The sequence below is a fragment of the Capra hircus genome, chromosome 14, assembly GCF_001704415.2.
Source record: "Capra hircus breed San Clemente chromosome 14, ASM170441v1, whole genome shotgun sequence".
NCBI lineage: Eukaryota > Metazoa > Chordata > Mammalia > Artiodactyla > Bovidae > Capra > Capra hircus.
The window spans coordinates 93,356,234-94,509,666 of NC_030821.1; the positions used below are offsets into that span (position 1 = coordinate 93,356,234).

At 42.1% G+C, this 1,153,433-nt stretch overlaps 4 protein-coding genes, 1 non-coding gene and 1 pseudogene across 7 annotated transcripts; 3 read left to right on the plus strand and 3 right to left on the minus strand.

Annotated features, from left to right (window-relative positions):
- Positions 10,019-10,934, minus strand: LOC108637504 (annotated as a pseudogene). The gene has a single exon (XR_001919109.1). The product of XR_001919109.1 is annotated as a glycine cleavage system H protein, mitochondrial pseudogene (transcript).
- KCNQ5 (potassium voltage-gated channel subfamily Q member 5) lies at positions 317,480-944,750 on the plus strand. 2 transcript variants are annotated; one of them, XM_013968999.2, is made up of 14 exons: positions 317,480-318,544; positions 728,947-729,037; positions 774,993-775,119; positions 813,262-813,437; positions 813,995-814,120; positions 831,214-831,324; positions 837,327-837,422; positions 851,983-852,077; positions 856,493-856,519; positions 866,211-866,431; positions 915,907-916,015; positions 934,417-934,548; positions 938,362-938,488; positions 940,447-944,750. In XM_013968999.2, the coding sequence occupies exons 1-14, from the start codon at positions 318,150-318,152 to the stop codon at positions 941,353-941,355; spliced, it is 2,742 nt and encodes a 913-aa protein (XP_013824453.2). In that variant the 5' UTR covers positions 317,480-318,149; the 3' UTR covers positions 941,356-944,750. The 2 variants fall into 2 exon arrangements, with proteins under 2 accessions (XP_013824453.2, XP_017914334.1); XM_018058845.1 differs by lacking the exon at positions 856,493-856,519 and having other exon boundaries at positions 318,138-318,544.
- TRNAC-GCA lies at positions 647,481-647,552 on the minus strand. The gene has a single exon. It is a non-coding gene; the product is annotated as a tRNA-Cys (tRNA).
- KHDC3L (KH domain containing 3 like, subcortical maternal complex member) lies at positions 1,042,605-1,044,357 on the plus strand. Its single transcript, XM_018058116.1, has 4 exons — positions 1,042,605-1,042,773; positions 1,042,932-1,043,111; positions 1,043,378-1,043,430; positions 1,043,584-1,044,357. Exons 1-4 carry the CDS (start codon positions 1,042,605-1,042,607, stop codon positions 1,044,355-1,044,357), a joined length of 1,176 nt encoding a protein of 391 aa, XP_017913605.1.
- On the minus strand, positions 1,052,844-1,054,007 carry LOC102180236 (oocyte-expressed protein homolog). The gene is made up of 3 exons (XM_005688750.2): positions 1,053,766-1,054,007; positions 1,053,444-1,053,623; positions 1,052,844-1,053,108 (listed from the first exon to the last, which is right to left on the minus strand). The coding sequence occupies exons 1-3, from the start codon at positions 1,053,926-1,053,928 to the stop codon at positions 1,053,029-1,053,031; spliced, it is 423 nt and encodes a 140-aa protein (XP_005688807.2). The 5' UTR covers positions 1,053,929-1,054,007; the 3' UTR covers positions 1,052,844-1,053,028.
- On the plus strand, positions 1,075,165-1,089,231 carry DDX43 (DEAD-box helicase 43). Its single transcript, XM_018058117.1, has 16 exons — positions 1,075,165-1,075,414; positions 1,078,523-1,078,578; positions 1,078,853-1,078,979; positions 1,079,782-1,079,907; positions 1,081,358-1,081,439; positions 1,082,396-1,082,552; positions 1,082,775-1,082,893; positions 1,083,354-1,083,455; positions 1,083,839-1,083,980; positions 1,084,504-1,084,604; positions 1,085,730-1,085,817; positions 1,086,473-1,086,600; positions 1,086,807-1,086,916; positions 1,087,495-1,087,633; positions 1,088,459-1,088,546; positions 1,089,115-1,089,231. The coding sequence occupies exons 1-16, from the start codon at positions 1,075,165-1,075,167 to the stop codon at positions 1,089,229-1,089,231; spliced, it is 1,932 nt and encodes a 643-aa protein (XP_017913606.1).

The window sequence follows — 1,153,433 nt, forward strand, 5'->3', positions numbered from 1 at the left end:
GAGCATGATCAGCTTATGGACAATGTTCTGATTCACTGGTGGTGAGGGAAGAGGGAGTCAGGATTATCAACCTTGCGGTTCAACTGGTCTGATGTCTTTGTGCTTGTGGGAAGCATAAAGTTAACTTCTCCTACCTGGTGGGAGTTTCAGTATCTGCAAGACATCTCAAAGATACTGTTATGTGTATCACATGAGGCCAAATCAGCACCCTGCCCCAGAGCTGCTCTATTGTTTCCTGACTGCTCCTCCCTTGTCTCCACATCCCCTCCCTTCCCTGGTTAGTAATTGTTTGAACCCGACGTTTGGAGCTCTGGAAAAGTCATGGAGGCTGAATGAAGCCTATTTCCTACCATTAACCAGGGATGCAGAAAGGCTTTTGTGCCCAGGACCCCACAGAGTCATGTTCAGTTCCATATATTTCATCATTGTCACCCTCATGACACTTGCTGAGCCTTAATTTCATGTTGCATTGCTGTAAGACAGTTGCTGTGATCTAGTCTCCACCTTCTAGGAACCCTTAAAATTTTACAGAACACACTGGCTTTAACTTTGAAATCAAAGTAAACACAACTAAATCAAAATCAAATTGGAGACAATCAGTTGTTTAGAGTGGTTTAAACAGTTGACTGAATTTTACCCTACTGAGTCAGCCAGTTGTTTGGTCTACAAGACATGAAATTATCTGTGAGGCTGGGTCAAGAGGAGACAAAAACAACTGATCAGTTCATTTCACAACAAACTGTCAGAGCACAGCTGTCTAATGGCCCTACAGCATATCACTGGGGGTGGGAGGGGGCGCTTCTGCCACTCAAAGAGGATGCAGCTGAATATGGTTCAAGAATTCTTTGTCTGGACAGGCACAGAAGCAGAAATCAATCTTCAAGTCATATAGGATTGCATGGTGTTATGATTTCAGGGCCTGCGTGATGGAGCAGAATTAACTAGAAGATTTAGATTTTGCTAAATCTTCAGGATTTCTTGCTGGCTCTGACAAGTTAATTTCTGGAAATCTCAGCCTGAAATATGTGATCTGATTTTACTTAGCCAACAGTGTTAAGAATTTTGTTGGGTACTAGATATTAAGTATTTGGGATATAAAAGCAAAACAGATACTATCTTCAAGGAACCCCATGTCTACTGAGAGTAATCATTACCTAAAGAAATAATTGCAATGATACATGTTTGATTTGCATGCAAAGGGCTATGGGTTTCAGTTAATTTTCCCAATAGCCTGTGAGTTAAGTACTCTTATGACTCCTACTTCCCATAAAGGATCTGCCGCGTGGAGCAGCTAAGCTACAGGTCAAAGTTGCAGTGCAGGTTTAGTGATGGAGCTGGAATACCCACGAAGGTCTTGCCATCTTCAGAACCTGCGTGCTCAGCACTTGGCATCTTCCCTCAGGGCTCACAGCTGAGCTCAACCTTCACATACGACAAGTCCACAAAATGGGGAAGAACTCCAACCCAAATTCATCTCTCCACTCAAGGCAAGGGTAAAGGAATGAACAAAGTAGTCTTTGACTGAGCCCCAGACTGATCCTTTCAAGGCAACATTGTCTTGGGTACCCCTCCCCATCTGTCCCCAGACACGATGTAATAACTGTAGTTTTTACAGTTCTTCATCAGTCACACAATTTTGCATCTTAGGGTTGAATCCACCCATGCAGCTGTTGGGTCTTCCCAGAGTCATCTTATTTGCTTCCAAAGCATATTCAGTGATCGTCATTGAGATGTAGAGTGCCCTCTCCCCAGAAGCTCCCAGAGGTCATCCCTCCACTCTGCAGCCCCCACATTTGACTTGTACTGCCACCCCAATTCCCCTCCAATACTTCTCAATGGGGCACAAGATATGCCAAGTCTTCATATCTGAGTGCAAAGCAGATGTGAGCAAATCACAGGTGCCATGTGATGGCGTTTTTAGTAGTTGGTCCATGCAGGTTTACTGTAAGCTCCTATCTTGGGACAAAGTCTTAGAAGTCATGGTTTTGGCTATTTTGTTCTGTTTGAATCACCACAAAGAGATTCTCTGAGGTCACAGTATACAATTACAACTCAAATTTGTTCCTTTCACCCATCATCTTCCAAAATGCTAAATATTAGCATGCACACACACACGCACATACCACATGTGTGTGTGAGATGATTTCTTACATTGTGGATTAGTTCTTCATCATCAGGAGAACCTTTCACTACTACCTGCATCCATCAGTTTATCCCTCCCTAAAATGGTCTTTTCAGTCCTGCCTCCAATACCTCACCTACTGCTCATTCATCACCCCAATGGAAGGCTTCCAAATCAAAACACAACATACCCACATTCATTTGAATTTCATATATACAATGAGTAATTAAAAACAATCTTAAAATTAGTTTTATCAGCCATTCAAAGTCAACTTGGCATCCTGTATTTTTGCTGGGTAAATATGACCATTCTATCCCTGTGGTGGGTGGTTTGTGCCCATACCACTTTGCTGAAATGCAGACACATCCAACAGCATTTTCTCAGCATAGTTATTGACCCCTCCTCTGCATCTCCTATTGAGAACTTCCTTCTTGGAAGTTTTTCTCTCCTCTACTTATTGTTCTCATCCTTCACCTTGAAGACTGGATTATGTGTCCAATTCCTCACTCCTTCTGAAAGGATCACACACTCACACCTGTTGCCATGTTGTTTTGCAGCCCCTCACTATATAGCAGGATGAGAATCCACACCCCTTTGCCACTGACTTGGGACTGACCAGGTGACTAGCTTATTCTTTTTAATGCATTTTATTGAAGTATAGTTGATTTACGATGTTGTGTTAATTTCTGCTGTATAAAAAAGTGATTCAGTTTTACATATATAGACATAAAGATACAGATATAGTAGTACTGGTATTCATTGCTCAGTCTTATCTGACTCTTTGTGACCCCATGGACTGTAGCCCATGAGGCTCCTCTGTCCATGGGATTCTCGAGTCAAGAATACTAGAGTGGGTTGCCTTTTCCTTCCCCTAGGGATCTTCCTGAGCCAGGGATCAAACCCAGCTCTCCTGCATTGCAGGCAGATTCTTTACTGTCTCAGTTACAGGGAAGCCATAAATATTTAGATATAGATATATTCTTTTTCATATTCTTTTCCATTATGCTTTATCTCAGGATATTGAATATATTTCCCTGTGCTATATAGTGGGACTTCGCTGTTTATATGTCCTATATTTAATAGCTTATATCTGCTAATCCCAATTTCCCAATCAATGTACCGCCCCCTCACTTGGTAACTACAAGTTTTTTCTCTATGTCTGTGAGTCTGTTTCTGCTTTGTAGATAACGTTCCTCTGTGCCATATTTTAGATTCCACATATAAGCGATATCATATGGTATTTTTCTTTCTCTGACTTACTTCACTCAGTATGATAATTTCTAGGTCTACTCATGATGCTATAAATGGCATTATCTCATTTCTTTTTCATGGTCGAGTAGTACATATGTGTCTATATCTGTGTGTATATACACGTGTGTGTGTGTGTGTACACATCTTCTTTATCTATTCATCTATCGATGGACATTTAGGTTGCTTCCATACAGACGACTTGCTCCTGTGCTGGCTGATGAGTTAGTTAGTTAGTACCTAACAGGAAGAATTAGTGCCGTGACACAGCAAATGCAGTCCTCCATGGGAAGGTCCCCCTGCAGGCTGGCACTGTTCATTCAACCTGGTCCTTGAATGAAAGTTGTGTAGAGCAAACCTCAGACTGAAGCAAAGCTGCTCCAGATCTGTGCACAATAAAAAATGTTTTTGGTAGCCACAAAGACTTGGAAATTATTTGTTATACAGCCTCATTACAGGCTTGAGTAACATGTGAAACGAGACCTTCCAGATGTACAAGCTGGATTTAGAAAAGGCAGAGGAACCAGAGGTCAAATTGCCAACATCCACTGGATCATAGAAAAATATCTACTTCTGCTTCATTGACCAAGCTAAAACCTTTGACTGTGTAGATCACAACAAACTCTGGAAAATTTTGAAAGAGATGAATACTAGACCACCTTACCTACCTCCTAAGAAACTTGTATGCAGGGCAGGAAGCAACAGTTAGAAATCAACATGGAACAACATACTGGTTCAAAATTGGGAAAGGAGCACATTAAGGCTGTATATTGTCACCTTGCTTATTTAACTCTATGCAGAGTACACATGTGAAATATGGGCCTGGATTAAGCACAAGCTGGAATCAAGAGTGCTGGGAGAAATATCAATAACCTCAGATATGCAAATGACACCACCCTTATGGCAGAAAGTGATAGATAGATAGATAAAGAAGTCGCTCAGTTGTGTCCGACTCTTTGCGACCCCATGAACAGTAGCCAACCAGGCTCCTCCGTCCATGGGATTTTCCAGGCAAGAATACTGGAGTGGGCTGCCATTTCCTTCTCCAGGGGATCTTCCCAACCCAGGGATGGAATCCAGGTCTCCTGCATTGTAGGCAGACGCTTTAAGTGAAGAAGAACTAAAGAGCCTCTTGATGAAAGTGAAAGAGGAGAGTGAAAAAGTGGCTTAAAGCTCAACATTCAAAGAACTAAGATCATGGCATCTGGTCCCATCACTTCATGGCAAATAGATGGTGAAAAAGTGGAAACAGTGACAGATTTCATTTTCTTGGGCTCCAAAATCACTGTGGATGGTGACTACAGCCACAAAATTAAAAGACGCTTGCTCCTTGGAATAAAAGCTATGACAAACCTAGACAATGTATTAAAAAGCATAGATACCACTTTGCCAACAAAAGTCTGTCTAGTCAAAGCTATGGTTTTTCCATTAGTCATGTGGTGGTTCTGATGGTAAAAAGTCTGCCTGCAATGTGGGAGATCAGTGATCCCTGGGTCAGGAAGATCTGGAGAAGGAAATGGCAACCCACTCCAGTATTCTTGCCTGGAAAATCCCATAGACAGTGGTTGCAAAGAGATGGACACAACTCAGTGCCTTCACTATGTACAGATGTGAGAGTTGGACCATAAAAAAGGCTGAGTGCCTAAGAATTGATGCTTTTGGTGTGGTGTTGGAGAAGACTCTTGAGAGTCCCTTGGACAACAAAGAGATCAAACTAGTCAAACCTAAAGGAAATCAGTCCTGAATATTCATTGGAAGGACTGATGCTGAGGCTGAAGCTCCAAAACTTTGACCACCTAATGCAAAGAGTTGAGTCATTGGAAAAAACTCTGATGCTGGGGAAGATTGACTGCGAGAAAATGGGTGACAGAGGAAGAGATGGTTGGATGACATCACTGACTCAATGGACATGAGTCTGAGCAAACGCCAGGAGATAGTGAAGAATAGAGAAGCCTGGTGTGCTTCAGTCCATGGGGTTGCAGAGTCAGACACCACTTAGTCACTGAACAACAACAATTACAGGGAAATCTATTACACCATCCTTTCCTGGGTCCTTCTCATCAGCATCTACTATGTAAAGGGGGTGTGTTTCCTATGGAGACACAAAGTTGAATAACACAAAGAATCTGTAACAATCCTTAAGGTTGTTTATTTCACAATATTATGACCTTTTTTCTTTCTATCCCCCTTCCACTCTCTAATCTACTCCCAAGTTTCAACTAAAGCCTCTGTTTTCATCTTAGCATGGCCATTTCTACAGTTAACAGGTCTGAGTCTCAGACTCTTTGCAGGATAACTTTTTACTGTCTCAGCATCCCACGAAGAACATTTCTAAAGGAAAAATGTAATCACAGATTCCCAAAGTCACCCTATTTCTGTTAGGCATCACCTTTTCTGAATTTCTAATATTTGATTCATTCTTTTTTTTGTAGATGTGAAATAGATGCCTTAAAAAAATTGTTTTAATTGAAGGATAATTGCTTTACAGAATTTTGTTGCTTTCTGTCAAACCTCAACATGAATCAGCCATAAATATACATATATCCCCTCCCTTTTGAACCTCCCTCCCATCTCCTTCCCCATCCTACCCCTCTAGGTTGATACAGAGCCCCTGTTTGAGTTTCCTGAATGATACAGCAAATTCTCCTTGGCTATCTATTTTACATATGCTAATGTAAGTTTCCATGTTACTCTCTCCGTACATCTCACCCTCTCCTCCCCTCTCCCCATGTCCATAAGTCTATTCTCTATGTCTGTTTCTCCACTGTTGTCCTGTAAATAAACTCTGCAGGACCAGTTTTCTAGATTTTGTATATATACATTAGAATATGATATTTATCTTTCTCTTTCTGACTCACTTCACTCAGTATAATAGGTTCTAGGTTCATCCACCTCATTAGAACTGACTCAAAGGCATTCCTTCTTATGGCTGAATAACATTCCATTGTATATATGTACCACACTCCTTTACCCATTCATCTATCGATGCACATCTAGGTTGCTTCCATGTTCTAGCTATTGTAAATAGTGTTGCAGTCAACAATGGGATACATGTGTCTCTTTCAATTTTGGTTTCCTCAGTGTATATGCCTAGGACTGGGGTTGCTGGATCACATGGTGATTTTATTCCTAGTTTTTTAAGGAACCTAAATACCATCTTTCATAGTGGCTATATCAATTTACATTCCCCTGAACAGTATAAAAATGTTCCCTTTTCTCTACACCCTCTCCAGCATTTCTTGTTTGTAGACTTTTTGATGATGGCCATTCTAACTGGTGTGAGGTGATATCTCACTGTAGTTTTGATTTGCATTTCTCTAATAATGAGCAATGCTGAGCACCATTTCATGTATTTATTAGCCATCTGTATGTCTTCCTTGGAGAAATGTCTCTTTAGATATTTTTCCCACTTTTTGATTGGGTTGTTTGTTTTCCTGGTATTAAATTGTATGAGCTGCTTGTACATTTTGGAAATTAATCTTTTGTGAATTGTTTCATTTGTTATTAATTTCTCCCATTCTGAGGGTTGTCTTTTCACCTTGCTTATAGTTTCCTTTGCTGTGCAAAACCTTTTGAGTTTAATTAGGTTCCATTTGTTTATTTTTGTTTTAATTTCCATTACTCTAGGAGATGGGTCATAGAGGATCTTGCTTTGATTTATGTCATCGAGTGTTCTGCCTATGTTTTCCTTTAAGAATTGTATAGTTTCTGGTCTTACATTTAGGTCTTTAATCCATTTCGAGTTTATCTTTTTGTATGGCATTAGGATGTGTTCTAATTTCATTCTTTTACATGTAGCTGTTCAATGTTCCCAGCACCATTCATTGAAGAGGCTGTCTTTGCCCCATTGCATATTCTTGCCTCCTTTGTCAAAACTAAGGTACCCATAAGTGCATGGGTTTCTTTCTGGGCTTTCTGTCTTGTTCCATTGGTCTGTATTTCTGTTTTTGTGCCAGAACCATACTGTCTTGATGACTGTAGCTTTGTAGTATAACTTAAAGTCAGGACGGTTGATTCCTCCAGCTCCATTCTTCTTTCTCAAGACTGCTTTGGCTATTTGGGGTCTTTTGTGTATCCATGAAGGTGAAAGGGAAGTTGCTCAGTCGTATCTCACTCTTTGCAACCTCATGGACTGTAGCCTACCAGGCTTTTCTGTCCATGGGATGAATTGTGGTATATTTTATTCTAATTCTGTGAAAAATATCATTGGTAATTTGATAGGGATCACATGGAATCTGTAGCTTGTGTCTTGTAATGTAGTCATTTTCACAATATTGATTCTTCCTACCCAGGAACATGGAATATCTTTCCATCTGTTTATGTCATCTTTGATTTTCTTCATTGGTGTCTTATAATTCTCTGTGTATAGTACTTTTGTCTCCTTAGGTAAACGTATTCCTAGATATTAATTCTTTTTGTTGCAATGGTGAATCAGACTGATTCCTTAATTTCTCTTTCTGATTTTTCATTGTTAGTATATAGAAATGCAAGTGATTTCTGTGTATTGATCATGCAAATTTGCTAAATTAACTGATTAGCTCTAGCAATTTTTTGATACTATCTTTAGGGTTTTCTATGTACTGTATCATGTCATCTGCAAACAGTGAGAGGCTTACTTCTTCTTTTCCCCTCTGGATTCCATTTATTTATTTTTTCTTCTCTGATTGCTGTAACCAGGACTTCCAGAACTATGTTGAATAATAATGATGAAAGTGGACACCCTGGTTTTGTTCCTGATCTTAGGGGAAATGCTTTGAGGTTTTCACCACTGAGAATACTGTTTGCTGTAGGCTTATCATATATGGCCTTTACTATGTTGAGGTAGGTTACCTCTATGCCCAATTTTTGAAGAGTTTTGATCATAAATGTGTGCTGAAGTTTCTGAAAGGCTTTCCCTGTATCTGTTGAGATGATCACATGATTTTTATCATTCCATTTGTTAATATGGTATATCACATTGATTTATTTGCATACATTAAGAATTATTGCATCCCTGGAATAAACCCAACTTGATCATGGTGTGTGAGCTTTTTGATGTGTTGCTGAATTCTGATTGGTAAAATTTTGTTGAGGATTTTTGCATATATGTTCATCAGTGATATTTGCCTGCAGTTTTCTTTTTTGTGTGTTGTCTTTGTCAAGTTTTGATATCAAGGTGATAGTGACCTTATAGAATTTTGGAAGTGTTCTTTCCTCTGCAGTTTTTTGAAACAGTTTTAGAAAAATCTGCGTTATTTCTTCTCTAAATGTTTGATAGAATTCTCCTGTATAGCCACCTGGTCCTGGGCTTCTGTTTTTTGGGAGATGTTTAATCACGGCTTCAATTTCAGTACTTGTAATTGGGTTGTTCATAATTTCTATTTCTTCCTGATTCAGTCTTGGAAGATTGAACTTTTCTAACAATCTGTCCATTTTTTTCCAGGTTATCCATTTCATTGCCATATAGTTGTTCATAATAGTCTCATAATCCTTTGTATTTCTGCATTGTCTGTTGTAACCCCTCCTTTTTCATTTCTAATTTTGTTGATTTGATTCTTCTCTCTTTTTTTTTTCTGATGAATCTGGCTAAAGGCTTGTAAATTTTGTTTATCTTCTCAAAAAATGAACTTTTAATTGTATTAATCTTTACTATTGTTTCTTTAATTTCTTTTTCATTTATTTTTTCTCAGATCTTTATAACTTATTTCCTTTAAAAATTTTGGGTTTTTTAATTCTTATTTTTCCAGTTATTTTAGGTGTAAAGTTAGGTTGTTTCTTTGATGTTTTTTTCTCATTTCTTGAGGTAGGATTGTATGGTTATAAACTTCCCTCTTAGAATGGCTATTGCTGCATCAAATAAGTTTTGAGTTGTGTTTCTATTGTTATTTGTTTCTAGAATTTTTTTGATTTCCCTTTTGATGTCTTCAGTATCCTGTTTGTTATTTAAAAACATGTTGTTTAATCTCCATATGTTTGTATTTCTTACCATTTTTTTCTTGTAATTGACATCTACTCTAATAGTGTTTGGATAAGATGCTTTACACGATTCCAATTTTCTTAAATTTACTGAGGTTTGATTTGTGACACAAGATGTGGTCTATCCTGGAGAATGTTCCATGTGTGCTTGAGAAGAAAGTGTATTCTTCTGCATTTGAGTGGAATGTTCTGAAGATATCAATGAGATCCATCACATCTAATGTATCACTTAACTTGTGTTTCCTTTTAATTTTCTGTTTTGATGATCTGTCCATTGGTGTGAGTGGGGCGCTAAAGTCTCCTACTATTATTGTGTTACTGTCAATTTCTCCTTTTATGTCTGTTCAGTTCAGTCTCTAAGTTGGGTCTGACTCTTTAGAACCCATGGACTGCAGCATGCCAGGTCTGCTTGGCCATTTCCAACTCCTGGAGTTTACTCAAACTCATCTCCACAGAGTCACTGATGCCTTCCAACCATCTCATCCTCTGTTGTCCCCTTCTCCTCCTACTTTCAATCTTTCCCAGCATCATGGTCTTTTCCTTTTTTTTTTTTTTTAAGAAGTTGAATATTTTATTATTAAATTGTTTATTCTCGTGCAAGGCTGTTACTCACTGTATAAAAATAGCACCAGCAAACACAGTATATTGCAAAATTAAGATAGTAATATTCTTCATTGGATGCTATACAACTAACAAACTTTTCTTCACTGGCAGTTATTTCTAGTGGGAAGATAATTTTGACCCAAATCCAAGGATAGCTGTAAGCAAGTTACAGTGTCATATAAGGTTTAAGATAACCATGTTATCCTTGAATTACATAATTTTTGTAATTAGTTTTACCAGGGATAATTTCAGGAATTCTGAATATTATAACTGGAGCCTAGCCTAAAAATCACAGGATGCTGTGGAAAAGATGCACCGTGTTTATCTGAAGTCATTAGAAAGTTAAGGGGTATTTTCTTCAGGAAACATTGTTACAAGTAGTTTCTTTTGCTAAAAGTTGCTTTTTAAATATCTATCCACCATAGTTTAAGACAACTATGCTAGATTAAGTTGTTTCAAAGTAGTTTATTTAGGGGTTCCATTTTCACTCCTCAATAGATTTTATGTATTTCTCATATGCTTCTTCACTCATTAGTTCATCTAGTTCTGAAGGGTTACTGAATGTCATCTTGATCAGCCAACCATCTTCATAACACGACTTGTTGACAAGTCCTGGATTTTCTGCTAGAGCTTTATTAATTTCAGTTACTTCTCCTGATAGAGGAGAATAGAGTTCACTAGCAGCTTTCACACTTTCCAAAGCACCAAACTCCTCTTGTTTGTTCAACTTTGTCCCAACTTCAGGCAGACTACAGTAAACAACATCTCCCAAAGCTTCCTGTGCAAAATTGCTGATTCCCACTGTTCCAACACCATTTTCTGTTGTTACCCATTCGTGTTTTTCTGTTAATTTCCGCACCGACAGCAGAGCAGGGCCGGTGCGCAGCGCCCGGACCGTACCGGCTCGCAGTCCCCAGGGCCGCAGGGAGCAGGGCGCGCTGGGTGCCGAGATGGCGCGCAGGCTGCCGACCGCGGCCCACACGCTCCGCACCGCGCGCAGCGCCATGTTCCCACTGCATCATGGTCTTTTCAAAGAGTCAATTCTTCATATCAGGTGCCAAAGTATTGGAGCTTCAGCATCAGCATCAGTCCTTCCAATGAATATTCATCACTGATTTCCTTTATGATGGACTGGTTGGTCTCCTTGCAGTCCAAGGGACTCTCAAGAGTCTTCAACACCACAGTTCAATAGCATCAATTCTTCAGTGCTCAACTTTCTTTATAGTCCAACTCTCACATCCATACATGAGCACTGGAAAAACCATAGCCTTAACAAGACAGACCTTTGTTGGCAAAGTAATGTCTCTGCTTTTTAATAAGCTGTCTAGGTTGGTCATAACTTTTCTTCCAAGGAGTAAGCGTCTTTTAATTTCATGGCTGCAATCACCATCTGCAGTGATTTTGGAGCCCCCAAAAATAAAGCCTGCCACTGTTTCCCCATCTATTTGCCATGAAGTGGTGGGACTGGATGCCATGATCTTCCTTTTCTGAATGTTGAGCTTTAAGCCAACTTTTATACTCTCCTCTTTCACTTTCATCAAGAGGCTTTTTAGTTCATCTACACTTTCTTCCATAAGGGTCATGTCATCTGCATATCTAAGGTTACTGATATTTCTCTCAGCAATCTTGATTCCAGCTTGTGCTTCATCCAGCTCAGCGTTTCTCATGATGTACTCTGCATCTAAGTTAAATAAGCACGATGACAGTATACAGCCTTGATGTACTCCTTTTCCTATTTTGAACCAGTTTGTTGTTCCATGTCCAGTACTAACTGTTACTTCCTGAACTGCATACAAGTTTCTCGAGAGGCAAGTCAGGTGGTCTGGTATTCCCGTCCCTTTCAGAACTTTCCACAATTTATTGCGATCCACACAGGCAAAGGCTTTGACATAGTCAATAAAAAAAAACAACACATATTTTCTGGAACTCTCTTGCTTTTTCCATGATCCAGTAGATGTTGGCAATTTGATCTCTGGTTTTCCTCTGTCTTTTCTAAATTCAACTTGAACATCTGGAAGGTCAAGGTTCATGTATTATTGAAGCTTGGCTTGGAGAATTTTAAGTATTACTTTACTAGCATGTGAGATGAGTGCAATTGTGCGGTAGTTTGAGCATTCTTTGGCATTGCCTTCCTTAAGGATTGGAATGAAAACTGACCTTTTCCAGTCCTGTGGCCACTGCTGAGTTTTCCAAATTTGCTGGCATATTGAGTGTAGCACTTTCACAGCATTATCTTTTAGGATTTGAAATAACTCAACTGGAATTCCATCACCTCAACTATCTTTGTTCTTAGTGATGCTTCTTAAGGCCTACTTGACTTTGAGTTCCAGGCTGTCTGGCCCTAAGTGAGTGATCACACCACCGTGATTATCTGGGTCTTGAAGTCCTTTTTTGTACAATTCTTCTGTGTATTCTTGCCACTTATTCTTAATATCTTCTGCTTCTGTTAGGTCCATACCATTTCTATCCTTTATTGAGCCCATCTTTGCATGAAATGTTCCCATGGCATCTCTAATTTTCTTGAAGAGATCTCTGGTCTTTCCCATTCTTTTGTTTTCCTCTATTTCTTTGCTCTGATCACCGAGGAAGGCTTTCTAGCCTCTCCTTTCTATTCTTTGGAACTGTGCATTCAAATAGGTATATCTTTTCTCTTCTCCTTTGCTTTTGCTTCTCTTCTTTTCTAAGCTATTTATAAGGCCTCCTCAGAAGCCATTTTGCTTTTCTGCATTTCTTTTTCTTGGAGATGATCTTGCTCCCTTCTGTACAATGTCATGAACCTACATCCATAGCTCATCAGGCACCCTATCAGATCTAGTCCTTTAAATTTATTTCTCAATTCCACTGTATAATCATTCAGTTCAGTTATTCAGTCGTTCAGTCATGTCTGACTTTTTGCGACCCCATGAATCACAGCACGCTAGGCCTCCCTGTCTATCACCAACTCCCGGAGTTCACTCAGACTCATGTCCATCAAGTCAGTGATGCTATCCACCCATCTCATCCTCTGTCATCCCCTTCTCCTCCTGCCCCCAATCCCTCCCAGCATCAGACTCTTTCCCAATGAGTCAACTCTTCGCATGAGGTGGCCAAAGTACAGCTTTAGCATCATTCCTTCCAAAGAAATACCAGGGCTGATTTCCTTCAAAATGGACTGGTTGGATCTCTTTGCAGTCCAAGGGACTCTCAAAAGTCTTCTCCAACACCACAGTTCAAAAGCATCAATTCTTCGGCACTCAGCCTTCTTCACAGTCCAACTCTCACATCCATACATGACCACAGGAAACACCATAGCCTTGACTAGACAGACCTATGTCGGCAAAGTAATGCCTCTGCTTTTGAATATGCTATCTAGGTTGGTCATAACTTTTCTTCCAAGGAATAAGCGTCTTTTAATTTCATGGCTGCAATCACCATCTGCAGTGATTTTGGAGCCCAGAAAAATAAAGTCTGACACTGTTTCCACTGTTTCCCCATCTATTTCCCATGAAGTGATTGGGACCAGATGCCATGATCTTCGTTTCCTAAATGCTGAGCTTTAGGCTAACTTTTTCACTCTCCACTTTCATTTTCATTCAAGAGGTTTTTAGTTCCTCTTCACTTTCTGCGATAAGGGTGGTGTCATCTGCATATCTGAGGTTACTGATATTTCTCCCGGCAATCTTGATTCCAGCCTGTGTTTCTTCCAGTCCAGCATTTCTCATTATGTACTCTGCATATAAGTTAAATAAGCAAGGTGAAAATATACAACCTTGACATACTCCTTTTCCTATTTGGAACCAGTCTGTTGTTCCATGTCCAGTTCAAACTGTTGCTTCCTGACCTGCATACAGATTTCTCAAGAGGCAGGTCAGGTGGTCTGGTATTCCCATCTCTTTCAGAATTTTCCACAGTTTATAGTGATCCATACAGTCAAAGGCTTTGGCATAGTCAATAAAGTAGAAATAGATGTTTTTCTGGAACTCTCTTGCTTTTTCCATGATCCAGTGGATGTTGGCAATATGATCTCTGGTTCCTCTGCCTTTTCTAAAACCAGCTTGAACATCTGGAAGTTCATGGTTCATGTATTGCTGAAGCCTGGCTTGGAGAAATTTGAGCATTACTTTACTAGCATGTGAGATGAGTGCAATTGTGCGGTAGTTTGAGCATTCTTTGGCATTGCCTTTCTTTGGGATTGGAATGAAAACTGACCTTTTCCAGTCCTGTGGCCACTGCTGAGTTTTCCAGATTTGCTGGCATATTGAGTGCAGCACTTTCATAGCATCATCTTTCAGGATTTGAAATAGCTCAACTGGAATTCCATCACCTCCACTAGCTTTGTTCAGAGTGATGCTTTCTAAGGCCCACTTGACTTCACATTCCAGGATGTCTGGCTCTAGGTGAGTGATCACACCATTGTGATTATCTTGATTGTGAAGACCTTTTTCGTACAGTTCTTCCGTGTATTCTTGCCACCTCTTCTTAATATCTTCTGCTTCTGTTAGGTCCAGACCATTTCTGTCCTTTATCGAGCCCATCTTTGCATGAAATGTTCCCTTGGTATCTCTAATTTTCTTGAAGAGATCTCTAGTCTTTCCCATTCTGTTCTTTTCCTCTATTTCTTTGCATTGATCACTGAAGAAGGCTTTCTTATCTCTTCTTGCTATTCTTTGGAACTCTGCATTCAGATGCTTATATCTTTCCTTTTCTCCTTTGCTTTTCACTTCTCTTCTTTTCACAGCTATTTGTAAGGCCTCCTCAGACAGCCATTTTGCTGGTTTGCATTTCTTTTCCATGGGGATGGTCTTGATCCCTGTCTCCTCTGCAATGTCACGAACCTCATTCCATAGTTCATCAGGCACTCTATCTATCAGGTCTAGGCCCTTAAATCTATTTCTCACTTCCACTTTACAATCATAAGGGATTTGATTTAGGTCATACCTGAATGGTCTAGTGGTTTTCCCAATTGAAAGTATTCTTCAATTTAAGTTTGAATTTGGCAATAAGGAGTTCATGATCTGAGCCACAGTCAGCTCCTGGTCTTGTTTTTGTTGACTGTATAGAGCTTCTCCATCTTTGGCTGCAAAGAATATAATCAATCTGATTTTGGTGTTGACCATCTGGTGATGTCCATGTGTAGAGTCTTCTCTTGTGTTGTTGGAAGAGGGTGTTTGCTGTGACCAGTGCATTTTCTTGGCAAAACTCTATTAGTCTTTGTCCTGCTTCATTCTGCATTCAAGGCCAAATTTGCCTGTTACTCCAGGCGTTTCTTGACTTCCTACTTTTGCATTCCAGTCCCCTAGAATGAAAAGGACATCTTTTTGGGGTGTAGTTCTAAAAGGTCTTGTAGGTCTTCATAGAACCGTTCAACTTCAGCTTCTTCAGCGTTACTGGTTGGGACATAGACTTGGATTACCGTAACATTGAATGGTTTGCCTTGGAAATGAACAGAGATCATTCTGTTGTTTTTGAGATTGCATCCAAGTACTGCATTTCGGACTCTTTTGTTGACCATGATGGCTACTCCATTTCTTCTGAGGGATTCCTGCCCACAGTAGTAGATGTAACGGTCATCTGAGTTAAATTCACCCATTCCAGTCCATTTTAGTTCGCTGATTCCTAGAATGTCGACGTTCACTCTTGCCATCCCTTGTTTGACCACTTCCAATTTGCCTTGATTCATGGACCTGACATTCCAGGTTCCTATGCAATATTGCTCTTACAGCACTGGACCTTGCTTCTATATCCAGTCACATCCACAACTGGGTATTGTTTTTGCTTTGGCTCCATCCCTTCATTGTTTCTGGAGTTATTTCTCCACTGATCTCTAGTAGCATATTGGGCACCTACTGACCTGGGGAGTTCCTCTTTCAGTATCCTATCATTTTGCCTTTTCATGCTGTTCATGGGGTTCTCAAGGCAAGAATACTGAAGTGGTTTGCCATTCCCTTCTCCAGTGGACCACATTCTGTCAGACCTCTCCATCATGACCCACCCATCTTGGGTTGCCCCACAGGCATGGCTTAGTTTCATTGAGTTAGACAAGGCTGTGGTCCTAGTGTGATTGGATTGACACTTCTTCAGCATTACTGGTTGGGGCATAGACTTGGATTACTGTGATACTGAATGGTTTGCCTTGGAAACAGAGATAATTCTGTCATTTTTGAGATTGCATCCAAGAACTGCATTTCAGACTCTTTAGTTGACTATGATAGCTACTACATTTCTTCTAAGGGAGTCTTGCCCACAGTAGTAGATATAATGGTCATCTGAGTTAAATTCACCCATTGCAGTCCATTTTAGTTCACTGATTCTCAAAATTCAACATTTACTCTTGCTATCTCCTGTTTGATCTCTTCCAATTTACCTTGATTCATGGACCTAACATTCCAGGTTCCTATGCAATATTACTCTTTACAGCATTGTTGCTTCCATCACCAGTCACATCCACAACTGGGTGTTGTTTTTGCTTTGGTTGTTTATGTTTGTTGGTGTTTGTCTTATGTATTGAGGTGCTCCTATGTTGGTTGCACAAATATTTACAAACGTTATGTCTTCTTCTTGGATTGATCCCTTGATCATTATATAGTGTCCTTCCTCATCTCTTGTAATCTTCTTTATTTTAAGGTCTATTTTGTCTGATATGAGGATTGCTACTCCAGTTTTCTTTTGCTTCCCATTTGCATGGAATATATTTTTCCATCCTCTCCCTTTCAGTGTATATGTGCCTTGAGGTCTGAAGTGAGTTTCTTGTAGACAGCATATATATGGGTCTTGTTTTTGTATCCATTCAGCCAGTCTGTGACTTTTGGTTGGAGCATTTAGTCCATTAACATTTAATATAGCTATTGATATATATGTTGTTATTGCCATTTTTAAAGTTGTTTGGGATTGATTTTGTAGATCTTTTTTCTTCCCTTGTATTTCTTGACTATTTAAGCTCCTTTAACATTTGAGGTGGTGATGGACAGGGAAGCCTGACATGCAGTGATTCATGGGGTCACAAAGAGTCGGACACAACTGAACGACTGAACTGAACTGACTGAACATTTGTTGTAAGGCTGGTTTGGTGGTACTCAATTCTCTTAACTTTTGCTTGTCTGTAAATCTTGTTATTTCTCCATCAATTTTGAATGAGATCCTTGCCAGGTACAGTAATCTTGGTTGTGAATTTTTCCCTTTTAGAACTTTAAATGTATCCTCCCATTCCCTTCTGGCCTGCAGAGTTTCTGCTGAAAGATCAGCTGTTAAGCATATGGGGTTTCCCTTGTACATTACTTGTTGCTTCTTCCTTGCTGCTTTTAATATTCTTTCTTTGTGTCTTTGTTAGTTTGATTAGTATGTGTCTTGGTGTGTTTCTCCTTGGCTTTATCCTGTATGGGACTCTCTGTGCCTGTTGAACTTGGTTGGCTATTTCTTTTTTCCATTTTGGGGAAATTTTCAACTATAATCTCTTCAAAATGTTTTTTATACCCTTTCTTTTTCCCTTCTTCTTCTGGGACCCCTATAATTCGAATGTGGTGCATTTGATATTGTCCCAGAGGTCTCTGAGTCTATCCTCAGTTTCAGTTTTTGTACTTTATTCTGTTCTTAAGAAGTTGTTTCCACCATTTTATCTTCCAGCTCACTGATTCGTTCTTCTGCTTCAGATATTCTGCTATTGATTCCTTCTAGAGTGTTTTTAATTTCAGTAATTGTGTTGTTTGTCTCTATACGTTTATTCTTTAATTATTCCAAGTCTTTTTTTTTAATTGATTCTTGCATTTTCTCCATTTTGTTTTCAAGGGTTTTGATCATCTTTGCTATCATTATTCTGAATTCTTTTTCAGATAATTTGCCTATTTCCTCTTCATTTATTTGGATTTCTGTGTTTCTAGTTTGTTCCTTCATTTGTGTAGCATTCCTCTGTCTTTTCATTATTTTTTTTAAACTTATTTTGTTTGAGGTCTCCTTTTCCCAGGGTTCAAGGAAAGTTAAATTCTCTCCTTGAAGAAGATTGAATTCTTTCCTCCTTTTGGTTTCTGCCCTCCTAAGGTTGGCCCAGTGGTTTGTGTAATCTTTGTATAGGGTGGGATTTGTGCTGAGTTTTTGTTTGTTTGTTTGTTTGTTTTTCCTCTGATGGGCAAGGCTGAGTGAGGTGGTAATCCTGTCTGCTGATGATTAGGTTTGTATTTTTGTTTTGTTTGTTCTTTAGATGAGGCAGCCTGCACAGGGTGCTACTGGTGGTTGTTTGATGCCAGGTCTTGTATTCAAGTGGTTTCCTTTGTCTGAGTTCTCACTATTTTGATGCTCTCTAGGGTTAGTTCTCTGGTAGTTTACCATATTGGAGTCAGTGCTCCCACTCCCAAAGCTCAGGACTTGATCTATGGTTGGGAACAAAGAGCCCACAAGTGGTTTGTTATGGCATTAAGTGAGATTAAAGCAAGTATCCAAAAATGAGAAACGAAAGATGAACCCCAGAGAAACAGCAGTTGCAAAATTAAGCAAATAATAATTAAAATAATAGAATATACACATACATATACACCCATGATCAAGGTCAAAACAGTCAACAAAAATAAAGCACAGCAGACTGACTCAGCCAACAAAGGAAATCAAAGATTATATTTATCAGCTAAGAATGAAATGAACTAAAAAACAAACTGGAAAGCAGAACTAAAGCAATGTGCCAAGTGGGGAATAAAGCAATGAAGACAAAACTAACAAATATATTGAGATGAAAGGAAAGAAAGAAACAATAGATATGCAGTTTTAAATAGATGTAGATGAAGATTTATATACATTAAAGATTAACTGCAAGGGGAAAAGAACAGTAGGAAAGGCAAACGAAGGAATAAATGTAGAAAAATTATCATAGGTTTAAAAATTAAAATTATAAAAAGAAGAGAACAAAGATGGATGAAGATAGAGAAAAGGAATAAAAAAGAACTCCACAGAACTGCCAAACCCCAACGTAGAAGCAGAGGTTTATAACAACAGTAAAAAATGTGACTGAATATACACGCATACATATACACCCGTGAGCAAAATCAAAAGAGTCCAATAAAAATAAAGCACAATCAATTGACCCAGCAAACAAAGGAAACAAAAAATTATGCCTACCAGGACAAAACTAACTAAAGCACAAACTAGAAAACAAAACTAAAGCAAGGCGCCAATTGGGGAATAAAGCAACGAAAATAAAACTAACAAAAATGTTGACAGGAAAGGAGAGAAAGAAAAGGAAGAAAGAATAGATATGCAAAATTATATAGCAGTAGATAAAGAAGATTTATATACATTAAGGATTAACTGCAAGGGGGAAAGAACAATAGGAAAAGCAAACAAAGGAATAATGTAGAAAAAATAATAGGTTTAGATAATTAAAATTAAAAACAGAGAAAAGAAAAATAAAAAAAAGGAAAACCCCACAGAAATGCAAAAGCCCAATGTAGAGGCAGCGGTTTATAACAACAATAAAAAATGTGACTGAGAAAAAAAAGGCTCAAAAGCTTAATTGGATTTCTTAGTGCCAATACTACAATGGGGGTGGGGGTGGGAAGGAAAAAAAGAAAAAGAAAAAAAAAAAGAAACTACGGAACAAATCAAAACATAAGAATAATAAATGTTTTTCTTGAGTCACTTCTGTCAGAGTCCTTTCCCCTACTGGGAGTCACAGTCTACCTCATCTCCCTAGGATGCCCTCCAACAGTGTGCTGATCTCTGGACCTCCCATGGGGGCAGCTCAGAGTCTAATCTGGCCCTACTCCTGCGTGTTCTTGCTTCCAGTGTCCACAGGTATCAGAACTGGTGTGTTTTCTCTTGTGGGAGTTCTCTCTTGTAATAGCCTTTTATATATTCCATAGACACAGAGTCTGCGTAGTTGAGCTTGTGGATTTAATCTGTAACTTGTACAGCCGATGGGAAGGTTTTTGGTCTTCTTCCTTAGCCACGCTGCCTCTGGATTTCAATTGTGATTTTATTTCCACCTCTACTTGTGAGTTGTCCACTGGGGTTTGCTCCTCAGCTTGCCCTGGAGGACTTGGGTCTGCCCCAGTGAAGGCCAGGTGGGGAGGTGGTGCAGCTGCTTGGCTCACAGGGATTCTGGCAGCACTAGACACTCAGGGGAGTTGGTGGCTCTGGCAGCAGGAAATAAATGCTCTAGAAGGGCATGGTAACCAGTATTGGCCAATATGCTCCAGTATTCTTACCTGGAGAACCCCCGTCCCTGACAGAGAAGCCTGGCAGGCCACAGCCTACAGGGTTGCAGAGTCGGACACTACCAAAGTGACCCTGTGCACACGGACATAAGACTATTATTGCCTGTGGCAGCTCTGCCACAGTGAGGGTTGAACATGAAGTTGGTGCAGCTTCTTGGCTTGCAGAGACCCTGGTGGTGCCAAGTGTGCAGGGACACAGACTGCTTCCATGGCAGGACTTATGGCTCTGTCTGAGTCTTTTTTGGAGCCTCTTGTAGCCGGCAATCAGAAGGCCTCTTTGGCCAGTCTTTCTCCATAGCTCTGCCCAGTCTTTCTCCATAGCTCTGCCCATTCAGGCACTTAGAGGGCTCCCTTGCCTGGAGTCCTTCTCTGTTGTTCAGCATGTCAGGCACATAGAGGGGGCACCCTGGCTGGGGTCCTACTCTGTAGACTGGCAAGTCAGGCACTTAAAAGGGCACCCTGGAGGGGTCCTACTCTGTAGTTCAGTGTGTCAGGCATTTGATGGGCCTGCCTCTCTATTGTTCATCTGAGGATGCTGGCATGTGGGGAGAGAGAAGCTACGGTGATGGCCCCACCCCCTACACATGACAGCAGTATTGCCTTGCTTCCATGTCTGCCTGGCTTTCCTCCACAGGCATTTCCCACCACAGTCTCCTCCCTCACATGCCCTTGCTCGGTCTCTCCACAGTCCACAGCAGCCCTTGCCCTGGGATTGCTCCACAATCCCTAAACTCCAGCTCCTAGCTGCTGCACCTTCCAGGGGACCAGTGTCCCTGTCCAGGGTATATATGGCTGTGGCAAGGACTGTCTGATTCTCATTCCATTTAGGCTGCCGCTGATCAAGTTAAAATGTCTCAGCCTTAAACGTTTCTCCTCTGACTCAGACAATTGCCTTGATGTGGGGTTGGACCCCTGCTTCAGTTTCCCCACCCATCAAGGTCAAGGTCAAGTGAAAGTGAGGTCGCTCAGTCATGCCCAACTCTTTGCGACCCCATGGACTGTAGCCTACCAGGCTCTTCTCTCCATGGGATTCTCCAGGCAAGAGTACTGGAGTGGGTTGCCATTTCCTTCTCCAGGGGATCTTCCCAACTCAGGGACTGAACCCGAGTCTCCCGCATTGCAGCCAGATGCTTTAACCTCTGAGCCACCAGGGAAGCCCATCACGGTCAGGTCCATTATTAATAACACTCCTGTTCCCCGCCCCCCTCAAGTTCCTTCATCCTACCGAGTTTTCTATGGTTCTATATATTCTTTTCCACTGGTCAGGTACTCCTGTCTGCTCTCAACTGGTGTTCTGCATGCACTTCTGTGTCTGGAGGTGTATTCCTGATGCATCCATGGAGAGAGATGTACTCCACATCCACCTACTCCTCCACCATCTTGTTCTCTTTGATTCTTTCTTGATATTGATGATAAAGGCAGCAAGAAGTAACTGATGAATAAAGTCCACAAGGAGTTGGAGAAAGTTAAGAGTCTTATCCACTCAACATAAATTTACTTGGAATTTATTTTAAACTAGGTAGTTTTCAAGTAACCAACAACATGATGTTAAAGAAAGTGAAGCAGAGCCCTGCCCTAAAGGAACTTACAGTCTAGTGGGGAACTAAGGTCACAATCAAAGAATAGCTCACATATAAAATGGCTAAGTATAATTAATGTATAAAGGAAAATGATATAAAATATATAAAATTATATAAAAATATGAAGTGGGTATTTTGCCTGTTTTTGTTTGCTGGACTAGAAAAGTTTCTTGAAAAAGTAAAGCTTTAGTTGAGACCCTGCACAGAGAGAAAAGTGAGATATTGTCAGCAGAGGAAATGCTTGCAAAACTCATAGACAGATGAGAAACCTGGCACATTCTACAGATAGAGAGGAGTCCCCTGAGGATAAAATGCAGAGAAGAAAGAGGCTGCAGGTGGGCAGGGCAGGTCAGGCAGTGTCCCCATCCGCCCCTCTGAAAACCCAGAGGGATTTATAATTGTCCCCCACTTCTCCCACAGAGCTCCCTTAACTAGCTGTGTCTACCTGCCTGACCTCATACTTGGTGCTTGATGCATTTTGGTAAATGTATTAGTTGTGGGGAGGGTAACTATGCCAAAGAATGGACCCCAAATATGCAACAGAGATGTAGTCTCTCCTGGGCAACAATACTGGGAGAGTCAACAGGTCACAGTGTGTGGGGACCCAGGTTGATGGATACCTAGGAATCTTTCACGTGGGATACCGAAACCTCCCTTGAAATTGGCCCTATTGCACAATCTGAGTGGGGAAAGCAATGGGGGGCAGGTGTGGGTCTGAAGGGGCTAACGGCTTCCGCTTCCATTCTGTTTGCTAGGACTCTCACGCGGCCTCGCCCAGCGGCGGGAGAGGATGTGAGCGCCAGGAAACAGAAGGAGAGCGAGGGCTCTGATGAGCAACTCGACAGTTCTGTCCCAGGATGAGTGGCTACTTGGAGGTCATGGCAGACTCTGCACCCACACTAGAGTCTAGGTTTGAGTTCGTTCCTCCTGGTTTCAACGGGAAAAATGGCACAAGATGTTCTGAGGACACAGTTACCATCCTATGACACATGCTTCACTTGTTTGAGAAACACCCAGCTCAGGAATCCCTGGTCCCGAGATTCTCCTTCAGACACAACTTAGTGACTGATCAACAACAACAGGGGGCTCAGCGGTAAAGAACCCGCCTACCAACGTGGGAGACGTAAGAGACACAGGTTAGATCCTTGGGTTGGGAAGATCCCCTAGAGGAGGAAATGGTAACCCACTCCAGTATTCTTGCCTGGAGTATCTCATGGACAGAGGAGCCTGGTGGGCTACAGTCCATGGGGGTTGCAAAGAGTCGGACACAACAGCACACATACACAGAAGACTCTTTCCCTCAATAGGATCCAAGCAGCAGGATCCACAGCTAATCAGGTTTTCAGTATTTGCATCTGTTCTGGTAAGTTCTGTTCTTAAGGATAAGCCCTCCTGGGCAAAGGCAGTTTGCTTTGGGCCTACTAGGTCCCGTGCCAAGCAGCGTGTGAGGATGGTCTAACCAACTGCAGACTTAACATCTCCACTAGTACACTGGCAATGGAAGAATCCAGCTCATTACCTCTGCAAGGATAACCAAGATGAAGCGCCCGATGACACCAAGATCCCCACGTTCCTATTTAACGGATTTCCATAATTATTGCAACAGTATAATTTTAGATTATAAAGTGATTAAAATTCTATAGACCCACCACCACTACCTGTAGCAGTTGGCCTATTGGGGCCTGGGGATTTCTTGTTCTTCTGAAAGCAATGAAGCCTAAGGTCAAAGTCTCTTCCAATCTGTTCTGTAAATCTGTAAACCCCCTGATGATAGAAAGCACTGTGCATGTCCAGAGACAGAGGAGTTTTGAGAGCAGAAAGAGAAACTGAGGGGAAGCTCCCTAGGACAAGCGAGGAGACAAAGAGGAACTTGCTCCTAATGACGGGATTCCGGCCTCAGTCCAGCACAGGGCGGTGGCTCATCAGCCTTCAGACTCACACCAGAGTCAAAGGTCACTGGTCAGCTTCACTTTCTACTCTGATCTTAGAACTGAGTTGTTCAAAATCTTCTGACAGGTCACTGAGATTCCAAGGAAACGCACCTAAAGAGGTTTTTCCCCTTGGATTATATGATAATTTCCCTTTTCTTTCTTACTCTCTTCTCCAATTTAATCATCTCCCAAATTCTCTTCAAATTTAGAAGTCTGAGATGGAACATTAAATTATAGATTTCTAACAAACTCCCAGGCAAGTTTGGGAGTTTGTAACAAACTCTTAATCCCTGCTGAGTATTTTGAAAGGCTTGGGCAAAATAAAAATGCAGGGGCCCTTGTTTAGAGACATCATTAAGGATTTCATGACAGCAACACCAGAGCATTAAGTCAGTCCTTACAGCCCTGTGTGTGGCCCCACATGACTGCACAAGGCCATGCTCTCCCCGGAGGCCGGCCCAGCCCTTAGGTGATGCAGGGCTAGGCGGTGCTCACTCTGCACAGAACGCTGTGAGAAGAAAGGCCTGGGAGCAGACCCTTGCGTTAGGTCATCCTTCCTAGGGGTAAAACTGGTCACTATTTTTCAGGCATTTTGATCTCTGATTCATTTGATTGAAATTGGTAAATTGATATCCTTGAAGCAATGCTATAGGAATTCTTCCTCCCACTCTCTTTGGAATTTTCTTTTTCAGTTTTTATTTTATGGAAGTATTGTTGATTTATAATGTGTTAATTGGACTGCAAGGAGATCCAACCAGTCCATTCTGAAGGAGATCAGCCCTGGGATTTCTTTGGAAGGAATGATGCTAAAGCTGAAACTCCAGTACTCTGGCCACCTCATGCGAAGAGTTGACTCATTGGAAAAGACTCTGATGCTGGGAGGGATTGGAGGCAGGAGAAGGGGACGACAGAGGAGGTGGCTGGATGGCATCACTGACTCGATGGACGTGAGTCTGAGTGAACTCCGGGAGTTAGTGATGGACAGGGAGGCCTGGCGTGCTGCAATTCATGGGGTCACAAAGAGTCGGACACGACTGAGCGACTGAACTGAACTGAACTGACCTGAACTGAATTGCTGCTATACAGCATCATTCACTGAGGAAGACTTTCCTATCGCTCCTTGCTATTCTTTGGAACTCTGCATTCAGATGGGTATATCTTTCCTTTTCTCCTTTGCTTTTGCTTCTCTTCTTTTCTCAGCTATTTGTAAGGCCTCCTCAGACAACCATTTTGCATTTTTTTTCTTGGGGATGGTCTTGATCACCGCCTCCTGTACAGTGTTATGAATCTCTGTCTGTAGTTCTTCAGGCACACTGTCTATCAGATCTAATCCCTTGAATCTTTTGTCACTTCTACTGTATAGTTGTAAGGGATTTTATTTAGGTCATACTTGAATGACATAGTGGTTTTCCCTACTTTCTTCAATTTAAGTCTGAGTTTTTCAATAAATGGTTCATGATCTGAGCCATAGTCAGCTCCCGGTCTTGTTTTGCTGACTGTATAGAGCTTCTCCAACTTTGGCTGCAAAGAATATAATCAGTCTGATTTCGGTGTTGACCATCTCATGATGCTCATGTGTAGAGTCATCTCTTGTGTTTTTGTTTGTTTTTTTGTTTGTTTGTTTGTTTGTTTTTTCTTGTGTTTTTGGAAGAGGGTGTTTGCTATAACCAGTGCATTCCCTTGGCAAAACTGTTACACCAGAGTGATTCAGATATATATATATATATATATATATATATATCCTTTTTAAAATATTCTTTTCCATCATGGTCTATCACAGAATATTGAACATATTCCCCTGCGCTATATAGTAGGACCTTTTTGCCTATCCATTCTGTATATACTAGTTTCCATCTGTCAACCCTAGCTCCCCGATCCTCACTTCACCCCTCCTCTACCCCTTGGCAGCCAGCAGTCTGTTCTCTCTGTCCATGGGACACCTTCTCTAACAAGAGCTTTTTACATGATGCTCTAGAGAGTGAAGGAAGTCTCTGAGCTTGTCTGCGGGTGTCGGAAGAAAAGGCGGAAGGCTGCAGAACCTTCACCCTTGCTCCATCCAGAGCTCTGGGCTCTCATCTGCCTGACAGTACTCGTGTTCAGGAGGATGGAGCAGGGAAGGCGGAAACAGGTTGTGCCGGTGTCCAGCCTCGGTGGATCCAGGGTGATTCGAAGGTGGGGATGGAGTCAGCGTCTTTGGAAAAATACATATTTAATCACAGATATAGAGAGATTGGAAATGGATAGTGCAGTAGGAAGATTAGTGGAGAAAAAGAGGCTGAATAACTTGGATTACATGGAATAGCATCCATGCTCCAGATGGGAATTCAGCCAGAAAAACGGGAGCAAGAAAGAAGCGACATGGGGAAATCAGTCTTTCGGGAAACTGATCCGATTTCTTTATTTTTGGGTTTGCTTATATACCTTTTGTTACACTTAGGGATGAATACAGAGTCACGTGGGAGTCAGCAGTCCTGACCTTTATCAAAATCAGGTGCTTCACATAAATGTATAAAAAAGGTACATCATCTTCTGGCCATGAGTGAGACCTGCTGACATTTTATGATCCTTTCTTTCTGATAACCAAAAAAACTTATTTCTTCCAAGGGTGTTTTTTCTTAAACCAGGCACCACCCTCCAAATAAAGTTACATTCCTATAGGGTGAGGGTGTAGTGAGTTACAATCAAGAAAGGAATTTATTTAACCCAAGGTTAACATGATTAGTCTTAAAGGTTAATACTTGTTTCTCCTATATGCTTAAAGGTTAATACTTATTTCTCCTATATGTTAGTTATATTCATTATAAGGGTAGGGAACATGGAGATTTAGCAGCAAACATCAGCCCAACAAATGAAAATCCTTTCACCAATGCTCCCCTTAAGATCTATTTAGTCTTAAGATATGATAAAGTTACATTTTCACATAGCAAGGACACCGTGATTTATAACAAAGTACAGTGATCTATTACAAAAGAGAAAATCCATTAACTCAAAAAGTCTAGTATTGCTAACATCAAAACTACTGTATTTCCTTTTCTATATTCCAAATACATTGATTAATATATTCCCAGGTGCCTAAGGATATGGAGGTAATAATTGACTCAACAAGAAGAAAAAGCCCTATGCTAATTAAGACTCTCAAAATACTCCAAAACTCTCTGTGCTGTTTATGGTTGAGAGGTAGTAAACAATCATGTGGCAGGAGTATGGATAATCCTGTCACACAAGCTAGTCTGTCAGCAGAGAGGTTTGACCTGAGACACCCTTGTCCCACCCACAGCAGGGAATTAGCAGCAATTATTGACACAACAAATGAAAAAACCCTTCACCGATATAATTCCTAACCAACTATACTAATAATTTCTAACTCCCCAAAATAATTTGCCTTTAGTAAGTCTAAAACATCTCATGCCTCTCAGGTTGGGAGGCTGTAAACAATCACATGTGGCCGGACAAACCTATACAGGTGGGCTAGATAACCTTCAGAGGAGTCCGTAAGCTGAAACACTCTTGTCACGCCCAGGAATTTTTATTGCCTTGGAGCTGCACGTTTACTCCTTCTCCGAGAGAAACGGTTATGGGGGAGAGCCCGCCGTAAAGTCAGAGGTGTAGGTGAGAGCATAAAACAGACTCTGGCTTTGGGGTTAGATGCTCGGGAACAGGCGGTTTCCTGAGGCTTGATCACGCCTTTGTGTATGCCAAGCCTCCTTCCTCATGACCTTTGCCATGGGCGGAGTTCCTCACGCTGGCCCCCGGCAAGGTTGCTCAGGAAAGTTCCACCTGCCGGCCATTAAGTTAGGTAGAAACCAAGAGAAGCATTCTTCCCATGGACTGGCAGGCCACACACCAAGCATTACTGAGCCACTGAAATCCCGTTTCCTAGAAGTGCAGGCCATCCAAAGCCTAGTTAAAGGAGAGTTAAAGAAACAAGTACTCAAACCAAAATTCCACCCTTTAGGGTGAGGTGCTGTCTCTGTGCCAAATGTCATCTGACGCCCGGAGGAGAGGCGGTATCAGCGAGCCTCCCGCCCTCACCCTCTTCGCAGCCCAGGTGCCGGCCTGCTGGCTACCGTGGCAGCAGCGGCCCGGTGGGGATCAAGAAAAGGTTTGGAAATTCAAACTAGTACCTCCAGTGGTGTGTTTTCACCTCCGGGGAGGCTGCTCCGTAGTTGTGAATTCCCGGTGCCTTAATAACAGGCAGACAGACGTTCTTCTTAGCATTCAGTTTCAAACAGCACCCTGCCCTCCTCAAGCCAAAAGCTCCAGATGATAAACAGGAATTTCGGTCTCCAGTCCGGAGCTTCCATCCCTGTCTCTGTGGGTCCCAGCGAGAGCCAAGCCCGTGGGTGTTGTGGCGCATCCTGGCCACGAGATGGCAGTGGCGCTGCGCGCAGCTCGGGGAGGCCGCTGACGCAGGCGGGCCTTGTCTGAGCACCTGAGACGCCGTGCAGGTCTTAAGAGGAATATTTGGACCGAGATGAACTAGATTTTACGGTTAAGGACAAAACTTGCCAGGAAAGGGCCTTTTTGGAGGTATAAAAAAAATACCCGAGAGTAAAAATAACCGATGATGATAAACATGCCCGAAGCTTTTCCATCTTCATCTCCATCAAGAGAAAAAAAATCAAGATGCCGAACGCTTTAAATCAACACAATATTGTAAAGCAACTATATGTCAATATTTTTTAAAAAAATATTGAAATCAAAGAGTATGTTGCAACAGAACCAATTTTTGTCTTTTGTTTTTCTTTTTTGAAGAAGTAATCTGAGTCATGACTCACCTTCCCTCGAGGGCACAGCAAGTTTGTTTTCCATCTACAAACATGTCTAGTCAGAGAATCTATAATATCCCTGTATGGAACTGTAAGTTGCCCCGTCCCCAGGGCTGGGACCCCTAGCCTCACCGGTGGTCACCACGTGGACCTCCAAGCTGAGGCCCAGCGCCTGGGATACCAGGACAGGGCAGCGATGGCCCAGGGGGAGGTCCCCAAGGCTGGACCACTTTAACCGTGGGGCTGTGCATTGGATTCCTAGGACTGCCACAGAGCATTACTGCCATCTCGATGGCCTAAAGTAACAAAAATGTGGGGTTTTTGTACCTTTCTGGGGGCCAGAAATCAGATATCACAGTGTGGACCGGACCACTCACCCCGCAAAGGCTGTAGGGGAGACTCCGTCCTGCCTCTTCCAGCTCCTGGTGCCTCCTTGGCTCATGGCAGCATCTGCCCGTCCTCTACCTCCATCTCCACGTGCCTTTCTCCCGGGTCACTCTGATCTTCTCCCTTTCTGTCTCCTAGAAGAACAGTCACCATTAGATTTAGGGCCCACCCTAATCAGGATTGATCTCATCTTGAGATCCTGACCTATATTAAAGTTACAAAACCCTTCTTCCAAATCAGGTCATATTCTGAGGTTCTAGGTGGACCTTTATCTTGAGGGGTGGGGAGGGGCACCATTCAACTTTCCACAGGTTTCAGGCAGGTAAATTCCCTGACATCTATCAGAACTGTGGGATTTCAATCGATCTGGACCTCAACTCTGTGCCAAAGCAGAAAAGTTCACTTGACTCTGAATGTGGAACTTTGAAAAGTAAAGCAATTCCTCTCCTTAGAGGTGTCTCTGTGGCCACGCTATGATGCATGAACTAACTTCCTGTAGCCTAAGCCCGCTTAGATTTAGAGCTCTTCAATATTGTGTATGTGTAATGGCAGCCATAATAATGATTTTCTCATTTATATACAAATAAAATTGTATACAAATACTGTAATAATGACCAATATGCTGTAATAGTGACAGAAATACTCCATTTAGATTAGTCTTTTGCAGCCAAAAGTATGAAAAATTGGATCTGGAATTTCATTAGTTCTGAGTCCCTGGGCAGAAAAATTGGGCTGATTCTGCGTACCTTGCCATCTAAGAGGCACTATGTAAAGAGGCTTCGCTGACAACACTGCAGCATGAGAGACAAGCTTTGCTATCTTGTCCACTTGCACAGCGTGAATAGGCATATGTGTGGTCATGCGAACACAGACCCTGTGAGTCCAGCCTGGAGCCAGCAGCTGTGGCAACCCCAAGGAACTTGCCAGAAAAGCAGACCACTGGGCTCCACTCCAGACTGTGGACCTCAGAACCAACCAGCTGTCTAACAGGCTCCCTGGGTGATTCCTACAGACACCAGGGCTGGGGAAGCCCTGCCTTGCTGGTCCCTATTTGGTAAGTTTCATAGACTATGGTGATGGAACTTTTCCTCATCATTAGCGGCAGTTCCTTAGAGGTACCCCAGGTGTGGGCAGTGTTGGGGGCACCCTCATCACTGACAATCATTCACCAGCCAGAGCATGACAGCAGTGGCCTTGGACACCAGTGGATTCGGCTTTGATTACCATGGAAGAGCGATGGGGGTGCTGATGGGGAAGCAGAGGATATTGTGTGCTCTTTACCCCGGCATGTCAGTGTGGCATTTTCACAGGCAACTAAAAGTAACTGGGAGGCAGGGTCAAGGGAGTGGCTAAAATTAAAGGAGAGAAAGAAAGAAGGAAGGAAGGAAGGAAGGAAAGAAAATAAAGAAAAGATGAGGCAAAGGAGCCCACTGGAGAAGCCCTGGCAGAACAATGTGTATAATGATGCTGCTGCTCTCTGAAAGCATTCCTGCTCTAAGGTGTCCAGATGGAAGGGGCTCAACACACACAAAGTGATGGCAGCTGGGCTGGCGGATTTGCAGCCAAGCACGTCTCCAGGGTGGTCTCTCACTCTTCTAAAGCAGAGAGCATGGCCATACCCCCGCAGGGTTTCACTTGGTCCCACTGTGGCTTGGCCAGCTCTCACTGCAGACGGTGACTGCAGCCATGAAATCAGAAGACACTTGTTCCTTGGATGAAAAGTTATGACCAACCTAGACAGCATTTTAAAAAGCAGAGGCATTACTTTGCTGATAAAGGTCCGTCTAGTCAAGGCTATGGTTTTTCCAGTGGTCATGTATGGATGTGAGAGTTGGACTATAAAGAAAGCTGAGCACCGAAGAATTGATGCTTTTGAACTGTGGTGTTGGAGAAGACTCTTGAGAGTCCCTTGGCCTGCAAGGAGATCCAACCAGTCCATCCTAAATGAGATCAGTCCTGGGTATTCATTGGAAGGACTGATGTTGATGCTGAAACTCCAATAATTTGGCCACCTGATGTGAAGAGTTGACTCATTGGAAAAGACCCTGACGCTGGGAAAGATTGAAGGCAGGAGATGAAGGGGACGACAGAGAATGAGATGGTTGGATGAGAGTGATGGATGGCATAACTGATTCAATGGACATGAGTTTGAGCAAGCTCCGGGAGTTGGTGATGGACCGGGGGGCTTGGTATGCTGCAGTCTACGGGATCGCAGAGTCAGATGCGACTGAGTAACTGAGCTGAGCTGAACTGACTGGACTCTGGTTGCCAAGGAAACTGCTGTGGAAGAGATTGGGGCATCCCAGGTTCTTGATTGATGGGTTGAGCTGAGAACCGATTTCACGTAAAAGACGTGTATCTTGAGTGACCAGGACAAAAGCAAATGATGCCCAGTGAAAGAGTTCATACTCATTTTTTGCCCCAGAAGAGTTCATTAGGATGGGAACGCTGAGCTGGGAGGGAAGGTGCCTTCTCAGAAGTAATAAAAAAAATAAAGAAACCTTAAGTCTGGACTTACGTGCTCTAAGGAGATCCAGCGTATTAGCAGATGTGAGTCGTCACATTTCTCTGTGGGAACCTGGGAACACACAGACCGGAGCAGCCTCAGATCACAGTTTTGCCCTGTCTTGGCACGATGCTCGGAGAGGACCTCAGAGACGCTGTCTTGCCATCTTCTCTTGGAGAGGATCAGAATTTGGATATGCCGTTTATTTGTCTTGCTTATTGCACATCTGTGAGCTCTTCTTACTGCCCCCAGATAGAATTAGTTTTCCCTCTGTGCTCCCAAGAACACTGTTCCAGCCTTCATTATCACATTTGACTGTAAGTATTTTGGGTCGACTCCTCTGACCAGTCAAGTAATTTCCTGAAGATCACGGATGATGTTTATTTCTCTGTTCTGAGTGCCTAGCACAGCAAGTCCTCAATCATAATTTGAATGAATTACTCTCTCTGCCCCTGAGAGAAGGGGCAGCAGACACAGCCAAACAATGAGGTTTTCAGAAAATCTCAGTGAAACAGAAGCAAGACAAATGTCATACTGAAGACTCACTAATTGCCAGGACTTTATATGGTTATTGGAGTGAATGTTCATGTCCCCACCAACTCTATGAAGTAGGTAGGGCTGCCCACATGTTTACAAAAGGAGACAACCTCAGCAAGGTTAAATGAGTAGCTTAGACGTGCATCCTAACTAGAGACTTCCTGGGCGTGTTTGTACTCAGGTGCATCTGACACAAAACAGTGTTCTTAGCTGCTACGCCAGACTGTTCATGGCCTCAGGACAGGTCACGTGGGGCCTCTTGGGTTGCCTTCTTCAAAGGAAAAGATACCATCTTAGACTGCGGTGAAGCCGTCCTTGGTAAGAGGGCGTGAGCTCAGATTCAACTGGGAGCAGGTGACGTGTGTTCACTAACCCGGCACCGTTACAGACAAGGCACAATGCGGCCAAAGGCATGCTGCAGGAATCACTAGCTTTATAGATTTTACAAGAAACTTAAACCACTGCGCTTTAGATCTCTCATGCCCAAATTGGGACCAACACATTTGCAGCAATGTTGATGGACCTTCAAATGGATGGGCCTAGAGATTGCCATGCTAAGTAAAGTGAGCCAGACAAAGACAAATCCCACGTGATACCACTTACACGTGGAATCTAAACTATAACACAAACTCAGCTACAAAGCAGAAACAGACTCCCAGACACAGAGAACAGTCTTGTGGTTACCAAGAGGGAAGGGATTGGGGAAGAGATGATTTAGGAGTTTGGGATTAGCAGATGTGCCCTATGATGTATAGGACGGATAAACAACCAGGTCCTACTGTATAGCACAGGGAAGTATATTCAATATCCATTGATAAACCATAATGGAAAAGAATATGAAAAAAGAATGTATATATATATATATATACCTGAATCACTTCGCTGTACAGAAGAAATTGACACAATGTTGTAAATCAACTATACTTCAATAAAAATTAAAAAAAAAAAAAACTAAATGAAATGATTTGGGACAAACAATATTTCTTTCCTGAAAGAGTCACTGTGAGAATTCCATTAAGCAACACATGCAAATATACTGAGCTTGATTTCCAACATATAATGTGTTCAATGAGCTTTTATTATCAACACATCATAGTAATTCTTGATTTTTTTAATTATAAAAGTAGGTTTCCTTAAAGGCTTAAGGAGCTGCTCAAATTTGAATGTCACTGGAGTATCATCTCAAAATCAGCCCTCCGTTAAGAGATTAGAGAAGCCAGAAAGGTGCTCCCCAACCAGAGGAGCCAGAAAGGTGCTCCCCAAGAGAAGAGAAAGGACTCTGCCCGTTGAGCCAGCAGTCTCTCCACAGCCGCCAACAAATCACTGTGGGATTTGCCCGAGTTGTTGACATACTCTCCACATCTGTGAAAGGAGGCGGTACGCGCCAAGAATCATTTGAGGAAGTGCTCTGAAAACTAAGAATTACCACACAGGAGTTCTCATTCCCTGTTTACCAACTAAAATTCACAGAAACGTTTCTGTTTGGCTTTCCTGTCTCGCGTGGACAGGCGCATTCCACCTGTCGAGTCTCCTCACCTTTCCACGCACGGCCCTTCAACCCAGGCTTGTCAGGGCTGGGAGAGGAGGAAAACGTGTTTTCTTTCCACAAAACTCTTTAAATCACAGCTTTTTTTTTTTTTTTTTACCCTTCCCTTCTGGTTATGTTGCCCTCTGAGATTCCAAAGCTCCCCACAGACCCACCGGTCAGGGGCTTCCTGGTGTTTGGAAACTTCTCCTCACTCACGACTCCCTCCCTGGGACAGGTCTCTTTCCCTACCTCTTTTGTCTCTCATTTTATCGTTTATATTTTGTCCTACCTCCTTTCAAAGAGAACGTACCGCCTTTCTGGGTGCCTAGTGTCCTCCACCCGCGTTCAGAAGTTGTTTTGTGGAATTTGCTCAGCGTTCAAATGATCTTTTGATGAATTTGTGGGGGAGAAAGTGGTCTCCCCGTCCTATTCCTCCACCACCTTAGGACTGCCTGCTGCTGCGGCTGCTAAGTCGCTTCAGTCGTGCCCGACTCTGTGCGACCCCATAGATGGCAGCCCACCAGGCTCCCCCATCCCTGGGATTCTCCAGGCAAGAACACTGGAGTGGGTTGCCATTTCCTTCTCCAATGCATGAAAGTAAAAAGTGAAAGTGAAGTCGCTCAGTCGTGTCTGACCCTCAGTGACCCCATGGACTGCAGCCTTCCAGGCTCCTCCGTCCATTGGATTTTCCAGGCAAGAGTACTGGAGTGGGGTGCCATTGCCTTCTCCAAGGACTGCCTAAATAACAACTTTTTAAAAAAGGATGTGGTCTTTGCTTTGTATGTCTTAGTGGCTTTTCTATATCTGTAAATTCACCACCACATACTAATCCATATTCCCCCTAAGTAGAAGACTCTGTGCTGGGGAGAAGCCTTCTAGACTTGATGGTCCAGACACAGCCTCACCAGTCACTAGGCAACCATGAGCTGCCAATCAGCAGCTGGGCAGGTACCTGTGACCCCACCTTGTCCTCCTCCTCAGAGCCACAGTGGTCCTGGGGTTTAATGAGTGCACAGCACTGATGGACAAGCTCTACTCACTGCTATTCTGTGGCTGCCATAGACCATGTACACCATCACTATGCTCCTTAACTGGGTATATTGGTACCGTCCCCAGAAAGCTACTACCACCTTCAGGCCAGTGGTGGCCTCCAGGGGGCTCCTTGACCACGAGGTCCCAGAGCTGGCTGGCTTTCACCCTATAGAGTATACGATCAGGTTTGCTTTGTTCTAAATTTTGTGTTTCCCACCGCAAAAAGGTAACCTATTTACAGAACAGTGATTAAAGATACTATGACTTCTTTACAAACAGATGTAAGAACAGGAAATTTCCACTTTTAAAAAACTCTATAAATAGTTCCACTCTCCACTATTACTATTATCCTCTGAACTGCCTGTATCAAAGGCAGGTCCTTCTCTGCAGACTGCATTCAACTCTTCAAACAAATTTCCATCATTTCCTCATCACTCCTGGCCCAGGTGCTCCTTAAAAGTCTCTGAGTACAGGCCATAAGAGGACAGACTTTCAGCCTGAAATTAAAACCAGAACTAGAGACACCTCTCCATGATGCCCACACCCCCTCCCCAAGATCCCTTTCGTGTGCAGCTGGGCCACCACCATACCACAGCACATCCTGCTCTGGTGACCCCTGCAGGGCTCTGAACCTAGACCCCGTTCCTCAATGAGTAGGTGCTTGTCCACAGAGGAGAAGGCATGGGGCATCCATGCTGCTCAGCATCACACGATCAGAGGGTCATGAAGAAACCAGTGGAGACTTCCACTTCCCACATTGGCCTCTGCCTGTGCACATCCCCCTCTGAATGTTCAGAGGAGACCAAAGACAGCTGGTCTGTTCCTAAGAGGAGATTAGGAAGAGATGGAGGTGGAGATTGCCTGCGGTTCAGTTGACAGGACCTGGGTAAAGAGATAGGGCATTTCAGCCCAAACATTCATTCATCTCACTCAGTTAAAAGCAGCCCTGGTCTTTGCAATTTATCTAGATATTCTGACTGTTGCTGTTGCTGTTTGGTCGCTCAGTCGTGTCTGACTTTTTGTGACCCCATGGACTGCAGCACGCCAGGCTTCCCTATTCTTCACCATCTCCCTAAGTTGGCTCAAACCCCTGTCCATTGAGTCAGTGATGCCAGGCAACCATTCCATCCTCTATCGGCCCCTCCTCCTCCTGCCCGCAATCAGAGTACCTGAACGGTATTCTGACTATAGCCCAGCTTGAGATGCCTTTTGCTTCTCCATGGACAATTCCAGGAAACCCAAAGTTATAGGCAGCGTTGTGTGAATGTGCTCAGCACACCCAGCTGTCTAGCTTTGAACCAAACGGGCTCATCTTGGCTTAGTCAAAGGAGCCATACACAGAGAGAGAAATGCAGTTGAAAATTATATTTAGCATTACATATTCTTCAGGCAAAAGCAGCCTTAGAAAAAGCAGTGCCAGGAGTCCGGCTTAATCCCCCTCAATGTGATTGAATCTCAACTTGTTAAAACTGGAAGGAACTGCGCATCTTCTAGAGGAAGGAATGGGGCCTGAACAGGTGACCTGAGCAGGTGAAATGCTCTTGAGCTCCCTGTCCGCAGCAGAGCCAGGACTAGGACAGACCGATCTGAAGCTCAGGGCCACCCTCACCAGGATCTCGAGGTTCAGGCTCTTCACAGGCTTTACCTCCTTGGATCATATGTGTATGTATTGTATTGATGTCTTCATGATGGTCTCTTATGTGAAGATGGAAGCTTCCTGTACTGACTTTCGATTCCTCAATGAGGAAGTGCTTGTCCAGAGAAGAGGAGGCACGGAGCATCACAGGCTCAGCATCACAGGACCAGAAGTTTGTGAAGAAATCAGGCTTCCAAGTTTGGGGCCATTCAGAGAATGTGGAAATGCCAGGAGTCCCATCTCTGTTTACACAGAAGTGACTTGACTGCTTTTTTTTTTTTTTTTTCCTCCTGGTGACTTAGGCTCTGGATTTAGAGTGATCTGAGCTGGCTCTGTAAGAATTATTCAATGACAGGCAGACAAATAAAACAAGACAAAAAAGACAGCTCATGAGAAGGTTTGTTTTGGAGGAGCCTCTGTTGAGCATTCCTGGGTTTTGTTGACATTCACAGGGATTAAGACTGAAGGATGGAAACATGACTAACCGGAAGTCTGCTCACCTCCGAGCGCGCCTTTCCTGTGGTCCCTGAATCTTGGGGAGGGTTGGGAGGTGGGTGGGGTCCCCAGGGAGGCAGCCAGGCCAGCACACCTGCCCAGACCTACACCCAGGGTGGTGGGAGCATTGGAACTCTGCCCAGCCTGCTGCATACTTGGCCAAGTCACATCCTCCCTCAGAACCCCTCTCCCTGGCTGTGGGAGAGCTGAACCACAGCAGCAGTTTTAAAGCATTATAATTGCTATTGCTGTGGTTATTACTAATACTCTTTGCACCACCAGCAGCCTGTCTTCAGAGGGAAGCAGAAGCCTAATCCATAGATCTTCTTTCTGGAATGACTTTGATGGCTGTGATCCCTTACCACCCCCAAATCGGGTCTGCCCAGGTCCCTGGAGAAGTACCCATCCATTCTATGGGGCAGTCTGAGCAAAGGGCTGGTCTCTGAGGGGCTCTCATATTTCACCTTGTATTTCTGCTTCCTTATAAATCTGTTCTCTACGCAAGTACCTTCTGACACATCCCTGGAAAAGCGAGCACATCCAAGTGCACGGGGCAAAGTGAGCACTGCCATCCAGATGCCACGGGAATCCTCCCTGCTGCCAGCCCCTAATCCAACTGCACGGTTTGTTTTAAGGGTCATGGCTGAAAGGCAAAACTTGAGATTTCGTTGTTGTTATGTATAAAATGGCTTGGAGTTTCTAAACAGCTATTTGGTAAAAGGATATCTGTCTAACTGAATGCAAGACAGAACTTGACAGGACAGCCCCCTTTTTAAACTTTTTATTTTGTATTGGGGTATAGCTGATTAACAATGTGATAGTTTCAGGTGAACAGCAAAGGGACTCAGACATACATATGCATGTATCCATGCCACCCCAAACTCCCTAGTCACTCAGACTGCCACATAACATTGAGCAGAGTTCCATGTGTTACACATGTGCTGGTTATCCATTTATAATGTAATCGTGTGTACACGTTGATTCCAAACTCCCTAACTATCCCTCCCCCCATCTCTCTCCATAAGTTTGTTTCCATAAGTAACCATAAGTTTGTTTTCTAAGTCTGTGAGTCTGTTCCATGACAGTCCCTTCTTTGATATTGATAAGTGAAAGTGAAAGTCGCTCAGTTGTGCCGGATTCTTTGCGACCCCATGGACTATACAGTCCATGGAATTCTCCAGGCCAGAATTCTGGAGTGGGTAGCCTTTCCCTTTTCCAGGGGATCTTCCCAACCCAGGGATCAAACGCAGGTCTCCCTCATTGCAGGCGGCTTCTTTACCAGCTGAAGAATGATGTCAAATAGGTTCCCTCCTCAGTTCATCTCCGGTCATTTCCAGTGCCTGAGTCCCACTGGGTCCAATACCTTCCCTTTGGGTGAGAAAATGCATTAGTAGATGCTGGACCAGGGCATTTTCCCCTCCAGCATTTTACTTTTGTTTCGGCATCCGGTGTGAAAAAAGAATGAGGTCTTAGATGATGATTTAATATGACAAAGATTTTTCTCAGTAGTAATGGGAGGGGCAGTAATACTTGAGCTCCCCAAGTAACATGGATTTCTCCCCATCCCAAGAGACAGTGAAGGACAGGCAATCCTGGCATACTGAAGTCTACAGGGTCACAAACAGTCAGACATGACTGAGCGACTGAACAACAGCAACAGTCTTTAAAGTCACTTAAGTCCAATAATTTGTAGATGCAATTTGTAAGCCTTTTTCTCTAAATGCCATGTCTCTCTCTCAGCATCCTGCACTTCTGATGTTTATTACCCAAAATATGATTTTTACCAAATCCTAAGAGGTTTTACAAAATAACCACTTACATTTGTGTGTTGTTATTTTCCTGAAATGTCTTAGGTACCACTGCCTTAAAATAATCTCAAACACAAGCAGGGAGGATGCTAAGTGTGATTTCCCTGTTGTTTCAGAATTTTGGCCAAGCTCCCAGAGGAAGCTGATAAGGAAGGGTGTTAATTGCCTGCAAATTCTAAGAGAAGATGCCAGAGTTTTTAGGCAAAATTTGCAAAATGGAAATTCAAAACATCGCTTGGCCACCTTTAACTCTACACTCTACTTGTAGAGTAATACCAAAAAAGGGACTGTAAATTAGGAGTGAGCACTTTCTCTGGGGAGAGTAACTGGAGTGCCAAGTGTCTCCTTTGGGGGTAAGAAAAGAGGGCTGGGAGGGAGAGCTCCTTGTGCTGCTCCCAAGGGAAGCCCTTCTTGGGGGAAGTACCCATCCACCCCAGGCTGTTCATAAGAAGCAGAAATCTGCTGGCCTGCCTCTTGGTTCTTACAGAATCTGCCATGCTTAGCTGGAGTGCTGGGCCTTAAGGACCAGCATTCGACTCCTGGCAGCATTAGATCCTAGGGAGCATCTAGATTCTCTCCAGGACAGAACAGAGTCCCTGCTCCCATCCGAAGGCTCTCTCCAGCCCTGTGGACTCAATACAAAATAATTGACTTTTGAGTCACATTGATGAAAACCCTGCTCTTGTTGAGGCAAAAATTATTAGGCAGGTAGTGTAGGAAATCTGAGACTTCAGCCTGTTTCAATGAACATCCCACTCCATTAACCTAAAGCTTTGTCCTAAATTACTGACTCTTAGAGGAATGTGTCCTTCATCTGATAAATTATTAGCACTCAGATCCAAGAAAGGGTAGCAATTAACTTCTGTTCCATATGCCTGAGAGAAAAACAACTGATGATCATTGATCTTTAACCTATACATCTGGTCCATTGTAAAATGGCCAGTGGTCTTGAGTAAAGGTTGTGGGATGGTGACTTAATGTCTAAGAAAACAAGAATCCAAGAATCAAAAGCCATGAAGATGTCAAGTTAAACCTTTAAGCAAATTAGTTAGAAGTGCAAACTTTAAGTTGGTTGGTTAGAAATACCATATGTTAAAAATAAGAACCAATCAAAAGTGTACAAGTCGATACTAGGAAGGATATAAATTGCTATCAGTTCAGTAGCTCAGTCTTGTCCAACTCTGCGACCCCATGAACTGAAGCAAACCAGGCCTCCCTGTCCATCACCAACTCCTGGAGTCCACCCAAACCCACGTCCATTGAGTTGGTGATGCCATCCAACCATCTCATCCTTTGTCATCCCCTTCTCCTCCTGCCTTCAATCTTTCCCCCAATCAGGGTCTTTTCAAATGAGTCAGCTCTTCGCATCAGGGGGTATTCGAGTGTCAGCTTCAACATCAGTCCTTCCAATGAACACCCAGGACTGATCTCCTTTAGGATGGACTGGTTGGATCTCCTTGCAGGCCAAGGGACTCTCAAGAGTCTTCTCCAACACCACAGTTCAAAAGCATCAATTCTTTGGCACTCAGCTTTCTTTATACTCCAACTCTCACATCCATACATGGCTACTGGAAAAACCATAGCCTTGAGTAGACAGACGTTTGTTGGCAAAGTAATGTCTCTGCTTTTTATAATGCTGTCTAGGTTGGTCACAACTTTTCTTTCAAAGTGTCAGTTCAGTTCAGTTGCTCAGTCGTTTCCAAATCTTTGCAACCCCATGAATCGCAGCAATCCAGGCCTCCCTGTCTATCACCAACTCCCGGAGCTCACTCAGACTCGCATCCATCGAGTCAGTGATGCCATCCAGCCATCTCATCCTCTGTCGTCCCCTTCTCCTCCTGCCCCCAATCCCTCCCAGCATCAGGGTCTTTTCCAATGAGTCAACTCTTCTCATGAGGTGGCCAAAGTACTGGAGTTTCAGCTTTAGCATCATTCTTTCCAAAGAAATCCCAGGGCTGATCTCCTTCAGAATCAGAATGGACTGATTTCATGGCTACAATCACCATCTGCAGTGATTTTGGAGCCCCTCAAAAGAAAGTCTGCCACTGTTTCCAATGTTTCCCCATCTATTTGCCATGAAGTGATGGGGCCAGATTCCATGATCTTAGTTTTCTGAATGTAGAGCTTTAAGCCAACTTTTTTATTCTTTTCTTTCACTTTCATCAAGAGGTTCTTTAGTTCTTCACTTTCTGCCATAAGGGTGGTTTCATCTGCGTATCTGAGGTTATTGATATTTCTCCCGGCAATCATGATTCCAGCTTGTGCTTCTTCGAGCCCAGCAGGCTTCCCTCATAGCTCAGTCGGTAAAGAATCTATCTGCAATGCAAGAGACCTGGGTTCAGTTCCTGGGTCAGGAAGATCCCCTGCAGAAGGAAATGACAATTCACTCAAGTATCCCTGCGTGGAAAATCCCATGACAGAGGAGTCTGGTGGGCTACAGTCCACGGGGTCATAAGAGTCGGACAATACTTAGCAAATAAACCACCACCACCACTACTCTGCATAGAAGTTAAGTAAGCAGCATGACAATACACAGCCTTGATGTACTCCTTTTCCTATTTGAAAACAGTCTGTTGTTCCATGTCCAGTTCTAACTGTTGCTTCCTCACCTGCATATAGGTTTCTCAAGGGGTAGGTCAGGTGGTCTGGTATTCCCATCTGTTTCAGAATTTTCCACAGTTTATTGTGATCCACACAGTCTAAGGCTTTGGCATAGTCAATAAAGTAGAAATAGATGTTTTTCTGGAACTCTCTTGCTTTTTCCATGATCCAGTGGACGTTGGAAACTTGATCTCTAGTTCTCTGCCTCTTCTAAAAGCAGCTTGAACATTTGGAAGTTCACGGTTCACGTATTGCTGAAGCTTGGCTTGGAGAATTTTAAGCATTACTTTACTAGCGTGTGAGATGAGCGCAATTGTGCGGTAGTTTGAACATTCTTTGGCATTGCCTTTCTTTGGGATTGGAATGAAAACTGACCTTTTCCAGTCCTGTGGCCACTGCTGAGTTTTCCAAATTTGCTGGCATATTGAGTGCAGCACTTTGACAGCATCATCTTTCAGGATTTGAAATAGCTCAACTGGAATGCCATCACCTCCACCAGTTTTATTAGTAGTGATGCTTCCTAAGACCCACTTGACTTCACATTCCAGGATGTCTGGCTCTAGGTGAGTGATCACACCATCGTGATTATCTGGGTCGTGAAGATCTTTTTTGTACAGTTCTTCTGTGTATTCTTGCCACCTCTTCTTAATATCTTCTGCTTCTGTTAGGTCCATACCATTTCTGTCCTCTATTGAGCTCATCGTTGCATGAAATATTCCCCTGGTATCTCTAATTTTCTTGGAGAGATCTCTAGTCTTTCCCATTCTTTGTTTTCCTCTATTTCTTAGCATTGATCACCGAGGAAGGCTTTCTTATCTCTCCTTGCTATTATTTAGAACTCTTCATTCAAAAGAGTGTATCTTTCCTTTTCTCCTTTGCTTTTCACAGCTATTTGTAAGGCCTCCTCATACAGCCATTTTGCTTTTTTGCATTTCTTTTTCTTGGAGATGGTCTTGATCCCTGACTCCTGTATAATGTCACAAACCTCCATCCATAGTTCATCAGGCACTCTGTCTATCAGATCTAGTCCCTTAAATCTGTTTCTCACTTCCACTGTATAATCATAAGGGATTTGATTTAGGTCATACCTGAATTGTCTAATGATCTTCCCCACTTTCTTTAATTTAAGTTCGATTTGGCAATAAGGAGTTCATGATCTGAGCCACAGTCAGCTCCCAGTATTGTTTTTGCTGACTGTAAAGAGCTTTTCCATTTTTGGCTGCAAAGAATATAATCAATCTGATTTCAGTGTTGACCATCTGGTGATGTCCATGTGTAGTCTTCTCTTGTGTTGTTGGAAGAGGGTGTTTGCTATGACCAGTGCATTCTCTTGGCAAACTCTATTAGCCTTTTCCCTGCTTCATTCTGTACTCCAAGCCCAAATTTTCCCATTTCTCCAGGTGTTTCTTGACTTCCTACTTTTGCATTCCAGTCCCCTATAATGAAAAGGACATGATTTTGAGGTGTTAGTTCTAAAAGGTCTTGTAGGTCTTCATAGAGCCATTCAACTTCTTCAGCATTACTGGTTGTGGCATAGACTTGGATTACTGTGATAATGAATGGTTTGGCTTGGAAACCAACAGAGATCATTCTGTCGTTTTGGAGATTGCATCCAAGTACTGCATTTTGGACTCTTTTGTTGACTATGATGGCTACTCCATTTCTTCTAAGGGATTCCTGCCCAGAATAGTAGACATAATGGTCATTTGAGTTAAATTCACCATTCCAGTCCATTTTAGTTCGCTGATTCCTAGAATGTCGACGTTCACCCTTGGCATCTCCTGTTTGACCACTTCCAATTTGCCTTGATTCATGGACCTAACATTCCAGGTTCCTATGCAATATTGCTCTTTACAGCATCAGACCTTGTTAATATCACCAGTCACATCCACAACTGGGTGTTGTTTTTCGCTTTGTCTCTATCCCTTCATTGTTTCTGGAGTTATTTCTCCACTCATCTCTAGTAGCATATTGGGCACCTACCGACCTAGGGAGTTCCTCTTTCAGTATCCTATCTTTTTGCCTTTTCATACTGTTCATAGGGTTCTTAAGGCAAGAATACTGAAGTGGTTTGCCATTCCCTTCTCCAGTGGACCACATTCTGTCAGACCTCTCCACCACGACCCACCCATCTTGGGTGGCCCCACAGGGCATGGCTTAGTTTCACTGAGTTAGACAAGGCTGTGGTCAGTGTGATCAGATTGGCTAGTTGTCTGTGATTGTGCTTTCAGTTTGTCTGCCCTCTGATGCCCTCTCTTAGCTTCTACCATCTTACTTGGGTTTCTCTTACCTTGGGCCTGGGGTATCTCTTCACGGCTGTTCCAGCAAAGCACAGCCGCTGCTCTTTACATTGGATGTGGAGTATCTCCTCACAGCCGCTGCTCCTGGCCTTGGATGTGGGGTATCTCCTCACAGCCACTGCTCCTGACCTTGGACTTGAGGTATCTCCTCTTGGCTGCTACTGCACCGTGCAGCCATTGCTCCAGTCCCCCCTTTTGAGGAGCACTTCACCCACTCTCAGTGTCTATGCTGAGAGTTTTGTACTTTGCTTCTCTCTGAAATAAATCCTGTTGGTTTCTACCATGAGTGTTGCATGCAAAGTCCATTCTTTGGCTCTACAAACAAGAATTCGATTTTCCATTTTATTGTTAGCACAGATTCATGTGCCCTATGCACTGTGACATCAAATTGACCAAAATACAATGTGGAGCAGGTAAAGGTTTATTGCAAGGCAATGCAAGGAGATGGGTGGTTCACGACCCCCAGAAGCCCCAGCCTCCGTGAAGGGTTTTGGCAAAACAGTTTTAAAAGCCTGGTGAGGGAGGAGGTTGCAGAGTCCGTAATCAGCTCATGCACAATTCTCTGACTGGCTGATGGTGAGGAAATAGGGTGGTGTCACAGGGCTTCACATTATCTATCAGTTCTTAGGCTCCAGGAGGCCTGGGGCTATGTGCTCATGATTGTCAAGTAATTAACATCTTCCATTTGGTGGGAGGTTTTCACATTTATAAAACAACTCAAGAAAGGTGCATCAGATACTGTTATCTAGGCCCTTCAGAGAGGAGCAAAAGCAGGATATTAGGGAGGGGTCTCTCCTGGGAAGGCACCATAGGATCCAGCTCCCTTACACTCAGAGGGCTCCCTCCCGGGCCAAGGCATCCCTGGCAGAAGGAGACTTGGGACACAGAGTTAAAGGGACTGAAGATGGGGTGGGTGTTGCAACCAGAAACATGAGTCTAGGAATTAGGGCTGCAGGGGACCCTCACCCAGAGATGATTAGGGCACCCTCACCCTGTGGAGGGCACTGGGCTGGATCACCACCTTCTGAGTCCGCTCATCTTCTCGCCAGCTCTCAGCACAGCCCTAGAGCAGCCTGGAGACACAGAGAGGAGGATTAAGAAATGAGTAGAAATGCAAGAGAAACCGATCATGCCCCATTCCACACCTCAGATTCCTGAGTCAAGTGAACAGCTTAAAGTGGATGAGAAGCTGAAAATTTTTATATTATACTGAACCAGACTTTTAAAAAAGCTAATGGCATGCTCAACATTGCTAATTACTAGAGGAAAGCAAATTAAAATTAAAATATGGTACTGTCTCCCAACAGTAGGAATGGCCATCATCATAAAGGACACAAATAACAGATGTCAGCGAGGACGTGGAGGAAAGGGAACACTCATATACTGTTGGTGGGAATGTAAACTGGGGCAACCACTATGGAAAAGAATATGGAGGATTCTCAGAAAAATAGAATCACCACATGATCCAGCAGTCTTAGTCCCAGGCATATATCTGGAGAAAACCGTAATATGAAAAGTACACAAATGCCAATTCTCATTGCAGCACTATTTACAATAGCCAAGACATGGAAGCAACCTAAGTGTCTCTTGACTTAAAAAATAGCCACGATCTTGAAGTTGAGAGTTATATTTTATTTGGTGGGAATTTTTAGGACTTCAAGCCTGGGAGACAGCATCTCAAGTAACCTGGAAAGAACCGTTCTGAGGAGGCAAGGGGAGCAATCACATTATATAGAACTTTTTAACAAGGGGCAGGTAGTGTGAACATCAAAAGATTATTGTTAATTAGGGAAAACCAGATAGCTCAAGTTAAGGATTTTAGAGTTTCTCTATGTATGGGAAGATGCAAGAGTCTGGGCTGACTGAAATCATTCATTTCATATGCATCTCAGCTATCTGGGGCCAGCATCCTGCAATCTGATTTTTCACATCCTTAGTTCCCCACTCACTGTAGGGAGGGGTGGCGGCCTGAGAGCAGCCTGATTATAGGTATTGCTTTTTGGGGGCAATTTATATTTGAAGGACTGGATAACTAATTGCTGTAACATCCTTGTTTATTGATATGGCAGGAAATACTCCACTTCATAGGTCTATCAACAGACAAATTGATAAAAGAAATGTGGTAATACTTACAATGGAATGTTACTCAGCCACCAAAAGAATGAAATAATGCTGTTTGCAGCAAAGTGGATGGACAGAGAGATTGTGACACTAAATGAAGTCAGACAGACAAATATCATACAATATTGTTTACATGTGGAGTCTAAAAGAAAATGATACAGATGAAACTTATTTACAAAATAGAAACTGACTTACAGAAGTGGAAAATAAACTTACCGTTGCCAAAGGGGGAAGGGGTGGGACAAGGATAAATCAGGAGTTTGGGATCTAAATATGCACACTACTATATATGAAATAAACAACAAAAAACTACTGTATAGAACAGGGAACTACTCAATATCTTGTAATAAACTGTAAGAGGAAAAAAGAGTAGATACATACATATGTATAACTGGGTAACTTTCCTATAGACCTGAAACTAACACTACATTGTAAATCAACTATACTTCAATACAAATAATAAAAAGTAACATAAATTTATATCAAATTTCAAACATATTGAGATGAGAAAGTATAATGAACTTGCACCCAGCACACATGGCCATCCTCTATTTATGCCTGACCCACACTCTTCTGCATGTTATCTTGAAACCAAACTGCTTGACTATTTTCGTACCTACATGCAGTGATTCCATTCTGATGCTTGACCCCTGGCAGCTCCCAGGCTCATTCTTCCCTTAGGCCCCACATAGAAGCCCACCAGAAAGCCTGGGTGCACATTTGTGATGGGACAGACTCTGTAGATCTTCTGATCTGCAGGTATTAGTAAGCAGCCTTTGATTTAGTGTTTTGTGGCTGTCTGGTTAAGGGAGGGATCAATCCCTCACTCAATATTGGTTTGTGTGTCAATACTGATGGTGTCACACTCACATCCAGAGACTGCTGAGAGGTTTATTACTCGTGCTGAGTTTGGGGAGAGTGTGGCAACATTCACAGTTCTAGAAGTGTCCAGACAGGTGAGGAACACGTGTTTGGATGTTCACTGTAGCATGGGGGAGAGCCTGCATGAGTCTCCTGCAGCCCACAGAGCCTGCCATGCCTCCGCGCGGATGCCCAGGCTTCCCGTGCTTGTCTTGGTGGGTTTGGCCCTGAATGCGTGAACACAGAGATGAGAGTTGCCACAGAGAGATTTGTGCCAGGACACAGAGCCCAGGAGTGAGCCCAGGCCCCTCATCCAGCACCTCTCTCACTGGGAACACTGCACAGCACAAGTTACAGCCCTTCACACATGAGCGTCTAGGAACATTCTTATTTCCTCTTTTCGTTACTGGTTCCTTTTGAAGAATAGATGCCTAACTGGTCCACAGGAGAATTAATTCAGCAAATCACCCAGGAACACTATCACAGTATCAAAGATCTACCTCTGGCTTCTGTATCTGGATAGACTCACTGTTTGCAATCCCAGGACTATGGAATCAGAACACCACCTGAGAAACTACTCATAGCCCTGCTAGGTTTTGACTGGAATGCCACAAAATCTACCAGGGGAAATTGCTTCCATCTAGGTAGTTTGAGAGAGCTTCCTTGGTTACTCAGATGGTAAAGAATCTGCCTCCAATGCAGGAGACCTGGATTCTATCCCTGGGTTAGTAAGATCCCTTGGAGAAGGGAATGGGCAGCTGCTCCAGTGTTCTTGCCTGGAGAATTCCATGGCCAGAGCAGCCTGGCAGGCTACAGTCCATAGGGTCACAAAGAGCCAGACACGACTGATCGACTTTCACATACACACAGGAAACTTCAGGGCTTCCCAAGTGGCGCCAGAGGTAAAGAATGCACCTGCCAATGCGGGGGACATAAAAGATGCGGGTTTGATCCCTGGGTTGAAGAGATCCCCTGGAGGGGGGCATGGCAACCTACTCCAGCATTCTTGCCTGGAGAATCCCACAGACAGAAGAGCCTGTGGGCTATGGTCCATAGGGTCTCAAAGAGTCAGATACGACTGAACGGACTTCATACACACAGGTAGTTTCAGAAACAAGCACAATGCACCAAAAATATCATAGAGCATAAAGCACTATGCTGCAAATAGTGGACTTTATCACTTCTCAACAACAAAGTGTCCATTCTTATGAGGTGTAAACAGTGGTGTTGGAGCCAGTTTACAAGACCCATGGTGCATATCTGACCCAAATCTGTGTTCAGATATGTCGCATTGGGAGCTTGAAATGAACGATGGTGGAAGTATTTACACCACAGAAATTGGCAAATGCTATAAATCACGGCTTTTGATAGCAAAAGCTAACGTCAGTTAAGGTAGAATGAAGGTGGGGAAGTAAAGGAAACACAGGATTTTACCAAAATGGGGCAAAATGATATCATGGAAATGGAGTAGTACCTTGCCCCTCCATACCCTCTGCCTATCCTTTGTCTGTGGAAAAGCTTTAGGCAAAGAATAAGTTTAATCACAAAAGTGAGAACATACAGAAACAAAGGAAAACAGTCAAAGGAGACCAAATAGTAACAGCTTAGTCATTGAGCATGGTTCAGTTCAGTTCAGTCACTCAGTCGTGACCGACTTTTTGTGACCCCATGAATCACAGCACGCCAGGCCTCCCTGTCCATCACCAACTCCCGGAGTTCACTCAGACTCGGGTCCATCGAGTCAGTGATACCATCCAGCCATCTCATCCTTTGTCGTCCCCTTCTCCTCCTGCCCCCAATGCCTCCCAGCATCAGAGTCTTTTCCAATGAGTCAACTCTTCACATGAGGTGGCCAAAGTACTGGAGTTTCAGCTTTAGCATCATTCCTTCCAAAGAAATCCCAGGGCTGATCTCCTTCAGAATGGACTGGTTGGATCACCTTGCAGTCCAAGGGACTCTCAAGAGTCTTCTCCAACACCACAGTTCAAAAGCATCAATTCTTAGGAGTTCAGCCTTCTTCACAGTCCAACTCTCACATCCATACATGACCACAGGAAAAACCATAGCCTTGACTAGACGAACCTTAGTCAGCAAATTAATGACTCTGCTTTTGAATATACTACCTAGGTTGCTCATAATTTTTCTTCCAAGGAGTAAGCGTCTTTTAATTTCATGGCTGCAATCACCATCTGCAGTGATTTTGGAGCCCAGAAAAATAAAGTCTGACACTGTTTCCACTGTTTCCCCATCTATTTCCCATGAAGTGATGGGACTGGATGCCATGTTCTTCATTTTCTGAATGTTGAGCTTTAAGCCAACTTTTTCACTCTCCTCTTTCACTTTCAGCAAGAGGCTTTTGAGTTCCTCTTCACTTTCTGCCATAAGGGTGGTGTCATCTGCATATCTGAGGTTATTGATATTTCTCCTGGCAATCTTGATTCCAGCTTGTGTTTCTTCCAGTCCAGCGTTTCTCATGATGTACTCTGCATATAAGTTAAATAAGCAGGGTGACAATATACAGCCTTGATGTACTCCTTTTCCTATTTGGAACCAGTCTGTTGTTCCATGTCCAGTTCTAACTGTTGCTTCCTGGCCTGCATACAGATTTCTCAAGAGGCAGGTCAGGTGGTCTGGTATTCCCGTCTCTTTCAGAATTTTCCACAGAAGCAGAAGATATTAAGAAGAGATGGCAATAATGCACAGAGGAACTGTACAAAAAAGATCTTCATGACCAAGATAATCTTGACGGTGTGATCACTCATCTAGGGCCAGACATCCTGGAATGTGAAGTCAAGTGGGCCTTAGAAAGCATCACTACAAGCAAAGCTAGTGGAGGTGATGGAATTCCAGTTGAGCTATTTCAAATACTGAAAGATGATGCTGTGAAAGTGCTGCACTCAATATGTCAGCAAATTTGGAAAACTCAGCAGTGGCCATAGGACTGGAAAAGGTCAGTTTTCATTCCAATCCCAAAGAAAGGCAATGCCAAAGAATGCTCAAACTACCACACAATTGCACTCATCTCACATGCTAGTAATGTAATGCTCAAAATTCTCCAAGCCAAGCTTCAGCAATACGTGAACCGTGAACTTCCAGATGTTCAAGCTGGTTTTAGAAAAGGCAGAGGAACCAGAGATCAAATTGCCAACAACCGCTGGATCATGGAAAAAGCAAGAGAGTTCCAGAAAAACATCTATTTCTACTTTATTGACTATGCCAAAGACTTTGACTGAGTGGATCACAATAAACTGTGAGCATGGTTAAGGACCTTTATTCATTATAGGGGACTGGAATGCAAAAGCAGAAAGTTAAGAAGCACCTGAGTAACAGGCAAATTTGGCCTTGGAATGAAGAATGAAGCAGGACAAAGACTAGTAGAGTTTTGCCAAGAAAATGCACTGATCATAGCAAATACCCTCTTTCAACAACACAAGAGAAGACTCTACACATGGACATCACCAGATGGTCAACACCGAAATCAGATTGATTATATTCTTTGCAGCCAAAGATAAAGCTCTATGCAGTCAACAAAAACAAGACCAGGAGCTGACTGTGTCTCAGATCATGAACTCCTCATTAACAAATTCAGACTCAAATGAAGAAAGTAGGGAAAACTGCTAGACCATTCATGCATGACCTAAATCAAATCCCTTATGATTATACAGTGGAAGTGAGAAATAGATTTAAGGGCCTAGATCTGGTAGATAGAGTGCCTGATGAACTATGGAATGTGGTTCGTGACATTGTAGAGGAGACAGGGATCAAGACCATCCCCATGGAAAAGAAATGCAAAAAAGCAAAATGGCTATCTGGGGAGGCCTTACAAATAGCTGTGAAAAGAAGAGAAGTGAAAAGCAAAGGAGAAAAGGAAAGATATAAGCATCTGAATGCAGAGTTCCAGAGAATAGCAAGAAGAGATAAGAAAGCCTTCTTCAGCAATCAATGCAACGAAATAGAGGAAAAGAACAGAATGGGAAAGACTAGAGATCTCTTCAAGAAAATTAGAGATACCAAGGGAATGTTTCATGCAAAGATGGACTCAATAAAGGACAGAAATGGTCTGGACCTAACAGAAGCAGAAGATATTAAGAAGAGGTGGCAAGAATACACAAAAGAACTGTACGAAAAAGATCTTCACAACCCAGATAATCATGATAGTGTGATCACTAATCTAGAGGCAGACATCCTGGAATGTGAAGTCAAGTGGGCCTTAGAAAGCATCACTCTGAACAAAGCTAGTAGAGGTGATGGCATTCCAGTTGAGCTATTTCAAATCCTAAAAGATGATGCTGTCAAAGTGCTGCACTCAATATGCCAGCAAATTTGGAGAACTCAGCAGTGGCCACAGGACTGGAAAATGTCAGTTTTCATTCCAGTCCCAAAGAAAGGCAATGCCAAAGAATGCTCAAACTACCACACAATAGCACTCATTTTACACGCTAGTAAAGTAATGCTTAAAATTCTCCAAGCCAGGCTTCAGCAATACGCGAACTGTGAACTTCCAGATGTTCAAGCTGGTTTTAGAAAAGGCAGAGGAACCAGAGATCAAATTGTCAACATCTGCTGAATCATGGAAAGAGCAAGAGAGTTCCAGAAAAACATCTATTTCTGCTTTATTGACCATGCCAAAGCCTTTGACTCTGTGGATCACAATAAACTGTGGAAAATTCTGAAAGAGATGGGAATACCAGACCACCTGACCTGCCTCTTGAGAAATCTGTATGCAGGCCAGGAAGCAACAGTTAGAACTGGACATGGAACAACAGACTGGTTCCAAATAGGAAAAGGAGTACATCAAGGCTGTATATTGGCACCCTGCTTATTTAACTTAGATGCAGATTACATCATGAGAAACGCTGGACTGGAAGAAACACAAGCTGGAATCAAGATTGCCGGGAGAAATATCAATAACCTCAGATAGACAGATGACACCACCCTCATGGCAGAAAGTGAAGAGGAACTCAAAAGCCTCTTGCTGAAAGTGAAAGAGGAGAGTGAAAAAGTTGGCTTAAAGCTCAACATTCAGAAAATGAAGAACATGGCATCCAGTCCCATCACTTCATGGGAAATAGATGGGGAAACAGTGGAAACAGTGTCAGACTATAATTTTCTGGGCTCCAAAATCACTGCAGATGGTGACTGCAGCCATGAAATTAAAAGATGCTTACTCCTTGGAAGAAAAGTTATGAGCAACCTAGGTAGTATATTCAAAAGCAGAGACATTACTTTGCTGACTATGGTCCATCTAGTCAAGGCTATGGTTTTTCCTGTGGTCATGTACGGATGTGAGAGTTGGACTGTGAAGAAGGCTGAGCACCGAAGAGTTGATGCTTTTGCACTGTGGTGTTGGAAAAGACTCATGAGAGTCCCTTGGACTGCAAGGAGATCCAACCAGTCCTTTCTGAAGGAGATCAGCCCTGGCATTTCTTTGGAAGGAATGATGCTAAAGCTGAAACTCCAGTACTTTGGCCACCTCATGCGAAGAGTTGACTCATTGGAAAAGACTCTGATGCTGGGAGGGATTGGGGGCAGGAGGAGAAGGGGACGACCGAGGATGAGATGGCTGGATGGCATCACTGACTCGATGGACACGAGTCTGAGTGAACCCCGGGAGTTGGTGACGGACAGGGAGGCCTGGCGTGCTGTGATTCATGGGGTGGCAAAGAGTTGGAGAGGACTGAATGACTGAGCTGAACTGAGGACCTTTAACCTTGCTTCCCTGGTGGCTCAGAGGTTAAAGTGTTTGCCTGGAATGCAGGAGATTCGGGTTTGATCCCTGGGTTGAGAAGATCCCCTGTAGAAGGAAATGGCAACCCACTGCAGTACTCTTGCCTGGAGAGTCCCATGGAGGGAGGAGCCTTGTTGGCTATAGTCCACGGGGTCGCAAAGAGTCACACACGACTGAGCAACTTCACTTTCGAGAACGTTTAGTTCCTTCTCGTGGTCTTATAGATAATATTGTGAGCCATTTGCTTTGAGCTGTCTTGTAGATACTGAAAGGCTCACCAGGTGGAACTCCATGATGACCAGACTATAGCCACCGACATGAGCTGCCACAGTTCTGAGAGCTGGCTTCAAGGAAATGGGAACAAACCATTTGGAACTGAAGATTCACTGCACTTAAAACAATCAAGATGATGCTGATCAGAGCACTGATAACCCATTTCAGGATGACTGTCAGAGCTGACTGTGAGTCCTGAGCCATACAGCAAATTCCCACTGGCTATCTATTATACATATGGTGGGATGGGGACAGAAGTTCAAAAGGGAGGGGGTGTATATATACCTATGACTTATTCATGTTGAGGTTTGACAGAAAACAAGAAAATTCTATAAAGCAATTATCCTTCAATAAAATAAAATTTAAAAATGAACAAGAGCTGACTGTGCTGCTTCTTCGTGTAGCCCCTCCCTCAGCCCATAAAAGTTCATGGCACTGATTGTTAGTGGGTGGGGTTGGCCTTTGGACAGGAACCTGCCTTCACTGCCTCCTCTTTGATTGCTGGCCTCCAAAATAAAGCAAACTTTCCTTTCCTGCAACCTGGCCTCTTTATTGACTTTGGAGCTGCGGGCAGTGGGACCCCGTGTTTGGTTACATAACTTTTCAAGTGAAATGAAGTCGATTCTGTCTCTCTTTCCCTAGCTCTCACTCGACTTATTTCCTTGCTGTTCCATTTATGAGAACAAAGTTATGCATTGCAACACAGCTTCCTGAACTCAGGCTTGATGAGGCAGTGTGGCCTCTGCTTTAAGAGCTTGGGCTCTGATCAGAATTCTGGCTGGGTCTTTCTCTAACTGTCTCACAATGGGAAATCTCATTAAGTTTGAAAACCACAGGATCCTTGTCAAAAAATATGGATAAGAAGAGTTCTTATTTTCTGGAGTTATAATGAGGAATGGACCTTCCTGGTGGCTCAGATGGTAAAGAATCTGCCTGCAATGCAGGAGACATGGATTCGATCCCCGGGTCAGGAAGATTCCCTGGAGAAGAGAAAGGCAACCCACATTAGTATTCTTGCCTGGAGAATTCCATGGTTAGAGGAGCCTGGTGGGCTACAGTCCATGGGGTTACAAAGAGTCACACATGACTGAGTGGCTACATTTTATAATGAGAAATAAAGAAGATAATTTAGACTCTCTTCTTTATTTCTTAGATGTTTGTTAATTAAATGTTTGTGCTGTGCTTAGTTGCTCAGTCGTGTCCGACTCTTTGAGACCTCATGTACTGTAGCCTGCCAGGCTTCTCTGTCCATGGGAATTCTCCAGGCCAGAATTCTGGAATGAGTTGCCATGCCCTCTTCCAGGGGATCTTCCCAACCGAGGGATTGAACCCAGGTCTCCTTCATTGCAGGCAGATTCTTTACTGTCTGAGCTATCAGAGAAGGCCCTAAATATTGTATAATTTCTTATATATCATTTTATTAGTGCCTGGCATAAACCAAATGCTTCATAAATAATATAAAATTAATTTCAATAATCTTTTACTCTTTTTATTAATGCATCTATTTTCTTAATCTTTTTTCACACACACACCAGTCTTTCAAAATGCTATGGCAGGATCATTTTTGAAAATATGTTGACTGGTCACTCAGATGACACAGTAGATATTTATCAGCTCCCTGCTGCCCCAGACAAAAGTCCATTCACAGCTTAGACAAGCTGAAGGAAAGGAGAGGTTAGCTTAGGGATGGCAGGCAAGGGTTCGTGTATACAGAGAGGGTGATTTGCGATTCTGGGTGTGCTGAGCATATTTTCAGACAATAGCCATCAGCCATGTCTCTGGGCTTACTGCTTTTTACATCTGATAACATGGCTCTTTAGCATGTTCATTGTAACATCCATTTTTATACTTGGATTTTAATTTATCTGAACAAGCCAGTACCACCTTTAGCTCTTATGATATTCAGTTATCTTAGGGATTTAAAAAAATAGCTAAAGAATGCAGCCTATTGCATATAAAATAAAAATTTAAAAACCACTCTTCTATCTTTATTTTCTAATAGATATCAGGTTTCTTGAGCAATTTCAGGTCTACAGAAAAAGTGAGCAGAAAGTACAGTAGTTCTCACTTGCTCTCTCCCCGACCCCTTCCCCAGCCTCTGTTGGTAACATCTTGCATTACTCTGGTTTTAATACATTTGCTACAACTGATGAACCAGTATTGACAGATACATTATTATTAAATAAAGTCTGCATTTTACATTAGGGTTCACTTTTTATGTTGTACGTTCATTGGGTTCTGACAAAAGTATGATGACATGTACCTACCTTACAGTTTCCTGCAGAAGAGTTTCATTGCCCTAAAAATGCTATCCATTCCTCCCTCTCTCCTTCCATGTGAAGCCCTGGCAATCAGCAGTCTTTTCACTGTCTCCAGTTTTACCTATTGTAGAATGTCATAGACCTGGAATCATACATCATGTACCCTTTTTCAGATTGGCTTCTTTCACTTAGCAATATGCATTTAACATTTCTCTTTGTCTTGTGGTGGCACTATTTCTCATTTTGTAAAAATAATATTTTTGAATTTTATTCCATAGTTTGAATGTACCAATTTTGTCATTAATATACCAATTGAAGGGCATCTTGCTTACTTTCAAAATTTGGCATTCTCAACTTTTAGAACTGAAAAGCTTGGTTAAATATCCTAAATTTCATTTGTTTACCTTATGGAAGAGATTACTTATTATTTCTTAAATTAATGCACAGTAGTGTGTAAATGGCAACCCACTCCAGTATCCTTGCCTGGAAAATCTCATGGACAGAGGAGCCTGGTGGATTGCAGTCCATGGGGTCGCAAAGAGCTGGGCACGACTGAGTGACTAACACTAAGCATATAAATGAAGGGGTCAAATAAATTGAGATACATTTTTTCAGAAAATAATACAACCCAGCTGAAAATTGCATCATTTTAAATATAAATATAAATATCTATATATTTCTTTGAGTGTCTGTCTTATCTGCTATTGGGTAGATTTATGCCTTCCTGTAAAACTTATTGGAGAGATTAAGGGTAGCAATAACTGTTACAGGAAATAGATACCTAACAGCGACTTGCTTTGGCTAAAAAGAAGGAAAACTAGAAATAAGTTGCAAATTTCACGCACTAGCAGTTGTCAGAAGAAACTGCATTCACATAGCAGTGAGTCTTATAAATCATATTTAGGACAGAGAGCCCTTTCATAAGAAAAGTCACCAGGATGAAGGGGAGGTCTATCCAGAATTCTTCCCTGTTGGCTTCCCATCACCACCTCCACTTCCTGTTTCCTCTACATTCCCTGAAAATTGGTGCAAAGTCAAAGGTCAGCAAACGAATTGTACGAATAGGTCAACAGCCCCTTCTGCAGGGAGATTTCAGTTAGCTAGCCCTGGTCATCTCCTTCTGATGTCCTTCCCTTCTCTCTACCAGGCCTATGGGAATCTGTAGCTCAGGTAATGAGGATGTGCTGGACACAGGCTCAGGGGTTTCTAGGGGTGGACACTGCAGAAGTAGCATGCGGCCTCCCTCTAAAGCTTGCAGTCTGCCTAGGACACAGATTACACCTGGCAATATTGCACTGTTTGCTCCCAAACGACAGTTCACAGACTAGCGAGAGAATTCAGGTGAAGGGAAACCACTGAGACCCTTTGGCACATCTGAGATGGAATCAAATTGGACTGCCAGGAGTAGGTGGTCTCTGGGTGATCAGGGTCAAGGGAGACAGGGTGTGTGTCGGTGGGTCAGCGGAGGCCACCAAGGACAGGATGCTTGCTCTAGACCAGTCCTTAGGGCAGGTGCCTTCTGGAGCACAGCTCCCTGTCTTTACAGGGTTCTTTTGGCTCCTATCTCACTTCCTCAGCATCTGGCTGATCTCCTGTACTTTATATTGAAATCCCAACATATTAACATCCTTGGGACATCTATGCACCTAGTACAATCTGATTCTATCAGGTTTAAATACCTTCTACTTCTGCCAGGTGCAGCCTCCCACAGACAAAAGATGAATTGCTCCAGCAAACTCACTCTATCAAATGCACCCTTATTATTCTGTTTTGTCAGGTTGCAGAAAAGCAGAGCATCAGAAATCTCCTTCTCTATAATAGATTGGCAGCAAACATTATGATTTTAATGTGTTTATAACATTATTTTAATATATATTTTTATAAACTGTGACACTAGGAAAAATCATCTCAAAACAAGTTATCATTAGCCACTCCTGAAAGATCCATAAAGGTGATGGTGTGTTCTGCCAAAGCTAAATTCACTGTCGGTAGATCTTAAAATGCTAAAATATGGGAGGACATCCCTACCAGACTCTTAGAGCCACCTTTTGTTTTTAGCACCAAACACAGCACACGGCTTTCACAAGATAAGAGTGACTTGGGTTAACATTTGCAACATCACAGGGGATGTTAAAACACTGCTTATAGTGACCACAATAAAGCTGGAAATATTGGTTTCAGGCAAAACCAAAGGCGATTGGCTTGGAAAGCAGAGGCAAGAGCCGAAAAATAAATAAAATAAGCTTTCACGGTTTTTAACGCAGATTTAATAGAAAAAGTTTGGGAAGCTTTCTTCTACTTCATTATCACTGTTTGCTTAACAGATGGTATTTCAGTACAAGGAATCAGTAAAAACGCAAGGACATATTAAAGTGGCAACATTTAAAAAGTTTTCAGGCTGTCCAAAATGTGAGTACTTGCCAGATTCACATTTTAATTAACCTCTGTTCAACAGATTGGATTCCTCAGTTCTTAGTGACACACTCACCCCCTTTCCACTCAGACTGACTCACTGTACTCATGCATTCCACACCCGTGACCAATCTCTCGTGATTCTCATACAACAGGGGTCCTGAGTCCAAGTACTTGTTCTCCCTATTTTTAGCAGTCATTGGTGAACTGTTGTTCAGTCACCAAGTCATGTCTGACTTTTTGTAACCCCATGGACCACAGCACACCAGGCCTCACTATCTCCCACCATCTTGTGGAGTTTGCCCAAGATCACATTCATTGAACTGGTGACGCCAGCCCACCATCTCATTCTCTGTCCCCCTCTTCTCCTGACGTCTTCAATGTTTTCCAGCATCAGTGTCTTTTCCAATAAGTCACTGGTTTGCAAAGGGTGGCCAAAGTATTGGAGCTTCAGCATCAGAGCTTCCAGCAAATATTCAGGGTTGATTTCCTTTAAGATTGACTTGTTTGATCTCCTTGCTGTACACAGGACTCTTAAGAGTCTTCTCCAGCATCACAATTCAAAAACATCAGTTGTTTGGCGCTCTGCCTTCTTTATGGTCAAACTCTCACATTTGTGTATGACTAATGGGAAGACCATAGCCTCGACTAGACGGACTTTTGTTGGCAAAGTGATGTCTTTGCTTTTTAAAACACTGTCTAGGTTTGCTATAACTTTTGTGGGCCATTTGAAATTTTTCTCTAGTCACTTTGGCAACAGTTACAGAAGAGGTGGGGTTGTAGGCCCAGTGACAGTACAATCTTCTGCTATCCAGAAGATAAATCTGTGGCCCAAGCTCTCAAAGCACTTGTGTTCTCTTCTCCATTGAACAAGTCTCTCGCCTATCCCTAAACTCTCACCTCATCTCCTCACATTCCCCAGGATCATACCATGGGCTCTTGCCTTCCTGCAGTACCATGCTGACACAGGCAGAGGTTTCTCCACTTTAGAGAAGCACCATTTCCTGCTGCTGATGTGTCTAGGGGCGTAACTCCTTCCGTTCATTTTATTCCAAGGCGTGACATCATGACACAACCTTCGGTCAGGGTGCATCTCAGCCTGGACCCTGCCTGAGGTCTGAGGAGGCCCCCATGAGCCCCCATAATCCCCCAAGAAGCTCAGATGCCTTATTTCAGATGCCTCGTGATGGTGCCTCCAGAGGCATGTGGGTTTCTTGGCCAGACATGTCTTCCATCAAGGAGCTGCCAGTCTGATAGGATGACAGACATGTAGATCAGTCCTCACATCACAGTATTGGCAGCACTCGCAAGTGATTGAAAAGTATTACTCTTACGGGGTGGGGAGGCAGGGAATGCGTCCAGTGGTGTCAGAAGAATTAGCAAGGGGAGTCTCCACACTTGCCACTAGCAGGGAGAGGGGCATGGGCCAATCTGCAGCCTACAGAACACCGAGGACTCCTGGAGCACAGATGCTAGACCAAGAATTCCTGTTGCGTGTAGGGAGGTTTGGGAGATAACACAGGGGAGGAAGAAGAACATTGGCATTGAAGGTTTATGCCTAACTATGGAAGTTGAGTTTTATTCACAAGGAGACAGAGCATCTCCAAAATAATTTAAGTAGAGAAATAAGCCAAGCCTTGTGTTTCTGAAAGACAGCTCCAATGCTTAGGAAACTCCAGGCATAGGTTAAGAATGTTTTAGTTACAAGCTACATGAACAGATGGACCAAAATTAACCAAAAAAAGGTAATTTATTGAAGATGTTATTGCACTTCATTGAAGAAATGATTAAACAACTAAGGTATGGATAGAACCCAGGGAGCTGCAGGAGTGGAGGGTAGTCTACCCAAAGGCATGAATGAATGATTTTGGTCATTTTTTCTCTCTATTCAAGAAGAGAGAGTTCACATTTATAGAGGAAGACATCTGATTGGTCCAACTTTGATCAATCATTCACGTTCTGGAGATGGAGTTAGCCAGCAGAGTCCTATCTACTGCAGCTCGTGAGGACTTGGAATGAAATGAGTAGCCTCCAACCAAAGAAAAGCAGACAATCATTATCTTGCACAAGATGGGACAGGTGAAATTCAAAGAAAAAGCTATAGAACATATCTACATTTCTTTATTAGTTAGAGATGTCATAAACTTGATAAATAATTGCGGCTTCTCCTTGTGGCTCAGCTGGTAAGGAATATACCTACAATGCAGGAGACCTGGGTTCAATCCCTGGGTTGGGAAGATCCCCTGGAGAAGGGAAAGGCTACCCATTCCAGGATTCTGGCCTGGAGAATTCCATGGACTAGTCCATGGGGCCGCAAGGAGTTGGACACGGCTGAGCAACTTTCCCTTTCACTTCCCAGGTGGTCCTATGGTAAAGAGCCCACCTGCCAATTCATGAGATGAAAGAGATGGGGATGTGATCCCTGGGTGGGGAAGATCCCCTGGACTAGGAATGGCAACCCACACTAGTATTCTTGAGCAGAAAATTCTATGGACACAGGAGCCTGGTGGACTGCAGTCCATCGGGTCATAAAGAGTTGGACATGGCTGAGCCACTGAGCACATGTGGGAAGCAAGGTTAAGCAGAATGGGTATTCTACCTTGGGATATGGGATAATGGCATTACTAGCCATCAGTATGGAAAACAAAGAAGACATAGAAAATTCGAGGCAGGAAATGACTGGCTTCCTTCTGGACCTTTGGAATATGAGATGCCTGTATGACACATCTTGGGAAAGAGGCTCAGAGTGTGGAGATCTGATTTGGGAGCTTGAAAGTGGCACAGACCCGGATGTCATTAGTGTGAGGGTGTAGATGCTGACTCCAGGGTGACCAGGTAGAGTGAGAGAGGAGAGAAACCAGCAGCCAAAATCAGTGACTTGACGTCAGTCAGATAAGAGAAGCAGAAAGAAAGGCTGGTGCATTTGTTACTTGAAAAATGATTGGTGACTTTGTGAGCAGAGGGATGATGCGGTCTAGCAGAGGCATGGTGACCTGGGACTAAGTAGCAAACCAATGCGAGAAAGTAGAAATGTAGAGCCTTGAATGGCACCATTCTTTCAAAATTGTGTCCAAGAAGGACAGAGATAGAATGGATTATATTACATTAATTGGTTTTTGCAACTAGTGACAGAAGTCATACATACAAAGTTAGGAAAATGCAGTTCAGTTCAGTTCAGTCGCTAAGTCATATCCAACTCTTTGCGACTCCATGAATCACAGCACGCCAGGCCTCCCTGCCCATCACCTACTCCCGGAGTTCACTCAGACTCACGTCCATCGAGTCAGTGATGCCATCCAGCCATCTCATCCTCGGTCGTCCCCTTCTCCTCCTGCCCCCAATCCCTCCCAGCATCAGAATCTTTTCCAATGAGTCAACTCTTCGCATGAGGTGGCCAAAGTACCGGAGTTTCAGCTTTAGCATCATTCCTTCCAAAGAAATCCCAGGGCTGATCTCCTTCAGAATGGACTGGTTGGATCTCCTTGCAGTCCAAGGGACTCTCAAGAGTCTCCTCCAACACCACAGTTCAAAAGCATCAATTCTTCGGTGCTCAGCCTTCTTCATAGTCCAACTCTCACATCCATACATGACCACAGGAAAAACCATAGACTTGACTAGACGGACCTTTGTCGGCAAAGTAATGTCTCTGCTTTTGAATACGCTATCTAGGTTGGTCATAACTTTCCTTCCAAGGAGTAAGTGTCTTTTAATTTCATGGCTGCAATCACCATCTGCAGTGATTTCAGAGCCCAAAAAATTATAGTCTGACACTGTTTCCACTGTTTCCCCATCTATTTCCCATGAAGTGATGGGACTGGATGCCATGATCTTCGTTTTCTGAATGTTGAGCTTTAAGCCAACTGTTTCACTCTCCTCTTTCACTTTCATCAAGAGGCTTTTTACTTCCTCTTCACTTTCTGCCATAAGGGTGGTGTCATCTGCATATCTGAGGTTATTGATGTTTCTCCCAGCAATCTTGATTCCAGTTTATGTTTCTTCCAGTCCAGCGTTTCTCATGATGTACTCTGCATCTAAGTTAAATACACAGGGTGCCAATATACAGCCTTGACATACTCCTTTTCCTATTTGGAACCAGTCTGTTGTTCCATGTCTATTTCTAACTTGCTTCCTGACCTGCATACTGATTTCTCAAGAAGCAGGTCAGGTGGTCTGGTATTCCCATCTCTTTCAGAATTTTCCACAGTTTATTGTGATCCACACAGTCAAAGGCTTTGGCATAGTCAATAAAGTAGAAATAGATGTTTTTCTGGAATTCTCTTGCTTTTTCCATGATCCAGCAGATGTTGGCAATTTGATCTCTGGTTCCTCTGTCTTTTCCAAAACCAGCTTGAACATCTGGAAGTTCACAGTTCATGTATTGCTGATGCCTGGCTTGGAGAATTTAGAGCATTACCTTACTAGCATGTGAAATGAGTGCAATTGTGTGGTAGTTTGAGCATTCTTTGGCATTGCCTTTCTTTGGGAGTGGAATGAAGGACTGACCTTTTCCAGTCCTGTGGCCACTGCTGAGTTTTCCAAATTTGATGGCATTGGGTGCAGCACTTCCACAGCATCATCTTTCAGGATTTGAAATAGCTCAATTGGAATTCCATCACCTCCACTAGCTTTGTTCATAGTGATGCTCTCTAAGGCCCACTTGACTTCACATTCCAGGATGTTTGGCTCTAGATGAGTGATCACACCATCGTGATTTTCTTGGTCGTGAAGATCTTTTTTGTACAGTTCTTCTGTCTATTCTTGCCACATCTTCTGCTTCTGTTATGTCCATACCATTTCTGTCCTTTATTGAGCCCATCTTTGCATGAAATGTTCCCTTGATATCTCTAATTTTCTTGAAGTGATCTCTAGCCTTTCCCATCCTGTTGTTTTCCTCTATTTCGTTGCATTGATTGCTGAGGAAGGCTTTCTTATCTCTCTTTGCTATTCTTTGGTACTCTGAATTCAGATACTTATATCTTTCCTTTTCTCCTTTGCTTTTCACTTCTCTTCTTCTCACAGCTATTTGTAAGGCCTCCCCAGATAGCCATTTTGCTTTTTTGCATTTCTTTTCCATGAGGATGGTCTTGACCCCCGTCTCCTGTACAATGTCATGAACATCTGTCCATAGTTCATCAGACACTTTATCTATCAGATCTAGGCCCTTAAATCTATTTCTCACTTCCACTGTATAATCATAAGGAATCTGATTTAGGTCATACCTGAATGGTCTAGTGGTTTTCCCTACTTTCTTCAATTTGAGTCTGAATTTGGCAATACGGAGTTCCTAATCTGAGCCACAGTCAGCTCCTGGTCTTGTTTTTGTTGACTGTATAGAGCTTCTCCATCTTTGGCTGCAAAGAATATAATCAATCTGATTTCGGTGTTGACCATCTGGTGATGTCCATGTGTAGAGTCTTCTCTTGTGTTGTTGGAAGAGGGTGTTTCCTATGGCCCCAGTGCATTTTCTTGGCAAAACTCTAATAGTCTTTGCCCTGCTTCATTCCGCATTCCAAGGCCAAATGCCTGTTACTCCAGGTGTTTCTTGACTTCCTACTTTTACATTCCAGTCCCCTAGAATGAAAAGGACATCTTTTTTGAGTGTTAGTTCTAAAAGGTCTTATAGGTCTTCATAGAACCGTTCAACCTCAGCTTCTTCAGCATTACTGGTTGGGGCATAGACTTGGATTACTGTGATATTGAATGGTTTGCCTCGGAAATGAACAGAAATCATTCTGTCGTTTTTGAGACTGCATCCAAGTACTACATTTCAGACTCTTTTGTTGACCATGATGGCTACTCCATTTCTTCTGAGGGATTCCTGCCTGTAGTAGTAGATATAATGGTCATCTGAGTTAAATTCACCCATTCCAGTCAATTTTTGTTTGCTGCTTCCTAGAATGTCGATGTTCACTCTTGCCATCCCTTGTTTGACCACTTCCAATTTGCCTTGATTCATGGACCTGACATTCCAGGTTCCTATGCAACATTGCTCTTTATAGCATCGGACCTTTCTTCTATCACCAGTCACATCCACAGCTGGGTATTGTTTTTGCTTTGGCTCCATGCTTCAGCAATATGTGAACCGTGAACTTCCAGATGTTCAAGCTGGTTTTAGAAAAGGCAGAGGAACGAGAGATCAAATTGCCATCTCCTGGATCATGGAAAAAGCAAGTAGTTCCAGAAAAACATCTATTTCTGCTTTATTTACCCTGCCAAAGCCTTTGACTGTGTGGATCACAATAAACTGTGGAAAATTCTGAAAGAGATGGGAATACCAGACCACCTGACCTGCCTCTTGAGAAATCTGTATGCAGGCCAGGAAGCAACAGTTAGAACTGGACATGGAACAACAGACTGGTTCCAAACAGGAAAAGGAGTACGTCAAGGCTGTATATTGGCACCCTGCTTATTTAACTTAGATGCAGAGTACATCATGAGAAAAGCTGAACTGGAAGAAACACAAGCTGGAATCAAGATTGCTGGGAGAAATGTCAATAACCTCAGATAGACAGATAACACCACCCTTATGGCAGAAAGTGAAGAGGAACTCAAAAGCCTCTTGATGAAAGTAAAAGAGGAGAGTGGAAAGGTTGGCTTAAAGCTCAACATTCAGAAAACAAAGATCATGGCATCCGGTCCCATCACTTCATGGGAAATAGATGGGGAAACAGTGGAAACAGTGTCAGACTTTATTTTGGGGCACTCCAAAATCACTGCAGAGGTGACTGCAGCCATGAAATTAAAAGAAGCTTACTCCTTGGAAGAAAAGTTAGAGCAACCTAGATAGTATATTCAAAAGCAGAGACATTACTTTGCCGACTAAGGTCCGTCTAGTCAAGGCTATGGTTTTTCCTGTGGTCATGTATGGATGTGAGAGTTGGACTGTGAAGAAGGCTGAGCACCAAAGAATTGATGCTTTTAAACTGTGGTGTTGGAGAAGACTCTTGAGAGTCCCTTGGACTGCAAGGAGATCCAACCAGTCCATTCTGAAGGAGATCAGCCCTGGGATTTCTTTGGAAGGAATGATTCTAAAGCTGAAACTCCAGTACTTTGGCCACCTCATGTGAAGAGTTGACCCATTGGAAAATACTCTGGTGCTGGGAGGGATTGGGGGCAGGAGAAGAAGGGGACGACCAAGGATGAGATGGCTGGATGGCATCACTGACTCGATGGACGTGAGTCTGAGTGAACTCCGGGAGATGGTGATGGACAGGGAGGCCTGGCGTGCTGCGATTCATGGGGTTGCCAAGAGTTGGACATGACTGACCGACTGAACTGAATGGACTGAACTTCATTCTTTCTGGAGATCATTCTCCACTGATCGCCAGTAGCATATTGGGCACCTACTGACCTGGGGAGTTCCTCTTTCAGTATCCTGTCATTTTGCCTTTTCATACTGTTCATGGGGTTCTCAAGGCAAGAATACTGAAGTGGTTTGCCATTCCCTTCTCCAGTGGACCACATTCTGTCAGACCTCTCCACCATGACCCGCCTGTCTTGGGTTACCCCGCGGGCCTGGCTTAGTTTCATTGAGTTAGACAAGGCTGTGGTCCTAGTGTGATTAGATTGACTAGGTTTCTGTGAGTATGGTTTCAGTGTGTCTGCCCTCTGTTGCCCTCTTGCACACCTACCATCTTACTTGGGTTTCTCTTACCTTGTGCGTGGGGTATTTCTTCACGGCTACTCCAGCAAAGCGCAGCTACTTCTTCCTTACCTTGGAAGAAGGGTATCTCCTCACAGTCACCCTTCCTGACCTTTAAAGTGTTATAGCTCCTCTAGGCCCTCCTGCTAGGGAGGTGTTAATAGAAAAAATTACATATAGACTTCAGAGGACATGGACATGATCATTTCACTGGTGAGGAATATATCTTTATAAAAAAACTAAAAAAAATTTTTTTTTAAATTATGGCAAGTCTGGAGAAACCAGTAATCATTATGGGGACCTCAGCACACCAAGCTTCCTGTCTCTTGCTATCTTCCAGAATTTGTTCAAAATAATGTCCATTAAGTCAATGATGAGATCCAACCATCTCCTCCTTTTTCCCACTTCTTCTCCTGCCTTCAACCTTTCCCAGCATCAGGGTCTTTTCCAATGAGTCTGCCCTTCCTATGAGGTAGCCAAGTATTGGAGCTTCAGCATCAGTCCTTCCAAGGAATATTCAGGGTTTATTTCCTTTAGGATTAACTGGTTTGGGTTTCTTGCTGTCCAAGGGACTCTCAAGAGTCTTCTCCAGCACCAAGATTTTAAAACATTAATTCTTTGGCACTCAGCCTTCTTTATGGTGCCTCAGACAGTAAAAGCATCTGCCTACAATGTGGGAGACCTGAGCTCGATCCCCAGGTCAGGAAGATCCCCTGGAGAAGGAAATGGCAACCCTCTCAGTACTCTTACCTGGAAAACCCCATGGATGGAGAAACCTGGTAGGCTACAATCCATGGGGTAGCAAAGAGTTGGACACAACTGTGTGACTTTACTCACTTTTCTCACATCTGTAAATGACTACTGGAAAAACCATAGCTTTGACTATACAGACTTTTGTCAGCAAAGTGATGTCTCTGCTTTTTAACATGCTGGTTAGGTTTGTCATAGCTTTTCTTCCAAGGAGCAAGTGTCTTTTAATTTTGTGGCTGTAGTCACCATCCACAGTGGTTTTGGAGCCCAAGAAAATAAAATCTGCTTTTGTTTCCACTATTTCCCATTACTTCATGGCAAATAGATGAGGAAAAAATGGCATAGGTGGAGAAAATGTAGATAGATGATTAATTCAGAACTTTGGCTTCACATATGTAAGATAATAGAAAATATCTATTACCTGACTCAGGAAGCTCCCCTAGAGAAGGAAATGGTAACTCACTCCAGTAATCTTGTCTGGGAAATCCCATGGACAGAAGAGCCTGGCAGGCTATAGTCCATAGGGTTGCAAAGAGTCAGATATGACTGAAGTGACTTAGCAAGTATTATCTATCTATCCGTCTATCTATATATCTATCTATCCGTCTATAATATCTGCCCCTGGTTCCTGACACAGAAATCCTGAAGCCCTTGTAAACTCCTAGGTGATAAGAACACTAGGAGCATCTTTGGTTGTGTCATTTGGTCTCCCTGGTTCCCCATGCAGAGTTCCCATATCCCTTTTAATTTCTCAGGAGCTAGGTGTGTCTTTTGTTCTAATGAAATGAATCTGGGTGGGCTTCTAGGTGGCTCCTGGATGGTGTCTGGTCACCAGAAAGACCAAGCTGTGATTGAAGCTTTGAAGTTTCAGGCCCAACCCCCATTCTCCAGAGATGGCAGGAGGGGCTGGAAATGGAGTTAATAACTGATCAACCTCCATGATGAAGCCTCCACAAAATCCTAATAATATTGGGTTTGGGAAGCTTCTGATTTGGGGAATATGCCCATGTAGCAGGAGAATGATGTACCCCATTTCCCGGGGGACAGAAACTTCTGAGCTGAGGACCGTCCCAGACCTCACCCTTTGTATTGCATCATTGTGCTGCTCAACTTTATTGCATCCTTTGAAATGGTAAATGGCAGTGTTGGTCTGAAATCTGTGAGCTCTTCTGCAAATAATCTAACCCAAAGGGGGTGCAGGTTATATGAATATCCAGTTTGTAGGGAAGTTGTAGTGTTCAGTAACCTGGGGATCTGCTACTTGGGACTGGCATCTAGAGGGGACAGTGTTGAAGGACTGAGCCAGTAACCCATGGGACTTGACACTGCCTCCAAGTAGATGGCGTCAGGATTGAGTGAGATCACTGGACAGCCAGCAGCACCACCACATCACCTGGTGCACAGGAAATACCTCTACCCATGGACTCAGAGTGCTGAGAGAGCAAGAGAGAAACACAAGAGTAGTGGGCTTTCCTTCACAACATACCAGGCAGACAAAAGCACACGTGGGCAAGACCTTGAGTCCTTAGAAAGGACCAGTCGTAACGGTTTGGTCATCATGTATAAGCCACAAAGGGAAACCAATAGGGACCTGATCATTTGAAATCAGAAAGCAATCAGAGACCCAGAGGTTCCATCAAACAAAAAGCAGATTTGGTAAAAGTAAGAGTACAAGACGAGGAAAGTGTGGTTGCAGAGGGGAAGGTCACAGTTATTGCTTTCATTTAATAACTCAAAGAAAATTATGGATTCATAAGATAAAAGTAATTCGACTGAAAACTGATCATGAAACAGCTTCATGCATGGGCTGTGTTTGTTACCTTTGGAAATTGAATTCTTCCAGGTTCTGGCAGGTTTAGGAGAAGGTGACAACTGGGCCAAATGTGAAAATCCTTACAGTGCATGTAGTGACATGATTGCAGTGTCTGTCGGAGGTGGAACTGCAATAATAAGGCTTGGAAATAATTCCCTATTCCTTACACAGGTGTGAGAAAGCGAGGATCCCAGAGTGGCAACAGAGAATAGTGTGTCTTCAAGCTAGCTGCTTCTACTTCTATAGGGATGGGGCAAGAGGTTCGCTATCAAGTCAAATACCCTCTTAGTAAATACATGCTAGTTTTTATAACTCATATGTTTCATTTTTAAGGTACTTTCAACACTTGGAAAACAACTTAGTAAGTAAATAAAGCAAACCCTTAAATTTGACTATGAAGGTGATGGAAGGCTTACTATCTTGTGAGGAATCAGACCTACTTGATGCTAATTTAGGGAGTCACCCTCCCTGAGGACAGAAAAGGCATCAGTTCATGTATTTCTAACATTTTATGTGACCAACAGAAAATTTGCTATTCCTTAAAAATCCAGGAGTGTTGCAGCTAAGAATACTGGGCATTTCCAAATGACCTGGTGTAAGAGGCTGTTAAAGAATCAACGTACACGTGGCTAACAAGCACATGAAAAGATGCTCAGCATCACTCATTATCAGAGAAAAGCAAATCAAAACCACAATGAGGTACCATTTCACACCAGTCAGAATGGCTGCGATCCAAAAGTCTACAGGCAATAAATGCTGGAGAGGGTGTGGAGAAAAGGGGACCTTCTTACACTGTTGGTGGGAATGCAAACTAGTACAACCACTATGGAGAACAGTGTGGAGATTCCTTTAAAAACTGGAAATAGAACTGCCTTATGACCCAGCAATCCCACTGCTGGGCATACACACTGAGGAAACCAGAATCAAAAGAAACACGTGTACCCCAATGTTCATCGCAGCACTGTTTATAATAGCCAGGACATGGAAGCAGCCTAGATGTCCATCAGCAGACGAATGGATAAGAAAGCTGTGGTACATACACACAATGGAGTATTACCCATTGAAAAGAATACATTTGAATCAGTTCTAATGAGGTGGATGAAACTGGAGCCTATTATACAGAGTGAAGTAATCCAGAAAGAAAAACACCAATACAGTATACTAACACATATATATGGAATTTAGAAAGATGGTAACGATAACCCTCTATGCGAGACAGCAAAAGAGACACAGATGTATGAAACAGTCTTTCGGACTCTGTGGGAGAGGGCGAGGGTGGGATGATTTGGGAGAATGGCATTGAAATATGTATAATATCATATAGGAAATGAGTTGCCAGCCCAGGTTCAATGCATGATACTGGATGCTTGCGGCTGGTGCACTGGGACGACCCAGAGGGATGGTATGAGGAGGGAGGAGAGAGGGGGGTTCAGGATGGGGAACACGTGTATACCTGTGGTGGATTCATGCTGATGTATGGCAAAACCAACACAATATTGTAAAGTAATTAACCTCCAATTAAAATAAATACATGTATTTTAAAAAAAAATAAAGGAAAAGTCCAGGAAGGACCTCCAGAAACTGTTCATGAGAGCAGGTGATTTTACTTCTAGGAAGTCTCCATTTCACTTGTCAGCACTTCTGGCATGATTATGAGATGCGGTGGGGGCTTCAGGGAAGAATGTCATTCCAGGCTTACAGGGCCAGGCCTGAGTACCCACAGCTCAAAAAAGACCTTTTCTAGCTTCTGCTTCCAGTCAGAGAGCAATGAACTAATGACTGTTTTTATGGATGGTTATTAGGGCTCCCCAAGTGGTGATAGTAGTAAAGAACTCATCTGCCAGTGCAGGAGACTTAAGAAACTCGGGTTTGATCCCTGGGTTGAAACAGTCCCCTGGTGAAGGAAATGTCAACCCACTCCAGCATTCTTACCTGGAGAATCCTGTGGACAGAGGAGCCTGGTGTGTTACATGTCCATAGGGTTGCAAGGAGTTGGACATGACTGAAGTGACTTAGCACACACACATAACTCATAACAAAAATATTAACACATATTCAAAATATTAGCTAATCTCTTGATAAATTGTCAAAATATTCAGAAGTCATTCTTCAGGAAAAAAATTTAAAAATAGAAAATAACACCAAAATATGAGCAGAGGTTACCTCTGGGTTGTGAGATTAGAGGTGCTCTTCTCTGTAGCTCCTAAATTCTGTAGAGCTAATGAGTCAAGACCAATAGTTTCTCTTCTGATGCTAAATGTGGAGCATTCCTTGGAAGTCAGAAGGAAGCAATAAATGCCACTAAAATACATAATAAAAATTTTAAATGTACTTAGTTTTCTCTGAGTTGGTAGGTACAAAATTTGGGAAAATATCAAAAAGAGAAAACATTTCTAATATTGGGCTGGATGAAGCACAAGCTGGAATCAAGAATGTCGGAAGAAATATCAGTAACCTCAGATATGCAGATAACACCACCCTTATGGCAGAAAGTGGAGAAGAACTAAAGAGCCTCTTGATGAACATGAAAAAGGAGAGTGAAAAAGTTGGCTTAAAACTCAACATTCAGAAAACTAAGATCATGGAATTTGGTCCCATCACTTCATGGCAAATAGATGGGGAAACAGTTGAAACAGTGGCAGACTGTATTTTGGGGGGCTCCAAAGTCACTGCAGATGGTGACTGCAGCCATGAAATTAAAAGACGCCTGCTTCTTGGAAGAAAAACTATGACCAACCTAGACAGCATATTAAAAAGCAGAGACATTACTTTGCCAACAAAGGTCCATCTAGTCAAAGCTATGGTTTTTCCAGGAGTCATGTATGGATGTGAAAGTTGGACTATAAAGAAAACTGACAGCCAAAGAATTAATGCTTTTGAACTGTGGTGTTGGAGAAGACTCTTGAGAGTCCCTTGGACTGCCAGGAGATCCAACCAGTCCATTCTAAAGAAGATCAGTCCTGAGTGTTCATTGGAAGGAATGATGCTGAAGCTGAAGCTCCAATACTTTGGCCAGCTGATGTGAAGAACTGACTTATTGGAAAAGACTGTGATGCTGGGAAAGATTGAAGGCAGAAGGAGAAGGGGATGATGGAGGATGAGATGGTTGGATGGCATCACCTACTCAATGGACATGAGTTTGAGTAAACTCTGGGAGTTGGTGATAGACAAGGAGGCCTGGTGTGCTGCAGTCCATGGGTTCGCAAAGAGTCAGACACAACTGAGTAACTGAAATGAACTGAACTGAACTGAACTGAAATAAATTATGTTAAAGAGAGTTGATGGTCAGATCTTTAGCTGTCCTGTGACACATTACTCAAGGCCCAGCTGGTTCCTTCTTATTTCCAGGACCAACTCAAATGTCGTACTGAGTGGAGTAAGTCAGACAGAGAAAGAGAAATATTGCATGAGTGGCTCCCATCCTCTAGCCCCCTGGACCTCGGCAGCGCTGGGTGAGTCACTGAACTTAGCAGTTAAGAATTTTGTTATTTATTTATTTTGGCCAGCAGTGACTTCCATTTTTTTCTTTTCAAACTTTAGCTTTTCATTTTGTTTCTAGGTAGAGCTGATTAACGGTGTTGTGGTAATGTCAGGTGACCAGCAAAGGGAGTCAGCCGTACATGTACATGTAACCATTTTCCCCAAACCCGCCCCTGATCCAGGCTGGCACCTAACATTGAGTAGAGTTCCATGTGTTATACATTAGGTTCTTGTTGGTTATTCATTTTAAACACATCAGTGTGTACGTGACCTTCCCAGACTCTCTAACCTTCTGACCCCCTGAAATCATAAATTTGCTTTCCAAGTCTGAGTCTCTTTCTGCTTGTTAAGTTCATTTGTATCATCTCCTTTTAGATTCCACTTATAAAGGATGCCATACAATATTTCTCTTTCTCTGAAGGACTTACTTTACTCAGCACGACACTCTCTAGGTCGTCCCATATAGCGGCAAATAACATTACTTCATGCTTTTTGATGGCTGAGTAATATTCCATTGTATATACGTACAACAAAAGCACTAACAAATCCATGCTTTCCTTTACAAAATACACAGAGAGATGTGCTGGTGGTACCCCAAGAACCTTGGTTCTTCATGCAGATGACCAGTATTTTCAGAACTCTGGCCAGTTTAGGATTTTCTTTGGGTTTTGAAGATCCCATGGTCTGGGTCCACCAAAGGCCAACTGAACACCTACCCTTGAGGTGAGTGCTAACTCACTGAAGAGTAAGGAAAAACATCCTTTCTGAGAGACTCCTGAAGACGTGCCACTCTCTGCGTGGAGATAAATGCCGTTAGGTCATAAGAAAGGGAAAACTCCCTGACTTTGACAACACCAATCAGAATGTTTCAAAACTTACTCAGAGAGTAGGCTATCTATAGAATGGGGTCACTCTTCCCAGGGGATTTGCTGAAATGCTTTATCCTGCCCTGAGACACCAAAATACTAATCCTCTATAGAAATACTTTTAAAAATTTGACGTAAGAACTGATATTCCTTCTTCCTTCAAGGAGAACAGAGTGTCTTATTGTTGTTGGGGTGCATGTGTGTGTGTCCGTGTGTATTTTGTAAAGGAAAATAGTGGATCTGTTAAGCTTACATCTTTAAAATCATTTTTAAAGTGTCAAGCAAGCCCTCGTTGCTTGGCAGATGCTTGGCATCTGGTTTTGTTGACCCAGGTAAGGCATAGAAAGGAGAACTAAAAACACTCTGAAAGTCACAATGAGAGAAGAGCATCTGGTGGACAGTTGAAGAGATCAAAAGATAACAGAAGGTACTCGATCGAACAGGAATTGAGTTTGGAGACAGTTTTCAAAGGTAGAGAAGAGAAATTTCCCAACAGCTTGTTTGGTAATTGGAGAGAGAAGGGGAAAGAAGATCTGAGGTTTTTTCCTATGTGATATGAACACAAACCCCTTCCAACAGTGAGCTCAGCCTCTGCTATAGAGACACACATCACTCTTCAATTATTCTGGATCTCACACTTGCCTCTCTGTGACTGGCACAACGTGCTGAGCCTGGCGTCACGGCTGCCTGGCTTTGTGCAGGGGATACCAAACCCCCACTGAGAAAGGCCCCCCACTGAGCAACACTGAACGCGAGTGACATTGTCATCCCGCAGATAATGGCGGTCTTCACTCCTACCGAGGACCAGGAGTTTCACCACATGCGAATTTTCACAGCAGCTGCAAATGTGACCGAAGACACAGAGGTGGAGGCATCCTGACAGAAGGAGACAGGGTGGGCAGCGTCTGCCTAGGCTGGTTGGCAACTGAGTGTTCCTGAATGGAACAACTGCATCCAAAGCAAAGAAGGACAGGACACGGGGGTGGTGCAGGCGTTCTGGGAAGGGACCAGGCTCTGCATCGGCACAGTGAGTTCACTCTTTAGCGGCGCTTAATTGATCTGGACTCTCTCCTTCTGTCCAGCTGGCATCTTTCAACACTAACAGATAGCTAATTTCCACCTTTCATTCAGCTTTGTCCTTAGGAAGAAGAATTTGCCATTTTCCCCATCTTTACTGCTGAGCATTCAAGCCACAGGTGACACCGTCAGGCCTCCTTGCTCCTTGGCCTGAGGGAGGAGGCTCAGGATTTGGCTGTTACATTCTCTATCCCTAACCCCTAACTTACCTCTCTTCTCGCCCAGCTCCCCCACTACACAAAATAAATTTGTGACTGTTTCACCTGAGATAATTATTGATGTGTCAATAATTAGTGGGAACCTACAAAGCACAGCGAGCTCACCTCGGTGGTCTGCGATGACCTAGAGGGGCGGGAAGGAGGGAGATTCAAGGGGAAGGGGGTGTATGCATATGTGTGGCTGATTCACTTCACTGTGCCCAGAAACTAACACAATACTATATAGTTATTATTCTCCAACTTAAAAAATACTGATGTGCTGACCCCAAATAGTGAATTATTTCTCTACATCCAAATAACTTACATACAAATTATTTACTAAATTTCACCAACTGGGTTTTTCCAGAAGATGTACTGTTCTGATAGGAGTATCATATCAGGGAATAACTAAAGGTCAGTACCAGCAAGAGGGCAATTTGGGCACAAGACCCTTCCTCGAAGCAGTCAGCCCTGTCTGATAGAATGAAAAGAAAAGAAATACTTTTAAATGAGGGAGAAGATCAAATGAAAGTCATTCCAAAAGAGCCCCAAGATGGAAGGCTCATGCCCTGGGGGAAACATACAGAGTCTGGAAATCAAGAAAATGAAACCCCCACAAAGTAGGTCATCCCTCATAACCAGACTCCAAGACCACATTTCAATATGTGTTGACATCTCATACTTCTAATTCAGTTTACCTCTATTAACAAAAGTATGTCTGTTAAAAGTGAATCCAATTCTCACCTCAGCATGGATCATATTTGTGCTGTAGCTAAATGGCTTTGTCTGAAAAGTGATGTCGTGGAGCATATGCTACTCAATTATAACATCATCTTCTGATCTGATCAAAATTCTAGATAGAAATGCAAGTCTGAACTCACTTGGGAAACATTCATTTGCAAAATTGCTGTCCCTTACAAAAGCAGCTGGCATTGTCACAAAGGTTGGATGGAGTAGGTTGGAAAGTAGGAAACTAATTTTTTTTTCGCTTCCTTGAGGGCAAGGTTTTTCAAACTTGATCCTATTGATATTTAGGGCTAGATAATTCTTTTCTGAACAAGAGACTTTATTTTTTTAGGGCAGTTTTAGGTTCACAGCAAAATTGATCAGAAAGTACAAATAGTTCTTGATTACCCATAATTCTTTTTGGTAGGGAGCCAACGTATGTGTTATAAAATGTTTAGCAGCATCCCCGACCTCTGTCCTCCAGACACCATCAATATCTCCTGGCTGTGAAAAGTACAAATGTTACTTTGTGAGTGTATGTATGTTCTCAGTCGTGTTCAACTATTTGCAACGCTGTGGACTGTAGTCTGCCAGGCTCCTCTGTCCATGGGATTTTCCAATCAAGAATACTGGAGTGGGTTGCCATTTCCTTCTCCAGGGAATCCGAGATTGCCAATGTCATTGGACATTGTCAAAGGTCTCCTTGTGGACAAATTCATCCTTGGTTGAAAACTATTATTTCAGAATTTTACCTACTCCCTACAGAAAAAAACAAAAGCTAGATTCTGTCTTCATGTTTCTTAAAGAGGTGTCATTTGAGCCCTGCTCGACTAAAACAGAAGAATCTGGCTAAACATTTTATAAGTATTTAATCTCTTCAGACAAAGCCACTACAGATTCATTATAAATATTAGAGAAAGACAAGATGTTCGGATTGGGGAGAAGTGAGTGCGGGGAGGAGGCCGGAGATGTAAGATAAGAAAGGCTTTGCCCACAGTGATCATCTGAGGTGTCTGCAGTCTTGCGTGTTCACATGCCCAATACACTCAGAATTAAAGAATTGAACAGACTCAGGGTTTCAATTCACAGAAACAGTGCTCACAAGAGATTAGCAAATAGAGTAACCATGACTGTCTCTTAATTTGCAAAGAGAAACACTGTGAAAGGAAGAGAACTTCATGCTGGCTGCATCATTTCCTCCAATAGATGAGCTATGTGGAAACGGAATTCCTGAGGGTGCCGGTGAGCATGGCCTCAAAACGGGGGAGAGACACGTGATCTGACAGTTTAGAGCCCCGGTGTGGGGACCCTCCCCCTGCCCAGGCAATTCTGGGCAGAGTCATGTCTGCGTCAATGCTCCCAAGGCAGATAGGCCAAGGAAATAGCAGAGAACCATGTTAACATTCAGATCCATGGCTTTACTGCCGAGATTATGATTTAGTAGGATGGACATGGGGCCTGGTCACCAGCATTTTTAAACAAGCACCCAGGGGCTCGAAAAGCACTGAACTGTGGTCACCTTTGTAACTGCCCTTCTCTTTCTGTAAGATTCTGCTGAGTCATGCTCTGGTGAACACAGCCTTTCTCCCTGTTAACACCTCCAGTGAAAGTGAAAGTCGCTCATTCGTGTCCGACTCTTTGCGACCTCACTGAGTATATAGTCCATGGAATTCTCCAGGCCAGAATACTGGAGTGGGTAGCCTTTCCCTTCTCCAGGTGATCTTCCCAACCCAGGCATCGAACCCAGGTCTCCCACATTGCAGGTGGATTCTTTACCAGCTGAGCCATATGGGAAGCCCAAGAGTACTGGACTGGCTAGCCTTTCCCTTCTCCAGGGGATCTTCCTAACCCAGGGATCGAACCCAGGTCTCCTGCATTGTGGGCAGATTCTTTATCAGCTGAGCCACAAGGGAAGCCCAGGAACACTGGAGTGGGCAGCCTATCCCTTCTCCAGGGGATTTTCCCTTCCCAGGGATCGAACCCAGGTCTCCTGCATTGTGGGCAGATTCTTTACCAGCTGAGCCACCAGGGAAGCCCAGGAACACTGGAGTGGGCAGCCTATCCCTTCTCCAGGGGATCTTCCCTTCCCAGGAATTGAGCCAGAGTCTCTTGCATCACAGGCGGATTCTTCACCGACTGAGCTATGAGAGAAGCCCTTATGATGGCCAGCCTGGAGACCTCTTAGGAATTACTCTTTTAAGAACTTTTACATATAACATTCAGCAGTGTTAATTATATTCATCATGTTGTACATTATATCCATAGTACCTGTTTATCTCATAACTGCAAGTTTGTGCCTTTAGACCACCTCCATCCAGTCCCCTGTCTTCCCAAATCCTGCCTCTTATAACCACAAATCTGGTCCCTTTTTCTCTGAGTTTGTTTGTTTTTCAAGTATAATTGAACTACAACACTCTGTCAGTTCCTATTACAGAACATAGTGATTTGATATTTTTATACACTTTAGAACAATCACCACAATATTATGCTACAACCTGTTGTTGTACTAAAATATTACAGTTTTTGATTCCTCACATTGTACATTTCATATGTGTGACATTTATTTTGCAACTGGAAGCTTGTACATTTCAGTCTCCCTCACCTATTTCTTTCCTCCCCCACCTGCTTCCTTTCTGGCAACCGTTTTGTTCTCTGTATCTGTAAATGTTTCTGTTTTGTTATATTTGTCTATTTGTTTTGTTTTTGAGATTCCATGTGTAAGTGAAATAACACAGCATTTGTTTTTCTCTGTCTGACTGATTTCGATTAGTATTGTACAGTCTAGATTTTCCCATGTTTCCAAACATAGCAAGTTTTCATTCTATTTTATGGCTGAATAATACTTCATTTTGTATGTATGTATATAACTTCTTTATCCACACATATCTGTTAATGGAAACTTAGATTGCTTCTATATCTTGGCTATTTTTTAAAATGTTGCAATGAACATAGGGGTGCATATCTTTTCTAATTAGTGTTTTTACTATCTTTGGATAAATATTCAGGAGTGGAATCATTGGACCTTGAGGTAGTCACTTTTTTGAGGAACTGTTATACGGTTTTTCATAGTGGCTGCACCAATCTGTGTTCCCACCAACAATGCAGGAAGGTTCCGTTTTTTCCACATCCTCCTCAAAATTTCTTATTTTTTCTCTTTTTAATAATAGCCATTCTAACCATTGTGGGATGATATCTCATTATAGTTTTGACTTGCATTTATATAATAATTAGTGATATGCAGATGACACCACCCTTATGGTAGAAACTGAAGAAGTAATTAAAGAGCCTCTTGATGAAAGTGAAAGAGGAGAGTAGAAAAGTTGGCTTGAGACTCAGCATTCAGAAAACTAAGATCATGGCATCCTGTCCCATCACTTCCTGGGAAATAGATGGAAAAACAGTGGAAACAGTGACAGACTTTATTTTTGGGGCTCCCAAATCACTGCAGATGGTGATTGCAGCCATGAAATTAAAAGACGCTTACTCCTTGGAAGGAAAGTTATGACCAACCTAGATAGCATATTCAAAAGCAGAGACATTACTTTGCCAACAAAGGTCTGTCTAGTCAAGGCTATGGTTTTTCCAGTAGTCATATATGGATGTGAGAGTTGGATTGTGAAGAAAGCTGAGCACTGAAGAATTGATGCTTTTGAACTGTGGTGTTGAAGACTCTTGAGAGTCCCTTGGACTGCAAGGAGATCCAACTAGTCCATTCTAAAAGAGGTCAGTCCTGGGTGTTCTTTGGAAGGAATGATGCCAAAGCTGAAACTCCAACACTTTGGCCACCTCATGTGAAGAGTTGACTCATTGGAAAAGACTCTGATGCTGGGAGGGTTTGGGGGCAGGAAGAGAAGGGGGCAACAAAGGATGAGATGGCTGGATGGCATCACCGACTCAATGGATGTGAGTTTGAGTGAACTTCAGGAGTTGGTGATGGACAGGAAGTCCTGGCGTGCTGTGATTCATGGGGTCGCAAAAAGTCTGACACGACTGAGCAACTGAACTGAACTGAAAGTGTTCTTGGATTGGAAAAATCAATATTGTCAAAATGACTGTAGTACACAAGACAGTCACAGATTCCATGCAATCTTATCACAAAAGACAATTTTCACAAAACCAGAAAAAATAATTTTAAAATTTGTATGGAGGCACAAGAAACCATGAATACCTGAAACAATATTGAGAAAGAAGAGCAAAACTGGAGGAATCATATTTCCTCACTTCAATCTATAATTCAAAGCTATAGTCAACTAAACAGTATGGTACTGGTACAACAGTAGAAATATAGATCAAGGGAATAGGGTATAAAGCCCAGAAATAAATCCACATACTTTCGGTGAATTAATCTGTGACAAAGGAGGTAAGAATATACAAGAGACAAAAGTCTCTTCACTAAGTGGTGCTGGGAAAAGTGGACAGCTAGGATGAAAAGAATGAAATAAGACATTCACTAACACCATATACAAAAATAAATTCAAAAAGGATTAAAGACCTAAATATAATAATGAAAACCATAAAACTCCTATAGGAAAACATAGGTAGGACACTATTTGACATATATCATCAAAATATTTTTTTGGCTCTGTTTCCTAGAGCAAAAGAAACTTAAAAGCTTTTGCACAGCAAAGGAAACCATCAACAAAATGAAAAAGCAATATACTGACTAGGAGAAAATAATTTCAATGTTAAGGGGTTTTTCAGGTAGTGCTAGTGTTAAAGAACTTGCCCACCAAAGTAGGAAATGTAAGAGACATAGGTTCAGTCCGTGGGTTGGGAAGATCCCTTGGAGAAGGAAATGGCAACCCACTCCACTATTCTTGCCTGTAGAATCCCATGGACAGAGGAGTCTGGTGGGCTTCAGTCTATTGAGTTGCAAAGAGTTGGACATGACTGAAGCAACTTGGCACACACACACCATATAACTCAGCAATTACATTTTTGGATACAAATTTGGAAAAAAAATGAAAACTCTAATTTAAAAAGATACATGCACCCCAATGTTCATAGAAGCACTATTAACGATAGCCAAGACATGGGAGCAACTCAAATACTTATGGACAGATAAATGGATAAAGAAAAATATATATATATATATGTATATATAAGAAATAATGCCATTTGCAGCAACATAGATGGACCTGGAGGGTTTTATGCATAGTGAAATAAGTCAGACAGAGAAAGATAAATACTGTGTGTTATCACTTATACATAGAATTTTTTAAAAAATGAATGAGTATAACAAAACAGAAACAGACTCACAGACTTAGAGAACACATTCATGGTTATCAATGGGGAGAGTGGAGGGGCAGAAGGAAGGACAGGATAGGATACAGGATTAAGAGATACAAACTACTATGAATAAAATAAATAAGCTACAAGGGTATATTGTACAGCATAGGGAATGTAGCCAATATTTTATAATAAAATTTAAATGGATTATAATCTATAAAAATAATGAATCACTCTGTTGCACACCTGAAATTAATATTACTAATGTAGTACCAACAATACTTCAATAAGGGCTTCCCTGGTAGCTCAGCTGGTAGAGAATCCACCTGCAATGCAGGAGACCCTGGTTTGATTCTTGGGTTCTGAAGATTCCCTGGAGAAGAGATAGTCTACTCACACCAATATTCTTGAGCTTCACTGGTGGCTCAGATGGTAAAGAATCTGCCTGTAAAGTGGGAGACCTGGGTTCAATCCCAGGGTTGGAAAGATTCCTTGGAGAAGGAAATGGCTACCCACTCTAGTATTCTTGCTTGGAGAATCCCTATGGACAGAGGAGCCTGGCAGGCTACAGTCCATGGTGTCACAAAGAGTCAGACACAACTGAGTGACTAAGCACAGCAGAGCACACTTCAGTAAATTTCTTTTTTTAAAAAAATTCTGCAATTTTTTAAGATAAGCCTGTCTTAGGATGTCTAAATCTGTTTTTTGACCAATAAATGCAGAAGGGTCTGTTTCCATGTTTTTCTCATGCAGACATATGTTGCAAGAAACTGATCATTTGTTTAAAAAAATTCAGCTTTCTTATATATTCATCTCATTTAGCATTAGTGGTATCACTTTGTACCTTCATCTTGATGTTATGCAAAATATACTGGACATTACAATAAATGTGCTTGTCTAACCCGGAATCAATTTGTCATCTCATAGCCCTTTTCCCATCATGGCTTCACAATAAGAAGTCCTCAAAGCTTTTATTTGAACAATGGCCAAGCTAAATCGCTGATTTCCATCCTGAAATAATACACCAGACACCCTCCCTTCTTGGGCCTACATTTACAGAAGAATACAAATGTGTGAAGAACAATGGTTGTAACTCAGTTATGTCAAGGATCAGTTCTTTCGCATGTTTTAAAGTACTGAGAACATTTTTATTTAGCCTACTTTCCTGCCCAGATGAGTACTATCCTTGTACATGGTTCAGTAGGAAATATATTTATACTTAGTCCAAAGCTGCATCCAATGATCAGTAAGAACATCAATCCTATGACTTTATAGTATAGATAAATTACCTTGGTAAGACATAGTTCCTTGCCTGTCATTCTTTTTGCTCGTTTTCTGCTCTGAATTTCCTGGAGGCCCCGTGTGACCTGAGGGACTCAGAAGGGAGCTGTGGACCAGGCTGTGGTCAGGTCAGGTGAATCTGGGGAAAGGACCACTGAGGAGGTTTGACTACTTCTCTGCTGGTTCCTCGCCTGAGACTAAGATGTTAGTGTGTGACTTAGGGAAAGAGGCTCATCAAGGAAAGCTTTTTTTTTTTTTTTTTTTCCAATCAGCATCGTAAAAAGCTGTGCTCAGTTCATACTAATCCTTCCTGGACTTTCCAATTTCTCCACATTCACAAAAATAGGATGTCTTTTTCATAGAACTCAAATTTCATTAAAAATGTCAAGATATCAGAGGCTTCTGGGTTAGGCAATATCCAGAAAAGTCAGCCAATAGCTTATTCATTTTCATAATTTAACGAGTCATGACTGTTCAGTGTTCTTACCCTTGGTTACCTGACTTTTTTGTTTTTTAATAACAGGAAATGTTCATCAGCTAAGGAAGAGATTCTTATTTTCTCAGTGGCCTTTGTACACATCTGTAAAATGCTATCTCATTTCTATGGTTCTCATCTTATCCCAACTCTTGCTTCTCCTTCTGTTTCCCTGTCTATTATCTACCTGATCTTAGTTAAACCAATACTGCAGAGCTGTAGCCACACAAATCAAAATTTTTTGTTCTAGTGAGAACTTGAATTGGCGGCTGTCACTAGCTCTCAGTCTTATTCTAAGTGAAATTGACTCCAGATTTCTAAGTTACTCCTCCTACAAAGGGTAAGTTTAGATCTCTAGTCCTTTGTATGTTATTGCTCTGTACAAGAAACTTTTGAAAGAGTTGTGGAATTTTATAGTAAATCTCTTATTGCCCACTTAAATGTGATGGCTATATGCTTAGTAACTGATGTTTTCTCACATTAAAAAAATTAAAAAAGACACCCACCCATTGTGTAGCTTAGAGGATTTGAGTTTAGAGTTCAATCTCCTAGCATCATGCTAAATAGGAAATTCACAATCCTATTTCTCTTCTTACCTCTTCTATTAACTCATGCTGTTTGGTTTCATTTTTTAACTTCTCTGAGTCTCGGTTCCTTCCTCTGGAAAGTCAAGGGTATTTGACTACATAGTTCATAATATCCCTTCTAACAACAAAATTCTTGTTACCTTATTAATAAGTCAGCACATTTTCCTTGATACAAACATCTTTAGAATCCCCACTAAGAACTAATCAAGAGTATGTGCTAAGTCTTTGCTCTAAGCAGTAGTTTTTACATGGATAGAATAAATTATTTTTAGAGTCATTGAAGGCTTACAATTCTGCCATTCACGTGACAGAACCTTGCTGCCATTTTAATTCAGGCATTTTTTAATTAGAGATAATTTTATATGCTTTCTGTTGTCAGAAACTGAAAACTCCAGAACTCTAGCACATTTTCTGGCTGTAGGAAAACCTCAAGTCTGATTCATTGCCCAAAGGTTGCGATGTGCCCAGTGCTATGTCCTGAGAAAGCACCTATTTTCTTTCAAATGGATTTGTTCTTTGTTATCCTCAAATGCCTCACTTGGAGAGTTTTAATCTGAAGGTGTGAGCAGGATGCAAGACTTAATTCAATTCTCAGTATAATCTCCAATTCTGTGTTGATACATTTTCAGGTTCCTGTTTACGAATAAATCCACTCACCTCCCAGTCTCTTGGGAGATTGCAAAAACGGTCAAACTCTCCAGATACCGTAGCATTTTATGCAAGAATCACCTGCTCACCTGACCTCTAATGGAACTGCTTTGCATTAGCAGATTTTGTCCCCCAAGTCTAGGTAATTTCCAAGCTTCTCTACCGCTGGGGGAGGGGGCATTGCCAGTGCAGCAAAAGTGCCTCTGTTCTTAGGCTGGTTCCTTTCTATCTTAAACACCTTCCTTCTGGGCCCAGGATTTTGCTCTGTTTTTTTTTCTCAACAAGCCAGAGCAGCCATGTGTACAAAGTTAGTAATGCCATAGCTGGTGCAAGTGGTAACGAATCCTTCTGCCAATACAGAAGATGCAAGAGGTGCAGTTTCAATCCCTGGGTCAGGAAGATCCCCTGGAGTAGGAAGTGGCACCCCCCTCCAGTATTCTTGCCAGGAAAATTCCATGGAGAGAGAAGTCTGATGGGCTGCCGTCCATGGGGCCACAAAGAGTTAGACACAAGTGAGCACGCATGGAAAGATGCGCGTTGCATAACCTGTACACCTGTCGACAGCCAAGCTACAGAATTGTTGGGAAGGAAGTATTTCCTTCCAACTTTCTAGGTCTGGCTGGCCTGAGGATTAACTTATAAGTACATAGGAGAGACCCAGGAAAACTAAGTAACTGGCTGAAAAGGCTGAAATCCTCACCTTAAATGCGATCTTCAACTAACAACAAAAGAGGGTGTTGGGGTAGGAGTTTGGGACTTCAGCTGGCAGGAAGGCAGTTCACATGGAGATGACAGAGCAGGTGTTTTCTGCTCCCTGCAGAGACCCTGGGATACAGAGTGGACTCTAACCTGCTGGTTCCCCCATCACAGCATACCACAGCATCTCCATCCCAGGTGATGGGCCTATTCTTTGATCCAAGTTCTGTAAGTATTTAAGAGAGAGGTAAAAAGAAAGATTTACTGAGTCCTCTGTTTCTTAAAAATAATTAGCATAAATTAATCCTCATGCCAAAAAGATATATTTTGTGGTGCCAAATTTTGCTCCTTTACAGTCCTGCCTTTGAAACTTCTCCAAGAAGCCTCACAGTCCAGAAGCTGAGTTGGTAGATTGTTCCACCTCATTAAGCCAGCCCCATAGTCCTGATAATGAATCCATACAATTATATTCGTTTCAGGAGGCTATGAGTCAGGTGGCTTTCAAAGCTAGACCTATAAGGTGCAAGCAAGTAAGTTTTAAAAAGATGCATTTCTACGAAAACCAAAGAAAAACAACAGTTAGTGATTGGAGCAAATTATAATCCATTGTCAGAGTCCTGAAAACTCTCAATCAAGAACATTTCTAGATGTCAGGCTTGAAGCATCTTGAGATGAAGTGAGGCTAGAAAGTGACCATCTGACACAATTTCGTGGTCTGTAGTTTGAATGTCTCTCGTGATGTCATTGATGTTAGGATAAACTTTCTGAGCTGGGTACACAGCAAAAGGCACAAAGATTGTCAAAACATGGGCTATTGTGGTGCTCTCTCTTAAGTTTATATCATGTAGTCCAGCTTCAGTTTTCAGGGCTTCAGGATAAGGGGGTCTTCAATTTTCTATGATTCTAAATCAAAAGTTGGTGAAAAATTGGAAATGTTAGTTTGGAGAGCTATAGCTAAATATTTTAGGAAACTAGAAAAATTCAGGATTCAGACCAGTTTACAGATGGAAAAGCAAAATCTCACAGACAATTAACAGACCTAAACTCTATTATCTATGACTGTTTATTACAGTTTCTACTGAAAAGCATTTTTTTCTCTAAAATTACTCTTATTTTTACCAAAGATAGCCAAATTAAAGCTAATTTGTTTGAAAAAAAGTTTAGTTTCAATAAATCTGGCTTGATCATTTGCATAACTCCAGCAAGAATAGTAACTGCTCATATAGGTTTAAAAAAAAAATCTACATTACTGGAACTTTTTATAAGGAATTTTCAAACTGAACTTTTAGATGTCTCTTAAGGCCAGGACTTTATTTTTGGGGGCTCCAAAATCACTGCAGATGGTGACTGCAGCCATGAAATTAAAAGATGCTTACTCCTTGGAAGAAAAGTTATGATCAACCTAGATAGTATATTCCAAAGCAGAGACATTACTTCGCCGACTAAGGTCCGTCTAGTAAAGGCTATGGTTTTTCCTGTGGTCATGTATGGATGTGAGAGTTGGACTGTGAAGAAGGCTGAGTGTCGAAGAATTGATGCTTTTAAACTGTGGTGTTGGAGCAGACTCTAGAGAGTCCCTTGGACTGCAAGGAGATCCAACCAGTCCATTCTGAAGGAGATCAGCCCTGGGATTTCTTTGGAAGGAATGATGCTAAAGCTGAAACTCCAGTACTTTGGCCACCTCATGGGAAGAGTTGACTCATTGGAAAAGACTCTGATGCTGGGAGGGATTGGGGGCAAGAGGAGAAGGGGACGACCGAGGATGAGATGGCTGGATGGCATCACGGACTCGATGGACGTGAGTCTGAGTGAACTCCGGGAGATGGTGATGGACAGGGAGGCCTGGCGTGCTGCAATTCATGGGGTCGCAAAGAGTCGGACACGACTGAGCGACTGAACTGAACTGAACTGAACTGAAGGCCAGGAAATCAAGCCAAAGAATGCCATCAGAATTGCCTGCAATAACTATAGGTTTGAGTAAATTCCTCTCTTCTTGTGATCCCCAAATGTCCGGAGATTCCTTCTCCTATTAGAAAATGACCTTCCTTACTCACCTGGTAAGGGTACTGGGAATCCTCTAAGGAATACCACTGCATGTTTTTTCCAAGGGTCAATTTGGCTCCATAAAGTCATCCTTAGTTCCTTAAAGCTGACTGGTCATATCTGAGTCCATGCATTCTTCTCTCAAATGTGGCATTTCAGTCAAAGCTTTGGTAATGTGACCTATAGTGACAATTATGTTCTGTCATAGTGAACATATAAAATTAAGTATATTGGCAAGAACATAATAATACATGCTAAGAGTTTCCAAATTCTAGAGTGATCAAGTAGGGATAAAAAGATAAATGTTTCAGTTCTACATACAAAGGTATAATTTATCAAATTGTTATAGGTCATAGTTAGTAAGAGGAAAGATTTTGTGAGATGTACAGAGAGAGTAACATGGAAATTTATAATTGGAGAAGGAAATGGCAACCCACTCCAGTACTCTTGCCTGGAAAATCCCATGGACGGAGGAGCATGGTAGGCTACAGTCCATGGGGTTGCAAAGGAACATGGAAATTTATAATACCATATGTAAAATAGATAGCCAATGGAAATTTGCTGTACGACTCAGGGAACTCAAAGAGGAGCTCTGTGACAATCTAGAAGGGTGAGGTGGGGAGGGAAATGGGAGGGAGGGGACATGGATATACCTATGACTGATTCTTGTTGATGTATGATAGAAAATCAGAAAATTCTAGAAAGCAAATATCCTTCAATTAAGAAAGTAAAGCGGGAACCCCCCCCAAAAAATCCCAGTGATATTTCAGCAAAAAGTCATAAAAATTACATTCATGAATTCATTCAGTCTTATGTAAATAATTCTCACTGATCTTGATCTTTTGTCAATAGCTTACAAAGCCACTGGTTTTTTAATTAGAATTCTGTAATTTCTTACCCAGTTCAGTGGTATAATCTGAAAGTTATCAGAAACCTGTATTTATCAAAAAGTCCTTTTTCTGAATCTTCTTGAAGATAAAACATTTTTGCAAAAGCATCAGATTATAACAGTAGCCATCTATAAATGACTTAAAATGGCTGGTAAAAGATCTGATTCATTATAATACAATTGACACAGAAACTTAGTTATTTCTTTGACACACAGAATCACAAGAAAATAAGTAGAATCATGACTGATAACATTATGCCAAGACATATCTGAATCTGAGGAAATTTATATAATTTCCAGGACATTTGAATTAATAACATTTACCCATTCAACATAGGGAGGTTTATCATTATTTGACCATGCTTACCATATAATTTAAAATACCGCCTAAGCCTAATTAGATTAATACTTCTCTTTTATAAGGAAAGAAAACAAATCTTTTCAATTGTTCTAAGATCCCTCTGGAAAACCCAAACTTAATTTCAGGTCAATAAGATTTCATTTAAAATTTGATTTGGGGAAATTTTGTCAAAAATATCAAAATGGTCTTAAAACTCTTGGTTAAGAAGAACTCTTGGTTAAGAAATAACATAGTTCACTGCAAAACAGTTTATGCAAAATGACCGACTTCACAGGCATTACAGAAATTTAAATAGTTGTAAAAAGCCTTAACTCTTTAAATATCGAAAAGATTCAAGTAATCAAAGACCTGATAAAAACAACATACGAAATTATTCTGATAAAACTTCAGTTCAGTTCAGTTCAGTTCAGTAGCTCAGTTGTGTCCGGCTCTTTGTGATCCCATGGACTGCAGCACACCAGGCTTCCCTGTCCATCACCAACTCCTGGAGTTTACTCAAACTCATGTCCATTGAGTCAGTGATGCCATCCAAACATCCCATCCTCTGTTGTCCCCTTCTCCTCCCACTTTCAATCTTTTTGATAAAACATAACACACCCCTAACCCTGGTTATTTTAGTCAGACTACTGAAAGGTAAAGAAAAATGTTTTACAATTTTTTTTGTTAAGAGTAGACTTTTGTCCTTTTAACAGAAAGAAAACCAAATTCTAATTTTACATTGGGTTACTTTGATATTAGATTCCTTTTGGTCACAGCCAGGCTAAACAGGAATAATTCAGGTTATTAAATCAGGTTATTCAATAATTCAGGTTATAATGTCAGGTTAATAAAACAGGTTAAACAGAATAATTATTATTCTTTTCTTATTATATTTCTTTTCTTATGATTCATTTTCCACAAACCTCCTACAACACTGTATTTCCATTTTAGCTTATCCCTTGTTCTTCCCCCCACCCCCCATTCTTGAAATAGCTAACCTTATTTTAGGGAAGATCATTTTTATTTCCCGTGACAAATTACATTTCCATTTCTCATAACTTTTTTACTCAAAAGTACAACTTACTTCTCTTAAATACAGAGATGCTTTTCACATAATCTTTAGTAGCTTTAATACATGTATTAATTAGAAATCTTAACCTTTAGAAACCTTAACTAAGAAGTAAACAATTGTAAACTGCCTTTTACATTAGCATTTTATGACTTGGCAAGTTTATAAATGCATTATAATTCTACAGATACAGACTATTTCAAACTACAATCTTTCAATAAAACAAAACATGTATTTATTAAGCCCAAATTTACCTTTACTCTTTTGGTACTAAGAAGCCAAAAGTAGTTATACCTATGCTTACTGATTTAATGTTTCACCATTATGTTTTATTTGGAAATGAGCTAGACAGTCAATAAATTTAATTTTTTAGTTTATAATTTAACTCATCTTAGCAAAATTTTAAGATCTCTAACAAAAATGTCTTGAAAGCTATTTTTAAGTACATATAAACTATAATACATAAATTTTTTAAAGTTTATCTAAAACCCTTTTTAGGGGTCTAATTTATATCTACTTAACTTTATTTGCTTTCAACAATTGTTTATATAACCTATGAAAATTTCATGAGATATTAGATAAAGTCAATCATCACTTCCAGCTAATGTTTTTTCATCTGTTGGCAAATTTTATAATGGATAATATGAGCTCACTTGACTTTTTAGTGAAGTTAGATGACACCACTCTAATGGCAGAAAGCAAAGAGGAACCAAAGAGCCTCTTGATGAGGGTGAAGGAGGAGAGTGAAAGAGCTGGCTTAAGACTAAATATTAAAAAAAAAGAAAAGAAAAACCAAAAACTAAAATCATGGCGTCTGGCCCCATTACTGCCTGGCAAATAGAAGGGGAAAAGGTAAAAGCAGTGAAAGATTTCCTCTTTTGGGGCTCCAAAATCATTGCGGATGGTGACTGCAGCCATGAAATCAGAAGTTGATTGCTTCTTGGCAGGAAAGCAATGACAAACCTAGACAGTGTGTTGAAAAGCAGAGATAATATTCTGTTGACAAAGGTCCATATAGTCAAGGCTATGGTTTTCCAGTGGTCACATATGATTGTGAGAGCTGGGTCATAAAGAAGGCAGAACACCAAAGAACTGATACCTTTGAACCATGGTGCTAGAGAAGACTCCTGAAAGTCCCTGGGACAGCAAGGAGATCAAACCAGTCGATATTAAAGGAGATCAACACTGAATATTCACTGGAAGGACTGATGCTGAAGCTGAAGCTCCAGTATTTTGGTCATCTGATGCACACAGATGATAACTAATTGTTAAGTCCCTGATGCTGGGAAAGATTGAGGACAGAAAGAGAAAAGGGTGTCAGAGGATGAGATGGCTGGATGGCATCACTGAGTAAATGAACATGAACTTGGGCAAACTCCAGGAGATGGTGAGGGACAGGGAGGCCTGGCATGCTGCAGTCCATGGGGTCACAAAGTCACAGGGACAGAACTGGGCAACTGAACAACAACAACAAAACTGAGATAGAAGATAATATTACTCTTATTGTTGATGTCAACTTAAAAAATAGTCACAGTCTAAAAGTTGAGAGTTATGTCTTATTAGGTGGGAATTTTTAGAGCTTCATGCCCAAAAGGCAGCATCTCAAGTAACCCTGAGAGGACTGCTCCTCAGGGAGGAGTCAGGTTATATAGAAACTTGCCACAAAGGGCAGGTAGTCTGAACATCAGAAGTATATTTGTGAATTAAAGAAAACCATATATCTCAAGGAATTTAGTACTTTTTTATGTATGGAAAGACACAAGAGTCTGGGCTTACTGGAATCACTCCTTCCATACATACCCCAGCTACCCTGGGCCAGTATCCTGTGTTTTTCACATCTTTAGCTCCTCAGTGCTCACCTTAGGCTGAGGTGGCAGCCTGATGTCTGCTGGAGAGCAGGTATTATTCTCCTTCCTGATTGCCCTTAGGGTGGAGACATTCACATATGGAGGGCAGAATTCCCTGCTGACTGTAACATCCTTGTTACAGGAAATACTCCATTTCTCACTGATGATTAAAGACATGTGTGTTTTGTTTAAACTAGCAACCTTAAATTTGCTATTACTTGTTAAAGATTAAACTTAGATTGCATGAAATTGAAAACCATTTGGTTTCATTTCTATAACACAGCTGAGATTTAGAAATATTTACTTCATAAGCACTTACTTTTAAGCTAGTTGAGCTATTTTACAGTGATTTTGTCAATACCATCTGAGAGTGGAAAAAGACCCTATTTGTAACGTACATACATAGCCATACGGACAGATGCAATCAGAGATTTCATTTTAAGACCTTAGTCATGAATCAGATATAAATATAATACTTATGGTATATAACTCACTAGTCTATAAATGGACTTCCCATGTGGCACTAGTGGTAAGGAACCTGCCTGCCAATTCAGGAGACATAAAAGATGTGGATTTGGTCCCTGGGTCAGGAAGATCCCCTACAGGAGGGCACAGCAACCCGCTGCAGTATTCTTGCCTGGAGAATCCCATGGACAGAAGAGCCTGGAAGGACACAGTCCATAGGGCTGCAAGGAGTTAGACATGACTGAATCGTAGCTTATAAACAATGGCTGGAATAAGTTAAGCTTATCTGCTCAGATGACCAAGGTTCTTTACTTTTATGGAAAGAACTTTTAAGATTTGTATTTGTCCCTGAAAAACAATCTCAAGGAAGTTATAGGCTAGATTTTCGGCACAGGGAATTTCCCAGTAGTTTGTACTTTTTAAAAGGTGTCTTTCCCTCTATTTTTGTTTGTTTGTTTGTTTGTTTTCCTGGCGGCAGGTTCTCCCAGTCCTGTTTACTGGGCTTAGTCTCAGGTGACTGTGGACTGTATATATTTTCTGATTTTGTAGACATTTGCAAGACAAAGACAGTTGCTTTCAATTCCTCTAAAGAACTGGGCTGCTGTGTAAGAGATATCAAAAGTCTGTCCTGCCCATCCAACCAGGCTTTCTTTAATTTGCTTCTTCATATCAGGGAGAAGATTTCCAACTAAAAGGGAAATGGAAAGATTTCTATGTTCTAGAAATTCAGGGTTCGATTAGCACATCTAAAACAGTCTGCACCAGGCATTCAACAATGGCCCTTTGTTCCAGAGCACAGTTTGAGAGACCAGTTCCCCCAGTGGCTAAAAGCCTCTATCACCTCCCATATTAGGCTCTGACCACAAGTGTATTAAACAAACCTAGGTAGTGTATTAAAAAACAGAGACATTACTTTGCCAAAAAGAAGTCCATCTAGTCAAAGCTATGGTTTTTCCAGTAGTTGTGTAAGGATGTGAGAGTTGGACCATAAAGGTGAACACTGAAGACCTGATGCTTTTGATCTGTGGAGCTGGAGAAGACTCTTGGACTGCAAAGAGATCAATCCAGTCAATCCTAAAGGAAATCAATCCTGAATATTCATTGGAAGGACTGATGCTGACGTTTAAGCTCCCATACTTTGGCCTGATGCAAAGAACTGACTCATTTGAAAAGACCCTGATGCTGAGAAAGATTGAAGGCAGGAGGAGAAAGGGATGACAGAGGATGAGATGGTTGGATGGCATCACCGACTCAATGGACATGAGTTTGAACAAGCTCTGGGAGATGGGAAGCCTGGCCTACTGCAGTCCATGGGGTCTCTAAGACTTGGACACGACTGAGTGACTGAACAGTACCACCACCAGCCCCAGGCTCCACCTCACATCCAGGGGACTCAGGCAACCCTGCTGGCTCCCTTCAAGTTCAGCTAACTTCACAAGAGGTGCAGAGTCCTATGCCCTGTTTGACAACTGCAGGGAGGGGACACATTCCCAGTGAGACACGATGTCTGTCCTTACAATACAACCAGGCAAAACAAACACAACCACTTTACTAGTATGTCCAAATAATCCACCTTTCTCCAATCTTTCACCTCAATTTCACTGCCTCTTACACCTCTAACCAGGACCCCACTGGCAAGCCTCAGTCTTACATTCTGAGCTGGCGAAGCATTCCCAGCCAGACATTAATACTTAGTCCCTTAAATCACTGAGGCAACACTGGCCTAATATCTCCACATAACACCCGCACAGCACGAACATTCTAACCTCTATCATCCTATCAACCCAGCACTTTTCCTTTTCTCAATGTGATTGCAGCCCAAGTCAGGGCCCCACCAATGGGTTTTGTAACCACAGTTCATGGGGCTGCTGCCTGAAGCCATCCTAGAAATTCCTCCTCTTTACCCCTCAGCAATTTATCTTCTCCTAGTGCAAGAATCTACCTTCAATGCAGGAGATCTGGGTTCGATTCCTGGGTTGGGAAGATCCCCCGGAGAAGGAAAGGGCAACCCACTCCAATATTCTTGCCTGGAGAATCCCATGGACAGGGGAGTCTGGCGGGCTACAGTCCGTTGGGTTGCAAAAGCTGGACATGACTTAGCAACTAAAGAGAGACAGACAGTGCAAGAAGCCATGGGTCCCCATGAACCCATGGAGGTGGAGGGAAGGAGCCAAGGGACCCTAGCTCGTTTGTCAACCTTACCTTGATTCATTGACCTCTCTGCTGCTTTAAGCAATTTCTGATCATGTTTTTCAAAGTACTTTTTGCCTTAGGCTTTTAAAATTTCTTCAAACTGGGGTAAATAGAGGGGACATTTTGGGAACCCTTTTATATTGGGGTATGGCTAGGCCCCTTTTGCTCACTCAGTCTATACCATCAATGTCCATTACACTCAGCCCATTTCTTGTTAACCATCTAAACATTTCCACCTGCTGAGATGAGTCCTGGACTCTTCCCTTCCTGATTCCTCTTTGTCCCACCTCTTTCAATATTTGTTTTATTTATGGTATTTCTTAATAACTGTAAAAATTTCCATCTGTTGGAAAGAGTCCTTTGACTTTCCCCTCGGCTTCTTCCCATTCTCTTGTTAATTAACCTAATGATTTTATTAGCATCTGTAAGATCCAAACTTGATAATGTTTTCCAAACCATTTTTTAAGTTAAGCAAGTTCTCTGGGTTAGCTCTTATATTTCGTTGTATCCACCTTTTAATTTAGTCTTTACATAAGTACCAATAAAACAGCTATTTACCGTGAGAGCTGCCTAAAAAATTACCAATTTATTAATAGAAGGTTTTCCAATTCAAAGGACCCATTATGTGTCTATTGATGAGGAAGATCTTAAGAATCAAACCAAGGAGATTTTTATGATTTAAATAAAGACACGAGGTATTTCACAACAGAGCGCAAAGGATGCAGCCCTCAGGAAATCCAGAAAGGTTACTCCCCCAAACAGCCGAAGAAAGCAACAGTCTTGTTGCCCAGGTGTTAAGGATGGTATAGTGCTAGCATCACTTTGAGATGACAAAGGCCCTTTATGGACTGGGTCCCCTGAGAGTAAACTCCACTGAGAGTTGTTACCTGTGCTTCTGAACAACTGGCTACATTTGCTCAGAATCCTGGTCTATCTGACTGACCTTGAAACACATACTGAGACAGACACACACCTTCCTGGTGGCAGAGACCAGAGCTAATCTTCTCGTCGTCCTAGTATCAACCTCTTAGGGCAGAGAACAAGATAAATGGCACAACAGACAGAGACGAAGAAACACAGTGATCACCTATGGGAGTAAAAGGATCAATAGCTCTACCAAACTTACCGGCATTGCCAAGTTCCAGGAACCAACTCCAAAACTACTTTCTCTCGCTGATCTAAATTTAGAAAAGATAAGAAAAGGGAGGCTTTTGTCAGTTGTCCCAGGATCTCTGAGCTCCAGCAGCCTCAGGGCAAGTACCTTTCATCTAGTAAACTTGAATCCTTCCAGTTATACCAGCTTTTGGGAAGGAAAATTTTCCCCCTGCCTTTCTAGGTTCTTCTGTTTGGTCTAAGGGTTCACCTGACATGAGACAGATTAACAGGAGAAAATCAAACGAGAGCTCAATTACATGTACAAATGGGAGAGATCCAGGAAACCTCTCTAGTGGCTCTGATGGTAAAGAATCTGCCTGCGGTGCAGGAGACCTGGCTTCGATCCCTGTGTTGGAAAGATCCCCTGGAGAAGAGAATGGATACCCACACCAGTATCCTTGTCTGGAGAATTCCATGGACAGAGGAGCCTACAGTCCATGGGATCGCAGGACTGAGTGACTGACACGTTCACTTCACTTTCACACATGAGAGAGACACAGGGAAGTTAAATAATTGGATAAAAATGCAGAAACCCACTCCTGAAATTCTACCTTCAGCTAAAGACAAAGGAGGATGATGGAGGAGTGGTTTGGGTGCAGAGGGAGGAAGGCAATTCACATGGAGTTGGGAAAACAGGTGTTTGGTAAATGAGTGTTTGCTGGGCCAGCAGAGACAAGGGGACACTGAGTGGACTCTGGTCTTTCATTCTGCTGAGTTCTCCCCACCACATCTGGCCCTTATTCCTTGGAGACTTCTTTGTGACAGTTCTATTCTGGGAACAAACCCTTTTTAATAATTTATTTTTAACATTCTTTTAGGCATTTCAGGGGTAGGGAAAGCAAGCAAACAACAACAACAAAACAAAAACAAAGCCAGAAAAGCTTCCTGATTTTTAAAAATAATCAGCCTAAATTAGTCCTCGTACCAACGAGACACATTTTGGGGTGGAAGATTTTGCTTCCTGCAGGAGGCTTCTCATAATCTGCTTCAGGACAGTTCTTTTTGGTTCCCTCTCATAATGTTGATCAGTCCAGCATTAGTCAGATTCCAGTAAATGTTTACAAGACTGCTTCTAACTAAGGAAAATTTTGATTTCTTTCAAAAATCACACATCAGATACTATTCACTGAAAATAGTAACCACCTCTTTTACATCTGCTGCATTCCTTTATCTCACATGAACACAACTAAGGAGAACAATAGGAACATCAAATGGGAGACAGTCATTTTTGAGAATCTGTTAAGAACAAAGACATATGTCAGCACTAGTAAACTTCAGAATGTATTAAGGTACCAATTATTTTAAAACCAGTTGTCTAAAACAACTGGCTACTCATTATTATTAATACTGGCATTTAGTGTTATCTATTAAGTACTAAAAAATTAGATATGGGTCATTGCTTTTTTTTTTTTTTCTAACAGAACTTACACTTGTAGTTAAACCGTGGAAAAGTCTCCAAGAAAGATGTGCCAGTATCAGTCTGACTCTTGCTAAAAACGTAAATGATACCTAAAAAGAGATCAAATTGCCAACATCCATTGGATCCTCAAGAAAGCAAGAGGGTTCCAGAACTCTCAGAGAGTTCCAGTTCTACTTCTGCTTTATTTATTATGCCAAGGCCCTTGACTGCGTGAAAAACAAACTGTGGAAAATTCTTAAAGAGATGGGAATACCAGACCACCTTACCTGCCTCCTGAGAAATTTGTATGCAGGTCAAGAAGTAACGGTTAGACTGGACATGGAACAATGGAGTAGTTAAAATCAGGAAAGGAGTATGTCAAGGCTGTATTTTGTCACCCTGCTTGTTTAACTTATATACAGAATACATCATGTGAATGCTGGGCTGGATAAAGCACAAGCTGGAATCAAGATTTCCAGGAGAAATATCAATAACCTCAGATACGCAGATGACACCAGCATTATGGCAGAAAACGAAGAGGAACTAAAGAGCCCCTTGATGAAAGTGGAAGAGGAGAGTGAAAAAGTTGCCTTAAAACTCAACATTCAGAAAACTGAGATCGTGGAATCTAGTCCCAACACTTCACAGCAAATGGATGGGGAAACAATGGAAATAGTGAGAGACTTTATTTTTTGGATTCCAAAATCACTGCAGATGATGACTGTAGCCATGAAATTAAAAGATGCTTGCCCCTTGGAAGAAAAGCTATGACCAATCTAGAAAGCATATTAAAAAGCAGAGAAATTACTTTGCCAAAAAATGTCCATCTAGTTAAAGCTATGGTTTTTCAAGTAGTCATGTATGGATGTGAGTTCAGTTCAGTTCAGTTCAGTAGTTCAGTCCGTGTCCGACTCTTTGTGACCCCATGAATCTCAGCACTCCAGGCCTCCCTGTCCATCACCAACTCCCGGAGTTCATTCAAACTCATGTCCATCGAGTCGGTGATGCCATCCAGCCATCTCATCCTCTGTCATCCCTTTCTCCTCTTGACCCCAATTCTTCCCAGCATCAGAGTCTTTTCCAATGAGTCAACTCTTCGCATGAGGTGGCCAAAGTATTGGAGTTTCAGCTTTAGCAGCAGTCCTTCCAGTGAACACCCAGGACTGATCTCCTTTAGGATGGACTACTTGGATTTCTTTGCAGGCCAAGGGACTCCCAAGTGTCTTCTCCAACACCACGGTTCAAAAGCATCGTTTCTTTGGTGCTCAGATTTCTTCACAATCCAACTCTCACATCCATACATGACCACTGGAAAAACCATAGCCTTGACTAGATGGACCTTTGTTGGCAAAGTAATGTCTCTGCTTTTGAATATACTATCTAGGTTGGTCATAACTTTCCTTCCAAGGAGTAAGCATCTTTTAATTTCATGGCTGCAATCACCATCTGCAGTGATTTTGGAGCCCCCCCAAAATAAAGTCTGACACTGTTTTCACTGTTTCCCCATCTATTTCCCATGAAGTGATGGGACCAGATGCCAATATCTTAGTTTTCTGAATGTTGAGTTTTAAGCCAACTTTTTTTGCTCTCCTCTTTTGCTTTCATCAAAAGGCTTTTTAGTTCCTCTTCACTTTCTGCCGTAAGGGTGGTGTCATCTGCATATCTGAGGTTATTGATATTTCTCCCAGCAATCTTGATTCCAGCTTGTGTTTCTTCCAGCCCAGCGTTTTTCATGATGTACTCTGCATATAAGTTAAATAAGCAGGGCTTGATGTACTCCTTTTCCCATTTGGAATCAGTCTGTGAGTAGGGCTATAAAGAAAGCTGAGCACTAAAGAAATAATGTTTTTGCAGTATCCAATACAGTACTGTAAAGTAAAATAAAGTAAAATAAAAAAAAATGCTTTCCTCTAGGGAAAAAAAAAATAATAATTAATGCTTTTGAACTATGGTGTTGGAGAAGACTCTTGAAAGTCCCTTGGACTGCAAGGAGATCAAACCAGTCCATCCTAAGGGAAATCAGTCCTGAATACTCATTGGAAGTACTGAAACTGAAACTCCAGTATTTGGCCACCCAATGTGAACAACTGACTCCTTGGAAAAGACCCTGATGCTGGGGAAGTTTGAAGGCAGGAGGGGAAGAGGATGACAGAGGATGAGATGGTTGGATGGCATCTACAACTCAATGGACATGAGTTTGAGCAAGCTCTGGGAGTTGGTGATGGACTGGGAAGCCTGGTGTGCTGCAGTCCGTGGGATTGCAAAGATTCGGACACGAGTGAGTGACTGAACTAGGAACTAAGAAGTTCTCAAAATTTTATGTGCTTTACTTCCAAGTCTTTCTACAAGGGCTAAACTTATGGACTATAAAGGCATCCAAAGCTGGTGCTCTGAGAAAACCCAGAGGGATAGGGTGGGGAGGGAGGTAGGAAGGGGATTCAGGATTGGGGGGGCACGTGTAAAACTGTGGCCAATTCAGGTTGCTGTACAGCAAAAATCAGCACAATATTGTAAAGTAATTATCTTCTAATTCAAATAAATTCATTAAAATATTTAAAAAATTTCTCAATGAGATTTTGAAAGCACTTTTATGTTTGATTATACTAGCTGTGCTCTGGTTTTAGAGAGAAGGGGGAGACATTATTACAGAGATCATGCTGACACTAATTGGGGGTGGTCCTGGGTAAAATATACATGTATTTTACTCCTCTACTGCATTCAAACATAAAGATAATTGAACACTCTTGAAGACAATGATGTCCAGCACACGAGGGTCTCAAACCTCTACAAATAACTTAATAGTCTCAATGTAACCCTTCTTTTACAGTCAGGAATAAGGAAAGTGCACAATTTAGAAAGAATCTCAAAAATAAGAGAATAAAAATTTTCAGCCAACTCCTGAGTTGTGTAGTACTTCCCAACTTCTTGCCTTAGGAAATAAAAATCTCCATATGTTGTATGAATATAATGAGACCCAGAATCTCTTCTTGAAAGTAGTTAATGGAAAGTCTGAATTGAAAGAGGTGAATGATCTACTAGCTTATTTCTTCCAATGCATTGGAGAATCTCATAGAAATTTTCCCCATATGCAGAATTTTTTTAAGCTTTTCCATACATGGGGAACACCCAGCCTTCTCTATTTCTGCAGACACTCTCACCATTGCAAACTACATCTGCTTTCTGAGAAATTGCCCTCATCCACCTCATAAACCAGCAAACTGATGACACCAAGACCAGCTTTCAGCATTCTACTGCACCTGGTTTGGTATCCTCACTGCCCCTCTACCTTGCTTTATTTGTCTTCATAGCACTTTTCTCTGCCTGATAAGATTATATCTATTTGTTTCTTACCTGTCTTCCAAATGAGAATGCAAACTCCTAGAAAGCACAGATTTTCACTGCTTTGTCTGTTGCTGTCATCTGCTCATTGAGAACAGTGCAGGGTACACAGAAATCATTCAATAAATCCTTTGGAATAAATGCACTTTGCAAATTCCACTAGTGAATTATTCCGTATTCAGCTTTATTATATGTCTAGGAAGAATCAGAATGCTAGCTGAAGTGCTTCAGTTTTTATAATGTGCTGAGTTATTAAGTAAATGCGAATAAACACTCAAAAGTTATTTTTATTACATAAATTATCTTCTGTTCTCATAAGTATTTAACAGATCTTTGCTTTCGGTTGCCTTTTTTCCACTCTTTTTTTTTGCACTAGTTGAGAGACCTGAATCCTTAATACCAAAATGTAAGTTCGCCAATAGGAAATACTTTATTCCACTCAGGTGTTTAGCAGAGATAGATAATGCATCACCAAAAGAAGATATTCAGCAAAGCTAGGCTGTGAGTGTTCAAAGAAAAGTTTTCCACAGGATAATAAGCAACATTTTTGCAGAATGCAAAGTTCTATTAAAAATTATCAAGAACCTCTGACTTTCATTTTGAAGGGTGGAATTATTATTGGAAAACTGGATTTGCCTCTTGGTGGGTGTCGAGCCTGCAGTGGGAGAAGGATTTATTACTTGCATCAAAAAAGGAAAACACTGGATATCTTTCCCAAAGCAGTAACTCCCAGAACTGCAAAACTGAGGAAGTGCTAAGCTAAGCATACATGCATATTCATGGAAGTGGGGGTGGGGGTGTTGAGGAGGCAGAGAAGAGCTCAGCATAGGATTGGAGCAAAGGTTGATAGAGTCCAAGCTTGATTTGATTGAAATCAGAAAGCTCAACATCATCCTTCCATCCTCCACCTGGGTGGGAGTCAGTTCCTATAGAACTCAAAGAAAAGTTTTTATGTACTGTATTCCTTCTGGAGGAGCTAGTACCCTTCTTTGTGTGCTGTGCTTAGTTGCTCAGTCCTGTCTGATTCTTTGTGACTCCATGGACTGTACCCCACCAGGCTCCTCTGTCCTTGGGGATTTTCCAGGCAAGAATACTGGAGTGGGCTGCCATGCCCACCTACAGGGGATCTTCCCAAGCTAGAGATCGAACCCAGGTCTCCCACATGGTGGGCAGATTCTCTACCATCTGAGCACTAGGGAAGCCTGTACTCTGCTTTATGACTGCACTACTATTTGACTTTTTTTCTCTGTCCCTGTATTCCTTTGTTCCCCTAAGATCATTAATTACTGAGATCTGATGAAGGGTAAGCATTGCAGCTACTCTTAGATCCTAAGATGTCTGGGGCAAAAATGACTTTTCTATGAGCCATGCCATGTAGTGTCACCCAAGATCGATGGGTCATGGTGGAGAATTCTGACAAAATGCGATCCACTGGAGAAAGGAATGGCAAACCACTTGTCTTTGTATTCTTGTCTTGAGAACCCCATGAACAGTACGAAAACATAAAAAGATATGACACTGAAAGATGAACTCCCCAGGTTGGTAGGTATCCGCTGTGCTACTTGAGAAGAGTGGAGAAATAGCTCCAGAAAGAATGAAGAGCCTGAGCCAAAGCAAAAACAATGCCTAGTTGCGGATGTGGCTGGTGATGGAAGTAAAGGCTGATGTTGTAAAAAACAATATTGCATACGAACCTGGAATGTTAGGCCCATGAATCAAAGTAAACTGGAAGTGGTCAAACAGGAGATGGCAAGAGTAAACGTCGACACTTTAGGAATCAGTGAACTAAAATGGACTGGAATGGGCAAATTTAATTCAGATGACCATTATATCTACTACTGGGCAAGCATCCTTTAGAAGAAATGGAATAGCCCTCATAGTCAACAAAAGAGTCTGAAATGCAGTACTTGTGTGCAATCTCAAAAATGACAGAATGATCTGTCATTTTTCCTAGGCACAGTAATTCAACATCACAGTAATCCAAGTATATACCCAATCTCTAAAGCTGAAGATGCTGAAGTTGAATGATATTATGAAGACCTACAAGACCTTCTAGCAATAACACCAAAAAAGATATCCTTTTCATCATAAGAGACTGGAATGCAAAAGGAGGAAGTCAAGAGATAGCTGGAATAACAGGCAGATTTGGCCTTGTAGTACAGAATGAAGCAGGGCAAAGGCTGACAGAGTTTCGCCAAGAGAATGCACTGGTCATAGCAAGCACCCTCTTCCAACAACACGAGAGATGACTCTACACATGTGTTAGGGGAAGCACCCTGATTGAAACTGCCCACCCTGGCCAGGTACCATAGTAACCATTTGCATGAGTTGTTTTATGACAGGAGATCCTGATAAGGAATACGGAACTAATAAGCCACCACCAACCAGAAGAGTTCGGGAAAGGTCTAAAGGAGACACTGCGTGTCCGTCCACTTCCCAGAATCCCTCTCGCTAGCATCCATCTTGGCTGAGTGATGCGTGCACCACCAGGAAAGACTCTGAATTAGAATGATTGGTCAAAGACCACCCAGAAACTAATGCCATCACCATAAAACCCGACCTTGTGAACCATGCGGCAGAGCAGTTCTCCTGGGTTTCCTTACCCTACTGCTCTCCACCCAGGTGCCATTTCCCAATAAAATATCTTGCTTTGCCAGCACATGTGTCTCCTCAGACAATTCATTCCTGAGTCTTAGACAAGAGCCCAGTTTCGGGCCCTGGAAGGGGTCCACCTTCCTGCAACACATGGACATCACCAGATGGTCAGTACCAAAATCAGATTAATTATATTCTTTGCAGACAAAGATGGAGAAGCTCTATACAGTCAGCAAAAACAAGACCGGGAGCTGACTGTGGATCAGATCATGAACTCCTTATTGCCAAATTCAGAGTTAAATTGAAAAGAGTACAGAAAACCACTAGACCATTCACATATGACCTAAATCAAATCTGTTATGATTATACAGTGGAAGTGACAAATAGATTCAAGGAATTAGATCTGATAGAGTGCCTGAAGAACTATGGATGGAGATTCGTAACACAGTACAGGAGGCAGTGATCAAAACCACCCCCAAGAAGAAGAAACACAAAGAGGCAAGACAGCTGTCAGAGGAGGCTTTACAAATAGCTGAGAAAAGAAGGGAAGCAAAAACCAAAGGAAAAATAGAATAATATATTCATCTGAATGCAGCGTTCTGAACAATAGCAAGGAGAGATAAGAAAGCTTTCCTAAGTGATCCTGCAAAGAAATAGAGGAAAACAACAGAATGGGATGGAGTAGAGTTCTCTTCAAGATAACTAGAGATACCAAGGGAATATTTCATCCAGAGATGTGCACAATTAAGGACAGAAACGGTATGGACCTAACAGAAGCAGCAGATATTAAGGAGAAGTGGCAAGAATACAGAGAAAAACCATACCAAAAAAAAAAAGAAGAAGATCTTAATGACCCAGATAACCATGATGGTGTGATCGTTTACCTAGTCAGACATCCTGGAATGTGAAGTCAAGTGGGCCTTAGGAAGCATCACTATGAACAAAGCTAGTGGAGGTGATTGAATTCCAGTTGAGCTAATTCAAATCCTAAGAAAATGATGCTGTGAAAGTGCTGCACTCAATATGCCAGCAAATTTGGAAAAACTCATCAGTGGCCACAGGACTGGAAAAGGTCAGTTTTCATTCCAATCCCAGAGAAAGGCAATGCCAAAAAGTGCTCAAACGACCACACAGTTGCACTCATCTCACAGGCTAGCAAAGTAATGGTCAAATTTTTCCAAGCTAGGCTTCAATAGTACACAAACCGTGAACTTCTAGATGTTGAAGCTGGATTTAGAAAAGGCAGAAGAACCAGAGATCAAAATGACAGCGTCTGTTGTCAGGAGGCAGGAGGAGAAGGGGACGACAGAGGATGAGATGGTTGGATGGCATCACCAACTTGATGGACATGAGTTTGAGCAACTTTGGCAGTCGGTGATGGACAGGTGTTGCAGTCCATGGGGTCACAAAGTGTTAGAGACGATGGAGCAACTGAACTGAACTGATGTCAAGAAAACCATTCCTGGTTCTCTATCTCCTAGTACTCCCTAACTTATCTGCTTATAAAATAGACATTCTGTCCTTAGTAAATGTTTATCTGGAGTGAAGTTTAATATTGTTCAGCTTTAGTATGCATTTGTGGGGGAGCAAAAATTGCCACAGCAAAATGTGTCTGGCATTTAGCTTATTTTCAGCTTAAAACAATTAAGGGCCTGAAGAATCTGGAAGAACATTTGACCTTCCCCTTCACTGACTTAAAGAATGTAGACAGGGAAGCTGGTTCAGGAAAGGAGATGTCAACATAGACTACTACAGAAGGATCTGGGTGTTTAGACAGGGAGGAACTAGCAAAGTCTGTTAAAATTCCTCTTCTGTGCCCCCTTGTCTTGGCTGACCCAGCAAACAGCTGTTTACCAGACCTCTGCTTCCCCATCTCTATATGAACTGCCATCCTCCTTCTGAAGTCCCAAACCACCACCCCAACATCCTCTTTCGTCTTTAGTTAAGGTGGTATTTAAGGTCAAGGTTTCAGACATTTTGAGGAGTTACTCAGTTTTCCTGGGTCTCTCCATGTGAACATGCTATTAAAATCTTGTTTGATTTTCTCCTGTTAATCTGTCTCATGTCAATTTAACTTTTAGACTAGACAGAAAAACCTAGAGAGTACAGGAGAATTTATTCCTCCTTGGAATATTATATTTAAAGAACAATTTTATTTTGAAACAGAATAAATATATGCAACATAATTTATCAGATTATTAAAATATAAAGCAAAAATTTAAAACCTCTATAACTCTACTCAGGTAAAAAATACAGGAAATATTACTAGCATATCCCTGAAATTCCTCTCTGTCTCTTCCCTACTCTTCCCACACCCATGGGAACCAAATTTTGAACTTCATTAGAAACACTTCCTTGATTTTTCTTTAAAATTTTACTACCTAACTGTCAATTCCTAAGTAATATAGTTTAATTTTGCCTGTTTTTAACTTTCTCTGAATGAAATCATGTAATACGTGTCCTTTTATGTTCTTTGCTTAATATTATGCACTTAAGATTCAGTAATATTGTTGTGTGGATACATAGTTGACTGTCTAAGTTGTACAATGGAATATACAGAGCATTATGTTGTTGATTAATATTTGGGTTGTTTCCAGTTTGGATCTGCAACCATCAGTGCGGCTGTGGATATTCTTGAAGAACGACCACATTGTATACAAGCCTGCATTTCTGTAGGGTGTGTATCTGGGAGTAAAATTGCTAATCATGTGGTAATAATATATTAGTTTTAGTAGAAACTCTTGAGTATTTGTCCAAAAGGTTATCAAGCTATACTTCTCTCATTAGTAGAAAGTATTCCCATTTGCTCTATAGGAGTAAAGTCTTCTTAAATTCACTAATATAGTGTCGTGTAGTGGCATCACAGTGTGCTTTTGTCTGCATATCTCTGATGGCTAATGAGGTTTGAGCATCTTTTTATACATTTATTGCACATTTGAATTTCTTCTCTTCTGAAGCGAATTTTGTCCATTTTTCTTTCTTTCTTTTTGATTGTGGATCAATGTATTTTAGGTGTGTACCTGTAGACAGTTCTATATGTAGCATGTGTATTTTCTCTCCCTAGCTATCCTTACTATGGTATTTGGATGAATAGACATTTACAATTTTAATAATGTTGTGGGGGAGAAAAATAATATTCCCTCTATCTTCCTAAGGTTCTTGGCTGAGGCCCTCTGTAATAGAACTCAAGTTAACAGGAGAGAAACAAACAAGTTTAATAACAGGGACAGACTCTTCCTTTATTTGTGGTTTTGCTTCCTATTGTTTCAGTTACCTAAGGTCAGCTGTAATCTGAAAATATTGGACAGAACATTCCAGAAGCAAGTCATTCATAACTTTTTAATTGTGCACCACTCTGAGTAGTGTCAGGACTTCTCATGAGTCCTGCTCTGTCCTTTCCAGGACAGGAATCTCCCCTTGTCCCGAGCATCCCACCATTAGGGACACAGGAGCACTTGGTTATCACATCAGCTTTCGTAGTCTCAGAGGGCTTACTCTCACGGGATCCTTGTTTTATTTAATAATCACCCAGATGTGCATGGATATGGATGCTGGCAATTTGTTTATGCCAAAGAGAAGCCATAAAGTGCTTGCATTAAGTGAAAAATGTGAAAGTAAGAAAATTATAGGCTGAGGTTGCTAAGATCTAAGGTAAAAACCAAACTTCCGTCTGTGATATTGTGGTAAAGGAAAAAGAAATTAGCACAATTTCCCCTTCCTTTTACTTCCCTTTGCTAAATTTGCTCTTCTTTCAATAACTTCTTGAGATGGTTGCTTATTTGACCTATTTTCATAATTTCTTCTTTTCTAATAAATGCATTTAAAATAAAATATCCTCTCAGTAATAATTTACCAACATTTCACAAGTTATGAAATCTTACATTTTTACTACTCAATTTGAAATATTACTGACTCTTTTATGATTTCTTCTTTGAGACATATGTTATTTATGTGATAATTTCTTGAATTTCTAATCATATGGATATGTCCTAGTTTTATGGTTGTTATCCATGTCTGACTTATTTGTCTGTTATACTGCAGTCCTTTACATGTGTTGAGACACACTTTACAGCTACCATATGGTTAATTGTATAGTCAGTATATGGTTAATTTTTCTAAACATCAGTGTATGTCAAAAAAGACCATAAATTTTGCACTCAGTTGCATAAAGTTTCTTTTTAATTTTTTTTATTTTTTTTCTTTACAATATTGTATTGGTTTTGCCACACATCAACATGAATCCACCACGGGTGTACATATGTTCCCCATCCTGAACCCCCCTCCCACCTCCCTCCCCATACCACCCCTCTGGGTCATCCCAGTGCACCAGCCCCAAGCATCCTGTATCCTGCATCGAACCTGAACTGGCGATTCATTTCTTATATGATATTATACAAATCTACAAGCAATAAATGCTGGCGAGGGTGTGGATAAAAGGGAACCCTCTTACACTGTTGGTGGGAATGCAAACTAAACTAGTACAGCCACTATGGAGAACAGTGTGGAGATTCCTTAAAAAACTGGAAATAGAGTTGCATAAAGTTTTAAAAAGTGAAAGAACCAATCCTGGCACCATGCAATACTATCAAAGAGAAAAAAAATCCAGTTAACCAAGTAGAATTTGAAATCTCTCCTGTTCTTTCTTTACTTTATATGTTCCTAGAATTTTTAAAAGCAGCTGCTTGGGGATAGGAAAAAAACAGCCAGCTGAGTTTGCCTATGAGTTTTCCAACACTGCTCTGCTGAAATAAACACAGCAGTATAGTTATATCCAATTTTTGTTTTATTTTATATACGTACATATAAGCCAAGACAGATTTTTTAAAATAGAATTTAATGTCAGCAAATAAATAATGCATTCAGAAAAGAAGAGTTTGGTGTTAGCAAGGCACCGTCTAATCTATAATGAATAACTACATTCAATACTGTTCCTTAGAAAACAGTCTCAAAGGGTACTATTTGAGATCACTATTTTTTAATCTGGGAGTTCATGTTTAGCTTAACACTGTTGCAAACAGTCAGTTTTACTTTGTGCCCAACATATAAAAGAAACTTTTATACAAAAAGTCATTTCATGGTGAAAAACTGAAAGCATTCCCCCTAAGACCAGGAGCAAGACAAGGTTGTCCACTTTTGCCACTATTATTCAACATAGCTCTGGAAGTCCTAGCTATAGCAATCAGAGAAGAAAAAGAAATAAAAGGAATCCAGATCAGAAAAGAAGAAGTGAAGTTCTCACTGTTTGCAGATGACATGATACTGTACACAGAAAACCCTAAAGAGAGTATCAGAAAATGACTAGAGCTAATAAGTGCATTTAGGATTTACAGGATACAAAATTAATACACAGAAATCACTTGCATTTCTATATAGTAACAATGAAAAATCAGAAAGAGCAATTAAAGAATCAATCCCATTCACCATTGCAACAAAAAGAATTAAATATGTAGGAATAAACTTACCTAAGGAGATGAAAGAACTGTACACAGAAAATTATAAGACACTAATGAAAGAAGTCAAAGATCATATAAACAGATGGAGAGATATTCCATGTTCCTGGGTAGGAAGAATCAATATTGTGAAAATGATTATACTACCAAATGCTAGCCACAGATTCCATGTGATCTCTATCAAATTACCAACGGCATTTTTCACAGAACTAGAACAAAAAATTTCACAATTCATGTGGAAACACAAAAGATCCTGAATAGCCAAAGCAGTCTTGGAAAAGAAGAATGAAGCTGGAGGAATAAAGCTTCCTGACTTCAGATTATACTACAAAGCTACAGTCATCAAGACAGTACTGGCACAAAAACAGAAATATAGACCAATGGAACAAGAGAGAAAGCCCAGAAATAAACCCATGCACCTATGGGTACCTAATATTCAACAAAGGAGAGAAGACTATACAATGGGGCAAAGACAGCCTCTTCAATAAATTGTGCTGGGAAAACTGGACAGTTACATGTAAAATAATGAAATTAGAACACTTATTAACACTTCCTAACTCCAGTACTCTTGCCTGGAAAATCCCATGGACGGAGGAGCCTGGTAGGCTTAGTGGTCCATGGGATCGCTGAGTTAGACACGACTGAGCGACTTTACTTTCACTTTTCACTTTCATGCATTGGAGAAGGAAATGGCAACCCACTCCAGTGTTCTTGCCTGGAGAATCTCAGGGAGAGGGGAGCCTGGTGGGCTGCCATCTATGGGGTGACACAGAGTCAGACACGACTGAAGCGACTTAGCAGCAGCAGCAGCTAACACTATACACAAAGATAACCTTGAAATGGAATAAAGACCTAAATGTAAGACCAGAAACTATAAAACTCTTAGAGGAAAAAATAGGCAAAACACTCAATGACATAAATCAAAGTAAGATCCTCTATTGACCCATTTCCTAGAGTAATGGAAAGGGAACACTCTTGCACTGTTGATGGGAATGTAAATTGGTACAGCCACTATGAAAGATGGTATGGGGATTCCTTAAAAAACTAGGAATAAAACCACCATGTGACCCAGCAATCCCACTCCTAGGCATATACCCTGAGGAAGCCAAAATTGAAAAAGACACACATATCCCATTGTTCACTGCAGCACTATTTACAATAGCCAGAACATGGAAGTAACCTAGATGTCCATCAACAGGTGAATGGATAAAGCAGTAGTGGTACATATACACAATGGAATATTACTCACCCATGAAAGGGACACATTTGAGTCCATTCTAATGAGGTGGATGAACCTAGAACCTCAGAATGAAGTGAGTCAGAAAGAGAAAGAGTGATGGACAGGGAGGCCTGGCATGCTGCAATTCATGGGGTCACAAAGAGTCGGACACGACTGGGTGACTGAACTGAACTGAGCACATATATACGGAATCTAGAAACATGGTACTGAAGAATTTATTTACAGGGCAACAGTGGAGAAGCAGGCATGGAGAATAGTCTTATGGACATGGGCAGAGGGGAGAGGAGGGTGAGATGTATGGAGAGAGTAACATGGAAACTTACATTACCACATGTAAAATAGATAGCCAACGGGAATTTGCTGCATGGCTCAGGAAACTCAAACAGGGGTCTGTATCAACCGAGAGGGATGCGGTGGGCAGGGAGATGGGAAGGAGAATTAGAAGGGAGGGGACAGATGTATACCTATGGCTGACTCATGCTGAGGTTTGACAGAAAACAGCAAAATTCTGTAAAGCAATTATCCTTCAATTAAAAAATTAATTTAGAAAAAGATCATTTCATTATGCATTAATAACACATGTCCAACACTGTGGTGTCCAAATATTGGGCATGCCATATTAAAGCAAAGAAAATGAGACACCGAAGCCCCAAACACTGAATTCCCAGTAATTCCCCTAACCAGACATGCCTTAGACCAGTTCCTGTGACACTGAATAACGTCCAGACGGCACGGAGCATAGTGACAGGACACGTCTCGAGAATGCTGTTTTCAGTTGCCCAAATTCAGGTAGGAATCCCTGAATGCAGCCACTCCATTTTAATGATGTCTTCTATTACTTTGAATGATAGGGTTTGAACAATGTCCCCTGAGGGTGCCAGTAACCAGGAGGTAGGAACTAAGGAGCCAAGTAGAAATGACTCTTCTTATCCCCTCCCCTGGTTGGTTTTGTGAACCATGAACAAGAGACTTAACCTCTGTAGCCTCAGTTTTCTGTCTGTGAAAGAAAAATTATACACACATTGCAAGGTTGCTGCTGACAGTTATACGTGACTACACGATGAGCAAACGTGTGCACACAACTTTGAAGATATGATTGTTTCTGTGATTATTAGATTAGTATTAGCTGTTAGGGGTTGCAGAACCTGCCACATGGGGAAGGGACTTACTGCTATTAGGAGGCAAATGGATCCAGGCTTTTAAAGGCAGACCAGTCTCTCCTGATGGCTGTTTCCCAAAAGCAACAATTTCCACTTCAATCTTTGGAAATACAACAAGATGAAGTACTTTTCAGATGACAAGGTCCACTCCAAGACACAAGTGGCTTTTACATAGAAAATAACTGGATAATGAAAACAATATCCAGAGCCTTTTGGCAGACAGCATCCTTTTCCACTGTGATTCATTTTACTGTAGGTACAGACATCTCGGTGTCCTTGTGTGTCTGGTTCCTTTTAGATGTCCTTTCCAATAGAAAGGAAAATGATTGCTCAGGTTTTCTCAGACAGGAAAAGCAAAATGCAAGTAATTTATTTATGATTCTATTTTGTTCAGCTCTTGTATTTATGACCCTATTCTTATGTGTATTTTTTAAAACTTTTCTCCAGAAAAAATAAAAATATGTTTCTCTTTCCCAATAGGATTTGAGAAGGGAGTTCTTTCTGAATGCTACTAAGTAATTCATCATTTACTTAAGACAAGCCACCAAGTTTTCTCTGACATTCTACCATAGAAAAATAGATAGTAATAATTTGTTCCTCTTATAGGCAAAACGAGACAAAAAGACAAAGTTAATAGTAATAGTAGCTGATAATTATTGATCACTACTGCAACTTCTCTGGTGACCCACTGGATAAGATCCACACTTTCAAGGAGAGTGTGAGGCATGGGTGGAAACTCTGGTTGGAGAACCAAGAACCCCAATGCCGGGGATCATGGCCAAAAAAAGTATTGATCACTGTCTATGGGGGTTTCCCTGGAGGCTCCTATGGTAAAGAATCTGCCTGCAATGCAAGAGCCCCAGGTTTGATCCCTGGGTTGGGAAGATCCCCTGGAGATGGGAAAGGCTACCCACTCTGATACTTATGCCTGGAGAATCCCACAGACAGAGGAGCCTGGTGGGCTACAGTCCATGGAGTCTCAAAGAGTTGGACATGACTAAGCATTCATGCAACGCAACACAACCCATGAGTCAAGTACTATTACAAGCACCTTACTGTAATTATGTTTAATTCTCACTATAACCTCATACAGAATGGTCCCCACTGTCAGACGAGGAAAGGGAGGCACAGGGGTTAAACATCTTGCCTAAAGTCACAGGACTAGTAAGTCGAATCAATATATTCAAATCCAAGCAGACTGTCTCTAGAGCCCACAGAACCTTGTTGATATTCCAGCGAAAATGCAGGTATAAGAGCTTATCCCCAGTACCAGACATGTACTGGGTCAGCAGAGATGCAGAATTTCTAGTGCTGAAATTACTCTGCTAAGGTTTGTTAAGTACGGTATGTCCCTCCTGGCCTGGCTAAAGCTAGGTGTAGGGCTATTTTTCCCTTCTGACAAGAAAACCTGGTTCTTGGTAAACATCATGACATCCAGAGGGTAAACTTCCTACCGTTACAATAGCTGCCGTTATTCAAGCTCTAAGACTTCACCTCACATACTTTCTAGTACTGTTTCTGGCAGTTTCGGTTCAGCCTCCCCATACACATACCTGGAATCACACAAAGCCAGGTGCCCCTGGGCTTCTGTTACCTGACCAGGTTTGTCTTACCCGTAAATGCTGAGATGCTGAAGTTTGCAGCAGAGAGAGGGTTAATTCTCATGGCTGCTGAGGGAGGAGACAGGAGAAGATGTCTCAGGTCCACCTCCCTGAGGCCAGGGTCTTGAGGGATTTACAGGATAAGAATAAAGAAGCAGGGCCATCTGGGCGTGGGGAGCAAGGGGGGCGTGGGGAACGTGGTTCGGTAAAGGTGCGTAATCATTATCCGGTGCAAGTGTAACTAAGCTGCAGACCTCTGCACGTTCAGGAATGGAGGTGCTGAGCAGCATTCGAAGGGGGCTTTTTAGCCCACTGATGTCAGGATCACCACAGAGGACATTCTCGCAGGCCCAGCTGGAGGTCTGCAGTCCGTCCAGTCTTCTTTGGCTCAGCGTGAATTGCATGTGTCTGACTCCAACCTCCTAGAACACAACTCAGGCAAAGATCTTATTGTTTAGGCTCCGTGTCGCCTTGAGGACAGAAAAGCCATCTGCATTAGTGATTTCAGTAATTTTTTCACCGGGATTCATTCATCATACTCTTACAGACATGCCCCCTCCACATTCCCCCTCCCCTATAACACCTGCCTCTTGCTTCAGCTGAACACGGAGGACACACGTGCTTGACAGGTGGGAGAGGGTGAAATTGGCGCCAGCTCACTGTATATTCTGTCCCACCTCATGTTCTGCTGTTAGGGTGACCACTCCTGAGAATCAGGCATCTATTGACTTCCATTTTCCTACCAAGACAAGAATGCCTCCCTCCCTTCCCAGGCCTCCTCGAGCAGGTCATGCCCCAGTGGACATCCACCTCCAACATTGCATCTCTAGCGGGGCCAGGATACCAGCCAGCACAGGATGGTATGTTTTGCCTTTACTTGTGCGTTTATTTCAGTAAATACTTCATGTGCAGCTACTGCGCACCAGGTGTGGAGCAACCCCTTGTCAGGGACAATTTCTTCTTGGTCTCCTCTTACCCACACTTTAAACTCCACCCACTCCATTCTTCATGGTCCCCCCGGAAGGAGGCCAAACCTTCCTGGGTTTTCCAGGGCTCATGTGTTTTATGAATTAAACTGTCTCTTTAGCTAGGTGATAGCTAGGCTCTCAACAGCTTTAGACCTCTGCATCCTTCCAAAGGGCTTATCATCATGCTGGGAAGATGCTAAGTGAGCAAAAAGTAATTGTTCACAAAGGAACTTCAGTGAAGCACTCAGCCTAATTAGAATTCAATCCAGTGAAGGTCACCCACCAGCCGTTGCTTAGGGAGTGCTGGTGACATGTTCAGAAACTGATGAATTATTGTTCCATTTGTGCAGATATAAGTGAGGGACATGCAGTCACTTTTGCTCTTTAAAAATGCGTGGTGCTCACGTGTGTCTGAAGATAGAGGGTGGGATGAGGGGAGAGAAGGAAAGTCCACTCATATTATATGGCTTTGACTTAGTCACTAAGTTGTGTCTGACTCTTTTGTGACCCCATGGACTGTAACCCACCAGGCTCCTCCGTCCGTGGGATTTCTCAGGCAAGAATACTGTGGGAGGTTGCCATTTCCTTCCCCAGGGGATCTTTCTGACCCAGGGATTGAACCCAGGTCTACCTGCATTTCAGGTGGATTCTTTACCAACTGAGCCACCAGGAAAGCCCTCATCTTGCAAGTAGGTCCAAACCCCTTGGTTTTCCACCTTAGCCTCTTCCTACCAGTACAAAACTGTTTTGATTCATCCTTGTTTCCATGTCTCTGCATTTTCCAACCACAGTTTTCCATGTTCTTTATGTTAGAGCTAGGAATTAACCCAGTTGAATGCCAAACCACTCCAGTATTCTTGCCTGGGAAATCCCATGGACAGAGGAACCTGGTTGACTACAGTCCATAGGGTCACAAAGAGTTGGACATGACTGAGCAACTAACACTTTTTCTAACCCTTTTTCTAATCCCTGCCTTATACCTCAAGATTTACTTTCTACAATTCTTATTTTACCCTTGCCCAGTTCTAGTATCCTCTTATCCGTATTCATCAGAAGGCAGACAGAATGAAAACAACAATCACAGAAAACTCACCAAACTGATCACATGAATCAGTCTCATGTAATTCAATGAAACTATGAGCCATGCCTTGTAGGGCACCCAAGGTGGATAGGTTCTGATGGAGAGTGCTGACAAAATGTGGTCCACCGAAAAAGGGAATGGCAAACCACTTCGTTACTCTTGCCTTGAGAACCCCATGAACAGTATGAAGAGGCAAAAAGATGAACTGAACACTGGAAGATGAACTCCACAAGTAGGTAGGTGCCTAACGTGCTGCTAGTGAAGAGTGAAGAAATAGCTCCAGAAAGAATGAAGAGGCTGAGCCAAAGCAAAGACAAAGCCCAGCTGTGGATGTTACTAATGATGGAAGTAAGTCTAATATTATAAAGAACAATATTTCATAGGAACCTGGATATTAGGTCCATGGATTGAGGTAAATTGGAAGTGGTCAAACAGGAGATGGCAAGAGAGAACATCGACATTTTGGAATCAGTGAACTAAAATGGATAGGGATGGGTGAATTTAATTCAGATGACCATTACATCTACTACTGTGGGCAAGCATCCCTTATCAGAAATGGAGTAGCCTGCATAGTCAACAAAAGAGTCTGAAATGCAGTGCTTGGGTGTATTTTCAAAAATGACAGAATGATTTGTTTACTTCTAAGGCGAACCATTAATATCACAGTAATCCAAGTCTATGCCCCAACCACTCATGCTGAACAGGCTGAAGTAAGACAATTCTATGAATATGTACAAGGCCTTCTGGAGCTGACACCAAAAAAGATGTCCTTTTCATCATAAGGGACTGGAATGCAAAAGTAGGAAATCACGAGTATCTGGAGTAACAGGCAAATTTGGCCTTGGAGAACAAAATGAAGCAGGGCAAAGGCTAACAGAGTTTTGCCAAGAGAACACATTGGTCATGGCAAACACTCTCTTCCAACAACACAAGAGAAGACTCTACACATGGACATCACCAGATGGTCAACAACAAAATCGGATTGATTATATTCTTTGCAGCCGAAGATGAAAAAGCTCTATACAGTCAGCAAAAACAATATCAGGAACTGACTGCAAATCAGATCATGAGCTCCTTATTGCCAAACTGAGACTTAATTTGAAGAAAATATGGGGAAACCACTAGACTATTCAGGTATGACCTAAATCAAATTCCGTAATGTTATACAGTCGTAGTGAGAAATAGATTCAAGGGATTAGATCTAATAGACAGAATACCTGAAGAATGATGGATGGAGCTTCATAACATTGTACAGGAGGTGGTAATCATTATTGTCCCCAAGAAAAAAAAAAAAAAGAAAAAAGGAAAAATGATTCTCTCAGCAGACCTTACAAATAGCTGAGAAAAGAAGAGAAGCAGAAGGCAAAGGAGAAAAGAAAAGATGTACCTATCTGAATGCAGAGTTCCAAAGAATAGTAAGGAGAGATCTGCTTCCAAATTGGGAAAGGAATACATCAATACTGTATATTGCAACCTTGTTTGTTTACTTATATGCAGATTACATCATGTAAAATGCTGGGCTGGATGAAGCACAAGCTGGAATCAAAATTGCTGTGAAAAATATTAATAACCTCAGATATGCTGATGACACCACCCTTATGGTAGAAAGCAGAGAGGAACTTAAGAGCCTCTTGATTAAAGTAAAAGAGGAAAGTGAAAAAACTGGTTTAAAACTCAACATTCAAATAATGATGATCATAGCATTTAGTCCCAACACTTAATGGCAAATAAAGAGGGACAAAATGGAAACAGTGACTGACTTTTTCTAGCGCTCCAAAACTACTGCAGATGGTGAATGCAGTCATGAAATTAAAAGATGCTTGCTCCTTGGAAGAAAAGCTATGACAAACTTAGATAATGCATTAAAAATCAGAGACAATACTTTGCCAACAAAGGTGCATCTAGTCAAAGCTATGGTTTTTCCAGTAGTCATATATGGATGTGGAGTTGGACCATAAGAAAGCTGAGCACTGAAGAATTGATGCTTTTGAACTGCGTTGGAGAAGACTCTTGAGAGTCCCTTTGGACTCCAAGGAGATCCAACCAGTCAATTCTAAAGGAAATCAGTCCTGAATATTCATTGGAAGGACTGATTTTGATGCTAAAACTGCAATACTTTGGCCGCCTGATGCGAAGAACTGACTCATTGGAAAAGACCCTGATTCTGGAAAGGAAGAGGAGAAGGCAGGAGGAGAAGGAGATGACAGAGGATGAGAAGATTGGATGTCATCACCAACTTGATGGACATGATTTTGAATAATTTCCGGGAGTTTGTGATGGACAGGGAAGTCTGGCCTGCTGCAGTCCATGGGGTTGCAAAGATTCAGACACGAGTAACTGAACTGAAATGAACTGAACCCTAGCATTGTACAGGCAGTGTTTTCTTCGCTTATTTTTCAGTCTCTTTATCCATTTCCTGCATATGATCATCCTGTAAGGAGCCTGGCTTACTCATTTAGTCAAAAGCCCACTTTGTTCATTTTACTTTGTAATTCAGTCTTCAGTGTCTTTTGCAGCACAATGCTATGAATTTTCAATTTATTTTAAATCTATTTTTATAACTGCCACTTCTCCAATGTGGCAAGCTTTTTTCCCCCTTAACTTTAAAAAAACATTATTTCTGAAAGAAAGCTGTTCTGAAATCTGGCTTTTTCAGCAAACTGAACACCCACATGACGAAGACAAAATGACAGAAGTTAGAGATGGAAAAGATGAGTAAGGTCACCTTGCCTAATTTTTTAGCAAGTACAGAGATATTTACATAGTAACACTTGAATCTACATAACCCAGAGTTTTAAGTTTAGAAAATGTTGCTGACTGTTCCCCTCAACTCCCCACCATTATGCCTTCTCTTACCTACAGGTTTTGGTTCAGCCATATGAGTTTTGCTTTTAATTCACATTTTCTTTGAAATCAAAGTTTATCTTTGTGGTAGACTGTGAGTCTTATTGAGTACAAATTTGTTTTTCCTTTTAAATGATAACAATAACTTAATTTCCAACCGACATCCCATTTTTAGGAGTACCCTTCTCTTTATCTCTTAAAAAAAAAATGCCTCAAAACCTTAACCATTTAAAACTCCAGTATTATTTTCTTCTTATTTTTCATTGGCAAGGAAACTGAGCTCAGCTTGGCAGTTCTTGTCCAGGGACCTGTATGCAGCTACAGTCAGATGGTGGCAGCAGCTGGCTTCATCTTAAAGGCCTTCTCACACACCTGACTGTTGGCTGGAACCTTCGCCGAATTTCCATCCAGAACTTCTACCTACAAGTGGCTTCTCTGAGCGACCTGCACTTCTCTCACAGCAGGGCAGCTGATCTTCAGACAAACAACCCAGCAGAGGTTGGGAGGCTGGCCACCCTTTATAACTTGGACTTTAAAGTCACGTAGCATCATCTCACCAAATAATCACGGAGGAGAATCCAGGTATAAGGACACGTGAGGAGGAAGCAGGTTGGGAGATCAGCCTGCCTCTGGATGAGGACAGTGGGATGAGCACCATTTTCTTCCACAATCAGCTACTAATTAACACTAATTCTAAATACTATGTGAATCTGAAACCAAGCAGGACTCTGCGGGGCTCCTGGGCATGGAAGTCTTTCTTTGCCCGCTGTCTCTCATTTGTGGGAAACAGTCTCCATGACCTTCCCTGAAGTCCAAAGGGGAGATTGCTACAAAGCAGTTGCTACTCAGGGAAGGGAAGGGAAGGGATGCGGAGACAAGGGAAGAGCAGCCAAGAAATTATATACTGCAGCCTTGGAACAGGGTCGTAGTTCCACCTCAAGGGATACATGTAACACCATCTTTGAGTTCTTTACAGACCTTAATTCCCCCAACAAAATGGAAGATGTCAGCATTCTTCATTTCAGAGATCACAATTTGATAAGCTCAAGAGGCTCATCAGGAGGCCACCTGAGGTCACATTGTTGTTCAGTCACCAAGTCGTGTCTGACTCTTCACAACCCATGGACTGCAGCACGCCAGGCCTCCCTGTCCATCACTGCCTCCCACAGTTTGCCCAAGTTCATTGCATCGGTGATGCCATCCAACCATCTCATGCTGTCACCCTCTTCTCTTTCTGCCTTCAATCTTTCCCAGTATCAGGGTCTATTCCATTGAGTCAGCTGCTCTGTTCACATCAGGTGGCCAAAATTTTGGAGCTTCATCTTCAGCATTGGTCCTTCCAGTGAATATGCAGGATTGATTTTCTTTAAGATTGGTTTGATCTTCTTGCTGTCCACGGGACTCTCAATAGTCTTCTATAGCACCACATTTGGAAGGTATCAATTCTTCGGTGCTTTGCCTTCTTTATGGTCCAGCTCTCACAACCATAAGTGACTGCTAGAAAGACCACAGCTTTGCCTAGATGGGCCTTTTTCACAAAGTGATGTCTTTGGTTTTTAACACACTGTCTAAGTTTGTCGTAGCTTTCCTGCCAAGAAGCAGCCATCTTCTAATTTCATGGGTACAATCACCATCCACAGTGATTTTAGAGCCCAAGAAGAGAGAATCTGTCACTGCTTCCACCTTTTCCCCTTCTATTTACCATGATGTGATAGGACCAGATGCCATGATCTTAGGTTTTTTTTAAATATTTAGTTTTAAAAAAAACTAAGTAGGCCAGATTAAGAGTGCAGACCTTATAGACACCCTGATCCTCATCAGCAACTCCACCCTGGAACCATTGCTGTAAACTCCTTACCAAACCCTCCAGTCTTTCAAGGCACAGCCCATGGTGTCCCCCTTTGCCTGGCAAAGCAATAAAGTTATTTTTTTCTACTTCACCAAAACTCTGTCTCTGAGATTCGATTCAGTATCAGTGTACAGACACAGAGTTTTCAGCAGGGAATGAAAGATTTCAGCTTAGATACCAGTTTTAAGTTCTTTTCACACTACACCACACACAGTGCCCTGAATAGATCTTGAAATGAACAGAGTGATTCCCTTACTCTCTCTCAGAGCTTTCAGATCACTCCCTTTAAGTTAGTGAAATCAGTGAAAAAGATGAGGAGGAAGGGCTTGCTATTTCATAATCTGTAACCCCCCATCTCTGATCATTTCAATTCAGTTCAGTCCCTCAGTCGTGTCTGACTGTTTGTGACCCCATAGACTGCAGCATGCCATGCTTCCGTGCCCATCACAAACTCCCAGAGCTTACTCAAACTAATGTCCATTGAGTCGGTGATACTGTGCAACCATCTCATCCTCTGCTGTCCCCTTCTCCTCCTGTCTTCAATCTTTCCCAACATCAGGGTTTTCCAGTGAGTTAGTTCTTCTCATCAGGTAGCCAAAGTATTGGAGTTTCAGCATCAACATCAGTCCTTCCAATGAATATTCAGGACTAATTTCCTTTAGGATGGACTCGTTGGATCTCCTTATTGTCCAAGGGAATCTCAAGAGTCTTCAACACCACAGTTCAAAAGTGTCAACCCTCTGGTGCTCAGCTTTCTTTATAGTTTAATCCAGCTCTCACATCCATACATGACTGCTGGAAAAACCATAGCTTTGACTAGATGGGCCTTTGTTGGCAAAGTAATGTCTTGGCTGTTTAATATCCTGTCTAGGTTGGTCATAGCTTTTCTTCCAAGGAACAAATGTCTTTTAATTTCATGGCTGCAATCACCATCTGCAGTGATTTTGGAGCCGCCAAATATAAAGTCTGTCACTGTTTCCATTGTTACCCCATCTATTAGCCATGAAATGATCAGATGTCATGATCTTAGGTTTCTGATTGAGTTTTAAGGCAACTTTTTGCACTCCTCTTTCACTTTCATCAAGAGGTTCATTTCTTCTTTGAAACCAGTCTGTTCTTCCATGTCCATTTCTAACTGTTGCTTCTTGACCTGCATACAGATTTCTCAGGAGGCAGGTCAGGTGGTCTGCTATTCCCATCTCTTGAAGAATTTTCCACAGTTTGTTGTGATCCACACAGTCAAATGTTTTAGTGGAGTCAATAAAACATAAATAGATGTTTTTCTAGAACTCTTTTGCTTTTTTGATGATCCAATGGATGTTACCAATTTGATCTCTGGTTACTTTGCCTTTCCTAAATCCAGCTTGAACATTTGGAAGTTCATGGTGCAGATACTGTTGAAGCTTGGCTTGGAGAATTTTGATCATTACTTTGGTAGTGTGTGAGGTGAGTGCTATTGTGCAGTACTTTGAACATTCTTTGGCATTGCCTACCTTTGTGATTGGGATGAAAACTGATCTTTTCCAGTCCTGTGGCCACTGCTATGTTTTCCAAATTTGTTGGCATGTTGAGTGTTGCACTTTCACAGCATCGTCTTTTAGGATTTGAAATACCTCAACTGGAATTCCATCACCTCCATCAGCTTTGTTCATAGTGATGTTTCCTAAGGCCCACTTGACTTTGCATACCAGGATGTCTGGCTTTAGGTGAATGATCATACCACCGTGATTATCTGGGTGGTCATGAAGATCTTTTTTGTATAGCTCTTCTGTGTATTCTTGCCACCTATTCTTAAAATCTTCTGCTTCTGTTAGGCCCATACCATTTATGTCCTTTATTGTGCCCATCTTTTCATGAAATATTCCCTTGGTATCTCTAATTTTCTTAAAGAGATCACTAATCATTCCCATTCTATTGTTTTCCTCTATTTCTTTGCATTGATCCACTGAGGAAGGCTTTCTTATCTCTCCCTGCTCTTCTTTGGAACTCTGCATTCAAATGGGTATATCTTTCCTTTTCTCCTTTGCCTTTCACTTCTCTTCTTTTCTCAGCTATTTGTAAGTCCTCCTCAGACAACCATTTTGCCTTTTTGCTTTTCTTTTTCTTGGGCTTGGTCTTAATCACTGCCTCCTGTACAATGTCATGAACCTCCATCCACAGTTCTTTAGGCACTCTGTCTATCAGATCGAATCCCTTGAATCTATTTGTCACTTCCACTGTATAATCCTAAGGGATTTGATTTAGATCATATCTGAATGGGCTAGAGGTCTAGTAGTTTTCCCTACTTTTTTCAATTTAAGTCTGAATTTTGCAATAGTTAATGAGCTGGGCCACAGTCAGCTCCAGGTCTTATTTTTGCTGACTGTATAGAGTTTCTGCATCTTCGCCTGCAAATGATACTACGAATCAGATTTCGGTGTTGACCATCTGGTGATGTCCATGTGTAGAGTCTTCTCTTGTGTTGTTGGAAGAGGGTGTTTGCTATGAGCAGTATCTCTGATGAGCTAGCTCTCATCGCATCTTCAGTGAGTTCAGGCTATCTCTACTTGCTGTATGACCATAACAGCTCACTTCCCTGATTCAATTGACCCCAAGTTCTGTTTCAATTCTAATGTTCTGGAATTCTAACTTGTACTCGCAGGTCAAAATCTGTTTTAATCTGCAAATTAAATATCACTAGGAAGTGTTAGTCACTCACTGATATCTGACTTTTTGCAATCCCATGGACTGTAGCCCACCAGGCTCCTCTGTCCATGAAATTCTCCAGGCAAGAATACTGGAGAGGATTGCCATTTCCTTTTCTGAACATCATCAGTATCACCAGACGATTATCCTAACAAATGTTCATGTGTTTATTTTTCTATTTTGAACCCCATGGAAAATGATGAAATCAATTCCCATTGCATGCTCCCTCATTGAAAATAAGATAAGGATTATATTTCTACTTGGAGTAGTTTATTGAAATTACACACATTATTTTTCTTCTCCCTTTATCCAAGAGTAATTCATCAAGCCTCAGAAGGCTTCCCATGAAAATAATAAAATTGTGCAAACAACATGTCCTAATACAGTTTACTGAGAAAATCTTTTCCCATCAAAAGTGAATCTGTGGACATGATGAAATTGAGAAATCTGGAATCTGTCAGAAGCATGGAAGTCACTTGGGAAACTAGTTATTAGTGTGCTGAATTTTCACATCACAGTAATCACCCTGTGGGTTTACAGAGAAACATGAAAACCAAACTTCCAAAATGGTCACTGAAGTCATCTCAACTGATGTCTGGCAGAGATTGCAAAGCAATGGTGACCTTAAGGATGACTTTGAGGTCAGTCATCAGTAACCCTTTATCACTTGGTGAGTTGCTCTGAATAAAAAGCATTGTTAAATGCAGAGAAGACTTTATCTTTCCCCACCCACGACAATTTTCAGAGCTTAATTCACACATTCTTCCATCTCCTATGAACATTTCTTTATCCTCCCAGTCAAGTGATGTAGTCTCTCTTGCTATTAACAAGATGAAGTGTCATCACATTTTTTCCCCCCATTTTGCCTAAAAATCCACTTGGCCTTCTCTCAGTTTTTCCTCCACAAACCGTCCCCTGTAATAAATGTTTCTGTTTACCCCTACATCTAAATCCAAAATAACAGTCATAGGGTAAATCTTCTGTGGATGCTTCTGCTTGTATGCACGACTCTGCTTAGAAGCACATGGAGCACCACGTAACTAGACATTGGGGAAGCCTAGCTCATCCTCCCCTTCTCTGTTCCAGCCTCAGTCTTGACTGTGTTCTCTCAGCTCATGGGAGATCAGCTGTGGTTGGAGGAGCTAAGCAGCCCCGAGGAGTTCAGAGGACAAACTCTCTCACTGCCCACCCAGCCACTGGCCCCTAGGTCAACATGAGAAGAGACCAGCAGAAACCAATGATGAAATCTAAGATATCTTAGGAGGTTGCTAAGCTCCCAGCTACCAAGTAGAGCCCCCTGGCAGGGGAAATTCTAGGGGAGCAACCCACAAAAGTTTCTGGGTCCCAGCAAGTCCTCAGAATCAGTAGAATGATCCTCAGACCCCCGCCTGACAGAGGCACTAAAGTCAGGAGGTTTCGTCTGGATGGAAGTGAGACCACTTCTATGAGAAAAAGCCCCAGTGCACTGCAGGAGCATCACCATTAGATGAGGACAATGCAGGCTTCCAATCTCACTTCCCTGAACCACCGTGACTCAGCCCCTGAGGCAGAAAGTTAAAGGTTTTGCTGGCATCTCTCCCCATACCCCATGGGGTAGCATGCCCAGTAAAGGCACTTCTAAAGTAGGGGACTAAAGTGATCCCCACAGCCTGTTGTCACAATGAGCATCTGGAAAATGGTACAGCCAATACCTGATCAGTGAAACTTGTTTATGTAATGACTTGTCCAGAAACATCTCACAAAGAAAAGAGGAAGGAACGGCTGATCTAACCCAAGTAATGCACTAAATGGGGAGGCCCCTGCCCAGAGCTGCAGACCCTCAGGTCCCCCGCTGCAGCCCTATAGCTACTCTTCCCTCTTCTGGAAAAAGTTCTCATTAAGAAGCCCATTAGAGAATACAGAGTTTTCTCTCTTTTTCTCTGTCCCTCAAAGGAAAAAATGCTATTTTCAACATATAGAAAAAAAAAAAGGACTGAAAATTCAAGAAAATCAGTATTTTCATGCTTCTTTTCTGCCATCCCCCCAAACATGTCTTTTTAAAAATAGCAATGAGTCCATAAATGTAACTGGATTAAAAATGTAATGTGAGGAGAATACTTACAGTGTGAGAATATGCTGTCAAGAGGAAAAAGAATAGACATGATTTCCTTAGGAAACATGCTTGAAATAAAAACATGGAAATAAAATTAGAGGAAAGATATACATAGTCTATATTGATTCTAAGGTCAAAAGCATATTGGAATAGTCTTAAAGATCTGGCTGATAGAACTTTTTATTATCATTAGATGCTTAGTAGCCAGGAATAGAAATGAAAAGTTACTTAGGAGTCTTGGGAGTCTGCTGTGTTTCTTAATTGCATGTGTGTTTGAATAAATATATGTGTGTGTGTGTGTGTGTGTGTGTGTGCGTGTGTGTATATATATATATATATACACACGAACATCTGTGCAGTCATGTAAATATATAACACATATATAATTTCAAAATATTGAAATTGGAATCAATTTTTATTAAATCTTAAAAAAAAGGATACAAATGAACTTATTTACAAAACAGAAACAGACTCACAGACATATAAAACAAACATAGTTACCAAAGAGGAAGGGTGGGAGAGGGATAAATTAAGAGTTTGGGGTTAATATATAAACACTATTGTACATAAAATAGATAATCCAGAAGGAACTATTGCATAGTACAGGAAATTCCACTCAATATTTTGTAATAACCTATATGGAAAAAGAATCTAAAACAAGTATAGATACATGTATATGTAGAACTGAATCATTTTGCTGTATACCTGAAACTAAGACAACATTGTAAATCAACTGTACTCTGATATTAAATAAAAGTGCTTAAAAAATATTGAAATTTAATCAAAATTCTGATGTCTCTATGTGTGTGTTAGTTGCTCAATCATGTCCGACTCTTTGTAGTCCCATGGACTGTAGCCTGCCAAGCTCCTTTGTCCATGGAATTCTCCAGACAACAATTCTGGAATGGGTTCCTGTTTCCTACTCCAGGGGATTTTTCCAATCCAGCGATTGAACCTGGGTCTCCCGCATTGCAGGCAGTTTCTTTACCATCTGAGCCACCAGGGAACCCTAATATGACCTGAATTTTAAAGAACAATGTGATGCTGAGATTAGACTCAGGCATTAACCAGTTCCCCATAGGGCTCTGGGGTTGAGCAGCAGAAACCCTAAGTGACCCAGCCACTGTCACGTACATCAGCATCAGTGAGTACTTTTTTCCTCAGCACCACAGATCCAGACATACATGACCGAGCAGGTGAGAGGTAGCTATGCTTGTGACCACAGGCACACTCACTCAGTGTTCACAGGAACAGAGTCAGCGATGTTGGTGGGCTATTTGGGGCAGGGAAGATTATAAATCCACATGTCATAAGAAGTCCCCAAGCACTTCTCTTACTGGTACTAAGAACACATTGTGCAAACTCTAAGGTTAAGTAATTAACTAGGATATAGATTTCACTTTTGTTTTTAAGTTCTATTAGGCTAACTTTACAAAATCAATTTATTTAAACTATCAATCTTTGTAACAATACTTTCTTATTCAATCACACTGCTATGCTTAGTTGTCATTCAACCCTGTTTATACCTTGCAGTCTGGCACACCAATGTGCAAAACGATGAATTAGCTTACCTCAGATCACACAACCAATTCCTTGTAAAAGTCTTTGAAACTTACAAAAAAGTTATTTATTTTAGTTGGAGGATAATTTCTTTACAATACTGTGGTGGTTTTTGCCATACATTGACATGAATCAGCCATGGGTACATATGTGCCTCCCCAGCGTAAATCCCCCTCCCAACTCCCTCTCAATCCCATCCCTTTGGGTTGTTCCAGAGCACCGGCTTTGAGTGCCTTGCTTCATGCATTAAATTGCACTGGTCATTTATTTCACGCATGGTAATACACATGTTTCAATGCTATCCTCTCACATCATCCCACCCTCGCCTTCTCCCACGTGGCCCAAAAGCCTGTTCTTTATATCTGTGTCTCTTTTGCTGCCTTGCCTGTAGGATTGTTGTCACTGTATTTCTAAATTCCATCGATATGTGTTAATATGCTGTATTGGTGCTTCTCTTTCTGACTTACTTCGCTCTGCATAATAGGCTCCAGTTTTGTCCACCTCATTAGAATTGATTCAAACACTCTTTTTTATTTAGCTGAGTAATATTCCATCATGTATATGTACCACAACGTCCTTATCCATTCATCTGCTGAAGGACATCTGGGTTGCTTCCATGTCCTAGCTATTGTAAACAGTGCAATGAACTTTGAAGCACATGTGCTTCTTTCAGTTCTAGTTTTCTCAGTGTGTATGCCCAGCAGTGAGATTGCATGTTTCTGCTTGCTTTTAAACACGGGCCAGTGCATGTCTCAATACCTGTGTTAGGGCGGAAGCTGGAGAGCTTCAGACATGAGGTGATTACCCCCACAGTGACAGTTCTAGTCACCCAGAATTCAAATCAAAATTGACAAAAGGGACGTAGTGAAGATCAGAGGTGGGCGGGTACCCAGGATCATCAAGTTATGGAGACATTTGAGTGACTGGCTGAGATGTTCAAACTTTATTCTCATATACGTGAATGATCAGTTTTTGGAGTGAATGATTATTATGATCAGATTTGAATATTAAGGAAAATATAAGACCAGCAATCTTAAAAAATAATTGACAACCTTAAAGCAGAGAAAATCGGAGAGGAGAAAAATGTATTTTTCCAATGTTAAAAACAAAGGATGCATACCAAACTTATATAGCCTCTTGGGAGTCCCACATCACACCCAACAGTAATGAATACTGATAAGAAATGTATACCCACCCCTGCTTAGCTCAGGGTAAGATATCAATTTCTTTAATTCTTGGGAAGAATGTAAAGATGAATGTTGTCTTGAGTAAATGAAGTTAAATGAATTGCATTGGAAATAAACTGACTTGTTTTCTCCAAATGGTCTCCTTGTTTATATAATAACAACAACCATGAATTGTTCTTGTAGAATTCAGTGGAATTGTCTTTAGATACTATTACCTTGAACCATACTATCACAGTCTGGAAATATTTTCAAATTGTTATCTCTTGGAATCTAGAAATAGGCCTGTTGACCAAGAACTGTGAGGCCAGCTAAAAATATGGCAAAGGCAATGTGTATTATTATTTGCAGGAACATTTAAGTTAGTCATGCTGTAATCAAACTTTGTCTCATACAGAGACCCTCACTCTCCCTGATGGCTTCAGCTAAGTCAGAAGGAAGATGCTGTCAGTAAAAGGAAGAATTATTTCCCTTAAAATCAAAACCACTGGAGGAGGGGCTGAAGGAATGGAGACATAGCTGATGAACTGACAGGGCAAGTTTCACTTTTATCAGGATTGTGCTTAACTTAAGAAAGATTAATTCCAAAACTTCTTCATGAAAGTAATCTCTGGTTATAATCCAAAAATGTCATCTAATGATTAATTCAAGCAATGGACACTAGCCATTCACAGTGCTCAAGAGGTTGAGATGATTGAACGCAGTTTCTCAATAGTTTGCTAGCAGTCCTCAGGGTGATTCTTGGTACTCTCACAGCTTTTTCATAGGAAGTAAATACTATCTCCATAGAGCTACGGGCTTCCCAGGTGGCACTAGTGGTAAGGAACCTGCCTGCCAATGCAGGAAATATAAGAGATGTGCCCTCAATACCTAAGTTGGGAAGATTCCCTGGAGGAGGAAATGGCAACCCACTCCAGTATTTTTGCCAGGAGAATCCCGTGGACAGAGAAGCCTGATGGGCTACAGTCTGTAGGGTCACAAAGAGTCAGCATGACTGAAGTGACTTAGCACACACACACTCCATAGAGCTGCAATGTCATCTCACTAATACCTCTGTACAGCGCAAGCTTTCTCAAACTGAAACAAATGTATTAATAGCAAGAGTTCAGCAAACTTCAGCTCATGGACCAAAACTGGCCCACTGCCCATCTACATAAGGCCTACAAACTAAGAGCAGGTTTTATATTTTTTAAGTGGCTGGTGAAGAAATACAAAGAAGTATACCCTATGACACTTAAAAATAATAAGAAATTCAAATTTCTTATAAATAAATAAATAAAGTATTATTGGAACATAAATAAATAAATATTAAATATAGTATAAATAAAGTATTACTGGAACATAATCATGCCTGTACATTTATGTAGCTGTTTGTAAGCTATAATGGCCAAGTAAAGGAGTTGCAACAGAGACCCTATGACCCACAAAGGCAAAAATATTTACTATATATCCCTTTTTAGAAAGAGTTACCAGAGCTCCAGTTTAAAGCATTCTTGAAGCAAAACTTTATATAAGAAATTGAGAATAATTTTTTTAATAAAGTCAACTATTTTTTTTTTTTTAATCACAGCTGTTTGATAAGAGAGAAAAAGTTGTCTTTGACAAGGTTTGGTTTGTGGGACGGCAGTGAGTTCTCACTTGTAGCTGAAAGTTGTGATTTTGAAGCGTGTGGAAAACTCCAGGCGTGCCTGTAAAAGAATACATGAAGGCTCACAGTGTAGGCCTGAGTCCCCGCAAGGCTTGAGAGCACACAGCGGGTTACCGGACACTGGCCTGTTTGTGTTCCTTGCTGGCAGGCACGTGAAGCTGGGCTATTTATAGTGAGTCAGGCAGTGGCTCAACATATGTTAGCTGCACAACCACCTTAGGAAAGAACCGAACAGTTTTTAAGGGAAAAGAAGGGGGGAAGAGAAGTCTTTTTTTTTAATGATCCAGAATAGAAACATGTCAAAGAAAAAGGAGAACATGACACGCATTTGAAAACACACAAGGGCATGCCCAGCATCTAACTGGGTAATTAACCAGTCCTGAGGACCTGGCTGTCCCTTCCAGGGTCGCATGAGCACACCCAGGGGATGGCTATGGGTTCCATGCTCTGATCCGGCACCTAGATCCACTCTAGGCCACAGCTCCTGTTTCCAGGGCCTGTTCAGAGCATTTCTCCAGCAGAACTGGGCTCCCTTTGCACAAGGACCAATTAAACACTGGAGCTTAGCTGACAGCGCGCATCCCCTCAGGAAACAGGAGAGGAGGGGGAAACAACCCTTTGAGGTTTCCATCTTCTGTTTCCTACAGATCAAGAAGACAGAATCAGGCTGAATAGCTCTGGGCTTCTGTGGCAGGTTGTGGGATTTACTGGCCTCGTAGCTCAAATCCAGTGAGCAAATCTAGCTACTGCTGTGCGCAGCGTTCAATAGACATGGGATCTTCCGGGCTTCTAGAGCTGAGGACCTTCCACTATGAGCATGTTTTAATAGATGTCACTGGGGTGTATCTTCTCTTTTACATCACCAAGCAGCTCTATGCCTTAAGACTCAGGCTCCAGACATCTGAGCCACACACCTGAGCAGCTGCCCTCACAGAATCAGAACGCACAGCTTTTAGGGACAGTGGTGCTCTGGGGCACGTATCATCTTCCTGCTTCCTCAGCGTGGCCACTGCCTGTGGACCCACCTCAGTTTTGTGGCTGAATCTGGTTTAGATTCGATTGCCTAGATTTATCCCTTCAGTTCATTGACTTTGAGCAGCTGTTCTGAGGTCCTGCCTTTTGCTCTCATTCCTCTTTGCATGAAGCTCCTTGCTTTCCAGCCTCTGAAAAAGAAGTAGTTTCCTTTCACTGAAAGAAGTAAATTGTGCTTATCTAACCAGGTGGGTTGAATCTGATGGGTCTGACTCTACACTTGCCCTAGGTTGGCTCAACCATTATGCTGAGGTCTTGCGCTAGTTTTCGCCACCGTTTCCAGTAACTGAACAAGCAACAGACTGTAAGTCAGCGATTTGCTTTTAGCTGCCCGTTGCCTTTTCTTGGAGCATAATCCTTCACATCGTCATCTCTTGCTCACATGGTCAGTCAGGGCCTTCACTTAAAGCCAGAATGCCATTGTGTGAACCAGTAGTATTCTTAGCACTGTTGGAAAATTGACAATCAACACCTATAAGGCAATGAAGATAAAAAAGATAGCAATAATATATAGTGAAGCAACAGCTCTAGTTTGCAATCAAAGTATTGACATTACTGTGTCTGACATACACAAAAGTGATATGATAAGTCCTGCAAATACAAAGGAAATTTCTTTATCTACTAGGAGCTTTGTATGACGTGTACATGTATAAAGTGTTAGCGGTATATCAATTTTATTTTAGAAAAACTTAACAAAGAGAGTAGAGATACAAATATTACCCCTAATTCTATTGCGCTGTGAACTCTAAAACAACACTTCTCTAGAATCTACCATTTTAGCAAAAGTTGCAATACTATGCTGTTGGTTAAGAATTAAATTATGCTTTTGTGAAAAAAAAGAGAACGCAAAATATTCCAAAGGAGTCATTACCAAATGTCTTCAACCAATCAACGGAAACTGACAGACAGTGGGAGGGGGTGATGATTCCAACAACAGAGAAGCAGCGTGTGCATTTGTGCTAAGTCATGTCAGTCATGCCTGACTCTTTGTGACCCCATGAACCACAATCTACCAGGCTCCTCTGTCCATGGGCTGCTCCATGCAAAAATACTGGATGGGTTGCCATGTCCTCCTCCAGGGAATCTTCCTGACCCAGTAATTGAACCTGAATCTCCTCCATTGGCAGGTGAATTCTTGACCATTAGCACCCCCTGGGAAGCTCCCTAATGTGTACTAAACAGGTTTTTTAAATTATGACAGCTGATGTGTTACAGGCAAGAATCCATAGGATTTGGAATAAAAGAGCCTGTGTGATTCTGGACAAGTCATCTAAATTTTCCAAATCTTAGTTTACTAGGTTTCAAAAATAGGAACAGAAATACTGGCCTCCACAGAATTTTAAAATGAGAGAAACATGTGCAAGGTATTTACATAAAATCAATTCATAAACTGGGAGCAACTACATGAAAGAGATTTTAGCTTGACAGATTTTCTTCTGTCTGATGCCAGTTTTGCTGATCTTGGTAATACTATTTGCTTCTTGAGCACCTGCTGTACATTTGGCCCTCTGCTAAGGGCTCATAGCACACTTTCTTGGTGGGAATGCAAACTAGTACAGCCACTATGGAGAACAGTGTGGAGATTCCTTAAAAAATTGCAAATAGAACTGCCTTATGACCCAGCAATCCCGCTGCTGGGCATACACACCGAGGAAACCAGAATTGAAAGAGACACGTGTTCCCCAATGTTCATCGTAGCACTGTTTATAATAGCCAGGACATGGAAACAACCTAGATGTCCATCAGCAGATGAATGGATAAGAAAGCTGTGGTACATATACACAATGGAGTATTACTCAGCCATTAAAAAGAATACATTTGAATCAGTTCTAATGAGGTGGATGAAACTGGAGCCTATTATACAGAGTGAAGTAAGCCAGAAAGAAAAACAGCAATACAGTATACTAACACATATATATGGAATTTAGAAAGATGGTAATGATAACCCTCTATGCGAGACAGCAAAAGAGTCACAGATGTATAGAACGGACTTTTAGACTCTGTGGAAGAGGGAGAAGGTGGGATGATTTGGGAGAATGGCATTGAAGCATGTATACTATCAGGTAAGAAACGAATCACTATGTTCAATATAGGATACAGGATGCTTGGGGCTGGTGCACGGGGATGATCCAGAGAGATGATATGGAGTGGGAGGTGGGGTGGGGGTCAGGATTGGGAACTCATGTACACCCGTGGCAGATTCATGTCAATGTATGGCAAAACCAATACAGTATTGTAAAGCAAAATAAAGTAAAAATAAAAATTAAAAAAATAATAATAAAAATAAATAAATAAAAAGCATTTTTTGGCAACTTTGAAAAGTTAAGTGTTATTATTACTACTCTGAATACAGGACACATTTTCTAAGACCTTAGTTTCTATTTGTTGCACACACAGCTGCTTCACCTGCTGTATTTAAAGACTGAAATGCTGACCCACTTCTGACTCACCTTTCTTTTTCTTTTTCAATTGAAGTATAGTTGGATTATAATCTTGTGTTGATTCTTACTTGTCTCTTAAAAACCAGCTTCAGGATCACTGTACCACCCCCGGCCATAGGCTTATAACACATATTTTTGCTTCCTTAGTGGCAATTCCCTCCTCCTGTAAGAATTTAGAGAATATCACAGATAATTTAAGATACATAAGGACTTTTGGGGAGGGAGAGAGAAAGAGAAAATCTGATTTTACACATATGATGAAAAAGCAGTGATCTAGGGGAAAAGGATCAAAGACAAAATTATATTGTGGGTCTGGAGATGAAAGATGTTAACGATATTAGGGCAATGCAAATGTAATTTTGGCTTCAGATTGTGAATTTTAAATCATTATAACTAGGCTCAAACACATCCTTATTACTCAAAATAGGAACCATCACAATCAATACATTATTACCAATGAGAAATAAGTTTGGTATTCCTGTAGAGTAAAAATATGTGCCTTGGGATTCAGCAAACTCTTGGAAAGCATTTTTTGCATCCTGCTGGTTGTCGAAGCATCTTCCCTGCATAAAGTTGTTGAGGTGCTTGAACAAGTGGTAGTATGTTGGTGGTAGGTCAGGTGGATATGGTGGATGAGGCAAAATTGTGTAGACCAATTCATTCAACTTTTTTAAAATTTATTTTACAATACTGTATTGGTTTTGCCATACATTGACATGAATCTGCCACGGGTGTACATGAGTTCCCAATCCTGAACCCCCCTCCCACCTCTCTCCCCATATCATCTCTCTGGGTCATCCCGGTGCACCAGCCCCCAGCATCCTGTATCCTGTATCGAACCTAGACTGGCGATTCATTTCTTACATGATACTATACATGTTTCAACACCATTCTCCCAAATCATCCCACCCTCTCCCTCTCCCACAGAGTCCAAAAGTCTGTTCTATACATTATTCAACTTTTGAAGCATTGGTTGTGCGAGGTGCAGTCAGGCATTGCTGGGGAGAAGAACCACACACTTTCTGTTGCCCAATACCAGCTCAGGCATTGCAATTTTTGGTTCATCTCATTGATTTGCTGAGCATACTTCTTAGATGTAATGGTTTCGCTGCACATCACAATTCAATCAAGAAATGATTTGTTGTTGTTGCATAGAGTAAGAGAAGATGACACTTCAAAATGACTTTTTTAAATTTTTTGGTTAGCTCATGAGGCACCCACTTATTGAGCTTTGTTCACCTTTCCGATCTGCTTCACATGCCGAACAATCATTGAATGGTCAGCGTTGGGCTCCTGGCAGCTTCTCATCGAGTCGTAAGAGGATCACTTCGATGACTGCTCTCGGCTGGGCATTGTCAGCCTCCAGTGGTGAGCTACTGCACTCTCATCTCCAAGGCTCTCTTCCCATTTGCAAAGCTTCTTGAATCACTGTGTGCTGTACCTTCGGTAGCAGCTCCCGAGCCAAATTCGCTGTTGGTGTTGTAAGCTGTCTCTGCTGCTTTACGGCCCATTTTGAACCCAAATAAGAAAATCACTTGAATTTGCTTTTTGTCTAACATCATTTCCATGGTCTAAAATAAACTGCAAGGAATAAGTCATTAGCTAAAAACCATAAAGCAAGAAATGAACGTTAACATAGAGAATAGACTTACGGACACAGGGAGAGGGGAGGAGAGGGTGAGATACATGGAGAGAGTAACGTGGAAACTTACATTACCATATGTTAAATAGATAGCCAACAGAAATTTTCTGTATGGCTCAGGAAACTCAAACAGGGGCTCTGTATCCACCTAGAGGGGTGGGATGGGGAGGGAGATGGGAGGAAGTTTCAAAAAGGAGGGGATAGATGTATACCTACGACTGATTCATGCTGAGTTCTGACAGAAAACAACAAAATTCTGTAAAGCAATTATCCTTCAATAAAAAAGAGGGAGAGGGTGGGATGATTTGGGAGAGTGGCATTGAAACATGTGTAATATATAAGAAATGAATCGCCAGTCCAGGTTCAATGCAGGATACAGGATGCTTGGGGCTGGTGCACTGGGATGACCCAGAGGGATGATACAGGGAGGGAGGTGGAAGGGGGGTTCAGGATGGGGAACACGTGTACACTCATGGTGGATTCATGTTGATGTATGGCAAAACCAATTCAATATTTTAAAATAATTAGCCTCCAATTAAAATAAATAAATTTATTTTTTTAATAATTTAAACATTAATTTAAAAAATGATGTGTAACATAATCACATTCATTTAAGAATGTGTTCCAGTATCAAACGTCAAATTAAAACCACCATTACTTTTCAGTTCAGTAGCTCAGTCGTGTCCGACTGTTTGGGACCCCACGGACCCCAGCACGTCAGGCGTCCTTGTCCATTGCCAACTCCCAGAGTTCACTCAAACTCATGTCCATGGCGTCAGTTATGCCATCCAACCATCTCATCCTCTGTCGTCCCCTTCTCCTCCTGCCTTCAGTCTTTCCCAGCAGCATCAGGGTCTTTTTCAACAAAGCAAAAACCACCATTACTTTTACTCCAAGCATAATACTATTCATAAAGGAAAAAAACAAAAACTGTGCTTTTAAAACTGTACCTCTTTCCCTGTATTTTGTATTTGCTTTAGAATTGTGAGAGCAAGTCCTTCCCTTGATGCTTTGCAGACTTACATCTCTAATTTTCTGGGTGAAAGACACATTCTTCCGAATGATGATGGGGGTGCTACGTGGAAGGTACGAAAGACAACAGCGCATCTCCTTTTCCTCCTTCTGCTCTGGTTCAGAGGCTGGGCTGAAGGCAGAGCTCTGTGGCCCTGCTCCTCCACCTCCCACCCCACTGAGATGCAGCATTTTGGGGGGATGAGCCCATCTTTATGTACCCTTACCTCACACTGCAGGCTTGAGGGGAACCCAGTGAATCCTTCCTGTGCTCTGGATTAAAACATTTGTGTATGTGTGTTTCTTTTTACACAGAATAATTGTCAGCCTTCAAAGACCCTATAACATATGGGGAGGAAATAGTAAGAGTGTGAATGAGGAAATCAATCTCAACACGGAGACTCATTGTCACGCTGCTCAATTACCGAGAAATCTCCCCGGTGTGGTTTTGCTGAGGCCAAATATCCGCTACGGTCATGAACCATCTTTTAAGTAAGGGAGACCCACGATGACCTTCAAGGCCCTGGGCAGCTTTCGCCTTTGCCTCTGATGGGAGGCACAGCACAAAATATGCATATAATTTTTATCTGTGTTGGCATAGAGATACATATGTTGATGTTATGTATTGGGCATTTTATTTGACTTAATCTTTCTGATTTTAAAAGAAATAAAAACACTTTCACTGTCTCTTACAAGTATGGGAGCATTTGGAACTGTGTCTGCTTTGCATAATGGGTAAATATCTTACTTTTCAGATGATGAACTTCTATAACTATGTTCATAAGTGATAATTCTCAAATTAGGCTGCTTTTATCACATTTCGATACCAGGGTTACAATACCTTGATAAAAATAATAGAGAATTCTCCTTCTATTTCTATGTTTGGGAATAAACTCACTGTAGGAACCATCTTTTCTTCAAATTAAAACCTACCTATAAAATTGTTTGTGCCCAAATGTTTGAAGAGGAAGTTCTTAAACAACTGATTTTCATTCCTTTTTGGTTTATGGCCTGTTCTGTTTTCTTTTGTATAAACCAGTTTCCCTAGGAATGTCGTCTATTTTACCTTTTTTTTTTGCATTAATCAGTCATTTAAACATTTCATGTTCCCCAAACTCTTATGTGCTCTCGAGTTGTGGTTATCTAATACATTTTATTCTTACAGCTCATATGGTTTTCTTTCTCTTTTTCTTGATTTTCTGCGCTAAAGAGTCAGTTATTTTAATCACTGTTTAATTGAGACCTTTGAAGTTTATTGATCAGATCTTTTACTTTTTCTTAATTTTTGTGTCTGCTTTTGTCTTTATTATTCCTTTTCCCCACTTTCCTTTGCTTTTAAAAAAATAGTTTCCTGGATAGATGTTTAGTTCATTTACTTATTCTCATTTATTAATAATGAAATAATTGGTGGCCCTAGTGTAAAGAATCTGCCTGCCAGTTCAGGAAATGCAAGAGACACGGGTCTTATCCCTTAGATGGGAAGACTCCCAGGAGCAGGAAGCAGCAACCCACTCCAGGATTCTTGACTGGAAAATTCCATGGACAGAGGAGCCTAGCGGGCTACGGTCCATGGGGTCGACTGAGCATACACACACACAATTTAAATCATATATTTTCTTCTGATTATAGTTTTGGCTCCCTGCTATAAACTTTTTAAACAATATTTTCTTTGGTGATTTCTGAAAAATCTATCATTTTAATTTGCTCACAATCCAAGAAATGTTTAGCAGATTTCCTTTAAAAAAAAAGTCTGCTTCTGTGTCTCCTTTTGAGAGAATAGCACTGAAACATGTACATGACCATATGTAAATTAGATGACCAGTGCAAGTTCGAAGCATGAAGCAGGGCACTCAAAGCCAGTGCTCTGGGACAACCCAGAGGGATAGGGTGAGGAGGGAAGTGGAGGGGGGATTCAGGAAGCGGGGGACACATGTATACCTGCGGCTGATTCATGTTGATGTATGGCAAAAACCATCACAATATTTTAAAGTAAGTATCTTTCAATAAAAATAAATCAATTAATTATATATATATTTTTTTACTCTTCCTGCTTTGGTTTTTTTAATTTTTTTTTAATTTTTATTTTTACTTCATTTTGCTTTACAATACTGTATTGGTTTTGCCATATATTGATATGAATCAGCCACAGGTGTACATGAGTTCCCAATCCTGAACCCCCCTCCCACATCCCACCCCATGTCATCTCTCTGGATCCCCGTGCATCAGCCCCAAGCATCCTGTATCCTGTATTGAACATTGACTATTTAATTTTTAAAAGTTCTAGCTTATTGGTTTTCTTATCATTAAGTCTTTAAAAAAATAAATCTCTTTCCCAAAGAAGACATAAAGAAGGCCACCCAGCATATGAAAAGATGCTCAGCATCACTAATCAGGGAAATGCAAATCAAAACCACAATGAGAAATTACTTCTCATGGGTCAGAATGGCTATTATTAAAAGGAAAAGAAATAACAAGTATCTACAATTCTGTCAAGAAAAGGAAACACTTATGCACTTTGGTGGAAATGTAAACTGATCCAGCTGCTATAAAAAGCAGTATAGACATCCTTCAAAAAATTAAAAATAAAACTACCATAATTCAAAGAAAATGAAGACCCTAGTTCAAGAAGATACTTGTATCCCTATGTTCGTAGTAATGCTATTAACTGTAACCAAGATATAGGAACAACCTAAATGTCCCTCAACAGATAAATGGATAAATATGTGTTGCATATACAGAGTGAAATATTGCTCAGCCAGAAAAAAAGAATGAAATAATGCCACGAATAGCAACACGGATAGACCTTGAAGGTATTACGCTAAGCTAAATAAGCCAGACAGAGAAAGAGAAATACTGTATGATTTCACTAATATGTGGAATCTAAAACAAACAAACAAAATTAAGCTAAACTAATAAATGCACAGAACAAATTGTTGGCTGCATGGAGTGGGGTGAGGAGTGGGGGCTGGGAGTGGGTGAAATTGGTGAAGAAAATCAAAACGTACATATTTCCAGATATAAAATGAAGGCGTTATGGGATGTAACGTACAGTGTGGTATATAGTCAGTAATGTTATTGTACATATTTGAAAGCTTGTCAGTGTAAATATGCAAAGTTTTCACCACAAGAAAGTACAGTTTGTAACTTTGTATGACAGAGTATAACTAGGCTTGTTATCTTGTTAACTTCTATGTCAAATCACTATGCTGTACACTTTAAAATAATGTTGTATGTCAATTATACTTCGATAAAAGAATTAATATATTTCTATTTTCATTTAATCATATTAAAATTCCAGTTAATCATATTAAAACATTTAATCTTTATTGAAATAAGATTAAAATAATAATCTTAATATGATTAAATAAAAATTATGCATTTATTCAACATGCTAAGTTAGTACAAAATGTCCTACTGTAGGAATAAATATTTTCTGCTTTGGAATTTACTAAGATTTCCTTTTGGACTGAGAATTTTTAAATGATCTGTAGACACTGGAAAATAAGATGCATTCTCTAGACAGTAAAAGTTCAATATAAATCTTTTATTCTGCTTTATTATTTGTACTATTTAGATTTTGTGTATCCTAAATGCTTATATTTTTGCCACATTTAATTAGCCAAAGATCAAGGGAAATGTTAAAATTGTCTCCAGGTCTATGTTTTTACACATGATGTCTTTTGTTATTCAGTGTTTTTCTTTTTTCTTTATGTGTCTCGATGTGAAGTGTTCAGTCATTAACATTCACAAAAATTTTACATCTATGTAATGATTTGGAATCTTGGTCAACATAACAATTACTTTAGTCCCATAATTGCCATTTTTCATCCTGCATTAGTTATTTTTTGCCTTATATTAACTGTTGCTTTCTTTTTATTTACCTACCATCTGATATTTAATTTTTTTATATAGTTTTCAGTATATTTCGTAAGCTTTCCTAACAGTGGATATTGTTTCTGACTCAGTATAAGTGATTTCCTTTTGTTTTTTGTTTCTTTGAAATATGTGACCCATTCACATTTTTCTTAAAACAAATATTAAAGCTTCTATCATTTGTTTCTAAGCCATCTGGTTTGGTTCTTTAATTTTTTCTTTTTATTTCTAGAGAGTTCTTTGTGGTTGTTCTTTTAATATATGAATTATTCTTTTTTGTTCCTTTGTTCTGATCTTTCCTACAATTTTGAAAGCTGTATACTTTTGTTTTCATTTTGCTGACTTTTGAACTTGCTTCTTATAAAAGTAGCTTTAACTTCTTTTTTCTCTGATTACTAGATACAAAAATGAATTGCTATCTTTTGAATACTTGAACCAAGTATGTTTAAGACCATTTTTCTTTTCCCTACATTTTGTATTTTCAGTATTTTTTAGTGTAATTATTTCAAATATAGCCTATTACCATTTCATTACTTCTATCTTACATTAGTAAATTCTTTTTAACATTTACATTTAGTTTTTAGCAAATGTTCCCCTCTCTTTTCTATACTTTTACAGTTTTTTTTACAGAGTGAGAGGTTCACATTTATTTGTATGGTTTATGAATTTTCTGCTGTTGGACTTAGGTTTGGTGTGAGGTCCTGAGCAGTTGAAACACACCTTCAGGTTATTTTTAGGTTAAGAAAAGACCAGCAGTGCTCTCTGCTCTGCAGCATCTCTGAATATGTTCTTTGGATTCATGCAGGCATCAGTGACCCCCTGACTCTCTTAAGTTCCCGGGACACAATCTTTTCCATCAAAAGCCTGGAAGCTTTGTATCGTTGTCTTTGGCCGGTTACTATGATAGTAAATTCATCAGATGCCAACTTTAATTTTCTCTTATTTAATTACATCACCAATGTACTGCTAACCATCCATTTTATCTGGCTGTTTGCTTGAGGGTCAGGTTGAACTGGTAACATTTTGTAGCCCACCCCTAACCCCCTAACACACACACACACACACACACACACACACACACACACACACACATTCTAACTGGTAACCAATTTATTCATTATTTAATTGTTCAACATGGTTTTTAAGTTAATACAAAATGTCCTGCCATAGGAATAAGGGTACAAAACAGGATGCTGTCTTCCCATGATCAGGAACACTGCAGAGAATCCTGGGAGGCTCACCCTCCAGGCAGGACAGGAGATAGGTAGCACAGAGCAATGCTCGTGAGGACTCCTTATCTCTCCTGGGACTTCCTAATAGTCTGTGAAGAAGGGTTCTGCCCCATCTTTGCTTTCTAAGTCTGGTCTTTGTTGTTACTGAAAATCTCTCTGTCTAAAGTTTTAACATGGTCAGTTATATTTCTGCAGAATCTTTAATTCCCCACTGCCAATGATCATGTTTTCATTTTAAATTTTGATATCTTGTTTACCATGGATTTTCACGCTTTTTAACTTGCTAAAAAAAAATGCATGAACATATTGTTTATCTTAATTACTGAATTTTTTCATACCCCCTAATTTCTGCATCACTGATTCCATGGATTTGAACTTGGGCAAACTCCGAGAGGTGGTGAAAGACAGGGAAGGCTGGAGTGCCACCGTGCATGGGGTCACAAAGAGTCAGACATGACTTGGAGAATGAACAACAACAAATTTCTACATCCCCCTAATCCTGGCACACGTTACTCAGCCTTTCAAGGCTGGCCCACATTCACCTTTCCCGCACTCCTCTTTGTGATTCTTCCTTAATATCTACTGATGCTAAACAGTCATTCCTCGTATAAATTTATTTTTATCGAGGTATAATGAACATACCTGGAAATTAAAACTTTAAAACTATAAATCAGATTTTTAGTATGCTCACAAAATTGTGCAACCATCACTGCTGTATAATTCCAGGCCGTTTTAAGCACCCAGAGAGAAATCCCAAAGCCATTAGCACTCACTTTCCTTGGCAATCACTTTCTGTCTCTATGGATTTGCCTATTAAGCAGTTAAGATAAGTGTATCATTGCCTTCTCCTTTTACCTGGAATATTCTTCCCCTTCAGATTTGTTTCCCCTTCTCTGTGGCACAAAATCTTACTCATTTTTTAAGACTTGTATTAAATCTTATTGACATTTCATCTACCCTTGCACGCACAGCCCTGTTTGTGCATTGCTGCCACAACACCTCTAACACTGGGTTGCCACCATCTGTCTGTCCTTACTCACTGGTGAGTTCTTTGAAAGTAGATTTTTAAAGTACGAACAATTTGTTCAATTTCATGTTTTACATGACCAGCATCCACTCTCCTATTAAAATATGCTCCTTCTATTTTACTCCTTTGAAAAACTATTTCTCCCACTCAAATTACTTGCCTTCACAGAGCTGGCCTCTTACACAATTTCTGGCCACTTATATTGGATGTGTGAGAATCAAAATACTCTACACTCTCAGTTTCTGTTATGGGTTCAAACTTTGGTTCCATGACCCAATCAGGGCAAATCAGAACACTTTGCTAGAACTTTTACATATTGGTGACACAAGTCTTTTCTTTCTTCTTGTTTAGCTCAGTTCAGTCACTCAATCATGTCTGACTCCTTGTGACGCCATGGACTGCAGCACACCAGGCTTCCCTGTCCATCACCAACTCCCAGAGCTTGCTCAAACTCATGTCTGAGTCAGTGATGCCATCCAATCATCTCATCCTCTGTCTTCCCCTTCTCCTCCCTCCTTCAGTCTTTCCCAGCATCAGGGTCTTTTCCAATGAGTCTGTTCTTCCCATCAGGTAGACAAAGTATTGGAGCTTCAGCTTCAGCATCAGTCCTTCTGATGAATATTCAGGACTGATCTCCTTTAGGATGGACTGGTTGGATCTCCTAGCAGTCGAAGAGACTCTCAAGAGTCTTCTCCAGCACCACAGTTCAAAAGCATCAATTCTTCGACACTCAGCTTTCTTTATGGTCCAACTCACACATGACTACTGGAAAAACCATAGCTTTGACCACATGGAACTTTATTGGCAAAGTAATGTCTCTACTTTTCTTCAACACTCAGCTTTCTTTATGGTCCAAGTCATACATGATTACTGGAAAAACCATAGCTTGGACCACATGGAACTTTGTTGGCAAAGTAATGTCTCTGCTTTTTAATAGGCTGTCTAGATTGGTCATAGCTTTTCTTCCAAGGAGCAAGGGTCTTTTAACTTCATGGCTGTAGTCACCATCTACAGTGATTTTGGATACCAAAAAAATAAAGTCTGTCACTGTTTCCATTGTTTCCCCATCTATTTGCCATGAAGTGGCACTGGATGCCATGATCTTAGTTTTTTGAAAGTTGAGTTTTAAGCCAGAATTTTCATTCTCTTCTTTCACTTTCATCAAAAGTCTCTTTAGTTTCTCTGTTTTCCGCCATAAGGATGGTGTCATCTGCATATCTGAGGTTATTGATATTTCTCCCAGCAAGCTCAATTCCAGCTTGTGCTTCATCCAGTCTGGATTTCACATGATTTACTCCGCATATAAGTTAAAGAAGCAAGGAGACAATATTCAGTCTTGATGTACTACTGTCCCAATGCAGAACCAGTCTGTTGTTCAATATTTGTTTCTAACTGTGGTTTCTTGACCTGCATACAGATTTCTCAGGAGTCAGGTAAAGTGGTTGGGTATTCCCATCTCCTGAAGAATTTTCCACAGTTTGCTGTGACCCACACAGTTACAGGTTTTAGTGTAGTCAAAGAAGCTGAAGAAGATGTTTTTCTGGAATTCTCTCACTTTACCCTCACCAACAACACAAGAGAAGACTCTACACATGGACATCACCAGATGGTCAACACCGAAATCAGACTGATTATATTCTTTGCAGCCAAAGATGGAGAAGCACTATACAATCAACAAAAACAAGACCGGGAGCTGACTGTGGCTCAGATCATGAACTCCTTATTGCCAAATTCAGACTTAAATTGAAGAAAGTAGAGAAACCCTCTAGACCATTCAGGAATGACCTAAATCAAATCCCTTATGATTATACAGTAGAAGTGAGAAATAGATTTAAGGGTCTAGATCTGATAGATAGAGTGCCTGATGAACTATGGAATGAAGTTCGTGACATTGTACAGGAGACAGGGATCAAGGCTATACCCATGGAAAAGAAATGCAAAAAAGCAAAATGGCTGTCTGGGGAGGCCTTACAAATAGCTGTGAAAAGAAGAGAGGTGAAAAGCAAAGGAGAAAAGGAAAGATATAAGCATCTGAATGCAGAGTTCCAACGAATAGCAAGAAGAGATAAGAATGCCTTCTTCAGCGATCGATGCAAAGAAATAGAGGAAAACAACAGAATGGGAAAGACTAGAGATCTCTTCAAGAAAATTAGAGATACCAAGGGAACATTTCATGCAAAGATGGGCTTGATAAAGGACAGAAATGGTCTGGACCTAACAGAAGCAGAAGATATTAAGAAGAGGTGGCAAGAATACACAGAACTGTACAAAAAAGATCTTCATGACCAAGATAATCATGATGATGTGATCACTAATCTAGAGCCAGACATCATGGAATGTGAAGTCAAGTGGGCCTTAGAAAGCACCACTGTGAACAAAGCTAGTGGAGGTGATGGAATTCCAGTTAAGCTGTTTCAAATCCTGAAAGATGATGCTGTGAAAGTGCTGCACTCAATATGTCAGCAAATTTTGAAAACTCAGCAGTGGCCACAGGACTGGAAAAGGTCAGTTTTCATTCCAGTCCCAAAGAAAGGCAATGCCAAAGAATGCTCAAACTACCGCATGATTGCACTCATCTCACACGCTAGTAAAGTAATGCTCAAAATTCTCTAAGCCAGGCTTCAGCAATACATGAACCGTGAACTCCCTGATGTTCAAGCTGGTTTTAGAAAAGGCAAAGGAACCAGAGATCAAATTGCCAACAACCGCTGGATCATGGAAAAAGCAGGAGAGTTCCAGAAAAACATCTATTTCTGCTTTATTGACTATGCCAAAGCCTTTGACTGTGTGGATCACAATAAACAGTGGAAAATTCTGAAAGAGATGGGAACACCAGACCACCTAACCTGCCTCTTGAGAAATCTGTATACAGGTCAGGAAGCAACAGTTATAACTGGACATGGAACAACAGACTGGTTCCAAATAGGAAAAGGAGTACATCAAGATTGTATATTGCCACCCTGTTTATTTAACTTATATGCAGAGTACATCATGAGAAACGCTGGGTTGGGAGAAACGCTGGGTTGGAATAAACACAAGCTGGAATCAAGATTGCTGGGAGAAATATCAATAACCTGGGATATGCAGATGACACCATCCTTATGCCAGAAAGTGAAGAGGAGCTAAAAAGCCTCTTGATGAAAGTGAAAGAGGAGAGTGAAAAAGTTGGCTTAAAGCTCAACATTCAGAAAATGAAGATCATGGCATCTGGTCCCATCACTTCATGGGAAATAGATGGGGAAACAGTAGAAACAGTGTCAGACTTTATTTTTGGGGGGTTCCAAAATCACTGCAGATGGTGACTGCAGCCATGAAATTAAAAGACACTTACTCCTTGGAAGAAAAGTTATGACCAACCTAGATAGTATATTCAAAAGCAGAGACATTACTTTGCCGAATAAGGTCCGTCTAGTCAAGGCTATGGTTTTTCCAGTGGTCGTGTATGGATGTGACAGTTGGACTGTGAAGAAGGCTGAGCGCAGAAGAATTGATGCTTTTGAACTGTGGTGTTGGAGAAGACTCTTGAGAGTCCCTTGGACTGCAAGGAGATCCAACCAGTCCATTCTGAAGGAGATCAACCCTGGGATTTCTTTGGAAGGAATGATGCTAAAGCTGAAGCTCGAGTACTTTGGCCACCTCATGTGAAGAGTTGACTCATTGGAAAAGACTGATGCTGGGAGTGGTTGGGGGCAGGAGGAGAAGGGGACGACAGAGGATGAGATGGCTGGATGGCATCACGGGCTTGATGGACGTGAGTCTGAGTGAACTCTGGGAGATGGTGATGGACAGGGAGGCCTGGCGTGCTGCGATTCATGGGGTCGCAAAGAGTCGGACACAACTGAGCGACTGAAATGAACTGAACTTAGCCTTCTTTTCATCCATCCACTACTCAGTACTCAACTCATAACTTGAAAAGATAAGAAGTGTCTTGATGTGGAAAGCCCTCCTCTGGCATAACCTCTGCATGGCCTCAGGGACTGTCAGACGCCCCAAGGCTAGATGTTGAATTCCACATACAATCTTGACTCTTCATGTAATTTATTGGTGACTGATACACATTATTGTGCTTTTTGAAGTTTTCAGCTTGCACACTTGGAAAGTCAGGTCCTGGTCAGATGAAGTCTACAGTTTCTTCTTTGCCTGGGGTGCTGTGATTTCATGAAGTTTTTGCCATCAAAGATGGTTCTTCAAAACTAATTTGGTTGTGCGACAATCATAGGACTGAAGTATCCCCAGTAACTCAGATAAGGCCTGATATTCATGCATGGACGTAATTGCCAAGTCACTTCAGTTGTGTCTGACTCTGTGATCCTATGGACGGTAGCCCACCAGGCTCCTTTGTCCATGGGATTCTCCAGGCAAGAATATTGGAGTGGGTTGCTATGCCCTTCTCCAGGGGAGCTTCCCAGTCCAGGTATCAAACCCACATCTCTTACATCTCCTGCACTGCTAGGCGGGTTCTTTACCACTGCTGCCACCTGGGAAGCTCTCTGATATTCACATTTGATGTTAAATCATAGGGCATACACTCTGTCAACATGTTCTTCATAAGTACTGTAACTTTTGTATCTTAAATGTTGCAGCTAGAATACATTTACAGACTTAAGATATATGTGTAGGTTGTGATCTGTTATGATCTTAACACACTTGGTTGTGGTCTGACTTTCATTTTTTGGATGAAATTAAAAACACTGTTTGAGTGGACAAAAGTATTTTGTGCATGGTAGTAAAATAATACTGACTAAAAAATCTTTTCCTGTAAATGTCCATTTTGATATGAATAATTTGACCTCAAGAAAAATACTACTCAATAAATTGGCAGGAACATTTTTGGCAAATAAGAGGTTAAAATGGTGTGCAAGGCACACATCAGCCTAGATATTATAATGCTGGTGAATATTTCTGCTGTGCCTTGTAGATTTCAAGTTCCTCCCTCTACCATTAATGCTACAACTCTGCCTTGAGAGTTTCTCCTTCTTTAACTATGATAGAAGGGTGAGTTATGAAGAAATATATGAAAAGAAGCAAATGTTTGTCCATGTGTAGTGTCCCAGGCATCTCTCAGCAGTCACCTCATCTCATCTTCCCACAATCTTGCCATGCATATTATTAAAATTGAAAGAATCTGAAGCTCAGAAGAGATGACAGGCTGATCAATGGGAGATAATAACTTGAACTCCAGGTGTGTCTGCGTTTACTGTATGTAACATATAATAGGATTTTAGAAGGAAATTTGAAAAAGGTCCTTTCCTTGTAATGAGGAAAATGTGAACAGTTTGTCACATGCTTTATAGAACATGTACAAACCAATAACTGCTTCAAAACTGACTAGAAATCAATGTTTCTGCTTTTTGCTCATAGTAATAAACCACTGCCAAGCACTTACTGAGAGTCAAGTATTGTGTACAATAAATGCTCTATGTATATGACCTCATTCAATCCTTAAACAAACCCCACGTAATAAGAACTATAATTATCACCATCTCATAGGTTTATATTTTAAGACTCAAGCTGCACTGTCTCTGAGTGGTCTTCCCGACCCCAGGGCTCAAGCTTAATCACCAGACTACAGAGCCAGGCAGTAGGTTAAATGGGGGCCTATTTACGTCTCTCCCTCTGCTAACTCACTGAGTAATTTTTATAACAGTTTTATCTTCTGTTGGCCTCAGTTTTCTCTTCTGTAAGATTAGAAGATCCAATGAGAACATTGAAGAACTTCCTCTTTTGAACATAGAGCGTTTCCATGGCCTGGAACAGTTTTCAAACATACACGGTTCAGGTTATCCAGACTTCTTCCATCTGACCTTTAAAAAGTTGCTCAGCCTGTTGTTTCTGAACTTGAGCCTTAGGTCAAGTTTTGATTTGGGAAACATCACTGGTGCCACTCTGGTCTCACGGATAACGAATCACTATTGTCATCCTCACCATTGTCTCACTGGTAAAGAATCCATCTGCCAACACAGGAGACGCAGGTTCAATCCCTGTGTTGAGAAGATCTCATGGAGAAGGAAATGGCAACCCACTCCAATAGTCTTGCCTGGAAAGTCCTGTGGACAGAGCAGCCTAGCAGGGTACAGTCTGTGGGGCTGCACAGAGTCAGACAAGACTTAGAGGCTAAACAACAGCAACAGTTGGCGTCACTCTACCGATGAAGTACATGCTGGTAGAATTCTTCACTCCCCATGTGCAGGCTGTCCTCCTGAGCCCACTGAAGGATGAATATGAGGTTTCTGGGTCATATGGTAGTTCTATTTTTAGTCTTTAAGGGACCTCCATACTGTTGTCCATAGTGGCTGCATCAATTTACATTCCCATCAGCAGTGTAGAAGGGTTCCCTTTTCCCTACACCTTCTCCAGCATTTATTACTTATAGATTTTACCCTGAGAAAACCACGATTCAAAAATATACTTGTACCCCAATGTTGGCTGCAGTACTATTTACAGTAGATGGGACAGGAAAGCAACCTAAACGTCCATCAACAGATGAACAGGTAAAGGAGATATGGTATGTATACATGGCGGAATATTACTCAGCCATAAGAAGGAACAAAACTGTGTCATTTGTAGAGACATGGGTGGACTTAGAGTCTGTCATACGGTGTGAAGTCAGAAAGAGAAAATCAAATATCGTATATTAATGCATATATATTAGTGGTGCAGATGGACCTATTTGCAGGGCAGGAAGCGGGATCCAGATGTAGGGAAGAGACATGAGGCCCCAGGCCGGCAGGAGATGTAGGACAGGTTGGGAGAGCAGCAGCAACACATATACACTTCCACGTGTAAAATCGACAGAGAGAACCTGCTGTTTGGCACAGAGAGTTCAGCTCAGTGCTCAGTGCTGACCTAGATGGGTGGGATGGGGGTTAGAGTGGCAGGGAGGCTCAAGGCAAAGGATAGTTGTATACAGATAGCTGATTCATGTTGTCAGATAGCAGAAACTAGCACAACATTGTAAAGTAATTGTACCCGAATAAAAAAAAGACTTTTTAATATGAGAGAGTATGGGCTTCCCTGGTGGCTCAGTGGGTAAAGAATCCACCTGCAATGTAGGAGATGCAGGAGGTGCAGGTTCAATCCCTGGGTCCGGAAGATCCCCTGGAGAAGGGCATGGCAATTCACTCCAGTGTTCTTGCCTGGAGACTCCCACGGACAGAGGAGCCCGGTGGGCTATAGTCCATAGGGTTGCAAAGAGTCGGACACAATTGAAATGACTGAGCACGCACGCATGCTGATGAGAGAATATGAGGCTTTGTAGAAGAAGGAACTTTTCAAATGATTACATCCTAAATAGCAGAGTGAAAATAGTAAAACCTACAGCAAGCCCACTAGAATTCTTGGTTTTTCATAAAAGTTAGGATAGGGAATACTACAGAAAAGTCTCCACCCATTATACGTGGTGGCTCAGAGAATAAAGAGGCAATGCAGGGGACTGGGTTCGATCTCTGGGTTAGGAAGGTCCCCTGGAGAAGGGAATGGGTACCCACTCCAGTATTCTTGCTGGGGAATTCCACGGACAGAGGAGTCTGGCAGGCTACAGGTCATGGGGTCTCAAAGAGTCAGTCAGCACTGAGTGAGTAACACTTAGTATTGGAAAAGTCTCCACCCATTTTAATCATAGAAGTTTTTGGTTGCTAGCGATCTCAAACTGTCCTTTGGCACATTTCCTCTCGGAAGTTCTTTGCAAATTGTGAAGCATACACACAGACATATCACACATTTAAGTGCAGTGTATCCACATTATCCATCTTAAAACACGTTATGCTAGGAGCACTTTAGCATACGAGCCTCTCTCAGATCACATCTCCTACCCATCCTCCTGTGTGCACACATACTCAGTTGTTCTGCTGTGTCCAACCCTTTGCGACCTCCTGGACTGTGTGGCCTGCAAGGTTCCTCTGTCCGGGCAATGTCCCAGGCAAGATTACTGGAGTGGGTTGCCATTTCCTTCTCTAGGAGATCTTCCTGACCCAGGAGTTGAACCCAGTTCTCTTGGGTCTCCTGTACTGGCAGGCGGACGCTTTACCACTGCGCCGCCTGGGAAGCCTGAGCTAACCTCTAACCTGAGTTTTGTGCTAATCATTCCCTTGCTTTTCTTTACAATTTTGCCATTCTTGTATATACCACTGGGGAAACTTTTGATTTTGAAGTTTGTATGAATGGAATAATCATACTACACGCATTCTTCACGCCTTGCTGTTCTCATTTCCCATCGTTTTATTTTCTTTTTTAATTCATCTATGTAGGGGATGTAGCCATGGGGTTTTTCTTTGTCACTGATTAGTAGTACTCCATGTTAGTAAATATATCAACACTACAATATATTTATCTGTTCTACTATTAATAAGTCTACGTGTTATTTCTGTTTGTTTTGTTTTGCTATTAGGAACATACATTTATCTGTTTCCTGGTACACACATGAGACAGTTTCTCAGGCATTTATACACTGGAGAGGGATTGTTGGATTTTAAGATGGGCACATTTAAACTCTACTAAGCTGGTTTGGTGGAGAAGGCAATGGCACCCCACTCCAGTACTCTTGCCTGGAAAATCCCATGGATGGAGGAGCCTGGTAGGCTGTAGTCCATGGGGTCACTAAGAGTCGGATACGACTGAGTGACTTCACATTCACTTTTCACTTTCATGCATTGGAGAAGGAAATGGCAACCCACTCCAGTGTTCTTGCCTGGAGAATCCCAGGGACGGGGGAGCCTGGTGGGCTGCCGTCTATGCAGTCACACAGAGTCTGACACGACTGAAGCAACTTAGCAGCAGCAGCAGCAAGCTGGTTTGGTTCCATTGATAGTTTAACATTTTTAATCAATTTAATATAAATATTTGGAGAAGGAAATGGCAACACACTCCAATATTCTTGCCTGAAGATCCTCATGGACAGAGGACCCTGGAGGGTCCATGGGGTCACAAAGAGTCGGACACGTCTTATGACTGAACAATCAACAACAATATAAATATTTAACATTCTGGAGCGTGAAAGAAGTCATAATCTTACTGAGCTGTAAAATGTGGCTTCCTCTCTGTATTTGAAACACAACAAAAGAATACTGTCCCCAGATAGACTTAACTGGCTTTACTTTTTACTATAAAGCCAGTAGAAGAGAAGTTGGGCTACTGAAATTAAGAAAATTCCTCAGTGCATAAAAACTAGAAGAAAATCACCATAAGAATGGATAAATGAATATGAGAACATTCTGTTTCCAGAAAAATAACTTCGAAAGATGGGCATTCTTGCTTCTTCTTTGTTACTGATTTATCTTGTGTCAGCCCCTGAAAATGACCAGAGTCCTGCGAATTCTACATCAACAAACACAAACTTACAAACCAGGAATACCAAGTCAAGCATCTACTCTGAGCCTGCCTCCCCGTCCTTCTCGCCCACATCTCATCCGTCCCCCTCCCCACCTCCCACATTTCCGTCTATGTCATTGCAGTTTCCATGGATTCCAGGAATAGCTCTAGCCATGCTCCTGGTGAAACTCGGTGAGAGTCACAGTGAACAAGGGAAATAGCACCGAATTTTCTAAGTAACTGACATCTGAAGGAGCATGTTCTAAGAAACATAAAAGGCAATATAGAGTTCATGCTTGCTTTTTGAGTTTATCATTTTTTTCCATTATTGAATCTCTTGGAAGTCATCCCGACAGCCCTCAAAAAGAAATGCTCGAATGTCACTCTTCAGCAGCTGTTCCCAGACTCCACAGACACCATGAACCTCGGTGGGCACTGGGTTATTCCAAGTGACTCTCGTGCACAAACAACATTGTCGCAGGTGAAATATAAGGCATAGAGCAGTTCATGCACCTATGAACCATGGCTAATCAAAGTATGTGGGTAACCTTGGATAAACAAAGAACACGAGTACGTAACATCATACAGTAATCCTAGGTGGCTTCTATCCTCTTGATCAATGGACATGTTGATTTCAACTACTATGGAAATGAGAAGAAATGTTTCATATTAAAACTGTTTTTGAGATCTAAAATCTGGGACCTACGGCTGCATAATATACATCTGCTCCTCTAACGTTATGTGTATCTGTGCACATGCAGACACACATGTATATATTTCTAGATATACTTTATAAATACCCACACTGCCAGAAGGATGGGAGGACATTAAGAAAAATTTTCTCTGCAGAGATGTACCTTCCAGCTCTCTTTGAGACAGTATTTTAAATTATTAAACAGAATACTTCACAGTTGTATTTGAACATCTTGTTTGTCAACAGATACATTCAGTAACACCATTATTCAACAAGATTTCTCACACTGCAAATGGAACATAGGTCCATTTGGGTTACATTTTGTAAACAGTATTTGTAAATCACTAAATACTTAGTAGAAAGAGGATCAAACAGCTGAATTGATTAAATATGAATCAGAAAATAAGAGGAAGCAACAGTTCAATAATAACGAGTATCTTTTCTTATTTACTGTCCAGATTTCAAAAAACTGAAATTCTTTTTTTGTTTTTCATTTTGCTAATTCAGTTTTGTCTCTCAAAAACACACAATTTCTTTCAGACCAGAGTGTAATTATTAGCAGCCCTGAATATACATATGGGTGCATTTATTTCCTCTTGATCTGAGAAAAAAATTTTTCCTTGAGTGGAAGAGACTGATCTTTTCTAACTAGCATAAAAATGACACCCCTCCTTCCAACTCAATTTTATAATTAAACTCTCCAAAAAAAAAATGAAAATAATAAGAACAATTCTTCACATGGCTAAGATTCAGCATAAATGTTTCTCTCTCGCTAACACTCCTCAGAGAATTGGTATGGAAAATCACTAAACTGGCTTCTGACAGTGTTTTCATATTTAAAACAAATCATAAATGACAGTATTTTCATTACTGCTAATAATGAAAATATTGATGTCTAAATGTTTATACTCTGGATATATACGAGGTGAGAGCTTGACTAAGTAAAATGTGTTGATCACAGAAATAGATTTTTTTTTTTAACTTATAAAAACAACCAGCATCTGATGCCTTAAGTGGGGTTACATCTTCTCCCCTAGTGATGCTTGAGACAGAGTGAAAAAAGAAGTGAAGCAAATATATAAAGGAAAACAATAAACTTCAAAATTCTTAACTGGATGATCCATGAGGTGACTACTGTTTTGTCTTGTTCTTTTTTTCTTCTCCCCAACAGGTCATTCAATCAATAACATTCATGAGAGTGTTTGTGTAGGCAGTGTCTTGGCTCCAGGGAAAGATAAGATTAGAACTGACTCCTGGAGTCTGTTCTGGCAGACTCACTACGCTGAGCAGTGCTTTGGTGTGAGCTGATGCACCAGAGGTGACGTGCAGGACGGATTAACCTTTGTATCTGCTGTGATTTTTTGTTGTTTTTTAGTCACTCAGTCATGTCCAACTGTTTTGCGACCCCACAGACTGTAGCCTGCCAGGCTCCTCTGTCCGTGGAATTTCCCAGACAAGAATGCTGGAGTGGGTTTCCATTTCCTTCTCCAGGGGAACTGTTGTGTTTACAGATGTGAAAATATAGATACTGTAGAAAAGATGACTGTGAACATCACACGAGAACGTTCAAATCTCTTTCTCCTGTAACACAATTATTCTTTGCTCATGCCCTTCAGTAGAAACTTTTCTCTCCCCAAGTGGAAACAAAATGTTGCCACATCCAGACCTGGCTAAGGAGAGTGAGAGCTTGCTGCTGCCTGACTGAAGAGTGGGGCAGCTTTTGTGGAAGAGTCTGGGAGTCCCTGGCAAGCCCTACCTGCTCGTAAACATGGGGCATCTACAAAGTCTGGCTCCTTGTAAACGAATGGACCTGCATGTGAGTGGGAACCACTCCAGGGAAGTCCATCTACTCAGAAAGACACAATTTTGTTTAGAGAAGACAGCTCCAGACAGTAATTGTTTCTTATTTCTAGAAGACAATGGAAACCCATCTTTTCCTCCTGACGCTTGTACATTGCTTCCATGCTGCAACAGGATCCCCTTCGCTGCCAGATACCTACCATGCTGGCATCTTAGTCTCTCATGCACTAAATTCACTTTCTTCTCCAAAGCAAGAGAGTACATCTTTCTACATGTTCAAACTTTACCTAAAAATACATCATCAACCTACTCAACCTGGATTTGATTAGGCATAAAATAAACTGAGGATGGCAGTGCTTTGCCACTATTTTCTTAAAAGGCATAAGCAAGAAAGCCTGAGCCACTAGTAAACAATTCCTAAAGCTCCTTGGCATTTGAGGTGTTTCAGTTCTAAGTTCTTTAAAAGCAAGTATATTCACGACATTATAATTTAAGATTTATCTGAATACAATATTGAATTGTGCCATCTTCACAGCTAATATGCAGGAACAAGTCACTTGGTCTAGTCGAATGCCCTGAAGTAAAAAATTCTCTAATTAAAATTGAATAATGTTACACAGTGCATAACTCTCATGCAATGATAAAAACCTTTTTTTTCCCTTGGAAAAATAGTTCTTTCAAGAAGTTATTCCTAAAGTTACAGAAATCCTCCAAACCAAGGATGTGAAAGACCCAAGAAGTAAGTACCTTACAAATTTCAGAGGTCTCCTGAATCAATGAATATTTAATGCTTTCATGGTATAAATTCATCTCCTGGTAAAAATTCAGTAAAGCACCAGAATTAGCACTCCGAGTCACAAGTGCCCCCAAAAAAGAAAAAGCTAAATCTCACAAAGGATAAAAAAAAAAGGGAATCCAATGGTCCACATTATTGAAGACATGGGCAAAGATGGTCAGTTTTAGGAAAAGTCTTCACACAACTGAGACTCTTCCTCTGGTTTCTTCCTCCATGTGGAATTTTCCTCCATGTTGATTCCCCCTCCTTGTGGATTCTTCCTCTATGTGGATTTTTCCTTTCTGTGGCTTCTTCCTCACTGTGGATTCTCCTTCCCTGTAGATTCCTCTACCCTGTGGATTCTTCTCCCATAGAAGCAAGATGTTTGTAGCCGCTCTGGCATCACATCCTTCTAACCTCAAGTCTAATGGAAAGAAAATCTACTCTTCTCTCAATATTCCCAAGCAAAAGTTGCATTCTGTCTGATCACATGCCCATCCCTCAATCAGTTACGACAGCCCAATTCCCTATTAGACCTGAGCCTTTGCCACCCTAACGTTCCACTTTAGAGCTGAGGCTGGAGGTCCATCTGGCCTAGAACAATGAGGATGGAGGAGAACCTTAAACTTAAACTGGAGGCTTTTTCCACAAGGAAGATGGATATTGGAGATGAAAACCCCACTGCCCCAGAGCACTTTGCTATCAGCTCACCTCCTGTGCCAAGGATGTTTAAAAATTTATAAGTGGAGGTACAATCTAATGAGTTTAGTAACTTGCACTCTCTACCACATATTTAAATTTTTAATATAATTAGTAACTATATTGTATTTCGTATTAGCTATTTCTCAAGTGGGTTCTTTATTGTAACATGCACAAACACTTGCAATTTTCATCCAGAATGCACAATTCAAATTTTACTTTAGCCAATTCAAGGCAAAGGATACTATTAGGACAATTTATAGTTGCATAAATATAATCTAAATCATTAAGCTCTTCTCTCCCTGCCAGGAAAGCATTTTCTGATCCTGTATTTAATGTATTTTATTAAAGACTCCCCAAATATGAAAAACAAACATTGATTAAAAATATGGCCTGCAGATAATAGAGAATGCCGAAAAAGCGTATTACTCAGTACAAACACTCTAAGTATAAAGACATCATCATATTTAATGTGTTATTAAGTGATAATTTTTCATGAATGGAAGGACCACAGACATCATTCAATCCTGAAACTTCTCAATAAAGATGCTATCTCAGTAAGCTGCTGCTGCTGCTGCTAAGTCACTTCAGTCATATCTGACTCTGTGCGACCCCATAGACGGCAGCCCACCAGGCTCCCCCATCCCTGGGATTCTTCAGGCAAGAACACTGGAGTGGGTGACCATTCCCTTCTCCAGTACATGAAAATGAAAAGTGGAAGTGAAGTCGCTCAGTTGTGTCTGACTCTTAGCGACCCCATGGACCGCAGCCTACCAGGCTTCTCCGTCCATGGGATTTTTCCAGGCAAGAGTACTGGAGCGGGGTGCCATTGCCTTCTCCTCTCAGTAAGCTAGTTTCCATTATTTTTCCAGTTGGCAGGATAGCCAGGACAACATAATGCTAGCAAACCCTGGGGTTGGTTCCATAAAGGACTCAGTTCCTCCTGGCAGACACACACATGACCCCAACTCAGCTGATTCCTCCCCAGGCTCCATTCATCCAAGTGTCTTTGAGCCCCTCCATATTCCTAGTACTGCACGAGGTGCTGGAATACAAAGATGAATAAGATGAAGGTGGCCCCTGGACGTCTGGAGCTTCCAGCCCAGTGTGGATGACAGGCAGCACTCGTGTCCTTACACAAATACACTCGTCGGTCCAAAGTGTACTCTGTTTTATAAAGGAAAGTTTCAGGGCCCATTCAGCCCAATCTGCAGGCTTAGAGAAGTGGCTTTTGCACCGAGTGACGCAGGATGAAAGTCTGGTTACATCACATGCTGAAGGCCCCAAAGCTCGAGAACATAGCGCACAGGGGAAGAAGTTCTGTGCAGCCAGGTCATAAAGGAGTGTGCAGACCGCAAGGGTTTGAGTCTGCTGAAGTTTTAAGCGAAGGATGATATAATCAGATTTCCACTTGCAAAATCACTCTGGCTAATGTACAGGGAACACACGTGGAAGTCGGTGTAAAAATGATGTCAGAACAGCGAGGAAGGTACTAGATCAGTCCAGCTAGAAAGAGGTCAATGGGGTAGTGGCTTGTCCTAAGGGGCACTGTTGGAGAGGAAACACCGGACAGTTTTGAGAGAGATTTTGAAGACAAAATTGAAAAGACACATTGGTTCTCACAAGATTGAAGAGTATCTGAATGCTGGCAAGTGTTTTCTCAGTGTACTTTCTGAGAGGCTTGAAAATCAGTCCCAGTTTTCCTGACAAGACTGACTGAAGACTGCCACTCTACAACAGCTACATTCTTGCACTCCATACGACCTGTGGGTGCTTCAGTAGCAACCGTGGGCACAGGCTGCCGCTTTCCATCAATGCAAACACTTCTGGTTTGTTGCCTGGATTTCCAACCCTGTCAATTCAAATCTCTTTCCTCCTGATTAACACTTAGACAGCTTCAAAATGTGAAAGCATCCAATAACCCAGGGTGCCTGTGTGTCTATAACTCTTCTGAGTCCTGTCATGGTTTATAAATATCTGTTCTTTAAATCCATACACCAATATGACCTGGAGGACTTTCAGTTCAGTTCAGTTGCTCAGTCGTGTCTGACTCTTTGCAACCACATGGACTGAAGCATGCCAGGCCTCCCTGTCCATCACCAACTCCCAGAGTCTACCCAAACTCATGTCCATTGAGTTGATGATGCCATCCAACCATCTCATCCTCTGTCGTCCCCTTCTCCTGCCGGCTTCAATCTGTCCCAGCATCAGGGTCCTTTCAAATGAGTCAGCTCTTTGCATCATGTGGCCAAAGTATTGGAGTTTCAGCTTCAATATCAATCCTTCCAATGAACACCCAGGACTGATCTCCTTTAAGATGGACTGCTGGATTTCCTTGCAGTCCAAGGGACTCTTGAGAGTCTTCTCCAACACCACAGTTCAAATCCATCAATTCTTCGGCACTCAGCTTTCTTTATAGTCCAACTCTCACATCTATATATGACCACTGGAAAAACCATAGCCTTGACTAGATGGACCTTTGTTGGCAAAGTAATGCCTCTGCTTTTTAAAATGCTGTCTAGGTTGGTCATAACTTTCCTTCCAAGGAGTAAGCGTCTTTTAATTTCATGGCTGCAGTCACCATCTGCAGTGATTTTGGAGCCCCAAAAAATAGTCTGTCACTGATTCCACTGTTTCCCCATCTATTTGCCATGAAGTGATGGGACCAGATGCCATGATGATGTTTCTGAATGTTGAGCTTTACAGTTGAGCAAAGTAGCTGACCTCACATAATACACTATATGTGTATTGTTCCTTAGAAAAATGCTATGTCTCAAAATTAAAAATTCACATTTAGACCAAGATGATGCAGAACCCTGCCATTCTGCCTCTTCTTCCCTTTTCCTCCCAAGCTCCAGCAGTACCACTACTCTCCAGAATCTATCTGTAGGCCGTTTTCTCTTTTGCCAAATCAGAGTTTCCAAAACTGCTGGTGCTGGTCCTTAGCCTTCCACCTTCACATCTAGCTGCTCATATATTTATTCAGTTAATACATGCTTTTGGGATCCTCATCTATCCACCCCATATTAAATACTTCCACGAGGCAGTCCACCACCAACTCCAATCCACATATCAGAATTTAACCATCAGACTTCCCCAAATCTACCCCTTACCTGTGTTTACTGTCTCAGAGAAGGTTAACATAACCCACTCACTTTAGTTCCCCCAATGCCTACCCCCCATCCCTCCTGCCCTTCACAAGCCAGTCACAAAGTCCTATTCTTCTTAAACCTCTTTCAAATCCACCTGCTTTCCTTCCATCCTTCCCTTCTAGGGCCTCCATCCATACCCTTGTCATCTCTGGTATAATAAGCTTACCCTGAGGAAGCTCACACTTCCTTCCATCTACTTCAATCAATTTTTCCAGTCCAAGTTTTTCTATTATGAAGACTGATTGTGTCACTTCTGTGCCCCAAAATCTCAAAAGCAGGATTTCCTCATTGCCTTTAGGATAAAAATCCTAGCATCTCAGCATAGCAAACAGCTCCTTTAGGACTGTGCCCCCTGGCCCTTTAGCTGCATCCAAGCACAACCACCTGCTCCCCAAAGACCAGCTGTAACGGTTCCTTGTTCTGCAGTTTTGCAACAAGGTTATGTCCATGCACTTGCTTTCTCTGCCTCACTGTGCGACTGCCCCTCTTCCCCATAGTCCTGTTCTAATATTATTTCTCTGCACAATATCCTTAGGGTCAGACCCACGTGTACCCCGTCATTCTACTTTATCCACCAATTTTTAGGACTCAGATTACCATTCACTGTGATCCTGTGTGCTGTCTTTCCCTCCCAAGATCAGAGGAAAACAGATCTCTGACCCCCTAAGAACAACCACTGTATGGGACATGCAGCAAGTTAGCAACTAGCATTTGCAGAACCAGGACTGATAATTGTTACAATATTGAAAAATGAATAAATGCTTTCATGTGCCAAGTGTCTTACAAAGTTTGAGAGAAATGAGTGCGCCTGCACGCACGCTCGCGCGCACGCACACACACACACACACACACACACACCCATTAAGGAAGCAGAATTGGAGCCTGAGTGAAAGAATGAAGAGGTAAGTGTAAAAACCTCACCTTGGGATGCCCAGAACAAAATGACTTTCAAGACTTTTTTTTTTACACAACCAACAGCAAAAACTCACTTTATATCACAAATTCTCCATCATTCAATCATTTTTAATATGGGAATTACAATTTTACAAAATAAGTACTTCCCCTTACTATATATGCCCTGTTGGTATTTTTTCTACCCCTCTTTGATTTTGTAAGTGTTGGCTTTAAGCCCTTCAGTTTACTTTGTGACTTATTTTGGAAAATGCTGTTTTAAAATTTTTGCTATATTTAATTTACCCAGATTTGTATTCACACAGCGTCTGTAAATAATTAAGGCTGCATGTAAAAAGTAAATAAGTAATTTCTCTAACTTTTAGGTCTACTCAAAAATCGTGGATTTAAAAATTAATTGATCACCATTGCCAAAGCCATACTACTTTTAATGACAGCAAATAGCTTTTGATGAGAATATGGGGAAATATTTCACACACATTGAAATCACTGGAAGCAGGCTAAAATGTGAAGCAGGATTTGCAATCACTGGATATGCATTTTCTGTCTTCTAGGCCTAATGTAAATCATAGTTCCTGTCATGACAGAGCCCTCTGATAGCTCTCCTTTCCCACTAGGTATAATTTCTTGTTTGTTTCTTACCAAAATATTATAAAATATGAGTAAGGGATAGTGTTCTCGAAATGAAGCCAGTTGTAGGAATCAATTTCATGTTTATATGAAGAATCATTCCAGAATATTCTTCCCCTTTTTTCCCTATTTCTAGATGACTCTATTACTTGGAATAAATCATGTGCAGCTCTCATATCACCATAATATTTGGCAAGGAAATTTGCAATGTTTCTTCTTTAATCTTGAGAAGCATGTATCAGCCAATCATTATGTTGCCTCATGAAAAGCAATAGATATTACACTTCATATGTCAGCATTTCAGTGCCCAATAAAGGAGAGTGTTCATTGTTTTCTAAATGAAAAAGCAAACATTCAGGATGATTAAAAGGATTTTGCCAGAATTTCTCTATAGAAACATTCTTCTCTTAAAAGAAAAAAAGTGTCACAAGAACTATACCAGAAATGAGGATATTTATCATTATATATACGCCTTAATGACTAAAATTGTGAATATTTTAAGTTGAAAAATTTTAAAGCAACTTACATAAATAAAGGACTTACTTTTAAATAATTTGTATTTCAAAACAAGATTTAAGTTGTGTTGAGAAATTCGTTAAAATTAAATTTCTATCCTACCATTCTGCTAAGCATAGTAGCGCAGCTGACATGAATTCTAAGTACTCATCTCTTACGAGTGAGGTTTAGAACACTACTTTTCAAAATATAGTATGGGGTCCCCTTCGCATGTTTTGAGGCTCTCGGGATGATGTTATTACCAGCCACATCTAATCTCATCACTTCATGACAAATAGATGGGGGGGGAAATGGAAACAGTGACAGACTTTATATTTTATATGCTCCAAAATCACTGCAGATGGTGATTGTGGCCTTGCAATTAAAAGACACTTGTGCATTGAAAGAAAAGCTATGACAAACCTAGACAGAATATTAAAAAGCAGAGACGTCACTTTGGCAACAAAGGTCCGTATAGTCAAAGCTATGGTTTCTCCAGTAGTCATGTACAGATGTGAGAGTTGGACCATAAAGAAGCCTGAGCACCAAAGAATTGATGTTTACAAACTGTGGTGTTGGAGAAGAATCTTGAGAGTCCCTTGGACTGCAAGGAAATCAAACCAGTCAATTCTAAAGGAAATAAAGCCTGAGTATTCATTGAAAGGACAGATGCTGAAGCTGAAGCTCCAATACTTTGGCCACCTGATACAAAGAACTGACTCATTTGAAAAGACCCTAATACTGGGAAGATTGAGGACAAGATGAGAGGGGAGCAACAGAGGATGAGAGGTTGGATGGCATCACTGACTCAATATACATGAGTTTGAGCAAAGTCTGGGAGACGGTGAAGGACAGGGAAGCCTGGCCTGCTACAGTCCATGAAATGGCAAAGACTTGCACTGAACAACAATAACTACCTCTGAAGGCTTGAAAGGAGTATAAAGAGGAGGGTGTGTGATTCCATATTCATACAGGTATTGTTGTATTTCAGATGGATTAGAATTTTTTGCGCCTAAATATGCCAAAACTATTTCCAGGGGATTTTCTATATTGCAGAGAATATTGCGTAGGAGGCCATGCAGCCCAAGGTAGGCAGCCTCCACACGGCTGTGGTGGGACCTACGTAATTCACTGTCCAGTTAGACGTAGTGCCCGAGTGGGCAGGGGGATGACTGGAGTGAGGATGGCAGTGAGGACAGCTCTGCAAGTGGCGTCTGAGCCCGGGCAGGGAGAGGAAGCCACCGATGCGGGGAGATGGGGGAAGGGGGCAGCGGCGATGCTCATCGGTCATGCAGAGTCTTGTCCAAGAGGGAAATATGTCAAGGTGATGGGGGCCAGGTTTCTTAAGGTGAGAGAAGGGGGAACACACATGGAAAGAGAGAAAACTAGAATGAATCCTGTGGCACTGAAACTGGAGATATTGGTATGAAGTCATGTTTTTCAACATATTTGGATAACATAGAAATAGATGCAGAGTGCTCGCTTCGGCAGCACATATACTAAAATTGGAACAATACAGAGAAGATTAGCATGGCCCCTGCGCAAGGATGACACGCAAATTCGTGAAGCATTCCATATTTTTGAAACTAGATCAGTTTCTAACACCATACACAAAAATAAACTCAAAATGGATTAAAGATCTAAATGTAAGACCAGAAACTATAAAACTCCTAGAGGAGAATATAGGCAAAACACTTTCCGACATAAATCACAGCAGGATCCTCTATGAGCCACCTCCCAGAATACTGGAAATAAAAGCAAAAATAAACAAATGGGATCTAATTAAAATTAAAAGCTTCTGCACAACAAAGGAAAATATAAGCAAGGTGAAAAGATAGCCTTCTGAATGGGAGAAAATAATAGCAAATGAAGCAACTGACAAACAACTAATCTCAAAAATATACAAGCAACTTATGCAGCTCAATTCCAGAAAAATAAATGACCCAATCAAAAAATGGACCAAAGAACTAAATAGACGTTTCTCCAAAGAAGGCATACGGATGGCTAACAAACACATGAAAACATGCTCAACATCACTCATTATTAGAGAAATGCAAATCAAAACCACAATGAGATACCACTTCACACCAGTCAGAATGGCTGTGATCCAAAAATCTGCAAGCAATAAATGCTGGAGAGGGTGTGGAGAAAAGGGAACCCTCCTACACTGTTGGTGGGAATGCAAACTAGTACAGCCACTATGGAGAACAGTGTGGAGATTTCTTAAAAATTGCAAATAGAACTACCTTATGACCCAGCAATCCCACTGCTGGGCATACATACCGAGGAAACCAGAATTGAAAGAGACGCATGTACCCCAATGTTCATCGCAGCACTGTTTATAATAGCCAGGACATGGAAACAACCTAGATGTCTATCAGCAGATGAATGGATAAGAAAGCTGTGGTACATATACACAATGGAGTATTACTCAGCTGCTAAAAAGAATACATTTGAATCAGTTCTGATGAGATGGATGAAACCGGAGCCCATTATACAGAGTGAAGTAAGCCAGAAAGAAAAACACCAATACACTATACTAACACATATATATGGAATTTAGAAAGATGACAATGACGACCCTGTATGCAAGACAGCAAAAAAGACACAGATGTGTATAACAGACTTTTGGACTCAGAGGGAGAGGGAGAGGGTGGGATGATTTGGGAGAATGGCATTGTAACATGTATACTATCATGTAAGAATCGAATCGCCAGTCTATGTCCGAGGCAGGATACAGCATGCTTGGGGCTGGTGCACAGTGATGACCCAGAGGGATGTTATGGGGAGGGAGGTGGGTGGGAGGTTCTTGTTTGGGAAAGCATGTACACCCGTGGTGGATTCATGTCAATGTATGGCAAAACCAATACAGTATTGTAAAGCAAAATAAAGTAAAAAAAAAAATAGATGCAGATATAAGTGTGTGTATTAGAGTTCTCCAAGAAACAGAAGCAATAAGATGTCTGTGTATATGTTTGTGTGCGCACTTGCACGCACCTCTTTACATTTTATCATTTGAATTTGGCTCAAGTGATCACGGAGGCTTCAGGTCTGAGGACCAGCACTTGGCCAGCTGGACCCCAGATTGCTGCTAGTGTGGTTCCCATCTGGAGGCCGCAGGCTCAAGATACAGGAGATACAGGAAGAGTTGAGGTTTAGGTTTGAGTCCAGAGGTAGGAAACATGGATGTCCTGGTTCAAAGGCAGGAAGAGTTCCCCCTTGTTTGTGGGAAAGTCAGAGTTGTTCTGTTTGGATCTTCAGCTGATTGGATGAGGCCCCTACACTGGAGAGGGCAACCTCCTTTCCTCAGGCCACTATTTCAAAAGCCAGTCTCACCCAAAACACCCAACACCCTCACAGACACATCCAGAATTATGTGTGACCAAGTGACTGGGCACTCCATCACATTAACACATAGAATTAACATCACAGTGTGTGTGTGTTTGTGTGTCTGTGTTTAAAATACCTAGCACCCAGATCTTGTTTACTAAGTGCAATTCTCCCTTAAAAGGGCTTCTTGAAGCAATGACTGAATCCAAGGCTGGGCAGGGAAAGTATAAGGCAATCCCAGGCCATCTTGCTATGTCATAAACAAGTGCTCAAGAATAATGAAGACACATCCAAGGCCACAGAAGCGAGCCTGAAAAGGCTCCCACTGGCTGAAACCAGGAGGAAATAATTAAGAATAGCAACAGGTTATAACATCAAATAGAATAAGAATCCATGAGCTCATATTTCCATAAATTAATAATTAATTGAACATTTGATGAGGCCATCTCTCATACTTTCACAATCTCAAAGTACTCACACACTGAAGTGAAGTGCAGTCACTCAGTTGTGTCTGACTCTTTGTGACCCCATGGACTGTAGCCTACCAGACTCCTCTGTCCATGGGATTTTCCAGGCAAGGATACTAGAGTGGATCGCCATTTCCTTCTCCAGGGGATCTTCCCACTAAATATGTACAAAGTACAAAGAGAAAGAGGGTAACTTTCTCATAGGGAATGCTGGTGGACAGCACTTTAAACAAACGATTGACATTAATCACCAAAAGGGCAAATCAAATCAAGGATGCAATGAGACAAATGCAGTGTAGCTTCTGGAGTACTCCTGCAAGACATAAAATCTGTGTTCTGAATCTAACTATGAGCAGACACAAGACAAACCCAAACCGAGGGACAGTCTACAAAACAGCTGGCCTTTATCTTCTGAAGCACCAAGGTAATAAATTCAAGTAAGACTGAGGATCTGTCCCAGATTGAAGGAGAGCAAAAGGGATGTGGCTTTCCCTGGTGGCTCAGATGGTAAAGAATCAGCCTGCTGTGCAGGAGACTTGGGTTTGATCCCTGGGTCGGGAAGACCACCTGGAGAAAGGAATGGCTACCCACTTCAGTATTCTTGCCTGGGAAATCCCATGTACAGAGGAGCCTGGCGGTAACAGTCCATGGGGTCACAAAGATTCAGACACGACTGAGTGACTAAGACTTTACTTCCTTTTATTACTTAAATGGATGTGGCAGCTAGATACAATATGTGATTTTGAATTGGATCTTTTCTCTTAAAAGACATAGTTTGATAAAATGTAAACGAGGTCTGAGATTATGCAGGAGTGGTATATGTTTATGTTAATTCCTGATATGTATGGTTTGTAGTAACAGAAGGTAATGTCTTCATTTATAAGAAATACTCACTGAAGTACATAGGGTGATGAAACATTATGTCATCCACTTACCCTTTTTCTGTTCTTGCAGCTTTTCTCCATGTTTGAAATTGTTTCAAAGTAAAAAGATGAAAATATGTATTATGGAACATTTTATTGCATTGGCAATCTGAAATATCACTGGTTTCTTTGAGACTAGACCTCTTTGGCTATAATCCTTTAACTATTATGTCTGTTTACTTTGAAGTAAAAAGGCAGTAATTACTACACTTAAATATTATAAATTACTAGTTATGACTTTTTAAATCTTAAACAAATTCTTGGACTTGGATTTTCATTATGCAAACCCTGTGGAGCAAGTCATGGTATTTGACTACACATAGTTCTGGGAGGACAGTCTCATTTTTCCTCCGAAAGTGGGGTCCTGCTGCTTGCCATTCCAAAGCCAGTAAAGAGACCAGAATGGTGGAAAGGAAAGTTTGTTTTGTTTCAGATGCCAGCAGCTGGGCTGGGGGACTTGGGGGTCAGACACTTGTCCAAAGACTGCCTCCTGCCACAGATAATCAGTGGACAAGATGATGGGGGGAGGGGGGTACATACAGAAACAGCGCAGTGAGCCCTGGTTGTCAACTTGAAATTGGTGGTCAGTGGCCTGGTCAGTATCACCTCGATCATTTTAAGCACAATTAATCAGCAGTTCCCCGGTCAGTTTTTTCCCATTTCCTTGAGGGTAGTTCTCAGAACTGTGACAGCTTTTGTCATGGTTACAGTCTGATCACTATGTGGCTAACTTCCTCCACTTGGTGGGGGTTTCAGTATCTATGAGACAGCTCGAAGGACATGGCTCAGAATATTATCTATATGTCCTTGAGAAGGAGCAAAACTTCTTAACTATGCTTAGTGATTAAACTATTGTTATTTAGTTTTGTTGAACTGTTACCCTTTGTTTCTGCATGTTCTCAGTTCTGTGATTAAATTTATTCTTTGGTTAAAGTTTTCCCACCGACACAAGGCAGGTGGAGGACATGGGAGGCAAGGACCTCAGCGTCCTGCTCTGCATCCTGCTCGGACATCCTTCTTCTGTTTAGAAACTTACCCACGGCCACCTCAGTGAAATTACTTTAACAGTTTGTATCACCTATCCCTTTTTTATTAAACTCTGAAGACACTTTTCAGCCCTTGCTTGATGTCTCTGGAAAAAAATTTATATTCTTGACCTCCATTGCCTTGAAAGTCTCCGGTCACTGGACTCTGTGGGAAGGTCTTCTCAACTCCGGCCTCTCCAGGAGTTTCTTCTACTTGGCCTCCTGAGGCCCCTTCCCTCTGACAGTCCCTGAAACAGCCATGCTCCTTTGAGCTCTGTTCCCCTGGGTGGCCTCTTTCCTTAAGGCACAACTTTCCTGAGTCACCTCTGCAATCTTGGTCACTATCTGCTTGCTGACGGTCCCAGGCTTCTCCTGGAACCAGAGACCGCGGAGCACTATCTGAATGGCTCACTGCCTGTGGACACACCCGCATCCTATCCCACAAGCATCTCACAGTCCTTACATCCTTCATGCCATCTCCCATCCTCCCTTAAGTCCGTCCCATAAAGTTTTCTTCTCTGTTCATCTCCCTTTAGAAAATCACATCACCATCTAGTTAGGGCCCAAAATATTTTTTAACTTGCTTATTATTTATCAGATCCGTACACTTCTTTCTCTCCCCTCCCAGGGTCTCAGTTCAGACCACTGTTATCTCTCCTCCCAATTACAGCCTCCTGGACAGAAGGTTGATTTTGCCCATCTTCAAGATGTCTTCCCTGGTGGCTCCGATGGTAAAGAATCTGCCTACAATGCAGGAGACCTGGGTTTGATCCCTGGGTCGGGAAGATCACTGGAGAAGGGAAAGGCTACTCACTCCAGTATTCTTGCCTAGAGAACTCCGTGGATAGGAGGAGCCTGGTGGGCTTCAGTCCATGGGATCACAAAGAGGCATATGTGACTGAGCAACTGAACGCACCTCCCCCCCCCCCCCCCCCCCCACACACACACAATGTGCTTTCATGTTACGCTGGGTATTCGAGTTACAGTACCATCCAGCCAAGAAAATCCTCTGACCACAATCCTGTATTGTCAGCCCATCGCCTTTGGGCAAGAATGTGAACATCTTAGCAAGGGGTGAATGATCCTTCCTAATCCAGTCACCGCTCACCTCTGTCATCAACAATGTGCCCCTTTATGTCCCTTGACAAAGCTATACTTCACCCAACTCTGACTGGAACACACTTCATGCCCCTATTTCTTTTCTTCCTCACTGTCTGGTTCACTTTTGGGTGGCACGTGCCTTCCCAACAGCTCCTCAGACACTGGATCTTCCATCAACACCCCGTGGTTGCCCGGTCCTTGTATCAAAGCACTTATCATACTGTAGGATTCTCTCTGTCTCTAGTCTCACAACCACAGTCAAGCGCCAAACCCTACCCCTGCTTCACACAACTCACAGAGTGAAATCCAGTTTTTTCCTCTGGACTTCACATTACTTGATGGGTATGTAAATCTGCCGTCTCCTCCAGGCCACTCCCCACCACCCCTGATGTCGCCCACGGGCTGCTGGTCTATGGGCAACCCATGTTCATTCGAAGGTTTGCTTTCACCCCCTGGTCCTTATGTGGCTGCTCCTTCCTATCATTCTTACTGACCTTACATGTCAAATCAGCAGGGAGGCTCCCCAGACCACCCAGTCAACTGCAGCCCCTCTGTCATTCTCTGCCCTCTGAACCACTGCAGCTCTCCGCATTGCACCCGTCTCTGCTGAAAGTTTGTCTTCACCATTGGTTTATTTATTTCTTACCTGTGTGCCCCCACCCAGAAGTTAAATTCCATGAGCATACAGACCTTGTATGTTTTGTTTCTTTACATAACCATATGCTAAGAAAAATGTCTCAATAAACAAGTAGTTGAATGAATGACCCCCCTATAGGACTACAGGCTTCTTGACGACAGGCTCTTATTTTAGCAATTTCTGTTTACATGACACTATCCTTGGAATACCGAACGCAGGACTCTCACTAATTCATTCAACAGATAGCTGAGTTATTTCTGTATTCAAGCAGCATGCAACAGATGCAATTGAGAAAAGCACAGTCCAGCGAAAAAACTCATCATCCACCTGCAGAGACCCCAAGTATGCAAACGCAGCTCAATTTCCCAAGTTGTCTGTCCTTCCAGAATCACCTTTCACTTTGATCACATAATGTAAAATAATTTTAAAAACCCAAGCCATGTGAAATCTAGCAAGCTGGATGGTATCAATAAATCCATCCAGGGATGGGAGTGATTGGTTTCAGAAGCAGTTTGTGACCTGTTGTTCCAATCTCTGCTGCAAAATCCCCATCTTGGTGTTATCCTGCTTCCTAAGTCTGCTGCCAGCTGCCCCCACAAGCAAAAGTCCACCCTCGATTCCACCAAACACAAACCTGCTGTTTGTTACTGACCTGTAATGAAGATTTGGGGACTTAAGGGGAACTTATAATTCAGAACAGAAAACCATCTAGTTTTAAACAGCAGTCCTGAAATCTCAGGCTTTTTTCCAATGAGAAAGCTCACACTCATCTTTTTTTTTTTTCCCTTAGTCCCCAGCCCGCCACACTATTGCTAATCCTTATCTCCACCTGCAGAGATCTTTCTCCTAGAAAATCCCCATTAATTTATTATCCAGAACACTTATCTTTCCCAGCATCACACTTTCTCTCCGACATAAGTCACATATGACATTCACAGTGGGCCATGAATAGGTTTTCGTAAATGAAAGAGCCTTCCGCTCCCCTGAATGGGGGGCAGGGGGGTGACTCTGTTTGAACAGATCAGAGCTATCATCCCAAGCATTCTAGATAACAGACTTTTCTCAACGATGCCTAAAATTGCATTTAGTTTTAGGTCAAACGTTTTGCACGATTGACTCACTGACACCATTCAGGGTGAAGTCTTCAAGTCTTTGGGAAGAGCTGCCTTTCAAGCGAATCTCTGTCATTTTGTGCTTTTTGATTTGGAATTCTGACCAAAATACAGACTTTTTTCCCTGCTCTGTTTCATCTTATTACATTTGGCCCATCATTTCAGGCTGTTGAGATCTTTCGGGAGCTTGGTTCTGGCATGCAGTAAACTCACTCCCCTGCCAACTTCGCGTCAAATTCAACTTGTTCTCCAGCCTCTCAGAAGCCACCAAAACTGGCTGGCAGGCGTGTGCTGCTCTGTTAGAAGATTCCAAGAGCTTTAGAGGGTGAGGCTCACATGCTCAGGCTTGTGTCTCCCTTTTGTCTAGATAATCTCATCACCCCTTATCTTACTGTGTAGGTTGTCCTGGGGTGAGAACGAGGCCTGGGGCGGTTGTGGGGGGCAAGTGCCTTAAAACAGACTTTACTGCAGAGGGGCAAGCCTGGTCTTGGGTAACAGTGACGTAAGAGCAGGGTGGCCTGGCAGGGTTTTTGTAGTAAAGAATCCCTGAAATTGTGCAAATTGGATTTCCCATTTGTCATTTGAGCGAGACTCACAGAGTGTGGCCTGCAGTGCTTAGTTGCTCCGTCATGTCTGGCATTTTGAGACCTTGCGTGCTGTAACCTGCCAGGTTCCTCTGTCTGTAGGACTCTCCGGGCAAGAATACAGAGTGGGTTGCCACTTCCTTCTCCACTAGAGTATGGAGACACATTCAATTTTCAGATGATGTCTTTGCCAAAGTTTACTCTGTCAGCCCGAGCGTGAGCTGTCATATCGCCACTTTCTTTTCTCTGCTGGTTGAAGCCCCGCTGCTAAGCTCATTTCTCTAGGGATCTGAGACCATGATTACTGAGGGAGAGTTCCAACACCAGAACTAAGAGGCTTACTCTATCTTTTTAATTAGAACACAGACCAAAAAGGCCAGTTTATTTAATGCATTTTGCAATCTTCTATGCCAGCCTTTGTATTATTTTCTTTGTTCTGTTTTTCCCATTTCCCTGTAGCTGGGTCCATTAATACCACCACTTCTAAAAAAGCCAGGCTGAAAACCAACCTGGCTTAGTCTAGCTGTTGGGATCCTCTTGGCAACTCTGTATCCATGCAGGCAATTAACTTGTTTTGTCCAGACCTGCTCGCAGTGTTCTCTGAGGGTCTAGATTGTTATGCTGTGTCCAAATCCCTATTCCCTAGAACTGATACTTAAGTGATCCCATAGCTGCAAGCCACAATGCTCCCCACTCCTTCTTCCCTCCTCCCTTCTCCCTCTTCTCCTTCCTCTGCCCTCCCTCTTCCCCTTCCTCCCCCTCATTACCCCTATCCCTCACCCCCACCTATCTCTGTGATGCCAGCTTTGCTCAGCTTTGGAGTCTGTGTTCTCTACTACAGAATCGGGTCCCTTCACCCATGCTATTCTTTTTTTTTTTTTTTTAAGTTTTTAAATTTATTTTTGTTTTTTTAAAATTAAATTATTTTAATTGGAGGATAATTACTTTACAATACTGTGATGGTTTTTGCCATACATCAGCATTTTTATATAGCTGTTTGTCACATTTAATATACACATACAAATTCCCTTTTGCATTTTAAATAGTAGGTAAGTCATAGTTATTTGATGAATGAGTGAAGGAGCTACTAGTAGGCACTGGATGCTCAACACTCAGGAAACCATGATTAAAATGACTGGGCCGCTACTGGTCCTCACAGTGTGAGTACTCCACTCAGGAGCCTGCAGAGGACAGCTGTGCCCGCCAGGATCCGCAGTACAGCTGTGTCTCCCAGTTCCAAGCAACGCTTCAGTTAGCACTCGAGTCGGCAAGGCCATGGTTGGCAAGTTCAGTGCATCGTGAATGCAGAGGGCGTTCAGAGAAAAGCAACAAAAATGTACGGTGTGTAAAAAACAAACCTATAGTTACCAAAGGCTATAGCGGAAGGTGGGAAAGGGGGAGAAAAATTAGGAGTTGGGTTTAACATATACACACGACTGCATGGAATAGATAAATAACAAGTATCTGTTGTATAGTATAGGGAACTATACTCAGTATCTGATATTAATCTGTAAAGTAAAAGAATGTGAAGAAATATATATATACACATCTATGCATAATTGAATCACTTTGCTTTCACCTGAAAATAACACTATATTATAAATACATACCCTTCAATTAAAAACATAATTATTAATTAAAAAAACACAGTAAATATGCCAGAGGGGGGAAATGGATCACGTGTGTGTGTTCATGTCCGATGCACACGTGCATTCACTCACACACATACAAACACACACAAGCAGATATAAATTCTAAACCACAGCAGCGCCAGAAGACGCTGAGTCCTTTGCCACTCCCCCTGCTCCAGCATCGCCCTTTTCATTACGCAGAAACAAGCAGCTGAGAACGATTCTTCTGCGCACTTTACGAAAGGCAGGTTGTATCCATTCTTAATGTTCTAAAATTTGATTCAATAGTTTAAAATTTTTTAAACAATTAATGTGTCAGATGTGAGTTAAAGGCAATGGATTCGTTTTTGCATTTGCATAATCCCTGTTCTCACCAATCCTAGTTGCTCTTTCAATAACTTTGTTTTAAGACATTATTTGACATTATAATAGGCACAGGAAAACAGCAGTGAAAACATCCATAAGCCCTACCTTCATAAAGTTTATAAACTAGAGACAGACAGGATAAACTGCACTTGGGAGACATGTGATTAAAGATGTGTTATATCTCATGTCCAACACCCCCATTATAGTTTTATGAACTCATGATTAAGGGGGGAAAAAAAGAGGAGATGGGTCATAAAGAGATGAGACATTTTAGCAGATTTATGGAATTCATAAAAGAGGTTGAGAAGTGGCAACTGGGAATTAGGTCAGAGGAAATCTCTAGCCTGTAACACACGGAGAAGCTTACAGTCTAAACTCATCTGCAATGAGAAAGCAGGCAATGCTTGGACTGAAAAGCTCCGTTCAATTGAAGGCAAAGTTAGTGACGAAGCTAAAAAGAGGAGGGAGAATAGAAAGTGCATATGTGGACCAGGGACCGTCCTGCACTGTCATCCCCCCAGCCTCCATGTGAAGCCCACTCAGAAGCATGCTTCTATTTACCAGGCTAGAGGAATACTCTTTAAAGAAGCTGAACAATCCTAGAGAAAACAGCTTCTCTAAAATTTCTCCAGTGTAAGAAACCTAAAGTTGGGTTCCCAGCCCCTCCGCAGCCTCCCATTATTCTAAAGTGTGTGCCTGTCTGCTAGCCCTGTCCACACACAGAAAGTTACTAATCAGCTTTTTAACCAGCTTATTTATAAAAAAATAAATAAATAAACAACAAAGATACACCAGAAGCCTCAAGAGATAGAATAAACTGCACTTAGGAAGCATGATAGAATGATCAAAATAAACAAACTCAATAATCAAGTTTAAAAATGAAGCAACAAAAGGCCAATTATTCTCAGAGAAGTCTAAAGGAATTACATCCACAAAACAAGAATAGGAAGTTACTAAAGAAACAACCAGAGAATTAAAATGAGCTCTCACCTAAAATGATCACTGCTGCCCAAAATGTCAGAAGCGGATTGAAAGGTAAGGAATTCTCCCAGAACATACAATAGGAAACAAAACCAAACCAAGGGACTGACGATACAAGAGAAAACAAAAACCTAGAGAAACAATTCAGATGAAGATGAAGCTTCAAAGATAAAAGATTCAACGTCTCTAGGTGAAAGAGGCCACTGCACAGCCAGAACCATGAATTAAAATCCATCACTTCAGAATTCCTCAATTCTAACATTCAGGAGCAAACAAATTCAAGGTTTTAAAAACTGCCCAGAAAAGCCAGGGCATGTTGAAAGGAGAGAGAATCCTAAGCATGAGCTTTGTGTGTTTTGTTTAGTGACTACTGGAAGGCAGCAAAGCAGTATCCTGGGCTGGAATTCAACTCCCAGCAGTTCTGGGAGATGAACACCTTTTCAGCCTAGAGCTCTATAGATACAAATTGTACTAAATAGAATTTTTTTTAGGTCAGACGTGTGAGCAACAACAACAACGAAACATCACTTTCCCTAACTGGCAGGTGAGGGGAAGTCTCTAGATACCAGCTGTGCTCAGAGTCAGAGGACAAGTAGAGACAGAAGCAGAGGCTGGAGGGTGAGCATGTAGGTCCGTGAGAAGGTAGCTCTGAAATGTCCAGCACTGTGGAAGAGTTAAATCACCCTGGCCCATCCAGAGAACCCGGTCAGATCACATGAATAAATGTAAGGCAAACTGTGTCCTGGCATATTCTTGATATCTTAAGGAATAAAAGTAGATTACTAGATGTAACTTCCTAAAAGACTTATACAATATGTATACACCTAGGGGCTTCCCAGGCGGCGCAGTGGTAAAGAATCCACCTGCCAACGCAGAAGGCACAGGAGGCAGGGGTCCGATCCCTGGATGGGAAAATCCCCTCAAGGAGGAAATGACAACCCACTTCAGTATTCTTGCCTGGAGAATTCCGTGGACAGAGGAGCCAAGTGGGGTACAGTTCATAGAGTTGCAAAGAGTTGGAAATGACTGCAACGGCTCAGTCTTAACATCCATACATGACTACTGGAAAAACCACACCTTTGACTATACAGACCTTTGTTGGCAAAATAATGTCTCTGCTTTTTAATACGCTGTCTAGTTTTGTCAGAGCTTTTCTTCCAAGGACTGAGCCCACATACACCCACATACACTATATGTGTGTGCATATATACACAAGATTAATATATACATCATTTACATGCAAATTAAATTATTATATCAGACTATTAAAAATGGTTGTTGTTCAGTTGCTCAGTTGTGTCTGACTCTTTGTGACCCCATGGACTGCAGCACATGTGGCTTCCCTGTCCTTCACCATCTCCCAGAGTTTGTTCAGACTCATGTTCATTGAGTGGGTGATGCTATCCAACCATCTCATCCTTTGTTACCCCCTTCCCCTCCTGCCCTCAATCTTTCCCAGCACTAGGGTCTTTTCCAATGAGTTGGCTCTTCTCATCAGGTGGGCAAAGTATTGGAGGTTCAGCTTCAACATCAGCCCTTCCAAGGAATACTCTGTGTTGATTTCCTTCAGGATTGACTGGTTTGATATCCTTGCTGTCCAAGGGACTCTCAAGAGTCTTTTCTAACACCACAGTTCGAAAGCAACAGTTCTTCAGCACTCAGCCTTCTTCATGGTGCAACTCTCACATTCGTACATGACTACTGGAAAAACGTAGCTTTGACTATACAGACCTTTGTTGGCAAAATGATGTCTCTGCTTTTTAATACACCATCTAGGTTTGTCAGAGCTTTTCTTCTAAGGAGTAAGGGTCTTTTAATTCCATGGCTGGAGTGGGTAGCCAGTCCCTTCTACAGGGGATCTTCCCACCCCAGGGATCAAACGTGGGTCTCCTGCATTGCAGGCAGATTCTTTACCATCTAAGCCACCAGGGAAGCCCACATTATAGATTATTATTAGATTATTATACAAGAAGATTATTAGACATAACTTGTCAAAAACATATACCTTGTGTATATACCATATATATATGTGTATATATATACACAAGATTTATATATACATCATTTATATATATACTATATGTAATATATATATATAATATATATACCCCATATAGATATATATATACCCTATATATGTGTCATTTTTTTTTCCATGCTGAAGAAGATTCTGGAAGACTACGCACTAAAATTTAAATATTGGTGTTCTTCTCTGAAGGTAGAAGCGATTCTTTTAACATCTGAATTTTCCCCCTCTTTCCCTGAATAGTGAGCATATTCCATAGAGAATGAGGTGGTTGGGTGGCATCACTGACTCAGTGGGCAGGAGTTTGGAGCAAGCTCCAGGAGTTGGTGATGGACAGAGAAGCCTGGCGTGCTACAGTCCATGGGGTCACAAAGAGTCAGACATGACTGAGTGACTGAATGGAACTGACTGATTACTTTGTGATCAAAATATAAAGAAGCATTTGGTCTTATTTAAGTAGACTAAACACGCATCTGCTTTTTCATTTGTTATTCATTTACTCCTAAACCCTCTGTAATCTAGCTTCCATCCCCGATCCTTCATAGGCATGACTGTCCACCCAGGTGAAAAATGGCTTCTGAGTAGCAAAGGAGGTCCTGTCTTTGATCACAATCTGCCATGCATTTTGATATTATTAACTACTCTTCTTGCTATTAAATTCTGTCTCTTGTCTCCTCTCTGGGCCTTCCCTCTCTGTCCACTCCTTTGGTGTCCATTTCGCTAGCACCTCGCCTTTGACTTTGGCTGGACTCTTTTCCTGGACACCTTAGGTATCCCCCTGGTTAATCCCATAGAGATTAATTATAATCTCTATGTTGTTGACTCTGATGTCTACACTTCCAGTTCAAATTTCCTCTGTGGCATCAGAAGCCTAATGTTAAGCTGTCAACTACGTGCGTCCGCTTGGACATGCAGAACTGAATTTATTACTCTCTTCCTTGCCTCCACACAACCCCCACACCTTCTGTATTTTCTGTCTAGGTTTACATACTGAGATATGGCCAGTATCTTTCCCAGGCCAGAAATCTCCTCTTGGTTTCCACCTCTGACTCATCCTACGTGAGGTCCGTCTAGGACTCCTGATTTCCTGGGTTTGGCATCCTCTCACCATTTCTACCACCATTGCTTGTATATATCCTTTCGTCACTTACATCTCACCCACATGGTACAGGGACTCCTGTGTGAGTCTCAGCCTCCAGTCCTGTGTCTCCCCACAAACATGCACAATGCCACTAGAGGGATCTTCCTAAGATAAAAGCCTTCCCTTGCCTTCCCCTGACTGTAATCACTTAATGATTCCCAATTGTCCTCAGTAAAAATCTTACCACATCAGAGGCTTTGTGGTTTGATGCTTTCTCTCCAGTGGAGATTCAACTTTCCCCATTGTCTCCTAGATCCTGGGTTTATCTGTGAACACTTCTCCCCCAGAAAAGACTTTCTTTCTCATGTGTCTTCTCCACCTGCTTCTGTTATTCATCCTTCTAGAATCAGCTTGAGCACTTTTACAGGGAAGTTTTTCAGAGGCCACTCCAGTTGTAATTTTGTGTACTCTTAAATTTCTTGTATTAAATCGTGACGTCTTAATGGAAAGAACTGCTTTTCATTCCCACTAGATTGCAAGAAATTGTTGCTTTTAGGTCATAGATTCCCTAGGTCATATATGAACAATTTCATGTAATTTGACACATTCCAGCACTTAATGCGGAGAAGGCAATGGCACCCCACTCCAGTACTCTTGCTTGGGAAATCCCATGGGAGGAGGAGCCTGGCGGGCTGCAGTCCATGGGGTCGAGAAGAGTCGGACACGACTGAGCGACTTCACTTTCACTTTTCATTTTCATGCATTTGAGAAGGAAATGGCAACCCACTCCAGTGTTCTGGCCTGGAGAATCCCAGGGATGGGGGAGCCTGGTGGGCTGCCGTCTATGGGGTCGCACAGAGTCGGACACGACTGAAGTGACTTAGCAGCAGCAGCAGCACTTAATGTAGTATCTGGCACTTAATGAATGTTGGATAATTTTTTTTGAAAGAAAAAGTATGTTTTACCAACATTGTCTGTGGAGGAATTACTCTTGACCTCTGGGTTTGAGATTTATCTATGCAGTTTAGAAATTTAAAAAAGGGGGGCTCCTTTGTTATAGTATAAGATCAAATCCTTCATATTTTAAAGTCAGAAACTAAACTGTCATCATTTGTCAGCACCCTATGCTATTGTTTCTGAACCTCTATCAAAAATCTCTCTAACCCAATAAAAGAATCATTAATTGGAATATGGGACATACTAAAAACCAAACTAAAATGCACTTAAGGTCATCATATATAAATTTTAAAGTATTTTTTTAAACATGATCCACATGAAAAGACTGTTTTCATTTGGAAAAGAGAAATAAATTTTCTGTTGAATATTCTGACTTCTACCTCCTTGTGGTTAATTTTCAGTTAGCAGTGTGTGGTAAAATCAAACACTTTTTCAGACATTCTTGGCTTACATAATATTTAAAGGAAGGCTTCCTGCTGAATTGGAAAGGGCAAAAATATTGATTGAACACAGTGAAATCAGTTGGACCTTTTAGTGTTTTATCTGTCTGTTTCCTACTAACTTTTGAATGGGTTGACTGATTTGGATCAAATTTTCTGCACTTCAATTTTTTATTGTTAACTTACAATGTTGTGTTTGTTTCAAGTATACAGCAACGTGGCTGTGTTATTCTTATATGGGTGTATTATTTTTCAGATTCTTTTCCATTCTCGTATAGTTTATTACAAGATATTGAGCAGAGTTTCCTCTACTATAGAGTAGGTTCTTGTGGATTCTCTATTTTGTGTCTAGCAGTTTATATGTTAATCCCATCTGCCTAATTTCTCTCTCTCCCACCTTTTCTTTTGCTAACTGAGTTTGTTTTCTGTCTCTTTCTGTAAATAGTTCATTTGTATTATTTTTTCAGATTCCACATATAAGTGACATCATATGATATTTGGCTTTCTCTGACTTACTTCCCTAAGTAGGACAATCTGTAAATCTATCCATATTATATTAGATAGATATATAGATAGACATTTATAGCACATCATCTTAAACCAATAATCTGTTTCCACCTCTCGGCTATTTCAAATAGTGCTGCGATGAACATTGGGGTGAATGCATCGTTTTGAATTAGTGTTTTCTCCAGATATGTGCCCAGGAGTAGGACTGAAGGATTATATGGTAGCTCTATTTTTAGTGTTTTTAAAGACCCTCTATACTGTTCTCTGGAAGAAGCACAAGCTGGAATCAAGATTGTCAGGAGAAATACCAATAACCTCAGATATGCAGCCATGAAATTAAAAGACGCTTACTCCTTGGAAGGAAAATTATAACCAACCTAGATAGCATATTGAAAAGCAGAGATATTACTTTGCCAATAAAGGTCTGTCTAGTCAAGGCTATGGTTTTTCCAGTGGTCATGTATGGATATGAGAGTTGGACTGTGGAGAAAGCTGAGCACAGAAGAATTGATGCTTTCGAACTGTGGTGTTGGAGAAGACTCTTGAGAGTCCCTTGGACTGCAAGGAGATCCAACCAGTCCATCCTAAAGGAGATCAGTCCTGGGTGTTCTTTGGAAGGACTGATGCTGAAGCTGAAACTCCAATACTTTGGCCACCTCATGAGAAGAGTTGACTCACTGGAAAAGACCCTGAGGCTGGGAGGGATTGGGGGCAGGAGGAGAAGGGGATAACAGAGGATGAGATGGCTGGATGGCATCACCAACTCTATGGACATGAGTCTGAGTAAACTCCAGGAATTGGTGATGGACAGGGAGGCTTCACGTGCTGTGATTCACGGCGTGGCAAAGAGTCGAACACGACTGAGCGTCTGAACTGAACTGATACTGTTCTCCATAGTGACTGCAATAATTTACATTCCCACCAACAATGTAGGCTTCCCTTTCCTCCACATCCTCTCCAGAATCTATTATTTATAAACTTTGATGATGGCCACTCTGACTGAAGTAAGGTAGCACTTGCTACCTTGCATTTGTCTAAGTGATTGCAGTCTTGATTTTCATTTCTCTAATTGGCGATGCTGAGCATCTCTCACATGTCTGTTGGCCATCTCTATGTCTTCTTTGGGGAGGCGTTTATTCAGGTCTTCTGCCCATTTTTTTATTGGATTATTTTAGCAGTTTGTATGGGGATCTAAGTTGTTTCAAGATTTTTGGCTATTAGAAATGGAGCTACTGTAAACATTTGTTTAGAACTAAAGCATTTGTATGGACATAAATTCTCAGTACTTTGGGATAAATTCTTGAGTACAATTATTGCATCATAAAGTATGTGTATGTTTAGTTTTATAAAAAACTTGTCAATTTTTTTCAGTGTAACTGTACTATTTCTCATTTCCTCCAGCCCCATATGAGTGATTCAGTTTCTCTGCATCTTCACCCACACTTGGTCTTTTCAGAGTACTCTATTTTAGCCGTTCTGGTATTATATCTCATAACAGTTTTATACATTAGGTGTGTGCAGGGTCTGATGAAATACTAATTTCACTGTCAACATATTGGTAACTTGTGTCCTTTTTAAAAAATATGTCAGCCTTGTTAGAGGCTTGTTAATTGTATCAATCTTTTCAAAGAACTGGCTTTTGGTTTCATCAATTTTCTGATTTCTTTTTTTTTTCTTTGGCTTTTAATTTCTTGGAAAGTCTGCTGTTGTTTGCGTGCATGCATGCTAAGTCGCTTCAGTCCTGTCTGACTCTTTCGACCCTATAGACTGTAGCCCGCCAGGCTCTTCTGTCCATGGGATTCTCCAGGCAAAAGGACTGGAATGGGTTTCCATGCCTTCCTCCAGGGGACCCAGGGATTAAACCTGCATCTTTTACACTTACCTGCATTGGCAGGGGGGCTCCTTACCACTAGTGCCACATGGGAAGCCCCTGCTAGTATTTCCTTCCTTATTCTTACTTTACTTGTTTTTTGAATTTCTTACTATAAAAATCTTAGATTATTATTGGAGACTTTTCTAATTTTTGAATGTAAGCATTTAATGTTAGAAATTTCCCTCTCAGCACTGTTTTAGCTGTGTCCTGCAGATTTTGATATGCTGGGTTCTTTTCATTTTTATTCAGTTTGATGTATTCTTATTTCCTATGGGACTTCCTCTTTGACCCATCAATCATTTAGAAATATATTGCTTAGCCTCTAAGGGTTTGTGTATATTCCGATTAATACATTTGTTGTTGATTGGAATTTTATTCCATTGTGGCCAGAGTACACATGATGAATGCTTTTACTTATTTTAAAATTGATGAATTATATTTTATAACCCAGGGTATGATATAGCATGCAAAATCTGCGGCTTCTTGAAATAACGTGAATTCTGCTGTTAGTGTAGTGTCTTTGAAGGTCAATGGCATGCTGTTGGTTGATGGTGCTGTTGAGTTCTCCGTTGTTAGCAGTTTTTTCTCTAGTTGCTCTCTGTGCTGTCGTGTTCAGCTCTTTGCAATCTGATGGACTGTAGCCCACCAGGCTCCTATTAATTCTTAAAAAGTGGGTGTGGAGTCTCTAACAATAATTCTGGATTTTTTCTTTTATTTCTATCATTATTGTGCTTCACATATTTTAGAGGTCTGTTGTATGATGGATACACATTGACAATTGCCAAGAGTTTTTGCTAGACTGATGTCGTTATCATGTAACAATTTTCTCTATTTCTCATGATTTTCTAAAGTGTACTTTATCTGATATTAATATAGACATTTAAGCTTTGTTTTGATTGATGTTTGTGCATATCATTTTCAGTTCTTTTACTTTCAACCCACTCATACTATTATTGTTGAAATGAGTTTCTTATGCCTGTGTGTGCTAAGCTGCTTCAGTCACGTTCAACTCTTTGTGATCCCATGAACTATAGCCTGCCAGGCTCCTCTGTCCATGGGATTCCCCAGGCAAGAATATTGAAGTGGGTTGCTGTGTCCTCCTTCACGGGATCTACCTAACCCAGGGATCAAACCCACCTCTCTTATGTTTCCTGCATTGGCAGGCAGGTTCTTTACCACTAGCACCACTTGGCAAGCCTGAATTTCCTGTAGATTGCATATAATTGAGTTATACATTTTTAAACCACCCAACCAATAGGGTCTGTCTTATAATTGGTACATTTATATTATTTGCGTTTAATGTGATTCAGTTCAGTTCAGTTGCTCAGTCATGTCTGACTTTTTGCAACCCCGTGAATCATAGCATGCCTGGCCTCCCTGTCCATCACCAACTCCCAGAGTTTACTCAAACTCATGTCCATCGAGTCAGTGATGCCATCCAACCATCTCATCCTGTGTCGTCCCCTTCTCCTCCTGCCTTCAATCTTTCCCAGCATCAGGGCCTTTTCCAGTGAGACAGTTCTTTGCATTAGGTGGCCAAAGTATTGGAGTTTCAGCTTGAGCATCAGTCCTTCCAATAGAATATTCAGGACAGATTTCCTTTGGGATGGACTGGTTGGATTTCCTTGCAGTCCAAGTGACTCTCAGGGGTTTTCTCCAACACCGCTGTTCAAAAGCATCAATTCTTCAGCGCTCATCTTTCTTTATAGTCCAACTCTCACATCCATACACAACTACTGGAAAAACCATAGCCTTAATCTGACGGACATTTGTTGACAAAGTACTGTCTCTGCTTTTAAATATGCTGTCTAGGTTGGCCATAGTTTTTCTTCCAAGGAGCAAGTGTCTTTAAATTTCATGCCTGAAGTCACCATCTGCAGTGAGTGAGTTTATTTTTTGGAGCCCTCAAAAATAAAGCTAGTCACTGTTCCCACTGTTTCCCCATCTATTTGCCATGAAGTGATGCCATGATCTTAGTTTTCTGAATGTTGTTTTAAACTAACTTTTCCACCCTCCTCTTTCACTTTCATCAAGAGGCTCTTTAGTTCTTCTTCTGTTTCTGCCATAAGGACGGTGTCATCTGCATATCTGAGGTTATTGGTATTTCTCCTGACAATCTTGATTCCAGCTTGTGCTTCATCCAGCCAGCATTTCTCATGATGTACTCTGCATATAAGTTAAATAAGCAGGGTAGCAATATACAGCCTTGACGTACTCCTTTTCCTATTTGGAACCAGTCTGTTGTTCCATGTCAAGTTCTAACTGTTGCTTCCTGACCTGTGTACAGATTTCTCAAGAATCAGGTTAGGTAGTCTGATATTCTCATCTCTTTAAGAATTTTCCAGAGTTTGTGGTGATCCACAAAGTCAAAGGCTTTAGCATAGTCTATAAAACAGAAGTAGATGTTTTTCTGGAACTCTCTTGCTTTTTTGATGATCCAACAGATGTTGGCAATTTGGTCTCTGGTTCCACTGCCTTTTCTAAATCCAGCTTGAATATATGGAAGTTAACGGTTCACATACTGTTGAACCCTGGCTTAGAGAATTTTGAGATTATTTATATTTTAAAACAATTTTGGCATTTTGCTTTTTGTTTTCCATTTTTCTTTCTGTTTTTCATTTCTCTGTTTTATTTTTGCTGCCTTCCTGAGGGTTATATTGAACATTCTTCAGTCTATCATTTTTATTTATCTATAGTATTTTTAATGTATTTATTTGAATAGTTTTCATAGTGATTTATGTAGAAATAAATCATGTATAAATAACTTGTCACAGTCATTTTACCAGTTCTGGTAAAGTATAGAAAACTTACCTCCCTTTCTGTCACTTTATCTTCCTTCATTTATAATATATTTGTCTCAAATATTTTCTTATGCACATTGTATACATCAGTTCAGTTCAGTTGCTCAGTCGTGTCTGACTCTTTGCGACCCCATGAATTGCAGCACGCCAGGCCTCCCTGTCCATCACCAACTCCCGGAGTTTACTCAGACTCACATCCATCGAGTCGGTGATGTCATCCAGCCATCTCATCCTCTGTTGTCCCCTTCTCCTCCTGCCACCAATCCTTCCCAGCATCAGAGTCTTTTCCAGTGAGTCAACTCTTTGCATCAGGTGGCCAAAGTACTGGAGTTTCAGCTTTAGCATCATTCCTTCCAAAGAACACCCAAGACTGATCTCCTTTAGAATGGACTGGTTGGATCTCCTTGCAGTCCAAGGGACTCTCAAGAGTCTTTTCCAACACCACAGTTCGAAAGCATCAATTCTTTGACACTCAGCTTTCTTCACAGTCCAACTCTCACATCCATATATACAATGTTATAATTCTTGCTTCAATCATAAAATATAAGTTCAAAAATTCAAAATAAAAAGAAAAGTCTATTGCTTTTTTATTGTTTTCAGTTTTCTTTTTTCTTTTGTTTTAAGACTCCTTCTTTTATCATTTCCTTTCTGTTTAGAATATATCATTTAGCCATCCTTTTAGATTAGGTCTGATGGCAACAAATTCTCTTAGAATTTATGCATCTGAGAATGTTTTGATTTCTCCTTCATTCCTGAAGGTTATTTTTACTGGATATAAAATTCTGTGTTCACATTTATTTTTTTTAACAGTTGAAAAAAATTATCTCCCTTCCTTCTGGCCCCATGGTTTCCAGTGTGAAATTCACTATTATTCAAATTGTTTTTCATTTGTAGGGAAGTTTATTGTGTCTCTCTTGATGCTTTCGATATTTCTTTTTTGTTGTCTTTAGTTTTTAGAAGTTTGTTTATGATGTGTCCTGGCATTAATTTCATTGACCTTATCCTATTCAGCATTTTCTCAGCTTCTTGAACTTGTACATTTATGTCCTTGGTTCAACTTGAGGTAGCTTCATCTTTATTTATTTGAATACTTTAAAATCCCACTCTCTCTTTTCTCTCCTTCTGAGACTCTGATAGCACACATGTAAGATCAGTTGTTACAGCTCCCACACATGTCTGAGATTTGGTTCATATTTTCAGCTCATTTTCTCTCTTTTTTTACATGTTGAGAAATCTACGTTGTTTTATATTCAAGTCCTTTCCTCTGTCATCTTCTTTATGCTGTAAGCCCATCAACTTTTATGTATTTGGTTACTGTACCTTACAATTAAAAAGTTCTATTTGGCTCTTTTTTTATATCTTGTATTTAAATTATTATTATTTTTTTGTAAACCCTACTTGTTGATACTTTCTATTTTTTTCAATTATGTCAAGCTTGTCTAAACATTTTTAAATTGGCTTATTTAACACCCCTGTCATATAATATAAGTTGTTTCATCATTTTGTGTGTTTTCATCTGTTGATTTTCTTTTTTTGTTCAAAATAGGTATTTTCTATATCTAGGTATTAGAGATTGCTTTCTGTTGTATGTGAATATTTTTTCTTATTATGAGACTCTGTAGATTATTTAAAACATCTGTTTTAGGAGACCTCCTCTGACATTATGCCAGTGGGAAGAGAGAGGCATGATTTCATGATCCACCAACAAGGATTGTGTTTCTCACATTGCCACATTTGACTCTCCACAGAAGGAATCGTTGTTGCTGGTGGGTGGGTGTGGGACTGCAGGCTCATCACTAGCTTCTAGTGACACCACCCTGACCTGACAGGGAAGAATATCTCCCACTGACATGACCTCCACTGACACCATGAGGGTGAGGTGGCCTTGTTAACTTTGGGAAGGGATAAAAGTTCTGGCTTCCAGTGATTCCACCCCAAGGATAAAGAGAGCAAGGTGGTACAGATTCACCAGGTGGACATTTAGGCTCACCACTCTGCCTTTGCTACAAGGATGGGAATTCAGTCCCGGCTTTGTCCATGGTATTTGGTTGCAGTAGGAATGGAGGCTATTGTCTGAAAGTCTTATTTCTTTCTAGGCTTTTCCCCTTCTTCTCCTTCGGTTTGAGAGGATAAGCTTTCCTTCAGTCAGTCAGCTCAGTCACTCAGTGGTGTCTGACTCTTTGAGACCCCATGGACTGAAGCATGCCAGGCTTTCTTGCCCATCACCAACTATACATCGAGTCAGTGATGCCACCCAACCATGTCATCTTCTGTTGTCTGCCGGGGTCCAGCCCGGCAGGGTAATTCGAAGCGAGGACAGAATCAGCGTCCTAGGAATTAATGCTTAATTAAAGATATAGAAGGAGATTAGAAAGAAATAGTGTAGTAGGAAAATTAGTGGAGAGAAAGAGGCTGAATAACTTGGTTTACGTGGGATACCAATAAAGCTTCGAGACAAGAAGCTTGCACCACCTATGTAGGCCACTGACACCCACTTGAATATCGGAGGGTGCCCCGCCTTGGGCTCCCTCTCACGTGGAACTTAAAAGCCAGGGCAAAATTAGCAGGCTTGGTGAGCACCGTGCTCCAGATGGGAATTCAGCCAGGAAAATGGAGAACAAGAAAGAACGACACGGGGGAATCAGTCTTTCCAGGAACTGATCCGTTTTCTTTATTTTCAGATTTGCTTTTATACCTTTTGTTACATATAGAGACAAATGGAAATTTTAAAGTCACAAAGGGGTCAGCAGTCCTGACCTTTATCAAAATCAGGTGCTTCATACAAATGTATACAAAAAGGTCTTAGGGCTGTTTTACATCATCTTCTGGCCATGAGGCCTGCTGACATTTTATGGCCCTTTCTGATAACGGTCAGTCAGCCAGAACCTTATTTTCCAGGGGTGATTTCTTCTTAAACTAGGCGCCACCCTCCGAAGGTACCAGATAAAGTTGCATTCCTATAGGTGAGGGTGTAGTGGGTTACAATTAAGAAAGGAATTTACTTAGCCTAAGGTTTAACATGATTAATCTTAAAGGTTAATACTTATTTCTCCTATATGCTAGTTATATTCATTAATGTGTATAAGGGCAGGGGATTTAGTAGCAAACATTGGCCCAATAAATGAAAAACCCTTCACCAATATAATTCCTAATCAACCCACGATACTAATAATTTCTAACTTCCTAAAAGAATCTGCCTTAGTAAGTCTAAAACATCTCGTGCCTCTCATGGTTGGGAGGCTGTAAACAATCACATGTGGCTACATGTGGCTAGATAACCTACAGGCAAGCTAGATAACCTTCAGAGGAGTTCATAAGTTGAAACACTCTTGTCACTCCCAGGAATTTTTATTAACTGGAGCTGTAGGTTAACTCCTTCTCCAAGAGAAGTGATGGAGGAGAGCTCCCCATAAAGTCAGAGGTGTAAGTGAGAGCATAAAACAGTAAAGTAGGCAGACTCTGGTTTTGGGGGTAGACGCTCGGGAACAGGGGGTTTCCTGAGGCTTGATCCCGCCTTTGCGTATGCCGAAGCCTCCTTCTTCATGACCTTTGCCACGGGCGGAGTTCCTCACGCTGGCTCCTGGCAGTTGTCCCCTTCTCCTCTCGCCTTCAAGCATTCCCAGGATCAGGGCCTTTTCCAATGAGTTCGTTCTTCACATCAGGTAGCCAGAGTATTGGAGTTTCAGCTTCAGCATCAGTCCTTCCAGTGAATACTCTGTGTTGATTTCCTTTATGATTGGTTTGATCTCCTTGCAGTCCAAGGAACTCTCAAGAGTCTTCTCCAACACCACAGTTCAAAAACATCAATTCTTTGGTGCTCAGCTTTCCTCATAGTCCAATTCTCACATCCATACATGACTACTGGAAGAACTATAGCTTTGACTAGAAAGACCTTTGTCAACACTATACCTTAAAGCTTTCCTTAGGGTTTTTTCTTTTCTTCTCTTTTCTTTTGTTGTGTTTTTATCTGCACCCATTGGAGTTCCTGGCACACAGTTAGGGATGTGAGGCAAAAAGAAAACCCAGATTTTTCTCAATATGATTTTAAATTGTATTCCTCTAATTGCTAATTATAAGGTGCATCTTTTTATGTGCTAACTTGCTATCTGTATATCCTCTTTGGTGAAATGTCTGGTCATGCCATCTGCCCATTTTTTAAATGAATCATTTAGCTTTTTACTGTTAAATTTGGAATGTTCTTTGTATAATCTAGATACAAGTCCTTTTTCAGATATATGACTTGCAAATATTTTATCTCAGTCTGTAATTTGATTTTTTTATCCTCTTAACAGTCTGTTTCACAGACAAAAGATATCAGTTTTGATGAGGGTATTTGTTTTTATTTTTTATTTATTTATTTTTTTTAAATTTTTTATTTTTTTTAAAATTTAACATCTTTAATTCTTACATGCGTTCCCAAACATGAACCCCCCTCCCACCTGAGGGTATTTGTTTTTAATAGCTTTGAATGCCCAGGCCTTTTTCCTATTATCACTTTTCTAGAGTGCTGCAACAACTGGAGGGCTGTTAGCATCAGGATGGGATCAATCAGGAGTCTGCTCTACATGAGCCTTTCCCTGTGGTTCCTTTGAACAGCGTCTTGAAGTAGTTTCTCTTATAACAATTATATTATTTGCAATATCACATACATGAGACTATACTGGCAATATTCATTGAATAATCTACTATGGAAAATAGTCAGTAAATATTATTGATTGTCAAATAATCCTTATTTTCTCTACTGAAATAATAGGTACTATATACTGATAAATAATACAATCTTTTTTTGGATTGTCTATTCTCTCTTGATAAGTATAATTATAAATTTTCTAGTAACCACAGGTTAAAAGGTATTTTTTAAAGGTGAGGGTCATTTATAAGATACGTGTTACTCACCTATTTCAGGTTCCAAAGATAGAATATCAAGCTGGTTTTATTTGTCCTGGTTTGAATAAAATTTTCCATGCCGTTTAGAATTTTTCATGCTGTTTAGTAGGCAACGGCTCATTTGTGAGGTATCTGACTTTTGGTCAGCTACTAACTTTCCAATGCAGTCACTTGAGAGAAAAAATTACTTCTGGGAAGGCTATACATTGTAGGATGTGTGAATCAGAACCCATGTTTTGTTTAACACCTAATGATATAGTCTATTGGAAATGAAGTTAAGATCAGGTAAAGGGGAAATAAATCTTTGCTTTTCATGAGGCTCCAGGCAAGGTACTTCCCATCACCAACTGTTCCTCTGTCACTATTATTGAGCACTTTTCTGTTGCTGTTTCACTGGTGAATCCAACATCTCTCTGTATTCCAACATCAAACAACAACAAAATTGCCTTGATCTCATTATCATTCTTAAATGACTTTGATATTTAATTGTGACAGCAATATACCTGGAACCCCTTAGTCTTCAGACATTGTGGATGAAAAAAACCAGCAAAAATGGGGAGCCCTGCAGACAAGCAGCGGTAAAAAATCCGTAGAGACGTTGCTGTGTCTTGTGTTTCTTCATCAAACCCCATAAAATAGATAAAAGATGCAAAATTCTAAAAGAAATAAATTTGCCTCTGCAAGCCAAGATCAAACAGGCCTATTAGAACAATAACCATAAAGTTCTCTTCATTTTACTTCAGAAATAAAATTAAGATAAAGACCTAGAGGATGTTACCGAATTAAATGGGTTTGATTAATGGAACTGTTTTATGGGGTTACAAAATCTCTTTTATCCATTTTATGGGATTTGATGAAGAAACACAAGACACAGCAACATCTCTATGGATTTTTACTGCTATTTGTCTGCAGGGCTTCCCATTCTTGCTGTTTTTTTGTTTTTTTTTTTTTTTCACCCACAATGTCTGCAAACTAAAGGGTTCCAGGTATATTGCTGTCACAATTAAATATCAAAGTCATTTAAGAATGATAATGAGATCAAGGCAATTATAAAATAAGAAATATAACTTACAAATATAAGTGTTTGAAATTTCTTAGAAAATTTTGCTATGTATAATTAATTATCTTATTTAGAAGGAGAGAAATAGGTGAGAGGGATTAAGAAGTGCAAACTTCCAAATGCAAAATAAGTAAGTCCAAACATTCATAAAACTAAGATCATGGCATCTGGTCCCATCACTTCATGGGAAATAGATGGGGAAACAGTGGAAACAATGGCTGACTTTATTTTCGTGGGCTCCAAAATCACTGAAGATGGTGACTGTAGCCATGAAATTAAAAGATGCTTACTCCTTGGAAGAAAAGTTATGACCAACCTAGACAGCATATTAAAAAGCAGAGATATTACTTTACCAACAAAAGTCCATCTAGTCAAGGCTATGGTTTTTCCAGTGGTCAAGTATGGATGTGAGAGTTGGACTATAACAAAAGCTGAGCACAGAAGAATTGATGCTTTTGAATTGTGGTGTTGGAGAAGGCTCTTGAGAGTCCCTTGGACTGCAAGGAGATCCAACCAGTCCATCCTAAAGATCAGTCCTGTGTGTTCATTGGAACGACTGATATTGAGGCTGAAACTCCAATACTTTTGCCACCTGATGCAAAGAGCTGACTCATTGGAAAAGACCCTGATGCTGGGAAAGATTGAGGGCAGAGGGAGAAGGGGATGACAGAGGATGAGATGGTTGGATGGCATCACCAGCTCAATGGACATGGGTTTGGGTAGACTCCGGAAATTGGTGATGGACAGGGAGGCCTGGCGTGCTGTGGTTCATGGGATTGCAAAGAGTCAGACATGACTGAGCAACTGAACTGAACTGAACTGAAACAAATAAACTCATAGAAAAGGAGATTAGACTTGTGGTAGCCAGAGGCAGGACGTGGGGGAAGGGGAATTGGAGGAAGGTATCAAAAGGCACAAACTTCCAGTTATAAGATAGAAAAGTACTAGGGATGTAAGGTGCGTGCATGTACATGCTAACTCCTTTCAGTCTTGTCCAACTCTTTGTGACCCTAGGGACAGTGATCCGCCAGGCTTTTCTGTCCATGGGATTCTTCAGGCAAGAACAATGGAGGCATTGCTATACCACCTCCAGGGAATCTTCCCATCCCAGGGATCAAATTGGTGTCTCTCAGTTTTCCTGTAGGAAAGTAAGCAGGTTCTTTACCACTAGTGCCACCTGAGAATTCCCTGGGTATAATTAATACTGCCTGCATATGATATATGAAAGCTGTTAAGAAGTATATCTTAAGAGTTCTCAACACAAGAAAAAAGGTCTTTTTGTTTTTCCTTTTTCTTCAGTGCTATATCTGCATGACATGATGTTACTAAACTTACTCACTAAACTTATTTTGATAATCATGATGTATGTAACATTAAGCTGTACACCTTAAATTTATATAATGCTGGATGTCAAGTATATCTTAGTAAAACTGAAAGAAAAATTTTAGTTAGCTTATTTGAAAATAAGATCTTGTTTTAGAAACAATAGGATGATAAAAAGCATCTAGCAATATTACCCCATATTTGGCAGGATGAATACATCAATAAATTGTCCTTGTAAAGGTCAAATTAACATAAACAACACCTATTGGATAGAACATCTTAAAAGGTACAAAATTTAATAAAGAGATAAAGACTTCATTTTTAAAAAAGATTTCATAAAAGGGGGAATCAAAAATTAAGAAGGATACATGTTATTTTCTTAAAAATAATCCATGAATCTGAATTTACAAATAAGATGGCTATAATTAAGCCATAATTCATAAGAATTAACATATCAGGAATACCAATCCTCTTTAAATCAAATTATTATCATGGTAGGGGTAAATGAAAACTTATATCAATATTGCAAAAAGAGATTCTTCTTAAGATACTGATGACTATTATTGTCTTGAACCTTCCCGAAAATACTGCACTAATTTTTTTTCTTCAAATAAGGCAATAAAAATTTCTTCAAAATTGCTTTTAAAATTAAAATGCACTGCCAAGGCATAATATAAGACCTGGCTGGCTTTGGAGTCCAAGAGTCGTCACCATCATTGACTTTCTTCTTTGAGGCAAGGGCACAGTGCCAGAAATGGTTCATAAAGGAGAAATTTTTGAAGACAATGCAAAGATGTTGTGGCACATAAAGCAATGTGGAAATGTGATGGTTAATTTTATGTGTCAATTTGACTTGGCCACAGGGTGGCAGACAGCTGTTTAAATATGATTTCTGAGTATATCCATGAGGGTATTAGTGTTTGAATCTGTAAACTGTAAAGCAGATTGCCCCTCCAATGTTTGTGAGTATCCTCCAGCCTGTCAGGCACATGAACAGAACTGGGAAGGAAGGAAATTCTTCCTCTCTGCCTGACACTGGAGCTAGGACCACTGTCTTCTCCTGCACTTGGACAAGAATGTATACCAATGGCTCTCCTGGTTCTCAGGTCTCAGACTCAGAATGGAAATACCTACCACTGGATTCTTGGGTCTCTGCATTGCAGACAGAAGATTGTGAGACTTGTCAGTTTCCATAATAGCGCATGCCAGTTCATTATGATAAATTAACCCCTCTCTCACTCTCTCCACACACACACACACACAAACACACGTATATATCTGTGCATGTTGATTGGTTGGAGGTTCTCTGGAGCACCCTAAAAAATATACGGTTTATAAAAAATTAATAATATCTATATTTAATGGTAAGCATTAATACGGAACTTTTAGCTTCAAGGTCATTTCACAAGATCATTATATCTAAAGGATAATTTGATTCATAAAGCAAAATCTTCTTTCTGTGAAATAGTTTTTAATATAGCCTCAGATGTCAATATATCTACTGAGAATGATTTTTTAGGCAAATTGTACCTTTGGTAATTCAAATGTTTGTCTCTCTGGTTGTGGTTTGCAATTATGTCTGCCTAGCTGTCCCTAATGGTTTCTCCCCACTCCAAGTTACTAGTAAAAAGTTAGAAAAAGATAAAAATCTTCATGAATAATGAGATTAAAAGGACTTTCAGAAGGCATTTATGCCCCTTTTCTGAAAAACCAAAAAAAAAATTTCACTTCAAAGCAATATAAGTTGATCACCAGGCTGTTTTGCCCAGAACTGAGAAGTCTCCTGAAACAATGAACTTTCAGTTGCTGAGTTTAGGGCAATCAGGGCAAACCAGAATGACTGGTTATCCCAGAAGAAGAAAAGGAAAATGCTACGTTCACTGAAAGTAGGAAGCATCTGTTGCCCCTATTCCTTCTGTGTGATGGAAGAAGTAGGGGGATGGGAATGGATTCCCAATGAGGAGACTGCTCAGCCCAGAGGAGAAGCAAGAGTCCCAGCAGAACCGCAGGAAGTTGCAGGAATCAGGAACACCTGAGTCTCCAGAAAGCAGGGGCATGAAAGGGACTGAAAAAGCTAAACAGCTGCTGTGTGGAATCCTGTCTCCTGCCCTAGTCCTTATCTGATGCTTCTCCTGACACTTGAGCTCCTCTGAGCCTCACCCATCTCCTTGCTCCAGCTGCTGAGGGATCATCTGACCCACTTAGGTTAGTGCAGTCTTCCAGCACTCTACCTTATGGCAAAACTCACATCCCTCAGCCTATTGCCTTGGAGCCTCTCTGCTTGGTGCAGGGTTGCAGGATGCTACTTGGTACACACACACACACACACACACACACACACAACTCAAAAGTCAGGAAGGTTAACACAGGAGAGGGGAGATTGGGGCACTTCTCTAATCAACAGGAAACAGCAATGGGGATAGATCATCTGACCTATCTCTACCTTGCCTGGATAGATGACCCTGAATCACAGTTTATACAGACCCCGAACCACAGGCTGGTCCCAGGTGATGGGGCATCAGCATTCTGTGCCAGGTCATGGCAGTCTTGAAGGCCTTGTTGGGCCTTGTTGCTCTGCTTTGTGGGCACCCAAACTCTCAGGCCACCGCACAGGAGACTATGCTTCATTTTCTGAAGATGGTGAATCAAAAGGCTCTGGAAACTGGAACCTTGAAGAATTGGAGAAGTATCTGCTTTCCAACTCACTGAAAGGAATATCAATGGGAGTATCTCCAGTGTAAGTATGGGAGTTTCTACTGGAGGCGCCAGTGACAGAGACCACTCAGTGATACCGGGGCCTCTTCCCTATGAATGAGGAGGAGGGGGACATTCATTAACCCTTTCTAACTCAAATGACAAGGTCATCACCATAGTTTCTGGAAAGAGTTCTCTCAGGCCTCCCTGTGTTGAGATCATTTCTGCAGAAGTCTGGAGGGAAATCTGACAATGCCTTCATTTGAAAGAAGTGATTAAAGCTTGTCCATCTCACCAGTGGTCAGAGAAACTTGACCCCTGTTGCAGACACAGACAGAAACTGACCCTTAAAAGCCAAAATATGCTTCCCCTCTTTCTCCCTTCCTTCTGTTTCTCTCTCTCTCTCTCACACACACACACTCACACATCATAGAGCTTGCCTGTCCCTGGGGAGACATGTTCCCTCTCCCTGAAGCGAGAAGGGAAAACCTTCCATACCCAACAGACAATTTTTAAGTAGTCACTAGTCCCAAGAGACTTCCCAGCTCAAGGCTGACCAAGAGGACTCTGGCTTCAGCAATGAAAAACCCAACCCACGTTCAATCTTCAGCAAGTTGAAGATTTTTTATCTTTGCCTGAACTGCCTGCCACAGGCATTTTCCCCAGTGAATTTAACCAAAGGCTATATTTTGAGGCAAAACTCTGAATGTGAACAAGCTGTCCTGGCAATAGGCTTTTACCTTCTGCAGAATCAGTCAACAAAAGCATTTTGTGACTGTGCATGTGTGCGGGACACTGAAGGAGGTGCTGTACGATGAGAAGGAGGTGACGATGACTAACAGCAGCTAGAAAATATTTATGAAGAGGAATTTTGAGTCCTCACATGCTTTTCCCTACCCTTTCTTTAGACTCTTGAAAAAGTTATAAAGGCAATTATTAAGCGGAAGCTATTAGCAGCCAGGTTATTGAGAGGAGAACATGATGGAATATGGCTTCTCAGAGGAACTGGTTGCTAATAGTCTTTAAGTTCAGTACATTTCAGATGAGATTCCTAACACCAAAATTTCTCCTCCACTTTATGGATAAGAAATCTTATGACCACTTCACTCACCTCAGCAACCACACTACGCAAAAAAACAGATAAGCTTTGGACTCAGAATATATCCCCCATCTTGGAAGGGCATCTTAAAAAGCTTTAGTGCTTTTCAGCTCCTGGAATGATTTCCTATTATTTCATTCCTGTCTCACTCAGTATTTCTCACTTTTTCAGTTCTCTAAGTTCTTGAGAAGCATTTTTATTTTTCCTTCCTCCTTTGGTTTTTCTTCCCTCCTCAGAAAGAAATCTCACTCCCACACTGTTCCCTTCTTTTCTGCAGTAGTAGAGAATTCTAAAATTATTGTGTTGGGCCCTGTGGTGAGGTCTTTTCAACATCAAGTGAAATGCTGTTCACAGAACTTCAGCCATTGTCACAGAGGTATAGTTTATAGACTCTTTCCTCATTTGTAAAGTCAACGTTTTACCTTTCAGAGCTCTGTTCCAAGTGGAGTGTGGCTACAAAGAGGCAAATAATGTGCGGAAAATGAAGGAGAGCTCTGAGATCTGGCTTGGAAATGTTCAGGAGTGCTTCAAATGCTACAACATCTATATGTATTTTGAGAGATATAATTGTGCATTGCAAATGTCAAAGAAAGTTTATTTACACATAAAGATTGTGGTTTCTCACTAGATCAAAATTAGGAGAATGATCACAGGAACAAATTACATGAAAGGGACTCTTTCTCCTTAAACACGGTTTAGCAATTACCTTTTTTCAGACTCTCTGCTTGAAAAATCTCCCAGAAATTCAGGATGGGAGGGCATAAATGGCCCCCAGATATAACCACATCCCTGAAAATTGATCTTTCAGACTATTTCAAACCACCTCTAACAATGGAAAACACCATTGCCAAAGACTGCCTTATTCCTTGGATTTTTGGTTTTCCTGGAGTAACTCAGTGCCTTTAAGGATAAACACATCAAATAACCACTTCCCCCACCCAAGAAGCTGCCTCCTCCTCATCTATAACATTCCTAGTAGTGAGCCAATAGTTTTATCCCTAAAACTTGGATTCATGGGTTCCCATTTTACCTCCTTACATCACCCAAAAGAAATGGAGTCCATTTTCTGTGAGCAAATAGTGTACTCAAGGGCCCCTCATGATACGCCTCCTAGCAAAGCCTTCATCCCATTCTCCGATGACATGGGTGGGCTCTGATTCCTAGACCACTAAGCTATTCCAAACACCTCCCTCTGGAGCCCCAACAGGAAGCTCTTTAACTCTCCTTGAACAGATGATTCCTGTTGAGGTCTAATCAACACAAAATTCCAGCAAGACCACTTAGGCACTTTCTATAAACCCAGCCTAAACCTCAGGAGCTTTCTTAGTGAACACATCTGCTCTTATTCACTGAGCTCACAGTCAGCTAAGCCAAATGTCCCCTATCCTAGAAATGTGCAACTTGACTTCTGAACCCAAACACATAACTTTGCCTTTAGACCTCTTACATGTCTTTATTTTCTACTTACCCAAACATTCCAGTCTTTTAAAGTTCTTTTTGAAACCTACTTCTTTAGTCAATATATTAATTATTCTTTCTAATTTTTTAAGTTATGAATCTGATTAATATGCCACTGATGTGTTTTTGTAAATCGATTTATTTAAATTTTTGAACCAGGATGAGACAGAATCTTTCATCATGTCTCTACAGAAATAAACCTGGATTGAGATCAGTCCAATAAACTTTCCATTCTCTTTTGGGCATAGGCACTCTGGCCCCACGACTCAAGCCTGAGATTCTGAAATAGTCACCCCTCTCCCCCATTTCCTTAAAACCTGGGAAGAAATAGGAACTTTTACCAACACTATTGAGTTTTTATAGACACACCATCACTTTCTCAGGTCCTCAAAAGCCATACTGACCTACACAGTGGGGCAGTTATTCATTATGAGCTGCTGGATGAATACAAATGGAGATTCTTTTTATTCCAGCGTTCTTTGAATATCTTTTAAACATGTCTTTGCTGCTTCTCTCTACAAAAACAAAGCCAAATTCTCCATGTTTTTGACTCTAAACCAAGTTCTGTGTGGTCTAAGGAGACAAAGTTAGAATCAATGAGTCCAAGTTCTAGGGAGAAAGACACCAGATCACTACGGGGAACATAGATCAGTTTCCTGGGTGAGGGCAGTGACTATTTGACATGTTTACATTTAAAAGCACTGAGTTACTCCAGGGAAAGGAGATAAGATTAGGCCTCATTGCACTTCCTCTCTGCATTGTATCACTTCCAGCATCTATACCTTGCCCATGAAAATGAGAGAGTATGTTCATCCCAACTACCATCCTTCTACTGAATGTCCAACCTGAATCCTTCAACACCAGGAAACCCTTCACACTGCAGACCTTTCTTTACTCCACACACATTCAAACTGACAGGATATAGCCCATGTAAAATGTCCTCCTAAAAGCAGGGTCTATTACTAAATAAACATTATATGTGCATTTGAGTTAAGGTATGAATGTCAACAACAGTTAAAACATCAGTACATCAATTAATATTTGCATTTTAACAAAGGTTGTCAATGCCCTAAATCAAAAAAGCACATTTGTAAATATTGTGGGTTGTTCACATCCATGTCAAGGAAAACAACTGTATGCCTCCACTGATTTGCAAACCAGCCCCTAAATTATTACCATTCCCGTGAAGCTGGAAAAGCTGACCTGTGTACATACTCCTTCCAAGTACAATTGATTATCTTTATTTCTGTATTACATTTCCCTGGTGGTTCACCAGTAAAGAACCTGCCGACATGGAGAAGATCTAGGTTCAGTCTTTGGGTTGTGAAGAACCCCTGGAGAAGGAAATGGCAACCCACTTCAGTATTCATACCTGGGAGATGATGAGTTCATGGAGTCACAAGAGTCGGAGACAAAGAAGTGACTAAACGACCACAACCACAAGGACAAGCCCATTAACCTTCCCTAGTTAGAATTAAATATTAATAAATGATTCTATTTTAAAAGAAGGGGATGAACTGGGAGATTGTGACTTGACATCTACACATTACTATAGATGAAATAGATAGCTGAAAAGAACTTACTGTTTAGCACAGGGAACTTCCCAGTTGGCTCAGAGGTAATGAATCTGCCTGCCTAGCAGGAGATGTGGGTTCAATCTCTGGGTAAGGAAGATCCCCTGAAGAAGGAAATGGCAACCCACTCCAGTATTCTTGCCTAGGAAATCCCATAGACAGAGGAGCCTAGTGGGCTACAGTCCATGGGGTCACAAAGAGTCAGGTACCACTCAGCGATCAAACAGTAGCAGCAAGATAGCAATACTCTGTAATGACATTTACAGGAAAAGAGTCTAAACAAGAGTGGATATATGTGAACTGACTCATTTGCTGTACAACAGAAACTAACACAATGCTGTAAATCAGCTGTGCTGTGCTTAGTCACTCTGTGTGTCCAGCTCTCTGTGACCCTGGACCGTAGCCCGCCAGCTCCTCTGTCCATGGGATTCTGCAGGCAAGAATACTGGGGTGGGTTGCCATCCCCTCCTCTAGGATGGGATCCAAAGCTGCATCTTGCCTTGACATTCAAATGTAATCACGTTTTTAAAACTGTCACAACATCTGTTACCAAAATACAATTTACCAGATCTTGAGTGTTTTAGGATACTTTTCATCCAGTTCAATTGGAATTAAGCTAGTTCCTATGTACATAAACATCAATGTACATTTCTGGATTGCTTACAGGAAATTTCGGTCAAAACTTCGATTTCCCAACCTAGGAATCGAACCCAGGTCTCCCGCTTTGCAAGCAAATTCTTTACCAACTGAGCCACCAGAGAAGCCCAGGAATACTGGAGTGGGCAGTCTATCCCTTCTCAAGGGAATCAAACTGTGGTCTCTTGCATCGCAGGCAGATTCTTTATTAGCTGACATATGAAGGAAGCCCCGATTACACTCCAATATAAATTCGTTTAAAAAAATAAGTTAGAATATTTTGAGATTAAAAAAAAAAAATCTGACTAGTTACTAAAGAGCTTTTACTCCAAAGTTTTTTTTCCCCCTACATATTGAAAACATCTTCATTGAGAATAAAATCTCAGAAGATTTCAAAACCAACACCCAAAACTGATAATCCATAAAAAACAATAGTAACAATACCAGTATCACCAATACATTGCAATAACAGGACTAGAATGACAGCGTTTGTTATAAAAGATCTCAAACTCCACCACCAAAGCTGCATCTTGTCTTGACATTCAAATGTAATCACGTTTTTAAAACTGTCACAACAACATCTGTTACCAAAATACAATTTACCAGATCTTGAGTGTTTTAGGATACTTTTCACCCAGTTCAATTGGAATTAAGCTAGTTCCTATGTACATAAACACAAATGTACATTTTTGGATTGCTTACAGGAAATTTCGGTCAAAACTTCATTACTCTTTAAAAATTTTCTGGTGATCCCAGCAAGTTTAATAATAAAAGGGCTTGTTTTCAAAGGTTTGCTAAAGAAAAGTTATCATTAAACAAGGATAGGATCGCAGTGTCACAAGGATTTAGAAGGAATTTTGAAAGTCAGCTTAAACTATTAACCCCATAGGTTTAAACCAAAGCGAAACTCAGAGAGATGAAGACTGGTTCTTTTCTGTGGACACTAAGAGGAAAGGTTTCATAGCCATGAGCTTTCATGGTGTGACATCATCTCTGTTATTTAATAAAAGTCCTTGTCACTGACCTGAATCATAACAGCCCTTCCTTGCTGTCACCGCTGGTGGTGGCTATCCTGGTGTGCGGAACTGACCCGTCCTAATTCAGGGTCCACTGGCAGCTCCTCTTGGGAAGAGCATGAATTCATTAGGGATCTCAGGGAAAGACAGAGAAGGAATTTGTCTAGCTTTCATCTCCCAAATGTTTGTTTGCAGGGACCCTAGAAGTCTTGGATGAACTCCTAGGTTAGTCTGGGGTGACATGGCTGACCTCTGTTCCCACCGCCCTTCTGTGTCAACTGTGATCCCCGTTTCATGGGAGGGCTGCAGATCATAGCAAGGACTGTAGAATCAAACCATGTGCATTCAAATTATTAACTGTTTCCAATACCGGTTAATTTAGCAAGCCATACAAAATTTTTAAGTGTTTCCTTGTTTCCTCATTCAGAAACTAAGGGTGATAAGGTTGATGTAAGGAGTGAATCACAAGATGGATAAGCTCTGGATCACAGACTAGGGGTTTAAGAAACCCCTGGACTCTGTACCCCCATGCTTTCCCCCTTACCATGCAATTTCCATTACATGTAATCTTGAATGCATCAGGGAAGGACAGAAAATAAAATAAATCAAGCATCACTGAGAAACCCGTTATTAGTAGGTAAAAGTGAAAGTGAAAGTCACTCAGTCATGTCCGACTCTTTGTGACCCCCATAGACTATCCAGTCCAGGCCAGAATACAGGAGTGGTTAGCCTTTCCCTTCTCCAGGGGATCTTCCCAACCCAGGGACTGAACCCAGGTCTCCCTCATTACAGGCAGATTCTCTACCAGCTGAGCCACAGGGAAGCCCACTAGTAGGTAAAATGCACCACTTATCAAGAACCGGCTTGGTCTAGTTCAGAAATTCAATGGTAATGTGGCCAAAGCATCATCTCACACACAACATAGGAGGGGAGTCTAATCTCCAGTGATGTGACTTCTCATCTGTGTGTCAGATAGGGCTGGCCACACTGTCCCTGGGACATTGGTCTGGAGAAGATCTCTCAACTACTAAATATGAAACTGGGGTGCAAATTGAGTCTTTCATTTGCAAGCTTTGAGCTTTTAATTCAATACAACTGCCTATTATCCCCATTTCTTACCATGAATTATTTGCTTGAAGCCTTGCTTTACTTTGATTGTATGGTGGGCTGCCTTTGTTCAGGAAAGTGTGTTCATCATGTTTCTCAGAGTATCGCTCTGTAGAGCATCACTGGGGGAAAATCATTTATCCTTTCTAAATGCAGGAAAGGCTGCTGATGTTTATGCTGCCCATGAGTCTTCAGCAGGTCCTAACCTGACTATTAACATTGGCCTGTCAATCACAATGAGTTTGGCTGACAGTCTACCAGATATGCAGTCTCAGCATCATTTGAGTCAGCAGCCCATACCACTGTGGTCTTGCCCCCAGCTGTGAATTTCTTAAATAGCAATTATTTGGCTATAAGACTTTCAGTGTAGTTAGTTGAATCTAAACCATGCTGATCAACCTTTTTGCTTCTCTGTCTTTAGCAATCTGTGCTTATGGTATTATGTCACCCACAGGAATTTGTTTTATTAAAAAAGAGTTGCCTATATAAAGACTTTGTAAACCTAGTGAAGATGAATTTTGGTACAAAATCAGGTTATCTTAGAGACATATGTTAAGAACATTCACAAGTGCATTTATTAATATTTGATGCCTTTAAAAAACCAAAATGAGGGGGGAAGCATCTGTGGTGAGATGAACATATGTAGCAAGTTTGTTCCTTGCTTGTTTGAGACTGTTGATCTGTCAATATATGTATGAGGAAATTACTCTGTTTATAAGTGATAAATCTGAGGAATCTGCTAAAAGAAGTATTGTAAAGCAGAATAAGTTAGCTAGTACCCAAGAATAGAAACTATGAAATGTATGGAGAAAGGTATTCCCAACTCAGTGTATAGTTACCCTTGTTCAACCATAGAAGAAACCATGGATATAAATTGCTTTAGGCAACACTTAAGAATTTACAACAAGGGTATAAAGGAGAGATGATGTTTTCATTCCTTATGAAAAACGATTCCTGATAAAATTTGATGCTAACCTCTAAATATTCCATGCACTGTGATCAGTTCTGCAAAGAAACAGAAAATGCTGTAGCAGTGTTTTAAAGGCAAATGAGCAAGATATGGAAGCTAATGTTAAAAAAGCAACTTGAGGCTTTTGCAGGGAGGAAAAGTGATGTGTGTCTACTTAATAACACCTTTGCTTAACACAATACTGATATTGCAATTGACCTGAAGAGTGCACCTCTATTGAAAGGCTGAGTTTGGACTATAAGCTACCCAAGAGTTTGGTTTTCAAATGCAAATATAAATACACAGCAACAATCCTATATCCACCAAACATTATTTATTCAAGTTTCACTTTATACCTAGATATTTTTAGAAAAACTGTATCTTTTAGAAAAACAGTATGTGCATGCTAAGTTGCTTCAGTCATGTCTGACTTTGCAAACCTGTGGACTATAGTCTGTCAGGCACCTCTGTCCACGAGATTCATCAGGCAAGAATACTGGAGTGGGTTGTCATGAGCTTCTCCAGGCGATCTTCCCAACCCAGGGACTGAACCTGTGTCTCTTATGTCTCTGGCATTGTCAAGTGGGTTCTTTACCACTAATGCCACCTGGGAAGCCCCTTTGCCAACACAGTATAGAGTGATTATTTAGTTACTTTTAAGCTTTATGTATTCACCCAAAATGTGTCTCTTGTGTAAATGTATGTAATTTTCTAATGGACTGTATAGCTATTTTCCAACATACTACATATCAAACCAATTACTCGTGAAAACCCATGTTGCTCTTTTCCCTTCACAAGTGGGAGGCAGTTGGAAGTTTATCACCATGAGATGGAGTGGGAAATACATGCCCAGGTTGGCTAATGCTACTCTGACATCAAGGGATAGGAAAGTCTCCAGAAAACCCTCTGAAAGTGGAGGAAGCGCTCAGTGCACTTGTTTTGTTTGTGATGTGGGTCTTACAGAAGATCGTGTGTGTAAACCACATTTCTAAGATTACTTCCCCTGAGCAAGGGGTGGCAGCTGGGGCCTTTCAGCAGCACATGTCACCGTCATGTCGTCATCCCTCATCCAGAGGGTCCCACACGACTCATGGGGGTACCCTACCTTGCTGCTGACCCTGCCGACCTCCTTGGCCACAGTCACAAGTGCGGGAGGCTCCCCACCTCTGCTCCCAGCCATGGGCTTCTTCCCTCTGCATCAGGACTGTTCTGACTCCCACAGTAGTCAGGATGAGAGGCATTGGGAAGCGGACCTGTGGCCCTGGCCAGGGCTCTGCCACCCCCTGGCACTTCCCTATGCCCATGTGTCCCACAGCTGAGCCCTGGCTATGTGCAGCCAGCCTGTCTTCCCTGGGCAACTGATAGCTTGTTTGTGTCCCATGGTCTGGACCACTGCTCTGGGGCCCAGCATGTGCTTTGTCCTGGGGCTGCCTCTCTGTTCCTCCTGGCTGTGAAGTCCCACCTTATTCCTCTCCTCACAGTGCAGAGCTTGCACCTCCCCTCTATAACCAGGAGCTCTGATGGATCCTCCTTCAACGCCACTCTCCGAGTCTGAAGTTCTCCTTGTCCTCTGCCTGGAGAAGGTTTTCCATTGCTTTATACTTCTTCCTGCAGTAAGCAGCATCATAATCTTAATTATACTTTATGTTTTTCTAATGAATTTCTTCTTTCACTGGAAGCTTACATTAAGGGCATAAAAGTGAAGTTGCTTCAGCTCCCAGGTGTATAATCTTATCAGGTAAGTGGGGAGAAGTAAGACCTTGGGAAAAGGTGATACAGTGATGCTTTATCTTTTTAAAATGTATTTTATTGAGTATAGTTGATTTATACTGTTCTGTTAATTTCTACTGTGTGTCAAAGTGATTCAGTTATAGACACACACGTATAGACAATATATATGCTCTTTCACTAATTCTTTTCAAGTGGTACACTGGTAAAGAATCCATCTGCCAAGGTAGGAGATGCAAGAGACGCAGGTTCGATCCCTGGGTTAGGAAGGTCCCCTGGAGTGGGAAATGGCAACCCACTCTGATATTCTTGCCTGGGGAATTCTACACACAGTAGAGCCCGGAGGACTACAGTCTGTGGGTTGCAGAGTCAGACAGGGCTGAGCGCATGTACACTGCCAATGCCACTGATTGTTTTCTATTACAGTCTATCACAGGATAGTGAGTATAGTTCCCTGTGCCATACAATAGGACTTTGTTTTTATCCATTCTGTATATAATAGTTTGCATCTGCTAATCCAAACTCCCAATCCTTCCCTCCCCTCTCCCCTTCCCCCTGACAACCGCAAGTCTATTTGCTATGTCCATGAATCTATTTCTGTTTCGTAGATTAGTTCATTAGCATTCTATTTGAGATTCCACATATAAGTGATATCATGTGGTATTCATTTTTCTCTGCCTGACTTACTTCAGTTAGTATGGCCATTTCTATGTCCTTCCATGTTGCTGCAAATGGCATTATTTTATTCTTTTTTATGGCTGAGTACTATTCCATTGTATATATGTACCATCCTCTATCCACTCACCTGTCAATGGATATTTAGGTTATTGCCATGTCTTGGCTCTTGTAAATAATGCTGCTATTGGGGTGTATGTATCTTCTCAAATTAGAGTTTTCTCCAGATTTATGCCCAGGAATGGGATTGCTGGGTCATATGGTAGTTCTAGTTTTAGTTTTTTTAAGGAACCTCCCTACTGTTTTCCAAGGTGGCTGCATCAATTTACATCCCCATTAACAGCATAGGAGAGTTTCCTATACTCCACACCCTTACCAGCATTTATTATTTATAGATTTTTTTATGATGACCATTCTGGCCATTTTGAGGTGGTACCACATTGTAGTTTTGATTTGCATTCACTGACCCTTTCTTTATAGTTGACAATGAAGATTCAGGGCCAACTGTAGACAGCTGGATTAGAGCTGCTTGGGCCCCAGAACTCCTGTCTTTCTACTATCCCCATGTTTGTCTGTGGGACTTAAAATTCCTCCAGAAGCTGCATCATAGACACCCCCTCTGTATTTTAAGTGTGAAACAGCTACTTCTCTTGATCCTGCTGCAGCCTCCCACTGGTAACCTGTCAGTGACTCAGTGTTGCTTAATAAGCTGAATTTTAACACCATAGACAGAGAAGCCCCTGTCAGGGTTAGTGAGTCTTCATCATCCCTACTTTAGTCAACTGAACTGGCTTCACTTATCTGCACAGTCTGAGTCTGAGGCCTCTAGAAACTATTTCCCAGGAAAATCTCAATCTCCTTTTCACAGCAGAATCCCTGGTATGTTAGTGTAGTGCCTGGCTCATAAGAGGCATTCAGTGAGTACTAAATGAATAAATGAATGCATGCTAATATCTGGAAAATAACATGCATGTGTGGGTGAATAAAGATGTAAAATACAATAAAATATTAAATACGCTGCAATGATAAACTCTGCTGAGATCTGACTGCACAGAAATGTAAACACCAGACATCTCTGTTTATCATACCTCCCTTAACACTAATCCATTTGGTCCTTCCCATCCTGACTCATGTAAGGTGTTCTTGATGCTTATGGTACATGGCATGTATGCACTATGTATACCCATTAACTTAGCTAAATCCCTCACTAGTCTGTATCCTCCCAGAGGGCAGGGCGTCCTATGCATGTCCTATTCATTGCTGTATCTGTAGCCTCCAGAAAGGCTTCACTGCCTGACACCTCATGGGTTTTCAAGGAATATTTGTGGGCAGATTAGATGAGGGCTTGACTGACTCAGGTCTCCAGGGTTTTAGCCCCCATTTAATTTTCTTAACCTTTATAACATACTGAGATTAGTCAAAATTACTTCCAAACAAAAATATGTGAGGAGATAGGTCTATCTTTCCAGGAGTTTTAAACTCTTTAAATCACCCTTAAACAATGGGTGGTGGAGTTGAGTGCACGTTTGCATGTGGAAAGTGGTGAGGACTGGCTTGAGCACAGGAGCTGAGCTTGGCTACCAGAAGGTAGGTCATTTCTCAGGGGCAACAGCTCAGCTTCTGCCCTTTGAGATATTAGGTCCTGTCATGTCAGAGACCAGAGGACCCCCTCCTTTAAGGACAGCCTGAACTGTCTCTCGGGAAGTGTGTCCCAGGACCAGCCCTGGGTAGGACAGCTCTCCAGCTACTTTGCAGCAATCTAGCTGTGTATGTTCTGGCAGGAACAATTCTTACTGCCCAGTAAACTGACCAAAGAAGTACCTCAACAGGAATACTTTTTAAACTCTAACAGATTTTTTTCCTACTAGTTTATCAAATTTTTATTTTGCCTGTTTGGTTGGAATCCCAGATGTCCTTTTGAGTTTAAAGACCATCCTTGGGAAAAAAGCTGATATCTCCATATGCCTAACATTCCAAAAACCCTGCTGCTTGCAACTCGGCCAAACCATAGTCTGAAGTTTCTCCCAAGAGAACCACTAGGGCAGACACACAAAGAGCCCTGGGGAGCTGTTGAAATAGTGCAATCATCTCATGTTGAGGTCCACTGAGGTGGTAAATGAAAAGAGTTGGACAGGAAATTGCTAAGATGCCTAGTTAGACTATACTATAGAACAAGAATGAGGACAGATGGACAGGAAGATGGAAGAAAGGGGATTTGCAATTCTCTAAGTGAAGCAGGATATAAATAAACTGAAGCTGTGGAAGTGGAGAAACCGCTGGTTGAGAAACTCAGCTGTTTTCACTAAACACTAACACTAAACATAACTGTTTTCACTAAACACTAACATAACTCAGGTCTTTGTTATCTATCTCCAGTACCAGCTTGTGAACCTGGAGACCCACATAGCTCTGTCTTGGAGCAATGTTCTGATCAAAGAAAGATCAAAACAGCCAGTAAATATTTCTTTAATTTTTATCTTTTCTCAAAGTCTTTACTCAGATTTTTCTAAGATGATGAAAAGGATCCAGATATATAGACTTAAAGTAGCATACAAATCTTCCTCAACTTGTGGCGGGGTTATATCCTAACAAACACAATGTAAGTTGAAAATATCATAAGTTGAAATACATTTAATGCACCAAGCTTCCCAGGTAGTGCCAGTGGTAAAGACCCCCCCCCCCCCAATACAGGAGATGTAAGAGACACAGGTTCGATCCCTAGGTTGGGAAGATACCCTGAAGAAGGAAATGGCAACCCATTCCAATATTCTTGCCTTGGAAATCCCATGGACAGAGGAGCCTGGAGGGTTGCAGTCTATAGGGTCACAAAAAGTTGGATATGACTGAAGCGAGTTAGCCGCAGCAGCATCAAGTTGAAAATATCTCAAGTCAAAATGCATTTAACGTACCAAACCGGGAGAGGGTGGGATGATTTGGGAGAATGGCATTCTAACATGTATACTATCATGTAAGAATTGAATTGCAATCTATGTCTGACGCAGGATACAGCATGCTTGGGGCTGGTGCATGGGGATGACCCAGAGAGATGTTATGGGGAGGGAGGTGGGAGGGGGGTTCATGTTTGGGAACGCATGTAAGAATTGAAGATTTTAAAATTAAAAAAATAAAAAATAATAATGTACCAAACCTACTGGAGATCATAGTTTAGACTAGCCTACTGTACATGTGCTTAGAACACCTACATTAACCTACAGTTGTGCAAAATCAGCCAACATAAAGCCTGTTTTATAGTGAAGTGTTGAATATCTCATGTAATTTATCAAAGACTATACTGAAAGTGAAAAATAGAATGGTCGTCTGGGCACAGAAGGCTTGTTCGTGTGTCCGTTGTTGAGCCTCATGATCTTATGGCTGATGGGGAGCTGTGGACCCCTGCCCAGCATCACTAAAGAGGATGTACTACAACCACTGGCCCAGGAAAAAAATCGAAATTCAAAACTCAAAGCATGGTTTCTGCTGAATGTGTATCACTTTTGCACCACTGCGAAGTCTAGAAGTTATAAGTCAAATCATGGTTAAGTCAGAATTTGTCCATACAAATATATGCTCCCTGTCTTTCCCAAACACCCTCCTGGAGTGTCGCTCCAGTGTCTCTCTTTAAATCCCCCCAAATCCCTTTCCTGAACCCTTCTGTTCCCAGCCCTGGCTCCCCTCTTGATTTTTGTAAGCCTCTACTTTTCTTTATGTCTCTGAGTTGATTGCCTGCTCCCTGTCAGCCTTGTTTCTTATCACTTTGTTCCAAAAAGTGGCTTGAGCATCTTTAGATCATTTCTCAGAGATTGCAGGAAGGAGTCAGATGGGCAAAGTCAAAACTTCCCTTTGCAGGGAGACTGAAAAAGCCAGACTCAATTCAAAATTTTTGTCCTGTGAGGACAACCTATCTCCTTCTCTTCTGTTTCTTCAAGGTTATGTCATGAAGAGTAGGGGAATGTGGTCAGGGTCAGGCACAAGCAGATGATTCCTCAGATGGCAGCATAACCAAGTGAATGATGCTAACAGATGATGTAGGCATGGGCCCTGGTTCTCCAGTTCCCACCTGGGAGAGTAGATGAGAAAGACTCTGAGTTCTTGGCTCTCAGGCCTGGGGCCGTTGGGACCCACCACCCTTCCTTTGTCTTTGCCAGTGTCCGCTCACATACTTTCTTTGGCAACCATTGCATTTCTTTTACTGTGGCTGGATGGGTAGACTTTCCTGGTTTGGTTTCCATCATTATGTAAAGTACTCACAGATACTCTGAATCTAGTGTTAGCTTTTTTTTAATACTCTAATCTAGTCTTAGCCTGGGTTGTTGGTGAGATTGAGACTAATGCAGGAATATGGTTAATTTACAAAACCAACTAAACAAAGGACAAAATAAACTTTCTAGTATCAAAACTAATAGGACATGCCCTCAAACTAAATATATTTTTATTTTTAAAGTAATGCCTTGAAAAGTGAGAGAAGTCATATATGAAGTTTAAGTGAACAATATTCTTAAAGACTGAAGTGTTTAGTTTCACTTGTAAAATATAGGTAAAACTTATAGTCCACAATTTTGGTACATTTCTCCCTAATTTTGCCATGACTTGAATCTGCTTAGTGGTATCATCATCTGAACTTTGTGTATTGATTGTGTGTTCTGTGTACATGAAAATGTTAGTCACTTACTTGTGTCCAATTCTTTGCAACCCCATGGATTGTAGCCCACCAGACTCCTCTGTCCATGGGATTCTCCAGATAAGAATACTGGAGTGGCTTGCCATTCTCTTCTCCAGGGGATCTTCATGACCCAGGGATCAAACCCAGCTCTCCTGAACTGCAGACAGATTCTCTACCATCTGAGCCACCAGGGAAGCCCTGATGTTTTAATCAGCATAAAAGATTTGTGAATGTCTCCTCAAGAGTTTTGGTGATCACAGAACACTTTTGAATTGAACCTCTCTCCTCAGAGACCAACACATTTCAATAGCTACGACGAGGCTTGCCCTGCCCTCCAGCAAGGCAGATTTGAAATCTTTGGGCCCCTCTTAGTCATTTCCAATGCCAAATAAAATTCTTTGTAGGTACTCACAGAAGCACATTCTCTCTATTCCTTAAAAATTTCATTTAAGTTTTCCAAACATTGCAGAAAGTATTTTCATGAAAACCATGGATTTTCACTCTCATGTTTGTCAATAGGGCATCAATTGTTTTGATGAATTTTGCATTTTCTAAACCATTGTCTCTTCTATGATGAAAATATCTTCCCTCTGTGATGGTGTCTAAAACTTATGCTGTCTCCGACTTGTCAACTCCAGGCCTACACGTTGGGTTGGGTTTAATGTGATAATCTCTTTAGATTTTTCACCCTACCGTGTTCTCACAGTTCACTCTAATTAACCTCAAATCTCAATCCAAGCTTCTATAATGTCTTATTTGTAATAAACTTATCTTACTTCAAATGTGGGTTTTTTAAATTATAAATTTATTTATTTTAATTGGAGGTTAATTACTTTACAATATTGTATTGGTTTTGCCATATATCAACATGAATCCACCACGGGTATACACATGTTCCCCATCCTGAACCCCCCTCCCTCCTCCCTTCCCATACCAGTGCACCAGCCCCAAGCATCCAGTATCATGCATCAAACCTGGACTGGAGACTCATTTCATATATGATATTATACATGTTTCAATGCCATTCTCCCAAATCATCCCACCCTCACCCTCTCCCACAGAGTCCAAAAGACTGTTCTATACATTTGAGTCTCTTATGCTGTCTCGCATACAGGGTTGTCTTTACCATCTTTCTAAATTCCATATATATGTGTTAGTATACTGCATTGGTGTTTTTCTTTCTGGCTTACTTCACTCTGTATAATAGGCTCCAGTTTCATCCACCTCATTAGAACTGATTCAAATGTATTCTTTTTAATGGCTGAGTAACACTCCATTGTACATATGTACCACAGCTTTCTTATCCATTCATCTGCTGATGGACATCTAGGTTGTTTCCATGTCCTGGCTATTATAAACAGTGCTGCGATGAACACTGCGGAACACATGTCTCTTTCAATGGTGGTTTCCTCGGTGTGTATGCCCAGCAGTGGGATTGCTGGGTCATAAGGCAGTTCTATTTGCAATTTTTTGAGAATCTCCACACTGTTCTCCATAGTGGCTGTACTAGTTTGCATTCCCACCAACAGTGTAAGAGGGTTCCCTATTCTCCACACCCTCTCCAGCATTTATTGCTTGTAGACCTTTGGATTGCAGCCATTCTGACTGGCGTGAAATGGTACCTCACTGTGGTTTTGATTTGCATTCTCTGATCATGAGTGATGTTGAGCATCTTTTCATGTGTTTGTTAGCCATCTGTAAAGACCTATATATAGAAAACTAAATCAAAGAGGACACTAATAGATGGAGAAATATACCATGTTCATGGATTGGAAGAATCAATATAGTGAAAATGAGTATACTACCCAAAGCAATTTATAGATTCAGTGCAATCCCTATCAAGCTACCAATGATATTTTTCACAGAGCTAGAACAAATAATTTCACAATTTGTATGGAAATACAAAAAACCTTGAAGAGCCAAAGCAATATTGAGAAAGAAGGATGGAACTGGAGGAATCAACCTGCCTGACTTCAGGCTCTACTACAAAGCCACAGTCATCAAGACAGTATGGTACTCGCACAAAGACAGAAATATAGATCAATGGAACAAAATAGAAAGCCCAGAGATAAATCCATGCACCTATGGACACCTTATCTTCCACAAAGGAGGCAAGAGTATACAATGGAGAAAAGACAATCTCTTTAACAAGTGGTGCTGGGAAAACTGGTCAACCACTTGTAAAAAAGAATGAAACCAGAACACTTTCTAACATCATACACAAAAATAAACTCAAAATGGATTAAAGATCTAAATGTAAGACCAGAAACTGTAATACTCCTAGAGGAGAACATAGGCAAAACACTCTCTGACATACATCACAGCAGGATCCTCTATGACCCACATCCCAGAATATTGGAAATAAAAGCAAAAATTAACAAATGGGACCTAATTAAACTTAAAAGCTTCTGCACAACAAAGGAAACTATAAGCAAGGTAAAAAGACAGTCTTCAGAATGCGAGAAAATAATAGCAAATGAAGCAACCGACAAACAACTAATCTCAAAAATATACAAGTAACTTATGCAGCTCAATTCCAGAAAAATAAATGACCCAATCAAAAAATGGGCCAAAGAACTAAATAGATATTTCTCCAAAGAAGACATCGAATGTTAAACATCCATTATCTTCATGAAGAGAATTGCTATAAAATGATTTGTTTCTATAATTTTAGGGTAACACATACTCAATTGTGGAAAACAGGAAACCAAAAATCAACAACGACAAAAAATCTCATTAGAAAAAAAGTCATCCTTATAATACCTAAGAACTTGAATAATGCTCATTGAACACCAGGAGTGTTTTAGGCATTGAATGTTTACCATCTGACTTAGCCTTCACAAAAATTCTAGAAAATAGATGTAGGTATTTATATGGTCTTAAAAGAAAACCTGAAAAACAAAAAAACTTATGCTTTGCAGAGTCACACACTAAAAACAACAGAATTTATTGGAAAAACAGTATTAGTTTAGTCAAAATTTATGTACTATGGCACTATGTAACATAACACTGAAGAGCAACATTCACTGGTACTGTCAACAAGGACTCAACAGCCAGAAAGGCAGACATGAGCCTGGCAATTGCTTTGTGAATAGTTTTTGATTACTGATTCAATCTCTCTATTTTTTGTAGCTTTATTCAGTGTTTCTATGTCATTTGAGTCAGAGTTAATTTTGGTCTTTCTGAATTCGTCTATTTTGTCTAAGACATCAGATTTTCTGGCATATAAGTGTTCATGAAGTGGTATTCCCTGTGGTAGTCACAGAGCACCAGTTGGATGAGGTGGGAGGTGGGAGGGAGGTTCAAGAGAGAAGGGACATATGTATATCTGTGGCTGATTCATGTTGGTGTAAGTGGCTTAGATGTAAAGAATCTGCCTGCAATGCAGGAGACCGAGGTTTGATCCCTGGGTCAGGAAGATCCTCTGAATAATGAAATACTACAGTATTCTTGCTTGGAGAATTCCATGGACAGAGGAGCTTGGCAAGTTACAGTCCATAGAGTTGCAAAGAGTCAGACATGACTGAGCAACTATCACTTTCATTTTTTCATGGCAGAAATCAGTGCAATTTGTAAAACAATTACCCTCCAATTAAAAGTAAAAAAAAATTAAAAAATAGCATTCCCTTATCATCTGTTTTATTTCTATTAGTAGAAGATTGGTAGTAAGGTTTCCTATTTCATTCCTAGTTTTAGTAATTTGATCATGAGCTAAAGGTGTGTTAATTTTTCAATTATTTTTAAAATACAACTGTTGGTTCTATTCACTTTGGTCTTTTATATTTTCTATCTATTTTGTTTATTTTCACTCTAATCTTTATTATTTCCTTCTTTCCATTCATTTGGGTTTAGTTTGCTCTTCTTTTTCTAGTTTCTTTCAGGAGAAAATTGTTATTGATTTGAGTTCTTTCTTCCTTTTAATATGGAGACCTATGTTATAAGTTTACCTCTGCCCACTGCTTTCTCTGCATCTTGTACATTTTAGAACCAATCCAGAAAAAGCATTTCCATCCAGGCTGTCTTGATGCCCAATCAGAAGACTAGCACCTGCTGTTTATCTTTTCTTTTTAAGATTTGGAGATTAGCAACTTCACAGATAAGGGCAGTCCTGACCGTGAATCCAACTGCATTTGCAACAGAATGGTAGAGCCAGGCTATCCTGTCCAGACTTAAATCCTGGTGCTCACTTCTCATCCTTACCAACACATGTCCTTTATGACACTTTCTCCCCACCTACCCCCCAACCACAGAATAGGGCACTTCTGTCTGCATCAAAAACCTATTTGGGCAGATGCCCATTCTCTTCAATGACTTTCTTATCTCTCTGGGTGCTTATCTGCTGTCTCTTGGGCAGCAAAATCTTCTTCTTTTGTTCTCTGGACATTTTTAAGCCAAACTTCTTTTTGAAGTTATCACGCCATCCTTTGCATGTGTGTGTATGCTAAATTGCCTCAGTTGTGTCCGACTCTTTGTGATACTATGGATGGTAGCCCTCCAGGCTTCTCTGTGCATAGGATTCTCCAGGCAAGAATACTGGAGTGGGTTGCCATGCCCTCCTCTAGGGTATTTTCCCAACCCAGGGATTGAACCTTTGTCTCTTATGTCTCCTGCATTGGCAGGTGGGTTCTTTAACACTGAGCTAACTGGGAAGCTCAAATCCAGCTTTAGCTCTTTCATTTTTCTTCTACTCTAAGTTGTCATATAATACTTTGCTTTTTCTCAAATTATATTAGAGTCTACAGGTAGGTCTTTCTTACAACAATTCTATATTCACAGAAAAGCTGCATTTTCAATGCTCAATAGAAAGATATTCAAAGAAAAGTACAAGTTTTCATACCTGCCAGCACAGCTGCAGTGACAGTTCCAGTCCCTACTCTGAGTTATTTATCTGGAAATGGCAACAAACACTGCTGCGCACCTCAATCTACAGTCCATTTCAAGTAATTCAACTTTTTCTTGTAATGTCATGACTTTGTTTCTTGGAAGAACGTCCACCATCACTAGTGGCATTTCACATGGTTACCAGTGTTATTCAAGCTTCACGGCATTGCACTAAATATGGTGAAAATATTCGAGAGCCCCAAAATCATTTTTTACTGCAATACTCACTTTATTAGAAAGATGAACTGCTCTCGCTGAGATGTTGAGTGTAACATTATGTTTTAAGCAGAAACTCAAGACATCTAAGCTAAACGTATCAGCAATGGGCAGAGCCAACAAATTATGACAGTAATAGATTACATATCACAGTTAATTGTATGCAGTTTATGATGTAGTACTGCATCGCTCTATTTGTTACATTTCTCTAAACTGGATGATGTCATGGTGCCATGCTGAGTCTGCATTGTTATGCATCAGTTCAGTTCAGTTCAGTTCATTTCAGTCGCTCAGTCATGTCCGACTCTTTGCAACCCCATGAATCGCAGCACGCCAGGCCTCCCTGTCCATCACCAACTCCTAGAGTAAATTCAGACTCACATCCATCGAGTCCGTGATGCCATCCAGCCATCTCATCCTTGGTCGTCCCCTTCTCCTCCTGCCCCCAATCCCTCCCAGCATCAGTCTTTTCCAATGAGTCAACTCTTTGCATGAGGTGGCCAAAGTATTGGAGTTTCAGCTTTAGCATCATTCCTTCCAAAGAAATCCCAGGGTTGATCTCCTTCAGAATGGACTGGTTGGATCTCCTTGCAGTCCAAGGGACTCTCAGGAGTCTTCTCCAACACCACAGTTCAAAAGCATCAGTTCTTCAGCACTCAGCCTTCTTCACAGTCCAACTCTCACATCCATACATGACTATTGGAAAAACCATAGCCTTGACTACATGGACCTTAGTCGGCAAAGTAATGTCTCTGCTTTTGAATATACTATCTAGGTTTTCTTCCAAGGAGCAAGTGTCTTTTAATTTCATGGCTGCGATCACCATCTGCAGTGATTTTGGAGCCCCCCAAAAATAAAGTCTGACACTGTTTCCACTGTTTCCCCATCTATTTCCATGAAGTGATGGGACTGGATGCCATGATCTTTGTTTTCTGAAGGTTGAGCTTTAAGCCAACTCTTTCACTCTCCACTTTCACTTTCATCAAGAGGCTTTTTAGTTCCTCTTCACTTTCTGCCATAAGGGTGGTGTCATCTGCATATCTGAGGTTATTGATATTTCTCTTGGCAATCTTGATTCCAGCTTGTGTTTCTTCCAGTCCAGCATTTCTCATGATGTACTCTGCATATAAGTTAAATAAGCAGGGTGACAATATACAGCCTTGACATACTCCTTTTCCTATTTGAAATAAGTCTGTTGTTCCATGTCCAGTTCAAACTGTTGCTTCCTGACCTGCATACAGATTTCTCAAGAGGCAGGTTAGGTGATCCGGTATTCCCATCTCTTAGAGAATTTTCCACAGTTTATTGTTGTTATGCATACATGTTCATAAATTTAACTTTTGTATAGACTGCCTGTGTTTTACTGTAGTAAATAATAAACTAATATCTACGAACATTTTATAAAAATATGATATACATTTTCCTTATCTTTTTTGATATTCGTATGCAATACAGTTTGTCTACAAGTTTTTACATTGTTGGAAATGTCCAAAAATGTTTCCAATCTATTTATTGAAAAATATTGCTTATAAGGGGACCCATGTCATGTTTAGTTACTAACTTGAGTCTAACTCTTTGTGACCCCATGGACTGTAGCCCATCAGGCTCCTCTGTCCGTGGGATTTTCCAGGCAAGAATAATGGAACGGGTTGCCATTTCCTTCTCCAGGGGAAGTTTCTGACCGAGGGATCAAACCTGAGGCTCCTGTATATCTGCCTTAGCAGGCATATTCTGTGCACACATAGGTGTGCACACAGTGGTTAGCATACAAACATATTCCCTTGTGCTTCCAGCTAGACGAGCCTAGGGACAGCACCACTCTGATAACACTCATTCCTAGCACCCATATCCTGGTTTCCAGTACATTTTCAAGTAAAAGGATCCAGGATTCTATGGAGAAATTAATTGCTGATTCTAGGACTAAGGCAAGGAATACATAACATGATCCTGAAGTATCTTATAATGTCAGAATGTTAAGAAATTTAAAAAAAAAAATCCTCCATGGTGATGGTGTCATGAGTTATATAGTGTTACTCAAAAATTCATGTTCACATAGGACCTAAGAATGTAACCTAATTTGTAATCCAAAAATACTTGAGAAGGTCATCCATGAATAGTTTGGACCCTAAGTTCAACGACTGGTGTCCTTCTAAGAACACAAGGCTAAAGAGAAACAGAGAAAAAAATGTTATATAAAGACAGAAACAAAATTAGGAATGATGAATCTACAATCCAAGGAATGGGAAGGATTGCCAGTAACCATCAGCAGCTGGAAGAGACAGGAGGTTCTTCAGACTTCAGAGGGAGCATGGTCATACCAACACCTTAATTTCAAACCTGTTGCTTCCAGACTGTGAAAGAATACAGTCTGTTGCTTTGAGCTCCCAAGTTTTTAGCACTTTCTACAGTATCTCTAGGAAACTAACACAGAAGGGATGTCAAAGCAAGAATATTTAAGCAACAAAATAAATGGAATAGAATTGTATTAGAACACTAATGTAAAATATGTTAAGTCCATGCTAATATACATAAATTACTTAATAAATGATTATATGGGAAAAGAGACAAAAATTTCATGCAGAAAAATATAAAATATTTTACTTTACCTAGACCTGGAGCATGATTCTCAATCCAATGCTTAGATGTGGTCTGTGCATAATGATTTTATTTCAGAGTATGGTATAAAGGGAAGAGTATAACTTTATGGTGGAAAATCTAATAAACAGTGCTTCAGCCAAGTAATCAAGCTCAACATCAACAATCATAAGTCATGTTTATAGCATGCACCCTTGATATAATGTGAAGAAAATGATGCTTTACTTCTGTGGTCTTCCTTTCAAGAATACATAAATCCATTCTAATCATGAGGAAAACATCAGAAAAGTCTCAGTTGAGGGACAGTCTACAAAATACCTGATTGGTACTGCTTGAAACTTTGAAAGTCATCAAAAACAAGGAAAGTCTGAGAAACAGTCATGGTCAAAAGCAGCCTAAGGAGACATAATTTTTCTGCTTTATTCCCTCTCTTCTTGGTGACTCTACTTGTGCTTACATTAAAGCTACATGATCTTACGCATAGGTCATTTTTCCTCTGCAGTTCACTCTGTTTCTCACATAATAATTTTTTAATATTTATTATTTTGGCTGTGCTGGGTCTTTGTTGCTTTGCATGCTCTTTCTCTAGTTGAGGCAAGCAGGGGCTGCTCTTTGTTGTGGCACACGGGCTTCTCACTGCAGTGGCTTCTCTTGTTACAGGGCACAGGCTCAAGGCTCAAATAATTGCTTTTATTTTTTAATCAATTTATTTATTTTAATTGGAGGCTAATTACTTTACAATATTGTGGTGGTTTTTGCCATACATTTGCACAAATCAGCCACTGGCATACACGTGTCCTGCATCCTGAACCCCGCTCCGACCTCCCTCCCCAACCCATCCTTCTGGGTTGTCAAAGTGCACTAGCTTTGAGGGACCTGTTGCATGCATTGCACTTGGACTGGTCATCTATTTCACGTGTGGTAATATATATGTTTCAATGCTGTTTTCCCAAATCATCCCACCCTCCCCTTCTCCCACGGAGTCCAAAAATCTGTTCTATATATCTCTGTCTCTTTTGTTGCCTCGCATATAGGGTTATCGTTACCATCTCTCTAAATTCCATATATATGTGTTAATATACTGTATTGGAGTTTTTCTTTCTGGCTTACTTCACTCTGTATAACAGGCTCCAGTTTCATCCACCTCATGAGAAATGATTCAAATACATTTTATTTAATACCTGATTAATATTCCATTGTGTATATGTACCACAACTTTCTTATACATTCATCTGCTGATGGACAACTAAGTTGCTTCCATGTCTTAGCTATTGTAAAAAGTGCTGCAGTGAACATTGGGTTCATGTGTTTCTTTCAGTTCTTTTTTTCCTCAGTTTGTATTCCCAGCAGGGGGATTGCTGCATCATCTGACTGTTCTATTTCTAGTTGCTTTTTTTTTTAGGAATCTCCACACTGTTCTCCATAGCGGTTACACTAGTTTGACTTCCCACCAACAGTGTAGGAGGGTTCCCTTTTCTCCACACCCTCTTCAGCATTTATTGTTTGTAGACTTTTTGATAGCAGCCATTCGGACTGGCATGTGATGGTACTTCATTGTGGTTTTGATTTGCATTTCTCTGATAATGAATGATGTTGAGCATCTTTCCATGCGTTTGTTAGCCATCTGTATGTCTTCTGTGGAGAAATGTCTGTTTAGTTATTTGGTGCATTTTTTGAATTGGGTGGTTTATTTTTGTGGTATTGTGCTGCATGGGCTGCTTATATATTTTGAGATTAATTCTTTGTCAGTTGCTTAATTTCCTATTATTTTCTCCCATTCTGAAGGCTGTCTTTCCACCTTGCTTATAGTTTCCTTCATTGTGCAAAAGGTTTTAAGTTAATTAGGTCCCATTTGTTTATTTTTGCTTTTATTTCCTTTTCTCTGGGAGGTGGGTCATAGAGGGTCTTGCTGTGATATATGTCAGACAGTGTTTTGCCTATGTTTTCCTCTAGGCATTTTCTAGTTTCTGGTCTTACATTTAGATCTTTAATCCATTTTTAGTTTGTTTTTGTGAATGGTGTTAGAAAATGTTCTAGTTTCATTCTTTTACAGGTGGTTGACCAGTTTTCCCAGCACCACTTGTTAAAGAGATTGTCTTTTCTCCACTGTATATCTTTGCCTTTTCTTCAAAGATAGTGTGTCCATAGGTGCATGGATTTATCTCTGGGCTTTCTACTAGGTTCCATTGGTCTATATTCCTGTCTTTGTGCTAGTACCATACTGTCTTGGTGACTGTAGCTTTGTCATATAGTCTGAAGTCAGACAGGTTGATTCCTCCGGTTTCATTTTTCTTCCAAAGATTGCTTTGGCTATTCGAGGTCTTTTTGCATTTCCATACAGATTGTGAAATTATTTGTTCTAGTTCTGTAAAATATCATTGATAGCTTGATAGGGATTGCATTGAATCTATACATTGCTGTGGGTAGTATATTCATTTTCACTACACTGATTCTTCTGATCTAAGAACATGGTATAATTCTCTATCTATTGGCATCATCTTTGATTTATTTTATCAGTGTTTTATAGTTTTCTATATATTGATCTTCTGTTTCTTTAGGTAGATTTATTCCTAAGTATTTTATTATTTTTGTTGCAATGGTAAATGTGACTATTTCCTTAATTTCTCTTTCTGTTTTCTCATTGTTAGTGTATAGGAATGCAAGGGATTTTGTGTATTAATTTTATATCCTGAAACTTTACTAAACTCATTGATTAGCTCTAGTAAGTTTCTGGTGGTGTATTTAGGATTTTCTATGTAGAACATCATGTCATCTGCAAACAGTGAGAGTTTTACTTTTTCTTTTCCAATCTGGATTCCTTTTATTTCTTTTTCTTCTGTGATAGCTATAGTTAAAACTTCCAAAACTATGTTGAATAGTAGTGGTGAGAGTGGGCATCCTTGTCTTGTTCCTGACTTTAGGGGAAATGCTTTCAATTTTTTGCCATTGAGGATAATGTTTGCTGTGGGTTTATCATATATGGCTTTTATTGTGTTCAAGTGGGAGAAGGCGTGGGCAGCCCACTCCAGTATTCTTGCCTGGAAAATCCCACGGATGGAGGAGGCTGGTAGGCTGCAGTCCATGGGGTCACTAAGAGTCAGACACAACTGACAGACTTCACTTTCACGCATTGGAGAAGGAAATGGCAACCCACTCCAGTGTTCTTGACTGGAAAATTCCAGGGATGGGGGAGCCTGGTGGGCTGCCATCTATGGGGTTGCACAGAGTCGGACATGACTGAAGCAAGTTAGCAGCGGCAGCAGCAGCATGTTGAGGTATGTTCCTTCTATGCCTGCTTTCTGGAGAGTTTTTATCATAATTGGGTGTTGAATTTTGTCAAAGGCTTTCTCTGCATTTATTAATATAATCATATGGTTTTTATCTTTTAATTTGTTAATGTGGTGTATTACATTGTTTGATTTGCAGATATTGAAGAATCCTTGCATCCCTGGTATAAAGCCCACTTGGTCATGATGTGTGATCTTTTTAATATGTCGCTGGTTTCTGTTTGGTAGAATTTTGTTGAGAATTTTTGCATCAGTGATATTGGCCTGTAGTTTTCTTTTTTTCTGTGTAGTATTCTTTGTTTGGTCTTGGTATTAGGGTGATGGTGGACTCATAGAATGAGTTTGGCAGTTTATCTTCCTCTGCAATACTCTTGAAGAGTTTGAGTAGTATAGGTGCTAGCTCTTCTCTAAATTTCTGGTAGAATTCACCTGTAAAGCCATCTGGTCCTGGGCTTTTGTTTGTTGGAAGATTTTTTATTATAGTTTAGATTTCCATGTTTGGGATGCATCTGTTAAGATTTTCTATTTCTTCCTGGTTCTGTTTTGGAAGGTTATGCTTTCCTAAGAATTCATCCATTTCTTCCAAGTTGTCCATTTTATTGGCATATAGTTGCTGACAGTAGTCTCTTATGATCCTTTGTATTTCTGTGTTGTCTGTTGATTTCTGTTGTCTGTGATTTCTCCATTTTCATTTCTAATTTTGTTGATTTGATTCTTCTCCCTTTTTTCCCTGATGAGTCTTGCTAATGGTTTGTCTATTTTATTTATCTTCTCAAAGAACCAGCTTTTAGTTTTGTTCGTTTTTGCTATAGTTTCCTTTGTTTCTTTTTCATTTATTTCTGGCCTAATTTTTATAATTTCTTTCCTTCTACTAACCTTGGGGTTCTTCATTGCTTCTTTTTCTAGTTACTTTAGGTGTAAAGTTAGGTTATTTATTTGATTTTTCTCCTGTTTCTTGAGGTAAGCTTGTATTGCTATGAACCTTTCCCTTAGCACTGCTTTTACTGAATCCCAAAGGTTTTGTCATGCTTTCATCTTCATTTGTTTCTATGCATATTTTGATTTCCTTTTTGATTTCTTCTGTGACTTGTTGGTTATTCACCAGCATGTTGTTTAGTCTCCATATATTTATATTTTTGCTAGTTTTTTTCTCTAGTTGACATCTAATCTTACTGCATTGTGATCAGAAAAGATGCATGAAATGATTTCAATTTTTTTGAATTTACCCAGTCTAGATTTATGGCCCAGGATGTGATCTATCCTGGATAATATTCTGTGTGCACTTGAGAAAAAGGTGAAATTCATTGTTCGGGGGTGAAATGTCTTACACATATCAATTAGGGCTAACTGATCCATTATATCATTTAAAATTTGTGTTTCCTCACTAATTTTCTGTTTGGTTGATCTATCCATAGATGTGAGTGGGGTGTTAAAGTGTCTCACTATTATTGTGTTACTGTTAGTTTCCCCTTTCATACTTGTTAGCATTTGTCTTACGTATTGAGGTGCTCCTATGTTGGGTGTATATATATTTATAATTGCTATATCTTCTTGGATTGATCCTTTGATCATTATGTAGTGTCCTTCTTTGTCTGTTTTCAGGGCCTTTATTTCAAAGTCTATTTTATCTGGTATGAGTATTGCTATTCCTGCTTTCTTTTGATCTCCATTTGCATGAAATGTCTTTTTCCAGCCGTTCACTTTCAGTCTGTATGTGTCTCTTGGTTTGAGATGGGTCTCTTATAGACATCAATAATTGTTTTTTAATGTAGCATTTTGTAAAGAGCTTGTAAATGTGTTCTGCAGTAGTGTCAGCCCAAATCAAGATAATCCACCACTGCCAGAAACAGTATCTCTGTCTGTTCATTTCTGATGATTTTGTAAGGACTCTTCCTCTCATTTAAAAAAAAATTTTTATTGAAGTATAGTTGATTTATAATGTTGTGTTAGTTTCTGCAGTGCAGCAAAGTGAACCAGCTAAACCTATATATCCACTCTTTTTTATTTGTTCACTTATTTATTTGGCTGTGCCAAGTCTTAGTTGTGGTATGCTGGATCTTTATTGCATCATGTGGGATCTTTTGTTGCAGGGCACCTCCAGTTGTCGTACTTGGGCACAGGCTTGGGCACAGGTTAAGTAGTTGTGGCATACAGCCTTAGTTGCTCCACAGCATATGGAATCAGTCACCTGACCAGGAATTGAACTCACCTTCCGTGACTGGAAGGCTGATTCTGTACCACTGGAACACCAGGGAAGTCCCTATTCATTCTTTTTCAGATTCCTTTTCCATAAAGGTTATTACAGAGCAGTGAATAGAATTCTTTGTACTGTCTTATTTCCTTAAACATATTAAACAAACTCATTTTATATTTTACATCTAATCATTCTGATTCTTGATTTTACAGGGCAATTTTTCTTCCTTCTCCTAAGCTGGCTTTTGGTTTTTATCTGTTTTGTTTTGTTTTGTTTTGTTTTGTTTTTTCCTTAACATGGATTCAATATTGGTTGGTAGCTTTTTTATATGCTGAGATCTGAATTTAATATTTTTATTTCCTGGAAAGTTTTTATTTACTTTAACTTTCAAGTTCTTGATTTTTGTTAACTATGGAAAAGGATCCTCCAGTTCAGGATCACTTCAGACTAAATTCTTCTTTTGTTTTTGAAAGAACTAAACAGTGAACATTTTGTCTTCCACCACACTTGAGGCATTTTTCCCCCTTCTATCAACAGCCAAATCTGTGGGAGGAAAGCTCATTTATGTAATTCACCCTTTAAGCCTGGGTGTTGCCCTTTAGGGCCTCTCTGGCTTTATAATAGGATGTCTAATCCAAATGTCCCTTTTGTACAGTTCAGCCACCTTTCACCACTAGTACCATGTGTGGGGCTCATTTCTAGGTCACTAAAGATTGAAAGGGGCTTCCCTCAGAGTCAGTAAAGAATCTGCCTGCAATACAGGAGACCCGGGTCCGATTCCTGGGTCAGGCAGATCCTCTGGAGAAGGAAAAGGCAACTCACTCCAGTATTCTTGCCTGGAGAATCCCATGCACAGAGGAGCCTGGCAGGCTACAGTCCATGGGGTCTCAAAAGTTGGACACGAATTAGCAACTAAACCAACCAACCAAAATTGAAAGATGCTCAGAGCAGACACGGCTTCAGTGATTGCTTACTTCATTGGATTTCTGATTTGCCTTTTCCTTCCTACTTTTGACTTTTCCTTTACTCTCTGGCTCTTTCAGCTGAGCATTTAGAAAGATGGTTTTTTCTTTTTTTTTTTTTTTTGTCATATAATCCATTTTAATTTTATTTAATATTTGGGAGGTTTTTTCTTTTGTTTGTTTGTTTGTTTTTAAATCCAGCATTTAAGTGATAGCTGAAGGAATTTTTAGTATATCTAATACACAATGTTGTCAAAATGAGAACATTTTATTCTAATTTTAAATAAACATCAGTTGGAGTACTTCAATTGCATTTCATCTATTTACTTTTATATCTAAAATTTTAAAGTAGATTTTAAATATAAATTGATTTTTATATTGAAGAAGTTTTGCTTTTGAACTGTGGTGTTGGAGAAGACTCTGGAGAGTCTCTTGGACTGCAAATAAATCAAACCAGTCAATTCGAAAGGAAATCAGTCCTGAATATTCATTGGACGGTCTGATGCTGAAGCTGAAACTCCAATACTTTGGCCACCTAGTGCCAAAAGCCAACTCATTGGAAAAGAACCTGATGCTGAGAAAGATTGAAGGTAGGAAGAGAAGGGGATGCACAGAGGATGAGATGGTTGGATGGCATCACCGACCTGATGGACATGAGTTTGAGCAAGCTCTGGGAGTTGGTGATGGACAAGGAGGCCTGGCGTGCTTCAGTCCATAGGGTCGCAACGAGTTGGACACAACTGAGTGACTGAACGGACTGACTGACTGGCTTTTATATTTAATCCAAGTGTTGACAATATTGTGAAGGGACAATTTATTCTGCACATCAGGATGGTCTTTAGGGGACTTTTTTCAGTCTGGTGGCTTGTACACCACATATAGCAGAGATTTTCCACTTTTGATGATATATTTCTATGGTTTCCCAAGCTGATGAATGAATTTCATGTTTTTTTCTGAAGTGATAAAATATGTTTGTCACTTATAATCATGGTACTGACTATGCTAGTAAAAGTACCTCTCCACAAAAATGAATAAAGTTAAGGCTGTAAAAATATTTAAATCATGTCTCAAGAGCTCTTCTGTTATATGAATTTGTGAATTTAGAGAGCATTATGATCAGGAGAAGATGGTTCCCTTTCATCACTTAAATGAAACTTGAGTAGTCATGTAATCCATTCATTCTTGTCAATAAAAATGATAGTAAAATTATTTTTATAAGTTAGAATATATCCTAGTTAAAGGTTTCCAAAGAAAAACCACAATTTCTTTAAAAAAAATTTATAGTATTTATCATCTCTGACTCTAAAAAAAAAGCTTCTTTCTTCTATAATCATGGCCTCAATCCCACCTGTCCTACTCTAGTCTACCTCCTAGTTACTAAAGTTTTCTGTTGACATATGTGAAGAAAAGTGCCAAAGGGATTTGAAAATATTTGGAGGAAAGTGGGTGTTTCTCCAATGGCTCAGTGGGTAAAGAATTTGCCTGCAATGTAGTAGATACAGGAGACTCAGGAGACGTGGGCTTGCTCCCTGGGTCAGGAAAATCCCCTGGGGGAGGTTGCTACCCACTCCAGTGTTCTTGCCTGAGAAATCCCACAGACAGAGAAGCCTGGCAAGCTACAGTCCAAAGGATTGCAAAGAGTCAGACATAACTGATCAACTAAGCATGCATGGGGGAAAGTAGAATAATTGCTTTTCCTATCTTTGGCCATTAGAAAGTCAAAATCATTGTAAATTTACAAGATAAGGAGGCATAGATGCTTGCTACTCGCCACTCTCACAGAAGCTTCTTGCCGTGACATAACCACGACACCTGCCCTACCTGGCCTTCCACATTTTAAGATAGGTTACTAAAATATCTCTAAAACAGAATACAAGATAACCATAAAAAATCTAGCACTTTCTCTAGCTTTTACTTGCTATAGCATTCTCTTATTTCTGCAAGTTGTTACATTTAACACAGTACTCAGTTCCAGCTATTAAATGACTCTTCAGTTTACTCTCTACTAGACATCTCTTCTCACAAATTCAGCATTCTTATCCTTTAATAATACCAGTGGTTTTTCTCTGAAATCTCTTCAAGATTATGATCTTCATGCTCATCTCAAGATGAGTCATCATCATGGTCTCTTTGCGTCTCAAGAAATATACACCCTGCCACACATACATATATCTGTGTGGAAACATCCCAGTTGATATAGATTGATGTTATTGATGTTACTAGACCTTTTAATTCTAGGTTCACATACACATTTATAAGTGTTGAAAAACCAAAGATTTTCTGACATCCAAAGTCTTGATGTTTAAGATAACACTAGAGTAGAAATAGAATCAGAGTTTGGATCACAGAATTTTATAGTTGATAGTCATATATATATAAATTGTGCCATGAACTTTTAAAGAGTAGACACACACCACATAAAATTTTCCATTTTAAGAGTACAATTCAATGGTATTTAGTACATTCAAATGTTCAGTTGTATAGTTCCAGACATCTTTATCACTGCCAAAGGAGACCAGGTACCATCAGAAATCACTCATCCTCCCTTCCCCAGCCACTAGCTACCACTAGTCTGCTTTCTGTCTTTAACAATTTGCTTTTTCTGGGACTCTCATGTGAATAAAACTATATGTGCACAATAGATAGTGTGTTGTGTCTGGCTTATTTCATTAGGCGTCATACTTTCAAGCTTTATCCATGTTGCAGAATGTATTACTATTCCATTTCTTTTATGACTGAATAATACTCTTTTATATTGATAGAACACATTTTTTCATTAATTTATTAATCATTGATTTTTTTCCCCATTTTCGGCTATTGCAAATAGTGCTGTTTTGAACATCCTTACACAAATGTTTGATCACATGTTTACATGTTTACATTTTTTAAATTCTTTGGGAAATTGCTGGGTCATATGGCAATTCTAAATTTGCGCTATCCAGGAACTCTCAAATTGTACCATAGAAGGTGTATCATTTTACATTCCCACCAGCAATGAAAAAGGATTTCAAATTTTCCTCATATGCATCAATATTTACTTTCCATTTTTTAATCATGGCTAACTTAGTAGAGCTAAAATGCTATGTTTGGTGAATTGGATATGCATTTCCTTAATGACAATGAAAGGGGAGATGGCAAGAGTGAACATCAACAATTTAGGAAACAGTGAACTAAAATGGATGGGAATGGAAAATTTAATTCAGATGACCCTTGTATCTACTACTGTGGGCAAGAATCCCTTCGATGAAGTGGAGTAGCACTTGTAGTCAACAAAAGAGTCTGAAATGCAGTACTAGGGTGCAATCTCAAAAATGACAGAATGATCTCAGTTTGTTTCCAAGTCAAATTACTCAACATCAAAGTAGTCCAAGTCTATGCCCCAGTTACTAATGCTGAAAAAGCTGAATGATTTTATGAATACCTTCTAGAACAAACACCAAAGATGTTCTTTTCATCAGGGGACTTGAATACAAAAATAGGAAGTCAAGAGATACCTGGGGTAACAGGCAAGTTTGGCCTTGGAGTACAAAATTAAGCAAGGGAAAGGCTAACAGAGTTTTGCCAAGAGATTCAATGGTCATAGTAAACACCCTCTTTCAACAACACAAGAGCTGACTCTAGACCTGGATATCACTAGATGGTCAATACTAAAATCAGATCGATTGTATTCTTTATAGCAAAGGATGGGGAAGCTCTATACAGTCAGCTAAAACAAGCTTGAAACTGACTGTGGTTCAAGATCACCAGCTCCCTACTGCAAAATTCAGCCTTAAACTGAAGAAAGTAGGGAAAACCTTTAGGCCGTTTAGTAAGACCTAAATTAAATCCCTTATGATTATACAGTGGAAGTGACCAAAAAAGTCAAAGGATAATATCTGACAGATTGCCTGAAGAACTATGGACAGAGGTTCATCATATTATACAGGAGACAGTGATCAAAACCATCCCCAAGAAGAAGAAATGCAAAATGCTGAAGTGGTTGTATGAGGAGGCCTTACAAATAGCTGAGAAAAGAAGAGAAATGAAAGACAAGGGAGAAAGGGAAAGATACATCCATCTGAATGCAGAGTTCCAAAGGATAGCAAGGAGAGATAAGAAAGTCTTCTTAAGCAAACAATACAGAAAAATAGAGGAAAACAAGCTCAATGCATGAAACAGGTCACTCAAAGTCAGTGCACTGGGACAACTCAGAGGGATGGGATGGGGAGGGAGATAGGAAGGGGGTTTGAGATGGGGGACACATGTACACGTGTGGCTGATTCATGTCAATGTATGGCAAAAACCACTGCAATATTGTAAAGTAATTAGCCTCCAATTAAAATAAATTAATTAATTTTTAAAACGAAGTTAAATTGCTCAGGGTAAAATTGCCAAAAAAAGAAAGAAAGGTCTTAATGACCTAGATAACCATGATGATAGGGTCACTCACTTAGAGCCAGACATCTGGAGCGTGAAGTCAAGTGGGCCTTAGGAGGTATTACTATGAACAAAGCTAGTGGAAGTGATGGAATTCCAACTGAGCTATTTCAAGTCCTAAAAGATGATGCTGTGAAAGTGCTGCACTCAATATGCCAGCAAATTGGAAAACTGAACGGTGCTCACAAGACAGGAAAATGTCAGTTTTCATTCTAGTCTCAAGGAAAGGCAACATCAAAGATTGTTCAAACTATCACACAATTGCACTCCTTTCATATGCTAGCAAGGTAGTAATGCTCAAAATCCTTCAAGCTAGGCTTCAGCAGTACCTGAACTGAGAACTTCCAAATGTACAGACTGTATTTAGAAAAGGTAGAGGAAGCAGAGATCAAATTGCCAACATCTGTTGAATCATAAAAAAAAAGCCTGGAAATTCCAGAATAAAACACCTGCTTCTGCTTCATTGACTATGCTAAAGTCTTTAACTGTGTGAATCACAACAAACTGTAGAAAATTCTTAAAGAGATGGGAATACAAGACCACCTCCTGAGAAATCTGTATGCAGGTCAAGAAGCAACAGTTAGAACTGAACGTGAAATGATGGCCTGCTTCAAAATTGGGAAAGGAGTATGTCAAGGTTATATATTGTCACTCTGCTTATTTAATTTATATACAGAGTACATCATGAGGTATACCAAGCTGAATGAAGCACCAGCTGGAATCAAAATTGCCAGGAGAAAAATCAACAACTTCAGATAGGCAGATGACACCACCCTAATGGTAGCAAAGAAAGAGGAACTAAGGAGTATCTTGATGAAGATGAAAGAGGAAGGTGGAAAAAGCTGACAAAACTCAACAATCAAAAAACTAAGATCATGGCATCCAGTCCCATCTCTTCATGGCAAATAGATGGGGTAAAATGGAAAGTGACAGACTTTATTTTCTCAGGTCAAAACCACTGCAGACAGTGAGTGTGGCCATGAAATTAAAAGACACTTGCTCCTTGGAAGAAACCTTGACAGCATATTAGAAGGCAGGGACATCACTTTTCTGACAAAATTCTGTATAGTCAAGGCTATGATTTTTCCAGTATTCAACATATGGCTGTGAGAGTTGGACCATATAAAAAAGGCTGAGTTCCAAAGAACTGATACTTTCAAACTGGAGTGCTGCAGTGCTGGAGAAAACTCTTGAAAGTTCCTTGGACAGCAAGGAGATCAAACCAGTCAACCCCAAAAGAAACTATCCCTGAATATTCATTGGAAGGAATGATCAGAAATATGATTTGAAAATACTTTCTCGCCCACTGTGAGTTGTCTTTTCACTCTTACCAGTGTACTTTAATGCACAAAAGTTTTCTTTTTGATAAATTTCAATTTATCCATTTTGTCGTTGTTGCTGGTCCTGCTTTTGGTGTCACGTCTAGACATCCTTTGCCAAGTCCAATATCATGATTTACTCCTATTTTTTATCATTTTATAGTTTTATATTTTCCGTTATATAAACATTTGAGTTAATTTTTACATGATATGAGGTAGGAATCTGAGAGGGTAACAGGCAGGAAGGCCAGGGGTCTCCAAATGGAGGAAATAGCCTGCAAGTGTCAGACATTTTTATCTCTCTTAATCTGCAGGAGGAAAGAAACTAGTGATATTTTTTTCCTCCTCTATACAAACTTAAAAGGAGGTTTCTCTTAAAATACTGTGTTGCCATAATGACACCTGGTTTTACCTGAAGTTAACTATTCTCAAACCTAGAGATAAACAATGCCTTTTTCTTATGGAAATGTTTCTTAAGCTATGCTAATGTACTATGCATTTACCCCAAACTCTGTCTTCAAGTTGGTTGTGCCTCTTGGCTCAGAACCTCCTTGACAAACCAGTATGTTATACTCAGATATCATTCCCCTAATCTATGTAAATGAAACTATTTGTATGGTGATCTGCCCTTCTTCAAGATTCCAGTTAATCATTGTATGGCCCAAGATGAACCATTTGGTGCCAAGATTATCCCAAAATGCATCTTATGGGTGAGAGGCCTGCTGCCATTCTGAATTTTAAGACATTCCTTTCTTTCATTAACAGACTGCTAGTGACTATATAACCCAGCTGAAGACTAGCAGGGAGGTACTCTTTCTGCCCCCTTCTGATGCTTATGTCAGAAGCTTTCTCTATCTCCTTTATACTTTAATAAAACTTTATTACACAAAAGCTCTGATCGAGCTTCGTCTCTGGCCCTGGATTGAATTCTCTGCTGGGAGCCAAGAATCCCGGCATCTTGGAATAATTCAACAATAACCTTTCAGATCCAACTTCATTCTTTTCCATATGGATATACAGTTTTTGCAAATTCAAAACTTTTCTTTCCCGCATTAATAGATCTTGGCACAATTGGCCAAAGATGTATTTATTGATTTCTGAACTCTTTAGTCTGTTGATCCATGTCTGTCTTTCAGTTCAGTTCAGTTCAGTCACTCAGTCGTGTCCAACTCTGCAACCCCATGAATTGCCAGGCCTATCTGTCCATCACCAACTCCCAGAGTTCACCCAAACTCATGTCCATCGAGTCGGTGATGTCATCCAGCCATCTCATCCTCTGTTGTCCCCTTCTCCTCCTGCCCCCAATCCCTCCAAGAATCAGAGTCTTTTCCAATGAGTCAACTCTTCGCATGAGGTGGCCTAAGTATTAAAGTTTCAGCTTTAGCACCATTCCTTCCAAAGAACACCTAGGACTGATCTCCTTTAGAATGGACTGTTTGGATCTCCTTGCAGTCCAAGAGACTTTCAAAAGTCTTCTCCAACACCATAGTTCAAAGCATCAATTCTTCGGCACTCAGCTTTCTTCACAGTCCAACTCTCACATCCGTACATGACCACCAATGCAAAATTCTTTTGATTACTGAAGTTTATAATAAATATGAAAGTTGAGAACTATGATTTTTCCAAGTTTTTTTTTTTTTTTTTTTTAAGACTCATGTTCTCTGTGAAAAGAGATAGTTTTATTTCTTCCTTTCTGTGCTGGATGCCTTTTATTTCTTTTCTTGACTAATTGGGCAAAACTTATAGTAAACTGTTGAATATAAGTAGTAAAATCAGGCATTCTTATCTCATTCTTGATCCTATAGGAAATGTCAATCATTCACCTTTGTGTATGATGTCAGCTGCTTTTTCCAAAAATGCTCTTTATTATTTGGAGTGTCATTCTATTTTTAGTTTGTGGTATATTTTACACATGATTGGATTTTGTCAAATGCTCCTCTGCAACAATTGACATGAACTTGTTGTTTTTTTCTTCATTCTATGAACATTATGCAGCATATCTATTGGCTTTCACATGTTGAACCATCTTTGCATTCCTGGGGTAAATTTCACATGGTCATGGTATGTAATCCTTTCTATACACTGCTGAATTCAGGTTGCTAACATTTAGTAGTGAATTGTTCATCTATAATACTATATATACTATTTATCTATAGAGATATTGCTCTATAGCTTTCTTTTATTGTAAAGCTTTGGCTTTGTTTTCAAAGTAATGCTGTCCTAACAGAATGAGTTAAAAAGTGTTCTTTCCTCTTCTGTACTTTGGTATCATTTTCTTTGTTCTTTTTTCCCCTGATCTGCAGACCAATAAGTTCAATTGTTCTGTCTTCAAGTTCATGGCTTCTTTCTTCTGCCTACTCAAATCTGATGTTAATATTCTCCAGTTTATTTTTCATTTTATACTTTACATCCTGAATTTATATTTAGTTTCTTTTTATACTTTCTCTTTATTAATATTCTCTATTTGATGATACATCATTCTCTTGATTTGCTTTAGTGACTGAACTAAACTGAAGGGCTATAGACAATGTTCTGAACAATATCCTGTGGGTTGTCTCATAGATACTGAAACCCCCACCAGGTGAAGAAGTTAACTACAAGATGACCATACTGTTCAGTTCAGTTCAGTCACTCAGTCATGTCCGACTCTTTGTGACCCCATGAATCGCAGCACGTCAGGCCTCCCTGTCCATCACCAACTCCTGGAGTTCACTCACACTCATGTCCATCAAGTCCGTGATGCCATCCAGCCATCTCATCCTCTGTCGTCCCCTTCTCTTCCTGCCTCCAATCCCTCCCAGCATCAGAGTCTTTTCCAATGAGTCAACTCTTTGCATGAGGTGGCCAAAATACTGGAGTTTCAGCTTTAGCATCATTCCTTCCAAAGAAATCCCAGGGTTGATCTCCTTCAGAATGGACTGGTTGGATCTCCTTGCAGTCCAAGGGACTCTCAAGAGCCTTCTCCAACATCACAGTTCAAAAGCATCAATTCTTCGGTGTTCAGCCTTCTTCACAGTCCAACTCTCACATCCATACATGACCACAGGAAAAACCATAACCTTGACTAGACGGACCTTAGTTGGCAATGTCTCTGCTTTTGAATATACTATTTAGGTTGGTCATAACTTTTCTCCCAAGGAGTAAGTTTCTTTTAATTTCATGGCTGCAGTCACCATCTGCAGTGATTTTGGAGCCCAAAAAAATAAATTCTGACACTGTTTCCACTGTTTCTCCATCTATTTCCCACGAAGTGATGGGACTAGATGCCATGATAGTTTTCTGAATGTTGAGCTTTAAGCCAACTTGTTTGCTCTCCTCTTTCACTTTCATCAAGAGGCTTTTTAGTTCCTCTTCACTTTCTGCCATAAGAGTGGTGTCATCTGCATATCTGAGGTTATTGATATTTCTCCCGGCAATCTTGATTCCAGCTTGTGTTTCTTCCAGTCCAGCATTTCTCATGATGTACTCTGCATATAAGTTAAATAAGCAGGGTGACAATAGACAGTCTTGATGTAATCATTTTCCTATTTGGAACCAGTCTGTTGTTCCATGTCCAGTTCTAACTGTTGCTTCCTGGCCTGCATACAGATTTCTCAAGAGGCAGGTCAGGTGGTGTGGTATTCCCATCTCTTTTAGAATTTTCCACAGTTTCTTGTGATCCACACAGTCAAAGGCTTTGGCATAGTCAGTAAAGCAGAAATAGATGTTTTTCTGGAACTCTCTTGCTTTTTCATGATCCAGCAGATGTTGGAAATTTGATCTATCCATGACATAAGCTGCCACAGTTCTGAAAACTGGCCTCAAAGAAATGAAAACCATGGAACGGAAGAATAATTGCACTTAAAACAATCAAGATAACACTGATTTAATCACTGATGACCAATTTCAAGACAGCCAGTTTCAATGGCTGTCAGAGCTGACTGTGCTATTCCTATATGTAGTCCCCTCCCTCTGTCTATAAAAGCTCTTGCCCACTGACTGTCAGTGAGGGGGCAGTGGGGGAAGTCGACCTTTGCACAGAAGGCTGCCTTCCTCCCTGTTGCTGTCACCTAAAATAAAGCAAATTTTCCTTTCCACCAGCCTGGCCTCTATTGGCTTTAGAGCAGCAAGCAGCAGGACCCCACTTTCAGCAACAATGAGGTTGGCTGAAGCAAGCTGGACACCAATGCCCATAAAATCAGAAACAAGATACCTTCACCAAGCAGTGACTATCAGTGTTTACATAGGAATGTCACTTCTTAAAAACTAATTAATTTATTTTTAATTGGAGGATAATTGCTTAACAATATTGTGCTGGTTTCTCCCATATATCAACATGAATCAACCATAGGTACACTTATGTGCCATCTGTCTTGAACCTCCCTCCCACCTCTTACCCCATCCCAACCCCCTAGGTTGGGATATCACTTTTATAAACACACACACACACACACACACACACATATATATATATATATATACACACACACACATTTTTATCAAATATATATATATTCTTTTTCAAATATATATATATTCTTAATCAAATTATTTTCCCTTATATATTATTAAAGATATAGAGTATACCTCCCTGTGCTATGCAGTGGGTCCTTGTCTTTTCTTTTTTTTAATGTATCATACTCATGCTAAGTTGTTAAGTTCTGTCTGACTTTTACAACACCATGGACTATAGCCTGCCAGGCTCTTCTATCCATGGCATTTCCCAGGCAAGAGTACTGGAGTGGGTTACCAGTTCCTTCTCCAGGGGATCCTCCTGACCCAGGGATCAAACCCATGTCTTTTGCTTAACAGGCAGATTCTTTACCACTGAGCCACCTTAATTCCAAATCCCTAATTCATCCCTCCTTCTCCACTTTCCCTTCTGTAACCACATGTGTGTCTTCTATGGCTGTGAGTCTGTTCTTGTTTTATAAATAAATTCATTTTTATCATTTTGTATATTTCACATATAAGTGATATCATACATTTGTCTTTATTTTTCTGATGTATTTCACTTAGTATAATACTCTCCGGGTCCATCTACGTTGCTGCAAATGGCATTATTTCACTCTTTTTTATGGCTGAGTGGTATTCCATTGTATATATGTACCACATCTTCTTTTCCACTCTTCTGTCAATAGTCACTTAGGCTGCTTCTATGTCTTTGTTATTGTGAATAATCCTGTTGTGAACACTGGCATACATGTATCTTTTTGAATTTTCAAATTTCAGTTTTGAGAAAGAAAGAGAAACTGAGCTATCACAGACTCACAGTAGCTGAACTTAATTTTTGGCCCTAAAACATAGAGTTACAAGAAATCATATATGAATTATCAGCATTGTTCACTAAGTTCAGTGTAGTGAGGGGTTGTAGTTAGACACAGAACAAAGAGAACAGAGGGATTTAATGGCATTAACTCCAAATGAGTCACTCAAACCTCATAAGAAATGACCATGAGATGGTGTGAAAGGATAATCAACATCCCTGGACCTTCCCCCCGTTCTTGTTTTATAAATAAATTCATTTATTTTTAAATGAATGGGAAGAGGAATGAGTTGGATCTACTTTGAGCAAACTAGTATGTGTGCAGCTTTTATAAACAATGTTAGATTCCCTAAACAAAAACTATAACTAAACATCATGGTGAAAAAATAGAAGTCCTGTCATATAGTCATCTTTTCAGCTATGTTAGCACTAAGGATAAGAGATCAGAGACCACATGAACCGAGCAAACTGTAGTGATGTTCTGAATTATCATATTAGTTGTAGATAATAAAACCAAGATGCAGAGTAGTTTGTGAACCAAATGTACATTTGTGTGTATGCACACATATTGGAGAAGGCAATGGCAACCCACTCCAATACTCTTGCCTGGAAAATCCCATGGGCGGAGGATCCTGGTAGGCTGCAGTCCATGGGGTCACTAAGAGTCGGACACGACTGAGCGACTTCACTTTCACTTTTCACCTTCATGTATTGGAGAAAGAAATGGTAACCCACTCCAGTGTTCTTGCCTGGAGAATCCCAGGGACGGGGGAGCCTGGTGGGCTGCTCTCTATGGGGTCACACAGTCAGACACGACTGAAACGACTTAGCAGCTGCAGCAGCAGCACACATAACAGGCATATGTGTCTGCACAAACACACACACACACACACACACACACACACCCTTGCCCTGATGTGACCCTGCAGTGTAGCTTTGCTCATTTTGATAATCAAGCCCGATACAAAAGGTCTTAAGCAGCAGCACATATTTCCCATTCAACCCTGAAAACACAGCAGGTTGTACTTATTAGCACATGCAGAAAACAAAGTCAAATTTCTGTGAGAAAATACATTGAAAAACTCTCTGAAAAGACCCACACAAAACCGACAGTAGTACTTATCTCAAAGGAGGAGGGTGAAGAGAGAAAAGTTAGAGTGGTGGCAGAGACAATTTTAGAAATGTTTCAAGTTAAAAATTTATTTTTAAAAGGGGAGTATTAGAAGACATATAAGCTAACCTTAGCAGATTTACATACTCTTTTCACTTTCTTAGGTTTATATATACATTTTTAAATGGTTAAGATGGAAAACACACATCATCATCTCTACAATCCTAGTTGTATTATCCTAAATAACAATTTCTGAATAAGCATACTGGGTCATTTATTTCCCCTCCAGTTTTTAACATACCTCATGTGTATTTTTTATATCTAACTAATAGATTACTAATACCAAACCCCACAGAAAACAGATTTTTCTTTATATGGCACTCACTTTCAAACAAGATACCATGTAGTAGAAATTACTATCAATTAAAATTTTCTGTTAAACTTTTACAAATTAACAGAAAGCCAAAATAGTTATAAAGAGAAGAATAGAATATCAGGAATACAAATATTACATGAGCATATATTAGAAGTAGACAAATTTAATAAATTAAACCAGTGTTCCATCTAATTTAAACAGGTCTGTTCTAATTTGATGGGAACCAGTCTCATCTGTTGGAGAAGGAAATGGCAACCCACTCCACTATTCTTGTCTGGAGAATTCCATGGACAGAGGAGCCTGGAGGGCTATAGTCCATGGTGTTGTGAACAGTTAGACATGACTGAGCAACTAAACCACCACTACAACCAGTCTCATCTGTTGGGGCTTCCCTGGGGTTCAGACAGTAAGGGGTCTGCCTGCAGTGCAGGAGACCTGGGTTTGTTCTCTGGGTGGGGAAGATCCCCTAGAGAAGGGAATGACAACCGATCCTTGCCATTTTCTTTTCTGGAGAATTTCATGGACAGAGGAGCCAAGCAGGCTACAGTCCACGGGGTCTCAAAGAGTCAGACACTACTGAGCGACTAACTCTTGCACTTTTCTTTCTTTCAGACTCATCTATAGAGGCTACCTACTGATGCTGTCATAGTTCCTGAATTTGGGGCCAGTTTTCACATTTCATTTGATAATTTTGGTATTTTAGACATGCTCTAGATATCACAGTCTAATATAATGTGCACAGGATTGTAATAGAAGTCGTTTTAGACCTAGTAAGAAACTTCAAAACCTTCTAATGTAGATTCTTCAAATGAGAAATGGAGAAACAAAACCATGCAGTTATTGACTTAAAATCACTCAGCAAATTAGTAATGACTTAAATTGGGATGAACCCACTGATCATTGTATATAAATATGTTTTCTTACATGCAAATCAGCTAGAAAAGTAAAATTGGTGTCAGATAGAAAACCATCCCAGGAGTCCATTAAATGTCATTAAATGGTCTGAGGTACTCCTAAACAAAAGCTTGTTTCAAATATAGAATTTTTCAATATATTACTTTTCTGTTTAACTAATCTTGTTTTCTTTCAGTTAGCAAACTGCTTTCCCCAGCATTTCTGAATTACAGTTAAACCTCTAACACTGTTCCTTACAGATGGATCGTTATTAGAACTGGACTCTTGTGAATTCTCTCAATCTTTACTTTGCATACTTTCTATTTGTCGCTCTCCCCTTGTGACTAAATCAAACATAGGAAGTTGTACAGTATAATTTCACTTCAATCTGTATTGAAAAATTGCTCTTACTCCTAAAATGTGATGGACAATTAAATTTTTAAACTGCCAATAAACAGCATGAATTACAGGGTCAGAAAGCAGACCACTTGTGCCAAAAACCTGGGTTTAAAAATTGAAACCTCTCAATATTCATTCTAAACATGAATATAAACTGGAGAGCTGTGAAATGTGACCAGACAATATATCAGAAGGTGCTAATGAACTAGAAGCTTCACAAGGTGCCCTGTAGATGCTGCTTCAACGTCTATTCAGTTGTTCTTCTTTTCATCCTTATAAAGAGAAGGCTATCAGATTTAGTAAATAAAAGCACAAGATGTCCAGTTAAATTTGGATTTTAGAGACATAAGTAAAATTTCAGTATAAGTATGTCCTCATGCAATATTTAGAACATACATATGCCAAAAAATTATTTGTAGTTATTCTGAAATTCAAGTTTACCTTAGTGTCCTGTGTATTTTATCTGGCAACCCATTTGTATCCCAAATACCTTTGTGGTATCTCTGAAAATAATCTAGCCTTTCCTATGAGTTAATATGTGACCTGTGATTTTCACAAATTGAGGGAAAAGAGATTTTCAAATATCAGACTAAATATCTGATAAACTTTGCCTGGAAATGTAACCAGGGTCATTTTCCAGACCTGGTATGTGGGGTAGTCCACAAGTGCTCAAACATTTTTTTTAAATGGTAGGATAGAAAATATTTCAGGCTTTGCAGGGCATAGTCTCTAGAGTGTGAAAGCAGTCACAGATAATCCATAAACAAACAAATGTGACTGTGTGTCAATAAAACTTTATTTACAAAAACATATGCCAGGTCAGCTTTGGCTGTGGTTTTCCAACCCATGTCACATTTGAACTGGCACTTAGCCAATATTCCAGTGACATTCAATTTAAGCTATTGGGAGATCAGTTCTACAAATTGGATATAGGCAATGGCATTCCGCTCCAGTACTCTTGCCTGGAAAATCCCATGGATGGAGGAGCCCGGTGGGTTGCAGTCCATGGGGTTGCAAAGAGCCAGACACGACTGAGAGACTTCACTTTTACTTTTCACTTTCATGCATTGGAGAAGGAAATGGCAACCCACTCCAGTGTTCTTGCCTGGAGAATCCCAGGGACGGGGGAGCCTGGTTGGCTGCCATCTATGGGGTTGCACAGAGTCAGACATGACTGAAGCAACTTAGCAGCAGCAGCAGACATCCCCAAATTAGAAAATAGCATGATTGCGAAATGAATTGGAAATCAAATTTTGTACATAAACTCTGAAAATCTGTGCTATATTCTGTTGCTATTTGGGAGACAGAAGAATGACCTTATGACCAAACGGGTTTGAAATATTGATTGGCACTAGTTAAAGTTAGCACCTTGTACCATTACTCAGGTCATAAGAAAGGGAGACACTATCTCTTAGCTAAATTACTAAATTTTAAAAAAGAAATTAAAAAAAACTTAAATTAGAAATGGAAGCAAGGGCTGGCAATTTCAAAGAAAGGTAGTTAAACAAGAGAAATAGCACTGAAGTAGGTGAAGGGAAAAGCATATTGTGACCTAAGGGCAGCTGAAAGACAGACACATAACAGGATACGGCTGGTGGACAAGTCGGGAGAGACAGGTCTTTAGTAGTTTCCATGACTCGTTGCTCGACCACAGAAACCAGAGAGGGGCAGATGGATGCAAAAATGGACACAAGAAACTGAATATGGCTGGGAGGAGGGGACAGAAAGTCAAGGTCTAGAGACGGTGAAGGGGAATGACAACTCAGAGAGACACATTCCCTGGCAAGACATGTGGGAAACAGACACAGATTGGTTTTGTTTGTGATCTCTTGCCAGCAGCTGCTTGCTTACAATCTGAGAGTTAAGTCAAAGATGACAGTATACCTGCTGATGACAGGAAAGTCTTTTTTACAGCGTGTTTTGTTGCCCTGGGTTCAGCCTGATAGGAAGGACTTGGGCATATGTTTAGAATCAATCATGCATGTGACAGCCAACCTCGTATTTCAGATTATCTCTGGGAATGAATGTTTCATTTGCTAAATTTGAGGCACAAAAAGATGTAAAGAAAGTTGAGCAGAGAAGAATCGCTTTATTAAATGAGTGCCTCTTTTCCTTTTCATCACCATCAAAGCCAGAATCAACCTGCCACCACACTAACTGTGGAAATGACTGAAATGAACTGAAGAGGTTCTCGTCTTTGAACTGCTATTCCCATGGCAATAAGACTAGATTGTGTACAACAGATAGCACAGGACAGAATGAATAATGAATAAATGCAGCACATAGTCCCAAGGAACTCAGAGTCTAGTTGATGCTTGTGAGAATCCACCAACAAAGAGATAAGGGAGTCAGGATGTCAAAAATGACCAGCATTTTTACTTTGTTGGAACTGGTTAGTCCGTGAGATGAAACCGACCCCCAAGTTAGAGTAATAACTGAGAAGAAACATTGTATGATTGTTTCGTGCCACTACCTGGTTACTGTCACAAAACAGTAACTGAACTAATCTTAATAATAAGTCCCCTACCTATGAACCTTCAGATTGCAAACTTTCAAAGATGAGACCATGTTTCTTTTGTCCAATCACAATTCTCTTGTCCAGCTGCCCTTAGGTCACAATATGCTTTTCCCTTCACCTACTTCAGTGCTATTTCTCTTGTTTAACTACCTTTCTTTGAAATTGCCAGCCCTTGCTTCCATTTCTGGCATACATTGTCATGTGTGTGAATCCTCTACAAGTGGCTGTTGTTGTTGTTGTTTTTTAATTTACCATACAGTACTGTATAGCATACAGGAGTTGTTGTTTTTCAGTTGCTCAGTGTGTCTGACTCTTTGCTACCCCACGGACTGCAGCACGCCAGACGTCCCATCCTTTACTATCTAAAGGAGCTTGCTCTGTTTCATGTCCACTGAGTCGGTGATGCCATCCAACAATCTCATCCTCTGTTTCCCCTTCTCTTCCTGCCTTCAATCTTTCACAGAATCAGGATCTTTTCTAATGAGTCAGCTCTTCACATCAGGTGGCCGGTGTATTGGAGTTTCAGCATCATTCCTTCTAATGAATATTCAGGATTGATTTCTTTTAGATTTGACTGGTTTGATCTTCTTGCAGTCCCAAGGACTCTCAAGAGTTTTCTCCAACATCACAGTTCAAAAACATCAATTCTTCAGCACTTTCTTTATGGTTTAACTCAGACTACTGAAAAAAAAACCATAGCTTTAACTAGATGGACCTTTGTCAGCAATGTCTCTGCTTTTTATTATGCTGTCTAGGTTGGTCGTAACTTTTCTTCAAAGAAGTAAACATCTTCTAAGTTCGTGGCTGCAGTCACCATCTGCAGAGATTTTGGAGCCCAGGAAAATAAAGTCTGTCACTGTTTCCATTGTTTCTCTGTCTATTTGCCATGAAGTGATGGGACTAGATGTCATGATCTTCATTATTTGAATGTTGATATTTAAGCCAGATATTTCACTCTCCTCTTTCACCTTCATCAAGAGGATCTTTAGTTCCTCTTCACTTTCTTCCATAAGGGTGGTGTCATCTGTATATCTGAGGTTACTGATATTTCTCCCAGCAATCTTGATTCCAGTTTGTGTTTCATACAGCCTGGCATTGCCCATGATGTACTCTGCACATAAGTTAAATAAGCAGGGTGGCAATATAAAGCCTTGACATACTCCTTTCCCAATTTGGAACCAGTCTGCTGTTCCATATCTGCTTCTAACTGTTGCTTCTTGACCTACCTACAGGTTTCTCAGGAGGCAGCTGAGGTGGTCTAGTATTCCCATCTCTTTCAGAATTTTCCACAGTTTGTTGTGATCCACACAGTCAAAGGTTTTAGTGTAGTCAATGAAGCAGAAGTACATATTTTTCTGGAGCTCTCTTGCTTTTTCTATGATTCAACGAATGTTGGCAAGTTGATCTCTGGTTCATCTGCCTTTCCAAGTCTAGCTTGAACATCTGGGAGTTCTTGGTTGACATACTGTTGAAACTTAGCATGGAAAATTTTGAGCATTAGTTCACTAGCATGTGAGATGAGTGCAATTGTGCGGTAGTTTGAAGATTCTTTGGCACTGCCTTTCTTGGTGTTAGAATGAGAACTAACTTTTTCCAGTCCTGTAGCCAATGCTGAGTTTTCCAAATTTGCTGGCACATTGAGTGCAGCACTTTCACAGCATCACCTTTCAGGATTTGAAATAGCTCAGTTGGAATTCCATCACCTCCACTAACTTTGTTCATAATGATGTTTCCTAAGGCCCACTTGACTCCACACTCCAAAATATCTGGCTCTAGGAGAGTGGTCACACCATCATGGCTATCTGGGTCAGTAAGATTTTTTTGTATAGTTCTTCTATGTTCTTGCCACCTTTTCTTAATATCTCCTGCTTTGTTAGGTCCATACAGTTTCTGTCCTTTATTGTGCCCACTTTTGCATGAAATGTTCCCTGGTATCTCTAATTTTCTTGAAGAGATCTCTAGTCTTTCCTATTCTGTTGTTTCCCTCTATTTCTTTTCATTGCTCACTTCAGAAGGCTTTCTTATCTCTCCTTGCTATTCTTTGGAACTCTGCATTCACATGGGCATATCTTTCCTTTTCTCCTTTGCCTTTCACTTCTCTTCTCTTTATTTGTAAGGCCTCCTCAGACAACCATTTTCCATTTCTTTTTTGGAGGGATGGCTTTGATTACTGCCTCTTGTACAGTTTTATGAACCTCTGTTATGGACAGAGGTGCCTGTTCTTCAGGCACTCTGTCTATCAGATCTAATCCTTTGAATCTATTTGTCACTTCCACCATATAATCATGAGGGATTTGATTTAGGTCTTACCTGAATGGCTTAGTTGTTCCCCTACTTATTTACAGGATATCTAGAAGCAAGCATAAAACCACTGGTGATACTGGTACTGGTACTGATAAAAAGCTCCAGGAACTGGAGACCCAGCGACAGGATGCAGAGAGACAAGAACATGAAGCAACTGAAGAACTGAAGAGATTCAGAATCCAGGAAATGGCAAGATTTTCTTTATTTGAGGAAGCGCTGTCTGTTTTTGAGTTACAAGACCCAAATGGTACATGAAGGTTGCAGCAGCCTTTCAGAATGAAATCAGTGCTACCCTGCCATCCATGAAGAGGAAAAAAAAGAAAAACAGAGCTACTAAACAGGTATCAAAGGATCACAGTAAGGAGTCAGAATCCGTGGCATCAGCAACCATTTGAGTGAAATTGCAGCTTTTACTCTGTCTCCTATTGCTGATGATCCTTCAGCTCTACCATCTCCCACCTCCTCTCTCTCCTCTAGTCAGTAACTCTTCTTGCCTGTTCTCTCAGTACCAGCCCCTGTATGCCAGCTGTTGTGCTGTATTACTGTATTTTCAAGGTACTGTGAGATTAAAGATGTTTCCTTATTATTGTGTTTGTTTTTTATGTATTATCTGTGTTTAAAGTATTATAAACCTATTACAGTACAGTAGCATATAGCTGATTGTCTTAGTTGGGTACCTAGGCTAACTTTGCTGGACTTATGAACAAACTGGTCATAACGAATGTGCTCTCAGAACAGAACTTGTTGGTATGTAGGGGATTTACTGTAATTTATATACTCTGATCAAAGGAACTTGCAAAAAAATCTCCAGCTCCTGTGTCACAATAAGGTGCATAAGAAAGTCTTGATTTTGATAAAGTCGCTGCTGCTGCTGCTGCTGCTGCTGCTAAGTCACTTCAGTCATGTCCAACTCTGTGTGACCCCATAGATGACAGCCCACCAGGCTCCCCCGTCCCTGGGATTTTCCAGGCAAGAACGCTGGAGTGGGTTGCCATTTCCTTCTCCAATGCATGAAAGTGGAAAGTGAAAGTGAAGTCTCTCAGTCGTGTCCGACTCTCAGCGACACCATGGACTGCAACCTACCAGGCTCCTCCACCCATGGGATTTTCCAGGCAAGAGTACTGGAGTGGGTTGCCATTGCTTTCTCTAATAAAGTCATTAGATATCATAAAAGGCAAAATTTATCTTGCTTGAAGTATAGAGAGTGGAATTGACATTGCTCAGCCCAACTCTTTGTGACCCCATGGACTGTAGCCTCCGTCCATGGGATTTTCCAGGCAGGAGTACTGGAGTGGGCTGCCATTCCCTTCTCCAGGGGATCTTCCAGACCCAGGGATCAAACTGAGGTCTCCTGCATTGCAGACAGACACTTTACCATCTGAGCCACCAGGGAAGCCCTTGAAGCATAGAAGCTAATCTTTATTAAGCACTTAAGTGTCAGGCATGGTGGTAAGTGTTTTTATGTGTCTCACAGCACCCTGACAAGGAGGTATTTTTAATATTTCTATATACATATGGAAAACAATGAATGCGGAAAGGCCAAGGAATTTCTCAGGAATGCAGCTAAGAGGCTACAGTGTGAGTCTTGAACCCAGACTGCCCTGTTCCCTTGGATGCCAGGATCTTAGTCATATTGGGCCACTCACCCTGGTGGGCATGGCCAGGGTGGCCCTCATTCATTGCCGTCAGTTGCCCCTGACTCTGTGCTTGGCGTTCCCATTTGGGGTCAGAATCTTTGCTCATCTATTCATTCAGGGTGCTGTTTCCCAATAGAAAAGCACCCGTCTCTGCCATTGACCACACTGACTTCCAGAGTTAGCTCTGCCAATCTTAATTGTTGGACAGGAGTGCCTTTGCTACCATTCCATTTGTGTGCGGACAGCCCTCCAGGGGTCGGAACTTTGGCTGTGAGTATTCACTGAAGCTGTTCTCATTTCCTGATGGCATTAATACAGGGACTACTTAAGGCCATTCTATTCAAAGTTTAGCCCTCAAAATGTCAGAGTAGTGAGACCTGGGAGCTGGATGGAAAGCAGTTTCCTGCCCCTTCACCTGACTCACTCTATCAGTAGCTCTGGAATCTGCATTTTAGCAAGATCTCCAAGGGAGTCATAAGCACAGCTGAAACGGAGCAGGACCTGTTTCTGTGTGTAGTACCTCCCCAACTTCTCTCTATAAAAGCTCTTGCTCCACTGGTTAGCAGTGCAAGGGGGGTAGGGGGTGGGAGGATGTGGAGTCAGCCTTCGGAGAGATGACCACTGCCTTATCCCCTCTTCACCCAGTTGCCAGCATCTGAAATAAGCAAACTTTCCTTTCTGCCAACCTGGCCTGCTTATTGGCTTTTGAGTGGTGAACAGCTAGACCCCACACACTTTTTCAGTAATGGATTTTGGCCCCCAACGTGGGGCTGGCTACTGCTGGCTCCTCTGCTTTCATGGCACCTGACTCTCCTGGGGTTTCCAGGAGAGAACTATAACCAGGAAAATATATGAGCCTGCTGCTTGTGGCTAGCTAGCCCAAGTAGGGAATTGGAAGGATGTTCTCAGCAATCGCCAAAACCATTTGTTTTGAGGATCCTCCCTATTTCTCCCCTTCTCGGCACTGGCTGCTGACTTACACTTTTCCTTGGTGGATTGGAGACTTGCATTTGGGACAAGCTCACAAGCTCCAAGACTGGTTAAGTCCACCAGTGCACACACGGGCAACCCTCCCATCTGTGAGTGCTAGTGCTATTTGGGCATTCTTGCCAGTTGGTTCTTATGTTTATCTGCCATTGTGGACCATCTATGAGTACCAGGGCTATCTGGGCATTCTTGCCAGTTGGTTCTGATGTGTATCTGATGTTGAGAACAGTCTGGGGCACGAGGTACTGTTTGGGCACCTTTGGCAATTGGTCCTGATGTGTGTCTGATGCTAACGACCTTTTGTGAGCACTGCCTGCAATTTGGGCATTTTTACCAACTGGTTCTGACATCTGTCTGCTGTGAGGACTGTTTGTGAGCAATGAGTGACATCTGGGCATTTCTGTCAATTGGGTTCTGATCTCTGACTACCACTGAAGATTGTTTGTGTTGGGGAATGTTTGTTTGGGACTCTATACCAGTCACCCTTGGAGAGGGTCTGTGAAAGATTTGTCATTTTGTATGTAAGTGTGTATTCCACTTGTGTGATTGTTATTTCTGTTGCCTTATGTAAAATGTGAAATTCAGGTTTTATTCATTAAGAAAAAATTTAGCTATAAAATGACAAAAGAAAAAGAAAGATGAGCTATTTTTAGACAATGTGTGGTAACAGTATTCCTTAGACTCTGGAGAGAATTGCTTAACATAAAACTAAAAAACACAAAGACAGGTTCTTTTTGCATATGCAGTTAGGGAAAGCTAACTTAATAAAATGCATTTTTCAGATCCTGAGAAAACAAAAATATGCCTAGGAGAAAACTTGAAGATAACATTTATCATGTCCTTGAAATACCAACACAGTCCACTTTGCCTGGAATTCCAGCCTGGGGTTAATCATAGAACTTCAACCTAAGAAAACACTTTACAAAAGGAGGAAAGCCTTTTAAAATTGAGTGTAAACTTGACTATCCTGACTATTACCCATAAACTGATAAGCTTAATTGCAATCCTAATTCATGAAATGCAGTAAGATGAAAAAAATGAGGTCTCTGGATGTTTGTGTGTCTCAATATGTGTTTTTGTCCTTAGATAATATTGCTGAGGTTAATTTGTCAAGGAGATTCTTTTAATTGACCTTAAAACATATAAATGACATGATCCTCTACATAGAAAACCCTAAAGACTCCACCAGAAAATTACTAGAGCTAATTAATGAATATAGTAAAGATGCAGGAAATAAATTCAACACACAGAAATCCCTTGCATTCCTATACACGAATAATGAGAAAACAGAAAGAGAAATTAAGGAAACAATTCCATTCACCATTGCAACGAAAAGAATAAAATACTTAGGAATATATCTACCTAAAGAAGCTAAAGACCTATATATAGAAAACTATAACACTGGTGAAAAAAATCAAAGAGGACACTAATAGATGGAGAAATATACCATGTTCATGGATCGGAAGAATCAATATAGTGAAAATGAGTATACTACCCAAAGCAATCCCTATTAAGCTACCAATGATATTTTTCACGGAGCTAGAACAAATAATTTGACAATTTGTATGGAAATACAAAAGACCTCGAATAGCCAAAGCAATCTTGAGAAAGAAGAATGGAACTGGAGGAATCAACCTGCCTGACTTCAGGCTCTACTGCAAAGCCACAGTCAGCAAGACAGTATGGTATGGGCACAAAGATAGAAATATAAATCAATGGAACAAAATAGAAAGCCCAGAGATAAATCCACACACCTATGGACACCTTATCTTCGACAAAGGAGGCAAAAATATACAGTGGAGAAAAAACAATCTCTTTAACAAGTGGTGCTGGGAAAACTCGTCAACCACTTGTAAAAGAATGAAACTAGAACACTTTCTAACACCACACACAAAAATAAACTCAAAATGGATTAAAGATCTAAACATAAGATCAGACACAATAAAAGTCCTAGAGGAGAACATAGGCAAAACACTCTGACATAAATCACAGCTGGATCCTCTATGACCCACTCCCAGAATACTGGAAATAAAAGCAAAAATAAACAAATGGGACCTAATTAAAATTAAAAGCTTCTGCACAACAAAGGAAGCTATAAGCAAGGTGATAAGACAGCCTTGTGAATGGGAGAAAATAATAGCAAATGAAGCAACTGACAAACAACTAATATCGAAAATATACAAGCAACTCCTGCAGCTCAATCCCAGAAAAATAAACGACCCAATCAAAAAATGGGCCAAAGAACTAAATGGACATTTCTCCAAAGAAGACATACGAATGGCTAACAAACACATGAAAAGATGCTCAACATCACTCATTATTAGAGAAATGCAAATCAAAAACACAATGAGGTACCATTTCACTCTAGTCAGAATGTCTGCGATCCAAAAATCTGCAAGCAATAAATGCTGGAGAGGATGTGGAGAAAAGGGAAACCTCTTACACTGTTGGTGGGAATGCAAACTAGTGTAACCATTATGGAGAACAGTGTGGAGATTCCTTTAAAAACTGGAAGTAGAACTGCCTTATGACCCAGCAATCCCACTGCTGGGCATACACACCAAGGAAACCAGAATTGAAAGAAACACGTGTACCCCAATGTTCATTGCAGCACTGTTTATAATAGCCAGGACATGGAAGCAACCTAGATGTCCATCAGCAGATGAATGGATAAGAAAGCTGTGGTACATATACACAATGGAGTATTACTCAGCCATTAAAAAGAATACATTTGAATCAGTTCTAACGAGGTGGATAAAACTGGAGCCTATTATACAGAGTGAAGTAAGTCAGAAAGAAAAACACCAATACAGTATACTAATGCATTTATATGGAATTTAGAAAGATGGTAATGATAATCCTGTATGCGAGACAGCAAAAGAGACTCAGATGTATAGAACAGTCTTTTGGACTCTGTGGGAGAGGGAGAGGGTGGGATGATTTGGGAGGATGGCATTAAAACATGTATAATATCATATATGAAACAAGTCACCAGTCCAGGTTCTATGCATGATACTGGATGCTTGGGGCTGGTGCACTGAGATGACCCAGAGGGACGGTATGGGGAGGTAGGAGGGAGGGGGGCGGTTCAGGATGGGGAACACGTGTACACCTGTGGCGGATTCATGTTAATATATGGCAAAACCAATACAATATTGTAAAGTAATTAGCCTCCAGTTAAAATAAATAAATTTAAATTAATATATATATATATATATATATATATATATATAAGTGCTTGGAGAAGGAAATGGCAACCCACTCCAGTGTTCTTTCCTAGAGAATCCCAGGGACAGGGGAGCCTGGTGGGCTGCCGTCTCTGGGGTTGCACAGAGTTGGACACGACTGAAGCAACTTAGCAGCAGCAGCAGCATATAAGTGCTTGCAAATCAAACAAATCAAATTTTACCTACTTTTGTCTGCTTTTAAACCAAGAGGAAAATTAAAAGTGTTTGGATTTATTAAACATGCATGATATATCATTAGAGAAAATTATCCTGTGAAGAAATGTTTGTTTTTAGAAGTATGGAATATGTTCTTCAGCTTGCCAATCAGAAAATGCTGGTGTAACATTTCAATCACTCGTTTCTTGATTTTGTCAAGATCTTCAAGTTGTGGGTTAAAAATTGTGGTATATAAAACTGACAAGGAAAACATTTCTGTGTTTAAAACAAGTAGGATATGTGTTATTGGCTAAGAGAAAGTATAAAGAATGGGGATTTTTTTGCAAAAAAAAAAAAAAAGATGACTGTCCTACAGTTGTTTGGTTTTGGATGAGAAAATACAGGACAAATTTATTTGGATCCAGAAAATGATAAAAAAAAAAAAAGACTTATGAAAAAGGATCTTTGAGAAAAGAATTTTGTTTTTTGTTTTCTAGGGTTCTTTTTTCTTGTTTTTAGTTTTATTTATTGAAAATAATTTTTTACATTGTCAAGATTAATATTAGACTGAATTTAATTGTGTTCATGAATTTTGTTATTAACAAAAAACTGATACAAGACTGAATTTGTTTTTTGTTTTGTTTTCATTCTGTTAAGAAAACAAAGTTCTAGAATATTGATCTGATTTTGATAACAGAGATTTCTAAGGGAAAGTAATTGTTTGTTTCTAACCATACTTTTAACCCTAGAGTTCAAGAAGGAAAATTGTCCAGTAAAATTGCACAGAGTATAACTACCCATGATGTTGGCTTTCCTGGTGGCTCAGATGATAAAGAATCTGCCCACAATTCCAGAGACCTGAGTTTGATCCCCGGGTTAGGAAGATCCCCTGGAGAAGGAAATGGCAACCCACTCCAGTATTCTTGCCTGGAGAATCCCATGCACAAGGAAACCTGGAGCGCTACAGTCTGTAGGGTTACAAAGAGTCAGACAAGGCTGAGGAGCAAACACTCAGTTTTCAAAGTTGTCATGGAGTGTAACTATTCATGATGTGTAGCACTGCTGGTTTTAAGTTTACCGCTTAAAGCACATGTACAATGTTTGTGTGACAATTGGATGTGAACAATAAAATATATACCCTAAAATGTATAAAGCATTTCCCTATTAATACACCTCTGAGCCTGTTCATGATATCTGATTAGTTTCCCCCAACGTGGACAACTAGGCAAATATATCAACAAAAAGGAGGACTAATACAGAGAGAAATGGATGGACCCAGAACAGGCAAATGAAACACTCTGGCAATGCTGGAAAAATATATTGATTATCAATGCTTCCTATGAAAGGAATTTCAATTAAAAGGGGAAAATTATGGAAGAAATTTTCACATATTGAGGTATAGGAAAGTCATTCTGGCCTATACATGACTTTAGTTGAACTGTGTGTGTGTGTGTGTGTGTGTGTGTGTGTATGCTGTCACTTCAGTCCTGTGCCAACTCTTTGCCTGCCAGGCTTCTCTGTCCATGGGATTCTCCAGGCAAGAATACTAGAGTGGGTTGCCATGTCCTCCTCCAGGGGATCTTCCTGACCCAGGGATCAAACCCACATCTCTTGCAACTCCTGCATTTCAGGCAGACTCTTTACCGTTGAGCTACTGGGGGAAGCCCCATTTGAACTCTAGGCTAACCGAAACAGCCTGTTTGTAGCCTATTCAACATAGGCTCTCCATCCCCCTTCTGATGTCTATGTCAGAAGCTTTCTAAGTCCTTTTTCACTGTAATAAAACCTGCCAGACAAAAGTTCTGAGTGATCAAGTCTGGTCCCTGATCCCAAAGCTTAATCTTCTTCTTCAGAGATCACAAATCCAACATTGTTCACCATAAACTATCATCTTGGGGGCTCGTCTGGGGTCTTCAGGACAAGGTAAGAACACTCAGAGCTCTAGCCTCTGCTTTCTCAGTATACACGTTTTCTGCCTTATTTTACTAACTCTACATTGTCTCTACGTGTGAGAGTGATTGAAAACCTATGGGTGAAACCTGTGGATAGAACTTTCCTTTCTCGATTATATTTTCCTGGTCTCTTTGACCATTCTGCAACTGCCTGGGGAATTAGAACTATTAACCGAATCTGTTGGATCATAGACTTTTAAGGGACTTGTGGTCCATGCCATTAGTATGTACTTTTACATAAACCCCAAGCTTGGGCTTCCCTGGTGGCTCAAAGAATCAAGCAATTGCTTGCAATGCCAGAGACCTGGGTTCAATCCCTGAGTTGGGAAGATCCTCTGGAGGAAGAAACGGCAATCCACTCCATGATTCTTGCCTGGAGAATCCCATGGACAGAGGAGCCTGGTGGACTACAGTCCATGGGGTCACAGAGAGTTGGACATGACTGAGCAACTAACAAACATACACTGTACATTTGCTTTAATCATTAAGACAAAAAGTAGTACAAAGGTACATTTTGATTATTATCCTTATTGTAATATGTCTAGTAATTTTCAAATGTTTGCCCAGGTACTATGAAAGTTTATTTCCTTTCAGGTTCAGCAGCCTTTGAAACAGCAGGCCTGCCCCATGTCTTCTGCCTGCCTTTTGCCTATGGAAAACTTTAGTCAAAGAATAAGTTTAATCAGAGAACTGAGAAATGTGGAAACAAAGGGAAACTGTCAAAAGAGACTAAATAATAAAAATAATGTAGGAATTAAGCATAGTCAAGGACCTTTAGTTCTTTCTCAAGGGCTATAGATAATATTCTGAGCCATATCCTGTGAGCAGTATCTTGCAGATACTAAAGGGCCAGGCAGGAAAGTTAGCTACATGATAACCAGATTGCACCCAAGATTTAAGCTGCCACGATTCCAAGAACTGGCTGCAAAGAAATGGGGACAAATGGACCCTGGAACTGAAGGTTAACTGTACTTAAAACAACCAAGATGATGCTGGTCAGACTACTGATGACCAGTTTGAAAATGACTGTCAGAGATGACTGCGCTGTTTCTGCAGGCAGTAATCCCCCTCCACTTCTTTCTGTAAAACATCTTGCCCCACTGGTTGCCAACATGACTCCACTGGGAGTCAGCCTTTGGACAGCCATCTGCCACCCTCTCCCTCCACAGTTTTCAGCATCTGAAGTAAGCAAACTTTCCTTTCCACCAACCTGGCCTGTTTTTTGGCTTTTGAGGGGCGAGCAGCCAGACCACACACATACCTTTTGGTCACACACTCAAATTGGAGAAACATCAACTTTGGGGGCTTCCTCTGGCCATCATTTTTCCCTCCTATTCAGAAGACTCAAAATGGCTCTGTATCAGCGGATATTCCAGGGCCTTAGGCTCAGGGCGGTCACTCTACATCTCAGTGAACCAGAGACTCCTGGCTAGAGAGAGTAGAGGTCAGTGGCAGCCACACTTGAAAATAGCTCTCCTTCATAAAAGTGTAAATTTCATGTTTTTTTTCTGGGAGTCTTAGTTCTCAGATTCCCAATAAAATCAATGACACAGAAACTTCACCTGGGATCTGACCTGTCACCGATCCTGGTTACTTTTTAGCTCTGATGTGCTTCCTGAATACAAAGACTCAGAGCTTTGGAGATAAGTTTAATGCACATTTTTTTAAAGATTCCATATATAAGTGATACCATATCTTATGTGTTTTTCTCTTCTGACTTTACTCTGTATGACAATCTCTGGGTCCACCCAGGTTGTTGTAAATAACATTATTTTGCTCTTCTTCGTGGCTGAGTAGTATTCCATTGTATACATGTGCCTAGAGATACATATCTCTATCTATTCATCTGTCAATGGGCTTATCTACAAGACAGAAATAGAGTCACAAATGCAAAAAAAAAAACAAAACAAATTTACAGCTAGCAGAGAGTTAAAGGGATGAGGTATAAATTAGAAGATTGCTATATATAATAGATACCTTTATATAACTATATATATATGCTCTATATAAAATAGATAACTAAGAAGAACTTTGCTCAATATTCTGCAATGACCTATACGGGAATAGATTGTGCTATACACCTAAAATTAACACAGCATTGTTAATCAAACATACTTCAATAAAAATAATTTTAAAAAATAAAAAAGTGAAATAAAAGGACTCAAAGCTGAGTCCTTAGAAGCTGAGCCTGTAGAAGATCATGTAGGATTCAGTTCAGTGTAAGAGGATGGAATCTTGGCAGCAGCAATGAGAGCTCTGACAGAACCTTAGCTTCATTTCTTACTGCCTCAGCAATCAACTCTCCTGGGTGTTTATTTAATATCCAAGAGATTAATTTTGACTAGATGTCCTAGAGTCTTATCCTGTTAAGAAGAATTTATTGTCTACTTAAAGGGATGCCTTGAATGCATAGATTGTAGGAGGATAATGCAAGCAGAATTACCAATTAATTGTGTTACTAGATAGATGCAAGCTCTAATGAAACAATTAGGTGGCCTTATTCATGAGTAAGCCCGACCAAACAATCCATGATAAAAAGACAACCAAACTTGAGTTTCAATTGTCCAGAACAAGGGTTCTTCAATGCAGACTGCAAACAAATCAGTTTAAGTCTGTTTTTGAAAAATGGTTAGTGTAGATTTCCTTTAAAATTAATTTTCTTTTCTATTTTCATCTGGTACTAAAAGTTTACATCCACCATCTCCCCATCTCACTTCCCCGTGTCTATCTCTGTATCACCCCATCCTTGAAGTGTTTGCATCTCTCTCCTTGTGATCACATGACTTATTTTAGATCTGACCAGAGTTCCTTCAGAAGGTTTCAATCTGCATTTATAACAGCCAGAATGTAACTTCATTCTGCATCTTGGACAAAGCAGGAGTGAGAGATGTGTAGAAATAGACATGACATGATGTGAAGAAGAGTGGGTTAGGGAAAGACAGTGTTGAGAGGGGCAAAATTCAGTGGGAGGGAGGATAACCAATAAATACAGAGGAGCCAATAGATGATCAAGAAGAATAAAGACCCTGTAAAAAAGACCACAGGGCTTTACAAGATCCAGATGAGAGACCCTCAACTAACCATGGACTCTGTACCAGAAATCTAACACTTATTACTTACAGTCAGCTTAATCATGTTGTAAATAACAGTATAATTATTTTACTTGCAAAAACATTTGAATATTCCTTCAGGTAGAATGGTCAAAAAGTCATTGTTATGTCAAAACTTGAAATAAATACACTTTCATTTTTTTTAATATGCACAATGCTACTAACATCAGCAAAATTATTACATATACTGCATGTAACTTTCCAAGCAGCAAAAGTGAAGAAGTGCTTTGGCGAGTAGGAAGTATAGACTATGTAGTTTTCAAAAACATCTTCTTAACTGATGGTGGATCCGAGCAAAAGCAGATCAACCAGGGTGCAGTCGGCTCGGGTGTTTAAAAGAATTTGTTGTGGATATCTTCATTTTGGCCCTCATGGATGTCTAAGCATTTCTGATGTTTACCTCATTTTTGAAGATGAAAATATACAAGCAAACATAACTAAATCTATTTTTAGGGATACTTATAAATGTGGTAATAATATTCTTTAAAAGAAAGAGATGCTAAACATAAAACTCAGGATGAAAGTTGCCTGCCAGAAGAAAGGCAGTAGGAGGCACTATGGGAAATCACAATGACCTTAGGAATATTCTCATTCTTAAACTGAGTAATGAGTATTTACTGTATTTCTAGAATCATAGCTTACATGTTATGTGTCTTGATATGCATAAAATATCACATAATAAACATTTTAAAAATCATCCAAAAATTTTGTTACACTCCCAAATAAATCCATAGAATGTCAATTCAGAAACATCCCAGGTATGAAAATTCATGTCTGAACACTAATTACATGGGTGATGTAAAAAGGCTCATGCTTTAAAATGTTGTTGTATCTGAGTTGAAAGCAGAGAAGACATCAGTCTGCAGAGAAATCAAGCAAAGGACACTGGGCCCTTCTGTCTCTCGGTTGTTTACAAGTGTAAAAATGACAATTTTGGTTTTTACCAAAAATAATTCTAACAAATTTTTTCCCCAGAGAAACTATAAGCTTTTCAGATAGACCACATGGATTTCCTTAAATACTATTTCAACTATGTGTTTTGGTTGGAATAAGTGCCCACAAATGCCATGAGAGTTTTGAAGAACAAATTAAAAGGAAGAATCCATTAAAATTGTTTTTAAATCATTTTATTTTTAAAAACCAAGTTTATTACAATAATCAGAAAATAACAAAGGCTTGTAGAAGAGCAAGCACATTAGGTATATTTAGGAAGCAGAATAGATTAATGCAGATGCGGCTGCCCTAGGCAACTTTTACCTCTGTGAATGACCAAGACCTCTGAGGGCTGGCTCACTGGGGGATGTGGGTCTTTTCAGACTCCTGTGATGAAGCAAGAGTAAGTTTTATCAGTGTAGTAGGTTACATGAAAATGAAAAAAACAGCTAGGAAAATGCAGGATACAGCTAATATTCCAATGGTCTTGACAAGGTAGAACAGTGGACCAAATCCAACAAAATATGTTCAATAGGAGTATATGTAAAGTCCAACATATATGTTTTAAATATACAGTTAAAAAAAAAAAGTACATGTGAAAAGAAAAGATACCCGAAATGATATCTATTTCTGCAAGAATAGGATCAAAAATGAGGTAACTGTTTCCTACTGTGAATGGGTCATTGAGAAATCTTGCATTTGTTCCTGAGGGCAACATCTTAATGTTGAAGAAAACAATCAGGTTAAAGAATTGTCTTGAACCAATCTTATAAAAGGGACAGAGGACACCCAAACCAAAAAGGATACGATGCCGCAGTGAACGGAAACCAGAGGTCAACCATGTGTAGTTATTTCAGGGATTCACATGTGAAGAGTGAGCTAAATTTGCACATTTTTCTCTTTGATGGTGAGGGCATGGCCAAAGAAAGGGAGAGTTTAAGCTAATACGTATCTTCCCTAGAGATAAGTAAACTGAGGTAGAATGCTGTAAATGAAACAAATCTCTAACTCGGGATTATGTTAGGTTAATTTTAAGATTTCTTCCAAATCTGACGACTGTATGCGTGTGTGTTGGCATGCGTGGGATTTTAAACTAATGTATTTTTTCCAATTAATACAAGTTTCCAAAAATGTTGAGAAATATACATCAGGATGATAAAATTTTGACTAAACAACAGCATAAAATCAGAACTAAAACCAGAATCAAGATAGGTTAAATGAACTGACATTAAGAAAGAGATTAAACCAAAAAAACTTAAAAAATAAAATAAAACACGGTGACCAAGATACTCTCACTTTCCCCTTGGCTTGAAACATCAGAGCAGGTATCTGTCTTCCTGGGGCTTCCCTGGTGGCTCCATGGTAAAGGATCCATTTGCAACACAGGTGACGTGGGTTCAAACCCTGGGTCAGGAAGATCCCCTGAAAAAGGAAGTGGCAACCCACTCCAGGATTCTTGCCTGGAGAAATACCATGGATACAGGAGCTTGGCCAGCTACAGCCAGTGGGGTCACAAGAGATGGACATAGCTAAGCAACTAAAGCACTGCCCCCACTGTCTTCCTGACCCTAGAACCTGACCCCCTTTTCTGATAGCATTTATTTTAGAAAACATGTAAATTCCTTCTCTGCCTCTCAGAGATGTAAATCTCCTCTCAATCTCTCCCCCCACCCCTCATTTTACTACCTCAGAATGTCTTTCTCCAGGACCTGGGAGCCACCCTTTGAAACGTGTTCATCAGGATCAGTTCAGTTCTGTTCTATTCAGTCACTCAGTCATGTCTGACTCTTTGCAACCCCACGGACTGCAGCATGCCAGGATTTCCTGTCCATTCCCAACTTCTGGAGCTTGCTCAAACTCATGTCCATTGAGTCAGTGATGCCATCCAACCATCTCATCCTCTGCTGCCTGCTTCTCCTCCTTGCCTTCAATCTTTCCTAGCATCAGGGTCTTTTCCAATGAGTCAGTTCTCTGCTTCAGATGGCCAAAGTATTGAAGTTTCAGCTTCAGCATTAGTCCTTCCAATGAATATTCAGGGCTGATTTCCTTTAGAATTGACTGGTTGGATCTCCTTGCAGTCCAAGGAACTCTCAAGAGTCTTCTCCAACACTACAATTCAAAAGCATCGATTCTTTGGCCCTCAGCCTCCTTTATAGTCCAACTCTCACATCCATACATGACTACTGGAAAAAACATAGCTTTGACTAGATGGACCTTTGTTGGCAAAGTAAACTCTCTGCTCTTTAGTATGTTGTCTAGGTTGCTCATAGCTTTTCTTCCAAAAAGCAAGTGTCTTTTAATTTCATGGCTGTAGTCACCATCTGCAGTGATTTTGGAGCCCTCAAACACAAAGTCTGTCACTGTTTCCATTGTTTCCCCATCTATTTGCCTTCAAGTGATGGGACTGTATGCCATGATCTTAGTTTTCTGAATGTTGAGTTTTAAGGCAACTTTTTTCACTCTCCTCTTTCACTTTAATCAAGAGGCTCTTTATTTCTTCTTTGGAACCAGTCTGTTCTTCCATGTCCGGTTCTAACAGTTGCTTTTTGACCTGCTTAGAGGTTTCTCAAGAGGCAAGTAAGGTGGCCTGGTATTCCCATCTCTTGAAGAATTTTCCACAGTTTGTTGTGATCCACACAGTCAAGGGTTTAGGGTAGTCAATAAAGCAGAAGTAGATGTTTTCCTAGAATGCTTTTGCTTTTTTGATGATTCAACAGATTTTGGCAATTTGATCTGTGGTTCCTCTGCCTTTTCTAAATCCATCTTGAACATCTGGAAGTTCATGGTTCACATAGGTTGAAGCCTGGCTTGAAGAATTTTGAGCATTACTTTGCTAGCATGAGTGCAATTGTGTGGTAGTTTGAGCATTCTTTGGCATTGCCTTTCTTTGGGATTGGAATGAAAACTGACCTTTCCCAGTCCTGTGGCCACTGCTGAGTTTTCCAAATTTGGTGGCATAGTGCTGCTGTGCTCATCAGGATATGCCTTGACTAATCTCCCTGTGCGACTAAGGGAGCTTGACAAACTCAGAGGGTGTAGTCACAGAGACAAACATTTGAAAACTCAGGAATAACTCAACGTTACACACATCTTGTTGCTCAGCCCATCCTCTAACCTGCTCAGGTGCACATTTTCACCAGCTCACCTAGCACTTAGCAACACTCAGGCTTTGTGTTTCAGCAGAAATTAGCTCAGACTGAGGGCTCTCTCCTACACTGCAATAGACTTGAATAAAATCATCCTTGCCTTTTTTACTTTCTCCAGGACAAATTTTGCTTTGACAGTGGTGGTCAAGGTAAGACCTAAGAGTAGTGAACCAGAAAGGAAACCCAGAGCTGTGCAGTCACCATCATCTGGCAAACATTTCCAAATGCTTATCAATCCACTGCAATGACAGAGAACATAAAATATATGGTCTCCCAGAACATAGGGTGTGTCAACTACAAATTGACTCTTGCCAAGAGCATTTGCCAGTGACTGAACAACAACAAGAAGGGCATTTGCCATCTGCATCTGCAGAGATTGAACTGTGTGGTGCTGCAGCTGGTGACCTTCAGCACCCCCTGAGAGTAATTCAGCATGGAAAGTGAGGCACTCTGTGCTCCAGGGAAATTGGTAGAACAGGTCTTTAGATAGTTAGCTATTTTCAGGAACTGATTTCGTGTTCCCAATCCTTGCATCTCTTTATGTCTAGAAAAGCACTAAATCCCCTCAAGGTGACATTGGTGTCTCATGACTAGCAGAAAACCTCTTGTAAAGTAAGCACTTGATTGCACTGAACTGCCTTTTCACCAAGATCTTACATATTGATCTTTTCCCACTACCTCTTTGGAGCAGTTTCTCAGAGCTATCTGAGGTACTGTCTTCCAGGCTACAGTCCTCATTTTGCCCAAATAATGTTGTGTATCTTTTTAGTCAACAGGTGTGACCACAGGTGACTTTAATGCAGTCTGGAAAATGAAGAGTGGCTTAAAATCCTATCCAGTTCCCTGAAGGAATCATACCTTTCTATGATTGGCCTTGGAGAGAAAAGCCCAAGGTGCATATGTAAAATTACAGCAAGAACAACAATCAAGCAAAAAGCTTTTGACACACCTAGTGCTGGAAAGTGAAAGTGAAGTTGCTCATTCGTGTCCGACTCTTTGTGTCCCCATGGACTGTAGCCTAACAGGCTTCTCCATCCATGGGATTTTCCAGGCAAAAGTGCTGGAGTGGGTTGCCATTTCCTTCTCCAGGAGATCTTCCTGACCCAGGTATTTAACCCAGGTCTCCTGCATTGCAGGCAGACACTTTACCATCTGAGCCACCAGGGAAAGAGCAGGAGGCAATTATCAGGCATAAGCAAGAGTGGAATTGCTGAGTCAGTGATGTGGAAAGAACAGTAAAGCCTGCAACTCCGACTCCTCATGTCTCGATTATTATGTTTGATTATTATTATACCAAGTCTAAGCTTGCTCTGCTCACCACGTAACATGCCAAAGGAATCCAAGAGATGAAGTATCAAGGCAAGGAATATGACTTTCTTCAGAAAACAGGCAAACTGAGAAGATGGCAGACTCATGTCTCAAAGTAACCATCTTGGGGTCTGGATCCCAGGTTCCTTTATAGATTCAGAAAGAAGCAATGAGGAATTAAAGTCAAAAGGCAGAATAGAGAGGAAAAGACATGATAAGTCAAGTAAAAAGGCTCTTCAGTCTTGCAAAACATCTCCCCTGAGGGGCCAGCATTCAGAAGGATGAGTTAATCTCTTGATTTTGTTGTAACTATTTATATGTCAGTGGGGTAAGATTATCTCTCTAAGAGATAAACAAAGGCTGTTTAATAGTCAGGCAGAGGGGCAGGGTCCTCTGAGTCAGGCTATTATGTATGATTGTAATAACAAAGGCAACAAAAAGCAAGTCAAAGAAGCAGTTTCTAACACAGAGTCAGAACTGGCTTCTCCCTGCAACAGTTACAAAGAGATGTACTTCCTCTTTCTCTCTCTCTAGTAAAGAGAAGTGAAGTGAAAATCACTCAGTCACATTTGACTCTTTGTGACCCCATGGACTATACAGTCCAAGGTATTCTCCAGCCCAGAGACTGGAGTGAATAGCTATCACCTTTTCCAGGGGATCTTTGCAACCCAGGTATCAAATCCAGGTCTCCCACATTGCAGACAGATTCCTTACTAGCTGAGCCACCAGGAAAGCTCCTAGTAAAGAGAAGAGCCTATATTTAACCCATTGGTTGGCCACTCCATTGCTCATATAAGCACACATCTGCTCTGGTGCAGTGCCTACAGCAGGTCACAGAAGTGGTCCAGGCCCCCTTGGCCCAGCTGTCAGATGGACACCTGACATCCAGCTCCCTGGCTGGCTCCAAGCATGCCAGCAGGAACTTCAGAGTCAGGTAGAGGACACCAAGCCTCCCACCACAGCTGTTCTCGTGCTCAAAGAAGCGTGCTCAGCAGCCTGACTGCCCCACATGAGATATAAATATCAAATATCATAGAGGGAGAGAGAGCTGTCCCAGAGGGTGGAGGAACCAGGAGGTCAGTGTCTGTGTTAATGATACAAACAGTACCAACAGCAGCCAGTAACAGTGCCAGCCCCGGTGCTCTAGGTGCCTTAAGTCTCTGCATCCTTCTACAACCCAATGAAGAAGATGCTATTATTATTCCTACTTCTCTAAGGAAGCTGAAATTCCCATATTTAGTGAGAATGACATTTAAACTAATGCTGATTCTAAACCCATATTCTTGCTAATAAATCCAGCGGTCTTCAACTTTCGGTTAACCATCAAGTCAGCTGGGAAGCTATTTAAAATATCAATATCTGAGTCCCATTCCCCAGAGATTCAGATTAACTATTTTGGGGTGAGACCCAGGCATTAGTGTTAAAAAAATTAAGTAAGTCCTTCTGAAAACAAAGATCATGGCATCCGGTCCCATCACTTCATGGGAAATAGATGGGGAAAGAGTGGAAACAGTGTCAGACTTCATTTTGGGGGGCTCCAAAATCACTGCAGATGGTGACTGCAGCCATGAAATTAAAAGACGCTTACTCCTTGGAAGAAAAGTTATGACCAACCTAGACAGCATATTCAAAAGCTGAGACATTACTTTGCTGACTAAGGTCCGTCTAGTCAAGGCTCTGGTTTTTCCAGTGGTCATGTATGGTTGTGAGAGTTGGACTGTGAAGAAGGCTGAGCGCTGAAGAATTGATGCTTTTGAACTGTGGTGTTGGAGAAGACTCTTGAGAGTCCCTTGGACTGCAAGGAGATCCAACCAGTCCATTCTGAAGGAGATCAGCCCTGGGATTTCTTTGGAAGGAATGATGCTAAAGCTGAAACTCCAGTACTTTGGCCACCTCATGGGAAGAGTTGACTCATTGGAAAAGACTGTGATGCTGGGAGGGATTGGGGGCAGGAGGAGAAGGGGACGACTGAGGATGAGATGGCTGGATGGCATCACAGACTCGATGGACGTGAGTCTGAGTGAACTCCGGGAGTTGGTGATGGACAGGGAGGCCTGGTGTGCTGCGATTCATGGGGTCGCAAAGAGTCGGCTGCGACTGAGCGACTGAACTGAACTGAAGGTGACCATGTTGTGAGCTGTGTCACTGGGCTATTCTGTTTCTCCTCCTGCCATTTCTATGGTAGAAATAACAGCCAGAAATTGATGCCAGTAGAGACAAAGCTAGCTTTCACCAAGGCCTCCCATCTAATTCACTTCATTCTAACCTCCACACTTACCATCCACTCAAGCTGCACCTGCCAAGATCATCAGTTAACTTCTACTGACACATCCACACTCATTTAATGCTCATCTTCCTGCACCATTTGATTCTGTGATTAGCGTACCATGCTTGAAACTATACCCCCTCCCCTTTTTGTAAAACATGCCAACTGTCCTGTGCTCCCAGTGATTTTCTGCTGTGGCTCATACCTGTCATCTTGCTGTTTCCCAGGGTCCCTTCTTGACCTTCCACTTTTCTCACTCAGCACCTGTGCACCCTGTAGGGCTAGCTCATTCTGCCCAACATTATCAATTACCCTCCAAGGAAAACAAACTCTTCCTGCCTGTACCAGGTCCCTCTCCTGGAGCTCAGCTCCATGCACCAGCTGTATTCCAAATGTCTACCTGCTTCACTGTAGACCAGGATGCTGGACCATGGGAAAGGGGGTCGTTACAGCTCAGTAGCCTGGGATCTGTTGTACCATGAAGGCTCTACCATATGCCTTATGCAAGGTGGGGTGGACACTTACTCTTAGCTCCTAAGGAGGAGGTTAATCCCTCATGCCTTCTCTTTAGAGTCAGAGGACAATGTTCTGCAGATAGTGAAGGAAAACTTACCAAGAATATCATTTTATCAAACTGTTAAGGGAACAGAAACTAAGGGAAGTGTAACTGTTCGGTATTTGCCTATTTCCAGGTACTAGGACACAAGCTAAAGAGAAATTGTTCAGACTCAGGGTTGATTTGCTATTACTCAGACTTCTGTACCCTGACTCTTTGTACTGCTAGCTAGAACAAGTATCATCAGGTTCTCATCTTTTTTTTTTTTTCCACTTCAAATATTTAAGTGAAGAAATATAATTTATTTCCTAGTGACTGCCTCAATAAAGACAAAGTTTTAGTTTTATATCTCAGTGTTTGATAAAGTAATATTTACTCGTTTTACCCTGTAAGGTAATAATACTCTGAAAGAAATGACTTTATCACTGTTTATTTTAAAATTGTAGAGCATTATTCTGAATAGTCATGATACTAGCATTGATAGTGATACTGTTAAGTTATTTTCTCTAATGAAATGTTTTATAATTTATAATGCCTGTTATTATAGTGTCCATCTTAAATTTTTATTGCTAATACATAAGAACAGAAGAACATTATAGCATCCCATCCTTTATTTCATGAGTTATGAATGAGTAATAACTTAAAGGTACATACATTGAGCCTCTGGTTCAGTAATCAAAATCCAAATTTATATGAGTTACAAGCCTAGAGGTGCTTGTTCCATATTGTGGTAATTATCTGGATTGAAATTCCATTTCATTTATAATAAAGTGCAAGTGCTACAAAGACAAAAATGTAGTTAGGAAGTTTGCACATGTAGTCACTGCATTGCTGAATATATAAAATATATTAAAATAATCTCTACAGTATTAAATCTTTAAAAAATTCTGCCATAATTTCTTTTTGCTTACAAGTTAATATGCATGCTGTGAATATTGGATGCAAAAGTTTTCCATGGATTCTTCCTTTTTGCTTCTTAAGTTTAATGTTAAAAAAATCATTTTCTCTGTGCTCCATATAAGACTTGCTGAAACTTGTCCATGAACACGGAGATCTTCAGGATATTACTATTTTTCATTTCCTGCTTCAACTATATCTCTAAACCAAAAACTTTAGATAAGATGGTTTACAGTTTAATTTTCATAGGAAATGTGAATCAAGAATTGGAATCTATTGCCTTTTTAATACTAATCTAACAGCAAGAAAAAGTCAAGCAGTTTCCATGGAAACCAATCATCATTAGAACTGTTCCTTTTGATATTCAGTTGGGTATGAAACAGGTGAATTCACTTTCCTTCCAACACAGAACCATGACCCACTCTGTAAAATAAAAACCTCACGAGATATGTGCCTGAGTGCTGTGTTTCTGAGTAGTATTTTCGGAAGGAACAGGAATTACCTATTAAGGAGGAACATTGATCAATCTCAGAAGTCAGGCATTTGGCCGATGCCCACCTGGCCTTCTATGACCCACAGACATTTCCACTGACCACAAGGGAGTCAGACACTTTTCCCTGCAGCCTGTGGACCACAGACATGCAGATCAAGACAGAAACACCCTGGCTGCCAGCACAAGTTCTCTTCGTTATTTATCAGGAAGACTCTCGGCCAAAATCGATAGTTTCTGATCTCCATCCCCCATCCTCCATTTCCCCACCTGGACAGTTTGCAGTTATTAACAAAGCAGAAGTCTTAGCTTGATAGAGATTCCAAGAATTAAAAACAGAAGCAAATAACCAGTGGGATCTTCAGGGTAGAGACCCAGAGTATCAGTTTCCACCTGTGTAGGTTAGGATTTTGTAGTCACATGTCAAGAAAATAGGATGTCAGGAGACTATCCTATAGCTCAAACCAAAAGGAGTGAGTTGCTCCTAGATTATGAAACTGAATTTCAGGGATTGCTCATGTTAGGTAGTTAGAATAGGAAAAAGGAGTCCAGGATAGTGGTGGCTAAAAGACAAGGAAGGGAAAAGCCCGCAAAAATAAAACAAAGGAAGGTCCAAGGACCAGAGGGAGAACCTCAGGTAGAACAAACAGCTCTCCTGGCTAGCCCAATTTCCATAGGGCAGGCCCAGAGGGAGGAAAAAAAAAAACATAAATAGAGGAGCCAAAGGGCCGGGGCTTGCTCTCTCTCTCTCGCTCTCTCTCTCTCGCTCTCACTCCTCTTTGAGTCATTTGGGTTGGCATGCACTCATGCCTTTAGGATGTATTTTCCTTTTATTTTCTGAATAAAACTGAGCTGTAACACGGAGCTGTAACATGGTCTGTCCAAGAGCTGAGACATGGTCTGTCCAAGGGCTTTAACATTCATTGCTTCAAATTTTTGTTGTGATGAGACAGAATTGAGGAAATTACATACTCCCCTGAAACTAACATCTTAGTTTTCACTGAGGGAAAAGTACTTGGTGGTCTCCATCAATTTAAAAAATACCAGCAAAGTAAACACTCTGAAACTCCATCTCAGAAGAATCTTTCTGTGCTAAGCCCCACTCTGAGTGCTTCCTTCTGGAAGTTAGGAGTGAGGTAAGTCCAGGTGACTTGGTGTTCTTTCTAGAACGTCTGTTGTACAAGGAAGACTGTGCAATGAAGCTAAGGGCCTGGGATGAACTTTGGAATCAGATAGAGTGGATTTCTTTCATAGCATGTGACCTCAAGAAGTTTATTCCACCTTACTAATCTTAACTGTTTTCCAGCTATGAGATAGAAATAACTGTAAGAGATGTTTACAGAAATAATTGGGATGTCTCATGCAAAATAAATATCACTATGCCTTACACTTAATTAGTACTCAAATGGCAGCTAGAGTGCCAGCATTTTCAAGTTATTTGATGATTTTGGTACTTACTAGAACATAGTAACTGGCAGAGAAGAAATGAGACCTTCTACCTGAATGTTCTAGTTGTAGCTCCCTTTCTTCCAGCACTGAACATCTTTCTTAATTTTCCTAATGACCATATTAGAGGTCATTTCTAATAACCAACTGAACCATCTTGTAAGTCTATAGATTTGTGGTAGTGTGCTTTCTAAAAAATTTTCCCATTTCTTTCTGGTACATTTTCTGAGGAATGAATTCAATGGTCAAGAATCTCATCTGTGAAAGGTGTTCTAATTATTCCAGGACAACTGGCTTCCTCCCTTGTGTTCCCACCAAGAGCAGGGCATTCACTTCCCTGGTTGGTTGGTTGTCTGTGTGTCTGTCTCCCTGGATACACAGAAGCTCCTTGAGGGCAGAGACCATGACTGCGTGTCCTTATTGAACTCAGGAGTGTGAAAAACTTTTGGGAAAACAAATACTGAGAATTGTTCTGGCCAACAATGTCATTTGGCCTTGGAGAGTCACTGGGGATGGAAAAGCACAGTCAGACATGCTGTGAGATTTTCTCTAGTAAATGCCAGAGTGGAAAGTGACTGGGCATTTGGGAGCTCCCAAGAGCATCGCATCTGAAGCAGCAGCTTTGGAGTGAGTGCTCTTCCAGGACTCACATCTGCTCTTCATATCTTGTTGTTCAAAGACTATGCACAGCAGAATGTAAAATGTCAGTAAATGGCCTTTTCTATTGGAATATAATTGCTTTAAAATGTTACGTTACTGTCTGCTGTACAACACTGCGAATCAACCATAGGTAACAGTTTTTAATCCTTTCCAGTCTTCCTTTTGTCCCTTAAAAATTAAGAGAAAGTTATCCTTAGTCTTAAAGGATCATTAGCTACTCAAGACATCAACAATAATGAGAATATGATCTTTGTTCCATTTCTAAAATTCTCGAGACACAAAGAAAAGTTTTGTCAAAATTCAGCTTATATTTCTGAAATATAAGGATGAAAAACGAAAAATCATGATAATCATAGTCATGTGAGGTCAATGCCATTAATGATAGCAAATTGAGTATTAATTCACACTGGCTTTGTGTGCAAAAATGTAACAAACTTTAATTACCATTTATTAAACTTGTTTTAAAAAAATTATTAGTGATCTCCCCATTTAATATGCTAAATACATTGTTTACATAAATGGGATTTTGGCAGTAATGTTAAGAATATAAAATTGAATTAATCAAATCAAAAATTCCAAAAAAATATTTGAATATATATTACAAATATATATATATATATAATCTCTTCAGGTTAAGAGAGAAAAGATCTCTCTCCTCTCAAATGCATCATCTTACCATTACAAAAACAACATAATTATACTAATAGAGCCAGACATGGAACAACAGACTGATTCAAAATTAAGAAAGGAGTATGTCAAGGCTGTATACTGTCACTCTGCTTATTTAACTTATATGCAGAGTACATTATGGGAAATGCCAGGTTTGAGGAATCACAATCTGGAATCAAGATTGCTGGGAGAAATATCAATAATCTCAGATAACCAGATACCATCTAAACGGCAAAACATGAAAAGGAACTAAAGTGCCTCTTAACAAAGGCGGAATAGGAGAGTGAAAAATCTGACTTAAAACTCAGCTTTCAGAGAACTAAGATCATAGCATCTGGTCCCATCACTTCACAGCTAATGGATGGAAAAAAGTGGAAACAATGACAGATTTCATTTACTTGGGCTCCAAAATCACTGCAGATGGTGATTGCAGCCTTCAAATTAAAAGACGCTTGCTCCTTGGAAGAAAAGCTATGAAAAACTTAGTGTATTAAAAAGCAGGTTTCATTTTGCCAACCAAGGTCCCTTTAGTCAAAGGTATGGCTTTTCCAGTGGTCATGTAGGGATGTGAAAATTGGACCGTAAAGAAGGCTGAGCGCTGAGTAATTGATGCTTTTGAACTGTGACACTGGAGAAGACTCTTTTTTGTTGTTGTATGTATTTAATACTGATACAATTTATTTTAGATTTCCATTCTTGAGATAAAACTTTCTTGGTTATGTCATAATATTCTTTTTTTTTAATTTGTGTATTATTTTATTTTTTTAATTTATTTTTTTAATTGAAGGATAATTGCTTTATAGAATTTGGTTGTTTTCTGTCAAACCAAAACATGAATCAGCTATAGGTATACATATATCCCCTCTTTTGAACCTCCCTCCCATCTCCCTCCCCATCCCACCCATCATGGTTGATACAGAGCCCCTGTTTGAGTTTCCTGAGCCATACAGCAAATTCCTGTTGGCTATCTATTTCACATATGGTAATGTAAGTTTCCATGTTACTCTCTCCATACATCTCACCCTCTCCTCCCCTCTCCCCATGTCCCCTCTTCCTTGTTCTCTATGTCTGTTTCTCCATTGATGCCCTGCAAATAAATTCTTTGGTATCATCTTTCTAAATTCCATATATATGTATTAGTATATGATATTTATCGTTCTCCTTCTGTCTTACTCCACTCTGGATAATAGGCTCTAGGCTCATCCACCTCATTAGAACTGACTAAAATGCATTCCTCTTTATGGCTGAGAAATATTCCATAGTGTATGTGTACCACTACTTCTTTATCCATTCATCTGTTGATGGACATCTAGGTTGCTTCCATGTTCTAGTTATCATAAATAGTTCTGTAATGAACAATGGGAAACAGGTGTCTTTTTCAATTTTGGTTTCCTAAGAGTATGCCTCGGAGTGAGATTTCTGGGTTATATGCTGGCTTTTTTTCCTAGGTTTTTAAAGGACTCTCCATACCATCTTCCATAGTAGCTGTATCAATTTACATTCCCACCAATGGTGCAAGAGGGTTCCTTTTGGAGAAGACCTTTGAAAAATCTCTTGGCTCCAAGGAGATCAAACGAGTCAATCCTAAAGGAAATCAAATATAGATTGGAAGGACTGATGCTGAAATTGAAGTTCCAATACTTTGGCCACCTGATGCCAAGAGCCAAATCATTGGAAAATACCCGGATGCTGGGGAAGATTGAGGCCAGGAGGAGAAGGGGGTGACAGAGGATGAGATGACTGAATGGCATCATTGACTCAGTGGACATGAGTTTGAGCAAACTCAGGAAGATAGTGAAAGACAGGGAAGCCTGGCGTGCTGCAATTCATGGAGCCCATAAGAGCTGGACAGCATTTGGGAACTGAGCACCAGCAAAACGGTTGGAAAAGGAGGAGTTAGGGAGCCACTGCTTTCTTCATCTTATGCAGATACAGCTTGTATGCAAAAGTATATTTTAGAGTAAAGTAAAACCTGAATGTTTACCAAAATATAGTCCACTATTACATAACAGAGGTGGAGCAAAACGTGTCATTTTTTATTTTGAAGACTAGTGACTTTCAAGTAGATGATTTTTAAAATAAATTTTAGTGGGAATAAAATTTCTGAAAACCATCATAAATTGTATTGTATTTAGAAGGACCCAACAAGCTTCATGCTAAAAACAAATAAACCTATTGAAACATTTAAAGTGGAAATTGATACCCATTTCAGAGAAAATATACTTACCTGCAGTTCCTCAACCTGTGACTTATTTCAAATTTATTATGGGAAATTACATGTTTCCCATTCTAGTTTTTTTTTTTTTTCTTGAAAACAAAGCCTGACTTTGGAAAATTTACATAGCACAGTTAACTCTAAATATTTCCATGGTATCTAAAATTCAACTATGAAGACATAGTCCTAACTAGCTTTCAATACCTTCAATGATATTTTAAAAGCATAACGTTATAGTAAAAGTGCTATTTGGCAAGTTAAAAAATCTTTATGAGAACAAGAACAATGAATAGAAAACAATAACAAATATAGTAGACATTAATCCAAATGCATCAGTAGTCACTTTAAATGTCAATGATCTAAATATACAAGGCAGAAATTGTCAGTGAGTAAAAAATTAAAACTCAACTATATGTTGTATAGAAAAAATCAAACTTAAGTATAAATATGCATATAAATTAAAAGGAAAGAAATATAGAAAGATATACATGCAAAGAGCAATCAAAAGAAAATGAGAGTAATAACCATATTAACTTCAGACAGAGCCAACTTCAGGACAAGGAAAAAAATCAAGGATAAAGATGGCATTGCATCGTGTCAAAGAGTGCATACTTCAAGAAAACATAACAATCTTTTCTGTATATGCACTTAACAACAAAGCATCAAAATACAAGAAACAAAACTGCAAGGACTGGAGACTTTAACACTCCTTTTTCAGAAATTGCTTTCCAGGTGTCACTAGGTGCAAAGAACCTGCTTGACAATGTAGGAGACACAAGAGACATGGGTTTGATCCCTGGGTCGGGAGGATCCCCTGGAGAAGGAAATGGCAACTACTCTAGAACTCTTACCTAGAGAATTCCATGGACAGATGAGCCTAATGAGCTACAGTCCATGGGGGCACAAGAGTCAGACATGACTGAAGTGACTAGCATTTTTAGAAATTAATGGATATAGGAGGCATCAAATGAAAAATGACATAGTTTAACAGTACTATCAAACAACTGAATATTATAGACACCTATAGACAACTTTATCCAACAACAACAGAATATACATTCGTCTCAAACTTACTCAGAACACTCATCAAGATAGACTACATTCTGGGCCATAAATCACACCTTATCACATTTAAAAGAATGAAATCCTACATCTGCTTTCAGACCATAGTGAAATTAAACTAGAAATAAATAACAAAAGATAGTTGGAAAATTTCAAAATACTTAGACATAAGAAAACACACTTTTATTTAACACATGGTTCAAAGAATTAATAAGCAGAGAAATTTTAAAATATCTTGAACAAAATGAAAATAAAATAAAACCATCTTATCAAAATTTGTGAGATACCATGAAAGCACTATTTAGAGGGAAATTTGTAGCATTGAATACATGCCTTAGAAAAAAAAGAAAGACCTAAAATCAAATATTTTATGTTTCTAAGAACAAATTAAATCCAACTCAAGCAAAAAAGAAAAGAAAGAGAAAAATTAGAGCAGAAATAAATGAAGTTGAAAATAAGACATCAATGCATAAACAACGAAATAGCTATTTCTTTGGGAAAAAATCAACAAAATTAATAAGCCAGACTTCTTTTTAGAAGACACAAATCACTTATATTAGAAGTGAAAGAGCCACAGCACCACAGCTACTCTGAGCTTTAAAAAGATAGTAAAGACGGACTAAGACCAACTCTGTGCCCACACAATTTATAACCCAGATGAAATAGACCAGTTCCTTACATAACACAATATGTTAAAAACACGCAAGAAGAAATAGACAATCTGAATATAGCTATTAAAGAAATTGGATCAATTAATAAGCTTCTGAAACAGAAAGCATCAGGTCAAGAAGGATTGAATTCTACTGCTGAATTCTACCATACACTTCAGGAAGAAACGACACGAATTTTCTCAAGAAGATAAGCAGATGGAATATTTCTTAATTCATTTCATAAAACTAGCATTATCTTGATACCAAAACCAGACAAAAACGTTACAAGGGAAGAAAACTACAGATTAATCTACTTCATGAACATAGATATAAAAATATTTAACAAAATATTAGAAAATCAAATCCAGCATATATTAAAAAAAAAAATGTACACCACCACAAAGTGAGATTTACTCGAGTTATGCAAGTCTGGTTCAACATCAAAAAATCAATCAATGTAACAGATAACATCAACCCACTAAAGAAGAAAAATTACGTCATGTTAATCAATGCAGAAAAGATATTTGACAAAATCCAACTCCCACCTGTGACAAAAGTTCACAGCAAATTAGGAACAGGGGGGATCTTCCCCAAGTTGATAAAAAATATCTACAAAAAACCTTAATTAACATTATGAATGGTGGGAAACTCAAAACTTCTGCACTAAGGTTAGGAATATAGAAAAGATGTCCTCTCTCACCAGTGCTTCTCAACATCATATCGGAAGTCCTAGCTAATATAGTAGGACAAGAAAAGAGAAGATAACTCTACAGATGGGGAAGGAAGAAATAAAACTGGTTTGGTTTTCAGATGATATAACAACAATAAAAAAATCTTGAAACTAACAAGCAATTTTATCAAGATGACAAGATATGAAATTAATATACAAAAGTCTATCACTTTCCTATATATCAACAATGAACAAGTAAAATTTGAAATTAAAAGCACACTGCCATTTACACTAGAACTCAAAAAAATACCGAGGCATACTTCTAACAAAATATGTGCAAGGTTTACATGAGGCAAACTACAAGGCTTGGAAGAAAGATATTTAGGAAGAACTAAATAAATGGAGAGATTATTCCACATTCATAGATAGAAAAACATATTGTCAAAATGTCAGTTCTTACCACCTTGACCTGTAGATATGCAAGAATCCCAGTCAAAGTTCTGGCAAGTCATTTTGTGGCTGTTGGTAAACTCATTCTAAAGTTTATATGGGGAGGCAAAAGACAAACAATAACCAACTCAACACTGAAGGAGAAGAACAGAGTCAAAATCTGACACTACCCAACTTGAAGACTTACTTTTTATTTTTACCTTCTTCTGCACTCCAATCCCCTATGATGGAAAGGACATCTTTATTTTGTGTTAATTCTAGGAGGTCTTGTAGGCTTCCTTGGTGGCTCTGCGGTAAAGAATCTGTCTGCAATGCAAGAGATCCAGTTTCAATACCTGGGTCAGGAAGATCCTCTGGAGAAGGGCATGCCACTCACTCAGTATTCTTGCCTTGTAGGTCTTCACTGAACCAGTCAACTTCATTTTTTTAGCATCAGTGATTGTGGCATGACTTGAATTATTGTTGAATGGTTTGCATTGGAAATGAATCAAGATCATTCTTTCATTTTTGACATTTCTTTTAAGGAATTCTTGCCCACAGTAGTAGATATAATGGTCATCTTCACCCATTCCAGCCCATTTTAGTTCACTGACTTCTAAGATATCAATGTTCACCCTTGCCATCTCCTGTATGAACACATCCAATTCACTCTGATTTATGGACCTAACATTTCAGGTTCCTATGCAGTACTGTTCTTCACAGCCTTGAACTTTAATTTCACCACCAGAAACATCCACAACTCAGCATCCTTTCTGCTATGGCCCAGCCCCTTTATTCTGTCTGAAACTATTAATAATTACCCTCTGTTCTTCCCCAGTAATATATTGGACACCTTCTGACCTGGGGGGATCATCTTCCACTCTCGTATCATTTTGCCTTTTCATACAGTTCTTGGGGTTTTCCAGGCAAGAACACTGAAATGGTTTGCCATTCCCTCCTCTAGTGGAACACGTTTTGTCAGAACTCTTCACTATGATCCATCTGTCTTGGGTGGCCCCACATGGCATGGCTCATAGCTTCAGTGAGTTAAGCCAGCCCCTTATTCATGACAAGGCTGTGATCCATGAAAAGGGAAGACTTACTACAAAGCTGCAATGCTCATTAGCAAAAGAAGAGACAAACAGATCAATGGAACAGAATGTAAAGCTCAGAAGTAGACCACTATGAATATAGTCAACTGATCTTGGACAAAAGAACAAAGATGATATCTTCTACAACTATGTGCTGGGACAACTGAATATCCACTTTCAAGAAAAAATGAATTTATACACAGATCTACATCTTTCACAAAAGTTAACTCAAAATGGATAATAAATCTAAAGTTAAAATGTAGAAGTTTAAAACTCCCAGAATATGACATAAAAGAAAATTGAGGTGACCTTAAGTATGGCAATGAATTTTTAGATATAATACCAAAGACACAATCCATGAGAGAAGAAACTGGTAAGTTAAACTTCATTAATATTCAAACCAAATAAAAAATAAGAAATCCTTCAGTAAGAAACTGGATAAATAAACTATGATACATTTAGACAATGAAATACTACTTAGCACCAAAAAGAAATGCATTACCAAGCCAAGAAAAGACACAAGGGAAGCTTCAATGCACATATTAAGTGAAAGAAGCCAGTCTGAAAAGATTATATTCTATATGATTCTAACTTTAAAACATTATGGAAAAGATAAAACTATGGAGACAGCAAAAGGATTGAGATTGAGGTTGCCATGGGTAATGGGGAAGGGAAGATGAACAGGTAGAGAACAGAAGAATTTGAGGCAGTGAAACAATTCTATATTATGGTGGCTATATGTCATTACATACCACCAAGAGCGAACCTACTGTATACAATGAACTTTGGGTGATAACAAGGTACCAGTGTAGGTTCATCCATTGTGACAAGGGTACCACTATGGTTCAGGGTGTTGACAGTGGAGGCAAAGCGTATATGAGAACTCACTGTACTTTCTGCTCATTTTGCTTTACCTTAAACTGGGCTAAAACATGAAGTTTATTAATATAAAAATATTTAAGTAACAATACCAGTTATTCTCTGTATATTCATACTTAAAATTGAAAATGTTATCACCCAACTGTGGCAAAATTGAAAATAATGACTTTATTGTATGTATACAAACTACTACTTATCATAAAGGATGCAAAAATTTTTGTTCGTGTTTTCTCTCTCTAAGTAATGTGCAGACTTTGTTATTCATGGACCAGTGATAACTGTACAATTTCTCTCTAGAGGTGCATATCTCATCTTATTTGATCCCAAAACTATTTTTAAATTATGATGTATTGACAGAGCCCCAACGGGAACTCATTAATAATGTGACAATTTCATAATACCTTAAACATTGACAATGTCACCATCTTGTGTTAAAGGTACAAGACAGGAAGGTACAGAATGAGCAGAAGATCAAGGTGGACTTCTAGCACCCAGGAATTTGTGGACAGTGCCTCTGCTTTAGCACAACGGCCAAGCAGCACGTGTCAGGTGCTTTCATTTGTGACTTTCAAATTTTTGACTTCCAAATACTGTTGGGAATTTTTCTTAGAGTCTAGAATAATGATAAAAACAAATATACCATTATCTTGAGCTTTTTCTAACATTTAGAGCAAATGCCTCTCACACCAGTCCCAGGATAACTGCAACGCTGAAGGCTGGCACACCAGGACCCAGCCCATAGGAATGCCTGATCCCAATTCTGCCCACCAGTGGGCCAACCCAGACCTGGCATTCAACCATGTCAGGAACTAGCTCAACCCATCACCCACCCATGAGATCCATAACACCCAGGCCATAGCCATCCACTCCAGAAACTGGGTCTACCCACCAGCGAGTCAGCACTAGGCTTGGGGTCCCTGGGGCCACACGGGTGGCAGGTTCATGACCTGGCCCCAACCACTACTGACTGGCAACCTCTGCACAAGGCACAGCCTGATAGTGACCTGGACCAAGGGCCCAGACACTCCTCCCAGATCACCCACAGTCGTCAGCCCACCACACAGAAGGACCCATAGAGCCACACAGGGGGCTCCACTGGAGCATACAGCATTAGTGACCAGAGGGGAGCATACCAGTGGGACACAGCATGTCTCTGACAAAGGCCACCTAAGCAAGGAAAACAAACTGCCAGATACATAGAAAGAAAAACAGCAAATCAGACCAAATGAGACAACAGAGGAGCATGTTCAAAACTAAGGAATAAGATAAAACCCTAGAAGAGCTAAGTGAAGTGGAGTAAATAATCTACCCAAAAGAGAGTTAAGGGAAATGATCACAAAGATGTTCAAAGAACTTGAAAGAATGGAAGGACAGAGTGAGAAGTTATAACTCTTCAGCTAAGACTTAGGAAAAAAAAAAAAAAACAAGCAGAGGTGAAGACTACAATAACTGAAATAAAAAATACACTAGAAGGAAAAACAGTAGACTAAATGATACAGAGGAACTGAGCAGAGAGCTGGAAGGCAAAGTTAGTGGCAATCACTATTGCAGAACAGAAAAAATGAGTGAAAAGAAATGAGGACAGTTTAAGACACCTCCAGAACAACATCAAGTGTGTGAACATTTGTATTCTAAGGGTCCCGAAGGAGAAATGAGACAGAAAAGGGGCAGAGGATAAATTTAAAGACATAATAGCTGAAAACTTCCCTAACCTGGGAAACCAAATGGACATCCAGGTCCAGAAAGCGCAGTCCCAAACAGAATCAACCTACAGAGGAACACTCCAAGACACATTATAATTAAAATGGAAAAAATCAAAGATAAGAGATAATCTTAAAAGGAGCAAGGGGAAAGTAGCACATTACATACAAGGGAACTTCCTTATGGCTATCAGCTGGTTTTTCAGCAAAGACTCTGCAGGCCAGAAGGGAGTGGCAGGATATAATTAAAATGATGAAAGGAAAAACCTAGGACCAAGAATATTCCACCTAGCAAGGCCCTCATTTTGATTTGGTGTAGAAATCAAAAGCTTCAAAGACAAGCAAGAGATAAAAGAATTTAGCATCACCAAACCAGCTTCATAACAAATATTAAAGGACAGAGGAGCCTGGCAAGCTACACAGTCCATAGGGTCTCAAAGAGTTGGACTTCGCACGTATGCAGGCATGCATCTAAGTGAATAAGAAAAGGCCACAACTAGAAACATGAAAATTATCAAAGGGAAACTCCATTAGTAAAGGCAAATATACAATAAAAGTAGTAAATCAGCTTCCTACAAAGCTAGTGGGAAGGTTAAAAGACGAAAGTGGTAAAAATAATCAATATACGTAATAAGTTAAGGGGTACACCAAACAAAAAGATGTAAAATAGGAGGTATAAAACAGTAAATGTGGGGTGAGGGGAGTAAAAATGAAGGGCTAGTAAAATACTTTCCAACTTAGAGATCAATTTAAAATAACCTTAGATAGAGAAACTGAGAGATAGCTATGTACAGAGTGGAGAATATAGTCGATGACTAAGTATTTATCATTGTATGGTGACATATGGTAAATAGACTTCTCTTGGTGATCATTGTGAAATGAATAGGAATATCAAATCACTATGCTGTAGGTCAATTAGACTTCAAAAACAAAGAAACAAACTCATAGCAGAAGAGATCAGATTTGCGGTCACCAGACACAGGAAAGTGCGTGGCGGCGGGGAGATTGGATGGAGACATCAAAAAGTAAAAATTTCCAGTTATAAGATAAATAAGTAGTAGAAATGTGATGTACAACACGATAAATATAATTAACACTGCTGTATGTGATATATCAAAGTTAAGATGGTAAAGCCTAAGATTTCTCATCACAAGAAAAAAATCTTTTTTTCCTTTCTTTAATTTTTTATCTAATGAGGTGATGGATATTCACTAAACATACTGTGTTTATCATTTTAAGATGTATATGAGTAAAATCATTACGCTATACACCTTAAACTTGTACTGTGTGAATTGATAGTATGTCAATTGTATATCCGGAGAAGGCAATGGCACCCCACTCCAGTACTCTTGCCTGGAAAATCCCATGGACGGAGGAGCCTGGTAGACTGCAGTCCATGGGGTCGCTAAGAGTTAGACATGACTGAGCATCTTCACTTTCATTTTTCACTTTCATGTATTGGAGAAGGAAATGGCAACCCACTCCAGTGTTCTTGCCTGGAGAATCCCAGGGATGGGGGAGGCTCCTGGGGTGTCATCTATGTGATTGCACAGAGTTGGACATGACTGAACGACTTAGCAGCAGCAGCAGCAGCAATTATATATCAATAAAAGTGAAAGGGAAAAAAAAAAGAAAAGAAACTGAATACCTAGTGTATAAAAGGCCCTGTTTCCTGGAGTGTTCCAAAGGGAAAAAATACATTTAAAAGGAACGTTATTGTGAATATTTTTGCATAGGACATATGAACATCTTGAGAAATACTAGTACTCTATGGAAGAGGATTTGGAAAATTCTGCCCTAGACAATTAAAACTTTCCACGCAAATAAGAAATATTCTTTTGAAAAATCCTAAATGAAAAAAAAAAAAAAAAACCACCAGAATCTTCATTCATCCTGGCCAACACTGGCAAGACTATCTGCAGAGGAGATTGCTAAACTCATTGCTAGAAATAGGAAGTATTATCATTGCAAAAGCAGGTGGTATCCTGATAAACATATGCATGTTAGGGCTGGCAGAAAAAATTAAACCTGTTCTTATGTAAGCAGCATTAGGCAGGCAAGAGCTCCCTGCAGGAGGTCCCTTTGTCTTGTCACACTGACCTTAAATCTTATGCTCTCCTCATCTCAGGCCCAAGCCCACTTGTCAAATGTTTTGATCATACAATACCTTGCCGCACCTGTCAGTTCATCTTTATCAACTGATGACAAGATCTGTTCCCTAGCTTCCTGTTCAGCAATCTTGTGAGCAAACTGTGTGATTAAGACAGCATCTAAAGAAAGATTATGAGAAACAGGCAAGCCTGCAAACTAGCCTGCAGATAGTAGAGGGATGGCCATGACTCTGACCCCTGATCCCCTTGTTTAACTTAGATTATGTCCCTATTTCCCTTTAAAAACTTTCCTAGCTGAGCAGAATCTTCAGAGTTGGACTCCAGAAATGAGTCCACCTTCTCTCCAGATAGCCAGCATTCTGATTAAAAGCAACATTCCTGTCTACCAACTTATGCGTCTCTCTCAGATATCATTTTCGAGTGATGAGCAGCCAAACCTGAGTTCGGTAAGACTTAGAATTCAAGAAATGATGAGCATTGAATTACACTGGTGCCACAGGCTGATAAATAGCCCTCTCAGGGGACTCCAACCTGCTCAACCAACAGTTTCCCCCCTCCCTCTATACGATCATCCTGGAAGGGATAATTCCTCCATAAAGAAGTGAACCAACACTGAATCACTGCCCATCTCTCCTTTACAGAAGGTGCCATATTTAGTTTCATCATTTACATATTAGATGTAAAATTAATTAGATTGAAATTTTCAATCTCTTAGCAAAAAAACACAAAAAGATTTTATGACTATTAGAAGTTAAGGATGACACAGGCCAAGGGAATAACCAAGTACTGTGACCACAGACCATCCATGGAGATAGAATGTCCCTGTATGATGCAGATTCACCAAAATGTCCAGCTTCACTTTTCCATAGCCCTGAATAAACTTACTTTCTCTAAACAAAGTTTCAATTACTGAAAAAAAGGACTAAAAAGTGATTTATTCCCCATTGTATAATATGTGCATTTGAAAATTCATTGCACTTTATGATTTTCATATCCATATGTATATCGTATGGGCTATTGATGAAAAAATATTTATATAAAAGTTTATCTGTGGACAAAAAATGATGCGAGTGTACACTGTGAATAGAAAACAAATTAAACTATGATACAGGTTATCTTAAAAAGCAAAACACTAACCCAAGAATTTACTTGATATTTTTTTTCCCCCATTGAAGACATTAGACTACTTTAGTTTATATCTATGGATCAGTTGTGTATTCTAGGTCCAGTTCAGTCACTCAGTCGTGTCCAACTCTTTGCGACCCCATGAATTGCAGCACGCCAGGCCTCCCATCACCAGCCCCCGGAGTTCACGCAAACTCATGTCCATTCAGTCGGTGATGTCATCCAGCCATCTCATCTTCTGTTGTCCCCTTCTCCTCCTGCCCCCAGTCCCTCTCAGCATCAGAGTCTTTTCCAATGAGTCAACTCTTCGCATGAGGTGGCCAAAGTACTGGAGTTTCAGCTTTAGCATCATTCCTTCCAAAGAAATCCCAGGGCTGATCTCCTTCAGAATGGACTGGTTGGATCTCCTTGCAGTCCAAGGGACTCTCAAGAGTCTTCTCCAATACCACAGTTCAAAAGCATCAATTCTTTGGCGCTCAGCTTTCTTCACAGTCCAACTCTCACATCCATACATGACCACTGGAAAAACCATAGTCTTGACTAGATGGACCTTTGTTGGCAAAGTAATGTCTCTGCTTTTTAATATGCTATCTAGGTTGGTCATAACTTTTCTTCCAAGGAGTAAGCGTCTTAATTTCATGGCTGCGATCACCATCTGCAGTGATTTTGGAGCCCCCCAAAATAAAGTCTGACACTGTTTCCACTGTTTCCCCATCTATTTCCCATGAAGTGATGGGACCAGATGCCATGATCTTTGTTTTCTGAATGTTGAGCTTTAAGCCAACTTTTTCACTCTCCACTTTCACTTTCATCAAGAGGCATTTTAGTTCCTCTTCACTTTCTGCCATAAGGGTGGTGTCATCTGCATACCTGAGGTTATTGATATTTCTCCCGGCAATCTTGATTCCAGCTTGTGCTTCTTCCAGCCCAGCGTTTCTCATGATGTACTCTGCATAGAAGTTAAATAAGCAGGGTGACAATATACAGCCTTGACGTACTCCTTTTCCTATTTGGAACCAGTTTGTTATTCCATGTCCAGTTCTAACTGTTGCCTCCTGACCTGCATATACATTTCTCAAGAGGCAGGTCAGGTGGTTTGGCATGCCCATCTCTTTCAGTATTTTCCACAGTTTATTTTGATCCACCCAGTCAAAGGCTTTGGCATAGTTCAAAGGCTTTGGCATAGTCAAGAAAGCAGAAATCAATGTTTTTATGGAACTCTCTTGCTTTTTCCATGATCCAGCAGATGTTGGCAATTTGATCTCTGGTTCTTCTGCCTTTTCTAAAACCAGCTTGAACATGCCTTATGATTATACAGTGGAAGTGAGAAATAGATTTAAGGGACTAGATCTAATAGATAGAGTGCCTGATGAACTATGGATGGAAGTTCACAACATTGTACAGGAGATGGGGATCAAGACCATCTCCATGGAAAAGAAATGCAAAAAAGCAAAATGGGTGTCTGAGGAGGCCTTACAAATAGCTTTGAAAAGAAGAGAAGCAAAAAGCAAAGGAGGAAAGGAAAGATATAAGTATCTGAATGCAGAGTTCCAAAGAATAGCAAGGAGAGATAAGAATGCCTTCCTCAGCAATCAATGCAAAGAAATAAAGGAAAACAACCGGATGGGAAAGACTAGAAATCTCTTCAAGAAAATTAGAGATACCAAGGGAATATTTCATACAAAGATGGGCTCAATGAAGGACAGAAATGGTATGGACATAACAGAAGCAGAAGATATTAGAAGAGGTGGCAAGAATACATGGAAGAATTGTACAAAAAAGATCTTCATGACTAAGATAATCACAATGATGTGATCACTCATCTAGGGCCAGACATCCTGGACTGTGAAGTTAAGTTGGCCTTAGAAAGCATCACTACGAACAAAGCTAGTGAAGGTTATGGAATTCCAGTTGAACTATTTCAAATCCTAAAAGATAATGCTGTGAAAGTGCTGCACTCAATATGCCAGCAAAGTTGAAAAATTCAGCAGTGGCCATAGGATTGGAAAAGGTCAGTTTTCATTCCAGTCCCAAAGAAAGGCAATGCCACAGAATGCTCAAAGTACCACACAATTGCACTCATTTCACACACTAGAAAAGTAATGCTCAAAATTTTCCAGTTGTATATTAGTGGGCATCTAAAGTATGGAACAACAGACTGGTTCCAAATAGGAAAAGGAGTACGTCAAAGCTGTATATTGTCACCCTGCTTATTTAACTTATATGAAGAGTACAGCATGAGAAATGCTGGACTGAAAGAAGCACAAGTTGGAATTAAGATTGCTGGGAGAAATATCAATAACCTCAGATATGCAGATAACACCACCCTTATGGCAGAAAGTGAAGAGGAACTAAAATGCCTCTTGATGAAAGTGAAAGCGGAGAGTGAAAAAGTTGGCTTAAAGCTCAACATTCAGAAAACAAAGATCATGGCATCTGGTCCCATCACTTCATGGGAAATAGATGGGGAAACAGTGTCAGACTTTATTTTTCTGCAGATGGTGACTGCAGCCATGAAATTAAGACGCTTACTCCTTGGAAGAAAAGTTATGACCAACCTAGACAGCGTATTTAAAACTAGAGACATTACTTTGCCAACAAAGGTCCATCTAGTCAAGACTATGGTTTTTCCAGTGGTCATGTATCGATGTGAGAGTTGGACTGTGAAGAAAGGCGAGTGCCGAAGAATTGACGCTTCTGAACTGTGGTGTTGAAGAAGGCTCTTGAGAGTCCCTTGGACTGCAAGGACATCCAGCCAGTCCATTCTGAAGGAGATCAGCCCTGGGATTTCTTTGGAAGGAATGATGCTGAAGCTGACACTCCAGTACTTTGGCCACCTCATGCGAAGAGTTGACTCATTGGAAAAGACTCTGATGCTGGGAGGGATTGGGGGCAAGAGGGGAAGCGGATGACAGAAGATGAGATGGCTGGATGGCATCACTGACTCGATGGAAGTGAGTCTAAGTGAACTCCAGGAGTTGGTGATGGACAGGGAGGCCTGGCGTGCTGCCATTCATGGGGTCGCAAAGAGTCGGACATGACTGAGCAACTGAACTGAACTGAAACTCTTGAGAGTCCCTTGGACTGCAAGGAGGTCTAACCAGTCCATTCTAAAGGAGATCAGTCCTGGTTGTTCTTTGGAAGGACTGATGCTAGAGCTGAAACTCCAATACTTTGGCCACCTCATGCAAAGAGTTTACTCATTGGAAAAGACTCTGATGCTGAGAACGACTGGGGGCAGGAGGAGAAGGGGACGACAGAGGATGAGATGGCTGGATGGCATCACCGACTTGATGGACATGAGTTTGGGCAAACTCTCTGGGAGTTGGTAATGGACAGGGAGGTGTGGCGTGCTGCAATTCATGGGGTCACAAAGAGTTGGACAGGACTGAGCAACTCAACTGAACTGAACTGAACTGAACTGAAAGATTTCATGACTTAGTCCAATTCTTCAACAAGTATCATTTTCCTAAAGAAAAGCACCAGGTAGAGAATAAGAGCACTTTTGTGACAAGAAAATCCCACAGCTCTGCTTCAGTGGGAATCAGAGAAAGAAGGAAGAAAATGACAACGTGGGCAACAGATATCTGCTTCAATGTCTATTGTATGAATCATTCTTCTTCGTGGAACATAAATGTACATACATTGTCTTTCATGTTTACAAAGTTAAATGGATGTGTTTAATCTGACAATGAAAAAGTAATGGCTATGAAAGCTCACATTTCAGTAAGTACCACGATATTCTGGCTCATGGGGAAGCTCCATGTGGCAGCACTTCTATGTTTATTTTGAATCCCAAAAGTCCTGAGCTGAGAGGACAGTGTATGAAACTTGTAGTCCTAGTTTGTAACTTATCTTGAGAAGTCTGTGTTCAGTTAGTTAGTGTATCTCACTTTTCAGGCAATTTTCTGACCCTGAAGAGCAATTGAAGGAAGACCTCTTCCTGGCTGCTTTGCTAAGTGTTCTTAGTGCCATCTGCTGCATGCTTCCAGCTACTGTAGGGGAACCACTCAGGTTAATAGGAGCTAGTGGATGTAGAAAGTGAGGACACCATGTCTATCGATTTACAATCCACGTGTGGAAAAACACACCACAACAGCATTCTGACATGGAAAATTCTTTTGAAAAAGTCTTAGAATAGTTGAAAATAATGATTAGTTTCATGATTCTTACACTAAAAATAATTCCTGAATGTACTCTATTTCTTCTGTTTTAAAGTCCATGAGTAATAATTTCCTCTAATACATATCAGTAGTATCAACTTCAGCTCATCTGTAGTGAGGCTATTAATCACAGGGAGCTATACTTAATATCTTATTATAACCTATAATGGAAAAGAATTTCCAAAAGAATATATATCTGCATATACATGTGTATATAACTGAGTCCATTTACTGTATACCTGAAACAACACAATACTGTAAGTCAACTACATTTCAATAAAAATTTTAAAAAGCAAAGTGAACCCATTATTATCTTTCAGCTTGCTCCTAGAAAAGTTAAAAAAAAAAAAAGGATCATATCTGGAAGCAGCAAAAATAATTTAATGGCACTAATAAAGTTTACTGAGAAATATTCATATTTTTTAAATTAAATGGCTTATTTTTAAGCTAAGAAAAGACAGATAAGGAGATAAAAAAATAGTTGAGCCCATTATTCTAAAGGCTATAGTACTGCTAAAGCTACATGGGTGCATGCTAACTCATTTCAGTTGTGTCTGACTCTTTGTGACCCCATGGACTGTGACCCACCAGGCTCCTCTGTCCATGCGATTCTCCAGTGAGAATACTGGAGGGGGCTGCCTTTTCCTTCTCCAGAGGATCTTCCCAACCCAGGGGCTGAAGCGGTGTCTCTTATGTCTCCTGCGTTGGCAGGTAAGTCCTTTACCACTGGTGCCACCCGGGCAGCCCAGGTGATAGCATTAGTGATAGTTAATGCTACCTAAAGGAGGGAAGCATCTGCCTGTGACTAGATTAGCTCCTGTAACAGGGGAGTCGCAGCCAAGGGCATAGCCCTGCACCTTCTTAACCAATGTCCCATTTAAAAACATGGTCCGTAAAGTTTCTGAAGACTGACACATGCTGTATAACTAATTATAAACATTTGATACATTATTTTCTTACTTATATTGTCTTTTTCTGAAACAAAATTCATCTCTGTGAGACCTGGTGAGTTTTAGGGAGGCTGCCAGGTAAACCTGAGCTCTTGTGTCTACCCTGGCTCCAGTCCGTCCACCATTTCTGACTCCAGGGTCCTGCTGTCCTTCAGGTTCAGGGATGTGCACTGCTTGAAGTGAGCCCTTAATTTAGAGGCTTCTCTTCCAGCCTCACCTCATTTGGGGACTGTTCTCTGCTTCATTGCAAGGGTTAGAAAGTGGAACGTTTCAGCTAGATGTTCACACTTGCTGTAAAAAGCATGATGATACATGCTCTGTTGAGATAATTACATAGTTCAGTCCTCAGCAGTCAAGGTTATGTGGGTATAAAATGCCCAGAGATGACTGTCACAGTCTTTGTCTCTTAAACTAATTGCCCTCAACAGATACACTGGAACAGTTCCTTGAGCTTGTCTCTTTTTATTCCAGAGAATTATCCCTTTCTTTCACCCTGTCTAAAGACCATCCTCAGCTGGCAAATAACGAATCCAAGAATCCTATTCCCTGCAGTGTATTAAGATCATAGCCTCTGTGAAAGCACACAAGCCATTTCCTCAATGTTGGAAATGAAGCAGACAGTGTACTAATGCAAAAGGTGTTTAATTATGCATAAAACAAATCACAGTTGCAAAATAATAAAGAAATTAGAAGCATTAGAATAAAAGGCTGCAAGGACAAATATGACCAAAAACTCTGCAAGGCAATAACAAATAAATCACAAAAAATACTTAGGATTGTAGGGACTCTTGAAACACAGTGTCAGTTATTATTTCTAAAAACCAATAGACTAGGTTGATTGAAATCTTTCATAATCAACGTGTAAGTAAAATAATGCTTAGGTTTTCTTTTTCAGTCACTGAGAATTTTAAATTTTATTTTGTGCGTGATAGAGATGTAAGTCACAATGTTCAAAGGAAGCCTAAATGTACTTCTTCCTAGGAACCCTGGTCACATGCACCCCAAAATGATTAGAAAAAGAGCACTTCTTGGCCTAGAATACCTAGAATATCTGCTCTGAGATTTTGTACTTAATAGTTAATGAAACCATGAGGTAACTACCATATTCTGTGTGTCCTGAATCTCTCTTTATCATGATTTGTGCAGTACCCAAGCTTTTGTGCTTACCTGACACCTCTTTTTCTGGATGCAAGGAATCTGTGAAGCCCACTATCTCTACATTATGATGACTTGATGAGTTTCCTTTCATGGGAGGTTATGCGTTATAAGAACCCACCATGTGGGCAGGGTGATGCCTGCAAAATCCCCGCACATGCAGAGTAAGGCCCACCACAGCTGTGTGATGGGCCGATTAGCTCACCTGTTATGGCTGGAAAGGGTTTAGTGCACCTACGATTTTTTTTCTAGTCTTTTATTTGACATTATTAAACCCATAGTTGCTCAAGAGACAGCAGTAGTGAAACTAATGTTTGAACCCAAGTCCACTGGCACTCCAAAATATATTCCTTTCTTGTGTAACTATACCTACAAATACCAAGAGAGCTAAGCTACATAAAAGTCAGAGTTAGACCCAGGGTGTCTCATGGGTTTCTGCCAATGATTGTTCCTGATCAAGAATAAAGAGCTGATATTTGGGCTCAGTTTTCCTCCTTCAGATTGATTTAATTCTAGCCTGACATATGTAACATCTAATCTGAATCAGGATCTACGTTATCCTGAAGCATTTCATGTCACCGTTACCCCATCTAGGCCGCACTTCTACATGAAATTCAGCCTTTCTTCCCGTTTCTCCCCATTTGCCTTCCCATTCAGACCAACAACCCACATCCTCCTGCACACCAACTCCTTGCTCCTATTTCTTTTCTGCCTTTCAGAAGAGAGAAGACATTCCACAGAAGACTGAAAAGGGCTAGGAATAAATTAGTTAAACAAAGGAGGCGGATAAAGATACAAATTGCAGGAACAGGTTGGGATAATAAAACAGAAAAGAAATCAAGGATTTCCTGTGAAGGAGTAGAGCTGAGCATCTCTGGGTAATCATGGCTCAAAACGAACAAACAAAAAAAGACTCTTGAAATCCAAACTGCTTCCCAGAGACTATTTCCTAGTGTTTTATCAAGGAGAAATGTCCAATATCTATCAGTAGAAATGTGGAAAGACATTCCTAGGCCCTCTTGGATTCATGCTTTGTTCAAAGCCCAGGAATTAAACATCAGATCAACCCCATAAGAAGAGCTGACCCTCAGCTTCCCCCTGGGGTTTTCCAGGAAGAAGACGTAGGCCTTCAGAAAATGGGTGGGCAACTTCCTCCAGCTCCTCCATAAATCTGCTGTGGGATTTATGTTTATATTATTTACATTATTTATGTTTATTTATACACTCTTCCCACTGCTGCTGCTGCTGTTAAGTCGCTTCAGTCGTGTCCGACCCTGTGCGACCCCATAGACGGCAGACCACCAAGCACCCCGTCCTTGGGATTCTCAAAGCAAGAATACTGGAGTGGGTTGCCATTGCCTTCTCCAATGCATGAAAGTGATACGTGAAAGTGAAGTCGCTCAGTCGTGTCCGACTCTTAGAGACCCCATGGACTGCAGCCTACCAGGCTCCTCCGTCCATGGGATTGTCCAGGCAAGAATACTGGAGTGGGGTGCCATTGCCTTCTCTCTCTTCCAACTGAGAAACCTTCAAACAGTCCCATGCCTTGGATGAGATGTCTGTGTGGTTTCCCTTCTGTCTATTGTACTAGATCTTTATGATGGTATAACTGCTTTGCTTCCCCTTACCATTCATTTTTCTGATTGTAATATCCCCTGTCTGTTACAGAATAAATTGGATCAGATTCATTTTCATAATATAAGAAGCAGCATAGAAATACTCTGTTTTGTTACATAATAGCATTATAAATCCAGTAGAACCACTCAAGTTTAGAATTAGAAAGGGACTTGTAATCAACCTTTCAAAATTACTAATCGATCTGCCTAAAAATACAAGGAATGTTTCATGATGAATGAGGCTGTGAAAGTCAGCATTCCTTCTTCCACTGAGAAACAGAAAAGCAACAAAACTGTGACATCTACTTTTTAGTGAAACTAGGAGACAGATAATTCTGACTTCAATATACATGTAAAGCTACAAAAGTTTATCTTTATCAGTCGTGTATGAGAGTTCCAAAACCTCTGCATCCCCACCAACACTGGCATCTTGGTGTGGCCAGGCTTTATAACTTTAGCCCTCTGGATAGGTGTGTAGTTGTGTTTTGTTGTGATTTTAATTGGCATTTGTCTAATGACTGGTGGTGTTGAGCACATTTTCATGTACTTACTTGTCATCTGAATAATTTTTTGGAAAAAGTAAAACTGTATTTATTCATAGAAGACATGACATTCTACGTAGAAAATCCCAAAGAATCTATAAAAAGTGATTCAAAATAATAAGTAAGATCTTATTTAGCAAGATCTCAGGATACTAAGTCAGTGCATTTGGCTTCCCCAATGGCTCAGCAGGAAAAGAATCCACCTGCAATGCAAGAGACATAGGGGATGCAGGTTTGATCCCTGGAGAAGGAAATGGCAACCCACTCCAGTATTCTTGCCTGGAGAATTCCATGATCAGAGGAGCCGAGCGGGCTGCAGTCCATGGGGTCACAAAGCATTGAGCATGACTGAGCACACACACTCACACAGGTCAATATGCAAAATGCAAAAATTTAATAAATAATATCTTTACATTAGCATCAGCATATGAGATATTTAGGAATATATTTAACAGAAGATGTTTAAAACATTATTATTGAAAACATTTAAAAATCTAAAGGAGACATAAATAAGTGGAGAAATATATCAGGCTCATATATGGAAGAGTCAATATTATTAAGATGTCAATTCCACCCAAAGATATATATATATATATATATATATATATATATATATATATATAGGTCCTGCTGTGTGGCGTGTAAAACCTTAGTTCCCTGCCCAGGGATTGAACCCATGCCCCCAGCACTGGACATGTGGAGTCTTTAACTACTGAACTGCCAGGAAGTCCCTAAATTGATTTGTATTTAACTCAGTCCCAATCAAAATCCTTGAAGAAATTTTTAGTAGAAATTCATAGGTTGATTCTAAAATTCATGTGGAGATGCAAAGGACCTAGACAGCCAAAACAATTCTGAATAAAGCTTTTTTTACAGTACTGTAAATTTCAAGAGTTTTCATACGGCAACAATAATCAGACAGTGTCTAATACTGCCTTGCTAACTGTTGTACAGTAGATCTCAGGTACTTATTCAACCTTCATAACTGAAAGTTTGTATTTTTCACAAATACCTATTAGTGAAGTGTCTGTTAAAAGATTTTTCCCATTTTAAAACTGAGTTATTTTTCTCTTGTATTGTGTCTTGAGAATTCAAACCTTGCTAATCTGGTGGTGATCAGTGGGGGTATTGTTATCCCATTATGATTTTAACCTACACTTCCTTGGTTATAAACTAAGTCCAGCACTTTTACAAAGGTTTATTGGCCTTTAGGACTACTTGTTTGGGGAAATGTCTGTGTTTTGCTCTTTTTTTTTTTTTTTTTTTTTCCCATTTGATTTTCTCCCTTTTACTGATTTGTATGAGTTCATTGTATGTTATGGATATGAGTCCTCTATAGCTCAGCAAATATCTTCTCCCATTCTGGCTTGTCTTTTAATCATTTTTATAATACTTTTTGATGAGCAAATTTGTAATTCTAACATAGTCCTAATTTTTATATTTTCCTTTTTGTCTTATGCTCTTTGTGTTCTATTTAATATTTCCCTTCCCAGATGTCATGAATATATCATACAAATTTATTTCCAGCAGCTTTATCTCTGTGCTTCATCCACCTGCTAATGGTGTGAGAGAGGGACCCATGGGTGTATTTTCCCAGATTCATACTTATTACTACTTCCTGCACTGTTTATATAAAGGACAGACTTTCCCGTTGATCTGCACCTCTTTTTTTGTTGTTTTGTTTAAATATAAATTTATTTATTTTAATTGGAGGCTAATTACTTTAAAGAGACACATGATCTGCACCTCTTAATCCTGTTTCCAGGCTCTCTCTTCTATTCCCCTTGGGCTATCTTAATCATTCCACATTGTCTTAATGTTACTAAGTCTTGATATTCAGTTGAGATATCTGGTAACTTGTCAAGTTTCATGAACTAACACCACTTTGATTGTCTTTTACTCCCTTGTAGGTATCAAATGTTTCATCAAAGGTCATCTTTATTCCTGCAAAATACATCCTTTAGAATTTGTCTTTAATACAGTTTTGTGGGGTGTTGAGCACTTTCAAATTGTGTGTTTCTGAAGGTGTCTCCTTATCTTATTCTACCTCCATTTTAGAGGATAACTTTGCCAGCTATATATCTCAAAATGTTGACAACATTTTCCCACTGGCTTCTAGCATCCTTGGTTGCATGAAGGAGTGAGCTGGCAGTCAAGCTGCTGGGCTCTTTCTTGGAGGTCATCTACCTTCTTTATTTTTTCTCCTGTTGTGTTTAAGGTTTTCTCTTTGCCTTAGGAATTCTACATTGTCGTCACGTGTCAAGATGTCTGCTTCTTTTTTTATTCAAATTTCATTGTGATAACTGTAGATTCACATGCAGTTGTAAGAAATAATACAGAGAGATCTCCCTGTCCACATTCCCGAATTTTCCCCAGTGTTAAAGTTTTGTAGAAGTTCAACAACCAGCATTAACATTTGTACAATCCTCTGTTCTTATTCATGTCACTCCAGTTTTACCTGTACTTGTGTTTGGTTTTATATAGTGTCTCCCTGGTGGCTCAGACAGTAAAGAGTCTGCCTGAAATGCGGGAGACCTAGCTTCGATCCCTGGGTCAGGAAGATCCCCTGGAGAAGGGAAAGGCTACCCACTGCACTACTTTTGCCTGGAAAATCCCATGGATGGAGGAGCCTGGCGGGCTACAGTCCATGGGGTTGCAAAGAGTCGAACACGACTGAGCAACTTCACTTATCCCAGTAAAGATGTGGAAGAGCCCCAATACCAAAGGTATACTTCCTGTTGCCTTTTTAGAACCACACACACCTCTCTCCATGGCCTCCTTGGTCTAGAGGGACAAACCATATGGTGAATTCCTACCCCAGTTATTTCAGGTCTTCTCTGTCTATATTTTGTGTTTCTCAGTGTGTCTTATGCATTTTCCATCTTTTCTCGATGCTGCTTTCTGGAAAATTTATTCCAACTTGTCTTCTACCTCACTAATTTTTTCAGCTATTTGTATTCAATTAAAGCTTTACATTGAATTTTTAATTTTACTTACAGTTTTAGGATGAGAAGATTGATTTTTTTTTAATCAGTATCTTTCTTAAAATAAATTTTATTTCTTATGTCTTTTTTTATATTTTTAGTTTGTAACTATAGGTCATCTTATGATATATGCTTGTTAATTTAAATATTATATCTGAATTCATTATAATCTTTCTGTTGTGTATTTTGCTGGTTCTAATTAATGATATCTTCATTTTTGTGTGTCTGACCATCATATCTGAAAACAAAATAATTGCAGGAATAATTCAAGGCCTCAAAAGAAGGATTTCATTTGCTTTCACCAGTGGATTGGGGGCACTATGAGAGTATCATTTGAGGAAGGTGCAGGTAAGGACTTCTTTCCTTCTGCTTCACTCCTTCTTCAGAGGCTATAGCCCCTTTCAGACTCTGCATTTGGGTAGGAATTGACTTTTGAAGTCTATCCCTTTGCCTCAGGAGGCTGCCAAAACCAGAGCTCAGTTCCCAGCTGTTTCTTTCAATAGACAAATACCCTTAAAAGCAGCTTTTAGTTTTCAGCTTAACCTTCTTAATTTTCAGTTTCTCCTAATTTTGGCCAGGTAATTCTTCAGTATCTTGTTAGCTCTTTTAGCTTTTAGAAAAATTTTAAACGCTTCATCTAGCTTTTTTAGTTACCATTTCAGTATTCTGAGGACCACTAAACATCATTTTTAAAAATATTTTTGTAAATTTGAATCATGTTAATGTAGTCCATTTAGTCAAGGCTATGGTTTTTCCAGTGGTCATGTATGGATCCGAGAGTTGGACTGTGAAGAAAGCTGAGTGCCAAAGACTTGATGCCTTTGAACTGTGGTGTTGAAGAAGGCTCTTGAGAGTCCCTTAGACTGCAAGGAGATACAACCAGTCCATCCTGAAGGAGATCAGCCCTGGGATTTCTTTGGAGGGAATGATGCTAAAGCTGAAACTCCAGTACTTTGGCCACTTCATGCGAAGAGTTGACTCATTGGAAAAGACTCTGATGCTGGGAGGGATTGGGGGCAGGAGGAGAAGGGGATGACAGAGGATGAGATGGCTGGATGGCACCACCGACTCGATGGACATGAGTCTGAGTGAACTCCGGGAGATGGTGATGGACAGGGAGGCCTGATGTGCTGTGATTCATGGTGTCGCAAAGAGCTGGACACAACTGGGCGACTGAACCGAACTGAATGTAGGACGAGTTTAGAAATAAAACATACATGCACAAACATGTACAAGATGGGAGTATTCCAAAGATCCACTTGTGGGAGCAGGAAACTTTGGGAGAATTTTGTCACAGCTATCCATGCCATAATATTCTGTAAAATCAGCCACAAACCCATGGAGTCTGTGTTTTGTTATTTACTTTTGAGGTTAAAAAAAAAAAAAGAAAAAGAAAGATTTGCAGATTGCCAAAGCTTCTTGGCACAAGGACAGCTGAAACACAGAGTGGAGCATGGAGTTGAAGAAAAGAAGACTTATTTTCCATATTAATCACACAAGTTCATTTACTACTGAAAGTTTTCAGGCAGTTGAATTTAAAATAGTGTATCCGTTTTTGTTTTGTTTTTCCTTTAGTTTAAAAAGTGTGCCTTCCAGTTAGCTAAAAGGAAAGGGCAAAATTAGTACTGCTTCACTAGATTGGCTTCAGTTGCCTGGTGAGCTCCAGGAAAATCTCTATAAATATAAGAAGGTATATATAAGATTATAAACAAGAAGGTTCTCCCCTTGATCTACAATTAAGTGAAGGCATCTCTCTACCAGGCAGTGCAACTTCAAAAAGCAACAGCAACCCTGCAGATCCATTCTGCAGGGCAGCAATGGAGATGCCGACATAGAGAACAGATTTGTGGGCACAGGTGGGGAAGGAGAGGGGAAGGTGAATTGAGAGAGTATCATTGAAACATATGCATTACCATATATAAAACAGATAGCCAGTGGAAATTTGCTGTATGATGCAGGGAGCTCAAATCAGATGTTCTGTCCTGCAACCTAGAGGGATGGGATGGAGTGGGAGCTTTGAGGGATCGTTCAAGAGGATGGGGACATACATATACCTAAGGCTTATTCATGTTGATATATGGCAGAAACCAACAAAATATTGTAAAGCAATTAGCCTCCAATTAAAAATAATTAAATTTTGAGAATAAGATGGCGGAGGAGTAGGTGGACCTGGAGTACATCCCTCTCCACGGATACAACAGGAATACACCTCCAGACACAGACGTGCATGCAGAACACTAGCTGAGAGCGGACAGGAGTACCTGACCAGCGGAAAAGAATATATAGACCCATGCAAAACTCAGTAGGATGAAGGAACTAGGGGAAAAAATGGGAGTGTTAGTAGGACTGGACCTGCCCTCAGCAGGTGGTGTAATGGAAGCAGAGGTCTGATCCCCACAGCGGGGCAAGTGTCTGAGTCAGAGGAGAAACATTTAAAGCTAAAAGTGAAACAGCTGATCTGTAGCAGCCTAAATGGAATGAGAATCAGACAGTCCTTGCCACAGCCATACAGACCCTGGACAGGGACACAGGTCCCCTGGAAGGTGCATTGGCTAGGAGCTGGAGTTTAGGGATTGTGGAGCAATCCCTGGGCAAAGGCTGCTGCTGACCACGGAGAGACAGATCAAGGGCATGTGAGGGAGGAGATCATGGTGGGAAATGCCTGTGGAGGAAAGCCAGGCAGCCATGGAAGCAAGGCGATACTGCTGAGTTACGCGTAGGGAGTGGAGCCATCACCACAGCCTCTCTCTCCCCACCTGCCAGCATCGGTAGGTGAACAACAGAGAGGCTGGCCCATCAAACGACTGATGCACTGAACTACAGAGCAGGACACCACCCAGGGTGCCTCTTTAAGTGCCTGACGTGCCAACCTACAGAGTAGGACCCCAGCCAGGGGGGCTCCTTTATGTGCCTGACATGCTGAACAACAGAGAAGGACCCCAGGCAGAGCTATGGAGAAAGACTGGCCAAAGAGGCCTTCTGATCACCAGCTACAAGCGGCTCAAAGAAAGACTCAGATAGGGCCATAACTCCTGCTGTGGAGGCAGTCTGTGTCCCTGCACATTTGGTGCCACCAGCATCCCCACAAGCCAAGCAGCTATGCCACCTTCATGCTCAACTCTCACTGGGGCAGAGCTGCCGCAGACAAAAGAAAAATCTTGCGTCTATGCGTGCAGGGTTGGTTTGGTCTTGTCCAACTCTTTTCAGCTCTGTAGGCTGGCCTGCCAGGCTTCTCTGTTAGGGGGTTTCTCCAGGCAAGAATACTGGAGTGTATTGGCCAACACTGGTTGTCATACCCTTCTAGAGCACTATATTTCCTGCTGCCGTAGTCACCAACCCCCCTGAGTACCTGGTGCTTCCAGAACCCCTGTGACCCAAGCAGCTACACCACTTAGATACCTGGCCCTCACTGGGGCAAACCCAAGTCCTCCAGGGCAGCCTCAGGAGCAATCCCCAGTGGACGACCCACATGCAGAGGTGGAAACAAAACCACAGTTGAAACCCAGGGGCAGTGTGGCCAAGGAAGAAGACCCAAAACCTTCCCACCATCTGTACAAGCTGCAGATTAAATCCACAAGATTAACTAGGCAGACTCTGGCTCTATGGAATATATTAAAGGACATTGAGAGCTCCCACAAAAGATCGTGGACACTGAAGGCAAGAACACACAGGAGTAGAACCAAATTAGAATCTGAGCTGCCCCCATGGAAGGTCCAGAGATCAGCACAGTGCTGGAGGGCATCCTAAGGAGGTGAGGTGGACTGTGACTCCAGTGAGGCAAAGGACTCTGACAGCAGTGACTCAAGAAAAACTTTTATTATTCTTATTGTTTCACTTGTTCTGTAGATTCTTTTGGATTTTCTTATCTTTTCCTTTTTTCCTTTTCCCCCTCCCTGTTATAGTGGTTGATTTTAATGGCACTTTGAAATCTAATTAAGCTCTTGAGCTATGTTTTTTCCCTCAGTCACATTTTTTATTGTTGTTATAAACCTCTGCCTCTATGTTGGGCTTTTGCAGTTCTGTGGAGCTTTCCTTTTTTTTCCCCCCCTCTCTCACTTTATGTAATTTTTAAACTTATAATTATTTTTTCTATATTTATTCCTTTGTTTGCTTTTCCTACTATTCTTTTCCCCCTGCAGTTAATCTTTAATGTATATAAATCTTCTTTATCTACCTCTATGTAACTTTGCATATCTAATATTTCTTTCTTTTCTTTCTTTCCTTTCCTCACAATCTATTTGTTAGTTTTATTTTCATTGCTTTGTTCCCTAATTGACACCTCACTTTAGTTTTGTTTTCTACTTTATGCTTTAGTTAATTTTGTTCTTAACTGGTAGATATAATTTTGGGTTTCCTTTCTTCACCAGATCAATCTGTTGTACTTTACTTTTGCTAGACTATTTAGATTTTGCTTACGGGTGTATCTGTACATGTGTATATTCTGGCACATTTTTATTGTTGTTATAAACCTCTGCCTCTACATTGGGCTTTTTTTCTTTCTTCTTCTTTTTTTATTCTTTTCTCTTTTGATAATTTTAATTTTTTTAAGCCTATTATACGTTTCTACACTTATTCCTTTGTTTACCTTTCTGACTGTTCTTCTCCCCTTGTAGTTAATCTTTAGTGTATATAAATCTTCTTCATCTACCTCTATTTAACTTTGCATACCTATTCTTGTTTTCTTTTCTTTCTTTCCTTTCCTCTCAACATGTTTGTTAGTTTGTTTTCATTGCTTTATAACCCACTTCACATTCTGCTTTAGTTTTGTTCCCAGTTTGTGCTTTAGTTAGTTTTGTTTTAACTGGTAAATACAATTTTTGTTTCCTTTGTTTGCCAGTCAGTCTATTGTACTTTATTTATTTAGGACTGTTTTGACTTTGCTCATGTGTGTATATGTGTATATTCCATTATTTTAATTATTACTTTCATGATTTTGTAACTGCCATTTGTCCGGGGTTCATCTTTGGTTTCTTATTTTTGGATATCTGGTTTAATCTCACATAATGCCATAACAAACAACTTGTGGAATTTTTGCTCCCAACCAGAGATCAAGCTCTGAGCCTTTGGAGTGGGAACACTGACTCCAAGGCCCTAGAATAGCAGAGAACTAACCCTAGGGAGTAACAAATCGTGAGAACTCGCACAAAGGAAACCATTGGAATACAAGACCTGGCATCACCCAATCAGCAGTAGCACCTTGTGCTAGAGGCTGCATCTAAGCATCAAACAAAGTAAAAATACAAACCCAATCATCAGCAGACGCAATCACCACCTCACTCAGCCTTGCCCATCAGAGGAAAAACAAACAAACAAACAAAAACTCAGTACAAATATCATCCTATAAAAAGCTTACACAAACCACTGAACCAACCTTAGGAGGGAAGAAACCAAAAGGAGGAAAAAATTCAACCTTTTTCAAGGAAAGAATTTAACTTTCCTTGAAGTCTGAGAAAAGAAGACCTCAAAAACAATAAGTTAAAAAAAAATGAAAAGGCAAAGAAATACTACACAAATGAAGGAACAAACCCAGCAGGCTAAATAAATGAAGAGGAAATAGGGAAACTACCTGAGAAAGAATTCAGAATAATGATAGCAAAGATGATCAAAAGTCTTGAAAACAAAATGGAGAAAATACAAGAATCAATTAACAAAGACCTAGAAGAATTAAATAATAAACATACAGAGACAAACAACACAATTACTGAAATTCAAAATACTCTGGAAGGAACCAATAGCAGAACATCTAAAGGGGAAGAATGAATCAGTGAGCTGGAAGATAAAATGGTGGAAATAAATTCTGAAGAGCAGAATAAAGTAAAAAGAATGAAAAGAACTGAGGATAGTCTCAGGAACCTCTGGGACAATATCAAATTCACCAACATTCAAATTATAGGGGTCAGAGAATAAGAAGAGAAAATGAAAGGGTATGAGAAAATTTTTGAAGAGATTATAGTTGAAAATTTCCCAACATGGAAAAGGATACAGTCAATCAAGTCCAAGAGGACCAAAGAGCTGCATACAGGTTAAACCCAAGGAGAAATATGCCAAGGCACATACTAATCAAACTAAAAAACACTAAATACAAAGAAAGAATATTAAAAGCAGCAAAGGAAAGGCAATAAGTAACATACAAGGGAAATTCCATATGTTTAAGAGCTGATCTTTCAGCAGAAACTCTGCAGGTCAATAGGGAATGGCAAGATATATTTAAAGTACTGAAAGGGAACACTCTACAACCAAGATTACTGTACCTGGCAAGGATCTCATTAAAAATTGATGGAGAAATAAAAAGCTTTTCAGACAAAGAAAAGTTAGGAGACTTCAGTATTACCTAACAAGCTTTACAACGAATGTTAAAGGGACTTATATAGTCAAGAAATAAAAGAGAAGAAAAAAGACCTACAAAATAAACCCCAAACAATTAAGAAAAAGGCAATGGGAACATATATATCAATAATTATTTTAAATAAAAATGGATTAAATGCTCCAACTAAAAGACACAGACGGGCTGAATGAATACAAAAACAAGACCCATATATATGCTGTCTACAAGAAATCCACTTGAGTCCTCAAGTGGACACATATAGACTGAAAGTGAGAAGATAGAAAAATATATTCCATGCAAAAGGGGAGCAAAAGAAAGCTGGAGTAGCAATCCTCATATCAGACAAAATAGCCCTTAAAACAAAGATTACAAGAGATAAGGAAGAACACTACATAAGGAATCAATCCAAGAGGAAGACATAACAATTGTAAACATCTATGCACCCAACACAGAAGCACCTCAATACATAAGACAAACACTAGCAGACATAAAAGGAGAAACTGACAGCAACACAATAATAGTAGGAGGCTTTAACACCCCACTCACACAAAGGGACAGATCATCAAAACAGAAAATCAAAAGGAAAAACAAGTCTTAAATGATACATTAGATGAAAAGAATCTCATTGATATCTTCAGGACATTCCATCCACGTGCAGAATGCAACTTCTCAAGTGTACATGGAACATTCTCCAGGATAGACTACAACTTGGGTGATAAACCCCAGTAAATTTAAGAAAACTGAAATCATATCAAGCATCTACTCTGACCACAACATTATAAGACCAGATATCAGTTACACGAAAAAACTATAAGAAACACAAACACATGGAGATTAAACAATACCTTTCCAAATAACCAGCAGGATACTGAAGAAATCAAAAGGGGAAATAAAAAAATTTATAGAAACAAATGACAATAAAAACACAACTCAAAGCCTATGAGGTGCAGCAAAAGCGGTTCTAAGAGCGAAGCTTATGGCAATACATCCTACCTCAAGAAACAAGAAAAACACTGAATATCCAACTGTACTTTATACCTAAAACAACTGGAAAAAGAAGAAGAAGAAGAACAACAACAACAACAATAGTAGAAGGAGAGAAATCATAAAGATCTGAGCAGAAATAAATGAAAAAGCAATAAAAGAAGCAATAATAAAGATTAATAAAACTAAAAGCTGGTTCTTTGAGAAGATAAACAAAATTGACAAACCCTTGGCCAGACTCATTAAGGAAAAAAGGGACAAGAATCAAATTGATAAAATTAAAAATGAAAAAGGAGAGGCTGCAACAGACAATACAGAAATCCAAAGATTAGAAGAGACTATAATGAACAACTATAGAGCAATAAAAGAGATAACCTGGAAGAAATGGACAGATTCTTAGAAAAGTTCAATCTTCCAAGACTGAGCCAAGAAGAAATAGAAATTATGAACAACCCAATTATAAGCACTGAAATTGAAGCTGTGATTAAAAATCTCCCAAAAAAACAAAAGCCCAGGACCAGATGGCTTCACAGGAGAATTCTATCAAACATTTAGAGAAGAGCTAATGCCTATTCTTCTAAAACTCTTTCAAAAAAATTGAAGAGGAAGGAACACTTCCAAACTCATTCTATGAGGCCACCATTATCCTGATACCAAAACCAGACAAAGACAACACAAAAAAAGAAAACTATAGGCATAGATGAACACAGATGTAAAAATCCTTAACAAAATTTTAGCAAGAAGAATTCAGCAACACATCAAAAAGCTCATACACCATGATCAAGTTGGGTTTATTCCAGGGATGCAAGGATTTTTCAATATACATAAATCAATCAATGTGATACACCACTAACAAATTGAAAGAATAAAACAACACAATCATCTCAATAGATACAGAGAAAGCCTTTGAGAAAATTCAGCACCCATTTATGATTAAAACTCTTCAAAAAATGGGTATAGAAGTAACCTACCTCAACATAGCAAAGGCCATAAGCCTACAGCAAACATTATTCTCAATGGTGAAAAACTGAAAGCATTCCCCCTAAGATTAGGAGCAAGACAAGGGTGTCCACTTTCCGTACTATTATTCAATGTAGTTCTGGTAGCCCTAGCTATAGCAATCAGAGAAGAAAAAGAAATAAAAGGAATCCAGATCAGAAAAGAAGTAAGCCTCTCACTGTTTGCAGATGACATGATCCTGTACATAGAAAAGTGTGAAGATAGTATCAGAAAATTATTAAAGCCAATCAGTGAATTTAGTAAAGTTGCAGGATACAAAATCAATAAACAAAAATCACTTGCATTTCTATATATTAACAATGAAAAGTCAGAAAGAGAAATTAAGGAATCAATCCCATTCACCATTGCAACAAAAACAATTAAATATCTAGGAATAAACTTATCTAAGAAGACAAAAGAATTGTGTTCAGAAAATTATAAGACACTGATGAAAGAAATCAAAGAAAACATAAACAGTTGGAGAGATAATCCACATTCCTGAGTAGGTAGAATCAATATTGTGAAAATGACTATACTACCAAGTGCAATCTACAGATTCAATGTGATCCCTATCAAATTACAAAGACACTTTTCACAGAACTAGAACAACAAAAAATTCCCAATTCATATGGAAGTGAAAAAGACCCTGAATAGCCAAAGCAGTCTTGAGAAAGAAGAATGGAGCTGGAGGAATCAAGCTTCCTGACTTCAAATTATACTACAAAGGTACAGTCATCAAGACAGTATGGTACTGGCACAAAAGCAGAAATACAGACCAATGGAACAAGATAGAAAGCCCAGAAAGAAACCCATACACCTATGGGTATATTATTTTTTACAAAGAGGGCAAGAATATACAATGGGACAGAGACAGCCTCTTCAATAAATGATGCTTAGAAAACTGGACAGCTACATGTAAAATAATGAAATTAGAACACTTCCTAACACCATACACAAAGATAAACTCAAAATGGATTAAAGACCTAAATGTAAGACCACAAACTATAAAACTCTTAGAGGAAAACATAGGCAGAACACTCAATGACATAAATCAAAGCAAGATCCTCTATGACCCACCTCCTAGAGTAATAGAAATAAAAACAAAAGTAAACAAGTGGGACCTGATTAAACTTACAAGGTTTTGCACAGCAAAGGAAACTATAAGCAAGGTAAAAAGATAACCTTCAGAATGGGAAAAGATGATAGCAAATGAAACAACTGACAAAGGATTAATTTCCAAAATATGGAAGCAGCTCGTGCAACTCAAAACCAAATGACCCAATCAAAAATTGGGGAAAAGACCTAAACAGACATTTCTCCAAAGAAGACATACAGATGGCTAACAAACACATGAAAAGATACTCAACATCACTCATTATTAGAGAAATGCAAATCAAAACTACAATGAGATATTACCTCAAGCCAGTCAGAATGGCCATCATTAAAGAGTCTACAAACAATAAATGCTGGAGAGGGTGTGGAGAAAAGGGAACCCTCTTGCACTGTTGGTAGGAATATAAATTGATACAGCCACCATGGAAGATGGTATGGAAAGTCCTTTAAAAACTAGGAATAAAACCACCATATAACCCAGCAATCCCACTCCTTGGCAAATATCTTGAGGAAACCAAAATTGAAAGAGACACATGTATTCCATTGTTCACTGCAGCACTATTTACAATAGCTAGAACATGGAAGCAACCTAGATGTCCATCAACAGATGAATGGATAAAGAAGTAGTGGTACATATATACAATGGAATGTTACTCAGCCATAAAAAGGAACGCATTTGAGTCAGTTCTAATGAGGTGGATGAACATAGAATCTATTATACAGAGTGAAGTGAGTCAGAAAGAGAAAGATAAATATCATATTATAACGCATATATACAGAATGTAGAAAAACGTTACTGAAGAATTTATTTACAGGGCAGCAGTGGAGAAACAGACAGAATAGAATTACAGACATGGGGAGAGGGGATGAGCAGGTGAGATGTATGGAGAGAGTAACATGGAAACTTACATTAGCATATGTAAAATAGATAGTCAATGGGAATTTGCTGTATGGCTCAGGAAACTCAAACAGGGGCTTTGTATCAACCTAGAGGGGTGGGAGGGGGAGGGAGATGGGAGGGAGGTTCAAAGGGAGGGGATATATGTATACTTATGGCTGATCCATGTTAAGGTTTGACAGAAAACAAAATTCTGCAAATCAATTATCCTTCAATATAAAATTAATTAATAAAAAACTAAATTTTTATGAAGGCAATAGCTAAGTGCCATTTAAATGCATCTCCTCGGTCAGTCATTATACCTTAAGTGAAGAATTATAGATTGTAAGCTTCCTGAGGAGAGAAACAATTAAAATCACACTAATACAAGGACCCACATAAAAGTAAAATTAAAAACCCGGAACTTCCTATTTAATAAACTGTAAAAATAAAACAGCAGTAGTTAGTAGCTCATAATGTTCACTGAAAACAGCAAGATGTTTTTCACGTAAATAGAAGTATAGTTTAAAACACAGGATGATGTGGAATGTCTGAGATTCAATCCCCTTCCCTACCGTCTGGAAGTGTGTCCCAGTTAACCATAGTTATATATCCCCAGACAACAAATTCACTCAACGATTGTGCTGTACTTTGTCCTCCAGGGTTTTAACTCTCTATTCACCACATTCTTCAGGAGGTGGAGAATAGTAATGATTTTTGTGCTGTTATCCCCCTGTTGCTCATTTCTTCTCCTTGCCAAGATGGTTTTGCATTGAGAAAATATATTTAAGAAGCTGCCCCAGGGTGGACTTATTTGGAGTCAGATGAACTCTGCCAGACCAGGGATGTTCTCAGCTACACACAGATGTCTCATAAGCGATAAAGGATTAGAAGATCTCCAATTACCATAGGATGGATGTGAGTGGCATACAGCACCTATGAAGGTAGTTTTCTTCCATTATTTTCATTAAATATTGTGTGGATCCCAGGAAGAAGAATCAAATATATGTGAAATACAAAAGTAACAATGCATTATGTGGACAAACACCCTCTGTTCTACAACTCAGCATCGCACCTCTTTCTAGACCTGAGCTGGTCTCCCATGCCATCCTGAGTCTTGGCCTCCCCTCTAGCCCAGACAACCATCATATTTCCTGTATCTTTTCTTTGCTTTTTAAGGTTGTTGCTTAGCATATATATGCAAGCAGCATATTGTTTACTGTGTGTGTGTGTGTGTGTGTGTGTTAGTCGCTCAGTCATATTTGACTCTTTACAACCCCATGGACTGCAGCCTGCCAGGTTCCTTTGTCCATAGGTTCTCTAGGCAAGAATACTAGACTGGCTATCCATTCCTTTCTCCGGGGGATCTTCCCAACCCAGGGATCGAACCTGGGTCTCCTGCATCACACGCAGATTCTTTACCGTCTGAGCCACCAGGGAAGCGCCACTGTTTACTTCAGTCCTTTATACAGATGGAGTTATCAAGTGTCTTCTTGAATGTGGCCTTTTTGCTCCTGAGATTCTTCTATATTGAATCTGGTTATAATTCACTCATTTTCCTGTCATATACTGGTTTCTTTTACCAATATTCCGTAGTTTGTTGATTCACTCGACTATTGGGTTGTGTGCAGCTTTGCTCTGGTGACAAGCAGTTCTTCTAATAACATTCTCATTCACATTTCATGGGATCCTTGTGAGTGTGGTTTTTAGGAATAGAGACAAGGGTGGAAATCTATAGGTCCTAGAATTTGTGTGTCTTCAACTCAGTTGAACATATTTTCGATTCCAGTTCACACTTACTTCCACCAGGAGCACATCGTAGTTTGCTGGCTCCATACTCAAGGCCGAAGCATCTAGCAGGTATGAATGAACTTCTCATTACAGTCTTATATTTCCATTCACCTGAGTCTTAGTGAGATGGAACATCTTATATTTTCTGGATTCCTGTTTTTCTCAAGAGAAATGACTTTACTTTTTCTCATTTTGGGGCCCATTTTATTAGATTGTTTGTCTTCTTCCTGTTGATTTTGGTGATTTCTTTATACATCCTGAACTCTACTTTTTTTCCTGAATTTGGTTTGTCTTAACTTAGGAATATTTTGAGCAGAAATTCTTTCTTTTAAATGTATCCATTAATTCATGTAAGGACCTTGTTTTAGAAAGCCTTCTCTATGCTGTGGGCATAAAGATATTCTCCATCAGCACATCAATTGGTAATTACTTATGTGCTGGGTTTAGGCCCTAGCTCATCTTCCCCATAACTATCCCAATCCTTTCCCTTTAAGAGTCTGTTTGTCTCCATTAATATAAAATGCCAACTTATCATCATCAAGTTTCTGTGTGCTTCATTTCTGTTTCTGGCCCTCTTCTATTTTGTTCACTGGCTTGATTATTAGACTTTAGTAATTATTCTTTAGGGCTTTCCTGGTGGCTCAGAGGGTAAAGTGTCTGCCTGCATTGTGGCAGACCCAGGTTCAATTCCTGGGTCAGGAAGATCCCCTGGAGAAGGAAATGGCAACCCACTCCAGTATTCTTGCCTGGAGAATCCCATGGACAGAGGAGCCTGGCGGGCTACACAGTCCACAGGGTCGCAAAGAGTCTGACATGACTAGATATCAGCTCTTTTGGACTTCAAGCTCTTAAATTCTAGAATACATTGGTTTAATAAGTTTCATTACAATAACGTGTACATGAAAACAAGCCAAAATCCTCAGACATTTTATTATTGATACAATAACATTCATTTTACAGATTTACTCAAGGGAAAGCTGATTTTTTCAATATATATTCCACACTATATACACTGTGTTTCTCTTCATGTATTTAGGTCTTAGTTAATGCTGTTTTATTACATTTAAACATTTTCTCCATGAATGGCTTGCATACTTTTTGACAATTTATTCTTAGATACTTAATTTTTTAAATATGGTAAAGGTTATATTTGTTTGATTTCATTTTCTACCTTTTTGTTGCTAATGTATAGAGGTATGATTTAAGATCTTACTGCTTTGTGTGTTCAGCAATCTTGCTAAATTTACTCAATTATTCTTTAGAGGTTAGTTTTACCCATAATGTTCTTGTAATATCTATATTTTGAAATCAAGGTAAAAAGTGTCACATAAAATGAGCTAGGAATACATCCTCTGCTTCTATACTTTAGAATAGATTGTGTAAGGCTGGAATTAATTAATCTAGTGAATGTTTTATGGAAATTAGAATTAAAATATCTGAGCCTCTTTGGGAAGGTACACAGGAGGGGAGAATTTTAACTACTGATTCAGTTTCTTCCTAGTGAAAACTCTATTTTTTGTCCCATTTTTCTGAAAGTTAAATTTATATTTTTGAGAATTTGTTCATTTTATCTAACATTTTATATTCATTAGAATAATATTTGAATATTAACTAATTATTTTTAAACTACACAGAATATCTAGTTATACCCTCCTCCCTTTTCATCGATATTAATTTTTTCACTTTTTTTCCTTGTTCAGTCTTACCAGAGTTTGTCAGTTTTGCTATTTATTTCAAATAGTCAATTTTTGGCTTTGTTTATTCTCTCTATTGTATGTCTGTTTTCTTTCTATTCAGTTCAGTTCAGTTGCTCAGTCGTGTCCAACTCTGCAACCCGATGAACTGCAGCATGCCAGGCCTCCCTGTCCATCACCAACTCCTGGAGTTCACCCAGATCCATGTCCATCGAGTCGGTGATGCCATCCAACCATCTCATCCTCTGTCGTTCCCTTCTCCTGCTGCCCTCAATCTTTCCCAGTATCAGGGTCTTTTCAAAGAGTCAGTTTTTCGCATCAGGTGGCCAAAGTATTGGAGCTTCAGCATCAGTCCTTCCAATGAACACCCAGGACTGATCTCCTTTAGGATGGACTGGTTGGATCTCCTTGCAGTCATCTATTATTCCCTATTTTTGGAGGTGAATGCAGATTTTATCTAATTTCTTAAGGTCATTTAACTTGAGGCTTTTCTATTTTATAACATAATGATTTAAAACTCTGTAATCCTTCCTGGAACCACATCAGTTTCATCACATGAGTCTGATATACAGCATTTTCATTACCATGTTGTTAAGTATGGTAACTTTCATCATGGACTAGGTAACTTTCCTCATGATTTCTTACTTGACCTATGATAGAAATGTTAAATTTCTAAATGTATTAGTTTTGCCTTATCTTATTAATTATTTCTGACAATCCCACTGTGGTCAGAGCATGTGTCCTACATAACCCCAGTTATGAGAGGGTAACAGGCAGGAAGGCCAGGGGTCTCCAAATGGAGGAAATAGCATGCAAGAGTCAGACATTTTTATCTCTCTTAAGCAGCAGGAGGAAACAAACTAGCGATATTTTTTCCTTCTCTATACAAATTTAAAAGGAGGTTTCTCTTTAAAAAGGAGGTTTCTCTTAAAATCGGAGAAGGCAATGGCACCCCACTCCAGTACTCTTGCCTGGAAAATCCCATGAACGGAGAAGCCTGGTAGGCTGCAGTCCATGGGGTCGCTAAGAGTCTGACACGACTGAGCAGCTTCACTTTGACTTTTCACTTTCATGCATTGGAGAAGGAAATGGCAACCCACTCCAGTATTCTTGCCTGGAGAATCCCAGAGATGGGGGAGCCCGGTGGGCTGCCGTCTATAGGGTCGCACAGAGTCGAACACGACTGAAGTGACTTAGCAGTAGCAGTCTCTTAAAATACTGTGGTGCCATAATGACACCTGGTTTCACCTGAAGTTAACTATTCTCAAACCTAGAGATAACCAATGCATTTCTCTTATGGAAATGTTTGTCTTAAGCTATGCTAATGTGCTATGCATTTACCCCAAACTCTGTCTTCAAGTCAGGTTCTGCCTCATGGCTCAGAACCTCCTTGACAAACCAGTATGTTATACTCAGATATTGTTCCCCTAATCTATGTAAATGAAACTATTTGTATGGTGATCTGCCCTTCTTCAAGATTCAAGTTAATCATTTTGTGGCCCAGGATAAACCATTTGGTGCCAAGATTATCCCAAAATGCATCTTATGGGTGAGGGGCCTGCTGCCATTCTGAATTTTAAGACATTCCTTTTTTTTATTAACAGACTGCTAGTGACTATATAACATCCAACTGAAGACTAGCAGGAGGGTACTCTTTCTGCCCCCTTCTGATGCCTATGTCAGAAGCTTTCTCTATCTCCTTTATACTTTAATAAAACTTTATTACACAAAAGCTCTGAACGATCAAGCCTTGTCTCTGGCCCCAGATTGAATTCGTCTCTTCCGGAGGCCAAGAATCCCAGCGTCTTTGCGTGATTCAATAACAACCCTTCAGTTGTTTAATGTTTGGTGAATCTGGCTTTCCAGCACACTACGTGGTTAGTTTCATGATAGTTCTAAGTGCCCTTGAACAGCTGAATGTTTTGCAATTGATCTGTTAAGGTTGTTAGTTGAGGTAGTCAGATCTTCTATACTCACAATTTTGTGTCTTGTCTTGCCAGTTACCAGGCAAATTTCCCAGTTCTGATAATGTATTAATATGTTTTTTATCCTTTTCATTTCATGCATAAAGAGTGTATTATTAAACAGGCATTTACAAATTAAACTCTTAAATCTTGCTAGTAAATTGAAATATTTCTCGACTTTATAATTACCCTTTTACCTCTATTAGTTTTTTTTTTTTTTTGCCTTAATATCTGTTTGTCTGCCATTTACAGAGTTTCACTTTAAACTATTGATTGCTGAATGTGTCTTTTTTTTCTTTCTGAATGTGTCTTTGTTCTACCCTTCCATGTTCAAACTGTATCCTGAAGTTTTAGGTGAGTCTTTTATTGTTTAATTAAGATTAAAAATCTGGTCTTCTAAATGAATCTTTAATTATGTTTTATAGTACCTTCATATTCTTGCAAATAAAATTAGGGAAAAATAATAATACAAAATATGAGATCAATTTCCCCAGACATCACTAAAACACTCTGAAACTCATGTAACAAAGCACGAAAGATTTCTGCATTGTAAGTGACATTTTAAACCCAATTTATCTAACCAGTTTGTACTTAATGGATGTTATTGAATATACTGTGTGTTTATTCTGTGGAGTATTGAATGCAAATTATCTTGACTCTCTATGCTTAATAATGAATAAGTACTGTTGTAGAACTAAACAGAGAAATCACATATTAAACATGGTAGGCATACTATCTAAACTGGATCTAGGAGTTAGTGCCCCTAGGTAACCGACAGAAACAACCAGAAGCTAAACCCACAGGAAAATAATATTAGCAAGAGATTAGACCTTATTGGAAAAACAGAGAAGATACTTCTGCAAGAACAGGAAAACTTCTTTACTGAAATTACACAGAACTTAACATTTTTGTTGATACATATGTAGATATATGTTAGTTGGCTTTCATTTTGGATAACAATTTTTGATGAAACATATGCAAGTCATTATTACAAATACCTAACTTTTGAGAGCTCATACAGGAGGGATAACTGTATAATTTCTACTATCTTATTTTTGTACTTTCTCTGTATCCCATCTTATCTGTTTCTATTTTGCTTGTTTTACTTTTTCCAAAATATTGATTGGCTAGGTTTCCTTTCTCATTTTTCTCTCTATGGATTTGAAATTTAAGCCTTTTACATCTAGTCTTTCATTGGTTACCTTAGCATTTCCAACCTGCCTAGGTATCAAAATCCAAAATTACAATTTTCACTGTTTTTAAACAATGATCTTATTAAACCTTTCAATCTGATCAAGTCCTCCTGATTTATATGTAATTATTAAAAGTGTTGTTTTTGCATCTAAGGCTGTTTATATTTATTCACATATTTATGGCTTTCTTTGTCTTCCATTCTTCTGGGCACCTTCCATATAAAATTGGTCTCCTTTTGTCTGGAATCCATCTTTTGAGTTTCTTAAAATGTATATCTTTTGTGACAAACTCACACTTTTCTTCATCTGACAGTATGCTTTTTTCTTTTTCTTCGTTGTTTCTTCAAATTTATTTTTGCTCACTATATAATTCTAGATTGACATATACTTTCTCTCATCACACTAAATCATTCCACTGTTTTCTCAATTGTTAACCTGATTATTTTCAAATTTGCTACTACCTCATTCTTTCACTTCTATTTTTAGAACTCCGAATATGTGAATTATATTAGAATTTTTTCTCTCTTCTACCCATCTCTTTTCTATTATATTTTCTCACTGTCCTACTTTAAGAATAAATTTCTGAGACCCATCATCTGGTGCATCATCATCTGGATAATCTCATGAAATAGCTAATTATCCATTAAATCTAGCCACAGTTTTATTTCAACTTATGTTTTTAATTTCTGACAGTTATATGTATTCTTCTTCAAGCCTGATTTTAAAGTTTATAGTACTTTTCCTATACGTTAACACTCTCTTTTTAAAAGGAAGTATTTTAAGAATACTCAGCTCAGTCATTTATTTTACTGTCTGTCTGATAAATCCAATACCCGGAAGTTTTGCACCTTTGATTCAGCTGTTCACTCAGATGGTGGGCCTTCCCGTTGTCCTGTTTTCTTGACTGTTGGCAGTTTTGACAATAAGCCGCTTTTCTCTACGTGACATCTGCTTGTATTCCTTGAGGCTTTGATGTGGGTGGTATGTTTGCATTCGTTTCTTCCAGGCTCCAGAGGACACCTTTACACTGAAAGACTGCTGACAGCCTTTGTGAGCCACTTGGATGACAGGTCTGCTGTCTGCAAATGCTGTGCTCTGGTTTGTTAAGAACAAATGGAGAAGCTTCCTTTCACATGAACCTCATGCCAGTTTCAAAACAGGTAATTTTTATTCAGTGTTCTTCCAATTCATTCTGTAGTCAAGGACTTAATGCACTGAGGTCCTGTGCAGGGAGCAACATCTATGTGACCCTGACCTTGAGTAGTTTTGCCACCTGCCACTACCTGCCCCCAAGCTAACACCTGTGAAAACTGAATTTCAAGTTCACTTAAACTGGTCAAATATCTTCAAAGTGGTATGTCCACTCACCTGTCAGAATTCTTATTGTCACTAGTTTTTGGCCCCCAAGGGAGGCTGGATCAGGCTGGAAATTCTTTCATGATATCATCACAGAACAACAAAGCATGTTTCCTTATTACTCCAGCTAGTGTATATATGAGTGTGTATGTGTGTGTATAAAAATATCTGCTCTCCACTGTCCCCTAAAAAGTCACTAATTGTCTGACATATAATGCCTATGTCTGAGGATGAAAGTATGTGTGCTGTGTGCTAAGGTGCTTCAGTTGTGCTAGCCCGCCAGGCTCTTCTATCCGTGGGATTCTCCAGGCAAGAAAACTGGAGTGGGTTGCCATGCCCTCCTCCAGAGGATCTTCCCCACCCAGGGACTGAAACCACGTCTCTTACATCTGCTGCATTTACAAGCAGGTTCTTTGCCACTAGCACCACCTGTATATATGAGTGTGTAAAAACATCTGCTCTCCACTGTTCACTAAAAAGTCAATAATTATCTGACACATAATGCCTATGTCTGAGGATAAAAGTAAGGTATTTATATTTATTCAACAAACATTTGTGATCACCTAGCATCTTCAGTTTATGTTGTTTCCATTTTTGTTGCCTTTGAATTCATAAAAGCCCCTCAAGAAGATCTTCTCCATGGAACCTGGGACACTTGACAGTACCACATGGTGGTTTTTCCTTCCCTTGAAAAGGAGATGAAATAAAATCCAGTTTCTTGTGACCTTTCCCTAAAGACAGACAATATAAAATGTCATCAAATTCCCTGCTATGTCTTTCTGTTTGCTTTCTTCTATTTGCTTATCTTTGAAATTACGTTTGCTTGTGATTGATGTTTCTATAAAATACTAGAGACAAACAAGCATCTCAGTGTCCCAAGGGAGGTAAGAAACTTGTGTTTAGCTGTGACTATCAGCCCCCAATTTCTGCTTTGGGAATAGTAATAAAGGGATCTGAACACTCACCATTTTGGACTAATAGCTCATTCCGGATATGGAGACAGCAGCTGGGAGATTAGAATAAAATGTTTAAAAAAAAAAAAAAAGGAAAAACATAGAATAGGAGGGAGAAACTCGGCCTATTTAGATCCACGTACATGAACATTTATTGAATATTTACTTCAGTTTGGGAGCAACTAAAAACATTTGAATCTGTATGACTGAGCAATATTGGGCTTGCTGGTTAACCATGTTCCTTTTCAAGAAAAAAAGTTTTTAATAAATAGGTAAACATCAACATGGTGTAACTCTTAATATTTTTCCTAAAATACTTTCCATATTTCCCATAAACTAGAGGCATCTGTAAGCTATTGAACATTGACAGAGCACTGACAGGGTGCAGGGAACTTTGCAGAGATTATAAAACTTAGTTCATCTCCCAGTAATTCTTGTCTCCTATTTTGAAAGTGAGAAAAAGTGAGGGATAAAGAGACTAAATAATGTGCTGTTTACTTGTATGTTAAATAGAGAAAGTATAGTTTAAGCTAATCCAATAAATCCTCTGATTTTCCAGTATAACTCATAGAAGAAAAAAATCTAGCATAAATTACGTCATTTTTATTTATACCAAAACTGGAACCTCATTTAAGGAGCATTAAAGAACAGGAGTATTTTATAATTCAAATTTGAGAAACAGTTTTATTTTTCTTCAAGGAGTGACTCTCTTTTCCACAGCAAGGAAGCTTAAGAAACTTAGTGGATCAGTGATGGTAGAAATAAAATTAATATTTTAGAGGTCCTATGCACTTGTGTGTCCATAACCAACTTGTATATGCGTGTGCGTCTTCCCAAGTGGTGCAATGGGAAAGAGTTACACCTGCTAATGCGGGAGACAGAAGAGATCCAAGTTTGATCCCTGGATCAGAAAGATTCCCTGGAGTAGGAAATGACAACCTACTCCAATATTCTTGCTTGCAAAGTTCCATGGACAGAGGAGCCTGTGGGCTACAGCCCAAAGAATTGGATACAAATTGGGTCACAAAGAATTGGATACAACTGAGCAACTGAGCTTGCACACATCAAAATAAATACTAAGATTGGTGCAAAAGTAATTGCAGTTTTCATTGTTGAAATTTTCCATTTGATGTTGGAATACATTCTTAAATAAATGTGGTTATATTATACATCATTTTAACCTGCATTTCTCACTTTATGTTTTTTTCCTAATGATTCATTACTTGCTGTTTATTTTAAATTTATTTTAACATCATGGAAATGATGTTAGATAAAAAGCAAATTTAAGTAATTTTCTTATTCGAGTTCAAAATGGGTTGTAAAGGATCAGAGACAACTTGCGACATCAACAACACACTTGGCCCAGGAACCGCTAAAGAACATACAGTGCAGTGGTGGTTCAAGAAGTTTTGCAACAGAGACAGGAGACTTGAAGGTAAGGAGCATGGTGGCTGGCCATTGGAAGTTGACAACAACCAATTGAGAGCAGTCATTGAAGCTGATCCTCTTAAAACTACATGTGAAGTTCCCCAAGAACTCAGTGTTGACCATTCTACAGTCATTCAGCATCTGAAGCAAATCAGAATGGTGAAAAAACTTGGTAAGTGGGTACCTCTTGTGCTGACTGAAAATCAAAGAAAGTGTCATTTTGAAGTATTGTCTTCTTTTATTATATGCAATGACAATGAGCCATTTCTTGATTAGATTGTGACATGTTACCAAAAAAATGGATTTTATATGACAACCAGCAATGATTAGCTGAGTGTTTGGACTGAGAAGAAGCTCAAAGCACTTCCCAAAGCCACACTGGCACCAAAAAAAAGATCATGGTCACTGTTTGGTGGTCTGCTGCTAGTCTGATCCACTACAGCTTTCTGAATCCCAGAGAAACCATTACATACGAGCAGTATGCTCAGCACATCAGCAAGATGCATCAAAAGTTGCAAGGCCTGTGGCCAGCGTTGGTCAACAGAAAGGGCCCAATTCTTCTCCATGATGACACCTGAACACAGATTGCACAGCCAACATTTCAAACGTTGAGTGAATGGGGCTATGAAGTTTTGCTTTCTCCCATCACATTCACCTGACTTCTTAGCAACTGATTACCACTTCTTCAAGCATCTTGACAACTTTTTGCAGAGAAAATGCTTGTACAACCAGTAGAATGGAGAAAATGCTTTGCAAGAGTTTGTCAAATCCTTAAGCACAGATTTTTACACTACAGGAATAAAAACAACTTATCTCTCATTGGCAAAAATATGTTGATTGTAATGGTTCTTATTTTGACTAGTAAAGATATGTTTGACCCTAGTTATAATGATTTAAAATTTACAGTCCAAAACTGCAATTTTGTTTGCACCAACCTACAGACGGTGATTGCAGCCATGAAATTAAAAGACGCTTACTCCTTGGAAGGAAAGTTATGACCAACCTAGATCACACATTCAAAAGCAGAGACATTACTTTGCAAAGCTCCGTCTAGTCAAGGATATGGTTTTTCCAGTAGTCATGCATAGATGTGAGAGTTGGACTGTGAAGAAAGCTGAGCACCAAAGAATTGATGCTTTTGAACTGTGGTGTGGAGAAGACTCTTGAGAGTCCCTTGGACTGCAAGGAGATCCAACCAGTCCATCCTAAAGGAGATCAGTCCTGGGTGTTCTTTGGAAGGACTGATGCTAAAGTTGAAACTCCAGTACTTTGGCCACCTCATGCAAAGAGTTTACTCATTGGAAAAGACTCTGATGCTGGGAGGGATTGGGGGCAGGAGGAGAAGGGAACGACCGAGGATGAGATGGCTGGATGGCATCACCCACTCTATGGACGTGAGTTTGAGTGAACTCCAGGAGTTGGTGATGTACAGGCAGTGCTGACATGCTGTGGTTCATGGGGTAGCAAAGAGTCGGACATGATTGAGTGATGAACTGAATGGAACTGAATACTATCTATAGAACATATCTTCGATTCAGAAAAGAAAGTTAAAAAACAAGCTTTGCCATAAAAAAAATAGGTAAATGTATTCATGACTAACATGACAGCAAGAAAATGCCGTCGCTTCATTCGTTCCAGTATTTTCCCGTCTGACAGATTTCTTTCCAACCCAGGACCATTGTTACATGAGAAAATCATTAGCCACTATAGTATATCCATATATTGTTAAATGAAGTAAAGAAATATTGTCAGTTTAATGTAAGATGGCACCCCTCTCCAGTACTCCTGCCTGGAAAATCCCATGGACGGAGGAGCCTGGTAGGCTGCAGTCCATGGGATCGCAAAGAGTTGGACACGACTGAGCGACTTCCCTTTCACTTTTCACTTTCATGCACTGGAGAAGGAAATGGCAACCCACTTCAGTGTTCTTGCCTGGAGAATCCCAGGAATGGGGGAGCCTGGTGGGCCGCCGTCTATGGGGTCACACAGAGTCGGACATGACTGAAGTGACTTAGCAGCAGAAGCAGCAGCAATGTAGCTTTTATAATGCTATGATTACCACAAAAAAAGATGTGTTTTTATTAAAATTCTCAAAAAAGATGTAGCAATCCACAATGGAAATGCTTACATTAAAATGACGTTTGACTCAGACCAAATGTCCGTGTTTGAACCTCTCATAAAATATCTCTAGGAAAGTGGTGAAAGGTGAGATACAAACTGCAGTTATTTTACTTTGCTCATTGGCATTTTATTACCATCAAAGGACTCCTGTATAAATTTATGTGGAATTAGATAAAGCTTGAATAAATCTGTGGCATCATTTCAAGGATCTATATAGAAATGCAACCATGGAAGAATGCCTCACAGTGCCTTCAGAACCCTGAGCCAACTGGCAGTTCATTTGCTTCAAGACTCTTTCACTGCCTATTTCCTTTCCATGATAGAGGCAGAAAATGTGCTAATTGTTAGGTAAAAATAATACTGATATTGTTCTAAATTTCTAGAATATTACTGACAGACATGCCTACTTATTTACTTTCTCTGATGTTGTAGACATTGAACTATTTTATTTTGAATGGGATAATTGTTTCTTTATGAATATCTAGCTTCATTTCCTCAGGCACATACTACAAACTGAAATTCTAAATATAGAAATAGATGGTCTGTACACAAACATATATTACCTGATAACAGGAGAAAAATTCCTTTCCTCAATATGTTCAAAGGCTGGCTTAAAAGGCCTCTCTGTAGTGGGGTTTCTCATCCTCAACTCCGCTGGCGTTTTGGGAGAAGTAGCTGTTGCGGTGATTGTCCTGTGTATAGTCACATGTTTCTCAGCACCCTTGACCTCTACCCCCAAGACACCGTGGCAATGCCTCCCAGCCCCTCTCCCACCAGCCCTGCGTCTACCAACAATGTCTCTAGGCATTGTGAGCAATTCTCATGAGCAAAGTCATCTCTAGTGTAAAGAGTTCATAGAGGAATGCATGATTTAAAAGTGTATTAGTTGGCCTTGGATTACCAAGTTTAGATCATTTTTCTGTCAGTCTATGTTATGTACAGTTTAAGATCATCTCTGTATCATCTCATGGTATGTATAAAACTCTGCTCTAAAGTTTTAGCTTTAGAAAAATTACAGTGAACTGCCGGCTACATTACACAGAGAGAATAAATGGAGTTTAGAGCTTATGTAAAAACTATATTATAGAGGAGAAATTTGAGAGGCCCATTAGGGGCCCAGGTGGAGAACTATAAGTGTCATGTTGTAGAGCCATGCAGTAGGAGAGGATCACGTGTAGGTATGTGTGTGTATATACATATCCCATATATATGGCTATATATGGGATTCTCCAGGCAAGAAAACTGGAGTGGGTTGTCATTTCCTTTTCCAGGGAACTTCCCTACCCAGTGATCTCTATATTAATATATTTTCTATAAGTTCATTTTCAAAAGCTTAACCTGACATTTGTAGGACAAGATGTCATAGCGGAAGAACCAAAGTTCAACTCCTCTCATAAAAAGAGCAAAATCACAGCTAACGGCAGAACAACCATTGACAAAAAAGCCCAGAAGTTGCCAAAAGAGATCTTCTACTTCCAAAGACAAAGAAGAAGCCACTACAAGACAATAGGAGGGGCTCATTCATAACACAAAAGCCTAATCTAATTAAGGAAGCTGCTTATGCTTACTATCTTGTTAAGGATTTTGTTTTGTAGTTGTCAATACAGAGATGTTGAATTTTACTGAATTTTTAAAACATTCATTCTAGATGATTGTATGATCTTTTTTTTTTTTTGCTGATGGAATGATTTACTTTTTCATTTTTTTAAAATTGAAGTATAGTTGATGTACAATATTGTATGTTATAGGTGTACAATATGGTGATTCTCAACTTTTAAAGTTTATACTGTATTTATAGTTAATATAGAATATTAGCTATATTCCCTATATTACACAAAATTTCCTTGCAGTTTATTTATTTTATACATAGTTGTTTGTACCTCTTCATTCTCTCCCTCTGTCCTGCCCCTTCCAGCTTCCAACTCCCCACTGGTAATCACTGGTTTGTTCTCAGACTATTACATTTTTGTGATGCTCATTAACTTGTTTGATTTTTTATATTATACATATAAGTGATAGCATACACTACTTGTCTTTCTATGACTTATTTCATGTAGGATAATACCTTCCAAGTCCATCCATATTACTGCAAATGGCAAAATTTCCTTATTTTTTATGGCTGAGTAGTATTCCATTTGGAGAAGGCAATGGCACCCCACTCCAGTACTCTTGCCTGGAAACTCCCATGGACGGAGGAGCTGGGTAGGTTATAGTCCATGGGGTGGCTAAGAGTTGGACACGACTGAGTGACTTCACTTTGACTTTTCACTTTCATGCATTGGAGAAGGAAATGGCAACCCACTGCAGTGTTCTTGCCTGGAGAATCCCAGGGACGGGGGAGCCTGTGGGCTGCCGTCTATGGGGTCGCACAGAGTCGGACACGACTGAAGCGACTTGGCAATAGCAGTGGCAGTACTCCATTGTATGTGTATACTACACCTGCGGATGGACCCTTAGGTTGCTTCCAGATCCTGGCTATTGCAAATAGTGTTGCCATAAACACTGAAGTGCATGGATCTTCTTGAATTAGTATCTTCATTTATTTCAGATATATACTCAAGAATGAAATTGCTGGGGTCACACGGCAGTTCTGTTTTTAGTTTTGTGAGAAACCTCCATACTGTTTCCCACAGTGGTTGCATTTACATCCCCAACGACAGTGTACAAGCCTTGCCTTTTCTCCACATCTTTGCCAACATTTATTTATGCTCTCTTTGAAGATGGCCATACTGACAGGTCGGAGAAGGCAATGGCACCCCACTCCAGTACTCTTGCCTGGAAAATCCCATGGACAGAGGAGCCTGGAAGGCTGCAGTCCATGGGGTCATTGAGGGTTGGACAGGACTGAGCAACTTCACTTTCACTTTCCCTTTTCACTTTCATACATTGGCGAAGGAAATGGCAACCCACTCCAGTGTTCTTGCCTGGAGAATCCCAGGGACGGCAGAGCCTGGTGGGCTGCTGTCTATGGGGTCGCACAGAGTCGGACACGACTGAAGCGACTTAGTAGTAGCAGTACACTGACAGGTGTGAGGTGATATCTCACTGTGATTTTGATTTATCCTTCCCTAATAATTAGTGATGTTGAGCATTTTACAATGTGTCTGTTGACCATATGTATGTTGTCCTTGGAAAAGTGTGTTCAAATCTTCTACCCATTTTTAAATGGGCTGTTTGTTTTTCTGATGTTGAGTTGTGTGAGCTGTTTATATATCCTGAATATTAAGCCCTTATCACTTATATCATTTGCAAGTATTTTCCTACGTTCGATCTGCGACCTTTACATTGTGTTGATGGTCTCCTTTGAGATGTAAAAGCTTTTAAGTTTAATTAGGTCCCATTTGTTTATTTTTTCTTTTGCTTCCTTTGGTTTATGAGAAAGAATTGACTTACTTTTGAATGTTAATACACCCTTGTATTTTTTAGTTTATCTCACTTGGTATTGATGTATATATATTTTATATATGGCTGTATTCATATATTTTATTATAATAAATATATCTGTTTATGAAATAGATGATGTAAAATTTTATTTCAATTATCTTATTCAATTATGGTGTTGGGTTTACTCTGGTTTCATAAAATAAACTGAAAGGTGTTTAAAAGACAAAAACACAACCCATGCCTTAAAGGAATGCTGCAGTGGAGGTGATCCAGAGGCTCCAGCGGGTAAGCGGGCAGGCAGCTGGCAAAGTGGAGGCTGGGAAACCAGTAATGGGATGCTTCTAAGACACAACATCAAGGCTTTCATTTCTGGAGGCCACTTTCAATAACAAAGCTGATGCTTTCCCATGTCAGAGCATTAGTCAAGAGTGAAAGGAATGTTTAAGCATGGAAATGATTGTGATCCATTTATCAGAGTTGAAGCCCTAGATGGGCCCATAATCTTCCCTTCTATTGCAGGAATAGATGGTTCTTGGCAGACGTGTTTGCTGGTGGGCAATATTTTAAAGCATCAAATTGCAATTACATTAAACCATATTTACATTTGTTTATATATACATACGTCGCTCAGTCGTGTCTGATTCTTTGCAACCCCGTGGACTGTAGCCCACCAGGCTCCTCTGTCCATGGGATTCTCCAGGTAAGAATACTGGAGTGGGTAGCCATTTCCTTCTCCAGGGGATCTTCCCAACCCAGGGATTGAACCGGGTCTCCTGCATTGCAGGCAGATGCTTCATCTTCTGAGCCACCAGGGAAGCCCATATATACATACACTAACCTACACACACACACACACACACACACACACACACACACACACACACTCATACTCTTGGGTTTAAAATGTATTCCTAACTGCAGTCTGAGGAATAGAATGGGCTATTTCATGGAGTGCAAGAAAGTGCCTGCTACTCAAATTACTCTTATGCGCCCAGTACAAAGCATCCTGAAGACAGCCTCCAGAGAACCTTTGTAAAATTCATTCCTTTAAGAATACAGTCCAAGGACTTAATAATCTGGAATCCATAAGCTCCAGGTTATATGAATTGTTCCAGAGGTTGTCTGAAAAATTATAGGTATGCTTTCCAGAGTTTTACTAAGACTTTCACGAAATTCTCAAAGCTCTGTTATCCTGTAAAACTTCAGAATCATAAGTTAATTCAGCACCTATCACCAGACATCTAAAATGTCACATATATTTTAGAGTGAAAGAATTAAACACCCATTACCACTTGAATATTGCTATTAAAAGTAGAATAATATTCACAGCTGTATGTGTTAAAGGTTTAATTACATCTAGTCTCCTTCAATAAAGTATTGTTAAAGAAAAAAAATGAATACATAGCCTAGTAATTATCGGGTGTGCCTCCTTCATTTGCTTTTTAAACTTCACAAACAGTTCATGGAAAGCTGTCATCTACAAACTTATAGTTTTACTTCTGGGTTATCTGAAGGTTTACCCAGGAAAAAAACATATCCTTTTGCAAGTTTATGGTTCTATTACTTTTATTTGTTTTCTCACTCATTTTTAACATCACAATGTTAAAAATTACAGATGGTAATGTTGCACAAAATTCATTAGCTACTGCTTTCCAATTGTAGGGCGAATCACAAACTGGACCTGAGGGGAGTCTTGCAGACCTTGATCACTAGCAGTAGTGGTCAGATTTGCTGTCAGAGCTTTGCTAAAACTTTAAATCAGCTCTTCATTTAATCCTCACAAAAGCTCTCTGATGAGGATGCAATTATTCCGCTTTAAACAGGAAAGAAATGAAGACAGAGAAACTCAGTAATTCAGTCAGGAACCCAGATCCCATAACTTGGAAGTTTTTCCTGACTCCAAATTCTGACCAGTTTAAAAGTGACGCTACTCAATATAAAATAAACAGTGCGTACCTACTGTCTAGCACAGGGAACTATACTCAGTAACCTATAAAAAAGGAATCTGGACAAGAATCTACCCCTCTCTCTTAGTCACTTCGCTGCACACCTGAAACTAATACAACATGTAAATCAACTGCATTTCAATTGAAAAATTCAGATAAGTAGATAAACAAAAGTCCTTCCAGCCCCCCACCTCTGTTGTAATTATTGGTCCACTTCCGATTCTCAGCACCCAAAAGAACATTGGGTCTTGTGGCCCCCAGTTTCTTCCTCATTTTTAGTCTTTTTATCCACATCAGGAAATAACCTTCTTCCTTAAAACAGTTTTCAACTTTGTCCCCTTTTTTCTCAAAATGCCTCAGTCTCAGTACAAAACAACAAGCTAAAGCAAAACCAAAAATTTTGAGAAGGCGCAGTTTACTCCCTCTGTTTCATTGACCTTATTACATTGTATCTCATCAGAATCTTATGCCAGAGTAGCAAAACATATTTTTCCAAAACAAAAACTAAAACAACTTGATTGCAATCTCACTTTCCCTCTATCTGTTTTTCAGGACACTCACCTGTTACATGAACTCTTTTTACTTTCAGGATTCCTACATAAGGCCCAGTGTCAATTTGTAGCACTTGGATCCTAACATTTCACAGAATCCAGAGCCGCTTAGCTGCTAAGCTGCAGACCCCAGGGTGGTCAGAGCCTCGGCTGTCAGCTCTGGCTCTCCTTATCTTCCCTTTTGCCTCTGTGGGCAGTGACTCGTCGCATTTTGTAACCATGACTCAAAAAGGCAGCAAGCATGACCCTAAACAGCCCCCAAAAAACAGGACCAGCTTTTAAAAATAATTTTAACAGACTTTCTGTTAGCCTAACTTTGTACTCAAAAGCCTCATATTAAAAAAAATAGAGAGAGAGAGAGAGAGAGAAATCTCTGGTTAAAACTCTAGGAACTTGGATGCCCACCCCTGCCAACTCCTGGCTTGTCTGAAAGATTCCAGCATCCGTTCCATTGGTCTCAGCACCACTGCTTGAACACTGCGTTGAATATCTATGAGTTATTAGAGATAAACATAGTTTTCCCTGAACGATCTGGTCACTTCTGCAACCTTTCATTTTAAATAAAATCAAAACTACATCATTCATCCAACATGCATCTTCATTCCAAGTAAAACTAAACCTGAAAAATGTATATACATTAAATTAAACTTTGGGGGAAATGTTAGAAATGAAAAGTGATAGTTTTTATTAAATGCTCTAAAGGTACAGAGCAAAATCAATAGACGTCCAAGTGGTCTCAGACCTCCCAGCTGGGAGTGAAATGCTGTCAGTCTAACAGTAGCTCAGACTCAGCCAGAGGACCTGTGTGCCTGGCTGTGACAGCCACTTGGGTCTCGTGAGTCAGCATCATGTTATGCTGAGAATCTTGGTCAAACGCAAATCGCTGGCCTGCTGCTTCCTCACTCCTCCCCTCCAGAGTCATTAACGTCACTGTCTCACTTCTGAATTCCTTCCTGCCCATTCTGACCTGATTTCTCGCTCTATAAGAAATTCTGCAAGGAAAACAAAACCCAGAAACAGCTTCTTCCAATGACCTGCTTGTGGTCAAATCCTATCTCGATTATCTTTGTCCAGTATTTCCCTGTCGAAGTTTCCTTTATGGCTGCTGAGGCAGTGGTCCTTAGTGGTCCTCAGAGGTTACTCAGCTTCCTATTCTCCTTTCTCCTCCCCTACCTTCAATGTTGGCTCTGAGCAGCACCCCCTCCAATTCTGGTCCTCAGGCCTTTTCTTTTTTCCAGCCAATCTACATATTTCCCAGGTAATCTAATCCCAACTCATCACTTTCATCATATATGGTGACTGCATCTTTTTTATGTGTATATATATGCAGGAGACGCAGGTTCGATTCCTGGGTTGGGAAGATCTCCTGGAGAAGGAAATGGCAGCCCACTCCAGTATTCTTGCCTGAAAAATTCCACAGACAGAGGAGCTTGGTGGGCTCCAGTCCACGGGATTGCATTGAGTGACTGGGCACATACACACACACACAACCCTACGTACATGTTGGTGATTCTCAAATTTTGATTCCCGGCTCCCTCTTGAGCTGCAGACCTGTTAACTCACTGGACGTTTCCACTGGGCTATCTCAGCAGGCAGGCCGTAGTCCATGTGAAGTTGAAGTCACCACCATCCCACCGCCCCCCCACCCCCCCACTACAGATGGCTGTACCAGATGGTCTTTCCAAGTTCAGTAAATAACACAACTCATCATCCAGAGACTCAGGCCTGCAAACTGGAGGCTTGGCTGGACACCTGTCCATGGACTGGCAGCCATCACTACCTTCCACCAAAGACATGCCATCTCTGAATCCCAGTTTGGAACAGCATGTGCCAAGCATGAGTGCTCAAGCCACACTCCCTGCCCCTCCACCCCCATTAAACTTAACTAATATTCAGAGCTTTTCTGCACGTGGAAATAGGAACACGTAGAGTGTCTTGTTTCATATTCTTCAGGGGCTCCCTGCTCAAGTCAGAACACAGTCCCTAAATTCCTGCTGAGACTCTCAGCTGTGGAGCCCCTGACTTACCATAACACCTTCAGAAGCACCCTGGGCTCCAAGAGAATTCAGCCACTTGTCACTCTCAAAGGGTGCCTGGCCTTCACAGGTTCTCAACTAACTTTTCTTTGAACAGCCTGCCCTGATGTGTCACCGAAGCCCAGCTCTTCCCCAAGGAAGCCCAGCCCTTGCGTCCTTCAGGGAAGCCTCTCCAGCTTCTTGTAAGATCCGGTGCAAACCTCCGAGAGCCCGTCACATTAGAATTACTATTCAGCTCATGCACCTAAGAATCAAGACATTTTTCATCTGCACCCGCTCCAACTAGCTCATACCTGATGATTAACGAGAGCTTGCTGAGGAGATGAAAAGGTTTGGGGTGACTCATAAAGAGTGCTTTCTTAATTTCTCTTTGATAAAGGTTACGGTAAAATGTCAGTGCCACTAGAGGGCACAGAATTATAACGGAATTTTCCCCGGACACTCCCTCAAACGAGAGGTTTGTCTTCGGTATCAATCTCTTCACACAGTTTCTAAATGTATATCTTAGAAAGAGCAAATAGCTGTATTCAAATTACTTCCAGGAAGAAGCATTTAAGTAGTTGGCCGAAAGACAGGAGTGCAGCCATACAAACATAGCAAGGAAGAAAACAGAAATCTGGTATGGCCAAGTATGATAAACAGGACTTTGTGAATAAAACTGAAGGTAGTGTTAGGAAAAAGATAAAAACTTAAGTATAATTCCAAGATATCGTTACTTCATGATTTGGAACTGTTTAAAAATATCAATACAAAAGACAAATCTCTATACATAAGCTTTTATTTCTTCAGGAAAAGTGAAGAGGGGTATTGAGGCTAATTTTGTGTTTAGAATAAAATCTCAAGTCCTGCTATGAAACAGCTACTAGAAACTTGCCAACACTTCCCTTTTCAAAGGAAAAACAGTCAGATATATTAACGTGATAATAGGCTAAAGCTTTTTATTTCAAAAGTTAATATAGTCTAGTAGTTTAAAATCTGGTTTTGGTTTTTGTTTCTGTGGCTTTTGTTTTGTTTTTCTTCATGAAATAACCATGTTTGAATTCAGACTCAATTTCTCATTAGTTTTGAAAAAGTATTAACTTTCTCACAACCTCACTTTCTTCCTTATAAACCTGTAGTGCTCATTTGTGAGGCTATGGGCAGAATCAAGTGAAATAATTCTTGTTAATCACAGTGCCTCGTGCGCAGTAAACACACATGACATATCTGCTGTTATTTTGCTTGGACAGTAGTAACTGGCACACAATTTTAGTAATTCCTAGGAAAATAAATTTTGATAGTTGCTGGGATGAACATGGCGAGACTTTCTGAGCCCGTCCCCTGCTCTGTCTGCTTCCCCACCAGCCTCTCCTCACACCCCTGTCCACTCACACCTGCACTGTTTCTGCACCCCTAGGCAGAGGCTGCTCTGAAGGGACCATGCCTCACCTACTGAGGGCAGGGCTAGGATGGGTCCCTGCTATGTAGGAACCTTCATGTCAACTGGCAGGTTCTTATGATCTCTGACATTGCCCCAGGTTTCCTAATTTCTGTCCCTTGGTGAAATATATAGAGAATCTCAGCATCACATCTCTAAGAATCCTCATAGAGTAAAAATGATACTGTGGTCCACAATGCTGACACATTTGAAATAATCGGATTTACTGAATCAATGGTTATGAGATACCTAAGAAACACAATTACAGTTGCTGTGCTTGTAGGTTTGGTTCTGATTTGACAGGAGGAAATAAAAGCTAAGGGAAAGGGTGGCCTGGCCGAAAGGCATTCCACTCAGGCGTTAGGGGACTTCAGTTCTTCTTCCAAAGCAAACAGCTGAGTCTTGGGCAAGCAGCCAACAATAGTTTTCCATTTCTTCATCAGCAAATGTCCCTTTTGCTCTAAGGTTTGAGGATTCTGTTTATTACCACCACTCTGGTTGACCTGGCATTTCACAGTGGATCAAAAAGCATCCACATCACACAAAAGAGTAGCACTTCCATCAGTTGTGAGTTGATCAGAACCATGACCACGACTCGATGTGAAGTGTGTAAAGGTGGTGGGGCCTGAACAGACAGGGGGCTGGGCAGGTCCAGAGAAGGAGAGGGGCGCGCCATGTGGTCACGGGTATTCTGTAAAACCAGCTCAAAACTGCTTATTCTGCCTTGAAAGTCTTTCCTGAGCGCCTCTAGCTCTTGTATAGAATGTTCCATATTACTATTCTAGAGTGCCCTTCAGATGGAAAATAAAATGGCATAGAAAACACACTGAAGTAAAATATTTCTAGTAGCTATTTTCAGTGCAAACCATCTCTAAGTAGACTTCAGATAATAAAACCTTCCATGGTCATACATTTCAAGCAGACATCTCACAACAGTTGAAAGCACACCCACCTCCAAAGGATGGGGAGTGAAATCAGCTCATGTGCTCTACACTAGAAATAAACACCTGCTTTGGAAAAGACGGCTGTCTTTTACCTTTTTACTTCTTGGTAAGGCTCTAAAGTAACATTACAGGTGGAATATACACAGCTGTATCATTTCACTCTTTGTCTACCCTCTCCTCTGATATTAGGTTTTAATATTTCAACCAAAAGAAAGGCAGTTTCCTAGCAACATCTGTGTTCAAAGGCACAGCAACAGAAGAAAAGCTTGATCACAGCACTGTTTTTCCAACAGTTAATTCCTGCCTTTTGAGAGAAGTTAGCTGGTAGTGAAGAAGCTAGGTACACACGGGGAAGCCATTAGAAGAGGTGTGCAGCCTCACGTGGCCTTTCCTTCCCAGCACGCTCAGGCGGGGTGTCAGAGTTTGTGGCTAAACCTCTCTTTTCAAAGCGAGCCTGCAGAGACACTGAAATACAGCCATGAGCTCTTCAGTGTGCCTGCATGCTCAGTTGCTCAGTCAGTCGTGTCTGACTCTTTGACATCCTATGCGATGTAGCCCCGGGCTCCTCTGTCCACGGGATAGTCTCCAGGCAAGAATGCTGGAGTGAGTTGCCGTGACCTCCTCCAGGGGCTCTCCCAGACCCAAGGACTGAACCCCGGTCTCTTAAGTCTCCTGCACTGGCAAACAGGTTCTTCACAGCTAGCGCCATCTGGGAAACCTGCGTTTCAGTACATGTTCTGTTTAAGATGTGGAAGGGATAGGAAACCCAGAGGCAAGGCTGCTGGGTTCCTGTAACTCTCATACCAACCACCTGTGAATGCTTGGGCTGGTCCCCTCTGGGGTGTCTCAACTTCTAGAAAACCAGAGAACCGATCTCAAAGGCCCTTCCCAGCTCTAAACCTCTGCTGATCACCACCTTTGATGCTACTTTAAAGTGTTACGCATTTGCCTAATCAACATTTTCGTTTCCCACCTTGCCACACACTCAGGAAAGCACCCATGAGAAGTCAGGCAACTGGTTCTTTCCTGGAAATCTGTCCCGCTTTCCCAAACCTTCCAGCTAGCACGCTGGGCCCAGCAATGCCAGTGAGACAAGGGACCTGACCTTTGCAGTGGGATGGGGTAAAGTGTGCAAGAAGGAAAACTGCTCGTTCAAGGCGAAATGCTTCTCATTTTCCTGCCTGCACTAAAGCCAAGATTTTCACGCTGAAAGCGTGCACACGAATCCTTCTAAGCCTCTAGATCTTTCACCCTGAAAGCCCTGCGCGGAAACTCCGGGGGGAGTCTAAATATAGCGACGCCAACTCCCTCGCGCTCCGCCTGGTCCTAGCTCGGCCCTAGGACTGGAGCGCTCGCTCTGGGGCGCTCTTTCCTTTGGCCTGAACCTTGGGGGCACTAGGCCGCCCCCTTGCCCTTCCACGTGTGTGCGCGCACGCGGGTGGAAGTGAATTAGGGGGCAGTCACGTGGCGCCGCAGCCAGCTGCACTGAGCGCCTCCGGGAAGCGCCCGCGGCCGCCAGGCTCGGGCACCGGGCGGGAGGGGGTGCGGGGTCGCGCCGGCGGCCGGGAGCCGGCGAGTGGGCTGCGCGGACATCGCAGAGATGACAGGAAGAAGGAAGGGGCCAGCGGGGCCGTGCGGCCGCTGCCCGAGGCAGACCGGAGCCGCCACGCGTGTGCATACACGGAGGAGCTGGCAGAGCATCTCCAGAGCCGGGGGCAGCTCACAAGGGACTCACGCCTCGGCTTTCGGCTTCTGGAAGCAAAAAGGCACTGGGACTCACTATCTCGGAACCATCTGTTCTGGCTTTGCGGTGGAACCCCAGTTCTTCCTTCAGTTTAGCTAGTGATCATTTCCTTCCTATTTGAGGGGGAGGAGAGGGGTTCCACTCTTTGGATAGTAGTTCCCAAGCCCAGCTTCCTCTCAGCGTCTCCCGCACAGCGGCTCATGCTTTTTAACGCCTCTGTCTCGCTGAAGGCCAGACGCTCGGCGGCCTCCCTCCTACCCCAGGGGGAAGGGGGTTTGGGGAGGCCCGCTCTTGTGTCGGAGGCGGCGGGAGAAGCCTCTCACTGCGTAAGTGGCAGCAGAGAGGGGTGGGGAGAGGACCCAGCGAAGTTGGGGTCCTGGACTCTCCATCCTCCAGGGTTTCTCCCCCCGCCCCCAGGCTCAGGGGCTGCCGCCGCCACCGCCAAGAGACTTGGCCTGCTTATGACTTTCTCTGACTTCAATGCAAATTTCTTGACGGAGGGACCCAGTCTGTTCTCCTCTGCTTCGCGCCGCTGTCAGGCACAGCTCAGTGCCAGTCGTTCACGGCGGAGAAGCGGAGTTTTGACGCACCCCGCCCCACCCCACCCCCGGCTGGCAAGGATGTCCAGCTCCTCTCTCTGATGCTGGGATGGAAAGTCACAGCCCGCAAGCCGGAGGAGTTTGCGGCGGTGAGATGCCCAGCGCCCGTCTCGCCGGCTAGGCAGCGGCGTCCCGCGGGGCTGCACCCTGAACGCGGAGATCCGAGCGCCCCCGCCCGGAGCCTGGGCCGGCGCGCTCGTGGACTGGCTGGTACCTGGAGGGCAGGGCTGGGCCGTTCCCGCGCACACCCCTCGCGGAAGGACGACGGGACGAGCCCGCGCAGCGGTGCAGCGGCGGGAGGAAAGGGAGCCTGCCTCTCCTTTTCCTCCTGTGGGTACGAGGCGGGCGCACCTTCCAACAGCTCCGAAGCCCCGGGGAGAATACCCTGAACTCCCGTCCCTGACAAGGGTTTCGGTGCCGCAGGTCCCCTCCGTGGGGAGCCTGGGACCCGGCGTGCGCGCGCAGGAGCTCCCTCTCCAGCTCCGGGGGCGCTTCGCCAGGAGGGAGTTTCCGCCTCGGGGACCGAGGGGCTGGAGAAGCCTTCTTGGAGTGACACCCCCGCGACACGCCCCGATTTCGCCGAAGGAGCTGAAGGCTACTGGACACCTGGACTTCTCGCCTCCCCCGCGCGCCCTCTCCGCCCCCCGGCGCGCAGCTCGCGGGCCGCCGGGCGCCCCGTCGGGGGCGGCTCCCTCCTCGAAAGCGGCCGGCGCGCATGAGGCCGCGGCCCCCTCCGCCGGGGCCCCCCTCGCGGTGCCCGCGGTGATGCCATGCCCCGCCAGCACGCGGGCGGCGAGGAGGGCGGCGCCGCCGGGCTCTGGGTGAGGAGCGGCGCGCCGGCGGCGGCGGCGGCGGGCGGGGGGCGCACGGGCGGCGGCATGAAGGATGTGGAGTCGGGCCGGGCTAGGGCGCTGCTGAACTCGGCGGCCGCCGGCGGCGACGGGCTGCTGCTGCTGGGCACCCGCGCGGCGGCGCTGGGTGGCGGCGGCCTGCGGGAGAGCCGGCGGGGCAAGCAGGGCGCCCGGATGAGCCTGCTCGGGAAGCCGCTCTCCTACACCAGCGGCCAAAGCTGCCGGCGCAACGTCAAGTACCGGCGGCTGCAGAACTACCTGTACAACGTGCTGGAGAGGCCGCGCGGCTGGGCGTTCGTCTACCACGCGTTCGTGTGAGTACCCGCGTCCCCCACTCGCGCCCCCGGCACCGCGGCGGCCGGGGGCACCCTCCTGCCCGGTCCCCCGAGAAGCCCGGCGCCCACGCCCTGGCCGGCCGCGCGCGTATACACGCACACACACACATACACGAGCCCACACGCTCGCGCGCGCGCACGTGGTGGGTTTTATTTCTTTGCACGTGTGTAGGGTCTCCCTCCTGGCGCCTGCCACCTCCCTGAGCCCCACCCCCTCACCCCTGTAGACGGAGACTTCCCCGTGGGGCACCGAATGAGCTTCCCGGCCGCTCTGGGCGCTCAGGGACAGAGCCTGGCAGGCGCGGGACTCCGGCTGCGCGGATAATTGGGAGCGATGAGGTCCCGAGATGCGTCCGTTCCAACCGAGGGGGGCGCCCGGGAGCTGAGAAAGGCGCATGAGACCGTGTGTCCGCGTGGAGCTTGGGAGAGTGTTGGAGAGGTTAGGAGGTGATGGCGGGGTAGACGCGGCTCAGAGAGGCGAGGCGCAGGCCTGTGTCTTGGTCCGGGGCGGAGCTGGGGAGGCCACTGCGCGGTGGGGACAGCAGCTAGGTTGCCAGCGCGCCCGGAAACACGCCTCGCAGACCTCAGCCGCGGCTAACGGAAAATCTCTCCGTGCAAGTAATCCTTCCTGTCGCAGAGGTGGCAGAGGTCTGGAGGAGGCGAGCAGGGCCAGGCGAGGTGATGTTCGCTCAGGCGCCTAGGCCGAGGCCGGCGTGGAGTCTGGCGCTGGCGCGCAGGGGCGCGGGCAGAGGTGCGGGGCACATGGCCCGCCCGGGACTGGGATCAGGCAGTGGGTGAAGTTGGCACTGGTGGTTTGGAGCAGAGCGTGTGCGTGTTAAGTAAGCCTCACCATCTAGCAGAGAATGCTTAATGAGAAAATGATTGGAAGCAAATGTTTATTTTTCCCTGAGGCATTTAAAACCTTTCAGTGGCTTTAAAGTTTACTACTGTTTTTCCCACAACGTCCATTCATTCAATCTCCTGTTAGAATTACGTTTCTGTGGACACTTTACAGTAGTTTTTATGCCGTTACACCTTCATCTTTTCTTTTCTGCTTCTTTTTTCTCCTCTTTGTCGTTCCCCTTTTCTGCTTCTTTTTGTCAAAATGGAATATGAAGGTCTCAGTCTTGGGAGGCCAGCAGAGAAAGTTGCAGGCACTCCCGGATAGGTTCCTTGTTTCCTAGTTAAAAAAAAAAAAAAAAAAAAAAAGGTTTGGAAGACATGAATTAGGTGCTTTTTTAGAAATGAGGCATGTCATCGAAACACAGCTCTCACCTGACATGGAGGATTGGCATCAAGTCCAGAAACACTTTTGAAATAACATGGAGGAAGGGGCTGGTTTTGTAAATAGGTGAGCCTGGAATTTTACCACGTAGTAGTCAGGAAATTGGTGGAGTCTACAATCTGTGGGGCGCTGGTGTCTGGAAAATTTTACAGTCCCAGATTGATGTGAACATCTAGCGCTAGGCAGAATATTCCAGCCAACTTTCCATCTTACAACGTACACAAGGAGAAAGTTGTGTAGGATCATCATTACATCAAAAGTATAATGTTTGCAAGATTCACATCTCCTTAAATGTGGCTACTGTAGTAAATGCTAGTCTTAGAGAAGCGCTACTGATACTTTACATGTTCATCCACTCTGAGTTGATATATAATTAATCCTATTACCTGATGAGCCTGATAAATTATTTTGACCTATCAGAATCCACTAAAACATTTAGCAATATAATCTGTGCTCAGTTTGGCAACAAAGTATATACTGTATGGAAGATGATTTTGTTACAAGAGTTTGCTCAGAATATTCATAACTCTGATTTTACAATATGATGCTACTTGGCGGCCTTGAATTTTTGGTAGTTTATGTATTGTATATTCAGAAAGGGTTAGAGACAACCTTGCTTAGTGCTCATGCTTTGTATTTGCTAAGTGTTACCCTTGAACATGAATGAGGGCTTCTTGTAATGCAACATTTTATTTTCAATATGTTAGGATATAACAGGTTTTTCTGGCCTTACAGAATCTTAAATTTTTGACAAATGATTGTTCAAGAGGTTCACGTTTGAATAATTCTCTACTCACCAATCTTTATCAGTCAGCCAGTGTCTTTCGTGGTAGAAACAAAACAAATTGTGTACTTATCAATACCACATGCTATTGTAAACTTTTGAATTAGTAATTTCCAGAGTCTGAAACTAATGACTGAGTGATGGGGCAGGGGGTGCTAGACTCATGTTGCCAGAAAGTCGGAATCATCTTCTGGGAGGTTGTGCACAAGTACAGCTGGCTTAGGAGGACAGGCCACTTATGATTTAAGTAAGCTTTCGAATAGCTGGGCTTTATACATTAGATTCATAAAGGAAAGTTACTTTGAACTATAAGTCTAACAAGACCATTAATAATAAAAGAAATTATAAGAAAACAATTCCTAAAGCAGTGCAAGTAACTAATTCCTTGCCAACCTGGGAATCCCCCAATCTTACTTTAATAACAGTTTTTGCAGCACATTATGGTTCTTGCCAAGAACAAGTGTACTGTGATGAATGAGGTGTATACTTCAGGGATGGGTTTACTCTGTTGATTTGTGTTTTCATTGCCAAGAAGCAAGAAAAGTATGTTTAAAGTTATGCTTCTGATAAAGAGACATTTCTATTAAATATGCAAAAACCATGATTGTAATGGTATTTTAATGGTATAAAGCATAGTTTCAAGTGTGTGTGTGTGTGTGTGTGTGTGTGTGTGTGTGTGTGTGTATATCCCCAGCCCGCTGATGAGATGGCTGGAAAGAGCAAGAGATGACCTGCTATAAATACTTTCTTCCCATCTTTGTGAATCGCTGGAGATTAGGAAAGTCTCTTCTTTTATGATAATTTAGGATTTACCAGGCAACTATGTTTTCTAGCTTCCTGTTTTCAGCTGCCCTTTAGTTTAATAGAAAGTGAAAGAAAGTGAAGTGACTCAGTCGTGTCTGACTCTTTGCGACCCCATGGACTGTGTAGTCCATGGAATTCTCCAGGCAAGAATACTAGAATGGGTACCCTTTCCCTTCTCCATGGGATCTTCCCAATCCAGGGATCAAGCCCAGGTCTCCTGCATTGCAGGCAGATTCTTTACCAGCTAAGCCACAAGTGAAGCCCAAGAATACTGGGGTTGGTAGCCTAACCCTTCTCTACTAGATCTTACTGACCCAGAAATCGATCTGGGGTCTCCTACATTGAAGGTGAATTCTTTATCAACTGAGCTATCAGGGAAGCCAAATGCATGATTGGCTCCATATATTAATTTGTGGTGTATCTTTGCCTGGCTTAATGCTATGGATCAGAATGTATAGATACTTTATGTGTAAGCTGGGAACCTAGAAGCCATTCTTGATGTCTTCACTTTTCTCAAGCTTGCTCCTGCTGGCCACCCATACAAACAGTAAAATCTGTGTGTTCACTTTATAAGTTTTTTTTTTTTTCTTCAGATCCATTCCCTTCTCTCCTTTGCTACTGCTACTCTCCCTGTCTGTTTCTCTGTACATCTCCGTTGGATTCTTTGTAATATTCTCTGATTTGTGTTATGATCCTTCCAGCTCTTTGCTCTGACAGCAAAGTGTTTTCCTAAAATGCGCATCTTATCACATTATCTCCTTGCTGTAATCTTTCCAAGACCCTTCTCCATCTATTCATCCATTTATTTACCAATCCATCTGCAAATACTTGAATCTCCATTTTGCTGATTCCCAGGTTAATAAGGTGGGGGCCTCCATTCTTAAGAAGGGAAAAGATTCCAGCAGAGGGTGAGTGTAAGCCTGTGAACAGCAGTGAAATACTGCTGTTCTAGGAGCGAATACAGCCTTATAGGAAGAGGGAGAAGTGGAGCCCAGGGTGGAAAGTTCAGCACAGGCTCCAGAGAGGAAGTGAAGCACAGGCTGAGTTTTAGCAAATGACTAGTTAATTCTCAGGTGTGAAAGCAAGGGTGGGAGGGGAGTGCGGCGAGCCATCTGGCTGGAGGGAAAAGCATAGGTAAAGATGTGGAATTGGAATCATGTCAGTAGTTCCGGGTACTGGGGAGTATTTATAGGATGAGAACAACCTCAGGAAAAGAGGGCAGAGCAATAACACACGTCCCTGACCTTGGGTGACTTCCGATGCCAGCCATGGAATCTAGTCTTCATCCTGTGGGAACGACTGGTCACTGAATGCTGATAATCAGAGGGATGATGTCATCAGATAGGAATTTCAGAAAGATGTGGCTTTCATTGGTTCAGTCAGTGGATTGAAAGGTACCAGATAGAACCCATGTGGCTGGTGAGAAGTTTTCAACAACTGGCCCACTTTCCCACTCATTCTTTTATCCATAAATTCGTGGATGTCTGTGGAACAGGATTCAACGATGTCTGTTGAATCGTGCCTTGCTCTGTTACAGGCAGGTGAGAGATGACTTCCTGAGGAGCTCAGGCAGCAACCGTGGGGACAAGAAGGAGGGATTTAATTAGAAAACAGTTAAGTAGGTAGAACTCAGAGTGTTTTCATCACTCTAAATGAGAAGGATGACTCTGAGCTGGGTGACTGGGGGAACAGAAGTACCATTCACTAAGATACGGGACAAAGGATGAGAGAACACGTCCAGGGAACATGATGAGTTCAGACTTGCACTCAGCGAGTCTGAAGTGTTTGTAAGTCATTCGGGGGGGGAGACTGCAAGGGATAAACACGTGATAGTGAACCTGCTGCTCCCGGTTTCTGTCCATTGAGTCTTAGACCAGCAGCCAGCACCTGTCATTTTTTGTCAAGAAGAGAGCAAAAATAAGTAAAATATATTTGAAGGAAGGACCGCTTTTTCAAATCTGGAGCAGAATCTTGATGTCTATAGCAGATATTTAGATTTGGAAGCTGCCAGCAGTTTTGTGCTGGTGAAAGCAGTCAAGAGGAGGAGTGAGTTAGCCCAGGGATGCAAAGTGGGACGAGGACAGGTGGAGGGCAGGGTGGGAGCACCTTCCGCCGGCAGGCAGTGGAGGGCAGGTTAAGAGCTCACAGAAGACCTGGGGAAATGTGACAGCGACCTCAGGGCCGGGGGAATAAGCCAAGAGACTTTCTTTTCATTGAAGCAGCGGAAGGAAGACGTGTACAGGAAGGAGCCGTGGTTGGTGTTTCCGCTGCTGCAGAAATAACTAGAAGAGATGTGCTAGGATTTTATTGGCTAGTGATGAAGGCGGTCGCTGATGGCATTTGCTGAAGCAGCTTCACTGAGATGACATCACACACGGGATTTAAGCGGGTTGGGGATGGCTGGGCGCTGGGAAGGTGGGGACAGGAGTGTAAGTTAACTCCAGACTCATTGGATTGGCTCCCAAGACCCCTCCTGAGGTGGCCTGTGCCCCCCTTCATGTCTCATCTCTAACGCATCCCCCCAGAGCCCCAGCCTTGCTGTCTTGTGTCTTCTGCTAGACAGTGTTTGCTCTCACTGTTCCTTGGGGTTTTCCTTACTCCTTAACCCTCTGGCTGCCCAACTCCTACAGCTTCTTCAAAACACAGTTCAAAGATCACCTCTCTTGGGCTCATGTCCCAGATGCCGGGTTAATGCAAGGTGCTTCTTGTCTCAGGTTCCCCGGCCCCAGGAATGTCATTACTGTGGTGCTTGCCAGGCCATGTGGTCATTGTTAGCTACTTGGTCTGTCTATCCTGTGAGAGGATGAACTTCCCCTGCAGAAAATCTCCTACAGATCTCTGAGTCCGAAGTACCTAGCAAGATGCCCTGTATATAGCAGACCCTCCATAAACACTTGCTTTCAGTTCAGTTCAGTTGCTCAGTGATGTCCAACTTTTTGTGACCCCATGAACCGCAGCACACCAGGCCTCCATGTCCATCACCAACTCCTGGAGTTTACTCAAACCCATGTCCATTGAGCCGGTGATGCCATCCAACCTTCTCATCCTCTGTCATCCCCTTCTCCTCCTGCCTTCAACCTTTCCCAGCATCAAGGTCTTTTCAAATGAGTCAGCTCTTCGCATCAGGTGGTCAAAGTATTGGAGTTCCAGCTTCAACATCAGTCCTTCCAGTGAACACCCAGGACTGATCTCCTTTAGGATGGACTGGTTGGACCTCCTTGCAGTCCAAGGGACTCTCAATAATCTTCTCCAACACCACAATTCATAAGCTTGCTTTACCAGTAAGTAAATCATTTTCCTTGGAAACTTTCCATAGAGGAATTGCAAAGTGAAGCAGAGCTGAAGGAATTACCAGCGTTTGTGATTTTCTTGCTGCAGTCCATGGGGTCCAAAGAATTGGATGTGCCTGAGCGACTGACCTGAACTGAAGATACTGATGATTTACTTTAAGGAGAAAGGTATGGGTCCAGAAGTAGGAAGTCTGCTTTGCTTTCAGCTTTTCCACTAATTCTCTTTGTGACTTGGAATGGGTACTTTCACCTTCCTGGGTTTCCAAATCCCATCTGTGAAGCAGTCACAGCAGTGTTTGTGACGCAGCCACAGTAGTGGAGGTGGTGAGGGTCTGAAGTCTTATCCAGAGGGGAAGGAGTATTTATAATGAGCGACTTGATACTTTTTCTTTTCTTACATTTGAATTCTGATTTTAATACTGAAAGCAGCAAATAGTTTTTGTTGTTGTTGTTAATATAGCATTAAACTAATAGTTTAAAATAGGACAAGATTTTATTATCACATGATGCTGGGAGGGATTGGGGGCAGGAAGAGAAGGGGACGACAGAGGATGAGATGGCTGGATGGCATCACTGACTCGATGGACGTGAGTCTGAGTGAACTCCGGGAGTTGGTGATGGACAGGGAGGCCTGGCGTGCTGCGATTCATGGGGTCACAAAGAGTCGGACACGACTGAGCGACTGAACTGAACTGAACCATACTCAGTAATGAGGGTTTCCCAGGTGGTGCTAGTGGTAAAGAACCCACCTGCCAAATGAGGAGACCTAAGAGACGCGGGTTCCATCCCTGGGTTGGGAAGATCCCTTGGAAGAAGGTATGGCAACCCACTCCAGTATTCTTGTCTGGAGAATCCCATGGACAGAGGAGCCTGGCGGGCTACCGTCCGGGGGGCAGGTCACAAAGAGCTGGACACAGCTGAAAGAACTTAGCACACATACTTAGCAAGGTAGTGCCTTTGAGATCAAGATTAGCCTAACTCCCCACACCACGGCTTTCAGATTTTCCACATGATCTTTTCAAAATTTCCCTTCCTCAGCTCTGAGCTGCAGGGCCACCTCCTAATTATTCGCATTAACTCCTAACTCCTGGTGAGGTCTGTGGGCCGCATAGCAGCCAAGGGGGTCTTTCTGAGGAATTAAACAGATGACGCCACTCCCCCCCACCCCACCCCCGTTGGAGGAGGAGAGGAGGAAGGGTCTGTTTGCTGCCTGTCTCTGCCCAGTTTCTTAAGGGGGACGGGGAGGGGGAGGCTCTCTGTCCGCTTCTCTGCTGTGTAACCTGCACACAGACTCGTGTCTCCACATAGAAGATACTTCATGCTTGCAGACTGAAGCCCTTACTGACACCCCGCACCGCCCCCAAATACACGGATGGTTTCCTGGAGGAAGATGGAATTTGACTCTCTGGGCCACTCCCTGTGTCAGGGCTCAAACAGACCTGATGAGTGACTTTTTTATTTACATATGTATTCTGTTCAGAGTTAAGCCTCTGTCTGCGGAAATTGATGTTTGCATTTTATTTTTGCTCCTGAATTCTTTAAAAAACCACTGATTTCCCTTAAATGCAGTGAGGCCTTGTACAAGTTACACTGCTTTACGCCCTGCTAATCTAGTAACATTTTAATAAAATATATATGTATAATAAAATGCACATGTATAATAAAACATAAAATGCTCAATCTGTTTTCAGAAATTGAAACAATGCTGTAGTATTCGAGGATCATATTACAATTAGAAACATTGAAAGTGTTAAAATCTTAGTCTTGGGAACTTTATGGCCTGAGAGAAATGAAACGTAAGAGAAGAATATTTCAAAATGGCATGAAGTTTTGATGCAGAAACCACTACAAGCCAGGAAGGTAGCCAGCCGTCTTTTAATAATTGCTTGCGAAGAACAGGTGCCAGTGGTTTTAATTTTTAATTGCAAATGGCTATTTTGGCAGGTGAGAGCTCAACAGAGCAAGTTTTCACCCAGCCGGCCCCTTTGAAACCGCACGAAGCACAATTGCGGGGCGGCCGCAGCTTCCAGTTTTGTTTAACGATGGGTAGATGTTTTTATTACAATTTTGTTTTCTTTCACCCGTTTCATGGATACTATTTGAAGTGTTATTTGGTTTCAACAGGGAAGACAGATTGGCCACACAACTGCATTTTTCATAATTTTTGAAATAGCTTGATGGCTCTCAGAGTTTTAGGCGATCTTTTGATCCTTTGTGATCAGTTTCCTAAATGCTACTGAAGTCATCTGTTTATAAACTGAAAAGTGCTTTGCACTTTTTCCGTTTTAAATCTTTGTCTATATCTGCACACATGTATTCCATATACAGTCTATCCTAGCAGAGAACTTGTTAGTGCAAATATTTACATTTACCTTATTTTTGCTCCTCTACAAGTAAATAAGGCATTTGAATAAAATGCAATAGAAATGAAAAGATCATCCAGAGTTTATATCATACTTTGAAAGATATTAACTGTGTATAAAGAAAAAACTTTTTTACACACTTAGTCATAGTGTCCGTTGCTTCCATTTATAGTACCTGGGAGGTAATTTGAGAAGCTCTCTTCCTTCTTCAGTCCGTGGCGGGATGATCCTTTATAATCACGTTGTTGTTGTTCAGTCGCTCAGTCATGTCTGACTGCGACCCCGTGGACTGCAGCAGGCCAGGTTTCCCTGCCCTGTCCTTCACCATCTCCCAGAGTTTGCTCAAACTCCTGTCCATTGAGTTGGTGATGCCATCCAACCGTCTCATCCTCTGCCGCCCCCTTCTCCTCCTGCCCTCAGTCTTTCCCAGCATCAGGGTCTTTTCCAGTGAGTCAGCTCTTTGAATCCAGTGGCCAAAGTATTGGAGCTTCAGCCACAGCATCATGAACTATCATGTCATAATTTCTCTTTTTTATTTAAATGATGAATTGTGATGAATACCCGGCAGGCATTGTGTGTACCGCTGAATGTGCTCAATGCTGGTGGTTCAAAAAGCAGAGTGATGTAGACCTTGACCACAAGGAAGTTCACTGGGTAACAGTGAACCCAGGATGCTGAGTCAAGGGGAGTGATGGTGACCTGACCACAGTCAGCCCCTGAGTTCCTGGAGGAAGGACTCAGAACCAGGCAGGCTGACTGAGAGCCTGCATCCTTACCACTGAATCCTGATCGTGGGCAGTACTTGTGGGCGCAGGCCCCTCATTTCACGTGTATGGTATAATTTAAAAACGGCTCTGGGGTCTGGTATAGCTCTTAGCAATATAGTATATGCAAAATAATTATTTTAGTATTAGCAATATTTGTTTCACTGTCTCCAAATTCTAACCAGCCCAAGTTTTATTTTTGCCATAAAGTTTTTCTTGATAGCTCTGGCTTATTTCCTTCCTTTTATTTACCTCCCATAGCTTTTATTATTTGGACCATGTATTTTACTCCTTAATTACATTCTTGCATTGCTTTCTAATTGGATTGTTTAATGCTTCACAAATAATTTGTGTCTAAAGAAACCAAAGTACCTTTTTTTTTTTTTGTATCTCCTATGGCATCAAGCCCAGATTTTTATCCTTTGTTTTTCATCAAAATTTACCTAGTTTATTGCTACTAGGAGGACTATTTGAATGTTATAACATTTTAGTTTTCAAAGAGAAATTTCCTTAAGTTTCACTAGTTTTAATTGTAGAGCCACTCATATTAAGAACCCATATTGTTATAAAAACTTCTAAATAGCATTTCCTATAAACATATTTCAAACTTATACTCTCATTGCAGAATAAGTAAAATCCATGTAAAATAGCAGCAATTGCTTGTTTACATTTCATAATGGCTGAAGGGACCTATTGGCTACAAACCGATTCTACAGCGCTTTCTTCCTTGAAACTAATAGGATACTTGTGTTTTCTTCGCAGTAGTATAGATGTCTTCCATTTAGGTTCCATGCTCCCCTCCTTCATACACACAGGGGAAGCCCTTGATATTTCTTCTTTTCTTTCCTTCATTTGTCCCGTCATCTTTCCCCAAATTAAACTGCTCCTAGGGTTTTGTTTTGTTTTTTTTTTCTCCTCTCTTGGCATCCATATTTCTGGAATGAGGTTTTTCCTCATTTCTTTTTACCACATTGTATTATTTGATTTCTCTTCCTTTTAAAGCTGTCTGCTCTTAATCAGGAGATGCGCTGACCTTATAATTCCTTACAGGCTGCAGGAGTGTCCTGCATGAGCAGACTGGGCCACCTAATGTACTCACTGTCCTGCAGCAATTAACTGAGGCCTCTAGAAAGATGTGAGGCTTAGAGAAAACTCTTTTTCCTGGGTTTTAGTTAGGCTCAGGTTTCTGAAGAAATCAGAGAGTGAAGCCTTAAAATTGCTCTAAGGCTTTCTAATATATACCTATTATTTTTGAAATCTGGGAGTAATCAGAGATGCAGTGAATAATTTTTTAAAAAATTATGCTTTCCATTTTGGAAGTTCACTACTGTATATAACTGATAAACTAGAAGTTATTTTTTATTTCTGATGGAATTATTGTAGAAAAAGGCATATTAAAGAAATCGAAATATGTTTAGAGTTAATATGTAACAAAGAGTTAAATAGCAATTAACTTAAAAATATTCATCACATGTACATTAATAGATGAATGGACAAAGAAGATGTGATATATATATATATGTATATATATATAAAATGGAATATTGCTCAGCCACAAAAAACGAATGAAATCTTGCCATTTTGCAGTGATAGGGTTGGACGTTAAGGGCATTAAGCTGAGTAAAATGAGTCAGAACGACAAATACCACATGATCTCACTTAAATGTGGAGTCTAAAAAACAAAACAAATGAACAAACAAAATGGAAATAGGTTTATATAGACAGAGCAAACCAGTGGTTGTCAGAAGGGCAGGGAGCAGGGAGCTGGGTATAATAGATGAAGTGGATGAGAGGTCCAGACTTTCAGTTATAGAATGAGTAAGTCATGGGATGTAATATGCAGCATGAAGAATATAGGCTATAACGTTATAATAACTTTATGTAGTGACAGTCTGTGACTAGACTTAGTGGTCGTTTCATAATGTACTTGATTGTGAAATCACTACACCATACACGTGAAACTGACATAATTTGGATGTCCACTATACTTCCGTAAAAAAAAAAAAAAAATTATCACACAGACTGTTTACAGTCGTTAGCAGTTTCCTTTCTCAGTGAGCCAAGAAATAGATCTATAATTTGGCAACAGAGAGCTGCAGTTTTCCTCTTTAATTGGAGATTAAAGTATGGACTCAAGATGCAAGTTGTCAGAGGATTGCATATGACATGGAAAACCACCTGTACTTATTCCTAGTTGGGAATTTTTCCGAAGCATAGGCTTTGTGAAAGCTATTCCTATAGTCTTTATGGAATGGATGCCAAGTTTAGGGTTCCTGTTTCTCTAAACAGAGTGAATGAGGGACTGGATGAGATTGAGAATTTGGATTCTTCTCCCATGATTTTCAGTCACTGGATACCTTTCTCAGCTTTCCCATTTGTATTAGAACGTTACTTGATCAGTATTTGTTCAATAATGTGACCTCAAGCTTTTTGTAAGGACCTGAACTACACAGGAACTACAGAGACTAAGCAGAAATAAGACAGCTTATTCTGTCAAGGAACTTTTACTTCAGGAGGATATGTGTTTACTGAGCTGCAAACCCACCTCTCTGAGTTGACAGGATAAAAGCAAAGGTTGGCCCTTTTCCAGTATCATTCAGCTACTGATCCCATTAAAGGACTTTTCAGGCTATCGTACAGTCACCGTAGAGAACTGCTGTCAGCCGCCTCTCTTGGCCCCTTGGAGATCTTTGAAGCTGGGTGCCCATTTGCTGTGCAGGTGGGGCGTTCTGTGCAGTGCATCCCACACAGAAACCAAACCCAGGAGCTCCCACTGATCATAGTGATTCCCAAAGAGCAGTAACTAAAGTAGTTAAGCCACATGTTCTGGTTAATAAAACATTCTGAGTATGTTCAATTTGCTCCCAAGTATGTTTAAAAATAGAAATGAACCCAATGCTGCTTCATAATACTTTGGGGATGTTACTTTTTCTCCCCAAAATGACTTACAGAAAATAATGCAAACCAAAATTTGTTGTTGTTGTTGTTGTTTTAAGTCAAATAAAAAGGCCCATTATCTTCAGTAGATATTCTAAATTTCTACTCTTGTTAGCTTTCTTTATTCTAGTACATGGAGGGAAGATATTATGTCCTGCCTTCCATGAGGCCAGGATTCATTCATTCTTTCATTCATTTATTCAGTATTCAAGTGCCCAAGAATGTGTGTTCACTGCAGTCTCTAAGGTGCTCTTGATTATTTTAGATGTATTTCTGAACTAGATTTACAGTGAGCTGACAGAAATACACAGTGACATTATACTAATTTTAAAGGTACCATGTCAGATGATTAGATCTTGTTGTTCTGTTCTGCTCCATTAAATGGAAAAGGAAGTTGGATGTCAATGCAAATGACTTTCAGTTCAGTTCAGTTCAGCCGCTCAGTCGTGTCTGACTCTTTGCAACCCCATGAATCGCAGCACGCCAGGCCTCCTTGTCCATCACCAACTCCCAGAGTTCACTCAAACTCATGTCCATCGAGTCAGTGATGCCATCCAGCCATCTCATCCTCTGTCGTCCCCTTCTCCTCCTGCCCCCAGTCCCTCTCAGCATCAGTCTTTTCCAATGAGTCAAGTCTTCTCATGAGGTGGCCAAAGTATTAGAGTTTCAGCTTTAGCATCAGGCCTTCCAATGAACACCCAGGACTGATCTTCAGAATGGACTGGTTGGATCTCCTTGCAGTACAAGGGACTCTCAAGAGTCTTCTCCAACACCGCAGTTCAAAAGCATCAATTCTTCAGCTCTCAGCTTTCTTCACAGTCCGATTCTCACATCCATACATGACCACTGGAAAAACCAGAGCCTTGACTAGACGGATCTTTGTTGGCAAAGTAATGTCTCTGCTTTTCAATATGCTGTTTTCATTAGTCATAACTTTCCATCCAAGGAGTAAGCGTCTTTTAATTTCAGGGCTGCAATCACCATGTGCAGTGATTTTGGAGTCCAAAAAAATAACGTCTGACACTGTTTCTACTGTTTCTCCAGCTATTTTCCATGAAGTGATGGGACCGGATGCCATGATCTTCGTTTTCTGAATGTTGAGCTTTAAGCCAACTTTTTCGCTCTCCTCTTTCACTTTCATCAAGAGGCTTTTTAGCTCCTCTTCACTTTCTGCCAAAAGGGTGGTGTCATCTGCATATCTGAGGTTATTGATATTTCTCCCAGCAATCTTGATTCCAGCTTGTGCTTCTTCCAGCCCAGCGTTTCTCATGATGGACTCTGCATAGAAGTTAAATAAGCAGGGTGACAGTATACAGCCTTGATGTACTCCTTTCCCTATTTGGAACCAGTCTGTGGTTCCATGTCCAGTTCTAACTGTTGCTTCCTGATCTGCATATAGGTTTGTCAAGATGCAGGTCAGGTGGTCTGGTATTCCCATCTCTTTCAAAATTTTCCAGTTTATTGTGATCCAAACAGTCAAAGGCTGTGGCATAGTCAATAAAGCAGAAATAGATGTTTTGCTGGAGCCCTCTTGCTTTTTTGATGATCCCAGTGGATGTTGGCAATTAGATCTCTGGTTCCTCTGCCTTTTCTAAAACCAGCTTGAACATCAGGAAGTTCACAGTTCACGTATTGCTGAAGCCTGGCTTGGAGAATTTTGAGCATTACTTTACTAGTATATGAGATGAGTACAATTGTGCAGTAATGTGAGCATTCTTTGGCATTGCCTTTCTTTGGGATTCGAATGAAAACTGACCTTTTCCAGTCCTGTGACCACTGCTGAGTTTCCAAATTTGCTGGCATATCGAGTGCAGCACTTTCACAGCATCATCTTTCCGGATTTGAAATAGCTCAACTGGAATTCCATCCCCTCCACTAGCTTGTTCGTAGTGATGCTTTCTAAGGCCCACTTGACTTCACATTCCAGGATGTCTGGCTCTAAGTCCCAAATGATTTTAGGGGAACACATTTATCACCTTCAAAATAAGATCTTGAACCCAAGGGGCATCTACTCTACTCCTGTGTTGACATGGTCCTTGACACTTGGCAGAAATGACAATCACTGTGTTTAGGAGCAAAATTATTTCCAAGCTAAAAAATTCAAATTGGCATCCAAGTTTTTTTCCATAGAAGAAAAGCAGATAAATCTGTTAGATTTGGATCCACCAAAGAATAAACCCAAAGAGATGGTTGAGAATCAGCACAAAGGAACCAACTTGTGCTGAGTCACTCGTGTCTGACTCTGTGTCCCCTGTGGACTGCAGCCCATCAGGCTCCTCTGTCCATGGGATTCTCCAGGCAAGAATACTGGAGTGGGTTGCCGTGCCCTCCTCCAGGGGATCTTCCTGACCCAGGGATCAAACTTGTGTCTGATATGTCTCCTGCATTGGCAGGCAGGTTCTTGACCTCTATCGCCACCTGAGATGGCCTGCAGACCTTCCAAAGGTAGGACAGGAGACACACAAGGGAAGGAAAAAGGATGCAAATCACATTTGTGCCAATAGTGTTGACTTTTCCACAGTCATCCAGGTCACCAGTTTGGTGGGACCACGCTTCACAGACCCTTTGCTTCCTCCACCCAGTGGAAGAGATTGTAGTCATTCTACTGAAAGGGGAAGTTACCTTTAGCAGGGAAGATTCCCTTACATGAATCCAGAACTTTTGCTCCCAGTGTTGGACGCGATGAGTTACTTTACAAATGACTGTTCCCAAACTAGTTGGGTCATGCCATGGAGTGTTGTTTACCAGAGCTCATGGGTATGAAGTTTTATGCCAGGCTTCAGGGCAGGAAGTGATAATAAAAAAAAAGTTTATAGATGGCACCAAAAGAGGTAGCCTAGACAACCTCTTAGAACAGTCAAGAAGCTATCACATTTTGCTGGAGAAAACAGAACACTCCTCTAATTCAAAGGTAGATACCATAGTTAACAATTGTCATTAATGAGAGAACATTCTTTTTTCCTCCAAAAAAAGTTAAAGGCCATTACCTGAAAAAAAAAAAAATTTGGGGGGGGGGTTTGTTCTTGATCCAAAGTCCCTTTCCACATTGCAGCCTTAATATAAATTTCCAAAGCACATGGTAATGCATTTGAGAGATCCATTCACAATAAAACCATTGTGTGTTTTTTATACTTACTTGTAGAGCCCCTTGTGAAGTTGGTGGTTGCTTGAGAGTTAGGACCTGAGGGTTGGGAGGTGCAGAGAGAGACATAGCTTCATGAGGACCTGGCCTGGAGCATCAGTGCTGGGAATGTGAAGGAGGGGAGCACAGCAGAGAGTTTAAGGGGAGAAGCAGAGTTCTTAGCTCTGGATCGATGTTTGGTCAACAAAAGAGAGGAAAGAATCCCAAGGTTTCAAGGTTTCAAGCAGATACAACTGTGACTAAGCAAAGATGCTGGGTTGTGTTTCAGGAAGACATGGGGCGCACGGGTGAGCATGTAGCCTGTTTGAGCCTGTTGAACCTGTTTGAACTTTGGGAGAGAGAGAGGAGGGTCACTAGTTACCGATGTAGGGGTTATGGTGATGAGATGAAAGTGGTTAGAGAAGAATGTAAGGAGAGAAGTTTAGGGAATACTAGTGTTTGGGGATGGAGAAGGCAATGGCACCCCACTCCAGTACTCCTGCCTGGAAACTCCCATGGATGGAGGAGCCTGGTAGGCTGCAGTCCATGGGGTCGCTAAGAGTTGGACATGACTGAGCGACTTCACTTTCACTTTTCACTTTCATGCACTGGAGAAGGAAAAGGCAACCCACTCCAGTGTTCTTGCCTGAAGCATCCCAGGGACGGGGAGCCTAGTGGGCTGCCGTCTATGGGGTCACACAGAGTCGGACACGACTGATGTGACTTAGCAGCAGCAGCAGCAGCGTTTGGGGAGGAGAGGGGGAAGGAGGGGGTGGGTCTGCGTAAGAAAGAGAAAGAAAAGGGCACTGCACTAGCCACCAAGTCTCAGGGACAGACTGCAAGGGGTCGAGAGTATTGTAAGGAAGAAAAGGAAGCTATGAACATTGAGGTGCGTGTGGCTTTTTAAACTGGTGATTTCATTTCCTTCAAATATACACCCAGGGCTGGAATTCCTGGGTCATTTGGTCACTCTGTCTTCAGTTTTTCAGGGGGCTGCCACACTGCACTCCATAGTGGTCGTTGCAGTTTGCATTTCCACCGACCGTGTAGCGTCCCTTTTCTCCACACCCTCTCCAACAGCTATCATTTTGGCTGTCTCTTTGATGACAGCCATTCTGACCCGGGGTATCTCATGGCGCCTTCAATTTGCATCTCTCTAATGATTAGTGATGTTGAGTGTGTGTTCATGTGTATGTTGACCATCTGTATATCTTCTTAAGGAAAATGTGTATTCACGTCTTCTGTCTGTTTTTTAACTAGGCTGTTTGTTTTTAGACATTGGAATTATACACTTTGGATATGAGTCCCTTATGCGACACATCATTTGCAAACATCTTCTGCCATTTGTTAGGTTGTCTTTTTGTTTGGTTGATGGTGTCCTTTGGTGTGCAGAATCTTTTAAGTTTAATTAGGTCTAATTTGGATTTAGTTTTTGCTTTGTTTTTCTTGCTAAGGAGACAGGTCCCCCCAAAATAAGTTCTAAGACATGTCCAAGAGTATTCTGCCTCTATTTTCTTCTAGGAGTTTTATTGTTTCCTGTCTTACATTTAGGTATTCCATCCATTTTGAGCGGCCCACCTGTTCAGATGAATGGATAAAGAAAATGCCACACCCACACGCGTGCACAGCAATGCAGTGCTACTCAGCCGTAAAGGAAAAGAATGAAATTTGCCATTTGCAGCAACATGGCTGGATATGGAGGGTATTCAAGAAAGGCAAATACTATAAGTTTTCACTTATATGTGGAATCTAAAATGTTTTAAAAGTGACTGAAGTTACCAGAACAGAAAATGCCAGTGGGGAGAGGGCTGGGGAAGGGCAAGAGAGAGGTGGGGGATTAAAAGGTACAAAGCACTATGTATAAAATTAAGGTTCAAAGATGTACAGCTCATGGAACATACCCAATATTTCACAATAACTTTAAATTGAGTGTAATCTATAAAAATATTGAATGTGTATATTGTACATCTGACACTAATATAATACTGCCCATCAAATATACCTAAATAAAAATATAAAATGTGTCAAAAAAGTTTTAAAATCAACTTCTAAAAAAAAAAGGAGTAGAAATGAAGACGTAACTATAAGAAAAGGCAGTGATGCAGGTAGCCAGCATAGAGTGGGGGCAGGGACCAGACCCTGGAGGGAGCCTGGGCCACTTTGGAGTGGACAGGTCTGCAGCCTCAGATGCTCTGAGGTCACGGGTTTCACGGGGAAAGAATCACATCCTGGGAGAAGGGACAGAGTAACCCAGTGACAGGCCAGGCGGGGGCACAGTGATCAGCACCTCAGAAGGCACCCTTAGGGGAAGGATGTCTGGAAGCTGTATCTGGAGAGAGCTTGGTGTCCAGAGAGCCTCCTGAGCAGGCAGGGAAGTCTTGGGAGGAGCAGCCTTGCAGTCCTGAAGAGAAGAGAGCCCCGAGGTGAGGGCGGGGCAGTGCTGAAGGGCTTGAGATAAGGCAGCTGTGGAAGGGGTGGGGGAAACAGACTGGCTGGGTCATTGGCAACTAGATGGCCAAAGAGAGAGGGAGAATGGTAGAATTAGGTAGCAACAGAGAAAGCTTAATGTTTATTTCTCCAAGCAGCTGGAGGTCTATACAAATATAAAAGCCTAGGGAACCCCTCACCTCCCCACCCCAGCTGGGGAAATGTGGATGTAATTGAGAGAACCAGGGTGCTGGAGGAAGAGGAAGAGTGTTGGTAAGGAAGAATCTGGGATGGTGGGCTTGGCAGGACCAGCTCGGAGGCTCTGCACGTTTGATCCCAAGGTCTCTTCAACGGTGGTACCAGGGAGACTTGGAAGGCACATGGATCTGTGACCCACAGCTGGCAACTCAGGTAACGTGAAGGAGGGTGCTCTGAAAATGTTAGAGCGACCTCTGGCAAGTCCTGTACCCGTCAGGGCCTGACCACCTGGTAAATGTGTAAAGGTGCAGGTGTGAAAGCTCCTCTCTGTAATAACAGGCACATGTAAAAGTGCACATTTACTGAACAAATGAATTAACATGGCTTATTACTTATTTTGCAATAGCACTGTATTTGATACCAGAATTACATACCAAGAGATTTCCTGTTGTCTCTACAAGCTCTCTGTGCTAACAAAAAGATTTTTTTTTTTTTTTTTACAATCTCTTTATTTTTGAATCTGTGGATAAAAGCGTATTCTTAGAGCTCAAGGTTGGAAAAATTGTCGGGGACTACAGTTTTGACACATTCAGTAATAGGATCACAGAGCTGAAAGGACCTTTGCTGACCTATGCTAACACGGTTCTTTCTTAGCTGGGAAAACTGTGGCTGCAGAAAAGATAAGTGACAGCTCACACCAAACACTTACTTCCAGAGCCTCCCCAACACCCTTACAAAAATGACTTCAGCCGTAGGTCTGGTGATCTGCCGAGGTCCCTCTAGTGAAAGTTCTCTGTGGTTTTTAAAACATGAGTAATGGGAGGGATAAATCAGGAGATTGGGGTTAACCTACACACACTGTATATATAACCAGCACACACACAGGGAACTAGACTTACTGCCCTATAGTAGCCTATAATGGAAAAGAGTCTGAAAAAGCGCCGATAAGTATGTATAACTGAATCGCTTTGCTGTACACCTGAAACCAACACAGTGTTGAAATCAACGACACCTCAGTAGAGAAAACAAAAACACGAGTAGTGACATTTCTAATACTGCTGTTTGCTCAACTATAATACGAAGCATATTCTTTTAACTGCATTTTAGTACCTTTTCTCTCTATATATTAATACAGAAAATATGGCACTGTTACAAATTCCTAAAAGCTAGCAACAGACGTTATTTTTATGACATTGATTTCTCCCTAAGAAGTCAAATTCTGAAGCAGGGGTCTCTTTAGGGGGTTAAACCCTATATTATAGCTCTTTAAAGACTCTAGTATGTGGAGAGAGCAGATAAGAAACAACTTAGTACTTAGTGTTAGTATTTAATGGACCACTGTTGCAGCACTGTGGTTTCTTTCGAGATAGGAAAATTTTGTGAGAAATATCCTCAGAATCGGAGGGAGTTGGAGTTAGTAAAAGTACATGTAAACATTCTACGAGGATCCAAAAGCCCCTCCTCATTCCGTGTCTCTGTCTCTCTTACGTGCACACACACACACACGCACAATTTAATTACACTTGATAAATTCATGAAGGGAAGCAAAAGTGTTCACCCAGAAATTCAGAAAAGCTTATACAGCTGTACATGTATGAGCCCAGCGCCCTGCTTTTGTGCAGGAGGGTGTGGACCAGGGCAGTCAGACCCAGGAAGGAGCATCAGGGTGAGGTGACCATCTCACTTCTGGAAATCCTTGCCACGTTCATGAAAGGAAAGGTACATCTCCAGCTTTGCAAGTTCAGTGTCTTTCTTTTAATGTGCATGGGTAAAATTAAGTTAAACTTGCTTTCCACCCTCCTGGTGTTCCTTCGTCTTTATCTAGCATGCTTTTTATAGTTCATATTGTCATTAGAAAGCTAGTGGTTTCTAATGGTTTCATTAATGAATTCTGAAGAGAAAGGAATTCGGGTGGGGTTTGCTTTGCTGGCCTAGAGATGCCATTTTTGCATGAATCATGTACCTACACTAGGAGGTTGATGTGTCCTGTTGGTGCTTCTTCAGACCCCTTCTGCTTAGCTAGAAAATTCTGAGGCAGAGATGTGACTTGGAGGAAACGAAGGGCTCATGTTTAATTTTTCATTTGAATATAATTGCTTTAAAATGTTATGTTCATTTCTGCTGTACAACGAAGTGAATCAGCCATGTGTATACATATGGCCCCTCTGTCTAACAATTCTTTACGTCCTAAGTTACTCCTATGGCCTTTAAATACCTGGGGCATCCTTTCTTGGGCAGCAGATCCCCCTCCTTACGGTCCTGATTGGAGCTGCTTTGTTCACTGCCCAGCACAGCAGGTTTGGGGTGGGAGGTGCAGATAGAGAGGAGGCTGGGTTCTCCCTGTCAAGTGGTCCTTGCTTTTTTCCTTAGAGAGGAGGGTTGCTTTGGTGCCACAAACAAAGAGCACATTACAGAGGCCACCTTTCCTCATGGAGCAGAGTCCTATCAGATAAAGGGACCCTGCGGTTAATAAACTCTGACCTTACATATCAAGAAAAGTCTGATCAGGGGACATTTGTGAAATATCCCCACTGTGGGAGCCACTCATCAAACCCACAGGCCACATCCACACTCTGTATAGTACTGTGAGTCCCCTAAGAAACTGATGACTCCTAAATACAGCCATAAAAGTTACATGCTTATTACAGAGGCCAGAATTTTCTTTCGTTCCGACATCTGTGTCCTTTGCAAAGGTGTAGGCCTAAGAATTTTCCCTGAAGTGTTGTTTTGTTTCACTTTGTTTAAAAAAAAAAAGAAAAAACAGCCTAAAACTCCATCATGAGCACCAATATAATCAATGATGGCAAAATTGTCCATGGGAAAACTTTACATTCTTTGAAAAGAAGAAACTAAGGATATATGACATGGTTTCTTAAATGAATTAGGTGCAAAAATCAAGGTATAACCCAGTGTGTGTAGTGTATACAAGATCTACTTTTATAAATTTAAAAAAAAATGCACGCACAGTGGATTCTCATTTTCCATGGTAGTTTTGGCTGCTGCAGTCGCTGCAAATACTGAATCCTTGCTCCCAGCAGAAACACAGGGTTAGGCTCCTGGAGCCTTTGGTCACATACAGACTTAACTGATCCACATATAACCTTGGTTTGTGTGTGTTTCTGCTTAAAGACACATTATTTAATATACAGTTGATTCACTAACATTCACCTCATAACCAAAAGCACTGTAATTCATATCTGAATGACGCTTACCTTGTGTGTGTGTATATATATATATATATATATGAAAGTGAAAGTGAAGTTGCTCAGTCATGTCCGACTCTTTGCGACCCCATGGACTGTAGCCTACCAGGCTTCTCTGTCCATGGGATTCTCCAGGCAAGAATACTGGAGTGGGTTGCCATTTCCTTCTCCAGGGGATCTTCCCGACCCAGGGATCGAACCTGGGTCTCCTGCATTGGAGGCAGATGCTTTAACCTCTGAGCCACCAGAGAAGCCCATATATATATATATATATATATATATATATATATATATTTTTTTTTTTTTTTTTTTTTTTTTTTTCCTGGAAGTGTAACGAAAAGTGGGGTCTTGCTGCTCCTCACACTAAAGCCAATAAAGAGGCCAGGTTGGTGAAAAGAAAAGTTTGCTTTATTTCGGATGTCAGCAGCTGGGGTGGGGATGAGGGGATACGTGGAGGGTGGACACCTGTCCAGAGGCCGACTTCCCCTGCCCACTGGCAATCAGTGGGCAAGAACTTTTATAGCCTGAGGGAGGGGGCGGCATGCAGAAACAGCACAGTCAGCTTTGATGGTCATCTTGAAATTGGTCTGATCAGTGTCATCCTGATTGTTTTAAGTACAGTTAATCATCAGTCCCAGGGTCAGTTTCTTCCCTTTTCCTTGAGGTCAGTGGTCAGAATGGTGGCACCTCTTGCCATGGTTACAGACTGGTCCTCATGTAGTTGGCTTCTTCCCCCGGGGTTTCAGTGTGTACACGACTGCTCACAGGACATGGCTCAGAAGCTTATCTGTAGTCTTTGAAGAGGAACGGAAGGCCCTTGACTTTACTTACTGACCGAACTGTTGCATTACTTGGTTTTCTTTGATTGTTTCCCTTTGTCTCTGCATTTTCTCACTTCTCTGATCAAACTTATTTTTTAGCTAAAGTTTTCCACAGACAAAAGGCAGGCCGAGGACTCGGAGGGCAAGACCACAGGGTCCTGCTCTGTTTCATAAAGCACATGACGGTCTTCTTGCACTTGACATTGGACAGTGCCTCAGCACTATAGTGGAGCCACTTTAAATGACAAAATCAGACAGACACACACTCACACACACACATGCAAAGCCCCCCAAAGTGCAAAAATCATAACATTAAATAGAGGCTAAGATGGACACATTTACAACTTGAGTGAAACCAGAAGGCAGAGAATCTCCCTGTTCAGTGGAGCATGCATGTCTTTGCCCCCCTTTGTGCGTCCCACATGACCGTAAATGCCCAGTGAGCACTGATGCTGGAGTCACAAATAAATGTTAGGAGGAGGCAGACTCACAAACTTGGAAAGTGTGAGTCATGAGGATTGGCAACGTATGTGCACACGTACAAATAGAAGGATAAAGGAACTGCTCCTAGGAAGTGATCTCTGTTAAACAGGATGGATGGTGCACCTTCTGTGGTCACACTCTGTGGCCCTCGTGAGTTCTTTTTTTTTTTTTTTCACTGTGTCCATACACACACCTCTTCCTTCTCTGTCCTCCCTGCTCCTGTCCCACTTCTGCCTCTGTGCTCGCAGCGAGCCATGTGCATTCTCCAAGGAGCTCCAGGGATAGGATCTTACTGGAGCCAAATTTATCAGAGTGAATACCCACTGAGTCAGCCTCTTGGCAAAACTGGGCAGTATAATTCTGCAGATGAACAGTGTTTTACAAATGCTGAGCGTGACACTCTGACTATAAGTTCCCTGGGTGCTTTGCATTCCAGAATATCACCCATCTCCCCTCACCCTGGGGAGCCTGGATGCCAGGGCACTTGAAGTCTGTAAATGCTCTTGCTGAAATTCTTACCACAGGCCATCAGAATGGAAGCTTGGCAAATAGGAAACAACTTGCACAGTACGGATGAGGGAATGGCAGCTGTCAGGTGGTATGTGACACACGCACGGAAATTCCTTCCAAGTAGATCCCAGTTTCAGATTGCCCTCCTAGAGGCAGAAGAGGCGACAGGTCCCTGTTTTGTGACCATACCTTCCCCAGGACGTCCAGAAGTCAAGAGCATCCTTCTGTGGCTTGTCCCAGATCCTGTGTGTGGCTTTTCAGCTTATTTTTAAAAATCTTGTCATTAATACCTTGTAACTTTAGAAAACAGGAAAGTTTAATTTTGTGTGGTGTTTCCTTCCTCGCATATTATCACACTGTTCTTGTCTTTTACTTACCTGTGAAAGCCTGACTAGAAAGTAACCTCCCTGAAAGGCTTTCTTTCTAATTAATCAGGAGACTTTCACTTTCCCCCAGGCACTTCCTGTGATTTACCTTAATCCCGGTTAAAAACAAGCTGGAGAAAGAATAGCATTGGAACATGTATATTATCATAAGTGAAATAGATCTACAGTCTGAGGTTGATGCATGAGACAGGGTGCTCAGGGCTGGTGCACTGGGATAACCCAGAGGGATGGGATGGGGAGGGATGTGGGAGGGGGCTTCAGGATGGGGGACACATGTACACCCATGGCTGATTCATGTCAACGTATGGCAAGACCCACCACAGTATTGTAAAGTAATTAGCCTCTGATTAAAATAATTAATTTTAAAAATTAAAAAACAAACCAAAAAACAGGCTGAAGCAGAGCTGATGACCGGTAAAGAAAAAAAATGTGTGAGGCGTGCCCACATCTAATTATACTTGGGATTCATTAGTTTTAATGGTCTCCCGTGGACTGTTGCCCTTTGTCCAGTGTTAGTTTGTAACCTAAAATCATTCAGATTTCTGTGTAATTGGATTTCTGCCAACAGTATTCCGTCCATCACTGTGTTTCTTCTCAAACATTGAGAATGCTGTCTTTTAAAGATGTTTGTATGCATATACATGAATATAATCAAAATGTGTGAAAACACCTCTTCATTTGAAAAAAAAAAAGTTAACAGGCTTGTAAAGAATAACTTTAGCAACAAATGGTGAGTTTATTTTAAGAACAAACTTTGTAAATGTATGGGCCTCTAAAAATAAAAATAGGGAGGTTTATCAAATGTTAACTTTTCTTATTAACTATTCCAGTTACGCATGACAGGAGCAGACTGTAGTTACTTCTGATCTTGTGTCTGCAAAACCACAGGGTTTTAGGAAGAAGCATTTGGACACCTTCTGGCCTGCATCGTTTATAGCCACATCTGGACACAGGAGCCTACAATAAAATGGGTCAGAGCTTTCTGGAGTTTCTGAGGATGCTTCCAGCTGGCAACTAGCTGGGATGAATTCTCCTTGATTGGTTAAGTCTGTGTCCCGTGAGTGTTTATTATAGGTGATGCTGCTGCCCTCAGGCAAGTGCACAGCCTGGATGCTTGATCCTGTTTATACATCACCATCCAGCATGTCCCTGAGCACTGATGACCTTGTCCACCTGAGCTGCATTTGAACTGAGATGCATCCTTGTTTTTTAGCCCTAAAAACTCTCTAATGACTTAGAGTCCACCAATGTGCACAGCCGTTCAGTTCTCTTCCTAAAGGCAGAGTCAGGTGCAGCACCAACCTGTCATCAGAAGGTGCCTTGGTGAGTATAATCGCAGGACGGTCAGATGCTGAGCCAGCCCTATGGACCAGGGACCGTAGCTTGTTCCTCTTCTGAGTCTGTATAAGGGACGTGAGTAGATGCCTCCCTTCTGAGACCGACAGTGCTTAGGCCAAGGGTAGCATACCACAGCCCAGGGGCCACATCCAGCCTGCTGCTGCTGCTGCTAAGTCACTTCAGTCGTGTCCGACTCTGTGCGACCCCATAGACGGCAGCCCACCAGGCTCCCCCGTCCCTGGGATTCTCCAGGCAAGAAAACTGGAGTGGGTTGCCATTTCCTTTTCCAACGCATGAAAGTGAAAAGTGAAAGGGAGGTCACTCAGTCGTGTCTGACTGCCAGCGACCCCGTGGACAGCAGCCCACCAGGCTCCTCCGTCCATGGGATTTGCCAGGCAAGAGTACTGGCGTGGGGTGCCATTGCCTTCTCCAATCCAGCCTGCTACCTGATTTTATTCTTTACTGGTCTATAGTTGATTTGCAGTGTTGTGCTAAATTCAGGTGTACAGCAAAGTGATTCAGTTATACATACATATATGTCTAATTTTTTTAAGATTCTTTTTCCTTATATGTTATGGTAAAATATCAAGTAGAGTTCGTTGTGCTATGCAGTACATCCTCTGTGGTTATCTGTTTTATGTATAGTAGGGTATATATGTTGGGGCTTCCCTGGTGGCTCAGATGGTGAAGAATCTGCCTGCAGCGCGGGAGACCCAGGTTTGATTCCTGGGTCAGAGAAGATTCCCCTGGAGAAGGGAATGGCTTCCCACTCCAGTATTCTTGCCTGGAGAATTCCATGGACAGAAGAGCCTGGTGCACTACAGTCCATGGGGTCTGAAAGAGTCGAACGTGACTGAGCGACTCACTCACTCATGTGTATGTTAATCCCAAACTCCTAAGTTATCTTCCCTCTTTTCCCCTTTGGTAACTTTAAGTTTGTTTTCTGTGCCTGTGGGTTTATTTCTGTTTTGTAAATAAGTTCATTTGCATCATTTTTTTTTTTTTAGATTGCATGTATAAGAGATATCTCATATCTCATGTTATTTATCTTTGTCTGACTTCACTTAGTATAATAATCTCCAAGTCCACCCATGTTGCTGCAGATGGCATTATTTAATTCTTTTCAGGAGTGAGTACTAACTATTCCACTGTATATCTATACTACATCTTCTTTATCCATTCATCTGTTGATGGACATTTAGGTTGCTTCCCTATCTTGGCTATTATAGATAGTGCTGCCGTGGACACTGGGGTATGTGTATCTTTTCAAATTATGGCTTTCTCGAGATATATGCCCAGGAGTGGGTTGCTGGATCATATGATAACTTTATTTTACCTCCATCCTGTTCTCCACAGTGACTGCATCAATTTATACTCCCATCAACAGTGTAGGAGGGTTCCCTTTTCTCCACACCCTGGGCAGCATTTATTATTCATAGACTTTTTGATGCTGGCCAGTCTGACCAGTGTGAAGGCTCACCTGCTACCTGTTTTTAAAAGTAAAATTGTATTGGAGCACCATTATGCCTCATTTCTTGTGTGCTGTCCATGACTAATTTTCCTCTACATCAGCTAAGTTGAGTAGTCACAAGAGTGACCTTATGGCCCTCAGAACTGAAGCCATGCACTCTCTGGCTTAGGCCAGAAAACCCTGTTGTCTATGATGTATACTCTTGTTAGTATGAAAAGGCAAAATGATAGGATACCGAAAGAGGAAATCCCCAGGTCATTAGGTGCACAATATGCTTCTGGAGATCAGTGGAGAAATAACTCCAGAAAGAATGAAGGGATGGAGCCAAAGCAAAAACAATACCCAGTTGTGGATGTGACTGGTGATAGAAGCAAGATCTCATGCTGTAGAGAGCAATATTGCATAGGAACCTGGAATGTCAGGTCCATGAATCAAGGTAAATTGGAAGTGGTCAAACAGGAGATGGCAAGAGTGAACGTCGACATTCTAGGAATCAGCGAACTAAACCGGAATGGGCGAATTTAACTCAGATGACCATCATATCTACTACTGCGGGCAGGAATCCCTCAGAAGAAATGGAGTAGCCATCATGGTCAACAAAAGAGTCCAAAATGCAGTACTTGGATGCAATCTCAAAAACGACAAAATGATCTCTGTTCGTCTCCAAGGCAAACCATTCAATATCACAGTTATCCAAGTCTATGCCCCAACCAGTAACACTGAAGAAACTGAAGTTGAACAGTTTTATGAAGACCTGCAAGACCTTTTAGAACTAACACCCAAAAAGATGTCCTTTTCATTATAAGGGACTAGAATGCAAAAGTAGGAAGTCAAGAAACACCTGGAGTAACAGGCAAATTTGGCCTTGGAATGCGGAATGAAGCAAGGCAAAGACTAATAGAGTTTTAAGAAAATGCACTGGTCATAGCAAACACCCTCTTCCCACAACACAAGAGAAGACTCTACACAAGGACATCACCAGATGGTCAACACCGAAATCAGATTGATTATATTCTTTGCAGCCAAAGATGGAGAAGCTCTATACAGTCAACAAAAACGAGACCAGGAGCTGACTGTGGCTCAGATCATGAACTCCTTATTACCAAATTCAGACTCAGATTGAAGAAAGTAGGGAAAACCACTAGACCATTCAGGTATGACCTAAATCAAATCCCTTATGATTATACAGTAGAAGTGAGAAATAGATTTAAGGGCCTAGATCTGATAGATAGAGTGCCTGATGAACTATGGAATGAGGTTTGTGACATTGTATGGGAGACAGGGATCAAGACCATCCCTATGGAAAAGAAATGCAAAAAAGCAAAATGGCTATCTGGGGAGGCCTTACAAATAGCTGTGAAAAGAAGAGAGGCAAAAAGCAAAGGAGAAAAGGAAAGATATAAGCATCTGAATGCAGAGTTCCAAAGAATAGCAAAAAGAGATAAGAAAGCCTTCTTCAGCGATCAATGCAAAGAAATAGAGGAAAAGAACAGAATGGGAAAGACTAGAGATCTCTTCAAGAAAATTAGAGATACCAAGGGAACATTTCATGCAAAGATGGGCTCGATAAAGGACAGAAATGGTATGGACCTAACAGAAGCAGAAGATATTAACAAGAGGTGGCAAGAATACATGGAAGAACTGTACAAAAAAGGTCTTCACAACTCAGATAATCACGATGGTGTGATCACTCACCTAGAGCCAGACATCCTGGAATGTGAAGTCAAGTGGGCCTTAGAAAGCATCACTACGAACAAAGCTAGTGGACGTGATGGAATTCCAGTTGAGCTGTTTCAAATCCTGGAAGATGATGCTGTGAAAATGCTGCACTCAATATGCCAGCAAATTTGGAAAACTCAGCAGTGGCCACAGGACTGGAAAAGGTCAGTTTTCATTCCAATTCCAAAGAAAGGCAATGCCAAAGAATGCTCAAACTACTGCACAATTGCACTCATCTCACATACTAGTAAAGCAATGCTCAAAATTATCCAAGCCAGGCTTCAGCAATACATGAACTGTGAACTTTCAGATGTTCAAGTTGGTTTTAGAAAAGGCAGAGGAACCAGAGATCAAATTGCCAACATCCACTGGATCATGGAAAAAGCAAGAGAGTTCCAGAAAAACATCTATTTCTGCTTTATTGACTATGCCAAAGCCTTTGACTGTGTGGATCACAATAAACTGTGGAAAATTCTGAAAGAGATGGGAATACCAGATCACCTAACCTACCTCTTGAGAAATCTGTATGCAGGTCAGGAAGCAACAGTTAGAACTGGACATGGAACAACAGACTGGTTCCAAATAGGAAAATGATTACATCAAGGCTGTCTATTGTCACCCTGCTTATTTAACTTCTATGCAGAGTACATCATGAGAAACACTGGACTGGAAGAAGCACAAGCTGGAATCAAGATTGCCGGGAGAAATATTAATAATCTCAGATATGCAGATGACAACACCCTTATGGCAGAAAGTGAAGAGGAGCTAAAAAGTCTCTTGATGAAAGTGAAAGAGGAGAGTAAAAAAGTTGGCTTAAAGCTCAACATTCAGAAAACGAAGATCATGGCATCCGGTCCCATCACTTCATGGAAAATAGATGGGGAAACAGTAGAAACAGTGTCAGACTTTATTTTTGGGGGGCTCCAAAATCACTGCAGATGGTGACTGCAGCCATGAAATTAAAAGACGCTTACTCCTTTGAAGAGAAGTTATGACCAACCTAGATAGTTTATTCAAAAGCAGAGACATTACTTTGCTGACTAAGGTCCATCTAGTCAAGGCTATGATTTTTCCTGTGGTCATGTATGGATGTGAGAGTTGGACTGTGAAGAAGGCTGAACGCCGAAGAATTGATGCTTTTGAACTGTGGTGTTGGAGAAGACTCTTGAGAGTCCCTTGGACTGCAAGGAGATCCAACCAGTCCATTCTGAAGGAGATCAACCCTGGGATTTCTTTGGAAGGAATGATGCTAAAGCTGAAGCTCCAGTACTTTGGCCACCTCATGCGAAGAGTTGACTCATTGGAAAAGAGTCTGATGCTGGGAGGGATTGGGGGCAGGAGGAGAAGGGGACAACCAAAGATGAGATGGCTGGATGGCATCACAGACTCGATGGACGTGAGTCTCAGTGAAATCTGGGAGATGGTGATGGACAGGGAGGCCTGGCGTGCTGCAATTCATGGTGTCACAAAGAGTTGGACATGACAGAGTGACAGAACTGAACTGATATTTGCCTTGTTAGCAGGTGACTGTAGAGACATGGGACCACATGTACACGTGTTGAGTCTGTTGTCAGTAGATCTGAAATAGAAAGAATGCCCTCAGTCGGAGTTCAGGTCACGACTGTGGGAGCACAAGTGAAGGTGTGAGGAACCGTAATCTGTAGATGAAGGAAAGGAACCTGGTCAGGAAACCGCGGGGAGCAGAGTAGAGCCGGACAAGGGAGAGATGCCACGAGATGAGATAAAGAAAGACCACAGATCCCCGAGACTGAGATTAGCTTGTTCCTCAAGCTCCCAGGGTCTGTAAGAGCCATCCAACCCACAGGCACCTGTTCATAAGCCTCCTTGTGTCTGTGTAAAGCAAGAGTCTCTCTTTCAAGTAAGAGATGGACCAAAGGAGGCCATTGTGAACTCATACAACTCAACGTAAAAAAAAAAAAAAAAGCCCCATTAAAAAGTAGGCAGAAGAACTGACTAGACATTTTTTCCAAATAGGAAATGCAGATGGCCAACAGGCATGGGAACAGAAGCTTAACATCAATAATCATCATGGAAATACAAATCAAAACTACAATGATGGATGACTTCACACTGGTCAGAATGATCATCATTGAAAAGTTTACAGATAATGAGTGCTAGAGAGGGTGTAGAGAAAAGGGAACCCTTCTATGCTGTTGGTGAGAATGGAAATTGATTCAGTTGCTATAGAGAACAGTACAGTTTCCTTTAAAAACTATAAATAGAGCTACCATATTATCCAGCAGTCCTCCTCCTGAGCATTTAAAAAAATGCTAAAAGTGAAAGTGGCTCAGTCATGTCTGACTCTTTGCAATCCCATGGACTATACAGTCCATAGAATTCTCCAGGCCAGAATACTGGAGTGGATAGCCTTTCCCTTCTCCAGGGGATCTTCCCCACCCAGGGATCGAACCCAGGTCTCCCACATTGCAGATGGCTTCTTTACCAGCTGAGCCACCGGGGAATGTAATTCAAAAAGATGCATGCGCACAAAAGTTCATTACAGCACTGTTTACGGTAGCCTAGACATGAAAGAAACCTAAGTGTGCATCAACAGAGGATGGATAAAGATGTAGTGGTACATGTATTCAATGGAATAATACTCAGCTATAAAAAATAAATAATTTACATTTGTAGCAACATGGATGGACTTGGAGAACATTATGCTAAATGAAATGTTAGGGAAAAACAAATACTCTATGTATCACTTATATGTGGAATCTAAAAAATTCAGCAAACCAGTGAATATAACTAAACAGAAGCAGGCTCAGCTGTAGAGGTGAAACTGGTGGTTCCCAGTGGGGAAATGGAAGCAGTAGGGGCATGACAGGGGTAGGCGAGTGGGAGGAAACTATTAGGTGTAAGACGGGCTTCAAGGATGTATTGTACGACATGGGGAATATAGTCAATGCTTTGTTTTGTAATAACTGTAAATGGAAAGTAACCTTTAAAAATTGTATAAGAATAAAAAATTTAGAAAAATAGAGACCAATATGTGTTTGTCCATCATGAAGCAAATTTAATTCACTTATTTCTAAGTTCCTAATAGATCCCTTTTTGAAGCTCCAGTACTCTGGCGACCTGATGCAAATAGCTGACTCACCAGAAAAGATGCTGATGCTGGGAAAGATTGAAGGCAGGAGGAGAAGGGGACGACAGAGGACGAGATGGTTGGATGGCATCACCGACTCAATGGCCATGGGTTTGAACAAGCTCCAGGAAATTGTGAAGGACAGGGAAGCCTGGCAAGCTTCAGTCCATGGGGTTGTACAGAGTCGGACACGACTGAGTGACTGAACAACAACGACAGATCCCCTTTAGACTCCAGTATTGACGTTAAGCACAATCAACTGGGTTGAGTGGAACAATCACGTGATGTAGTGGATGGGAACCATGTTCTCAGAAAACTTGAATGTAACATCAATGGCGCTTCATGAAATTAGCATTTCCACTTTCATCTGTTCAGTCATTCTGTAAATGTTGAAGACCTATTCAATGGAAAGAAGTTGGGAAAGACAGTTTGATGAATGAGAACAGGATGGAACAAGACTCACTCCCAGGAAACGGAAGCAACCTTGTAAGAATGTTGGCCCAGGCACACTGACGACGACCACCCAGAGAAATCAGCAGTGACTGAATTGAGTAACTACTTGTAGCTCACTTTGGCTCAGAGGTTAAAGCGTCTGCCTGCAATGCAGGAGACCTGGGTTCGATCCCTGGGTCGGGAAGATCCCCTGGAGAAGGAAATGGCAACCCACTCCAGTATTCTTGCCTGGAGAATCCCATGGACAGAGGAGCCTGGTGGGCTACAGTCCACGGGGTCACTAAGAGTTGGACACGACTAAGCAACTTCTCTTTGAACGTGCTGACGCACATGCCAGCACTGTGGGTATGGACATGGGTGAGGCTGAGCCTTTGGTGTTAGAAAAACAGTCGTGTTTCCCACAAGGAGAAGAGGGGGTTGCTTCCTGCTGTAGAGACAGAGGGTGCACCCTGGGGTGTCGTGCTGGTGGGCGCATGAAATAGTGTTAGAGTGTCCACTGCAGCATCACTGATAATGACCATACAGGGACTAAAGCAGGGTCATCAGACAATAAAATACCATCCTGTAGTTGAAAGAAATGAACCAGAGCTATGTGAATCAATATCAATGAATCTCAAATCTATCACCGAGCCAAAACTAAGATGCGGAACATTCTTATAGAATGAGACCAACAATGTGGCATTTTAAAACATGGAGGGATGAATTAGGAGTTTGGAATTAACAGATACACACTAATATGTGTGAAATAGATGACCAGCAGGAACCTAGTGTATAGCGCAGGGAGCTATATACTTAATAATAACCTATAAGGGAAAAGAATCCCTAAAGAGCACATGTATATATAGAGAGAGAGCATAAATGTATAAATATGTATAACTGAATCACTTTGCTGTACACCTGGAACTAACACAACATTGTAAATCATCTGTACTCCAATAAGTAAAGGCAACCATGGAAACCAGTATTTGTATATTGCTTAGACTAGCACGCATATGTGGTGTAAATATTTTTAAAAATATTTTAGAGTAATAGCTACAAGGATAGCTTATAAATCTGGAGAAAGAAAGAAGGAATGGGATTCAAGAGGTTTTGCTGGATTTCAGCTATTTCTGGATATTTAAATTCTTCTTTAAAACAAGACAAAACAAAACAGAAAACCTAACCATGGAGGAAATACAGCAGAATGGGTGATGGAAAGAGTCACATGTATTTTATTATTCTCAGACCTTTTCTTTTTGAAATATCTCAGAGGAGAAAAGAAGAGCCCAGGCATGTTTTTAGGGAGACAATTCCAAAGAAAGGTAGTACGGCTGGTTACCCTCAAGGAATCTCCCAGGCCGGATGGCGTGGATTAGGACCCGCTCTGAACTCTGCTCAATTGCCTTATGCAGAGTTACATTGGTCCAGGGAGTGAAATTCGCCCCTTGTTGCAGTAACAGCACCCCGTCCTGTGGCCAGACTAACAAGCGCAGCCTGGTGGCGGCCACGTGTGAGCCCAGGCCCTGGGCTGGCCCGCAGGGGCCTGCACGGGTAGGTGGGGCACAGAGCTTCTGAGGACCCTGTGGCCAGTTCTTCCACTGCAGGGGCTATCACTCCAAACAATTTGGGGCCAGGGCATCTGCCAGAATATGAAAAAAAAAAAAAAAAAATACTATGAGTCATCTGCTTAGACAAACATGCGCACGTGTATGTACATAAATAAACACATGATTACATCTTTCCAGAAGCTCAGAACCTGAGCCATCTGAGATCCTTGCTTCAGGACCTCTGTGGAGACACATTGCCTTGGATAGATGTGGCCAAATCCTCCAGAGAAGACAACCACGCTGCAGCTTCTGTGACTGCAGGGGACTCTGAACTGCAGGCTCAGGAAAGGGCCGGTGCTGCTAGGCGTTGCCCTAGACAGCGTGCTAGTTAGTTGTCTTGGAGCACCGACGACCCGAATGCACAGAATCTGTCCTTGCGCTAATAGCTCCACGATGGCTCTTGGGAGGTTCTTTAAAGAACGAAGCTACTGGGCTTAGGAAATTCTTCAGCTCGTCTGTCGCCTTGTGCACAGTCATCTGGGTGGTGTAAGAGAGCCTAAAGTTTACATGGGAAGGGAGCTCGGATGACAAGCATATTCTTGGCGTCAGCCTCTGACCACCAATGCAGAATGTGAGTAAGGAATGACATTTTTAGTAAAAGGTCACAGACAACATGAACTTAACACATTTTTATTCACCAGGTGGCAAATAGGAATAAAATCCCCAAAGCTGGGTTCATTGAATAAATATTGCAGGTTGACTGAGGTATCCAAATATGTTTAACATAGTCTCTCATCGCGAGTACTACTTTTTTTTTTTTTCTGACATATATTTTTATTCATGATTTAAATGCTTAGTGACTCTTTCATAGCATCCATCTTTCATTCATCTGATGGCATATTTATATGATTGTTAGTCTGATTGGACAATTAAAATGTACTTAAGTGAGATATAAACTAAGTTCCTTTTTCTTCTTTCTTGGAGAATTCATCTAGTCATTGTTGTTCTAATACTTTACACTAACCATTTTTTCCCTCTGAACTGGCCAACCAGCTACGGTATCTGAAACCAGTGACTCACAACATCTATTTTGAAATCGCTAGTATAAATAGGTACAGTCTGGTTACACCACAATTTAAACAACTGTCCAGCCAAATGAAATGCAAAAAAAGGGGGAAAAAAGTACTGCAAACACCTTGAAATGTGTGTTTCCAGCTGACTTTCAGAACAGGTCCACATTTATATAGCTGTGTAAAGAGCAAGGGAATGAAACCAGAAATTCCAAAATATTTTCAAACGGGCTTAGACATTTCGACAGTGTACTATTTTTCTCTGCCAGGAGAATGAATAAATGAATGGTTTGCCCTCTGGGGGAAGAATCCATTTACAAGAGAAAATATTTTAAATTCTTACCGTTGCAGAAGGAAAACCAGAGTAGATCTTCGTTGTGGGGGGTGGGATGGGCGTATGTGTCAGGGGCAGGGTGGCATGTTTCGGCATGGGGTCTTGTTTGCTTATTTTTGTCCTTCATTCATTCTTCACACATTTCTGTGATGAGCACTGGAGGTATGAATGGTCCCTGCCTTCACGTGGTTACAGTTTTAAGGGAGGAAACCGAGGGAACAGCAATGTATTATGAGGATGAAATGAGCATTCACTAATCCCGTGGGGAACAGAAGTGAGAGGCAGGACAGAGAATGTTGTGAACTGTGTTTGTGAGGTATAGATTGTCCCTGGAGTGTGAAGTGAAGGAAGAGGTGAGGGTCAAGCCTGTGGGCTACACCTGTTGTCCATTCAGTTGATGGGGCTGCTCTCTCTCTGTGCTATAATGACCTGGTTACCCTTTAATCTGCTCTGTAAAGTTCTCCAGAGGAGGAAGAGTATTTATTTATTTCTGTTTCCTAGTGTCTAGAACAGGGCCAGGTGCCTGGAGGGTGCAAAATGCATGCACTTTCAGTTTAATTGAATAAATGGAAAGATGGATGGATGGAAGGAGGCTCTGTATTTAGAAAGAAATATAGTTAGGTTATGATGGCTTCAGTGGGGAAAAATAACTTAGAAGAAAAAATGCAGTACATTGGGTGTGGTAGTATGTAAAAATATTTTTACTAGAAGGATTCTTGGAGTTTACAAATTAAAAATTACTTCCCCCTGTGTCTGGCCCTTGCAAAATTTCACGCTCACACCTACACTAGTATGCTTGTTAGATTGTTGGACTGAACTCTCCTTTGATTTCAAAGTATACTCTTTCATTGAGATGACAGTTTTTAACTAGTAAAGAAGGTTTTCCAATTAAAACAGTAATTTTGCAAGGTGTACTCAATTATGTGAAAGTAAACTGCTAGTACTTTGAAAAAAAACTTAATGCTGTTAAACTCTTTAAAATAGTATTACATATCAAAGCTACACCTTTAAAATACCAATGGAAGAAAAATAAAATAGCTCCAGAGACACAGGGACAGCAAGCAGACAGCTGGAATTTTTGGGAAATGTCTGTGGTATTTTAGTTTATTTTTAAGGGAAAGAAAAATTTTCCATCAAACTTTAGGAAACAATGACATTTAAAAAAACTTATACCCAATAAGGTTCTTTATAATGCTGTAGTTAAATTCAGATTATATTTTATTCAAGAATTGTAGGGGTTTTTAATTTTTTTGGCGGGATGGATAGGGTAAGAAACTGATTTTTGTAAGCTTCTTCCATCCCCTTTAATTACATTCTCATTCTGCTCCAATGCACACACTCACATGGATACTCACAGTGCATTATTTTTATTTTTCATGGGACCCTTGTGTCCAGACCACCATACCAGACAGAAACTGAACAACACTACAGTCCTCCTCAAACTCCAGGAGATGGTGAAGGACAGGGAAGCCTGGCATGCTGCAATCTATGGGGGTCACAAAATGTTGGACACAACTTAGTGGCTGAATAATAACTATCCACCAGAATGTGAAAAGGAGACCAAACATAAAATATTCAGTAACATGTAGGCAATTTCAAAAATGCTTGGGACAGAAGTTAAAAAAAAAAAAGAGAGAGAGAGAGGTAGAAAGAGGCTTTGTAGTCTTGGTCTATATTAGTAGATGTTTCAGAAGGTGAAGAAGTTTTAATTATGTGCTTCATGGAGTGGGAGACTGACTCCTCTGAATCACTTTCTATGCCTTGGGGCCCTCTCTGCTTTTCTGTTCCCTTCTCCAGTCCTGTCCCCCCTGAATCCTCCCCTCTCCCCTCTTACTTCCCCCCTCTCCTCACCACTGATGGCTCCAGAGCTCCTAGCACCCTGGGTGGGAGCAGGAGGGAGCTGAATGCTACAGTCTCCCCACCAGGTCTCTAAGTGTGGTTTAGGGAAGGAAGAGGACTTGTTTACACCTGGATCCTTTGGGCTTTTACTGAGCCTTTCATAGCTTACCTCTATCTCCTCTCACCCTGCTCACAGGAAGATGCCCTGATCAACATCAAAATTGCTGTAATCTATTACTAAACAGTAAAAAAAAAAGAATGAAATATTGCCATTTGCAGCAACATGGATGGACCTAGAGATTTTCATACTAAGTGTCAGAAGGAGAGAGACAAATACCATATAATATCACTTATGTGGTAGTTCATAAAGAACCTGCTTGCCGATGTAGGAGACATAAGAGATGCAGGGAAGATCCCCTGGAGGAGAAAGTGGCACCCCACTTCAGTGTTCTTGCCTGGAGAATCCCACAGAGAGAGGAGCCTGGCTGGCCACAGTCCACAGGGTCGCAAATTGTCAGACGTGACTGAAGCGACTTAGCATGCATATGTGCAATCTAAAATCCGAAGCAAATGGACTTAACCCCTGAAGCAGAAACAGACTCACAGGCAGAAGAGAGTTGTGGTTGCCAAAGGAGAGATGGGTAGGGGAGGGATGGACTGGGCGTTTGGGATTAGCAGATAAAGCTATTATGTATGGGACAGATAGATAACAATGTTCTATTCTGTAGCCCAGGGACCTATATCCTATGATAAACCAGAATGGAAAAGAACACGAAAAAGTGAATGAATGAATGAAAATGGCTGTGTTCGGTTCTGACCCTGAAAAGAAGCTCTATGAGAGGATAAGGCAGCACAGTCCTGGTCAGAAGATAAAGTTCAGCTCTGCTTCCCAGGCTGCTCTGAGAGGAGCTTAAAGGAGAAGACTTCCAGGCCTTGCTTCCTCACCTGGGAGACAAGGATGGCGAGGAGGACTTGTCCAGGGCCCCGTGACTCCGTGCACTGGGGCCTGGCCCCTCTGTCCCTCTCTGTGTGGGCACCCGTCGCATCCTGGGCCCCGGGCCGTTGGCACCACAGACGGTCACGGGCATTGCGAATGATGAGAATCAGAGCAGCACGGCTCACTGGGGTTTGTTTAGTCCGTGAGAGGAGTTTCAATTTGTTTTAAAGGAGAGCCTTTTCCCTCGGCTTTTCATTACAAGATGCTTCAGCCACCACACTGTCTGAACCTTCCATGTCTGAGAGTCTTTCTGTCAGTGTTTGGTTATCAGCCTGCAGTTGTCAGAATCACTGGAAAAAGCCATTTACTGCGTCTCTTAGGTGCACGAATGAGGCCCCTGCTGCTTCAGTCGTTGCTCTAAGAGTCCCCCTTGATTTGAGTATATTTTCAGTGTCTGTTTACATAATTTCATCTCCATCTCAGGGAAATTTATTTGGTAGATGTTAATTTCTTTGAGATTATTTAAAGAGAAGATGGTAGATGGTATCCAAAAGAGCTTTTAACCACCCCCCCCTTTTTTTTTTGCATTTTTACTGTATTGGCAAGTTTTATCAGCTCCATTATTTTATAGTTGTGGTCATTGTATTCTTTATTAAAAATAGTTATTTGGAATTGCTGCATTACTGTCAGTGTCTGAATAACATATTTACAAACATGGCATTCTATTTTGCCAGTGCAAATATGCATTAAATAACAATTCCTATTGCTAAATATGGCTACAGAAACAGTTGGTTCTCTTGCTAAAGATAATTATTTATACAAGTAAAGTGACACTATCTTAATATTCTTTTCAAGACAACTATTTCCAAAGGTTTATTAGAGAAAATGTTCTGGGAAAAAATAAAATATAGATATCACATATTTAACTGTGTGTTGGAAACTTAGATAAGCCTGGAAATCAGATAGTTTCATATACAATTGCATATACTGATGCTCGAAAAATATTCGAAAGACTGCTTTCTCATCTGTAAAATAGAAATAGTAGTAGCATCTTCTCACTGAGTAACTTTAAAAATTAATAAAAAGACGGTATATGAGCTCTATTCAGTGCCTGGCATGTAGTAAGTACTTAGGCAGTGGTAGATATAGATTGAATTCATTCCATAAACAGAGTCCAGAATAATGCCTTAGAGATGTAACAATAAAAAAATCAATCTTTTAGATGAAGTTGACAGGAAATAAACAGAAGAGACTCCATACTTGGGGACCATGTAATATAAAAATAGGAATAGAAGGGAGTCTGTAGGTTTGAGGGTCCTGCAGGGGAGGGAAGAAATGCTGAGTCATGTTTGGGATCCTTTGAGCTGCACCCAAGAGAGGGTCCCTGCGGTGAAGATGTATTGCCGGCATCTCATGGATTGGACCAGAGCCTTCATGTTCCTGCTGCTGTTTACTTGTTTTATTGTGGACCGACTGTGTCCTAGGTGCTGTAATCTGGGGAGAAACCTGGGAGGGAAGTGTGTAAGTCTGTGAGTCAGTTTCCTGAGTGAGGAGTGAGGATCACTGTGCCAGTCCGGAGGCGTTGCTGGAAGAACATAAATAGGGGAGGAGGTGGAGGGAGGAATTACCAAGGGCCAGCATCAGAAGCTGAAGATGTATCATATGAGAGCCTGCGAGAGGAGAGGAGAGGCTTCGGAGAATGATGAGTGTTCAGGAGAATCACTGTTACAGGTGTCAAATGTGGTTTTAGAGTTTATGATGATCCTTATAAGTTACAGTGATAGAAAGTAAGGATAAAAATGGATTATTCTTGGCTTGTATCTACCATATTTACCTATGAAGGTGATTGCATATATCCACTTATTGTAGTATGAAATCATTGTTTTCATGAAAGTGAAGGTATTGAAACAGTTGTTCAGTGAACAATGGAAAATGTGCTTTTGCCTGAATCCTGAACATGCGTTGCTCAAATGCTCTAAAATGCTTAGTTCTGCAATTTTCTGCATCATTTGTAGTAAACCAGACCTATTTCTGATAATAGGTTTCCTTCTTTTGTTATGTTTAGTAGCACAAGTTTTCTTTTAAAGAAAAACACTGGATGTTTTGTCTCAGAGGCTATGAGTAAGCAGAAGGGGAAAATTGGGGAAGGGGCTTCAGAATCCACTGATAGACTTTGACCTCTGTAACCCAACCAACAATGCCATCTATCACCAAAATGACCTCAGATCCTGCTGGGTTCTCAGACCAACAAATCTGTACTGACTGCCCATGTTTGAGCAAACCACAAGCTTGCAGTTTTTAAGTGTAAGAAGTCAATTATATAGATAACCTTGACACGAAGGAGAGTGTGTGGGTCACCATGAGGCATTTTCAAAGGACAGTGCAGATTCTAAGGAGAAGGAGCCCAGTTGGTTGAGAGGGAACAAGAAGAATCTCCTGGACAAAGTAGAATTAGGGGAAAATGGGGCTTCCCTGATAGCTAAATTGGTAAAGAATCCGCTGCAATGCAGGAGACCCTGGTTCAATTCCTGGGTCAGGAAGATCCACTGGAGAAGGGAGAGGCTGCCCACTCGAGTATTCTGGCCTGGAGAATTCCATGGACTGTAGAGTCTAGGGGGTCGCAAAGAGTCAGACACGACTGAGCGACTTTCATTTTCAGGAATAGGGACAGAGTGATGCCATGTTCCCGCGGTGGGAACCACGTAAACAAGACGTGGAGACAGGCTTGATGCCTGGTGCTCCTGGGCGATGGCCATCCAGCTGGCTGGAGGAAAAGGATCATAACTGTGGGGGTGGTAGATTAGGGTGAAGTGGAAGGTGGGGGCACCCCTAGTGCTAAATGTGTGGTGTGGGGAGATTGTGGCTGATTCGGGAGGTGGTGGGGAGCCCTTGTTGGATTCTGAGGGGGGAAAGAATGCTGCTGGAGCAGAGGTTTCAGGACTGATGGGAGCAGTGCGTGCTGTGCTAGGCAGTGAGTTCAGGGGAAGTAAGGAAATTGTCCAGAACCTGTGGTCATAGCTCTGCCATCCACAGGAGCCTGCAAAGAATGGAAGGAAAAGGGGAAGACCCAACAGAGGGCTCTTCCGAGATGCCAACCACGGGGAACATTCCATGTGGGATTCCCAAGAACACATGCACCTGTCTGAGGGGTGGTTTTTAATTTTCCACTTTGCCCTCAGCTATCTGATGCAGTCAGAGTTGTGCTCTGATTTCGCACAGGTGAACTTTGCCTGGAGAGATCTCTTTTGATCTGTATTAATGGGCTCGTCTTACCTTCTCTGGCCAGAAAGTGCATACTAAGTCACACTGGTCACTGCTTCTAGTCTGTTTGTCCTCGGTCCCCACATGGCCAAGTTCCACTGGGGATTCAGGCCTACAGAAGACAGTATGGTGTTAGGACCTGAGTGCCCCAGGAGTTTTAGAGGTGTTCAATTACTATAGAAAGACAACTGCTTCTCTCCCTTGCTGTGGCCTGGACATCACATATCTGTCCCTGGGTTCATCACTCAATGCATCTCTACCTGGTGTTCCATTGAGAGCAAGTAGCATGCTTGAGAACATATTATTGTATTTATTTTTCATGACTCTAGTTTCCTACTCAGGAAAGACTCTCCATGCAAAGAGCATTTAGTTAGTGACATCATGTCATTTATGCACCTATTACATCTTTGCAAGATTGTTATGCGTTTAATAACTTCTAACACAAATAACAATAAAACAAAAGTCAATGTGTAATGGAAACCACATTCGACTGCTCTCTGCTCATAAGCCGATAGTCTGAGAGGCAAGCATCCATAGGAAGGAAAGGCATTTTAATTGGAAAAGCTGGCAACCTGGGGAGAAGGTGGACTCATGTTCTGAGACTCCCAAGATTCTTTTCATCCTTGACACTTTTTAAAGGGGAAGATAGGGGAAACAATCTCAGTGAATCATCGAGGCAGGAGGTTGGATTCTATATCTTTCTCCACTGTGTGGAAACTGGCACCCTCTCTTCAGATGTTTTCTTGTCCACATGATCTCCTGAAGGATTGCTTAGGGGTTGGGTTGTTGGCGGTGGGAGTTAGTCTTTTTCTTTTTTTAAAAAATGGCTTCATTCTTCACCTTTTTATTTGCAAAAAGAATCAACAAGTTAGAAAAGGCATGGTGCGCATTCAGGAAAGCGTAAGTCCGGAGTTAGTTTCAATTGATTAGTGATCTCATTTTTGTATTTAGGGTCTTTCCAAGATAGAGGCAAACAGAAATGAGCAAACAGAAAAGGGGCAAGAGAGCTGCTTTCAGATAGTGAGTCAGTCAGTCTTGGACTTGCTCTTCTCATCCTTTTGGCTAATGAAAAGCAAGTTTAATTTTTTTTTCATTTATGCATCAAGTGAACATCCTAGACTCATCTTCCTGATCTTTATGTTCCATGAGGGATTCACCACCACATGCGTGCTTGTCAGCTTTGAGCCCCTCAGCTCTGGCCATGATGCTGTGAGCTTGGACCCACAGCATGCAGGGGACATTTGGCTCCATCACCAGGTGCCTTGGGACATTATTACACAACATCCTCAAATAAATTATTTTATTTTTTAACCAAAATCCTATGAATCATGGGACAATTTAAAGCTCAATAAAATGACAGAGCCAAAAATAAATAAATAAAGATCCGGATTAAAAATTATTTCACGCATTTTTTAGCCTCTACTAAATACAGTGAGCAATGGAGTCATATGTTTTAACTGAGAGAAGTCTTAGAAAGGTAATACGAATTTTAGTATTATTTCTCTTTCTCTTTCAAAATTGATCTCATTAACTCACCATAACTGATAACTGGGCCTTTTTTCTATGAAACAGAGGTAAGTCTGATCATGTACTTTCTGAGAGCAAAATAAGATAACTTGTTTTAAATCTGAAACTTTTGACATGGGCTTGAGCCTGAGGGAAGAATGGGGTTGTTCACTCCTGGGGCTCCAGGAGGTTCTTAGTGACTTAGCTTTGCAAAACAACCAAGGCTAGGAAACTTCTCCCTCAAATAAAGGCCTTTGTCTGTAGAAATTCATAGCTTATTTGTGAGCGATTTATGATGTAGTCACAACTTTTACATTTAATATAAATACATAACAAACCTGTATAATTGCTAGGATTTTACTAGAGAATTTAATGCACCCTATAAAGCGACATTAGTTTAAGTTTTCTATATCTACCCTTGCAACTTCTCCACCTTCCCTTCTCTTGAGAAGGTCCTCAGAGTCCAAAGCACGCAGGTGACATTAAGATGTAAATATCACCAGGCCTCTCTGGAAGTTTGCACTTTAATCCCCTACTTAGATTCAGATGAGTCGCAGCCGTGGAGGCACTGGGGCGCCTGCAGGCCAGGAGGTGGGATGAGCCACCCGAGTTGCTTTCCCAGAACCTCGGAAGTCCTTCTCAACTGTGCTGAGGTCATGGGCGAAGTTTCCGTCTACATTTCAAAATATCTGTCTTGAAAGAATAAATGCCCATGTAGGACCCTTTGAAAATAAGTGGGTGTGTTTTATCACCAGGTACATTTATTTTTGTCAACTTAAAGAGTCAGTTACTTCAATTTTAGTAATATGAAGTCAGTTCAGTGTTAAAAGATAGGACAGTTACAGGGGTCAAAGCACAGCCCATGGACATGGGTTCTTCATCATGCACACCTCTTTTAGGGTCTTATTCCACTCCACATCCTCAGTCCGCAAGCTCCACCTTCTGAAAAGCCACCTCCTCTGGGAAGTCTCCCAGGACTGCATGAATCCAGTGACTGACAATCTCTGTGCTTCCTCCACACCTTGACAACCTGCGGTGGAATGCAGATTTCTCCTCACTGGGCTGCTCTCAGCTCTAGATTTGATTTTTCTCCTTTATTCCTAGGAACTGGCTGACTAAATGCTAAGTTCTTAGGGACGACAGCCAGCTGCCCATTTGAACTGTGGAGAGTTATTTTGGTGTTTGAATCTTACAACTAAGCCATGATTAGTAATCCTTGGATCAACAGTTGAGAGCTGGTGACTGAACTCTTTTGCCTGAGTATTGACCACTTCCTGTGTTCTTACTCAAATGCACACATTTCCTGATAGACATTTCTTAGAATTGTGACTTTTTTTTTTTTTTCACAGTGGCCTCAGGCTTTGAAAGTGTGTGAGTTTTCCAGACATATTCAACACCATCCAGACAGTGCCAACATGTGTCATGCACACAGCTTCTGATCATTTAGGGGTTTAAAAAAATTCCTGTTGAGGGAGAAATCAGCTACCTTGTGGTTAACGGTCCACCTGGGTTGGGCTTCTTTCTTCTTGATGTCTCACATTTGAGTCTCAGTCCTGACAATGTAATTTAGTCTGTGGTGACTCAACACTGGAATTTTCAGCCCTGACCTCTTCTCTTGTTTTTCCGTCTGCTTCCTTGACCTCTCCATGTGGATGTTTGATGGGCATCTCTTCCTGAACATGTGCAGAACAAGATTCCTGGTGGTCCTTATCGCCTCATCCCAACCTGCACCTGAGTAAGCATCCCATCTGGGTACCTCACACCTGAGACTCCATCCTCATGGTGACTCAGACAGAAGCAAACAAAGACACCCAGCAAACAAGCCATAACCTCCTCCACAAAATACAAAACCCCAAATCAACAATTTTGACTACTTGTCTCTTCTCTTCCTCAAGCCTTGAGCCCTGTCGATGAGGCCATTCTTCTGATGGCTCTGTAACCTCCCACTTGGTACCATGGGCTCTAGCCTCAGGATGGGAGTTAATGTCATGGCTGTTTAGGTATATTTTCCTGCTTCTGCTCCTATCCCCTCCAGTTTGTTCTCAACACCAGAGCTTGGGTGAACCTTTTAAAACCTGGCTTCCCTGGTGGGTCAAAAGGTAAAGAATCTACCTGCAATGCAGGAGACCTGGATTCTGTCCTGGGGTCCAGCAGATCCCCTGGAGAAGAGAATGGCAACCTACTCCAGTATTATTGCCTGGAGAATCTCGTGAACAGAGGAGCCTGGTGGGCTCCAGTCTGTAGAGTCACAGAGTCACACTTAACTGAGCAACTTTCAATTTCTCTTTAAAACCTGAGTTAGAGCATGTATTTCCTCTGTTGAAAACCCTCCCATGACTTGACTGCCGGGTTGTGAACACAATCGAAATACCTGAAGTTAACCTGTGTTGATCACTTACCACGTAGCCCAGCCTGTGCTGAAGTATGCGGCCTGTTCTCACTTCATCCTGAGCTCAATCTCTTATTGTCACCACTGTCTTATACATAAGAAAACTGAGCTAAAACAGGATGAAACAACTCTCTAAAGATCACTCTGAGAGTGAGTTGGGTCAGATTCAGAGCAGAGACCGTAAAAAATTAAGCTCAGTTTTTCTGTCCTTCCTTTTGTTCTTCTTTCACATGCGGTAGTTGTTATAAACAAGGCCTATCTGATAACCCATTTTTATCAATGAAGAAAGACAGCAATGATCATGACATATTTTGAAGTGTAACTTTGTGATGAAGATTCTTGGCATCCTGTTTATTTACGAAGTCCTTGGCAGCATCCTGAGTCACTGCCCGGTATTTCTCTTGACACTGATGGCATCAATGCTTTTCTGGTCTTGCTCAGTTACTACTGCTGGTTCTAACACTCACCTTGCACTTTAGTTCTCATTGGAATCCTGGTATTAAGGTTGACTTTTTCAGAGTCACTATATATATATGTATATATGTATATATATATATATATGGTTTTTTTTTTTTTTTTTCTTGGCTGCACTGTGTGGCTTAAGGGATCTTCAGCAGCGAAAGTGCGCTGGACAGCCAGGAAATTCCTTCCCATCCCAGTATTTTTAAAGTCATTATGCATTAAGGTGAGTTGTGAGTGTATAAGTGATGAATGCTATTCTCAAAAAAATTCATGAATAAATTCCATTTTTTATGAGAACTAGCAGGAACTAAAATAAATGCAATTGTAGATAAAGAACAATTTTAGTTCAGTTGGGTAGTATAGTATTACTGTATTTTATCAGACTAATAATGATGATGGGAATAAAAATCATTATAACTTCACTAATGGCATATAATGAAAAACACTGCTAAAAATGTATCAGCAACTCATTTTAAAATTTATTTGTTTTTAATTGGAGAATAATAGCTTTACAGCATTGGGTTGGCTTCTGCCATGCATCAACATGAGTCAGTCATGGGCGTGTGTCCCCTCCCTCTTGAATGGCTCGCCTTCCCCCCTCCCACCCCATCCTATCCCTGTGGTTTGTCACAGAGCACCTATTTACAAATAGGTTCATCAGTATCATTTTTCTAGTTTCTATATATATGTAGTGGTATATAGTATTTGTTTTTTTGTGGGTGAAAAAATTTTAATCACATCCAAATTTTCCATGAAATTTAAGCAAATATAAATATCATCCTCTAGCTAGTCCTAATATATTTCTTTTTTTCCAATATCTGTTAACATAGCCATGTCTAAATGACTGTCGAAAGGAAACTCATAATGCACAGTGAGACGGACTCCCCTGCCAAGAGCTAAGCCACTCATATGTTCTTCAGTCCCTATAGTTTTAGAATCAGAAAATTCTGCATAAGTGATTAATATTTCTCTTTAAATTGTAATAATCACACATCATGAATTTATTGAATTGAGGACACTGTAAAATTGGCATGATTATCCATCCAAATATACTTTTAAAACTTAATTTTCTTTAGTCTTACCATGCAGGCTTATCAACTGATGGGGCATGATCACTGGTGCTGAATTATAGAATCAAAGTAATAAAAAGTGAAAGCTTGCCTTGAGGAATTATTTTGAAATTGAGATTTACTCTTGGAAAAATGTAAGTTAACCCACCATTCATTATATTATCAAATTATCCTAACACAGTTAAAAGCACATTGATGATTTTTCTTTCCATAGGGATCAGTGTTTTTACATTTATTTCCCATTTATGTGACTTTGCTCTTTTGTACTGATGCAGGCTTGATAATCGTTTTGATATTGTTCTGTATTTTTAATGACACATAGACCATTCTGGGTTACTAGTGTAGTGATCAAATGCGCTTTAGGGACGTAAAGGCTTAGGTTTAAAGATGGACCTGATACTTACCTAGTGGTGCTAGCTTTTCTTTTTCTTGTCCAGTTATTGAATCTTCTCGAGTTTGTTCTTTACAGCTTCATGCATGTGAAACATGTGGCATACTTCCTGACACATACATGCTATTTTTTTTTTCTGGATTTATCAAATCTCATCATGGGCTAGAATAAACTTACTGAGATGAAGCCTGGGCTGCCCCTACATTCTGTGTTTTTTTTGCGTCCATCACATCAGAGTAGCTAACTCCATAGAAGGGCCACATTCATATCTTTCTTTCTATTTCTCTCCTATTTGGAAAGCGATATTTATCATTACTTCTCTCTTTAGCAGGTTTGTGTCCCGAGCCTTGTGTGCATTTGAGAACAGTCATAACCAATCAACTCATTTGCTTTAGTCACAATTACTGCTTAATCTTTTTCAATGATTAAAAATGTTCCCCGTGAAAAAACCGACACTTATATTCTAGGAATGAGAGGAAAAGTCTGTGGAATCTTGTCCTTTCCCTGTGTAGAAATGAATCTGTATTTAACTTCTATTTTGTTCTTTTTAGCCATTCAAGAAGGATGGTGGCGATGTGGTGACATAAATAACTTTTGTCTGGAAAGTTTTTATTTATTGAAAGGCAGGTGTAGAGCAGCTACCAGGTAGATAACATTACACAAAGCCCATGAGAGACAAAAAAGAAATTAAAAATTAAATAATGTTCACAAATAATCACTCTGAAACAAGCAAGTGATCAAAAACTCAGGTTACCTCCTGGGAAAAGAGGGTTTTATGTACCTAACAGGATATTTTTCTCTTACCCTAGCAAGGGCTCGTGGTGTCATTTAGCAAATACAATGTTTTGGCTCACTCTTCATCCTTTTAGGAGATTGCCTTTTGATTGTTACTGTTTTGTTTTGTTTAAACCATCCTAAATATTGGTGTAAGAAAAATAAACAAGGCTGCTTTGACAGCTAAAATTTATAAATGTGATGATCTAGAATCATTGCCAAAGTTTCTCCAAACTTAGACAAGCACAGAGGGCAATACTGGTGAGTGTCCATGTGCTCTTTTAAAAATCTGTCAAGATGAACTATTTTAAAGATCTTCCTTCTGGGAACTCAGCAGGTACGGTTGAGTGGCCTGATCATTAAAACAGCCGTGTTTTCAAGGCGGCTTATTGTTTCATTACATTAAGTTTTGTCAAAAGATGTGAAGACCTTGACTATGCTTAGTGACTACAGCAATTATAATCATACTTGGTATTTAGCGTGATACGCTTCTGGAGAGCCATCCTTTCAGGTCAGGGGTTTCAAAATATTCCTTCTTCTACTGAGGCTCATCTGAACCCTCTCCCTGCCCTCTGCCCCTGTCCTCCCATTTCCCATTCCAGAGTGTCCACCCTCCTGGGCTGTCCCCTCATCCGTAGTGGCTGCCACAAGCACGGAGGGGTCACAACACCCACCGTTTTAGGGTGGCAAGCCTCTGGCCCCTTCAGGACCATACACTTTGCTGACTTTAGCTGAAGCCCCACTCTCCCGTCATCCTCCCTGCAAAATGGCCCTGAATTTCCTCCTCCTCCTACACACAGGTCCTTGGAGGGCCCCCCAGTACCAACAGAAGTGGTGCAGTTTCTCTAGAATTCAGTCCTTGGAACTTCTCTGGTTTCACAAGATCTAAGAGCAAACTCACTGGAGGTCAACCTTACATCATCACACCCCAAAGTGGTATGAGAACAAAGCCTTGTACATTGTCACTGTCTCTGACATCGGGGAAGCAGGCAGATGGGGGATTGGCCCAATAGGCAAAGGACGTGGCAAATAATGCTATACTTGTCCTTGTGGTGGCTTATATGGAGCTGACACAAAAGAACCAAATATATGTTGGTTTGATACTGGACACCCTAAGGTTCATGGAAGAACACTTCTGATGTGGGAAAAAAAAGACAAAGTGTTTACATTTTCCAAAGATATATGTATATAAGAGAGAGAGAGAGACAAATTTATCACAAAGATAATGAACCTTAATTTTCAGAGTCCCTTACTTACCAGTCCCTTGCAAGGTTCTGAATTTAATTTCTCAGTTGTATATTTATAATTTCACATTCCTTTTTTCTCAAAGGAAAATCTGTCTTTGGATCCACCTTATGGTCCTGTGATAAAGTCTACGTAGTTCTTTAATGTAACTGTAGTCCAGTGTGAAGAAATACTAAGAAATAAGCTCCGTGATCTGTGGAACAGTGTTGTCTTTCAGTTCAGTTCAGTTCAGTCCCTCAGTCATGTCCAACTCTTTGTGACCCCATGGACTGCAGCATGCCAGGCCTCCCTGTCCATCACCAACACTCAGAGCTTGCTTAAACTCATATCCATCGAGTCTGTGATACCATCCAACCATCTCATCCTTTGTCTTGCCCTTCTCCCGCCTTCAATCTTTACCAGCGTCAGAGTCTTTTCCAGTGAGTTGGTTCTTTGCACCAGGTGGCCAAAGTATTGGAGTTTCAGCTTCAGCATCAGTCCTTCCAATGAATATTTAGGACTGGTTTCCTTTAGGATGGACTGGTTGGATCTCCTTGCAGGCCAAGGGACTCTCAAGAGTCTTCTCAACACCACAGTTCAAAAGCATCAATTCTTCGGCACTCAGCTTTCTTCATAGTCCAACTCTCACATCCATACATGACTACTTGAAAATCTATAGCTTTGATTAGATGCACTTCTATTAGCAAAGAAACGTCTCTGATCGTTAATATGCTGTCCAAGTTGGACATAGCTTTTCTTCCAAGGAGCAAGTATCTTTTAATTTCATGGCTGCAGTCACCATCTACAGTGATTTTGGAGCCCAAAAAGTAAAGTCTGTCACTGTTTCCATTATTTCCCCACTTATTTGCCATGAAGTGATGGGACCGGATGCCATGATCTTAGTTTTATGAATGTTGAGTTTTTGGCCTACTTTTTCACTCTCCTCTTTCACTTTCAATAGGCTCTTTAGTTCTTCTTTGCTTTCTACCATAAGTATTGTATCATCTGCATATGTGAGGTTATTGATATTTCTCCCAGCAATCTTGATTCCAGCTTGTGCTTCATCCAGGCAGTATTTCTCATGATGTACTCTGCATAAAAGTTAAATAAACAGGGTGACAATATACAACTGTTACTGTCACTATTTCTGTTAGTCTGTCAATAATCTCACAAATCTCTCCAGAATGCTAAAAACATGAAGTGGTTATCTACATAGAAATTTTATTAGATAGGTTGACGGACTGTCCTTTACTACATACAGATATATTTTAGGATAAAAGCATTTTGTTTTTGAGACTAAGACAGAGTCTTTTAAAATATACAGTGAAGTCTTGCCTATAAATGAAAAATGTCCCCCTTTTCACCTATTGCATGTATTATCTATTGCATATATTACCTATTGCAGATATATTAGATAGCATTCATATATTACCTATTGCAACCGTTAAAATAGTTTATTGTAAGATTGTAATTTGGGGACAAAGTTCATTTTTGTAGTGTGACGTTTACAAATTACCAGAGTCTCAAGCCCTGTTGTCATCATTTAGATCCCCTCAAGAATTGCCATGTATTTCTGGAAAGAGAATCAGTAGAATTTCTATAAGCCTGTAATTAGCTCAGTGTGGATTATTCACATTGTAGATCAGCCATTAAGTAAGAATCCATTTTCAGAATCGGGGCTTCTCTGAGGTCTTTAGAAGCAGGGTAACTGCCCAAAGCAGGCAGTCAACTTTCTTCCTTTCTATATCACTGTGTGTATGTGTGTGTGTATGTATATATATATATATATTTTTTTTTTTTCCATGTCACTGTATTTTTCGTGGAAAGCCCACAGTTCCAGATTTCCCCTTGTTTACCCTCTCTGGTGCAAAGTATGAGCTGCTGGTGAGAGGGTATGCTCTGTGCCAGTGGTTATGCACCTATGGGTGGCATCTCCCGGAGGCCACACCATTGGGGGATTGTATCAGAATTGCCTTAGTCACTCAGTGAATCACAAAAGGATTTCAGTTATCGTTTGACTTCTCATCACGAATGCACCCCTAACCCATCACCCACGTTCCTCACTACTGTTGGCTTTACTGACTCATCTTTGTTTCCATAATCAAAATTAAAGGAAACAATTCCAAACTAGGAATTCCGTAAATGAATTCAGGCATAGAAATACAATAAGAACAATTTTACAGCTTCTGATATGATTGCCCCTTATATGCATGGGAATCTTCAAGGATTTGATAAGGTTATTTCTACACTTAAAAATGTAAAATTAGATTCCATTCATTTTTCGCAAGCGAATGATAATAAAGAAAAAAGAAATAGAGGCCTATGTCATAATATCAAGGTCCTTAATGAAATTCCAACTCTAAATTTATATTTGTTCATTTGAGCAGTTTATAAAAAGAACATAACAAATGAAATAAATTTACTTATTTATTTGTGGGGAAGCCAAACCTTATCCTAAGTTCTTGATATTCTCAAATCATGAGTGTCAGTGTCATAAAGTAAAATCATTTAAAAATGAAGGAAATTTTAATATTTTTCACAAACATTAATAGGTTGGTAAATAATTAACTATTTTGAATCAATTCAGATACATAAGTTTAAGTCTTATTTATGCCTTTAAAGTTCTTTATCATTTTTCACATAATAAAGTACTAAAATTATACATATGTATATGAAAAGATTCTAAATATTTTCAAATATACTAGAAAGTGATCTGAAATATAGTTTTATTGTTAACATGAAAATGTGAGACACATTTTAATAACTAACTATAATAACTTCCTTATAATGATTTTATTATGAACATTTATGCTTAAAACTGTTAAAGTGTATTATTGTAAAATTAACAATAAAGTGGCAGAAAATCCATTAAGAAAAGTATCAGGTAAAGTTGTAATATAACGGTGAATGAAATTTATAATTTTTAGGTTACTGTTTTCACCTTCCACAATATTGTATTACATTATTCATTGATACAGTGAGGTGCTGCTGCTGCTGCTGCTGCTGCTAAGTTGCTTCAGTCGTGTCCGACTCTGTGCGACCCCATAGACAGCAGCCCACCAGGCTCCCCATCCCTGGGATTCTCCAGGCAAGAACACTGGAGTGGGTTGCCATTTCCTTCTCCAATGCATGAAAATGAAAAGTGAAAGTGAAGTCGCTCAGTCGTGTCTGACTCTTCACGACCCCATGGACTGCAGCCTACCAAGCTCTTCCGTCCATGGGATTTTCCAGGCAAGAGTACTGGAGTGGGGTGCTGTTGCCTTCTCCGGATACAGTGAGATGAATATTCCTAAAATATTTACTGAGATCAATCACCAAATAAACTATTACAAGTTTAAAAATATGTGAGTTACTGTAACATTAGCAAATATTCATTAAGAAACGAATGAAATTTTTTTCTTTTCTTTAAAGAAGACACAGCTTCTGGTGAGGAGCTGATGTCTTTTCTCCCATTCCCCCACCATCTATTTTCAGTTGCATTTACAACAAAGCTTCAGGCTGCTCAGCCCCAAAATGGAATCACACCATAAAATGGAGTGAGAAGGGGTGTGATGGACTTCACTGATCAAATTAAGGCAGCCACGGAAGCTACTTGTGCCTGGTGTCTGTCTCTGCTCTGGACATGGATGCCCATAAGCACCTGTTGGACTTGTATTGACCTCCTAGACACTATCTGACTTCACCTCTCACCTCCATATGCAGAAAACTCAGGTGTTTTGTGCCTCTGCAGAGGAATACATTTATCAGTTTGTCTTGAAAACTGGCAGATCAAAAGAAGGAAGAAAATTTTAAATCTCATGGACGGAGGAGCCTGGTGGGCTGCAGTCCATGGGGTCGCTAAGAGTTGGACATGACTGAGCGACTTCACTTTGACTTTTCACTTTCATGCATTGGAGAAGGAAGCAGCAACCCACTCCAGTGTTCTTGCCTGGAGAATCCCAGGGACGGGGGAGCCTGATGGGCTGCTGTCTATGGGGTCACACAGAGCTGGACATGACTGAAGCAACTTAGCAGCAGCAGCAGCAGCAGGTGAGTGAGTGAGTGTTAGTTGCTCAGTCCTGTCCGACTCTTTGCAACCCCATGGGCTCCTCTGTCTGTGGAATTCTCTAGGCAAGAATACTGGAGTGGATTGCCATTCCCTTCTCCAGAAGATCTTCCTGACCCAAGGATCAAACCTCTGTCTCCTGCATTGCAGGTGGATTCTTTACCTTCTGAACCACCAGGGAAACCCCACTACTAGGTATGCACTACAAAAACAATTGTTTCTAGCAAGGTCTGATGACAGATGCTAAATGGATTAGATGAAATTTGGAGGAAAAGCAGGATTTTTGCATAGTCTCAAAGTATCCCCCCATCAAGGTGATTATCAATTATAAGGGAAAACATTGTCACGTTATAGTGGAGAAACCCAGAAGATACCACTTTAACCAACTGATGAATACTAACATCACCAGTAATAAGATATCTGTGTCATGTTTCCCAAAAGGATGGTAATGGGACATATTAAAATCCCATTTATGGAAGCAGGGAATGTGCCTTGCATTACTTTGAGGTTGGTGACTGTTTTCATCAGCTTGGAAATCCCATGGGCTGGATGGATGAAACCATACAAATGAAATTTCTCACAGTTCTGGGGACTGGAAGTCGCAGATCAGGTGCCTGTCGATCAGAGTCCTGGCCTCTTTGTCGGGCTTTCTGGTACACAGTATGACAATCTCTGGGTTCATCCCTGTTGCTGCAGATGACGTTATTTTGGTCTATTTATGGCTGAGTAGTATTCCACTGTGTATGTACAGCACGTCTTCTTTACCCCTTCCCCTGTCCATGTACGTTTAGGTTGCTCCCATGGATTGGCTGTCGTGAATAGCACTGCAATGGGCTTCCCAGGTGGCGCTGGGGTGAAGACCCCGTCTGCCAATGCAGGAGAGGTAAGAAATGGGGGTTCAGTCCCGGAGTTGGGAAGATCCCCTGGAGAAGGAAATGGCAACCCACTCCAGTCTTCTTGCCTAGAGAATTACATGGACAGAGGAGCTTGGTGGGCTACAGTCCATGGGGCTGCAAAGAGTCGGACACGACTGAAGCTACTTAGCACGTAGCACATAAAGACGTTAATCCTGTCAGGTCAGGGCTGTATCCTATGACTACTACCTAATTAAAGGTAACTGGTGGCTCAGACGTTAAAGTGTCTGCCTGGAATGTAGGAGACCAGGGTTCAATCCCTGGGTCGGGAAGAGCCCCTGGAGAAGGCAATGGCAACCCACTCCAGTACCCTTGCCTGGAGAATCCCATGGAGGGAGGAGCCTGGTGGGCTACAGTCCATGGGGTCGCAGAGTCGGACACGACTGAGCGACTTCACTTTCACTTTCACGTTCTTACCTCCGTAGAGGCCCAGCCCTCAGATAGGATCACGTTGAGAGCTGGGGCTTCAGTGTCTGACTTGGAGGGACACAGGCATTCAATCCATAGCATTCCATCCCTAGATACCCCAAGTTCGTGTCTTTCTCTCATACAGAATGCATTCATTCCATCCCACCCGTCTCAAAAGGCTTCACCTGGACCAGAACCAACTCTAAAGTCTGAAATCCGAAGTCCCATTTGTGAATCACCTGAGACAGACATGGGTAAGAGTCAAAGCGTGGTTCATCCTGAGGCAAAATTCCTCTCCAGCTGGAAACCTACCTCTCTCTGATAGATAGGCTAAGGCTGCCACACTTCAAGTGTTTCCTTGGAGAGGCTGTGAATGTTCCCAACTTCCAAATCTTCCCTTTTGCCTAACCGTTCTTTCTTTGGTTTTTCTCTCCTCTCGCATTTTGTGATAAACAGTCAGAAGGATCCAAGCCACACCTTCAATACTTTCCTTAGAAATTTCTTCTGCTGAATATCTAGCCTCATCAATCACAATTTCTACCTTTTCGCAAAACACTAGACCATAGCTTACCACGCTCTTTGCTACTTTATAACAAGGGCACTGTTTCCCCAATTTCCAGTAACCTGAACCTCATTTCTGTCTGAGCCCCCAACAAAGTGGCCTTTAATTTCCATATTTCTGCCAACATTCCGTACTTGATAATTCATGTATCCCCTAAGAAGATGAAAGGGCTTCCCTGGTGGCTCAGATGGTAAAAAAAAAAAAAATCTGCCTATAATGCAGGTGACCCCGGTTCAATCCCTGGGTCAGGAAGATCCCCTGAAGAAGGGAATGGCAACCCACTCCAGTATTCTTGCCTGGAGAATCTCATGTACAGAGGAGCCTGGGATCTACAGTCCATGGGATCACAAAGAGCTGGACACAACTGAGAGACTAACACTTTCACTTTAAGAAGAAAGCTTTCCTTCTATCTCTTATCTTCCCGAGCTCCCACCAGAATTGCCATTAACACCCGTAGTTGTACCAGTGATCCATTGATGGCCATTGTGAACTTCTCTGGCCTGCACCCCAAAATTATTCTAGCTGCTACCTGTCACCCACGTCCAAAGCTGCTTCCACATATTTTGGTATTTGTTACACTAGCACCTAATTCTGGGCTCTGAAATCTGTCTTTTATTCCCTCTGTAAAGACCCTGTCTGCAAATAGTCTCATTTGGGACTGGGGTTTCAACAGATGAGTTTTAGGGGGACACAGCTTTCAGCCTCTACGAGTGAACCATGTTTATGCTGAGAAAGCTGAGTGAGTCAGTTTCCAAGAGGAGGAGGGATGCTGTTGAGATTCAAGCGGAATCCACAGTGAGGGCTTGCAGAGCTGTGTTGAGACTTAAGATTTGTTTATTGTCAGAATAGGGTTTCTCATAGTTTCATTACCAGCATTTAGATAAAGTCCCAGTAACTGGGATTACTCAGCTGGTCTTGAACCTTAGGGCCAAGCCACATACCTTTGTGTTCCTGAGTTTTGCTTTCTTGAGAGAAAAGATAACGACAGTGAACACATGTTTATTCATGACTTTAAAATTGGCTGCCTCTTGGGTTTAAATTTTTTAATATTATTTACTCAAGAAATAGCATCAATTTTATACAATATATAGTATTTTCCCCTTAATACATAGCAAAGTGTATTAGGATTATCAAAGTAACCATGACAACCAGCTTCCTTACAATCCACTTCGTGATGGCAGAGCACACGAGCATGCTGATCCTTAGCAGGAAATATTTCTTTGTGGTGATATATAAATATACAGATAGAGATATACATAGGTATATACATTCTAAAAAGTGTTAGCATATGTATATACTCATATATAGTAATTTTTTAACAGAAGATAGACAAAAGATTTCCTATGAATGTATCACAGATTTTGTCACAGAGAAGCAGCCTAATATCTTTAGAAATAAAAAGTATAAGAGGTTTGTGTCAGAAGCCCTGCATCCTGGGTCAATCTTTGGCACTGCCTGGCCGCACAGTCGACCATCTGACAGCCGCCTGGGGCTTCAGTTTCCTCATCTGAGAAGAATAGTAGTCGTTTGTCAGAGCTAGAAGAATTTGGCTGAAAAAGGACTTTGTAAGCACTACATTTATTCCCCTCACTATTTCACTTCTGTAAGGGTGATTAGTCTCTAATATTTATCACTGTTGTGTTTCATAATTAAGGCTGATAGTGAAAGTCTTAGGAATTGATATCAGCATTACCATTACAAAAGTCTTAGAAGTAAGGAAAAGCACTTGTGAAAAGGTGCAGTGATCTGTGGATACTGTGCAGGAAGGAGAAGCAAGTGGGTGATCCAGTCTTGTCTCCAAGTGACCTTGAAAACTCCTCCAGAGCGTGGGCAATGATGAGCAGAATGGGGAAGCTGGGTGTGAGTTAGCGAGGCGGATTAAAGGAGACAACCTCGCTGCAGTGAGAGTTGCTGCCAAGTAGAACTGACTTCCCTCTGGGAGGCTGCAGACCCCACTTGTGGCAGCTGCTTCCCCGGCTGGGGACCCTCGACCTCGCCCTGGAGTCAGGGACCTGGCTCCCCAGACCCGGGGCTCCCTCTGGGCTTGGGGTTCTGTGCCTCTCTGTGAATTTCTGGCACTGGGTTTGTGAGCAAGGGGCCTTCTGATTGTCCTGGTGAAGACTGTTGACTTACAGAAAAACAAACCAACATGGAAGGTCACACACAGAATACACAACCCAGCAAGTGTATTCGTCTCCTTGAAGAGTCAAGTGTTCCATTTGTCTTTTTAAATATTGGAAAGAACGTACTCAATGATTACAGTAAGTGGTAAAGCCTACTTATTTCCAAGGTTGCATTCATTTGAAGTGGTTAGGTTGGGGGAGAAGACAAGGAAAGGGGATGGAGTAGGACGTGGGGAAAGGGGTGGGGAGGGGAGGGGTTAAGGGAGGTGAGGGTCCAGCCTGGAGGAGCAGAGGGGAGGGGAGGAGGGAGGAAGCCAAGGACGAGGAGGGAGACTTTTCTAGGACACACGCTGCTATCCCTTTAGACTATGGAAATCAGCATTGCCAGCCTTTATCTCCTACCTTTGAAAGTGGGTGAGCTGGATAAGTAGGTCCTCCAGATGTGCAGCTTTCTGATTGCTTTCCTTTGGTGGAGCAGTAATTTGAAAGGGCTGCCAGAGTAGCCACTGGATGTTGTTTTCTGGACAGCAGAAGCCGGGGCAAAGCATTTTCATCTGTATGAAAGCCAACCAGATGGTCATAAGCCAGTTCTCCACTTCAACTCTAGGAAGAGCTTAACATGACTCAGCTTTTTATTTCTAGAACTTCAACCAGTCTTCCTACAATATGTTTGCATGACAGGGATTGACAAATTATTTATTGTATTCCAGTGAAAAATGGAAGCGTTAATCTCTCCGTCTTGTCTGACTCTGTGATCCCTTGGACTGCAGCCCAACAGGCTTCTCTGTCCATGGGATTCTCCAGGCAAAACTACTTGAGTGGGGAGCCATTCCCTTCTTCAGGGGAATCTTCCTGACTCAGGGATTGAACCAGGTCGCCTACATTGCAGGCAGATTCTTTACCTTCTGAGCCACCATGGAAGCCGCATTCTTATAAGCTGTCTTTGAAGATTTGAACATTGAAATGATGCAATGTACTAGTAAGTGTCCCTCAGATGCTTTTTAGAAACAAGGAAAGGAAAATCTATCTATCTATACATCTAGCTAGCTAGTTGTATTTACATATCTTTCTCTCTATCTGTCTACATAACTGGGCTGCCATTGTAGCTCAGCTGGTAAAGAGTCTGCCTGCAATGCCAGAGACCTGTGTTCGATCCCTGGGTTGGGAAGATCCCCTGGAGAATGGCCTGGCAACCCACTCCAGTATTCTTGCCTGGAGAATCCCCATGGACAGAGGAGCCTGGCAGGCTATAGTCCACGGGGTTGCAAAGAGTCAGACACAACTGAGTGACCTAGCACAGAATAACATTTATGTAATCATTCACGTCTATCTCTACTTATTTACAGAGATCGATCTTTTTATATTTGCATCCTTATCTTTATCGACTTATTTCGGAATCTGTCTACCATCTGTCTGCCATCTCCAGTGTTCTCTTTTGCGTTTTAGGAGAGATTATTTTCTACCTTCCCAAGGCCTGGATGATAATTAGAGATAAATTTTTGAATCGGTTGGGTTGGAGGATAGATTGAAGAGATGCTGAACAGAGGTCCTTAAAAAGGTAGGGAGTAGATGTGGCCAGTTGTCCTTTGACAATCTAATAAGGCTTTGCTGTCAACTGTTCCTAGTTCTCTGGTTTGCAGCCATCACTCTGTGTGTCTTATTGATCAGTGAGGAAATATGCGTGTGACCATAATTGGACAGGTGCTACCTCAAGTTTTACTTAAAGTGATGTTACATAGAGACTATTTTGAAGAAAGTTCTTTTCTGTGGTGTGCTTTATATCTTTTGCTATGAAAGGTACCATAGTTTAATTCTTTTAAAAAAAGCACAGTAGTAACTTTTTTTTGCTTTGCTCAGATCTTTCTGGGACAAAAACCCAAACCCAAATCAAACAAACTTTTTTCTTTGTTTATATTTCCCAGAAGTCATTATATATTGGTGCCTGAGAACCCCTTGATTTTTAGCAGTAAATATCCAAAAGTCTGTTAAGGACACATAAAGCTTGGCTAGAAACTTAAATCTGTTAAATTTTCAAGTTAATTGTACTTCCTATCCAAGGACATTGGAACAAATGATTAAATTATCACCTGGTGCACTTAAAAGTTGTATTCTCAGGGAGAATTGGAGAAAGAGCTCTAAGTTCTGTGGATTTATCCTAGAGTTGGAGTAGTGTTTAGGTTAAAACTCCGTGCCTCCTGCTGTGCTGTGGAAAGTCAGCCTTGCCTGTGGCTCACTGATTCAGCCCTCGTTCAGGCCCTCGTGCCCGGCACTTGCTCCTCCAGCCTCGTCTCTCACACAGACAGGCAGCAGCCATCTGACGCCGAGTGTCAGTGGTTCAGACGGAGCGACTGGACAGTGGTGAGACTTGCCTGTGAGGTAACAACTGAACTTTCCTGGCAGTTTCTGAAGATCTGTGTCACACATTTCCAGAATGACCCCGTGTGGCACTCTGCCTTTGTGGAATTTATGTCCTGTGTTCCACCGTAGTAGATTCTTTCAAACTAAGCCTTAGGGTTTTATATTCCTGTTGCCTCATACTGTCAACTTTTAGGGTGGTGATTTTATGAGATGAGATCCTTGGCTTTGAAGAATCGATCCACTTTGGAATTGAGGGAGTAAATCGCTGACAGTCTAACAAAGTCTACTCAGGTAATCTTTCCTTTGTTTTTAAAATATATCCAGTTCTGAACCTCTTACTGATTTTAAAACTACATTGCTCCTTATATAATGGTTTACATAAATTCAGAGCCTCTTATCCCTGCAGCTGCTCTGATAGATGTGATTTTACTACCTCGTACAAAGATCTTCTGACTTTGGGGGTTACTCACGGGAGCTGAGTAACTGGCCTTGAGTTAGGCCAGCCCATTTAGTTTTCAGGGAAAGAGTTAGTTACTTCTCTTGAGCACAGAGACATCTCCGAGCATATGAACTAGGAGTAGAAGACGAGTGTGAGGACGCACTACATCCAAAACATGGAAAAGTGGTGCTCTTTTTTCCCGGATTGTTGAAATATTGTGTGTTGTTTTTTTTTTTCTTTTCCTCTCTCATGAAGTAATGAAATAAAGGCCCCATTACAAAATATTTCACTCTTTCATAAACTCAATTACACTGAGTCAGTGTGGAGTCATAGATGACGGAGGAAAAACAGCATAGTTCTGTTTTCTGCCAAGTCCAAGAAGCAGGTGGGCAGCCATTGTTAGTGCAGTCGCCGTGTCCCGTCTGACTCGTTGTGACCCCATGGACTGCAGCAACCCCTGTCCTTCACTATCTCCTGGAGTTTGCTCAGACTCATGTCCATTTAGTGGGTGATGCCATCCAAGTATCTTATCCCCTGTTACCCCCTTCTCCTCCTGTCTTGAGTCTTTCCCCAAATCAGTCTCTTCCAGTAAGTCAGCACTTTGCCTCAGGTAGCCAAAGTATTGGAGCTTTAGCTTCAGCGTTAGTCCCTCCAGTGACCACTCGGTGTTGATTTCCTTTAGAATTGACTGGCTTGATCTCCTTGCTGTCCAAGGGACTCTCAAGAGTCTTCTCCAACACCACGATTCAAAAGCATCAGCTCTTCAGCACTCAGCCTTCTTTATGATCCAACTCTCACATCCGTACAGGACTACTGAAAACAAAACAAAACAAAACATAGCTTTGACTATACAGGCCTTTGTCAGCAAATTGATGTCTCTGCCTTTTAATACACTCTCTAGTATATTATATAGTATTATAGAGATATATATATATACATACACTACATAAACAATATATATATAGTATAGTATATAGTATAATATGGGCTTCCCTGGCGGCTCAGATAGTAAAGAATCCACCTGTAATACAGGAGACCGAGGTTGGATCCCTGGATTGGGAAGATCCCTTGAAGAAGGAAATGGCTACCCACTCCAATATTCTTGCCTAAGAAATCCTGCGGACAGAGGATCCAGGTGAGCTACAGTCCATGGGATCATAAAGTCGGACACAACTGAGTGACTAAATACACATATACTCTCTAGGGTAGCCATATCCGTAGCTTGCAAAGTGAATTTCTGGAGTAAGATTTTAGATTAAAACAGAATATTAAGGATTTCTGTTTGGACATGATAGAAAGTAAGACTCTGATAATTAGAAATAAATTTTACTATTTCTTTTTTTCTACTGCAGTTTTGTCATAAATGAGCCAGCATGACTTTTAAAAAAATCCTATCACTCATCTTTTCCTTAGTATCTTGTTTTTGTTTCTTCCCATAAATTTGACATTTTCTTTAAAATCTTGGTAAAATCTTTGTTACGCTGACTTTATCCTGATTTGTCATCAAATTCTGATTTTCGAATCCTCTTATTTGGAGGTGAAATTGATGTGTCCAAATCTTTCACTTTGTTTTCATTCAAAAGCCTGGTATAGACTACACAGAACTGCATGTTAGGAGATCTTGTTCACCTAAATCCAAAGCAGTTTTTTGGATAGCAGAGTGTAGTTAGGTCTTGGGTACAATTGCTTTTTGGTTAGTATTTTCTCTTTTCAGCTTTGTTTTTGGTTTAATTTGTGTATGTGTCTATGTGTGGACACGTGTGTGTGTGTGTGTGTGTGTGTGTGTCTGTTTCCACAACAAGCTCTGAAATGTTTCAGGCTTATCTGCTTCAGCTTCTAAATCAAATTAGTTCAGTATTGGAGTCTCAGTTCCTTTTGTCTCCTAACAACTGCTCACCCAAACCCTGGTTCATGGGGTCAGATGCACACCCGTCACACTAGTCTCTGAAGTCTCCATGGCCCCACTCCCCAGCTGTGACATGTGACAGGCCAGGGGGTTACTCACTTCGGGCCCATCAGCAGCCAGCTTGCATGCCCTCCAGAAACACCAGCACCAGCCTTAGGTTTAAGATCACCTGGAGAGAGGAGCTCCAGGGATGGAGCAGGCGGGGTGGTTCCCAGAGAAATGGGGAACCTCAGGAATGAGGATGTTAGGATAGCATAAAATAATTTTTTTTTGACAGGGAGGCATCTTGTAGTAAAGATTACTAGCTATTTGGCACACCACAAACTTTTCTAAACTACTTAAATTTATCTTGGAATGTGATCCATTTGTGATGTCACAAAGAATAAATGTATCTGGCAGGAACATTTTACTGAAGTTGTTTTCCCTGGACTAAACCTTATCTTGTCTTTGAAGCACTTTCCAATGGCTTTGCTCTGAAAATGGTGCATTTCAGAGTAAGGTTTAGGGAAGGGACCAGATTTTAACCATAGTTTGTATCTATGACACCTGGCACAATAACTAGGGAATTCAAGTGAAGACCACATTTATTCTGGACACCCATCATGTGCAAAACACAGTGAGTACCTTGGAGTGACTTGTTGACTGGCTGTAACACTACTGAACTGTTCGTCAGACATGAACACATGAAGTGGGAGGCGTAGCCTTGCTTTGTCCTTTTCATTTTTCATTATGTTGATGGAGACCACATGTCTTCTTTAGGTGATGTTTTTCCGGGTGGTTAGTAATGACTGCCATTATCGTCTGTGATAGGGCAGTACTCAGATAGCAGCTCCTCTGTGTGTAATCAGATGAACCAGATATTATGTTTGGCTTTGTTTATGGAAAAAAAAGACTTGATGAAATTGTGGTTTGAGGCCTATTAGCAAAAAGGATCAGTGGTTTCTTGGAATTACAATTTGAATTTTTGAGAAAAACAGAAGAAAGTGTCTCCCTATGGGATTGAATTGGTCTGTGTCATTGCTTCTCTGGCTGAAATCTGGGGATTCTATCAGAAAAGTCACTGGAATAAGAAATGACCCTATAAAAGAACATTAAGCAATGCCAAGCAAAAGACAAAGATGATGATAACACCATTAACTCAACCCCAAAGGAGCACCATGTTAAGCGCTTTAAAAGTATCATACTGAATTTTCTCAACCCTGTGTCCTCATCCTCATTTCATGGATGGAGAAATTGAGAACTAGAGAAATTAAGATACTTTCTCAAGGGCATTAGTGGGGGCATCAGGATTCAAATCAGCTTGACCCTAGGGCTGTGCTCCTAAAGCCACATTGCTGCACATTATACATAAAATCTAGTATTCATCGCACCCCCAAATGCATTTCATTAAGAAATGAAAAAGTGGGGAAGGGAAGGAGTGGGAGGTTGGGAATACCAGATGCAAACTATTATATATAGAGTGGGTAAACAACAAAGTCCTACTGTACAGCATGGGGAACTATATTCAGTATACTGGGATATACCATAATGGAAAATAATATAAAAATAAATAATTTAGTCACTTTGCTATACAGCAGGAATTAATATAGCATTGTAAGCCAACTACACTTCAATAAAAAGAAAAGAAAGACAAAAGTGACACTGCTTATAATGTGTGTGTATATTTTTTTTAAAAATTACATTATTCTTATTATTTATCTGGAAGAAAACTTAATTGTATTAATTTGCTAGAAGACTAAAATAAAAACTTGGCATTTTCTTAGCATGTGTGTGTGATGCTACAGTGTTAGGATGTCTTTGGAACAACATTTAATTTGCAAGGTCTTTTTTTTTATTAATGTGTGCTATTAAGTATTTTTCTCCCATTTTGGGTATGTTCCACATTTGATCTTCGACTGCTTTCAGGAAGTGACACAATATATTACTTAATTCCATCTTTATTCCACTTCATTCCAAAAACAAAAACAAAAAAGAAATGCAAAGCCCTTCTTTTATCCTATGAGAAAAGCCAATAAAAGGAGAGAATCACCCAAGGCAATTTTTTTCAAAATTGGCAGGAAATTTTGTTGATAAAACTATGGAAACCAACTTGAGATTTACATACAAAGATTTCTAAACTTGTTTTTCTAATGCATTCTCACTCCAGAATTCACTGAACCCCACAAGGTAAGCTTGCAGTGAATATTTGTTTTGGAATATCATGACGATGACAGGCAAGAATGTTCCATGTAGGGTATTAAGATATAATTCACATACCCACACGGTTCCTCCCTTTAAAGTATAAAATTAAGTGGTTTTTAGGATATGCACAGAGTTGTACAATCATCATCACTATGTAAATCTATAGCATTCTCTTCATTCCAAAAGGAAACCTCATACACATTTGCACTCACTCCCCCACCCCTTCCACCACCGCCACTGCCCTAGGCCACCTCTAATCTAGTTTCTCTCTGTTTAGGGATTTGCCTGTAATGGCCATTTATTAACCAGATAAATGGAATTAAGCAATATGTGGCCTTTTGGGTCTGGCTTCTTTTACTTCACATACTGTCTTCAAGGCCCACCTGTGGTGCAGCATGATTAGTGTTTACGTAATTCCTTTCTGTTGCCAAACAATATTCCACTGTATGGATGGATATTTTATTGGTCTATTAGTTAACTGATGTATGTTTGGGTCATACATGTTTTTTCCTACTAAAAATCTGAAGATTAGGAGCAAGAATGCAATGCATGCTAATTTGCCACTGGAGGACAATGCCACTCTTGCCTTTGCTTGTGAAAAGAATAAACCTTTAGAAAGAAAAACCCTGACTTCCATTATTCAGGCAAAAGAGAACAGGAGAATTTGTTTCCTTATGAAAATGGCTTCACAAGTTAGTTTTGTTTTTCCTTCCTTTGCCTGACGTTTGATAGCATAAATTCATTGGTTGTAAACCACACCCTGCAAAAAATCCACATTAACTCAATATAAGAGGAAATACCTCTTTTAATTGTTGTGCACCAAATTAAGCCTGAAAATAATCAATGTAGTATTATGAAACCAAGAGTAGAAATTAGCATTATGTTCCCCTCATTGTCTTTGTTGGATTTTTCCCAGATAACCCAAAAGGAAACATAAATTTCAATTTATGTGAGTTTCGTGATCTGATACTTTAAGTGGGTGCTTACTTAGCGAGTGGCAATAGAAGAAAGAGTTCTAGGCTACAATTACTTACTGCAAATCACAAGCTTCTAAAAATACTGCTTACTAATTGTGTACCAAAGAGCTTGAGTAAAAAAACGTGGAGTGGTGGTGAAGCTTTGCTCGTCTCATTACATGCTTCTGTAGCGCACGGTGCACGCGGAGTGACCTGTGTGGTTATTAGGTATCGCAGAGAACACACAGGTCCTGCGTGTTTGGGAAACCCCAGCGTGAAGGGTGAGAAGCAGGCATGAGGGCTTGCTGGGCAATAGCGCCCAGAGGACGTCATCGTCCAAACTTCTAGCACTGCTCTGATTCTCTGATTATTTCCAGTTTACAAACCAGGACATGGATTCTTTTCCTTTTGACCCCAACCCCCAATCCTCTTGGTTTCTTCCTCCCACTCACCTCCCTTCCTTAAGAAGCCCTGTCGCTCTTTGCTCTGACAGTCCCTCCCTCATCCCTTGCCCCCTCAATGCCCCAGCCCCCAAAGTACTGCCCATACACCCCTCCCCCTTTACGGTTTTTATTAAATTGTCTGTCTCTTTAAGGAACCAAGAAGATAAGCTGTTTGAAGCGATTCCCATGGAGAGTGAATGACCCCTGGTACCTCTGACTTTGCTATAAGGAAGGAGATGGAGTGGGAAGTGCTTCTGAGCTCCGGTGATTCTTTAATTGGTGGAATACCAAGGTGGAGAGGGGAAGATACCACTAATTTCTCACACTTGCCAAAGAGAAAGGAGGGGAAGCGAGAGGCCACGCCCCAGCTTCTGTGCTGACAGAAGGAGCTGATGGCTGCCCCATGTCTAAGTGCATCCCCACCAAGTGTGAACCCCTGCTAGGGACCGCTCTGTCCCCAACCACAACTGACCGCAGACCTCACAGTGTCGACCTGGACCTGATGCAGCAGATGGAAAAGGCTTGCTTCTCCACGTTTGATTTGATTTGCTTTCCATTGTACAACCAGGTCTGCAGGGCGTCTTTATCACAGTTCCGTAAGCAGGAATATTAAGAGCAATTAGCGTTCACGCAGATGGTGAGAGCTGAAACCAGCCCTCACGCTGAAGGGCTTGCGCTGGGAAGCCAAGCCTTCCCCTCCAGACCTTTGGGTGCTCAGCAAAACCGCATCATGAGAGACCTGTGGTTAGAGGAGACGCCCCCACACACCCAATCCGCTGCTGGAGTCTGGGCTCCAGGGGAGCCTTGACTCAAGCTTCCAGTGAGACGCATCCCACTTTCCTCTTACCTGGCTTCTGCTAACAGGGCTTGGCTGTCTTTGAACTGTCTCCAGTTTGTTTAGCTGCTCATCAGTTAAGTGACAATCATGATGAACTGAGTGATCATGTTAAAATGTACAGATTTACATTGCCTGGAGCTTAGGTTTGTAATTGTTCTTAATTCTCTCTCTTTCTCTCTTTTTTTTTTAACATGTCCACATAAATCATCACTTTCTGTCCTCAGAGAAAATCTTACCTGTAGGGTAAGGTTTTAGCACTTTTATTTTGCTGATAATGAAACTGAGGCTTAGGGAGTTTATAGCGACCTGTACGGTGGATATCAACACAAAGGCTTCTGATGTCATCTCCTGCAAGTCTTCTCTGCCCACTGGTTCTCCCAGCCGCCACCCCACAGCCTGTTTCGGACCAGGGTCATCACATGTGACCTCTCAGGTTCTCTGCTTTGTCAGGTACAGTTCAGTTCAGTCACTCAGTTGTGTCCGACTCTTTGCGACCCCATGAATCGCAGCATGCCAGGCCTCCCTGTCCATCACCATCTTCCGGAGATCACTCAGACTCATGTCCATCGAGTCAGTGATGCCATCCAGCCATCTCATCCTCTGTCGTCCCCTTGTCCTCCTGCCCCTATCCCTCCCAGCATCAGAGTCTTTTCCAGTGAGTCAACTCTTCTCATGAGGTGGCCAGAGTACTGGAGTTTCAGCTTTAGCATCATTCCTTCCAAAGAAATCCCAGGGTTGATCCTTCAGAATGGACTGGTTGGATCTCCTTGCAGTCCAAGGGACTCTCGAGTCTTCTCCAACACCACAGTTCAAAAGCATCAATTCTTCGGTGCTCAGCTTTCTTCATAGTCCAACTCTCACATCCATACATGACCACAGGAAAAACCATAGCCTTGACTAGACGGACCTTAGTTGGCAAAGCAATGTCTCTGCTTTTGAATAAGCTATCTAGGTTGGTCATAAATTTTCTTCCAAGGAGTAAGCGTCTTCTAATTTCAGGAACTCCTGTTTTGCACCAGCAGAGACTACATGCTCCCCCCAACCCTGCCTCCGACACCTGGAGTCCCTGACAGAGGAGACCCTAGCCTCTCAGCCACTCCTGCACTCTGTGGAGTGAGAGGCTGCAGTGACTAAGCATTTAGGTTCCTTCCCAAGGTGTTACTTAACTGTGTTGCCTGGTAAACTCTGTCCACTCTGACAGATAATGAAAGTTTCCAAAAACTTTCATCCCTGCCTTATACAGACCAGCCTCTGCCCCATACACAGCCCCAGGGCATTATTATCAGAGTCCAGACATTGCTCTGTTCCTCCTCTACATGGTGCTTTAAAAACATTTCCCTTCGGGCTGCATTTCTTGGCATAGACTTTGTCCCTCCTCCATTCTGATTGTTTATACATCAGGCCCAAACCAAATAAACACACAGTATGAAAAAGAAAATGGGCCAAGAGAAAAAAGTTTCAGAAATAACATCAAGAATGTCTTTTAGGGACTTCCTGGTGGTCCAGTGGTTAAAAATCCGCCTGCCAGTACAGGGGACTTGGGTTCGATCCCCAGTCCAGGAAGGTTCCACGCGCCGCAGGGCAGCTGACCCTGCGTGCCACACGCCTGAGCCAGCACTGTAGAGCTGGTGCAACAAAGAGAAGCCACCACATTGAGAAGCTGAGCACCCCAGTGAAGAGCAGCCCCACTCAGCAACTAGAGAAAGTCCATGCACAGCAATGAGGACCTAATGCAGTCAAAATCAATACATAAGAACCATTTTGCAGAGCACAGAACCTTCCTTGGGTCATTCAAGACCTCCCAAGTAACTTGGGCCATGAAGGTGACTCTTTTAAGAGCTTTCTGCCATCTCCATTGTCCAAGTCCAGACGGGGATCCAAGGGTTTACTCCAGCATTTCTTTCTGTCTATACTTCATCATTTGTTCTTCATACCATGTCTGGCTTGGGAGCTCAGGTAAACATGCTGCTAAGTCACTTCAGTCGTGTCCGACTCTGTGCGACCCCGTAGATGGCAGCCCACCAGGCTCCCCCGTCCCTGGGATTCTCCAGGCGAGAACACTGGAGTGGGCTGCCATTTCCTTCTCCAGTAAAGATACTGATCAGAATAACACTTGAAGTGACAAGATCCCTGTGACAGTGTGATGTCTCTCCCACAATTAAATCTAAGAGGGTCATAGTGTCAGATCATGTGCCATCAATTTTCCCTGTTATTGTGCTTAGTTGCTCAGTCGTGTCTGACTCTTTGCAACCCCATGGACTGTAGTCCATCAGGCTCCTCCGTCCATGGAAATTCTCCAGACAAGAATACTGGAGTGGGTTGCCCTGCCCTCCTCCAGGGGGTCGTCCCGACCCAGGAATTGAACCAGGTCTCCTGCATTGCAGGGGGATTCTTCACCAGCTGAGCTACCAGGGAAGCCCCTGATCGTACATAGCTCACTTATTTCAGTAGTTTTTCATTTTTCACACCTTCTTTTACTGAAAACACTTCCCTTAAAAGTTTTTTCCACATTATGTTGCTTTTCTTGATAACAAATTTGTAACAGAATACAGTCTTATTCGACCTCTAGTAAATCTAAGTAGATCTCTAATCCCTGTCATTAGATCTTCTAAAATTATGGTTGATTTTCAGCAACATTCAATACACTTGAAGTTTCTGGATAAGTTATCTGGAATAGGTGAGATATCATCATATGCAACAAGTAAAACACAATAGTTTTTCAGAACTCACTTAGTGTCATTCTTCAAACACTTTATTAAAATTGCATCGTATTTATCTATTAAAATATTTAGATTTTATGATAGTTATCCATTTGTTGCTTCAGTGGTTTACAGCAATGAAAAAATTCTATGATTGCAAAAAGTGAGCTTTTAAAAATTTTAATCTCTTGGCATATCTTCTCATTGTCCTTGAGTTGCCAAAAATATAAGGTTACTGAATACTATCACCTCCAGAAATATTTCATGTCAAAACAGGGTACACATAAAGTGAAAACAGTTCTTGACAGTGAGAGAAACATTATAGCAATAAAAATAATTGAAGGGTTTGACTGTTAAAAATGTCTCATTAAGTCATCATACATCTTTTGTTCATTTGAGCTTCTTGAAGCCAGAACTTAATTTACTGATGGTCTGTCAACAATTAATTCTGAGGTTTGAAGTCTAGAGACGGCCCCTGGAGCTCTCTGGTTGGAATATAGACCCTGCAAATGTGTGGTGCTCTCTGATGTCAGTGGTTGTAGCAGAACGAGTGGGCCCGAGACAGGGAGGCAGTGCCCCTCAAGTCCACTCCACTGGAAATGGAGTCGGCCTTCACACAGGAAAAGTGGAACAGCAGAAAGAGAGGGTCTTCAGTCTCAGGGAGCATCCCTAAGCTTGTCCTGGCCTCTCACAGCTGTAATGGTTTGTTCCAAGGGAGGCCAGGTGAGAGCTCTGAGCATCCACTCAGAAAGATGGCAGCATCCCAGTGGGTGAAGGTTCCAGAGCAGCATCTTTGACAGCAGAGTCAAATGCTCTGGGATGAGTCCATACCTTGGGATTCCAGTCGCATCGGAGAGAGAAACTTCAGAGGTGCTGACTTTATAGCAGCTGAGAGGTTGTGTTCAAATAAGAATTCGAAGACTGTATATATTCATGTAGGCAAGAATACTGGAGTGGGTTGCCATTTCCTTCCCCAAAGGATCTTCCCAACCCGGGGGTTGAACCAGGATCTCCTGCACTGCAAGCAGAGTCTTTACTGACGAGCTACCAGGGAAGCCCTCCGTGTTTATGAAGTATTGAGCAAATTATTTATCTCTGCTTATTATATTTATTTTTTATAATTAATGTTGTTGAGGAAAAGTTTACATACAAGAAATGCACTACAATGATATTATGTAGATTTTTAAAGTAGTTTAATTATATTTAGTTGTTTTAGTTGAAAACACCCATTTTTTTTCACTATGAATACTGCTTTATTCTCTGTGGATTATTTTATTTTACACTGAAGTATAGTTTATTTGCAATTTTATGTTAGCTTCAGGTGTACAGCAAAGTGATTCAGTTATACATCTACGTATATCCATTTTTTTTCAAATCCTTTTTCCATATAGGTCATTACAAAATATTGAGTAGAGTTCCTTGTGCTATACAGTAGGTTGTTGTTAATGGTCTATTTTATATATAGTAATGTGTGTATGTTAATCCCAAAGTCCTAATTTATCCCTCCCCACACATTTCCTCCTTTGGTAAACATAAGTTTGGAAAACAACCATCTTTGGTTCAATTTAAGTGCTGAAGGAAAAATGAAAAACAGCTAAACCCAGTAGTAAGTGGACAGTATCTGATTCAGTAACTGATTTAGTTTTAATTTCAAGAGTTACTAAAGAGTTAAAGACTACAAGATTAAATTTGTAACATGGGATTTCAAAATTTAGCTGGAATATCTTGCAAAAGTGGGAAAACATTCTTTTTCTATGGAATCTTTTTGCTGCACAGACATACCTAGCCACACTCTTATGCTCAATAGTATAATTTCATCATATTCATATTTACAGTTGTTTCTCTAAATTTTTGACCCCCTTCCAATTCTCTGTGCATCAGTTCCTGTTTGTTCTTTGCCTTACCTTCCTGCTTAACTGTGTTTCCTAAACTAGGCTTGTGGATAAAGACTGTGGACAAAGCATAAATAAAATAGCTTGTCATACATAGTTGCACTGAATCAACTTAAACAATGTAAAAAGTCAATGTTAGCAATAACCAGGGCATCTTCCTGTTGCCAAAACTGCCCAACAGCCTGATAGCTTAGATTTCTTAGGCCAGTGGTTCCCAACCTTTGTGGCACTAGGGACCAGTTTTGTGGAAGACAACTGCTCACCTCCTGCCGTCTATGTGGCCCAGTTCTTAACAGGTCATAGAAGGAAAGAGCCCAGGGCCCAGGGGCTGGGGGCCCCTGTCTTAAGCCACAATAGTAGAAATGTATTATTATTATTACTATTGTTATTTTTATTCTGCAGTTTTTTCATCTTTTGACTCATAAGGAAAATGTCAATGTACAGTATATATGAGGTATCATTTAGAGTACTATACATGAGTTATATATAAGTAGGCTTCAAAGAGTGAAAATTACATTTATCCCTTATTTTTCCTTAGAAGTAGATTAACAATTGTCATATATCAGATAATGACTCAAAAATATTCAAAATTATTAGCTGTTCTATCACTGAATTTATAAATCTAAACTAATAACAGGCAGCAAATTGGCTTTGATTCTTCGCATAGGTTCTTAGAAGCTTGAACTCAAAGTTAGAAAGATCAGTGAATTCAAAATTAGTACAGATTCAGAGCATTTGACATACTATATCTGAATTGAATATTTATTCCTTTTACCTATCTGTTTGCCTCAGACTTGGGTCAATTATATGGTTTCTCTCCATAGTTTCAATGAAGAGATTTCAAGTTGGGTTGCAAGTATCTTTTTGCAAGTATTGTTTAGAAGCCAATGTCCAAAAGCTGTGATTTATGAAATATTTGTGAACAAAACTCCCAATGTCTTTGGAATGATCCAAATGAAAGAGGGGCTTGTGCTGAGCGATTTGCCAGCTTGAGACCTGCCTTTCACAATTGCTCTGCAGTTGACCCTTCAGTCTTACTTTGCATCACCAGATGAAAATAAGGTTTCCTTTCAAGTGAGGTTGCTAAGGGCGACGGGTACTGACGCCGAAAGATGAACACTCTACCTCCCTGGTATAAAGCCTACTTTGTGAGCTAAATAAAGAACCAAACTGCAGGGAAAGCAGTCGCATAAATGTGAAATATGAGGAAAGGAATATAATCAGGAATTTGAGAGATGTGAAAATCAGAGAGAGAAATCCTACCAGTGCTTTCTTGTTCACTGCCTGGCATTTTGGACAGATGTCCTCTCTCCTGGGCACTCTGCATTCTTTCCCTCATAGCAGAAAATCTGCATCCTTTCCTGGATCAAGACTTCTGTTTGTAACATAAATGTATGTCATTGGTTCTTAGTGGAGTTTTTTTTTTTAATGCAAATGAGCTTCTGATGGAATCGCATCAGGTGGTATTTATCAACTTTTAATTTTGTGTCTTCGAGCACAAATGGCTGCACCATCACTGTTGCTTTATGTTATTTGGAAAATTGTTTCCTGATCATACTGGTTTAATGAGAAAGGCTTCACGGGATGTGTTTATAGCAGCATTCATAATTTCTTTGGCCAGATTGTGTTGCTTGAATATAACCATTGCTGTGATTCCAAAAAACAAATCTTAAAGACACTTCTTCATTGTATCCTAGGCCTTGCTAGTCCCAAAGCGTGAGCTTGTTACTCCCTTATTGGCATCTGCTCCATGCTAGGAGTCTCAAACGCCTAGGAAAATGACAAAGAATCAAGAAATGACAGATTAGTATACTGTGAGCCATAATCAAGCATGAACTAGATGCTGTAAGAATGCAGACGACACAAAAGAACTGTTCCCTAAGTCACATTGAACTTGTGGACCTGCGAGAGCATCTGCCTGCTGCCCCGTCACTTCCTTCATCATCAAGGCTCATCCAACTGGTCTGTTCATTTATCTGCTCATCTCTCTCCTTCCTCTCCACTTCTGGAACCAAACTGTTGGTTAAAGAAGATAACTAGGGAAGATTCTTCCTCCCAGAGAGGAGAGTCTAGAATTTGGGTTCCTTGACCCAATACTCTGCAAATACATTCTATGCGAGCATGGATGTTGCTGACATTTTCTAACAGATGAAGAAGGGAAAGGGCCCTGTAGGGACCACCAGGAACAGCCTCTGTTTTCTAAGACAGTCCTAATTTTAAATGAATCTTTTTACCTGGGTAAGAACTTGTGTATGTCCTGATGGCATTGGTCCTAGAAATACGGTCAGTAGAGCAAAAATTCAAAGGGATGAAGGAGCACTGCTTCAGCGTGGGAAAGGTTTCCGGTGAGGAGCGGTAAAGATTGAAACTAGAAAGTTACATAAGGACACACTGTGGAGGCTTTGTCTGCCAGACTGGGATACTTGGACTTTGTCCACCAGGCAGGGGAGTCATCACATCTTTTAAGAGAAGAGGTGTGATCATTTTTTAAAGGAATAATTCTAGTAGCAAGATGGGGAATGTATCAAGTTTGGGTTTTCATGAGACAGGCTGACTTGAATGGTTGCTGACTTAGAGATAATAAAGGTATGGTTGGGACGACTGATTCTCTGAGGCTGCCAGATGCCACCAAGGAGCCCAGCAGGATGAAAACTGCAAAGGTTATAGTAGATTTGGCCACTGAAAGTCATTTGAACCTTAGGGCCATTTGGGTTCAGTTCATAAAGTCTCGTTTGTTAGGAAAAGACCCCGTTGCCTGAAAGCTCAGTCATATCTGACTCTTTGCAACCCCTTGGACTGTGGCCCATCAGGCTCCCCTGTCCATGGAATTTTCCAGGCAAGAATACTGGAGTGAGTTGCCATTTCTTCCTCCAGGGGATCTGCCCAACCCAGGGATCCAGCCCTGCATCTCCTGCATTGGCAAGCTGATTATCACTGAGCCACTTGGGAAGCCCCTGGAGACCCTGTTAGTAATGGAGAAAAGGATTTTCTGAGAAAGGGATTTTCTAGGGGGCAAGAGCAGGGACCTAATGGAGTTAAAATTTTTCTTTGGAGGAGAGAAGGAAGGATTCCAGGAAAATGAAACTAACCTGATGACTATCAAGGAAATAAATCCACATTATAGAATTACAGGACTGACCATCCATCACCAATGTTTACACTGCACACCATGGCCAGAACCCCACGTAACATATTTCGAAGCGCTGAATCTTTTAATAGCTTATATGGAATCCAAATTCTGAGCTAATAAACTGGGATATTAAAACTAGCGCCCTAAGGTTTGATTTGGAGAGAGATATTTATATTCACTGTTCCTAAGGCTTTTCTTTCAACCTTTCTTAAAACCACAGTTATTTCACAATTGGTCCTCAATATTGCAGGCATCAGCTGGTGGGACCCAGGCCTCTGGTATCCCAGGAAGCCTCTCAGGGACCGTGTGGATGTCTCTACCTGGGGCCTGAATATTGACATCATGATTTGCAGTACCTGTGACCTTCAAATGCTCCCGTTCTTGCTGGTAGTGATGTTCAGTGAGGAGAGAATGAAGATGCAAGGATTAGCCAGTGCTTTGCTGCAGTGCTCGGGGGCAACTCTTATTCTCTGCCTGTGCTGGATCCTTGTATGCTTGATGCTATTACTGGATCACAGCCAAAGAAGTCCCTTACAGTAGTGTTATTTACAGTTCTCCGATTTAAGAAAACCTGGCATACTAAAGCATAAGCTTAAAATAGAAGGATACCAGGATTTACAGTTATAAATATCCTTGCATAGGGACACTCATGATATCTTGAGTATAATTCCATACACTGACCTTATTTTCAGTGCTTGAGGAATACATCTATCGCATAAGGAAGAAAGGCACATCCATAGTTTGGAAGGTAGTAGTTTTAGCCCTACGCAATGATTGACACTTCAGTGCACACGTTAGTAACTATGGTGATAAAGTCCATTGACCAGGAGGATAACTGGGTTTCCACGGCCCCTTCCAAAGCCTCAGCGTTGCAGTTGATCGTGGTTTTATCCTTCGTTTTCATGTCTTGTCTTCATCCCTGTGAAGCTGATGGAATATTTTCTTTAACCCATTCTGCAAAATCAAGTGATCATTAAGTCAAGCAGGGTTTAGTTTGTAGTTTTATTCCACTCAAGGACCACTGATTGACATTTTCCTTGTGAAACAGTATTTCAGAGTATTGATTCAGCAGCTCTATAAGAATAGTTATTTTTATTGGCCACTCGAACTGTTCGCTCATTTCCTACTTCTTGCAACAATGCATCTGTGGGTGCTATTCGAAATGAGAAGGGAGCTAGTGGGATGCAGGGGTGAAGAGGAAGGGTCATGTAGAGGTGTCAAAGGATCCAGTGTAACTCATGGTGGGTCACAGCTGTGTTTACTTCAGCAGCTTCTGCTGCCGAAATTTGGAATACAAATTCTAGGCTTTTTCCTGGAAGAACATTTTTCTCTAAACTATATGCAAAGAAAGCAGGTGAGGGCAGCAAAGAAAACTGTAATCCAAGATGCATTTCAGAATTGGAAAATTTAGGGGAAGTTGGGAAGAGAAAAATTTTTGCTCTAGTCTTTGTGGCATGAAATATTATTTATCAGGTGACTGTGTCAGATTGCAACTAATGATGTGTGAAAATAAGATTGGGAAAACGGTGACAAACTGTTGCTTAGAGATTTGCAAACTGCTCTAGTGGCCAAACAGGCATTGAAACATTTCCTTTATCTGTGACAGCTGCAGTCTTCTCTTGACCTCTAAAATTAATGATGTAGGTCATATTTTTTCTTACTCTGAGAGTTAAATTATCCTACTTAGCTACCTGTATCACCAAGGTCATTAGAGAATTGCCAAACCCCTGACTTCATGGTGAGCTGGATAATCATTGCACTTGAAAAAGAAACAATGGTTCTATTAACCTAGAGAATTTACAATTTGATGAGTTTAAGGTTTATTTAATATAAGCATTCTTTAACCACATAAATTTCATTCTTAACCACTTAGCTTGGTTTATGCTGAGAGATGAAATGACTAATTTGAACTTAGGTTAATTTGAAAATTTAATATAGAGTAGACTTAAATACTCTCATGCAGAAATGCTCCTTGTTACCTACACTGTTAGGTTAAAGTTCCTTGAGCAAAATAGTTGACATTTTTGAATCTGTGTTTTGAGCACTGTACTTAAAACTGTTCATTATCCCTGACTTTTCATGCATTATTGATTATTCCCTATTCTGCTTATTCATCTGTAAAATGGAGGTAATAACTAGACTCATCTCAAGGGCTTGTTTGAGAACTCAGTAAGGTCATTTACATAAAGCACTTACAACAGTAGAGTGAGCCTTCAATAAATGTAAGATACTAAAATCAGCTGTTTCACTAACCAAAACAGCCATAATAGGCATTATTATTATTGACAGTTTTGAATGTTCTGGTCACTCACACGAGGAGCTGGCAAAGCTGAGAAACAAGCGCAGTTCTCTGTGCTTTCAGAGTCCAGCCCCTTCCCTGCATTCACCGAGCTAACCCAGACTTGAGGAACCTCATCACCATCATCTTGGTCTTTGCTCTGCTCAGACCCATTCACCTCTCTCTTGTTCAAGTTTTTGTTTTTATTATTTTTTTTAAAGTTATTTGTCAGATTTAGTTACAGTTTCTGCTTTTAGAAGACAATACCTAATGCTGTGGTTCTGAACCACACTTTTGTCCCAGGTAATTTCACTCATTTTAGTAAAATAGTGCAGTAAAGAACTAAAATTTACAAAGCCCTAACTTCAAGCCTTCTGAAACAAACTCCACTTGGTATAAACTCAAAAAATACTATATTAGGCCCCCTCTTTTTCCATTTCTGAATAGCAAATGCCAAATATTGTGATATCAGCAAATAAATTGCTATTCAAGAATTAATTTAATATGTGGCAGTTTTATAAATAGACAGTATTATAAATTCTGTAGCTGAGAATTATTTTGTGTTTCATGTATATGGAAGAAAAAAGAGTGTTATGGACTGGGTTTTTGTTACACTAAATAAGCTCTGGGTTATATACTATACATCAGTATTAAGACTGTTAAATTATGTTAAATTCCTTCCACATTAGATGTTATAGAATAATTTAAAACATTACAATTAAAGACTCATTAAAAGCAAATACAGTATTTTTCCTTGGCTGCTCTTCTTCATCTGTAGAACACTCTTCCAGAGAAAAGCCAATATTCACAAACTAATGCCTTTTCAATGAAGACACATTATGAGGGTGAGAATGGGGTTGAGCGAAGATAAATGCTAGAATCTGTGTAGCAATGTGAAGCGCTGCTTGGACAATTTTGCTTTAGACGCCAAATGCAATCATCGGATCATATGGCTCAAGGGAAATAAAGGTGGGCATTCCTGAATGGTTGGCCAGGCTTATGGAAATACAGATTTCTTTTTTTTTTTTTTAAGGAGTACGTAACAGGGTTTAAACACAGGTAGTTTTGCAAGTGATAAAAAAAAATATTAAATTCCTGGAATGTTGCAAAAAATAGCCACGGTTGACAAAGAGAAAGGTACTTTTTCTGAATTTCAAGGGACAAAAGCTCCCTTTGTGTTATTCTACCCTCAGGAAATACTTTAAGACTCAGTCTCAGGACAGAGTGCAAACATCAGGTAAATTTGGCTGTCGTGGTCCCATGTCCCCAGCAAGCCACCTCTTCATGCAGAACAGTGGAAGTGATGGACAAACAGCCTCCTGTCAGGACTTCATTGCAATTCAAAAAAAAAAGTGATGACTTTATAATAAGATTTCACTGTGTAAAGCATTAGTTTTGGCAGATCCAAGCGAAAAACAGTCATTCTTTTTATTTATTGTGGTTCCAAGTGTTCAGCCTTTTCATCTCCTTAGAATCAGTCTTGGCTCCCTACTAGTCTTACTAGTCTTACTAGTACTTACTAGTCTTTCTCCTCCTCTGTATCCTTGTGACCTCTGACCTGATGCAGATCAACCCTGCCCAGCCTGTCTCCAGGAGGGGGTGGCTCCTCTTCCACTTGGACCCTCGCACAGCCATGGGGTGGTCTACTTAGGGCGAGATCTGGGGCTGTCACCCCCTGCTGGAGTCCTGCAATGACCCCCACCCTGACCCTGACCCCAGGACCAGCAGACAAAGGACACGCACTGATGAGGACACAGACAGACCACAGTCCCTGCACACGGAGCCGCCACCTCCATCCTCTGTCTGCCAAGACCTGTGACTCCGAATGCGAGCTGTGTCCACCCTGCCCGTCCTCCCTTCTGCCCAGGCTTCCCCTTCTTATCCTTCTCTTTCCTGACTCTTTTTTTTCCTTTGTAGAGGGTCATCTCCTCCAGATGTAGGCTTGGAGGCCCTTGACCGTTTACCGCCCTCCACGTTGTTTTGTTATGTCAGTAAATCTGCCTCCCTCCATGGATTAACTTAGGGGATGAGAACAATGTCACACTACGCTAGCCAAACCAGAAGTGATGAAAACATCTAGTTAAACCGTTCCTTTAAAAATATTTCACTTGGCCAGAACCAAGGTCCACAGCCTTCATTTTCTGCAAGGAAGCCAGTTCAGTATAGAAACTGGCAAGTTCAGGTGGTTTAGATGTGTGATGGTGTTTTAAAGTGTCTCATCATTGGTTCTGATAGTTTTTCAGCATTTTTTTTTCCCCAATTAACCAGTTCTGTTTGTGATGTGTGTTTTAATTTGTAGCTAGATTTCAAGAATGTACAGGGCCCTGCAGAGGAAGTGGCTCCCCAGAAACAGGACATCTGATATATTTGCTGTTCTTGTGAAAGTTGAAAAACTGCTCATTCTAGAGATTTTCTCTTAAAGTAAGGTTTTACAATAGGACAAATCCAATAAATGGTTTAATTATGGCTGTTTTCAGATACCAGTATTTTAAACCACATTTTTGTGTGCCTTACAAAATGTGGCCAAGTCATACTATTCTAATGAAAATAAGTGAATCCTACCTTACTTCCCTCTGCATACAACTGCGCATGATGTAAGGTGTTAATTGTATTTTTAAAATTTTCTCAATAGTTTCTATTCTGGGGAGCATCACATTTTTAGATATGTTTTCATCATATTATAATTAGTTTAGGGGGAAGATTAGTACCTATATTCTTTTTTAATGTAGCCAACACAAATCTATCAAAAAGTATTTCTTGTTATATTTGTAGAATGATTAAAATCAAAGATATTGTCTTTAATACACATAAAGTCCAAACTGAAGTATTGCAAATCTATTATTTGTCTTTTTTTCATTTTGTTTTTTTGATTGGAGTATAGTTGACATACAATGTGATTTTAGTTTCAGGTGTACAATATAGTGTACAATATAGTATAATATTTTAAGACATTATTTGTCTTAAAATAATACATCAGCAATATGCATATTCTTCAATGTCTTTATAAATCACCCTGTTTCTCATTTCTCAGAGATGACCCATTGAGAAGCCTGTAGAGGGGTCTTTACGAGATGCTCAGTCAATTATTTTAGGAAACTGCAGTAATGACTTTCTTTGCTCAGTATGATATATTTAATAATTTCCAAAAAATAAAATCACATATAGAATCATATATACCAATAGCAACTTTGTAATTTAAGCAAGGAACTTGCTTAAATTAATTTAAGCATATTCCTTTCTAATATAAAGGAAACATAAATGTAAATTTTTCATATATTTCATTCTTGCTTTTGAAAAAGTTAATCTTAGTTTTTCCGAAAATAATTATTGCGAGCAATGAAAAAGTTACATTGATATAAAATGTTTTTCCTCTTTGCTCAGAATTATAATTTTTGTATCTGAAAATCTTTATAAACATGGAAAGCTGTTGTTTGATCTTTATGTTTCTGACTTCTGACTCTGTTCCTTTGCAAATCTTTTGATTCGATGATGCTGTGTAAGCATGCTGTTTCTTTGCCTTTTTCTTCCTGTTCTGTTAAGTTTATTGCACTAGAGATGATTACAGTGCCTCTGCAACACATACAAAAGTTATTTACAGGGAAAATGTTACAGTTGTCAGTTTCGTTGTGACCCTCAGCTCAAAAGCAAAGAGAAGCTTCCACTGCCTACAGAATGGCTGAGTGGTTTCAGGTTATTTCTGACTTGACTATTTCTTGGTGTCTCGGCTCCAAGATGAACTGAATTGGTCAGCGTTTCTCCAGTGATTTCTGCTCTTTTCTGTCTTTCTGCTTTTGCTCCATCTATTTCTTCTACCCAATGTAATTTTCTCTGTTTTGAGTCCGTTTAAACCCTATCCACATCAGTTTTCTTGATCACATAGGTGGCGACTTTCTTGATCCTTGCACCCTGGGGTGTCCTAAATAACTATTTGTTCACCTCAATTTTGATGGTTAAGTTGTAAGGCCATCTCCTAGATCATTAGAATTTGCTGTGTGTCCATCAGTCTTTAGCCAAGTTTAAATACAGAAGCTAACCTTGCCTGTGTCTTCATATTGAAATTATTTACCACTCATCAGTGTTTGATAAGTATGTATAGGGCAGACATACTTCGCCAAGATATAGATGGTAGAATTGCCTTCACAGACTAATAGAAATACCAGTATTTCTTCAAATACCTCTGAAGGCTTTGTATTTTCCTAAGAGTGTTTAAATTAAGTACAGTTTAAAAAGGAGAAGTGCTTTTAATTGTGCAGCTGTTCTTTAAAATATGCCTACAGGTTTTAATGTCAAAGTATTTTTTAGATAAAGCACAGCCAATAAGAAAAATGAAAATCTATAAAACTAAATTTCTCCTCCTGCAGGATTCCATGGCCCCTTTAAAAAGTAAGAGGGTATTTTCAAAGCAATTATCATTTCTAATTTTTAGCACAAAAAGAGCTGTCAGACTTTGTGCCTTAATTACTTCAATTCGAGAGCTAATTTGTTATATTGTTACAATGTTGACAGGCTCAAATTCCCTGAAATAAATGATCAAAATAAGAAGCCTAGAATAAGGTAAAAAATTTATTCTTTTTTAATATTGGAGAAGGAAATGGCAACCCACTCCAGTATTCTTGCCTGGAGAGTCCCAGGGATGGAGGAGCCTGCTGGGCTGCCGTCTATGGGGTCGCACAGAGTCGGACGCGACTGAAGCAGCTTAGCAGCAGCATTGCTGTTCTACTTAAAAAATAAGGATTATTGTGGAGAAAGTTAGAAAAAGGAATTGCAAACTATTAAAATGGGGTGTTAACATTTACAGAAATTATTTTGCAGTAAGCATTTGACAAATGTTAATTGCATAAAACATTTGGTCAATTTCCCTTGGAATTTTGGTAAAATGAGGCAGCATTAAACATTGCAAAATTAAATTTGATAGAATGCCACTCAAAGTGCAGTTGTATTTTCTTTTTAGAATGAGTTATTGGGTGGTTCAAAAAAGAAGCATCTTATTGGCCGCTGTAAATCTGGCTATTATTAGCTTTACTTTCATTAAAGCAGAAGTGTTAAAAATCGGAGTACAAACTATGACATGGAAAGAATGCTTCCATATACATTGAGAAATTCTGAAAATTTTAATATTTTAGAAAACATCTTGTTATAATTGAAATTTAAAAGATATTTGTTCTAAGGTAAGAATCAAAAAACACATAAATTCACTCATCCATAACACATTACTGGGGATTTTCTCTTTGTTGGACACTGTGATAGACACTTGGGATGACGAGATGAATCATAACTATCATTCCTCAGAAATCTGAAATTCAGGGCATGTAAGAGACTTGTAACCAAACAAATACAACAGAAATAATAAATGTCATGTAGATGATTGTATGGAATGTAATACAGTCACTAGGATAATGATGCTATTTGCTTATGGCCTTGTGAGGATAGTTCCAAAGTATTTAGTTTATATTCTATAATATAGTCATATATATGTGTTTCCCTATAATTGCAAAAATATGAGAATCTATGTAAATGTGTATGTGTGCATGAGTGTGTCTAAATACATATATTTGTTTTTTAATCAGTTTATGAATATAACACTATAACCACTTGTTCAATACTTTTCCCCAGACCAAAGCACTTCTTGATATTGGATTAAGTAGATAAGAAAGCACATCAACTTTGTAGGCAATAGATACTTTTAGTCAATTCCTAAAATCACACACGACCATAAATGGGTATGATAATAGCCTTGAAAGCATCAAGGTACCGTCATATGATGTCTAAATTAAGACTAGGGTGTGAGGACTTTCCTGGTAGTCTTGTGGTTAAGCCTCTGCCTTGCAATGCAGGGGGCACGGGTTCCATCCCTGGTCGGTAGCTAAGATCCCACGTGCCATGCAGTGCAGCCAAAGATTAAATAAATAAATAAACACCTTTTTTAAAAAAGGCATAATTTAACCAAAAAAGGAGAATGTGATGATTGCAAATGTTCAGAAAAAGAACAGAATACTTTTTCTATAATAATCCGCACCATTATTGATGATTAAGTGTCATCTTTATCAGTTCCTGTCTTGTCAAAAGAACTGTGCTTAGAACCACATGTAATAATTTTCTGTGCTCATTCGTATTCAAAAAGATGCAGACTCCCACACCAACACAATCATTCTACCTGTATGATTCTTAAGATATTTTAGGGAAAAGCTAACTTGGTTGTTTCTTGGCTTCCACTTTAGGGACAGAGATAAACTTTAGTATCATGGTTATGAAGACCATGGGTCTGTGTGCTTGTATGTACACCCACTTAGGCATGTGTACCAACTAGAGTTTCCAGCTAGGAATGTCAGTTAGCTGCTTCATTAGTGGTTTTTAGATCTGAATGTATATTCACAGAGCCACCTGATTTTTGGAAAGTATTGACCATTTCTATTGCAAAATGTGACCTTGGGAGTCTAACAGATGTTGCCTATCTGACTATGGAACCAGTTTTGAAACATGTTTAAATATCAAGGCAGAAAGCTCTAACTAAATGAATGAGAATCAGCATCAATTTGCATTGGTGATGGAATTGTCCTCGCGTGTTTCTCCTTCCTTTCCCAGCCGGCAGCATCTGGGCTTTGATTATATGTGTGTATGCCTATGTACACATGTGTATGTATTTCAGATTTTTAATTAAATAATTTTTATTGTTCAGTCGCTCACTTGTGCCTGACTCTCTGCAACCCCATGGACTGAAGCATGCCAGGCTTCCCTGTCCATCACCAACTCCCCAAGCTTGCTCAAACTCATGTCCATCGAGTCGGTGATGCCATCCAGCCATCTTGTCTTCTGTTGTCCCCTTCTCCTCCTGCCTTCAGTCTTTCTCAAAATCAGGGTCTTCTCTAATGAGTGAGTCAGCTCTTCTCATCAGGTGACCAAAGTATTGGAGCTTCAGCTTCAGCATCAGTCCTTCCAATTAATATTCAGGGTTGTTTTCCTTTAGGATTGACTGGCTTGATCCCCTTGCACTCCAATGGACTCAAGAATCTTCTCCAACATCACAGTTCAAAAGCATCAGTTCTTCAGCACTCATCCTTCTTCATGGTGCAACTCTCACATCCATAAATGACTACTGGAAAAAATCATAGTTTTGACTATATGGACCTCTGTTGGCAAATTAACGTCTCTACTTTTTAAAATGCTGTCTAGTTTGTCATAGCTTTTCTTCCAAGGAGCTAGCATTTTTTAATTCCATGGCTGCAGTCACCATCTACAGTGATTTTGGAGCCTAAGACAATAATGTCTATCCCTGTTTCCATTGTTTCCCCATCTATTTGCTATGAAGTGATGGGATCAGATGCCTGGATTTAGAAGGAAATGAAATAGTTTTTATTTATTGTGAGCTCCAAAATCACTGCAGATGGTGACTGCAGGCATGAAATTAAAAGATGCTTACTCCTTGGAAGGAAAGTTATGACCAACCTAGATAGCATATTCAAAAGCAGAGACATTACTTTGCCAACAAAGGTCTGTCTAGTCAAGGCTATGGTTTTTCCTGTGGTCATGTATGGATGTGAGAGTTGGACTGTGAATAAAGCTGAGTGTTGAAGAATTGATGCTTTTGAACTGTAGTGTTGGAGAAGACTCTTGAGAGTCCCTTGGACTGCAAGGAGGTCCAACCAGTCCATGCTAAAGGAAATCAGTCCTGGGTGTTCTTTGGAAGGACTAATGCTAAAGCTGAAACTCCAATACTTTGGCCACCTTATGTGAAGAGTTGGCTCATTGGAAAAGACTGATACTGGGAGGGATTGGGGGCAGGAGGAGAAAGGGATGACAGAGGATGAGATGGATGGATGGTATCACTGTCTCGATGGATGTGAGTTGAGTGAACTCTGGGAGTTGGTGATGGACAGGGAGGCCTGGTGTGCTGCGATTCATGGGGTTGCAAAGAGTTGGACACGACTGAGCAACTGAACTGAACTGAACGGAAGTAAAGTTTGTATTCATGCACTGAAATGAATAATATTTAAAAAAGCCAAAAATATCCCTTGAGGTAAATTATAGCTAAGATAAAGTGCTTAAGAATGTTGTTTATTCCATGATCCTGAAATCTCCTGCGATTTAAATTTTTCATTAACCTGATAATAGTTTATTTAAGACAGAATATAAACAGATACAAATTATCATTTTTATATGAACATGTTTAATGGTTCAGCAACCATAGAACTTCTTAATAAAATCTGAATCAAAAAAACTTTTCCTAATAGTTGTCCAGGGCAAGTGGACAGGGATTCAGGGTTCACAGCAATGTTTGGACATTTGCTTCATCAGCCAGGACAAAGTCTGATTCTGACCTTTTACCAAACTCAGCTCCCAAATTGTAGTTCTTCCTGGTTTAAGATTCAGACCTCCCCCTCCATCTCTTTGATCAGTCTTAAGCTGCATCCTCAAACTGCTCAGCCTGGACTTGAGACCACTTTTGAGGAAAACACATCCCCTCTTCAAAATCTAGCCAAACTTTTTAAGAAACTGACCTTCTTTGTAACCGGGATTTCCATTTTCCCTCAATTGACATCCTGTCATATTTTGAAAGGAGCTGCCTTCTGTCAACTCCCAGAGAATTCTCTCCACACTTTCTTTCATTGATTTGTCTCACATTCATCTCACCTGGTTCTGCTTTAACCCCTTACAAATGTACATGTTTTTTATGACACATAAAAAGCAATTCCCTCTTAGTTGTGACTTTCTATATCCAATCCAGTTGTCAGAACCCATGCCCCAGGCATGCTTTCCAGAAATTTCCCCCACCTCTCTCCACCATATTGATATCTCTTAAATCAATGAAATATTTATTGCCAATACACTCCATGTATACCTTAGTGATAAGTGTTTTCTGTTTTATAGAGACCACTCCAGTAAAGTGGTCTCCACAGCTCAGACTCAGCTTTGTAAGAGAAGGAGCCATGTCTTTTTCCTCTTTTAATTCCCAGTAGGAGAAGGAAATGGCAACCCACTCCAGTGTTCTTGCCTGGAGAATCCCAGGGACGGCGGAGCTGGGTGGGCTGCCGTCTGTGGGGTCGCACAGAGTCGGACACTACTGAAGCGACTTAGCAGCAGCAGCAGCAGCAGCAGCAGAGCACAGAAACTTTATCAGGTACTCAGTGAATGCTCATGTATTGAGTAGATAACAACAGTCATTATGAAGTCAGTGGTTTTCAATCAGGAACACCAGAGGATGTTTGGTAATGTCTGAAGACATTTCTGGTTGTCACAATTAGGGAAAGGTCCTATGGCATCTTACCAACAGCAGCCAGGGATGCTACTAAACATCCTATAGTCCATGGGACAGCCCCACAACCAAGAATTATCCCCACCTCCCAGTGTCAGTCGTGCTGAAGTTAAGAAATCCTACTTAAGTAGATGTTCCATCTGACTGCAAATAACCAAGGATTTCATGTATTTCCTCAAAAGAAAGAACCTCTAGGGATTCAGTCACGAGACACAATTATATGCAGTTCACCCTTTTCCTCCCACTATTTATGGAAGATCAAACAAGTACTCCAGAGATATCCCAAGATGATTTGGAAACTTAGTTCTTAAACACCTCATATGGCTACCATGCAATAAAATCAGATAAACTGAATCTACATTATATTTATTGAAGCATAGTAGGAATCACCTTCATCCTTTGACAGTAGCTTTATTCTTCCTAAACTTACTCTTTGATCTTTGAACTTTTTGTTTTTTCAGTGATTTTTATCCTTTTTTATTTCATTGAAATGTAATTGACATACAACATTTCATTAGTTTCTGTGGGTAACATAGTGATTTAGGATATTTTTATACAAGTTGACCACCACAATAAGTTTAATTACCCTTTGTCACCATGCAGAGTTATTGTAATGTTATTGACTGTGTTCCTTATGTTGTACGTTACATCCTCGTTACTTATTTACCTTATGAGTGAGAGTTTGTGCCCCTTAATCCCCTTCACTCATTTCACCTGTCCACCCTTCACCCCCTCCCACCGCAAGCAACCAGAAGTTTGATCTCTGTGTCTGTGAGTCTGTTTCTTTTTTTGCTTTGTTTGTTAATCTGTTTTGATTTTTAGATTCCTCATGTAAGTGAAATCATACAGTATTTGTCTTTGTCTGACTTACTTCACTTAGCCCTCAAGGTTCATTCATGTTGTTACAAATGGCACGACTTCCTTCCTTTTTTATGGCTGAATAATATTCCATGTGAATATATACCGCACCTTCTTTATCTGTTTTCCTATCAATGGACAGTTGATTTGCTTACATATCTTGGTTATAATAAATAATGCTGTGATGAACTCAGAAGTACATATATCTTTTTAAATTAGTGTGTTCATTTTCTTCATATACTTATCCATAGTAGAATTGGTGGATCACATGTTAGGCTATAAAACAAGTCTCAATAATTTTAAGAATATTGAAATTATATCTACCATCTTTTCCAACTACAATGGTATGAAATTTGAAATCAGTTATAAGAAAACTGGGGGGAAAAATCACGTGGGGAAACAATATGCTTACTATTGGGTCACTGAAGAAATAAACAAGGAAATAAAAATACCTGGAGACAAATGAAAATAGAAGCAACAATTTCCAAAATCTAATGGATACTGCAAAAGCAGTTCTAGGAGGGAAGTTCATAGCAATACAGACCTATAAGAACAGTCTCAAGTAGACAGTCTATATTTAAAGGAACTAGAAAAAGAAAAATAAAGTGTAAAGTTAGTAGAAAGAAGGAAATAAAGATCAGAGCAGAAACCAATGAAATAGAGGCTAAAAAATTAATAGAAAAGATAAAGAAAACTAAAAGCTTGTTCTTTGAAAAGAGAAACAAAATTGAAAAACCTTTAGCCAGACTCATCTAGAAAAAAGAGGACCCAAAACAATAAAATCAGATATAATAGAGGAGACATTATAATCGATGCCACAGAAATAGAAAGGATAAGAGACTACTATGAAAATTATATGCCAACAAATTAGACAACATAGAAGAAATGGACAAGTTTCGACACATACATACAATCTTCTATGACTGAATCATGAAGAAATAGAAAATCTGAAGAGACTGATTAATAATAATGAAGTTAAAAGTGATCAAAAAATTCTCAACGAATTAAAATTCTGGTCCAGATGGTTCGCCAGGTCAATTCTACCAAACCTTAAAAGAAGAGTTGATACCTGTCTTCAAATTAATCCAAAAAATTTCAGAGGAAGAAATATCTCCAAACTCATTTTATGAATCTAACATTACCCTGATGCCAAAATCAGACAAAGACTACAATAAAGAAAATTACAGGTCAATATTCCTAAGGAACCTAAATGTGAAATTCCTCTGCAAAATATTAGCAAATGGAATTCAATAATCCATTAAAAGACCCATACACTATGATTAAGTAGGGTTCATTTCAGGGATGCAAGAATGTTTTACCCTTTCTTACTCATATTATTTCCTGCAGTAAGTTTTTTTTCCTTTGTTCAACATATTTTTATTGAAGTATAATTGACTTATTATATTAGTTCAGATATGTAACATAGTGACTTGACATTTTTATACATTAAAAAAAGATCCCCATAAGTGTAGTTATCTCCTGTCACCATAAAAAGTTATAACAATATTATTAACTATATTTACTAGACTGTGCATCACATCTCTGTGACATTTATTTTATACACGGAAGTTTGTACCATTTAATCCCCTTCCCTTATTTTGCCCATCATCCATTCCCCAAAATATTTTTTATGTTTAAATTTTAATTGCAACCAAATTTCAATGCATTCAAAATTTCTACTTTTTTCAGTTTTGCTTATCAGTGCATATTTTATACATTAAGATATGAAATCAAAGGGAGTGAGGGTAGAAAAACATTTACAGAATTTATTTGAAATATAAAAAGGAAAATCACTTAGATGTTCTTAAAGACAAATTGTTTAGAGTTTTACTTATTGTAAAGGAATTAAAAAGTTATATTTGAGTTTATTAAATAAATAATTTTCTCAGACTTTCCTCTATATGAAGGGACAAATCAAAATAACCACAAGTGTAGTTGATTTTTGGTTCGTATACTTGTCAACAAGCAATCAGCTTCTTACCAGGATATTTTGGAGGAGAAAGAACATAATTCTCTAAAAAGCTTCAATTATTACATGTATAGATTTTTTTTTTACCAAGTTACACCTACTTTTAACAAACTATAAAATAGTGTATTATGTTAATATTATATTAATCATTTTTACTCTCTTTTAAGAATCTCCAAAAATAAAACACATGTAAAGAACATATTCACTTTAAAAATTACTGGTTTGAAGAGCCATTCTGAACGTGTATTTGTATTGCCTTGTTTTTAAGACCATTTCAGTCCATACAGAATATTCACATAACTTGGTCCTGGAATTGCATTCATTAGTGAACTAAGAGAATATCCAATAAATAATAATCTGATATTACACTTGGTTCTTGAAAAGAAAACATTTCTAGAAATAAAAATAATATTATTCTCTTTCTCCTGTAATTTTTTACCCCTTTAATGGTAGTTTTATGACCCCTAAAAGAGATTTGGGCCTGGAAAGCCATGTGTAAATTGAGATACACCTCTGATGAATCAAAATGAATTGTGAAATAGCCAGAAATGTCACAACTTTTATTCATCTTCTACAAATTGTTTCAAGATGTTTTCCATAGATAAGCTTTCACTACTTCTGTTTTTATTTTTTCATTCGGCAAGTATTTACTAAGATCTACCATGTACTAACCGCTGGTACCAGTGTACCTAGGCACTTCAGTGACTGGTTACTGGTGATCATAACAGAATTCTTCCCATTTGACAGGGATTACAGTCTGATAGGGCAAAAAGATAAGAAGCAAAGAATTGTATTAGTAAATACAACCATTTATTCACTCAAGAATATGTATTGGATGTCTCTTGTGTTCCATGCCTGTTCTAGATGTGTGCCAAAACCTAGTTAGCTTATGTTTTGGCTATATATATATATATATATATACACATATGCATTTTAATAGAGTTAGCACACAACAAAAAAAATAGACATTTTCATGGCAGGTTTTTTTTTTTTTTTTTTTTTCATGGCAGGTTTTGCTATGAAAAACTAAAGCTCTATCAGTACACAAGAATTGGAAGCTGGGTAATATATTTAGAGACATGGGAGTTCAGCGGTAGCCTCTCCAGGTGGTGTTTGAACAGAGATCTGGATGAAGTGGGGGATGAGCCATAGAAGGAGGTTTCCAGGCAGAAACTGCCTAACATCTGGGGGACCAGCAATAGAGGGCTGGGGCGAGGGGAGAGGATGAGGTTGAGAAGCAGATGGGGTAAAATGTTATGCATGCCAAACAGCTTTGATTATTACAAACTGAGGAAAGTGCCTTGTAACAAAGAGAAGATGTTACACAACAGATAAGTGGAGGCCTAACCTGATCTGGAGATTTAGGGGGACATCTATTCAACACTGAGTGTGTTCCCTACCACCACTGGTTGTAGCCTTAACTTCCAATGTGACTACATTTAGAGACACAGCCTCTAAAGAGGTAATTGAAGTGAAATGAGGCCAGAAGGGTGGGGCCCTAAGCCAACAGGACTTGTGTCTTTAAAAGCAGAGGATGAGAACCCAAGGGTCCATGCACACAGTGAACAGGCCATGTGACAGATGACGCACCAGGCAAGTGGCTGAGCACGTGGTTCCTGGAGAAACCAGACCTGGATTTACACATCCAGCTTCCGGAGCTGCGACAGAGTATTTCTGTTGTTTAAGCCACCCCACCCTTAGTGTTTCACTATGGAAGTAACGTCAGAGTTGTACAGCTTCCCTGATGATGTGAACTTTAGGCTGGAAAATGGAGGAGTAGAAGTTCACCACTTGAACTGAAGCACAAAGGAACAGTATGTGCAGAGACTCAAGCTGAGCAAGACCCAGTGGGGGTCCACCGGGGTGTCTTTCCCTGTCCCCAGTTCCTTATTTGCAAGGTAAAGGCTCTGCCTCCTAGACCTATGTGAATAACAAAGAGCAGATTCAAACAGTTACTAATCATGGAAGTAGGTCAGTTAGTCAGTTCAGTCACTCAGTTCTGTCCGATTTTTTGTGACCCCATGGACTGGAGCACACCAGGCTTCCATGTCCATCACCAACTCCCAGAACTTGCTCAAAGTCACTCATGTCCATTGAGTCAGTGATGCCATCCAACCATCTCATCCTCTATCGTCCCCTTCTCCTCCTGGCTTCAATCTTTCCCAGCCTCGGGGTCTTTTCTAATGAGTCAGTTCTTCGTATCAGGTGGCCAAATATTGGAGTTTCAGCTTCAGCATCAGTCCTTCCAATGAATATTCAGGACTGATTTCCTTTAGGATGGACTGCTTGGATCTCTTTGCTGTCCAAGGAACTCTCAAGAGTCTTCTCCAACACCACAGTTCAAAAGCATCAATTCTACAGCACTCTGCTTTCTTTATAGTTCAACTCTCACATCCATACATGACTACTGGAAAAACAATAGCCTTGACTAGACGGACCTTTGTTGGTGAAGTAATGTTTCTGCTTTTTAATATGCTGTCTAGGTTGGTCATAGCCTTTCTTCCAAGGAGCAAGCGTCTTTTAGTTTCATGGCTGCAGTCACCAATGCAGTGATTTTGGAGACCCCAGAATAAAATCTGTCACTGTTTCCATTGTTTCCCCATCTATTTGCCATGAAGTCATGGGACTGGATGCCATGATCTTAGTTTTCTGAATGTTGAGTTTTAAGCCAACTTTTTCACTCTCCTCTTTCACTTTTAGCAAGAGGCTCTTTAGCTCTTCTTCGCTTTCTGCCATGAGGGTGATGTCATCTGTATATTTGAGGTTATTGATATTTCTCCCAGCAGTGTTGATTCCAGCTTGCGCTTCATCCACCTCGATATTTCAAATGATGCATTCTGCATAAAAGTTAAATAAAGAGGGTGACAATATACAGCCTTGACATATTCCTTTCCTGATTTGGACGCAGTCTGTTGTTCCATGTCCATTTCTAACTGTTACTTCTTAACCTGCATACAGATTTCTCAGGAGGTAGGTCAGGTGGTCTGGTATTCTCATCTCTTAAAGAATTTTCCAGAGTTTGTTGTGATCCACACAGTCAAAGGCTTTGGTGTAGGCAATAAATCAGAAGTAGTTGTTTTTCTGGAACTCTTGCTTTCTCAATGATCTAATAGATGTTGGCAATTTGACCTCTAGTCCCTCTGCCTTTTTTATATCCAACTTGCGTATCTGGAATTTCACAGTTCGTGTACTGTTGAAGCCTGGCCTGGTGGATTTTGAGCATTACTTTGCTAGTGTGTGAGATGAGTGCTATTGTATGGTAGTTTGAGCATTCTTTGCCATTGTCTTTCTTTGGGATTGGAATGAAAACTGACCTTTTCCAATCCTGTGGTCACCACTGAGTTTTCCAAATTTGTTGGCATATTGAGTGCAGCACTTTCACAGCATCATCTTTTAGGATTTAAAATAGCTCAACTGGAATTCCATCACCTCCATTAGCTTTGTTCATAGGGGTGCTTCCTATGGCCCACTTGACTTCACATTCCAGGATGTCTGGCAGTAGGTGAGTGATCACACCTTCCTGTTTATCTGGGTCATAAAGATCTTTTTTGTATAGCTCTTCTGTATATTCTTGCTACTTCTTCTTAATATCTTCTGCTTCTGTTAGGTCCATACCATTTCTGTCCTTTATTGTGCCCATCTTTGCATGAAATATTCCCTTGTTATCTCTAATTTTCTTGACTAGATCTCTAGTCTTCCCCATTCTATTGTTTTCCTCTATTTCTTTGTGTTGATCTCTGAAAAAGGCTTTCTTATCTCTCATTGCTATTCTTTGGAACTCTGCATTCAAATGGGTATATCTTTCCTTTTCTCCTTTGCCTTCCACTTCTCTTCCTTTCTCTGCTGTTTGTAAGGCCTCCTCAGACAACCGTTTTGCCTTTTTGCATTTCTTTTTCTTGGACTTGGTCTTGATCCCTGCCTCCTGTACAATGTTATGAACCTCTGTCCATAGTTAATCAGTCACTTTGTCTATCACATCTAATCCATTGAATCTATTTGTCATTTCCACAGTACAATCATAAGGGGTTTGATTTAGGTCATACCTGAATGGTCTTTCTCTACTTTTCCTACTTTCTTCAATTTCAGTCTGAATTTGGCAATAAGGAGTTCATGATCTGAACCACAGTTAGCTTCCGGTCTTGGTTTCTCTGATTATATAGAGCTTTTGCATCTCTGGCAAAGAATATAATCAATCTGATTTCAGTATTGACCATCTGATGTCATATGTGATGTCCATGTGTAGAGTCGTCTCTTGTGTTGTTGTAAGAGAGTGTTTGCTATGACCAGTGCTTTCTCTTGGCAAAACTCAATTAGCTTTTGCCCTACTTCATTCTGTACTCCAAGAGCAAATTTGCCTGTTACTCCAGGTGTCTCATGGAAGTGAGGGGATGTAGAAACAAAAGAGGAGCAGCCAAGACACAATAGTACAGGCTTGGGGCAGGGTCCTGGTTCCTCCTCAAGGGACACACATAATAATACACCTTTGAGTTCTTCTGGAGGGACTCAGGCCCCCATCCAAGTGGAGGATTGTAACTTCAGGCTACCAACAGGTTACAAGGTTCCTGGAGCACTAACCTGTCACCTCACCACCAACCAATCAGAAGAAAGTCACACACTCTGCAGTCCTCACCCCAAATTTTGCTTATAAAAGCTCCCTGGAAACCACTGGGGAGTTTGGGGTTTGTGGGAACAAACTACCTGTTCTTGCATTGCCCTGAAATAAACCTTTCTGTGCTTCAGACTCCCATGGTTTGCTTCATTTGTCCTCACTGTGTGCTGGACACACAGCCCTGTGTTTGGTACATTTTGAGAGCACATAGCATGTTCGAGAACTTGGAAGAAAACCCTGTGGCTGAAGCTCTGAGATCAAAGATGAGAACAGTGGGTGCCGATGTGACAGGGGCTGAGGGATTCACATCAGACAAGGCCTCGTGGGCTCTGGGAAAGAGTCTGGCCTTTGTCTCGAAGGGGCTGATGTGATGAGGGAAAGAGTGAGGTTGGGGAGACCAGCTCAAAAGGCCTCCAAGAAATGAAGAAACTGGACTAAAATGGTGGCAGTCAAGATGGAGAAAAGGGGATTGGTATTTATGGAAGGAGCTGAAAGGACAAAGCTTACTACATTTCTGGGTTTTATGGACAGAAGGACTTCATTATTATTCTTGAGGTGGAGAACACTGGACTCGTAATTTTATGCCCAAACCTGACCAGTTGCCATTTGGACATACTGAATTTGAGATATATTGACTTAAAAAAAAATGCACAAGTTGCAAGTTTTGTTAGGGGCAAAATGAGGACTGCAGCCGGGAGACAACATCTCAGATAGCTCTGAGAAACTGCTCTGAAGAGGCAGTGGGGGAAGGTCAATATATGTGATTTTGCTGAAGGGGGAGTTCAATGAAATGAAACACTTATCTTACAAAAGTTTTTCTGGTAGTCACAAGGAGTGGATGTCACCGTGAAGGGATTTCATGTTACTCTAAATATGAGGAGATGCAAGGATTGGCATCATGAAATCAGTTCCTGAAAATATCTATCTAAAGATCTGCTGCTGCTGCTGCTGCTGCTGCTAAGTCGCTCCAGTCGTGTCCAACTCTGTGCGACCCCATAGACGGCAGCCCACCAGGCTCCCTCCATCCCTGGGATTCTCCAGGCAAGAACACTGGAGTGGGTTGCTATTTCCTTCTCCAATGCATGAAAGTGAAAAGTCAAAGTGAAGTCACTTAGTCGTGTCCGACTCTTGGTGACTCCATGGACTGCAGCCCACCAGGCTCCTCCATCCATGGGATTTTCCATCAAGAGTATTAGAGTGTGTTGCCATTGCCTTCTCCATCTGAAGACCTATTCTGTCAGTTTTCCTGGAGCACAAAGTGCTTCATTCTCCACCCTGAACCCCCTTCAGGGTGTGTCGAAAGTCAACAGCTGCAGCAGCACAGGATTCAATCTCTGTAGAGGCAGATGCCAAATGTCCTTGGCAAGCGCCAATTTGTAGTTGACAAATGCTTCTAAAATATCTAAGCGGAGAGAATCTGCCTGTGGGTGAATCTGGAGCTCAGAGATGGAGGCTGGACATATAAACTCCAGGTCACCGGCATAAAGAGAGAGTAAGTTGAACCTGCTACAGTGTAAATTCCCAGTGGACAGATGTTGTCTTTGTTTTGTTCACGGATATGTCCCAGGCGCATGGAACATTGCTGATATATAGGAGGCACTCGGTCCACATTTGCTGAATGAATGAATGAATAGATTCTCATTAGGTAATACTTAAGGAGAAAATTGAAAATGAGAAAACAAGTCTAGAGTGGAACCTTGGGGAATGCCAACACTACAGGCCGGGAAGAAGAGCACGAACTTACAGATAAGCAGCAATGGGGCCAGGAGGGAGAGGAAGAAGTCTGTAGTCCGAGGCACAGGAAGCCAGGGGACAGGGCTTTCCTAGGAGGAAGGCATGCCTGTCTCTGCAGAGAGTGGCATGCCACAGCAAGCCTAGCTCATGAATGCACACTTCTCCACCTTCACAACCAGATGGGCTTTCAAATACTTGAGCATGTTTGTTAGTATCATTGCTATCCATCTTTGCATCAGACAAGATTTGACTTCTTAGGTGTAAGATTTACCTTAGATAAGGGTCTTCAGGAACCATCTTGGAAGGCTTATCTCTGACACATTCCCAGCCTGGGCACCAGCCTGGGCAGGTAGAATGACCTCATCGTTCTTTGCATTAAACTGTGAGCATAGTGACAGTTGCAGAAAGGCATACTCGAGTCACAGAATTCCAGTAACTTCCTGAAGAGTTCGTCTGGTTTGTCCTCTGTGTATGAAAGTTCAGTCTCCTCCCTCCCCTGTCACTTCTGCATGACACAGACTTTATTGCTACATGGATAACCCTCAATGAGTAACAATTTAGATTTGGAGGGGTGGTAAAGAAATAAATTGTATTTCACCACCTGTATACCTTCTAGAAAAGAAAAGATAGACTGATTCAGGGGAGAAAAAGATATTTTGGTACTGGTTGTACTTAATTCCTAGGGTTGTGAGGATACATCTTCAGATCCTAGTTCCTTTAGCTCAGACTCCCTTCCTTATAGCAAAGTTGTGTAGCCCTAGGAGACCATCTAAGTTGGGGTCAAGGTCTCCAGCTAGAGATCGAGGATATTCAGCAGAAATTCAGCGTTCCTTGGCATCTAAGTGACCTTTTCTTTGAAGTGGATAATCCACTTGGCTTTCACATGTTCTCATCTGCAGTGGAAAGTCTAAGATGAAAAGTCATTAATTAGTCCTTGATTTAAATCTCAATAGTCAACTATAAATATTTAGGTTATAGAGTACTTCTCCCTCTTCCTCCCTGTTTTGTTTTCTTCAATACAGTTCTCCTACTTGAAATCTTATTATATGTTTATTACTTTATTTGGCCTTAATCACTCTTTCCTTGAAAGATAATCTACCTGAGAACAGGACCATCTGCTGCAAAACAGGGCCATCAGCTCCAGTTCCAAAACTCTGCCTCAGTACTGTTCAGTTCAGTTCAGTTGCTCAGTCATGTCTGACTCTTTGCTGCCCCATGGACTGCAGCACGCCAGGCCTCCTTGTCCATCACCAACTATTTTATCTAAACTCATGTCCATTGAGCTGGTGATGCCATCCAGCCATCTCATCCTCTGTCATCCCCTTCTCCTCCCGCCTTCAATCTTTCCCAGCATCAGGGTCTTTTCCAATGAGTCAGCTCTTTGCATCAGGTGGCCAAAGTATTGGAATTTGAGCTTCAGCATCAGTCTGTCCAATGTAGGTGCTCCATAATCTTTACAGGGTGAATAAAGGAACAGATGCTTAAATGTATTGACAGGAAAGGGAAAAAGTGAAAAGTCACTCAGTCGTGTCCAACTCTTTGAGACCCCATGAACTATACAGACCATGGAATTCTCCAGGCCAGAATACTGCAGTGGGTAGCTGTTCCCGTCTCCAGGGGACTCTCCCAACCCAGGGATCTTCCTTCCCTTGTGGCTCAGCTGGTAAAGAACCCTCGGGTTCAGGGTTCTTTCTGAATGCGGGTTCTTTACCAGCTGAGCCACAAGGGAAGGAAGTGCAAAACTGTGGATTGAATTTACAGCTTAGTCTGAAGAGAAGTTCTTGCCATGAAGTTACACATTTGAAATCCAGGTGCAGTTTTGGTGCTTGGCATCTCCAGCTGACTCCTTCTGAACTGCAGTTCCAGGTGGATGTTTCCACCTGAAGAGCACTTTGAACTCAAGGTGTCTCCAGCATCCAACCCTCTCACCTTCTTCTCTTTGAAAGAGTCACCACTGCCTATCTGTTCTTTTGACTTACACATTCCTCTCGCTCTTTCAGACATCCAGCCCGGCTCTGTTCATTCTGCCTCTACCAGCCTTTCCCATCCATCTTCCGCACCACGTGGCTCCTGCCCTGGTTCATGGGGTCACTCCGTCTCCCAGCAGTGCAGGGGCTAGCTGAGGTCCCCAGGGCCTTAGACTCTCTCTTGTCTAGTCTATGTTCCATGCTGTCAGTTGAGATCTGTTAAGGTAACAAGGCACTGATGTGAACATTAATTCATCAGTAAAGAAACAATAGTTAAATGCCTTTCATGTGTCTGTTCTAGTCCACACCCCCTTGGGGCCCTTGATTTTACAGAAAAAAAGAGCTCACGTCACTGCCCTTCTTGACAATGTTCAGCCTCATTGTTTACAGGAGAATAAAATGTAATCTCAAGATAATTGCCCCAAACTCTCTTGCTTTTCTAGCTCCTTTCCAGACGGTTCTCAAGACTCTCACCACAGCCTCTGCACATTGTCCCTGTTGTTGCTTCTGGAAAGGGTGTTTATGAAATTTGCATTTTGGGTTTGCCTTTTTTCATCTCATTCTTCCAACTGGAATGAACACCTCTCTCCCCTTCAGTTCAGTTCAGTTCAGTCACTCAGTCGTGTCTGACTCTTTGCGACCCCATGAATTGCAGCAAGCCAGGCCTCCCTGTCCATCACCAACTCCCGGAGTTCACTCAAACTCACGTCCATCGAGTCGGTGATGCCATCCAGCCATCTTATTCTCTGTCGTCCCCTTCTCCTCCTGCCCCCAATCCCTCCCAGCATCAGAGTCTTTTCCAATGAATCAACTCTTTGCATGAGGTGGCCAGAGTATTGGAGTTTCAGCTTTAGCATCAGTCCTTCCAAAGAACACCCAGGACTGATCTCCTTTAGAATGGACTGGTTGGATCTCCTTGCAGTCCAAGGGACTCTCAAGAGTCTTCTCTAATACCACAGTTCAAAAGCATCAATTCTTCGGCACTCAGCTTTCTTAATGGTCCAACTCTCACATCCGTACATGGCCACTGGAAAAACCATAGCCTTGACTAGACGAACCTTTGTTGCCAAAGTAATGTCTCTGCCTTTGAATATGCTGTCTAGGTTGGTCATAACTTTCCTTCCAAGGAGTCTCTCCCCTTACAATGTACTAAAATCCCATTCATTCTTAGAAACCCAACTCAAGTGTCAGCTCAGCTGTGAGCCCTCAGCTGCCATCCTGGGCGGGCCCCAGCCTCTTTTGCTTGCTCACATACTCCATTCATCTCTCTGTACTAGCATTGGTACATGCTGGGCAGGCCGTTCTGAGAGCCTTAGCGACCTACATGCTTGGTAAGTCCTTTTTTTTTTTTTTTTAATTTGTTTACTTATTAGTAAGACTTCATTTCTACCTGATTACCTGTTTGAGGTTTCAAGTTCATCTCAAATAATGTTTTTCTAACATGTCCCAAGATTCCGTCCGACGGGCGCTGGAGGTGGGCGCCTCAGCGGTACAGCAGCACTAACTGCTGTGCTGTGCTTCTCTGATGCCCTATGTCTCTGAGCTGTAGCCACAGAGGAAGTCTTACACTGCACTTACCAGGAAGCTTCACACTGTCTTCAGAGTCAGAAGGGAGATGCTTCCTCCACATGGAATGTTCTGTGCCACATGGCCAACTCTCTCACTTCCCTTCTGTCTTTGATGGGGCTCCGGAGCGGTGGCTGTGTCTCCATGCCTAATACTGCTGATGACAGAAGGACCTACAGAGCTCTTTATAATCAGTGCGGGGAGTGGTAGCCTTGGGTGTTATCTGAGAGCTGGTCTGCTTTCGCTAATGACTGAGCTTAATTGTCAACTCTGTCTCAGAATCCTTTTAGTACAGGCTGACTTCTATCAGCTTCTAAATGAGAACCGCTGATGTCAGGTCAGTTAAAAAACAGCAAAAACGTGATTTCCCCTCATATTCTAAGGATCATATTCATGAGCACCAGGGAGTCTGGGCTATAAATCTTGTGGATTTTTACTATCATATTTAGAATAAACTAATGCTAGGAACAGTTTTGTAATGGAAGATAATAAAAGAAATGAACAAACAAAAATACATGTTGCGAAGGAAAAACACGGTCTCAGTGAGAGGATTGTTTTTGTAAACTAGGTGGATCTTTTTAAATGCAGGCCAAGAGTTTTTAAATTATACAATTTAACTAAATAACATAGTATTTGCTCCGATCATTAAATATCCTGTCTTTCTATTGGAACCAAAGTTGTTTTGTAAATATGTTTTATGATGAAGAAGCACTTGCCAGATAATGTACTAATAAATAGTTATTTAATTGGATTGAAGTAAATGAGAAAGTAATTCATCCCTAAAGTGGTCAGTTTTAGGTGGGAAATTGTAGGGTGAGTGTGAAGATTAAGGCCATTCTTCTACCTACCTACCCACCTACCTCCCTACCCACCTACATACCCTCTGACCTACATATTTCCCTACCCACCCACCCACCTACCTACCTATTGATTATTCCCTAACCACCTACCTACTTACCTCCCTGCTCACTTACCTACCTCCCTTCCCACCCATCTACATACCTACCTACCTACCTACCTACCTGCCCACCTACCTCCTTCCCTACATGCCCACCTACCTCCTTAGCCCACTTACCTACCCACCAACGTACCTACCTAGCTTCCTACCTAGCCTCCCCGACCCACCCACCAGTGGGATCATTGAAGAGTGCTTTCCTGCTCTCAAGGTGTTCAAGTACAAATCATATTTCCCCAACCCAGCCCAAATCCCCAGGTCAAGCCCCCAGGGGTCTTACCTTCACTTGCAAACAGTAACTGTTGACCTGTAGGCTCCCAGTAAGTGTTTGCCCTTTGATTATTACAAAGGCTTCCTTGGTGCAGAGGTTTCACACAAGACCCTGAATATAGGATGAAAAGAGGACCAAACAGAAGAAGCTGATTCTCAACAGGTCCCTCCCTAACAGGTAAAGAGGACGGACCCTCTTCCCAGCTGAGGCCATGACCAATGTAATATTGTTGTTACTTTGTTGTTGTTAAATGTATACATTTAAGGCTATAACATGATATTTTGTTATACATACACAGTTGGCCTCCATATCCATGAGTTCCTTATCTATGGTACAACTCATGGGTGTCACAGAATTCCAGAAATTTTCAAAAAGTAAAACTTGAATTTTCTGTGCATCAGCAACTATTTATACAGCATTTACATTGTATTAGGTGTTACAAGTCATCTAGAGATGAATTAACATATATGGGAAGATATGCATGTGTTATCCCTGGAGGAGAGCATGGCAACTCATTCTAGTAGTCTTGCCTGGAGAATCGGGGTTACAAAAGAGTTGGACATGACTGAAGTGACTTAGCATGCACACATGCGTGTGTGTGTTATATGCAAACAATATGCCATTTTATAGAAAGGACTTTATATAAGTATCCATGGATTTTGATATCTGTGCTAGGTCCTGGAACCAATCCCCTATGGATACCAAAGAATAATTGGTATCTGTACAATTCTAGCTGTACAGAAGCTAGCTGTACAGAGTGAAATGAATACTGTAGTCAGACTAACAAAGACATACATGTCCTCACACACAGTTACCTCTGTGTGTGTGTGTGTGTGTGTGTTAAGAATACCTGAGATCCACTCTCTCAGTAGATTTTCAGTGTACAGTAGAATACAGATGGTCCTTGGTTCGCAATGGTTCAGTTCTTTGTCTTTACAGTGGTGCAGAAGCAAGGTGCATTCAGTAGAAACTACACTTGGGATTTTGAGTTTTGATCTTTTCCGGCACTAGTGATTTGCGGTCCAACAATGTCTCTTGTTCCTGGGCAGGGGCTTCCCCCCAGCCACCGGATAACAAGGGTGAGCCACCCGTACACTGACAAATGTTCTTTCAGTACAGCATTCAATAAATTAAATGAGCTATTCAACACTTTATTATAAAATTGGCCTTTTATTGATGATTTTGCCCAACTAGGCTAATGTAAGTAAGTGTCCCGGGTGCATTTAAGGTAGGCTAGGCTAAGTACAACACTCTGTAGGTCAGGTGTGTTCAATGAATTTTGATGTTTTCAACTTATGATGGGTTTCTTGGGACTTTCCAGCATAAGTTAAGGAAGACTTGTATTATAATCACCAGGCTGTACGTTAGAATAGAATAGAATTATGCATCCTCTGTAACTGCTCACTTTTATGTATGTATATGTGTGTGTGTGTGTGTGTGTGTGTGCACGCTAAGTCACTTCAGTAGTGTTCAACTCTGAAACCCTATGAACTGCAGCCTGCCAGGCTCCTCTGTCCATGGGATTCTCCAGGCAAGAATACCAGCGTGGGTTGCCATGCCCTCCTCCAGGGGATCTTCCCAACCCAGGGATCAAACCAGCATCTCAAGTCTACCTGCATTGGCAGGCGTATTCTTTACCACTAGGTACCACCTGGGAAGCCCACTCTGATATATAGACACATTTAAATTTAAAATGGGAAATCATTTGTAAGATGACATTATAAAATATCTTAAAAATAATATTTGGTTTTCTGTTATGGTATTTTAACGGTAACTAGATAATCAAGTATTATGGAATTATAATGATATTCTCATACTGAGTTGTTACAAAGGGTGACAATTTCCCAATATCTGAATATTCTAATGTTGTCTCAGCTTTTCACTTGCCTTGTGAAATTTTACATCTCATACAATAATTTTCCTCCATAAAAGATATATCAGAACTTAAAAGTTCATGACTAATGTTTATGGTAAAATTACTTTTATGTCTTTACATGTAAAATCATGAGAATATGTTTGAGATCATAATTATGCACCTGTTGCAAGACAATGAGAACTCATACAGTTTGTTAAGTATGAAATACATTAAAGACAAATAGGAGAGAGTGTTTGTCTCATCACATAGAGTCTGCATCTAGAAGCGTGATGTTTATGTGCATCATAGACAAAATAATGTAGTAGAATTTATAGGGAGTTGTTTTGAAAAGTAGATACTTTCACACAGAACACTTTAGTTCAGTAATTTGTAGCAAATTAAAAGATAGCTAATAAGTTTACATCTCACAAATAGTTCTCAAACATAAAATTCTTGTGCTCTTTAACATTTATATACCTTCTGATCTTTCATTTAATGCAAATATTTTAATAACATATGTATACATATTTAAAGAAAATGCACTACCATATTTGTAATAACATGACAATTTTATTAATGTCACCTAATTAATGAAACACCTATTCCAAAGAACTTCTAAATGGTATTAAAACACCAAGAAGCCTTACTATCTGGGATTTGACATAAATAGAGTACAAACTATATATGTCTGTTTGAAAGAAAGACCTAAAACTTAAAGCAAATGATATAAGGAACTGGTTGTGGGGAAAAAAATACTAAATTGATTTTAAAATACCAGATCTGATCAAACACAGGCCAAATCTTCATTTCCAGTAGACCCTCTCCGGGACAGTTTCCATTGTATTTAAAATTTTAATACATTTTCTATGCTAGTAGTTTGTTATAGCCCTATTATTAAAATTATGTTGCACTTTTAAGGATGTATTTTTTAAATGTTTGCAGCAATGTCCTATGAGTGATTTATTTAGGGAAAAATAATAAAATAATAATATGGTGACGAATAAATATTCTTTTAGGAATGGAGCCTTAAAGTGTAAGTATAAAATCCTGAGATTTAATCTAAAATATGACACAAATTAGCTTATCTATGAAACGGAAACAGACTCAAAGACACAGAGAACAGATTTGTGGTTGCCAAAGGGGGTGGGTGGGGAGGGATGGGTTGGGAATGTGGAATTGCAGATGCAAACCATTATAAATAAGGTGGATGAACAACAAGGTCCTTCTGTATAGTACAAGGAACTGTAGCAAATAACCTGTGATACGCCATAATGGAAACAGAAAAAATACTTAAAAAAGTATACATACATACATATATATATATATATATATATATACACACACACACACACACGACTGAATCAATTTGCTCTAAAGCAGACATTAACACTGTAAACCAACAAAAAAATTACTGAGAGTCAAGAACACATACATTTAAATAAGACAATGGGACTTAATAGACACCATGATAAACTTTCCACATACTCCAATAATATTACTGTTGTTAAAAATTATTTTAGAATTCCTCTTTTGGATTTGCCTTTATAACTAATTTTTAACCATACACAAATTCGTAATGTGTTATAGTTGCATCTTGTTTCCAAGTGGTGTTCAGTTCAGTTCAGTCAGTCGCTCAGTCATGTCTGACTCTTTGCAACGCCATGGACTGCAGCATGCCAGGCTCCCCTGTCCATCACCAACTCCCGGAGCTTGCTCTAACTCATGTCCATTGAGTCGGTGATGTCATCCAGCCATCTCACCCTCTGTCATCCCCTTCTCTCATGCCTTCAATCTTTCCCAGCATCAGGGTCTTTTCTAATGAGTCAGCTTCTCGCATCAGGTGGCCAAAGTATTGGAGTTTCAGCTTCATCATCGGTCCTTCCAATGAATATTCAGGACTGATTTCCTTTAGGATTGACTGGTTTGATCTCTTTGCAGTCCAAGGGACTCTCAAGAATCTTTTCCGACACCACAGTCCAAAAGCATCAATTCTTTGGCACTCAGCTTTCTTTATGGTCCAACTCTCACATCCATACAGGACTACTGGAAAAACCATAGCTTTGGCTATATGTACTTTGTCAGCAAAGTAATGTCTGCTTTTTAATGTGCTAGGGCGGTCATAGCTTTTCTTCCAAGGGGCAAGCGTCTTTTAATTTCATGGCTGCAGTCACCATCTGCAGTGATTTTGGAGCCCAAGCCCAAGAAAATAGTCTGTCACTGTTTGCATTGTTTCCCCATCTATTTGCCATGAAAAGTGTTGTTACCCACCTTATTTATATTGTTTATCACAGGAAATTTCAGATGACCTTTCACAGGCTCTCCCAATAAAATTTATACTAAGAATGGGACATATTTCCAAAGAAATTTTTTAAAATTACAATTTGTTTAATTGAATATTCATTTGAGTTTTTGCAGTGGGGTGGCTGAGACCTTGCATCAGAGATGCTCCCATGATCTTTGTTACTTTTACAATTTCATCATCTTTTATTGGAGTATAGTTCGTTTACAGTGTTGTCGATGTACAGCAAAGTGATTCAGTTAGATAGACAGATGATAGATATGTATTCTTTTTCAGATTCCTTTACCCTGTAAGTTATTACAAAATACTGAGTAAAACTCCATATGCTCTACAATAGGTCCTTATTGGTTACTATTCTTTCTATAGTTTTAATTGTGACTTTGAACAGAAGCTTTCCTTTCTACAGATTAATCCTGGGCACCACATTTTGTAAAGTCTGGCTCTGTAGCCTCAGGATTAAATGTATTTTCTTATGACATGAATCAGCCCACGTCTGTTTGGTTCACTGGTGTGTGGCTGTCAGAGTGCCCAGGATACAATAGGTGTTCAGTTACTGTCTGGGGCAGATGGCAGCTGTCAGACACATACCTTGTCATGTTAGACTTCTTGGCATTTGACAGAAATGTTCAACTTTGGTGAGACAATGAGAAAATTGTTTTTTAACAAAAGCAATCTTTTGAGAAGAGGTTTCAGGGACACATACTCATAAAGTGACACATAAACCTCTTGTTCCCCTTTAGCTCTTGTCTTCCCTGTGCTGTTTCAGAACAGCAATTTAAATTCATTTATGAATTTGATCAACCTTATATTTATTAAGCACCTATTAAGTACCAAAGAGTGTTGTAGGGACTGGGAAAATAGCCATAAACAAAACCCAGTGCCTGAGCAGTCTGTGTTCTACTGGGGAAGGAGTATACTTAAAGATAGTCTAAGTTGTTTGTGAGCACTGTTTCTGCTTTTTAAAAAGAGTGAGTCATGAGCTCAGGGAATTGGGGTGTTACAGGCATAATCTGACGAGCTTCATAAACTGCATCACAGAAGAGAGTGCTGGTTATCATTTTGAGTGAATCCAGACCACCTGGATGCCTAACACTCAACCTTCTCCCACCAGGGTTGTGTATGGCCTGTTGCAACCCCATTGTTGCTCACCTTGGGTTTCCCAGGAGTTACCAAGTCATATGTCACTGGAAAACGATCTTGGGTGACAGATGCTTTCAGAAAATGACACCTATAAAGGGTCAGTGTAGGAACTCATTTTGGGAACAGTCTTTAATGAGGGCTGTAGGCGGAGGGCTCTTTGTCTCAGAATTACCCGCATACTGGGTGAATACTTTTGTTTTTGTACTTAAAGGAGCTCCACTAAAAGCATAAACAGTATCCCTAGCACTCCGGAGGCATTTCAGCCATTCCTTTGTTTGTTCAAGTCCATTTGCTGAGTAGATCTTTGCTGGAGGCCGTCCCCTGGAGCCCCACTTGCCTCTTCCCACCAAACATCACATGGCCAGTCCTCAACCGTAAGTCTGTAGAGGGCAAAGCCTGCGTTTCATGCCCTGGGCCACTGACCACAGCCACTCCAGAGGATACTAGGCCTCGTGCATGGAGCAGCCCTGGTTTTTTCACCTTGACTTTGGAGAATAGTTACAAAGAGCAGCTAAAAGTTTTCATTGAGTGGCTTTCTTGAGACACTCAGGTGACCCTGGCAGCCAGCATTTAGTTTTTCTGAATTCCTTTTGCTCTCCATGATCTTATGCAAGCGTTGCTTGGAACTGCTCCCTAAGAGGGTTGGCATAGCTAATTATGTTACAGATGTCGGCCTCCGCCTTTGCTGGTCTGCTTGCGCAGCTTGCCAGTCTTCCCTCAGCAGTTGGTGGCATTAAGCGGCAGCTGCCTTATCTGTATCTTGCCTTTTTTTTTTTTTCCACTTGGAGATTTGAGAGCTAAGACAAGTCTTGAGACTCTTCCCTTCTGCTCCTTCTGACAGTCTTATCTGAAATCCTTTCACATATTCACGGGTGTACCCGGGTAAGGAAGGATAGAAAAGGCCAGTTTCTCCCTGCTTCCCAGTAGAAGTCCCATGGTGGGCCTGCTTTTGTACATGCTTATATTTTATCAGTTGCTCCTTTTGTGTTGAAATGTAAAAATATTCCAACTTTGTTTTCTAAAAAAAAAAAAGAAAAAAAAAGGCTCATAAGAAATACAGTAGCTCACAACGAAGATGTAAATTGTAGTCAGTGGGGGGAAAAAGACACTACTGGCATCAGAGGAGAGAGTGTTCATCTGATATTCATTCATTCATTCAAAGACTATTTATTGAGCACGTGCTATTTGTTAGGGTCTCTGGGGCACACAGAGCTGAACAAAACTGAATTGCCTCCCCTTGAAACAGGCAGCCTGAATGGGAGAACTGTAATCTTGGCCTGAACCAGCAGAAGTCTGAACTCCCACTCAGATTTTCACACTCCTGCTCTGCTAGGTTTGCACATGGAAAGTGTTATTCTTTCTTTGCTCTGGGAAGCATTGTGAAAGCCTGACAGTCTCCCTTCCCCAAAGACGAAGCGCCCTGCATGGTCAGCAGAGGGGTGGGGAGGGGGCAGAGGAGGGGGCACGGGTCTCTGCAGACATGAGGGCCTCTCCTCTCCGTGCTCACTCTGCTCACATGGGCTCCTCAGTGTCACCCAAGCTTCTCAAGTAGTGATGGGAATTTTACTCCAGCATTTTAAGGAATCTCCATACTTTTCTCCATAGTGGTTGTATCAGTTTGCATTCCCACCAACAACCCAGCCATCCCACTATTGGGTATGTACCCCAATGAACCAGAGTTGAAAAACACAGGTTCGTTGTATCACTAATTACAATAGCTGGAACACGGAAGCATCCCAGATGTCCTTCGGAAGATGAATGGATAAGGAAGCTGTGGTACATATATGCAATGGACTATTACTCAGCTATAAAAAGGAATGCATTTGAATCAATTCTAATGAGGTGGGTGAACCTAGAGCCTATTATACAGAGTGAAGTGAGTCAGAAAGGGAGAGACAAGTATGTGTATTGACTCATTTATGTGGAGTCTAGAAAGGTGGTACTGACAGTCCTCTGTGCAGGGCAGCAAAGGACACACAGACACAAAGAACAGACTTCTGGACTCAGTGAGGGAAGGAGAGGGTGGACTAATGTGAGAGAATAGCGCTGAAAGATGTATATTACCATATGCGAAATAGATAGCAAGTCTGAGTTTGATGCATGCAACAGGGCATCCAAAGCCGGTACTCTGTGACAACTAGACAGATAGAGTGGGGAGGGACGGGGGAGAGGGTTTCAGGATGGAGGAGACACGTGTATACCTGTGGACAATTCTTATTGCTATGTGGCAAAACCATCATAACATCATAATTGTCCTTCAATCAAAAGAAAAAAAGAAAGAGAGAAAAGAAAAAAATATAGTGATGGGAGCCTGAAACAGAGGTGCTCTAGCAAGCTCCTCCCTCACCTCCTCTGAGCTCCTCAGGATTGCACCCGGCAGCGGTCCCCTCTCTGTAGCCCAAGAACCCTCTCCTACTGGCGGCTGTCTGGACCTCTTCCAAGGCACCTTCCCAAGGGCCCAGGCCTCCTGTTGACGCCCAAGGAGCCTGAAGGACTCGCAAAGAGTATCATATTCCTCCTCCTGCCCATCCTTTCCAGCCTCGTGTAAACCAGACTCCGGCTGACTCAGTACCGTTGAGTCAGCGTCAGACACGAGATCCCAAGCCTTCTGTCTGTTTGGCCCCTGAGAAGCGCTGGTCATTATCCTGCCCCTGGCCATCCCTGGCCCCTGCAGCGCCTTGGGCCCCACGCTCAGGGGCTCCAGACCCAGAGCTCCAAGTCCTTGTGTCAGCCTTCTGTTTGGTCGCTCTCTCCTCCTTTGCTTTTTTCTGCTCTGAGTGCCTAGTCTCTTAGCCTGCTGGCAGGTTAGCTGCTTTTTCTCGCCAATGGAATTCACGTTTGTTCACACTGAATCTAGAATGAGCAATGATGAGACTCCCAGGGAACGACTTCTCTGTGTTTGCTTAGATTTCTGAAGCTACCAGGTTCACTGTCACCTGTTTCGGGGAAACTTCTGCCTCCTTGGAGCAGAGGCTGTACTGTGTTATTTACATTTCTGCATCTGTGGGAGAAGTGATAAATGGTAAAGGATATTGCCTTTTCCCTTTGTTCCTACTGATCCTAGGCAAGGTCGAGCATGTAATTTTTTACTTCTTCCTTATTTAGTGATTTTTCAGCCAAAGAGTTTTCTGCTAATACATAGAAATCTTTCTTTGAGGAAACCATGATTGAATCAAAGTCGAGGGACGTGTAGTGTTTGATGTGATTCATAATTGTCATCATCATAAAACTCCTGGAAATGTAAAACACAAAGGGATCTTGGACATTACGTTGTCTAGTCCTTTTATTTTCAGGTTGGAAAAATTCAGACCACGGAGAAGAAGAGCTTTGTTGGCAGCCCAGGGATGGTGGCCAGGCGCCAGGAGAAAACTCTGACTTTCGGTTTAGTCATCACTTCTGCCTTCTCCACTCTTATCTCTCCCCCTTCTTAAAGAGAATCGAGGATGTCTAGTAAGCGACTGTAGACTTATATTTACTGTTATGAGCAGGATAGTTAATCTCCTGCAGATTGCTATCCTGCAGGAGACAAAGAAGCAAAGTAAAGAGCGTATGAATTTATAAGCCACATAGACAATGGCCAAACCCTAGTTCTGTCATTTCCTAGCTGTGTGATATGGTACCAGCTATTCAGGCCCTCTAAACTGTACTCATTCATGAAATGATGTAAATACTAACCATGAAGAGAGAAGTAACTGACTTGACACTGTGCAATGCATAGAGCAATACCTGGCCCACAGTAAGCGTCCAATAAGTGAGGTGCAAAACAGTTCTAAGAAGTCTTCTTACCCTTCATCAGAAACAGGTAACTTTTCCTCCTTATGCTTGAAATAGTGACTTTTCATTATGTTGCTATTAATTTAGGCTTCTGATACATCTTACAAATAAATTTGCAAATAGGTTAAAATACGCATTTTATTTTTGTGCCTTATGTTTCTTTATTCTGATCTGATCCCTGTGTGGAGTGAGGAGGGAGTAAGTGCAGATTTATGGAAGTGTTTAAGTGTCATAGACCAGCATCTGTCAAAGTATTTCTAGGATCACCTGTATCAGAATCATCTGTGGGTCTTTTTAAAAAGATAGATTCTTGGTCTGAACGACTCAATAAATAGGAATATCTGCAAAGAAGGGGCCTAGAAATCTTTATTTTATGACAAACTCAAAATGTGATTTTTATGTATTCTAATCCATTGCAATAGATGAATAATCTTAAATGCCAGATTAGTAGACCCAAAATATTACTTTAATCAAGCTACTTCCTTGTTTAAATATCCTTCAGCAATTCTCACTAACCTCTGGTTTGGTGCAGTCATTCACTATCACGTTGCATGATATCTTATAAATGTCCCCTCAAAGATGTCCGTACAGATGGCCAAGAAACACATGAATAGATGCTCAACATTGGTAATTGTTAGAAAAAAGCAAATCAAAGCTACAATAACCTGTCACCTCACACAGCTCATAATGACCATCGTCAAAAAGTCTACCAATAATAAATGCTGGAGAGGGTGTGGAGAAAAGGGAGCTCACTAACTGTTAGTGGGAATATACAGTGGTTCAGCTACTTGGAAAGCAGTGTTGAGTTTCCTTAAAAACATAAAAATAGAATTACCGTATGATCCAGCGATCTCATTCCTGGGCATGTGTCCAGAAAAGATGAAAACTCTAACTGAAAAAGATGCATGCACCCCATGTTCATTAGCAACACTATTCGCAACAGCCAAGGCATGAAGCAACCCAAATGTTCATCAGTGGATGAATGGGCAAAGATGTGGCACAGAGACAGTGGAATAATAGCTGCACAAAAGAATTAACCCATGCTATTTGTAGCAATATGGATGGGCATAGAGATTAGCATACTAAGGAAGACGAATGTCATATGATATCACATATATGTTTCACAAGTTCAGGACACAAATGAACTTATTTATGAAGCCGAAATAGATTCACAGACAAAAAGCAAAGGGGAAAAGTGAGGGGGTTATAAATTAAGAGTTTGGGATTAGCAGACACACATCACTACAGTAAAATAGATAAACAATAAGGACCTACTGTATAGCCGAGGGAGCTGTGCTCAATGTTTTTAATTACCTACAGTAATTACCTACAGAAGAGAATCTGAAAAATAATATGTTATTTGTTTGTATACTGTTATTTGTTTGCATACTATTATTGTTGTTTGTTTGTATACTATTATATATAATATGTTATTTGTTTATATATTATTAAAATATTATTTTTCAGATTATTTGTTTATATATTATTATTATATATAATATATGTTATTTGTTTATTATATAAAATATTATTTTTCAGATTCTTTTCTGTAGGTAACTGCAGGTGAGGTTGAGAGATACTCCACATAGAAGTGAGCTGGCTTGGTGACTAAACCAGAGGAAGGGACCCAGACGTGCTGGGCATCCTGTGAATTACCACTCAGTGCATCTCTGATTATTGTCTTGTAGAGCTATTTAACCATATTGTTTATGTTTTAATGTGTTTTTGTTTGTTTGTTTCTCTGTTTGTTAACTCCATGAATGTAAATGTGATAATCATTAAAATAGCAACAATAACATCAGTAATAATAGTATAATGAGAGAGCCTCAGACTGTTTTGATTCTAGCTTCACAAGTTATTGGCTGTCTGAAAAGAAAAGAAATAGGTTTATGGTTATCAAAAGGGAAAGGTGAGGGAGAGGGATAAATTGAGAGTTTGAAATTAATAGGCATATGCTACTGCATATAAAATAGATGAACAACAGGACCTACTGTTTGGCACAGTTAACTGTACTCACTAATCTGTAATAATCTATAATGAAAAAGAATCAGAAAAAGAATAGATACAGGTATGTGTATAATGGGATCACTTTGCTTTACACCTGAAACTAACACAACGTAAATTAGCTATACTCCAATATAAATCAAAATTAAGAAAAAAGAAATTGAGTGTTTTCATCTGTAGAATGGGGATGATAATATTGAAATTGATTTTCAGGAGTCAGTAAGATGATAAATTTTAAGTCCTGGCACAGCACCTGGAGTATAGTGAGAGTTAAGTATTTAGTTTTCTTTTTCACTTCTTATTCCATCATATAAGTCTTGATATTCCTGTTACTTTACAAAGCAATCATGTGAGACATGAGAGGAAATTAAGAATCTAATACCCAATGTGGTGCTTTACCACCACATGTTTTAGGGGTTGGGAGACTCCCAGGCTTGTAGGGAGGCCTGCTGTTGAGAGATGCTCCAACCTCAATGGGCAGGAGATACAGGAAGCCTGCCTGCTTCCCTCCCTCCTTGCCTGGCTTCCTTCCTTCTTCTCTTTTTTTTTTATCAAAGATGGTCTCATGAATAGTTTGGCATTTTAAATACTTTGAATACAGCACTTTGAATAGATTTTAGAACCAGTTTGGAAAAAAAAGAAAAGGAAAAACCCTGAGATTCAATACATTCATTCATCATTACCTCCCCTTACAACCCTTCCTGCTATTTTGGTGCAAGTGAGAGCTCTCCAGTCCCAGCCCCTCTGAATTCATTTTTCAAATGCCAGTTCAGGAGCTCCGATGCTAAAATTACGGTCCATTACATCTTCTGCACTTCCTTTGACTGCTAATGTTGTAATATGATCTTTAAATAATTGAGTTTCTTTTGACGTGATTTCTTATTTAGAAACCTGGGCTTATTTGCAAATCTTTTATCTCTGTATGTGTTTATATAATTTGTATTGATACTTTCTCCTCGATTGCCCTCTAATTGTTTTAGAGAGACTTGGATTTAGTCATTTTTATTTATTTTATAAATAGTCCCATATTACCAAGGGAACTTGATACAAGAACACTAGGGGACAGGAAAACTAATTTTTATAAAGAAAAAGTATACTTAAAGGTACTAAATATATGTCTCAGAACGTAGCCCTTGTCTTTTATTATTTTTAACCAAAGAAAGATTAACTATTTTTCTTTTTTTTCCTTTGGCCTCTAATATTGAAAGACTTAATTTTCTAAATAATGTAAGGGATTAAACTTACCTAAACAGCAACTGGGGATTTCTCCCAAGACCTGTGAGATGGTCTGTTTGTGTGTGTTCTTGCTGGAATATTGTACAGAAGAGAAAGTCTCAGAGGTTTCAGGCTCTCCCTGGAAACGTTGCCTGCTAACCCAGTGTCTTAGAGAACTGTTCATTCGCTCTGGAGAGGCATTCTGACTTTGGACTCACTCACACACCCCACAGGTGCATTTAAACTGAGAAATGGAGAGGTCATTTGATAAAGTGGCAAACGTGATGTCCGCCTGCATGTGGCGTGAGAACCAGGGCTGAGAAGTGAGAGGCAGGGTTAAACCAAGCATGCATTACTTTATGGACTTGATGACCTGTGGCTTGTGAGTAGCCAACAGGTTGTGCTGGCACAGAATGTCTATTTGTGCCCTTTTGGTGTGGGTCTCTCAGTTAAAAAGAGGCATTTGAAGTCAAATAGAAAACATACAGTTTTAACTTACCACAGGCATCAGAGCAGAAATACAAGCTGTTTTACTTAAGACACAGTTGCATTAGAGCACAACAGATTTAAACAACTCAGTATAATCCTAATATGAATTCACCCATGAGGAAATTAATAAACAATTCTAAAGACTAAGTTAAAAATTTATTTGTATGGTACAATAGGTATTTTATTCCTAATAATTTTCCCCTAAAATGATTAATTTAAAAAATCATGTAATAGAAGATTCATGTTATCCTTTCAAATAGTCTTCTTAATGAGATCAAATATAATCTAATTAATGACAAAGTGATGGCTAAATTTGTCTATATAAAAACATATATTCTAAAAATGTATACATTCTTAATATATTTAATGAAAGTCAAGTGGCAATCATTTTTCCTATGGTAATACAAATTTTCCCCAAACCAATTGATTATCTTGATTGCTAGTTTGGGGAAGTAATTTCACTGATTAATTTAAAAGTAATGTCTGTGGTAGGATATTACTTTTCTTTAATAAGTATAATAGGAAAATAACTTCTATAAGAATTACTTTTTATTATCAAGAATCCCATTTTAGATAAAAATAAATTATAAAATCAAACATTTATCAGACAGTTCATTTAAAAACAAAAATGGATTCATCATCATCATATCTTATTTAGTGCAGTTTCCAAAACACCTCATTTCCAAAGTTATTTATATGCAGAATGTGTGGATTCATTGTACATAAAACTCTCATTTCACATAATTTACCAAAAAAAAGAAATTTGAAAACAAAATTTTTACTTAATAATATAAGCATGACTCCTTAAATTTTTCAAAGAAAGCCAGGTATTTACAAACTATAGATAAAATATTTTTATTATTATCACCTTCTCACAACAAGGGACTTCTTTTCATAAATTTCAACCTGAAAAATAAACAGGGCACCTTTTAAATTGTTGTCAAAGCTGAATGGCCAGTACAGGGGTTGCAGATAGAGAGAGAGGATAGGATGATTAGACAGCAATGTTAAGTGGAGAATAGATTCTGAAATGTTATTGAATAAAGACAAAAACTAGATAATACCATTTTGAAGTCTGTTTTGTGGTTGAAGGAAAGGAAGAACCGTGAGGAATAAAATTAGGACCAAGTGTCTGTCTCTTTCCCAAATACACTGCACTGCAGTCCTAGTGTCCTGTATGGGGGTGTCAGCTGGTGATCCGGGCACGTGGGTGGGGCACCGGGGAGAGAGATCAGTGCCCTCAGAGAGGAGACGAGGGTGTGAAGAAACCCTCACCCTGAGAAGAAACACAAGAAGACGGTCATCTGAGAAGCAGGAGGCAGGTTCTCCAGGCGTCTGCCCCTTGATCTGGGGCTTCCGGCCTCCAAACCAGGAGAAATGGATGTCCGTGTGTGACCCACCCAGTCCATGGTGACCTGTCACAGCCACTGGAGCTCTTGGCGAGAGAGAGGGTAGGAAGAGGGAGAGGAGACAGATGGCTTCAGCTCTGTGGTGTGTGGCCCACACTTGCCAGGGCTTGAGGGAAAGGGACTCTCCTCAAAATCTTCATCGGCTGGCTAACTGCCATCGCACTGCTGTTTTCACAGAGGGAAACGTTTGCTTGATGTGAGGCAGATGAAAGCAGGGTCCCCGCATAGCACAGCAGGGTCCTCACCCAGAGCAGCGGAAGGATGAGCTGAGAGCCCTCTGAGCAGCAGCTCTGTAGAGACGCATTTTGACTTTCCGGCTGGAGATTTCTACTTTTCATGTGTATCAAAATTCATAATAAAAAGTGCAGAAAATGTCATCTTCCTCTCTGAGGTAATGATTTCCAGTTACCATATAAGACTTTTCTTTCATGATAAACAACCTTCCTCATATTAAGTGAAATGTTTTTGGTTTAAAGTCAGGTACAGCATTCATGTATTCAGCACCCTCCCTCTCAAACAACATCTCATGATTTTCTGAGAAACAATTTCATAATTTTCCGGTTTTCTTCTGGACTTTTGTAAACATGTTCCAAATAGCGATGGTTTAGAACAATTGCCTGTGAAATGAGTTGGAACAAACATCTAACAACTGTTACTCCTTCAATAATTCTTGAGATTTGTGAATTGCTATATTAGTGAGCAGCCACCCTCAATAATGGGTTTCCCCAGTTGCTCAGCAGTAAAGAATCACATGCCGTTGCAGGAGGGGAAGATCTCCTGTAGAAGGAAATGGCAAACCATTCCAGTATTCTTGCTGGGAAAATCCCAAGAATGGGGTCGCAGATAGTTGGACACGACTAAGTGACTGAGCACAGAACACACCACAGTAACACTGGGCAATCGATGACCTAAACCCCAGGACATTCAGGAAGCATTTGGTTATTCCCCTCAAGACAGTTAGGCCAGTAGAAATTTGGCTGATCTGGGCTGCCTCAGCTGGGCTTGGCTTTAGGTTGCAAGTTTGATCTGAGTCAGCTGCACCTGTCTTTTGAGCCTCCTTGGATCAGAAGCTACATAAAGAATAGTGTGCTGTGTCAAAGCCCAACCAGGCAAGAACATTTAAACCTCTGCTCCCCTGACCTTTTGAGGTGTTGATGCTCTTTGGGGATTAGCCAGGCAGGGAAGGAGGTTGCATCAGCTACTGTCTTGGTGAATGTATTCAGAAGCCATTGGGATTTTTAAGACAAGGAAAGGAAAAAAGAGTTTCCTTTCAATTTATTTTTGACATTTTTATGCCTCCTTAATGTGGCATCACATAGATCTCCAGAATGTAAAATTCTCAGTAATATGCATATTTTCCTTTATTTTATGAAAAAAAAATTTAATTGAAGTACAGCTGATGTACAATATTATGTAAGTTACAGGTTACAATGTAGTGATTCACAGTCTTTAAAGGTTGTAATCATTTACAGTTATTAAAAAATACTCTCTGCATTCCCCATGTTGTACAACATACCCTTGTAGCTTACTTTATACCCAGTAGTTTGTACCTCTTAATCCCCAGTGTTTATCCTGCTCCCCCCTTTTCCCTCTTCCCACTGGTAACCACTGGTTTGTTCGCTGTATCTGTGAGTGTGCTTTTTTTTGGTATAGTCACTAGTTTATTATTTAGTTTTTGACTAGGTAATATATTTTAATGGCCCAAACATCAAAAAGTATACAAAGATGTATAAACAACAAGGTCATGCTGTATAGCACAGGGAACGCTATTCAATATCTTTTGATAAACCATAATGGAAAAGAACATGAAAAATAGTGTGTATATGTATGTACGATTCAGTCAATTTACTGTATAGCATAAGTTAATACAAGCTTCAATAAATTAAATTTAAAATAGTATACAAAGATTTAAAATGAACAATCTACTCCCTAATATTTTTCCATCATCTTCTCGTTTTTAAACAAAAAATAGTAGTATATATAAGTATTGCAGAGTGTTCTTTTTTTCCAGTTAACATACCATATATATTTTTCCATGTCAGTATAAAGAGCTCCCTTATTCTCTTTTAGAGCTGTGTTTTATTCTGTTTAATGAATACATCATAATTTAAAGTCAGTCCCCCAATAAAGAACACTTAGGGTGTTTCAGACATTTTGCTGTTATAGATAATGTTGCAATGAATAACCATACATGTCTGTTAGACATTGGTGAGTAAATGTATTTGTAGGAAAAAAAATCCGAAAGTGGAAATGTTGAGTCAGAGTGTTTATGAGTTTATAATGTTGAAAAAAAACTATCAAATTGCCTTTGATGACATTTCTAACAATATTGCTCCCACCAATAATACAAAGAGAGCCTCTGTAGCTATAGCCTTATAGGAAGATTGGCCAATTTCCTCACTGAAGAATGAAGTTGCATTGCTTTTATTATAAATGAGGAATAACTTATTTCATGTATTTGAGAGCTATTTTGTATTGTTTAAAACATTAACTGTTTTCAGACTGAGATCAAGTTTCATCGAGTTTTTGGATTTTTCTCTTAGGGCCTTTAGTAGATATTGACCAAGGAGCTGCATGTATACCACGGAATTAGTCCTTTTCTTGGTTATTGAAATTATAAATATTCTTCATATATATTGACTTTTATTATAGCTTTTTCTTTTTTACAAAAAAAATTATTTAGAATTTTGTTTTTCTTTAATAAATGGTCTAATTTATCCATTTTTCCTTTGTGGCTGCTGGGTTTTGTGTGATAGAAAAGCCTTTCTCTAAAGTTATTTAAAAAAATTCTCAATTATATTTCCTCTTATAATTTTATTGCTCTGTTTGTTAGCTTTTAGCCTCTGATCCCTTTAGATCCTGTTCCGGTGCATGCATGAGATAGAGACCAGCTTTTTTTTGCACGGGCTACCCAGTTGTCTAGCACCGGGCTTCCCTGATGGCTCAGATGGTAAAGAATCTATCTGCAATGTGGGAGACCTGGGCTCAGTCCCTGCATTGCAAAGATCCACTGGAGAAGACAATGTCTACCCACTCCAGTATTCTTGCCTATTTCCTGGGGAATTACATCGACAGAGGAGCCTGACAGGCTACAGCCCATGGGCTTGCAAAGACCCCATGGTCACACATGACGAGTGACTAACGTTTTCACGTTCACCCAGTTGTCCACACCAGCTTTCGTGTGGTCCATCTTGTCTCCACAGATATGAAATGCTACTTTTATCATATGCCAAAGTTCTATATATTTTGGTATCTATATGTGAACCTTTTTTAAAATTTTACATGTCTATTCAGGCATGCAGGTTCCATATTGGTTTAACGACTGAACTTTCATGATAGGTGATAGAGTTACTTGTTCCTCAGTGTTTCCCAAATTTCCCTGGATGTTCTTGGTTTGTTGTTGTTCTTGTTCTTGTTCTTTTATATAAACCTCAGAATGAACTTATTCTGTTCTGGAAAAAAAAATATTGACTTATTTTGGGTGCAGTTATTAATACATTCACACATTAGCTTTGAGAAGATAAAGGTCTTTAGAGTGAGTTTTTCTATCCAAGAACATAGTATATGTTTTTAATTGTTCAAGTTGCCTTTTATGTCCTTTAGAGGCATTTAAAAAGTTTTCTTCATATGGTTCTAGCATGTTTATCATTAAGTTCTTTTAGATTCTTCTTATGGCTTTGCATACATGAAGCTGAGAAGGAAGGGCTTGGTAGATGTCTCTACATCCAGATTCCTACAGGATTAGTAGAAACAGATAGATAAATGCTGTAAGAAGGCAGGTAAAAGTTTTAAGTGAAATGAGGGGGCAGTTGGGAAGGTATTGCCTACTAGGTGGCTAACTAGCTTTTGTCATGTTCTCCAGCAAAAGCCACCAGGCAAAGCACAATGAAAGCTAGAAAATCCACAGAAGACTGAACAATTGTCATTTATAAGCAAAAAGGAAATGGATTTTAGAATTTGTTTCAATTAGGTTTGGCACCATTTAACAACTATACCAAATAACAGTGAGTTTAAATAAGGTAGAGGTTTATTTCTCTGTTCTACGTAAGTTCTGGGTGTTGGCACTCCAACATTGGTGTGATAATTCCATAAATATCAGTGATCCAAGAGCCTTATTTCTTTTTCTGCTACTGTTAATAGTGTGTGATTTCTATCTTCAAATTTGCCTTGTGGTTCAAGATGGCAGCTATCATGTACTTCTCAGGCATAAGGGCAAGCAACAGGGCAAAATTATGTAACCCCAAGCTGAGTCAACCTCTTCTATGACCTTTCAGAAACCCTACTCTTTCTCATTTCATCCTATCCTTATCTGTACAAGGGACTGCTCTAAAGGAAACAGAATTTCTGTTACTAAGGAGGATGGGAGATGGGATGCCAAGGAAACTTCTGGTCCCTGAGAGCATGAGTAACATTCTCTTTAAAATTTTCTCTTCAAGTGTATTGCAGAGAAGGAAAATACTGAGAGGAAAATAGGAAAGTGAATAAAATGAGCATATTTGATTATTTTTCACCTTTTAGGATCGTTTTTAGACAACATAGTGTTGAGCAAAATCTGAGCTGGAAATCACTGCTTTGGGCTTGTAGTTTTAACTGTAAAATGTTTTCCAGAGGAACTGAACCTCATGTTCCCTTTTTCTTCTTTAGAATTTAAGCACCTCAGTAATTAGTTAAAATGTAGTCCCCAAAGGGCACAGTTTGTACAGGGCTGATAGAGAGGATTAAGAGATAGTCTATGCCTTTGGATTCAAAAGGCTTTCAAAAAACACAGATGATATTTTTTCTCTTCACAAGCCACTAAATTGGCCAGATTTGGGAGCAGCTTCCCATGGGGTCCTGAGGGAGAGCTTAGGTGGGCATTGTGGGGGAGTTTTCATCCTGCAGGTCTTGTAGATGGGGCTGATATAGATTTGGTGCATAGACAGCAGTGTGATAGCTTCTGCTTGTTTATTTTTCTATTATTGAACTGGGGAATTTTCCTCTTATTTAAATATCAATGAAATCACATTCAGTAGTGACTTTATTGTATTTTTACTTTACCACAATATGTATCAGTAACTACTGTTTCATGAAACTTGTCTTAGTTTTCAATGTGTGGAGGATGAGGGGAGGGAGATGGAGAATAGAAAATGTATTATTTACAATCTAGTGAAAGATATTTGAAAATTGTTGCCAAAGAGGCAAATATAACCTGTCAATGAGAGAAGATTGAGGACATTGACATCTGATATCTATGTCGCTCAGACTTGAAACAAGCCCCCACCTCTACCTGGAGGCTCACTTCTTAGAGACTCCATCCAGGGTCCAGATATTCTACTGTGTGAAATAATTTAGTTCGTAAATGTCTATCAATATATCAGAATATTACATTCCATTTCAGGTTCTCAACTGTAGCTATTCAGCATTTCTCAATATATCTCAAATTATATGCAAATAAACTCATAAGACTTTCAATTTACACAGCCCTTGGAAAACCTTACTTTCTTAATTACTTTTGGTTCTGCTATTGCATTAAACTTATTACAAAATATTTTCTTTTATAATTTGTTATTTATAATGTTATTTATTATTATTTGTATTAAATTTATTATTTTCTATAGTAACATACAAGAAATTGCACGGTAGCACAGGAAAAAAAGATATTTAAAAGGAATTAGGGCAACAAAGATGTCTTTCAGTAGGTGAATGCATAAATAAACGATGGTAGATGTAGACACTGGAGTATTGTTCAGTACTAAAAAGAATTGAGCTATCAAGCTATAAAAAGACACAGAGGAAACTGCAGTCCATATTACCAAATAAAAGAAGTTAATCTGAAAAGACTACCTACATGCTTACTGTTTGATTCCAACTATATGACATTCTGGAAAATGGAAAACTTTGGGGACAGTAAAGAGATCAATGGTGTCAGGGACTGGGGGAGGAGAGATGAGTAGCGGGGATCTAGAGGATTTTTAGGGCCGTGAAGCTCCTCTGTATGATGCTATAATGGTGGACACATCCCATTATACCTTTGTCCAGACCCATAGAATGTGCATCACCGAGAGTGAACCCTGATGTAAACTATGGACTCTGGGTAACGATGACGAGTCAGTGTTCATCAGTTCATCAGTCAGGTTCATCAGTTGCTAATAAATGGACCATTTGGTGGGGATATTGCCAGTGGAAGATGCTGTCCATGGGTCAGGGCAAAGCCTACATGGGAAATCTCTTTTGTGCTCAACTTGTAAACCTAAACAGCTCTAAAAAGAAAGTCTATTTAAAACATTTTAAAAAAAGAATCTACAAATTAATATAAGAATTGTAAGAATGATGAAAATTGTGGGAAATTGTAGAAATCAGTTCTCCAGTGGGTATTTCCATGGACTAACTGCTGAAAAAGGCTGACAATAACGCTGCATGTGCAGGAGAGAAGCCACCATTTGTGATGTATTACATGAGACCAGTAAGTAAGACAGAAGGAAAAAATTTATATTTCACTGCATCCTCTTCCTTCAACAACCTTTCTACTCAATGCTCATTTGGTTTCCTTCTGCCTGGTCTCTATTGATTCTGAACTCCTTTCATTTCATAGCAGCAACTCGGAGCTTTTGCGCTCCACTAAATTTCATTTTAAAACCTATTCTTCCTCAGAAGTGATAATATAGATGCCACCCTTACAAGCACAACATTTAAAGAACATCAAATCCCCTAAATAATTTGTTTCTCTATCAGAGGAGGAGAGCTGCAGATGGCGTGTTCAGTGAGCCGAGAACTCGGTCCCGAGAAGCTATTAATTCTCACAGCAACTCTTCTGCTGTTTTCTGTTCCCAGGAATTGATGTCATTCAGCGTCAACTTCATACACTATAAATCTATAAAATAAGAAAATAAAATTAGCTCTCGTATTTTAAGAATATTTATGGCAATATAAGCTTAGACCATTGTATTTGTTATCTGCTGCAGTGTAACAAATTACCCCAAATGTAGGGGCACAAAGTGAGTTTGTGATCTGTTTTTGTGGGACAGAGTGTCTGTGAACAGCTTATCTGGGTTCTCAGCTCACTGTCTCAGCAGACTGAAGGGAGCGGGCCACCAGAACACTGAAGTACTTACCAGATAAATAGCTTTTCCCACTGTGTATTGACCTTCCCTGGTGGCTCATACGGTAAAGCATCTGCCTGCAGTGCGGGAGACCTGGGTTCGATTCCTGGGTTGGGAAGATCCCCTGGAGAAGGCAATGGCAATCCACTCCAGCACTCTTGCTTGAAAAATCCCATGGACGGAGGAGCCTGATAGGCTACAGTCCATGGGGTCGCAAAGAGTCGGACACGACTGAGCGACTTCACTTCACTTCACTTCACTGTTTATTACAGTAATCCCAGGAAAGTAAAAGTGAAAGTCACTCAATCGTGACTCTTTGTGATCCCATGGACTATACAGTCCATGGAATTCTCTAGGCCAGAACACTGGAGTGGGTAGCCTTTCCCTTCTCCAGGGGATCTTTCCAACCCAGCGATCGAATACAGGTCTCCTGCACTGCAGGCAGATTCTTTACCAACTGAGTCACAAGGGAAGCCCACAGTAATCCCATAGCCTTCTCAAAATGTTCCCATTTCTGTCCTGGATAGAGTAGCATCTCTGGTTTTTCTGTTCCAGTTGCCTTCAGTTCACAAGTATTTATTGAGTGTCTCTCATTTGCCAGTTTGGGCTTCCCAGATGGCTCAGTCTGTAAAGAACCCACCTACAGTGCAGGAGACATAGGAGGCGCAGGTTCGATTGCTGGGTCAGGAAGATCCCCTGGAGGAGGAAATGACAGCCCACTCCAGTATCCTTGCCTGGAGAATCCCATGGACAGAGGAGCCTGGCGGGCTACAGTCCACGGGTCGCACCGTTGGACATGACTGAGACAACAGAGCACACATTTGCCAGTTTAAGGCTCTGGAAACACAAAATGAATAAGATGACTTGATCATAGTGGATGAATGGCCTTGTAGAGAAGCAGACTGGGTGAGGGATATGAAGGGAGACCAAATCTGAATCACTTTGAGAGGAGGAAGGAGACTCAGAGTAGTTGCCAGGACCCGTTTGTCTTGAGAGAAACTTCCCTACTAGTGAGTAACTGGACATCCGCTGTCAGTGACAGATTGGCCACAGCAGCTGTTGTATTGGGAGCTACAGAGCAGCCTGTCAAGGTCATCTGAGTCAACAGGACTGTTCCAAGGCCGAAGGGCTAATGTGAGATTCTCAGTGAAAGACCAGCGCAAGGAGCAGCTTTATGACGATGTTATTGTTGGAATGTACCCGTGTTTACCAACCCATGAGGGGGAGGGTGTTCTGAGCAGAGGATTAAAAGTGGATGAAGGCTTTTCTGAGCACAGTTACACAGATGGAAGGAAAGTTCTAGGAAGCAGAACTGTACGCTAGAAGTGTCAACAAACGAGCGGTCCCATCTGATACCTTGGACTCTAATAGAACCCTGGGGATCTTAACTGCTGAATTCCATCAGCTCTGTGTCCTTGCCCAGCCCTTTCCTTTTCTCCTAAGTATGACTTCACCAATGCCAGAATTGGGCATTTCTGTCTCTGGGGAGAGAGACTCAGTACTTGCTCTGGAGTGCTGTGATGTCAGAGATTACGTTCATAGTTGAGGAGCTCGGTTCCCAGGCTTGCAGTGTGATGAATGGTGTAGCCGCAGCAACAGTTGGGTGCTTCCTTCCAGAAGGGCTTGAGAGTATGAGTCTGGCATTAGCTCCATGGTCAGTTAGGAAAGAGGTCTCTGATGGGCGTTTGTGTGGGGTCACCGATGTGCTTGTCCTTTCTGTAAGAGGGGAGATAATGAGCTGGGATGTTCAAGAATCTTGAATTGGGAGTGCACTGGACTTCAGCTACCTCCTGAATATATGGTTGCCCAGTTAATGGCCTCCTCGAGGGATCTCCAAGGCTAAGGTCTTGAGTGTCACACAAGCCCCTGCAATGTTTCCGTTGCTGTGGCTTTTCTAATAGGAAAGGGTCTTGGGTCACCAGGAGACCAGTAATAGTCCTGGGTCACCAGAAACACTGGTTTCACTGAATCATGGCACCCCTCAACTTTTCACCTCCTTTAAGAGTCAACCTGTAAGGAAGGCTCGGGGATGAACAACAGACTCTCAGAGGGGAAGCAGGAGTCCAGCTGTCTCATGCGGCATCATTTCTCAAAACTGTGTGATAAGTATAAATCACCTGGGCATCTTGTTAAAATGCAGGTTCTGATGCAGCAAGACAGAGGGGTGGAGTGGCGAGAATTTGCATTTCTAACAGCTCCCCAGGTGATCCGCAGACCTCACTTGAAGTAGCAAAACTTGGGAGTACTAGAATAGGGAAAACATACCTAACAACACATGATTAGGGCCTTCCTACGCTACAAAGGCACAGAAACAAGAGAAGACTTGGCTTAACCCATGCAGCTGCAGTGAGAATTTAAGAATGCTTCAGGAAGACTCACAGATCAGCAAGGAAGAAACCAAACCCAAGCAAATACAGTTTGCTGAAGCGAGTCTCTAAAGAGGTCCTCGGCAAAGGACAGGAAATCTGGCAGTTGCTGGAGAGGCAGAAAAACCTAATTCCATTATCCACTAACTCTGAAGGATGAGATCTTCTGGTTGAAATTTTAGGGACCGCTGATATCCAGCTGCCACCCCGCATGCCCCATCCTGTTCCCACACAACGCCCCTCATACCCCACCATTCACACCATTCATGCCACTGGCTCTCAGATGCTTTAATACATCAGGGAAGCAACTGAAGGTTCATGACTTGTGGGTGAATTTTAGGTCGTCAGACATTCATGGAGCAATTTGGTGGAGGGGATAAGTGTGAAATGTCCCTGGGGAGGTGGGGGACATAAGTGATGGAAGGCTGGTTAGAAGATAGCTTTAGTAAGTATCCTTTGTTGTAATTTGAATGTTAATGCAGTGCAACTCAAAGGTTACCAAAATATTTCTCTTAAAACATAATGCAATAAAACTGCCCTTGTATAATAGATGCCATCCCAGTACAATCTTAGAAGTAGTTTTCAAAGCTCAAAAGGGTTGCAAAAGTTCTCCTTGATCTACTTGATCACGTATACAAGTGTGACTTGCCTACTTCTCTCTCTACTGCTATTTATATCAGCTGTCCTCCAGGAGATCAGCTTTCTTCACAGCATCAGATATAAATAACCACAGTCCTCTAACTATGATCTGCTCAAGATTGCCAGGTAACTTATAACCAGTGTCTGGTTACTTATCTTCATGATTAGTCCGTGATATGTTTTGTTACTATAGTTAATGCTTTTCATACACAATTCAATAATCATTACACGTATCTCAGTGATTTTATTAGAAGATTCACTATTCCTAATGAGCAGGTGAGTTGAGTTTATATACTACAGAAACAATCCCGGTGGAGGTCTTTTGAGGCCATGCCCTTGAGTTGGAATTTTTGTGAGAGACTTAGTCAAGTGCAAATACAGAAGCAAACATAACGTACCCAATGGATGGAGCTGTCTTATCTGCCCCAAGTCTGCTCTGATGTCTTTCAGGACTTGGGAGTGTGGGCTCCTGTTTCTGTTCATGTCCCTTATACTGTAACTAAAAGAAAGCTGAAATATTCTTGCTTTTTAGAGAAAAATATCAGTCAACAGATATAAAACACTTTTCAGGGGTAAGACTAACCTGTAATGTTTTTGTCTTGAAACGACCCATGTTGAAAGTGGCCCTGTCTAGCTTCTGCATGACTCGTCAAACACCTTTGATCATTTAAATCACTTTAGATGTACCTTGATCTAAAATGCAGACTCGACTTCAGGTCATGTAGCAACAATCATTAAATACTTAGAAAAATTAAAGATCAAAGTTTGGAGTAGCAGTAGAAGTGTAACTATATACATAAAAGCATTAACAAATAAAGAAGCTATAGTTTTCTCTATTAACATTTGGACTGGTGATGAGTCCAAATGTTATTAAATTTAATTAATGAAATATTTATAATTAATATAAGTAATGCATGTCATTAAGTATTGTTCATTATTTCAGTTATTAAAATTCAACTTAATTATGTCAATAGAATTTTAATGGAGTTTAGTCTAACATTACCACACAGCTTTATAATTCAAATTTTAAAATAAATTTGTTGTAAATACAGGTCCATTTTTGTTTTCCATTATAATAAATGAAAACAGAGCCTAATGGCAATTTTACAGATTCAATTTATTAACATCTCTAGTAGTGACCATACCAGTATTATGCTGCAATAAACATATGCCCTTTTAAAATCCTGATCCCGTTAGGGATCTCTTGGGTCTATGCTTGTGTTCACTTTGTATCTTCTACAAGCAGCTTATAAAGGAAAGACACTGGAGCTTGATGCAACTTTCTGTTTTGTATTCTTACCAGAGCTGTGGCCTTAATCTTCTCTCTCGTGTACCCTGTCGACCTCATGGATAAATCCTAACTGAAGGGAAAATTAAGTATTGGACATTGTATGAATTTTTGTTATTGCTGCCCTCATGATAAGGTTTTGCTGCAATAACAAAAGAAAATCAAAGCCTCAGATCTCAGTGGCCTGAAGAGCAAACCCCTATTTCCCTCTCATGTGCTCTTCTGCAGGAGCTTGATGGACCCTTAAACCCCAAGACCCAGGCCAGTGGATGCTCAACCAACCTGTGATTCCACAACCACCAGCCCAGAGAAGCTGCCAGCAATTATGTCCTTGTGCTTAAACCTTCCTCCTGGACAGGACACACCACCAATTCTGCTCACCTTCATTGGCCAAGGCAAGTCCAAGGCCACAAACACTTCACAAGGAGTGGGGAAGTCTGGTCCACCAGAGGTCTCTAAGGAGACAGGCAGGCACCACTGTGATCAGTGATGAGCTCTAATAATTATTGCACGTATTTAAACCTGGAACGGTAGCTTGTTTATCCTGACACAAGTTGAGTTTTGTCTCGAAATGGTAGCGAGGACTGTTATGTAATTTTCTACTATGAATTGTATAAATGTGCACTCAAGATTTGAGACATACACACCATTATTAGGAATATTTTATGTATATATAAAATATGCTAGAAATATATATATACTAGAAATATATATATTAGGACTATTTTATGTTTATATACTAGAAATATATATATTATGGTATATATGTTTATATCTACTAGAAATATATATGAAAGTCACAAAGAACTGGACATGACTGAGCAGGCACACATGTCTTTATATATAATATACATATTATATTACATATACTAGAAATACATCCTAATATGTGTTATATATATATATATATATATACACACTAGAAATATACATACATATATATTAGGGAAACAGTAAGACAGAGAGAGGGTCAGCACACTTGTTAAGGACTCCTTCAGTGGAACTGGGAAGATTTTTTGCGAATCACCAATTAAGAACTGGATACTGAAAAATGGGAGGGACATGGATTTATGGAGAGGAAAGGATGAGCTAAAATACAAAGAAGAAAAATTCAACACAACAATTCTGATTTCTGGGCTATTCTTAATGAGCACATTTATGTTGTTTCTGCTAAAATATCAAGACCTTTTAATCCAGTGACTCAGCTTTTCTGTCTCCACTTCTGCGTTTGGTCTTATTGCTTTGCCATTTAAAACTCTACAGTGGGAGAGATTTTGAAAAGTAGGTCCATTGCTAATGCACACTGTGGCTCCTTAAACCTGGAAAGATCAATTGAGAAATTATTGGTCCTTCACACTTGTTTTGTCACTTCTGATCATTTAATTGCTTGAATTGTGCTCTCTAGACTTAGTGATTCATTATAGTATCAGATCAATAAAAGATTAAATGTTTTCATCAACTGAGTGTAAGTAACTGTCAGACTCTTCAAAGTCCAGGACCCTCCTCCAATGGCAGCAGTCAAGGTCAGGATTGGTCAGGGTACTTGCAACTTTTCCTTAGTTTTACTACATTTCAACCTATGTTTATGGCTTTCCTGATGGCTCAGTGGGTAGAGAACCCATCTGCAATGCAGGAGACACAGGAGATGTGAGTTCAATCCCTGGTCCAGGAAGATCCCTTGGGAAGGGAATGACAACCCACTCTAGTCTTCTTGCCTGGGAAATCCCATGGACAGACCAAAGGGTCACAAAGAGTTGGACACGACTGAGCAACTGAGAGAGAGAGAGCCTATGTTTGCAGAATTGCAGCCATGGTCTCTTTAAACCGAGTTTACATTTTGCAGTGAAATTAAAGCAACTGTTGGAGACAAAAATTATGTGCCTCCTCGATGTTAGTCACAGTGAATTTCCAACTCTTCTTAAAAGATGTGGTTGTATTTTTTCTCTGGATTGCCATAACAAATTATCACAAATTGAGTAGCTTAGAATGGCAGAATTTTATTCTCTCATGGTTTTGAGGCCAGAAGTCTGAAGTCAAGGTGTGGGACGGTTGTATTTCTTCTGAAGGCTCCAGAGAAGAGTCTCCTCACCTCTTCCCAGTTTCTAGGGGTGCCTGTGAGTCCTCAGCATTTCTAGGCTTGTAGCACATCACTCCAGCCCTGATCTAGCCCTGATCCAGCTCTGTCATCACCTGGCTATTTCCCCTCTGTCTCCCCTGTATATCTCTGTGTCTCTGTCTTTAGGTTTTTCTCTCCTTCTTCTAAGAACACCAACCACTGGATAAAGCCCATCGTGACCTCATTTTAACTGTATTACATTTGCAAAGACTCTGTTTCCAAACAGAATCTGCTTGACAGGCACCATAGGTTAGGACTCAACCTCTATTGGAGGGACACAGTTCAATGCACAGCGATGGCACTATTGAAGCTTTTCTGTAATTCTGTAGCACACTGTTTGCAAGACCCTGGGGAATGCCCCCTCTTCCAGCCTCAAAATCCAGACTAATTTCATTAAGACAACTCCCTGTGCTTCTGATTGCCACATTATTTAAAATCCTGCATCATTGTTTACATGTCCTGTGACCTGGTTCCTTGGAAGCAGTTCTCCTTCTCATAATTTTGTTGGTGGGACTTGTCAAACTTTTACCTTCCTTTCAAAAGCATCAGGAGGCGGTTCAGATGAACCAGAGGAGACATGCCAGTGACAAAGGGTGAGTCATTCCTTCCCTCCACCAGGGATCTCTGACAGATACTAATGGTAGCTGGCATTGAACTAAATGTGAAGCAAAGGTAAAAGAAAATAAGGATTGCACTGCTTTTAGTGAAGATACTTAAAATTGCTTTCCCGTCTTGCTTTTCAACTTTTACATTGGATACAGTTAGCTAAACGCTTTAAAATAAGTCTGAGCAAAATCTTGGAATACCATCTTTTCTTTCAAAGTAACATTAATATAATTTTACATGTAGGAAACAGAAAAACAGAAAATGCCATTTGGGATAATAAACTGAGACTCAACAGTGCCAGATCATACAGTGGTCCCTCCCACCCCCCTTATCCACAGTTTCCCTTTCTTCTGTTTCAGTTACCCGAGGTCAACTATGATTTTAAAATATTAATTAGAAAATTCCAGAAATAAATAATTTATAATTTTTAAGTGGACACTCATTCTGAGTAGTGTGATGAAATCTTGTGTCATCCCGTCTGAGATCCCCAACCACTGATAATGATCCAGTCTCCCTGATCCAGAATCACTCAAAAGAGATGGTCCTTCTGACTTATCACCTAAAGGTTAGCAGTGACCTACCACTAGGTCACAATGCCCGTATCATTCACTCATTTCACCTCATCATACAGGCATTTTATCCTCTCATATCAGCACAGGGAGGCTGAAGACTGTACAATAGGATGTTTTGTATCTTTTTGCACATAACTTTTATTAACATATATTGTTATATATATATTTTTTGTTATTAGCTATTGTTGTTAATCCTCACTATGCTTAATTTATAAGTTAAACATTATTGTGTGTTAGTCGCTCAGTCATGTTGCTGCAATCCCATGGACTGTAGCCCGCCAGGCTCTTCTGTCCATGGGATTCTCCAGGTAAGAATACTAGAGTGGTTGCCGTTCCCTTCTCCAGGGGATCTTCCTGACCCAGGGCTTGAACCTGTGTCTCCCTCATTGTAGGCAGATTCTTCACCATCTGAGCCACCTGGGAAGCCCAAACTTGATCATAGGAATGTATTTATAGGGAAAAATACAGTATGTGTAGAGTTCAGCACTATTAATGGTTTTGGACATCCACTGTGGGTCTTGGAACATATCCTCTGAAGGTGGTGGGGAGGACTATAAGCTGAGACCCAAGAGCATCCTTTTGTATTAAACTATATTGTGTGTGGTGTGATGTGCTCAGTCATGTCTGACATTTTGCAACCCCATGGACTGTAGCCACCAGACTCCTCTGCCCATGGAATTTCTAGGCAAGGATACTGGAGTAGATTGCCATTTCCTTCTCCAAACTATATTACTATGTGAAATTAACATATACCATACATTATATATACTAATGTAGTGATTGCCCAAAGGAGTGAAATGACTTGATTCTATCTAACAGGATTGCAAACACTTTTAATTATAATAATGAAAGATGATATGTAATCCTGCCAAGAAGGAGATGAGTATGGATTTTGAGGTCTCCTAAGGATTATGTTATAGCAGAAAGTGAAGAGGAACTAAAAAGTCTCTTGAAGAAAGTGAAAGAGGAGAGTAAAAAAGTTGGCTTAAAGCTCAATATTCAGAAAACGAAGATCATGGCATCTGGTCCCATCACTTCATGGGAAATAGATGGGGAAACAGTGGAAACAGTGTCAGACTTTATTTTTGGGGGCTCCAAAATCACTGCAGATGGTGATTGCAGCCATGAAATTAAAGGACACTTACTCCTTGGAAGAAAAGTTATGACCAACCTAGATTGTATTCAAAAGCAGAGACATTACTTTGCCAACAAAAGTCCATCTAGTCAAGGCTATGGTTTTTCCTGTAGTCATGTATGGATGTGAGAGTTGGACTGTGAAGAAGGCTGAGCACCAAAAAATTGATGCTTTTGCACTGTGGTGTTGGAGAAGACTCTTGAGAGTCCCTTGGACTGCAAGGAGATCCTACCAATCCATTCTGAAGGAGATCAGCCCTGGGTGTTCTTTGGAGGGAATGATGCTAAAGCTGAAACTCCAGTACTTTGGCCACCTCATGAGAAGAGTTGACTCACTGGAAAAGACTCTGATACTGGGAGGGATTGGGGGCAGGAGGAGAAGGGGACGACAGAGGATGAGATGGCTGGATGGCATCACGGACTCGATGGACGTGAGTCTGAGTGAACTCCAGGAGTTGGTGATGGACAGGGAGGCCTGGCGTGCTGCGATTCATGGGGTCGCAAAGAGTCGGACACGACTGAGCAACTGAACTGAACTGAAGGATTATGTTATTTTATCTTTTCTATATGGACCTGTCCTCAGTTTAGGGAGCTTTGCTTGGGAGCCAGTTATAAATGAGCAACTTGAGTCACATCCCCAAACTAGTGAATCAGAAGCTACACTTTAAACAAACTATTATATACAAAATGGGTAAATAAGGTCCTACTTTATAGCACAGGGAACTATATTCACTATCCTGTGATAAACCATACTAGAAAAAATATCAAAAAGAAAAAATATCAAAAAGAATAGCTTAGCTGTATAGCATAAATTAATACAACATTGTGAATCAACTATACATCAGTAAAATACATTTTAAACATAAAAATTAAAGAAAAATGTGCATTTTAATAAGATCCTCAAGTGAGCTGAACACACATTAAAATTTGTGAAGCTGATATGACTTGACTGTAACTGAAAGATGACTAAATTCCTACACTACTCTTTCACAATTTTTTTAAGCAGATGTTTACACCTTCATCAAGAGATATGAGGCCCATGCTAATAAAAATGATTTCATTGACTACTTTGGGGGAAAATCTCCTTAAATCAGGCAGATGTTCTTAAATAGCTTGTAAACAGATTGCCATAATGGAGAGCACAGCAGATTAGGACAAACAGCCCCTGTCAATGCCACAGACTGGCCAGGAGAGCTCAATGGGAAAAAGAGGGCCCTAGTGTTGTATTGAGGCAAATCCTAAGTGTGCAGTGTGCCAGGGAAAGTTCATGCTTTCCCTCCACTGGCTCCAACACGTTCACACATGAATGTACTTCATTCAGAAGAAGTCAAGGCTCTAAAATGGCATAGTCTGACTTTATTAGAAGCACATGTACCATGGTTCACCCACTCCCTGACCACTGGTGGTTTGTCCATGACTCAACTCTTGAATAAAGGGAGTTGACACTTGGATCTCAAACAAATCTAAATTACAGATTTATTTTCTTCCTCTTCATATTTCTCCTCCTTGCTCATTGCCATGACAGAACCTTGCAATTCAGAGAAGTTTGAATAAACTACAAAAGGAATTCTCAACACTCCAAGCATTTTCATTCCAAGGCAAGTCCTGACTCTGATATTTAGATTGAGGTTCTGCGAAAAGTTCAAACAGAATACCGACTTCTCCAGCCAATTAGAGAGAGTGATTTTTGTTTATAGTTTAAAGCCACCTGGTCATGAGGTGTTTTCACTTTGGTGCTTATTTTTTTAGTCGAAGGTAGGAATTATTCTTATCCAGAAATATGCTTTGGATAACATCAGTCATTCGCTTAACCCTCAGGTACCCTGTTCATGAAATCCTGTGGGCAAATTAAAACCATTAATATTCTGTAAACTTCAATCCCTGCTGTTAAAACTCACCTTCAACCACTTCCTCCAACTGCTCACAAGGAGCCAGAAGGACGAATTTGAACTTCATTACATTTTATTTCTCCTGCTATGCCCTGCTTTCCATTCCACTGAGAATGGGCAGGGAGATGGTTCAAACACAGGTAGGTAGATGGAAAAGTACAGGGTGCAGAAAGCCCACACATGGAATAATCAAGCTCTTAGTGGTCACAATGTTTTTCTATATTTTCATTTCCATTTATGTAATCCCATTAGAGTTGTTTTGACATATCATTGAGTCATTTGAGTTTTCTTTTCATAGGGTGTTTTTCTGTTGTTTCTTCAGCATCATCTAATTAAAAGCAAATATAAATTAATATAGCCTGTCAAGGAAATACTCACCATTCATGGTCCCATTATAATTATAATAATGACACTATCCAAAAAGGCAAAACCATTTTTTAAACCCATAATTAATTTATCACTTATAATTTTTAATTTGAAAAGTAAATACCATGGAGTTAACCTTCATAAAACCTTGGTCTGTATTCCTTGCTATCAAAATGGTATTTCAGAATAACTTGCATGGCAAATTCTACATACTTTTTATAAATGGGGAAACTTCAGTGACTGAGAGGAAAATAACCTGGCCTCCACTGAGTCCTCCACAAACATTGGAAAGAAATTCTCGAATGCATTTCCTAAAAGAGTGTTTTGTGAGTTCACATGCACAACTTATATCCAGCATGAAGGAATGCCCTGGAAATAAGCAGTCTTTGAAGTCTGATGATTAAGTATTTAGTAATAAAGATTCACTAGAAACCAAGTGCAAACTAGTTTTCAAAAGAGAAAATATTCCATTTCAATATATAGGCTTGGAAACAGCACAGCTTAAAGTTTACTCATATCAGATAACCCTCAGTGAGTTACTGATGTATTAATACTTTGGGATTATTTTGTGAACACTAAAACTAGATGATGGTAGATTTAGGTCATAGGGTGAGCTATCACCATTAATGAATCGTAAGTAAAAGTAATAAGCTTTTTCTTTTTTTTTCAGTTGAAGTGTTTTTTATATTGCCTCAATATGGGGCTTTTTAAATCCATTTGATTAAAAAAGCTACAACACAGATAATTCAGAATGCAAAGGCCACCCTATGATCAAGTACAGTTCTTTTTGATACATTAAAATCATTGAATTTGGAATTAAATGGCTCTGAATTAAATAGATACATAATTCTAAACAAAAAACCAACCTGATCTATTGGTCACACTTATACTTATTTTGTGTCTTATAAGCAAATCTGTAAGGATGCCAGGGGTGTAACTTGCTGGAAATAAATCCCTTCACCTGTTTATAGTATCCTAAAAAAAAAGACTGTCCTGTTAAATCTTCCCGCTTCCATCCCTCAACATGTATTTAGTGACTTTCATCAATTAATGCCACTCAACAATATACACCTTCAAAGGATGCCAATTGACCAAAGATATTCTAAATCTTCACTTGGAGAGAACTGGCAGTGCACGTAAAACAATGGCTGACCTGTTGTTACCCCACTAAGGAGCCTACAATTTGGCTCAATTAAAAAAAAGAAGAAAACTGTTCCAAATTAGCTTTAATACAAGAAGGATTATCCACGGCAGAGGTGGGGGAGGTAAAGGCATAGAGGGGGAGTTATAAACAACATTTGAACTGGATCCTGAGAGATAGACAGTGCTTTTGATAGAAATGTTGGAAACTAATACTAAGGGGTGGGTCCAGTATGAGCTGAGGCGCAGGCTCAGGAAAGCATAGGTGCATGCAGGTAGCGAGGCATCTGGTGAGGTCTGGACTCAGGATGGAAACGAGAGCTCGAAAATATGGATGAAAATGTAGGTTGAAGCCACAACTGAGGCGACTTAATAACACCCTATGGAGTTAAGATGATTCCTGTTGATAACGGGACCATGAAATGATGTTTGGTGAGTTGAGTGTTTCTGTCATCAAAGCATATTCACATTCGTTATAAAAAGGATAATACAGAGAAAATATATATTCTTGGAATATAAAGTCATCAAACAGTTTAACTCACTTGAAATTGCCACTTTTAAAAACCAGTAACAGTTGAATATCGTCAGTTTTCACATTAATAAAATCATTCCTGAGTCAGAAATTGGTACTTTGTCTTCTTTTGTCAAAAGATACTCTGAAAATGTAATTAAGATTGAGTGAGACATCTCTATGATTTAGTGAAAAACTACACTTCTATTAGCTACCTTTTCTGTCCTCAGAACAGATAGATATATACCCCCATCCTCACCCATCTAGGGTAGACAGAATGAAAAAGACAATCACAAAAAACTAACCAAAGTGATCACATGGATCACAACCTTGTCTAACTCAATGAAAATGTGAGTCATGCCGTGTAGGGCCACTCAAGATGGACAAGTCATGGTGGAGAGTTCTGACAAAATGTGGTCCACTGGAGAAGGGAATGGCAAACCACATCAGCATTCTTGCCTGGAGAAGGCCATAAACAGTATGAAAAGGCAAAAAGGTATGACACTGAACTTCTGATGACACATATCTTCTGACAAAAAGACATGACACTGGTGAACTTCAAAGGTCAGTAAGTGCCCCATAATGCTACAGGAGAGGAGTGGGCAGATAGCTCCAGAAGGAATGGAGAGGCGGAGCCAGAGAGGAAACAACGCCCAGCTGTGGATGTGACTGGTAGTGAAAGTAAAGATGCTGTAAAGAACAATACTGCATAGGAACCTGGAATGTTAGGTCCATGAATCAAGGTAAATTGGAAGTGGTCAAACAGGAGATGGCAAGAGTGAACATCAACGCTTTAGGAAACAGTGAAGTAAAAGGGACTGGAATGGGTGAATTTAACTCAGATGACCATTATATCTACTACTGTGGGGAGGAATCCCTTAGAAGAAATGGAGTAGCCCTCATAGTAAACAAAAGAGTCAAAAATGCAGTACTTGGGTGCAGTCCCAAAAATGACAGAATGATCTCTGTTCGATTCCAAGGCAAACCATTCAGTATCACAGTAATCCAAGTCTATGCCCGAAACACTAATGCCAAAGAAGCTGGAGTTAACAGTTCTATGAAGACCTACAAGACCTTCTAGAACTAACACCAAAAAAAGTTGTCCTTTTCATCACAGGGCACTGGGATGCAAAAGTAGGAAGCAAAGAGATACCCGGAGTAACAGGCAAGTTTGGCCTTGGAGTATAAAACGAAGCAGGGCAAAGGCTAACAGAGTTTTGCCAAGAGAGTGCACTGGTCAGAGCAAGCACCCTCTTCCAACAACACAAGAGAAGACTCTACGCATGGACATCATCGGATGGTCAATAACAAAATCATATTGATTATATTCTTTGCAGCCAAAGTTGGAGAAGCTCTATACAGTCAGCAAAAACAAGACCTGGAACTGACTGTGGCTCAGATCATGAATGCTTTATTGCAAAATCCAGACTTAATTTGAAGAAAGTAGGAAAATCACTAGGCTATTCAGGTATGACCTAAATCAAATCCCTTATGATTATACAGTGGAAGTGACAAATAGATTCAAGGGATTAGATCTGATAGACAGAGTACCTGAAGAACTATGGATAGAGATTCATAACACTGTACAGGAAGGCAGTGATCAAAACCATCCCCAAGGCGGGGGAAATGCAAAAAGTCAAAATGGCTATCTGAGGAGACCTTACAAATAGCTGAGAAAGAAGAGAAGTGAAAGGCAAAGGAGGAAAGAAAGATATAATTATCTCAATGCAGAGTTCCAAAGAATAGCAAGGAGAGATAAGAAAGCCTTCTTAAGTGATAAATGCAAAGAAATAGAGGAAAATAAGAGAGTGGGAGAGACCAGAGATCTCTTCAAGAAAATTAGAGATACCAAGGGAACATTTCATGCAAAGATGGGCACAATAAAGGACACAAATGGTATGGACCTAACAGAGGCAGAAGATATGAAGAAAAAGTGGCAAAAATACACAGAAAGTGAAAGTGAAAGTGAAGTCGCTCAGTTGTGTCCAACTCTTTGCGACCCCATAGACTGTAGCCTACCAGGCTCCTCTGTCCATGGGATTTTCCAGGCAAGAATACTGGAGTGGGTTGCCATTTCCTTCTCCAGAGGATCTTCCCGACCCAGGGATCGAACCCGGGTCTCCCAAATTGTAGGCAGATGCTTTACCATCTGAGCCAACAGGGAAGCCTATAGAATGCACAGAAGTACTGCACAAAAGAGATCTTAATGACTGAGATAACCACTATGTGTGATCACTCACCTAGAGCCAGACATTCTGGAATGTGAAGTCAAGTGGGAAGCATCACTATAAACAAAGCTGCTGGAGATGATGTAATTGCAGCTGACCTATTTAAAATGCTAAAAGATGATGCTGTGAAAGTGCTGCACTGAATATGCCAGCAAATTTGGAAAACTCAGCAATGACTACAGAACTTGAAAATGTCTGTTTTCTTTCCAATCCCAAAGAAAGACAATGCCAAAAAATGTTCAAACTGCTGCACAATTGCACTCATCTCACACACTAACAAAGTAATGCTCAAAATTCTCCAAGCCAGACTTTAAGAGTACATGAAACAAGTGAGAAATTCCAGATGTTCAAGCTGGATTTGGAAAAGGCAGAGGAACCAAAGATCAATTTGCCAACATCTGTTGGATCACAGAAAAAGCAAGAGATTTCCAGAAGAACATCTACTTCTGCCTCATTGGCTAGGCTAACGCCTTAGACTGCATGGATCACAACAAACTGTGGAAAATCCCTAAAGAGCTGGGAATACTAGACCACCTGACCTGCCTCCATAGAGAACTGTGTACACGTCATGAGGCACCAGTTAGAACCAAACATGGAACAACAGACTGGTTCCAGATTGGGAAAGGAGTACATCAAGGCTGTATATTGTCACCCTGCTTATTTAACTTCTATGCAGAGTACATCATGAGAAATCTTGGACTGGATGAAGCACAAACTGGAATCAAGCTTGCTGTGAGTAATAGCAATAACCTCAGATATGCAGATGACACCACCCTTAAGGCAGAAAGTGAAGAAGAACTAGAACTTTGATGAAAGTGAAAGAGGAGAGTGAAAAAGTTGGATTAAAATTCAACATTCAAAAAACTAAGATCACGGCATCCAGTCCCATCACTTCATGGCAAATAGATGGGAAAACGATGGAAACAATGAGAGACTTTATTTTCTTGGACTCCAAAATCACTGCAGATGGTGACTGTAGCCATGAAATTAAAAGATGCTTGCTCCTTGGAAGAAAAGCCATGACAAACCTAGACAGTGCATTGAAAGGCAGAGACATTACTTTTCCAGCAAAGGCCTGTATAGTCAAAGCAATTTTTTTCCCCAGCAGTCATGTATAGATGTGAGAGTTGGGCCATAAAGAAGGCTGAGTGCCAAAGAACTGATGCTTTTGAACTGTGGTGTCGAGAAGACCCTTGAGAGTCCCTTGGATGGCGAAGTTCAGTTCAATCGCTCAGTCATGTCCGACTCTTTGCGACCCCATGAATCACAGCACGCTAGGCCTCCCTGTCCATCACCAACTCCTGGAGTTCACTTAGACTCACGTCCATCGAGTCTGTGATGCCATCCAGCCATCTCATCCTCGGTCGTCCCCTTCTCCTCCTGCCCCCAATCCCTCCCAGCATCACAGTCTTTTCCAATGAGTCAACTCTTTGCATGTGGTGGCCAAAGTACTGGAGTTTCAGCTTCAGCATCATTCCTTCCAAAGAACATCCAGGGCTGATCTCCTTCAGAATGGACTGGTTGGATCTCCTTGCAGTCCAAAGGACTCTCAAGAGTCTTCTCCAACACCACAGTTCAAAAGCATCAATTCTTCTGTGCTCAGCTTTCTTCACAGTTGAACTCTCACATCCATACATGACCACTGGAAAAACCATAGCCTTGACTAGACAGACCTTTGTTGGCAAAGTAATGTCTCTGCTTTTCAATATGCTGTCTAGGTTGGTCATAACTTTTCTTCCAAGGAGTAAGTGTCTTTTAATTTCATGGCTGCAGTCACCATCTGCAGTGATTTTGGAGCACCAAAAAATAAAGTCTGATACTGTTTCCACTGTTTCTCCATCTATTTCCCATGAAGTGATGGGACCAGATGGATGGCAAAGAGATCAAAGTAATCAATCCTAAGGGAAATCAGTCCTAAATATTCATTGGAAGGACTGATGTTGAAACTGACACTCCAATACTTCGACCACCTGATGTGAAGAACCAGCTCACTGGGAAAGACCCTCATGCTGGGAAAGATTTAAGGCAGGAGTAGAAGGGGATGACAGAGGACAAGAGGGTTGAATGGCATCACTGACTCAATGGACATGAGTTTGAGCAAGGTCCAGGAGATGGTGATGTACAGGGAAGCCTGGCAGGCTGCAGCCCATATGGTTTCATAGAGTCGGGCATGACGGAATGAGTGACTGAACCAAAACTATCCATTAATTGTTGTTATATTCCCATTAAGGATTAATTATGGCTGGAATGTTTACATAAACTTCCCCAAATCATTAGCAAGTAAATGGTAGAGCTGGATTTCAAAGGCATATCTTTTACTTTTTCTTTGAGACTTGGGCTTTGATATTTATTGCATACAGGAGCTAAGCTATTTCTGAAGCCTGCAGCAACTGTTTAGTGAAAAATTGTAGGTTTGCTCAATGTATGCCCCGAACAAGACACAGAATCAGGTCCTGGATGAACAGTTGTCACCCAGAGAGACATTGTCCTTTTTTTTTGCTGAGCTTATATTTGAGTTGGGAGATAGATTTTAAATTATTGGTATTGGGAGGTACATTTTTTTTTTTAAAGAAAGAACACTAATTACAAACTAAATGCTTCACCAAAATCAAGTTGTGTGCTACAAGACAGAATGCAAGTTAGTACTAAGTGCTTAAGAGGATGATCCTAATGCCAGGGTGGGAAAAATAGCCTTGGGCATTTAAGCTATCAGATGAGGATGAGTAGGCATTGGCAGGTAAAAGAAATGAGAGGATTTTAGGCAAAGAAAATAGCTTTTTTCTATTTTTGCTTTCTTCAAAATATAACTCTATCTCAAGGCAGATGAGTAGGGCAGCAAAAGCCAGGGATTTAAGAACATAATAGTTCCACTCAGGCCCCACTACACCCACTGATATGGGCATCATTGGCAGCATGAGCACTGCCACGGTCCACGTATAAATAGGATCCCCGCACCTGCATGAGTCGTCTCCATCCTGTTGGGCACACAGTTCATTCTGACAAACTGGGAAGCTGGTATGTGTCAAGTAGAAAATTGGATGAGGGGATCTGGAAGCTTTGTTTCTGTGCTAGCAATCTGTGACACTGTGTTTCTGGTCCTCATAGTGCTCTCATTTGAATTCATGGTTTTATCAGAAATAGAGCATAGCAAATATACACAGTGATGGAGGGCAGAAAGGGAAGAATCGACTGATCGAGACTCTTCTAGATTCTAGAGGAATGGTTTTTGATGAGACAGGAAAACTGTGCACCATTGTGAATGTTTGAATGTTATTTATAAATTAAAATTGGATGCATTTTCTTACTTGCTAAAAACAGAAAATTTGCTTTCATGTAAGAAAGGTTTTAATTCATTTGTTATTGAAACAGATAAATGATGTCAAATGTTAATTTATAATATGTAGGATAACAGGAGAAAACTGAGATTTTGGAAAAGAAATCATGGGGTAAATCTAGTTTATGGTTACTTTTCAATCCTTTTTTTATTCTGATACTGAATTGCTGAATAGAGCAGAATTCAAACTCTGCTGTCCTTTGGTTGCTAAGTACTGTCCAACTCTTTGTGACCTCATGGACTGCACCATGCCAGGCTCCCCTGTTCTTCACTGTCTCCTGGAATTTGCTTTAATTCTGTTGAGTCAGTGATGCCATTAAACCATCTCATCCTCTGTTGCCCACTTCTTCTGCCCTCAATCTTTCCCAGCTTCAGGGTCTTTTCCAATGAGTCACATCTTAGCATCAGGTGGTCAAAGTTTTAGAGCTTCAGCGTCAGTCCTTCCAGTGAATATTCAGGATTGATTTCCTTTAGGATTGACTGGTTTGTTCTTTTTGCAGTCCAGGGGACTCTCAAGAGTCTTCTCCAGCTCCACAATATGAAAGCATCAATTCTTTGGCACTCAGCCTTTTTTTATGGTCCAGCTCTCACATTGTACATGACTACTGGGAAAACTATAGCTTTGACTATATGGTTCTGTGTCAGCAAAGTGATGTCTCTGCTTTTTAATACACTGTCTAGGTTTCCCATAGCTTTCCTTCCAAGGAGCAAGTGTCTTTTATTTTCATGGGTGCAGTCACCATCTGCACTGATTTTGGAGACCGAGAAAATAAAATCTGTCACTGCTTCCACATTTCCCCCTTCTACTTGTCATTAAGTGATGAGACTAGGTGCCATGATCTTATTTTTTTGAATGTTGGGTTTTAAGTCAGTTTTTTTCATCCTCCTCTTCCCCACACATCAAGAGGCTCTTGAATTCCTCTTGACTTTCTGCTATTAGAGTGGTAATATCTACATATCTGAAGTTGTTCGTATTTCTCCCAGAAGTCTTGATTCCAGTTTGTGATTCATCCAGCCTGGCATTTCACACGATGTACTCTGAATATAACTTAAATAAGCAGGGTCACAATATACAGCCTTGTCGTTCTTTCAAGTTTGAACCAGTCAGTTATTCCCCACCCAGTTCAATTAATAACTATTGCTGGTTTATCTGCATACAGGTTTCTCAGGAGACAGGTTAGGTGGTCTGGTACACCCATCTGTTTAAGAATTTTCCAGTTTATTGTGATCCACACAGTCAAAGGCTTTAGTGTAGTCAATGAAGCAGAAGTACATATTTTGCTGAAATTCCCTTGCTTTCTCCATGATCCAGCAAACGTTAGCAAGCTGAAGTTTGGTTCCTCTTCCTTTTCCAAAACTAGCTTATACTTCTAGAAGTTATCTATTCAGGTACTGCTGAGGCCTAGCTTGAATAATTTTGAGCATAACCTTGCTAACATGTGAATTGAGCCCAAATGTATGATAGTTTGAACTTTCTTTGGCATTGCCATTCTTTGGATTTGAATGAAAACTGACCTTTTCCAGTCCTTTGGCCACACCCGAGTTTTCCAAATTTGTTGACATATTGAGTGCAACACTTTAACAGCATCATCCTTTAGGGTTTTAAATAGCTCAGCTGGAATTTCATCACCTCCGCTAGCTTTGTTTGTAGTACTGCTTCCTAAAGCCCACTTGACTTCACACTTCAGGATAACCAGCTCTGGGTGAATGACCACACTGTTGTGGTTATCTGGCTCATTAAGACTTGTTTCTGTATAGTTCTTCTGTGTATTGTTGCCACCTTTCTATTCTTTTATGCTGCTTTTAGGTCCTTAACTTTTTGTGCTTTATTGTGACAATCCTTGTATGAAATATTCCCTTGATATCTCCAGTTTTCTTAAAGAGATATCTAATCTTTCCCATTCTATTGCTTTCCACTAGTCCTTTGCATTGTTCATATAAGAAGGTCTTTTTATCTTTCCTTGCTATTCTCTGGGGCTTTGCATTCAGTTGGGTATATTTCCCCTTCTTCCTTGCTTTTCACTTCTCTGCTTTTCTCAGCTATTTATAAAGCCACCTCAGGGAACCACTTTGCCTTGCTTTTTTGTGTGTGTTTGTTTTGGATGATTTTGGTCACTGCCCCCTGCACACTGTAACACGCCTCTGTCCGTAGTTCTTCAGGCAGTCTATCTACCAGATCTGACCCTCTGAATCTATTCATCACCTCCACTGTATAATCATAAGGGATTTGATTGAGGTCACATCTGAATGGCCTAGTGGTCTTCCCTACTTTCTTCAATTTAAGCCTGAATTTTGCAATGACGAGTTTATGATCTGAGCCATTCCACGTCTTGTTTTTGTTGGCTGTATAGCGCTTCTCCATCATTTGCTACAAAGAACAAAATTGATTTGTTTTCAGTGTTGACCATGCGATGACATCCATGTGTAGAGTCATCTCTTGGTTTGTTGGAAAAGGGTGTTTGCTATGGCCAGCATGTTCTCTTGACAAAACTCTGTTAGCCTTTGCCCTACTTCAAGGGCCAACTTGCCTGTTATTCTGGATATCTCTTGACTTCCTACTTTGCATTCCAACTCCCTATGATTAAAAGGACATCTGTTTTTGGTGTTAGTTCTAGAAAGTGTTGTCAGTCTTCATAGAACCAGTCATCTTCAGCTTCTTTGCCATCAGTGGTTGAGGCATAGACTTGGATTACTGTGATACTGAATGGTTTGAGTTGGAAACGAGCCAAGGTCATTCTGTCCTTTTTGAGACTGCACCCAGGTGCTGCGTTTCCAGATGTGCCCATTCCTGTTCACTTTGGTTTACTGGCTCCTGAGATGTTAATGTTCACCCTTGCCATCTCCTGCTTGACCACATCCAATTTATCTTGATTCATAGACCTACCATTCCAGGTTTCTACACAGCGTTGTTCTTTACAGCATTGGACTGTCCTTTCACCACCAGACATATTCACAGCTGAGCATCATTTCCGCTTTGGCCCCGTCACTTCATTCTTTCTGGAGCTATTAGTAATTGCCCTCTGTTCCTCCCCTGTAGTATATTGAACACCTTCCGACCTTGAGGTGCTCATCTTCCGGTGTCATATTTTTTTTGACTTTTCCTACTGTTCATGGGGTTCTACAGGCAAGAATACCAGAGTGGGTTACCATTTCCTCCTCCAGTGGACCATCTTTTGTCAGAACTCTTCACTGTGAGCTGTCCATCTTGGGGGACCCTCCACAGGATGGCTCATAGCTTAATTGAGTTACACCAGACCCTTCGCCATGATGGAGCTGTGATCCATGCAGGGGATTAGCCCCTTTCTATACTGTTTGTTTCATTTAGGGACCTTTTAATGTTCTACAGAAGTCCAACACTAATATATTCCTAGGTTTTGGTGACTATGAATAAAACTGCTATACACCTTCTCAGAGAGGTCTTTGTGAGTAATTTTATGTGGATAAATATGTAGAATAAATAACCTTGTGTTATATAGGGAATGCATATTAATTTAGAGGAAACTGCCAACTTTTTTTCCCAAAGTGGCTCTATCATTGTACATTCCAGTCAGCAAAGTGAGAGTTTCAGTAGCTCATTGTCTAGACCGGCACATGTTGAAGATAGATTTTAAAAATTTAGTCTTTTTTGTTGTTGTCTAGTGGTGTCTTACTGTAGTTTTAGTTTGCATTCCTCTAATAGCAATGGGTGGTGAGCATGTTTACATGTTACCTGCTACCCATCTTTCTGCTTAGGTGAAGTATTTTAAAATATTTTGCCCATCTCTTAAATGAGTTCTTTGTTTTTCATTATTCACTGTAAGAGTTCTGTATAAATTCTGAATGGCAGAGTTTTTAATTAGATATATGTTCTGTGCATATTTTCTCAGAATCTATGACTTTTCATCTTCTTGGCAGTTTCTTTATAAATTATGTAGATTCTTTGAAATTTCCTACATATACATCAAGTGGTGTGCAAATGAAAGACACTTTGAGTTATTACTTTCTAATCCACATATCCTTTATTTCTTTTTTGTGCTTAATTGCTTTGGTTAGAACTGCTACTTCAAGGCTGAATAGGAGTCGTGAGAGCAGAGACTTGCCATGTTCCTGATCTTAGGTGAAAGCTTTCATTCTTTCATCAGTAAGTGTGATGTTAATTGTGGGTTTGTTATGAGTCCCCTTTTTTAAGTTGAGGAAGTTACTTTCTATTCCTAGCTTACTGAGGGTTTTTATTATAAAGATACTGAAATTTGTCAAATACTTTTTCCACAGCCACTGAGATGTTTGTATTATTAGTAGTACAGCTATTGTTAGTCACTGAATATTGAATCAATCTTGCATTTCTAGGAGAAAAGCACTTTGACATAATATATTATCTTTTTTGTACCACTGGGTTTTGGTGTATTTTGAGAACATATTTTATATCAGTGATTCTTAACTGGGAATGATTTTGCCTCCCAGGGGATCTTTGGCAATGTCTGCAGACATGTTTGATTGTTACAACTAGGAAGAGGAGGAGGGTTTGCTGTTGGCATCTAGAGGGTAGAGGCCAGGGATGCTGCTAAACAGTCTGAATTGCACAGGAATTCTTCCAGTAACAACAACAACAAAAATTACCTGGTTATAATTGTCAATAGTGACAAGCTTGAGACATCCTACTTATAAATTCCAAATGTTTACAATTTATCCACATATGTTTTAAGGCCCAGAATATGACTATCTTCGTACGTGCATCTGTGCTACGCCGCTTCAATCGTTTCTGACTCCTTGTGACCCTGTGAACTATAGCCCGTCTGATTCCTCTGTCCATGGGATTTTCCAGGCCAAAATACTGAAGAGGGTTGCCATACCCTCCTCCAGGGGACGTTCCCGACCCAGGGATCAAACCCATGTCTCCTGTGTCTCTTGCACTGCAGACAGATTCTGTACTGCTGAGCCATGAGGGACTAACTTAGTGAATGTTCAATGTACATGTTATGTGCATTCTCTTGATGTGGGTAGGAGTGCTGTTGTTTGATGTTAGGTCAAGTTGTTGAAGGTGGTATTAAAACCTCTACAGTGTGGCTGAGTCCTTGTTCTGTGGATGGCTGAGCAAAGAGTGTGCAGACACCTGTAATTATGAACCTGTCACCTCCCCTTTTAGCTCTGTAAGCTTTGCTTCACATTTTTATAAATTCTTGAAAAATGGAACTCTATCGTTGCATAGTTCAGTTCAGTTCAGTCGCTCAGTCGTGTCCAACTCTTTGCGACCCCATGAATCACAGCACACCAGGCCTCCCTGTCCATCACCAACTCCCAGAGTTCACTCAAACTCATGTCCATCGAGTCAGTGATGCCATCCAGCCATCTCATCCTCTGTCGTTCCCTTCTCTCCTGTCCCCAATCCCTCCCAGCATCACAGTCTTTTCCAGTGAGTCAACTGTTTGCATGAGGTGGCCAAAGTACTGGAGTTTAAGCTTTAGCATCATTCCTTCCAAAGAAATCCCAGGGCTGATCTCCTTCAGAATGGACTGGTTGGATCTCCTTGCAGTCCAAGGGACTCTCAAGAGTCTTCTCCAACACCACAGTTCAAAAGCATCAATTCTTCAGCGCTCAGCTTTCTTCACAGTCCAATTCTCACATCCATACATGACCACAGGAAAAACCATAGCCATGACTAGATGGACCTTTGATGGCAAAGCAATGTCTCTGCTTTTCAATATGCTATCTAGGTACATAATGTTCCTCTTATTCATAGTAACATTTCTTATTCCAGAGCACACTCTCTTATATTAATATAGTCATCCAACTTTCTTTTGATTAGAGTTTGTTTGACATATTTTTCATCCCTTGTTATCTGTCTGTGTCCCTAGTGGCTCAGATGGTAGAGTCTGCCTGCAATGCAAGAGACCTGGGTTCAATCCCTGGGTCAGGAATATCCCCTGGAGAAAGGAATAGCTACCCACTCTGGTATTCTTGTCTGGAGAATTCCATGAACAGAGGAGCCTGGCCAGTTACAGTCCATGGCACTGCAAAGAGTCGGACATGACTGAACAGCTAACACATTCACTCTCACTTTATCTGTGTCCCTATAGTTAAAGTATGCTCTGTACACATCCTATAGTTGAGACATTCTTTAATTCAAGTTGACAGTTTCTATCTCTTAATTAAAATGTTTAGAACCCTTACATTTAATGTGATTATTGCTATGGTGGATTTAAATCTACTAAAATTTCTAGTGTTTTCTGTCAATTCTATGTGCTTTCTCCCATTTTTATTTTTTTCCTATCTTGGAGTTAAATGTTTTTGATGATTCTATTTCATCTCTATTATTGGTGCATTATTTGTTATTCTTTTAAAATGTTTTGCTTGTTCTATATTTTATGATAAACATCTTTAACTTATGAAAGGCTATCTTTCAATAGCTTTGTATGTTTCACCTATAACATGAAAACTTTTAACATACACCCCATTTACTCCCTTCTATCCTTCTGTTTTTGTTACCGTCAGTTTACTTCTACTCAGAAACCTCACAATACATTGTTGCTCTTTTTGCTTTAAAGTAGTCATATTATCTTTAAAATTTATCAGATTATCTTTATTTTTCTTTTTTTTATAGATTATCTTTAAAAGTGAGAAAAGATATCTTTCATATGTACTTTCATCTTAGTACTTCCATGACTGTTTATTTCTTTGGATAGCTTCAGGTTTCCATCTGGTATCACATGTGTTGGTGTCTGAAGAACTTTCTTTAATTTTCCTTCTCTTCTTCAATGTTTTTCTTTTTCTGCTGGCTCTAGGCCTGTCCCCTAGCTGGTCACCTGTAGGCTTCTGCCTCAGCTGGACCTCCCTCTCATACCTGCTCCCAGCCTTTTCAGGAGCACCAGATGGGAGCCATGGAGAAGAGCTGATGAGCAAGTGTGGACTCCCCTGTGTGTGGAGTCCCCAGCTGACACATTAGTTCATGCTCATCCCCTACGATTCACTAGAATTTTAGTGAATTTCTTCCTACCGCTTTATTGGGAGGCACCTTCTTCTCTCGGCTTCCCCCGTAGCTCAGACAATAAAGAAACCGCCTGCAATGCACGAGACCCAGGTTTGACCCCTGGGTTGGGAAGATCCCCTGGAGAAGGGAACAGCTACCCACTCCAGTATTCTGGCCTGGAGAATTCCATGGACTCTATAGTCCATGGGGTCGCAAAGTGTCAAATATGACTGAGTGACTTTCACTTCACTTTATATGTACTTAGTTTAAATACACATACTTGATAAAAGTAAATCAAATCCATTAAAAAACAATAGTTGCTTTTAATTTCTTGAATCTGTTGTTTTTGCATAGGAAAAAAAATTGCAGGATCCTTTCTAAATATTTATGTATTATTATATCAGAATCAAGGCCAGCTTCTGCTTATTGAAAACTGTCTTCTAGGCATGTGTGCCTGCATACTCAGTTACTTCAGTCATGTCTGTCTCTTGGCGACCCCATGAACTTTAGCCCACCAGGCTTCTTTGTCCGTGGGGATTCTCCAGGCAAGAATACTGAAGTGGGTTGCCATGCCTTCCTCCAGGGGATCTTCCCCACCCAGGGATCAAACCAATGTCTCCTGCATCGCAGGCAAATTCTTTACAACTGAGCCACCAGAAAAATCCCAGCTAAGTGTATGGAGGTAATAATGAAAATAAAAAGAATAATGTTAATGCCTATGAAGTAATTTAATTTTCATTTATGCTTGGGTGAAATGTTATGAAGAAATGTAACGTTGTATCTGAATTAGTATAAAGGGAAACCATTGGACTGTAATAGAGCATTCAAATTGAGTTTTTCATGGAGCATATTCATACGTTAGCCCTTTAAAAACCGTAAATCAGATTAAACTATAGCAGCAGTGAGAGAGCAAGCGAAGTTTGCTGAGTAAGGCGCCCTAGGAGAATGCTGTTGGTATAATATCGCCTGATCAGTGTGTGCTGAAGCTATCTTTTACGGAAAAATGCATGCATTCGTTTGTGTATATACCTTTACTATTTTCCTTTTTTTAGAATTTGCCACCATAATAACCAATGTAATGAGGAAATTAATACTTGAATTAAATCTATTTCTAAGAACAGAAGAAAATAAAATTAATTCTGACATTACAAGGCATGTCAATTAACTCTTTTTGGTGTTTGAGAGGCTTAGCCTTGGATTCAGAGTAAATCAAGAACTATTCATCTTTCGGGCACAGACCAGGTCTTTCACCCACTGCAGAAGTGTAGTCTCTGCTCTCAAGTGCCTTCTGGTCTGATCAGGGGATCAGGAAACTCAGCACAGACAGGGCTCCTAGGGTGGAGGCTGTGCCAGGCTCCAGGGAGTCAGCATGCACAGTGGCCCCTGGATACCCCAGGCAGGGGAGCCCTGTAGAGAGCATCCCAGGAGGATGATGCTGCAGGAACAGTCTAAAGTAGAATCCCCTCCTCTCAGCCCCAGGAGACTGCTTAGAGGATTATGACCTCAAAACTGAGCTTTCTGAAGTTTTCTTTAAGAAAGTGAAAGTGGAACTCCATGTGTGACCCCGTCCCTCCCCCAAGCCCTGGTTTCTCTCACCAGCAATGGCCTTTCTGTTTTATTGTTCATGTGTATGCATTTTAAAGCTATGCTATTTAGAACTATTGTTATTTTGTCTTTCCTGTGTCTTTATATCATTTTCAGGATCCTAAGATATTTTTACTAGATGATTTTACTTATTTGTCTGAAAAATCATACTTTACCAAATCTGTAAAAAAAAAACACAGAAAACCCAGGGAGGGTTCAGGAGAACAGGTGTAAATTTTCTCTCTGTGTCTTCAACAGCTACCTGACTACAAGGAGCTTAGGTCAGACCAGACTTCAGGGCAGAGCTGGAGCCTGAGCTGAGGCCAGAACTTCTGACATTACCAGCTGGCATTAAGGAAAGTGCGAGCAGAGGTGTGTGAACCAGCCAAGGAAAAGGAATGTAATTTAGGGCAATTGTATGTGATAACTCAGTGCCTATCTCTGAATGTATTCAGTTATTTAGATTGTGCCTTTTGTCCTGCGTATTTATTTACATTAAAATTTTTCCATTAGTCTACCATTATGGAAAAATTAGTAAGTTATGCATCTGTAGAAAGGAGATGAGTCAGATTAACCTAAGGAAACAACCAAAGGAATGTATGTGTGGTAAGAAGAAGTTATTAACATTGCCCAGAATGGCCAGACATTTCAATGAATGATTATGAGAGCAAATCTACTGAAACTAGAGGTTGAATAACTGGGGAAGCAATACCTTTGACTTTCGAGAACCTTCTATCAGACAAAAACACTTTAAAGCCAAAAGGAGATCAAAAGCACCTGTGATGCTTCTTACTTCAGGAGACCTGGCTCTCCAGCACTGAGCCGCTTGCCTCAAATCCTTAGGAGAGATGTGATGTCTTCATTATGATTCCTCTCAGGGAAGGAAGAGATGGGTCTCAGTCTCAAAATGGACCTATCCACTTTGGTGCTGTGAGCCTGAAGTCAAAAGACATCAATCTGAGCAAACAAAAGTGCATTTTCTCCAAGGCTCTTTCCCACTTCAGTTATAAGCATAAGAATAATTATGGCAGAATAATTATGACTTATTTGAAAAGACCCTGATGTAGGGAAAGATTGAGGGTGGGAGGAGAAGGGGATGACGGAGAATGAGATGGTTGCATGGCACCACCAACTCAATGGACATGAGTCTGAGTGAACTCTGGGAGTTGGTGATGGACAGGGAGGCCTGGCGTGCTGCAGTCCATGGGGTCAGAAAGAGTCAGACACAACTGAGCAAGTGAACTAAACTGAACTGAATTATGGCAGAAAGAAGAGCGATCAATTCAAGCTGATCGTGGCTGAGACTGAAGGAGGAGCGTATCTGAGTTCAGCTTTGTGTTAAGAATAGTCTGCCTCTTCCTGTCTCTGAGCTGCCCTACACAACAGTGATCTTGCGGTTGAGGATTTGGGAACTGTTTGCCATGGAGGCATCGCCCAGGTCTTCCCTGTACGTGAACAGAGGGCTGTTTCTCTGTGGGTAGGTAATCATGCCTCCCAGTTTACCTCAAACAGTTCCACTTCATGCCTTTTTCTTAAAATATGGTTTGGATGAAAATATAAATTCACAGGTCACCTGCTGATGGTGCCTCCAGAGACAGCCCATCACTAGTGGGGAAACTGCCAGCTAACCATGCTCACAGAGCATACTAAACACCACCGAAATATAAGCATCCTAAATTTTATCATCTTGTTAAAAAAGAAGTGATATATGTATACCTATGGCTGAGTCGCTGTGCTATACAGCAGAAAAGAATGCAACATTGTAAAGCAACTATACTTCAATAAAAATAAAGATAAGAAACTAAAATAAAAGAAGCATAATACAAGTAAAGGGACAAAGGTTCACACACTCACACACACACACACCCCAGTCTTTTTTTTTTATCCAAGTGCCAGTGAGACTTAAATGTATGATTGGAAGAAAAAGAAGAAAGTAGAAAAGTTGTCAGATAATTGGGTCCTCACTGGAGGCGGAGGTGGTTAGAGGGGAGCCCTGTTACCAGGCAGAGCAGACAGATGACTCCGGGCTCCTGGAGATAGTCATGGGAAAGAGAGTCCCTTTCCAGGTGAGAGCCTTTCCCTTCATCCTATTGGGCTTTGTCCATAATCAGTAACTTGCATTAATCAAAAGATCAACCAGGTCCTTCACTCCCACTGTATCAGAAAAGGCCCAAGTGTAAGTGGGCTAGTCTCCAGGTTTCAATCTGATAGTAAGTCCTCTTGGGTACAGTCTTAGGAGCAATTAGAGTTAATTAAAAAGACAGGCTTGTCAGCACCTGAACGATGTGGAAAAAGAGAACCGGGGACTTGGCTGTGGATTCCCAGCTGCACCCAAGTTCAAGCTGAATATAATTGCTTTTTCAGGAATGTGTGTGTGTGTGTGTGTGTGTGTGTGTGTGTGTGTGTGTGTCCATGTGTGTTTATGTGCATGTGTGCAGAGGGGGAAAGGGTTCATAACCTAGATACCAGATCAGTTTTGGAATAAAAGTGAAAGTCATTCTTAGTGGCTTTCAAATCCTCTAAAAATAGCCACATGTCTCTGCCAAAGCTAATATAGACAGGATTCCCATGGAAACCCTTTGGGCTACAAGGGTAGGTATTATTTCATCTCCGGCTATTGGGTGAATACTTCTGCCCGCTTACACATCACTCTTCTTCATAACCTAAGACTTTATCTATTGTCAGGACCGATGAACCAAACCCTAAAGGCACCTGCTTATCTGATCTGCTCATCTGAAAGGGAAAAACAGTACAGCAGTGACTGTACTTAATAAAAAAAAAAATTCACAAGGAAAGCTCAACAGCAAAAAAAGAAACACATCTGCCTCGTTTCACATTGTGTGCTCATGCTTTTAGTTTTTGTAACCAGTTTCTAGTTCCTAATAGGAGTCCATGATCATGGCCAGATTTTATTATATAATTTGTTCTATATGTTTATCTGTGATAATAGTCTCCCTCTTCTGTGTTGTCACATTTTGGGAGTCCCCTTTTTGGATGCATTTATCAGCTCTGAGGATCTAAGAGAATTAAAGTATATAAGGTCTGCATGGAATATGATATTGCTAGTTAGCCCTGAGGCAGTCTTACTCTGTTCACTTTCAGATGGAAAATAATAGAACAGTCTTTTGGACTCTGTGGGAGAGGGAGAGGGTGGGATGATTTGGGAGAATGGCATTGAAAAGTATAATATCATATAAGAAACGAGTCGCCAGTCTAGGTTCGATGCAGGATACAGGATGCTTGGGGCTGGTGCACTGGGATGACCCAGAGAGATGGGGAGCGAGGTGGGAGGGGGGGTTCAGGATTGGGAACACATGTACACCCGTGGCGGATTCATGTTGATGTATGGCAAAACCAATACAGTATTGTAAAGTAAAATAAAGTAAAATATATTTGTATGTATGTATATATACACAAATATATATATATATATATATATATATATATATATATGAAGGGCCAGGAATGGTCAATGTATTTGCCTCTTTCCCTTTGGAATTAGAACACTTTTGGGGAAAGATCTTTAACAAAATAACTATCTGTAATCACTATCATTTTACAGATTGTGAGATAAGAATCTGTTTTAAAAATTGCAAAACTCGAGTACAGTAAAATTAGAGGGTATTTTATGCTTAAGTTTCAGCAGATAAAAATTATGACTAATTTTATGACTAATTGACAGTCTTTAAAATTTTTTTTCAGCTTCATTCTTTCCTATCTTTGCCTCTTTAGCCTGCTTTCTAATAATGTGTTTTCTAAGCTGCATTATAAATAATAATTAACTTATGTACATGCTTCTTAAGTACCTACCAACACACATCCTTATAAATAAGATTTAATCATCACAAGGATGAGCATAAAAGGTTATCAAGTCAAACGTTTCCAGAATGCTTCCAGGATTACTGAATGATATACGTATTCTCCAAAGGTCATTTCATGTCCTTCTGCGGCTGATTAGACTTCTGGTTCTAACCGTTGTCTTGCAGTCCTGCAGTAGGTGTGTTTTCTTGCTTAGTATTTATGTGTTTGAGTAAGAACTGGGGAAGGGATGCAGTTAGCTCTCCCCAAGTGGGGAGGAGTTACAGTGAAGATACCACCAACAGCAGCAGGAGTGGTTGGAAACTGAGGCAGGCGTCCTCAAGATTCCTAGACAGTACCTGGAGTGTCCAAAGCCAGGCTCCGGGGAGGCCTGGTTTTCCTGCCCTGCACAGCGGTGGCAAGACTGCACACCCTCTTCGTCACTAGAGCTGGGTCCCGGTTGATCTGGTACATTTTCCTCCTTCCAGTTTCACCTGTGGGAGGTATTCCCCGTCCATCAGAGAGAACCCGTTAGAGGGGCCAGTCCACCGAACATACCTGCTGGCATTCTGAATATCTGTAAAAATCACTTTTATTGTTATTTTGTTCTTTGGTCGCTCAGTCGTGTCCGACTCTTTGCGACCCCATGGACTGCAGCCTGCCAGGCTCCTCTGTCCATGGGATTCTTGGGGAAATAAAGAATAGGGTAGTACAGTCAGGAGAAAAAAAAAGTGCTTATCTTGTAACTTTACAGCTGTGAAAGTGTCAAGGTGCAGATTTAATTCAGTGAGAAAGCATAGGGAGCGGAGAAGGAGAAGCCTTCACCTCTGACTGGCTGGGTCACCTTAGTGTGCTTCTAATTTAGAGGCTCCCATCCCTGGACTGCAAACAACACCTTTAAAGATGTGATACAAGCTCATTCATCATTTCAATCAGTCGTTACCGTCCACAGCGGTCAGTGTTTGACACTGGAGAATTTGGAAAACATCAGGGGCAAGAGGCAATACGGTGAGGCCCAGGAATGTGACCCTGTTGGAATCCTCCAGGAAGCCTATTTAGATTAGCAGCCAAAGCTGGGCAAATTGTCCAGACCCCAGAATAAACACAACCTATTGTCCAAATAGGAGGAGGATGGACTTGAGTAGTGATTACATGAGTGAGTAATCCTACACGTTGTGGGATGCTGCTTGAATGCATTCCATTCACTGCTATGTCTCAGGAATGCCTTAAGTGAGTACATTACACTCATCTTTTGAGTTAAACTTGCTTTTCACGCTTTCTGCTAAATTACCTCTGTTTGTCATTTAAATGGGATTTGAACATTTAATCTCATGTTCCCAAGCTATAAAGCTAATTCGGTAGCACTGAACCATTTTAGTGATGCTTGTAGTAAACACACCAAAAATCTCTACACAATTATATTGATGAGCTATTATCCAGACTCAACTGTTTTTATCTAACAGTAATGAAAGTCCATTCCATAAATGATAGATTTTAGTTACCTATGAATTGTGAAGGATGTAATATCATTTATCACAAACATTAAAATTACCCTTCATATAAATATATACCTTGTTGCTAATTTTTTTAAATATGCTGGTGCCCTGGTCCCTGGAGGTGTCACTTCCACAGCACATTGAAAAATATCAATGAGCTTACATTAACTATTTTTTAAACAGTCGTAATAACCCTATAGGCAGGATGTGTTGCCTTTAAAGGGATGAGTTACTATAAACACTATCTGTGTAGACATTTGCAAGAAACAGAGTGGGAGTTTAAATTACAGGTTCAAGAACCTATTTTTCGTCTTTCTCCCACACATATACTCATCTCCTGTCATATTCTTTCCCAAAAGTTTGCAAATTTCCAGTGTTTTGCAATAAATCCTTCCTTTAAATAAATGCATTAAGTGTCAGTTATAAGTCATGCTTGGTGCCATCTCTTGTCTTATATCAAGATTTTTCATATCAGAATTCCAAAAATATAAATCATCTTTTATCAAAGTATAGTTGATTTACAGTATCATATAGTTTTAGGTGTAGTGTATAGTGATTCAATATTTTTGCATTCCATTATAGGTTATTATAAGATAATGGCTATAATTTCCTAGGCTATACAGTAAATCCTTGTTGCTCATCTATTTTGTATATAGTCATTTGTACCTGTTAATCCCGAACTTCTAATTCGTCAGCTCCCCTCCTTACCCCTTTGTAACCACAAGTTTGTTTTCTATGTCTGAGTCTGTTTCTGTCTTGCATGCATATTCATTTGTGCTATTTTTTAGATCCTACATATAAGTGATATCATACACTGTTTATCTAGCTCTGTCTAATTCGTTTCACTCAGCATAATATTCTCTAGAGCCAGCCTTGTTACTGCAAATGGCAGATTTTTTTAAATTACTGAGTAATTAAAATGTAAATTCTTATAATTCTAATATTTTACAAAGTATATTATCAGAAAAGTGTTCATTTCAGGTCCATTACCTCTGCTATCATTACTGTTACAAAATGAAGGCTCAAGCCAGTTCTCTGAATTCCAGAGTATTCTTTTTCAGTTCTGTATGCTTTAATTTTTTAAAGTTTTAATGAATTCCATAGTGTCCTAGTAAAGGTTTTGCAAGTAAAGAGAGAGAAAACCTGAAGCGGAGGAAGGTGTGTTTTTACTGTTCCATGTTTCCAAGAAATCCCTTGATGGGCGATCATGTCCTGTTGTAGAAAGAGCAGGACGTCTGGGGAGGAAGGAGAAACATGGGCTGAACGCTCGGCCCTGTGTCCTTGGGAAAGTCATTGATCTCTTTTCACTTTCTCTCCATCTCAATATGCAACACTAATGAATACAGGGCTGGGGGCAATCAAGAGCTTCCTTTATAGGTGACTCTGATTCTCAGTTACAGTTCAACTGGAAGGTCTTATGATCATTTTGTTAATAGTAGCTTCCTAGTAAGGAGGAGAAAACCTAGTTAAAACAAGCCATCATTTGAAAGATCCACTTAGAATTCCAGGCAGCTGTTGAGGATGTGTGACACTTAATCTTGAGGAAGCACACTGCTAGTTTAGTTAAAAAATTTGTCCCAACTGAAAATTGTACTCATTTGTAATGAATGACAAAACAAGCAAAAAAATTATATGGGAATTTACCAAAGTATACTCCTCTAACTATGAAATGGTGTTTGCTATCAGATAATATAAAAAATATAAACTATTGACTCAAGAAATAAATATTAAGCACCTGATATATGCCGACTGCTGTACTAGGTGCTGGGGATACTGTGTCAAATAAGGAAAAGAGTCATCCTCGTTTCTCATGGCTTATATTCTAGTTGGGGATGGGGGAGGAAGGCAGACAATTATCAGGAAGAAAGGATATCAGGTCAAGATAAGGGCTATGAAAACCATAGTTTGTTTTCTGTGTCTGTGGGTCTATTTCTATTTGTATATAACTTCATTCAAAGGGGAAAAGCAGGGGAGGAGGATAAACTAGGAATTTTGGATTAATATATACAGACTGCTGCTGCTGCTGCTGCTAAGTCGCTTCAGTTGTGTCCGACTCTGTGAGACCCCATAGACGGCAGCCCACCAGGCTCCCCCGTCCCTGGGATTCTCCAGGCAAGAATACTGGAGTGGGTTGCCATTTCCTTCTCCAGTGCATGAAAGTGAAAAGTGAAAGTGAAGTCACTCAGTCGTGTCCGACTCTTAGCGACCATGGGATTTTCCAGGCCAGAGTACTGGAGTGGGTTGCCATTGCCTTTTGTACATAAAATAGATAAACAATAAGGGCCTATAGAACCACCAAAGTCAACATATTACATAATTTCATGTATATAAAATATCCAGAACAGGTAAATCTACAAAGAAAGAATGGAGATTAAAGAAGAAATTAAATAATATGAATTAGAGAGGGAATTGACGAATTAAAACAGAAACCAATAGAAAAAGAAAATAGAAAAATAGAAAAAATAGAAATAGAAAAAAATCAGTGAAACCGAAAACCAGTTTTTTTAAACAATGAAAATCAAAAAGCCTATAGCCAGACAAAGAGAAATAATTAGAAGACACAATAACTAATACCAGAATTGAAAGAGACATCACTATGGATCTCATTAACATTAAAGATAACAAAATATTATAAACAATCTGGTGCACAAAAATTTCTTAAAGTAGAAAAATGGACCCATTCCTTAAAGGACACAATCTGCTAAAACTCACACAAGGAGAAATAATGTGACTAAGCCCATACCTATTAAATAAATTCAGTAAATAATTAATAACCTTAAAACAGCACTGGGCAAAGAAGCGTTCACTGGTGAATTCCATATGTTTCAGAAAGAAATTATAGCAATTATCTACAGTATCTTTGAGAGGATAGAAGCAGAAAGACTACTTCCTAACTCTTTTTAAAGAGGCCAGCATTACCTTAATACCAAAACCAGACAAAAATACAACAGGAAAAGAGAACTACAGACCCATGTCTCTCAGGAACACAGATACAAAATTCTCCAATAAAATATTAGCAAGCCCAGTCCTACAATGTGTAAAAAAAAAAAAAATTACACACCACAACCAAGTATCCCAGGTATGCCAGGTATGTAAGGCTGCTTCAACACTCAAAAAGTCAGTTAATCATCACACCTATAGGCAAGAGAAAAAAAATCACATGTGTATATCATAAGCAGGAAAAGAACATGACAAAAATCCAATACCTGTTCCTGCAGGTAGGTTAACTATTGCCTCAGGCTGGTCGGAGGGAGATGGTTAAAAGGGAATGAGAAATGACTACCTAAAGGCATACAGTTTCTTTTGAGGTGATGAAATGTTCTCAAATTGATTGTAGCCATGTTTGCACAACTCTGAATATACCAAAAAAAAAAAACAACCCACATAGAATTATACACTTGAAATGAGTGACTATATGGTATGTGACTTACATCCCAGTAAAACTGTCACTAAAAAAGTTAGTTAAAGGCGAAAAAGCAGAGCAGCGAGGCAGCATCCTGGAAGGAGAGCTGGTGAAATGCGTTGTCATGGGAGCTGGAAGGAGTGGACTTCTCGGAAGAGGGACAGATGGGTTAGCTGGGTCAGATGCTGCAGAAAGGTCAAATACAAAGAGACCAGGGAGTGGGCTGCTGAGTGTGCCAACTTGGCAGCAGTTAGGGAAGAGCCTTCCTGGTGGAGTTGAATGGGGAAGGCCCTCTGGAATGATGGAGGAAAAGATAACCTGCAGCTTCTGCAAGGGATTTTGCTTAGAAGTTGGGTGGAGATATGGACAGGAGCTGGGTTCAGTTAGGGGGATCTTTGCTGCTTTTATTTCTCTGTCTTGTTTTCTTTTATTTTAGAACAACTTTGTTCTCTGATGAAATTGTTCTGGTACAGAAGGATCCACTGAAGATATGGGAACAGAGGGGTTAGAAAAGTCTCTGAGAGAAGATGGGATTTGTAGCCTGTGAGGAGAAGAGATGAACCTTGGCTGAGATCTGGGACGCTTTTCCCAACATGATAGGAAGCAAGGCAGACTGAGTGGTTCATGAGGTTCGTGGGCTTCTTTGTAGCTGCTTTGTTTTCAAAACCATTGTCTGTGTGTGTGTAATATCTTGGGTTCCCTTTCATCAGGTCCCAGTCTGGGGCCATCTTACATGGTTCACATGTATAAATATCTCACTGTCCACTTCACTGCCGGAGCTGTATACTGGATTTCAGCCTTACTCTGGACGAGGAGAGGAGAGCGTTTCACCACGTGGAGAAGGAGGGCTTCCCAGAGAGCATGTCTCCTGTCACTGGCCTAGCCAGAAACTCCCCAATTCCCCTCTTTCCTGAAATACTTTTCCTTGCCTATTTCCATTCATGCAGTGATCAGAAAAGGATGAACTACCAATAGAAGAACAGAGTGGAATAATTTTAAAGTAAAGCAGAAAGACTGTGGCATAGCAGCACGTGGGTAAAAAAACAGATGCATGTACTCTCTGTTTGGTTGATCTTTGCAAAAGTGATTTGGCATTTCTGAAAGTAATTTAGGAATAAAATCAATGATGTAATGTTTATTGCTATGTATGCGATAAAAATGCAACCTTTTAGGTAACAGCTGTGTTCTGGGTTGGTTGATAAAATTACAAAATATTAAAATAAATCTAAGCATGATCAAATATAAATTCACAGATACACTATGAAATGTAAAACACTACTTGTATTCTTCAATCCTTTGAATCATCTGAGGAGGTTTTTAAAGAAGATACCAATTCCTAAGTTTCTTCAGGTATCAGTTAAATTGGAATCTCTAGAGGGAGATCTAAACAGTGATTTTTTTAAAGTTTTAAAATGCAGTTTTTTAAAGGTTCATTTCCTTTTCCATGTTCAGTTATTACAAAATATTGACTCTATTCTCCATGTTGCACAATCCATCCATGAACCCATCTTACATGCAATAGTTTGTACTTTCCCCTACCCCCACTGGGGGCTTCCTTGGTGGCTCAGATGGTAAAGAATCCATCTGTAATGAAGGACACCTGGATTTGATCCCTAGGTCGGGAAGATTGCCTGGAGAAGGGAAAGGCTGCCCACTCCAGTATTCTTGCCTTGAGAATTCCATGGATAGAGGAGTCTGGTGGGCTACAGTCCATGGGGTCACAAAGAGTCGGACACAACTGAGCAACTAACACCTTCACTTTCACTCCCCCCACTGATAACCCCTAGTTTGTTCTCTTTTTCGGTGATTCTTAAGCACAAATTTTTGAAAATCTCTTTAGATGAGCTCCATGTGCAGGGAGGTTGAGAACCATTGTACAAAACATTGCAAATACCTTATAGAAATGCACAGAATCATATCATCAACTGTCCTGGTCATTGTAAGCCACCTACAGGACATGTGAAAAGAAAAAATAATACACTAAAATGCAGTCCTACACTCAGAAACTTCTTACATCATGGTTTTGCCTGAAAGCAGTGTGGATAAAGCACAGGAAGCTAAATGATGTGCTTTTCTCTTGGTTTATTTCGAGATGAGGCAATAGAAAAAGTTCAACAGACTTGTGAGATGCAAAGGACCTAACAGCTGTTAACTGGATTGAAGCGAGAAGTCAGCAGATGATTTAAAAACTACTTTTAGGCACCATGCTGACAGGTGAACCCCTTCTGTCACACTCTGCTAGAGAGGGCTTTCCTGGAGTATATATACATTTTTAAACCATGTTCAAAAAAAGAAACAGAATCCAGTAAGTCTGTGAACAGACCCAGCAGCACAGAGACCCTCTCAATACCAACTCAGCAACAGACTGAGGAAGGGCAAATGGAGGATATGGTTTAAGAATCAATTTTAATGGCCTATTAGAAAAAAAAAATTTTTTTCCAAAAGAAATAAATTGTAGACGGTGTTGGTAGTTATATCAGGTGGAATCATCCTATTATCTACAGTCCAAGAAGAAAAGCGATGAGAAAAGAGGAAAGAGACATGATGGGCAGGTCTAGCTCTCCAGATGAAAGGCAGGTGTTAGCCCAGAGGGAGGACTGGACACATTTCACCTGCTGATCTGCAGGAGAAGATCTGCTTGTGAGAAGTTTCTATGGTGACTTAGGTATCTGAGGAAGAAGTCTGAAAAGAATGAAATATAATGGAACTAAATATTACATTTTTGAACGGAATAAAATACACTAATTATAATCCACAAAAAATTACTTTGTTTTTAGAACTGGTGCAGTGACCTGAATTATGTTTAAATCAAGAACATTTCAGTGTGAAGTCATTGATTATTCCAAGTAGAAAGGCACCATCATTACATATGTGCATCCGTTTCATTTTCCTTGCTTTTAGGGTGCTCTGCTACATGCGTACTTAAATATTACAGGTCTTTTGGGGGATATGCATTACAAAATATAACACCTGTCATAAAACCGTAGACCTTCAGATAGAGCAGTATTAGTGTAAGGACAGACAGCAATAAATCAGTGGAAAGAGTCCAGAAACAGAGCCGCACGTACAGGTCCTCTGATTCATGACAAAGATGATGCTGTCATAAAGTGGGAAAAGGATTGTTTTTCCTAATAAGCTCTGCAGGTGAATTGGATAGCCTTGTGGGAAAAAATAACCCAACAACAAATCTTGACCCCTTATCACAACATACACAGAAATAAATTCTAATCAATTCCAGATAAATCGCATTTCTAAATGTAAAGCTAAAATTAAAAAAAAGAGAAAAAAAGAAAAGAAAACTTCTAGAAAAGAGTTGGTAAACTTTCCTTAAAGGACAAAGCAGCAAATGTTTTAGATTTTGAAGATTATATAGTGTTGCAACTACTCAGCTCGCTGCCGTTGAAAAAGAAAAGCAGCCGTGGATCACATAGAAAGGCATAAGCGTGTGTGTGTGCCAATAAAACTTTATTTACAAAAATAAATTAGGCTTTCAGGCCATGGCTTTCCAACCTCTGTTCTAGAACATCTTTCTGAATAAGTAAATTGTTCGCAAACTGAACTCAAAAGGTGGTAACAAAAATTAAAAGTTTAATAAATTAGACTGCATTTAAATGTTTAAATTTTGTCATCAAAATTCACTGTTAAGATTGCAAAAGACAGCCCACAGAGAAGCAGAAAATATTCGAAATGCATATGTTCAACAAAGGACTCATATCCAGAATATATAAATGTGCACACACACACACACACACACACACACATGTCCTTTAAATAAATTTTAAAAAAAAAGAAAATGACAAACTCAATAGAAAAAAAGTCAAGAAATTCTTGAATGAAAGTTTTACAAGAGGAATACCACAAAAGATAATATTCAAATGGCCAATATATATATGAAAGGTTCTCAGTCTCATCAGTTATGAGGAAAGTAAAAAATAAAGCTTCAACAGCATTCTACTATGCAGACAAGGATTTAGAGGCAAGCAATTCTTATGTTGTCGAGGATGTGGAACAAATGGACCTCTCACGTTCTCTGATGAGCATGCAGATGGGTGTGATGCATTTGGAAACCTGCACTGTTTACTTGAAGTAGTCGTAGTTACATCCTATGATCCAGCATTCCATTTTGGGTATAAAATAATAAACCCATTCAATATGTACCTGAATGTCCCCAGTGGCACTCCTTAATTGTCACAAGTGGGAAACTCCCGAATCCACATCAGCCCCAAAGCATAAATACATGTGGGTTAGTAGCTCTGTGGATACAGCATTGAGAAAGATCTACAAACACACATAAGGAACTACATCGTGGGGTATTTACATAATACATTTTCCTGCTATGTAGCAATAGGAATAATTTACAACTACATGCAAAGTGCGGTGACTCTCTCCCCAACTCCACCCTTCGAAAAACATTGAGTGAAAGAAGTCAGACACCAGAAGACACCAGAAACCAGTCAACATGTAATATGATTCCATTTGTGTGAAATTCAGAAGCAGGCAAAACTGACGTGTGCTATTGGACCGGAAGTTCCTGGCCACCCTGGGGCGGAGGCCGCAATAAGTGAAAGGAGCGAGCATGTGGCGGGTTCCGGGGACCAATGGCATCCTGTTCCTTGAAGCTAAGCGGTGTCAAAGGTTCCTCCAGCTGCCGGGTTAGTTGTGGTGTGCATGTGGGTGTGCTGCGCTGCAGTGGGGGTTACTGTACAGATTTGACTTAGCTGCAGAGCTTTGTATTAGTCTAAGGATAATCCGAGAAGGCGATGGCACCCCACTCCAGTACTCTTGCCTGGAAAATCCCATGGACAGAGGAGCCTGGAAGACTGCAGTCCATGGGGTCGCTGAGGGTCGGATAGGACTGAGTGACTTCACTTTCACTTTTCACTTTCATGCATTGGAGAAGGAAATGGCAACCCACTCCAGTATTCTTGCCTGGAGAATCCCAGGAATGGGGGAGCCTGGTGGGCTGCAGTCTCTGGGGTTGCACAGAGTCGGACACGACTGAAGCGACTTAGCAAGGATAACGGAGGCGGTGCCCCTTAGCTCCCTGTCTCCTTTCCTGCTTCCTGTTTCCTTTCTTTTCCTTTTACTTCTATCAGTGTTTAATGTAAGCTTGATGTTCCAAAATAACCCACAGTCTGTAAGTTCATGCTAATAAGAATAAATGTTGAATAAATTAATAGATCAGAGGGGAGGCCTATCTCCCCTGTGGAAGAATTCAAATGATTTTTGTAGACACTCCACCCTGGAAAAGGTGGACCACCAGTGCCTCCCTCTCCCCCAGGCCCCAAGGGTAGGTTGAGCACAGCGGCTTCCTTCCAAAGAGTGCAGCATGAAAAGGAGGGAAAAGAGTAACCTCTCACTGTGGAGACCTGACATATCCTGCCTTAGCAGGTGAGTAAGGACAACATCATCCCTGAATCACTTATGAGTCATCTTGATAGTATGTCCTCTTATCACAGAGTGACGACAATGATGCTTTACCTGTGGTCCCCCTTCGAAAGCCTGTAACTCCACTCTATTCATGAATAAAATATCAGACAACCTCCAACTGAGGGTCATTCCACAAAGTAGCTAACCAAGGTTTCTTCAAACACAAGGGAAGTCTGAGAACCTGTCAGAGCCAAGAAGGGCCTGAGGAAATGTAATACCTAAATGTCACAGATGATATCCTGGATGAGAAGAAGGATATTAGGTAAAAATTAAGAAGATCTAAATAAAAGATAGGCTGCAATTAATTAGAGTATATCAATAAAGTGAAACTGAAGTTGCTCAGCTGTGTCTGATTCCTTGCGACCCAATGGCCTGCAGCCTACCACGCTCCTCCATCCATGAGATTTTCCAGGCAAGAGTACTGGAGTGGGTTGCAATTTCCTTCTTCAAGAGTATATCAATATTGTCTCATTAATTATGGTAAACATACTCTACTACCATAAGATATTAAAATTAAGGAAAGCTGAACTCTGTATACTATCTTTCCAACTTTTCTGTAAATCTGAAATTATGACATGAGAACAACCTAAATGTCCATCCACAGATGAATGGATAAAGAAGATGTCATACAAATATACATTAGAATATTAGTCAGCCATAAAAAAATGAAATAATGCCATTTTCAGCAACATGGAGAGACCTATAGATTATCAGACTAAGTGAAGTCAGTCAGAAGGAGAAAGACAAATGCCATATATGGGGTCTAAACTAGGACACAAATGAACATATTTAAGAAGCAGAAATGCAATCACAGACATAGAGAACAGATTTGTGGCTGCTATGGTGGAAGGGTTGGGGGAAGGATGGTCTGGGAGTTTGGGGTTAGAAGATGCAAATTATTATATATATAGAATTGATAAACAACAAGGTCCTACTGTATAGCACAGGGAACTATACCCAGTATCCTGTGATACCCATAGCAGAAAAGAATCTGAAAAATAATTTGTTGTTGTTTGGTTGCTGAGTCTTGTCCAGCTCTTTGCAACTCCATGAACAGCAGCACACCAGGCTTCCATGTCCTTCACTATCTCCCTGAGTTTGCTCAAACTCATTTCCATTGAGTCAGTGATGCCATCCAACCATCTCATCCTCTGTCACCGCCTTCTTCACTTGCCCCCAGTCTTTCCCAGCATCAGGGTCTTTTCCAATGAGTTGGCTCTTTGCATCAGGTGGCCAAAATATTGGAGCTTCAGCTTCAGCACTATATATATATATATATATAGATAGATAGATAGATATAGATAGATAGATCTATATATAGATATATAGTATGTATAACTGAATCACTTTGCTCTACATTAGAGATTAACACAAAATTGTAAAACAATTATACTTTAAAAAAGAAAAACATTATTACAAAATAAAACTTCACTTAAAAGAAAAGAATCATTGGGTCCTAAGTTTGGAAGCATAATCTGTGGAATCAAGTTATTAGCAATAAGGAAATACAAAAGTAGGCAACAAAGACTAATGGAACCCAGCGCCAGATTGCCTCCTTTACAAGTCTGAATGCATTTCTAGTGATTAAACTTTATGAATGTGAATTACTTTTGTTTACTTCAGCACGCGAAGGTGGGGATCTTATGTGCTATAACTCACTCAGAAATATTTTAAGTTAAACTCTTTAAATGTTAAGCTTCATACAGAAGAACAGAATGATGAAATGAGTGTTTTTGTTAGTAATTACGGACTATTAAAAATAAGTTTCCACTCCAGTACACGTTTTCAGCAAATATAATGGAAGCATCATAGAATATTGGAGCTAAAAGAGACATTTAAAAGATTAGTTCAACTCCTTCAGGTTACATGAAATAACAGAGTGCCAAAGACTTTGGACTTGCCCTGGGTCATCATAAATTGGCAGGAGAGCTGGAATTTACCTGTTCAGTTGAACAAGTATTTACTGAGTATTTTTTTTAATATATTTTAAGAGCCCTGACAGCTGCTGGAGATAGAAAAATGAGTAAGAGTGTCACCCCAGGAGGATGAACAGGGGTGGGGATGATGAACCAGGTTCAGCATGGCAGCCAGCAGTAAAGAGGAGCACAGGTGCCGTGACTGTGTTCAGGCAGGCCACCTGACACATCAGGGCATCACGTGAGCCTTGGGACAGTGAGCAAGATTAGACAGGTGAAGAGGCAGGGGACGGGTACTCAGAGCAAAATTGATTATGCCAGCTAGAGGGGAAGAGGTGAGTAATCTGTCACAGGGGAGACGGCACCTCCTGCCATTACTGACTAGTGCAGGCAAGAAGCAGGGGCAAGCTACGAATTTGAGGACAGGGGAGGGTTTGTGCCAGTTAATGAGCACAGTTTTTATCCTACAAGATGTGGAAATTTATTGAACAGTTTTTAATTCGGGATCAGTTGGATATCTTTGTGGAGAATGGAGTTCAGGACAATACTAGTTACTAAGAACCTGGGAAGTTCTGTGGGAGTGGTGACTGCCAAGAGCCGGTTTAGGAAGATGTCAGTGTGAAGAAAAGGAAGTGTGTTCAAGACATGCACATACAGATATGTGTGAAATGGATGGCCAACAGGGGCCCACTGTGTAGCACAGAGAACTCTGCCCGATGTTATGTAACAACCTAAAAGGGAAAAGAAATTGAAACAGAATAGATGCACGAATATGTGTAACTGAATCATTTTGCTGTACACCTGAAATTATCACACCAGCACTCTGAATCAGCTAGGCTCCAATGTAAGATAAAGTTTTAAAAAGTAAACCACACACAAAAAAAGAATAGTAGAGAAAGAAAATGACTGAAGATCGATTAGCTGGGCGGGGTGAGTGGGGACAGTGCGTGAAGGTGCTGGTTGTAACTCATCGTAGCGTAGGTCTTCGGAAGATGCCAAGAAGCATGGAAAATCCCTCATCTCTGTGAACCCACTGTGTCCACCTCCACCCAGGAAACAGCTCTGAAGATCAGCACGTGAAGCAGTTTGACAGGCATTTTAAGTAAAACTCATCCTAGGAAGAGAGGGGCCTTCTTACCCTGTATCCACAGAATCAAGAGAAAACTTCAAGGTGATTCTCAGCAGAGTCAAGAGGATTTGCTTCTAAAGCTTTTGTCCTCATTCCAAAAGCTCCAGAGAGGCTGCCCTAACAGTTGTGTACCCTGAAAGAGGCACTGCCTTGAATCCCTGCCCTGAGGTATCTCACGTTAGGCTGTGGTGACTGGATGATTGACCTGCCTGTAAGATAATGTGGGGAGAGGAACAGGAAGAAAGATAGAGTTAAACTTTAAACAAGCAAAATTTAAAATGCCTTTGAGCATTCAGTTAGAGAAATTCAAAAGACAGCAGGATAATCAACTCTCAGATTTGGGGAAGAACTACCCTTATGAGAGGCATAGTTGATGCTGAGAAAGTAGTTGTGGAAATGATGCCATTTCCCTTGGAGAAGAATAGTGGAAAGATGGGCAGGCCAAGGAAGCCAGTCTCTAAGTCACAGTGCTTAGAACAACAGCAAAAAGGTCTCCAACAGAAACTTCAATGAAATGGCAAAAAAAATCTACTGGGAAAACTAGAAGAAAATCGTGTCCCGGAGCACAGAAGTTTGATGGTTTTAGAAAGCATGATCAATAGCTTTGAATTTAAGAAAAGAGCCACTGACAACAGTGCCCAAGGACATTCACTGAATCCAGCAACATCAAGGGTATGGGTGACTTTAGTGAGGGTGGTTTCAGCTGAGTGATTATCCTTGACTTCAGTGAAGTGGGCGATGAAAACAAAGGACTGGTTTTCTGGATTGTTTTGGAAAAATTGGATGAGAAAAGAGAAAGGCGCAGACCCAAGGAAGACTCTTTGGCTGCTGTCTGTTTTATTTGGGATGAGCTGTTTAGTATATTGTTGCTCAGTTACTAAGTCATGTTCAACTCTTTGCAGCCTTGTGGGCTGCAGCATGCCAGGCACCTCTGTCCTCGACTATCTGCCTGAGTCTGCTCAAATTCATGTCCATTGAGTCAGTGCTGCCATCCACCCATCTCATCCTCTGTCCACCTGCTTCTCCTCCTGCCTTCAATCTTTCCCAGCATCGGGGTCTTTTCCAGTGAGTTGGCTCTTCTCATCAGGTAGCCAAAGTGTTGGAGTTTCAGCTTCAACATCAGTCTTTCCAATGAATATTCAGTGTTGATTTCCTTTAGAATTGACTGATTTGATCTCCTTGCAGTCCAAGGGACTCTCCAAGAGTTTTCTCAAGCACCACGATTCAAAAGAATCAGTTCTTCAGCACTCAACATACTTTGTGGTCCAAGTCTCACACCGATACATGACTACTGGACAGACCATAGCTTTGACTATATGAACCTTTGTCAGCAAGTTGTATCTTTGCTTTTTAATACTCTGTCTAGGTTTGTCATAGCTTTTCTTCCAAGGAGCAAGTGTCTTTTAATTTCATGACTGTAGTCACTGTCCATAGTGATTTTGGAGCCTAGGAAAATAAAAATCTGTCACTGCTTCCACTTTTTCCCTTCTATTTGCAGTGAAGTGATGGGACAGGATGCCATGATCTTAGTTTATTTAATTAATGTATTTATTTTAATTGGAGGATAATTATAATATTGTGATGGTTTTTGCCATACATCACTGTGAAGCCGCCACAGGTATACATGCATTCCTTCCCCATCCTGTAATCCCCTCCCACCTTTCTCCCCACCCTATCCCTCTGGGTTGTTGTCCCAGAGCACTGGCTTTGGGTTCCCTGCCTCATGCATCTCCTACATGATCTTAGTTATTTTAGTGTTGAGTTTCAAGCCAGCTTTTTCACTCTCCTCTTTCACCCTCAACAGAGACTCTTTGCTGCTGCTGCTAAGTCGCTTCAGTCGTGTCTGACTCTGTGCAACCCCATAGATGGCAGCCCACTAGGCTCCAGGCAAGAATACTGGAGTGGGTTGCCATTTCCTTCTCCAAAGCATGAAAGTGACCCCATGGACTGTAGCCCACCAGGCTCCTCTCTTTAGTTCCTCTTTATTTTCTGCCATTGAAGTGATACCATGTGCCTAACTGAAGTTGTTGATATTTTTCCCTGCAATCTTGATTCCAGCTTGTGATTCATCCAGCCCAGCATTTTGCATGATGTACTCTACACAGAAGTTAAAGAACCAGGGTGATAGTACACAGACTTCTCATACTCCTTTCCCAATTTGGAACCAGTCTGTTGTTCCATGCCCAGTTCTAACTGTTGCTTCTTGACCTGGATACAGGTTTCTCAGAAGACCTGAGAAACACCCTTTTTGTATACTAGATAAGGTGATCTAGTATTCCCACCTTTTTAGGAATTTTCCACAGTTTGCTGTGATCCACACAGTTAAAAGGTTTTAACATAGTCAATGAAGCAGAAATAGATGTTTTCCTAGAATTCCCTTGCTTTTCCTATGAACCAGTGTATGTTGGCAATTTGACCTCTGATTCCTCTGCTCTTTCTAAATCCAGCTTATACATCTGGAAGTCCTTAGTTCACATACTACTGAAGCCTAGCTTGAAGGATTTTGAGCATAATCTTGCTAGCATGTGAATCAAGCCCAATTGTATTATAGTATGAACATTATTTGGCATTGCCTTTCTTTGGGTTATATTGAAAACTAACTTTTCCAGTCTTGTGGCCACAACGGAGTTTTCCAAATTTTCTGACATATTGAGTGCAGCACTTTAACAACATCAACTTTCAGGATTTTCAATAGCTCATCTGGAGTATGTCACCTCCCCTAGCTTTGTTCATGGTAGTTCTTCCTAAGGCCTACTGGACTTCACATTCCAGGATGTCCAGCTCTAAGTGAGTGACCACACCATCATGGTTAACTGGGTCATTAAGACCTTTTTTGTATAGTTCTTCTCTGTGTTCTAGGCAGTTCTTCTTAATCTCTTCTGCTTCTTTTGGATCCTTACAATTTCCATCCTTTATCATGTCCATCCTTGCATGAAATGTTTCCTTGATGTCACCGATTTTCTTGAAGAGATCTCTACTTGTTCCCATTCTGTTGCTTTCCTCTATTTCTTTGCATTGTTAATTTAAGAAGGTCTTTTTATCTCTCCTTGTTATTCTCTGGAAATCTGCATTTAGTTGGGCATACCTTTCCCTTTCTCCCTAGTCTTTTGCTTTTCTTATTCCCTCAGCTATTTGTAAAGCCACCTCAGACAGCCACTTTGCCTTCTTACATTTGTTTTTCTTTGGGGTGGTTTTGCTCCTGTACAATGTAATGATCCTCCATCCATAGATCTTCAGGCACTCTGTCCACCAGATCTAATCCCTTGAATTTATTCATCACCGCCACTGTATAATCATAAGGTATTTGATTGAGTTCATACCTGAATGACCTAGTGATTTTCTCTACTTTCTTTAATTTCAGCCTGAATTTTGCAATAAGGACCTCATCATCTGAGCCATAGTCACCTCTAGGTCTTGTTTTTGCTGACTTTATAGAGGTTCTCCATCTTCAGCAGCAAAGCACAAAATCAATCTGATTTTGGTGTGGACCGTCTGGTGATGTCCATGTATAGAGTCATCTCTTGTGTTGTTGAAAGAGAGTGTTTGCTCTGACCAGTGTGTTCTCTAAACAAAATTGTCAGCCTTTGCCTTGCTTCATTTTGTACTCCAACATCATACTTGCCTGTTATTCCAAGTATCTCTTGAGTTCCTACTTTTGCCCTCCAATCCTCTATTATGAAAAGGCCATTTTTGTGTGTGGTGCTAATTCTAGAAGGTGTTTTATGCCTTCATAGAATGAGTCAACTTCAACTTCTTTGGCATCAGTGCTTGGGGCATAGACTTGGATTACTGTGATGTTGAATGATTTGCCTTGGAAACAAAGTGATATCATTCTGTCATTTTTGAAGTTATACGCAAGTATTGCATTTCAGACTCTTTTGTTGACTATGAGGGCTACTCCATTTTTTCTAAGGGATTCTTGCCCTTGGTAGTATGTATAATGGTAATCTCCTGTTTTTGTTCACTGATTCCTAAGATGTCCAGTACAATCTTGCCATCTCCTGCTTGACCACATCTAATTTACCTTGATTCATGGACATTCCAGGTTCCTATAAAATATTTTTCTTACAGCATCAGACTTTACTTTCACCACCAGACATAACCACACTGGGTGTCATTTCTTCTTTGGCCCAGCTGCTTCATTCTTTCTGGAGCTATTAGTAATTGCCCTCCACTCTTCCCCAGTAACTTATTGCGCATCTTCTGACTCGGGAGGCTTATCTTCCAGGGTCATATCTTTTTGCCTTTTCATACTGTTCATGGGGTTCTCCAGGCAATCATACTAGAGTGGGTTGCCCTTTCCTCCTCCAGTGGACTACATTTTTTCAGAACACTTCACTATGACCCGTCTTCTTGTGTGGCCCTTCATGGCATGACTTATAGCTTTGTTGAGTTATGCAAGCTCCTTTGGCATGACAAGGCTGTGATTCATGAAAGGGAGTATATTTATAGGCTACACTGCTAGTAAGACACCCTCCAGAAGGGAAGGTATCTAAGAGAGAGGGTGTGTAAGGCAGAACCTTGGAGGGGGAGAGACCAGATGTGAGAGGCCCTCAGCCAGAGGGGCTGCCACCCAGCCATAAAGGAATATATCCTTCTCTGGAGGGAAGGAATGGAGGAAGGGGAGGGGGAGAAAGGAGGGAGAATGAATATATTCATGTATGTGTTTCAGTGTATGTGTGTGTGTGTCCCAGGAAGGCTGGTGGGGAAGGAGGGCGATGAAGATCTTGTTTCAGACTTTATCAGTCACTTGTTTATTAGTATGTAACTTTTCTAGTACTCCTACTGGGGTCATCATCTGAGAATGAAGTTAAGTGGAGTCCTGGGAGAGCAGTGAGAGTTTGGATAAAGGTGTGCAGGCAAGCCAAATAATGTAAAAAAGTATAAAAGTGAAAAAGATTAAACTGAGCCTGTTAAAATGGGAGACTCAATGGTTGATGCAAAGATCTCCAGACTTGTATGATTTTTTTTTTCCAATTATGCTCAGGTAACAGGATTTTGTGGCTCAGCTGGTAAAGAATCTGCCTGCTTTGCAGGAGACCTGGGTTCGATCCCTGGGTTGGGAAGATCCCCTGGGGAAGGGAAAGGCTGCCCACTCCAGTATTCTGTCCTGGAGAATTCCATGGACTGTATAGTCGATGGGGTTGCAAAGAGTCAGATGTGACTGAGTGACTTTCACTTCACTTCAGTAGGATATTAAAGGCATTTATTATGTATCCCTTAATAAATTATCAGCTTTATGCATTGCAAACATTACCTAAGCCCCACTAGATGAATACATTTATTACCCTAATTTGCAAACTAAGAAACTTCTCCAAGGTTGTACACCTGGTATAAAGGCAGAGCACCAACATCAAACATATGCTGTTCATCAAATGCTCGATTTCCTCCAGGGAGTCAGAGTGACAATATGACATTTTTGCCTTGCCTCAGGGAACTTTTCATCCACAAAAGTTATGTCAAATGTAAACCACCTATATGTTCATCAACAGATGAATGGATACAGAAGCTGTAGTACATATATACCGTGGAATATTACTCAGCCATAAAAAGACTGAAATAATGCCATTTGCAGCAACATGGATGGACCTAGAGATTGTCACACTGAGTGAAATAAGTCAGGCTCAGAAAGAGAGATATCAAATGATATCACGTATATTCAGAATCTAAAAAGAAATGATACAAATGAACTTATTTACAAAACAGAAACAGACTCAAAGACTTAGGGAACAGACTTGTGGTTGCCCAGGAAGAAGGAGTTTAGGGGAGGGCTGGATTGGAAGTTTGGGATTAGCAGATACTAACTATTACTATAGGACAGATAAGCAGTGAGGTCCTACTATATAGCACAGGTAACTGTATTTGACATCCTATGATAGAACATTTTTATGGAAAGGAATATGAAAGCTTGTATCTGAATCACTCTGCCTTACAGCAAAAATGAACACAACAGTGTAAATCCATTCTACTTCAATAAAATAAATTGTTTAAAAATAGCAAGAAACATTAGGTGAAAGCAGATAGAAATGGAACAGGAAAAAAGCAGGCAGGAAAAGGAACCGGTTGGGCATGGAAGATAAAACCCATAGGAAATCTTATGGAAAAAATGAAGTTGTATCAATAAATAATCTCGAGTGAATGTGAGAGACTGTGGGCTCAGTGGGAACCAGGGGCCCTTGGCTACTTTCAGGAAATATCTTCCTCCTGGGCTGATATCAGAGACGCACAGGTCGGTGGTCACCAGGTAGATATACCACATGCGGGGGCTTTTGGTGTTGAGGCAAGGAGGCATGAGGAAAGGGCTCATCCTTGCTCAGTGCCCCTGGGCTGCTGGGGGACAGTTGAGTGTGGGGTGGGGGCGGGTGAGATGTGGAATTAGATGTCACAGATGTGGTGTCTGCTGAGAACTTCCTCTGGCTCGGCATCAGCTGGAAAACATGTAAAGTCTTACAGAAAAGGACATCAGATTTCAGTTTTAGAAACATGGCCATGCTGGTAACAGGCAGGATGGACTGTGTCTGCTAATACAACAGAGAGACTGATCATTATCAAAGCGGTGAGTTGTCAGTTACTCTGGGTCAGGTACTGTGTGGGTGATTGACGCAGATTCCATGATGCAATCATTGTAGAAGCTCTATAAGTGAGTATAGTTAATCTCATGTCACATGTGAGGAAACCAAGGCACTGCTGGGTTAAGTAACTCACCAAGGTCTTAAAGCTGAAGTGTGGCAGAGGAAGACTTGGACAGAGGCAGGCCGGCGGAGGCAGGGAAAGCAGACGCTCAGGACCATGCCAACAGCAGGGAAGCAAGGACTGGCCCCGGGTCTGAGGTCTGGGCCAAGTTTTCCTTATTTTTCATAGTTTTGCTCTTTGTATCTAAACATGGATCTTATGATACCTGTCATGAGTTGACTAGAGTCCCCCTCAAATTTCACATCTCTTCAGAACCTCAGAATGGGATTGGATTTTGAACCAGGGTCAGTGTCTTGGCAGATGTAATTAGTTGCTAAGTGAAGTCGCTCAGTTGTGTCTGATTCCTTGTGACCCCATGGACTGTAAGCTACCACGCTCCTCCATCCATGAGATTTTCCAGGCAAGAGTACTCGAGTGGGTTGCCAACTCCTTCTCCAAGGGATCTTCCCAACCCAGGGATCAAACCGAGGTCTCCTGCATTGTAGGCAGACGCTTTACCATCTGCGCCACCAAAGAAGCTCTAGTTAGTTGCTAAGATGAGGTCTTTCTGGAGCAGGGTGGCCATAACTCCAGGGACCAAAGTCCTTGTAAGGAGAGAAGAGGATGCATGGAGAAGAATGTTGGATGGAGATAACTTGGGATGACGTGACTTGAAGCCAGGGATGGCCAAGGACTGCCAGACCCAACAGAAGCCAGGAAGAGGCAGGAAAGACTTCAGCCCTGGAGCCTTCAGAAGGACCTATGACTGCTGGTGCCTCTTCTCAAACTTCAGACTGGAAGAATTCAAATTTCTGTTGTATTTAACCCAGGCATTAGTGGTAATGTGTTACAGCAGCCCTAGGAAACTAATAAATCTTTCTTTACAGAAATTTCCACTTAGGGTTATTAGGGATATATATATATATATATAGTGTCCAAATAAGGGAATGGTTTCTGAAGGACAGACCCTTAATGACTGATGCTCTCCTGAGGACACCTTCATTATATTTCCCAACGCTTGCCCAGTAGAATGAGCTTCTCCCATGGCTCAGTAGTAAGTATCCACCTGCAAAGCAAGAGACTCAAGTTGGATCCCTGGGTCAAGAATATCCTCTGTAGGAGGGCATGGCAAGCCACTCCAGTATCCTTGCCTGGATAATCCCATGGACAGAGGACCCTGAAGGGCTAAAGTCCATAGAATCAAAAAGAGTCAGACAGGGCTGAAGGGTCTGAGCATGCATGAACACCCAGTAGACAACCCTATTTGGATTCCCTGGGATGAATCTTGCTTCCACCTTCATCTTCTTGTCACACCTTAAATGTTTTGGGTTCTAAAAACAGAATTCTTTAACCTAGCCTGTAAGAATGTGAAGTGAAGATTTACTTTATGACCACGACACTAATTTCTGTGCTTACAAAAGGGTATGAAACTGCTCGCGTCTGCTTCAGGCCTGACTTTTGCCCTGACCCAGGTGCTGATTGAGTCTTCTCCTGTTCAAGACTGGATATATCAGAGCTGTTTGTGAAGCCCATAATAAGCAACGTGAGCAACCAAGCACAAAGGGGGCTTCTTCACATTGTATTAGAGAGACTGGGTTTCCACAATGGACAAACACAGAATCTCAGAGCTGGCCGGAGAAAATCGAGACATCACTCCTACATAACAGAAGGAGTGAAAATTGGCTTAAATTCTACCAGGAGAGTAGCATGGACTTTAACTCTGCATCATTTATCCTTTCCTCTGCAAACCAGTTTCTTGTTGACCCATCACTTATACTGGTTACCGGTTTCCCCGATGCTCTGGGCTTGGTTCTGTTTACCATTCATTTTTCACAGAGAAAAGCTGGATGTAGATGTATTAGAGGTTTTCTGGGGCTGCCTACTCGGATTCATCAGTCACAGAGACACCTGCACGCGCGCACACACACACGCACACACACACACGCACACACACACACGCACACACACACACCCCCCTCCTGCAAGAGCTGGACGTGCAGCCTGATGTTGTAAAGAGAGAGACGTGGTGGATCAAGCAGCTGTGCTCAGAGCGCTTCCCCTACTCTGCACCCGCCACCCTGACTCCAGACGGTGCTGCTCGTTTCAGGCTTTCCAACGAGCTAGAGTATCATGGGTTGCATGTGCGTATGGAGGTGCATGGGCTTCCCAGGTGGTGCTGGTGGTGGAGAACCTGCCGATGCAGGAGATGCAGGAGACACGGGTTTGATTCTCTGCATCGGGAAGATCCCTCGGAGGAGGGCTGGCAGCCCGCGCCAGTATTCTTGCCTAGACAGTTCCATGGACAGAGGAGCCTGGTGGGCTGCAGTCCATGGGGTCGCAAAGAGTCAGACAGGACTGAAGTGACTCAGCATGCAGCATGCACATGAAGGTAGAGAGCTGTCCTGTTCTCCAGAAACCAAATACCCAGTAACAAAGCAGGCACCACTTCCCTGTTCAGATCCATTCCTGCAAGGTTGTTTGATGAATTGAAAACATTACAAGACAGACCACAGATGCTAAGGTCAGAGATGAGGTTCTTCTCAAGCTTCAGATCCCCTCCTTGGGGAGCTCCAGTTAGTCGATTATAACACATCCCTGAGTTTTCTTGTTGGTTCTTGGATTCATTGGTCTATCGTCTGTCTGTCTGGACTTACAGACTCTGACCTGCCTTACTCGGTACATCCTCTGTGATATCAAGCATTGGGCCTGGTGCCGCTCAAGGGTGTGCTCGCTGACGGAGTCCTTGATGCTGGGCAGGCTTCCCAGAACCACAGGGCGGAGGATGGTGAGAACGAAACCTCAGTAGACGTGTCCAGTCAATGGAGACGGAGTAGAAGCAGGGCCTCCACTGCTAACCTGAACAGAATCCCAGGTCACGCCGGGAAAGCTGGCTTCAGGGTCTGTAGGGACAAAGGCAGCCGTGAGTCAGGGACAGCAGACACATCCTAAAGTGACGTCCTTCAGGCCGGCATGTAGAGAGGTAAGGGGTAAACAGAAGCTGACCATTTCTAACGCTGGCCTAGAAAACGTGCCAGTAAATTAGACTCTCAGAAAGAACTGCTGGATTCCAGGTACGCTTTCTGGGGTTTATGACAAAAATACCCACTTGGAAATTCTGTGTGTAGGTGTACACTTTGTGTGTGATGGCATCATAGTACAGGAGTGGTCTGCGATGAAATATCAGGCTGGGGGGAACAATTTGGATTATGTAATAAGATAATTGAGCTCAAATGTGCAAAACACTTTCAGGTAAAGTTTCGAGTAAAGGTACCCAGCTAGGGCCTGGGCCTTTGCATGTTCCCACTACATCTGATCTCATATGGCCTTTTATAGAAAACCAGGGAGGCTTATTTCACCCAAAATATCCAGGGTATGTATTGCCAGGTGAAGAAATTGGAGAAAGAGAGTAGATACCACCATGTTGCAGGAAAAGTGGAGACCTTAGCTGCATCAACATTATGCATGTTACCTGGTTACGTTAGAAAGTTCTGAATAAACAGCTCAGGGGGAAAAAGACATTTTCCTCTGAGTTCATATGTCCCTGTGCTGTTGCCTGGGCGTCTTCTCAATTTCCCTTTGTTGAGGCTGTTTTTGGATTGCAGGCTCCTTTTTCTTATCTGTGGGAAGGAATGCTTTTCTAACTAGAGCCTGGCGGCTCTGCTGGGCTGGCAGGGCGTGTGCAGGTTCACCACAGAACACAAAAGCCTGTGTCACCGTGAACAGTCGGGATATGCTGAAGTATGTCCTGTGGTGCCCCAGGGCTCAGCACACGGGAACTAAGACTGGCATGCCAGCCTGGGGCACCGCCACCACCCCCTCCCCTCTGCACTGCTGGTGGCAAGTTCACCCAGCCTCCAAGGCCCTGACACTCAAGGATTCAGATGGACCCTTTGCTTGGAGAAGGGGAAGGGGAGCAGTGGGCGCTGGGGCCTCAGTGCTGCATGTGTTCCAGAGGAGTGCTTTGTTTCTCTTTTATGCTGCATTTCCTTGGAGTTCTGAATCTGGTGAGGCAGGATGTGATGGGGAGGAGAGTGGGGAGAGGGCAGAGGAGAAAGGCAACCGGGTGGAAAATGGAAAAATGTGAGAGAGGCTAGGTTGCTGAGGGATTTCCAAAAAGCAAAAAAAAAAAAAAAAAAAAAAAAAAAAAAAATTATGATATTGCTATAAATAATCATTCTGTATTAGTAAAAATTATTATAGCTGAAGGCAATAGAAATTGGACTAACAGTGGCCTATCAGGTTCAGGATTTGTTTTTCTGAAACAAGAAACCTGAAGGAAGTCAAGCCTCCACAATGTCCTTAAAGACTGAGCTCTATTTACTCCACTGTTCTCAGTCTTTCATCCTCATATTTGTCTTCTCATGATCACAAGATGGCTGCTTCACCTCCAGCCTCACAGCTGCATTCCAGTCAAGTGGCAAAGGGCCCAACGGGTTCCTAACAAGGTTTGGCCTTTTCATGGGGAGAGATCCTTCTCCAGGGATTCCTGCCCACATGCCTTTGGCTAGAACGGAGTTACATGGAAAACATTACCTTCAGGGAGACCAAGAGCTTGGGGACTTAGTCTTCCAGCCTCTAGGGTAGAGAGCAGCACTGAGAGAAACGGATGGTTATAGATTTAGAATCAACCACAGTGGGTCAAGGCCAAACTAGCAAACAGTTCAAGGAAAAGAATTCAGGCAGACCTCATTTTACTGCCCTTCATTTTATTGCATTTTTTACAAAGTGAAAGTTGCTGGAAACCCTGCTTTGAGCAAGTCTGTTAGCACCGCTTTCCCAACAGCACTGGCTCTCTTTGAATCTCTGTGTCACAGTTTGATAATTCTCACAGTATTTCACACTTTTTCATTATTATCACATTTGTTATAGTGATTTATGATCAGTGACCTTTTTATTGAAGTATAGTTGATTTATAATGTGTTAATTTCTGAATTTCTGGTGTACAGAAAAAGGAGATACACACACACACACACACACACACACACACACACACACACGGACTTCACAGGTGGTGCTAGTGGTAAAGAATCTGCTTGCTAATGCAGGAGACATAGAGATGCAGGTTCAGTCCCTGAGTCAGGAAGGTCCCCTTGAGTAGGAAATGGCATTCCACTCCAGCATTCTTGCCTGGGAAATTCCATGCACAGAGAAGCCAGAAGCCTGGCAGGCTACAATCCATGGGGTTGCAAAGAGTCAAACACGATTCAGCAACTGAGCACACACATGCATACACATACATACATGTCCTTTTTCATATTCTTTTCTGTTCCAGTTCATTACAAGATATTACATATTGTCCCCTGTTCTAGACAGCAGGACCTTGTTGTTTGTGATCAATGACCTTTGATGTTACTACCATGACTGGCTGAAACCTCAGACGATGGTTAGCACTTTTTTTTACCAATAAAATATTTTTAAATTAAGGTATGTACATTGTGTTGTAGACAAAATGGTACTAGGAAGCGAAGTATCCCTATTTATTGTGATCATCTGGGACTGAAGCTACACTGTATCTGAGTGACTGGCTGTGCAAAGTGAAGCAGAAATTATGAGAGTCAAAGGCCATGAGGTAGAGAGCAACACATCAGCTAGCAAAGAGGATGGTGATCAGAGGCCACTGACCAACTGCTCTAGACTCTCTACTTTATTTTTCCATCTTCTAAAGTGTTTCTCAAGAGTTGGTGATGGACAGGGAGGCCTGGCATGCTGCGATTCATGGGGTCGCAAAGAGTCGGACACAACTGAGCGACTGAACTGAACTGAACTGAAAGTGTTTCTCATTAGTTATTTGTATTATACAGTGGTAAAGAATCTGCCTGCCAATGCAGGAGACATAAAGAGATTTGGGTTTCATCCCTGGATTGGGAAGATCCCCTGGCATAGGAAATGGCAACCCACTCCAGTATTCTTGCCTGGAAAATTCTGTGGGCAGAGGGGCCTGGCAGGCCACAATCCAAGGGGTTGCAAAGAGTCAGATATGACTGAGGGATGATGCACACATCTGTAATATCAGCAGTGCATACGTGTAGCACAACAGACTCTATGGTCTATGGTGACCTGAGTGGGAAAGAAGTCTGAAAAAGAGGGGTATATATATATATGTGTGTGTGTGTGTGTGTGTGTGTGTGTGTGTGTGTGTGTGTATACATGTATGGCTGACTCATTTTACTGTACAATAAAAACTAACACAACATTGTAAAGCAACTATATACCAATAAAAGTTAATTTAAAAAATAGGGCTTCCGTGATGGCCCAGTGGTAAAGAGCCATCTGCTTGCCAATGGCAATCTGCTTGCCAGTGCAGGAGACTTGCGTTCGATTCCTGGTCCAGGAAGATCCTGCATGCCGCGAAGCAACTAAGCCTGTGCGCCACCGCAAGGGCCGCCGCGATGAGAAGCCCCTGCACCGCAACTAGAAAGCGGCCCGCTCCCCGCAACCAGAGAAGAGCCCTTGCAGGAATGAAGACCCAGCACAGCCGAAAATAGTTTAAAAAAATAAAATAATGAAGGGTTCCTGTTCTCACGCCGCTGAGTAACACACAGGATAGCCATGTTGTATAGTGTAACCAGGCCGTCTTCTCTGCTGGGAGGCGGGGGCCCGAGTCCCCCCACCCTGCGTGCTTCTGTGGGCAGAGCTTCCCTCGACAAAGGCCGGAGCTGGGGTGGAGCGGATCTGCTGAGCGGGAACCATGGCCGGCCAGGGAAGAGGAGGAGACAGGGCCGGAAGAATCTGCCTGCTCGCCTCATCTCTCCTCCTCCTTGGCCCCTGATGAATTCAGCCTTCCCGTCCATTGGCTTCTCAGGGTCTGCTTGCGTCTCCTCTGCAGTGGGGGTCTGAGCTGCCCACTGTGGCCACTCTGTCAGGGTACCATCCTTTGCCCAGCAGACAGCTACGTGGAGCCCACCGTACTTCGAGCTCTGCCAAAGCCCTGGGTTTAGCACAGTTCAGCCCTTGCCTGATAGAAATGTAATGCTAGCCCCACAGGTAATTTTAATTTTTCCAGTATCCACATTCGATAAGTTAAAAAGAAATGGGTGAAATTAATTTTAATAATATATTTATTTTAACTAATATATCAAAAACATTGGATTAAGTCATGTTTATTAAATTTTATATCAGTATTATATTGACATAACATTGAAATTATTTCATATAAATTATTAACAAGTTATTTTACATTCCTTTTTAAATTTATAAATAAAATATGTAATTTTATTTATTAATGTACATATAATACTGCTTAAATAGTTAGCTATAAGATATGCACACACACACAATTTCACTATATGTAACATGATCTGGACTGTAATGACAATAAATCTCCAAGATCTAAAGAAAGCAAACAATGTAGTTCAATAATGCAGGTAAATTAAAACAACTTATAAACGTCTGAGAATATTTTTCACATTGTATATAATTTGATAAGTGCGGCCCTGGAAAGGAATTACTCTAAAATGAAAATACCCAAACAACAAAATATTAGCCATAAAATATCAGAAAAATAAATAATTTATCATTATGATTCTGTGTTTTTACACCGAGTTGCTGTCACATACAATAAAATGATTGGATGAAAGAATAAAATTATTTTTAAAATTATTGTGAGTTTAAAAATCTCTTAAGTAACTGGGTGTTGTTGGGAATAATAAGTATTGGGATTATTATTTCATATAAAAATTATTAATAAGTTATTTTGCCTTCGTTTTTGCACACGGAATCTTCAGCATCCCATGTGCATTTTATGATTATGGCATATATAAATTCAGTGGCTGCTATGTGAGACAGCACTGCCCTAGAGCATGAGTAATGTCTTATTATAAAACTAGCTAATTGTGCCTGATAAATATCTGCTATGCAGAATTCGTGGCTGTGATCATGACGGAAAGTCCTCAGGCCCCAGTCAGTTCCCCGAAATTAGGCATGTGTCTTATTAACTTTACCATCACCCAGAGTCCAGATTTCAACCTCATAGACTAAGAAATACCTGATTTTTTCAGTCCTAAAGCTGATTTGCTTCAGAATCCTGATGCCAGTGACAAGATTCTGAGCCTGGTGGATAAAAACCTGAGACGCCCCAGCCATTTGCAATGAGGCGTGCCAGGAGCTCTGGCCTGGCCATCACCTCCATGGACCAGGGTTTGGGGCCCTGACCTGACCTGTTTCTGTACAGTCAAACCATAATCACCTGAAGAGATGCTTTTTCAAAAAATATAAATTTATTTATTTTAATTGGAGGTTAATTTAAAATCCCAGGTCCCAGCCCCGCCTGAGGGAGGAATCAGACATCCCCTGGCTTAAGTCTTCCCAGTGACACCAGGGTGCATGCGGTCCCGCTCAGGAGCCACTGAGCCGTCCCACCCTCTATGGACACTCAAGGGGAGATGTAGCCCACCCTCAGTTACACCTGAGGGGAGACACAGCCCAGAGGGTGAATAATGGGCCCAGTGCCCTCTGCTGACCCAGAGCTCAAACCCAGGGTTTTCTTCTTCAAATCAGTGTCCAGGCTACTCCCAAACCTAGAACTTAGCATATGCAGTTTTCTTGACATGTAGAAAAACCTCCCTCTGGTGTCCTTCCCCAGTGGCTCAGTGGTAAAGAATCTGCCTGCAATGCAGGAGACCCAGGGAAACCAGTTTAATCCCTAAGTGGGGAAGATCCCTTGGATGAGGAAGTGGCAACCCACCCCAGTATTCTTGAAAGGAAAATCCTATGGACAGAGGAGCCTGGCGGGCTATTGTCTATAGCATCGCAGAGAGTCAGACACAACTGAGGGACTGAGTACATGGGATAGTGATTAAATAAATTTAAATGGATAGATTCAAAGAGAGGAACAGTGATGGAAACATTGAAGTATATGTTTAATTCATTTCTTAATTTAGCACATTTCATAATTAGGTATAGTAACTCTTTCACCATGGGATCTGTTTTGTGAGGTTAATTCACCACGGTTACCATTTTTAAATTTTTTTAATACAATAAAAATTTTATTTTCATTTTTTGGAGTAGAGTTGCTTTACAACGTTGTATTAGTTTCTACCGTACAACAGCATGAGTAAGCTATGTGTATGCATATACCCTTCCCTCTCGAGAGCCCTCCCACTCCCCCCGCACCCGGCCCCACAATCCCACCCATCTGAGCCATCACAGAACACAGCGCTGTGCTCCCCGTGTTATAAGCAGCTTCCCACGAGCCATGAATTTACGCAGGGTAGTGTGTATATGTCAGTCCCAACCTCCCAATTCATCCCACTCTCTCCTTCCCCACTTGTACCCACGTGTTATGGTCCCTGTTTTTAAAATGAAAAAAAATTGACACACAGAGAGAGGTCAGTACACCTACTGAGGCCTCACAAGTAGTGAGTGGCCAAGCCAGGAGCTGAGCTCTAATCAGAGACAATCTCTGAATCTTTCTTTGCCTTCGCTAACATAGAAGCCCATATTTGTACAACTCTCCATCTTCCATGATTTATTTTTCCCCTGCAGACATTATTATCTCTATTGATTTGGGCAAGTGATCTCATTAACTCTATGGCAAAATTCTCTTTGTTTAGAAAACTAGAGAAAGACACATGGAAAGGTGAACTTGAAATGTTCACAGGCTGTGCCTGATAGTTACAGATTGTACTCAAAATCATCTAAGGCATCTCAGGAAGGCTTTATGGGGCTATTTCTGTGATAAATTAAGTGTGCGGCTCTCATTTTCTTCTGTTTTCTTTGGAGGAGGTTCTCGGTGGAAGGGTCCCAATGGTGGAGAGGAGTGTTAGCAGGATGTGCCTGTGTTTCACAGAAGGCCCTGTTATGATGAACTTGGGTGGGTCCCAGTGCAGGAGAAGAGAATACTATGGTGTGGAAGGGATCTTAGTGTCCAGGTCAGATGGACACGTGTCAGGATAAATGTTCGACATACTTGTCTCTCCAGAGCTCCTTTACATGTTGATTTAAACTTTACCAACTTAAAGCCATACCTTTAGAGCTTAGCATCATAACCTTAACAAGCTTTCCTTTATTCTTCCTTGAGGTCTAGGTTGTTTGCTTCTCTGTAGGATGAGAGTCATCACAAGAAAGGCTCCTAGGGTAGGACAGGTCCTCTGTGTACTTGAGAAGGTGAGGAGCCCAGAGAAGCCAGAGTTCATCACATGAACCACCGTGAGCTGATGGTGCATCATAGCAACTTCGCATCACTTTGAGCCACAGAGTCAACACAGGAAAATAACTCGTTTAGTCATTTAGCTCTGTGTCATTTATCCCTATCTGGGAATACTAAAGTGAAGATAAATGACAGAACTTTTAGGTCCAAAGAATTATACTCAATCTTTACTTATTCAACAAAGATTTTTTTTTTCTTTGGTGTCTTCTAAATGCCAAGAATTGTTCCAGGTCTGAAACTAAAATGATAAACAGAAGAAACAGAGACTCTGCCCTCCAGCCACTTGCATTCTAGTGGTGGAATCATCAGTGAACAGACAGTCAACAAACAAGATCAATGCAGTTGTTTTTTTTTTTCATTCTTTTCCATTAAGGTTTATCTGAGGATGTTGAACACAGTCCCCTGTGTATACAGTAGGACCTTGCTGCTTGTCCATCTTGTATTCTAGTTTGCCCCTGCTAACCCCAACTGCCGATCCATCGCTCTCCTACCCACCTCCCCCCTGGCACCCTCAAATCTGTTTTCTGTGTCTATGATTCTGTTTCCCAGACAGGTTCATTTGTATCAGATTTCAGGTTCCACATACAAGTGATGTCATACGGTATTTGTCTTTCTCTTTCTGACCTACTTTGCTTAGTATGATAACCTCTTGGCCCATCCATGTTCCTTGGATCTTTTTAAGTGCTGTAAAGGAGATAAGCCAAGATAAAAATGACTGGCAATGGGTGAGAATGGTGTCTTCCATAGAGGGTCAGGGAGGGCTTCTCCTAAGAAGTGACATCTGGGCTGAGGTCTCAGGGCTAAGAACCCACCCATGCAACGAGTTGGAGGAAGAGCATGTTGGACAGAAGACGTGGTTTACATAAATCCCCAATGTAGCCACATTGGATGTGAGAGGAAGCAGAGGGGGCCATAGGGCATAAGAGAGGGTGTGTGTGTGCGTGTGTGTGTCTGCATGTTCACAAGTACTGGCATCCACCCCCCCACACACACATGCACACACACGCACATACACTCACACACACTGAATGATAACAGTGTGACACCAGCCAGCCAGGCAAGTATCCGGGAAATTAGGATGGAAATCTTCCCTTGATATCACACTTGGAGATGTTCTAAGTCCCTTCTCCAGACACCATGCCCTCCCCCATCTCAAGCACATGTAACTTGGGAAAATATTTAAAACGTTGGCTTCCAGAAAGGCGCACTGTTCTCCCTGGTTCAAAAAGTCATCACATGGCCGATTTATATTGATGTATGGCAAAAACCATCACAATATTGCATAGTAATTATCCCCCAATTAAAATAAATAAATAAATTTTACAAATAAATCTCAAAAAAGAAGGTCATAGCAAATGATTCCTGCCTCTGCTTGGTTGGTGAGTGGCTTTTGTAAATTCAACTATTTGGAAATCAGTCATTTTCAAAGGCTAGTATCCAGTAAAGGAAAGCTTCTATATTTTTGTGGGAAAGAGAAATTAATATAACATACTGTCTAAATGAAGATTGCCACAAAACAAACTTATTTCCATGCTATAAGTATAAACCGCTGTTTTATTCTTAGTCACAGTGGTGAGTTAAATTGTTGAATACATTTGTGGCTCTACAGTAAAAGCTAGTGTTTTACCTTATCAGTTCAGTTCAGTTCAGTTGCTCAGTCGTGTCTGACTCTGCGACACGCCAGGCCTCCCCGTCCATCACCAACTCCTGGAGTTCACTCAGACTCATGTCCATCAAGTCAGTGATGCCATCCAGCCATCTCATCCTCGGTCGTCCCCTTCTCCTCCTGCCCCCAATCCCTCCCAGCATCACAGTCTTTTCCAGTGAGTCAACTCTTCTCATGAGGTGGCCAAAGTACTGGAGTTTCAGCTTCAGCATCATTCCCTCCAGAGAAATCCCAGGGCTGATCTTCTTCAGAATGGACTGGTTGGATCTCCTTGCAGTTCAAGGGACTCTCAAGTGTCTTCTCCAACACCACAGTTCAAAAGCATCAATTCTTCGACACTCAGCTTTCTTTACAGTCCAACTCTCACAACCATACGTGACTACTGGAAAAACCATAGCCTTGACTAGACGGACCTTAGTCGGCAAAGTAATGTCTCTGCTTTTGAATATGCTATCTAGGTTGGTCATAATTTTTCTTCCAAGGAGTAAGCGTCTTTTAATTTCATGGCTGCAGTCACCATCTGCAGTGATTTTGGAGTCCCCGAAAAATAAAGTCTGACACTGTTTCCACTGTTTCCCCATCTATTTCCCATGTTTTACCTTATAAGAATCTTTAAATTCTGTTTCTTTTGTTCTGTTTTCAGTGTCTCAGAATCCTTCTCTTGTACCATGTCCGTTTATTTCTCAATATCACTGATCATGAAACCTTTGCAAAATCTCACTTTAAATTCAAGCTTCTTGTTGCAGTTGTTTCTGCTTTGATACAGGAAGGTCTTACTATGTCATTCTTTTGAAGCACAATAACATACACATTAGAGATATCTTCTTGTAGAGTATTTTGGAGTCAATTATTTTCTAAGTGTCTTATAAGTAAATCAATTCTTGAATGAAATAGATCTTTAAATAAACATGGCTCTTAAAATGGATGTCTTCTGGTAATCACAAAGTCATGAATCAGAACATTTCAATGACTGCTCATGTGTTTTCTTTTTTCTTTTAATTTAGATTTTTTTTTCCCAATTGACTTTGAGATGCCGTTGCAACTCAACCTGCCTCTCGTGTTTTATGTGCCTGAAAACTTGTTGCTACTGTGTAATAATCAGGAGAACGTAACTACAGGGTTCCAATTACTCTGGCAAAGGAAGCTTATTGTCTCCAAATAAGCATGTAATTAATGTCTTTATTTCAAGGCCATTTCAGCAAACTCAGAACCGGGAGATTATCCATACATATACAGGAATGCAGAGGAACACGGGTGATGTCTTCATTGCAATGGGCAACACCACCGGAATATTTTCTCATATGTGGCAAATATTTTATTATTACTAAAGATGTGGTTTGAAATAAAGCGTGTCACTCTAAAAAGTTTCAGTAGGGATAGGATCACCCCCACACCAGGGAGAGGTTTTTATATATAGGTGAGATGCTTTCTGGTTGTCACGGTGTCTAGGCAGAGATCAGAAATTCTGTCTGTCTGCAGTGCATATTTGCACTTTGAAATCCTGCTGAACGTTTATGTAGATAGAAAGCCTGTTTGTAGTCACCTGAAGTTAAGCTTACTTCCATTTTGCAAATAGACATAAAAGTAATTTCACACAATTGTAATACTTAATTTTTCAGGAATTCAACTACTGTGTAAATCAAGAAACAACCGTTGTTAGTTTTATTTGGAAAAGAGGTGGCTTATATTCCCCCCCGCCAAAAAATTATGCCATAGATGGCAACACGGCTTGCAGCAGTGGAGTTGCCAATGAAACTCACCTGGACAGTTAGACATTTACAGCAGTTATGGTCAGGGATGTCTGTGTCTAAGTGCCACCATCCACTATGGAATGGTATCTTCTAATCAGGTATATCCTGCTCAAACACTGACCTATGGAAATATATTTTTATTGTTAATTCATTTCCTATGTGTTTCCTTTATATTATGGACTTAGGGAGGGGGGGGATTGTAGTTAGGCAAATTACTTATGAATTTCATTTCAGGGTATTAGCAGGGCCTTGTAAAATAATTTTGGTTCTAAAGGAGAGTCAGGTGAGAAAAGTGTGTGTGTGTGTGTGTGTGTGTGTGTGTTAGTCACTCAGTCATGTCCAACTCTTTGTGGCCTCATAGACTAGCCCTCCAGGTGCCTCTGTCCATGGGATTCTCCAGGCAAGAATACTGGAGTGAGTTGCCATTTCCTTTTCCAGGGGATCTTCCCAATCCAGGGATTGAACCTGGGTCTCCCGCTTGGCGGGCAGTTTCCTTAAAGTCTGAGCCACCAGGGAGATCAAGTTAAGATCAGTTCTAAAATGCATCACTCCTTTAGAAGAAGGGGGCTGCTGTGTGCCTGCGAAATAAAAGGCAGGAAAAGCAGGTGGGAGAGTTGACCTTAATTTCAACTCCTGCTGTGTGTCAGGCCCTGTGCCCAGCCCCTCAGAGGCATGATCTCATTTTTTTTACGATGCTGAGAAATGCTGTGTGTGCTTTGAGTCTCCTGGCACTGGAGTGGTACAGTCGGAGCTATCTCCTGATACATGGGAAGCAGAGAACATGAGCAAATGAGTAGATGAATATTCTTGATGTTGCTGGGATGTTAAAATTATTTAAAAGTTCTATTAAATAAGTGACAGTCTCAAAGCCAGATTTATGGGAGCTAATGAAACTTTCACAAAGAAGTATTATCATGAAATTTGAAAAAAAAAATCTTGGTAGATGCAGCAAGAATTCCTATGCATATGAATGTCAGCACACACCCAGCACTGCGCTTCCTATTTATAGCTTCCGGGACACATCCACCCTTGATACATGAACACTGAAATGGTGCACATATGTTTCTACCCACTTTTAGCTGTGGATTTGCTTCAAAAGTGGTATATCCACTGAGCCAAACCCCAGGCATTTAGAAAGTACAAAAAATTAAATTTCTAAAGTGAACCAGAATGTGAAAAAGAGAGAGAGAGAGAAAAGAGGCTGAGCCCAAGAGAGATGTCAGTTGTAAATCTGATAAATTTTTTAAAAAATACTGTATGAAAATTAAAGCTTATCAGAATTCAGTTCGACTCTGTCTTTGATATCATGTTTGAAGACTGACAGAAGAGGGCCTTTCTGAGACATAAGAGACTGTCAAGGCATTTTTAAGCTTTTGAAAATTATTTTAGTATAGAAAACTTCATAATTGCCAACTTAAGCATATTGCAGTTTTGAATAGGTGACGGGTTGCTCTCTTTTTAAAATGCGAAGGTAAGGCTGCAGGTTAGTACTTAATGAGACGTGTATATCTGTGCATCTTCCTTTTTCACTGACGGGAGGAGGATTGCCTAAAGAAGAAATAGAACAGAGTGAGAAGGGCCGATTTCGGGAGAGAGGGTGCCTGTGCTGCAAAGGGGGCGCATGGCACCAACTGCAGTGAAACCGGAGGTGCACAACCTCCATCTTTACAAACCCCTCTCTCTTAGGTTTCCTTTCGTTTCAAGATGTAGAGACCCAATACAACTGGTTAAAGCAAAAAGGAACATGCTAGCTCACTTAACAGAAAGCCCCAGAGTATTCCTTACTTCCAGCATAGCTGGACACAGGGACTCAGATGTTACTGGCTTGGTGTCTGTCTGTCTCTCTTTCCATTTCTGGTCTCTGCTGTGCTTCCTCTGAATGGACTTAACTCCAAGTAGACTCTTTGAACATGTGGGTTGACAGAATCATCTTACCTAAATTTTCCTTATCCAAGCAGAGTGAGATATCCTTTTCCCAAAAACTTTCAAAGGGAGTGTGTGTCTTATTGAAAAAATTCAGGTAACACACCCATGAAACAAATTCTGTGGGCAGGGGGTGAAATGATGATGCTGGTGCCCAGGCCAAGGTTATGTGTCTTCATAGAGGGAGGGGCCTCCACTCCAGTAGAACATGGGCCAAATGCATCAAAATTGGAGAAGATGAGATTGCGTGTCCTCCAAGTACTGGCAGCCCAACCCGAGAGGAACAGCCAGATTTTGAGAAAATCTGTTTTACTTATATGACAGTTACATAAATCCTAATTTTGTTCATCTTTCTTTTGAGACATAAGAATGAATAGTTAGGGAATGATGGAATTTTAGAACTGAAGAGACTTTGTAAATTATGTAGTTGCAAACCATCAATTTAAGTAATTTTTGAGAATTTGCTCATCTTTAAATTCGGTTCTGCTAATTGAGAGAGCTGATTATCTTCCAGCAGAGCAAAATGCTGGAGAGGAATGATGTAAAATATGAATCAGAATTTTATTAAAAGCTTTCAGTGTTTTGATATCTCCCAAAGATATCTCAGGAATGGCACCTAACTAGACCTCAGGGATTATCAAAAGTTTCCATTAAAAAAAAAAATCTCTTTTTCTCTTCCCGGCTATGCTATCATTTCTAAAGTTTTATTTTGATTGTAACTTGTTACTTAGTCTAAGATGTGTATTGACTTTTTCTTCTTTATGTTCTTGGTTCCTCTGATACTTAGTTGTTTAGTCATTAAGTCATGTTCAGTTCTTTTATGACCCCATGGACTCTAGCCCACCAGGCTCCTCTATCTATGGGATTTCCCAGGCAAGAATACTGTAGTGTGTGGTGGGTGACCATTTCCTTCTCCAGGGGATCTTCCTGACCCAGGGATTGAACCGAGTCTCATGCTGCTGCTGCTGCTGTTGCTGCTAAGTCGCTTCAGTCCTGTCCGACTCTGTGCGACCCCATAGACGGCAGCCCACCAGGCTCCCCTGTCCCTGGGATTCTCCCGGCAAGAACACTGAAGTGGGTTGCCATTGCCTTCTCTGTGAGTCTCATGAGTTGGCAGGAAAACTCTTTACCACTGAGCCACCAGCGTAAAGAAATAGTATCTTCTGATACTATTTTTCCTCATTATCATATATAAGTACAGTTGGTGTGCCCTGTTTGTTAGCAGAAAATAATCACTCTGTAAATGTATATGTGTTCATTTCAGAAAACATATACCTTTAAAAGAAAAATAAAAACGAACCCCCAATGGACAAATTCTCACAGCTCTGACCTTAATGGGAAGCCGGTGTCACATTTCAAAGCAAGCAGGGACCAGAGGGAGCCAAAGGCACCATTTGTGTCTGCAACTGGTTCCTTTATTAGAGCTGATCCAGGTTGGTGATCTGACCTTGAAGAGTACCTGCAGCACCCTGGACCTGCGGTCGCAGACATGGCACTGTCCTTGTCATCAGAGGGAATCAGAATTTGAGGGATGTGGAGAGAGCAATGCAGAGCATCCCAGCCCTACAGCACGTGTGCACAGCCTGGCCTCCTTACTGGCAGCCTCTTTATTCCAGACGCATGCCCATCTTAAGTGGGACTCTGAATTGATGGGGAAGACATCAAACTGATTTTTTCTGACCTACAGAAGTTTATTTAAGGTTTCAACATAATTAGGTGTCTGTCATATTAAAAACAGTAAAATTAAATTTTGCCGGAAATGTTGATTTTAAAATTTGCAAAGGTCAAGAATTGAAATACAAACAGAAACGGTAATAGAATTAAAGGGCAAGAAGAGCTGATGCTGAATCTGTTCATTGAATATAATGAGATTATCCTCAGGCAGATGAGTCCTTAGCTTAAACAGGGAAATGAGTATACAGAGCAGACATGATATTATTAATACACTTTAATCCTGATTTTGTTTTTGACAACAGAAACATTTTTCACTGAATCACAGCAGAGCTGCATCAAAGTAACTTAATCCTAAATTCACCTTTATTAGCTATTTATTAGCTATTCAAGTTTGTCAGAACAGCGTAACAAATAAAAATCCATGATGACTCTGAACTATATCAATTTTTTATATATTAAAACCTTAAGCTTAGATATCGTTTGTTATAATTATATTGTTATAATTACATCCCAATTTGCTGTCTGAGCTCAGCCATTTAGTTTAACTATATATTTAATAGGTTATTATAATGGTATTATTTAGTTTACTTGAGATTTTGATTGTGTGAATGGGATATATTACATGTTGAGAAGTTTATTAAAATTTTGTAGAACAGTGGCTTATTCCACTAGCTACAACGTAGATTATGGTGTAAGTAAATAATAGCAAAGTAAAAATAGAAGTTTGACTAATATTTCTGGCAGGAAGAAACAGCATATTTACTATTTACCAGGATTCAGTTAAGAGTCGGACACGGCTGAACTACTTCACTTTCACTTTTTACTTTCCTGCATTGGAGAAGGAAATGGCAACCCACTCCAGTGTTTTTGCCTGGAGAATCCCAGGGACGGGGAAGCCTGGTGGGCTGCCGTCTATGGGGTCGCGCAGATTCGGACATGACTGAAGCGACTTAGCAGCAGCAGCAGCAGCAGAAGCAGAAGCAGCAGCAGGATTCAGTTGCTAGGATTCTATTTACAATTTTTAAAACTCTTAGTATAATCATTTTTGTTAGAATTATACTTCCTATCTTCATTATTAGTTGCCACAAATCAGTGTTAGAGTGCCGAAATAAGAATGTCACCATGTGCAAGATAGTAAACCAGTCACTATGGGGAAACAAATGTGAACATCATTGATCTTCAGTAATTTACAGCCTAGATGGGATGCAAGACATGAAATACTAAAAATAACAATATATAGCATTCTGTGATTCCCAGTGAATGATTTGGAGAGTGAATTCTCTAATCATTCAAAAACAGAGCAAGACTGTTTTGGAAGTTGAGCCAGGCCTTGAGAGGTGAATACAGTTCACATTAGTGGAATGTGTTTGAAAGTTCATGAGTATGTCCAGATACCTCTCATCCTAATATGTAAGGAACTGCCATCAGTGTACATTTTTGAAAATATCTTTTAAGCTGATACTTCAGAGTCGGGCATGAGGTTTAACTAAGACATGTTATAGTACAGAATGTAATTATTACCAGGCAGGGGCACAAGAAAGGACTGATCAAACCCTCAGATCATGGTACCTTGGCATTGTGAGCCCAAAGACTGCCTTTCTTTAAAATAGAATATTTAATATTTTAAATTGTGTTTTTCCACTTCATCTCCTATTTTCAATCCCATTTTCCCACATAGCCACTTGTTTGTGTATATTTCATGTAAGACCTTCATATATATCTGTGTATATATCTACATGTACACATACATATATACACATGCTCTTCCATTGGTGTAAATAACTGTTAATTTAAAAACACATCCCACACATCATTTATTCATTTTCAGATTCTTTTCCATTATAAACTATTACAAGACATTGAGCAGAGTTCCCTGTGCTGTGCAATAGATCTTTGTTAATTATCTATTTTATATACAGAGGTATATATATACTCATCCCAAATTCCAAATTCCTAATTTATCCCTCCCCTCTTTCTGTCTGGTAATCATAAGTTTGTTTTCTATGTCTGTGACTCTGCCTTGTAAATCAGTTCATTTGTAACATATTTTACACTGCACATATAAGCAATATCATATATTTCTCTGACTTGCTTCACTCAGTATGATAATCTCTAGGTCCATGTGTCTTGCTGCAAATGGCATTATTTCGTTCTTTTTTATGGCTGAGTAATATTCCATTGTACACATGTACCACATCCTTCTCCGTCCCTCTGTTGATGGACTGTTAGGTTGCTCCCACATCTTGGGTATTATAAACAGTGCTATGAGCATAGGGATGCATGTATCTTTTCAAGTTAGAGTTTTCATCTCCTCTGGATTTATGCCCAGGAGTGGAATTGCTGGATCATACAGTAGCTCTATTTTTAGGTTTTTAAGGAACTGTCATACTGTCCTCCATAGTGGCTGCAACCAGGAACTTCACTAACTTAAATTATATTCATAAATTCAATAAAGAAATAGACTTGTAAATTTAACTAAGTTAATCACTTCCACTCACAAAGGAATCAGAATCTGTATTCTCTATAGCACGGTCAGGTTACTTGTCCGGAGGTCAAATATGCAGACTACAGAGCTGGAGTGAGAAGCGGGTATGAGTCAGGCACAGTCCTGGTCGGTGGTGTGAGTCCTCAGGTCGGCCCTGGCTTCTGCTCTTGATTGAAAATGAAAACCAGCCTTCCTTGAGCAGGTCCCATTTGGCCCTCAAAGCAGCCTCATCAGGCTCGTCTCTGTGGCAGAACCAAGACTTAGATTTGTGGCCTTTAGGTGATGCTGAAGAAGTATCAAGTCTTCTTTGAAAAAAATATATATATATATTTCTGATTTTATTTAACTGTAGGTATTATGTAAAAACTTCCTAATGACTGTGTTTTAGGGCCATCCAAAATAATTCAGATTAAAACAGGTGAGAAAAATAATTTTCTTCGATTATTAGCACCCTATCATCAGTGCTTTAGATCATGGAATCTCAATAGTCAGACTCAAAAATCATTATCAGCGGCGCTCACCTTCAGTTCCGCCCCAGCCATACTCCCCAATCTACAGCTTGAATTTCACAGTCTTTTGGACTCTGTGGGAGAGGGCAAGGGTGGGATGATTTGGGAGAATGGCATGGAAACATGTGTAATATCATATATGAAACTAATCGCCAGCCCAGGTTCGATGCATGATACTGGATGCTTGGGGCTGGTGCACTGGGACAACCCAGAGGGATGGGATGGGGAAGGAGGAGGGAGGGGAGTTCAGGATGGGGAACACATGTATACCTGTGGAGGCTTCATGTTCATTTATGGCAAAACCAATACAATATTGTAAAGTAATTAACCTCCAATTAAAATAAATACATTTATATTTTAAAAATTAATAGAATCTTATTTCTCCTCTTTATCCCTTATGCAGCAGAACAATGGTAGCAATTTCAGTTTACTCAAACATTTTATTCAACAAAATTAACAATCCTCTTCGAATTGAATGTGCTGATGAAGTTAACCACTGATCCCTAAGGCAGACAAAGCAAAACTTGACCTCATTTGTAAGCATTATTTTAGCTTACAAATTCTATTGATATTAGCTATAGTTTTGGTCATGAAGATGAATATAAGAAAGTCGTATTTCTAAAGATGGACTTTTTGTGTATTTCTGAATCAAAGTTTATATTGATTAGATAATTTTTTAAAATTTTATTTATTTAGTTTTGACTTGTGGCAACAAGTTGACCTTGTAGTCAGGCCTTTCATATTTGACTCTTTGCGACTCCATGGACTGTAGCCCGCCAGGCTCCTCTGTCCATGGAATTCTCCAGGCAAGGATACTGGATTGGGTAGCCATTCCCTTATCCAGGGAATCTTCCCAAACCAGATCTGGAACCCAGGTCTGCATTGCAGACAAATTCTTTACCATCTGAGCCACCAGGGACGCCTTTAAATTGTATGTATTTATTTTTGGCTGTTAGGTCTTCCTTGCTGAGCAGGCTTTTCTTCTAGTTGTGGTGAGCAGGGGCTACTCTCGAGCTGCGGTGCATGGCCTTTTCATTGCAGGGATTTCCCTTGTTCCATAGTGTGGGCTCTAGGGTTTGTATGCAGACCTCAGTAGTTGTGGCTCGCAGGATCTAGAGCCCAAGCTCAATAGTTGCGGCACAGGGGCTTAACTGCTCCTCTTCTTCCCAGATTAGGGATCTTCCCAATTTAGGGATCAAACCCATTTCTCCTGCATTGCCAGGTGGATTTTATACCACTAAGTCATCAGGGAAGTACTTGATTAGATCATTTTTAAATCTGCCTTTCTTCACCATTGAGCAAGATGCTTTTAATAAATGTATTTGTTTCTGGTTTTGTTTTGTTTTGTTTTGTTAAAGGTATTTGGATCAGAAAGAGCCTCAGGATTCACAGAGACTGGTCCTCTTAGGGTCTAAGAATGCACGTATTGGTTAGCAACAGACCAGAGACAGACTCAGACCCCCAGTGGCAACCCAGGCAGTGACACTGCCCCATGCCTGTCTTGGCGCTCAGGCTCCTGAAGCCTCTCCTCCATGTAAGAGTCTTCCTTGCATATGCATCTCTGCTGAATGGCAGGACTCCCACCAGGACCTCTCTGTCAGAGTGACTGAGCCTGTTTTCTCAGGACCTCTCCCTAGCCTGCCGACCCCTAGGCTGCACCAGCATTAAAGTCCCCACAGATAATCACTGAGCTGTTTTAAGGGATTTCCCCAGGGTGTCTGTTCTGTCTCTTAACAACAGGACCTGACCTTCTAACCTTCTTCTTTTTTTCTTTTGACCATGTGGCTTGCCGGATCTTAGTTCCCTATGTGTGCATGCTAAGACACATCCCTCATGTCCAACTCTGCGACCCTATGGACTGTAGCCCACCAGGCTCCGCTGTCCATGAGATTCTCCAACCAAGAATACTGGAGTGGATTGCCATGCCCTCCTCCAAGGGCATGACCCAAGGGTAGAACCCACCTCTCATGACTCCTGAATTGGCAGGCGAATTCTTTACCACTAGCAGTGGACGCACAGAGTCCTAACCACTGGACCACCAGAGAAATCCCCTAATCTTCTCCCTGGGGCCACCACAGAGGCCAGTCTTGGGCGAATCACGCTCCATATTTGCCTTGGACAGAATCTCTATGTTCCTATCGTCTGCTCTCATTGAATCCTCTGTTTCAAAAGACACTTTTCAGGAGTGGAGGGCGGGTAGACTAGCATTGTGTACAGGTTTATTTTCAAAATTTTAATGTTTTTGCATATCCAAATCCATGTAGTGAACTTGAGATAAAACCTGGACTAGGAGCAAACACTTCACAGGAGAAAAAACCCCACGCTGCCTGCGCACTGAGCCTTCAGAGCCACACGCCCCACATCTGGTGTGGGAATTGCCAAGTGCGTGCATTTCTGCAGGGATCTAACTGTCACAGGCTTTTCCTAGAGTTTATGCTTAACGGTTTCAGTTTCTAAAAGTAGAGCGAGTCTGCCCAGTGTATCCACACCAGAAAGTCCCTGCAGGCATTCAATCTGCCCTATAAATTAGTCTCACACCAGCTTCCCCTCCCAGATTCTGGAGCTTTGGCCGCATTGTGTTAATGCTTTGAATATTTTATATGCTTGCTAAAAAAAAAGAGGAAAAAGAGACAGATATTCCTAGTGTGTTCACAGACGGTAGTCACTGGTAAGTACTGGTCCTACTTACTATCAACAGGTACTTTTTAACTTAATTGAGTCCTTGACTAAATGCTTAATTCTGCCAACCTTCTCATCTTCTTTATTCTCCTGAAGGGGTCTTCCCAAGATTCTTCTTATTCTTAGAACTAATGCTTTTGTTTGTGAGATGTATAAGCCCAGTAGTCATGCCTTGATAACTTTAACAGCCTTAAGTAGATGCATTTTAGGGGTGGAGTAAAACATAGCATTTATAAAACTTAGACTCTTGAATAAAAGCAAAAGCATTTATTAGTCACATTCATAGGACTGTACATGTCTTTGCTCTGGATTTTTTTAATTGTCAAAGAACACATTTATAAGATACTTGGAAAATATAGAACAAAGTTACCTGTAGTTCCACTATATATAGTAATGTTTAAGTACATAAAATAAGGTTTATAGTTGGAGTTTCAATATCAAACTCTCAGAAATTAATAGAATGAATGTACATAGAAGTAGAAGAATACAGTAGGCCTGAAAAGCATTGTGAACCAATTCTACTTATGATATTGCATAGTGGGTCTTTACCTCTTGCTTTGAGGCAGCTGGTAACCAGGGGTCCAGGCCGAAGTGACTCAGAAACATCTTGGACTGTGACTTTGCCTCTTCCTTTGATGGTTTTCTGTAATTTTCATTTATTGACTACTCCCATGATGGTAAACAATTTCACGTGCCCAGACAGAAACGGAAGCTTCCAAGAGTGTTTTCTTTATTTTTTCCCTTGACATTGATTGGATGCTTGTCAGATAGAACTAATTGTTTAACTATTTTTTTTTTTTTACCATAAAAGGAGACACAGTCATCATTCCCAGTAATGTCAGTGGAGCCAGTCATTGAGAGAAATAAAACAGGCAAATATGCAAAAGGTGATACGCCCCTGAGGAAAGGGTTGGCCACCATCTATCTGATGCTCTTAAAAATAGGGTTGCTCACTTGCCTCACTGGCTGAAAAAGTAAAATTCATTTATTGGGTAAAATTTGAAAATTAAGAAAGATAGAACAAAATTTGCTCATAACTCCACATACTGAGTACCTCTGTTTCTAACATGTTACTATATTTTCTCCTGATCTTTCTTGAATGTGTGTGTTTTGACCATTTGGGGACATCCCTGGTGGTTCAGATGGCAAAGCATCTGTCTAGAATGCGGGAGACCTGGGTTCGATCCCTGGGTCGGGAAGATCCCCTGGAGAAGGAAATGGCAATCCACTCCAGTACTATTGCCTGGAAAATCCCATGGACAGAGGAGCCTGGTAGGCTACAGTCCATGGGGTTGCAAAGAGTCGGACACGACTGAGCGACTTCTCTTTCACTTTATATTCTACTTGGGTTGCATTACAGGTGGATTCTTAACCCTCTGAGGTACCAGGAAAGCCCTTACATTCATTTAACTTTGCAATTAATCATTTATGTGTTTTCTTGAAAATTCTTCACAAAACCCATTTTAATGGCTTAGTAACTGGACGTGGAACAACAGGCTGGTTCCAAATAGGAAAAGGAGTCTGTGAAGGCTGTATATTGTCACCCTGCTTCAACTTCTATGCAGAGTACATCATGAGAAACGCTGGGCTGGAAGATACACAAGCTGGAATCAAGATTGCCGGGAGAAATATCAATAACCTTAGATATGCAGATGACACCACCCTAATGGCAGAAAGTGAAGAGGAACTAAAAAGCCTCTTGATGAAAGTGGAATAGGAGAGTGAAAAAGTGGGCTTAAAGCTCAACATTCAGAAAACAAAGATCATGGCATCTGGTCCCATCACTTCATGGGAAATAGATGGGGAAACAGTGGAAACAGTGTCAGACTTTATTTTTTGGGCTCCAAAATCACTGCAGATGGTGACTGCAGCCATGAAATTAAAAGACGCTTACTCCTTGGAAGGAAAGTTATGAGCAACCTAGATAGCATATTCAAAAGTAGAGATATTACTTTGCCGACTAAGGTCCATCTAGTCAAGGCTATGGTTTTTCCTGTGGTCATGTATGGATGTGAGAGTTGGATTGTGAAGAAAGCTGAGCACCGAAGAATTGATGCTTTTGAACTGTGGTGTTGGAGAAGACTCTTGAGAGTCCCTTGGACTGCGAGGAGATCCAACCAGTCCATTCTGAAGGAGATCAGCCCTGGGATTTCTTTGGAAGGAATGATGCTGAAGCTGAAACTCCAGTACTTTGGCCACCTCATGCGAAGAGTTGACTCATTGGAAAAGACTCTGATGCTGGGAGGGATTGTGGACAGGAGGAGAAGGGGACGACAGAGGATGAGATGGCTGGATGGCATCACTGACTCGATGGACATGAGTTTGAGTGAACTCCGGTAGTTGGTGATGGACAGGGAGGCCTGGCATGCTGCGATTCATAGGGTCACAAAGAGTCGGACACGACTGAGGGAATGAACTGAATAATCTCCTGTGTGGTATTTCCCTACTGTTTGACATTTTATTTCCAACTTTTCACCTTTACAAAATTTACAGTTGTGAATACCTTTGTACTAAAGCCATTGTATGTGTGTGTGTGTGTGTGTGTGTGTGTGTGTGTATGTATCTCAGATTATTTGTTTTGGATAGATTTCTAGCATAAATATTGCTTGTTCCAAAGGCTGTATCCACACGCATTATAGAACTGATTTGTTAAAGGGTTGTAAGCAAATTATAGTTTACACTTTCACCACTCCTTTGATCAAAGTCTTATTTATAAAATCTATTTGTGTAGCAGACTAGGGGTAGGTTTTCAAGTACGAGTATAAATGTGAGTTTTGAAAAAGAATTTACATAGGAGCTCTTCAGTAACGTGGTATGTGGTGTGCCCTTTCACAGTGACATGAGATTAAATATGGAAATGTTAATATTAGAAGAAGACTTAATTGCCAGGTACTTCTGTTGATCAGTGAATTACCTCATCATACTTGTGCGTATAAGCACTCAGAATCTAAAAGAATTTAGTACAGACTAATGAGAAGTAGACCTTTTCCATCCTGTTTGTTCTTGGTTATTTATTTCTTCCTAATGATTGTGTGGTTTTTCTAAGAGTCTTACAGAGCTGGACAGAGGCTATGTCTTTTTGCTTTCTCCTTTCATGTTCATCCTTAGATATTCAACATAGACAGCATATTAAAGAGCAGAGACGTTACTTTGCCGACAAAGGTCCATCTAGTCAAAGCCATGGTTTTTCCAGTAGTCATGTATGGATGTGAGAGCTGGACCATAAAGAAAGCTGGGCAGTGAAGAATTGATGCTTTTGAACTCTGGTGCTGGAGAAGACTCTTGAGAGTCTCCTGGACTGCAAGGAGATCCAACCAGTCCATCCTAAAGGAAATCAGTCCTATTGGAAGGACTGATGATGAAGCTGAAAATCCAATACTTTGGCCACCTGATGAGAAGAGCTGACTTATTAGAGAAGACCCTGATGCTGGGAAAGATCGAAGGCAGGAGGAGAAGGGGATGACAGAGGGTGAGATGGTTGGATGGCATCACTGACTCGATGGACATGAGTCTGAGCAAGCTCCAGGAGTTGGTGATGGACAGGGAAGCCTGGCGTGCTGCAGTCCATGGGATTGCAAAGAGTCGGACAAAACTGAGAAACTGAACTAAACTGATAGGTACTCATCATTTTTCATGTGCTGCTCTTGCCCTTAAGTGCTTGGGGTGCACTTGGAAGGAGGTCTTGAGAGCTCCAGTTCAGTAGTTTATAGAGCAGGGAGGAAAAATGGGACCAGCTTGAGGAAACGGTAGTGGAAGCAACCAGTCATAAACCTACCAACCAAGTTACCTGTATGAGAAATGCAGGACAAATATCTAATTCCCTAGTTAGAGAAAGTGAAAGTGAAGTCGCTCAGTTGTGTCCGACTCTTTGCGACCCTGCGGACTGTAGCCCACCAGGCTCCTCTGTCCATTGGATTCTTCAGGCAAGAATACTGGAGTGGGTTACCATTTCCTTCTCCAGGGGATCTTCCAAACCGAGGGATCGAACCCGGGTCTCCTGCATTAGAGGCAGATGCTTTAACCTCTGAGCCACCAGGGAAGCCTAGTTAGAGAGGCATCAGCCAAAATATCTTGGAGTCTAGGAATTTTCATACAAAGTTTTATTTCTAATACGAGTCATCCTGAGATGACCTTTGAGGGTGCTTAAGCACTGAGTCTATATCAATTGCTTTACTTTATCTGTCGCTATTTTTAACTCCAGGTTTTTGTTCTACAGGCTTTTACTGGATTGATTCTAACTCCTTACCTTATCTTTTTGATTATAGTTTTATTTTCTTCTTTTTAATTGTTTTGTAAAATTTTAGCTTTATTTTCCATTGTATGGGAATACATCTATAGATGGCTTTACAGTTTGCAATTCTGTTTCCTACACAGAGTAAACATTCTACTCTGTAAGTAGCATTTCTCATGAGATTTGCCAGTGAGAATGATCTCAATCATGTGTGTGATACAGTGCTCGACTCCAATTATTTATTTTTTCTGTGTCTGTTTATATTTGATGTCTGGAAACCCTACACTTTAATTCTTTAAATCAGTCCACAGAGTGAGTTTTCAAGCAGTGCGTGTTTTGATGTCAGCATATCTGAATTCATGTACCAACTACCTCTTACTAATACATATGATATTTATGCAACAGGACTTGGTTCATAGTAAGCGAAAGTGAAATGGAAGTGAAAGTCGCTGAGTGGTGTTCAGCTCTTTGCGACCCCATGAGGAGTAGCCCACAAAGCTCCTCTGTCCATGGAACTCTCCAGGCAAGAACACTGGAGTGGGTAGCCTATCCCTTCTCCAGGGCGTCTTCCCAACCCAGAAATCAAACCGGGTCTCCTGTATTGCAGGCGGATTCTTTACCAGCTGAGCTACCAGGGAAGCAGTTCATAGTAAGCACTCAATAAGTTTTTATTTTTACCTTGTCATGTTTATTTAGTATTTACTATGTATATAGCAATTGAATAGATGTTTCAAAGGTATATTTGATTAACACAGTAGATTTTTCTCTGAGTGGGAGATAAAATGTATTAAATTATAACCCATAAATTGTCTTCTAATGTCAACATTTTAAAAAATTATTTGTTTTGGACTGTCACTGCTGCATGAGGGCTCTCCCTTGAGGTGAGTGGGGCTAGTCTCCACTGCAGCGCGCAGCTCCGCATTGCAGTGGCCTCTCTCGTCGCGGCACGCAGGCTCTAGGGTGCAGGCTCCATAGTTGTGGCACGCAGGCTTAGTTGCCCCAGGAGGTGTGGAATATTCTCAGACCAGGGATTGAACCCATATTGCCCACCTTGGCATGCGGATTCTTAACCATTGGACCACCAAGGAGGCCCTAACGACATCTTTTGTTCTTTGAAATTATTCCTCTACTTGACATATTGTCTTCTACCCTGATTCCTTCTGAGCTGGGGTGCTGGTCCTCATAGTTTGGTACCACAGCCACCAAGGGAAAGTGCTGCCCAGGACACACCCCAAACCTGCTGCCAGTAGGTCTCAGGCAATTGTGAGGTCTCCTAGCTGGTGTTGCTGGTGGCCCAGAAAGTAAAGAATCTGCCTGCAATGCAGGAGAGCTGGGTTCGATCCCTGGGTTGGGAAGATCCCTGGAGAAGGGAATGACTACTCCACTCCAGTAATCTTGCCTGGAGAATTCCATGGACAGAGGAGCCTGGTGAACTATAGACCATGGAGTCCCAAAGAGTAGGGCGCAACTGAGAGATGAACACTTTCGCTACTTTAACCAGAGCTTACACACATCATTACCCTTATACAGGTAAGAGGGATGTGCAGCCAACATTCCCCTTCTTTGGCTCCCACCAAGGCAAACCCCCAGTAGAAGTGACACGTGGGGTGGATCCTGCAGTGTGAGGAGGAGATGCTCTGAGCAGGAGCGCATTCCAGGCGGAAGAAGCCACTAGTGCAGGAGAACAGGTGCCTTGGGGGTAAGTGGAAGAAATTCCCTGTGACTGTTGTGTAGAAGAGCAGTGGGGAAGGAGGTGGGAGGTAAGAATGTTACTATCCTGGGCTTTTTCCTGACAGTAATAAGTTGCTAAGGAAGCGCTAGCAGGAGGTGCAGAAAACCAAATGCTTGTCCAACAAAGATCCTTCTGGCGGCTGTAAGAGTTTACAGGGGATGGAAGTTGGAGAGTCAATGGTGGCCTTGTCCAGGCTAGTGGCAGGGGACATAGAGAGAAGTGGGCTGATTTGAGGGATCCTTAGGAAAGCTAAGGAAGAAGTTGTTGAATATAATTTTGAGTTTTCTACTTCAAATGACTGAATCCACAGTTAAGACAGGAAGCATATTCACCTGCGGGGGATGGGCATAGTGGGGGAGCGGGCGGGCTGGCAGCCACATATGGAAGCTGTTTGTTTGGTTTGAAATATTCAGTGCGGGTGCCTACATCCACCACATAAAACACACACCTGTTAGGCCTCCGTGTCCCTGGCAGAAGAGGGGATGATGTCAAGAGGCACAGGCCCTTCGGATTAGCCATCGCCTTGGTGTATTTCTTGTGAGTATCCTCCTAAAATAAACTGATATAAAGGCTGAGAAACCAAAGGCTCCTTTTGTCTATTATTTTGATGTCTTGTGCCTTGGAGTGACAGAGGAGCATTTCCTGAGCAGGGTCGAGAGCGACAGCAATTGCAAAAGTGACACCACGTATGCTGAGTCACGGCCGTGTTGACCAGGCAAAACCTTGCACCCAGAGAGCACATGTGTAACCAGCAAACCACGTGGGCGGGCGCTGGACACACCTGTTGGAAATACGCACAGAGTTCGCTTCCCTACCGTTGACTCCTGATAATGTGAAGGCAAAGGAGGGTTTAGTGACAGGCAGTCTGTCGCATAAAGAGACTGATTGCTTTCTCATTCTTCCCTGGATTTTCACTTTTTTCTAAAGTTCACAGATGTGCCCTTGATGCGGTCTGGGGATTTTTGTGAACTGCTGGAAAATTTCACTCACACACTCACGGTTCCAATGAACACAAAATACCTCTTCCAGGGAGCAGTTGCCAATAAGCAGTATTTTTAGAGGTACAGGTCACAGTTTCTGTTTTCCTCTATTGTGACCGTTAATGGGCCCTGAATGATTGAGAAACAGCCTCTGATGAAAGGCATTGCCCACTGCTTCGTTATACGCTCTGGGCAGTAAACGTTTACCGCACTTTAGGCTTCAGCTAACACGTCATTAAACAAGCTCCGATCGCGTAGCTGTTACTCCCTCAACCATGTTTGTCGTTTCTCTGAGTCTGTAATAGAGCATCAGTCCTTGCGGTTTCTACAGCTAAATGTCCCCTCACCAGGATGTCACACCGTCTGTGTGCATGCTTTCTCCAGATGTATTCCTGTTCACTTTCTGAATTCTTTGGTAAACTCTGCCACTCAAGCAGAGACTGTCCCTGTTTCCAGCCGTATTCTTTAATGTGTTGCTTAAAGGAATTCTTTGCTGTGTGATGTGAGGTGAAAACCACCCAGCACACAGCCCTAAACCATGAGCTGCTGTGACATTTTATGACACAGAATGCACACCCTATCCTGGTTGGCTGGACACAGAGTTCCTCTGGGAATTGGAAGACTACAATTTCTGGTTATCTGAAAAGAGCAGAAATCTCTTTTCCTTTCCTATCATAGGAGCAGCGAGAGCAAACTTTCTCACTGTCCAACTCTGAAGGGAACACTTTCTCTTATTTTTTTTTTTCTGGGTTTGAAAATGAAAAAAGGAAATGCTCACTATTGCACACAGTCCCAGCTGCTATAATGTTAGTGGTAGAAATTACGACCATCAGCGATTAGAGGGGAGAAGTGGTTCAGGTGCCATCGGCTTTCTGTAAGCCTGGCCATAAAAATAAAGTGCCTCTTTTGGCATGCTTGGGCATTATTTGGGGGTTAAGAATGGAGACAGGGGGAAAAGTCTGAAACATAAACACATGCTTTTCATCCTGACACACCAGGTTAACATTATTTTCCACAGCTGCAGCTGAGAAGGGTTAGTATCTTTTCATCTATTTTCTAAAGCAACACAATAACATTTTTTTTTTTTTTTGCCAGCTAACCTGGACATCTAGCACTCCTTCCTACAGAGCATCCACTTGTATAAATGGATGAGGTTCATTTCCACGGGTTTATACAAAGGCCAGAAAACATCTTCTTGCCTAAAGGTCAAGCCTGGCATCATTGCACATGGCTTTGCTCAAGCCCAGACCTCGCCAGGTGGCTTCAAAGTGCCAGGTCAGAACCCAAGTGCAAAATAAGCTACCACAGTTGGCACCGAGCTTCCATGATAATTCCCTGGGCAAAGATTGAAGCAAAGGACAATTCTGTGGACAGTCAGTTCGGAAAAGCATATTTCTGGTAGAAAGGAAGACTCGTGGAGGGAGAATTTTTTTTTTCTCTCCTTCTCTTCCCAGAAGAATCCTTTGCTTACGTTTCCTGAGTCCCAGAAACTCTAATAAATTCCAAATGCTAGAGAATTTCAAGAAGGTTCATTTGAATGTCATCAGCTAATCAGATTCTGTGCCTCCTCTTTTGGGAAAGGATCATAATTTATTTTTCCTGCATTTGTGGATAAATATACTGTAAATGATAAATATATGTGGACATCTCTTTCCTACTGAGAAAGGACACACTCTTCCACCATCAGTTTTCTTACGTTTTCTCAAGAATTTAACCAAGTTACATTTTTGCATTCCCATGGCATATCTTATGGCCAGCATGTATTAGGATTATTGAAGGATGAGTCTTTCTACTCCTCTGGATGGTAAGCCTTTAGCTGCTAAGTTCCAGGGACTCCCTCATCCCTGGAACCCATTCCCAGTATCCTGAGACCCCTCCTCCTATGGTGCACAGAACATGTTACCCATAATAGGTGCTGAAGTCTTGTTTACTGATTGAGAGCACATTGAACAGAGCCCCCACAGGACGCCATTCATACTCTGCTGAAAAGCATTTGCTGTCAGAATTCACTGAATGATAATCCCTCCCCACACCCCCACACCACCCCATCCCTAGGTATTCTATTAGAGGCATGCTGCTAAAATCGTGTGCAGAAGCTAACTCGAAACTGTCATGATAAGAATCATTGAGAAAGAGCTAAAAAGCCGCTTTGCCCAAGGATTATCACTTCTGGTTCAGTATGGAAGCAGGGAGGCTGGTTAGCTTCTCACAGAAAGGAGTGAGGCTGCTTGGACTGGCTTCAGAGGGAAGACCACTGAGAACTGCTCAATACTTGTCCCCAAGTTTCATTTCTGATTCCATGGCAACCTTGCAAAAGTTTCAGGAACAAGTCAGAGCAAACTATAAAATAAACCTCACGCCAGGCTTGAGCCCAGAACCTTTGTCATAAGAATTACTGAGTTAAGGGAGGGGCATTTTTAATTTTCTAATTTGTTTTTATTTAAATGGACCAACATGCTTATTTCCCTAGGTGACTTATAACCTAGTGAGAATTTACTTATAAGATAATATTATGATATTGTGTATACTGTTTTGAAAACCTTCTAAATGTGATTGCTTTCCTGGTGAAATCAAGCATTCTAAGGTTTGTCTTTTTTTTTTTTTTTTCTTTTTTATTCTTTACCTACAGATGCTATTTTTGTTGTTGAAGTATAGTGGATTTACAATGTTGTGTTAGTTTCTGGTGTATAGCCAAGTGATTTCTTTTCATACTTTTCCCACTCTGGTTTATCACAGAACATTGACTATAGTTCCCAGCACTATACAAGAGGACCTTATTGTTTATCCAGCCTATATATAATTGCACATGTGTGTGTGTGTTTGCTCAGTACCTCAGTCATGTCCACATCTTTGCAGGTCCATGGACTGTAGCCTACCAGGGTTTCCATTCCCTGCTCCAGAGGGTCTTCCCAACCCAGACTGAACTCAGGTCTCCAGCATCTCCTGCATTGGCAGGTGGATTCTTTACCACTGCACCACCTGACACTGTGTATTCGTCAATAAGGAATTGTGGTGTTTTGTCTGCTTCATTTTTGTAGTTCATTGCATTTGTTTTATTAGCTACCTGTAACTAAAGTAAACAGTCTGAGAATTACATATTTAAGTGAAACAAAAACTTTTCAATAGCCTGCTTTGCAGAGGTTTGCTTCTAGGATCCTCCCAGCGTGAAGATCTCATCCTGAGAATGAGGTCGGCCCACTGGGGGAAACAGTGATGTTTGAAGCCCACTTAGTGTTGGGTAACAATCGTATGAGTTTACAAGGTTTTTCAGTGTTTTGCTTGTCTATGCTTGTGCCTGGGGTACAAGAGAGAAATAACCTTTATCTCCGGGAGCCTCTTCCTCTATTTCTCGTAGTTATCAGACAGCAATTATCAGGTATCTCAAGGTACCTCTTGTACCACCTTTGAAAGTGAAGACTCTCATTTCAATCACCTTCTTGTGCCCCCTTGCACCAGATGCTTAGCAGCAGGGGCAGGTCCTCACATCCTGGACCACTGACTGTCTTGACCCGGAGCTCTTGCTGTGGTCACCAAAGCCCATGGAGCCAGGCAGGAAAGAGGGCACCAATACAGCTGCTGCCCCGTCAGCCCAGTGGCCACTGATGCTCAGCCCTGTGGGGTGGGGACCAGGTGAGAGGAAGCGCACGGTGTGGACCACCAAGCATTATTCAGCAAAAGAGGCAGGAAATGCCCAGTTCCTGGTGGAGGACCGCAGAGCCACCCCACCCCAGGACAAGAGTGCCTATAGGAAAGATGGGCCCTGGGGTGAATTAGCTCCACCCCCCTGCAGCCCTCGGCTCTCGGCTGTGGGACGGTTCGCACCTCCATTGTGCTCGGGTTGCCTGGCTTCAGACTGCCGCTCTCCTACCTACTGATCGTGCCACCTCAGGAAGATGCCTCAAGCTTTCCTCAGCCCTGTGTCTGCCTCTATAAAATAAATGTAAAGTCATTGCCAATCTCAGAGTGCTGAGAAGTTTCCTTGGATACTAGAAAGCATCCCAGCTCACTCCTGTGAAGAGCGTCACCTGAGCCAGGGGGTTAGCATATTCGCATGGTATTGTCTGTTGAGCTCCATCTTTGCTGTTGAACTCATTAACTTCTATGTGGCTTCCTTCCATCAAGAGTGTTTTCGAGGGTCTTCTATGCTTGCATGCTAACTTGCTTCAATCATGTCCGACTCTTTGTGACCCTGTGGACTGTAGCCTGCCAGGCTCCTCTGTCCATGGGATTCTCCAGGCAAGAATACTGGAGTGGGCTGCCTTTTCCTACTCCAGAGGATCTTCTCGACCCAGGGATTGAACATATCCCTTATGTCTCCTGCATGCAGGCAGGCATGTTCTTTAGAGCTGGCGCCACCTGGGAAGCCCTGCCAAATCCTTTGCAGTAAATTAATTTTTAAATTGAAATCCGGAGGCTGCCTCATGTGGAACACCTCCGTGTGGAGGTGTGCCTTCCTTTATCTTGTGCTTTGGCAAAGGTAAAAAAATGCCAACCCAGTCCCCCACACAACAAGAAGTGCAGAAGTGTGACTTTTCCTTGACTGGTTTTGTATGTGTTTCTTTTAAAGCAGAAGAGAGTGCTTGTTTAGAGTTTTAAGCATGAAACCATGTGGCATGATGTTCATAATTTTACATGAACTTTCACATGGAATCTTGTCAGCAGAATTCAGAAATCCAAGAGTGGATAGCAAGCACAGGTGTGCATGGGAAGGGGGTGGGGTGGGAGAGAGGGCCATGGTCAGGAAGCTTGGGATTCAGCTTTGGTTCATCCATTTAAATGACGTGTGTGTGTGTGTGTGTGTGTGTGTGTGTGTGTGTGTGTGTGTGTGTGTGTGTGTGTAATCCTGGTGCTGTGTGTTTTAGGAGATCCAGAAAAGAATCATAGATTTTATCCTCATGAAGCTTATACAGTCAGGAAGGCAACGCACGATGTATACCTGGGAACTTTACATCCAAAGAACCTCACACGTACCTGGCACCTGGAAACTCTGCATTGCTTACTTTTTGTCCCCAGAACAAATAAAAATGAGAAATTACAATTAAATGTTAAAACCAAGTTTCTATAGGTGCCCTAAGAGATGTAAAATTCTGCAGCTGCTGCTGTTGCTGCTAAGTCGCTTCAGTCGTGTCCGACTCTGTGCGACCCCATAGACGGCAGCCCACCAGGCTCTGCCGTCCCTGGGATCCTCCAAGCAAGAACACTGGAGTGGGTTGCCATTTCCTTCTCCAGTGCATGAAAGTGAAAAGTGAAAGTGAAGTCACTCAGTCATGTCTGACTTTGTGACCCCATAGACTGCAGCCCACCAGGCTCCTCCATCCATGGGGTTTTCCAGGCAAGAGTGTTGCAGTGGGGTTCCAGAGAGAGAAGGAAAAAATGGAGTCCCCAGTGATGTGCAGGATGTGTGGCTTTGTGGGCAGATGCCCCACCTGCAAAGGCTGTAAGGTAGGAAGATTTAGCACACAGGGGTGTAATTGTGAGCAGTTTATTTTCATGAAATGAAAGTGGTGAGAGAGGAGGTCAAAAAGTAGTTAGGCTCCAGTTCAATCATGACTTTGAATGTTAGGCTTGGAAATTTGATTCTCTAGGCTATGAGGACCCAAGGTGCTTCAGGGGGATGGATTATTAAAATGATCCAGAAAATTTCTGGTATTGAACACAGCAAGAGTAAGCATTGACTCATCTGGCAATGAGCCTAGGAAGGAGGGGATCAGAGAACCTGGGAGACAACACTGATGCTATACATTTTGAGCGCTAGTGGCAGACAACGGTGCCAGCACTGAGCGGGCAGTCCAGAAGGCAGTGCTGGATTGACAGGGAAGGGGGTGATCTATGAGGCTGAAGGTTCTGGCAGGACATTCAATGCCAGGACTCATGAGTGATCTCCAGTGGGCAGATCCTTCAAATATAGAAGATACTGAAGCCCTGGAATTCATTGCCAAGGGAGGAAGTGCCAGTGGACAGGAGACTCTCCTTGACTGACACTCCCCTTCACAGAGCAAGAACCTACAAGAGGCGATGGGAGAACAATGGAGTGAAGACCTTTACTCGTCAAGGAAGCCGCAGGGCAGAGAGTATCAGGAGAAAAAGTGCAGATAAGAATTGTATTGTTGAGAATAAATACGGAGCCTGAGAACAGATGCTGAGTTTGGTGACCTAAAGGAAACCGGTGACCCTTAATGAGGGTGAAAGAGTGATGTCCCTGAAAGACACGCTGGGAGATCCAGTAGGAGATCTGGGAGGGCCGTCTGGCAGGACGTGGAAGCCCTGAGCTGGGAAAACTTGTATCAGGATGTTGAGAGGATGGTGATCTTTGAATTACCCTAATTCCATTCCCTTAGATGGCATCAACTTCACCTGGCAGTTGAGGGGAAGAGTAAAATTGGAGTAACTTTGTAAAAACATGGAGACTGCAACAGAACTATAAACTGAAAGAAAGGACCCCACACACCTTAGGAATTGATTGTGAAAAATAGCGGTGAGGACTGAAAGATCCCAAAGCAAGGGATAGCCTGTGAGATCAAAGACACACTTGTGAGTCCCAGTGTTTTGAGCTCTGTGGGTACAGATTCCTGTTCACAGGTTGGGGTTGGATGTGTCTCCCCTGCAGCTAGGAACCGGCCGTGAGCAGAGCCCCTGGGCTGGGGGAGCTGTGTCAGGGTGCAGCCTCGTGTTGGCCCATGGAATGTGGCCGGCCTGCCCGCGGAATGACTTTACTATCCTCCTTTGGGACACCTCTCAGTAACAGGAGAGGAACAGACTGTCTCCTCAAGAGCTCCTCGAGGTAGAAAAGGAACTCAGACTCTCAGCTGTGCCTTCAGCAAGGGGTTAGGTCCTCCTAAACTTGTCTTGTATATAAAAGGTAGGAATCGATACAAGTATTTTGTGGATCTGAGAACTACAGTAGGATATTTGGGGTATCATTCAGGAGCTGCTGGGACATGTTTATTACCAATGCTGAGTAAGAACTGCTTCAGAGTAAAATATTGGGGAAGGTATAATAAAGATCTGCCTAATGCTACAACTAAGAACCAATATATAGACGACACCATCCTAAGATCACACTCAAATGCTATAATAAACGTGGTTATTTTCATTATTTCATTGAAGTATAGTTGACTTACAGCACTGTGTTAATTTCTGCTGTATAGCAAAGTGATTCAGTTATACACATATATACATTTTCTTCATGTTCTTTTCCAGTATGGTTTATCACAGAATACTGAAAATATTCCTTGGGCTATATAATAGGACTCTGTTGTTTATCCAGTCTTTATGTAATAGTTTGCATCTGCTAATCCCAGACTCGCAGTCCAACCCTCCCCTATCCCCGCTCCCCTCTGCAGCCACAAGTCTGTTCTCTCTGTCTGTGAGCCTGTTTCTGTTTTGTAGATGAGTTCATTTCTGTCATATTTTAGTTGCCATGTATAAGTGATATAGAGGAGGGCATGGCAACCCACTCCAATGTCATTGCCTGGGGAATGTCCTGGACTGAGGAGCCTGTCGGGCTACAGTCCGCAGGATTGCAGGTTCGGACATGGCTGAAGTGACGGAGCATAGCACATAGGTGGTATCATGGTGTTTGTCTTTGACTTGTTTCATTTAGTATGATAATCTCTAGGTCCATCCATGTTGCTGCAAGTGGCATCTTTCATTCCTTTGCATGACCTAGTCGTATTCCATTGTGTGTACAAAATGTGATTATTACAATAAACATTGTCAGCATTAATAGAAATGGTGAAGACATGTCATCCCACTTACTACTCTGTATGTAATTGAGGAATAGTGGGGGCACAGTGCAGTTTATCCTAATTTAACAAAGACTCAGTTCATGTGAGAAAAACGATCCAGTATATTCGTTTTAAATACCAAAGACCCTCAAACTCAAGCGTTTACTTGAGTATATGTTACTCAAAATTGGATTCTAAAAATACGAAACCAACATGTTGCTGGAGCACAAGTACAAAGGCAGATGAAAATACAGTCTAAAAACAGAGACAGTAATTCAGAAAATGCATTAAAATTGAGCATAATCATGGAAGCAGAATTAAAGCTGGACTGGAACATTGGAGTGTCCAATGTCAGCCTCCTGGTTATAATTGGGAAAAGGGCTCCAAGGTCCCCAAGACCCCACTAAATGAGGCAGACAAATCAATCAGTGCCCCTTCTATAAATCAGTAGGGCACGTTAAACTGACACGATATTATGTTTTTACAGTCATCAGTTAAATGTTTAAAAAATATTTGTGCTCGGTTTGAATGAAGCTTAACTCACAGGGAGTATAGAATAGCCTATTTCATCACAAGAGTTAGGAAAATTTGTGAATAAGCATTCACACAGTCTTATTTAAACTTGTGCTGAATGTGAAGAAATGCTGATTGATAAAAGACCCATTGAGAATTCATATGTATCTTTGGGATGATTTTAAAAATTGACTTGCTCTCTCCATTTTCTAAAATTATAATCTCACAATTCAATAAATTTCATGGACACTAAGTAATACAGACTGCATTATTACCATAAGGAGACTTTAAGAATTTTAAGAACCTGTATTTGTTTATTATTCAAAGTGAGTATATTGCATGGAAGAAACATTTAGGAAGGGTATTTTTCTGAGTTTTGTTCATTTTAGTTGTGTTCCTAGTGCATATGTGGCTGTTTCGATTATTGGGCTTGTGAAAGCTAAGATCAGTGAATTTGAAATTTACATAAATGTTGCCATTAATATTCACATTATTAAACTATATGCATTAGTTATAACAAATGTGTTATATCTGACTTGTATTTTACAGAAATGTTGTATTGCACTCGGTGGGTGAGTCTCTTGACCTTGATGTGTTGGCAATGATTTTAGAGGTTTTTTTTTTTTTTTTTTTTTACTTTATTTTACTTTACAATACTGTATTGGTTTTGCCATACATTGACATGAATCCACCACGGGTGTGCATGTGTTCCCAAACATGAACCCCCCTCCCACCCTGTATCATCTCTCTGTATCATCCCCGTGCACCAGCCCCAAGCATCCTGTATCCTGCATCGAACATAGACTGGCAATTCGTTTCTTACATGATAGTACACATGTTTCAACGCCAGAGGTTTTAATAAAGAATTAGTTGACTTGTTTCCTATTTCCCTGTATTACTTCAGTTGGATATGTGTGTGTGCTTTGTTAGATATGCCACACACTCTGAAGAGAGTTAATGTCTATGAATTTGTTCATTCTGTGACAGTTGATGTCCATTATTTCATGATTTGAAAATCTGAGTAGTTAGATATGTGCATGATATAAAGAGGCAATTAATATTCATCTGGTGATAAAGCTGGTAAAAATTGCAAATCTGTTAGTAAAAATACCAAAACTTTACAATGAAATCATGACATCACATCATTGGGTTCATATTTTTTCATAATTTGAAGCAATTTTTTAAAAATAAAGTCACTACTAAAATCAAAGCTATTAATTCTTATTCAGTTCAGTTGCTCAGCCATGTTCAACTCTTTGCAACCGCATGGACTGCAGCATGCCAAGCTTCCCTGTCCATCACCAACTCCCAGAGCTTGCTCAAACTCATGTCCATTGAGTTGGTGATGCCATCCAACCATCTCATCCTCTGTCATCCCCTCTCCTCCTGCCTTCACTCTTTCCTAGCATCAGGGTTTCTTCCAATGAGTCAGTTCTTTGCATCAGGTGGCCAAAGTATTGGAGCTTCAGCTTTAGCATCAGTCCTTCCAAAGAATATTCAGAAATGATTTCCTTTAGGATTGGCTGGTTTGGTCTCCTTCATGACCAAGGGACTCTCAAAAGTCTTCTCCAACACCGCAGTTCAAAAACATCATTTCTATGGCAGTTAGCTTTCTTTATGGTCCAACTCTCACATCCATACATGGCTACTGGATAAACCATAGGTTTGATTATATAGACCTTTGTCAACAAAGTAATGTCTCTGCTTTTTAATATGCTGTCTATGTTTGTTATAGCTTTTCTTCCAAGGAGGAAGTGTCTTTTAGTTTCATGGCTGTAGTCAATCTGCTGTGATGTTGGAGCCCAAGAAAATAAAGTCTGTTACTGTTTCCATTGTTCCCCCTTCTATTTGCCATTAAGTGATGGTCCCAGATGCTGTGATCTTAGTTTTCTGAAAGTTGAGCTTTAAGCCAACTTTTTCACTCTCCTCTTTCACTTACATCAAGAGGCTCTTTATATAGAACAGTCTTTTGGACTCTGTGGGAGAGGGAGAGGGGGGGATGATTTGGGAGAATGACATTGAAACATGTATAATATCATAAATGAAATGAATCGCCAGTCCAGGTTTGATGCAGGATACTGGATGCTTGTGGCTGGTGCACTGGGACGACCCAGAGGGATGGTACGGGGAGGGAGGAGGGAGGGGGGCTCAGGATGGGGGACACGTGTATACCTGTGGCAGATTCATGTTGATGTGTGGCAAAACCAATACAATATTGTAATGTAATTAACCTCCAATTAAAATAAATAAATTTATATATACAAAAAAAGAGGCTCTTTAGTTCTTATCGCTTTCTGCCATAAGGGTGGTGTCGTCTGTGTATCTGAGGTTGTTTATGTTTCTCCCAGCAATCTTGATTCCAGCTTGTGCTTCATCCAGTCCAGCATTTCACGTCATGTACTTTGCATGTAAGATAAATAAGCCGAGTGACAATATGCAGCCTTGATGTACTCCTTTCCCAATTTGGAACCAGTCCATTGTTCCATGTTCAATTCTAACTGTTGCTTCTTGATCTTCATACATATTTCTCAGGTGGCAAGTCAGGTGGTTTGGTATTCCCATCCCTTCAAGAATTTTCCACAATTTGTTGTGATCCACACAGTCAAAGACTTTAGCATAGTCAATGAAGCTGAAGTAGAGGTTTTTCTGGAATTCTCTTGCTTTTTTGATGATCCAACGGCTGTTGGCAATTTGACCTCTGGTTCCTCTGCCTTTTCTAAATTCAGCGTGAACATCTGGAAGCTCTCGGTTCATGTACTGTTATAGACTATCTTGGAGAATTCTGAGCATTACTTTGCTAATGTGTGAAACAAATGCAATTGTGCAGTAGTTTGAAATTCTTTGGCATTGCCTTTTTTTGAGATTGGAATGAAGCTGAATTTTCCAGTCCTGTGGCCACTGCTGAGTTTTCAAAATTTTCTGGCATATTGAGTACAGCACTTTTAACAGCATCATCTTTTAGAATTTGAAGTAGCTCAGCTGGAATTTCATCATCTCCACTAGCTTTGTTCATAGTGATACTTCCTAAGGCCCACTTTACTTCACACTTCAGGATGTCTGGCTCTAGGTGAATGATCACACCATCATGGTTATCTGGGTCATTAAGATCTTCTTTGTATAGTTCTTCTGTGTATTCTTGCTGCATCTTCTTAATTTCTTCTGCTTCTGTTAGGTCCATACCATTTCTGTCCTTTATTGTGCCCATCTTTGCATGAACTGTTCCCTCTGTATCTCTGATTTTCTTCAAGAGATCTCTAGTCTTTCCCCTTCTATTGTTTTCCTCTATTTCGTTGCATTGATCACTTAGGAAGGTTTTCTCATCTCTCTTTGCTGTTCTTTGGAAGTCTACATTCAGATGGATATATCATTCCTTTTCTCCTTCGCTTGTCATTTCTCTTTTCTCTCAGCTATTTGTAAGGTTTCCTTGGACAACCATTTTGCCTTTTTGCATTTCTTTTTCTTGGGGATGGTTTTGACCACCACATCCTGTACAATGTTATGAACCTCCGTCCATAGTTCTTCAGGAACTCTATCAGATCTGATGTCTTGGATCTGTTTGTCACTTTCAGTGTATAATCATAAGGGATTTGATTTAGGTCCTAATTAAATGATATAGTGGTTTTCCTTACTTTCTTCAATTTAAGTCTGAATTTTGCAATAAGGTGTTCATGATCTGAGCCACAGTCAAAACCAGGTCTTGTTTTTGTGACTGTATAGAGTTTCTCCATCTTCAGCTGCAAAGAATATAACCTATCTGATTTCAGGATTGACCACCTGCTGATGTCCATGTGTAGAATTGTTTCTTGTGTTGTTGGAAGAGGGTGTTTCCTATGACCAGTGCATTCTCTCGGCAAAACTCTGTTAGCCTTTGCCCTGCTTCATTTTTGGCTCCAAGGCCAAACTTCCTTTTTTCTCCAGATATTGCTTGAATTCCTATTTTTGCATTTGAGTCCACTATGATGAAAAGGACATCTTTTTGTGTGTGTGTGTTATTTCTAGAAGGTCTTATATGTCTTCAAAGTATTGTTCAAATTCAGCTTTTTCAGCACTAGTGGTTGGAACATAAACTTGGATTACTGTGATATTGAATGGTTTCCCTTGGAAATGAGCTGAGATCATTCTGTCATTTTTGAGACTGCACCCGAGTACTGCATTCTAGACTCTTTTGTTGACTGTGAGAGCTACCCTATTTCTTCTAAGGGATTCTTGCCTGCAGTAGTAGATATAAAATCATCTGAATTAAGTTCACCCATTTCAGTCCTATTCAGTTCACTGATTCCTAAAATGTCAGTCTTCACTCTTGCCATCTCTTGTTTGACCACTTCTAATTTACCTTGATGCTTATTCCAAGGCTATTTTATTTTTAATTTTTTTAAATTTTGTAGTAAGGTACAGCCAGTTAATAATGTTGTGATAGTTTCAAATGAACAGTGAAGCGACTGAGCATTCTCCCCCAACCCCTCCTATCCAGGCTGCCACATAACATTGAGCATTGTTACAGGTGCTATACAGTAGATATTGCTGGTTACCCATTTTAAATGCAGTAGTATGTGCATGTCCAATCCCCTAATTCCCAACTATCCCTTCCCCATATTCTTCCCCACTCACAACCGAATGTTCTCTATGAGTCCTTTTCTGTTTTATACGTAAGTTAATTTGTGTCTTTTCTTTTTAGATACTACATATAGGGATCTCATGGGATATTTCGCCTTCTCTGTCTGACTATCTTCACTCAGTATGACATGCTCTGGGTCCATCCAGGCTGCTGCAAATGGCCTTGCTTCATTCTTGTAAAATGCTGAGTAATATTTCACTGTGTGTATGTGCCACGGCTTCTGTATCCATCTCTCTGTTGATGGACATTTAGGTTGTTTCAATGCCTTATCTATTCTAAACAGTGTCTTCAGTGAGCATTGAGATACATGTATCCTTTCAGATCATGTTTTTCTCTGGATATATACCCAGTAATGGAATTGCAGTACCATATGGTAGCTCTGTTTTTAGTTTTTTTAACTAAACCTCCATATCGTTCTCCATAGTGGCTGTACCAATTTACATTCCCAACAACAGTGTAGGCGGGTTCCCTTCTCTCTATAACCTCTCTAGCACTTATTGATTGCGGATTTTTTGATGACAGAAATTCTGACTGATATGAGGTGGTATCCCATTGTAGTTTTAATTTGCATTTAACTAATAATTAGTGATGTTGAACATCTTTTCATTTGCCTCTTGGCCATCTGTATGTCTTCTTTGGAGAAATGATTCAGGCCTTCTGCCCATTTGCTGATGGATTTGTTTTGATGCTGTTAAGTGTAATGAGCTGTTTTCTACAGACTCAATGCAATCCCTATCAAACTACCAATGACATTTTTCACTGAACTAGAACAAAAAGTGTTAAAATTTGTGTGGAGACAAAAATAAATAAATAAATAAACCTTGACTAGTCAAGGCACTATTTGGATAGAAAAGCAGAACAGAAGAAATGAGGCTACCTGACTTCAGAGTATACTACAAAGCTACAGTAGCCACATACATCAAAACAGTATGGTATGGCACAAAATAAAGAAAATGTAGACCAATGGAACAGGATGCGAAACCCAGAAATTAACCACACGCCTATGGTTAATTAAGCTGTGACAAAGGAGGCAACACTACACTATGCTGGAGAGGCAGTCCCTTCAACAAATGGTGCTAGGAAAACTGGACAGCTACATGTAAAAAAATACTGAATTAGATCATTCTGCATTGCCACACCCATAAATAAGCTCAAAATGAATTAAACACCAAAATGTGAGAATAGACACTATTAAACTTCTACAGGAAAACATGGGCAGTAATTTTTTTTTCTCCTGAAAAAAATTACAGCAGTGTTTTTCAATCCATCATCCAGAATAAATGGAAATTTTAAAAATGGTCCTGTTGTTGATCAGTCACTAGTTTGTGTCCAATGCTTTGCAAACTCATGGACTGTAGCATGCATACCTGGCTACTCTGTCCTGTACTGTCTCCCGGAGTTTGCTCAAATTTATGTCCATTGACTAGGTGATGCTACCTAAGCATCTCATCCTCTGCTGTCCGATTCTCATTTCTCCTTCAGTCTTTCCCAGCATCAGGGTCTTTCTAATGAATCAGCTTTTCACATCATGGGGCCAAAGTATTGGAGCTTTGGTTTCAGTAACAGATCATCCAATGGATATTCAGGGTTGATTTCCATTACTGGGTTGACTGGTTTTATTTCCTTGCACTCCAGAGGGACTCTTAAGAGTCTCCTCCAGCACCACAATTCAAAAGCTTCACTTTTTTTACTATCAGCCTTCCTTATAGTCGAAGAATCACATTCATACATGACTACTGGAAAAACCATTGGTTTGACTACATGGATCTTTGTTGGCAAAGTGATGTATCTACCTTTTAATATGCTGTCTATGTTTGTCATAGCTTTCCTTCCAAGGAGCAAGTATCTTTTAATTCCATGGCTGCAATCACCATCTACAGTGATTTTGGAGCTCAAGAAAATAAAATCGGTCACTGTTTCCACTTTTCCCCATTTGCCATGAAGTGATGGCACCAGGATGCCTTGTTCTTAGTTCTTTGAATGTTCAGTTTCAAGCCAGCTTTTTCATTCTCCTCTTTCACCTTCATGAAGAGGCTCTTTAATTTCTCTTCAATTTCTGCCATTAGAGTGGTATCATCTGCACATCTAAGGTTGTTGATATTTCTCCCAGAAATCTTGATTCCACCTGTTGATCCATCCAGCCTGGCATTTCACATGATGTACTTTGCACAGAAGTTAGATAAGCAAGGTAGTAATATGCAGTGTTGTCATATTCCTTTCCCGGTTTAGAACTTGTCATTTGTTCCATGCCTGGTTCTAACTGTTACTTACAGGTTTCTCAGGAGATAGGTAATGTGGTCTGGCATTCCCATCTCCTTCAGAATTTTCCACAGTTTGTTGTGATGCACACAGTCAAAGGCTTTAGCATAGTCAATGAAGCAGAAGTAGGTGTTTTTCTGGAACTTCCTTGTTTTTTCCATGACCCATCGAATGTTGACAATTTGATCTGATTCCTCTGCTTCTTGAAAACCTAGCTTGTACATCTGAAAGTACTCAGTTCACATACTGCTGAAGCTTAGCTTGAAGGGTTTTGATCATCATCTTATTAGCATGTGAAATGAGCCTAATTGAACAGTAGTTTGAATTTTCTTTGGCATTGCCCTTTTTTGGGATTGGAATGAAAACTGACCTTTTCTAGTCCTGTGGCCACTATTGAGTTTTTCAAATTTGCTGACATATTGAGTGCAGCACTTTAACAGCATCATCTTTTAGGATTTGAAATAGCACATCTGGAATTCCATCACATCCACTGGCTTTGTCTGTAGTGATGCTTCCTAAGGCCCACTTGACTTCACATTCCAAGATATCTGGCTCTAGGTGAGTGATCATACCATCATGGTTATCTGGGTCATTAATTAAGACCTCTTTGTATAGTTCTTCTGTGTACTCTTGCCACCTCTTCTTAATATCTTCTGCTTCTATTAGGTACTTACTGTTTCTCTCCTAAAGGATCTTACCCATCCTTACATGAAATGTTCCCTTGGTATCTCCAAATTCCTTGAAGCAATCTCTAGTCTTTCCCATTCTATTGTTTTCTTCTGTTTCTTTGCATTATTCATTCAGAAATGCCCTTTTATCTCTCCTTGCTGTTCTCTAGAACTCTGCATTCAGTTTGGAACATCTTTCCCTTTCTCCCTTGCCTTTTACTTCTCTTCTTTCCTCAGCTCTTTGTAAAGCCTCCTCAGACAACCACTTTGCCTTCTTGCATTTCTTTTTCTTTGGGATGGTTTTGGTTACTCCCTCCTTTACAGTGTTACAAACTGAAGTCCAATGTTCTTCAGGCACTCTGTCTACCAGATCTAATCCCTTTAACCTATTAGTCACCTCCAATGTATAATTGTAAGGGATTTGACTGAGGTCATATCTGAATGGCCAAGTGGTTTTCCCTACTTTCTTTAATTTAAGTCTGAGTTGTGCAATAAGGAGCTCATGATCTGAGCCACAGTCAGCTTGAAGTCTTGTTTTTGCTTACTGTATAGAGATTTTTCATCTTCAGCTTCAAAGAACGTAATCAACCTGATTTCAGTGCTGACCATCTGGTGATGTCCATGTGTAGAGTCATTTCTCGGGTTGTTGGAAATGGGTATTTTTTATGACCAGCATGTTTTGTTGACAAAACTCTGTTAGCCTTTGTGCTGCTTCATTTTGTACTCCAAGGCCATATTTGTGTGTTATTTCAGATAGTGCTTGATTTCCTATTTTGCATTCCAATCCCCTATAATAAAAAGGACATCTTTTTTGGTGTTAGTTTTAGGTATTGCAGATCTTCATGTGAGAGTGTGTGTGAAAGAGTTATTCACTCAGTCTTGTCTGACTCTTTGTGACCAAATGGATCGTAGCCCACCAGGCTCCTTTTTCCATGGAATCCTCCAGGCAAGAATATTGGAGTGGGTAGCCATTCCTTTCTCCAGGCAATGTTCCTGACCCACGGATTGAACCTGAATCTCCTGCATTGCAGACAGTTTCTTTACCATCTGAGCCACTAGGGAAGCCCCATAGGTCTTCATAGATCTGGTCAGCTTTAGCTTCTTTAGCAGCAGTGGTTGGGCATAGAATTGGATTACTGTGATATTGAATACTTTGCTCTTGGAATGAACTGAGATCATCCTATTGAGATTGCATTGGAATACTGCATTTCAGACTCTTTTGTTGTTGACTATGAGGGCTACTCTGCTTCTAAGGAATTCTAGCCAACAATAATAGATATAATGGTCATCTTAATTAAATTCTCCCATTCCTGTCCATTTCATTTTAGTTCACTGATTCCTAAGATATCAATGTTCATTCTTGCCATCTCCCACTTGACCATGTCCAATTTACCTTGATTCGTGGACCTAGTAATGCAGATTCTTATGCAATATCATTCTTTACAGACTTACTTTCACAATCAGACACGTCCACAGCTTGGCGTCATTTCCACTTTGTCCCAGTTGCTTCGTTCTTTCTGGAACTGTTAGTAATCGCCTTCTACTCTTCCCCGGTAGCATATTGGATATCTCTGGATCAGGGGGTGGGGAGCTCATCTTTTGAAGTGATTTATTTTTGCCTTTTAATACTATCCATGGGATTTTGCAGGCAAGAATACTGGAGTGGGTGCCATTTCCTCCTCAGGTAGACCATATTTTGTCAGAACTCTTCCCTGTGACCTGTTCCTCTTGTGTGGCCCTGCATGACATGATTCATAGCTTCACTGAGTTATGCAAGCCCCTTTACCACAACAAGGCTGTGGTCTGTGAAGGGAAAATGAGCCCTACTTAAACTCAAAAGCTTTTGCACAGTAAAAGAAACAATAAACAAAACAAAAAGACAACCTACATATTGGGGAAAAAATGTTTGCAATGATGTGATCAACAAGGTATTATTCTCCAAGACTATGCAAAATTAAGAATTATCTAATATTCCAAAAGCAACCCCAGTGAGGACCAGCTCAGACGAATACTCAGTAAAGCTGCTGGGGCCCTGTGGATGGTTCTCTAAGTCCAAGAACAATTGCCTCCCTGTCACCCCCCATCTAGCCCATCGTCCAGGCCTCCATAGTTGGTGCATTGAAGGAAGCTATGTCCCCTGGTGAGTCTTACTCATGAAGTAACTCCTCACACATCATCTTTCATCAGCTCATCGCTGGCCTGGTGCTTCTGGAGCTTCTCTGTAGGTGACTCAAGCTCCACATCTGTCTGCCCATGGGAGCCACAGCTGGTTCTGATTCTTACGCTTGGTTCCTGCTCATGGGTCTCTTTTGGCTTCCTTTCTGGTCCCTCTGCTCCCATCCTGTCCTCTGCCTGGTGCCTCACTGATGCCCTTTACGGAGGCCCCTCTGGTGGGCATGTGCCCCCTCTCCTGTCTCCGCTCTGCACATCCAGGCCCTGGAGCCCCTCCTCCCTACACCAGCACAGACCCATTAGACTAGTGTCTCCTATATTTTGAGTGAGATACCGCTCAACTCCCCTTATCAAAGGGTGTGCAAGTTCAGGTTGACCACATAGAGCTCCTCACGGCTCCCATTTGAGGGCATATACTGTTCTCATGAAGACTTCCCAGGTGGCTCCGGGGTAAAGAATCCACCTGCCAAAACAGAGCACGTGGGTTCAATCCTTGGGTCAGGAAGATGCCTTGGAGGAGGAAAGGGCAACCCACTCCAGTATTCTTGCCTGAAAAATCTCATGGACAGAGGATCCTGGTGGGCCACAGTCCACGGGGTCACAAAGAGTTGGACAGGACCGGGCATCTGAGTGCGTGAGAAGCACTGTTCTCATGGCCTGTATTTGGGGGAGGAGATGAGCTCCATGTCCTACTCCTCTGCCACCTTGAATCCCTCCCCATCATTACCTGGCTTGTTGGGGAAATCCTGGCTTGGGGAGGGTAAGTCATTTGGACACTAGGCAGTGAGAACTGAGATTAAAACCCAGAGGGTCAAAGGTCAAAGTTTGTGTCCTTACACACTTACCTTAAATCTTTTCAAGGGTGAGGGGGCGGGTGGAATACTGAGGAGACTGCTAACTAACTACTAACCCATTACACATCATCATCAGGGGCTTTCCTTACTTTTTAAAGTAGATTTGATAGGTTATGAATACATACATACATTCCAAAGAGTAGATATGTTATTTGATAAGTCAAATATTTGAATAGCTCCCTTATCTATAGTAGAAAGAATAAGATACATTGCAAACCCAAAAGACATACTGGGCCTCCTGGGGAAATGTTCCTAGAAAATGGCAGGTTTCTGCTCTTTCTGGCAGCAAATCATTGACAGACGCACAAAGAAGACATAGGCCACCTGGAGACATCACCAAAATGATGATGTCTGGTGATGATATCCTTTCCTCTGTCCTGAGTGGGACTGTCCTCTACCCTTTCCTGTCTCTGGGTGCCCGGGGACTCTCAGAGCCGGGCACATGTAGTGTTTAAGAATGCAGCTTTTTATAGTAGTCATGTAATGTACTCATTTCCCAAGTTGTGTCTGATGTGTGCATCTTATAACTCTTGGGAAAAGGCATGAGCATGTTTCCTGTAGTTCAGAGGGTAAAGAATCTGCCTGCAACGTAGGAGACCCGGGTTCAATCCCTGGGTTGGGAAGATCCTCTGGAGAAAGGAATAGCAGTCCACTGTAGTATTCTTGACTGGAGAATCCTATGGACAGAGGAAGCTGATGGGCTACAGTTCATGGGGTTACAAAGAGTTGGACATGACTGAGCAACTAACACTAATACTGCTATGACCACATTCATGAATGTGGAAAAGCTCCATTTCATTATGTCACTTGATTTTAGCTGGGCATCTGGGGAAGAGCAACTGATAGACAAGAAGGGGAGTATGAGTGTCGTGATGGCACTAGGGCTGAGAGGTAAATGACGGATCCCCCCAGTGCCTATGTGGATGGCTGTGATGAGGATGGAGAGAAAGATAAGCTTCCAGTAATGGTGGGACCCACGTCAGTGATCAAAACTGCACTCTGTAAATGGTGGTGAAAATATTCTTCAGAGTTGCTCAACATGAGTGTGCTAGACAATTCACCATCTGCCCACAAAAGTGCTCTCTACCACAATTTCCATTCCATAGACCTTCCCAGACCCTCTGCCACTTACAGCCCCTCCAGGAAGGGCAGCAGAGCTCAGTCCTGGCTTCTGGTTCTCATCTGTAGCACTTGCACACTTGGACACACTGCCCTTCTCCTCAAGCTCGACTGCAGCAGGCTTATAATTGAGGGACAGGTCCACTTGTCTTCCTCTCAAATTGTCTGTAACTGAGTTTCATGGATTATGTTCTGTCATTGTGGGAGACATTTGGAGCTAAATACTCCATCACAGCTGAAATGCCACAGTCATTTATCTCTCCTTCTGAAGCGTGTTTATTGCAGAGTCTCCACTCATGAAGTTTTGAGGGATTTTTTAAGAGATATATTACAGTTTTCTCCACATCTCTCAACAGCTGGTCATTTCTGGCATTACTCTTCTCTCAAATCGTCCCTCTATCTGTTTCACTTCTACTTTATTAAAAACCACTTATTTTCTCCCTGGACACCATACTCCTGTTTTACCATTTTTCTCATGTTCTGAGACCTCTGTCCCCTCTCACTGAAGCACTTGAGTGTTGCTGTTGTAACTGCCTTCAGGAAGCTTTGTTTCATACGTTTGAGTTCTTCCCTCTGTGTCTCTTGCAATACTTCTTATGGCCAAATAAACTAGGACCAGGGAGTTTCAGTCTCTACATTCAGGGTCTCATCACTGAGATGCCCCTTGCATGACTTCCGCCTTTTCTCTGTAATCTCAGGAAAGGTGTTCATTTCCTGGTGAGTCTCAATCCCAGAGACCAAAGCAGAGAGCATGTGTCTCGACGCCCTCTTTTTTTCCCTCAAGAAGTCTAGGAAAATCCACCTCCTGCACGCACCCTTTCTTGACCAGTCTGGGGAGACGTCACATTCCCAAGGTGACTAAGGTTGCAGCCTCCTGAATCTCCCCATTCTTCAGCACCAATGTGACCTTTCCTCGTAGGAAACATCGTTATTTCTTGGATGCTGTAACAGGAGACCATAGACTGGGTGGCATGAATAACAGAAACTGATTCCTCTAGAGTCTAAGATCAAGGTACCAGCTGGGTCTTACTCACTTGAAGACTGTGCCTTAAGCTGTATTTCTACATGTCAGAAGCATCTGTACTCTCTCTTCCTCTGCTTGTAAGGGCACTGATCCAGCTGTGAGGGCCTCGCCCTCATTATCTTATTGGAATCCAGTTACTTCCCATAGTCTCCCTCCAGATACCATCACAGGGGTTAGCACTTCTACGTGTAAGTCTGAGGGGACACAGACATTCCGTCCTTATCACCTGCTTAGCTCCTGCTCAGATGCAAGGTCATCTGGGTGACTGCATTATCTATAGACTCTCCACAAACCACAAAGAATGTTTGTAATAAAATTTTTACTGATTGATTAAGTGTAGAATCATGTGCCAAAGTTTCCTTAGAAAATTTTCCAGCCACCTCTTCTTGTGGGGTGTCTGCTGAGCTATGTTCATAAGTATGGTCTGTACCCTGTGCCCAGGGTTTAAAATCACCTGTGACAGATCGCAAAGGAGGGACATCCACAGAAGCTCCCAGAGTGGCTTCTTAAGCTGTGCATTTGAGAACTGGCAGGTGCTTCTACGTCTTTGGTTTTTATCCTTAAATAAACAGAGGATGAGATAGCTGGATGGCATCACGGACTCGATGGACGTGAGTCTGAGTGAACTCCAGGAGTTGGTGATGGACAGGGAGGCCTGGTGTGCTGCGATCCATGGGGTCGCAAAGAGTCGGACATGACTGAGCGACTGAACTGAACTGAACCGAAGTTTTATCTTGGGCTTCCCCAGTGGCTCAGCTGGTAAAGAAACCGCCTATGCAGGAGGTGCAGGCTTGATCTTTGGGTCGCGAAGATTCCCTGGAGAAGGAAATGGCAACCTGCTCCAGTTTTCTTGCCTGGAAAATTCTATGGACAGAGAAACCTGGTGGCTACAAGCCATGGGGTTGCAAAGAGTCAATTATAACTGAGTGTGAGCGCACACACACACACACATTTTATCTTCTGTTTTTACTGAGCCTGTAGTGCTTATTAGAAAATGGGAGAGCAAATCAGTGTATAAATTCTGTGTTTACTGCAATTTATGCTGTAACAAATAACTGCAAACTTAGTGGCTTGAAACAACACAGTTCTGGAGGTCAGGAGTCCAAGATGTCCCATGGCTAGGATCAGGAGCTGGCCGAGCTGCCTTTCTTCTGGAGACTCCAGGAGACAACCCACGTCCTTCCTGTCCCAGATTCCAGAGCCACCTTCATTCCTTGGCTCCTGAACCCATGTCCCCCAGATCTTCCTCCTCCCTCTCACAAGGACCCCCGTGATTGCATTGGGCCCCTCTGATAATTCAGGAAAGTCTCTTCATCTCAAAAGCCATTGTTTAATCACCTCCCCAAAGTCTCTTTGCCATGTAAGGTGGCATCACAGGTTCTGGTCATTAGCACATGGACCTCTTTAACAGGCATTATTCCGTCTTCCCAACTCGACTTCCTTGTCCATTTGAACCTGTGTCTAATACTTTTCACATTCTGAACTGAAAATAATCATATTAATATCCAAATAAAGAAAGGAAATTTGCTTCTTACAATCACAGCAAGCAGCTGCTTAATGAAGTATAGAGCATTGTGCTGTGCTGTTTTAATGGGAGAATATTTATGACATTTTAACACAAACTGGTGGTTGCACATCAGATTACTGCTGATACACAGAGTTCATTCATACTGATGGTATGTAAGCAGTAAAAAATGAACAAGATCTTTTCTCATGAAAATGCCCAAATCCATTCCATCTAGGTACTTATCGGAACCTCCTAAAATTTTCACATGTAAGAATATGTCACATTTCCAAAAGGCTCTCCCAGGGGCATTCTTACTCTGCCTGTTTCTTCTCAGCATTGGCGTTTGGGCACAAACAGTGTCCCCCATAACCAGCTGTGAGCCAGTGGCAGCTGGGGGAGGAGCACCACGTGCTGTTGGCAGGTGCCGGGTGCCCCAGCCCCTGACCCAGGCCTCTTCCAAGCTGACCGCACCTCAAAGGCTGCACCCCATGGCCAAATTGCATGCTGACTCAAGGCCTCAAAAGTAGAGAAGATGGGAAGAAAGAACCGTCTAATTAACTTGGGAAACCAAATGTAGTGGGTAGACTGTGAATGGTGAGCACAATATACCCAAATGCATTTCACCCAGTGAAGCCAGGCCACCTTCAGATCAATTGCTTTGATCTACTTCATCCACCACATTTGTCTATGATCCCTTTTATTAAAAAAAAAATCTTGAAATATAACTAATTTACAGTGTGTTAGTTTTGGGTGTACAACAAAAAGAGTCAATTATATATGTGTGTGTGTGTGCTAAGTCGCTTGAGTCATGTCTGACTCTGCGACTCCATGGACTGTAGCCCGCCAGACTCCTCTGTCCATGGGATTCTTCAGGCAAGAATACTGGATGGGTTGCCATGCCCTGCTCCAGGGGATCTTCCTGACAAGGGGATCTTCCTGACCCAAGGATCTGACCCGCGTAGCTCATGTCTCCTGCATTGACAGGTAGGTTCTTTACCACTAGTGTGACGTGGGAAGCTCTCAGTTGTATACATATACATGCACACACACACACACACACACACACACACACACACACACACACACACACACAGAGGCCTTCCCTGGTGGCTCAGACTGTAAAGAATCTGCCTGCAATGCGGGAGACCCGGGCTGATCCCTGGGTCAGGAAGATCCCCTGGAGAAGGAAATGGCAACCCACTCCAGTATTCTTGCCTTGAGAATCCCATGGACAGAGGAGCCTGGTGGGCCACAGTCCATGGGGTCACAAAGAGTCAGACGTGACTGAGCGACTTCACTTTATGTACACACATTCTTTTCACTATGATTAGCACAAGTTATTGATATGGCTCCCTGTGCTCTAAGTAGGACTGTACTATTTACCTGTTTTATGTATACGGTGTGTAGCAGTTAATCCCAGGTTCTTAATTTATCTCCCCCCACTCCCCTTCCCCCCTGCTATCCCCTTTGGTAACCATAAGTTTGTTTTCTCTATGAGTCTTTGTTTTGTAAATAAATCCACTCGTATCATATTTTAGATTCCACAAAGAAGTGGTATCATATGATTTTTGTCTTTCTCTGACTTACTTCATTTAGTATAATAATCTATAGGTCCATCTGTGTTGCTGCAGATGGCATTATTTCATTCTTTTTTATAACTGAATAGTACTCCATCGCATATAGGTACCGCATTTTCTTAATCTGTTCATCTGTCAATAGACACTTATGATTAGTTTCCTTCATAGTACATAATATGTAAAATACCTCCATGTGTGTTTGTGAGACTCATTTTAACTTTTGTCAATTATTTCTATTAATAAGTATTATTTTTAACATTCTTTCTGTAATTCATGTTTAAAGATGGAGCACAGTCTAATGAGATAAAAATTAAAGGTTTAGCTTTCGTGTTGTTTAAGAAAATTAGTTTCCTTCTCTAAATAATTACTAATATTTGAAGTTTATGAATCATAAACTAATTGCAGACTCCCTACCTACTATTTTAGAAGTAACTGAGCAAAAGAAATAGTTTTCAAATTTATCAATGCTTGCTCTCTAATAAATTTAGAGGGCATCTATGAAATAATGAAAATTTTGATTTTTTTAAAGAACAAAACTGTTACTGTTAGGAAATTATTAATTTTGTTTCTTGCATAAAATTATTCATAAATCTATTATTTAATCTTGACCCTTGTTATGTGTTCTTAAGAGACATATTTTTCTCATCCATGTTCCTCCTCTTCTAATTGGCAATTATTGTTAATCTCTATTGCCTGAGTAAATTGAGAGGTGGCAAAATTAGCCTGCCTTTCAATTTACACATTTGCTTAACAGGATAAAGTCAGTATTTTTGTCCTAGAATGGAGCCTGGGTTTTGCAGTCAAATGGTTCAGGAGCAAAATTACACCAGAGGAACGGAGCTCTGCCCTATAGGAGAGGAAGGGAGAAAGAAGAGTCAGCTGACAAGCAGGTTGGCACTTAGGTTCATGAGGAATCAAGCCTGTGTTTGATCTCTCCATCTCTCTGGCCATCTCTCCATCTCTCTCTCCCTCCCTCTCTCATCTTTCTACTGTAGTCAGTAATGTTTGGATACAGGAATCATCACCCTGCTTATTTCTAGCCCAGTTCTGCAGTGATGTTCTCTTGCCAACATGGACAGCGTTCCTTGTTTTCAAAGTTCCTTTCAAAGCTTTTGTCTCCTTTGATCCTCAGAGCATCGCTGAGTGGCAGGGGTGGAGAGGGACCCACCTTGACAAATGAAGACCCCTCATCAACTGCAGCATCTTAGAGGACCTCTGGGCAACGTTGTACCTGGTTTTAGGAGCAGCCAGAAGTGATGTGAAGTGAAGCATCACTCTGTCCCTATTCCTGAAAGTCTCTCAGTCATGTCTGACTCTTTGCAACCCCATGGACTAGTCCATGGGATTTTCCAGGCCAGAATTCTGGATTGGGTAGCCTTTCCCTTCTCCAGTGGATCTGCCCAACCCAGGGATCGAATCCAGGTTTCCCACACTGCAGGCAGATTCTTTCCCAGCTGAGTTACAAGGGAAGCCTGAGGGGAAATAAAATGCAAGCCCTCCCCCAGTGCTGACCTGATGCACCCCTGGTCCTCCTCTTTTTCTTGACTTTCCACACCCCCAACCTTGAAAGGCTGTAGGCCCTCGGACTCTTTATCCCCCTCTCCCTCCAAATCTGCTTCTGCAAAGGGATGGTGACCCATACCCGGCTGCCTACACTCTGCCCCTTTCCTGATCCCTGCTTTTCCATCACACTGACTCTTTGGGAAGTCCTGTGTGTTTTATGTGTTTACACAGTGTGTTTGTCGTCTGGCTCCCTTGCTGGAATGTTCAAATGCTGAGGGTGAAGCTTTCTGTCTGTTTTGTATGTATTTCCTCAGCAATTGGAATTGTGCTGGCAAAGGGCAGCGTTGAAGGGCAACAGGAGTGGCTGGGTACAGACTGGGGGCAGAAGCATCAGCAGGTGCTGTCCTCACAGGCTCGCTCGTCTGATGAGCGTGGCAAATGCAGCTTGAATTAGAGTCATCAACTGCCTGGCCTTATAGTTCAGCCCTTGATAGAAGCCTAAGTGACCTGGTGGTCTGGCTAATATGTGAACCCTGGGGGTCCACAGTAAGCTGAGTCTGGGAGCAAACCTTCCCTTAGCCCAGGCACCTCCTTTCTGGGCAACTGGAAGATATTTGCAAGGGTCGCTCCTGTTTGTCTACCACCCCTGGCGCACATGGGTTCTACATGTGCCCAATGAATGAACAAATGAGTAACAGATGAATGACACCAGTCGCTTGTATGTTGAAGTCAGTTGCTCTTGTGGAAAGCTTTATCCTTGACTGTGGATGGAAAGCCTCAATCAGGCTGAGTCAGCAAGCGAAGGAGGCTTGTTTAGCATCTAGGAGGCCAGCCTAGATGTCTTGCCTCCACAGGGTCAAGGTGGCTGCTGTGCAGGGAGCCTCCCAGCTGCCTGACTGAATCTTGGGCTCCTCTTCCTCCACGTCCCACCACAGCTTCCACCATCCTGCCAGGAGCTCTGGTTCTGGGGGACCATGGTTTGCATATACCAGCTCAGGGTATGTCTGTAGAATACACGCCTGCAGTGTGAAAACACCAGTTTAATCTGCTGTAACCACCACAGAGATATATCCTCATATATGACACTAGGGATACATTAGTTGCCAGCCATCCTTCCCCTTAGTTTAGTCATTAGAGCCCCTGATTAGACTAATCAGGCAAGTCAGGCACGTTTGGGGGAAAACCAGATAATTATAATGAGCTAAATTTAGAAACAACAGTCATTTTTTTGTAGCTTAGAAAGAGTGAAAGTCGGTGTCTCTCTACCAGTCTTTTGCCTCTGAAGCTACAGGAATATTATAAGAAATAATGAATAGAAAGAAATATGTCCTGCTTCTAACAGGAAAAAAAAAGTCTTTTATTTCAGCTGTCATGAATGCCTATCTGCCTAAAAATGAGCATATTTATCTTTCATATTATCTCTTCAGTATTTCTGCTGTGATCTTAAGTTCTTTTTAATTCCTTCTTTTAATACAACCCACAAAATAAATACATATATATATATACATACACACATATCTATGCATTTCTAGATATATATTTATACATACAAGTATGTTTGCATGTATATATATATAATACACTCATGGTAAATCAGTCCAGCTGTGGTGTGTCCTGCATCTAGTCTCACTGGCTTGCTTCTCCTTCCCATGAACCATGGTTCTCCAGTGATACTCTCATCCCCAGGGACCCTACAACAGTCTGCTAAGGGCTTGTTAAAGAGAGACTCTTATTAACTAGCCTCTGCTCATTTCAATACATCCTTAAAATCTGAAAAAAAAAAAAAAACCTCACAAAAACAAAGGACTTTTAAAGGTAACTTTTAAATTCAACTTTTAAAGTTGAATTTCATGCAGTAGTTAGATGGATGAGTTGTTTGGGGCTGGAAGCATTTCTGTGGCACAAACCTGGTAAAGGAGCCTTCTTTTTTTATATAAATTTATTTATTTTAGTTGGAGGTTAATTACTTTACGATATTATATTCGTTTTTGATTTGCTTGCAAATGACGTTTTAATAGTTAGAAACCTCGCTCTTTCTCCCCTTGTAACTCTTTCATGCATCCACCACACACACTCTATGTGGAAGTCCCGGTGCTAGGAACTGAAGGAGAGGCTTTAACTCGTAAGATATACACCCCAAATTGTGCAGTGTGGATTTGCCACGTGAATAGGTTAGGCCATTTAGCAGACGCCACCGGGCTTCCAAGAGAAAGGATACTTTGGTCCGAAGAATCAAGGAAGCATTCAGGGAGGAGGTGGCATCTGAACCAGCAGCAAAGGCGTCAAATATAAATAGAAGTCCCATCAGGGGAGGAGAAGGCCTGGGAATTCTAGGCAAAGGGAAGATGTGATAAAAAGCATGTTGTGAGAGAGTGAATAGGTGTTTGAAATGAGGCACGTTTTCATGAGACAGAAGGTTTCTCTGAGAAAGTGGTGGGTGGTAGGACTAGAAAGGTTTGCAGACAGATTGTGGACAACCCCAAGTGTGGGCTGAGGGGCTTACCATCTGTGTAAGGCAACTGAAAGAATCACAAAGAACAGGGTCTTAATACCTTTTACCCACATTTTAATGGCCAGCTCTGGCTTTCACTATTGTTTCTGTTTTAAGTGGCTTTACAGCAAGGGTTCTCAGCCAGGGCTGGGATTTTGTTAAAAGTACAGGCGGTGGAGGCCAGGCAAGCTGGTGAACATCCTGAGCACACAGGATGCCCCTGCAGAAGACTTATTGGGACCAAAATGTCAGTTGTGCCGAGGCTGAAAAAATCCTGCTCTGTGTTTGCTAAGGGAAAATCCCCTCAATATCTTGTTTAGTCAGACAAACACTGTCTCCCAAAGGCTCTCTTCTACAAGAACTGAAAAATAGAAATCCTTTCAGAAAGCAAACAGACTCTCCCACTGGAGCCTCCAACTCTTCCATCATGTTTCGCCCTACCAAAAAATAATGAAATAGTCAATGTAAAAATGCCAGCTTTGTATGATCGCTTAGAATGATTGATTTTCTCTTTTTTATTTTGGTAAAATATATAACATAAAGTTTTCCATGTTAAGTGTGCAATTCAATGGCATGGAATCCATTCACAGTGCTGGGTAAGCATCGCCCCGTCCTACTCTGGGACTTGGTCACCATCCCAGGCTGGAATTCTGTACCCGCTACTCAGTAACCTCACTTGCTCTCCTCCCTGGGGCCTGCTCCCCCTTCTTCTCCTTCCTGTCACTGTAAATCTGGCTATTCCAGGGACCTCATTTAAATGGAATTGTACAGTATTTGTCCTATTGTGGCTGGCTTGTTTCACTTGGCATATATTTTCAAGGTGCATCCATGTTGAACATACACCAGAATCTCATTGATTTTTATGTCTGAATAGTATTTTGTTGTGTGTCTATTACACATTTTGTGCACATTTACATCTATTGATAGATTTCTGGATTATTTCCATTTTTGGACAGTTGTGAGTAACGGTGCGATGATTATGAATAGTGCTGCAGCTTCCTTTCATTTTGGAATCTTAAGAGGACTTAGTACCAAATTATATAAGTATTAGTGTATAAAAGTAAAAATAAAGAATGTTACTTTTGTACCGAATTGTTAACACCAAAACAAGCAAGCATCCTTTTTTTTTTTTTTTCAAGTAATTTCAGTTTAACGTGTATGTAAAACCACTGGTGGAGACCCAGGAAGGAGTTCACACATGGTCACACTTGTGAGGGTCTTAGCAGGTACACAGGGGAAATGAAGACCGTGTCTGTGTGCAGCTTGCCTGCCATCGACCCCTTAGCCTGCTCACCGGTGCATTGCCCAGGCTTTCAGTGATTCTGCACTTGGAAATAAGACTTTATTTTTGCAACTTCTCTCAATAGATGCCTTTTTTAATTCATTGTGATCAAATCAGAATAAGAATATGTGAAAGAATCAAAATATTCATGAACCCTTTGACAAGTGGCCCGTGCACTGGGATGTCATTTATTGTAAATGTATGTATGCTTAGAAAGCCCCATATCAAAATATTAATAGAATATCAATATTCACTTAATACTTTAAATGGATTGGAGAAGATTCTGTTTGTTATTCACTTGATTGATTTCTAGATTTTCTGCACTGGACTAAATTTGAAATTAGAAATTGAAACCAGTAATGTTTTTGAAGATGATAAATTACCTGGTTTTTTTTTTTTTCAGGACTGCTTCTAGGGAAATTGAAATATTCTTTTCCAAGAAAATGTAAAATATAGAATATTTATGTGATGGAATAACTACATAGCAAATACAGAAATGACCTATATATATAATTTTCAACATCAGATCACAAAAAGATTAAGATGAATGACTGAAAGAAGCAAGTTACAAATAGTATATGGAACTATATCACCATGTAAATTTAATAATGAGCATTAAACAATACTATAGACAGGTTATGGATTAGGAATGTAATGAGAGTATAAATTTATAGGCTGAAAAGATACACAGATGATCTGTGATAATAATTGTGTCTGGTGAGGGAAGCAGAGAGATGGGCTGGGAAAAAAAGAGGGACCTCAGTTTTATCAAAAGTTATCTGGTTCTTTTATAGCCAAATTAATAGATCAGAAGCCAAAATGACAAAATGTGAACATTTGGAACTTTAGGGGCTGAATATATAAAGGTTTGTTACATTGTTCTCTATACTATGTTTTTAAAGCTCTAAAAGTGAAAGAAAAAAATATTTTACTGAATGTACTTCAGTATAGAAAAAGAGATTTGAATTGACTGCAAAGTACCTACCCTTTCAGTTTAGTTCAGTTCATTCACTCAGTCATGTCCGACTCTTTGTGACCCCATGAATTGCAGCACGCCAGGCTTCCCTGTCCATCACCAACACCAGGAGTTCACTCAAACTCACGTCCATCAAGTCGGTGATGTCATCTCATCATCTGTCATCCCCTTCTCCTCCTGTCCACAATCCCTCCCAGCATCAGAGTCTTTTCCAATGAGTCAACTCTTCGTATGAGGTGACCAAAGTATTGGAGTTTCAGCTTTAGCATCAGTCCTTCCAAAGAACATCCAGGACTGATCTCCTTTAGAATGGACTGTTTGGATCTCCTTGCAGTCCAAGGGACTCTCAAGAGTCTTCTCCAACACCACAGTTCAAAAGCATCAATTCTTTGGTGCTCAGCTTTCTTCACAGTCCAACTCTCACATCCATACATGACTCCTGGAAAAACCATAGACTTGACTAGACGGACCTTTGTTGGCAAAGTAATGTCTCTGCTTTTCAATATGCTATCTAGGTTGGTCATAACTTTCCTTCCAAGGAGTAAGTGTCTTTTAATTTCATGGCTGCAGTCACCATCTGCAGTGATTTTGGAGCCCCCCCAAATAAAGTCTGACACTGTTTCCACTGTTTCCCCATCGATTTGCCATGAAGTGATGGGACCGGATGCCATGATCTTCGTTTTCTGAATGTTGAGCTTTAAGTCAACTTTTTCACTCTCCTCTTTCACTTTCATCAAGAGGCTTTTTAGTTCCTCTTCACTTTCTGCTATAAGGGTGGTGTCATTTGCATATCTGAGGTTATTGATATTTCTCTTGGCAATCTTGATTCCAGCTTGTGCTTCTTCCAGCCCAGCGTTTCTCATGATGTACTCTGCATAGAAGTTAAATAAGCAGGGTGACAATATAAAATAAGCAAGGTGACAATATACAGCCTTGATGTACTCCTTTTCCTATTTGAAACTAGTCTGTTGTTTCATGTCCAGTTCTAACTGTTTCTTCCTGACCTGCATATAGGTTTCTCTTACATAAGGATAAACTGATAATTCCTGTACTGCTCAGAAGTAGCACATATTCCTGTAAGAGGTTCAGTTTGGAGTATTGTGGATATTCCTTTGATGGTAAAGTATGTATGTAAGTGCTTGCTTTGGCAGAACATATACTAAAATTGGAATGATACAGAGAAGATTAGCATGGCCCCTGCGCAAGCATGACACTCAAATTCGTGAAGCATTCCATATTTTTCACTGTTTGTAATAGCCAGGACATGGAAGCAACCTAGATGTCCACCAGCAGATGAATGGATAAGAAAGCTGTGGTACATATACACAATGGAGTATTATGCAGCCATTAAAAAGAATACATTTGAATCAGTTCTAATGAGGTGGATGAAAGTGGAGCTTATTATACAGAGTGAAGTAAGCCAGAAAGAAAAACACCAATACAGTATACTAACACATATATATGGAATTTAGAAAGATGTAACGATAACCCTGTATGCGAGATAGCAAAAGAGATACAGATGTATAGAAAGTCTTTTGGACTCTGTGGGAGAGGGAAAGGGTGGGATGATTTGGGAGAGCGGCATTGAAACATGTATAATATCATATATGAAACGAGTCACCAGTCCAGGTTCAATGCATGATACAGGATGCTTGGGGCTGGTGCACTGGGATGACCCAGAGGGATGATACGGGGAGGGATGTGGGAGGGGAGTTCAGGATGGGGAACACATGTATACCTGTGGTGGATTCATGTTAATGTATGGCAAAACCAATACAATATTGTAAAGTAATTAGCTTCCAATTTAAATTTAAAAAAAGTATGTATGTAAGTAAGATGAATTACTTTTTCTAAAGTTTCTTTTGCATTTTTATTGTCGTATAGTAAATGTAAACTGTTCTGTTAGTTTCAGGTGTACAGCAGAGTGATTCAGTTTAAATATATATATTGTTTTTCTGATTATTTTCAATTATAGGTTATTATAAGATATTGAGTATAGTTCCCTGTGCTGTATGGTAGATACATTGTTTATCTGTTTTATATTAGTAGTGTATATATGTTAATCTCAAACTACTAATTTATCCCTCCCACCATTTCCCCTTTGATAACCATGTTTGTTTTCTATGTCTGGGTCTACATCTATTTCATATATAAGTTCATTTGTATTATATTTTAGATTTCACGTGTAAGTGTATCATATGATATTTGTCTTTCTCTGACTTATTTCACTTAGTATGATAGTCTCAAGGTCATCCATGTTACTACAAATGGCATTATTACATATATTATGGCTGATTAATATTCCATTGTGTATATGTACATCCGTTTATCTATGTCTTGGCTATTATAAATACTGCTGCTGTGAACATTGGGATGCATGTATCTTTTTGAAGTATGACTTTCTCTGGATATATGTCCAGGAGTGGGATTAAAGGACCATATGGTAATTCTATTTTCAGTTTTTTAAAGAACTTCCATACCGTTCTCCATAGTGACTACACCAATTACACTTCCACCAACAGTATACTAGGGCTCTCTTTTTTCCACACCCTCTCCAACATTTATTATGTGTAGAGTTTTTGATGATAGCAATTTTGACTGGTGTGAAGTGAAATCTTATTGTAGTTTTGATTTGCATTTATCTAGTAATTAGTAATGTCGAGCATCTTTTCATGTGCTTGTTGGCCATCTGTATGTCTTCTTTAGAGAAATGTCATTTTAGGTCTTCTGCTTATTTTTTGATTGGGTTGTTTGGTCTTTTTTGATATTAAGCTGTATGAACTGTTTATATATTTTGAAAATTAATCCCTGTTGGTAGTATCATTTGAAAATATTTTCTCCCAGACCATATGTTGTCTTTCAGTTTTGTTTATGATTTCCTTTGCTGTGCAAAAGCTTTTAAGTTTAATTAGGTCCCATTTGTTTTTAATTTTCATTACTCAGAGTTGGATCCAAAAAGATATTTCTGTGATTGACGTCAAAGATGTCTGTGTATGTTTTCCTCTAGGAGTTTTAATATCTAGTCTTACATTTAGGGCTTTAATCCATTTTGAGTTTATTTTGTATATGGTATTAAAGAGCATTCTAATTTAATTCTTTTACATGTAGCTGTCCAGTTTTCCCAGCACCACTTACTGAAGAGGCTATCTTTCCTTCATTGTATATTTTTCATTCCTTTATTGTAGACTTAACATAAGAATATGAGTTTATTTCTGGGCTTTCTACCCTGTTTCACTGATATATGTATCTGTTTTTGTACCAGATCCATACCATTTTGATTACTGGAGCTTTCTCATGTACTTTGAAGTCAAGCAGACTGATTTCTCCGTATCAGGTCAATGGCAGGCAATCAGTACTCTATTCTTCCTTCTCAAGATTATTTTGACTTTTTGGGAGTTTTTATACTACCATACAATTTTTAATATTTTCATTCTAGCTCCATAAAAAATGTCATTGGTTTTATGTTCAAGATTTCATTGAATCTATAGATTGCTTTGGATAGTATGGTCACTTTAACAATATTGATTCTTCCAATCCAAGTATATCTTTCCTTATGTTTGTGTTATCTTTTCTTTCTTTCATCAGAGTTAGTTTTCAGAGTATATGTACTTTGCCTCCTTAAGGTTTATTCCTAGTTATGTAGTTATTTTTCATGAAATGATAAATGGGATTGCTTCCTTAATTTCTCTTTTTGATTTTTTATTCTTAGTGCTTAGAAATGCAAGAGATTTCTCTGTGTTAGATTTATATACTGCAACTTTACCAAATCCATTAATGAACTCCCATATTTTTCTGATGACACCTTTTATTTTCTATGTACAGTATCATGTCATCTGCAAACAGTGACACTTTTACTTATTCATTTTCAATTTGGATATTTTTTATTTCTTTTGCTTATCTGTTTACTGTGGCTAGGACTTTCAAACCGATGTTGAGTAAAAGTGGTGAGATTGGACAACTTTGTCTTTTTCCTAGGATAAATGAGTTTTTAAAAAGTTGTTGATGTTCAGTAGCTCAGTTGTGTCCAAACTTTGTGACCCCATGGACTGCAGCATGTCAGGCTTCCCTGTCCTTCACCATCTCCTGGAGCTTGCTCAAACTCATGTCCATTGAATCAGTGATGCCATCCAACCATCTTGTACTCTGTCATCTCCTTCTCCTTCTGCCTTCTTTTTATCCCAGCATCAGCGTCTTTTCTAATGAGACGGCTCTTCGCATCAGGTGGCCAAAGTATTGGAGCTTCAGCTTCAGCATCAGTGCTTCCAATAAGTATTCAGGATTGATTTGCTTTAGGATTGACTGGTTTGATCTCTTTGCAGTCCACTGGACTCTCAAGAGTCTTCTCTGACACCACAATTCAAAAGCATTAATTCTTTGGCACTCAGCCTTCTTTATGATCCAACTCTCCCATCCATACCTGACTACTGAAAAAACCGTAGCTTAGACTATACCAACCTTGGTTGGCAAAGTAATATCTCTGCTTTGTAATATGCTGCCTAGGTTTGTCATAGCTTTTCTTCCAAGGAGCAAGCATTTTTCAATTTCAGGGCTGCAGTCACCATCTGCAGTGATTTTAGAACCCAAGAAAGTAAAGTCTGACTCTGTTTCCATTGTTTCTCCATCTATTTGCCATGAAGTGATGGGACCGGATGCCATGATCTTAGTTTTCTGAAAATTAAGTTTTAAGCCAGTCTTTTCACTCTCCTCTTTCACCTTCATCGAAGGTTAGTTCCTCTTCACTTTCTGCCATTAGGGTGGTGTCATCTGCATATCTGAGGTTATTGATATTTCTCCTGGCAAACTTGATTCCAGCTTGTGCTTTATTCAGCCAGGCATTTTGCATGATATACTCTACATAGAAGTTAAATAAGCAGGGTGGCAATATATACCCTTGACATACTCCTTTCCGAATTTGGAACCAGTCCATTGTTCCTTGTTCGGTTCTAACTGTTGCTTCTTGACTGCATACAGATTTCTCAGGAGGCAGGTAAAGTGGTCTGGTATTCTCATCTCTTCAAGAATTTTCCAGTTTGCTGTGATCCACCCAGTCAAAGGCTTTAGCATAGTCAATGAAGCAGAAGTAGATGTTTTTCTGGAATTCCCTTGCATTTTCTATGATCCAACAGATGTTGGCAACTTGATCTCCTGTTCCTCTGCCTTTTCTAAATCCACCTCGAAAATCTGGAAACTCTTGGTTCATGTACTGTTGAAGCCTACCTTGGAGAATTTTGAGCATTACTTTGCTAGCATGTGAAATGAGTGCAGTTGTGCTGTAGTTTGAATATTCTTTGGCATTGCCTTTGTTTGAAATTGGAATGAAACTGACATTTTCCAATCCTGTGGTCACTGCTGAGTTTTCCAGATTTCCTGGCATATTGAGTGCAGCACTTTAACAGAATCATCTTTTAGGATTTGAAATAGCTCAGCTAGAATTCCATCACATCCACTAGCTTTGTTTGTAGTGATGCTTCCTAAGGCCCACTTGATTTCGCACTCCAAGATATCTGGCTCTAGATGAGTGATCACACCATCATGATTATCTGTGTCATTAAGATCTTTTTTTGTATAGTTCTTCATGTATTCTTGCCACCTCTTCTTAACACTTTCTGCTTCTATTAGGTCCATACTGTTTCTGTTTTTCATTGTGCCACTTTGCATAAAATGTCCCCTTAGTATCTCTAATTTTCTTGAAAATATCTCTCATCTTTCCCTTTTTATTGTTTTCCTCTTTTTGTTTGCACTGATCACTTGGGAAGGTTTTCTTATTCCTCCTTGCTATTCTTTGGAACTCTGCATTCAGAATGGTATATCTTTCCTTTTCTCCTTTGCCTTTCACTTCTCTTCTTTCTCAAATATTTGTAAGACCCCCTCAGACAACCATTTTGCCCTTTTGCATTTCTTTTTCTTGGGGATGGTTTTGATCACTGCCTCCTGTACAATGTCATGAACCTCTGTCCATAGTTCTTCAGGTCCTCTGTCTATCATATCTAATCCCTTTATTTGTCACTTCCAGTATATAATCATAAGGGTTTTAATTTAGGTCATACCTGAGTGGCATAGTGGTTTTTTATACTTTCTTCAATCTAAATCTGAAGTTTGCAATACAGAGTTCATGATCTGAGCCACAGTCAGCTCCCAGTATTGTTTTTGCTGACTGTATAGAACTTCTCCACCTTCAGCTACAAATAATATAATCAATCTGGTTTTGGTATTGACCATCTGCTAATATCATGTGTAGAGTCATCTCTTGTGTTGTTGGAAGAGGGTTTTATTATGGCCAGTGCATTCTGTTGGTAAAACTCTTTGCTATGACCATTTTGCATTCTCAAACAAAAATGCCTTGCTTCATTTTTTACTCCAAGGCCAAACTTTCCTCTTTCTCCAGATACTCTTGACTTCCTACTTTTGCATTCCAGTCCCCTGTGATGAAAAGGACATCATCATAGGGGTAGTTCTAGAAGGTCTTTTAGGTCTTCATAGAACCTACAGCTTCTTTAGCATTAGTGGTTGGGGCATAGACTTGGATTACTGTGATATTGAATGGTCTGCCTTGGAAATGAACAGAGATCATTCTGTCATCTTTGAGATTGCACCCAATTACTGGATTTCACACTGTTGTTGACTATGAGGGGTACTACATTTCTTCTAAGGGATTCTTGCCCACAGTAGTAGATATAATGGTCATCTGAATTAAATTCACCAATTCCAGTCCATTTTAGTTCACAGATTCCTAAAATGTCGATGTTCACTCTTACCATCTCCTGTTTGACCACTTCCGATTTACCTTGATTCATGGACCTAACATTACAGGTTCCTATGCAATATTTTTCTTTACAGCATTGAACCTTACTTTCACCATCAGACACATCCAGAGCTGGATGTTTTTTCTGCTTTGGCTTAGGCTCTTCATTCCTTCTGGAGCTATTTCTCCACTTTTCTCCAGGAGTATATTGGGCACCTACTGACCTAGGAAGTTCATCTTTCAGTGTCATATCTTTTTTGCCTTTTCACCCCATTCACGAGATTCTCAAGGCAAGAGAGACTTGGAAAAGTAGGGACTCTAAATAGAGCACTTTGGAAGATACTTACAGGACCAAGGCATTGGTGTTTATAATTTGAGGAAACTTGTTCCTGGCAACAAGATATCTGTCAGAATCATCCCACAAAACATAAAGTACCTCTTGGTAATAAGGCCAAGACTCCATTAATTCTACCCTATTCCCTTAAGGAAACTTTGGAATTGACCTTCTGCTGCAAAACCCCACTCATCTTGGTTCCTTTATGTGGAGATAGGATCGTCCCACTGTGTGGAAAGCCAAAGCAAACCCTATAATCTTTTCTTAAAATGTTTTCATAACTTCCATCAACACATTTCACCAATGACACTTCACCATCACTATTTTTGCTGAATGATTTTCAAGTGAAATGTTGATTTTTCTGTTGATTCCAAGTCCCATTTGATTTATATCATTTTCCAGGTGCCCCCTCCCAAAATCTGCTGGACTGAGCTAGTTTGTCTTCTTGCTCTATGACCATAAATGGTGTAAATCTTTTTTATAAAGGCATCACCATATTTCAGTCAACCTCTGTTTCAACTATGTAAATATGTCTCAAACTCAGGACTGTATTGAATTTTTTTCCTTTTCTTTGCAAGAAGTATACAATATAAATTTTATACAAAACTTATAGGCATGGACTTAAGGGTTTCTTTCCTCCCTGTCATTAAATACAATGGCTATTATTTAATATATTAAAGTGCTCTCTCCTGCCAAGCCTAGAGGTAGCCTCAGGATCCAACTTCAGTCTGATTCTCAGCTAGCCAAAATTATTATCTAAGGTGAAGCCTCTTACTGCACATGTATACAGAATGTAGAGACTCCCTTTCTTCTTTTCAAACCAACTTATAAATTACAGCATCAATCATATTGCTTGAGACTTTTTTTTTCCCCCTTCGATTTCTAGAAGCAGATGGCCATCTGCTGTCTAGGAAACAAAACTGACTGTCTCTTAATACATCACAAAATAAGAAATATGTTTTCACATCAGTAAAATTCCAAGGTGTTTTTATTTCAGCATGAACAGAGTCATTTTACAGGTAATGTATTGTGGTAGTAACAATTTAAAACAATATAGTGTATGAATATATTATGTTTCAGATATTGTACTATGTGTCATACAGGTATTTCCTTATTTTATCTTTGCAACAGCTCTATAAGTAGGTACTGTAATTACATAGATGAGAACACTGAGGTGAAGGTTGATTAGGTTATTGGACCAGTAATGCCCGGAGATGGCTGAGTCTTAGCCTTAGCTCCCATGCCCTGCCTTTGAACACTGCACTACATGCTGGGTGTGCTGCCAGCTCATACTGGCTCACCAAAGTCCAACAAAGAATTTTCAGGAATTTTGTACTTTGGCGTCTATTAACAATTAAGCTGTATAAACTTAAAATTAAATAAATTACATTAAAAATAAAGGCCATAGAAACTCTGAGTCCATTATGTCCTAATTGTTTACTATGCTTTACTATTATAACTCTCAAGGTTATTTATGTCCACCATACTGTTCTGGTGGGCAGACAGTATAGTAGTGTATTACTGCACTTTTCTCCCTAATTCTGCTTTCATTGGTCTTGCACAGGTAGCTTGCAATCAGTCAGAGATGGAGAATTTATGCCACAGAAAGTAGCAAATGCTACCACTCAGGGTTTTGTCATGTGTTTTGTTTAGAGTCGGTTGTTAACCATGTATTAGCAAATCACTGACCAGTCTGGTAGGGGTGTTTGTGTTCTCTTTGCCCATTGTTTTTGTGCTTGTGTTCTGTTCTGTTGGGTTCCTCACTATCCATGTAATTTGATGTGAGTTGAGATTTGGGTGACTGTCTAATCAGAAAGTGAGAAAAGTGTTGGGACTCATTACAATGTCTAGTCAAGCTGCACGTTATTAACCAAATGGGCCTGAATCTTAAAAACAGAGTATGTATTAAATGACAAATAGCAAAGCAGATAATGAGTCTTTGGGGCATAAACTGATGATTTTCTGACTCTCAGATAAGTATCTAAAATTAGAGTATATTTATTAAAGCAGAAGTAAAGGAAGTTTGAAAAACAAGTTTTGTGTGTGTGTGTGTGTGTGTGTGTGTGTGTGTGTTTTAGTTGCTTAGTCATGTCTGGCTCTTTGCAACCCCATAGACTGTAGCCCACCAGGCCCCTCCGTCCATGGGATTCTCCAGGCAAGAACACTGGAGTGGGTTGCCATTTCCTTCTCCAAAAGGAGCTACAGAAAGAAAGAAAGTGAAGTCGCTCAGTCGTGTCCAACTCTTTGCAACCCCATGGACTGTAGCCTACCAGGCTCCTCTGTCCATGAAATTTTCCAGGCAAGAATACTTGAGTGGGTTGCCATTTCCTTCTATATATATGCATATACATATACATTTATGTATCATTGTTGTTCAGTCACTAAGTTGTGACTCTTTGTGACCCCATAGACGGCAGCATGCCAGGCTCCTCTGTCCTCCACTGTCTCCCAGAGTTTGCTCAAATTCATATACTTGAGTGGGTTTGTCATTTTCTCCTTCAGGGCATCTTCCCAACCCAGGGATTAAGCCCGCATCTCCTGCATCGCCAGTGTGTTCTTTACCACTGAGCCACCTGGGAAGCTCATGTTTATGTATACATACATTTTTATACTGCATGGTTTATTTTATAATCCCTAGCTAGGTCCCAGTGTCTGGGACCACTGTCTAAACCAATAATCTATTGTTTCAGTTACTAAATGAAACCTTTTCAAAACAAGATCATGTCTTTTCATCTTTGTATTTCCATCCTCCATTTTACCCTTTGACTTGGGATAATGTGTTAAAGTTTCTAAGTGCTGATAAATGATTGTAAGATTCATCTGCTCATCACATTCACAGCAGGCATTCTGTTTACCAATGCTGTTATACATTCTATTTCCTGGAAGTCTGTGAGAATATGGAACTGAGTGGAAATTTTACATATTTCAGTTCTCACCTAGGCTTGCCAAATAGTGTTTTAGTTCACTTTTTATGCAAAACTACAAATGAACCATTTACCACATCTTTTGAAGTCATAATGAGACAAAATATTCACGTTAATAAAATTGTGTCATTGTTCATTTGGTCATTCATCCAATGAATTTTTTACCAAGTACAATAATATAAGCACAATAGCTCCTTTTTTTAGTACTTACTATATTTCATGTCTTAATATATGCACTTTACCTGCTCTGTCTTATACAAACCTTTACAGGGTAGATGAGAAAACTCTAGTTTGGGCAGTTCAAGTTACTTGTCCAGACCTAATTTTATATAAATATCTCTTATTTCTGAGCTTCCATATTTAATACTCATGCAAGGTACAATGTGAAATGTCAGAGAAATGTAACACAGTTATGAGTTACAAGAGTAACAAGAGTAACACAGTTATGAGTATTAAAGAACTTCCATCCTCATTGGAGAAAAGATACATGGGAATGGTTACAGTAAAAATATGGGTATATATCCCTTGAGCCCCCCAAAAAATCATTTAGAAAAGGAAGAAATAAAGTTTGCCTCTCAGTTTATATTACAGGGTTTCCTTTACAACAGTTTCCTTTGCCAGTGTAAAACATTCATATTATTAATCCTAACAAAGTTAATGTGAGAAATCATATAAGTGTCTTGATACCTATAATATTTGGAGAATATGCAATTATCTGGTTTAATGTGGCTAAGAAGAGACTGATCATGCTGACCACAGCCAGCAAGTTCTCTGAGAGCTCCGAGTCAGTTCTCCAAGCACAAATTGTCTGCATAAGGCATCAGAATTAGTAACTTTCCTCCTGAGCACATGACTGATTGAATTCCTTTGCTTCTTATGCTTCTTGTACAGTACGCTAGAAGGTTCTCATCAAATCAGTTTACAAAATAGACCTTTGTATTCCCTGCAGAGATAAACAAAACAATACTATGTAAAAAGAAATCAGTGAATAAATTCCATAATCATCCACAAATATTCTTACCACATTGGCGTGACTACAGATACAAACCATAGCTTCATAAAAGAAGATAAAATATTTGGTCACAGATTATAGCACTTTCACTTTTCATCAAATATACATTTTAATGTATATTATTTTATTATACAACCTAAAAAGCACCAACATTTGAAAGAATAGTTACTGACCAAAAATTTGTGAGAAATTGACTTCATGCCACTTTACATAACTATTATTCTCTTCATAAATGTTCTTTATTCTGTTTCCTGGAAGTCTGTAGAATATGGAACTGAGTGGAAATTTTGCATGTTTTAGTTCTCACCTAGCATTGCTAAATTATGTTTTAGCTCCCTTGTCATATGAGGCTAATTCCAAGGACTTAATGAAAGTAATTTTTCCTGGGTAAGTTTTGACTATTTTTATGGCCTTCCAAGAGCAATAAGCTTTAGGTATTTTCCAGAAATATGAATTTGATGGGCAGCCCGTTCAGTGCATTTGTGCAGTAAAAAAATTTTAAAAAGACACCCTTTTCTCCAGATACTTTTTATATGTGTTTAGAAATCATTGAAATATGCTGGTTTTCACTTTTCATTTCCCCCCCCGAGATAGTTTAATATCATTTTATTTTTGCCCGAGTATTTTGTTTTATCAATTGAGCGTTTTATAATGACTGCTTTAAAATCTTTGTCTTAGGATTCCAACAATTGTGTCCTCTCAGGGTTGGCATCTGGTGGCTGTTTTCCCCTTGGAAATGGGTCATGTGTTGTCACTTTTTCTCACATAATTTTGGATCGTGTCCTGGACATTGTGAGTATTGTGTTGTGGAGACTCTGCATTCCATTATGTTCCTCCAAAGGGTGTGGAGGGTTTTCTGTCAGCGGTGATTGGTTAGACACATGCTGCCAGCTGTTTCGCCTGCGCTGGCTAGTAGCCCAGGTTGCCTTGAATGTGTCTCAGCTGTGTCCTGCACACACAGCTTCAGGGCCTAGGAAGAGTCTTGGGCAGAATCTGCCCGTGCTTTGGGGTCCCCTTCATAGACTCTCACTTTCTCTCTTATGTCTCCTTCTGCAGGTGGCCCCAGAGACCCTTAAGGTAAGGCTGCAAAAGCCTCAAACGCAGCTCATGCTAGTTCCTCCTCCAAATCTTTACTCCCTTCAAAATATTCCTACCTATGTTCACTCTTCAGAGACTTCAGGTAGTTATTTTTGTATTTTGACCAGAATTTATAGTTACTTGCAAAAGGTTCATTTAGGACCTTGTTCTTCCCATTGATTTCATGGAACAAAACATTTTACTTCCATTTTCCAGAAACGTTGTAATAACATTGCAAAGTTATTGCAATAACATGTAAATTCCTGAAGGCTACAATTCACACAGATTCCTGAGGGTCAGGCAGTTATAGCCTGCTGTCTGCAGCAGCCCTGAGAGAACAAGCTACACAAACATGCAGTTACATTGACACAGTCATACCAGAAAGCCAACGGGTGACATTTTACATAGATTCAAAGGTTGTGTTTTCCTTTTGTCCCTGGTTCTTACCTTCTCTGAAATAATCACCTACAATGCTCAAATAATTGAGAAATCAACCCCAATTCCAAGTAATTCAGAGAGAATTTTTCCATCACTTACTGAGTAATCCATGGCAATGTTTAATACAAAATTGCTGAGGAAATCCACCTTAAATTAGCTGCCGCCTGTTGCAGCCACAGCTTGCAAGCTGGCACCACATCTTGTAATCCCTCTTTCCAGTTACCTTGCATATTGCTCACTGATTGCTTTTTGTAAGACTATCATAATTACTATTCATTTTGTAAAAATTCTATTTTGATTGTATACTTCCATTGGTGAAGACCAGCCAGGTACTTATACTTAAATTGAGTCAAAACTTCTATTTAGCTGGAAAAGTGAAAGTCACTCAGTTGTATCTGACTCTTTGAGACCACATGAACTCATCCATGGAATTCTTCAGGCCAGAATACTGGAATGGGTAGCCTTTCTCTTCTCCAGGGGATCTTCCCAACCCAGGGATCGAACCCAGGTCTCCCATATTGCAGGCAGATTCTTTACCAGCTGAGCCACAAGGGAAACCCAAGAATACCGGAGTGGGTAGCCTATCCCTTCTCCAGCAGATCTTCCCCACCCAGGAATTGAACCAGGGTCTCCCACTTTGCCCGTGGATTCTTCACCAACAGAGCTAACAGGGAAGACATTTTGCTGGAAAAGACCTTCTTAAATTGTGTTTATCCATTCTTCCCACTTTATTTATGACTGTGTCATGGACATGTCCTCATCCTTCTTCTGTCTTAGAAGCACGTCACTCTCTACCAGATCTTTATTACATAACACTTAGGATACTGAAAGAAATATCTCTAGATTTCCACATTCTTTCTTATTTTTATCCCTCCTAGGACTATAATTGTTACAGGCTGAGTGCCATATTTCTTTTTTATTCACCATAAACCCCAAGCTCTCTCTCTGCCAATATTACACCTGATTTTCCCTTCAAACCGCTTAAGTAAGAAAATGCCCTTTCTTTCATTTATATGCAGGACACCAATTAAACACTGATTTCCAGTACTTATTTCATAAAAGATGTAGAACACATATGCCCACTTGTTTTGATAATAGGTTAATCCTATACAGACAGGGCTTCCCAGGTGGCTCAGTGGGTAAAGAATCCGCCTGCAATGCAGGACACGCAGGAGATTCAGGTTCGATGCCTGAGTCAGGAAGATCTTCTGGAGGAGGATATGGCAACCCACTCCAGTGTTCTTGCCTGGGAATTCCCAAGGACAGAGGAGCCTGGTGGGCTACAGTCCATGGAGTTGCAAAGAATCAGACACGACTGAGTGGCTGAGCATGCATGCATGCGTGTAACTCTATACATTACTGCAATTACTATTAAACATTTAAAGGATGTTGATATTTAAATCAAATACAGCATAAAACAAATGTATTAAAATGTTAATAATTTTTAGAAGATTGCTTTTGTCTCTAAATTGTCCAGGGGTCCCTAACTGCCATCATCTTACCTCTTTGATTAATACACATAAAATACAAAAATAATATTTAGTTTAGGTTTTTTTTTTTTTTAGTTGAAGTATAGTTGATGTCCCATATTATGTTACTGATATCAGTTCAGTTCAGTTCAGTTGCTCAGTCGTGTCCGACTCTTTGCGACCCCGTGAATCACAGCATGCCAGGCCTCCCTGTCCATCACCAATATCCGGACTTCACTCAGACTCACGTCCATTGAGTCGGTGATGCCATCCAGCCATCTCATCCTCTGTCATCCCCTTTTCCTCCTGCCCCCAATCCCTCCCAGCATCAGGGTCTTTTCTGATGAGTCAACTCTTTGCATGAGATGGCTAAAGTACTGGAATTTCAGCTTTAGCATCATTCTTTCCAAAGAACACCCAGGACTGGTCTCCTTTAGAATAGACTGGTTGGATCTCCTTGCAGTCCATGGGACTCTCAAGAGTCTTCTCCAACACCACAGCTCAGAAGCATGTTACTGGTATATGATACTGTAATGTGCAATTTTAAAAATTATACTCCATTTATAATTATACAATATTGGCCATATACCCTGCATTGTACAGTTTGTTCTTGTAGCTAATTAATTTTATACCTAATAGTTTGTACTGTTTAATCTGCCCCTATATTGCCCCTCCTCCGCCATCCCCACTGGTAACCATTAGTTTGTTCTCTGTATCTGTGACTCTGCTTTTTTTGTTGTTGTTATATTCACTTTCACTAGTTTCTTTTATTTAATTTTATATTTTTTAGATTCCATATGTAAGTTATAAGATGCAATATTTGCCTTTCTCTGTCTGACTTATTTCACTTAGCATAATACCCTCCAAGTCTGTCCATATTGCAGCAAAGGGCATTATTTCTTTCTTTTTATGGCTGAGTAATATTCTATTGTATGTATGGACCACATTTTCTTTATCCAGTCCTCTGCTGATAAGCATTCAGGTTGCTCCCACATCTTAGCTCTTGTAAATAGAGCTGCTCTGAGTATTGGGGTATATATAGCTTTTTTAATTTGTGTTTTGGTATTTTTTATATATATTCAGAAGTGGAATTGCTGTGTCTTTTGCTGTTTTTATTTTTAGTTTTTGAGTACAAAAATAATTTTAATCAAAACTGACTGAATAGTATAAATGAAATTCCACAAACTAGAGACAACCACACATCATAAAGCACAAGTTCATCAGAGATCAGGCCAAAAAGTTTTCTGAGGGGAGGAGAGTCAGCTCTAAGAAATAGCACTTGAAAGTTACTGGGGCGTGGGACTGAGCCTGACCTGAGGTGTGGATATCATCTGCTGAAGGGAATTCCAGAAAGAGAGCGAAACCCCTTTCTCTCTTTGACAAGTCTCCATGCTTCTTTGGAGCATCTTTACATGATAGCTGGAGAGTGTCTCCTCTACCTGTAGAGAGCAACTGCCATGATCACAAGAAGAATTAACAACTGTAACTCCCTGAGGAGGTGTCGCGTGCAGACGCTGGCTCATAAGTGTGGCTGGACCACCTGTGAACACTTCCCGTCATGCCCACTTTCTGAGGAGAACCCCGATTCTCAGCAATATTGTGTAGTCCATCTCCCAGCTTTGCTGGAGATGGCAAAGCTGGGCTGACAGCCCGTAGCCATCTAAATCTCTGGCATGGACGTGACTCAGGCCCCCGTGCTTGGAGAAGGAGCTCATCCAATGAGAACAGCTCCCGGGGAAGGCTGCATCATGGATGTGCAAGGCTGGAAAGCCAGGGAGTCCTGGGAAGGCCCAAGGCATCCTTCCTAGTTCTTTGCTCATTTGTCTTTGTTTTTTCCTCTTCTCTCCTCTCACGTTTGGTAAATAGGTGAGTCATCCTGAAAATACGCACTTCTCTTCAGTTTATTCCTCTCTACATTTATTCCAAAATGAAACATATTCTTTAGAAACCAAAGACAGTATAAAAATAGGAGAACTCAGATAAAATAAACCCCTATAATTCATGTGCTACATATTAGTGTAAATTTTCTGTTAATCTAACTTTCTGTGATGATTCACTGTAACACAAAATATGGGAATCGAGTGATAAACTTTCTTCAAGTCTTCACTCTTAAGGGAAGGAAAATTGTAAGAACAGAAGTAAAAGTCCTCGACAGGAAACAAACCTATGGTCACCAAAGAGGAGGACGCAGGAATAAATTAGGAGCTTGGAGTTAACATGTACACACAGCTATTTATAAAAAAGATCAACAGCAAGGTTCCCTGTATTGCCCAGGGAACTATACTCAATATCTTATAATAACCTGTAATGGAAAAGAATCTTAAAAAGAATAGGTATATATCTATAACTGAATCACTTTGCTGTACACCTGAAACTAACCCAACCTTGTAAAGCAACTATCTATCAATAAAGAAAAAACAAGGATCCGACATAAAAATTCTTCCAAGTACGTACTTAGAGAAAAAAACAAATTGTGAAGCAATCAGTTATATGGAAATAATGTCCCTAACCTTTTCCTAGACTATGAAGGTTGTAACATTTCACGGCCACTGGCGCAGCTAAATATAAACACGATCATGCTGGGTTGCCCCCCGTGCTTGTGCTGACTGACACAACAATTAAAGAAACAAGTTTCCTTTGTAAATTACAGCTCCACACAGCTTTGAGTAAGCAGAGAGTGTACATTAGAAATATTTTTAGCTTGACATGAAACTTTCCAAAGGCTCCTAATTAAGCATTTAAGTCCAAGGCACTATAATTGCAACTGCCAAAATAACTGGGAAATCATACCTTTGGTGGGATCCTTCTTAAAACTATTGTTTCAAAAACCTTATGGAAAGGCTTTATTATTCTTCAACATTCTCTTAAACAGAGGGCACTTCTAAATCTGCCCACTTGGTGAGAAATGCAGACACATTGTTTCTGTGAAGGAAATGGATACTATAAATGTGGAAACACATACAAGGGAAAAGAGAGTGGACATCAGTCCTTGGTAACTCAAAGAAAAAGACTCCAGCCTTGTGCTACTGAATTTCACAGCAGAGCATCCCATTTCCATGAGTCAGAGGTAGATTCTGGCCATAGGAGTTCAGCTCTCAGCATCCTTGAGGGCGTCTTATTAGAACACCATCTCACTTATTATTTGATAAGTGAAACTATCTACTCTTTGTAAATGTGCTACATTTCCAGAAGAATAGTAATGGGATTTCATGCAAAATGTTCTTCTGTAGCTCATACTTCAATATTGTTATGTGAAGGTAATGTGCTTTTTTACAGTTGAAATGCTAAGAGCTTTCAGATTAAAGCATCAGTGGCTTTTAATGAGGATTTTTCAGGGCCATTAGCATATATGAATTTTAAATAGCTGTCATTTATCTACCATTGTCATACAAGTTATGTTTTGGTCACTGGTATAATTACCCAGATAAATCTGTGAATATTTTTAGAAGATTTTAAAGTTTAAATAAATAATCAAAGTGGTATTGTTTGAAAGGGCTTCCCTAGTGGCTCAGATGGTAAAGAATCTGCCTTCAGTGAAGCAGACCCAGGTTTGATCCCTGGATCCGGAAATCCCCTGAAGAAGGGAATGGCTACCCACTCCAGTATTCTTGCCTATTTCAATATTATTTTTATTGAATGTAGTTAAGGTTATTCATTAGTATTATGATTCATTTCAGTCCCAAACCAGGAATTTCAGCAGCACAGTGAGTAGTTTACAGAAAAACTTAGTTGATGACTGACATTGGTGAAGTCCTGCCTATGGGCGCCAGGCAGTGAGTGCAGTGATCGCTGAATCACTCAGCAGCACTCATACTATACATATTCTGCATGGCTGAGGTGTCCAGGGGTCAGAAAGTTTAGGTATCCTTGCTCAAGGTGGCACAACCCAAAGTGTCAGAGTGGTGTTTGGACCCAGGCAATCTGACTCTGGGTATTTCTCTTAACATCAACAGAATGTAGATGAGCAAATCCTCGTTAAATGAGCCAATAAATAAATGAGGAGGAAGATGCCTGGAGGAAGACATCAGACAGCAATAGACTATGTATGACAGTAAAGTGACAAGGCTTATTTTCAAACAAATGCTGCAGGTCATCGATTTTATGCCTCCACAGGCTCAGAACAGACCCCTGGTCTCTTGTCTTGCACCAGTGCTGCCCCCGGTTCTCAGAACAGCTACCGCATCTCCTCGGGGACTGACTTTTAGTCAGCATACAGGTCACAGGACTTAGCCAAGTGGCTTTCTATTCCCACCGTATTTTCCAACTACAAAGACTCCCCCTGCGTGGTCAGTTTCCTCACCAGAGTTGGCTCTGGATGACATCTGGCTGTGAAGAGTCAGATTCATCCTCTCAGTGTGAAAATGTGCAGAGCCGAGGTATTCACAGGGATCCTGTCACAGTTTACTGTAATCACTTCCCAAATCATTTTGAGCAATGAAGGAATTGCTTTAAAGGCTTAGTCCACTCGGTTGGAAGCCCTGGTCGGGTTCCTGCTCATTTAGATAAATGAGTTTTTTCAACAAGACCAAAATGGGCCTCCTTCTTTGAAGATCCAAGTGTGAAAACCCGTGCCTTGCTCGAGGTCCGCCCCCTGTTGGAAAGTAAGGGCTGGAGCAGAGGGTGAGGCGGTGGGAAAGGGACTGATTGTCCTTCTTCCAGGCTGTTACAAGACTGGGGATCCTGGGAAACCCCTTGCCCTCTAGTTCAGTCTTCGTGGTGACGGTAAGAAGGTGGCACAGTGATTTAGAGAAAAAGGGGAGGATTGAAGGATTTTACCAGCAGAAGGCAGTGGGTCCTGGGCAAAACCTCAAAGTAGAAAGTTTGATTTCTGAACCCCGATTAGGCCCCCATCAGTCTCCCCTTATTTTATCTCCCGATGAAATGGCACCCTCATTTCTTCCTGGATCTCAATTCTTGTTCTCTGCCAGATGTCAGAAAAGTGCTAGCTAATGGCAGTTTGCCACGTGATTCACCTCTAGTATTTGCACCCCACAAAGAAATGTTTATTTTGTTTTTTAAATTTATTTTTAATTGGAATATAGTTGCTTTAGAATGCTGTGGTAGTTTCTGCTGTGTGGCAAGATGAATCAGTTAAACATGTACTTACATCCCGTCCCTCTTGAGCCTTCCTCCCACCACCACCCCGTCCGCCTCTGTAAGTCATCACGGAGCACTGAGCCGAGCTCCCTATGCTACGCGGCAGCTTCCCACTAGCTATCTCTCTGTTACATATGGCAGGGTATATATGTAACTGTTACTCTCTCAATGTATCCCCTCCTCTCCTTTCCCCTCTGTGTCCAAAAGTCTATTCTCTACATCAGTGTCTTCGTTCCTGCCCAGGAAAAAGGTTCATCAGTACTGTTTTTTCTAGATTCCATATATATGTGTTAATATGTGACATTTGTTTATTTCTTTCTGACTTACTTCACTCTGTATTATAGACTCTAGGTTCATCCACCTCACTACAATTGACTTGATTGTGTTCTTTTTTATGGCTGAGTCATATTCCGTTGTATATATGTACCACAACTTCTTTATCCATTCATCTGTCAATGGGTTGCTTCCATTTCTTAACTATTGTACATAGTGCTGCAATGAATATTGGGGTGCATGTGTCTTTTTGAATTATGCTTTTCTCAGGGTATATGCCCAGTAGTGGGATTTCTGGGTCTTATGGTGGTTTTATTCCTAGTTTTTTTTAAAGAATCTCCATACTGTTCTCCATAGTGGTGTATCAATTTACATTCCCACCAACAGTATAGGAGGGTTCTCTTTCCTCCAGATCCTCTCCAGCATTTATTGTTTGTGGACTTTTTGATGATGGCCATTATGACCCATGTGAGGTGATACTACATTGTAGTTTTAATTTGCATTTCTCTAATAACGAGTGAGGTTGAGCATCTTTTCCTGTGTTTGTTAACCATCTGTATGTCTTCTTGGGAGAACTGTTTAGGTCTTCTGCCCTTTTTTTGATTGGGTTGTTTGTTTTTCTGATATTGAGCTGCGTTAGTTGCTTGTATTTTTTGGAGATTAAGAAACTTCTAAAGAAGGAAAATACAGCTTAATTCTGCCACCAAGAAATGCATCTGTTCCCCCTACCCACATTCTTCACCAGTGAGTCAGCAGAGACTTGCAAACCATCTCTGAAATGCAGAAAGAATGCCAGCTCCTTCTTTAGAGGAAGCTATAGCTTAGAAATAGCTATAGAAGTTTAAATTAAACTTAATTGTATAACCAGTATTATATATCATCATAAGCAGGGACTATCTGAGGAGAAGCATGAATTTCTGGTATTGTGTCTCTATAGAAAAGAACCAGGAGAGATAACCCCCCAGTGAAAATCACCCAGTTGCAGTGGAAAAATCTGAAAGCAGTGTAGCCCATGTTCAGGAGGGGCCAAGGACACTGGGGCTGTGACATTTGCTGACCACTTGAAGGGCCAGTGTGGCTCCTCATGTAAGTTACTCTTGAAAAACGCTCAGGACAACCTTCTAATATTCATTAAGTTCAGTAGTGAAAAGTTTGTATTAATAATATTGATAAACATTCACATTGATCAGTGCTGATTTATTCATCACAAATGTACTTTGTTAACAAGATTAGAAATAAATTCTTTCTAAAGGATAGAAATTTTCTCTAGAAGGAATTAAGAAAGGTGTATTCTAACCTGGCTTTGCAACTCAAATAATCCATCCCACCAAAGGAAAATGGCAGCACACAGCTTATAAGAACACCCTTCCTGACTCCAGATATCTGATAGATGAGATTAAATATGTTTTCTGAGTCTGCTCCACTGTAAGACAGCCAATCATGTATTGAGTGAAAGAAGGAAGAAGAGTGGTCCAATTTAACTGGCCAGATAGCCAACAGAATTTGAAATTTGAACTATTAAATCTAAGTGTTCCCAAAGCAATCATTAAATACTCAAGTAAATGGAAGAACAATGATCCAGGATTGATGCTGTTAAAATGTGTAAGATGGGGCAGATGCTTCTAGATTCCTCCAGAGGCACTGTTCTCAAACAGGTCCGTGGGAAGCAGAGGTGAGTCTTAAGGTAATGCCATGAAGCTCTACAGAGGCATGTGGAACACTAATAGTGAAACAGGAGTTAACACCAAATGCCCAGCAGACAGGTTCTGAGGAAAGGGGCCAAGGAGAGGGGGTGGGAAGATTCTGCAGTTCTAAAGTCAGATGGTGAAGCCGCGTATCCATCACTCTCAGGGCAGCCCTTCCTCAGCAGTGGGAGAGTCCACTGACCAACCACTGACCCTCCTGTGTCCTCTTCACCCGCTCAGGAGCTTCCTCATCCCCACTCATGGGAGTTCTATTTCCAGAGATTCACAGACAACCCCAGAGTCTCCACATCCTTGAATTTATAATAAACACTCAGAATTTTAAACACTAACATTTAAGAACATTTTTCTGCATCTAAATATATCAGTCTGCTGAGTGTGCTTTTTGAAACTAAGAACTTTTGCTGGTTTTCTCATGGAATCAAAGGCCACACTTGGTTTAATGCTTGCAATGTGATCCCTTGAGCAAAAAGAATTAACTTTCATAGTGTGAAAATAAGAAGAAAAGGAGGAAGCAAGGAAGGGAGGGAAGAAAGAAGGGAGGAAGAGGGAAAGCGGTGACTACTTAGCTCAGGCTCGGATTCGGCTCCATTACTGGTATTTATTGAGCACCTATGTATGCACAGCAAAATCACTCTATCAATTTCATTGTGACTCCTGACAGACTCACCTCCCAGCTTTCTTGTGCGAATGATCCTCTTTCACACTGCCTGGTTCCTGGAGGTGCTGTGAAAATTAACAAATGTGTGTTTGCAAAGTTTGCAAAATCCTCAGATGAATGTGTTGTGTAAACACCGAAGTGTGCAGCCTTTCCAGGCCAAAGCCTACATCCAGAACTTCTCTAATAAGCCAAGTTTTCCTATTTGGGAGATGCTTGCCTGGGGCTGTTTCATTGTGAGACAGCTGATGTGCCTTTTATTAATACACATCCATGACTCATGGTCCAGTAGAAGATAAGACTGCAAAGATCAAATTGTATTTTACACGGACTAAGTGTCTCCTAACCTCTTTCGTCCCTTTCAAGTAAAGTGCCTCAAATCTTCATGATTCATGATACATTAAAATTTTTAAAAAGCACTTTCTTCTTGACTAACAGGTATTCCTTACATTCAGGAAGATTTTTTTCAAAGATGTTCAAAACCCAAAAATAGTTGATCACTTAGAAGTTAGTCCATATATAGTTGAAATTAAAAATTTTTAAAGTCCTATTGAATTCCATAATAAATGAAGACATCATAGCATTAAAATGATGTATTATCAGGTTAGAGATTATATTGTTATCACCTTTTCAACTATTTCAAACATTATAAAATAATTCATATGCACATTTTAAATAGACTTGCTGAAATCTTGCAAATTTATTTCTTAAGTTGCTAAAAACCTCTGCTATTTAAGGTTGTCAATATCCATCTGAAATTATTAGTTCAGTGACACTTTTTGAAAAATACAATTTTGTGCCTCTTGTAATGAGTGTTGACAGCGAGTGGTATTAATTAGCACTCAGCAGTCAGGGCCAGAGCTCACTTCCAGCTGTTAATCTGGGACCAACTCAACAAAGACTCCTATGAGCTAATCAAGTCTGGTTACTGGTCCTGCAATTTATAATATATCATAATTCTCTGGGTAAAGCTTTATTCCCATTTGCTTTCTTAATATCTTAATATCTTGCAATTTATGGAAACGTTCACTTTTTGAGTAAATTGGTATGTTCATGGCAAAATATATGCCCTTACCCTAAGGTAGATGGCAGATTTTATTTTATATTTTTTAGTCATGTCCAACTCTTTGTGACCCCGTGAACTGTAGTCTGCCAGGTTCCATTGTCCATGGGGTTTCCCAGGCAAGAATACTAGAGTGGGTTGCCATTTCCTTCTCCAGGGGATCTTCATGATTCAGGGATTGAATCTGCATTGCAGACAAATTCTTTACCACTAAGCAACCAGCGATGGAGAAGGCAATGGCACCGCACTCCAGTACTCTTGCCTGGAAAATCCCATGGATGGAGGAGTCTGGTGGGCTGCAGTCCATGGGGTCGCAAAGAGTCGGACACGACTGAGCAACTTCACTTTCACTTTTCACTTTCATACATTGGAGAAGGAAATGGCAACCCACTCCGGTGTTCTTGCCTGGAGAATCCCAGGGACAGGGGAGCCTGGTGGACTTCCATCGATGGGGTCGCACAGAGTCGGACATGACTGAAGCGACTTAGCAGCAGCAGCAGCAGCAACCAGCGAAGCCCCATTTTTGACACATATTCAATCAATTTGAGACTCATTAATTTTTTTCCACTCACCATAGTTATTTACATAAAATAAAAATTATTCTGCAAATACTGTAGGGAGAAATTAATACTTTTTAAAAGGTATCTATACATGTTAATAAAGTTAAGAATATTTATGAATGGGTTTATAAAATTATATTTTATAGAGTTAGTTTCCTTGAAAATAATTAAGATGCTTTTTCCAGAACACAGTTTATATTCAAATGTAGACCAATGAAGATAGATTCTCACCATATTAATCTGTATGTCTCCATAGTAGATAAATGATGGACTATAGCTGTAGGGAAGTGGTGGCTTTTCACTGCTTATATAAATAGACATATACGTATATACTGCTGGATAATAAGCTCTCCCTTTCATTTCTTGTTTTGCTTCAGGAAAAATTTTAGTAAATATCAAGTTCCTTTGTGACTGTTCTAATAATGTTTACAATGAACTCTGTAACAAAAACTATAAAGAATGCAAACAATAATTTAAGCCTAAGACACACTTCATTATGCTTGTATGAAATGAAATAATAAAAGTCTCCTTACCCAGCAATGTGCTAAATATGGCTTACAACAACTAGGAGGGGCTGAATGTTAAATTTTTAGGAATTTTGTGAGCCGGTTGGAGTTCTCCAGGTGGCTCGGTGGTTAAAAATAATCCCCCTGCCAGTATAGGAAATGCATGTGATCAATATCCTGGTTGGGAAGATCGCTTGGAGAAGGAAATAGCAGCCTGTTTCAGTATTCTTGCTTGGAGAATCCCTTGACAGAGGAGCCTACTGTTCTACAGACCATGGAGTCGCAAAGAGTTGGACACTATTGAGTGACTGAGCATGCACGTGTGTGAGCCAGCTGGCAACCACACACATATTATATTTTAAATATATCAATTTATACATAAAATACATTTAAAGTAAAATTAATAAATATTCAAAACTCGTCCAACTCTAATTTTCTTGTCTAAGTTCCTTGTTATGTCCCTGTGAAGGGATATTTGGTTATGGGATAACGTTTTCCCTGAGGTTCATGACATTGTACAGGAGACAGGGATCAAGACCACCCCCATGGAAAAGAAATGCAAAAAAGAAAAATGGCTGTCTGGGGAGGCCTTACAAATAGCTGTGAAAAGAAGAGAAGTGAAAAGCAAAGGAGAAAAGGAAGGATATAAGCATCTGAATGCAGAGATCCAAAGAATAGCAAGAAGAGATAAGAAAGCCTTCCTCAGTGATCATGGCAAAACCAATACAATATTGTAAAGTAATTAACCTCCAAATAAAACACATAAATTTATATTTTAAAAAAAGAAACAGAGGAAAACAACACAATGGGAAAGACTGGAGATCTCTTCAAGAAAATTAGAGATACCAAGGGAACATTTCATGCAAAGATGGGCACAATAAAGGAAAGAAATGGTATGGACCTAACAGAAGTAGAAGATATTGAGAAGAGGTGGCAAGAATACACAGAAGAACTGTACAAAAAAGATCTTCACGACCAAGATAATCACGATGGTGTGATCACTCATCTAGAGCCAGACACCCTGGAATGTGAAGTCAAATGGGCCTTAGGAAGCATCATTACCAACAAAGCTAGTGGAGGTGATGGAATTCCAGTGGAGCTATTTCAAATCCTGAAAGATGATGCTGTGAAAGTGCTGCACTCAATATGCCAGCAAATTTGGAAAACTCAGCAGTGGTCACAGGACTGGAAAAGGTCAGTTTTCATTCCAATCCCAAAGAAAGGCAATGCCAAAGAATACTCAAACTACCACACAATTGCACTCATCTCACACGCAAGTAAAGTAATGCTCAAAATTCTCCAAGCCAGGCTTCAGCAGTACGTGAACCGTGAACTTCCAGATGTTCAAGCTGGTTTTCAAAAAGGCAGAGGAACCAGAGATCAAATTGCCAACATCCGCTGGATCATGGAAAAAGCAACAGAGTTCCAGAAAACCATCTATTTCTGCTTTATTGACTATGCCAAAGCCTTTGACTATGTGGATCACAATAAACTGTGGAAAATTCTGAAAGAGATGGGAATACCAGACCAATTGACCTGCCTCTTGAGAAATCTGTATGCAGGTCAGGAAACAACAGTTAGAACTGGACATGGAACAACAGACTGGTTCCAAATAGGAAAAAGAGTACATCAAGGCTGAATATTGTCACCTTGCTTATTTAACTTCTATGCAGAGTACATCATGAGAAACGCTGGGCTGGAAGAAGCACAAGTGGAATCAAGATTGCCGGGAGAAATACCAATACCTCAGATGTGCAGATGACACCACCCTTATGGCAGAAAGTGAAGAGGAACTACAAAGCCTCTTGATGCAAGTGAAAGAGGAGAGTGAAAGAGTTCACTTAAAGCTCAACATTCAGAAAACGAAGATCATGGCATCTGGTCCCATCACTTCATGGCAAATCGATGGGGAAACAGTGGAAACAGTGTCAGACTTTATTTGGGGGGGCTTCAAAATCACTGCAGATGGTGACTGTAGCCATAAACTTAAAAAACGCTTACTCCTTGGAAGGAAAGTTATGACCAACCTAGACAGCATATTGAAAAGCAGAGACATTACTTTGCCTACAAAGGTCCATCTAGTCAAGGCTATGGTTTTTCCTGTGGTCATGTATGGATGTGAGAGTTGGACTGTGAAGAAAGCTGAGCACCGAAGAACTGATGCTCTTGAACTGTGATGTTGGAGAAGACTCTTGAGAGTTCCTTGGACTGCAAGGAGATCCAACCAGTCTATTTTAAAGGAGATCGGTCCTGTGTGTTCTTTGGAAGGAATGATGCTAAAGTTGAAACTCCAGTACTTTGGCCACCTCATGCGAAGAGTTGACTCATTGGAAAAGACTCTGATGGTGGGAGGGATTGGGGGCAGGAGGAGAAGGGAACAACCGAGGATGAGATGGCTGGATCGCATCACTGACTCGATGGATGTGAGTTTGAGTGAACTCCTGGTGTGGGTGATGGACAGGGAGGCCTGGCGTGCTGCAATTCATGGGGTCGCAAACAGTCAGACACGACTGAGCGACTGAACTAAACTAAACTTTTTCCCAACTTCACGTCTAGCGACATGAAGGTGGTAGCTAGAATGTGGCCAAGGTGGTGGTATATACACCTCAAAAACAGCACATCCTGCTGGCCTATCATAACAAAATTATTGGGTGAATGTCTCTTTCTAATGAGTCTTCATATCAGTTTATCCTCTCCTTCTGATAGACTTTAGTGAAAATGAGGAAGGGACAATATTGTACCTTTAAACCTGTAAAAAGTACTTTGAGATTGAATGATTCTAAGCCTTCTTTCTAACCTAAACATCAAATAGGATCTCAGGCAACACTGAAAAATGTGCTTCAAGTGTAGGTTGCAGGTTGGCATATAATTTTTGTGCCATTCTGGGGGGCAGCCTGGCTGATATGCAACCCAGTCAGATATCTGTGCCCTTGTGTTGAGCAGCAGAAATGAAGGTTAGTCAACATTCATGGAAAAGAGCAACCTTCAGTGAAGATCAGGGTTCTCAGTCTACATGTAGCTGATCAAAGTCACCCATTAGTGGGGCCTTTTCAGGCAGTGCCTCCAGCCCCACAGTTCAATTTCTACTTTTTTTTACTTTTATATATTCCCGTGCCTGCCTCCTAAGTCACTTCAGTCATGTCTGAGTTTTGTGGCCCTTTGAACTGTAGCCCACCAGGCTCCTCTGTGGATGGGATTCTCCGGGCAAGAGGACTGGAGTGGGTTGCCATGCCCTTCTCCAAGGGATCGTCCCAACATAGGGATTTAACCCAGGTCTCCTGCATTGGCAGGGGGGTTCTTTACCACTAGCATCACCTGGGAAGCCCAGTATATTCCCATGTTTCTTGTAAAACAGAGACACTAGAGAAGTGTGTAGTTGCATGATGTGTACACTAAACTGTTAGAGTGAAATGGCATGCATAGCCTACTTTATGCTTCCTGGATGCAACGCGTGTGCCTTTTGTGTAACCCACTTCCAGCCAGGACCGCTCAAGATAGCAGTGTGGCGATGCCTGCTTTGTAGTGCGCTGTCTGTGCAGGGAGGTTACAGTGACCTGCTAAGCAAAAGTACAACAGGAGTGCTTTTATTAAAACCTGCATGCAACATTATACTCAGGATTTAAATTGGATTCTTAAATGAGTTCTCCTAAAACGTAATACAGATTTTTGCAATGCAGTAGAAAAGCAACCTGTGCCAACTAATAAAGTTAGAAAAAGAGGGGGAAAGGTGTTATGAATGTCAATAAATGATCTCTTTCAATCTGATTGTACTGAAATTTCAAGTTAACCAGCTCCTGTTATGCACAGAATATATATTTTTAATGTATTTACTTTCGGCTGTCCTGGTTCTTCGTTTCTGCACATGGGCTTTCTCTACTTGCAGGGATCGGGGGCTGCTGTTTGCTGCTGCATGCAGGCTTCTTATTGCAGTGGCTTCTCTTGCTTCAGAACATGGGCTTTAGAATGTAGGCCAAGTAGTTGTGGTGCACTGACTTGGCTGCTCTGTGGAACTAAGGTCTGTGGAATCGGCCCAGACCAGAGATCAAACCCGTGTCCTCTGCGCTAGCAGGCAGATTCTCAACCGCGGGACCACCAGGGAAGTCTGTAAAGAATATTCTTAGTCACACTTTACTGAGACAACACTAAAGATGAGATGATCAGAATGTTGTCCATGGTGGCAAAACTCAGGAAATTATGTAGCCTTAATTGGTGCAATCCAGAGAAGGCAATGGCACCTCACTTCAGGACTGTTGCCTGGAGAATCCCATGGCTGGAGGAGCCTCGTAGGCTGCAGTCCATGGAGTCACTAACAGTCGACACGACTGAGCAACTTCACTTTCACTTTTCACTTTCATGCATTGGAGAAGGAAATGGCAACCCACTCCAGTGTTCTTGTCTGGAGAATCCCAGGGACGGGGGAGTCTGGTGGGCTGCCGTCTATGGGGTCGCACAGAGTCGGACATGACTGAAGCGACTTAGCAGCAGCAGCAGCAATTGATGCAAATGTCTCTTTTTACTGTTAATATGTATTGGTACATATAGAAAACATTCAATGCTGCTCTAAAATTCTGTCAAAGTCTTTTTTTAAGTAATCCAAAGCGGTTTCCAGTGTCCATGATTGATTCTTTAAAGAGAGGAATAATTGTGTGAATAAAAGGTAAAGGATTCTTTTATCATACTTCAGTCCTCTAAGGGATCGTGTGTTCTATCCAACCCTGTTATAGTGTCAAAGTGTGCAGATGTTATGTCTAAATGATTTGCTAAGAAATTGGCAAGAGAAAAAATACATGTGCATGTGTATCTATATAGATAAAGAAATATATATATATAACACAAATAAAAGCATGTTACATATATGTGATCAGAGTAAGGAGATTAATTTTATCATGCCAGATGAGAATCGTTATTTATGGATTCACATTTTTTCTATTGTAATTAGATGGCCTTGAGGAAGAAAAGATGTAATTATCATTTTCAATGTCCCTGGCCTCACTGAGCAAACAGCTCTTGATACTGACACTTTGTACCATGGATAATGACACTCTTCCTTCATTCAGAGGAACAGAAAAGTGCCACATAAGCACTCACTCATCAGCAGCTATTGTTTTTTCATCAGTTATCAAGCATTAGAAAAGAAATAGCACCAAGCCTCACCCAGTGGAAATTATTATATTCTCACTAAGCCTCACCAGGATTAAACATTCAAATCAAGTTCATGTTTTTAATAGGAAAATATGAATCTATGTCTTGGAGAACCAAAATATTTTTTGAAGATCCAGCATTTTAAACAAGATAAGGTAAGACTATTTGAAATGTAAAAGTTTAAGGAGCATAAAATGGCTGAGAAAAATTAACCAGAGACTAGGACTGTGTGGATCACAATAAACTGTGGAAAATTCTTCAAGAGATGGGAATACCAGACCAATTGACCTGCCTCTTGAGAAACCTATATGCAGGTCAGGAAGCAACAGTTCAAACTGGACATGGAACAACAAACTGGTTCCAAATAGGAAAAGGAATATGTCAAGTCTGAATATTGTCACCTTGCTTATTTAACTTCTATGCAGAATGCATTATGAGAAACGCTGGGCTGGAAGAAGCACAAGTGGAATCAAGATTGCCGGGAGAAATATTATAACCTCAAATATGCAGATGACACCACCCTTATGGCAGAAAGTGAAGAGGAACTACAAAGCCTCTTGATGGAAGTGAAAGAGGAGAGTGAAAAAGTGGGCTTAAAGCTCAACATTCGGAAAACGAAGATCATGGCATCTGGTCCCATCACTTCATGGCAAATAGATGGAGAAACAGTGGAAACAGTGTCAGACTTTATTTTGCGGGGCTCCAAAATCACTGCAGATGGTGACTGCAGCCATGAAATTAAAAGACGCTTACTCCTTGAAAGGAAAGTTATGACCAACCTAGATAGTATATTCAAAAGCAGAGACATTACTTTGCCTACAAAGGTCCATCTAGTCAAGGCTATGGTTTTTCCTGTGGTCATGTATGGATGTGAGAGTTGGACTGTGAAGAAAGCTGAGCACCAAAGAATTGATGCTTTTGAACTGTGGTGTTGGAGAAGACTCTTGAGAGTCCCTTGGACTGCAAGGAGATCCAACCAGTCTATTTTAAAGGAGACCAGTCCTGGGTATTCTTTGGAAGGAATGATGCTAAAGTTGAAACTCCAGTACTTTGGCCACCTCATGCAAACAGTTGACTCATTGGAAAAGACTCTGATGGTGGGAGGGATTGGGGGCAGGAGGAGAAGGGGACGACAGAGGATGAGATGGTTGAATGGCATCACCTCCCAGCACCGCCAGGGAGGCCTGGCGTCCTGCAATTCATGGGGTAGCAAAGAGTCAGACATGACTGAGCGACTGAACTGAACTGAACTGAGGAAAATTTTCATAAAATCTTAGTTTAATTAAGCACATTATTTTACTAAAATATTGGATTTTAGAAATAAAACAATTAGTAAAACAATTCAAGTAAAGATAGGTAATCTTCATTTCTGACAATATGAATACTAACACATACACATAAAATTCACTTCACAGTCAGTAAGTAGGTCTTGATTTTATGTACCGTGATCTAGACAAAGAGAGAATACAAGTATGTTATTCAGTTTGGTTAAATATTTTCATTTATTCCAATAATGCTATGATATTTATATGGCTTAATGTAGTCTGGGAAGACACTCTGGTGAAATTTTAGCTCTTGTTAGACCCGGGGAAATAAATACTATTATGGAAACCAAGAACTTGAAAGTAAGTAGTTTTGAATTAGAAGTATATTAAACTGTAGAAATCATGAATGCTACCTGCTGAGAGATGCAATTCACCGTGCAGAGTTCCGCTTCTGGTGTGGATGAGAAAGTAAATTTGAACTCAAGACCTATCTTCTGAAAATCTTAACGAAAAATATTGCTTTGAATCTGTCAGTACATTTGAGTTTACCTTGAGATTTGCTTAACTAATGAGTATAAGACAGGATCCAGTTTACAGTATGTAACTCATATCTATTCCTCCCCAAAGAAGCTAAAATGAGGGGTTTGGTTCTTCATGAATTGAGGAAAGTGTACACACTAACTGTTTTGATTTTGAATGAGCATCTTAAGTATGTTTATTAAACGCAGCTGCATACAAATGGTGTCTCTTTTTCTGTTGAAAATTCTATCATTTCTTTTTGTTTTATTTTTTAATTTAATTTTATTATTAATTTTTTTTTACTTAACCATACTGTATTGGTTTTGCCTTTGGCTTCTTTCCTCATCCTCTTCAGGAATTCTAAAGACAGGTCTTTGGAAAAGTTAATACAGTTGAAACTTTGGCTTAGATCACAAACTTTCTCATATATATCTACTCACTGAATTTTTTGTTGTTACCATAATGTTTCAAGACGAATGACAACATTTAGGGAGCCCTCTTCCCTTAAAAGTTTCAAAGATTCACTATGTGAATTTTAGTCACTTAGACAAAAGTTCTTACATAGTTGGAAGATGTATAATTTAAGAAAAAGTAATAATAAAAGTAGGCCAATCATAGTTTTGCCAAATCCTGGACTGCAAAGCATATATAGTATATACATGCATGCATGTATATATGCGAAACCAAGCAATAAAAATATCAACAAAAATGAAAATCCAGCCAAGCAATAAAAAGTAATAATGCCAGGAGTAAAATTCAAATCAAACATAAATAGAATTATGGAAGAAATGGCTGACTGTGGGATTGTTGATGCCTCCCCATTCCATGTAAACTTCAGGAAAGCAAAACTGTCAACCTACAGGAGGAAGGTGGGAGGGTGTGGAAAGGATGAAGATGACCCAGAGAAAGTGAGACCAACAAACAACATTCACGTTAAAGGAATTCTCGATGTTTCATTTCGTGAAAGTGCAAAGAGCAAAAATGTTGGCCACTGACCCAAACCTAGAAAGCAATGTAATGACTTTCCAAGGCATAGAAAAAATGCTTTTTGCCATATTGTACGTGTTTCACCATCCACTGGGTGACCCAGGCCATGTGGCCAAGGTTAGAAGGCAGGTAAATGCCACCCAGGGAAAGACAAAAGCGGGATTCAAGATCCTTGAGGACAGACAAGGGTGCAGGAGGTAGAGCACTTACCTGCAGCAAGAGGAGAGAGTATGCACAAGGCCAGCCCCTTGCAGTGCATCAGTCCCCACAGCCAGTGTGCAGGTGGCTCCACGCCACCCCAGGCAGTGTGACTGTTCACACCCGCTTCGTGCTGGGGTTTCAGAGACCAGGGACAGATGTTCCCCCTGAAGATCATGCATGCATGCATGCTAAGTCACTTCAGTCCTGTCTGACTCTTTGTGACCCTGTGGACTGTAGCCCACCAGGCTCCTCTGTCCATGGGTTTCTCCAGGCAAGAATACTGAAGTGGGTTGCTGTGCCCTCCTCCAGGAGATCTTTCCAACTCAAGAACTGAACCCACATCTCCTGCATTTCTTGCGTTGGCAGGCTGGTTCTTTACCACTAGTACCACCTGGGAAGCCCTGAGGGGCTCCTGATCTCTCAGTGAGGAGGTGTCCAGCCCCTGTAACTCTCTCTCTCTTTTTTTAAAAACTTTATTGAGTAGATCTGAAGCATCTTCAGTGCACACACGCACCTGTCACCTCTGTTACCTCTCAGAGGTGACAGATAAGTCCATTGCCAAGGCCACTCCTCTTAGAAGGCCCTGCCCAGGCCAGAAGCTGGCGTGATGTTTCCAGCAGAAACAGAAAAAACTATTCAAAGTGCTCATGTTTTCTTACAATGAAGTAAGACACTTTAATTCTCATTTCTAAGGTTTTGTTGTTGTTGTCATTGTTTAGTCATTCAGTCTTGTCTGACTCTCTGTGGTCCCGCCAAGCTCCTCTGTGCATGGACTTCCCCAAGCATGAATACTGGACTGGGTTGCTGTGCCCTAGCGTTCATTTCTCTAGGGGCTCTTCCAGACCCAGGGATTGAACCCAAGTCTCCTGCTTGGTAAGCAGATTGTTAACCACTGAGCTAGCTGGGAAGTCCTTCTAGGGTTTCAAATTGTAGTATATTAAAAAAAAAAATGACATGAGTTTGAGCAGGCTCCTGGAGTGGTGGTGGACAGGGAGGCCTGGCGTGTGCAGTCCATGAGGTCACAAAGAGTCAGACACGATGGAGCAACTGAACTGAACTGATACTAAAAAACAAAGTTTTACTCTCTTTTATTTCCCTATATAACTGATGAAGAGAGAGTTTTGAGTGTTTTGACAAGAAATGTTGAAATATCACAGTCAGTCATAACTTTCCCTTGATTATTAAGGTCACTTTGTGATTTTGCGACTCTGCCTGCCAGGCAGAGACTCTGTGCACTTCTGACCCTGGTGGCTTCCACTTTAAGTATCAAATATGTTTATAAGATGGAGCCTTTGCAATTGTCACCATATTGACCTGGATAATCTGCATTTTGGTTTCAGCATAAAGCTAAAATTTTACAGTATAAATAGGCATTTGCCGGTGAAATGATCTGCATGTGTTTTGCTTGTTTGTTTCTCTGCATATTTACAAGTTCAGGGAGAGAAAGCAATGGTAGTTTTGTTGACCAAGACACTGACTTGGGACCTGAAATAATGGGAATTCTCTCCATATGTTTTAAATCATTCAATCTGCTTATTAACAATTATTTCCTCAGAGTCTACCACAATGAGTGCAGGAGATGATACAGAATTACATGGACCCCACTCAAAGAGTTTTTAACTACAGGATAAAATAGATTCCTTAATTTATTCAATAAACCTCTGAAAGCCGACCATGGTCTGGGCATTGGGCGAACCCTTGGGCTGCATAAGAGGACAAAATTTACAAAACTCTCTCTGATAGAACTTGCATCACGCAGCAATGAGTGAGGAAAGTGTAGTTGAGTGGAAAATGATGTGAGTCAAGAAAGGAAACCAAACTGTAAGGACTTGAGAGCCTGGGGAACTAACAAAAAGCAGAATTTGAGCTGAACCATGGCTAACAGAACTATGTATGGACGATACATCAGAATAAAATTAATCTATAATTTTCTAATGCATTTAACTTTAAAATACTCTTTTGCTTTGAAAAATTCATTTATGAATAGACAAAGTTTTCAGATACAGATCTTTGTGGTTGGTGGAGGTTTAGTAGTTCAGTCATGTCTGATTCTTTGCAACCCCATGGACTGTATGTAGCCCGCCAGGCTCCTCTGTCCATGGGATTTCCTAGGCAAGAATACTGGAGTAGGTTGCCATTTCCTTCTCCAGGGGATCTTCCTGACCCATAGACCGAACCTGGGTCTTCTGCATAGCAGGAGGATTCTTCAACAACTGAGCCACCAGAGAAGTCATAGAGACCTTTTGGTGGTGGTGGTGATGGTGCTTTAATACCTATAGTTGATAATTTTTCTGTATCAAATATATACAAGGCAGCTTCGCCAACCATCATGAAATTCTCTCTGCTTGTTAGGTGCATGACAGCCACTGAAGAAAGTGGTTTCTATTGGCTGTGTCCTGCCCCTCTACAGCATCATCTAAGATTAATGGCCTTAAGCCATCCTTTCTCAATACATGCAACTTCTTTCTCCAAAAGAGCGCAAACTTTCGGTGAAAGTGCAAGAACAGCATTTCTGGAGAGAAGTACCATTGCTCGTCCAAATTGGAGTGGTTTTCCTACATTTACAGAATTTCCTATCCTCTTTTCCTCCTTTCAGGGGAGAGGAAATATCACAGACCCACTTAATGTGTATGTCTATTATAACTGTGTAGCATGCACACTGAATCATTTATAACCACAAAGCCAGAAAATGGTCTTTCTCTTTCAAGAAAGAGCCAATCTCTAATATTTCTAGATTCTATAGTTGAAACATATATTTAGCCATTGAACATATTTACAAACAAACAGTCTTCAGATGCACATTGACATTTTTATTTTTTACTACTCCATTTCCCTTTCACATCTGCCTTCAACACCAACACCTCCCAAATCATAAACTCCTTGAGTATATAAAAACAAAACTTCCTTCTGGATTCTTGTCTATCTCCAAGATGGAACCATCATTCATTGGTTCATTCTTGGCTTTTGGTCATTTATAGTCCATGTATTCAACAAGTAATTTGTTGGAGGGGATGTTGAACAAAGGGCCTAGTGTCATGTTGGGACTGTTTAGTGGCGTGTTGGCTACTGTTCAGCAAGTGCTACTGCATTTCCAGAGGTCTTAGCAACTGAATCAGTCAAAGTGCTTTGCTCTCAAGCAAGAGTCTGGCCACACTTGACCAAACAATAGCATTTTATTTGATCACAAAACAAGAAGTTCCCAGACAGTGTATATCTAAAGTTAGTTCAGTAGACAGAACCTGGGATTCAGCTTCTCTGTGACTCTCTAGTCCTCACCTCATGGTGACAAGAAGGCTGCTACATATCTGGGCATCTTGTCCTCATAGAACATCAATAGCAGGAAGAGGGAGAGAGCTTTTATCTTTTTCCTGTTTCTCAGTCTCTTTCTCTCCTTTTTTAATCCATAGATATTCTTTCCTGGAATGCTCTCTAGCATACTTTCCTTTCACTTCTGTCAGTCAAAATTGGATTGCATGTCCATGACTCAATGCAAAGAAGCTCGAGGAAGCAAGTTCAGCTTCTATGGCAGAAGGTGGGCTATGCTGGAAAGAACGAAGTGTAGACACTTTGTAGCTTGGCAGAGATAGTTTTAAAATTTTATTTTATTGACATGCACTTGATTTGAATGTATTAAATTCTACTATACATTAAAGTGATTATCAGTTCAGTTCAGGTCAGTTTAGTCGCTCAGTCGTGTCCGACTCTTTGCGACCCCATGAATCACAGCACGCCAGGCCTCCCTGTTCATCACCATCTCCTGGAGTTCACTCAGATTTTCGTATGTTTTTCCATTATGGTTTATCAAAGGACACTGAATACAGTTCCTTGTGCTATACAGAAAACCTTGTTGTTTATGAATACACATTTTAATAGCTATGAAAATGTAGAAGCCCGCGAGCCTTTTAAAGTTCTCTTTTGACTCAGATGGTAAAGCGTCTGCCGGCAATGCAGGAAACCAGGGTTTGATTCCTAGGTCAGGAAGATCCCCTGGAGAAGGAAATAGCAACCCACTCCAGTACCCTTGCCTGGAAAATCCCATGGATGGAGAAGCCTGGTAGGCTACAGTCCACGGGGTGGCAAAGAGTCGGACACAACTGAGCGACTTCACTTTCACTTTATAGCTGTAATCTGATCACCCATGTGTTTGGAGTAATAATCTTAATGATAACTTTTTATTCTTAATATCTGTATGTCTTTGTCCACAGAAACTTATTTCAAATGATTTGCATTTCCTCAATAAAACAAATTTTCCTATGTCTCTGTCACTTGATACCCTTTTTTCAAGGAAAAAAGCTATTTTCCTGACACGTTAAATTTTTACTGAGTTTGACTTCTTTGTTTTTGTTAGTGTTTAGTCACTAAGTCCTGTCTGACTCTTTGCAACCCCATGGACTGGAGCACTCCAGGCTTCCTTGACCTTCATTTAGCTCCCTGAGTTTGCTCAAACTCATATGCGTTGATGATGCCATCCAACAATCGCATCCTCTATTGCCCCCTTCCCCTCAATTTTTCCCAGCATCAGGGTTTTTTCCAATGAGTTGGTGCTTCACATCAGGTGGCCCAAGTAGCTCCAGCAGTAGTCCTTTCAGTGAATAGTCAGGACTGATTTCCTTTAGGATTGACTGGTTTGATCTGCCTGCTGTCTGAGGGACTCTCAGGGGTCTTCTTTAGCATCAACAGTTCAAAAAACATCAGTTCCTCAGTGCTTAGCCTCTTTATGGTCCAAATCTCACATCTGTATATGACTGTTGAAAAAATCATAGCTTTGACTAGACAGACCTTTGTTAGCAAAGTGGTGTCTCTGCTTTTTAATACATTCTAGGTTTGTCATAGCTTTTCTTCCAAGGAGCAAGTGTCTTTTAATTTTGTGGCTGCAGTCACCATCCACAGTGATTTTGGAGCCCAAGAAAATAAAATCTGACACTATTTCCAGTTTTTCCTCATCTATTTGCCATGAAGTGATGGGACCGGAGGCCATAATCTTCCTTTTTTGAATGTTGAGTTTTAAGCCAGCTTTTTCACTCTCCTCTTTCATCCTTATCAAGAGGCTCTTTATTCCTCTTCACTTTCTGCCTTTAGGGTGGTATTATCTGCATATCTGAGATTGCTGATATTTCTCCCAGCATTCATGATTCCAGCTTGTGATTTATCCAGGTTGGCATTTTGCATGATGTATTCTATATAGAAGTTAAATAAGCAGGGTGACAATATACAGCCTTCCCTACTGTTGAACCAATCCATTTTTCCATGTCCAGTTCTAACTGTTGCTTCTTGACCTGCATACAGGTTTCTCAGGATGTAGGAAAGGCAGTCTGGTATTCCCGTCTCTTGAAGAATTTTCCACAGTTTGTTGTGATCCACTCAGTCAAAAGCTTTAGTGTAGTCAGTGAAGCAGAGGATGAGATGGTTGGATGGCATCACCGACTCAATGGACATGAGTTTGAGCAAGCTCCAGGAGTTGGTGATGGACAGGGAAGCCTGGCATGCTGCAGTCCATAGGTCACAAAGTGTCGGACACAACTGAATGACTGAACTGAACCTAACTGAATGAAGCAGAAGTAAATTTTTTTTTGGAATTTCTTTGCTTTTCCTATGATCTGATGGAATCCAATCCAAGAATCCAATTGTTGGCAATTTAATCTCTGGTTTCTCTGCCTTTTGTAAACCCAGCTTGAACATCTGGAAGCTTTCAGTTCACAGAATGGTAAAGCCTAACTTGAAGAATTCTGAGCATTACATTGTTAGCATATGAGGTGACCACAATTGTTCAGTAGTTTGAACATTCTTTGGCTTTTCCCTTCTTTGGGATTGGGATGAAAACTGACCTTTTCCAGTCCTGTGGTCACTGCTGAGTTTTCCAAATTTGCTGGCATATTGAGTGCAGCACTTTCACAGCATCATCTTTCAGGATTTGAAATAGCTCGACTGGAATTCCATCACCTCCACTAGCTTTGTTCATAGGGATGCTTCCTAAAGCCCACTTGAGTTTGCACTCCAAGATGTCTGGCTTTAGATGAGTGATCACACCATTGTGATTATCTGGGTCATTAAGACCTTTTTTGCAAAGTTTTTCTGTGTATTCTTGCCACCTCTTCTTAATCTCTTCTGCTTCTGTTAGGTCCTGGCCATTTCTTTCCTTTATTGTGCCCATCTTTGCATGAAATGTTTTCTTGGTGTCTCCAATTTTCTTGACAAGATTTCTAGTCTTTCCCATTCTATTATTTTCCTCTATTTCTTAGTATTGTTCAGTTAAGAAAGCTTTCTTATCTCTCCTGGCTATTCTTTGGAAAGAACTCTGCATTCAGTTGGGGATATCTTTCCTTTCCTCCTTTGCCTTTCCCTCCTCTTCTTTTCACAGCTATTTGTAAGGCCTCCTCAGATGACCGGTCTGCCACACCACAGCTGTGAGCCGTGGTGTGCTGGACCACGATGTGTCTCGTATTTATATTTCCTGGGTCTTCTGAAAGTAGTAACCTTCGAAATATGATTTTTACATATACAAACATTCAAGACAGCATGAAAACTGATGAAGTCTGAGTTGTGTCTACAGTTTAATTAATTGTACTTTGCCAGTGTCAGTTTGATTTTGATAAAGTATTGTAGTTACTTAAGACTGTCATTGGGAGAAGCTTAGTGAAGTGTTCACAGAACCCCTCGATATTACTTTTGCAACTTCTGTAAGTCTATATTTATTTCAAAATTAAAGAAAGAAATTAAGGTGTTTTGTCATTCCCTCTTTCTTCAGATTAAGCACATTTATGCCTTATAAATTTGAGGCTTATATACTCAGTGCATAAACTTCCTCATTAAAAATTTTCAAGACTCTCTTATGATAATAAAGTTTATTACATTAGAGTCCTATAGTAATCACAAAGTGTTCCTTTTAACCACATGAAAGTAAAAGTGTTAGTCGCTTAGTCTTACCCAACTCTGCGACCCCATGGACTGTAGCCTGCCAGGTTCCTCTGTCCATGGGATTCTCCAGGCAAGAATACTGGAGTGGATTGCCATTTCCTTCTCCAGGGATCTTCCCACATTGCAGGCAGATTCTTTACTGTCTGAGCCACCAGGGAAGCCCTTTAATCACTTACAGCCTTCTAGCCTTCTACAAAATATTGTAAGAAAAAATTCCCGTCAATGGCACTCAAAGAGTCTTACGGTAGAAATAATATTGGGTTTTTAAAAACATGGGTAACAAAAGTTTTCTAATTTTTGTATATGGAAATCACTGACAATTTATGATTATTTTACCCACATTTTTCAATTTTTCTTTCACATTTACTTCATCATTCATTGCTCCCTCCAAGGTGATTTTATCTTTGCTTCTCCTAAAATATCTAGGCTCTGTGCTCATTTGTGTATCTTTGTGCCTGCCTCCCTCACTTATTTTGAAAAACCTGTGTGTCTTCCTCTTCTACTGTGTTTTTACCATTTTTGATTCTTGTGGATCAAAAAAAATCTTTTTTTTCCTCTTGTGTCTCTGCCTCCAGTAAGTGATTATTGACCTCCTTCTCTGTGTTGGATACTGGCTAGGACACAGAGGCAAGATGATGCCCTCTTCTGAAAAGCCAAGGTCCAAGGGAGAAAGAAAGACAAGTCCTCAGACAAAATGATCTGAGGTTTACAACGCTAAGTGTCATACACCTGGTGACCCTTCCGCAGCCTCACCGCCTTTTCTGTTCTCTCCTGCGTTCCTCAGAAGTGCCACCTGCAAGGTAGCAGAATGTCGCAAATACTTAAGCTCCAGTCTGCTTTAAACTTCAGTTCCAACTGATCATTTTGACAAGATCTTTGCAAAGTGCATGGCCTTCTTTGGGCAAAAATGGTTTTTAAAAGCCCTCACATCCAGGCAATGGAGTCTCAGAGTCACTCTTGCTCAGTGAGTGAGTTTGACTGACTTTGTTACTTACTTATCTTCTCAAAGCTTCAAATTCCTCATCTGCCAAATAATGAGGATTATATGAAACAATCTGTGGAAAGCATTTAATGCAAAACTAAAAATTAATTAATATGCATCCCTGTGCATATTATTTTGCTCGTTCTAAAAATTTTTTCAGGATTAGTGACTTTAACAGAATCCGTTTATTTGTTTTCCACTGTCAGAATGTCAATCAAAGCGTACACACATTCCCTGTAAAATCCATGCTTTCCAGGTAGAATTCTTCCTTCAAAACATTATCGTGTTTCATACACTAGGATATGAATTCAATTCCTGTGATCTTTCATTCTGTTTTGTGTTAGTAGTAATGTATTTCTGGCTCACTGCTGCCCTCACGGCTCTGTAGTCTGCGTGTCTGTCTTCCTCTCTGTCTCTATGTGTCTGTGTGTGTGTGTATTTTGAGGCATAGAGAGAGGGAAGAGGGATCAGACTCCACTTGGAGTGGTTTTCCCTTTGGTTGTATTTTCTGTTCATTTCACGGAGATTGGTATTGACGTACACAATATTAGCAGCTTCATGTGAAGCAGATTGGGGTAAAGAGCTCCCCTTTTCAGACAGTAGCATAAGTATTGCTACTCAGTCTCCTAAAGTATCCCCAGGCTCATTGGATTATGAGTAATCCTAAGTAGAGGGTGGCCATGGAATCATTGGAAATCTTTCTTGGAAGGGCCCAAGTGGAGAAGCAGCCAAACAGGAACACAGTACGTGCCTCATAAATTTCCCTTTTTATTAATAATGACCCAGAAGAAAGCAGATGGTTTCAACTAGGCAGAACAACCAGCAAAATTCCCAAAACAGAAAATAAACATCAGAGATCCCTTTAAAGGATAATTTGAAACACAAGTAAATTCTCAGAAGGCCAGCAGCAAAGTTGAAAAAGTCAGAGAACCAGAGAGGGCATGGGGAGAGTGAGATAAATTAGCGGGTATCACCCTTGGAGTGCCTGGAGTGCCTGGAGTGCCCTAGGCTTCCAGACTTCAGTGGCCAGGAGGACTCGCCAGATTGTCCCAAATTCAGGGTCTCTAAGAGAGATTCCCTGAGACTCAGCCCTGACGCCCTCTGAGCCCCCGGTGTGGTTTTGACTGCCTCTGTCAGAGGCCTCTCGATTGTGAGCCGAGGTGCAGGTGGAGTCACTGAGCTTCAGGCCTGGACCGAGTTTCATAGCCTGATTGTGAAGGCTTCTTCTGAACAGTGGCCCCCCAGATGGTTTATGTTTCAGGTCCCACAAAATGTGGATTCACCTGCTGTTGTCAGATCGAGAAACTCAGTTCAACCAGCTCAAGGAGCTCATCTCTGGTGGGCCCTTTGTTCCCTGCCCACCCGTATTTCTCCCTCTGCCCCCCTGTCCTGCCTGCCCGTTGCCTCCCCACCCACCCTGAGATCCTGGGCTTGCCTGGCCTGTGGGCTGCAGTGGTGCTGAGTTTGGCTCCGACTCTTCATGAACTCTCAAACCAAACCCATGCAGGCAAATAACTGACTCCCATCATCCTGACACTCAGTTCCAGGCAGGCGCTGACAGTCTAGCCCCAGATCACCAGAATCCCATCAGCTGTTGGCTGTGACCAGCTGGGGGCCTCTCCTGGGCAGGGGAGGCCTGCCCTGGATTGTGGGGCTGCAGGACTGTTCTGGGCCAGGGGATCTGTCCTGGAGCGGGAAAGCAGCCTCTCCAAGGAGGAGCCAGTGACTGGGCAGCAATGTCACATCCACTGGGTTGAAGAGGGAAGCTGACCCAGTGTTTGGAGCCTGCTCAAGATGCTTTGATCTCTGGACCAGGGAGTGCAGTAGTGCGTGGCTGGCGTTCTCTCTGCTTTCCTACAGTCTTTCTGCTTAGATATTTAATAACTTTAGAAATGCTCAGCAAATAGCTTTCAAAACATGTTGGTGCTAATTTGCAGTGTTTCGTGAGCTCACGCCAGTGTGGCAGCAGCCTTCCAGCGACTCTGTTAGGCTAGGGGAAAACCCAACCAATGTCTCTTTATATCTAAAGACAGTCACGGGTTTTTGTGTGTGTGTGTGTGTGTTTTTCTCCCCCTCTCAGCTAAATACCTTTGCGCTGTTTTTCATAGGCTCATAGCCAAAAAAAGAGAAGTGGTGTTATTTTCTGGAGAATGCAGGCTAGAAACTGCAAGTGGCTCATGGCAGCTGATCGACTCACATGATTTTTTGTGTTTGAACACACTCTGCGATGTGCAAAGAGTGCATTTCTCAGCAAGCAGGCATGTCTTAAAGGTGGCGGACAGGAATAGAGGTCGAACATGACCCCAGACTTCTGGAAAAATCAGTCTTCCTGGTCTCTTTGTTTGTACCTCTGTATTGAACACCCACAGAGAGACTAGCTTTTCCAGACCCTTTTAGACATATTAATCCTTCAGAGAAGTAACCAGAGAACTCGACACAAAGAGGATCCAACAAGCCTGTCCTCGGAAGGCGAGATGTGTCAGCCTAACACCACAAATCATACCCTCTTTGAAAGTGAAAGTCGCTTAGTCGTGTCCGACTCTTTGAGACCCCATGGAAGATACAGTCCATGGAATTCTCTAGGCCAGAATACTGCAGTGGGTAGCTTTTCCTTCTCCAGGGGATCTTCCCAACCCAGGGGATGTTTCTTGGATCCCATTGTCTTTTCTCAGTGTTGCCTTCCTAAAATTCCCATTTTTAGATTTCCTGTTTTTGCATATGATTGCACAATTTTTTTTTTCCTCAGTCAACCCTATGCACTTTACTGAAAAGACTCTAAAAGACTTAGGGAAAGGCAAATTTACCTGCTAAGGGAGCCAGCTACACAACAATTCCAGGAACTAATTAAAACTAATGTTTGAAAATAGCTCAATGTTAGATAAGCGGGAATAGGTGGACTGGACCCAAAGAAGACTTATGAAATTCCATCTGGACAGCAAAGGAGGCCATTAGCTTCTTCCAGATACAGGTAGAATTGTTTATGTGGCAAATACTTCTTTAAGTTTTAGTCTTTAATTTTGTTAGGGTGTCTAGTTAAAAAAAATAAACTTCTTTAAATCTATGGATAAATATGGTAGCAAAATATTACATCTCAAAATATCAAACATTCAAATTCATATTACACAAAAACAAGTATTCTGTGTTGTAAGTTCAGTTCAATTCAGTCACTCAGTCATATCTAACTCTTTGTGACCCCATCAACCACAGCACACCAGGCCTCCCTGTCCATCACCAACTCCCAGAGTCCACCCAAACCCATGTCCATTGAGTCGATGATGCCATCCAACCATCTCATCCTCTGTCGTCCCCTTCTCCTCCCACCTTCAATCTTTCCCAGCATGAGTGTTTCTTCCAATGAGTCCATTCTTCGCATCTGGTGGCCAAAGTATTGGAGTTTAAACTTGAGCGCCAGTCCTACCAATGAATATTCAGGACTGATTTCCTTTAGGTTGGACTGGTTGGATCTCCTTGCAGTCCAAGGGACTCTCAAGAGTCTTCTCCAGCACCACAGTCCAAACCATCAATTCTTCGGCGCTCAGCTTTCTTTCTACTTCAACTCTCACATCCATACATGACTACTGGAAAAGCCATAGCTTTGACTAGATGGACCTTTGTTGGTCAAATAATGTCTCTGCTTTTTAATATGCTGTCTAGGTTGGTCATAGCTTTTTTTCTAAGGAGCAAGCGTCTTTTAATTTCATGGCTGCAATCACCATCTGCAGTGATTTTGGAGCCCCAACAAATAAAGTCTGTTAGTGTTTCCATTGTTTCCCCATCTACTTGCCGTGAAGTGATGGGACCAGATGCCATGATCTTAGTTTTCTGAATGTTGAGCTTTAAGCCAACTTTTTCACTCTCCTCTTTCACTTTCATCAAGAGCCTCTAAAGAGAGGCTCTAAAGAACTAAAGTTCTTCTTCCCTTTCTGCCATAGGGTGGTGTCATCTGCATATCTGAAGTTATTTATATTTCTCACAGCAATCTTGATTCCAGCTTGTGCTTCATCCAGCCCAGCATTTCGCATGATGTACTCTGCATATAAGTTAAATAAGCAGGGTGATAGTATATAACCTTGACTTACTCCTCTCCTGATTTTGAACCAGTCTGTTGTTCCATGTCCAGTTCTAACTGTTGCCTCTTGACCTTCATACAGATTTCTCAGGAGGCAGGTCAGGTGGTTTGGTGTTCCTATCTCTTTCAGAATTTTCTGCAGTTTATTGTGATCCACACAGTCAAAGGCCTTGGCATAGTCAATAAAGCAAAAGTAGATGTTTTTCTGGAACTCTCTTGCTTTTTTGATGATCCAGCAGATGTTGGCAATTTGATCTCTGGTTTCTCTGCCTTTCATGGTATGGGGAGGGTGGAGGGAGGTGGGTTCAGGATGGGGAACACGTGTATACCTGTGGCGGATACATGTTGATGTACGGCAAAACCAATACAAGAATGTAAAGTAATTAACCTCCAGTTAAAATAAATAAATAAAACCAGCTTGGACATCTGAAAGTTCATGGCTCACCTACTGTTGTCATATAGAGTGAAGTAAGTCAGAAACAGAAAAACAAGTATCATTTATTACTGTGGACTTTCTTTTGATCACCACTTTCTCCTAACAGGAGACAGACTGTGTCTGCATCCACTGTAGAGTGGCTACAGCCTCCGTGAAACACTCAGATATCAAAGATAGGTCCACACCCTGCTGCCCACATGCGTAAATGCTTGTATCTCAATCTCAACTATCATTCTCACCTCATAGGCTTGACTTATAGTTTCCTCATTACTATGCCCCTTCTCTTGTACTTAACATCTGCTTGAGCTGCAGTACATGCAAATTTATTTGTAAAATAAATTTAAAATAAATAATTTTAAATAAAGTTACAAATGGCTATCCTAGTATTATCCTTTATAATCTAATGCCAATTCCATACTACCAAAGTCTGCCCCCAGAAGCAGTGTTTGCTCACTAAGAAAATCTGGGTCAGCACCTGACCTTAGTTAAGCTGCTTGTTTTTGTTTTATCTGTTTGTCTTTCTTTTCCCCTGAGATGTTAGCCTGGTTGTTTGCAAAATAATCTGATAGTCTCACAAGGTAACAGTTATTAAACATTGAAATGTTAGCAGTAGCCCAAGCTCGAATGAATTTGACTTTACAAAGCCAAGCTGAATTATCTTAAAATACTACTTTCTATCAGTAATAGCAGCTATACACAACTTAGTTTCACACACATACACACAGGGTCCCAAGCATCTTCATGAAGTTTTAAACATAACTTACAGTGTAGAAATATAAATTCTGTACAGTTACAGAAAGCATCATTTGAAAGTTGAATTACTTATGTTTCTTTTTCATTTATATATTTCTATAAATTTTGAATTACAAAATTCTAGTTTTGATCTTGTTTGTTTCAGATGCTTGACACCTTCAATCAGAGGATCTGATATGTATTCCATATAAATGGGAAGACTAGAATCCTAAGAGTTATACAGAGCGTTTCCTATCTGAACTGATATTTGAACATTGTTTCCATTAGTGGCTCATGAAGTTGTTACTGGGGTTTTGGTGGTGGCTCACACAGTAAAGAATCTATCCTCAATGCAGGAGACCCAGTTTGATCCCTGGATCGGGAAGATCCCCTGGAGATGGAGTGGCTACCTGCTTCAGTATTCTTGCCTGGAGAATCCCATGGACAGAGGAACCTGGTGGGTTACAGTCCATGGGATCGCAAAGAGTCAGACACAACTGATCAACTAACACTTTCACTTTCAAAGTTACTGCTATTTGAAAAACCACCGGTGAGAAACATTTCATGCCTTTGATCCAGGAAACACTTGTTGAGAACCTTCTACCTTTTGGGTCTCTGTTACATTACTTAACATTTCTTCATGAGACGCTTACAACATCTGTGGAGGTGGGTATTGTAACCCCTTTTCTGTAGATGAGAAAACTGGATGCTAAAGGAGGGGAAGTAACTTTACCTTGAACCCTACAAGTTGTCTGTGCAAACCTGATCTGAACTCCATATCCTCTGCGTCTGACCCCAAGTTCTCTCATGCCATTGTGTTCTCACTCTCCTTTCTGTGTTTGCATTCAAGAGCAAGTATTTCTAAAAGTCCTCATGAAAAAGTATTTGATAGACAGTCTTGGCCAAAATGCAAAACATTAATGGGCAAACTATCTCATAGATATAATCTCCCTCATCCACCATAATTAAAGGAATCAAGTGGAATTAGTAGATTCACTACAAAATACTGAACCTGTCTCAGACTCACACAATGGCCCTGTCACAAGCCTATGCCCTGTAGGATTCAGTGCATTATCTCTTTGACAGGCTAATCCCCATGCTGAGTTCTTTTGATCATAAGGGATCCTGGACAGGATGTTTTCCCATCCAGAAAACCAGCACGACTGGGATGCCAGATGGAGACTTGTCATAAAAACTTGGCCCGGATTCCAAAGCCAACAGTGTGTTGAAATTAGGACGTATCATTTACTTAGTTCCTGGCTACACTCTTCACAACTGACAACTGGAGATCACTCATAATATCTTCTATGAGTGTGGACCTTCATCCAGGAGGATTCCAGGTCATCAGATCAGTCAATAGCAGTCATTTAACTCTGACTGTGTGCTGTGTTGTGTGGGATGGGGGGGTGGTTAATGTCTAGGTCCCCAGAATGTGTAATGAGGGATGTTGGGGGATACATGTTGATGTATGGCAAAACCAATACAATATTGTAAAGTAATTAACCTGCAATTAAAATAAATAAATTTATATTAAAAATTTTAATAAAAGAATAGAGGAAAAAAAAGAGAGAGAAATACTGGTTTTCTTCAGAAAAGGACTGCTGTACACAGCTCTCCTGTGTGTGCTGACAGAAACTATACAGCGCATCACGTTAAAGTGAAAAAAAAAAGAAAGCTAGAGTTTCTAACCAGCATTGGAATCAAACAAAACTTATTAACTAAATATCTCAACCCAGCTACCCACTCTTGTAGACATTTACAGGCACCATATTGCCTGTGTCAACTTTCCTGGGACACAGGTAATAACAAACATTTTACTGAATATATTAATGTGTTAGTATATTGAAGATATTAGCGTATCCTGGGAGCTTTTCATTATATATATTTAACAAAAACTTTTATTAACCCTGTTTCATAAATAACAATACTGGGACTCAGATGAGTCAGGTAATGTGGCCAGATGTCAAGCAGTGTAAAATGACAGTCAGGGCTGTAAACATGTTTACAGCTTTGTTATGCTACCTTGGAATCGCCCCATCATGCCCATTTTCCTTCCCAAAAGCTTATTTATTTCATTCACCTCCCTTTTGGGCTTCTTCTATGAGGATCTTAGTCTAATCTACCTTAAAAGCACAAAAAATGATACCAATGTTTGTGTTAATGATTGGACTCTTAAGTCTGCCTCCAAACCACGCTTTGGTCAGACAGTTTAATTAGTTCAGTCCTTGCCACACATCCAGTCATCAGTCCATCACTTTAAAAGCAGGAGAACAGTTTCAGAATTCAGATGATGTATTATTTTAGTAATTAAATTTATGTGTATATATGGAACTTGAAGGAAGATAGTTTGAAAGTATATACTCAGTCAGCATTTACTTTGTGGAGGGAAGTCCCTGGAGGTGGAATTGGCAACTCACTGTAGTATTCTTGCCTGGAGAATCCCATGGACAGAGCAGCCTAGCAGGCTACAGTGCATGGGGTCACAAAAGAGATGGACATGACTTAGCAACTAAACGAAAACAACAGAGCTAGTAAACCTTAATCTATTCAGATTTATTACACAAAACTCGCTTAGCTCTTTTCTCAAGTAACTGACAACTTTCTTTACACTCCTTTTTAGGAAATGATCTTAAGAAATCATAACTTTGGTTTTGTTCTGTTTGGTAGTTATTTACCTTAGAGGACTTGGTATTTAAAGCTCAGACTCTTTCTTGCCAGATTCTTCCAATTTGCTGCCATCTGTGACTGATTTCAAAGAAGCCACAACATTGCAGAACAAGAGGAATTAGAACTCCATTCACTGCACTGCAGTGAAACTAACCTGCAGTGTTGTGTCTGGTTCGTAGTACACTCAAGAAAAATACAGATAAATGGAAGCATGTTCCAAAGTCAACAGGGAGGTGAAGGGACCTGAAACATTTGCGAAGAGGAATCATAGAAGGAAGTAGAGATGTTTAACCCAAAGAAGAGAAATTGCAGACAGAATAGAATAGCAGTTACCCAGTAATTGGAGAAGTCTTGTATGAAACAGCCATTTCTGTTAGCTGAGTGAGTGAGTGATTGTCGCCCAATCATGTCTGACTCTTTGTGACCCCATGGACTCTAGCCTGCTCAGGCTCTTCTGTCCATGGAATTCTCCAGGCAAGAGTACTGGAGTGGGTGGCCATTTCCATCTCCATTTCTGTTAGTTATTGGTGTTCATAAGATAAAATGTACTTCCTCAAAAACGTGTGGGTCCTTGGACCCCTCAGACTCCCGCAATTAGATGAACACTTACTGGGAATGATGTTCGAGTTGAGATGCAGAGCCCTTGGTGTGTTCCCCAAGGTCGTCTGGGAAGGCAGGACCTGACCCTCCCTCTGACACTGGCAGTGGCTGTTAAAAGTGGGCCTCTCTACACCAGAGCAAACAGATTCTGGCAGATGTCATGCTGCCTTCAGAGAGCAGTGTGATGGGTGGTCTGCCCGGCACAGGTCAACACATAGCTGGAGCATGGTCATGGGGGAGACAGGAGCCAGGAAGCTCCAGGTTTATAGCTGAACAGTTGTACATCAACATCAGAAACATAATGTCTGAAAGTGGCAGGACTCCCGTAGAAGGTGGTCTTCCGGGGAGGGTGTGGAGGAAAGGGAGCCCTCATATACTGTTGATGGGAACAAAAATTGGTACAGCCACGATGCAGAGCAGTATGGAGGACCCTCAAGAAATTGAAGATAGAACTCCTGTAAGAGCCAGCAATACCACTCCTGGGCATGTATCCAGAGTAAGTGAAAGCAGGATCTTGAAGCCATATCTGTACTCCCACACTCATGGCAGCGTTATTCACAGTCACCAGAACACAAAGACAACCCAAGTGTCTGTCGACAGGTGAATGGATAGAGCAGATTTGGGAAATGAATATAATGGAATGTGACTCAGCCATGCAAGGAAGGAAATTCTGCCATCTGCAACAGTATGGATGGACTTTAAGGATATTATGCTAAGTGAAATGGGCCAGAGATCGACAAGAACCACATGCTGTCACTTGTATGTGGGACCTGTAAAAGGCTGAACTGTGGCTGCGAGGAGCTGGGGGCTGGAGGACCAAAGGCCGTGTTGGTCCAATGGCACAAGCTCCCAACTGTGAGAGGATGAAATTCTGGGATTTAATGTGCAACAGTGTGCTGTACTTGCAAGTCCCTGAGAGAGTAAATCCTAAATATTTTCACCATGACAGCAACAGCAGCAAGGACACCGTGTGAACTGAAGGATGAGTTAACTAACAAAATAAAAACGTAAAATATAAAAATCGATTTTAGTTAAAAAATGTACTAATGTGTTCTGAGGTGCCACTGGAGAAGGGCCAGCCCCCATGTCCCAAGAAGATAATGAAAATAGAGATTCAAGCACAAGTGAGTGTCAGGAACCAGTTTCTGGCCAGGGCTTAGTCTCAGATGTAGGAAAATACCCAGTTAGTGGTCGTGATCAGGTGTACCAGGACTTGTGACAGGGAGGGTTGGTGACTCTTAGCAGGAGAGAGAGCAGCCTAGGGGAGCAGGGACCAGCTGTGTGTGCATGACCTGAGTGCAGGATTCCTGTCTACACTGCAGGCTCTCCAGGTATTTCCTGATCCTGAAGACCTCTGATTTTATAGTAATATGTGGACTGTTCTGCACTGCGTCTTTCCATTTTTACACGTACTTGAGATAAATTCAGAAGGGCTTTTTCTTCCTCAGGTTTCCTCACTCATCTCTGACCAGCATGACACTTCTGAAGACAGAAGATTTTGACAGTCTTTTCGACATTCAGTCATTTCAAGATATAAGATTTAACTAAAGATTTTAAAATTTAAAAAAAAATAAAAATAAAAAATAAAACATTTTAAATCTTAAAAAAAAAAATAAGATTTAAAACAAAAATTTGGAGGGGGTGGAGTTTCAAGTACATAAGACATGTGCATCCTTTAAGATACCCTCCATGGGGTAGCTAAGGCTAGACATGAGCTCCATGTGCCTAGACAGTTAATGCAGGAGTGGGGTGACAAGGCTCAGGAAAGATTGGGGATCATTTCTGTGCAAAGACCTGGCATTTTAAGAAGCTGAGAATTTAATAGTTTAGGGCATATCAAAATGTTCCCTTGCCAAAATTGCTGCCTTGAAAAGCCCACAGCATCAAATTGGTCACATCAGACTTTCACCTGCACATGCTTCTGGAAAGTACTATTTCTGAATTGTTGGCATTTTGCTTATAATTTTCTTAGGCTTTTTTTTTTCATGTTAAAATTTGGAATCCTGGTATAATTATTGCATCATTGAGTCAGATAACCTTGTTTCTGTTGTGACCACCATGACATCAGGAAAAGCCTGCTAATCCTTGCTGATAAAATGTAATAAAATATAATAAATTCCTCATCTTTCTTAAAATGCATCCAAATATTTAAAGCCATCATTCATTATTAGACTCATTTATCATCATTTTTAATATAAATTTATTTATTTTAATTGGAGGTTAATTACTTTACAATATTGTATTGGTTTTGCCATACATCAACATGTATCCACCACAGGTATACAAGTTTCCCTTCCCAGAACCCCCTTCCCTCCTCCCTCCCCATACCATCCCTCTCAGTGCACCAGCCTCAAGAATCCAGTATCATGCATCAAACCTGGGCTGGCGACTCGTTTCATATATGATGTTATACATGTTTCAATGCCATTCTCCCAAATCATCCCACCCTCTCCCTCTCCCACAGAGTCCAAAACACTGTTTATACATCTGTGTCTCTTTTGCTGTCTCACATACAGGGTTATCATTACCATCTTTCTAAATTCCATATATATGTGTTAGTATACTGCATTGGTGTTTTTCTTTCTGGCTTACTTCACTCTGTATAATAGGTTCCAGTTTCATCCACCTCATTAGAACTGATTCACATGTATTCTTTTTAATGGCTGAGTAATAAATGCTCCATTGTGTATATGTACCACAGCTTTCTTATCCATTCATCTGCTGATGGACATCTAAGTTGCTTCCATGTCCTGGTTATTATAAACAGTGCTGCGATGAACATATGGGTACACATGTCTCTTTCAATTCTGGTGTCCTCGGTGTGTATGCCCAGCAGTGGACATTTATCATCATTTTATTGTCCTGAAAATACTGTGTTATTTCTTTGAATGCCCTTTTATGTAACCAGGTCAAAAGTTTATACCCAGGGGAAAAATTATACCTTGCACAAATAATTCAGTAATGCACATATGTTGCATATATCATCATAATGACGATGATTTAGTCTGTAAATAATGCACAGATTTCTTAAAGTCAAATACTCAACAGAAGAGGATGATGATTATTTCTTGCTGCTTTAACTTTCTCTTGTGTTAATTTTCCCTTTTTTGTTTTAACCATCTGTGAGCTATACTTCTGAAAAGAAGAAGTTTTCTAGTTTCCAAGTGGATGTCCTGAGAACTCACACACTGGCGCAGGGTTGGTCTGCCTGCTGCCTATATGTGCAGTCACGTGCAGTCATTGATGCTGGTCCTGCACCAAAGGCAGAGTTCTGAGTGCCTGACCCTTGTCCTCCTAATCATCGCCATACATCTTAGAGAAAATTTAGGGGTCATTTAAATATGTATAACTTCTGTGGTTAGACTTCCAATTTTTATGTGACCATGTAACGTATTGTTCCACTGACCATGAAAAGCATAGCAGGAATTTCTGGGAAACATTCCCCTTTTTCTGTTCTATCCCAGTCTTTATGGTATATTTACATCTACATGTAGGAAATACTGTGAGAATATGACTGCCTGTTCCTTCATCATTTAATATGTTAAATAAACAAACTTGAGGTAGAATCAATTGTTCAAGAAGTAGCTACCCACTAAAGTTAAAGATTGATTTTACTTTAAGTGTAATAAGTCTGCTGTAGCAGTAACGAGCAAATTTAAACAAAAATATTCTAAAGTACACTTACTATATTAACCCACAAAGAATAATATTTAGCCTAAATGTAAACCAAAAGCCACCTCACTGGTTCACTAAATACAGAATAATAAAAGCTGGAAGAAGATCAAAGAAACTGCCCTAGGTACCTGTCATGAACTCTGATTCTGTAAGAAGCATGCCTCTTCCTTTTCCTCCCACTCTTCTGAGTATTTGTTCAATAATACTTTCTGTCCAGCAGACTCTGGGGTTGAGCTGGAATTCATCTGCAGCCTCAGATTTTTATTTTCTGAGACAGAGCCTTGAAAATTGTGTTCTAACTGATAAGAATTTAGAACAGCTGTTATGAAGAAATTCAATAAACCACAAGAAAAGATAATTCATTATGAGCCTACTAGGAGAAATTTTACTCTCCTTCCTTCTGCCAAAATAGGAAGTTCCCCCTAAAGAGTAAAACACAAAGCAAGACAAACCAAGAACAATAGCAAAGCAAAGGAACCTAGGACTCCAATGAGGCATGCAAGCTTCTTGAAGTTCCTTCAGTATTTTCAGCCCCAAGTAGATTTTCTGCAAAGACCTGATGGATAGAAGAATGGGTGGGTAGATCAACGGACAGATGGAGAGACAGGTGGATGGATGAACAGATGGGATAGAAACCGATCATGACTAATGACCAGTGAATGGCTTTATCCAGAACTGTAACCTCAGTACCTTTCCCTTCCCTTAATTTCCAGAAGAAATTCAGAGAAGAACTGTGTCTTAATCTACCGGGACATGTATTGTCTGTCATGTTAGCTTGTTACTGGAATCAGGTGCTGAGGTTTTAAAATCATTTCTTATTTTAAGTTAAAACAGAGTCAGAGTCATCTCTGAATGCGGTCTCTTTGCTAATTTGCTTTCTGATACGATATTTGTCATGAGTGAGGAAGACTGTTTGTAGAAGCTTCTATGGAAGTGAACCTGCAGGGAGTGTGGCATCTGTGGACATGCTCTGACTTGTGAGGTTCAGTGAAAACACAATGCTGGGAGTTACTGCTCTGAAACAGCAGTCAGGACTGTTGTCCATCAAGTTCTCTGTGCCAGCCAGTTTTCCAAGAGCTCAGCATGAAGGATTTCATTTCCTATTCTTGAGACCTCACTTCAGTTCAGTTCAGTTCAGTCATTCAGTTGTGTCTGACTTTTTGCAACCCCATGAATCATAGCATGCCAGGCCTGCCTGTCCATCACCAACTCCCGGAGTTCACTCAGACTCACATCCATCAAGCCAGTGATGCCATCCAGCCATCTCATCCTCTGTCGTCCCCTTCTCCTCCTGCCCCCAATCCCTCCCAGCATCAGACTCTTTTCCAATGAGTCAACTCTTCGCATGAGGTGGCCAAAGTACTGGAGTTTCAGTTTCAGCATCATTCCTTCCAAAGAAATCCCAGGGCTGATCTCCTTCAGAATGGACTGGTTGGATCTCCTTGCAGTCCAAGGGACTCTCAAGAGTCTTCTCCAACACCACAGTTCAAAAGCAACAATTCTTCGGCACTCAGCTTTCTTCACAGTCCAATTCTCACACCCATACATGACCACAGGAAAAACCATAGCCTTGACTAGACGGACCTTAGTCGGCAAAGTAATGTCTTTGCTTTTGAATATACTATCTAGGTTGATCATAACTTTTCTTGCAAGGAGTAAGCGTCTTTTAAGTTCATGGCTGCAGTCACCATCTGCAGTGATTTTGGAGCCCCCCAAAATAACGTCTGACACTGTTTCCACTGTTTCCCCATCTATTTCCCATGAAGTGATGGGACTGGATGCCATGATCTTCGTTTTCTGAATGTTGAGCTTTAAGCCAACTTTTTCACTCTCCTCTTTCACTTTCATCAAGAGGCTTTGTAGTTCCTCTTCACTTTCTGCCATAAGGCTAGTGTCGTCTGCATATCTGAGGTTATTGATATTTCTCCCAGCAATCTTGATTCCAGCTTGTGTTTCTTCCAGCCCAGCGTTTCTCATGATGTACTCTGCATAGAAGTTAAATAAGCAGGGTGACAATATACAGCCTTGACGTACTCCTTTTCCTATTTGGAACCAGTCTGTTGTTCCATGTCCAGACCTCACTTAGACAGGCAATATTAACCCTGTTTTACAGCCCAGTGTGGTTGAGTAACCAGACCAAAGTCACACAGTCAGGACCTGGAGCCAAGCTTTCCAGCACCAGAGCCTTCACTTTATCAGGAGAGATGTTTCATTTCCTGATTTGTGCAAAAACGAGGAGGTCTGCATTCAAAGCTCCCCTAATGAAATGCTCTGCTTTACTACCATCTCAGTTGAGTATTCAGATTGTGTATTCTGTGACCAAAATTGAAAAAAAATAATCTTGAAATCAGCATCCTTATTTTACATCAAGTCATTTTTATAGAGAGTCAGTCATTCATTCATACGGGTTTTGGTAAATCCTATGTACTCCTTGTAGACTTAACAACCAGTTCTTCTACTAAAACAAAATCAGAAAGACATCTGTGACTGTTCTACATTGTCTCCAGAAATGACAGAACTCACAGGTTTCTTGAAATGCTTACATGCTTAGAGGTAGAATCTCCTTTCCTTTTAATCTAAATCTTCCTAGAATTATAATAGCTTTCAATTTCTCTAAAAGGGATCAAGTTTTCATCCTCTATTGATCATTTATATACAGATAATTTTTCTATTCATCTTTTCTCTCTGGCATCAATATTATTAAACCTAAAATAAAACATACCAATTGGAGGTGATACTTAAAAGTTTAATGGACTTTTGTTGTTGTTTATACTTAATTGGAGCTTGTAAGTTATGCTCTTCAGCTCAGGTAATTTGAAAACGATTGTAGTTTATGGTTCTATGTTATATCCACCACAAACATAATATGCCCTCCCTGAAGTATTAGCATCAATTTTTCTTTTTTTATTAAATAAATTTATTTATTCTAATTGGAGGTTAATTACTTTACAATATTGTATTGGCTTTGCCATACATCAACATGAATCCACCCCAGGTATACACGTGTTCCCCATCCTGAACCCCCCTCCCTCCTTTTGCAAAAACAACCTCAAACTCCACTAAATAAAGCACTTCTGTGGGTACCTGCACAGTCTGGATGAGACTTCCTTTGATTCCATCAGAAATCTTATCCTAATACAATCTTTCCTTCCTTTTATGGACAGGAAAAGAACAGAAATGCTTACAAGGTATTTCTCCTTCCAGATATCAGATGTGATTTATTACTGAGTAAGCAGCCGGCACAATGGCTTTAACTGGCTTAGAAAAGCCTTGCTGTTCTTTCTCCTTAATCATATTAGTAGCCATCTTGGGATCTAATTAAATTTCCCAAGTATCTAAGCACATTACATAATAAGACATTAGTTGCTCTGCTGTGTGCGACTGCGACCCCATGGGCTATATCTTGCCAGGCTCCACTGTCCATGGAATTCTCCAGGCAGGAATACTGGAGTGGGTTGTCATTCCTTTCTCCAGAGGATCTTCCCAACCCAGGGATCAAAGCCAGGTCTTCTGCATTGCAGGTGGATTCTTTACCATCTGAGCCACCTGGGATGTATATATTCTTCATGAAGCTTTCATAACAGTCATTGAGTGTATTGATAGCATGATGGTACAGAAGACAGTTTAAACCATGACACTCGGTGATGTATCAGTTCAGTTCAATTCACTCACTCAGTTATGTCTGACTCTTTGTGACCCCATGGGCTGCAGCATAGCCAGGCTTCCCTGTCCATCACCAATTACCAGAGCTTACTCAAACTCATATCCATCGAGTTGGTGATGCCATTCAACCACCTCATCCTCTGTCATTCTCTTCTCCTCCTGCCTTCAATCTTTTCCAGCATTGGTGATATATAGACTCTGAAAATGTATCTTTGGATTAAAGGTCCTCATTATACATGGGGTACCCCTAAAGTCAGCTGATATACTTAGTGCCTTGATTATGATATCACTTAAGCATTAAAAATCATAGTTACTTAACTCAAATGAGAATGACTCCTCCTACTTGGTAGGAAAAATATTTTAATATAAAACTTCTAGCTACCAAAGGGGAATGGGGGAGAAATAAATTACGAATTTACGATTAGGACACTACTAATATACACACTACTGTATGTAAAATAGATGAGCAACAAGGACCTACTGTATAGCACAGGGAACCGTACTCAATATTTTGTAAAAACCTCTAAGGGGGCCTTCCCTGGAGGTCTAGTGGTTAAGATTCCATGCTCCTACTTCAGGGGGCATGGTCAAGTAACTAAGATCCTGCCTGCCACATGTTGTGACCAAAAACAAAAAAATCTATAAGGGAAAATAATCTGTAAAAGAGTATCTGTCTATTTGTACTTACATATGTGTATATGTATAACTGAATCACTTTGCTGTATACCTACAACTAACACAACATTGTAAATCAACTATCCTTCAATAAAAAATTCTCTCAAAATAATGTAAAACAATTCAGCTTTGCTGTATTTAGAGAAGGGAAATAAGAGAGCCTAATAGTTTTATATTTCTGGAAAATGTTATCATCAGTTTAATGAAATTAGGTAAGCTAAATACAGGTTTGGTTACTGCTGTTCTTTTAGAAAAAAAAATAGGTGAACACATTCATTCACCTGGAAGAAGTAAATATCATCATCTTACCAACTGAGTAGAATGGTTGTGTTGCAGAAATGGTGGGAAATATAGTTCTAGGCCCTGTATGGTCTATCAACGTAGATATTAATTGCAAATTATTTAGTAATCATGCAATGAGATTTTTCATGGAAATTTATTTTCATTTCAATCACTAAACTAACTAAACCCAAGACAGAAAAATATAACATTTCTCAAGTTTAATGGGAGTAATTTAATGAGAAGAAAAAAAAAGTTGATAGGCTTTTGATTAAACAATATTGTAAAAATAAACGCTAACAGTATAGTCTAGTAGCTCCCTCTCATTGTCTGCCACAAATCAAACACTGATGGGTATCCCACATCACTGTCCTGCCTTGCTGCCGCCATAATTCAGTCACCTCCAACTGCAGACACAAATAAGTCTCATAGACCACTGAGCAAGCAAAAACACAAACTCAACCCTTAGCTGAATCCATAGCCCTTAGGCTTCATTAAGTTTTATATTCCCTAGAAATACTTGTCTTTAAAAGTTTACCAGAAAAAATATATGTATTTTTTAATGCAAAACAGAAAGACAAATTTCTCAAAAACAAACAAATAGCAGGACTTGTAGTCACATTTGATCTTCTTCAAATAAAACTATGCCTGGCTATTCCAACAATGCTACCATCATGAAAATACTGGGGAATCTGGCCCTGGAATTGCACATCCCCTTGACAGTCTTCACAAGTGAAATGTCTTTGCCCATTAGCGATGGATTTCATGTTTAGAAGCAGCGAGAAAGCTCTCAGAACCTTGTTTTGATTAAGGCAGATAATGAAACATTTGCACAAAAGCTCTGTTACAGCCACTCACTATGACAGTATCATTGTCGTGAAGGCTGCTGTGGCCCAAAATCCTCTGGTTTTGGCTCACACAAAATCTCAGATGCATGATTTCTGCATCACAATGAAATTTAACTGAGTATTTTACCCAATACTATGAATTCTCCATGAAAAGTGTTGTGGATGTCACAGAAATACATCATCAATCATTTCACTTAGATTTTGGCAGATAAATTTTCTCCATGTTGGAGTTTCTACTGCAGTCTCTTATGATTTATTTCCTAGTTTTATTGGAAATAGCACCTTCCACCACCAGTGCTTATTTTCTTCAAACACATATTATTTTGTCCCCTCTACTTGAAACAACACAACAAATCTCAATTTGTCGCTGTGATTGTTCATCACTCACAACTCAGAACGTGGGAGACATCTTGGTAGAAGCTTTTTCATTCTTTTTTTGTTTTTTTTTTTTTTCATTTAAATTTTGCTTCTTTCAGCCTTAAGTTTTTTTTTTTTTAATTTATTCAATTGGAGGCTAATTACTTTACAATATTGTATTGGTTTTGCCATACATCAACATGAATCCACCACGGGTGTATATGTGCTCCCCATCTGAACCCCCCTCCCGCCTCCCTCCCCATCCCTCTGGGTCATCCCAGTGCACAAGCCCCAAGCATCCTGTATCCTGCATCGAACCTGAACTGGCGATTCGTTTCTTATACGATATTAAACAAGTTGTTTTCTTTTAAATGCAAATGTTTACTTTTATCATTTTAATTATTCAGACATTAACCTCATAGCTAATATACTTAAATAGCCCAGGTCTATGTCCAATTTACTTTTTTATTGGTTTTTAGTGTACTGTTGCCAACATCCATTGGATAATAGAAAAAGCAAGTGAATTCCAGAAAAACATCTACTTCTGCTTTATTGACTGCATAAAGCCTTCAACTGTGTGGATCACAACAAACTGGAAAATTCTTAAAGAGATGAGAATACCAAACCACCTTACCTGCCTCCTGAGAAATCTGTATGCAGGTCAAGAAGCAACAGTTAGAACATGGAAACAACGGACTGGTTCCAAATTGGGAAAGGCCGTATATTGTCACCTTGTTTATTTAACTTATATGCAGAGTACATCATGGGAAATGCCAGGCTGGATGAAGCACAAGTTGGAATCAAGATTGCTGGGAGAAATATTAATAACCTCAGATATGCAGATGATGCCAGCCTTATGGCAGAAAGCAAAGAGAAACTAAAAAGCCTGTTGATGAAAGTGAAAAAGGAGAGTGAAAAAGCTGGCTTAAAACTCAACATTCTAAAAATGAAGATCATGGCCTCTGGTCCCATCACTTCATGGCAAATAGATGGGGAAACAATGGAAACAGTGAGAGACTTTATTTTTCTTAGGCTCCAAAATCACTGCAGACAGTGACTGCAGCCAAGGAATTAAAAGATGCTTGCTCCTTGGAAGAAAAGCTATGACCAACCTAGAAAGCATATTCAAAAGCAGAGACATAACTTTGCCGACAAAGGTCTCTATAGTCAAAGCTATAGTTTCCCTGGTAGTCATGTATGGGTATGAGAGTTAGACCATAAAGGAAGCTGAGTGCCAAAGAACTGATGCATTTGAACTGTGGTGTTGGAGAAGACTCTTGAGAGTCCGTTGGACTGCAAGGACATCCAACCAGTCAATCTTAAAGGTAATCAGTCCTGAATATTCATTGGAAGGACTAATGCTGAAGCTGAAGCTCCAATACTTTAGCCACCTGATGGGAAGAACTGACTCATTGGAAAAGACCCTGATGCTGGGAAAAACTGAAGACAGGAGAAGGGATGACAGATAAGATGGCTGGATGGCATCACCACGCGATGGACATGAGTTTGAGCTAGCTCCAGGAGGTGGTGAAGAACAGGCAAGCCTGACTGCCGAAGTCCATGGGGTCGCATAAAGTCAGATACAACTGAGTGACTGAACTGAACTGAGTGTACTGTTGAATCTTTACATTAGAGATATTTTAATTGAGGAAACTTAAAAACACAATGAATAGTAAAATTATTACCAATATGAATGCCAAAAATAAACAAATATTAACATTTGCTTATGATTAACTTAGTTTTTCTGACACTAAACCTCAGTAAAACTTTTCCTGTTGCGTTCCCCTCTCAGTTCACATCTGCATACTTTTTATTGCTCTCTATATGTTAATCCATATATAATATATGAAATTTTTGCTGTTTTTCTTCATTTATAAAAATTGCATCATATGTTAAATACTCTCTGTAACTTGCTTTTTTCAATTAACTTAGTCAATTGCTTTTCTAATATAAGCAATTATATTAAAATATAATTTTTACATTTAGGAAATAAATACAAATGTTTACTTTTATTTTATAGATAAAAATAAGAGGTGACTTTTGTATACAAAAAAGAATGTCTATAGTTAGTTACTTCTCTTTAAATTAATATCCTGTTTAATGGAATTTTAATTGTAAAGCCTACCTTTTCATAAGATTACAAAGTAAACTTATAAATCTATTTTTTAAAGTAGCATTTTTGTGAATAAGTGAAAATACTACCCTGTATTTGTTCCTATATCCTATATTTGAATTAATATTCAATTTATTTATGCATTTGGTACACTAAAATTTCCTAAATTCTTAAAAACATTTGCAGAAAGTTTAAGCAAACTCTCTTAAACATTTTAAACAAAACCTCAAATATGATAAAGCTGATTCTTTCTAGCACTTTAAATATCAAGGAAGTCAGAGTTTCAGATACTCATAAGGAAATTAAAACAAAATAAAATCTTCCTAAGCATTCAAATGCTGCTTATACATACAATAAATCTAAATGGATGGTTCTAAGAAGTCAGATTGTCTTGAGTATATAAATACTGATCACAGAGTTAAGTTTTCCTAAATATTTTGATGAAAATCTCAAATCCTTTCTGTTAGATTCCTGTATGTGCTTCTCTTTAAAAAGCAGCATAAATACCAATTAACAAAGTGATCACAAGTCATTACTATACTCGCACATAATATAAAAGTGATGCTGAATTTGGCTTGTTACTTATCATCTCCCTCATTTATGTATCAAGGGAACAAAATGACCACCTCAGATGCGTGGCCGACTAGAGATTAAGTTTACAGATCGTAGAATTAGGACCTTGATATGTTTATAGATTTAGATTGCTGGTCAGAAATTTGAGACCAACAAATAAGAACCTAAGTGTGCTTTCTTATGTTGTCCTACAGAGCTAGTGATTGTTGGCGTAGGTCCTCCTGCTAGGGGTCACTTGTCCTATTGCTGAGGAAAGGTTTCTCACAGTGCGTCCCATGGGCATTCCTGACTGGTCATCCTTAACCATTTTTTCCTTAGCATCTCATACTCAACTTTTTAACAAAGCTTCCTCCTTAAAGTTTTACCCTCTGAGTTTTCCTAGTGGGACTGATGAAAATAAAATACTGTATACTTACATAGTTTCAGTTGCTATATTTGTCAACTTAAAACAAATGTACAACTTGAAAGGTGCATTTTATTTGGGACAAAATGAAGACTGTGGCTTGGGGGACAGCACCTCAGATAGCTCTGAGAAGCTGCTCCAAAGAGGCAGGGTGGTAGGTCAGTATGTATGTGGTTTTGGTGAAGGGGGAATACATGCAATCAAGCACATATTTTTCCAGAAGATTTCTACTAGTCTAGGGATCATTTCTGCTAGTCATGAGGAACAGTCCACCATGAAGGACTGCAGTGCTTTTCTAGATGTGAGGAGGTACAAGAATCGGGCTAATAAAATCAGCTTCTGAAAATATCTAATTATCTGAAGACCTGCCCTGCCAGTGTTTCTCCCAGCACAGAGTGCGTAATTTCTGCTCTCCACCCCAAACTCCTTTCAGGGTGTGTGGAAGGTCAGCAGCACATGATTTCATCCTTGTAGAGGTAGATGGCAAGTGCCAATTTGTAGCTGATATCTCTCTCTTCTGTAGATACTGGAAATCCACAGATGCCTCTCTTCTATTGCTCCTTTTGAGCAATATTATAAACTCAGGCCCCTGACCAAATCTTCATTTTCTCTTCTGGTCCTATGATTGTCACACCTCTGGAGGCACATTCTCCTGCAGTACTGTCTGCAGACACCTTTGAAATCATTCTTACTTTCTGGTAAGAGCTATGCATTTCAAATACAACTTCATCTTCCCTACCCTTTACAGGGAATCAGCTACTCTTCAAGGATTCCTGGCTCCCTTTACGGAACAAAGATGCCAAAATCTGGGTATCAGGGGTGCATGTCAGATTGCAATTTATGGGAACCAAAGGAAGACATGGTGGCATTTTAACAGAGCTTGGAGATTTTTTTTGAAGTTTATGTGAACTGCAGGAAGTTCATTTTAACTTTAAATTCAATTTTTAAAGATGCTTATGAAACAGACCTTTATAAATAATGTCTGTTTAAAATGTGTGTCCTAATATAAAATGCCTTATCTCTCTTTTTCCTTTTATACTACCATGATTTCACAAGTTTGAATATATCTATCATATAAGCTATATCAAATTATATGATTAAGTTATGAGCATGCCTAAACTTTGTATAATTAGAAATGATTTGCTTAGCTCCTCTCTCCATCTTAGCTTCAACTGTGTCTTCTCTTTCCTTAGATAAAACATTATTTTACATTCATTTTTGTATATGTATGTTTTCAATGACTTTCCATATATATCTATATTATATTTTTATATATAATCATATAGATACTGTGTATATATATATATCATAATCCCTAACATGACTATATCATTATTTATCCATGAGATTTAGTGTTTCTAATTTTTTTTTTCACTATTAGAAACAATGCTGTAAACAAATATTCTTAAATATGTCTCTGTTACCAGGTGCTAAAGTTGCTCTAGGTTCTATATCTAGAAATGTAACTATTAGGTTATTCACTCTTCACTTTTAACTGTATGAGATATTGATAAATTACACTTCAAAGTGGGCTGACAATTTTCACTTCCACCAGGGGGTATAAGATTTTCAATTTCCACTTGTTCTCACCAGTACCTCACATTGTCAGATGTTTTAATTTTTTCCACTTCTGATCATAGAAAATTACTCTGCATTATTGCTGTGCTTTACACTGCCTTGATTGTGAGATTGAGCATCTTCTTTTAAGCATCTTTATTTGCCATTTGGCGTTCCTGCTTAAGGAATTTCCTGTCTTATCCTTGCCCATTCAGTTCAGTTCAGTTCAGTTCAGTTGCTCAGTCGTGTCTGACTCTTTGTGACCCCATGAATCGCAGCATGCCAGGCCTTTTTGTCCATCACCTACTCCCAGAGTTCACCCAAACTCATGTCCATCGAGTTGGTGATGCCATCCATCCATCTCATCCTCTGTCGTCCCCTACTCCTCCTGCCCCCAATCCCTCCCAGCATCAGGGTCTTTTCCAATTGTCCATTACTACTATGTATTTTTCTAAATGATTTTATATGTTCTAAATATTTATCATGTTATATATGTTAAATATATATTTTCAGATACTTTTAGCTTTGTGATATCTCTTATTGTACAGAAGTTTTATATAGGTAATTCATGGGCTTTCCTGATAGCTCAGTTGGTAAAGAATCCACCTACAATGCAGGAGACCCCAGTTCGATTTCTGAATTGGAAAGATCCGCTGGAGATGGGATAGTCTACTCACTCCAGTGTTCTTGGGCTTCCCTTGTGGCTCAGCTGGTAAAGAATTCACTTGCAATGCAGGAGACCTGGGTTAGATCCCTGGATTGGGAAGATCCCCTGGAGAAGGGAAAGGCTACCCACTCCAGTACTCTGGCCTGGAGAATTCTATGGACAGTCCATGGGGTTGCAAAGAGTCGGATATGACTGAGCAACTTTCACTTTCATAAGAAGTCCTTTATTACCGTGATACAATAATGGTATTCACATTTTCAAGATTTTTTAAAGTTCTTTTTCCACATTTAAGCCTTTAAATCATTTGGAGATCATTTTTATCTATTGAATTCATTTTGGTTTTATTTCCAAAGGCAGTTATTCCAATACTCATTGTGCATTTTCCTATTTCTCTGCTGATTCGTGATGCCTTCTCGAGACACAAGATCCATATGCATACATACATGTGAGTGGGCTTCTGGACACTACTCTTTGAACAGATCTACTTTTTGTCTATCCTTGCACCCACCAATCCTCTTGATTACTGTATACTTAAACCACCTGGGAGAGAAACTCTTCCCCCTCTTGTTGGTTTTTTTTTTCCTAGTAGTCTTGGACTAATACTCTTTGATATGATAATTAAATCACTCTGTTAGTCTACACCCTCTTCAAAAAAACCACTTATAGTTTGCATAGAAATGAACAGAATTTGTAGAAAATTTTGAAAGAAACATTGCCTGAATAATATTGTATCTTCCTATCCATGCATTTAACCTAGCCGGCCATTCATTCTGGTTTTCCGTGAATAACAATAAATATCACAGCCCCATGCATGTGTTGCTATATTTGTGCCTGGAAACTGAAATGTTTTGTTGCCATAGTGTTTTTTTCTATTTTCTTTTTATATTTAGCTATTTTTTGCTATATAAAAACATTCAGTTCAGTTCAGTCGCTCAGTCGTGTCTGACTCTGCGACCCCATGAATCGCAGCACGCCAGGCCTCCCTGTCTATCACCAACTCCCGGAGTTCACTCAGACTCACCTCCATCGAGTCAGTGATACCATCCAGCCATCTCATCCTCTGTCGTCCCTTCTCCTCCTGCCCCCAGTCCCTCCCAGCATCAGAGTCCTTTCCAATGAGTCAACTCTTTGCATGAGGTGGCCAAAGTACTGGAGTTTCAGCTTTAGCATCATTCCCTCCAAAGAAATCCCAGGGCTGATCTCCTTCAGAATGGACTGGTTGGATCTCCTTGCAGTCCAAGGGACTCTCAAGAGTCTTCTCCAACACCACAGTTCAAAAGCATCAATTCTTTGGTGCTCAGCTTTCTTCACAGTCCAATTCTCACATCCATACATGACCACTGGAAAAACCATAGCCTTGACTAGACGGACCTTTGTTGGCAAAGTAATGTCTCTGCTTTTGAATATGCTATCTAGATTGGTCATCACTTTTCTTCCAAGGAGCAAGCGTCTTTTAATTTCATGGCTGCAGTCACCATCTGCAGTGATTTTGGAGCCCCCCAAAATAAAGTCTGACACTGTTTCCACTGTTTCCCATCTATTTGCCATGAAGTAATGGGACCAAATGCCATGATCTTCATTTTCTGAATGTTGAGCTTTAAGCCAGCTTTTTCACTCTCCACTTTCACTTTCATCAAGAGGCTTTGTAGTTCCCCTTCACTTTCTGCCATAAGGGTGGTGTCATCTGCATATGTGAGGTTATTGATATTTCTCCCAGCAATGTTGTGTTTCTTCCAGCCCAGCGTTTCTCATGATGTACTCTTCATATAAGTTAAATAAGCAGAGGGACAATATACAGCCTTGATGTACTCCTTTCCCTATTTGGAACCAGTCTGTTGTTCCATGTCCAATTCTAACTGTTGCTTCCTGACCTACATATAAGTTTCTCAAGAGGTTTCTTAAGACAGAGGTTCGTGACATTGTACAGGAGACAGGGATCAAGACCATCCCCATGGAAAAGAAATGCAAAAAAGCAAAATGGCTGTCTGGGGAGGCCTTACAAATAGCTGTGAAAAGAAGAGAAGTGAAAAGCAAAGGAGAAAAGGAAAGATACAAGCATCTGAATGCAGAATTCCAAAGAATAGCAAGAAGAGATAAGAAAGCCTTCTTCAGCGATCACTGCAAAGAAATAGAGGAAAAGAACAGAATGGGAAAGACTAGAGATCTCTTCAAGAAAATTAGAGGCACCAAGGGAACATTTCATACAAAGATGGGCTCAATAAAGGACATAAATGGTCTGGACCTAACAGAAGCAGAAGATATTAAGAAGAGGTGGCAAGAATACACAGAAGAAATATACAAAAAAGATCTTCACGACCAAGATAATCCACGATGGTGTGATCACTCACCTAGAGCCAGACATCCTGGAATGTGAAGTCAAGTGGGCCTTAGAAAGCATCACTACCAACAAAGCTAGTGGAGGTGATAAAATTCCATTTGAGCTGTTTCAAATCCTGAAAGATGATGCTGTGAAAATGCTGCGCTCAATATGCCAGCAAATTTGGAAAACTCAGCAGTGGCCACAGGACTGGAAAAGGTCAGTTTTCATTCCAATCCCAAAGAATGGCAATGCCAAAGAATGCTCAAACTACCGCACAATTGCACTCATCTCACATGCAAGTAAAGTAATTCTCAAAATTCTCCAAGCCAGGCTTCAGCAATATGAACAGTGAACTCCCAGATGTTCAAGCTGGTTTTCGAAAAGGCAGAGGAACCAGATATCTAATTGCCAACATCCACTGGGTCATCAAAAAAGCAAGAAAGTTCCAGAGAAACATGTACTTCTGCTTTATTGGCTATGCCAAAGCCTTTGACTGTGTGGATCACAATATAGAAATGTTACCTCTTTTTATAAATTAGTCTTACAGCCAGCCATCTTGCTGAATTGCGTACCTAATTTTAGTAGACAGTTTTATATTATCTTGGTTTTGTTTCATTTCAGTTCAGTTCAGTCATTCAGTCATGTCTAATTCCTTGCAGCCCCATGGACTGCAGTATTCCAGGCTTCCCTGTCCATCACCAACTCCTGGAGCTTACTCAAACTCATGTCCATCAAGTTGGTGATGCCATCCAAACACCTCATTCTCTGTCGTCCCCTTCTCCTCCTGCCCTCAATCTTTCCCAGTATCAGGGTCTTTTCCAGTGAGTCAGTTCTTTGCATGCAACAGGTGGCTAAATATTAGAGCTTCAGCCTCAACATCAGCCCTTTCAATGAATATTTTGGACTGATTTCCTTTAGGATTGACTGGTTTGATATTGCAGTCCAAGGGACTCTCAAGAGTCTTCTCCAACACCACAATTCAAAAGCATTAATTCTTCAGTGCTCAGCTTTCTTCATGGTCCAGTTCTCACATCCATATATGACTACTGGAGAAACCATAATTTTGACTATACAGATCTTTGTCAGTAAATTAATGTCTCTGCTTTTTAGTATGCTGTGTAGTTTTGTGGTAGCTTTTCTTCCAAGGAACAAGAATCTTTTAATTTTGCTTTGGTTATAGGTGATCAAATATATTGGCCATGTCATCTTTTTTTCTCGAACTTTCCAACTCAGTTTCTTGCCTTATTGCTTTGGCTAGCGTTTCTAGTACAATGTTAAATGGTAGGATTGATAGCATTTAAGGGGCAAAGGGCAAAAAAAAGACAGTTTTGAATCAAGTTTGATGGAACAGAAAGGAATTAATGAACTAAATGTATTTTAAAGTATTGATTGTGGTAATCCAATTGAATGGTGGTGATGATGGTAGTAATGATGGTGATGATGATGATGTGTGTGTGTGTGTGTTAGTCTCTCAGTCATGTCTGACTCTCTGCAACCCCATGGACTGTAGCCTACCAGGCTCCTCTCTCTGTGGGATTCTTTAGGCAAGAATCCTAGAGTGGGTTGCCATTTTCTTCTCAGGGGATCTTCCCATCCAAGGATAGAACCCAACTCTCCTGCATTGCGGGCAGATTCTTTACCATCTGAGCCACCAGGGAAGCCCACAGTAATGATGATAGCCAACATTTAATAAGTGAGTATTACTGCATCTAAGGAACTGCACTAAATATTTTGTATTTGTATCACATTCAATCATTAGGCAAACCATGTGAGGAAGGTAACTGCTACTAGCACCATCTTAGCAATAAGAAAATGGGTTCTACAGAAATGTAGTCACGTACTCATGGTGTTACAGCTAGGGATTGGTTGCTACAGGAGACAAATTCAGGCTTTCTCCCTTAGAATCCTCAACACTAAACCATCAGCAAATTCCTTTTGTTCTGTGAAGAACAGGAATAGAGGTATTGAACTGTATTTCCAAGATACATCATTTTAAACTCATTTTCTCTTCCTTCTTGGCTATATCTCTGATTATCTTCTCTGGAGATTTTTTTAAAAACAGGATAGAAACCCATATTCCTTAGATTTCACTTAACAAAGAATTCTTGAGCACCAACTATGTGCTGAGCATGAGGAGCCGTTCAAAAAATACCTAAAGACACAATTTCCTCAATGAGATTTCAGTATAATGAATCAGATAAATGAGCATGAGATTAACTGTAATTTCAGGCAGAATAAGAGAAGTGTTACAAATAAAACTGTAAGCAAAATGATACTTGGGATAAAATCCAGGAATAAATTAGATTAATTTTAATACACTTTCCAGCTGGTGATTCTGCAATTTATTCTTTACTTTTTAGTTTTTTGATTATGTGGCCAGACCCACAGAGATGTTATGGGGAGGGAGGTGGGAGGGGGGTTCATGTTTGGGAACGCATGTAAGAATTAAAGATTTTAAAATTAAAAAAATAAAAAACTAAAAAAAAAAAAAAAAGAGGTAGAAGGATAGAGACAGACGAATTTCTACGGAGGCTTGGCCATGCACTCAATATTTTTAATGAATAGAATAGAAAACTAAAAGCATACCCATATTCCTAAGTAATAATTTTATAAAAATATATGATTGCCACTTCAAAAGCCAAAATATCCCAATTTAAATATTAAAAGTCCAGCACTACTTCAGACATATTTTATCTCTGAATTTTTGTCCTACTGTACAGAGAGAGGTTCATGTTACAAGTGGAATTGGGTGGTACTAAGGTTCATTTGCATAATTATTAGTAATGCTGAACAGGGCGCAGTCAGCAACTAAGACATACTCGTTTTTAAAAAATCTGAATTTCCTCAAGCAAATCTTTCTTTTTCTCTTTTTTTAAAATTAATTTAATTGGCAGATAATTACTTTACCATACTGTGATGGTTTTTGCCAAACATCAACACGAATCAGCTACATGTATACATGTGCCCCCCCATCCTGACTCCTCTTCCACCTCCCTCTCTACCCTGTCCCTCTGGTTTGACCTAGGTAAACTTCTGGGTATGTGTGTGCTTGTGCTTAGTTGGTCAGTCATGTCTGACTCTTTGTGACCCCACGGACTGTAGCCCACCAAGCTCCTCTGTCCATGAGATTTTCCCAGGCAAGAATACTGGAGTGGGTTGCCATTCTGGATACATAAGATGTCATAAAAATCAAGAAAAATTCTGTCAGACATTGTGGAGAGAAATGAGAGAATCCATCAAGTGTTAACATCTTCAAGGAAAGCAAAAGGCACTAATATTGTATAGTGTTAAACACTCAGAAAGGTTGATACTTTTAATTGGCTTGTCTTTAACTTTCAGATATTCATTTTTCTAAAGATCAGTACTTTTAAAATTCACTATGAGACTGTTTGAGTAATCGTGAATATTGGGCATATTCCTGTTGTTCTTTTCTTCCCTCCACAGCACACACTGTACATATTCTAGGGGTGGTTTAATTCATTTCTCTGGCATTCTGTTGGGTTTATGTTGATTGTGAGATGTTTCTCTGAAGAATTGAAGGAAGCTTGACAGCAGTCTATGCATCATCGTAGGAGCTGTATGCTCGTTAATGTTAGAAACCACTTTTACTTTTCCATGTGGGAAAAAAAAATCTATATTTTCAATTTGACTTAGAGTTTTAATGTGACTAACAAGTTATGACTCATGCAGTTCTTGGTCTGTAATTAATCACGAGTCTAAAATTCATCCAAAACCTACTCTTCTATGGGATTTCAAGCAGTGGTGAGCTTTGGACTCACCAATCTTCTTCCTTTGCCCTCCAGGTCTGATTAGATCTGATGAAAGAACAGCACCTGTGCTCTCTGAACTCGTCAAAATGTTCCACAAGGTGATTGTTTTTTCTCTGACACTCTTTTTCTCTATTTACTTGTACCACAATTTCCTTCTAGGACAACTGATGGCTCCTTTTGCAAATGAACAATGTGTTTTGTTTTGTTTTGTTTTGTTTTCTGGCATACCATCCTTGTAAAACAAAGTGAGGAACTACAACATCAAACATCCTGCTTAGACTACTTTTTCTGCTGAACTCACGCTCTGCTAAAAACCACAGAAGCATCCATTGTTGAGTTGTATAAACTCCTTTTGAAAATTCAGAGCTAAAATTTTTAAAGGTTTAGTGAAAAAATAAAAAGACAAAAAGAATCCAATATGAAACAAATACACTTGGGATAGAGCTGACTGGGGTTGGGGGGGGGGAATGCCCTCAGAATACAGCATTTGCAAGCAACAGGGCAAGATAATGTCAGAAAGAGAGCATTGCTTGTGCATAGAGCCCAGGGATGCAGGAAGGTGGAACAGAAAGCTCCCATTGCTACCTGCAGGAAGTCCTTATGGTGCAGCTCATCACACAGCAGGCAGTGAGTGAGAACAAGAGAAAGATAAGGAAGTGTAGAGAACAAAGGGTGCAAGGGATGAGAATCTAGAAAAAGACATAGTAATCGGAGTGGGGTCTTTAAATGTAAATCACAAGTGAGACTAAACAAACTGCAAGCCTGCTAAAAATCACATGCAGCTGCATATTGCACGGAGATTTAGTGTCATTGTGTGATGTGAATGAAGAACCTGTACCATTAAGGGCACATCCAATATATCTTCTTCATTTTCCCTAAAGTTATATGATGAGATAAATCTCTGCCACATGAAGTAGGTATTTGAAGATATGACTCAGTTAAAAATTCTGATACATGTAAAGGAACAGAAGTTTGAATTCATTTAGCAAAATGTTTTATACTGTGGTTGGAATGATGTTCCTGCCTGGGGTTACTTACTCTTTGATACAGGACATAATCTAGCACCTGTGGCTGGGTCCATCCTCAAGGATACCTCCCCACTTTCCTTCAATTATGGTCAAGTGAATCTCTGAAACCTGTGTATAATGGTGAGTCTCCAGCAGCAGGCAATCACTGAAAGAATTCAACAGTAAGAGATTATTTAAAAATTTTAAAACTGCATCATGACCAGCTTATCATAAATTGGCACTGTCTTCTCTCAACACATACGAGTCTCTTCTCAGCTTCAGTGTATTGTCTTTGGAAGGAAATAGCAATAATGGCAAACTCATTGGGTAACTGTGACGATTAATATCATATAATAAACTAAAGCACTTATCAGAACAATAGGCCATTTGTTGAACTAGAAATGATTCAACAAACATTAGCATTTTTTATTTTATATTGTTAGACAACTTCAATTTAGACCATCTTTGTATATACAATTAATAACACATCAGTGAAGAGTTAACAATAGAAACTGAATAATATTTCCTGACTGAATAAATTAGTACATGGTATGAAACAGTTCCTGCGGCCAGGATGAGCATGATCAACTTGGACAGATAAAAATGTTAATTGCCATTTACAAAAGAAAAAAAATGCTATCCAATGAATAATTCAGAGTACTGAAAGAGGGACTTACTTTCTAACAATAATGATAGAACAGGTACCCTGAAAATCCTTCCTAAAATGTCACTTAGAAGTCTATAACTGAACTGGTAAGAAAGTCAAGGAGCTCCTCAAAGACCAAAAGTAAGGTGAAATCATAAGTCCATAGAGAAGGTAGTTGGCATCAGCCATATGCTTCTGCAATGCTTAGTGGCCAAGAGCCTGAATTACACAGGGAAAGGAAGCAAGTCCTAGGGAGCTGGTGGGAGTGTCCCAGCAAAGAAAGAACTCTGTAAGGACAGCTGCCATGAAGAAATAGTAAAATGGGGAGGGACAGGCACTCTGCAAAGTTCAAGACTAAAGAAATTAGTTATAGCAATGGCTCTCACTCGAGGAATAAAAAAGTCTCTACTCAGAATGACAAGCCAGCTTTTACAGGAAGCATGTGTGTGTGAGTGTGTTCTTCCAAAATTTAAGTTCTTACCTGACAAAAGAAAAAGCAAACCCTCCAGGACTCCAGGAATTTTCGCATTATATCCTGAGTGAGTGTGAGTGGACATGAGAGTAAACAGAAAAAACAAATGCCAGAATCAGACCCTCAGACGTTCCAGATATTGTATCTTTGGTGTTTCAAAATATAAAATAGGCATGCAAATCTGTTTAAAGAAATAAGAGGATTCCACAAGTATGACTAAGGAAGATTAAACATAACCAGGCATTTTATTTGAATGAAGAATGAACAGAACTTCAGGATGTGTATGGAATGTCTTCATGTGAGTGTGTGTGTTGTGTGTATAATAACCATGAGATAGGATTTTAGACACAGCTTATGAATTAGTGAAGTAGAATACAAGTACGAAGAAGTGTAGTACTAAGGGGAAAAGTATGAACAGTTTAGAAAGAGGGTTGAGGTGCATTTCATCAGAATTCCAGAAAGAGCAAGGAATGTGGCAAACGGGAAATATTCCGGAGCATGATCGCTGAGAAATTTCTGTAACTGAGAAAGATGCCAACCTTCTGATTTAAGTAGCCACATTATCCCAAAATGAATAAAACAGAGAAATCCATACACATTATAGACAAACTATACAAGAGAAAAGATTCTTATAAGAAGCCCAAATCAAGAGCACAGTAAATAACCTAAGAAGGAATGACATTTAGACTATAACAAACTTCTCAACAACAATAATGCAACCAGAAGACAATGGAATAATGATTTTAAAATTCTGAGGGACAAATTACTGACAAGTAGAATTGGACTAATATGCATTTCAAGAACAAAGACAAAACAATTTCATTATTATTCATTCCAAAAAATAAATGTAAAATGCTAAAACAAAAGAATTTCTTACCAAGACACTCTCACATATGTATTTTTGGAAAGATATACTTAAATAAAAAGGCAAATTATCCCAGAAGAGATATCTTGCCTAGAAATAAAAAGGAAGAATGGTAAGCATAATTAGGTAGAGATAAGCAATGCAGCAGGGGGCGGGGGGAAGCTGACTTCATAGTATTAAAAACTACCAAAAAAAACAATAGCAAATACATTTTGAGGGAATTATCAGAATAGAGTTGTTTCAAAAAAGAAGGACAGTTTTCTTCAAGGGAAGATTTGAGATGTAAGAAAGAATGGTGAGCAAAGCATAAACACATAGGTAAATCTAAGCAATCTTTGGCTGCAAATAATTAAAGGTAGCATTAATTTAGACATTAAATAAAATAACTTAAAACCTGGGCAACAGACACATCAGTTGTTCTTACTGGGGGTGGTGATCAGAGGTGAAGTGCTCAAAGGCCCTGGTATTATTCCAAAGGAGGGTAAATATACTGACTCAATTTAAACTCTAAGTTAAATATGCAAATTAAAAGTTAGAGTAAGCACTGAAATAATAGAATTCAAGAGTATGATTCAAAAGCTAGTAGACAGAAAAACTAATTCTACAAGACTGAAAGTAACATTAGAAAGTAACAATGACTGAAACATTGGAAAACACATAGCAGCTAGGCTGCTAACCTAATAAAATAGACCAAATATTCTACTTAAAAGACAAATATAGACAGATTTTTTTAAACTCCCTATAGAAATATAGCACAGTAACACTGAAAAGAAAATTATTATGAGAAAATATATACCGAGAAAACTGACCAAAAGGAAGTTGGTATATTAAAGGCAGACAAAAGTAACTTTGAAAGAAAAAACATTGTGAGAGAGAAAGAGGGCTGATGCACAAAATAAAACTTTGAAAACTGGCAGAACTGCAAAAAGAAATGGACAAATCCAGCATGCTAAAAGTCAAGTGTAGCCAGGCATCCTCAGCAATTCCCAGAAGGCATTACAGAAGGAAGCTGATTCTAGTGCTGGGGTTGAGGGATCCCAGGCGCTGGCCAGATAAACAGGGTAAAACAGATAACAGAAAGCAACTGCCCCAACACAGCCTTTTTTGAAAAACCGCAAGTTAGTTCGGTTCAGTTCAGTTCAGTTCAGTCGCTCAGTCATGTCCGTGTCTTTGAGACCCCATGAATCACAGCACGCCAAGCCTCCCTGTCCATCACCAACCCCCGGAGTCCACTCAGACTCACGTCCATCGAGTCAGTGATGCCATCCAGCCATCTCATCCTCTGTCGTCCCCTTCTCCTTCTGCCCCCAATCCCTCCCAGCATCAGAGTCTTTTCCAATGGGTACCTGGGTACAACTCAGTGCTCAGAAGGCAGGCAGTGTTGAGGAGAAAGTGGAGGACCACAAGTAAGAGTTTCATGCACTTTGTTAGACTTTACCCTAAAACGACTGAGACCAGTGAAGGATGTTAAGCAGATGAGTGTCGTGACCAGATTTCTGTTTGAGTTCTTCTGGTGGCCTCAGCGTGGCGGCCCAGAATGGGGCTGTGATGACCCATAAGTGCATCTGGTCTTGGGATCAGGGGAACGCTGACATAGTGACGCAACCCTGATGCCACTGTTAGTCCACGTAGTGTGAGCCTCAGTTCTCCCAGATGGTAACCATCTCCTGGTCACCCTAGCCTTGGTGATATTCCTCGTTTGGCCATTTAAGGTGTGCCCTGCTTTCCTGTCAGCTTGCATTCTTAAAGGCTTCTTCATTCACCCATCTATCCCCCTCATTCGATATTTAGCAACCAACTAAAGCCAGACACCCTTTTGTAGGCATCAGAAATACGGCAGTGAGCAAAAGAAGAAAAATCCCTGCCTGCTTGGAGCCCGCAGTCCGTGTGTATTCTGCGTGTGTGTAGGAGGAAATAGTGAACAGAATACACAAGTAACTTAAGGACATTAGAAAGTGCTAAGTACTGTGGAAACATTTCAAAAGGGTAGAGAGTTGGAAAGTCCCTAAGCAAAGAGGGATTAAGTAGGCAATCACAGTGAACAGTCTTGCTAAAAAGGATTTAGTCATCTCGACTAAGACATGAAAAGGCAGTGAGAAAATAAGCTGCATAAATATCAGAAGGAAGAGTGTTCCGGGAAGAAGCAGGGTCCCTTGAACCTCTGTCTTCTCTTGACTTCAATGAGTCAAAGCAATTATTCTGACACTTGAAAATTTTGCCCTTGATGCATCCTAGGAAGCACGTATTGTACACACGGCTCTCCCTCCCATGGGATTAACATTATCACATTTTAAGAGGAAGAGTTAGAAAACTGATGAGGACATCAGTTACCCAATGCCTTGATGTTTTCCTGCTTCTTGGCTAGCATTCAACCCAACAGCTATCAACCTTACCTCTGGGGATCTGTGTCCTGCTCAGCAGCCTGAGTGGCACTGAGCTTTGAGAGGTTGTCCTAACGTCTTTGTTAGAAATCATATGCAAATTGTTTCCAAAAGGTTGACAAGTTTTTATTCTGAAGGTGAGAAAGGACCAAAAGCAAATTTCTTTATAAAGAAAATCCTGAGATGAAATGAATTTCCCTCTTTGTCTTGGTTGACAGTTCTTGTGGGATAAGGTTGATTGCTTTTATTTTTCATGGAGACTGTCAGATGAAGTGAAAACTAGCATAAGGATATTGTGTGAAGAATTTAACTCACATAAAATCATTCCTTTTAGAGGCTAAAGAAGAAAGTTTGTTTTACGCTGAAGGAAATTCAGGTATTTTAGGTTGATTGTCTTATATTGAGTACCAAAAACTTAACATTTTGAATTTGGTATGATACCCTCAGAGTACCAACTAAACTCAGAAAGTAAATACCATGGTTACACAACCCACTTGTGTTCAGACAGGGATTTGAGTTGGATCTTCCCCCGGAAACTTAAACCTAAACTCTAAAGCAATCAGATACTGTCAGCTAAGCCATGCCAACTGCCGTCAGCGGTTTCCTCCTTAATGAAGAAGAGCAGGCACTGCTTGTCACCTGCAATTCCCATGAGAACACGCATGTAGACTTGGGAGGTTGAGGGTGGGGTTCAGAGCTTATTTTTTGTTTTTCAACTGAAGTATGGTTGATTCACAATGTTGTGTTAGTTTTAACTATACAGCAAAGTGGTTCTGTTATACACACATATACAGGTTTTAGATTTCTTTCCGCTATAAGTTATTACAATATATCGAGTATAATTCCCTGTGCTGTGCATTAGGTCCTTGTTGCTTGTCTATTTTTTTATATAGTAGTATATATGTTTTAATTTCAAACTCCTGATTTATCCCTCCCCCTTTGGTAACCATAAGTTTGTTTTCTGTGTCTGTGGGACTATTTCTGTTTTCTAGATAAGTTATTGTATACTTTTTTAAGATTCCACAGATAAGCAATATCATATGATATTTTTCTTTCTCTGTCTGACTTCTTTCACTTAGTATGATCATTTCTGGGTCCATCCATGTTGCTGCCAATGGCATAATTTCACTATTTTTGTGGCCACGTAATGTTTCATTGTAAATGTGTGCCCCGTCTCCTTTACCCATTCCTCTGTTGATGTGCCCATGTCTTGGCTGGTGTGAACAGTGCTGCTGTTAACATTGGGGTGCATGTGTCTTTTTAAATTAGAGTTTCCTCTGGATATATGACCATGAGTGGGATTGCTGGATCATATGGTAGCTCTATTTTTAGTTTGTTGTGATGCTGAGGAAGACTCTTGAGAGTCCCTTGTACTGCATGGAGACTAAACCAGTCACTCCTAAAGGAAACCAGTCCTTCATTGGAAGGACTAAAGCTGAAGCTCCAATTCTTTGACCACCTGATGCAAAGAGCCGACTGCTTGGAAAAGACTCTGGAGGTGGAAAAGATTGAAGGCAAAAGGGGAAGGGGGTGGCAGAGGGTGTGACAGTTAGATAGCATCGCTGACTAAACAGACATGAATTTGAGCAAATTCCTGGAGACAGTGAAGGACGAAGAAGCCTGACGTGTGCAATCCATGGGGTCGCAAAGAGTCAGACATGACTTGGCAACTGAAAACACATACACAACAAAACACTCTTCCACACTGTTCTCCATAGTGGCTGCACCAATGCACATTCCCACTGACAATGGCGGGAAGGTTCCCTTTTCTCCGCCCCTCTCCAGAGTTCATATTTTTAAAAAATTCCATGATGGTGTGGATGCTTGTCCTGGGTCAAGAACCAACACAGAATATGCTAGTTAAGCTTGAGCTGGGCTACAAACGACGGGAATTCTGCCCGTGCATCTCAAGAGCACTTCACACATATGCTATTGAGAGCTTGATTTTTTTTTTTAAAGTGGTGGGCAGAGAGAGAGAGCAGGATCTTTAGAAGAATAAAAGGACAGCATGCAGTTATGAAGGTTCTCTAAAGGAACACAAACTTTATTTATAATCTACTTGTAATAGGCCTGATGCATTTATTTAATATATAACTATGTATTCATATATTGAAATTGTTAGTCTTTTTCAAGAATGGATAAAGGACTTTCGAGGCTTTTATCTTACATCCAAAACAGTCTGTTAATTCTCAAGGGATTTATAAAGCTTAACAACTCAAAGTTTTTGTATCTACTTCAGAAAACTACTTACTTACTAGAAAATTCAGTAAGATCTTTACTAGGTGAGTTGGACAAATTCCAAACTCTAAAGGGTCAGACACTGCAGAAATTTTTCATTTATTTTATTTTTTTTTTAAGATTTAAAATGTTTTATTTATTTTTTTTTTTTAAATTTTAAAATCTTTAATTCTTACATGCGTTAAAACAATGTGCTTGAGTTACAAAACATACCAGTCTCCTCAATGTAGAGGTGCTTTGAGTTCTGATAGTTCATTTATTAGCGAGTCTATTAAATTGAAACGATGTTATTTTTTAGTGAGTCTATTAAATTGAAACAATTATTTGTAAGTTACAATAACATATCCAATAAGAATTGGTAAAGATGATTACATTGTAATTGAAATGTTATATAATTGCCCTGAAAAGTAGTAAAAAACAATGCTTCTAAATTACAGTATTTAAATCAAGGTTTTAAATTGAATACCTGTAGTGGGTATAAAAGCTTTGCTGAAAATGTCAGCCAGAAAGCAAGTTTCAAGTCTGTATGCATTCTGTACCCGAAAAGCACCCTGTTTAGAATACTTTAAAAAATATGTTGATGCTGATCTCCATTATGTATTAGAGGAATATTTTATAGATAATCACCAAGAAATACCTAGGCGTTAGAAAAGAAAAAACTTTTCAAGTAGGAGTTTTCAAATATCAATTGATAAGAAACTAAAGAGCCTTTTTTTAAGTGCAGGCTCTGGGACTCATACTCAGAAACTCAGAAATCCAGAAGCCTGTATTTTTAACAGATACACAGTAAGAAGCAATAACAATTTGTCTAAGACTGTTTTGTTTCTCACTTGGTTTACTGGTATAAATTTTAAAAGCACTCACTTTTATTCTTAGTGCGCTAGTTTGAATGCTAACTTGCGGTCAGCTAAAGCTTAGAGTGCCTGAAATTCCCTAAACTCTCCCAAGAGGTAAAAATGCTGCTGCTAGAATTCTTAGGCACACCCTCCCCCAGTAGTCACTGGCACCCTCAGCTATGTCCTGCTCACCAAGCAACCTCTCAGAAATGTACAGGAAGTGTTGTAATATTTTAGAAGTACTGAGAAGTCACTGTCAAGGAAATCTCCTTTAGAATTCTGTCACTGAGGAATGCTGCGTCTTTTTTTTTTTTTCCCTGTAAGTTCTTAAACCCATGTTCTGGAATGACAGGCAGCTTAGGAGGTCATTCCAAGAAAAATGGAAAGAAGACTAAGACACTCAATGCAGTGAGCAGAAGCTAGTGAGAAATGCATAGTATTCCAGGTGTGAAAGAGGGTGAGCGTGTCAGATCCGTTCACGTTGGTGCCCAAGATGTGGGAGAAAAGAACCAGAATTTCCTGACTTTTATATTTTTTCCTACCGCCTTTCGAAGACAATGGGCTGCTTTTCTGGGTGCCTGATGTCCTCTGCCGGCATTCAGAAGTTGTTTTGTGGAATTTACTCAGCGTTCAAATGTTCTTTTGATGGGGAACACATGTACACACATGGCTAATTCATGTCAATGTATGGCAAACCCACTACAATATTGTAAAGTAAGTAGCCTCCAATTAACATATATTAATTAAAATAAATAAATTAATTTTAAAAAAAGAATCAGAATTTCACTGTACCTGTCATGGGAGTTATTGAAGATTTTTATAAGAAGATGAAGGCCTGTCAGAGCTGAAACTGATGTTGGTTTCTTCTTTCTTGGTCAACTAAGAGATTACACAAACCTTAACCCCAAACAACAAAGACTGGGGACCCTTTAGAGAGTTATGGGAGTTAACAAAAATAGAACCAAGGGAAGAGATTAAAAAAGGAAAAAAAAAAAGAACAGGAAAAAAAAAGAAGAAAGAAAGCACAAAATGTATAAACATTTTGTGCAGCCTTGTCTCATAAGAGACAAAGAGGCTGCACCAGGAGAGACCCTGAAACGTGAGGAGACCCAGGGTCACGGCCAAAGTTCATGACTCTTGGCAGGGAGGCAGAGGATGAGTGGAAATTTTTCTGAGATTAACTTAAAGATTAAATGAAATTCCTTAGGGGGCTTCCCTGGTAGCTCAGATGGTAAAGAATCTACCTGCAATGCAGGAGACCTGGTTTTGATCCCTGGGTTGGGAAGATCCCCTGGAGGAGGGCATGCCAACCCACTGCAGTATTCTTGCCTGGAGAATGTCATGGACAGAGGAGCCTGGCGGGCCACAGTCTATGGGGTCTCAAAGGGTCAGACACAGCTGACACTAAGCACAACACAGCACACGGGGAGTACTCTTACCTGATAGTAAGGCTGTATTTAAAAGTTGAGGCTCTCTCTGTCCTGTCTACACATCAAAAACCTTGTCTCTCCTGACCATACCACCAGTATAGTGTAAGGTAGGAATATTTTCCTGGAATATTTTGTTCTTCTTCAATGATAAATGATAAAGTACTAACAATTTGCTATTTAATTTAAAGTGTGTGCAAAGTATGTTTTTGTTTATTAATGAATAATGGCAATGAGGGGGAATGTCTGTTTTCTTATGCATCTATTATTGAGCAAATAATTTTGTGTCCTGATTTTTCTCTTACATTCCAGCAACAATTTCTCCTGATATTTCATGTCTTTCTCAAAAGTTATGTTTAATAACTATATACTGTTTCAACTTAACCTGTACTGAAATTTCTCAACAACCATCATTCTTCCTTGAGACACTTAAGATTATTTTTCTCTTACATATAATATTGAAATGAATATCACTATGCATAAGGCTTTCCTTATTCAAATTATTTATCAAGATACATTCATAATAGTTAACTCTTACATGAAACAGCATGAGTATTTTTGAGGCACATGATATGTATTTCCAAATTACTTTGAAAACAGACTTGTACTCTTTACATATATTCAGCAGTAGTGTATATAATTGATTATCATGTTTTCTTATTTTGATAACAAAATACATTATTTTTCTTAATTTACGTCACTTTGATTACTAGGCAAGTCAAACCTATTCACCTGTCTTTTTTCCTCCTTTGTAAGGTTGCTATTGTCTAATAGCCTCTTGACTAATTGGGACCACAGTGTTTGTCTTAAACATTTGAAGGAGTTTGTAGTCTGTGCCTGTCACAAATTGTTAACAGCACTATATATTTTCAAACCAGATTGAGATCTACCTTTTTGATTTCAGTATATTCTTTTGGGTCACACAGAAATATAACTTCTTGTATTGAAGTGTATTTGATTTACAGTATTGTGTTAGTTTCAAGGGTACAGCATAGTGATTTTGCTTTTTGCAGATTATATTCCATTAGAGGCTATTATAAGATATTGGGTATAATTCCCTATGCTGTGTAGTGAATCCTTGTTGCTTTATGTATTTTATGTAGAGTGGTTTGTATTTGTTTATTGTATAATGCTAATTTGTCCCTTCCCCACCCTTTCCCCTTTGGAAACCATAAATTTGTTTCCTAGGTTTGTGAGTCTACTTCTAATTTTTATATAGATTCATTTGCATTATTATCTTTTTAAATTTTACTGGAGTTGTATTAGTTTCAAGTGTACAGTAAAGTAAACCAGTTATATATAAATATATATATACTCTTTTTTTAGATTTTTTTCCCATATAAGCCATAACAGACTTCCTTTACTGTACAGTAGGTCCTTATTTACAGAGAAGGCAATGGCACCCCACTCCAGTACTCTTGCCTGAAAAATCCCATAGAGAGAGGAGCCTGGTGGGCTGCAGTCCATGGGGTCGCTAAGAGTTGGACATGACTGAGCGAATTCACTTTCACTTTTCACTTTCATGCATTGGAGAAGGAAATGGCAACCCACTCCAGTGTTCTTGCCTGGTGAATCCCAGGGACAGCAGAGCCTAGTGGGCTGCCGTCTATTTGGTCGCAGAGTCGGACATGACTGAAGCGGCTTAGCAGCAGCAGCAGCAGCAGGTCCTAATTGGAGAAGGCAATGGCACCCCATTCCAGTGCTCTTGCCTGGAAAATCCCATGGACAGAGGAGCCTGGTGGGCTGCAGTCCATGGGGTCGCTAAGAGTCAGACATGACTGAGCGACTTCACTTTCACTTTTCACTTTCATGCATTGGAGAAGGAAATGGCAACCCACTCCAGTGTTCTTGCCTGGTGAATCCCAGGGACAGCAGAGCCTAGTGGGCTGCCGTCTATGGGGTCGCAGAGTCGGACATGACTGAAGCGGCTTAGCAGCAGCAGCAGCAGCAGGTCCTTATTGGAGAAGGCAATGGCACCCCATTCCAGTGCTCTTGCCTGGAAAATCCCATGGACAGAGGAGCCTGGTGGGCTGCAGTCCATGGGGTCGCTAAGAGTCAGACATGACTGAGCGACTTCACTTTCACTTTTCACTTTCATGCATTGGAAAAGGAAATGGCAACCCACTCCAGTGTTCTTGCCTGGAGAATCCCAGGGACAGGGGAGCCTGGTGGGCTGCGGTCTATGGGGCTGCACAGAACCCCATAGAACACATAAAACACCCCAAGTCAAACACGACTGAAGCAACTTAGCAGCAGCAGCAGCAGCAGCAGCAGCAGCAGCAGGTCCTTATTAGCTATTTTATATATATTAGTGGGTATATGTCAATCCCAATCTCTTAAATTTACCCTTCCCCCCCTAGTAACCATAAGCTCATTTTCTACATCTGTAATTCTATTTCTATCTTGTCATTTGTACCCTATTTTTAGATAGCATATATAAGCGATATCATATGATATTTCTCTTTCTCTATGTGACTTATTTCACTTGGTATGTGAATCTCTAGGTCCATCCATGTTGCTGCAAATGGCATGTTCCATTTTTATGACTGAGTAGTATTCCACTGTGTGTGTGATTGCATGTGTATAAAGCATCTTGTTTATACTTTCATATATTGATGGATGGATAAGTTGCTTCCATGTCTTGGTTATTGTAAATAATGCTACTGTGAACCTTGGGATGCATGTACATTTTGAGTTAGGGATTTTTCCAGATATGTGACCAGGAGTGGGATTGTAGAATCACATGGTAACTCTATTTTTAGTTATTTGAAGAATCTCCATACTGTTCTCCATAATGGCAGTACCAATTTGCATTCTCATTAACAGTGTGGAAGGGTTTCTTTTTCTCCACACCCTCTCCAGCATTTATTATTTGTACACTTTTTGATGATGGCACTCTACTGTGTTATTTTGCACATGCTTTTAAAAGTGCACCCTCCTATTGATTTTCTATATTAACAATTTATATTTTTTAGAATGTTTTGGGTTAGTTATTTATAACTAGCCCCAATATCTGTTGAATTTCTTTTTGTTGGTGAACTATGTGAGTCAGAGATTTAACATTATTTTTGCCTCATAAACAGCCACCGTCCTGTAATTTATTAATCTTTCCCTTCCCCACTAACTGTGACATTTCCTTCATTGTAAGTAAAATGACCTTTGTGTATGTTTCATTCCCAACTATCTCTTTTACTTCTGTGACATGTTTATATACCCTAATGACATTGCAGACCCCCTTCTACTTTATATTTTGATAAAAATGTGAACTTTCAGAACAGTTTATGACAAGTCAGTTTATTATATTTCACTTGAAATAGAGGTTCTGAACTAAAACCTTTTTGCACAAAATAGATAGTTCAGAGTTCTAAGCAATCAAGTAAAAATTTTTTATAAAAGGTGAGTTTTAGAAGGAGGTCACTTAGAAGACATAGTCCGTGAAACCCACATTGTTAGAGAATAAAGGCTTAGTGCTGTCTTTCCCCTGTAGTTACTTCTAAGCACCTTCCACATCGTGACACCAGTGGAGAAGGAGGCTTTTCTTTTCCTAAGTGATTAGTGCATACAGTGAACCATGACAAGTAATTATCGTGACCTTTGAAATTTTAATATATGGGAACATTGTCGCAGTATTATTTTTAGACAAGTCTCCTAAATTGCTTTCTATGTAATCTTTTCAATAACACATATCCTGAGCATTGTTCGCCCTCAGATTGGTTCTAAAGCTGCCTGAGAGCCAGGCTGACATCTTACTGCAGGAGGGTGAGTAAGGATGAAGAATCCCCAGCAGGGACTGGATCAGGCAGATGAAGCCACCAGTGGCAAAGCTAAGCTTGATTCCGCATCTCCTGAATGCCATTAATTGTGGTGCCTTACAGCCTTCATACCTTCCCATGTTATGGATCCCTTGTCCCTAGAGGCAGAGTCATAGTACTTCCTCATCCTCATTCAGGAGAGATACGTGCATTTTCCTGTACTGGAAAATGAAAGGACCACATAGCCCTGTCTGAGCCAGTAATGTTTAATAGAAATGTGATGACAAAGACATTTTCTTCCACAAGTGCTTTACCTAGTATGTGCATTTGTTTAACATTTCTATCACCCAGAATTTGGATTCTTTATTTTCCCCTAGCCATTTAAAAATATGTGAAAGAATATAATTTATCCACAGCAGATTTTCCATACCCATTTCCATTCGACTATGTCTCCAGAAAGCATTTATCAACAGAAGCTAAGCATATGGACTTTCTCAAATTAAGAAAAGCTTTTTGGAACTTGAAGAGGGTTTTGAGTAGCACTGAATGCAACAGGCTGTAGTGAATTATTCAACAACAGGAGATCAAAGGAGTGGAGGAAAAATTCATGTTGCAGAACCAAAACTCTGTTAAGTTGATATACGATGATATCAAAGGTTACTTAATTTCAGAGCCTGGACAAGAATCAGGGAGTGAAGAAATTCTTACAAACCTTTCTATCTTCCTTTTTAAAGTTAAAGAGATTGGCTAATTTGAATATACCACCTGTGCTTTACTCTCCTGTTCAACATTCTTTATGTAAGTTGAGAAAAACACATCTAATTTCACACATATTCCTCATTGCCTGCAATTAAAATATATATACATATAATTTAATATTCTTATGAAATTGGTACATAAAATAGAAAAATCCTACACATCCTTGTGATGTTTTAATCTTGCATGTGTTAAAATTAATGCTGTAATATTTCAATGGGGAGGTTTCCAAAAATGGGTTAAGTTATTGAGGCATAGCCAGATTTTAAATCTCTCAAAAGAAAAATGTACGTGTAAGGAAGAAAGTTACAGATAATAAGATTTAATGGTTGTGAGAAATATCAAGCAAAAACTGATTGCGTTCTCTAGAGAAAATGTCTTTGGGGTAGACAGAGGAGAAATGAGGTGTGATACTGAATGAGGTTTTAGAACTAAAACAAAAGAGAAAGAGCAAAATTAAAGAAAAGATCAAATCAGAGGATAGTATGTAAGAGTTTCCAAGCTTTTCCTTGATCAATCTGATGGAACATTAAAGCACTACATGTAAATTTTTTCAAAGTGAGAATGATGATATTTGGCCAACAGCAGACTGTTTTCATGAATGGAGGCTAAGTCACCTTAGATGCACAGACAACCAGCCTGCATTGTGACTAGTCCAGAGCAGGGTCCTTAGGACTGCGGTGACAACAATACTGCTGTGTGAGACACTGTGCACCTACTTGGATATTTCTTAGCTTCCTCAATATAGAAGACAGACTATGTAAAGCAAAGATATCTAAAAGGATGTCTGGGCTCTCCTAAATAGACCTACTGTGGCTAATACAGAAAGTAAACAGTTCCGAACTGATCATCACAGACAGTTTCCATTTGGTAAGATCAGAGGTCTAGGACATCCCGTCAGAACTCCAGATGGCAAGCTCATATTCAGTGGCTACAGTAAAAGGTGATCGTCAGTGAGCACAATTCCAGATTATTCTTTTAGTGTTAAACCCTGCTGAATTTTCTTGATGCAGAGTCATATCTTTAATAATAAATTGTAAGAAAATGTGTAAATCCCTTTACCAAATAGAAATCACTTTTTTACTTGAATTGCATGATATGGCTCATCACTGCTGCATAATGGTAATAAACCTGAATTGCAGGAATAGTATTTACCATAAGCTAATCTGCTGATCGCTTATGATACTAAGCACTAGATATCATTATGTTTTTATTCCTTACACATTTCTAAGAAAATGCCAATAAAAGTGTTGAATCCAGAGTTGGATGTGAGATTAAAGTTCATCTCTTTTATCCTCTCATCTTACAACTCGGGAAGTAAAACCTTTAAAGTTAAGTCTACTCTTATTGTTCAGCAATGACAGAGATAGAAAAGGAAACCATCTGCCAGTACACACACAGATTATATCAGTCAGTCCCCAGTCGCTCAGTCATGTCCAGCTCTCTGCAACCCCCCGGACTGCAGCACGCCAGGCCTCCCTGTCCATCACCAACTCCCGGAGCTCACCCAAACTCAAGTCCATCAAGTCGATGATGCCATCCAGCCATCTCATCCTCTGTCGGCCCCTTCTCTTCCTGCCTCCAATCTTTCCCAGCATCACGGTCTTTTCAAAGAAGTCAGTTCTTCACATCAGGTGGCCAAAGTATTAGAGTTTCAGCTTCAGCATCAGTCCTTCCAATGAACATTCAGGACTGATCTCCTTTAGGATTGAATGGTTTGATCTCCCTGCAGTCCAAGGGACTCTCAAGAGTCTTCTCCAATACCACAGTTCAAAAGCATCAATTCTTTGGTGCTCAGCTTTCTTTATATTCCAACTCTCACATCCATACATGACTACTGGAAAAACCAAAGCTTTGGTTACATGGACCTTTGTCGGCAAAGTAATGTCTCTGCTTTTTAGTATGCTGTCTAAGCTGGTCATAGCTTTTCTTCCAAGGAGCAAGTGTCTTTTAATTCCATGGCTGCAGTCACCATCTGCAGTAATTTTGGAGCCCCAACAAATAAAGTCTGTCACTGTTTCCATTGTTTCCCCATCTATTTGCCACGAAGTGATGGGACCTGATGCCATGATCTTAGTTTTCTGAATGCTGAGTTTTAAGCCACCTGTTTCACTCTCTTTCATTAAGAGACTCTTTAATTCCGCTTCTCATGCTACCATAGGGTGGTGCTATCTGCGTATCTAAGGCTATTGATATTTCTCCTGGAAATCTTGATTCCAGCTTGTGCTTCATCCAGCCCAGCATTTCACATGATGTACTCTGCATATAAATTAAATAAGCAGGGTGACAATATAGAGTCTTAATGTACTCCTTTCCCGATTTGGAACCAGTCTGTTGTTCCAGGTACAGATCTAACTGTTGCTCCTTGACCTACATACAGATTTCTCAGGAGGCAGGTAAGGTGGTCTGGTATTCCCATCTCTTGAAGAATTTTTCACAGTTTGTTGTTATCCACACAGTCAAATGCTTTGGTGTAATCAATAAAGCAGAAATAGATGTTTTTTTCTGGAATTCTCTTGCTTTTTCTATAATCCAACAGAAGTTGGCAATTTGATCTCTGGTTCTATCAATGTTTATATATGGAATAACAAACTTTATTACTATCACCTGTGAAGCTTTCTCCTACCTATTACTCTTCACCTCAATAGTTGATTAATATGTTGTTGCTATTGTTTGGTTACTAAGTCCTGTCTGACTGTTTGCAATCCCATGGACTATAGCCCTCCAGGTTCTTCTGTTGGGATTTCTCAGGCAAGAACACTGTGCAGACATTTTAATATTTAAATGTTTTGTTTATAATCATTCTTATAGAATGGAAAGGATTTTTTTTTTGTCTGTTTGAGTCTGGTAACTCATTATTCCCTATGTACTATTCTCCTAAGCCTGCCTCTTCACCTTGTCTCTAGACCTCCTATCCTCTTACTCACATACCATTGAACTCTAAATTTGAAAGTTCTGAGTCCCCAGGCAGCTTCCTACATGAAAAACTTATCAATATGAGTAAAATACATGTGAAGTGCTGAATGCAAATGTGACTTAGTACCTACAGCATGAGCAGAACTGACGCAGGTACAGAGACTCATCAACTTATCAACTGCTCCTCACAAGAAGCTCTAAATGGAAGACACACCTTGTCTTGGATCTTTGCAGGACCGGGTGGGACTGGCCTGGGGAGGGAAGGCCTGCACCTCTGACTCTAGCTCTGCCGAGTTTAGGTGTGAACAGCATTGCCAGCTACACTGACGGAGAAGCTTTGAACTTTATCCCAAGGACAAGGGGAAGCCCAAGATGAGTTCACAGCAGCGAAATGGCATGACTCGATTTCAGTTTGAGAAAAACCATTCCGGCTTTCATGTGAAGGATGGGAAAGGATGGGCCCATCACGTGAGTGGTGAGTCGGACGAGTGCCTAACACAGTGCCCAATCAATAAGAGGGGTTGGATGGATGAGTCCTGAGTGTGTGGTGGTGGAGGGACCAGTCCTGATGCTGCAGAAATCCAAGTAAGGAAAGGGTTCACTGGGCCACCATGTGGCTCATCATAGAGTCTGCCCTAGAATGAAGTCTCCAGTCTTCATTAGAGTCTGCGAACCTAAGAACATCCATGCTGCAGGCTGAATCCAGGGCAAAGGAGGTCTTCTTTTTTGTTAGACAGAAAAGCATTATCCTTTTGGCAGTTTGCTTTCCTTGGAGATGCTGCACTCTAAGCACTGAAGTTGTGTTACTTCTGAGCTGGCAGTTTTGCTGATGGCTTCTGTGCTTTGGAAGGCTTGCCCATGCATTTTACTCTTCCCCGTTTGCCAGGGCACATTTTCCTTTCTTTATTCACAGCAAGGTCCAAACACTTAAGATTTCTAATAATTGACATCTAGGAGAGGAAGAGGCTGGAGAGCAAGCATGAGAGTAAGCAGATGCACACCTGGTGAGTTGCTGCAGAGCATCTTTATCAATCGATGGCATTCTCATCCTAAAATGTTGACAGATTAAGCTTGGATAGGAGCCAAAATACTCATCATCACTGAAAATAATGACTGGAGGGAATGACATGTTGTTGGCAACACAGAGCTATGCACACAGAAGGCAAATGAAAAAGAATTGATGAGTATATTAATGCAGAACTTTTTCCTAATGACCATGAATGGATTAGATCTATTTACTAAGTTTATAGATACTTCACTTGAAAATACAGCTTGCCTCCTCCTTGTTAATCCAGGATCCCTCTTGCTTAGTTTCAGAACTGTTTGTGATTGCCCAGAAATGGCCACAAGTGTTTTCTTTATGCTGAATTTATCAGAGAAGTTTGTAGCCTCATGTGGTGCAAAATGCTCAGGCTTGATGGTTACACTAATTCAGATACAAATTCAAGTCATGGAATCTTCAGTTGGGCAACTGTGTACCAGTTGTCTAACTTTTCTGAATACGATGCATGGTTCTTCATTCTTCATTCATGATCTAAACTTCAAGCTTAATTTAATTCAGATAAAATGCTAATGGAAATATTTGGGATATTAGCAGCACTCGGAAATTCCAGGTGTGTTTTTCCACTTTCTTTTTTCTCCCCACCAGTAGATGCCAGTTAGATCTTAATCAGTGAGGGTATTGATGCCTGACAAGTTTGGAAAATTCTCAATGCATTCCCTGCAGTAAAATTACAGAAATTCGGACCTGAACTTGAATCAAGGACATTGGATCAACATGAGAGTTGAGCAATACGTTTCAACTTGATTATTCCCTGGAGCAGGGGTCCCTGTTGTGTGTGCAAGGGTTGTGTGCATCCACTGTTAAACGACGCTACTGGAAAACCAACATTAGTTATCTCATCTATGTCTGCAGATATTTTCCAAGGATACCCAGATGCTGTTGTGATTAGAAAATCTCATTCAGAAGCCCTAGAGAGTTTGGGTAATTTCATGTTGTGCTTTCTTAACTCACAGCTGCATAAAATACAGCTACTTTCCTGTAGAGCCTTCGAACTTGAAGGGACTTGAAGGGGGCCTCGTGCTTTAAGGGGCTTTCCTGATGGCTCTGATGGTAAAGAATTTGCCTGCAATGCAGGAAACCTGGGGATCAAGAAGCTCCCCTGGAGAAGGGAATGGCTCCCCACTCCAGTGTTCTTGCCTGAGGAATTCCATGGACAGAGGAGCCTGGTGGTCTACAGTCCACGGGGGTGTAAAGAGTTGGACACGACTGAGCGACTAACACTTTCAATTTTTACTTGTGCTTGAAGGTCAAGGACTTAGAAAATAGCAGTTTAGAGCAGAGAGACTGACCTGTCCGGGTGGCATCTGGAGAGGTTATTTACTCAGTCCAAGCTAGGCCAAGGATGAACTTTATAAACTAGAATAATAAACATACTAGAACACCACTGTATTTAAAATAGATAACCAACAAGGATCTACTGTATCAAAGAGGGAATGCTGTTCAATATTCTGAAATATCCTAAATGGAAAAAGAATCTGAAATATATATATATATATATATATATTTTTTTTTTATATATGTAGAACTGAATCTCCTTGCTGTACACATGAAACTAACACAGCCCTGTTAATGAGCTCTTTGTTGTTGTTCAGTGGCTAAGTTATTACCAGCTCTTTGTGACACTATAGACCATAGCCTACTAGGCTCCTCTGTCCATGGGATTCTCCAAGCAAGAATACTGAAGTGGATTGCCATTTCCCTCTCCAGGGGGTCTTCCAAGACCAGCAATAAAGCCTGAGTCTCTTGCATTGACGGGAGGATTCTTTACCACTGGGCCATCAGGGAATATAAAATAAAAACTGCAAAAAATAAGTAAACGTGCTAGAGAAAAACTAGGAAGGATATATGAGCTTGTTTCATTGATGGGGAAAGGAAAACAGGATAATTTTTGCCCTGCAAATGTGTTTTACTACCGAAGTAGGCCCTTCAGGGGGCTCCCTTGGTAGCCCAGACTGTAAAGAGTCCACCAGCAATGAAGGAGACCCCAGTTCGATCCCTGGGTTGGGAACATTCCCTGGAGAAGGGAATGGGTACTTACTCTGGTATTCTTGCCTGCAGAATCCCATGGACAGAGGAGCCTAGCAGGCTACAGTGTCTAGGATCAAAAAGAGTTGGATGTGACTGAGCAACTAACATGCACAAACACACACATGCACACGCACACTTCAGGGGTGGGGGCTGTCACGGCTCACAGAGGCGCTGTCTTCCAGGACCAGGTCACCTGTGTGAACTCACCTGTTGGTGCGGATGGGGGGAAGTACATATAGAGATTTGGTCTCATGTGAAGGGCCAGATTCCCACAGCCACATTTGCCAGGCCACAGGGTTCTTTTCCCCATTTGAAAAATGTGAAAATACAAAAACAAATATAAAGCACAATGAAAGCAGGTTTTAAAAAGGAGAACTCCCAATGCAATGATAAAAGAAGGCACAAAAGAGCTGAGGCATCTTAGTTTCTTGGTGGAGGAGAGTGTTTTATGAGGCCAAGTTGGCGGGGAGGGGCAGCAGTGGCCTCAGGAGAGCCTGAGTTGACCCCCTGCCCTCAGGCTCCAGCTGGGGACTGGGCAGCTCTGGATTTAAGTACCTGCAGAGAGTGGGGTGGAGCCTCTGGAAACTGCAACTCAGCAGGTCTCCTAGTCAAAGGAAACACACAGAATCCAGACCGGATCATCCCGCCTGGCCAGCTGTCCCTGGCTTGTTCACCCCACTCGCTGGTTGAGAACATTGCCTTTTCTACTGCTCTGCCTTTTCACAAGAAGCTGGGAGAGGAAAGTTACTAGAATAATGCAAGAATCAGAAAATAGAACCTGTTAATTTAGAAGAGGTTGAGGAGCTGGGGTTATGTAGTCAAGATACCAAAAGAATGACTTAATACTTTGATTTTAGTATTTTAAAAAAAAGTGCAGCAAAAATGCAAATCTATTCTTTTTTTTTTTTTTTTTTTTTTACTTTTAACTACTGAGGCATAATAGGAAGTAGCCAGAGGTGTCAGTAACGTGTATTTAGGTTAGACGGGAGGAAGAACTGTGAGGCTACAGGGGTGTCAGTTTTAATTAAGAGGGGTGTAGTTTGGCTGATGATAATACAGTCTGGTTTCAAAGATGCCTTACCTCTTAATTTAAAAAGTTTCTGCCACAGGTATACACGTATTCCCCATCCTGAACCCTCCTCCCTCTTCCCTCCCCATACCATCCCTCTGGGTCGTCTCAGTGCACCAGCCCCAAGCAACCAATACAATATTGTAAAGTAATTAACCTCCAATTAAAATAAATAAATTTATATTAAAAAGATTAAATAACCATTGGTTCTTTGCTCCCAAATAAGAAAATCCACATTTTTTTTGCATGTCTAAAAAAAAGACCACAAAAAATCAGAAAAATTGGTCAAGTGGCTTCCATATATATTGAGCAATTTTCCTGAATTCCCCTAAAATAACTATTCCTTGAATCTCCCTGAAAATAGCAGATACAGTCTTAAGTGTTCATATTTTATGAAACATTATTTCTTTAAAATAAGAAATGTATGTGTCTCTGCTAAGAGCTTGAAGATTAAAGGGTAAAGAAGATGAAAAGCAGACCTTTTTTCTGTGTGATGATGTACTTCAACTGTACACACGTATAACCACAGAAACACAGACTAAATTTTAATTGCTGTCAAAAAACTTCTAATCATTAGAAAAGTGACAAATTCATTCATTGTACTTCTGCTTTCCCATCTAAGCATGTATAATTATATAAAAAGATCCTGCTGGAATATTAGCACATAGAAAGGAATCTGACTTGAAATGTAAGGTCTGTGACATGCAGACACTTCTAAAGATCACAGGCAGGATCAAGGTCTTCAGGTAAGGCAGGAATTGCACAGAAATTCAAGTGCAAACAGAGCCCACACACAAATTTGTTAATTGACCTCCTCCCCAGACTAGCCCAAACGGTAAAGAACCTGCCTGCAATGCAGGAGACCAGGGTTCCACCCCGGGGTTGGGAAGATCCCTGGAGAAGGGAATGACAATCCATGCCAGTATTCTTGCCTGGAGAATCCCATGGACAGAGAAGCCTGGCGGGCCACAGTCCATCGGGTTGCAAAGAGTCAGACACGACTGAGTGACTAACACACACACACACACACGCTAGACTTTGGTTACTCAGTGGCTTTGGTTTTATCCCTGATAGCTAATCTTGGGGAACTGAGACTTAGCTATGGAGTCAGTTTTTTAAAAGAAAACTCATTTTTTTTAATGTTAGATAATTAAAACTGAGCTCTTTCACAGAACTCCAAAAAACAGTGACAACGCAATCGTCGGCAGTTTCTATGGCAGCAATTTCTCATTTTATGTTTTCTTTCCAGCCACTTTATTGTTTACCCAGGATTAGTAATGGGTATTAATTCCTAATACAAAGAAAACACAATTCAAGCTTTTCCCTGAGCATTATGCAGCCATAACCCAGTAACTTCCAGATATCATGCTTGCCTGGAAATATTTAAGGTGAAACCGATGCTAGCTAGCACAGGCTCTCTTAGAACTTTCAGGGGAGGTGTCAGTGAGGCAGAAGGGACCGACCACACAACAGGGCCTGCGTGATGATACAGGGAAGTAGGAGATACACAAGGGCCGTGGTATAGGGACCATTCGCCCTCCTTGGGAGAGCTCTGTGGACCCACTACCTCCCAAGAACCCAGGGATATGAACAAGCCTGCATCCCGCTTGAGTTCTCCCGCCTCTGGTCTTAGCTGTCAGCCTTCCCCAGTCTGAAAGGAAAAACGTTGTCCTGTGGTCGTTTCCACCGTGATGCACATGGATGCTTCGCGTTAGTACCTTGTGTGCATGTGCTAAGTAGCTTCTGTCGTATCTGACTCTTTGAGACCCCATGGACTGTAGCCCACCAGGCTCCTCTGTCCACGGGATTCTCCAAGCAGAAATACTTGGTGCATTGTCATTTCCTCCTCCAGGCAGTCTCCCTGGCCCAGGGATTGAACCCAAGTCTCTTCAATCTCCTGCATCAGCAGGCGGGTTCTTTACCTCAGTGCCATACCATCTGGTATTTCTAGTACCTCACCCTTCCATAAATCAGAAGAGTTTTCCTACACGACTACAGTTTTCTGCAAGATTTGATTGAATCAGTTTGCTTTTATTTACCAAAAAAAAAAAAAAATGACCATAACACATATTAAGGAGCAGATTGTAAGTATGGTCCTGCTTTATTTCATTTAAGCTGGAAGAAAATGGGGGAAATGTCAAATGCTCAATATCTCTCAAGAGCCGCCTGATCCTTGGGAACATCACTTTTCTGTATACAGCTGACTGGCCCCAGTGGTTAGCCAGAGAAAGCCAACCGCCTCTCTGCAGAGGGAGGGATGAGCAGTGGTTATACTGGCCCTGGTGAAGATGCCTTTCCCAGGCATCTCAGAGGGCCACCACTCCGTGACACGCCAGGGTTTCAGGGAGACATGGTCCAGAGGAGGTGACAGGGGAGTGTCCTGAGGGGGCTCAGTTTTAAAAGAATAACTATAATAGGACTGAGAGATTTGGGGAAAAAAAAGCATCCCCTCACACTGGAGACATTAGAGACGTTCAGGGAATTTATTATGGCACAGTTTCTAGAAGATTTTAGAGCTTTTCACAAGGTGTTGTGCCCTGGGAAAGAAAGCTGTGGAAGGGAGCCTGTTCCCACCTCTACCTCCCACCCTACTGCCCCAAGTGAAGTCACCCAGTCGTGTCTGACTCTTTGCGACCCCATGGACTGTAGCCTACTGGGATGCTCCATCCATAGGATTTTCCAAGCAAGAGTACTGGAGCGGGTTGCCATTTCCTTCTCCAGGGGATCTTCCTGACCCATGGATCAAACCCAGGTCTTCCACATTGCAGGTGGATTCTTTACCATCTGAGCCACCAGGGAAGCCCGGAACAACCTCCTCAAGTCACTGCTGATATGGACAGGTCTAGTTGCTCTAATCTAGACCAGGACTTCTCCTTCTCAGCACCACTGAGATTTGGGGCAGCCATCGTTTGTTGTAGGTGCCTGCCCTGTGCTTTGTACGATGTTGAGCAGACTTTGTCCACCAGTGCGCTAGTAACCCCTCCGCTCCCCAAGTTGTGACAATCAAAACTGTCCCCAGACACTGTCAGATGTCCTAGGGAAGGTGGGGGAGGTAGACAGACAAAATCGTCTTTGACTGAGAACCATGGATTTAGGTTTAGCTTTCCACATTGAGTTCTCTGTTTCTTCAGGATTCCTAGAGCGCAGTAGCAGCCTAAAATCTCTCAGTCCTGCTTGACTCTGTTTAAACCCAAGCCAAATCTAATTAAGGATGGTACTACTGTTTTCCACCAGCATCTGTAGGTATTTTGTAAAGCTGTGTATCCTTGAAAGATGCTTTGGATGGTCTTTAACTGGCAGAACCTCGTTGAGGTGGTTATTATTTTAATGGTCTCTGGAATAAAAAAAAAAATCTCTGAACAAGAAATTAACCATTTTTGTGAATATGTTTCAGAGTCATGAGAGAGAGTTCTTTTATGGGAAGAGGTGAATTCTGTTCCTCCCAAATCTTTGAGAACAGGGCGAGTCAGAGCAATGGAGAAAAATGCCATCTGCCAAGTTCCCAATCAGAGTTGCCAGAGAAACTGGGTGCTTACAGCTCCTTCCCCTAGAGCACCCAAGCAAACCAATGAAGACAGTGCGGGGGGCGGGGATAGGTATATGATGATACCTGGGACAAATAGCCTCCAGGGAAAATTCGGGGGTCCTATCTATTCATTGGGTCCCTAGGTGTATTACTTGGGCTTCCCAGGTGGTGTTAGTAGCAAAGAACCTGCTTGCCAATACAGGAGACTTAGGTTCAATCCCTGGGTCAGGAAGATCCCCTGGAGAAGGGCATGGTAACCCACTCCAGCATTACTGCCTGGAGACGTCCATGGACAGAGGAGCTTGGCAGACTATAGTCCGTGGGGTCACAAAGAGTTTTACATGATAAAGAGTCAGACACGACTTAGCACACACGCAGGCGGGTATATTATTTGTGACTTTGTAAAATAGGTTACAGGAAAAATAAAACCCGTGTCAACAAGTTCAAGTTAACACAGAGTACTGAAAATCACATGGCATTGGCCTGATGTTGGCCCTGATTCTATAAAACATTTCCCCAAATGACTTGAGTATCCATGGTCAACCGAAGGACTAGTTGGTCCTGGATCAGGTGTTTGCCTCTGGGCTAGTGATTCTGCAACCAAGGGAAAAGAGGCAGGCACAGAATATTTATATGGTCTCTGGGACCTGCCCCTTCTGCAGGCTGTAAGGGCCAAGGTTATTGGTGAGACAGGAACCCCACAACATAGCTATTTCTACCCACTGCTGTGCCTAGTTTCCAACAATACTGACATAAATTGTCATCATAATAACAATGAGCATATGTTGAGTAGCTGTGCTAATAACTCATGTATGTCAGGTGCTTTTCCAAATGCTTTTCAGTCATTTACTCACTCAATTTTCATGGCAAGCCTGTGAGGTAGACATCATTATTTCACCCATTTTACAGGTGAGGGAACAAGGAACCAGAGAAGTCCCCCAAACTGAGCAGCTAACAAATGACAGAATCAAGAATCCCACCCAGGTGTCTGGCTCCATCTTTTAGTTACTCTGTTGAGCATCTTCTCTGGGGAAAAAAAAGAAAGTCAGAAAGTGAAAGCTTATTAATTACTTCAGTTAGATGCCCAGATTTTGGCAAACTGTCCTAGGTGGGTTTGTTTTTCAGAGAAAGGACTGGTATCAACAAGGCCTGCTGGTAGTGGCAGACCCATTGTGTGGTCTGTGCCTGAGCTTTGTTGTCCAGCACGGACATGCTACATGTGAGTTCACTGGTCATTTCCAGCTGTCAGTGTGTGTCCAGGGGGAGGCACAGGCCCCCAGAATCCTATCCTAACTGCTCCCTGAGGCCCTCGACGTCCACCTCCTCACCCTCTTGTGTGCCTGTGTCAGCCCAGGGTCTCCCTCGTCCACTAATTAATCAAAGGAACGTGTGAGGTGCTATCTCCTTGTAGTTTTGATTTTCACTTGGAGAAGGAAATGGCAACCCACTCCAGTGTTCTTACCTGGAGAATCCCAGGGACGGGGGAGCCTGGTGAGCTGCCGTCTCTGGGGTCGCACAGAGTCAGACACGACTGAAGCGACCTTGCAGTAGCAGCAGCAGGAATGAACACGGAGAAGGTACTGGCACCCCCACTCCAGTACGCTTGCCTGGAAAATCCCATGGACGGAGGAGCCTAGTAGGCTGCAGTCCATGGGGTCGCTAGGAGTCAGACATGACTGGGAGACTTCACTTTCACTTTTCACTTTCATTCAGTGGAAAAGGAAATGGCAACCCACTCCAGTGTTCTTGCCTGGAGAGTCCCAGGGACCGGGGACCCTGGTGGGCTGCCATCTGTGGGGTCGCACAGAATCAGACATGACTGAAGCGACTTAGCAGCAGCAGCAGCAATAAACAATGTTGAGCATCTTTTCACATGTTTGTTAACCATCTGTGTGTCCTTGGAGAAATGTCTGTGTGGGTCTTTTGCCCACTTTTTGATTGGGCTGTTTGTTTTTCTGGTATTGAGTTGAATGAGCCACTTGTATATTTTAGAAATTAATCCTTTGACAGTTGTTTCATTTGCTATTGTTTTCTCCCATTCTAAGGATTGCTTTTTTCACCTTGTTTATAGTTTCATTTGCTGTGCAAAAGCTTTTAAGTTTTATTAGGCCCCACTTGTTTATTTTTGATTTTTATTTCCATTACTATACGAGGTGGTCAGACCGATGACCTCACACCAGTCAGAATGGCCATCATCCAAAAATCTACAAACAATAAATGCTGAAGAGGATGTGGAGAAGTGGGAACCCTCTTGCACTGTCAGTAGGAATGTAAATTGATACAGCCACTATGGAAGACAGTGTGGAGATTCCTTTAAAAACTAAAAGTAAAACTACCACATGACCCAACAGACCCAGTACTGGGCATATACCTTGAGAAAACCATAATTGAAAAAGACACATGTATCCCAGTGTTCATTGCAGCACTATTCTCAATAGCTGGACATGGAAGTAACCTAGATGTCCATCAACAGATGACTGGATAAGGAAGCTGTGGTACATATACACAAGGGAGTATTACTCAGCCATAAAAAGGAACAATTTGAGTCAGTGCTAATGAGATGGATGAACCTAGAGCCTATTATGGAGAGTAAAGTAAGTCAGAAAGAGAAAAACAAATATCATATAGTAACACAGATATATGGAATATAGGGGCTTCCCAGGTGGCCCTAGTGCTAAACAACCCTCCTGCCAATGCGGGTAGATATAAGAGATGAGAGTTCGATCCCTGGTTCAGAAAGATCCCCTGCAGGAGGGCACAGCAACCTGCTCCAATATTCTTGCCTGGAGAATCCCATGGACAGAGGAGCCTGGAAGGCTACACCAAAGGGGGCGCAAACAGTCAGATACGACTGAAGCATGCTTGGAATCTAGAAAGATGGTACTGATGAACCTATTTGCAGGGCAGCAATGGAGACCCAGACACAGAGAACAGACTTGTGCGCACGGGGGGAGGGGAGGGGGGGACGAATTGAGAGAGCAGCATGGACCACCACGTATACACCACCATGTGTAAAACAGATAGCCAGTGAGAATGTGCTGTATGACTCAGGGAACTCAAACCCGGGCTCTGGATAACACAGATGGCTGGGAGGGGGTGGGAGGTGGGAGGGAATTTCAAGAGGGAGGGAATATATGGCTGTTTCGTGTGACTATATGGCTGAAACCACTACAGTATGTAAAGCAATTATCCTTCAACTAAAAATAAATATATATATATATATATATTTTTTTTTTAATGGAAATCTGACCCTTCAAGTGTGACAGGAGTGGGACTCCACCCATCAGACCAGCTGTGACCTGTGTGGGTCATTTACACTTCCCAATTCGTTCTGCTGCTAATGGGGCAGAGAAAGCTACTTCTTAAAGACTTCCCTGCACCTCGGATGTTACTTCAGAATCCAGAAATCATAACCTTTAATTCCCTGAAGCTCATTTCAGTGAAGAAAAAGCCCGATGTCCCTTGCTTTTTCTACCTTCTACATTTTTGCTCAGAACACTCTTAATGGTCCCAATTCTTCACCCGATTCCAGTCTGTCTTTTAGAAATATTTTTCTTACTAAATCTTAGCCAATACTTTTTATATTTATGTTTAGTATGTTTTCTTTTTTTAAAGCATAGTGGTTTTGCTACACGTGAATATTTGGATCAACCATTTCCTTTAACCAGTGGTCAAATGTGAGAACAAAGATACATGCATGGCACGTTTAGAAAGTCCGTGGGGTTGGGGTGGACAGCACATTATGTTTGGGGACAAGTGGGAGACCAGCAAGGAACAGAAGTCTGGGGCATTTCTGGAGCCCCAGGTGGTCAGTGACTGGCAAAGAGCAGGAGAGTGGGGCCGGGAACTGTGGGTGAAGTCTCAGCTCTGCTTACTACTGAACTTAGGATCTTGCTGGAACGTGAGAATCTCTGTGTGCTTCCATTTGTGCATCTGCAGAGACAGAAACATAAGAGACTGTCTTACTCTAGGCTGTACCAAGAACTGCATAAGCTAAATAAACCACATTAAATTCTTAATAAATATAATGCTTAGTAAGTGAAGTGAGGTGAGTGACGTTGCTCAGTCATGTCCGTTGCGATCCCATGAACTGTAGCCTACCAGGCTCCCCTGTGCATGGGATTTTCCAGGCAAGGGTACTGGAGTGCATTGCCTTTGCCTTCTCCAGGGGATCTTCCCAACCCAGGGATTGAACCTGGGTCTCCTGCGTTGCAGGCAGACACTTTACCATCTGAGCCACCAGGGAATCTTAGTAAGTACTTATTATTAAATACTCAAAATCTGTTAGCTAATCTTTCATCCTAGGGAACCTTGAATTGAACATCCTGACAGTCAGTTTCCAAGTGGAGCAAATCAAAACTGGGAATCAAGAATTCAAAACTCACTGAATCACTGAACCTAAATTGGTTTTGTGACCATAATATGGGTAGTAACTTTGTCAGTTAAGGATGTAAAGAAAATTTTAAGACACATGGATCCTTCAGCTGGAAACTGTTGATACTTTCAAAGTATGTCCCTCCAAAAGGGTGTGGGGTTGGGGGCAGTTTGCAGGGAAAAAAATGCCAGAAAAATCCATCCATTGACAGCTTACTAGACAATGGCAATGGTTTAATAGTTCACTCAGACAGTATCAGAGGACCCAGCCCCAGTTCTGTATTATGACTGACCTCATACCGGTGGTCTTATTGTATGTATAAGCCTCCTAAGGACTCTAAGCATACAGTGAAGGCCATCATTTCTAGTGGGTTGCTTAGTAGACTAGAGCACACTCCCTACTTGTGCTTTAGTCACCTAGTATATGCTACTCTACTTCCTTACATGATCTTCAAATAAAAGAGACCTAGAAACACAGTTTTTGTCTGTGGGTTTGATTTTGAACACAGAGGTTTCCTTTTCAGGTCAGGATGAGTTTGGAAAAATGTACTAATATAATTCAATCACAGGTTACTAAATTTGAACAGTTTTTAATACTTCATAGGTAATATCAAAAACACTCATTGGGGAAATATTTATACTGTTTATACTATTTATACTGAAGTTCATCTTCGTCTTTTTCTTGTAGTTCATCTTCTAATTATAACTTGCTTATCTGAGACTTACTAGCATTTTCTTTTCTTTTCTTTTTAAACAACTTCCCATGTACCTGAGATATTAATTCATGACAGGTTTTTTGAAACCATAAAGCATAATTAGCAATTGTTTCTGAGCTTAAATTAATGTCATGTTACTATGGAGTCAGTAATTATATAAAGGTCAAAACTGCTTAGTAAGCTCTTCAAAATGAGATAAAGTGACTACCAGGGGGGTGGGGGGAGTCCTGGAGGGGAGGGAAAAGTTTTCACCAACCTTCCTAGAGTCCCTGACTAGGTCTGAAAAATAAACTAACAAAGATTAACAGGGGGGAAAAAAAAGCACATAAATTGCTTTAATATAACTTTCACAGGACCTGAGACCCTTCATATGGAAATGAAGACTCAAAAAAAAAAAAAAAAAAAAAGAGAAAAACAGATCTGTGTGCTGTTCTGCTGGGTTTGATGAAGAGTGGATGATCATGTATAAAAATGAATGACAGGCTAAGGGGTATACATTGGCGGAGGGGGGCGGGGGCTGGATTTCATTCATCTCTTTCTGTGATTCTAGTAGCCTTTGTGTGTGTGTGTGTGTGTGTGTGTGTGTGTGTGTGTGTGTATGTGTTAATCACTCAGTCATGTCTGACTCTTTGCGACCCCATGGACTATAACCCACCAGGCTTCTCTGTCCATGGAATTCTCCATGCATGAATACTAGAGTGGGTGGCTATTCCTTTCTCCAGGTGAACTTCCAAACCCAGGGATTGACCCCAGGTCTCTTGCATTTCAGGCCGATTCTTTACCATCTGAGCCACTAGATTGTATTGTGACAGCTGTCATTTCAGTGTGCATTAAAAAAAAAAAAAAACCTTTTCAAAATTGGTGAATTATTGTGTAGCCATTTGAGAACTGAAGGTGGAAGAACAAAGCAACATTTTTGTCCTATTATGCTTTATTATTTCAAGAAAGGTAAAAATGCAACTGAAACACAAAAAAGATTTGCGCGGTGTGTGGAGAAGGTGCTGTGACTGACTGAATGTGTCACAAGTGGTTTTGGAAGCTTCATGCTGGAAATTTCTCTCTGGATGATACTCCAGTCTGATAGGCCAGTTGAAGTTGATAGAGATCAAATCAAGATATTGAGAAGAAACAACGTTATACCACAAGGGAGGTAGCCAACATACTCAGAATATCCAAATCAAGTGCTGAAAATCATTTGCACCAATTTGGTTATGTTAATTACTTTGATGTTTGGATTCCACATAAGTTAAGTGAAAAAACCTCCTTGACCATATTTCCGCATGCAATTTCTCACTTAAACACAGTGAAAACATTCTATTTTTAAAGCAAATTGTGATGAACAATGAAAAGTGGATACTGTACAGTAATGTGGAACAGAAGAGATCATGAGACAAGCGAAGTGAACCATCACCAACCACATCGAAGCCTGGTCTTCATCCAAAGAAAGTGATGTTGTGTATATGGTGGAATTGGAAGGGAGTACTCTATTATGAGCTCCTTCTGGAAAGCCAACGAATTAATTCCAACAGGTACTGCTCCCAGTTAGACCAACTGAAAGCAGACTCAATGAAAAGTGTACACAATTAGTCAACAGAAAATATATAATCTTCCATCAGGATAACTCAAGACCACATGTTTCTTTGATGACCAGGCAAAAAAACTGTTACAGCTTAGCTGGGAAGTTTGGATTCATCCACTGTATTCTCCAAACATTATACCTATGGATTTCCATTTATTTTGATCTTCACAAAATTCTCTTAATGGAAAAAAAATGTATTCCCTGGAAGACTATAAAGGATACCTGGAATAGCTCTTTGCTCAAAAAAGATAAAAAATTTGAGGGAAAATGGAATTATGAAGTCACCTGAAAAATGGCAGAAGGTATTGGAACAAAATGGTGAATATGTTGTCTCAAAATAATTCTTGGTGAAAATGAAATGTGTCTTTTATTCTTTTTTAATTTTTATTTTTACTTTATTTTACTTTACAATACTGTATTGGTTTTGCCATACATTGACATGAATCCACCACGGGTGTACATGAGTTCCCAAACATGAACCCCCCTCCCACCTCCCACCCCATATCATCTCTCTAGATCATCCCTGTGCACCAGCCCAAAGCATCCTGTATCCTGCATCAAACATAGACTGGCGATTCATTTCTTACATGATAGTATACATGTTTCAATGCCATTCTCCCAACCAAACGATCTTCCTGGCCAGCCAAATATATTCCTAAGAGACCAACATCATCAGAATAGATCTACAAGGGAATTCCCTGGTAGCCCAGTGCCTAAGACTCCATGCTCCCAATGCAGGGGGCCCAGGTTCAATCCCTGGCCAGGAAACCAGATCCCACATGCCATGACGAAGACCCAAAGCAGTCAAATAAATTAATTAATTTTTTAAAAGAGACTAGATCTACAAATAACCATCTCCTTATGCATCCAACCATTCTTTAACAGAGTGCCTACTGTGTGCCAGTGGCTCTTCTGGCATGTTCCAGCCAAAACAGCCTCAGTGCATGGCCTCATGGAGTTTATATGACACTAGGATTATAAAAGAAACAAACAAAAAACAAATACCCAAATGTACACCTGCAATTAGAACTCATGATATAAGCTTTAAAGGAAACGGAACCACAGAAGGAAGAAAAAGCCAGGTGGCTTTATTGAAATTTGAAGGTGGTATCATCCAGGTGAGGAGGGAGGAGGATTTGGGGTAGAGAATAGCTTGTGGGAGGGAGGGGCTTGCTCAGTAGTTCAGGGAACCCAGGGGAAAGGTTTCAGCTGGAGCCTTGCAGACAGAGACAAGGTACTGCTACAGGGAACAGCCATCTATAGCACAGAGCCTTGTGAGCTGAGACGGAGGCTTTGTATTTCATATGAAATGTACTGTGTGTGTGTGTGTGTGTGTGTGTGTGTGTGTGTGTGTGTGTGTGTGTGTTAGTCGCTCAGTCTTGTCCGACTCTTGTGACCCCATGGACCACAGCCCGCCAGGCTCCTCTTCAATGGAATTCCCCAGGCAAGAATACTGTAGTGGGGTAGTGGGTTACCATTTCCTTCTCCAAGGGATCTTCCTGACCCAGGGATCGAACCCAGGTCTCCTGCACTGCAGGCAGATGCTTTACTATCTGAGCTACTAGTTCAGTTCAGTTCAGTCGCTCAGTCATGTCTGACTCTTTGCGACCCCATGAATCGCAGCACGCCAGGCCTCCCTGTCTGTCCATCACCAAATCCCAGAGTTCACTCAGACTCGCATCCATTGAGTCAGTGATGCCATCCAGCCATCTCATCCTCTGTCATCCCCTTCTCCTCCTGCCCCCAATTCTTCCCAGCATCAGACTCTTTTCCAATGAGTCAACTCTTTGCATGTGGGGTCCAAGTACTGGAGTTTCAGCTTTAGCATCATTCCTTCCAAAGAAATCCCAGGGTTAATCTCCTTCAGAATGGACTGTTTGGATCTCCTTGTAGTCCAAGAGACTCTCAAGAGTCTTCTCCAACACCACAATTCCAAAGCATCAATTCTTCGGCACTCAGCCTTCTTCACAGTCCAACTCTCACATCCATACATGACTACTGGAACTAGGGAAGCCCTGAACTGTAGTCAGAAGTCCACAAAAGATTTGACACTTCCATGCTTAGATGTGTGATTCTGTGAATGGTGGGTAAAGATTACTCCATCTCTCCTGGCAGAAACAAACATGTAAAGGCAAGTGAAATGGCAGAAAGCGAAAAGAAGCTGCGTCTCAGCCACGTGGCTGAGCCGGCGCAGTCCTACAGTGTCCCCTTCAGAAAGGAGACTGGTAAGAGCGGAGATGGCGTGTCGGCGGGCTCTCTCTTTTGCCTTCAGGGATCCACCTTCATTCATTTCTCTAACTGCTGGGGAAGATGATAAACTGCTCTGCCCACAGAATTGTATTGGTTTGGGACCCAGCACTGCATAGAAAAAGATTAATTAATATTACTGCTGCAAGAAATTACCAGCTCATGAAAAGCTACACTGTATATTAAAAACCAATCTGCTCACATTGTTTATGAGAAGCATCTGTCCACAGTGTCTTCTGAGGCACTTCTTTCTTTCTCTTCTTTCTCTTTTTACATTGTATTCTGGGGTTTCTGGAAATCAGATATTTTTAACTAAAATTATTACTTCTGGTCATGTAGGTAGTTATGTAAGCAATGGTACCAAATGGTTTCCTAAGCCCCAAACTATGTTAAAAGACAATGAGAAATATATAAGAGGTGCCAACAGCCCTAATGTTCCTTAGAATCATGCTTTTAATTCTTGGGGGGGGGGGGGTGGAGTATATTTCTAACTGTGAAAGTTCAAAATCTCTTCTGTATAGAATTTTAAGGAGAATATTTTATTGAAATGTTTTAATTGAAAATATTTAGGGTCAAATGATGTGCTGCAACCAGTTTCCAAGACCATAGCCACTTGGTAAATGTTAAGACAGTCAGGACTCAGAGATTTTATTAATTAAAAACAAAAACAAAAACAAAAACAAAAAAAACCTAAGCTTCAGAAAACATTGACACAAGGAATTGAGTTCTACAAAGTAGCTAACTTTGGTCTCACAGCAGGAAATTTTATAGCAGTTTCAGTAGTACTTTGTGGTTCTTTATTAGCCATGTGGAAATGCTAAAATGTTTATAACTCAGAATTCTGTAGTTTTAATATGTGGCAAATGTCCCTGGACTAAGTTCCACCGAGATCCTCAGATATGTCAACTATAACAAGTTTATATTTTTTTTAGGAAATACAACTTGTTTATATCTCACTTTGAAAAACTTTTGTGTATACTACAAATCAAAGAAGCAAGTGATCTCTTATTTTATTTGTTTGTTTCATGTGGCCTCATTTGACTCTGGAGAGCTTAGAGATTTCTACAAAGAATTTTAAGCCAAATAGGTGACAATGGGACTAAGACAGTAAGCATTTCAAATAAATCCAGTGTCTCAAAATATATAATCATTTCATCTAGATAAAATGGATGATAAGCTGGGAGGAAGGGATGAAAATCTGGCTAATTTGTCCCTATTAGAAAAGAAAATGGGACTTCCCTGGTGATCCAATGGTTAAGATTCAGGGCTTCACTGCAGAGGCTGTGAGTTTGATCCCTGGTCAGGGAACTACGATATCCACGTGCCTTGTGGTATGGCAAAAAATAAAGAGAGAGAAGAAAATATTTAGAGATCATGATGCAAATAGTGTGAATGCCAACTTAACCATAGCCTGTACCTTTCATTAACATTGCATCCTTTATTGTTCTCATTAATTAAATTTTTATCTAGGATTGTACTACATTTATGAATTTATTACTCTACAGTTCAACATTTTATTCACACCTTTTTGTCTCATGTATTCCTTAACTTGGAGAAGGCAATGGCAATCCACTCCAGTACTCTTGCCTGGAAAACCCCACGGACGGAGGAGCCTGGTGGGCTGCAGTCCATGGGGTCGCTAAGAGTCGGACATGACTGAGCAACTTTCCTTTCACTTTTCCTTTCATGCATTGGAGAAGGAAATGGCAACCCACTCCAGTGTTCTTGCCTGGAGAATCCCAGGGACTGGGGAGCCTGGTGGGCTGCCATCTATGGGGTCTCACAGAGTCAGATACGACTGAAGCAACTTAGCAGCAGCAGCATTCCTTAACTAATTACTGTAATCCTAGTTATTTTTATTAATTTGTCTATGAACATTCATACTAGCTTTATAAGTGATTACTCCAGTATTTGATTACTATACATTTACTTTTCCAGTGTTTTCTTATTACTAAATAGCACCCTTGCCTTTCAGCTAAAAGAAGTCCCTTTATTATTTCTTGTAAGGCTAATTTGGTGGTAATGAATTCCTTTAGCTTTTGCTTGTCTAGAAAACTCTTTCTCATCCAATTCTGGATGATAGCTTTGCTGGATAGAGTATTCTTGGTTGGAAGGTTTTATTTTCTTTCAGCACTTCTAAAAAAATTTTATTTTATTTATTTATTTAATTTTTTAATATAAATTTATTTATTTTAATTAGAGTCTAATTACTTTATAATATTGTATTGGTTTTGCCATATATCAACATGAATCCACCACGGGCGTACACATGTTCCCCATCCTGAACTCCCCTCCCACCTCCCTCCCCATACAATCCCTCTGGGTCATCCCAGTGCACCAGCCCCAAGCATCTTGTATCCTGCATCGAACCTGGACTGGCGATTCGTTTCACATATGATATTATACATGTTTCAATGCCATTCTCCCAAATCATCCCACTCTCACCCTCTCCCACAGAGTCCAAAAGACTATTCTATACATCTGTGTCTCTTTTGCTGTCTCACATACAGGGTTATCATTACCATCTTTCTAAATTCCATATATATGTGTTGAATATGTCACGCCACTCTGTTTGGGGCTGCAAAGTTTCTGCTGAAAACCTGCTGATAGTCATGAGGGTTCCCTCATACATAACAAGTAGTTTTTCTTTTGTTGACTTTAATATTTTCTCATCTTTAACTTTTTAATTTTTGGATTATAAAGTATCTTGGTATATGGATCTCTTTGGGTTCAAACTCTCTAGGTTTCCTGGATCTAAATGTCTGTTTCCTACCCCCAAGTTAAGGAGGATTTTAGCATTATTTCCTCAAATAAAATTTATTTTCCTTTCTCCATCTATTCTTCTGAGAGCCCCATGATATGAATATCTGTTTGACATTGTCGCGGTAGTCTCTTAAGCCATATTCACTTATTTTTTTCATTCTTTGTACTGTCCCAATTAGATGAGTTACATTATCTTGTCTTCTATTGACTTATCCTTTCTTCTGCTTCATCTCACTTCAGCTCAGCTCAGTTCAGTTGCTCACTCGTGTCCAACTCTTTGTGACACCATGGACTGCAGCACACCAGGCCTCCCTGTCTATTGCCAACTCCCAGAGTTTACTCAAACTCATGTCCATTGAGTCCGTGATGTCATCCAACCATCTTATCCTCTGTCAACTCCTTCTCTTCCCGCCTTCAATCTTTCCCAGCATCAGGGTCTTTTCAAATGAGTCAGTTCTTTGCATCAGGTAGCCAAAGTATTGGAGTTTTAGCTTCATCATCAGTCCTTCCAATGAATAGTCGGGACTGATTTCCTTTAGAATGGACTGGTTGGATCTCCTTGCAGTCCTAGGGACTCTCAAGAGTCTTCTCCAACATCACAGTTCAAAAGCATCAATTCTTCGGTGCTCAGCTTTCTTTACAGTCCAACTCTCACATCCATACATGACTATTGTAAAAACCATAGCTTTGACTAGATGGACCTTGGTTGGCAAAGTAATGTCTCTGCTTTTTAATATGCTGTCTAGGTTAGTCATAACTTTTCTCCCAAAGAGAAAGTGTCTTTTAATTTCATGGCTTCATCTAGTCTGCTCTTAAATCTTTCTGGTGTAGTTTACAATTCAATTAGTGCATTGTTAAGCTCTGTGGCTTCCATTTGGTGCTTTCTTATGTTTTCCATCTCTTTATTGAAGTTCATCCATTCTTCTGGAATCAAGATTGCTGGGAGAAATATCCTCAGATAAGCAGATGACACCCTTATGGCAGAAAGTGAAGAGGAGCTAAAAAGCCACTTGATGAAAGTAAAAGAGGAGAGTGAAAAAGTTGGCTTAAAGCTCAACATTCAGAAAACGAAGATCATGGCATCCGGTCCCATCACTTCATGGGAAATAGATGGGGAAACAGTGGAAACAGTGTCGGACTATTTTTTTAGGCTCCAAACTCACTGCAGATGGTTACTGTAGCCATGAAGTTAAAAGATGCTTTCTCCTTGGAAGAAAAGTTATGACCAACCTAGATAGTATATTCAAAAGCAGAGACATTACTTTGCCAACTAAGGTCCATCTAGTCAAGGCTATGGTTTTTCCAGTAGTCATGTATGGATGTGACAGTTGGACTGTGAAGAAGGCTGAACACCAAAGAATTAATGCTTTTGAACTGTGGTGTTGGAGAAGACTCTTGAGGGTCCCTTGGACTGCAAGGAGATCCAACCAGTCCATTCTGAAGGAGATCAGCCCTGGGATTTCTTTGGAAGGAACGATGCTGAAGCTGAAACTCCAGTACTTTGGCCACCTCATGAGAAGAGTTGACTCATTGGAAAAGACTTTGATGCTGGGAGGGATTGGGGGCAGGAGGAGAAGGGGACGACAGAGGATGAGATGGTTGGATGGCATCACTGACTCGATGGACGTGAGTCTGAGTGAACTCTGGGAGTTGGTGATGGACAGGGAGGCCTGGCGTGCTGCCATTCATGGGGTCACAAAGACTCAGACACGACTGAGCAACTGAACTGAACTGAACTGATTCATTCTTCTCCCCAGATTGGTGAGCATCTTTATGACCATTACTTCGAACTCTTTTTTAGGTAAATGACATCACTTTCATTAAAGTATTCTCCCAAGGTTTTATATTATTCTTTCATTTGGGAAATATTCCTGTTTCTTCATTGTACTTGACTCTGTCTTGGCTTCTATAGTAGTTGAAACAGCAACCTCTTCCAGCCTTGAAGGAGTGGCCTCATGTAGGAGATGAACCTTGTCACTCAATCCTGCCTCAGCTCTTTCTTTTCTCTCAAATCTTTGTGATTTTCCAAGAGCCTATTACATTTTCAATGGTTCATAGTAGCTGAGGGTGTGCCAAGATGTGATAGCTTCCCTTGTAGCTCTGTCAGAAAAGAATCTGCCTGCAGTGCAAGAGACCTAGGTTCAATCCCTGGGTCAGGAAGATCCCCTGGAGAAGGAAATGGCAGCCCACTCCAGCGTTCTTGAATGGAGAATCCCATAGACAGAGAAGCCTGGTGGGCTGCAGTCCATGGGGTGGCAAAGAGTCAGGCACGACTGAGCAACTAACCCTTAATCCCTTAACCTTAACCCAAGACCTGATAGTATCCCTAATGAAAGGATCTCAGCACTTCATTCAGGCTGATTGGAAGACAGAGCCTCAGGCAGGCAACAACTTTTTTTTAAGTATGTATTTAAAATATATGCAGTCCTGTAGGACCATTAGTGTAAGTCCCGCTGGCCACCCAAGCCAGGAGATATAGAGGTGACCCTGGGTGGCAGTTGCAAAAACTTGGGGCTCCAGAGGAATATATAAGCTCTTTTCTGATAAACACCAGCAGTCTGGAGCAAGAGAGAGGGAGGGCATCAAGGCAGCATCCAGAGCCTGTGTTCCTGAGATCCACTCTGTCACCACTAGATATATGTGCCAAACCTGAAGTTCCAGGATGGCAGAGAGGCCTCCTTCCCAGAAAGACTTGGCCTGGGGAGGTGGTGCCCTGGGGGTGGGAGCCTCTTGAGAAACATTTCTCTGAAGGAGAGTCCTATGGGGCCCAGGAATGCAAGTCCCCCCACCAACCAGCCACCAGAGCCAGCCACAAAAACTGGGGCACCACAGGTTAAAAACCCGGGCCCAAGTCACATATACAGCTCCCCACCAGGAGACACTACCCTGGGGCCCAGCAGAGGGAGAGGGTGCAGAAATTACCCACCTTCCGAGGTCTCTGAAAAGGATTACAGTCAGCCCCAGATGTGTGAATAGTTAGAAGCCTACCCCTTGGACCACAGCCATGAGGATTAGCAAATCAGCCTTCTTCACTGAAAGACCAGCTTCCTGGGTCTGTTGCCTCCTGCTGTGCTCTGGTGGAGACAGCTGTTTAAAAAACCTTTCTCCACTGGTTGTGGTCCTACAGTACCCTGCTGGCCACCACAGTCAGGCAACATAGGGGTGTCCCTAGGCAGCAGCAAATAGCAGGGGACCAGACAGGAGTATGGACTCCTTGTGGGGAAACACCAACCATCAGAGTCTCATGGGACCAGGAATGCAAGCCCTCTTGACCTCCATAGCAAGGCAGTTGAGCGGTGTCACCTGGTGGTGACCACAGACGTCAGGGAACCAGACACGTGGGTGCTCCCCCCGAAACAGCAAGGAGACAGCATGGGGGCGGCGCCCACCTGTCTCCACCCAGGAGAGTAGCCAGCAGGCTCCTGGAGTGTGCTGAGTGGAGCCAGACGCCAGCTCAGGGCCTTCTTTACTATAGCAGCTGAGCCTACTTCACTCTGAGCTGGGCGTGATCAGCTGCCTTTAAGCTGGGCCCTGGGGCAGCTGAGCTCAAGCACACAAGCCCTTTAAGAGCTGTTTGTTGTTTGCTTTCAGGACAGAAGCCTCATTGGTTCTCAAAGTTAGATGTTTAAGGGGCTCAGACACAGGTCCTAAAAGTCAAGGTGCCCCATTTGGGGCTCGAAACCTCGGCTCCTCAGGGCGGAGCTCCCACCACTGGGCAAGAGGCAGGGCTTATGGCAAGAGGAGGCCCAGCCTCCATGTGGTTTTCTTCTCTATCGCTCTGTGTGGAGTCATCACTCAGCCAGACTTCAGTTCTTTTAAAAAGGAAACCATTCCACGTACAGCTGTAGACTCAGTGCATCCATGAGTGGAGAGAAGCTCAGGATCTCCCTACATTGCCATCTTGAACTGGGACCCAGTGAATTCGTCTTACTTTAATTGAATATATTGATATTAAGTTGCAGTCATTCGTAGGTGAACAATGCAGGTGTGTTTTTCCACCTGTTTTTGCGCTGGTGATTCTGAACTCACAGCCCTCTAGGCAAGTGCGATTCCTGGTCACAGCTATTCAATAAACCTTGTTCCCATTCCTATACCTGAGAACTTCAAAGGATCAAAGGAAGAAAAGGATGACCTTGAAAGATTTAGTCCAGGAAATAAATACATGAAAAGGAGAAAGTATCTAAAAATTGAATGTTAAAACATATATATTGCTTAGAACTCTTTAAGCAATGAAATTGCTTCAAATATACCTTAGAAAGTTACTAAGAAACAGATCTTAAAAGTTCTCATCATAAGAAAAACTTTGTAACTATGCATGTTAACTAAACTTATTGTGGGGATCATTTTACAATCTGTGTGTGTGTGTATGTGTGTGAAATCATTATGTCATACAGCTTAAAATGATACAGTGGTTTATGTCAATCTTATCCAATAAAGCAAAGGAATGCAGATAGATAAGTTTACTTGAGAAGAAACCAAAGCTTTCACGTTAACCTTTCTAACATGAATCGATTCCTTGGATACACAAAAGACTGCAAAGTTCTTAGCTTGTGATATTCTTAGTTAACTGGCTAAATCAGAAATACAACTTTGCTTTTAGCCGGTTTGACTGGTCAAAAATTGTATTGGGTGCTTCACTGAATTTAGGGAAAGGATGAACTAAGATATGCGCAAGCATTCAACGTTATGAGGACTATATACAGTTGAAAGAACCCATTCCAAAAAGACCCAGAGGAACCCTGGAGATTCCAGTGTGTGCTCCATAATCACTCCATGGATTATATTTGTATTAATATATTTTCCCCATAGGAAGACTCTTACCATTAAATAACTTTCCATTATCCTTTAACCACCTTGAAGGAAATTTTCTTAATTTCCTTGAAAGTGTTATTCACTCAGTTGTATCCCACTCTTTGCAGCCCTATGAATTGTAGGCTAAGTCGGTGATGGACAGGGAGGCCTGGCGTGCTGCAATTCATGGAGTCGCAAAGTGTCGGACACGACTGAGCGAGTGAACTGAACTGAACTGAACTGAAGTTAATTTTAACATCAGAGAATACAAACAGAAGGCTTGGACTATTTTAGATCCATGGTAGCATGAGAAGCCTTCATTTTATTTTCAAATTAACCTTAATGTAGAAAAAAAGAAATTCCTAGATAGATAATATAGATAGAGAGTAAACTCTAACTGGTGTCTGTCTAAACCTGTATCACTGCAGAAAAGTTATTCTAATTGCCTTGGAAAATAGCCATTAGGATGAACTGGTAATATTCCCAACAAAGTTTCCTACTCTGCAGGTGCCATAAGCTTTTGGGTTTTCATTTATTAATTTCTTAATCAACCAACATTTATTGAACATGCTGTGCCAGGCACTTTGACTTAGTATTGGAGATGCAAGGATAAATGAGACTCGGTCATTGCCACCAGATACTCCAAGAGCATCCTGAGGCATGATCCCAGTCCTCAGTCCTGTGTCCAGAGCTCCATGAGGGGCACGTGGATATGAGTTTAGGAGGACCCTTGTGATCATATAATCCATCAGTTATGGAAGCAATATTTTAAAAAACATAGCTTCATAAATGTTGACTCATAACTGAGGTTGTCTAGTTGTAGAACCATAAACAGGAGACCCTTTCTCCTCCCACATGCCTTGAGAAGTTTGAGTGGTACAATGTGGTGCTCAAACTGAGGCCCCTCCTGTGTTTATAGGAAGGAGTTGAGGGTAATGACTGATCGACTGCCACACTGATGTGGATGCAGAAGGAGGGATAAAAGCTTGCGTCAGTTAATCAGAGGGAAGAGAAAATAAATATTCAGTGGAGTAAGACCAGATGCACAGCATGAACTGCACAAGCCACCCCGGGCACAGAACGTCACCGCCGCGCAAGGCGCTTTCGCTTGTCTGGGCGCCAGGACGTCTCTGGCATGGTCTCTTATTTATTCAAATATGAAATATATTAGTTAAAATTTTACCTTTTGAAATTGCAAAACCAACTCCATGTGTTTCATGAAACTTTTAACTGCAAACCCTGAGTTTTGCTGGGTGTAACTAAGATACATTAGATTAAGACAGACATTTAATAGGGCATAGGAGAGTGACTCAGGATAAGAATATGCAAAACCCAGAGCATCACAAATTTTCATCTTATCTAGGATAATTCAAAGTGTGTACAACTTGTTAACTACAGTTTTGATGAAGCAGAAATGTTGACAAAATTATTAAGGAAGGACATCAAGAACACACTTGGTAGCTGTGCCTTATGACAAGAAGCAGCAAGGGGAGGGGCCATATTTGATTCTTTTCTTAGATGAAATGTATGTCATTTAACTTACTTTTTTGTTTTTGTTGGGGAAACGTTTTGTCTTGAGCATTAGTAAGTTCAGTGTGAAGCCTGAGGCATAGTCATACCTGCTATGAATAGTAACAATTCGTGTTGCCCTCCTGTTCTTACATCTGATTTCTTATTCTGCACTGATCTCATTAGATCTGTGGCCATTTTTATATGCTTTCTTAAATCATCTTTGCAGAAAAGTGTGCATAATAAGAAAAATAAAATATTAAATTCATAATAAAAATATGAACCTACGTTTCACAAAGTTAATGGGGGTCTTTATGTAGAATAGCATGACATACCTTGGCCACATCAAGTATTAATTTATCTGTGGAATCATATTTAGAAAGTAAATAAAGAGAAAAAGACATCAAGCAATTTACTTAAAGCAATTCAAGTATATTGCCTCTGGGAGAAGCAATTATGGTCTATTTTATAATTTCACAATTAACAAAGAAAAATTTTTCTTTAAGTATAAAAATGTATCAATTATTTCCAGAGAGACTGATCCCTTGAGTTGGCTTCTTTGTGTTTATCCAGTCTTGACTTTTTGAATCACCTTGAAAGCAAACAGAGCATTTGAGCCATGTTTGCTGCTAACCAAGTAATAAACCATGAGGATTTGGCTATTTTTTTCCAGAGGTCATTACTAAATTGCAGTTAATCACCTTAGTTAGGACATATGGGCATTTCACAAAAAGCTGCCAATGGTCCTTGAAATTAGGTTAAATAGATCTAATTTATGTCAAACTGTAATTAACCATATGCACTACTGTGTGAGAATGTTCATGAATATGTTGCTTCCGTCGATTGCTTGCATAAGTTAATTACTGCAACACACTCTTGCTTCTGTTAATCTGTGACCTAACAAATGTTCATACCAGCTGTGGAAGTGATTGAAGGCAATAAATGAGTAAACCATTGGTTTATTTGTTTTGATGAAATGCTGTCTCAAGCTGTCCTATATCTTAACACGTTAGAAAAGATACTTGTAAAGTGATGCTCATATGAACACAATTGTAATCACTGTCTAGTCAAACTTGGTTAAGCAATAGAGCCATGAACCTCCACATTTACCTGCTGTCTTTCCTCTCTCTAGTCGGGTGATCATTGACTGTGGTTTACTTTTACTGTGGCAGAATTGATATGCGCTTTTCATACTGTCAGGACTACACCTGATCCTTATACAAAAATAGATAAACTACATCATGAACAATGTTCTTCATGGTCCACCTTTGAAATTTTATTTTTTATTAAGTATAGTTGATTTCTGAATGTTGAGCTTTAAGCCAACTGTTTCACTCTCCTCTTTCACTTTCATTAAGAGGCTTTTTAGCTCCTCTTCACTTTCTGCCATAAGGGTGGTGTCATCTGCATATCTGAGGTTATTGATATTTCTCCCAGCAATCTTGATTCCAGCTTGTGCTTCTTCCAGCCTAGCGTTTCTCATGATGTACTCTGCATATAAGTTAAATAAGCAGGGTGATAATATACAGCCTTGATGTACTCCTTTTCCTATTTGGAACCAGTCTGTTGTTCCATGTCCAGTTCTAACTGTCGCTTCCTGACCTGCATACAGATTTCTCAAGAGGCAGGTTAGGTGGTGTGGTATTCCCTTCTCTTTCAGAATTTTCCACAGTTTATTGTGATCCACACAGTCAAAGGCTTTGGCATAGTCAAGAAAGCAGAAATAGATGTTTTCCTGGAACTCTCTTGCTTTTTCCATGATCGAGCAGATGTTGGCAATTTGATCTCTGGTTCCTCTGCCTTTTCGAAAACCAGCTTGAACATCAGGGAGTTCACGGTTCATGTATTGCTAAAGTCTGGCTTGGAGAATTTTGAGCATTACTTTACTTGCATGTGAGATGAGTGCAATTGTGCGGTAGTTTGAGCATTCTTTGGCATTGCCTTTCTTTGGGATTGGAATGAAAACTGACCTTTTCTAGTCCTGTGGCCACTGCTGAGTTTTCCAAACTTGCTGGCATATTGAGTGCAGCACTTTCACAGCATCATCTTTCAGGATTTGAAACAGCTCAACTGGAATGCCATCACCTCCACTAGCTTTGTTTGTAGTGATGCTTTCTAAGGCCCACTTGACTTCACATTCCAAGATGTCTGGCTCTAGATTAGTGATCACATCATCATGATTATCTGGGTCGTGAAGATCTTTTTTGTACAGTTCTTCCGTGCATTCTTGCCACCTCTTCTTAATATCTTTTGCTTCTGTTAGGTCCAGACCATTTCTGTCCATTATCGAGCCCATCTTTGCATGAAATTTTCCCTTGGTATCTCTAATTTTCTTGAAGAGATCTCTAGTCTTTCCCATTCTGTTGTTTTCCTCTATTTCTTTGCATTGATCACTGAAGAAGGCTTTCTTATCTCTTCTTGCTATTCTTTGAAACTCTGCATTCAGATGCTTATATCTTTCCTTTTCTCCTTTGCTTTTCACCTCTTTTCTTTTCACAGCTATTTGTAAGGCCTCCCCAGACAGCCATTTTGCTTTTTTGCATTTCTTTTCCATGGGGATGGTCTTGATCCCTGTCTCCTGTACAATGTCACGAACCTCAGTCCATAGTTCATCAGGCACTCTATCTATCAGATCTAGACCCTTAAATCTATTTCTCACTTCCACTGTATAATCATAAGGGATTTGATTTAGGTCACACCTGAATGGTTTAGCAGTTTTCCCTACTTTCTTCAATTTAAGCTCAACATTCTGAAAACGAAGATCATGGTATCTGGTCCCATCACTTCATGGCAAATAGATGGGGAAACAGTGGAAACAGTGTCAGACTTTATTTTTTTAGGCTCCAAAATGACTGCAGCCATGAAATTAAGAGACGCTTCCTCCTTGGAAGGAAAGTTATGACCACCCTAGATAGTATATTCAAAAGCAGAGACATTACTTTGCCGACTAAGGTCTGTCTAGTCAAGGCTATGGTTTTTCCTGTGGTCATGTATAGATGTGAGAGTTGGACTGTGAAGAAGGCTGAGCGCCGAAGAATTGATGCTTTTGAACTGTGGTGTTGGATAAGACTCTTGAGGGTCCCTTGGACTGCGAGGAGATCCAACCAGTCCATTCTGAAGGAGATCAACCCTGGGATTTCTTTGGAAGGAATGATGCTAAAGCTGAAGCTCCAATACTTTGGCCACCTCATGAGAAGAGTTGACTCATTGGAATAGACTCTGATGCTGGGAGGGATTGGGGGCAGGAGGAGAAGGGGATGACCCAGGATGAGATGGCTGGATGGCGTCACGGACTCGATGGACGTGAGTCTGAATGAACTCCGGGAGATGGTGATGAACAGGGAGGCCTGGCGTGCTGCGATTCATGGGGTCACAAAGAGTCAGACACAACTGAGCAACTGAACTGAACTGAACTGAATAGTTGATTTACAGTGTTGCGTTAGTTTCAGGCATATGACAAACAGATTCAATTATATATATTTTCAGATTCTTTTCCTGAGTAAGTTATTATAAAATATTTAGTAGAGACCCCTGTGCTATATAGTAGATTCTTACTGTTTATCTATTTTATATATAATAGTATGAATCTGTTACTCCCTAATTCCTGATTTATCCCTCTTCTCCACCACCTTTCCTCCTTGGTAGTCATAAGTTTGTTTTCTATGTCTGTGAGTCTATTTCTGTTTCGTAAATAAGTTCATTTCTATTACTTTTTTAGATTCCACATATGAATGATATGATATTTGTTTTTCTCTTTTTCTTACTGCACTTAGTATGATAAGCTCTAGGTCCATTCATATTGCTGCAAATGGCATAATTTCATTTTTATGGTTGAGTAATATTCCACTGTATGTATGTATCCCATCTTCTTTATCCATTCATCTGTCAATGGACATTTAGTTTGCGTCCATGTCTTGGCTATTGTGAACGAGGTTCATGAATCTTTTTGAATCATGGTTTTCTCTGGATATGTGCTCAAGAGTGTTATTGCTGAATCATATGGTTGCTATGATTTTCATTTTTTAAGGAACCTCCATACTGTTCTCCATAGTGGCTGCACCAATTTACATTTGGTTCATTTTTTTTATTGAAATATGGTTGATTTACAATGTCATATTAGTTTCAGGTGTGCAGCAAAGTGATTCAGTTATACACACACATATACATATTCTTTTTCAGATTCTTTTCCATTATAAGATTTTGAATATAGTTCCCATGGCCCACTTTTAATTGGATACTAAAGTTTGTGTTTAGAGAGAGGATTCCTATAGATGATTCCAAATAACATTTTTAAACAATAGAAATCATCTTTTATTAAAGCAAAATTTTACTTTTTTATTCCATCAGTCTGTTCCCCACAATCTGCATCATGTTGGTTAATATACTGTGCTAATACTCTCCTACTAGAATATCTCATATTAAAACCTATGTTTTTCTTAAATGCAATTTAAAACACCTTTGTGAAGAATCAGATTTCAGGATTTCTTAATCAAGATGGTGGATTGAATGCATGCATTCGCCTCTGATCCCTTTCTGAAATCCCAATAAATTGAATGTAAAGAGTTTTTAAAAGGTCTTAACACACTAGGACACAGGAATTAAAAAAAAAAAAAAGAACACAAACAAGGCTGGAAAGCATATGGACAAGTGGTAACTGATTTAACAGAAAGTGAAACCCTAAAGCAGCTGCGAGAGCCACGGAGCGAGGGGATTATAATATGACGTGGACAAAACATTCCTCTGGATGCGGAAAGGAAGAGGCTAAGACAGAAGGCTTCTCGTAAGTTTGTTAAAGCAGCCGTTAGACCCCAGAGCCATCCCTCCAACTCCACATAGCAGGTAGCTCACCCTCCCCCATGCTAAGAATACTGGAGAAATGCAGACTGTGGTATGGTCCCAGCACCCTGGTGGAGAGGGGGAAGGATAGTGTACTGAGAACAGGCAGGGAGATGGTTAACACATGTCTGCATGCGTGCTAAGTTGCTTTAGTCATGTCTGGTTGTTTGCAACTCTATGGACTATAGCCCACCAGGTTCCTTTGTCCATAGGATTCTCCAGGCAAGAATACTGAAGTGGTTGTCACGCCCTCCTCCAGGGGATCTTCCCCATCTGGGGACTGAATCTGCATCTCCTTCATTGGCAAGTGGGTTCTTTACCACTAGCACAACCTGGGAAGCCCGTGGTTAACACATCCCAACTCCAAAACCCTGACCAAGAGGTCTACATCCCCATCCCAGGTACTGAAAATGCCTTCCCTGGGGAATTTCCATAGCCTGGAAAGGAAGATTTGACCCCAGTGAGGTGACAGGCTGGGGGAGAAATTCCCCACAGACGCCAACCAGCTCGTGGAGCTCTGTCATCCTGGAGGCTCCACCCTGAGGACAGGACTGTGTGAGCCTAATAGAAACTCTGAACATGAATTCCACCAAAGTGTGTCCCAGTTCTCTCTATTAAGAGAATGAGAGCTGTGGCACAGGAAGTGTGTGTGTGTGCGGGGGTGTGTATGCCTGTGTGTGTTTGTGGTGAGAGTGTGTGTATGTTTGATGAGGGTGTGTGGGTAGTGAGGGTATGTGTGTTTGTGTGATGAGGATGTGTGTTTGTATGTATATGGTGAGGGTGTGTGTGTGTGTGTGGTGAGGATATGTGTGTGTTGTACGGGTGTGTGTGTGTGTGTGTGTGTGTGTGTGTGTGTGTGTGTGTGATGAGGGGGCCAGGAAATGAGATGAATGGGAGCTATTTCCTCATTCTCATAAGAGTTCGTAAATAATGTCTGAAAAACCAAGAAGCAGCAAAAAGGTATCTTACTTAGATTATTTTTTATCAGACTTGAAAGCAGTTGGTTTAGGAGCAGAAAAACATGTGACTCTTAATTGTATGCAGCATCACTTAGCCTTTTTTTAAAAAAGCCTAAATTTAAAATTATAATAGATGCTTACATAAAAACAGACATTAAGGAGAGCAAGAGAAAGCTGCTATTCTTTCTTTACCAATTCCTAGGGTTTGTCCTTTATTGTTCATTTTCATATATAGCCTCTTGATTTCCTGTCATCTTAAGACCCATGTCGCCCTAGCAATTATCATGTTGAAAAGCCCCAAGCTGCATCATATCAAATAGCTAAAAATGCTTCTGTATCTTACACTAAATGTGAATTATATGTGGTATAAAATTTAAGACAAATTTTATAAATTTGCATTTTAAATTGTTGCTTCATAGAATTCATTTCCTATATGGTTTATTTGTTAGCATTGCAGTTTTTTTGTAATTTATTTTACACGAAAACTACTTTTTAGAATGCCCAGGTAATTTTTTTTAATTGTCATGAACTACATATAACATTGTTTTTCTTAACTAAGAATATGTCAATTGACTATGAATTATATGAAACACAAACAGTAATTTGGTTTAAAACAGATTTTAGCATGAAAAAACAAATGCAGTGCCATTCTAGAGTAAATATCCTCAACAAAGCAGCAAGAAGGGAGAAAAATCTGAATTTTAATGAGTCAACATATTTTGGACTATGTTAAATGAAAGGCACCTTCAGATGCTCAGATTGGAAAGAATTCTGGACAGAATTTACTATGTTAAGTAAGAATTTAAGTTAAAAATTTTAATTAGATTAGGGTTTACCTTGGGAGGTATTATGAAAACTGTAAATGAGAGTCAAAGGGAGTTGTGAGATTAATCTTTCCTGACCAGAATGTTTCATCCCTAAGTCAGGTGAGTTTCTATCATCTGTTCAAAGAGGATGCCTTTGGTTCCGGTCCATGAAACTTACAGGGTGAGCTCCCAGCTTGGGGCAGGGGAGTGGCAGCCGTACACTCATCCTTCTGGAGATCATGCCTTGCCTGTGACCATGCTAATGATTGTCTGTGTTGGGTCACAGGTAATTAATTCAACTTGATTATTTCAAACCAGGTCTAAGGAGTTGGCCAGTACTTGTCTTCTACTCCATAGCTCTAAAGTATTGAGACTTTTCTCAAAAACAAATATAGAAAAATCATGCTTCAAAAGTACAGTGTATTCAATTGCATTCTGTTTGTGTTACAAACTATTTCTTTCTTTAAATTGGTTGTATTGTGGTCACAAATGTCCTGCCAATAATAAAAATAACAGTAAAGGATGGTAGCTCAGTTGGTAAAGAATCCACCTGGTTCAATTCCTGGGTCAGGAAGATCCCCTGGAAAAGGGATAGGCTACCCCCTCCAGCATTCTTGAGCTTCCCTGGTGGCTCAGATGGTAAAGAATCTGCCTGCAATGCGGGAGACCCAGGTTCCATCCCTGGGTTGGGAAGATCCTCTGGAGAATGGGAACGGATACCCACTCCAGTATTCCGGCCTGGAGAATTCCACAGACAGAGGAGCCTGGCAGGCTACAGTCCATGGGGTCTCAAAGAGTCTGACACAACTTAGCAACTTTCACTTTCACTATAAATAAGTGAGTGAATTCACTTACTATAAATAAATCTTTGCTCTAATCTTTAGACAATGTGCCTGATTTCATAGAAATTTTTCTTCCAAGAGGCAATAAAATTGATCAATAAATAAACAAATAAATGTGTTATAGATCTCCCATTAAAAAAATAATTCCAGATGGTCATAAATACCATAAGGAATAAAGCTGGGTGTTTAGGAATAGAATGTCAGGAAGTCCTCTTTTAGTTTGAGTGACTGGGATTATCCACGGAGGTAACATTTGAAATGACGACTGGATAACCTCTGGGCGAAGATCTGGGGACAGAATACTCCACGTTGAGCCGATACAGAGGCCCTAAGTAAATGATAACAACCTCTACACAGATGACGATGATGATAATTGTGGTGCTGATGGTGCTGACGATGATGTTGGTAATGACTATGACAGTGGTGAAGATGGTGAAAACAACAGTGATGATGGGGGTGATGCTGAGGACGATAATGACGGTGACCGTGGTGAGGATGGTGATGATGGTGGTGCTGATGATGGGGATGACAAAGATAACGGTGAGGAGAAGGAAGATGGTGACGATGGTGATGGTGAGGATGGTGAGGATACTGGTGTTAGTGAAAGTGGTAGGCCATTTGTCTTACTGGGTTCTCACAGCCCTGCTACATTTACTTCCCACGCTCAGGATAGCTTCATCAAGTTCTCTCCTTTGCAGCTTTAGTTGTTGCCTTTCTATTGCAACATTCTTATCAACAGATCTCCTGTTGAAAAACAAGAAAGAAAGCAAAATAGATCTCAGATTTCTCCTCCTTCTCGCTTCCTTTTCACAGCAAAACTCCCCAATGGAATGATCTCCACTTGCTGCCTCCATATCCTTAGCCTCCATTCACTCCAATCCATTCCCACTGAGCTTTTGTCTCCACTTTTGCCAAATTCGAAAGCCTGACATCTCTCAGTTCAGTTGTCTGGCATCTATCTGTTTTCCTCACACTCACCTCAGGGCAGGATCCCCTGCAAATGACGAGCCACCTTCTGTAAACCCTCCTTTGCTACATTCTGAAGTGCCACAATCTCCTGGTTTTCTCTTCCTTGCTGGAAGAACCCTTCTTGGCCTCTTCAGTGGCTCCTCTTCTCTAACTTTCTTCTATACTTGGGAAATGGTATGCACCTAACAGAAGTAGCCAATGTTAAGAGGTGGCAACCGTAACAGAAGAACTATACAAAAAAGATCTTAATGGCCAGATAACCACAATGACCTGATCACTCACCTAGAGCCAGACATCCTGGAGTGTAAAGTCAAGAGGGCCTTAGAAAGCATCACTACGAACAAAGCTGGTGGAGGTGATGGAATTCCTGTTGAGCTATTTCAAATCTTAAAGGTGATGCTGTGAAAGTGTTACACTCAATATGTCAGCAAATTTGGAAAACTCAACAGTGGCCACAGGACTGGAAAAGGTCAGTTTTCATCCCAATCCCAAAGAAGGGCAATGCCAAAGAATGTTGAAACTACAGCACAATTACACTTATTTCACATGCTAGCAAGCAAGGTCATGCTCAAAATCCTCCAAGCTAGGGCTCAACAGTATGTGAACCAAGAACTTCCAGATGTTCCAGCTGGATTTAGAAAAGGCAGAGGAACCAGAGATCAAAGTGCCAACATCTACTGGATCATATAAAAAGCAAGAGAATTCCAGAAAATATCTGCTTCTTTGACTACACTTAAGCCTCTGACTGTGTGTGGATCACAACAAACTGTGAAAATTTCTTCAAGAGATGGGAATACCAGACCACCTGTCTCCTGAGAAACATATATGCAGGCCAAGAAACAACAGTTAGAACCAGACATGGGACAGCAGACTGGTTCCACATTGGGAAAGGAGTATTGTCACCCTGCTTATATAACTTCTATGCAGATTACATCATGAGAAACGCTGGGCTGGAAGAAGCACAAGCTGGAATCAAGATTGCAAGAAGAAATATCAATAACCTCAGATATACAGATGACACCACCCTTATGGCAGAAAGCAAAGAGGAACTAAAGAGCCTCTTGATGAAGATAAAAGAGAAGAGTGAAAAGGCTGGCTTAAAACTGAACATTTAAAAAACTAAGATCATGGCAACTGGTCCCATCTCTTCATGGAAAACAGATGGGGAAATAATGGAAACAGTGACAGACTTTATTTTCTTGGGCTCCCAAATCACTGCAGATGGTGACTGCAGCCATGAAATTAAAAGACGCTTACTCCTTGGAAGAAAGTTATGACCAACCTAGATAACATATTGAAAAGCAGAGACATTACTTCGCCAACAAAGGTCTATATAGTCAAAGCTATGGTTTTTCCAGTAGTCATGTATGGATGTGAGAGTTGGACTATAAAGAAAGCTGAGCACCGAAGAATTGATGCTTTTGAACTGTGGTGTTGGAGAAGACTCTTGAGAGTCCTTTGGACTGCAAGGAGGTCTAACCAGTCCATCCTAAAGGAAATCAGTCCTGAATATTCACTGAAGGACTGATGCTGAAGCTGAAGCTCCGATGCTTTGGCCACATGATAGGAAGAGCTGACAAACTGGAAAAGGCTCTGATGCTGGGAGAGATTGAAGGCAGGAGGGAAAGGGGGTGACAGGATGAGATGGTTGGATGGCATCATTGACTCAATGGATGTGAGTTTGATCAAGCTCCAGGAGGTGGTAAAGTACAGGGATGCCTGGTGTGCTGAAATCCAGTGGGTTGCAAAGAAATGGACATGATTGAGCAAGTGAACACAGCTGACTGACACTTAGGACTGACCCAGGACACAGCATCAGGTTTCCTTTAGTTTCAAATTTCCTGTGGATGCTTTGTCTTTAAATCTCAGCTCTAGGAGGCTCAGCTGGTGGCTCAGCTGGTAAAGAGTCGGCCTGCAATGTGGGAGACGTGGGTTTGATCCCTGGGTTGGGAAGATCCCTGGAGGAGGGGATGGCCTGGAGTATTCTGGCCTGGAGAATGCCGTGGACAGTATAGTCGCAGAGTTGGACACGACTGAGCGACTTTCACTTCACTAAGAGGATGAGTGAGTGAGTGAAGTCGCTCAGTCATGTCTGACTCTTTGCGACCCCATGAACTGTAGCCTTTCAGGCTCCTCCATCCATGGGATTTTCCAGGCAAGAGTGCTGGAGTGGATTGCCATTCCCTTCTCCAGGGGATCTTCCCGACCCAGGAATCGAACCCGGGTCTCCCGCATTGCAGGCAGACACTTTAACCTCTGAGCCACCAGGGAAGCCCCACATCTACGAGGGTAGTGCCCAGCTTTTAGTGGCTGCTGTATCTCTTACCTTACCTTCAGGCTCATATGATTAGAGGACTCCTTGACATTTCCACTTATTTGTCTGATGAAAGTGAAAGTTGAAGTCGTTCAGTGGTGTCCAACTCTTTGCTACCCCATGGACTATACAGTCCATGAAATTCTCCAGGCCAGAATACTGGGGTGGGTAGCCCTTTCCTTCTTCAGGGGATCTTCCCAACCCAGGCATTGAACCCAGGTCTCCAATATTGCAGGCGGATTCTTTACCAACTGAGCCACAAGGGAAGCCGAAGAATACTGGAGTGGGTAGCCTTTCCCTTCTCCAGGGGATCTTCCCAACCCAGGGATTGAACGCAGGTCTGCAGCACCGCAGGCAGATTCTTTACCAGCTGAGCCACAAGGGAAGCCCAAGAATACTGCAGGGGATAGCCTATCCTTCTCCAGCTCATTTTCCCAACCCAGGAATCACATCAGGGTCTCCTACACTGCAGGCAGATTCTTTACCAACTGAGCTATCACGGAAACCCTATTCGTCTGATAGTCAGCTGAAATTTAGCACAGCCACAGGAGATCTCTTGATATCATGCCCTAAAGATGATGCCTCTAGATCACTAGAAAGTGACCCATGTCTCAGTAGCCCTCATCTTCCACTCAGTTGCTTATCCTTACAACATGCATTTGAGATTCTTCCTGTTTCCTTGTTCCATATCCAGTCCATCAGTAAATCTTGTCCGTTCTAAAATATTTCAAGTCTGCCTGTTTCTCTTTTTCACTTGTCCCCTCCCCCACTGCCATTACTGGTTCCCGTCTTGTCGACCTGGGTTATTTTTTTTCTCAATTCAAGTATCATTGATTCACAATGTTGTGTTAATTCTGCTGTATGGCAAGGTGATTCAGTTACACATACGTTCTTTTTCATATTATTTTCCATTATTGTTGATCCTGGGATATTGACTATAGCTCCTTGTGCTCTAGAGTAGGACCTTACAGTTCATGCATCCTCTGAATAACAGTTTGCATCCGCTAACCCCAAACTCCCGCTCCTTTCCTCCCCTACCATCCACCCCTTCAGCAACCACAAATCTGTTTGCTACATCTGTGAGTCTGTTTCTGTTTCATATACAGAATCATTGGGATTATTTTTTGAATTTCACTTATTAACTGATATTACATGTTATTTGTCTTTCTATGTCTGACTTACTTCACTTAGTATAATAATCTCAAGGTCCATGCTGCTGCAAATGGCATTATTTTGTTTTTTATGGCTAATATTCCATTGGATATATGTACGACATCGTCTTTACCTATTCTTCTGTCAATGGACGCTTAGGTTGTTTCCGTTGTGCGTGCCACTAAACGGAATTCTATCTCGCTGACTGATTCATTGTGCACAGTTTGCCTCCTCAGTAACATAAACTCCAAAAGGCCAGGAAACCCATCTGACTTATTCTGGTTTTCATCCCAGAGTAGAGATCAGTGCTTGCTTCATAACTGGCACTCAGTACATATTTATTATAAAATGAATGGATGAATGAAAGGTTAGGTACTTCAACCATGAAGCTAATTCAAAAATTAGAAAGATGGCAATGATAACCCTATATGCGAGACAGCAAAAGAGGCACAGATGTATAGAACAGTGTTTTGGACTCTGGGAGAGGGCGAGGGTGGGATGATTTGGGAGAATGGCATTGAGACATGTATAATATCATATAAGAAACAAATCACCAGTCCAGGTTCAATGCATGATACTGGATGCTTGGGGCGGGTGCACTGGGATGACCTAGAGGGATGGGAAGAGGAGGGAGGTGGGAGGGGAGTTCAGGATGGGGAACACGTGTACACCCGTGGCGAATTCATGTTGATGTATGGCAAAACCATTACAATATTGTAAAGTAATTAGCCTCCGATTAAAATAAATATGTTTTTTTAAATCCACCTGACAGGTTTTCTTAGAATGAAAGGACGGACCATAAAATGGGGGCTTGTATTAAAATGAGTCACATGCAAATTTGAGCTGATAAATGTACCATTTCTTCAGTCTCTTACAACCGATATTCTAACCATAGCAGATCTGTTTATTACATTTTATTAAATATAATGTATAAAGTATATTTGTATAATTCAGTTATATGTATAATATGTTTTTATTTAATAAATCTACTTAATTATTAAAATATAAATTCTGTAGCAAATTCCTCAGTTCAGTTCAGTTGCTCAGTCATGTCCAACTCTTTGCAACCCCATGGACTGCAACCCGCCAGGCTTCCCTGTACTTCGCCAAATCCCAGAGCTTACTCAAACTCATATCCATCAAGTTGGTGATGCCATCCAACCATCTCATCCTGTCATCCCCTTCTCTTCCCGCCTTCAGTCTTTCCCAATATCAGGGTCTTTTCCGCTAAGTCAGTTCTTCGCATCAGGTGGCCAAAGTATTGGAGTTTCAGCTTCAGCATCAGCCCTTCCAATGAATATACAGGACTGATTTCCTTTAGGATGGACTGGTTGGATCTCCTTGCTGTCCAAGGGACTCTCAAGAGTCTTCTCCAACACCATATTTCAAAAACATCAATTATTCAGCACTCAGCTTTCTTTGGTGGCTCAGAGATTAAAGCATCTGCCTCCAATGCGGGAGACCTGAGTTCGATCCCTGGGTTGGGAAGATCCCCTGGAGAAGGAAATGGCAATCCACTCCAGTACTCCTGCCTGGAGAATCCCCTGGACAGAGGAGCCTGGTGGGCTACAGTCCACAGGGTCGCAAAGAGTCGGACACGACTGAGCGACTTCACCTTCCTTCACCTTCCTTCAGCTTTCTTTATAGCCCAACTCTTATATCCATACATGACTACTGGAAAAAACATAGCTTTGACTAGATGGACCTTTGTTGGCAAAGTAATGTCTCTGCTTTTCAATATGCTGTCTAGGCTGGTCATAACTTTTCTTCTAAGAAACAAGCTACTTTTAATTTCATGGCTGCAGTTACCATCTGCAGTGATTTTGGAGCCCAAGGAAATAAAATCTGTCACTATTTCTACTGTTTCCCCATCTGTTTTCATGAAGTGATGGGACTGGATGCCATGATCTTAGCTTTCTGAAAATTGAGTTTTAAGCCAGCTTTTTCACTCTCCTCTTTCACTTTCATCAAGAGGCTCCTTAGTTTTTCATCACTTTCTGCCATAAGGGTGGTGTCACATGCATATCTCAGGTTATTGATATTTCTCCCAGCAATCTTGATTCCAGCTTGTGCTTCATCCAGCCCAGTGTTTCTCATGCTGTGCTCTGCATAGAAGTTAAATAAGCAGGGTGACAATATACAGCCTTGACGTACTCCTTTCCCAATTTGGAACCAGTCTCTTGTTTCATGTCCAGTTCTAACTGTTGCTTCCTGACCTGCATACAGATTTCTCAGGAGGCAGGTAAGGTGGTCTGGTATTCCCATCTCTTGAAGAATTTTTCAGTTTGTTGTGATCCACACAGGTAAAGACTTTGGCATAGTCGATAAAGAAGAAGTCGATGTTTCTCTGGAACTATCTCGCTTTTCCAATGATCCAGTAGATGTTGGCAATTTGATCTCTGGTTCCTCTGCCTTTTCTAAAACCAGCTTGAAAATCTGGAAGTTCATGGTTCACATATTGTTGAAGCCTGGCTTGGAGAATTTTGAGCATTACTTTACTAGCATGTGAGATGAGTGCAATTGTGCGGTAGTTTGAGCATTCTTTGGCATTGTCTTTCTTTGGGATTGAAATGAAAACTGACCTTTTCCAGTCCTGCAGCCACTGCTGAGTTTTCCAAATTTGCTGGCACACTGACTGCAGCACTTTCACAGCATCTTATTTTACGATTTGTAATAGCTCAACTGGAATTCCATCACCTCCACTAGCTTTGTTTGTAGTGATGATTCCTAAGCCCCATTTGACTTCACATTCCAGGATGTCTGGCTCTAGGTAAGTGATCACACCACTGATTATCGGGGTCGTGAAGATCTTTTTTGTACAGTTCTTCTGTGTATTCTTGCCACCTCTTCTTAATATCTTCTGCCTCTGTTAAGTCCATACCATTTCTGTCCTTTAGTGTGCCCATCTTTGCAAGAAATGTTCCCTTGGTATCTCTGATTTTCTTGAAGAGATCTCTAGTCTTTCCCATTCTATTGTTTTCCTCTATTTCTTTGCATTGATCACTGATCCAAGAGAGTTTTAATTTCATAGCTTGTAGTCACCATCTGCAGTGATTTTGGAGCCCCCAAAATAAAGTCTTTTACTGTTTCCATTGTTTCCCCATCTATTTGCCATGAAGTGATGGGACCAGATGCCATGATCTTAGTTTTCTGAATGTTCAATTTTAAGCTCACTTTTTCACTCTCCTCTTTCACTTTCATCAGGAGGCTGTTTAGGTTTGGTCAAAACCTCTGCTTGCCTCTCTATGGTCTCCCCTGGTGGCTCAGATGGTAAAGAATCTGCCTGCCATGCAGGACACTCGGGTTCAATCCCTGGGTCTTGAAGATCCCTTGAAGAGGGGAATGGCTCTCCACTATGGTATTCTTGCCTGGAGAATTCCATGGACAGAGGAGCCTGGCGGGCTATACAGTCCATGGAGTTGTAAAGCAACTAACACTTTCCCTTTCACACTTTTCCTCTTTAATTCCTACATATTATTTAATCTCTCTTGGCCCTAAGTTCCTTATCCTTAGATTTGGTGACTTTCAACTATCAAATTCTCTGACTTCATCTTATTATTACTCATTTCTGTTCCACATTTTCAATTGTACATTTTGCATAATTAGGATAAGACTGTAGCTGTAACTGGGGCTGTAAGCATCCCTGAGGAGATGAGAACACATGCAAAATAAGCCAACTCGTAAAAATAACTACTCATATTGATGAATTATACAGATAAACTGGAATGTTAAAGGAGAAAAGTAAAATTTTATTGTAGTAATTTATAATAATGCTCTATAAAGGGGGAATTATGGGTTGGGGTGTCCAGAGAAGTTCACCCTCCCCTTGTTTGATGGGATATTCAGGGCAATAAGACTTGAAAGTCCTGGGAGATAATCTGTGAGGCCAGGACACATTTAGCTGCCATCTGAAGCCCAGGTCACTTCAGGCAAGAAACTATGTTAGCCTTTGCTTGAACCAACAAGAATATGCCCTGAGGGACAAGAAAGCAAACCTCCACAGGTGTGCACCAACTAGACCACTTTTAAAGGAAGTTATGTTTGTTTCTGGGCTTCCTTGATGGCTCAGAGGATAAAGAATCTGCCTGCAACATAGGAGACCCGGGTTCAGTCCCTGGGTCGGGAAGATCCTCTGGAGAAGGGAATGGCAATCCACTATAGTATTCTTGACTGGAGAATCCCACGGACAGAGGAGCCTGGTGGGCTACAGTCCATGGGGTCACAAAGAGTTTGAAACAACTGAACACCTATCATATTTATGACTGAAGCGACCTAGCACATGCATGCTTGTTTCTGCTATAGATGTCTACATTTGTAAAACACATGCAGGAAAATAGGATAATTTTGATCAAGTTTAAAAAGTATATTTTAACCAAAAGCAATTTTCTTTTATTTTGCACACCTTTTAATAATTATTTCCCTGTGTCACTATGATTGTAGAAGTGTGTAAATCACACCTCCTCACCCAAAATGAAGGGTGAGGTTGTACAGCCAGCCACCCAAAGAGTCCGGGGGTGGTGAGGGAGAGTTGCACACTCTTGAACTCAGCCAGATGACCCGAAAATGTGTGCTCTTAGAAACCCTACATAATTTCTTCAGGTCTCTGTGTTATTTAGCATCTATAAAGCTCATTTTGAGGTAAAAAAATTTTTTGTTACACTACTTCAAACAAATTCAAGGCGGAAAATAGTGGGAAGTTTTCTTTTCAGTAAAATTCCCAAATATATTTATGTAGCAGCCAGATCCCAATATTTTGTCACCTCTTTCGTCTGGCATGGAGTGATCACTGGCCGTGGAGTCAAAGGCACAGCTTTGCCGTCGGCAGGGCTGGTGGCACCATAGCACTGATTCCTCTATGTTCGTCTTCCATCCTCAGAAAGCAAATCCTGTGCTGACCACTTTCCAAGTTGTTTTAATGAAGTGTGAGTCCATGTTCAAGCACTTGGTGTAAGGAAGAACAGTTGGATTTCCTTAGAAAGTGCCCTGAACCTAGTGCCCCTTTAGCTAGTTAAGAAGACTTTGATTGAACAAACTTCTGTGGAGCTCCTGCATGCATGCTATGTTGCTTCAGTTGTGTCCAATTCTCTGCAACCCTATGGAGCTCCTCAATTCAGTTCAGTTCAGTTCAGTCGCTCAGTCATGTCCGACTCTTTGTGACCCCATGAATCGCAGCACACCAGGCCTCCCTGTCCATCACCAACTCCCAGAGTTCACTCAGACTCACATCCATCGAGTCAGTGATGCCATCCAGCCATCTCATCCTCTGTCATCCCCTTCTCCTCCTGCCCCCAATCTCTCCCAGCATCAGAGTCTTTTCCAATGAGTCAACTCTTTGCATGAGGTGGCCAAAGTACTGGAGTTTCAGCTTTAGCATCATTCCTTCCAAAGAAATCCCAGGGCTGATCTCCTTCAGAATGGACTGGTTGGATCTCTTTGCAGTCCAAGGGACCCTCAAGAGTCTTCTCCAACACCACAGTTCAAAAGCATCAATTATTCAGTGCTCAGCCTTCTTCACAGTCCAACTCTCACATCCATACATGACCACTGGAAAAACCATAGCCTTGACTAGACGGACCTTTGTTGGCAAAGTAATGTCTCTGCTTTTGAATATACTATCTAGGTTGGTCATAATTTTCCTTCCAAGGAGTAAGGGTCTTTTAATTTCATGGCTGCAGCAGGCACTTAATGTTTCCCCAGGTGCAGGGCTTCAAGAGGGAACAGGACAGATGGTAGGTTAGTGGTTGCTGGGGACTAGGGAGGAGAATGGGTGTGAAGACCCTCAAATGTGATAGAAATGATCTGAAATAAGATTGTGATGATGGTTGCACAGTTCTGTTAAAGTGCTAATAACTGTAGAATTGTCCATTTACAACATCACGGGTCAGACAGAACAGAAGGGCCTGGGTGAGTGGCAACCCCAGACACAACCCAGCTGGGAACTCTGCTCTGCTTAGAAAGAGGGACTGGGATTCCAGACTGTGCTATCTGTCTCCAGAGACACTTTTCTGCTTTAGGAAGGTGGGAAGGACTCCCTCACTCAGGTTTGAATTTGGACCCCGCCTCTTCCATGTTCTCTTTTATTTCCAGCAGTTGTCTTTGTTATCTGCTAAGCCCCTGATCTCCTTTTCCACTAAGAGATAAATCCTGCTTGGAGAGACAACTTTCCACTGTGTCCACCCCTGGGCTGCCCGTGGAGGTCATGTCCTTCCAGCCTGAGTTACCCACCCCATGCTCAGGAGCCCACACCTGCTCGCTGACCAGTTTGTGTGTTCCCTCATCCACCCAGCAAGCACTTATGGGCCTTATTACCTAGTTAACATTGATGCAAACTTATAAAGTCAGATGATATTTCTGGCACTAAACCTCATAAGCCTGTGGACATCTCCCAGATGAGACCTGGTACTTGGGCCCCAGCAACTTCATAGGCATGAGCTCCCTTTAGCAGAGAGAGGTGGGCCTTTTCACTTCTGTCAAAATGAGTAAAAAGAGTAAGAGCAAATTTACTTCCTGAGTTTCCCAAACTGGTAGCTAAATGTGAGAGTAGCTCGTGAAAAATGTTTTCTCTGCAGTGTTTTTCTCTCTGAAAGAGAGGCTTGAAAGAAATATTCATTCATTTTAAACTGTCCTCTGGGCCTCAGTTTTTCCTATTGTAACCCCCCTGGACTTAAATCCACTTTGAACTTAAGCACTCTTTGACATTCTGAAACATATCCAAAATTCAGCCTTTAGCTTGGCAGAGAGAAGTGCAGGTTTGAAGAAGAACCAAATGGGGCCAACTTTTCCCCAGAAAAGCTTAACAACTTTGTGGCCTAGCAGAGGACCCAATTTATCCAGCTGAATTATGTGTGCATTATTATTGAAAGGGTTATCATTTCAGTTGAAGTGTTAAAGTTTCAGCGAGAAGAATCTCTTGCCCAGTCCTGTTTGCTTCCATCCCCAGCACGGGGTCGTGCAGTCTGGGCAGAATCTCGTCTGACTGGGGCATGCGTCCATCCCCTGGTGCCTCTGGAACCTAGGTTCTCATGTCCACTCCCAGGTGGTGTGGTCCTCAGGCCACTGGGAAGACAGGCCGGGTGCGAACAGGTATGATGAGAACTCTGATACTCCGAGCTGTCAGTCAGTGCCACAGAGAGGGAAGAGGGGACATTGGTATAGACGTACAGCTGGACCATTGTGGCCAGAAAAGTGGGCACTCAGACAAGTCACGTGTTTGCTCCACACAAGGGGGCAGTCAGAAGCCATGATCAGCACCTAGGCTCTGAGTCTCTGCTTCCTGGGTTGGAGTCATGACTCGGCACATCCTAACTCAGTGACTCTCAGCCTAGGTAAATGAGACCAGTAACAGTACCGTTTGGAGGATGAAATGAGGTGGTCTAGGCAAATTGTTCTGAAAAGTACCTGCCATGTGATAAACATTCTGTAAGTGTTACTGGAAAGTGAAACTGAAAGTCACTCAGTTGTGTCTGACTCTTTGTGACCCCATGGACTATACAGTCCTTCGAATTCTCCAGGTCAGAATACGGGAGTGGGTAGCCTTTCCCTCCTCCAGAGGATCTTCTCAACCCAGGGATCAAACCCGGGTCTCCCCACATTGCAGGCAGATTCTTTACCAGCTGAGCCACAGAGAAGCCCAAGAACATTGGAGTGGGTAGCCTATCCCTTTTCCAGCGGATCTTCCAGACCCAGGAATCGCACCGGGGTCTCATGCATTGCAAGAAGGTTCTTTGCCAGCTGAGCTATCAGGGAAATTACCTGTGTGCTATACCTGCACATGGAGCAAGCTCACAGTCAAGCCACAGAGAAATGGGCATTTCAATGGGCAAAGGAACTGTGGTATAACTTGAGGGGTGCTGGGGTTGGGTGCTGCCTTATGGAACAAGTTCCAAAATCTCAGTTTAACAACGTTCTCACAAGGCCAAAATGAGATACTTATCAAGTGATTGGACTAGGGTAGATCTCAACAATAGTAGCTCCTGTCCCTTGCCTAGTATTTAAACTTCCTTCCTGTTATTTTCTTTTTTTTGTTTTTCCTTTCTTTGTGCCCCTCTTCATTCATCTTCCTATATTTTTTTTCCAGTGATGCACTGGAAAGATTTGGGGGAAAATGTCACAACATCTAGCAAAAAGTCACTTTGTCTTGCTTGTAACCAAACAGTAGCTTGTGACTCACTTCTAAACAAGAGTTTCTCTTTCACTTAGAGAATCATTCATTTTCAAAATATATATTGAGTCACTAATTGACCTGGAATATTAAAATTAAAACTATTTCTCTTTTACATAAATTCATGTTAATATAATTATCACTAATTACCCCTTTCTGCTAAGTCACTTCAGTCGTGTCTGACTCTATGTGACAGGCTCCCCTGTCCCTGGGATTCTCCAGGCAAGAACACTGGAGTGTGTTGCCATTTCCCTCTCTAATGCCTGAAAGTGAAAAGTGAAAGGGAAGTCGCTCAGTCATGTCTGACTCTTAGCGACCCCATGGACTGCAGCCTACCAGGCTCCTCTGTCCATGGGAGTCTCCCTACAGAGCCAAATATTTGTCAAGAGTTTTATGATTATAAGATTTGAGATGTGGAGTCATTCTTGACACCTCAGTTCTGCAGCTGGCAGGTAGGCGTCCAGAAGACACTCAAAAATATATTTTACAGGTGAAAAAAATTAAAGAGATTGACAGATAATAGAGTTAAAGGAATCATAACCTCAGTTGCAAAGAGGTTCTGCTTTCCATATACTAACTTCCTCTAACTTTTCAAATTATTTGGGGAAATTTTGAATACAGATTTGAAGCTGCGAAAGTACAGTTGAGTTTTCCAAGTAGAAATACAGGTTTCTTTAAAGTCATTTTTCTTTGAATGTTCACTGTGCTTCGGTAGGGGTTCAAATGTGCCATGAAACACCAGCAGTTGAGGTAGTGTGTAGCACTGAAATGGCCATTTAAATCAGCCATAGAGGTCATCACTTCAACCTTGGCCTGCATTACTGTGTAGACGCCTATTTAGCTAATTTTAGGAGGGGTAATCCTTGTTGCTTTTAATGGAAAAAGACCTTTTCGAAGCTTCAGTCTTTATAAGTAATACATTTGACACACTCGGCCAGGTTTCACAGGCTGTTTAAACTTACAAAGTTAAACTACTCTGAGGTGAGATTTGGAAATTTGATCATCGATATATTTTGTATTTTCCACGATCATACCGTGAGTATGATGCAAGAGATATGTGGATGTTTAAACAAATACAGAGTCTCCTCTTTTACTCTTATTTAAAATAATAATATTAATAATGTTTATTTATTCTGGCTGCATCAGGTCTTAGTTGCAGCATGCAGGATTGCACTCATGTCCACTGCATTGGGAGGCAGGTTCTTAACCTCTAGGACCACAAAGGAAATCCCTCCTTCACTCTTAAGCACAATCTGCCTTCTTAGTGATATGTACTACTGTCCCACATGATTATTATTTTTTCATTAAAAGTTTGGTTCAGCTGTTTTCAGAAGTTCCAGCCTCTTACACAGTCACCGAAATATAACCTGTCCCTCCATGAGCCATACAGAATCTGCCTGAAAACAACCTCAGCTACAGCTCCTGTGGGGACTTGTCACCTCAGATGGGAATGAACACTAAGAGATTTTTAGTGTCAAATAGTGTAAAGCAGGTCTCACCGAGATGAGGTTTATTTTTAGTTACTACCAATTTTGAATTCAAAATCACAAAAAAAAATAGCAGTCATTTTCTAGTGTGTTGGCTCATAATCAGGCAACTGTTAATAACAGCATATTTTTATTAATAACCTTCAGAAACACCTGTACTTATTTATCAGAAATCTTCAAAATGGTATGCTAGTCAAGGAGTGTCAAAGTATCATTGGAAAATCATTGAATAAATTCTGGGATCAGTTTTTTACGAAGAGTGAATTAGCTGCATTTTCAGTACATTCATTTGGGGAGATGTTTTGGCATCAAGGTTAACGGCATAAGCTGTAGTGTTAAACTAGCTATTTCCAGCCTTCAGTTCCTGCCAACCATGTGGTCCTGAGCAAGTTACTTCTCAGTGCCTCAGTTTCCTCCTCTGCAAAATGGGGATGAAAATAATAATACACAGTGATTGCTCACTCTTTCGTAGCTCCTTCTTTACACCAGGCATGTTCTGTGCAAAAACAGACAAATGGGGAAAGAGAGGCAGAGAGAGAGATGGCAGATAGATGGCACATGTCTTGTATTGATCTAGGATCAACCATGCATATAATCACAACAACTGTATGAGATGGGCACTATGATTTTCTTTTCACAGATAAGAAAACTGAGAAACTAGAAGTAAAACAATTTGCCCAGAGGCAGCTTAGTGCCAGGGTCTGGACTTAGACCCAGGCTGTCTACCCTGGAAGTCTATCTTCAGCCACTGCCCTGCAATGCCTGATGCACACATCAATATAGGGATCTTACTTAATGAGTTTATATATGTTATATAAACCACTTAGATCATGGAATGGTTCTAATAAATATTCAATGAACACAAATTACTATTATTGGTTTCTAAAAAATTTAAACCTTATTTTACAGTATTTTGTTTCTTTTATTGCATTAAATATATTAAAGGTCACTAAAATTTTAATATTTTTACACCATAGTTAGCTATGTTCATGGGATTTGGTAAAGTTATCTTGGGGTCAACATATACTGAAATGTATCACATCTTTTTTGTTTCTATAATTTCACACACCAGAGTATGAAATAGTCATGTCAATTTTTTTTTTAAATCATTCACTTCTTTTTTTTCTACAAATCACCTAATACATAGGGATAAGACATCTACTATGTGCCTGGCAACATTCCAGGGCCTATTCTAGGACATTCAGCAGAAAACTATATTGACAGGGTCCTGGCTGTCATAACACTTCTGTGCTGTGCTGTGCTAAGTCACTTCAGTTCAGTTCAGTTGCTCAGTCGTGTCTGACTCTTTGCAGCCCTATGGACTGTAGCATGCCAGGCTTCCTTGTCCATCACCAACTCCCAGAGCTTGCTCAAACTCATGCCTATTGAGTTGGTGACGCCATCCAACCGTCTCATTCTCTGTCTTCCCCTTCTCCTCCTGCCTTCAATCTTTTCCAGCATCAGGGTCTTTTCCAGTGAGTCAGTTCTTCGTATCAGGTGACCAAAGTATTGGAGTTTCATCTTCAGCATCAGTCCTTCCAAAGAATATTCAGGACTGATTTCCTTTAGGATTGACTAGTTTGATCTTCTTGCTGTCCAAGGGACTCTCAAGAGTCTTCTCCAACACTACAGTTCAAAAGCATCAATTCTTCAGCACTCAGCTCTCTTTACAGTCCAACTCTCACATCCATACATGACTACTGGAAAAACCATAGCTTTGACTAGATGGACCTTTGTCAGCAAAGTAATGTTTCTGGTTTTTAACATGCTGTCTAGGTTGGTCATAACTTTTCTTCCAAGGATCAAGTGTCTTTTCATTTCAGGGCTGCAACCACCATCTGTGGTGATTTACTGGGAGAATTCCATTGGCAGAGGAGCCTGGCAGGCTGTTAGTCCATAGGGTCACAAAAAGTTGAACACGAAGTCACTTCAATCATGTCCAACTTTTTGCGACCCTATGGACTATAGCCCACCAGGCTCCTCTGTCCATGGGATTCTCGCAGTAAATCATTTTGCCATTGACTCCGTTGCCACTATAGCCATCAATCCTGGGAAGCAGCACCTCGACTAAAACTGAAATTTTCCGTGGTTAAGCATTTGGGACTTTATCAAAGTGATGTATCACATTGGTCATGACCAGCTGTGTCACTAACTTTTCCCCCAAGTGCTTAAGAAAAGGCATTTCAGATTCCACATTTAGTGACATCATATGATGTTTATCTTTTTCTCTCTGACTTACTGTACTCAATATAGCAATCTCTAGGTCCATCCATATGTCTGCAAATGGCATTATTTTGTCTTTTTCATGGCTGAGTAATATGCCATTGTATATACGTACCACATCTTCTTTATCCATTCATCTGTTGCTGGACATTTAGGCTGCTTCCCTGTCGTGGCTATCATAAACAGTGCTGCAGTGAACACTGGGATGCATGTATCTTTTCAATGGTTTTTCTCCAGATATATGTAGCAGTGTAAATTAACTATACTCCAGCAAATATTTAGAAAAAGAAAGAGAAGGCATTTCAGGATTTCTGAGAACTGGGTGTTGCTGGATCATATGGCAGTTCTATTTTTATTTTTTTAGGAACCTCCGTACTGTTCACCATAGGGCTGCACCAATTTACAGTCCCACCAACAGTGTAGGAAAGCTCCCTTTTCCCTACACACTCTTCAGGCTTTATTGTTTATAGCTTTTTGATGATGGCTATTCCGACCAGTGTGAGGTGATACCTCCTTCTAATTTTTATTTCACTCATATATGGAATCTATAAAAAAAAAAAAGAACTGTACGAATGAGCTTATTTACAAAACAAAAATAGAGTCATAGATGTAGAAAGCAAACTTGTGGTTACTGGAAGAAAGGTGGGGAGGGATAAACTGGGAGTTTGGGATTGACAGCTACAGACTACTATACATAAAATAGATAACTAATAAGGACCTACCGTATAGCTCAGGCAAGTCTACTCAAAGGTCTATAATGACCTAAATGGGAATCGAATCTAGCAAAGAGTACATATATGTATAACTGATTCACGGTGCTGTTCAGAACCAACTGACACAATCTTGTAATCAACTTAACTTCCATAAATTAAAGAAAAAAAAAAGGAAAGGCATTTCAGGATCTCTGAGAACTACATCCCTGAGAATGCACTGGCCTTGTTTCTCTCTGGTGACTGTGAAGTGGTAGGTCACAGGTCAGCCTGCTCTCCCCATCACTGCTGGAGAAAAGCAGCAACTGAGGATTTCAAAGCCATGAGAACAGAATTTGATGCTCATCTTATTTGCTTATGTTGTTTCCTTTGTGCACTTAGTTTTTTAACAAATCTTCCATTTTCTCATATTGTCAATATCTTGTGAAATGATTAGCTGCATTAGGGGAGACTTTTCATATCAGATGCTATCCTTTGAGTATACAAGAAAAAACAACTCATTATTATAACAATATTAGTATTCAAGATGATTCTTTAGTCATTTTATCATTTGAAGGGAAATTTAAAAGTTTATAGAAAATTTATTTCTCTAAAAATTTAAAGGAGGAGTTTTCTTTATTCTGCAATTCGATGACCTAGCCTTAAGATATGACAGGGAGAAAGGAAACTCATGTACATTGACCACTCAGAAATTAACATAATCTCCTTTATGTACTGGACTGCACTGAAAAAGATCAGTTTTCATTCGACAGTACATGAACCGTGAACTTCCAGATGTTCAAGCTGGATTTACAAAAGATAGAGGAACCAGAGATCAAATTGTCAACATCTGCTGGATCATCAAAAAAATGAGAGAGTTCCAGAAAAACATCTTCTTCTGCTTTATTGACTACACCAAAGCCTTTGACTGTGTGGATCACAACAAACTGGAGAATTCTTAAAAAGATGGGAATACCAGACCACCTGACCTGCCTCCTAAGAAATCTGTATGCGAGTCAAGAAGCAACAGTTAGAACTGGTCATGGAATAACAGAACGGTTCCAAATTGGGAAAGGAGTATGTCAAGGCTGTATATTGTCCCTCTGCTTACTTAACTTATATGCAGTGTACATCATGCAAAATGCTGGGATGGATAAAGTGCAATCTGGAATCAAGATTGCTGGGAGAAATATCAATAACCTCAGATCCACAGGTGATACCACACTTAGTGTAGAAAGCGAAAAAGAACTAAAGAGTCTCTTGATGAAAGTGAAAGAAAAGAGTGAAAAAGTTGGCTTAAAGCTCAACATTCAGAAAACTAAGATCATGGCATCCGGTCTCATCACTTCATGGCAAATGGGTGGGAAAACAATGAAAACAGTGAGAGACTATATTTTGGGGGGCTCCAAAATCACTGCAGATGGTGACTGCAGTCATGAAATTAAAAGATGCTTGCTCCTTGGAAGAAAAGTTATGACCAACCTAGGCAGCACAAAGTAATTGGCCTCCAATTAAAATAAATAAATTTATATATTTTTAAAAAGAAAATAAATAAAAAGCAGAGACATTACTTTGCCAACAGAGGTCCATCTAGTCAAAGGTTTGGTTTTTCCAGTAGTCATATATGGATGTGACAGCTGGACTATAAAGAAAGCTGAGTGCTGAAGAATTGATGCTTTTGAACTGTAGTGTTGGAGAAGACTCTTGAGAGTCCCTTCGACTGCAAGGAGATCCAACCAGTCCATTCTAAAGGAAATCAGTCCTGAATATTCTTTGGAAGAACTGATGCTGAAGCTGAAACTCCAATACTTTGGCCACCTAATGCAAAGAACTGACTCACTAGAAAAGACCCTGATGCTGGGAAAGATTGAAGGCAGGAGGAAAAGGAGACGACAGAGGATGAGATGGTTGGATGGCATCACCAACTCGATAGACATGAGTCTGAGCAAGCACTGGGAGTTGGTGATGGACAGGGAGACCTGGTGTGCTGTAGACCACAGGGTCACAAAGAGTCAGACATGACTGAGCAACTGAACTGAATTGAACTAAATCTTTAAATCTTGCAATAGCCCTGGAAGTAAGTACATTTGAACCTCATTTAAACACGTGAAAACAGAGATTCAGGAAAGCCATGGATCTGGCCCAAATTCACTGCAGTAGCAGAAACAGGCAGTGTCCAAAGGCCTTGTGTATTTTGTGAAATCACAGTATTTTACCTGAGAAGATATCATAGCTGTGATTATAAGACCACTGCTGTTCAAAGAAGAAAGAGGTTATGAACTGTCTTTATAGACTCTGGTGTCACAAATATCACAACAATAATAGCAGAAAGAAGTATCTCTATATGCCTGCTTGTAGTTCCTCAAAAAACCATTGAATTAATACCATCCACAATTATTTTTTTTCTAATTTTATTTTATTTTTTACTTTACAATATTGTATTGGTTTTGCCATACATCAACATGAATCCGCCACAGGTGTACATGAGTTCCCACTCCTGAACCCCTCTCCCACCTCCCTCTCCATACCATCCTTCTGGGTCATCCCAGTGCACAAGCCCCAAACATCCTGTATCCTGCATCGAACCTAGACTGGTGATTCATTTCTTATATGATATTATACATGTTTCAATGCCATTCTCCCAAATCATCCCACCCTCTCCCTCTTTGCAATCCACAATTATTTTAAGTCAATTATCAAATGAAGTGTTTCCTTGTTAACAAATCACTTGATGATCCATTAAAAGGAATAAAAGAATGTAATCAGCATAGATGAGATTAGCGACTTTCCCATCCATGTTATGATATACCTTTTATTTATTTTTATTGTTCATTTTATTTATTTCTTTATTTTAAATATAAATTTATTTATTTTCATTGGAGGTTCAGGATGGGGAACGTATGATACACCTTTTAAAGTCACCATCTTCATCAAATAGTGCATGTATGCAGGCATGTTACATCAGTTTAGTCATGTCCAACTCTTTGTGACCCTACGGACGGTAGCCCATGAGGCTCCTCTGTCCATGGGATTCTCCAGGCAAGAATCCTAGAGTGAATTGCCATGCCTTCCTCCTAGAGATCTTCCTGATCCAGGGATCAAGCCCCTGTCCCTTATGCTTCCTGCATTGGCAAGCAGGTCCTTTACCACTAGTGCCACCTGGGTAGCGCCCATCAAATAATATTTCACTGTAGTTCCCAGAAGAGCAGAGTTTGGGCTGGAAAACATAACTGAAATACAAGCAAAGCAAGACATTGCTTATTTAATAGCTCACTAGCCATTGTAACTTCAATAGAAATGTACTGACCTGGAACATTCTTGTATCCATTTGTAGAAAGTGGAAAAAAATCAAAAGGCTTTAGATATTTTGTATGACTTTGAGTTTAGTCCTTCTAAAACACCAAGCACATTTGTTTATTCCTTAGTAAATGTCTATTAAATTTAATTGGCAAAGCAAGGAGAAAAAGAAGTCAGTCTGGACTTGTTGATTGGCAAAGTGCCTGATCCTACTGCTAAGTATGCATCAATTCTAAAACTACTGGCATATGGAAATCTTAAAGTATCTGAAATACAGTTGTCTCATTTACAATATACAAAGGAGGAAGATTCCCTCCTCTCATTTTCTCCAAGTGAACATGAAACCAGCCAGGTTTGTGCAGAGGCTGTACAAGCTCTGTCACCAAGCCCAGTGTCCAGACTTGGAGGCTGGTGGCCTAGTGGCCTCCGCCAGGCAGAGTTTTACGACTCTTCATATCCCTGGGTTATGTGCTTTGAATTTCCCACCAGTGATCATTTTAACTGAGTTCCCAGATAACGAACGTCCACAATAGCCCTTGAACCTTGGCATTAACGGCAGCACATGCATGAATGAGCTGTCAGGGCCTTGTGCTTAGGTCCTCATGGATCCCAATTAATAAAAATGATGTTCAGAAAACAAACAGGTAAATTTTTAAAACAAATAAATATTCTGCATTTGATATGCTGTTTCTCCTGAGCTTTGAATATTAAATAGGCGTTGTTTCATATTGCAAATCTGAGGTCAGGCAGTTTTTAATTTGCTCTTTGGACGCTAAGTTGGGCGGAAAAGTTTGGAGCATCTAAAGTTGTCATCATCATCAAATAATATTTATTACATCCCATATTTCATAGTAATAGGGTGGGGTTTGGCCTGGTAGATGTAGCTGAGACATGAGACTTCTTGAGTATTTAACAGGGCATGAACCTACTCTGTACTGATTAGGATGTCCAAGGTCAGGGAAGTGTCTCTAATGAAACATAAATGAAAGTATTAAAGACTTTCTCAGTCTTAGTATAAAATCCTAATGGATACAATTTCACCTCATCCAGAAACACTATCTTATCTGTCTTTACTTCAAGAAGCAAAACAATGAGATTTATCTTATAAAGAAGCTCCGTGGCATGCCTTCATCATTCTATCTGTAATAGCCACATTTCTTTGTCAAATATTAAATAATGAGATTTATCATTGAAGCCTCAGAGGAAAGGTCTACTTGGAAAGCTATATGATAAGTTACATGAAAATAGTTTGTAGTTCATTTTGTCTTATACTTAATCCTTTAACTAGAACATTGGCTTCTTTACAATTTACATATGGTAAGAATATAAACAACCATTTTTTCTAAAAGCTTCCTGAAAGTCCTAAGGGTCCAATTACACGATGTTATGAAGAGGTACCAACATCTGGGGTTTTCCCAGAACACCAAAAAATCAATTACCGCAGCACCACATCAGTTTAAAAAGCAATTATCAACTTTCCCCACTATATCAGGGTCAGATTTCATGACAGTCAGATCCTTAATTTTAAAATAATTGCTGGACTGAACTTTGATTGCCAATACCACAAATTTGAAGGAAAATTGTTACTGTTCCTGGGGTCATTCTTACGATATTAAAAAAAAAGAAAAAAACAAGTGGGTTGACTTCACAAACAGCCAAGACCTTTCTAAAACCAGCTGGCTTGCAAATACAACTGACCTGTCGTTACCATACTTCACAGTCTAGAATCATGGGAATAACTTGTTCTGAATTTGCTGGCTGCCTCCCTGTGAGGCGTGAGCAGAAAGCTGGTTCTCTGATCACCATATAAGCAGGGTTTTATTAGGTTTTGGCTTCCTTTCTCAAGTGGAATGGATAATCTTTTCTTTCCTCTTAACGGATTTTTAATACCAATTTTTCCTCTCAAGGTATGTCTTAGGAGAAAAGAGCAAGTGGAGATTAATATTATGCTATCTTTATACCCTTGCCAGTTACTAAGATTCCCAGTTATCCCAAGTAATGTTTTTATATTTATGAAAAATATTCTCTTGAGTTATTGTCTGCATTTCAGTATTTAAGCTACTTCACATATTGGATTTGAAGGGAAAGTGAAAATGAATACAATATAAAAACTTCTAAAGCCATACCAATGTAGCTAAATTTTTTGCTATACAAATAAACCCATGCTAACAGTTCCTTTCAGTTTTCTTTAAACAAATTCAGAAAAGACCTGAGTCTGTTTTATGAAGAAAGATGAAGATTTTATACACAGTTACTTTAATAATCAATGTTACCAGCATTATCTTCTTGAAATTCCGTAGGAGGAGATGATAGCAGATGTGTGGATCAATGGAAGTTTTAAGCAGCCTTAAACAGTTTTAAACGCACACACACAGCCTCATTTAATCACCACCCCTCACCACTTTTCCATTTTACTATTCTTTTCTCTCTTTGCTCATTAGCATTGCTATTGGATCAAAACTGCTTCTCAATTGACAGTACCCGTATTTACCTATATTGACTCAGAAAAAGCAGAAAGGAGCACTTGTATTTTTAACACAGTACAGTTAAAATGCAGACACAGGTTTTGGCTCTCTCTAAAGTGTGCTCCAAGTCAGAAAGTTAAAGCCTCGCTGGCATATAATATTAATTCTCTACAACATTACACAAATCATTTGCTGTGTGCTCTCTGAGAACATGTGAAGGGTAGAAGTATTGTTTCTTCCCTTGGAGATACAGTGATACTTGTTTTTCATGGTCTGGAGTCCAACAATGCAGAATAGGATTACATGTAGCAAATATTTCCAACCAGGACACCCAGGTCCCCACACTGGAGCAGAGACTCCGGACGTCGTGATGGGCAAGGACAGCTGTAAATAGCCGGGTCTTTTATGTCTCTCGCTTTTCTTTGAAATTGATTATGAAGCATCAACATTTGGCAATGTGAGATTTTCCTGAGTTGTTACACCATGAGCATTTTATGGTGTCAGTATTAAAAAATGAACAGAAGAAATTTAACAAAAGTAGTATAGCTTTAAAAGTTTTATGTTGTATTCATTTTCAATTATCAGTACCCAATTTTGGCACGTTTGTCCAATGGATTATCAATAGACACGTCTATAGTGATTAATAAACCATTCTTGCCATTTTTTCATAAATCATAATTGGAATAAGTCTAGCTGGTACTCTCACCAAAATTATCCTGGGAAACAAGGGTAATGTTTGCTTTACCCTGCCCTCTCCCCAATAAACTAAATTTGCTTTGAAAAATGATTACCAATTTAATGCCATATTTAATCATGAGGGGAAAATAAGAACTTTTCTTTCTTTTTTTTTTTTGGACTTTTTCTCAGATTGTTTTTTAGTCAAAATTGCCAATCTTTTTATTCAAAACTTCTCTCTTTTTAAAGGAGGTGTAAGAAATTTGCTTTTGTTCTTTCAGGAGCACAATTAGTATAAGAGTAACACAGATATTTCTTTTGAATATTTATTTTTTAAACAACTCTCCTGGTAAGTCAGACCACTAAAAATCAAGAATAGCTAAGCAAAACTAAAAATTATGCCCTCAAGGGCCCTATAAATTTTTTTCCCTTATTGTTTTTTTTTCAGAGTCTGTTTTGATAGTCATCTGTATTCAATAGAAAGACCACTAGCAGCCAGTAGTAAACAAACTGATTAAAAAGATAATCTGTCACCCAGAATTCCATGGTTCACTTGTCTGGACTCAGAGCACCATTGGAGTCACTGAGTGCAGTTGATGGGGCTATGGCTTCACAAGAAAGAGAACTAAAATATTTAGTCAAAAATTGGGCAGAAAATCCTAACTGATTATTGCCAACCTGTGAGGTGCATGAAAGAAACACGCCCAGGATGGCAAGATGCTGTGTCTGGTCTCCCGTTAGTTACAGGAGCCGAGGTGGCACTGGGTCTTGCCTGTCCTGGGGCTGAGCCAGCTGCATGCCCAGCACCACCTGCCGGCAGGGATGACCAAGACGCTCATGCCTGCAGCCATGCTGGCCACACCTTGCAGGCGGTCCAGAGCTGTGTGTCCTTCAGAAGCCATGAAGGGAGAGTGGATTTCCAGGGCTGGGGCAGTCGAATGATCCCAGACTGGCACGATCTGTCTTGAATTCTCACAATATGTTTTCAGAGCTTGGAAGAAGCCCATATCATAGGAGGGCAAACTCAAATATTGACTCTTTCCACCTATGATGTCATCAGGATTAATCGTCCAAATGTAACTTTTTGCACTCTACAAAAGGTCGTGTGAAATCAAGTTCCCTATTACAAATTAGATTAGATATCCAATTCCAAGACCTTCAAACAATCTTTTGTAGCCTTTTCTGTTGCTGCCTCTTAGCTCTGAGAATGTAGATTGTTTTTCTGCAAACTTTGAGCCTGGTTTCCAGTTCGTCAAACATGCTGCTCCCCACATTGTGAAAACCAGTGTTGAGAACCTGAGTACTTTTACACGAAAGGAAGGGTTTGAACTTAGAGCAAAAGAGGGACTTTTCCCCCATGATTCAAATTTTCAACTCCTTGTTCCTCTGATATCCTCTTTAGCCAAAAATTATTCTTCCTTAATTTAAACCCTGAGCCTTCTCAAACAGAAACCCATGTCCTCCTCTAAAACATGCATCCTGTCAGTAAACATGAAAATATACACCTGTGCTCACCTTTTATGCTTTGATGGTGTTTTATCCTAATCCACTCCCATTTCCTACAGAACATCCCTGAGAGCAAATAGCTTCTGTGGTTGAGGATGATGTACCTAGAACAAAGGGCGAAGCTTAGTTCTTAATACATGACAAAGCTGACCTCGTTCCTGAAGAGTTCAGAGAAATGTACTTTTAGAACTTCATATTCTATCCTAATCCATTAAATTAAAAGAGAGATCCAAGGAACTGGGTGGAAACGTAGTTAATATTTCACCAAATAAAATGTGGGCCATATCTCTGAAATTAAGTAGTTTGGCTTGTATAACTGGGGCGAGATATGAACAGATAGTGTTTGTGCCTGACAACCGAAGTCATTACTTAAGAACAATTTGTCCTTGAGAAGAAAATGACTGTTGTAAGTTTGCCAAGTTGAAGTAAGTTAGAAGGGTGGGTGGTGAAATGCAGGCAAAGAAGAAGGATTCAATGAGATTAAGAAAGTATTTCTGAATAAAGGCCATTGTTGTGTTACATGAAGGACTCAACTTGAAAGTTTGACTTCAAAGGAAACTTTCCGAGAAAACACACGTGCATGTATACAAATACACAGAAAGCCAACACAGACACAAGTACACGTACATCATTGGAAAGACGTGTTACTGGACACAATGCTAGATTCGATCTAAGATCTTGCACTGCATACTTCTTGTAATGTACACAGAACTTCTCCTTCTAGAGCCCTTTATTCTAGAATCTGTCTTGCAACTGCAAAATTTTCGAAAGAACTTATTTCTACAGCGATGTGAAATCCTCTAAATAAAGTTGGAAATTTGACAGAAATGTATTGCCCTCTTACAGCAATGCTGAGTTCTAAACCTAAGTCCATTTTGTAAATTATTTACCAGCTTGAACTGGAGTTAGACATTGTGAGACGCTAAGCCAAATTATCAGATTTCATCTTCTTTGAAATTTTCTTTTCCACTTAATAGTAACTCCTTCCTTCTCAGGAATTTTCTATTAGCAAAACTGTTGGAGATCTGTCTCTACGATTCATTCCCTTTTAATCCACCTGCCAAAACAGTTCTTTAACTGAGGCTTTTTTTTTTTCCTTTAAATAAGCCAATTTTATTGTTTTAAATCAAAAGTCATAAATTCATATGCTATATCTAGACTGTAAATTCCAGAAGCAGGCTTCTCTTCTCACCTATCTTCTGTTTCTTCTGGAGACCCAGGAAGGTACTCTGAATGGATGACTGCTTCCTGACCACTCTGCAGGGGGCTCATCCCCAAGATCCTGCCATCCATCCACTCAGTGACTATGTGTTGAGGGCTTCTGTGTTCCAGGCGTAGTCCTGAGAGCAAGTAGATTTTAGGGCTGACCAGGTGAGTGAAACCTGCTCCACAGGTCTTCCAGCCCAGTAATGAGCTTTCATTATAACTTCTGACACACCTTTTATCCAGTAGAGGCACATACATTTGTATTAAAACCTTGATCAGTTAACATTTTCCTAAGTGGATTTCACCCTGACTTGCAGCCAACTGACTTTAAACAAAAATTTTCTTCCTGTGAAAGTGTATCCACTTAAAGAAGTGTTATTAATTCAGTTATACTTTTGTGAACAAGGAATTAGGGTATAATTATATTCTCAGAAGATTTTTCCAAGACTGTGTGTGTGCATGTGTGTGTGTGTGTGTGTGTGTGTGTGTGTCTGTGGAGGAAACTCTCATTTCTGATGTAAGAATAACCTTTTTTTGTTAATCTATCTCATCCGTTATAGAAGATATTCATCTGTATTAAAGAGTGGCAGGGGGTTAACTTGAAAGCATGACAAGGTGATAAAAAGCGCCTTTCTAGAAATGTAATCCTTCTCCCAGACACACTTAGCATAGTAGGCTGGTGTGAATGGCTGGTTTCAAACCAGTGATGAGGTTGTGTCTGACATCTGTTTAATGAGCACAGTGCTTGGAAGAGCAAACCATGGCATTGAACCTGGGGGAATCCGGGGCCACAACACTGTGGGTGTGTGTGCACACACACACACACACAATCCCATCGTCTCACACACTTTCCCAGTCTTGTCAGCTGTTGCAGCCTTGTTATCTGGATCCTGTTAACTTGAGATTTGTTCTGAGCTCATGGAAAAGGTCTCCCTTTGTTTTCTTCTTACGGATAGGAGAAGACTCTTGGCAGAGTTCTTCAAAGGCAGTGAAGTTGGTAGCATCATGGAAATTTGGCAGCAAGTTGCAGACTAAAGCAGATCTAAGCATTAGTTTAGGTTATTTTCATAGGCAGTTGTTCCATGATTTTTTCATCCCTTTATTTTGCCCTGAGCAGGATCACTCACAAGCATCCCTCCTAAAGGAAGCCCCCGGTCTATACTTATCATTGTGTAGTCTGAGTAATTGTGAAATTTAAATTTACCCTGGAAACATAAACATGATGACAGAACATGAATAAACCAGCCAAGGGCCTTCTGAACTCTTTGGTTTACACTTCTTTAAAGTTAATACAAAAAGTCAAATGGAGGCCATTGATTAAATAAAAAATTGAACAAGTAGATTACTTTGATGTATTTCATGCCAGGTAATTTTGTCCTTTTGCCTTTTAAATCATTGTTAATTGCTTTGAATGTTTCCAAATTGTAGCCTCACTCTAATCTGTTATAAGTACAAGTAGGAAATTAGTGCCTCTAATAAAAAGAAGGCAATGTATATTATAGGTGATTTAATCCACGTTAGCTTGGTTGGGTTACTTGGAGAATGGTATGGGTTTATGTGGAAGGAATTAAGATCCGGCTCTTGGATAGTGTCTCAGATAGTAATGACCTCGAAATAATTATTTTAGCTTTTTGTAATTCAGAAACATTGTGATGAACCAAAGTAGCATAAAAGCATGGGTCTCCTTAAGCTTGTATTTTCTAAAGATACAACACAAAAACAATAGTTATCAAAAAAAGGCCACCCTTAAATGTTTTAAATGCTAAGTTCTTTAGCTATCAGCCTATGTCACCATTTCATAGAAACTTTCCCATGCTACAACTCATCAACTACACGCACAGACAAGGGAATGAAGTTGGCAAGTATTGAACACACACTTCACAAAACACAGGGTTTGGGTTTTTTTTTTAATTTACATATAGTTGATTTACAATGCTCTGCTAGTTTCTGGTGTTCAGCAAAGTGATTAGGTTATACATGCACATATAGTGTCTTTAATGTCTATCCCTCTCTCATACATAAATACTCTTTCAAGGATACCAGCCATAATTCGCACATTTTCTAAACAATAACTCAACATACTCCTTGAGGGTACAGTGAAGACTTTGGTGTTTTTTTATGGTCCCTTTTAGCTTTTTTTTCTTGACATGAAACCTTACAGGGAAAACCTGTATATTAAACTGATGAGAAGAAAGATACTCTGCAGGAGGTGGGGCAGGGCAGGCTGGACTCCTGGGACTCTGGCTTTCCCCACTCCCACCAAGGTGAGCTTTTGGCGTCTCGACGTTTTACGTGATGTCAGACGTTTTGAATGTGTAATAGAGTGACTGCTGGCAGACCAGCCAAAAGTCCCTCAAAAGTCACTGTGGACAAAAGCAGGTGTTTGAAGCCCTCAGTGTTCAGACAGCTTGCATCACAGTGTCCAGAAATGGATGTGACGCTCAGCTCTGCCCCTGCTCAACAGTGTGATCTCAAGCGCCTCACTTAACCTTGTGCACCTGGGCTTTCCAGGCTTGGAGGTGAGTGAGGGCTGACCTAGAGCCCTGGGTCTTAGCCCTCTCTGTGCTTACATAGAAAACTCTTTAAGATTTCAGTACCCAGGCCCCACCCCCAAGGAGTCTAGGCTGTCTTCATCTTTGGATGAAGCCTAAATGTGAATGTTTTTAAACACTCACTGGATAATTCTCATGTACGGCTTGGATGATCTTCCATTTCTAAACCCATTGAAATGCTGATGAGGACGTTCTTTTTTGCAATTTTTTTTTAAATTGTGTTTTATATTGGAGTGGGCTTCCCTGGTGGTTCAAATGGTAAAGAATCTGCCTGCAATGCAGGAGACCCAGTTTCAATCCCTGGGTTGGGAAGATACCCTGGAGAAAGGAGTGGCAACCCACTCCAGTATTCTTGCTGGAGAATTCTACAACCCATGGTGTCACAAAGAGTCAGACATGACTGAGTGGCTAACACGTTACATAGTTGATTTACAATGTTGTGTTAGTTTCAGGTGAACAGAAAATTGATTCAGTTTACATATACACATACGTATCATTTTTCAGATTCTTTTCTCATGTTACTGCAGATTTTTGAGTTGAAGTCCCTATGCTATACATTAGGTCCTTGTATTTTACCAATTTTATGTATAGTAGGGTGTGTATGTTAACCCCAAATGCCTAATGTGTTCCTCCCTCCTCCCCTCTGGTGACCATAAGTTTCTTTTCTATTGAGGACCTTTACTTCTGTCCTTAAGATTTTGCTTCCTTTGAGAGTTGAGGCTTGAAGGAGGTATATCAGTTGACTCCCATGTTTTACATTACAATGAATCATCACGGAAAGTTAGAGTAGTAAAATTATAGACTAATATGTTGTGAATGCTAAAGGTTTATCTGAATTCTACTATTTAATATGCAGCCCAACGGCCTTCCATTTCTAAAGCCAGGGTTGTCTAGTCACAGAGATGCTAATTAGGACATTGTTAAATGTCTCAGCCATCCTGCTGCAGAGCTAAGGGAAGGTTCATTTAAAATGCTTTACTCTTAGCGTTTGTATTGCCCATGGTGTGGATTTAATCGCCTGTTTGGCCTTTTTCTCATGCATAAGGGGGTTCCCCAGAAAAATAGTTCATCCTTGTTCTCATCTTCCTTCCCCAAATCATTCAAATTTTCTACTAATTCTTCAATATTCAGTCTCATGAACTGTGAAAAAGAAAACTTCTGAACCCTTTTTTAGAATTACTGAATCATTTGACTAGATTTCTTAGGGTCTTATGTGCTGTATGAGCTGATGTTGACCTGGGGCCCAACACAGAGTACCTAGCACCTAAGAGGTGCTCCATTTTTAATAAATGAGAGGCTTCCAGTTTAGCTTGAGTCCGTGAACTCAGTTCCCTCGTGAAGCCTCTACTAACCGTGACAAGAGAACAGTCTAAAGGTAACAGAAACAAATGGGCAGTTGAGGGGCTCACCGCCTCCACCTCTCCACCCCAACCCCAGGCTGACCAGTTGGAAAATGAGGGGTCAATCTGTTGGAATCAAGTATCAAGAATGGACGTGGTCTCAAAGAACCTACTCAGAGAGTTAGGAGGAAAACAAAGCCACTGTTGTGTTCAATTTATGTACACTGCTGCTCTTCATGTGAGGTCTAACCCCAGAAACATACACTATACTCTCTCCCCACACACCCGTGGGCCCCAACAAAACCCTCTCCTCTATCACAATGTGCTTTCAATTGTCTCTCAGTTGTTAAAGCCAAATATTACCTCTATTGAACAGTGTAATCAGGGTATTTATATTAATATATTTCGTGCTGACATATTAAGGTACAACAAAATATGAAAACCTTATTATGTGAGGACACATAATAAATATGTGTTCAGTACAGTCGCACAGTCTTGTCCGACTCTTTGCGACCCCATGAATTGCAGCACGCCAGGCCTCCCTGTCTGTCACCAACTCCTGGACTTCACTCAGACTCACGTCCATCGAATCGGTGATGCCATCCAGCCATCTCATCCTCAGTCGTCCCCTTCTCCTCCTGCCCCCAATCCCTCCCAGCATCAGAGTCTTTTCCAATGAGTCAACTCTTCGCATGAGGTGGCCAGAGTATTGGAGTTTCAGCTTTAGCATCAGTCCTTCCAATGAATACCCAGGACTGATCTCCTTTAGAATGGACTGGTTTGATCTCCTTGCAGTCCAAGGGACTCTCAAGAGTCTTCTCCAATGCCACAGCTCAAAAGCATCAATTCTTCAGTGTTCAGCTTTCTTCACAGTCCAACTCTCACATCCATACATGTGTTAGATTGATGGTAAACACGCTTTACATTAAAGTCAAGAATCAGGTAACAGTTCCATCAGCATCACAGAAGAATTGTCCTAATGGCACTATTGAAATGTCATTTCTTACATCAAAGTGTCATACATATCTGAAAGCAGGAAAACCCACGGTGATCATCATTAATGCTACATTAGAGACGTTAACATCTGTGAACCGTGGCTGGGACCCATTTTACTAATAACAAACAAACACAAAACCTGTTTGCTGCAGGAAAAATGAAGAGTTGGGTTTAAAACTGTGCTTGTCTTCCTCTTTTTTCCTGTACTCCTGAGTTACATTGCACACTCAGGATGCTGCCAGCCAGCTCCTACTTTGCTTTCCCATTTGAAAATGTGAACTTTAAATCAGATATTTTTGCAGGAGAAAATGAGTTTAGAAATCTCTGGTCCTGTTATGAGGCAGAGCCTTCAAGGATAAGCAGAATAAAATGCGTTTAGCTTTCAGGCAAGGTCTGGGCAATAATGATCCTGCAAATCAGAGCTTGAATTCTCGACTCTCTGCCTGGGAATCTTGCCCAGGGCCTTTTTGGCTCTTGTTTTTGCTGTCTCATATTTGCTATTTAATTTATATGCATCAAATTAACACTAACTGTCATATTTGGGCAAGAAAAGGAAGATGCTTACCAGTTGCTGGAGCTGAGGAACTTTCCAAGGAACAAAGCTCCCAGTCAAGTTTCAGGTTTCTGTATTTTTAGAAAACACATATATATACAGTTTACTACAAAGGCACTCAACACACACCTTTAATTCTAGAATTGTGTACCAATTAAGGATGCCATGAACATATTTTAGGAGACAAGATTTAGTTAGTATAGCATATCTGCATCTGAAGAGTAACAAGCAATGTTATTTTGGTTATATAATATTCTGGGCAGCCCTGAGATGCAGAAATGTTAAGGAAAACAAGAATGCTTCTTCATAAATGAGGAGGAATGAATAAATCACACTTTCATTTTCAGAGTTTGTAAGACAAGCAATAGTTTATGATTTTTTTAATTTTTATTTTTACTTTATTTTACTTTACAATACTGTATTGGATTTGCCATACATTGACATGAATCCTATGATTTTTTTAATTGGGAAAATCTCAGACTGAAATTATTGGTGAATAAAAGCTTACTTATAAACTTGAGGGTCTAGGAGATTCACAATACAATTCAAATCTAATTACAGGAATGACATTCCAGAGCACAAAAGTGCGGGAAGTGTCTTGAGTGTGTTTAACTTTTTAGCTAAACTTTCAGCAATAGCTCTTTTCATCTAATGCTCTAAAACAAATAAATGTAATATAGAGTGATTTTGCACTGGTAAGGATTTTTGAAAGCCTGCCAGCCTTGGACCAGAGTGAAAGGAATGCTTTGATGCATATGATTTTGTACGTTGAGTTTTCATCTGTGATAGATGGGGTCACAGTGAAAGAAGCTTGACAACATGGGGGGAGGGGAAGCTGGGGGGCCAATGGACCTACAGTTGGATCTGATAGTAGGCCGTTAAGACAAACTTCAAACTACTCATGATGTCAACTTATAAAAATATTTATCAACTACCTCCATATTTTTTCACTTGCTAAACTTTTACATAAATAATTTTGTTTCCCTCAATTTTCTATTCCAATGTCCCAAGTCAGTTACTTTATACAGATACGTTATCATTTGAAGCAAAAAATGTGACTATCCTTATTAATTAATTAATTCAGTCAGTTCGGTTGCTCAGTCGTGTCCAACTCTTTGTGACTTGATGAACTGCAGCATGCCAGGCTTCCCTGTCCATCACCAACTCCCGGAGCTTGCTCAAACTCATGTCCATTGAGTCAGTGATGCCATCCAACCATCTCATCCTTTGTTGTCCCCTTCTCCTGGCTTCCATCTTTCCCAGCATCAGGGTCCTTTCCAATGAGTCAGTTCTTCCCATCAGGTGGCCAAAGTATTGGAGTTTCAGCTCCAGCATCAGTCCTTCAAATGAATATTCAGAACTGATTTCCTTTAGGGTTGACTTGTTGGATCTCCTAGCAATCCAAGGGACTCTCAAGAGTCTTCTCCAACACCACAGTTCAAGAGCATCAATTCTTTGGCACTCAGCTTTCTTTTCTTTCTATAAATAAAGTCATCCATAGTCATACATAGTATATATATGTATAAACTATATATATATAGTCATCCATATATGACTACTGGAAAAACCATATATAGTCATCCATATATGACTACTGGAAAAACCATAGGTTTGACTAGACTGACCTTTGTCAGCAAAGTAATGTCTCTGCTTTTTAATATGCTGTCTAGGTTGATCATAGCTTTTCTTCCAAAGAGCAAGCGTCTTTTAATTTCATGGCTGCAGTCACTATCTGCCGTGATTTTGGAGCCCCAAAAATTAAGTCTTTCACTGTTTCCATTGTAATTCACTTCTAATGCTAATGCAATTTAGTGAACCAGAAATTATAAAACATGGTGATGCTGATCCTCCTCATCTCCTTATGGACAAGAATGATATAAATGAAAAGTTAGATAATAACATATATATATATATACATATTCGCTTCAAACTCTGCAAGACCACTGGCATTATAGCAGGTGATGGGGAATGTGGAGAGGGGAGCACTGGAGAAGCGGAGTTGGCAGGGTTAGGGGTGGACTGAGATGATGGGAAAGAAAGTATTTCAGGTAAGAACTTGAGAAAAGAGGCCAAATGAGCATGAAAATGGGGAGACCAGCCAAAGAATCTTATGTGTGGAGAACAAGGCTTGACAGAAAATGGACAGAGCAAGGCTTGGGAGGCAGGCAAAACCTTGTTGGGTTTAAGAGAACAGCGGGGGCCCCTGAAGGCTCTTGGAAGGGAGAAAGTTCAAAGGAGGATATAGAGGCAGTTTGTTGCCTACATGCCAGGAGAGAAAACATGGAGCCCGAGAGGCTCGTAAGAAGCTGATGGCAGCCTCCAGCTGTGCGGCTCAGAGAGCCTGGACTGGACAGAGCTAATTTTACCACTTCTCAGGGCCACACACGGTCCCTGCACAGGACGGTAGCTGTGTTACAACGTAACGCTCAACAGCATACAACACAATCTTGCATCTCCAGAGTTTGTCACCTGAGCATTTAGAATCATTCTAAAGATATTATTTTATTTTTTCTCTAAAGCAATGAGATCTATATCTTAGAAGATACAGTTTCATCCAAATTCTAACATTTACAAACTAAAACATTACACATATTATTCAAAAATAAAAGTGAACTTAGTAGTAGTATTAGTGTTATCCCTCAGTTATGTTCCATTCTTTGTGACCCAGTGGACTGTAGCCCACCAGGCAAGAGTACTGGAGACGGTAGCCATTCCCTTCTCCAGGGGATCTTCCCGACCCAGGGACTGAATCCGAGTCTCCTCCATTGCAGGCGGATTCTTTACCATCGGAGCCACCAGGAAAGCCCAAAGGTTAGCTTAGATGTTTACAAAAGAAAAAGCATTCTGTAACTGGTTGAGCTTAAGTGACTGGAGATATTTGCAGACATTTTGCAGTCAGTCTCTTTTGGGAACAGTAAAACTGGTTTAAAGTAATGTATTTTAGAAGGGCTTCTTATCTTTGTTTATTAAAAAACAGAAAGTTATCCAGTGGAGATGGGAAAAGCACCTCTTTGCTGGACCACGATACAATACATGCGTTACATATATGAAACTCATATTTGTGAATAATCTATTTAAAGCTTGAGTGAGGTCTTCCCTTGTGGCTCAGTGGCAAAGAATCCGCCTATTAATGTAGGAGACGTGGATTCAGACCCTGATCCCGGCAGATCCTATAAGCCATGGAGCAACTAAGCCCTTGCACTGCAACTACTGAGCCTGTGCAAAGCCCATGCTGCTGCTGCTGCTGCTGCTAAGTCGCTTCAGTCGTGTCTGACTCTGTGCGACCCCATAGACGGCAGCCCACCAGGCCCCCCGTCCCTGGGATTCTCCAGGCAAGAACACTGGAGTGGGCTGCCATTTCCTTCTCCAATGCATGAAAGTGAAAAGTGAAAGTGAAGTGGCTTACTCGTGTCCGACGCTCAGCGACCCCATGGACCACAGCCTGCCAGGCTCCTCCGCCCATGGGATTTTCCAGGCAGGAGTACTGGAGTGGGCTGCCATTGCCTTCTCCAGCAAAGCCCCTGAACAGCACTAAATAATAGCCCCTACTCTCCACAACTAGAGAAAACCCACACCGCAACAAAGACCTAAAACAGACAAAAATATGGCAAAACCAAAACAATATTGTAAAGTAATTAACCTCCAATTAAAATAAATAAATTTATTTTTTAATAAATTTTTTAAAAGCTTGAGTGAAGTATGATTTAATATATTTTAACTCCTGTTTTTCACAGAACAATATGTAAAATTCCTTAGTCTTATTGGAATTAAACTTATTATTTATTTTAATATATGATTATTGTTTCCTACTAAACGCCACAAAAAAACAGTTTATTTCTGCACTTCTAATAGCATGAAAATGCTTAAAATCTTAAAGGAGTCTTGTTCAGTGAATATACATCCCTTAAATGAGAGTAGAAAACACTCTTGTTAAAGGCTGAATTTGAAACCTCCAATTAGATCGTGGCGGCTCTAATCACAGCTCTCATTTTTAAGATGGCGGCTTATATTCGTTGTCAAGTCAGTCATGATGAGTTTCAGTGTCGTGTTTGTGTTCCCACAATTATCCATTGTTTGGGAAAATTAAAAAGAACGGATATCCACTTAAATAGATTACAACAGTGTTGTCTTGGCCAGTTTACAACATTAGTTCTCAAGTCAGGGTGGGTGTTTGGCAGCTCTGTACTTCTTCAATCAATGGACTCAGTCACTGGAATTGTTCCCTGATAGACTCTTAAGTGTGCACTGTGAAACTTTAAGAACAACAGTATCATCTAAGTGGCTCATTTTACTCCTCTTTCTGCCCTTTACAACGGTTTGTGGATCGCTGTGAGCATGTGGCCAAGTGATTCATGTCAATCAGCACTATGAGGAAGCCTTTCGTTACCTTCCAGTTTCTGAGTCTTTGCAGCCACCGTAGTGTTTCATGTCATAATACCTGTATATTTATTGGTTCTAAAACTTTCATCCACAGTGAAAATAAGCAAGAGGGTTCAGTTCAGTCACTCAGTCATGTCTGACTCTGTGACCCCATGGCCTGCCGCATGTCAGGCTTCCCTGTCCATCACCAACTCCCAGAGTTTACTCAAACTCATGTCCATTGAGTAAGTGATGCCATCCAACCATCTCATTCTCTGTTGTCCCCTTCTTATCCCACCTTCAATATTTCCCAGCAATAGGGTCTCAGGGTCTTTTCAAATGAGTCAGCTTTTCGTATCAAGTGGCCAAAGTATTGGAGTTTCAACTTCAACATCAGTCCTTCCAATAAATATTCAGGACTGATTTCCTTTAGGATGGACTGGTTGGATCTCCTTGCTGTCCAAGGGACTCTCAAGAGTCTTCTCCAACCACAGTTCAAAAGCATCAATTCTTTGGCACTCAGCTTTCTTTACACTCCAACTCACATCCATACATGACCACTGGAAAAACCATAGCCTTGGCTAGATGGACTTTTGTTGACAAAGTAATGTCTCTGCTTTTTAATACTCTGTCTAGGTTGGTCATAGCTTTTCTCCCAAGGAGTAAGAGTTTTAATTTCAGGGCTGCAGTCACCATCTGCAGTGATTTTGGAGCCCCAAAAAATAAAGTCTGCCACTGTTTCCACTGTTCCCATGAGGGTACAGAAATGAGGGTACAGAGCAAGAGGATACAGAAATATTTGATTTTATGTGAACTATAAATATTTTCTTGATTTTGTATACTCCATATTTATAAGAAACTGTTCTTTCAGATCCCTATTTTACATGAGTTGATGACAGTAATCCCATTATTTGCTTCTTAAATAAAGGAAGTTATGTTTAGCTATTTACATATTTTGAATTTACATGCAGCTTATACACACAGTCAATCATCATTACCCATGAGTTCCTTGTTTATAGATTTGCTAACTACAATTTAGTTTTGAGACACAAGTCAGTCCCTGTGGCACTTCTCTGGTCGCTGGTGGAGCAGGAAGGATTTTCGTCTCCAAGGTGCGTGTCTCCAGCTGAGGTGGGACACGGCTCGACTGAACCTTGTATTCCTCTCATGGCCTACTTGCTATGACATTTTTCACGTTATTGTGACTTTGTGGATGATTTCACTATTTAAAATGGCCCCCAGGCTGGTGCTGAAGTGCAGTCTAGTGTTCTAACCCAAGAGAGCTTTGATGTGCCCTATGGAGAAAGGACATGAATGAGATAAGCCTCGCTCAGTCATCAGCTATGCTGCTACTGGTTAGGAGTTCAGTGCGAGTGAATAAGCGGCACACATTAAGTGAGGTGTCTTGAAACAGTAACACAGGTAACACAAAGTTATGGACTGCGTAATGGGAAAGGTTCATGACCAGAGCTCCAGGAGTCAGTCTCCTTTCCTTCTGGGCAGCGGTTCAGGACTCACTAACCCACTGTTCACAGGAACTGTATAAAACATACAACTACCACAAACAACAAGAGGAACCAAATATCCTTTCCCTTTACTGGAAGCCACTTTCCCAGCATTTCATTGTGAGCCGTCCCAGCCTGACTGTAAAGGTGAGGCGTGTCATCTGAGCACGTTTCTGCTGCACAATCCACTGACCCACAGCTTCAAACAATGTGCAGGAAGAAGGTGGCCCAGGAGTCTCCAGAACTGTGGACCATGCATACTTTTTCCTCCAAATTTCAACAATCAGACTGCTGTTGAAGTTTAACTTATTGGATTTAGACATCATTGATGCTGAAAGCTCGACCTCTGTTCACCAGTGCCAAATTGAATCTCAGAGACACAATTTTGGGTGAAGCATAAAAGAATAGCTTTATTACATTGCCAGGCAAAGGGGACAGAGCAGATTCCTGCTCTCAGAGCTGTGCCCCAACCTGGGAGGCTTTAGTGAGGAGTTTTACAGCAATAAACTCCTTAAGACCCCGGGCTCCTCTGTCCGTGGAATTCTCCAGGGAGGAATACTGGAGTGGGTAAAGCCATTCCCTTCTCCAGGGGAACTTCCTGCCCAGGGATACAAACTGGGATCTCCCGCATTGCAGGCAGATTCTCTACCATCTGATCCACCAGGTAAGCCCAGCATAGCACAGGACTGCCCTCCTTTAATTTGGCCTCAGGTGGCTTCCTGATCTTGACGAGTTTCTCTGGTCCCTTTTCTGGCCTCGGATGGTTTTTTGGCTACTCCTTCCTTGACTCTGCATTCCCTCCCTTCTCTGATTAGCCACTGTTTGAATATGCTGTTTGGAACTCAGGGAAGGTTACAGAGGCTAGAGTCTGTTTCCCACAATAAGGAATGGGAGGAATGAAGACTTCCACACCCAGGAGCCCCACAATGTCCTGCTCAGTTTCATTTAAATGACACTGTTCATTTAAAATTTTAGGAAAGGCTCATAACTGAAGTCAATACTATGTAGTTTCAAGGCTTTGGAACTGCAACACCTATCAGGGTGCCTTATGTATCAATAAATAGAGAGTAATACACTTTATGTCTTGAGAGGGGCTAAAGCATGCTTTCACATGGAGTTATTGTCATGGATTTGGATTTAGCTGGAAATGATGTTTGAGCTTATGCCAGTCATCCTCTGCTTCCACAGAAGGGAAATGCCAAGCCCAGAGAGGTTAGGGTGTTTGCTGCTAACTTAAAAAAAAATTCACAACACGAGAGTCGTGTATTAAGTTTAATTGAGGGAAAATGAGGACTATAGCCCAGGAGACAGCTTTTCAGATAGCTCTGAGAAAGTGCTCCAAAGAGGCGGGGGCAGGGGGAGAGGTCAGTGCATACATATATATGATTTTAGTGAAGGGTGAGTGCATGCAGTCAAGCACACATTTTTTGCAGAGGTTTCTGCTAGTGTTGTGAAGGTTTTAGCTAGTCACGAGGAGCAGTTGTCACCATGAAGGATTTTAGTGCTTCTCTAGATGTGAAGAGTTACAAGAACTGGGCTCATAAAATCAGCTGCTGAAAACATCTATCTACCTGAAGGCATATCTTGCCAGTTTTTCTCCCAAGCCCAGAGTGCCTCATTGCTGCTGTCTACCCTGAACTCCTTTCAGGGGTGTTGGGAAAAAAAAAAAAAGAGCAGCTGCAGCAGCACTGATTTAATCCTTCAAGAGGTAGATGGCAACTGCCAATGGCAAGTGCTAATTTGTAGTTGACACTGCTCAAAGCCGTATGCTGAGGCAGAGCTGGGAGGTGCTGCCTGTACATCCTGTGAATGCATGCCCCCATCAGATCACCCTTTCTGTGAGTCTGGAGGCCAACTGCAGAGGAGAGGAGACATTTTTACCACTTAGAGGTTTCATCTCAAGCCCCAAGGGAAATTGTTAGTTCGTAAACATATGACCTTTCTTCCTCATGATTTTATGCACATTTTATAATTAGAAGTCAGAAATTCCTGATTAACTTAGATCAGAAATTTTAGCTTATCTTTTCATTTCAGGAAACCAAGCAGTATTTTGAAAGTTACCCTTCTATTGCTTTGTGATGACACTAAAATACTTATACTAAAGCTTAACTTTCATTAGTTAAACAGAAACTCAACTGTGTTCAGTTTGAAACCTGAATGCTGAGCAGGTATATCAAGGCACCATTGGCAATAATGCAAAGGAAATGTTTTGAGAAGAATGTATTCTGTACGGCGTTCAGAGCCCAGTGCTTCCCCAGGGACTCAGTATCCCGTGCGGGTGATTGGCAGGGTCTACCAACAGCTGATCTCAATAAAACCAACTTGATTGTGCTTTGGAGAACTGTTGTTTTTGGAAAGAGTTGGTGAAATTAAACAATGAGAACTGATTTGTTTCATGTCTTGTAGTAGTCAGAGGAAGATATACAAGAACAAAGATAAAGGTAAGGTACAGTATTTTTCTCCTACTATGCATTGTATTATATGGAGCAGAATTTCAGCACTGGCTCCCTTCAGCAGTGACAAGGGAGAAAACCCACAATTAAGATGAAAGTCTCCTTTCACACATAGGAAATGAAATGCTATAAACCTAATGGTATTAATTTTAGGGTTTTATTTCCTCCTTTTTATTACCTTTCTAGGAGAAAACACATTCCTTGCCCTGCAAGGAACAGGGAACAGTGGGTTGCTGTTTTCTTCTCCAGGGAATTTTCCCAACCCAGGGATCAAACCTGTGTCTCCTGAATTGGTGCATGGATTTTTTACCACTGAGCCACCAGGGAAGCCCTTTAAAAATTTCAGTCAACACATGTTTCGAGTTCTCTAAGCAAGGTGATAACAAGTCCCGTCCGCTTTGTGACTTTTGGTCAGCACAGTGGAAGATAATGACATTATATAATTTTAACATATATTTCTAAACAAAAGACATCCCTTTATTAATTAAAGATAAATTAATAAGAAAAAAGTATGGTGAAAGCCTGTAGCACATATGTTTTTGATACATTTTTTCATTCCTTTCTCATTATTTTCCTTTAACTCTATGAAGCATTCAACAGATAATATGGAGGTAGTTCAGTACCTTCAGACCATGCTATGCACTACAAGGTCTCTAAAGGAATAAACTGTTCAATTAAAAAAAAATGATAAAATGTTAAAAAGAAAAAAGAATGTATTCTCTGCTGTCAAGAATGTGGAGTTAGCCCCATTATGCTCAAAGAGATACAAGGGTCACTTAGGCTTGCAACAGGGGGACTGACAAGTTGCAGTTCCTCCATCAGGATTTTAGACACAGGGACACTAAAAGCTACCCCAGCCCCACCATTCACATTACATGCCAAACAGCTCTAAGTCTCTCGATAATGAACCTCAGGTACTTCAACTGGACCCCGTGTTCCCTCTGCATATCACCATAACGAGCCCTGGGTATTTACACTGAATCCAGCATTCCCCTCACGTCTAGATGAGGAACCCCAAGTACCCACTATTCCCCACCCCCATGTCTCATGGTAAAGAACCCTGTGTTTTCCTGCTGGACCCAGCATTCCCTCTGTCTTTAACAGAGAAACAGTTTCAAGGGTTGGACCTGTGGAAATCTTTTGGGACAGTGGCATTCAGCTGAAAAAAGTTTGGGAAATTCTAAATTCCGAGCTTCCAAAGATATTTTATGGTGAATGTTTGAATGCAAACTCAAAGCACTGTGGGTGTGGAGAGCAGAAAAATCATTGTTCCGTAGGCTGGTGAAGAAAAGCATTTCAGGAGGTGGGATTTAACATGAAATAGAAGTGTAGCTGAAAACAGTGGAGGGCTGAGGTGAGAAAGGGAAAACTCAGGTTCTGTCTCCCAAACTGTTGACTGATCATTTGCGAGGGCAATGGGCAAATGTGCCAACAGTGATTACCAGGAACTTTGGCTAAGTTACACATTTCTGTGCTATTTGTGTGCTTGTTTATATCTTTACTTCTGTGATTTTATGTGTATGCACATACAATATTTGCGAACAGGTGCAAATACACTATCTTGGCCAAAAACGTTGAAACAGTGAGGTCAACTGGTGTTGCAAGGTAGTCAGTACCTAGAGTTCATGACTCTCTCAAGTGTGCTACTGCAGGGATGAAGAAAAACAGCGTGGGCTTGGCTGCTAACCCAATCAATAGGTGATGAATTTATACTTGAAGCTAATAAACCGAAGAGCAAGCAAAAAGTAGCCAATTTGAACTTTACGATTCCTCCTCAATTTCAATATCTTCATTTTTTTTCAAGTGCACCTTATTTTAAAGTGTCCTTTAGCATTTAATTAGCTACTTATGCCTAAAGCACAAGGTACGTTTTTGATCTGAAAACATTTCCAAGTTTGAAAGTAACTGAACTGAAAACCCTTGAAACAGAGGAACTATTTTATAACTACTGTCTGCTTGGAAAGCCATTTTTCCATTCATCTTCCTAAGATATTGTTAAAGGGATTTTTTTGAATCTGGGAAAACGATATATTCGCACTTTTGTTTTTATAACTTGAGTGTATATACATGCACACACATACATGCAGCAAAGTGTAAGGATAACAAGAACAACATGTAAAGTTGCAGAGATTTGATTGTCCCTGAAATCCAGTAATGGCAATCGTATCTCACATCTGTAAACATAGCCCTATAGCTTGGCTCCTCACTTGGGCAGTTTGCCAGCGGTGGGGTCAGGGGGCGCTGCGGCTTCTGTCACGTTTGCAGTTCGGGGCAGGATTTTTCTGGCCTCCCCCACTTCTAGCTCATTCTACTCTGTATCTCTCTGTCTCCTAAACATTACTGGACAGGCTGATTACTTATAGGCATCTTTATATGCTTATCTACTTCTTGTTCAGCAAATTCTCAGACTTAAAAGATCAGAGGAGGTTCTTGGGTTGAGTATAATAGACACAGATACTGTTGTTCCCTCCTCTGTCTTCTGTCACCATCTCTGTGACTCTTAATGTTGTCTAAGAGCATCTGGATGATCCCAGAAATTCAGGTGCCAGATAGAATAGCCTCTGATTACCTGATGTCTACTGAACTGCTTGACAGGAGTGCTGAAGGCTTTTATAGAAGACTGTCTCTAGGACAAATGCCATCAAGAAAATATTCACTCCCTAATAACTCAAGCACACTTATTTCTGTTTTGTCCCCTGTATTTCCTTCTCTGTTGGCCCCCACTGTGATTAAAAATCAGAATAACTACCAGCTTCCATGGATTGCCACGTGTGTATTACATACGCACATGTATACAATATTGACACAACAATCTGAAAATAGAAAATTGCAGTGGTTTTCTCCACATGTGGTTTCAGTAATACCAACCCTAATTACCCAGTTGAGGAGAATTAGACTTCACAGGAGGTGCTAAATATAATCTAACGAGTTTTATAACAGACATATTTTCATAGAAACAGGAGCAGTTGTTTGTTATGGCTTTTTTGTGGTTTGAAAGGCTGCACTGCCTTCCTATCTACTGGTAAAGAAATTCTTCTCTAACTATAGCCATTTGCCACAGCCTTACATCTGCTACTTTCCTTGAGGCTCAACTGTTAAAGAATCCACCTGCAAGGTGGGAGACCTGTGTTCAAACCCTGGGTTGGGAAGATCCGCTGGAGAAGGGAAAGGCTACCCACTCCAGTATTCTGGCCTGGAGAATTCCATGTATAGTCCATGGGATCACAAAGAGTCGGACACGACTGTAGCGACTTTCACTTAGCTCTGCTACTACTATCTGAATGTAAGTTGCCTTGCCAGAGAGCTGGTTTTCGGATTCCTCCTTTCAGAAATCTAACGTAGTCTCTAAAAGGCCGTCAGTTTTTCACTAATGAATAGATGAATCTCTCTTTGCTATCAAATATAGCTTTTAACTAATATAAGTCAATGAATAATTATTTCAGTGGCTTCTTTGTATAAGGATCTGGTGGGTAATGCTGGCACTTAGTAGGTATTAAATGAATTTTTCTTAAACTCAAAGAAGTAAGACGAAGGCCTGCTCTCAAGGACTTCATAATCCTCTCAAGAGTACCATGTATTTGTACAGTATGTTCATTTCATCACACATAATCAAGTCCTACCTCAGCATGGCAGATTTTAGGCTTCTCATCTTGCAGATGAGAAAATCAAAGCACAAAGGAAATAAGAGATTTGGCCAACAGTTCTGTATTAGGGTTCTCCTTAGAAACAGAACCAAGAGGATAGATGTGTGTGTGGGTGTATATATATATATATATTTAGGCTTCCCTGATGGCTCAGTGGTAAAGAATCCACCTGCCAATGCAGGAGATGCGGGTTTGATCCCTGGATCAGTAAGATCCCCTAGAAAGGGAAATGGCAACTCACTCCAGTGTCCTTGCCTGGGAAATCTCATGGAGGGTATAACCTATGAAGTCGCAGAGTCAGACACAATTGAGCACAGCACAGAAGCAGCAATATATATGTAATGTAATATTTACTGTGCGGAATTGGCTAATGTGATTATATAGGCTGAGAAGTCCCATAGTCTACCATTTGCAAGCTGGAGACCCAGAAAAGATGATGGTGTGGTTCATTCCTAAAGCCTGAGAACCAGGGTAGCTAATGGCATTGATATAAACCCCAGACCAGGGGCAGGAAAAGATGAGATGAAATGCATATCCCAGCTCAAGCAACGAGGCACAAAAGAGGGTGAATTCCTCCTCAACAGACTGGATGGTGTGCACCCACAATGGGGCGGGTTGTCTACTTTACTGGTCCATCAGTTCAGATGCTAATCTTACCTGGAGCCGAGCTCACAGACACAGCCAGGCATAGTATTTGCAACCTAGACACTCAGTGGCCAGTGAAGCTGACACATAAAGTTAGCCATCACAGGTCCCAAGCTCGGAAATAGTGAAGCTAAGCTAAAATCCAGGCTTTCTAAAATGCATAATCCAACACTAGTTAGTTGAACAAACTTCCTTGGTTCACGAAAATCAAACTGGAAAGGAATCATCTTCATTCACTGATACCCCAAATAAGTAGAAAAAAAGTATCCTGCTTTCAACAGCACATGGCCTTCAGTTATTATTTAGTGGCTATAGATTACTGTCTATCACAGTCATACTTTATTGATGGGGCTATAAACTTTTTAGTTAGGAAGAGAAGATCCATACCTAAAAATTTTTATTTTAAAAAATAATTTTATTTTATTCCGTGGAAAGAAAACATTAGAACCTTTGTCCATTAAATCTGGTACACTGCCTGCTTTTGTAAATAAAGTTTTATTAGAACACAACCACACCATTCTTTGAGTATTGTCTGTGGCTGTTTTTGTGCTACAACTGCAGAGCTAAATAGTTCCAAGAAAGACCTTATGGCTCACGCCAAGTCTGAAATATTTATGACCTGGTCCTTTACAGGGAAAGTTTGCCAAACTCTGATGTAAATCCTTCTTCTTTCCCTTCCTCTACTGCAAAGGGAAATAACTAGTGGGAAAAGACATAGCCTAGATTCTCTTATGGCAAGAAGAGGAAATAATATATTTTCTCCCTAGACTTTGCAGGTGATACTTCTGAGTCCCTGCCAGCCTCGTGTATTTTGAAGGGCCTAGGAATCATAAACATTTCTGGCTCTTCATTAGCACAGCCTTCCTGCCACTGCTCTCAGAATAGAAGCAGAAACATCAGAGTATACAGAAACAACTAAACTTTACATTGAGGAGGATAGTAGGGCTTCTTTAGTGCATCACTGTCACTTTTCTGATGGAGAAACTGAGATATATTTCCATCTTAAGATAAAGGATGGACGCCCATGAAAACTGAAGATTTGGAGCAAAATGGTCAACTATTAACCACTTTCAATTTTTTCTTAATTTTCCATCACCACTTAATATGTATTCGTTTCAATTATGCACCTGAAACAACAACAACAGAATTAAAGTAAACATCTCTAAAATTTTCAGTGAAGGATGTAATATTAAATTAGACAGTCACATTCTGTCTCACTTTTTGTGTTTGTGGCTCTTTTTGTTTTTTTCCATTGGAGGATAATTGCCTTCAGTTCAGTTCAGTCGCTCAGTCGTGTCCAACTCTTTGCGACTCCATGAATCGCACGCAGCACGCCAGGCCTCCCTGTCCATCACCAACCCCTGGAGTTCACTCAGACTCACGTCCATCGAGTTGGTGATGCCATCCAGCCATCTCATCCTCTGTCGTCCCCTTTTCCTCCTGCCCCCAATCCCTCCCAGCATCAGAGTCTTTTCCAATGAATCAACTCTTCGCATGAGGTGGCCAAAGTACTGGAGTTTCAGCTTTAGCATCAGCCCTTCCAAAGAACACCCAGGACTGATCTCCGTCAGAATGGACTGGTTGGATCTCCTTGCAGTCCAAGGGACTCTCAGGAGTCTTCTCCAACAGCACATTTCAAACGCATCAATTCTTCAGCGCTCAGCCTTCTTCACAGTCCAACTCTCACATCCATACATGACCAATGGAAAAACCATAGCCTTGACTAGACAGAACTTTGTTGGCAAAGTAATGTCTCTGCTTTTGAATATACTATCTAGGTTGCTCATAACTTTTCTTCCAAGGAGTAAGCGTCTTTTAATTTCATGGCTGCAGTCACCATCTGCAGTGATTTTGGAGCCCCCCAAAATAAAGTCTGTACACTGTTTCCACGTTTCCGCATCTATTTTCCATAAAGTGATGGGACCGGATGCCATGATCTTCGTTTTCTGAATGTTGAGCTTTAAGCCAACTTTTTCACTCTCCTCTTCCACTTTCATCAAGAGGCTTTTGAGTTCCTCTTCACTTTCTGCCATAAGGGTGTTGTCATCTGCATATCTGAGGTGATTGATATTTCTCCCAGCAATCTTGATTCCAGCTTGTGTTTCTTCCAGCCGAGCATTTCTCATGATGTACTCTGCATATAAGTTAAATAAGCAGGGTGACAATATACAGCCTTGATGTACTCCTTTTCCTATTTGGAACCTGTCTGTTGTTCCTTACAATATTATATTAATTTCAGGTGTACAACATAGTGAGTCAATATTTTTATACACTGCAAAATGATCACCATGTATGTTTAGTTACCATTTGTCACCATACAATTATTACAGTATTATCAACTATATTCCAAATGTTGTACGTCATATCCATGCTTTATTTATTTCATAACTACAAGTTTATACCTCTTAATCTCCCTTACTTGTCTCACTTGTTACCCCAATTCCTCCTCTCCGACAAGCCACTAGTTTGTTCTCTATATCTGGGTCTATTTCTGTATTTTTTATTAGTTTTAGATTCCAACTATAAATGAAATTTTACAATACTTATCTTTATCCATCTCACTTATTTCACTTAGTGTAATGCTTTATAGGTCCATCCATTTAGTCAAAATGGCAAGAATGCATGCCTTTTGTGGCTGAATAATATTCCATTGTATATGTAGTTGTTGTTGTTGTTGTTCAATCAATAAGTCATATGCGACTCTTTGCAACTCCATGGACTGCATCATGCCAGGCTTCCCTATCCTTCACTGTCTCCCAGAGTTTGCTCAAACTCATGTCCATCGCGTGGGTGATGCCATCCAACCATCTCATCCTCTGTTGCCCCCTTCTCCTGCCCTCAATCTTTCCCAGCATCAGAGTCTTTTCCAATGAGTCAGCTCATCCCATCAGGTGGCCAGTTAGCTACCAGGCCCTGCATTGTGCAGTGACTACTGGTCCACTGGTTGGCAGGGCCAGATCCCACCATGACAGACAGTGGGAACCAGGGAACCCAGGTTCGGTTCTGGCCTGCTAGGAGGCAGGTAAGCGCCCAGTGCTAATAGGCTGAAAGAAAAACTCCACCTGGTGCGTGCCTGCATCAGTGTCCTTATGATAAAATGATCTCCCCAGAATGGCTGCTTGCAGCATCTGTGTCACCAGGGGGAGTCCCAGTGGCCTCCTGCCTCTCTAGGCATTGCTCTGAGATCAGCAAGCAGCTAGGACTTAGGCTTCTTTCAGATTACTGCCTCTGAACTTAGACTCGGAGCTTGTGAGATATTCTACACTCCCTTTAAGAGTAGAGTCTGTTTCCTACAGTCCTCTGGCTATCTTGTGCCTAAGCCCCACTGGCCTTTAATGTTAGGTGTTGTGGGGGCCTGTCTTTCCAGTGCAAGGTCCCTGAGATTGGGAGCCCAACGTGGGATTCAGAACCTCTACAATTGTGATCGTCTTCCTGTTTGTTCCATCTACCCCGGGGTGTGGGTCTTGACCAAACTGTACCTCTGCCCCTCCTACCCGTCTTGTGGTTTTTTTCTTTATATCTTTAGTTGTGGGAAATTTTTTCTGCTAGTCCTTAGGTGGTTTTTGTGGAGAGTTGCTGTGTAAACAGCTGTAATTTTGGTGTGCCCATGGGGGAAGGTGAACTCAGGGTCTTCCTGCTCCACCGTTTTGACCACACTCACCTCAGTTTTGTTTATCATATACGTGGAATCACCAACTTCCATGCTTTGTAAACAAAAAATATTCTTGATGTTTACTTACATAGAAACAGAAAGAGAAAGCAGACATGTTTACTTACTTAGCAGCCCCAGAGGAGTGTCTATAGTTTTTACAACTGATTGCAAATATATTTTTAGAGGTGGGAATGTTCTGTGCAGTCTGTCCACTACTTTCCAACTTTGCTCCATAAACTCTTTTTGTTTTGTTCCATAAACTCTTCAGCAGCTCCACTCAGTATAATGCTGGCTTTCAACTTCTTTCAGCCTGGGTCACCAAGAGCCGCAAGAACCATTGTAGGCCAGTCCCCAAAGAAAAAGGTATCTTCCTTTCCCCTTGGGCAGGTACTTACATGCTTCAGAGTTTATGGTTATTACTCCCTGGAAACATCTGTCTGCTGGGTTTAGTTTTTCCTGATGTTGTACATCATAAAGTCTACTGCCAAGGGTACTTAACTTGCCAAGGGTACTAAACTTAACTGCTAGTTTAGTCACCTTAAAAATTTGTTTCTGTAGGCCAAATAGACTAGAGAAAATCAGTAGCAATTCCCCACTCCATGGCCCCCATAGAATAACCTGGCTCCATTGGTTGAAAGTTTTTATTTTGCGAAGCTTAATACTCTCATTTCATGGGAAGTGATGGGTCTTTTTGGCTTATTTGTAACAAAGAGTTGTACTGAGATTTCCCATGTAATGTGATTGCTCTCAGGAAACCTTTCAAGGAAAGTCTGTTTTTAAAGTAAGTGGATCATATGGGTCTAATCAGTTGAAAGAAACCAAATTCATAATTGATTTTTTATTATCAAATATAGTACTTTAAAATAGCTTTTTGCTTGCAGGGAAAAATAAATTTAAAGCCTATTTTTATCCCCTTTCACTTTGTTCCCAGTAAAAATATTTAAGTTACTTCAGAATTTGTTATTCATTTTCAGATAATGTAATGGCTATTATCATATATTCATAGAAAATTGCAATAATTAAGTTATTATTTGCCTACTATATTAACCATTTCTTTTATGGAAAAATCATTCAGGCCAGACAAGTATTGTCAAACATCGTTTAACATATGTTTTCAACCTTTGCCATAGCTCAGTTTCTTGCATAAACAGACCTTTTGAAACAAAGCATGGAAAATTTAATTCACATGGGTGCATATTATCAAAACTATTAGTCTGGATCATTTTCCATGATGTCAGCCCCAAAATTACCTCTTGAAAAGATGCCTTTGAAAGCAACATTCACATAGATTGTACAACGTTGTCTCTTTCTTAACCTTTGCAAACAACTTTTACTTCATTCATGACTGTAATTAGCATGTTATTCTTCTAAGGCCTCTTCAACCGCATGTGGCCTGTTCATCAGCATGGCAATCTGGCCTGTAGTTCTTGGAGCTCATTTTAAGGGAGAATCTCTGTCTAGTCAATCCACCAAGGTTCCTTCCCACGTACAGGCGGCAGCCCAGCAGCTTCTCAGTGCTGCCGCCGGTTAATTTAGAGCAGCCTCAAGTCGTTTCCAGAAGCTGGAGTAATGAGCGACTGGACACGGAGGTCCAGCTGCTCACGGCTGTTGTGTGTCAGAAAGGCACTGTGACTAGTAAGCCTGGAGAAGGTGGTCACAGAGGTTCCAGCCCAAGGTCACGTTGTCATTCACGTGGGCTCACCTAGACACAGCATGAGGTGACCTGAGCCCCTCAGGCCCCGCTGGGCATTGCTACATGTGAGACGTTTTCAGATGGCTTCCTTTATAAGCAGGGGTTTTAGATAATCAGTCACTTTAATTCTTTTCATGATTTCATCCTTGTTAGTAAAACTGGTGGAAATTGTGTAGCAATTGTGTGTCAGTGGGATGCTCAGTTGGCATTTTTAACTCAATCTAGTATTTATATACTTGGTTTTTAGGTTAAAACACACCAACTCTGAGTTTGATGCATCCTCTTTTAGCCTTTAAAACAGTTCTAGGGGAGATGCAGTGAGGTGTACGGAAGGGGCAGAGGAGGGGGGCTGACGGGGGGAGGTCGGGGGGGCGGTGGCTGGGCGGGGACCAGCTGCCACGTGACTGACTGACTCAGACGCAGCAGCTTGCGGAAGGATGTAGTTCGGTTATTACTCCCATTATTACATTACAGATGATGTCGTGCAGAAAATAGAACGGAAACAGAGCTGCCCAGAGGGTCTCTCTTGGAAAATGGTGGAATTAATGTTCCGGTGGGGATCTTAAAACCCTAACAAAAGAGTTTGGATGTGACAACAAGAGAAAGGAACCGTACCTTTTAAGACGGGAAATTGGCGTGACAAAAGCAGGCCTGCGCCAGGCTGAATTCCAAGTGCGCCGCTGCTTCGGCTTGATGGGTCAGGGCTATCACTTGTGAAATTCAAATGTTAACCTTTTTAATAAGACCTTCCTGGGCACTCTGTCCAAACTTCATCTCCACCCTGTCTCCCCTGCTTGTGCAGGGGTTTTCCACCTCCTTAGCAGTTTTCACTCTGTAACATTATACGCGTTTTAGTTGTTGACACTGTTTGCAACCCGCTTATCCTACAACAGAGGTTTTTGTCTATTTTATACACTGCGGTGCTTTCAGCACCAAGAACGCTGCCTGGCACATGGCAAATTCTGAGTAATATGTGTTGTATGAGTAAATGAATTTACTAGTACCTACACCAGACCTGATTCTAGTTAGTGGTTAGCAGCAAATCAGAGAGAGAAGGTTCCTGCCTTGTGGAGCTTACTTTCTCGCAGAAGAGACTAAAATGAACAAGCAAATAAGAGTTCCAGTTGATGTTATTTGCAGAGGAAAATGCAACAGGGAAACAATATCAAATATCAAATAGAATGTCCTATTTCATGCATGAATATACGACAGTAGGAAGACTGGTTTTGTTTTTATTTTAAATTCATTATTTCTTAACTGTCTACAATGGTTTTCAGTCTCAGTGGTGTCTCCTGGAAAGGACGCAGAAACAGAGCTTGCTGAGGCAAGGGCCTGACTCATGGTTTCTGAATTGCAGCCTCGGGCCCTTTAGGAAACGGTGTTCTGTTCCCTCTGAGACAAGCACGGTGCATTTGGGGATTCTTGGAGTAGGGAGTTGGTAGTTCATGTTAGGAATAAATGAATCAAGATTAACATAATAAAATGTAAAAGCAGTAAATGTAAGCTTTTCAGAAATTTAAGTGAGAGAAATTTAGATTTAGTTTACATTGTTAAATTTGAACCAGTGGTGTCATTTGCTTCTTTAAAAAGAGTACAATTTTAGGCTGCATTAATATTTCTATTTCAAGGAAAGAGAAGTTACGGACAAAATCATATCTTTATGAAGTACACCCTGGATACCCTGCATCATCCAGAAAGTACTCGAGGCTGCTAACAAAACACATATGGTATAAGTGGATAAAAATAAGCGAAGGTCTGTGGCCCCACTAAACTGAAGGCCCTGTTAAGCACAGACCACGCCAAAGTGCACAGTGCCAGTAAATATGCAGTGACTGAAGTAATATAGTAAAGGTGAGACGATAGGATAATTTAAAGAAGTCAGGAGTGACATTAATCCTTAATCCTTGCCAGAAGGATCTGTGCCGTTACTACCAAGTCACAAATTCACCACCAAGCTTCATAGCAGCCAAGGCAAGGAGACAAATATGTTGAAAGATTACTGCCTTCTTAAAGTAAAACCTCAGCAATTTCCCCAGAAGCAATAGATGGTGCTTTAGCTCGATGGATCATGGGATTTCACTTGTCTTCAAAACACAAGCCTTACAGAGTTTTCTCACTTTTAAAGACACCAAACCACCTTTAAAGACACCAAAAATGTATTTAATTTCCATTGCTTTGCAATGGAAGTTAGGGCATGTGGTGGATAGATTTCATGTGCAAAATGCCCTTTTATGGAAAAATTATACAAGAAGGACATTTGCAAAGTGCCAAGTTTAGAAATAAAGGCAAATTTAGGATGCCAAAGGAAAAAAAAAAAAAACAAAACTGGGTTCCAGTTTCCTTAGGCAGATTTCTCAGCCTTCTTTCCAGATTTCACAGGCAGCACTTCCTCAGGCAGCACTTCCTCAGGCAAGTGTGGTGGCAGCCGGCAGGTTATCTGTGGCCGCTGATCCCGTCGCATGAGCTCCGGTCCTTGTGATTCACTGTGCACCGTGAGGTCTTTCCTCAGATACACACTCTAATAAAGCAGTACTGAGAAATTCTCATGAGAAGTCAGAGGCAGGGTTGAAGTTCCTTCAGAAGTTTCTTCTAAAGAACTGTTTTCTTTGAAAACTTCCTATCTACTTCCTATTGTCATTCTTTATTTTAATTCCACAATTCGAGTTCCTTTCAGACATTTGTGATCACCCTACCCCAGAACTTTCCTAAATAGTTGACTCACATGGATAGTTACGCGTGGAAAGCATATCGTCCCCCAAAATCCTTTCCAAGAGCACCTTCTAGGTAGGAGTGTGCGGTTGCTGCACCACAGAAGCCTGTGCTCTAAGTCTGCCTGCTGACTGAGCTCAGCCGCCTCAGAGCATGCTGTCTCCCTCAGCCCCTCTTCTCCTTCTCCACCATGTTATTCATCGCAGCTCCTGCGGGGCTGAGGTGTGTGTTTGTGTGAACGATGTTGCAAAACTTGCGTTATTTTCCCATCACTTTCAGTTCAGTTCAGTCGCTCAGTCATGTCCGACTCTTTGCGACCCTATGAATTGCAGCACGCCAGGCCTCCCTGTCCATCACCAACTCCCGGAGTTCATTCAAACTCATGTCCATCGAGTCAGTGATGCCATCCAGCCATCTCATCCTCTGTCATCCCTTTCTCCTCCTGCCCCCAATCCCTCCCAGCATCAGAGTCTTTTCCAATGAGTCAACTCTTCGCATGAGGTGTCCAAAGTACTGGAGTTTCAGCTTTAGCATCAGTCCTTCCAAAGAAATCCCAGGGCTGATCTTTTTCAGAATGGACTGTTTGGATCTCCTTGCAGTCCAAGGGACTCTCAAGAGTCTTCTCCAACACCACAGTTCAAAAGCATCAATTCTTTGGTGCTCAGCTTTCTTCACAGTCCAACCCTCACATCCATACATGACCAATGGAAAAACCATAGCCTTCACTAGACGGACCTTAGTCGGCAAAGTAATGTCTCTGCTTTTGAATATACTATCTAGGTTGCTCATAACTTTTCTTCCAAGGAGTAAGCGTCTTTTAATTTCATGGCTGCAGTCACCATCTGCAGTGATTTTGGAGCCCAAAAAAATAAAGTCTGACACTGTTTCCACTGTTTCCCCATCTATTTCCCATGAAGTGATGGGACCAGATGCTATGATCTTTGTTTTCTGAATGTTGAGCTTTAAGCCAACTTTTTCACTCTCCTCTTTCACTTTCATCAAGAGGCTTTTTAGCTCCTCTTCACTTTCTGCCATAAGGGTGTTGTCATCTGCATATCTGAGGTTATTGATATTTCTCCTGGCAATCTTGATTCCAGCTTGTGTTTCTTCCAGTCCAGCATTTCTCATGATGTACTCTGCATAGAAGCTAAATAAGCAGGGTGACAATATACAGCCTTGACGCACTCCTTTTCCTATTTGGAACCAGTCTGCTGTTCCATGTCCAGTTCTAACTGTTGCTTCCTGACCTGCATACAGATTTCTCCCATCAGTTTAATTCTTCCCAAATGAACCCCTGCTCAAAGCGTAAACTGGCTTCCCAAGTCACAGACATCATCTATTGCACAAACACCCACATTATTTCCAAGTAGACCCTTCTCCCAAAGTAAGAGGAGCCTGGTGGGTTATAGTTACAGGATGGTGAAGAGTCAGACACGACTTAAGGGACTGAGCATGCACGCACCAAAGTAAATGTGACAAACTGGGCTAATTAAAGCCCACAAAAGCTGATGGTAGGTTTCTGGGATAAACATAGAGGTCTTTCAACTGACAATATTTTGTATCATAAATACCCTTCTTTTCCTCTTATAATAATCTGTGCGTTCTAAAGGACAGAAAGTCCACATCAAAGTGAATTTCCTAAGAAACAAGATATCGATGGTTGCTTCAGGCAAAGTAAAAGCCAATAGTTGTTACAGAATGATTTTCTAGGAATACAGATGTTACGATATTACACAATTAATTATAAGAGAAAAAGTATTCATATTTTTAAAAAATTATTTTAAAATCTACCTGTAGGGGGAAAATAAACAATTAGGACTAAATACATGAAAATAAATATCAAAAATGCTCTAGGATTAAAAAAAGAAACATTACCTGAGTAAGTTGGTGACCCGTGCCTAACAGGTCATTTTCCACTCCCCAGCCCCTGACTCATCTCCTACCACAGGCTTCTAATTTTTGTGTGCCATGAACCTTCAGCAGTCTGGTAAAGCCTGTGAGCTTTTCCTCAGAAAAATGTTTTAAATGCATAAAATGCAGATGATTACCAAAGAAAAAAATTAAACTTGAAATGCTATTATTAAAAGATTAAAGTGTCTGATAGAATTATACATATGCTTCTTTATTGATGAGGTAAAAAAAAAAGAAAAAGCAATTCCCATCAGTGGGTCTAATAACTACCATAATCTTGAAATAGTGATGAGGCACAAATGGTTCATCTACAACTGTAGAACGGGGTCTGAAAATACCTGTGGTTTCTATGAGTGACAGATTCACGAGTCCTGCCGACATCATCGTGGTTTTTTAGTCCTGATGATACCATCATGGTTTTTTTCCCATGATTTGTGACAAAGATATAATTTTTCCCATCCGCATTCACCCCTCCCTGAAATTCTACCTACAGACCCCTTGGGGACTTGTATACCCTAGATAAAGACACCCCATGTCCAGTGACTCTTGCCTCTGCTCCCACTTTTCTCCAGCCTGCAGAGAGGTGGAGTAGGGTCGTTGTCAGACTGCGCACGGGTGTGTGGGACCTTCAGGAGCAGTGAGGTCAACAGAGCCACACTCAGACCCAGCAGTGCAGGCAGTCCCCTCGGGGGTGATGCTGTCAGCCCAGTGCTTCTCCAGCCAAGGGCTCTGTCTCTGGCACGGCCACCCAGAGCTACTTCACAGCAGCGCGTGTCTGTTGCTCCCATGATGCCACTCTCCAAGGTCAGGAAGTGTCCCCACCTAGCCTGGATGCCATTTGAACCTTCTGTGCTCATTCTGCACTCTCTGTTCATTCGCTTCCTCCCAGAGGAGGGCACTCCTGTACCTCAGCCAGACCTTGTGCCCGAGATTCAGACCCACAGTTCCATGTGGGTGTCCAAGATTGGGGTTGTCTTCTCAGAATCTCGTTTTCCTCCTCACTCCCTGACTTTTCCCCTCCTGACTTGTTAAGAATGTCACCAGTAAGTGCGGATGGAGACCTTGGATTTCTCAGCCCCCACCCCCTTCCCAAACTCTACCTGCAAGGCCAAGAGCTACCAAGTGAGAGAGCTACTGCTTTCATAACGTCCCTCCAGGCTGCGTCATTTCTGCCAGCAAGCTCTCAACCTAACCCAAGTCACCATTACTCCCGACCCTATTTCTCAGCTACTCAGAGACGTCCTAACGCACGTGGCTGCTGACTTGATCTTCCCAGAGGGCACCTCTGATGAGATGAGCTTCCTGTTCAGAAACAAAGGCTACTTCCTGTTCAGTGGCCTCCACTGTCTGCTGAACTAAAGACAGACCCTGAAGTATTATCCATCATGGCCACAGACTCCCAATTCAAGCCACCTGTCCCATCCATGCTATAGTTAAACTCAGTAGCTTCTTGTTCCATGAAACAGGGAGCAGATACTTTATCTCATCCATTTTCTGGCTTGTTGCCTCTCTCCTACTGTACTCCCCTTCTGGAATGTGTTTCTCCAGAAATTTCTCTTGTCAAAGCCCAACCTTTCCTTCAAAGAGCAGCTCCAGCAACACCCACTTTTGGAGACTTTCTTGACATGCTTCTGCATCTCCCAACTGAACAGAACACCCCCACCCGCACCCCGGCACTTCCTTTCAGGCTCTGTGATGTTTCTCCTAGCATGTATCTGTCTCTGCCTTCACGATGACTGTCTTGTGTGTTCCGCTTACTCACTACACTGCTCATTAAGGATAGGGTCTACGTTGGTTTATTCTCATCTCTCAGTTATGCTTGGCATGGTGTCTTTCATGGAGGGTACTCAGTACATGCTTTCAATGGAGCCAAGATGATTCCTATGTTAAAAAAAAATGAAGTTGCAGGAATGACTTGCTTTACACTTTTCATGAACCACCAAAGAATAAGCTAGCTAGAAGGAGTTCACTAACTCTACCCTGTTGATTAATTAGTGAGTTTTGGTGATGCTTGCACCTGGCCTTGGAGAAGGCAATGGCACCCCACTCCAGTACTCTTGCCTGGAAAATCCCATGAATGAAGGAGCCTGGTAGGCTGCAGTCCATGGGATTGTGAAGAGTCGGACACGACTGAACGACTTTATTTTCACTTTTCACTTTCATGCATTGGAGAAGGAAATGGCAACCCACTCCAGTGTTCGTGCCTGGAGAATCCCAGAGATGGGGGAGCCTGTTGGGCTGCCGTCTATGGGGTCGCACAGAGTCGGACACGACTGAAGCGATTTAGCACCAGCAGCAGCAGCAGCAGCAGCAGCACCTGGCCTTCACCCACGCAGTTGAATGGCCTAGAGCATCCCTTTCCCCAGCCACACAACCATAATGCAGACCAACCCTCCTGGGCCTTCAGGGCTCGTTTCAGTCCTTGCCTGCTCCAAGGAGTCTTCCCAAACCCCAGGTCTGACTTTGTAGGTGTGCCGCCTGTGCAGTCTCATGGAGCCCAGAACCTAGAAGGGTGCCACACTTGGTGTCATGCTCCACTCTCATTGCCTTGAAATTCTGCGTAACCTTTAACAAAGGGTCCCCACATGTTCACTGGGCACCAACTCCACAAACCAAGTAACCAGCCCCGTGCGATTCCTCCTCTCCCGTATGCTCCTGTCATCCCCTGCATCTTCCCTATCTTTGCAGTCATCACTCAGAATTTTCATTTACATTTTACATCTGTTTGCTTCCCTGTATGCCTCAACAGATCATAAACTCTGCCAAGGCAGAAAAAGAAAGTCTTGTTTGCTGTTATATCCCTGTGACTCAGCCTGGTATCATATGCTTGATCAGTATTTGCTGATTGGACAAGTGGATGAATGGTTGAAGGAAGGAAGGAATTTGGGAATTAATAAGTGTAGCTGCTCATCCATATCCTCTTGGGCAGCCAGAGCAGTGGAGGTCTTTGGTTTTCTGTCTTCAGCTGGGCTCCCATAGAAATAACAGATTTCTAGTACAGAAACCACTCGTGTTAAAAAGGAGGGTAAGATCAGCTCAAGAGAGAGAATGGGCAAAGTAGTGGCATGAAGGAAAAAGATTAAGCAACACCCAGCTGTTAATGAAGAAGGCACTAGCAAAAGGGCTAGTGATGTAGGTCTGTTTTGAAAATACACATGGGGGTCATGAAGCCACTATTGAGACGCTCTTGGAGGAGACGGTGTCTTCATGACTGAGCCATCCCCTGCTTGCTTCTCTGCATGTTTTTGGCTCACCCTGGACTCGGGAGGCATCTATAGATAGCAGTCACTCACCAGGGAAACATCTGTCACTGTCTGTATTTGATGCCATATCATCCTCCGAGCTACTTTAGTGATCCCTGGGTTTCACTTTCATTCATGAAGGATGAGTACTTCAAGGTGTAGGTGTGCTGGAATTTGATTTCTAGTTTACAATTCCCAGTCTGTTAGGGCCAATTGAAAGTAGAATTGAAAGAATCCTGAATCACGAAGTACATGAGTCAAAAGTATGATGAGTGGTTATTAACTCAGACACCAAGTTTTCTCCCTAGTAGCGTCCTTCCCTGAAGTCCTTCTTGAAGGCTTCTACTATGCAGAATGGTAACTACTTCCCTCTCAGTGGGAAGAGAGAGAGAAGTTCCCCCCCGCGCCCCCCCCCCCCCCCCTGCCGCCCGGCCAACTTCCAACTCCAAAAGTCTTGCCAGACCATCACTGCTATCCTCCCTGCTCCTCAGCAACACTGCTCGGTGACTCCAGGACAAACAGTGCTCGAAATCTCTTCCTGCTAAATAGCCTGGGATGAGTCACAAAGTGTTCCTAATCCTCAGTTTTCATGTTTACGAAACAGGAACAATGAGATTTCTACTCCATAAATTTGAGAGGATAATATGGAAAGTGCATGTGAAAGGGACTTAGCACAGTGTCTTGCTTATAGGAAACCCTCTGAATGTGAGTAATTAGCAGCAGACCCACTTTGCTTCTGAACCGAAATGGATGTATAGAAATAAGGATTCTGATTGCTACAATTTTGTTGAGGATTTTTGCATCTATGTTCATCAGTGATATTGGCCTGTAGTTTTCTTTTTTTGTGGCATCTTTGTCAGGTTTTGGTATTAGGGTGATGGTGGCCTCATAGAATGAGTTTGGAAGTTTACCTTCCTCTGCAATTTTCTGGAAGAGTTTGAGTAGGATAGGTGTTAGCTTTTCTCGAAATTTTTGGTAGAATTCAGCTGTGAAGCCGTCTGGACCTGGGCTTTTGTTTGCTGGAAGATTTCTGATTACAGTTTCAATTTCCGTGCTTGTGATGGGTCTGTTAAGATTTTCTATTTCTTCCTGGTTCAGCTTTGGAAAGTTGTACTTTTCTGAGAACTTGTCCATTTCTTCCACGTTGTCCATTTTATTGGCATATAATTGCTGATAGTAGTCTCTTATGATATGGGGATGATCCAGAGAGATGATATGGGGTGGGAGGGGGGTTCATGTTTGGGAACTCATGTACACTCGTGGCGGATTCATGTCAATGTATGGCAAAACCAATACAGTATTGTAAAGTAAAATAAAGTAAAAATAAAAATTTAAAAAAAAAGAAGGAATGCTTGGTATCAATCAGGAGTCAGCAAGTTTTCCTCTAAAGGCTACAGAGTAAACATCCCAGCCTCGTGCTTAGGACACAAATCTCAGTTCTGCAGTTTTTCATGAATGCAGCCATAGGCAATACACAAGTGAATGAGTGTGGCTGTGTGCCAATAAAACTTTATGTACAAAAACAGACATTAGGGCCAGATTTGTCCCCTGTCCATACGTCACCAATCCCTGGCTTTGAACTCTTGGGAGCCCCAGTTCAGTGTAATAGAAAGACATGCAGACTTGTCAGGGGAAGACAAGAGGGGGCAAAGGCTAGAGCCACAGGATGCTAAAGAACACAGAGCTGACGTTTTAAAGGAGATTGTTGAGTAAGAGATGAAATTATGTGTCAGTCCTCTAAAATGCAAAGAAACACTCCAGATTGCTATTATGTAGCAGTATTTTAAGTTATCATTGCCTCATAAGTAGAAGGCAATCCTTGGAAGCAGTTTTAATTTTGTTTCTCCACCACAATAAATTACAAGGAGAATCAGCATCCTTGCAGTCTCTTATAATATTGTTAAAAGTTAAAGGTCAGACAGTGTTTTCTGAAAACCACAATTTGGCAATATAGCTATGTAAAATCAAATTATTTTCAAAGTGAAAAAATATGACTTAGAGCAAGTAGCTCAGCTATTGGGATTTTTTTTTTTTTCCAAATTTCAGGATAAGTAAATTTTCAACGTTAAAACCAAGCCTGCCTGTTTTATTAGACATTTACTTTGAGAACTTGGTTTCCCACCCTGGGGCCCCAGAGGTTCAGTATTTCTAGGAATCAAAATGCCTGCAAACTGACTGGTGGACATGCTCCCTGTCACTACAGCACAAATGAAGATGGGCAGGGGGGCATTTCTGTAAGGGTTTGACCGGAAAGGAATGGAAAGCATGTGGGTAGAAGAAGTCACTTTCTGTTCTTATTATTAAAATAAAGAAATGACAAATGAGAATCCGAGAGCAATGTTGGACTCCAAAAAGGAGCCAATGGCTTAGTAACCACTCAGAACGCTTGACGATTCCCCAAAGCTGCCAGACAGGAGGGTGAGTCTGCTCCTTTGACAGCAGAGTGGCTACAGTTTGTGCTCCAAACAGAAAAGCAAAACACACTTCCGAGCCTTTCAGGATGCCTGCTCAGGAGAGCTCTTGGTAGGAAATTTCCAGATTCCTAGCCAAGGGAGGACATTTAAGCATAGCACACAACACACACACACACACACACACACACACACACACCCCTCATCAATAAAGTTACAAAGGAGCCCCACGTGCCTTGGACATCACATTGTATTTTGATATTTAAAATGGCTAGCCGCTTTTAGAGCTTTTACAATTTAATGAATGTCAGTTCAAATGGATCTTGTACTTTATCCATTGGAAATAAATTAAGTCTGTCATCCTAAGGCCAGGTTCTCATCAGATTTCTCTTATTTTGTTGTTTTACAGTTTTCTCCTCGTCTTTGGTTGCTTGATTTTGTCAGTGTTTTCCACCATCCCTGAGCACACCAAATTGGCTTCAAGTTGCCTCTTGATTCTGGTAAGTGAAATATAAAAACAAATGTGTACGTAAAGTTTACATAATATGTGGACTGTCTATAATATTTATGCAATGCATTTGTCCCACAAAAAGATATCTCTAGAAAAAACAAGAGTTTCTGTGCAGTATGAAAGTCTCAAATGTCACTGAAACGTTTGCCCGCTCTTTTAATCTTTAGTCAGTCCTCTAGAATACAGGGAAATATTCCAGATTGCTGTTATGTAGCAGTATCTTATGTGATTGTTGCCTCCTAAGTAGAAGGCAATATTTGGAAGCAGTTGTAATTATGTTTCTCCACCACAATTAATTACAAGGAGAATCAGCATCCATGCAGTCTCTCATAATATTGTTAAAAGTTAGGTTAGACAGTGTTTTCCGATAACCACAATTTGGCAATATAGCTACTATAACTGGCCAAGAACTGTGAGAATATAGCACCTCATAAGAAAACAGAAGACTTCATGCTCTTTTTCAACCAACAGACTGTATTATGAATTTTGCTGCTAATGCAGTTACCTGGTGAGAAATTCTGCAGTTTGCTCTGTTTCTATTATGCTGTCAATCCTCAACCAGAGAGAATTGCTCAATTCATTTTAAAATGGAAAAATACCACAAGATATTTTAGTCTGAATTATTCTGGGCCTTTTCAGCTCTTATCCATTCTATTACAACTGAACTATAGCACTGTATACTTAAATCACAGCTGATTGAAAGTTTGGTTCATTTAATCACAGCTGATTGAAAGTTTGGTTCATTTACATCCATTTTGACCTACTCACCATGTCCCAGAGTATCAGACTTGACAGTCTCAAAACTGTCTGAATGAGCTATAAATTGGAACAACTTACTTTTCCATAAAATTTGGTGGACTAGAGAGGGAAAGAGAGAAAGAGGGGGGTGGAGTAAGATGACTGTGTGCCCTAATAAACAGAAATTGGTTATCCACAGCAATGAACATTTTATAAAGGAAAGTACTCTTACCTTGAAGGCAGGAAGTGAAAAGTGTCAACTCATATAACCTGGAGAGCTGCTCTTTACCTTGCTCTGTCAGAGACTGGTTTGTGCATGGAGTTACCAAGCCTTCATCCAGACTCCATCCTACATGAAGGAGAAATCACTTTCGAACCTGGAATGAATCTTTTCCAATTTGTTTCCATACAAATCGTACTCAGCAATATATTGCTAACATCAAGGTTATTATTTTAAATCCAAGGCAGAGAACAAATAGGCTAAAGAGCCCACTGGGGATTTGTTCCATTTCCAGGGGTTCCACTGGGGTAGAAAGTGGGCTTTTAGCCTCATACACCAAGTGGTCTGAGCAATTCAGTCCTTGCTAAAGAGTTTCTAAATAGTTCAAAGAAACCTATGTATGCTATTAAAAAGGCAAAAGCTGGTTAATATCATGATTTTTAAAATTTCCTGAGCAGTAGACAACTAACCAGAGTTCAGTAACTAAAGTATATGTGAGTATATAAAAATGTAGATGTTTTATACCTCTCGTTTTTTGCCAGTTTTATTGAGATATAGTGACATATATTGTGTAAGTTGACGTATATAGTGTGATGACTTTATATACATATATACTGCAAAATGACTGCCACAGTAAACTTAGTTAACACTTCATCATGCACATGGTTACCTCTGTGTGTGTGTGTGTGTGTGTGTGTGTGTGTGTGTGTGTGTGTGATGAGAATGCTTAAGATCTACTCCTTTATCAACATTCAGGTATACAGTACAGGATATTACCTACAGTCACCACGCTGCATGTTAGACCCTCAGAACTCATTTGCCTTGTGATAGGGAGCCCGTATCCTCTGAGCATCTTCACCCATCTCCCTCACCCCACCTGCACAGTCACGCTACTCTGTTTCTGTGAGTTCGGGAGTTTTGATTTTTAGATCCCACATGTGAGTGAGATCATGCCATATTCTCTGTCTCACTTATTTCACTTAGCATAAGAACTGCCAATGCCATCACAATGTTAAGATTTCTTTTTAGGGCTGAATATTATTCCGTTTTCATGTGTATGTACCATGGGTAGATAGTTTCCAGGTCCTGGCTGTTGTGACTAGTGCTGCGGTGAATATGGGGGTGCAGAGGTCTCTTTGAGATCTTGATTCCATTTCCTTCAGATAAATACTCAGGAGTAGGATTGCTGGATCACATGGTAATTCTGGTTTTGGTTTTATAAGGAAACGCCACACTGTTTTTCACAGTGGCTGCACCCATTTTACGTTCCAACCAACCAACCGTGTAGGAGGGCTTCCTTTCCTCCATATTCTCCTCAACACTCACCCCTCGATCCTTAATTCAGCCATTCTCACAGGTGTGAGGTGAAATCTTATTGTGCTTTTGATTTGCATTTCCTTGGCGATTAGTGATGTCGAGGGCTTTTTGTGTACCCACTGGCCATTGGTAAGTCTTCTTTTATCCCTCAGTCTTTTTTTTCTCCAATTCCCTTGTTTTTAATCAAGTCTATCAAGATACAATTTACACAGAATAATTAGCATGCATTTTAAGTGTCTGCTTTCATGAGTTTTGACAAACACCTATTGTTTGTCATGTGTATTAGTTGCTTAGGGCTGTATAACAAAGTACGTCATATATATGAAATTACATATATCATTGTGTTGAGCGAAGGAATGAGGTATTATACAGAGTCTTGTGTTTGGCTTATACTCAACATGACAGTTTTGATATTCATTTGTATATATTTTAATCGAAGTATAGTTGATTTACAGTGTTGTGTTAGTTCTGGTGTATAGCAAAATGATTCCAATATCTATATATATTTTCCTATATTCTCTTCTATTATGGTTTATTAGAGGGTGTTGAATATAGTTCCCTGAGCTATGCAACAAGTAGGGCCTTGTTGTTTATTTTGTGTATGGCAGTTGGCATCTACTGATCCCAAACTCCTAATCTGTCCCGCTCCCCACTCCCCATCTCCTTTGATAACCATCAGTTTGTTTTCTATGTCTGTGAGTCTGTGTCTGTTTTGTAGATAAGTTCATTTATATCATATTTTAGATTACACATATAAGCACTATCAGATGATATTTCTTTGACTTCCTTCGCTTAGTATGATAATCTCTGAGTGCATCTATTTCGCTGCAAATGACATCACTTCGTTCTTTTTTATGGTTCTACTATTTCACTGTATACACATCTTCTTTATCCATTCATGTGTTAACGGACACTTGGGTTGCTTCCATATCCTGGCTATTGTAAATAGAGCTGCCTTGAACATTAAGGTGGGTGAATCTTTTTGAATTGCGTTTTTCTCCAGATAGGAGTGAGATTGCTGAATCACATGGTAGTTCTATTTTTAGTTTTTTAAGGAACCTCCATACTGTTTTCCGTAATGGCTGCACCAATTTACATTCCCAGCGACAGTGTAGGAGTATCCTTCAGTCTCGAATGCCTGTAGCTCTGACAAAGTTGAAACCAGTCCTTTTATGTACATGTGGCCTTTGTATTAAGCAGTGTAGATAGCCTCTGAAAGCTGTTGCTGCTTGGCTTTCCGAAGGTCTCCTCTTTTTGTGCTCTAGTGATAAGCTGTCAAGGTATGCTTAAACAGAAGTACAATATGAAAACCCACCTGAAAACAACGGGACTGTGTTGCAGGTCTAAGCTTTTACTGATGTTATTCTTTTCATCATTGTTTTCTCCAAAGACTGTGCTTTATTTGAACAAAAATACCAAGTATGACCTTTCCTTTTTTAATTTTTATTTAGTAATAATTGGAAAAGCATGCATATAAATAATTCTTTTCACAGTTAGTTAACATAGTATATTATAAAAGTTCAGTCAGTTGTAGAATACTGAAAAAAGGCAAGAGAAATCTTAATTACTTGGAGAATATTGTATTTATTCTTATTGCATGTATTTTAAAAACAATCTGATTTCAAAGTCTGTCGACCCTCTGAATATCTAATCAAACAGAATTCATAGAACACAATTCTGACTGGCAATGTTTTTAGTTCCCAAGATGATGCATGTCTGAAGAATTTCCATCCAAAGTTAATTAGCAATGTGTTTAAATGTTTGCAAAAGTTTATAATAAAGTCACTTTTTTTATATTTTTGGTCACAAATACAACACCAAAGGAATAAATTTGGAAGACATATATAAACCACACGTCACAAGTGTATTTTTTCCATAACTCTGTCTCATTTTTTTAACATTTCAGTAGATATACCCACATTCTAAATAATTCTGTTTCTGGCAAGTAAAAGACATTCACACGTCTGATAGGGAGCACCTTTAGGCAAACTGGTCCCTAGACAAGCATCCCATGGCCCTTCTTGACCCTCACATTTTCCTTGAGAGCACCAGCAAGTTAGAGACAGGCCACAGCCTCCTCATCTCTTGGGGTCCCCTTGGAGTACTCCACTCTGTCCCCACCCCAAGGGGAAAATCTGGTTGTTGTCATCCAGAACTGCACTCGCCTGCTGTGTGTAAACCTGCAGCTTACTGGCCTTGGTTACAAGCCAAATGGGGACCACGGAGCCCAGAATGAAGAGTGTGATGTAGACTCTGGAGTCAGAACTCCAAATTCCACTTCTAACACTTTATAGCTGAGTAATTTTAGGGACCCACTTCTCTATGCCTTAGTTTCCTCGTCTGTTAAAAGTGGGTAATAACATCAACTGCTTCATAAAGCTGTTGTGAGGATTAAACCCCAGTGCTAAGCTCAGTGCAAAGAAGGCACCAAATATGATGGTCACTCCACTTCCACATGCAGTGGGGCCTGCTGGGGGCCAATGAACCAGGAATATTTGAAAAGAGATGCATTTGGGAACATATCATACTTTCCTAATAGTAAAAAAAAAAAAAAAAACTATCTTCGCAAGAGTTTTCTCACCACAAACACTGTACATTACAGCAGCTCTTTACATCGACTTATCCCTCCACCCAGAAGTGACTCTGATGCCCACTTAAGGCCTGGCTCATGTGCACAATAACCATTTGTGTTTGGTGATGAAGGAAACATATTTTGGCTGCTGTAGTTCCCTGGTGAATGTGCCTGACGACCGTGCTCGTGGCTGTTAACGCTCTCCCTTCGTTGTCAATGGGCAAGTGGAGCAGTGGTGAGGGACAGCAAGGGTCTGGGGGACAGGCTTACTTGGCCCACACCCAGGACAGAACCTATGAGCTCAAGAGGACAGAGCAAAGCACCAAGGACAAAAAGAAGCTGGTCAGAACCGAAATGGAACTAGCATTTAACTACCTTTCACATATCAGGCTCACTGATTTCTTATTAACGCAAAAGACATTTTTGAAAACTTGCAATATGAGCATCATTCCTCCCATTTTACCACACTAAGTGTAAGGCAGAGCTCAGGCTGTGCCCCAGACCCAGCTGCCACCTCGCACTCTCTTCCCCCTCAGTTGAGACCGACACATTAGCCCAGTGAGTCTGCCGTCGCTCAGGGAAGCTCTGCCATCCAAGTCTTCCCTGTGGTTCCACATATGCCAAGAGTGAGTCCTGAAACCCCTTTATTTAGGTTAAGTTCATTTCTTTTTTCTTAAAGAGTCTGTTTACAAAGTTGTCACAAATGGGAGTATCCCTTCACGCCACTAGCAGTGCTTTGTATCAAAAATTACAAATCCGATTTTGTGAACAATCAGCAGCTTCCATCTGGGGTGCCAACAGTCCCGGCTCCTTTGTGCAGATGACCTGAGCACCTGCTGGTGAATGGAGCTCTCCTGTTTTCAGTTAAACTAGTGTGGAAAGTTTTGTTCCAGTTTGTATGTTTCTGCATCTATATCTCACCTTCTTAATAGCAATGCTGCTTGGAGCCCAATTCCTCTCTATTGGATAACCTCTTGTCTTCCACATTAATTTTAAAGTATTCATTTTGGCCTTTAAACATAAATTCTTCAACGTGTTGATGATTTGTACATATTTCGTGCAACACCCTCCCCTGATGACCTCTCCTCTTAATGAAAATGATGTATATCATTTGCAAAATTTTCATCAAAGGTGGTCATTTCTAAGATGGCTGACCCATATGCAGTAAAAAGAACATCATTATTAGTTTCAGCAAGAACAGAATGTCTCAGTGTATTTGCTCCTCTGCCCTCCTGCTGGAGAAGGAAATGGCATCCCACTCCAGTAGTCTTGCCTGGAAAATCCCATGGACGGAGGAACCTGGTAGGCTACAGTCCATAGGGTTGCAAAGAGTCAGACACCACTGAGTGACTTCACTTTCACTTTCCTCTTCCTGTGTGGGAAGGAGTCCCAACCACAATGGATTGTGCTGAGCATCTGGACAAAACTCAAACACACAGTCAGAGATCCAGGCTTTCCCAAACATCTGGCTGTTTGGCACCTTCTGGATAGAGCATATGCATATTTGCTGGTTGTGCTCCATGTCGCAAAGCAAACATGGGTTTGCCGTTTCTGTGCACAATGAATCAGTTCCTGAAATGTGTACAAATCCAATTTAGGCAGATCTAATTATATCTTCAGTGCACTAGTGGAGCTTACTATTTAAAGAAAATCTGTAGTGAATCCTTTTGTAAAGTGAAGAGTCCCCTTGAAAAGCTAATAACCACATAATTAATCTGTGTTACATGTTTGTTTTCTTCCTCTAATGTGGGTACATGTGGGTTTGTTTTTTTTTAATCACTTTAAACTACCCATTATATAACACTGTACTGAAGAATTAGATATGTTGCTACCATTTCCCATCTATCCTACTGGCAGAGGGAAAGTCAGCCCCAGAAACGTTTACCAGTCCTTCCAAAGTAGAAACACTTACACATAAAATTACGTACATTTGATGTACAAGATGACATTGCATCTTTACATTTAAAGGCTGGCATGGACACTGTAAAACAGGATAACAGCGTCAGGACAGGGATCCATTCAAAGGTCTTCAGTCTTCTGTGGATAGAAGATGTGAAATGATCAAAAGTGAGGAATAAGCGATGCTCCTTTCTGTTTATCACATCCCTGTCATGTACTGCAGAAAGCAAGCAGCGGATCCCAAGGCACACTGAAAACTGCAATTATTTTCCTTTGCTTGTCTTTCATCACGGCGAACGCAAATAAACTTTAAAATGATTCATGGAGACTAATGACCCTCATCAATCTGCTGATGACTGAAAAGAAAAGCAGGAGCGGTTTACACCTACACTGAATCTTCACTGAGGATGATAACAGAGTAGGCGAGGCACTCTGTGAAACGTACTTGAGATTCAGAGGGAAGAGTTGTTCACGTTGAATTATGCCCGATCAAGACCATGTCTCCACCCGCGATTAAGGCAGCCCAGACCTTCCACGCTCCCGAGATGTGAATGCCAGGGTCTTCACCAGGGTGTCCAGTGTGTGTCACAGACCTGCTCCACGCGGCTCCGTGTCTTGACGTGATGAGCAGCCCTGAGCCAGGCCACTCTGATGCCAGCAGCTGTGTCCTCTAATCACAGAAGTTTATTCAGCAGGAGGCGCGGTGGGGAACATGGTGGTGTTGGAAGCACTAGAGGGTGGCTAGAAAATAGCAGAGTCCAGGAGGGGCAGCAACTTGTCTTACCGTGGTCCCAGGCTTCAATAATTTCTATCATTTGAGACCTGCTCGGACACCTCCTCCTGCGGAGAATGAACGGGCTCTTCCCTCTGACCTCCTGCAGCACCCAAGTCTGAAGGTGTGTCTCCTCCCTTCTCCGTGGATGCCAGAGTGTTTCCACAGCTCCCAGCATGGATGAGGTTTTGAGGGGGACGATCAGTGTACACCAGTAAGCAAAACAGCAAAATCTCTGTCCTCATGGAAAACATAGAGTAGACAAGTTAGCAAAACAAGTGTTAAAAATAACGGTAGGAAAAAAAGGGAATAGATAATTACGGAGTGTTTCAATTGTGTGTTCATACAGGTCTGCCAAGAAAGATAGACTCACAACAGAGGCTGCAGTGAGGTGAGGCAGCCAGCCCTGCAGGGATTAGAGGAAAGAGCTTTCCAGGTGGATGGAGCGGGGAGGGTAAGAGCCCTGGCAGGACTTCACCAGCTGAGCCTCAGGAGGGTAAGACGACCAGGCCAGCTGAGGGAGAGGGTGATGTAGGCTGGGGAAACTGAGGCATGGTGGGCGCTGACTCAGCAGCAACGCCTAGTAAAGCGGGATCTGGTGGCAAGTTATCAAGAAATCTTCTTTGATGAGAAAAGACGGCTGATGGTTTAACTGCACAAGATTAATGTTGAAACGTTCACTCTCTCATGGATATGGCACCATAATTAAACCCTGATGCAGTGCCTGACTTAGAAGAACTGGATCGAGCAGGGGAGTCACAAAGGGGCAGCTCCCTGGGAACCATCAGCATCGTTCGTGGAAAACCTGATGGAAAATAACAGAAAACCTAATGCACTACAAGGCAGAAGCGAGGTCTGATAAGGCTAGGGTAGGGGTGGACTGGAACCAAGGACATGGCCCCTAGAGGAATACAAATTGCAAATTCTGTGTGGTTGGACAGGGCCCCACAGACAGTTGTGGGAGAACTGAGACCCTCTGCTGCTTGCAGGGTACACCCCGTTTCAGATGTTCCCTGCCTGTCTAGCCTCTTCATCTACCCTTGGTCTCCTCACTGCCTCTCTGGCTTAGACCCACATCTTCCTTTGACCTCTGTACCCCGGTTCTGGATGTTCCAGTTGGTCTCTGATCCTGTATAATTCCATGGATTTCCAGAAATTTCCTTGGATCCTGCCTCCCTCCTGTCCTCTTTGCTCCAGGCCTGGTGCCTTAATTCACTGCAGTTTTAATTCAGATAAATGTGAAGTGCTTCCTACCTTCCAGCCCAGGGACTGGAGTCCCAGACATGAGTTAGACACCACCCTGCCCTAGTAGCAGACCCGTTAGCATATTCCTGTCTACAGCCTCTGACTGATAGAGGAAAAATGAAAAGCCTTGAGATCATGGGTCTATAAAGAATAAATAATGAAACTAGGAGATGAAAGAAAAATGGATTAATTTGACGTTCTTTAATACCCACTTAAGATATTTGACCACCTGATGGGAAGAACTGACTCATTTGTAAAGACCCTGCTGCTGGGAAAGATTGAAGGCAGGAGGAGAAGGGGACGACACAGGATGAGAAGTTGGATGGCATCACTGACTCTGCTGCTGCTGCTGCTGCTCAGTCGCTTCAGTCGTGCCCGACTCTGTGCGACCCCACAGACGGCAGCCCACCAGGCTCCCCCGTCCCTGGGATTCTCCAGGCAAGAACACTGGAGTGGGTTGCCATTTCCTTCTCCACTGCATGAAAGTGAAAAGTGAAAGTGAAGTCGCTCAGTCGTGTCCAACTCTTAGCGACCCCATGGGCTGCAGCCTACCAGGCTCCTCCGTCCATGGGATTTTCCAGGGAAGAGTACTGGAGTGGGGTGCCATTGCCTTCTCCGATCACTGACTCAATGGACATGAATTTGAGTAAACTCTGGGAGTTAGTGATGGACAGAGAAGCCTGGCATGCTGCAGTCCATGGGGTCTCAAAGAGTCGGACACGACTGAGTGACTGAACTGAACTGAAGGCATATGGACATGAGAGAATAAACCTATCTCAAGTCATGGATTTCTCATGAAAGTCACAGATGTGATTACCAAAAGCTGCTTTCAATATAGGTCTACTGATCACCCTTACATGGGGAATTTGGGGTTGGAACTATATAAACCCAAAGCTGGAATCAATGAGGTAGCCCCTGTTCCCATGCAACCTACATCCCTCTCAGATATTGAATATTGAGTTGGAATATGGGGGTCTTCTTTCCCCTGCAGGCCTACATCAGGGGTCACAATTAAGGTAAAAAGACACATCAATGCTTTTGCAAAGTAGAGAAAAAATTTCCAAGCTGTAGATGGCCATTTGACAAACAGCATTACAGGCTGGATTCCAGGAGAAGGCTGCAGGCCTGACTTCCTCTGGGGCTGGAAATCATAATGAATCCACAGATCATAATGGAAAATGGAAAACAGAAGTGAGACTTGCAGGTGTCACAGGCCCTCCAGCTGTGCCTTACTGGAGGCTGCAGGCGATTTGTGCTGAAAGGAGAAGCCTAGAAGCCCTCCTCTAGGGAGCCGAAGCACCTCAACAAAGATACCCTTGGATGGAGCCCAGACTGAGGGGAACACCAGCCCTGGGTGGTCAGGCAGGAGGGAGGACTCACTCTGGCCCCCACTCCCCACCCCTGACTCTCCTGAACTTTATTTTCTTAAATCAGATGGAATCAGGTACTTATTACCATCAAATGCAGCCTTCAAAGGAAAGAACAGGGACTTCCCTGGTGACTCAGTGGTAAAGAATCCTCCTTGCAATGCAGCGGACACGAGTTCAATCCCTAATCTGTGAAGATCCCACACACCACAGAGCAACTACACCCATGCACCATTGCTTCTGAGACCATGCTCTAGAGCCCGCGGGCTGCAACTGCTGAGCTTGCACACTGCAATTACTGAAGCCTGTGCACCTAGAGCTTGTGCTCAGCAACAAGAGAAGCCCACCACGACAGAGAGCAGCCCCTGCTCTGTGCAACTAGAGAAAGCCTGTGCTCAGCAAGGAAGACCCAGTGCAACCAAAAATAAAGAAAGGAAAATTAAAATTAAAAAAAGAAGAGAGCAATCCCAGCCTGATCAGAAGGCATCTTGCACACTGCAGGCAGGAGATGGGGAGCCTCCTGCCTCTGTGGCCTCTTCGAGATCATGATGGTAATAACTGGGAAACTTGTGACTTGATTACACATCTGTGAGTATGGGGCCCAACTTGGTCAACCCATCTGGGTCTCTCCTGCAAGCTCCTTCCTCAGTCACTTTCTGGCTTTGGCCTGGGGTCCCCTGCAGTGGATTATTGTGTCCTCAGGGTCACTGTAGCCAGGCAGAGATGAGCAGGCCCCCGCGCTCATGCAGGCGATGTGTGAGCAGGTTGGGAGGCTTGTCTGTTCGTAGAGCCCAGGAAAAGAGCTGTAGGCTGGGGTCAGAAACAGGGAGCATCCAGCCAGGCTGTTCAGAGGACAAATGATTCCTTAAGGCCCCTCTGCATCCTGAAGGACATCTTGACCTAAAGCTGCTCATCTATCTAGTCATCCATTTATTCACCCATGGAATATTCACTCAGCACCTCCTGGGAATGCTCTGAGCCAGAGGCACTGTCCATGTCACATGCCAGCTGTATACTTGACACCTACAGTCCCCACCTGTCTGTCGAAGTTCCTCAAAACCATTTTTCTACTTAAATCAGGTGGAGAGTTTTGAGTATTATGCACATGCAGTTCTCTTCCTTCACAGTCCCGTGATGCAAATTGCCTCAAATGTGGTGATCAATTGGAGAAGGTTATGACAACCCATGACTTGGGTTGGCAACCCATGTCCACGGAGAATCCCATGGACAGACGTGCCTGATGGGCTATCGTCCATAGGGTCACAGAGAGTCGGACACGGCTGAAGTGACTTAGCACATGATGATCAATCGGGTAATGATGTCAGTGTAACATGGACGTTATAGATGAGTTTTCCTAAATAGCAGCAGCTGAACATAGAGAAGATCCCCTGGAGTAGGAAACCGCACCCCTCTCCAGTATTCTTGCCTGGGAAACTCCATGGACAGAGGAACCTGGTGGACTACATTCCATGGGATCACAGAGTTGGACACCACAGCACAAACCCACATCATGCATGAGTGTAAAGCACATGATCTGGGCTGAATACAGCAAGCCTGGAGGGGTGCAGTCACGTTGTTCTTTGTTTTGGACACGTGCTCTGCCTTGGAAGTGCCTGTCGCATGATTCTCTCCAGTCTGTGCAACCACACAAGAGAAAAGGGATCCGTCTTTAGCACCATATTTCGTGAGAAGCCTGCACCTCTCTACCTGTGCCTTGTGATGCGGGGCCCCTGTCTCCAAACCCAGTGGCCTGAACCCTCCCGACACCCCCCATCAGGCTCTATCCACACTGATGTGAGTGAGGGCCAGGACTTTCCCAGCATCTCCCTGTTAGAACTTGACATGTCTTTTTAACTGTACTGGTATCTTATTAGGTTTGTTGTTTATGTTAAATCTCTGTTGAGAAAGTTCCATAGGATCGAGTGATTTCAGTTCAGTTCAGTTCAGTTGCTCAGTCATGTCTGACTCTTTGTGACCCCATGAATTGCAGCACTCCAGGCCTCCCTGTCCATCACCAACTCCCAGAGTTCACTCAAACTCATGTCCATCGAGTCAGTCATCCCATCCAGCCATCTCATCCTCTGTCGTCCCCTTATCCTCCCTCCCCCTATCCCTCCCAGCGTCAGAGTGGTTTACCCTAGCTCTAATTTTTTAATTAATTTAGTTTTATTGAAGGATAATTGCTTTATAGAATTTGGCTGTTTTCTGTCTTGAGAAAGAAGAATGGAACTGAAACAATCAAGCTTCCTGACTTCAGGTTATACTAAAAAGTTATAGTCATCAAGACAGTATGGTACTGACACAAGAACAGAAATATAGACCAATGGAACAAGATAGAAAGGCCTAGCTCTATTTTTATCATAAGGCCTGAATTTTTATGGAGCAAGGTTACCTAAAACCTGGCTTTTCATCAGTGCATTTATTTTTTAATTGATGTATAGGTGATTTACAATGTTGCATTAGTTTCAGTTCAGTTCAGTTCAGTTCAGTTCAGTTGCTCAGTTGTGTCCAACTCTCTGAGACCCCATGGACTGCAGCATGCCAGGCCTCCCTGTCCATCACCAACTCCCAGAGTTTACTGAAATTCATGCTCATTGTGTCAGTGATGCCATCCAACAATCTCATCCCCTGTCATCCCCTTCTCCTCCTGCCTTCAATCTTTCCCAGCATCAGGGTCTTTTCCAGTGAGTCGGTTCTTCACATCAGGTGGCCAAAGTATTGGAGTTTCAGTTCAGTATTAGTCCTTCCAACGCATATTTAGGACTGATTTCCTTTGGGATTGACTGGTTGGATCTCCTTACAGTCCAAGGGACTCTCAAGAGTCTTCTTCAACACCACAGTTCAAAAGCATCAATTCTTCTGTGCTCAGCTTCCCTGGTGGCTCAGAGGTTAAAGCATCTGCCTGGAATGTGGGAGACCTGGGTTTGACCCCGGGTCAGGAGGATCCCCTGGAGATGGAAATGGCAACCCACTCCAGTACTCTTGCCTGGAGAATCCCATGGAGGGAGGATCCTGGTAGGCTACAGTCCATGGGGTCACAAAAAGTTGGACACGACTGAGCGACTTCACTTTCAGCTTTCTTTATGGTCCAACTCTCACATCCATACATGACTATTGGAAAAACCATAGCTTTGAACAGACAAACCTTTGTTGGTAAAGTAATGCATTAGTTTCAAGTGTACAGCAAAACGTTTCAGGATTCAGTTATGTTATATATATACATATATATGTATGTGTGTGTGTGATATATACACACACACACATATATTATTCTTTTCATTATGTTTGTGATAAGATGTTGAATATAATTCCCTATGTTATACAATAGGTCCTTGTTGTTAATCTGTTTTACATATAATAGTGTATATATGTTAATCCCAAATTCCCAATTTATCCCTCCTCCTCTTTTCCCCTGTATAACCACAAGTTTGTTTTCTGTCTGTGAGTCAATTTCTGTTTTGTAAATAAGGTCATCTGTATCTCTTTTTAGATTCCACATATAAGTGATATCATATAACTAAGCCTTTTTCTTTCTGACTTACTTCACTTGGTATCATAATCCTGAGGTCCATCCAAGTCACTGCAAATGACATTATTTCATTCTTTTTCATGGCTAAATAGTATTTCATTGTATATACGCACCCCATTCCTCTGTCATTGGACATTTAGGTTGATTCCATGTCTTGGCTATTGTCAATAGTGATGCTTCGAACATAAGGGTGCACGTATATTTTCGAACTAGAGTGTTCTCCACATTCATGCCTAGAAGTGAGATTGCTGGATCATACGTTAGTTTTGTTTTTAGTTTTTTAAGGAACCTTCATACTGTTCTCCATTGTGACTGCACCAATTTGTATTCCCAACAAAAGTGTAGGAGAGTTTCTCTTTCTCCACACCTTATCCAGCATTTCATCAATTCATTTATTGCACCGTGGCAAAAAAGTTGGTATAAGTAGATGACACTTTATCCATTTGCCAGTCCAGAAGTACATGCTGCATTCTGCTTGATGTAATGGTCTTTTTAAGTCAAAGGCATCAGTGTGTCCTTAAGTCATAGGATGACATGGGAGATGTCATTCTTAGGTCAGATAAACCAGAGGGATAAAAACCTGTGTCAGATGATGGTTTATTCATCATCCAAAGTTTCTTATTCTCCCTTTTCTCAAACTATATTAAATCTTTAAGCTTTACAAACCTGTTCATGAAAGGTTCACAATTTTTTTAATTAGTCAAAATTTTAATAAAGGAAATTTGTATGCAGTTTAGATAGAAAAATAATGTTTCTGCAGATAAAAACAAATTTTAAGACTGTTACAATAGAGAAAATTGAGAATATTTTACTTAAAATATAAGACAATTTGATTTAATAACAATAAACCTAATGTTTCACGTTAACTCTATGGATTTTGACACCTTCTCAGTAAGTAAAATCTAGAACATTTATGTTCTATCTTTTTCTGCCTTTAACATAAAGTAAAATTCCAAATAATTTTCAGACTTAGAAGATGCAGTTCTTAACCTTGCCACACATGACCTTCTTCCCACATCTCTCTGCTCCTTCCTGTTTCTCTAGGCTTATTTCTACATGCTGCGGCTGCTGCTGCTGCTAAGTCGCTTCAGTCGTGTCCAACTCTGTGTGACCCCATAGACGGCAGCCCACCAGGCTCCCCTGTCCCTGGGATTCTCCAGGCAAGAACACTGGAGTGGGTTGCCATTTCCTTCGCCAATGCATTAAAGTGAAAAGTGAAAGTGAAGTCGCTCAGTCGTGCCCGACTCTTAGCAACCCCATGGACTGCAGCCCACCAGGCTCCTTCGTCCATGGGATTTTCCAGGCAAGAGGACTGGATGGATTACCCTTAAAGGTGTCCATACAAGCAGCATCATGTGCATGCATACCTGTGTGCGTGTGTGTAAACACACACACACACACACACACTCACAGTCACAGTCACACTTTACACTCCAGCAATAGCGAACCATTGACGCTTTCCAGAACACTGCCTCTGTATTTTCATAAATGGACTTTTTCTACTTGAAAGCCCAGTTTATACAACTTCCCTGTTCTACCACCACCTTAGTAATTCTTACTCACCTGTTAGGTCTCGCACCCACTCTCTGGAAGTTTACCCTGACCTGCCCTCCCCAGGAATTGTTACATTTCCTCCCTCTGTGTTCTCGGATGCAGAGCAGCTCCCAGAGGACAGGCTATAGCAGTGGATGGTCCATAACAGCATTCATTGTATCCAGTAAGATCATCAATTTCCAAACATTTCATCTCTGCTAGACAGAAAACTACCTAAAAATTGGGGCCTTATGTTAGTAGTCTCTGTATTTCCTAGTTTATACCACAGGGCCTAGCAAGTAGCGAGTGCTCAAAACACGTGTGACCCAGCTGCCCAGCCCAAAGAAGTTGGTCATATACTCCACATGCAGCCTGTTTTGTCAGCTCCATAGCGTTATCATGATTTTTTTTTTTTTTTTTGCTTATTCGTGACTGTGGTTTCTGTCCCCATAATGCAGGCTCCTTAAGAATGGTTCTTGCCAAAAAAAAAAAGAATGGGTCTTGCCCTGTTCGTCACTCCCACCCCAGTGTCTGGAACAAAAAGGTGCTCAATGACGGGGAGAAAAAAGGTGCAAAATAAAACTATCAACTGTGCAAAACAAATGACTAGATCCAGATATTAGTGTATAAATTCAGTGCCTCCATGAAGATATTAAAATACCCTGGGTCTAATTAATCTTTTAATTTTAGCAGTATAAAATTCCAAAAACAATTTTTCATCCTTTGGAAGATCTGTAAAGAGGCAAGTATAATTAAGTAGTGTTAGGCACAAGTTTCAAGATCTAAAATAAAGTGATTATTTGTTAACTTTTGCCTCTTTTTTCCCCACTCATCCTCATCTTCTGCTGAGCTTCAGTTGCCCTTCTGAATCTGGGATCATCAAATATTTATGTTATTAAAACAAATACTCTTGCCTAATATCAAAGCAAGCTGATCACCAACATTAAAGAATAATCATATAATATGAGTCTGTAGCCAACATTAAAAATGAATAGGGTTATGTACTAAGAGAGAATTACTGCCATGACCCAGTCAGTTACTCAACACTAACATATTTTAGTTATAAATTCATTTACCAGTGACTTACTCCTTCACTAATGATCTTTAGAGGCAAAAGCAATAGGAACTAATGCCTCTAAACAGCTTCCTACAATAGTGTTTTAGATCAACTGCACCTATTCAAACTAAGATGTTTTCATCACTCTCTCCTAGACCTCATGCAAAGCATTATTTATATTTCACTTTTGACACAATTTTTTAAAAAACGCACATTAAAAAGCATTTCTTTAGTACCTACTATGTTCTAGGCTCTACACCCTAGTTTCCTCCCTAATCTCATTTGGATTATTCTGTTTTCTCCCACTTTCAACCTAAAGTAAAATTTCAAATAATATTCTGAATTAAAAGACCAAGTGTCTTGTCTGGAGAGAGAAAGAATCAAAAGTGAGTAAAAGAACAAAAAGTAAGCAGAATTAAAGATGATTTGAACCATAAATATGATGACATAAAAGAAATGTGTGAACCACTGGTTACAACAGAGGATGTGACTGTTTCTCCACTGCAAGATGAGGAAGGCTCCAGAGGTGGGGACCTTTAAGTGAGATCTAGAGTCACAAAGATCTGAATCAGTCTGGCTAAATTGTTAGGGTTCCGGTAGACAGACAGAGCTCAGAGAAGGGCTAGAACCAGACAGAGAAGAACCTGGTTTTCTAAACTAAAGTCATTTGGAACTTATGCTGTAAGTGATGAAAACCATACGAGGTCTATAAGCAGCTCAATAACCTCATCAAATTTGTTTTTGAGAAAAATAACTCTGCCTGTACCTTGGAAGGTCACTGGAATAGGGAGGGAACAGTGGAGGACAGAGCTGAGTGTAAAGGAGTGACCATAAGGTGAGAATATTATTGAAGAGTTTAGGGATAAAATAGTACTATTGTCCCCATCTCTCAACGAAATGTTGAGTGCCCCAGATGTTAATGAAAGCATATGGCTTATTGATATGTGACTTAAATGCTGAAATCTCTGAGCACTGAGGAGCTCAGCAGTGCTGAGCTGTGCAAAGGAGGTAGTGGGTGTCCCTGGCATGCAGGGTGCTTCTAGGATCTTAGCATCCCCAGGCTGGGGCATGTTCACACAAGTTGAGTGTGCTTATTTGCTTTGGTGATTTTTTTTTTCTATCTAATGGAAAGAGAACCCACTTAAATAATGATTTTGTTCATCTGAAATGTCAATCATAAAAAGTGGCTAGTCACCACACTTGTTAAAAATTTCCACCTTATAATTAAAAAAATAAAATCGTTGGTCATCAGTAGGAACATAAAAATGAATTCTGGCTCTTGTTAGGAATAAATCATATCGAAATTTTATTTCATGCCTCTATATTTCTGGATATTACAAAATGAAGAGAGAATAATCCTTCATTTCAGATGGATTTTTCTTGGAGATTTTCCCAAGCAATTAATTTTTCTCTTTGGTTTTCCTCATCTTGCCTCCTGAAAATCCCAAAGTTTGATTTTTTTAATTCTTAGCTATCATTTGATGACAAAAAGTTTACATATATTCAGGTAAGCTAAAACTTTAAACAATTTTTAAAAATTATTTTCCTTTGAAATTGTTTTGATGATGCAGATGTTGATGCCAGTGACTAAACTCTTTTATTGATATTTGTTGCTTGGTATGTGATGAAGACTTGATGTCAGAGGCTTAGGCATGAGGCAGAGCCTTACAGCCAACAGGGATAAGGGCCAGCCCCTGTATACCAGCACACCCCCGTAGTTGATCCTACAACAAAAGAAGGGTCCATGCACCCATGCACAGAGGGAGGTAAAGCTGCATAGTTTTAGAATGCATTACAAGTGATCACCCACATAATCATATACATTTATAAAGGTATAGTTGTAAATAAACCTCACAGTAACCACAAACCAATAATCTATAACTGATACACATGCCAAAAATGGAGAGAGAGAGAAAGGAATTGAAACATAACACTGAGGATAGTCATTAAATCACAAAGAAAGAGAGCAAAGATGAAAAAAAGAAAAAATAAGAACTACAAAAATAACCAAAAAACAATGAACTAATGGAAGTAAATATATAGTCATCAATAACTACTTTAAATGTAAATAGAGTAAATGTTATACAATCAAAGTGGCTAAATGGATGCAAAACAAGACCCATATATATGCTGCCTTCAAGAGACTCACATCAGTTCTAAAGACACACACAGACTGAAAGTGAAGAGGATGGAAAAATGTACTTCATGCCAATGGAAATGGAAATAAAACCTGGATGCTAAGTCACTTCAGTCGTGTCCAACTCTGTGTGACCCCATAGACGGCAGCCCACCAGGCTCTCCCGCCCCTGGGACTCTCCAGGCAAGAACACTGGAGTGGGTTGCCATTTCCTTCTCCAATGCATGAAAGTGAAAAGTGAAAGGGAAGTCGCTCGGTCGTGTCTGACTCTTCGCGACCCCATGGACTGCAGCCTACCAGGCTCCTCCATCCATGGGATTTTCCAGGCAACAGTACTGGACTGGGGTGCCATCGCCTTCTCCAAAAACCTCGGTAGCAATACTCATATAAGACAAAATAGACTTTAAAGCAAAGACTAACAACAGAAAAGAAGGACATTACATGATGATAAAGGGATCAATCCAACAAGAAGCTATAACAATTATAAATATGTATGCACTCAAGAAAGGAGCAACTAATTACATAAAGTAAGAACTGACAAACATAAAGGGAGAAATTGAGAGTAATAACAGTAGAGAGGCATCAACATTCCATTTACATTAATGAACAGATCATCCAGACAGAAAATTAATAGGGAAATATTGGCCTTTAATGATACATAAGGTCACACAGACTTATAGATATATATGTAGAACATTTGACCAAAAGCATTAGAATACACATTTTCAAGTATATATGGGACATTCTCCAAGATAGATCACATGCTAGACCACAAAAACTGTCTAAATAAATTTAAGAACACTGAAATCATATCAAGCATCTTTTTGATAACAATGATACAAAAATAGGAATCAACTGCAAGAAGAAAAAAAACTTCAAAAAGTTCAAACACATGGAGACTAAACAACATGCTACTGAACAGCTAGTGTATCACTGAAAAAAATCAAGGACAAAATCAAAAAGTACCTGGAGACAAAGGAAAATGATAATGCAAAAATTCAAAATCTATGGAATTCAACAAAAGCGCTTTAAGAGGGAATTTTATACAAGGCTATCTAATGAAACAAAGATTAATGTATCTCAACCTGGTAAAGGCCATATAGAACCCTCAGTTCAATTCAGTTCAGTTCAGTCACTCAGTCATGTTTGATTCTTTGCAACCCCATGGACTGCAGCATGCCAGGCCTCCCTGTCCATCATCAACTCCCAGAGCCTACTCAAACTCATGTCCATCGCGTCACTGATGCCATCCAACCATCTCATCCTCTGTCATCCCCTTCTCCTCCTGCCTTCAATCTTTCCCAGTACCAGGGTCTTTTCCAGTGAGTTGGTTCTTCGCATCAGGTGACCAAAGTATTGGAGTTTCAGCTTCAGCATCAGTCCTTCCAATGAATATTCAGGACTGATTTCCTTTAGGATTGACTGGCTGGATCTCCTTGCAGTCCAGGGGACTCTCAAGAGTCTTTTGCAATATATCAAACCCACAGCTTTTACCATTTCTTCTAAGATCAGGTACAAGACAAGCCCACTCTCACCACTTTTATTCAACATGAAAATGGCAGTCCAAGTCATACTGATCTGGTAAGAAAAAGAAATAAAAGGAATCCAAATGAGAAGGAAAAAGTAAAACTGTCACTATTTAGATATGTCATGATACTATAATTAGAGTATTCATAATTAGACTATTCTAAGGAGGCCATCAAAAAATAAAAACAAACTGTTAAAACTAAGCAATGAGTTCAGTAAAGTTGCATGATACATGTTAAGGTATAGATATCTGTTGCATTTCTATACACTAACAATGAACTATACACAATACACTAACAATGAGCAAGCTCTGGGAGTTGGTGATGGACAAGGAAGCCTGATGTGCTACAGTCCATGGGGTCACAAAGAGATGAACATGACTGAGCGACTGATCTGAATGAACAATGAACTATCAGAAACAGAAATTAAGAAAACAATCCCATTTTACAATAGCATCAAAAATAATAAAGTACTTATGAATAAATCTAACCAAGGAGATAAAATACCTGTACTAGGAAAACTATAATATATTGATGAAAGAAATTTCAGATGACAGAAACAAATTAAATGATATATGTTGCTAATGGATTGGAAAACTTAATATTGTTAAAATGCCTGGACTACATAAAGCAATCTATAAATTCAGTAAAATCTCTACAAAATTCTGATTAGCATGTTTCACAGAACTACTAATTCCAAAATTTATATGAAAACACAAAGGCTCTGACTAACCAAAACAATTTTGAGGAAGAAAAACAAAGCTAGAAGTATCACATTCCCTCATTTCAACTATACCTCAAAGATTCAGTAATCAAACAGTATGGTCCTAGCCCAAAATCAGACACATAGATCAACAGAACAGAACAGAGAGCCCAGAAATGAACTCACAGTTATATGGTCAGTTAATCTACTCAAAAAAGGCAAAAATCAGCAATAGGAATAAGACAACGTCTTCAAAAAATGGTTGTGGGAAAACTAGACAGCTACATGCACAAGAATCACAACTACTTTCCACACCATATACAAAAATAAAATGAGAGAGACTTAAATGTCACACCTGAAAGCACAAAACTCCTAGAAGAAAGCACAAGGAATAAGTACTTTGACATCAATGTTAGTAATATTCTTTGGATACGTCTCCTCCAACAAGGGAAACAAAAACAAAAATAAGCAAATAATATCTCAGACTAAAAAACTTCTGCATGGTGAGGGAAATAGTCAACAAAATGAAAGAACAGACTATTGAATGGAGAAGTGAAGTGAAATGAAGTGAAGTCGTTCAGTCGTGTCTGACTCTTTGCGACCCCATGGGCTGTAGCCCACCAGGCTCCTCTGTCCATGGGATTCTCCAGGCAAGCAAATTATATGTCTGATAAGGGGTTAACATTCAAAATATACAAAGAACTCATACATCTCAATATCAGGAAAACAACTAACCAGATTAAAAATTGGCAGAGTACCTGAATGGACACTTTCCAAAGAAGACGTACAGAGGCCAACAGACACATGAAAAGATGCTCGACATCACTAATCATGAGGGAAATGCAAATCAAAACCGCAGTGAGATCTCACCTCACAGCTGTCAAGATGGCCGTCATCAAAAGACAATAGATGACAAGTGTTGTGTGAGGACATGGAGAAAGGGGAACCTTAATGCAGTCTTGTTGGGAATGTAAATTGGTGCAGCCACTGTTGAAAACAGTATGCAGGGTCCTAAAAACATTAAAGGTAGAACTACCATATAATCCAACAATTCCATTTCTAGGTATTTTTCCAAAGAAAGCAAAAACACTAATTCAAAAAGATATATGCACCTGTACGCTAATTCGTGGCATTGTTTATAATAGGCAAAATATAGAAGCAACCAAGTGTCCATTGATAGATGAATGGGTAAAAGTATGAGCTAGATAAATGATGGCTAGATAAAGTAGATAGATATACACACAGTAGAATACTACTCAGCTGTAAAAAGGAGAAGGAAATCCTGCCTTTTGTGACAATTTGGATGAACATTGAGGGGATTGTGTTAAGTGAGATAAGTCAGGCTGAGAAAGCCAAATACCATGTGATTTCACTTATATGTGGAATCTAAAAACAAAAATTAAAAAAAAACAAAACAGAAGCAGACTCAGAGGAAAAACTGGCAGTTGCCAGAAAGGATGGCATTGGGGGATGAGTGAAATAGATGAGGGGGATTAAGAGGATACAAACTTCCAGTTGCGAAGTAAATAAGTCACAGGATATAATGTACAGCACAGGAAACAGAGTCGGTAACATCGTAATAGTTTTGTATGGTGACAGAAGGTCACCAAAGTTACCGCAGTGTTATCTTGTAATGATAAAATATCAGATCACTGTGTCTTAACCTCAGACTTCAATTAAAGTATTAAATACATAACCAAGGAGTTAATTAAAACATTTCATGCATTAAATAAATTTCTATTTAAATTTATCTTGGAAAGTATAAAAATCAAATATAAGATGATTCTTTCCTCCTGCTGTTTTTCTTTCCTTTTCTGCCAATAAATGATGTCACATCTCACACTGTTTCTCACTGCCTGGGAGCCACCCGGAAGCTTGTCAGTTCAGGGCCGCGGTGAGCACCAAGAGCGAGGCAGTGTGGGCAGAGTAGCATCTGCTTGGGGATACTGATCGTGTGGGAAACCCTCTCCTGAGGGCATGACCCGTTCGCAGCCTCAGGCTTCTGCTGTCGCAGGTGGCAGGGAAGCCTTCTCAGCTTGCAGTTGCGTTCCTCTCCTCTTGCCCGGAAGAGACACATGGGACGTGGGTCCTGCCCCAGTTCTCAGTGCCCCTGCCTGGACCCCTGTGGGCACCCAGTTCCTCCCAGAAAGACTCTCATCCCTACAAAACCTGGTGCAAGGCCAGAGCCACCGTGTGAGGACACAGCACAGTCAGGCCTCCCGGAGACTCTGGCCCTGGGCAGACCCCCACTCCTCTCAGAGGACCTGAGAGCCCCTCCACAGTCTAGCCCTCAGCTCCCATCCGCCCTGTCTTCTCCTCTCCCCTCCCTGCATCTCCCTCCCACTCCCCATCCACTCAGTTTCTGAGCTGCTGCCTCGGAGCCTCTCCCAACCTAGCAGCCTCTGCCATCCAACACCTCCTCATGTCCAGCCGTGCAGCAAAGCCGGCCTGCTATCCTGTGGGAGGCTGGCTGCCTGCCCCGCCCAGCACTGCCTTTATAGCTCTCCCCAGCACTCACCTCCTAGTGGTAAAGCATGATTATTTATTAGGATTATTTTCTGCCTCCTCAAGCAGGCATAGAGTGGGCAAGGATTTTTGACTCTTGGGTCACTTCTGTGTTTCCACCATGTGGAATACTACTTGGCACATAGGAAACACTCAATAAACATTGAAAGAATGAATTTATTTTATTTAGTAGTATGCATCAGACACTGTCCTAAGCAGTGCACAAATATTAAGTCATTTAAACCCTGGTAACAACCCTCTAAAAAAGGAGTTTTACCTCCATTATACACAAAAGCAAAGTGAGACACAGTGAGGTTAGTTAACTTGTCCAAAGTCACACAGCTGACATGTGGCCGGGCTCCTCCATGCTTCTGACACATGCTCGCCAATGAATGAATGAATGAAACATGATGGAATCTCCATTTTCTGCACTTTTTCCTAAACATCCAACTATGACCACATGAGTGATCCTAGTGAGTGACAGTGACCTGATCAAGGGACTGTGTTGGAAGGGAAAGAGCAGCCCATTCATTGTCCAAGGGCTGGTATCCAGGAGAGAGAGGCAATAGGCTATCTACTGGGGCAGGTCATACAGAGATGTGAGGAAATCAGAACAGAACATGTACCCTCATAGCAGGACAGGGGACACAAGGCTGTGGAAATGAGTCTCAGATCATGGGGTCAACTGTAGACCCTCCTTATCCCACCTTCTTGTGCACCTTTCCTGGGCGAGGGCTTCTCCCAACAATCCCAGGGATTGTGATCACGTAAAGCACATGTGAGACAGACTGACACGTGTTCACAGAGGGCTGTATGCATCTTATAAAGGAGCTGGTTGGAGCAATCGCCTCCATGTTGGGGAAACAATCACAATGATTGAAAGGGGGTAATTAGAGTTGGGAGGAGGCATATTTCTGCTAACAAACAGTTGCCAAATAAAGATCCTGCTGGGTTTCCTTTAATTAATGAGATGGCTTGGTTGTAATTATTCCATTAATCGTTTAAATACAAAAAAAGCTCTATTAAGGATCTTGAAAATGATTTCCTCTTAAATATGTTAAACTTCCTCTTTTATCCTCTTATTTCTGTTCTTAATTTGCCAAGTAAATCCTTTTTTAAAATGGTACAAAATAAGTGTTACCCAAACTCTAGCAGAATTATCACAGATTTTGAATTAGTGGAGTATAAATCTTAGTGCTGAACTGTATTTATGCTCTTGACGAAGGTAAGATTCCACTGGATCTGTATTTAGTATGCAAATAAGCAAAGCAGTAGAAGTGAAAATAGGGACTTTCACAGTATTTATAAGCAATTTCTATTCTCTAATAAGGTGCTGATTTGGGGTATATATAGAAATAAATAAATAAATATATATATATATATATATATTTATGTTAGTCTTTGAAAACCTTACCTGCAGTGACTCTTAGATAGTCTTTATTATGGGCGAGGGGAGTGTAAATTCCCGCTTTAATACAGTTCTATGCTCTGCCTCTCGGGGGGCGGGGGAGCAGCAGATGAGCACCCCCCACACCCACACCTGCACACGGTACCAGTGTGTCTTCAGCCATGACCAGAGGGTGCACAGTGAGGCTGCCTTGAGGGGACCAGATGGCCCTTCCTCACTGGAGGCCTCATGGATCTGTCTGGAAGATGAGCCAGGATGAAAAGGGGATGCAGACCAGAGAAGAGAACCATTTCCATGGCAGCCAAGGAAACTCCCAGGGCCTCCTTGATTCACCTCGCCCCTCCAGCCTGGCCCCACCCTCCACCCCTCATCGAGTAAATTTGCTCTCCTCACACTCCGCTGCTTTAATTCCTCTGTCTAGATTCTAGAGAGGGTCCAATGACTGCTGTGTCGCATTCCCTCCATTCAGGCTTCCATGCTGCCTAGACAGTGGCAAGGAGGGTATTTCCTCCAAGCATTCTTTGAGGGGCAAAGCCTTGCTTCTGAATAGACTGTTATTTTCCCTCAAGGGCCTACTTTAAGTCCAGACAAGTTCATGGGTCTGTTATTTCCACAGCTTTGGCCACTAACTGTGTGCAGGATGCCTTATTAGTTCACACTGTGAATCAATCCTCTCACGTGTGGTTCAGTTACCACGAGTCTCCAAATCAAGCGTCATGTTGCCAGAGAGGATGGAGTCTGCAACCAAAGAAAAGAGCAGGAGAGCAGAGCAGTGTTACAAGTTACTATGACCCATCAGGCCCCTGTAAGCCTGGGTGACTTTCCCTGTCAGTCCAGGTGATGGTGATGCGTCAGGCGGATGGGGGCCATTGTTCATCAGAGGTTGTGTGGCAGGTGTACGTGATGGGGAACCAGCAGGCAGCGGTGTATTAATTAGGCTATGCTGATGGTGGGAACGGAGACGTTTGGCAGAAATCACAATGAGGGCAAGTAAGAGAGATGATTCTGTACAAAGGACCCATCTCTGTCTGAGGTGCATGCTAGATGCAGAAGAGGAGGTGTCGTCTCGCCATCAGGGAGACCAGAAGAACAGACGAGGATCAGAACACTGCCTGGTGAATGACACAGTGGAGGCATGCACTGTTATAGAAACAAGCAAGACCCTGAAGGATTCCTGGAAATCAGTTGTCAGGATAACTCACCTTTAAATCAAATCAATAAGTATCTCCCTGTGCTATGTCGTATGCTTAGAGATCATAAAAGTCGGTGTTCTGAAACACCTGGAAATCTTCCAAGTAGTCTTCTTGTTTTTATTCTCAACTCTAGTTTTTATTAAGCCCGGGGTAGAGAAGACATAATTGGAGAGGGCAATGGCAACCCACTGCAGTGTTCTTGCCTGGAGAATCCCAGGGACGGGGGAGCCTGGTGGGCTGCCGTCTATGGGGTCGCACAGAGTCGGCCACGACTGAAGCGACTTAGCAGCAGCAGCAGAAGCAGCAGAGAAGACACATGCTTTAGTACCCTATTGCTTAATGATTCAAAGGAAAAACAGGCAGAGGCTCTCAGTAAATTAATTCAAGTTTATCAAGGAACAGGCTCTTCATCTTCCCGACTTAAGAACAACGTACTTGATTTACAGCATGACGGGCCTTGAATGATTCCGATGGATAATTAGAGATGTAAGTAAACATTTCAGAATCATGACAGGCTTCTTAAAGGATACAGTGTGGAGATTCACATGGTTAATAAAATCGAAGTTATAAAAATAAATGATCTTGCATAAGTTTGATTTTTTGAAGATCTGAATGTTCAAAAGAGCAGAAAACTTGAAATTTTTCTTCCACTCAAAGAGTGTTATTAATGGAATGTTGTTACAGTGCCATGGGTTTACTTTGGAGATAACTAACATTTTGTGTTTATCAGAGATTGAACAGAAAGCTGATACGCACTTCTATTATTGGCGTGGTATGGAAGGAAAGCAAAAAGGTGTCTGATTCCTGGTGGACCCCCCTCCCATCACCCTGCCGCATTCTCACAACCTGCCAGCTAGCTGAGCACTGTCTCCCTGGACAGCTCGACCGTGAGGGTCTCAGGGTTCTCCCTCCATCAGCACAGCCTCTGCCTCCTTGTTCCTGAGTAAATAAAACCCTAGCTGCTTCTGCTGGGTCTTCAGGAGACACGGTGGCTCCACTCTGAAGTTCTATGTCCTTCACAAACCAAAACATTTAGGGATTCTGCCTAAAATGTGTTCAAATAAAAGGAATACACTGCCCTTCACTGTCTCTTTATTTTCCTAGCCTGTCTTAAGAACCTTCCTTAGCCAATGGTGAAAAAATCCTATTGTTCTAGTGAGATAGTAAGAAGAGGAGAGATCTCAACACATGATCCCCAGTGAAAACAAAATTGTTATAAATCATAAGAGTGAGATTGGTAATTACTGTTAATGTCCTCCAGTTTAGATTTATCAGAACAAGCCCATTGACACCAGACATCTTGTGGTGAGAAGCCACTCTGCAATTGCAATTAGTGTCAATAATGCTGGATAGGCAGCTTAGGAAAAAACCACTGGCCAATTAGTTCCTTCCAATTTTTCTTCTAGCTAGCTCTTTCTCAGAACAGTGATTTTAATGGATTGATAAAGCAGTATGCAAATTAGTGCTTGCTGAAGCTAAAGTTTTGAACCTAAGGAAACTTCAAGAGGCATATAGAGAGGGAGTTACTGCAGTGGGTGACCTCACAGCACCTCAAATATGAGTTTTCTCATGAGTATATCTTATCATCCCAAACAGACTGAAACCTCCTCTTGGGGACAGACATGCTGCTCACCTTGGTGTCCTGCCTGGCTATGCTCTTCAGTATACATTTGTAAAGTGACTCATGAAAAACAGAACCCTTACCAGTGAAGTAGCTGTCACAGGGCAGTTGGTCATACTAAACAAACCACATGCCCCAAAGGCAGAAGGGAGGGGCATATTTCTGGAAAATGGGGAATCTCCTACTTGTGAGAACAAGGTCTTTAATAGTCATTTACTTTATACATACTGTGCTGTGCTTAGTAGCTCAGACATGTTCAACTCTTTATGGCCCCCTGGAATTTAGCTTGCCAGGCTCCTCCATCCATGAGGATTCTCCAGGCAAGAGTACTGGAGTGGGTTGCCATGCCCTCCTCTAGGGGATCTTCCCCACCCAATGAGTGAATTGAGGTCTGCTGCATTGCAGGCAGATTCCTTACCTTCTGATCCACCATAGTTGTGTGTATATGTCAATCCCACTCTCCCAATTTACCCCTCCCTCAGTTTTCCCCACTGATGACCATGTTTGTTTCTTGTTATCTGGTGACTCTATTTCTATTTGTAGATAAATTCATTTTTTTAGATTCTACATATAAGCAATATCATATAACAGTCATCTTATTCCAACTCACTTCATTCAGTATGACAATCTCTAGGTCCACCCGTGTTGCTGTAAACGGCTTTCATTTGTCTTTTTTACGGCTGAGTAGTATTCCATTGTAGGTATTTACTGTATCTTTTTATCCATTCCTCTGTCAATGGACATTTACAATGCTTCCATGTCCTGGCTATTGTAAATATTGCTTCAGTGAATAGTGGGGTGCGTGTATCCTTTCAAATTATGGTTTTCTCCAGATATGTGCCCAGCAGTGGGATTACTAGATCACACAGTAGCTCTGTTTCTAGATTTTGAAGGAAATTCCTCACTGTTTTCCATAGTGGCTGCACCGATTTACATTCCCGCCAACAGTGTAGGAGGTTTAATTTTCTCCACACCCTCTCCAGCATTTATTGTTTGTAGACTTTTTCATAATGGCCATTCTGACCACTGTGAGGTGATATCCCATTTTAGTTTTGGTTTGCAAAACACTTTAGCTTTAGTTTTGGTTTATTATTTCTCTAATAATTTGTGATATCGAGAGTCTTTTCAAATGTGTAACCATCTGTATGTCTTCTTTGGAGAAATGTCTATTTTGATCTTCTATTCATTCTTTGATTGGGTTGTTTTTGTTTTGTTTTTGATATTGACCTGCATGAGCTGTTTGTATATTTTGGATATCACTCCCTTGTCAGTTGCTTTGTATTCAAGTATGCTTTTTTACCATTCTGAGGGCTGTCTTTTCATTTTGCTACAGTCTCCTTTCACTTAGGTTCAATTGGATTACTTTTGTTTTCATTTTTATTACTCTAGGAGGTAGATCAAAAAGATCTTGCTGCAATTTTTGTCAAAACTTATGTTTTCCTTTAAGACTTTTATGGTATCTGGCCCTATATTTTGGTCCTTAATCCATTCTGAGTTTATTTTTGTGTGTGGTGTTAGGAAGTGTTCCAATTTAATTATTTTACATGTAGTTGTCCACTTTTCCCAGCACCACTTATTGAAGAGACTGTCTTTTCTCCATTGTGTATTCTTGCATCCTTTGTCATAAATTAGATGACTATTGGCGAAGTCAATGGCAACCCACTCCAGTACTCTTGCCTGGAAAACCCCATGGACAGAAGAGCCTGGTAGGCTGCAGTCCATGGGGTCACGAAGAGTCAGACATGACTGAGTGACTTCACTTTCACTTTTCACTTTCATGCATTGGAGAAGGAAATAGCAACCCACTCCAGTGTTCTTTCCTGGAGAAGCCCAGGGAAGGCAGAGCCTGGTGGGCTGCCGTCTATGGGGTCACACAGAGTCGGACATGAATGAAGCAACTTAGCAGCAGCAGCAGCAGCAGATGACTATAGGTGTGTGGGTTTATCTCTGGACTTTGTATCAGTCCATTGATCTGTATTTCTGTTTTTGTGTGTATTCCTGCATATTTCTGTATTTGTGTGTATGCTTTGATTACTGTAGCTCTGGAGTATGGTCTGATGTCAAGGAACCTGATTCCTCCAGCTCCATTTTTCTTTCTCAAGATTGCTTTGGCTATTTGTGGTCTTTTGCATTTCCATACTTTTTTTTTAATTTGTTTTAATCCTGTGAAAAATGTCATTGGTAATTTGACAGGAATTGAATTGAATCTGTAGGTTGCTTTAGGTGGTATGGTCATGTTGACAGTATTGATTCTTCCAATCCAAGAACATGGTATATCTCCATCTGTGTCATCTTTGATTTCTTTCATCAGCATCTTATAGTTTTGTAGTATACTGTAAGCATGGTGTACTTATAGTTTTATAGTACAGGTCTTTCACTCCCTAGTGTTTTATTCTTTTTGACGAAGTCATAAATTGGATTATTTCCTTAACTTATCCATCTAATCTTTCATTATTAGTGTATAGGAATGTAAGTGATTTCTGTGTATTAATTTTGTATCTTGCAACTTTACCAAGTTCATTGAGCTTTGTTAGTTTTCTGGTAACATCTTTAGGGTTTTCTATGTATAGTATCATGTCATCTGCAAAAAGTGTCAGTTTTACTTCTTCTTTTCCAGTTTAGATTCCTTTTATCTCTTTTTCTTTTCTGATTGCCATTCCAAAACTGTATTGAATAGTAGTGGTGAGAGTGGATATCCTTTTCTTATCCCTGATCTTAGAGAAAACGCTTTCAGTTTTTCACCATAGAGACTGATGTTTGCTATGTTTGTCATACATGACCTCTATTATGTTGAGGTAGGTTCTATGTCCACTTTCTGGAGAGTTTCTATCATATATAGGTGTTTATTAATCATCATTTAAATTTTAAATTCTTTGCAGATAAGTTCCTATAGTTCTTGAGAGAAAGAAAAGCCTATAGGATAATGATAAATGAACAAATTTCCAAAATGAATCAAATGAAAACATGGTTTGATTTCACTCATTTGGGAAACTCTTGGTGTTCCCACTTCAATCCGATTCCGGACTTCTAACTTCAGTTTCAAGTTGAACTGATTCTTTTGTGATAATTTGGCAAAACCTTAGCAGAATGAAAATTGGGTTCAGTTCAACGTGCTGCAAGCTGTTTCCAGTTTTTCTAGCTTGGAACTCATGCCTCAGTGTTTTTGTTCTAACTCCATCTATACACACACGGCTGCATGCAGACACACCTGTATATAAACCTTAAACAAACTAATGTGTAATTTTGCTAGAGTTTGGAGGACCAAAAAGCCATGGGTAAGGCTGTCTTTCATTTCCACTGCATGTACCACCAACATGGGCGCCTCAGCAGAGAGCACCGCTGTGCTGTGTCCTGCAGACAGACCCCATCCTCCTCCAGGGCCTAAGCATGCTTTGCTCTGATGTTACTGTGACTTTAAGAAGGTGAAAGGGGAACCCAGAAGGGTCCCTTGGTGGTTCCCTCACATCAGGCAGGCATTGCAGCAATTGACAGCAACTAGCCCATCGTTAAGTGTCTAAACTCACTATAGGGAGTGTCCTCCTCAAGGTCTCCCCCCAGCAACTAGGAAGAATGTCATCTGGTCCTGACTCCCCAGCACAGGGGCACCCACCTTCTGCTGTGTGGCCCCAACACCTGATGAAAACCTGCCCCTGGTCCTTCTTAGGCAACAAAATATGATTCTGGCATTTGGGATGGGACCTTTTCAAACTACTCCCTTCCTCGTGCCCCTCTGAGAAACCTCTGAATAAATGAACATCAGTGTATAAATGTGAATAAATGAATCATTTTTCAGATAGGGATTTTAATTTTAAAAGTGTGGGAAACTTGAACACATGTACACCCATGGCTGATTCATGTGAATGTATGACAAAAACCACCACAATATTGTAAAGTAATTAGCCTCCAATTAAAATAAATAAATTAATTTTTTTTTAAGTGTGGGAAACTTGAAAGGATAAGGTATGTATAGAGAAATTTGAAGGATCAAAAAACCAGCAAGGGAGAAACCTAAATTTTCCTGGTAGTCCTGAAACAATTTCATTTTCCAGAGTCTTCCTAAGGATTTGATCCCAGCCAGTGAGGTGCAGCCCAGTTACTGGCTTCAAAACCATCTCAACCACCAGTGCCTCATCCTCAACCTGCTCCCACTTCCACGCCCCTCCTCTGCTCACCCCACTCAGTGTCTCCTCAGTGAATGCTGCCACACCCACACCACCATCCCCAGTATAAGCGTGATCCTGTCTTCAAGTCAAATCAATCCCTGTGGTAAAAACATTCATTGCCTCACATCTCTTCGAATTCACTAACAGTTAACATACCATCCCCCCAACAGTAAAGAGAATGTGAAATCGAACTAGGCTGATGGTGGTGCACGATGGCCTCCAGGTAACAGTCTGTAAGCCTGGGTTTGGGGTCTTTTTCTGCCCTGCAAAGAGACGGAAATCCAAAAGATGATTTACTTTTGTATTTTTATTTCCACATTCCAATTTCAGCATTGTGCCATTACTTGATCCTAACTTCATTTCCTCAGTACGTATTTGTCTCGCTGATCCTGCCGACTACGCCAGTCATCTCACTGCATCTCACTGTTGGCACTGTCCGTTGAACCCAGAGTAGGTAAGACGCAAGCAGGGAAGCTGGAAGGAAACTCAAGGAATCGTAGGAACTGCAGACACATTTATTCTTTCCTGACTGGCACAGCAGCCATAGCAGCAGACATGCTGTATTCTCTCCTTTGTGGTTGACCCAGCGGACACAGCCATAATGCAGCCTGACCACCATACTGCAGCCTGACCACCATAATGCAGCCTCACCACCATAATGCAGCCGTAACATAGCCCCGAGGGCTTTACCAGGTCGAGCTTATATATGCTTACAGAACAAAAGTAGCCCGTGGCCAAGCAAGTACCATGTGACCCACATACACAGTGCTATAAGTCATCTCAGCTGTTACATAATCGTTACAAAATGTGGGGTGAAAGCAAAAGGCCACTGAGTGAAGTAGCGTGACCACCGCCATCTTGGCTAGTTTGCTCTTTCCCTACAGTGTTACACTAACAGGGGTTTCCAGATTACAAAGAATTATAACTGCACCCCTTCTGACTGCTGCCTTTTATGATTTACAGCTCCGTTGACATCACAGATCCTTTCCCTGTAGGGATTGTATGAGGAGGCATGCTGGCCTGCTAGCCCTGTGTTACTTTAAGTATACATACAAAAAGCAGAGCAAAGACAGCTGGAAAGTGATGATGTTGATATTCAGAATAAGGGCAGTACTTCCAATTTTCTATGTCTAATTAGCCACAGCTCTTCAAGAATTGGTGCAAATGTCACGGGGTTTACAATGTCGGTGTATCATCTTCACAAAAAATGCTATTTGATGGCATGAAAACAGAAATAACTAATGGTCACAGCAGACAGCTTGTAGATTAGACAAAGGTCACTGTGTTTTAATGAACCATGCTGTTAATTAATGAGAAAACAACGAGAACATGAGCTGTTAGGCTTGTGAATTTGTACCAAAAAAAAAAAAAATCAGTCAATCTGCACCTAAAATCTCTTTGCTGCTGCTTGCTGCTGCTGCTAAGTTGCTTCAGTCGTATCCGACTCTGTGCGACCCCATAGACAGCAGCCCACCAGGCTCCCCCGTCCCTGGGATTCTCCAGGCAAGAACACTGGAGTTGGTTGCCATTTCCCTCTCCAATGCATGAAAGTGAAAAGTGAAAGTCAAGTCGCTCAGTGGTGTCCGACTCTTCGCGACCCCATGGACTGCAGCCTACCAGGCTCCTCCATCCATGGGATTTTCCAGGCAAGAGTACTGGAGTGGGGAAATCTCTTTGAGTAACTCACAAAGCAACTGCAAGAATAGAAACACAGAACCACAGTTATTAACACCAGCTTTACATCACAGGCTTCCTCCTAGTAGGTCAAGTATTCTGATTATTATTCACTAATGTCTTTAGCAACCATTTGAGTAAACGCAGGGCATTTTATTTAAATTAAAAGCAAGCCAGAGAAAATGAGCTGATTTATTCTGAGGTACAGCGGCAGAGGCACCAGAAACTGTGTCTTGGTTGCCTTGAAAAGGTCAGGAGAACTTCATCCCAGATCGAAACCATTTCAAATGAGCATGATGAATGTTTGTATTTTTAACTCATTTGAAAATAAAATAAGGAGACCCATACAAAGGGTCATTTAAAGCCATGAAACCAAAACACAGGGAGGTCAGATCCATCAGTGGACTTGACAAAGAGCATTTCCTCTTTGGAGCCTGTCCCCCTGAGCTAGATGACAAGCAATGACTTTTTTAAACTGAATTTTCCTGTAGTAATTGTAGACCCACACGTAGTCATAAGAACTAATATTGAGATATCCTATATATACTTAACTCAGCTTCTCTATAATGTAATATCACAACCAGGATAATATTGATACAATCCACAGATCGTACTCAGATTACCCCAGCTTTGCATGGGGTGTGTATATGTGACTATGTAGATGTGTTTGTATGAGGGTATTTAGTTCTGTACAGTTTTAACTCTGCTAATAGTCAAGACACCAAACAGCTCCGTCAACGTGAAGGTTTCTCAGGTCGTCCTTCAGTAACCACACCCACGTGCTCTTCCCCACCATACTCCATCCTCCCCCCATCCCCAGCTCCCAGGAAACACTAATCTGTTCTGCACTTCCAAAATCTTTCAGTTGAAAAATGTTATGTAGACAGAATAACATGGCATGTAACCTTTGGGACTGCCTTTCTCCACTAAGCCCCTTCCCCTCCGAGATTCATCCAGTTGTCGGGTGTGTCAATAGTTGGTTCATTTTTACCATGGAGTAGTATTCCATGATATGGATGGACTACAGTGTGTTTGACCATTCCTATGGTCAGGACATCTGGGCTATTTTCAGATTTGGGTCATTATGAATGAATCCACTATGAACCTGCATGTACAGGTGTTTGTACAAACATAGGTTTACACTTCTCTGGTATGACTGCCCAAGAGTACAATTACTGAGTCAAGTAGTATGCAATTTTAAAAGAAATTGTCAATAAATTATAAAGACAAAAGAAATTGTCTAGCTGCTTTCCAGAGAGGCTATATCTCATCCACACTAGCTATGCCTGAGAAATAAGGTTTCTGCACATTCTCCCCAGTAGTTTGTGTTGGCATTATGTTTAATTTTACCCATTTTGATAGATGTGTGGTGTTATCTTGTTTTAATTTACATTTTCCAAAGTTAATTTAATTTTCATTTGCTGCTGATGAATATTCTTTGATGTGTTCATTTGCCATCCATCATTTTCTTTTCTTTTGCCCAGTTTCTAGCTGAATTATTTTTTACTGTTTAGTTTTGAGGATTTTTATATTTCTTTTTAAACTGACTTACAATGTTGTGTTAGTTTCAGGTGTACAGCAAAGTAAATGAGATATACATATATATATGGACTTCCCTGGTGGCTCAGCTGGTAAAGAACCCGCCTACAATGCGGGAGACCTGGGTTCAATCCCTGGGTTGGGAAAATCCCCTGGAGAAAGGAACAGCTACCCACCTCAGTATTCTGGCCTGGAGAATTCCATGGAATGTAGGGTCACAAAGAGTTGCACATGACTGACCAACTTTCACTTCACTTCATATATATATATATATATATATATCCATTCATTTTTCAGCTCTTTCACAGATAGTTTATTACAAAATATAAAGTAGAATTCCCTGTACTATACAGCATGTTCTTATGAGTTATCTTTTTAAATTTATTTACTTTTAGTTGTAGGATAATTGCTTTATAATGATGTGTTGGTTTCTGCCATACATCAACACGAATCAGCCATGTATGTGTTAGTTGCTCAGTCATGTCCAACTCTTTGTGATGCTATGGGTGCCTGCCAGGCTCCTCTGTCCATGGAATTCTCCAGGCAAGAATACTGAAGTGGGTTGCCATTGCCTTCTCCAGGAAATCTTCCCAGTCCAGGGATCTAACCCAGGTCTCCTGTATTGCAAGCAGACTCTTTATCATCTGAGGCACCTGGAAGCCTATTGAATCAGCCATAGGTATACATATATTCCCTCCATCTTGAACCTCCCTCCTACTTCCACCCCAGCTCACTGCTCAAGGGTGTCACAGAGCACCAGGCTGAGCTCCCTCTGTTATACAGTAACTTCTCATTAGCTATCTATTTTACATATGGTAATATATATATTTCAATGCTACTCTCTCGATTTATCCCACCCTCTCCTTCCCCGCCTGTGTTTGTAAGTTTGATCTCTATGTATGAGTCCGTATTCCTGCCCTGAAAATAGATTCATCAGTACCATTTTTCTAGATTCCATATATATGTATTAGTATACAATATTTATTTTTTCTCTTTCTGACTTAATTCACTCTGTATAACAGGCTCTAGGTTCATCCACTTCACTAGAACTGACTCAAATTCATTCCTTTTTATGGCTAGATAATATTACACTGTATATATGTACCACAGCTTCTTTATCTGTTGATGAACATCTAGGTCAGTTGTCTATTTTATATATAGTACAAGTGTGTATATGTTAATTACACTCTCCTAATTTATCATTTTCCCCCACATTTCCCCTTTGATAACTGTAAGTTTGATTTTGAGGTTTGTGAGTCTGTTTCTGTTTCTTAAATAAGTTCATTAGTATCATTTTTATTAAATTCCACATTTAAGTGATATCATGTATTATTTATCTTTTGCTATCTGACTTACTTCACTTAGTATGATAATCTATAGGTCCATCCATGTTACTACAAATGGCATTATTTCATTCTATTTATGGCTAAGTAATATTCCATCCTGCGTATATATACATATATACCACATTTTCTTTATACTATCCTCTGTCAATGGACATTTAAGTTGCTTCCATGACTTGACTATTGTAACTAGTTCTGCTGTGAACTGGAGTGTGTGTGTCTTTTTGAATTATGGCTTTCTCCAGATATATGCCCAGGAGTAGAATTCCTGCATCATATGGAAGCTCTATTTTTCGTTTTCTTAAAGGAAACTCCATACTCTTCTCCATAATGGTTATAAAAATTTATGTTCTCTTCAACAATGTAGAAGGGTTCCCTTTTCTCCACACTCTCTCCAGCATTTATTGTTTGAAGATTTTTTGGATGATGGCCATTCTAACTGCTATGAGGTGATACCTTATTGTAGTTTTGATTTGCATTTCTCTAATAATTAGTAATGCTGAGCATGTTTTCTTGTGCTTTTAAAACATCTTTGTATGTCGTCTTTGGAGAAATCTCTAGATCTTCCACCCATTTTTTGACTGAGTAGTTGTTGTTGTTGTTAATTTTGAGCTCTATGAACTGTTTGCATTGTTTAGAAATTAATCCTTTGTCAGTTACTCGTTTGCAAATATTTTCTCTTGTTCTATGGATTGTCTTTCATTTTATTTATGGTTTCCCTAGCTAGCAACTTCAGTTTCAGTTTAGCTGTGCAAAATACTTTAACTTGGTCCCATTTGTTTATTTTTGTTTTTATTTTCATTACTCTGGGAGGTGGATCAAAAAAGATCTTGCTACAATTTATGTCAAGGAATGTTCTGCCTATGTTTTCCTCTAAGAGTTACATTTACATCTTTAACCCATTTTTAGTTTATTTTTATTTGGTGTTAGAGAATGTTCTAATTTCATTCTTTTACTTGTAGCTGTCCCAGCATCCTTTATTGAAAAGACTGTCGTTTTCTCCATTGTATATTTTTGCCTCCTTTGTCATAATAGATTAGATGACCATGCTGCTGCTAAGTCGCTTCAGTCGTGTCCGACTCTGTGCGACCCCAGAGATGGAAGCCCACCAGGCTGCCCCATCCCTGGGATTCTCCAGGCAAGAACACTGGAGTGGGTTGCCATTTCCTTCTCCATAGATCAGTTTATTTGTGGGTTTATCTCTGGACTTTCTATCCTATAGTACTGATCTCTATTTCTCTTTTCATATGTATTTCTATATGTTTCTATGTTTGTGTATGTGTTTTGATTACTGTAGTGTTGTAGTATGGTTTGAAGTCAGGGAACCTGATTCCTCCAGCTTCATTTTTCTTTCTTAAGATTGCTTTGGCTATTTGTGGTCTTCTGTGTTTCCAAACAAATTTTTAAAAATTTTGTTCTTGTTCTGTGAAAAATACCATTGGTAATCTGATAGGGATTGAATTGAATCTGTAAATTGCTTTGGGTGGTATAATCATTTTTGACAATATTGATTCTTCCAATCCAAGAACATGGTATATCTCTCCATCTGTTTCTGTCATCTTTGATTTCTTTCATCAGCATCCTATGGTTTTCTGAGTACAGGTCTTTTGCTTCCTTAGGTAGGTTTATTGCTATGTATTTTATTCTTTTTGATGCAATGGTAAATTGGATTATTTTCTTAATTTCCCTTTCTCCTCTTTCATTACTAGTGCATAGGAATATAAGTGACTTCTGTGTATTAATTTTGTATCCTGCAACTTTATCAAATTCACTGATAAGCTTTATTAGTTTTCTGGTAGCATCTTTAGGGTTTTCTATGTGTAGTATCAGGCCATCTGCAAACAGTGACACTTTTACTTCTTCTTTTCCAATTTGAATTCCTTTTATTTCTTTCCTTTCTGATTGCTGTGGATAGGACTTCCAAAACTATGTTGAATAGTGGTGGCAAGAGTGGGCATCCTTGTCTTGTTCCTGATCTTAGAAAAAATGCTTTCAGTTTTTCACCATTGAGAATGATGTTTGCTGTGAGTTTGTCATATATGACCTCTATTATGTTAAAGTAGGTTCCCTCAATGCCCACTTTCTGAATAGTTTTTATTTATAAACGAGTGTTAGATTTTGTCAAAAGCCTTTCCTTCATCTACTGAGATGATCATGTGCTTTTTATTCTTCAGTTCGTTAATGTGGTGTCTCACATTGATTAGCATATATTGAAGAATCTTCACATGCCAGGAATAAATCCCAGTTGATTGTGATGCCTGATCCTTTTAATGTGTTGTTGGATTCTGTTTACTAGTATTTTGTTGATGGTTTTTACGTCTATGTTCATCAGTGATATTGGCATGTAATTTGTGTGTGTGTGTGTGTGTGTGTGTGTGTGTGTGTGTGATGTCTTTGTTTCACTTTGGTGTCTAGATGATTGTGGCCTCATAGAATGAACTTGGGAGAGCTCCTTCCTCTATGATTTTTGGAAGAGTTTCAGAAGGATGGGTGTTAACTCTTGAGAGTTTTTATATTTTCTCAATACTGGTCCTTTGTCAGATATTCTGTGTGTGTGTGTGTGTGTGTGTGTGTGTGTGTGTCTATAGCTTGTCTTTTCATCCTGTACTTTTGAACAAGTCTGATTTATCAATTTTTCCTTATGCTTTTGGTGTTAAGTCTGTGAACTCTTTTCTTAGCTTTAATCCTAAATATTTTCTCTTATGTTTTGTTTCTAGAAGTTTTATGGTTTTAACACTTAAGCCCATAATCCATTTTGGATCAATTTTTGTATAAAGTGTGAGATATAGAGGTTCATTTCATTGCATTTGGAAGTCAAATTGCCCCAGCACTGATTACTGAAAGGACTATTTCTTCCTCTGTTGAACTACTTTTGTATCTTTGTCAAATAATCAATTGAGCATATTTGTCTGAATACATTTCTAGGTTCTCATTTGTGTTCCATCATTCTCTGTGTGTCTGTCCCTCTGCCAAGACCACACAGTCTGGGTTTCTGGAGCTACATAGAGGTTTTTCATATCAGATAAAGTAATTCCTCCCACTTTTTTCTCTTTCTTGGGAGTTTTCGTTTCTTTTCTTTTCTTTTTTTTTGTAAGCTATTTTAGAGTCTGTACCTTTCCATATAAACTTTAGAATAAGTTTATTTACATCTACAAAAAAAGTTGCTGAGATTTTGATAAGAATTTCATTAAAACTACAAATCAGTTTGGGAGAAGCTGCCATCTTTATCATGTTGCACCTTCTAATTACTGAACATGGCATTTCCACTTACTTAGGTTTTCTCTAATTTCTTTTATCAACATTTTGTAATTTTCAGTATGCATATCCTGTACAGATTTTGTTAAATGAATAGCTAAACATTTTATTTCCTTTGGAATGGTCATAAATAATATTATGCTTTTAAATATTGCTTCCCACATCTTTTTTTTTTTAGTATGCAGAAATGTGTTTGTTTATTGTATGTTGATCTTATAACTTACAACCTTACTGAATTCACTGATTAGTTCAAAGAGGTTTTTGATAAATTCCTTGTGATTTTCTCCTTAGACAATCATGCATCTGCAAATATAGATTTTTTATGTCTGCCTTTCCAATTTGCATGCCTTTTATTTCTTTTACTTGCCTTATTGCAGTGACTATAGTATGCAATTATGTTGAATAAGGGTGATGAAACTAACATCTTTCCTTGTTCTTGATTTTTGGGAAAAGCTTTCACTCTTTCATCATTAGGTATGACATTCACTCTAATGGTTTTGTAGATGACATTTACCAAATTGAGAGCGCAAACTTCTAGTTCTGACTTGCTGAGAGTTTTTATCATGAGTGAGAAAATTGGATATCCACACTTAGAAGAATGAAATTGGACCCTTATCCACCACAGTGTACAAAAATTAACTCAAAATGGATGGAAGACTTAAAAGAAAGGCCTGAAAGTATACTCATGACTGCTGGGAGAAATATCGGTAACCTCAGATACACAGATGACATCACCCTTATGGCAGAAAATGAAGAGGAACTAAAGAGCCTCTTGATGAAAGTGAAAGAGGAGAGTGAAAAAGCTGGCTTAAAACTCAACATTCAAAAAGCTAAGTTCATGGCATCCAGTCCCATCACTTCATGGTACATAGATGGGGAAACAATGGAAACAGTGGCTGACTTTATTTTCTTGGGCTCCAAAATCACTGCAGATGGTGACTTCAGCCGTGAAATTCAAAGATGCTTGATCCTTGGAAGAAAAGCTATGACCAACCTAGACAGCATATTAAAAAATAGAGACATTACTTTGCCAAAAAAAAAAAAAAGGTCCATTTTATCAAAACTATGGTTTTTCCAGTAGTCATGTATGGATGTGAGAGTTGGACTATAAAGAAAGCTGAGCACCAAAGAATTGATGCTGTTGAACTGCGGTGTTGGAGAAGACTCTTGAGAGTCCTTTGGACTGCAAGGAGATCCAACCAGTCCATCCTAATGGAGATCAGTCCTGGGTGTTCATTGGAAGGACTGATGCTGAAGCTGAAACTCCAATACTTTGGCCACCTGATGCAAAGATCTAACACATTGGAAAAGACCCTGATGCTGGGAAAGATTGATGGCAGTCGGAGAAGGGGGCAACAAAGGATGAGGTGGTTGGATGGCATCACCGACTCGATGGACATGAGTTTAAACAAGCTCCGGGAGTTGGTGATGGACAGGGAAGCCTGGTGTGCTGCAGTCCATAGGGTGGCAAAGTCAAACATAGCTGAGTGACTGAACTGAACTGAAAGTGTAACACTATTAAAATAAAACATGGGGAAGGAACTTCTTGACATTAGTTTGGGCAATGTGTTTTTTGGGGGTTTTTATCAGGATATAGTTAATATACAATATTATATAAAATGTAGGTGTACAACATGATTCACAGTTGTTAAAGGTTGTATTCCATTTATAGTTATTATAAAATATCAGCTTATTTCCTTTGTTGTACCTATACTATATATCCATGTAGCTTATTTATTTTATACCTAGTAGTTTGTGCCTCTTACTTCCCCTCATTTATCCCTCCTGTTTCCCCTCTCCTGACTGATAACCGTTAGTTAGTTAGTTCTCTGTATTTGTGAGTCAGCTTCTTTATTGTCATATTCACTGATTATTTTTATTTTTTAGATTCCACATGTAAGTGATACCATATAGTATTTGTCTTATGGTTTTCTTGATATAACTCCAAAATCACAAATAACAAAGACAAAAATAAACAGGTGGGATTGCATCTAAGTAAAAATCTTCTGTGCATAAAGGGAAACCATCAACAGAGTGAAGACACAGCCTTTGAGATGAGAGAAGACCTTGCACACCAAGTATCTAATAAGAAGTTAATATCCAAACATATAAGGACATTTCATAACTCAATAACAAAAATTAGTTAAATAACCTGATTTAAAAATGAGCAAAGGACCTGGATAGGCATTTCTCAAAAAAAAAACATACAAATGACCAAACAGGTATACAAAAAGATGTTCAACATCACTAATCATCAGAAATGCACATCGAAGCCACCATGAGATATCCCCTCACATATGTTAGAAAGGCTATTACCAAAAAGACGTAAGAGAACAAGTGTGAATGAAGATGAAGAAAAGAGGGGACCCTCCTACCCTGCTGGTTGGAATGTAAATTGTGGAAAACAGTATGGAGGTTTCTCAGAAAATTAAATCTAGAACTACCATATAATCCAGCAGAAATAAAGCCATGATCTCAAAGAGATATTCACACCTGCATGTTCAGTGCAGCACTATTCACAGTAGCCAAGGTATGGAAGCAACCTCAGTGTCCATCAATGGACAAATAGACCAAGAAGATGTGACATAGATAGATAGATACATTGGTAGAAACAAATGAGAATATTAGTCAGTCTTAAAAAAAGGTAATTTGCAGTAACGTGAAGTTGGAGGACATTAGGATAAATGAAATAAGTCTGACACAGAAACACAAGTACTGCATGATCTCACCTACATGTGGAATCTAAAAAGTTGAACTCAAGAAACAGAGTAGAGTAACCACCAGTAACTAGAGGATGGGGGGAAAGAGATACACTAGAGCAAGGGCACCAACTGCCAGTCATGCAGGATGAATTAGTCCTAGAGACCTAATGAACAGCCCGCTAACTGAAGGTAACAGTAGTTTTAGTGTGTACTAGAAATTTGCTAAGAGATTAAATTTTAAGTGTTCTCACTATCACCAAAAAAATACATATATATATTACCTATGTGAGGTGACGGATATGTTAGCTTGATTACGGTAATCAGTTCACAATGTATACATACATTAGGACCTCATGTATATGTACATTGTGTATATGTACAGCTCAAATTACACAATTTCTACTTGCCAATTATACCTCAACAAAGCTTGGAAATGAAAAAGGGGCAAAAAAAGGTGATCTTCTCCCAATTTCATTCCCTTCCAGTTCGGTTAGATTTATAATACTTTCCCTCTCATTCTCCACAGAACTTTGTTCCTTTTAATTGAAATAAGATAGAAGTTTCATGAAACAAAAGACAAAATCTGGTCAAAATGGTTTTCATGCTTTTGCTCCCAATCAGATGAGCTCAAGTCTTGGAAGGGAACATTCTCATGGCCTGCAGTTCTGGGTTGTGAAGAGAAGTGTTCCACGGTCACCTCACTAATGCTCCCTTGGTGACCAGAGAGCTTGAGGTTACTGTTTGCCAAGTCTAAAACCAAGCCCTCATAAAGAAGACGGAGGAATGCTCTAGTAGGAGAGAGTTCTGACCCCAGTCTTACTCCTCCAAGGCAGAAACTGTGACCTTGTAGTAAAATCCAATTACAACTTCCTCTTGTTTTATTTGGACATGAAGGCTTTTTCCCAATGTTGTTTGAAAAAAAAAAATCAGTAAACAATATTCCTGAACAAGTGGCCCTGAGTAAATCTATAATGTATCTGCCTCAGGATACAACATAGAAATAATTCAATGAGGACCTACCTTACTATACTAATAGAATATTACTTTTTTCCAGTAATCTTTGTTCTCAAAAATATTGACTATACATCTACTGAGGGCCTACCTTACTATACTAATAGAATGTTACTTTATTCCTATAGCCTTTATTCTCAAAAATATTGACTATAGATCTACTGAGGGCCTACCTTACTATACTAATAGAATGTTACTTTATTCTAATGTTCTTTGTTCTAAAGAATATTGGCCATACATCTACCGGTAGCAGCTATTCCTATGGAAAAGGAAAACCTTTATGTGGTAGTGCCTCATTGCTCAGGCCATATTTGAGTTTTCTTAGCTATCCCTGACAATAGAACCCCCCACCAGTAGAGCACCAGATTCCCTGGCTCAAGTAGGAGGAAGAGACAGGGATAAAAGTAGACTCGCCACTAAGCACAGGCTCGACAGGTGTCAACAGGCTCTGCGTGAGGATAGAGGAAGATTGAAAGAAGCCTTGCCTCCCCAGCTCTCCCTAACATGGCACTTCAGACGCCTTAAGAGTGAATAAACTCAACTACCTAGATATATAGTGTAAAAAGCATTAGTCACTTATGTCTGACTCTGTGACCCCTTTGACTGTAGCCCACCCATCTTTTCTGTCCATGGAATTCTCCAGGCAAGAAGTGGGTAGCCATTCCCTTCTCCAGGGGATCTTCTCGACCCAGGGATCGAACCCAGGCCTCTTATATTGCAGGCAGGTTCTTTACAGTCTGAGCCACCAAGGAAGCCGCTTAGATATATACTGAAAACTAAAACAAAGAAAACCAAAACAAAACCCTCATATCCTGAATGAGTGTGTGCTGACCATGCTTTGGTTATCTGCATGAAATCATCTGTGGAGATTTAGCCATGGCAGGACTTCCCTGGTGGCTCAGAAGGTAAAGCATCTGCCTACAGTGCGGGGGACCCAGGTTCAATCTCTGGGTCAGGAAGATCTCCTGAAGAAGGAAATGGCAACCCACTCCAGTATTCTTGCCTGGAAAATCTCATGGACAGAGGTGCCTGGTGGTGTACAGTCCATGGGATCGCAAAGAGTCAAACACGACTGAGCGACTTCATTTTCACTTTTCAGTTTCAGTGTTAAGTCACTGTAAGTAGTAGCCATAATATTGGAGATTTATCTCCCATCATGAGAAATATTTGCGGGTTACTTAGTGCAAAATAACGGAAGGAGAGAATGCTGTATCTCTACTAGGCATTTTAAAAGTGTAGCATATCATCACATACTCTAACTGAAGAAACAGACATTTCCCTGAAACTTGCAACAAAAATGCCATTTTTCGAAATCTGATAATGGCTTTTGTCTTGGGACGTGGGGCGGGAGGATGGAGAGTAGATTAGGACATTCACTTTCTACGTTCAACACTTTTGTGATGTTTAGAGGTTTTAATAAAGAGCATGTATCACTTTTATAATTAAGCAGTTATAACAAAGATCAACTAATAACTGTGTATGCGTGTTACTCGCTCAGTCATGTCTGACTCTTAGCAACCCCATGGACTGTAGCCTGCCAGTCTCCTCTGTCCGTGAAGTTCTCCCGGCAAGAATACTGGATTATTTCCTCCTCCATAGGATCTTCCCAACCCAGGTCTCCTGCATTGCAGGTGGATTCTTTACCACCTGAGCCACCAGGGAAGCCTCAATTAATAAATACTGTTCTGTTAATACATTTTAAGTGCTGAGTCAATACTTGTTTAAAAACAAAAAAGGGAAATATTGTTTTTAAAGGAAAACAAATGTTGATAAACTCTGTGCCTGCCTCAGTCAAGGAATGACAAGGTGACTATGACAAATTTGCTCCAGAGACACTTTCTTAACAAATTCCAGTGGTTTACATTCTGTGACCCACTATTTAATGAGCCTCTTTAGTTGGCCTTTTCCAGGGTTCACTCACAACTCTTCCTAGAAAATCTCAAAGCCTTTCTGCTGGAACAAGTGTTATTTTCTAGGCAGCTCTCACCAAAGGGCAGCCTAGTAATTAACAAGTTTCATCTCTAGAGGCTTTAGGATCTCATTTCTGGCAAAGGATGTGTGTGCTACACATGATAACGCTGTCAAAACTTGCTGTCTTATAAGGAGATTTTTTACATCATAACAAAAGAACTCCGTATGCTCCTAAATATTTACCTCTCTGTCTCAGAACAACTCCTCAGAGCTCAGGGATTAAGTCACTCCTTGCAGCAAAATGAGGATCTGCTTTCTGTAAAACTGTAAACTGTATTTTTGGAGTTCACTCTTTCATTTCAAATACTTCACGTTACTGGGTAACTAAGGGCAATTGAACTATGTAGTCAGCCCTCCTTATCTCCAGGTTTCACATCCACAGGTTCAACCAACCGTAGACCAAAAATACTTGGGAAAAAAAACACAGAAATTCCCAAGAAGCAAAATGTGAACAGTGTGCCAGAAACAGTTAACAAAACTTTTGATTATATTAGGTATTATAAGTAATCTAGGGATGACTCAAAGTATATGCAAGGATGTGCATGGGTTATATGCAAGCCCTACTCCATTTTGCATAAGAGACTTGCATCCGCATATCTTTGTGTCCAGGGGGTCCTGAAACCAGTTTCCTGGGGATACCAAGGGACTGCATATACCAGGCAAGAGGAATCTGTAATTCAGGCTGCACTTTTAGAATTAAAACTGACTCCTAAATTTGCAAGAAATTAGAGACTTGAAGAGGAATAGTGTTCCACACTAGGAAACAACGTGGGGTTCCAATGTTCTCTGGGTTTACCTTGATTTGGAGGAAAGGAAATGTTAGCTTCCGACTTTAACAGCCAGATGTTTTAGATGAAGTGCCTGACTGTATAATACCCATGGAGCTTCCTGCTCTGGCCTGCTCCGTAATGCCGCTCCCTGACATGCCTTGTTCGATGTCTCAGGAATTCGTGATGATCGTCGTCTTTGGTTTGGAGTTCATCATTCGAATCTGGTCTGCAGGCTGCTGCTGCCGGTACCGCGGATGGCAGGGAAGACTGAGATTCGCTCGAAAGCCCTTCTGTGTCATAGGTGAGTATCAGAGTCCTGGACGCCCAGGTTTGGGACACTACATCCTTTTCTTCTTCTGCCTCTGGTATTACTACATCTGGTTTATGTTAAAAGCTAAATATTCATGGATTCTTCACCATGGGTCAGGCTCTCTTGTGATTTGAGCGTGCTAATTCATTTAATCCGCTTCACAGCTCAGTGAGGTAGGTGTTTTCATTGTCCGAGTTTTGCAGATGAAGAGGCTGGGGTACAGAGAGGTGGAGTGAGTTGCAAAAGTCTCACAGCTAGTAAGTGGTGGCACTGGGACTGAGGCTCTGGAACCCTCACGTCAAGTTGAGTTGTGCTAAAATACACGGTTCTCAAGCATCACTCTGAATTAGGGGAAGCATTGCTTTCCATAAGTATGAGATCTATTTTTGTTGTACAGTGTAAGCAGTACTGCTTTCAGGCTGTTGGTCAGCTGAAACGTGTAAGTGTACCGGTCCTGGTAAAGCTTACTTATGAGCAGGCCTCAAGAATAATTACATGTATGGCTTATTATACTCACTGTAACCATGAGACCTGATAAAGTGTTTTCCCCTCTGAAATTTGGCTCCTCACCCTACAGTCCCTGAATAAATATCACATCTCTACAACTCCCTGGCTGCTGTCGCTTCAAAGAGATTCCAGTCACCTGGGTGCCAGCCTGAAACTATAAAACATTCCAGAGTTAAGATCTGGCACCTCGCAGTGATATATTTTAAAGTGTATCATCAAATTGAAAATTTTAGTCAATTATATCTCAAATTTTAATTATTTTTTCAAGTAAGCTGCCTACGTCATGGCCTTTTATCCCTAAATATTTCAGTATGGATTTTCACAAAGAAGACTATGAGTTTGCATAATCTTCTGTACTTAAATTGGATGTTAGTCCAACCCCTTATCCAATCTGCTGGCTGTATCCTGGTTTTGCCAGTTGACCCAATAATGTCCTTGTAGCATTTTCCCCTGCAGTCTAGGGTCACACATGGTGTTTAGTCATCAGGTCTCTGCGGTCTCCTTTTATCTAGAACAGTTCCTCAGTCTTTCTGTCTTTTACAACACTGACATTTTTGAAGAATTTGACCTATTTTTTAAAAAAATAGAATGTTTTTATTCCTTTGGGGGAAGAATAGTAAAACCCTGTGTACCGTAGCTTCTTGTAATTGTGGATGTTGTAGTTGTTGTTATGCAATAGTTACATTTGCTTTCCTTGCTCTTTTCTCCTTCCTACTTCCTTGGCAGCCACTCAAATCCAAATGCTGAAAGTTCCTGGTGAGGTCCTTATTTCCACTGTTTCCAACCTGAGAAACTGGGGGTTTTAGTTACAAGCTAGTTTAGGCTAAGCTCCTCATCAACAAAGGGTTTTCCATTCTGTTTCAGAAATGGTTGAGCATCTTTAGGTACCTTCTTCACCCAGTTCTTAAGGAGGAAGTGGAGAAACCCTTTCCACCGGGACTGTCAGAGGAATCCTTTGTTCCATCTTTCATGCCAGAGCTGTGTCCACGTCCTGGACACATGTCCTGAGCATGGGGAAGCGGGTGGGCTCCCCACACACCTGCATATTTCAAGAGTCTCCATTCATTCAACCAGACTCTGTGGAAATGTGACTGCTTGCAAAGCACCACAGCTACAGAAGTGACTCTAGTGCAGTTCTAAGCTACATCAACCTTAAAACACCTTGCTCGGCCTTCACTAATGCAGTCTGTTTGTCCAAATGCCCCTCTTCTGCCAGATAAAGTACAGAGGAAATTGGGCACCAGCTCCCAGCCCCCGAGGGGCCCACCTGGCTCCCAGGGCACATCCAAGCAGGCACTTGGTTTTTCTCTGGAGATCTCCCCTCTTCTTGAATCCCCACTCAAGCTACACCACGAAACACTGTAGCTCGATGCGAAATTATGGCACAAGACCTTCCAGTACTATAAGGGACCCAAACAAAACAATTCACAAGGCAAACAGTTTAGCAGGACTCATTCAGCTTCTATAGGATAAAGTTGGTTCACAGCCGACTGCAGGAATGTCCCGTTTCAGGCTTTAAAACCAATTAAAAATTGCCAAAGAATGTTCAAACTACCACATGATTGCACTCATCTCACACACTAGCATGGAGAAGGCAATAGCACCCCACTCCAGTACTCTTGCCTGGAAAATCCCACGGATGGAGGAACCTGGTAGGCTGTGGTCCATGGGGTCGCGAAGAATTGGACATGAATGAGCTACTTCACTTTCACTGTTCACTTTCATGCACTGGAGAAGGAAATAGCAACCCACTCCAGTGTTCTTGCTTGGAGAATCCCAGGAGCGGGGGAGCCTGGTGGGCTGCCGTCTATGGGGTCGCACAGGGTTGGACACGGCTGAAGCGACTTAGCAGCAGCAGCGGCACACACTAGCAAAGTGACGCTCAAAATTCTCCAGGCCAGGCTTTACCAGTACGTGAACTGTGAGCTTCCAGATGTTCAAGCTGGATTTAGAAAAGGCAGAGGAACCACATCTGTTGGATCATGAAAAACACAAGAAATTTCTAGAAAAAAAAAACATCTACTTCTGTTCTGTTGACTACACCAAAAGCTTTGACTGTGTGGGTCACAACAAACTGTGGAAAATTCTTCAAGAGTTGGTAATACCTGTCCATCTTACCTGCTTCCTGAGAAATCTGTACGCAGGTCAAGAAGCAACAGTTAGAACTGGACAGGGAACAACAGACTGGTTCCAAATAGGGAAAGACGCACATTAAGGTTGTATATCGTCACCCTGCTCATTTACCTTATATGCAGAGTGTATCATGCGAAATGCCAGCCTGTATGAAACACATGCTAGAATCAAGATTGCCGGGAGAAATATCAATAACCTCAGATATGCCGATGTCACCACCCTTATGGCAGAAGGGGAAGAAGAACTAAAGAGCTTCTTGATAAAAGTGAAAGAGGAGAGTGAAAAAGTTGGCTTAAAACTGAACATTCAGCAAATTAAGATCATGGCATCCAATTAAGATCATGGTATCCAGTGCCATCACTTTGTGGCAAATAGATGGGGAATAATGGAAACAGTGAGAGACTTTATTTTGGGGGGTTCCAAAATCACTGCAGATGGTGACTGCAGCCATGAAACTCAAAGACACTTGCTCCATGGAGGAAAAGCTATGACCAGCCTAGACAGCATATTAAAAAGCAGAGACATTACTTTGCCAACCAAGGTCCATATAATCAAAGCTATTTCCAGTAGTCATGTATGGATGTGAGAGTTGGACTATAAAGAAAGCTGAGCACCAAAGAATTGATGCTTTTAAACTGAGGTGTTGGAAAAGACTCTTAATAGTCCCTTGGACTCAAGGAGATCCAACCAGTCAATCCTAAAGGAAATCAGTCCTGAATATTCACTAGAAGGACTGATACTGAAGCTGAAACTCCAATATTTTGGCCACCTGACACAAAGAGCTGACTCCTTGGAAAAGACCCTGAAGCTGGAAAAGATTGGAGGCAGGAGGAGAAGGGGACGACAGAAGATGAGATGGTTGGATAGCATCACTGACGCCATGGACATGAGTCTGAGCAAGCCCCAGGAGTTGGTGATGACAGGGAAGCCTGGCGTGCTGCAGTCCATGGGGTCACAAAGAGTCAGACACAACTGAGCAACTGAACTGACTGAAAAATTGGTTTTATTCCAATTCCAGAGGCAATGCCGGTGTATTTCTGGCCTCTAAGCTAAAGAGCGGGTTCTTTCCCATGTGTTTGCTGCCTTTTGATAGCTGTTCTCAGCTGCAGATTCATCGGCACATCTTGGTCCTTTAACCTTCCTCCTCCTCTCTTGAATCCTTCTGGAACTTGGTGTAGCATGTGGTTCTGAGGATGGTGTTGTGTCATCTGTAACTCAGCTACCTTTAGGCCTGTCAGCTGTGACTTTACAGATTCTGTTTGACGTGGTGTAGGTGTGCTTGGAGCTTAGGTGCCGCTTCAGGCCTTTTCTTCGTTTGTTATTTCACCTCTACCAAATCAGCTTCTTTGGAAGAAAACCTCACAGATAAATATATAATGAATACCCACTAGAACAAAAGCAATATTTGTACTCACACTTCAGGTAACTATGCACTTCTGTCTTTTATTTGATATATGTGTAATGATTAGATTCGTGGTCCAGCTGAACCTATGTAATAGTGAAACGTGTTCAGATGTGACTCTTTTGGACCAGGTGGGTAAGATGTAACCTACACAGAGGAACCAAATATCACCTGCTGGAAGGCAGCAGCATATCCCAAATGGCTCCTGAAGCCCTTTGTAAGCCATGCTTAATAGGGCCATAAAAAATGATTGATGTCAGGGGTAAAATGAGCAATCACAATGTAAAGTAAGCCCTGGATCTCCCTGCTTGACCTAATTGACTGGGGCAAAGTGGACAAAGAGGTGTCATCTCTCCTCTGCCCACTACAGCCACGCCTACAGCACATCGCACTGAATCTGCTAGGCCACTGCTGACAGGCCTAAAGGTGGCCGGGCTACAGGTGACACGACTCCATCTTCAGAACCACGTGCTACACCAAGTCCTAGAAGGATTCAAGACAGGAAGAGGGAGATTAAAGGACTAAGATGTGCTGATAACTGCTGTGCGTTTGGCGATGTAGCTAAGCTCTCTCAAGACTCCACATATCTGTAAGATCTGGTTATTCTGAACATGCCGCACACCCAAACATTTTCAGAAGGCTTGGGCATTCAAGAAAGGGCCCCGAGGAGACTGGCGGCCTGTGTGCCTGCGGGGTGGGGAATGCCTTCTGAGAGCACCCTGTAAAATAGAGCTGAAGCGGAGCGAAGCCCCTTCAGCTGTCGCCTTGGGCAAGACTGAGCTCTGCAGACCAGTTGATCCTATTTGGACACAGGTTGGTTCATGGGGCCCACGGGCTCATTCCCAGAGAACTGTAACTTCTCTCCTCACCTGCCCAGTCTCCACACCTGCATGGGAGCCAGAGCATTTCCAAATATTGTTGATTTAAGAAAACATAAAATCATTATATTCTCATGTTTGAAAAACATCTTTTAGACATCTATAACCAAAGGGAAGAAAAATTTATTCTTTTTTTTTAATTTTTATTTTTACTGTATTTTACTTTACAATACTGTATTGGTTTTGCCATACATTGACATGAATCCACCACGGGTGTACATGCGTTCCCAAACATGAACCCCCCTCCCACCTCCCACCCCATATCATCTCTCTGGATCATCCCCGTGCACCAGCCCCAAGCATCCTGTATCCTGTATCAGACATAGACTGGCGATTCGTTTCTTACATGATAGTATACAAGTTTCAGTGCCATTCTCCCAATTCCCCCCACCCTCTCCCTCTCCCTCAGAGTCCAAAAGTCCGCTCTACACATCTGCGTCTCTTTTGCTGTCTTGCATATAGGGTCATCATTACCATCTTTCTAAATTCCATATATATGTGTTAGTATACTGTATTGGTGTTTTTCTTTCTGGCTTACTTCACTCTGTATAATCGGCTCCAGTTTCATCCATCTCATTAGAACTGATTCAAATGTATTCTTTCCGATGGCTGAGTAATACTCCATTGTGTATATGTACCACAGCTTTCTTATCCATTCATCTGCTGATGGACATCTAGGTTGTTTCCATGTCCTGGCTATTATAAACAGTGCTGCGATGAACATTGGGCTACATGTGTCTCTTTCTATTCTGGTTTCCTCGGTGTGTATGCCCAGCAGTGGGATTGCTGGGTCATAAGGCAGTTCTATTTGCAATTTTTTAAGGAATTTCCACACTGTTCTCCATAGTGGCTATACTAGTTTGCATTCCCACCAACAGTGTAGGAGGGTTCCCTTTTCTCCACACCCTCTCCAGCATTTATTGCTTGCAGACTTTTGGATCGCAGCCATTCTGACTGGTATGAAGTGGTACCTCATTGTGGTCTTGATTTGCATTTCTCTAATAATGAGTGATGTTGAGCATCTTTTCATGTGTTTGTTAGCCATCTGTATGTCTTCTTTGGAGAAATGTCTATTTAGTTCTTTGGTCCATTTTTTGATTGGGTCATTTATTTTTCTGGACTTGAGCTGCATAAGTTGCTTGTATATTTTTGAAATTAGTTGTTTGTCAGTTGCTTCATTTGCTATTATTTTCTCCCATTCAGAAGGCTGTCTATTCACCTTGCTTATATTTTCCTTTGTTGTGCAGAAGCTTTTAATTTTAATTAGATCCCATTTGTTTATTTTTGCTTTTATTTCCAGAATTCTGGGAGGTGGATACAATAGACCAGTTAGACGTAATTGATATCTATAGGACATTTCACCCCAAAACAATGAATTTCACCTTTTTCTCAAGTGCTCAAGGAAACTTCTCCAGGATAGATCACATCCTGGGCCATAAATCTAACCTTGATAAATTCAAAAAAATCGAAATCATTCCAAGCATCTTTTCTGACCATAATGCATTAAGATTAGATCTCAATTACAGGAGAAAAACTATTAAAAATTCCAACATATGGAGGCTGAACAACACGCTTCTGAATAAGCAACAAATCACAGAAGAAATCAAAAAAGAAATCAAAATATGCATAGAAATGAATGAAAATGAAAACACAACAACCCAAAACCTGTGGGACACTATAAAAGCAGTGCTAAGGGGAAAGTTCATAGCAATACAGGCATACCTCAAGAAACAAGAAAAAAGTCAAGTAAATAACCTAACTCTACACCTAAAGCAACTATTCATTTTTTAAAAATCAGATGCTTTCTTTCTTTACCGAACTGATTTATCTCTCCTTGATTTGGGGAGTTTGAAAACTGGTAAAAGCTTATCTTGAATTGCAAAATTCTTATATCTGTGCCTTCAATTTGGCAATGGCACCCCACTCCAGTACTCTTGCCTGGGAAACCCCATGGACGGAGGAGCCTGGTAGGCTGCAGTCCATGGGGTCACGAAGAGTCAGACACAACTGAGCGACTTCACTTTCACTTTTCACTTTCATGCACTGGAGAAGGAAATGGTAACCCACTCCAGTTTTCTTCCCTGGAGAATCCCAGGGACGGGAGCCTGTTGGGCTGCCGTCTATGGGGTCGCACAGAGTCGGACACGACTGATGTGACTTAGCAGCAGCATGCCTCCAATTTACATCTCTCACCTAAGACGCTGTTGGAATAACATGTCTGCAGCTGTGGCCAGTAATCACTGTGCTACTTGAAGAGTTGAATGTGTGTGTGGCTGACTGATGAGTTGCCCTCATTTATCTGGACTTTCTGATTTCTTTTCTGATCTCTCTACAGTCAAACACAACTCATTCACTCAGTGGCCTCCGTATAGAGAACATGTAAAATAACCTCAAAGAGTGAGTTCACAGTCACTCCTTTTCCAGCTTTCATTAATGACCTGCCTGAAAATTGCAAACGTACCCAAGACTGCTGCTTAGATTATGATAATGAGCCTGACGTGTTAGAATGTCAACAAGTTACTTGTAACCATGACTTTTTGGATCCCTGGTAACTCCTTCTAGAGACAGATGGAACAAGGCGGTAGTTTTCAGTCATCTCAGGAAAGCAGAAAAGACTAGCCTGTGATTAACCTTGGATCAGTACTTGATGCTAAATACAAGTTGATTTTTTAATTGCTGTTTTAGCAGTTCTCCTTCTGTGTAATATTTCCACAGGAAGACAAAAGAGGCAAAGCAGAGCACAGAGGTGTCCCCCATGAGCTGAGCACATGTGCCTTTGACACGGGAAAATAGCAAAGGTATATATTTTTTTAATGAGAAAAAAATAACCAGTGTCTTCCCTAGCTACAACAAAATTGGAGCCTTTATTAAAATCAACCACACAGCCAAGGCAACTCTAATATATCTGCGAGTTCATCTTATTGAAAGCAGCTTCAGCTGCTAATGTGTTGGAAAGCTATATTAGAGACACTTGGATGCCCCTGGCCCCTAAACTGATGATTGAGGCACCGTTTTTCTACCTCTCCAGCCTCTCCATCTTTCATTGCAAGAGACATTCTTTTCAGCTGCACTCATTTTCTCCCCCTCTAATCTCTGCCCTTTACTGAAAGCTATTTCTCTTGGGTTGTTTCCTGTCAGCCGTGTACTCTTCTCTGCCTCCTTCTGTGTCTGGATGTCCAAACTCCATGCATCTGGTCACCTCCATGGGATTAACTGGACCATCTGAGGACTGTTAGACTTTCTTGACTTGCTTGACTACAGAAATATAAAGCCGTTTCAGTCTCTATAGTGAATATAGCTGATATTTATTGAAATTTGCTGCTCTATGGGTACTGCTCTTGGACTGTAAATACTGTCTCATTTAATCCTGCAGAAGTTTTATAATATCCTTTTTAAAGATGAGGAAGTAAGATAAGGTTTGAGAAACTTGTCCACAGTTAGAAAGATGGTGAAAGAACTAGGATTTCAGTCTAGAAAAATAAGCCTACCTGATGAGCTCCTTTTACTCACAACACTTGTGACATCAAATCTGTGGGATTTTCCCTCACATCAACCAGTTCTCCAACTTTCCGTACACCCTTGAAAGTGAAAGTTGCTCAGTCATGTCTGACTCTTTGCAACACTGTGGACTATATTGCGCCAGGCTCCTCTGTCTATGGAATTCTCCAGGCCAGAATATTGGGGTGGGTAGTAGTTCCCTTCTCCAGGGGATGTTCCCAACCTAGGATTGAACCCAGGTCTTCCACATTGCAGGTGGATTCTTTACCATCTGAGCCACCAGGGATGCCCAAGAATACTGGAGTGGGTAGCTTTTCCCTTCTCCAGCAGATCTTCCCAACCCAGGAATCGAACCAGGGTTACCTGCATTGCAGGTGGATATTTTACCAGCTGAGCCAACAACTCGACACAGTTTTGACACTAACAATTGGTATTAGTATGAAACCCCGCCAACCCAGGGTTTAGTCTCACTGGACTTTCCCTCCTCAACTTCAGACACCAGCCACAGAGAGGGTCCAAGCTAACACACTCTGCCTGGCCGATGGCAATCTAGGGTTTCCAGTAGCCCCCCATGTTGCTAGAATGACACAGAGGTCAGGAAACTGCTGTACATTATATCACATTATATTTTTTATATTTATTATAAAAGCTACAATCTGAGAACAGCCAAGTGAAAGAGATGCACTGGACAGATATTTGGGGCAGAGGGCTGTCTAACATGGAGATTTTGGGCCCCTTCAAGAGCCCCACCTCCCAGAACCTGTGTGTTCACCAGATGCTCACCAAACCGCACGCTTTACAGATAGCTGTGGTGCTGTCACTACAAAAGCACGTCTGTTGGTCACTGGCTGTTGGTGACTGAACTCTTTCTCTCCCAGGAGGTCCCGGGTCTTCCTGGTATGCAGGAAGCTGAATAGATACCCCTAGCCAACAGTCATCTGATGATTGTATGAAAGGCATTTATCATGCCAGAGATCCCAAAGTCTAGGAGCTCTGTACAAGGAACCCAGGAGAATGACCAGGTATCTACTCCCCAGAGTACCACACGACCCAACTGTGAGACTATTGCTCTTATTGTTTATTAGTGTTTTTAAATTGAATTTAGTCAGCCTTGTCCATTGTCATCAACTTACATTTGTAATATCCATTAGTTGCATACAAATGTTATCATTTGTCACCTAAACTCTTTGAATAATAAGTCAGACTTCACAAAATGGCATCAATATCAGCCTTAAATATTAGCCTTATTACTTCAATTAGATCAGGTTACTTGTTGCTGCTCTCCAACTGAAAGAAGAAATTAAGCTCTGAAGTAGACGAATTGGCCTTTTCTATGACTGCATGGCCTCCGGAGCAAGGCTTTCCTGAGGTCCCTGAGTGTGTCCTAACTTGAGATGTCTCCGGGTAAATGACATTATTCTCAGAAATGCATTCACATGTAGTTCATACTATAGACTGCTGGAGACCTGTTTAGGTCACTTGACCTTGTGTGCAAATTTGAGTGTCATATAGCTTGATTAGCTCATAAGTCTGGACCATAGGGAGAACATGCCTGGAGAAAATGAATAACTAAAGATTATTTCCCATTCCTTCAATAAACCTGAGTGGAGCACTATGATACATGGTACTAATATCCTGTACCTTCAAATGTTACATAAGAAAATTCACTCACAGACAGAGCATTTATTTCTTATGTGCCAAACAGGATCTTAGGTGCCAATGACACAATGATTAATAAAACACGGTCCCTGCCTATAAGCAGAGGAGCTCCTGTGCCCTTGGAGCAAGAAGGAGACTAGTTATGTTGATTTAGAACAAAGCTGATGGAGGCAGGAGTCATGGAGAGAAGGGTGTAGAACACCATGACCGACTGAACAAAGGAGAGAAAGGTCCCTTGGCTTTTGAGCTCAGTCACCCACCAGACATCTATACTATGTCCAAGTGTGGTTCTCAGTGCCAGGGATGCTATGTTGCTCTAAATGGGCAGTGTCCTCTTTCCCGTCAACCTGATATTCCAGGGGACAGAGAAAAATAATATGCAGAAATATTTTTGAAAAACGAGATAGTGTCAACTACAGAGAGTGCAATGAAGAAACTAAACAGAGAGATTAGGAGTTCCTTTAGATTGAGTGGTCCAAGGGAGTCTTTCTAAGGAGTGGACACTCAAGTCAACCTGAGTATTACAAGAGCCATTGATGAAACAATGTGGGCAGAGGTGTTTCCAGGCCAGAGAGCAAGCAATGCAAATGTTCTTGAGACCAAGGGAGCTTGGCCTGTACCAGGCAGAGACACATGGTCACTGTGGCCAGAGGTCAGTGAGCTCAGTGTGGAAGGTGATGGACAGACAGCCACTCCCAGGGGCCGCGGGGGCCACATGAGGCCATCTAGTTGCCTGAGATGAAGTAGGGTCTAAGATGGGCCACTAGGCAGAGGTCCAATAGATAACTGTTGGGCCTAATGATAAATATTTAGGTTAAAAACACAACATTTTGATCAGGCAACAAGAAGTATGGCTATATAAGGCCCTGGGTCTCTTGGTCATCTGTCTATGCCTGTTTGAACTTCATATCGGAATATATAAATCATTATCCATCCAGAAAAGTATAAACCTGTCCCTCTGACTTTTTGACCCATCTGTGTATCTACCCTTACATCTATGTACCTGCCCATCTATATAGAAACATGAACTGTCCAAACTGAAAAGAAAATGTGTTTTTCCTGTGAGCAGCAGGAATTAGGAGAATGTGATGAGAGCTCTCACATTCCTCTTGGAAACTCTCACCAGGAAGCAGTTCCCAGGGGGCCTCTGAGCAAAGGACTTTGCAGCATCCACTCGGTGATGGCTGTGAGGCAGACTTATTTCATTAAAGATGATTTATTTCCTTTGAGAAATGGTCTCTTGCTGTGTTGAGCTGTTATCTGAAGACTTATGATCAATAGGAGGCATTACTGTCTCTATAAGGTCAGTTTTCTGAGTGCTGCTTGGAATTTGCCAGCAGGAGCCCCTTTCACCCCAGTGGAAGTTGTGCAATTCAGCCCCTGTGTGCGGCTGTGGAGATGTTCCTGGCACATCTTTGCAGGGCTTGTGTTTTATTTTTAATAAATACCACAGAGCAAGCAGCCCTGTGCACAGCTGAGTACAGCATTTGAGAGCGTGGATAATGTGCTGTGTAGTGGGCGGCTTTTAAAATTAGATTTTAAAGCTTCATCCCTATTAAGAGGCTCAACTGCAGTATAAATGCATCTTTAATTCTTCAAAGAGTATGTTCCTATAACGGAATTCGGAGCTCAGTTAGAAGATAGAGCTCATCAAGCAACACTGTGTCCCTCTGAGACATTGCCTCTCTCTCACAAGAAACAGTAAAATTGAGGCTCCATGAAGGGAGTGCTCCCTGCTTAACCCCCAAGTCAGCCACAGGGCTGGGGCAGAAAGCTGACTTCCCCTGGCTCCCAGCTCTAACACACCATCTCTGGAGAGTCAAATATAATTACAGTATAATCCACTTAATCTACACACGGAAGAATAACGAGGGAGCAGGAAAAATGAGTTTATTAGCAGGTTGGTAGGAGCCCACGTGTTGTAGATCAGCAAACTTCCTGTTGAGATGCAGCTTTCCAGTGAGTTCTAGGCAATTTTCCTGCCATGAGAGATGATCCTGATGCCACGGCCACAGCTGGCAAAGGACTGCTTGATTCTTCTCACTTTGACACATAAGTAAAGCTTCAACTTGAAAATGCTGCAGAACCACAGTTTTGTCAGAAATAAAACTTACGGATGTTTTTTAAAAAAATAACGATAATAATAAGAGGAAAAAAAGAGTGCATAGTTCCCCCTCAACACTCCTTTGGGTCAAAAGAAACAACCACATTGAATTAAATGCTCAACTCACCACCTTACTTGAAAAGAGAGATGAGTGAGCCTTTGCTTCATTGTTGACTTTTGATTACTTTCACACCAATCCACGGTGGCTGTGAACTTGCTGGACTATCTGTTGTCTATTTCCTACACACACATTACAAAACAGACAATAGTTTAAGAGGTGTGTTTAGATAAGAAATCTGCCTTTAAAGCTGGATATAACAGGAGGTTAGAACTTGGGCTGCTTGATGTTACATGAACACAAATAAAATTTTATGGTTTAAAGTATAAATCATATTTATGAAGTATCTCATATAACCCTCATTGTTGTCCAGTTGCTCAGTCATGTTCAACTCTTTGTGACTCCATGGACTGCACCACACCAGGCTTCTCTGTCCTTCACTATCTCCTTGTATTTGCTCAAATTCATGTCCATTGAGTCAGTGATGCCATCCAACCATTCCATCCTCTGTCATCCCCTTCTCCTTTAGCCTTCAATCTTTCTCAGCATCATGGTCTATTCTAATGAGTTGGCTCTTTGCATCAGGTAGCAAAGTATTGGAGCTTCAGCTTCAGGATACTCCTTCCAGTGAATATTCCGGGTTGATTTCCCTTAGGATTGACTTTCTTATTAAAATTGAAAAAGATGATGATCTCCATTTTACATATTGAAAACATGAGCCTTAGATTAATGGTCTTATCAAGGGTCACACTGCATATAAGCAAAACAGTCAGAACAACAACAAAAAAGAGCAAGAGAGTGAGATATGTTCAGGACATCCCTCTATGGTACCATGTTATCCACCTGTGTCACTCACGTGCAATGCAACAGGAAGAAATAAATAAACCATGTGATGAGGTCTGGGTCCTGTGCCCATTGGAAACAAGCCAAGAAGAAAATAGATGTTAGTATCAAAAAATGCAGTTCCTTTCCCCAGCAGTCTCTTCCTAAGATCTGCCCCCCTCCCTTTTTTTTTTGCAACTTTTCATTTTGAAATAATTGTAGACTTACTTAAAAGTTTCAAAAAGAGTAGAGAGAGTTGCTCTGCACCCAACTATCCTCCGGCCAGCTTCCCCCATTGATGGCATCTCACGTGAGTTTAGTGCAGTTACCAAAAACAGGAAGTGGATTGGATGTGTTACCGACTAAACTGCAAACCTTGTTCAGATTTCACCAGTCTCTGCCTGCAGTCAGTGAAATTTTACCATATGTACAGGTTAACTGAACCATCGCCACCATCAAGATACAAATCCTTCCCACCCCCTAAACAACTCGAGGTGCTATCCCTTTAAAGTCACTCCTCCCAAAAAAATCCCAGCTCCTGAGAATCACTGATATGTTCATCACTGTAATTTTGTCATTTTTAGATTGTTGTGTAAATGCAACCATACACTCATAAATTCAATCTTTTTTTTTCATTTTTTTTAACTTTTTATTTTTGCTTTATTTTACTTTATAATACTGTATTGGTTTTGCCATACATTGACATGAATCCACCACGGGTGTACATGTGATCCCAAACATGAACCCCCCTCCCACCTCCCTCCCCACAACATCCCTCTGGGTCATCCCCGTGCACCAGCCCCAAGCATGCTGTATCCTGCATCGGACATAGACTGGTGATTCGATTCATACATGATAGTATACATGTTTCAATGCCATTCTCCCAAATCATCCCGCCCTCTCCCTCTCCCTCTCCCTCTGAGTCCAAAAGTCCACTATACACACACACACACACACACACACACACACACACACACAAATTCAATCTTTTAAAATTGCTTTTCTTTTTTCAGTCAGCATAATACTCTTGAGATCCATGTAAGTCATTGGAAATAACAGTAGTTCAGTCCTTTTTATCGCTGACTAGTATTCCATGCTATGGATTACACAGTTTATCCATTTACCTGTTAAAGGTCATCTGGCCAGATGACCAGATGGTCAGGTTGTTTTTATTTATAAACCAAGCTGCCATGAACATTTATGTAGAGGCTTTGTATGAACATAAGTTTTTATTTCTTTAGGATAGATACCCAGGAGTGGGGTTACTGGCTTCAATGGTGTTTGACTTTATCAGAAGCTACCAAACTGTTTCCAGTGTCTAGCTATTTCTTTTAAAATACAGAAATACCTAGAATACTTCACGACAGTAAATTACATCCATATTGACTTAAATGACATTCACTACTTTCATAGAAAATGTGTTTCTACTTCTATTTTTCTATGAAAATTATTTTCTAATAAGCAGAAGTTTCTGAAATTCATATTTGATTACTTGGGTCAAGAAATAAGTGAGAATATAGTCCATTAAGGAGCAGTTCTTCATGCTCTAATAAATGAATGCAAATTTGATGTCTATGTAGATGAAGTGTTGAGAAACTAATTAATGTAAAAAACCAATACTGTATAAATTCCTGAAGGACCATTACCTAAATCTAACTTTACTTAGTAGGAAATCCTTATTCAAGCCAATTTTACTAAAACAAATACTAATTATACTTTCCTGCTAGAGCAGTGGTCCCCAATCTTTTTGGCTCCAGGGACTGTTTCATGAAAGACAATATTTTCACTGATGGTTTCAAGATGATTCTCAAAGGAGTGCTCAACCTAGGTCTCTCACATACGCAGTTCACGGTAGGGTTTTCACTCCTATGAGGATCTAAATTCAGCCACTGATCTGACAAGAGGCAGAATTCAGGCAGTAATGCAAGCAATGGGGAGTGTCTGTAAACACAGATGAAATTTCACTTGCTCACCCATCACTTACCTCCTGCTGTGTGACCATGTTCATAACAGGCCACTGAACAGTACTGGTCCAATAGGGGTTCGGGACTCCTGTCCTACAGGATACTTAAAATCACATCAAGCCTCAAATCTGAATCCCTCAGTATAAAATGCTTAAAGCTGTCACCAAGCTTTGGACCCAATAATCATAGTCCTGACGTGATGTAAACAAACATTTGTTCTCTCTGATCCCACACCTTTCAAAAATCCCCTATTCTTTTTTTAACCATTTTTATTGAAGTGTAATTTACAATGATTTATTAGTTTCAGGTATATAGCAAAGTGATTCAGATATATATATATGTAAATGTTGTGCTATGCTTAGTCACTCAGTCATGTCTGACTCTTTGGAATCCATCCATGGACTATACCTGCCAGGGTCCTCTGTCCATGGGATTCTCCAGGCAAGAATACTGGAGTGGGTTACCATGCCCTCCTCCAGGGGATCTTCCTAACCCAGGGATCGAACCCAGGTCTCCTGAATTGCAGGTGGATTCTTTACCATCTGAGCCACCAGGGAAGCCTATATATAAGAATATATTTATTCTTTTTTTAGATTCTTTTCTGGTATAGGTTATTATAAGATGCTGAATATAGTTCCTTATTCTGTACAGCAGGTCCTTGTAGTTTATCTATTTTATATATAGAAGTGTGTGCCTGTGAGTCCCACATTCTTAATTTATCCCTCCCCGCTTTCCCCTGTGGTAACCGTGCATTTGTTTTCTGGGACTGTGTCCATTTCTGTTTTGTAAATAAGTACCTTTATATCATTTGTTCAGATTCGCATGTAAGTGTCACCGTCTGACGTTTGCCTCTGTCTGGCTCACCTTGCTCAGTAGGATCGTCTGTAGATCCACACACGCTGCTGCAGACGGCATTGCTTCACTCTCTTCTGTGGCTGGGTAACATGCCATTGTGTGTGCACACCACATCTTCTTTATCCATCCCTCTGCTGATGGACATTCAGGCTGCTTCCACATCTTGGCTATTGTAAATAGTGCTGCTATGAACATTGAGGTATGTGTATCTTTTTGAAATAGAGTTTTCTCTGGATATTTGCCCAGGAATGAGGCTGTAGGATCATAGTGTAGCTTAAAAAAAAAAAAAAAAAAAAAAAAAAAACACCCAATTCTTAAAACTATTCTTAAAACCTTCAAAACCCCTCTCAAAATCTCCCAGTGAATCTTCCATCGTAATCAACAGAAAAGTCATTTTCTCAAAAGTTAGTAACAACCCCACACATTCATGAATTTCAGGTCCATCACCACTCTGGGTTTAAGCAATGTTAGAACAAGTAATTACTCATTTGGAAGAAGATCAGGTTGGATCCATATTTATCTTATCATATTCCAAAATAAATTCCAAATAAATCAAAGATTTAAATAAATATTGGATGGCAGAAATGGGTAAATTGTCATATAATCTTGAAACCAGGAAGGTCTTTTTCAGTTCAGTTCAGTTCAGTCACTCAGTCATGTCCAGCTCTTTGCGACCCCATGAATCACAGCACGCCAGGCCTCCCTGTCCATCACCATCTCCCGGAGTTCACTCAGACTCACCTCCATCGAGTCAGTGATGCCATCCAGCCATCTCATCCTCCCTCGTCCCCTTCTCCTCCTGCCCCCAATCCCTCCCAGCATCAGAGTCTTTTCCAATGAGTCAACTCTTCGCATGAGGTGGCCAAAGTACTGGAGTTTCAGCTTTAGCATCATACCTTCCAAAGAAATCCCAGGGCTGATCTCCTTCAGAATGGACTGTTTGGATCTCCTTGCAGTCCAAGGGACTCTCAGGAGTCTTGTCCAACACCACAGTTCAAAAGCATCAATTCTTTGGTGCTCAGCCTTCTTCATAGTCCCACTCTCACATCCATACATGACCACGGGAAAAACCATAGCCTTGACTAGACGGACCTTTGTTGGCAAAGTATGTCTCTGCTTTTGAATATGCTATCTAGGTTGGTCATAACTTTCCTTCCAAGGAGTAAGCGTCTTTTAATTTCATGGCTGCAGTCAGCATCTGCAGTGATTTTGGAGCCCCCCAAAAATAAAGTCTGACACTGTTTCCACTGTTTCCCCATCTATTTCCCATGAAGTGATGGGACCAGATGCCATGATCTTTGTTTTCTGAATGTTAAGCTTTAAGCCAACTTTTGCACTCTCCACTTTCAGTTTCATCAAGAGGCTTTTTAGTTTTTTAACTGTGACTAAAAATGTAGAGACCACAGAAGAAAACATTGATAAACTTATGCTACCTAAAATTTTTTAAAGATGTAATTAGATTGCATAAAATCAAAAATACTGTATGATAAAGTAAACAAGCAATGTTAAAAGACAAATGTAGGAAAATATACACAACACCTATCAGAGACAAAAAGCTGATCATCTTAAACTATAAGCAGCTCTAGAAATCCAGAAGAAAAATCCAGCAACCCAGAGGCAAATAAAAGATAGCAAATGGATATGAACAGGCAGTTCCCAGCAAAAGAAGTACCCATGTGCCTTGTAAACACAGTCTGACTCATAAGAAATACAAAAGGCAGCATTTTCTCACCTGTCAGATCGGCAAAATTCAGTTACTTTTTTAGTGAGACGGTGAGGAAGCAGGCGTGCAAAGTGGTGTCACCCTTATGAAAAGTGTCACTGCTACTAAAATTACATGGAGTTTACTCTGTGCCCCAGGAATTCTCCTTCCTGAGAGTCTCATCAATTTGTAGTAAGTAGTAAATAGCGCTGAATAAACTGTGGACACAATGAAGATGATCTTTTGGTTAGATACGGAAGGACCCAAGATGTATTAATTGAAAAAAAAAATGCTGCAATATTACATACATAGTGTGCTACATTTTGTGTAAGAGAAAAATAAGGTAGATACATTGCTATTTATTTATCCATTTTTTTGTAAAAAAAAATGGAAGATTTTTTTCAGAATAAAAATGTTCAGCTAAAGATATTAAATAGGAGCAAAGTGAACAATCCTAGAACTGACAATCAGAAACAATTACCAACTTAATAAGACTTCTTGTTAGGTTTTTTGTTGATTGTTTTCTCTTAAATCATCTCCCTCACTAATAAATTCCTAGAGTTTGAGTCCACGTGTCTTTAATAAGAATAAATTTCATTTTAAAAGAGGAGGAGTAGGGGAAGAAACCACTGTAGGTATTTTTGAGTCTAGAGGTCTTTCTTTGTCATCGTTTAGTCACCAAGTCTTGTCCTACTCTTTTTTGTACCTATGGACTGTAGCCCACCAGGCTCCTCTGTCCGTAGCACAGTCATTTCTGAAATGATCATATCTAGAGCTCTTTAGATGTGATCATCTCAGAAATGGCTCTGTTACAGTCCCTGAAGGATATTCAGGGCAGGAGGTGGAGGGGTGGTTGTAGCTTGATTTTTGACTGGCTGTTCATTGTGCTTAACCCACGTTTCCCCCAGAAGGGCTTCCTCAGCCCTGAACCAGGTTCCCTGCGCCTGCCCTGTTCCATCTGAACAGGCACCACCCTGGCTGTGGTGACGTCCCCAGTCCATCTTGCCAGCTATCCTTTCAGCTCCGTGTGGGTGGAGGGCATTGGTCTCGTCTACCCTGCCCATGCCTTTTACTATCAAAAGCCCAGGTCCCAGCAGCTTCTGACCACAATAAGTGTGTATTGAGTGAATAAAAGTTCAAAACAGTCGCAAGCTATGAGGCATTCACCTGCACAACCTCACCTCCCCCGCAGCCTCACCCTATACATACACAAGGTGAACACGATATCAAGAATGAAGCAGAACTGTGGCAGTTATCGAGCAGTGCAAGGAGAGGGGAGCACCTTGACCTCAGTTAACAGGAGTTTTCAGAAAGATAATTTTTGCCTGTATTTTTTTTTAATGTAGTTGCTTCATTTGGTCATGTGAATGTGATTTTTTTAATAAAGTGCTTATTTTTCATGCTTGTAATTACAGGCTCCTCAACAGGGTAATCCTCTGCTACTGTTTTCTCAAACTTTTTACTTCTGCCTTTTACAAAATGTTTGAAATAGTTGATTTTAGCTCCTACCGCAGACTCTGAATCTGTGTTTGGAATGTGAAGATCAAAGTAGTGTCGCTAATCCTCAGGACTTTGCCATCGTGTAACTTCAGAATCCATCTCTTATCAAGTTTCTGTGGTTTTCTGGAATCTTTACTGGTCACAACATTAAAATGTGCACATCTGAAACCATTTTTTCTGTCCCGATGTGTCCCCAAGGTGGGATCACCACGTGTTTTCAATAAACCTTGTTTTTTGTTCTCCTCTAAACAGAGCATGTCTTGTTCAAAAAGCTCTTGATGGTAAGGAAGGGATTGATAATAAAAAGAGAGAGCCCAGAGTGGGATCCATCCTCATGACTTCAGGATTTGTCGGGAAGCAACTCGTCCCACAGTCAGAGCTGAGACTCATGTCATTACCATGAGTTCTAACCCTGTCTCTGGGAATAACTTATTCTGTCATCTTGTACCAGCCTTGAACTCCATTTCTTTCCTTTTAATCACAGATAAGAACAGCAGTATACTTTATAGACTTCATAAAAGCAAATATGAAATTAGAAAGTTCTAAAACCTGCCCTTTAACTGGTGCCAACGAGGATGAGTTTTGCCAAGCATTTGATCATTAAGGATGGAACTTAGGTCTGTAATTAATCATGGTCCATTTGACTAATAATCCCCCTAAAAAGATGGATATAATCTGCACATGGCAACAAGTAGGATTTTCAAAATTATGCGTGTCAATTGTTTATTTATGGCTTATATTTACTCAAATTCACTCTTTTAAAGCACTATTTTTTTTCATTCTTCACAGAAGGGAAAGTCCATTTTCACACCCCAGTGTTTATCCCTAAGGATTATCCAGCAGCCTAAACTGTGTCTATTTCTTATTTCTAAAAATCTTATTTAGTGCCTCGAAAAAGACTGAAAGTCAAGTGTACTGGGTAATTCTCAAAATCCCTGGATGGCAGTCAAAATCAGTTCCCACCCACAGGTGTCTTTTGGTTACTGACATCTGGTTACTGAAATGGCATCTCCACCTGCAAAATCCAAATAGCAGTCTGTTCAAAGAACTTCCGGAGGACATGCTTTCAGAAATTTTTAGTAGTAGGTGATGATTAATCAAAACCTGCGTGCCATCTGAAAATAAGTATCAGATTTCTCAAAGAAAAATTACATTTCCCAACGCTAGTAAACACAACCGGCTGCCAAGAGTCGAAGAGTCAGGATCATGTAATGCCTTAGAGTAGGAACCAAAAGGGATGCTGGGTATTTTGTTTTCACTTGGTAAAGTTACACCTGTAATGACATCATTGTTTCGCTCTTGGTGCATAAACACTCAGGTTACCACACTGAAGAGGATATCCGAGCATCGGATTTCATCATGGGGCCAAAGGGGAATTCCAGCCGAAGTTTCAGCCCTGACCTTTCATTGGTGGCAATCCAAATCTTTTTTTAGACTTGTAGTCAAATACCGGTGTGGGCCCTGCTGAGTTGGAAGTGACTGCAGGGTTGCTGTCTGGTGGGCATGAAAATAGGTACCAGGTGATGGTTTTACACAGCTTCCTCAGATGTGTGCAGAACTGTGGTTTCTGAGACTCCTTCTCGTGTTTTCTATATAAAGGAGCACCACATAAGGCCAACAGGTCACGGCCCTGGAACACATTCTGAATCATCCAGAAATACTCTTGACGTTTCATCCTCCTGATGGATGGAGAGCTCATGGGATTACACCCAGGGGATTTACTCAGGACCCGCGGGGTGCCTTCAGTAGGATGTGTTTGCCTCCTGCTCATTCACAGCAGTTCTCAGAGGACATATGCTTCTTCCCTGCTTCATAAACACAGAAGCACAGCTTCTGCACATCCTCCCAGCTGCACCCACCTCTGAACTGAGATGTCTGTGATCACACTGTGCAGCGGAAGGTCCAGTGTGAGGCTAGTCCCGTGGCACTGCAGGCCTAGATCAGACCTCAGCACACCTGAGTCTGCACCCCCGACCTCTGCCCACGCTCCAGCCTCACCACACTGTCTTCCGGTGTCTGGAGGGATCTCAAGCAGCCCTGTTACCCATACCCCTCAAAGAGCCCCCCTTTCTGCCTCCTCTGTTGACAACAGCACCCCCCCTCAGCCGACAGGCCAGTTTACCCACCCAGTTTCTCAGGCCAGAAATCCTAAAGTCACCCTCAGAGCCCCTTCTTTGTGTCAGACCCCACGATCAGCCCTGCAGTGGGTCCTGACACCTCCTCCTTCTCACGTCCCAAGTCCGCCCCCTGCCTGGGTCCTCCTCATTTCCCCTGGCTCCTCTGAGGCTGCTTTCGCCCTCGGGCTGGACCATGCCAGTGGCCTCCTAATTGGCCCTGTGACCTCCACTCATGTCATCCAGCCCTCTCTGGATCTGGTTCCCAAAGGTAACCAAAATGACCTTGGAAGACACAAGTGTGATTGATCCCACACCCCGACCCCACCACACATGGAAGGACAGCTAAAGCTCTTCCTAAAGCTGCCTTGATTGGGCCAGAGCCACCCCCTCACCTCCCCTCAGGCATGTGACCACACTTCCACATCTGGGTCTTTGCACCTCCTGCCTGGAGCGCCTCCCCCCAGATGGGGCGATGGCCACCCCATCACTGCACTGGACCTGGATTCATATGACAGCACCTCAGAGACATCCCCCCAGACCCGAAAGCACCCCTGTGACCTGTGACCCTGTGACCCCACCCCTTGCCCTGCTTGCTGTCTCTCGGGACTCTCTGTCGCACCTGGATCTTGGATTCTGCCCTTACTCATTTGGACAATATAAGTCTACACTATGTTACGGAACATTCACTCCTTGAGGACAGGAAAACATCTGTTTTCTTCACTGCTCTATCCCGTGTTCGGCTCATAATAGACATGCGCTGAAAGGTGTTTGATGGGTGAACTACTGCCTGAATGAATGAATTGCCTTAACACTGAAGAAAGCTCATTTCCAAAACTCCTGCTGATGCTTCGTCACTGAACCATTTAGTCTCTGAAGAATGTACTGCCTAGAGTTATAGAAACCGGAGTCAGGAAGCATCTTGGGCCCTGCCCAGTTCAGTCCATCTCACTGTGAAGACAGGGAATCCAGCTTTAAGAGAACTGATGGTGAAGCAAGCACAGCCCAAGCTTCTTATGCTTCTATACTTTACATCTCTGTTCCTTTTGAGAGGTTAGAATGTTGGATTCACAAGGAAAATTCAATGAGGCCACAAAGTTTCAGTTCCTCCTTGTCTGGATGTTCTGTTTGCAATAAAGCATCTGGCATGGTACACTGTGGTGTTGGAGAAGATACTTGAGAGTCCCCTTGGACTTCAAGGAGATCCAACCAGTCCATCCTAAAGGAAATCAGTCCTGAATATACATTGGAAGGACTGATGCTGAAGCTGAAGTTCCAATACTTTGGCCACCTGATGCAAAGAACTGATTCATTGGAAAAGACCCTGATGCTAGGAAAGACTGAAGGCAGGAGGAGAAGGGGACGAGAGGATGAGATGGTTGGATGGCATCACCAACTCAATGGACGTGAGTTTGAGCAAGCTCCCAGAGTTGGTGATGGACAAGGAAGCCTGGAGTGCTTCAGTCCACACAGTCCAAAGAGTTGGACACAACTGAGCGACTGAACTGAACTGATGGTACACTGAAAACTTACAAATTCATGCAGAAATTGTCCATGTAGACAGGATAGCTGACCAGTACTCTGTTAGTCTTCTGTCCTATTGGGACAACCTAAAGGATAAAAAAAATGGTTAATATAAGATTTCTTCTAAATTTACCTGAATGTTCACCATTTACAAGTAGTTATATTCCCTACCCTTAGTAATCCTTTACTCCGTGGGTTTTCACATTTAAGGCTTGCCTATATCCCTGTTTACTGATCCTTTTACAAGAGAAAAGTTATCAAGAAGGAAGCATGGAATAAAGTATAAGCACTTTAGAACCAGATATATAAAAAGCCAAAACCATGCCTTTGATTCTTGGCCCCATAAACTAGCTAATACCTTGGATAAGATTCTTGAAACTTCTTGGTATCAGTTTACTCATCTGTATAGTGTGGTGTGTGTGTGTCTGTGTAAAATATTGTTTTAAGCCAAGACATTAACCTGATGTCAGGCACAATGAGGCAGACGCGGGCTTTCTGTGTATTATGTCACTGAATCCCCACAACCGCCCTGGGGGAATATGGCTCTGTTCCCTACTTTCAAGTGAACACTCTGAGAATCGGCAAGGTCAATAGGCCCGAGGGTCCCCACCCTGGAAAGGACAGCACTAGGAGGACCTGGGCTGTCTCACTAGGTCCACACTGATGAACCTCCACAGAAGGCTATTATGGAGACGGGCTGGAATCGATTCTGTTTGCTGAGCACCCTGTGAAGACCGTATACCAGGGACACCAGCAAACACCCCTTCTCACCACTGACTCACTGGGCTGGTGGCCAGCCTTCCTGGGCCAATAGCTTCTATTTTAAATAACTAACAATTCCACTTATTCTCATTACAAAAGCAGCAAAGGCTTATTATAGGTCATTTGGACAAAGTTCAGTTCAGTTCAGTTCAGTCGCTCAGTTGTGTCTGAGTCTTTGCGACCCCATGAATCACAGCACGCCAGGCCTCCCTGTCCATCACCATCTCCCAGAGTTCACTCAGACTCACGTCCATCGAGTCAGTGATGCCATCCAGCCATCTTATCCTCAGTCGCCCCCTTCTCCTCTTGCCCCCAATTGCTCCCAGCATCAGAGTCTTTTCCAATAAGTCAACTCTTCGCATGAGGTGGCCAAAGTACTGGAGTTTCAGCTTTAGCATCATTCCCTCCAAAGAAATCCCAGGGCTGATCCCCTTCAGAATGGACTGGTTGGATCTCCTTGCAGTCCAAGGGACTCTCAAGAGTCTGCTCCAACACCACAATTCAAACGCATCAATTCTTCGGCGCTCAGCCTTCTTCACAGTCCAACTCTCGCATCCATACATGACTACTGGGAAAATCCATAGCCTTGACTAGATGGCCCTTTGTTGGCAAAGTAATGTCTCTGCTTTTCAATATGCTATCTAGGTTGGTCATTTCCAAGGAGTAAGCGTCTTTTAATTTCATGGCTGTAGTCACCATCTGCAGTGATTTTGGAGCCCCCCAAAATATAAAGTCTGACAGTGTTTCCACTGTTTCCCCATCTATTTCCCATGAAGTGATGGGACCAGATGCCATGATCTTCGTTTTCTGAATGTTGAGCTTTAAGCCAACGTTTTCACTCTCCACTTTCACTTTCATCAAGAGGCTTTTTAGTTCTTCACTTTTTGCCATAAGGGTGGTGTCATCTGCATATCTGAGGTTATTGATATTTCTCCCAGCAATCTTGATTCCAGCTTGTGCTTCTTCCAGCCCAGCATTTCTCATGATGTACTCTGCATAGAAGTTAAATAAGCAAGGTGACAATATACAGCCTTGATGTACTCCTTTTCCTATTTGGAACCAGTCTGTTGTTCCATGTCCAGTTATAACTGTTGCTTCCTGACCTGCATATACGTTTCTCAAGAGGCAGGTCAGGTGGTCTGGTATTCCCATCGCTTTCAGAATTTTCCACAGTTTATTGTGATCCACACAGTCAAAGGCTTTGGCATAGTCAATAAAGCAGAAATAGATGTGTTTCTGGAACTCTCTTGCTTTTTCCATGATCCAGCGGATGTTGGCAATTTGATCTCTGGTTCCTCTGCCTTTTGGAAAACCAGCTTGAACATCTGGAAGTTCACGATTCACGTATTGCTGAAGCCTGGCTTGGAGAATTTTGAGCATTACTTTACTAGCGTGTGAGATGAGTGCAATTCTGTGGTAGTTTGAGCATTCTTTGGCATTGCCTTTCTTTGGGATTGGAATGAAAACTGACCTTTTCCAGTCCTGTGGCCACTGCTGAGTTTTCCAAATTTGCTGGCATATTGAGTGCAGCACTTTCACAGCATAATCTTTCAGGATTTGGAATCGCTCAACTGGAAATCCATCACCTCCACTAGCTTTGTTTGTAGTGATGCTTTCTAAGGCCCACTTGACTTCACATTCCAGGATGTCTGGCTCTAGGTGAGTGATCACACCATCGTGATTATCTTGGTCATGAAGATCTTTTTTGTACAGTTCTTCTGTGTATTCTTGCCACCTCTTCTTAATATCTTCTGCTTCTGTTAGGTCCATACCATTTCTGTCCTTTATCAAGCCCATCTTTGCATGAAATGTTCCCTTGGTATCTCTAACTTTCTTGAAGAGATCTCTAGTCTTTCCCATTCTGCTGTTTTCCTCTATATCTTTGCATTGATCTCTGAGGAAGGCTTTCTTATCTCTTCTTGCTATTCTTTGGAACTCTGCATTCAGATGCTTGTATCGTTCCTTTTCTCCTTTTCGCTTCTCTTCTTTTCACAGCTATTTGTAAGGCCTCCCCAGACAGCCATTTTGCTTTTTTGCATTTCTTTTCTGAGGGGGTGGTCCTGATGCCTGTCTCCTGTACAATGTCACGAACCTCAGTCCATAGTTCATCAGGCACTCTATCTATCAGATCTAGTCCCTTAAATCTATTTCCCACTTCCACTGTATAATCATAAGGGATTTGATTTAAGTCATACCTGAATGGGCTAGTGGTTTTCCCTACTTTCTTCAATTTAAGTCTGAATTTGGCAACAAGGAGTTCATAGTCTGAGCCACAGTCAGCTCCTGGTCTTGTTTTTGTTGACTGTATAGAGCTTCTCCATCTTTGGCTGCATAGAATATAATCAATCTGATTTCGGTGTTGACCTTCTGGTGATGTCCATGTGTAGAGTGTTCTCTTGTGTTGTTGGAAGAGGGTGTTTGCTATGACCAGTGCATTTTCTTGGCAAAACTCTACTAGTCTTTGCCCTGCTTCATTCTGCTTTCCAAGGCCAAATTTGCCTGTTACTCCAGGTGTTTCTTGACTTCCTACTTTTGCATTCCCATCCCCTATAATGAAAAGGACATCTTTTTTGGGTGTTAGTTCTCAAAGGTCTTGTAGGTCTTCATAGAACCGTTCAACTTCAGCTTCTTCAGCGTTACTGGTTATGGCATAGACTTGGATTACTGTGATATTGAATGGTTTGCCTTGGAGACAAAGCGAGATCATTCTGTCATTTTTGAGATTGCATCCAAGCACTGCATTTCGGACTCTTTCATTGACCATGATGCCTACTCCATTTCTTCTAAGGGATTCCTGCCCACAGTAGTGGATATAATGGTCATCTGAGTTAAATTCACCCATTCCAGTCCATTTTAGTTCGCTGATTCCTAGAATGTAGACATTCACTCTTGCCATCTCTTGTTTGACCACTTCCGATCTGCCTTGATTCATGGACCTGACATTCCAGGTTCCTATGCAATATTGCTCTTTACAGCATCGGACCTTGCTTCTATCACCAGTCACATCCATAACTGGGTATTGTTTTTGCTTTGGCTCCATCCCTTCATTCTTTCTAGAGTTATTTCTCCAGAGATCTCCAGTAGCATATTGGGCACCTACTGACCTGGGGAGTTCCTCTTTCAGTATCCTATCATTTTGCCTTTCATACTGTTCATGGGTTCTCAAGGCAAGAATACTGAAGTGGTTTGCCATTCCTTCTCCAGTGGATCACATTCTGTCAGACCTCTCCACCATGACCCACCCGTCTTGGGTTGTCCCGCGGGCATGGCTTAGTTTCTTTGAGTTAGACAAGGCTTTGGTCCTAGTGTGATTAGATTGACTAGTTTTCTGTGAGTATGGTTTCAGTGTGTCTGCCCTCTGATGCCCTCTTGCAACACCTACCGTCTTACTTGGGTTTCTCTTACCTTGGATATGGGGTATCTCTTGACAGCTGCTCCAACAAAGAGCAGCCACTGCTCCTTACCTTGGACGAGGAGTACCTCCTCACCACCACCCCTCCTGACCTTCAACGTGGAATAGCTCCTCGAGGCCTTCGGGTGCCCGCGCACCCACCGCTCCTTGGATGTGGGGTTGCTCCTTCCGGCCTCTGCTCCTGGCCTCAGACATGGGGTAGCTCCTCTCGGCTGCTCCTGCGCTGTTGCAGCCTGGCAGTCTCAGCCGCCACCCGTGACCTCAGACGCAGGGTAGCTCCTCTCGGCTGCTGCTCCTGACCTCGGACATGGGGTAGCTCCTCCCAGCCACCGCCCCTGACCTCAGACGTGGGGTAGCTCCTCTCGGCTGCGTTAAGTGCACCAGTTGCAGCCGCCAGCACTTCTTACCTTATACTTATGTCTAAACTTTTGATACTTTATAGCAGCTATTCCAAAGTTTAGCTTATAGTGAGGCTACTGAAAAGAGCTCAAGGAATTAGAACAAATAACGTGGTGAGGGAGGATGGAATCGCCAGGAATGTAGTATTTGCTGCAATTCTGTTTTGACCAGAGGCAACAAGATGAAATGAGCTTACAGTGCAAGGAGAAATGTATGTTAGCTGTTACAGGAAACTTTCTGAGACACGATCATAATTTACAAAAAACCTTAAAGCCTAAAGTCTCCAGACAGTTAATCTATTATAAATGTCAAGATGAGCCCTCTTTGTGGTTTGCCTCTAGAAAATTTCTCTCTCCTAATAATTACTAGTTTAGAAGTGTTCATCTGTGCATTGTTTTATACGTCTGATTTAGTTCTTCCCTCTATGATTTTAAATTAAGCCAAGGGTACTAAGATAAACTCCCTAATAGGTGAACCGTGTCATGTAACGGAAGCAACAAAACAGGCCAACAAGTTCAAATGTTGCTCTAACCCAGCTGTCACTCCATAACAGGATGACCTTGGGTGTGAATCCACCTGATAATGAGGACTTTTCAGTGTTTCAGTGACTAATCCCTTCTACCCAGGGCCCAGTGTAATCAATTTGTATTGATTTTGCTAATACTAGAGCAAAGTTCCAGTGTTCAAATCTGCAGTCTCCTCAAATCTCAAGAATTAATCCATAAATCACTAAGTGATTCAGTGAGTATGTGAGCCTACTTCCTAATACCATGTAAGCCTATATTCCACATTTCTAATGGGATAATTATAATCAATAATCGTTTCTTCCCCACTTCCAAAATTGTTTCTGTTGGAGGGGCATTTAGGAGCTCGAAATTAAGATTACTTGTTTTTTATTTTTCCATGCCATCTGGTGCTTCTTCTTGTTTATTAGCACTTTATTTCTTTCTCTAACTCCATTTTCTATGGACTTATCCATAAAAGTACTGTCTCTTTTAATATAATTTATTTCTGCTTTAATTTCCCAGCATTTCTCTCTTTCGTGAGCACTTTATACAATAACAAATTTATTCTTGCTCTAGTTTCCACCTGCTTTTGCAGCCGACCCCTTTCTCCCTCCCCCGACCACAAACCCTGCACCTACTTCACCCTGATTTTCATTATCCAAGGAGTGATGCGCCATGACTCTCAAGGGCACAGCTCGGGAGTCAGGTAAGGGCCAGCACAGCCACTTGTAGGTGTTGTGCCTCGGCCAGTTGAGCCCCGCAAGCCTCAGTTCTTTGTTTTTAAGGAGGACATAGCAATGATACTGTCTGCTTTATGGCACTGTTTGGAGGACTAAATGAAATGATGGGCCGCAGGGCTTTCCAACCTTGGCACTACTGACACTGGGACCAGGTCATTTCCCGACCGCCCACCCCCCCAGAGGGTTGTTCCAGGCATTGCAGAATGTTAGGAAGCAACCCTGGCCTCTACCACTAGGTGCCAGTAACTACTCCTTCCCAGTTACAACAACCAAATACATCTCCAAACATTGCGAAATGCCCCTGGGAGGAAAACTTTCCCCTTTGACAACACTGGTGCACATAAAGCATTTAGCAATGCCTGGTACCCAGATGGGACATGATAAATATTTGCAACAGTTTGACGATCAGATGAATGAATGAATGAATACTCATTTTAATGCAAGTGTCTAAGACAATGCTTGACCCTTAATTAACGGCTTCACACACTAAGAGATGAACAAAGGAAGTTGAAGCCAATGAGCCTCAAGGCTGTCTGTGTTTGCTACAGTGTACTAAAATGTTCTGTCTTCTCTTAAATGCTCCTATGTTGCTAACAGAAAAACATTTTAGACAAATAGCTACTTGTGCAGCTTAAATTGTTCTACCCAAATTCCACTCCGCTGTATTGACATGAAATTGACATAAACATGGTGTAAGTTTAAGGTGTAAAATCTATTGATTTGACATGCTTATAGACTGCAAAATGACAGGATACTGAAAGAGGAACTCCCCAGGTCAGTAGGTGCCCAATATGCTACTGGAGATCAGTGGAGAAATAACTCTAGAAAGAATGAAGGGATGGAGCCAAACAATAACAATACCAAGTTGTGGATGTGACTGGTGATAGAAGCAAGGTCTGATGCTGTAAAGAGCAATATTGCATAGGAACCTGGAATGTCAGGTTCATGAATCAAGGCAAATTGGAAGTGGTCAAACAAGAGATGGCCAAGAGTGATTGTTCCCATTCTAGGAATCAGTGAACTAAAATGGACTGGAATGGGTGAATTTAACTCAGATGACCATTATATTTACTACTGCGGGCAGGAATCCCTTAGAAGAAATGGAGCAGCCATTATGGTCAATGAAAGAGTCCGAAATGCAGTGCTTGGATGCAATCTCAAAAATGACAGAATGATCTCGCTTTGTCTCCAAGGCAAACCATTCAATATCACGGTAATCCAAGTCTATGCCCCAACCAGTAACGCTGAAGAAGCTGAAGTTGAACGGTTCTATGAAGACCTACAAGACCTTTGAGAACTAACACCCAAAAAAGATGTCCTTTTCATTATAGGGGACTGGAATGCAAAAGTAGGAAGTCAAGAAACACCTGGAGTAAAAGGCAAATTTGGCCTTGGAATGGAGAATGAAGCAGGGCAAAGACTAATAGAGTTGTGCCAAGAAAATGCACTGGTCATAGCAAACATCCTCTTCCAACAACACAAGAGAACACTCTACACATGGACATCACCAGATGGTCAACACCGAAATCAGATTGATTATATTCTATGCAGCCAAAGATGGAGAAGCTCTATACAGTCAACAAAAAAAAAAAGACCAAGAGCTGACTGTGGCTCAGATCATGAACTCCTTATTGCCAAATTCAGACTTAAATTGAAGAAAGTAGGGAAAACCACTAGCCCATTCAGGTATGACTTAAATCAAATTCCTTATGATTATACAGTGGAAGTGGGAAATAGATTTAAGGGACTAGATCTGATAGATAGAGTGCCTGATGAACTATGGACTGAGGTTCGTGACACTGTACAGGAGACAGGGATCAGGACCATCCCCGTGGAAAAGAAATGCAAAAAAGCAAAATGGCTGTCTGGGGAGGCCTTACAAATAGCTGTGAAAAGAAGAGAAGTGAAAAACAAAGGAGGAAAGGAAAGATACAAGCATCTGAATGCAGAGTTCCAAAGAATAGCAAGAAGAGATAAGAAAGCCTTCCTCAGAGATCAATGCAAAGATATAGAGGAAAACAGCAGAATGGGAAAGACTAGAGATCTCTTCAAGAAAATTAGAGATACCGAGGGAACATTTCATGCAAAGATGGGCTTGATAAAGGACAGAAATGGTATGGACCTAACAGAAGCAGAAGATATTAAGAAGAGGTGGCAAGAATACACAGAAGAACTGTACAAAAAAGATCTTCACGACCAAGATAATCACGATGGTGTGATCACTCACCTAGAGCCAGACATCCTGGAATGTGAAATCAAGTGGGCCTTAGAAAGCATCACTACAAACAAAGCTAGTGGAGATGATGAAATTCCAGTTGAGCTATTTCAAATCCTGAAAGATTATGCTGTGAAAGTGCTGCACTCAATATGCCAGCAAATTTGGAAAACTCAGCAGTGGCCACAGGACTGGAAAAAGTCAGTTTTCATTCCAATCCCAAAGAAAGGCAATGCCAAAGAATGCTCAAACTACCACAGAATTGCACTCATCTCACACGCTAGTAAAGTAATGCTCAAAATTCTCCAAGCCAGGCTTCAGCAATACATGAACCGTGAACTTCCAGATGTTCAAGCTGGTTTTCCAAAAGGCAGAGGAACCAGAGATCAAATCAACATCCGCTGGATCATTGAAAATCCAAGAGAGTTCCAGAAAAACACCTATTTCTGCTTTCTTGACTATGCCAAAGCCTTTGACTGTGTGGAAAACTGTGGAAAATTCTGAAAGCGATGGGAATACCAGACCACCTGACCTGCCTCTTGAGAAACGTATATGCAGGTCAGGAAGCAACAGTTAGAACTGGACATGGAACAACAGACTGGTTCCAAATAGGAAAAGGAGTACGTCAAGGCTGTATATTGTCACCCTGCTTATTTAACTTAGATGCAGAGTACATTATGAGAAACGCTGGACTAGAAGAAACACAAGCTGGTTCAAGATTGCCGGGAGAAATATCAATAACCTGAGATATGCAGATGACACCACGCTTATGGCAGAAAGTGAAGAGGAACTCAAAAGCCTCTTGATGAAAGTGAAAGTGGAGAGTGAAAAAGTTGGCTTAGAGCTCAACATTCAGAAAACAAAGATCATGGCATCTGGTCCCATCACTTCATGGGAAATAGATGGGGAAACAGTGGAAACACTGTCAGACTTTATATTTTGGGGGGCTCCAAAATCACTGCAGATGGTGACTACAGCCAAGAAATTAAAAAATGCTTACTTCTTGGAAGGAAAGTTATGACCAACCTAGATAGCATATTGAAAAGCAGAGACATTACTTTGCCAACAAAGGTCCATCTAGTCAAGGCTATGGTTTTTCCTGTGGTCATGTATGGATGTGAGAGTTGGACTGTGAAGAAGGCTGAGCGCCGAAGAATTGATGTGTTTGAACTGTGGTGTTGGAGCAGACTTTTGAGAGTCCCTTGGACTGCAAGGAGATCCAACCAGTCCATTCTGAAGGGGATCAGCCCTGGGATTTCTTTGGAGGGAATGATGCTAAAGCTGAAACTCCAGTACTTTGGCCACCTCATGAGAAGAGTTGACTCATTGGAAAAGACTCTGATGCTGGGAGGGATTGGGGGCAGGAGGAGAAGGGGATGACAGAGGTTAAGATGGCTGGATGGCATCACGGACTTGATGGACGTGAGTCTGAGTGAACTCCGGTAGTTGGTGATGGACAGGGAGGCCTAGCGTGCTGCGATTCATGGGGTCACAAAGAGTTGAACATGACTGAGCGACTGAACTGAACTGAACTGATATACTGCAAAGTGATTATTAGTTAACAACTCCATCATTTCACATAATTACCATTTCTTTTTTTGTGGTGTAACATTGAAGATTCACTCTATTAACAGTTTTCATATATATAATACAGCATTGTTAACTATAAACACCCTTCTTTACATTGGACCCCCAGAACTCATTCACGTTGTAACTGGAAGTTTGTAAACTTTCCCCAAGCTCTCCCCATTTCTCCCCCCTACTTTCCTCCAGTAACCATGATTCTAGTCTCCGTTCCTTTGAGTTTTACTTTTTGAGATCCCACGTATGAGTGATATATAGTATCTATCTTTCTCTATCTGGATTGTTTCAGTTGGCTTATTGTCCTCAAGGTCAGTCCATGTTTTTGCACACAGTAGCATTTCCTTCTATATCATGGATGAACAATATTTCAATAAAGATAGATAGATCTTCTTTATTTATTCATCCATTCATCGATGGACACAACTTGCTTACATATCTTGGCTATGGAGAATAATGTTGCAATGTACATGGGGATGCAGGTATCTCTTCAAGATCCTGTTTTAGTTAACTCTGGATATAAACCCAGAAATAGGATTGCTCTGATAGTTCCATTTTTAATTTTTTTAGGATCCTCCATACTGTTTTCCATAGTGGCTGCACCAATTTACATTCTGACCAGCAAAGCAGAAGCGTTCTCATTTCTCCATACCCTCACCAACACTTGTTATCTCCTATCTTTTTGATAATCACCATTTTAACAGGTTTTGGTTTTCATCCCCTGATGATCAGTGATATTGAGCACCTTTTCAATACATCTGCCATTTGTATGTCTTCTTTGGGAAAATATCTATTTGGATCTGCTGCCCAATTTTTAATTTTTTTTTTTTACTATTGAGTTTTATGAGTTATTTGTATACTATGGATATTAAATTCTTTTCAGCTATGTGATTTGAAAACGTTTTCTCTCTTTCATTGCCTTTCCATTATGTTAATGGTTTCCTTTACTGTACAGAATTTTTCAGTTTGCTATAGTTTCACTTGTTAATTTTTGCTTTTCTTGCCTTCACTTCTGATGTCAAACCCAAATTATCATTGCCAACGCCAACGTCAATAAGCTTACCCCCTGTTTTCTTTTAGGAGTTTTATAGTTTCGGGTGTTACATTTAAGCTTTTAATCCATTTTGAGTTAATTATTATGAGTGGTGTGTGATAGTGTCCAGTCTCACTCTCTTGCATGTGGCTGTTCAGTCTTCTCAATACCATCAATTGAAGAGACTATTCTTTCCCTTCCCCACTGTGTATTCTTGGCTCCTCTGTCATTAATTAATTGTCCATATATGTGTGTGGCTTCATTTCTGGGCTCTCTGTTCTGTTCCGTTGACCTTTGTGTGCTTTTATGCCAGTTTCATACCATTTTGATACTACAGCTTTTTATTATAATATGAAGTGAGAAGTGTGATGTTTCTAGTTTCATTCTCCTTTGTCAAGGTTGTTTTGGTATTTTTATGAAAGAGTTTGAGAAGGATTGGTATGTATTCTTCAGATGATGTAATTCACCACTGAAGCTATCTGGTCCTGGACGTTTTTGTTCACTAGGAGGTTTTTGATTACTGATTCCATCTCTTTGTTAGTGACTGGCCTGTTCAAATTTTCTATTTCTTCCTGATTTAGCCTTGTTAGATTGTATGTTTCTAGTAAGTTAACTATTTCTTCCAGGTTGTATGTTTCACTAAGATCTCTTTCTGGGAGTTTGTCTTGTTCTTTTGTTTGGAACATATTATTTTATTTCTTCATTTTCCTTGACTCTCTGTTAATTTCTGTGCATCAGATAAAACTAGCCACCTACACTAGTCTTGACTGACAGATCTTGTATAGGAGATGAACATCATCAATTAGCCTAGCCTTTGCCTCTCATTGTCTCTGAAACGTTTGTAATTGTCTAACCACTGTGTTCTTAGTGGCTCCCAGTGGTCAAATATTTGCCAAGACTCATCAGTGTCTCAAGTAGAGGGTCACAGTCATCTTCTGGATGAATGCCAGTTGGAAGTTGGACCCTCAGGCAGCATCTGGGAAAGTATGTGATTAGACCCTATCCAGGGAGAAACTGGGAGGTAGGCATTTCACCTGCTCCCTCTGTGCTGCTGCTGCTACTAAGTCACTTCAGTTGTGTCCAACTCTGTGCGACCCCACAGCCCACCAGGATCCTCTGTCCACAGGACTCTCCAGGTAAGAACACTGGAGTAGGTTGCCATTTCCTTCTCCAGTGCATGCTAAGTTGCTTCATTTGTGTCCGACTCTGTGCGACCCTACGGACAGCAGGCCACCAGGCTCCTCTGCCCACAGGATTCTCTAGGCAAGAACACTGGAGTGGGTTGCCATTCCCTTCTCCAGTTCCCTCTGTGCTGAACCCAGTTATTAATATATAGCCATGAAGTAGGCGCGGGGGACTGCGGGGTCCTGAACCCATTAAGAACTTTCTTTGCTGTAGCCCTGTAGGACTCCTGGCTGCAAGCGCTGTTGGCTGTCAAAGCCAAGTGATCCAGGGGTTTTTCTCCCAGCAGCCTCAAAATCTGGGTCACCAGATATGTATAAAAACTCCTCGAGAATGATAATGGCAAATTGGAGCAGGCCAGAGGGAGAGGGCAGGAGATATGTCCACTGGCTCCTGTGACCTCAGGAGAGAACTGCAGTCACTCTCCAGAGGCATCTAAACTGGAGGCCTGACCTGTGGCAGTAGCTTGTAAAGTAGGCAAGTAGAATCCTCTCAGGAAAAGACAGGGAGATGGGCATTTCTACAGCCCAGGGCTCACACTCACTAACACCTGCTTCCCTGTCGGCTACAGTGTGTGTCTCATGGATGCCAGCCTTATGGCTTTCAGGGCTAGGCGTTTTGGGGGACCTATCCCTCTGGTAGGAGTCTTAAAAATTGGGGTGCTAAATGTGGGGTTCAAACTCTCAGTCTCTCAGGGAGAAGCTAGGAGTTTGAGGTCCCTCCTGTGTGTCTGGCACTATGCTAGGAGTGGGGTTTATGGTGACTATGTCTCAGCCTCTCCTGCTGTTTTGATGTGAGCGTTCTCTTTCTGGATTTCCTCCAGAGGGAATTTCTGCATGTGTAACTGCTCATGTGGTGTTTCTGTGAGAGGAGGGCAGTTAGGAGCCTCCTGTGAGGCCATATTTAAAGGCCACACCTACCCACACTTATAAAAGGTAAACCTTAGTGAGTATTGCTTTTTATAAATGTCAATGAATGACGGCTATAAATTATTACATTGCTGTAGAATTCTGTGCTGGTTTGATTAACTTAAGAGTATTTTTGATTGATGTTCCAGTTATTAAGCCACTGACGTGGTAAGAGAAGAAAGCTCAAGCTACTTTTAAATGTTTATTAACTTGCGTTTATTCTATAAACATTTACTGAGTGCCTGCTCTGTTCTAGGTACTTGGGATACAAGTATCCAACCTTGTGGAAGCTCTAGTCTCCTAAGTAATGGACTACAAAAATAATACATACATTACATAAAAATAAGACAAGAGTACTCATAACTTCTAAAATATTAACCTGGGAAATATCTAGATGTACTGACAGCAAAACTCCAACCGATGACTATAACCCAAGCAGAAGCGTTTTTGTTGCTGACTCACCATGCCATTTGGTTGCTCACTTATGACTTCATTTCACTGAATTCTGACTTTCTGATCTGAATTACAATAAGGGTGTTAAATCAAATCTGTGGTTACCTTTGCATATTTTGTGACTTAAAATCTTTAGTTTATGATTCACTGTGTGCATAGTTTTTGAAACTGTCTCAGACCTACAGGGTTTCTTTTACTTTCTCTAGGTTTTGTCACTAAAAGCATACTTTTGTGCTGTAGTGTAACCGCTCTATAGCTAATTTTTAAAAACTGATACAATATGTGTTTTCTGTGTTTCACTTTTTTCATCTAGAATATCTAACAGATATTGGTGTTACAAGGATTAATATAATATGACATTTGTAGAAAACTTAACACTAAGGAAAATGCCTGCGCAAAGTAAATTTCAAGTCTGTATTTTCTGCACCCACACTAGTCATTTATTTATTTCAACTATTTCTAATATTTTAGCATAGTAAGTAGGGTATTGTATCTTTTTCTTTGTACACTTGTGAGGAAGCAGTACTACAATGAGAAACAGAAGCATTATGTATGTCCAGCAGGGCCATATAAGGAATGTTTCTTTGTCTATAAACCACTTGTCTCAGAAGAAAATCCCTCTGAATGATGAAAACCAAGAGATGTTTTCACACTTAACTCTTTTTAAAGTTTTTTTCCTGATTTCAAAAGATGTTTTCATTGTTATAAAATGCCAAGATTAATGAAATTAATAACTTCAAAAGTGAAAAGTCCTTTATCCACATTCTCATCCCACCTCTCTACCCATAGAGAGAATTAATATTCTATGTATATCCTCACGTTTTTCCTAGTTGTATAATGTATTTTTTATTAAGTAAGACTACACTGTATATTCTGCTTTGCAACTGACTTCTAGTCACTTAACGTGCCTGGTATTTGTATTAACATATTCACTTTCCTCTCCTCTCCAATAGCTACAGAGAAAAAGAAAAGGATACGTTTGTGGCTGGCTGTGGGCCCAACCACAAACTCACTCAGCCTACAGATCTAAGAGTAGAAATGCCTTCCACTGACCTGTGTGCCAACCTCCAACCCTCTCTCCAAGTCATGACCCAAGAGGGCACCAGGAGAGTGACTCTAAAGATCCTCACAGTCCACATCCAGGGGCCAGACCTTCCTGAGAGCATGAAGGACTGGGCTGAATGAAAAATCCACATTCACTCAGCGGTTAACCCTGAGGACCCCAGAAACATAGTAAATGCTGCACCCTGAGGGGTGTGAGTGTTGCTGCCTGGCCTTGCACGCCCACCTGGCACAGAAAGGATATTTTATTGAGGATGAGCAGGTCAAGCTGACTTACCGTAAAATCGCCATTGGAGGCTATTCATCCCACTTCACTCCTCCCGCTTCAAAGCTACTTTCCATCACTCCAATATTTACCCTTGGAGCGATTAAGTCCTCCTTTATCTTTTCTGTGCTTTCGTTAGCTGCTCTTTTTAGCAGGTATGGTTTAAGCCAAACGTCAATATGTCAGACATTGAATCTCTAGTCCCATGCACAGTGTGTACAACTGCCTCCTCCCTTATAACAAACGGAATGTCAATTAACTTGAGTGCAGAAGTTACCCAAAACTGACTGACAGCAGTTTAGAAAGGACTCTGCCCAGAGCGCCTGAAGTATTTAGCTTAGTTGAGGCCTTTCTTTCAGTCTGCAAAGCTGCAGACACAACAACAGAAGTGAAATTTTTGTAGGAAGGAGCGACAAGCTTTGGGGGCAAGAAAACAGGAAATCTGATTGTGCCAAGCAGCACTTTCACAGCTAGATGGTGCCTCCACGGCATCATCAGGGAAGCTTTGGGGCTGGGGCTCCTGCCGGCAGGACACCCCGCTCCAACCGTGACGCCAGGACTGCAGTGGAGGGTGCCCCCAGCCCCTAAGCCCCCCAGAGCACCAGACCTTCTGAAGGCCACGTCCAGTTCTTCGAAAGTTAAACAGGAAGTGGTCCAAACCAGATGGCTAAAGCAGAGAATGGCTGAGGGGTAAGAACGAGTCAGCAGAAGGCCCCGTCCTCCACCTTCCGCTCCTCGGCGGTCACAGAGCTCACGTGGCGGCCGCCAGCCTGGAGCTCAAGTCCTGCTCCCAGGGCCCCAAATAGGGCCAAAGTGACGCGTTCTGAAATCCTCTCTGGGAAACGAAAACCTCTTGGCTGTGCGACTTACGGCTGCTTCAACCTGTTTCTTTCAGATACCATTGTCCTCATCGCCTCCATAGCGGTCGTTTCTGCCAAAACTCAGGGTAACATCTTCGCCACGTCGGCACTGCGCAGCCTGCGCTTCCTGCAGATCCTGCGCATGGTGCGTATGGACCGGCGCGGCGGCACCTGGAAGCTGCTGGGCTCCGTGGTCTACGCGCACAGCAAGGTGAGCTCACACCTTCCGCACCCGCGGCCGCCCTGGTCGCCAAACTCTTCAAAAGCAAACTTGGGCTTTTCAGAAACTGACTAAAGCCATGCGAGGACACAATGTGGATTATGTAAAAGTCACCATAAATATCCAAGCAGTAGTCAAACACATGAAATCATGCTCAGATTTTGTTTTCGTTCCTGTTTCAAGTATTTTTCACCTCTGAAAAATCTCTCTTTCTTTTTATATCTATAAGGCTTCCCTCATAGCTCAGTCGGTAAAGAATCTGCCTGCAATGCAAGACCCGGGTTCAATTCCTGGGTCGGGAAGATCCCCTGAATAAGGAAATGGCAACCCCCTCCAGTATTCTTGCCTGGAGAATCCCATGGACAGAGGAGCCTAGCAGGCTATAGTCCATGCGGCCGCAAAAGTCAGACACCACTTAGTGACTAAACCACCACCACCACCATACCCGAGCAGTAGTCAAAGACATGAAATCATGCTTAGATTTTGTTTTTGTTCCTGTTTCGAGTATTTTTCACCTCTAAAACATCTCTCATTCTTTTTATATCTAGGAATTAATCACAGCTTGGTACATAGGATTTTTGGTTCTGATTTTTTCGTCTTTCCTTGTCTATCTGGTGGAAAAGGATGCTAATAAGGAGTTCTCTACGTACGCAGATGCTCTCTGGTGGGGCACGGTGAGTGCGAAAATCCGGTTTTATTTATGGGATGTTGTGAGATGTTTCCTTTGAATACAGTGCAGAGATTCCCATGAGTGGTCTCAGTAAAGCTATAAAAGAACTTCCAAAAGGGAAATTTTGTGCAAATACGCAGCACTTTAAATTATCTGAAGAGTTGCCTCATCTGCTTAGGTCTAACAAAGCTCTCTTACAAATCAACTTACTGCTTCATGCGTGCCAGCCTGTTGCAAAATAAAAACGAATAATTTTTTAACCTTGATTAAAATGTTCACGGGCTCACTTATTTAACTTTGTGGAGCGCAGCTTTGAAGTACAAATTGTTGTGTTGTTTGTCACTCATCAGAGAGTTTATCTGGGGCTTTAAAAAAAGAAATAGTAGCTGAACAAAAGCTGTGAGTAACATTGTGGTACAAAAAGGGAAAGAGAAAAGAGTGGTAACCATCTGTGAGATCAGAGATTACAGACACTGTGTTTCAAATGTTTCTACTCTTTTTCCTTTATATTGTTGTTAAAGGATGGTTTTCCAAACAAATAAAAGTTAAAACATGACTCTCGTACACATAGAAAATAAAGCATGTGTAAATATTTTAAGTTATTATCAATGAAGGAACTAAGAAGATGTTACAGCCAGTTCAGAGGACTATCCACAGAACAGAAGTGTGTGAAGATTAGGAGTATTGAATGTGCAAACAGAGGCAAACCTGGCTTCTTCCACAGTGAAAGCAGGAAGTCAGAGGAACCCCCACCAGACAGGATTGATTTACATATCTATAGACAAGAATTACTTTGCATTCCTGCTGCAACTTACACAATCCTAAAATAGCTCAAAGGCCGTGAAAGGTGCAGAGTCTGCCCCATCAAATCAGAAATCGATAACCTAGAAGAACATACTCTAAACAACACACAGTTTTGCACTGAAGCAAAAATTGTCTTTCTGTTGTAAAGAATTTATTAAGCAGTCATTGAATTGTATACCCTAATAAGAATGTTTTAAGATAAAGGAATGCTTTATACAATGTGTAAACTGCATTTCTTCTTATTTTATTCATTAATATGTTCCAAAAGGGTGAAAATACAACAGCAGTTAGAGTTGTCTGAAGAGTCTCTTTGGTCCAGCAAACTTGTTGTCTTATAAATCACTTGTAATATTTCTTGAGTGTTAGATTGTTGCCAAAATAAAAATGCATCATCTTCTTAAACTATGATTGAAGCATTAGTAAGTTTCTTAGCCAGTCTGCCTCGTGGAGCTCACTGCTGCGCTCTTCCGCTATTTGTCAGAAGCTCATCAGTGAGAACTAGAATTGTCATCAAAGACGAGGATAACTCATCAGGGCTTGAAGCAAGCAGAACCTGAGAACCCGGTATAGCATAGCAGCAATAAAATGAGGAAGAATCAGAAGTATAGTCGTTTGAAGATGAAGATTCTTCTTCCTTAGATTGTCAGAGCTTAATGTCTACAAGATTGTGTCACTGATAACAAAGCATCCTGTTGTTTCATAATTTGGTTTCCAACTCCTTGCCCTCCCCCACAAGCAATAATGACCACTTTGAAAGAAGGAAAAGTGGAAAACCCAGAAGAGAGCTGTCATCTGACATGCCTAAAATACTTTTTATGTGTTGAGAACAAATGAAAATGTATGACTCATAGTGGGGATAAACTGAGTAAACTGAGCGAAAAGGTTTTTCTAGCCAGCAAGGGGAAGATAGCGATTTGAATTTTAGTTTCTGCATCGCTGGGAAGATCCTAATGTGGCTGAATGACTGAGACCCTTGGGCGCCCTCCTGTACTGAGGTGCAGCTGCTGGTGCGTCCACCTGGCGCCTCTCTAGCCTTCCATCCGTCTTCCTACTACTCTCCTTCCTGCTTATCCCCTGCCTGCTGCATTGCGTGTTGAGTGTGTGGGGGAAACTCTCAGTGTACTTAGTCACCAGCTTGGTTCTTTGCCAGAATAACCCACATAGCAGGTTTCCAAAGGTCATCTCTGTGCCTTTCAGGGAAAAGCAGCATCTATTCATTGATTTCAGCGCAGCAGTGCTATTCGACTGAAGTTTAACCTGTACTTAGGGCTTCCCTGGTAGCTCAGCTGGTAAAGAATCTGCCTGCAATGCAGGAGACCCTGGTTCAATTCCTGGGTAGAGAAGATTCCCTGGAGAAAGGATAGGCTACCCACACCAGTATTCTTGGGCTTCCCTTGTGGCTCAGTTGATAAAGAATCTGCCTGCAAAGCGGGAGACCTAGGTTCGATCCCTGGGTTGGGATCAACCAAGGGATCCCTGGAGAAGGGAAAGGCTACCCACTCCAGTATTCTGGCCTGGAGAATTCCATGGACTGTACAGTCCATGAGGTCGCAAAGAGTTCTACACGACTGAGTGACTTTCGCTTCTCTACCACTGATGCTGGGAGGGACTAGGGGCAGGAGGAGAAGGAGACAACAGAGGATGAGATGGCTGTAAGGCATCACTGACTCAATGGACATGAGTTTGACTAAACTCTGGGAGTTGGTGATGGACAGGGAGGCCTGGCGTGCTGTGATTCATGGGGTCACAAAGAGTCAGGCACGACTGAGTGACTGAACTGAACTTAACTGAATCTGTATTTAGCAGAATCTTTGAATGGCCTAATTATATCTCTTTCTGAAAAAAAAAACAAAACTAGTCTTGACTACAGAAGCAAAAATTTTCTAAGATACTGAGCTTCTAGGAATAAAAAAAGGCCTTGTTGGCCCAGAGTGGGTTTGTTGATATTAACTAACTCATTAATGAAATTGTCTAAAGCCATAAAAAGCAAACAAGAGAACTTACTAGTTCTGTCCTTATAAGAACATATACTAGGTCTCCAAAATGAAGCAAAACAAATATAGAATACTCCACTGTGCTTAGTCACTCAGTCGTGTCCAACTCTTTGCAACCCCATGGACTGTAGCCCACTAGGCTCCTCTGTCCATGGGGATTCTCCAAGCAAGAATACTATAATAGGTTACCATGCCCTCCTCCAGGGAATCTTCCCGACCCAGGTGGATTCTCCACCATCTGAGCCACCAGGGAAGCCCAAGAATACTATAATGGGCTACCACGCCCTCCTCCAGGTGGTCTTCCTAACCCAGGGGTTGAACCCAGGTCTCCCACACTACAGGCAGATTCTTTACCAGCTGAGGCACCAAGGAAGCCCAAGAATACTGGAGGGCATAGCTGATCTCTTTTCCAGGGGATCTTCCTGACCCAGAAATCAAACTGGGGTCTCCTGCATTGCAGGTGGATTCTTTACCAGCTGAGCTACCAGGGAAGCCCATGGAATACTCTACGTTTTGTTATGTATTAATGAAGACCTCAATGAAATCTTTCTAGTTAAAACTGTCCATGTTGCATGTAATGCATACCTTGCTAACTAAGGAAACATCCGGAATATAGGGGAATGAAGGAAATGAAAGAATCCTGATTTGATGAGTTTCTTAGTGCTGGGCTTTGGTGAAAAAAAAAGAAATCCCCATTTATTAAAAAGAAAAAAACCTGAAGTAGCGATATATAACTTAAAATGCAATTTATAGTCTATGGATACAGCATTCAGTGAATTCCAAATATTATATGCAAAACTATTCCATGAAGAAGATACTTTTCCCAAACCAACTTTAGGAGGAATGCGTAGTGCGATCAGCACTGCTCAAAGCAATAGCAGTTCAGAGAACTTTGGTCCCTGGAAACTCTTCCCATAATAATAGATGACAATAGTCAGCCCATAGTCCATAGAAAGGGCTGGTGTTAAGCCCCTGACAGGTACCCAGCCGCAGATGGGGGCTGCATGAATGGATATGGGGAACCTCTACAGCAAAGGAGCAGAGACCAATGCCCTTCCTGACAGACCTACAGCTTCAGGACAAACCTACAGCTTCAGGGAAGAAGGGCTTTGGGAATCAAGGTTTCAGTGAACAATGTTCTGGACTGTGAATGAGCAACTGAAGAGGCATTGATGACGAATGTTGCTGAGGCCAGGTAGCTACAGGAGGACGGGGTCTTCTGATTGCACAGCGGAGCTCTGCTTAACATCACTTCCTATTAGTATTAACCTCCTTTTCAGTTACTTCAGGTTTATTCTGAAATAATCAAAGAACAGGTTTTCCTGGATTTATTTTTTATTATGAGCTCCTTCTTTCCTGTTATTATCTTCCCTCCTTTTGATTTGATTTAGATTTATTCTGAAGTAACTTAAGATCCCATCCTCCTAAAGTAGTTTTTCCTTGTAACGACCTTATCCTTGAAGGCCAACTTGTCCTTTTTTTTAATTTACCACTCTTACTGTGTTGAAGATGGTGTTATGGGTTTTCTTTAAAGATGCAACAGCAGCAGATGGTATAAACCTACTCTTGAAGTATAAACCTACTCTGAATATAGCCTCCACCTGAGACCTGGGCTTGACATGATTCCTTTAGGCATGTAGAGGATTTGGCATTGGCCAGTTAGTCCTAGAATGTGCTCTTAAAAACCCCACACTTTTCCCAAGCAACAATATGGAAGGCTCTGTATGTAATGCACACTCAACAGGTTATGCAGCCCATATGTATGCCATGAATTCATCCCCCTACAAAATCTAAGAATAGGAAATGGTGCCAATTTGTGGAAAGAGCAAGGATACCCTTGTCCTTGATGACACTTGTCACCTTTCTGAGAATCAAACCCCCTTCCATCAGGTTTACCAGGACCTAGTGTTTTCTGCTGCCTCTAAGAAGCTATTGGTTTCTGACTCAGTAAGTCTGCTGGTACCACAAATAGAAGTGTTTCTTACTACCAATGTGTGACCTGATGGAATCAGAAGTTTTACTTCCAACTATTCAGGATTATTAACAACCAAGTGAAAACTGAGACATACACCCTTGGCGATACTTTCCATACAGTCTAGTGGTTATTAACCTCTCCAAGCCCCACGCCTACCTTTGGGGCATTTATGGGGTATATTGGGCTTGAATCCCTGGAGAACTCTTTCCTAAGACATCTGTTCTTAAAATTGGCACACGTGCAACTCTGGACACTTTTGTTCAGTGTTATTCTAATAGTACTGAGCACATGCTGTATTAAAAAAGAAAAAAAGAAACAGTATTATAGTCAGGAGACCAGGGTTCCAACCCCATCGTTAGTGTTAGTAGAGATGTGATATTAAGCAATTGTTTAATATTGCTGTAAAACTGAAAAAATTATAGTACCCAAACACAAAGTTGCTCTGTGTTTCAAATGAGACTAGGACGTGTGGATTCACTTTATCCAATATTAGATAGCTGTGACTGCCACTGTTCTTGCTTATCTGACCACAAGCCTGGGAGAACAGTAGGGAGTGCTAATGCCCTGAGCCCCCGCCACAGCAGAACTTGAGTTTTGCGATGCCACCACCGTGGAGTTTCCAATGTGTAAAGACTGAAAATCTTTCTGACCTACTAGTTCAAGATGACCAAATGTCAAAATTAACTTCATAGATTCCATGACTACCTATGCTCAGGAAGTAGCCCAAGAGATTACTTGGGCTAAGAGAAGAGAAGAGGGAAGAAAAGAGACTAGAAAGAACAGAAACAGAGCAGAGAGGAGAAAAGAGTGGGGAGGGAGAAGGAGATTGTTGACAACTGTTGACAGGAATCTTCCCCCTTAAGAGACCCCCTTAGGAATTGCTGGAGGGAACGTAAGTTGTGCACCCACTATGGAAACCAATACAGCTATTCCTCAAAAAAAATTAAGACTAGAACTACCACATGATTCTGCAATTCTGCCCTAAAGAAAACAAAACACTAGCTGGAGAAAATACATGTACCTCATATTCTATTACAATAGCCAAGAGTTACAATAGCAGTGCTGTTTACAATAGCCAAGATATAGAAGCAACCTAAGGACCCATCAACAGATGAATGGATAAAGAAGATATGTTTATATACACAGTGGAACATTACTCAGCCATAAAAAAGAATGAAATGATGCTATTTGCAGCAACATGGATGGACCTAGAGATTATCACACTCAGCAAAATAAGTGAGAAAGAGAAAGACAAATACCATATGCTTTCACTTACATGTGGAATCTACAATACAGAACAAATATGCTAACATAGCAAAACAGAAACAGAGTCACAGATACAGAAAACAAACAGGTGGTTGCCAGAGGGCAGAGCAGGAGAGAGAGGGAAGAAATAGGTGAGGGAACCTGAAAGGTACAAAATAAGTGAGTCCCAAGTATAAAGGGTGCAGTGTGGGAAATAGAGCCAATGACTGTACAATGTCTTTGTATGGTGATATCGTAACTAGACTTATCTTGGTGATGGTTTCAAAATGCATTAGAAATACCAAATCACTGTGTTGTGTAACAGGCACTAACAAAGGGCTTTAGGTCAATTATGGCTCAAAACAAACAAATAAACTCATAGAAAAAGAGACCAGATGTGTGTTTAACAGAGGCAGGGAGTGGAAGGTGGAGGAGTTGAATGAGGATGGTCAAAAGGCACAAACTTCCAGCTATAAGTGCCATGGATATGATGTACCATGCAATAAGTATAATGAGCTCTGCTGTGCATTATATATGAAAGTTGCTAACAGAGTAAATCCTAAGAGTTTTAAAAATTATATATATATATATATACATATATATATATATATCTCCATTTCTTTAATGCTGTATCTATATGAGATGATGGGTGTTCGCTGAACTTACAGTGTTAATCATTTCATGATGTGTTCAAGTCAGGGCATTGTACTGTGCACCTTAAACTTCTGCAAAGCTGTGTGTCAATTATATCTCAGTAAAACTGGAAGAAAAAAAGATTAAATAAAATAAAAATAATTTTAAAGGGACCCCCCCCCTTAGGGGGAAATTATACTATACTGTGGAAATCTACTAATAGTCTATTTTAATATGCTCACATAAATGCATTAGCTATAAACAGCTATTCATACCTGTATTCTCAAAACCAGACCAGCAAATATTTGTTGATTTGTTGCTGGAAGAAAAGAAGGTAGATTTATATCTCCTGGTCTCCAGTTAATTGTGCTATTGAAAACAAACAATTAACTGTAGCTTAACCTATGTCTAAATTATAATCTGAACACAGCACCTGCCTCCCATTAAAGAAAAATATTGAGGAAAGCTTGGACCCGAGTTTACATTTGTTTTGCAGTATGATTCCTGAGGGAGAAAACACTTGATTGTTGAACCCACTAAGGGGCCTGGAGCAGACCTCCGACTTTGCTACCATTACTCCTTTCTGCCAGTATTTGCAACCCAAAGACTTTCAGAAAATCTCTCCTTACCTGCATGACTGCAGTTGAAGGCAAAACTTCCTCTGAGCTGCTCCCACCTGCTACACCCATTTGCTCCCATTTGCTTCCAGTATATGTCCACCTGGAAGGACAGCACAACCCGCAGGCACCACCAAGCTCACCTGATGAGGCCGCAGGGGAAGCAGGCCTGTCCTTCTTGTCCCAACCATTCCCGTCAGGCTGGTCTGCTGGCTTCCACCTCTAGGCATGAAGCGTGACAACCAATTAAAATATTATTTTGCTAAAACAACACTGAAAGAGATATTGGAACTTTTAAAAAATGTGTTTTTTAATTGTTTAGGGACTTCCCTGGTGACTGAGATGGTAAAGAATCTGCCTTCAAAGCAGGAGACCTAGGTTCGATCCCTGGGTCAGGAAGATCCCCAGGAAAAGGGAATGGCTACCCGCTCCAGTATTCTGGCCTGGAGAATTCCACAGACAGAGGAGTCTAGTGGGCTACAGTCCATGGGGTCGAAATGAGTCCAAAAGAGATATTGGAACTTTTTAAAAGTGTATCTTTTAATTGTTTGAATTCAAAACTTTATGACATTTCATAGTCAAAAGTCAATGAGTATGAATCAATAATAAGTAAATATATATATAAATACATAAGTTTTCAAAATTTCACTAAGCAGCAGATGTTAAGAGCATAGATCCTAGGGGCTCTGGAAGGAGTCAGAAAATGGAACGACGCTCAGTACAGTGGATTTCCTCCAGGCCTGATTTTTGCCAACTTCTGAAGATCACAGATGCCAACTATAAGCAGGTAATTCCTGCCAGAAGCTCCCAGGGAAGAGGGTGTCTTCAGGGCTTTCTGTGACCCCACCTTCCTCTAGCTTTACATCCAAATTAGACCAGTTAACTGCAGCTCAGTCACTGGAGCTGCACGTGGCTTCTGGAACACAGAAGTGGGTGCATTGCTGAGCACAAGTGTGGGAGCAGAGACCCCTAAAGGATACTCAGTTCATGTGCAAAGGACCAACTAAGAAAGCTTCCCAGGGCCTTCCAGTTACTGGGGAAAGGGAAGAAACACAAGGTAACTGCACTGGGGTACCTCAAAGACAGCTTGACCTGAGAGCCCGGAAAATCATCAGCCTTCCTGCAGACTAGTGCCTTTGAAGGTAGAGAATCCGCCTGCAATGCTGGAGACCCAAGACTTGATTCCTGGGTCAGGAAGATCCCCTAGAGAAGGAAATATCATCCACTCCAGTATTCTTGCCCGGGAAATCCCACAGACGGAGGAGCCTGCTGGGCTACAGTCCATGGAGTCACAAAGAGTTGGACATGACTGAGAGGTTAACACTTTCACTTTCCTGCAGCCCTCTTTCAGGAAGGTTTGATGGAATGCAGCTCCCTGGTAGCTCAGACGGTAAATAATCTGCCTGTGGTGCAGGAGACCTGGGTTCAATCCCTGGGTTAGGAAGATCCCCAGGAGGAGGGCGTGGCAGCCCACTCCAGTATTCTCGCCCGGAGAATCCCTCTGGACAGAGGAGCCTGGTGGGCTACAGTCCATGGAGTTGCAACGAGTCAGACATGACTGAGCAACTAAGCACAGCACAACCAGAGGTTGCCTTAGAAAGGGGGCAGCCAGGTCAAGCAGGAGGGTCAGTGTGATGCCCCCTGATAACAGCAGGAGGCCCAGTTTCCCCCTTTGCAGCCATAGGAAGCAAGATGATCTGCCCCACAGGCACAAAACACGAACCCTCGCCCACGCTTCCTGGCATCCTGGTGCTAGATCCTTCCTCAGCCTCACCATCAACAAAAAGCCCCTCAGCCCTCAACCAAGCAACAGCCCAATGACTGTGAGGTCCGGCGGAGGAAGTGGCTGCTACAGACTGGGCTGTGGGCCACTCCAGCTCCTCCTGGCCTGGCCCTGGTGGCCCAAGAAGTAGGTGGGAGGGTCTCGCCGTCCTCCACCCCAGGCAGCCCAGGTGTGACTCTCAGGGTTCATGACACCTCCTTACCAGTGCTGTAAGAGGGGCAGCCCTGAGTTCAAAAGGAGGGCGTGGCACTCTTAACTGGACTGAGAAGGTGGTTGCTTTGCTGTGTCTGGAGGCAGGAGATTAAAACCCACTCAGAGCCCCAGGCCCAGGAGAACAGCTCAGATGTGTGACTGGAATGGAAAGCAGACAAAGAAATGCAACATTATTGCTGTGACCAGACCATGAAATTTCTTCTTCCATTTATTATTGTTAATAAACTACTGGAAAGGATTAAGCTCTTTTGCAGAAATGGTGTGGTAGATTAAACTCCTTCCTGCATATTTAAGGTTATGAACCTGTCATGAGATGTAGCCAGGAGTATTTTATCTGCAATCAGAATCCCTTCCGAGACGGTGGCATCTGGTTCGCTTGGCTGCTGGTCTGCAGAGCACGTTCTTTCTCACATCCTCACAGCCCAAATGAGCCCTCCCCGTTCCAGGCCCTTCTCTCCCCACAGGTGATCCTCCTTGTCCTTCACTGCAGGTGATGAAGCCACCGTGAGCTTTTCCAGCCCAGCTCCCTCTTCACGTCGTGCCCACACAGTCTCCACCCTGTGGAGGATACGTTCATCCACACGACCAAGGCTAGCCCTCCACCATGTGCCCGTCCCCTCGGCTTGCTTCTTAGTCACCGAGTCATGTCTGACTCTTTGCAACCCCATGGACTTTCATCTGCCAGGTTCCTCTGTCCATGGGATTTCCCAGGCAAAATACTGGAGTGGGTTGCCATTTCCTTCTCCAGGGGATTTGCCCCACCCAGGGATCAAACCTGAGTCTCCTGCATTGGCAGGTGAATTCTTTACCGTCTGAGCCACCAGAGGAGCCCCTTTCTCGGGTACCCCCTGACAAAGCTCCCAGCTCCCCTCTGCAGACTTGGCCTCTCTGCAGACAGGCACAGATTCATCCTAGAAATCCCCACCTCACGTCAGAGATTCCCAGGAGTTCTCACCCCAGTTTCTCACTCTGTTTGTTACCAATGTTCTTGAAAGCGTTATTTGTTTACTGAACACTTACTGAGGTCCTCTTATTTTGTGGCAAACTTCATGCTAGAAAACAAAGAGTAGAGAAACAGTTGAGGAAATGCGGCCCAAGGGAGAGCAGAATAGACCACCCCTCATGATAAGAGCCAATAGGAAATGAGCAGGCCAGAGAGAAACCAGAGGCCCTGCCGTGGACAGTGGGCAGGAGGCCTCTCTGAGGACAGCCAGCTTAGGACAAGATCGCAGAATGAGAAGGAGCCCTGGCAAGGGGGAATGGCTGAGGGGAGAGACTGTGCAAGGGCTCCGTGGAAGGATGGCCTCGCCTGTTCAAGGAGCTAAAAAGGACACTGTGGTCAAAGTGCAGTGAGCAAAGGGAAGCCCAGGGCAGTGTGGGGGTGCCGTGGAGATAGGGTCATGTGCTCCACAGCTCGGAGCTTAGAATTTATTCTGAATTTGGTGAATAGCCATTGCAAGGCTTCTAGAGAGCAGTAAGAAAATAGCCCCTGTGGAGAAGGAAACAAGAGAACCAGGAGCGAAAACAGAAAAGGCAATTGAGAGACGACGGCTCATGATCTTCAAGAGCCAGGACATGGAAACAACCTCAGGGTCATGACAATGGGTCAACAGGAGGGTGTGCTGTACACATGAGGGTATTGCTACTCAGCATAGAAAACGAAGAAACTCTGCCAACTGCAGCCAGGTGGATGGACCTTGACCTCTAAGTGCAACCAGTCAGACAGGGACAGATACTGTATGATCTCACTTATATGTGTTTAAAAAAAATGGGCATAGAAGGAGCCTACCTCAATATAGGCCCTATATGATAAGCCTATAGCAAACATTATTCTCAATGGTGAAAAACTGAAAGCATTACTCCTAGGATCAGGAACAAGAAAAGAGTGTCCACTTTCATCATTATTATTCAACATAGTTCTGGAAGTCATAGCTACAGCAATCAGAGAAGAAAAAGAAATAAAAAGAATCCATATCAGAAAAGAGGAAGTAAAGCTCTTGCTGTTTGCAGATGACATGATATTGTTCATAGAAAACCCTAAAGATAGTATCAGAAAACTACAAGAGCTAATCAGTGAATTTAGCAAAGTTGCAGGATACAAAATCAATACACAGATATCACTTGAAATTCTATATACTAACAATGAAAAATGATACAGAGAAATTAAGGAATCAATCCCATTCACCATTACAACAAAAAGAATTCAATATCTAGGAATAAACTTTCCTAAGGAGACAAAAGAACTGTACACAGAAAAGTATAAGACAGTAATGAAAGAAATCAAAGATGACATAAACAGGTGGAGAGATATTCCATGTTTCTAGGTAGGAAGAATCAATATTGTAAAAATGACTATACTACCAAATGCTATCTACAGATTCAATATGATCCCTGTTAAATTGGTTAATGTTAAATTGGTTAATGGCATTTTTTAAAGAACTAGAACAAAATATTTCACAATTCATATGGAAACACAAAAGACCCTGAATAGCCAAAGCAGTCTTGAGAAAGAAGAATGGAGCTGGAGGAATCAAGCTTCCTGACTTCAGATTATACTACAAAGCTACAGTCATCAAGACAGTATGGTACTGGCACAAAAACAGAAATACAGACCAATGGAACAAGATAGAAAGCCCAGAAAGAAACCCATGTACCTATGGGTACCTTATTTTTGACAAAGGAGGCAAGACTATACAATGAGGCAAATATAGCCTCTTCAATAAATGGTGCTGGGAAAACCGGACAGCTACATGTAAAAGAATGAAATTAGAACACTTCCTAATACCACACACAAAGATAAACTCAAAATGGATTAAAGACTTAAATGTAAGACCACAAACTATAAAACTCTTAGAGGAAAACATAGGCAGAATACTCGATGGCATAAATCAAAGCAAGATCCTCTGTAACCTTCCTCCTAGAGTAATAGAAATAAAAACAAAAGTAAATAAGTGGGACCTGATTAAACTTAAAAGCTTTTGCATAGCAAAGGAAGCCATAAGCAAGGTGAAAAGACAGCCCTCATAATGGGAGAAAATGATAGCAAATGAAACAACTGACAAAGGATTAATTTCTAAAATATACAAGCAGCTCATACAACTCAATACCAGAAAAGCAAACAACCCAATTAAAAAGTGGGAAAAAGACCTAAACAGACATTTCTCCAAAGAAGACATACAGATGGCTAACAAACACATGAAAAGATGCTCAACATCGCTCATTATTAGAGAAATGCAAATCAAAAGTACAATGAGATATCACCTCACACCAGTCAGAATGGCCATCATCAAAAAGTCTACAAACAATAAATGCTGGAGAGGGTGTGGAGAAAAAGGAATGCTCTTGTACTGTTGGTGGGAATGTAAATTGATACAGCCACTATGGAAGACAGTATGGAGATTCCTTTTAAAACTATGAATAAAACCACCATGTGACCCAGCAATCCCACTCCTAGGCATATACCCTGAGGAAACCAAAATTGAAAGAGACACATGTATCCCATTGTTCATTGCAGCACTGTTTATAATAGTTAGAACATGGAAGCAACCTAGATGTCCATTGACAGATAAATGGATAAAGAAATTATGGTACATATACCCAATGGAATGTTACTCAGCCATAAAAAGGAACACATTTGAGAGCTCTAATGAGGTGGATGAACATAGAACCTATTATACAGAGTGAAGTGAGTCAGAAAGAGAAAGATAAATATCATATTCTAACACACATATATGGAATCTAGAAAACTGGTCCTGAATAATTTATTTACAGGGCAGCAATGGAGAAACAGACATAGAGAATAGACTTATGCACATGGAGAGAGTGAAGGAGAGGGTGAGATGTATGGAAAGAGTAACATGGTAACTTACACTACCATATGTAAAATAGATAGCCAATGGGAATTTGCTGTATGGCTCAGGAAACTCAAACAGGGCCTCTGTATCAACCTGGAGAGGTGGGAGGGGGAGGGAGGTGGGAGGGAGTTTCAAAAGGGAAGGGATATATGTATACCTATGACTGATTCATGTTGAGGTTTGACAGAAAACAGCAAACTTCTGTAAAGCAATTATCCTTCAATTAAAAATAAATAAATTTTTAAAAACAGAAGGAGATGAGATTCATGGTTACAGCAGGTATGGGAGTTGGAGTGGAGGAAGATGGTGAAAAGGTACCAGCTTCCAGTTAGAGGATAAACCCACACCAGGGATGTCAGTACCACAAGGTGACTGTAGGTAACTCTGCTGTGTGATATGCAGAAAAGCGAAGAGAGTAAATCCTACGAGTTCTCATCACAAAAAGAAAAGTGTTACCCTTTTATAGTATCTCTGCAGAATGATGGATGTTCACTAACCCTGCTGTGGTCATCATTTCACAGCAAATGTAAATCAAACTGCCAAGCTACATGCGTTGAACAGTGATGCACGTCAACTATCCCTTAATAAAACTGGGAAAAGTATAGTAAAAAAGAGGCTGCTACAGAGCCTGATCTACCATGGTGCCCATGAGGACAGAGAGAAGGGAGTGGACTGGGAATATTGGAGCATCGTAACCTGCTGAGGGGTTCAGAGAGGGACCTGTGGGGAAGGAGCAGCAAGGGTTCCTCGAGGCTTCCAATTGAGCAGCCCACACCCGAGGTTTGTGAGATCTTAGTTCCCTAACCAGGGATTGAACCCGGGGCCCTCAGGGAATTCCTGACAGCGGTATTCTTGATTGGGAAGGGATGTAATTGGCACAGCAGGCTAGGGGTAATAGAAGTTCTGTCTTAAATATATTCAGTTTAAATGACTGGGCAGCATCCAAAGAGAAGTATCAGTTGCAGATATGTGGATCCAGAGCTCAGAAGAGTGGTCCGACTTGGAGGTAGCAACTCAGTGTGTTCCTCATAAAAATGGCATTTAAATCTTGAGAGCATTTCAGATCACCTGGCGAGGGAGAGAAAAGAAGAGACAGAAGAGAAAGGAAAAATTGAAGAACAGAATTTTTCAAAAAAGAGAAAAAGACCCAGAAGCAAACCTTAAGAATCTAATATTCGAAGGTTGACTGGTGTCGGATGAGCCACGTAAAAGAAGCTGCCAAAGATGCAGCTATGACAAACAGCATATTACAAAGCAGAGACAGCACTTGCCAACAAAGGTCTATATAGTCAAAGCTATGTTTTTTTCAGTAGTCATGTACGGATGTGAAATTTGGACCATAAAGAAAGCCAAGGAATTGATGCTTTAGAACTGTGGTGCTGGAGAAGACTTTTGAGAGCTCCTTGAACTGCAAGGAAATCAAACCAGTCAATCCTGAAGGAAGTCAATCCTGGATATTCATTGGAAGGACTGAAGCTCCTTAACTTTGGCCATCTGATGCAAAGAGCCAACTCACTGGAAAAGACCCTGATGCTGGGAAAAATTGAGAGCAGGAGGAGAAGGGAATAACAGAGGATGAGATGGTTGGATGGCATCTCCCACTCAAGGACATGAGTTTGAGCAAACTCTGGGAAAAAGTGAAGGACAGGGAACCCTGGCATGCTGCAGTCCATGGAGTTGCAAAGAGTTGGACGTGCCTGAGCAACAGCAACAACAAAGATGTGAAGGGAAAACCATGAAAGTAAGGCAAGAAGGGAGTCTAGGAAGGGTGGTCAGCTGAGCTGGATGCTTTGGGAGGGTTTATAGCACCAAGTGTCCCTTCCATTACCATTTCTGCCTCTCAATAGGCTTCCCTCCTCCAAAAGCTGGGGAAGGTGACATGACCAAGACTGCTGCTGTTAGAAACCGCTGGTGACCCTGTCCCTGTGTCTAACTCTCTTAGTCCTCATTCTCCTTGTTTTCCATGAGCCTGTGACACCAGGGCTCATCTGGTCTTCTGTGAAGCTCTCTTCTCCATTGAATTCCCATTTACATAACCCGTTCCTAGGCCCCTGCTTTTGAAACAATATACTCCTCTGGCTTTCCTTTTCCTTCTGCCCCTTAAACGCGTGGGTTTCCTGAGGAGGTGTCCTGCACCCCTTCTTCACACTCTTGCTTCCACAGTCACTCAGCACCTGATTCCAAAACCCACATCTGACTCAGGCTCTCCTTCTTAATTCCCTGCTAGTATGGCTTCCCAGGTAGCAGTAGTGGTAAGGAACCCACCAGCCAAAGCAGGAGATTTTAGAGACAAGAGTTTGATCCCTGGATCTAGAAGATCCCCTGGAGGAGAGCAGGGCAACCCACTCCAGTATTCTTGCCTGGAAAATGCCATGGACAGAGGAGTCTGGTGGGCTACAGTCCATGGGCCTACAAAGAGTCAGGCATGACTGAGGTCACACACACACACACACACAGAGAATGTCTTGATCAGCCACATACTGATATTTGAAAAGCCGTCATTGAAAGTTACTCATCTCTGCTCCCAAACCCTCTCCTTCTTGTTGTCGTCTTTCTATTTAGGGGGCCACATTTTCCACTTGAAATTTTCAAATCCTGTTGGTTTGGTCGTCACCTTCCTTCTGGATGATCTATGGACATGCTCCACCTCGTACCATCCCGCTTCCACTGTTCTGAGTCAATCACCCCATCATTCTACCAGGTCAGGCTTGCCTCGTCTGTCCTGGAGTACAGCCAGAACTCTGTTCTAAGGCACACAAGCAGCCCCTGGAGCAGTTTATCATTAGGGAGACAAGACCCAGAGATCATTTCTCAGACACTCCCTGGTCTAGCATCAGAGTAGCTCCAGTGCAGCTAAGTGCACATTCCAAAACCCACCCTGTTTATCCCACTGCTGTGCAGCTGTTCATCTGTATCCCCTCCCTGGATCACTCTCTCATCTCTATCTCTCAAAATATTACCCCTCCTTCAAAGCCTGGGTATGATGACATCTTCCCAACAAAGCTTCTGCAACTCGCCCAAGCTAGTACTAATCTCTCTGAATTTGAGCAGCAGATTATTTGTGCTTCCAGCATACCTGTCTTGCCCGATTTTGTGTTTTAATGATTTGTGTGTGACATACTTCCCCTCTTATGCCCTAAATATCTCAGGAAAGGAGCCATGCACCTCTCATTTTTGTTCCACTGCAAAGCAAAACACACACCCTACACACACCAGGCCTTCAGGAAATGCCCGCCAGGGAAATGAGTGGATAGACTTAATTAACATAAATTATTGTTTTGTGTACTGATCCAGTCTTAAAGCTGAAGAATTGATGCTTTTGAACTGTGGTGTTGGAGAAAACTCTTGAGAGTCCCTTGGACTGCAAGGAGATCCAACCAGCCCATTCTAAAGGAGATCAGTCCTGGGTGTTCTTTGGAAGGACTGATGCTAAAGCTCAAACTCCAATACTTTGGCCACCTCATGCGAAGAGTTGGCTCATTGGAAAAGACTCTGATGCTGGGAGGGATTGGGGGCAGGAGGAGAAGGAGATGACAGAGGATGAGATGGCTGGATGGCATCATCGACTCGATGGACATGAGTTTGAGTGAACTCCAGGAGTTGGTGATGGACAGGGAGGCCTGACGTGCTGCAGTTCATGGGGTCGCAAAGAGTCAGACACGACTGAGCAACTGAACTGAACTGAACTGAAAGCCATGGCGCTATCATTCCTGTATCACTGATGGTTATCCACTTGCTAATCTAGCCTTTCTTTGAATGCACTTAGGAAAGATGGAAAATCGTGTTATAAGGGAGGAACAAGTATGTAGGTTACTCCCTTCCTTAAGCAAAGGGTTCTGTTATGTGTCATGGAAAATTAAAGCACAGTAATAAAATGCGCCAGCCAGACTGCTTGAATAATGATTTAGTGGAAACTGTTCGTGAGTCCTGACTTTCCTCTCAAGTACTTAAGCTGCACGTCCTGTTTATTTGTTTTTAGATAACATTGACCACGATCGGTTATGGAGACAAAACCCCCCTGACGTGGCTGGGAAGGCTGCTGTCAGCAGGCTTCGCACTCCTGGGCATTTCTTTTTTTGCACTTCCTGCTGTGAGTATCTTTGCAAAAATTAAGCACTTCCAGTTGGATTGTAGAGGTTTACTAGCATGAGCTTCCTTTAAACAGTATGCCCTGGAACATAGCTATATGTTTACTGGTATCATTTTTCTGATATAATGTTGACTTTTCTACATATAGCTAGTTAGATAATTTTAAAAAATGGTCTTCCCGTGGAGACATTTAACCCAAAAGTTTTCTACCAGCTGGGGCTTTAGGATCTGATAATAATTCAGGTGGCACCACCTCTCAGTCAACATGCTTCTAATACATTGAAAATAGGTATAAAGAGTTAAAGCTGTCTTCCTCTTAAACTGATGGCTCCAGTTAAGTGTGTGAGATGTGAGCTACTGAAGAGATTCATGTGCCCACGTGGAGTGTTTACCTCTTCGGATCCACTTGAGTGAGAAGCACATGGATTTAAAGGGTCTTTAAAATGTCAGATGATTTATTGTTTGTGTCATCATTGATTTTTGTTAACCACCAGTTTCTGTATCATATCAGAATGAAGAGCACACTTATCTTCTCTTAAGCTTTTGATTATTTTCCCCTGAGTGGATGAAGCCTGTCTTTCTGGTTGTTTTATCCTCTTGTGTCTTCAAAGGCAGTTCGTGAAAATATTTATTACAATTTGCCTCCATCTTCAACCTCTCTCTTTGGCTCACTCCACCCCTCGTGGGGGAAAGGAGCCCAGAAGCAGGCGTGTTAGAGCCGCGGTCGCCATGCTGCTTAAGGAACCAGCGCCTCCATCTTGCTCTAGACACAGGAAGGCCCACCTCTCAGCCTCGGCCCGAGAGACCCCAGGGCACCCCTCCAAGGAGCCAAGGGGGTGGGGCCTTCAGCACCACAGGGTGAGGTTCCTGGGGCTCCACCTCTGCCTGAGCCCTTTGTCCCTCCCATGAAGCAGTGCTCAGCTTCAAGCTGACTAGATGGTTGCACCCCAGACCACCCAAAGTCAGAGAAGGGTCCCCAGGGACCATGCATGAGCTCAGGTATCAGATCTCACTTTGAATTCGGGTTCGGTCTCATGCTCCCCAAGTGTGATTGTGTTGGTTTGCTAGGACTGCTGTAACAAGGTGTCACAGACTATCTGGCTTGACCTAACATAGTTCAATTGTCTCGTGGTTCTGGAACTTCCCTGGTGGCTCAGATGGTAAAGCGTCCACCTACAATGTGGGAGACCCAAGTTTGATCTCAGGGTCAGGAAGATCCCCTGGAAAAGTAGATGGCAACACCCTCCAGTAATCTTGCCTGGAAAGTCCCATGGATGGAGGAGCTTGGTAGGCTATGGGGTCACAAAAAGTCGGACACCACTGAGCGACTTCACTTTCTTTCTTTCTCATGGTTCTAGAGGTGAAAGTTGAAAACCAAGGAGCTGGCAAGGCTGGTTCTTTCCGAGGGCCCCAAAGGAGAGATGTGTCCAGGCCTCATGGACACCGTCTACTCCCTGTGTCTCCCTCTGTCCATGTCCAAGTCTCCTCCAAAAAGGACACCAACCACACTGGGTTCGGGCCTGCCATATGAGCTCACTGTAACTTGATCACTTGTGTAAAGACCTTTTCTCCAGATAAGGTTGTACCCTGAGGTCCTGGGGATTAGGACTCCAACCTGTAAATTTTGGACACAAGTCAGCCCGTGACAGACCCTGAGTACATTTATTAATGTCATATATGAAGAGTTATTGCACCCAAAGAAAGTTTTTGAAGATCAATGATATAACATAAGTCAAGTTGTTTGTCATGAAGAAAACTTTTACAATATATGTGTGTTTCCTGCTGAGACAAAGTGGAAAAAAAGACAGAAAGCCTCTGTCCATCCAGAGTCACGTGAATTCACAACGTCAGCCATGTAGAACAGACACCCACGTGACAGCCAGATTCTCTGCTGGAAAACACCTTACAAACAGCAAAATGCAGTCTTGTGCTTTTTTTCCCAAAATAATGGCACCGAAGATCTGCCGCTGTTGGGTTTAATACTCATCCTGAGGCCACACGTATAACAGCCCATGTGATCCCTCAAAGAATCACAGACGTGGCGGAGGCCACGTCAGGGCAATTCACTCGCAGGGCAACAGTGTCTGCCATCTTCCCAGGAGAGATCGAAGTCTTTCATTACCTTCGCTTAATTTAGAGGAAATTCTGATAAGGTGAGTTCTGTAGTTTCGCACTTCTTCAAGGATTATAAACAGCAATGTGGAAGTAGGCTGGTAGAACAGACACTACACCAGGAAGAGATAATAGCAAGGGACGGAAAAAAGAGCCTGTAAGAAGAGAGCAGAGACAAGTGTTCAAAGGTGTAAAGACCTGGGCCAATTTGCATGAAGGGCAGCCATCTCCAAGCACTGCCTGCATCTCATCCAGCAGGTTGCCTGTCTCCATCCTGAAACCCTGGACCATCATGGCAGAGTCAGTTGTATTGCTGTTAGGTTAAGGGGCAGAGACTAATGAATCATTCTTGAGAAGCTTTCCCAATAAAGTGTTAAGATTTTTTATGCAAAGTAAATCAATTTGTGTTGGAAATCAAAGTCTCACTCACCCGTAGCATCCCCTCACAGGGCCAAGCAGAGTAGACTTTACCATGGAGAATTTCACTGCAGCCTCACGGTAGGTGCTGGGTTCTTACTGAATGAATGAAAGATGGTTCATGTTTACCTTTAATTAAAAAAAAAAAAAAAGGGTGGCCGGAAACACCTGTATGTCCAGCGCACTTGCCGGCAGCAGTGGTGTCAGACTGAAATTAGAGGAACACAGGGGCACTTTGCTAAGAAAGTCAGAATGGATGCTGGGCCTGCCTTCCACCCAGAAAAGAAAGGGCCAAGAGAGAGAAGAACCTTCCCTGTCTTTCCCTGGAAGTAGGATTCTCCTGTACACCACAGAGGCATTCTCCTGCACATCACACAGGCATGCCAGCCACCACCTCGGCTGGGGTCTGTTTCCCTGAGGCCCCATCCGAGGGCCTCAAGATAAGGAGAGTTCTCCTGTATTCTCGGCCGAGAAGCATGAGTGGCATAAGTCCCCACTGCCTTGGAGGGACTGTCTCCACCTACGGACCCTCGCTTCCCTCTTGCTGAGAATATCTTTAACCTGTTTGCCAAGTACAGGGTACAAATCAGCTCTTTTAACCTGGAGGATAACAAGGGTAAATATTTTAAATATTTGCCAAGATGTCTTATTTCTATCTGATGTTTATGGAGAACTTCTAAAACTTAAAACCTCAAAGATTATCTCACCTTAGGAAAGGAATTAAGACAAAACTCAGTTTCTGAGAATGTGTCTCTGTCGGTCTCGATATTTGAAGGGATGGCACGTTAGCTGTGTTTTACACAGCAGGCTTTATTTTTAACAGACCTGTGTTTCTGTATATGAACTGAGGGCTGAAGGAGATGGCGGAGGACCGGACAGGAGCCGTGAGCAGACGATGAGCAGAGATGGTGTCATGACTGCTGTGATCTACAGTCTGGCTCAAGAGGCCTGCAGCCCACGTTTGCCATCCACTAGTGTGTGTTTCTGAGCAATGCCAGCGTGATTTTCACCACATTTTAGCTTGCTTGGCAGGTGCTCAGTTTGTGTTATGCAGGGCCTGTCTTCATTTTCCAAAAGGGATTTAACTCTGAACCTCATATTTACATAATGAATGCTCAAAAATAGTAGCCATTGCTGTTAATTCAGTTTCTACAAAAACTAAATTATACTTCCTATGAGTGGATTATACACATCTATGCATGTAATATAAATACATAATATAAATATATGCTATAAATTCTGCTGTTTCATAGTCTCTTATGTGTTTAAGCTTCATGAAAAATGACATTAAAAGGAAAATAAATAAATCTTTCCTAAATGGTCTTAAGAAACAGAAGGAAATTTTGGAGTTGTGACTAACTAAGAGTTGATTTGGATTTGGAAACAGAAGGCCATTTTTATAACCTCTAAATGGAGGGAGATGTTAAAATCCACGAATAAAATCCTACAAACCAGGTTTTCATAAAGCTTCGTTTGTTCAGTCACAACCTGCGTGAGATGAGAACCTCAGACAGGATCAGACAGTCGCTGAGAAAAAGTGATGGAAAACAGACCCTATGACATTGTTTCTAATTTCACAGTGCAGTTGTGCGTCCTGATTGATGAGGGAGTCTGTCACCGCTCATTAATGGCAATAGTATCATTGTATAACTGTATTTAAACATAACTGCGTTATTTATTATCTGGTTATCATCACAAAGGTACTCAGAATTGTGGAATTTCAAGGAGAATTCTCTAGTATTCTCACCTGGAAAATCCCATGGACAGAAGAGCCTGGCAGGCTATACAGCCCACAGGGTCACCAGAATCGGACATGACTTAGCGACTAAACTGCCTCAAGATAAGGAGGAAGAGTAAAGGTTATCTAGAGCTCCAAAATATCCTCATCAAGTTGTCATCCACTGAGACCTAACACATCACAGGATGAGACATACCACCCCCTCAGACAGCTCTTACTATCTTTGAGTGACTTCAAACACATAAAGAAAAGAAAAACAGCCGTCCCTTACCTACAGCAAGGAACTGACTCACAGCTCGTAAGATACCTGGCTATAACCTAAGGGTTAGATTCCTTTAATAAAAAGCTAATCATTTATAGCTAGCAAGTAAAATCCCAGACTCGAAAGCAGAGGGACTCTGCTTCCCACACCAATAAAGTGGAGGCTGAGAGACAAAGCCCAGAGACTGAACTGAGGGAACTCTGAAGCCAGCCTCAACCTGAGGCTGACATGAAGCATCTTGATTCCACAAATTTAGACCAAAGCAGACTGAAAATAGGGGACAAATCAAGAGAGCAGGATTTTGGCAGACGGAGACGCTATGCAGAAAAAGGCAAACCAGCCGAAAAGCCAGTATAAACACAGAAGGATCAGGCTAGTTTCACCAGCCCCCAGACCTAATGAGTGAGCCAAAACCAAGAAGGCAAGGCATGCTCCGAGTGTTAAGACTCTGAGGATTAAGACCCAGGAGAGGGGCTTCCCTGGTGGCTTGGTGGTAAAGAATCTCCCTGCCAATGCAGGAGACACAGATTCAGCCCATAATCCAGGAAGATCCCACGTGCCAAGGAGCAACTAAGCCCGTGCAACTACTGAGCCTGGGCTCGAGCCCACAGGCCTGGAGCCCACACTCCACAACAAGAGAAACCGCTGCAATGAGAAGACCAAGAACCACAACTAGATAGTAGCCCCCGCTTGCCGCAGCTAGAGAAAGCCCTCACAGTAATGAAGACCCAGCACAAACAAAAACTAACTAATGAGTGAATTAATCAACTTTAAAAAAAAAAAGAATTGGGAGGATACGTATGTGCTTCGCCTTGACCCGTGCTCTCATCTTCACTGGACAAATAGGCAAAATGGAGACATCTCCAAGCCTGAGTGTCTGTGTGGCTCATCTAAACAACTGTCCTTCCCCACTCGCTTTCCTTTGGCAGGTGTAGAATTATAGCATCACGAACAGATCTTAAAATTTAATAAGATCATTCCCCCACCCCTTTCATGAACGGAAAGTATAAACTGTAGTAGTTGCCATTAGCATGCTAAAATAGCTCCCAAGTCCACGTCCACGAGACAGTAACAGCTCCAGATTTTAAATCCCCCTCGTCTGTCACTGGATAGGCCTGTTTTCTCTAACTTAGGTGTGAAGAAACGCCACAGAGAGGGCCACGCAAAGGCATTTTTTATTTGGAATTGTGGGGCCTCCTCCTACACCCTAGGAGACTGGAGAGCAGCACCTGGTGATTTCCTGAAGGACAGACATCAAGACCTGTTTCTTGTCCAACCACTTGCCATTGGACAGTGGCATAATAATAGAGGGAATCATGTTTGTTTAATAAGTAATGAGATTATGGACAGGTTGCATACTGTTTGTCATTTCTCAGACTCTTCTTAAAGTGTTGTTTTTTTTTTATATTTGTATTATTTAATGATGCTTTGGGGGGAATTTTTTTTTAAGCACTATTTCTGTATTTTGTGACAGGGCATTCTTGGCTCAGGTTTTGCATTAAAAGTACAAGAACAGCACCGCCAGAAACATTTTGAGAAAAGACGGAATCCAGCTGCCAACCTCATTCAGGTAAATGTCAGTGCACCAGGAACACGGCCCTCCCTGCAGGGGTACTGGGTGGGGAACCGTGCTCTCTGTGGCCTCACTTGCAAGAGCTACCCTTTGGTTTTGTTTTTAAACACGAAGCTAGAACTTATTGCGCAGTCTTGGATTTGGTCATGGGCTCCCCACTCCCAAACAGAAAAAGTAATATCTATTTTCAGTCAATGGTCCGTGCTTTGTTTGCATCCATTAACCATGCCAGCAAGGCCACAGGAGCTTCGCTGGTGGTTCAGTGGTAAAGAACCTGCCTGCTAATGCAGGAGACCCAGGTTCGATCCCGGGGTCAGGAAGATCCCATGGAGAAGGAAATAGCAATCCACTCCAGTATCCTTGCCTGGAGAATCCCATAGACAGAGGAGCCTGGCAGGCTACAGTCCATGGGGGTCACAGAGAGTCAGACACAACTTAGCCACTACATAGCAACAACAAGAAGAAAGCCACACAGATGTTAGCAAGGCCGTGCTGCTCCTGGAATGGCCTAATTTCATGAACTAGTTGGTGAAACGGGGCAGAAAGCCTGCACTGTACTCACCTTCTGCAGCCAGGTGTGTGTGTGGCTGTCTGAAGAACGCATTTATTCAGAATGTCAAGGTTTAGTACTTGGGGGATCACTTTTAATGCTGTCTACAGCAATAACTAGAAATACTTATTTTAGAAACTGGTGTTATGGAGTCCATCAGTGTTTGAGCACGTTGAAAAGTGAAAGTCGCTCAGTCATGTCCGACTCTTTGCAACCCCGTGGACTTAGTCCATGGAATTCTCCAGGCCAGAATACTGGGGTGGGCAGCCTTTCCCTTCTCCAGGGGATCTTCCCAACCCAGGGACCGAACCCAGGTCTCCCACATTGCAGGTGGATTCTTTACCAGCTGAGCCACAAGGGAACCCCTTGAGCATCTTACTTGAAGCTAACTCATAATGTATAGGTTGTTCGGCATTTAATCTCCTTTTCAATAACTCGGAGTTTGCTTCATCAGTAAAGGAATGCTTCTCTTTTGTCCTCCATATCTCTGGCGAGCAGAACCACCCTGGAAAACAGGTTAAAAATCACTAAATATGTTTTCCTCTGGATCCATGCTGTGGAGTTCATATTTAATTACAGCAGAGATGATTATGTAATATCCTCCCTGCCAGGCAGCAGACGACCCAGAGCTACAGAACCAGAGGCTCTGGGGCGGTGGCTGTGGTTTCCGCAACAGGAACAAGCACGTTGTTCTCACTTACACTGTGGGTTCTGGGAGAGGGAGGGGGTCAGCGGCCACGACACAGCAGCCCTCCTGCAGCCTTTGCTTGTGGCTGTGATGCTGGCACCTCCTGCAGAGGTGGGCTGAGGGGAGGAGGTGCTCAGCAACATCAGGAAGGGAGTCCATCTGTTTCTGTGGCGACATGAGAGTGTCAGTGTTTAAACAAAGCTGTTTCGTGACTCCTAATGCGAACCACTGAGGGGTTCTAGTTTTAACTTTCCAGGATTTTTTCTTTCTTTCTTTCTTTATTATTATTATTTTTACTTTACAATATTGTATTGGTTTTGCCACACATCAACATGAATCAGCCACGGTTGTACACGTGTTCCCAATCCCAAACCCCCCTCCCATCTCCCCCCCGACACCATCCCTCCGGGTCATCCCAGTGCACCACCCCCAAGCATCCTGCACCCTGCATCGAACCTAGGCTGGCGACTCGTTCCTTATATGATATTATACATGTTTCAATGCCATTCTCCCAAATCATCCCACCCTCTCCCTCTCCCACAGAGTCCAAAAGACTGTTCTATACATCTGTGTCTCTTTTGCTCTCTCGCATGCAGGGTTATCATTACCATCTTTCTAAATTCCATATACATGCGTTAGTATACTGTATTGGTGTTTTTCTTTCTGGCTTACTTCACTCTGTATAATCGGCTCCAGTTTCATCCACCTCCTTAGAACTGATTCAAACTTTCCAGGTTTTAAAGGGGCACCAAAGATACAGTAAACTCTGTTTTCCTGAAGGAAAGATCCCTGAATAGCAGGAGTTTAAGATCTGAGGCCAAATGATGAGGGGTGGTGAAGGAGAGTGTCCGCCCCCCAGAGCACACAGAAAACACCCAACAGCAAGCCCCCACCCTGTGGAGCTTAACTGACCATAAGGTGTCCCCACATGTCTAACGCATTTTTCTCCTTGCTGCTTTTCTCTTTCGACTCCTCTTTCATGTATTCATCTTTCAGTTCTTGAAGGATGCTTTCTAGCCTGCGAGAGCAGAGTTACTCCCTGGGTTCCTTGCAACCATTTGAGCACAAGCCCTGTCCACCTGGGGAACGGATAACATGCGTTACACACACCTGATCTCAGGAGCGAAGCCATGCCATTGGCGTGGATAATGATCAAGTTTATTGAAGATCCTTGTGAAATTGTTTTATTCGCTTTTTTATTTTGTATATTTTCTCAATCAACGTGTGTTCAAAGTAGACACTTCTGTGTACAGATCCTTGATATTTGTGGATACGAAGGGGGACTCTGTCCAAAAACATCTTGGGCCATCCCTGGTCCTGTTGGAAAATGAGGCCCCTGCCGAGTTTCTGAGGCTCGGATCCCTTGTGATGACAGAGCTGACAGCTGTGCCCCAACACAGTTGCCAGTAGCTGCAGGTGGCTGCTTACATTTCAGCTCCTGGATGGAACCAACCACATCTCAGGTGTTCACTAGCCAAATGCTGGCTATCGTACTGTACGAGACAGATACAGAGAATAATAGGAGGGAATTTCTGGCCTAACTCATCATTATTAACTAATAAATTGTGGGGGGAAAAATTTCCAATTGAACTTGAAAACAGATTACATTTCCTGCAAGAAATCTCTGGGCCAGAGGCATTTCTATGCCAATAGCGATACAAAGCTAGGCCAGAACAGCCTTGGACGTCACGTGTAGGAAGCAACGGGGCTGATTGCAAAGTTTACTTAAATATCTAGGTTTTTATTTTATGGAACAGAGTAAGGTAACATATACTGTGATCAATAATTGAACTTGTATCAAGATAGGCAACAGTGGAGTAAAATCCTTTTTTTTTTTTAATAACTTAAAGCTCTATGTGTTATTCTAAACAAAAAGAATTTAAAATGAAAAGCTCTAAATGTTGAAGAATACCTTTAAACCTAATCATAGTTTCATAAATCAAAGTGGATTCTACCAATTTAAAAAGCAATTGTTGCCCTGTCCAAATGTAATTAATTTATTCAGTCCAAATGTAATTAATTAATTTATTCAGTTCAGCTCAGTCATTCAGTCATGTCAAACTCTTTGAGACCCCATGGACTGCAGCACACCAGGCTTCCCTGTCCATCAACCAACTCCTGGAGCTTACTCAAACTCATGTCCATTGAGTCAGTGATGCCATCCAACCATCTCATCCTGTGTCGTCCCCTTCTCCTCCTGCCTTCAATCTTTTCCAGCATCAGGGTCTTTTCAAATGAGTCAATTCTTTGCATGAGGTGGCCAAAGTATTGGAGCTTTAGCTTCAGCATTAGTCCTTCCAATGAATATTCAGGACTGATTTCCTTTAAGATGGACTGGTTGGATCTCCTTGCCGTCTAAGGGACTCTCAAGAGTCTTCTCCAACACCACAGTTCAAAAGCATCAGTTCTTCATCACCCAGCTTTCTTTATGGTCCAACTCTCGCATCCATACATGACTACTGGAAAAACCATAGCTTTGACTAGACGGACCTTTGTTGGTGAAGTAATGTCTCTGCTTTTTAATATGCTATCTTGGTTGGTCATAGCTTTTCTTCCAAAGAGCAAGCGTCTTTTAATTTCATGACTGCAGTCACCGTCTGCGGTGATTTTGGAGCCCAAGAAAATGAAGTTTGTCACTGTTTCCATTGTGTCCCCATCTATTTGCCATGAAGTGATGGGACTGGATGCTATGATCTTAGATTTCTGAATGTTGAATTTTAAGCCAGCTTTTTCACTCTCCTCTTTCACTTTCATCAAGAGGCTCTTCAGTTCCTTTTCGCTTTCTTCCATAAGGGTGGTGTCATCTGTTATTGATATTTCAGATTATTGATATTTCTCCCGGCAATCTTGATTCTAGTTTGTGCTACATCTAGCCTGACATTTTGCATGATGTACTCTGCATGTAAATTAAGAAAAGCAGGGTGACAACATGCAGCCTTGACATACTCTTTTCCCAGTTTGGAACCAGTCTGTTGTTCCATGTCCAGTTCTAACTGTTGCTTCTTCACCTGCATACAGATTTCTCAGGAGGCAGGTAATGTGGACTGGTATTCTCATCTCTTTAAGAATTTTTCACAGTTTGTTGTGATCCACACAGTGAAAGGCTTTGGCGTAGTCAATAAAGCAAAAGTTTTTCTTTTTTGATGATCCAAGGGATGTTGGCAATTTGATCTCTCGTTCCTCTGCCTTTTCCAAATTCAGCTTGAATTAATTTATTAGATTCAAAAATAATACTAAAATTATTGAATATGTTCATTGTTTTTCCTTGCTGTAACCCCTAGTCAGGGCTTTATGCTTTGTTTATAGATTATTGGAATTTATTTGAAGCATGCTTTAGATTAAAAAGCAAGCTTCACTTGCTGATCCATCCATTTTCTTACCCAATTAACCTACCTTGGTTTGCTGATCACACAAAGCATCAAGGCCAAGACCAGTCTCATCTGTTTGGGGCCAGAGTTGCTGTCTGTGTAAAGGGCACTGGAGAGGCCCAGAAAGCTCTGTCATTCGGACAGCAAGGCAACTAAATTAACAGCATTTCAGGGTTTTATATAAAAGTTTAAAACTTCAGCAGCTTGCAACAAATTTAGTTGCATCAGTGTCTTTGCATGATTCATTTAAGTTAATGTTTCCTTTCAAGTAGACCTGTCTGGGAAAAGAAAGCAACTATCAGTGATGTTTAGAATACCTACCCAATGTCACCACTTGTATTAATAATGTCTGAGACTTGTGACGTGCCTCTTGCTGTGCAGTGTGTTTCTACTCCATTCTGTCACTTGATCCCCAGGACAAGCCTAGAAAGAGGTAGGTCTCAAGTCCTTGGTGTTGGAATCTGAATCCAATGCTCTGGAATCTGAATTCCAGTGCACTGGATGTATCCAGTGCCTCATAGATACATCTCTGAAGCCTGGGGATTAGTATTTCAATGTCCTTCAGAAGTACCATGTGAGGAGTTTCCTTCTAGAGAGATTGCACCAGTTCACGGTGGAGCCAAGGTACTTTGTAGGAAACAAAGACAGGTGGATGAAATAAGTATGTGAAATGAATGCTGACAAGGGGCTTATTTTCCTGAGGGAAGAGATAGAAGATGCTGTTCTGGGGTTTCTCTGGGGGTCTAGTGGTTGAGAGCGCCCCTTGCAGTGCAGGGGACACCAGCCCTATTCCTAGCCTGGGAAGACTCTGCATGCTGTGGAGCAGCTGTGCCCATGTGCCTAACAGCTGAAGCTCACGTGCCCAAGAGGCTGTGCTCAGCAACAGAAGCCACTGCAATGAGCAGCTGTGCACTTCCACCACTCTGCCAGTGAGTAGTTCCCCATCACCACAGCTAGAAAAAGCCTGTGCAGAAGCAAAGACCCAGCACAGTTAAGAAATACATAAAATACTTTCAGAAAAGAATTGCAATTATATATATATTATATATATAAAAGAAGATGCTGTTCTGGAGAAAAGAGTTGGCCCCAAAGAAAAGCAAACTGTATGTTGAAACTTTGGATCCCTCCCATGAGAGAATTGAGGCTTTATCCCGTTACCCTAAAGTGATGCCCCTAAAGTAAACTCAGACCACTGACACAGAGCTTGTACATCTTTTGTAATGCTGCAGTCATAAAGAAGGACAGATGCTGAAAAAAAATCATCCTAGATATGAAAAACATGACTTCAGAAAAAGAAGAAAACAGAAAAGGAGATAAAACTGAAAACCTAGAAAAGTAGAATAAAAAGAGATTAAAAAAGAAACAAAAAAGTCGGAAATTTGGATAACCACTCCAGGAGATCAAATATTCAGCCAACATAAATACTTCACAAAGAGTACAGGGAAACTGAAGGTAGCATTTTGTCAAAGAAATTTTATATTCTGGATCTCCAGAACTGAAGGACAGGAGTGGCCACAGTAAAAGACGCCCCCACCCCTGCAAAGGCTCAGCACTGATAACAAAAAGCTTCACAGGATACCCTTGTGAAATATGAGAACTCTCGCGAGAAAGTGAATCCTAAATGCTTTCTGAGCGGAACATACCCAAAGGGTTCTGAATCTATATTGCATGGATTTCTCATTAGTAACCTTAAAATTAGAAGACAGTGGAACAATAGTTTCAAAATTGTGGAGGAAAATTATTTCCAATGTAGAATTTTTTATCCAGCCATAATATTCATGGAGTGTGACAGTCATATAAAGACGTTTTCAGATATGCAAAATCTCAACATTTTACCTACCATTTACCCTTATGCAAGAAGCCAATATATATATATTTTACATTTTCCTTATCCATTCATCTGTTGATGGCCACTTGGGTTGTTTCCATGTCTTTAATTTGCTATACCTAGGACCACAGCCTTGTCTAACTCAATGAAACCAAGCCATGCCTGCAGGGCAACCCAAGACAGGCAGGTCATGGTGGAGAGGTCTGACAGAATGTGGTCCACTGGAGAAGGGAATGGCAAGCCACTTCAGTATTATTGCCTTGAGAACCCCATGAACAGTATGAAAAGGCAAAATGATAGGATACCGAAAGAGAAACTCCCCAGGTCATTAGGTGCCCAATATGCTACTGGAGATCAGTAGAGAAATAACTCCAGAAAGAATGAAGGGATGGAGATGAGATGGCTGGATGACATCACGGACTCGATGGACGTGAGTCTGAGTGAACTCCAGGAGATGGTGATGGACAGGGAGGCCTGGTGTGCTGCGATTCATGGGGTCGCAAAGAGTCGGACACAACTGAGCGACTGAACTGAACTGAACTAAACTGAATTGGCTATACAAGTGTAAGTAGAATTACTGAATCATATGGTGGTTCTGTTTTTAATTTTCTGAGGAACCTCCATACCGGTTTTCTTTGCAGTGTATATACATATATATATATGTATATATGTTGCAACAACACAGATGGACCTAGTTATTATACCAAGTGAGAGAGCCAGGCAAAAAGACAAATACACATGGTCTCGCTTATATGTAGAATCCAGAGGTTTTTTTTTAATGTCCATCTAGAAACAGAAGCAAAAAGTGATTGCCAGTAGCTGGAAGGTAGGGAAATAGGACAAAAGGGTACAAACTCTCAGCTATAAGAATGAATAAGTTCTAAGGATCTATGTGAAACATGGGGACTGTCATTGATAACCATGTTGTATAACTGAAATTTGCTACAACTGTAGAACTTAAATGTTCCACACCAAAAAGAGACAAATATGTGAGGTGATGGATTGCCTAGATGACGGAGATTCTTTCAAAATGTATACATACGTTAAACCATCATGATGTAAACTTTGAAGATTTCACAATTTTATAAGTCAACTATGCCTCAATAAAGCGGAAGTCCAAAAAAGAAGGAGAAGGAAAAGCTGCTTGAATTGATCCTCCGAAACAAGGAGATGAACCAAGAGAGGAAGGAAACATGGGATCCAGGGAACAAGAGATCCCACACAGGAAGGAGAGCCACGGAGCCAGGGAGCTCAGGGCGGGCCTGGGGACAAGTCATCAGGGAGACACAGTGGACTCACAGCTTTCTCAACATGGCTGATGAGTAGAATTTTAGACTGCTGTTTTGCCTCATAGATACATAAAGGCAAATCAATACATTAAAGTAGGGTAATACTAACTCTACAAAGTCTACCTAGACAGCATATTAAAAAGCAGAGACATTACTTTGTCAACAAAGGTCCATCTAGTCAAAGCTATGGTTTTTCCATTGGTCATGTATGGATGTGAAAGTTGGACCATAAAGAAAGCTGAGCGCCGAAGAATTGATGCTTTTGAACTGTGATGCTGGAGAAGACTCTTGAGAGTTCCTTGAACTGCAAGGAGATCCAACCAGTCCATCCTAAAGGAAATCAGTCCTGACTATTCATTGGAAGGACTGATGCTGAATCTGAAACTCCAATACTTTGGCCACCTGATGCAAAGAACTGACTCATTTGAAAAGACCCTGATGCTGGGAAAGATTGAAGGCAGGAGGAGAAGGGGACAACACAGGATAAGATGGTTGGATGGCATCACCGACTCAATAGACACGAGTTTGAGTAAACTCCAGGAGTTCGTTGATGGACAGGGAGGCCTGGTGTGCTGCAGTCCATGGGGTCGCAAGGGTTGGACACGACTGAGCAACTAAACTGAACTGAACTGAACTCTACAAAAAGCCAAAATTAATTATACAGGAAAGAAAATAGTAGTCAATGGTACATCACATTTCTGAGCTAGGAACCATAGTTATGTGGTCAAGTAATGCAAGCATAACTGAACGTTAACTAGAATTAACTAAAAATTGTCGGTAGGATGAGAGCAGGGACACATGTGTACATGGCTATGTCATTATCTTCTATGGTAAGAAAATTTTAAAAAACCTCAAAGAGATATGAAAGCAATCCCTAAAATAAGGATTCTTAAAATTAAAAGCAAAAGCTATAAAAATTGCCATTAAAGAACAAAAATGAGTGAGAAGTAAATTGGGAAAAAAAAGAGATGACTGGTTTTTACCCTAAATAATTTTGTTCTCCAGCTTCTTAAATTCTGTACCTTGAAAATTTTTTCCATGTTAGTTATACCTTTGGATGATCAGCCACAATTAAGATTTCCAGAAATAATTAAATGTGCCATAGCTATAATACTCCAGACAGTACAAACTACTAACTCCTCCCTAAAGCATAATTACACTGGCATGGTGCTCATCATTAGAGACCAAAGTTTGAACTTGTTTTGCTGCCTCAAGCCTCGGGTTGCATGGTAAACGGTAAACCTGGTTTTCATTTGGCTTCTTGCTGACTCATCCGTGAGAGTGCGTGTGCCATATAAATTAAGTCCCTCAGGGCAATTTCTTGCTAACCACCGTGTCATTTTAGCCTTGAAGAGAGGAGCACTGGCTCCTGGATCACGTGGCTGTGGCCTTGGGTTCAGCTCCAAGAAGCGATTAGCTGAGGAAGAGCTGAGGAGAGGACAGAGGTATTGGAGGGTGAGAATAATAGACCCGCTCTGCTGCCACTTCGACTGCTGACTAGCATCAGCCCTCAGGCAGGGCCCACTGGCTTCCCTGTTCTCCCATTTACAATATATTTTCAGGAGAAGCATAATGGAGGGAATAGAGGTTAGCTGTTGAGATAAATTTGATAGAAAAAGAGTAAGAAGCCAGATCTCATTGTTAAGAAAATGTTCAGTTTTCTAAAAGTGGCCTCTTTTGCCCCTAGTTCTTTATAACATTGGCAGGTAATGTCTTGGTCCCTTTTTTTTTTTTTTTTTTTTTTTTTGTCATACTGTTGTTTCAGATTTTTTTCACTTTTATCTAATAATGCTCAGACCTGCTGTGTACTTCTTATTTCTACATGAGTCCTTCTTCCAAAGTATCTGAGTTCACATACCTCTGACTCCTTCCATGAAAGTTGTCTTATTAAAGCCATGTGAGTGGGGATGGCCTTCACTAGTCTTCCCTGTAGAAGTTGGTGTTCACTCACTCAGTCGTATCCAGCTCTTTGTGACCCCATGGACTGCAGCACGCCAGGCTTCCCTTCACTAGCTCCCAGAATATGTTCAAATTCATGTCTATCAAGTCGGTGATGCCATCCAACCATCTCATCCTCTGTCACCCGCTTCTCCTTCTGCCTCAAATCTTTCCCAGCATCAGGGTCTTTTCCAGTCAGTTGGCTCTTTGCATCAGGTGGCCAAAGTATTGGAGCTTCAGCTTCAGCATCAGTCCTTCCAATGAATATTCAGGGTTGATTTCCTTGAGGATTGACGAGTTTGATCTCCTTGCAGTCCAAGCGACTCTCAAGAGTCTTCTCTAGCATCACAGTTCGAAAGCAGCAATTCTTCGGCTGCAATAATAAAACCATGTGTCATTACTGATTACTCTATATCACTTGTAGATTGTGTTTGTACAGTATTTGCCAAAATTAATGTTTCAAGATGATACAGTAATTGCTTTGTTCTCTATAAGATGCCATGATGCAAAGCATAAGTCTTGAGAGATTTGTAGGTTATATCAACATGAGCTGTGTGAGGAAGGCTCTGGGCAAGGAAGTAGCATCAATTATTTAAACCTTTCTCAATAACATAAAACCCCTCGGGTCCTACTATATATTTCCCCACTTTTTTATATCACTCTGGAGCATGTTATTGAAGTATAAGGTGCTTGAGGAAGGCAGCACAGCTCCTAGAAAACTGCGCTGCCTCTCTCCAGCAACCAGCGGAAGGGCAGACCAGGCCAGCACTCCAGGGTCCCAGGGTTCCCCCCTCCCGCAGGGAAGCTCTGCACTGCCTGCTAACAGCAAGGATAGGCTGCCCTGCTTTTGTACTTTGGGGAAGTAGAAGCACACAGTATGTACCCTTCTGTGTCTTGTTTCTCTTGCTCAACAGTATTCATGTAAAGTTCATCCGCATTGTTGGGCATAGTTATAGTGGACGGTTCCTGTGTGATGCTCCACTGTGGTAACATACCACAGCCCCCCTGTTCATGGTCCTGACAGCTGCTTAAACATTCCTGACTTTGGTTTATTAGGAAGGCTTCCCAGGTGGCTCTAGTGGTAAAAAAAAAAACTCACCTGACAATGCAAGAGACCACATAAGAGATGCGGGTTCTATCCCTGGGTCCAGAAGATCCCCTGGAGAAGGGCATGGCAACCCACTCCAGTATTCTTGCCTGGAGAGTCCTGAAAGGTTGTTGTTGAATTATGACGCCGGGATTCTTGGCCCCCAGAGGAGAAGAATTCAATCTGGGGCCAGAGACGAGGCTTGATCGCTCAGACCTTTTGTGTAACAAAGTTTTATTAAAGTATAAAGGAGATAGAGAAAGCTTCTGACATAGGCATCAGAAGGGGGCAGAAAGAGTAGCCCCCCTGCTAGTCTTCAGCTGGATGTTATGTAGTTATCAGTAGTGTGTTAATGAAAGAAAGAAATGTCTCAAAACTTAGAATGGCACCAGGCCCCTCACCCATAGGATGTATTTTGGGATAATCTTGGCACCAAATGGTTCATCTTGGGCCCTAAAGGGATTAACTTGAATCTTGAAGAAGGGCAGATCACCATACAAATAGTGTCATTTACATAGATTAGAGGAACAATATCAGAGTATAACATACTGGTTTATCAAGTAGGTTCTGAGCCAAAAGGCAGAACCAACTTGAAGACAGAGTTTGGGGTAAATGCATAATACATTAGCATAGCCTAAGATAAACATTTCCATAAGAGAAATGCATTGGTTAACTTCAGGTGAAACCAGGTGTCATGGCAACACAGCATTTTAAGAGAAACCTCCTTTTAAATTTGTATAGAGAAGGAAAAAATATCGCTACTTTGTTTCCTCCTGCCGCTTAAGAGAGATAAAAATGTCTGACACTTGCAGGCTATTTCCTCCATTTGGAGACCCCTGGCCTTCCTGCCTGTTACCCTCTCAATCCTGTGGACAGAGGAGCCTGGTGGGCTACAGTCCATAGAGTCACAAAGAGCTGGACACGACTAAAGCAACTTAGCCTGCACGTACACTGTTTAGACATAGAAAACAAACAAACCTATGATTACCAAAGGGGCAAGGTGCAGGGCAGGATTAAATTAAGAGTTTAGGATTGACATATGCATAATACTATATATAAAATAGATGAAGAGAGACCTACGGTATAGCACAAGAAACTACACACAATCCTCTGTAATAACCTGTATGGGAAAAGAATCTGAAAATAACTAGATATATGTGTAACAGCATTACTTTCCGATACCTAACACAACAGTGTACATCAACTCTACTTCAGTTTTTTTAAAGGGCTAGAGCTGGTTAGACTCACAGGTAGAGAGAACAGCATATTATTAGTGGCTACCAGTGGAGAGGGGAGGGGCAAGATAAGGGTAGGGGATTAACAGGTACAAACTATTATGTATAAAATAAATAGGCTACAAGGCTGTGTTGTGCAACATGGGAATATAGCCAATAGTTTATTTTTTTATAATTTTATTTCTTTGTTTACTCGTTTACTTTGGGCTTCGCTGGGTCCTTGTTGCTTGGCGCCAACTTTCTGTAGTTCCAGCGAGCAGGGGATACTCCTGTTTGTAGTGCACGGGCTTCTCCTTGCTGGTGGCTTCTCTTGTTGCAAAACACAGGCTCTAGCCACTCGGGCTTCAGTAGCTGCAGCACACAATCTCGGTAGTTACAGTTCACGGATTCTAAAGTACTGGCTCAGAAGTGGTGACACATGGCTTAGCTGCTCCATGGAATCTTCCCGGATCAGCAATCTAACCTGTGTCCTCTGCATCGGCAGGCATATTCCTATCCACTGTGCCAACCAGGGAACTCCAAGCCAATATTTTATAACTATAAATGAAACATAAACCTTTAAAAATTGTGTATCACTCACTATATTGTATACCCGTATATTGTGCACCAACTTCAGTTCAGTTCAGTTCGGTCCGGTCGCTCAGTCATGTCCAACTCTGAGACTCCATGAACTGCAGCACACCAGGCCTCCCTGTCCATCACCAACTCCCGGAGTTCACCCAAACTCATGTCCATTGAGATGGTGACGCCATCCAACCATCTCATCCTCTGTTGTCCCCTTCTCCTCCTGCCCTAAATCTTTCCCAGTAGCAGGGTCTTTTCCGGGCCGAAGTATTGGAGTTTAAGCTTCAGCATCAGTTCTTCCACTGAACACTCAGGACTGACCTCCTTCAGAATGGACTGGTTGGATCTCCTAGCAGTCCAAGGGACTCTCAAGAGTCTTCTCCAACACCACAGTTCAAAAGCATCAATTCTTCTGCACTCAGCTTTCTTTATAGTCCAATTCTCACATCCATACATGACTACTGGAAAAGCCATAGCCTTGATTAGACAGACCTTTGTTCACAAAGCAATATCTCTGTTTTTAATATGCTGTCTAGGTTGGTCATAACTTTCCTTCCAAGGAGCAAGCATCTTTTAATTTCATGGCTGCAATCACCATCTGCAGTGATTTTGGAGCCCCAAAAAATAAAGTCAGCCACTGTTTCCACTGTTTCCCCATCTATTTGCCATTTACTTCAATAAATAAATAAATAGGAAAATTAATATTAAGGTTAAAAAGAAATAGTGCTGTTTACAACATTATAGTGTACCTCTTTTGATGAACTTATAAGCATATCTGTTAAATATAGATATAAAAGTGAGTAGCTGTACTATAGGGTATTTATACTTCAGCTTGAATAAATATGGCCAAAGTTTTCCAAATTAGTTATATCAATTTTAGGTCTTTCTTTCTGCACACATTCATTCAATGATCATCTCATGGAAAGGAATATTATTAGATTACTGTTTTCTTCATTGTAGGTTTCAAAATCATGAATGAGGGTCAGACAGCAGGATTATGACCTGTTTATATGAATTTGCCATGCAAAATAGAATGTTTTGATTTATGACTTTAAAATTTTCCTCTCAGAATAGATTAAACACTTGGTCCCTAGAGATGTTTGCAGACTTATTGCAAAGGAAGAAATTCACCAAAATCTCTGTAGTCGAGTAAGTTCAGGCAATCTCACTGATAGTTCAGAGGGAAGCTTCCAACACCAGTCACCAAGCAGGCAGCAAGGACCAGGGAGGGATGCTAAGACCAAGAACCAGGCAACCTAAGATGACGTCTCACCTCTGCCAACCTTGTGTTAACTTCTTGATTTCTCTGAGCCTTTATTTTCTCATTTACAAAAAAGGGGTCTTAACCCAGACTCCAATTTGTGAGAGTTACATGAAAATACTTTGTATCATATGTATGGGGTGTAATTATGTGAAGTAGACCAAGCTTGTGTTTTACGTCAAAGAGCTATGAACGTGCTCTTAGATGCCAACATTAAATCCTTGTGTGCTTGGTGGTCATATTCCTGAAAATACATTGCCCCACCTTGCTTAACAGTGCCTTCATTGTTAGCATTAGAAGTACTGTGTGGTTCAACCTCAAGGGATTTCAGTATATCACTAACATGCCCTGGTGGTCAGCAGTTAACCAGCTAGCTTACTAATTAATTTACCAATTGGATTACGGATTTCCTTTTTCTCACAAGGGGTGATGAAGTGTGTGCTCCCAGGAGGCATGGTCACCTCCCATGTCCCCCCCTAACCAGTCCCAAAACTCCTGTGTTAAGCTTTGCAGTGCTTTTATTTTTGGTATGAGTTACTTTGAAAAGCACTTCTTCAGATGTGATGGAGTATGCATGACAGTTAGGCAAAAATGCCAGAGTCTTCTTCAACTCAGGTGTTTTATCGGGCTGAACATGACAAGGAAAAGATGCTTCATCTGTATGAATTTGCTTATCTCCTCCTCATCGCATTCTCTCCCCTTCTCTCTTTTGTTTTTCTTTCTTATGTCCCCATGTGTGCCGTGTGCAGTGCGTTTGGCGTAGTTACGCAGCCGATGAGAAATCTGTCTCCGTTGCAACCTGGAAGCCGCACCTGAAGGCCTTGCACACCTGCAGCCCCACCAAGTAGGTGTCAGTGTGACAGTCGGTGCTGTAGCTGAGTCTCCTTAAGTTTGTGAAACAAACCACACATACACAACCACACACATACCCATAAACACACACATATACAACGTGTCGATTCGAGGAGTGTCTTATTCTCTGTTGGTTTTTGAGATTCAAACCTATTTGGTAACAACAGCTCAGGTATAAAACTGAACGGACTCAGCATTATTGCTCACCATCCACAGATTGGGCTTAAAGGTGAAAAGAATCTAAACTTTATGAAGACTTATTTTTACTGTTTCATGCTTATTTTCTAACATCTCATTTCATAAAGCCCACCAGAATTCCTAAGGTAAGTGCTGTGGTTCTGGAAAAACCAGTGACTGTAAAAACGAGCCCCATCACCTGACCCAACAAAAGGCTGTTTGGGAAGCATTGTGTCTGCACATTTAAGGCTCTCAAGGTCATTCCTCCTTGAGGGACGCCTTACAGGACAGGTGTTGGGCTTCACTTGCAAATCAGACAGACATCAGTAGTGAAACAAGAGAAGTGGGTACAGTGAGGTGAGGGAGCACTCCCGTACAGTTTGGGATTAGTGTTCAAAATTTAAAGAGACCTTACCTCCATTCATATGTTATCTGCCAAACAGGTCACCTGGCTGTGCTTCAGCTCAGGGTGGGGAAGTTGCAACCCCCTGTGCTTGGAAGGGAGGCAGTTGGGAAGATGCTACACAGACTGAGGGCTGCCACAGCATCTTTAATTCCCAAACAATCCCTAGTCCCAGAAGCCTGGACTCTGGTTCAGCTGACACACTAAACCATAATCACCATCTGATTAAAGAAATCCTCAGTGAAACTAGCAAAGCTGGTAAGCCAGAGACGGGCTCCCTGTGAGTCACCCGCTGGACTAGTGGTCAGTCCCTGGATTGTTCAGAGTGCATTTGAGCACCTGCTGTCTCCTTTCAGAGCCCATTAAAGCCTTAGTCCCAGGGGCCTCGTGGAATTAGAGGCAGCTGATGACTGTGACGGTCCGAGAAAACTCTTACAGAGTGCAGGAGAATCAGCTGGGGAAGCCCTCACAGCTGGTTCCCTGGAGCCACTGTCTCCCAGGAGATCTGTGGGACCGTTGTTAACTCATGGGATCTGTGACAATGCTTCCCTGCACTGCCCTGAGCCTGGGGTTCACATCCATAGGTGATGATGAGAGCTGGCCAAGGTCACCTCTGACCCTACGGGGGAGGTCAGGGTCACACCTGTGCCAACACCTGCAACAGAGATGTGCTGACCCAGGATGCTGGAGGGGGCACAGTCTCAGTGGGGATAGAATCCACTTTTCATTCAAATCTCAGAATTCAGTGAAATTCCCCTTATTCAGTATTAGATTCTTTCAAAGTTCTAGTATTTTAAAACAAAAAAGGAATATAACTGGTGTGCCATCTGTGCCTTGGGTATATATGAATCAAAAACGGGCATTGTATAGAAAGTGTATGTCTCATCTCCAGGAAGGTTGCTGGGGAATGTGTAAGAGGTAGGCAAGTGGGGGAAAAAAAAAAGGAAAACAAAACAAAAGAAGGCTCTCGAGTGACAGGAGAGCGTGGGCTATTATTTTATTATGTGTGATTATTTGGCTTCCCACTTCCTACCGTTTTTGGTTTCAAAGCCATCCTGAAACCTGGAAAAGCTATTCAGTAATGAGTCAAGTTCTTGAAGTGCATAAATTCTTGTTTTCCTCCCATGGATTCTTTTTTTTCTGATATTTCCCCTATTTTTAGTGGGAGTGGAGAAATTTGTGCACATACCCTGCCTTCATCCTGCCCACTGTGGCCACCAGCACCCTCCCCTCCCTCTCCTCTCCCTGACCCCTGGGAGCCTCTGGGTCTCAGCCTTATTTACGAATGACAGGTGTGTGCCCAGTAGGACAACAGCCACTGCAAAGCTCCTCTCCCTTCAGTTCATAGTTTATTGTCCCAAACTGCATGGTTCTTAATCCTTGCTGTTATTGTTGTTTTTTGTTAAACCATTGAAAACATGATGGTTAATTATGGACTCTTTCTCAAGAAAAATGTTCAACGCCCCAAAATCAAAATTTTGCCTACAATTTTAATGTATTTACAAACTCACCGAAGACAAGTTCAGAACCTTTGCTTTAGAAACAATCCTGCTTTAATCAAATGTGTAGGTTTGTGAGGAGGCTAATTTACAATGACTTAGAGGGATAATTTTACATTTGTAACTAACTGGCTTACCGACTGGAGAGTGATGTAGTAAGAAACAGATCAAAACTTCTTCACATCATGAATTTCCTGGAGTGTTTCAGGTTAAGAATCTCTGAAGGGTAAGTTCATTCACTCATTCATGGGTTCATGCAGATTTGAGCACAGTCAGGGAGGAAGGGATTTCCCTCTGCCTTTCTAGGTCCTTCCAGATGGTCTAAGAAGTAAGTTGACGTGAGACAGATTAACAGGAGAAAATCAAGAGTTTAGCAATGTGTTCACATGAGAGGGACCCAGGAGGACTTAGTGACTCGACAAAAGTGCCAAAGCCCTCTCCTTAAACACCACCTTCAGCCGAAGACAAAGGAGGCTGTCGGGTCTGGTTTGGGAGGAAGGCAGTGCACCTGGAGACGGGGAAGCAGCTGCCTGGTAAAGGAGTTACCTCTGCTGGTTGGACTAGCAGAGAAGGCAGGACATGGAGAGGACTCTGGTGGAGACAGTCATCTCCAGGCCCTGCCGAGCATCCCCACCGCACCCGGCCCATCGCCCTCACAGACCTCTCTGGTGACAGCCCTATTCTGGGGCAACAGGCCTTTTATCTAAATTATTTAAGGTCGTTAAGGGAAAGATAACAAGAAAAACTTCCTAAGACTTCCATTTCTTAAAAAAAAAAAAAAATCATCCTGAGGCTCAAAAGGGAGGGGATATATGTATCCCTATGGCTGATCCTTGCTGATCCATGGCAGAAACCAATACAATACTGTCATTATCCTTCAATTAAAACAAAGAAAGAAAATAATAATCAGCCTGAATTTATCCTCATGCCAGAGACACACTTTGAGGTGCCAGATTTTGGGGTGCCGCATTCTGCTCCCCTACAGCACCTACTGGGGCACAGTGCTGCTCTGGGCACAGGGAATGCAGCATTGGTGGAGGAAGAAACCCAAGAGAATCTTAGGCTGAGCTCAGGGAGTCTAAATGCAAGAGATACTGGGAAGAGACAGTAAAAATAAATAAGCAAAATATGTAATAGGGTAGATGATGCTAAGAGCTAAAGAGAAAGTAAAGTCGAGGAGGAATTAGGGGGGCATTGGAGGCTATGATTTTAAATAGCTGGTCAGGACAGAGATTATATTGTCAACAGCAGGAGCAGCAACAATGACTTTGTTATCAGTAGAGACCGAAGCCTGGGATCTTGTCCTCCCAGTGAGAGACACCATGGGCTGCCTTGACTGCTCATCGTTATCCCAGGGAGAAGGATGATGGAACGGCTGTAAGGGGGCAGGGGCAGAGATGCTTCTCAGACTTTCTGGACACTCTCCTTTCTGATCCAGTTCATTCGCTGCATGCACTTTTGAGGTCTTAGCAATTGCAAAGTTTTGTTCTAACGACAGAAGGATTTAGGGAAGGAACACTTTTCTTGATTTTCATCTCAAAGAGAGTGAAAGCTGTGCAGGGGGTGAAGCGCAGGTAACTGTGCTATTTGGGGAAATGAGTCAGATACTTTATGAAACTGCATGGATCATCAAGCTCCCCGGGGCCACGTGGCACCTTAGGGAGTTAGAATTTAGAGATTTTCAACTTCAAGGCCTTCGATTTGTACATGAGAAAATTGAGACCCACAAGAAAGTGAACCATGTGCCCAAGGACACACAGCTCATTGACAAAGAGTAGGGACCCTACACCATGTTGGGTAGACCCGAATTTGCTAAAACGGTTTATTAGACCACCCAACACTAAGCTAGGTTGGCTATGTGCCTAATTTCCTGCAAGGAATTCACATTAAAAAAAAAAAAAAACAAATCTGCCTCAACAAGTCATTAACATACAAAACCACAGTCACACATGAACTAAAGCAGATTAAATAGCCCCAGAATCTGCCTGAACCACAGGGGCTCCAGCTTCAGTGTAACCAGCACAGCAGTTCTAAGAGTCTCTACTGATGCTGGTTAGATCAGAACCACTTTTTCCTAAACCCTGGATGACTTTGGTTGATGAAGACTATAGCTTTCGGTCACATGTGGGCAGTATCTCGGGTCTGTGCCACAAAGAACACAAGTTAGAAATTTGGATACGTTTATGATGAAGTGTTTTGCTTCCATGGCTCTTGCTTGAAAAGAAAGGATTAATCAAGGAGCTTGATTCCCCAGTTTGGTCATTATCAAGTGCTGTAAATGTGTTCACCATGTATCATCATTTTTCTTCTGTCTGCACGCACCGGAAGGAAAGAGCAAGGGGAAGCTTCAAGCAGGTTTGTAATTTCTGTTCTGCTACATGTTTGTTGCTAAATCTGACCCCTCACCTATGCTTTAAATGTGTCTCATGTGAGAAAAATCGATCAACAAATGCAAGGTGATTAAAAGTGACCTTTCACAAGATTGCCTGCAAAGGTTGCTGTTGTATTGATTTTTCCCCCCCTTGGGAGTGTCTTTCCCTAAGTCACTCAGTGCTTTTTACAATCTACAGAGCATGGGACAGTCTGGGGAAAAAATAATAATTATGGTCTTTGGTTGTTCCTTGCTGCTGTTTTCCCAGAGTCTGACTGAGTATTCAGATCCCATGAAGCAGGATAGGATCTATTCCCTTCAGCAGGCTCCTTCTTTTAGAGTGAGAAATTGCATGGTTTGGGGCAGGGGATGGGAAGGAACACTGTGTTCAGGAGGTAAGGACAAGCTCTCTGTGACGTCTCCAGCTCATTCAGAACTCAGGCGCCCTAATCCTTTAGTTAGGAAGAAGATAATCCTCCCGGACACGTCACCAAATGAAGTTCACTGAACGGTCATTCTTCCGTGCCTTAGAAGGAAATGCTTTATCAGATTAAGTAGTAGAAAGCTAGACCCAGAGGGAACAGGAACTGAAAGAGCACATTTTACCCTGAGTTCGCGACTGCCAAGAAGGATCTGGGTTTGGGAACAGAACCCAGAAGGAGAGAGCTGCATGGATCCCAGCCCAGATCGGGTGAGGAGGGACAGAGGAGAACCAGCAGGGAGTCCCAGCCCCTGCGATTCCTTCCCATGAGGGATCCAAGGCTTTTCCGGTCATGACCACCCATCCCAGTAATAAAGAAACACAGGCACCCCCTGCCCCGGGCTGGCCCCTGAGTGGGGAGCCAACGGGGGTCCAGGGATTGTGTCATTAGCTTTGTGCTGTTATATGAATGTCCGTTATATATTTATCATGATGTATTTATTCACTCCTGAAATCAGAGTTGCGAGTTCTCTAGAGATGATGAGTCTCTGGGTCATCCATTTCTGCATTATCTCAACACTTAAAATGATTATAAACAGACGCAAGGAAACCTTCGTTTGTGATGAGAGGTAGATGTGATTGGAAGTACCCACTTGTCCGGGTAGGGAAGTCCACATGGGTTCTGGCACTGGAGACGCTTCTTTTACGTGGCAGATACAGAATAAAAGCAGAAGGTGGCGGTGCTCTCCAGGTGGTATTTCCAGAAAGTTTTAGTGGCTCGAAGAGTTGCTCTTCACTTTAGAGGTATTTGTGCTCAAAGAGAAGAACTGGGCTTTAGACACTGGACGAGGTGGGCTGAGCAGCTATGCCACTCGTGTCCTGCTTTGTGTAGACGCCACACAACCACACTCTCCTCCTAGGTGGATATTCAACTCGACACAAAGTCAAACGAAGTAAATCATAGTCACTGTGTGCCGTTTTGGTCTCTTGAGTGACATTTGAAGTTTTCTTTGTCTTGAGGGCATCGATTTACAGATTATCTCAAAGAGGAGCCTGTCAATCTAGAGTCAGGGTGAAAAAAAAAAAGGACCCCCATCATCTCCAAGTCCTCAGGACAGAGACCCTCTTTGGCAGACATGACCTGAAAATCAGGTCACCTGTCTGGGTTTCAGCCCCCAGAGGGGACATCTGTAAATCACGTGGTGGTTTTGCTTCAGCATAGCCGTGAGGGAGGGGCCACCCTGGGCTGGTGGCAACACTGCCCTTCTCCAAAGCTCACCGAGGCAGAGGGCGCAGGCAGAACTCTAGGGGTCAGGCTGCCGTCCCACTGCCCAAACGTGAACTGATCAGACTACGACCAAATGTTCCAAATGCCGGGATGCTCGTGTTATTTATATACCTAAAACGTTATACGGTGTTTACCTGAACATCATATACCATGTTCATATACCTAAAGTGTTAAGATCTATTCTGCATGGTTGGGGCTGAGTCTGTCAAAGATTACCCACCCACCCCACCCCCCCGTAGACTTGTACTTGGGGCTTCCCTGGTGGCTCAGCAGTAAAGAATCCATCTGCAATGCAGGAGACACAGGAGACGCAGGTGTGATCCCTGGGACAGGAAGATCCCCTCTAGAAGGAAATGGCAACCCACTCTAGTATTCTTGCCCAGAGAATCCCCATGGACACAGAAGCTGGGCAGGCTACTGTCCATAGGGTCACAAAGCATCGGACACGACTTAGTGACGAAGCAACAGAGATGTCTAGCTTCTCCGTGGTCTTTGAACATTTGGCAAAAACCACCGTGAACACGCCACATGTTGCTGTGTGGCACACATCTTACTTCACGCTTCGCCGGCACCCACTGGGGTCTCCTGTAGGCCAGTCCACATATGATGTCACCATGTGTGAAGCTGTGACGGGGAATGTGCTCCGTAAACACTTCTTAGGTGGCGTAATAAAATACCCCTGACCTCTAGTACTTGACGCAAAGAAAGAGAAAAGACCAACAAGAGAGGTCAAGAGGAGGAATATAAAAAGAGAGAAAATGAAAAGTTAGCATTTCAGTCATCTGAATGAAATAAGGGGCAGTCCCACTCTAATGTGACTTTCGCTTCCCCCGCTGCGACCCCCTGGGCAGTGACATGTTCATGGCAGATGCAGACAGGTTGTAGTAACAACAGCAGCACTAGCCCAGAAAGTAACAACTCTGCCCTCCATTGAGCAAGTGTGCACAAAGGAAGTGCATCCTGACGATAATTCTCCCTTGCAAGCAGCAGCTCTGAGTCCAGAATACAGCTGGCGAGTGCTGGACCCAAGTTCAGACTGGCTGATAACACTGCTTTGGCTATAGCTGTACCGCTGTGATTCAGATAAGGGAGCGTGGATGCACTGCAGCCAACCCTGTTATCCTCCAGAGCCTGGAATCTCCTAAAGGCTTCCTCAAGGGACCTCTTTGTACATGCTAAGATCTGGCAGGGACCCAGATGTAGGAGAGTCTACCAGCAGCCAGCACTGCCCCCATCGAGGGGCCAGGACAGTAGATGAGGCCTCTCTCTACACACTCATCTACAGCCCTGGGGAACTGAGTCCCCTGCCTCAGGACCTTCTTGTGAGAAGATTTTGTCTTCCTACACGGAGTTTAGCTTGTGGTTTCTAAAAACTCGTGCACAGCCTCTTGGGCTAAGGAAAGGCACCCAGTCCCAAGATGGTGACCAATTCAAAAATCTATACAAATACAACACATCAGCCTCCAGGAGAGCTTGCTAATCAAGCTTAGCTGAACAAGAGCGACCCTGGTACCAGGTCAGGTGTGAATCACCATCCATCTACGCTGACCCTGCCCTGTTCCTCTTCTGAACCCAAAACACTGCTCCTTGGGCATCGTTCAGTTGTTTACTTTTTCCTTTCCATCTTCCCACTGAAACAGTTTTCATCCCATGTGTGGTGGTAAATGGTGTCTACTGATTCTATTCTAATTAATCATCCCACTGAGTAACTTTTCCCACTCATTTTATAAGCTGGGCAGTTCTCCATTTGGGTATAAATGGCCTCTCCACAAGGACAGAATGTCCCTGTAAACTCATCCAGCATCCTCACCTTCTTCTCTGCCACCTCCACCAAGCTAACTAGGCTGTGAGTTAGCTATCGCAATGGTACGAGAAAGCTCTTACTTCTTCCTACCTGTTAAGTTTTTATTGCTCCAAAGACAGATCAGACATCAGAGGCTTGGGGATCATCCAAAAATCTCCCTGCCTCTGCTAACCTTGTCTGCTTATTCAACACTCAGTGACTGTATGCCTGCTTTGTAGTTCAGCTGCCTTAATGCAGGTCATGAGGCGTTAAGAGAGCCCTGCCAGACTGCTTAGGAGACTCTCTAAAGTTGCTTTAACGGGTACTTGTGAGACAGTTACAAAGATGTGTGTCTTAAAAGTTGAAGCATAAGCAAGACTCACTGCATGACATCCTGTGGTGTGGTCCACAGGGTGCTTTGCCGGAACTGTTCCTGCATAGTTGCCTTTATTAGATTCTGAGAAGTGTGCCTCTCAGGAGAGAACGCGACAACACTGATCGAAACACCGTGCTCTTCTATTTCTTCTGCATTTATTTTCCATTATTTATGTGTCTTTCTTTTGTGTGCAGTGAATGATCTGCATGGGCTGTTAAACTAAATTCAGGGAAACGACTTCTTTTTTTGGCACAGTCAACTTGTGTCTTTATCGGCGAAAGGTTAGGTTGTTGCAAAAACAATTTTTTTCAAAATAGTCTCTCCTTCTGTTCACATTTATTGATCAAAGGAAAGGATTTAGTCTTTGAAAAGCACATTGTAAGAGTTAATATAAGAAAAATGCTCTTTTTCTTACACACTAGCAACCTAGAATATTTCCTTCTGAAGAACATGTTCTATCTGACAATTAGTTCCTTATATTTACACCTTCAGTTCAGTTCAGTTCAGTTGCTCAGTCGTGTCCAACTCTTTGCGACCCCGTGAATCACAGCACACCAGGCCTCCCTGTCCATCACCAACACCCGGAGTTCACTCAAACTCATGTCCGTCGCATCAGTGATGCCATCCAGCCATCTCATCCTCTGTCCCCTTCTTCTCCTGCCCCCAATCCCTCCCAGCATCAGAGTCTTTTCCAATGAGTCATCTCTTTGCATGAGGTGGCCAAAGTACTGGAGTTTCAGCTTTAGCATCATTCCTTCCAAAGAACACCCAGGACTGATCTCCTTCAGAATGGACTGGTTGGATCTCCTTGCAGTCCAAGGGACTCTCAAGAGTCTTCTCCAACACCACAGTTCGAAAGCATCAACTCTTCGGTGCTCAGCTTTCTTCACAGTCCAACTCTCACATCCATACATGACTACTGGAAAAACCATAGCTTTGACTAGATGGGCCTTTGTTAGCAAAGTAATGTCTCTGCTTTGCAATATGCTATCTAGGTTTCCTTCCAGGGAGTAAGTGTCTTTTAATTTCATGGCTGCAATCACCATCTGCAGTGATTTTGGAGCCAAATAAAAATAAAGTCTGACACTGTTTCCACTGTTTCCCCATCTATTTCCCATGAAGTGATGGGACCAGATGCCATGATCTTCGTTTTCTGAATGTTGAGCTTTAAGCCAGTTTTTTCACTCTCCTCTTCCACTTTCATCAAGAGGCTTTTTAGTTCCTCTTCACTTTCTGCCATAAGAGTGGTGTCATCTGCATATCCGAGGTTACTGATATTTCTCCCAGCAATCTTGATTCCAGCTTGTGTTTCTTCCAGCCCAGCATTTCTCACGATGTACTCTGCATATAAGTTAAATAAGCAGGGTGACAATATACAGCCTTGATGTACTCCTTTTCCTATTTGGAACCAGTCTGTTGTTCCATGTCCAGTTCTAACTGTTGCTTCCTGACCTGCATGCAGGTTTCTCAAGAGTCAGGTCAGGTGGTCTGGTATTCCCATCTCTTTCGGAATTTTCCACAGTTTATTGTGATCCACACAGTCAAAGGCTTTGGCATAGTCAAGAAAGCAGAAATAGATGTTTTTCTGGAACTCTCTTGCTTTTTCGATGATCCAGCTTCAGGTTTCATACAAATCAAAAGCTTTTTTATTTCAAGGTGGATTCTTTAACCAGCTGAGCTATCAGGGAAGCCCCTATTTCACAGCAATTAATGTTATCTACTTCATTGATTCCTATAAAGATTTTAATAGTTCTAGAATATTTTATTCTTCAATCATTTATACCGTGTTGCACTGTTACTTATTACAAGGGTTTCTATACCCTAAAATATTTATACTCTTATTTTTGTATGCAGCAGATTCTAAGACATAGACTACCATCATTTAGAAAGCCTGCTTCAAATCTAATTATTTCTACTTAACCATTAAGAACATGGCATACATTTTGAGCAGCACAATTAATTTACAGTTTGTCCTTGGTGTTGAAATAGTCCATGTACTTACATATGAATAATGAGGAAGCCAAATGGCTTTGTTTTTCAAGACCAGAAGCCCCTGAGCCCTTTCCCAGTTGCGACCGCCTAGTAACGAGCTGCTGTCTCCCCCTCACTCCTAGTCAGGTCTGTAGTCATAAGCAGAAGCTCTTCAGAATACACACCTCATGGAAGCAGAGGTACCAGCATCCCAGCTGCTGACATGAGATCTGAGAATGCCAACTAACCTCAGGTGCATGACCAGGTCACCCCGCCCTCTACTGAGCCCTGCTCAGACTCACTCTTCTGAGGACTCCTGAATGAGGTTTCCAGCCTGCTTGTATTCCTCCCGCTGCCTGCTGCCTGCTTGGATCCCCTGGGCCCTGGGGATGAACAGGCAGATCCGAGTGGCCCCTCCTGGCAGTGGACGATGCTGAGCTGTGCACGCACTAAGTTGTCCTGGCTCCACTGCGCTGCCGAATTGTGCAAGGGGTGAGAATTTGCAGGAAGCTTATCCTGTGAAGGGCTGAAGCCCTTATTAAGTGTAACAATAACTACAGCTTTCTGAGTCCAGGAGGATTACCCCTTCCATGGCAGGGATCCCCCAGGGGCCAACTGCACGCTGACCATTTGAGGAACACGAGCATCTGGTGACAAGAACCTCTGCAGGGCGGACATGCCTTCTGCCCTAAGACAGCCCTTGGCCGGGGACCAGGGGCTGCACACCGTCAATGACTGCAGTCACCTTTTGGTTACTTTCTCCAAAGAGAGACCTCTTTGTTTCTTGGGGATAGTCTTTGGCAACCTTCCTAAAAAAACAGTGTCTCATAAACCTTTCTCAAAAATCACATTCATAGATATCACAAAAAAGCCGAAAAATAACGAAAACATTCCTGGACTAGGGAAGAGTATTTTTTTAATCAATGTGTGTTTTCAATAGCAGTCACCTAACCCATTTAATAGTAATCTCATCAAGGTGCTCTGCTGATTTGCAAAGGGCAAATGAACTACAAAAATTAATATAAGTAAACTTTTTGTAGGAAAACACAAGAACTGATCTTTGGCTTGGAAAAGAAAATATTGCTTGGTTAAAAAGTTCTGGACTAGGATTCTTAACAGTCATACTATGTCAGAAGAGATATTATGTCAGAAGAAAGAGTGAAAAAATAACATATTTTTTTTCTAATTTAGTGTTTAATGTGTTGAATTCACTTCAAAATAATTCTAGAGAATATTTTAACATTAGGTGTGGCAAATATTCACATACTTTAGAAGGACAAAAGGGGAAAAGGTACCCTGAACTCATTTATATCAACTCTCATGCCTTGTAGTACTGAGATTCAGAAAATAATATTATTTCCATTTCCCGTTAATTCTTAAAGACAATATTAAATGTTTTATGGGGACAATTTTTTAATATTTTATGAGTATTTTTCAAAGTTTTTTGTTATTATAAATAACATTGGTAAATTTAATGCTGATATCTATTTTAGATTTTTTTTAAACATTTTTAGCAACTGAAATTTTTTAAAAACTAAATTTCATATTAAATGGTTTTATAATGGTTTTATCAGTTTCCTATTCATTCAGTTGGCAAAGGAAAGAGAAATATCTTGAAAGTTTGAGAAATAATTTGCTATTAACTAAACCCAACATTCTATAGTAATTAGCATCTGTTAGTTCCAGAAAAGGTAATGGATTAAAGTATAATGAGACCACTTGTCACAGCAGCTCTGTCGACAAGCCATTCATTAATCTAAATAGAGGCGCCATAGGTGCGTTCCTGAACCAGATCATTATACACTTAAATAATGGAACAGATGGCCAAAACTGAAAAGAGGTTTGTAGTTTCTACTATTAAGGGAAAAAAGAAAAAAGCTTGAAAAGAGTGGGCACTTTGAGCACCATCCCTTTGAGGATTTGTTTAAATAGTGTGAGCTTTGGATGACATGGAGAATGTAGCCTGGGCATAAGAAGATGCAGTTTCATACGTTCTTGTCATTGAATGAATCCATCATTTAACCGCACGTTTGTCAACTGCAGAGAAAGCCCTGCCTGTGTTAATGAGCCCTGAGCCGCCCGCCCTGCCTGCCCTCTGCACGCGCCCCAGCAACACTGCCTGTGTCTGCCCTTCCGCTCAGAGCTGTCAGCTGCATGGCCAGCATGCGTGTCGTGACCAGGACCTGCTGACCAGCGTAATCCACTGCTCGATGTGTTTCCACATAAACACACAGAAAACACGGTGTCTTCCCAGAACATCATTTGTTAAGCAGCTAGGCATGGAAAAATCAATGTTACTGTGCTTGTTAGCTACAAGACGTAGACCCACTAAACACATTTGCTGTTGGCAAGCTGCCGCTGGGGACAGTAGACATGGCGGAAAGCACAAAAGAAAGTGTTCCAGGTGGTCCCAGAGAATCCCTATCCATAAGAATTCTGTCTCCATGTCCCACAAAGGCTGCATCTGGACAGTGGGCCTCAGATTCATCCAGTCCTCTGCTTCAGGCCTGAGAGCCCTGGCCCTCTCACTCCATAAGGGAATCACTTTTTTTTCCATAAAAATATAAATTCACTCTATTTTTTAAAAATTTTTAGAGTAGAGTTGATTTAAAACATTTGTTAGTTTCTGCTGCACAGGAAAGCTAATCGGTTATATATGTATCAACTCATTTTTAGATCCTTTTTCCATATAGACCATTACAGAGCGTTGAGTAGAGTTCCATGTGCTATATAGCGGGTCCTTATTAGTCATCTCTTTTACATATAGTAGTGTGTATATGTCGGTCCCAATATCCCATCTATTCTTCTCCCCACAGCCTCACTTTGTAATGAATAACACAGTACTTTATAAATGAACAAGAACACAAAACTTTGTACAGTTCACCTGATCCCCATAAGAGTCCCTCAGCTACGTTGCTATTTTTATCTTCGAGTTAGAAGAGAGGCCTCCAAACCCAGGTCTCTGATTCCAGCCTGCCCTCCCAGCACCTCATACCCCACTCACACCAGGAAGGCCTGGAGGCTGCCTTGTTATCACTTCCTTTATCAACCAACCACAGTTCAGGCCAAGTTGGCGTCTGAGAACTGAACATGAACAAATATAATTCACCAGGAGCTGCCACAGCAAATCAATAACCTGTTTAATAGCAGAAGTCTGTGTTGGTGAACACAACATCTCGTTCTGTTAATCCGTCATCTGGTTCATTATAAGCTGAAGCTGTTCTACCTTGTGTGGTTTTTGTCTAGCAAGAATAAATGTGGTGTTAAGTGCTGTATGTCTAATACTGTCTGCAGTGCTGCCAGCTGCTCTGAGACTGCATGGATCTGGAAGTCGTAATCTTGCCTGGAATATAAAATGCATGCAGACTATGTATGCATGCGTAAGTGTCATCTCTGTTTTCCTGTAGAAATATTTTAGAAATTACAGAGATATGCTCCCCCCACCAAAAAAAAAAAAAATTTTTTTTTTTAAGTTTCAAAAGTTGAGGTTAAAGCTAAAATCTGTCTCTAAGGCGAACACCAAACCAGTTCTGAGGTCTTTCCAGTGTCATGGTGCTGCAAACCGCTGTGCTAGGTCTCAGGCCTTTGTTGAATCCAGGAAGGGTGTGCAAAACCGTGGGATGAGATGGACTGGAGATGAATGCAGAGAGATTAAAGACAGCTCAAATTTTCAATAAGGGGAAATGTATCACTGTGCCCCTACTTGCTAGAAACATTTCGTGTAATGCAGTATGTGATTGATCCGTCGATCATGTGTACAGTTGCATCAGCGCATTGACGCAGGTGGGTGGGCGGTGCTGCCTGAAATGGACTAACGCCGCCCCTGTCGCCCGCAGCCAGAAGCTCAGCTTTAAGGAGCGCGTGCGCATGGCCAGCCCTCGGGGCCAGAGTGTCAAGAGCAGGCAGGCGTCGCTGGGCGACAGGCGGTCCCCCAGCACGGACATCACGGCTGAGGGCAGCCCCACCAAAGTGCAGAAGAGCTGGAGCTTCAACGACCGCACGCGTTTCCGGCCCTCCCTGCGCCTGAAGAGCTCGCAGCCCAAGCCAGTGGTGGACGGTGAGTTACCCCTGTCTCTCCATAACCACATTTTACACCAACGCAAGGACCAAGTGGCCGATTCTGCCCGGTGCCACTTGGAAAGAGGGCAGGAAGCAATCCTAGGGAAAGAACCGTGTGTTTGTTGCTTGGTTTCTTGTAAGTTTATTGCCTGCCTTGGGAAAGTGTACAGAAGTTGAGTTTTGCAGGCCAGTTTGGCAGCTGGATCTACATTGCAAGAAAGTCAGAGACAGTGGTGTTCATTCTTCTCTGGTATCTACAGCATAGCGTTACTTCTCAGGTAGGTCAGGGTCAGGTCAACAGGACCAAGCTGCTGATGCAGTGTCCAACCTGCAAACTCACCAACATGACCAGGGGCTCAAGACCCCTGTGATGCAGGAAGAAGGGCCAGAGTCTTTTTGGACTCAATGGAGGTGCTGGTCCTTTCCTACTGAGCACTGTTTTTCCCTACATCAAGGGCCAACTGCTCATCTTCCTTAGAGAGAGTCATGTTGAAAGTTCTTATCTAATGGTAACTGGAATTCTAGTTCTTCTCCCAAAAAAAATTAACCTATTTTATTTACTATATTAAGTGGCAGAAGCGTCCTTTGCCAACACATTTTACTGAGTGCCATATAATTTCCACGTTTATGAAATAAAACCTTCTTTTTCATTTTGGCTTTCCTTTTAAGAATGCCCCCTGGGATCTCTTATCCTGGGCAAAGAACCAAAATCAAATCGCATCTTTCATTAATGCATAAAAGCTTGCAAAGGCCATCAGCCCCCTGTGCTCACCCCCGAGGCAGAACCTGAATTTTCCCAGGCCCTGAGAGCCCGCGGGATAAAATTAACAACCTGGGTCATGATCACAGTGACCTCAGGTTCCCTCAGGCCCAGGCCCCTCCCAGCCCATTCGGAGCTCCTGGGGCCGCCCTCCCTCCACTCTCAGGGGATCCCCCAGAGTCCCCTCCAGACACCTCCCACTCTGCACACCTTTGGACACCCTCCAAGTAGTGCCAGAGGCCGACCCTATGTGGCCCGTCCTTAAGAAGCTTGCAGCTCCCTTCTGCGCTGCACACTTGACCCCTCTCCCACCTGCCCAGGCTCCCCACCACCTGCCACTGTGCTGAGATGAGAAGGGCTCTCTGCCCAGCACTGTGCCTGCATGCTAAGTCACTTCAGTCATGTGCAACATTTTGTGACTGCCCCCACCTCTGGGCTCCTCTCTCCACGGGATTCTCCAGGCAAGAATGCTGGAGGGGGTTGCCATGCCCTCCTCCAGGGGATCTTTCCAACTGTATACCCTACACCAAGCCGCCAAGTACCCAGAGTCACTGGTGGCACAGCTTTTCAGCATCCTCTGGTTTCCATACTCTCCTCCCTAGGAATTTGGCTGAAAGCCCATGAACAGCTGAGTTGAGAGTTACCAGTAACAAGGCTTATGGAGCACTCAAAATAGACTTGCTGAATATAAATGGACACACATTTCTGGAAGGCAAGTTGGCAAAAGACACCAAAGCCTATACATCTGCCTGAGCTCGGACACCTCCCACCCTGCAATTCCATTTCTAATTCCATTTCTAGCAATTCCATATCCTAGAAGTGAAGTAGCATATATACAATATAATGAAGTAACAGACATTAGAAAAGATGCTGTAAGTCTAAAATAATTGAAATATTAAAAGGATCACAAAAAATAAATTATTCCATTTTGGCTATTTATGTGTGTGTGTGTGTGTGTGTGTGTGTAAATTCATGTGTTTATAGTAAAAGTTCTGGAGAGATTTGCAACAGTGAATGAACAGTTACCTCCAAGTGGTGACATCATAGTTGTATTATGTTTGTTGATATGTATTATTTTGTTCATTTGTAATGTCTATTATTTCTACAATGAGCATGTATAGCTTTTGTAATAAGAAAGCAGAAGAGGATTTTCTTTAAAAAATCGGGTCCTCCTTTCAGACACTGCCTCTTTCCTTCCCCACGGTGGGATATTGGTGGTACTCCTGTTGGTCCTTTCCCCACGTTGGTCCAGCTGGTGGCACCAAACCCTTCTCCTTAGCCCAAATTCCCCCTTATCTTGGTGCTGGCACAACCCTTCACTGTGTGTGGATGTGAATTGTCTAATGAGGTTTGACGGCTCCTACTACAAATAGACCCCTTCATGGATCACAGCCTTGTCACAGCAAAGGGCTTCCATAAGTCAAGGTATGAGTCTTGCCATGCAGGGCCACTCAAGACAGATGGGTCATAGTGAAGAGTTCTGACAAAATATGGTCCAGACAAGGAGGGAATGGAAAACCACTCCTGTATTCTTACTGTGAGAACCCCTAAACAGTATGAAAAGGCAAAAGAGATATGACACCTGAAGATGAGGGCCCCAAGGTATCTAATATGCTACTCGAGAAGAGCAGAGGGCAGTTACTAATAGCTCCAGAGAGAATGCAGTGGCTGAGCCAAAGCAGAAACGACACTCAGGTGTGGATGTGTCTGGTGCTGAAAGTAAAGTCTGATGCTGTAAAGAACAGTATTGTATAGGGACCTGGAATGTTAGGTCCATGAATCAAGGTAAATTGAAAGTGGTCAAATAGGAGATGTCAGGAGTGAACGTCAACATCTTAGGAAGCAGTAAACTAAAATGGACAGGAGTGGGCGAATTTAATTCAGAGGATCATTGTATCTGCTACTGTGGGCAAGAACCCTCTGAAAAATATAAAGTAGCCCTTGTGGTCAACAAAAGATTCTGAAATGCAGTACTTGGGTTCAGTCTCAAAAATGGCAGAATGGTCTCGGGTCATTTCCAAGGCAAACCACTCAACATCACAGTAATCCAAGTCTGTGCCCCAACCAGTAATGCTGAAGAAGTTGAATGACCAGTCTATGAAGACCTAAAAGGCCTTTCAGAACTAACACCAGAAAAAGATATCCTTTTCATCACAGGGGACTGGAATGCAAAAATAGGAAGTCAAGAGATACCTGGAGTAACAGGCAAGTTTGGCCTTGGAGTACAAAATGATGTAAGGCAAAGGCTAACAAAGTTTTGTCAAGAGATCACACTGTTCATAACAAACACCCTTTTCCAACAGCACAAGAGACAGCTTTATACATCAGTTCAGTTCAGTCACTCAGTTCAGTTCAGTTCAGTTCAGTCGCTCAGTCGTGTCCAACTCTTTGCGACCCCATGAATCGCAGCACGCAAGGCCTCCCTGTCCATCACCTACTCCCGGAGTTCACTCAAACTCACGTCCATCACGTCCGTGATGCCATCCAGCCATCTCATCCTCTGTCGTCCCCTTTTCCTCCTGCCCCCAATCCCTCCCAGCATCAGAGTCTTTTTCAATGAGTCAACTCTTCGCATGAGGTGACCAAAGTACTGGAGTTTGAGCTTTTTCATCAGTCCTTCCAAAGAACACCCAGGACTGATCTCCTTTAGAATGGACTGGTTGGATCTTCTTGAAGTCCATGGGACTCTCAAGAATCTTCTCCAACACCACAGCTCAAAAGCATCAATTCTTTAGCGCTCAGCCTTCTTCACAGTCCAACTCTCACATCCATACATGACCACTGGAAAAACCATAGCTTTGATTAGATGGACCTTTGTTGGCAAAGTAATGTCTCTGCTTTTTAATATGCTATCTAGGTTGGTCATAACTTTCCTTCCAAGGAGTAAGTATCTTTTAATTTCATGGCTGTAATCCCCATCTGCAGTGATTTTGGAGCCAAAAAAAATTAAGTCTGGCACTGTTTCCACTGTTATTTCCCATGAAGCAATGGGACCAGATGCCATGATCTTCGTTTTATGAATGTTGAGCTTTAAGCCAACGTTTTCGCTCTCCTCTACCACTTTCATCAAGAGGCATTTTAGTTCCTCTTCACTTTCTGCCCTAATGGTGGTGTCATCTGCATCTCTGAGGTAATTGATATTTCTCCTGGCAATCTTGATTCCAGCTTGTGCTTCATCCAGACCAGCATTTTGCATGATGTCACACATGGATATCACCAAATGGTTAATACAGAAATGAGACTGATTATATTCTTTGCAGCTGAAGATGGAGGAACTCTGTACAGTCAGCAAAACAACTCCTGGAGCTGAATGTGACTTAGAACTCCTTATTGCAAAATTCAGAATTAAATGGAAGAAAACCATTATTCTATTCAGATATAACCTCAGTCTTATCACTTATGATTATACAGTGAAGGTGATGAATAGATTCAAGGGATTAGATCTGGTAAACAGAGTGTCTGAAGAACTATGGACAGAGGTTCCTAACATTGTATAGGAGGCAATGACCAAAACAGTCTCAAAGAAAAAGAAATGCAAGAAGGCAAAATGGCTGTCTGAGGAAGCTTTACAAATATCTGAGAAGAGAAGAGAAGTGAAAAGCAAGGGAGAAAGGGAAAGATATACCCAACTGAATTCCAGAGAATATTCAAGGAGAGATAAGAAGGCCTCTTTAAATTAACAGTGCAAAGAAGTAGAGGAAAACAATAAAATGGGAAAGACCAGAGATCTCTTCAAGAAAACTGGAGATATCAAAGGAACATTTCATGTAAGGATGAGCATGATAAGGACTGAAACAGTAAGTACCTAACAGAAGCAGAAGAGATTAAAAAGAGGTGGCAACAATACACAGAATAACTATACACAAATGGTTTAATGACCCAGATAACCATGATAGTGTGGTCTCTCACCTAGAGCCAGACATCCTGGACAGTAAACTCAAGCAGGCCTTAGGAAGCATTACTATGAGCAAAGTTACTGAAGCTGATGGAATTTCAGCTGAGCTATTTAAAATCCTAAAAGATAATGCTGTTAAAGTGCTGCACTCAGTATGTCAGCAAATTTGGAAAACTCAGCAGTGACCATAGGACTGGAAAAGGAATTTTCATTCCAGTCCCAAAGAAGGGCAATGCCAAAGTATGTTCACACTACCATACAATTTCACTCATTTTGCATTCTAGTAAGATTATGCTCAAAAATCCTTCAAGCTAGGTTTCAACAGTACATGAATCAAAAACTTCCAAATGTACAAGCTGGATTTAGAAAAGGCAGAGGAATCAGAGATCAAATTGCAAACATTCATTGGTCATAGAGAAAGGAAAGGAATTTCAGAAAAACATCTATTTCTTCACTGACTATGCTAAAGCCTTTGACTGTGTGGATCACAACAAACTGTGAAAATTCTTCAAGAGATGGGAATATCAGGCCACTTTACCTGTCTGCTGAGAAGCATGTATATGGGTCCAGAAGCAATAGTTAGAACCAGACATGGAAAAACTGACTGGTTCAAGATTGGGAAATGAGTATGACAAGGCTGTATATTGTCACCCTACTTATTTAACTTCTATGCAGAGCACATCATGCAAAATGCTGGACTGGATGAATCATAGACTGGAATCAAGATTGCCAGGAGAAATATCAACAACCTCAGATGACACCACACTTATGGCAGAAAGTGAAGAGGAACTAAGGAGCCTTCTGATAAGAGGGAAAGCAGAGAGTGAAAAAGCTGGCTTAACTCAACATTCAAAAAACTAGGATCATGGCATCCAGTCCCATCACTTCATGGCAAATAGAAGGCAAAAAAGTGAAAGCAGTGACACAATATATTTTTCTGGGTTCCAAAATCACTGCAGATGGTGACTTTAGCCAGGAAATTAAAAGATACTTGCTCCTTGGAAGGAAAACTATGAGAAACCTAGACAGCATAGTAAAAAGCAAAGACATTACTTTGCTGACAAAGGTCTGTCTAGTCAAAGCTATGGTTTTTCCAGTAGTCACGTATGGATGGGGAAGTTGGGCCATAAAGGCTGAGTGCCCAAGAATTGATACTTTTGAACTGTTATGCTAGAGAGGACTCTTGAGAGTCCCTTGGACTGCAAGGAGATCAAATCAATCAATCCTAAAGGAAATCAACACTGAATATTCATTGGAAGGACTGATGCTGAAGCTATGACTCTACTACTTTGGCCACCTCATGCAAAGAGTCAACTCACTGGAATTCTAATTCTGGGAAAGATTGAAGGCAAAAGGAGAAGGGGGCAGCTCTCGCCCTAGGTTCCTACATGGTGGAAACACATAATGCCCCAGGGAGTCCACACCCTTCCTACATGTCTTCAGAAAGCATGCGCCTCCATGCTGTGAAGTCCTTACAGTTGGTTGAACACATCTAAATATAAATGTCATACAATCCAGATGGAAAATGAATTCTCCTTGCATGTTTGGCCAGAGGGAAAGCATTTTTCAAGGATTCCTAGAGTCAGCTCTGTCCGTCACACTATTTCAAGTTACTGCAAAAATGCCTCAGAGGTCAGACAGAAACAGAAGTCCTTCTCTCTCCAGATCCCAAATTGGAAAGATCTCCCACCATCCACTTTCTGCATCATTTTGTATAAGTGCATTTCCATTTGGTTAGAAAGGAATTGCTTTTCCCTGGTTGATGCCTGACTGAATTGGTCCTGAGTTCCCCAAGTAACCAGAGGCCAACTGCTGTCATATTGAAGTAGCTTTGCTGGCCACCTATTCACAAGAGACTGTGACCCCTGACTCCTTATTGTACCCAGCAGCTCAGAACCATGACCTCTGACTCACCTCAACATTAGACCTTTCCCAGAATCAGAATCTTTTCCAGTGAATTGACTCTGCATCAGGTGGCCAAAGTATTAGAGTTGTAGCTTCAGCATCAGTCCTTCCAATGAATATTCAGTGTTGATTTCCTTTAGGATTGATTGATTTTATCTCCTTGCAGTCCAAGGGACTCTCAAGAGTCCTCTCTAGCATCACAGTTCAAAAGCAACATTAGACAGAGAAATTCTCTTTACAGAAAAAAAAAAAAAAAGAAAAACTGAAGTAGCTATCAAATAAATGTAGACTTCAATTTATACATTTTCATTTATGGTGCCTTTCCAGGTTTTAAGTATTTCTAAAATCCACTTATCATAGAAAATAATATATAATACTGCATCCAGCTCCTGATTATTTCAGATCTCTTTGCTCATTTACTTTGGGGGCTCTTTTTTTCTACTTCTTTTTTTCCTTTATGTATTTTAGGCATTTCAGTGCCCACTAACAGCTCAGGGAAAGTAGATGAATAGCAGTAAGAAAAACAAAAACTTACAGTGGCCTTGAAGTTATTAAATAAGTTACATTTGAAAAATATTGGGCCTGTAACTGAAAGATAACATAAAAAAATAAATTGAGGTTAATCTGTAAATCTTAATGAAATTGAAATTGAAAAAGTGAAAGCCTCTCAGTCGTATCCATCTCTTTGTGACTCCATGGACAGTATCCCACCAGGCTCCTCTGTCCATGGAATTCTCCAGATCGGAATACTGGAGTGGGTAGCCATTCCCTTCTCCAGGAGATCTTCCCAACCCAAGGGTCAAACCCAGGTCTCCCATATGGCAGGTGGATTCTTTACTATCTGAGCCACCAGGGAAGCCCAAGAATACTGAAGTGGGTAGCTGATCCCTTCTCCAAGGAATCTTCTCGACCCAGGAATCAAACCAGTGTCTCCTGCATTGCAGGCAGATTCTTTACCAGCTGAGCTACCAGGGAAGCCATGTAAATTTTAGCAATTTCTGCCAAAACTGATACCCTTTACTACAGAGGACTTTCCAGATATTGCAGTGGTAAGGAATCCACCATCTACAATCCAAGAGACTCAAGGAACATGGGTTCAATCCTTGCATCGGGAAGATCCCTTGGAGAAGGATATGGTAAACTGCTCCACTCTTCTTGCCTGGAGAATCCCATGGACAGAGGAGCCTGGCAGGCTATAGTCAATGGGGTTGCAAAGAGTCAGACATGACTGAGCACACGTGTGCTTCACTGCACTGTATGCTCAGAGAGCTGATATACCTGTTGTGCATTGGGTACCTATTTACTACAGATGATGTTATTTTTATAATTTAATAACTCTTACAAATAGTCCATTGCCGGGGTCCAGCCCTGGTGGATCCAGGGTAATTTGAAGCGGGGACAAAGTCAGCATCCTAGGAATTAATTGCTTAATTAAAGATATAGAGGGAGATTAGAAAGAAATAGTTTAGTAGGAAAATTAGTGGAGAAAAAGAGGCTGAATAACTTGGTTTATGTGGGATACCAGTAAAGCTTCGAGACAAGAAGCTTGCACCACCTACGTAGGCCACCGGCGCCCACTTGAATATTGGAGGGTGCCCCGCCTTGGGCTCCCTCTCGTGTGGAACTTAAAAGCCAGGGCAAAATTAGCAGGCTTGGCAAGCATCCACACTCCAGATGGGAATTCAGGCAGAAAAACGGAGAACAAGAAAGAACAACACGGGGGAATCAGTCTTTCCAGAAACAGATCTGATTTCTTTATTTTCAGGTTTGCTTATATACCTTTTGTTACACATAGAGACAAATGGAAATTTTGAAGTCATGCAGGGGTCAGCAGTCCTGACCTTTATCAAAATCAGGTGCTTCATATAAATGTATGCAAAGAGGTCTTAGGGGTTTTACATCATCTTCTGGCCATGAGGCCTGCTGACATTTTATGATCCTTTCTTTCTGATAATGGTCAGTCAACCAAAAAACTTATTTTCCAGGGGTGATTTTTCTTAAACCAAGCACCACCCTCCGAAGGTACCAGATAAAGTTGCATTCCTATAGGGTGAGGGTGTAGTGGGTTACAATTAAGAAAGAAATTTACTTAGCCTAAGGTTAACATGATTAATCTTAAAGGTTAATACTTATTTCTTCTATATGCTAGTTATATTCACTATAAGCACAGGGAATATGGAGACTTGGCAGCAAATATTGGCTCAACAAATGAAAAACCCTTCACCAATATAATTCCTAATCAACCCACTATACTAATAATTTCTAACTTCCTAAAAGAATCTGCCTTTACTAAGTCTTAAACATCTCGTGCCTCTCACAGTTGGGAGGCTGTAAACAATCACATGTGGTTGGACGAACCTGTACAGGCAGGCTAGATAAACTTCAGAGGAGTTCATAAGTTGAAAGACTCTTGTCATACTCAGGAATTTTTATTAACTGGAGCTGTAAGTTAACTCCTTCTCTGAGAGAGGTGATGGGGGAGAGCCCCCCGTAAAGTCAGAGGTGTAGGTGAGAGCATAAAACAATAAAGTAGGCAGACTCTGGTTTTGAGGGTAGATGCTCGGGAACAGAGGGTTTCCTGAGGCTTGATCCCGCCTTTGCATATGCCAAAGCCTCCTTCCTCACAACCCTTGCCATGGGTGGAGTTTCTCACGCTGGTTCCCGGAAGTCCATGTTTTTTTATTTGCTATAATTTTGATTAAATTTACATATTACAGTTTAAAAGGGCACAATTTTAAATTCCACATCCATGTGTACCTGAGAAGTGGAAAGCAACAGGCAAATGTTGGCACCAGAAATTTAGAAAAAGCAAAAGGAAGAAAAACTATAAGGAACTAGGGTAGTGTTGCCATAGCAAATTTATTTTGACCAATAACATATGAGGGATTCTCCAGGCAAGAATGCTGGAGTGGGTTGCCATTTCCTTCTCCAGGGGATCTTCCTGACCCAGGAATTGAACCCAAGTCTCCTGCACTGCAAGCAGGTTATTTACCAACTGAGCTATGAGGGAAACCCTCATGAATAATAATAAGAGATAGAAATGTTCCATTAGCTAGTCAATAGTATTTAAGCTTCTTCAGTTCAGTTCAGTCGCTCAGTCGTGTCCGACTCTTTGCAACCCCATGAATCGCAGCACGCCAAGCCTCCCTGTCCATCACCAACTCCCGGAGTTCACTCAGATTCACGTCCATCAAGTCAGTGATGCCATCCAGCCATCTCATCCTGTCGTCCCCTTCTCCTCCTGCCCCCAATCCCTTCCAGCATCAAAGTCTTTCCCAATGAGTCAACTCTTCACATGAGGTGGCCAAAGTACTGGAGTTTCAGCTTTAGCATCATTCCTTCCAAAGAAATCCCAGGGCTGATCTCCTTCAGAATGGACTGGTTTGACCTCTTTGCAGTCCAAGGGACTCTCAAGAGTCTTCTCCAATATCACAGTTCAAAAGCATCAATTCTTTGGTGCTCAGCCTTCTTCACAGTCCAACACTCTCACATCCATCCATACTGGAAAAACCATAGCTTTGACTAGATGGACCTTAGTCTCTGCTTTTGAATATGCTATCTAGGTTGGTCATAACTTTTCTTCCAGGGAGTAAGTGTCTTTTAATTTCATGGCTGCAATCACCATCTACAGTGATTTTGGAGCCAAAAAAAAATAAAGTCTGACGGTGTTTCCATTGTTTCCCCATCTATTTCCCATGAAGTGATGGGACCGTATGCCATGATCTTCGTTTTCTGAATGTTGAGCTTTAAGCCAACGTTTTCACTCTCCTCTTTCACTTTCATCAACAGGCTTTTGAGTTCCTCTTCACTTTCTGCCATAAGGGTGGTGTCATCTGAATATCTCAGGTTATTGATATTTCTCCTGGCAATCTTGATTCCAGCTTGTGTTTCTTCCAGTCCAGCGTTTCTCATGATGTACTCTGCATAGAAGTTAAATAAGCAGGGTGACAATATACAGCCCTGATGTACTCCTTTTCCTGTTTGGAACCAGTCTGTTGTTCCATGTCCAGTTCTAACTGTTGCTTCCTGACCTGCATACAGATTTCTCAAGAGTCAGGTCAGGTGGTCTGGTATTCCCATCTCTCTCAGAATTTTCCACAGTTTATTGTGACCTACACAGTCAAAGGTTTTGGCATAGTCAAGAAAGCAGAAATAGATGTTTTTCTGAAACTCTCTTGCTTTTTCCATGATCCAACAGATGTTGGCCATTTGATCTCTGGTTCCTCTGCCTTTTCTAAAACCAGCTTGGACATCAGGAAGTTCACAGTTCATGTACTGCTGAAGCCTCACTTGGAGAATTTTGAGCATTACTTTACTAGCATGTGAGATGAGTGCACATAATCTAAAAAATTAGGTTGGCTATGACTTTCTGAGATTCCATATATAATGAATGTGAGCTGTGTTGTTTTTTTTTTTTTTTCTTTCTGTGTCTTATTTATCTCAGTGGCATAATGTCCTCCAGGTCCATCCAGGTTGTTGCAAATGGCAGGATGTCTTTCTTTTTTAAGGATGAGTAATACTCCCCTGGGCTTCCCTGGTGGCTCAGGCGGTAAAGCGTCTGCCTGCAATGCGGGAGACCTGGGTTTGAGTCACTGCATAATTTATGCTACAAGTTCCTTTAACTATATGTGTATGTATATCAAATCATCATGGTATACTTTTAAAATATGTACAACTTTCATTTTAAAAATACAATAAAAACATTAAGTGGGTTAGAAACTATATGGTATCTCAATATATGAGAATAATGATGAAAGTGACATTTATTGGCCAGCACTGTTCTAAATGCTTGACCTCTATGGTTTCCCTTAATTCTGTCAGTGCCCCTATGAGGGAGACATGTTGTGACCTCTGTCTTGTCAATGGGGGACCTAAGACCTGCCCAGACCTAACAGCCATGAACAGGGAGCCTGGGGCGCCTCCAGTCTACCTTCCTTCCTCCTGTGGGACCCATTCGCAGCTGGACCCCGGATGTCATATCTAACAGTTTCCCCTAAAGCAGCTTTCATTTCCCCTTCTCCCCACTATTGCTCTTCCCATCTTCACTTGGCCAGATCCCTTAGAAACCATTCAGCTTTGCCACCGGACCACCCACCCTTCTCCCAGCCTGAACTGCCCAACTTCTGAACTGCATCGTCTTCAGAGAGTGGAGGATTTGGCAAATTGGGGAACAACGACCTGTCTGTGTGTCAATCAGGCATCTGGAAGGGGCTGAGGGCCACAGCCATCTGGCCTGTGTCTGTTTACCCAGGCCGGGGGACAACCATGAGGCCATCTGAGATCTGTTTCCAGATACGAGAGGTGGTGTCAGGGGACAGATCGCGGTCCACACAGATGATGAGCACGCGAAACATGGCAGAAGCAAGTCCACTGAGCACCAGGCAGCCTGAACCCAAAGAATGAAGTTAGGAAGCGCTAAGCCCAGGTTTCCGGCAACTAGTTTGCTATCTAAGAGGCTCTGGTGACAGACCCCGCTGTGCTGGGAATGCCTTTCAGAGGTGCCTCGAAGGGCAGGGCAATCTGGAGCGAGATAAGATGGAGCTGCAGTTGGATCCACCCTGTAGAGCATTAAAAAATCTGCTTCCATGCTACACATGTAACCAGCATGTCTCAATGTGTATGACCTTGTCTCTGCTCAAGGGGAAGTATTAGGTCTTGTGGGTGATCCTCAGGGCGGTGCTGGCCGCTCTGGGAGACGCGTCCTCACCAGATGTTTGTGAGAAAGACTGGCAGCCCTGTGCAGGAGACATGTGGAGGTCCCCTGAGTGGAGGCCGGGTGGGCAAAAGATGGGAAATGCTTCTAGTCGTGGGGTGCCCACGGCCCATTCTTTTGTTCTAGGCCCTGCTGCAAGCTCTCCTCTCTTTGCTCCTCCTCTGCTGCCTTTCTCTGGCCCCCAAGCCAGGGTACCTGTCAGGGTGCACTTGACTGCATGGCACAAGAGTGAAAGTGAAAATCGCTCAGTTGTGTCCGACTCTTTGTGACCCCACAGACTATCCAGTCCATGGAGTTCTCCAGGCAAGAATACTGGAGTGGGTAGCCTTTCCTTTCTCCAGGGGATCTTCCCAACCCAGGGATCGAACCCAGGTCTCCCACAGTACAGGCGGATTCTTTACCAGTTGAGCCACAAGGGAATACCAAGAATACTGGAGTGGGTAGCCTTTCCCTTCTCCAGGGGAGCATCCCAACCCAGGATTTGAACCGAGGTCTCCCTCATTAGAGGCGACCAACTGAGCTCTCAGGGAAGCCCGTGGCACAAGAGAAGCAAGCTCAGTTACCTCAACTGATAATAAAATGTGTAATCAACACCACAGGGAAAAGAGCAGCCCCCAGCCAGGAGGCACATGCCCTGGCTCCCCTTCTCTGGGCTCTTTCTAGTCTGCCTTTCCTCTGCCCAGCTGTAGTCTGGGTGCTGCCTTCCCCCAGGCTGGGAGCAAGACACCCACAAGCACTTTCTCCACACACGACTGAGAGGCAAGGAGGGGACTGGCCTGAGTTGTGAGGAACACTGTCCATTCCCGTCTCTCTTTGTAGAATCCAGTCTCATGCCTGAAATGACCGCTGATGAGGAGAGTGGGCTCTGGGTCTGGGGTCAGAGTCCCCTGTGGCCCAAGGGTCAAGAGGTGGGGCAGGAGGGGTGACTGAAGAGACGTGAAGCTGTGCGTTTGGAGACTGGCTTTCGGAAGGAAACCTCTAGTGGTGTCAGAGGCAGCCAAGAAACAGTTCCTACTTTGTGGTGAAGGTGAGGAGGCAGAATGCCTCTGAACATGTTTCCTCCCAAATATTCCGCCCTTCTGTCACTTCTGTTTCTCTGAGTGTCCGAAGGCCAGATTTTTCTGCTTATTATTGCTCTTTCATCCTTTCTTCCGTCACCTAATCTTCATGAGACCATGAGTGCAGACCAGCCCAACTCCCTGGTATTCCAAAAGCAGGACAAGGTGGGTAAAGGGAAACCTGAGGAAAAAACAAATGAATTCGAATTTATTTTTTTTATTTTTTTAATGAATTTATTTATTTTAATTGGAGGCTAATTACTTTACAATATTGCAGTGGTTTTTGCCATACATTGACATGAATCAAATTTAAATAGCACACCAGCCCAGGCTGTGCGTTTCCTGTCGCCGCTGCCACCCAGGGAAACCTGAGGAAGTGCTTCCCTCACCAGCCCCAGATGCCTCACCCCCCAAGCTGCTGGCCAGGACCCCTTCTTCCCCTTCAGGTGAATGACAGCCAATCAGGTCTCACCTGCAATTAGCAAAAGAAAAAAAAAACGCACTGCTCTCAACTCCTCTTGAAGATAGAAAAGTCCCTCCCCTTCCTCCCTCCCTTAACTTCCGTTCCCCGGGCCCCCCGCCCACCATCTCCTTCTAGTTTGAGATCATCAGTGTAAGGTCCGTGGGACACTGACAGAAAGGAAGCATTTCAGCACTCGGCCACCAGCCTCAACCAACAGGCTCCTGTCCGCACAGTGGGACGTTTTCTTCCAACTGGTGTGAGTCACAGGCCGTCAGTATCTTGTCCCTGACTCATCCACGCACACAGGGCTTTCGTTTAATGCTGAGCCTCGTCTATGCTTCTTCTGCAACAGCATCTACTTCCCTCGTGTGTTTCTCAGTCTCCCTAGATGACATTTTTGGTGTTTCCACAAAATGCCAAACACAGCACTGCACTTACTGTTTTTTCCTGACTCTCTGCACTGATGGCCCAGCTTTTGCTAGGCTCTGGTTATCATTTTCCACAATACATGATATTCCCTGGCACTTCCTGAAATTACCTGATGACGGCTCTGCATCGTGTTGACAGAATTAATTCTCATAAAGGCGATATTCCCTCAGGGCTTCAGCTGGACCCTGGCAGAACAAAGCCTAAGGGTTTTCTTTCATGACCAAATGAAAGGATTTCTTGAAAATGACTGGATCCATAGTCTGGAAATTAGTCCACAGTCCAATCTATGCCCAGCTTAATGGTTGGCGTAATTTTATGCAAGAGCCTGGAGGGTATTTAGTAGGAATCTGAAACACACTTTCCATCTTTCACCAAGTATTTGGTGAACATGGTTACCTGGCGGAATCACCTCAGTTCCAGTCCCTGGATTTCTTTTCTCATTTGTCTGATTCAGCCAGTCCCTTCTCCACCCAGAGACAGACTCCACTCCTCCCCTGTGGGTTTTGCATTCCTCCTGTCCCCCAAGGTCTGTGTCTGTGTCCGTGGTTCTTATTTCTCTTGGAAGCCGGAAGAGGAAGGCCCTTTCAATCTCTGCTTATAGACTCTGAGAGACTAAGTAATTATTGTATTTCTGGTAAGGCTGCTTTTTCCAATTCTTGTTGTAAAATGCCAGTTCCTCGTTTCTAATTACCGGGGAAATGCATCTCTATTTTGATCAGACTAGAGATCACCCTGGCCTTCTATTCTAATCTAAGTACTCTGTATCATAGAACAGGATTTCTGTCCAGATTTCTCTAGGCTCTTACCCAATGTTTGTTGCCACCCTGCAGTGACAGGGAAAATTATATTTGGTTCCTCTTGGTAGAAGAAAATAGCTCCATGCTTAAGGTATGAGTTATGGGTAGATTCTGCCTCCTCCTTCTGGCAGACTCTAAGCTGCCAAGTGACCTCTGAGTACAACTTTAAGCCATGTCTTCCACTTTCTATGGATCCAGATTTTATTGTTTTAACTTTTCATTTTATATTGGAGTATACCCAATTAACAATGTTACGATAGTCTTAGGTACACAGTAAAAGGACTCAGCCACACATACATGTATCCATTCACCCCCAAACCCCTCTCCCATTCAGGCTGCCACATGAGGTTGAAAATACTTCCCTGTGCTTTACAGGAGAACTTTGTTTATCCATTGAAATATAGCAGTGTGTACATGTCCATCTCAAACTCCCTATCTGTTCCCCCACCCTAATCCTTCCTCCCTAGCAACCATAACTTTGTTTTCTAAGTCTGCTGTTTGTTTCTATTTTGTAAATAAGTTCATTCGTATCATTTCTGTTTAGATTCTACATATAAGGGATATCATACGATATTTTCCTTTCTCTGCCTGACTTACTTCAGTCAATATGACAATCTCTAGGTCTGCCCATGTTGCTGCAGATTGCATTATGTCACTCTTTTTTAACGGCTGAGTAGTATTCTATTGTATATATCCACCGCATTTTCTTCATACATTCCTCTGTCGATAGACATTTAGGTTGCTTTCATGTCTTGGCTCTTGTAACTTGTGCTGCAGTGAAGATTGGGGTGTATGTATCCTTTCAGACCGTATTTTTCTCTGGATACATGCCTCCTGGATGTGTATTTCATGCCCAGTGATATTGCAGGATCATATGGTAATTCTAGTCTTTTAAGGAACCTATATACTCTTCTCCATAGTGACTACCAATTTACATTCCCACCAACAGTGTAGGAGCGTTCCTTTTCCTCCACACTCTCTTCTTTGCAGACTTTATAATGATGACCATCCTGACTGGTGTGCAGTAATATCTCACTGTACTTTTGATTTGCATTTCTTTAATAATTAGTGATGTTGGACAACTTTTCATTGCCTCCTGGCCATCTATTTTTTTCCTTTGGATAAATATCTATTTCGATTTTCTGCCCATTTTTTGATTGAGTTGTTTGTTTTGATGATAATATGCAACATGAGCTATTTGTGAATTTTGGATACTAATCCCTTGCCAGTCACATCATTTTCAAATATTTTCTTTCATTATGTGGGCTGTCTTTTTGTTTTGTTTATGATTTCCTTTGCTGTGCAAAAGCTTTTGAGTTTAATTACATCCCATTTGTTTATTTTTGTTTTTATTTCCATTACTTTGGGAGACAGATCAAGAAAGATATTGTTGCAATTTATGTCAGAGTGTTCTGCCTATGTTTTCTTATAGGAGTTTTACAGCATCAAGTCTCACATTTAGGTCTTTAATCCATTTTGAACTTATTTTTGTGCATAAAGAATGGTCTGATTTATTTATTTTTCCATGTACCTGTCCAGTTTTCTCAGCACCATTTGTTGAAGATACCGTTTTTCCACCATCATATAATCTTGCCTCCTTTGACATAGATTAATTGGCTATAGGTATGTGGGTTTGTTTCTGGGCTTTCTATCCTGCTCTGTTGATCTATTGTAGATCTCTATTTTTGTGACAGTACCATAGTGTTTTAATGACTATAGCTTTGTAGTATAGTCTGAAGTCAGGGAGCCTCAGTAGTATAGTCTGAAGTCAAGGAGCCTTATTCTTCCAGCTCAATTTTTCTTTCTCAAGATTGCTTTGACTATTTGGGGTCTTTTGTGTCTCCAAACAGATTTTAAGATTTTTTGGTTCTAATTCTGTGGGGAAATGCCATTGGTAATGTGGTAGAGATTGTATTGAATCTGTAGATTGCCTTGGGTAGTACAATCATTTTGACAATATTGATTCTTCTAGTCCAAGAACATGGTATATCTCTCCCTCTGTGGCATCTTTGATTTCTTGCATCATATCTTATAGTTTTTTGAGTACAGGTCTTTTGCCTCCTCAGGTAAGTTTATTCCTTGGCATTTTATTCTTTTTGTTACAACAGTTAAATGGGATTGTTTCTTGAATTTCTTTTTCTGATCTTCCATTGTTAGTGTATAGGAAAGCAAGAGATTTCTGTGTATTAATTCTGTATCATGCAACTTTGTGTGGTCAGTCACGTCAGTCATGTCTGACTCTCTGCGACCCTATGGACTGTAGCCCACCAGGCCACTCTGTCCATGAGATTCTCCAGGCAAGAATATTGGATTGGGTTACCATTGCCCTCTCCAGTCATGCAACTTTACCAAATTTATTGATGTGCTTCAGTAGTTTTCTTGTAGTGTCTTTAGGGTTTTCTATGTATAGTATCATGTCATTTACAAACATTGACAGTTTAACTCCAATTTGAATTCCTTTTATTTGTCTTTCTTCTCTGATTCCTATAGCTAACACTACCAAAGCTATGTTTGATAAAAGTGGCAAGAGGGGATATCCTTATCTTGTTCCTGATCATAGTGGGAATGCTTTCAGCTTTTCACCATTGAGTATGATGTTAGCTTTAAGTTTGTCATATAAGGCCTTTATAATGTTGAGGTAGGTTCTCTCTGTGCCTACTTTCTGGAGAGTTTTCATCATAAGTAGGAGCTGAATTTTGTTGAAAGCTTTTCCTGCATCTATTGAGATGATCATATGGTTTTTTACTCTTCAATTTATTAATGTGATGTATCCCATTGATTTATTTCTGATATTGAAAAGTCCTTGCATCACTGGGATAAATCCCACTTGATCATGGTGTATCATCCTCTTAATGTATAGCTGGATTCAGACTGCTAGTATTTGGTGAGGATTTTTGCTTCTATGTTCACCAGAGATATTGACCTGTACTTTTCTTTTTTTGTGGTGTCTTTGTCTGATTTTGGTCTGAGGGTAATAGTGGTCTCATTGAATGAGTTGGGAGTGTTCCTTCCTCTGGAATTTTTTGGAAGAGTTTGAGAAGGATAGGTATTAACTCCTCTCTAAATGTTTTACAGAATTCTCCCATGAACATCCTGGACTTTTGTTTGTTGGGAGTTTTTTAATGACAGTTTCAATTTCAGTGCTTGTGATTGGTCTGTGCATAGTGGGGTTTTTTTTTTTTTTTCTTCCTGATTCAGTCTTGGGACACTGAACCTTTCTAAGAATTTGTCCATTTTTTCCAGGTCGTCCATTTTATTGGCATACAGTTGCTTGTAGTAGTCTCTTGTAATGCTTTGTATTTCTATGGAGTCAGTTGTAACTCCTTTTTCATTTTTAATTTTATTAATATGACTCCTTTCTCCTTGATAAGTCTGGCTAAAGGTTTACCAATTTTGTTTACCTTGTCCAAGAAACAGCTTTTAGTTTCATTGATCTTTGCAATTGTTTGGTTTTTTTTTTGGGGGGGGGAGGGTCTCTATTTCGTTTATTTCTGCTCTGATCTTTATTTCTTTCCTTCTACTAATGTTAGAAGGTTTTGTTTTTTCTTCTTTCTCTAGATGATTTAGGTGTAGACTAGGTTATTTGCAAATTTTCTTGTTTCCCAAAGTAAGTTTTTATTGCTATAAACTTTCCTCTTAGAACTACTTTTGGGACTTCCCTGGTATTCCAGTGGTTAAGAATATGCCTTGCATTGCAGGGGATTGGGTTCAATCCCCTGGTTGGGAAACTAAGATCCCACATGCTGTGGAGCAACTAAGCCCACGTGCTGCAACTGCTGAGCCTGAGAGCCACATCAGAGAGTTCATGCACTTCAACAGAAGCTCTTACATGATGCAACAAAGATCCCACATCCCACAGCTAAGACCTGATATAGCCAAATAAATAAATAATTTTAAAAAGAACTGCTTTTGCTGCATCCCATAGGTTTGGGGTCATTGTGTTTTTATTGTCATTTGTCTGTAGGTATTTTTTTTTTCTTCTTTGATTTCTTCAATGATCCATTGGTTGTTTAGTAGAATATTGTTTATTCTCCACATGTTTTTGTTTTTACAGTTTTTTCCTTGTAGTTTATTTCTAATCTCACAGCATGTGATTAGAGAAGATACTTGATGTAATTTCAGTTTTCTTAAATTTACCAAGGCTAATGTGATGGCACAGTGTGTGGTAGTCTTATGAAATGTTCCATGTTCCAGTTGAGAAGAATGTGTATTCTGCTGTTTTTGGATGAAATGTTCCATAAATACCTATTAAGTCTGTCTGGTCTAATGTGTCATATAAGATCTGTGTTTCCTTGTGGATTTTGTACATGGATGATCTGTCCATTGATGAATGTGGGATGTTTAAGTCCCCCTCTATTATTGTGTTACTCTCAATCTCTCTCTTTATGGCTGTTAGTATTTGCCTTATATATTGAGGTGCTCCTATATTGGGTACATATATACTTACAATTGTTACCAGATTGATTCCTTGATCATCATGTAGTGTCCTTCCTTATATCTTCTAACAGTCTTTATTTAACTTCTATTTTGTCTGATAGGAGTATTGTTACTCCAGCTGTCTTTTGATTTCCACTTGCATGGAATTATCTTTCCATCCCATCACTTTCAATCTGCATGTGTCGTCTTTTAGGTGGCATATATATGAGCCGTATTTTTGTATCCATACAGCTAGTATGTGTCTTTTGTTGGTGTATTTAATACATTTACATTTACATTTAAGGTAATTATCAGTATATGTTCATTTTGCCATTTCCTCAATTGTTTTGGGTTTGTTGTTTTTCTCCCCATCCTTTTTTGTTCTCTTGTGGTTTAACGACCATCCTTCGTGTTGTTTGGGGTTGTGTTTTGCTTTTTATATGTTTGTCTATTGAGGTTTTTGGGTTTGCTGTTCCCATGAGGTTTTGATATAGAAGTGTATATATGTACAAGTTTTAAGTTGCTAGTCTCTTTTCTGCCTGGGGGAGTTCCTTCAGTATTTGTTGCAAAGTTGCTCTGGTTGTGCTGAATTCTCCTTAGCTTTTGCTTGTCTTTGAAGCTTTTGATTTCTCCATAAAATGTGAATGAAAGCCTTACTGGGTAGAGTATTCTTGGTTGTAGGTTCTTCCCTTTCACCATTTAAAATATATCACTCCCTTCTTTAATATACCCCTTCTTTAAATATACCACTTTAATATACACCCTTCTTTAAATATACCACTCCCTTCTTTCCTGCAGAGCTTCTGCTGGGAAATCAGCTGGTATCCTTATGGGATTTCCCTTGTATGTTATTTGTCATATTTCCCTTGTTGCTTTTAATATTTTTCTTTGTCTTTAATTTTTTCAGTTTGATTCCTGTGTGTCTCAGGGTTCTCCTTCTTGGGTTTATCCTGCCTGGGCCTCTCTGCACTTTCTGGACTTGGTTGACTGTTTCCTTTCCCATGTTAGAAAAGTCTTTTAGCTATTATCTCTCCAAATATTTTTCTCAGGTCCTTTCTGTCTTCTCCTTCTGGGACCCCTATAAGTGAATGATGGTATGTTTAATGTGCCCCAGAGGTCTCTTAGGCTGTCTTCATTTCTTTTCATTCTCATTTCTTTGTTCTGTTCTGTAGCAGTGATTTCCACCATCCTGTCTTCCAGGTCACTTATCCATTCCTCTGCCTCAGTTATTCTACTATCGATTCCTTCTGGTATAATTTTCACCTCAGTTATTTTATTTTTCATTTCTGTCTGTTTGCTCTTTAGTTCTTCTAGGTCTTTTTGAAACATTTCTTGTGTCTTCTCAATCTTTGTCCCCGTTCTTTTTCTGAGATCTTGGATCATCTTCACTATCATTATTCTGAGTTCTTTTTCCAGCAGATTGCCCATCTCCACTTCATTTAGTTGTTTTTCTGGGGTTTTATCTTATTCCTTCATCTGGGATGTAATCGTCTGCATTTTCATTTTGTCTAACTTTTGTTGATTGTGACTTTCATTCTATGGGCAGCAGGATTGTAGTTCTTCTTGCTTCTGCTGTCTTGCCTCTGGTGGATGAGTCTGTTGGAGAAGCTTGTGCAAGCATCCTGATGGGAGGAACTGGTGATGGGTAGAGCCGGGTCTTGCTGTGGTGGGCAGGTCATGTTTCATAAAACTTGTCTGCTGATGGGGCTACGTTCCCCCCGCTGATGGTTGTTTGGCCTGAGGCAACCCAGCCCTGGAGCCTACAGACTCTATAGTGGGGTTAATGGCAGCCTTTGGGGAGGCTCACACAAGTGAGCTCTTCCCAGATCTGCTGCTGCCATTATCCTTGCCTCTGCAGTGGGCCACAGCCACCCCCTGCCTCTGAAGGAGACCATATAGTACTTAGCAGGTAGTTTTGGTTCAGTCGTCCATGCGGTCATTGCTCCTTTCCCATGAGTGCTGGTGCACACAAGAGTTTATGTGTGCCCTCCAAGAGTGGGGTTTCTGTTTCCCCCCAGTCCTGTGCAAGTCCTACAAACAAATACCACTCCAAAGTCAGGAGTCCAGCAGCAACCTGGATGAGTGATTCTGGCTCAGACAGAGTCAAGCCCTCACTGGTCGTGATGTCATCTCAGGGCTCAGCTGGGAGTGGGGAGATTGTCCCCAGATCACTATAGTGCTTGCCTACAAGTCTCATCTCTTCCCCACATCAGCCCCTCCCTCCATTTGTTTCCTGGATGTCTTTGTGACATGCAGCTGGCAGAGAAAAAATCCTCTCCCTCTCTCGAGGGATGCTGTCCCGACCTGGCCTCATCTCTTCTGATTCAGAGGAAAGCACTTTGCATGGCTTTCTCCCCTCAGGAACCCTGATCTGTCTCTTTACTTCCTGGATTTCCCAAGAAGTGGGTCCCCTGCACCCCACCTGTCATAATGTGTGTGTGCACATGTCTCAAGGTGGACCCTTCATAGGGTGCTGAATTCCCTTCAGCTGGTGGGGTTCCATTCAAGTCACCTGAATTTGGGGGGACTGCCCAGGACTAGCATTCTGCTGGGCACTGAAGGAGCCACCTGAGTGGATGTGACCCATCTGTCTGTAAACTTTACCACCAGCCCTTCCCCAGTTACAGCTGACTGGCACTTGTGTGGGGGGAAGGCATCTTCCTCACTCGGCAGCCTTCACATTTTTCACAAAATAAGTGCAAAGTTAGCTATTACACGAATCACAGAATTTATCCCTTAGGTAAGGGAAGCACTTTTGAACTGCATGGTGATTTTTCATTTGTATATTTCAGACTATTTCCTTCAAAGGCACACTTAGTTTTCTGCTCCACAAAGAGAAGCCAATATGACACAATTTTAAAATTATATTTAATTGCTCTCATGGAGTGTTCTACTGGGTGAAAAAGAAAGAAAGAACAAGAAAAGGCCAGGATCCTTTCAATGGCTGACCCAGGAAAATGCCAAGTTACCCAGGCTCTGCTTTCTGTATATGCAGCATGAAGTTCAAATTATTGTAAATTGCTTTTATTTTATTTTCAATGTCAAGTTTTTCCCAGCTTCTCTCTCTTGCCATCCTTTTCCTCTGTTGCCATGTACAATACATGACAACAGTTCCTAAATTCTGAAAATATAGAAACCTCAGAAGAATATTGCCTGGGGAAAATTAATCTCTGTACCTCTAGTGACAAAGATTCATTTGCACATGAAATCCTGAATTCCCGCTGGTGAGAGATTTGCATCTTTCATTAATCTTACACAGTAGCAACTGGTGTACATCATTCTGTCGTAGCCAGTGACTAAGCTTTCCCCAAATTGTTTTGAACCTGTGTTCCAATGGTTTTGTGCTTTGATCGAAAAATGTCACGACCTCATGACATCTTGCATTTGCATTTTCAAGCAAAATGGTCCTTTCCCCTCAGGCTTAGTGGCTTAAAACAGCATCCGGCTTTCATCTTGCACTTCTGCCGGGCAGCACTTTGGGCTTGGCTGGACTCACCTGGGCACCTGGGATTAGCTGCTGGCAGGACCCATCTCTGCTGCATGAGGTCTCCCAGTCTCCAGCAGGTCAGCTGGTTCTCATGGTGCTGGGGTCCCTAGAGAGTGTCACCAAACAGAAGTCTGTGTGCCTGATGCACAGTGAGGCTAAACAATACTGAAACATTTGAGTCTGGAGCAGAGAAAGGTTTATTGCAGGGCCAGGTAAGGAGAACATGTCACTCATGTCCTCCAAAGGCCCCAGACTCCTTGAAATGTTTCACAAAGCATTTTTAAAGGCAGGTGAGGGAGGGATGTTGTGCAGACATCTTGGTGTCAGAATCCTTTGTTCTTGCAGCTGTCCATGTAATCAGGTCACAATGCAGTGCTTCATCTCTCAGTCATGTTGACTTTCTGTGGCCCCACGGACTGTAGCCCACCAGGCTCCTCGGCACATGGAATTTTCCAGGCAAGAATACTGGAGTGGGTTACCATTTCCTCCTCCATTTCAACCAGGGATTGAACCCGTGTCTCCTGCGCCTCCTGCGTCTCCTGCACTTGCAGGCAGATTCTTTACCATTAGTGTCACCACAAGGGAAGCCAGGTCAGGTCACGATGTCCTGTAAAGCTCCAACAAGACAAATGCTATTCTCTGTTCTGCAATACCTTGTCTCTTCGTGAATGGAAAAGTATTATACCCTTAAGGTCAGAGTCTTGAAAATGGGCTCTTTCTGAATGTTTCAGGCTATAGGCAACATTCTTAACTCTAAGCAAAAGCAATAGAATTCAAAAGTTCAAGTAAAGGAAATGGATCCAAGAAGGAGTCAGGCTTGTTCTCCGTTACAAGAGCAAGATCAGAACCTGCAAGGTCTGCTTAAGACTCACACAGAGTGACGTCGCTGCATCCTCAGGGTCACAGGTCACAGGACGGCCTGACGTGGAGTCCAGCGAAAGAGGCCCCAGTGTTGCAACTCACCACCGGCCGCTCGTCTTATGTGCAGTTGGTTTTGCAAACACAGAGCTGATGTCTGACCACCATGTGTTCCTCGACTTCCAGAACCTCAGAAGGAACGAGAAGGAAGACAGCATCCTTAGCACCTGATACATGCCAGGCGCTGATGAAGCCTTTCTCATCTATTGGCTCCTTCAACCCCCACACAGCCATTTTGCAGATAAGAAAAAATTGAGACTCAGAAAATCTAAATAATTTGCCTATGTAGCTCAGGCTAAATAGGGGGTCAGGGTTTGGAATTGCACTGAGGTATGGTTCCAAAGCTCTTCATGTGCTGCTGGGCTGCTCAGCGGAGTTCTTTCACTTAAGTCATATCACAGATGAGTGAACACGTGAAATGTGGACTAAATCAGCTGTAAGTTCAATGTTAGTCAGATGATTTGTTATCTGTTTTTAATATGGCAAATCTGCTTGGGCCATACCCCCTTAGTCATTATATAAACTATAAATAGTCTTACCCATCCTTTCAGATGTCAAGGTAATGCATCAGTAACTCCCATTATTTTCTGAAAGGCCACACGTAAATGTTGCCATCTCCAGCCAAGATCATCCAAATGGTACCAGTGGTGACACATTGGCATTTCCTGGCAGTGTCACTGCTCGCCGAATAAGAACTGAAAGTTGAGGACAGTTTGCCAGATCTGTTTTGAATTCCCCAACAGATTTGATTAATAAATACTGCAGATTTGTAATTCTGCTGTTTGCTGGGCCACAGCAAACCATGGCTGTTTGATTGAAGTCAAATGTCTCTGAATATGGTTCAAAAGAAACAGAGTTCATCTTTTTGTACGTTAGATTAAGTAAGCTCTTTTAAGTCACTTTGCCATGTTTCAGAATGTTTCTCCCTGAAGTGAAGTACTGCCTGCCTTAGTCTAGAATGGCAGGAGCCGTCCATCGGCCTCTTCCAGTTTGACCTAGTGCAGTTATTTTACCGTGCTCAGGGCCAGCTGAGACCATGCCAGTAGGCATGGATCACGACTGTCTCAATTACCTGCGTCTGGTTGGCCTTTGTTTTCTTATAATCCCTTGGCTCCTCATCTGCCTACAATGCGGGAGACCCAGGTTCAATCCTTGGGTCAGGAAGATCTCCCGGAGAAGGAAATGGCAACCCACTCCAGTATTCTTGTCTGGAAAAATCCCATGGACAGAGGATCCTGGCAGGCTACAGTCCATGGGGTCGCAAAGAGTCAGACACGACTGAGCAAGTTCACTTTCACTTTCTCTAGGATTACCCAAATGTTTGTTCCAAAAAAGGCAGTCCTGCTCGACTACAAACGTACCTTGCTTTTATTGCAAACACTGAGATGACTTACTGGTGAAACTACAAAAGTCTACAAAAGTTGATATGTGTGTGTATGGGTTAAAAAAAAATTATGTTTTCACAAAGCTGTGAGGTTTATGTCTTTGTTTTTGTTACCAAAACCTAGTACACTCTTCTGTACATGAGTGCTAAATAGAGAGAGAGAATTTAGAAGGAGAGAGTAGCTTTATTTCTTTGCCAAGCAAAGAAGGAACACAACAGGCTGGTGCCTCCAAAAACTGTGCCCCACTTTGAGCGGGTAGTGAGAAGTTTTTATTGTCATAGTTCAAAGGAGGTATAATTGGCTTGTGGACATTTTTCTCAGTGGTTGATGGTGAGGTAACTGGGAGTCAGCATCACCAACCTTCAGGTTCCTTCAGGTCTAGGGTGTTCATGCTTGTTGGCAGCACACCATCATTAATTGTTAGCTTTTCCTTCCTAGTGAGAGTTTCAGTGCCTGCAAAACAGCTCAACAATATTGTATCCCTGGAGGGGGAATCAGGACCTTGCCCCAAGACTGCGCTGTTGTTTCCTGAGTATTCTTCCCTTGCTGTCTCTGCCCCCTTCCCTAGTTAAGCATTGCTTGAATCTGCCCTTTGGAACTCCCAGAGGCTGAATGAAGGCTGTTTCCTATAATCAAGAAATGGGGGACACTGAAAGATTTTGTGCGTAGGAGCCCCACAGGGCCCTCTGCTAGGTATCATTTTCAATTGAGTATAGTGAGTTCTCAAGAAATTTTTTATGAAAATTAAATTAATCCAACACAGTGGTTAAACACACAGTTTTGGAATAAAAGAGAACTTGTTTCAAATCCCACAACCCCCACAAGGTTGGCTGAGAGGAGGCCACTGACCTAACCTCACTGTGCTTGCGTTCATTTTTTTTTTCTAAAGTAGAAGGAAAAACCGCCCTAATAGGCTTGTTGGTATTCTAATGAGATGTAGTGATGTAATGCATGTAATATTCTTGCCCAAGACAGAATAGGTCCTCAATGCATTGAATGTATTGCTACTATTTGTTAATTCATTAATGCTAATTTCGACATTAATTTTAATCAGTTAATATCCTGGCCTTGATTAATTTTCATGTTTTCATCTTCATTTCTTCCAGTACTTAATGGCAATTTCTTTTCTTTTTTTTTAATTCTGGCTGCCTTCAGCCTTCGCTGTGCTATAAGCTTCTCTTGCAGAGCGTGGGCTCTAGAGTGCACAGGCTCAGTAGTTGCAGCATGTGGTCTTAGTTGCCCACAGCATGTGGGATCTTAGTTCCCGAACCAGGGATTGAACCCAAGTCCCCTGTATTGCAAGGCAGATTCTTAACCACTAGACTGCCAGAGAAGTCCCTGATGGCAATTTCTATCAATGGCAAGAAAGTGAAAGTGTTAGTCAGCTGTATCTGACTCTTTGCAACCCCATTGACTGTAGCCCCCCAGGCTCCTCTGTACGTGGGATCTTTCAGGCAAAAATACTAGAGTGGGTAGCTATTCCTTTCTCCAGGGGACCTTCCTGACCCAGGGATCAAACCCATCTTCCACATTTCAAGCAGATTCTTTACTATGTGAGCCACCACGGAAACCCTATCAATGACAAATGAAAGTTTAAAATTATATGATCATACAAACTTTATATCTCTATTCTTTATAGTGAGTTTTAGGAGTCTTCCTGTTAAATAATTTATATAATCACAGAAAGAAATTAGTCATGCTTATTTTATCTCAGACTATTTTTTATCATGGATCATTGCTTTTATTTAAGATGACAGAAATAGTTCATTTGTTCTGGAAGAGAGGTGGTCGTTTACTATATTACAGGACATAATAGTTTACTATATAGCAGTACATGGCCCATAATAGTTGCTCAAAATAAAAAATATTTATTGTGAATGAATAATTAACAGATAATGAACAAGTAAATGATTTAATATTTATTTGGAGTGAATCCATGCACCCTCTTGATAGAAATTGCTTTGGGATTATAAAAAGCCCCCACACAAATGAGATTGCTGAACCACAGGATGTGATATTATTATTAAAATTGTTTATTGCTGAATCACTGAATGCTGGGGTATTCAATAAATGGTATTTGAGTGATTTTTAAAATAATGAAAATCCTGTATTGCCTTATAGTTGCAATAACTTTAAAAGAAGTACAAAAACATACTCCAGTGTTACCCTTTGAATAAAGATAGTGAATATAGTAACCTGTGCAATTAAAGAGAATTTTTAAAGTATTTTTTCATCTTCTCTATATCGGCAGTTAGCTAGGCATTATTATGGTGTGATCAGCAATTTCAGCAGTAAAAAATGTTAATCATTTTTTAACTCTCCAGTGCTTCAAATCATCACACAAAGCAGAAAGACCTCTTTTAATTAAGTGTCAGGAGCTATCCAGGAAATTCTGCCAGCATTTCTGCTAGCCAGTTAGTAAGGTTAATTGACAATCCTTAATAGAGAATCTTAGAGAAATTTGTATCATAGTTAACATAATTTAAGATGCTGATAATGCATGATTTATCTACTCAATCAGCATGACAGGGATCTTTGATCTTACAGAGAAAGTGCTCAAGTGTTTTACATAATGGATCTCTCATTAAGGTAAATTAGTATTTCCAAATGTTGCTAATTAGCAAGCCTGAGAACAAACACAACAAAAATCAGGTTTTCTGAATTGCAAGAGTGCTGGCTAGTAAACACAGATTTTTGGTAAACATAGATTACCACTTTGACTGAATTCCCCATTTGAGATTCCCGTGGTCGGCAGGCATTGTGCATAGTATGTTTTACCTTCCTGGGAATCATCAGTTGTGTGCTGAGCTTGTACTGAAGGTTAAGACAACTCATACCTTAGGAGGTTACAAGAATGTAGTTTGTAATATTTGTGCCTAAAATTGGTTGTGACTTGCGTTAAAGTAGGATGAGCAGGAAGGTGAGAGATCCTGTTTCCCAGCAGTGATAAATGTGAATGAAGTGCTGATTGCTGATAAAATGTCCACGGGGAAGAGGGGAAGAATGCAGTTTTGGAAGAATAGGGATGTGGTGTCCTAATTCTGAGGTGACTGTGGAAACTTTAAAGAGAAAGCCACAAGAGTGACCCTTATTCCCCAGGCTTGAACTATTTCAGATGGTGTGGAGCCACCTTCATACTTAGAACTTTCGTGAGACTGCACACACACACACACACACACACACACACACACACACACACCTATGTCACATGGTAGGGAAGAACATGAAAGGGACAAATAAGAGTTTTTATCTTTTGTGCCAAAGAGCAGTGGGTGATTTTTTTTAAACATCTGAGATAGAACTGATGATGGAGAAGTTACAAAAGAAGAAATAAGAAAGAGATGGAAAACTGAAGTGCTGGAGAAGACTCTTGGGAGTCACTTGGACTACAAGGAGATCAAACCAGTCCATCCTAAAGGAAATCAGCCCTGAATAGTCATTGGAAGGACTCATGCTGAAGCTGAAGCTCCAATACTTTGTCCATCTGATTCGAAGAACCAGCTCATTGGAAAAGACCCTGATGCTGGGAAAGATTGAAGGTAGGAAGAGAAGGGGATGACAGAGGATGAGATGGTTGGATGGCATCACCGACTCAATGGACATGAGTTTGAGCAAGCTCTGGGAGATGGTGAAGGACAGGGAGGCCTGATGTGCTGCAGTCCATGGGGTCATAAAAAGTTGGACATGACTTCTGAACAACAACGACGAACAGGAAAACTGGAAGTGGGGACCAGATGAAAAGGCTATGTCTTCAGGCCTTTCCAGCCTATGATGGAGGGCTGTGAGGCCACACTCAGGGCAGGTGGAGAGATTTGGGGTAAATGGGTGGGGTGAGACAGAACAGGAAATAAGATGCGTTACAAGTAGGGGGAGCCATACTATTTCATGAGCCTTTTAGATGTTTTTTGAGCCTTTGAGATATTTTTCAAAGAATTCTTATTTTACCAAAGTAATAGATTTGCCTAGTTATAAAAGTCAAATAATACAGATTAACACAAAATGAATCATGGAGTTAAACATAAAACATAAGGCTATAGGATTTTTAGAAAAAACGGAAGAGAAAATCTTCAGGATCTGGAGCTAAGCAAAAAACCACAACCCATGATAAGAAAATTGACAAAGTAGATATCATGACCATTTAAGATGTTTGCTCTGCAAACTACCTTATTAAGAGGATGAAAAGACAAGTTGCAGGCTGAAAGAAATGATTTACACATTGTATGTCCCACATAGATAAGAAGATTCAAGACTCAGCAGTAAAAAAAAGAAAGAAAAGAAAAATTGCATTAGAAAAAGGAGCAAAAGACAGAAACAGACATTCCGATGAAGAAGGTATAGAGATGTCAAATAAGATGCCACATAAAAAGATGTTTATATTCATTTGCTGCTAGGAAAATGCCGATTAAAACTACAGAAGATATCACTACACACCTATCAGAATAACCTAAATAAAACGTAGCAATAACAGAAGATGCTGGGGAGGATACAGAGGGAGTTCTCGTGTGTTGCTTGTGGAAATGTAGAATGATACACTCCTTCAGGAAAACAGCTTGGTAGTTTCTTATAAAACTAAGCGTGCAATTACTGCATGACCAAGAAATTGTATTCTTAGGCACTTATCCCAGAGAAATGAAAACTTTTATTCACAGAAAACGTGTGTGTCAATGTTCATAGCATCTTTCTTCATAATAACCAAACACTAGAAGCAACACAGATGCTATTCAGTAGGTAAATGGTTAAACAGACTCTGGTACCCATGTACCAAAGACTGTATCCAGCTCTAAAGGTGCAAAAGCTTTTGCTGTGCACCACTTGCCTGAATCTTGAGGGAATTATGCTGAGTAGAAAATAGGCTAGTTTCAAAAGGTTGCACACTATATGATTTCATTAATGTAACATTCTCGAAATGATGAAATTGTAGAAATGGAAATGAGATTAGTGGTGGCCAGGAGTCATGGCGGGTGGGTGATGGGAGGGAGAACAAGGCTGTTAAAGGTCAGCACAGGAACTCCTGGTGGTGATGGAGCCATATCACGACTATAACAGTGTGAGAATCCTGCCTGCGCTGCAACTCTGCAAGATGTTAATCACTGGGGGAAATGGAGTAAAGGGTACACAGGAACCCAGGGTTACTTTTTGCAACTGCTGCTGCTGCAGCTGCTGCGTCGCTTCAGTCGTGTCCGACTCTGCGACCCCATAGACGGCAGCCCACCAGGCTCCCCCGTCCCTGGGATTCTCCAGGCAAGAACACTGGAGTGGGTTGCTATTTTATGACCACAATTACATGCTTGAATTTGCAGTTGCGACTAACAAAATCTCAGGTTTAAAATGATAAAAGTCAAACAACATAAGCTGTTTATATCAGGACAGATGTAAAGAGCCCTCCCACTTGCCTCAACTCTCCCACCCTACCCTGCAGACCTCCTTTCCGGAAGCAACCGGAACTATTTTTCCATTGTTTCTTCTGATACTTACCAATATCTTTTTTTCAATAGTAGGTGCATGCAACTAACTTCTGATTAATCGATTTTGAATACTTTCTATTAACTTAAAATTCTAGTAAATGAAGGTTTCGCTTTTTTTTTCACTAATGCCCTTCTACAGAGCCTGCCATCATTCCATAAGTTTTTCTAAGTTAAAACTCAGCATTTACATTATGCCTGTGTAATATGTTGTATTACTACTACTTGCCTTTCCGATGGTAAATGAATGCCCTATTTCTTGCCGGCTTCGCTTTAATAACTCTTCCCACATCTTCGTCATCCTTCAGTAAAAACGTCTGCAAGGTCCACTGTGTCAGCTAAATGACCCAGTTCCACTGTGGTTTTTCACAGACACCCTGTCCTCTTTTCAGCTGGGTTGGCTGCTTGCCAAGCCTGCTGCAGACATCAGCTCTGGCTTCCTTCTGATTTTCTTCTAAACTGTGGGTCCAACCTACAGGAGCCCATGACTTTGTCTTTCTTGAAGGGAGGTGTAGCACTGACTGCTGTCAGTGTGCACAGGTCACTCCAGTCCTACCTGGACGGAACCATCCAACCTGGCCCACAGTGACCACCAGGGCTTCCGTCACCCTCATCCTGTGATTCCTGCTGTGTCTGTGCACTGAGCTTGTCCACACTCTTGGATTACATCCCCATTTTGATGAGGTACATTGTCCAGGACATTCTTGAGAAAAAGCACAGTTCAGTTCAGTCACTCAGTCATGTCCGACCTTTCAGACCCCATGAATCGCAGCATGCCAGAACTCCCTGTCCATCACCAACTCCCAGAGTTCACTCAGACTCATGTCCATTGAGTCAGTGATGCCATCTAGCCATCGCATCCTCGGTCGTCCCCTTCTCCTCCTGTCCCCTCCCAGCATTGGAGTCTTTTCCAATGAGTCAACTCTTCACATGAGGTGGCCAAAGTACTGGAGTTTCAGCTTTAGCATCATTCCTTCCAAAGAACACCCAGGGCTGATCTCCTTCAGAATGGACTGGTTGGATCTCCTTGCAGTCCAAGGGACTCTCAAGAGTCTTCTCCAATACCACAGTTCAAAAGCATCAATTCTACGGTGCTCAGCTTTCTTCACAGTCCAACTCTCATATCCATACATGACCACTAGAAAAAACATAGCCTTGACTAGATGGCCCTTTGTTGGCAAAGTAGTGTCTCTGCTTTTGAATATGCTATCCAGGTTGGTCATAACTTTCCTTCCAAGGAGTAAGCGTCTTTTAATTTCATGGCTGCAGTCACCATCTGCAGTGATTTTGGAGCCCCCCAAAATAAAGTCTGATACTGCTTCCACCATTTCCCCATCTATTTCCCATGAAGTGATGGGACCAGATGCCATGATCTTCATTTTCTGAATGTTGAGCTTTAAGCCAACATTTTCACTCTCCACTTTCACTTTCATCAAGAGGCTTTTTAGTTCCTCTTCACTTTCTGCCATAAGGGTGGTGTCATCTGCATATCTGAGGTTATTGATATTTCTCCCGGCAATCTTGATTCCAGCTTGTGCTTCTTCCAGCCCAGCGTTTCTCATGATGTACTCTGCACAGAAGTTAAATAAGCAGGGTGACAATATACAGCCTTGATGTACTCCTTTTCCTATTTGAAACCAGTCTGTTGTTCCATGTCCAGTTCTAACTGTTGCTTCCTGACCTGCACATAGGTTTTTCAAGAGGCAGGTCAGGTGGTCTGGTATTCCTATCTCTTTCAGATTTTCCATAGTTTATTGTGATCCACACAGTCAAAGGCTTTGGCATAGTCAATAAAGCAGAAATAGATGTTTTTCTGGAACTCTCTTGGATTTTCCATGATCCAGCGGATGTTGGCAAGTTGATTTCTGGTTTCTCTGCCTTTTCTAAAACCAGCTTGAACATCTGGAAGTTCACGGTTCACGTATTGCTGAAGCCTGGCTTGGAGAATTTTGAGCATTACTTTACTAGCATATGAGATGAGTGCAATTGTGCGATAGTTTGAGCATTCTTTGGCATTGCTTTTCTTTGGAATTGGAATGAAAACTGACCTTTTCCAGTCCTGTGGCCACTGCTGAGTTTTCCAAATTTGCTGGCATATTGAGTACAGCACTTTCATAGCATCATCTTTCAGGATTTGGAATCGCTCAACTGGAAATCCATCACCTCCACTAGCTTTGTTGGTAGTGATGCTTTCTAAGGCCCGCTTGACTTCACATTCCAGAATGCCTGGCTCTAGGTGAGTGATCACACCATCGTGATTATCTTGGTCGTGAAGATCTTTTTTGTACAGTTCTTCTGTGTATTCTTGCCACCTCTTCTTAATATCTTCTGCTTCTGTTAGGTCCATACAATTTCTGTCCTTTATCAAGCCCAGCCTTGCATGAAATGTTCCCTTGGTATCTCTAATTTTCTTGAAGAGATCTCTAGTCTCCCGTTCTGTTGTTTTCCTCTATTTCTTTGCATTGATCGCTGAAGAAGGCTTTCTTATCTCTTCTTGCTATTCTTTGGAACTCTGCATTCATATGCTTATATCTTTCCTTTTCTCCTTTGCTTTTTGCCTCTCTTCTTTTCACAACTATTTGTAAGGCCTCCCCAGACAGCCATTTTGCTTTTTTGCATTTCTTTTCCATGGGGATGGTCTTGATCCCTGTCTCCTGTACAATGTCACGAACTTCCATCCATAGTTCATCAGGCACTCTATCTATCAGATCTAGTCCCTTAAATCTATTTCTCACTTCCACTGTATAATCATAAGGGATTTGATTTAGGTCATATCTGAATGGTCTTAGTATGGTCTTTTCCCTACTTTCTTCAATTTGAATCTGAATTTGGCAATATGGAGTTCATGATCTGAACCACAGTCATCTCCTGGTCTTGTTTTTGTTGACTGTATAGAACTTCTCCATCTTTGGCTGCAAAGAATATAATCAATCTGATTTCTGTGTTGACCATCTGGTGATGTCCATGTGTAGAGTCTTCTCTTGTGTTGTTGGAAGAGGGTGTTTGCTATGACCAGTGCATTTTCTTGGCAAAACTCTGTTAGTCTTTGCCCTGCTTCATTCCGTATTCCAAGGCCAAATTTGCCTGTTACTCCAGGTGTTTCTTGACTTCCTACTTTTGCATTCCAGCCCCCTATAATGAAAAGGACATCTTGTTGGGTGTTAGTTCTAAAAGGTCTTGTAAGTCTTCATAGTACCGTTCAACTTCAGCTTCTTCAGCATTACTGGTTGGGGCATAGACTTGGATTACTGTGATATTGTATGGTTTGCCTTGGAAACAGAGATCATTCTATCGTTTTTGAGACTGCATCCAAGTACTGCATTTCGGACTCTTTTGTTGACCATGATGGCTACTCCATTTCTTCTAAGGGATTCTTGCCTGCAGTAGTAGATATAATGGTCATCTGAGTTAAATTCACCCATTCCAATCCATTTCAGTTCACTGATTCCTGCGCCGTTGCAGCCTGGCATTCTCGGCCGCTGTCCCTGACCTCGGACATGGGGTAACTCCTCTTGGCCGCCGCCCCTTGGGCATGGGGTCCTCCTGGCTTCCGGAGAAAAAGCACAAGGAAAGCAATATTGTTTGAGATCTTGCGTGTCAGAAAATGACTTTTTTCCATCCTCTTGCTGCTTGAGAGGTTGACTTGATATATGCTTTTCGACCCTAAATAATGTCCTTTGGAATTTTCAGAGCATTGAACCCTTATATGCTCATTTTCAGGACTATTGTCCAGAGCCATTGTGATGTTTGAAGGTGACCAGTGGTGGATGTTGCTCGTTTTATGTTTGGAATTTTGTACAACCCACTTTTACCTGAGTGTTGTAAATTTTCATAATGAAATTCCTGGATATGGCTGTATTTTTGTCTACTACAGTGGAGATTCAAGGGGTCATTTCAAACTGGTGAATCATGACCATCCATTCTAGAATGTTGTGTGTGTGTGTGTGTGTGTTTAATGAGCTCTTCCTTCATCTTCTCTGCTGTCTCATGAAAATTCATCATTTAGAGGCAGGTATGGGGACTGGCCCTTTGACTTCCTTCTCCCATTTTCTACTTCTTTGTCTTTTTATTCTATTTTCTGGACATTCTGGTCAACTTTATCATCCAAACCTGTCATTTCTAAGGTTCTTCATTGTTGCTGTCCTTGTTTACTGTGTCCCTTTTTTTTTGTTTCATACTTATGGTATCCTACCTTTCGATTTTGATCTCTTTGAATTCACTAATACCACAGATATTTTTTCTCATACTGAAGTGTTGGCTCGCACAAGGGTGACTAGAACTTCTCAGCATATGGCCAGTGTCGGTCAGCTTGACCTTCTCTGTGGGTTGATCTGGGTCAGTCTTTTCCTGGGAACCTCTGAGGTTAGTTGTTCAGTCGCTCAGTCATGTCTGACTCTTTGCGACCCCATGGACTGCAGCACCCCAGGCTTCCCTGTCTTTCACCATTTCCTGGAGCTTGCTCAAACTCATGTCCCTTGAGTCAGTGATGCCATCCAACCATCTCATCCTCTGTCATCCCCTTCTCCTCCTGCCTTCAGTCTTTCCAAGAATCAGGGCCTTTTCCCAGCTCTTCGCCTCAGGTGGACAAAGTATTGGAGCTTCAGCATCAGTCCTTCCAATGAATAGTCAGGATTGATTTCCTTTAGGATTGACTAGTTTGATCTCCTTGCAGTCCAAGGGATTCTCAAGAGTCTTCTCCAGCACCACAGTTCAAAAGCATCAATTCTTTGGCACTCAGCCTTCTTTATGGTTCAACTCTCACTTCCATCCATGATTACCGAAAAACCCATAGCTTTGACTCTACGGACTTTTGCACCTTTTAATACGCTGTCTAGGTTTGTCATTGCTTTTCTTCCCAGGAGCAAGCATCTTTTATTTACCTGGCTGTAGTCACTGTCTGCAGTGATTTGGGAGCCCAAGAAAATAAAGTCTGTCACTTACCTTCAACTCTTTCTTCTTGAGCCGGACAGAGTCCTCAGAGGGACCTTCTCCAGACCCCTACCTGGAGGTGAGATCCTGCTGCCGTTGTGATCTTGACCAGTTGCTAGTGGGTTCTCTACATCTGGGCTGTATGTGGTCACCTGACACCCACCCCCTAGGGCCCCTCACTTGAAGCCCTGCAGCCAGTATCCTGTGGGTACAGAAGCGGAATCAGGCAGACTCCACACCACCTTCCTCATCCCAGTTACCTTGCAGGTTCTAGCAGGTCCTGACTGGTCTGAGATGTGAGTGTTGTTGCTTCTCAGCTTTTCTCAGCTTTTCCCAGCCTTAGCTGGGGTTTCTCTCTGGGGTCAGCTTGCCAGCTACCCAGCCTGCCCATCTGCCTTCCTACTTTCAAAATTCTGTGGCTGCTGCCTCTTCTCTTCCTGTTATGGGTTATGTCTTTTTAAAAAGCATCTCATCACTATACTTTTAATGAGAGTTTCAGAGAAGTCAAATTGGATGTGTGCACTCATTCTACTGTCTTAATCCAGAAGGAACCTGTGTCTTCTGTGTGCCTGCGTGTGTACTTCGTATCGTATATGAAAGTCAGATTTGGAAATTGATGCTAGGCCATGCCCACAGCAAAGCTGTCAGGTCCAGTCAAAGGCCAATTGTATTTTCTCTTTACTGTGAAAGTCTTCTACGGAGCTGAAGGTATATACAGCCATTTTCATGGTATATACAGCCATACTTTTCAGAATGTGGTAGTCACAGAATAATCTAGATCTCACTGCTTTTAGGCAGGAAAAAAGAGAGTAAGCTGCACCTTCTCTACTAGTGTATTTGAATGTATCTCTTCATTTCTGCTGTGGATATTACAACTTTATTTTTAGTCCCAAATTTTCCCCTCCACATAGAGAATGTTTTAAAACCAAAAAATACAACAAACATCAAGCACAACTAAATTATGTATTCTCTATCAATATATAATCTTCAATTGTGCTAGCAGCATTTGCATCTACTTTGGTAAAAATATATAGGAAAATGCAATTACCTGTTCAAAATATTAAAATTAGCTCTTTAACTAGAATATTGCTTCATAGGGCAAGGATAGTTTATTTTGAAACCAATATATGTCAATGGCAACAGATACGAATACTGGAACTTCTTTCAATAAAAGCAACTTTTTTCAAACTTTTTCCTAATACTATACAGCCTAGAAAAAAATTTCATGAGAATATGTTCACAAGTGGAACAGTTTCCTTATAGCATTATGTTTGATTTCTATCAGAATTCAGTGAGATGATGTCCTAATTTTTAATAAAATCTCACTTCTCAGCTATTTACTCCAAATCTCCTGGGATTCAGAATGGAGCGAACAATAGTCAAAGGACTGACAGCTCCCACCTTGTCCCTACAGTACTATCACTGTACAGCACTGGGTGAAAAATCCCATTTGGAAAAGCGCAAGGAAGTAAGGACCCATAGGTGCCGCAGAATTCTCAGTGCGCGCCACGGTAATGTATTCACATTCCATTCCCAGAGATTGCTCTTGAAGGGGAAAGTGAGTAAGGATGGGCTTCTTTGTTATGTGAATATAGAGGATGTGCTCTTGCTTGTTGTACTGACCGTAAAATTCTTCTGTTATTTACTGATTGTAAATTTATAGACTCAAAAATTGAAATTGCACCGACAGGTTGCATCTCAACCTAAAATAAAAGCTCAGTATACAGTATTTATTCAACAGATATTTCCTGAGTTCTGCTATAGAAGTTATTCATTCTTTTACTTTGAACTTACTTTACCTCAAATATTTTTGTGTATCACTGGGAGAAAATCCTATTTAAAATCCTATAGCAATTAAATGCTATGAGGAAAACTTGGATTTTTTTGTTTGTCACAGTAGGATCTCAAAAGTGTATCTAGTCATGAGAGATCATCAAAAAAAAAAAAAAAAAATCCAGAGGTTAGCTGGTGAGCTAAACTTTGTGATCAGTCAGACTTCAGAGTTGGAGGTATCACTCACTCTTACTTGTCGCCTCAGTAAATACTAGATTGCTTAACCCTGTCCTTCACCCCAGGCTCTTGAGATAACCAGAGAACAAGGTTACACTCTAGGCTTCCCAGGTGGTGCCAGTGGTAAATAGCATGCTTGCCAATGCAGGAGATGTTAGAGACACAGGTTCTATCCCTGGGTAGGGAAGATCCCCTGGAGGAGGGCATGGGAATCCACTGGAGGGAACCCACTCCAGTATTCTCGCCTGGAGAATCCCATGGACAGAAGAGCCTGGCAGGCTATGGTCCATGGTATCACACGGAGTCAGACATAACTGAAGCAATTTAGCACAGGAAGATACAAAATGAACACAAACTAGTAAATTGTTTAGTATGTTGGAAGGTGACAAGTGCTGTGTGGGGTTGGGGGGTGGGTGGTAAGGTGACTAAGGAGCTACAGATGAGTGGAGGGGGTAGCAGGAAGCCTTGGGTAAGGTGGTCCGAGTGGTCCTCCTGGAGACATGAGGCTAAACACAGGCCTTGGGAGTGGGGGAGCTCCCAGGCCATCTGGAGTGAGCATCCCCAAAGGGAGCCCAGGGTGTGAAGTGCAGGGAGCAACCCCAGGTCTGGAGAAAGCTCTCCTGGAGGGAGCTGATGAGAAGGTAGAGGAGAAGCCAGCACTCTGGATCCTGCAGGCCTGGTGAAGCTTTGGACTTTTAGTCTGGAAAAAATCAGGAGATTGGTGCCCAGGGAGACATGATCTCAATTTTTAGAGGACTGCTTTACCCTTAATTACTCTGTGTCTTGACAAGTCATCTAACCTTATGGATGTCAACCTTGAAAAAAAAAAAAAAAACAGGAAAACAAAAGGGATCAAAGAATTGCAATTTGGGTACATGTATTCAGGTATGTCCCCCTTCACGGACCATAGCCTTGTAGTGGTGAAGGGTCTTCTATAACTCAATGAAACTATGATCCATGCTATCAGGAGCTACCCAAGACTGAAGGTCATAGTGAAGAGTTCTGACAAAACGTAGTCCACTGGAGTAGAGAATGGCAAACCACTCCAGCATTCTTGCTGCAAGATTGGCAGCAAGATGGGCAGGATTAAAAGACACTGGAAGATGAGCCCCCTCAGGTAGGAAGCTTTCCAGCACGCTACTGGAGGGCAGTTACTAATCGCTCCAGAATGAAGCAGCTGGGCCAAAGCAGAAGTGACACTCAGCTGTGGCTGTGTTTGGTGGTGAAAGCAAAATCCAATGCTGTAAAGAACAATATTGCATAGGAACCTGGAATGTTAGGTCCGTGATTCAAGGTAAATTGGACATGGTCAAGCAGGAGATGGCAAGAGTGAACATCAACATCTTAGGAATCAGTGAACTAAAATGAACAGGAATGGGTGAATTTAATTCAGATGACCACTGTATCTACTACTGTGGGTAAGAAGCCCTAGACATGGAGTAGCCCTCATATGAACATAAGAATCTGAAATGCAGTACTTGAAAACAGACAGAATGACTTTGGTTTGCTTCCAAGGCAAACCATTCAACGTCACAGTAATCCATGTCTACGCCCCAACCACTGATGCTGATGAAGCTGAAGGTGTTATATGAAGACCTACACGACCTTCTAGAACTAACACACACACACACACAAAATGTCCTTTTCATCATAGGAGTCTGGACTGTGAAAGTAAGAAGTCAAGCAATACCTGGAGTAATAGGCAAATTTGGATATGAAGCAGGGCCAAAGCTAACAAAATTTTGTCAAGAGAAAACACTGATCATAGCAAACACCCCTTTTTAACAACACAAGAGATGACTCTACACATGAACCTCACAAAATGGTCAACAGTGAAATCAGATTGATTATATTCTTTGCAGCCAAAGATGGAGAAGCTCTATTCAGTCAGCAAAAACAAGACCTGGAGCTGACTACGGCTCAGATTACGAGCTCCATATTGCAAAATTCAGCCTTAAATTGAAGAAGGAAGGGAAAACCAGTAGGCCATTCAGGTATGACCTAAATCAAATTCCTTATGATTATACAGTGTAAGTGATTAATAGATTCAAGAGATTAGATCTGGTAGACAGAGTGCCTGAAGAAATATGGATGGAGGCTGATAACATTGTATTGGAGGCAGTGACCAAAACCATCCCAAAGAATAAGAAATGCAAAATGCTAAAGTGTCTGTCTGAGGAACCTTTAGAAAGAGCTAAGGAAAGAAAAGAAGTGAAAGGCAGGAGTGAAAGGGAAAGATACACCCAGCTGAATGCAGAGTCCAGAGAACAGCAAAGAAGATAAGAAGGCCTCCTTAGTTGAACAATGCAAAGAAATAGAGGAACGAAATAGAATGGGAAAGACTAGATATCTCTTCAAGAAGAGAAGGGGACATTTCATACAAGGATGGGCACAATAAAAGACAGAAACGGTAAGGACCGAACAGAAGCACAACAGATTAAGAAGGGGTGACAATAGTACACAGAAGAGCTATACAAAAATGGTCTTAATCACCTGGATAACCACAATGGTGTGGCCACTCACCTAGAGCCAGACATCCTGGAGTGTGAAGTCAAGTGGGCCTTAGGCAGCATTACTACAGACAAAGTTAGTGGAGGTGATGGAATTCCAACTGAGTTATTTCAAATCCTAAAAGATGATACTGTTCAATTGCTTCACTCATTACATCAGAAAATTTGGAAAACTCAGCAGTGGCCACAGAACTGGAAAAGATCAGTTTTCATTCCAATCCCGAAGAAGGGCTATGCCAAAGAATGCTCAAACTAGAATCCAGGTTCTGCTCAAAATCCTTCAAGCTAGGCTTCAACAGTAGGTGAACTGAGAACTTGCAGATGTATGAACTGGGTTTAGAAAAGGCAGAGGAACCAGAGATCAAATTGCCAACATTCAGTGGATCATAGAGAAAGCAAGACAATTCCAGAAAAACATCTATTTCTGCTTCATTGACTCCTCGAAAGACTTTGACTGTGTGGATCACAACAAACTGAGGAAAATTCTTAAAAAGTTGGGAATATCAAATCATCTTACTTGTCTCCTGAGAAACCTGTGTGCAGGTCAAGAGGCAACAGTTAGAACCAGACATGGAACTGACTGGTTCCAAACTGGGAAAGGAGTACATCAAGGCTTATTTACCCTGCTTATTTAACTTATATGCAGAGTACATCATGCCGAATGCCGGGCTAAATGAATCACAAGCTGGAATCAGGATTGCCAGGAGAAATATCAACAACCTCAGATATGCAGATGATCCCATTCTAATGGCAGAAAGTGAAGAGAAACTAAAGAGCCTCTTGATAAGGGTGAAAGAGCAGAGTGGAAAAGCCGGCATAAAACTCAACTTTCAAAAAACTATGATCATTGTATCTGGTCCCATCACTTCATGGCAAATAGAAGGGGAAAAGTGGAAGCAGTGACAGATTTTATTTTCGTGGGCTCCAAAGTCACTGCAGAGGGTGACTGCAGCCATAAATTTTTAAAAAAAGAAAGAAAATTATAACAAACCTAGACAGCATATTAAAACAGCAGAGACATCAGTTCGACAACAAAGATCTGTACAGTCAAATCTATGGTTTTTCCAGTAGTCATATATGGATGTGAGAGTTGGACCATAAAGAAGGCTGAGCACCAAACAATTAATGCTTTTGAATTGCGGTTCTGGAGAAGACTCTTGAGAGTCCCTTGGACTGCAAGGAGATTGAGCCAGTCAATCCTAAAGGAAATCAACCCTGAATATTCATTGGAAGAACTGACGCTGAAGCCAAAGCTCCAATCCTTTGGCCACTTGATGTGAAAAATGGACTCACTGGAAAAGACTGAGGCAAAAGGAGAAGGGGGCAGCAGAGGATGAGGTGGTTAGGTGGCATCGCCAATTCAATGGACATGAATTTGAGTAAACTTTGGGAAGTAGTGAAGGATGGAGAAGATGGCCATCCTGCAGTCCATGGGATAGCAAAGAGTCAGACATGGCTTAACAACGGAACAACAACAAAATTTGGGTAGAAACACAGATAGTACCCTGATTATAGAAGACCTGATGAAATTGGGATTTTTAATGAAAAGGAAAAAATAGAAGAAGAAAGATGATGAGGCAGGTTGTTTTTGAGAAGAGTCACTTGGTGCTTACAAGCAAAACTAGATTCACACTCCACTGAATAGTCAGGCAAAATGGCCACAAGATAAACATTCATTTTCATAAATCCCCTCAGTGGGTGGTTTTCTCATCCTTGCTGACTTCTTGGGATGCTGTCAGTTCAGCCCAGTTCACCAGGTCAGAAATCAGGATGTGAGGCAGTTCTCCCAGGATGGCTGCTCCAGCCCCATTTTAAAGGTCCCACCTCCGTCATTTCTCACAGCGAGCTGCAGCTCCTGCGTCTCTGAAGTGAGCACAGTATATGCAATCAGTGTGTTATCTTAAAGTACAGCTCATCTTTGTGCACCATCCCACACACAAGGACCCAGAGAATGATAGGCCTCAGTCCAGTCCTAAATTCCTACATCCAGACGTTATTGAAGTCAAAAGGAGATGCTTCCCTGACAAACCAAACATGTCCCTGAGTGTTCTGGGGGCAGCAGGGACCTGGATGAGCAGATACAGGGACGATGGATGCATGGGGTGAAGAATGTGGTCCCTGCCCTCACAGCTCACTGTCTGTGAAGGAAAGGGGCTTGTTAACAGCAATATAACAAGAAATATAAGAGTTTGTACCCAGAACAGGAGACAGGGCAGAGTCAGTCTTGGGGGTCAGGCTACATTTCCCGGATGTAGAAGACTCTTGAAAGGCTCGTAGTTGGAAAGCTGGATCTGAGGTTTCAAACTCTGCCCTTCTGCCCTCACTCTCTTTGCTTCAGATAACTCAAATTAAATAGGAATTGCTCAACTGCAAACGGGCTTCCCAGGTGGCGCTAGTTGTAGAGAACCTGCCTGCCAGTGTAGGAGACATAGGAGACTCCATTTCAATCCCTGGGTCTGAATGATCCCCTGGAGGAGGGCATGACAACCCACTCCAGTATACTTGCCTGGAGAATCCCATGGACAGAGGAACCTGGTGGGCTACAGTCCACAGGGTCACAAAGAGTCTGAGATGACTGAAGTGGCTAAGCAAACTGCAAAATCAAATTCTAGTTTTCAGCATGGCACAAAAATTCTATGCATGCTGAAATGTAAGTGATTTATTATAAGTATCCTGACATTCTTCTCTTTCTTCTCATTTTGGGATGCTTCTTGCTTTTCTGGTGCTCCCTGTATAGAGTCGTCTGTCCACTGCAAATTGAGCATCCACAGATTGCTAGCCAAGAAAAAACAGAAAGAAAGGAGAGTGGGCCATGCAGAGGGTGGCCCTTGGGAGAGCAGCCACAGGTAATAATGCTCAGACAGTACCTTGAGGAACTGTGTGTCATCCGGTATGGCTGCAGCACGAGATGAAACTCCATGTAATAAGATGAGGCTGAATTAGGGCTTTCGAGCTATCAAAACAAAGCTCCCCCTTTCATGGCAACCAGCAATTCAACTTCTAATCTGTGCTGAGGAATTGACTTTGATGTTAAACATCAGTTGATGCAAAGGAAAAGATCCTAGAAGGGAAGAGGCCAAAATTTAATAGGATTTGCCTGAGTGTTAGAGCTATAAACAAATGTTTCTCATTCTACATGATTTAATTTAAAATTCAAATTTTTGAAGTTTCTGGAGTAAGCATGTATCACTGTCATAATGAGAGAAAACCAAAAACTATTTGAAAAGGCAAAAGTCTAGAGCAAAACATATATCATCTGGAGTTTTGGTTTTGTTTTTTTTTTCTGGAGTTCTTATTGGCATCTTGAGGACCTAGCAGCACCCAGCAGAGAACAGAAGAAAGGTCCCCACCAAGGACATGGCAAAATAAAATTGTGCCCTGGGCGTCAGGGCTCAGGTGATTATTCTAAACTCTAGCGAAATTAAAGGCGATGCCTGAGAACTAGCACATGCCTAAAGTGGAGATTCTAGGATGATATTTAAGATGTCAGGAAGTGAGAGTGGGGAAGAGGTAATCAAAAGACAAGTAGCAAGGAAGGAACCCTTGGAAAATCTATCGTAATTCATAACCAGTTGTAATAAATTAGTTATCACCACCGTTGATAGTGGCTATTTTAATGCTTGTTCATTATAGAGCAGTAAAATAGAATCATTACATGGTCCACTTAAATTTCTGAAGTGTATCGTGAACTTGTAGCCCTCACATTTTTACTGTGAGAAACATATTACACTAGTGATTTCCTGTAAGTTCTGCAACTTGGGAAGATTTTGTTTTCTCCATTCTGATTGTTTTCCTATTTTTCAAATACTCTTCAAAAACCATATATTATTTTTGTAATGGAAAAAAATCTTTAAATTCCATAAAGAATTTTAAAAGTGCTGTAAATCACCTCTAATCTCATGCCCTGACACAGCTAATTTCATTTTTACATATTTATTTATAGCTTGTTTTCTTTATATATATCACTGTATATAACCCTCATCAGCAAGAGGATTTGGTCTCATATTTTAATTTTACTGAACATTTACGGATACTTTCATAGTATCATATACTATTCATAATTATTTTTATCATAGTTGTGTAGTACATCATCATGGTCAAATACTATAATTTATGGATTCCTATTTGGGCCATTGAAATTTATATAACTCTCTCTCTACAATAGGCAATAATGCAATAAACATTTTTCAGTTCAGTTCCATTTAGTTGCTCAGTCGTGTCCAACTCTTTGCGACCCCATGGACTGCAGCACGCCAGGCCTCCCCATCCATCACTAACTCCCAGAGTTTACTCAGATTCATGTCCATTGAGTCGGTGATGCCGTCCAGCCATCTCCTCCTCTGTCATTATTACGTTGTCCTTATTTTTTGTAATTTTACTTATTCCTGGCTGCCCCGGCTCTTCATCACTGCGCGGGCTTTTCTCTGGTTGTGGTGAGGGGGACTGTCTCACTGCAGCAGCTTCTCTTGTGAAGCACAGGCTTCCGCAGCTGCAGCACGTGAGCTCAGTCCTCACGGCAGCCAGGCTCTAGAGCTCCGGCTCAGGAGTTCTGGCTCCGGGGCCAAGTTGCCCTGATGCATGTGGGATCTTCCCGATCAGGGATCAAACCCGCGTCTCCTGAACTGAATTGGCAGGTGGGTTCTTTACCATGGAGCCACCAGGGAAGCCCTATCTTTGTTTTCTTTTTGAAATTATTTTCCGAAGATCATTTCTCTGATGATAAACTGTAATAAATTATAAGATTGCTGATCTTAACTTTTTTAAACTCTTTGCTGCCGTGAGATTTTGTTCTGACTTCCACTGTCACGAGCAACACCAACGTGTACCAGTGTCACCTCAGGTTTGTGTTAGCTGTTCGTTTACTATTCTATGGATATAAGTCCATACCTTCAAATAATTTTTTAAATTTCTAATTAGGTTGAAAAGTTTTCTGCCATTTTTTGCTACTGTTGGATTGTAATCCATTCAAATATGTTTCCTTATACATTATAAATATTCAGCTTTTTTATAGCTTCTAACTTTTTCCTCATCAGCACTTTCCTTGCTTTATAATTGACCATTTCACGTAGTAACATTTTCTGCATTCATGACCAAGGCTGCCTGCTGTCCCCTTTATGATTTCTCCTAATGACCAAATATCAGGCCCTTATCATTTCCTGCACATGATGAAACAAATATTTTCTGTTAGGTTGTGACACTTTGGTCTTATTTTGATCTCTGGACACAATATAGCTAGCTCCTTGTGTGTGAAACTGTAATGACTGCCTTGAAAGAGAGCAGGGTCATGCCTGGAAGAGCAAGTCTCAAAGGCTGAAGGGTGGAAAACAGTGGCTAGAATTCGGAACTCAGAGACCTCCAGGCTGGACAAAAAGACGGTGAAACTTGTTCCCAAGTCCCCAGTTTGTAAGGGATTTCTTCTTCTGTTTTTCATGATGTGATCCTTTCCTGTTGTCTTGGGAAGCACCCACACTGTCCCAACTGTGCGAAATACACCAGTAGTGCAAGGGGAGACGTGGGGGTGAGTCTGAGTCCGAAGGTGACGAGTCACATGCCTAGGCTCCAGCTGAGGGTCACGGAGGGCACCATTCTCCACATCCAGTCACACAGATTCCTTGGCGAGCTTTTATAAACTCTGAGGCCTAGGTTCCAGCCTGTCCTGGTATTGAGATTTTTTTTAAATGCTCCCCAGGTGAGTCTAAGATGCAGCCAAGGTTGAAAACCATTGTAATCATTTCATCAGGCAATCTAAAAGAAATCTAATCCATAAGAGCAGAAGACCAAGAGAAAGAACTAGAAACTCTCAGTTCTTTTTTTACACAAACACCTGCCTCTTGATGACAACATTTATGGTGGGACCGGAAAAAATGGTCTTTGGATGTAGCAGAAGCTTCCAGAATGCTCTCTTTATGCCTCTCTCTCTTTAGTCTATAAGGTCCCAAAGGTTCTGTCCAAAAACTAAGGAATACAGTTTCCAAAATATGGGGGAACAGAGTATTTGAAAGTAGATCTTGAACCTGCTAATTAATAGGAGACAGAGCAGGTGGGACAAACAGAAGATTATGTTTCCAGCTTCTTCTCCTCCCAGCACAAACGGGACGTGCAGGGGGCAGGCCTTCAGGATATGGGAGGCTCAGTTACTGGTAGCAGGGCGTGGGGGGCACCTCACTCTGCTGGCACATGGCCCTTAAGGACGGGGGTTTTCAGATCTGCTCATGTGAGCTCCTGTTCCCATGACCACATTCCCCAAACGTCAGGATAGAGGAACAGCGGTGTCATCGAATGGCTCCTAACCAGTTGTGGCTGGAAGCTCAGCGCCCCACATCCAGGGCCTCAGAGGTCAGGCAGAGTTTTAATCCTCTAGGAATCATGACAAAGACCTCACTCAAAAGAATATGGACATCTCAAGACACTTATGAATCAGAATGATGGCATTCCCCCCATTTTTGTGGCTTTGAAATAAAGGGGGAATTTTTCTAACTCAGCCCTTGCTTCAACACATGCCAGTAAAGATTATTTCCTATTAGTTTGCTCTGACCAAACTTGCAAAAAGAAAAACTATTTTTTTTAATCAATCAAGAGCTTAATTTATGTCTTGAATAATCAAGTTGTAAGTGGTGTGATGAAATTCCCTAATGAGATGCCTTAGATACAGTGACGCCCACCCTCTGCCCAACCTGTTCCTAATCAAGATAGAGAGACACAGAAGATCTCACCGGGGGCAGGATGGGGGTGGAGAAGGCTGTCTTATCATCGTCAGAGATATTCCCAGTTCTGCTTGCATTCAGTGCGAACCTTATAGTCTCACTCTCTTTACATCTGTGCTTATTGTGACAGCACCTACCTGCTTTAAAAGTTTTCCATTAACCTGATAATAATGAAAGGACCCTGACTTTTATGCTATTTGACTCTCTGGGGGCTTCCCTTGTGGCTCAGTTGGTAAAATATCTGCCTGCAATGCCGAAGATTTGTAAAGATCTTTATTCCAAATAAGGTCATATTCTAATGTTCTGAGTGGACATAAAGTTGGGAGCAAGACATTCCACCCACTGGCCCCAATTAAGAGCAGGTTGGGATCAAACTGAAAGAAGAAATGTGGAAAGTTCCTGGAAGGATGTTGTTTAGTCTCAGGCATGAAGTTTGTGTGCTAAGAGGGCTGTGGTTATGTGGGTTAATAGGTCAACCAAGCAAACTGGGCCAGCTGCCCTCGAGGTCAGAACCAGCCATCGACACAGAGTCGATGGGCACCTTCTCATTAGAAGGATGGCCCTCTTCTACAAAGAGACGCTGAGGGTCCCCCAGCCAGTGAGCCAGGCTGTGCCCCCGAGCTCTCCTGAACTTCAGGCTGCCTCCGCTGCCCCCTGTGTGTGTCCTGACACTGCTGATGCAATGCAGGGGGCAAGAATTGGACCATAAAGAAGGCTGAGCACCAAAGAATTGATGCTTTCAAACTCTGGTGCTGGAGAAGACTTCTCAGAGTCCCTTGGACTGCAAGGAAGTCAAACCAGTCCATCCTAAAGGAAATCAACCCTGAATATTCATTGGAAGGACTGTTGCTCAAGCTGAAGCTCCAATACTTTGGCCACAAGGTTGGAAGAACTGACTCATTGGAAAAGACCCTGATGCTGGGGAAAACTGAAGGCAGGAGGAGAAGGGGATGACAGAGGACGAGATGGTTGGATGGCATCACTGACTGGATGGACATGAGTTTGATCTAACTGCGGGAGTTGGTGATAGACAGGGAAGCCTGGTGTGCTGCAGTCCATAGGGTCAACAAAGAGTCAGACACGACTTAAAGACTGAACAACAACAGCTCCACTGACCACTGCTGAGGCCTCAAATGAGGCACTTACCTTCTCGGAGCCTTGATTTCAGTATCTAAAAATCAGGCTTGTCATCACCAACTTGTCCAGTTGCTGCAAATAAAAAACCTAACACATGCAGAAGTTTTGTCTAAGTGCCTGGCATACGTTTCAGCAAGTGGTTGTTATTATGATCGTTATTGTGAGGTCATGGTTCTGGAGAACCCCCTTAGGAAGAAGCTTGGGGGCCAGAAGGCCAGAGGGACCATGAACAAGCTGTGAAGACTCATCTGCATCTTTCCCCCCTACTCCACTCCTGGCATACAATAAACCAAGTAAACACACAGTGTCCATTGAATTGAGTGATGCACCAGCTGAGTTCCAGATGTGAGCACTGCTCCAATAAATGGGCCTCTTACAGTCATTCAGGGCTTGCTTACAGCCTGACCAGGACAGCCCATTTCAAAGTCCCTTCTTCTGTGATGTAGCAGATGATCACGGAGCACACCAGGTGACAGAAAGCAGTTTCAGTCCCTTGGTGGTGGTGTTCAGTCACTAAGTCATGCCTGACTCTGTGAGACCCCATGGGCTGCAGCATGCCATGCTTCCCTATCCGTCACTGCCTCCTGGAGCTTGCTCAAACTTATGTCCATTGAGTCAGTGATGCCATCCAACCATCTCATCCTCTGTCGTCCCCTTCTCCTGCCTTCAATCTTTCCCAGCATCAGGGTCTTTTCCAATGAGTCGGCTCTTCGCGTCAGGTGGCCAAAGTATTGGAGCTTCAGCTTCAGCAACAGTCCTTCCAATGAATAGTCAGGGTTGATTTCCTTTTGGATTGACTGGTTTGATCTTGCTGTCCAAGGGACTATTCTTTATGAATTTCATAAGCCCTGACTAACTGGTGTTTATTGTAACTCTGCTTCCTTTTCCAAACTTTGCAATTAGACCGAACGTTGTTTTGCCCAGCTTCTGAGGCATGGACTTTCTTATCCCATCTGAGACGCTGTTCTCAGCTTCAGCCCTGCTGTCATCAGCCAGCTCTGCCCATGTAGAGTAACTGACAGGGAGACAGTGCTCTTGGAGCCAGATGCTCAGCACCCTCGTTCAGGGTGTGGAGCTCCTGGGGTCACGATGTGGGCTCCAACCTCTGTCTAGTTGCCAGTTCATTAAATGTCCAAAACCTTGCTTCCTAACTCCAAACAGTTGCTTTTTAAACTCTGGCTATTAGCTTCAAAAGAACTGAGCAAAAGAGCAATGTGGATAAGCACAAATCCATCACCACTGCTGGGAAGAAAGGATGCCAATGCCCCATGTCCCCTGGTAGACAGGTCAGAAGGGTAGTCATGTCAAGTCATGTGAAATGGGTGAGCTTGCAGGAAAAGGAGAAAGGATAATATTGGGGAAAGCAATTGGTAGCCTCACATGTGTGGATTTATATGCCGAGTCTCTGAGGCTCCCATCCCTATGAAAGACCAACTGGAGAACGAGTTTTACATCACCACTGTGCTATCGTCTAACTGGCCCTTTTCTCCTACAGCTGACACAGCACTTGGCACCGATGATGTGTACGATGACAAAGGATGCCAGTGCGACGTGTCCGTGGAGGACCTCACCCCACCGCTGAAAACCGTCATTCGGGCAATCAGGTTGGTGACAATGTTTCACAAAATGATTCTGAGACCTCCCACTCATTGTTTCAATCACTGTATTGCTAAGTTCTCTTTCCTGCAGGTGAAAGTCGCTCAGTTGTGTCCACTATTTGCAACCCCATGGACTATACAGTCCATGGAATTCTCCAGGCCAGAATACTGGAATGGGTAGCCTTTCCCTTCTCTAGGGAATCTTCCCCACCCAGGGATCAAACCCAGGTCTCCTGCATTGCAGGTGGATTCTTTACCAGCTGAGCCACCAGGGGATCTCTCAGAATAATTTCTTTCTTTCTTCCTGTTCAGCCACATGCCTATTAAATTGTGAGATTTTTTTTTTTAATACAGAACTTGACTGTGTTCAGCATGAGATGTGTTATAAGTGGTGAGTGGAATTTGAAAAACCAGGCCGGGTTCCAGATGGATCACATGAGAATTGGCTTATCGTGTGAATTTCTTGCTTTGGTGTATAGATACAGCTGAATTTTTAAAATTATTTTTATGATTGATGATTCAATCCCTGTTCTGTACTTTGTGTCAAAGAATAGTCTCTCTTTGTTATTTCAAAGCAGGTTGAGTTCTGAACATGGGAAGCCTGAGTGCTTTGTAGGGAGTTGCAACTGTCCTGCCGAAATTTATTTGTAAAGTCTGACCATGGTACATATTCTTTCCTGATGGTGGAAAATTGAGAGTGTGTCCAAAGCAACTTGTATCTCCAGAATCCACTTCCACAAACAATCCAGGATCCACACTAAATGAGCTGCTGCTGTTCTGCTTGCCAAGTTCAGTCCCTTTGGGAGAATGTGTATCTGTGGCAGATGCCGAGTGGCTGTCTGCAAAATAGAATGCCTCTGCTCTCTTTGGCTTCTCCTCCCTCTTACCAGGAAGCCTGGGGAGGGCTGAAACTATCCAGCCCAGTGTAGCTACCTAGGTACTTGGTCTGAGCTCAGACGTCAGCGTGATTGATTTTGCATTGCTGGTTTGAACATCTTGTTAGTCATTGCTGTACTCTGTGGTCAAGGTTGTCTTGGAGAGTAAAGGTGAGTTATAAAGATTTGGATATTAATAAATGTTTGCAGGGACAAAAACCTATGATATGATGAAAATGTTTGTCCAGAAGGTGCTAAAATTTTACCTGTAGCAACAGCTCACACAGAAGTGAAGCTAACCCTGGTCACTTCCCTCCAGAACCTGCAAGCAACACCCCAGTGGTAGGGCACCTGCGTGTCCTGGGGCTCTTGTTTCTTCGTGACCATTACTGACATTCCTTGTCTTTTTCAAAGTCTCCTAGTTTGGGCAGTCATGTGCTCACACTGCCCCCTGGGGATCCCAGAAGCCTTGGGTAATATTTAATCCCAGAAAACCCAAGGATATATAATAAATGCTATCTGCAGCCTCCATTAGATGGATGGAAAGGATCTTTCATGCACTGCCCAACATTGTAGCCACCAGTCACACGAGGTAATTCAAATGCGAATTAATTACAATGGAATGAGCTTCCCAGGTGACACCAGTGGAAAAGAAACTGCCTGCCAATGCAGGAGACACAAGAGACACAGGTTCAAGCCCTGGGTTGGGAGGACCCCATGAAATAGGAAAAGGCAGCCCACTCCAGTATTCTTGCCTGGAAAATTCCAAAGGCAGAGGAGCCTGGCGGGCTACAGTCTATAGGGCTGAAAAAGGAGTCGGACATGACTGAGCCCATGACATGACACAACAATGGAATAAAATGCAAAACAGAGCTCATCAGTGGTGTGGCCAACACGTAAAGCACTCAGGGCCCAGGCGCTGCCACGGCTCCCACTCCGGGCAGAGATGCAGTGCATTCCCATCACTGCGGGAAGTTCTCCAGGACTTGCTGGCCTACAAGTGACCTTGAAATTCTTTCCATCCGTCATGACAGCCGTCAGAGACCCTTGGTCTAATTTGCAACAAATACAGTAAAATCTTATCTCCGGGGAGCAGATTAAGTTTCCTAGAAGTCATACTTAACCCAATTTGTGTCATTTCCCTAGACCTTCTGAAGCTTTTTGCTTTTGCCTTACAATTTACACAAAGAATCTTGAGCTGTGAGGGGAAAAAAAAAAAAATGAAATGGGTTTATTCTGCCAACTCAGCACCTTAGCAGCAGCTTACAATTTATTTTGTTCTACCTTGCTCTTACAACCTGACTGATTTTTGGAAAGTTCTTTGCAGAATTTCCTTGCTTTTCAGAATTCATTCTGGTTCTTATTTTGAACAGGACTTTATAATTTACACATCTTTCCATTTTGTGAATTTCGGAAGCTCTCTGCTTGCTACTTCGTAGCTCTTGATCTGGTGTTTTTCTTCCCTGTTTCCCGATTCTGCTTAGTGGGTTGTTTTTTTTTAATAACCTCTGAGTTCCATTTAAAATTGTTTGCTTCTATAGAAACATAACAGCTACACTCAGTAGTTAATAACTTAATTGGAAATCTTTCACTTATGATAGAACTTTTAATATCTAAGAATTAAAGGACTAACCAATGCAGTCAGCAATTCTGAAAAGGAGTCTGCAAGTAAAAGTCCCTAAATCATATGCAAAAGTGTCCTTTTCCTGAGCTTCATTATATAACAAACTGAACATCAATTGACTGGAATGTTTTTGCTAGAACACGCCCACCGCCCACAGCTCACCTGAAATAGGATTTTATATGTATGTTACTGACTGCAAGTGTGAACCATCTATTATTCATCTCAGAAATGGCGACTCTGTTTTTGGCATTTTCCTTGTTTTCTTTTGGTTGTTTGATTATTTAACATAACAACTTGAACATCCCTTTTGTTTTCCAGTAGCTCTAATAATAATAGTTTTCCTAAGAGAGAAATTAAAATAAAAATGTGTAACAAAAAAATACGTATTCCACTGCAAGGATGACAGCATGTAAAATAGTATGATTACATTCACAAAGGGTGAAAGTAGGAATTCTTATTATCAGTTATTAGTATTTATTAAGCCTCTGACATTTTCTAGTTATTTTTGAAAATAAGATGATTAAGGTCACTCTCCAAATTCATCTGGATTCTGTTCCTGGTGAATCTGAGATTCTTGGTGTCTCATCACAGCAAGAATTCAGTGAGAGACAAAAGTGAAGAGCTAAAAAGCCTCTTGATGAAAGTGAAAGAGGAGAGTGAAAAAGTTGGCTTAAAGCTCAACATTCAGAAAATGAAGATCATGGCATCCAGTCCCATCACTTCATGGGAAATAGATGGGGAAACAGAGGAAACAGTGTCAGACTTCATTTTTGGGGGCTCCAGAATCACTGCAGATGGTGACTGCAGCCATGAAATTAAAAGACGCTTACTCCTTGGAAGAAAAGTTATGACCAACCTAAATAGTATATTCAAAACAGAGACATTACTTTGCAGACTAAGGTCCGTCTAGTCAAGGCTATGGTTTTTCCTGTGGTCATGTATGGATGTGAGAGTTGGACTGTGAAGAAGGCTGAGCTCCAAAGAATTGATGCTTTTGAACTGTGGTGTTGGAGAAGACTCTTGAGAGTCCCTTGGACTGCAAGGAGATCCAACCAGTCCATTCTGAAGGAGATCAGCCCTGTGTGTTCTTTGGAAGGAATGATGCTAAAGCTGAAACTCCAGTACTTTGGCCACCTCATGCGAAGAGTTGACTCATTGGAAAAGACTGATGCTGGGAGAGATTGGGGGCAGGAGGAGAAGGGAATGACCCAGGATGAGATGGCTGGATGGCATCACAGACTCAATGGACGTGAGTCTGAGTGAACTCTGGGAGATGGTGATGGACAGGGAGGCCTGGCATGCTGCGATTCATGGGGTCGCAAAGAGCTGGACACGACTGAGCGACTGAACTGAACTGAACTGAAGAAAGTGAAATTGCTCTTTTTGACCCCATGTACTGTAGCCTACCAGGCTCCTCTGTCCATGGGATTTTCCAGGCAAGCGTACTGGAGTGGGTTGCCATTTCCTTCTCCAGGGGATCTTCCCAACCTGGGGGTTGAACACGGGTCTCCTGCATTGGAAACAGACGCTTTACCATCTGAGCCACCAGGGAAGTCTAGGTAAGCAAGGTAAGAAATTGATTTATTTAGAGAGAAACACAGTGCACAAATAGAGAGTAGGCCATCTCAAAAGGCGAGAGGCCCTGAAATATGGGATGGTCAGCTTTTATGTGCTGAGTAACTTCATAGGCTCATGAGCAGGAGCCGATGGGCTATTTATTCCAACTATTTTAGGGAAGGGGCAGAGATTTCCAGGAATTGGGCCACCACCCACTTTTTGCTCTTTGATGGTCGACCTCAGAATTCTCGGGGTGCCTGCGGGTGTGTCACTTAGCTAATATATTACAGTAAGCATATAGTGAGGCTCTAGGTCCTCTAAAAGTCGAATCTTCCACCATCTTGGACCCAGTTGGTTCTTACCAGTTTTAGTCAAGCCCTATGGCCATAGCTTGCCTCCCTGGTGACTCATATGGTAAAGAATCTGCCTGCGATGCAGGAGGCCCAGGTTCTACCCCTGGGTCGGGAAGATCCCCTGGAGAAGGAAATGACCACCCACTCCAGTATTTTTGCCCGGAGAATCCCATGGACAGAGGAGCCTGGTGGGCTACAGTCCATGGGATTGCAAAGAGTCGGACACGACTAAGAGACTAACACTTTAGGAAGAATGACCATGTCATTATTTTAAAGGTTGTGCCCTGCCTCTTTTCTCCTGTTTCAATTCCATTACCTAAATGCACTTGGAGACTTTCTTTTTTTAATGAATGACATCATTTTTTATAGTAGTGAACAGCAGCTATTCTTAGACATTTCCAAGCTATGCCTTAAAAGACAGAAAAATACTTTGTTTAGTTCCTCCAGGCTTGCCACAGATTTTTTTCAAAATATTTTTAGTTGGAGTGCATGAGGTTGTTGGAAATGCATTTTCAAACTCATCTCTGGGAGAGAAGACTGAACTTATTTTTAACAAAAATTCTGTATCTTGTTAATGATTTACTTCAAACACTGTTAAGTTTCTTTGCATCCACTCATATAAATTAATTTCCAAATATAAAAATGAAATTAGCAGGGAAGTAAACAGATAACAAGAAAATTGATAAACTCTTGAAAATACTACACACTCTCTTTTCATTGTACAATTGACCCTTGACCAATGCAGAGTTAGGGGTGCCAACTCCCTATGTAGTTGAAAATCTGCGTGTAACTTACGACTTCCCACAAACTTAACTACCAATAGCCTGCTCTTCACCAGAAGGCTTCCCTATCTGTAACATAAACAGCCAATTAATGCATATTTTATACCTGTAACATATACAGTATTTTTACCAAAAATCAAGCTAGAGAAAAGAAAATGTTATTAAGAAAATCACAAAGAAGAGAGAATACATTTACAGTATTGAGCTGTGTTATAAATATGTTTACAGATGAATCATTTCCCTGTATCTACAATATTGTCTCATACAAAACACTGGAAATGTTATATGGACATCCAAAATGAAAAGATATTATGAAAAAACCATTCATATTTATTTATGTTTATTTACAGGTAAAGCAATTCATGCATTGATGATGAAGAAGCAGCAATATGATTGCTTCCTGGTAGCTTACCTTATACACTAATGAATGACTCATTATTAAAATTTTTATGGCACACAGCACATCAGGTTCATAATACAGTATTGAAACTCTATGAGATTAAAAAAAAAAAAACAAAAAAACTTCCCTGTGCTTGTAAGCTGATATGCAGTTTCTCCAATTATGAGATAGAGGCCTACTGTACAGTATTGAAATTCTTTGAAAGTGAAGTTATAAAGCAGTAAGAAAGCTAACATGCTATTAATTTTATATTAAATATTACTCATGTCTAGGTAAAGACAGATTGTGCTGTGCTTAGTCACTCAGTCATGTCTGACTCTTTGTGACTCCATGGACTGTAGCCCACTAGGTTCCTCTGTCCGTGGCAAGAATCCTGGAGTGAGTTGTCATGCCCTCCTCCAGGGGATCTTCCCAACCCAGGGACTGAGCCCAGGTCTCCTGCATTGCAGGCAGATTCTTTATCAGCTGAGCTACCAGGGAAGCCCCAAAGACAGATTAATATTTACATATGTTTTAGGCATTCATGACATACCTAACTTTTTCTTAATTTTTTCAGTATCTTTAGCTATATGGTTCATCTGAGTTTTTTCAAATTGTCAAAAATCTCAAAAAAGATTTTCAATATATTTATTCAAAAAAAAATCTACGTATAAAGGAACCGAAGCAGTTCAAACGCGTGTTGGTCAAGGGTTCCCTGTATTATGGTATATCCACGTGCTAGGGCTGCCAAGTCAGAACACCACCCTCCCAGGGGCGTAACCACCAGAGGTTTATTCTCTCACAGTTCTAGAGGCTTGAAGTCCAAGATCAAAGACCCGTCGGGGCTGGTTTCTTCTGAGGCCTCTCTCCATGGCCTCAGCCAGCCACCTCCTCATCGTATCCTCATGCGGTCTTTCCTCTGTATGTGTCTGCATCCAAATCTCCCTTTAGAAAGACAGCAGTTAGTGTGGGTTCAGGTCTCTGCTAACATCTCATGTTAACTTATCTACCTCTTTAAAGATCCTGTCTCCAAACACAGCCACATTTGAGGCCCTGGGCTTTGACATAGAATCTGGGAGGAGTGGGAGGCAGACACAAGTCAGCCCATGACACGGGGTGAGACACCAGTTTTCCTATCACTGTTCACAAAGTATTTTCTCAAGCACAATATCAAAATTTTCAAATTAAAAATAAGCCATTAATTATCTGGATATTCCTTGCAACATCAGACATCTGGGAATATCTGAGCACGTTCCCTGGCTCACCTTGCAGGCTTGCACTGACTTAGTGCAAACACTGTATAAGTGTGAGTCTGAGGCCAGTTTTCGCCCCCAAATCAAGATATGCTCACCAGATGGTGAAGAATCTGCCTGCAGTGCTGGAAACCGAGGTTTGATCCCTGGGTTGGGAAGATCCCCTAGAGAAGGGAATAATGGCAGTCCACTCCAGTATTCTTGCCTGGAGAATTCTGTGGACAAGAAGAGCCTGGCGGGCTACAGTCCACGGAGTCACAAAGAGTCAGACACAACTGAGTGACTAAACTTTCATGTATTTGAAATAACAAATGTTAAAAGTCATAGTCAGTAAAACTCTACATTTATAAAAAGCTCTTGGAAAATCATTTTTAAAAATACAAAAGAGATGGTTGTAGCGGCACGGGCTGGATAAATTCTCAGATGTACTCAGCAAGACAGCACAGGCGCCCCATATACAGGCCCGGGTGGCTGGGCAACAGCTTGGTCTGTTAGAAATTTGAGGGGAAACTCTTGCCTGCTCCTCACGGTATTTTTTCATAGAATCACCACATCTAGGATCAAGGCCGCTCCTAATGAGATCCTCAGCACTTGTGGTTCTTGTATACATAACCATGTTTTCTGTCCATCGTCAAGAAATGAATCAGAATTACAGTGCAGCCTGTTCTTGTGAGGAGAACTGAAACAAGGCGAAGGCGATTGCTCAGTGAGCGGAGGAAAGACGGCCCAGAAGCTGGGGATGGGTCACGACCTAAACAGCTCCACGCTCACTCTGTCTCCCACAGATGTGACCTCTCATTTCCTGGATGGAACCAGCCTTCCAGATAATTAGATGATAAATGAGGTCTGGGGTAAAAACTCAAAGATTCTTTTTTATAATGTGCATTTTTTATTGAAGTATAGTTGATTTACATGTTGTATTAATTTCTGGTGTATAGCACAGTGACTCACCTATATAGATACACTTTTTTCCACATTCTTTTCCATTATGGTTTATCACAGGATATTGAATATAGTTCCTTGTGCTGTACAGTAGGACCTTACTGTTTATTTATCCTGTATATAGTAGTGACAGCCTTTATTTTCCTGGGCTCCAAAATCACTGCAGACAGTGACTGCAGCCATGAAATTAAAAGACACTTGCTGTTTGGAAGAAAAGCTATGACCAACCTAGACAGCATATTAAAAAACAGAGACATCACTTTGCCAACAAAGGTCCATCTAGTCAAAGCTGTGGTTTTACCATTAGTCATGCACAGATGTGAGAGTTGGACCATGAAGAAGGCTGAGTGCTGAAGAATTGATGCTTTCAAACTGTGGTGCTGGAGAAGACTCTTAAGAGAGAGAGAGATCAAACCAGTCAATCCTAAAGGAAATCAACCCTAAGTATTCAATAGAAGGACTGATGCTGAAGTTGAAGCTCCAATACTTCAGCCACCTGATTCCAAGAGCCAATTCATTGGAAGAGACCATGATGCTGGGAAAGTTAGAAGGCAGAAGGGGGCAACTGAAGATAAGGTGGTTGGATGGCATCACCAACTCTCTGGACTTGAGTTTGGACAAAGTCCAGGAGATAGTGAAGGACAAGGAAGCCTGGCATGCTGGCCATGGGGTCACAGAGTCAGACACTGTTGAGGGACTGAACAACAAAGTATAACAGTTTGCATCTGCTAAGCCCAAGCTCCCCGTCCATAGGTGAAACTGCACCCTGACTTTACCAGGCCCCACAGGTTCATTCTACCCTCGCCCCTCTACCGGCCCTAGGGTACTCAGGAAGGTACCAGGAAACAAGCACTGTGCCACCTGGGGCAACCCGCATCACCTCCCTGTGACCTTCCCTCCTCGTGGGTGACTTGGGCTGGGGACAGTGCTGACCTTTGCAGTGGTGAGGATCACAGGGGTTCCCACCTGCAGGGCTCTGGGCTCCCTGGGGACCAGCCCACCCTCTGCTCAGGCCAGACCTCCTCCTCTGGGAGCTCCCCCTGCTGGGTCAAGGCTGCCTGCTGTGTGAAAGAAGCCCTTCTTTTTCCCATCTGGGGGTCCGCCTGCTCCCACTTCCCTAGGTGCCTTCTGCTTCCCCTTAAAGTTACCCCCTCACCATGCCCTGTGCTAAGGAGTCGCCCAGAGCAACGCTGCCACTCGGAGCTAGAAGGACGCGAGCCATGTGCAGCCCCCCGAAGGCCCCCTCCCAGGAGTCCAGTACACAATTCTCCTCCGCCTCCTCCACCCACACAAACCTCCGAACACACTGAAATAGTCACTTTCTCCTCGCCGTGGTATATAGTAAGAAGGAAGATGACCTGCAGAGAGCTGGGAGGGGCTGATGTGTGGTCCCAGAGCGTGTGTCCGGGCGACTGCCGTGACCGAGAACTTGGGAGGGCATGATGCGGGGAGGCGAGGCCAGACCACAGGAGCAGGAGGCCTCCAGCGCGTGGGAAGGCGAGGGGCGTCCACATGCGGAGGTGACCCTCCTGAGCACATGGGAGAGGGACTCTGACTGCAGGGGGGAAAACAGGCTGCAAAGAGGGGGCGCTGGTTGTTACAGGGCTTCCCAGGTGGCACAGTCGTAACACAAGCAGGAGACGCAAGAGACGCCCATTCTGATCCCGGGGTCAGGAAGATCCCCTGGAGTAGGAAATCACAACCTGCTCCAGTATTTTGCCTGAAAATAAATAAATAAATAAATAATCCCATGGACAGAGGAGCCTGGCGGGCTACAGTCCATGAGAGCACAAACAATCGGACACAACTGAGCGACAGCACACCCTGTTACAAACCCTGGGGCTTGCGGGGGCGGAGCCACACAGTCACGGCGAAAAGAAGAGAGGGTGGAGGCCCCAGCTCTGCTGATGCAAATAATAACGGGGCGTCAAGGCTCTTCGATGTAAACAATAACGGGAGACCGGATGTTTAGTGGTTGGAGAGGAGGGAATGGAGTGGGAGGAGTCGATGAGACGCCCTGATGCTGAGTCAGGGGCAGCTGGGAGTGGGGAAGAGGGGTGCGGTGCATGGTTGCAAGTGTCTTTGGGGGCCATGGTGGGCCCAGCATGCAGGTGGACCCCTGAATGTGAAGCCCAGGAGACAAGCTAGGAACTAGGACAGACTTGGTCGTCGTCGATGCAATTATGGATGGCTTCCAGAAGCATCCTGGAGAGAGCATGGTCCACAATGAATCCAGGTTCAGGAACTGTAAAGAACCTCAGAAGAGAACAGGAGCTGACGGAGACACAGCTGGGGCAACCAGATGGAGGGACAAGGAAGGGGAATAGAGGAGGGGTGAGGAGAGCCTTAGGAGAAGGAGGCAGGGTTCTCTGTGGTTTAACTCTGCTAAGAGGTCAAGAAAAGAAAGAGGGACAAGGTCCTTGGAAATCAGCAACAAAGAGGTCACCTGGAAATTTGGAGAAAATTTCAATAGAGGCCAAAATGTTGGAGCCAGATTGTAAGCACATTTTTTTTTTAATTAGAATCTTTCTCCCCAGTAGGAACATAAATGAGGTATCAAGAATATAACTAGCAAAGACTCATCAGCTCTTCTGAAATTGCTCAGATCTGATCAACCAAGAGAACAGCTCCAGATGACTTGTCAATTTCTGAGTGGGGTGTGGAGATCACACCTGATTGTAACCCCAGGTTGAGCCAGGAGGTTTCCCAGTTTTCTCACCCTGGGTTCTTCCTATTCTCAAAGGCACGCAGGTACTCTTACCAGCCTCTAAAATGCATTCTTAACTCCGCATCCTTAAATCTCACTTCAAAGTTCAGACAAGAATATACTCCACAAATAGAGAAGAAGAGGCACATGTCTGCCATTGAAGGCTTTTGTTCAAACCCGCAAGCTGTTTAATCATGAGCAGCTCTTTAACTTTGCCGATGGCATCTGGGCTGTTTTAGCAGAGGTAATGAGACTTTGTTTGCAAGTCACTAGGAAGACATTCTTGCCAGCCAAGTCTGTGACACGTGACAGGACAGGATGCTGCTAGGGAACATTTTATGAATCATTTAGCACAGATTTTTTAATCAGCTAATATCCTCCCTGGAATATTCTTTTTGTTTGTTTCTGTTTTGAAGATAATTGCTTGTGGCCACATTTTGCCCTGAGGCTGCATTAAACCAGTGTGTTCACTGAAAATGCACTTACTTTGCAGCATCTAATTTTTAACCTTTTATTTTGGTGTAATTTAAACTGAATCCCCTATTCATTACCAAGATCAAAAATATTCAGGAGTAATCAACATGTATGGACAGTTTGTTTACTTATTTATTTGTTTCAAACTTTAAAGTTTATGTAGGGTTTTAATTCCCAGGAAAATGAAATTCCCCAATGTATCCATGGTTACCATATTAGTGCTCACAAAATTCTAGGAAGGAAAGTTACCCATTTGTAGACTGGCTTGGATCCAGAAGTTCTTGCTTGGGTTTTACTACTCTTACCTCTTTGAAAGAAAGCCAAACACTATGAACAGAAGAACCTACTAGACTTTGAGTGTGCAACAACACTAAGGGAGTTCCCTGGTGGCCTAGTAGATAAGATTTCACTGCCATGGCCTGGGCTCAATCCCTGGTCGGGGAACTGAAATCCCACAAGCCATATGGTGTGGCCAAAAAAAAGAAAGAGTCTCCCTTTAAAAAAAAAAAAATGAAATATTAAGCATTAGAAGGAAAACCCTATTCCCAGTGGTGGAAACACTGTGACCCTAAAACTTCCCTGACCCCTAAGTCAGCCAAGTGAGGCATCTGCTTTCCCCTCAAGGGAGGACATCTGGTAGACTGTGTGTAGTGGAGCTGATTTATGTGTCTATCAGGAACCAACAGCAAGAAATGAAACTGACCAGTGCTTCCTCTTCACGCCTGGAGTTCCTTAGTCCCTGGCTGGTAGCCGGGTCTGAGATGGCAGGAGGGTGAAGGAGTCTCGGTGTGAAAAGTAAGAAGGAAAGTGTCAGTCACCCGGTGGTGTCTGACGCTCTGTGACCCTGTGGACCATGGCCCACCAAGATTCTCTGTCCATGGAAATCTCCAGGCAAGAATACTGGAGTTTTGGTGTACGATTCTACAACTAGTTTTAAAGAGTTTCAAAGTCTAGATACCATATACACGAAGGCAGAGTGTATTATTAAATTATGATTCTATGTTAACAGGAAAATAACTTTAGTGAATCATCCAAACAAGTGATCAACACACCTTCAGTGGAGACCCAAATTATCAGCTTCCGCGGGCCTAGTTGTCTAGAAGTTGAATCTGTTCCATGATCAGCCCCCACCACAAACTGACCAGTCTCTAAAAGGCTAGAGAGAGAAAGAGATTTCATTTTCACAGAGGCCTTGGGTCACTTCAAAGATGAGCCCCAGACATATAGACGCTGCACTTCTCATGGGAGTAACAAGTCAGGGGACTGAATTTGCCAAACCAGGAAAGAAGTGGATGTGGAATGCAGGTCACTAGAGGAGATCCGCGCAGTGCACCGGTGTAAATCCATACCAAACATAAGATCTGGAATACGATGGGCCATTTCTGAGCCCAGAGAAGTTTGTCATCTGTCCCCAGAGATGGGGTTGCAGAGCGGGAAGAGTCTGGGCTACACGCTGCTCTCCTGTGTGTCTGGGACCCTCCTACGTGACCCCTGGCCTCCAGCGTGAAGCCTGGCACCTCAGGAGCGCCCAGTGAGGAATGAATGACCCGGTCCCGCTCACCAGCATCCTTTGGCATCACTCAGGGAAGCAGCCACCCTGAGCTCATCGATTCCCCAGGCTCTGGGCACATGGGACCCTTGAGTCCTGTTAGGGCCGCTGGCCACAGGCACTGTTGCCTCCACCGTGACCCGAGATGGAGAGACTGAGACCAGCTGGTCCTACAGGCCTCTTGGGCTCTACACTCCCTCGCAGTGGAGCCAGGGCCCCTGCACACACTAACAGGAGCTCAATGAGTGTTTGTTGTGAGGATGAATGGCTCCATCGCCAGGCATATCCTCTCCCTTCCAAGGCAGCCCTTGAGAAGCTAACGGGACGTGTTGGCTGGCTCCTGGTGGGACTTAAGGTCTTCTCCGGCGGGAGTGGGGCAGGAAGCACTGCGCTCTGACTGCAGGCCTGACACCCAGGCCCGCGGTTCACACCACCTCGTAGACCTGATCTGTGTGAGTCGGATGATACCCAAATGCGCCTTCACTCCTTTGCAGGGAGGTGGGGCGCTGAGGTCATTCTGCCCCACCCCCACCGCAATTCCGCCTCCTATCACTAGTGCTTAACCGGGCTACAGGTTTGAATCTCCAGAGGAGGTTTATAAAGTCTCTGGAACAATTAAATGGCGTTTCTGGAGGTGGGAGCGGGCACCCGCCTTTTTAAAGCAGCTTGATGGGGACGCTGCTGTCTTTAGAGCCAATGAGACCGCCTCTCATCGGAGCCCTCCGCCCGCACGTGGTTTGGCTGCTGCCCGCCTGTCCGTCGGTCTGGTGGTGGCCACAGTCACTCCGCGTCTGTTTCCTGGTCTCATCTCTGCATATTCACGCACAGGGTTTTTAACCCCGACCTAAGGGGCCGGAGACAAGACTTTGGCAAGATTCTGTGACTCATGGCAGCACAACATATGCACCTTCCTTATAAGTGCACGTGTGTTGTGTGTATATACAGCTAGGCTCCACTCGGAGTTTAACTTGCTGCGGCGATTTCTTCGTGCTCAGAGAACTGCTTGAGCAGATTTCTTCCCTTTTCAAGCCAGGGGCCAGTTTAGGTTTGTGGTGAATCTCTTGCTCCCTCTCGTGGTCACGCCGGGGCATGTCCGCTGCAAGATGAACTTCCTTCTGGACTCCCGGCCCGCTCAGGCACCCCCAGCAGTGAGGATGCTAGGTTGAGGGTCTTTTGCAGTTTGCTGCAGTGTGAGCTCCCAGAGTGCAGTGAGACTGTAACCTACCGGCCCACCTTTTGGCCTCCTCCAAGGCCCTTCCAACAACGCCGGAAAGAACAAGCCACGCACATGGCAAAATTTTATCCAGTGCCTGCCATGTGTTAGGCATGAGACTGAAGAGGCAGTTCATGTAAAGTATCGTTTCTGTTGCTGCTATTTTGTGTTAAAATATTAACATCTTAATACTAAGACAAGAGTAGAACATTGTGATTAAGAGCTCAGCACTGGAGCTACACTGGTTCAGATCCCACATGCTGTTTAACTTCAGACAAGTCACTTAACTTCTTCAGGCCTGTTTGCTTATCTGCAAAATGGAGCTGACTAGAGTCCCCATCTTTTATACTACAGAGTACTGCCTGGCAGTACTGTCATTGTAATCATTTAATGCATTATAAAGGTTCTAATCTCACTCTAGAATGATTGCTCAAACCCTCCTTCCTATCAGGCAATTCATAGAGCATATTAAACTTTTATTGTTGTTGTATAGTCGCTCAGTTGTGTCTGACTCTTTGCACTTTGCAACCACATGGACTGCAGTATGCCAGGCTTCCCTGTCCTTCACCATCTCCTGGAATTTGGTCAAACTCACATCCGTTGAACCAGTGATGCCATCCAACCATCTCATCATCTGCTGGCCTGTTCTCCTCCTGCCCTCAATCTTTCCCAGCATCAGGGTCTTTTCCAATGAGTCGGCTCTTTGCATCAGGTGGACAAAGTATTGGGGCTTCAGCGTCAGCATCAGTCCTTCCAATGAACATTCAGGATTGATTTCCTTTAGGATGGACTGGTTTGATCGCCTTGTTGTCCAAGGGACTCTCAAGACTCTTCTCTAGCACCACAATTTGAAAGCATCAATTCTTCAGTGCTCAGCCTTCTTTATGGTCCAACTCTTGCATCCATACATGACTACTGGAAAAGCCATAATTAGGGATAGGGGAACCCACACTGGATATGGCCTAATTTCTGGGAGGGGCCCTCTGAGAGAGTGAAGGGGGCCACTTCAAGGGCAGAGTGAATTGGACCCCCAAGAAGACAACAGTTGGTGGTGAGATGACAAGACTAACATGGCCTCTAGTTTACTTGTGATAGTGTCAGCGGACACACAGAGGATGCAGGAGAATGTGATTGGACCGCCAAATGTTCTCCTGAACCTGTACAAGTGTGCCTGCCCGGCCCGGCCCAGTGGCTCCAGCTTAGTAGGACAGTAAATGCTCGGGCCTGGGTATCTGCAAACTCTACCTGGTACTGCTTCTGTGACCTGGGATGGCTTCCCCAACCTCTTGAGCCTTCACTTGACCCAAATATTAAATGTGGAAAATTCTTAGGGTTTCATGCAACATCGTGGAGGTAAAGGGCTTAGTGCAGGGCCAGCCGTCCTGCAAGGTCACAGCAGTGGGAGAGTCACCCATGTGAGGATGGGGAGGGTGAGACCTTCACATCCCACCATCCAGCTCCATGTCCAGGAGATGGGAACCCTGGGACCTCGGGTCCAGCTCATGACATGGTAGAGACAGAAGCCATCTGAGTCATCCTGGGGTCACCAGGGAAGCGAGGGGGCTTAGCTCAGTCTCCCAGGTTTTCCACTCTCTTCCTTCTGATTTCACCCATGAAAATCAAGTCCAGTCCCTGGGACAAGAGAGAGGGGATTGGGTGGAGGGAAGGAAGCCGAGGTGTCTGGATGGTATAAACATCTCAAATCACCCACCTTCACAACCAGGGTCTTTGCTCAGAAAGAGACATCACACGATGGCCGTGATTTCCAGGGAGCACGTCCCCTGAACCAAGCCTGGCACTCAGGATCTTCACAAGCGTCTGTAGCAATCTCCTAGGGACAGAAAGCTAAGGTTTTACTGTATTCAGACTTTAGCCGCATGTGTTCATCCCTGTTTTCCTGATGGCCCTATGATATATAAAGTTCGTTCAGTCACCAGGCTTTCCCCATCCTTACCCTGGACGGTTTCAGTTTGCTATTAGCTCTCTCTCTCTATGTTCGGTACTTACTGGGTAATGATTGTGTCATTTTTTTCCTTACTTTCAGTGTTTGTTTTCCTTTCTCCTTCCACATAATGATATCTTATTACTTGTGATTTAATTGTTCTCTGAAATCCTAGTTATATTAGTAATTTAAGGGAAAAGAACATTATATTTTCATGATTTTCAGGAGCAGTTCTATTTAAAGAATTCTTTGCTGAATCAGAGCCCTAAGTATTAATGAATAAACATTTATTTTACTTTAGCAAGTTTTTTTGTATTCATGAAACAGAGTCAATGGCTTAAGCTTTGCCTGAAATGTGCCTGGAAGAACTCAGATCTGTTTTATTCAGAAGATCTCAGGAGTGTTCCCTGTCACAGAAAAACATAAACAGCTTTGTACAACTGGAGAGGAGCTGCTCCCCCGCCGTCTCTGATCCTTGCCAGGGCTCATTTGAGATGCTAGGATGGAAAACAGCCTCTGCCATCAGTGAATCTCCTCGAGAATCCAGAAGGGCTGGCATAGGCCTGCATGCAGACAAATGGGGACAAGGGATGAGCGTCTGGAGAGAGGAGGTGGGCGCTCTCCCCCTAGTCCGTCACTCCCTCCCCTCACCAGGGAGCTGCCATCAGAGCCTCCAGACAAACAAACCATTCCTCCCTGCATTCAGGGACCTCATACGGCCTGGGGGAGGCAGATATTTAAGCAAATAATTACAGAAGCAGTTCTATTTCAAGAATTTATTAATAAAGTTTAGTAGACCAGTGACTACTTTGAAAGAATGGCAGACGTTTCTATTAAAACTGGTGTTAGAACTGAGTCTTAATGATCTTATAGGATTTCAAGAAGAGGAAAAAGCATACACAGACAATTGTGGTATGCAGTTGAGTGGTGTGTTTGTGGTCCCACAAGTTCCAAGGAGGAAGTGGATAAGAATCAGGAGAGAGGTATGCAGAGGCCAGGCCATCAACAGCCTTATAGGATGTGCTAAGCAGTGTGATGTTTCCCCAGGAGGCCAAGGAAAACCAATGTGGCTGAGGAAGAGGGTAAGAGCATTAAGAACAAATGATTCAGGAATGATTTGGAAATGCCCTGGCTATCCAGTGGTTACGACTCCCTGCCTCCGCTGCAGTAGGTATGCGTTCGATCTCTGGTCAGAGAACTAAGATCCTGAAAGTCAAGTGGTGCAGGCCAAAAAAAAAAAGGGGGGGGAAAGAAAAAAAAAAAAAAGAAATGATTCAGCAATGATCAGAATACAGCCATTCTGAAGTCAATAGTAAATTATAGGATCGAGTTTGGGGCTTAATAACCAACAAGACAACTTAGATTCATTGCAATCAGCTGTCATTTAGGACAGGCAATTTTCCATTTAAACCTGCATTTCTTCCCAATCATACCACTTTCCACCAAGGAGCAATACCTTTTGGTTCAGAGAGCTTAGTTGACTGATTCCCAGGCGGGGACCCATGAGTGTGATAACAGGAGTCTATGATCCAATTAATCGTTGAATAAACACCAACCAGTTTTACATATAGCTGCAGTACTCCTGCCTGGAAAATGCCATGGACGGAGAAGCCTGGAAGGCTGCAGTCCATAGGGTCGCTGAGGGTCGGACACAGCTGAGCGACTTCACTTTCACTTTTCACTTTCAAGCACTGGAGAAGAAAATGGCAACCAACTCCAGTGTTCTTGCCTGGAGAATCCCAGTGACGGGGGAGCCTGGTGGGCTGCCGTCTATGGGGTCGCACAGAGTCAGACACGACTGAAGTGACTCAGCAGCAGCAGCAGCAGCAAGGGTGCGCAGATGCAATAAATGCTATGCTTCTCTGCTTTCTCCAGGAATTATGTCAAGTTGTTGTAGCAACTGGTTATCTTAGGCAGCTTAGCTATTCATGGCATCATGAAATGTCTTAATAAAATATTGTTTTAAAACATGAGTCCATGTTGGGGGTTAGGCATTGTAATTAAAAAGACTTCTGATTCTGAAAAGTCTAGACATCCAGCTTAGGTGATGAGTGTGTTATGTTTGAAACATAAAGAACTTAGGTAGCTAATTGAGCAGTATTCTGCAGGAATAATTTATGAAGCAAATTTTTCATAAATTTCTATACAAATGTACATTTTCCTAGAGAGAATTGAGTTTTGTAGCATATCTGCATCTCCAAAATGCATATACCTATATAAAAGACCATTTTGACAACATTTATATTTTATAGGGTGGTTAACACCACCTTCAGAAAGGCAATGGCAACCCACTCCAGTACTCTTGCCTGGAAAATCCCATGGATGGAGCAGCCTGGTAGGCTGCAGTCTATGGGGTCGCTAAGAGTCGGACACGACTGAGCGACTTCCCTTTCACTTTTCACTGTCATGCATTGGAGAAGGCAGTGGCAACCCACTCCAGCACTCTTGCCTGGAGAATCCCATGGACAGAGGAGCCTGGAGGGCTGCAGTCCATGGGGTCACAAAGGGTTGAACGTGACTTAGCAACTAAACAACAACTCTTTTGTAGTGTATTTTTCTACTCTCAGGGTGTGCCTCACAGGAGATAGTTCACATAACCTCAGGCTTTCCTGTTGCATTTCTGCAGATGCAGAAACCTAAAATAACTTCATGCATGACTTTCCTCCTCCAGCATTTCCTCTGTATATTAGTGAGCTGTTTGGGTAACTTCTTTTAGTGAAGTTACAAAGATTAATATGTAATACATCGCTCTTACAGAATTATGAAGTTTCATGTTGCAAAACGGAAGTTTAAGGAAACACTGCGCCCATACGATGTAAAAGATGTCATCGAACAATACTCTGCTGGTCACCTGGACATGCTGTGCAGGATTAAAAGCCTGCAGACACGGTGAGCAACTCGAAGGTTACCTGTTCTAAGGGGACAGGCACAGAAACTGTCTGGGAGTCAGCTCTCTAACGTAGGGAAGATTCTTGAATTCCATGTTTCTGACTTGTTTTTAGTGGACAACTGGGCTTCTGTGTTAAAATGTAGATTCTATTTAAATATAAATCAGGCACTAAAAACAACTTTAAGTATGGACTGCGTCTAGTGTCTCACCTATGGAAACGGGGGCATTGGCGGTGGCCGCAGAGGACTGTTGTGGGACTGCATGAGTTAAAGCAGGGGCCTGAGTCCTTGTGCAACGTTCAAAGTGGCTACTGATGTCATTTTGTTATTGCCTGAATCCTATATGTCCTTTAGAAATAAGCTAGTCTTTCTCCTTCTTAAGCCTGACCCACCATCCAGCCTACAAAGACAGACCTCTCCCTCCTCTGACCCCGTGTGGCACGTAGAGTCCCCTGCAGGGCGCCATCACGCCCCTCATGGTGGGATCCTGCACTGAGAGTCCAGGCAGAGAACCTGAGGTTGTGTACTGGCTTCTGTATTACTTCCGGGGGCACGTCTGTTCCCCTGGCCCTGAACCAAGCCTGGGCCTGTCCCTTCATCCCTGTTCTGCAACAGGCTGGATACACACCATCTTTCTAGTGAGCATCCTCTCGGGCGGCTGAAAGAAATGAGTATGTTCCTCTAAACATGTGCTTGATTGTGTTATCTTGAAGCCAAAATATTTAGTCAGTTCAGTTTGTCTTGCTTCACAACCAGGCCCAAATTACCAGCCTGATAACTGAACAGTTCTTAAAACACAGGGACCGAGTCTTCAACACGTGTTCATGCACATGGCACACTTAGCACAGTGTGAGGCATCTACTAGGCCCTCAGTAAAACACCTGTCGACTTCTAAAACCTTAGTTATGGAAATCGCACATTTTTCACTTACCCATTCATGCACAGGGCACCCTGGACACCCAAAGATGAACAGATAAGCCAGTCCTGGTGGAGTAGATTAGACATCATGGTTGCCTGTACTTTTGTGCACACAAAGTAAGCTGGGAAGTGCAGTCAGTATTCCTGATAATTCAGCTCTAAAATACACAAAAGGGAAGAAATTAATTCCAACGTAGACTGATTAAGTCTCCTTGGAAATTGTTTTAACTCACCTGTGATCTTCTTACAACCTCTCACCAAGTGGCCAAGGTCTTCCAAGTCTTTTCTAGGACTCCCAATGGGTTTTTGTTTGTTTGCTTGCTTGCTTTGTTCTATTTTTTTTTTTAATTTTTTTTAACTTTTTATTTTATGTTGGAATATAAACAGTTAACAATGCTGTGATAGTTTCAAGTGGACAGCAGAGGAACTCAGCCATACATATACATCTATCCATTCTCCCCAAAACTGCCCTTCCATCCAGGCTGTTTTTATTTTTTTCTCCTTACCTTTTAAAGTTTTAACTTTTGTTTTTTTAATTACAAATGTGATTTGTTTTATTTTTCTTCATAGGGATAGGGTCACTAGTTAAAATACACTGTAAAATCTGCACTTTAAATTTCATTTCATATTGCAATTGTAGAAATAGTTTATATAAATAGTATCCATTAATCATTTAAAACAAAAGTTCAATGTAAATTAAGATCCAGTTATTTCCATGATTATTTATGGTTTTCTGGTATTTCTGGTAAAGTTTTATTTTTCTGAGGGTGAAGGAATTAATGTTTTTGAATGTGAAATATCTTTAAACTTAAAATTGATACCTTCCATAAATCAGCTGACCAGGAGAGAGTGCCAAAGCATTACAAACAACAGTTTTTCCACTTAACATATGTTTGCTCAATGTTTTTTATTGTTTGTTTTTATTGAAATATATTTGATTTACCATGTTGTATTAGTTCCAGGTGTGCAGCAAAGTGATTCACTTATACAGGCATATATATCTACTTTTTTAAGGTTCTTTTCCTTTATGTGTGTGTGCTAAGTCGTTTCAGTCATATCCAACTCTTTATGACCATATGGACCATAGCCCACCACACTCCTCTGTCCATGGGACTCTCCAGGCAAGAATACTGGAGTGGGTTGCCATGCCCTCCTCCAGGGGATCTTCCTGACCCAGGGGATCAAGCCCACATCTCTTACATCTCCTGTGCTGATAGGCAGGTTCTTTACCACTGGCGCCACCTTGGAAGCCTCTTTTGCCTTATAGGTTGTTACAAAATATTGAGTATAGTTGCCTCCCAATGTTTTTATAAAGTTCAACCACTACAGAATTTGCAGAGCTAATCTGGAGTTTCTCACTTATGTGGTGTATATATACCCTTCAACTAGAATCCCCAAGATGGAGATGATAGCTTTCTCATCTCCACATATCAGATATATAATAAATGTTCACTTAAATGACTTGTTCTACTCAGTTCAGTTCAGTCGCTCAGTCGTGTCAGACTTTGCAACCCCAGGAACCGCAGCACTCCAGGCCTCCCTGTCCATCACCAACTCCTGGAGTCTACCCAAACCCATGTCCATCGAGTCTGTGATACCATCCAAGGACCTCATCCTTTGTCATCCCCTTCTCTTCCTGCCCTCAATCTTTCCCAGCATCAGGGTTTTTTCCAATGAGTCAGTTCTTTGCATGAGACGACCAAAGTATTGGAGCTTCAGCTTTAGCATCAGTCCTTCCAATGAATATTCAGGACTGATTTCCTTTAGGATGGACTGGTTGGATCTCCTTACAGTCCAAGGAACTCTCAAGAGTCTTCTCCAACACCACAGTTCAAGAGCATCAATTCTTCAGCACTCAGCTTTCTTTATAGTCCAACTTTCACATCCATACATGACTACTGGAAAAACCATAGCTTTGACTAGATGGACCTTTGTTGGCAAAGTAATGTCTCTGCTTTTTAATAAGTTATCTAGGTTGGTCATAGCTTTTCTTCTAAGAAGCAAGCGTCTTTTAACTTCATGGCTGCAGTCACCATCTGCAGTGATTATGGAGTCCCAAAAAATGAAGTCTCTCACTGTTTCCATTGTTTCCCCATCTATTTGCCATGAAGTGTTGGGACTGTATGCCATGATCCTAGTTTTTTGAATGTTGAGTTTTAAGCCAACTTTTTCACTCTCCTCTTTCACTTTCATCAAGAGGCTCTTTAGTTCTTTGCTTTCTGCCATAAGGGTGGTGTCATCTGCATATCTGAGGTTATTGATATTTCTCCCAGCAATTCCAGCTTGTGCTTCATCCAGCCCAGCATTTCACATGATGTACTCTGCATCTAAGTTAAATAAGCAGGGTGACAATACACAGCCTTGATGTACTCCTTCCCCAATTTGAAACCAGTCAGTTGTTTCATGTCTGATTCTGTTACTTCTTGACCTGCATACAGATTTCTCAGGAGGCAGGTAAGGTGGTCTAGTATTCCCATCTCTGGAAGAATTTTCCACAGTTTGTTGTGATCCACACAGTAAAAGGCTTTGACATAGTCAATAAAGCTAAATGTTCTGTTCTACTAACATGAAATAATTATGATTTTGTCATATTTTAAGTGACTGAATTCAGGAATGCCTGATCAGAGGTGGAAACAGACAAATTACTTTGTAGTTTAGGACAGGTTTGCCTCCAGAAGCTCAGTCATAATAGATTTCATCACGGCCTAAAATAATGAGAAAATGAACCTTGTGTAATTTCCATGTGAAGGAAATAAATATCTCAACTGGAAGAAGTTCATTTTATTTCTTCTTATGTAGATTAGAGATAATTGTATTTTTCTTTCCAAAACACTTCCTCTGGTTTGGGGCAGCCTCCACCTTTCACACTCATAACCGGATCTTTGTTTCTGATAGTGTGGATCAAATTCTTGGAAAAGGACAAATCACGTCAGACAAGAAGAGCAGAGAGAAAATAACCGCAGAACATGAGGCCACGGACGACCTCAGTATGCTCGGCCGGGTGGTCAAAGTTGAAAAACAGGTACAACTCAACTAAACTGCCTAAGGTCTTAGGCAGATTTTTTTCCAGTTTACTGCAATAAAATTGACGTATATTCCTGTATAACTTTAAAGCATATAACACAATGGTCTAACCTACAGGAACTGTGAATGATGACCACAAAAAGCTTAGTCAGCATGCATCATCTCACAGAGACACAACAGAAAGAAAAGCAAAGAAAACAAACTGTTTTCCTTGTGACAAGAACTCTTAGAATCTGCTCTCTTAACACCTTTCCTGTGCGCCACACAGCAGTATCAGCTATAGTTATCACTTTGTGAATCACAGCCCAGCACTTGTTTTTCCATAACTAGAACCTTGAGCCTCCTGATCACTCTCCTCTGATTTCCCTCCCTCCACCCCCTGCCTCTTGCAACCGCAAGCCTGAACTTTTTCCCCATGTGTTTGGGGACTTTTTTTTTTTTTGTATGTTGTTTTAGGTATATTAACTGGGATCATTCAGTATTCACCTTTCTCTGTGTGATTTATTTGACATAGCATAATGCCCTCAAGGTGCATCCATGTTGCTGCTAATGGCAGGATTTCCTCAGGTTTTTTTTTTTTTTAATGGCTGAATAATATTCTATTGTATATACATGTACACCGCAACTTATTTATCCATTGATCTGCCGTAGACACTTGTTTCCATGTTTTGGCTGTTCTAAGTGGTGCCTGTATGAACACAGGGTGCAGATATCTTTTTGAGTTAATTTCTTGTTTCCTCTGGGTATGTGCCCAAGAATGGAATTGCTGGATCATGTGGTGGCTCTATTCTTAATTTTTTAAGGGATCTCCATATTGTTTTCCATAGTGGTTGCACCAATTTACCCTCCCACCAACACTGAGGCAGGGCCCCCTTCTCTTCACATCCTCTCCAGCATTGTTATCTCTTGTATTTTTGATGACAACCATTCTAATAGGAGTGACGTAGCCAGAATATTTTTTAATCAAAATTGATTATAAGCAATTGGCTGTATTTTAGTGACTGATTTTAAAAGGAATAAAATCAAGACAGAGCAAATAAATTTTCTTCATGCATAGACCATGTTCTCCAAAACACTTGAATTTCTGCATGTGGAATAGAAAATTTCCTCTCATCAATTAATACTTGAACTTTAAACAACTATGGATTTCAACAGTAGAATAATAAAATCTACTTTTTAAATTTGTATTTTGGTTATTTTCATTGTCTCTCTCTTGGGTCATTCTTAAAAACAAACAAACCACACATTTTAACTGTGGTCACACACTGAATATTTGTTGACCCTGAGAGTGAGTATGTTCTCATACCAAGACAATTTTTAAAAGTCAAAATGCTCCTCTGATTTAATTATAAACATGCCAAGCATTTGATACCTATATTTTAAAATTCAGAATTGCCTAGATTGATCTAGGGTTGGGAGGGAAGGGACTGTATTGTGGGGTTTTTTAGTTTTTTTGTGTGTTTGTTTTGCCGGGTGGAGGTGGGTGGATCTTACCTCCCAGACCAGAGATCCAACCTATGCCCCCCTGCAGTGGAAGCACAGAGTCCTAACCACTGGGCCTCTAAGGGGAGCCCCCGTATCTAGGTCTTGGTTTCTTACAGAATTAGCTCCCTGCTGCACAGAAGAGTAGGGGAATGTTCTCATGGAGGAGGCTGAGGAAGGGTAACCTGAGGGGCAGGGGAATCTGGAAGTTGCCTTTCTTAAAGGGGCTTATACGGTCTTTGAAAACATCACGTTTAAAGAATGGGGAGGAGAAGGGTGCCGGTGGAGACAGGCAAAGGCCAGAGCATCCACCCCCAAGGCCTCCCTTCCCACCCCCGCGGCTGGACCGCGCGTCCCAAGCGGGTCCTGAGTCAAGGCCGCGAAATGCCGGGCACTCGGGACCTGCCCAGTGGCTGCAGCCTAACTTCAGTGCTTAAACTCTTGTGAACAGGCGCACGTTTTCCCCTCTTTCAGGTCCAGTCCATCGAGGCCAAGCTGGACTGCCTGCTGGACATCTACCAGCAGGTGCTGCGGAAAGGCTCAGCTCCGACCCTCGCGCTGGCCCCCTTCCCGAGCCCGCCCTTCGAATGTGAACAGACGTCGGACTACCAGAGCCCGGGCGACGGCCGGGACCTGTCGGGCCCGGCGCCGGGCGGCGGCCTCCCGCGCTCGGCCAGCGCGGGCCTGGCGCGGGGCCTGCAGCTCATCCTGGCGCCGGGCGAACTGGGCGCCCAGGCGCTCTACGCGTTCAGCCCCGCGCCGACGCCGGCGCCCGGGAGCCCGGGAGACGGCCCGGCGGCCCCGCGCGGCCTGGCGCCCCCAGGGGCGGTGGGCGCGGCCCGGCCGGCGGCCCCCGCCACCCTGCAGATCCCGGCCGCGCTGCCGGTGCTCGGGCCGCTGCCCCACGGCCCCGCCGGAGCCCCGGAGGCGCTCCCCGAGCTCAGCGCCCGCCCGGCGGCCGCCAAGGACCGCCTCCCGGCCAAGGAGCGCTCCCTGCGCCAGAGCCTGGACCTGGGCGGGGCGGCCCTGCTGTCGGTCCGGCCCGCGGTGCCCCAGGACCCGGGCCGCTCGGTGTCGGCGCAGAACCTGGCCCGGTCCACCGAGGACCTGGACGTGCAGCTGTCGGGGAGCGAGTCCAGCGGCTCCAGGGGCAGCCAAGAGTTTTACCCCAAGTGGCGGGAATCCAAGTTGTTTATCAGTGATGAAGAGGCAGCGGGTCCGGAGGACACTGGGACAGACGCCTTGGACGCGGTGCCGCCGGCCCGGGAGCCCGCCCCGGCGCCGGACTCTCTCAGGACTGGACGGTCGCGATCATCTCAGAGCTCATGTCCGGCGGCGGGGGGCGCCGACGCCCTGGGCCGGCCACACGTGAGGCTGAAATGAGGCCTCCGATTGCCCCCCACCCCCGGGCCCGGCCGCCCCTTAGCCATACACATCGCTGCATGAACTCTCTGGAAAGCCCTTCTCAAAGGTTGAACCCACAAAAATCAGGAAGTACATGAAAGGCAGTTCCTAAGCCTGTTATCTTTCAATTGCATGAAAATGCATGTTTAGGGGATGCTGAACTTCAGGGTACGACATTGCCCCTCACTCAGTAAGGTACCTTGAGTTAAGAATCCCGAGACACCGACCCTGCTCATGCTGCAGGGGTGGTTGTGAAACGTCAAAGTCAGCTCCGTTAGAAGATCGAACTCTGTGTCTTGAAATGATGGCTGTTGACGCCTTCAAATGTCAGGCATTTCTGCTGGTGATAAAACGCAGCATTCATTTTCAAAATTTGGCCATAATGTACATGTGACACAGTGACCGTCATCAACAGCTGCTAACAAGTTACCCGTAACACAGAATCGGGGTATCAGACACGGCTGCCTGTTCAAGGTGTAGATGCCAACCTGTCCTACCCAGCCATTTTATCACTAATGTAATTTGAATGTCAAGTTGTGTGCTTTTGGTGACTTAACGCTGTGGCCAGCAATTTTGCACATCATTTTCATGGTTTTTTTGTTTTGTTTTGTTTTTTATGACAAGAATGTTCTTCAGTTAGAAAATGTGCGAATAATGAAATTCAGGGCCAGTGGGGTGGATAGGCTGACTCTTTGACACCTTTGACTTCATGGAAACAAATTCCCTGACGGCTCTATCAGCTGCTACGCAAAGCAACTGAGTCCCAAGGAGTGGATGGCACATGGGGGTGACCCCTGTGCAGTGGCCCTGCCCAGGCCTGCAAGCTGCCTACAGAAGGCCTGTGAGGGGCTCTTCCCACGAGGCTGAAAGCCAGGCAGGCTCTCGGGGAGGAGACATGAGACAGAGATGGAAATGGCTCAGAAAGAATCCTAACACCGGGAAATCAGTGATGCTCAAGAAAATGACCTCCTCCTCCAGGGTGATGAGAGGGAGGGAAACAAACCAAAAGAAAAGAACTTGATTTTTTTAAGAAACAAATATTGTTAGGGAATTCAACTACCTAAACACCCCTTATTCTTATATATGAGCAGAGAGTTTTGCAAGGTATTTATTTTTTAATATGCCCTGAATGTGTTTTGCTATCATGTCATACATTTTGCATATGAAAGGCTGATACTAAACCTCCTTTACTTTTTATACTGTAGCGGACATTTTCTATTCTCCCCAAGAATGTTGCCTGCCCCCGCTCTGAAAAATGGTTGATTCAGTTTCCTGGTACAAGCTCATATAGTCAGAAGCCAGGTAACCCTGGCAGGGTCTGCAAATCAAAACACTGAATAATACAGCATGGTGGCCAAAAAGACCAAGGGAAACAAATTAAGAAATATCTCTACCAGAAAGCAAGCCAAGCTGACCACTTGTTAGCAACCCCAGACCGTCAGAATTTCAGCTAAGGTAACAGCACCACCCAAGGGCCAGGGGAAGTGAGAAAGCAGGTGGATTAAACTCCAGCCACAGGAAAACTTAAAAAAAGTTTTCTCCTTGCCTGATATTGCTGCCTCCAGGATAACTTTTCCAGCAGCCAGGGGATGGATCAGGGCTGTCAACAGCCACCCAAAGGCAAGACAAGGCCCTGACACCCGCCGAGTCCCTCCCAAACTCTCTTCCCCAACTTGCTTTCTCCACCCCAGACCCCCTGTTTTTCTCCTCCACAGGCTGTGGGCTTCCTGCTTCCCTTCACCAGCCTCCCTCCCCCAAGTAAGCAACTTCTCCACTCCACCTCCAATACACATCTCAACCCTTGTCCTTTTTTGATAAGCACTGAAATTTGGAAGGATTCCTCCTCTCATTCCACCTGGATCCTCGCACACGCTCCTGGCATGCAACCTTCAGGGTCCACTTGGCTGCCGGAGACGCGCAGAAGAGAGCGCATCCATTTTACACTCCGGTTTGAAAGATGTTCTCAAACTCTTTAAGCCACTTCTTTTATTTCAAAACATAAAAGTTTTGTCAAATTATTAAATGCAGCATTTCATCTAGCCATGTCTCCAAATTTGTGATCCATCTTCCCAAGGAGGTTGTACACGAGAACACAGACACACACACACACACAGACACACACACACACACAGACACACACACACACACAGACACACACACACAGACACACACACACACACACACACACACCCTCACCATGCCAGCAGGCCATCTCCAGGTATCACTTGAAGAAGAGGAAGGAACTTTCAGGTAGCACTGAGTCTCAGACACACTCTGTCCGGGTCAAACCCCACTGGCAGCAGGAACTCTGAATGTACTGAGGACCCCGCCTTAGGCCCCGTTAGGCCTCAGACACAGCCCAGTCCATCTGGCATCGCTGAAGATGGAAGATTCAGAAACAAACCCAAACCCATTACCAACGGTTCATCACAGCCCGATGTGGTAAACCATGCTGGGAGAAGCATTCACACACCCAAGCCATGACCATTTTGTGTCTGTCTTACTCCAGCACAACACTTCTTGGATGTCGAAAGCCTGTTATATTGTGTGAAGCTGTAGGGCTGTGTCTGCTGTGTTCCTGTCAGGGGAGCTGAGAGGGGTCTCTCCCTTACACTTAGCAAAGCCCCTTCCGTCAGCCCCAGACAGTGTCTCGAAGCACAATTAGCTGAGTGCTGATTGACCCCTGGCTTTCTCAGGCCACGGCCATCTGCCACCTCCGGTACGTAGGGTTGAGCAAGCTAGCCCTTCATGGCAAACATCCCTTCTACGAGGTTCACTAAAAAAATTTTGCTCCGTCTGATCTAAATGTTTGCATTTTGTTCAATTAAATTAACATCTGTAGATAGCAAGTTTTGTTTAAAGTAAAAGACACTCGATTGAGTTTTTCAGTCTTTCTCTCTTGTTCTAAGGTGCCTTTCTCACCTCCCCTTGACTCAGTGATTCTGAAAGTTCTTAATTGGCCAGAAAACAAGTCTCACAGAGAGGAGGAAATCAGGCACAAAGTGACTCATTCTCATGCCTGTGTGCAAAGCAAAACCATAAGGAATGATGAAATTGAGCAACGAAATGAATAGGTCACTTCATCCAGATTGAGAAAATACAATAAATGTTAACTTATCTCCCCAGAAGCTGATATTTTTTGCCTTAAAATGACATGGTTGTGTTTTTGTAAGAGAAACTTAATTTAATTATGTACATTTAAGTGAGCAGTTCTGGAAGTCACATATGACAATGCAGTTGTCTTGTTTCCTGAAAACAAATAAATCAGGAATATCGTATCCATTTCAAGCTACCATTCAAATGTAATTTCCTTTGCTCTCTTTTACCAGGATTATTTGTTTTAAAGTAAAACATTAAAAAGATATCTATAAACAGCTAGTGTGACTACTTTCATCTGGTACCAACTGGTTGGTTCTGAACTGACTACGTCCCAGTAGGTCAAGCAGATTTGGAGTTGAAATTAAAAATTATCTTCTTACAAAATTCATGCTTCCAATGCAGGGGGCACAGTTTCGATCTCTGGTCAGGGAACTAAGATTCTCCATGCCTCATGGTGCAGCCGAAAAAAAAAAATTATCTTTTCTCAATGTCGATGAAGAAATCATTGATACTCTGGGATGGGAAAGATTTGCAAATGTTGTTGAAGGTATCATAAGAAAAATTAATTTGATATCATACTGAATATTTATTTTTGTATATTTTTATACATTTTTATTTGATATATCAAAGCAGATGCCAGCGTATGTGAGCCCCATGTTAACTATAACAAAAGGTTTTGCTAAATAAGTGATAAGAAGTGGGAACCAGCACGCGCCCAAATGCTGGAGCCCCAGCTGCTCAGAATGGCCATTAACACCTATCCAGTGCTCCCCAGTGGGGAGGTGGAAAAGTGTTAGTCACTCAGTCGTGTCCAACTCTTTGCGAACCCACAGACTGTAGCCCGCCAGGCTTTTCTGTCCGTGGAATTCTCCAGGTGAGGATACTGGAGTGAGTAGGTAGCCATTCCCTTCTCCAGGGATCTTCCTGACCCAGAGATCGAACCTGGGTCTCCTGCATTGCAGGCAGAGTCTTTACCGTCTGAGCCACCAGGGAAGCTGAGAAGATGGGGGTCGAGGGGTGCACTCCCGAAAGGGATCTTATCCTTCTGCCCTAAAAAAAGAAGAAAAACCCCCTGTTCCACTGGCAGTTTTGCACTGTGTCCATGATGAATTCCAGTGGAATCATTTGATTTGAAAAGAGGCTCAGAATGGTGGGGGCTTCCTTTGTGGCTCAAATGGTAAAGAATCAGCCTGCAATGAGAGAGACCTAGGTTCGGGTTTGAACCCTGGGTGGGGAAGATCCCCTGGAGAAGGAAACAGCAACTCATTCCGGTATTCTTGCCTGGATAATTCCATGGACAGAGGAGCCTGGCAGGCTAGAGTTCATGGGGTCACAGACAGTCGGACGCAACTCAGAGACTGACACTTTCACTTTTCAAAATGTTGGAACTCTGGATCACAAAGCAAGGAAGCCCTAAGATGCTTTAGATGGAGGGAGGTGAGGGAAGGGTGTCACCTAAGGGGCCTCCCCTCCGCCGCAGCTCCGACAGGCTCAGGCAGGTCCCTGCCTATTCCGTCACCTCTGGGAGGTGACACTTACTAGTGAAACTAACAAGTAAACACGGAATGTGCTTGCTTGACCACCTCAAAAATGTGAACAGCTTCCACACACCTTCACACCTATGTTAAAGCATCTCTCACCCCAGCTTAAAAGCAAAATATACATGCAATTACCCTACCCTCATCACTTGTACAAGTAGGTTCCCAGACCTTGAAGTGGTTACTTTCATCATCCTGGTTTCAACCACTTACATTGCTTCTTTTTTTAATTAATTAAAATAAGACTTCACCCTCTGGTTTACCTAACTCCAAGTTACTGACGTTTTCACTACATTTCAAAGCAAACTTTAGGTGCATGCACTGCTCTGGAAGTCAAATAAATAAATAAATAGATTACTCAAAGGCACACTGGTGTGACATATATCTTTGCCTGTTTCCACCGCTCGCTTCATTCCTATCACGGTTTTGTTGCCTAGTTCAAGTCCAGTGTGCTCTGGGGTAGGTAAGCCTTGGGGTCCAGGGTTCCCACCCACGGTCACCTACTTCCTTCACTTCTCGCCTACTAGCTTTTTCCTTTTTTAGTGATGTTCATCTCTGTCCATCACTTGCTTCTTCTTTCCTCTCCTTTGCCTTCCTGAGTGTGACTGCCTTCCTGCCCTGCCAACCCCTGCCCACTCCATGACCTCAAGAACTAGGTGTTCACACCTTCGCCTGGTGCAGCCCCTAAGTGAGTGGTGACAACCTCACATCAAATGCAGCCCAGGTCAACAGATGCTCTGGAGCACCAGAATGTCCTCACCGAAGCCCTTGGGCCATGATCCAGCACCACCCCACTTTTCAGGACTTGGGGTGGGGAGGCCTCTGCCGTTCCAGGATGGAAACTCGTGCCCAGTGAAGACTAGCTCTCTTGCTCTGGATCCCAATCCCCTCTTTCCTCACATCTGAGGCACCTCCCTCTCAGTTTTTTCCCCTATAAACAGAAAGGAGCCTCTCCCGAGACCAGCAAAGTCAAGACTTCACCTTCCTCTTTAATTCCACGTCTCACCTTCACTTTAGAACCAACAATCAATAAATTGTAGAAGGTAATTCCATTTCCCCAGCATCTGTCCCCCAGCCAGCAGGACAGTCAAGCCACATCTGTCCAGCGCTCAGACAGCCAGCTCTGCCCTGGTCAGCATGACTTCTTAGAAGCACTTCCCTCTTGGTTTTCTCGGGTGATCAGCTATGCAAACACGCTTCCTTCCTCTTAAAACTGCTCCCAAGTTTGTCTCTGATCCAGTGGGTCAATCAGACCGAGTCACTGGCCCAAGCTCCTTGTTCTCTTTGCTCCATGGTCGGGATTCCCAGATCCCATCACCAGCTTCTCCCTTCTCTGCCCCCCACCTCTTCCCCAGGTGGTCCCGTTGGTGTCCTCTGCTCTTAACACAGGGACCCCTCCCAACCATGGATCTCCTGCCCTGAACATCAGCTCCAAGTGTTCTCACTTGGGCCCAGAGTCACCTGCAATGCCCCAGACGAACCTCTTGAGGGGGGAAGGGCATCTCAAAATATTCCCCAGGTCCTCCCACCAGACCCTGCAGACCGAGGTGCTCGAGAACCCTGAATGGATGAGAATGTCCTGATCTGTTTTCAGGCGCTTCCAACCCCCATCTCAGAGGCCTTTCTCTCAAGAAGGGTGTGACCCTCATGCTTCACTCACCATGTGTCACAGATTTGGTCTGTCACTTCTCCCAAAGTTCTCTGGGCTTTTCCAAAGGAGAATCAAAAAGAAATTAATGAATGCCAAGTAGTGAGTAACCATGTTTCTGCAGAACCGGGAGCGGCAGCCCCTCTCTTGTCCCCCTCCTCAGGCCTCAGCATCCTTCCCCTCTGTCCCTCCCGCCTTCCCCAACACGTGGGCTCAGATCCTATAGGTGGTACCCAGACCTAGGCTTGGTCCTTTCACCAGGAAGCCCGACTGCTCACACGTCCCTGTGAGTTCCAACGAGAAAAAAGGGTTTCATCTCCCTTCCCCAGCCCCTGAACCCCATAAAAACTACATTCCTGATCTCCACTTCTCTGTATATCCTACCAATGCCAAGCGCATAGTCAGAACTGGCCTCCAGTCTTGGGATTCCAGACTTTAAAAAGCAACTCATGTACACACAACTGTAAACAAAATTTAAAAAAAACAAAGACGTACTGTGTAGCAGAGGGAACTCTACTCAAAATGCTGTAATAACCTACTGTGAAAAAGTCTCTATATATATACTTCATATATTATAAATGGAGTCACATTGCTGTACACTTGCAAACTAACATAACATTGCAAATTTACAAAACACCAAATTAAAAAAAAAAAAGTTTAAAAACCTAGCAACTCATGGTTCGTGACTGCCCAGTGTACCAACAAATGCTTCAGAGGTGTAACATAATTTAACCCTCACCACCCGACCACAGGCAACCTATCAGGATGAATTTGGCTGCAGGTTCGAGAAAACCCGAGGACATCCTATTATCCACCATAACTGAAGGTCAGAGGTGAGTAGCTCCACGCAGAGTACAATTTGCTCTGTGACATCACTAAGGTTCCCATCCTGCCTGCTGACTCCTGGTCAGGATGAAAGCACCGGTGGTTCTTCTCATCGTCCACAAGGTGGCAGCACACAGCACCCGGATCACATCTAAGGGGGAGGGCACCCATTGGGATATATAAACCCTCGGCTGACGGCTGGTTAGACTTGCCCACCATTCTCATTCCTGAACATGACAGCAGTCGCATATCTGCCATCATTGGTATAAACCACTCAAAATTCACTCTTTGGAGTTCTGTCACAGTCCAGACGGGTGGTCAAGATACAAATGTGGATTTGGCATCTTGGAGAGTTCTAGAACGGAAACTTAGGAAACCCTGCTAGGCAACTTATTCATCCCTTGAGGGACCTCGGGTTCTTTTGCTCCGAGAAACAGCCCTTCAGCCTCACTGCCAACGGCTGGGCATCGGGAACAGCGCCTGATCACCCACCTCCCGGGCTACTGGGGTGGACCACCGTCTGCCTCTGTCTGCACTGCCGCCTCTCTCCCCTCCTGTGTCTACCCGACAGGGTCCTTCCAGAAAAGGACCTTCTTTAGAAGGACGCGTTTTCATCCCTCCCCCGCCCCACCCCCCAGACCAACCCGGGGAGCAGTTTCCTCTCCTGCTCCTTTTTCCTCCCCTGGGCCGCAAGCCCGGAGACCTCCGCCTTCCGGACAGACTCGCCCAGAGGCCCTCCTGCGCCAAACCCGTTCACCCACAGGGAGCGCACCCCAGGGGCCTGGCACGCGGGGCCACTCGTTTCCCTGGATCTATGCTGGCGGACTGCACCTCTCTCACACACCCGAGCCTCCGTGCGTCTCCAAAATGTGCCGAGAAGGCCTCCGAGGGCCAAAGATGAACCACGGACACCACCTCCGGTCCTGCCTGTCGGGTCTTTCCCCAGACGCCTCCTTGCCCCTCGACTGCCCAGCAGAGGTCAAGACCCTTTGACGGACAGAATGAACTCTGAAGGGGTCTGCAACCAAACGTTCGGTAACAGCAGGCCTGGGAGGGCCTAAGGGAGATGGAGCCCCCTCCCCGGTGGGACGGGAACAGGCCCCGCGGGTCCAGCAGGACGGCCGGGTGGTGCGGCCAGGTTGCGGGGGGTCAGCGGCTGGCTCCCCGGACCAGCTGCAGCAGCTCGAGGCCTGCGGGGAGAGCGCGGGGCGAGACCGGACCCCCCCGGCCGGCCGGGACCCCGAGGGGACCCTGAGGGTGTCACCGGCCCGGGGCCTCCGCCCCTCCCTGGCCGCATCTCCTGGGCTTTTCCATCCCTCCTCGACGGCACCCCCTCCCCCGGAGCTTGGGGGACAGAGAGAAGGGGGGCACCCGGACACCCAGCAATGCAGGCGACCCTCGAGAAACCCGAGTTCCCCGAGGTCACCCACCTCGGCCCCGCCTTTCAGGGTCCCAGCTGCCGAGGAGGAACAGCCACTGCCACGACTCCCCGAAGCCGCGAGGAGGACGCGCGTCAGGCCCGTGGCTGCGATACCCCTTTCCCGCTGAATGAAGGCCTGGCTGTGCGCCCCGAGGCGGAGCAGGTCAGCGTCCAGGTGGCCTGGAGGAGGGGGCGTGAGGACCACAGCGAAGAGGGAGGAGGGGCAGGGGAATGAGCTGCGGGAGGGCCGCGGGATATATTGGGGGCGGGGAGGGGAAAGAAGAGGAAAGGGCAGGGCAGGGACCCCTCTCCCAAGATGAGCTCTTCCTGGCCCCCTTCGGTGTAAAATTCCAAAGGGAAGGTAAAGTGCTCCAGCACAGTCCACCACTGCGGCTTGAGCTCCGTGTGCTCCTCTCCCCGCTGGCTCTGAAGCGGGAAATCCAGGAACTTATCCTAGCATGACTCAGAGGAATCAGGAAAAACCCAGGGATGCACTAAACATTGTCACTGAACAACCCACCCTACAGAGCGGTGGGCCTCACCCCCAGCTCCTCTCAAGGAAACCCTTCCCAACTCCTGCGCTCTTCCCAGTCCCTTCACCCTAATTGAATTATCTGATCTGTGTTCACCTCTCTGATGCCCAGGAATTCAACACTATCTTCATTCTAATCTGAAAGATCTTGGAGCAGATATGCTGGTGTGAACCAGGGCAGGGTTGAGGGGTAGAAGGTTCTGAAGCAGAAGTTTCCAAGTGGCCTTCCTGGTTTTGGACAGGCACTGTGTTAGACTGCTGTGTCAAAATGCCATGGACTAGGAGCTCATAAACAGCAAGCATGTCTTTTTCGCATTCCTGGAGGCTGGGAACCCAAGATCAAGGCATCAACAGATTTGGGGTCTGGTGAGATCTCCCTTTTCGTACTGATCCCTGTTCATTTCCACGGCAAAATCATTCACTGTCACAGTAATCCAAGTCTATGCTGCAACCAGTAATGCTGAAGAAGTTGAAGTTGAATGGTTCTATGAAGACCTACAAGACGTTCTAGAAATAACACCCAAAAATAAAGATGTCCTTTTCATTATAGGGAACTGGAATGCGAAAGTAGGAAGTCAAGAGTGACAGGCAAATTTGGCCTTGGAATACAAGGGCCAAAGCTAATAGAGTTTTGCCAAGACAACGCACTGGTCATAGCAAACACCCTCTCCCAACAACACAAGAGATGACTCTACACATGAACATCACCAGGTGGTCAATACTGAAATCAGATTGATTATATTCTTTGCAGCCAAAGATGGAGAAGCTCTATACAGTCAGCAAAAACAAGACTGGAAGCTAAATGTGGCTCAGATCATGGACTCCTTATTGACAAACTCAGACTTAAATTGAAGAAAGTGGGGAAAACCACTAGATCATTCAGGTATGACCTAAATCAAATCCCTTACAATTATACAGTTCAGTTCAGTTCAGTTGCTCGGTCATGTCCGACTCTTTGTGACCCCATGAATCACAGCACATCAGGCCTCCCTGTCCATCACCAACTCCCTGAGTTTACCCAAACTCATGTCTCTCGAGTCCGTGATGCCATCCAGCCATCTCATCCTCTGTCGTCCCCTTCTCCTCCTGCCCCCAACCCCTCCCAGCATCAGAGTCTTTTCCAATGAGTCAGCACTTCGCATGAGGTGGCCAAAGTCCTGGAGCTTCAGCTTTAGCATCAGTCCTTCCAAAGAAATCCCAGGGTTGATCTCCTTCAGAATGGACTGGTTGGATCTCCTTGCAGTCCAAGGGACTTTTAAGAGTCTTCTCACACACCACAGTTCAAAAGCATCAATTCTTGGGCGCTCAGCCTTCTTCACAGTCCAACTCTCACATCCATACATGACTACTGGAAAAACCAAAGTCTTGACTAGATGGACCTTAGTCGGCAAAGTAATGTCTCTGCTTTTGAATATGCTATCTAGGTTGGTCATAACTTTCCTTCCAAGGAGTAAGCGTCTTTTAATTTCATGGCTGCGGTCACCATCTGCAGTGATTTTGGAGCCCAGAAAAATAAAGTCAGACACTGTTTCCACTGTTTCCCCATCTATTTCCCATGAAGTGATGGGACTGGATGCCATTATCTTCTTTTTCTGAATGTTGAGCTTTAAGCCAACTTTTTCGCTCTACTCTTTCACTTTCGGCGAGAGGCTTTTCAATTCCTCTTCACTTTCTGCCATAAGGGTGGTGTCATCTGCATATCTGAGGTTACTGATATTTCTCCCAGCAATCTTGATTCCAGCTTGTGCTTCATCCAGCCCAGCATTTCTCATGATGTACTCTGCATATAAGTTAAATAAGCAGGGTGACAATATACAGCCTTGACATACTCCTTTTCCTATTTGGAACCAGTCTGTTGTTCCATGTCCAGTTCTAACTGTTGCTTCCTGATCTGCATATAGGTTTCTCAAGAGGCAGGTTAGGTGGTCTGGTATTCCCATCTCTTTCAGAATTTTCCACAGTTGATTGTGATCCACACAGTCAAAGGCTTTGGCATAGTCAAGAAAGCAGAAATAGATGCTTTTCTGGAACTCTCTTGCTTTTTCCATGATCCAGCAGATGTTGGCAATTTGATCTCTGGTTCCTCTGCCTTTTCTAAAACAAGCTTGAATATCTGGAAGTTCATGGTTCATGTATTGCTGAAGCCTGGCTTGGAGTGTGACAATAGATTTAAGGGATTAGATCTTATAGACAGAGTGCCTGAAAAACTAGGGACAGAGGTTCATGACATTGTATGGGAGGCAGTGATCAAGACCATCCCCACGAAAAAGAAATGCAAAAAGGCAAAATGGCTGTCTGAGGAAGCCTTACAAATAGCTGAGAAAAGAAGAAAAGGAAAGATATACCCATTTTAATGCAGAGCTCCAAAGAATAGCATGGGGTGATAAGAAATACTTCCTCAGTGATCAACGCAAAGAAATAGATGAAAACAATAGAATGGGAAAGACTAGATATCTCTTCCAGAAAATTAGTGACACCAAGGGAACATTTCATGTAAAAATGGGCACAATAAAGGACAGAAATGGTATGCACCTAACAGAAGCAGAAGATATTAAGAAGAGGTGGGAAGAATACACAGAAGAATTATACAAAAAAAGATCTTCATGACCCAGATAACCATGATGGTATGATCACCCACCTACAGCCAGACATCCTAGAATGTGAAGTCAAGTGGGCCTTAGGAAGCATCACTACAAACAAAGCTAGTAGAGGTGATGGAATTGCAGTTGAGCTATTTCAAATCCTAAAAGATGATGCTGTGAAAGTGCTGCATTCAGTATACTAGCAAATTTGGAAAACTCAGCAGTCGCCACAGGACTGCAAAGGTCAGTTTTCATACCAATCCCAAAGAATGTTCAAATTACTACACAATTGCTCTCATCTCACATGCCAGCAAAGTAATGTTCAAAATTCTCCAAGCCAAGCTTCAACAGTATGTGAACCATGAATTTCCACATGTTCAAGCTGGATTTAGAAAAGGCAGAGAAACCAGAGATCAAATTGCCAACATCCATTGGATCATCAAAAAAGCAAGAGAGTTCCAGAAAAACATCTATTACAGTTTTGTGAACTATGCCAAAGCCTTTGACTATGTGGATCACAATAAACTGTGAAAAATTCTTAGACAGATGGGAATACCAGGCCACCTGACCTGCCTCCTGAGAAATCTATTTGCAGGTCAAGAAGCAGCAGTTAGAACCGGACATGGAACAACAGACTGATTCCAAACTGGGAAAGGAGTACATCAAGGCTGTATGTTGTCACCCTGCTTATTTACTTTATATGCAGAGTACATCATGTGAAATGCAAGGCTGGATGAATCACAAGCTGGAATCAAGATTGCCAGGAAAAATATCACTAATTTCAGATATGCAGATGACACCACCCTTCTGGTAGAAAGCCAAGAGAAACTAAAGAACCTCTTGATGAAAGTGAAAAAGAAGAGTGAAAAAACTGGCTAAAAACTTATCATTCAAAAAACTAAGTTCATGGCATGTGGTCCCATGACTTCATGGCAAATAGATGGGGAAACAGTGGAAACAGTGACAGACTATTTTCTTGGGCTCCAAAATCACTGCAGACGGTGACTGCAGTCATGAATTTAAAAGACACTTGCTCCTTGGAAGAAAAGCTATGACCAACCTAGACAGCATATTAAAAAGCAGAGACATTACTTCACGGACAAAGGTCCATCTAGTCAAAGCTATGGTTTTTCCAGTAGTCATGTATGGATGTGAGAACTGGACTATAAAGAAAGTTGAGTGCTGAAGAATTGATGCCTGTGAACTGCGGTGTTGGAGAAGACTCTCAAGAGTCCCTTAGACTGCAAGGAGATCCAACCAGTCCATCCTAAAGGAAATCAGTCATGAATATTCATTGGAAGGACTGATGCTGAAGCTGAAGTTCCAATACTTTGGCCACCTGATGGGAAGAACTGACTCATTGGAAAAGACCCTGATGCTGGGATAGATTGAAGGCAGGAGGAGAGGGGGACGACAGAGGATGAGATGGTTGGATGGCATCACTGACTCGATCGACATGAGTTTGAGATAGCTCTGGGAGTTGGTGAAGTACAGGGAAGCCTGGCGTGCTGCAGTCCATCGGTATGCATGAGTCAGATGCGACTGAGAAAAGGAACCGAATTGACATCTCCCTGGTTCACAGATGGCCTCTTTTTCACTCTGTCTTCATGTGGCTGAAGGGGTGAGCAAGCCGTTTGGGGTCTTTCAGAAGGACCTTCATATTTTTCACCTGGAGGAACTCTCCCAAAGCCCCACCTCTAATACCATGGCTTTAGAGGTTTGTAAATCAATGTGTGAGTTGTGGGGTACACAAACCTTCAATCATAGGGCCATGCCAGCTGATAAAGTAGGCTGTTTAGTCTCCTGCACCAAGAGAGAGGAACACAGAATCTCTTTCTCAGGTGGCTGGGAGGGAGCCTATTATAAGGTTCAGCTGTATGACTCTAAGAGTATTTAGATAAGCAGACCAGTTTTGTAAAAATGGGGCAATTTGTGGTTATCTTGACAATTTTTCAGAAGCAAGGAGATTGCTTGGTCTTAATTGCAGAATGTCATTTCTTTGTCTGGTTTCAAACCTAGTTACCAAGTAAGTGGTCTTTCAGCACCTTCTTCATCACAGTCACTGATTGGTCTTGACTGGTGAAACATTCTGCAGGAGATATTAATGTTTGGTAGGAAATGTTAGAGTTTGGTAGGAAATGTTAGAGTTTATCTGCCAACTTCCTGCTGCAACCTGTGGGTCTGTTTTCTTTTTGTTTTTTTTTTTTTTAATTTTCAGTCTTCTTTTTTAGACAGGACATTTATTGACAGGGTCCAGATTTGCACTATCCCATCATCAGAATCCATTGACCACATGGTTATCTGGAGAACACAGTCTGTTTCTCCACTTTGGTTAGTCCCATGTGCCCTTGGCTGCAAGATGAGACACTGAATTATTTTAAAAGATTATGACTGCACAGTAGCAGTTAGGATCAGACAGGATACAAGTTCTTACTAGAAACAAAGTAATTATAATTCCTACTAATAGGTTGCAAAAGAAAGAGTCTAGAGTTCAAAACCAGGCCATGAAATCAGGTTCCATTCCCTCTGGATCTGTTCTAGAAAGCCAGATCAGCTTTTATTTTGCATGCATGCTAAGTCACTTCAGTCATGTCCAACTTTTTGCAATCCTATGGACCAAAGGCCACCAGGCTCCTCCGTCCGTGGAATTTCCCAGGCAAAATACTGGAGTGGGTTACCATGCTCTCCTTGACCCAGCAATAGAACCCACACCTCTTACACCTCCTTCACTGGTGGGTGGGTTCCTTACCACTAGCACCACCTGGAAAACCCCATCATTTATGTTAACCAATCATGAATTATTCTACCTGGCCAATAGTGAACCAGGGTAGCAAACGCTGTTGGAAGTAAAATGAACTTCTTAGCTGGCCAAGAAGGAAACAAAGACTGTGCCCTCATCCATAATCAACATGAAACTAAGTTAAACTAATCTGTTGGACCAGAGCAGAGATCTGTGGCTTCTGATCAGAGACGAATTTTAGACCACCTTTTCTTGTTGGATTATTCCTATCACTAGAATGGGAGCCCCCAGAGTAGAGATCAAGGGGGAGTTGGTTACCTGGCCAGGCTTCTTGCAAGGTCTGCTGAATAGTCCATTCTTCCCTCATTCTAGATCTCTGAGCTTCTTTCTCAGAGAAGCAGTTTTCTGTAGGATTAGGTGTTTTAAAATTAGAAAGTCTCTGAAAGTTACTCTATATACACAAGATAAAATTTCATAATACTCAGATGGAAGCATGTTGTCCACATAAAAAAAAAAGTACCTTAGGCAGCGACAGCAGAGAACAGGATTAGAGAACAGTTTTAAGGTCCCTTAAAAACTTATAGCTCGAATCACCATGTTATCTGGCAACCCCACTCCTGCGTGTGGAGCCAGAAAAAACTGACTGAACTGAACTGAACTGATTGCACACTTGGCTTCCAGGAGGCACCAGCAGTAAAGAATCCCCCTGCCAATGCTGGAGACATAAGGCACAAGTTATGTCCCTGGGTCAAGAAGATCCCCTGAAGGAGGAAAAGGCAACCCACTCAAGTATTCTTGCCTGGAGAATCCCATGGACAGAGGAGCCTGGTGGGCTACAGTCCATGGGGTTGCAAAGAATCAAACATAACTGAGCGTGCACACACAGAGGCATAGAGGCATTGCACACTTAACAGACTACAGTGTAGTGTAAACATAACTTTTCTATGCACTGGAAAACCAAAAAGGTTGTGTGACTTTATTGTGATATTCACCTTATTGCAGTGGTCTATACCCAAATCCACAGTATCTTGGAGGCGAACCTGTAGATACAGGAAAGCATCATGCAGCCTTTCAGTTCACCTGTTTTTGCTGTTCAGTTGCTCAGTCGTGTCCTACTCTCCACGATCCTGTGGACTGCAGCACACCAGGCTTCCCCGTCCTTCACTGTCTCTCAGGGTTTGCTCAAACTCATGGCCATTGAGTCTACAATGCCATCCAATTATCTCATCCTCTCTCACCCCTTTCTCCCACCTTCAATCTTTCCCAGCATCAGGGTCTTTTCCAATGAGTTGGTTCTTCACATCAGGTGACCAAAGTATTGGAGCTTCAGTTTCAGTATTAATCCTTCCAATGAACATTCAGAGTTGATTTCCTTTTGTATTGACTGGTTAGCTCTCCTTGCAGTCCAAGGGACTCTCAAGAGTCTTCTCCAAAACCACAGTTCAAAAGCATCAATTCTTTGGCACTCAGCATTCTTTATGGTCCAAATCTCACATCCATGCATGAGTAGTGGAAAAGCCATACCTTTGACTATACAGACCTTTATTGGCAAAACGATGTCTCTGCTTTTTAATAAGCTGTCTAGGTTTGTCATAACTTTCCTTCCAAGCAGCAAGTGTCTTTTAATTTCATGACTGCATTCACTGTCTCCGTGATTTTGGAACCCCAAAAAATAAAATCTGCCACTGTTTCCACTTTTTTCCCATCTATTTGCCATAAAGTGATGAGACCGGATGCCATGATCTTCGTTTTTTGAATGCTGAGTTTTAAGCTAGCTTTTTCACTCTCCCCTTCATCAAGAGGCTCTTGAATTCCTCTTCGCTTTCTGCCATTAGGTGGTGACATCTGCATGACTGAGATTATTGATATTTCTCCCAACACTCTTGCTTCCAGCTTCTGCTTCATCCAGCCCAGCATTTTGCATGGTGCAGTCTGCATATAAAGTAAACAATCAGGGTGATGATGTATAGTTTTGACATACTTCTTTCCCAATTTTGAACCAGTCAGTTGTTCCATGTCTCATTCTAACTGTTGCTTCTTGTCCTGCATACAGGTTTCTCAGAGACAGTAAGGAGATCTTGAGTTACCATCTCTTTAAGAATTCTCCACAGTTGTGATCCACACAGTCACATGCCAATGGATGTTGGCAATTTGATCTTTGGTTTCTCTTGCCTTTTCTAAATCGACCTTGTACATATGGAAGATTTCGGTTCACATACTGTTGAACTTAGCTTGAAGGATTTGGGACATTGTCTTACTCGCATGTACAGTACAGTAGTTGGTACAGTAGTTTGAATGTTCTTTAGCACCGACTTTCTTTGGGATTGGCATGAAAACTGACCTTTTCCTCTCCTGAGGCCACTGCTGAGTTTTCCAAATTTTCAGTTCACCTCCAGGGGGCACCAAAGTATAATTATAATAGAGCAAAAGGACAGGCGGGTGCTGATTTCAAAGGTGTGCCTTGTTTTATTGTCTTGAAGTTACCTACTTCATGTCATCCTGAGGTTCAGGCTGGGACAAAATATGACATCATGGCACTTGGATTATTTTTAATTAAAGTAATTTAAGAAATGTCTGAGGCAAGAGGGACTTTTTTAAACATTCCTTTTCATTTTTGTATTTATTTTCAGCTGAGAAAGTTCTTTATTACTGCGTTTGGGCTTTATCTCTGTGGAGATTGGGGGCTACCCGCTCGCTGAGGTGCTTGGGTGCTCGTGATGGTGGCGTCTCTTGTTGCAGTGCGCAAGCTCTAGGTGCACGGGCTTCTGTAGTTCCTGCTCTCAGGCTCCAGGACACAGGAAGAGGGTCATTTTGATCCCGCCTATCTCCCTAGAAGCAGGACATAAACTCCCCAAGGGAGAGGGGGATTCCTTGCAGCCTGTGTATCAGAGGGTAGAGGTGGTGCCCTCAGACTGTCTGCTGGGAGAGCCATGGAGACTGAGACCTGTCGGCCAGTCCTTCCTGCAGGTGGGGTGGTTGCCTCAGTGGTATTTGTTTACTGGAATTGGCCCTCAGTATCCTCCTCTTGATAACCTGGGCTTTTATGGTAGGAGATGATACCCAGCCAGGGAGCAGTGGGGTCCACTGTAAGTATCAGTGAAACAAATGCCACCTGCCACATCAGTAAACAAAAGGTGGTGTAGTCGTCAACCCAGCACATTACAGCCACCAGGACCGCCCCAGTGATGAGCCCTAGAGGGAAGCTAGGGTGGAAACAGCTTGCCCACCGTCAAGCCCTCAGTGGGTGCAGCCACCCCAGTGGTCACCCTGACGGGACTCAATATGGTGCACAAGATGCTAGCCCTCGGTAGCCGGGATGTATGTCGAAGGGATGCATTCAGTGGTCCCAGACTCTTGCATCTCTCCATACCAAGAGACAGATTATAAATCCCTTAACTTGAGACGCCAGGTTTTTCCCTCACTAAGCAGCAGTCTTCTGATGTTCCTAACTACCTGGTCTTTGTGTCAAGTCTCCTCCATATCCTGGTTCCTCCCGTCGCTCTTTGAGAGCAGTACCTCAGAGTGACTGGAGATGCTGTGTTTCAGCTGTAGTTCTCAATTATGTCCGCAAAATAAAACATCCCTCTCCACATTTACGTTGTGCCATTATTTTCTCCAGTCGACATGAGACATGCAATGCGATGATGCAGGCATCCCCCGAGGAGCCCTTTGCAGGGCCATCCTATCCACTTCCTCCTCTCCCTTCCTGTCTCCCTGACCCCACACCCAGTCTCTCTCTCCTTGCCCGCCTCCATGGAACTTTCCCGTTAAGCCCTCACATGCTTCTTTCTCCTCTGAGAAAGAAAGCTCAGAGGATTGCCTTTCCTCAGAAGAACAGGGTGAAATGAAGAAAAGAGAGAACACACAGCGATCTAACTAGACGCAGCCACCCCTCTGCTGTCAGATGGAAGGGCAAGCTCGACAGGACCACGTCCTCACAAGAGGCTCCAGCTGCCAAGTACTTCATTGCGGCTGTTTTCAAGTGCCAGCCTCTGACTGTTCCTGTTTCCATCTGTCCTGTGATGAGAATGTTTGCATAACAGTGTTAACAATGTGGTCCTGTCAGAACCTTGAAAGCTTTCTTTAGACAAAGATAAAATAATCCCTGAGCTCCGCGCAGCTGTCAGAGCCCATTTCATTCTGCGGATCTCAGAGGGACAGTTGCCTACGGGTGCTGGCCACCCGCGGTGAGAAGCTGTCTGGAGCCGAGGAACCTCTGGGGCTGCCGTCTAGACGCACTGTCCGGAGGTGAGCTGCTCTCGCTTGCGCTGGGTGGGAATGCTCTCCACTCCGTCTGGGCCGCTTCCTTCGTGGCAGGTGAGCACTGGGTCTGCTCTCTTTCAAGATCCAGGCCAGTCTGTTTGGAGGCCTCCATCTGGGAGCAGAAGTGGAATTTTAGACTATGCCACCTCTGATTTTTCTGTGTGCATGGCTATAGCTTTAGCTGTTGTTTGTATGTGTGTCATGTGGCTATAGCTTTAGCTGCTTTTATGCATGCTGTGTACGTGTGAGCCACTCATGGTCCCTCCTTTTCTGGGAGCCAGGCCACTCTGGAGCCTCTGTCTGGGAAAGGAGGTGGAATTGGGGGCTACGCCTCATCTGATTCTTCGTGGGACCATGTGTTTCTTATGCGTCAGTGCTTGCAATGACCAGCTGAGACATCTTTGGTGAATACAGGGCTCATGTTTGAGGACACCAGGGTATCCTTCCCTTCTGCGTTGGTTTCACCTGTGGTGGAGTGTTGATTAAGATGTTCCCTTTTTGAGCTAGCTTTATCTTTTATCTGGGCAGGACTCAGCCTCCTCTCTCAATTGTCCTGCTATTTATATTTTTGGAGTTTCTGTCCTCAGGCAATGAATTCAAATTACTCCCCCAGGGTGTCCATCTACCTCCTGCCTCATCTCTAAGTCGCTCGGTCAGTGGTGTCCGATTGTTTGAGACCCCGTGGACGGTAGCCCACCAGGCTCCTGTGTCCATGGGATTCTCCAAGCAAGAATACTGGAGTGGATTGTCATTTCCTTCTCCAGGGGATCTTCCTGACCCAGGGATCAAACCCAGGTCTCCCGCATTGAAGGAAGATGCTTTAACCTCTGAACCACCAGGGAAGCCCAGATTTTGGTAACAATTCCTTGCCTCTTGGTTTCCACTAAAAATTAAGGTTTTTAAGAGTTGGGGATTCTAATCTAAATATGCAATTGCAGCTACTAAAATAATAAAGCATTTCACTATACAGTAGATACATCTTACTCAAAATGTGGGGTGTACATTTTGAGGAAAAAGGAGTTTTATGCACAGTTGGGCTGAGATTAGATTAAGCTTAATTGAGTAAGTGAATCTTATTATTAAAAGTAATTAGACTGTGCAGGACTAGATTTGTTTCCGCTTTGCTAACAGAACAAGTTTACTTAGAATAAAGTTACTTAGTAGAAGCTTTTAATAACAGATTGTGTAGATTTCCTTGCCTTTTAGTGATCTGTATTTGTTCTTAAATATTCACAGTGACCTATGATTCTGTATGACCAAATGTATTTTAAAACTTTTTGGTGCTTTTGATGAATTTCCTATCAAATTCTAAAGTGTTTTTTTGTTTGTTTGTTTGTTTGTTTGTTTACTTTGGCTAGCTTTGGGATGCTTCAGAGGGCCCTTGAGGCATCTCAGAAAGGGCTTCCCAGGTGGTGCTAGTAGTAAAGAACCTGCCTGACAATACAGGTAGACTTAAGATGCAAGTTAGATCCCTGGGTCAGGAAGACCCCCTGGGGGAGGGAACAGCAATCCGCTCCTGTATTCTTGCCTGGAGAATCCCATGGACAGAGGAGCCTGGCAGGCCACAGTCAGTAGGGTCACACAGAGTTGGACATGACTGAAGTGACTTAGCACGCATACATATTAAACTGACTAGAATTGATTGGTATGCTAAATTACATGGAAAGCATTGTGAAGTGAGTGATAAGCCATTTTATGGTACAAATAAATGCTATTAATACAGACATTCTAGAAACTATATAAAGCTTCTGAAATTTGTATATGCTCTGGTATAATGTTATAAGTTTAGCTGTTATCTTACAATGTTATATGTAACAACTTAGATAAACATCTTTGCTTGCCAAAAAGACTTCTAATCACATCTTTAACTTTGCCTTTTTAAGACCTTTCTCATTCACAGTCAGCAAAGTTGATACTTTTCAAAACTGCTACATCTTCAAGAAGAATAATAGACAGTTTGTTTTGACAAAACTAGGTTTCTGATAACTTCTAAATCATACTGTTAAACTAGGTAAGATATATTAATGGAAACTCCAAATTCATAAATGTTAGTAAAAAGGATCAGTCATATAGGACTGAGTAAACTGATGAATATGGTTAAAAATTTTTTGCCTAAAGTATTACTGGCTTTTAATCTGGGTTTCTCCTAAGGAAATCTTTCCCCCTAAGTATAGTTATGACACAGTCAGAAAGTTAAAATCAATAGAGAAGTATGGGAACTGGAACCCAAAGCCTAAGTCCAATTACAAATTACATAACAGCAGGGCCAAGGGGTTTCATCAGGTTCAAATAATTGTAGATAAAGAGGGAAAGAGAATTGTGTTATTTATTAAAGATTCTAAGGAATATTCCCTGCCCAAGGCTGATCAGTTCCAATCCACGATCACTCTTCATTGCCCCTGTACAGCAGGAAGTAGCCAAGAATGGTCATCACCCCTTTCCCCACAAAACTGTGGAATGGACATTGAGAGTCAGGAACTGTCATAGTGTACAAGTCTGACTCCATATTAGATCTGTTTCTTTTACTCTAACCTTTGTATTCTATTGCTTTTGCTACAAGTTGATCACTAAAGGGATGTTGCCTACAGCTTAAAGCATACATAATGAACCACCTCAGGCAACCCTATCCCCATGCTTGAATGTTAAGCTAAAATACCTTTGTTCAGCTCACAGGAACATCCTGACTCAGCCCACCTCTGAATGGCTTCAGGTAAGAAGGAATTGCTATATCCGCTCCCAAATATGGCCAAAACCAGAAGATATTTGCAACAATTTATGTCCATGGGGTCACCAAGAGTCAGCAGACATGACTTAGCAACTGAACAACAACAAATAACCTATATTGCCCATCTTATAAAATTATCGTTTCTTACATTAACAAATGTGTGACTGAGAATATTAAAAATCAGAGACATTACTCTGCTGACAAATGTCCGTATAGTCAAGGTTATAGTTTTTCCAGTAGTCATGTATGGATGTGAGAGTTGAACTATAAAGAAAGCTGAGCATGAAGATTTGATGCTTTTGAACTGTGGTGTTGGAGAAGACTCTTGAGAGTCCCTTGGACTGCAAGGAGATCCCACCAGTCCATCCTAAAGGAAATCAGTCATGAATATTCATTGGAAGGACTGATGCTGAAACTCCAATACTTTGGCCACGTGGATGTGAAGAACTGACTCATTTGAAAAGACCCTGATGCTGAGACAGATAGAAGGCAGGAGGAGAAGGGGATGACAGAGGATGAGATGGTTGGATGGCATCACCAACTCAAGGGACATGAGTCTGAGCAAGCTCCAGGAGATGGTGAAGAACAGGGAAGCCTGTTGTGTTGCAGTCCATGGAGGTGCAGAGTCAGACACGACTGAGTGACTGAACAGCAAAGTCTTCCTCGCCACTGCAGCTGCTGACCTTCAGCATCCCCTGAAAGGAGTTCATGGTGGAGATCAGGAGTGAGGTACTCCGTGCTCAGGGGAAAAATAATTGGCAGAACAGGCTTCAGATAGTTAGATATTTTCAGAAGAAAGTCCAAAGTCTTGCATCTTCTCATATATAGAAAACCATTAAAATTACTAATGATGACATCTTCTTTGGCTGTTGAGATGAGAAATGCTTTTGGAAGTAAAAATGGAGTAGCTATGTCAGACTCAGATGCCATCAACCATTAATGTGGGTACCTTTATCAAGTTTATGATTAACCTTCTTATCTGAACCTTCATTTCTTTTCTTGTTCAAAATGTGTTCTCCTGAAGATTGAGGAAATTGTAACCAAACAGGACCCTATATAACCTTGCCAGGACAGGCCCCCCCATATCCTCTGCTGTAGCTACTCTCTGAAGTTCCCAGATAACAGTATTTGATGCACATTTCATGGGTTGTTTTACAGATGTGAAAGTGAAGTCGCCCAGTCATGTCCAACTGTTTGCAACCCCATGGACTGTAACCTACCAGACTCCTCTGTCCATGGGATTTTACAGGCAACAGTACTGGAGTGGGTTGCCATTTCCTTCTCTAGGAGATCCCGACCCAGGGATTGAACCCCAGTCTCTCGCATTGTAGGCAGATGCTTTATCATCTGAGCCACCAGGGAAGTCACAGGTGTGAAAACCCCCCACCAAATGGAAGACATTAGCTACTTAATGACCACAGGCACATAGCCCCAGGCCTCCTGGAGCCTAAGGACTGATAATGTTAACCCCTGTGACACCACCCTGTGACCTCACTATCAGCCAGTCAGAGAACTGTGTACAGACTGATCACACACCCTGCACCCCCGCTTCCCCTGGCTTTTAAAAATGTTTTGCTAAAGCCCTTTAGGGAGCTCCAGGTTTTTAGGGCATGAGCCACCTCTTCTCCTTTCACTGCCCTGCAATAAAGCTTTCTCTGCTTCAAATCTTTCTCTGCTTTTGGTCTCACTCTGTGTTGGGCACACAGATTTGCACTAACAGTCTCACAGAAGGTGCTGAAGCAAATAGCCAATCTATTAGAAACAGAAAGCTTCTGTTGCCCAGGCTGTTCAGGGAAATTAACCTTTTATTCAGTAGCTCTACTTCTGACTGACAATAGCAACATTTTCAGCTCCCAGATGGCTTCAAAGTAAAGAAAAAACAAAATCCTATAAGTGATGACATTATCAGTTGATCAGCTTAGACTACTCTTGGTAATTTCATTTCCCTGCCAGTGATCAACGTAGGAAATAGCTGTGTGTCCCAGTTTTGAAATGAGGTGAAGCCTAAAATGTTCTTAAAATAGACCAAAAAGAAGTTTGTCCTTCCTCTTCTTCTCCTGGTGGTTATGATTAGATATGATTTGGGAAAAACTGCAACCTGTCTGGAGATGAAGCCGACACAGCAGGAGGGGGCAAGGGAGGAGACAAAGGAACTGAGTGTCTGGCCAGCACCCTGCACCCAGCTTCCGATATGGACAATTACACCTCCGTTTTCTTGCACGTGAATTTCCACATCTGGTGGGGAAGCGGAGTGGGGTGCATGGGGGCAGGTATGATTTCCCAGCTTTGCTGAAGTGTTACTAACAGGTTAATCTTCATATATTCAAGGTTTTACACCAAAATGGTTTTGATCTGCATATACATATGTATTAATTACCCTTAGGTCCTGAATGAACTGGTATTCCCCAGTGGCAGGTTTTCTGACATGCAAAAATGCGGTATTATAGAGAAGTCCCTGGCAGTCCAGGAAGATCCCACAGGTGGCAGAGCAGTGAAGCCCGCAGCCACAGCAACTGAGGCCCTGGAGCTCCATGCTCCGCAGCAAGAGAAGCCACCGCAAGGAGAAGCGTGCACAATGAAGTGAAAAGTAACCCCCACTCTTGGCAACTAGAGAAAGCTTGAGTGCAGCAAGGAAGACCAGACACAGCTAAAAATAAAAAATAAACAAATAGTAAAATAGGGACTATTTTTTAATTAATTTATTTTTAATTGGAGGATGATTACTTAACAATATTGTGATGGTTTTTATCACATATTGACATGAATCAGCCATGAGTGCCCCTGTCCTGTGAGAAAGCCCTTCTCCTGGATTGCCACTTAGAGCAGAACGTTCCAGAAGAAACACCTAAGGCTTCTTGTGTTTCATGACATCATCTCCCTTACCTTTCATCCCCTGGACATGTCCCAATTCCTGCAACACCACTCTGTGGAAAGTGATGTCACCTGCAGGTGGGGTGACCCTAAGCAAGGAGGCTGGAGGTGGGAACGTCACCAGGGACTAGGCACCCAGGGGACTCCCTCAGACCCAGGATACTGCAGCCTTGGGACCCAAGCCTACCCAAGCTCCAGGGATGTCACACCAGCCCTGGTCACCATACCTGAGGGGAATAGAGCCAGCATTTCTTTTCCACTTTTTTAAGATATAATTTTTCCTTTTAATTGAAGGATAATTACAATATCGTGTTGGGTTTTGCCATACATCAACATCGCTCAGTCATAGGTATACATATGTCCCCTCCCTCTTGAGCCTCCCTCCCGCCTACCACCCCATCCCACCCCTCTAGTTGCCACAGAGCCCTGGTTTGAGTTCCTTAAGTCATACAGCAAATACCCAGTGGCCATCTACTTTATCTAAGCTAGTGTATACGTTTCCATGCTGCTCTCTCCATCAGTCCCACCCTCTCCTTCCTACTCCCAGAGTCCGTAAGCCTGTTCTCTATGTCTGTGTGTCCACTGCTGTCCTGCAAACAGGTTCATCAGTACCATCTTTCCAGATTCCATATATATGCAATAATGTACGACATTTACTTTTCTCTTTATGACATACTTTACTCTGAAGAATAGGCTCTATTTTCATCCACATCATTAGCACTGACTCAAATGCATTCCTTTTTCTGGCTGAGTAAAATTCCATTGTGTATATGTAAGACAACTTCTTTATCCATTCATCTATCAATGGACATCTAGGCTGCTTCCATGTCCTGGCTATTGTAAATAGTGCTGCAATGAACATTGGAATATATGTGTCATTTTCAATTCTGGCTTTCTCAGGGTATATGCCCAGTAGTGGGATTGTTGGGGCATATCGAAGTTTTATTCCTAATTTTTTTAAGGGATCTCCATGCTGTCTTCTGTAGTGGCTGTCTCAGTTTACATTCCCACCAATAGTGCAAGAGGGTTCCCTTTTCTCCATACCCTCTCTAGCATTTATTGTTTTTAGATTTTTTTGATGATGGCCACTGGGACCAGTGAGAGGTGATATTTCACTGCAGTTTTGATTTGCATTTCTCTAATAATGAGATGGTGATGGCAGCCATGAAATTAAAATATGCTTGCTCCTTGAAAGAAAAGCTATGACCAACCTAGACAGCATCTTAAAAAGCAGAGACATTACTTTGCAGACAAAGGTCCATCTAGTCAAAGCTGTGGTTTTTCCAGTAGTCTTGTACGAATGTTCGAGTTGGACCATAAAGAAAGCTGAGTGCTGAAAAATTGATGCTTTTGAAATGTGGACTTGTAGAAGACTCTTGAGAGTCCCTTGGACTGCAAGGAGATCCAACCAGTCCATCCTAAAGGAAATCAGTCCTGAATATTCATTGGAAGGACTGATGCTGTAGCTTAAACTCCAATACTTTGGCTACCTGATTCGAAAAACTGACTTATTTGAAAAGACCCTGACATTGGGAATGATTGAAGGCAAATGGAGAAGGGGACAAGAGAGGATGAAATGCTTGGATAGCATCACTGACTCAATGTAGATGACTCTGAGTAAACTTCGGGAGTTGGTGATGGACAGGGAGGTCTGGCGTGCTGCAGTCCATGGGGTCGCAAAGAGTCAGACACAACTGAGTGACTGAACTGTTCTGAACCTTTGTTGGCAAAGTAATGTCTCTGCTTTTTAATACTGTATCTAGTTTGGTCATGCCTTTTCTTCCAAGGAGTAAGTGTCTTTTAAAATAGATGTCTTTTAAAAATAGACAGATAAAATAAGGGACAAATCTTGAGATTGTTGAGCCCCTGGATGGGAGCTGGCCTACTAGTTTTACAAGACAAAATAAACAGCACTAACATGAAACCAGAGCTGCAATTTGGTCACAGATTGATGAAGATATCAGTTTGCATTCTGGGATTAATTGCAGGAACTCTGAACTGCAATCTTTAAACTCTCACCCAGAGAGCAGACTTACGGCCTGGGACCTCTTCCCAACTGGGACTCCAAATGTGCGTGACAAGGGACTTCCCAGCACTCTTTGAGTCTGCATGTTGGTCAAAACCCAATTTGGTGATGTATCCTCTGCTGTTTCTATTTCTCTTTTCTTTTAATGTTAGTATATTGAAAGTCAGCTAGATAATTCTCTAATAAATATTGGTATTATTTATTTGTATAGAACAAGTGGCTTATTTTGTTAACAAATCCTTTGAACCTGAAATGAAAGTGAAAACTTTCAACAAAACAATAGCCCCCGCGGGGAGGTTCTTTGTGTTTTTGATGGAGCTGCATGAGCTCTTAGCGTGTATTGCAGACCAATTCATTGTGGGTATCTTTGCCAATATTTTTCCTGTTCTGAGGTTTGTCTTTGTCTTTCCTTTAGGGTTTCCTTTGCTGTGCAAAAGCTGTTGAGATTAATTAGGTCCTGTTTTCTTATTTCTGGTTTATTTTCCATTATCCTAAGAAGTGCATGTAAAAAGTATTTGATGTAATTGATGGCAAAGTGTATCCTTCTGAAATATTCCTCCAGAATTTCCTAGGATCTGTGCTTATACTTGGAACCTTATATTACTTGGAGTTTCTTTTGGTGTATAGTGTTAGCAAGTCTTCCCATCTCATCCTGTTTTTCATGGTTTGAGGAACATCCACAGTGTCGTCTACTGTGGCTCTTACCAAGTTCCATCCTCAGTCTCAGTGGAGCTGAGTTCCCTGTTGTCCACACCAGCTCCACAACTTACTGTCTGTGGAGGTTTTGACAATGGCCATTCTGACTGGTTCTTGTAAACCATGCTGCCCTGAAAACAGAAGTGCACGTGTCATCTCGAATTCTGATTTTCTCTGGATCTAAGCCCAGGAGTGGAAACGTAGGATGGCCCGATCAGAAGTGTCGGCTACAATTTATAGTCACAGCCTGGAAGGAGTTATTTTATTTGGTGGGAATGTTTAGGACTCTGAGCCCAGGAGATAGCATCTCAGTAGCTCTGAGAAAACTGCTGCAAGGAGTCAGGAGGGTTAAGTCAGGCTACATGAAAATTTGCAACAAAGGCAGCAGGCACTCTGAATATCAAAGATCAGGTATCAAATTGAGGGATTTAGCATTCTGTGTATGGGAAGGTGCAAGCCTCTGGGCTCGCTGAATTTGTATGCATCTCAGCTATCTGGGGCGAATTGCGTTTCCTTGTTCACCTTGCTTCTTGCGTTCCTCCAGCTCCTCAGCAATCACTGTGATGGGGTGGCAGCATCTGCAGGATCACAGTTTGGGGAGCCCTCGTTCACATTTGGAGGCCAGAAGTTGTTGATGGCTGTGACATTTCTTGTTTATTAATATGGCAGGAGGTATTTTCATTTCACAGGAGGTTCTCCTATGCTTAGTTTTTTTTTGTTTGTTTGTTTTAAGAAATCCTATGCTGCTTTGCATATTTCCTGTTCCTATTTACATTCCAGCAAAGGGGGAAGGAGGATTCCTTTTCCTCTGAGCCCTCTGTGGGACTTAGTTTCAATAGATCTTTTTAATGCTAGTCTTTCTGAGCAGTATGAGGGATGATCCCTCATGGTAGGTTTGATGGGTCTCACTTTAGGAGGTAGTCATATGAAGTATGTTCCCAAGCGTTTTGGACTTTAGACAGTGTGAGTACAATGTACCTCTTAAAATTGGGTTCCACTTTGAATTATTTTTTGATGATTTTCCCAGGGACATTACTTGAAGGGCAGGTGCCATTTACAGCCTCTCAGGCCTTTTGAATAAAATTAGGCTTCTCTGGTGGCTCAGCCAGTAAAGAATCAGCCTGCTATGCAGGAGACGCAGGTTCGATCCCCTGGGTCGGGAATTTCCCCAGGAGAAGGAAATAGCAAGCCACTCCAGTATTCTTGCCTGGAAAACCCCATGGACAGAGGAGCCTGGTGGACTACAGTCCATGGGGTCACGAAGAGTTGGACATGACTGAGTGACTAAACCACAAGGGGCCTTTTGAATAGTAAGACTCCTTGAGAACAGGTTTTAAGGTTGTTTTACTGGATGTAGCCACAAGGCGGCAGCAGCTCTTCATGCTCAACTCTGGTTCCTTGGGCAAGCAGAGCCTCAGGGAAAAGCCTGTGCGTGGATTTTCAATTAGAGTGGAATACTTTGGCCACCTGATGCGAGGAACGGACTCATTGCAAGAGACCCTGCTGCTGGGAAAGATTGAAGGTGAGAGAAGAAGAGGACGCCAGAGGATGAGATGGTTGGAAGGCATCACCGACTCGATGGACATGAGTTTGAAAGCTCTGGGAGTTGGTGATGGACGGGGAGGCCTGGCGTGCTGCAGTCCATGGGTCGAAAAGAGTTGGACATACTGAGCGACTGAACTGCACTGAACAGAACTGGGCCGGGAGAAACACCAAACACGCAAAGGCTTGTGTTTCATTACTTCTTCCCCTTTACCTTTGATCCACAGGACACATCCTAACTCCTCTTCCCTGGGCCAGGAAGATCCCCTGGAGAAGGATATGGCAACCCACTCCAGTATGCTTTCCTGGGAAACCCCACTGACAGAGCAGCCTGTCGGACTACAGTCCATGGGATCACAGAGAGTCGAACATGAGCACACACGCACTATGGGGAACGCAAACCAGGGTCGGTAACACATATAACTCAGATAATTAAGAGTCGCAATATCTGTGAATTCCTAATACCGAGCTTAGTGTGTTTTAAATACAGATAAAATGCTCCTACTTCTCACACAGCTCGCGGGAGCTCACTGAAGGGTTTTGCTGCCTGCACCAAGGGGCAGATGCTCACGTTGGTGTGTAAAAAAATAAAGCCCAGTTGAATCCATGTTAAATGTTACAGTGTAGAGGGATTAACTTTTATTATTTATGTTGTGTTTCCAGTAACTATTTACTCCAGGAAAAACATAAACAATTCTGAATAATGAACATTGGGTTTCTGATTAGCTATTCTGAAATCCACAGTTTCTCTGATGGTTCCAGGCAGCTTCTGAAGTGAGTAAATTGTGAACACACGAAGAACCACTTTGACCCACATCCTAGTAAACAGGCAAAGCTAGTGAAAAGTTTAAAGAAAAAAAAAAAAAAAAGACCATTGCAGGTCCTAGAAATTGGCGATTTCTTCTCCCATCCCCAACTTCATGTTAGAGGGCTCACTTCAAGGGTAAGGTTAAAGGTTCCATCTCCTGTCTGTCTCCTCGGAAGCAGGAAATAAATCTCTCCTGTGAAAGGGACACTCTGGGAGCTGAGTGAAGCCTGATGGTGGAGGGCTGCAGGCCCAAACATCAAAGTGATTAATCTAACCAGGTTAATGCAAACAATTTTCAACCCTTGAGCTGGGTATTTGAGTATGTCATCTATCTCCTGCATGATGTAATGTTGATTGTTCTCAGTTAATGTCTATTTGATCATGTTCAACAGGTCTACCCACACTGGGGCTCCCCTCATAGCTCAGTTGGTAAAGAATCAGCCTGCAATGCAGGAGACCAGGGTTTGATCCCTCGGTAGGGAAGATCCCCTGGAGAAGGAAATGGCAACCCACTCCAGTATTCTTGCCTGGAGAATCCCATGGACAGAGGAGCCTGGCGGCCTACAGTCAATGGGGTCGCAGGAGTTGGACACGACTTAGTGACTAAACCACCACCAATACCACCCACATATGGAACATCGCCCAACGAGAAGTCGCCAGCATCAAACTTCACAAACCACTTTGGACACATTAAAACAGTGAAACAGTGTGGGCTCCGGAGATGCCGGGAGCTCAAAAAACTGGAAGAGGCAGGAAGGACCCTTGGCTGGAGCCTCTGAAGGGACTGCAGCACTGGGAAACCCTGACCTCAGACATCTGGTCTCCAGGACTGAGAGGACAGGCTTCCGTTATTCGGAGCATCCGTGTGTGGTCGTTTGTCACCGCTGCCCCAGGAAGCTCATGCAGCTGGTGGGAAGTTCCCTGCCCTGATCTAAAGCCTTCCCCCTCATTAGGGGCAGCCCCCTACACCTATGCTGTTTGCACTAACCTTGAGGCTCATGCTGAGCCCCGGCTCCCCTTCTGGGCACTGGCGTTTTGGAGGGTGAGGGCAGATACCACCACGTGACCAGCCTCCAGCCGGGAGCCAAGTCTCTAGTGAGCTTCCCTGAGGGAACAGGGGTGGAGGTGACTGTCAGGGTTCCACCCTTCATCGCTGGGGGAAGAGACACCCTAGACACCCTCGAGGGAGGAGAGGCAGGATGCAAGGTGAGTGACCAGTGCCTCCCCGCTGTCTCAGCTGTGGGAACACCAGCTTGTGCTGAGCCCTGGAGCCTCACCGCTGGTCCCGAGATGAGGTGGCCCTGCAGACCCCACTCCTTCCTCCACGTCCAGTAGCTGGGACACCCTTTCCTGTCACTCCAGGAGCCCTATAGACCCCACCCCTTCCTCCACGTCTAGTAGGTGGGACACCCCTTCTCCTTGTCACTCCAGGAGCCCTGCAGACCCTGCCCCTTCCTCCACATCCAATAGGTGGGACACACCTTCTCTTTGACACTCCAGGAACCCTGCAAACTCCACCCCTTCCTTCATTTCTAGTAGGTGGGACACCCCTTCTTGCCACTCCAGGAGTGGTTCTGGAGGCGATATGTGAGTGGTTCTGGGGTTTGCAGTCTGAGCCCCTGTTGCTGTGCGCCCCTTCCCCACAGGAGCATCCAGAGCAAGCTGTCTGCCCTGCTGCCCGAATGCCCCCTCCACTCAGTAGTCTCAGGAAAGGATCAGGGGGTACTGTAGCAGCATCTGGGACCTCCTTTAATAAGAGTGTCCTTGTTCACAACCATTTAGCCCTGTTCACACCTTTAGCGGGACATAACAAAAGTTTTTAAGGTAAAGGGTCTAGAGAGAAGAGAGGAAGCTTCTCAGATGGAACCAGCTGGGACCACAGTGGCAGCAAATCTGACTTCCAACAGACCCCGAGTCTCACTGTGTGTTGATTTTAGTGTATTATTGATGTAGGGGCTAGATGGGCTCCAGATTAGACATTTATAAGTGATCTCCTGTAGGAATTTCATGGGACACAAGAAATGGGCTCCAGGCTGGATGCTTACAACTTAGCATTTCTGAGAGAAGAAATGGGTGGGCTTCAGTCTAGGTATTTACAATCTGCCTCCTGTTTGCCCTCTGAAATGGAAGTAGCAACAGAGAGTAAATAGCTAGTGTTTGTCTCTTGTAAACAACTTAAGGTAATAGAAATGGCAAGGACAAAGGGGGGGCAAAAGCCCGTGTGAGTAAAGGATTAATGCCTCCTCCCCCTAATCTTTTGGGACAGGGAGATGCTACATATGCACAGAAAGGCTTCTTGTGGGTCAGAACTTAAGAGATAATGCCAGGCCCTGATGAGTCTTGGTCCTCCCAGAAACCTTCACTTCGGGATCCATCTTGGCTGAAGTGTGAGTCTGCACCCAGGGGTGTGTCCCAGGGTAGGTCAGGTGCGGGAAAAGAAAGCAGATAACGGGGCTAAAGGAAGACAAAGACCCGGAAGAACTGCCCTGTATAAGTGATTTAACTGCCTCCTTGCTGTACTCACCTCCTTGAGAGGGGCCCCACACCGTTTCTCTGCCTCGCTTCTGTCTTAACCATTCTCTATGTGCTCTCCCACTTGGTATGCTGTGTCTCTAATAACGGTAAAAGAAACCCAAGTAAGATGGTAAATGTTGCAAGAGGGCATCAGAGGGCAGACACACTGAAACCATACTCACAGAAAACTAGTCAATCTAATCACACTAGGACCACAGGCTTGTCTATCTCAGTGAAACTAAGCCATGCCCACGGGGCAACCCAAGATGGGCGGGTGATGGTGGAGAGGTCTGACAGAATGTGGTCCACTGGAGAAGGGAATGGCACACCACTTCAGTATTCTTGCCTTGAGAACCCCATGAACAGTATGAAAAGGCAAAATGATAGGATACTGAAAGAGGAACTCCCCAGGTCAGTAGGTGCCCAATATGTTACTGGAGATCAGTGGAGAAATAACTCTAGAAAGAATGAAGGGATGGAGCCAAAGCAAAAACAATACCCAGCTGTGGATGTGACTGGTGATAGAAGCAAGGGTCGATGCTGTAAAGAGCAATATTGCATAGGAACCTGGAATGTCAGGTCCATGAATCAAGGCAAATTGGAAGTGGTCAAACAGGAGATGGCAAGGGTGAACGTCGACATTCTAGGAATCAGCGAACTAAAATGGACTGGAATGGGTGAATTTAACTCAGATGACCATTATATCTACTACTGCGGGCAAGAATCCCTCAGAAGAAATGGAGTAGCCATCGTAGTCAACAAAAGAGTCCAAAATGCAGTACTTGGATGCAATCTCAAAAACGACAGAATGATCTCTGTTCGTCTCCAAGGCAAACCATTCAGTATCACAGTTATCCAAGTCTATGCCCCAACCAGTAACGCTGAAGAAGCTGAAGTTGAACGGTTTATGAAGACCTACAAGACCTTTGAGAACTAACACCCGAAAAAGATGTCCTTTTCATTATAGGGGACTGGAATGCAAAAGTAGGAAGTCAAGAAACACCTGGAGTAACAGGCAAATTTGGCCTTGGAATTGGAATGAAGCAGGGCAAAGACTAATCGAGTTTTGCCAAGAAAATGCATTGGTCATAGCAAACACCCTCTTCCAACAACACAAGAGAACACTCTACACATGGACATCACCAGATGGTCAACACCAAAATCAGACTGATTATATTCTTTTCAGCCAAAGATGGAGAAGCTCTATACAGTCAACAAAAACAAGACCAGGAGCTGACTGTGGCTCAGATCATGGACTCCTTATTGCCAAATTCAGACTTAAATTGAAGAAAGTAGGGAAAACCACTGGACCATTCAGGTATGACCTAAATCAAACTCCTTATGATTATACAGTGGAAGTGAGAGATAGATTTAAGGGCCTAGATCCGATAGATAGAGTGCCTGATGAACTATGTAATGAGGTTCGTGACATTGTACAGGAGACAGGGATCAAGACCATCCCCATGGAAAAGAAAGGCAAAAAAGCCAAATGGCTGTCTGGGGAGGCCTTACAAATAGCTGTGAAAAGAAGAGAAGTGAAAAGCAAAGGAGAAAAGGAAAGATATAAGCATCTGAATGCAGAGTTCCAAAGAATAGCAAGAAGAGATAAGAAAGCCTTCTTCAGTGATCAATGCAAAGAAATAGAGGAAAACAACAGAATGGAAAAGACTAGAGATCTCTTCAAGAAAATTAGAGATACCAAGGGAACATTTCATGCAAAGATGGGCTCGATAAAGGACAGAAATGGTATCGACCTAACAGAAGTAGACGATATTAAGAAGAGGTGGCAAGAATACATAGAAGAACTGTACAAAAAAGATCTTCACGACCCAGATAATCACGATGGTGTGATCACTCATCTAGAGCCAGACATCTTGGAATGTGAAGTCAAGTGGACCTTAGAAAGCATCACTACCAACAAAGCTAGTGGAGGTGATGGAATTCCAGTTGAGCTGTTTCAAATCCTGAAAGATGATGTTGTGAACGTGCTGCACTCAATATGCCAGCAAATGTGGAAAACTCAGCAGTGGCCACAGAACTGGAAAAGGTCAGTTTTCATTCCAATCCCAAAGAAAGGCAATGCCAAAGAATGCTCAAACTACTGCACAATTGCACTCATCTCACACGCTAGTAAAGTAATGCTCAAAATTCTCCAAGCCAGGCTTCAGCAATACGTGAACCGTGAACTTCCAGATGTTCAAGCTGGTTTTCGAAAAGGCAGAAGAACCAGAGATCAAATTGCCAACATCCACTGGATCATCAAAAAAGCAAGAGAGTTCCAGAAAAACATCTATTCCTGCTTTCTTGACTATGCCAAAGCCTTTGACTGTGTGGATCACAATCAACTGTGGAAAATTCTGAAAGAGATGGGAATACCAGACCACCTGACCTGCCTCTTGAGAAATCTACATGCAGGTCAGGAAGCAACAGTTAGAACTGGACATGGAACAATAGACTGGTTCCAAATAGCAAAAGGAGTACGTCAAGGCTGTTTATTGTCACCCTGCTTATTTAACTTATATGCAGAGTACATCATGAGAAACGCTGGGCTGGAAGACACAAGCTGGAATCAAGATTGCTGGGAGAAATATCAATCACCTCAGATATGCAGATGACACCACCCTTATGGCAGAAAGTGAAGAGGAACTAAAAAGCCTCTTGACGAAAGTGAAAGAGGAGAGTGAAAAAGTTGGCTTAAAGCTCAACATTCAGAAAACGAAGATCATGGCATCTGGTCCCATCACTTCATGGGAAATAGATGGGGAAACAGTAGAAACAGTGTCAGACTTTTTATTTTTCTGGGCTCCAAAATCACTGCAGATGGTGATTGCAGCCATGAAATTAAAAGATGCTTACTCCTTGGAAGAAAAGTTATGACCAACCTAGATAGTATATTCAAAAGCAGAGACATTACTCTGCCGACTAAGGTCCGTCTAGTCAGGGCTATGGTTTTTCCAGTAGTCATGTGTGGATGTGAGAGTTGGACTGTGAAGAAGGCTGAGCGCCAAAGAATTAATGCTTTTGAACTGTGGTGTTGGAGAAGACTCTTGAGAGTCCCTTGGACTGCGAGGAGATCCAACCAGTCCATTCTGAAGGAGATCAGCCCTGGGATTTCTTTGGAAGGAATGATGCTAAAGCTGAAACTCCAGTACTTTGGCCACCTCATGTGAAGAGTTGACTCATTAGAAAAGACTCTGATGCTGGGAGGGATTGGGGGCAGGAGAAGGGGACAGCAGAGGATGAGATGGCTGGATGGCATCAATGACTCGATGGATGTGAGTTTGAGTGAACTCCGGGAGATGGTGATGGACAGGGAGGCCTGGCATGCTGCGATTCATGGGGTCGCACAGAGTCGGACACGACTGAGCGACTGAACTGAACTTCCAGTTTCTGCCTCCATGGTAAAAACATTTTTCACTGGGAGCAAAGATCTGGGGAAAAATAGCTTGTAACCTCTAGCCTTTGCTGGTCTGGTGGTGAGGATTCCTGGTTCTCATCCAGGACTTTCCAGGTTCAGTTCCTGGGCAGGGAATTAAGATCTCTTCACATTACTGCTCAATGTTAACTCGATCATTATATTAAGTGACACACCAACCATTGGCCATGACCCAACATTAAGAATAAAAACAAATGTAAAAAGGAGGTGGCACCCCACTAACTCGGAAAAACTGATAGCTTACAGTGAACGATTCGTGATCTCTGAAGACGATTTAGGTTTGGGATCAGGGACCAGACTTGATCACACAAGAGTTTTTGTGTAGCAGAGTTTTATAAAAGTGAAAATGGGACAGAGAAATCTTCTGACACAGAGAGCAGGAGGGGGATAGAGAGTGCCCCCGTTTGCTAGTCTTAGCAAGGGAGCTATATACTTTTTAAATTGGTTATTACAATAAATCAAAAGAATGTCTCAAGATTATAAAGATCTTACTAGATCCACTCCCACAATTTACATTTTAAGACGACAGGATTAGAACTAACAATAGAAAGATCCTACCAGACACTCCCATAATATACATTTTAAGATAACAGGATTAGTTAGAAGGTTTTCAAGAAAGAGAAACTGTCCTCAAGCCGGACACATTGTTATTATAAAATCCTTAGTACACAGGAGAACATGGCGGAGGAGTAGGTGGACGTGGAGTGCATCCCTCTCCAGGGATGCATCAGGAATACACCTCCAGACACAGACGTGCATGCAGGACACCAGCTGAGAGCGGAGAGGAGTACCTGACCAGCGGAAAAGAACACATAGACCCATGCAAAACTCAGTAGGATGAAGGAACTAGGGGAAAAAATGGGAGTGTTAGTAGGACTGGACCTGCCCTCAGCAGGTGGGGAAACTGAAGTGGGGGTCCAGTCCCCACAGCGGGGCAAGTGTCTGAGTCACAGGAGAAACATTTAAGGCTGAGAGTGAAACAGGTGATCTGTGGCAGCCTAAATGGAATGAGACTCAGACAGTCTTTGCTGCAGCCTTACACACCCCAGAGAGGGGTATGGGTTCCCTGGAAGGCACAGCAGCTGGGAGCTGGAGTTGAGGGATTGTGGAGCAATCCCAGGGCAAGGGCTGCTGTGGACTGTGGAGAGACAGATTGAGGGGATGTGAGGCAGGAGTCTGTGGTGGGAAATGCCTGTGGAGGAAAGCCAGGCAGGAGAAAAGCCTGTGGAGGAAAGCAAGGCGATACTGCTGAGTCATGTGTAGGGGATGGAGCCATCACCATAGCCTCTCTCCCCTCACCTGCCAGCATTGGCAGCTGAACAAAAGAGAGGCTGACCCAACAAACGCCTGACACACTGAAGCAGAGTAGGATCCCACCCAGGGTGCTCCTTTAAGTGCCTGACGTGCCAATCTATTGAGTAGGACTCCAGCCGGGGGGTCCCCTCTATGTGCCTGACGTGCTGAACAACAGAGAAAGACCCCAGGCAAGGGGGCCCTCTAAGTGCCTGGACGGGCGGAGCTACACAGAAAGACTGGCCAAAGAGGCCTTCTGATCGCCAGCTGCAAGAGGCTTGAAAACAGACTCAGTAGGGCCATACCTCCTGTGTGTGTGGGGTGGGGGTGGGGGGGCAATTCCTGCAAATTTGGTGCCGCCAGGGTCCCCACAAGCCAAGCAGCTGCTCCACCTTCACACTCAACTTTCACTGGGGCAGAGTGTTTTTGCCACAAGACAAAAAAAATCTCGTGTCTATGCATGCAGGGTTGATTCTGTCATGTCCGACTCTGTAACCCATACTTCTAGGATCCTACAGAGCAGGGTCTGTGTGGCTGCTCTGTGGCTTCTCTAACAAATGACCCCAAGCTGGGTGGGTTAAAACAACAGGAATTCATCCTCCCACAGTCTTGCAGACCAGATGTCTGAGATCAAGGTGGTGCAGCCCTCCAGGGGCTCCAGGATGAGGTCCTTCCTGCCTTTTCTAGCTTCAGGGGCTCCAGGAGTCCCTGGGCCTGTGGCCCCCTCCCTCTCATCTCTGCCTTCCTCATTATGTGACTTGTCCTCTGTGTCTGTGTCTCCCTTCTTTTGTCTCTTACAAAGTGAAGTGAAGTGAAGTGAAGTGAAGTGATGTCGCTCAGTCGTGTCCGACTCTTTGCGACCCCATGGACTGCAGCCCACCAGGCTCCTCCATCCATGGGATTCTCCAGGCAAGAATACTGGAGTGGGTTGCCATTTCCTTCAGGAACCTGCTAATTGGATTGAGGGCTACCCACCCACAAGATGGTCACCTCAATATCTTTAAATGCATCTACAAAGATCCTATTCTCAGATACGGTCTTGTTCACATGTTCTGGGGGGACACTTCTTTTGGGGCCACCATTCAACCCATTGAAAGTGAAAATCGCTCAGTTGTGCCTGACTCTGTGTGACCCCTGAGCTATAGCCTGCCAGCCTCCTCTGTCCGTGGAATTCTCCAGGCCAGAATACTGGAGTGGGGTAGCTATTCCCTTCTGCAGGGGATCTTCCCAACCCAGAGATCAAACTCAGGTCTGCTGCATTGCAGGGGGATTCTTTACCATCTGAGCCACCAGGGAAGTGCATTATCTGTGTATAAAATCACGCTCATTTTAGGAGAGTACCAAGTCTATATGAGACTGGCACAGACAGCAGCCATGTGGGTGGGGGTCTGGGGAGAATGAAGACATGGGATCACCTGAAAAGAATAAGGCCTGGCTTCATCAGAAAGAAGGTGAGCTCTCCCACCATCTGGCCCATGAGAACAGTCACTCCACCATACCCATGGAAAGGGGCCCAGTGTCAAGTCCAGAAATGCCTACCTTGCATAGCTGGCTCCTCTGGATACCATCAATACCATGATGTAACGTGTAACCATGGGATTAGGGGTAGAGGAGAATTAGCGGGGGGACTGGCCATGGACTCTGGAGGAAGTGCTGACAGTCACTGGGGCACAAGGAAGTGGGAGCCTGGGAGGCGCCCATGTTACTTAACCAAACTTGGGCCCACATGCCTGAGTTCTGTAAAGCCAGTCTACTGACGCCAGGTTGTGGTGAAGGAAAGTGAAGCGATAATTACAGAAGTACCAATACAGAGAGAACAGGTGGCCTGTGCGCCAAACCCTCAGCTCCCTGGAGGGTTTCAGCAAAGCAGCTGTACAGGCCATGCTAGGAAGGGGGACAGATTATGTGATCTGCTGGTGCATGGTTCTCTGGCTGGTGAGGTAACTGGTGGCTAACCTCACAAATTCTCAGGCACTGGAACCTCTGGGGACTACATGTTCATGCTCATCAAGTAACTTGAGCTCATCAGCTTAACTTCTTCCATTTAGTGTGGGTTTCAGCATCTGTCAAACAACTCAGGGAGCGTGCATCAGATACTGTTATCTCCATACTTCAGAGAGGAGCTACAGCAGAGGAAGGGACAGCGGGGTGTGTCCTGGGAAGGCCCCATGGGCTCCTGCTTGGTTATACCAGGTGTCTGGGGCCAGCAGTCTGGGAAGGTGGGGTTGCCTCCTGGGCATGGGGAGCAGCAGGATCGCAGTCCTTCAAGGGGCCTGTTAGCCCCCAGGGTGAGATGGGGAGGCAGTGGATGGACAGATGCATTTGGCCTGGGAGAGGGGCCCAGGGGGGAAAGGTCACTGGAACCATCACTGGGAGGAAGAGGAAAGGCCAGGTGGGTCATAGCCAGACACATGCAGATGATGGTGGTCTTTTGGAAGCAACTCAGAGCCAGATGGACTGGCCCTCAGAGGCCCAGCTTCATTCTCTTGTTCCTTTGTAAAACACGGTGTCAGAGTTTGAGACAACATCAGGAGACTTCTGAGCCCAGTGCTGCTGTGGCTTCATCAAAGGGGCTCGGGCCCTGCCCACATCCCCACTGGGGATGAAGTCCGTCAGGGCACTGGAGTCCACAGACTTCAGGGAACCCTCTGCCCTTGGGATTGGTCTCCCTTCTTCCAACCAGCTGCTGGTCAGAGGCCCACATTCTCCCATCCTGATTCCACCCCCAGAGCCTGAGGAGTCGTCCAATTTATAGACAGACCACTTGTCAGAGGCCCACATTCTCCCATCCTGATTCCACCCCAGAGCCTGAGGAGTAGTCCAGTGTATAGAGGGACCACTCAGTCTTCACGTTCCTGTCGCTGGACATTTTGGTGGACTCTATGTCTTGGCTATTGTAAATAGGGCTTCCCTGAAAACAGGGGTTCACGTGTCATTTCAAACTGTGATGTTCTCCAGATCTGAGCCCAGAACTGGGGTTGCTGGACCCCATGGCTCCTCTGCTTGCTTTTTTCAGGAACCTCCATGCTGTTTTCCATCGTGGCTGCACCCTTGCGCATCCCCACTCAGAGTGCAGGAGGATTCCGTTTTCCCTGTATCCTCTGCAGCACTTCTTGGGAGATCTTTCTGATGTGGACCTTCCAACCGGTGGGAGGGGATTCCTCAGTGTAGATTTGATTAGCATTTATTTAATACTGAGTGGGTCTTCCCTGCTGTGGCTCAGCAGTAAAGAATCTACCTGCAACGCAGGAGATGTGAGAGCTGCAGGAGATGCAAGTTCGACCTCTGAGTCAGGAAGACCCCCTGGAGAAGGAAATGGCAACTCACGCCAGCATTCTTCCTGGAAAACTGCATGGACAGGGGAGGCTAGCCAGCTACAGTCCATGGGGTTGCAAAAAGTCAGACGTGACTGAGCAACTGAGCACAGTGATGGGTGATGGGGGGCTAGATTCATTTATAGCTAGCCATATCTATGTTCTTTTTCAGGTTATTTTCCCCTGTGGGTTATAACGGAGTGTTACAGAGAGTTACTTGTGCTATGCAGTGGGTCCTTGTGGATGATTTTATAAAGAGTAGGTGTGTGTATGTTAATCTGAACCAGCTCATTTCTCCCTGCCCTCCTCTTTTCCTCCTTGGGAACCATAACTTTCTTCTTGGGAACGTAAGTCTGCGAGGCCATTTCTCTTTGGCAAAGAAGTTCATCTGTCTCCATTTTTCAGATTCCACCTAGAAGTGATACCACATGAATCTCTTCTTGCCCTGCCTCCCCTGCTTCACTTACAATGACCACCTCTACTTTCATCCCTGTGGTTGGAAACGTCATTATTCAGTCCTTTTAATGGCTGAGTAATATTGTATTATGTCTAGGTACCCCATCTTCTTTATCTGTTCATCTGTGTTCTGCACTTAGATTGCTGCTGTGTCTTTTTTAATGATCCAACAGATGTTGGCAATTTGATCTCTGGTTCCCCTGCCTTTTTTCAATCCAGCTTGAACATTTGGAAGTTCACGGTTCAAGTACTGTTGAAGCCTGGTTTAGAGAATTTTGAGCATTACTTTGCTAGCGTGAGATGAGTGCAACTGTGTGGCAGTTTGAGCATTCTTTGGCATTGTCTTTCTTAGGGATTGGAATGAAAAACTGACCTTTTACCCTCTCAAAGTGAAACTAACACATTCCCCTGCCTGAGGCTCGCCATTCTAGGGGACATTTGTAAGGATTTTAACTTGGTTTCCTCACCTCCCCACTCATCTCTGATCCATAAAAGAGCCTGGCAACCAGGCCCTGAGAAGATGGTTCTTTCACATCTTCTCGGAGGGCCAGCTCCTCCATTAAAGTCTCTTCCTTGCCTCAACCTCTCCTCTCTGGAGTTCATCAGCCTGTCTCGTGGCGAGCAGAGCGAGCAAGGACTCGGGGACAGAAGCGGTGCTGCACTGTCCGTGGGATGCAGGCACGTTTTCATCAATGGCTTCCTCAGAAGGCCAAGGTGTGGGGCTGTCACATCACAGCTTTAATCTGAGGTGTTTTTTTATTTTTTTCAGGCATTTAGAGACTGTCCATCAAGCTGACTGTTGCCAGTGTATATTCCCACAGAGAGCTTAGAGGCATTCTTTTTCCTCCGGGCTCCCACCTGCATTTATTGTTTGTAGATTTGTGGTGATGGTGATTGTGACTGGTGGGTTTTATTTCCCATTGTCATTTTCATTGGCATTCAGGCAGGAATTTGGGATCCTTAGTTAGCATCTTGTCCTGTAATAGAAGTTTATTTTGTCTTTTTTATTTTTTTTCCTTTGGTGTCAAGACACTTTAATTTGGACAATTGAGTTCCTGAAAGTCAGGCGTGCTTGGAGTTATTTCTCCAACACACTCCCCAGGACATTTCCTGAGGGCATCTGTCATTAACAGAATCCCAGCCCTTGTGAACTGAGGTGCCAGTGAACACCAGAGATTAGATTTTAGTTACAAAAATTGTCCACAGGGTGGCAGCACTGATCAGTCCTACTTCCCTTGTGGCTCAGCTGATAAAAGAATCCACCTGCAATGAGGGAGACCTAGGTCCGATCCCTGGGATGGGAAGATCCTCTGGAGAAGGGAAAGGCTACCCACTCCAGTATTCTGGCTTGGAGAATTCCATGGACTGTATAATCCATGGGGTCACAAAGAGTCGGACACGACTGAGCGACTTTCACTTTCACTTTAGGGAAAGTTGTGGCAGAAAACAAAGAGAAACTAAACAGCCTCTTGATGAAAGTGAGAGTGAAAAAGATGGCTTAAAACTCAACATTCAGAAAACTAAGACCATGGCATCTGGTCACACCACTTCATGGCAAATAGATGGAAATTTTCAAACAATATTTCAAACAATAGAAACAGTGACAGACTTTATTTTCTTGGGCTCCAAAATCACTGTAGATGGTGACTGCAGCCATGAAATTCAAAGATGCTTGCTCCTTGGAAGAAAAGCTATGGCCAACTTAGACAGCATATTGAAAACCAGAGACAGTACTTTGCTGACAAAAGCCCATCTAGTCAAAGCTATGGTTTTTCCAGTAGTCATGATGGATGTGAGGGCTGGACTACAAAGAAAGCTGAGCACCCAGGAATTTCTGCCTTTGAACTGTGGTATTGGAGAAGACTCTTGAGAGTCCCTTGGGCTGCAAGGAGATCCAACCAGTCCATCCTAAAGGAAATCAACCCTGAATATTCATTGGAAGGGCTGATGCTTAAACTCCAATATTTTGTCCACCTGATGCAAAAAACTGACTCCTTAGAAAAGACCGTGATGCTGGGAAAGATTGAAGGCAGGAGGAGAAGGGGACGACAGAGGATCAGCTGGTTGGATGGCATCACCGACTCAATGGATGTGAGTTTGAGTAAGCGCCAGGAGTTGATGATGGACAGGGAAGCTGGGCATGCTGTGGTCCATTAGGTCACAAAGAGTCAGACACAGCTGAGCAACTGAACTGAACTGAACAACAGAAGGATGCGATATTGTTACGGAATCCACTTTATTGAAATATTACCACACTGTGAGCTTTTTGTTGGTTTTGGAGATGAATTGCTTGTGGGTATCTTGGTTTGTAAATATTTCTTTGCATTCTGGGTTGCCTTCTTCATTTCTGAAGGTTTCCTCTTTTGGACACCTGCTTTGAAATTGAAGCAGGTTGCATTTTCCTGGGTTTGGTTTATTTCCCATTGCTCTAGGAGATGGATTTCAAAAGATCTCGCGATGAAGTCATCCAAACCCAAAAAGACCTTATAGTTTATATCATCACATGTCCTGTCTATATTTTTTTCTTAAGACTTTTATAGAATCCCTGCTATCCTCTAGGTATTTATGATTTGGAGCTCATTTTGTGTATGGTGTTAGAGAGTATTCGAACCTCATTCTCATTTTCTTTATTTTAATAAGCCTCCCACGATCCTTCATAGTGTCTCTTACCAGTGTCTATTGCCAGCATCATATTCCCTTTTCTCCACACCTTCTCTGTCAGTTGGGGTTTGTCAAGCTTCTGACAGTGGCCATTCTGAGTGCTTTGAGGTGATTCCTTCCTGTGGGTTCAAAATGCGTTTCTCATGTTTAGCGAAAATTGACCTCTTTTCATGCGTCTTCGTTTCAAGGGTGAGTTCGGGTTACCACTCGATGCAGCTTCCTGTAACTTGGCCCTGTTTTAATTGTTTTCTGATGACCACCCCCAGGACATTTGTTGAGATCAGCTGTTTTTTGACTTCCAGACCCTTTGACCTTGAGAATACTCAGTGTTCATCAGCACAGCTTTTCAAGCTGTTGTTCCAGAAAATGGCATAAGACAGCAGCATTACTCAGCCCCACGCATTTACCCCGACCCCTCGGTCATTTTAGTGTGATTTTATATTGGAATAGAAGTGATTTGTGGTTTTATGTGTGTTTCAGCTGTACAGGAACTTGATACACTCATGGATGAACATTTATCTATTCTCTTTCAAGTTCTTGCTCTTATCTTATTTACTATCTAGCAAATAGTAAACGTCCATTTGCTATTCAGTAGCTCGTTTTGGATCATCTATTGCATACATATATGTGTGCCTATGTTAATTCAAATTCTTCATTTACTTCACTTGTACTGAAGATTGAGGGCTCCTGTGGAGGGCATGAGGCACTCCAGGAATGTCATGGGGTCACACTGCCATATCCTCCCAGGACCCTGAGCCCCAAAACAATCCGGTCTGGGACTCAAGCCTCCCCAGTCTCCAGAGATATAATACCAGCCAAGGTAATCACGGGATGAGGAGAAATAGAGTCAGCATATGTTTCTATATTTATTGTTTATCTAGTTATTTGAACTTGAGTATATAGGTGAATTACAAGCCAGTGGGTGTTGTTGTTGTTGTTTTTTTTATATAGTCACTTGATTCTCTCACACATTGATGTGTATATGCTGTATTTCAGGAATGGCCTTGTACAGATTATGGCAGAAAGTGGAGTATCACTCCTGGTGTTACCCAGTAGGTCCTTGGGGCTTATTTTCTAAAAAGTAGTGTGCACATGTTAGACAAGCAGCTTATTTCTATATGCCCAACACCTGTCTTCTCTGCTAACAGTAAGAGAGATGAGTTTTTCTCTAAGTCTCTGAACTGTTTATCTTGGCTCAAAGAGCTCCTACATATCCATTTTTAGAATCCACCTACAAGTGAAAACTCAGCAGTGGCCACAGGACTGGAAAAGGTCAGTTTTCATTCCAATTCCAAAGAAAGGCAATGCTAAAGAATGCTCAAACTACTGCACAACTGCACTCATCTCACATGCTAGTAAAGTAATGCTCAAAATTCTCCAAGCCAGGCTTCAGCAATACGTGAACCGTGAACTCCCTGATGTTCAAGCTGGTTTTAGAAAAGGCAGAGGAACCAGAGATCAAATGCCCAACATCCGCTGGATCATGGAAAAAGCAAGAGAGTTCCAGAAAAACATCTATTTCTGCTTTCTTGACTATGCCAAAGCCTTTGACTGTGTGGATCACAATCAACTGTGGAAAATTCTTCAAGAGATGGGAATACCAGGCCACCTGACCTGCCTCTTGAGAAATCTGTATGCAGGTCAGGAAGCAACAGTTAGAACTGGATATGGAACAACAGACTGGTTCCAAATAGGAAAAGGAGTACGTCAAGGCTGTATATTGTCACCCTGCTTATTTAACTTCTATGCATAGTACATCATGAGAAACACTGGACTGGAAGAAACACAAGCTGGAGAGAGAGAAACATCAGTCACCTCAGATATGCAGATGACACCACCCTTATGGCAGAAAGTGAAGAGGAACTCAAAAGACTCTTGATGAAAGTAAAAGAAAGTAAAAGAGGAGAGCGAAAAAGTTGACTTAAAGCTCAACATTCAGAAAAGGAAGATCATGGCATCTGGTCCCATCACTTCATGGGAAATAGATGGGGAAACAGTGGAAATAGTGTCACACTTTATTTTGGGGGGCTCCAAAATCACTACCGATGGTGATTGCAGCCATGAAATTAAAAGATGTTTACTCCTCGGAAGAAAAGTTACGACCAACCTAAATAGTATGTTCAAAAGCAGAGACATTACTTTGCCGACTAAGGTCCGTCTAGTCAAGACTTTGGTTTTTCCAGTGGTCATGTATGGATGTGAGAGTTGGACTGTGAAGAAGGCTGAGCACCGAAGAATTGATGAGTTTGAACTGTGGTGTTGGAGAAGACTCTTGAGAGTCCCTTGGACTGCAAGGAGATCCAATCAGTCCATTCTGAAGGAGATCAGCCCTGGGATTTCTTTGGAAGGAATGATGCTGAAGCTGAAACTCCAGCACTTTGGCCACCTCATGCGAAGAGTTGACTCATTGGAAAAGACTCTGATGCTGGGAGGGATTGGGGGCAGGAGGAGAAGGGACGACAGAGGATGAGATGGCTGGATGGCATCGCGGACTCGATGGACGTGAGTCTGAGTGAGCTCCGGGAGACGGTGATGGGCAGGGAGGCCTGGCGCGCTGCGATTCCTGGGGTCGCACGGAGGCGGACGCACCTGAGCGGCTGAGCTGACCTGAACGAGTGGCCTCATGTTCTGCTGTTGCTTCCTGCCTCTGACTTCGCCTGCTCTGAGCAGCTCTGCCTTCCTGCTGGTGCCCGCACACGGCATTGTGCCGCTCTTCCTGGCGGCCGACTCACACGCCATTGTGTGTATAGGACCCATTTTCTTGATTCATTCCTGTGTCCTTGTCCACTTAGGTCGCAGCAGTCTCCTTCCTTTGGAAACCGGTCTGGCAGGGATGGCTTGGGTACCCTTGTCTTTGAAAATGTTTCTTTTCCCTGTCTGTGTGCCCAGACACGTGATTCCTGTTTCCTGAGGCACTTCCATGTTTCATTTTCTAAAGATCCTCCATATTGTTCTTTCTAGTGGAAGAACCAATGGAGATTTTGAGTAATCCCATCCAAATTAATTTCTTGATGGGAGTTTCTATTCCTAAACTTCCCATTTTTATTTTGCGAACCTTCATTCTTGATTATTTCTTGTGTTTTTAGCCATCCATCCACTCTTTCTTTTTCAGTTGTGATACAGTTGATTCATATAACTCTGTTTGCTTTGAGATACAACAGAGTGATTCAATATTTTCATGGAATAAAATTATACCATTTAAAGATACGGCAAAATCATGGCTATATTTCTCTCTGCTGCATATGATATCCTATTACTATTCTTAAATAATACATACTGATTTTTAAGAAACTTAAATAATTATGAAATTATTTTTTAATCTCTATTTCAATCTGGCAATACCCACAACAAAATCCCCACAGGTATCCATTCATTTCTGGATTTGTGAGTATCTTTCTCTTTCATAGATAAGTCCATCTGTGTCTTATTTTAGATGGAAATTAAATGTGATTTCTTATGGCAGTTTTCTCTGTGTTTCTGTGAACCTTACCATAGATGAGAATATGTAAATAAATTCTCCTGAAAGGAGTAAAATGTTCAGGAATAGTATAATGTGAAAAGGACTTTTGTCCACCTTTCAGCCCGCAGAGTTTCCAACTTGTAATATGAATTTATCCATATTTTAGCCCAGGAACGTGAGGCACAGAATATCCAGCCTGAAATATGAACTTCCAGCTTGGGAACTGGGGGCACATCACCACTTCTGGTTAAATGAATCTGCTTAAAGCTTTTTCTCTGTAATGAAATTTGATGTCTTCACTTTTTTACAGCATGGTTTTGACATGTTTCCTTTGAAAATTTTTACTTTCCAGTCATTCCTACGGTATAAATAAGTATAAGCAGCAGTACAAAGTACTCCCCTTTGCCATATCACATAAAATACTCTGGTGTGTTTCATCCCATACTGGGATACCCTACCAGGGAAGAAGCACATGGACCCCCATAAAGGAAATTTCCTGGTTCCACCTTATAATCCTATCCACAGGCCCCTTCAACCTTCACCCTTGCCCCAGCTATATGGAAGTCTTTTTCCCACGTTGATTCGATTTTCTTTTTCTGCAACTACTGGTAACACCGTCCCTCCTTTTCAAAACCTTTGTGGACTTAGAGCACACAGGATGATTAGGACCTGGGTGGACTTTTGAGTATGATTTATTTGACTTAATCTCTTCAATGCTCATCCATGTTGTAACAGGTATCATAACTGCTTCATTCATCTTTTCATGGCAATTAGAAATACATCATATTGAGCATTTAAACCATTTCAATGTACAGTCTGTAGCACTAACTATACTCACTTTGCTGTACACATATGCTCACCATCCAGCTCCACAACTTATTCATTTGCCCATGAAACTATTCAATTTCTCTACATTTTTGCCAACATTTTGCTAGTTTTCATTTTCTCGGTTGTAGGCCTTCTGGTGTTGGAGGGTATGGTATTATGGTGTTAATCTGCATTTACATCTTAAACATCTTTTTACTTGCTTGTTGACCATTTGTATGTCTTATCTGGAGAAGACATACAAAAAGGTCTATTCAAGTCTTTTTTCCCTTGAAAAACGTGTGTGTTTGCAGGGGCTTGCAGTGCACCCTGGCCCAAGCCAGGTCCGCCAGGCGGTCGGTCCTTTGGGCACCATTGGTCTCAGTGAGCCCAGCCTGGCATGGTCTCCATCAGGAGGAAATTCGGTCACCTGGGCATCCTTAGTGGCATTACAGGGGCACCGCTTCCTCCCTGTCGCCCAGGCCCCAAGTGCCCCAGCCCGGCAGTGCAGTGCAGGAATGGACTGCGGGGTGGGGGGGAATCTGCGGCAGTCTCTCCCCTCCGCCTCTCCCGGAACTGGGCACTGGGGTGGAGGGCACCTGGCACCCACTTGGGCGTCTCCTCCCAGCTCCTGCAGTGGGTCCCAGGCGAACTGGCAGGGGTTTCAGGAGCCAGCAGGCGGCGGCTGCAAGTGCCCCTTTTGTGGGATCCCAGCTCCTGATTGGCATCTGTGAGTGGAGCAGAGGGGTGCGGACTGCAGGCAAGGGGACTGGGGCTAGGTGGCAGAGGATGGAGCAGGGAATCACGTTATCACACCCTGTTGGTACAGTCTCCGAGCCCCCTAACCTAGTGGTTGCAGAAAGGGCTCGCCTTTGGGGTAAAGGCTTTGAGGACATTCCCAAGCCTACCCCCTCGCATAAAGCTCTGTCCTGCACAGTTTTCCCAAGCAGCCTAGGGCCCCCAGAGAGGTCTCTGCAGACCCTGAGAGGGGCCGTTGCTCTCAGAGTCACTCTTGGCCTTTGGGAAGTCCAGGGGTTTATCCTGCTTGGTGATTTTCACCTGCTGGGACCCTGAAACCCCCACTCTGGCCGGCTGGCCCAGCCCTGCTTCAGGCACTTCTGCAGCCCAGCAGGCCCTTGGCCACCTGCTGGGATGGGAAAGGGAAGGGTCCCCGAATTGCACCATGGAGACCTGGTGGCCACCCAGGCAGAAGAGAAGGGAGGAGGGCACCTTGCTGCCCTTTCAAGGTGGAATCAGTGGCTGTCCCACCGAGAGGGGCCTTTCCACGGGGACCCTGTGCAATGAGTTTGGTGTCTTATAACTGAATAATTAGAACGCTTAAAATGTTTAAATTACATGGTCCTTTGATTTAAAAGCAAAACTCCTAGAACCTCTGAAGTGTTTTGTAAATTGAGGTCTAAAAATTGAAGGCCTATTTTCTTTCCACTGTGGCATTCTATGAAATGTGTGTTTTTTGAAAAAAGAGTCAAGAAAAGGGAAGGAAGCAGGTTACCCAGAGGTGCCCCTATAGTTTGGCAAAGGCCATGGGAGGTCATTTGTAAATGCTGCTGGCTGTCGGGAGGCAGTCTCTTCCTGTGGCTGACGGGCACAGAGCTCTGTTGGACTGTCCTCTGCATGGCTATTCTTGTTTGCGGAAATCCAGCTCACAGCCTTCTTGTGATGTGTAAGAATTTCCCAGACTAGGTCCCCAGGCAAATCCCGCAGGACCAAGGATTCCTTCCTTCATTGTTATTTGTCTGTTTGACTGAAAACCAGTAATGACATATTTTTCTTTCAATCTCATTTCTTTAAGTCTGATCTATCATCCAGGCCTTAGAGTAAACCTGGGTGATATTTCCTGTCCCCCTCAATAGGCTTGGGTTCCAGGAAAGAATTATAGTCAGATGTCCATGTTTTTGCATGTGAAGATACTGAGATCCAGAGAGGGCAGAAGACTGTCCAAGAGAGAAGGGCATATCCATCCAGGAACCCTGGCTCCTGCATTTTTAATGAGCTTCCTACACAGCATGGTCATTAATCAGCAAGTGTTGACACTGAGGATAAACTATTGGTGAAAATGTAAAAGCCTTTTTTAAAGAATGTGCCTGCCAGCTGTGCACCTTATGGAGCATTTTCACCATATCCCCAACCTTAGGAGAGTGCCGGACACAGGGCAGATGCTTCATAGTTTTTATTGATTAAGTTCTGTTTTACATAATTATATCCATAGTGTCAGCAACACTATGAGGCATATTAGAACAGTGGTCTTTGCAGTTGGAACTTCACAGATCAGTAAAGAAAGAGAACTGTTTTTATTAGGAGGACTGTAACAGAAAGGTTTTAAGTTTATCCCCCAAGGATATTTTTTAAAAAAGAAAGAAACAAATCTCTCCCATCATCTCCAAGGCTATTGGAGGTCTGTTGAGGACCCAGTGCAAGGGAGGCTCTATCTCTTGGGATGCCCCTGCTTCAGCATCTCCCTAAGCCAGCAACCTGGGATAGCTGACTACACTTGAAGTTCCTTCCTTGACTTCGGGTGTTTTTGTGGAAGACAATTACTTGACGCACAGGGGTGGGGTAAGGCTTTGGAATGATTCAAGTACAGTACATTTGTTGTGAGCTCTGTTTCTATTTCTATGGTCTTCCCTGCTGGCTCAGTTGGGTAGGGAGTCTGCCTGCAATGTAGGAGACCTGGGTTCAGTCCCTGGGTTGGGAAGATCTCCTGGAGAAGGAAATGACAACCCATTCCGGTATCCTTGCCTGGAGAATTCCATGGACAGAGGAGCCTGGTGGGCTACAGTTCATAGGGTCACAAAGAGTCAGACACGGCTGAGTGACTAACACTTATTTCTTTTATTATTACCTCAGCTCCACCTCAGATCGTCAGGCCTTAGATCCTAGAGGTTGGGGGCCCCTGCCTTAGTTCCCTCTTTCATCTTCGACACAGCTCCAGTCTGCTTCCTCTTCTCTTCCACTTTCAGAACTACCTGCTGGGCTTCCCCGAATGTGATAGGAGCCTGCTTCTCTCTCTTCCTTTCTTGATCCTGAGTCTGTTCTCTTCCCTGGGTTTCCCTGATCTCCATCTATGCCCCTTTGCCCCGGGTGGCGCTAGTGGTAAAGAACCTACCTGCCAATGCAGGAGTTCCATCCCTGGGTCGGGAAGATTCCCTGGAGAAGGGCATGGCAACCCACTACAGTATTCTTGCCTGGAGAATCCCATGGACAGAGGAGCCTGGCGGGCTATTGTCCATAGCATTGCAAAGAGTTGGACAAGACTGAAGCGACTTAGCACAGCACGCACAAAGGACCTTTGTACTCTAGACTCAAGTGATTGTTTTGGTTCTTTGGAGTCCCTTGTAATTCCACATGTATGCTAGGGTCAGCATGTGTATTTCCTCCTAAAGGCCTTTTGTAATTCACGTTGAATCTTCATTTCAGATTGAAGATGCATTACACAGTATTGCCATCTTAAGTCTTTCCATCACTATGGAATATCTTTATATTTCTTTAGGACTTTTTTCAGCCATGATGTATAATTTCCAATGTGCCAGTCTTGGCATCCTCATTACATCAATTCCAAAGTATTTTATTAATGTTGGCATTATTGAAAGGGAATTATTTTTTAAATTCCTTTTCAGATTATTAATTTCTAGTGTATACAGGCAAAACAATGTAATCCTCTATTTTTATCAGTTTGGACAACTTGATAGTTTATCATAAATTTGGTGATAATCCGGCACTACATTATTAGGTTGCTTAGTTTATTCTGATTTGGCTATTGAGAACTACTTCCATTGGCTCTTTTTTTCATATAACATTTCTCTTTGTGGGTTTTTTGCTTTGTCTTTCTTTACCTTCTCATACTTTAAGATTATCCTGGCTCATGTATTTACTGTCTTAATCCTAGTCTCTGTCATTTCTTTAAAGAGCTTCTGTTCTTTTTTTTTTAACATTAAATTATTTCTGGCTATGCCGGCTCTTGTTGCTGCACACGGTAGCTGCAGTGAGCAGAGGCTCCTCTCCAGTTCCTGCTCCTGGGCTTCTCATTGCAGCGGCTTCTCTTGTTGCAGAACTTGGGCTCTGGAGCGTGCAGGCTTCCATAGTTGTGGTACGTGGGTACATAGTTGCCCCGGGCATATGGAATCTTCTAGGACCAGAGATCAAACCTGTGTCCCTTGCATGGGTAGGCAGATTCTTTACCATTGAACCACCAGGGAAGTTTCCTATTCCCTTTATTAGAGAATGATATTAAAAACATACATGTAGGAGGTAAATATGCTCAGCTGACAATACATGGAAATATATACATGTATTCCAGATTAACTTTGAATACATTCAGCTCAAGGTAATTTATGATGATGTCTCCAACCTGATCAGTTGGGACATGGATATTGTAACCTTTCCTTTTGTTTATCTGTAACTTCCCATTCCAACGGTAAAACACCTGGCATCCACCAATGTCATATATTGAACTCAGTGCTTGGCCCTTGTGATTACTGAAAAAACTGTCCGACTGTCTTCCAAAGGGGGCTGTGCACGCACTGCGCCAGGATCTTTGGCATGTTTTTGTTTGATTGTTTACTGTCAGTGTCTCCTCTGTGGCCGGGTATCTGTTTCAGACTTTACCAGTTATTAATGGGTTTGTTTGCGCTAGCGTTCTTGGACCATTTGAGTACAGATTCTTTATCAGATATGCATTTTTTGAAATTGTTTTATATTTTGCACTGTGCTGGGTCTTCGTGTGTGGGCTCTATCTAGTTACAGCGAGCACGGGCCATAGCTAGTGGTGTGCGAGCTTCTCACTGCAGTGGCTTCTCTCGTTGTGGGGCACGGGCTGTAGGGCTCAGGGCTTCATAGTTGCAGCGCGTGGGCTCAGTGTTGAGGCTTCCCGAACCTGGAGCACAGGCTCCATGGTTGTGGGCTTAGTTGCTCCCAGAACATGGGATATTCCCGGACCAGGCATCAGCCCTGCATCTCCTACACTGGCAGGCGGATACTTTACCACTAAGCCCCTAGGAAAGCTCTCAGCATGTTTTAGAGTCTAATTTTCCACACACGTATGTGGTGAGAGAGGCCAGGATCAAGAGGTCTGGGAGCTGGGAGTCATCAGTCACGGTTCTGGCTGTGCCATCCAGAGCTCTGGGGCCTTCGGTGAGCGCCCCAGCTTTCCTGGACTGTTTCCTCCCTCAAAATGCCCTGCTGCTGGACTGTAGCCCACCAAGCTCCTCTGTCCATGGGATTTCTGAGGCAAGAATACTGGAGTGGGTGCCATTTCCTTCTCTGCAAGACAGTGTTTTGAAGATGTTTTCTCCTGGATTGTGGTTTTCATGAAGGAAGGGGGACCCCTTCCAGGGCTTGGGAGTGGGTCCTTGTCTGACACTTGGAAATGAATTGTCCGAGGAGATGAGTGCTGTCCAAGCAAGAGACTTTATTGGGAAGGGCTGCCAGGGTGGAAGGCAGGAGCGTGAGGGAAAGAGAGCCTCTGCCACGTGGCTCGCAGTCTCAGGTTTCATGGTTATTGGGTTAGTTTCTGGTTTGTCTCTGGCCAGTCATTCTGCGTTGGGATCCTTCCTGGGGGCACATGCATCGCTCAGCTGAGATGTATTCCAGTGAGGAGGATCCTGGGAGGTTGGTGGGACCTCTGGACTGGAGTCTCCTATCTCCTTTTGACCTTTCCTGAATTCTGGTTGGTGGTAGCTTGTTAGATCCTTGTTCCTTGTCAGGACCTCCTGTTGTAAGATGACTCCTGCAAGCGGTTTCTCTGGTGCCTGGCAAGGGCAGGTAGGTGGTGGTTCCCTTAACAATTAGTCCTTTGGTTTTCTTGAATAAGGTCCTTCATAGAGTAAATGTATAAATTTTAAAATGTCAGTGTTTTCATTAATTTATCTTAAAAATTTGGTCAGTTGACTTTTTTGGTGTGTGTTAGAACCATCACCAGACCAAAAGTCATGTAGATCTTTTGTTATTTTCTAAAATATTTATATTTTTAAACTGAATGGTGGTGTCAGTTGCAAAGTTTGGGTTTATGTTCATTTCATTCCGTATGGTTTTTATACAGTGATTGACGATTGCTTTACAATATTGGTTTGATTTGTCATACATCAACATGAATTAACCATGGGTGTACATATGTCCCCTCCCTCACGAGTCTCCCTCCCACCTCCTGCCCATTCCCACCTCTCTAGGATATGACAGAGCCCCAGTTTGAGTTCCCTGAGTCATACAGCTCAGTATGAGTACTGGGTTCCCATTGGCTGGCTGTTTACACGCGTTGGTGCCTCCATGCTGTTCTCTCTCCCGTTCCCCACCCTTGTCCGTAAGTCTGTTCTCTGTCTGCGTCTCCATTGCTGCTTTGCAAACAGATTCGTCGGTACCATCCTTCTAGATGCCATACATATGCTTTAATATACGATATTTGTTTTCCTCTTTCTGACTTACTTCACTGTTTAAGAGGCTCTAGATTGATCCACTTCATGAGAACTGACTCGAATGCGATCCTTTTTATGGCTGCATTCAACAGAGTTTTTAATTGTTCTTAGCCTAGTTTTGAGAAGGGTCTGGAGGTATTCGGCTCCATTTCAGTTTGGCTTTCCAGTCTTGGTGCTCACAGCAGAGCTGGTTCTGCGTGAGCCCTCTGGGGTCTGTGAGCGCGGTGCCGCCCGCTCGGCTCTGGTGGCCCACAGGGGGCGCCAAGCCCCGCTCTGAGATGCGGGCACAGGACGTTTCGCCTTCAGACTTGGCTGCGTGAGCAGCCGGCAGCAGCTTTGTGTCCTCAGGACCATCAGGGCTCAGGCTTCTGGATATCCCGGCTCCGTCCAGCCTGAGAGGAGCGGGGTTGCCTCAGTACCCACCAGCAAGGAGGTGCTGCGAGAGGGAAAAATGAGGACGAAGTAGTTTCCTGTGTCCAGCTAACTGCTGACCGGAGGTCCATCCCAGAGGACTCAGGAGGGGAAGAGCTCCATGTGGAAAACAGTGGGTTTTTAGTTAGATTTCTGTATAATATATACAACTAAGATCATGGCATCTGGTCACACCACTTCATGGCAAATAGATGGGAAAACAGTGGAAACAGTGACACACTTTATTTGGGGGGCTCCAAAATCACTGTAGATGGTGACAGCAGCCATTAAGTTAAAAGACGCTTGCTCCTTGGAAGAAAAGTTATGACCTAGACAGCATATTAAAAAGCAGAGACATTACTTTGCCAACAAAGATCCATCTAGTCAAAACTATGGTTTTTCCAGTAGTCATGTATGGATGTGAGAGTTGGACTGTGAAGAAAGCTGAGTGCCAAAGAATTGATGCTTTTGAGCTGTGGTGTTGAAGACTCTTGAGAGTCCCTTGGACTGCAAGGAGATCCAACCAGTCCATTCTAAAGGAAATCAGTCCTGAATATTCATTGGAAGGACTGATGTTGAAGCTGAAACTCAGGTGGCTAAATACTTTAGAAACTCAGCCACCTGATGTGAAGAACTGATTTGTTTGAAAAGACCCTGATGCTGGGAAAGATTGAAGGTGGGAGGAGAAGGGGATGACAGAGGATGAGATGGTTGGATGGCATCACCAACTCAATGGACATGAGTTTGGATAAACTGAGGGAGCTGGTGATGGACAGGGAGTGACTGAACTGAACTAACTCACTGATGATATACATATTTATTTCCAGCAATTCATTATACATGAAATACAAGTCATATGTACCAATATATAAACAATCTAAGGATTGTCTGTTCCCATGGAAATGGAAGTTCCATGTTCTTTTTTTTATTTATTCATGTAGCAAGAACCCTGCGGTGTGGGTTTTACATATTATTAGAATTATGAACATCAGAGTCAGTGTACTGTTTCTTCAATAGCCATAGCATTTGTATGTTACCTGTATAAATGTCCTTTTGAGGAGAAATAGTTATGTCAAATTTTGCTTTAGCCATTCCTCCCATTGGCACTAAGTTAGTCAAAAGAATCAAAGGAGGATTCTGGTCCGCATTCGATTCTTTGCCTTCCATTTTATCCTTTTTTGTAAATTGCAGTTTTAGCAGTCAATTAACTACTAATCTTTCATGAAACAGAGTCTAGTAATCCAACAAAAATCCCATCCAATTACAGCAAACTTTCACTTCATCCAAACTACAAAGTTGAGGATCCCTTGATTGCTTTGTTCTTATTAATAGTCTTACTGATTCTAATAGTATTCTCATCTGACCCTCTAGGAGACCCACAAAATTATATACTCTAGCTAATTTTTAAATATAAGACCCTGGTTGACTAATGTTTAATTAGAAACGAATTAAGGTCAAACAAGACATGAGAATACGGCTTTGTATAGAGGGGTTGGGCTGCCCTGGTGGCTCAGATGGTAAAGAATCTGCCTGCAGTGCAAGAGACCAGGGTTTGATTTCTGGGTCGGGAAGGTCCCCTGGAGAAGAGAATGGCTACTCACTCCAATATTCTTGCCTGGAGAATTCCATGGACAGAGGAGGCTGAGGAAACTGTCTCTGGCAGTAGGTGCAGCTCTCAGGGGAATGCATGTTAGTCACCAGTCCAAAGGCACAGGGCAAGGGGAGGGGACAGGAGGCTCCTCTGGCTCTAGGGCACGACTCTGGGGTTTCTAGGGAAGAAAGGCCTGGCTTCGTCCCAGGCCTCAGCGAAGAGCTGCCAGCTGCCAGGGGGAGCTCTTCTTTGTAACCTTCTGTGTACCGAGGCTGACCTGATCACATGGACTCTTACAAATGCTGATTTGAGGTAATATCCACCTAGGACAGCTCCCAGAGCCTGGCCCTGCCACGTGGGCTATTCTTTCTGCTAGAAGAGCTCGGGGCTCTGCCCTCACCAGCACTAGGAGTGGCAGTGCTTGCATGCCAAGTCGCTTCAGTCGTGTCCAACTCGTTGCGACACTATGGACTGTAGCCCACCTGGCTCCTCTGTCCATGGGATTCTCCAGGCAAGAATACTGGAATGGGTTGCCATGCCCTCCTCTGGGGGATCTTCCCAGCCCAGGGATGGAACTAGCATCTCTAAGGTCTCCTCCACTAGCAGGTGGGTTCTTTATCACCTAGGAAGCCCCTAGGAGTAGCCGAGCCCATCTTTTCTCAGGCCCCCTCACAACCACCCCAGCCTCCTGGGAGTACCTGGGGGTGTGGGGGGAGCAGGCAGTTTCCAGCTGGAGCCACCTGGGTTGCCCATGCTTTCATAGTCAATATTCACTTGCTCTATTCTTGAGACTTCAAGTTTCTTCGTCTCAGTAAAGGTGTAAAGTTCGTTTTCGTGATGATATTGTCTTTGTCATTCTATGTATTGATCTGGTCTATTACAATCATTGAAAACTTGGCTTGTTTGCATTTTCTTTAAGTTAGAATGATCAACCAAATAGTCATCTCTCAGAAGGTGAGGGATCAAATTTGCAGGGTAGCTGATTTCTCAGAACACGTGATTAATCCATTATTATTGGGCCCTTTCTTTTGTTTCCTAACATATAGTTGATTTACAATGTTGTGTTAGTTTTCAGTATACATCTTAGGGATTAAGTATTTTTGCAGACTATTTTCTATTTTAGGTTATTACAAGATATTGAATATAATTTCCTGTGCTATACAGTAAATCATTGTTGCTAATCTATTTTATGTATAATAGCTTGTATCTGCTAATTATATATTACTGATTTATCCTCCCCCTCTATTCCTTTTAGTAACTGCATATTTGTTGTCTATGTCTATGCGTCTGTTTCTCTTTGGTATATAGAGTAACAGTATTTGTATTTTTTTTGCATTTACATTATATTTTAGATTCTACATATAAGTGATATCAAACAATGTCTTTCTCTGATTTATTTCACTAAGTATAATATTCTCTATATTGCTACAAATGGAATTGTTTTATTCTTTTTATGGCTGAGTAATCCGCTGGATCAGCAAAAAAGCAAGAGGTTTCCAGAAAAACATCTATTTCTGCTTTATTGACTATGCCTTTGACTGTGTGGATCACAATCAAAGGAAAATTCTGTGGAAAATTCTGAAAGATGGAAATACCAGACCACCTGACCTGCCTCTTGAGAAACCTATATGCAGGTCAGGAAGCAACAGTTAGAACTGGACATGGAATAACAGACTGGTTCCAAATAGGAAAAGGAGCACGTCAAGGCTGTATATTGTCACCCTGCTTATTTAACTTCTATGCAGAGTATATCATGAGAAACGCTGGGCTGGAAGAAGCACAAGCTGGAATCAAGATTGTCGGGAAAAATATCAATAACCTCAGATATGCAGATGACACCACCCTTATGGCAGAAAGTGAAGAGGAACTAAAAAGCCTCTTGATGAAAGTGAAAGAGGAGAGTGAAAAAGTTGGCTTAAAGCTCAACATTCAAAAAACGAAGATCATGGCATCTGGCCCCATCACTTCATGGGAAATAGATGGGGAAACAGTGGAAACAGTGTCAGACTTTATTTTTCGGGGCTCCAAAATCACTGCAGATGGTGACTGCAGCCATGAAATTAAAAGATGTTTACTCCTTGGAAGGAAAGTTATGACCAACCTAGATAGCATATTGAAAAGCAGAGGCATTACTTTGCCAACAAAGGTCCATCTAGTCAAGGCTATGGTTTTTCCAGTGGTCATGTATGGATGTGAGAGTTGGACTGTGAAGAAAGTTGAGCGCTAAAGAATTGATGCTTTTGAATTGTGGTGTTGGAGAAGACTCTTGAGAGTCCTTTGGACTGCAAGGAGATCCAACCTGTCCATTCTAAAGGAGATCAGTCTTGGGTGTTCTTTGGAAAGAATCATGCTAACGCTGAAACTCTAGTACTTTGGCCACCTTATGCGAAGAGTTGACTCATTGGAAAAGACTCTGATGCTGGGAGGGGTTGGGGGCAGGAGGAGAAGGGGACGACAGAGGAAGAGATGGCTGGATGGCATCACCGACTCGATGGACGTGAGTCTGAGTGAACTCCGGGAGTTGGTGATGGACAGGGAGGCCTGGTGTGCTGCGATTCATGGGGTCGCAAAGAGTCGGACATGACTGAGCGACTGAACTGAATATTCCATAGTATATATGAACCACATCTTATTTTTATCCATTTATCTGGTGATGGACACTTGGGTTGCTTCTGTATGTTGGCTACTGTAAAGCTGCTATGAACATCAGGGTGTATCTTTTCATATTTTTTGGATAAATACCCAGAAATGGGATAGCTTGACCATATGTTAGTTCTTAATTTTTGAGGAATCTCCATACTGTTTTCGACGGTAGCTACATCAATTTATATTCCCACCAATAGCATGCAAGGGTTCCCTTTTCTCCACATCTTCAGCCAACACTTGTAATTTTTTTTTTTTTATAATAGCCATTCTGACAAGTGTGAAATACTTTGTTGTTGTTTTGATTTGCATTTATCTAATAATCAGTGATGTTGAGCATCTTTTCATGTGCCTTTTGGCCGTCTGTTTATCTTCTTTGGAAAAATGTCTGTTGAGGTCTTCTGCTGGTTTTTTGATTGGATTGTTTTTTAATTGAGTTGAATATTAACCCCTTGTGAGCTTTATCATTTGCAAATATTTTCTTCCATTCTGTAGGCTGTCTTTTCATTTCATTAGTGGTTTCCTTTGCTGTGCAAAAGCTTTTGAGTCTGATTCAGTTCAGTTCAGTTCATTTGCTCAATCCTGTCTGACTCTTTGCGACCCCATGAATCCCAGCATGCCAGGCCTCCCTGTCCATCACCAACTCCCGGAGTTCACTCAGACTCATGTCCATCAAGTCAGTGATGCCATCCAGTCATCTCATCCTCTGTCGTCCCCTTCTCCTCCTGCCCCCAATCCTTCCCAGTATCAGAGTCTTTTTCAATGAGTCAACTCTTTGCATGAGGTGGCCAAAGTACTGGAGTTTCAGTTTTAGCATCATTCCTTCCAAAGAACACCCAGGACTGATCTCCTTTAGAATGGACTGGTTGGATCTCCTTGCAGTCCAAGGGACTCTCAAGAGTCTTCTCCAACACCACAGTTCAAAAGCATCAATTCGTCAATGCTCAGCCTTCTTCACAGTCCAACTCTCACATCCATACATGACCACAGGAAAAACCATAGCCTTGACTAGACGGACCTTAGTCTGCAAAGTAATGTTTCTGCTTTTTAATATGCTATCTAGGTTGGTTATAACTTTCCTTCCAAGGAGTAAGCATCTTTTAATTTCATGGCTGCAGTCACCATCTGCAGTGATTTTGGAGCCCCCCAAAATAAAGTCTGTCACTGTTTCCACTGTTTCCCCATCTATTTCCCATGAAGTGATGGGACCGGATGCCATGATCTCCGTTTTCTGAATGTTGAGCTTTAAGCCAACTTTTTCACTCTCCTCTTTCACTTTCCTCAAGAGGCCTTTTAGCTCCTCTTCACTTTCTGCCATAAGGCTGGTGTCGTCTGCATGTCTGAGTCTGATCAGGTCCTGTTACTTTACTTTTGCTTTTCTTTCTTTTCCCTCGGGAGACTGATCCAAGAAAACATTCCTACAGTTTATGTCAGATTGTTTGCATATGTTCTCTTCTAGACATTTTATGGTTTCATGTCTTACATTTACACCATTTTATTTTTGTATACAGGGTGAGAGAATGTTCTAATTGTTTTACATGTAGCTGTCCAGTTTTCTCAGCACTCCTTGTTGAAGTGACTGTCTTTTCCCCATTGTATATTCTTGCCTCCTTTGTCATAAATTAACTGACCATAGGTACATGCATTTTTTCCTTGGCTCTCCATGCTATTCCATTGACCCATGTGTCTGTTTGTGTGCCAATACCATGCTGTTTGCAGAGAAGGCAATGGCACCCCACTCCAGTACTCTTGCCTGGAAAATCCCATGGGTGGAGGAGCCTGGTAGGCTGCAGTCCATGGGGTCACTAAGAGTCAGACATGACTGAGCGACTTCCCTTTCACTTTTCACTTTCATACATTGGAGAAGGAAATGGCAACCCACTCCAGTTTCTTGCCTGGAGAATCCCAGGGATGGGGGAGCCTGGTGGGCTGCCGTCTATGGGGTCGCACAGAGTCGGACACAAATGAAGTGACTTAGCAACAGTGACTTAGCAAAGTCCACACTATTCTGACTTCCTTAATTTTTACCTACTATCCTTTTCCTATTCCAGGGTCCTAAACTATAATCATTGTGTCAGCCTAGGCTCCTCTTGGCTGTTGCAGTTCCTTAGACTTTCCTTGTTTTTTATTACCCTGATCATCTTAAGGAGTACTGGTCAGGAATGTTATAAGATACCCCTCTATTGACATACGTCTCCTGTTTTTCTCATGGTTAAAATGGAGTTGTGAGTTTGGGGAAAGAAACTGGAGAAGTATTGGCCATCACATAATATCAAATGTGTGTACCATCAACATGACTTCTCTTGATGTTGACCTTGATCATTTAGCCAAGGTAGGCTTGTCAGATTTCGCCACTGGAAAGTTACACACACATTCCTTTGCAGAGAGCAGATCTGGAAGTCAGTCACTCTGTGTCCTGGAGAAGGAAATGGCAACCCACTCCAGTGTTCTTGCCTGGAGAATCCCAGGGACAGAAGAGCCTGGTGGGCTGCCGTCTATGGGGTCGCACCGAGTCGGACACGACTGAAGCGACGTAGCAGCAGCAGCAGCAGCAGCAGCACTCTGTGTCCACACCTAATTAAAGCAGAAGTAGTCAGGTTGCACCTCCTGGAGGGCAGAGGATCTATATAAATTACTTGTAAATGTTCTGCAAGCAAGTTAGTTTATTCTCTGTCACTTATTGGTCAATCATTTATTTCTATCAATATGGATTCCTCTCTTACTAATTTTTTTCAAGAATCAGCTTCTGCCTTTGGTTTTCCTATTTGTGTTTTGTATTCCACTGGCTTTTGCTCTAATCACTTTATTTCCTTAATTGTTGTTTCCTTAAGATGATTCTGTTTCCTCTAATTTTTGGAGTTGAATGTTTACCTCATTTGTTTCATTCTTGCCGGTAACTGCAGTATAAGGAGGAATCAGCAGCTCCCCTCACCCCAGGAGCCCCCTCCATGCACCCAGGCATCCTCGCTGGAACTCTAGAAATAGCCAGGTTGGGTGTGAGACCCTTGGCCTGCTCCCACTCTGCCCTCTCTCCAGGAACATGAGCTCCTTCACTCTCCTGACTGTCCTCCTTAAGGAATCCTTGCATTATATAAACATCCCACTCTCTTTAAATTTCCATGAGACTTGTTTTGCTGTAGAAAGTTACGGGAAACATGCTGACTGATACCACCCTCCCTGGCCAGCTGCCATAGTAACCATTTGTGTGAGTTATAACAGGAGGTCCTGATAAGGAGCTCAGAACTAACAAGCCACCACCAACTGGAAAGGTCAAAAGGAGAAGCCATATGTCCAGCCACCTCCCAGAATCCTCCTCGCTGGCATCCATCTTGGCTGAGCAATGTGTGCACCACCAGGAAGGACCCTGAGTTAGAATGATTGGCCAAAGACAACCTGGAAACTAATCCCATCACCATAAAACCTGAGACTGTGAGCCACGTGGCACAGCAGTCCTCCTGGGATCCCTTACTCTTCTGCTATCCTCCCAGGAGCCCCTTCCCAATAAAGTCTCCTGCTTTGTCAGCATGTGTGTCTCCTCAGACAATTCATTCACATACATTAGACAGGAGCCCCCTTTTGGGCCCTGGAAGGGGTCCCCCTTCCCGCAAAGGAAAGACAAGAGTCACTTTCTATTGACTTTCGTAAAAGCCTTGGCAAGAATCCCACAGCCCTGACAAAGACTCTGTATTGCCCCCGATGGATTGGCCTTCATGCCCTCTTGTGGGTTTATTATGATTTTTTTTCGTAATACTAAAAGTACATTTCCAAATGTGCTCAATTCTTAGTCCCAAGAGGTGATCCCAGAGTTAGCCACCAGGTAAAAGCCAATCTTATCAATTACACTTCCAAAAATTTGGAGTGCTTTCGGAAAGAGTGTTAAAACTCTGAGGCAAGAAGCCTTTCCTGTTAATTTTACAGAACTAGCTGGAAGTGTAATTGATAAGATTGGCTTCTACCTGGTGGCTAACTCTGGGATCACCTCTTGGAACTAAGAATTGAGCACATATAGAAATGTACTTTTCTAAAAAGTATTATGAAAAAAAATCAAAATAAGCCAAGAAGCACAAGCTGGAATCAAGATTGCTGGGAGAAATATCAATAACTTCAGATATGCAGATGACACCACCCTTATGGCAGAAAGTGAAGAGGAGCTAAAAGGCCCCTTGATGAAAGTGAAAGAGGAGAGCGAAAAAGTTGGCTTAAAGCTCAACATTCAGAAAACGAAGATCATGGCATCCGGTCCCATCACTTCATGGGAAATAGATGGGGAAACAGTGGAAACAGTGTCTGACTTTATTTTGGGGGGCTCCAAAATCACTGCAGATGGTGATTGCAGCCATGAAATTAAAAGATGCTTACTCCTTGGAAGAAAAGTTATGACCAACGTAGATAGTATATTCAAAAGCAGAGACATTACTTTGCAGACTAAGGTCCGTCTAGTCAAGGCTATGGTTTTTCCTGTGGTCATGTATGGATGTGAGAGTTGGACTGTGAAGAAGGCTGAGCATTGAAGAATTGATGCTTTCGAACTGTGGTGTTGGAGAAGACTCTAGAGAGTCCGTTGGACTGCAAGGATATCCAACCGGTCCATTCTGAAGGAGATCAACCCTGGGATTTCTTTGGAAGGAATGATGCTAAAGCTGAAGCTCCAGTACTTTGGCCACCTCATGGGAAGAGTTGACTCATTGGAAAAGACTCTGATGCTGGGAGGGGTTGCGGGCAGGAGGAGAAGGGGACGACCGAGGATGAGATGGCTGGATGGCATCACTGACTCGATGGATATGAGTCTGAGTGAACTCTGGGAGATGGTGATGGACAGGGAGGCATAGCGTGCTGGGATTCATGGGGTCACAAAGAGTTGGACATGACTGAGCAACTGAACTGAACTAAACCATATTTATAGAGGGGATAGGTAAAAGTAAGACTGAATAAGCTTATTTATTCACATGATTCAGCAAAACCACAACATTTATCTAATTGTCTTCTCAGGAAGGGGAAACTTAAAACTCCTGTGAGCAGCCCATGAGAATTCCACACCTGCTCCCAGCTTTGTCCCAAAGCCAGAGCCCCAGAATGTCTCCAGGAGGGAGACCCTGGTTCTTGCTTATCCTTGATGAATCAATTTGTTTGCTTTTTATTCAACAAAGGAAAAACTTAGAACTCTGACAGAAATATATCAAAAGAGATGTCCCCAAAAGTCCTTTGAATAGGTGACATGAAATTACATTGGTGATGACTAGGTAATAACCCACACTGCTCTCTCACTTCTGCTCTCAAGAATATCTTTCCGTGGGCAACACAGAAATTCAATATAGGACTGGGAAGAGAGCTGGATGATGAAGACACCTTCCCTCATTTGCACTTGAAATAGACAGTCACTTCTCTAGGCTCTGCCATTGGAGAAGGCAATGGCACCCCACTCCAGTACTCTTGCCTGGAAAATCCCATGGACAGAGGAGCCTGGTAGGCTGCAGTCCATGGGGTCACTAAGAGTCAGACATGACTGAGTGACTTCACTTTCACTTTCACTCTCTAGGCTCTGCTAGAGCCACGTTATCAGGCCCATCTTTGTCCCAGATGAAGGAAGAAACTCCAGATGGGTGCTTAGTTATGAAATGTGTCAACTCAACCATCCTTCCAGAATGAACCCCGGCCTGGACTTCCCTAGGGGTCCAGTGGTTAAGACTGCATGCTGCCAATTCAGGGGGTGTGGAGTTCTATCCCTGGCCAAGGAACTAAGATCCTGCATGCCGTGGGGTGCAACCAGAAAGAAAAAAAAGAGTGAATCCCTGTTGAAGGGAGAGCATGAAGCAGAAAGCCCTCCTCTGCCAGCACCACGGCTGGACCTCAGCTGGAAAGAGCTGCCCCCTGCGGGCCTGCCCCCACCTATGGCATCCCTGCCCCCTTCCACTGCACTCCCCCTGCCTCCCCTTCCCCAGGAGGCATCCTGAGTCTGATACCTGACCAGGCAGGGGTGGCAGGCTGGGGGGCCGGCTAACACTACCACCTGGCCCACATCTAAGCCCAACATCCCCTCTGCCCCTCCTGCCTCCTCCCTCCACTGGTGCGGGACCCGGGAACACTTTCTAACTAACATCTGCACATTATCCATGTCAGATCTGCTTCCATAATTATCTGCAATAATCACGTCAGAAGTGATCCCCAAACAGCAGGCAGTAGGATGGGTTTCTATGCTAGAGCACCACTGCCTGAACCCCTCACTGGCAAGAGCACAGGTCATGATCCAGTTGGGAATGTCCAATCCTGGTCAAGGTGAACTGTGTTCAACGTCAAGGAAATAGGGTGACAGGGGAATTAGGACTCTGTTAAGAGTCACTTAAGTTCTGACCAAGAGTAATTTGGGGGCATCCCAAGCCCACAGCGTTTGTCTGCTACATGGTGGGTTCTGATAATCTGAAGCTCTAATGAATTTCCAGGTGGTGCTTATACTGCTTTGGGGTACCACACACTGAGCGTCTGCTCTAGGAAACCAATGAAAGGCTGAATGCACTTAACACAATTATAGGCAAGTGTGAGTGCCAGAAGCCTCATTGCCAGAAAAGAGGTTCTCACATGTGGCAGGAGAGCAGAGAAAGCTGAGGCCAGGCTTTCAACCACAGAGAGTAGTTGAGCTCCAGGGTGGAGCTTCCACTGCAAGAAGGATGGTTCTGCCAAGGTTTAAAATCCATGGGATCTGATGTCTGGGCTGATGCCCCAGAAAATCTTTGTGTTCTCAGTTCCTCCAAGCCTGCAGGAATGGCCCAGCCCTCCATCCTTATTAAAAGGTAACATCTTCCACTTACTTGAGGACAATACAGAGAAAACATGTGCCTCCCTCCAAGTTCCCAGGATCTGCCCCACAGGCTGTAAGCCAATAATTAATCACAGCCTGGCTGGGCATGTGCTACCTGTTAAGTTGCTACAGAAATCAGCCAGCTTGTGCCAGGAGGAACCTAGAGATGATGCAACAGATGAGATGCTGATGGTATCTGATGAAGAGTAGGCAGAACATAAGACTGGATGTTCAGTTCAGTTGCTCAGTCGTGTCCGACTCTTTGTGACCCCCATGGATTGTAGCATGCCAGGCCTCCCTGTCCATCACCAACTCCCAGAGCTTATTCAACTCATGTCCATTGAGTCGGTGATGCCATCCAACCATCTCATCCTCTCATTCACTTCAGCATCAGTCCTTCCAGTGAAGAGTCAGGATTTATTTCCTTTAGGATTGACTGGTTTGACCTCCTTGCTGTCCAAGGGACTCTCAAGAGTCTTCTCCAACACCACAGTGCAAAAGCATCAATTCTTTGGTGCTCAGTTTTATTTATAGTCCAACTCTCACATGACTACTGGAAAAACCATAGCTTTGACTAGATGGACCTTTGTTGACAAGGTAATGTCTCTGCTTTTTAATATGCTGTCTAGGTTGGTCATAGCTTTTCTTCCAAGGAGCAAGTGTCCTTTAATTTCATGGCTGCAGTCACCATCTGCAGTGATTTTGGAGCCCAAGAAAATATAGTCTGTCACTGTTTCCATTGTTTCCCCATCTATTTGCCATGAAGTAATGGGACCAGATGCCATGATCTTAGTTTTCTGAATGTTGAGCTTTAAGCCAACTTTTTCACTCTCCTCTTTCACTTTCATCAAGAGGCTCTTTAGTTTCTCTTCACTTTCTGCCATAAGGGTGGTGTCATCTGCATATCTGAGGTTATTGATATTTCTCCCAGCAATCTTGATTCAGCTTCAATGAGGACTGGATTAGGGAGAGTTTATCCATTGGCGAGCACTTCTGCAAGATAGAGGATTTCATGCCTGCCAAGGGTCCTGAAAGGCGATCTTACTACTAGGATGGCTCCCAGAAACAGAAAACAATAGATCACACTAAGCAAAGTGTAAAGCCCAGCAGGTACCAGAGATGGAAGAAAGAATCAAAAAGCACAAAGTCAGGCAATCGAATATTATTCAGCCATTAAAAAGAACACAATCCTTCTCAGAGAGACAGGTGCATTCACATGTTTGTTGCAGCACTATTCACAGTAGCCAAGATATGGAACCAACCCCAGTGCCCACCAGTGGATCAAAGGATAAAGAAGCTGTGGTGTGAACAATGAAATATTATTCAGCCATGAGAAAGAAGAATATCCTGTTATTTGCAACAACGTTGATGGACCTACAGCACATGATGCTAAGAGAAATAAGTCAAACAGAGAAAGACAAGTACTGTATGGTATCACTTACATGTGAAATTTTATTTTCTTTTTTTTATTGTTTGCTGCCCTGGGTCCTCACTGCACATGCCAGCTTTCTCTAGTTACAACACGAGGGCTTAGTTGCCCCATGGCATGTGGGATCTTAGTTCCCCAACCAAAGGATTGAATCCACATCCTCTGCGGTGGAAGGTAGATTCTTAACCACTGGACCACCAGGGAAGTCCCACAGGTGGGGAATTTTAACAACCTAAACTCATGCAAACAGAGTGACATGCTAGTTACCAGAGGCTGGGGGATAAGACAGATACTGTTTAAGGGTACGTACAAACCTATAATGAACAGTAAATAAGCCACAGAGATCTAACACACAGTATAACGAATATAAACAACAAGACTGCACTCTAATCAAACTTGCTAAGAGACTAGAACTTTACAAAGAAAGGGTTCTGTGTAAGGTAATGGAGGTGGCTCAGGTGCCATGCTAAACTAAGGTCTCTGAGGGCATTTGGGCTGGTGATCACCTTCTCCAAACAACAGAGGCCCAGAGATGCCACTCAGCCCTCAGAAGCCAGGAAGATGCAATTGTGGGTGGCCAGGTCCAAGGGCCCAAGGTTCCATCCAGGGGTGGATGGAATATGGCATCTCTAGGGATACTGCGTTGTCTGTACATAAAATATCAAGCTAGGTGACCAGGAGGCTGAGGGTGAGAGACACAGTAAAAAGCTTTGCTGTTGCCCAGCTTCCAGACTAAAGCCAGTTTTCAAACTGACCTCCAGGAAGGACCTGGGAACACTGTGACAATTGTAGATGATTCCCTCCTCCTTCAGCTTGAGGAACCTGTCACTTACGCAGGTTCAAAAAAGAGAAATGCCCAAACATCACAGGCAACTCAACCCAAAGTCCTAGATGACACTGATACCTATGGGCTCCTCATGGCCCCCCTCCTGGAATGTGCACCTGTGGGAGGCAGGTGACGATTGGAGTCCTGCCCACATGGGTCCACTGGAGCCATAGCCCACCTGGTGGTCGTCTTCCAGCTCCGACTTCCCAGTGTATAACTGAGATGTTCACACTTGAAGCTGGCACAACTCCATCACCAGAAAGTTAAAGTTCCAAGAAAGTTAAAACCCAGACGACAGCACTCTACCCCCACACCTCAGTAGGTCTGGAGTGGGTTCTGAAAACTTGCATTTCTAACAGGCTTTGGGGCTTCCCTGATAGCTCAGTTGGTAAAGAATCTGCCTGCAATGCAGGAGACCCCAGTTCGATTCCTGGGTCAGGAAGATCCACTGGAGAAGGGATTGGCTACCCACTCCACTATTCTTGGGCTTCCCTGTGGCTCAGCTGGTAAAGAATCCGCCTGCAATGTGGGAGACCTGGGTTCGATCCCTGAGTTGGGAAGATACCCTGGAGAAAGGAAAGGCTACCCACTCCAGTATTCTGGCCTGGAGAATTCCATGGACTGTATAGTTTATGGGGTCGCAAAGAGTCTGACACGACTGAGTGACTATCACTTTCACTTTCCACTTAGGGGACTTGAGAGCAGAAAAGGACTGGCAGGTCCAGGCTGTGATGCAGGCAGCCCTGCAGATCCTATAGTGTGGGGTATCAGTGGTGGGGAAACAACGCCACTTGGAGCTAATAGCAAACCCCAGCAGGCACGTCATAATGCAGACCCCATGGGCCTGGGCCACAGCATCTGCACTGCAGACTCACACACCTTTTGAAAAGCACTCCTGGCATGCTGGCCCTGGTGATGGCTATAGGGTACCACGTGACCATGCAACACACCCAGAATCCAGGAGCTGGGTCCTCTCAGACCCACCAGATCATTAGATCAGGTGGGCCACGCAGCTGTCCCTCATGAGATGGAAGTTGAATAGCGGGGGTGAGTGGTACAGCTGGAGAGTCAGCAAGAAGGACCAGACGGAACAGGCAGCTGCTGGAAGAGACCCCGTCATCCCTCTGCTCACACCTCTGGCTGCATGAGGGTGGCCATTAAAGACTGAGGGGTAAGTCCCCCCATGGCAAGAACTTCAGATGGTGCCCCTGGTCAACCACTGTGTGCTGAGTGGCCAAAGTTAAAACACATATAGCCTCATACGCAGTGGCAATGTCCTCCCTATTAACTGGGAAAACGTCCATCCCACCAGCAAAGGGCGGCCAGAAAATAGGAGGTCTGGGTAGAAGCAAGTGTTTGGATCCATGCATGTGTAGGCATGCTTTTCTGGTGTTTGTTACCCACCCGCCAGGCCAGGCAGACTAACCAGCTTGGGAGCTGGTGCTGGTCACTGTCATTGGCCCCCACAGCGTGGGACAGTGCTCACGTGGAGAGATCAGCCCTGGAGGAGGGAGTGATGCTGTGTGTGGGCCTGTGCGGCCTGGGCTCCCGGTCACCCAGGCTGGTCTTGCGACCGCCCCTGCCAAGTGCTAGTCCTGTCAGCACAGAGCAGAGCTAAGTCCCCAGCACGGCGCCACTCCAAGAAGACCACCCCGTCCCTTAGGGGAAAGCTGACTACATCAGACCCCCTTTTCCTCTTGAAAAAGGCAACAAGTTGTTCTGACAGGAAGAGGTGTGTTTTCCAGATGGGATTTCGCCCCCAGGAGCTCAGCCAGCATCACCAATACAGGAACCTGGGTAACACCACCTCCAACCCAGGCACCCACCTTATGGCACAGAAGCAGCAGGAGGGACACACGGCCAGGGACCCCTGGTCCCATCAGATGCCACAGCTGCAGGGAGCTGCCAGGCACACGAAGTGATAGCATGGCCACAGCTCAAGTGCCAGCTCAGAGATGACAGGCTGCAAAGTGACACACCTTCCTCCAGGAAGCTGTCTGTACTGACAGCAATGCTGGGGCATGGGCCGTGGGGGGGCAGGGGGCTGTCACTGGCAGATAGAACACAGGCTGAGGACCAGGGAGGGGAAGGTGACCCCCCCTGTCCAGGAGATCTGTGTGTGGGGGATCGGTGCTTCCAGGCCCTGCAAGCTTGGGGGAAAGTGTACAAAGACTCTGTATTTCTCTGTGGGAATCTATAATTAAATTACTAAGATTTTCTATTAAATTCTAGGTACACGCAGAGCTCAGAAATACTTGGTTCAGACCACTGTGATAAAGCAAATACTACAATAAATTAAGTCACACACATGGTTTTGGTTTCCCGGTACATATAAATGTTCCATGTGTACTTCTCTACGTGTGCAATAGCATCGTTCTAAAAAAAAGTATATACCTTAATTTAAAAACACTTTCTTGCTAAAAACTGTTAATCATTACCTGACAACAGCAGTGTTTCCACAAACTTTCAGTTTGCAAAGAAACAGTATCTTTGAAGCGCAATAAAGTAAAGCACAATAAAACACTGCATGCCTATAAATTATACACCAAAGACAAAAGCTAAAATAGTGTGTGTGTGTCCTGGGAGACTGTTCTGAATGGACTTGTGTCTCTCCCAAAAGGTCCTACATTGAAGACCTACCCCCAATGTGACTGTATCTAGAGATACGGGCTCATTAGGGTTACGTGAAGTCATGAGGGGGATCCTGGTGTCGTTATAAAAAGAGACCCCAAAACAGTCTCATGGCCCTCCCCAAGCCCACCACCTCCCCAGCTCATCCAAGGCCATTAGGATCCAGGCTCCAGAACCGTGAGAAAGTGAATTTGCTGTTTAAATATTCAGTCTGTGGTGTTTTGTGGTGGTAACCTGAGCTGATAAGTACAGAATGTACTTATATAAGACTGTTCACTAGAGCATTTATTATAATAGCCAGAAACTGGGGTGGCGGGGAGGAGGAGGGAACTCATCAGTATTAGAATGGATGAATGGCATGGTATAGTTATACAAGGAAATACTATATAACGAGGAAATGAATGAAACACAAGCCCAGGCAACATAATGGATAAACCTCACAAAGCTTGCTGAATACAAAAAAGTGTTAGTCACTTAGCCGTATCCGACTCTTTGCGATCCCAAGAACTGTAACCCACAAGGCTCCTCTGTCCATGGAATTCTCTAGGCAAGAATACTGGAGTGGGTAGCCTTTCCCTTCTCCAGGGGATCTTCCTGACCCAGGGATTGAACCCAGGCCTCCCACATAGCAGGCAGATTCTTTACCATCTGACCCATCGGGGAAGCCCAAAAGTGAACGCAAATACAAAAAAATGGACTTGAAATCATACAACATATACTTTTCTACTTTTCCATAAAGTAAAAGTTACATATAATGTTTAGGAATGAATGCTGAGATGATAAAATTACAGATAAAAACAAGGAAGCGATTATCCTAAGATTTTGTTACGAAGGGGAGCGCCTGGGAAGGGCACAAGGGGGAGCCCACGTGCTTGTGGACAGTGGTCTATTTTTTTAAACCTTGATGGTTTCTACATGGATAATCACACTGTTATAATTCACTGACCTCTACATTCATGCTTTGTGCATTTTTCTACTTGTGTATTATATTTCATAATAAAAAAACTGATATTTCCAGGAATGGCCAAGTATCAAAAAACAAAAACACCCAACAACAAACACTTTGTTAGGAAGGAATTCATCCTACAAATGTCTTCTCACATACATTGCTTATCGTAGCAAAAGATTAAAAGTTCACATCAACTAAGACTAATAAAAATATGTCATACAACATCTATACACTCAATATTATTCAGCATTTTTAATGGCTTATTTGTATATGTCCAGATGTGGAATAATCTCCAAAATTAACAGATCGATATGTGAAATGCATTGTCATATTAAAATATATATGCATAAATAAAATAGGCATTTATAAACGTATTTCTTTGGAATTTTTAGCACCTTGTGGTGCCAAAAAGTAAGGATGTGTACATATTGACGGGCTTCCCAGGGGGCAGGGCACTAGTGGTAAAGAACCCACTTGCCAATGCAGGAGACAGAAGAGAAGAGGACTGTCTTCCAGATATAATTTTTCCCCCAGGACAAAATACTTTAGCAAGAAAGTATTTTAAAATTAAGGTATGTATATTTTTCTTAGTGCTGTTGCACATGTATAGAGGCCTATGGGGAAGATCCCCTGGAGGAGGGCATGGCAGCCTACTCCAGTATTCTTGCCTGGAGAATCCCATGGACAGCGGAGGCTGGTGGGGTACAGTCTACTGGGTCACAGAGAGTCGGACACAACTGAAGTGACTTAACACACACATACACATTGAAAGGACACACCACAGAAACCATTCTGGAACAACTCTATCTCTTCCAAAATACTTCGTAATTACAAGGAGGAAAACAGCCAGTTTACAGTGGAGAATCCAGGCAAATGATTTCTTAGCCAAGTGATCAGGGTTACCTTCACCACCAGCAGCTCACACAGCATCCTTCATCCCCAGATATAATGTCATAAGGACACGTGATCACATCTCTGTGGCCTCTTTCCCAGCACTGCATCGGCATCTAATCATGAAAAAGCATCAGACAAGTCCCAACAGAAGGACACGCTACACATGAAGCTACATCCATATATGTATGTATAAAGTATGCACATATAGACAGAGATAACATCTGAGTAGAGGCTGGGTGACTGAGGGTCAGGAAGTGAAGGAAGCCTCACCTTTCGCCACATACACTTTTGCATCTTCTGAATTTTCAACCCTAGGCATGTTATATATTCCCTAAGGTTTTAAGTAAAATCTATGAAAATTGTAAAGTAATTAACTTCCAATTAAAATAAATTTATAGAAAATCTATGAAAAGTTGAAGACATAATGAGTGGCTTGCTAGACTTCACTACTAAAAGGCACTCAGCCTAACGGTTAGCTGGGGTTTCACAGAACTAGACTGTGAACGGAGCTCCAGTTTCCTTCCATAATCCATTCAACACCAACATGTATAGTCTGTGATGGTTTTGACTGTAACCCAAATAAAGCATGAATGTATTTCCTGGTAATATTATTGCACTCTCAGAATATATAGAGCAAATTGCATCCCACTCAGGTGTTAAGATAAGTATAGAAATAATGAAGAGACTCATTTTAAAGTCAGGATATTATCATGTCTCTAACTAGTTTTAATGAGACTGTTATAATCTATTTTGTCCTCACTATAATGATCAAGGGGCAAGTGACACTAGATGCCACTTCTAACTCTTCTGCTCATGGCCTGTGTGACCACACACAGGTTGCTTATTTCCCTGTGCCTGAGTTTCAAGGGAATAATCCAAAGACCTATCTTATGTCATTGTTTTGAGTATTGATAATATCACACATCTAAATCAGAACAGGACCTGACCCTTCAGCTTTCAGATTTAAAAAATCTGTTTTTTGAATGTTCTAGCTACTTGTAGATGTTTTTGACATTTAAGAGAATCTAATACATTAAATTCTGATTTAATCAAATGTTGCAAGTTTCATTCAATATATTCAGTCATTTAAAATTTTTAGCAAATTATATTTGTAAAAGCATAAGTTTGGGTTTATTAGTTATGAAGATAGTAACAAGAATTTAGTGTTACTTTATTAGATTACTATTAATTCTGTTTAATAATCATATCAAAGAAGGTACAGGTAGGAGTGAGTATTCTTTCTCTTCAGGCAGAGGGAATCTCTCCAGGGAGCATCCTGAGGCCTCCTACAGCAGGTAATAAACTCACCCTTGACCCAATGCCCTCTCCATTGCAAATATTTCTGTGTTCCCCACCTCAACAAAACTTGCCCAGGTTTAACTATCCAGGAACATTGGTTCTGCTTACCAAACCAATCTACCAGACAGACTCCAGATACATTTCAATTCACTCCCAACTGGCTTCTAAGAGCTCACAGCTGCAACTGAGCTGTTCCTGAAGAAGCTGGCAGAGAGCTGGGGGCACACAAAGCAAGGAGCAACTGTTCATCCTTACCTGCCTGGGTTGCTCAGCAGCACCCCTACAACAGGCACCTCCCTCCTTGGAGCTCCCCACTCTTCCAGGTAGGGACCCAGGCAGGAAAGGAGAGCTCCATCCAGAGTGGGAGTTGGGGGTGAGGGGGGGGACTCCCAGAAATTGTTTTCTTTTCTCCATCATAACCTGGAAAGAACACTGACAGGAAGGAAATCAACAAAGATCATTTATTATAAAACCAAAGAAAATTTCCTTAAAAGATTGAGCTTGCAGTCACTCGAAAGGGACAGAATTAAGAACAGGTGCTCCCATCCCTACCCTCATCGGCATCTTTCATGGTGCTAAGAGAACTGGATGGAGCCTTGGCCTCCAGACCTCCAGGTCAGCATTCGCGCAAGCCTTGGTTGCCCTGTCTTCTGGATTAGGGGGCTGGGGTCGGCCCCGCCTTAACCCTAGCGCCTCCAGGCCCGCGCAGAATTTAGCAGCTGTCTGGTCCGAGCTCTGGCTAAAAAGAAAGCGACTGGTCAAATGCGGGCTTTGTGAGGTCCATCAGAATCACCTGGAGGGCTTGTGAAAACCCAGATTGCCTGGTACCCCTCTCAGGGATTCCAGTTCTCTGGGTCTGGGTGGGGGACAGAGTTTGCATTTTTAACAAGTTCCCGGGTGATGCTGATTCTGCTGGTCCTGCTCTCCTCGGATATCTAAGCGCTAGGGCAGATCCAAGAGGGAGATTTGGCGGCAAGATGCTGCCAAAGATGCATCCAAGATGCTGCCCCGGGCTCTCACCTGGAGTCACAGATGCGCTAGGTTTTCATCTGCGGGTCTAGCCGCAGGCCATTCGCTCTCCCTACTCAGGACCCACGCCGGGGGCTTTTAAACTGAGTGGCTGTTTTCAGAACTGTCCCAGGACCTCAGACTAAGGAACCGGAGGGAGGTCCACCTACCCAGACCGCTGGCCGAAGGAAGCATTCCTGGCCAGAGCTCCTGAAACCCCTCACCTCGATTTCGGCGGATCCGAAGCTGAAAAGACATTGCCACGATGAGGAACTTGGTCACATACTGATAAAGGGGCGGTCCGATGATGAAGACCAGAACTCCACATCCTGGGACTGCGCTGACCACGAGGGAGACCCTGAACCACCCGTAGAAGGCTGCCAGCATCTCGCTGTCCTGGCCTGGGAAGCGAGGTTCGGGTCACGGAGGAAAAGGGGCCCTTGGGTGAGTCCGCCCAGACCGGCCCCTGGACGGTCTAGGATTCCAGGAAACCTCAGGGACACTGGACAAAGGACCTCACCCCCACCCCCACCCCCACCCCCACCCCCACCCAGGAGTAACCGGGGCGCACGGGATGAGATGCAGCCTGCAGGACTTCAGAGGGCGCGAGCTCCGGGCTCACTCACCAAACAACGCATGTAACATCCACAGCTCGACATAAACGACCTCTAGGATGTGATCGGCGCCTCTAACCCCTCTCAGTCTTTGGGCGCTACGAAGCGCCAGGCGCAAGAGGGACTCGGGGCGGAACATGGGGCAGGGCGGCCCGGAGCGAGCGCGGCCTCTTAGGCTGCCCAGCCCCGCCCCATCCGCGCGCCCGGACCCGCGTCCCCGGCCTCCAGCGCCTAGCGCCCCTCATGCAGCACGCATCCTCCGGCCGCCGCTCGTGTGGTCTGCCAGGCGAAGCAGAAGCTCAGGCGCAGGGATGGTCGCCGGCTAAGAGCTAGGGGATCCTCTGCTGTCCAAGGGCCCCTGAAAACACCCCTAGGCCCACCAGGCTCAAGTATGCCACCCCAAGCGTGCCACGAGGTGGCGGGGTGGGGGGCGAGCCGGGACGCCGCCCAGGGTAGGGCTCCCTGGGTGACAGGCATTAAGAATCTGGAAATCAGGCCATGGGATGAAGGGGAGCGACTGAAGAATGGAACCCACGCCGGCTCAGAGGAGTCCGCGGTCCTCAAAGCCGCCAGCCTTCTAGAAGGCCGTCCTCTCAGGCCCGGCTCTCCCTCCCGCGGCCAGAGAAACCATCTGCCCTTTGGGGGAGACCTGCAGCCCCGGGCGGAGCCTAGGGTTCCAGCTGGGGGCGGTAAGACCTGCACTCCTGGACCTGAAACAGTGTGTCCAGAGGGAAGGAAACCCGCAGACTGTGAAGGAGATCGCGCTGGACATCTTGGGTCTTCCTCCCGAACGTATCCCTCTGATCTAACCTAATCACACAGCTTACAAGAGGGGCATATGACAGCAAACCTGACAAGTGTTCCTCAAAACTGCCAAGGTTGTCAAAACATGAAAGCCTCGGGAAACGTCACAGTCAAGAGGAGCCTAAGGAGACAATGGCAATTAAAGGTAATGTGTCCTAGATGGAGTCTTAGGATAGAAAAGCGACAGCTGGTAAAAATGAGGAAATCTGAATAACTGTGGACTATTTAACATGTCACTCGGAGAGCATATTAAACAGCAGAGACAAAGGTCTGTCTAGTCAAAGCTATGGTTTTTAATGTAGTTGTGTATGGATGTGAGAGTTGGACCATAAACAAAGCTGAGCACCAAAGAATTGATGCTTTTCAAATGTGGTGTTGGAGAAGACTCTTGAGAGTCCCTCCAACTGCAAGGAGATCAAACCAGTCAATCCTAAAGGAAATCAGTCCTGAATATTCATTGGAACAACTGACGCTGAAACTGCAATATTTTGGCCACCTGATGCAAAGAATTGACTCATTAGAAAAGACCCTGATGCTGGGAAAGATTGAAGGCAGGAGGAAAAGGGGACAACAGAGGATGAGATGCTTGGATGGCATCACTGACACGATGGACATGAATTTGAGCAAGCTCCAGGAGTTGGTGATGGACAGGGAAGCCTGGAGTGCTGCAGTCCTTGGGATGCTGAAGAATCGGACCCAAATGAGTGACTGAACTAAACTGAAAGGTGGGGGTAGGGTGGGGAAAATGGGTGAAAGTAGTTAAAAGGTACAAACATTCAGTCATAAAATAAATCCTAGAGATGCAGTGTACACCATGGTGACTATAGTTAATAACATGCATGCATGCTCACTTGCTCAGTCATGTCCAACTCTTTGCAACCCCATGGACTGCAACCCACCAGGCTCCTCTGTTGATGAAATTTTCCAGGCAAGAATACTGTAGTGGGTTGCCATTTCCTACTCCAGGGTATCTTCCCAACCCAGGGATCAAACCCATGTCTCCTGTGTCTCCTATACTGGCAGCTGAATTCTATACCAGAGCTACCTGGGAAGCCCTATAACTAATAATAACGTAATGGGCTTCCCTGGTGGCTCAGAGGTTAAAGCATCTGCCTGCAGTGTGGGAGACCTAGGTTCGATCCCTGGGTCGGGAAGATCCCGTGGAGAAGGAAATGGCACACCACTCCAGGATTCTTGCCTGGAGAATCCTGTGGACGGAGGAGTCTGGTGGGCTACAGTCCATGGGGTCGCAAAGAGTCAGACACAACTGAGCGACTTCACTTCACTTCACTCCATATTTGAAAATTGCTAAAGAGGCGATCTCAAAACTTCTTAAGAAAATTTTGTAACTATGTGTGGTGATGGATGTTTACTAGACTTCTTGTCATGATCATTACACAAAATATACAAATATCAAATCGTTATGTCATACACCTGAAATTCGTGTTATATGTCAATTATCTCAATTGAAAAGAAATTAGAAAATGATATCACAAAGTTATTAAATGGACGACAGACTTGAAGAAGATACTTGAATGCCAAAAAAACCCCCACAAAGTATTGATATTCTTCCAAAAAAAAAAAAAACAAACTCGATGGAGATCCCAATAGAAAAATGGACAAAGAACATGACTTGGCAATTCACAGAGAAGGAAAATAAGTTACTTACCAGTATATGAGATGATCTACCTAACTACTGAGAAACATATTATAACAACAAGACACAGAAAAACAAAGTCAGAGGACTGACACTCCCTGACTTCAAGACCGACTGCAAAGCTACAGTAATTCAAGACAGCATGGTATCTGAAAGGAACAGACAAATAGGTCAATGAACAGAGTCAAGAAATAGACTCACCTGATTTTTGACAAATGGAGCAAAGGCAACAATGTAGAAAAGACAATCTTTTCAACAAACAAAGAACGAGCGAGGGAACCTAGACAGACCTTACACCCTTCACAAAAATTGACTCAGAATGGATCAAAATGCTAAATGTAAAATGCAAAACTATAAGGCTCCTAAAAAATAACATAGATGGAAGTTGGTTGTCAAAAATATCAAAAGGCTTTATTAGAATAGGAGCCGGGCATTCAACTCACAGCTTTAAGCGGGTATATGGAGGACACCATTATCAATCACATCAGCTGTGCCAACTTCTGGATTAACTCTGTTAAACCAAAACCTCCTGGTTGGCCTCACCCTTTCTGCTTTGCTCTTAACTCTCCCAAAAGCTCCTCTACGCAGTACCAGTTGGGTTTGTTTTTTTCTCCATCAACCTCTTGGGAGTGTCAGGGACCAATAAACAGAAGGCGAGTGCTGGAGAATCCCCTGGTAGGCGCGAAGCACTGAGGAATTCCCAGTCATCCCACAGATATCCTCTGACCCCCAAGTTCCCAGAGTCAGTCTTTGGGATTTGAGGTAAAACCACCCTACCCAAACTGCATGTAGTGCTGGAAGTTTGCTAACTTGTCTCTAGTTCTCTTAAGATGTTTTAAAATACAGACCACAATTTTCTTTAAGGAATAATTTGCTGCTGCAGTATTGAAACTGTGAAAAATTGACATTTGAAGAAAAATAAGTTATTGCTGTAGGACTGAGGGGGGAAAAAAAGTAAAGAAACTTCAAATCTGTTATCAAAGTAGCTAAACATTTTAAGAAAACTTGTCCTCTTAGAAAGAAAAGTCAACTTCAAGTTTTGCACCAGCTTATTTTTAAAATTCATTTACTCAGTTAATTTATTTTAAACTTAGTCCTGACCACACACAAAACTCTTTTCTCAGGGTCCACTACCCACAAATCTTCCACTGCTTAACTTATTTTAGCACAAATCTAACTTTCAAGTTTTTGAATATCTGGAGAGATTATTTTTAAGTAGACTTTCCTAAAATATAATTATTCCTAAAGAATTCACCCAAAACACTTTTCTCATTTGCATTTTCTTTCCTTAAAAGTTTCTCCACACTGAATTACTTTCCTTGCTGACAAATTTGTAACAGATATAGCAAGGTTTTATTTAGCTGATGTAAACCTAGGCACAATAAAAGTCTTATACTTAATGTGCATGACTCTAAAGACAGTCTATATTAGTTAGATCAAAAAACTTAAACATGAATACCAGGTATTAATACTGAATATTTCTCAGTCCACATGAACCTGAAATTCATTTAGCTTAATATCTTCTGTATCTAGAATTGTTGATTTGTAAGTATTTACTTTTCTTAAGCCAATTAAATAGAGTTCATTTACAAATTAACCTCAGCAAGATTATCCAAAGACACATACTGAAACACATATTTCCAGACAGACACAACAACAAATCTCATAGCTTCATTTTCTATCTTAGTCAGAATCAGCTGTCACAGTATGAAACTCACTAGTCATAAATAACAAAGGGAATGAGTTAAATTTAAAAATTTTTTCCATCATCTCCCCTGCCCCTAGTCTCAGGAACTAGAGATGATCTAGACAACATAGATGATCCTGAGAGCGCTGGTCTCAAGGAACAGGTAGAAAAAAATCAGGTTCTCTAACAGGACTTATCCCTCAAGGATCAGAATTAGTTTTTCCTCCAACCTAGCTTTCTCTACTGGTTGGGAATTAAACAGGGGTCAGTTAACCTTCAGCTGGCATTGTGTACTTAATTGGTGCAACTGAAAGTTCATAATTTTCATAGATCCACCTTGAAAACTTGATCAGCCAGTGTAACAAGGTCATCTATGTGTAACTTGGACCAACCTAGAGTGTATCTTTTGACTACAGTAGTCAAATCTTCATCTATGCCTTCTAAAAAGGCAGGGTTATGCGAAGGATTGGTTTGATGGTTAGAAAATGATTCAGGTTTGAGGGAAGCATGTTGCTTAAAAGTTAATTTCAAACCTTTCATAACAGTCCAGAATTCATTCATCTGACTTTTGCTTGTACTGTTGAATCTCTGTCTAGTCCACTGCTTGGGGAAAAACACTCTGGGATAAATTCGAGTAATTTCTGAGCTAATTTCTTCCAATCAGGGTGAGAATGAAAGTGGTTCAAATCCATTAAGTGATCTTTCCATAGTGCTTTCTTTATTCATTCCCTTGCTTTGCTTTCAGAAGCTAACAGTTGTATTAATTGATAAAGATCTGACAACCCAGGCTGGTAGGTCCAGATGGTTAACTCTGATTCCTTAGCAAATCCCAGTGGATCCTGACACAGATCAGGAAATTCCTTGGCTAAAGCTCTAAGTTCTGCTCTGGTCCAGGGTGTGTTCATAAGCACCGAGGACGATTCACCTCTCCCTGTAATAGATTTCTCCTTAAAGAGAGCTATAATCAATTCTGATTTTTTCCCCTTTACTGGGGAAATGGGAGCAGCAGGAGGCGGAAAAGTTGTTGGAAGAGAAAAAGAAATAGCACCTGGGCCATGCAATTCAGATAGAAGAGGATGTGAGCAAGAGCAGAGGGAGAGACCAAGTCAGAAACTGTGCTAACTGTTTGATACAGTTTCAAGCAATTTACTATTTCCTGCAAAGAAGGTACTCTAGCGTTTCCTTTCTTGGAAGCTTTTAGATACTAATTAAAGGAAGCATTCCATTCAGTGTGTTTGATCTTAACAGCCAGCTTTTTCTAACTGCACACAAAAATAGCAATTTTAGAATATCAAAAGAACCCCCAAATTGGGCCATTTTAGGTTTCGATCTTCTTCAGTATAACTTCCCCAAATAAGTATATACTTGCAAGTATGAGTTTTGCATGTACACAAACCTGGCTGGAGTGTTAGTGGCTTTCTGGCTTTGTGATGCGCCTTATTTCCTTGTTTGAAAGGCTCAATTTCCAATTTTCAGTTGAATTTGTCAGATAAAATCTACTACTGAAATGACCCACCCAGAAATGTGGCAGGTCAGCATGCTGCTTGTGAGCTCAACTCCTCTAGCTTATCACCCTAGAGTAGTTCCAGCCTTCATATTGGTTTCTCCCTTTGGCGGTTCTAAGAGCACCATGGGGTCTTGGATGGCTGAATACTCAATTCTTATTCACGACCCCCTGAGGATCAAGTGTTTTAATTAATACGTGGTTTTTCCTATGGGACCACTGCATGGTATGAGGTCTCTGTCTCCACCACTGCTGTACATTTCTCAATCACCTAAGAAAGCTGTAACTGGCTGCGGGGAGCTGTCCCCTTTTCCTTGGAGCAAAGGTCTCGTGTAATATCTTTATTTTTATCCAGACGAATTCTATTACAGCAGCCAAACTGAGGAAATGCATCAAATCAATCAGCACAGACCAATCAGTCTCCTGCTGCTGCTGCTAAGTCACTTCAGTCGTGTCCGACTCTGTGCAACCCCAAAGATGGCAGCCCACCAGGCTCCTCCGTCCCTGGGATTCTCCAGGCAAGAACACTGGAGTGGGTTGCCATTTCCTTTTCCAATGCATGAAAGTGAAAAGTGAAAGTGAAGTTGCTCAGTGGTGTCCAACTCTTAGGCACCCCACAGACTGCAGCCTACCAGGCTCCTCCATCCATGGGATTTTCCAGGCAAGAGTACTGGAGTGGGATGCCACTGCCTTCTCCAAATTAGTCTCCTACATCTGAGCAAACCTGGGTATATTTCAGCCAGTACCACCTGTATCTTTCACCTGGATGGATATTCTCCAGTATCTTTCAACTAAACCCCAACCAGTATCATTCCACTGGGTAGGTGTTCCCCTGAATATTTCAATCCTTCCCCTAGTATCTTTCAACTGGGTGTATATTCCTGGGTATCTGTCAACCAGGCCCTTGCCAGTATCTTTCAATGGAAGCAGGCAGGTACCTACTTATTTATTTATTTACTGCCAAATAAAACCCAGGATCATCAACCAACATGAGAGATCCAAGAACCAGAGGAGACTCACCCAAATTTGCCTGGACTCTCCGAGGAGGTAGATGGGTACAAGAGGCCTCTGCTAGTAACAAGGCTCCAGTTCTTTGTAGAGTTGAAGCAAAGGCGAGACGTCCACACTGGGTCCCTTCTTCATGGTTGCTGTACAACTGTTGACGTTTTTTTTTTTAAGCACAATATGAGACTTGCAAGCCAAGTTTTATTTGGAGCAAAATAAAGACTATAACCCAGGAGCAGTTTCTCAGAGGTGTCTGAAATGCTGTCTCTCTGGCTATAGTCTTCATATTTTACTCCAAATAAAAGTGAACTTACAACTCTCACATCGTGGTTTTTTGTTCTTAACTTGGTACTATCAATTTTGAACAGTAATGACTAATGTACTTTAAAAAGAGTTTGTGTAGCATTTAGACTCAGCACAGGTGTGTCGTTTATAAGCACCCCTTTCCCCATTCCTATCAAGGATGCTCAGCTCTTGGCTTTGCCACTGGAAGAGGTGGCTGTGGATTGCTTTCTTATTTACATATTTGAACCTTGAATTGCTGATTCAAATCCCTCGTGGAAGAGTAGGGTGATTTACTAAGGGGAGTTAGATTCCCCCTCCCTGGCCCTCCTCGAAAAAGGTGCCACCAGCTCCTTCTTGTCTGGGGGACAGGGAGACCTATCTTAATTTTGTTATCTCCCGGGAAGCAGTTGTTTATGTGTCTCCAGGCCCACCTTTAGCTTCCCAGCCTGGCCCTGTGAGTACACATGAGAGGCAGCCACTTAAAATTCACTCTCAAACCCCAGTATTGTCAGCCAGCAGCTTTTCATTTAAAGCAGGAGAAGGGATTGCTTCCTCTCTCCCACTAAGTCCCGCTGACTGGTGGGTGGGGAAGGTGCAAAGTGGGCGTTGGCAGGGAGTTCGTGATGTCCTCCACCACCGTCTCAGGTAAGTGCCAGGTACACCGAACCAGAGGTAACCAAGGCCCTTCCTCTGGGCTTTCTGGAAGCTCAGGGCACGCCCTGGTCAATTCCACCCGGACTTCCAGCCATACAACCTTTGGCGTGGCAGTGTGAGCCCAAGGAGACCCCGGAGCCTGTGACTGGGCCCTGTCCCCAGAGAGTCCACAGGGTCCCTCATCAGAGTCAAACGGAGAGGAGTCTGCAGAATCCTGGGGCCGCTGCCACATGAAAGGCCGTCCCAGAGACACCCATTCCGTCCTCTGCTTCCTGAGAGAAAGGCCGAGCAGCTAGCTCCTTGGCCAAAGAACCTCAGCCGGGCCCTGGGCGCAGTTCCCCAGGCCCAGGTGTTCATGATCAGTCCATCTTCCCCTTCCCTCCGCCCCTGTGCTAAAAGTCTAGCCCAGGCTTTGGGTCCTTTTCAAGGCCGCCCGGCGGAGGCGGGGCACAACCTCCCAAGAACTTGGCGTTTGTGGCTGGAAACACACTCAGCAGCACCGAGCAAACCCGACCCCTCTCACCTGCGGATGCGCCCCGCAGCGCTCGCAACTCGCCCAGCGCCTGCACCTCGTCTCCGAGAGCCCAACCCCGGGAACGCACAGGCTCCATCTCCGTGGCCCCGCGCAGGCGGGTTCCTGCGCCCCTCCCTGGGTGGGTGCGTCCGGAAGTGCCTCCTGGCTCCAGCTCCTTAGCCCCCGAGGACTGGTTGGGCCTTCGCGAGCGGAGACTCCCCGGGCGGGCAGAGTTGGGGGTAGGAGACGCGGGTGGAGGAGCTGGCGGAACGCTGTTCTGGCGCCCGCAGCGGGAACTTGCAGACGCTCGGCCCCCGCCCTTCCACGGGCGCCGACGGTGGTAACCTTGGCGTGACACAGGGGTGTGCCCCCGTCGAGTCCAGAAGTACCTAGTGCCCCTTGGGAAGAACTCGAAGACAGGGGAGCGAGCGAGCGGGGAGCCGCGCCCTGCAAAGCGCCGGCTCAGGGAGGGTTGAGTGGAGCCCTTGGAGCCCAGCCCACAGCACAGCTCAAAACACAGCTACCTCCAAGTCCATCCTAAAGATCAGTCCCGAGCGTTGTTTGGAAGGACTGATGTTGAAGCTGAAACTCCAGTACTTTAGCCACCTGATGCGAAGAGCTGACTCATTTGAAAAGACCCCGATGCTGGGAAAGATTGAAGGCGGGAAGAGAAGGGGACGACAGAGGATGAGATGGTTGGATGGCATCACCGACTCGATGGACAGGAGTTTGGGTAAACTCCGGGAGTTGGTGATGGACACGGAGGGAGGCCTGGCGTGCCGCAGTCTATGGGGTCGCAAATAGTCGGACACCCCTGAGCGGCTGAAATGAACTGAACTGAAACTCCAGTAACGGCGGGACCAGGGGCCCAGACTCCAGGTCCACGCTGGGAAAAGCCCCACCCAGCTCTCCCGCGGAAGTCGGGCTCCGACAGGGACTCCCCCGACTTGCATCCCCAGAGACCTCGTGAGCGCGTGGGCTGCCGCCACCCCTGAGCGCCAACCCAGTTCCCGCGACAAGGGGGGCCCGGGAGCAGGCCCGCTTCCATTTCAACCTCTTTTGTCTTGGCTTTGGCCCTGTGCAGACCCAGAAAAGACAAGCTCTTTCCGGGGCGGGGGTGGGGCGGGTCTGGAAAGACCAGGGCGGGCGAGCCAGTCCCGCGCCACAGTTCAGAGCGACCCCGCCTCCCCACGTGCCAGGCAGCCGCCCCCAGAGCTGGATTCCGACTCCAGAGCAATAAGGCACACAGAGACCCCATCTGCCACTGCCCAACCTCTGCTGCTTCCAGACCCTCACGACTGTCAGGCCTTTCTGTTTCTTGGATCTTAATGTAACCCTCCGGGAATGGAGCGCACTGCGTCTGCGTCTTGGAAACTGCCTGAGGGGACGATCTGAGAGTCTGGGGAGAACTTTCCCACAGAATGGATTGAACTCTGTATCTTATATACAAAGGATTTTATGTTGCTTCTTACAGTTCCATCTAGGGTATACTCAATCCACTTTTACTATCAGATGTTGTTGGCTTCCACTTGTATCCTGCCTTGAACAAAACAGGATAAATCATTAGACTCTGACCATATTTGACAGTGTTTCCTTTATAGATACAAAGACATTGAAGGAAACAGAGATAAAAGGGCAGGAGAATTTTTAATACTCCGGCCATTTACCAACGGATTGCTTTTCAAAAAAAAAATGTCCTTTGAGCATCTGAAGAAAATGTATGTACTTGAATGCTTGAATGTACAGAAGAGTCTCTTAGGGATCTCACTGAGATGCAGGTTCAGTCGGTCTGGGGCAGACCTTACGATTCTTCATTTTTAAGTTTCTTGGGTAGTGCTGATGCTGCTAGTTAATGGATCACATTTTGAGAACCAAGGCGGTGGTCCTATAGATACCTCAACTGTCCACCTAAGACCGCCTCCAGAAGATAAAAAGCAACCAATAGAAAAGTGTGAGGTAGTTTTCTAGTGCACATTGTCTCAAGCTCCGTATAGCAGCATGTGCTGGGCTCCATCCCTTTTCAACTGGAGAGGATCCTTTAAACAGCTTGCCTTACCCAACCCCACTCCCCAGCCAGGTCCCTCCTTCCAGTCCAAAAAGGAAAAGGAGATTATTCACTCCTGTTAATCAATTGCCATACAGGGATGTGAATCCTGAATTGCCAGGTATTCTGATTTTTTTTGTGAAATCTACCATTTTTATAATGTTGATACCTGATTCAAAAGGTAGAAACTGAAACTAACACAACATTGTAAATTTACTATACTCCAATATGAGTATAGTAAATAAAATCATGGCATCCAGTCCCATCACTTCATGGCAATAGATGGGGGAAAAATGGAAACAGTGACAGACTTTATTTTCTTGGGCTCCAAAATCACTATGGACAGTGAGGGCAGTCATAAAATTAAAAGACACTTGTTCCTTGAAAGAAAAGCTAAGACAAAGCTAGACAGCATATTAAAAAATGGAGACATCATTTTAATGACAAAAGTATGTTTAGTCAAAGCTATGGTTTTTCCAGTAGTCATGTATAGATGTGAAAGTTGGACCATTAAGCAGACTGAGTGCCCAAAAATTGATGCTTTTGAACCATGATGCTGGAGAAGACTCTTGAGAGTCCCTTGGTCAGCAAGGAGATCAAACCAGTCAATCCTAAAGGAGAGCAACCCTGAACATTCATTGGAAGGACTGATGCTGACACTTTAATGCTTTGGCTACCTGATGCAAAGAGCCAGTTCATTGGAAAAGACCCTGACTGGGAAAGATTGAGGACAGGAGGAGAAGGGGATGACAGAGGATGAGATGGTTGGATGGCATCTTCAAGTCAATGGACGTGAGTCTAAGCAAACTCTGGGAGATAGTGAAGGACAGGGATGTGCTGCAAGACTTAGGGTCGCAAAGAGCCGGACATGACTGAGCAACTCAACAACAATACTCCAATATAAAATTGGGCTTCCCTGGTGGCTCGGATGATAGAGAATCTGCCTGCAGTGCAGGAGACCCAGGTTCGGTTCCTGGGTCAGGAAGATCCTTTGGAGAAGGAAATGGCAACCCATTCCAGTATTCTTGCCTGGAGAATCCCATAGAGAGAGGAACCTGATGGGCTACAGTCCATGGGATTGCAAAGAGTCAGACGTGACTGAGCAATTAACACTTTCACTTTACTTTCTTTCAAAATAAAATTTTTAAAAATTTTTAAATAGAAGGAAAAGAAAATGGTGTGGTTAAAACAGGAATCACAGGCCTGGGGAAACTGGTTAGCAATCTCCAAAGAGTGTTGTGCCTTTCAGGTACACCTGTATTCTCAGGCTCTAGGAACCAGTGTGCTTCCAAAGATGTGCAATGCCTCAAGTTTAATTCCTCACTGCTTCCTCTCTGTCTCAGATGTTCCCGGCCTTCAGAGACTCAGAACCCGCTTTGCTTCCATCTGGTCCTCCATCAGCTCTCTCCAAGGCTTAATGCAATTCCTAACAAGCTTCTTTTGTAGGCTAGATTATTTTTAAATTTAAATGGAAACACAAAAGAACTATTAGTTGAACAGTTTTGGAAAAAAGTGTTCAGTGTGCCTGATTTAGTTTAATTATTATTATATAGTGATTAATACTGTGATAGTGAATGAGACTGTGCAGTATTGGCAGATTAAATGTAAAGTGTAAAGCTATAAAACCTTTAGAGGAAAACGGGAGTAAATCTTTGGGAACTAAGGCTAAGAGTCCTTAGACTTGTCACCAAAAAGTTGATCCATAAAAGAAAAAAAAAAAACTGATCAATTGGACCTCACCTGAAAGTTTTGTAAAAAAGTGTTCATAAGATGAAAAGGTATGGGAATTTCCTGATGTTCCAGTGGCTAGGACTCCGTGTTTTCACTGCCAAGAACATGGGTTCAATCCCTGATCAGGGAACTAACATTCCACATGCAACTTTTTAAAAAATGCAACTACAACTGAGAATATTTCCAAATCATATATTCAACAGAGTATTAATATCAAGAATATACAAAGAGTTCTCAAAACCCCAGTGTAAAAAAGTCAGTTGAAGTAGAAAATAAGCAAAAATACTTCAGTGAAGAGGATATACAGATGGCTAATAAACACATGAAAAAATGTTCCTCATCATTTACTACTAGGGAAACATAAGTCAAAACGGTATACAACTATCAGAATTACTAAGATTAAAAAAAAGCATAGACAACCTCAAAGCTGATGAGGATTCAGAAAAGTAGATCACTCATACCCTGCTGGTGGAAGGTAAAATGGTTCAGCAGATTTGGAGACAATCCGGTGGTTCTGCAAATGATTAAACATAGAGTTAACGCAGGACCCAGAAATTCCTCTCCTAGCTATACACCTAAGCCAAATGAAAACAGATGTCCCCACCAGAACCTGCACATGAATGTTCATAGAAGCTTTACCTGTAATAGCCAAAAGCTGGAAACAACACAGTTGCTTCAACAAGTGAATGGATAAATGGATTGCAAAACTGCAGTCCATTTATACCGTAGACTACTAGTCAGCAAGGAAAAGAAACCACTGATAGAAGCAACAGCCTGGATGAATCTCCAGAGAATTATGCTGAGTGGGAAAAAGAAGCCAACCTTCAAAGTTGACACACTATATAATTCCACTTATATAGAATTCTTGAAATAACAAAATTGAAATGAAGAACAGGTTAGTGGTTGCCAGTAACTGAAGAGGAATGGGGCCAGAAGGAAGTGGAAAGAAAGTGAAGGTTGCTCAGTCAAGTCCAATTCTTTGCTACCCTATGGATGATTTCCCATAATGCTCCTCTGTCTATGGGATTCTCCAGGTAATAATACTGGAATGGATTGCCATTTTCTTCTCCAGGGGATCTTCCTGACCCAGGAATTGAACCCAGGTCTCCTGCATTACAGGCAGATTCTTTACCATCTGAGCCATCAGAGAACCTGAGAAGGAGGTGTGGTGAGGGGAGGCTATAAAAGGGCAAGATGTTTGTCTTGACTATCTCAGGGTCAGCATCCTGGCTGTGACACTGTTTTGCAAGATATTACCTCTGGGAGGAAACTGAGGAAGAGTGTGTGGAAGATACTACAACTGCATCAAATTTCTTACAACTACATGTGAATCTACACTTATCTCAAAAAAGTTTAAATAAAATTATAAAATCAGAGGGACTAGCCTGGTGGTCCAGTGGCTAAGATTCCATACTCCCAGTGCAGGGGGCAGGGTTCAATGCCTGGTCTGGGAGCTAGACCCCACTTGCTGCAACTAAGAGTTCAAATGCCACAAGTTAAATGCCATATCCTACATGCTGCAACTAAGACCCAGTGCAGCCAAATGAATAAATATTTTTTAAATAAAATCAAAATTAAAAAAAAAATCTCAAACTCTGTCTGACTGTGAGTCCTGATCTAGGGACCCCTCTTTAGCTGCCACACACCATTATGCCTGCTGCTTTGGGAGCTGGATAGTTAAAAGTTAACACAGTCTTAGAAGTCCTAACCAGGGCAATTAGGCAAGAAAAAGAAATGACAACTATCTAAATCGGATAGGAAGAAGTAAACCTGTTACTATTTGTGGATGACATGATTTTAGATAAAGACTCCATCTAAAAACTGATATAAATAATACACGAAGCGAGTATAGTACACAATCAACCTTCAAAAATCTGTTGCATTTCTATACACTAACAATGAGCTAGCAGAAAGAGAAATTAAAAAAATAATCCCATATACGATCACAACAAAATGAAGAGAACATCTAGGAATAAATTTAGCAAGGAGATAAAAGATTTGTACAATGAAAATTATAATACACTCTTGAAATAAATTGAAGACACAAATAAATGAAAAGCGTATTCTTATGGATTGGAAGAATTCATATTGTTTAAATGTCCATACTTTGCCTAAAGCAAACGACTGACTATTACAATCACTATAAAAATCCCAAGGAGATTTTTAACAGAAATAGAACAAAAAATTCTAAAATGTATATGGAACCAAAAAGATGCCAATTAGCCAAAGCAATCATGAGGAAAAGAAGAACAAAGCTGGAGGTGTCCAGCTATCCCAGCTATCCCACTTCTGGATATTTATCCAAAAAAATAATAAAAAAAAAAAACTAATTCAAAAAGACACATGCACCCCTTTGTTCATCACAGTATTATTTACAATAGCCAAGATATAAAAACAAGCTATGTGCTCATCAATGGATGTATATGCCGCCTATATATATAATGGAATATTTGTTGTTGTTCTTCAGTTGCTAAGTCATGTCTGACTCTGTGTGACCTCATGGACTGCAGCACAGCAGGCCTCCCTGTCCTGGAGTTCAGGGAATATTACTCAGCTATAAAAAAGATGAAATATTTCCATTTATGACAACTTGAGTGGACCTTGAGAGTATTATGCTAAGAGAAATAAGTCAGACAGAGAAAGACAAATACTGTATGATTTTACTCACATGGGGAATATTTTTAAAAAATAAAATAAATGAAGAAACCAAACCAAACAAAAATGAACAGGTAGGTACAGAGAACAAAATAGTGGTTACCAAAGAGGTAGGAGTAGGGTAGGGTGAAATGGGTAAAGGGGACTAGCTGTATGGTGATAGATGGAAGTTAAAATTTTGGTGGTGAGCACACTGTAAGGCAGAGCTTCCGTGGTAGCTCAGCTGGTAAAGAATCTGCCTGCAATGCAGGAGATCCCAGTTCGATTCCTGGGTCAGGAAGTTCCCCTGGAGAAGGGATAGGCTACCCACTCCAGTATTCTTGAGCTTCCCTGGTGGTTCAGATGGTAAAGAATCTGCCTGCAATGCAGGAGACCTGGTTTCGATCCCTGGGTTGGGAAGATCCCCTGGAGGGGGGCACGGCAACCCACTCCAGTATTCTTGCCTGGAGAATCCCCATGGAAGAGGAGCCTGGCAGGGGTCACAAAGAGTCTAATGCAAGTAAGCATAGCACAGCACACTCTAGGGTATGCAGAAGAAATAATAATATTGTACACATGAAGCTTATATAATGTTATAAGTCAATACTATAATCAATAAATCAATTTTAAAAATAAAATTTACATAGGAAAAAAAGAAAAAGATTCTCTCAGAAGAAGTCAAGTCTTTGACAAGACTGGGTACTTGATGAGGACAAAAGCTCCAGTTCCTTCTAAACTTCCCTTCATTTACGCCCATGACCTCACTCACAGTCTGAAAACTACTTCCCTTATAGAAGAAATTAAAACCCTTCCATCACTAATCAAAAAAGTCGGTTAGTGCCTCCACTATGACAGGCATTTTGTGAGCTGTTGAAAGATAGTTCTTAAAGACAGTCTTTGTCCTGAAGACGGAAAGGAAGACAAAGCAGGAAATTGCAAAGTGGTATCACAGGTACTAGGAAGCAGGAGCGGAGAAGGCAATGGCAACACACTCCAGTACTCTTGCCTGGAAAATCCCATGGACGGAGGAGCCTGGTGGGCTACAGTCCATGGGGTCGCTAAGAGTCGGACACGACTGAGCAACTTCACTTTCACTTTTCACTGTCATGCATTGGAGAAGGAAATGGCAATCCACTCCAGTGTTCTTGCCTGGAGAATCCCAGGGCCCGAGGAGCCTGTTGGACTGCCGTCTATGGGGTTGCACAGAGTCGGACACGACTGACGTGACTTAGCATCAGCAGCAGCAGCAGGAAGCAGGAGGCACAAGGTGTTGCTGGAGAACGTAAGGCCATCAGTCTAGTGAAGGGGCACATCAGTTCAGGTTCTCCAGGGAAATAGAGCCAGAAGGGGACACACACACACACACACACACACACACACACACACACACACACACACACACAGGATTATTTCAAGGAATTGGCTTATGCGATTGTGCATTTGGCAGGCCTGAAATCTGTAGGGCAGGATGGCAGGGGATGATTAAAGTTTTGGGTGGTGAAGATTACAGAACATTGTAATGGAAACATTCAATGCCACTGAGTTGTACATGTACAAATTATTGAAATATTGAGCTGATGTGACCGAATTCCTTCTTTTGCAGGGAAACCTGTTCTCCTCTGGAGGGTATCCACATTATCAAGGATACTCTTGTTTACTTAAAATCCGTTGATTGTAGATGTTAATCACACTTACAGAATACCTGCACTGCAACAACTGCATTTGTATTTAAATAAATAGCTGGATACTATCGCTTCTTGGCCTTTTGGCTAAGATCAAGCGGTGGCTCAGACGGAAAGCGTCTGTCTACAATGTGGGAGACCTGGGTTCGATCCCTGGGTCAGGAAGTTCTCTGGAGAAGGAAATGGCAACCCACTCCAGTACTCTTGCCTAGAAAATCCCATGGACGGAGGAGCCTGGTGTCCATGGGGTTGCAAAGAGTTGGACACGACTGAGCGACTTCACTTTTCACTATAGACAAACCAAGTATATTCATGAAACTAACCATTACAAGGCGTATCTTAAGAGACTCCCATAGAGTGGTGGCATCTAAGCATTTCCTCAGCTTCCTTTCTCCTACTAGTCTTTTTGCCTCCCACATCTCCCTGACCACATCCAAAGCCAAACCCTATATCACAGTTGACCCAATTGCCCCCTGCTCCTTCTGCAGAACCTGCTTCAACAGTCCTTTCTTCTCTCATGACTTCTTTCCTCAGTCTGGAAACATGCTTCATCCTAAAATAGTCAGCTTTCAACTCATCTCCCATTCCACCTGTAACCCAGGCTACAGCCTTCCTTTTCCCCAAATTCCTCCGAAAAACAATTCACACTCCTGTGAAGCACACTAACTCCTTAATGCTTTATGGCACCTGCCTCTGCATTTCAGTGGAATTCATTCTCTCTAGACCTGCACTGTACAATGTAAGCAAAATATCTCATTAGTAATTTATATTGGTTACATGTTAAAATGATACTTTAAATATGCTGACCTAAATGAAATATATTAACATTTATTTCACATTTCTTTGTACTGTAGTCATGAAAAAATTAGAAATTACGTGTCACACATTATGTTTCAATTGGACAGTATTGCTCTAGATAGTTTCCTATTGGCCCCTGTGTATCTAATCCAACACTCCTTTTCACATTTCTTATCCTGTTTTACTGATTTTCTTCTGCTCCTTCTTGACACTCCTGACTTGATGCTTTTCTTGGTCTCCCATTCTCTTTCCTTTTTCCCCTCTCTGCCTCATTCACCCTAGGGAGTTCTGTCCATACTCATGACTTTACCTACCCACATTATAATCTCCATCCAACCATCTCATCCTCTGTCACCCCCTTCTCCTCCTGCCTTCAATCTTTCCCAGCATCAGGATCTTTTCCAATGGGTCAGTTGTTCTCATCAGGTAGCCAAAGTACTGGAGCTTCAGCTTCAGAATCATTCCTTCCAATGAATATTCAGGACTGATTTCCTTTAGGATTGACTGATTTGATCCCCTTGCCTTCCAAGGGACTCTCAAGTGTCTTCTCCAACATCACAGTTCAAAAGCATCAATTCTTTGGCACTCTGCTTTCTTTATAGTCCAACTCACATTCATACATGACTACTGGAAAAACTATAGCTTTGACTAGATGGACCTTCGTCGCCCAAGCAATGTCTCTGTTTTTTAATATGTTGTCTAGGTTTGTCATAGCGTTTCTTTCAAGGAGCAAGCATCTTTTAATTTCATGGCTGCATGAAACTTATTTAACTTCATGGGTGCATGAAAATATATTTAAGTATAGTTGTGATAATAAACCTTACAACCATCCTGATTTGTTTGTAATCTGCTTTTTAAGCATTGAAAACACATTTATGTTCGATTTGATATTTTAATGAAAAATCTATGAAAATTTGATTATATATATTAATGTTAAGACATTTAAAGTTTCAGTAACACTTACCTAAATTAATAAATTCTATTTTAATAGCTATGGAAGCAGTTGCTTAATTTTGAGGCAATATTAAGTCTTATTGCATATAATTAGTAACAGTACCCTTGGAATTTAACCAAGCACAAATAGATGTCTTCTCCACTCAGAGAAGTCCTGTTAACAATAGGTGCAACACACCAGATTTGGAGGAAACTGCCATTTGGGACGTGTGTTCTTCAACAAATACAGACCCAGTGCCTCCTCCATGCAGATGCTATTCGAGATGTTAAGGCTGCATCAGTGAACAAACAAACAAAGATTCGTGTCCTCGTGGTGCTTGCAGATGAGTGCCTGCTCTACACTGGGGACACAATAGGGATAAGAGAGACCAGGATGCTCATCCGTGTGGAGTTTAAGTTTTTAGTGGTGAGAAAGAGATAACATGTTGCTAAACATAGTATGTAAAACAGGGGAAAGGAGGGAGCGATCACTAGTACTGTGTCCTGAGAATGCTTCATAGAGCCTTGCATTTGAGTGGAAACCTAAAGGGGAGGGAGCATTAGGGTTTGTTTTGTTTTTTTTCTTGTTTATTTGCATTAATTATGTCTATTTAATATCAGTAATAGTATACATGTTGTTTCACAACTTCCTTTTTTTTTCACTTACTAGACTACAAACATATATATTTTTTACATCCCTATAAATGTAGATCTATATCATAATTACCAGGTCTCCTAAATTTTTAAACAGGTTCCTTGAAATGTTCAAATTATTTGGAACTGTTTATCTGTGTCTTTCTCTTGAGTTTTTCTTAAGCTGCCCCCATCTAAATGAGTGGGCTAAAGGTGCTGTGTATCTAACATATAGGAACCGTAATACAGACGGTGCAGCAGAGAGCTTCTTTCCGCTGGTATGTCTCAAGTTCAGTCAAAGTCCACCCTTCTCATGGCCTTGGACTCTGTGAAGTCTCTACCCACTCTAGGCTGGTCCTGCTACTAACAGTGCACGCTCAGTTGCTCAGTCTTCTCCAGCCCTTCGCCACCCCAGGAGTCCACCAGGCTCCTCTGTCCATAGGACTCTCCAAGCAAGAATACTGGAGTGGGTTGCCATGCCCTCCACCAGGAGATCTTCCTCACCCAGTGATCGAACCCAGGACTCCTGCGTCTCCTGCGTTTGCAGGTGGGTTCTTTACCACTAGCACCACCTGCTGCTAAGGTGAGAGAAACACAGAAAAACGTGTCCTGCCTGCGCACTGCAAAACTTACCTGAGAAGTGTTTTCCTCCGGTCTCAAACGAGGAGGGAAATAAATACACGCCCCTAAGGACCAGTTCAAGAGACAGAGATGCAGCAAGAGAACTCGGTGGCCACACTGGCCCAGAAGCATCACCAGAATCAGGTTGGTCCCTCAGTCTCCCTGCGGCCAGCAGTGTCCCGCCCAGGGGACCCCCGGGGTTCTGCAGGCCTGCTTGTTCAGGCTGGGAGTGGGCTCTGGCTGGGGACCGATTCCTGTCCCCTCCCTCCCTTGGCCACACTGCTAGCCGGAGCCACCCCCTCACCCCCCTGCTCTGTGTGACGGAGGTAGGGGTTCCGGGGCCAGCCAAGTCGATGGTCATGAATACTGTGGCCTGTCTTCACATTCACCTCGAAAATTGTCTGGGACACTGGCTCTAAGTGCAGGGACTCAGTGTGAGTGGTGGGACACTCCAAGGAACCCAGGACAGCCCACTCAGTGGTGAACCTGGCAGGAAAATCCAAGGAGCCCGCACATCACCCTCAGTGCAGGTCCAGTGGAGAAAAACCCGCACGCTCCCACTTCCAAGTAGTGTTTTAGTGCTTACCAGGCAACCAAAAACAGTGTAAAGAAAAGGGATAAAACTTTTTTTTTTAGAGGGAGCACTGGGGTCTCGAAGCCAACTTTTGAATAACGGGAATTCTAGAAAACAAAAGGGGAAAAACGATGAACAAAATAATTTTAAAGTATTTCCCAAAGATTAAAATCAGAAAGGCCTAAACATCTCAAAAACACCACTGGAAGCTAGGGGACAATGAAGCAAAGAATGAGATTTTGAGGGAAAAATGATTTCCACCCAAGAAGTTATATAGCCAGATGTCCTATTAACTGGGCAGATAGAATGACAATATTTTCAGACATGCACTCTTCATCAGGAAATGACAGAGGATTTATTTGCTTCATCAGAATGTAAGGATGTCTCTCTCTGAAGAGAACTAAAATAATGAAACCATTGTCTCAAAGATCCTGTACTTGGTGGGGGAAACTCGGGGTTCTCAAGGTGAATGCAGCCAGGGAGCCCCGTGTAGCCTGCAGCTGAGTCCAAGTTCCCCAACCTTACCTGACCTCCCCCACTTTCTCCAAATCCACCCACACCCTGGACACAGAAACACTCCCAAGTATTTCACCAAGGCTGGTAGTGAAGAGCAAAGAAAGGGGTTAATCCTTTTACTCTCCAAAATTCTAAAACTAATATTTTAACCCAAACTGGAATCCCCAAACTGAGGAGACAATGAACAATAACTTAAAAAATGACATATTTCACATCTAGGTACAATATTCAAGAACTTCAGAATGAAGCAATCTATCTGGCAAATACTCAGATGGCCATTGAGAATTACAAGGAACTGCAATATTATATCTAGAAACATTATAGGGAGAAATTTGCCAGCTGTGAGGCTTCCAAGAGAACTCCTAAATGCTAAATCACCTTTCCCTTTGTTCCATGAAGTAAAACATCTCATTTCAAAAATTCACTTGAAAGCTGTTTTTATATCTTTTTGTTGCCCATTGCTCTTAAACTCTACCTGAAAAATGTATTTCTCATTTTAACTAACCCAGAACATTAGACACCAGCTTCTACTACCACAATTATTTTGAATACTTCCACTTCATATTTCAGTCTCATTATCAGCTTGCAAGTGTCTGTTTCTTTCTTCAGCTTGCTTATGATTATCTGCTTCCTTCTTCGAATTCAGTTAGCTCATCCCCAGAATCCTGGGAGGTAATCAGAAACAGTAGAAAAATAGAAAGAAAGAGATAATTTACACTAGATATCATGAGGATCATCTTGAAGATGATCATATGTATATCAGTTTAATACTTTTGCCTGAATGCTATCAATACTGCTATAAAATATGAAAATAAACAAAAACAGCAAAAAGTAAGTCATGGGGTCCAACAGTAGGTGGTAAGTAATCCACAGCAGGTCCCAGAGAGCAGCTGGCTTAGATAAAATTGGTTAAGTCTGCAGGAGCTGGGTAGAATCTTTAAACATTGTGAATCACTACATTGTATACCTGTACCTTATACATTTTACATCAGCTACACTTCAAATTTGCGAAAAAAAGACTGGAGGAGCAATACTGTCAGGATGAATCAATAAAGGGCCTGGAAGTACCGGGGAGACACACAGTTGGGGAGAGTTTGGGAATAAAGAAGGAGCATATAGAGAAATAAGCATTTGAAAAAAGCAAAAGTAGTATTTGAACAAAAATTCAATTCATAACATCAATAAAAACAAAACTTGTTGCTAGAAATTGCAATGAACTCTATATAGCTATGAATATTGTTTATAAGGCCGCAGTAATATAGACTTGCATACGGATCTAACAGAATTGTATAGTGAATCGTCAGGATACCAGGTCTGATGTGTGCAGGTAAGATGGAGGACCAGAGTAAAAGTTACTGAGTGATTTCTGTGGGAGTGAATTCTGTGCACCCAAAGGAGTGTTTAGAAAATTAGAAATTTCTAATTTCTAATTTAAAAACTTCTTTGAAAATTAATATTTTTTCAAATTATGAAGAGGTGGCAAGAATACAAGGAAGAACTGTACAAAAAGATCTTCACGACCCAGATAATCATGATGATGTGATCACTAATCTAGAGCCAGACATCTTGGAATGTGAAGTCAAGTGGGCCTTAGAAAGCATCACTATGAACAAAGTTAGCGGAGGGGATGTAATTCCAGTTGAGCTGTTTCAAATCCTGAAAGATGATGCTGTGAAAGTACTGCATTCAATATGCCAGCAAATTTGGAAAACTCAGCAGTGGCCACAGGACTGGAAAAGGTCAGTTTTCATTCCAATCCCAAAGAAAGGCAATGCCAAAGAATGCTCAAACTACCACACAATTGCACTCATCTCACATGCTAGTAAAGTAATGCTCAAAATTCTCCAAACCAGGCTTCAGCAATACGTGACCTGTGAACTCCCTGATGTTCACGCTGGTTTTAGAAAAGGCAGAAGAACCAGAGATCAAATGGCCAACATCCGCTGGATCATGGAAAAAGCAAAAGAGTTCCTGAAAAACATCTATTTCTGCTTTCTTGACTATGCCAAAGCCTTTGACTCTGTGGATCACAATCAACTGTGGAAAATTCTGAAAGAGATGGGAATACCAGACCACCTGAACTGCCTCTTGAGAAACCTATATGCAGGTCAGGAAGCAACAGTTAGAACTGGACATGGAACAACAGACTGGTTCCAAATAGGAAAAGGAGTACGTCAAGGCTGTATATTGTCACCCTGCTTATTTAACATCTATGCAGAGTACATCATGAGAAACGCTGGACTGGAAGAAACACAAGCTGGAATCAAGTTTGCCAGGAGAAATATCAGTAACCTCAGATATGCAGATGACACCACCCTTATGGCAGAAAGTGAAGAGGAGCTAAAAAACCTCTTGATGAAAGTGAAAGAGGAGAGCGAAAAAGTTGGCTTAAAGCTCAACATTCAGAAAATGAAGATCATGGCATCTGGTCCCATCACTTCATGGGAAATAGATGGGGAAACAGTAGAAACAGGGTCAGACTTTATTTTTTTGGGCTTCAAAATCACTGCAGATGGTGACTGCAGCCATGAAATTAAAAGATGCTTACTCCTTGGAAGGAAAGTTATGACCAACGTAGATAGTATATTCAAAAGCAGAGACATTAACTTGCTGACTAAGGTCCGTGTAGTCAAGGTTATGGTTTTTCCTGTGGTCACGTATGGATGTGAGAATTGGACTGTGAAGAAGGCTGAGTGCTGAAGAATTGATGCGTTTGAACTGTGGTGTTGGAGAAGACTCTTGAGAGTCCCTTGGACTGCAAGGAGATCCAACCAGTCCATTCTGAAGGAGATCAACCCTGGGATTTCTTTGGAAGGAATGATGCTAAAGCTGAAACTCCAGTACTCTGGCCACCTCATGCGAAGAGTTGACTCATTGGAAAAGACTCTGATGCTGGGAGGGATTGGGGGCAGGAGGAGAAGGGGACGACAGAGGATGAGATGGCTGGATGGCATCACGGACTCGATGGACGTGAGTCTGAGTGAACTCCGGGAGATGGTGATGGACAGGGAGGCCTGGCGTGCTGCGATTCATGGGGTCGCAAAGAGTCGGACATGACTGAGCGACTGAACTGAACTGAACTGAAAAACCAAACCACCAGTCCTTCTTAATCTTTTGTTCTATTTTCAAAACTTACTATGATATTTATGAGCTTAGAAAGTTTTAACAGTTATGTTGAATGGCTTCTGAATGAAATAAGGCATCAGTGACAAATTTAATCAACTAAACATCCTCATACATGGCAAAATGATTGCAACGTAATCAAATAACAAGAACTTTTGGGTCGGGAAGATCCCCTGGAGAAGGAAATGGCTACCCACTCCAGTATTGTTGCCAGGAGAATTCCATGTAGAGGAGACTGGAAGGGTATAGTTCATGGAGTCACAAAGAGTTGGACACAACTGAGCAACTAACACTTTCACTTTCTGAATTACTAGTTTCTACAAATCAAATACATAAAACATTAGTATATTGACTATAAACTAGGACTTCATTTTAAAGTCACACATATAAACCCATTAATTATATATTTTAAATTGGAATTACAAAATCATCTGTCTAATATGTTAAATTATCTAAAATATTACAGAAACATAAAACACTATGTATTGGGCTGGTGAAAAATTTCATTCAGATTTTTACATAAGATGTTACAGAAAAGCCAGATGATCTTTTTTGCTATCCCGATATATGGATTCCTTCCTTTTTTAAAACCACTGGAGATTAACTAAAGTAAAAAAAAAAAACTGCTTATACTTTATTTATTTATTTCTTTTTGGCTTCAGTGCATCTACATTGCTGCCTGTGGGCTTTCTCTAGTCATGAGCAGCTCATGGGCTCTAGAGCTGGAATGGGAGAGTTGTGGTGCAGGAGCTTAGCTGTATGTGGAATCTTCCTGCAGCAGGGATCAAACCCATGTCCCCGGAATTGGCAGGTAGACTCTTAATCACTAGGCCACCAGGGATGTCCTAAACTGCTTATATTTAAATGTGAAGAATTGGACCAATTTTGACATATAGACACATCCAGTGAAACCACCACTGTAATCAACATAATGCCCATTGCATCATTCCAACACTAGGAGGCTACCCTAGTGTCTCTTTCCAGTCCCTTCCCCTTTTTACCCCATCCCTAGGCAATCACGCTCTGACTTCTATCACTATAGATTAGCTTGCATATTCTAGGATTTTACATAAATGAGAGGCTATTATTTAATACAAGGACTAATACTATGGTTTCAATTCTCTTAAACATTCCTATACCCGATTCTGAAACTTCAAAGAAGTAAAAGATCTCAAGACACACACACACACACACACACACACACACAGAGGTGACAATAACATACACAGAACTGACAGTACCCTTGTAAGCCAATTAAGGAATACAAATATCATCCTATAGCATTTTGATACTGAAAGAGAATGCACGCCAGAGATTTTCATGGGGATGCTTCCTGAACTGTATTCTTGTAGGTGAGATTCATAGGACCTCACATGTCAGTTCCTAGTTGCTGTGTGAATGATTCCATAACCTCCAGAGAAGATGGCTATGGAGCCCAGATCCCCGGGTTTCAGTTATATGCTCACTTAGCTGCTCTGCCTTCCCACAGAAGTTTCTAACTCTATCCCTTGACCCCCTTGGAATGGATTTTGCCCTTCTTTAGCTCTGAGTTCATATTCAGCTTAGGTCTCAAGACTTTAGACCCTGTCAGACACCTGTGAATTTCTCATGGACTTCTTTGGCCTCAGAACTCCCACGGAGCATACAAGAAGGAGGCTACCTGAATCCCGAGGACCTCCAGCCACTGGATCTGAGCACGATACCCCAACTACTGATGGGAAGGGCTTCCCTGGTGGCTCAGTGGGTAAAGAGTCTGCCTACAGTGTGGGAGAAGTGAGTTCCATCCCTGGCTTGGGAAGATCCCCTAGAGAAGGAAATGGCAACCCACTCCAGTATTCTTGCCTGGAGAAGTCCATGGACAGAGGAGCCTGGTGGGCTACAGTCCATGGGGTCACAAAGAGTTGGACTCGACTGAATGACTAATGTGTTACTGATGGCAAAGCTGTGTAGCTTCACCTTCCCGAGTAGTGGTTAATAGGTAATGCTTTAAGCTGGACCAAAAAATCAAGAAATGGAGGTATACTAGTGTTAGTTTCAAGGGATTTTCCTCTGGGAACCAAACCACGTGGACCATGCACTGTTGGGTGTGTTCAGCAATCTCTCAAAAGTTAAGGCAGAAGCTGGAAATTCGGTGGCATCTGGGGAGGGACAGGGTTCAGGAGGAAGTGGGGGGCTTACTTTGGCCTCTGAATACCTTTTACATTCCTTCAGATTTTTGTTTCTCCGATGTCTTTAATTAGATTTTTCCATTAAAAAGTTATTCCAACCCCTCACGAATGCTAAACTGGTCCACTTAGAACTGTCTGAAATGCACCTGCGTGTGCCTACGCAGTCACGAAGATCTATCTAACACTTTGTGACCCCATGGACTGTAGCCCACCAGGCTCCTCTGTCCATGGAATTCTCCAGGCAAAGACACCGGAGTGGGTTGTCATTCCTTTCCCCAGAGGATCTTGCCAACCCAGGGATCAAACCCGAGTCTCCCGCATTGCAGGCACATTCTTTACCTTCTGAGCCACGAAAAAATGCACCTGAAAGTGAAAGTCGCTCAGTAGTGTCCGACTCTGCGACTCCATGGAATTCTCCAGGCTACGATAGTGGAGTGGGTAGCCTTTCCCTTCTCCGGGGGATCTTCCCAACCCAGGTATCGAACCCAAGTCTCCGCATTGCAGACGGATTATTTACCAGCTGAGCCACCAAGGAAGCCCCCCAAAATGCACCTGGATCTCTGCAAATACGGATTCGCGCCTCTGAAAGAGATCGTCCCGATGTGGGCTCTTCCCTAACATCTCTGGGACTGTCCCAGCCTGAGTCCACCGTTACGGCTTCAGCAGCTTCCGGGACGTGGCCGCCCTCGGGGCGCGCAGAGAAGAGGGAGGCTTAAGCGCCGCCCGGGCGTGAGCCCTAGGAAGCCCGCCGGGAAGCAGCAGCAGCTGCGGGTTTGCGAGGCGAGGCCTGCGAGCCAATGAGAAGGGCGGGGGGTGGGGCGTCACCGGCCAAAGGCCCTAGAAATGCTGGAGCGCCGGCTGCTCTTGCGCTGTGCGGCGGGCCGACCACAGCATGGCTGCTCCTTGGCGGTTTCCGACGCTCGTTCAGCTGGAGCAGCGAGAAGGGACGCTCTTCGAGGTACTTGGTAACCTCACCAAGCGGCCCTACTGGTTTCATTCCGAGTACCTGAAGAGCCCGAAGGCAGTTCACCTGGAGGCCTGGCTGGTGGAAGCGATCTTCGGTGAGTGGGCGCGAGAAGGGAAGCCAAGGCCGCCTCTCGGCCCTGGGGTGGCCGCGTCCTCAGCAGGCCTCTCCTGCGGCCCGGGCTGCCTTCCAGCGCCCCTGCTGCTGCCTCCGCTCCCGCCCCCGCTGCTAACGACGTCTTTGCTTCCTGCGCAGGCCGGGGTGGAGAACACATCCCGCACGTCGAGTGTGTGTCACAGACCCTGCTTCACGTTCATCAGTGGGACCCGAACGGCGAGGCTGAAATCTTGATATTTGGCCGGCCTTATTACCAGCAGGATGTATCCAAGATGATCATGAACTTGGCTGACTATCACCGTCAGCTCCGGGCGCGAAGTACGCGGATGGGAACCATGAAAGGCACCCTAGGCAGGCCCCGGGTTCTTGGGAGAAGTCTTGATGCTTCCCGGCTGTGCCTGGGCAGTGGTCTCATCCTTTTAGTTCTCCTGGGAGAGGGTTTCCTCTTTGCAAGGGATCTAGAAGAGCGAACTGACCTCCTGTTCTCAGATTTCGGATCCCTAGCCCTGCAGCCCGAACGGATAACCCCCTTTGTGGGACGCATGGGACACAGGTGCGACTTCCTCTCTTTGCTCTTCTTCCAGGCTCTGAGAAGGCTCCTGCCCGGGAGGCGGCCACCCAGCAGTCCCCAGACGCAGTCCAGGAGGCCGGGACACAGCGATCCCCTAGCGCAATCCAGCAGGCGGCGATACAGCTGTCACCCGGGAAAGCCCGGGAGACGGGGACCCAGCGATCCCCCAGCGCTGCCCGAGAGGCTGGGACTCAGCGATCCCCCACCGCAATCCAGGAGGCGGCGACGCAGTTGTCACCCGAGAAAGTCCAGGAGACCGGGACCCAGCGATCCCCCAGAGCTGTCCGAGAGGCCGGGACCCAGCGATCCCCCAGCGCAATCCAGCAGGCGGCGACGCAGTTGTCACCCGAGAAAGTCCAGGAGACCGGGACCCAGCGATCCCCCAGAGCTGCCCAAGAGGCCTGGACCCAGCGATCCCCCAGCGCTGCCCGAGAGGCTGGGACCCAGCGATCCCCCAGCGCAATCCAGCTGGCGGCGACCCAGTTGTCACCCGAGAAAGTCCAGGAGACTGGGACCCAGCGGTCCCCCGGCGCAGTCCGCGAGGCGGCCACCCAGCGGTCCCCCGGCGCAGCCCGCGAGGCGGCCACCCAGCGGTCCCCCGGCGCAGCCCGCGAGGCGGCCACCCAGCGGTCCCCCGGCGCAGCCCGCGAGGCGGCCACCCAGCGGTCCCCCGGCGCAGCCCGCGAGGCGGCCACCCAGCGGTCCCCCGGCGCAGCCCGCGAGGCGGCCACCCAGCGGTCCCCCGGCGCAGCCCGCGAGGCGGCCACCCAGCGGTCCCCCGGCGCAGCCCGCGAGGCGGCCACCCAGCGGTCCCCCGGCGCAGCCCGCGAGGCGGCCACCCAGCGGTCCCCCGGCGCAGCCCGCGAGGCGGCCACTCAGCGGTCCCCCGGCGCAGCCCGCGAGGCGGCCACCCAGTGGTCCCCCGGCGCAGCCCGGGAAGCCGGAACCCAGAGCTTCCTCGAAGTTACGCAGGATCCAGATACGAGTTTCTGAAGGCGTTCCGCGCTCAGAAGCAAGAGAGCCAGGCAAGGTCCAAGTGAAAGCCCCTTCTGGAACCCTGTTCTCCTAAGTCCCGTTCTGCTGCAGAAGCTGAGAAAAGAATGGTGTGCGTTTTTGATTTTTGGTTTCCCTGGTCCCCGCCACTCCCTGTTAAAGGTTTGCAAACACTAATCTGAAGAGTTCTAATAAAGAATCAAATTTCCCTAACGTCTGTTGTTAATAACTGGCAGAGAGATGTGGAGGGGAAGCACCTTTCTGCAGCAGCAGCTATCACTCTGGACTGCTTCCGATCTAGATGCATGCGTGCTAAGTCTCTTCAGTCTTGTCTGACTCTTTACTATCCTGCGGACTGTAGCCTCCTCATTCCATGGAATTCTCCAGACATGAATGCTGGAGGTGGTTGCTATGCTCTTCACTAGGGGATCTTTCCCACCCTGCGATCCAACCCGCATCTCTGACGTCTTCTGATTGGCAGGCGGGTTCTTTACCGCTAGCACCACCTGGGAGGACCCCTACCCATACACAGGTGAGAGCTTTTAGTTTTCCACCCGCCTGGGGCCTCAATCTCTCCCGCCTTGGTCAGGAGCTTCCCCGGTGCTCCCTCACCGTGAGCACCGGGCTTTGCAAGGTGAGGTACCTACAGGGTCGGCGAGTCTGCCCTCATGGGAAAACCTTCCAAGCCTGCGATGTTTCCACTTGAAGTGACATGGGACGGGAAATCTTGGTTTCAACCCAGCTGTGAGGCCCGGGTTGCCATCCAGCCATCTCATCCTCTGTCGTCCCCTTCTCCTCCTGCCCCTAATCCCTCCCAGCATCAGGGTCTTTTCCAATGAGTCAACTCTTCGCATGAGGTGGCCAAAGTACTGGAGCTTCAGCTTTAGCATCAGTCCTTCCAAAGAACACCGAGGGCTGATCTCCTTTAGAATGGACTGGTTGGATCTCCTTGCAGTCCAAGGGACTCTCAAGAGTTTTCTCCAACACCACAGTTCAAAAGCATCAATTCTTCTGAGCTTAGCTTTCTTCACAGTCCAACTCTCACATCCATACATGACCACTGCAAAAACCATAGACTTGACTAGACGGACCTTTGTTGGCAAAGTAATGCCTCTGCTTTTCAATATGCTATCTAGGTTGGTCATAACTTTCCTTCCAAGGAGTCTTTAAATTTCATGGCTGCAATCACCATCTGCAGTGATTTTGGAGTCCCCCCAAAATAAAGTCTGACACTGTTTCCACTGTTTCCCCATCTATTTCCCAAGAAGTGATGGGACCAGATGCCATGATCTTCGTTTTCTGAATGTTGAGCTTTAAGCCAACTTTTTCCACTCCTCTTTCACTTTCTGCCATAAGGGTGGTGTCATCTGCATATCGGAGGTTATTGATATTTCTTCGGCAATCTTGATTCCAGCTTGTGCTTCTTCCAGCCCAGCATTTCTCATGATGTACTCTGCATAGAAGTTAAATAAGCAGGGTGACAATATACAGCCTTGAAGTACTCCTTTTCCTATTTGGAACCAGTCTGTTGTTCCATGTCCAGTTCTAACTGTTGCTTTCTGACCTGCATACAGATTTCTCAAGAGGCAGTTCAGGTGGTCTGGTATTCCCATCTCTTTCAGAATTTTCCACAGTTGATTGTGATCCACAGAGTCAAAGGCTTTGGCATAGTCAATAAAGCAGAAATAGATGTTTTTCTGGAACACTCTTGCTTTTTCAACATGTAACTTGACCTGTTACACTGTGTAAATTTAAGGTATACAACACCTCTAATCAGATTGGCTTCCCGTTTCTGGCTGCCTACTGGGATGCTGGTCCCCTCACTAGAAGTAAACTGTTAACAGCTGGGTTTTAGGATAAAAAAAAAAAAACACGAATCAAAACACGAATCAATTTGGTGCTATGAAATTTTCATTTTAAAAATACAAGGAAACCCAATTTTAAAGAGCAGGCAGTGGTATGTCTGTCATAGACCCTCTAGTCACTACTAATGACCACTCCAATTTTAAATAAGCTTTTGGTTTATGAGGGAATAAAGATGCAAAGCTGAATTTATAAATAGGTTATTAACTATTTTCAGAAGAGCCAAGGGAAGCCAAAGCTGAGTGAGCCCTAAACATTTAAGACTCAATACAGACTGAAAGGTCCAACGGAGGCTACATGAGAGAAGAATTAAGACTCATTCTTTATTCCCCTCCTCCCCTCCCCTCCAACTCTAAGTAGTACACACTTTTCAACAGTTTAACTTGGACTTTACATAATTGTATACACCTTTTTTTCTCCTTCTAGCAGCTTGATTTTCCTGAGGATGGTTACAGTTTCATTTAGCCCTCCCCTTAGTGGTTGATGAATTTCCCAAATTACTCAATTACAAACTGCTGCCTTTAATTTCTACTTGCATCCTTCAATCCTCCTAACTGGAGATCCACCAACATCAGTGTTCACAGCAGCACTATTTAGAGTAGCCAAGATATGGAAGCAGCCTAATTGTCCAACAACAGAAGAATGAATAAAGAAGATGTGGTACAAACATACACAATGATATATTACTTAGCCATAAGAATGAAATTGTCACTTGCAACAACATGGATGGACCTAGAGTATTATGCTTAGTGAGTTAAGTCAGAGAAAAACAAATACTGTGATCACTTGTATATGGAATCTAAAAAATAAACTAATATATATAACAAAACAGAAATAGACTTACAGATATAGAGAACAAACTAGTGGTTACCAATGAGGATGAGATAAGGGGATGGGCAAGATAGGGGAATATAACTGAGAGATACAAACTACTATGTATACAATTGATAGGCAACAAGAGTCTCTTCTTGTGCAATACAGGAATATATAGCCATTATTTTGTAATAACTTTACGTGGAGTATAAGCTGTAAAACTACTGAACCACTATGTTGTACATCTAAAACTGACATAATATTTTAAATCAACTCTACTTAAATTCTAAAAAGTTTTTTTTTTTTAATCCTGAAGAATTCTGGAAACAGTGACTTGCACATTTCTGCAAGTAAAATGACAGGGTTAGTAAAAAAAAAAAAAAAAAAAAAGCCTAAACAGGTTTTGAACAGGCTGACTAGAGGCACCAAACAAAAAGTTTCGCTGTTGACAGACTGGAAAACGCCTAGCTAGCCATGGCGCTCACATAACAGCCTTGCCAGGCCCTCCTGCTCGGCTGTAGGAGGTTGGCGCTGTTTCACTATTTCCCTTATCAGAATTCCTTAACTCCACACTTTTGATCAAAACAAGGCGTCTTAAAATATCACTATTAACAGTGGAAACCAAACATGTGCTTCCTGATGTGAGGCACTGTGAAAGACACAGTATAATTTACCCAATAGTTTTGTCAAAAATACACAACCTAGATCTAACCATGAGGAAGAACCAAAAAACAACAGGATTTGTGAGAGAGAAAAAGATAAAAGCAGATTGTTTGAGAACAGTGAATCCTGCTTGCACACTTTAGGGGCAGTGCAAACAGGTTGGTAGCGAATCATTTAGTGTGGAGGGTGTCTTTCAGTGGGCTCACTAGAGCTATCAAAATTTACAATGTCAGCTGTTTATGCATTCTCTGGAAATCTTGGGAATATAGCTATGGAGCATAAGTGACAGGTTATTTCTGTTATGTCCACCTGTATGCTTCAGTTTAATATATATTTTCACTATTTACATACAGCATCAGAAGTTTTCACTAGACCCTAAGGAAAAACTTTATTACAGCCTTCTCAGGTCCTTCTGAAGCACATGTAAAATCAGACTCTAAAAAAGCCTCTCATCTTATAGCCTCAGCACCTAAAAAGGTAGTTGTGATTATAACTGGAATTGCACTGAGTTCTGAGAAGACCGACCACAAATGTGCAACCCTGGACTTTGCTAGCCCAAAATATAGTGTCTTCACTTATTCAGCTGTTTTTCCTTCCTCCTTCCACCCTTTGCATTAATGTGAAGCAGGACGTAATAAGTTAATATTTTTATAATCCCTAAGGTAAAACAGAGGGGGAAAATCTCTTTAAAGTATTGTTAAAATGATAAATAAAAATTTATCTAACATAAAATAATGAAAGAGGAAAAGAACAAAAAAGACATGATAGGAAACAAAGCAAAATGGCAGACAAATCCAACCATATTGATAATTACATTAAAGTAGAATCGGAGAAGGCAATGGCAACCCACTCCAGTACTCTTGCCTGGAAAATCCCATGGTCGGAGGAGCCTGGTAGGCTACAGTCCATGGGGTTGCGAAGAGTCGGACACAACTGAGCGACTTCACTTTCACTTTTCACTTTCATGCATTGGAGAAGGAAATGGCAACCCACTCCAGTGTTCTTGCCTGGAGAATCCCAGGGATGGGGGAATCTGGTGGGCTTCCGTCTATGGGGTCGCACAGAGTCGGACACGACTGAAGCGATTTAGCAGCAGCAGCAGCAGCAGAATGGGCTAAATCCCCCACTCAAAAAGCAAAAATATTCCAACTAGATAAAGACAGATGCAGAAGACTATATAGAATATTATTCTATCAATACTTAAATGTCCAGAAAATGTGACTTAGTGGAGACAGACAGCAGACTGCCTGGAGCTGGAGGCAGGAGTGATGACAGACTTTGTAAAGTGATGGAAAAGTTCCCAAGCTGGCCTGTGTTTATGGTGGCACAACTCAAAAGTTTGTTAAAAAAGAAAGTAAATTGTACACTCACATTTTTATATTATGTAACCAACTAAGTGCATTTTTAAAAATTGCAGTTCAATAGCACTAATACCTAAATTCTCTAAAATAAAAATTGTTGACAAAGATGTAGAGCGACTGGAAGTCTCATACATTGCTGAAAGGAATGGAAATTGGTCCAGTCACCTTGACAACTTGAACTTACACACACCCTATCACCAGGCAATTTCAATCCTAGATATATACTCAGTAGAAATGCACATATGTATGCGCCCAGTTATGTACAATTTTCATAGTAGCTCTATTTGTTATAAGTTCAAATGGGAAACAATCAAAGTATATATCAACAGGATGGAAAACTAAAGTTAAGGTTTATTCATACAATGGAAATATAACTGCTGGCAACATGAACAAGTCTTACAATGAGTCCAATTATAGTTGTCACAACAGTAGTTATCCTTGGGGAGGATGCAAGCAGGGGCTTCTGGAGTGTAACTAATGCCTTTTTCCCCTCTGACTACTGGCTTAATGGATGTGTTCTGTTTGATGAATCTTTTCACACTGTGGATATACATGGCTTTGGTATGAATAGAATGCTCTACATCAATAAAATGTTTACTAACATTACAGAAAAATATTTGGAGTAATAGAAAACTTCTTAAAGGGACTATATGAACAGTGAGATTTTGTAATTACTTTAATACTTTATATATCACCTTATTTAAAAATATTGAGGATGTAAGTATGTTTGTCAACAGAAAAATCAACAATGCTATTTTTGAACATGGTACTAGTAGGTATTTCCATTCTGGCAACATGTAGAAAAAAAATTGTCTTGTCCCTTAATAGAGTAACAAATACTATGGATTCTTAACAAATTAAGTGTATTCTAACTCCTCTTAAAACACGCATGCACACAAAGAGAATGGGACTAAATTCAACCATGGAGAAAAATATAATAGAGATGTGAGATACTAGAATCAACGTTTTGGTTCACATCTCACGCATCACCACATCCTAGCTGCGTGACCTCAGCAATTTACTGAGGCTGCAAACATCCTATACTTACCACAAGGTCTGATATGTGACGCAATCTCTTATCAATACATATATAACTAGAATTACTTCCAAGTTCTGAAAATTAGAATGACAGAGCCAACTACTCTTTTTAGATATTGAATATTGTAGTATTTTGCTAGGGCTACCATCACAAAATAACAGACAAGGTGGCTTAAACAACAGATAGTTATTTTTTCAAATAAAATGAGTATTTCTGGAGGCTATAAGCCCAAGCTCAAGGTGTCAGAAGGTTTGGTTTCTTCTGAGGCCCCTCTCCTTGGCTTACAGAGATGGCTGCCTTCTTGCTGTGGCCTCACCTGATCTTTCCTTTGGTCATACACATACCTGTATCTGTATTTCCTCTTATTAATAAAAGTCATACTGGCCCACAGATGACCTCATTTAACCTTAATAACCTCTTTAAAGACCCTATTTCAAACAGAGTCACATTCTGAGGTACTGGGGTTAGGACTTCAACATGTCAATGTGTATAAAGAATAGAGAACAGGATCATTTCGTAACTTAGTTTTGGATAATTTTTGGAAAATTGGAATAAGTTTAAAGCATAACCTTCTTCCTCTAAATGTTGAATACTCAAAATACATCCAAAAGTTTTTATAAAAATCCCACTAATAAATACCTGTAGGAGTATTGATCAAATTTCTACAAAAGGAGAAAAAGTCAGCACTTCTAAGCTTAACTGTAAAAGGTGAGGATGAGGGGAAAATCACACAGAAAATAGTAATTGGTTTAACTACATACAATAAAATTTTTGTATGCAAAAAACTTGAGCAGCAAAAGGGTGGACAATATTGGTTTTAATGGACCATTATTTGTTATAAAAGCTTATACAGATAATAAAAACCTTTATCTTCAGAGTTGAAAGAAGTAATGACAGGAAAGAATATAGAAAAATGTAAAAAGCTTTTAACAAAAAATGTGAAGCAAAGTAGAATAATGTTCAGTATCACTTGTAATCAAAGATTTGTGTTGTTGTTCAGTCACTAAGTCATGTCCAACTCTTTGAGACTCCACGGACTGTGGCATGCCAGGCTCCTCTGTCCTCCACTATCTCGAGTGATTGCTCAAATTCATGTACACTGAATCAGTGATGCTATCTATCTCATTCTCTGCCACCTTCTTCTTTCACCTTCAATCTTTCCAAGAATCAGGGCCTTTTCCAATGAGTTGGTCTTCACATCAGGTAGTGAAGTATTAGAGCTTCAGCCATCAGTCCTTCCAATAAACATGCAGGGTTGATTTCCTTTAGGATTGACTGGTTTTATCTCCTTGTAGTCCAGCTGATTCTCAAGAATCTTCTCCAGCACAATTCAAAAGCATCAGTTCTTCAGTACTCAGCCTTTTTTTATGGTCCACCTCTCACATCTGTACATGACTACTGGAAAATCACAGTTCTGACTATACAGACCTTGGTTGGCAAAATGATGTCTCTGCTTTTTAGTATGCTGTCTAGGCTGTCATAGCTTACCTTCCAAGGATCAAGTGTCTTTTAATCTAATGGCTGCAGTCTATTATATGCTTATAAAAGAAGGTTCACTGCAGACTCTGAGTGTGGATAAAAGAAGACTTTACTAAGAGTAAAGTTAATGCCTGCATATGTGTGTATGTGTATGTGTATGGGGGGAGGGCTGTTGTGTCCAACTCTTTGTGACCCCATAGACTGTGGAGTGCCAGGCTTCTCTGTCCATGGAATTTTCCAGGCAAGAATACTAGATTGCCATTTGCTATTGTTCCAATATTGCCATTGCCATTGTTCCTTCCCAACCCAGGGACGAAACAGGTGTCTCTTGTGTCTCCTGCACTGGCACGCAGATTCTTTACCACTGTCCCACCTGGGAAGCCCAAGATTTGTGTGTGCTTAAAATCCTTGCGAAGTGCTACTATCCCTTACTGCCAAGGGGTGAAGAAACTGCCAGAGCTAAATTAATTAATTCCAACTTTGTGTCTGAAACCATGGAGCTCTTGGCAATCATTCCTCCAACAATTCTGCTTCCTGAAAGTGGAAGCAGCATGGGGTTGGGACTGTTTTGCACAGACTGGTCACATCACTGTATAGGTAACAGAAAAACAACTCAGCCCATGCAGGACACCTGCTTGGGGAGGAAGTGGGGAGACAGCTGGGGAGACAGCTGGCTGGAAGGACACCACTCAGTGTACCAGCTGCCCTGGACCCTGGCTCCTCTGGTGAATTATAGCCCCAGCAGAAGAGAGGAATGCTGATCACCTCAGCTTGCATGTTGAAATGCCCTCCCATGTTTGAGGTCAGAGACTCCATTCTAAGAAAACACATGGCACACTGAGTGCTATTCTGAAGCCAAATACTAGCTTAAAAGTGAGAGCCTCATAGGAGAAGCATTGGCATTACCTAAGAGCTTGTCAGAAATGCAAATTCACAGGCCTGATGTACTGACTCAGAATCAGTGCAGAAGGGGCTGAGGAAGCTGTGCTGCAGAAAGTTCTCAAGATGATTCTTAAAGTTTGAGAACAAGTCATGCAAAAGAAACTCAAAGCTGATTGACCCTGCATTTCTGGCCTCTGCATGTAAGGGCCTGAGTCTGACCATAAAAAATCATAAAAGGGTTAATAGCTTCAAAATGGTAACAACTAAGAAAAAAAAAAAAAAAAAGAAACCCATCACCTAATAGCCTTTTACCCACCTCTCACATCAAGACATGAATGAACAGTCTTTTATAAATTTGCTTAATTTTGAGTAAGCAAAGATCTTTATGCCTTCGGACAAAAATGAAATTCATTTATTAACTAGAATGGCACAAACTCAGGTTTGAAGCAAAATAATCAAACCACTATACTTCATCAAGACACAGAGGGGAAAAAGGGAGAGATTTAAGGATATTTGCTTCTCTTGAACATTAGCAGCAGAAGCAGGACTGTTCTCACGCTCCAGACAACATTCATGCAACAGGATGCTGGGGCACCTGGGGACCGGGTGCCTGGGCCTTCAGGAATTCCTCGAGTTGTTCCATCTTCTCAGCTGGATAAGGAAAAATGCTGGGTTTCAAACTCCTCCTCCAAGGGGGAAGGGGTGTGCTGGCAGTATCATTTCTCAGGCTGGAAGCTCTGAACCTAGGATCTGAAATTAGTGGGCTGACGGAGACACCTGCAGGTAGGTGTCTGAATGTACATCTCAGCTTTGCTTTCTCAGGGTCCTGCTTGGACTCCTCTCTCAAGGGAGGCCCAGGGATCACCAGCAAAATGGAGTTGGGACACTGCAAGGAGTTTTGGGAAGACGAGAGGCTGGAAGGAAGTCAGGTAAGGCCAGGCAGTTCCCCCTGCCTTCCTCCCAGGCGTGTGTGCCAAGCCCCTCACCTCGGGCGCGCCGCTCCCGGTGCACTGACGCCTGGCTCAGAAGCACGCTCTTCACCTGACGCTGGACTGCTGGCCGCGCGAAAATGGTGACTTCGACCATGTTCCTAGCGTCAACAGCGTCCACCATCAGCAGGGCCTGGCTCATCCACTCCATTTCTGGAACCAAGGCTCGGTCTGGGCCTGAAAACGAAAGGAAAGCCGGAGAAGAGTGCGGGTGAGGGGCAAGACACGCTGGCCACGAAGGGACGTGACGGCCTGGGACCCGGCGCGGCTCGGGGCCCTCGACCGCTCTGAGAGGCCCGCTAGGCCCAGGGTCGCACACCAAAGATCGAGTCGGCCAGCCACGCCTCCAGGAAGAACACCAGCGGATTCCTCAAATCCTGCGCAGGAAACCACCACGGCCGGATGCGAACCCGTGGCGAGGGAAGCGGGAACCCCAGCAGCCTGTCCCCGCGGGCCTCGGAGTCGCCAGCGTCGTCGACCATGCTCCAACCACAGGCGAGAAGAGCAGCTCTGGCGGGACTCGGGGAGGCGCGAAGCCTGGGCCCTTTACTGCTCCCGGCCGGCCCCGCCCCCTCCGGTGCGCATGCGCCCAGCCACAGCGCGGCCCAGGGGCGCGGATTTCAGCCGGTATTCGGGCGCCTGGGGCTCCCCCATATGCGCCGCGCGGTCCCCTAGCGTCGTCTCACCGTGGAGCCCTGGAGGCTCTAGGAGGCGCCGCCAGGCGAATAACGGCCGAAACGAGGCGTCCGTAGTTCCGGATCGTGTGATTGCATGAAGTGGGGTCCAGTCCAGGCCCGGTCGAGCCAGACCGCGGGCGGGCTCCTGGAATCCGTATCTTCTCTCTTATATTCTGACTCTGGTTTGTTGCCGCTTCAGAATCATTTCTACAAGTGCATCGTGTCTAAAATGCAGTCTTCAGACATGGTCGTTCCAAGAGATGTAGCAAGTGGAGACAACAGTCGTTTACTTCCAACATCCTCAAACAGCGAGTACTGATGAACATGTATTCTCAGTGTTCTTAATTTTAGTTAAAATTTTAAATTGTGAAGATTTCTCACAGTTTAAAAAGTTGTTTAATGCTCATGTACCCCCTCCCCTCGCCTCATTTAACAAGATGTTAATATTTCCCGCATTTGCCTTCTCTCTTCTTTAAAACAGATGCCACTAGAGACCTTTCCTCTCTCCCCACAGGAAATTATTGTCCTGAAGGTTGTGTGAGTAGCCCGCGCATGTTCCTGTTCTTTCCATAGTGCATTTCTACAAGTATTGTTTGGTAATTGTTGTATAGATAGCATCGGCTGTACAAACGACTGTATAGTTACAATTAGTTAGGATGTGTTTTTTTGTTTTTTTTTTTTACATCTTTTTAATGAAAGATGTTGATTATTCACGTAAGGGGGATGGTATTAATGTACTGAATTCCCTCATCTGCATCATCTAGGCCTTAACAGTAATCCAAGAGGAGATGTTGAATCTAGCTTTACTGAATACTTTTATTTCAGTTTAATTTTTTAAATGAACATAATAATACATGCATATTGTAAAAAAAAAAAGCCTTGAGGATATAAAGTAATATGAGTAAGTTCTCCTTTTCATATATTCTCCCTCAATCTTACTAATTATTTTTCAATCATGTATACTGGGAATGTCTTCTAGTTTAAATTGTCTTTTCACCTTTTTTAAGGTGTTTTTGAGGAATACAGTTCATAATTTTAATATAGTCAGATTTATCAGTCTTTAAGGTAAGTTCATTGTGTCTTTCTTAAGTCCTGCTCTGCCCTGAGGTCTAAAGACATTCTCTATACTTTCCATTAAGAATGCTCAAGTTTCTACCATAACTTTAAAATTCTTGAACCACCTGGGGTTAATTTTTTAAGCTGGGCATAGTATAGATATAATTTCATCTTTTTATAAATTATTAATATATTTCCTTGAGCCATTCTCTTCAGAATGCATCCAACTTGAGGTCTCAAATTCTATCCCTGAAAAATTTCAGACTCCTACCTGTAGCATGAGTTAGCCACAAGGCTGGTTTGTGGTAGTTAATTATTAGGTCAAGACATACTTGAGAAAGGCAAGGTCATGAAAAATTCCTTTGGCATTCCCATCTGGATGGCAAAGTTTATTTCTGATTTAGTTTTATTTTGGAAATATAGTCATTTGCAGTCTTATACAGAGAATGCACATTGTTTCCTACACTTGGTGAACTTTGAGTTTTAGTAGCTGATCCGTGTCAGCTTCAAAACAGAATTGCAAGCTTTTTAGGATTTAGCTGAATCTGCCAAGGTGAATCAGTTCCATCATTTTATACCTCTAAAGCTTGCTGATTTGACTCTGACTGGTGGGAGAGAGAGCATGACTTGAATACTGGCTCTAATATTTCCTAGTGGTGTGACCGAATACGAGTTATTTGAACTTTCTGCACTTGCTTTCATTTTCTCTTGCTTATCCCTGGAATGACCATTCTGAGAGTATTTGGGTTCAGTCCATAAAGTGTGTGAGTGAAAGTATTAGATGCTCAGTCGTTTCCAGCTCTTTGCAACCCCATGGATTGTAGCCTGTCCATGGAATTCTCCAGGCAGGAATAATGGAGTGGGTTGCCATTTTCTCCTCCAGGGGATCTTCCCAACCCAGGGATAGAACCCAGATCTCCCACATTCTTTACCATCCGAGCCAACAGGAAATCTTGAAGACAGGCTTCCCTGATGGGGAATCAAACCCAGGCCGGGGTGGTGAAAGCGCCAAATCCTAACCACTAAACCACCAGGGAGTGTCTGGTTTTGTAATTTCTCATTGAGAATCTCTGTTCTTCACTTCATGTAATCTTCAGTTCTCAAAATGTAATCTCTGTATAATGAAAAATGTAACAAAGCATGTTTTTTTTTGTACCAAATAATAATATCAAAATGTACCTCATAGATAGTTAGAAAAAAGTGGTCAAAATGAGGAGAATGAACTAGTAAGGTGATATTAAATCATTCAGACTAGAAGCAATCATGTAGGAAACGAATGCAATAAAGGCTGTGTTCTGAACAGTTGAGGACAGTCTTCTAATCCTTAGGAGCATCTGGAAACAGTAACTACATACTGGTTCCCCTGGATGGATAAATTAATAAATAAGGAGATATTATACCACCCTACTAAATAATATTCAGGCAAAGTAAGAAATGAAAATCATTACTGACAAGCTATTTAGAATATAACAATAACTTACAAAGTACATTTTAAAAATATTATGGTTAGTGTACATTCTGAAAAATCTAGTTTGCAATCCCCTCTTATCTATCCTGTCCCCTCCTTCCCTATATAGTTAACTATTAGTAATTTTGGGGAGATCTGGGTTCGATCCCTGGGTTGGGAAGTTCCCCTGGGAAAGGGAACAGCTACTCACTCCAGTATTCTGGCCTGGAGAATACCATGGACTGTATATTCTATGGGGTTGCAAAGAGTTGGACAAGAGTGAGTGACTTTCACTTTCACGTTTCCATTAAGAAGACGTGAAGAAAGGGACGACAGAGGATGAGATGGCTGGGTGGCATCACTGACTTGATGGACGCGAATCTGAGTGAACTCCGGGAGTTGGTGATGGACAGGGAGGCCTGGCGTGCTGCGATTCATGGGGTCACAAAGAGTCGGACACGACTGAGCGACTGAACTGAACTGAACTGAACTGAGGTAAGAATGTGAGAATTTTTGCTTTTACTTTTTTTGTAATATTATTAGATTGCTGCAAAAATAATTGCAATTTTGCATTGTTGAACTTTGCCGTTTGATATTAGAATACATTCTTAAATAAATATGATTGTTATATATCATTTTAATGCACATTTCTCACTTTGTCTTTTTTTGCTAATGACTTATTACTTGCTGTTTATTTTATATTTATTTTACACTATTGAAATGATGTTAGACAAAAAAGCAAAATTTCCAGTGATGTGTTTTTATTTGAATTCAAATGGTTGTAAAGCAGTGGAGACAACTTACAACATCAACAACACATTTGGCCCAGTTCAGTTCAGTTCAGTCACTCAGTCGTGTCCGACTGTTTGTGACCCCATGAATCGCAGCATGCCAGGCCTCCCTGTCCATCACCAACTCCCGGAGTTCACTCAGACTCGCGTCCATCAAGTCAGTGATGCCATCCAGCCATCTCATCCTCGGTCATCCCCTTCTCCTGCCCTCAATCCTTCCCAGCATCAGAGTCTTTTCCAATGAGTCAACTCTTTGCATGAGGTGGCCAAAGTACTGGAGTTTCAGCTTTAGCATCATTCCTTCCAAAGAAGTCCCAGGGCTGATCTCCTTCAGAATGGACTGGTTGGATCTCCTTGCAGTCCAACGGACTCTCAAGAGTCTTCTCCAACACCACAGTTCAAAAGCATCAATTCTTCGGTGCTCAGCTTTCTTCACAGTCCAACTCTCGCATCCATACATGACCACTGGGAAAACCATAGCCTTGAGTAGACGGACCTTTGTTGGCAAAGTAATGTGTCTGCTTTTCAACATGCTATCTAGGTTGGTCATAACTTTCCTTCCAAGGAGTAAGCGTCTTTTAATTTCATGGCTGCAGTCACCATCTGCAGTGATTTTGGAGCCCCCCCAAATAAAGTGTGACACTATTTCCACTGTTTCTCCATCTATTTCCCATGAAGTGCTGGGACCGGATGCCATGATCTTCGTTTTCTGAATGTTGAGCTTTAAGCCAACTTTTTCACTCTCTGCCTAGGAAGTGCTAAAAAACATACAGTGCAGTGGTCATTCAAGAAATTTTGCAAAGGAGAGGAGAGACTTGAAGATGAGGAGCACAGTGGCTCGCCATCAGAAGTTGACAATGGCCAATTAAGCAATCATCAAAGCTGATCCCCTTACAACCACAGGAGGAGTTGCCAAAGAATTCAGCGTTAGCCATTCTACCCTCATTTGGTATTTGAAGCAAATTGGAAAGATGAAAAAGCTCCATAAGTGGGTGCCTCATGAGCTGACAAAAAATTATCATTTTGAAGTATCATCTTCTCTTATTCTACACAACAACAACGAACCATTTCTTGATTGAACTGTGACATGTGATGAAAAGTGGATTTTATATGACAATCAGCAGTGTCCACCTTAGTGGTCGAACTGAGAAAAAGCTCCAAAACACTTTCCAAAGCCAAACTTTAACCAAAAAAAAAAAAAAAAAAAAAGATCACAGTCACTGTTTGGTGGTCTGCTGCCAGTCTGATCCACTATAGCTTTCTGAATCCCAGCAAAAGCGTTCCATCTGAGAAGTATGCTCAGCAGATCGATGAAATGCACCAGAAACTGCAGTGCCTACAGCCAGTATTAGTCAACAGAATGGTCCCAGTTCTTCTCCATGACAATGCCTGGCCACACATTATACAACCAACACTTCAAAAGTTGAGTGAATTGGGCTACAAAGTTTTGCGTCATCCACTGTGTTCACCTGACCTCTCGCCAACCGACTATCATTTCTTCAAGCATCTTGACAACTTTTTGCCGAGAAAACACTTCCACAACTAGCAGGAGGCAGAAAATCCTTTCCAAGAGCTCTTCGAATCCTGAAGCTCAGATTTTTATGCTACAGAAATAAACAAACTTATTTCTCATTGGCAAAAATGTGTTGATTGTAATGCTTCCTATTTTGATTAATAAAGATGTTTGAGCATACTTATGGTTTAAAATGCATGGCCTGAAACCACAATTACTTTTGTAGCAACCTAATACATGTATTTTATTGTGCTGTTTTCCCACCAACTTTTTTGTTTTGAAAAACTTTAAACCAATGGAAAAAAATCTAAGAACATTAAATTTACATTCTATACCTTTCATTGAGTTTCACCAGTTGTTAATGTTTTGTTTAGTTTATTTTCTCTCTTTACCTGCACGTACTTTTTCATGAAATTCTGTAAGTGGCAGGCATCATGACTTTATCTCAAGTACTTCACCATTACCTTTTAAAAGCAAGGACATTCTCCTATGTAACCATGTAAAATTGTTCACTCAGAAAATTTAACATTAGTCTAAACTCTTATCTAATATATGATCCAACTTCGATTTCCCAGTTTTTTTTCCAATAATGTATTTTTAGCTAATATAGAATCAGTCTCTGCTGTTGTTATTGTTTAATGACCCTGACATTTTTGAAATATTTTAAATTTTTTATTGTGGGAAATTTCAAACATATATAAAGGTAGAGAGGATAGCATAAATGAATGATCAATAATACTAGTCCCACAACTTCAAAAAAATATCAACTCATGGATTATCTTGTGGGGAAATAAAGATCATCCAAATGGGAACAAGTGAAGGCTTTTTATTAAGAGGTTGCTATAGCAAGGGAGTTAGCTACCATCATTTGTGTTGGCAGAGTCTCAAAAGCGGACAGAGGAGAGGGAAAAGTTTATATAAAATGAAAAAAAGGTATGCCTGAAGGAAGAGGTGTTGGCCTGGGAAACTGTAGGTGGGCTAACTGGAAGCAGAACATTGTATGTGATTGAGTAGGGGTGCATACTTGACTTTCCCAGCTGGGTCTCAGTTGATCCCAAAGGAAAATGAGTGAAGCTGTCAGTCATTAATCAAGTCCTGGCCTCCTGTGTTGATTGTCATAGGCATTGTTTGCCTTCCTGGACTGAGTGCTGCAGAATGTGAATCAGAATTCCGTTTTTATGTTTGGTTTGGCCATTGTCTGTATATTTAAACTCCTGGTCCCTGCTTTGACTATTCTCTCATGTGCTGGAGGTAGGTGAATTCAGGGACAGCTGAAGACCCAGATCTTCGCTGCTTGGAGATTGCTTCTCTGTCTTCATGGTCGACTGTGTTGCAAGATCTGCTTGCCCTTTTTATTCTATCATCATGGAGATCATATGCTGAGAGAATGAATGTAGAAGCACTTCAGACTCTGGATAGAATGTTTCCAAAGAAAATTCAGAGAGCTTTACTTGAGATGAACATTTTACTGAGTGAGAAACAGGCTTGAAGCTCCACACTGAGCAGTTACAGCTTAGCTTGTGAAGCATGAGGAAGAACAACCATGTATCATGTATTGTGATTGCAATTGCAGAAACTTACACTCTTTCTAGAGCACTAATGGTGGCTCAGACGGTAAAGCGTCTGCCTACAATGTAGGAGACCCAGGTTCAGTCCCTGGGTTGGGAAGATCTCCTGGAGAAGGAAATGGCAACCCACTCCAGTATTCTTGTCTGGAGAATCCCATGGATGGAGGAGCCTGATAGGCTTCAGTACATGGGGTCACAAAGAGTCAAACATGACTGAGGATTTCACTTTGTTAACTGTAGTTGATTAGCTGGGTTATAACAACATGAATAAAGCTTAAGTTTTGTTTAAGGTCAGAGTCAGCATTTCAGGGAAATCAGAACAGTTCTAAGTTTTAGTTGAATGACTCTTCAGTGTTTGGTCTAGGGGTGTATTCAGACTGTGGCCTCAGCCTCCACTTTGGTTTATCTTTAACAATTACAGTGTATCAACATAGGACCACTAAGATAAAAATAAGAACAACTACTGATTCCTGTAAAAAGATTTGGAACCAGTATCCCAACTGCTCCAGCTAGGCCAAGAGAACAAACCCAATAGACCAAGAGAGTCATAGCCATTCCATCTTGCCTGTTTCATTGACCACATACTACAACAAGAAGTATGAGCGATGACACAGACAGCACCATGACCAGCCAATAAGGAATCCAAAGCAATGCAGTTGTCCATCATTACTCAGGCCAGTGAGTTGAGAAACTGATCTCTGTTCCATCTATAGCAGACATGGTATAATTAGTAACTTCTGCCAAAGTTAGTGATAGGTTTCTTCCAGTCTTTTCTATTTGTGTGGTTCCTACCAGTGGGGTGGCATCCATTCCCATCACTTCATGGCAATTAGATGGGGAAAAATGGAAACAGTGACAGATCTTATTTTGGGGGGCTACAACATCACTGCAGATGGTGACAGCAGCCATGACATTAAAAAATTTTGAAGAAAAGCTGTGACAAACCTAGACAGTGTATTAGAAAGCAGAGACATCACTTTGCCAACATAAGTCCATCTAGTCAAAGGTATGGTTTTTCCAATAGTCATGTATGGATGTGAGACTTGGACCCCAAAGAAGGCTAGGCGCTGAAGAATTGATGCTTTTGAACTGTGGTGTTGGAGAAGAGTCTTAAGAGTCCCTTGGACTGCAAGGAGATGAAACCAGTCAATCCTCAAGGAAATCAACCCTGAATATTCATTGGAAGGACTGATGCTGAAGCTGAAGCTCCAATACTTTGCCTGCCTGATGTGAAGAGCCAACTCATTGGTAAAGACCCTGATACTGGGAAAGATTGAGGGGAGGAGGAGAAAGGGGTGACAGAGGATGATATCACCGACTCAATGGACGTGAGTTTGAGCAAACTCTGGGAAATGGTGTAGGACAGGTAAGCGTGGTGTGCTGCCATCCACGGGGTTGCAAAGAGTTGGACACGACATAGTGACTGAACAACCACCAATGGGGACACTGCTCTGACTGTTCTCATAAATAATCGGTCAGTAACACCCTGGATTGTGTGCCTGAATAATCAAGAAAGTCTTCATTTTGGTGGGAATGCTAATTGGTTCAACTACTGTCACTCGAGAGGTTTTGGCAGGATTTTTGATGAAATGCTGTGTGTTTAAATCTGCCATGTTTTTAAGGCTTTTTATGAATAATATTTTTAATTTTCCCTTATAGCTGCGAACAGCTATAGTTCTCAGTTTCGGTATGGAATACTTTTCGTACAGAATTTAAAGTTTAAATATTTAAATTATATATATATATATAAAGCTAGTAACATATTCACCCACTCCAGTGTTCTTGCCTGGAGAATCCCAGGGATGGGGGAGCCCGATGGGCTGCCGTCTCTGGGGTCGCACAGAGTTGGACACGACTGAAGCGACTTAGCAGCAGCAGCAGCAGTAACATATTCAATGGTATATCTTGCACTCTAGAGTCCAATATTGAATGCTTTCAGTCTTTCAAAATTGGAGGAAATACAGGAACCGTGAAGTGAACACATGATCTTAGAAAAAGAGCAACTCCAAGACAAAATACGGAATAGATAACTTCTGTAAATGAAATTCTAAGTGGTTGAGCATTTGTATTACACCAAGAGCTGATGGTTAAGGGAAAAGTAAAATAAAATTAATACTGAGCAAAAGAATTAAGAACGAGGTAGGAAAAAGCCCGGAAGAGAGACAGCATGTTGCATAGGGTCACCTCGGATGGGGCTTTCAGAGTCTGTGTCACCTCTCTGTCCCCAGTCCGCCCCTCAAAGACTGCTGAGAAAACTTAATCAACTGTGGAAGACATAACCTTAAGGAAAGCAAGATCTAGCTACTTGCCTAAGTCAATAAATATTTAAAAGCATTATTAGCCTAATCCATGGATATGATTACATTGCTGTAGGAAAGAAATATTTCTATTTCACTGAGCGCTTACTCACTTGTGCTGAATTCTTCTCTGACAGCTGAGTTCACTACCTTCTCTGTGTTCAATTCAGCTGTGGACAGGATGGCACCCTGCTCTTATCCTCACCCCTAAGACCCAGGTAATCTGCCCTTGTCAGACACGAACAGCACCCCCTCGCAATCCACCTGTTCACCAGCTGCCTTCACCCGGCAGCTGTTCTCCGGAGGGAACCCGCCCCTGGGCGGTGAGTGGCTGCCATCACGCCCAGAAGGGCCTCGTTTGCCTCTCCGCCCCGGGGCTGTGGGAAACCCACTGGGTCCTCGCTTCTCCGCCTCCCCATTCCTGGCAGCCCAGCCGCTTTGCGGGGCTGGGAGGGCAGGCAGTTTCCGCCATGCCCGGAGGCCGAGAAGGGGCTCTGCCCAAGGCGGTGGCTGCCGGAGCCGGAACACCTGTCCTCCTAATCAGGCTACTTCTATCGGTTGCAGGGGTTCTGCGGTGGGAGAGCGGTGGAAGCAAACTGATACCCCACAGAGCTCTAAATAGCCAGAAGATTTAAAGACCCAGCTTTCCGTCCATGTCTGAACTGAGAGACTGAGCAGGAGAATTCGGTACGTGGTTAGAGAGCCACGTAGGTGCCCAGGGCGGCTTTCAACAGTAGCTCAGAATGGGGAATTATTCAATTATCATTAGATTTCTTGCAGCAGGAAATGACAACCCACTCCAGTATTCTTGCCTGGAGAATCCTGTGGACAGAGGAGCCTGGTGGGCTGCTGTCCATAGGGTCACAGAGTCAGACACGACTGAAGCAACTTAGCAGCAGCAGCAGCAGCAGCGCACTGAACCGTTATAGAATAGCACAGCAGCTGAATGTGGGCTCTGAACACAGACCGCCTTGGTTTTAGATTCATTTTCTGCCAACTACTAGTTGTGTCCACGGCTGTAATAAGAGGGTAATAGTACCTATAATATCTGTTAGGATTAAGTTAGTGAATACATAGCAGTTTTTAAAAACAGTGCCTGGTTCACAAGGTGTTCAACAAATATTAGCCAATATTGACTCTCAGTAAAAGTAGCCAAGATTATTAGAATCACAAAAATATAAGGACATTTTGAAGATAACAGCAAACCCCAGACTGCTTCTAAAGTCTCTTGTTTATATTTCTTTATATAACCATCCAACTCTGAATCATTCTGACAGCAATTCCAGTCAGAACCTTGTTTTGCTCAGCTGATTACCATCTACTCATCTCCACAACTTCATTATCACTATCTGCACCTTCCCGCACAGCCACATGCCAACAGCTAGCCATGAGTACTGGGCGTATTACAGCCTCTTTCACTTAAGAGCAGGAGCAGGTCAAAACTCCTATTGCCTATTCAAGATGTAGCCCGGGGTACCTCCCCCCCACCCCCGCCCGTACGGACCACAGCCTGCTGGTGCTGCTGGGACATCCTCAAAGCGCTGCTGCCGCCTGCTTCCTGGCCTCCCGGACCATCCCTCCTCCTCCCTCAGGCCCGGGTGGGGTCTCCTCCCCCAAACGGAGCGCTGGTTCAGCACTCATCTAGAGAGAGCCAAGGTGCTTCGAGGACACAATGGATTATCCAGGTGTTGGTCGAGTGGTATCGATGCAGCCAGGACGCAAGAGAGAGGCTTGGGGTGGGTAGGGGACAGGCCTCTTTGTAAGTCTGTGTGGGAAGGTAAGTTTTTGCCCCTCTCCCCGAAAAGCGCCTGAAGCTGACTTCTGCGCCTCTGAGAACGGAGACTTTCCGGGAGAACCATTTAGCGTTCATCCGTACACCCCGCGTGTGGACAGAGTTCTGCCTGCGGGAGGAACTGGGGCCTCCTGGCCTTTTTTAGGGCTGTGGGATGTGGAGGTCGCATGCATGTTTTAAACTTCATATCACGTGCTTCTGATTCTAATTTGGCTGCTCTTCTGTGCGGGCAGCTCAGACTGGAGGAGGCCAGGAAAGCCCTCGAGACTGGGAGGAAACTGAATCGTGCTGTCGAGGCACCCTCCAATCCTCCGGCCCTTTGCGGGGCGAGCCTGGCTGCGGACTACAAGCCCCAAATCCAGCTGTACGGGCCCCCAGTAAGTCGGAAACAAGTGCTCGCAGGTCCCGGCTTTGCTTTGGGTTTCATTGTTTCTTAATGCAAATCGATTTACTTAGGACTCCCCGCTGATATGAGAGTTAAAAAAGGGCCCTTCTGTTCTGACGGGCTGGAGGGAAAGTGGTTTCCCTAGAGGTTGGGGTCAAGGGTAGGAGAGAAGAAGTAGGCCTGGCCTGGAGTCATCATGCCGTCTGTGGGGTCGCACAGAGTCGGACACGACTGACGTGACTTAGCAGCAACATGACCTGGCTTTAAAAACGGGCTCCTCATTTTACACACCGGTCTCAAGATCTGAGAGCCGGGGAGCGGAATGCCACTCCTAGCCCTGGAATGAGGCTATGTTTAACCTCCCCACTCAACAGTGGCCAGTGGGCAACCCGGGGCCCGGAGGCCTCCCTGGGGCACGCGACCATTGCAGGGAACGTCCACGTTGAGACCTGTTGGAGGCTCGAGACTGCCCCGCTGAACCCGGGCCGCTCCCACATCAAGATCGGGAACTTCTCCAGTTGACCTATAGACGGAAACGCCATTTGGGAACTACGGCTTGGCGAGCCCTGGCGACCCGCCTCGGCTCCCAGGAGCCCAGGCTTGCCCGAAGTAGTCCGGGACTCTCTTTAAACCGATCTGCCTCACAGGCATGGGATTCTGTCCGCATAGCCCAAGGGCCGGAAAACTGGACGTGAACCAAAAGAGCCTGGAGAACCACACCGACCAGAGGATCTGGGAGGATCAGACGCGGCCAACGGGCCTTCTCTGTCTCCTTCCCACCAGGAGACCGGTTTAACCCTCCGCTGCTCTTCCAGAGGAGGGAGGGTGGGAGCAACTGGGACACCAGGCTCAGGCGAGAACAAGACAGACAAATCTTTCCCTTAAATGTCTACAGTCTCTTATAAGGGGCTGCCCAGGTAGCAGCAGTAGCGAAGAATCCGCCTGCCGATGATGCAGGAGACTTAAGAGAAGATTCCGAAGAGGAGGAAATGGCATAACCCACTCCCGTGTTCTTGCCTGGAAAATTCCATGGACAGAAGAGACTGGCGGGCTACATACAGTCCATGGGGTTGCAAGGAGGCAGACCCGTCTGAGTGAGCACACACAGGAGGGTGGGAGCGGGGCAGAGGGACACACCGACTTCCCCTCTTCCATCTTACCTTGCGCCAGGTCTTCAGGGACCTTGTGGAGGTGTTTCCCCCTGGCAGAGCGCGTAGGGTGGAGTGAGGGAGTAATCGTGAACCCTGGAAAGCTCCCAACACCTCGTGGAAAGGCGAATAGGGCTGCCGTCTCAGGCCACAGCCCCAGTTTGTCTCCACCCTACCTATCCTAGTCCTCGAACTTGCCCAGAGGCCGGAAGCGCGCAGCCCTTTCCCACATTCCAGCGAGGAGCAGTTGCCTCCTGCAAAGGACAGTGGCTGAGCTTGTCTCTAGGGTGGCAGGAAAATCGAGATCCCGGCCAGGCTCATGGGGTCCAGAGTTTGCATTTGCAGCAGGATCTCGGTCAGTTGCTTGAAGTGCAGGATTTGGTGCCTGGGTTGTGAGCGCGGCGGGGAGGGAGTAGGCCGGACTGCTCTGGAAGCGGGAAAACGCCTGTACCCGGGGTTGGGAGCGAGGGAGGTGGAGGAGAGGGCCGGGTGGAGCGTGCCCCGCCTAGAACTCACCTAGGATCTCTTCCGCCTGCTCCATGGGCAGGTCGAAGACCACTTGCTTTACAAGTGTTCTCCTTGGAGCCTGTCGAGAAGGAGGCGCAGGTCGATGTGTGCCTGACACATGAATACAGATAAATACTCCTCCTCTTGGGACGAGGCCCCCACAGTGTCCCCACAGTGGACTCTGGATACCACAGCCCGTGGGAACCCGCGAAGCTCCCCCCCCCGGGGGGGGCCCTGGGGTTTTTGGCGCAGGGCTTGGACCACCCCAGTAACCTAGTATCAGGCCAGACCTGGTGCCAGGGGGCCAGGATTCTCAAGGGTGTGCCTGTTGCGAGCCGAGAGCCCGGTACTTAGGACCCAAGTGTTCCCGGAGGACTGCTCTGTGCTGGCCCCACCTGCCCCTGGCGGTGCTGCCCCGGGCTTTCCAACTCAGTCCACAGGAACCTCTGGGGACTAAGGGATCAAAAGGACAATTGGATCTGCTTTTGTTTGCTCAGATAGGGTGTAGGTCATTGAGAACTGAGACCAAGTCTTCTACCTCTAGGTATGCCTACTACATTCCTGGCATGAAATGTTTATGGAAGGAATAGAAAAATGTGCATTTCAGCTCTACCCTTGCCGCTTATTGGATTTGTGACTTGGAGAAGTGTATGCAACTTCTTTGTTCCTCGACTTCCTCCTCTGTAAAATGTGGACAGTAAAAATACTTGTAGGTGCGTTTAGGAGATTAAATAAACATTGCCTGCAGAGAACTCAGCACAATTTCCAGTTCACACTATTTTCGTAGTTCAACAGATAATTACTATGCATGACGATGTACTTGCACACTTAGACTGCCTGTGACATTCTGCAGACAACAATGACTAGTTGCTGTGAATCCCAGAGCCTACTCCACTTCCACTTACCCTTTGTGGTACAATCTCTGAGTCCAGCTACACTCACTAGCTGGGTGCAACTTTGGGCAAGATGTCTAACCTCTCCGTTTTTCATCTGTCATCAATAAGTGGGGGTGGTGGTGATAAAAGTCCTTCCATCTTAAAGTTGTGAGGATTAAATGAATTCATGCATTTAAAGCCCTTAATTGTGCCAAGCAAATAGCAAATGATCAATAAATTCCCGCTATGACTATTATCTACACACATAAAACTTCTTTGCATGTTATGAATATTTCCGTTAAAACTGAAAGAATCCCAGATGTGAAATTACTAGTTCAAAAATCACAAACACATTTTACTCTCTTCAGATATTGCTTTTTTTTCCTTTTGCAATTTTGTGTCAAGCTACAAAGAGTCATAGGGAAGTAAAACATTTACCATATCCAGCTCTCTATCTGGCACCTGCACTGTAACAGGCATCCCTCATTTCACCTGCACCCAGCATCTGCCCTCCCCTAGTTTTCTCTTGTTCTGTAAAGGCCACCCCCATTTGCCAGGCTGACAGTTCTTTTTCTGTCACATTTTACACCTCTAAATAAATCAGGTTAGCTCTGCTTTCAACATGAATCTCAAATAGGACTGCTTCTCATGACCTCCACTGCTAGAAACTAGTCCACGCCATCACCATCCTTTGTAATCACTTTCTTGTGGACTTACAGCTGCTTAAATTACAACTTTCTAAAATCTTTACATCCTTAAAGCATATTGTGCATATAGCAGCCAGTCATTCTTTGAAAATACAAGTTCATGTCAGTCTCCTTGCCTTTGTGGAACAGAATAGGAAGCCCAGAAGTACAGCAATGCATGTGTATGTGTGTATATGGCACATAATTTAACTTATTTTAAACCAGTGCAGGGACATTTTGAAAACAAACATGGATGACTATTTGATAGACACAAATGATTTTTTTTTTCCTCAGAAAGAACAAAAGCATTTTCCATCTTTTACAAATCAGTTCTGGGACTTCCCTGGTGGTTCAGCAGTTAAGACTCCGTGCTTATGCTACATGGGGTGTGGGTGCAATCCTTGGTCGGGGAAGGTACCACATGCCACATGGTGTGGCCAAAAATAAACAAATAAAATAAAGACAAAAAATAAAAAGCAGTGCTGGAGTCTGTTTCTGTTTTGTAAATAAGTTCATTTGTATCATTTTTTAGATTCCACGTATAAATGACATCATATGGTATTTGTCTTTGTCTGACTTAGTATGATAATCTTTAGGTCCGTCCATGGTGCTGCAAATGTCATTTTTTCATTCTTTTTTATGGCTGAGTAATATTCTACTGTGTATATATGTTCCACATCTTCTTTATCCACTCATAGTTTGATGAACATTTAGGTTGCTTCTGTGTCTTTGCTATTGTGAATAGTGCTGCAATGAACATAGCGGTGCATGTATCTTTTTGAAGTATGGTTTTCTCCAGATATTAATATATGCCCAGAGAAAGTATGTATAAATATGTATATACTTTTTAAAAAGAGAAACAGACTCACAGATTTAGAAAACAAACTTATGGTTTCCAAAAGGGAAAGGTGAGGGGGGGGAGGGATAAATTAAGAGGTTGAGATTAACATATACACACTGCCATATATAAAATATATAATATACAAGGACCTACTTATAGCATAGGGAACTCTATACTCTGTAATAACCTATAGGAAAAAGAATTGGAAAATAATATTTATACATATATAACTGAATCACTTTGTTGTACACATGAAACTAAACAACATTGTAAATCAACTACATGGCAATATAATTTTTTTAAAATCAATGCTATATGAGTATATAGATCAAAGTTTATATAATTTGAGGGTAAAGGGGAACTTCTAGATCATCCTCCAAATGCTGTCATTATAAAAGAACAGTGGTAGTTTTTACTAAATTATATAGAATTATAACTTTAAGTTGGAAAAAAAATTCACCTATGCCTTGTCTCTGAAATATGAAGTCAAAAGACAAATTATAAGCAGAAAAGTATATAGTGAAGAATCATATGCCTAACCACATGGGAAAATGCTGTTTTATAAAATTTAAGGGGGAAAGTCAGAGTGCAAATTTTAATATATGGTTTCCAGTTTCCAGAATTTCCATAAGTTTGCCTGGTTAAAAAATTTGGAAGGAATAAATTTATCTCTTGGTTATATTTTTTATTTTTTGAAATCATATGTAATGAACCCACTAATTCTATAATGACCTTAAAACTACACTTAGCTGTCCTGAGGAAGACAATAGTTTTTTTCTTTGTACAGCAATTGCAGTTTGAAGCTGGAATCATGCTGCCATGGGTCCTGAGAGGCAAAACAGAAGTATAAGTTGCTCAGTCAAGTCCGACTCTTTGTGATCCCATGGACTGTAGCCTGTCAGGATCCTCTGTCCCTGGAAGTCTCCAGGCAAGAATACTGGAGTGGGTTGCCATTTCCTTCTCCAGGGATCTTCCTGACCCAGGGATTGAATCCAGGTCTCCAGCATTGTAGGCAGACTCTTTACCAACTGAGCCAGAAAAATGGCACTGCAGACAAGCCTGGCTTGGGCCTCACCTCCCCATGGGCCTCAAGTACAGTGCCCCACAATTTCAGTTTCTTTTTCTGTGAAATGGAGACATGCACACCCACCTCACAGGAGTCTTCTAAGAACTAAATGAGAAGAACCCAGCTGGTGGTAGGGACTCTCTATGAGACAGTATGATTCTCCCTGGTCCAGGTGACAAATTAAGCCCTACAGGGTCTGTTTTCCAAAATCACAGTTCCCACTGAGTTCTCACCTTGGTGTGTGCCGAAATTCGAGTAGAATTGCTCATCCGTGTGTTGAAGAGACTAGGAAATATTTGAGTCCCCTTGTAGGAGAGAGGCTCCTCACCCTGCTGAGTCCTGGGACTGATACAGAGGTGACCTCCAGCCCCACCCTGGCAGCTGGGCCACCACACAGCTTCTCAGCCTCGGACTTGGGAGGCTTGAGCATTTGGCAGTGGAGAAGGGCCCAGGTATGACTTTGGCAGACCTGTGCTAGTTCACCACCTGCCTTTGGAGCAGGACAAGTCCCTGCCCCACTCCAGAGCTGGGAGTCAATGTCACCTGTCATACTCCAGGTCAATGTGTGAACCAGTGGACACATTTCTGTCTAAAGAAAGTGCAGCCTCCAGGGCCTTTCAGGTCAAAAGCATGCTTGAACTCTCCCTTTTGTTCCTTTTCCATCCATGTCTAGAGGGGGCAAGTAGGTGATAGACCTCACCTTAAATCCTCATAATCATACTGATTTTTTTATTTGCTTAAGTGAAGGCCCTTCTAATTCCTGGTTGGTTATTACAAAAGGCTTAGTGTCACAGATAGGGTGGGGATGCATTCTGCTGTATTTTATGAATAATTTAAAATGCAAATATAAAAAAAGTACAAGGATTTATATTATCTGGAATTAATATCTTAAGATGTCCCTTTCTTCACCATCTCTCACCAAGTGAAAAAACAGTATCAGAATGTTAATTTTCCTAATCAAACACCCAAGGGGAAGGAATTAGATAATTCAAAACAAAACAAAAAAAAGGGAAGCTGGACAGACACAAAGCTCCACTTAAAATAGACCTAAAAGAGTAATTTTAAGTGCACAGCAAAATGGAGCAGAAAGTGCAGAGGCTTCCCATATACATCTCATTAACCCTCCACCCCTTTGGAGAAGGCAATGGCAACCCACTCCAGTCACTCTTGCCTGGCAAATCCCACGGTCGGAGGAGCCTGGTAGGCTGCAGTCCATGGGGTTGCTAGGAGTCGGACATGACTGAGCGACTTCACTTTCACTTTTCACTTTCATGCATTGGAGAAGGAATGGCAACTCACTCCAGTGTTCTTGCCTGGAGAATCCCAGGGACAGGGGAGCCTGGTGGGCTGCCGTCTATGGGGTTGCACAGAGTCGGACACGACTGAAGCGACTTAGCAGCAACCCTCCACCCCTCCCTCAGGACCTCCCTCTCCATCAGCATCCTTCACCATATGGGTGCACTTATTACTATGATGAACCCACATCTGCACATCATTACCACTCAAAACCCATATTCAACTTTGGTGTTCATATTGGTGTAAGGGTAATTTTGGTCTCAATTAGGAACTATCCTCCCTGCTTCTGTTTTCTGGCAGAGATTTTAGATCACTAGTACAATTTCTTCTTTAAATGTTTGTAGATGTCACCTTTATATGGCAGAACAAAGTGAAGAAAATCCTTCAGAAAGTCAAATAATAAAAATTAATAAAAATTTCTGGGAATTTCCTCATAGCTCAGTGGTTAGGACTCAGCACTTTCACTGCCAGACCCAGGTTCAATCCCTGGTCAGGAACTAAGATCACACAAGCCTCACAGTGCAGGAAAAACAAAAACAGAAAAACAAAAACACAACTTCGTTGTGAAAGACACTGTCTAAATAAAAAAAAAAAAAAAAAACAAGCCACACACTTGGATAAACTATTTGCAATGCACATTTCTAATAATGGTTGTGTATACAAACTAGACAGTGAATGGTTAAAACTCAATAAAATTATTTTTGTTCAATCAGTCGCCAAGTTGTGTGTGACTCTTTGCGACCCCATGGACTGCAATAATAAAACAACTCAATTAAAAATAAGCTAAATAATTGTTCAACTAATATAGAGAAAATATAATTAATTTGCACAACTAAAACCACAAAATGTTGAAAAGAATGTCAAAAATAAGAATAAAGGACAATGGCAATGTTAGGTAGTTAGAATAGAAAAAGGAGTTCAAAATGAAGAAAGGAGAAAAGCCTGTGAAAAGGAAATGAGGGAAAACTTCCCAGACAGGAGTGGGAAATTTAGGTGAAACAAACACGCCCACTTCTACGCTATCATCCTGATTGGTGATGATACGGCAGGCTTGCAAGGCAGGAGACAAAAAGTATAAAAAGAGGGAGCCAAGACAGGTTGAGGCCACTCCTTCAGGGTTAGCCCACTTCATGCTTTGGGGGTGTACTATCCTTTGTTTACTAAATAAAGCTCCTGAGCTGTAACCAAGCTCAGCAATAAACAGAAAATAGTAACAAATATGTCAGATATTAACCAACTATTTCAGTAATCACTTTAAAGTGGTCAGTTTAGTCAGAGATTGTCAGAATGGATCAAGAAACAAGACCCAACAGTATGTTGTCTATAAGAAGCCTATTTGAGTACAAAGACATGCCTAGGTTGCTCAACCCAAGTTTGTGTGCCCTAGCACACTGAGGCCAAACAACCAAAATATCTCTTTGGAACAAAGAAAGATTTATTGCAAGGGCCAAGCATGGAGAATGGGTGGCTTGGGCTCAAATTACCCAAACTTCCCCTACGGTTTGGGGGAAAGATTTTAAAGACAAAATTTGGAGTGAGGACTGCAGGGTGTATGACTTTCTTCTGATTGGTTGGTGGTAAGGTATCAGTGTCCTACTCTAGGAATCATCTGTTCATCTGTAATTTACCATCCTCCACCCGGTCCCTTGAGTCCCTCCACAAGAACTCAAAGGGGCATATTGTTTTGTTCCTAGAGGAGGAACCAGGACTTTGGTTAAGACCAGAACCAGCAGTTAAGCAAGATAGCCTGAATAGTTTGTCAGCCATAAAATAGGTCCAGGTCCTCTTCAAGAGATATAGGTAACAGTCTGAAACATACCGTTGAGGGTTATGCAGAAACCAAGATACCCCCACCCAGCTGGAGGATGGTGACAATATGCTGAATACGTGTAGATCCCAGACTGGTTGGAACCAAAAGGTTATGACTAAGATTCCCAAAACACCCCGTTACATCACCACCAACCAGTGAGAAATTCCACAAGCCTCAGCTTTCACTCCAAATACTGCCTCTAAAAACTCTGCCCTGAAAGTCATCAGGGAGTTCAGGCCTTTTAAGCATGAGCTGCCTATTCTCCTTACTTCTTGTTCAGTCACCAAGTCATGTCCAACTCTTCGTAACCCCATAGACTGCAGCATGCAGGCTTCCCTGTCCCTCATCATATCTCAGAGTTCAACTCATGTCCATCCTATCAGTTATGCCATCCAACCATTTCATCCTCTGGCGCTCTCTTCTCCTTTTGCCCTCCATCTTTTCTAGCATCACGGTCTTTTCCAATGAGTCAGCTGTTTACATCAGGTGGCCAAAGTATTGAAGCTTCAGCTTCAGCATCAGTCCTTCCAAAGTGTATTCAGGGTTCATTTCCTCTCTATTACTTTGTGCCCCACAAACAAACACTAATTTTCTTAACCATAACCCAGGGTCAGTAGATTGGCTTTGGTGTGTGGCAGGTGAGTGGACTGAAGTTTGGTTTCGGAACAATAGTTTTTGGCTTTTATTGTTTGTTCGTTTTTCCTGTATCCAGAGGCATTGAGGAACTTCCCCAACCAAGGACAGAACCTGGGCCCCTGCCCTAAAGTGCAGTCTTAATCACTTGACCACCAAGGAAGTCCTGATGGTAACAACTCCTTGAACTAAATGAAAATGAAAACACAACTCAACATTTGTCGGATACAGTGAAAACTGCTTAGATAGAAACATATAGCCTTAAATGCATATCTTAGAAAAGAAAGGTCTAGAATCAGTCATCTAAATCTGTACATTAGGAAGTTAGAAAGAGGAGCAAATTAAATCCAAAGTAAGCAATATAAAAGAAATAATAAAAGAGTGAAAATCAAATTGAAAGCAGGAAATCAAAAGAGAAAACCAATGGACCCAAAAGCCGGTTCTTTGGGGGAAAAAAAAAAAAACATAAACCTCTAGCCAGGTTAAACTAAGAAAAAGAGAAGATACAAATTACCAATATCATAAATGGGTTGAAGATGAGACATCACTGCAAATTCCACTGACTTTAAAAAGATAATAAAGAAGAAAAAAGATAATAAAGGAATAATATGAACAAGTCAGACTATCTTCATTAAGTCTGTAAGACTTTAACCCATGAGATTGGGCACATCTCTGGACTGCAAGCACTGCCAGTGTCTCGCAGGCCTGATGCAAGGCTCCAACCACTTGGAAGAAGCTGGCGGCCCCCTGGACCTTTGCCCCATCAGTTTAGGCAAGTTGCAGAGTGCTATGGCTTCCACCTTAAACGCGTCTTAAAGCGCTGGTGAGGTAGGTTGATTCTGAGTCCACTGACACACCTAGAACTACTCTAAGGGATCACGTGTGTTTGCCAAAACCTGTGGAAGCGTTTAAAGAATGTAAAGAGTACAAAATATCTTACTATTTTCCAGAAGTAAGACCATTCAAATAGGGGTAATTAAACACCTGTGCATTACGCTTTCAAAAACAACAAACACTGTGACCATGACTGATGCGTCTGTATCACTTAGACGCGGGTCCTCGCGGCGGCCAGGCCGCGTGCGAGCGCGGAAGGCCCAAGGCACCAGAGGCGGGCGCACGGCCTGCTGTCGGCGCTCGCGGATCGGAGGGGGCGAAGAACGGAGAGAGACCATTGGTCCGGCCCCGCTCAGGGCGTGGCACCCGCCAATGGGAGGCGGCCGGGGCGGGGCGCCGGCGCGCAAGGGCCGGAGCCGCGACTGCGTGGCGGCCCCTTAGGACCAGCCTTCGACGGCACTCCGAGGGTGCAGGGCCGGATCTTGTTCGCGGAGCCATGTCTCGGCCGGAAACGGGCGCCAACGCCTCCTCCTGGGTTGCTGCTTCCCGGCGGGATGAGGCGCTGCCTCGGGCTCCGGATACGAGGCCGGCGGAGGAGCCAAGCCAAGGCGGTGGAAGAGGCCAAAGGACCTGCGCGGGTGGAGGCCAGAGGGGCTCCTTTGGCCTCCAGCAGCCCGAGGGCGCGGGTATTCGAGTACCGCCGCTCTCCTTCAAGCTGAAGAACGACTGCGTGGGCGCCGTGATCGGTGAGAGCGTAGCAGGGCGCTGGTCGGGGCGGGGCGGGGCCTACGGCACTCCCACCCCGCCCACCTCGCCTCCAGTCACCTGCCAGCGAGCGGGCTAGTCCCCTCCCCCAGCTCCACCCCGAGGTTTCTGACGTACTTTGCTGCTAAAATGATGGCGTTGAGTGCAACTGATAGTTGATCAGTTCAGTCAGTCAGTTCAGTCTCTCAGTCGTGTCCGACTCTTGCGACCTTATGGACTGCAGCACGTCAGGCCTCCCTGTCCATCACCAACTCCCGGAGTTTACCCAACTTATGTCCATGGAGTCAGCGATGCCATCCAACCATCTCATCCTCTGTCGTCCCCTTCTCCTCCTGCCATTAGTCTTTCCCAGCATCAGGGTATTTTCAGGTGAGTCACTTCTTCGCATCAGGTGGCCAAAGTATTGGAGTTTCAACTTCAGCATCAGTCCTTCCAATGAACACTCAAGACTGATCTCCTTTAGAAAATGGACTGGTTGGATTTCCTTGCAGTCCAAGGGACTTTCAAGTCTCTTTCAATACCACAGTTCAAAAGCATCAATTCTTAGGTGCTCAGCTTTCTTTATAGTCCAACCCTCACATCCATACATGACCACTGGAAAAACCATAGCCTTGACAAGATGTACTTTTGTTGGCAAAGTAATGTCTCTGCTTTTGAATATGCTGTCTAGGTTGGTCATAACTTTTCTTCCAAGGAGCAAGTGTCTTTTAATTTCGTTGCTGCAGTCACCATCTGCAATAATTTTGGAGCCTCCAAAAATAAAGTCTGTCACTGTTTCCACTGTTTCCCCATTTATTTGCCATGAAGTGATGGGACCAGGTACCATGATCTTAGTTTTCTGAATGTTGAGCTTTAAGCCAACTTTTTCACTCTCTTTCACTTTCATCAAGAGGCTTTTTAGTTCCTCTTCACTTTCTGCCATAAGGGTGGTGTCATTTGCATATCTAAGGTTATTGATATTTCTCCAGGGAATCTTGATTCCCGCTTGTGCTTCTTCCAGCCCAGCGTTTCTCATGGTGTACTCTGCATGTAAGTTAAATAAGCAGGGTGACAATATAAAGCCTTGACATACTCCTTTCCCTATTTGGAAAAGGAGTCTGTTCTTCCATGTCCAGTTCTAACTGTTGCTTCCTGATCTGCATACAGATTTCTCAAGATTTCTCAAGAGGCAGGTTAGGTGAGAGTTTATAGAGACTGTGATTTGGGAGAGCCAACTCTTAGGCTTATGAAATCTTTGGGAAAAAAGATCAAATCTTTGGCAGCTTACCCCGCAGTGAACAACAAAGAAGACAGCCAATTTAGATAAGAAGGTGTAGGGTATTAACTTAAGTATGATTTATCTGCTGAAAAACAGGGTTGTTTTTCTCCGTATATTTTGAGTCTTACAAATCCGTTTTTGAAAAGCATTTAGAAATGGTTGGAATTAAGGTTTCCCCCCTTTTAAGAATTGTGGTAAACAACATACACTTACAGTATTGTTGACTGTGAGAACAATTTTTGTAGTAGGTCTATAGAAGGTTTTCGTCTTGCATGACTGAATCTGCCTATTAAAAATTCATTTCCCAATTCACCTGTTTCCTCATCATCCCCCCTACCCCCCTCCCTCAGGCAATTGCCATTCTACTTTGTTTCTGTAAGTTTGATTACATAAGACACCTTGTAGAAGTGGAATATTGGAGAAGGCGATGGCACCCAACTCTAGTACTCTTGCCTGGAAAATCCCATGGATGGAAGAGCCTGGTGGGCTGCAGTCCATGGAGTTGGGAAGAGTCGGACACGACTGAGCGACTTCACTTTCACTTTTCACTTTCATGCACTGGAGAAGGAAATGGCAACCCACTGCGGTATTCTTGCCTGGAGAATCCCAGGGACAAGGGAGCCTGGTGGGCTGCCGTCTATGGGGTTGCACAGAGTCGGACACGACTGACGCGACTGAGCAGCAGCAGCAGCAGCAGCAGCAGTGGAATATGCAGGGTCTTTTTTGTTGTTGTTATTGTTATTGTCTCATTTCACTCTCAAGGTTTATCTTTGTTGTCACAAATGGCAGGATTTCCTTTTAAGGCTGAAAACTTGTATTGTACGCATACACCACATTTTCTTCATCCAGGCATCTGTTCATAGATCCTTAGGTTATTTCCACCTCTAAGCTATTGCGAATAATGCTGAAATGAATATGGGAATGCAGCTATCATCCTGAGATCCTAGTTTTGATTCTTTTTTAAAAAGGATTTTTAAAATATATTTAATTAATTTAGTTTTGATTGTGTGGGGACTTCCTCTAGTTGTGGAGAGTGAGGGCTCCTCTTGGCTTGTTGCAGGCTTCAGTAGAGTATTGGGTTTCATTAGTTGTGGTGCATGGGCTTATGACTTGCTCTGAGGCATATGGGATTTTCCCTGACCAGGGATGGAATCCGTGTTCCCTGCATTGGCAGGTGGATTCTTAGCCACTGGATCACGAGGGAAGTCCCTCAATGCTTGTGTATGAAGTTCCCAGAAGTGGGATTGCTGGATCATAGGTAGTTCTATTTTTAGTTTTTAAAGGAATCTGCATGCTGTTTCCATAGTGGCTGTATCAATTTCCATTCCTGTCCACAGTGCACAAGGGTTCCCATTCTCCACATCCTCACCAACTTGTTAACCCTTGTCTTTTTGATGAGCCGTTCTAACAGGTAGTACGTCATTGTGGTTTTGATTTGCATATCTGATGATTTAATCATTTTTATATACATGCATTGGTCATAAGTAAATCTTCAAAGAAGGGTCTATTCAAGACCTTTGAACATTTTTTAATTGGAATTTTTTGGTTTTGTGTAAGGGTTCCAGTTCATCCACATTCTTTTATCCAGTTAGTCTTTGCTTAGGCTGATGATGAATTCTTTGTATCTAGGGAAAGGGGCCTCCTTTCACCCACACAATTTGGAATAGAAAGCTTCTGCTTCCCTTTTAACAAACTGAACGTGATTATTGAAACTTGGGAGCCTTTGTTTGGATGATTTGGGAAGAACTGGAGAAGGTTCTTTATGCAGAGTAGGTAGTAGGTTCCCTGTAATTGATTTCATTTTAAAAAAATTCTTTTATTTTAAAAACAGGTCGTGGTGGGTCAAATATAAAAGAGATCCAGAGCTCAACATACACGAAAATACAGGTAAATTTTCTATGTTCTTAAATCATTAAAGAGGATGACTTATAGTCATTCCTAACTCTAATTTCTGTCGTGTTATTAACATATGGTGGGATAAGTTGACAGAGTTTTTCATAGTTCTTTTTAAGAACTCATCTAAGCTGTAGTCTATTCATTATGTCTTAGATGGTGATTGAAGGCAATCCTGTATTTCCTTTACATTTTTATACTACATGAGACTGAGTGCCGGAGGAATGGTAAGGGAACTTGTCTCACCTGCTTTCCCCCTTGAATCTAGATAAGAAGAGGGTGTCCTGAAGCAGAAGTAAGAATCTTTGGCACCAAGGCAATGCAGTGCAAAGCAAAAACAGTGATAGATGATCTTGTTAAAAAACAAGAAGAATACAAAACAGAACCCAAACTTGGTAAGTCTGTTTTGCCCCCTAGAGCCCTGTAAAATTTTAAATGTTTTATTCAGTGTCATAAGCCATATTATAGCTGTTTTTCCTGATAACAAAACTTTGGCTTGCCATCATTAAATCTAGTATGTTATAGAAGGAATTTTTTTTCTGTGAAATCCAGAATACTTTTCCTCAAACTGAAACACTTAATATCTGTAGTTAAGTCTAGCAGTTTTACTTTGGAGTAAAACAGAGTAACCTGTTAATACACTTCGCTGTTGATAGTAGAGCAAGGGTTAGTCCTAGCCTCCTGTCTATGGTCATTTCCCTGGAATGTGACTAACTTTGAAAACTGAAGTATTTGATATTTTTAAAAATCTCAAATATACTTGGACTAGAGAGAAAGCCATTATTAAGCCATTTCCAGGAGAGTCTTATATTCAGCTAGCAACCTTGCATGTTGGTGTTTCTTGGGAAAGTACCTCTAAAAAGCCTCTAAGATACTATTTCCTCTGTTTACTTGGGGTAGCATCTGCCACACAGGATTATTATAAAGATTTAGTGATGTGTGATTTATTAGCAAACACTAGGTTCTCATGCTTTTTATCTTCTCCAGTATTTTTTTTTCTTTTTTGCCTTTCAGAAATCTGAAGTAAATAACTGAAAAACCATGACCAGAATTGTCATGGCACTGTTGTACTAAATTCCTAAATTTTATGTTTCAGGCATTATTATTGTTGGGTTATTAAAACAGAAAATTGTAAAATGGCTTGGGATTTTATATTGGTAGGGTTTGTTTGGAAACTGATGTGGAATTTTTTAACAGGTGTTGCTGCTGTCCAACTTTCGGATGGGAAAGATGCAATGAAGGATGTTTCAGGAGAGCAGAAATTGATTGATTGGGATAAATTCCGAGAAAACATTTTGAAATGGAATGAGAAAAAGTGGGCAGGTTAGTGCTGGATCCCGGCATTTTTCTAGTATATTGTTGTTCCTCTTAATTGAGGTTTTTCGCCTCTGTGAATGGCAAAAGCAATGGCAACCCATTCTAGTATTCTTGCCTGGAAAATCCCATGGATGGAGGAGGCTGGTGGGCTGCAGTCCATGGGAATCACAAAGAGTCGGACATGGCTGAGCGACTTGACTTTCACTTTTCACTTTCATACACTGGAAAAGGAAGTGGCAACCCACTGCGGTGTTCTTGCCTGGAGAATCCCAGGGACAGAGGAGTCTGGTGGGCTGCTGTCGGTGGGGTCGCACAGAATCAGACACAACTGAAGTGACTTAGCAGCAGCAGCCTCTGTAAAAAAGTGTTGCTCTTAGTAATTAAATCTATATGCAAAATGACAGTAGAATTTGAAATGCTAGAAGTAGTGCCTAGGGCTTGATAGTTTCTATGTCAGTGTTGTGGTTTATGTTATAAATGGGAGGTTAAAATTTGGTATCTCATCTTCTTTGAGATAATTCACTGCACAAGTTTAATAAAATTAGAAAATTGGGAAAAAGGGAAATGAAGTGAGTAAACCTGCCAACTGTAAGTTAACATTTTGCTGTGACTGAGCAAAAGTTGATCTTGGAGTTTCTTAACCAAGAAGGGCAAAATAAAAGGGAGAAAAAATTTTAAAAGTACATGCAGTTCTTGAGGAAACAGATTTTTTAAAATTCTCACTTGGAATTATGTATGAAGTATAATGTTCCATATTATTCATTGAATTTCAGAGTAAACACCATTTATTTAAAGTTAAGCAGTGACCATTACTATGTGACTACGGTGGTCAGCCTGTCCAATGCCATCACAATACAGGTGTTAGAAGATTTGGGGCAGAGGTTGGAGAAGGAAATGGCAACCCACTCCAGTGTTCTTGCCTGGAGAATCCCAGGGATGGGGAGCCTGGTGGGCTGCCGTCTATGGGGTCGCACAGAGTCAGACACGACTGAAGCGACTTAGCAGCAGCAGCAGGAGACAGAAAAAGGATTTAAGTTGGTGGAGTCCTGATGAGCATTTAAAAAAGAAAACAAAGTAGCTTCAGAGAATAGAATAAGGGTAAATATTTTATTCCTTAACACTAATGGGATGGATCTTCAAAGCAAAGAAAATTAATCTGCTATGAGAAAAGATTTGTCAGTTGTGATGACTGAGTGTCTTGTAAAGCATGGCTTATTTTATTTTGTATTTAATTATTCAAGATCTCTTTCTTGGGTGAAAAATGTAATTGAAAGACAAACCAAAATTGGAGATCTCCTAGAGGTTGGCAAAGTATAGAACAACTATCTAAAATCCCCATGTCTGCAAGGTGAACTTGATATATATTTTAGTTTGATTTCTATTGCTTTGAATAAATGACAGTAAAATGTGAATTCTCATTACTCATCGAAGTTTAAATTTTGTTTTTTTTCCGCAGGTTTGCCTCCAGTTAAGAAAAACTTTTACATAGAGTCAGAAAAAACAAGTTCAATGTCACAAGAACAAGTAGACAATTGGAGGTGGGTTAGTTTTAATACTTTTTAGTGAGTATTCGTAGAATTAGGCTAGTAAATTAGCTCACTTAGAAAAGACTTTAAATGATTGCATTTGAAACTTTATTCATATTCAAAAAAAACTTGGTTGCATCTGAAATCATATATTAGAGATTGCTAATCAGTACAACTTTTGGCAAAGAGGGAAAATGGGTTGTATTCGTATCTAGAGTAGTTACTATCCATATATGGTTATTAAACACTTAAAATATAGCCCATATAATTGAGGAACTGAATTTTAATGTTTAAATTTAAAGAGAGGCATGGTTAGTTTTTGTCATATTCAGCAGTAATTTTACAGAATTATTTCTACAACTGTTGAGAATCATAAGAAATTGATCTGATATCTGAATAATAGAATAATTTCTTACTTTTAAATCTTTATTATATGGAACTAAAAGTCCTAATGGTAACATTTTTTCCTGTTAATATCTTTTATAAAACTAAGATAGTATGGTACAGCAGACAGAGCAGTTATTCTAGGATGAGGTAGCGCTCTGACAATGGACAAATAACTAAAGACCATCTGTCCAGTGAGAGTAATTCCCACTTCAAAGGATTGCTGAGGATTAATTAAGGAAATGTGAGTGAAATGTTATAGGCCCTCAGGTGTTTGCCAAATCTGACTTTGATTCATGAAGCATATAATTTTCAGTTTCTATTCTCAACCTTTTCATGAAATTTTCATTGGCTTTCATGCATACAATGTAATCATTTTTCTTCTCTGGAAGTGTTCTGGTAAAAAAAAGATGAACTAGCTTCTATTTTGTATTACTTTTTTACTATAATTTAACCAACAGTCTGATTTCAATCAGTTGCCTTTGAATTCCTAGATATGCCCTTAATGTTTGAAAAAATTTCTTGCTTGGAGAGTAAAGTGATCAAAGCCACTAATCCTTAATCCTTGTTCTATATTCTTAAAGGAAGGAAAATTATAATATAATTTGTGATGACTTGAAAGATGGTGAGAAACGTCCTCTTCCTAACCCTACTTGTAATTTTGAGGATGCATTTCACTGTTACCCTGAAGTTATGAGAAATATTCAAAAGGCAGGTTTTCAAAAGCCAACACCAATTCAGGTATGCTTTCTTTAATTCTAACATTTCACTGGCTTCCCCCTTTCCCCCTGCCAATTTCTGGTCATTTGAACTTATAACACCAGGGACAGCTGTCTCTTATAAGCATCCTCCCAGCACATCCACCACCGCCTCAAAATGTTGAGAAGTTTGGGACTGGGAGAGGAGGAATACTTGACAGAAAGAAATGTACTTTTTATTTTAATATGTATCATTCTGTTCTAGTCACAGGCGTGGCCAATCATCCTACAAGGAATAGATCTGATAGGAGTAGCCCAGACTGGAACAGGGAAGACATTGTCCTACTTAATGCCTGGATTTATTCATATTGACTCCCAACCTGTGTAAGAATTTCTACATCTGGGTACTCTTTAGGGGTTTAGCAGATAAGAATTCCAAAAAATGCAATGTTTGATTGCTCTGGTCTAAGGGCAGTGCCTCATCTCAGAGAAAAATCACTTTCTGTTGTGTGGGTGGATATAAATCGATGAAACATTTTCAGGAAGCAGCAGGTAATATCCACCACAAGTCTTCACAGTGAGATGTTGGAAAGTTTATTCCAATGACCGCATTCAGTACAGTCCTCTGAGAATGTCTGACACAGAAAAGCACTGGCTGTGTTCCATGAGAAGGCTCGTGTCTGGGCTCTAGGATTCTTTGGTCAGGCTGTTTTTCTTTTTATTTCTCAACTTTTTATGAGAGGTGCATGTTGATGACTTAGATGTTCATTGCTGCCGATTTTGAAGGCACTGGACGAAGGTCCTGTGTGCCTGAGATGGATACTGATGTGCTTTTTCTCCAAAGAGCCAGGAACGGGCCTGGCATGTTAGTCCTCACCCCAACTCGTGAGTTGGCTCTGCAGGTGGATGCCGAGTGCTCTGAATACTCGTACAGAGGTCTTAAAAGGTGAGTGGCTTTCTTTGGCCATCCCTGAACCAGCATTTTAATCCTCTGTAGCTTTAGACATCCTCTTCATTGTTTTCACACATAATGAGATGCCATTGGCTCAGTATGTGGCCAGGCGTTGATTACCCCTCATTCAAATTAACTGTAGCTGAGGTGGTGGGGTCAGGTAATGAGGATTTGAACATCGACCTTGTAGGACACATCAGTGTGGGTTGATGGCTATGGATCGTTCTCAGAAAGGGGCCAGGACTATACTTAGCCTGATACTTTTGATTTATATACTTTTTAAAATTTTATACCCCAAATTGGCTTAGGTTTGTTGGGATTTTGAATTGTGAAGAGGTATTCCTCACCTGAACATGAACCTCTGTATTTTTTTTAAGTGTTTGTATATATGGTGGTGGCGATAGAGATGGACAAATAAAAGACTTATCAAAAGGTGTAGACATTATCATCGCCACTCCCGGAAGACTCCATGATCTACAGATGAATAACTTTGTGTACCTGAAAAGCATAACCTACCTGGTAATCTTGGAGCAGGGGTTTGGGGCCCCGGGAGGAAGAAGCTCTCATCAAACTTTTTAGAATGGCTATCCATTTCATAATAGTTTTAAATCCTAGGAATGCTTCTCATTCCCTCTAGTTTGTTAAAATACACATTTTAAAGATAATTCCATTTTAATATTTTATAAATGTTGGAAAATACAGATAAGTACAAAAGAATTCCACATGAATACTTTAGACATTTAAATTATATTTTCATTGAATATATTTAGAAACTTACATGTTGTCAAATCAATGGTGTTGCAAGTACACATAGTTTAGGTAGTGGAGGAAATGAGAAAGTTATCTTAATATTCATAGGGAAAGAACATGTATGTTAGCTACCGTCCACATCTAATCTAGCCCTTTTTTGGCTTTGCTGTGTGGCTTGCAGGATCTTAGTTCCACTACCAGGTACTGAACCCACATCCTCGGTAGTGAAAGCACAGAGTCTTAACCACTTGTCCACCAGGAAATTCCCCTAATCTGGCCCTTTCTAATGCAGGTATTAGATGAAGCGGACAAAATGCTGGATATGGGATTTGAACCCCAGATAATGAAGATTTTATTAGATGTACGTCCAGACAGGCAGACAGTTATGACAAGGTAGGTATATGTTTAATTTGCCAGTCTGCAAAGTAGAACCAGTGGAACAGAATTCATTTGATTTTAGAGCCTTACTTAAAAGTATTTTGAGATCTGTTGGTGAAAGATATGTTATCACTTAGTATAGCAACTCAATGCAACAGTTTAACAATGACTATTGGGTTTCCTGAATTAAAAATAAGATTTTTATGAAAACATCCTGGGGAAACTGTTCTATAGGGGGTCTCAGATTGGAAAAAGTAACCATCTGTCCTTAGAGGTGAATATTTGATCACAGAACACTTTTTCGCCAAGATAAACTGAGGCAAGGAAGAGTATATAAGTGGGGAAATACACTAAATTTATTCATTTTGTTTCCTAAGTAAACCTTGTTAATTAGTATTAAAGTACAGAAGGTGGTTGTTTTCATAATATATGACTGAAGAAACATCTGAATTTACATATCCAATCATCATTGCAGTTAAAATGTTTTTATTTGGCTCAAGCTCTTGGTTTTGTCTGCCGACAACGTATAAAAGGGCTCCCAGGTGGTGCAGTGGTGAAGAATCTGCCTGCCAATGTAGAAGATGCGAGAGACTCAAGTTTGATTCCTAGGTTGGAAAGACACCCTGGAGTAGGTAATGGCAACCCACTCCAGCATTTTTGCCTGGAAAATCCCATGGAGAGAAGAGGCTGGCGGGTTACAGTCCATTGAGTTGCAAAGAGTCAGACACGACTGAGCATGCACGCGCACGCACGCAAGCGCACACACGCACGCAAGCGCACACACGCACACACACACACTGTATGAAAAACGCTGGGTTTTTACTTTTATTTCTTACCATTTATAAAGGCCAAGAGAAAACTAATCTAACACCTGAATTCATGTTAGGTCCCCGTAGATGGGAAAGGTATACCTCTCCTTCACCTTTTGTTTATAAACCTGTTAAACTTATTTGAAGATTTAATCTAGTAGCTTCTTTGAGCAGTTCATTATGAACCATATATTTTCTGTGAAGTCAGCCTCATTAAAAAGTACTGTTTGTCTTTCCTGGGTACTTTGGTTCATAGCATTCTTAGGGAAACTTAGTAATGTTTGATTCCTAATAAACATTTTAACATTTTTGTATTACGTTTTATCTCTAGTGCAACATGGCCATATGCTGTTCGTAGACTTGCACAATCTTATTTGAAAGAGCCCATGATTGTGTATGTTGGTACTTTGGATCTAGTCGTAAGCTTATTTTTAATTACTATTTATATCCTATTAATTTTGTAAATGTTTTGCCATTATAAAGTTCATTGGCCTTTCACTTCATAATTGAAATTGGCCTTTTAACTAATTATTAATGAAAATTGACCTTTTACTTAAATCAGTGGTAATTAATAACAAGTTGTTGCCTAGGCTTATTTTATTAGATTTCACAAAAGACAGGATAAAGACTTCAGAAACTATTTCATCTTGGGGGCAGAAAAATGGTAGCAATGATATTTGGAAATTTTGTATTAAGTTGTCACAATACTTAATTGAAGCTCTTAGTGTCATAAGCTGAACATTGTAAAGGCTATAGCCATAATTTATGGCAATGGTTATTGTAAGCTTGGCCTCAACCCATGGTTATTCCTTTTCAAATGATAGCAACCAGTTGCTTTTAGCTCATTGACAAGCATTCGAAATTCCGAGCTTATCTTGGGTAACTAAGTGGTAAAAGTCAAAGACCAAGCTCTAAATCCTTGAGTAGGAACGGGAGATTTTTGGAAGAACTTGCCATTTTTTTCTGCTGGCAGTTTATTAAAACATTTAACCAATGACAGAAGTAAGATGGATTTTGAGCCATTAAGGGGTTTGCCCATTAATGTTGATGTACTATGATCTGTGAATCCTTTAGGCTGTAAGTACCGTGACACAAAATATAATTGTCACCACAGAAGATGAGAAAAGATCACATATCCAAGCTTTCATCGAGAGCATGTCTCCCAAGGACAAAGTCATAATATTTGTCAGCCGGAAAGCTGTGTGAGTGTATTTTTTACATTGAAATCATCAGTCATGTGTTTGTTTTAGCATTGTTTCTATTTGTATAATCATTTCAAACGAGGGAAGGGTGTATGTCTTAAAATATTTACATTACTTCAGACTCTTGCCAGGGGAGATAACAGTAATGAATTGATTGTGGTATTCAAATAAGCAGTTAGACCCCTGACTTTTATTTTTTGTTTTAGGGCTGATCATTTATCAAGTGACCTGGGTATCCGGCGTATATCAGTAGAGTCTCTGCATGGCAATAGAGAACAGAGTGATAGAGAGAGAGCATTAAAAAGCTTTAAAACAGGTACATTTATACAGTTAATATTGCAGTTTAAAACTGCCCAATGCCTGGTCTTCCTGAGTGATAGCACCTTTCATGGAACCCATGTCTAATATTTGCCTTCAGCTAACAGATCCCAGAACTAGCTCTAAATGTTAATCAGATTCTCTTTCTTCAGCCCATGTTTAAAACCTGGATATCAAGGTAAGAATTTGCAGTGGGGGATGGTTGTCTTAATTTACCTGAAAGGCATATATCTTTGACATGATTAATGAACCATTTGGATGGTGGTATCTATTCTGTTATAAATTGCCAGCAGTTAAAAAAGATGAAGTCGGGACTTCCCTGGTGGCCTAGTTGTTAAGACTCTTTAACTTCCAATGCAGGGGGTGTAGGTTCCATCCCTGGTTGGGGAACTAAGATCCCACATGCCTGTAGCCAGAAAAAAGAAAGACTAAGTAACCCTTTCCCCGTGCATTCTCCTTAAGTATTTTTAATATTCAAAGCAGTAATATTTCACCTGATTAGCTAATAGGGGACAGGTATGTCTTGGGTTGGTTTGTACCAGAATGTGTCTGTATTCTTTGGGTTTCACTCTGCAGGTAAAGTGCGAATACTGATCGCTACTGATTTAGCATCTCGTGGTCTTGATGTCCATGATGTAACGCATGTCTATAATTATGATTTTCCCCGAAACATCGAAGAATATGTCCACAGAGTGGGACGTACTGGGAGAGCAGGGTAAGTCTGTGGAGCCTGCCCACCAACCCCGGGGATACCCCTCATTCTTCTCACAGACTGTCCTTACCTTGAAAAAGAAGATCTTTGCTTTCTCTCTTTGAGCAGAGTCATAAAACTCCTGTAATGTGCTGTTTGATCAGCTGAAGATTAGATCCCAAATTGCTATTTCAGTGCCTAAATGTTTTTTTAAAAACTGAAGTGGTTGATTTACAATGTTTTGTTAATTACTGCTGTACAGCAAAGTGATTCAGTGATGCATATATATACTTTTTTAAAATATTCTTTTCCATTATGGTTTATCACAGGATTTTGAATATATTAATAGTTTTTTGTGCTGTATACAGTAGGAACTAGCTGTTAGACATCCTATGTGTGAAAGCTTCCACTGCTATCCCCAACCTCCCACTCCATTTCTCCACCAAATCTGTCCCTCTTGGCAACCATGAGTCTGTTCTCTATGTCTGTGATTCTGTTTCTCTTTCAGAGATAGGTTCATTTGTATCATATTTTCGATTCTATGTGTAAATAATACCATATGATATTTGTGTTTCTCTGTCTGATTTACTTCACTTATTGTGATAATCTCTAGGTCCATCCATGTTGCTGCAAGTGTATTATTTCATTCTTTTTTTATGGCTGAGTAGTATTCAGCCATTATATATATGTACTACATCTTCTTTGTCTGAATGGCTAAATCTCACTGCATCATACATGATTGGGCTTGTGAAAGAATTGATGTTTTGCTATAGTTTTATTCAATTTTGCTACCTGAATCATTACTATAAATTATAAATAAAATTATGTTAACTTTTTCCCCCCTTGAAGGAGGACCGGGGTATCTATTACCCTTATCACTAGAAATGATTGGAAGATTGCTGGTGAATTAATTAATATTCTGGAAAGAGCAAATCAGGTGAGAATATGCAACTCTATTTTCTATAAGGTTCAAGTTTCATTTATTCTAAGTACTGGGCCTTACAGCCTATCAGGGAATACAGATATTAAGCAAATAATTAATGTGTGTTTTGAGGGTTGTAACATGGCAAAGATGAGGTGCTATAATATAATATGATGATATAATGTATAACTGGGGAGCATGTTCTAATGTGGAGGAGCATCACTGAATGCTGCTGAGGAAGAGCCCAGTGGGTGGAGGTTGGAGAATGTAGAGGAAGCAGGGTACGTCCTCATTCCTCAAGAGGAGAAAATGGCACCAGATAAAGGCACTGGGAAGCAGATGAAGGGCCTTGTGAGCAGGAGGGCTGCGTACCTACTGACAGGGGGTTTTACCACCAGACTGGTTGTTATACCTTGAAAATTCAGTGTTGACTATGCAGAGGACACATTTCATTCTGTTTGGAAGGTATCTGCAATCAATTGTGGAGATTCTCTGACTATTTGGAGGCATTTTAGCATGTTATAGAAAAGCTGATATGTTAAAGGAATCATCTCAGTTCTAATAAGACATTTATTGGCTTCAGAGTGTCCCAGAGGATCTTGTCTCAATGGCTGAGAGATACAAAGCAAATAAACTGAAAAAGGAAACAGAAAACAAATGGGGAAGACCTCAAGGAAAACCCAGGAAGTTTTATCATTAATGTCTGTGTAGAAAAGTGGTACCAGCCTACTAAAAAAGGTAAAATTTGAAAAACTCATGGACTTTCAAATGCCTATTTTCCTTAGCTAGGTTTTGTTAGTGTGTTTATTACAATAAGCATTATCTCTAAGAGCCATTAACATAATAAGTCAGGTCTTATTCTTTATTGGGGGCCTATGATAAAGAATCTCCCTGCAATGCAAGAGACCCAGGTTCAATCCCTGGATTGAGAAGATCCCTTGGAGAAGCGAACAGATAAACACTCTAATATTCTTGCCTGGAAAATTCCATGAAACTTTTGAGCTTCCCTGTGGCTCAGATGGTAAAGAATCTACCTGCATTGTGGGAGATCCAGGTTTGATTCCTGGGTTGGGAAGATACCTGGGGAAGGGACTGGCTACCCGCTCCATTATTCTTGCCTGGAGAATTCCATGGACACAGGAGCCTGGTGGGGTGCACAGTCCATGAGGTTACAGAGTTGGACACAACCACACACATGCCCACGCCTCTATTCTTTATCTGTTCCCTAAATTCTAGTTAATGTATCTTAGAATTATTAATTCAAAAGTGAGAAAAAATCTTTTAAGTTGTCTGAAGAGATCATTAAGCATATAATGGAATATAATGGAATTGGTGGAAGTGTAAATTAGTGCAACGTCTTACACCTGAGCAATTAGGTGGCAGCGTATTAATTGTAAATATATTTACCTTTTTGTTTTATTTTGGTTTTTGGCTATGCTTTGCAGGTTGTGGGATCTTAGTTCCCTGAGAGGATTGAACCCAGTCCCCAGCAGTGAAAGCACTGAGTCCTAACCATTGAACAAACAGGGAATTCCCCATACACCCCTTGATCCAGTTCCCCTGGACGCAAATATGCAGTACAGAGCCATATGAATAAACAATGGAGAAAACCACATAAGGGAATAATATCTATAACATAGAGAACTCCTAAAACTGAACATAAACAACCGGATTAGAACATGCACAAAGGACTTGAATGGACATTTCTACAAAGACACACAAATGTCCAACAAGTTAACGATGCTCAGCCTCACTAATCACTAGGGGAGTCAAGGATCACCTTGCCCTGTTAGAATGGCACACTGCCTCAATATGTGTTTTTTTATTTTTCAGAGTTCAAGATTTTTCAGAGTTACAGTTATTTAAGGTACTGTGCAAGTATTGGAAACATGCTGGCAGTATGAAGAGATATCTGAATCTTAAAATAATAGTGTTTAAAATGTAGAATTGAATATTTTATACTTTTCATAATAAAGCAAAAATATTCAAACTTGAGTTGAAATTTTTTATGGATATTAAAGAATGTAAAGTTTCACTTTTTAGTATCTTTATTAAAAAAAAAAGTAGATTTTTGTCTCATAATGTTGCTATGTGAAGGTCAGTCTAAGGGGTTTATTTAAATCTTGTTCAGATATCATAGCAGTGAAAATGTTAACACAGTAAATGTTTTTCTATAATAAAAAGGCAATCTGGTCTCTCTTTCTCAGTAGCCTTTAATTCTGTGTTGACCACATCATGTTTCTTTCTTTTTTTTTTAATTGGAGAACAACTACTTTACAGTCTTGTGTTGGTTTCTGCCGTACCTCAGCATGACTCAGCCACAGGTATATATATGTCCCCTTCCTGCTGAAACTCCCTCCCTTCTCCCTGCCCATCCTACCCCTCCAGGTTGTCACAGAGCACTAGGTTGAGCTCCCTGTGTCACAGAGCAAATTCCCACTTGTTGCCCTGGTGTTACATAAGGTCATATATATGTCGCCATGCTGTTCTCTCAGTTGGCCCCACCTCTTTTCTCCCACTGTGTCCACAAGTCTGTAGCCTGTTCTCTATCTGCATCTCCATCTCTGCCTTACAAATAGGTTCATCAGTAACATCTTTCTAGATTCCATACCCCTGCATTAATATACAATATTTGTCTTTCTCTTTCTGACTTACAGTGTTTTATTTGGTGGTATTTTTCTTAATACTTTGAAATGAAACAGTAAAGGAATTTCATAGACCAAAATAGCAACAACTGTGTTACATTTTAGCCTCCCTCCCCAGGCCCAAGTAAATCTTGGGAAAGTTCATTTCTATGAAAGTTGCTTTAATCCTGTTCCAAACTTTCCTCTGTAGTAATGTGTACCGATTTCTGTTCCCTGCATAATAATTACTTGTGTCAAGTATCATCTGTCAGAAGCCAGACAGGAAATATGTTTCTAATACAAGAACCACAAACACTCTTCAATGGAAGGTGTATCCAAGAAGAATAAATTTTGTATTAAATTTCATTGCATCAAAATGAATTAAAATAATTGAAAAAACACATTAATGTGGATTATAGATAGGTTTTCAGTGAAGGTGGGCTAGGCTAATAGCTAAGAGCTTTTCTTAAAATGCAGAATTAAAAGCAATACATAATGGAGGAGAAAAGACAGTCTCTTCAATAACTGGTGTTGGGGAAACTGGTCATTGACTTTCAGAGATGGGGAAACTGAAATTCAAGAAGACTTGCCCAGGCACTAGGGCATCGTCTGGACCAGCCTCTTGCTCTCCTGACCTGGTTGGTGCTCATCCACTTCCTGATGTGCAGCATAGCCATAACCCAGCCTGTAGGGGTGCATCAGGTCATCTAGACCTTGCCACTGAGCAGAGGTTCCCAAGGCCAGCCTGGCTCTCAGAGACTGAAACAACTTGCTGGACTCAAGGCTGGGAAGGCAGTTGAGTGTTGCCAAATGAATGGGAGGGGAGAATAGAGCAGCCTATGATTGAAGTCCAACGTTCCACAGTCCTGGTGGGAAATGTGTTGTCCTAGACTCTGAACATTCATGACATAAACTCGATCTGAGGTCTGTGGCTCAGACTTCACCTTTTCAGGCGCGTCATTCAGGTGACCCAGACTTAAGCAGATACAGCTCTGCAGCCCTGCCATTAACCATCCCACCCCTGTTGGCGAGAAAGGCAGCTGGACTGAAGGACAGGTAAGCTCGGATCACACCCTGGGGAGCGGGTACACCAGCGGTGCCTTTGTGTTCCTTCCATTTTATTACAGTTTCCAAGTTTCTGGTTAGGGAGGGTGAGGTTGACCCCATTTTTTGAAGTGGAATCCAGACAGGGGCAGGGTGGCACTTTTAGCGTAGGCATGTCTATAGGCAGCTTTTTCACTGAGCTTGCATCTTCTCACACAAGCCCTTCCATGGCCTTCACTTAATGAACACATCTTTGGCAATGACAGAGCTTGGGTATATCTCCTGTTTCATATGTCTGTTATCTATTCTGGCTATCAGAGTGTTTAGGGGTACAAATTTGTTGCTTTTATTGTTCATTTTGTAACCACTTCTATTTCAGGCCTCCTCCTAATGTCTGTGACAATAATTTCCTGACAAATTAGGGTTCACGAGTGCAAAGTCACTTCACTTGTGTCCCACTCTGTGTGACCCCATGGACTGTAGCCCACCAGGCTCCTCTGTCCATGAGATTCTCCAGGCAAGAATACTGGAGTGGGTTGCCATGCCCTCCCCTAGGGGATCTTCCTGACCCACATAGTGCCACCTTTGAAGCCACACAAGTTAGGGGGTTCATATATATTTTCATTTTGTGATTTATGGCTCTGAACTATTGAAAGACTCTTAGTTCTGGAAGGATCTCTTTAGTATTGAAATGTTGCTGCAATGAGCTGTGAACAACATCGGGATTCTTGGCCTCCAGGGAAGAGGAATTCGATCTGGGGCCAGTGACAAGGCTTGACCACTCAGAGCTTTTTATGTAATAAAGTTTTATTAAAGTATAAAAGACATAGAGACAGTTTCTGACATAGACATCAGAAGGGGACAAAAAGAGTGCCCCCTTGCTAGTTTCTAGCAAGGAGTTATACACCTATTAGCAAGCCGCTCATTAGAGAAAAGAAACACCTCTAAGCTGAGAGTTGCACCAGGCACCTCACCGACAACATTCATTTTGAGACAGCATTGGTACAAGCTGAGCCATGCCTGGCCATAAAACAGTTGACCAGAATCTTGAAGAAAGGCAGATTTCCAAGCAAATATTGCCGGGGTCCAGCCCCGGTGGATCCAGGGTGATTCGAAGGTGGGGGGACGGAGTCGGCGTCTTTGGAAAAATACATATTTAATCACAGATATAGAGAGATTAGAAATGGATAGTGTAGTAGGAAGATTAGTGGAGAAAAAGAGGCTGAATAACTTGGATTACATGGAATAGCATCCATGCTCCAGATGGGAATTCAGCCAGAAAAATGGGAGCAAGAAAGAAGCGACATGGGGGAATCAGTCTTTCCGGAAACTGATTCGATTTATTTATTTTTGGGTTTGCTTATATACCTTTTGTTACACATAGGGATGAATACAGAGTCACGCGGGAGTCAGCAGTCCTGATCTTTATCAAAATCAGGTGCTTCACATAAATGTATAAAAAAGGTACATCATCTTCTGGCCATGAGTGAGACTGCTGACATTTTATGATCCTTTCTTTCTGATAACCAAAAAACTTGTTTCTTCCAAGGGTGTTTTTTCTTAAACCAGGCACCACCCTCCAAATAAAGTTACATTCCTATAGGGTGAGGGTGTAGTGAGTTACAATCAAGAAAGGAATTTATTTAACCCAAGGTTAACATGATTAGTCTTAAAGGTTAATACTTATTTCTCCTATATGCTTAAAGGTTAATACTTATTTCTTCCTATATGTTAGTTATATTCATTATAAGGGTAGGGAACATGGAGATTTAGCAGCAAACATCAACCCAACAAATGAAAATCCTTTCACCAATGCTCCCCTTAAGATCTATTTAGTCTTAAGATATGATAAAGTTACATTTTTACATAGCAAGGACACAGTGATTTATAACAAAGAACAGTGATCTATTACAAAAGAGAAAATCCATTAACTCAAAAAGTCTAGTATTGCTAACATCAAAAACTACTATATTTCCTTTGCTATATTCCAAATACATTGATTAATATATTCCCAGGTGCCTAAGGATATGGAGGCCTGGCGGCAATCATTGGCTCAACAATGAGAAAAGCCCTATGCTAATTAAGACTCTCAAAATACTCCAAAACTCTCTGTGCTGTTTATGGTTGAGAGGTAGTAAACAATCATGTGGCAGGAGTATGGATAATCCTGTCACACAAGCTAGTCTGTCAGCAGAGAGGTTTGACCTGAGACACCCTTGTCCCACCCAGAGCAGGGAATTAGCAGCAATTATTGACACAACAAATGAAAAACCCTTCACCGATATAATTCCTAACCAACCCATTATACTAATAATTTCTAACTCCCCAAAAGAATTTGCCTTTAGTAAGTCTAAAACATCTCATGCCTCTCAGATTGGGAGGCTGTAAACAATCACATGTGGCTGGACGAACCTATACAGGTGGGCTAGATAACCTTCAGAGGAGTCCGTAAGCTGAAACACTCTTGTCACGCCCAAGAATTTTTATTGCCTTGGAGCTGCACGTTTACTCCTTCTCCAAGAAAAACGGTTATGGAGGAGAGCATAAAACAGACTCTGGTTTCGGGGTTAGATGCTCGGGAACAGGGGGTTTCCTGAGGCTTGATCACTCCTTTGCATATGCCAGGCGTATGCAGCCTTGGCAAAGGTCCTTCCTCATGACCTTTGCCATGGGCGGAGTTCCTCACGCTGGCTCCTGGCAAAATATGTAGTTTTTTTTTTTTTTAAACATTAACATAGTTTAAGGAATATATTTCCAGGAGAAAAATGCATTGGTAAGCTCAAGACTTCAAATAAAGTTAAGTTCAGGCAGAAGCAGGTATTGTCATGACAACACAGACTTTTAAGAGAAAAAAGGAATTTAAAAAGTCCACCAATTGCAGTTTTAATTCCTCCTGCCACTTGGGCACCTCTGACCAGCCTACAGAGGCTATTAACACTCTCAGTATGTATGTAACTTTTAGGGTTAAGTAAGTAAGTGTTAGTCGCTCAGTCGTGCCCAAGTCTTTGTGACCCCATGGACTGCAGCCCATCAGGCTCCTCTGTCCATGAGATTTTCCAGGCAAGGATACTGGAGTGGGTTGCCATTTCCTTCTCCAGGGGATCTTCCAGACCCAGGAATGGAACCTGGGTCTACTGCAGACAGATTCTTTATCGACAGATCTACTTTTTGTTCTGCATACAATGGCACCCCACTCCAGTGCTTTTGCCTGGAAAATCCCATGGATGGAGGAGCCTGGTAGGCTGCAGTCCATGGGGTCACTAGGAGTCGCAAACGACTGAGCGACTTTCCTTTCACTTTCCACTTTCAAGCATTGAAGAAGGAAATGGCAACCCACTCCTGTATTCTTGCCTGGAGAATCCCAAGGACGGAAGAGCCTGGTAGGCTGCTGTCTATGGGGTCGCACAGAGTCGGACACGACTGACGTGACTTAGCAGCAGCAGCAGCATAAGCATAAATAGGGTGACCCAACTTCACTCTTAATAAATGATCTGAGTGAGAAACAAGAAACTAAAAAAGAGTGGAGATCTCTGAATCGGGAGGCATCTAAGAAGTCAGAGTCTTAGTAGTAGTGGTTTTTGTAATGGTACTTCAGTCAGTGATGGAACTTTTAATAGTTGTGGCCTGGATTCTTAAAAAAAAAAAAAGATAATGATCCTGGCTTGAAAATCTGTCTTATCTCCTGGTAGGCCTTATCATACCTCATCACTGGACCTGGCTTTTTTACCCTCAGGGCTTTCCTGGGTATTCTTGCTCATTTTTCTATGTGAAACTTAGAATCAGTTTATCCTGAAAATCCATCTGAATGGTTCTTAACTAGGATTGCATTAGATGTTAGACTAATGAGAAGTGACATTTATATGACATTCAATCTGATCATTAAGAACACTATATGCTTGCATGTGTGTCATTTCCTCCAGACGGTGTTGAAGTTCCCTTTATGTTCCTTCTGTAAATACTGGGCATCTACACTGGAGGTGCGGCATGAACACAGAGGCACAAATTCCTGCCCTTGGGCTTTTTCCTACCTGAGATCATGAAGATATTCCCCTATGTCATCTTCTGGTTTTTCTTACCTTTCCACTTAGATTCACTATTCACTTGGAACTGACTTTTGTTGGATTGATTTTATTCCATCTTGATGGGCAATTAATTAAGCAGCATTTACTTAAAATCTGCTTCCCTGCTCACTGGTACTGAGTCCGAGAGTCAATGAATGAAGGTCACTCAGTTGTGTCCGACTCTTCAACCACATGGACTGTTCAGCCCATGGAATTCTCTAGGTCAGAATACTGGAGTGGGTAGCCTATCCCTTCTCTAGCAGATATTCCCAAGCCAGGAATCGAACCAGGGTCTCCTGCATTGCACACAGATTCCTTACCATCTGAGCTATCAGGGAAGTCACTGGTACTAGTAGTACTGGTGTAATAGTAGTGTAATAAAGCAAGTCCTCATATATGCATAGAACTAGATATATCTCAAAGACAGAATCAACTTAATTCATGTCTGGAGTTGGTGAAAAAGGAAGGATCCAAGAATGAAATGGTTATTTGGTGTTCTGGCCTGAGAAACAAGAAGTGGTGAAAACTATGGTGCAGAGGACACCTGGAGGAACAGAGTAGAGGCGGAAAGTCATGGCTGTGGACCCTGCTGACACTGAGGCATCTCTCAGACTTCAAAATGAAGATGGGAGATAGGCAGGTGGAGATGAAAGTATCAAGTTGTATCTCTGAGCACCATTCCCTTTACAAAATTAGTTCTTGAAAGCAAAAAAGTATTAAGACCCTTCATGTAGTCAAAAATCTGTGGACACTTTACAGTCAGCCCTCTATAACCTCGGTTTAACTTCTCTGGATTCAAAAACTGCAGGACATGTCATAGTATGTATTTATTGAAAAAAATCCAGTTGTAAGTGGACCTGTGCAGTTCAAATCTGTGTTGTTTGAGGGGTAACTGTGTATGTAACACAGTTTGTTTATCCACTGCCCCAGTGATGAATGTTTGGGTTGCATCACCCTTTTGGCTGTTGTGAACGGTGCTGATATGACTATTCATGTGCAAGTATCTGTTGGAGACTCTACTGGCAATTCTTTTCGGTGTAGACCTAGGAGTAGTATTGCCAGGTCATATGGTAATTTTAACTTTTTGAGGAATCTGTGAACTCTTTTCCACAGTGGCCACATCATCTTCCATTCTCCCCAGCAAGATACAGGGTTCCAGTGTCTCCACATTCTCCCACCATTTGTTAATCCTGTCCACTCTTATTATATGCTGTTGCTTCTGATCTTTACACTGAAGCAATCTTAGATGTGAGGTGGTTTCTCATTGTGGTTTTAAACTGCATTTCTCTAGTGACATATCATGTTAAGCATCTTTTCATGAGCTTAGTATGGTCTACGTGCAATAAAACTTAAGTGTATATTAAGTTTTATGATTTCTGACATACATACACCCATGTACAGCCACCACAGGCAAGATTCAGAATGTTTCCATCACCCCAAATCTTCTCTTGTCCTTTTCCCAACCAGTCTAATCAACACCAGGCAGCCAATGATCTCCTGGTCTCCAGAGCTTAGATCTATTTTCTAGGATTTCATAAAAATTGGATCATGTGTTTTCATTTGTGTCTGACTTCTTTTGTCTGGCATAATATATTTTCTGTTTTTTGTTTTTAAATTTCCTTAATTTATTTCTAATAATCTTCAGCTCTTTTCCTGAAAAGGAAATGTCCCCAGTTTTTATAACATTTATCAGAAATATATGGATACCATGTTATTTTTTAATGCTGTATGTGGCATTTGTATTACTTAATTTATTTTTTATTTGGCTGCTCTGGGTCTCAGTCATGGTCTATGGGATATAGTTCCCTGACTAGGAATTGAATCAGGGCTCCCTGCTTTGGGAGCGTGGAGTCTTCACACCTGGACCACCAGAGAATTCCTGGATATTCATGTTTTTATTTGCTCTCTTTTTTCTTTTATCATTTGACTTTATCATTTGTTTCAGGGCTGAGCATTTGTCAAGCAAGCTGGGTATCAGGCATATATAAGTAGAGTCTCTGCATGGCAATAGAGAATAGAGCAATTGAGAGAGAGCATTAAAAATCTTTAAAACAGGTACATCTATACAGTTAGTATTGCAGTTTAAAACTATCCCGTGCCTGGGCTTGCCTGAGTGGTGTCTCCCTTTATGGAACCCATTTCTTTATTTTGCCTTTAGCTCACATATCCCAGAACTAGTTCTAAATATTAATCCAGTTGTCTGTCTCAAGCTATGTTTTAAACTGGAATATCAAGCTAATAATTTTCATGCTCTTCCTATTAAAATACCAAGGGACGTTCTCGTGGAATTAAAAGAGAGAATTCCAAACTGTGTATGGAAAGACGAAAGAGCCTAAATATTCAATACAATCTAAGGAAAGAAGCCCTGATATAGACACACCAGGCTTCACGAATGCTAATAAGAGGACCAGAAATTTGTATATAGAGAGGGTGATGGCATAGTCTTACTTTCGGTCCGCCCACTTGAAATAGGCAGGAAGGTGAGTGCCTTACCCAGGTCCCAGAGCCCATGCAGGCCTGTTTCTGCCCCATTCTGTGCTATGTCAGCCCTGTATTGAATCCTTCCTCTGTGAAGAGTCAGTGCATGAGCTCCATATGATACCAGCCCACAGGCTGAACAGGCACTGGAGCTGTTTGTAGCCCAAAAGACCTAGGCAGTAGATGGGAGAATGACCCTCACCCTGCAGATGGAGAGACTGGGGAAACCCTGAGGGGAACATGGCTTATCCAGGGCCACATCACTTATGAGGAGGAGGAGCCTGGTCTGAAAATGGCTGTGTCCTCAGAGCTCAGGCCCTGGCTGCACCCAAGCCTCCCCAGGCTGAGGGGTGGGCTGTGCGGTAGTCACTGTGTCTGCACATGGCCTAAGGGGTGGGTGAGCAGTCAGAAACCCCGAGGTTCCCTTGGGGAGCTTTGTGTAAGGGACCTCAGCAACGAACTCAGGAAATGATGTCACTTCCCGCAACAGGACCCAACAGAACCCAGAACCGAGGTATCCAGGCCTCCACAGTGGAGAGGAGCCCTCAGCCAGATTGCTCGCTGCCAAGATGTTCTGCTGTTTGCCCCTGCCCAGAAGCCGAGGCCTCAGCAGAGCTCAAAGGGAGAGTGTGTGGGAACGCGGACGACGCTGGCTCAGGGGCCCCCCGAGAGGCCTCTGGCCCTTCGCCCGAAGGAACAGAAAGGTAACACGGGAGCCCCAGGCCGGGCCGGGCCGGGCCACCTCTCCCGTCCCACCCAAGTAACCCTGAGTCCTTTCCCTGTGAGTGTGGACAGGGGTTTCTAAGGGTGTGTCAGCCTCAAGCAAGCCCAGACGGATGTGGGCTGGGTGTGTCCACACCCCAGGGGAGAGCAGGCTGGGCGGGATGGGGAGAGTCCAGGCAGCGCCAGCTGCCCAGGCTGACCTCACGCTCTCAGGTGGGTCTCCTTCATCTGGGGTGGGTATCTGAGCAGACACACATCTCTGTTGGGAGCAGATGTTCGAGTGGGCAGAAGCAGCAGCCATACTGGCCAGGCCCAGCTTAGAAAACTCCAAGCAGGGCTGGCTGATGGTCACTGTCATTGCAGAGCTTCCCACTGGATGTGGCCGATGAGGGGGACACCCTGTCCACCTCCCCGAGGGAAGGGTCAGACCACCCCACCCCTGCCCTTGAGGCCCAGTGCAGGGTCCAGGTGAGCATGCCCACGGAGGGGTCAGCCCAACAGGGAATGAAGAGGAGGCAAAGAAGGCCTGCTCCACAGACACCACCCAGGACACAGCCTGGGGCCCAGTCTCAGGCTGCCAAGGGGCTCAGCACACCCGGCTCCAACCCAGAGCCCCGAGAACCCCTGCCTCTGAGGCAGGAGGAGGACCTGGAGCCCAGCACGGCAGAGCACACAGGTGAGGAGGCTGGGGCTGTGCATGTGAGTGTGTGGGGAGGGGGTGCTGAGCTACACAGCGAGGGGTTCCCCAGAGCTGGGGCTGGGCCTGGACCAAAGTCTGGCCTCACACCACCCATCTTTCACACTGCAGTCCGAGAAGGCATCCTATGCTGGGTATTCTTTTGGATTCTCTGGGAAGCTTTCTGTCCTTGGATATGCAATGACAAGGCTGGCCTGTGGGTAATGTTTTCTCCTCTTACAGCTCTAAAACCGGCCTTCAAAGTCAACCAGGCTCCACTTTCAAGTCCTGTCCCTACAGCAGTGGTTGCTCCAGGTGCAGGACCCAGGGATCCACTGAAGGGAGATCGAGACCTGAGACTTCCCTTCCCAAAGACACTGGGCCAGCTGGGTACTGGCCAGCACCCTGGGCAGATGGCATCTCTGTGCCTGCAGGGCCCCCAGCCCCAGACACCGATGTCCCACCCCCTCAGCGAGAACATCCACCTCCACCTGCACCTGCACCTGCTCGGGCTTTGGCAGGAGAACCTGAGTCAGGGGATGAGTCACCACCTCTGCAGGGAGAGTCTGCCCTGGCTCCTGCCCAAGACCCACACTCCCAGGATGACTGACCCACCCCTGAAGGGAGAGTGGGCCCCTGCTATGGACAGAGACCCAGATGCCTTTCCACTTCCATTTCTAGAAACACCATGTCCAAGGGCAGGGCTGGCTCTGCAGCCTCTATCCCTGTCTGCCCCCCATGGATGCCATCAACTCGCTCCCCACCCAGGGGAGATTGAGTTCCCTTCCCCTGAGAGTCTTTTCATTTGGTTTTTCTGGAACTTTCTTGTGTTGCTTTTTTTTTTTTTTTGGCTTTCTGTATTTTTTTCATTAAGTTTTTGTTAATAAATTTTATCATAATTGTTGCAATTTGGGAACATTTAGGACTTTCAAAATGCTGTGTAACCATCACCACTTTGTAGTGTCAGACCCTTTCAATCTTTCCACCCCATTTCCCAACAAATCCCGTATTCATGTCCCTGTTCATCATTCTCCCTGTGCCTGAACACATCCTTTTCTTTCTACATTTCTTCCTATATTCTGGGTGTCCCCAATCAATGACTATCAGTGAAATGATAGAAATAGTTTTTTTCTGACTCCCCACATATTGTAAAACTACATTTGAGAATTCTTGTTGCTGTTTCATTTGAAGTACCTTTGAATATTTGAAAGGACAGTGTAGTTACTTTCAAGATATCATGGGCCAAATGAAGCCCTTTTGGCAAAAGTAGTCATAATCTCCAGGCAGGCATTACTGTTTTAAGTGTGACATCTCAACTAGAAGGCAAATGCTGAGCTCTTCCTGTGGCACAAACAAACTCACACAAAAAAAGCCAAGAAAGAGAGCTGGAAAAAGAAACCACAACTTTAACTGGTAAAGCATTCCTCATGAGAGAAGGCTAGAGAATGACCCAACATCATTGTGGCCCAAATCCCTGACGAAAATCAATGTTCCACAAAGAATAGAACACACGGGAAGTTCCAAGGAGAGGCAGTGCATATGGCCAGTGTAGTTTAGAGACGGCCTGACCGCTCAGAGGAAGACACATGCCAGTGTAAACCCTTTGCTGACAGCAGTGATGGTCTTCACCGTGTTAGTAAGTGTTTAGTCGGGTACAACCTGCCCTGAGCACCACACGAGGGAGCAGAGATGAGCCACGACCACCTCCAGGGCAGACCACCTCCACCTTCTCCTCTCTGTTCACCGTGAACCTGCACACAGTGGGCCTTCAGAACCTCAAGAGACTCAAGCCATTCCCACTATAGCCAGAACCCTCCCCAGGCAATAAAACACCTGTGGAGTCACTGTGGCCCAAGCACTGGTTCCAGAACCCTGGAGGCTATGACAGCCTCTATAGTGTGAAGAGTGAGGTCCCTTTTTACAGAGCTTCTGAGCTGTCAGATCTGAGCTGTTGTTTCATTGTCAGCTCTGACCATCTGGTAGCAGCCAGGTGGGCCACACTGCAAAGGAGCTCAGAAGTTGAGTTTTAAGGGAGGCATTGAAAGGACAGCAATGGATACAACATGCCTCAAACTGAGTGAGGGTCCCCACAATACTTGGAAAGGCCTGTGGTGTGCAAGTGGGGAGTAGAGCCCCCAAGGTCCAAAGGAAGAGTGGTACTCAGGAGCAAAGGCCGTTGGCCTCTCCTGTAGCAGCTCCAGATGGCATCCCGTGAACAGTGGACACCAAATGTGGTCACATGAGCATGACTCTGTAACTGCCTCAGAAAGCAAGAGAAAGGGGTCAGGGTTTGTGGGAATTTGGAGGGTGTGGTGGGGTGGATGCAGGGAGGTGCGCTTCCTTTCTTCAGTTCAAACTGCTTTTGTGAGTCTCAAAGCTACCAGATGGCAGTTAGCAAGTCAGGCCTGGACAGTATCCAGTGTGGGCTGGTGCCTTAGCCCCTGTCACAGAGAAAAGCCACATCAGTGGCTTCCCTGAGTTCAAATGACAGGATCTATGGGTTCTGTGTGGGTACACACCTCCTTGCTGTAGCCAAGATGTCCCCTTCTCTGAGCACGTTTCATCCTCTAGAATGAGGACATCGATTTCCACCTTAGCAGGTTGCTATCTTAATCCTATGGAGACTAATTTGGGTTATCCTAGAATTAATATCTAGCCCTTTAGAGATATCGCCTGAATCCAGATTAAACTGGAGTCTCCCAGTGTCATTTGGCATTTCTTCCCTGAAGCCAGCCAAAATCCACACACTTGCATTTCCAGAGTCTCCACTTAGCTAGCTTGTAAGAAAACCCAGCGAGGTTCAAAAAAGCTGACAGACATGCAGAAGAGGACTCACGGGCAGCCGACCTCCCTCAGGTCTCAGGTGGAGCTCCAGGACCACAGCAGGAACCGGCGCTCTCAATCCCTGAGCTCAGCAGCGCCCTCATCCTCAGGCCGGCGGCTCTGCCCTGACAGGAGCAGGAAGGTCACCTACTGCCCCAGGCTGACCTCACGCCCCTCCCACTACTATAGCCTGACCTCATCGGCCCCGCCCCTTCCGGCAGAATGAGCGCTCTTTTTCCCCTTGATTCCAGCGTGAGGCCGGCCCTGGGCCCCGATTGGGCACTGCCCCAGTCCTGAGCCAATCACGGTGGCCAGGGAGGATGGAACACACTGATTGACCAGATCCAGGTTGTATGACCATACTCTCCAGGACTTACTTTTGAGCTGTGTCAAGGGTGGGACACTTTGCGATGCCCCAAGAGCAGGGGTGAGAGTCCAGTCACTGTGTCTGTGTGCTCAGTGGCCTGGGACGTGCCTGCCCATCCTCTTCACACACCACTTTGTTCTCTGCTGACAAAATATTCGTGACACACTTCCCTTCCCAAGCGCAGTTTCACGCAACTACTTTCAAGGGAGCAAGGCCTCCTGTTTGAAGATAGGTTTAGAGATCCTCTGCTAGCCTCTAGGCTTGTTTTTTTGTGTGTCATATTAGAATAATTTATTCAGTCAACCCTCCCCTCCCTCCGCTCAGCGCCACCACTTCCAGCTCTCTGTTTTCAGGATTCTTTTGTCTTCTGATTAGAGGACATGGCCCAGGGGCCTCCCAAAGGGCGTGAATTTTGTCCAAGGAAGCACCTGAGACACTGAATCACGGAATCACTTTGCTGTACACCTTAAACTAACAAATCATTAAAAATCAACAATACCTCAATTAAAAAAAAAGATATTCACTCATCAAAAATTGTTCTAAAATTTGTCAAGTTTTGAAGTATTGGTACGTGTGTAATCTTTGGTGGTGTTTTGTGAGGTAGTGATCCAACTTACTTTCCCAATGGATACCAAATCATCCTAATGGGCCTCCTTTCTCCACTTATATATTAAGAAGCATTTTTCAAAATCCCAAGTAGCAAGAACTTCAGATCTTTGGTAATTTTTGGAGCACCCCAGAGGCAGATATCCTTTTCTGTGTCTTCTTCTCACATTTGGCCATTGCCAGTTTCTAGTATACATAAGTGCCCCAGAAAGTTCTCTGTAGTGAACCAGGCATGTTTCTGTGAGGACAGAGGATATGAGCATGGAGGAGGGGCTAAGTCCATAATGACCACTGACCATGCTGAGCAACATTAAGTCTAGTGTGATAATATCACATCTTATAAGGGATTTACACCTCTTACATTGAGAACTCCTAAAACCGAACATAACCTGTTTAGAACATGTGCAAAGAAGTTAAATAGACATTTCTCCAGAGGCACACAAATGTCTAACAAGTTAAAGATATTCAGCCTCACTAATCACTAGGGAAGTCAAGCATCACCCTGCCCTGTTAGGATGGCACACTACATTAGTTTGTTTTTTTTTTGCATATATTTTTCAGAGTTCATGATTTTGTATATCTATAAAGTGTGGTGGTGGGGAGAGCAATATAGGGGTGGGGGAGAAAAAAAACGTTATTATGGGAATATAGGAGATAAGGTGAAATCATGTGTGAAACTTTTGAAAATTGTAGAGCACCTTTTAGCATTTAAAAATCTATAAAAATAATAAAATTTTAAACAGTCTTAACTATGATGTTCCTTTTCTTTAATTTTAAGTATTTGGTTTTGTCAAGTCTTATGTTGGATCTTCGCTGCATTTTGCCAGACCCCTTGCTGTGGTTCACAGACTCTCCAGTTGTGTCGCATGGCCTCCAGAGTGCGCAGGCCTCAGTAGTTTTGTGGCATAGACCCAGTTGCTTCATGGCATCTGGGATTCCAGTGCCTAAGTCCCCTGAATTATAAGGTAAACTCTCAACCACTGGGACACCAGGGAAGTCCCTGGTTTTCATCTTGAGGTGATGAAAGTTTCTGAAATTACATAATGTAGCGGTTATTTTTGAATATAATAAAAACCACTGAATTGTAAGCTCTAAATGGATGAATTGTATGTTAATATGAATTTTATCTCAATAGAGCTGTTACTTTAAGTCCCCTTAAAAGCAGAAGAGTTTGTAGGTCATCAGGGGAGGCAGAGCATAGATCAGCTCCAAAAGATTTCAGTGTTGCAATGCTAAATGATCCTGTTCTGTGAGGTCAGTGGGTAAGGGGCACAGAGGCGTCCTTCTAGGCTGCACTAAGTGCAGGCATGTCTTGGCTTACTGAGTCTTGATTTATTGCCCTTCACACATCGGTCCCTTGGGAAAAAAGTTTTTAACAAACTGATGGTTTGGTAGCAGCCCTTTGTGGAGCAAGTTTATTGATATCAAAGACCCTTTTCTCAGACAAGATCCCTTCACAGTTTCTGGGGCACACATCTTTTGGGGACACCGTTCAACCTGCTTTCTATATAAAGTGACCCTCTTCTTCTAGGAACTGACTGAGATCCCATAAACTGGAACAGCACCAGCCATGTGGGTGGGGTTCTGGGGACATGAGGACCCTGAAAACACAATGGGTTGGGACGAGGGGCTAGGCTACCTCCCAGCTTTCCTTTTGTGTTTTGACTTCAATTCTGGGACAGGGTTGGCCTCACCACTGGGTTTCGTTTTTATGCAGATTATCAGTTTGTGTGGCTTCTTGACTCTTTGGAAAGGCATTTCCTATTCTGATAATCTAATAATTGTTATCCCTTGGTTTCTACCCAACTGCTTGTCTCTTGGCTTTTGGTTGCACACCTTTGGGCCAGCTGTAGGGTGTGTGTATGTGTGCGTGTGCGTGTGCGTGTGTGTGTGTGTGTGTGTATAAAGTGTGAGACAAAATATTCTTTCCTAGATGACTACCTAGTTTTCTCACTATCAGTCAAGAAAAGATCTCCCTTTTCCCAACTATCTGAAATATGTTAATATTCTACTAAAATTATGCATGTTTGAGAGTCTGTATCTGGCTTTTTCACTGTTCTCTTCATCTCTCTGAAAATCTATGCAGCAAGGCCAGTCCAAGGCAGAGGTGTCTTCACACTTCTGAGATCTCTGAATGGGGAGGCTTAATAATAGGCAGTATTTTCAGTAGTGGTTCATGAGCCAATAATGCACCTTGTCCTATATAATGGCCTGGATTCTTCAACAAAATGATAATAATTGTGGCTTTAAAATCTTTCTTATCTCCTGGTAGGTGTTATCACCCTTCATCGCTTGACCTGATTTTTTTTTCCTCAGAAATTCCCGGAGTTATTCTTGCTCAGTTTTTCTGTGTGAAGCTTAGATTCAGTTTATCCTGAAAAATCAGCCTGAATGTTATTTAATTAGGATTGCATTCGATGTTAGACTAATAAGAAGTGACATTTCTAACATTTAATCTGATCATTCAGAACACTGTGTGTCTTCACAATAACCCAAGTACTTGCATGTGTGTAGATGTCTACAGATTTTGTTGCGGTTTCCTTTATGTTCCTTCTGTAAATACTGGGCATCTACATTGGAGATACAGCATGAACACAGCAGACAGTTTCCCGTCCTTGGATTTTTGCCTATCTGAGATCATGAAGATATTCCCCCATGTCATCTTCCGGTTTTTCTTGCCTTCCATTTAGATTCACTATTCACTTGGAACTGACTTTTGTTGGATTGATTTTATTTCATCTACATGGGCAGTTAATAAAGCACCATTGACTTAAAATCCACTTCTCTGCTGACTGGTAATAGTAGTGTAATAAAGCAAGTGCTCATATATGGGAAGGACTAGATACATTTGAAGTACAGAATCGCTTTATTTTTCAATTCATGCCTTCATATCTGGAATTGGTGGAAAGGAAGTAGCCAAGAATGACACTGTTGTTTGGACTTGAGAAACAAGAAGCAGTGACAACTATGGGGAAGGCCCCTGTAGGAAAAGATGGGAAGGGACAAGTCACGGATGTGGACTTGCCTGAGCTTGCGGCATCTCTTAGATATCAGCATGAAGATGGGGGTTAGGCAGGTGGAGATGAATGTAAACATTTGCATCTCTGAGCACCATTCCCTTTAGAAAATTTAGTTACTTGAAAGCAAAAAAGTATTAAGACCCTCCATGTAGTCAAGAAATATGTATACACTTTACAGTCAGCCCTCTGTAGCCTCAGTTTCACATCTATACATTCAAAAACCATGGGTCATATCATAGTATGTATTTATCGAAAACAATCCAGGTGTAAGAGGACCTGTGCAGTTCACACCTGTGTTGTTTGAGGGTTACCTATATATGTAAGAGATACAGAGTTTATCCATCACCCAAAATAGTCTCTTGTCCCTTTCCCAACCACTTCAATCAACCCCAGGCAGCCAATAATCTGCTGATCTCCAGAGATTAGATCTACTTCTCAAGGATTTTATACAGATCGGATCATGTATTTCCCTTTGTATCTGACATATTTTGTTTGGCATAGTAAGTTTTCTGTTGTTGATTTTTGTTTGTTTTTAAATTTCCTTAATTTATTTCCATTAATCTTCAGGTCTTTTCCTGAAAAGGAAATGTCTCCATTCATTATAACATTCATTAGAAATAAATGTATAACACGTTGCTTATTTATGCTGTCCATGGTGTTCATATTTTTTTTGTAAATTTATTTATTTTAATTGCAGGCTAATTACTTTACAATATTGTCATGGTTTTTGCCATACATTCACATGAATCAGCCATTGGTGTACATATGTCCCTCATCCTGAACCCCCTTTCCACCTCCCTCCCCATCCCGTCCCTCAGGGTCATCCCAGTGCACCGGCTCTGAGCAACCTGTCTCATGCATTGAAACTGGAGTGGCTATCTATTTCACATATGGTAATATACATGCGTCAATGCTATTCTATCAAATCATCCCACCCTCGCCTTCTCCCATGGAGTCCAAAAGTCTGTTCTTTATATCTGTTTCTCTTTTGCTGCTTCACATTTAGGGTCATCATTACCGTCTTTCTAAATTTCATATATATATGTGTTAATATACTATATTGGTGTTTTTCCTTCTGACTTACTTCACTCTGTATAAAAAGCTCCAGTTTCATCCACCTCATTAAAACTGATTCAAATGTATTCTTTTTAATAGTTGAGTAATATTCCATTGTGTAAATGTACCACAGCTTTCTTATCCAATTATCTGCCAATGGACATCTGGGTTGCTTCCATGTCCTAGCTATTTTAAACAGTGCTGCGATGAACATTGGGGTACATGTGTCACTTTCAATTCTGGTTTCCTCGGTGCGTATGACCAGCAGTGGGATTGCTGGGTAGTATGGCAGTTCTATTTCCAGTTTTTTAAGGAACCTCCACACTGTTCTCTATAGTGGCTCTACTAGTTTGCATTCCCACCAACAGTGTAAGAGGGTTCCTTTTTCTCCACACCCTCTCCAGCATTTATTGTTTGCAGACTTTTGGATAGCAGCCATTCTGACCAGAGTGAGATGGTACTTCATTGTGGTTTTGATTTGCATTTCTCTGATAATGAGTGATGTTGAGCATCTTTTCATGTCTTTGTTAGCCATCTGTATGTCTTCCTTGGAGAAATGTCTGTTTCATTCTTTGACCCACTTTTTGATCGAGTTGTTTATTTTTCTAAAGTTGAGCTGCAGGAGCTGCTTGCATATTTTTTGAGATTTTTTTTGTCAGTTGCTTTGTTTGCTATTATGTTCTCCTATTCTGAAGGCTGTCTTTTCACCTTGCTTATAGTTTCCTTTGTTGTACAAAAGCCTTTAAGTTTAAAGAGGTCCAATTTGTTTATTTTTGCTTTTATTTCCATTACTCTGGGAGGTGGGACATAGAGGATCCTGCTGTGATTTATGTCAGAGAATATTTTGCCTATGTTTTCCTCTAGAAGTTTTATAGTTTCTGGTCCTACATTTAGATCTTTAATCCATTTTGAGTTTATTTTTCTGTGTGGTGTTAGAAAGTGTTCTAGTTTCATTCTTTTACAAGTGGTTGACCAGTTTTCCCAGCATCATTTGTTAAAGAGATTGTCTTTTCTCCATTGTATATTCTTGCCACCTTTGTCAAAGATAAGGTGTCCATAGGTGCATGGATTTATCTCTGGGCTTTCTATTTTGTTCCATTGACCTATATTTCTGTCTTTGTGCCAGTACCATACTGTCTTGATGACTGTAGCTTGATAGTATAGTCTGAAGTCAGGTTTATTCCTCCAGTTCCATTCTTCTTTCTCAAGATTGCTTTGGCTATTCAAGGATTTTCTTTTTTGTATTTCCATACTAATTGTGAAATTATTTGTTCTCGTTCTCTGGAAAATACCATTGGTAGCTTGATAAGGATTGCATTGGATCTATAGATTGCTTTGGGTAATATACTCACTTTCACTGTGTTGATTCTTCTCATTCATGAATATGGTATATTTCTCCATCTATTTGTGTCCTCTTTGATTTCTTTCACCAGTGTTTTATAGTTTTCTATATATAGGTATTTTGTTTCTTTAGGTAGATATATTCCTAAGTATTTTATTCTTTTTGTTGCAATGGTGAATGGAATTGTTTCCTTAACTTCCTTCTCTTTCTGTCTTCTCATTGTTAGTGTGTAGGAATGCAAGGGATTTCTCTGTGTTAATTTTATATCCTGCAACTTTACTATATTCATTGATTAGCTCTAGTAATTTGTGCTAATTTTATACATGGCAGTGTATATACGTCAGTCCTACTCTCTCAGTTCATCCCCTTCTCTCCCTCCCCTGCTGTGTCCTCAAGTTTGTTTTTTATGTGTGTACCTCTCTGCTCTGCAAATAGATTCATCAGTACTATTTTTCTAGATTTCATATGCTGTGCTTAGTTGCTCAGTTCTGTCTGACTCCTTGCAACCCCATGAAGAATAGGGTGCATGTGTCTTTTCAAAATATGGTTTTCTCAGGGTATAGCCGAGTGGTGGGATGGCTGTGTCATATGATAGTTCTATTTTCAGATTTTTAAAGAACCTCCGTACTGCCCTCCATAGTGGCTATATCAGTTTACCTTCGCAGAAAGAGTACAAGAGGTTTCCCTTTTCTCTACATCCTCTCCTGCATTGTTTGTGGATTTTTTGATGATGGCCGTTGTGATTTGTGTGAGATAATACCTCATTTGCAGTTTTAATTTGCATTTCTCTAATATTGACAGGCTAGTGACTGATGTTCAGCATCTTTTCATGGGTTTTTGGCCATCTGTATGTCTTCTTTGGAAGACATCAAAATCATCTTCTATGCTTCAGCCTCCATTGATCTTCATTCTGTTCTTGTGCCACTGTCATGTTGTCTTGATTACTGTAGCTTTGTAGCATAATCTGAAGTGAGGGAGGCTGATTCTTCCAGTTTCATTTCTCATTCTCAAGATGACTTTGGCTATTCAGGATCTTTTGTGTTTCCATACAAACTGTGAAAATTTTTGTTCTAATTCTGTGAAAAATGCCATTGGTAATTTGATAGGGATTGCGTTGACTCTCTAGATTGCTTTGGGAAGTACAGTCATTTTCAAAATATGATTCACTTAATCCAAGAACATGGTGTATCTCTCCATTTGTTTTTGTCATCTTTGATTTCTAAGCATAATGTTTTGATATTTATTAATTTTAAGGGTATCAGCAGTTCATTCCCTTATTAAGTGAATTCTGCATTGTTTAGACATAAATTGTCCATCTGTTGAGCAATTGCTTCTTTACCCACCAAGTTTTGACTATTTTAAGTAAAACTATTATAAACAGTTCAGTTCAGTTCAGTTGCTCAGTCATGTAGACTCTTTGCAACACCATGGACCGCAGCCTGCCAGGCCTCCCTGTCCATCGCCAGCTCCCAGAGTTTGTACTCAAACTCACATCTGTTGAGTTGGTAATGCCATCCAACCATCTCATCCTCGGTCATCCCTTTCTCCTCCTGCCCTTAATCTTTCCCAGGATCAGGATCTTTTCCAATGAGTCAGTTCTTCCCATCAGGTGGCCAAAATATTGGAGTTTCAGCTTCAGCATCAGTCCTTCCAAGGAATATTCAGGACTGATCTCCTTTAGGATGGACTGGTTGGATCTCCTTGCAGTCCAAGGAACTCCTGATTGTCTTCTCTAACACCACAGTTCAATAGCATCAATTCTTCAGAGGTCAGTTTTTTTATAGTCTAACTCTCACATCCACACATGACTACTGGAAAAACCATAACTTTGACTAGATGGACCTTTGTTTGCAAAATAATGTCTCTGCTTTTTAATATGCTGTCTAGGTTGGTCATAAATTATCTTCCAAGGACCAAGCGTCTTTTAATTCCATGGCTGCAGCCACCATCTACAGTGATTTTGGAGCCCAAAATATAAAGTCTGTCACTGTTTCCACTGTTTCCCCATCTATTTGCCATGAAGTGGTGGACCGGATGCCATGATCTTAGTTTTCTGAATGTTGAGTTTTAGGCCAAATGTTTCAGTCTTCTTTCACTGTCATCAAGAGGCTCTTTATTTCTTCTTTGCTTTCTGCCATAAGGGTGGTGTCATCTGCATATCTGAGGTTACTGACATTTCTCCCAGCAATCTTGATTCTAGCTTGTGCTTCATTTAGCCCAGCATTTCTCATGATGTAATCTGAGAAATGGTGTCTTAGTTGTTGCTAAATGTTCACTTCTGTGGGGTGGCCAGAGCAATGCTTAAAACCAATGATGAAAGAGTTCCCTGGTAGCATAGTGGTTAGGATTTGACTCTTTCTCTGTTGTGACCAGAGTTCAATCCCTGGTTGGAAAACTGATATCCAGCAAGAAGCATGGCCAAAGAGAAAACCCAGAACAACCAAAAAAACTGAAAGCTGAGTGCAAAGGTATACTTTGTAGGAAAAGCTCCTCAGGGTCACCTTTGAATTTCACTTTTCTCATCATCATTTTAGAAGGTTCTGAAGCATATACTCTTGTTCCTTGTAAAGCTGTTGTGTCAGAGTTTGAGACACCACCAGATTTCTGAACCTAGCACTCCAATGGCTTCATCAGAGGTTCTTCGGTTAAAAAGAGAACCAAGGTAGCTATGCCTGTGCCCACCCCGGGAATAAGTCCTATCAGGACACCATAGCTCACATACTTTAGGGAACCTCTGCCCTCAGGACTGGCCCACCCCCTTCTTTTCACCTGCTGATCAGAGGCCCAGACAGCCCCATCCTGATTCAACCCCCCAGGGCCTGGATTCGGGATGGTTTTGGGATAGAAGGACCCTCATACTCCTTTATCTGCCTGGACACGAGCATATCTAAAAGAGTCTGAGTGTTTCTGATCTTGGGAAGCCTTGACCAGCGTTGCCTGAATTAGGGTTTCTGTTCCCAGCCAGAGACAGAAGTCAGGCAATGGCAGTGAAGGAGTTGAATCCTAACCACTAGACCAGTGGTCAGTGACAAGGCTTTCTAGAAATGAATTTCCACAAAGAAGCAGAAAGTATTGAAACAAGTAAAATGTTTATTAAGTCAAAAAATGATATATGTAAATAGACAAAACTGTTCACTCAGAAAGATGTTTCACCATTGTGGTGGCTTAAATCACTTATATGCAGTGTTGCTTTCAGGTTTTCTGACCAATCATCTTGCTCTGTATGGTTCTGAGTACGTATTTGGTTTATCTCAGGGTACTTCCTGAAAGGTTGTTGTTGAATCACAATGCCGAGATTCTTGGCCCCAGGAGGAGAAGAATTCAATCCAGGGCCAGAGATGAGGCTTGATTGCTCAGAGCTTTTGTATAATAAAGTTATATCAAAGTATAAAGGAGATAGAGAAAGCTTCTGACATAGGCATCAGAAGGGGGCAGAAAGAGTACCCCCCTGCTAGTCTTCAGCTGGATGTTATATGGTCACCAGCAGTCTGTTAACGAAAGAAAGGAATGTCTTAAAACTCAGAATGGCACCAGGCCCCTCACCCATAAGATGCATTTTGGGATAATCTTGGCACCAAATGGTTCATCTTGGGCCATAAAATGATTAACTTGAATCTTGAAGAAGGGCAGATCACCATACAAATAGTTTCATTTACATTGATTAGGGGAACAATATCTGAGTATAACATACTGGTTTATCAAGTAGGTTCTGAGCCAAAAGGCAGAACTTGAAGAGAGTTTGGGCTAAATACATAGTACATTAGCATCAGTTCAGTTCAGTTCAGTCGCTCAGTCGTGTCTGACTCGTTGCAACCCCATGAATTACAGCACGCCAGGCCTCCCTGTCCATCACCATCTCCCAGAGTTCACTCAGACTCACGTCCATCGCGTCAGTGATGCCATCCAGCCATCTCATCCTCGGTCGTCCCCTTCTCCTACTGCCCCCAATCCCTCCCAGCTTCAGAGTCTTTTCCAATGAGTCAACTCTTCGCATGAGGTGGCCAAAGTACTGGAGCTTCAGCTTCAGCATCATTCCTTCCAAAGAAATCCCAGGGTTGATCTCTTTCAGAATGGACTGGTTGGATCTCCTTGCAGTCCAAGGGACTCTCAAGCGTCTTCTCCAACACCACAGTTCAAAAGCATCAATTCTTCGGTGCTCAGCCTTCTTCACAGTCTAACTCTCACATCCATACATGACCACAGGAAAAACCATAGCTGTGACTAGATGGACCTTAGTCAGCAAAGTAATGTCTCTGCTTTTGAATATACTATCTAGGTTGGTCATAATTTTTCTTCCTAGGAGCAGGCGTATTTTAATTTCATGGCTGCAACCATTATCTGCAGTGATTTTGGAGACCTAAAAAATAAAGTCTGACACTGTTTCCACTGTTTCCCCACCTATTTCCCATGAAGTGATGGGACCAGATGCCATGATCTTCGTTTTCTGAATGTTGAGCTTTAAGCCAATGTTTTCACTCTCCACTTTCACTTTCATCAAGAGGCTTTTGAGTTCCTCTTCACTTTCTGCCATCAGGGTGGTGTCATCTGCATATCTGAGATTATTGATATTTCTCCCGGCAGTCTTGATTCCAGCTTGTGTTTCTTCCAGTCCAGCGTTTCTCATGATGTACTCTGCATAGAAGTTAAATAAGCAGGGTGACAATATACAGCCTTGATGTACTCTTTTTCCTATTTGGAACCAGTCTGTTGCTCCATGTCCAGTTCTAACTGTTGCTTCCTGACCTGCATACAGATTTCTCAAGAGGCAGGTTAGGTGGTCTGGTATTCCCATCTCTTTCAGAATTTTTCACAGTTTCTTGTGATCCATACAGTCAAAGGCTTTGCCATAGTCAAGAAAGCAGAAATAGATGTTTTTCTGGAACTCTCTTGCTTTTTCCATGATCCAGCGGATGTTGGCAATTTGATCTCTGGTTCCTCTGCCTTTTCTGAAACCAGCTTGAACATCAGGGAGTTCACAGGTCACAGGTCTCCAAACCATTGCTGAAGCCTGGTTTGGAGAATTTTGAGCATTACTTTACTAGCATGTGAAATGAGTGCAATTGTGTGGTAGTTTGAGCATTCTTTGGCATTGCCTTTCTTTGGAATTGGAATGGAAACTGACATTTTCCAGTCCTGTGGCCACTGCTGAGTTTTCCAAATTTGCAGGCATATTGAGTGCAGCATTTTTACAGCATCATCTTTCAGGATTTGAAACAGCTCAACTGGAATTCCATCACCTCCGCTAGCTTTGTTCATAGTGATGCTTTCTAAGGCCCACTTGACTTCACATTCCAAGATGTCTGGCTCTAGATTAGTGATCACATCATCGTGATTATCTGGGTCGTGAAGATCTTTTTTGTACAGTTCTTCTGTCTATTCTTGCCACCTCTTCTTAATATCTTTTGCTTCTGTTAGGTCCAGACCATTTTTGTCCTTTATCAAACCCATCTTTGCATGAAAATTTCCCTTGGTATCTCTAATTTTCTTGAAGAGATGTCTAGTCTTTCCCATTCTGTTGTTTTCCTCTAAGTTTTCTAGTAGTCACATTTAAAAAGCAAAAGGAAGAAGCTGAAATATTTTTAAAATTTTTACCTTACAATATTGTATTGGTTTTGCCATACATCAACATGAATCTGCCACAGGTATACACGTGTTTCCCATCCTGAACCCACCTCCCTCCTCCCTCCCCATACCATCCCTCTGGATCATCCCAGTGCACCAGCCCCAAGCATCCAGTATCATGCATCGAACCTGGACTGGTGATTAATTTCATATATGATTTATACATGTTTCAGTGCTATTCTCCCAAATCATTCCACCCTCTCCCTCTCCCACAGAGTCCAAAAGACTGTTCTATACATCTGTGTCTCTTTTGCTGTCTCGCATGCAGGGTTATCATTACCATCTTTCTAAATTCCATATATATGCATTAGTATACTGTATTGGTGTTTTTCTTTCTGGCTTACTTCACTCTGTATAATAGGCTCCAGTTTCATCCCCCTCATTAGAACTGATTCAAATGTATTCTTTTTAATGGCTGAGTAATACTCCATTGTGTATATGTATCACAGCTTTCTTATCCATTCATCTGCTGATGAACATCTAGATTGCTTCCATGTCCTGGCTATTATAAACAGTGCTGCAATGAACATTGGGGTACACGTATCTCTTTTGACTCTGGTTTCCTCGGTGTGTATGCCCAGCAGACAAAATTCAAAATCCATCTATGATGAAAACTCCAGAAAGCAGGAATAGAAGGAACATACCTCAAAAATAATACAAGCTATATATGACAAACCTGCAGCAAACATTATCCTCAATGGTGAAAAATTGAAAGCATCTCCCCTAAAGTCAGGAACAAGACAAGGGTGCCCACTTTCACCACTACTATTCAACATAGTTTTGGAAGTTTTGGCCACAGCAATCAGAGCAGAAAAAGAAATAAAAGGAATCCAAGTGGGAAAAAAAGAAGTAAAACTCTCACTCTTTGCAGATGACATGATCCTCTACATAGAAAACCCTAAAGACTCCACCAGAAAATTACTAGAGCTAATAGTAAAGTTGCAGGATATAAAATCAACACACAGAAATCCCTTGCATTCCTATACACTAATAATGAGAAAATAGAAAGAGAAATTGAGGAAACAACTCCATTCACCATTGCAATGAAAAGAATAAAATACTTAGGAATATATCTACCTGAAGAAGCTGAAATTAATTTTCAAATTATATTTTAATCTAGTATACAAAAATATTATCATTTCAATATGTGATCCACTGCTGCTGCTACTGCTGCTGCTGCTAAGTTGCTTCAGTCATGTCCAACTCTGTACAACCCCATAGACGGTTGCCCACGAGGCTCCTCCGTCCCTGGGACTCTCCAGGCAAGAACACTGGAGTGGGTTGCTATTTCCTTCTCCAATGCATGAAAGTGAAAAGTGAAAGTGAAGTCGCTCAGTCGTTTCCAACTCTTAGCAACCCCATGGGCTGCAGCCTATCAGGCTCCTCCATCCATGGGATTTTCCAGGCAAGAGTACTGGAGTGGGTTGCCATTACCTTCTCCTCAATATGTGATTAGTACATCACAACTCATGGGTGGCATGCAGATAAAGCTGTCCTTATTTTTATGATTAAATACGTTCCTTCTGAAGACAAAGTGCTACTCCTGGGATGAGAAGTGGAAATTGGAACTCGTTTTCCTTGGGAGTGAGCCTGTCACTAACACCCATCACAAGCTCTATGTATCAATAATTAATAACATGTATAAATAATCAATAATTAATAACTGTGATCCAAAGCCTCCAATGAATAAAAGCCCAGAGCTTCACAGGAGAATGTTATCAAAGGTTTAGAGATGAGCTAACATGCACCCTGATCAAAGTCTTTCAAAAACTGCAGGCTGAGGGACACTCCCAAACTCATTCTGTGAGGCTGCCATCACCATGATACCAAAGCCAACAGAAATACCACACAGAAAAGAAAATAACAAGACAGTATCACTGATGAACATAGACGCAAAAATCTTAAAACACAAGAAGGAAAAAAAAAAATGCTACATTAGAAGGATCATACACCAAGTTCAAGTGGAATTTATCCCAGGGGTGTGAAAAATTTTCCCTATATGCAAATCAAAAAATATGAGACTCTATATTAACAAATTGAAAGATAAAAATCATATGATAATCTCAAAAGATGTAGAAAAATCTTTTTGACAAAATTAAATACCAATTTATGATTTTAAAAAAACCTCTCTAGAAAATGGGCATGGGAAGAGCCTATCTCAACATTATAAAGGTCACATATGACAATCCCACAGCAAACATTATTCTTGATGGTGAAAACCTGAAAGTATTTCCTTTAAGATCAGGAACCAGACAAGGGGACCCACTCTCACTGCTATTATACAATATAGTTTTCTAAGTCATAGCCAGAGCAATCAGACAAGAAAAAGAAATAAAAATGATCCAGTTTATAAAACAAGAAGTAAACTCCTCATGTTTGCAGATGACCTGTTTCTATACTTAAAAAACCCTAAAGATAGAACCAGAGAATTACAAGAGCTAATCAGTGAATCTAGTTAAGCACAGGACACATAATTAATTCACAGAAATCCCTTGAATTCCTATATAACACCAATGAAAAATTAGAAAGAGAACTTAAGAAAACAATACCATTCACAACTGCAAGAAGAATAAAATATCTTGAAATAAACCTACCTTAAGCAGAGTATACATCATGAGAAATGCTGGGCTGGAAGAAACACAAGCTGGAATCAAGATTGCCGGGAGAAATATCAACAACCTCAGATATGCAGATGACACCACTCTTATGGCAGAAAGTGAAGAGGAACTCAAAAGCCTCTTGATGAAAGTGAAAGAGGAGAGTGAAAAAGTTGGCTTAAAGCTCAACATTCAGAAAACGAAGATCATGGCATCTGGTCCCATCACTTCATGGGAAGTAGATGGGGAAACAGTGAAAACAGTGTCAGACTTTTTTTGGGGGGGGAGGGGGGCTCCAAAATCACTGCAGATGGTGACTGCAGCCATGAAATTAAAAGACGCTTATTCCTTGGAAGGAAAGTTATGACCAACCTAAATAGCATATTGAAAAGCAGAGATATTACTTTGCCGACTAAGGTCCATCTAGTCAAGGCTATTGTGTTTCCAGTAGTCATGTATGGATGTGAGAGTTGGACTGTGAAGAAGGCTGAGCGGTGAAGAATTGATGCTTTTGAACTGTGGTGTTGGAGAAGACTCTTGAGAGTCCCTTGGACTTCAAGGAGACCCAACCAGTCCATTCTGAAGGAGATCAACCCTGAGATTTCTTTGGAAGGAATGATGCTGAAGCTGAAACTCCAGTACTTTGGCCACCTCATGCGAAGAGTTGACTCATTGGAAAAGACTCTGATGCTGGGAGGGATTGGGGGCAGGAGAAGGGGATGACCGAGGATGAGATGGCTGGATGGCATCACTGACTCGATGGATATGAGTCAGAGTGAACTCCGGGAGTTGGTGATGGACAGCGAGGCCTGGCGTGCTGCAATTCATGGGGTCGCAAAGAGTCGGACACCACTGAGTGACTGAACTGAACTGAAGAGACAAAACTTGTGCATGCAGACAGAAATGCTGTATGAAGAAGGATATCAAAGATGACACAAACAGGTATATGATGTTCTTGAACTAGAAGAATCAATATTGTGAAAATGACTATAATACCCAAAGCAATCTGCAGATTCCATTCATTCCTATCAAATTACCAATGACATTTCTCCAAGAACTAGAACATATAATTTTTTAATTTGCATGGGGAAAAGAAAGACCCCTAATGGCCAAAGCAACCTTGAGAAAGAAAAGTGGAACTAGAAGTTTCAACTTTTCAGACTTCAGACTATACTACAAAGCTAGAGTCATCAAGACAGTATGTTACTGGCACAAGAATAGAAAGATAAACCAAACAAACAAGACACAAAGCTGAGAGATAAATTCATGCACCTTTAGGCACCTTTTCTTTCACAAAGGAGGCAAGAATATACAATGGATAAAAGACAGAAAAGAGAGCCTCTTCAATAAGTAGTGCTGGGGAAACTGGACAGCTACATGTACAAGAATGAAATTAGAACACTTCTTAACCCTATACACAAAAGTAGATGCAAAATTGATCAAAGACCTAAATGTAAGTCCAGAAGCTATAAAACCTCAGAGAGAAACAGGGGCAGAACACTCTTTGTCATATATCAAAGTAAGATCTGTTTTGACCCACCACCTAGAGTGGCTGAAGTAAAAACAAAAATAAACAAAGGTTTAGCATCTAGCTAAACTTAAAAGTATTTAAACAGCAAAGAAAACTATAAACAAGATGAAAACACAACCCTCAGTATGGGAGAAAATAATTGCAAATGCAGCAACTGAAAAATGATTAATCACCAAAGTTTCTAGGTGGAGCATACAGTTCAATATCAGAAAAACAACCAATTAAGAAATAAGCAGAAGACTTAAACAGACATTTCTTCAAAGAAGAAATTAAGAGGGCCAACAAGCATATGAGAAGATCATCAACACTGCTGCTGCTGCTGCTAAGTCACTTCAGTTGTGTCCGACTCTGTGCGACCCCATAGATGGCAGCTCACCAGTCTCCTCTGCACCTTGGACTCTCCAGGCAAGAATACCGGTGTGGGTTGCCATTTCCTTCTCCTGATCAACACTGCTCATTATTAGAGAAATGCAAGTCAAAACTACATGAGGTATCATGTCACACCAGTCAGAATGGCCATCATCAAAAATTCTACAAACAATAAGTGCTGGACAGGAAATGGGAAAAAGAGAAGCCTCTTGCACTGTTGGAGGGAATACAAATGGATACAGCCACTATGGAGAACACTATGGAGATTTCTTTAAGAACTAGGACTAAAACTATCATATGACCAAACAATCCCCTCCTGAATATATACTCTGAGATAAAAATACGAAAAAAGACATGTGTACCCCAATGTTTTTTGCAGCACTATTTACACAGCCAGGACATGGAAGCAACCAAGACATCCATCGACAGATGCATGGATGAAGAAATTGTGGAACATATACACAATGGAATATTACTGAGCCCTAAAAGGGATCAAATACAAGTAAGTTTAACTGAAGTGGATGAATCTAGAGCCTTTGATACAGACTGAAACAAGTCAGAGTCCCTTGGACTGCAAGGAGATCCAACCAGTTCATTCTGAAGGCGATCAACCCTGGGATTTCTTTGGAAGGAATGATGCTAAAGCTGAAGCTCCAGTACTTTGGCCACCTCATGCGAAGAGTTGACTCATTGAAAAAGACTCAGATGCTGGGAGGGGTTGGGGGCAGGAGGAGAAGCGGACGACCGAGGATGAGATGGCTGGATGGCATCATGGACTCGATGGACGTGAGTCTGAGTGAACTCCGGGAGATGGTGATGGACAGGGAGGCCTGGCGTGCTGCGATTCATGGGGTCGCAGAGTCGGACACGACTGAGTGACTGAACTGAACTGAACTGAAATAAGTCAGAAAGATATAAACAAATATCATATATTAATGCATACGAATGGAATCTTGAAAAATGATTGAACTGGTGAACTTTTTTGGAAGGCAGAAATAGATACACAGATGCAGAGGAAAGACTTGTCTGCCCATCTGGGGTAGGAGAGGGTGGGTCAAATTGAGAGAATAGCATGGAAAAATAGCCACTATATATGTAAAATAGCTAGCTAGTGGGAAGTTGCTATATATATAGGGAGCCCAACATAGTGCTCTGTGATGACCTAGAAGGGTGGGATGGTGGAAGGTGGGAGGGAGGCTCACCAAAGAGGGGATATATATATATATTTACAACTGATTCATGTTGTTGTATGAGGGAAAGCAACTAAACATTGTAAAGCAGTTATTCCTCAACTAAAAATAAATAAATTGAAAACTCTTACTCAATAAGTCTGTACTGTCATCTAAACTATATGGGATCATCCTCTATTCCACTATATATAAGTGCTTATTCATTCCTTAAAGGTTTTGAAAATATGATTTTAATAGCTACACACTATTCCTTAATATCTTGTATAAATTAGAAAAATTTCAGTCTCAATCTAGAAATATAATACCAAAATAGGTTTATAGTTAAATATAGAGCTTTCACATTAAATTCAGGTTAAAGAGAATTCCTCTGAAGATCTAAAAGTCTTATGAAAAGTCATTACTTGGAATATTTTTTTTTCATTTGTTATGCCTTATGGTCATTCGCTTCTAAGGACTCATTTACTTGTGTAATTTTTCCTTTGACTATACTTTTTCACTGAAATAACATTTTAAATTTCAAGAATGTCAAGAGGGACTATTGTGTGTGTTAGTCTCAGTCATGTCCGATTGTTTGCGACCCAGGACTGTATCCTGCCAGGCTCCTCTGTCCAAACAATTCTTTGGGCAGGAATACTGGAGAGGGTGGCCATTTTCTCCAGGGGACTTTCTTGACACAGCGATCAAACCTGGGTCTCCCACATTGTATGCAGATTCTCTAACATCTGAACCAGCAGAGAAGCCTGATCTTGGTGTAAATGGATGCAAAAATCCTCAAAAGAATATTAGCAAGCCAAATTCAAGAATACATTAAAAGAAGCATACACTATAATCAAATGGAATCATTTCTAGGGATGAAAGGATGACATTATCTGCAAATCAATCAATGTCATACAGCATACGAGCAAAATAAAGAATAAAAATCATATGATCACCTCAATAGTTGCAGAAAAAGCTCATGATCAAGTGTAATATCTATATACGATTACAACTTTCAATAAAGTGTTTATACATGGAACATATTAAAGGCTGTATAAGACCACAGCTGACATCAGACTCAGAGGTAAAAACTTGAAAGTTTTCCCTAAAAGATCAGGAATAGTACAAGGATGTTTGCTCTTGCCAATTTTATTCAACATAGTATTGGAAGTTCTACCCAGAGCCATTAGGCAAGAAAAGGAAACTAAAGGCATCCCCATTAGAACAGAAGAAGTAAAACTGTCACTATTCAATTATGACATGATATTATATGAAACCCTAAAAACTCCACGAGAAAACTATTAGAACTAATAAATTCATCAAGATAATAGGATTTGAACCATCAGAGAGAGAGAGAAAAAAAACAGTCCTATTTACAAATGCATCAAAAAGAATAAAATACCTTGAAATAAATGTAAACCAGGAGCTGAACGACTTGCACAGTCATGGACTCTGAAACAGGAATTCTGGGTTGAAATCCCTGCTCACTCCATAACCTGCTGAGTGACCCTGGGCAAATCACACAATGATCTGAGGCTCAACCATTTCAACTGCAAAATGGACACAAAACCAGTACCTCCTCCCAGGGTTGTGAAACTAAAAGGAAATGCTTATTTAGACCAGGGGGTTGGAGTGTCTCCAGCAGTCTCTCCTTGTGTGAAACTTCTCTGGAGCTGGGCTCTCCTCATCCTGTGGGCAAGGGTACAATGTGGAGCTGGGCAGCCAGAAGGGGCTGGACCAGGACCAGGACAAAAATGATAATAGTTGTAGGTCAGGGAGGGAGGCCACCTCTTTCCAGAACTCAAAGTGGGGCCTGAACCAAGGACTGGGGGATGCAAAATCAGAAGTGATAACCCCAAACCCCTCACAGCAGGGATGGCGTCTTCCTGTCAAGAAGCTTCTCTCTGGTCCAGGCTCTAGTGTGATGTGGTGCTACTCCCTGAGTTCTCCATGTCTCCACCAGGCAAAGAGCTCTTGGGAGTTGGAGGTCTATTAAGCCACAGGTGCCTGACTGTCGGAATGATACAAGGACTAACAACATTGATAATGAACTATATTTTTAAAAATGACAAGTACAGACAAGGCAGGGGATGGGAAGCAGAAGGACTGACTATCTTTCAGGCCTTTAGCAGAAATGTATCAGAAATATCGCCATACCAGCTCAGGAGAGCCCACATGGTGGAAATATAATGGAAAATCAGGCTGTGAATCTAATCTGCTGGTTAGATTAATCTACACTGCTGATCCCAGAGACCAAAGTCCCAATCCACCAACCTTATTGTGCACATCCAGACAACAAAGGAAGAAACTCAGATCTTGCCTTTGGAAGTCTCAGCCAGACTTAATGTTGGGGTTGCTCAGCATGGTTAGTGGTCACTATGAACTCAGTCCCTCCTCCGTGCTCACATTCTCTGTCCTCAAAGAAAGATACATGGTTCACTACAGATAACTTTCTGGGGCACTTGTGTATACTAGAAACTGGCAATGGCCAAATGCGAGGAGAAGACACAGAAAAGGACACCTGCCTCTGGAGTGCTCTGCAAATTACCAAAGATCTGAAGTCCTTGCTACTTTGGGTTTTGAAAAATGTTTCATAATATGTAAATGGAGAAAGGAGGCCCGTAGGGACTATTTGGTATCCATTGGGAAAGGAAGTTGGATCCCTATCTCACAAAACACCACCAAAGATTAGGCGCATACCAAGAACCAACACTTCAAAGAAAAACTTGACCAATTTTAGAACAACTTTTGATGCATGAATATCTTTAAAAAAATTTAAATGTTGTTGATTTTTAATGATTTGTTAGTTTAAGGTGTACAGCAAAGTGATTCCGTGATTCAGTGTCTCAGGTGCTTCCTTGGACAAAATTCACTCCCTTTGGGAGGCCCCTGGGCCATACCCTTTACTCAGAACAGCTAATAGTCCTGAAAACATGGAACAGAATGTGATGGTGCCGGTAGGTGTTTTTTGACTGAATAAATTATTCTAATATGACACAAAAAGCAAGCCAAGAGGCTAGCAGAGGATCTCCAAATCTATTTTGAAATAGGAGGCCTTGCTCCCTTGAATGAGGGTGCGTCAAATAGGGCTTGGGAAGGGAAGATGTGTGTCATGAACATTTTGTCTGCAGAGAACAAAGTGGTGCATAGAGAGGATTCGCAGGCACATCCCAGAACACAGAGACTGGACTCAGCCCTGCTCTTGCGGCATCATGCTGTCTCCACCCCGGACACAGGGTGAGCAGCTCTCACGTGTCCTAAAGAGTATGGTCGCATGACCTGGACCTGGCCAATCCGTGTGTTCCGTCCTCCCTGGCCACTGTGATTGGCTCAGGACTAGGGCAGTGACCAATCAGGGCCCAGGGCCGGGCTTCAGGCTGGAATCAAGGGGAAGAGGCGCTCTCCTTCTGCCGGAAGGGGCGGGGCCGATTAGGTCAGGCTGTGGGAGGGGCGTGAGGTTGGCCTGGGGCGGTTGGTGACCTTTCTGCTCCCGTTAGGGCAGAGCCGCCGGCCTGAGGATGAGGGCGCTGCTGAGCCCAGGGATTGAGAGCGCCGGTTCCTACTGTGGTCCCGGAGCTCCACCTGAGACCTGAGGGAAGCCGTCTGCCTGTGAGTCCTCTGCTGTTTGTCTGTCAACTTGTTTGAACCAGCTGGGTTTTCTGTCCAGCAGGCTAAGTGGAGACCGTGGAAATGCAAGTGTGTGGGTTTTGGCTGGCTTCAGGGAAGAAACGCCAGATGGCACTGGGAGACTCCAGTTTAATCTGGATTCAAGTGCTATCTCTTCGGGTCAGATATTAATTCTAGGATAACCCGAATTAGTCTTCACAGGATTAAGATAGCAACCTGCTAAGGTAGCAATGGATGTCCTCATTCTAGATGATGAAACTGGTGCTCAGAGAAACAGGCAATTTGGCTATAGCAAGGAGGTGTGTACCCACACAGAACCCCCAGATCCTGCCGTTTGAACTCAGGGAAGCCGCTGGTGTGGGTTGTCCATGTGACAGGGTCTATGGCACCCAGCCCACACTGGATACTGTCGAGGCCTGACTTGGTAACTGCCATCTGGTAGCTTTGAGACTTACGAAAGCAGTTTGCACTGAAGAGAGGAAGGGCGCCGCCCTTCATCCGCCCTGCCACATCCTCCAGATTCCCACATACACTGACCCCTTTCTCTTGATATCTGAGAAAGTTACAGAGTCACCCTCATGTGACCGCATGTGCTGTCTACTGTTAATGGGCTGCCATCTGGAGCTGCTGCAGGAGAGGCCAAGGGCCTTTGTTCCTGAGTACTTGCACACCACAGGGCTTTTCCACCATAACTCAGTTTGCAGCACATTGTATACATAGCTGTCCTTTCCATACCTCCCTTGAAACTCAGCTTTTGAGCTCCTTTGTCTGCAGCATAGCCCATGTGGCTGTAACAGGAGGGACAGAGCTGAAAATGAAACAACAGCTCAGATCTGACAGCCCAGAAGCTCTGTAAAAAGAGACCTCACTCTTCACACTGTAGAGGCTGTCATAGCCTCCAGGGTTCTGGAACCAGTGCTTGGGCCAAAGTGACTCCACAGCTGTTTGAATGCCTGGGGAGGGTTCTGGCTATAATGGGAATGGCATGAGTCTCCTAAGGTTCTGAAGGCCCACGGTGTGCAGGATCATGGTGAACAGAGAGGAGAAGGTGAAGGCTACCCTGGAAGTGGTTGCAGCTCATAGATGAGCCAGACAGGCAGGCAGGTCCCGAAAGCACCTGACCTGCCTTCATGAGGTAGTGGTGTGGGGGCAGAGGAAGAGACCCAGGTCTGCTCCTTCGTGTGGTACCCGGGGCAGGTTGTTACCACACTGAACACTTACCACGGTGATGACCATCACTGCTGTCTGCAGAGGGTTCACACTGCCGTGTGTCTTCATCTGAGCGGTCAGGCCGTCTCTAAACTACACTGGCCATGGGCATGGCCTGTCCTTGGACCTTCACATGTTTCCTCTCTTCTTTACTGAACATTCATTTCCAAGAGGGTTTTTGGGCCATAGAATGTTGGGTTTTCTCTAGCTTTGTCCAGTGAGGATCGCTTTTCGGTTATTGGGGTGATTCATTTTTCCAGCTCTCTTTTTTGGCTTACTCTGAATTTGTTTGTGCTAGAGGAGGAGCTCAGCATCTCCCTCTGGCTGAGATGTCACACTTAAAACAGCAATGCCTACCTGGAGATTCTGACCACATTTGCTGAAAGGGCTTCATTTTGCAGATGCCATCTTGAAGGTACCTACACTGCCTTTCAGATACACAAAGCCTACCTCAAAAGAAATAAAACAAGAATTCTCAACTTTAGTCTTTCTTACAGTAGGTGGAAAGTCAGAAAAATCCCCTGGAGAAGGGAAAAGCTACCCACTCCAGTATTCTCGCCTAGATAATTCCATGGACTATAAAATCCATGGGGTTGCAAAGAATCTAACAAGACTAAGCGACTATGACTATAACTTTCACTAACAGTCAGAAAAAAATCCAGTTTTCTGTCATTTCAGTGATTGGCATTGATTGCGGACACCCAAAGAATGGGAAGAAATGGAGAAAGAAGAAGACGAAATGTTGTCAGGTGGGGGAGGGAGGAATGGGCAGTGCTTGACATGAATCCAGGCTTTGCTGGGAAGTGGGGGGAATGAGAAGGTGCAAATGTAAACAGTGGTGATGATTACAAGCATTGTGAAGGTCTTAATATTCCCAAATTGCATCAATTAAGGTAAAATTTATTAACAAAAACAACAGAAAAAAATACATAAAGCCAAAAAAAAAATCACAAGAAAGCTGAAAACAAACGAAACAAAAATAAACACAGGGGAAGGGCACTCAATCTGCCCTGGGTGGGGAGTGAGTTGATGGCATCCACAGGAAGCAGGCAGGGATGGAGGCTGCAGAGCCATCCGCTCCCCTGGATGAGGTGTTTCCAGAAAGGGCTACGGGTCTCTATCCAGAGAGTGGGCCCGCTGTCCCTGCAGGAGTGGGTCAGTCAGCGAGGGCATCTGGGTCTTGGGCAGGAGCCAGGGCAGGCTCTCCCTGCAGAGGTGGTGACTCATCCCCTGACTCGGGTTCTCCTGCCAAAGCCCGAGCAGGTGCAGGTGCAAGTGGAGGAGGATGTTCTCGCTGAGATGGTGGGACATCGGCGCTGGGGGTGGGGGTCCTGCAGGCACAGAGGTCAGATATGCCCAGGGTGCTGGCCGGTACCCAGCGGGCCCGTGTCTTTGGGAGAGGAAGTCTCAGGTCTCGATCTCCCCTCAATGGATCCCTGAGTACTGCACCTGAGGCAACCACTGCTGTAAAGACAGGACTTGTAAGTGGAGTCTGGTTGAAATTAGAGGCCAGTGCTAGAGCTGTGAGAGAAGAAAAGGTTACCATGGCGAGCATTGTGATGTGCATATCTGAGGATACAAAGCTTCCCAGAGAATCCAAAAGAATACCCAGCATAGGATGCCTTATTGGAATGAAGTGTGAAAGATGGGTGGTGTGAGGCTAGCCTTTGGTCCAGGCCCAGCCCCAGCTCTGGGGGACCCATTGCTGTGTAGCTCAGCACCCCCTTCCCACATACTCAAATGCACAGCCCCAGCCTCCTCACCTGTGTGCTCTGCCGTGCTGGGCTCCAGGTCCTCCTGCTGCCTCGGAGGCAGGGGTTCTCGGGGCTCTGGGTCAGAGCCGGGTGTGCCCAGCCCCGTGGCAGCCTCAGACTGGTCCCTGGTGTGTGTCCTGGGTGCTGTCTGGGCAGCAGGCCTTGCCTGTTTCCTCTTCATTCCCAGTGGGCTGACCCCTCCATGGGGATGCTCACCGGGACCCTACACTGGGCCTCAAGGGCAGGGGGTGGTGGTCTGACCCATCCCTCCGGGAGGTGGATGGGATGTCCCCCTGATTGGCCAGATCCAGTGGAAACATCTGCAATGCCAGAGACCATCAGTAAGCCCTGCTGGCGAGGAGCTGTGCCTGGCCAGTATGGCTGCTGCTTCTGCCCACTCGAACTTCTACTGCCAGAATGAGTGGAGATGCACGTTTGCTCTGACACTTCCCCCGCCCCCCGGGGAGGGTGGAGACCCCGCTGAGGAGGTCAGCATGGGCAGCCCGCACTGCCTGGACTCTCCGGATCCCGCCCAGGCCACTCTCCCCTGGGGTGTGGACACACCCGGCCCACAGGCTTGTGACCCACATCCACCTGGGCTTGCTTGAGGCAGACAAACCCCGAGCAAACCCATCCAGACTCACAGGTTACCCGGTGGGACGGGAGAGGGGGCCCAGCCCGGCCTGTGGCTCCCATGTTCCCTTTCTGTTCCTTTGGGCAAAGGGCCAGATGCCTCTTGGGGGGGCCCTGAGCCAGCATCGTCTGCATTCCCACACAGTCTCCCTCTGAGGTCTGCTGAGGCCTCGGCCTCCGGGCAGGGGCAAACAGCAGAACATCTTGGCAGCAAGCAGTGTGGCCGGGGCCTCCTCTACGCTGTGGAGGCCTGGATACAAAGGTTCCGGGTTCTGTTGGGTTCTGTTGCGGGAAGTGACATCATTTCCTGGGTTCGTTGCCGAGGTCCCTGACACAAAGCTAGACCGTGTTTCTCAGGCCTTCGGTGCTGGGCATCATTCGGTATACTCTCCAAGTACCCTCCTTGGCCTGGTGTCCCTTCAGACGTTTCCCTCGGTTTCGTAGCCTTGGTTGTGTTCTCTTTGGAGACAGATCCTGTATCAGCTGTGTGTTTGCAGCTATTTGCCAGTGTGTGACGTGTCCTCTGCTTTCCTTTCATAAGGTCTTTAGCAGAGCAGAGACCTTTGATTTTACACAGTCCGCAGGACTGCCTTTGTGTGCCCTGCCTTTCTGTGTGTGAAGACTCAAAGCTCATGCCTAGCCTCTGCTCGAGTTTCTTCTGCATTTGTGAGACGGTTGGCGCGGAGAATAGGTCTCAGGAAAATTTGAAGCGAATTTGGTGTAAAGTGTCCAGTTTCCATCGGCATTCATGTCACCCCCTCCGTTTTTCAGTTCATCGCTCCTGCACACTTTTGGAGGCCTTGTGGGAGGTTTGGTTGCATTTCAGTTTGGATTTCTGCCCTGTAGTAGATTGACCCAGTTCTGCCAACAGGGACCCTGTGAAGGGGAGTGAGGTGCAGCCTGCACTTCCAGCACTGACCGCAGGGTGGGGCACTCTGGGGCGAGTGCTGCTCTCCCCTCTGGGCGCCACAGCCTTAGGCATCCCGGTGAGGAGGGGCTGAAAGGACTTGGTGTCTCAGGCGCCTCTGCGACCTTGCCTTTGGGCCCCCCAGGTGGGCGTTGACCCTGACAGGATCCATTGCAGCGCAGGTGAAGTGAGAGCCCATCTGAAATCCGCCACGGCTCCTAAGGAGATGTCCCTGAGGCCCCTGGAGGGTCCTGCCGAGAGCCCTCTTTTGTGGACATGCTGGGGATCTGGTCTTTCGTGGGCTGCCCAGGGAAGGCTGTCAGCAGTCCAGACACGGCCCACGGGGCTGACCGTCCCTGCTGTCTCCAAAGGGTTGTCGTTGGCTGGTGCGTGTCCTCATCGGAATGGTCAGGCCGTGTGCACCGCCTCCCCATGCATCGTCTGGGCCAGGTCTCCTAGGCTAGAACTCTCAGGTCTAACTTGTAGGTCTAGGCTGCGCTGGCCGTGTGCATCGCCTCTCCTTGCAACTTCGCAGCTTGCTTCTCTTCTTTACTGTACATTGATTTTCCAGAGTGTGTTTGGGCCACAAGGATGTTGGGTCTTCCTCTAGCCTTGTCTCAGGAGGTTTAGACGGCCGTTCTCCGGTTGTTGGCGTGCTCCTTTTGCCCACTCTCTTTCCTGGCTTCTTTGGGTGACTTTGTTTGTGCCTGAGGAAGAGCTCAGCATTTTCCTTCTGGCTGAGACGTCGCACGACAGTACTGCCTACCTGGAGATTATTTTCCAGAAGGTTCTCACTGTGCAGATGGCATCTTGAAATCACCTGTACTGCCCTTTCCGATACACAAAGGGTGCCTGAAGGGAAACAGAAAAACAAGAATTCCCAAGTCTACTCGTAAAATATATGTGGAGTCTAATAACACCCCCTTTTCTATGATTTTGTTCATCGGCATTGACTGGAGACATCCAGGATAGGGGAGGACACTCAGATATAAGAAGATTAAAGGTTGTCAGGAGCAAGGGAGGAACAGGGAGTGCTTGAGGTGAATACAGGATTTGCTGGGGGGAGAGGGTGGAGGTGGGGAGAATGAAAGGGCCCCCAACAACTGGAGAGTGGTGAGGACTGCACAGCATTGGGCAGGTCCTTAATTCTCTGGAAATGTACCGCCGACCATGGGTTTATCGATTGACACTTCGAGGAAAACAGTCCACAACTCTGTGAGGAACAGCATATAAATCAAGAAAATAGAGAGAAACCGAATGAAAAGAAGCTCAGGAAAGGGAACTCTATCTCCATTGGCTGGAGAGAGAGTTGACGGCATCCACGGGGCGGGGGGGGTGGGGGGCAGAGAGGGATGGGGGATGCAGAACTAACCCCTCCCCTGGACGCAGAAATGGAACTGGAAAGGGCTCTGGGTCTCTGTCCAGAGCAGGGGCCCGTTCTCTCTGCAGGGGTGTGTCAGTCATCATGGGCGTGTGAGTCTTGGGCAGGAGCCAGGGCAGACTCTCCTTGCAGGGGTGGTATCTTATCGACTGACTCGGGTTCTCCTGCCAAAGGCCGAGGAGGGGCAGGTGTAACTGCACCTGTCGGTGGACGTGGAGGTTCTCCCTGGGGGATTGGAGCATTGGCGCCTGGGGCTGGGGTTCCTGTAGGCACAAAGATCTGATCTTCCCAGTGTGCTGGCCAATACCCAACGGGCCCGGTGTCTTTGGGAGGGGAGGTCTCAGGTCTCGATCTCACCTCAGTGGATCCCTGGGTCCTGCACCCGTAGCAACCATCTCCGTAGGCACAGGTCTTGGAGGTGGAGCCTGGTTGAACTCGGGGGCTGGTGCTAGAGCTGTGAGAGAAGAAAAGATTACCCGTGGCCAGCCTTGCCCTGTGCCTCTGCGGAGAGAGAATTCTTCCCTGAACTTTCGAGACAAGTCCCAATCCAGCAAGGCACAATAGGCTGCCTTCTCGGACTGCAGTGTGAAAGGTGGGTGGTGTGAGGCCAGACTTTGGTCCAGGCTCAGCCCCAGTTCTGGCGGAGCCCTCGCTGTGTAGCTCAGCACACCCTCCCCACACACTCACGTGCACAGCCCCAGCTTCTTCACCTCTGTGCTCTGCCGTGCTGTGCTCCAGGTCCTCCTCCTGCCTCAGAGGCAGGGGTTCTCGGGGCTCTGGGTCGGAGCCGGGTGTGCTGAGCCCCGTGGCAGCCTCAGACTTGTCACTGGAGTGTGTCCTGGATGGTATCTTGGCAGTAGGCCTTGCCTGCTTTCTCTTCATTCCCCTCCGTGGGCACGCTCACCTGGAGCCTGCACTGGGCCTCACGGGCAAGGGGGAGGTGGACGGGGTGTTCCTCCTCACCGGCCAGATCCAGTGGGAAGCTGTGCTATGACAGTGACCGTCAGCCAGCCCTGCTGGCGAGCTGTGCCTGGCCAGTATGGCTGCTGCTTCTGCCCACTCGAACTTCTGCTCCCAAAATGAGCGGAGATGCATGTCTGCTCTGACACACCCACCCCCTCCCCCACCCCGGGGAGAGAGGAGACCCCCCTGAGGAGGTCAGCCAGGGCAGCCTGCCCTGCCTGGACTCTCCCCATCCCGCCCTGGCTGCTCTCCCCTGGGGTGTGGACACACCCGGTCCACAGGCTTGTGACCCACATCCGCCTGGGCTTGCTTGAGGCAGACATACCCCGAGCAAACCCATCCAGACTCACAGGGAAGGGACTCAGGGTTACCCGGTGGGACGGGAGAGGGGGCCCGACCCGGCCTGTGGCTCCCGTGTTCCCTTTCTGTTCCTTTGGGCAAAGGGCCAGATGCCTCTTGGGGGGGCCCTGAGCCAGCATCGTCTGCATTCCCACACAGTCTCCCTCTGAGGTCTGCTGAGGCCTCGGCCTCCGGGCAGGGGCAAACAGCAGAACATCTTGGCAGCAAGCAGTGTGGCCGGGGCCTCCTCTACGCTGTGGAGGCCTGGATACAAAGGTTCCGGGTTCTGTTGGGTTCTGTTGCGGGAAGTGACATCATTTCCTGGGTTCGTTGCCGAGGTCCCTGACACAAAGCTAGACCGTGTTTCTCAGGCCTTCGGTGCTGGGCATCATTCGGTATACTCTCCAAGTACCTTCCTTGGCCTGGTGTCCCTTCAGACGTTTCCCTCGGTTTCGTAGCCTTGGTTGTGTTCCCTTTGGAGACAGATCCTGTATCAGCTGTGTGTTTGCAGCTATTTGCCAGTGTGTGACGTGTCCTCTGCTTTCCTTTCATAAGGTCTTTAGCAGAGCAGAGACCTTTGATTTTACACAGTCCGCAGGACTGCCTTTGTGTGCCCTGCCTTTCTGTGTGTGAAGACTCAAAGCTCATGCCTAGCCTCTGCTCGAGTTTCTTCTGCATTTGTGAGACGGTTGGCGCGGAGAATAGGTCTCAGGAAAATTTGAAGCGAATTTGGTGTAAAGTGTCCAGTTTCCATCGGCATTCATGTCACCCCCTCCGTTTTTCAGTTCATCGCTCCTGCACACTTTTGGAGGCCTTGTGGGAGGTTTGGTTGCATTTCAGTTTGGATTTCTGCCCTGTAGTAGATTGACCCAGTTCTGCCAAAAGGGATCCTGTGAAGGGGAGTGAGGTGCAGCCTGCACTTCCAGCACTGAGCACAGGGTGGGGCACTCTGGGGCAAGTGCTGCTCTCCCCTCTGGGCGCCACAGCCTTAGGCATCCCGGTGAGGAGGGGCTGAAAGGGCTTGGTGTCTCAGGCGCCTCTGCGACCTTGCCTTTGGGCCCCCCAGGTGGGCGTTTACCGTGCCAGGAACCATTGCTTTGCACATGATATGAGAGCCCATCTGAAATCCTCCACTGCTCGTAAAGAGATGTACCTGAGGCTCCTGGATGGTCCTGTACAGAACCGTCTTTGGTGAACATGCTGCGAATCTGCTCCCTCGTGGGCTGCCCAGGGAAGGCTGTCAGCAGTCCAGACACGGCCCCTGGGGATGACCGTTACTGCAGTCTCCAAAGTGTTTTCTTTGGCTGGTGCGTGTCTTCATTGGAGTGGTCAGGCTGTGTGCACTGCCTCTCCATGCAGCGTCTAGGCCATATCTCCTAGACTAGAACTCTCAGGTCTATCTTGTAGGTCTAGGCTGCGCTGGCCATGTGTATTGCCTCTTCTTGCAATGTCGTAGCTTACTTCTCTTCTTACTGTACATGAATTATCCAGACATGTTTGGTCCACAGGGATGTTGGGTCTTCCTCTAGCCTTGTCTCATGAGGTTTAGACGGCACTTTTCTGGTTGTTGGCGTGTTCATTTTGACCACTCTCTGTCCTGGCTTCTTTCGTTGACTTTGTTTGTGCCTGAGGAAGAGCTCAGCATTTCTTTTCTGGCTGAGACGTCGCATGACAGTAGTGCCTAGCTGGATATTATTTGCCACAAGGGTCTCCTTTTGCCAATGGAATCTTGAAATCAGCTGCACTGCCCTTTCTGATACACAAAGGCTGCCTGAAAGGTAATAGAAAGTTAAGAATTCCCAAGTCTCCTCTTAAAATATGTGCGGAGCGTAATGACACCACCTTTTCTAAGATTTTGTTCATGGGCAGTGACTGGAGACAGCCAAGTTATGGGAAGACACTCAGTTATAAGAGGATTCAACATTGTCAGGGGCGAGGAAGGAACAGGGTGTTTTTGAGGTGAATACAGGATTTGCTCGGGGTGGAAGATAGGGGCTGGGAGAATGAAAGAGCCCCAAACAACTAGAGAGTTGTGAGGGCTGCACAGCATTGTGAAGGTCGTTAATGCTCGGGAAATGTAGCGCCAACCGTGGGTTTTATCGATTAACACTTAGAGGAAAAGAATCTACAGCTCTGCAAAAAACAGCATATAAATCCAGAAAATACAGAGAATCTCAAAAGAAGCTCAGGCAAGAGAACTCAGTCTCCATTGGCTGGAAAAAGAGTTTACGGCATTCACGGTTAGGTGGGGGTGGGGGGGCAGAGGGTGATGTGTTATGCCCGCAGTCCAATTCCCCACAGCTGAGAAAACAAGACAGTCACGGCAATGCAAACACAGAAAGGGAATTTATTGCTAGCTCGAGCCAGGGCCCTGGCTACATCCAACACAGTGGAATAAAGCCAGAACCCCGAGCCCTGTGTTACCGTAGTATTTATAGGTTTAGGACAAAGACAGGGAATTGACAAGGTTGGATTGGTTACAAGGGTTTCTTTGCATCTACTAATTGGCTAGATTTTTGCATGCGCAGGCTTTCTTAGGAGATTTCTACCCCCATCCCGATTGGTACAGACCAGGCTATGGGGAGCATGCTGACAGGCTGGGTCCTCCCGTCGGGAGTAATTAATATTTATCCCGCCTGGGCAGTGTCTCAGCTGTTTCTGGGATGCTTGCTGAAGCCTATTTTAGTCATGTCCTCTGTCAGGCCTCAACATTCCCCTCTTGTCCTTTGATCATGGAGAGGAATCTGCCTGGTATTGTTGTCTTAATATCATTACCTGAACTGTACTGACACGTTCTCTTACAAAGGTTATTAATCTGTTTAAAATACATGGGCTGAAGTTAAGAATGAGTAGGAATACTATAATGAGCAGCCCGAGCAAGGTAGAAATTGGTGTTGTTAGCCAAGGAGATTGATGGAACCAGGACTCGAACCATCCCTGTTGGGCTTCTCGCTCTCTCTTGCGCAGTGCTAATCCTTCTCTCACTTTTGCCATAGACTCTCTTACCACCCCAGTGTGGTCTGCATAGAAGCAACATTCTTCTCCTAAGGCCTCACATAATCCGCCTCCTTGCAGGAAGATCAAGTCTAGGCCCCTCCTGTTCTGAAAAACCACTTCTGATAGTAAAGTAAGGGACTTTTCAAGGTGGCTGATTGAGCTTTCTAATCTTTCGATATCAAGATCAATGGCTGCTCTTAGGCTAGAATAGTGTTGATTCTGCATTATTAAAGAGAATGTCCCAGTTCCGCCCCAGATGCCCCTAACCACAGTAGGACTGTGAGGGTTAAGGCTGAGACTGGCTCTCTCTTAGACCGGTGTGAAGCTTCTAGTTTCGGGAGGATTTCATTATTGGAGTGATAGAACAGTCGGGGGACTAATAGTACCAATACACAGAAATCTTTGGAATTATTTAACACCCGCCCCTGAACACAAGGGGCTAAACCTGTGGAGCAGGCCCACCAATTGTCCTGGGGAGGCACCAGGTACCTGTTTGTCGCTGTAGAATTTATAGACTTGCAGAGGTGTTGATAGGTTTTGGGGACATTTCCTATGCGAAGGCCCCGCCCGGTTACTTGTTGGAGGATTAATCTGGTGTTTCCTTTTTGCTGCCATTGGCAAGCTGCGTGGTTTTGGATTGGACTGTAACTTCCTGGGACAGCTATACCTTCATAATAAGGGGGTTTGATGTCATAACATAACCAGCAACTGCTAGTCAGATCTGGGCGTGTGGAATTTAGAACCCGATAGGAGTTGATTATCATATTAAATAATGGGTCCTGCTCATCTTTAATGCTAGGTCCTGTACAGCTAACTGGAGGGGAGTTGCTTGTATTAGTAATGTAGGGCCTGGAAGGCGTTTGGGTGGACGCTCGGGCGGGGGTGTGTGCAGGCCGAATGGGAGCGTGGGTAGGCTCTAGTGGCACTAGGACTGAATTGGGCCCTATGCCCTGAGTTGGACTGTATGGGTCCTACTTTTAACCTGACGGTGAACAGCAACCCACTGTTATATCCTGACTGATATAACCGAAGGCCCTAGGACTGTCCGGCTTCCCAACCGGGGAACCTCTTCCCTTCTGTTGAGAATTTGAGCCTTACCGGGTAGCAAAGAAAATTCATACAAGGCCCAGTTATTAGGGACCCCCTTCTGTGTCCCCCAGTTAGCCCAGCGGGCCCCAGAACACGACCCAAGGTAATCAAGTCCCCATGAATGGGGGGCTCCCAATGGACTGTCCCCTTTGACTCACATCCCCAATTGGCGCAATAAAACTCATTAGCCCCCCCGCAGTTATTGACGGTTGCCTGGTCCCGTCTTCCTCTGGGGCACACATAGAAGGGTGTTTTCCACAAGCTTGGCCGTTGGATGAAGTGGCTGCACCCAGGCCCTGAGTTAGTGGAGGGTCGAGTATTACACCTATTAATGCCAGCCCCACATTCAGGCTTGCTGTGTGTCCTTCCCTCCCAGTCGCCAATGTCCCATGATCCCACGGCCAAAAGACAGAGGTGGAACTCCAAGTCCGGCCACCAGGTGTTTTGGGGATGAATGGCCAAGGTGGAGTTAATTACTTCTCCTGTAGTTGCGCTCAGAATCATCCAAGTCAGGTTCATTGGTTGATGAGGGTTATCACTGATGGTCCTGGGGTCCAGGAAGGTGGCTATTATCAGAAGAGTCAGGTTGATCCATCCAAGACCTACTGCCAGGCGAGTTTCAATTTTAAGGGATTGGAGTAATGCAGTATTGGCTTCCATTCTCTTTGGGCCCTCTCTTGTTCTTCGGGGGTGGCCCGCTGTGCGTGGCTGCAGTGTATCCGGGGTCCAATTCCGTCCACCTTGAGGGCAGTAGGGGTGGTAAGGAGAACAACATAAGGGCCCTTCCATCTTGGTTCCAAGGTCTTTGACTGATGTCTCTTGACCCAAACCCAATCCCCTGGTCCTATATCATGGGACGGGATTGTCCCTTCATTCTGGCTCTCATAAATTTTCTGTATCAGTGACCAGATATGTTTATGCACCTTACTCAAAGCTAGCATCTCCTATTGGAAGGCACGTAACAAAAGAGGTGGTTTACTCTTTCCTTCAGACACTGGACAAATGGGGGGTGGACTTCCATATACAATTTCAAAGGGAGTCAGACCTAGTTTATATGGGGTATTGTGCGCCCGAAAAAGCGCTAAGGGAAGGAGGGTCACCCAGTCCCCGCCAGTCTCAATTGCCAGTTTTGTTAAAGTTTCTTTTAGGGTTCAATTCATGCTTTCTACCTGTCCTGAGCTCTGGGGACTGTACTCGCAATGTAACTTCCATTTGGTCCCCAGGGCTGAGGCCAGTCCCTGCACAATTTTACTCACAAATGCAGGTCCATTGTCAGAGCCTATAGATACCGGCAGCCCAAACCTAGGTATAATCTCTTCTAGGAGTTTCTTAGCCACCACTACCGCTGTCTCCTTTTTAGTGGGGTAAGCTTCTACCCACCCGGAAAACGTATCAACCAAAACTAGCAGGTAACGATACCCATACTTGCCTGGTCTTACCTCAGTGAAATCTATCTCCCAATGATGTCCTGGCCTTTCCTCCCGATATCTTACACCTGCGTGCTGTCCTTTTCCTGGTCTCATCATCTGATAGGCCTTGCAGGTGCAGACTGTATCCTGGATGGTTTTCTTCTATTGGGGAAACCGCAGCTGTGCCATTTGTAGGAGTGTCAAAGTCTTTTTCTCTCCCAAATGGATGGTTTGATGTAAATCGGTACAGAGATGTTTGCCCAGGTTGGCAGGGTGTAACAGGTTGTCATCTTGGTTCCGATACCATCCGTTTTCACCAACAGGATGGGTGGTATTATCTTGCACCCAGCGTAAATCAGAGGGGGAGTATATGGGGCTTGGGGGAAGTGTTCCCATCCCCAGCGGTGGCAATCCTACAGTCAGTACAGGGGTCCTGTAATCTCCAGCAGCTGCCTCACGGGCTGCTGCATCGGCAGCATGGTTCCCTTGGGCCCGGGCATCCTCTCCTTTCTGGTGTCCTGGGACATGTACTATGGATACCGCCTGGGGCAAGTGGACCGCTGCCAGGAGTCTGCAAATCTCAGGCAAATTTTTAATCTCTTTCCCCTCTGCCGTCAGAAGCCCCCATTCTTTATATATAGGGCCTTGAATATGTGCAGTGCCGAATGCATATCGGCTCTCAGTATAAATCGTGACTCTTCTTCCTTTTGCCCTCTCGAGTGCTTGTACCACAGCTATCAGTTCTGCTTTTTGGGCGGATGTTCCAGGGGGCAAGGCCTCAGCCCAGATGACCCTCCCAGTGTTGTCTACTATGGCTGCCCCCGCTTTTCTCTGTCCATCCTTTAAATAAATGCTCCCGTCCGTGAACCATACCAGCTCACTGTTTTTTAATGGCAAGTCGCTGAGGTCTTTTTGTATGGTGGTTACCTCAGCTAACACTTCAACACAGTCATGGAGGGGCCCGTCCTCCTCCAGGATGGGCAGCAGAGTGGGAGGGTTTAGAAAACAAGGTGTCTGAAAGGATATTTGGGGAGCATCCAGCAGCAGGGCCTGGTAGTGGGTTAAGTGAACGTTAGAAATCCACTTACCCAGTGGCTGTTTGAGGATCCCCTCTATCGCATGAGGAGTGTAGACCAGGAGGCTCTGTCCATAAGTCAGTTGTCAGCATCATGGACAAGGAGAGCAGCAGCCGCAATGATACGGAGACAGGGCGGCCATCCCGCAGCCACTGGGTCCAGTCGTTTAGAGAGATATGCCACAGGCCACCTCCAAGGTCCCCAGGTTGCGTCAGGACTCCCTTTCCTACTCCCTGCTTTTCATCCACAAACAGTTGAAACGGCTTAGCCGGGTCTGGAAGAGCAAGGCCTGGGGCTTCCAGTAATGCCTGTCGAAGTTCCTGAAATGCCTGCCTCATTGGCTCAGTCCAAGTCCAGTCTCAGTTTTCTCTGCTTCCTTCATATAGAGGTCGGGCCTTTTCAGCAAACCCGATAATCCATAGCCTGCAGTACCCAACCATCCCTAAAAACTCCCTCACCTGCCGGGGAGTCGTTGGCTCGGGGATCCGTAGAATAGTCTCTTTCATAGCCTGAGTCAACTATCTCTGCCCCTGTTTTATTTTATATCCCAAATAAATGACTTCCTGTCTAGCAATTTGGGCCTTCTTCGCACTAGCCCAGTACCCCAATGTCCCCAAAGTTTGGAGATCGCCTGTAGCTTTTAGGCATACCTCTTTAGTAGTAGCGGCCAGCATGAGGTCATCTACATACTGTAACAGAACAACATCGGGGTGGCTGGTTCGGTACTCACAGAGATCTTCACCCAGAGCCTCATTGAACAACATCGGTGAGTTTTTGAATCCCTGTGGAAGGCGAGTCCAGGTCAGCTGCCCCACAGTTTGGCTGTCCTCATCAGTCCATTCAAATGCGAAGATCTCCTGACTCTGGGGAGCCAGAGGCAAACTGAAAAAGGCATCTTTCAAGTCCAAGATAGTATATCAAACATAGTCTGGTGACAAGCTGCTCAGGAGGGTATATGGGTGAGGGACAGTGGGATGAGTGTCACTCACCTGTTTGTTGACTTCACGAAGATCTTGGACTGGTCTAAAGTCTGTTCCCCTGGGCTTTTTCGCAGGTAATAGGGGAGTATTCCATGGGGACCGGCACTTTTTGAGAATTCGTGCCTTTAGGAGGCGCTGTATGTGTGGCGTAATTCCTTGCCAGGCCTCCTGGCTCATGGGATACTGTTTCACCCTCACAAGAGTAGCATTTGCTTTTAATTCAACAACAATGGGAGGTCTTTATTTAGCCAGTCCTACTCCCGCTATCTCTGCCCAGGCCAGAGGGTATTTCTGAATCCACTGTTGCATAGCAGGATCCACAGCTGCAGGGGGCTTTGGTGAATATAGTCTGTACTCATCTCTCAGTGCCAGGGATAAAACATGAATTGGTTGTCCAAGCCCATCTGTGACTGATATCCCCCCAGAATCAAAGTGAATTTGCACATTGACTTTGGCCAATAGGTCTCTTCCTAATAAAGGGGCCGGACATTCCAGGATCACCAGAAATGAGTGGGACACCCGTTGGGCTCCCAAGTCCACTTTTCATTTAGTAGTCCAGTAATATCTTTTTGTCCTGGTGGCTCCCTGGACCAAGCTAGTCTTTTTGGACATCGGCCCAAATTTTGGATTGAGAACTGAGTATTGGGCTCCCGTATCCACCATGAAGCCGACCAGTTTCCCTTCCACATTAATAGTTACCCAGGACTCGGGGAGAGGTGCCAGGCCCTGACCCCCCCAATCACTATCTTCCCCTGCATATAAGACGTGGGTCCCTGAGGAAGATTCCTCCTTTCTTACAGTCTTTCTCTTCAGATCTCTTTTGGGACACTCATTTTTCCAGTGTCCCTGCTCTTTGCAATAAGTGCATTGGTCTCTCTTTAGGGCTAGTCTAGCTGGTTTTTCCTTTCCTCCCGACCGGGTGTCTTTAGTTCTCGGGGCTTTGGGCCCCTTTCTCGTCCCCACAAAAAGGATCTGAGCCAGCTCTTTTTGATTTCTCCGGTTTTCTTCAGCCCTATATTCCCCTTCCTCCTGTCTAATCCATTCCTCATATTCTCTTTCTTCCCATCTAATCCATTCCTCCCTCTCCTCAGGGGTCTCTCTGTTATTAAACACTTTCTCAGCTGCCCTCACCAGATCCTGTATTGGCAGTTCCCCCAGCCCTTCTATCTTCTGTAACTTCCTCCTGATATCCGGAGCTGCCTGGTTCACGAAAGCTAACAGAACTGCTGTGCGTGACTCATCAGCGTGGGGATCCATGGGTGTATACTGCCTAAAGGCTTCCATTAACCTTTCTAAGAAGGCTGCCGGGCTCTTGTTTGGCTCCTGTCTTATCAGATTTATTTTCAATAAATTCGTGGGTTTCCTGGCGGCTGCCCGGAGGCCGGCCATGAGAGTCTGATGGTACACTTGGAGATGCTCCCTACCTTCAGCGCATTCAAAGTCCCAGTTCGGCTGCATGGAAGGGAACCCTTCCTCCACTAGGTGGGGCTGCATGATCGGTCTCCCATCCACTCCAGGAACATGTTTCCATGCTTCCGACAGAATTTGCTCCCGTTCCTCCACTGTGAAAAGCACCTGTAACAGCTGCTGACAATCATCCCAAGTAGGATTGAGTAAACAGGATAGTGTCTAAAAGACCAATAAGGCCTTGGGGTTTTTCAGAAAAAGAGGGGTTTTGAGCTTTCCAGTTATATAAGTCGCTAGTAGAGAAAGGCCAGTATTGGTAATTCTGTTTCCTGTCAGGATTTGCTGGCCCGACCCGGACAGGACGCACTCGAACGGTGGATGAAGGGGCCTCTCAGCTCCCGTAGTCAGACGAGTCTCCTCCCTCTCAGGTCCTTCCGCGAGTTCCCTGGGCTGGCCCCTACTCCTGCTGCGGAGATGAGGGTTCTGAGTTCCCCCTTTGTTCTCCGGACCACACCTGAGGTACCTGCGGGAGCAAGGGTGGTGGGATATATGGGGGAGGTGAGATTTCAGTGTCTAAATCAATCAGACTAGGGTATAGAGAAGATTCCTGGAGTATCGGTTTCTTCCGGCTCTCCCGTACTTCACAGTCTTCTTCCTGGGGGGCCTCCACTACCAGGACCTGTGGAACAGAAGCACTGAGGGGGTTGTGAATAAAGGGTTTCAGCCAGACTGGAGGGTCTTCTACTAAATTTTCCCAGACCAGGATGTAAGGAGCTTGGTCCGGATGGCCCCGAGGGTCAGGAGCCATTATTCTATCTTTAACAGCGCAGATGACCGGCAGGCCGAAAGTTCCCTCCGGCGGCCAGCCGACCTGAAATGTCGGCCACTCAGATGAGCATAGGGTTTTTAGCTTGCTCTTCTTTACTAGCATTGATAGATTCTGAGCCTTGGACTTAAAATCGGAAAAATGGTCAGTCATTATGGATAGTGGTGTAGAATAACTCTGACCCATGACGGCAACACCCACAATAGGCACACAAAAAGCAAGCACGGCGCCAGCACACAGAGACAAGTGACAGACAGTAGACGAACAAATATCAGCTGAAAACACTGAACTAGGTTTATCCCAGGTTGCTGTTGTCCTGTTCCCCAAAGTTACCTTACCGAAGGGCGTCCACTGCCCACCAGACTCAGGATCGGGAGGAATGTTTTCCCCCGTTCCTTTACAGAACGGCTCACAGAACCAGCTGCCTTCCAGCTCGAATGCTGGGCCTCGGACTTATGCTGGCAGGGTGACTCTTTCACCCCCAACCTGATGCCGGCGTCCAGATATACTTCCTCCTAGTGAGGCTTCCCTTATGCCTGGAAGGTGTTGTTCTTCTCTGTCAGGGGATCCCGGACGAGCCCCCAAATGTTATGCCTGCAGTCCAAGTCCCCACAGCTGAGATAACAAGACATCCACAGCAATGCAAACGCAAAAAGGGAATTTATTGCTAGCTCGAGCCAGGGCCCTGGCCACATCCAACACAGTGGAATAAAGCCAGAGCCTCGAGCCCTGTATTACAGTACCATTTATAGGTTTAGGACAAAGACAGGGAATTGGCAAGGTTGGATTGGTTACAAGGGATTCTTTGCATCTACTAATTGGCTAGATTTTTCCGCGCACGGGCTATCTTAGGAGATTTCTATCCCCGTCCCAGTTGGCACAGACCAGGCTACGGGGAGCACGCTGACAGGCTGAGTCCTCCCATCGGGAGTAATTAATTTTGATCCCGCCTGGGCAGTGTCTCAGCTGTTTCCGGGATGCTTGCTCCAGCCTATTTTAGTCATGGCCTCTATCAGGCCTCAAGAGATGGAGGGTGCAGAACTAACCCCTCGCCTGGACACAGTGTTTCCAGAAATGGAACTGGAAAGGGCTCTGGGTCTCTGTCCAGAGCAGGGACCCAGTTTTCCTGCAGGGGTGGGTCAGTCATCATGGACGTGTGAGTCTTGGGCAGGAGCCACGGCAGGCTCTTGCAGGAGTGGAAGCTTATTGCCTGACTCAGGTTTTCCTGCCAAAGCCCGAGTATGGTCAGGTGTAAGTGCACATTAGGTGGACGTGGAGGTTCTCCCTGGGGGATTGGAGCATTGGTGCCTGGGGCTGGGGTTCCTGTAGGCACAAAGATCTGATCTTCCCAGTGTGCTGGCCAGTACCCAGCGGGCCCGGTGTCTTTGGGAGGGGAGGTCTCAGGTCTCGATCTCACCTCAGTGGATCCCTGGGTCCTGCACCTGTAGCAACCATCTCTGAAGGGACAGGTCTTGGAGGTGGAGCCTTGTTGAACGTCGGGGCTGGTGCTAGAGCTGTGAGAGAAGAAAAGATTACCCATGGCCAGCCTTGCCCTGTGCCTCTGTGGAGACAGAATTCTTCCCTGAACTTTCGAGACAAGTCCCACTCGAGGAAGTCACAATAGGATGCCTTCTGGGACTGCAGTGTGAAAGATGGGTGGTGTGAGGCCAGACTTTGGTCCAGGCCCAGTCCCAGCTCTGGGCGACCCCTCAGTGTGTAGCTCAGCACCCCCTTCCCACACACTCACATGCACAGCCCCAGCCTCCTCACCTCTGTGCTCTGCAGTGCTGGGCTCCATGTCCTCTTGCTGCCTCAGAGGCAGGGTTTCTTGGCTCTGGGTCGGAGCCGGGTGTGCCAAGCCCTATGGCAGCCTCAGACTGGTCCCTGGGGTGTGTCCTGGGTGGTGTCTGTGCAGCAGGCCTTGCCTGCTTTACTCTTCATTCCCAGTGGGCTGACCCCTCCGTGATCACGCTCACCTGGAGCCTGCACTGGGTCTCACGGACAGGGGGGTGGTGGTCCGTCCCCTCCATCAGGGAGGTAGACCGTATTTCCCCCTCATCGGCAGATCCAGTGGGAAGCTCTGCAATGACAGTGACTGTCAGCCAGCCCTGCTGGTGTGCTGTGCCTGGCCAGTATGGCTGCTGCTTCTGCCCACTCGAACTTCTGCTGCCAGAATGAGCGGAGATGCATGTCTGCTCTGACACCGCCCCCTGCCCCAGGGTGGGTGGAGACCCTGCTGAGGGCGTGAGGTCAGCCTGGGCTGGTGGTGCTGCCTGGACTCTCCCCATCCCACCCTGGCCGCTCTCCCCTGGGGTGTGGACACACCCGGCCCACAGGCTTGGGACCCACATCTGCCTGGGCTTGCTTGAGGCAGACATACCCCAAGAAAACCCATCTAGACTCACAGGGAAAGGACTCAGGTTTACCCCGGTGGGACACGAGAGGGGGCCTAGCCCGGCCTGGGGCTCCCGTGTTACCTTTCTGTTCCTTTGGGCAAAGGACCATAGTCCTCTCGGGTGGGGGCACTGAGCCAGCGTCATCCGCGTTCCCACGTACTCTCCCTTTGAGGTCTGCTGAGGCCTCAGCCTCTGGGCAGGGACAAACAGAAGAACATCTTGGCAGCGAGCAATCTGGCTGGGGGCTCCTCTCTGCTGTGGAGGCCTGGATATCCAGGTTCCGGGTTCTGTTGGGTTCTGTTGTGGGAAGTGACATCATTTCCTGGGTTCGTCGCCAAGGTCCCTGACACAAAGCTCCCCAAGGGATCCTCTGGGTTTCTGACTGCTCACCCACCCCCTTAGTCAATGTGCAGACACAGTGACTACCGCACAGCCCACCCCTCAGCCTGGAGAGACCTGGGTATAGCTAGGGCCTGAGCTCTGAGGACACAGCAGTTTTCATACCAGGGTCCTCCTTCTCGTAAGTGATGTGGCCCTGGACAAGCCATGTATCTCTCAGGCTCTCCCCCAGTCTCTCCATCTGCCGAGTGGAGGTCATTCTCCCATCTACTGACTAGGTGTGTTGGCCTAGGAGTAGCTCCAGTGCCAGTTCAACCTGTGGGCTGGTGTCACATAGAGTTCATGCACTGACTCTCCACAGAGGAAGGATTCAGTACAGGGTTGACCTAGCACATAATGGGGCGGAAGCAAGCCTGCATAGACTCAGGGACCTAGGACAAGGCAGTCCTCTCACCTTCCTGACAATCTCAATATCCCTCACTGCCCCCAGCCCAGTGGGAGGTCTGAAGGTAAGATACAGATATCGCCCCCTCTGATCTACAACAACTTTCGTCGCCCTCCTGTTCCACTGAGATACTGGCTTAAGTGTCCCATCTCAGCCTCTAGGGGAGGGGGCAGCTACCCCTACAATGGCTCCCAGCATTCTCTCTTTTACTCTCATCGCCTTGGGTCATTTCCCCCCTTGCAGGGTGAATGGGCCCTGTCATTGGTTCAGACCTTGAGACTGATTCATGCAGATTCTGCAAAATCGTTTCATCTCCTCTCTCCGTTGTTCAGTCTCTCTCTCTAGATGGGCCTCTCTCTTAACCTTTCTGAATTCAGTCTATCAATTTTCCGCTATCTCTCTGTCTCTCCTGTGGATGCATGCCTATGAATATTTGTATGCGTGTCTATTGTTAGCCTAGGGTTAGGTTTTAGGGTATAGCTTTCAGTGAGATAAAGGATTGGGGTTGGAGTTTCTGTGAAGGGAAGGGATGGGGGTGGTGCTGTTGTTTCTGGTTCACTGAGTTGTGTGAGGTCTTGGTCTATTTTTCATGTGAACCCCTCATCAGAGACACCACTTGCACATAGTCTCTCATGTTCAATTTGCTGCCTTTTTGGTTTGTGAATGCTTAGGCTTTCCATTGCAGAGGTGTTCAATTGGATGGAAACCCCTGGTGTTCTTTTGTTTCCTGTTTCCCTTAGTCGAAGAGACCCATTTTTTGCTTCCCACATCAAATGTTAAGGAACCCTGATGTGATGGAGCCTTCGGCACGTGCTTATTTGAAGGAGTTTCAAAGTTCCCTTGTGGCTCATCTGGTAAAGAATCCACCTGCAATACGGGAGACCTGGGTTCGATTCCCGGGTTGGGAAGATCCCCTGGAGAAGGGAAAGGCTACCCACTCCAGTATTCGGGCCTGGAGAATCCAATGGCATGTATAGTCCATGGGGTTGCAAAGAGTCGGACACAGCTGAGCAACTTTCACTTTCACTGAGAACTTCAGGCTTTGGGTTGAAGTGTTTCCCTGATTTTGAGGAGCTATGACAACAAAAGCCTACGTGATTCTTCAGATGCTGCCGTCCAGTTTTTCCATGGCCCTTTCTTGAAGAGGCTTTGTGTTCCATTTGCATATTCTCCCCCGCTTTGTAGTAGATGAATTGACCATAGAAACTTGGGTTTATTTCTTGGACTCTCAACTCTCTTGTATGGATCTGGATCTGCATGTATGTTTGTGTGACCAACACCATACTGTCCAGATGATCCTAGTGTTGCAGTCTAGTTGGCTATCGGCCAGCCTGGTGGGCCCATATCAAGCTTTCTATCCTTAGACTGTGCAGACGATTTAGGCTCCTTTGTGTTTCCATACCCATTTTGGAATTCCTTGGTTTAGTGCCCCGAGAACATCCCTTGGTGTTTTGAGAGGAATAGCCTGGACACTCTGGATTGCCTTCGGGGCTGTGACATCATTTTACCAGTAGGAATCCTTCCAATCTATGAGCTCGGCTTATTTTCCATCGGACCATGTGGATTTCATCTTCTTTCATCCATCTCTTGCAGTTTTCTGAGAACAGGTCCTTCCCTCCTGGGTTACATGGACTCCTGGTTATTTACTTTCGGTGTATGTCATTGTCAGTGGGGTTGATAGTTACCTTCTCATTCTAAGAGTTTGCTGTGAGCATTGGAAACGCAAATGATTTCCCTCCCTTCCTCCCCACCCATATCTCTGAGCAGCCAGGTCGAACAGGCCTAGTGAGGGTCACATGGGACTCAGGGAGTGCAGCCGAAACTTGTATCTCAGGCCCTCGGTGCTGGGCATCATTCGGTATACTCTCCATGTACCTTCCTTGGCCTGGTTTCCCTTCAGTCCTTTCCCTTGTCTTAGTAGCCTTGTTTGTGTTCCCTTTGGAGACAGATCCTGTATCAGCTGTGTGTTTGCAGCTATTTGCCAGTGTGTGACGTGTCCTCTGCTTTCCTTTCATAAGGTCTTTAGCAGAGCAGAGACCTTTGATTTTACACAGTCCGCAGGACTGCCTTTTTGTGCCCTGCCTTTCTGTATTGTGTGTGAAGACTTAAAGCTCATGCCTAGCCTCGGCTCGAGTTTCTTGTGGATTTGTGAGACGGTTGGCCCGGAGAATAGGTCTCAGAAAAATGTGAAGCGCATTTGGTGTAAAGTGTCAAGTTTCCATCGGCATTCATGTCACCCCCTCTGTTTTTCAATTCATCGCTCCTGCACTCTTTTGGAGGCCTTGTGGGAGGTTTGGTTGCACTTCAGTTTGGATTTCTGCCCTGTAGTAGAGTGACCCAGTTCTGCCGGCAGGGACCCTGTGAAGCAGAGTGAGGTGCACCCTGCACGTCCAGGCCTGACCACAGGGTGGGGCAAGTGCTGCTCTTCCCTCTGGGAGCCACAGGCTTAGGCCTCCTAGTGAGGAGCGGCTGAAAGTGTCTCAGGCGCCTCTGCGACCTTGCCTTTGGGCCACCCAGGTGGGGGTTTAACCGTGACAGGAACCATTGCAACCATGTGAAGTGAGAGCCCATCTGAAACCCGCCACTGCTCCTAAAGAGATGTACCTGAGGCCCCTGGAGGGTCCTGCTGAGAGCCCTCTTTTGTGGAAATGCTAGGGATCTGCTCCCTCGTGGGCTGCCCAGGGAAGGCTGTCAGCAGTCCAGACACAGCCCACGGGGATGACCTTCACTGCTGCCTGCAACGGGTTTTCGTTGGCTGGTGTGTGTCCTCATCGGAGTGGTCAGGCTGTGTGCACTGCCTCCCCATGCAATGTCTAGGCCATGTCTCCTAGGCTAGAACTCTCAGGTCTAACTTGTAGGTCTAGGCTGCGCTGGCCGTGTGCATCGCTTCTCCTTGCAACTTCGCAGCTTGCTTCTCTCCTTTACTGTACATTGTTTTTCCAGAATGTGTTTGGTTGACAAGGATGTTGGGTCTTCCTCTAGCCTTGTGTCCTGAGGTTTAGACAGCGCTTTTCTGGTTGTTGGCGTGCTCATTTTGCCCACTCTCTGTCCTGGTTTCTTTTGGTGACTTTGTTTGTGCCTGAGGAAGAGCTCAGCATTTCCCTTCTGGCTGAGACATCACACGACAGTAATGGCAACGTGGAGATTATTTGCAACAAGGGTCTCATTTTGCAGATGGCATCTTGAAGTCAGCTGCACTGCCCTTTCCGATACACAAAGGCTGCCTGAATGGAAATAGAACAAGAAGAATTCTGAAGTCTACTCTTAACATATGTGCAGACCCTAATAACACTGACTTTTCTATGATTTTGTTCATCAGCATTGACTGGAGACATCCAGGATAGGGGAAGACACTCAGATAGAAGAGGATTCAAGGTTGTCAGGGGCGAGGGAGGAACAGGGAATGCTTGTGGTGAATACAGGATTTCCTGGGGGCGGGGAGAATTTAAGGGCCCCCAACAACTGGAGAGTGGTGAGGACTGCATGGCATTGTGAAGGTCCTTAATGCTCCGGAATTGTACTCCGACCATGGCTTTTATCGATTGACACTTAGAGGAAAACAATCCACAACTCTATGAAGAACAGCATATAAATCAAGAAAATACAGAGAAAGCGAATGAAGAAAAGCTCAGGAAAGGGAACTCAATCTCCATTGGCTGGAGAGAGAATTGATGGCGTCCTCAGGGTTGGGAGGGGAAGAGAGGGATGGAAGATGCAGAACTAACCCCTCTCCTGGACATGGTGTTTCCAGAAATGGAACTGGAATGGGCTCTGGGTCTCTGTCCAGAGCAGGGGCCCGTTCTCTCTGCAGGGGTGTGTCAGTCATCATGGGCATGTGAGTCTTGGGCAGGATTCAGGGCAGACTCTCCTTGCAGGGGTGGTAGCTTATCGCCTGGCTCAGGTTCTCCTGCCAAAGGCCGAGCAGGGGCAGGTGTAACTGCACATGTAGGTGGACATGGAGGTTCTCCCTGGGGGATTGGAGCATTGGCACCTGGAGCTGGGTTTCCTGCAGGCACAGAGATCTGATCTTCCCAGTGAGTGGGCCAATACCCAGCGGGCCCAGTGTGTTTGGGAGGGGAAGTCTCAGGTCTCGATCTCCCCTCAGTGGATCCCTGGGTCCTGCACCTGTAGCAACCATCTCCGTATGGACAGGTCTTGGAGGTGGAGCCTGGTTGAACGTGGAGGCTGGTGCTAGAGCTGTGAGAGAAGAAAAGATTACCCGTGGCCAGCCTTGCCCTGTGCCTCTGCGGAGAGAGAATTCTTCCGTGAACTTTCGAAACAAGTCCCACTCGAGGAAGTCACAGTAGGATGCCTTCTGGGACTGCAGTGTGAAAGATGGGTGGTGTGAGGCCAGCGTTTGGTCCAGGTCCAGCCCCCAGCTCTGGGCGACCCCTCGTTGTGTAGCTCAGCACCCCCTCCCCACACACTCACAGGCACAGCCCCAGGCTCCTCACCTCTGTGCTCTGCTGTGCTGGGCTCCAGGTCCTCCTTCTGCCTCAGAGGCAGGGGTTCTCGGGGCTCTGGGTCAGAACCGGGTGTGCTGAGCCCCGTGGCAGCCTCAGACTGGTCCCCAGAGAGTGTCCTGGGTGGTATCTGGGCAGCAGGCCTTGCCTGAGTTCTGTTCATTCCCAGTTGGCTGATCCCTCCATGGGCACGCTCACCTGGAGCCTGCACTGGGCCTCAAGGGCAAGGGAGATGGTGGTCCGACCCCTCCCTCGGGGAGGTGGTTGGGGTGTCTCCCTCATTGGCCAGATCAAGTGGGAAGCTCTGCAATGCCAGTGACCATCAGTCAGCCCTATGGTGAGTTGTGCCTGGCCAATTTGGCTGCTGCTTCTGCCCACTTCACCTTCTGCTCCAAGAATGAGCGGAGATGCGTGTCTGCTCTGACAACCCCCCCCCCCGCCCCCGCGGTGGGTGGAAACCGGCTGAGGGCGTGAGGTCAGCCTGGGCAGCCGGCACTGCCTGGACCTTCACCATCCCAACCTGGCCGCTCTCCCCTGGGGTGTGGACACACCCGGCCCACAGGCTTGGGACCCACATCCGTCTGGGCTTGCTTGAGGGCGACATAACCTGAGAAAACCTCACAAGGCAAGGACTCAGGGTTACCCGGGTAACACGGGAGACGGGGCCTTTCTGTGTTCTGTGTTACCTTTCTGCTCCTTCGGGCAAAGGGCCAGAGGAGGGGTGCCCTGAGCCAGTGTCAACCACGTTCCCACACACTCTCCCTCTGAGGTCTGCTGAGGCCTCGGCCTCTGGGCAAGGCAAACAGCAGAACATCTTGGCAGCGAGCAGTCTGGCTGGCGGCTCCTCTCTGGTGTGGAGGCCTGGATACCCAGGTTCCGGGTTCTGTTGGGTTCTGTTGCGGGACGTGACACCATTTCCTGGGTTCGTTGCCGAGGTCCCTGACACAAAGCTAGACCGTGTTTCTCAGGCCTTCGGTGCTGGGCATCATTCGGTATACTCTCCAAGTACCCTCCTTGGCCTGGTGTCCCTTCAGACGTTTCCCTCGGTTTAGTAGCCTTGGTTGTGTTCTCTTTGGAGACAGATCCTGTATCAGCTGTGTGTTTGCAGCTATTTGCCAGTGTGTGACGTGTCCTCTGCTTTCCTTTCATAAGGTCTTTAGCAGAGCAGAGACCTTTGATTTTACACAGTCCGCAGGACTGCCTTTTTGTGCCCTGCCTTTCTGTATTGTGTGTGAAGACTCAAAGCTCATGCCTAGCCTCTGCTCGAGTTTCTTCTGGATTTGTGAAACAGCTGACATGGAGAATAGGTCTCAGAAAAATGTGAAGCGCATTTGGTGTAGTGTCAAGTTTCCATCCACATTCATGTCACTCCCCCCGTTAATTCATCACTCCTGCACACTTTTGGAGGCCTTGTGGGAGGTTTGGTTGCATTTCAGTTTGGATTTCTGCCCTGTAGTAGAGTGACCCAGTTCTGCCAGCAGGGACCCTGTGAAGGGGAGTGAGGTGCAGCCTGCACTTCCAGGCCTGACCACAGGGTGGGGCGAATGCTGCTCTCCCCTCTGGGCACCACAGCCTTAGGCATCCCAGTGAGGAGGGGCTGAAAGGACTTAGTGTCTCAGGCGCCTCTGCTACCTTGCTTTTGGGCCACCCAGGTGGGTGTTTACCGTGACAGGAACCATTGCAACCACGTGAAGTGAGAGCCCATCTGAAACCCGCCACTGCTCCTAAAGAGGTGTCCCTGAGGCCCCTGGAGGGCCCTGCAGAGAGCCCTCTTTGGTGGACATGCTATGGATCTGCTCCCTCGTGGGCTGCCCAGGGAAAGCTTTCAGCACTCCAGACACGGCCCATGGGGATGACCATCACTGCTGTCTCCAAATGGTTTTCCTTGGTTGGTGTGTGTCCTCATCAGAGTGGTCAGGCTGTGTGCACTGCCTCCCCATGCAACGTCTAGGCCATGTCTCCTAGGCTAGAACTCTCAGGTCTAACTTGTAGGCCCTAGGCTGCACTGGCCGTGTGCTTCACCTCTCCTTGCAACTTTGCAGCTTGCTTCTCTTCATTCTATACATTGATTTTCCAGAATGTGTTTGGTTGACAAGGATGTTGGGTCTTCCTCTAGCCTTGTGTCCTGAGGTTTAGACAGCGCTTTTCTGGTTGTTGGCGTGCTCATTTTGCCCACTCTCTGTCCTGGCTTCTTTTGGTGACTTTGTTTGTGCCTGAGGAAGAGCTCAGCATTTCCCTTCTGGCTGAGACATCACACGACAGTAATGGCAACGTGGAGATTATTTGCCACAAGGGTCTCATTTTGCAGATGGCATCTTGAAATCAGCTGCACTGCCCTTTCCGATACACAAAGGCTGCCTGAACGGAAATAGAACAAGAAGAATTCTGAAGTCTGCTCTTAAAATATGTGTGGAGTCTAATAACACTGACTTTTCTATGATTTTGTTCATCGGCATTGACTGGACACATCCAGGATAGGGGAAGAAACTCAGATATAAGAAGATTAAAGGTTTTCAGGGGTGATGGTGGAACAGGGAGTGCTTGAGGTGAATACAGTATTTGCTGGGGGAAGAGGGTGGGGCTGGGAGCATGAAAAGGCCCCAAACTAGAGAGTGGTGAGGGCTGCACAGCATTGTGAAGGTCCTTAATGCTCCAGAAATGTACCTCTGGCCATCAGTTTTATCGATTGACATTTAGAGGAAAACCATGCACAACTCTGTGAAGAACAGCATATAAATCAAGAAAATACAGAGAAACCGAATGAAATGAGGCTCAGGAAAGGGAACTCAATCTCCATTGGCTAGAGAGAGAGTTGATGGCATCCACCGGGGGTGGGGGAGGACAGAGAGTGATGAAGGGTGCAGAAGTAACCCCTCCTCTGGACATGGTGTTTCCAGAAATGGAACTGGAATGGGCTCTGGGTCTCTCTCCAGAGCAGGGACCCATTCTCTCTGCCGTGGTGTGTCAGTCATCATGCACGTGTGAGTCTCGGGCAGGAGTCAGGGCAGACTCTCCTTGCAGGGGTGGTAGCTTATTGCCTGACTCAGGTTCTCCTGCCAAAGGCCGAGCAGTGGCAGGTGTAACTGCACATGTAGGTGGACGTGGAGTTTCTCCCTGGGGGATTGGAGCATTGGCGCCTAGGGCTGGGTTTCCTGCAGGCACAGAGATCTGATCTTCCCAGTGTGCTGGCCAATACCCAACGGGCCCCGTGTCTTTGGGAGGGGAAGTCTCAGGTCTCAATCTCCCCTCAGTGGATCCCTGGGTCCTGCACCCGTAGCAACCATCTCCGTAGGCACAGGTCTTGGAGGTGGAGCCTTGTTGAACGTGGAGGCTGGTGCTAGAGCTGTGAGAGAAGAAAAGATTACCCGTGGCCAGCCTTGCCCTGTGCCTGTGTGGAGACAGAATTCTTCCCTGAACTTTCGAGACAAGTCCCACTCGAGGAAGTCACAATAGGATGCCTTCTGGGACTGCAGTGTGAAAGATGGGTGGTGTGAGGCCAGCCTTTGGTCCAGGCTCAGCCCCCAAGCTCTGGGGGACCCCTCGTTGTGTAGCTCAGCACCCCCTCCCCACACACTCACATGCACAGCCCCTGCCTCCTCACCTCTGTGCTCTGCCGTACGGGCTCCAGGTCTTCCTTCTGCCTCAGAGGCAGGGGTTCTCGGGGCTCTGAGTCAGAGCCGGTTGTGCTCTACCCCATGGCAGCATCAGACTGGTCCCCAGGGTTTGTGCTCGGTGGCATCTGGGCAGCAGGCCTTGCCTGCTTTCTCTTCATTCCCAGTGTGCTGACCCCTCTATGGGCACGCTCACCTGGAGCTTGCACTGGGCCTCACGGGCAGGGTAGTGATGGTCTGACCCCTCCCTCAGGTAGGTGAACGGGGTGTCCCCCTCATCGCCAGATCCAGTGGGAAGCTATGCAACGCCTGTGACCATTAGTCAGCCCTGCTGGCAAGGTGTACCTGGCCAGTATGGCTGTTGCTTCTGCCCACTCGAACTTCTGCTCCCAGAATGAGTGGAGTGCCTCTGCCCCCGGGGAGGGTGGAGACCCTGTTGAAGGCGTGAGGTCAGCCTGGGCAGCTGGCGCTGCCTCGACTCTCCCCATCGGGCCCAGCCTGCTCTCCCCTTAAGTGGGGAGTCATTCGACCCACAGGCTTGGGACCGACATCCGCCTGGGCTTGCTTGAGGCAGACATACCCGGAGAAAACCCATCCAGACTCACAGGGAAAGGACTCAGTGTTACCCGGGTGGGACGGGAGAGGGGGCCCGGCCTGTGTCTCCCCTGTTACCTTTCTGTTTCTTTGGGCAAAGGGCCAGAGGCTTCTTGGGGGTGTTCTGAGCCAGAGTCGTCCACGTTCCCACACACTCTCCCTTTGAGCTCTGCTGAGGCCTCGACCTCTGGGCAGGGGCAAACAGCAGTACATGTTGGCAGCGAGCAATCTGGCTGGAGGCTCCTCTCTGCTGTGGAGGCCTGGATCCCTAGGTTCCGGGTTTTGTTGTGTACTGTTGCGGGAAGTGACATCATTTCCTGGGTTTGTTGCCGAGGTCCCTTACACAAAGCTC

Coding starts and splice junctions, on each gene's coding strand:
- KCNQ5 (XM_013968999.2), top strand. CDS start 318,150: ATGCCCCGCCAGCACGCGGGCGGCGAGGAGGGCGGCGCCGCCGGGCTC. Junction 814,121..831,213: donor ATGCTCTCTGGTGGGGCACG/GTGAGTGCGAAA, acceptor ATTTGTTTTTAG/ATAACATTGACCACGATCGG. Junction 856,520..866,210: donor CAAGGGGAAGCTTCAAGCAG/GTTTGTAATTTC, acceptor TGTCGCCCGCAG/CCAGAAGCTCAGCTTTAAGG.
- KHDC3L (XM_018058116.1), top strand. CDS start 1,042,605: ATGGCTGCTCCTTGGCGGTTTCCGACGCTCGTTCAGCTGGAGCAGCGA. Junction 1,043,112..1,043,377: donor CCGTCAGCTCCGGGCGCGAA/GTACGCGGATGG, acceptor CTCTTCTTCCAG/GCTCTGAGAAGGCTCCTGCC. Junction 1,043,431..1,043,583: donor CCCAGCAGTCCCCAGACGCA/GTCCAGGAGGCC, acceptor GCAATCCAGGAG/GCGGCGACGCAGTTGTCACC.
- LOC102180236 (XM_005688750.2), bottom strand. CDS start 1,053,928: ATGGTCGACGACGCTGGCGACTCCGAGGCCCGCGGGGACAGGCTGCTG. Junction 1,053,624..1,053,765: donor GCTGGCCGACTCGATCTTTG/GTGTGCGACCCT, acceptor TTTCGTTTTCAG/GCCCAGACCGAGCCTTGGTT. Junction 1,053,109..1,053,443: donor CCGGGAGCGGCGCGCCCGAG/GTGAGGGGCTTG, acceptor TTCCTTATCCAG/CTGAGAAGATGGAACAACTC.
- DDX43 (XM_018058117.1), top strand. CDS start 1,075,165: ATGTCTCGGCCGGAAACGGGCGCCAACGCCTCCTCCTGGGTTGCTGCT. Junction 1,075,415..1,078,522: donor CTGCGTGGGCGCCGTGATCG/GTGAGAGCGTAG, acceptor TTTTAAAAACAG/GTCGTGGTGGGTCAAATATA. Junction 1,082,553..1,082,774: donor AAAAGCCAACACCAATTCAG/GTATGCTTTCTT, acceptor ATTCTGTTCTAG/TCACAGGCGTGGCCAATCAT.